Source organism: Schistocerca americana, chromosome 9 (assembly GCF_021461395.2).
Source record: "Schistocerca americana isolate TAMUIC-IGC-003095 chromosome 9, iqSchAmer2.1, whole genome shotgun sequence".
Lineage (NCBI taxonomy): Eukaryota > Metazoa > Arthropoda > Insecta > Orthoptera > Acrididae > Schistocerca > Schistocerca americana.
In genome coordinates, this window is record NC_060127.1 from 24,422,907 (window position 1) to 25,450,882 (window position 1,027,976).

General features: G+C 41.7%; 5 protein-coding genes, 4 non-coding genes and 2 pseudogenes across 9 annotated transcripts; 7 read left to right on the plus strand and 4 right to left on the minus strand.

The window, feature by feature from the left end:
• Positions 1–6,734: 6,734 nt before the first annotated feature.
• On the minus strand, positions 6,735–6,897 carry LOC124551476 (annotated as a pseudogene).
• A 38,230-nt stretch (positions 6,898–45,127) lies between these two features.
• Positions 45,128–81,321, plus strand: LOC124550981 (YY1-associated factor 2). Its single transcript, XM_047125801.1, has 2 exons — positions 45,128–45,919; positions 77,154–81,321. Exons 1-2 carry the CDS (start codon positions 45,391–45,393, stop codon positions 77,156–77,158), a joined length of 534 nt encoding a protein of 177 aa, XP_046981757.1. The 5' UTR covers positions 45,128–45,390; the 3' UTR covers positions 77,159–81,321.
• A 75,122-nt stretch (positions 81,322–156,443) lies between these two features.
• Positions 156,444–167,438, plus strand: LOC124551029 (40S ribosomal protein S19). The gene is made up of 4 exons (XM_047125881.1): positions 156,444–156,531; positions 156,819–156,889; positions 157,894–158,063; positions 167,191–167,438. The coding sequence occupies exons 2-4, from the start codon at positions 156,819–156,821 to the stop codon at positions 167,385–167,387; spliced, it is 438 nt and encodes a 145-aa protein (XP_046981837.1). The 5' UTR covers positions 156,444–156,531; the 3' UTR covers positions 167,388–167,438.
• A 20,995-nt stretch (positions 167,439–188,433) lies between these two features.
• On the minus strand, positions 188,434–824,165 carry LOC124550937 (centrosomal protein of 164 kDa). The gene is made up of 23 exons (XM_047125745.1): positions 823,950–824,165; positions 396,245–396,356; positions 388,346–388,476; positions 374,354–374,487; positions 374,113–374,252; positions 369,532–369,779; positions 353,559–353,816; positions 347,907–348,049; positions 342,332–342,440; positions 335,949–337,289; positions 327,331–327,455; positions 321,415–321,639; positions 314,485–314,618; positions 308,898–309,120; positions 291,282–291,410; positions 279,384–279,523; positions 272,279–272,491; positions 258,471–258,628; positions 220,804–221,193; positions 213,909–214,096; positions 211,500–211,746; positions 199,578–199,721; positions 188,434–191,513 (listed from the first exon to the last, which is right to left on the minus strand). The coding sequence occupies exons 1-23, from the start codon at positions 824,023–824,025 to the stop codon at positions 191,233–191,235; spliced, it is 5,289 nt and encodes a 1,762-aa protein (XP_046981701.1). The 5' UTR covers positions 824,026–824,165; the 3' UTR covers positions 188,434–191,232.
• LOC124550938 (cell cycle control protein 50A) lies at positions 510,955–514,306 on the plus strand. Its single transcript, XM_047125746.1, has one exon. The coding sequence runs from the start codon at positions 511,317–511,319 to the stop codon at positions 512,412–512,414; it is 1,098 nt and encodes a 365-aa protein (XP_046981702.1). The 5' UTR covers positions 510,955–511,316; the 3' UTR covers positions 512,415–514,306.
• Positions 583,955–584,072, plus strand: LOC124551626 (annotated as a pseudogene).
• Trnat-ugu lies at positions 587,486–587,559 on the minus strand. Its single transcript has one exon. It is a non-coding gene; the product is annotated as a tRNA-Thr (tRNA).
• On the plus strand, positions 587,586–587,659 carry Trnat-ugu. The gene has a single exon. It is a non-coding gene; the product is annotated as a tRNA-Thr (tRNA).
• A 362-nt stretch (positions 824,166–824,527) lies between the features above and the next one.
• LOC124551226 (sushi, von Willebrand factor type A, EGF and pentraxin domain-containing protein 1-like) lies at positions 824,528–926,605 on the plus strand. The gene is made up of 11 exons (XM_047126219.1): positions 824,528–824,825; positions 824,904–825,098; positions 854,538–854,726; positions 864,224–864,553; positions 880,183–880,404; positions 882,611–882,826; positions 892,728–892,937; positions 903,768–904,081; positions 915,802–915,998; positions 922,288–922,523; positions 925,224–926,605. Exons 1-11 carry the CDS (start codon positions 824,735–824,737, stop codon positions 925,319–925,321), a joined length of 2,298 nt encoding a protein of 765 aa, XP_046982175.1. The 5' UTR covers positions 824,528–824,734; the 3' UTR covers positions 925,322–926,605.
• Positions 926,606–975,137: 48,532 nt separating this feature from the next.
• Trnat-ugu lies at positions 975,138–975,211 on the minus strand. The gene has a single exon. It is a non-coding gene; the product is annotated as a tRNA-Thr (tRNA).
• Positions 975,212–975,418: 207 nt separating this feature from the next.
• On the plus strand, positions 975,419–975,493 carry Trnat-ugu. The gene has a single exon. It is a non-coding gene; the product is annotated as a tRNA-Thr (tRNA).
• The last annotated feature ends 52,483 nt before the right edge of the window (positions 975,494–1,027,976 follow it).

Consider the following 1,027,976-nt stretch of genomic DNA (forward strand, 5'->3'; position numbering starts at 1 on the left):
ATTAAGGGAGGTTTGAAACAAGAATCCGATTTTATTATTGTTTTCATTCACCACCACATACCACTGTTTACATGTCAAATGCATACTATGCAGATGAAGAGCTACCTGCACTTCCAATCTTCCTATGCAACTTTTTTGCCTCGCACATAAAATACGTTTGAAGGCATCGATATTTTTTGTATCGTGACTTTAAACTCATTGGTAACAGCTTGCCAAATGTTTATACAGATTGCAATATTTGTATACATCAATTTCGACTTCCGACAGCTCTGGTCATAGATGAATTGCATCTATATAGTTCTCTCATTTGTTCACTTCTCCATGGCTGTGCACAAGAAACAACTACAAAAGATGTGGCTTGGGTGTATATTGTTTTTGCCCAGTCAGGTAAAGCGCTGTCGGTGAGAGGAGGATGAAAGGAAGGTGAGAGCGAGAGAGAACCACTTAGACAAGGACAGATATACATATTGCCCTGCAACACGAAATATTGTCCATCTTTGGTGAACACCAGAAAGCCCTTAGCAATACGGCACCAAATACATACAACAGCCTGGAACATCGGCAATATGCAACAATGCCCAGCCACACCGCAAAATTGCCATTTACAGCAGCCACATTGGAGCTATTGTGGCGAAATATTGCCATAAAATTTGGCCCGTCTAAACGAAAGTACAGCTAAAATTTAAGCGAGCGGAACAAGCGACAATGACGTTTATGTTCCCTGCTTGTTACAAATACTTAAGTGTCTATTTCCGCATATGTCGCGATTTCAAAGGATGTAGTTAGGCAGTAACTTAAGAGAACAGCTTAAGCTGAATTTGCTGCGAGCTTCAAACAGGCAAACACAATGCGAGAATACAAAGCACATGTAACTCAGTTTACAAATTTAAACCTGCATGCAGGTGAAACAAAGCGCTAGTTTTTGGCCTTTCAGACCTGACTTTTCACTGATCGCCTGGTTAGAGCTCAGACAGCTTGGTGGGGATATTACTAGACCCTGTGTTATTTCAGTTCCTGCATATTCATATGACTGCACAGTCACGCTTTTGTATCGTTCAGTTAAAATATTGTTCACTCACAGCCATCTCATCTCACTTATTGGGAAAATCTTCCATACTCATGACAGCCTGTCAATCATATACCACAATGAGTGAAGTGTTCGTTTCGTTTTGGTTAATGCTGATCAAAATGCGGGGATTTTGTGTTGGACATCCTGCTTCACAGCCCCTCACGGTTCTGTCGCAAGAAGCGTTTCAACAGTGCAATCGGTGTGACAATCACTGACCAGTAGTAGAATATGAGTGGACAACAGTTCTGTGCTAGATCACATGCCCAGCCCAAACCCCTTCAACAGTGGCAACAGCCAGATAATCTTAGTAGTAGGTCAAAGCCAATACAGGCACATTTTCTTCCTCCTCCCCCACATCTATGGGAAATCTGCAATCCTCCCTCCATTATCCTGACTGGTAGAACTACATTTTTGATATCAAATTAATTGACTAGTTAATTAGATTGATAAATTAATCACCCCTCCTGGAAAACCTCCAGCACTCCCCTCCCCCACTTCCTCCCTCACCCACGAACAATTGTGGGAAAGTCACTCAGTCTGTGCAGAGCTGCTGGTGTGGAATGTGCAGTTATGATACTGTCCAGCAACTGTATGTCCTAATTATGTAATTACAGTGCTGCAGATTGGAGTTGTTGTCTTGCTGGAAAATTTTCACGTGTGTACTCACCCTGATATGCAGCGATTGACTGAGCTAGTGCACAATTCCACCACAAGAGGACATCCCACTCATCGCCCCCTCCCTGCCCACCCCTCCCAGAAAACATTGCTGGGAAAAATCGCCAAGCTGGTGGACTTGAAGGATCCCACAACAGAAAACAATGCAGAGGATATAATGATATATTGTTTAGTTATAAAATTCAATTTCCAGGTACAGGATCTATTTATTTCATGGGAAAAGCTCTCATTCTCTGCTGTTTTGAAAGATGCAGGTCTTGTAAAGTACATTTAAAAGACGTAATTAAATGCGTAAATAGATCATCCTTTTCTGATCATGTAAGGAATACCATCATGAAATCGACATCGACATAACTCATCACACACAATTACACTCTTCCGATTACGTGTTTGCACTTACTGCAGGGCAGATGTGCAGCACTACACTTACAAACAATTTTGTAATACAAAGCAAGAAGTGATATCACGATAAAATTAGCAGAAGGGACATAAAATCGGTAAAATTACGAAAATTGAACAGAAAATATGTATAAATGGAGTTAAAACGTGCGGAAATTGAGAGAGAGTGAGGTAGTACTTACATGTCTGCTTGGTGCAAGAAAATTCTTGTACATGGGAATGAGGATATAACAGCAAGTGGAATACAAGCAAAAGTTGGCAGGAAGCTCTGGGAATCAGGGTAACATTCATTTCTCATGGACAACAATGACACATCTTCTGTAGATTGTTTAACGAGGATGACCACCAAATGTAGAGTAATAAATTTATGTACGTCAGATCAAACGCCCAGATGGTACCCTAAAGTTTTCAGCAACCACCTTACATATGTTTATAAAGTGTCCTTAGCCTAAGAGCATACTATTTCCAGCTTTGGGGCTGCAATATACGACTACAGAGTGGATCACATGTTTGATTCTATACAAGTCTGTTTATGTGTTTTAAGCACTAACAAACACTATTTACAATGTGCTTCTCTGCACTCTCTACCATTCAATACCATGCAGTTTCAGTTAACAAATGCCTAACATAACAGTTGCTGCATGGTTTTAACAAAATTCTGCTGCATGTCTATTGAGGTAATAGGGATACATACAAGTTGACTGTTGTCTTTGATGCTTTCCTGGAAAAGAGAACCATCTGCCTCTAAACTGACATGGACCTGCGTTGAATAATGATAGAAAGTAGATGGAGTAATCGGTTGAGACGGGTTAAACAACATATGATTTAATGGTAGACTGATGATTCATTCTAGAGAGAGGGAGATTTTGCGGCAGGTCATTTACCACACATTTATTGATTTTTTCCATTGTTCTCTAAGGGCGTATCAGCTGCATGGTATAACCTGCATTCGACTAGTATCCAATTGCAAGTTCTGTGGGTGGCTTAGAGCACTCTCTGCTTGCAATCGTTAACAGCAAACCTCTTCATACTGTCGTCAGCAGAGGACTTCCAACTCATGTGTAATGAATCTTGTCCACGAAACCAATGGAAAACCTATTTCAGCATCCTTCTCTAGACGAATGAAGATGTATGCAAAGTAACCCATTCCCCTACCACATCTTAAACATAAATTAATTCTTGAGTTTGATAACTGCAGTGATTCTAAGTTAGTGACAGGTTTGTGAGATACTGCAAACCTTGTGTACACATTTGCTTGACAGATGTTGTGTGTGAAAGAGACTGTGTTCTGTTCATAGAGTTAGAGTAGCATAGTGTGTAATTTCACTTTTCAGACACAGATACTATGCATTTGTCTATTCCATAATAAGATGTCTTTGTTTCATACATTTTCCATTGCTGACAACCATTTTGTAGTACTGATATGAGCATAGCATAATTTACAAACCATAATCAGATGTGAACAGTGGGCACTATATACCTCCCAAAAGCTGTACAGTGGATGAATCACAAAGAATCTACGCTTTTTTTTCCTTTAATGTAGAAGGTAGCAGTAATTTTATCACTTTAAGTTTCTAACCATAGTGAGTTGGGTAAAACACGTGCAGGATGAATTTATGTGTTGAAAATATATTTCCTGCATTGGAGTATTAACAGCATTTACCTCCACATGACTAATATATGAGCAACCACACTGCTTTAGTATTATAGGATTCTTAAATGCAGAACTGTGTAGCCTTAGGAGTGTGTGTTTATGTTCTATGATCATTTCCCTCTTGCCATTATCTTCTTTGTGTGGAATCCAAATACTACAACAACTCAACTGAATTGATAGCATAAGTGATTTATGTAAAGCATTTCACACTCCTTCAGTCTGGAGCTCAATTGTGCATAAATCATATGTTTCTTCTTCTTGTTAATCATCTGTTACAACACCACAATACTCTCAAATGTATCAAGCCCATGTCTACCATACAGCAACAATATGGTGTGCTAAACTCCTCAGCATGCCAGCGTCTAAAGAGGTCGTGTGTAACTGGAGAGGTGAAATGAAGAAGATTCATACAGTACAGTCTTCACAGGGCGGAAGTTACAACACTGGAATGAGAATACTGGCCTATATCACTATTGTTGGTCAGTACAGGTTTGAAACATATGTTACACTCTTTGCAAAAGCAAAATATCAAAGTCTGTTGATTATGTGGAACTCAGCTCGTTCTGTTCCTTCATGAGATGTCGAATGCAGCGAGTGTTGCGCCCTCTTACTACTGGTCAGCTCAGAATTAAATCAGAGACAATGTTGCAGGGATGATTGGCGAAAGACAGAGGAAGAATTACGAGATTTGTGGAGGTACGGCATCTAGAGTTTTGCTCAGGTTACTTACGTTCTACAAAGGGGTAGCTCATTTCGAAATAGAGGACAGATTGCAAGATCTTTGAATCTCTTACTATCCTATGAATGTGAGAATATTTTGTGACTCCCATCGACATAGGGGGATGGCAAATCAAAATAGAATCTTACTGAATTTATGAAGTGTTTCAGCTAAGGAACATAGTTTTTGCATCTCCTCTCTGCTGGTGGCTATTTCCTACACTAAGAAACAGTATTCGTGTTATGTGATGTTACGAGTATAACAGGGCTTGCATCATGGCCACATGTATATGACCCTCACAAGGTAATGGAGGGAGTGGTTTAGCAGGGATACAGACATTGAGAACGGTGCTGCAATGTCACTGGCTGATAGCATTACGAGACCGACGAGATGAGACGTTTTGTTGACATGCTAGCTCGTCTAGGCTGTGGTTTGGACCTTAAGTCATTGAGTAACGTGCACTAAAATCACGGGAAACCTGATAAAATTGTGAAAAATAATGGAAAATACGTAAAATTGCTGAAAATATGACAAAAAATGTGGAGGGATGAGAGTATTTACATGTTCGCCTGGGTGTATGAAAATCAATCCAGTCCTCCACCAGTGGGATTGACAACTGATGGTGCATACTATGTGTGCTTTATGGGTTTAGGTCCTGCAGAAAACCTCTTTGTTCCACATGCATTTGTGCATTGTAAGTCTTAACAATGAAAGCCACTGTTTCCAAAGATTTGGGGGTCAGGATGGCTACCACCTAGAACACCAAAACAACGATCAGATACCTGGGTACAATATCCACCACAAATATGAGGAATCAGTGCTCTAGGTCTCTTCGAAAACAGAACACTGAGACATTTGCTATCTTGTCACTGCGAAGGATGAGATTAAATGTAGAGGTTAGCTGTTTGGAAACGTTCCACAATGCCGCAAACTCTTCCAGTTCCCATATATTGAGATGTCTTCCACACTTTTGTCAGTGACAAATGCCGCTCTGTCTTTTATTTCAGTCATACTCTGTTTTGTGGGAGTAGCTTAACTTACACCATGTCAGAACCTGTGGACTGAAATGTGTTAATGCTAGTTTACACTTCACACAGACCTCAGTCATAGTAGAAAAACAAACTGTATGGTGGTGTACAAAGCTGTCTTATGCACTGCTTGGATGTGTTACAGACACCCTCTCTTGTAATTATTAGTCTGTGGGATATGGTTCTCCTGCAGTATGGGCATCAAAACTTTACACAGGTCTGTGTAAGTGACTTTAATCACTGGCTACCTGCTCCAACAGAGCAATATATGTATGTTTAACGAGATCACCACATATGCTCAATGTCACCACACAGATGGTAATGGTTCTTTGTATGTCAAAAGACATCTTACCAAGTTCTCTGCCAGATGACATTAGTGAGGTTTTTATAGCTCATAGTTTTACTCTGTTGGATGTTATAAAAATAATGAGGAGAGGAGGAGAAGGGGAGAGAGAGAGAGGGAGCTGTCAGCGAAGTCTCTGACACCATTGCACTGTTGTATTTCTAACATGGAATTATAGGAATACGGTAAAGAAGATCAGGACACATAGAGGGCAATATTTATAGACCATCATTTGATGTCGAAGAATTCTAGGTGTTATGATACTGAATTTCAACGTGCAGTGACTGTGGTTGTGAATTAGGGCAAGGGAAAAAGACTTCCTATATGCCTCCTTATGAGCGTTAATTTCTTGTATCTTACCTTCGTGTTCCTATGCGAAATGTGCGTTGGCAGCAGCAGAATCCTTCTGTGATCAGCTTCGACTGTCGGTTCTCAATAGCATTTCTCGAAAAGAACATCGTCTTCCCTCCAGGGAAGCTATCTTGTGAGTGTAATCCGACTGTTGGAAAAAAATTACTTGCCACGCAAAGTGACTCTCATAATCAATTTAATTTATTAGCCTATCAATTTGATATAATGGCGTGCTGCTGGGTGTGTGCAAGTGAGAGCTAGAGTATCACAGATATGATTCAGCAGTTGGAGTGGTATTTTTTCGATCCAGTGAAATTTTTTAATGAAATTTCAATCTCCCATCTTCACAGGGAGAAATGACCATTGTAAAAAAATCAGATATATTACCCGATTTATAAAGTGATTCGTAGTATAAACCTGACATTTACAACTTCTCTGTGCTGTTACCTTAAGAGACTCTGTATGTAACAAGGTATTTGTCTACTTTAAGAGAGTTCAAAAGTGAGGAAGCATCCTGTGACAAAGATAGAGCATGTTATTAGCACTCTGTCGTGAGCCAAAAATGAGTGTAACATTTTAGCCCTGGTGATGCAGGACATAACAGATATTAAGCTAATTAGAACAGATTTTTTACCTCATGAGAGAATACTTAGAGGAAATATAGCCTACGCCGTACTGTTATATGATTTTCATAACAATTTATGATACTTTAGCGATGTGAAAACGCGTTTATGCCCCCAATTCTTCTGTCTTTGAAAGTAATCCTTAGAAAAAGGAAAAATTTACATTTCACGTGAGACATTTGAGGTGTATAGTCAACAATATCCCTGTATCGGGTTGGGTAAAATGGATTGTTTCAGCTGGGGAAAGTCTACATTTGGGTGGAATTGCATGTAGAACTATAGTCCGAGCTGTGCTTTCTTGTCTCAAGGACGCCACAGGAGATGGTACAAGGCTTCGGTTGATCGGAAGTCAGGGCTTAGTTACAAAGAATGTGCTGAGCTGTCAGCTCTTGCCTGCGACCACAGGGACAGCTCCCGTCGGCGGCGTTCTCTGGATGACTGACTAGCCAAGTAACCAGTGTGCTGGGTGAGTGGTGGTAGAAGCAGACATGTGTTTTGCGCGAGAAGATCCAGTATGATGGGAGTTAGTGCTGAACGATTATTCCTCCCAATGTAAATTGATCGGTGACAGTCTCTCCGACCTGTGGATGCTGAGGGATGGGCATGGAATAAAAAAAAAAGGTTAAAATGGCTCTAAGCACTATGGGACTTAACATCTGAGGTCATCAGTCCCCTAAACTTAGAACTACTTAAACCTAACTAACCTAAGGACAACACACACATCCATGCCCGAGGCAGGATTCCAACCTGCGGCCGTAGCAGCAGCGCGGTTCCAAACTGAAGCGCCTAGAACCGCTCGGCCACGGGCATGGAACAGCCAGCACAACTAATGCATCATGTACGGGTCTCTCCTGACTGGCGCCTGCGTGACGATGCAATGTCCCAGCCAGTGGCTCCTAGCAGTTGGCAGGCAGTGCACTCTTTGTAATTGTGTGTGTGTGTGTGTGTGTGTGTGTGTGTGTGTGTGTGCGCTCAGTAGAATTTTTTCACCAGATACGTTTAGTGGACACATTGTGGTGGAGGAGTGTGCTTGTGTTGTCAAACGTCAGTGCATACAAAACCTTCGATATATTTAGCACTACGAGCTATTTGTGGCTGAAATTTAATTACTTGAATTGCAAAATGTTTGTGTGTGATTCTCAAACGCTGAAAATATGTTTTATTACGAACAAGTATCACTGTAAGGTAATGAAGAGTGTTTTAAGCGATCTATTTCACTCCTGTAAATTGTAAAACAATGAAGTTGATATGGTAGTGCTATTTTTACAGCGAAATTGCAATCAATTTATTGTTTCTGGTAGTGGTATTGTGAACACATCCTCCAGTCAAACCCCTGCATCCCCACCTCCTGCAAATTGTTTAACAACATAGCATAATTAAGCTGAAATTTGAAACTTTCAGCTACCTCCAACGTAATAGATTTTGTGCCAAACGATCTACCTGTGCCAGTATACACCAACAGGATGCAAGGAAAAAATACGGAATGGGGAAGTGTAGGGTTTGGGAATGGGGCAGCTGTGGGATTTAGTCAAGGAATTTCCTGCCACATGTACCAGTGCTAATATCCACCATCAGGATGCAAGGAAAAACTGTCCCACATAGAGGGTATCGAGTTAAGTAATTAGTCAACCAGTTTGATAGAGTGGGGAACATATTTCTGAGACACCCACATTCCAGAGTTTTTGGAAGAACCGGGGGTTTCCCAGGATGTCTCCTTTGTTAAGACATGTCCCTCGAATCATCTTCACAAATGCCACCGAAGAGATCAGAAGGGAGACTTGCAGCATCTTGGAAAAAGCAAAAACGCTGAAAACCAACATTTCCATGGCAGAATGCAGGGTGATACAAGACCTACAAGAAGATGAAGATACAATCATCCTTGAGGTAGACGAACGCAGTGTGACGGTACTGCTAAAATCCGTTGACTACTGGCAGAGGATTGAGATCCTCTTACGAGATCCAGCTTACAAACAAGTGAACAAGGATCCTACATCGGCTGTGATGATGAAGACAATCTCACTGCTGAACAACTCAGGAATGGACAAGGACATGGTTAGAAGCTGTATCCCAGAGCACTGATACCACCACACCTGTGCGAACTTCTAAAGATACGCAAGAAGGGAGTTCCACTATGTCCAATAGTGGACATAATGTATTCACCAACTTATGAAATAGCCAAACACTTTGCACAGCTGTTCAAGCCTCTCATGGGTCATTGTCCTCAACCATGTCAAAAACTTGAAGTTTGTGAAGATACTTAGAGGGATACATGTGGACAAAGGAGACATCCTGGTCAGCTTTGATGTCATGTCCTTCACACGAGTACCTCCTGAGGACTTCTTGACATTACTAAGGAGCCGCTTCGACAAAGACACAGTGGAACTGTTCTGCCACACACTCACTACCACATACTTCTAATATGGTGATAAATTCTACCAACAATAGACGGGGTGGCCATGGGTTCCCTCTTGGCGCCATGTATCGCAAACCTATACAAGGAACACTTCAAACAAATGGCTCTTGACAGCATGATAAAGAAGAAGACTGATGGCTTGCTAGGTCATTCTGTTTACAGGAAGAAGACACCCACTGATTTGTACTTTAATGCCAGTAGCTGCAACCTACCGGCACAATGCAAATCTGCACTCACCACCTCGGTATGCAGCACACAAGAAATATGCGACAAGGAGAGTCTACCTGCCAAACTGCAGCACTTGAGAAAAACCTTTGCAAGGATGGCTCTTCTGAGACACAGATAAGACGCGCTTTCCAACCGAGCAAGAAGGAGAGAGAAGATGTATGCAAAGAAGACACTAAGCAGTTGGCGTTTCTTCTGTGTGCTGGGTTGCCCATGGCAAAGATTGCTGCGATATTAGAAAAGAGAAACATTAAAACCATCTTCCGTGCATCAGCCAAAATCAATAATACGCTAGGCTCAGTGAAGGATACGCTAGGAATACAGACACCTGGCGTTTACAGCATCAGCTGCGAGTGTGGCAAACAGTACATTGGCCAGATGCAGTGGTATATATATATCAACGCTGCTCACAACACGAAAGAAGTATTTGCCTAAGCCAAACTGAGAAATCTGCGGTGTCAGAACACTGTCTCAAGAAAAACCCCATGTTTGATTCTGAACAAACAAAGCTCCTGTGCAGGGCAAACGATTTCTGGGATTCGATCTTTAAAGAGGCTATGGAGGTACGAGTCTATAACAACCTTGTCAACCGAGACAGCGATTTCCAACTTAGCACAGCATGGGATGTAGTGACAACAAAAATACGACAAGAACGCTCCGATGTGAAACTGGCGCAGGCAGCAGACGGAAGGGACAGGTCTCAATAGGATGCCCGCACCTGCCACCATGCGGGGAGCCCCACCACCACCGGTCGGAGACTCTCCCCAACCATGCACTGCGGCACTCATCCTGGAGGCGCGTAATTGGCGCTGCCAATGCAGACGAGGCACAGGAGCTTACAGTCCAGTGACTATAAAGAACCAGACAGGACATGAACCCGACACTTCGTCTGAAGATAACAAGCAGGAATCTTGTTGAAATGTTGCCACAGAACAATGCCTTGCCTCAGCTGATAAAATGGTTCAAATGGCTCTGATCACTGTGGGACTTAACTTCTGAGGTCATCAGTCCCCTAGAACTTAGAACTATTTAAACCTAACTAACCTAAGGACATCACACACATCCATGCCCGAGGCAGGATTGTAGCGCCTAGAACCGCTCGGCCACCCCCGGCCAGCCACTCAGCTGATAACCTGAGAAGAGTCCATCATTACAGAGTCATTCACATGGTCAAACATAGAACGAGACTGCTTCAGCTGCAGCACAAGAATGCCAGTGTAGTGGAGTCAGCAGCCCCAAGTATTACAATAATTCGAGATACCACATGCACATTCCACCATGTACGCCTCTGCCTCCTCAACACCTCCAAGAATCAGGGGTATACAAAAACGTGTTGTCAGAAACTGACAGAGCGTCTTGATAGATTGAAGTAACACCGCTGAAGGATATTGCAGTAAAATCAATGGCTTGTCCATTCATGGACAGTTGGATAGCCCGATTCAGCCTATGACGATCTAAAAGGGTCGACAGTTTGAATCGGCGCTATTCAAACCTCCATGCAACTTTAAACCATTTCAGCCTGATTAGTTTTTCAGTTCTGAATCATACAAATACCTACTTATATGGTATTGTCATCAAAGACACACTTAAACAAACAAAATAACTAAGAGTCTAAACAAAAGAGGTTGTTACATATGCGTCATGCTAGACAGAACATACATTTTATGCAAAATAGCACAGTATACGTCATTTATATTATGTTTAGGTAACAACATTCATTTCCTGTGACATGGCACAAAATACCGTGCACAAACCAGTATCACATCTGCAGCTCATTGTCTTGGAATTCCTCTGCAGTTTTCTGCAGCACAGCGTCTATTTTCTTTGGTACCATAGTTACCAGATGATTTTTCTAAATATATCTGATATCATGCAGCACTCTACCTTGCTATGTATTATCTGAAGGGCGAACAACACCTCTAGGAATTGTTTCCCTGGAAGTCGGGTAACATTTCACATTGTAGCGTCGAAACTGTAGCTGATGTATTCACACCTGACTTCTGTAGAGGGGCCGCGCATTATGTACAAACACATCAAGTAGCCATGTAAAAATTGGTCATCACCATTTCTATGCTCTAATACTCACTCTATGTAACGTTATATTTTCCCCCATTCAGTCAGTTATCCCCCATTTTAGTTGTAGTCTCCAACAACGTATGGTACATGTGGTATACACCACTTCTAACAAACACCGAACAACGCGCTCCAGTACGCGGCCGCCAAATACATCGCTGGCCGCACTTCTCTGGGCGGCCCGCTGCTTCCATCGCTGGCCGTCTTCACACGCACGCTCCCTTACGTGGCCGAGAAATACACTCCTGGAAATGGAAAAAAGAACACATTGACACCGGTGTGTCAAACCCACCATACTTGCTCCGGACACTGTGAGAGGGCTGTACAAGCAATGATCACACGCACGGCACAGCGGACACACCAGGAACCACGGTGTTGGCCGTCGAATGGCACTAGCTGCGCAGCATTTGTGCACCGCCGCCGTCAGTGTCAGCCAGTTTGCCGTGGCATACGGAGCTCCATCGCAGTCTTTAACACTGGTAGCATGCCGCGACAGCGTGGACGTGAACCGTATGTGCAGTTGACGGACTTTGAGCGAGGGCGTATAGTGCGCATGCGGGAGGCCGGGTGGACGTACCGCCGAATTGCTCAACACGTGGGGCGTGAGGGCTCCACAGTACATCGATGTTGTCGCCAGTGGTCGGCGGAAGGTGCACGTGCCCGTCGACCTGGGACCGGACCGCAGCGACGCACGGATGCACGCCAAGACCGTAGGATCCTACGCAGTGCCGTAGGGGACCGCACCGCCACTTCCCAGCAAATTAGGGACACTGTTGCTCCTGGGGTATCGGCGAGGACCATTCGCAACCGTCTCCATGAAGCTGGGCTACGGTCCCGCACACCGTTAGGCCGTCTTCCGCTCACGCCCCAACATCGTGCAGCCCGCCTCCAGTGGTGTCGCGACAGGCGTGAATGGAGGGACGAATGGAGACGTGTCGTCTTCAGCGATGAGAGTCGCTTCTGCCTTGGTGCCAATGATGGTCGTATGCGTGTTTGGCGCCGTGCAGGTGAGCGCCACAATCAGGACTGCATACGACCGAGGCACACAGGGCCAACACCCGGCATCATGGTGTGTGGAGCGATCTCCTATACTGGCCGTACACCACTGGTGATCGTCGAGGGGACACTGAATAGTGCACGGTACATCCAAACCGTCATCGAACCCATCGTTCTACCATTCCTAGACCGGCAAGGGAACTTGCTGTTCCAACAGGACAATGCACGTCCGCATGTATCCCGTGCCACCCAACGTGCTCTAGAAGGTGTAAGTCAACTACCCTGGCCAGCAAGATCTCCGTATCTGTCCCCCATTGAGCATGTTTGGGACTGGATGAAGCGTCGTCTCACGCGGTCTGCACGTCCAGCACGAACGCTGGTCCAACTGAGGCGCCAGGTGGAAATGGCATGGCAAGCCGTTCCACAGGACTACATCCAGCATCTCTACGATCGTCTCCATGGGAGAATAGCAGCCTGCATTGCTGCGAAAGGTGGATATACACTGTACTAGTGCCGACATTGTGCATGCTCTGTTGCCTGTGTCTATGTGCCTGTGGTTCTGTCAGTGTGATCATGTGATGTATCTGACCCCAGGAATGTGTCAATAAAGTTTCCTCTTCCTGGGACAATGAATTCACGGTGTTCTTATTTCAATTTCCAGGAGTGTACATTGCTGGCCGCACTTCTCCGGGCGGCTCGCGGGTACCATCGCTGGCCGCCTTCGCGCGCGCGCGTTTGTCAGCACACAGCAATTGGCTACGCCTGGAAAACAGCGACCTCAGCCGACGGCTCCATTAACTAGCAAGCCTAATATAAACCCGGCCGCCGCCGCAAACGACAGAAAGAGCGACCTGAGCTAGCGAGGCGAGCGCATCGCTGCCGTTGCGCGCTACGCATAGTCGGCTCGTGAAGAGGTTTCTGTGTTGTGGGCGCCGCGGAGAGCAAATTGTCGTGCGTTATTTTTACAACGCGTGCAGATTGTCGTGTTCCGCGCCTCGCAGCATGGGAAAGAAGGGTGCGCGGAGGAAATCTGCCGCTACGAAGGGTCCTTCAGTTGTGCAACTCACTGAGTCTACAGACCATGCAAGGAACTCCCGAGAAGACGAGTCGCGGCCTGTCCCCCCTTTATACGTCAAGTGCAAAGGCGGGTGGACAGCGCTGTTCGACACCATGACGAATTGCGCTCGGAACGAGGTGGTCTACGAGTCTGTCGATACAGACTCGCTGATCTGCGTTCGTGCTGCAAACGTGGCCGACCACAGGGCGATCAAGGTCGCAGTGGCCGACCACATCGTCGACGCGCCGCCCGCGCGTGTGAAGGCACCTTCCGTAGGGAGGTTGAAGACGACCAAGGCACTCCTCAGGGGGCTACCTTGGTGCTGTGATGAGGCAGCGGTCCGGGAAGGGCTGCTGCGAGCCGGGTTTGGTAATGCAACCGCAAGGTTGCACAACCGGACCAACAGGAAGAGGGCGCCGCTCTATGCCGTGACCGTGGAGACGGTCGACGGCGGGAGCGACATCTTCGACTTGCGGAAGCTGCTGGGCTTCCCGGTGACGACAGAGGCTCTCCCGACCGCCATGGACCCTCAGCCCCAGTGCTTCAGGTGCCAGGGCGAGGGCCATGTTGCGAAGTATTGCCGCAACGCGGCGCGGTGCGTCAAGTGCTCAGGGGAGCGCGACAGCCGCGCCTGCGACCGCGGCAGCAACGTTCTGCCGACTTGTGTCCGGTGTGGCGGTCCGCACGTCGCCAATTGGCGCGGTTGTGCGGCTTTCTAAAGCCGCAACCGCGCCGAGGGCGGCGAGGCGGCCGCGGCCGCACCGGCGCAGCGGCAGAAGCGAAGACGACGTCGGAAACGGCGTAGGGCGCAGAACAGCCCGGCGCAGCAGAGGGACGGCGCAGCAGCAGCTCCACCGGCCAGGGGCAGGGACGACCGCTCGGAAACGGGAGGCCAGGACGCAGCCCGCGCTCCCGAGAAGATACGTGACCTCGAACTCGGCACCGCCGTGAAGGAGGCCACTGCAGCCCTCAAAGCCGTCATTGCGGCAGAGAGGGCTGCCTTCGCAGCCGCCGTGGCTGCAGAGAAGGAGGCGGCCTTGAGGCAACTGCGTGCAGTCTTTGCCCATGGTCCCAGCGCAGCAGTACCTGCGAACACTCCTGCGACCTCGCAGAAGGACGTTCGCGTGCCTGTCCCAGCGGCTGCCCCAGCAGCACCGCAGGTGAAAGGTGCAAAGAAGAAAACCGCCGCCCCAGCTGAACCGGTGGCAACACTGACTGCTGCGGGAGCGGGCCCCGCAAGGGATCGAGAAGCCAAAAGGGCAGCCTTCATCGCACAAGCACGAGCGAACGGTAATACTTCCTCCGACGCTGAACTGACGCAGCTCTCCGAACAAGCGGAGCTCATGGAAGCTACATTACGGAAGGGCTGCGGCGTGCAGTAGAGGAGGACACTGAACGGTAGCCGATCGCTGCTGTTCTGCACCAGCCTGATGAAGCTGCACCAAGTCACCGACGACAAGGCGCAGCAGAGGGCCTAACAGCAACGCATGAGTTGCCGCGCCGAACTCTTATGTTACAGGGAGGAAGCCACTGCGGCCGGCCCAGGAGACTACAAGCCAGCCCAGCCGCTGCACCCGGACTGACCCAGCTAACGAACACGCAGCACATAGGTAACGATGCACGATACCTCACGCTAACCTTACCTCACCTTGCATGCTCTGTCGCAGCTAGCAAGCCGCTACTGCCCTTACTACCCGTCCTACTGTCACAGAGGTTTTTTTTTTTCCCTTGGCGCTGGCCTTGGCACTTTTTTTTCCTCTGCTCTTACAACCGCTACCCTTCGATCGTTTTCGACCACTTCTATCTCCTGATGGACCATGTTAATGAGTAGTCTTACCCAGACACATGGATAACATCACAGCCTGCATCCTGTGACGCCTGATTCAAAAACTAACATGTTTACGGAGGTGACAGTAGAACTTTTGGTTTGGTCACCACGTTGGTGTGGGCGTGGAGGGGCCCCATCCCGCAAACGACAGTTCTCATCGGAAATGCAGTACGCTGTGTTCCAGCTGCTTGTGGATGACTCACCGCACCACTCGAGGTTACCTGGCTGCTCGGCGGAAATCTAGCGACTTCACTTGCAGAGACTGAACTTCACTGGACTTGGGAATAATTACGGGACGTGCACCCCACTATGCACATTTGGACATTGATATAACCAAACTTTAATTATGCATTACTTCTGAGTGTGAGCCTGGGTAGACGCTTGGCTAACATAATTGTTAAAAAGTGATTTGTGATTTAATAAACCAGACTGACGAGGTTATTGTGTTATTCCTGGTTATAACACTACACGATTCTTTTCTTCTCTTGTCTGGAATATTGGCCTACAGAACTAACAGAATTGATGCCATGGCTGGTTGAAGTAGTTGTTGCTCCAAAACTATCTAGCCATATGGTAATGATCAAACCGCTTTCCTTGCTGTCCTTGTAATCAAAATCTCATCTCTGATTCCTTTTGTGCATTGACTTACAGCGCATAAATTGACATTGATTAGGTAAACTGTTCTCGCAAATAGTCTCAGTTGCACCATAACCTCGTTCCTACAGCTGAACCAAACTTTTTGTGATGTAAACAGATTTTTAAAATAAAACCTGTAAGGCAGATAATTAGTAATTTTCAGGAAGTAAATCGATCATTTGAAGCAGAGGTGTAGCACGTTTTCCAAATGCTTTCTCATTCACTTTCTTCCTTTGTGGATATGAAAATCCGCTTGATAACAAATGTTTGTGTTTAGGTAGCATCTTTTGTACTTGAGTCTAATGGGCTTACCTTTCAGAAACGGTTTGTATCTGTGCCTGCCAAAGTATATTATCATGATCCAAATCTTGCTCAGGCTGAAAGTGTAGAGAAAACGGGTTTCTTATCATATCTATTAACGAAAGAAGCTTTCATATTTTAATCATTTGCATTGATTTTTGTGTTATCACATGACTGAATGAAGCTCACAGTCGTTTTAAAGCTGACTGTCCTCATCATGCTGTACATTTTTCATTTCTCATGCCCACCCTGAATCCCCTATAACATCTGCTATTAAATGAAGGATTATAGCCTGAGATAATTATAATTCCTAGAAAGCGTTTTATCTTTTCATACATTGTTTTTGGATGTAGCAATTCTTGAACAAAACATATGTTGTTGATTCAATGATGAGAACTTAAATTACTACATTATTCCAAAATAATTCGAAGCACTGAACTGGAGACAAACTTCTGTACTTACTATAATCGCTGCCAAGAAATGTGCCATTAAAATTTGGCAGATGCTCTTCTCCAGTCTCTGATTACAGCTTTCAAGATATGCAAGTTTTCTTTTTCATTTGAAATGACATTTTCTGGACTATCACCACAACAGCAATCATCCTAACGTTCACCACTAGCCGGTTTTTGTTGGCTAAAACCGATTCTCCACCAGCCTGAAGTTGCCCTGGTCCAAGATCATCTATCTTTCCATCCCCATCTCCTTCACTTAAATCTTCATCTGACTCCACATTAGCTTCAGGAGTCGCAATAAATACATCTGTTTCATAGGCTTCTACATCCTACAGAATAAGATTTCATGCCATCTGAAAAAGAAGGAATTATTGTATTGACTGTTCTGCCTAGCACAGAATTAAAACTGAATTACGAACCATAGCAATGAATTGCATTTTGTGGCTGAACCTATATCATAAATTGCAGAATCTATAACGTTATAACTAAAAACAGTCACAAAAATTTTATGATATATTGAGACAGAAAATAAAACTTATGTTTTAATCCAAGATATAATCGTATTCAGAATAAATCTTCAGCAACTGAAGTACCAGACACTGCTCTCTTCTCTTGCAACTGGAAGAAACTCATCTAGTAGCTAATAATTGACTGTTCTCATCTGTGAGACATGCAACAATAGGCATTGCAAACGCATGTATTGTTGCCAACAAGAAAAAACAATGTCAGACTCTTACATGACATATATGTTACACTATGCATAAATGGATTTAGCGCAACTGCAGGACAGTATACCGGCCTCAGAGCAATGGATTGGTCACAGTGACACAGAACACTTAAAGCGGCTCTCACGTGTGATAGGGGTTTATGGACAGATGCTCTACCATGGGTGCTGTTAGGAGAATGAAGAACATTCGAGGAGGACCTGCAAGGATCGCTAGCCAAAATTCTATACAGCAAGTCACTAATACTAACTGAAGATTTCGTCTTAGCGATGCTACCTCTTGAACAGACATGGGCTGTGGCGGACTGGCGCCAGCACCGGGTACGCTCGTTATATCGTTGCGATATGTGAGATCTTTGCATATCATGTGGCTTTGTTCCGGGTTGGTGGGCTTTAAGAGTCGGCTGTTAGCTTTCAAAATGAAAACATAGAGAGACGTGGGACGTCTCCGGAGAAAGGAGTGTCGATTGCGACCAGGTGTGCCCTATCAGCGTGATATACCATGCAATTGTATTGGTCGGCATGTCTTTGTTTTGGGGCAGCTCGCTGGCCTCGGTGACTGAGCGGTTCTAGGCGCTTCTGTCCGGAACCGCGTGACTGCTACGGTCGCAGGTTCGAATCCTGCCTTTGGCATGGATGTCAGTGATGTCCTTAGGTTAGTTAGGTTTAAGTAGTTCTGCGTTCTAGGGGACTGATGACCTCAGATGTTAAGTCCCATAGTGCTCAGAGCCATTTCAACCATTTGGGGCAGCTAGGAGATCCAAGTTTCGTGATTTCTATCAAGGGAAAAGACCCTGAAGGAATGTGGTTAAGCTGTTTGAGCTGCTGAGTTGTGCTGTGTGCAAACATCAAGTAAGTTGGCCATTAGTGTATGTGGCTGAGCGACGCATTGAGAGGCGTTTCACTCGCTAGATGATTGTGGAACTTACAAAGCCTTTAATCGAAAAGCATGTGGATGAGCTCCATGTGATCTGGTTAAATGTTGGCTTCGCAGTGAAGTCATAGTTATAACTCTATTAAAGGATTGAAAACTGCACTTAAGTGATATTATTATTATTGGTGAACCGTTCTTAAATGGTTTCAATTTAAAGTGCAGTGATTGCTGTGGATGGAACATTTTGTAGACTGATACATGCATGTCTGATGCAAGGATTCTGCCCTGTATTTTGTGTGTGTTTCAGAGAATTGCAATTGTCCTGTGTTTCTCAAAAGCTGCTGTAAGCGCCAACGCCTTGGTGGGGAGTGAGGTGTAACCCGCAGTCTAGGTCCTGCTGTATGTATGTAACCCTACTATGGCTGGATTGCTTTGAGCCAAGACCCCATACAAAAAGATTAGATATCGTTTCCTTCGACCAAGGTGGGTAAAACGCGTTTTGTAATTTGTGATTTTCTGCTGTTTAAACAAATGTTTTTTGGGTTACATAAAGATAGACCTGTAACTAAGTGTAATCTGGGTTTTCTTTAATGGCACTCTTTCTTGCTTCTGTTACATATCTATATTCTAGTGAATTGTGGTTAACGATGTGACTGGCTCACTCTGATACGAACTGTACTGTTAGTTGTAAGCTTTTGTTAAGTGTGGCAAAGCCACAGCAATACTGTATTTGCTAGTTGTTTCTGAACTGTTTTTACATGCATTTTATGGTTATACTTGTTTTGTTTTAATAAGAACTTACACTAAGTAACTGCTGCTTGTAGTGAAGATTCTGCGGAATGATCTGCAGGAACCTTACATTAATAAATTAAGCATGTGTAAATCAAAGTACAACTACCAACCATGATACGCCTTCCCATTTCTTGTCGTGATAATGGTTGTGGTACGGATTGAGCAAGGTCATGTTAAAGGGGCCACGTACCAAAACAGACCTTCCTGCTCTGATTCAAAGTGTGGAAGACCAAAACAGACACATGCGGGTGCCACTGGCTGCACTGCACTCAACCTCAGTTCTTCATTCCTGTATTATGCCATGCTGCGTGATAACATGGTTAGACCATCCCTACAACCACCCTACAGACGATCGTTCAAAGTCCTCAAAAGGGATACACGCAAATTCGGTATCCTACTCAACGGGAAAGCGACGATCGTCTCGGTCAGCCACTTAAAGTCCACATGGGTCCTACAGGACGACGATCCAGCGAATGCCATCAATACTGCAGCAAAGGACAACAACAATGATGACTGACTACATTCAGTTAGCAGTTGATCTCTTCAGACTTGGAATAGTGTATCATTATCAATATATAGACCTTAAAGACTTTGACCCAGAAAACATAACGGTCAAAATCGTCAATAATAGCTTGGTGGTGGACGCCAATAGGGACATCGCACTAACAACTTCCAACACAGCCCCCATGCATCAAGTTGAACATGCCTGTATGCTACCACATGTTTACTATTCTTGTATTTCATCTCATTTGTCAACAGATGGTGCCCTCAGAATCATCTTACTGAGAGTGCTGTTACAGCAGACGTCACTCAACAGTCCACAGGCCAATGCAGATGTGCCTGTTGATACGTCACCTCCCCTGCCAGAGCTTGTGGCCCTACCCAATCCATTCAAATCCAGGTACAGCCACATCAGACAGTTCCCACACCACCTCTTACCATACCATATACAGGGTGAGTCACAAACTATTGCACCTAGAATAACTCGGAAAGTATGATAGTGGCTGAAAAGTTTGTGGGACAAATGTTGCATGTGATAACAGGCACCATAATATGACGTTGGTTTCTTGTTGCTAGGAGGGGTCGCTTCACAGATATGAAGGTCAACTTTTTTTTTTAAAATGAGATGCTATAGTTGGGTACTTATTTTCTGATAGCGGTAATTGAGACAAATCCAAAGAGGTGTAACAGCAAGGTCTTTAAAGACCAATGAAGGACACAAAGGTGGCATGAACGTCTATTTACAGAAAATGTTCGAAGTGATGACCATTGGTATCATTGCAGTGCTGCAATCTGCTTATCATGGACTGAGTGGTATTCCATATCACTGCGGCACTTATCGAAGCACATGCTCTGACAATTCTCTCTCGTATATCGATAAAATAATAAATATTCGCCGAATATGGCGTATCCATCTAACGTGCCATTGGCATGTAAACACCATTCGATGGTTTCGCAATACTACACTAATAGCAACATTCATCATAAGAATAAACCTGATATAAACAAACCCAGATGCGATGATTGGTCAGAAGCCGTAGCACACGTACACTGCTGCTGTTACACTCTTGGAAGTAGGCCCTACTTATGTATTAGCTATCTTATTACTACGTTATGTTAAATGAAACTTTAAGATATTCAAATGAATTAACAGCCATCAACGTTTTTCTTAATCACGCTTTAGCTATGTAGTTTTTATTTCAAACATCGTGTACAGTCACATCCTCTGCAACGTTGTGCTCTGATTCTCGCGCTGTTAATGCACAGTATGAAAATGGCTGAGGTTGCTTTCTGTACCGTAGTAAAACACGCATGTGGAATACGGTTTAAAAGTGCCGAGAAACAGGTTGTTCTTAATGTTTTTTCAAAAATTTACGGAGACAATCGGCTTTGAAGTTTTCCTAGTGTTATATATACTGCAGATAAGACACAAACATTTATTGAGTATATAGCGCAGTTGGTAGCGTAATGGAATGTGAACCAAATGCGCTTCTTTGTGCGCTGGTTGAAATCTCCCCAACAATAGTTTTTCTCGTTCTATTTGAAGTACCTACATCTCGTAATTATAGAACTCATCATCATTTTTTATTAATAATGCACATCTTCTTGTTTCTAAGTACATAATGGACTCAAAATTCATGTTTCCATTTCAAATACAAATTCTTAATTATGGATGTTTTATGAAAGACTGTTCATAAAGATTGTTTAAATTAAGAAATAACAATTTAATTTTTAAGTCAAAAATGAAAAACCAAATCCTCTGTATTTGGACTATGTCCATCGTTTTATACCACAGAGGTAGATAAGTATCATAGAAACACATAAAACAATCGTTTTCACAGCATCGAGCACATCATCAAAATGCATTACAATATGAACCCAACAGGACTGATCTGGAGCCAAGCTGCGGGATTTGGCCTGAGAAGTAACAAGACTGTTAAGCTGCCAAACGTACTGGAACTAACGCACGCAGCTTTTTCACACGTCACTGCCGAACGCTGGCAGGATATAGAATGGCTCATCATAAAAGAAAAGAAAATGCTGCGTCTGGTTGGCGCGATTTTGTTGAGATTTTCGATGGCAACAACACACCAAAAATACTTCGCCACAGTGGAATAATAAAAATCAAAAACGGACGATAAGGTAAAGTGTATCTTGAAAATCATGTGAACAGCCGTCTGATGATGAACTTGCCAGTTCGAAACAGGTAACGGCACTATTTGCCTAAATAAATAGCAGTATTAATAGTGGCTGGTTGCTGTTTTTTTCTTTGTAAGAATTAACGTACATTAATTGTACACAGCCACGGTCTCACTACGTCAGTTTTAGACCAAATAGCAAACGTACCCTTATTATTGTACTTGAAAGTACTCGAGACAGCTTGGCTGCAGTACCACGTGAAACGGAAATCCAATAAGGTTCCAGCAAACGCGGAAGAATACATAGTGCAATGTTTACATCAGGTCTATTCTTATGATGAACCTATTACAATATCGTCGAATCAAGCGGATGTGAATGTTGTATTCCTTCGAAGAACAAGTCGATATGCTTCTCATTTACGGAGAATGCCAACGAAATTCAGTGACAGTTAGAGACTTATACGCTGAAAGATATCCTCAGTGTACTCACCCTACACGTCGTACATTTAAATATGTGTTAGATAAATTGAGAACAACTGTATCTTTAACGCTTCAGAAACATATCCAGCAAACGAAAGTTACTAACGAGGAAATGGAAATTGGTACTCTCGCCACTGTGGTTTGAGATCCTTGTGTTAGTACACGTCAAATCACAAGGGAATCTGGCATGGGGAGCCAGAGTAGTGTTGTTAATGTTCTGCATCGCCATAAATATAATCCTTACATATCAGTCTCCACCAAGAATTAACTGGTACAGATTGTATGCACCACATTGAATTCGGCTGATGGGCTGAATTTCAGATTCAGAGGGATGATGGATTTATTAATTTGATTTTATTTACTGACGAGGCTACATTCACGAACCACGGAAATGTTAATTTACATAACATGCATTATTGGGCAACTGAAAATCGGAGGAAATCTTAATGTTAGCAAGTACACCGCATTCCTGCAAGAAAAATTAGGTCTGTTATTAGAAGAAATACCTTTAGGACCAAGGTATCAACGCAATGGGTGTTCGGCACATTATTTGCTGATGGCTAGAAATGAGTTGCATAGGCAATTCTCAAAATGTTGGATTGGACGCGGAGGAGATGTGTAGTGGCCGGTTCGTTCGCCAGACTTGACGCCTCTGGACATTTTCTTGTGGGGATTAGTAAAAGACATTGTTTGTAAAGACCTTCCAACTACACCTGAAGATATGCGAGTGAGAATTATCAAAGCATGTGCTTTGATAAGTGCCAATGTGATAAAGAATACCTCTCAATCCATAAGAAGCAGATTTCAGCACTGTGTTGATAACAAGGGCTGTCACTTCCAACATCTTCTGTAAATGGATGTTCATACCACCTCTGTGACCTTCGTTGACCTTCAAAGACCTTACTGTTGGACATCATTGGATTTGTCTCGATAGCCACTATCAAAAAATAAGTACAGAACTATAGCACCCCATTAAAAAAAAAAGACAAAGTTGACCTTCATATCTGTGAAACAATCCCACCTAGCAACAAAAAACCAACATCGTATTATGGCCCCCGTTGTCCCGTGCAACTTTTGTCCCACAAACTTTTCAGCTGCTATCATACTTTTGGAGTTATTCTTGGTGGCAATAGTTAATGACTCGCCCTGGATATGGCACCAGCACTGCAGGTGACTCTTAGAAATGCTCCACTCGTATCTCGCATGTCTGCTTGTCACAGCATGAACAGTCAGAGCACCTATCCAACACTTATCTGAGGAACAGTCCAGTCATGTCTCTCACACACATCTGCCACAGCACGACTGGTCTGACGCATCTGCACAAGTATTCCATGAGAAACAGTTCAGCTGTGCCCTGTCCTCACCCTAGCCATGGCACAGCTGGTCAAACACATCTGTACATTCGTCTGTAGACGATGTAGATTCGACGGTAGACGGTCAACAACAGCTTTTGACAACTTCCCCCAGTGCTCTGCACTATGGGGGAGGGGGAGGTGTCTCTGCAGGAATACCGACGTCGACAATGCTGCTCACAGGCATAAGCATCACTGGGTAGAGAGTGTAGGGATGCCAACTAGGAATATCTGCGCAATAAACAAGGACTTCAGAGTGCAGTGAGGCAAGTGACTACGCAGTCACGCTTTTGTATCGTTCGATCACAACGAAGTATCGTTCAGGTAATTTTCAAAATCACTTGTCAGTCATAGGAATCAAACATGCGACTGTTGCAGCGTCAGATATCAACTAGCTATGGCTTTTGTTTACAGTAATAGTTAACCTTGTCAGTGGTGCTCTACAGATGAGTGAAACGAAGACAGTGCAGTGTCGGATTGCACTACTCTTACTTGATGGAAATTAATACCAAGAGTGTGTACTGTGGAAAGTGGTTTAGACTTCTGTTTGGAATATCATTTATTGCTGAATTGCGATTGTAGGAACAGCGTAGACTGTCATGGGGAGACGTGTGTGAAGCTTGGTACAAAAACCACCAACTTCAATTTCCCCTTTCAATTATATTGTATTAAATGCTGCAAAAGAACTATGATCAGTAAAAACACGTTGTTCAATAGATGTAAACTGATGATATAACAGAGTATTATTTAGTCTCTTACTTGGTTAAAAAAATATATGTTAGAAGCAATTGCTTCAGATACTGGCTTATCTACAAATACTGCTTGCAATTACTGTGCTCTTTGCCCTGAGGGGTGTCAGTTGCTTGTGACTAATTGTACATATTTCGGTATCTGTATTTTCATAATTTGCGGTAGGATGGAAAAAGCTTGCTTGCAAGACTCTCATAGTTTTCCTGAGAGATATGGTTACAATGTACCCCAATCATGGCCAAAAAGGACTACACCCAACTGCATATACAGGGTGGCCCAAAAAGGATGGTCACATTTTAAATAACTATAACTCCATCAGTTTTACAAATTAATTTTATTCAATTACGTAACTAAATGCTCCCAGGCACCCAATTACAAGAACTAACCACAAAAAATCATGTACGGAAAATGACTTCCGGAAGATGGTGTCCTTCCTCGGTGATGCATTCCACAAGTCTTTCCTCGAAATTTTCCATCACTTTCACTACTGTTTCTTCTTGAATTGCCATAATTTCCGCACTGATTGCCTCCTTCAGATCAATTAAGTTTCGGGGCTTCTTTACGTAGACTTTTGACTTTAGGTATCCCCAAAGAAAAAAATCACAGGCTGAGAGGTCAGGTGATCTCGCGGGCCAGTGGACATCTCCAAAACGCGAGATGATGTGGTGGGGGAACATCCGCCTTAAAACACACATGGAGTCATTGGCTGTGTGGGCCGTGCCCCCGTCCTGTTGAAACCAAATTCGATCTCGATTTACATGTAACTCTCGCAGTTTCGGCACCAAAAAGCTACGTAGCATGTTAACGTAACGTTTCGAGTTCACTGTGACTGTAGCGTTGTTCTCCTCAAAAAAATAAGGACCAACAATCCCCAATCTTGAAATTCCACACCAGACTGTTACCTTAGCACTATGAAGAGGCTTTTGGTGCAATTCTCTGGGATTATCTGCTGCCCAATACCTGCAGTTTTGTTTATTGACATAGCCGTCTAAATGGAAATGGGCTTCATCTGACATAAGAAGCACAACATCATTATTAGAGTACAAAATGTCAAGCATTGATTCACAAAATCGTCTTCGCTGCTCAAAATCACGATCATACAGCTTTTGCGTGATCATAATTTTGTATGGGTGAAACTGTAACTCATGGCTTAAAATACGCTGCAACGAACTACGGCTGAGGCCTAAAGTTTGAGCACGACGCCTAGTGGAACGACGCGGGCTTTGCAGCACTGACGCTCTAACATCATCAACGTTCTGTGGAGTAACTGCCGTACGTGTACGTCCTGTAGATTTACCACTTTCGACAGACCCTGTTGTCCGGAATGCAGTCACCCAACGTGATATGGATCTGCGATCTGGAATGAGTCCATCACGCGCTACACCAAAACGTTGTCGAAACAATCGTTGCACAGTAATAAACGATTCATCATTTCTGAAAAACTGTTCCACAGCAAAAACACGATGCTCGACCGTCCACTGCGCCATCTCGTGGCAAACTGGGTGTAATGGCCGACTTGCAGACGGCCGGCAGTGGTCCCCCCTCCTCACCTTTCAATGGTACTACGCAGTTCAAATCCGACCATCCTTTTTGGGCCACCCAGTACAACATGCAGAATCGTCGATGAAGATCTGGATGATGAATAAAGTAAGGTAAACTACTGTCATCGTTTGTCATTGTTATTGTCAATAATGTAAACAAAATTAGTATCTGCCACCATGACAGTTGTGGACTGGAAATATATCGCTTGCAAGTGATCTTGGAAATTACGATTGTTCGCTCACAACCATCTCGGTTCCCTTATTGTAACTTCCCTTACCCCCTGTGGGGAAATCTTCCAAATGTTCCTATTAATACATAGTGTAGGTGTCAGCACTGTTCTGTTACAATAACTTTTCTCTTGCAGATATCTGGCCTCGTTTATCGAGGAGCACTCAATGAAAAAAAGTCGCTGTGGAACGTTTGCTATTTGTCACGAAAACAGAGCAAAGTATTAAAAATAAGCAATAAGAAGACACAAACGTACAAACTCAACTACTATAAATGAGTGAGTTCGGCGAAAGTAGCTTAACTCCCAATGGTACCAGGTGACAACACAGTTCCCTCACCAACATCAACATCAAAACGTTCTTCCCAAATCTTGACGGTGACGCGACGTTCTGTATTATCGACAATGTGTCTGAACGTCGCCATTTGAAATGCATTGTGGGATGTTTTGAGCTTCCCTTAAGTGTGAATTGGCTCGTATCTGGAAACTTATTAGCAGACGTACAAGTAGGGTGGCCCCACAGTAGTTTAACTTACTTCAAGCTTGAACTCTTCTGGGGTGTCTGAATGTCTGTGGAGAAATGGTGGCCCATTCTTCCTCAAGAACGGAAACCAGAGAAGGTAGTGATGTGGACACTGCGCTCTTGAGTCATGCCAAATTTCTCACTCTTTCCAAAGGTGCTCCATTACTTTTAGGCTGGCACTCTGGGCAGGTTAGTCCATTTCATGAATGTTATGTCAACAAACCATTGCCTCATCGACAATGCTTTATGACAGCACAGCTATGTTGATACAATCAATCATTGTCTCTTAAAAAAAATGGTTCAAATGGCTCTGAGCACTATGGGACTCAACTGCTGAGGTCATTAGTCCCCTAGAACTTAGAACTAGTTAAACCTAACTAACCTAAGGACATCACAAACATCCATGCCCGAGGCAGGATTCGAACCTGCGACCGTAGCGGTCTTGCGGTTCCAGACTGCAGCGCCTTTAACCGCACGGCCACTTCGGCCGGCCATTGTCTCTTAACTGTTCGTCTACTATAAGCAGTACAAAAGTTGTAAAATGTGTGTATATCCTTCTATTTGTAGTGTTTTCTTAAATACAGTAAGAGAAAACACCCCCATGCTATAACAACACCCTCTTCTCCATAATTCAGTGCTGGCACTACACATGATGACAGGAAAAGTTTTTCAGGCATTTGCCAAACCAACATCCTTCTATCAGATTGCCGCAGGGAATAGCATGCTTCACCACTCGAAATTATTGGTTTCCAGTCATTCAGTGTCAATTCATAGCGATGTTTACACTACCTGAAGCATTACATAGCATTTACTACAGAAATGTGTAGCTTATGAAGAATTGCTCGGCCATTGTACTCCATTCCTTTTAACTCCCTACTCACTGCCATTGTGCTAATTCGACTGTTGCCACTGATGAAACTGCTGAGTGATTCTTTCCGCTGATTTTATACATTTTTTACGACCAATGTCCACAATTTTTGATGGTCCCTGTTCATCATTACATGAGGTCTGCTTGTTCTTTATTTGGTTGCAGTTGTTCCTTCATGTTTCTACTTAACAGTCGCATCACCAACAGGCTCCTTCAGCCGCTTTAGATGGGCTGAAGTATCCCTGATGGATCCTTTACTCAGGGGACATCCAATGACTAGTCGTCATCCAAAGTCACTGAGCTCTTCGGAATGACCCATTCTGCTGTTACTGCATCTGTACTGACGACACAGTGCTCTTCACTTCCTTTTCGTCTGGCAGATCTGCTTCTAATGAAATCTAGTGGTCAACTACACATTACATAGGAGTGTTCGGATACTTTTGATCAGAAAGTGGACATGTACCTGCCAAGAGTAATTCGAAATGGTTATCACAAGCCATTAACTATTTCTTGGAAAGAAAACAAATCGTGTATAACAAAAAAGCTTCTGCAGCCTTAGTGGGGACATTAGTCCACTGTGGCTAGAAAAAAAAGCAAATTTCGTAAGTGGGAGAGACATTGTGACACTTTTTGAGGTTCTTAGCTGAAGGGTACAAAATGCCTCTGCTGATATGTTGGCGCAGCTAGGTGTTAGCTATCCAGACAGCCATAACTGCATCTTCGAGAGACTCACCCAACTCTATGAAATATGAACTGTAGTGTACCAGCAAACAATGACGTCCATTAACTAATAAACACAGATAAGGTACCTACTTGAAGATATTTGAGAATAGTTAGGGCTAGAAGAGAGATTGACAAGAACTTTCAGTCATTGCCAAGAAATTATCGTCCTATGTAACACTCACAGAATGTCGCACTGCACACACGCAGAACAAATCAAAATCCAACGCCTCTGGTGGCTGGAGTGAGAATTCTTTGACAGCTCATGCAAACACAACAGCTGACGGTAACTCACACAAATATGCATTTTTTCGAATCAATAGCCAATAGAATCGTAAATCTACCCAAGGAACAAAACACACTACAAGATGAACTTACAACATTATAGTACATAGCACAAAAGAATAATTTCAACTCAAACCTAGTCCTCAAATTATGTGAATGATACATAAAACCTAAAACAGTAGTCATATATAAAGACATAACACTGAAACAAGAAGACAGAACCAAAACTAAACCAACATATGTACCAAAAACATACTCAGGCAACATATCGAACAAAATGAATGGACTGTTTAAAAAAATGAAATAAAACTCGCATTTCGCACAAACAATAATTTAGGAACAAAACTAAGGTCAGGAAAGACAAGAGTCCACATTCATTCCAACCCAGAAGTCAAAAAAATTTCACTAAGTTGTGTACTGGGCAAACTGGTAGAAACTTTGCAATTCAACTTTAAAGAATGTATGAGAAACTATGAAAGCAACCAGTCAAGCTTCTATTTACACCAAAAAGCAAAAACCACACTACAGAACACATCTAAAATGGTTTAAGAATTTTACATAGAATACCTGAAAGTCCTTCGATGAACATTTTTGGAAGAACTGGAAATTTACAACGTCCTCAAGGGACAAACCGATTTCTAATAAAATTATTTAGAAAACTTCATTGAAATTTTTGGAAAAGGAAATGAATAAAAATCACATGATATACAAAACCAACAGACAACTTTTAACTTCAGTTAACAACACAATTCTAATATCTGATCTTGACATATTTGATTTATACTGTAAACATGAAGCATCATAGATCGTAAAGTGAGAGTTGTCATTTTATCTGCCAAAATAGTACTCTGTACTGACGGAATTTTGTGGCTTGTTCTACTGGTCGCCAGACAAATATCTGCTCCAAAATGTAATAAGAATGCCAATCTATCTGCACATAAGTAAAACAGGGGAAAACAACTCTATGTGAAACATACATAGACATAAGTAATTACGAGGGCTATCCACAAAGTACGTTACGTTTTGGAATTAAAAATAAATAAAGTATTGGAAATTTTTTTTATTATATACAGATGAAAGCCACACTTCAATACTACTTTTCTACATAGTTGCCATTTAAATTAAGGCACTTATCGTAGCGATGGACAAGCTTGGAAATTCCTTCGTCGTAAAATCCGGCCGCCTGCGCCTTCAACCACGTGGTTACCTCTTCTTGAAGCTGTGCATCGTCATCAAAACGCTGCATAGCCAACCACTTCTTCATTGCTGGGAATAAGTGGAAGTCGCTCGGTGCCAGGTCGAGACTGTACGGCGGATGAGGAAACAACTCCCACTTAAAAGATTCGAGAACTTCACGAGTGGCATTTGCCGTGTGGGCCCGGGCGTTGTCGTGAATCAGCACGATCTTTGAGCCCAACTTTCCCCTGCACTTGTTTTGTATTGCTCTTCTGAGGTTGTGCAGAGTTTGGCAATACCTTTCAGAGTTTATTGTAGTGCCTCTTTTCAGGAAATCCACAAGAATTGTATTTCTACCGGGTTACTGATTAACCACGTGGTTGAAGGCGCAGGCGGCCAAATTTTACGACGAAGGAATTTCCAAGCTCGTCCATCGTTACGATAAGTGCCTTAATTTAAATAGCAACTATGTAGAAAAGTCGTATTTAAGTGTGGCTTTCATCTGTATATAATTAAAAAAATTTCCAATATATTATTTATTTTTAATTCCAAAACGTAATGTACTTTGTGGATAGCCCTCGTATATTAATTTTAACATGACAGGTACACTTGACAATGGCATACTAGCCGAAAAAGCTTGTAATGAAGAAACATGACCTGCACAAGCTAAATAAAATATTTTGCAGTTAACTGGGAATCAATTTATACAAAAATGGGAAAGGAGATGTGAATAAAATAAGCACATGCCACAGTTCTAGTCTATGTGCATTCGTGGAACACAGAATGTGACTGTGTACTGTGAAATACTGACACTGCAAAAGTAAGCAGCCAGTCCAAGGAGGGCATGAACATGTGCAGATGATGTGCGAGTACAACCGAAGAATTGGTGATGATTTGGTAAACATGTGAATAATCAAATTGGAACAAGGAATGCTGGGATGTCTGAATGCAATATCCCAAAACTTGTATGGAAAATACAACAGTGACAATCAATCTGTATTGAAATGTATAAATAATAATGCCCATACAGTGATGTTAGCCTAAGAGAAACAACATGAACTGATCACGTCTAATGGCTTAAATGAAGACTGCTAGATACTACATTATGACACGAGGAATAGGTCCAGTTCAAAGTAATATCAATATCTGCTAAATAAACTTTAGATATCTAAAATATAAATTATACAATGTTTTCAAGACCTATGCTTTTCCCAGTTCAGTAAGATCTAACAACCTTACAATATATATTTTTTGACAATTTTTAAAATGTACTTGAATGCATGGTATGTAAGAAGTTAGACATGTTCCTGGTAACTGCAGAGGACCGCATAAATTATTGAGAGATACAAGGGGGTCAGGGGGGAAACGGTTTATAAAGATGGAGCAGGGTGGGGAGGGGAATAAATGGAAAAGGCCAAGGGGAAAAAAGGGAAGAAAAAGAGGAAAAGAGAGGGGGGGCAGAAGAACAGGTCATTTTGCCAAGTAACTTTTGCTAAGGTGGTCAAAATTTGCCAAGATGTCATGGTGCCTTAATTCCATTTGCCTACTTGGGGTATGGAGTAGGTGCTTGATGGATCGCAAATTTCGACTTCTTCTAGGTTATTTAAAGTGTGGCCTTTTCTTTCCCAATAATAATTTCCAGGGGAAATCATGTCTTGGTCCCTAGCCCAACTCGATATGGTGAGTGCCATAAGTAGAGACAGAACAAAGTCGGTGGCTGGGCAATCGTACAGTAAGGTACATGGATAAATGCACTAGTCTGAGCCAGTGTCTACAAGAAATTTTTGTACTGTCTTCAAACAGCTGATAAAGAGATTCTGAGACTGGAATCAGCAGTCGGATGCACTTATGTTCGACTGCCAGTAACATTTGCGTAAGCAAAGATAATGAGCACTCGTTCGCCTGATCTCCAAACCAGCAAACAGAAAGTGACAGCTATGTGCCACTCAAGGCCAAGGAGCTCATACTGAAACAATTACGTGATGTCTTGCAATAGAGTTCCCTGTCGTTACTAGAGGCGTGACAAGACAACAACTCACTAATCTGTTAAGTAAGAACGTCGATCTTATCTGTGAAGCATTAGTGACCTGTTTGAGTCACTGTTGATGACAAAGCATCATTGCATGGTGCTTTCACTGCGTTATTGTATTTTGTGCCCTATCGGCCAGATCCGCGACGGTGCCTAATGGCATTTCCGTCTGAGGCGCCAATACAGCTTTCACCTAGGCTGGAAGACAGTTATTCCACAGTGTACATAGAAAGGTATCAGGTAGAGTGCCTATGCCGATTTTACTGTGTAAGTGCATGAGATATTGTGATGGTTTCCTACCACTCATATCTTCTTGTGTCAGGACTTGTCACATGCGCTCTTCTTGCGAAGTGGAAAAACTGTGAATTAATTCGCCCTTGAGTTTATTGTAGGAATCTCGTCGAGGAGATGCAGTTATTACATCTTCAACACCAGTTGCGTTATGATGATCGAGCTGGCTGACCACCAAGGTAAATTTAGTTGAATCCTTGGTTCTTTCTGTCTAATAGAAGCTAGCTTCTGCCTGTGTGAACCAAAATGCAGGATTATGAGTCAAAAAAGGAGGCATTCTCACAGTGAGTAGCGATACTGCAGGTATTTCAGCGGTCAGTTTATGTTGCAGTTTGCGAAAATTCTTTATTTATTCTTGAAAACTAGTCCTACTTCTTCCAGATATGTAGACTAAACGCATAGGCTGAGATCAGATCAGGGTCACTAATGTCTGCACAACTAAGTGTTATCCATCAAAACAACTTTAACTGTGTCTTCGAGGTAATCAATTATACGAAATATTAACTCCAGTGTACCATAAACGAATAACATTTATTAACTAATAACCACAGAAGAGATACTTCGGATTAGTTAGCGCTAGAATAGAGTTCGACAAAAACTTTCTATCACTGCCAAGATATTATTGTCCTATGTAACGTTGCACTGCACACAGAGAACAAACTAAAATTCAGCGCATCTTATGGCTGGGGTGCGAACACCCCAGTCGATGGTAACTGACGATCTTGGTCACTACAGATATATTAATGATATTCCTGGTAAACATACATGTTTATGCAAGAAAATCTTTCTGAAATTGTCTGAAAATCGCCTTGCAGTTTGTGGTGACTATGTAACAGTGCTTCTCTCCCACACTAAGTATGCAGGCGAATAAGGAACTTCAGATTTACCTCATAGCTCTTTTAGTTTATATAACATGGAATAGGAGAAATTCAGACTTTTACAAAAATGATAAATTGTGATTCACAAACATAGTCAATGCAAATTTCCAAGCTTTTCTCCAGTTCATTTCTGAAATGCTATTCCATTCACTTCAAACATGTCTCCCCTGCCTAACTTTTGTGGTAGCTTTTCTAGGAGAGTAATATCATCAGAAAGATGTTGAATTTCAGATAGCTTCTAGAGCAATTTCCAACGTTTCTTACTTTTCGCTATTACATAATTTTAGTTAGGATTTATTGTCTGAACTGTTGTCATCACTTCCAATAAAACTCATGCTCCGTGGTCAGTATTGTCATACAGACAGAATTCATGACCGCTTTCTTGTGTGGAATTTATACTCTAGTATCAATGTTCCTTTTTAGTTGCTTTTGCTGGCAGCTATCCATTTACTTGTGCTTGTAGCAAGTTCCAAAGTTACATCTGTTGCTCCAATACTTTGTCCCAGTGCTACATTTATTTTCTTGCATTTTGCAAAAGTTTTTCTTTGAATGCCAACTCATCATATTTCCTTAATCTTCTCCAAAAAAAAATGTCACCAATAATTAATTGATTCAGGCTTCTATAAGATTTTCCTCCTTGTTTTCTATGCCCTTATCAATATTTTAACTACTCTTGAGAACTCATCCTTTGGTACTGATGAACAGTGATTGATATTCGCAGTTTCTTTTCATTTTAGCTACAAATTCTAACATAGACATTTCATTGGTAGCTGTAATACACGTAATTTAAAACAAATTGCAGGTGGAATTTTAAAATAGTACCAGTACATATATCATATATCGCACATCACCCAGCAAAGTAGTATTTTTAAATACTTTGTAATATGTAGGAAAAACCAATAAATATGAATAAAACGTGATACACAATTTTTACAATGAATTAGAATCACTTAAAACTTACATTGTCGCTTCCAACAGGTCACGAAATGATCTGTGCAAATAACAGTTTCCATTGGGCAACAAAAATCTACGTAGTCGATTACGTGTGCACAAGTGTCTAGCAACAGTGTAACCTACATCAGCAGGTCTGAAATGAGTTCTTCTAGCGCTCTAATATCTCTGAAGCAGTGCTCTCCTACGTAATTCAAGCCACGAAACTTCTGCTAGGGGAAATGAAAATATAGGTTTGACAGTCACAGAATCATTCCTGTTCTGTGACAAATTGATTAAATACTAAGATTCTAGAGAAACAGAAGAGGCAGCATTTTGTTTCACACACAGATAATATAAAAACATTTATTTCTCTCGAAACCACCAAGAATATGACTGCAAATAACACTTCGAAATATGCACCAAGAATTGATGACACAGCAGTCATTACCATTGTGTCAGTTCAAAGCCAACAGCTACCATGAAAACTTCCTCTTGACTTGGAATATCTACTGGAATCACAGAAATTTTGAGCTGCTACCCAGCAGTGTTGACCAACATGTGAGAAGGATAACTTTTCTGGAAATTAGTGGCTGATGTGTTACATCCAATTGTTAGAGCAGATTCCTTTTTTCTTTTTTTACGATCCCCTCCAAGAACTTTGACAACTGCTTGGCTCTACAAAACAGATTTATAATCACAGACATAAACGTTTTGTCGATCTACCTAGTCATTCACCACATGAGCAACTGTTCCACCATTTTCATGAAGTCACTCATTTCTTGTCTGCTTCATTGTGGGTAATACACTCAATGGTGCACCACTGTCATAATACCAAAACCATCAGTCCACATGGCCTCAGTGGCTGTCTCCAAGCAAACTCAAGGTAGCAACAGTTCTCCTTCATGTTGGCGTATGTCGCCCTTTAAATATTAATGGGGTATTCCACTATATATTGTACTTAAGGAGAACAGTGAGTGACGTTCTTCTAGTGACTGCCATCAGCTTAGCGCCAGAACCATATCTGATTGCTACACTATACCACACTTCATGGACTTTGCTATGTACATCCATGGTAAGACAGTTTTCTGCATGCTCGACCTTTCCCTGATACAACAGGTACACCACAAAGTATACCCAAAACTGCTGCTTGCAATCCACTTGTTTGTGAGTTTCTTCAAATACCATTTGGAATGAGCAATGCCACCCCAAACTTCCCAACATTTTATTATTGACGTAAGTATACTGATGACCTGCTTATAATATCGCCTAGTGAGGCAGCACGTCTGGCTCATTTGGAGCAGCCATTCACTAGGCTATGAAAACGTAGCTTAGTAAGTAACCTGTCAAAGTGGGTCTTTATAGCGATGGAAGTAAAACTTCCTAGTCTACATTATTAATGCACAAGGACACCTGCTACCTCAAAACAGAACATAAATCATTTCTCTTTTCCACGAATTACAACGTTTCTTCAGTTGGAAGTATTATCATCGAAGATTTATGAGTAATTCTTCACCATTGGCGGAATCATGCAATGAATTTTTGAAAGATTGCCCACACTAGGAGATGGTGGACAGATGAAAAGAAAGCATTCGCCGCAGAGTAAAAGTTACTACTGAAAAGGCTGCATTATTAGCACATACAACTCTCGCATTTGCGGTGAATACATCATCAGCTGCAATTGGAGCTGTATAACAACAACATGCACAACATGAATGGCGAATGTCTGACTTACCTCAGAAAAAATTATCAAAATATCAAGAAAATTGGTCCACTTAAATGTATCATAACAAATGAATTAACATTTCAAGTATGTTAATGGCAAAAGCAAAATTCATAATGGATGCTCTTGACAAAGTTAATGTGACAAACTGCTGAAAAGTGAAACAATAGGAAAAGTATTGTTCAAACATTTGGAAGCATTGACAGTTAAACTCCAAATAAAATATATACCTACATCTACATAGCTACTCTGCAAGCCACCACACGTTGTGTGGCGGAGGGTGCCCTGTACCACTACACATACAGACACATCCCCATTGTGTATTTTTTCCCTTTCGAAGTACCAAATAATGTCAGAACCAATTTATCTTTCTCTTTCAATACAGCTGATGTTTTTACTATTAAAAATGCTAGTCAATGAAAACTATTTCATCAATTTATGTGCAGGCTTTTCCTTTGTCTAGCTATTGCAAAACCTAAATCATCTTTTGTTCTTAGATATCTGGCCTCATAGGTGGAACAACATATGTGGAAAAATATACAAATTGTCATTCAACATTTGCAATGTATTGCAAACACAAAATCAATGTTTTAATGTTGGTTAATAAAGATTAATATAGAAAAGAAGGTTGTATACCTGGAAGAATCCTGGAGATACTAAAAGGTATCAGATAGATTATATAACGGTAAGACAGAGATTTAGGAACCATATTTTAAATTGTAAGACATTTCCAGGGGCAGATGTGGATTCTGACCACAATCTATTGGTTATGAACTGCAGATTGAAACTGAAAAAACTGTAAAAAGGTGGGAATTTAAGGAGATGGGACCTGGATAAACTGAAAGAACCAGAGGTTGTAGAGAGTTTCAGGGAGAGCATAAGGGAACAATTAACAGGAATGGGGGAAAGAAATACAGTAGAAGAAGAATGGGTATCTCTGAGGGATGAAGTAGTGAAGGCAGCAGAGGATCAAGTAGGTAAAACGACTAGGGCTAATAGAAATCCTTGGGTAACAGAAGAAATATTGAATTTAATTGATGAAAGGAGAAAATATAAAAATGCAGTAAATGAAGCAGGCAAAAAGGAATACAAACGTCTCAAAAATGAGATTGACACGAAGTGCAAAATGGCTAAGCAGGGATGGCTAGAGGACAAATGTAAGGATGTAGAGGCTTGTCTCTCTAGGGGTAAGATAGATACTGCCTACAGGAAAATTAAAGAGACCTTTGGAGAGAAGAGAACCACTTGTATGAATATCAAGAGCTCAGATGGCAACCCAGTTCTAAGCAAAGAAGGGAAGGCAGAAAGGTGGAAGGAGTATATAGAGGGTTTATACCAGGGCGATGTACTTGAGGACAATATTATGGAAATGGAAGAGGATGTAGATGAAGCCGAAATGGGAGATATTATACTGCGTGAAGAGTTTGACAGAGCACTGAAAGACCTGAGTCGAAACAAGGCTCCAGGAGTAGACAACATTCCATTAGAACTACTGATGGCATTGGGAGGGCCAGTCACGACAAAACTCTACCATCTGGTGAGCAAGATGTATGAGACACGCGAAATACCCTCAGACTTCAAGAAGAATATAATAATTCCAATCCCAAAAAAAGCAGGTGTTGACAGATGTGAAAATTACCGAACTATCAGTTTAATAAGTCACAGCTGCAAAATACTAACGCGAATTCTTTACAGACGAATGGAAAAACTGGTAGACTTAGAGAAAGCTTTTGACAATGTTAACTGGAATACTCTCTTTCAAATTCTTTAGGTGGCAGGGGTAAAATACAGGGAGCGAAAGGCTATTTACAATTTGTACAGAAACCAGATGGCAGTTATAAGAGTCGAGGGGCATGAAAGGGAAGCAGTGATTGGGAAAGGAGTGAGACAGGGTTGTAGCCTCTCCCCGATGTTATTCAATCTGTATATTGAGCAAGCAGTGAAGGAAACAAAAGAAAAATTCGGAGTAGGTATTAAAATTCGTGGAGAAGAAGTAAAAACTTTGAGGTTCGCCGATGACATTGTAATTCTTGCAGAGGCAGCAAAGGACTTGGAAGAGCAGTTGAACGGAATGGATAGTGTCTTGAAAGGAGGATATAAGATGAACATCAACAAAAGCAAAACGAGGATAATGGAATGTAGTCAAATTAAGTCGGGTGATGCTGAGGGAATTAGATTAGGAAATGAGACACTTAAAGTAGTAAAGGAGTTTTGCTATTTAGGGAGTAAAATAACTGATGATGGTCGAAGTAGAGAGGATATAAAATGTAGACTGGCAATGGCAAGGAAAGCGTTTCTGAAGGAGAGAAATTTGTTAACATCGAGTATAGACTTAGGTGTCAGGAAGTCATTTCTGAAAGTATTTGCATGGAGTGTAGCCATGTATGGAAGTGAAACATGGACGATAACTAGTTTGGACAAGAAGAGAATAGAAGCTTTCGAAATGTGGTGCTACAGAAGAATGCTGAAGATAAGGTGGGTAGATCACGTAACTAATGAGGAGGTATTGAATAGGATTGGGGAGAAGAGAAGTTTGTGGTACAACTTGACTAGAAGAAGGGATCAGTTGGTAGGACATGTTTTGAGGCATCAAGGGATCACAAATTTAGCATTGGAGGGCACCGCGGAGGGTAAAAATCGTAGAGAGAGACCAAGAGATGAATACACTAAGCAGATTCAGAAGGATGTAGGTCGCAGTAGGTATTGGGAGATGAAGAAGCTTGCACAGGATAGAGTAGCATGGAGAGCTGCATCAAACCAGTCTCAGGACTGAAGACCACAACAACAACAAACATAGATACAAAAGCCCGAAATCCTCTATTATAGCTTGAGCGATTGTGGCAATAATAGGTTGATTTACAGTGTCACACAAGACAGTGCATCACCAAAGTCAAGGTCAAAATTATCTTGTGGAGAAACTTTGATGTATATGTCTCATTCTGTCCAGTCCCATTCCATTTCATTGACAACCTGTGTAAATGCCTTCATGTGAAATGAACTGTGGATTTTTTTGGCTTTCTGTTTCATACCCATTCCATTCCACCAAGTGTGATTCGACTTTTACTTTAAGCGAATTTACTTGTATCCCCTATACATCACCTACAGCATTTCAGCGCTTTGAGTATTTTGTTGTAGTTGGTATACATGGTACTATTTGATTTATCATCCACAAGAATGTAAGCTGGGGTTGCACACTCAAAGCAGGAGTGTCTCACATCAGAAAAATTCTTGGCTGCATTAACTTTCAAACCGGAAACCAGTATCATGTGACTAGCTGCTGTACACACCTGGCTGCAATGACGGATGAACAGCTGACATTGAACTCTGTGTTTGTATGGAATATGATTGTATATTCACAGCTATAAAATTCGTGCACTTTTCCTCATTTTGATCCCTCAGTTATTCATATGCATTAAACAAATTCGCGAGTATACTGAACCAGCTGACTGGGATTAAAGAGAGAGATATAGTGTTAATTACATTTCAGTTGTGCTTAAGAACTTTTACCTGACAGAAAGAAAAGTGTGATTGCTGTTATGTAACACAGTTGTGTGATCCCATTGTAGGAGTAGACTCAAGATCAAACAGCATCACTGCATTTATGGTAATGTATGTGGTCAAGTTGTGCATTACATACTGAGAAATATATTACGCTATTGTAGATTTCCTCTCATAATTAATACAGGCAGACCATACCATACACTACTGACACATTGTGGATTACTTTAAGTACACTTATACAGATGTTTTAAATTTAATATTGCACTATGCTCATAAATTACTTTAATGTTGTGTAATTGTTTGTCTAAACGAAATAAACAAATTTAAAAACATCAGTGTCTCTGATAAAAATAGGTCATCGACATCTTCAGGCCAGCAAAGCTAAAACCATTAAGATTTACTCAGTCTAAAGCGAAAAATAGAAAAGTACCACATGTAGGGTCATGTCTGTCTACATCACGTCTTTGTGATAATGACTTCCCAACTTTTGTCTGCTTTTGGAATAAGGCCTTTTTAGTATACTAAGGTAATACAACGAATGTGTTAAATCACTGAGAAGAGAGGCCTATATGATTCATTTGCGTATTTAACACTTCTATGTTAGATCTGCTTGTTTTCTTTTGCCACAGGAATACTGTTACTGTACAGTACATTTCCACAGACCCTAACATAAAAAGTAATTTTAACCAAGAAATGGTAACTAAGTTGTGAAGGACGAAACCACTTTTAATAGATTGCTATATACCTGCTGAGTGTGTACCTAACATGTCAATTTGGTAGCTAACTGTATAACTAGCTGTCTGAACGAACATATTTATTAACTGCATCACTGAGTTTGTGACGGAAAATGTACATAGCATCAGCTTCAATGTTATTTAAAATATAGGTGTCATGTGAAAAAACTGTTTCAAATCAAGTTCTCACTTTTACTTTTAAAACACTTTATTTAAAATATACACATGTTGACTTTATTAAAATAGGCGCACGAAGACTGACTAATGCGCCTCAACACACATACATATATACACAAACATCTGTCACCACTATCGATATTTCTCGAACATACTCGATATCCGATATAAATGTATTACAATTCCAACACGCCTCCTTACATTTATATCGCGATGTTTAACATATTCCTAATTTTAATGAATTTTTCTTTACATAACGACTTTGTGAATATATCTGCAACATTTTCATTCGAATCTACTTTAACAATATCAATGAGTCCCTGTAAATAATACTCATGCACAAAATGGTAATGTACTTCTATATATTTTGAATTCTTTGTGAAATTACCAAACTTCGCTATATTTAATGCTCCTGAATTATCTTCATATATGACAATAGGTTTTTCAAATTTAACATTAAAAATGTCTAAAATATCATGTACAAGTTTCACCTCGCTAACAGCTTCAGACAATGCTACATATTCTGCAAAAGTTGAAGCCTTTGTGACACTCGCTTGTTTTCTTGACTTCCAAAATACAACATTACTAAATAATCTAATTACATAACCAGAAGTTGACTTTCTATCCACACTATCACCTGCCCAATCTGAATCCACAAAACAATCTAATATCTCAGCACCTTCATTCCTACAATAGTTTAATTTCAAATCTTTAGTTAAATATAAATATTTCAAAATTCTCAAAGCATATTTAAAATGAGTACTACTGTAACAACTTTGGAATCTGCTCAAGTAATTCACACTATAGCTAATATCTGGTCTAGTACCCGAACTTATGTACAAGAGTGCACCTATCAAGTTTCTATATCTAACGTCATTACAATCTTCATACGCTGGTTCTAACTTTAAATTTACTTCCATTGGAGTTTTGTACAAGATCGAATCTTCAATTTTATATTTCGCAGCTAACGAATCAATGTATTTTTCTTGACTCAAACTCATAACTCTTGTTTCATAATCATAATTAATATCGATGCCAAGATATCTTTTTACCTCACCTAAATCTTTCATATTAAATCGCTTTGACAATAAGTTCTTAATCTTAACAATTTTTTCTTTTCTCACACAGCAAATGAGCAAATCGTCGACAAAAATAATCAAATAAATCAAGACATCTCCATCTCTCAATACATAAAGACAATAATCATATTTACTCCTTTTAAAACCTAAACTTCTTAAAAACTCGTCAAGACAATTGTACCAAGCTCGTGAGCTTTCTCGCAAACCATACAATGCTTTATACAATTTACAGACTCTACCCGTACCATCATCATATCCTCTTGGCTGCTTTACATAAACTTCAGATAAAACTTTACAATTTAGAAACGCAGTCTCTACGTCCATTTGTTCTATAACCAAACCTTCTTGACAACAGTATGACAACAAAATCTTTAATGTTTGCATATTGGTTACTGGAGAATAAATATCCTCAACGATTTCTTTTTGTTGAAACCCCCTGACAACTAATCTTGCTTTGTAAACACCCTCTGATTTCTTTGTGAAAACCCACTTTACATCAATGGCTTCTTTATCAACTGGTTTATCTACTAATTCCCATGTTTTGTTTTTGTTCAAACAATCAATTTCCTTATTCATCGCTTTTTCCCAATAATTTGATTCGGCACTGTTAATCGCCTCCTCAAAGCTTTCCGGACTATTTGCACTGCAAAAGTTTACATAAATAAAATTGCTGTAAACATAATCATTTAATATTTTTGGTTTTCTTTCTCTAGATGATCTCCTCAACTCAAGTACTTTCTCTGATTCATGATTATCAGAAAGCTTTTCATTTTTCTCAATTTCCTTCTGTTTTTCTATTAGTTCAGTTTCATTTTCTATACTTTCGTGTTCAGAATCACTAGAATATTCACTCACTGAATCATAATCTTTAAACCCAATACATTTAACACCACTTTCAACAATGTCCACATGTCTAGCAACAACTATCTTATTATTTATTAGCACTCTGTAGCCTACTTCACAATAACCCATTAAAACCCCCAAATCGGCTTTCCTATCCCATTTCGACTTTCTCAGTTGCTCAGGTACTCTTACAAAAACTCTACTCCCATACAACTTCAAATGATTAACATTAGGTTTTTTTCCCAGTAATATCTCATAAGGAGTTTTCTTTTCAATGGTGTTAGCTAAAGTTCTGTTTTTGAGGTATGCTGCTGCACAAACCACTTCAGGCCAAAATCTCTTGTCTACTCGCGCTTCGGCTAGCAGACACCGTGACATGTCCATGATGGATCTGTTATACCTTTCAGCAGTACCATTAAGCTCATGCACATAAGGTGGACAAGCATTCAATACAATTCCTTTTTGTCTCACAAATTCATAGACATTTTCATTTAAATATTCCTTCCCATTGTCACATCTTATCTTTTTAACAGTTTTCCCAGTGAGATTCTCAACTTCATTAATATACTCTACAAAACATTTGTATACTTGATCTTTAGATTTTATGGTGTAAACACGAGCTGCCTTACTGTAATCATCAATGAAAGAAAGAAAATATCTTTCCCCATGCATTCCAGTAGTTGAGTGAGGCCCATTTAGATCTGTGTGAACAATTTCTAAGATTTCTTTTGCTTTGGTTCTATTATTTTTAAAAGGAACATTATGCATTTTGTTTTCGATACAGATTTTACATTTCATAAATTCTGATTCTAGTTCTGAAGGAACCCCATCTAACAATTGATGTTTACATAAAGTATTTAGATAATTGAAATTAACATGTCCCAAAATGCGGTGCCATTTTTCCTTTGCTGTCATATTATTGTCTTTACTCATAACATTAACATTAACTTCTCCTTTATTAATAGTACTACTCATTTTATACAACCGACCCTCTTTCCATGCAATCGCAATCAATCCATTAGCTTTATCAAAAATTTTTGCATTATTCCCTACCGATACAATTTTGTGATTATCTGTAATTTTAGCATAACTGATCAAGTTTTTGTCTATGTCTTTTACAAAGAAAACATTTCGCATATTAATTGGAACCATTTGATCATAGACAGGAAAATTACTAATTACATTACCAACTTTAGTAGCTTGCAAAATTTTTCCATCAGCAATTTTTACATTTATAGGTTGTTTTAAAGTTATACTCTTAGAAAAATATTCCTCATTATTAATAACATGATCAGTACAGCCACTGTCTAATAACCAATTGATTTGAATTTGATTGTTATTACTTGACTCTACTGTTCTATTTTGACCTATCATAGAATTAACCTCTGTTATAAAACTACTCATACCATGATCACTCTGATGGTAACCTTGCTTGCTGTGATGCCGACCGCTGCTAAAACCATGCTGCTCTCCTCGACCACGTTGCCTGCTGCCATAACCTCCACGCTGCATGTTGCCGTAATATCCACGCTGTACATTGTTATAGCCTCCACGCTGCATATTTCCATTACCTCTGTCGCTGCTTTGAAAATGTACTCCACGATGCCATGTGCCTCTGTTACTTGTTCTTCCCTGGGTACAATCACGTTTGAAGTGACCTGCTTTGCTGCATCGATAACATACTTGCTCCTGATTTCTTGAATTCAATTTTCTTTCTGTGTGAAATGCATTTGATTTTACCTCTTCATTTCCAGTTTTTGCATTCAATAATTGAATCTTACTTTTAACGTATTCAACTGTCTGGTCCTCTTCCTTCAAGACGTCCACTAAGTCCCCAATATAGCTCATTGACTCTGGTAACGTTCGCAGCATATAATTTAACTTCTCCTTTTCCGTTACTTTGGCGCCTGCAGATTTCAGCTCATTTACAGTTTTTTCAAATGCACTGAAAAATGTCCCCGTATCACTGTAATCACTTAACCTCAATTTGTCCAACTTGTTTCTGCATAATATTTGAAGGGCTGTAGACTCTTTCGAATATAATTCATCAAATTTCTTCATGATCTCGAAAGCACTTTCTCTGTCACTCACGAATTCTAGTTGCTTATTTGTGATTGCACCATAAATATAGTTGATAGCCTTCAAGTCCTCTTCATCCCACGTTTCGTTGTCTGAACTCACTTTTGCCCTCGTAGTCACTGTATAGCATTTCTTCATTTTTAGGTACATGATTATCCGCTGCTTCCAGTTCCCATAGTCTTCGCCATCAAATACAGGAATAGTTATATCAGCCATGTCGAACTTTCTGAATAACACGCGACGGCCACAATATAATATTTAACTTCTACTTTTCTTTTCAAGAACCACGCTCTGCTACCATGTTTCAAATCAAGTTCTCACTTTTACTTTTAAAACACTTTATTTAAAATATACACATGTTGACTTTATTAAAATAGGCGCACGAAGACTGACTAATGCGCCTCAACACACATACATATATACACAAACATCTGTCACCACTATCGATATTTCTCGAACATACTCGATATCCGATATAAATGTATTACAATTCCAACAAAAACAAAAGTACTTATTATGACTACTTTCTTTCCCAGCTTAAACATTGGAAAATATTCTGTTCTATTTCGCAGCAACTAATCAAGTTTTCAGAATACAAAAATGTGCATTAAAATGATAATGGATGTAAATCTAGAAACTCCTGTAGGCACCCTTTTAAAAGTTTAGGTATTCTACCTTTACTGCGTATTTGCATCACGATGACTCTCGATTTTAAAAAAAAATTAAGGTGATGTGCGCGAATAGCACACTATTTACACAGACAGTCATCACCATGACAATGATGCACCAAGAAAATAGCAAAGAAAGGAAGTGAAATGAGAATGAGTAAATGATATGTGAGGAGGCAAGCATAGTACACGTCTTAACTGCTACTTACAGAGCAGTAGAGCACACGCAGCCTGGTGTTGTCGTATGACAGGAGAGTATGGTCAAGTTAGCTCAATTTCCAGTTCGAAACGCCAATGCAGCCAGAGTTTGCCTGGCGCGAGATACTCCCCCGGTGAAGGCTTCATTTGGAATCACATCTCTGGAACTGGCAAGTGTCAATGTTTATCCTTGCTCTTCTGCCAACTGTATTGTTACGTTTGGCAACGCTGTCGAGCGTCTCTTCACAGATTTGAGTAATTTCGTAAGCGGTGGGCTTTGTTGTTAAATGGTTGGTTAGCTGGACAACTTAGAGGACATACTGTGTACCTGTAAGATGGGCAGAAATATGCACTAGTAAAAAAGTGTAGCGGTGTTTCGGATACTTCCCTACAGTGTGAGCATCTATTCGCTCAAAAAATTAATTGAAAACGGATAGATCACTTCCTAAAACAGTTGGGTACTACTAACATGGAATTGAAGTCTTCGAGCCAAAAATCAGCTCAAAGAAACAAACGTCAAGCAAAAGTGTTGGAGGAGAACTTCTGGGATTGTTCCGTGTGCACTTACAGAAATACCGCGGAGGCATTTAAGTGTCTAATGTGCGACGTTCGTAAGGGCACCACTACCAGAAAACCGAGGATAAATCCGCAGCTTGTAGCCCAGCAAGTTGCACAACAATACACGTCGACGGCGCCAAAAGTCGCGAAAAAGGAGGGAGGGACAAAAGAAGGAGGCACGAAGGACCCACCTCCCAAAGAAAAAACGGAGAAGAAATCCGGGACCCCAGAGAAAGCCTCCAGGAAAAGCGTGCCACGGATCAAAAATATTGACAGGACTACTGGCGTGACAAGTGAGGTCACTGTGAACGATGTTACAGTATTTATAACAGAGTACAAAGCAAAAAAGCCCCCAGAACACTGTAGTCAGTCAAGTACCGCGTCCTCGGAACTGGGAAGCCACTCAGAATCCAGCAATGACGCTCGGAGTAGTGATGCAGGTACGTTCAGCACTGCCCTCATTCCCCTTTCACTAATCTCTTAACTGTGATCATTACACTGTAATAATACATTTGTTCCATTTCTGAGTTGTGCCCACAAGTATTGTAAAATAAATTTTACTTTATTAATTGTTCTTTTAATCCCTAAAAATTACTGCCCTCAAATAAGATGACACCACCAATGTTCAATGACAGTTTACATTTATTCTATTAATACTTTTAATTTTAAATTTTGCAAAAAGAAACTGCTTATAGCTACACTGAAACCATTGTTACTTTCCTCTATCAATGCAACACCCATCTAAATTGTGTGTGGGGGGTGGGAGGGTATTGTAGTAATGAAATACTGATGTATTCCAGGTAACAAGAAAGTTTTCTTTGCATTAATTCAGCCTGACAATTTGGTAACCCAGCTTTTAAGAGTCAAGAGGTTTTAATTATCGAAAGAAGCTAGTATACTGAAGGCTTAGCAACGTTTTTACTGAACTTTGATGTGTGAGGGACAATTGTACATACCTGGCTACATGATATTCACCCAAGAAAATATTCTAATGTACACTGAATTGCAGAACATGGCTTAAGGCTAGGTACACAGAGAAAACACCACATATTGTGTAGACAGTTAAGTGAAAGCCCTCCCCCCCATCCCCCCCCCCCTTTGCATTTTTCAGTATTGCACAGATTTGCTACCAGTCAAATGTTATCACAATCAGATTTTGTGCTTTCACATTCACCAAATTCGCTGACTCACAACTAGATTGTCCTCTTTCATCATAACCTAGGCCTCAGGCTGCACTACACATCAATCTGTCATCACAACCAAAATTTTCAGGGGTTTCGGTCCATATGTAACTTTAGCTGACAGTTCTGAAATAACAATATTTGCTCTCATGAAATACGTTTGAACCAAGGGACAGTTAAACTAGACATGAAAATAATTCCCATAAGCTATCATATATCTTTAAATAAAGTTCAGAGAATTGTGATGCAAAATTGGAGACAGTTAAGTGGACTCTTAATGCATTCGGAAAGATGGTTAACCTTTTGTAATGAGTCTCCAGTTGGTTTCTTTGTGCAGCCTTTAAAAGTGCCATAGGCCTACATATGTCACTGGAATTTGTTTACATACAGATGCTATGTATGTAGTGTTGCGGAGAAACAGTAGCGAAACACATCATGGGAAGTAGCAGACTGAGACGCTTATTTTTTGTCCTGCTTATTACAGACTAATAAATTCCCCTGATTGACACTGATAGTAGTCGTTTAACTTTTCCTACAGAGTTTATAAATTTTGTTGTCATAACTTCGTAAGTAGACAGTCATGAATAGACAGACTGGTAACATATATTTAAGACTGCAGCTGTAATGTAATGGTCAATGTAGATCCTTTAAAATAGTGTAATTATTAATTTCACTCTGTCTCACTGCAGATACTGGTAATACACTTTGCTTGGTAATTGCCTACATTTATCACTATTTTACTTTTTTAACATCTTCTTCCATAAACAACTACACTGAGAGCAATGAACAGTATTCGATGATATAGTGGCCTACATAATATGCTGTAGGGTACTATCAAGAAGATATCTAGCTTCTCAGTCATCTGGAACTTTGTGTACATGTCCTCTACCAAAATTGCACAATACAAAAGACAAAATACAGCATGAGGGTCCACAGTTGATCATCTACTGGCATGAAACCAGTGGTATTCAAAAGTGTGATACTACTAGCATGTATGTCTTTGTTAAATTCACATTTCTGGTTGACTGGTTCCACTCCAAAGTTTTAAAATTATGTACATTGTTGTAATGTTCATAGTTGCATCGTAGCTGGCTGTTAAATGAACATGCTGCTGTGTTGTGTTCTTCAGTTTCTATTGGACGTAGAGGACTTGTGAGACTTTCATAGAAGTTTATGAATAATATCCACACATGCCCCTCATCCTCAGACTATCCCCAGGAACCAGCTGCAAAGGAGCACCCTCCTAGTCACCTAATTGCATAGAAGAATTTCTCTTATTGGAATGTGTGAAAGGTGGTGGGTAGGAATTGCCCTCGTGTGTATATATTTTTTTAAAATGTCCAGCTGTGCTAACTGCACTAATATGACATGTACCACACCCATGCTGCCTGCAGTTGGACTGTCACACAGTAAATGACTTCAACTGCAGCACTCACTGCCAGTTCTTTATATCACTTAGCAGCCACTATTTAAAACACCTGGTAATGACCTGAGAGCTTTCTGCTATTGTTAATGGCCATATTATGGCTTTATTTCATTGGTAGTAATCAAAAGAGGTCAAGTATTTTGTAAAATAAATTTTGTTAGTATTTATTGTTGGGAAATACGGAAGCGTCCGATCCCACCCGTCTGCTTTGACCCATGACGTCACAAATATGGCGGAAACAAAAACAAACACACACACTTTCCACAAGAAGCCTAATGACACTACCGGGACAAGTGCGGGAAATGGGGTGTTTTGGGTGGGGGGCAAACTAAATATAAACAAATTTAGACGCCTTGCGTACCTACAACGTGTAAGTGAAGACAGCCATGCATGAATACCGACCCACCTCCCCAGGGGTCATAACCCCTGCAACCCATAGAAGATAAAGATGCTTCAGTAGCTGATTAGTGTTTTTTGTCTTAAAAAAAAAAAAAAAATCTCACGGGATAGAACGAACAGATCAAAGATAAATATAATAAACTAAAACAGAAACTCGAGGAAACAGATAATTAAAATAAGTAATAAGTGTTTTTAAATTTTAAAAAAATCTTACGAGATAGAACGAACAGATCAGAAAAGTAAATAAAATAAGATAAAACGGAACTGGAGACAGCCACACTCAAACCAAACTCCGCGCCATCATGACGTCACACACGACACCCTTACGTCACGGGTCAAAGCCGACGCGTTGGATCGGACGCTTCTGTAGACCCTATTGTTGTGCTCCAAAATACTTTTCTTAGTTGAAATAAATTTTTGTGACAGTGTAATTACACTGTTGTGGCTGGCACTCCCAGTCCCTCCCAGCCATCATCTGCCTACCTCCTACCCTCTTCCTCCCCTCCCCTCCCCCCTTTCTTCACCTACTCCACCCAGCACAGTTCCTCATCTCAGCTTGATTTAGTCAGCTGAGTCCATGTAGCTGTGCAGGAGTGTGCTCTCTCTCTCTCTCTCTCTCTCTCTCTCTCTGTCTCTGTGTGTGTGTGTGTGTGTGTGTGTGTGTGTTTCTGAAGAAGAATTTGCCCAAAGCTAGCAACGTCTTACTTGTGCCTTTCAGTGATTCAGCATATCAGCTACTCACTGAGTTTTTATGTGTACTCCTTAAATTATTTTTAGACACAAGTTTATAATGTATTCTTACAAAGTAAGTTTCCTGCAGATAGAAGTTTAATGCCCTTTTCACCACTCACAAGTGTATTGGTTTGTCAAAGATGCCAAGCTACCCGAAACCCAAGCTGGGAAGCACACTCCTGCTTTGAGAAGGAAGAAGTGGGAGTGTCTCCTCCTATAAGTTCTGATGGACTATCTGCCCACAAATTTAACTATATTCTCATCTATATTTGATTTAGTACTTTTGTTCACATTAAACTGGTCAGTTGCCTTACTAAACAAAAATCAGGTTTTTGTTTTGTCCTCCTGCTATGGAGGGCCAGATAGTGTTGTCTGCAAACTGTGATCATTTGTTAGAGCTCACATAATAAAAAAAAAAAAAAAAAAAAAAAAAAAAAAAAATAAATCACAAAAGGTCATAACACATGTTGCTCTGAAGCCTCTCTGTTTCAACTTCTCTTTGTGTGTGTCAGGCACCATTCCACAGAAAAAAATTGATGGCTTTCAAGGAAAAAACTCCTGTCACTACAGTAATTTAACAACATTGAGGCTGCAATAAAAACTTGTTACTAAGACAAAAAAAAATGGTAATTCATTGACACACTTTCTTTTATTGACATTGATACTCTAAGCTCTGCTGCTGTTTCTAGGAACAAGGTTATATTGTTCAGAGTAACTATCAAGAGTTCTAGAATGATCTTGCACTCTGTAGTCAAGCAGGAATTGACATGTGCCTGCTATTTTAAATCAGGTATCTAAAAACAATCCTGTTTCTAGCCACTGATTTTCATACACAATAGTCAATATCAATTCAGGCAGGCTAGGGTTATTTTTTAATTTGAAAGATAATTGCTTTATGATTACAAAGAAATACTCCATTTGGACTAATCTGTCAAGTTCCTTTACTATAGTGCTCAGAACTTTTTTGTTTATAATTTATGGAACATTTTTTATTTATTTTTTTATTTTTTTCAAAAGTGCCAATCCATAACATTTTGATTTTTTTGTGGTGATTAGTACCCTTAGTACTACATTTCCTGAAAAGGAGAGCTTCCACTTTTACGTTGAACTGGTTTTTATAAACTATCAAAATTTTTGCCATACATAAAAACTGGTTTATTACTACATTATCACATAAGAGGCTCATAAAACAAAACTTAGCCATATTTAACATAATTTTACTTTTGGAAGATGAGCAAGAGACTCATTTTTCAAGCATTTCAAATGGTTCCAAAATGTATGTGAAAGGTCCAAAGACTTAAAGGTTTCAATTTATACAACTTCAGTGCACTCTGTTATGTACTGAAATTAACCAGTCAATGAACTAAAATGTGTTCCACTGCTTCAGTATCTTCCTTTGATGTAGAGTGATGCCTTCCTGTTGAACCAATAGGAACTGTAGCACTTAAATCTTCAAAACATTGTGAACAGGAAGTGAGCACTGATGGCGTTGTTGCTGTCCTTCAGTTGGAAACCTATATTCAGCAGCTGGTCCGTGTGGTAGCATAAAGTTCACTACAATTTTGTTTAACTCGTAACTGGTGTCTATATCTCTGCAATCCACCAGTCACAGCCACACACACACACACACACACACACACACACACACACACACACCACAAACATCCACCTTCTCAAGTTGTGAATCTGAATATAATCCTGCTGTTTGTGAGGTGTTGGCTGAACGAATGAAATTTCTTCTTTCTTGCTCTTTAAAGTGCGTTTAATACGGTCACCCATCACTTTGAGTCCAAAAATGTGTCTTATGAATTCCTTTCACAGGAATAGTTTGTTTGGACCATTCTTCTTTTTTCTGCTCCCAGAGTTCTTCGTTTTCCTCTTTGTACAAAAGAATGAGGACTGTGGATGTGTAAGATTTCACAACTCTCATAAAATCCTCAGCATTCTGAATCGAAGCTGTATTTGGTCTGGAAAGATTGTTTTGTAGCATGGTGCTTCAGCAGGTCTCCTACACAATCACAAGGCCCCTTCCTGTGACCAGTAGCACTGTATACCCAGTCAGTTGGCACAAGCGACTTACTCATTTCAAACAGCTAGTAACGTTTTTTTAAAATGGCTAGGAGCAGCATTAGAAATAATGATGACCTTCTCTGCCTCTGTTTGCAGTTGAAGAAATTCACGCATTGCTAACGAAGCATGTGCTGAGTTGTGTCCTGTGTCATCACTTATAACTGCAACAGTTGTGCTCTTGTTTTGAAAATACATCACTCCTGTAAAAAAGCTGGTCATTACTCCAATGATACCCTTGTACTTCTTGTGGGAGAATTACAGACCAGTTCTCAGCAACATCACAGTAAAGCACTAAACATAGTTCTTCAGCCGGTACACTCCCTCTCACTTCTGCAGTGTGTTGCAGTTTTGTCAGATGCTGGTGTATTCCTGCTTTCACCGACTATTTACCCAGTTCATCAATGAAACTGTCAAAGGCAACAGTTTTCTTAATTAGTTTATTTTCCTCACATGTCGTGTATGTAATTTCTGCAGAGTTATCTCCTACATCTTCCAGGCCAAGTGCCTGTAAAGACAGTCCTCCCTTTCAAAGGCAGTCTCCACATTCTTCAAACAAACAAGTCTCTTGCTTTATGTCACAGACTACAAATGACTTCACACGCCCAACCAAGGTGTCATATATCATGAGCTCCAGTAAGTTCTTCAAAGTTACCATACAAAGTTCAAAATTCACACAGTACACACAAAACAGACATCTTTAGGTGGGTGTGGAACTACCCACTTAGGTCACAGTGCATAAAATATTGATCTTCCAATATGTGAAGTTGTATAGTTGCACTTATAAACTGCAAAAGTTTCTTTAACACTGCGAGTCATGTACCTCTTCACTTTCACAACTTTTTGGCCTTCAACTGTTAAAGCTATAGGCCTAATGCATTTTTTTGTTAGCGCTGTGGCGAGAACAGTCCCATTTATCTTCCAGATAAAATGACTGCACCATTTGAACTTGAACTGCTTCTATAGGACTTTCACTTTCACAACTTTTTGGCCTTCAACTGTTAAAGCTATAGGCCTAATGCATTTTTTTGTTAGCGCTCTGGCGAGAACAGTCCCATTTATCTTCCAGATAAAATGACTGCACCATTTGAACTTGAACTGCTTCTATAGGAAGACCTTGATAGGGATATGGTCTTCCAAAGTCTCCTTTTACAGGCCTCACATTTCTTGATTTTTCTACCATGTACTTTGATACTGATGGAAAGTGCTTCAAAATTGTTTTCTTTGAAAATGTCTCTGGAATAATAGTTAAACTTGTACCAGTTCACTGTAGGATGCATAGTATTCAACAGGTGGATTGATATTTGTGAAAAATTCCTGACACGAGGTGCAGGAGTGCTTTGGTTCATTTTCTTCTGAAGATGGAATTTCTGCTTTGAAGAGTGTGGTCAGTTTTGCTGTAGTGTGTTCATCCATAGCTTTAGTAATTTCTCGGCCCATTCGTGATGCATAAGAGCTTATGACAACTTCACTGACCTCGGTTTCTTAACAGGACTAACATCTACCTCTGTAGTTGACTGATTCAGGGTATTTAGTTCTTCCTCTATTGATGCAAAATCTGCATCATCTGCACCATGGGAGGCTTCACCTTGTTCAGGTACTATCATTGTTGTTGTTCTGTCAAAACATTTAGAACACAAAAAAGCTGTCACTGGAAACATCTTCGCTTTGGAAGAGAGTCTTCAAATGAGAACACTTATTTCCATCCTGATCAAAGTCTGTTCCTTCGTTTGTCTCATATATATCTCTCTTTTATGGCTATGCAAATAGTCGGCACACTTCACATTCCTGTGGCCGAAGTCAGAAGACATTTCAAACAGTTCTTTTCACAAAATACAATGCAACTGTGCCAACTGGCAACTTCCTCACGAAAACACAGAATTCACTGGTCTCAGATTTCTTGGAAGCCTCTGCAGTAAACGAATTAGCACTGAACAACTACAATACAGAAAGCTGCAATGAACAGCCACAACAAAGAAACTGACAAGAAACTACAACGAAGTGTAAGAAATATCTGCAACAATGAAAATGAAAAGAAATAACTGCTGCAAAAAAGAAAGTGATAAGAAATAACTGCAACAAAGACAATAGAAATAAACATTGTAACAAAGAATTTAGTAAGAAACAACTCCAGTGAAGACATACACCATGTGATCAAAAGTATCCGGACACCTGGCTGAAAATGACGTACAAGTTTGCGGTGCGATCCATCGGTAATGCTGGAATTCAATATGGTGTTGGCCCACCCTTAGCCTTGATGACAGCTTCCTCTCTCGCAGACATACGTTCAGTCAAGTGCTGGAAGGTTTCTTGGGGAATGGCAGATCATTCTACACGGAGTGCTGCACTGAGGAGAGGTATCGATGTCGGTCGGTGAGGCCTGGCACGATGTCGGCGTTCCAAAACATCCGAGAGGTGTTCTATAGGATTCAGGTCAGGACTCTGTGCAGGCCAATCCATTACAGGAATGTTATTGTCGTGTAACCACTCCGGCATAGGCCGTGCATTATGAACGGGTGCTCAACAGTGTTGAAAGATGCAATCGCCATCCCTGAATTACTCTTCAACAGTGGGAGGCAAGAAGGTGCTTAAACCATCAATGTAGACCTGTGCTGTGATAGTGCCACGCAAACCAACAAGAAGTGCAAGTGTACCCTTGATGAGAGCTTCCACTCTTGCAGGCATACGTTCAATCAGGTACTGGCAGGTTTCTTGGGGAATGACGGCCCATTCTTCATCAGAGACAGTGGACCTAGGGATGTTTAGGAGTGTGGAAATCTCAAGTACAGACGTATGACACAAGTGACACCCAATCACCTGACCTTGTTCAAAGTCCATGAGTTCCATGGAGCGCCCCATTCTGCTCTCTCATGACGTCTAATTACTACAGAGGTCGCTGATATGGAGCACCTGGCAGTAGGTGGCAGCACAATGCACCTAATATGGAAAACATATGTTTTTGGAGATGTCCAGATACTTTTGATCATGTAGTGTACATTACCCTTGAAAGTTAAAAAAATGATTTTTTTTTTTTTAAATGAAACCTGTTGAACTTAAAAGTGGAAGCTCTCCTTCACAGGGAATATACTACTGCATGGGTACTAATCAACAGAAAAAAATTAACTTTCCTGTATTGGCATTTCTGGAAAAAAACTGTAAATTACAAAAAAAATTCAAAAGGTGACAGTAAAAGAACGTTGAAAGATATGTCCAAACGGAGGATACCATTGTAATTATAAACCAATTATCTGTCAAATAAAAAAACCTCTAACAAAATCTCTAGAACTGTTCATGAGATACAGCATTTTAAAATTTTTACCAAATTTTGCATCTTCCAAATGGTATGTACAGTGTTATCTTTGGAGGACTGTATCTTGGGTCAGGAATTGTTGTGGAGAAAACAAAAAATACGCGTTCTTTACTTAGTCCTTCATTTTGACATCAATAACATCTGAGACTATGAATGTAAATCCCCCCCCTTGTCTGAAGTGACACGGATTATGCCTGCAGTAACAAGACAGTTCAAGGACACCTACCATACGGGATGGCCCATCAGTTTAAGACATTGAACTTGGGTTCAGGTGATAGGGGGTTCAGATCTCTGCTTGGTCTTCCACTTTCTGTGGTTTCCATAATTTGATGAAAGTAGGGAGAGAAGGGAAGGTGGGCATGTGAATCAACCCAGAAAAGACAGAAGTGATAGAACTAAGTAGGAGGATGAGCCACAGTGTGCTTGGGGATTTACAAGTTGGGGTGATGAAGCTGAAGGTAGTTTTGTGCCAGTGTTGCTTTACGGCATTGAAACATCGAGTAGTATCGAGAGCAGTAGCAGAAAACTGATGGTGTGTGAAAGAAAACTGATAGTGTGTGAAAGAAAGATTTAAGAAATATTTTTGGGCCAGTGTAGGAAGAAAAAGGGTGGAGGGAACAGATGAATCATCTCAGTATTGTACAAAAAGCAAAGGTTAAGTGACTGCAGTGGGCTGGACATGTTGCAGGGATTCCACAAGTAGGGGAGGTCAGGGAAAGCATTTACAGGGAAGACCGAGAAAAATGATGGGAGGATCAGCTGAAAAGATATGCAACAAGTAGAATCACAGGAAACAGGATGGAAGGTGCACAGAACAGCATTTGGTGGAAGCAGTATGTAAGTTCAGTGCAAAATTTGCAAGGTCTCCGATTGCCAGTTAAGTAAGTAAGAGAATGAAATGCAGGCAGCCTATTTCCTTCTCTTATTCTTTCCCTTTGTGAGTTTGTACTCCATCTGTAATGACCTCATTGTTCATGGGACCTTCAATCTTAATATTTGTTTCTCGTTTTGCCTGAGCTCACCCTTACTTCAATTCACAGCATCATTCTGCCAGTAGCGCCCTCCATGGAGGAGTGTGTGGCGGAGGGTGGCTTATTCATAGCCTAGAAACACAGTCTGAATCTCCTAGTTCTCTTTTTTTTCCGTACTCTCTCCCGCTATACTTTTGGCTACTCAGTAATGTTGACACTCTGGGTATGTCTGTAAGGTTATCACTCTTGTCACCCATTAGTGTCTCAAGGAACAATAGTGAAAGTAGAAAATTGTATAGTATGTTTATAGTACTTGAAATGAGAATCAGTTTGATAAAAAGTAGAAGTCTCTAACATAAAAATATTACTGTTATTCTATCCATGATGGATCTTGTAGAACACTGCAGTTGTCATTCAATTAAGGATTGTTGGTGGAGAATGCAGTTAGTCACAAATACTTTTAAGAAACTTAATTTCACTGTCCTCGCCAGTTTCGAGTCGTTGTGATCATCTTCATATGGCTACACTGTGTTGTAGCACAGTATCAGAATTGTGAGCAGAATGTCATCTGCTTATGTAATGAATGGTTAGAGATATCAGCCTATGAAAGAATAAAAAAATATCATGGAAAAACTAATATCTGAAAAACAATCAGGTTTCACAAAGAAATGATCAAGTATTGCCAATATTTTGCACTAAAGAATTTACAAAACAAAAAAAACAAAAGAAAAAAAAAGAAAAGAAAAGAAAGACGAGAAATCAATAGGGGAAGCCATCTTGCTTTTATAGATTATGAAAAGGCATTTGTTAATGTGAACAGGGAAATGCTATGGAACATAATGGCTGAACAAGATTATCCTTTTCAACTCATAAATATTATTATGGGTCTATACACAAACACATAAATTGTATACCATGGATATGGGTACTATAACCACAAACCAATGGATACAAAGAAAGGGGTAAAATAAGAATGTTGTATTTGCAATCCTGTACGCAGGTGACCTAACACTGATTACAGGGAATAAAGGTACGACCTTCAGATGGGATCTGTGAGTTATAGCAGATAGCCTCAGAATGCAAACAAAAGTTTTCTGTAGATAAAATGATGTATTTCAGAGCATACAACCTGTAAAATCGAAAGTAGTCTTGAATAATAAAATCTTGGAGTGGGTTAAACATTTTAAGTGTCTAGGATTGGACATCACATAAGAATACAACCATGACATGGAGCAAAAATTAAATAAATATACTTGTATATGTGGAACAATACTACTAAATTTGCAAAACAAAAGAACCCTGAGGTTTTACAAAACTGTAGCAGCTCCAACCCTTATTTGTAGAAGTGAAGCATGGGTGACGGACAAGACACCAAGAAAATAGACTAGAGGTTCAAAAAAAGAGATTTGTAAGAAGATTGGAAGGACTTACAAGAGAAGATAGTAAAATAAATTAGGATATAAGCGCACAGTTAGAGATGTGTAGCCTAAATGAAAAAAATAAAAGCAAAATGACAAAATGGAGGAAAGATGTAAATGGCGTAGGTGGAGAAAGGCTTCTAGCAAGAGCTCTGTTATAAAGGCACTGGAAGAAGAAATGTAGGAAAATTATAGAAGAGATCGGTACCATAACAGGCAATTTGCCTAATACATGAAGTGAAGGTGTTTTGCCTCATTTTAGTCCATTTACATTTCTGTGAGGACACACAAAAAAGTGTGTGTATGTAAACAGCATGCACATATTCCACAAATCCCTGTGACACAGGGACACTTCATACTATTTTTCATGATAATTTACAGTTTCAGTTTGTTTTTCATTTGTTTATTATTTATTTATTTATTTATTTGAGCAAGAGTATCATCTTGTTGATTGTGAAATATGTGGGCAGCTTGTACTTTTTAAATACTATCTGATTCCTCCTAGAAATATTTAAGGGAGCATAACAAGACAAAACACTATTCACTAGAACAAATTACTGTAGCAGACGACATTCTGCTGGTGATTTTGATACTGTACTAATACACGTGTAGCCATGTCAAGATGGGAATGACCTGGAACTTCTTAAAAGTATTCACAGCTGGTTGCGTTCTGCACCAAAAATTGTTAAAAAATTATGGTTTATTTTTCATTTTTATTCCATCATTAAATGACTGTTAGGCTGTGTAATCTGCTTAGAACGACTTTTTGAAGACGTCTGCTGGTCTCACAAATTCTGTGTAAATCTATGTTCTGCCCAACATATGGGGGTATAATCTTTTATTTAGAGATGATCATTAGGCCAGTTGCCAAAGTATTGCATAATAGAGAAAGACAAAGAGGGGAGAGGGGTGAACCTAGCTAAACACGTAAAGTGTGAAATGTGCAAATACACTTTACTGCTCAACCAGGAAAGTCTTAGTCTCATCACTTGTTCATAGAACTATTTGCTGCTGATAAGTGGAAAAGTCATCATTGACATTAAATATAGGGAGTGGTGTTCAATTTGATGCCGTTCACCATCCAAGCAATTATTTGAAACTTGCTTCCATATCAAAACTGTATGGTGGACTGGATCACAAACCAGGGACCTTTGCCTCTCTTGAACTGACTCGTCAAGGCACAACTCACAAGCCACCATCAAAGCTTTGTTTTTCCATGACATTTTTTCTATTTTCCAAATTTCAGGATTGAATAACAAACCACTCCTCTGTATTTTACGGAATGAAGGGAAGTTACTGTAGTGGTAGTGATCTCTCTGACAGATTGACACAATAAGCTCAGCATCGACTAGCGACAGGAGTGCACAACTGCTCACCAGTTATGTAGCACACTTTTGTAGTGCTCCTGAGCATCCGAATTACCATCTCCTTTTCCGCCCGTGGCAGTCCATCTCCCGCATCGGCGGCCCAGGTCGGGGCTAATGATTGTGGTTCACGTGTGGTCCCTTCTCTCCGAACTGGAGTCTTTCCCTTTACCATCTCTACGTGCGGTCCGTTCACGTATGCCTCCATGGTGTACGCCTCGGCCCCAGCTTTGTCTGAACCTTTCACATGGCCCTAAGGACTTTGTTAACCCTGCGGATCCTCGCCAACACTTCCTCTTGATTCTTGACGTATTCTGGGCCTCTGAAATGGTTTACACCGGCGGCTCGACAGCTGGTGGTCGCATTGGCTTTGCCTACGTTCACGGTGGCCATATTGAACAGCATTCCTTACCCGATGGCTGCAGTCTATTCACTGCAGAGCTGGTGGCCATTTCTCGTGCACTTCAGTATCTCCGTTCATGCCCTGGGAAGTCTTTTCTTTTATGTATTGACTCCTTGAGCACCCTGAAAACTATCGACCAGTGCTACCCTTGTCTTCCTTTGGTACTGTCCATCCAGGAGTCCATCCTTGCCCTGGAACAGTCCAGTCATTCATTGGTCATGTTGGAATCCCAGGAAACGAACTTGCTGGCCAAGCAGCCTACACAGAAACCAGTTCTGGAGATGGGCATCCCCACAACTGACCTGTGTTCGTTATTACGCTGCAACGTTGTTCAGCTTTGGGAGACAAAACGTCAAAATCTGAGTACGCACAACAAACTGTGAGCCATTAAGGGGACCACAAATGTATGGAAGTCCATGATGGGGGCCTCTCACAGGGCTCCGTGGTTCTCTGCCGGCTCTGTATTGACCGTGCCTGGGCGACCCATGGCTGCCTCTTGCGCCGTGAAGACCCACCTCAGTGTTGGTGTAGCACCCAGTTGACAGTGGCCCATATTCTTCTGCTCTGTCCTTCTTTGGCTGCCCTGCAACTTCATCTTCGGTTGCTGGACATGTTATTGATTTTAGCAGACAACGCCTCATCGATTGATTTGGTTTTGCCTTTCATCCATGAGGGTGGGTTTTATCATTCAATCTAGGATTTAATGCATTTCCTTTGTCCCTCTGTGTCCTCCACCATAGTGCTTTTAGGGTGGAGGGTTTAATGTGTTGCAGAGTGGCTGGCTTTTCCTTTTTATTTCCGTGGTCGGCCAGCCACTGTAATCTGCTTCCTCGTTTTACTCTCTTCTAACTGTTTCTTGCATCTCTCTGTTCTTTTCTTGTCCTCTTTTGTTCCATTTAGTGTCTGTTGCCTTTTATTTGTTCTTGTGGTCTTTCCTTTCTTTCTGTTTTGTGTTGTATGTCTTGTCTGCTTTATTCTCACACTTGTGGCATTGTGTTATTAGGAACAAGGGAGCAATGACCTCGTAGTTTGGTCCCTTTCCTCCTCGTTTAAACCAACCAACCAATAAGCTCAGCAACTTCTTTAATACTATACAAGATTAGTAAACCATCTTGTGGAATTGAGATCCCCTACCCTGTCTTCTCTCTCTCTCTCTCTCTCTCTCTCTCTCTCTCTCTCTCTCTCTCTCTCTCTCTTTCTTTCTCTTTCTCTTTTTCTCTTACCCCCTCCACTCCCTCTCGTCCCCCTCCCCCCACAATTTTAATGAATAACGCAAAATGCTGTTCACTATACACAACACTTCAATCTCATTTGTGAAACGTACAATATGTTTTACCTACTCAGCAAATGGCAGCAAGCAAAATACATACAAAAGATGTGTAAATGTGTGAACTTTTGGAGTCTGTTGTTTCTCCTCCTGGCAGAGGTTGGAGAGAAAGGAAGAGGGATGGAGGAAAAGGACTGACGGGATTTAAAACATGAGAAGACCTTATTATCCCATCCAGTAAATCTCCCTGACCTGGGGTTCTGAGTGACTTCTCGGCAACTCTTTCCATTTCCTGAACCTCACCAGTACTTTTCCTTCATCCCTCTTCCTTTCCATTCAAAACTTCTGTTAAAAGAAACAGCCACTGGCTCCAAAAGCTCACACGTTTCTATTAAATTATCATTTATTTCAGATGCACTTGAGTGCAGCATTTGCATACTGCATGAATGAGTTGGGACTGCCAGCAGCAAGATTGTAATCATATTGTCACAAAAATTTATTTTAATGGATAGAAGTATTTTGTGGCATGATTATAAATACTTAATAAATATCTGTTTCAAAATACTTGACCTGTTTCCATTTAACAAATGGAAGAAAACAGTAATTTGTCCATTACCAATAGCAAAAAGCTCTCAGGATTGTGTTTCCATAGATTTTCCTGGCGTCTTATATGTTTATGCTCTTCACGAGTATGCTGCCGGATATGATTGTCTTCACTACACAACGGAAGTGCTGCAGTTTAACTCATTTTCTGAACAACAGTTAGGCTGCTGGCAGAGTAGATGTAACGGATGGTGTGTATCTCATATTATGGCAACAACTGGAGCTGGAAGTTTGGCATTAGCGGCAGCAGTGCTCGAAAGCCAAGCCTCATCGATGTCGTCATCGATGTCTCTTCTGCGGTGATTCTAGATGAAGTCTCTATTATCAAATCTCATCAGGAAGTGTATAATCTGCTGTCTCAAAGTTAACTGTCCCACACTGAAAGGATCTGTTCCCCAGCATTCTACATTCCCTGGACATGACCGTGCACACATTTGGCCAGCTCATGTGCTTACTTAACTACTGTTGTGTACCACACAAAATTCTCACAGTTGAAAGACCCCCATACAACCAGCAACAAAGTCATTGCTAGAAGGTATTTTGTTGCTCGACAAGTTTTGTCTCATCCTTAGAGTGTTGACATCCTGTGTCCTGCAAATGTGTCTGTTTGTCACCTCTGCCATTAAAAAGCACATTTTGATCTGCAGATATCTGCATTCACTATGGCCTTACAGTATTACTGTCAGTCAACGTCAGGTCTGTTACCTGTTTGGACACACAATAGAGACTGTGGGAGTGCCCCATGGCTTTCCTTGACCCCAAACGGCACAGGTGTTTGTCGGATCCGTTGCCAGGCAGCTGTTGTGTGTGGGCAACAGTGTCGAGTGATTCATCTGGCTGATATACCATATGATGTATACATCTCTGAGAACTGTCTCTCTTATTTCTGTAATGTTTATCAACAGTGCTTTTGTGAAAGAACACGGGCAACACTGGACCATCTGGATCAAGAGAGATTGCGAAGTGGTAAGAAGGTGGATTTGTGTTTGGAAGTATGGCACTTCGAATCTTTCTCCTTGGCTGTCCAGATAAAGGTTTTCTGTAATATCTGTAAATCACTTGGAGCCAGGTTTGAGGATGGTTCTTTGAAAAGTGCACAGCACAGCTGATTTCCTTTCCCGTACACATTTATGGATTCTTCCATCACTTCTTAGGAGAACAATTTTATATTTAAAGTTGAAAAAAGCTGCATTTTTGTTGTATTAATTTGTTTATTATTAAACAATTTTCAGCTTTTTGGGGCATCATCAGGATATAACTGACTAGCATCCACAATAGATACTAATGTATAAGCAATGAAACATTAGAAACGCGGGTGCTGTAAAGACATGCGGAATATTTGATCGTAGCATTAGGTGAGAAATGTCAGTTTTGAGCATACATCACCCGTGTTATGCACGAAACATGTTAAATTTCAATTTTTGAGCTGAACAGTATCATACACAGTACATAAAATGAAAATGCACAATATTAAAATATACCAGGAGTCGACAGCAAGTACTTCTTAATGTGTGCAGCTGTGAAGAACAAAACTGTATTTCAAAATATAAGTTACCTAGAGCAAATTGTTGTGTAAATAAGAGAACATTGCACAGTACGGGCCAACTGAATGAGGCAGTACAGTTGTTAAGACACCTTATATTTGGGAGGATGGAGATTTCTCTCTCTCTCTCCATATTGATTTAGGTTTTCTGTTGTTTTTCTAAATCATTTCAGGCAAATCAGAGCCACTGCTGGTTACCTGTCATGTGGGCATAAAAGCATATTTCTGTATGCCGTATGAGTACATATTTTGAGCTATTTATTTTCATTGTTTTTTTTTCTTTAAATTGTTTATCTTTAAATGAAATCGGTTAAAAACAAATACTAAATGTGTGTACCACAAGTAAGTGCAGTAGAGCCATATTAAGGGATAAATTGTCTTCTGAGGGTGTGACAGGATGAAAGGGAGATATGATGTGTGTGGTAGAAGCATGAGGTAAGGTAGGTGACAGGATTGTGTTTATGCTTTCCTGTTTCACAGGTCTGCAAATTGAAGATTGAGCAGCTGATTCCTCACTCCACCTACCCCCTACTTCACAAAAAGCAAGTACAGTGTGTCTCACAAAGTTACACCAACTGTCCATAGCACACCTTAGGAATCTCTGGTGATGCAGTGTGCAGATATGCCCAGGGAATGTTTATTTTCCATACAATGCATTAATGATACATGGAATGCAGAAATGAGTTACTAATAACACTAATACAAGAAACACATTTGGACTGAATTTACACTGTCAGAGGGGAAATTGATTCTAGCAACCTGTATAGTAACTGAAGCATTCCGTGAAAGGCAAAGTCCCCCGTCACGTACGCAGCTTGCTTTTCGTTTTGCAGGCTGACTATACCTTCTCAGCATTTCCTATCTGGTTCTCTTATAAGAGTAGACAGAATAACTTCACTGAGCATATGTAGTGCCGGAGTTATTTTCAGTTTGAATGAGTACTTATTTGCAGTTGTTAAGTGAACTGTTATGTAAGAAAGCACAGCTACAGCTGTCAGCTGCCTACCGCACTGCAGAGCCTGCCCCAATTGTAACATGCTGCCAATATGTGTTCGACATGTTGATTTCATTGTCTCCATTGTCACTGTCTGGAGTACATTTCACAGCATGAGGCACATCAAATGCATAACCACAGCCTCTGCTCTCACATCTGAAGAGGCCCAGAGGCTTAAATTGTCCTCTTCTGCAACAGGAATTGGTCACCTAGATGTTACAGAACTTCAGATGTTTCAGTGCAAGTCAGAAAGTGTACTACAACAGATTACTGTTCTAGACTTGAAGGTAATCAGTCCCATTCCATCAGACAGATTCACGCCCATCTTGAAAGATATACTGTGGGTGTGTGTAAGTGGCTCCACCCAGTGCAGCACACTCTATGACTGCCAGCAACTCCTGAACAGAAGAAAATTATGTAACCTATTAGTAACACAATTAATGGCAAGAGAAGTGCACTAACTTTCTGGTCATTCATTAAATTCACCAACAAGTGACTACAGCATAATTACCTGGCTTTACAATACACAATCATCAATAGACAGCAGCAAGGTGTTGTATTTACCAATCCAGTCCCTCCAGAATTATGTGGCTTTACAATATGCTCTCATCGATTGACAGCAGCAATGTATCTTATTTACCAATTCAATCTCTTTCCCACCAGCGCTACGTAGGCCACTGACAGTATCACACTTAACAAATTAATGTATGTATGTATGTATTTTACATAATAGCCCACTTAACACGGGCAAAAAGGACTCATTTAATAAAACGAAAATAACTCCACTGCATAAATGCGAGCTCAGTGAAGTTATTTTGTCTATCCACATAGGAGAACTGGACAGATTGCTGGGGAGGTGTAGCCTGTCTGTAAACTGAAAACCAACCCGTACTCGCAGTGTAGGAAATTGCCTTTTCCGGAAGAACATCATAGCTGCCGTACAGGATGACAAAGTAACAGTTTCCTCTCTAGCAGTGCACAACAGTGTGCAGAAATTTACATAGATTCTGTCCATATGCATTACTTGTGGTAGCATTATTAGTACATATGTGCATTCCCTGTTGTGTTAATGTATTTTGTGGAATATAAATACCCCCAGGCACGTCTTTGCAATGCGTCCCCAGTGCTTCATAAGGTGCGCTGTGGAGTGTCAGTGTAACTTTGCGTGATATCCTGTAAATGCTTCTTATGACATATTTATGACATAGTGGGGTAGATAAGTGTGGGGAATCACTTAACCACCTGTTCAGTCTTCTGTTTACAGACCTTTGAAGGAGGGAAGTACATGAACACAATCGGGTTACCTACCTTCCCTCACGGTTCTACTCCTCAGATCCCTGCTTCACGCTGTTACACCCCCAGAACACAATTTATCCCTTATACATCTCTTCACCCACTTCATTTACAAATAAACAATAATTTTATTGTGTCGGAACAATATTTTTAATAATTCGCAATTTTTCCCATCCCCTGCAATGCAGAAATTATTAGTCTTGGAGGAGAAAGTGAATAGGACCTTTTTGTATGAAATTTAATGCACTGCAGTTTAATTTTGCAGTACTAATCATGTTTGCTAGGAGCTACTGTTTTCAAGAAATGTACATTTTTGAACATTTAAAACAAGTTGCCAATCTTTGTACCACTTTGTCCAAAAATTTCAAAAGTATTTAGAGATGTTCACATACTGCCGACACTCAGAAGCCATCATATGCCTCTAAGTAATAAGCAACTAAGAAAAGTATTGTTCAAGCCACTGTATCATTATAACCACAAAACTATATGTCTATATCATGTCACAGTTGAGGAAAGTGTGAAATATCGTATATATCTGTGTGTGGGGGGGGGGGGGGGGGGGTGTATAGGTGTGGGTCTGTGTACTGTGCATCATTTTAAAAAGATGTATTTTTTCCTGTATTTGTAGGAATGGCAAGTATTCCACAGACTCACAACTGCTTGTCTAGCAACTGCTGTGATAGTCATCTGGCAGCCACATGCGTAGTTGCTCTTTCTCATTCAAGATGACTTCAAGCCCTCCCAAACATGCATGTGAAGTCACAAGTGTCTGGAGTGAATGAAACTAGCCAGGTCAAAATCTCTCTTTATCATGTGTTGAGAATAAAAATCAAAGAAATGGTGGCTAGTTTTGTCAGTTGTGCATCTTGCTAGTGATTCGTGCAAGATTGGTGGTTAGTTTATTATTTTGAGGGATATGCTAGTCTCTGAGTGTCTGCTGTATATGAACCCCTGCAACAGAATATAAATATTTTTGAGATTGCCAAAACTTTTCAGACTACCATAAATTGAGGGGCAGTCTAACTGTAGCACGGGGGAATGGGGGAGGGGGAGGGGGAAGGCTACAAAAGTCATATTGCATTGTAGCCACACCAGAGAAACATCTGGGCAGCTTCACACCTGTTCTAGAGGTGAAAACCATGTTACTTATAATCTGAAGTCTAGTGAAGGGGTGAGTAATGTAATCTGTGAATTTGGCTCTTTTTCAAAATACTGTGTACAGCTCCAACTCAACATCACCCTCACTGTTGATGACATCAGACAATTAACTGACCAATGTTACTTTTCAGGTAGTTTCACAAGCTCTGTTTGAAGGATTCCGTTGAACAGTAAATGCAAAACTTGGGAAGTTCCTCAGGAAAATAGGGAAATCAAATATGGGTGAAAGGGACCGATGACCGTAGCAGTCTGGTCCCTTTAATCCCACAAACCAACCAAATATGGGTGAGATCACACCTCACTACATCATATCATACATGACAGTCTACTTCTGTTGGATTTGGCTTTAAGTTAGTTGCTTAGCTTAATGCTGGAACCACATTACTGCTAAACCAGTGGTCGATCCGAGCAAAACATTGTTTTCACTAGATCTTTGTTATCAAAGGACAGAGCTACAATAATACTAGTGCTCTCATTTGAAGGAATGTGTAGGAAAGCAAAACAACACAGCTTGGACAACAAATAGTGTTTGCTTCACTATATACTGCCGAAACATTAGGAGTCTCTTAAAATAAAAAGGTTTTGTATGGTTTCCCTAAACCAAGGATACATCTCTTCCTCATCTTGTCCAGTTCAAGTGTGTACCCCATCTTGTACATCATTGTCAACAGGATATTAAATACAAGGGATGAACCTACAAATTTCAGTGCTGAGAAGTGAATGGTTAAATGGTGTATTTGTAGACACGTTCCAGCATTATCGGAACATCATTTTGAACTATGGGAAATTGATTGGATGTGCCTTTGGAGTTAAAGGTTAATATCACACTATTATACAACAAAATTTTACGAAAGGTGGAGTTGCCTTGTACAGGAAAGTCAAATCGTGTCAAGTACCAGCCCCTGGAGCTTTGTAAGCATTGTGTTGAATATCTCAGTGACTTCTTTGCCACATTATTGGTGTTGAACCCTTTTCATTCGTAGTCATAACTGTTTTCAAGCCACTACTATTTTAAAGCTTAATCAGGTAGTCGAAGAGGGTGTTAATAAGGTGGTGTAAAAATAATGCAAGTGGCTTTCCGTGCCTGCCTGCCATGTCAAGTTGCGTACCGGGTTAAAGAGTCCATTGTAGGTTCCCCTATAACTGCAGTGTTTTGGGTGGCAGACAGATGTACGTTTTTAGGCCACCTATTGTGCGCACTTCCTACTGTGGAGACAAATGGAGAGTGATAATCAGCAGAACTCCAGGTCCGTATCTGAATGTTGTCATTTTTTCCCTGCAAGATTCTGACAGCTTCCCTACTAATCATACTTTAGTGTATCAATCGAAAATCTCAGTTGCTTGCTGTTTGGATCTCAATAAACTGCAAACTGCATAGGATGTAGTTTATACCAGTGTTTTGTAATGGAGACTATATTTTGGTGTTGTCAATGTCATAATAATTGATGTGCTCTCTTGGGGTGTTGTCCGTAGCTGATAGATGTGATTTTTGTAAGCAAATTTAGTGCCACCTCCCAAAATTTACTCAGATTAACACTCTGTTGCTGTTAGTTAAATTATTCAACACTCTAATCTCACTTGCCTCCTTTATTAAATTGTCTCAGATATAGGTACCTGCATAATAATACTGACCATTTTGTGCGCACAGGTGATACTTTACTTCACTACTGCTGCTATATTGGTGAGCAAGTAAGAAGGCAGGTGGTGGGGTAATACACAGTGGCAAGTAGCAGTGTGCCTTGTAACACTCGTCATTATACTAGGTCTTGAGTATAGTGCACACTTTGTGGTGCACATGAAGCGTTTAGAGTCAATTAATGTGTTAGTTTAGATATGGTGGAGATATTTAGCTACTGTAGTGTTCATTATGGGTGGGTTAAAGGAAGCACTAAGCCACCCCGAGGAAAATCAGTTTGGATTCTGGAGAAGTGTGGGAACATACAATGCAATATTGCCCCTATGATTTATCTTAGAAAAGACTGAAGAAAGGCAAACGGATGTTTAAAGCATTTGTAGATTTAAAGAAAGCTTTTGACAGTGTTTCCTGGAATACATTTTGAATTTATGAAGGAAGCAGAAATAAAATATGGGCACAGAAACCAGACCACAATTATAAATGGCAAAGGGTGTGGAAGGGAAGCAGTGATTGAGAAAGCAATGAGACAATGTTATAGCCTATCCCCTGTGTTAACCAGTCTGTACACTGAGCAAGCAGTAAAAAAATAAAAGTAAAAGAAAGGGAAAATTTGGAAAGAGAATTAAAGTTCAGCGAGAAGAGATAAAAACTTTGTGGTTTGCCGATGACGTTGTAATTCAGTCAGATACAGCAAAGGGCTTGGAACAGCTATTGAAGAGAATGGATGGTGTCCTGAAAGAAGATTATGAGATGAACATCAACAAAAGTAAAACAAGGGTGTTGGAATGTAGTTGAATTAAAATCACATGATGCTGACAGAGTTACCTTAGTAAAGTAGTAGACGAGTACTACTTTTTTCAGCAGCAGAAAAACTCATGATGGTCGAAGTAGGAAGGATATAAAATGCAGACTAGCAATAGTAATGGAAGCGATTTTGAAAAGAGGAATTTGTTAACATCTAATATAAATTTTTATGTTAGGAAATCTTTTCTGAAGGTATTACGAGAGTTGCCACATGTGGAAGGGAAATGTGGATGATAAGCAGTTCAGATAAGAAGAGAACAGAAGCTTTTGAAATGTGGCGCTAATTTAGAATGCTCAAGATTTAATGGTTAGACTGAGTAACTCATGAGGAGGTAATGAATCAAGTTGGAGAAGAAGGTATCAGTTGATGGACACATCCTAAGATGTGAAGATTCATCAATTTGGTAATGGAGTGAGGTGTGTGTGTGTGGAGGGAGGGGGGGGGGGGTAAATATTGTAGAGGGAGACCAAGGGATGAACACAGTAAGCAGGTTCAAATGGATGGAGGTTGTAGTAGTTATGCAGAGATTAAGAGGCTTGTACTGGATAGAATAGTGCAAAAAAATGCATCAAACCTGTTTTTGGATAGAAGATAACAATAACAACAACCACCACAATAATAATAATAAAGCAAACAAGACGAGTATTGCGTTAAAAAGTGATCGCAATCATTTTCTGAGAAAATCAATTTTTCCTGGTAGAGTCAAAAGCAGAAACAGTGGCCCCAATGTGACGTTATGCCTGGTTTGTCACTTAACGGAGAAGGTCATGGGTGGAGAGTGGGAGGTGGAACAGAGATGGAGACTACTTTGGCAACACACGGTATGCTCCATCACCCTCAGTGCTCTCACCTTTGTAGTCGCATGCCACTGTATAGAGATGGGGGTGACACTGATATTGCTTTTGCCTTGAGTCCAACTGTTCTGCCTATTGTCTGCTGTACACTTCTCGTTTTTGGAGGCCTGTGTCACCTGTAGCAGACCTGTGAGGTTTACACCCAACACACGTGAGGGAAAATGCAAGAAAAGCTGGCAAAATACTGTGGGCAAAGTGGTTGTATTCACTCAGCTGTAAACTTAGGAATCTGAAGATCATCTATTCTGCCAAAAAAGGGTTTGAAGATCAAGTCTGACTCGCAACTTATAGAGGCCCAGTGGAATCGGATTAGGGCTTAGTTGGCAGGAACAGTGTAGCTTCTGAACATGACAAATTATACATGTAACGTGAAATGTTAAAAATTTTCTGGCCTATTATACCACAGTCGACCACTGCAAAGTAACTTTGAATACAGTACTCTGTGATTACGTTTCCATTATGTCAGATCTCTTGCAGAAAGCGCAACAGATTTTTCTGCATATGCACCACACTTCAGTGTTTCCATTTAGTGTTAGCTTAAAAATGATAGTGCCACATATATTTTGTATATATGTACTACATTTTGCCATGTGCTGTAGGTAATGTTGCAATGCCCAAGCTGGTTGTAGGCACTACTACAGTGATGCTCTGTAAGGTTTTGGCACCCACATTTTGGATACCAGCATGTAGCAAGGCTGCAGACAAGTCATCTACATCTACTCTGTAAACCACTGTGAAGTGCACAACAGAGGGTACCTCCCATTTTACCACTTACTGGGGCTGCTTATTTTTCCACTCACATATGGAGTAAAGGAAGAATGACTGTTTAAATGCCTCTGTTCTTCTTCGTAAGTTGCTGTCCCTCTTCAAAGGTTGGTTGTCATTCTAGCTAATAATGTTCTTGAATATGTTTATCTAAACAATTGTTTGGCACACACCTGAATCACATCTAACATTCTGCAGTCACAGTGTTCATTGTCTTCCTATCGATCTTTTCTTTACGCCTTTTCCTTCCATTATGAGAGTATTGTACCTTTCTTCTCTCATGATATGGCCAAGTATGTTGTAGTTTTATGGTTTTGATTGTTTTCCTCAATTCCTTATTCTTATTAATTTGCAGTAAAACTGCTTCGTGTCCAGGATATTTTCACACTTGTTAACATAGTCACATTTTGAATGTCTCCACTTTCTTCATTGTTGCCATGCCTTCTTTCCGTAAAAAAGTACTGGGATTACAAAACATTTTATCATTTGGAGTCTCAGCTGCAAGATATATTATGGTTGGTAAAAAAAGAATCTCATCTTAAAAAATACAGCTCTAGCTTGTTCAGTTCAGCTATTGATTTTCTGGGTCTGATTGAACTTATCATCAATCCAAGCACCACATAACTTAAAAGAAATGCCCTCTTTAAGTAATTGTGCAAAATCTTTCCTACAGAATTAAGCGTAAATAAATCTTAAAAACCAGATTACTGTGCTTTTATGTTATGCAGCAAAATGTAGTAAGGAAAGAGGCTTTATGATAAATAGTAACTGCATTAGCACATTACATAGTATCATTATACAATGCACTCAATTGTTGAAACAAAAGCTGCAGTTAATGAAGTAGACCATAGAAACACCTTCCTCCAAGTGCACATATTGCGCTTGCACAATTCATCCATCAGATCTGGATTTCTTGGATTGGTGTCTGTGGCTGTGTTGTGTTTTTGGCCAGTACTAGCATGTCGACATAGTGTGTCTTAAACTTCCTGGCAAATTAAAACTGTGCGCCGGGCCAAGACTCGAACTCAGGACCCTTGCCTTTCGCAGACAAGTTCTCTGGCATCAGAGCTACCCAGTGCTAGTTCTGCAAAGTCTGCAGGAGAGCTTCTGTGAAGTTTTTAAAGGAGATGAGATACTGGCAGAATTAAAGCTGTGAGGATCAGTCATGAGTAATGCTTGGGTAGCTCAGATGGTAGAGCACTTGCCCGCAAAAGGCAAAGTTCCCGAGTTCAAGTCTCAGTCCGGCACACAGTTTTAATCTGACAGGAAGTTTCATATCAGCGCACATTCTGCTGCAGAGTGAAAATTTCATTCTGGATAGTGTATATTGTCAATGACATTCCCAATGATTTTTATACCTATTTCTGTGTTTGATGCCTCTATACGCACTGTAATTAATCTAATTGTGTTCTCACGAAACCTACGAGACAATATTTGAGAAGTTGTATTATATTTCAAGATAAGTCATTTAAAGCTTATTCTTGAAACTCTGTAAATAGGATTTATCAGGATAGTTCGTGTCTATCTTCGAGAATCCATGGCAATTCATGCTGCCCTTCTCTTTTTATGTTTAATATTCCCTTTAGTCCTTTTTGGTACAGGTCTCTCATACTTCAACAATATTCTAGGACAGGTTGCATGAGTGGTACATAAGCAATCTCTATATAGAATTATTAGAATATATAGAATTATTGAATATATAGAATTATTGTATTTTTCTAGAATTCTACAAATCAACTGATGTCTGCCACCTGATTTGCCTACACTTGAACATATATGATTGTTCCATTTCATCTCCGTATAAAGTGTTACACTCAGGTTTTTGTATGAATTGGCCAGTTGTAACATAGACACTGTAGTCATATGATACGACGTTTTTTCAGTTTATGAATTGCAGAGTTTTACATATTTGAACATTTACAGTAAGTTGGCAATCTCTGTACCACTCTGAAATCTTCTCAACACCTGACTGAACTTTTATGCAGCTTCTTTCAACAGTACTTCAATATAGATAATTGTGTCATCTGCAAAAAGTCTGAGGTTAATATTAATATTGTCTGCAAGGTCATTAATATACAACATAAACAGCAAGGGCCCCATTCACTTCCCTGGGGCACAGCCGAAGTTACTTGTAAATCTGTTAGTGACTCTCGCTCCATTTTTGGAAACTGAGAAATACTGCATCTACCTGACTGCCTTGATCCATTGCTTTCAGCATGTTATGTGAGGAAAGTGCTCGGTGGGTTTCACATGATTGATGTTTTCAGAACCCATGCCAACCAGCATCCTGCTCATGATACTTCATTATGTTAGAGCTCAAAATAGGTTCTAAGATTCTACAACAAATGGATGTCAAGGATTTAAAATGGTAGTTTTCTGGATCACTTCTGCTGCCCTTCTAGTAGATGGGTATGATCTGTGCTTTCTTCCAACTACTGGGCACAGTTTTTTCTTCAAGGAATCTATGATAGATTATAGTTAGAAGAGGGACTATGATAGATTATAGTTAGAAGAGGGACTAATTCAGCCAGAAATTCAGTATAGCTCTGTGATAGGGATTCCATCAGACTCTGCAGCTTTGTTTAACTGCAGTGTCTTCAGCTGTTTCTCAAAACCACTGACACTAATATCTACATCACTCATCTTTTCAGTGAGAATTAAACTGGGGCAATACTCTTGGGCTTTCCTTTGTAAGCAACATTTGAAAATAGGTTTAATCATTTCTGCTTTTTCTTTGCTATCTTCATTTTCAGTCCCTGTCTCGCCCTTGGCTGAATGGACATTAGCTGTGGTACTACTAACAGCCTGTAATATAACCAAAATAGCTCTGCTTTTAGAGAGACATCATTCAATAAAAATCTGCTACAGTAGTCACTGAAGGCTACCCACTGCTCTCTTGATAGCCAAATGTGTTTGATTCAACATCTCTGTAACTCTAACCATAGCTCTGCGCTTTGTTTTACACCTGTTATACAGTAATTTATATTTCTTAACAAGTTCCTTTAGAGTTACTGTGTACTGTGGAGGGCTCCTCTCTTATCAAGTGCATAGTCAACTGTCCTAAACCTGAGCCATAGTTCCTAAACCTTATGCTCCTCTCCAGGGCTAAATGATTTGAGTTACTTATTGAGATACAGCACTACTGCCATTTTATCTAATTTGCTAAAAATATAAATTATTCTTCTTGATTTGTTGCTCTTTGTACTTTGTTAGTAACTGTTGTTACAACTGCATCATGGTGACAGATAGCAGTGTCCATGTGGACATCCTCAAAGAGGATTACAGACAGTCTTATGTCTGTAATTGTTGTTGCTTGAAGCAGTATTTTTGTTCTTCTTTGTTTTCTTTTGTTTTTCAGTTGCGTTGCCTTTTTGACAGATACGTTAACTTGTTTGAGAGTCTTTTTTGTTATGCCTGTCTTTTTTGTTATCTCCACTATATAGTGAGTAGCAATCTGTTCTTTCCATAATATTGCCCTGTAATATTTTTTTTTATTTTTGTTTTATTTTATTTAATTTTTTTATTGGGGTAAAATCATGTAGTCGCAAATTTTTGCTCAGTGCTAGGAGGGAGTGTCCTGAACAATACACTAAAAATCACGAGCATTGGTGTGGGGATAGGGCTTTAAAAGTCACTTTTTTGTGTTTCTTTCGAATAATATAAAAAGCCACAGGTGGTTACAAAAAATTTCCCATACAACGTTAAATTTTCTACACAAAAGGTCTTATTCACTTTTTCTGTAGGGTCTGTAGTTTCCATGATCAGGGGAAAAAAAAATTACAAATAATTAAATATATTGTTCCAGCAAAGTGAAATTATTGTTCATTTTTAAACAAAAAGGATTAATTACAAATATTAAATGTGTGTACTACTTCTCAGTGGGGCAGAACCATGTTGAGAGATAAACTGCGTTATTGGGGTGTAACAGTGTGGGAGGAGATGTATGGGGTAGAAGCACATGGGAAGGTAGAATGTCGGGTTGCGTTCATGAACTTCCCTCCTTCACAGGTCTGCAAACTGAAGGTTGAGACGGCGATTCCCCACTATATCTACCCTGCTATGTCTAAGAAGAAACTACAGCGTATTTCACAAAGTTATACAGCCCCTCCGAGCATGCCTTTTAAATCATTGCTGACACAGTGTGCAGATATTGTTGTTGTTGTTGTTGTTGTTGTGGTTTCTTGCTTTCCCCCCCACCAAGTGCTTTAATGCTATATGGAAAACTAATAATAACTCGATTATATAAACACGTGCTCAGTGAAGTCATTTTGTCTATTCGCATAAGAGAACGGGACTGGAAATGCTGGGGAGGTATAGCCTACCCATAAACTGAAAAGCAAGTAGTGCTCGTACTGTAGAACATCATCTTTCTCAGAAGAATCCTCCAGCTACCATACAAGATGACTAAGAATCAATTTCCTCTCTAGAATTTTAGAAAAATGTACGGAGATTTACAGAGATTCTGTCCATGTGCATTACTTGCATTAGTGTTATTAGTAATTCATATATGCGTTCTATGCGGTATTAATGCATTTTGTGCAAAAGTCCTCCAGCATATCTGCGCACTTTGTCACCAGTGATTCATTAGGTGTGCTTTAGAGGGTCCATATAGCTTTGTGAAATACCTATAGTTGCCTCCTATGATTTAGTTTGGTGTACAAGAGTGAGAAATCCCCTGAACTTTTATTTGCAGTCCTATGGAGGAGGAAAGTGCATGAATACACTCTAGCAATCTGCCTTGCCTTTCATTTCTATCCCTCACATCTCCCCCTCTCCACACTCTGGAACACAATTCATCCATTAATACGGCTCTACTACACTTAGATATCGCACACAAGTTTAATATTTGCATTTAACCCATTTTAGTTAATGGTAATAATATGTGATCTTTTTCCATCGTCTGTGCAAAGAAACTATTAATTCTAGATAAAAAGATGAATAGGACATTTTTTGAAGGAAATTTAATGTAGTTTAATTTTGTACTGGGAAACACTTTTGCTAGGAGCTGCGGTTTTCGAGTTATACCAGAAAAACATAAAAAAGTGACCTTTCAATTTCCCACTCTCCCCTCCAACTATAACTCCCCTTGTTGACCCACTGCCCCAACCCAACACTCACAGCTAACTGGTCAGGATTTTTAGTACATTGTTCCTGACACTTCTACCTAGTTCTCTGTGAAAATTTGTGACTGCAAAATTTTGTCTCCTAATTTTCCATCACTGAGTGAACTAAAGACTGTTGTGGGTAAGTTGTCAATTTTAGAGGTTATCGGGGCAGGCTTTCATCCTCCTCCCATTTTTATTAACCTTAAAAAATTAAATTAAATTATTTTATATCTGAATATTGAAAATCGAGCTATAAATCAAATATATTGTAGATATATAACTTTTTAGTGGTTCTTGGACAAGTAAATTTATAAGCCCTGCATCCATGTTGTATAATAATTTCCCATTTACCCCACAATACATCCTCTCAGGTCTTCCTGTATAATTTGAGGATGCCTAGTGTAGGACGTCTCAAAACAGAGTTTATATTTGACGTGTCAGAATAAAATAGAGGTTGAAGTCATCAACAAAATCTTTTTTATTATTGAAATATACAGTTTAGTAATTTGCTTCTTAAAAATAATGTTATTTAAATGCAATCCAGCACGCCAATGGCACTCATTTAAACAACAAACAAAATTATGCATGATGACTCGGCATGTGGACATGGGGATGGCTGTCACTTCGCAACAGATATTGTCTTTCAATTGCTGCAGAGAAGTAGGATTATCGACATACACTTGAGATTTGATGGATCCCCATGAGAAAAAAGTCCATGGGCCTCAAATCTGGGCAGTGTAGGGGCCAATTTTTGTCACTCCTCCTAGAGATCAAGTTAGCAGGAAAAATTTCACGGTCTCTCATATAGACGCATTGGACGTGTGTGGAGTGGCTCCGTCATGCTGAAACCCATGTTCTTTGGTAACAATCAGGAAAGTTTTGCAGTTCAGGCACCAAAAAGTCATTTGACATCATCGCATAACATACCAAATGCACTGTAAATGCACGACTGCTCTTGTCCTCGAGAAAGTACAGGCCAATTATTCCTCACGCCAACATTGCAGTCCATACAGGAACATTTGGTGAATGAAGGAGTTTTGTATGCTTCTGTTTATGATTCATTGCACTCCAGTAGTGGCAATTTAGCTTACTGACATGCTCGTTCATGTGAAAATGAGCCTCATCAGAAAACAAGATGTTGTTAAATGAAAGGCACTCAGTCACATCATTAATGAACTGCAGCCTTTGTCTTGCATCCTGAGGCTTTAATTCTTGTACCAATTGGATTTTGTAAGGGTGCAGTAATGATCTACACACAATTAAAGAACTTGCACGCTTACGACTGGAGAGGTTAGGATCATCACAAACAGACTGAATTACGAACTTCGCAGATTCGCCCATTCTTGAAGACATTGATTGTGTGGATTTTGCTTTGGCTCGTGTTAAACAGGTCTCTTCAAACATTCATTTGCGGATTAGGGGAACACATTATGCAAATCCACAATCACTGCAAAATTTCCTCTGTGCTACAGTTGCCGAATCACCGTTTTTGTAAAATGCTTGCTCACAGAACGTGTGGTCCACCCCTGAGAAATGCTCAATATCAACTGAATTTGTGAAGACCAAGCAAGCGATGAACACACCCCCACTCTCCTCCAATTTGTTGCACATGTGCAGAGAGCTCTTCAAATATAAACTTTCTTTTAAGACACCCTGTATAATTAGTGCAGTGCAGTCTCTGCTTAGAGCAGCCTGCATCCTTGGAGAAGCCAAACTGCCTTTTCATGTTCATTCAACCAACATAATAGGAAATGCTTTCCTGCCCCCCACACTCCTCCCACCCCCACTCTGCCTGAATAGTTAGGAAAAAATGGAGAGCTCTTCGTGGCAAGTTGGACTTTGTGAGTCAGTTGGTGAAATGTGCACAAAATTGATAGATCATTGCACAGCTACAAATGGCTGGTGTCCAGGTCTGAGAGACAGTACTCGTTTTGGACGTGTCACAATGAAACATTTTGCAATATTTCTTTACCAAATTATCATATAAACAATTACTACATGGTTGTGAATGGTGCTTCTTAATGATGAAGATATTTTCAAAGCAATAAAGTGTGTTTGTATTGACAATTGAATTGTTTGGATTTTTTTACAATTTGTGTTACATTTCTTGTACTAGCCAGGAACAACTTGGCATACACAGATTAATAATCATTTGTAATTCTAAATAAGTTTTATTAACTAATCTGTAGTGAGGTGAAGAAAACAGTATCAGCCCTTTCTGAGATGTGGCCCTAATTTATGCTTTTTTTTTAGTTTGGAATGATCACTTTAGTTTTGAAATTTCTTTGCTTTTATTGTTTCTGCTTTTGCAGATAGTATGCAGTTGATCAATCTGAATTAGCCTCAACATGTACAGTTCTAATAAAAAAATATTTTTCAGCCTAATGGATTCTGAAGGTCGAGAGAGAATCTCTTCAAAGAAACTGCCAAATGGTGCTAAGGACAGCAGCATCTATTTAAAAATCCTGGCAGCTGCAGGACAGTAAACTCAAGATTTTAATATAAACTTGTAAAATACACATATGAAAAGTCATACTGTATTTAGAACAAAGGTAGCAGACATAATGATGTAGTAAAACATATTTAAACATATGAATGTCTATACAAAATAATATTTTTGTCATCTATTATTCTTGTTACACTAATGTGTCTAGTACAAGAATATAAAATTCTTTTGTAAATTAAGACACCTGTAAGGCGTTCATATTTGTTGATACATATGATGGTTTAAGATTATGTTTGGAAGAACATTGTTTTATAATTGGATATTGATTTATTTGAGCAAAATCAAGAAGGCTTACTGTCTGCTTGAACTATGTTTGTGATAAAATATCTTTTACATTTGAAAAGTATATTTATTTGAGTCAATTTGAACATTGTTTGCATTCAGTGGCGTATATTAATTATAAAAGGGCACATTACTTCGTGCATCATTGTTGTGACTTCATCTGCACCTATATTATGTAATACGTGTTAGGTACGTGGCAGGCAGCATATTGTAACAGCACTGTTGACTGTATTCATTCGTATTTTGAAGTATAGATTTTCTGAGCAACACCTGTGTGTTATGGATATAGCAGTAGTACTTTTCTTAATTTCACAGTGAAACTGTGTGGCATTGTATTTAACATTTCAACCACATATTGAGCATTGTTAAACAAACTAGTCATAGAAGCAAAGATCTTCATGGATACCATGTGCCATCACCTTTTTGGTTAACGACTAGCTATCTGTATCCAGTATTAGGACATTTTATATTAAATAAGGAGTTCCTGCTTCTGGTTCTTAGTAACAGCCGTATTCACATTGGCTTCATAGCATATAACAGTTGTTGGAACCTACACAGCTCTGCTCCTAGGGGTGCCGTACAGAAGAGACAATAAGTCATTGTCACAAATATAAATTACCGTATGCTGAAAACTCTCACAGGAACTATTTCTGGTTCATCTCACCATGTAAGATTTTTTGACTTAATTTGTGCACAGCAGTAAGTTTAACATACCTAGAGACCTAGTCCTTGAGACCCATATCATGTAATAAACTTATAAATGTGAAGAAATCTGGCTTGGAAGAAAAAAGATTCATGTTGTGCAGCTATAATTAGCAAAAATGGGTTTTTTCCCCACAGACTGTTATCTGTGACCCCTCCGTCTGCCTACCTTTGCATCTATCATCCAGCTGTTATTGGCCCATACAGCCTTCAGAAGCTGCCTCTGGCTCCTCCAATATAAACCTATCTTCTCCCAGGGTGTTGAAATGCTCACCTCAGTTAGGTCATTTTCCTTCCCCACCTAATATACCAGTGACACAAGTTTCCCATGATTTTTCTCCTCATCTCGGTGTGGGAATTACTCCTTGTCACATGACCTGCAACCAGATCTGCTTGCTTCCCATGATGTTTGCAATATGTTATCCCTCCCCCTTCACATGACATACGTCTTTGTTCACTGTGTTCTTTGTCCTCCGTCTTTGACAGGTTCAAAGATTTGCTGCACCACTATTCAGTCTTCTTAGCTACCCAGGTTTCAGAACAAATGAGCGAAGGATTGTATCATAGGTTGTACTCTGTGTGGCATACATTATCTCAGCCTATTTTGCAGCTTGATGAAACATATATCTCCACATTATACCTTAGGTCCAGTTCATTACATGTGGTTAGCCAACCTCCCAGGAACCTAAATTTCTGATTTGTAACTTAAATCTACTTGTGAAAACTCAGTATGGCCTTGATCCAGAAGACACTAAAATCTCAGTTTGTCTTTGTTTTGGCTCAGCAGCATAATGTCATTTGTTAAGGCTCCTCATTTGTTTTCATTTAGTTCACTTTTGCTTACTTGATGTTTAATATTTGCATTATAATACAACACTGGTAAAGGTGCTTCCACACATTTTACTTTGAACCTATAGGACACTTTTGCATGAAACACTGAACAAGCTGGTTGGGTGAAGGCAGTTGACTTGTGTTTGGGAGTAGTTAGTTTCAAACCCTGTTATGGCCATTCATATTTAGGTGTTCTGTTGTTTTCCTAAATTGCTTATGGCAAATGCTTGGATGGTACATTTGGAAAAGTTTTGGCCAATATCATTCCCCATATTTGCCCTGTCAAAGATCATGCTTTGCCTCTATTAATATCACTGATAGCTGGACATTAAGCCATGGTCATCCTTCCTTACACCACATGGCACTGTATTATTAGGTCCTTAAAGATACCGTCTTGTTGAGTTGATAATCTTGTTTGGATTTGGCTCTCTTGATAAGACTTTTCCATAAGAACTAATGTAACATGACTAAAATACTCTTCTCAGTTTCGAAAGTTTTATAGTGGCATTTAATCTTTTACTTACTTACATTTATTTTATGCAGTTACTGTTGAACTGGTATAATATCAACATATTCAAATTGTGCAAGTGTACTTTTATATTGTATCAATAATGTATATGTTATACATCATAAACTGTATGATTTTTGATATTTACTTTGTTTGTAAAACCTGGTTTTTGGGACTTTATTATTTTTATGACACGCAAAAAACGACTGTAGCCTAAGTGCTATGGAGTGCGTAAGATTTCTTAACTGCTCAGTTGCGAAATAAGTCCAGAACTCTGCAGCAGAATATATATCCAGTACGGAACTGTATAGTGACTTTGTGCTGGAGGGGATTTGAACCTGGAACCATTACATTCTCTATGCAGATTTACTGACTAGACTATGGAGGCATGACTCATTACCCATGTGGATTGCGTAGCCAGTAGAGCATTTGTCTTAGAAGACAATGGTTCTGGGTTTGAGTGCTGTCGTGGTACACAGTTTGAATGTGTTAGGAAGATTCAAAACAGCCCACATTCCGCTTCAGAATGAAAATACATTGTGGACACATCACAATATTTGTTTCTGATAGCTCTGTAAATTTACCTGAAAGCTTTGGAGGGATCACCAGGGACAAATTCCTTCCCTGCAGTAATAGACCAGTATTGGCTTGTGAGACAGAGATAGGTGTTAGAGTCGGACAGACTATAGAGGAACATCGAATGCAGTTTGTGATCACGATATGTTAAAGGCTGTAATCTCTGTTGGCTAGAATGATTAATAAGAGTACACATAAGTGGCAAATACTCTGCACTGATTATATCACTAAGGATTGCATATATACTGGGTGCATGATGAAGTATTTAGTTTGTTGGACTAAGGTGTAAAATATTAGGAAATCTTTATGCCGGCTGAATGCATCTATTCGAGCATATGTTTAAAGTAATGCTTTTTGCCTTTGTTTTATAATTTGTTAATTATGTGGGAGCGTGCTGTATCACGCATTGATGGTGTTCAAAACCATGTAGTTACAAACTTCCAGACTACTGGGTGTGCATTTATTGAAATTGTAGATACAATTGTGAAACTGATGTATCCACTGACCATCTTTTTTTCTTTTACCTTTTCTTAATTTCAGATGTGTATGTGTTTCTCTACATTGACTTTAACAAGTATAGTAGTGATGTATATATCTGCTTCATACAAGATATTGTACATTGTCTTGGTAATCTGCATATCTGTATTTCTCCCCAAGTCAGCATGAAACAATGTGCTGTGGAAGAATAGTCTACGATGAGTGTTTGAATTTATTCTTTATTAGTGCTCAAAGTGACTGTGTACCTTTGATTGCGAGTCAAAATTATCCCAGTTTATTTTGGCAGGAGTAAAATGACTAATTATTTGTAATTGCGTGTCACTCGACGCGTTTGTGTCCACTGCCATACCCCAGTTCCTTGTAGATAATTGTGGGAGCATCCAAATAATTGTAATTGTGAAAAGTATTTACAGTTCAAAAGATTTATTATGTGGGACGAACATGTCTACAGTGGAATTATATTGTGTGTGTGTGTGTGTGTGTGTGTGTGTGTGTGTGTGTGTGTGTGTGTGTGTGTGAGACAGAAAGAGAGATGTTTTAAATATATTTACTGACATACATTTGAATAAATGTAATGTTTAACTCTCTGCTATTTTATTATTGTTTAATGTAATTTTAAACTGAATAAAGTGAGTATTAAATGAAGCATTTTTTCCTGTACAAGGGAAATTAGTTTTTATATTTTTGTTAATTAGGCTGCTGAATAAAAGATACAACAAAAGCTTTAGTTAAAGTGTGTTCGATTATGATTAGCATCAAACATGTATGCAATGTGATTTCCAGAAAAAGTCTCACATGGCTTACACTGTAATTTATTTCGAGTTACTTGTTGCACAGCTTCACATTTATACAATTAAATCCTTTCATGTACTTCACAATGTTTTACAGATAGTGTATAATGGCAGTTGTTGACATTCTCTGTGCAGGTTGTCATGATGTGGTGCTATTGTAGGAGCTACTGAGATTTCCAACCGTATCCATTCTCAAGGTGTCTGTGACATTTTGATAGAATGATTTCTACATGCTAGAGAATAGGATGAGGCATTGTTTTTCTGGAAATGTCACAAGCACCACGTAAATTATCTGGTTAGAAACTGGAGAAGTATAGATATTTACTGTTCCTTTGAACTAACCTTTGTGACCTTCATGAATGCCATGCAGTATGTTGTTTACATGTAAAATGTACAGAATTTGTGAAGAGAATTTAGAAATGTTTGCAGTAACTCTGTACAGATTGACTGCCTCAAGTAGACAAAGGACACTACCTGAGTGCTTAAGTCATGGATTAACAACAGAGATAACTATCCAAAGTAGTATTTCAAATTATATGAAATGACTGTATGGCATTGTTGCCCGGGAGGCTCCATTTGGGGAAGTTCGGCCACCAAATGCAAGTCTTATTTCAACCGACACTGAGTAACTTGCGTGCTGATGAGGAGGACAAAACAACACCCAGTCCACGAGCAGAGAAAATCTCCAACTTAGCCAGGAATTGAACCTGTGCCCATTGCATGGGAGACAAACACATTACCACTCAGCTAAGCAATTACAAAAAGTCCAGGATAGAAGAAAAGCAATCTGAAAAGGATAGGTTCATACTCGCCATGTAGAGGATGTTATGAGTCGCAAACCAGCACAACGAAAAACACTGCAAAAATATTAAGTTTTCAGACAAGGTGTTTCATCAAAATAGAACACACACACGGAGCTACAGCCTCCAGCACCCAGAGCCTGAGTGTGCCTGTGCATTATGCACGTATGAATGTGTGTGTTTTCTATTTCAAAAGGACCAGCCACCTTGTCTGAAAGCTTAATATATTAGCAGTCTTTCTCGTTGTGCCAGTCTGCAACTCACCACTTCCTCTATGTCTCTGATCCCCTATTATGAAGGGCCCTTGTTAGTTTCCAACAGCCTCTAGCTTAACAATATACAAGTAATTACATCGTCTATATATGATATCTCCCCAATAGGAAAAATTTGTTGGCAGTCACTTGGCAACAGTTGTGTAATCTGGGTTCTGTTGTGGTAAAAGTATCATAGTTCTAAAAGTGACATAATATTCATTCTTGTTAAGTTTTCACTTCATTTTTGCACACTGGTAAACATTGATATAAAACATTGTTTCATTTTTAACTGTAGTTATATACACACAGATAGATATGCATAGAACCATCAATGTAATTCCTTGGTTCATTTTTCACTGTACTGTACAGATACATAGAAACATTGGTTTGTTTTTCACTTTACAGGTACATTTGTTTTTCACTTTACAGGTACATACAACAAAGATAAAATATTTTTGCCGCTCCTTTTTTCCATGTTACATAAACAAATCAGTATTTATTTTTCTTCACATTGCATGTACATAAACACGCCAATACAGAACATTACATATCATCATTACAATAATAAATCTGAAAATGAACACACAAGATCCTTGTTCACATTTTCCTTATGTGATTCACATGATTTCCAACATACTAAGGGACTTTTGCAGTTTCTTGTGTTATCATTGATCTATGTGCGGAGCTGGAATAGGTAACGAGGCTCGTTCTTCATTGTGTTCAAACATAATGGAGCTTTCATCTCACTCTTCACTATTTCCTCTCCTTGACCAAAGAGGCTGTGTACTACGAATGCGTGGCATCTCGGACCAATGGCAGGTCTAACCATAACTCAGAAATGTTTCTCTTTTCCTGCTTTATAATACGGCACTCAGTCTCCATGTTTAAAGCTGGCACTGTGCCCAGTGGTCACATTAATTCTTATTATTCATTAAGGCTATATGAACACCTTTGCTCCATACCCTATACATTTTCCATAAACTGTTAGTTTCCCTGTATCTTTGACCAGTATGTCTGTTGGCTTGTTGTCGTTACACAAAATTGTCAAGTCTTCCCTGTTTGGAGCAATGAATAACCATTGGTCCTGACTTAGTGGAGGCCAAACGTATCCTTTAGTTTCGCAAACTTCTTAATACTATGCTTGGGAATTACCATTACGGATTGCAACCTCCTAGCTTCTCAGGTTTCGTAATCATATGTGGACAGGAAAACAAACTTTTGCTTAGAAATTTTGAGAACAGAATTTATTTCTTTATACAACAGTTGTTCGTTACTCAATTTCCCATAGTACTGCTTGTATTCATCAATTAACAAATATTCTTTCTCTGGTTGTATGGACATAAATAAACTTTGATTTCCACCAACTTCAGAAGGTAAGGGTAATACTCTGTACAAATTAAACCGCTCATTTTCTAATAAATAGAGATTCAATACACAGCTTATATGGCCAGATGGAAATAGTTCAACATCAATGATTGATACCAACTGGTATCCGCTCTGTTCCATGAGAGCAATTGTAAACTTCTTGCCTTGAATATTGTCTCGAATTAAATGCAAGTATTGAAGTGTTTGCAGTGCATTAGTTATGTTAGGTTCACCCACAAAATTTAAACACCTAGTTTCTTACATGTGTCATGTCTTGTTAATTGTCCAATTAACTGGATCTCTACGACATGCCACTACAGCTGTACACTCTTGATCAGTTATTCCCAAGCATTGTTAACTTCTGTTTACAAGTCTTTGTGTTATCAGTTTTTCTGTGAAGTTCTCCCAGATATATATATAGCTAACAGTTTTCCACATCATACTGTAGATTTTTACCTTGCCAGTATTATCATCATATAAACCCAGTGCTGAAGGAAACTTCTCTGTGCTAAAATCTTGAAATTATCCAAGTTTGTACATTGTTGCAATACAGCATACCAGGTTCAACATTTCCGTCAGTTTCCTCATCTGAAATTCAAGAAAAAGTTCTGTGTCAGTAGAACTCTTTTAACCTCTTGGCATGCACTGTTAAAAATTTGTTTCTCTTTAAATGAATGACCACATTTGGGCCCTTTGTCCCACACCACTGCATTCCTACTTGAAAACTTCTGCCTCTTCTAATACTTTCCTTGTATAATAGAAATTGATACCTCTTTTAAAATCTTTCAGATTCTGGTCTCTATCACAGTATTCTTTGTTCTTGTCTTTACACTGTTTATTATAATCCTGTGGCACATCGGTGAATCTGCCTAATTTTCTCCTCTAATTTGTGTACATTATCATTGTAATTATAAGTAACCCCTGCAGGATTCTTTGCAATGTACCTTGTATATTACATGCAATACCAAAAAATAACTCGTGTGGTGTATGACTTGTGACACCCTGGGGTGTGGTATTGTGCACAAATACTGTGAATGGAAGTCAGCCGTCCCAGTTAGATCGAACACTATTTGATATATTATCACAGGAATTCTATTATGGTTTGGTGTGATCTTTCCAATCCTCCATTCGATTGGGGATGGTAACAGGCGGTCTGCACCCTGTCAGTTATTAACAATCTGCACCCACTCTTTAGTGTGTCACTCAAAAAAGTGCTACCATTGTCACTGAGGATTACTTGAGAGTATCCCAGATTTTAGAATTATTCTTTCCACCAGGACATGAGCCACTGTATCTTTGTCCTGCTTTTGTATCGGTTCTGCTACAATGAACTTCATTAAAGCATCCTGGAATGTTAGTATATATTTATCATTTCTGTTTGTTACTGTCACGGGACATGATGTTTCCACATCACACCTATCAAACACTGCACCTGGTGTCGATGTTACATCCAATTGTATTTTTGTCTTATTTTATATTTTCTTCTTTTTTTGACAGCTAATGCATTTTCTGATATAACACATTTTACGGGCTCTAAGACACCTTAATTTTTGAGCAGCTTTTTTTAAATAACATTTTTATTGTTAGAGTTTACGAAACTGAACTGACCTTTAAAATCCACGAAAATCATCATCTGAACTTGCTTCTTCTTCTTCCTCTTCATCATCATCATTGTCCTCTTCATATATAAGATGGTCTTCACTGCCATTGAGAGCATCACTTGTGCCACACTTCCTGAAAGATTTAACAATAATGTCTTCTCTCACTCTACAACAAGACTGTTTTATCCACTGAAACACTTGTTTGATTGTAGGTTGCTTTAAAGCTCCCTTCGATGTGAACTCTTGTTGGGTTTCATCTATTTATTCCATTCCTCTCTCATATACACTTTAAGTGGTTTATTTATCGACACATCAAGAGATTGCAATTGCAAAGTAAGTGCTCCTGAAATAATAGAAAGCTATGTATTTCCCTTTCTCGACTTCTCTTTCACAGAATTTTTCAAATGACTGCTAAACTGCTCTAACACAAGAAGAGAACTCTTCTTCAATAAAGCACCCTTCCATCTCTTTCACACTGTGATAATCAGCAATTTCATACCAGCCTCGTCCGTCCGAACCTTTCCATGTATGTGAACAACAATACCTGGCAGTATTTCAGAAGTTTTTAGCATTATTTTGCACTTGAAAGTGATCATTGGATTAAGTTTAGTACCGCCAGCACAACATGAAAGGACAACAGTGCAGTGCATTTTGTCATGTCCACTTGTTTTAATAGTTACAGTTTTAGCACCTTTCATAGTTGTGTTACTCGGCTTATCAACTGTCAGAAGAGTTTCATCCATATTCGCTATTTGGCTTAGTTCCACACTGGTTTTCTTTTGATGTTGAATAACAAAGCCAAGGAAAGAAAATATTTTCTCTTCACACTCTCATGGCATTTTTCTGGCATATTTTTGGTTTTGGTTTGCATGCTAAGTCCACTGTAGGACTAGCTTCCAAGCGTGTATTGAATCTTTTTTGTATTAATTCCAGTACCATTTCAATGGTGTCCTTAACTCCACTGCAATAATCCATCTTCCAGTTTTGCCCATTTTGCATTCAGTCCTCTTATCTGCACATTTAGTCTCCCCCCCCCCCCCCCCCCTCCCCTTTTTTTTTCCAGGCTGCCAATTGCAAATGGTTTTCTCCGTTGATGGAGAGCAAAATGCCACTCAGCTGCTCTGTTTCCATGTTGTTCTGCATATGCTATTACTTTCAATTTATAGCCCGCATCATATGAATACCATTTAATTTTTCCACTATGATACTAGCTACTAACAAAAATATTGTACTGTTACTGATAACATAAATCACTTTCAATATTAGTTCACTGGCTGTGTAGACTACAGTGATGTATCGAGTTCTGGGTTTGACTGATGGTGGAGCAGGAGGGAGATAGTTTTAGTAAGCTTAAGCCTTTGAATCCCCACAACTCATGTTCGTCACATTGGTACACTGCTGCTGTCAGTTGAATCCAGTGTTGCCAGGTAGAGATAGATTTCCTGCGGCATCAAATATTTCGCCATTTTTAAGACTGGTGGGAATTTTAAAGCAAACACTGGACATTTTTATATTAATTTCAAGTATAAGATGTATGTGAATTCTGTAGGCAATTTTTCGAAGAAAAAAAGTGCGTCTTATAGTCCGTAAAACATGGTATTCCTCAATATCCTCCTTCATACCTGACCATGTTTGGTATTTCCTGATTTGATCATAAGTTCTCACGATCTTTTGATGACCACGTATGGCTCTGTCATGGAATTCCCGTAAAATTTCCGCCTTTTGTTCAGCAGTTATCTCTTGCTGTTCATCTTTCTTGACTACCACCCCTTCCTTATTTCCATTTGCTCCAGTCTCAGTATAAGCTGACTGTACTTTCCTTATCCTCGATAATGCATCCGCTACACAGTTGTTCTTGCCCTTTACGTATACAGTTTCAATCTGAAAATCATTGAACATGAGGACAGATTGCTAATATTTCCGACCCACTGCACTGTTTTATGATCTGTACAAATGGTAAACTTATGATCAAACATATATGGTCTGAAAAGTTTGACCACCCAAACTACTGCCAATAACTGTCTCTCAATGGTGCTATCATTTTGCTGTGCCTGGAATCATATGAAACTGAAAATTATTTACCTACCTCCCCTCGCTAAGAACTGTGCCAATAGCATCCTGGCTCACATCAGTCACGATTAAAAACTTTTTTGAAAAATCTGGATGCTGCAATGCAGTGGGATTGAGTAGCTTCTATTTTAGCACTTGAAACACATCTTCTTGCTTGGTGCCCCATTCATACTCAAATCTTTCCTTCAGCAATGCATGTAGCGATTTTTTCACTTTACTGAAGTCACTTAGGAAGCACCTATAGCCCCCAACTAACCCGAGGACACTTTTTAATGATTTTATTGTATTGGGCTGGGGAAAAGAGAATCCATATGATGGTTTATATGGGGGGGGGGGGGGGGGGGGAGAGGCAAGACCTCGGAGTATGGAGTGTTTTTCATAATTCTGACGTTGAATGGCAACTTTGCAGACCCATAAAAAAGTTGCAGTAATGGCCCTCTTATAAAACTGCGTAATACCAACTTTTAAATCACTTGACTCCAATATATTTTTCCTTTCCCCGAGAGCTGTGGTGGGGGGGGGGGGGGGGGTGACATCTCCATCCTAGAACCCCCTCGCCTCCCCACCCCTCCCCCCACCCTTGCTTCCAGGTATGGCCGCCATTGCTTTTAACTTGTTTAGATCTGGCATTAACCCATCATCCTCAGTTAACACAAGTCCCAGATGTGAGATCTCTTTCCTTAAAAATTCATATTTATCCATGTGTAACTTAAAATAACTTAAAATTGTGTTGCCTCAAGTCTTTCAAAAACCTCGCCCAAGCAAGGATTGTGTTTTTCCAGAGAGGGACCAAAAATTACTACACTGTCTAAATAAATAAACAAACATTTTATCACCCTGTAAACCCATTAGATCCAAATTCATCAGTTTTTGGAATGTGGAGGGTGCAGAATGGAGTCCCATTTCATTCTTTCATACATATCATGAGCATACTGTGTACTAAAAGCTGTAAATGCTCAGTCTTTTTCATTTAATAATATCTAATAGTATCCCTTAACCAAACCAACTGCTGAAAAAATTTTTGCCTTGCTAAACTGTCCAAAATTTCATCAGTACATGGAAGTGGGAGGACTGTGTTGATGGCAGCAACATTTAGTTTTCTGTAATTAGCCAGCACTCTCCATTTATTTTTGCCAGAGGCATCTATCTTTGTGGGAAATGCAATTAACTGGAAATTCCCGGTGCTTGTTGAAGGTACTGATTTATCTCCTGTTGTAATGCTTCCTTAAGTGCGAGAGCAAATTACTCTTCCCTCTGCTTTGGGAATCCACTTTATTCCCTGGCAAATGAGAGGTATCGCTAAACCCAGAACACATCTCTATTACGGACAGTTTTTCTATGCCATTTTAAACGATCTGGCTCGATTTTTTATTCAATCGACACCTTGTCTATCTTCTGCTCAATCTGCTTTGGAATTGGATTAAATGGCGAAACTTCTTTGACCTTAACATGAGGCATCTCAATAGAAACCATTTCCTCATATGTATTTAACACACTAACGAAACGAGAGCTTTTTCGTACTCTCACCAGTTTATCTGCTAGGTACACGCCTTCCTGCAACTCCTGTTTTTCAACAGTGCCTTCTCTCAGGCTAGTATCTGCAATCTTTTATCCTCTCCTGACGAGAACCTAACTTTATTCTAACCCTGTGGCCTGCCTCAGCTTCCATAACATCCGTTTCCTGTCGGTGACACGTCCATTTACGGGTAATTTTTTTTTAACTTCACTATTTTTTTTGGGTGTAATTTGGTTAATTGGCTTCTCTGAATTACCCAAAACTGTGAACTCTACTGTATTCGCGTCTTGCAGTTTCAAAATCTGTTTGTGGTTTTCTAAGTCCTTGCCCCTGTGTACTTGCACCTTGTGCTTCTATCTCCCTCCGTACACAATTTAATGGGCCTACCCCTATCGACAGGGTAGAATTTTGCACAGAGCACAACATAATCATAACTAACACTTGGTTTAAGAATCATGAAAGAAGGTTATATACATGGAAGAACTCTGGAGATACTAAAAGGTATCAGATAGATTATATAATGGTAAGACAGAGATTTAGGAACCAGGTAATAAATTGTAAGACATTTCCAGGGGCAGATGTGGACTCTGACCACAATCTATTGGTTATGACCTGTAGATTAAAATTGAAGAAACTGCAAAAAGGTGGGAATTTAAGGAGATGGGACCTGGATAAACTAAAAGAACTAGAGGTTGTACAGAGATTCAGGGAGAGCATAAGGGAGCAATTGACAGGAATGGGGGAAATAAATACAGTAGAAGAAGAATGGGTAGCTTTGAGGGATGAAGTAGTGAAGGCAGCAGAGGAACAAGTAGGTAAAAAGACGAGGGCTAGTAGAAATCCTTGGGTAACAGAAGAAATATTGAATTTAATTGATGAAAGGAGAAAATATAAAAATGCAGTAAACGAAGCAGGCAAAAAGGAATACAAACGTCTCAAAAATGAGATCGACAGGAAGTGCAAAATGGCTAAGCAGGGATGGCTAGAGGACAAATGTAAGGATGTAGAGGCCTATCTCACTAGGGGTAAGATAGATACCGCCTACAGGAAAATTAAAGAGACCTTTGGAGATAAGAGAACCACTTGTATGAATATCAAGAGCTCAGATGGAAACCCAGTTCTAAGCAAAGAAGGGAAAGCAGAAAGGTGGAAGGAGTATATAGAGGGTCTATACAAGGGCGATGTACTTGAGGACAATATTATGGAAATGGAAGAGGATGTAGATGAAGATGAAATGGGAGATATGATACTGCATGAAGAGTTTGACAGAGCACTGAAAGACCTGAGTCGAAACAAGGCCCCCGGAGTAGACAATATTCCATTGGAACTACTGACGGCAGTGGGAGAGCCAGTCCTGACAAAACTCTACCATCTGGTGAGCAAGATGTATGAAACAGGCGAAATACCCTCAGACTTCAAGAAGAATATAATAATTCCAATCCCAAAGAAAGCAGGTGTTGACAGATGTGAAAATTACCGAACTATCAGCTTAATAAGTCACAGCTGCAAAATACTAACACGAATTCTTTACAGACGAATGGAAAAACTAGTAGAAGCCAACCTCGGGGAAGATCAGTTTGGATTCCGTAGAAACACTGGAACACGTGAGGCAATACTGACCTTACGACTTATCTTAGAAGAAAGATTAAGGAAAGGCAAACCTACGTTTCTAGCATTTGTAGACTTAGAGAAAGCTTTTGACAATGTTGACTGGAATACTCTCTTTCAAATTCTGAAGGTGGCAGGGGTAAAATACAGGGAGCGAAAGGCTATTTACAATTTGTACAGAAACCAGATGGCAGTTATAAGAGTCGAGGGACATGAAAGGGAAGCAGTGGTTGGGAAAGGAGTGAGACAGGGTTGTAGCCTCTCCCCGATGTTGTTCAATCTGTATATTGAGCAAGCAGTAAAGGAAACAAAAGAAAAATTCGGAGTAGGTATTAAAATTCATGGAGAAGAAATAAAAACTTTGAGGTTCGCCGATGACATTGTAATTCTGTCAGAGACAGCAAAGGACTTGGAGGAGCAGTTGAATGGAATGGACAGTGTCTTGAAAGGAGGATATAAGATGAACATCAACAAAAGCAAAACAAGGATAATGGAATGTAGTCTAATTAAGTCGGGTGATGCTGAGGGAATTAGATTGGGAAATGAGGCACTTAAAGTAGTAAAGGAGTTTTGCTATTTGGGGAGCAAAATAACTGATGATGGTCGAAGTAGAGAGGATATAAAATGTAGGCTGGCAATGGCAAGGAAAGCGTTTCTGAAGAAGAGGAATTTGTTAACATCCAGTATTGATTTAAGTGTCAGGAAGTCATTTCTGAAAGTATTCGTATGGAGTGTAGCCATGTATGGAAGTGAAACATGGACGATAAATAGTTTGGACAAGAAGAGAATAGAAGCTTTCGAAATGTGGTGCTACAGAAGAATGCTGAAGATTAGATGGGTAGATCACATAACTAATGAGGAAGTATTGAATAGGATTGGGGAGAAGAGAAGTTTGTGGCACAACTTGACCAGAAGAAGGGATCGGTTGGTAGGACATGTTCTGAGGCATCAAGGGATCACCAATTTAGTATTGGAGGGCAGCGTGGAGGGTAAAAATCGTAGAGGGAGACCAAGAGATGAATACACTAAGCAGATTCAGAAGGATGTAGGTTGCAGTAGGTACTGGGAGATGAAAAAGCTTGCACAGGATAGAGTAGCATGGAGAGCTGCATCAAACCAGTCTCAGGACTGAAGACCACAACAACAACAACCCCTATCGACAGGGTTCCCTTGGCATAATCAGTTTCTATCCCAAGTTCTGAAACCTGTCCCATACATATGCATGACAAAAGGGTGTAATACGTATTATTTGTGGAGTAAATTCACGGACGTCCTGTAGAAACCTCTTCAAAGAACTGGGTATACTAACTACTGCCTCTCAGTATATTTACTCCTTAATGAAATTTGTCCTAAATAATATATCTCTTTTTCCCAACAAACAGCTCGGTTCATACATACAATACCAGAAACAAAAATGATCTGCACAAGGACTTAAAAGCACTTACTTTAGTTCAAAAAGGGGTCCACTACACAGGAACACTCATCTTCAATAATTTGCCAGCAAACACAAAAAATTTAGTTACAAATAAAGGTCAGTTTAAAAGGAGCCTGAAAGACTTACTAGTGGCCAACTCCTTCTACTCCATTAACGAATCTTTTAATAGAGACAAATGATGTGCTGTATGTATTCATACTTTTAGTGTTGTTACTTTAACTTAAAAAAAAAAAAAAAAAAAAAAATTGACATGGTCCGCATCCACGAAGATCTCCTCAGCACGGATCTATGGGATGAAAAACTAATCTAATGACTGGGCTTGTAATACCTTTAATCTTTTTACTTCCTTAAGGTCTGTACTTGACCTGGCTTCACAGGTACATCATACTGAACAAGCTAAATCTGTGCTGCATTGTCAAGAAGCAATTTTAACGGGCTTTATGTACTCTGTAGGCAATTAAATTCAATTTTACAAACTCATTTTTACTTTCACTGTCGACTTTAGATATCTTTCCCAATTCAACATGAGGCGACTGTAATCATGCTTTTCTTTTTTGTTTCTCTGCTTATAATTTTCACAGAATATACTGCATTCTATAAGTATTATGCTTTTACATGTGAATATGAGAATACAGATCAGATAATTAACACCATTTCAAAGCATTAAGGCAAAAAAATATTTCCTCACATATTGTCTGGCATGTGAACAATGGCATTGGTGTCCGAGGTCGTGTGTTTGATAAGTATTTTTGCATTACCGTGTGCCTCGCAAGTTCCCAAAACAAAATATGGGACTTCTTGCAGTAAAATTGCCGTGAAGATTGACTTACAGTTCTTTTATTCTAGGACGTTATATAATTTTCCATCAGATTGCACACAAACCTCTGCCATGTCGCAGTTTGAGGCGACTTGAGTCAAGACAGCCCCACCACTGAAAGCTATACAATGCACTACATTAAGGTGTAGGCTGTGCCAGCCTATTACCCACTGCCAGCTGCTCGCTTCCCGCTGCTGCTGCTGCTGAAGCTTGCGAAGACTCTACACGCCCTCTAATGCTGGACTTCACTGCCACCGCTCAATTACGTTGTCGACCAATCATTCTCGTGACCCCTTCTCGTGAAATCGTGTAAACAGGACTGCCCTGGCCACATCTTTCCTCGTCTGGCATCAATCTATGGACCTCTGTTTCTTTGTTCTGTCCATTTGGTTGCACAACGGAAGTTGCTGTCTGAGCCTGTGGAGTGAACACTGATAGAAGCAGTGAACACTGGCAGCATTTTAAGTACAGACTTTGAGAGCAGTAATCCAAGTGAGAAAAACAGATTTTTTTAGAGCTTGCTGAGGCTGGCAATGAATGAGACAGTTGGCATCCCAATCATCTTACTGTGAACTCTGTGTGAAAACAAAAACATGGGTTTTTAAAGGATTGTGGTGGTGCGGCACTTGACATGGTTCAAATGGCTCTCAGCACTATGGGACTCAACATCTGAGGTCATAAGTCTCCTAGAACTTAGAACTACTTAAACCTAACTAACCTAAGGACATCACACACATCCATGCCCGAGGCAGGATTCGAACCTACGACCGTAGTGGTCGCGCGGTCCCAGACTGAAGCGCCTAGAACCGCTCGGCTACACCAGCCGGCGCACTTGGCATGCTTCAGACAATCTGACGAATGGCTCTGCACCTCCAGGGCACCTCTGACAACCACATTCTGATTTCTTCCCCTCTCCGACTTGGTAGGTAGGGATGTATCTGGACTTCACATTAACAAACTCCAATTTTGGTAGCAACAGCGTTCAGCTGAAAGGTAAACGTCACTGCCCTTCATCTTATGGTCAGTAACAACAATGCTTTCTGTCACTTGGCCCTGCCCAGAGGCTTTGCATAAGCGGGGACCACTGTTGTAGCATCTTAACCAGTGTAAACACACTCACATTGTGGTTCTTAGGGGCAAGTATCAAGCTTGCTATACCTGCTAAGATATGCCTTTTTGTGACTATCTTCTACTGTGACGTCTTACAAAAGTGCCTAGGTGGTGGACGGAGTTACCAGTTAATTCTTCGAAGTGAAACCTCTTCTGGGACAGCTATCCAAAGGATATGCAGTTCACAGGGTGCTTAGCATTACTGTTGACCTCCGGTAACCTAAATGCTTTACTGTGTTCACCATAAGAATAAACCTTTTGTAAACATGACACCATGTATTCTTCCGAATTTTCTGGAATATCGCTGAATTTCTTTCAGGGTTATGACCGTTTCCTAAAATTCCCGCAAACGTGACGTCATTTTGACGTCACATACAATATCGACGACTTGATGATCAACTTTCGGTAACATTCGATACGGGCCTATCAAAAGATTTCATGTGCGTATATGGGATATTAACAAAACACATCATTCTTGGAATAATTTATTATAATTATTGCTATAATAAAATGTCACGCCGGCCGGTGTGGCCGTGCGGTCTAGGCGCTTCAGTCTGGAACCGCGTGACCGCTCCGGTCGCAGGTTCGAATCCTGCCTCGGGCATGGATGTGTGTGATGTCCTTAGGTTAGTTAGGTTTACGTAGTTCTAAGTTCTAGGGGACTGATGACCACAGATGTTAAGTCCCATAGTGCTCAGAGCCATTTGAACCAAAATGTCACATAATGGTTTGTCGATGGTTAATGCCTTTGCATTAGAGTGCCCTCTTAGGAGTGAGTTGTTATCGTCAACAATTTAAAAATTAAGAATGAAACACACTTGTTTTATAATTTGCAGTATGTCGTTTCAGTGTAACGGAACATTGAAAATTCATCACACACACCATTATCACTAAATGTCGCTTTATAACGTGTCAATGATACAAGCTTTCAAGACAGAATATTATAACCAAGACCAGAGTTCAGCATCACAGACGTACATTACTACACTGGCTTAAATGCATCTGTTACTGAAGCCAGACGTTTGGTAAGATAAGATGGTGGCGGCAGCAAGTTTGCGCATTATACTACCAAGATTTCCCGATACCAAATGACGTTGTAGCCTTTACAAAGTGGTCTAATAAAGTTCTTTAGTTGACTAAATATTTGTGTACTAGTTGAATCATGCATTGCAGAATCGTGTTACGAGAAGGACATCAAGTTGCATATACATGCATTTGAAGCAGACGGTAGTTTTCATAAGAACACTTAAATGAATAAAGACACTTGTTCTCAAGAACAAATAGCACGTTCTACTTATAGGAGCACTTTCATAAGGGGCATACTATTCGAAGAAAAGCCAAAGTTGATCAAAACTCGTTAAAAGCATATCGTTAAGCAAGGTCTATTAATGCTAGATTGATGTAATCCCCTAAAATGTACATAAACTATTTAATCATTGTCAGTATTTCAGATAAGACAAACTGTAATGTAATTATTTAGGACTACATACCGCAAAAATGCCTAAGATGCACCTAATTATTGCCGGCCGCGGTGGTCTAGCGGTTCTGGCGCTGCAGTCCGGAACCGCGGGACTGCTACGTTTGCAGGTTCGAATCCTGCCTCGGGCATGGGTGTGTGTGATGTCCTTAGGTTAGCTAGGTTTAAGTAGTTCTGAGTTCTAGGGGACTTATGACCTAAGATGTTGAGTCCCATAGTGCTCAGAGCCATTTGAACCACTTGAACCACCTAATTATTCTTGCATTGCGATATGTTTCTTTCCTTGTATCTCCCATCTGCTGTACGCGAAATTAGAACCAAATACGACGCATATAATAACCATTGTGTCAAAACTCCAAAGGTAACGTAGTTATATCAGTTTATCCCCATTTATTGCGACTGATTTATCAGTATATAAACAGATTTTTACACGCCATATTGCTGTGCTAAAGTGCTGGCTAGCTTCAGTAACGCCGATGATACTGTACACGGTACTGCCAGTCTATTAATGTATGTCTGTGTGTTAGCATAATGAATAATGTCATGTTTCTGGAGTCAGAAGTCGTTGGTTCGCATCCACTTACATGCAACTTTTTTATGTTAGTGTTGTTAACACGTTCTGTTACTTCCTTATGAGTGTAACACAAGTATGTTCTGCAATACTGGATGTTACTTGCATTCAGTCTGATCTGAGAACGAAGAATGAAATAAATATTTAGCAATTTCCGAGTAAGTGGTCAGGAGGACAGCTTAAATTGCTGCGAGTGAATCGAGGAGCAATAATATTCATATTTTTCCGTGCCACAAAGTTGACAGCCGATCATATTGAGAAATAGAGGGGCAAATATTTATGTAAAGGCAAACTATGAATTTTATTGCAGCTCGATTTTGTCGCAGCATTTGAAACTGTACTCTCAGGTTCCTGCCTAACCACACATTCGGAAATCGCTACATACTCGTAAATAAACAGCGAGATATTTGTGACACGGAGGAATATGAATCTGCTCTTTCACTCACAGTAATTTAAGCTGTCCTCTTAGGATCCTGCCTAACCATACACTCGGAATCTCCAAACAATTATGTCAGCCTTCGTTCCCAAATCAGATGGAATATAAATAACATCGAATATTGCAGAACATACTTGTATTACATTCATAAGAAAATCCCAGAATGTGTTAACAACGTTAATACAAGAAAATAAAACATTTGCATGTGGTGGGATGCAAATCTACACTAGCACTTAATCATGTGGTGACTGTCTACTGTCTTGGTTATCATATTCTCTCTTGAAAGCTTATATAGTTGATGTGTTATTAAGTGATGTTTAGTGATAATGGTGACATGTTTGTGCTAAACTTTCAGTGCTCCATTACCATGAAACTACATGTTTGAAATTATAAGACAAGTGTGTTTCATGCTTAATTTGTAAATTATTGACGATAATAGTTCACACCTGAGAGAGTACTCTTATATGAAGGCATGAACCATTGTGTAACACATTGTTATAGCTTTGATTATGGTAAATCATTCCAAGAGTAATGTGTTTTTTGTAATATCTGGTACGTATGCACTGAAGAGGGATGTAATGGATTTTGGTCCAAAAAATCGATTTTTCAAAAACATTATTTTCTTGATCTACGTAGTTTAATCTATTTTGTGTGTGAATTTTATCGTGATAGCAGCTTTGAAAGTGCCTTTAAATTGTTAAACTGATTAACTCTGCACTGGTGGCCACTCCCACCTTTTCCAACATTTGGGAAACTGCTTGCTTCAGCGGAATTTTTGTGAGTGTGATCGCTATTTTCTTTCGATACCTTTGACTGACATCTATATCGATGGCTGACATCTATATCTTTGCCTGAAAACTTTCTTGCATGTCGATTGTTTACGTTTTGACAATACTAACACATATTACCAAGTGGAAGGTTGAATTAGCAAACCTTTACGCAGAAGTCAAGATTTATGCATAATGGGTGGTGGAAAAACTGTGTTTAGGAAATGAAGTTTTCATGGAAATCGATTTATCAACAAAAAAGAGGAAGCAGCTCGAAATGAAGAACATAAGCTCTCAGCTTCAGCATCAGAACTTGGGACAAGAGAACTGTACAGGTGCATGAATGATGTTGATATGGATTCCACTGGATTTTAGCTGTAACAATACAGAATGCACAATTGTTGAAGAAAGTAGAGTGGGAATAGCTTGTGATTTTAAATTAATTTGTAATTCTTGTGGCTATGAATTTTCATTTTCCAAAAAAACTGACACTGGTACCCATGAAAACAATTTTAAGTTAGCATATGCTCTGAGATGCCTTGGACAGGACAGGGAATGAAATAATTTATTGTGTGGTTATCTGAACATGCCTCCACCTTGTGCAAGGCTTGAAAAAATAAATAAAAAATGTCTGATGTTGATTGTGATACTGCCAAAGTTTCTATGAAGAAAGCAGTGGAGGAATTGGTGGCAATAAACCAAAAGGAAATAGATCCTGGGGTAGATATTCATGACAGTGAGCCTCCTGCAAATGTTACTGACCTGTGTGTGTCTGTAGATGGGACCTGGATGAAAAGGGGTCACACATCTCTGTACAGAGTTGCATCTGTTATTGGTACAGACTCAGGTAAAGTTTTAGATGTAGAAAATATGTCTAAATACAGCCACCGATGTACAGCAAGGAAAATGTCCATCAATTAATACAGTGAAAAACATGCAGAAGCATGCTCTAGAAATTTTAGTGGCTCAAGTGGGGGCATGGAGGCTGTTGCAATTGTGAGGATGTTCTTCAGATCTGAGGACCAGTATGGTGTTAGATATACTAAATACCTTGGTGATGTGGCCTCCTCTTCATTCAAAGCTGTAACTGATAAAAATCCGTAAAATACAAGGAAGCTTGATAGTAGGCTTCATTGCTTGCTGAAAGAGAAGAAAGGAGAAGTACTTGAGGATGGAAAACAACTAGGAAGAAATGGTAGGCTTACTCTGAAGGAAATTGATTCTCTTCAGTTATTTTATGTGAGAGCTGTCAGGAAAAGCACACATAATTCAGAGGCAATAAGGCCTGCTGTGTGAGTAGTTTTTTTCCACAAACTATCCACTGACCAAACACCAATGCACAATCTGTGTCTGAAAGATGATTGGTGTAAGTTCAACAACCGAAATGAAGTGTATTCACATAAACATTCATTATCAGAACCTGTTATGAATGCAGTTAAGCACACATTCAGGTTTCTTGCAAACCCTGATTTATTGAGGAAGTGTGTTCATGGAAAAATGCAAATGAAAGCCCCAATAATTTAATTTGGATTAGATGCTCAAAAAGGACATTCTGTGGACTCGAAGTGCTCAGAATAGGTGTCTATGATGCAGTTTTATGTTACAACAACGGAAATAATGGCAGGACTGAAGTGCTGAAGAGAGTTGGTATAGATCCTGGCATGTTTACAACAAAAGCATTTTACACCAACGACAAGAGCAGGACCAAGAAAGCTAACAGATCAGTGTCTTACCTGCAAATACAGGCTGGGCAGATTCGAAGGGGAGAGAAGAAAAACCTGAAGAATGAGGAGTAACAGTATGGAGGATTTTAAAATTGAGGTAAGCTTATTACATGTGGAAGTACCAGAAGGTAATCTTTGAACCTCATTTTCTCTGTTTTACATTTTTTTCGTGCTTAGAAGCCTTTTCTCAAAAAGTATATGTGCTAAGGCTATGAAATTTTCAGCAGCTGTTCGTAACATGTTGCTGTCTCCCTGGAACTAAAAAATACGAGATCCTACAATTGCATTCTGAGTTTTAGATGATTGTATGTAGAAAAAAAGTTAATTTTGGGTGTGCAAAATTAAAAACTCTGTTAATGATACAATTTGTGTCATAAATCAATAACCTTCTCAGGACACTACAATAAAATTTTCAGATTAATTGCATGATTAGAGTCTGAGTTATGGCACTTTATAAACAAGACAATTAAAAATTCATATTTCTGGCAAAATATTAATCCTGCATATTTTATTATATTTTTCCGTTAAATCACAGCTCATTTGCTTTACACATGCAAAATTTTAGATTTGTACATTAATAAATATGGCTGTAATGTTTTTTAAATAAATGTTTACATTTTCTGTTACATCTCCCTTTAAGCCTTGTGAGAGGCCCGTATTGAACGCTAAAAAAGCCAATCAGGTGATATTGAAGTGACGTGAAAATGATGTTGCTCATAGCTGCCACATTTGCGGGACCTGTTGCGTTGTGTTTCATGTGGAGTGGAAGCCAAGATGGCTTGAGTACAGTCAAGTACGATAATAAGGATACGTTTTATGCTTTGCTTTACGTGTACTGAATGATAATACGAGACAACAGCACATTGAACTGGGACAGCACTGGCTAGCCAACTGGCTAACCTGCCACGATGTGAGAAGTCCCAACTCTGACGTAAGAAGAGATGGGCAAAGAAACAATATAGCTTTGAACGTCATTCAGTTTTTAAAGGGAAAGAAATAATATTCACAAAACTTCGGCAACATCGCACTCTTCTTAGGGGACCATACGGAGATGGTGACATGCTCTTTTCGTAGCTAACATACACCCCGTTTACATGGCGCCCCCAAAAACCGGATTTCGTAAACCAGTTTCCCAATACCGCTTCTTGGTATTCAAAATCGATTTTGGAAATCTGCTTCTGGTTCCTGGTTTTCCAGTTCCGCAATTGATTTCCGCTCTCATGTAAGCACAGCCGATTTTGAAATGTGTTTCGGCTGTCAGCTTTCGTTTGTTTTGAAAAGTATTCAGCCAATGTGGACGAGGTTACTTTTTGTACAGTGAATGATAAGTTGAAATACTAGACTGAAGCTGTTTACACTCGTCTAACTGAAGAGAAATATCCATTATGCTGACTAAATCGTAAATTGTATCAGCTGTTTTCCAGGCGCAATAATTAATTGTGCTAACATATCCGCTTCTGACCTTAAAATGTGAACACAACAGTGAAAAACGGTTTCCAAACTTCGGCTTTCGTCTCTCGGAAGATGTGTTGCATGTAAACGTAGTGATAGCATAGCAGTAATGAAAATTTCTAACTTAAGCACGGGGTATTTGTTCTGCACGAGATATGTGTGATGCAAAAGCGTATTGCTTTGATTTCACCGTCTATACTGAGTTTAAAATTAGTTGCGACTTCTGACGTTTGGCTCAGCAGTGGGGACATGTCGCCATTGCTCAGGTAACGCCAATGGCGAGCCAGCTTTCCCTACCACGCCATTAGCAGTTTGCTTGGTACAGTGCCCCTGTTGCCACGCCATGGATAAACAGTACCACGTGCTGTCGCGCTTTAGAGGCACTTACGCCCAGTAGCTCTCATAGTAAAGTGATGTTTCCTGGCGTTGAAGTGTTCTACAATCGTCAGGTGTTGTGAACGAGTGTTTCGTGTTGGTGCTGCCTTAATAATAAAAGTACAGCACGTCAGAACACGAGATTCGCAATAAAAGTGGTTGTCCTAGAACCGGTTATCGACTATGAATATAATTCCTCCGAGTTCTACAAAGCAATGGTCAAGTGTAATACCACTCGGTTGTGCTGGATAAAGCTCCAACGCAGCAGAGGAAAGCGGCTATTTTCCTCTGGGTACAAAGTAATGTTCGACTGGATAAACTGAATCTCGTTTGTGTAAGGTGAAGTTCATGGAACTTGTAGTACTGTACAAGCCAAGAACTCCACGCTACCAGATAGACGAACAGGCTAACGCTAAAGGGCATAATTTAATCAGGATTCCTCTGAGTCATCCACATTTAAATCCGACAGAGAATATATGGGCCTAGGTGAAAAGTAATGTGACAAAAACAAGAAATTTACACTCAGTGAGGTTGAAATGCTGACATAAGAAGTCACTGCAAATGTTACATCGCAGGACTGGCCTCAAGTTGTGAGCCATACCAAGAATGTGTTTAAGGACAGTGTCGATTTTTGAGTAATACGTCACTTCTCCTGTTGCTGTGTTAGTAACTACTTCTTTTGCCCAAACACAGCAGACTTTACAGATATACATCTCACTAAGATTCTACTGCAGTTGAAATAGTGGTTTTGTTGCTGTGGTCTTCAGTCCAGAGACTGGTTTGATGCAGCTCTCCATGCTACTCTATCCTGTGCAAGCTTCTTCATCTCCCAGTACTTACAACCTACATCCTTCTGAATCTGCTTAGTGTATTCATCTCTTGGTCTCCCTCTATGATTTTTACCCTCCACGCTGCCCTCCAGTACTAAATTAGTGATCCCTTGATGCCTGAGAACATGTCCTACCAACCGGTCCTTCTTCTAGTCAAGTTGCACCACAAACTTCTCTTCTCCCCAATCCTATTCAATACCTCCTCATTAGTTACGTGATCTACCCACCTTATCTTCAGCAGTCTTCTGTAGCAGAACATTTCGAAAGCTTCTATTCTCTTCTTATCTAAACTATTTATCGTCCACGTTTCACTTCCATACATGGCTACACTCCATACAAATACTTTTAGAAAAGGCTTCCTGACACTTAAATCTATACTCGATGTTAACAAATTTCTCTTCTTCAGAAACGCTTTTCTTGCCATTGCTAGTCTACATTTTATATTCTCTCTACTTTGACAATCATCAGTAATTTTGCTCCCCAAATAGCAGAACTCATCTACTACTTTAAGTGTCTCATGTCTTAATCTAATTCCCTTAGCATCACCTGATTTAATTAGACTACATTCCATTATCCTCGTTTTGCTTTTTTGGATGTTCATCTTATATCTGCCCTTCAAGACACTGCCCTTTCCATTCAGCTGCTCTTCCAGGTTCTTTGCTGTCTCTGACAGAATTACAATGTCATCAGCAAACCTCAAAGTTTTTATTTCTTCTTTATAGATTTTAATTCCTACTCCAAATTTTTCTTTTGTTTCCTTTACTGCTTGCTCAGTATAAATAATGAATAACAGAATCATAAAAAAGTGTGTTATTAAATTAGCAACAGAGGGCGAGACAAATCATTAGTTATGAGAAAGCCCATTCTCAGTATAAAAAGAAATATTCAGCTTCATTTACGTTGTTGCAAAATGCACAGCAGTTTTTGTTTTCACCTGCTAGTGATAGTCCTTGAAAATTTCATTTAAAGTCTTCTGTAGCTGCTTGAATACCGCGGTAGATATGGAAGTTTCGCATATTAATCATATGGCAAAATGCTCTGCTCCTTGCGTGCTATCATTTGCCAAAATCTTGTTTGGATATCTCAGACCGTTAATGAGATACGAGGGCTTTATTTCATTCTGGCTTTTCCAGTGGCGTGTGCATTCGTGACGGAAACCTTTACACGCATTCCATTTTCGAGATATTGGAGATAAATAGCGATATCCTTCGAGGTTTAATAAATAATTCAACATGTTACCTAAATGTTATGTGCAGCGTCATATGACCTAACTCATCAAACAAAGATTTGTTGCGATCCCTATTTTTCCCTACAAACTTTAAGAATTTCTCCAATAGTTTAGCTAATACCGAAATATCGCAATAACTATGACCATTAACGAAATAATAGGTAATTGATCAGGAAGCTGACGTGTGAAGCTATAAGGTGTGCGAGACTCGCAGTTTATTATCTTATAGTTTCTCCAGTGCTGACACATTCAGCACACACTGGCAAGTATGCTTTCGGTGTACTGAACTGTCAAAAGTCGCAACTAATTTTAAACGCGCTCTAGTTAAATATTGAACCCACTGAAGGTATTGCTGTCAGTCGTCTGGTATTCTCTCAATCTCTTCCATATCCGAATCTGAGAAACACAGTTGAATATTGTTACTGTCATCTGCGACACTGATTACGATCAGAGCAAACAACGGAATCCACGAAGCCAACCGAGCGCCCCACTTTATCCTTTTATGATGTGACGTTTTGTATCCTGTGAACGTTGGGCAGTGACGTGCGACAAACTTTAGTGTGTTAGTGCCAGTACGTGTGGCTGCTGAAACGTCTTGTTATTTCTCTCGATAAATTAGCTCCAGATTAGATTTTTTGGCTTCATATTGCAGTGGTTCGGTGGTAACTATAAAAATCAGCGTTTTAAATGTGTGCTAAAATCTGTGAAAATTATTGTTGTCCCCGTTTTCACGGCGCTTATTACTCTGACTCGTGTGAGACCACATTTACAACATGCTGGACATTTGATTTTTCATTTTTGTCCTAAAAATTTATGTTTCCTAATTTAAACAACCTTTATTAACAATCTTCTATAAAATATCGATAATTAAAAACTTATATTTGCATTGAAAACTCAAATTTCCCGTGCAGTATGTAATTACAAACAAGAACACGTGTGTCTTTAATTGAATGATGATTAGGTAAGAGTGCATATATTTGATGCATTTTACATTTAATGGATGTAGGTATTCCAACGTGAAGGAAAAAAAAAAAACGATCACAGGGATGATTGTACCCGCGATCAATGATTTGTAAATACGGAAGCGTCCGATCCCACCTGTCTGCTTTGACCCATGACGTCACAATTATGGCGGAAGCAACAATAAACAACGATTCCAATATGGCACACATTATGAGGACGAAAAAACATCGAAAAACAAACACACACACGTTCCACAAAAAGCCTAATGACACTAACGGGACAAGTGCGGGAAATAAGAAGTTTTTGGGTGGGGACAAACTAAATATGAACAAATTCAGACACCCACCCCCATACAAAATCACACAAAACGACGAAAAAAACCGACAAAACTACGCAAAACGACGAAAAAAAACGACATCACAAATCTCCCCAAATACCACTAAACACAATCATCTGGAATCGGACACTTCCCTTGACCTTTATAACTCGCGATCCCAGAAATTGGGATCGAACACTTCCCTCGACCTATATAGATCAACAGCAGCTCCCGATCTCATAAATTAGTACCTAACACTTCCCTTGACCTATATAGCTCAAAAACATATCCCGATACCAACATTCACAGCCACGCATTGGGGTCGAACACTTCCCTTGACCTGTTATCCTTATGACATCTCCACATACAGCTGTCCATGGTCCGAGACGCCGGAACTTTAAGTAAGCCTCATTTCTTCACGACATACTGAACACTTCACGACTTCATCCAAAAATCCGAATAGTTGAAGAAATTTTATTAGAGACAACGCACTGTCCCCCATCATAGCCGACAACCGAAAATTGTTGACCCTGTCAGTCATATCCGTACCTAATAAAGACATAAAAAAAACAATTTACCAAAATTCACACATGACGCCACACCCGCAAACTAAACAAAAAACATCACCTAACACACCACCAAAGAGCACCACCGATCGCATCAAAACGACACCTACAAACACGCCACTCTTACAAACTAAATTCTGCGCAGTTGTGACGTCACACACGACAACAGCCTTACGTCACGGGTCAAAGCCGACGGGCGGGATCGGTCGACCTTAACATTACCATTCTACAACTCTAGTGATACAGCTGTACTTCCCATGCTTCAGAGGTCCTCGTCTTTCATAAATATGGTTTCACGGAGAAATTCAAAGCTGATTTTTTTTCTATAAACATATGAAAAACATTAAGACCAACTTGTTTTTCGCCACTTTCTAATACCGCGTACATACTGCTGCTCATAACGTGTTTCTGTCGGAAACATAGTTTTCTGCAATGTTTCCGACTTTGTTTCTTGTCTCTGTTTCCGTCCACACTGGCGGCAAACATTTCTCGTTGTGTGTCGACGCCGTCTGCAGTGCTGCTTGTCTTATTGAGTTGTATCGTCTGCTGCTGCGTTATGTCTGTTGCCGAGGAAAATACAGTGATATGTGATCCTGCATTATTAATACTAGAAGGTTTACACCAACAAACTGAAAGGCCTCCTCGTCGTTGGTGGAGAAAAACATTCTGTAGAAGAACTGGCGGGAATAACTTGCTGCGTGAGCTGAATATGGAAGACGGCTCTGGCTTTCGTAACTTCACTCGGATGTCATCTACTGATTTTGAGTAACTGGAAAATATGATAGCACCATTTGTTTCAAAAAACGACACGAATTTCAGGAAAGCGATTTCATTCAACCAGAGGCTTGCAGTTACTCTTCGTTTCTGGCAACCGGAAATTAATTTCAGAGCCTTGCGTATGTATTTCACAAGCAGTATCTCAAATAATGGCTGAAGTATGTGGAGCTCTGGTGGAAGTACTAAGGGATTATGTAAAGGTACGTAAATGAAAAACATTGTTAAATATCCATCTTAACTAAATATTATTATTTGTCAATTATATTATAGATGTCATCAAACGCAACTTCTTCAGTTGTGTTTTCACTGTCTACCTAACTCGTAAATGTGTCAAGGGTATTACTGCCACATTCATACCCACTGTCAAATGCTGACTTTCCCGATGTGGTACATGCTGTTTCTTTAACACTTCATTAAGCAAAGCCATTGTTTTTGTTCTTCGAAATTCTGGCAATTTCCATAACACTGATGCCACATGCTGTCATTATGTGCTACATTCATAGTTGTTGTTATCTTCTTGTTTTTGCAGTTCTTTAGTTAATAACTGATACGCAATCTTGTAGGGTTGCTGCGTAGTATCTTTTTTTCTCGCCCACTCCTCTGATTTTTCGTGGTGGAGCACTGAAAGGTCCAGCAACATCCTCTTCGTCTTCACTTATGCCTTGTGGCGAATGAACGAAAAATTTCTTTCTTTCAGATACCGGCGACTGAAAACGAATGGCGTGAAACAGCATGTTTGTTCTCACACAAATAACAAAACAAACAATAATTAATTATTTACAGTGCATACTATTTTCATACATTTGTTTTTCAGATATGACTTATCATTATCATTGACCACTATAGTAGAGGATAACAGAACAAACAATAATTAATTAATTATAGTGTGTACAGGCAGATTATTTTCATAAATTTGTTCAAATATCAATTATCATTGTCATTGACCACTATAAATAACAAATGGCTCTGAGCACCTTGGGCCTTAACATCTGAGGTCATCAGTCCCCTAGAACTTAGAACTAATTAAACCTAACTAACCTAAGGACATCACACACATCCATGCCCGAGGCAGGATTCGAACCTGCGACCGTAGCGGTCGCGCGGTTTCAGACTGTAGCGCCTAGAACCGCTCGGCCACTCCGGCCGGCCTATGAATAACAGAACAAACAATAATTAAATAATTATAGTGTGTACAGGCAGACTATTTCCATGCCAGTTACAACTTGTTGTACGCAGATATCGGCTGCCAAGGCAGAATGGTGGTGTGTCCAAAAACGCGAGCATAAGTGAGTTAATTAACAAAAAGAAACTGAACTTGCCCCAAGCTGAATGCTTACCAGATGGCACAAAGGCCCTACCATATGTTTTTGTAGCAGATGATGCTTTTCCTTTACAGGCAAATATTATGAAAACCCTACACAGGAAAACATGTTAAAGGTTCAAAAGAGAGAGCTTTTAATTACAGACCGTCTAGGGCCATAATGGTTGCTGAGAACACTTCCAGTATTATGGCTTCAGTTCTTCGTGTGTTTAGAAAACCTATGTTGCTTCAACTGGAGAAGGCAAAAACTGTCACATGTACAGCTGTAAGTCCCCACAATTTTTTAAGACGAAATTCTGAGGCAAAGAACCAGTACACCCCACATGGAACCTTCGATTTCTACGATTAACAAACAGATGAGATGGGGACGAGATGACACTGCATCAATTTTCATTGCAGCACGGAATATACCAGGGAAAGCTGCTTCCACGAATAAAAAAATTCGAGACGAGTTTGCTAATTATTTTTCAAGGCCACAAGGAAGTATACCGTGGAAAAATAAGTATGGGTGAGTGTGACTACGTGCTATAAAATACAAATAAAGACAACAAGCCTAATTTTCGTACTTCATTTTCCACAGTATCTGTTGCCTCCTTTGGCTCATGAACATCGTACAAGAACTAAAGCAGCCGACAGCCGAACCAGTTGGACTCATATGCAGTGTCTGCACCACCACCAGATGGTCTGCTGGAAATCATTTTTCTTTTCTCACGTCTGTAAGCAACCACGAGCGATAGTATTTTTTTTTCTCCACACTTTCCTTGTCCGTGCCAAAAGCTACTGCAGTTTTTGCAAGTGCATCAGGTTTTTTCACACTGTTTTTATATTCCTTGCTCGGGACGTTACATAATCAATCCTCCGCCTGGTACATGGCAATTAAATAAGCAATTTGCTGCCTTGACCACTCCACTGTTTTAGAAAAATAAAGCGAAAACGACTCGATAGTAAACACAACACCACTGAACAGTAGACGACACTGACACACGCGCGAGCGCTAGCGCCGTGCTGCGGTGACAAGTGGTAGCTGTCCTGAAACATTGTTTCCTTTTATCTCTACCGAAACTGCTACGGATAGACGTTTCTGCGCTTCGAAACATGTTTCCAAATGGTTTAACATTTTGAAAAAAACAGTTTCAGGCTCAGTGTGTACGCGGCTTAACGGTATTCTACAGGCGTGTTTCCCTAATATCGTTAACAAAACCGTTGATCGCTCTTACTATATTTGAATATCTTAAAGAGTCATTTATCGTAACATAGCAATAAAGTATGTATTACCTAAGTAGGACCTACTTCCAGCGTAACAACGCCAGTGTATGTGTGCTACGGCTGTTTACCAATCGTCGCATTTGATTTCATCATGCTTATTCCTATGACGAAGGAAGCATAGCACTTTCGCCAGCTACATTGTAAATATATGATAACTGGAAGACTGCTCACACACAGCTTGTGTCTGTTATTCTCCTCCTTTTACTGGGCAATGCTTCTGCTTGTTCTGTCTCCAGTGTTCACATCTCTTCTTCGTCTGGTTGGATAGCAGAGAGCTGCCTTTCTGGCTCTGGTATCCTCCATCCTGTCAAATGTGTTACCCACCTTAATCTTTATTCCAGCATTCTAGTGTTGACTGCATTTACTTTTTAATTCATGTTCATATTTTACAGGTTAAGACCTGTATTTCCTTATAGATACTAGCCGTATTCAAAAAGTATCGAGCTTTTGGTTACAGTTACTGATTTGGAGATTCAAAACTTTAATCTTCTTCAAATTAGTCTCCTTGGTAATTCTAACGTTTCTTCCAGCATTCCCACCATCGGTGGACGCACTTCAGAAATGTGTCTTTTGGTCTTTTTGACTGCTTATCAACTGGACAATTGTATTCCATATGATGTCTTCTCTTGACTCAAATTGTGCTTCTTTCAGGGGCATTTTCAGTTTAGGAAATAGGCAAAAGTCATATGGAACTATGTCAGGGGCATAGGGAGCCTGACCAACCACAGGAGTGTTGTGTTTGATTAGGGAAGTCTGAATCAGATGCACACAATGAGTGGATGCGTTACCATTATGGAGCTGTCAAGCTTTTGTTGCCCACAGATCTAGTCATATGCATACACAGCATCACAAAGACCAAAAATGACAAATATCAGTTTGGTTTTACATTGTTGTGGCCCTGCTATACTTGCTTGCTTTTTCTTCCTCAAGGATGTTTCCACCGTGGCAACTGTATCTCGCCGGCTGGAGTGGCCGAGCGGTTCTAGGCGCTACAGTCCGGAATCGCGGGACCGCTACGGTCGCAGGTTCGAATCCTGCCTCGGGCATGGATGTGTGTGATGTCCTTAGGTTAGTTAGGTTTAAGTAGTTCTAAGTTTTAGGGGACTGATGACCTCAGAAGTTAAGTCCCATAGTGCTCAGAGCCATTTGAACTAACTAACTGTATCTCTGTTTCTGGGTTGTACACAAAATCCACGCCTCATCACTTGTGATCACGGTGTACAGAATTCTAGGATTATTGTCTGCATTGTCCAGCATATCCTGCACCATATCCAGTTGGCATTGTTTCTGCTCCGTTGTTTGCAGTTTCAGTTGAATTTCACAGACACATCACTTGTGCCAAAATTGAATGTGCCAATCCAATGCTTGCCTCTGTCTCATTAGCAAGTTCTCATATTGTGAAACGATAGTCTTCCCTGATGAAAGTACACACTTGCTCAGTGACATTGTCATTTTGGCTTGTTAAGTTTCTGCCTGAATGCAGTTAGCTGTGATCTGACATTTGGCCATCTTTGAAGCAGTTCAGTTCCATGAGTTGCTCGTGGAATCATCACTGCAAGTCTGATGAATCTTGTCAATGGCTTCCACTCAGCTATCGCTGAGCTTTTGGCAAAATTTGATGCAATATTGTTGCTCAGTTTCTTCTGTCATTTCCCAGCTTACTGGAATCTGACAAACACTCACCACACATTGTCACTTGTAGGCCGACTGCCAGTGACTGGCACTTTCTACTGACAGGAAAAAGTTTACGAATGATAATGAATGTTACACGCCACATCTCAACCAAATAGTTTTGTCTGGACCCTGGGTCAGATTGGGATCCCGGGCTGGCTGGCCAAATTAGCTACCAGCAAGCTGCCTGTTCAGATTGGTATTCTGGAATCAGACCTTTGATCGGTATTACGCCATCAAATTCTAAGGATGAGGAATGCAGAATGGCATAGTCTGACTGCTGAACAAACTGTGGGCAATAAAGGAGACTGTAAAGCGGTGGAGGCCCTCCATGCAGGCCTCTCAGAAGGACTCCATTATCGTTTGCCACCTCCACCTAAGCTGTACTTCGCTACTCATGGTTATCTCCTGCATGATGAGGATCCATCCACTGTCATTGTGGTGCCTGTTTGACGGTGGTCCACATTTTGCTGGACTGTTCTAACATAGCCACCATGCAGGAGACACTTGGTCTTCCTGACTCACTACCCCTGGTGTTAGCGGAAGGTGCCTCAGCGGCTGACCTGATTTTATTGTTTATTTGTGAAGGGGATTTTTACCATTCTCTCTAAGGAATGGTACCTCAGCCTTGTCGACCCATTTATGGGTTGGCAGGACATCTTATTGCCTCCTCTGCCCCAAACAAGCAGCGGCACTGTGGTTTGCCCCAGCCCTTACTCTACCCGGTAGTTTGCTCTTCTGCCCCCTTTTCACAATGCACCAGGGACCTACAACTGCATTCTGGTAGCCCTTGGGGATTTCTTTCCTTGGTTTTCACCCAACAGGCCCTTCTTTGATGTGTAGTTTTGTTGACTCGCCTGTTTCAGGTAGGAGGGACTGGTGACCTCATAGTTTGGTCCCTTTATTCATTAAACTAACCAACCACATCTCCATCAAAGAAAGTCTCCCTCGCATTATTGGATTATGCAGAGGTTACATACTTTTTTTAACATACTTTGTATATCCTTTAGTTCTATCAAGGAATCTAATCTCAAAGCTCTGCACTGTCTAGTGTAATTACAATTACTTGCTAGTTGACATTTCACACTTCAGAATTCAGTTCCTCCACAGGACTTTCAACATGAAATTCCTTGATGAAAATCGTTTACTGACACATAGCAAGTTTAGGTTCAGAAAGTATCATTCTTCACTCGCATGAAGTAATGACAGTTGTTGACAGGGGACCTCAAGTTGATTCCGTATTTCCAGATTCTCGGAAAGCTTTTGACACTAATCCTTACAAGTAGCTTCTAATACAATTGCATGCCTGTGGAGAATAGTCTAAACTGTGTGGCTGGAGTCATGATATCCTCTTGGGAAGGTGACAGTTTGCAGCAGTTGCCAGGAAGTCATTTACTGACACTGAGCTTATATCCAGAGTGCCCCAAGAAACTGTTATACACCTCCTCCTGTTCTTAAACCATATAAAAAAATTAGGAGACATTCAGAGCACCCCTTGTAGACTCTCTGCAGATGGTTGAGTAAATCCATAATTACAAAATTGTTTGGACAATATATATGCATAGCGAAAAGTGGCAATTGACTGTGAACAATAAAATGTGTGAGGTCCTCCACATAAGTACTAAAAAAAAATCTGTTAAATTTTAGTTACATGGTCAGTTACGCAAATATAAAATCTGTCAGTTCAACTAAATTCCTAGGCACTCCAGTTACATATAAATTTGAAGCATCACATAGGAAATGTTGTGGCGATGACAAGCCAAACAGTTCATTTTACTGGCAGAACAGTTGGACAATGCATTACTAAAGATCATGTCTACACTAGGTTTGTCCATTCTCTTCTGGAGTAATGTTGCCTGGTTTGGGGTCCTTACTAGAAAGGACTGACAGAGGACACAAAAAGTCGAAGCATGAGGCATCATTTTGTATTATCAGGAAGTAGGGGAGAGTATATCACAGATATAAGCAAGTTGGTGTGGCAGTTATTACAATAAAAGCATTTTTCCCTAGTGGTGTGTTTTCATTAAATCTGAGACACCAACTTTCATCTCTAAATGACAAAATATTTTGTTGACTCCCACCTAAATAGGGAGAAATGACCATTGTAATAAAACAAATAAGAGCTCACATTTTATCCACATGCTGTTCCAGAATGGATCAGTACAGAAGTAGTCTGAAAGTGGTTCTGTGCACCCTCTGTCAAACACTTAAGTGTGAAGTGTGAATTGCAGTGTAATCACTTAGATGTAGATCACATGCACACTGCACCCCCCCCCCTTTCCAATACATCAGTTTACAGCTTTTGAGCTGTGTAATGTTCGCATGTAATCAGTTACCGTCACGGCTCGGTTACCCATTTAACCGTCACTGGGCAGTGGGCAAAAATACGTTTTGCAGATGTTGGTACCCAACATATGACGTCTGGACCTTAATGGAGCTAGTTGATAGCCAATGCAACAATACCACAGTGGGCTATGACCGACATCTCATAAGGAGTCGTATTTATCAGTACCCAACCACCACAGGTATGCAGTAGTGCAGGAAGTGTCATGGTACTGTGAAGTTTAGTTCTAGTTTCTGTTTGTTATATTCATGGAACTGTTATGAATGTTTCCACATATTGTATGGATTTTTCTAGATTTCTACTCAGTCTCACTCTTTGTAAATATAATTTCACACCCTAACAATTGAAGAGGAGGAGATTTGTCGAAGATTGTTCTTTCTCAAGAAATATTTTTTTTGTTACCAGTTGATATTTTTGCATCATATTTTTCTCAGACCTGATGGTGTATGGCTCTGCAGCTGAGTTCACATTAATGAGCAGGCTCGTGGATACTATTTAGCTATCGAACAAAGTCCTTCACCAAATGAAGAAACATACATGGCCTTGAGATGACAGTGGCTATGCGCGCATGTGCGTGTGTGTGTGTTTTTTCATTTGATGAAGGATCTCATCTGATAGCTGAATAATATCCAGAAGCATACTTTTAAATGCACATGTAAGCCATTCAACACCACCTCTATGGTGAGTAGCAGTCTATTTGAATTCATTGTGCTGCTGTTATCTCGTCCAGGATTTTACACACTGTGATTTTACTCTTCCTACAGTGTTGATGTAAATGCTTTCACTTTCTTCCTTCACTCTCTCATTCAATGCAGTTCACTGATTCACTTCTCTTTTTTTTTATTTATGCCTGGAATTAAAATTCTAAATGAAAAAAGGCCTACAACAAAAACTGAGGAACTGCGTAGACTAATGGCTAACAAAAGATTTATTTACTTAGATTTTTTTGCTTGGAGTCATCAGTATGATGGCTTTTGCAAACAACAAGTAGAGTTACAATCATAAAATACATTTATATCTTAGCCTTACAGGTGGAAATTAAACAGTAAATTGATGCTTGTCAAAATACATTACATTTTACACCTATTAATACAGCTAATTACATTTTTATACATTATTTTACAGCAGTTAAACTTAACCATTTAAAATTCATTAAGTGATTAGAGAAGTTATTCAATTAAGAATTCTTTTAGTTTTGATTTGAATTACTTTTTATTGATGTTTTTCATGGACTCTGGCAGTTTATTATACCGTATCAGTCCATTAGTATATGGGCTTTGGTCCATCATTTTTAATCTTATTCTTTGTTAGTTTTAATTCTCTTTGCACCTGGTGTTGTGGTCATGTATATCATTACATTTAGTTACTTCAGTTTTCTGTGAGACAAAAGATATAATTAATTTATAAAGATACAGAGAGTATATGGTGAAGTTGTCTGAAAACATCATGGCAACAGTCTTACAGCCTAGTCCATGTATGATTCTAAACCCTTTTTTTTATAGCAACAGTACTCTGTTAAGGTGAATGTCTATAGCATAACTCTATATTTCCATACAGTAGCTAAGATGGGGATAGACTGTTCCATAATACACAGTTTTAAGTATGTGTATGGGCGCCATTTTGAACAGTTGACTTAGAAGATACAGCCCATTTCTGACTTTTTTGCATACAGCATTAACGTGGCTATTCCACCAGAGGTTTGAATCCAGGTAGACCCCTAGAAATTTACACTCATTTGCTTCCTCTGCCACTATGCCGCATACCTCGTTTGTGCATGAGTGGTGTGAGCTGCCAGTTGTAAATATTAGCATCTGAGATTTATTTACATTGACCTTTAATCCTTGTCCATGAAAATATGAACTTAATTCCAGTATCCCATTACTTTCTGAAAATTTGAGTTCCTCGCAATCTTTACTGTGAAATAAAACTAAGGTGTCATCAGCATAATTTACAATGAGCAAGTTAATGGGGTGTACAACCTCATTAATATATGCTAAAAAGGGGAAAGGTTCAGGAATTGAGCCTTTGGGACTCCCTGTGTCACTGTTTCACTTCTGGATTTGAAAGTTAAGATCTTATTGTGAATTTGACCTATAAGTTTGGTACATAGTTTCCGATTTACCAGATAGTTGGATAGAAGTTTCATTGATGCATAGCTGAAATTGTATGCCCACAGCTACCTGTGAATGTTCGATACAGTAAACATGGTTTGGTACACGTTTTCGGAATGCACAGACATACTGCTTGTGCATGGCGAAGCTCGAGATAACGGAAGAGCAGTTGGTTGTATCACAAACATTTTTCACAATATAGTATGCCATCGCACAAGCATTTTGTCAGGTCATACAGTGGCTTCGAGAAACAGTTACCCTCACCATGAGGAAATAGGACTGTGGGGCTCCATGTCAACTCCATGCACTCAAATTTCAAGCAGATGTACTGCATCACACTGAAGAATACCTGCCGACGAGTACTCGAACAGCTGTGCATGCAATAGTATCATCTGAGACGTATCACCTAAGACAGTATCACTGCATGAGCAACAGCTATATCCATACCATTTACAAAGTGTACATGCTATGGGTCAAGCCAAATTTCCACAACGTGTTGCCTATTGCACATAGGCCTTGCACCATTGCATCAACACACCCCTGTTCCCACGTCGAGTTCTGTTCACAGATGAATGTATGTTCACTAGGGACTGTGTTCTGAATTCGCAAGACGGATATGTGTGGGCATACGAAAGCACTCGTGCCACGCATGTTCAGGTATTTCAGGACCAGTTTGGTATTGATGCGTGGGTAGATATTCTGGATGGTCATCTGACTGGGACCTACTTCCTTCCACTGAAGCTGATTGACCCTGGTTAATTGATCTTCCTATAAAACTTATTTGACCCATTCTTGCAAATTGTGCGAGTGAATGTCCGCTAGGAAATGCGGTTTCAGCATGATGGTGCACCAGCTCACTTATCATGTGCAGTTCGGAGACATCTCACCAGACGATGTGATGATAGATGGACAGGCTGAAGTGGTCCAAGTGCGTGGCCACCACTATCGCCAGATTTAACTCCTATGGACTACTTCTTATGTGATTGTGTGCAAAGTTTAATTTACGAGACTCCTGTAGAGACAGAGGAAGATCTGCTAGCACAAGAACATTCTTCATAGGTACTATGTTGTAACAACGTTAGTGGTCGCCACATCAAGCTGCTGTTGTAATGCATCAGCACTGTTCTGTACGCACAGTATGCTCAGTTCTTTTTTGTTTTGGAATAAAATTCAAACAAATTAGCTTAATTGATAAATGGATGTTTTGTTATGTGACTACCCTGCCGTTTTCAAGGGAAAATTGCAGCAAGTAAGAGCTGTGCAAAGGAATTCAAAACCTCAGTTTGCATATGAATGGCGGAAAGATAACACACACACACACACACACACACACACACACACACACACACACATGTTGTTAACACCAGTACCACATGACCAAAGATGGCTGACATCAGAAGTTATCGATAGTGCAAACTGCTAAACAGTGGGGGAGCTAGAGTTAACTTTGTCCCACTGTTTTTTGACAAGGGAGAGAGCAGAATTTCACACAGCAGTTAAGTAAAAAATACTATCTCAATTTGAAATGTTACATGCTAATGTAATTTCAACTGCTTTTAATAACACTGTCCCCAGAAGCTTGAAGTGCATGTCAGTATCTACATGTTGTTATATTCGATGGGATGAATGGTGCCAAGACAATATTCTGCAGTATCAAATTTGCTTGGCTGTTGTAAGCATGTGTGACACCGGTCCTCCACGGTCCTGATAGTCTGACCAATATACGACATGCACAGGGGCAAGGAATACGATAGACACCCACCTTATGCAAACCAAGATCATCCTTAACAGAAATTAAAAGGACCCTAATCTTAGGTGGAACTTGGAACACAAATTTTCCATCATATTTTCGCAAAATACGACTAATCTTATTAGAAATGCTCCCTGCACAAGGCAAAATTTCGTTGGCTTTGGTAACAACTCGGTATTATCTTCACTCACCCAAGGCACAGTTGGTCTATTGCGCGACCCATGTCTGATCTGTCTTTACCTATATACAAGTACATTCTGACGAAAAATGATCTGAAGATGAGCTAGCTTAGTTAAGGTTAGGAGGGAAGCAGGTTGTGTGTTGACTGTGGATGTCCACCCAAGAGCAATATAACAGCAGCAGAGAGGGCTGTTTTATCCACTTAGAGCTGATCAAGGTATTATTATTATCCAAGGACAAGAGCAATACGGTTGTTCTGGACAGGCAGGATTACATTCAAAAGATGCAGTGTTTACAATATGAATCAGTGCATCGCAGGATTGATGCTGACCCCCCCCCCCCCCCCCCAAAAAAAACTGTTGAGGGAAATACTAACAGCCTTCTGAAGAAAAGTTCTTTATCGCAGGAGATTATCACGAGCACTAACACTTAGTGTGCTCGTTCCTCTTCGTCCAATTGTAAAATTTGGCTCTGCAAAACAGCTTGCTACTCTGCTGAGCCCACTGGTTGGTCTGTGTGAGCATCACATTAAGAGCTTGGCGGGTTTCTCACGTCAGTGAGAGTTGATGTGGTTCAATGACTCCAATAATCTAATAAGTTTTGATGCGGTCTCCCTCTCTTCATTCTTGTTCCTCTGTCTGATTCGGTATGGTTGATTGAGGCTGGGTTTGGTGTTGAACTAACTTACCTATTTCGACATACGTTGACTTCCAGTTACTTTTCATTCAATGACCAGTACTATGAGCAGACAGATGAATTTGCGATGGGAGGCCCGTTGTCACCTATTATTGCTAAGTTGAAGAATGTGGCTTGGAGTTGGCCGCTTTGAATCCTGCTCGCTTTTCCAGATGTGTAGACGATACTTTGTTCTTTGACCTCATGACAGTGAGAATTTGAACGACTTTTTAAAACACCTGGATTCAATCCACGTGAATATTCATTTCACACTGGAGGTGGAAAGGGATGGCTGCCTCCCCTACATTGATCCTTTGGTCAAGAGGAAGGTTGATGGTACACTGAGACATGCTGATTATAGGAAGCCATCTCATACTGACATGTATCCACAGGTTGATAGCTGTTATCATCCGAATCAGCATCTAGAGGTGCTTTGTACCTTGATTCACAGGGTTCACGTCATTTCAGACACTTAGAGTTTGCTCAGGTGAGTCAGCCCATCTTAAGGTTACCTTCCATCAGAATTGATGTCCGCCCCTGGTAGTTGAATGGTCAGCGCGACAGAATGTTAATCCTAAGGGTCCAGGTTCGATTCCCGGCTGGTCAGAAATTTTCTCCACTCAGGGACTGAGTGTTCTGTTGTCCTAATCACCATCGTTTCATCCCCATCGACGCGCGAGTCGCCGAAGTGGCGTCAAATCGAAAGACTTGCACCCAGCGAACGGTCTACTCGATGGGAGCCCCTAGTCACACGACATTTACATTTATCAGAATTGATATAGTGAAAGGTTGATCAGGCGTGCATTGTGCTATCGACCAACCGTGCACTGGGCGAGAGAAGATAATACCAAGTTGTCACTAAGGTCAACGAAATTTTTGCCTTATTCAGAGAGCATTTCTAACAAGATTAGTTGTATTTTGCGAAAATAGGATGCGAAATGTTTTTTTCGATCTCAGTCTAAGATTAGAGTCCTTGTATATTCCGTTAAGAACGGTCTTGGTTTGCATAAGGTGGGTTCTATCGTATTCCTTGCAGCAGTAGATGTCATATATTGGTCAGATCATCAGGACCATGGAGAAATGGTGTACTGAGCATAAGCATAAGACATGCTTACAACAGCTGAGGAAATCTTATATGGAGAACATTGTCTTGGCACCGATCGTCCCATAGAATATAACAATAAATAATGACATGCATTTCCAGCTGTTGACAAAGTGTTATCAAGAAAGCAGTTGAAATTAAAGTAGCAAATACCCTGTACACTGAGATGGACGTTTTTGCTTAACTCCTTGTGGAATCCTGCTCTCTCCCTTGTCAAAAAACAATGGCACAAAGTTTATGCTTCATCACCGGTTGTTTAGTAATTCTGATTATCAATAACTTCTGACATCGGTATCTTTGGTTGTGTAGTGGCTCTATTTTTTGCAGTGTGTGTGTGTGTGTGTGTGTGTGTGTGTGTGTGTGTGTTATTTTTCTGGAATTTCTTTGCAATCAGAGGTTCTAAATTCCTTTGCACTGCTGTCATTTGCTGTACTATTGCCTTGAAAATGACAGGGTGGTGATCTCTAGAAATATCGACGGTTGTCAACGACGTCACCCCGCTGCTTTCCCATACGTTATTTGAACATTTCATATGCAGGGGAAACTCAGTCCTCAAACTGTCATGTGCCGATCCAACATTAATAGTTTCCTTTTTCAATGTGTGAGATTGTGAGTTAACTACACATCAAAGTGCTATACTATCTGTGTGTAAAGATTTAGCTGAAAAATCACAGCTTCCGACACTGGAGGAGAGAAATTGCGTACTGACTTTAGAAATTTCACATCAGCAGTGGGGGCAACTACATAAATACGCTTGGAGATCGTACTCGTAAATGGAGAGAAACAAGACCCTTTGTTTCAAAACCTTCACAATATAGCACACGTCATTGCTTTGAATATCTTTACAGTCGAAAAAGATAAACAGTTTTTGATCAGTCACCAGATCGAATCAGTTACCAGCTATTTGAGAAAGAGAACTTCTGAGCGACTGCAGGTAGCCATTAACAGATGAGAACGAAACAAACATGAAACTCAACAATTCATTAAATATGTATTAATGTACATAAATAAAAACTTTACTCATATGTGCATTTTAAAACAAATGAAAATTAAAATTCACTATTATATTCATACTTGTTGAATTAATTCCAAACTCTCTTCTCAAAAAACCATCTTATGGACTGTATTGCCACGTTGCAAGAGGGTCCATCACGCAAGGTGGATAGCAAAAGCCATATATGTGTAGAAGAAGTTTATGTTCCATTATGAAGTTGAATTACAACCACAAGAAGAGACTGCATTTTGTTCTGTTCATATTTTCCTTACAAGTATGTAAACCAAAGCATGATCTTGTTCTACTTCGGAAGCCAAACTACCATACTGGAATTTCAGAATTCTTTCAGACTTTTGTATATGTATAACAGATAGTTGATAGTGATACCCCATATGTGACTTTACAAAAACTGAAAAATGATTTAAGATACCTGTCTCCTATTATGTTGCCTTAATCTTCTGAACCAAAAGAGCAAACTATCACTACAATGACTTGTTAAGGAGAACCATCAGACGAAAATGTATAAGGATTCAAGGAGAAATCTATCAAATCCAAAAAATGTGACGTGCATAACTGAACAGTTCTATCTAATAAAGTAAGAGTGATTTTAAATAGATCTTATCTGAGTGTCAAGTTCCTTAAAACAGATTCTGTATAGTGGTATGAAAATAAAGATGTCATCAACACTCTACATCTAGTTACTAAACTGAATCTTGTAAATTATGCAACATAGAGAGGTGTCAAGCTCTTGCAACACTGTAATATACAGTGCTTGAATTGAGACAGTAGGCACTGGTACCCCACACTGGTACCTCTGAGGAAAAACATCAGAACCATAGATATTGAGATGTGGTATGATAGAAGTCTTGCTTTGGTTGGAGCAATGTAAAACACTAGCCACTTAGTGCGGTTTTAAACTGTTCTTTTCTGTATTTTTCCACCTTTTCAGTCCTTATAGCTCGAATTTATGTGTGCCCACCTTACCATAATCTCTTTTTTGTAACAAATCATAAACTCAGAAATAATATTTAGCTTAATTAATAAAATGTGTAACAAAAGATGATTGGTGTACATGGGACTTTTATATTTTGTCAGTAGAAATGTTGTATTCATATTTTTAAAATGCTTATCAAAGTGTTAAAATGCTCATAAAAGAAGACTAAATTTCAAAAGCACCCTCCTGAAGGTTATAGTACCAGAAACTGTTTTTCCACAAATCGAATACTTGTGATGTATAATTTATAAAATAATGAGGAACGTAAGCTGTGTATATTTCAGATTGTTTTGAGTATTCCCATAAAGTTCCAGGGCAAAAAAGAGACTTTAGTGAAGAATAAGTAGTCTTAAAATAAAAAGTGATTTTCTCATCATGTATGCTTGCCATAGTTAGTATGTGGTAGGTTTATAGGCTGTGTTATTAAAGTTTCTGCATCAATATTGTATTAATAACTAAGTGCAAAGTGAAAGAAATATTCCTTTGAAAAGCAGCTTCTGAACAATATTTTTTGAGATGAAAAGTAAATACGATTTTGTCATTCTACAATTTTTTAGGAGGAGAAGCATTACTTTTCATTTTCCACTGAACTGAAATCATGCATAACTCGTTTTCTTTGTGCAAAGAAACAAAACTAGGGGTCCCACAAAGATAAAAACTTGAAAAATAACAGCCTGCCTAAATGTCATTATTTATTTAGAAGAAATGTGAAATCACAAATTTTATGTAAACTTTCTTACACTAAAATTTTAGAAATTATTAATTATTATCTCAAAAACTTGTCATTAAATCAAGCAGATGAAAGTTAATAAACGAATGAAAAGAGCAATGGCTGCGTGTGTGACTGATCAAACAAAAAACCAACTTGCCTTGTGATAAATGTTTGTCCCATAGCTGATCAAGACAAAGTAGAGATAAGCTGATTTATCTTTTTGTTGCCTGAAAAATATGTATGTATTACATGTAAGTTAATTTTTATAAAAGCTACAGAATTATAAAAATATAAAGTGAGGCCAAGGCTGGAACAAGGAACAGAGGAACTAGACTGAGGCAGAAATGAAACTAGTCAAAGTGAACTGTGAGCAATCATTCCCAGGAATAAAACCAGTCATGACAAAGTAAACATTGAATGGCCATTCTTGGGAACGAGACTGATTGTGACTGATGTGACAGTGAGTCTTTTCATTCACTTTGGTGAATTGTTCCCTTGGATCCATTCATTCATGAATGACCCACCTTAAGTATATGTTAGCACTAGAAAATTGTTGTAGAAAGCAGTATACAATGCCTCCTGGTGGAAAAGACACGATCAGCTCTGAATGTTTCATAAAATAAGAGATGCATAAGGGTTATGACTGAGTATGTCATTCTACCATTACTAGTAGTATTCCCTACAAAACTCATCATCTTTATGATGAAGCTTGTAAGCTGTTCCATTCAAGTAGGAATTCAGTTCATGCTCCATCTCTTCCACAGGCGTCCAAAATTCCTCACGGACAAAGGGGTCTGGGGAACAAAGTTTTCTCCTTAGGCCTTCTGTTTTTCATTTGTGAGACATGCTTATTCCATTCGAACTTCTGTTCTTCTACCTTCTCGTTTAGATTACACCAGCAGACCACCAATTCTTAAACGAGTCAAACTGTCGTGTATAAAACAGCTTCAAACATCTGATTACTTTACAATTGACTTAAACATTTGATGTTAAGAGCCTAAGCAAGAAAAAGTTTAGAAAAGGTATGAAATTATGCCTAAAGTTTGATGAAACTCTTTAAATGCTGTCATTATGAAACACTGGGTAAATATAGTCTGGGCATTTTGCACTTCACTTTAAGCAAAAGCCTGTACTCTACACACCTCATTATTACACCATATACTCTGAACTTCATGTCCTACAATGCTATAATTTTACAAGTACATTCAGTGGAATATGTGGATACTCTCTGCAAACTGTGTTGCTAATAAAGTTGCTACTACAGAAGTTATAAATTAAAATTTCATGCCTAAATCTGAAGTTTTACTGTGTGCACAGGGGACATATAGTAAGCAATAAACATCTTTCCGTTCATCATTCCATGGTGGGTGTCAACGAGAAAAAGTTTCGTAAAGCTTTGAAATTAAATGTGTAAATTTTGTTGGAAATTGCTAAGTGCTCTCATTCTCAATTGCTGGATGAATGTAGTCCAGCTGTTTGTATGCCACCAGTTATGCTGTCTCAAGATGAACACACAGTTTCTAACTGTAATACTTGTCTTATTGTGTTAAACTCTTAATATAAATTATACCTCTTAATCAGTAGATTATAACACTTTAAACTTTTGACTTCAGCCAATAAATACGTGAAATATTGAAAATCAACTTTTATTCTCGTGGAAGTCGTTAGATAGGCTGTCGCCAATTGGTACTTGGTTCCGGTTTAACAGCTTAGTACAGTGTAACCTCGCTGAACGATCACCTGCCACAACGCGCAATTCGCATAACGAGTAAAACAAATCGTAAGAAAATGACTCACTTAATAAACGATGTTTCGCATAATGAGTGACGACGATTTAGTGTGAAGCCACCAACCGTTCGCGCACGGACGGTGATGCGTTTAACAATATGAACACCTCTCATTGTCGGCAGCGCCATTTGAACAATAACTTTAATACGTACTGCAGTGTGATTTTACTGCTCCGTCTTCTACTATCTTAGTGCAGCTTCAGATTACACATTTTTGTAAACTTGGTTTCAGAGATTGTTTTTTTTGTGCATGCAACTTTTGATAACATTCGTAGAAATGTCCCCAATGATAAAGCTGCAGAAAGATGACCAGAAGAGAAAGAAAATGACCTTAGAAATGAAACGTAAAATCACTAAAAAGCGCGAATGGGGTGTGAGCGTAGCTTGTTTAGGACACAACCTACATCAAGTATTTGCACTGTACTCAACAACAATGACAAGATTAAGGAGACAGATGTTTCAAAGTGAGTGACAAGAGTATCTACCCAAGGGTTTCGAATTCCGGACCATGTCGAAAGGTTGCTCCTTATAGGGATAAATAAAAACCAGTTTCAAGGCCACATTATTAACGAGAATATCATTCGTGAGAAGGCGAAAATGATTTTCACAGACCACGCTAAGAAGACGGCAGGATCATCAACGGCCAAAAAACTGTTTAAGGGAAGCTGTGGGTGGTTCGAGAAGTTTAAGGGGAGAACCAGCATCCACAGCGTTGTGAGGCACAGCGAAGTAGCCAGCTCAGACCCAAAGGCAGCAGAGAACTTCGACACCAACTTCAAGATGCTCGTAGATTCTGATGCTCAAGAGTGTGACAAGATGGGTCTACTCTGGGAAAAGATGCCGCAGCGTACCTTTATAATAACGGAAGATAATGCATTGCCTGATCAGAAGCCAATGAAAGACTGTCTCACACAGCTATTCTGTGCTAATTCAAGCTGCGATTTGAAAATTAAATCGCAGCTTGTTTACCGTTGAGAAACTCCACAAGCCTTCAAGAAGAACAAAATCCAGAAGAGCAGGTTAAATGTGATGTGGTGGTCCAACAACAGGGCCTGGGTGGCATGTGATCTTCCTTGTGATTGTGTCAATGAAGCGTTTGGTTCTTCAGAGAAAAAATATTGGCTTGATATGAATCTGCCATTCCTTGTCTTGCTTGTTATGGAGCCCATTCTCCAGGCCTACATGACCACTTCCCTGAAGAATTTCAGTTCATCAAGGTCCAATTTATGCCTCCCAACACCATTCCGTTACTCCAGCCTATGGACCAGAAGATTATTTCTAACTTTAAGAAGCTCTATTCTAAAGCACTCTTCAAGTATTGCTTTGAGTTGATTGAAGCTACCAATCTCACTCTCAGAGAATTTTGGAAATATCACTGCAACATCGTTGCCTGCATCAAGATAGTCGAAAAGGCGTGGGAAGCGGTTAGCAATAGAACTCTCACTTCTGCTTAAAAGAAGCTTTGGGTGGACTGTATTGTCGAATATGACTCTGAGCTTTTTGAGTCAGTATTTGTGGAGCTTGTAGTCAATAAAATTGTATCTTTGGCCAAGAGCATGGGACTGGAAATGGATAACACTGATATCGATGAGCTTGGGGAAGATCACAGCCAAGAAACGAGCATCAAAGAGCTTATGGAGTTGCAGTGTGTTTCACAGCGGGTTGCTGTGGAGAGGAGTTCTTCAGAGAAGGAGGAGGAGGACGCGGTAACAGCAATGCAGCAGTCTTCTGGCAAAATAAGAGCAATGCTGAAAGCATGAGAATCGGGTGCATCGAAACATTGAAAATCACCACCCCAATAAAGCAGTGGCTGTGCACGCTACAAATCTATGTGATAGTAATGTTGTGTCGCATGTTTGCTAAGTGCTAAAGCATAAGCAAAAAAGTACATAGTACTATAGGTATAACCTTTTTTGTATAAGTAGCAAGAATAAGATACATCTACATCTACATGGATACACCGCAAATCACATTTAAGTTCCTGGCAGAGGGTTCATCGAACCACCTTCACAATTCTCTATTACTACAATCTCGTATAGCGCGCAGAAAGAATGAACACCTGTATCTTTCCGTACGAGCTCTGATTTCCCTTATGAAAGTTGGTGATTGGAATTTCGTGAGAAGATTCTGGCACAACGAAAAACGCCTTTCTTTTAATGATGTCCAGGCCAAATCCTGTATTATTTCTGTGACACTCTCCCTTATTTCGCTATAATACTAAACGTGCTGCCTTTCTTTGAACTTTTTCGATGTACTCGGTCAGTCCTATATGGTAGGGATTCCACACCACATAGCAGTATTCTAAAAGAGGACGGACAAGTGTAGTGTAGGCAGTCTCCTTAGTAGGTCTGTTACATTTTCTAAGTGTCCTGCCAATAAAACGCAGTCTTTGGTTAGCCTTCCCCACAACATTTTCTGTGTGTTCCTTCCAATTTAAGTTGTTCGTTATTGTAATACCTAGGTATTTAGTTCAATTTACGGTTTTTAGATTCGACTGATTTATCGTGTAACCACAGTTCCTTTTAGCACTCATGTGGATGACCTCACACTTTTCGTTATTTAGGGTCAATTGCCACTCTTTGCACCATTCAGATATCTTTTCTAAATCGTTTTGCAGTTTGTTTTGGTCTTCTGATGACTTTATTAGTCGATAAACGACAGCATCATCTGTGAGCAACCGAAGATGGCTGTTCAGATTGTCTCCAAAATCGTTTATATAGATAAGGAACAGCAAAGGGCCTATAACACTACCTTGCGGAACGCCAAAAATCAGTCTGTTTTACTCGATGACTTTCCGTCAGTTACTACGAACTGTGACCTCTCTGACAGGAAATCACAAATCTAGTCACATAACTGAGACGATATTCCATAAGCACACAATTTCACTATGAGCTGCTTGTGTGGTACAGTGTAAAAAGCCTTCCGGAAATCCAGAAATACGGAATCGATCTGAAATCCCTTGTCAATAGCACTCAACACCTCATGTGAATAAAGATATAGTTGTGTTTCACAGAAACGATGTTTTCTAAACCCATCTTGACTGTGTGTCAATAGATCGTTTTCTTTGGGGTAATTCATAATGTTCGAACACAATATATATTCTAAAATCCTGCTGCATATCGACGATAACGATATTGGCCTGTAATTTAGTGAATGATTCCTACTACCTTTATTGAATATTGGTGTTACCTGTGCAGCTTTGCAGTCTTTGGGTACTGACCTTTCGTCGAGCGAACGGTTGTATATGATTGTTAAGTATGGAGCTAATGCATCAGCATACTCCGAAAGGAACCTAATTGGTATACAGTCTGGACAAGAAGACTTGCTTTTATTAAGTGATTTAAGTTGCTTCCCTACTCCCAGGATATTTACTTGAACGTTACTAACGTTGGCAGCTGTTCTCGATTCGAATTCTGGAATATTTACTTCGTCTTCTTCTGTGACGGCAATTCGGAAGGCTGTGTTTAGTAACTCTGCATTGGCAGCACTGTCTTCGGTAGTATCTCTATTTCTATCGCGCAGAGAAGGCATTGATTGTTTCTTGCCGCTAACATACTTCACATACGACCAAAATCTCTTTGGATTTTCTGCCAGGTTTCGAGACAAAGTTTCGTTGTGGGAACTGTTATAGGCATGTCGCATTGAAGTCCGCGCTAAATTTCGAGCTTCTGTAAAAGATCGCCAATCTTGGGGATTTTGCGCCTGTTTAAGTTTGACATGTTTGTTTCGTTGTTTCTGCAACAGTGTTCTAACCCGTTTTGTGTACCAAGGAGGATCAGCTCCGTCGTTTCTTAGTTTATTTGCTACAAACCTCTCAATTGCTGCCGATACTATTTCTTTGAATTTAAGCCACATCTGGTCTACACTTATATGATTAATTTGGAGTGAGTGGAGATTGTCTCTCAGGAAGGTGTCAATTGAATTTTTAGCTACTTTTTTTGAATAAGTATATTTTTCGCTTATTTTTCGAGGATTTGGGGATTACAGTATTCAATCTCGCTACGACAAACCTGTGTTCACCACTCCCTGAATCGGCTTTGATGCTCGTTATTAACTCAGGATTATTTGTTGCTAAGAGGTCAAGTGTGTTTCCATAACCATTTACTATTCGCATGGGCTCATGATCTAACTGCTCGAAATAATTTTCAGAGAATGCGTTTAACACAATTTAGGATGATATTTTATGCGTACCTCCGGAATTAAACATGTATTTTCGCCAACATATCGAGGGTAAATTAAAGTCACCACCAACTATTATCATATGAACCTTCCAGCAACTGTATCATCTGAATTGGGAGGTCGGTAAAAGGATCCAATTATTATTTTATTCCGGTTGTCAACCATGACCTCTGCCCATACTTACTCACAAGAAGTATCTACTTCAATCTCGCGACGAGTTAAACTACTTCTGACAGCAAAAAACACTCCACCGCCAACCGTGTTTAGCCTATCCTTTCGGAACACCGTTAGGTTCTTCGCAAAAAATTTCGGCTGAGCTTATATTTGGCTTTAGCCAGCTTTCAGTGTCTATAACGATTTGAGCATCAGTGCTTTCTATTAGCACTTGGAGCTCTGGTACTTTCCCAACGCAGCTACGACAATTTACAACTCTTATACCAATGGTTCCTGTATCTACGTTTTTCCTGTGTTCAGCCTGCACCCTTTGTGACTGAAGCCCTTCTTCTGTTTTCTCGAGACCCTCTAACCTAAAAAACCGCCCAGTCCACGCCACACAGCCCCTGCTATCCGTGTAGTTTACTTCTTTTAAATAAAATTGATTTTTAGAAAATTCCTTATTTACTACACATACGAAATAATTGTGCTTATATACACATAGAAAATATGATATAATATACTTTCACAAAATCATTTACAAAAATTTACTTAGCAATATTACATAAATTATTCAATAGTTACAAAATTATTGTTATTTTTTTCTGTATAAATTTTTCAGTCTTTACATGAAAAGAAACACACAATTTATTTTCACTATACAGTACTCACATTTTTCACCACAATCATAGGTACTAAGGTGGACATCCATACTTTTCACTAAATGATTATAAATTGTGAGGAGGATTTACTTTTTCATTTTATTTTATTCTAAAAGGAAAGGGTATGATTCACTGCAGATCGGGTCGTCCTTACACCCATTTTAACTACAGCACATAGTTAATCTTTCATGCCGCCTCCATGTCCCTGACAAACAAATAACATAGCCTAAGCTTCTGCTCTTAACTTACATCTATGGGAGGACAAAGCACAATTTATAATCTATATTCTGGCAGTAGTTATAATAACTGAGATGTTGTCAGAAAGGGAATTAGCAGCAAGTTTCATTTGAGAAAACAGGCCATTTTACTTGATAATTCAGCCTGAATCACAAACTTTGCATTCGTGCTTTTCTTTTTTCATAAATCATAGCTTCTGTGTATTCAAGTTGTTACCTTTATGTTCTTAAATAGTGACTTTGTGACTCATTTGCGATTTTTTTTACTATTTGAGATGTCACTGTAACTTAGAAGATTGAGTAACCTTTGCAGGTTTTACTTTCATTTTGCTCAATTATTGTATGGATTAGTATACTAAAGAAGTCATTTGCTTAACAGTATTTACTTTGCTTTGTTGTACACATTATGAAAAACTGTTTTTATTCTCAACACATCGATATTTTATGATCTGCATTTCCTACCATTAGTAGGATTCTGTTGTCTATTTTTACCAATGAAACTTACCATCTGCCTTAAGCAAGATTAAGCCTTTTCTACCATTGTATTAAGTCGTGAGGGAAATTATCAATCAATTCTCCATCATATATATATATATATATATATATATATATATATATATATATAAAATCTACTTTCCTAATTTATCTGTCATATTTATTAGTAAGTCATCATTTGGGTATAGTCCTGTCTGGGAATCAATTATTCACTATAAAAACCACTCATTAGGAAGACTACTTACTAGGAAAACTTTATAACCTAATATAATATATACAACATGAAGACATATGGTGATTCTTACTTACTACGACCGAACAGAAGAAGGGAATGAAACTTGGAATGGAGAAAAAGTTTCATTCGGGTGGGACGGCACAGTACGCCAAACTGTGTATCCACTATAGAGTGGCAGACTCCCTACAGTTACTAATTACTGTTAGTTTTAAATCTCTTCAGATCTACAGTATTTTGCAGACATAGTTCCTTTTTACTCTTTGGGTATTCCAAGCAATATGCATTTGCATGAGGTTTACTTATTACCCTGAATGGTCCATGGTAGATATGCTCAAACTTTTTAGTTACTGCTGAAATTTTCTTTGATCTTTCTTTAGTCTGGACCAATACCAGTTCACCAATTTGAAAACTAGTGGGAGAAGCTTTTGCATCATGCCTTTTTTTCTGTCCAAGGGTCTTTTACTTATATTTGCCCTGACCTTTGCTTTCTTTTCGTCGTAAGCCATGCTTGAAATAATTTTATGGGGTTCCTGACTAAACATTAGCTCACACAAAGCAAAACCTGTGGCACTGTGTTTAAGATAATTGATTTTTTTTCAAACTTTTTATCATGATCAGCCCAAGTCGAATGCTTCCTGGTACAGTAAGTTCTACACAGTCTGTTTAATTCCCACATAACTCTTTCGCTCATATTCCTCTGCGGAAAATACCCCGAGATCCTAATATGGTGAATTCTGTTCTTCTCAAAGACATGCCTTAAATTTTTCAGATACAAATTGAGGACCATTATCTGATAATAGACTCTTTGGCTTGCCAATTTTTACAAAATAGTAATCTTCTGGCTTGTCTACAAGCGTTTTGGCATTAGCCCTCTTTATTGGATACAGTTTGACATATTTGCTAAAACCATCAATTACTAAAAAACATGGGTACCTCCTCCTTTAGATGTTGGAACAGGTCCAAAAAGATCGACTGCACATAACTCCAGGGGTTCACTTGGTTCTACATGGTGTATATCTCCTTGCACTACTCTATTTACTGCATGTACCTTTTGACAAATAACACAGGATGCCAGTCGTTTTGCTACTCTACGCTGCATGTTATCTAAAATGACTTCCATACTTAATTTAGTAATGCATTCCTTAGTCCGACAATAGCTGTATCTTAAATGCACATAATCTATCAGCAGACCCACATGCTGTGAAGGAAAACACACTTTCCATCAAGCTGAATCTAACTTCCTCCTTTGGAATAAAGTTCCTTTGTGTAAGCAGTAATATTGTGCTACCTTTGGATAGTTAGGGACTCCTAAATGGCTTTTGAGTAACTTCAATTGATCGTCATCATTCTGCTCCTGCAATAAGTTCATAAATATTTTCTTCAAGGCACTCTCCTCCCTCAGCTCATGTATGGCCAACATGCATACTTCATTTCTATCTGCTAAGGGAGGATCTGATTCATTCCATAACTCAGCACTTCTTGATAGCCCATCTGCTGACAGATTTTTCTTTCCTCGTATATAATTAATTTCGAGGTCGAACGGCTGAAGATACATGGCCCACCCAGTTAGTCTTGGATGTCTCAGTTTGCATGTCTTTAAAAATGTAAGTGCTTTGTGATCACTATTAATCATCACCTTATTCCCTAACAAACAATGCTCAAACTTCTGCATATGACGGCTAGTGCCTCTAGTTCTGAGATTCCATAATTTTGCTCAGCAGGTTGCAGTGAGCGACTTTCAAAAGCGATGGTTTTATGAACCTCTTGATCACCTTCTGTTTCCATCTGAAACAACTCTACAGTAATCCCATAACCACTTGCATCAACTGTCATGCAAAAAGCATTTGTAAAATCTGGATGGTGCAAAAGTGGACTATTAATCAAACAGTTTTTTAGTTCTTCAAAAGCAGACTGGCACTCATGAGTCCAAACCCATGGGGTATTCTTCCTCAACAAGTTGAGTAAACAAGGAGCACTAAACAAGTGATCTTTAACAAAATGTCGGTAGAATCCGAATAAACCGAACATTGACCTAAGTTGGTTTTATATTTTGGGGCACTTCAAAATTTTCAATGGCTGATAATTTAGATGGATCTGGCAATATACCATCCCTGCTATTTTCTTGGCCCAGGAATTTTATTTTGCTCTCTACACATTTAGTCTTCTCTAACTTCAATTTCAAACCTCCATTTTCTATAGCTTCTAGCGCCTTGTTCAGTGAACTGATATGTTCTTCCCAGGTGGGAGCTGTGAAAAGTATATCATCTATGTAAATAGTTACCTGATCTAATAATTCCTACCCTAATACATGAGCCATTACTCTTATAAAGGCACACACAGAATATTTAATCTGAATGGAACTGTTTCGTACTGGTAGCACACTCCTTCATACAGAAAGGCTGTATAATTCCAGTACCCACAAGTTATGTCCATTGATGTGAGGTACCTAACACCTCAGAATTTTTGAATTAGATCATCTATGTTCTGGGGACGATCGCTTTCTCTGATTAAAATTTCATTTAACCAGTGTGCATCAATTGCTAATCTAGTACTCCCAACACACTTAGGCACAACAACAAGAGGATTATTATATTCACTAACTGCTTGCTCTTTTACAACCCATGCCAGTTCATTCCTAACTGCTTGTTTTCTTGAAACATGTATCTGATAAGGTTTCTTGAAAAATACCTGCCCAGGCTTTATACTCAAATGGCATTCATACCCTTTAACTTCAATAGCTGCATTAGAGAATACATTATGATGCTTAGTTAATATACTCTTTAATTCTGCTCTTTGTACATCAGAAATGTGCTTTGTGGATTGTACCTTTTCCTCTATTTCTTCTAGAATATCTCTCTTTTCAACATTAGCATCTTGCACATTATTAGTGAAGTCAGTATTTTCCTGTAAGTATCCTTTATCACTATAATGCGCAGTTCCAAGGTTTCATTATTACTGCCTATATAACTTCCTATAAAAGGAACTCTTATTACTTAAGAGTCAGGTATGGTTAAAACTAAGTTGTTCTGGTCAAAATCAATCGCTCCCTGATACTTTGACAGGTTACTGGTAGCTATCAGCATACCAACAATCAAACCTAGCACTATTAAACAGGGATGATCTATTATTACGTCACTTATACCAATGGGTACAAAGCTTCGCGCTGAACCGGTCTAGAAACCTATTATTTTTAATTAACTTACTTTTATGATAGTTAATTCACTCTTATTGGGAATAGACTCAAAAAATGCTTGGGACAAAGCACTTGTTTCACAGTCCCTGTCAAGAAGACAACGCACTGTTACTCCTGATTGTTAGATTTTATAACATAGTGTGTTGTTTTACACTGAACAGGTTTCTCATACACATCTTCTAATAAGTCCTTCTCAATTTGTTTCCAGCTAAAGTAGTTCTGATCAGTTGCAAGTACATTCACACTTAAATTTTGAGGCTCATAAATCTCTTCATGTTTAGCTGCCTTTTGCAACCTGTCCAATAATTTGAAATCAAAGCACTTGACTACTCCCTCTACCTGTTTGCTGCACGTCAGCCAAACCATCCTTCAACTCTGAGCAACTGCATCCCTGTGCAACATTGCTACTTATAATAGTGTCATCAGGTTTTACCATTTGTGACAAGTCAATACTGCTATTAGGTTCCTTGGGCTCATTAGTATTGCTACCCCCTTCATTCATCAATTCCTCCTCTTTAAAACTTTTGAAAATCGATTCTACTTCCAGTACTGCAACTTTAGCTTTTAGATTACCATCATTAAATCGATTCTACTTCAAGTACTGCAACTTTAGCTTTTAGATTACCATCATTGTCAAAGATGTAAGCTTTTACTTCATCTTCGTCCAAAACAGACTCAAACCTGTTAATTGCTTCTTCCCTAGCACCTATAGTGTATTGTTGTTCTTCTTGGCCCATTTCTCCAAAGTATACATATTACAGTCCACTATATTATGAGAGTGGTTTACCACATCACTAGTACTTTCTGCTCCTATTTTCGCATCCCTGTGTTCTGTGTGCGTGTGTTGGCTGACTGTGCTCTGTGTTTTTGTTACTGGCCGTTTTATTGTTACCGCCTTGTAAGTACCAGTTTCCTCATACATGTGATTTAGTTTCCCACACTCAGCCTGTTATGTTCATTTGCTACAGCATTAGATATGGTAGCATTTTGTCCTCCTTCTTGTCTCAGTGGCACTGTGTTTACATTTCTGCTTTCTTCATAATAACTGTTACGAACGCGTGGTGAGTGTCTATCCCCTCTTCGTCTACCACGGCCTTGATTTTGATAATTTGTCCTTGTATTCCTAACCTCCACACTTCTAACGTTGACGTTCCGATAGTCATTATTTCTGTTTTGTAGATTGTTAGATTGTGACAGTTGGAAGATCTATTATTACATGGCATCTTCTCCTCCGCAGCAGCTATTCTTTCTACTTGCTCTAGATATTAGATGAACTTATCGACAGTATCTCTAGGTGCGGAAATGATTCTTTTCTGCCAGTGTCATGGCAGCTTACCTTCTAAACCCATAATAATCATCTCTGGTTTCTTCTTTTCTGTCAGATGTGGCAGTCGTGAAACCCACTTCCTAGAGAACACTTTTACTGATTCACTCTGTTAAAACATCGTTTTGTTTGTTGTGTGACCAGTATTCGTTAAGAAATGCAGATTTAAATTCAGAAAGAGTTTTACATTTTATCAAAACGTCAGCTGACCGCCGCAAAGCATCTCCTGATAAATGACATCTTATGAAGGAAATTTTCTCCCTTTTTGACCATGCATTAGGCAAAAGATCTTCAAAATCATTCCAGAATTCTAATGGATGAATTTGTTTGTCTCGATCAAAATGTAAAGATTGTCGACAGCCGATAAAAGCGGCGTCAACTGGAGTCACATGCTGTACAGTAATATAGAATTCCCGGAGGTTAATTCTATTTTCTAAGTTAGCAATGTTAGTATTCAGTTCTTCTACTTGTAATTCTACTGCTTCCACCTTGTCAGTACATCTTTTGTCTACATCTTCACAAACTTTTTCACAAGTCTCTTTTACTTCCTTAATATTTTCTGACAGGTATCTACTTTAATCTGTTCTTCATCTATTTTGCTAGAGCAAAGTTTAGATTCCTTTCCTATTCTTTCTGACAACCCATGGACGAGTGGTTCTAAGTGCTTCAGTCTGGAACCACGCTGCTGCTATGGTCGCACATTCGAATCCTGCCCCAGATATGGATGTGTGTGATATCCTTAGATTAGATAGGTTTAAGTAGTTCTAAGTCTAGGGGAATGACGACCTCAGATGTTAAGTCCTATAGTGCTTAGAGCCATTTTTCTGACAACCTCCATTCCAAAAGTTCATCTGCATCTTGGAAATCTTTGCGAACATTGTCAATTTCGCATTTAAAAGTACTATGCATTTTACTTAACTTTCTGTTGCCCTACTATCACTTGTAGATCATGGTGGATAGCATCAATTTTATAATTTAAACTACTCAATTTGTAGGTAGTTTCCTCCTTTAACTCTTTATTACTATCCTTCACTTCCTTACTACTAGACTCAATCCTATTTTCTAGTTTTTTGTTACTGTCCCTCAATTCTTTTACTATCCTTGAACTCTTTACTACAAGATTCAATTTTATTATTCAACTCTTTATGACACGATTCGAGTTTGGCAAGCAGTAATTGCATCCAATTCGGAACCTCTACATTGCCACTTGGCATTTCCACTGATTTGAAAGGGTGTCCTGCATTATCTGACCTGCCTTAGTTTGAGACATATTAAGCTCTGTTTCATTATCTGATAAGGTTATTAATTCTATATTCTCCTTTTTGACCTCTATTCCAATGACTTTTTCATCAGAAACTTGTTCTAACGTGGCAGTATCATTGAAATTCAAGTCAGATTCTTTTGAGAAATGACACTCCAATTTTAAATTTATTGGATCGACAGAACATTCCTCATTAAATTCAGTTTCTGATTCTTAGGATTCATGGTCAGAAGCTGGTTCATTCTTAATGTTTACATAGGTATCCATTTTAATAAACTATTAGCAGCAACTAACAAATACTTTAAATATTCTTGACTTAACTTAATTTCTTGACCTTGATGAATGGTCCACTTCAAAGCCACTATCGTTAAAGAGTGTTTTAAGCGAAAGGTAAGCTCTAATGAAGGAGAAAAATACAACAGTTTATGACGTTATTGCCTACATAAGAAAGAATAATGGATAGCGTAAAAAGGCTCTTATCTCTTGCAAATACTTTTTGGTGTGTTTATATGCATATATTTTTGCTGACAAATAAATTTGGATATTTTGAAACGTTGTTTCACTTCTGTGTATGAGCAAGCATGATGTGATGTGTCGTGATGTAATGCAGGCAACAAGCAGCAGCTGTGGTGGTGAGGACGGCTGCAGGTATTGCCTACTGCAGCAGCTCCTGGGGGAGGGGGGGGCTAGGCACTGGTGAGCGCTCGCTGCAGCTTGCAGGTGTCTCACACACCCACACAGCTCCATGGTGATGCACCATCTTCTTTTGACCTCAGGGCCGGTGGCAGCTACTAGCAGTGAACTGGGGTAAGGCCTGGCACACTCACTCACCTCTGTATCTCACACACGATACAACGCTTGTTTCGTGTCAAAGCCACAGTCATTAAAGAATGTTTTAAGGAAAGGTAAGCTCTAATGAAGGAGAAAAATACAACAGTTTATGACATTATTGCCTACATAAGGAAAAAATATGATGGATAGGGTATAAAGGCTCTGTTCTCTTATAAATACTTTTTGGTATGTTTATATGAATATTTTTTAGCTGAAATATAAATTTCGAGATTTTGATATGTTGTTTCACTTCTCAACACTTAACCACACAAAACTGATCAAGAACATCTGTTAGGTCATCAGTTTCGATCCTATACTCAGTCATTTTGTATCACTAATAGTAAAATGTAAGTTCACTTTCACCTCTCAGTACTGTGTGTACGTACATGATGTGATGGATGAATGGTGTGATGGATGGTGTGAATCGGTGAACTGACTGATGTGGATACACCCTAACAGGACAATGCTGAGATGCGATGTGACATGATGGACAACGTGAATCTGGCATTACTCGTTGTCGTTTCCCCACCATCGCCTATGAGCTTCAGCAACTGCCATGAGGTAGATATGCTCTCCATGCTGCTCTCGTTTGTTGGACTTTATATGTCTTTAATCAGTTATTCATGTACGTGAATAGTCAGTGTCATGACAAAATAATGGACTTAAGTCTTCAATTGAATAAATAAAAGCTTCATAAAGTGTCATAATATTCTTATACCCTGTGAAAGGAATCTCATTCTGGCATTCAGCATCCATCAGTTCCTTATAATCACTTAAACTAAATAAATTAAAATAAAGGAACACAGCATCTTTTGAAGTGATGTACGGATTCGAAAAATACTGGAAGTGAGAATGTGGACTTGCTAAGGTTCATAGTACTGCAGAGCAGTCAATATTGTAAAGGTATTTTTTATTTCAGTATAATGATGATACTTTTTGCTTTAGTCATTGAGTGTAAATATTACGATGAAGAGGAAGTAGAATTTTTTTTGCCTTTAGAGATTTAAAGCTACTCTTGACTATAATTATAATATGCGCAAATGCAATAGCATTCGTAATGGAGCAGTCAATAAGTAATGACTGTTTTGTGGAGTACTATATAGTCTGATTGCAAAATGTTATGATTTGAGCTTTAAATGAAAACGTGGCTCTCGTTTGAAACCAAATAAGAAACATTTATTGGTTCACAAAACGAAAGTAACACAATTAGACTCAAAACGAAAAATAGTGCAAAAGAGCACACATATAAAAGCATCCATAGCAACGACAGCAAATATGAATGTTCTAGAAGAGGCATTGGATCCAAATCAAATTTCCAGCATCCCCACTAGAAGTGATGCCTCTCCGTACTTCAACTTCATAGTCCAAATCCATGGATTAGTTGATGATGTCTGGTTCTTGGCAGTAGCGTTGTCATCACATCTGGGAGCATTCCTCTCAATGAAATTTACTTCTTTGTGATTCCTCCTGAATCAGTTTTTTCTCTGATAAAATGATATCTGATTTCAATCTGTTTTGTGACCTTTGTATCCACTTTTCTTTGACAGATCAACTGCAACTTTGTTGTAACAAAGCAATTGGGTCTTCTTTTGTGAAAGCGGAATTTTCCCTTTGCAACCATTGCAGCCAAAGTGCTTTCTGACGTACAGAAGCCAATGCCATGTGCTCTGCTTCTGTTGTTGAGAGGGCTCCTGTTGGTTGTTATCTGCTGTTCCATGAAGTTGTTGCACGTTTGACATAAACAAGAAACTGTTGGTCGAATTTCTATTTGCAGTGTCCCCAGCCCAGTAAGCATCTGTGTCCTCCGATGTTATGGTCCTTATCTTTAAAAAATTGTGGCTTCAAATCTTTAGTTCCTTTTAGAAAATCGTAGGATTCTTCTTATGTCTTGGCAGCAGGGTACTCCTGGGTTATTATTAAACTGACTCACCACTCCTATTGCATACGCTAAATCTGATCTAGTACCTAACTGAGCATGCATTACGCTACCTATAGCTTCTCTGTATGGGACATTTTTCATGGCAGTTTTTTCTCTCTCTGTCTTTGGGATGATTTCATGAGTTAATACTTGAATATTATCCACTAATGTGGTTACTGGATTGCAATCTTCCATGTTATATTTTTGTGGAACCTGATTTATAAAGGATGAGTCAACAGGAAAGGTACATGCTTCGATGCGTGATACTACTGGTGATTCTGAACAAAAAACTTCTAACAAACATATGCCCTTTTTTCAACCATCTCTGGGTAAACCAATGAAAACAGCTTGGAGTGGGAAAGGTGCAGGTGACAGCAAATTAAGATACTGTTATGTTATGGTTTGTTTAATTATGTACGTTTCCTCACAGAAGATGTTCAAATAGTCCATCATCAAGTTCAATGCATATTGCTGCTCTTGTAGACAGGTTTTGGGGCGGCGATTGGGGCTCAGTTTTGCATTCCTTTACCTGGGCACAAGCATGTAAAATACGAGCGAGAAGTTCCTCTCTTGTGACCACTCTGTGCTTTTAGACAGTCGCTCTTCAGCCACCCCCACAAACAGTAATCCAATGGGATAAGATTGGGTGACATCGGTGGCCAAGCAATGACTCCACAGCGACCAATCCATCGACCACGATATGGTGTATTGAGATACTGTCACTGGCCGTACAGAATGTAAGTAGTAGAGCAACCTGTTAGCCAGCTCACTCTACATTGTTGCCAAATTTATTAAAGATGGTGGCGATGATGTCATCCAAGATGGGGGCATGTAGACTTGGCAACAGCGCATTATGTCATCCAAGATGGCGGCTTTTTTCGGGAAAATAGGCCAATTGTGCTATGTCCACTAACATAACCTCCAGAAAAAATGGCGGTAATTTTGAATTTTGGTGGGAAAATAGACCAATTGGGCTACTACCACTAACCTAAGCCTCCGCAAAAAATAGGCACGAAATTCAAATTCCAACAGGATAATGCACGCAAAACTGTACTTGTCTTTACTATTATTCATTATTATTGATTATCAGTTATTAACATTCATTATCATTTATTATCATTTATTATTATTATTATTTATTATAGGCCTACCTCCACTAGAAAAATTCGCTCCAAATTCAAATTCCAGCATGATAAGGGCTGCAAAACCGTACTTGTATTTATTATTATTGATTATTATTCATTATCATTCACCATTTATTATTATTATCCGCCTACCTCCACTAACATAGAATAAATATGTCCAATTTCCTATACACCCACAACAAAAATCTGTCCCAACTTCAAATTCCAACACCCTAATCTATCACACGTACCAAATAGCCCACATTCTTGCTCACTAATATTTTTAGTGTTATTTGATATCTGCCCCACCCCCATTACGTGATTAAAGATGACCAATTGAGCTATGACCACTAACCTAAGCCTCCAGAAAAATTGCGCCAAATTTGAATTCCAACAATATAATGTATGCAAAACGTTACTTTTCTTTATTATTATTCATTATCTTTTATTATTATTCATTATCATTCATTATCATTTATTGTTATTTATTATTATTATTTATTATTATTGACCTGCCTCCACTAGAAAAGCCCCCCAAATTCAAATTCCAGCACGATAATGGTTGCAAAACCGTACTTCTCTTTATTATTATTATTCATTATCATTCATCATTTCTTATTATTATTTATTGTTAATATTGGCCTACCTTCACTAGAAAATTGCGCCAAATTCAAATTCCAACACAATAATGTCTCCAAAACTGTACTTATATATTTTTACTATCATTTACTATTTATTCAAGATGTCCAATTTTCTTGGCAAGAAAGCCATTTGCGTTTTATCCATAGCAAAAAATCTATCACATGTTCAAATCCCAACACCATAATCTATCACACGTAGAACTTTCGTGAACACTTATCTTTTTTCACTTGTAACCTATCAGAATTGAATCAAATAATAAATTGCACTTATAGTAACCTAACTCACGTCCTTTGATTTTGTAGGGGATAGGGGTTGAAGTCTTTATTTCAAGCAGTGTGGTAATCACTTGTTCTCCAACACGATCAGTACACATCTTGGAGATCCCAGTGCAGTTGCCACGACGTCCACGCTACAACTGAATTAGTTGAAATCGTCGCCACACCTGCCCCTGTCTCCCAAGCGCCACGGTCGCTGAGGGCTCGGCCGCATAGCCCGGCGCGCCACGAGTAAAGCGGCTCTGGCTTGGCCACAGCGGCCAGCGCATGCTGCTGATGTCTACACGGTGTGCGGGGGGCGGCCCGGGTTAGCCACATGGACCAGCGATCGCTCCCATTTCGTAAGCACGTTTTTCGCTGGACACGCTGGAACTTGCCGAGTTTGACGTCACAGCAGTCCCTTGTCGGTTCACCATGTGTATTCTTCGCCTCCGAACGTTTCCAGCCAAAATTGTTTGCCTCAGAGCTGAATCACACAACGGTCGGCTGTTCCACAAAGATCGCCATGCTACACTTTCGGCGCCATAGTTTGCTCGACAGTGGAATCCGCCACGAGAACGCTTGCTAATTGACTCTATCGCGCGCGCGATCGTTATAACTAGACACTCGCCGCGCTGCCGCCCAGTTCACGTCACACACCCTCCATACATGCGACGGACATAGTCTTCTGTAAATATGCTAACCCCCACATCGCTCATCTAACCTATCAATTACCTAAGTACTTAATTCCATTTCAATTTTAATCATATTAAATAATTCTATTTACAATTTCATATACATATGCAAACGTGTTCAACTACCTAATTTCAACTACTTTTCGAGGACCAGACTGCCACCTCTTCCTAGGAACCAGGGCCGATTTTGAATTCTGGCAGTAAAGAAAGGTCCCTTCCGCTTTCTCTACCAACCTAAGAAAATTGTTGCAAGAAAGGGCACTTGTACTAACCTCAGCCACCCGACCACCACTTCCTCCTAGGAACCAGCGCCAAGTTTGAATTCTGCTATTCAACAAAGCTCACTTATGCTTCCACTACCAACGTCAGAAAATCCTTGCAAATGAAGCTCATCAGCAGTAAAGTAAGCCACCAGGACTCAACCTCTTCCTACTCTTTTCGAGTAAAAGGACGCACCCCCGTACTAGGCCCATATATGGAGGAACGAATTTACTTTATTTAGGGACGGAGTATATGTATCACACCGACATGTCCCACAACATACAGACTTACAAAACACTCCTACATAACTCATTTATAATGCTCTAGACACACGCTTGCTAATTGTAAACAGTAAAAAATACACATAGCACAGCCTACAGACATGCGAACTGCTCGTAAATAATGCAAAACATTTACGTCCAAATAGTCAAACAACTCGTAAGTTTGGTAAATAATTTCAGTGCATAGGCTGATGGAAGGAGGATGGAGTGTACTTTATTTATTTGGGACATATCTTTTTGAAACTTTTGCATCTCATAGGTTTCGATATGTAAGGCTGACGTAAGGCAGGTTCTGAACTCCAGTAGTGCACTACACTTGGCAACACAACCACACCCATCAAGATATTCATTCCAATCCAGACCTGTAACTCCTCTACAGATAAATTTATCCAGTTAATTGTTGACTCACTCACAGGCTGACCAGATTGCCGTTTTTGGGCAAAAACCGCTCAGACTGCGCTGTGCTGCTCGGCTAAGCGAGGAAGGACTGCGCTCTATTTATTTCGAGCCCTTTTATTTAGTCGTGGTGTATTTGTCACAAAACATCCGCACTGATCCGACTGTGGTCATCTGACACAGCCCACAAACACGTAAACAACTCCTAATTTCACCACACAATAGCAAACTGCTCTTAAATAATGCAGTACACAATATCCGCAGGCGAGCTCTGTACTCTTAAACTCTCCAAATAAAGCACAGCACAGTGCACAGACATGCTCGCAAAAAAATAGTCCAACAGACGCGCCCAAACACCCTCACCCAGTACCCTGCCCCCGGCTGCCAAACAGACCAAAAGTCTCTACTCGGCCTCTCCCAAACATGACCTCCTCACAGTCGCTCGGGGGTGCGACGGATCGCGGTCGTGCACGGATGTCTGTATGCTTTGACAGCTGAAGAGCGTGTCGACCGCGCCAACTCACGCTCGCAGAAGCCGAGCAGGGGCTGTGGGCGGTCTGTAATCAGACGGATGCGTGACTTCACGATCCTGTGGACAGGGTGTGGAGGGAGGTACCTGCGCATGTCTGCTGAGTTATTTTGCGAGCGGATCTGCAGGCTCTGCTATGCGTTATTTGGATAGTTTGCGAGTACTGAGCGTATCTACACTTCAGTGTGAAGAATTATTTAGTAGCAGTTTGCTATTGTGTGTACTGAAATTATGATTGAGTGCATGTACGTGTGCTGTGCGACATGGCCTAGGCCAAATCTGGGTGGGTGTTTTGTGACAGTGTGATAGATATACCGTATGGTTAAATAAGTTGTTTGAAAAAATAAATACAGTGTTGTCAATCATTACAAGCCCCTGCAGCACAGATCAGAATGATTGATTTTCCATCACCGGAGTAAGTGTTTTCGCGGCGTCGTTAACCGTGTGTGTCGACGAGCTATGGGCCATTCTGACAATAGATGTGAAGGCAGGTCCAGACCTGAGTCGCCGGCGGTAAACATGAGAAGAACAATACAGCTTTCATGTGTGTCAAAGGAGAGTGCCCTTTCTGGTCGGCTGACACGAGCGAGTGCGGAGCTGAACTTGGGTGGAGGCTCTGGAATACCTCCCCCCACCGACGGCGCGTGCGCGCGGCCTGGCTTGGAGCGTAATCTAAGGCGTATAGGTGATATGAATTTTCTCGGGTGTTAGGCGGGAATGCGACTGTGAGGAGGTCATGTTTGGGGGAGGCTGAGCAGAGACTTTTGGTCTGTTTGGCAGCCGGGGGCAGGGTATTGGGTGAGGGTGTTTGGGCGCGTCTGTTGGACTATTTTTTTGCGAGCATGTCTGTGCACTGTGCTGTGCTTTATTTGAGGAGTTTAAGAGTACAGAGCTCGTTTGCGGATATTGTGTACTGCATTATTTAAGAGCAGTTTGTTATTGTGTGGTGAAATTAGGAGTTGTTCACTTGTTTGTGGGCTGTGTCAGATGACCACAGTCGGATCAGTGCTGGTGTTTTGTGACAAATATGCTCCACAACTAAAGAAAAGGGCTCGAAATAAGTAGAGCGCAGTCCTTCCTTGCTTAGCCGAGCAGCACAGCGCAGTCTGAGCGGTTTTTGCCCAAAAACGGCAATCTGGTCAGCCTGTGAGTGAGTCAACAATTAACTGGATAAATTTATCTGTAGAGGAGTTACAGGTCTGGATTGGAATGAATATCTTGATGGGTGTGGTTGTGTTGCCAAGTGTAGTGCACTACTGGAGTTCAGAACCTGGCTTACGTCAGACTTACATATCGAAACCTATGAGATGCAAAAGTTTCAAAAAGATATGTCCCAAATAAATAAAGTACACTCCATCCTCCTTCCATCAGCCTATGCACTGAAATTATTTACCAAAATTACGAGTTGTTTGGCTATTTGGACGTAAATGTTTTGCATTATTTACGAGCAGTTCGCATGTCTGTAGGCTGTGCTATGTGTATTTTTTACTGTTTACAATTAGCAAGCGTGTGTCTAGAGCATTATAAATGAGTTATGTAGGTGTGTTTTGTAAGTCTGTATGGTGTGTGGGACATGTCGGTGTGATACATATATTCCATCCCTAAATAAAGTAAATTTGTTCCTCCATATATGGGCCTAGTGTGGGGGTGATCCCTTTTACCTGAAATGCGTAGGAAGAGGTTGAGGCCTGGTGGCTTAATTTAGTGGTGATGAGTTTCATTTGCAAGAATTTTCTTACGTTGGTAGCGGAAGCGCAAGTGGGCTTTGTTTACTGGCAGAATTCAAACTTGGCGCTGGTTCCTACGAGGAAGTGGTGGTCGGGTGGCTGAGGTTAGTACAAATGCCCTTTCTTTCCAACAATTTTCTTAGGTTGTTAGAGAAAGCAGATGTGACCTTTCTTTACTGCCAGAATTCAAACTCAGCGCTGGTTCCTAGGAAGAGGTGGCAGTCTGGTCCTCGAAAAGTAGTTGAAATTAGGTAGTTGAACACGTTAGGTTACTATAAGTGCAATTTATTATTTGATGCAATTCTGATAGGTTACCAGTGAATAAAGATAAGTGACCGTGAACGTTCTACGTGTGACAGATTATGATGTTGGGATTTGAACTTGTGGTAGATTTTTTATAATGGATGTAATGCAAGTGGCTTTCTCGCCAAGAAAATTGGACATATTGAATAAATAATAAATGACAATAAAAAAATAAACGTGCAGTTTTGGAGACATTATCATGTTGGAATTTGAATTTGGCGCAATTTTCTAGCGGAGGTAGGCCAATAATAATAATAAATAATAACAATAAATGATGAATGATGATGAATAATAATAATAAAGAGAAGTACGGTTTTGCAGCCATTAACGTGCTGGAATTTGAATTTGGGGGGATTTTCTTGTGGAGGCAGGTTATTAATAATAAATAATAAGGAAGAGGTGGCGGTCTGGTCCTCGAAAAGTAGCTGACAAATATAAAAAAATGCACCAAATTACATAGAAACACAAATAGGTACAATAGCGGGAGTAAATAAATTTAAATATCTTGGAGAAACTATACAACAGAATGGACTAGAAAAATCTGCAATAGATATAAGAATTAACAAAATGGAAAGAGCATATGGTTTGACCAAAAATATTTACAACAAGAAATGTATATCTAGAAAAACAAAACTAAAACACTACACCACAGTGGAACGACCAGAATGTTTATAAGGATCTCAATGCTTAACGGTGAACTATAAGATGGACAAACTAGAGGTACTGGAAAGAAAGATTATTAGGAAAATAATGGGTGCAATGAAAACCACAGATGGTTGGAAAATAAGAAGTAATGAGAAGATCTACAAAAATATAGAGAAAGTATCTGAAGTAATGGCCAATCGAAGATTAACCTTTTTTGGACATCTCTACCAAATGGATTGAAATAGACTAACAAAATAAATACTCCTATTTTTTTGGAAGAAGAAATCGGCAATAGCATAGATTACAGAAGTAAGAAAAGATCTTGGAAGAAACAACATCAAAGAATCAGAAATAGCAGAAAGAAACCGTTTTAAAAACAAAATATTAAATTTGGAAGGCTTTCAAAGCAGAAGAAATAAAAAAATCGGGAACATCATGAACAGAAAAAAGTAAGAGACTTCATGGGGAGAAAATAAGGGAATACTGGAAAAATAGGAAACAACAACAAAGGAAGAAGAGGAACTGAAGTTGCTAACGTGATCCTAGTTGGTCAATACGACTGTAAAAAAATGATAATAAATGATAATGGATGACAATGAATAATAATAAATGATAATGATTAATAATAAAGAAAAGTAATGTTTAGCATACATTATATTGTTGGAATTCAAATTTGGTGGCAATTTTTTCTGGAGGCTTAGGTTAGTGGTCGTAGCTCAATTGGCCATCTTTAATCATGTAATGGGGGTGGGGAATATATCAAATAACACAAAAAATATAAGTGAGTGCGAATGTGGGCTATTTGGTATGGTGTTGGAAGTTGAAGTTGGGACAAATTTTTTCTGTGGGTGTAAAGGAAATCGGACATCTTCATTCTATGTTAGTGGAGGTAGGCGAATAATAATAATAATACATAATAATAAATGATGATTGATAATGAATAATAATCAATAATAATAAAGTAAAGTACAGTTTTGCAGCCCTTATCGTGCTGGAATTTGAATTTGGAGCGAATTTTTCTAGTGGAGGTATGCCAATAATAATAAATAATAATAATATATAATAATAATAATAATAATAATAATAATAATAAATGATAATGAATGTTAGTAACTGATAATCAATAATAATGAATAATAATATAGACAAGTATGGTTTTGCATGCATTATCCTGTTGGAATTTGAATTTCACGCCCAATTGGTCTATTTTCCCGCCAAAATTCAAAATTACCGCCAATTTTTCTGGAGGTTATGTTAGTGGACATAGCACAATTGGCCTATTTTCACGAAAAAAGCCGCCATCTTAGATGACGTCATCGCCACCATCTTGAATAACTTTGGCAACAATGCAGAGTGAGCTGGCATATAGGTTGCTCTACTACTAATGTGTAGGAGCTCTATCATGCTGAAAGTACATATGAGCTCATGCTGCCATATGGATACCCTCCACATATTCTGGTAACACATTTTGAAGAAAGTCAAGATACTGTGTGCTGGTAAGACGGTTATCTAAAACAACTGGACCAACAAGTCATCAATAATATCGCACCACACGTTGACTGAGAAATGTTGTTAAAAATTCGTTTCCACAGTAGTGTGCACATTTTCATTTGCCTGTACATGAGAGTTGCACATGTTGTTGACTCCATTGTGGGTAAATGTTGACTCATCAATGGAGAGAATACGTGGCATTAATTGCTCATTGGCAATGATCCATTGACAGTATTCTTGCCAGGTGGCAGCATCTCCTTCATGGAGATCTTGCACACTCTGCCAATGAAAGGGATACAGACTGAGCTCGTGTACTGTACATTTCACGCGTGTTTGTTGGAATACCAAGTTGGGCAGCAATTCTTCTAGAGCTAGTAGTAGGATTGCGTTTCACTACTTGGTTCAAAATGGTTCTGAGCACTATGCGACTCAACATCCGAAATCATCAGTCCCCTAGAACTTAGAACTACTTAAACCTAACTAACCTAAGGACATCACACACATCCATGCCCAAGGCAGGATTCGAACCTGCGACCATAGCAGTTGCGTGGTTCCTGACCGAAGCGCCTAGAACCGCTCGGCTAGCGCGGCTGACTCCACTACTTGAAGAACGTTCTCAATTTCATTAAGAGTTTGTTGTACAGGACGTTCAGAGACAACATTCATGATGGGAAGTGTACCACGTTCATGCAATACATGAAACACCCTGCCATCTGGCGCTCTGCGATTCGGAAATCGTTGTTAGTATTCTCGCACAGCAGCTCTGGAATTCCCATTGGACAAACGACAGACAAACACCATGTCAGCGTACTCTGCATGTGTGAAGATCTGTGGCATTTTCACTACACAAAACTGTATTCATTGTTCACATAACAACACTGTAGTACTGTGTACTACGACAAGCACTGTCGGACATGAGGTAAACAGCTGCACCATGCACAAGTGAACTGCATACTGACAGTAATAATAATAATGTCGTGTGACGAGGGCCTCCCGTCGGGTAGACCGGTCGCCTGGTGCAAGTCTTTCGATTTGACGCCTCTTCGGCGACTTGCGCGTCGATGGGGATGAAATGATGATGATTAGGACAACACAACACCCAGTCCCTGAGCGGAGAAAATATCCGGCCCAGCTGGGAATCGAACCCGGGCCTATAGGATTGACATTCTGTCGCACTGACCACTCAGCTACTTTTTTTTCCTTTCTCTTTTTTGTTTTTTTCCCTTATGGTAAGTCTGTGCGATAAACTGTGTAAAAACCTTCCAAGCATGCTCTGTAGCAGTGCAGGAAAAATGCACATTTGGAGTTCCATGTATGGATTCATGAAGTATCTAACGTTGATCGGAAGTGATGGTTAAGGTCATCAGATTTAAACCAGAAAATGTTATCGTTTTTGAGGTTTCAGAGAACGGAAAGCAATTGCTAATGCTGGTGTCAGGAAAACTCTTCAGTTAAATGCTATTGCAAAAATTTGCAAGAGAGAAAGAATATTAATCAACATGTCCACTTCATAAACAACCTCCTGACATGTTAGACCTATATGACGAACGAAGCTAAAATCCGTATCGTTTCCGAAACTAGTTCACAGTAAAGCACCTTGGCATTTGCAAAGCAGACATCCATGATATTAACATAATTTACTAAGTCGAAATTGCATGAAGATTTGTCTGTAAAGGCATTCCTCAGATTTCTTATAACGAATTTTTACTAGCAGTTTGCAATTCCATTAATTAAAATGGAATATAAAAAGGTTAGGTTCAGCGGCTTCCTGCGAGATTCGAACTGCCATCTCAAATAGCACTATCATCGCAACACATAAGGGAACCACTTTTTTTGTTGTTGTTGTTTTTAATGGGTTATGAAACTGAATTGCATCTTGAAGACAATGTTAGAAAATTGTAAATTGTAATCCGAATTGATTACGGTGAAAATAACTCTCACTATAATACTAATGATTGCATTAACAGAACGCAAAATATTCTTCCATTAGAATTTAAACAAAAGTGAGAGAGTAGCAAAAGTAAAAAGTAAGATAGGAAATTAAACTTCTTCAGTGATGCACGTCTTTTGCATGAGAATAGTTTTTCCCTACTATTCTTGTGCTGTGACATGACTCCTGTTACTTCTTGGGAAAACATGCTTTTTTGGGGTTCTGTTGAGGCCTTCATGGCTACCGTATCGGTCCTGGGGCACACGAAATCACCACTCACCCTCAACAGCAATCCCCTACTTTGGCAGTCTATCTTGTTCGGTCGATTTCATATTATTTAGGTATTAACCGATGCCTTGTTTCTGAAACAAAATTTACATCATATTTTCGAACTTCTTTTTATGGTCTTTGTTCCGGTATATTTTGAAATATTCGTCTTTCATATATTCTCGAAATTCTTGTAGATTGTCATTGCCTTTGTTGTTAACAACATAATTGACAAAATTTCCGAATAGTCACAAGATGACATTGTTTTTTTGTGGTGGAAAGGAAATTTCTTCTGGGAAGAGTATATCGTTTAATGTGATTTCTCTTCCATCGGTCCGTTTGAGAAAAGTGACTTGCAATACAATGTCATTCCAAATATTCTTGTATCCATTACAGATGAAGCGATGCTTTAAGGAGTCCAAACTGTGACATTTTTGGCACACATTGGTTGCTTGTAGTCCTATTGAATACAGTTTTTCATTGGTACTAATAATGTTGTCGACAACTCTGTACCATGACGCTTGCACTTCCGTAGTCAGTGTTTTGTTATTTATATTAGTCCATATTTTTTCCCAGTTTTTGTTGGGATACTTCAGCTCCATTTTATTTTGGTTTTCGCGTGATTGTAACTTCTCTACTATATATTTACTTGTCCTCTTATTTTTGTCTGTTAAAATGCATGTCAAGTAGATTAATTCTACATAAAAATCCTTAATATGCTTTAGGTTGTAATTTATGTTGTGAACATCTACTGGCGGCTGCATGCTTCCGGGTTTGAGTAGGTCAAATAGAGCGGCAGTTATGCTGTTCAGCTGGGTCTCTATAAGTTTTAGCGTTCTTTTAATGAAGAGGGCAGTGTTTTTCCTCCGAAGGTCTGTCAGCCCTAGGCCTCCGTTTTCGGGTCTTGATGTAGTCGTTCCTACTGCTACTCTAAAAATATGGCCTTTCCATACGCATCGACAGATTGTGCTCATTATAGATTTCACTATGTCTGGAGGTGTTGGTAAAATCTTAGCGACATATGCAGCTTTCGAAAGAACTACACAGTTTATTAGTTTAATTCTTTGCTTGATATTTAAGTCTCTCGTTTCATGCAGTATTAAGCTGCCTCTGATATTTCCTAACACCTGTTTCCAATTAGCAGCCGTTGTTCTTAATGGGCAACTGTAAAAAGTTATGCCCAAAGCAGTGTGACGCTCCACCTTGTTTGCCCACGGTAGCTGCACATTGTCAAGACCCTGTAAATTTAAAAAGGAACTTTTCGTTTCATTTATCCTCGCACCAGTTGCCCTGCTATAAAACAATAACTTGTCTGTTAGCTGGGCACAGTCATAATCGCTCCTTACTAGAACTACCACATTGTCAGCGTATGCATTAGTAACCGTCTTCAGCCCAGCTATTTTTGTGCCTTCTAAGGTTGTGTTCAAAAGCCGTAAAAGGGGTTCCAGAGAAACCACATAAAACATCATGGACAGCGGACTTCCCTGAGGAACTCCACTAGATATCAATACTTCATTAGTATATTGTCCATTGATCGAGATTTTGGTTCGTATGCCTCTGATGATGTTCATTAAAATCGCTAAGTTGCCATGATTGAAACCTATGTGTTTCAAGGTTCTGAACAGATTTCCGGAGTTGACTCTGTCAAACGCTTTAACAAAATCAATGAAGGCAATTCCTCCATTCGCTGACGATGATGAAAAAATAGAAATAATGTCTCGATATTCACATACAGTCTTAAAAATGGTACGTCGAGGGAGACACGTCTGGTGGCATCCAATGACTTTTTCTAAAATCGGTACCATTCGTTTTTTAATTACACGTGCAACTACCTTGTAATCTGAGTTCATTACACTGATCGGCCTCATTTTAGTAATATCTTTCGTGTCCGTACTCCTTCCCATTGGAAGCAGTACAGTTACACTTTCCTTGAAAGCAGCAGGAATTTCCTCTCCCCTCAAGACGTCATTAACTACTTCCGTGAATTGGGAACCTATTAGGTGCCAAAATTTCCTATAAAACTCCACAGGCAGGCCGTCTGGGCCTGGAGACTTACGTGAAGTTGAAGATTTGAGTATATCAAAAACCTCGTCATTCGTAATTTCTAACGTTAAACCTCTGTTCTCCTCCTCTGTAACAACTGTCTCTATTCCGGAGTTCTGTAAAAACTCTTGTACGGAGTTGTCGTCAGTAGCATTTCCAGAGTATAATTGCTGAAAAAATGTATGTGCTTCAGTTAAGATATCCCTTTGTTCTGTCGGGACTCTTGTAATCTTCCGTTCTGAAGCTGGCAATAAAATTTCTTCTTCTGTTTTTTGTGTGTTGTATCAAGTGGTAGATGGAGGTGTTTTCTGCCTCCACCGTCGTTCTAGTGTGTGATTTGATTTGTAATCCCTCCAAATGTACCCTCTTGATACTTATCATTTTGGCTTTAACGTTTTTAATATTGATAAAGACGTCTTGAGACATTGGTTGGTCGTAAAGATCTCTTAAGCAAGAGTAGTAAAACTCAATTGTGTGTCTTGACCACATTGCCCTTTCTTTGGCGTAAGATATCAGCGCTGCTCTTATCTTTTTCTTAGTGGCCATAGTCCACCATTCAATAGTTGTTCTATATTTAGTACGCATCCTTAAAACAGACTGCCAAGTTTCTTGCATCTTTAAAGCTAGAGCGTTTTCAGAGAGAGTATTGATATTTAATTTCCATAGTGGGCGACCCCAATATGTCTTTTGCCTGGTTAATTTGATGCTGCACCTCACTCCGAGGTGGTCAGAGAAGGCAGCTGGTATCACCTCGATACTACTGACTTTAGTGTCTAAAGTGGGGGTGGCATATATTCTGTCGATTCTGCTCTGTGTAGCACCAGTGATATATGTGAAGCGAACCAGCGTCGGATATTTTATTTCCCACGCGTCAAACCACTTCATGTTGGTGACCAACGCCTGCAGTTCTTGCGAGAAGTAAAATTTGGTCGCTGATCCTTTTTATTTAAAACGCAATTAAAATCTCCACCAATGACAATTTCTGCAGGGTTTTCTTGGAGTAAAAATAAAATGTCACTTTTAAAAAAGGCTGCCCTCTCTCGTCTCGCATTGTTGCCTGAAGGTGCGTATGGGTTTATAAATGTGGTGTTAAAAATTTTGCAGCTAATTCTCCTCCCTGACTCTAAAAGGCACACGTTTGTCATCTCGATCCCTTCTTTAGCAAGGATGGCTGTTCCACACGCGTTTTCTGGAGCCACATTCAACACCTCTTTGTACCCTGAAACATACAATTCTTTGACATTAACTTCCTGCAGGAAGGCGATATCTGTATCTGACTGATACAGAAAGTCCTTCAGTGCAGCTACCTTTGCTTGACTCTGAATTTTGTTTATGTTTAAGGTGGTCACGTTATATGTATGTTCCACTGTGAGACGCTACAAGACAGTAAACAGAGGACACAGTATTGGAGCCATGTACAATAACTTCGGGTTGGATATATATAGTGTTATTTTATTTTACTTTTATTCATTCACGGTTGTTTTTTTTTTTGCTTATTAGAGTTCGGTGTGACAATTTTCAATAAAAAAATTCTTCCTCAAAAACCCCTTCCGCCCCCATTGCATCGGTCTGATCTTCCTTTTCGTTCGCCCAGTTAAATCGTGGCTCGGTGATGTCGTGTCCATGTCCTTGTCCAAGTCGGGTTTCATTGTCCATTTCTGATGTCATATTGTCATGCAAGGGTTCATATATTCTGTGTGGCGTGTCAGGCCGTTCTTGTCCCTTGTTCCGATCCGAAGACTCGCCGAGCGCTTCCTTTTGTGTATCTTCGTCCTTATTTTCGGTCTCCTGTGTCTTCCTCAGCCGCTGTCTTAAAGGAGGGGCGAAATTCTCTGCAGCTTGATGTGCTCTTCGTCTCTTTTTATTTCTTGATGATTTCGGTGAAATCATCGGTGAAACCTTTGGTGAACTTCCTGGCGACTCCATGGAAGGTCGAGGAGAAGTCACCTGTCCCGCCTTCGAGGCGGAAGATTTTTGAGCTCCGTTAATTTCGGAGTCTTCCGTTGCTGCTGTTTCTACGACACGTCAGATGGGTGGTGTCATTGGTTCGTCTTCTTGCGCCCCTCCTTTTCCTTTGACGTTTCCTAAACCTGTCTGTGGTGTCCTGTCATCTGTGTGGTTGTCAGTTTTCTGTTGTATCACTTCCTCTTTATGTCCATCCACTATAGTTCCCTCTGGGATGTTGGCCCTTTCGTGTGTAACTACCGCTTCGTACTCTGCCATGTCTACATCAGGTATTATCGATGAAGCTTGTCGCTCCCAACGAGTTGTCAGACTCAGAGGGCAAGCGCGGTGCGTCCTCAGTGACGTCATTACTGGCCAGATTCTGATTGTCATCGTTAGTCAACTCCGCGGTGCTTTCCGTTTCCGTGCGCGCGTCGGAAGGTCCCGTCTGCTCGGCCATATTCTGTTGATAGGGGGCCCGGCTAGCTGCCGCGGCAGCGTACGTCACTTGCATGCTAACAACTTGTCCTGAGACAGCCGCCTCGTTAGTCGGTAACTGAGGAACACGCCTTGTATTGCACTCACTTCTGACGTGCCCTGTGGCGTTACATAACGTACACGTCCGTGGCTGCCCATCATAAATTATGAGAGCGCGATGGCCACAGATATTCAAGTAAGATGGGATATGTCGTAAGAGCTCAATCTTAATCTGTCTAACTCCATTCAAAACCGGAAACATGTATTGCTCCGACCATTTTTCTGCAATATTAGATATAACCCTACCATAGGGCTGAAGAGCAGCATTGATTGCTCTGGCAGGGACCTCGAATGGCAGTTCGAAAACTCTCACTGTACGAATGCCTAGCCCAGCATGGGAAACAAGAACGTCACTAACGGTTCCATCTGCTTGATTAAATTTCATTTTGCCACCACACTTGTCAACTATTGAGGAGCACAAATCAGAGGAAATCAATTTCAAAAAGACAGAATTGGAAACAAAAGAAAGATGAACGCCAATAATTTCGTCTCCTGTGATCTTAACTGTTTCTGAAAGCCAAATTTTGATCTCAAAAGCCTTTGGTCTTTTACAGCTCCAATCAAAAGTGAATCTAACCGTACCTCTTCTTTCACAGTTAATTTCGTTCATTTTGTCATTTTAAATCACTGAAAGATGCAAAGTAAACAAAGCCCTGTACTGACCTTCGTAACAGCCACACAGCCGCTGTTTACGCCAGCTCTCCTAGCGCAGCCGCCACACGTCCGTCCGGCTCGGCGGCCGAGCAGCGAATAAACTACTGGGGGTGGACATACTGACATTTAGTAAGGACGACGCTACACGTTTGCTGTTACTAGTTGTTTTTATTGGTTTACCTGGAAATGGTTAAGAAAAGGGTATATGTTTATTAGGAGTTTTTTGTTCAGAAAAACCACTAGTATCATCCCTCAAAGCATGTACCTTTCCTCCTGTCTCACCCTGTATAATAAGCTTGATCCATCCATAAAAGTCCATGCTTGCGATCTCTTGTTACTCGGATTCCTAGACAATATGGTTCATCTCCAAGATTTTTTAGTTTAAAGTTTTCCTTTAGTTTCTCTTAAATGCATTTTTTGTTGCAGAGTGTTGCAAAAAATTAGTATGTCATTATAATCTTCCTTCATGTTTGCAGTGAACACAAGTGTCAGCTGTGGATTTCCTGAAAATCAGACTTACCAGAGCTTTATCCAGTTTAATGATCCAACAGCGACTTCCCTGTTTAAGTCTACAGACTGCTTTCTTAAGTCTTTCTTTCTTTGTTCTTTATTTGCTTGTAAAGTTCCTTAGGACCAAATTGAAGAGCAAATCTCCAAGGTCATGGAACATGTCAGTACATGAAATTACAACATAAGAGTAATAACAGATAAAAATAAAATGTTTCTGAACCCACAAAAAGGCAATCCATAAGTTTAAGTAAATGCAGTCAACAATACAACAACAATCAGCTTAATTTTTCAAGGAAATCCTCGACAGAATAGAAGGAGTGACCCATGAGGAAACTCTTCATTTTCGTTATGAAAGAGCATGGATTACTGCTAAGATCTTTGAATTCGAGTGACAGCTTATTATAAATGAATGCAGCAGTATACTGCACATCATTCTGCACAAGAGTTAAGGAAGTCCGATCCAAATGCAGGTTTGATTTCTACCGAGTATTAATTGGGTAAAAGCTACTTATTATTGGGATAAGCTAATATTGTTTACAAGAAAGGACAGTAAGGAATATATATATATATATATATATATATATATATTGAGAGGCCAATGCGAAAATACCCAAACTTGTGAACAGAGGTCGACAAGAGGTTCATGAACTTACTTCACATATTGCCCAAACCACCCATATCTGAGCCAAAAAAATTCTTTTAGAATGAAAAGAGTTACCCCAAAATAAAATATACGACATAAGCGAACGAAAATAAGCAAAATAGACTAATTTTTGTGTCGAACGAGCACTCACTTGAGATATCATTCGAATAGTAAAAATGGCAGCATTAAGTCTTTGGGCAAGATCCTGAATGTGGGTTTTCCATGGCAGTTTACTATCTACTTCAACACCTAGAAATTTGAACTGCTTGGTTTCACTAATCATATGCCCATTCTTTGAAATTAAAATGTCAGGTTTTATTGAATTCTGTATTAGAAACCTTAAAAACTGAGCCTTACTGTGATTTAGCATTAGTTTATTTTCTACAAGCCATGAACTTAGGTCATCAATTGCACTATTTGAAACAAAGCCAATGTTGCACACAACATTCTTTACTACCAAGCTAGTGTCATCAGCAAACAGGAATATTTTAGAGTTGCCCATAATAATAGAGGGCATATCATTTATATAAATAAGGAACAGGAGTGGCTCCAAAACTGATCCCTGGGGCAACCCCCCCCCCCCTTGACTTTACCACACTCAGAGCCAAAATCCCAGCCATTCTCAGCACTGTGAATAATTACCTTTTGCTGTCTGTTGCTAAAGTAAGAGGTGAACCAATTGTGAGCTACTCCCTGTATTCCGTAATGGTCCAACTTCTGGAGCAATATTTTGTGACCAATACAATCAAATGCCTCAGTTAAATCAAAAAAATATGCCTAGCGTTCGAAACCTGTTGTTTAACCCATCGAGTACCTCACAGAAAAAAGAGATTATATTATTTTCAGTTGTTAAACGACTTCTAAAGCCGATCTGTACATTTGATAGCAAGTCGTGTGATATAAAATGATCAATTATCCTTCCATACACAGAATAGGTCTAAAATTATCTGCATTATCCCTTTCTCCCTTTTCATAACGTGGCTTTACTGCTGAGGACTTTAATCGTTCACAAAACTGACAATTCCTGAACGAAAAATTACAAATATGCGTAAATACCAGGCTAACATGTGCAGCACAGTACTTTAATATTCTGCTAGGCACTCCATCACTTTTAATGCCTTTGACTTTAACTATCTTTGTCATGTAGTCTACTGTGCAAATTTTAACATAAATTTCTACTTTTAAGCCATATTGCAAAAACTCTTTCACTGTATCACAGTGAGCAACCTCCAAGTCATATTTGGCAGACAGATTAAACAAATATCTGAGTGAATTGTATCATATCACTGACACCTAAGTTTCTTCATAGCCCAAACTTCTGACTTGTGCACATCCCTTAACTAACAAATTAGCTTTATGACAGACTATTTGTCCTTATAACTCTCTCTTTATCTTAACGACCTACTTGACATCGATAGCTTTTTCGCCTGGAAGCAGGATTGCTGATTCAAAAGTTTGATTTTCAGTTTGTGACTTTAATTCTTCCTGAATTGCCTAGATTGCAACGCTCCTTCCAAAGTTGATGGGTCTGGTTCTTGTGAAATTTTAATATGATAGGACACGTATTTATCCATCTTCTTTGGTCTTGGTATTGGGGAAGATCTTCTAGGTACTTGTTGCAGTGGTTCAGAGTCTTCATTTATTTCAACTGAGTCTGGTTCTTCTAAAACACTATTATTTGGCATGGCATCCCTTGAATCGTCTTGCTCCTCAATGTTCTCCTCTTCATTTGGTTGGTTACAGCAAATGATCAGGGTCACATATTCCTGATTCGTCATTACTCTTTTAATCTGTTTCTTCTTAAAGAATTACATCTCTTACTTTTATAATTCTTTGATGAACAGATTGAACTACCGGTATGCCTTTCTGTCTTTACAGTGACCGACAAGCATGCACTGAACACATTTCTTGTCCCATTTGCGCTTATTGGCTTTTGGAACGTGAACATATGCCTTATTACCGTATTATCTCAGATGTCATAGGTTACCTTTCTTCCCTGAGAAAGCCTATTTTGGCGTTATATTGTTCAAAGCTTTTATTGGTGATCTGTTAATAAGATAAACTGCGGTGGAGACTGCTTCTCCCCAAAATTTCATAGGTAATTTTGTGTCAAGTAACATACATCGTCCATTCTCGACGATCGTTCTATTGTATCTTTCTGCTACACGATTTTGTTGTGCAGTGTGAGGAACTGTGGTTTGATGTTGTAGTCTCCCTCCTCCATCCATCTATTGTCCTCATTACACAATGCCCAGTCCAAATAATTAGTAAGCAAAGTCTTTTAAGAAGATTTGGGAGGCGCTAACATTACAATAAACTTTCAAGTTTACTTAGCTTGTCATGTTGAGATGGCTCCAGGTCTTCTTGTCTGGGGTCTGATTCTTGAAGCTAAAAATCTAACATCAGGTCCTCATGGTTGTTTTGAACTAAATAAAGTGGATGAGCGTTGTTGCAGAATTTTTAACATAAATATACTTTTCACCAATTTTCTCACATTTTAGTATATCATAGAAAGCCGAAATTACATTGCTCACACCTAGTATACAAAAATACTTCCAATCACATGTGTAAGTAATTCATGCCTATGGAATCCCGGGAGGCCGTCTTCGTTTACCCCACCTATTATCTTTGGTGGATGTAGGTGAACTGTGAAGTGTGAACTAATAAGATCTGTGGTCAGTTCCTTCTTCCGTTTGATTGCCCTGTTGTGAGTTGGTTGTAAAGTGAAATACGAAGGTAATGTTGTAATACCAAGAAAATTTATAAATAAACTTAATTATGTTATAGTTATGTCCACATTAGCGTTTATAATTTATGTGCTTGTAACGAATGCTGCCGTTCTTCGGTGTTATTTGTTGGTTAGCAGAACACGTGAGTCTCTACAAGGCTGATCGTATTGTTGAATGTTGACTTGTTTAATGTGAGAGAAAATTTTGTTGTGCTGCGTGGCCAGCGACTGGCGCGTTGTGCGCTGCTCATTTCATGCCCATTTAATTCCAGTTTTTAAATTGCTTCATTTGCAGATGCCATCCGTGACGCTCAAGGATGTCGACCAACAGAAGTTCGTCAAAGCGTTTTCGGCGTTCTTAAAAAAGTGAGTTTGCGTGTTATGGAAATCACTTGAATAGACATAGATTGGTGTAGATCTTCATTATAGGAGTAGTGCTTCAAATTTATCCAAATATGTCCCGAATCATCGCCAAAGGGTAGCCTGGGGTAATTAAGACAGCCACAACATATCCACAGAAATAACTTTTGTTTCGTACTAGAGCAACCAAAAATTTACAAAACGCCGTGATTGAAAGCACAGCCCTTAGAAAAAAATAGGTGAAATGTCTTATATAGTTAATTCGTAACTCACTGTTTTTACTGTTTGATGAAAGTGGGGGCAGCGGTTAGTCGGAAATGTGTTAACATCCTTGACGAGACCAGTTTCTGCTTTGATTCAGGAGATGCAACAGAAGAATTTGATGAAAATTCAAATAAGGCTTGGAAAGTGTTTATTCCTTGCCATTGAAAGACCAAGTGCGAGATGCTTCAAAATCCTTTATGACTTAGATTATTCCTTTTATGTTGTTAGTTGGTGATGCGAAACAGCTCTACTCTAATGTCAAAAGGTGTTGCACAAAGAGCTCTTTTAAACTTTAGTAACATTAAATTGTAGTTTAGAAATACTATTTCTGTTTAAAGGTTTGTCTTGAGTTCTTGATCATATAACACCCGATTATAGTGTTTTGGCAGTAGCTCATGCGTTGTTTTAGAATTACTCCAGTTGCTATTATTAAGTGTTCTAAACAACTCTAGAAGCAACTGTCTAAAAATTTCCCTGTAACTGGCTGAGATTTGTACTATTTTATGAGGTAATTTCCAGACAGTGTTACAGGAGATAATGTGACTTTTCTCAAAATAATAGCAAAAGTTAGTTTTGTGGTATGAAATTACTTCAAGCACTATCCTAATTATTTGTTGAATCATAGTCATATACTGTCAGGACCGTGTTTAACAGTAATTTTTGTTTACAATAGATATTGTAGGTCTGAATTTTGTTTGTCATACTATTTAGTTGTATATTTATTTTTGAAACTGTTTCGCTTTCAGGACTGGAAAGATGAAGGTTCCAGAATGGGTAGATTTGGTGAAAAGTGCAAGGTTTAAGGAACTTGCACCATATGACGATGATTGGTACTATACACGTTGTGCTGCTCTCGCTAGGCACATCTATTTCAGGTCGCCAGTTGGAGTTGGTGCAGTAACAAAAATATTTGGAGGTACTGGCACTTCTAGCAAAGTAGATTAAAATATTTTAGTATTCATGTTATTATTTGCACCTGTCGGTATTTTTACCATCAGTATGTGAACTTCTGGCGAGTTTTAACATCTCTAGTTATATTGGATTTTCGTTGGTTCTATATGGAAAATTTTCATCAAAAGTACTGTTGCCTAGTGCACATTTTTGGTGTCCTCCTTTGTTAAATACATGTTGGCAAACTTTCAGTAAATAAATATGGAAATACGGAAGTGTCCGATCCCACCCGTCTGCTTTGACCCATGACGTCACAAATATGGCGGAAACAAAAACAAACGCACACACTTTCCACAAGAAGCCTAATGACACTATCGGGACAAGTGCGGGAAATGGGGTGTTTTGGGTGGGGGGCAAACTAAATATAAACAAATTTAGACGCCTTGCGTAGCTACATCGTGTAAGTTAAGACAGCCATGCATGAATACCCACCCACCTCCCCAGGGGTCGTAACCCCTGCAACCCATGGAAGATAAAGATGCTTCAGTAGCTGATTAGTGGTTTTTGTCTTTTTTTAAAAAAAAATCTCATGAGATAGAACGAACAGATCAGAAAGATAAATATAATAAACTAAAACAGAAATTCGAGGAAACAGATAATTAAAATAAGTAATAAGTGTTTTTAAATTTAATAAAAAAATCTCACGAGATAGAACGAACAGATCAGAAAAGTAAATAAAATAAGATAAAACAGAACTGGAGACAGCTACACTCAAACCAAACTCCGCGCCGTCATGACGTCACGCACAACACCCTTACGTCACGGGTCAAAGCCAACGCGTGGGATCGGACGCTTCTGTCGACCCATAAATATATTATTGGCATATGTTGTTCCCCACTGCTAATTGAGCAGGCCTTAGTTAAGATTGCTGCTGCTATTGACTGTTGCCTCAAACTAATTCAGACTAAAGTACACATAAGGGCCAGGTTTTTGTGCAGATCTCTGCAATTTGGTGACATTGGTCATGGCCGGATGGGTGAGATTACATGGTAGCTGGGAAGAATCACCAAATATAATTATTTCTTTTCTTTAGAGACCAGGAAAAAACTAATACACTGATTTGACTGGAAGCTTTGGTTAGGTTGGAATCCAGCAAATCTCAACACTAGTATAAGATTGCTGTAATAGTTTGCTGTAATGGTTTGATGTGTTGTGCAGCTTGAAATATGTATTCATCATTACAATAACCTGCTTGTATGGCTATCATACAGGGGAAGCTCAAGGTAGTGTAGGGAAAGACAGATTGCTACTTACTGTAAAGAAGACACATCAAGTTGCAAATAGGCACAATAAGACTTATCACATATAGCTTGTGGCCACAGCTTTTATCAGTAAAACACACACACAACCACCAACTCCAGCATCTTGGGCCGGAATCACCTTGTATGTCGTATTTCCTATTCTGCCAAAAATTCTGGCAATGTGGTTACATTCTAATTGTATATATCAAAATAGTTAACTTGTTTTCATTGGTTAAGCTTGCATATGAATCATTGGCTGTGTGTGTCGCCCACAAATTGTCATGCAATCTGTTACCAACCGCTGCATGCAATGGAAAAGCTGCTGTCACTGTTAAGTGCACTTTTACCTTAATTGGAGAGTTTGCGAGTTTGGTCGGGAGTTAGTGAAGCCATTGAATGTGATAGCAAAAAGATATGGGAGATACGGAAGCGTCCGATCTCCCCCCCCCCCCCCCCCCCCCCCCCCTCTGCTTTGACCCATGACATCACAAATATGGCGGAAACGACCATAAATGACAATTCCAATATGGCGCATATAAAGTCGTTACATACATATTATAAAGACAAAAATACATCCAAAAACAAACACACACACATTTCACAAAAAGCCTAATGACTCTAACGGGACAAGCTCGGGAAATTGGGGGTTTTTGGGTGGAGACAAACTAAATATAAACAAATTTAGGCACCCACCCCCATACAAAACCACACAAAACGGCGAAAAAAAATTGACATCACAAAACTCACCAAATACCACAAAACACAGTATTATCTGGAATCGGATACTTCCCTTGACTTATATAGATCTACAGCAGCTCCCGATCCAATAAATTGGGATCGAACACTTCCCTTGACCTATATAGCTCAACAGCAGCTCTCGATCCCATCTCCCAATACAAATACCAACATACACCACCAAACATTACGAACGGACACTTCCCTCCAACTATATAGCTCAACAGCAGCTCCCAATCCCATAAGTTAGGATCGGCCACTTCCCTTAACTATGTAACTCAAAATAAAAATCTCCCAATACCAATATCAACCTTCACAGCTACAAATTTCAATGAAACACTTCCCTAGACCCCAACAAACACACACACACACACACACACACACACACACACACACACACACACACACACACACACCGAAAACAAAAAAAAATGAAAACTCACCACAAGAAAGTTCCAGCCCCACAAACTAGATTGGCCACCACAATCACACACACACTAACCAATGAAAAAATACTAAACCAAAAAAAAAAACCAACCCACCCACACCTCACTCCCCCCCCCCTCTCCCCCCCCCCGGTCAACCAACCCAACCTCACCCCTGATGACCCCAAAATAAAAAACCCACAAACTAAAACCAAATGCAACATAAAAAAATCTCAATCACACACTACAACTCAACAGAAACTTCAACAAAATAGATCCTCCACAACTAAAACAAAAACCAAACACACTCCCCCCCTCCCCACCTTAACAAATACTCTACAACAAAATAAACCACCCACCCCACCCTGAGCCGCAGCCACCCACCCACCTACCCAGACCACCCTAACTAACCACTTTCAGCCTATACATTTTACCCACAGCCCTTAAGAAAACCCGAACAACACAATAGCCCTCTGGGACACTCTTCCGCCAACAGTACTCATCTAAATGAGACTGAAGGTTAGAAGAGCGCCTCTTCCCCTTCCCAAGAGCTGACTTGACGGCCACCCACATCCCCTCTATTGTATTAGTACAAGACCCTGCCTCATAATTCTTAAACTCTAAACTGTGGTTCACTACTAAACGATTAAATCCCCTCTCACCCAACCCCCTATACGAAGAAAAAGCATCAGAAACTATTGTGGACCCCGGCTCTATATATTCCTCAATTAACCCCACTAATTCGGCCTTGGTCCTCCCTTCCACAAACCAAAAAACACATTCGGAACCCCCCTCCCCCGGAACAACAGCCCCCCACACTCAAAGCCCAGCCACAGACTTCCCTCTCCGATACTTCCTTTCCCAAACTGTGACCCGTCCACCTCCACAACCACTCCATGCCCCCCCCTCCCCCCCCCCCCCCCCCCACCCAACTTACTCAAGTACTTACTAAATTCTGAACACACTTCACGACAAAACAAATACCAATCCAGAACGCTCCTCTCACTCACCAGTCTCATGCGCACAAAAACTCTATGGGGATCTATAACAAAAATAATAAGTAACAAGTACAATCTCGCGCATGCCCAACCTAGACTTCTCGAACCAGGTACCGCGCCGTATGGAACGCCAAATAGCGCCACATGTAACCGCTTCTGGTCCTAGAGGCCGGAACTTAACCAACTTCATTGCTTCACGGCACACACCGCAGTTCACCACCTCGGCAAATAGGCCAAAAAGCTGAAGGACTTAATCAGCTCTAAAGCTGTGTCACCCATCATAGCCCTCAAACGAGAACTATTTATCTTTCATATCCATTCCTGAACAAAAAACCACAACCGATTAAAGTTAATAACAATACCACCCGACGTACAGCAATCATGACATTAACCTTCACACAAAACCGTTAACTCACTGAAATGAATTCCGCTTAAAAAATACGCAAACAGCACTCAACAGTGAGCAACAGCAAAGTGAGCCCAATACACCAAACAAATGAAAGCCTTGAACATACCACCAGAGGGCACAATAAACCACAACACGACGACACCTACAAACACGCCACACTCACAAACCAAACTCCGCACCGTCATGACGTCACACACACTACCACCCTTACGTCACGGGTCAAAGTTGACGCGTGAGATCGGACACTTCTGTCGACCCAAGATATGAATAGCACAAAAATTTCACTCGTACCACAGCCTTCATTGAAAGAGGTAGTATGAGTAGCATTTTCTTTGGTGATTTGTGTTTTTGCTGCTGTAGGTATTGATTCAGCGTATGTAGTTCATTTACAGTGTGACCGATATCTAGTTTCATACTTGTGTACCTGATTATTAGTGCAAAATTGCAATTGTGACTAGCAAAATTGACAATAATTGGCGGAAACGATAGTTGAAATGTAGACCTGTTCCTCATACTAAAATTTGCTTGTTTAGCATGATCTCCATTTCATTTTCACGTTTATTAATCTCTTATGCCAAATATGGTAACGGAGAATCCTGGCAGGAAGCAAATAATTAGGAATAAATGTAACAACTCACTCAATAATACAAGTGTTGATTTTTAGCTATGGAAAGTGCGTAAACAAAACAGAACTTCCAGATGAATCCTCTCTCTCTCTCTCTCACACACACACACACACACACACACACACACACAGAGAGCTACATTGTACTGACAATGTTGGAACTGGATGCCTCTACTATTTGATGAGTTTTTACCTGTTATTGCTAGATTATTTACATTACACCAGTGCTTTCCATTACTATATGTAAACTTACAAGAAAAATTAGTACAGTTGGAAAGACTGTAGAGTTTGATCCATTGACGGCAACTGGAGGATAGCAGATGTACTGATAATGGTTTCACCGTCGTCCATCAACAGATATTGTAGTGGCATAGCTATCAGTGCATCATCTGTGTCTGCCCTATAATAGGGAATGCTCACAGCCAGAAGGATCAGTGTGGCGCAATAGTATGGAGCAAGCAGGTAAACATGGCACTGAGAAAATTTGGAAGGAGTCAGATTGTGACCTTCCGAGTGACAGGATTTCGTCTAGGAGAGTTGGCACACAATTTGGACGTGCTGCATGAGTTGTGCAGTGATGCTGACATTAGTGGTCACATGAACATTCTCACACCTGTAGATGAGATCCTGGACATCCACGCAGCAGAGAAGGCTGCCAGGATTGTCATATTGTAAGGGCAGCAGTGGCAGATCATACAGCTACCACTGAACAGATAAGAGGGCTTGTGGGCCCAGAAGTGTCAAAACAAACTATTGTGAACTGGTTGTTAGCAGTGGGACTATGGGCATGCACACCTCTAGCCCATCTTCCTTTTATGCCACAGCATTGAACGTGCACGACTAGACTGGTGCCGTCAGAGGGGCACTTCAAAGGTGGAATGGCATGCCGTCTTCAGCGATGAATGCTTATTATGCCTGCTCGCAAGTTATTGTCATTTGTGCATAAGACGGAGACTTGGTGAGACTGCATTCGTCCAAGACATACTAGTCCAGCCCAGGCCCTATAGCTGGGGGTGCGATAAGCTACAATTCTCATTCAGCTTTGATGTTTCTGGAGGGACTGCTAACCAGCACTAGGTATGTGCAGAATGTTGTTAGACCTGTTCTGCCATTTTTGCAAAAGGAGGGTGCTATGTTGTTCCAACATGATAATGCTCAGCCACACACTGCTGGTGAATCTTAAAAAGTGATGTGCAAGACTTGCAGCAACTTCCCAGGCAACGTGATCCCCAGACTTGTTTCCAGTCGAGCGCATGTGGGTATATGATGGGACGAGAAGTGATTCGTATGAACCATCACCCGACAACACTTACAGAACTACGTGGACAGGTGTAACAGGTGTGCCATGATGTATCTCAGAGCAATAATCGCCATCTTTACGATCAATTAAATGCCATCAGCTCCTGCATTGCCGCCTATGTATGCTACGCCACATACCAATATGGTTATTTTAGGATGGGTCGGTGCCTGGTGGAATTGGAAACCCTTAAAAGGCTGTACTAATTTTATTATTTGTTTACTTATAATTGTTTTGCATTTTGATAGTGTAATATGGGCCTTAGTGAAAACATAAATAAATAATAAACATAAGCCATTTCCCATAATCAGTCTACCTTATGAGTAGAAACTGGTAACTGAAGTGCCTTGGTGACTGAAAAATTGGATTATTAGCATTTGAAGTGTTGCATTCCTATTATGCAGTCTAGCTGTGTTTTATGGTTTCATTGAATTTTGGAATGAATAACTGGGTTGTTTCCTTGTGTGTCACCCTATGCTCATCTCCACTAGCCTGACATCAGGGAGACATCAGAGTATTTTCCTCTGGAAACTTATGAACACACTAATTAGGCACCAAAATTTTAGTAGTGGTAAAAGTTTTGGCTGTAGTATAGAGACATTATAGTGGTGTTAGTGGTAGTAGTACGGGTTTCTCCTCTAGTGCAAATAATGTGTTGCAAGAACACAGTAGAGTGAGTTTGAAATGGGGCATGAAAATCAAAGCAACCTGCTGTCATAAAAAATGACAGAAGAATTTTGCAGTGTGTGTCAAATGGCTGCTTCAGTTGGTAGTGCTGATGATAAAATCAGGCTGGATAAATTACGAATGTTCTGAGATTTGAGAGAAATGTTACTCTTAAACTGCTTAACCAGATTGAGTTTGAAATGTAATTGTAGACAGCGTGCAACAATAATATTTTGTAAAGGCATCTTTATTTCAAATTGAATTATAAATTTTATCATTTCAATTAATTAATTATTTTTATCCAAATACAGTAAAATATAAACCTTCCTCTGTTGTGCAGAAAATATCAGATATTGTACTTTCCAATAATAAATATTTCGAAATTCATTAATGTGTATGGATTTTGTGATAAAATTGTAGTTGGACTTGCCCATAGACTCTTCAGGCTAACAGTGAGTAGTATTTAATTCCTAAGCAGAGGTTATGCTCATTTAGTTTCAGGGTGTGCATATCATAGCCCAAGTAGATCCCACTTTTATCAGAGTTTTTCTCGTACTCCTGTAATGTGAGATGATTGATCAGATTTGGAAGTAGTGAGGAAATGCCTTGTAAGCCTTACAATCCAGGAAATGATAGAAAGAGCTCGGTGGTAAACAGACTTGTATAGGACACTCATATTTTTGATTTGGCATGTGATGTGTTCTTGCTTGGGGTGGAAAAGGGACTGACTTATGCCGTGTTACAAAGAATAGAACTAGGTACTGCGGGTCAGGTCAGGCAGAGATGTTCACTGTGGATGTTCTTGGCAAAGATATAAGACAAAATGTTCCCTGTTCGTGCGTTGTTGGCCACATATTTGGTTCTTTGGAAGTTCAATATTTTACATTTCATTGTCACTTTATCCTTTCCTGCAATCCCGATCCCGTGCTTGGAGTTACACAACTTTCCTTTTGAAAACTAACTTGTTGAAGTTAATGACAATGATGAAGTCTTCTGCCCTCTACATTTGAGCAGCCTTCTTTCAATAAAGTATGAGACTCATTAGGAAAATGAAGAATGTTTTTGTTTTGGCACATGACCTCATCTACTCTCACTGTTGACGTCTTACGTACCTACCTTCCTACCTTTTTACACGTTTGCTTCAGTAGGGCAGCAGCTATGACCCGATGCGGCCGCTTATTGCTCAGCTGTGCTACTTCAAATGTGTGCAAAATTGACAATCCCACTGTGTGCTGAGGTGCGCAGTGTTACCTGCTTTTTAAATGCGCATAAAGTCTGGCTTGTTGAAATTTATAGACAGATAACTGAGATTGTAGTGGATAAGTGAAGCATCAGTTCGGAAGTGATGTATCGTCTTTAGTGGTGGACGGAAGAGTGTTCAGACAAACATCGCTCAGGCAGGGCTTCAGTGCTGCCCGGCAGACTCAAAGCAACGATTGAAACAAAAATCCAAGCAGATGAGCGCTTCAGTTAGCGGAGTGCAATAATTCTTTCCAGGCATTTAAAGAATTGCTTTGTGTGAGATTTAGAGCAAATCTGGGCTATAAAAAAGTGTGTGCCAGGTGGATTCCTCTAATTTTGTCTGGCAAATGCAAAACTAAGCTAATAGCAGCTGGTGGGACATTCCTCAGTCGCTATGAAAAGGATGGTGATGAATCACATTTTCAATGGTAAGGAGACTTGGATATCACATTTCACATCTGAAATAAATCCCGCACCTGGCCATCTTGATATAGGTTTTCTGCGATTTCTTTAAATCACTTCAGGAAAATTCCTGGTTCAGCCCCTTTCCTAAAACCAACCAGAAATAAAGCTCCAGTCAATGGAATGGCATTATTCACAATCCCTAACAAAACCATAAAAGCAAAACAAATTTTGAGCACCAGTAAGATTATGGTTACAGTGTTTTGATATTGTAAGGGAGTTCTGCTCATTGACAACATGCCTAGAAGTGAGAGTGTAAGTGCAATAGTCTGTCAGTTGCTTCAGCGACTTGATTTTGCGTCCCCACTTGCAGTGGGAGTTACGCAAGTTTTTCTTTGGTGGGAAATGTTTCATCAGCCACCATAAAGTCTGGACCTAGCCTCAAGTGAATCACTTATTCCCCAAATTGCAAGATTTTTGAGTGGACAATGCTGTGGAAGTTATGATAAACTTAAAGAAGCTGTTAATTTGTGGTTCAACGGCTTGGCAGCAACTGAGTATGCAGAAGGCATAGAAAAGCTGGTAAAATGGTATAAGTGCCCAAATTTGATCGGATGCCGGATAGTGTATTATAAAAGTGTATCCTGTTCATAGGTTCTAGAATACAACATGCAAATGACCATGTGATTTTATGATGAATAAGTTGCCGGTACATATTGCATACTGAAAAATTAACTTTAAGGTACTGATTTATATGATCTTGATTTCCATAGATTTGTTGCACTATGTATGCATTTTAGTGATGAAATTTTCTGTCATTTGCATAATTTAACACTTTATAATTGAACTGTTGTATGTCTTTAATGAACACACTGATAACAAAATAAAAATAATTCATTTTAAGTATTGTATGCTGTTTGTGATCCATAGCTTCCTAATTTTCTGAACTATAAGAAACAAGTTTGCTTTTTTGAGAGTTACTCTTAGTTAAGCTACTGCTGATCTAAGAGAAGGGGTCCAAGCATAGACTTTAACTAAGCATTTGCTCCTAGGTCGCCAGAGAAACGGAGTCTGCCCATCACATTTTTGCCGGGGGGCTGGTAGTGTTGCAAGAAAAGCATTGCAGTCCTTAGAGCAACTGAAGCTGATTGAGCGAACTGGTGATGGTGGACGCCGACTAACTGAGCAGGGCAGGCGGGATCTTGATCGCATTGCTGCTCAGGTTCGCCAGAAAAAAACACTGGAATAAACGATACTTTTGTATGTTGTATCTAAAAATAAAATCTATATTGTAAAGACATCCGACTGTTTTTTCTTTATTCGAGCTATGTTGTTACCTAGTTCTTGTACTTAGTTGTGATCTTACATGATTATTTTTAGTGTTTTAAAGTTAAGTGCATTCAGTAAAATGTTTTTTTTTTTAGTATGACGTGTTTTGGCAGCATGCTTCCATCATCAGATGGATTTGTAATTAAAATGAAATGAAGTGAAGTTAGTTTCCTTTTTTGTTTATGCCAGTGAGGTTTTGTTTTTAAGAAGATGCATTTTTGATGGTAAATTCGTTGTCTAGCACACAGAGCACAGTACAAAGTAAATCAGAACTTAACACTTACACTGTTTTTTGTGTGCCGTAATTCAAAGACTTGGATTGATGTAAACAAATTTTGGTGGTGGCCATGCTTACTGGTAGGCAGTTGGTTGGTTGTCGTGTTGACATGAAAACTGTGCAGTGATTGCAACACAGGTGGTATGTGACATTGCTGCTTTCATAAACAGCCCTGTCTCTGATGGGGTAGGATAAGCCTGTAACAGGTCTGGTTAGGAAGTGCTGGTTATATATATTGGGCAGGTCTTGCACCTGGGTCTTCCACAGGGATATGAGCCGTGTTGTAAGGGAGTGGGAGTGGCATATGGATGGACCAAGAGGTTCGGGGGGTGCTAAAGTTACCACTTTAGGATGGGTGGGAATGATCTTCAACGGGATGTCCCTCATTTCTGAACATGGTGATATATAATCAAAGATCTGGCCAAGCATATGGTTCATTTGTCCCACTCCAGTATGATATTGGATGACGAGGGTGATAGACCTGTCAAACTGCTTAACAACCTCTACTTTACATGTGCAAAATGTATTCAGACATTTACATATTTCAAATTTGGAGCTTGTTTAATAAGGGCATGTGCAACCAATTGTGAATACCATCGTATTTATTTTATGTGGGAAGTGCACCAAAATAATTATAAATGAAACATTGTGGTTCTATTTTAAGTATGGTGTGGTTTTATATTTTGTTTTTAATGGGTCATATGGTGTTTGGAACAGTGACACGGTATGTCAAACCTGACAGCCACAGACCTAGGGACCCAGCAGTAAATTGATCAGCATACATAGCCTACAGAGGGCAGTACTCTTAAGATGCTCAGATATTTGGCTTTTTTGTGATGACTGGGAATGTGGAAAATTAATATCTCTAGCTTAATATTCCCTTCGATATCGTCAGCTTCAGTTATTTACTTTTGTGTTTTGGTACTAACATTTCTAGTTGGACACTTCAGAGTGTGTGTGTGTGTGTGTGTGTGTGTGTGTGTGTGTGTGTGTGTGTGTGTAACATTTTATCATTCATATTGTTAATAATGAGGATGGCAGAGGGTGAAACTTGGTGCTAGCTGATAACGTACTCTTAATAGTGAGAAGTGATCCCCTGACATATCATGCCGTCCAATGTCTCATGCCCTGCTTGTCAAATGCTTCAGAGGTTTATAATTTAATCCAGGGCATAGAGCAGACTGGCTGTCTGGAATTTTAACTACCACAATGCCTCTCATTAGCTGTAGTTTGTTTTTATGCTTTCCTGTTACCTTTACTTTGAAATGTATATTGAACAAAGCACTGGTTTTTTTCTGCAATGGAAGTGAGGAAACATTGTGCATCATTTGTCACACGGCCAGAAGAGGAACACAAGGATTACTGCATGTATACTGAATTATTACTTCATGAAGCAGGAGTATTGTGTGCAGGAATTCTTCAAGACAAAAACTAACTCCCAACATGGATGCCATGCCGCTAGAGCTAATGGGCAATGAAATAAATGAAACCAGTCATGGACGCCGACTCCATTGGGCCTGAGGGGCCCAAGCTCCTTCAAAAATTCATTTGGGGAGGCCCCCCACCCCACCCTCGCTCAGCAATTTAAGAAAATTATTGGTTATATTATGCTTTGTAATATCACAAAATTTTGTTGGAATTTTTTATTTTCTTTGTTTGACGATAGTTACTTTTCAAAATACATTCAACAATGAGTTAAAACAAATAATTATCATGATAGTTTTACGGTGCTGCGGGCACACTTAGAATTTATCCCGGTGCACGAACCTTCGGGTAAAGTCTGGCGGCCACAGTGACTCCAAAAGGACTGGAGCAGAAGCGCCTGGAACCCTCCACCTTGTGTCGCCTTGACGCTTAGAGACATTATGACGCCTTGGCTATATAAAGCCCACCCTGCTGTTGCAATCGTTCAGTGTGGATAGTTTCATTCAGTGTTTAGTGTTCTGACTTGAGTGTTTAGTGGACTATTTTATATGACTGTGTTTTATTCGTTTACATTAGTCTCTTAGTGTATTCTTTAATCATCAACGAAGACTTTATTGGCTGAAATGAGACCCCCAGCACTGAATCACAAATTCTGTTTAGTATTTTAAAAGATGTTTTTGCTTGTCCTGATTTGTCAATGGATAACTTAAGAGGACAGTGCTATGATGGTGCTTCGAATGTGAGAGGTAAGTTCAAAGGACTAAAAAGGTTAAGTTTTGAATATACTACCAAAAGCATGTTATGTGCACTGCACTGCTCACAGTTTAAACTTGGTAGTTATATACAGTCTCTGCCATCTTGTCTCAATGAGTGATATTATAGCTTTAGCCAAGGACTTAATAAACACCGTAAGGGAATCTAACAAAAGGATGGGACTTTTCAGAAGCATACGCTGTGAGAGCGCCAACGACCAAGCTGGTCTATGACCCCTTTGCCTGACTTGATGGACTATGCGAGCTTCTAGTACCTTGAGCATATTGAAAAACTTTGAAGACCTTCTCGATGTTTTGAAACATTTTCTGCAGAGGACAAAACAAAGGCAGATTACAAATGTGCAGGCTACCTTGAGTCAATGTTACAATTCAAGACTCTTATCTTTTTACATCTTTATTGCCATGCAATGAACCCAGTAGATGTCAATGAAAAAATTCAATGCCCTCATCTAATTGTTGATGATCTAGAAAAAATACATGAGGGCTTGATATGTATATTGAATGGAAGGTGTGATAGTTTCCAACAATTTTGCGAATTGTGTTTAAAAGAAAAACCTTCGCAAGTCGATGATCTTTCACTTCCTCGGAATCAAAGTATACCAAAGAAGTATGAAAACAACGAAGCCAGCTCACCGCACACTTTCAATACCCCAAAGGAATACTACAAAACTATTTACTTTGAAGTTTGTGAAACGATACAATCTTGCATTACTGAGCGGTTTGCTTCAACTGGACTCGCAGGTCATTGCAGTTGAACAAAGAGTGCTTGCTTTTAGTAAACAGAGGTGAAACAAATTTGGAAAAATCAACTGAGTTTTTAAAAAAAGACTTTGACACTGAGAGACTGCACTTACACTTGAATATGTTTGCTGATATCGTTAATAAAAAAACAACTGGTCTTAAAAAACATGCGTGATGTAAGAAGTACATTACACAAGAGACTGCAGTTGGAGAAATGTTATGTGAAGTAGTGAAGTGTGTTAAGCTTCTTCAGGTAGTCCGATCACGACGGCAGCAGCAGAACGGTCATTTAGCGCCCTGAAATGTCTGAAGTCGTATCTCTGATCAACAATGGGAAAGAAGCGATTAAACAGCTTGGCTGTTCTTCATGTTTTGGATTAATTGGATATTCGACCAGTCATCAACTACTTCATATTCACGAATCCAGTTAGACGTTTGACATTAGCACATTTCTAGACACTCTAGCCCTAACAATGACATTTAGAGCAATATTAAAAATCTTTATAAAATAGAGAATTAAATACACACAGTGTTAAATTTTCAGTTTCGAAATGTTAATACTGATTTAGTACTTTATTACTGTTTTAATTATTTACAAAGACTTCAATATTTTTATGGTGTAATACCCAATTAAAACCGGCTATTTACATACTTTTTGTCTGAAAGTAGTTACTGTATTATAGCATTAACTTTGAGATATAGTTTTTATTTAATGGACCCTGAGCCTTAATAAGAAGTAAGTATAAATTAGCTATGTCACTTATTAATCAAAGTGCCATTACTGTGCAACAGCAGTATTTTATGTTTTATTCTTTTAATGATAGTTAAGGATTTATTTAAATATAATTTCAGTCTTTTCAGGGCTATATATTCACTGCTCTGCAATAGTCTATAAGCATGATTGTTACAGTAAATTAAATTAGCTTTTTATGAAAATAGGGTGTGTGTTTATTTTGTTTCTTTTTTCAAAGACAAAAAAGTCAGGTTTGTAGAGTTTCCCAGAGTGTGAAGTTATCAAGAGTCTGGTTTTGGGGTTCTAATGTTTATCAGTCCGCCCTAATAGCTGAGTGGTCAGCGTGGTGGTCTGTCATGCGAAGGAGCCCGGCTGATTCGGAGATTTTCTCCACTCGGGGACGGTATTGTGTTGTTCTCATTATCATTTAATCATCAGTGGAAGGCAACGGAAAACCACCACTGGAATCACTTCCCTAGACGCTCATGCGGTGGACCTTTCTGACAAGGCATCCCCCATGACAAGACCTGCTGTTAGGCAGAACACAAAGTTTAATGTTGATCATATGGCTCTAAAATGCTTAAAAAACTTTAAAACTCACTATTTTTCACCTAAAATTTAGAAAATTTCCTGGGGCATGATTCCCAGTATGGGACCCCCCAATATCATTTGTAAGTCAGTGCCCCTGGTACCAGATGTATTGGCTCACTGTATTTCATTCCATTTGAACACACCACCTTAATGTGATGTAACATTTCATCCAGTGCTTTGAAATAAGGTCCACTTAAGCGTGTTTCGCAACAACTGTAGACATATTCTTAAAGACAAATGAGGTTATTTGCAAATCAGTCCATTGAGTGATCTTAACATGTATGAGCATGTTGTCACTGTGGAACCTGAATTGTGTGATGAGCTGTTATAAATGCGATTGACTGAGAATTGCACAGGAAATAGAGGTTGCCTTTACATACTCATTGCAAGCTAAGATTAATCAGATACACAGTACAGGGTTAAAGTAAATGTGGATGGAGAAAGGATTAATGTGTGTAGATGATAAGAAGCTGATTATTTATCTGGAATGAGAAATCACACAATTCTCAGCTTTTTCAGCTATTCAGTGCAAAGAGATATATGGGAGCAAAATCATTCAGTATGTTAGCTGCTGTGTAACTCTAAATATTCCTGAAACATCCAAATGATATCACCTTTCTGTTAACACTTATTTCAAATTTGAAAAATCTCTTTCTATAACTGTAGTATGTGAAGAAGAGGTGAAGTATTCAAAATAGTAGTCACTTGGGCAGGTAGTTTGATTGTACCAAAGCCTCAGTGGACTGCTACATACACATGAAGAATCTGAATCACAAAAATTCTGGTAGTTGGACAGCCAAGGACTGCGTGAAACTAAATGTGGTAACAGTATGGTATGGTACATCTCTGACAGATGCACATCCACGAAGCTTTTGCTAAGTTAAGTGATTAATATTGAAGTAAGAGCTAATTTAGTTAATATTATTTTTTAGACTAGTGCATTTACTACTTCTCTAGGCTATCTATTAAAGGTTTCGCTTCTCTATATTAAGTGTGAAAAGAAAGTATTTCGCAAAGGCTGGTAGTCGTTTGTTTTGTTCACATTTTAGGCATAAATTTCGTGTGAATGTAGATCTTTATTTTTGACTAGACGAGCAGTTAAAAGTTAAATTAGTTTTTGTAGTTAGTTAAAGCTTTTGAAAGTAAAAGTCTGTTTGCATTAGCATTTAGTTACGTATTAGTACAGTTTGCGAAACTTCAGTGCTCTTGTGCCAAGCTATTTTCTGCTTTTGTGTAAATTTTTCTATCGAACCAGGTGTGACAAATGTGCCACAGAAATTTGAAGGTGTGGGCATTCTGTGAAGACTGTAGGTTACAGTCTCATTGGGGCAAATGTAGAGGTGAGGAAACTGAGGTAGACAATGAGGCTCTTCCGTGGCAATGTAGGTTATATAGAAAGGACAAAAATCAGTGAACTGGAGGCAAAAATTTGTGCTCTTAAGGCTGAATTAGAAAACGCGAATTTGGAATTACGTAGGCTAAGGGAGGAAAAAGAGACAGTGTGCTGGGAAAAGGTAGCAAGCAAAGGACGAAAAAGGGAAACTGTTGAAAAAAAACTTTCGAAATTCAGTTAATGAATCAATTGGCTTGCTACCTAAATAGTGGAGGAAGGACCCCATCCAGATGTAGGTTGAAGCAGAGTGTTGGCTTAAAGAAAAAAAAGACATGTTGGGATCAAATCAGAATAGGAAAAGAATTATTCTGCTTCCATGTAGCTTCATGGGAGGGGTGTAAGACGTAGCGTCAAGAGAAATTAGGTGCCAGGTCACAAGTTTTGTGAAACGAAAGTGATTGCTTTAGCCAGGTGACAGAAAACTTAGGTCAGCTATGCAGGGAAGGGAGATCCGGTAATTCTTGTTGGGTGGAGCAGAAACAGCCTGGCTATGAATCCAAGACAGAGTATTACGAGTGACCTGGACAAAATAGGAGCAGAAACTGGGCGCACAAATATGGGGTTTGTGGAGGTCTTTCAGCACCATGATCGGGCATGGATAAACACTGCTGTAAGGCATGTTAACACAGCTGAACAGGATGCTCCAGGCACCGACAAAATCTCACATAAGTTTTGTTCCAGTTGATGCTATTGGTGTGTGGGGATACACATACATGGCTTGTGACTAAATAGGAAGGGGAAAGATAAGTTACCTTCTCTATTAGCAGTTACTGTAAGGGGGGGGGGGGGGGGGGGGCACAGCCACACAAGGTATGATCTCTGTGGTTAATGGGACCAGGCACACAAGTTTTTTTTTTTTTTAGGTTAAATGCCAGACAGACAACAATAAAGACAACTGCTGTAGAATAAAAAAGCTTCATGTTCAGTAAATAGGGTTAAAGCTACAGGTAGTATCAACTTACTTCAACAAAATGTCAGGGAAATAAAAAATAAAGTAGATGAGCCTGAACACTGTAACTGTGGGGATGGGTAAGTGTCAGTATAAATGTGTATAATTTAGCAAGACACTTGCAGATATGGCATGGATAAAGGAGTTGTCATTTATGCAAAACTAGGCCATACATACAAAACTGTAGAAGCAAGCAAATTTTGTGTCGATCAGCACTTTGAAGTTTGTGCATATGAACTACAGCTATATAATGTAATGTTGATATTAGCGACAGTGTACAGGTCAACATTAGGAGATTGGGAGCTTCTCACAAAAAAAGCTTCACTCCCTATTATGCTGTCTGTCAGACAGCATAATACTCTGTTGTGATTTCAGTGTAAACTTTCTAGCCAATTCTGATAGGAAAAATGAACTAGAAGTGTTATTAATGACATATAATTTACATCTACAACTGCATATATACTCCACTAGCCACCAAGCGGTGTATGGCGGAGGGCACAATTGGCACCAAAAATCACCCCCCTCCCCCCTGTTCCACTTGCGGATCGCATGAGGGAAAAACAACTGTCTGAGTGCCTCAGTACGAGCTATAATTTCCCTTATCTTTGAACAGTGATCATTGCACGATTTGAAAGTTGGTGGTAATAATATATGCTTTACATCCTTGGCGAAGATCAGATTTCGGAATTTATTGAGCAGCCCCTTCAGTTTAGTGTGTTGTCTGTTTGCGAGTGTGTCCCACTTCAAACTTTCAATGAGATTTGTAACGCTCTCGCAATGGCTAAATGTACCAGTCACGAATCTTGCCGCTCTTCTTTGGACCTTCTCAATCTCTTGAATCAGACCCAACTGGTAAGGGTCCCATACAGACAAACATTACTCGAAGACTTAGAATCCGTTATCAATTTCCCTACACATATAGATCAAGACTGTAGCACTGTAATAGATAATGTATTTGTACAGCAAGAGGATGTAAAACTAACACTTGCTTTCCCTGTGATAAATGGGTTATCAGACCATGATGCACAATTGATTAACGTACAAAACTTGGCAGGGTGTAAAGTTCAGAATTCATTAAGTGAAAGTGTAAAGTTGCTGAACCCGGTATCTATAGAGCACATCAGAGAAAGTGTAAGAAACGGTAATGTAATGAGCCAAATGCTGATGAGAAATGCAACATATGTATTGAAAAATTTATCTCTCTTTCTTAACATTTGTGTCCAAAAAAAATTACCAAATGTGAGACTAAACAGTTTTCAAAGAAACCTTGGATTAGCACAAGTATTAAAGTGTCTTCAGAAAGAAAAAGAAAACTGTATGAGACAGCAAGAATTAGTAAAGACACAGAAGTAATTTTACACTATAAAAATTATTGTAATATACTGAGAAATGTCAGAAAATCAAGAAATATGTATGTTAGAGATGAAGTTAACAACTCGAGCAAGAAAATCAAGTCAATATGGGCTGTCATTAGAAGGGAGACAGCAAAAGTAACCACTGGTGTTGATAGTATTACTATTACAGAGAATGAGACGATCTGAACCAACAATACACAAGTAGCTAATGTATTTAGCAACCATTTCTTAGTGTAGGTGAAAAAGTTGGTGAGAATAGTTCAGAAGAAAAAGCCAAGCAGTACATGGAAGAGTCAGTTTTGAACAATCTTAGTCAGATTAATTTTCACGTAACAACCTTTTGCGAAATAAGGAAAATCATTAAATGTTCTGTTGGAGTAGATGACATCTCTAACAAGATATTAAAATAATGTGGAGCAGTTACAGCTGATGCTCTGAGTCACGTATGTAATGCATAATTAACTCGAGATATTTTACCAGACATGTTAAAATGTGCCATTGTCAAGCAAGGTCCAGTGAACCGGCCAGTCTGTGGATGGTTTTTAGTCAGTTTTCCAAATGCCTCAGCGAATGCGGGCTGGTTTCCCTTATTCCGCCTCAGCTATACTATGTCAGCGATTGCTGCGCAAACAAGTTCTCCACGTACGCGTACACCACCATTACTCTACCATGCAAACATAGCGGTTACACTCGTCTGGTGTGAGACGTTCCCTGGGGGGGTCCACCCTGGGTTCGGTGTGGTGCAGTGAAGGGGTGAAGTGGACCTTGGTAGTCGTCATGGGGTTTTGGACCACTACGCCTGCGGCGGGGACGGAGCCTCTCCGTCATTTCTAGGTCGCTGGTTAACATAAAATACAACACAAATTACAGTTTGGATTTCAAAAATGCTGTTCCACTAAGACAATAATATACCATTTCACTGCCCACGTACGAATGCCTTTAAATAGTAAAGTGTCACCAACCGGAATCTTCTGTGACTTATCCAAAGCATTTGATTGTATGAACCATGACATTATGTTACAGCAATTGTGGTATAAATGGAACATATAAGGTTCAAGTGATTTAATTAAGTTTGCCACTTCATCTAACTTGGGTGTTACACAGGGTTGGATCATGGGTCCCTTCTGTTCTTGATATATTTGAATGATCTCCCTTCTTATCTGAAACAAGAAGCTAAACTAACACTGTTTGCTGATTATACACGCATCATTATTAATGCTGTAAAAGAAACTCCAATAGAAAATGATGCAAATAATGTCTTTGGAAAAGTTATTTATTGGTTTTCTGTGAACTGGCTTGCTCTGAACTTTGAAAAAACACAGTACATGCAATATTCTGTTGCAAGTAGTACAGTTCCTTCAATAAATATAACACATCAACAGAAGTCAGTAGCCAGGGTACAGCATCATAAGTTTTTGGGAGTACATAGACAAGAACCTTAATTGGAAAATTCATATTTTGGATCTCCTAAAGTGACTAGGTTCAGCAACTTTTGCAATCAGAATAATTGCCCATTTTGAAAATGTAGAAATTAGTAAGCTAATGTACTTTGCATGCTTTCACTCTCTGATGTCACACGGAATAATATTTTGGGGTAACTCAACAATCAGGCAAGAAGTATTTACTGCTCAAAAGTGGTGAGAATAATGTGTGGGGCTCATAGTCTCACATCTTGTTGGCATCTGTTTAAAAGGTTTGGAATTCTTACAACAGTACATTTACTCAGTAATGGAATTTGTTCTCAACAACATGGATCAGTTTAAAAAACAATAGTGACATTCTTTATTATAATACTAGAAAGAATGTCTTACACTATTGTCTACTTAACATATCATTGGCACAGAAAGGGGTAAAACATGCTGCTTTAAAACTTTTCGATAAATTACGATATGAAATAAAATGTCTGATAGACAGCAGTAATAGTTTCAAAAATAAATTGAAATAATATCTCCTTGACAACTTATATACCATAGATGAATTCCTAAGTAGGAATAAACAAATCTATATGTAAAATATATGCATTTTGTGCCATTTGAGGGAATGGGGTAGGTAATAAAAAATTTTAAGCTTAAAAATAAAGAACGTTAATTCATGTATGCATTCTTATGCACTTGACACAGTCCACATCATAACGGTTACCATGAGATTGAGCAATGGAACATGTAACTAACTACTGTGAAGTAACTGTGGACCATGAGGGTTCCTCATGGAAACTGGTAAGTAGTAGCTTTCAAATGTGAAATCCTGTTCTGTTCTCAAACTCATGTTGTATAGGAGTGATAACACCTAATTAAATGAGTTGTTGTGATTGGTTTGAAAAAATTCTGTTCATCCGATGGTTAAATGTAGGTACGTTCACCTGAGAAGTTGAGTGATCAGTCCGATTGCCATGTAAAGAAACTGTGTGAGATTGAGGAGCAATTAGCATGAGAAGTAGTGACTCCAGAGGGCAGGAAGCTAACAACAGCTTAAAATGTGGTATGCTAATCACATGCCCACTCCATAGTGTATATGATCATGGAAGTGAGACTTTTAAGTTGTTCAAATTTTTGCAAACTATGGTTTTAGTACATGCTCTATTAACCCATTAAGTTGTGGGGTAAGATTGTAAAGTAAGTTCTCCTCTTCAGTGATTGATGGCATTTATAGTAGTTGGAATTTTTAAATTATGCCAAAATGCAGTGATTTATCAAATCATACTTGAAAAGAACCAGCTGTGCTGTAATAGTTTTCATGCAGAAATGTTTAATTCTAAAATGGGTAACAATAGGAAGCAAAATTTCATGACTATGGTAAGATAATTAGAAGTGTTACAATGGTAGGAATGAATATTCCCAAGTATTTTGTGTAATTTATTGGACATTTCAGTGATGCTAATAATTGGTGTATAGATTAACAAGGATTGCAGGAGCACTAGGACCAAGTAGAAAGGTTGTTCTCTCATACTGTAGCCCTGACTAAATGGGATACACTATTCTCTGCACAGAGCTAAACTACAGACATAATTTCATCAAGGAAAATGAAACAGAAGTTTTTGAAATAAGGAAAATGTGTAGACATAAATTAATATTGTACTGTAAATCAGAGAAGTTTTTTAGACAACTAGAGAGATGAATCTGCAACAAGACGAGCAATGGTGTGATATCCAGCAGCAAGCAGCAACGCATCACGTAATGCACCAGCCGAAAGCAATCGTCCAGCTGCATCTATGTGTACATTGTACATTTAGAGCTTATTTTTGTGTTAGTGCATGTATGCACTGCTCGAGCAGTTAGGGAGGTTAGAGAGCAGAGTGACAACACAGCTATACTCCAGTGATGCAACGAACTCACCAGTGTAGAGCATTGGTTGCAATGAGAGGATAACAAAAGATTAAAATGAACAAGCTATATTCCCATGCAGTATTATAAACATTGAGGTATGAAGTAAGAACTTTCAGAATATGAGGTGAACCAAACAAAATACTGAAATTTAAGTTGCACGACCAGATGAATTGACAATTTCTTCTGGGAGAAAGCACTCTTACTGGCATTCTTAAATCTGCTTTGGTTCCCATTATATCTACAAAACTAATGAGATAAGGTAGCAAATGTTTGCTGAATGGAATGTTCCCATGTTATGGAAGCACCAATGCTATACAAATGATAGATATCCATTGCAGTGAAAATTTGAGACCAAGGAGTTTAGTAGACACATTCAGTAAAATCAGATCTAACTGCTGAGTCATTGGGTTCAGTATGCTATGGATGGAAATTTTATTTCCTGTACATAGTTGAAGTATGGCATGATACGCATAGCAGGTGCTCATATCACACTATCAACATGTTTTTATATGGGAAGGGGAAGACATGTTTTTACAAACAAACACAAACTTTTGTAAAACCACAATGATGCCAGGAATAGTGAACTTTCAAAACATTTTTCATGCAGTTTTCAAGTGGATGTGATGTAAAATTGTTAGTGCACAGTTATCTAAAGCATTAAATGTGTTGGTTTTGTTCTGTTGAACAAAATTTTCCATTGAAGTGAGTGATATTTGTGAGGTCAAAATCGGATAAGATAAGTTCATGTGTACTAGGAATTATTTCTTGTGTCTGAGCTTAAACATACTGGCAGGAGATGATAAAATGAAGTGCAGGCAGCTGAAATCACCACACACAAGAAGCTATATCACATAAGAACCCAAAGTGAATAAACGTGTCATTGATCCTGCAGTAATATTAATGTGACATATTCAGTACATTCTTTAAAAAATGGTAGTGTGTGTGTAAGGTTATGTAGCTGTTGAATTTTGACTAAAGGTGTGCAGAATGTCATTTTAACTTAGTATAGGACATTGTTTGGGCAAAAACCTCAGGCCAAGAGAGTAAAATGGAATACAGTTTTCTCTCTATTGTAATTGTTTATGCACCAGTATCTGGCTAAGCCCACTATAATATAATGCTGTATAATATAATGCTGTAATATTTCACTCACTGTAAGTTGCTCTGCTTGGAAATGAGGTCCACTTAAACATGTTTTGCACTACTTGTGCACATGATCCTAAAATCAAAATACAATTTAGAAGATTTGTGAACCAATCCAGTGTTTGTGAGTTGTAACTGTGGATCTTGAATCATGGCCTGTTATAAATGTAAAATGTGATGGAACGTGGAACGTTAAACTTTAGTCTGCCTTCCTGTGGTACTACATTATCGGTGTGTTTGGAAAAGGAACTGACTAGAAAATGCCACTTTCACTATAAAATGCTCTTTTTTTTATAGGACAATGCCCCAGCTGACAGGGACAATTAACAAGGTCCAACATGGCCCACCATCCATTTTATTCTCTGGTTTAATTTCTAATAATTTGTTCTTGTTCATGACATTAAAAAATTTGGCTGCTTGGAAGACATTTTCATAAAACAAGGATATGATCAACCATATAACATATTTCATAGACTGTAACAAAATCTTCTTTTCTAATGGGGTGAGAAAAATTGGGATTTTGTTGCACCGAGTGTGATGTCGGCAAAGGATAATGAGTTGAAATGTAAATATATTTTTAAAACTTGCTCTTTTTTTTTTCTTTTTTTTTCAGACTTACCAACACACTAATTGGGTAATGACTGATGTAACTGCCGTCTACCACAATCCATAGTAGTCCTCTCATTTATACCCAAATAAATTTGTGCACTAGAATGCCTACTTGCTGTGTTAAATATGCAGGTGACTGTGCCACTTAAATCTTTTGCTACTATCCTGACCTGGGATGCAGCAATTTTCTTGTTGATAGTGCACCTTGTAAAGGTGATGCTTTTGCACTCCACATAGAATAGCCTTTTATCCCACTTAACATTTGTAAGCTACGGTTAGAGCCAGATGCTCTCCTTCAGCCATTTTCCACACCATTAAGTTTGTTAGTGAGTTTCTCAGCCACAAGACATTCAGTCCAGCTTTTTCACTGTTACCTAGCCAGAAGGTGTTAACCCTGAGAGTAGCAGTAACGCATTAGTCAGGAATGAACAACAAAGAATATCTGTCTTGATGACACACAGTGCAGTGATGTGAAATATGCTCCTGTATCTCAACATTTATAATGTAGGCATATGTTTCGTAATGCATGCAGCCTGCAGGATGTGGAATAAGTCAATATACACATTAACATATGAGGCAAACGTCACAGAAACTTTAATCTGTGTGTGATATTAACATAAACTGTTGCTACAGTGCTTAATACTGTTCACTCTTTCGCCATCAACATTTAATCAAGTATATTAGAAAGTGATTACTTTGGAAATAGCTGCTACCTCCTCAGTGTTACTACACAGGGTGAGTCACTAACTGCTGCCACCTACAATAACTCCGAAAGTATGATAGTAACAGAAAATTTTGTGGGACAAATGTTGCATGGGACAATGGAGGTCACAATATGGTGGTTTTTCGTTGCTAGGCAGGGTCACATAAGAGATATGGAGGTCAATTTTGTTTTTTTAAATGGGATGCTATAGTTTGCTATTTATTTTCTGATAGCGGCTATTGAGACGAAACCAATGATGTGTAACAGTAAGGTCTTTGAAAGTCAACGAAGGTAACAAAGATGGCATGAACATCCATTTACAGAAGGTGTTCGAAGCGGGACCATTGCTATCAATGCATTGCTGCAATCTTCTTATCATGGATTGAGTGGTATTCCTTATCACTTCGGCACTTATCAAAGCACATGATACAAAGATTTCAGCAGTGCATTGATACCAATAGTCATCACTTTGAACACCTTCTGTAAATGGACGTTCATGCCACCTTTGTGACCTTCAAAGTCCTTACTGTTGCACATCTTCCAATTCATCTCGATAGCCGCTATTAGAAAATAATTACCAAAGTATAGCATCCCATTTAAAAAAAAAAAATATCTTTGAAGCGACCCCACCTAGCAACAAAAAACCAATGTTATATTATAGGCCCCGTTTTCCCATGCAACTTTTGTCCCACAAACTTTTCTGCTGTTATCATACTTTCAGAGTTATTGTTGGTGGCAATAGTTAGTGACTCGCCCTGTATATCTCCTATCTGTAGCTTGATGCTTACTTTATTACAATGAAATTTTTAAAGAAAATATTTTTCATCATTATAAATTCTGAGATCTGTACAGTGCATTGTTATTTGTCAAGCAGCTTTATAACAAACACTGCTTTGGGAGATGGACAAAACCATGGAAACACCAAAAACACAACACATTACTATGTATAATACAGTGAAGAAAAACTGTCGGTATTCAAAACAGCTTCCAGTTGTCCCATAATGGTTAAATACAGGTCCTGTATGGTTTTTAAGGGAATCTTATATCAATGGTCCTGCAAAATAGTGGCAAGTTCAGGTAACGAGGCTCAGTATATTGAGATCTGGTGACGAGTAGTCAGAGGAAATGCAAAGATTCATCCTAGTAATCACAAAAGCAGTTGGATGATATGAAGTGTGTGCACAGGAATCTTGTCATCTTGGAACACAGTATCATCATTAGGAATACACATTGTACCATGGGATGGACCTGATCAGCCCAAATGTCATGTAACCATTAGTAGTAATAAGATCTTCCTGAGTATGGGGACCCATGGAATATCACAACATGGCTACCCAAAAAATCGATGAACCCCCGCCATATTTCACTCTTGGGATGCAAACTTCAGCAGAAATTGTAAACAGTGTGATATGAGACTCATCTGACTGACTTCCTTTCGTTGCTCCATAGTTGAGGTTTTGTGTCTTCAGCATTACGCTTTCCTGTTAGAGGCATTTGCATCACTGATGATTGGATTTGAAATAGCAGTTCACCTTGCTTTCCCTACTTGCAGTGTTCCCCTTCACATTGTTTTGGTGCTGACAGGGTTCCCCTTCACATTGTTTTGGTGCTGACAGGGTTCAGGAGTGCGACATTCATTTTTCGTCACAATCCTCTTTAATGGCTGCCCATCACAGTCACTTGAAACACAGTTTGATACGTGTTGTGACATAGCACTTCCTCTGTATGTGGTATAGATCTGTGATATAGTACCTCTTGAAACACTAAGTACTTCAGCCACCTTGGTTGTGGAAGCACTCACTGTATGAGCACCAACAATTTGCCCATGTTTGAATTCTCTTAGCTCCAACAAAACCCACTCTCAATTACACAGAACACTGTTCTTTCCATGACTGACACTTGCAACATACTGCAAAGATGGTGCTCATGATGCAACAGTGCCACTTGCTGGCTTCGATAGCATTTTCATTTATGTTCAAGTGTGCATTTTTCACAGTGTTTCCATGTTTTCATTCAACCCCTGTACTTGACAGGTAGTGAATAGAACATTGCAACCCCTGTCTAAATATTCTGATAATTTGTAGAAAGAGTGGGTGATGAAGTATACTTGTCTTTTGAATTGTTAGTTATTCCCAATTTCTTGTTGCAATGGTTGGCAGGAGCTAACTGAATAGCTTCCCACCAGAGTACATAACTCCATTCCGACCCCTGTGTGTTGTATTGTGACTGGGTATGCCGCGGTTCAATTGAAACTGATTTTTATCATCAGCAACAAAAACCATTAAGAAGTAAATGTATTCGGAAGTAAGTGTAGGAATTTCATGGTCCCTAAAATGACTTTTGCAAGGTACATGGTTATCTTAATTAGGCAATTCTCTTACTCTTTGTTTCTACTGAACGAACGCTTTATTACTTTAAGAACACTGCCCCAGAAGATAATTTCACAAGTCAATGGGGAGTGAAAATGTGCAAAATAAGCTAACATTTCTGATTTTAGGTCAGCACAATGAGGGGTGGTGATTGGAGTTAGATGTACAGGATATGTGTGGCTATCACTTCCTATTGGATTCTTTCAAATGTGCCCCCCCCCCCCCCCCACACACACACACACAGATAGAGAGAGAGAGAGAGAGAGAGAGAGAGAGAGGGGGGGGGGGGGGGAGATTTTCTTTAACCCTTTCACAAGCCGAGGGGTGGGGGATATACCCCATATACTCCCCCCTAAATGCATTTCTTTACAGTGTTTAAAGGAATATGTTTTACCATTTCTGTACATTCCTGGCATCTAGTGGCAGTCTGAAACACCAGCTGTAGTTTCTTTTTGCTATGAAATATAGCCTTCAGGACTGACAGAAGTATATCCAACCAAACAGTGGTGTTTTAATGGATCTTGGGAAGTTTGGTTACCACCAAAGTAGTTTCTGGAAGGGGCTTTGGAAGTATACTTACCACATAATTAATCTGTCATTCATGCTTTTTGAGAAGCATATCCCAAAGCTTTTGGGAATGTGTCTTACCATCTCTCTGTATGACTGACATGTTGTCGTAGTACATTGCACCAGGTGTATGAAAACTCCTACACCAATCAGTTTCTGTTTGTCATGGGATCACTACACTACAGTTGTTGGAACACATTACTTTGCTTCTGCAATAAACATTATTGTGACTCGCATCGGCTCATACCTTTATTGCATGATAAAGTTTCTAGGATTGTTTTCACAATGTGGTAAGAAATCTTTACCCATTTTTAAATAAAGTAAAAGAAAACATAAAAAAAGCAGAAATCCTGTTCAGTATCTTTTTTACATGTAATGGCAACACATAACAGCTCACAAAAGGGAAATCCGTTTACCACTGTAGTTTTAATACCTCACAAAGGTGCCATAGTGATATATGTACCACCATAGTTTTTGGTCCTAAATCACAAAAATAAAATTTTGCAAAAATAGTCAGTTGATCACAATTCTAATAGGATAGCAAAAAAATTGTCTTCACTTAGTTGCTACAAAAAATGTGGCCACAAAATGATTAAAAAAGGCAACTGAAGCATCTCTATACACTCCTGGAAATGGAAAAAAGAACACATTGACACCGGTGTGTCAGACCCACCATACTTGCTCCGGACACTGCGAGAGGGCTGTACAAGCAATGATCACACGCACGGCACAGCGGACACACCAAGAACCGCGGTGTTGGCCGTCGAATGGCGCTAGCTGCGCAGCATTTGTGCACCGCCGCCGTCAGTGTCAGCCAGTTTGCCGTGGCATACGGAGCTCCATCGCAGTCTTTAACACTGGTAGCATGCCACGACAGCGTGGACGTGAACCGTATGTGCAGTTGACGGACTTTGAGCGAGGGCGTATAGTGGGCATGCGGGAGGCTGGGTGGACGTACCGCCGAATTGCTCAACACGTGGGGCGTGAGGTCTCCACAGTACATCGATGTTGTCGCCAGTGGTCGGCGGAAGGTGCACGTGCCCGTCGACCTGGGACCGGACCGCAGCGACGCACGGATGCACGCCAAGACCGTAGGATCCTACGCAGTGCCGTAGGGGACCGCACCGCCACTTCCCAGCAAATTAGGGACACTGTTGCTCCTGGGGTATCGGCGAGGACCATTCGCAACCGTCTCCATGAAGCTGGGCTACGGTCCCGCACACCGTTAGGCCGTCTTCCGCTCACGCCCCAACATCGTGCAGCCCGCCTTCAGTGGTGTCGCGACAGGCGTGAATGGAGGGACGAATGGAGACGTGTCGTCTTCAGCGATGAGAGTCGCTTCTGCCTTGGTGCCAATGATGGTCGTATGTGTGTTTGGCGCCGTGCAGGTGAGCGCCACAATCAGGACTGCATACGACCGAGGCACACAGGGCCAACACCCGGCATCATGGTGTGGGGAGCGATCTCCTACACTGGCCGTACACCACTGGTGATCGTCGAGGGGACACTGAATAGTGCACGGTACATCCAAACCGTCATCGAACCCATCGTTCTACCATTCCTAGACCGGCAAGGGAACTTGCTGCTCCAACAGGACAATGCACGTCCGCATGTATCCCGTGCCACCCAACGTGCTCTAGAAGGTGTAAGTCAACTACCCTGGCCAGCAAGATCTCCGGATCTGTCCCCCATTGAGCATGTTTGGGACTGGATGAAGCGTCGTCTCACGCGGTCTGCACGTCCAGCACGAACGCTGGTCCAACTGAGGTGCCAGGTGGAAATGGCATGCCAAGCCGTTCCACAGGACTACATCCAGCATCTCTACGATCGTCTCCATGGGAGAATAGCAGCCTGCATTGCTGCGAAAGGTGGATATACACTGTACTAGTGCCGACATTGTGCATGCTCTGTTGCCTGTGTCTATGTACCTGTGGTTCTGTCAGTGTGATCATGTGATGTATCTGACCCCAGGAATGTGTCAATAAAGTTTCCCCTTCCTGGGACAATGAATTCACGGTGTTCTTATTTCAATTTCCAGGAGTGTAGTTCCATATCATATCCTGCTCTCCATGGCTGATAAAAGTTTTACTAAAATTCTATTTAATTGCCTTCACGACTGTACATCCTGATTCCCTATTACTAATGGGCTCCAACCAGGATGTGTCCTTGCACCAACTCGGTTCGCCTTACTTTGAGACATTGTCTGTAAAAAATGCAGGCGCAGGACTTAAATACAGATTTGACATAGGACTATTTAATAAATCCAGACTCTATTCTAAGAGGTTCACAAATCTGACCCTGGTAAGTGAATTGCAGATGGCAATGCTTCTCCAGCCCATAAACAAAAATCCACAGAGCTGCAACTGTTTGTAAATTGTTTCTGTAGTGCACATAAATGGTTTGGTCTGATTGTCAGTGTCCCAAAAACAATGGTAGTCACACAACTATCTCCTGGAAATGCATCTCTGCATTACTATCTCTATTTTCAGTACATGTTTGGAACAATTAGAGAACTTTCTCTATCTAGGCAGCTTATTGTCAATTACTTGCTCGTCGGAAAAAGGACATGGAGAACAGAATATGTGCTGCCCATGCTGAATTTGGACGTTTCGCGTATCAGGTGTTCCTGAATAAAGAAATGATGCTCTCAAGGGGTATTGAGCAGTTGTTTCCACTCTACTCTGTGGTTGTGAAACCGGAAAACTATATTGCTGTTATCTTAAGAAACTACTATGATTCAACTGACAGAAGCTTAGGCACATTATGGACATCAAATTGGATGACTTCATATCAAACAATACTGTTCCTGACAAGGCAAAGATGTAGAGTACTGAAGCCATGGTGATTGGTCACCAATTCAAATGGATTGTCCACCTCCAGCAGATGAGAAATGGCAGACTTAAACAAATTTTGTGTAGGGAAGTGAGCCCTGATAGAAGAACCTGTGGTGCTCCTCTGAAGCACTGTAAGGATCAATTTGAGAAGAACATAAAACCACATAAACATTGACCCTGTAATTGGTGTGTCACAGCAGATCATAATTGCTGTCATGCAACTACTTCAGCAGCTGTTTTACATTTTGAAGAGATATGTGAGAAACTGGAAAATGAAAAACATCAGAAATACAAACTTTGTCAGCTCCAGTTGCACCCTCTGCCATCTATTATGTGTAATCTATGTGGCTGCATGTTTCATACCCAGATTAGTCCACTAAGCTATCTAGGGCATCTTTGCACCTGAACTGTGACACGGTAAAGGAAATACAGGAGATAAATGAAAACTCAGATACAAGTATCAGTCAACAACAATGTTCTAATTATTTTTAAGCTCTCCTTTATGTCCAACAAAAATCTTTTCACAATTTGGCTTGTTGCATCTTGGTTAACTGTACCCATTCTGGATAAGTTTAAAGTCCAAGGCTGTTCTAAAGCGTGTATTTATATCTCTCAGCTTACACTAATACCTAATACAATCATTTTACTCAGAATTCGTGTGTGGGGTTTAAAGAAACTACAGTTCTTATTCTTGTTGCTTATTTTTTTATGTGGAGACAGCCTGTAATCAGTGGCAACAGAAAATGAATTAATGTCATGTTAGGCAAGTGTTGTGATGCTTATGTAAAAAAGATAATGGGGAATTATTTTCCTTGTCCTTGTCCAGCTTGAGCATGTAATACACCTGTTATGATGTCGGTGCAACGTTAAAATCTAACCATTCTTGTGTGTGGTTCTGAAAAGTAGTATTGTTTGTGAGTGTGAGAACCTGTCTCAGCTTCTGCTTGGAAAATAGAATTTCTTTTGGCTATATATAAAATATTATGATAAGAATATTCAAATTTGGAACTGAGGTTGTATTTGATTCTCTCTCGCATAAATAACAGTTGCAACATCACAAGTTTTATTCTTTATTTTTAATCATATAGCATTATAACTACACGAATTAAATGCAGAATAATTCAAAATCAACTGATAATTATATGTTAAGAACACATTCTTTGGCAATTAACAAAAACCAAACTCCCGTACAGTTAAACATTTCAACAATTGTATACACAGAGATAAACTGTTAGAATGAATGAATATATTAACATTGTTTAAAAAATTAATACACTTCATGATCATTCTGCTAGCTTTTGCAGATTGTGCAACTTAAATAGTAATTGTTTATGAATAATACAAAAGTCTGCAATTCATACTCTTAGGCTTGAGAAACTTAGGAAAAATAGGGAATCTGAATGGCAAACAATGCCAGCCATATTGCAAATGCAGAAATCACAGTTGCTTTGATTATTCAGCAATACATGCTGACTTTAGAGAATATATTTTTTTGTTTATTTAAATCATTTTATCCTTGAGATCATAAACTTTATATTTTATGGCACACCATTAGACCAGATTCTTTCACCAACTTGTACTTCTTGTCACAGCTCATATCCACTTACATAATCAGTCATCTGCATACACTGAAATGTGTATACATTTAATTTACTAAATCTATAGTAAAATATATACCGGACGACGAGCATATATTGACTTACCTTTCCTACTTTTTTAAAAAAGGAAGAATGCACAGTAATTCACTGAAGAGAGAGAAAAAATAGTTTTAAGTGGTTATTTTTTCCATCTGATTCTAAGCTGCAGCACTTTTGTTTGTCTTCTACAAAAGACAGCATTAGTTTTACATGCATTTCTCTAGCAAGTAGCTTTGTTCGATGTTAGTCTTTTGATGTGAGATTGTGATTTATAGAGATATAGGAAGCACTGGTGTACAGCAAGTTTTTATAGTCTTATTTGTAAGTAAACTGACATATTTCAATTAATATTGGAGAACTAAGGAAATTGCACATGCAGATGGGAACTTTTAAACATTACTATACCTGCAGCTTATTTTCTTTTTGCAGGGGTAAGGATTTGGGAATTTTATTTATTTTTTCACTCTATCAGTGCTTTACGCACACATTAAAATAACATTTTTTTCTTTGCATTTTTTGAGATATAAAAAGTTTGGACGGGAAATAACGCCAGACACTAGAATCAAGCAAAAATCTTTCTTGTTGCTTGAGGAAGATTACTTGAGGAACTATTTGATGATAAACATTAAGCTATAGTAACAATAGTTTTCCATGCAAGAATAGGTAAATTAATCTAATGCTTTGGGAAAACACACATGTAACTTTTAGTATTGCTGAAATAAAATTAGTGGTACCACGAGAGAACTGTAATGCTACATTATTAAATATTAAAACCACATTCAGTTCAAATATAAACATAAATGTAGTCATGTATGTCATGCAACGACATTTAAATGAGTAACATTTCATGTACATTCAACACTTACCCTGTAACATCACTGCAGACTGTATTAGAAAGCAAAGGTCAACATCATTACCAAAATTTTTCCTTCTTTATGACAAAGTTTTCTGTTTTATTACATGTAAGGAGACTAAAATGGTACAGGCAGTCTTTTCAGATGTTCTCAGTTCACAAAAAATGTGCTGTTTATATTTTTCAAAAACGCGATACACTTTCCAGGCTTGTTATGTTTTCTTTCCTTATAACTTCCTGCTATGATGCTCCTATTGAAAGCTAGCAAGTTGTAAAAAATAGCTTGTCATTCAGTAGAAACCGAAATTGAGCAGACCTTTGCACAGCAGTCCTGAAACCCCCGTTCCCCAAAGAGCTTTAGAAAAACAATTTCGGTTTAGCTGCTACAAAGCTGGTGCTTCAAACAGCTTATTACATTTAGGAACCATCAAAACATTTCATTTATGTTCAGAGAGAGAATATGTGAAGCTTAAGAATGAAGGATTTCTAGCACCATAGAATTTAAGAGATTATACACTGCTTAGCTGGGAAGAGCATAACTCAGGTCAAACTCCCTGAAATAGCAGATGTTAAGAGATTTTGTAATGGGAGCCATATTTCAAATAATTAAATCTCCATCCTGTAAGTTTACTAAATATTGCCTTTCTCATCTTGTTGTACTTTTTCAGTAACAGTTTGTGGACTGAATGACATTGATATTAACACCAAATATGTTCTGACACGAAAACTGAACAGAACCCTGTAAAATGTTTCATATGGAAACATGACCCATTGTTCTGGTATTTCCTGCATTAACAGAAACACCTTTCTGTGAAAGGTTTCACTTCATTTTGTTCACTTGTAGAAGTCCAGAACATCAGTGTTTTTTGATACTCTTGCATGTGCAAAGTTTGAATAAATGAGAATACTGTGTTTTCATGGGAATAGGGAATGTATCTCACAAGAAGCAGGTTACAAATGTTACATATCATTTGTTAACTTGATGATATTATAAAACTCTCTAACTTTTTGACACTGTTCAACAACTGATACACGTTTAATTTTGTGTGACACAAACATAATATTTGCTAATAATGTCTTGCATTCAATATTGTTTGTGCTACATTCAGAAAAAAACTCTCAATATACGACTGATAGTACATGAGTGTTTGTCTAGATGAGTAGGGTGAAAACAGTAGGCAGTAATACTATACTCCCAAGTGTGGCCATTTTTTGCAGAGAGAATATCATTTTTGTAAAAGTTACAACAAAACACGAGCTCTCGAGCAAATTGACAGGGAAGGGGTGGCGGGTGGAACAGTTGTCTACTGCTCGCAAGCATACAACTAAATTGGTTTGAATATGGCTGCAGTAAGAGTTACTTCCTATCTCTGAACATAAGATGATTTTAAATTGGAAATATTGCAGTATGTGGAGAGCAGCAAACTGTACAGTTGTGCTTAAGAATGTGTTGCCACTTGACAGGGAACGAGGTAGCTGAGCTGAGTAGCTCAGATAGCAGCGGTCGTGACACGGGTCTGGCCGGGCCCTGGAGGCACGCCCCGTGCCGCATTTCCGTCGAGTCGAGCCTGCCGCAACCAGTCCCTCAGGCTGCGCGTCCGCTCCACGAGCGAACGGTCGAGGCCCGACTGAGTGGGGGTGGTGTCGGGTACTCCTCCGTAGCGCCGAAGCTGAGCTGGTGGTGGTGGGTGGTGGTACGCGGGAACTGCCACCGGCACCGTAACGGGAGGCACCCACGTGTACGCCAAAGGTGGTGGAGGTGGCAGGCTGTCTGCACATACAAATTGACTTGGGTATAAAATCTGAGTGGACTGTGCTAGCAACTGTCAATAGCTTGAACATTAATGCTGTATACCTTAACTCAAATAGCGAGGGCCAATAAATGAGAGAACTGTTGCACAGTCATCTTGGCAGTCCGTGTATCCAATTTGCTGATTGAAATAGTATGTGGAGGAATGGGAAAGAAGACTGAGGAACTGTTAGATGGGAATCAGTTTGGCTTTAGAAAAGAAGAGTCAGTTTTGATATTACACTTGATAATGGAGGAGAGATTTAAGAAAAATGAAAACACTTTTTATAGGATTTGCCAGCCTAGAGAAAACATCAGATGAAATAAAGTGGTTGTGAGATGTTTAAAATCCTCATAACAATATGTATACACTATAGAGTGAGACAAATAGTATACAAAATGCAAAGAGCCAAGATGCATAAATTAAAATAGAAGACAGTGAGGAGTGCTCAGATTAAAAAGGATGTAAGACAAGGCTGTACTCTTTCTCCTCTACTGTTTATCAAAAAAGTGATTAAGGAAAGAAAAGGAAGGTTCAACAGTGGGATTAAAATTCAGGGTGAAAGGATATAATATTGAACTGGATTTGCAGATTGGACCTTAATACAGGCATCAGCAGGAGAAGACACTTATTTAACATTTACAGAAAAACCACAACTACAAATATGTTAATCACTGCAAGCTCCCAACATCCACACAGTCAAATTTGCAGCTTTCCATTTGATAATGCAGCACATTGTATCAGTTCCGTTATCTGTATCTACCTTTCAAACAGAACAACAGACTATCAAACTTTTTGCTTCCAGAAATGTCAATAGCTCTGCCCTGATTGATAATAAAACATATAAAAAAAGAAAATGCCTAAGTTACACCACTTCTGTACGCTATCCAACAGTAACCATTCCATAATAAAAATTGGTGTACCATTCCATATGTTGGCAACTCTGCTAAGAGTAGTCTCACAACCAGACCTGCATATAATGTTGTTGTTGTTGTGGTCTTAAGTCCAGAGACTGGTTTGATGCAGCTCTCCATGCTACTATATCCTGTGCAAGCTTCTTCATCTCCCAGTACCTACAGCAACCTACATCCTTCTGAATCCGCTTATTGTATTCATCTCTTGGTCTCCCTGCACGGTTTTTACCCTCCACGCTGCCCTCCAATACTAAATTGGTGATCCCTCGATGCCTCAGAACATGTCCTACCAACCGATCCCTTCTTCTAGTCAAGTTGTGCCACAAATTTCTCTTCTCCCCAATTCTATTCAATACCTCCTCATTAGTTGTGTGATCTACCTGTCTAATCTTTAGCATTCTTCTGTAGCACCACAGTTTGAAAGCTTCTATTCTCTTCATGCCTGAACTATTTATCATCCATGTTTCTCTTCCATACATGGCTACACTCCATACAAATATTTTCAGAAATGACATCCTGACACTTAAATCTATACTTGATGTTAACAAATTTCTCTTCTTCAGAAATGCTTTTCTTGCCATTGACAGTCTACATTTTATATCCTCTCTACTTCGACCATCATCAGTTATTTTGCTCCCCAAATAGCAAAACTCATATACTACTTTAAGTATCTCATTTCCTAATCTAATTCCCTCAGCATCACCTGACTTAATTCGACTACTTTCCATTATCCTCATTTTGCTTTTGTTGATGTTCATCTTATATCCTCCTTTCAAGACACTGTCCATTCTATTCAACTGCTCTTCCAGAACTTTTGCTCTCTCTAATAGAATTAAAATGTCATCGGTGAACCTCAGAGTTTTTATTTCTTCTCCATGGATTTTAATTCCTACTCCGAATTTTTCTTTTGTGTCCTTTACTGCCTGCTCAATATACAGATTGAATAACATCGGGGATAGGCTACAACCCTGTCTCACTCCCTCCCCCAACCACTGCTTCCCTTTCATGTCCCACAACTCTTATAACTGCCATCTGGTTTCCGTACAAATTGTGAATAGTCTCTCACTCCCTGTATTTTATCCCTGCCACCTTCAGAATTTGAAAGAGAGTATTCCACTCAACAATGTCAAAAGCTTACTCTAATTCTACAAATGCTAGAAACATAGGTTTGCCTTTCCTTCATCTATCTTCTAAGATAAGTTTTAGGGTCAGTATTGCTTCACGTGTTCCAACATTTCTACGGAATCCAAACTGATCTTCCCTGAGGTCGGCTTCTACCAGTTTTCCATTTGTCTGTAAAGAATTTGCGTTATTATTTTGCAGCCCTAACTTATTAAACTGATAGTTCGGTAATTTCCACATCTGTCAACACCTGCTTTCTTTGGGATTAGAATTATTATATTCTTCTTGAAGTCTGAGGGTATTTCACCTGTCTCATACACCTTACTCACCAGGTTTTGTCAGGGCTGGCTCTCACAAGGCTGCCAGTGGTTCTAATGGAATGTTATCTACTTCCAGGGGCCTTGTTTCAACTTAGGTCTTTCAGTGCTCTGTCAAACTCTTCACGCAGTACCATATCTCCCATTTCATCTTCATCTAAATGCTCTTCCATAATATTGTCCTCAAGTACATCACCCTTGTATAGACCCTCCATATACTCCTTCCACCTTTCTGCTTTCCCTTCTTCGCTTAGAACTGGGTTTCCATCTGAGCTCTTGATATTCATTCAAGTGGTTCTCTTTTCTCCAAAGGTCTCTTTAATTTTCCTGTAGGCAGTATCTATCTTGCCCCCTAGTGAGAAAAATTATATATAAAAACAAAGATGAGGTGACTTACCGAACAAAAGCGCTGGCAGGTCGATAGACACACAAACAAACACAAACATACACACAAAATTCAAGCTTTCGCAACAAACTGTTGCCTCATCAGGAAAGAGGGAAGGAGAGGGGAAGACGAAAGGAAGTGGGTTTTAAGGGAGAGGGTAAGGAGTCATTCCAATCCCGGGAGCGGAAAGACTTACCTAAGGGGGAAAAAAGGACAGGTATACACTCGCACACATTCCTGTCAATCATTCCCTAACGCTCTCCCTGAAACTCTCTACAACCTCTGGTTCTGTCAATTTATCCAGGTCTCAGCTCCTTAAATTCCCACCTTTTTGCCATTTCTTCAGTTTTAATCTACAGTTCATAACCAATAGAGTGTGGTGAGAGTCCACATTGGCCGCTGGAAATGTCTTACAATTTAAAACCTGGTTCCTAAATCTCTGTCTTACCATTATATAATCTATCTGAAACCTTCAAGTATCTCCAGGCCTCTTCCATGTATACAACCTTCTTTCATGATTCTTGAACCAAGTGTTAGCTATGATTAAGTTATTCTCTGTGCAAAATCCTACCAGGTGGCCTCCTCTTTCATTTCTTACCCCCATTATATATTCACCTACTACATTTTCTTTTCTTCCTTTTCCTACTATAGAATTCCAGTCACCCATGACTATTAAATTTTCGTCTCCCTTCACTATCTGAATAATTTCTTTTATCTCATCTTACATTTCATCAATCTCTTTGTCATCTGCGGAGCTACTTGGCATATAAACTTGTACTACTGTGGTAGGTGTGGGCTTCGTGTCTATCTTGGCCATAATAATGCGTTCACTGTTCTGTTTGTAGTAGCTTACCTGCACTCTTATTTTTTATTCATTATTAAACCTACTCCTGCATTACCCCTATTTGATTTTGTATTTATAGCCCTGTATTCACCTGACCAGATGTCTTGTTCCTCCTGCCACTGAACTTCACTAATTCCCACTATATCTAACTTTAGCCTACCCATTTCCCTTTTTAAATTTTCTAACCTACCTGCCCGATTAAGGGATTTGACATTCCATGCTCCGATACATAGAACATCAGTTTTCTTTTTCCTGATCACGACATCCTCCTAAGTAGTCCTCACCCGAAGATCCGAATGGGGGACTATTTTACCTTGGGAATATTTTACCCAAGAGGATCATTTAACCATTTAACCATACAGTAAAGGTTCATGCCCTTGGGAAAAATTACGGCTGCAGTTTCCCCTTGCTTTCAGCTGTTTGTAGTTCCAGCACAGTAAGCCTGTTTTGGTTAGTGTTACAAGGCCAGATCAGTCAATCGTACAGACTGTTGCCCCTGCAACTACTGAAAAGGCTGCTGCCCCTCTTCAGCAACAATATGTTTGTCTGGCCTCTCGGCAGATACCCCTCCATGGTGGTTGCACCTATGATATGGCTATCTGTATCACTGAGGCACGCAAGCCTCCCCACCAACGGCAAGGTCTATGGTTCATAGGGGAAGGCTGCATATAATACTGATCACATATCAAAATATGTATGCAATATTAAAGGCAAACTGCAAACTTTGGCACAGAGTGGTGTGTATAAAATAACATGCAAGCACTGTGGCAAAGTATATGTTGGTCAGTGAGGCAGAGCTGTGGCAATTAGAATATCTGAACATGCGAGAAGCTGGAGGTTAAGATTCATCTTTATTGAACATATGTTAACAGAAAACCACTTCACAATGTAGAGTGTGAGGTCTTACAACCTGCTAAGAAAAGCAGAAAGATGACCCTATTGGAAATACAGGAAATTAATAAACATGTGACACAGAATGGTAACATAGTACCAAATGGAAATCTCAATTTAATTTTTCCAATTTGTTGAATTAATTTTTAGTTACACAAACATTTGACTAAAATTGTAACTTCTGCTTCAGTTTTCATTTGTTGTTGGAACATAGCTCTGCATAAAAAACTTTATTTATTTATTGACGTTTTTGTTAAATGTAACTGTTTCTGTGTGACATTTAAACGTAATGCTTCCTTTGTAAATGATCTACTTGTCATCATTTATATGTCTTTCATATCTTCCATACAAATAATATGTGTGTAAATCGTATGTCATTTTATCTGTGTTTGTGGTAGTCATTTACCACCTAATGACGGCCTAAAAAGCTGAAAGCTGGTTCATGACCAAATATAATTTTGCAGAAAATCAGGAAAGTCTTTCCTATTTAATATTGTTTGATATCCTCAGAAAAAGTGAGGAAGAATTACAGGACTCTTCAAAATGAGACTAATAGTTTACCGGTCCCAGAATATAGATTGAGAATGTATCAAACAAAGACAAAAATTTTAAGGAGTAAAATAGGTTAGTGACATACTTAGCACAAAATCTGGGAAGGGTACCATGTACTGAACAACTAGTATCTTCCAGAATGAGATTTTCACTCTGCAGTGGAGTGTGCACTGATATGAAACTTCCTGGCAGATTAAAACTGTGTGCCGGACCAAGACTCGAACTTGGGACCTTTGCCTTTCGCGGGCGAAAGGCAAAGGTCCCGAGTTCGAGTCTCGATCCGACACACAGTTTTAATCTGCCAGGAAGTTTCAACTAGTATCTTGCCCCGGCTTTACTCTGGTAATAGTAAGTATCCACATTCAGACAAATCATCTGCCATGGCGCTAATAGATAATGTACACAAAGCTTCCATGTGAATCAGTCTGTTAATGAAAACCGTATCAAAATCCTTACAGCTGTTCCTGAGATTAACCTTCATGCACAAACAGTAAAATGTTGAAGTGACTTTAATTTATAATTCTTATAGAAGTGAAAAAATTCTGCTACTTTGATGCAAGAATATGAGAAACAGACTAGCACACACAAAGAGAGCATTCCTCACTAAAAGAAGTCTAGTAGTACCAAAACCAGGCATCAGTTCAATAAATAAATGTACAAGAATGTACATCTGCAGCATATCATCATCTTGAAGTGTATTGTAGACTGTGAGAAAACTGGAAAAGAAGAGAACTGAAGTGTTTGGAATGTGGTGTTACAACAAAAAGTTGAAAATTGACTGATCTGGTAAGATATTTAATTGGTTGGTTCTATGCACATCATATGGAAAGGTATATATGTAGAGCACTGAGTAGGAACAGGCATAAGATGACAGGACATGGGGTAAGACATCAGGAGCAGTAGACAGCAGAAACTGTAATGGAAGAAAGAGACTGGAATATAGAGCAAAAATATTAGAAGGGCTCAAGTGCTACTCAGAGATGAAGAGATTGGTACAAGACAGGAATTCATGTCGAGCTACACCAAACCAAACAGAAGTTTTTCTGAATTTCTAAATGTTTTCTTTCATTATAGAATCTACAGAATATTTCTTAGGGTCTGACTGTTGTTATTAATTTGAAGTGCACTACATGTAGATGACTCAGTGTTCTCACACCCTCTTTAAAACTCTGTCACACTATTCGGAACAAAAAGCATCCTGACTGTTTAATGCCATCCAATATAATTATATATAAAGCCAGATCCGGTTCGAGAACATTTTTCCACACAGTTGACTTGTCATTTGATGCATCCTGCCCTCCTCCACGTGCCTCTTTTCCTTTGTACACTTTCATCTTTATCAGATTTTACAACTAATTGTTACACACACTTCATATGAGTCTTGCACTTGTGTGCCCCTCTGAGCTTGGTACTCCAAGCAGCCACCACTAATTGTGGTATGTCCTGTAGAGAAATCATGCAGCTGTGACACTTCTGCCACCTCCCCGATCTAGTCACCACGAATGGTGGCTTGTGTGAGTTAGGCCTTAAATTGGCCCTGTATAGAGCTGTTACAGCTCCAATGTAAACAAAGCCTCCTGTATCTAGCCTTTGACTTTGCTCCCCAATCTGAAGATTGGAACAAGGCTTGTACATAGTTTGTCTGAGAAAATCTGCCTTCTACTCTTGTGTCTTCAGAAGTGACTGTCGCTTTAATAATCAGATCACATCACAATTGTTCATATATTATTAGAAAATATATGCTCCTAGTTAAGTGCTGCAATACTTAAGGAAACTGTATTAAATTAGGACAACATGCCTTGTCAGACTGATAATTTTCTCATTGTTTCCACAATTATATCATGTAATGTCCCTTGAACAAGATCATGGACAGCTTTTTTGATAATATCGCACAAGTAATTCCATGCCAACAACATGTTAACTCAGTACTGGAAATATGAATTATATCATGAAGTGGTTTAAGGCAGTTATGAACCAATTTAATTCTTTTGCAGTCTTGCCTAATAAAGTGAGAGCAGTTGGCATCACTTACGGCTGTGCATGTTAGTGTTTGCATTTAGATTTCTCAAAATGATATGTTTCTTACTATCTATTCCTCCTATTTTCTCCATACTCTCTCTCTGCCTCTCTCTGTACACTTACATACTTGCTCCATATGTCTCTCTCTTTTTATGATCAGGGTAGAATAATTTCCACTTTGTGACACATTTTAGCCCAGTTACTTACTGTAGTATTTATTATTATGATATTTGATGAACTAAAGTGTTCAAGTATCAATAAAAAGGCTACTTATTGCACATTTGTATATTCAAACCCATTTAACTAAAAATGCATCAGGAGCCACAGAGGAGAAATTTTTGGGAAGGTGAGAACATGAAGCTCACTTTCTGCAAGTGCATCCAAACTTAATTACCTCAATAATTTAAAATTGCAGCTCATGAACTTTTTGATGTACTTCATATTCCACACTAGCTTACCAGATAAATAGTGCATATATGTATGTTTATTACACACTTAGGAGTTGATGACAATAATAGTAATGATAATAACAAAGTCCTACTGATGGAAATATTGTACCAGAATCTGAAAGTCAATGGAACAACAGCAAATCATTGATACAGTAAGAATTTAGTCTCTGTTTTTCAATAGTATTACTATTTAATTTTTGGTTGACTGTATTCAGTGACTGACTTAATTTTGAAGTAAGAGAATTTAAGCATATCATCAAGCACTTTCAAAAAAGTCTGTTGCTACATTACAGTGGCTATTTTACTGACATCGATCACGAACTTTATTGTCAAACTATTAAATGTTAAACATTCTAATCAACATTTTCTTTCATTTATTTTCAATTAATTGTATTTTGTGGCAAGTATCTACTTACAGAACGCAAATGAGAGTCATGCCTGCTTAAGGTCATGCATTGTATTATCAATTTAGTTTCAAAGCTCCTTATTTTTAATATGCCGTACATAAAAGAAAGACCATTTTAAATGCTGCTGAAAATAGTATATACTGACTTGATGCAATATTTCCATCCTTTTGCTGCTTGTTGAGGACATCCCATATCTCTCTAATCTCAGTGTTAAGGTTCTCCAGGCTCTTAATGATCTCTGTCGACTCCTGATAGTGGGCGCCTCTGCGAGTCATGTCATTAACTTGACCTGCAGGAGTATTCAGACACACTGAAAGCATGTTTTACAGGGGAAATACTTTCACTCTGCCAATATGATAACAGAATATCATCAAAGAACAGTGCAGATTAAGTGTCAAAATAAACAAGAAACCGAGAAACCAAAATATCGGGTTACAGTAACACTTGAACAGGTTCTGTTACATAAAAGGTAAAATTGTTACAAGATTGGTAGGCACAGCAAACAATTATTGTCAACTGTCTCATGAGATTTAAAAATATAAAATTCTGTTTGGAAGGCAGAAGAGGTATAGGTTTCCAGAAAACTGAAATCAGTTTCATTGAACAGAAACATTTTTAGGGGAAGTAATCCACAGATAAAATAATAGAAAGGGGAAGTGTTGGAAAGGCTTTTAAAGGGTTGTGATTTCATAACTGTAGGATACCTGCTTCTGCTCTTATCTCCATTCATTTGCCTTTTAGCCTCTAAGGAAGTAGTATCTCAAAATAACATGAAGAACTGAGTAGCATGTCACTGAGTTTGCCTTTTTAACCTGTAGTAAGAAATGCTTGTTTGCTTTTGACTGATGCACTGATGCAATAATTCTCAACTTCTTGAAAGCCTTCAATACAGTTCCATGTCATCACCTAGCAAGCCAGGTTCCCGACCTTCCTTAGATCATTACCCCTAAGTGCAGTCAGACATTAGCTAGTACCCCCACTCTACCCCCTCCCTCCCCCTCGCCATCTGTACAATGAAAGACTTTTCTTAGAACACTTTTATTTTTTAAAATGGTGAAAGATGGATGATATTTAGTTAGTTTGTTTCTTTGTGTGTGTGTGTGTGTGTGTGTGTGTGTGTGTGTGTGTGTGTGTGTGTGTGTTTTACAATGAATGACAAAGGAATTTGTGGTGCGGTACACACTTGTTGCAAAACATGCTTCCCCTAGCACTCCTGAAAGAAAGGATATTGCGGAGACATGGCTTAGCCACAGCCTGGGGGATGTTTCCAGAATGAGATTTTCACTCTGCAGCGGAGTGTGCGCTGATATGAAACTTCCTGGCAGATTAAAACTGTGTGCCCGACCGAGACTCGAACTCGGGACCTTTGCCTTTCGCAAATCCTTTCTTTCAGGAGTGCTAGTTCTGCAAGGTTCGCAGGAGAGCTTCTGTAAAGTTTGGAAGGTAGGAGACGAGGTACTGGCAGAAGTAAAGCTCTGAGTACTGGGCGTGAGTCGTGCTTCGGTAGCTCAGTTGGTAGAGCACTTGCCCGCGAAAGGGAAAGGTCCCGAGTTCGAGTCTCGGTCGGGCACACAGTTTTAATCTGCCAGGAAGTTTCATATCAGCGCACACTCCGCTGCAGAGTGAAAATCTCATTCTGGAAACATCCCCCAGGCTGTGGCTAAGCCATGTCTCCGCAATATCCTTTCTTTCAGGAGTGCTAGTTCTGCAAGGTTCGCAGGAGAGCTTCTGTAAAGTTTGGAAGGTAGGAGACGAGGTACTGGCAGAAGTAAAGCTGTGAGTACCGGGCGTGAGTCGTGCTTCGGTAGCTCAGTTGGTAGAGCACTTGCCCGCGAAAGGCAAAGGTCCCGAGTTCGAGTCTCGGTCGGGCACACAGTTTTAATCTGCCAGGAAGTTTCATATCAGCGCACACTCCGCTGCAGAGTGAAAATCTCATTCTGGAAACATCCCCCAGGCTGTGGCTAAGCCATGTCTCCGCAATATCCTTTCTTTCAGGAGTGCTAGTTCTGCAAGGTTCGCAGGAGAGCTTCTGTAAAGTTTGGAAGGTAGGAGACGAGGTACTGGCAGAAGTAAAGCTGTGAGTACCGGGCGTGAGTCGTGCTTCGGTAGCTCAGTTGGTAGAGCACTTGCCCGCGAAAGGCAAAGGTCCCGAGTTCGAGTCTCGGTCGGGCACACAGTTTTAATCTGCCAGGAAGTTTCATATCAGCGCACACTCCGCTGCAGAGTGAAAATCTCATTCTGGAAACATCCCCCAGGCTGTGGCTAAGCCATGTCTCCGCAATATCCTTTCTTTCAGGAGTGCTAGTTCTGCAAGGTTCGCAGGAGAGCTTCTGTAAAGTTTGGAAGGTAGGAGACGAGGTACTGGCAGAAGTAAAGCTGTGAGTACCGGGCGTGAGTCGTGCTTCGGTAGCTCAGTTGGTAGAGCACTTGCCCGCGAAAGGCAAAGGTCCCGAGTTCGAGTCTCGGTCGGGCACACAGTTTTAATCTGCCAGGAAGTTTCATATCAGCGCACACTCCGCTGCAGAGTGAAAATCTCATTCTGGAAACATCCCCCAGGCTGTGGCTAAGCCATGTCTCCGCAATATCCTTTCTTTCAGGAGTGCTAGTTCTGCAAGGTTCGCAGGAGAGCTTCTGTAAAGTTTGGAAGGTAGGAGACGAGGTACTGGCAGAAGTAAAGCTGTGAGTACCGGGCGTGAGTCGTGCTTCGGTAGCTCAGTTGGTAGAGCACTTGCCCGCGAAAGGCAAAGGTCCCGAGTTCGAGTCTCGGTCGGGCACACAGTTTTAATCTGCCAGGAAGTTTCATATCAGCGCACACTCCGCTGCAGAGTGAAAATCTCATTCTGGAAACATCCCCCAGGCTGTGGCTAAGCCATGTCTCCGCAATATCCTTTCTTTCAGGAGTGCTAGTTCTGCAAGGTTCGCAGGAGAGCTTCTGTAAAGTTTGGAAGGTAGGAGACGAGGTACTGGCAGAAGTAAAGCTGTGAGTACCGGGCGTGAGTCGTGCTTCGGTAGCTCAGTTGGTAGAGCACTTGCCCGCGAAAGGCAAAGGTCCCGAGTTCGAGTCTCGGTCGGGCACACAGTTTTAATCTGCCAGGAAGTTTCAGCCCTTATGTAGTTACTGTTGTGACATGCTGTCACTTAATTCATTTATCTGTTTTGAAGGGAGTAATGAAGCACTTCCTGGACTACTACAGCTACAATCTACAACTCAGAGAAGACATTTTGTTGAGATATTTAGCATTTGTTACAAATATGTCTCATTTTTATGACCAGTGATGTATGGGACAAAGCACAAGAAATGTGTGTAGTGCATGGACTATGTGAGGAACTTGTGACCTCCACCATACTAATGCTACTAACTGAGAAAACTTATATAATCAGTATTACAGTCTCACAAAATTGTGATAATAGTAATGATCTTTTGAAAATCATTTATTTTTGTGACTAACACAGAATCAAATTGTTTAGTTTATACCCCTCAGAAAATTTCATTTCGTCCCTCGGGGTAATTGCCCCTAGGTTAGGAACCATTACAGTAGACAAAATACGTAATTGTGAATTATCAAAACAGTTATGTGTCTGGGTAGAAGACTTGCTATTTTCAACAGAGCACTGGTTCTTAATGAAAATCAGTACCTGCAGCAAAGTCATGCAACTGACCTTCAACCTAAGTAAATGCAACATAATGGTTCCAATAGATGAACAGACCCTGTACTGTTCGGCAACACAATTAATGATCAGTCCCTGTAACTATGCACAACTGTTAAATATCCAGGAGTATGTATCTGGAGTAACTTAAAATTGATCAACAACATGAGTCTGTTTGTGGAGCAAATGCCAGACGGATTTACTGCAAGAATCCCAGGGAAGTGAAATTCACACATGAAGGTCATTTACAAAACCATTGTCAAGTATCACACCCACACACGCACGCGCGCACACGCGCGCGCGCGCGCGCGCGTGCGCGCCCACACACACACACACACACACACACACACACACACACACACACACAGAGAGAGAGAGAGAGAGAGAGAGAGAGAGAGAGAGGAAATTAAAAGAATAGTTGTGCAATTTGCCACGGATTATTTGCAATGTAATCACCATAACTATTAATACATGTACCCCATTGTGAGACAAGATAGTCAGTGGCTTCACAGAAAAGTATTTGTGGTTGTATACAGAACCATGACTGTACCCACGTGTCCACCTCTTCAGGCAAAGCAAATCAATGGCCACAAATGTCTTTCTTTAAGGCTCCAAATATATGAAAATCACATGGGGAGAGACTGACACTTAATGGAGGAGATCTAAGGGTTTCTCAGTAAAACTTCAACGGTGAAGTTGAAACAACCTTGGCAGCATTGTCACCTGGATGGAATCGCGGTTCCATAGGCGACCGCAAATATTTTCCCATGATGGCCTTGACCATCTTGTCTCACAATGGGATAAATGTATTAACAGTTATGGCAATTACTTTTCAAATAATAAACATTTTGCTTACTTTTATCCCATCTGTTTTGTTTTTCAATACAAACAACTTTCTGTGGAGGGCAGCCACAGCTCAGAAACATTATTAGTAACAGTAACAACACTCAATAATGATTAAAATTATCATAAAAATTACAACAATTAAAATGTCTAGAATGATGAGGTGTTTCCAAAAGCCACATAGCTGTATGAAGGTGCTTTGTTCACAACTACCGGTTTCACCTCAGTATAGATGCATCTTCAGGGAATGGAATATCATGTGACTAGGGGCTCCCATTGGGTAAACCGTTTGCTGGGTGCAAGTCTTTTGATTTGATGCCACTTCGGCAACTTGCACGTTGATGGGGATGAAACAATGATGATTAGGACAACACAACACTCAGTCCCCGAGTGGAAAAAAATCTCCGACCCAGCTGGGAATCGAACCCAGGCCTTTGGGATTGACAGTCTGTCACGCTGACCACTCGGCTACCAGGAGCAGACACCTTCAGGTTTATAATGGATATATTTCCATAATGTAGATGGGCAATTATGGAGTGCCAGTTTTTGGGAAAGTTGAACCACATGGTAGCTTGTCATAATGAAATTGAGTACACCCAAAAGATGCCTGTAAAAATGTACAAAGCATGATCACTGAAGGAGCTAGGCTGGATAACACCACATGGGATACATTATAATACCCAGTAGACACCAACTGTATAAAACCAGTGAAGTAAAACTTAAAGTCCCCTGTAACGTGCTTGCTTCTGTTGTATTGATAGATGGCCAATGTGGCATAAGCAGCACGTGGAGGCTAGCAATACACTGGAAGACCTGCCCCTTGTATTTCAACAGCATGAGAGCATCCCAGAAATCCTTGAAAAAAACTCCAATGGTGCAAGATGTTGCTGTTCTGAGAGCTCACATTACAAGAGAAAATGAGATTAATATTACTTTTTCAAATTTTACCTCTTGTAATGAGCATGAGGATCAGATTAGAGAATGTTAGAGAGGTTGAGAATGGTAATGAATCCATATCTTCCCATACATCTTTTACAAATAGAATAAAGGAAAGGTAGATGTTTAGAAAAGGGAAGTTGCCACACACGCACAGACTGAGTGTGATGGTGGAATGACGGCTGTTTAGTGCTGGAAATGGAAACAGGGAAGGGGCTGAATGGGTGAGGACAATGACTAACAAAGGTTGAGGCCAGGAGGGTTACAAGAACATAGGATGTATTGCAAGGAAAGTTCCCACCTGTGCAATTCAGAATAACTGGTGTTGGTGGGAAGGATCCATATGGCACAGGCTGTGAAGCAGTCATTGAAATGAAGGATGTCATGTTTGGCTGCAGGCTCAGCAACAGGGTGGTCCACTTGCTTCTTGGCCACAGTTTGTCGATGGCCATTTAAGCAGACAGACAGCTTGTTGGTTGTCATGCCCACATAGAATGCAGCGCCGTGACTGCAGCTTAGCTTGTAGTTCACATGACTGGTTTCACAGGTAGCCCTGCCTTTGATAGGATAGGTGATGTTAGTGACCGGATTGGAGTAGGTGGTGGTGGGAGGATGTGTAGGACAGGTCTTGCATCTATGTCTATTACAGAGGTGTGAGCCGTGAGGTAAGGGGTTGGAAGCAGGGGTTGTGTAAAGATGGACGAATATATTTTGTAGCTTCAGTGGATGGTGGAGTATCACTGTGGGAGGAATGGGAAGGATAGTGGGCAGGACATTTCTCATTTCAGGGCACAACGAGGGGTAGTCAAAATGCTGACAGAGAATGTAATTCAGTTGCTCCAGTCCTGGGTGGTACTGAGTTACGAGGGGAATGCTCCTCTGTGGCCGGACAGTTGGACTTTAGGAGGTGGTGGGAGACTGGAAAGATAAGGCATGGGAGATCTGTTTTTGTACAAGGTTGGGAGAATAATTATGATCTGTGAAGGCTTCAGCAAAACTCTCAGTATTTCGAGAGGGACCACTGATCACCGCAATGGTGTCTAGGCTGTACGAAAGGGACTTCTTGGTATGGAACGGGTAGCAGCTGTCAAAGTGGAGATATTGATGATGGTTAGTAGCCATCTTTGAGATGGAGGTCAATATTTAGGAAGGTGGCTTGTTGGGTTGAGTAGGACCAGGTGAAGCAAATGGGGGAGAAGTTGTTGAGGATCTGGTGGAATGTGGATAGGGTCTCCTCACCCTCAATCCAGAACATGAAGATGTCATCAATGAATCTGAACCAGGTGAGGGGTTTAGGGTTCAGGGTTTTTAGGAAGGATTCCTCTTGATGGCCCATCAATAGGTTGGCATAGGTTGGTGCCATGTGGGTGCCCTTAGCCATACTCTGGATTTGTTTGTAGGTAATGCCTTCAAAGGAGAAGTAATTGTGGGTGAGGATGTTATGGCGACTAGGAAGGTTGGTTTGGAATCTGTTACGCATTGGGAAAGGTAGTGTTAAATAGTGGTAAGGCCATAGGAATTAGGAATGTTAGTGTAGAGGGAAGTGGCATCAATAGTGATGAGCAGGGCATCGTGTGGTAGATGGACAGGAACTGTGGAGAATCGGTGGAGTAAATCGTTGGTATCTTTTATATAGGAGGGTAGGTTCTGGGTAATAGGTTGAAGGTGTTAGTCTATGAGAGCAGAGATTCTCTCAGTGGGGGCACAGTAACAGGCCACAATGGGGCGTCCTGGGTGGTTAGGTTTATGGGCTTTAGGAAGCATGTAGAAGGTAGGAGTGTGGGGAGTGGTAGGGGTGAGCAGAGAGATGGACTCCGGGAAGAGTTTCTGGGATGGGCCTAAGGATTTGAGTAGTGACTAGAGAGCCTGATGGATTTCTGTAATGGAGTCACTGTGGCAAGGTTTGTAGGTGGCACCTGACAGCTGGTGGAGTCCTTCTGCCAGGTAATCCTTGTGGTTCAAAACAACAGTGGTGGAGCCTATGTCAACAGGTAGAATTATAAGGTCAGGATCAGTTTTAGATGGTGGACTGCAGTTCTTTCTGTGGATGTAAGGTTAGTTTGCATGTTGAGGGATTTAGTAATGATGGTGAGGCAAGGTTTGAGGTTAAGAAATTCTGGAAAGTTAATAGGGGGTGATTTGGGGACACTAGGGGTGGATCACGGTTGGATGGAGGAGTGAACTGAGTTAGGCAGGGTTCAACATTGCTCTTTGGTTGAGTCTGATTGGTAGGAGTGGCTAGTGAGGTACTTTTTTACTTTCTACCTGAAACCTGTAGAAAATTTTCATGGCAAAATATAAAAATATGTTCAGAACCACAGAGAGGTACACAGTCCATATGCAAATTATTTCTATTTCTAGTATTAAGGTTGTGACTTGCTGAGTTCATCCTAAGTACATTTGTATTATTAATCACAAATACTGTCATGGAGTTCTTACTCCCTCTAAGAACCCCATGCCCCTGAAGAGACTTCTGCAAGATGTTGGGTTATCAACTTTACACAATATTCTTATCACACATGTGTGCAGAATAAACACTTTTTCCATCTTGGCTGCAATGCCCCAGAAGATTATGCTGTAGCACAGAACTGAGAGGAAGTATGTAAAGTATGCTAACAATTTAGTCTGCAGTTCAATACAGAGAGTCATAGCTCTCAATGCAAACAGAACTGATCTTTATAACTAATTTACCACTATGCTTGTGCCACCTCACTTCATTATCCATCTGGAACCCAGGAACTTCACAAATGGAGTCTCATCCAGTGTATGCCCATTGATCTCTAATTCTGGTCAACTGCCAGTCTCCGTACTAAGAAATCTCCATAGATCTTCTTGCATTTCACTACACCTGTCCCTTGATATACACTCAAAGTTACGGTCACATATGAAGACTTCTCTCTGTTCAGAATGCTATGCTGCACTCTATTTGTCAGCAACTCTTCAGTCAAATCACAAAGTTTGTCTCATATGAGGTGGAATCCAAAATTTTTGGGACTGGTGCTGCCATCTGGAAAGTAGATCTTTGCACCACTAGGTGGAGAGAGCTGCATATCTGATGAGTCAGTGTGCGGAGTGGCATTCAGCTGGGAGGACATGTTGCATGTCCACAGTGATTTCCATAATACTTAGCTTGTAGTTCACATGACTGGTTTCACAGGTAGCCCTGCCTTTGATAGAATAGGTGATGTTAGTGACAGGATTGGAGTAGGTGGTGGTGGGAGGATGTGTGGGACAGGTCTTGCATCTATGTCTATTACAGAGGGAACTTTTTGGTGTGTGGTGATTTTAGGATGGATTCGCGAACAGAACAGCACGTGTGTATCAAATTCTGTGCAAATCTCGGGAAAGGTGCTACAGAGACCCATGCAATGATTCAACAAGTGTATGGGGGACAGAGCATAAGCCGTACGCGTGTGTTTGAGTGGCATGCTCAGTTCAGGGCCTGCCATACAGACATCGAAGATGATGCTCAAACTGGAAGGCCCATTAGCTGCACAACTCCAGACATTGTTGCCAAACTTCAACAATTGGTTCATGTGGATCGACGTCGGACCATTCGAGACCTTGCGGATGAAGTGGGTATTAGTTATGAGACATGTCAATGAATGTTGACTGATGAATTTGGCATGTGTTGCTGCAAAATTTGTGCCAAGGATCTTGACTGCCAATCAGAAGGCACAGCGTGTTGAAGTGTGCACGGACCTTCGTCAGACTGCATCTGATGATCCAACCTTCTTGTCATGGGTTATCACTGGCCATGAGAGCTGGATTTGTGGTTATGACCCAGAGACAAAGCATTAATCATCCCAGTGGAGGTGCCTGGGCTCTCCAAGACCCAAAAAAGCAAGACAGGTGAAGAGCATGACCATCGTTTCCTTTGATACCAAGGGAATTGTGCACAAAGAATTCGTCCGACCCAACCATACAGTGAATTCCGCGTACTACTGTGACGTTTTGCGACAGCTCCATTAAAATGTGCAGCGACGACTGCCTGAACTTTGGCGTCACAGGAAGTGGCTGCTGCATCCTTGCTCACCAGGACCTTTTTGGCAAAAAACTACTTGGCGGTTGTACCGCACCCACCGTACTCATCAGATTTGGCACCTTGCAACTTCGCACTATTCCCAAAACTGTAACTCAAGTTGAAAGGCCATTGGTTCAACACTCTAGAGAGGATTCAAATAGCATTGCTGGCAGTGACAAACAACCTCAAAGAAAAGGACTTCCAGAAAACGTTTGACCAGTGGCAGAAGTGCTGGGACTGGTGTGTATGTGCAGATGGGAACTACTTCGAGGGTGATGGTGACCATTAGTCCAAAGGTAAGGTTTTCAACAGATGGGAGCACCAGTCCCAAAAATTTTGGATAGCACCTCATATTCTGAATGCTCATATTTCATTCAATAAGTGACAGCATGGTACTGAATCAAATGCTCTCCAGTAGTCAAGAAATGTGGAATCGACCTGGTGACCAGTGTGTACTGCTTTCTGTGTCTTGTGGACAAACAGAGGAAGCTGTGTTTCATACAACTGTTGTTTTCAGAAATTTGTGTTGATTCATACAGAGAAGATTTTGGTCTCCAGAAAGATCATAATATGCAAGCATGTGTTACAAAATTCTACAACACACTAATATCAGTGAAATATTTCTACAGTTTCATGCATCTGTTTGACAACCATTCTTGAAAATGGAAATGATTTAAATGTTTTTCCAATGAGTAGGAATCTATGGTAGGCTGCTCTGCAGCTGAAACTGTGCTGTGCCAGCAATCCTGGTGGTCGTTTTGCTTAATAGATTGCTACACACCATATAGTGGAGATGTTCAGTCTCTAGTCACTCCCTCCCCCCTTCCCCACCACCACCACCACCTAACATTCTATCATCCAGCCACAGAGGAGCATTTTCCTCATGACCCAGTACTATTCAGGACTGGAGCAACCGAATTAGTTTCTGTGCCAGGGTTTTGATTACCTCTCAGTGTGCCCTGAAATGAGGAATGTCCTACCCACTGCCCTTCCCACCCGTCCCACAATGGTATTCTGCACCAACCATTGAATCTACACAATATCCTCACCCATCCCTACACAACCCCTGCTCTCAACCCCTTGTCTCATGGCTCATATCCCCATAATAGATCTAGATGCAAGGCCTGTCTCATACATCCTTCCCCTCCAGTCCAATCACAAGGCAGGGCTGCCTGTGAAACCAGTTATGCGATCTGCAAGCTAAGGTGCAACAACTATGTGGGCGTGACAACCAACAAGCTGTCTATCCACATGAATGGCCACTGACGAACTGTGGCCAAGAAACAGCTGGACCACCCAGTTGCTGGGCATGCTGTCCAACACGACATTCTTTATTTCAATGAGTGTTTTATAGCCTGTGCCATCTGGATCTTTCCTACCAACACCAGTTTTTCTGAATTGTGAAGGTGGGAGTGCTTCCCTGTTCCCATTCCAGCATTACACAAACTGCTATTCCAGCAACGTGCCCCCAATCTTTTTTTTTACTTCTCTCCTTTTCTGCTCCCCTCCCCCCTCTCCCCACCAATCCCCACTCCCACCCTCAGTCTAACACCCCAACTGAACTTAGCTGCCTAGCTCCACCCCATCCCACAAGCAGCCCTTTACTGTCCACCACCCCTATGCTGCTATCCCTCCCACACCCTGCCCCAGCCTCCTCCTTACCCCCACCACCCAGACTGCCTCTCCCATCATGTGCTGCTGCTCACAGTCTGGATTCAGCAGCTAGAGACAGTTGTCATGTGTGTGTGTTTTGTCTAATTCAGAAGAAGGCCTTTTGGCTGAAAGCTTACTTGCTTAGCAGTCTTTCTGTTGTGCCTGTTTGTACCACAGGAGCCCATGGCACAGGAAATGTTTCAAATGTTCGTCATTGGTTTCTCTTCTCTCTGACAAAGGACTTCCCTTTCAAAGTTGAGCATGCAGTGTGTCCATGGAGCATTGCAGACAATCGTCCTTGTTGCAAATGTACCAGTTTCTCACAGACATTGTTGTAGTCAGATGAAAATAGTATGTGAAGAACAACGACAATCCGATACTTGCATTGTGCATCCCTACTGTGATGTACCCTACTGTGAAGCCGAACCTTTGAAAGTGGTTTGATCTTCACACATATTTTATATCTAAATTGTACATTTATGGACATGGGTTCTTTATCAGAACTTTATCTACTATTTCTCTCTACAACCCCTAGAAGCCTGTAATTAAGAATTGTGAAAAGCATTGTGCAAGCATTCACTGAAAACATTGTTTTGCTAAATTCAATAGTGCTTGAAATACTCAAGGTTAACAGTCAAGGTATGCCCCTTGTGCTTTGTTGTAATGGTTAACCAGTAAAAGTTTTACACATTGGAATAAGTATTACATCATCATTGTTTATGTCCAGGGAGTGTTGCTGCAGTGTGTTATAAAAATGTGGAAAAAATGAAGGACAAGAGAGATTATCATTGGCATGAAGATCATTTAATCAGAGATATAAGAATTAATTGTGACAATGAGGATATGACAATTAGGGTGATAGAGAGAGAGAGAGAGAGAGAGAGAGAGAGAGAGAGAGAGAGAGAGAGAGAGAGACAGAGAGAGAGAGTGGGGGGGGGGGCTAAGCTACTTGTTCTATATTACCTTGTGTGTCTGTTGCAAGCTCTGTGCTACTGAACCCAGAGCTTCCACTGTGAGATGAGAGGTCACTGAGTGTCGTCCCTCCTGGCCCACCGGAGATAGGATGTGCGTTGTCCACCTGGCCGTCGGGTGCAATCTCACCGGCCCGCTGCAAGGACTGCTCGAGGTGGCGCAGCCGGATGATCTTCTCCCCCAGCAGGCTCTTGGTGCGGTGCAGGCTCACCTCCATGTCCGTCAGCTCCCGCTCCTCCTGCCGGTACAATTCCCTCTCATTACCTCAAGAGTAGTCGCACACTTAAGTGGAAACAATTTACTTAGCATATCACGGTTCGGATTCCGCAAAGGTTGCTCCGCTGAGAATGCTATTTATACATTCTCTCATCAAATTGTACAAGCCTTAAATAATAATATATCTCAAGTTGGTATTTTTTGTGATCTCTCCAAGGCTGTTGATTGTGTAGATCATGACACTCTCTTAGAAAAACTCAAATTTTATGGAACTCATGCATTTACATGACTGGTTTGAATCATACTTGACAAACAGAATGCGAATGAAAAAGGTTGCCCTGAATAATTAAGAAAGGTTTGGAAAGGTAATAAATTTTGGAGACTGGATGGGAGAAAAAAGAAAAGAAAAACCATGAAGGGGGTCCCACAGTGTTCAATTTTTGGACCAACCCTATTCCTTGTATATGTGAATGACCTTCCACTTAAAATTCAACAACCAAAATTGCTAGTTTTGATAGGCGACACTGGCGTTATAATAAATCCCATTAGAGAGAAAACAACAGGAGAGTTTTCAAAGAATTATTAAGTGGCCCTCTGAAAACTGACTCTCCCAAAATTTTGAAAAAATGCACTACATTCAGTTCTGTACAGCAAACAGAGTCATACTAACAATTGATGTAGCACATGAGCAGGAGTCAGTAAGTAGGATAGAATGCTCCAAATTTCTGGATGTATGTATTGATGTAAAATTGGAACTGGAAGAAGCTCATTACTGAGCTTCTCAAACAATTAAGTCAACTACTTTTCCTCTTTGCATAACTGCTAATCTCAGAAACAAATGTATCAACCTACTGACATATTTTGCAGTTTTCCACTCAATAATGTCATACAGAATAATTTTCTGGGGTAAGTCATCATTTAGAAAAGACGTACTGATTGCACAAAAGCAGGCAGCAAGAATAGTATGTGGTGTTCACCCACGGGCATCATGTAAGTATCTCTTTTAGGAGCTATGCATTTTAACTGCACCGTCACAATAAATATTTTTGTTAATGAAATTTCATCGTAATTTCGACCACAATTTGAAAAGATCAGTGATGTACATGCCTACAACTGTAGAGGAAAAAATGACCTTTATTAACTATTGTTAAAGCTGTCAGTGGCTCAGAGAGGAGATAACATGCAGCAATAAAATTTTTTGATCATTTGCCCAATAGCATAAAATGTATGACAAGTTGTGAACAAGTTTTAAATCTAATTTAAAGCCGCTGCTCCTGGACAACTCCTTCTATTCCACTGGCAAATTTCTATTTGAAAACTGGTAGCCAATTAAAAAAAGGGGGCTTGTCTTTAAGTGCCATTGCACAAGTAGGAATAAAATGATAATGTGTTCATTGATGTTGCTAATAATTTATACATATAAACTGACTCTCTTCATATCATTTCGATAAAAGAATTGTTCAAATGATCTATTGAACTTGTAACTAACTAACTAACTACAAACCCTATGACTTATCTAGGACAGTGTTTCTCTACCTTTCAGGATTTTTGTCCCAGTTTTCAATCATAATTTTCATTGGACCTCTCTCCTCCCACCTCCCCCCCCCCCTAACCCCCCACCTCCTTCCTCATATTTGTCTGGAGTGTAGACTGGTATGAAAGTGAAACATGTACAATAAATGGTTCAGCCAAAAAAGAATAGATGCTTTTGAATGTTGTGGTACTGATGAATGCTGAAGATTAGCTGGGTACATTGGATAACTAATGAAGAAGTGTGAAATTAAATCAGGAAGAAAATAAATTTGTCGCACAACTTGACTAAAAGATCAGTTTATATGACAGATCCTGATGCATCAAGGGATAGTTAATTTGGTAATGGAGGGAAGTTGGACGGGGGATTTGTTGTAGAAGGAAGCGGCGGTATGCAGGTTCAATTGGATGTAGGCTGCGGTACCTCCGAAAAGATGAAAAGACTTGCACAGGATAGACTAGCATGGAGAGCTGCATCACACCAGCCTTTGGACTGAAGACCACAAGAAAAATTTCAATAAATATCTTCTTTAATTTAAAAGCTAAAATTAATGGTATTGTTTAAATATGCATGTATATGTGCAATTGGATATGATAAATAATGCATGTTTGTAAAAGTTGGGTATTTTATATATATTGTAATATAAACAGTACCTTATATAACTGATCAAGCATAGACCTCGCAGATGGTCCTCTCCCTTCTTGCCTCTGCCTCAGCTCATTCTGTCGAGCCTGGAAACTATCTCGCTGCATCCGCAAAAAATCTTTAGCTCGACGAACCGAGTCCCGTTCTAGGTGAATGCGGTGTCGGAAGAACTCAAGCTCTGAGCTGCCAAACTTCCCTATAAATTTGCAAACAGGAGTAACATATTGGTAACCCTGAAATCAGGTTCTTTGAGAACACAAAGGTAAGTATCTGTTTCACTGAAAATAATAATATGTAAGTTTAGATTAGTAGAAATGCTATATTTCATTTCATTACAGGATTGCTGCAATAAATTACAGTAAAAATATAGAATTCTTACTCAACATATGTAATTTAAATATGTAAACTGAGGAGGAGTGAGACACAGCCGCCGACAGCACCGATGACTATAGGGCCCATGGACATACAAATTAGAAAAACAAATTGTTTTGGAAGGTAGGGACATAGAAGTAGTTGTTATTTTGTCTACTCATCTCCAACTTTTCTCTTTGTAAATTCAAACTGTGGAAAAGTCAGTACAGTAACTCTGCAGGACTTTAGTTGTTCCAAAAGCAATGCAGTAGTTCTTGGTTTGTGGTAGAATTGTGATTACATTAATAAAGAAAAGGGTATGATTCAGAATGGTTGCTACAGTGTGGGAAATGTTCTAGTGCCTAAAAATAGATATCTGAATTTATTTTGTGTCTTACCAAAATTAATTTTTCAAGACAAAACCTGGAAAACAGTCCCAATAATCACAAATGGTCAGATTTCTCTGATACCACAACACACTGAGGTAATTACTGTTCACAGGTAGTTCACCAGGACCACATGTGCTTGTGTCAGTGCAGTATGCACAGCTTCACAGATTTATACATCTGTTTTGTTTTATTTATTTATTATGAATACCACTGATCCCAACAGCATTAGAGATGCCAGGATATAGGGTAAGTCATTGTTTTTCAATGATATTCATGATAGTACTATATCAATTAATTTTACATTATAATAGAGGAAAACAAACAAGATACATAATACAACAATTTTTGAAATTAAACTTTACACATGCATTATGAGATGTTTGTAATAGTATGCAGGGACTTCAGAAAGTTAAGTTACCCTTGTTGTTCTTACTGAGACTATTGCACAACAAGAGCTGAAATATGTGGACCAATGTGACTTTTGCGGGTAAAACAGCTAAATTGTACAAAGATTAACCATGAAATTCTGATAATGTATGGACCAAATGCAATGCTGTGTCAACATTTTTTCGGAAAGCTGAAGGAACAATAGGGGGGGGGGGGGGGGGGGGGGGGAGACAGAGAGATTTTCCAATGATGAGGATGTTCAAAAAGCAGTTCTCAAATGACTTTAGGAGCAAGGAGTGGATTTCTGTAGTTGAGGAACTGAACAATTGGTAGAACAGTCTGACCATTGTTTGCCAAGAGTTGGTGACTATGTCAAAAAATAGTGTCATGTATCTGTGTGACTCTGAAGGTAGTGCAACATACAATAAAAGTTACTTGGCATGCCATAATGATGTGCAACTTCTTAAAGTCCCTCATAATATCTCAATACTTGGGAGTCAATATGATATGTTTTATGACAAAAAAATAATATGTATTTATAGTCGCACTAGTTGAAAATGTCAATTATACAATAAAAATACACACATACACACTCATTTATGCTAAAGTTACACTAACTGAGTTGAATTTATTTTGCAACAGGTATTCTTTCAATTTGCTCTCAAATTATGGCGTTCAAGAGCAAGACTTTTGGTGTCTGCTAGCAGAGCTTTGAAAACTTTAATTCCTGAGTAATTTACTCCTTTCTGTACAAGCACAAAGACAATCTGGTTACTATGTAATTCCTATTTTGACCCCATATTGTCATCATGGTATGTACTATCAGTTTTGAAAAGAGAGTGGTTTTTATTAATGAAACATACAAGGAAGAAGATATATTGAGATGTCGTTGTGAAAACCTGTAGTTTTCTGAACAGATGACCCACTAGAGTGCCTCTGATGAGTACCACCCACAATCTATATCATTCTCTTCTGAACAATGGAAACTTCTTTTCCTTGGGCTGATTATTCTAAAAGATGTTGGTGTAAGACAACAATGCATGGAAATATCAAAACTAAGTAGCTCTGGTGCCATCCTAAGGCGTCGATGATGCAATTATGCTTAGTTGCGAAATGAAGCCTTTTTGATAGACCTAGGCTATTGTAGGACCAATTTAATTTGCCATCAGTCTGTACACTCAAGAATTTATCAACAGTCCATTTTCTGTATTTGTTGTTCACTACATTTTGCCGTATCACATATCAGTAGAACCCCATGATGTAACAATGTTGGTAACAAAATGGCAAGTTACCATCCATTGCTGATAGCAGTTGTGCAGGGTCCGGCAGACCTAATAGAGCATTCCTGCTGAGCACACCTTCGGCAGCTGTGTACTTTGGAAGCCCTCTACCACTGCAATATAGGATCACCACAGACAGCTGCTCAGTCCACTGGCATTTGGAGCCATTTCATTTCAGAACATTATGCAGAAGCTGCCTACTTGCTGCTCCGACTCCATCGCTATTGCTGTTGTGATTGCTGGACTCCATTTCTTATTGCATCATTTGTAATCAGTCTTTATATGTTTGGAGAAATACAAATTAAGTAAATCTTCTGTTTCCTGTGTTAACCTATTCGCTAATTGTGATGACTGTGCCCCCTCTGGATGAAACTGGAATTCCATTACTGTTCGTAATTGGTATCAATTGCTTCCAATCTGTTAGATAGCATTTAATCCATACTCTCTCAATTCTACTTCAGCAAATGAATTTTGTTCTATTTAGCTGAATTTATTGGTTGACACAGTTGAAGGGCTTTGACACATCACACAGAACTCCGACTGGTGGCAGTTTCTTGTTAAGAGATTGCAGAATTTGATCAGTGAAGGAGAAAATAGCATTATTTATAAAATGATTGGGCTCTATGCACCACTGTGAGCTATGCCGAGCATATATTCTCGTAATCAGTAGCTTCTGGGCAGTAGCACATCCATGGAAGTTGATTCTTCTGTCACCAATTTCTGGTTATTATGTGATTCTCAAGATCTATATCAGTCAGTTTTCTGTGCGTACTTAGGCAGAAGTAAGGTTTAAGGATTCTGTAACATATCTGTTTCTCTATTTGAAAAAAAAAGAAACACGGAATTATCCAATTAGATCTTGACAAAACTTTAAAGTGATACTGTAAATATTCAGAAATGTAGAATTACATACTCCATAAAATGCAAAATATTCATTGATGGAAAAAAGTCACAACACCAAAAAATAATTAATGCAGGGTAATGAAATTTCCAGGATACATTTGTGTAGGTAACCTATTTAAGTGATTAACACTGCAAGATCACAGGTTAATGTAAGCGCAAGATAAGCAATTGAAAATGTGAAATGGTACTACATTAATAACTGGTGTAACAGCCAGAATGTTGAATATGAGCATTCAGACATGCATCCATTGTCGTTGTACAAGTGGTGGATGTCAGTTTGTGGGATGGAGTTCCATACCTGTTGCACGTGGTCGGTCAGTATAGGGGCAGTTAATGCTGTTAGTGGATGATGCTGGAGTTGTCGTCCAATGATGCCCCGTCTGTGCTCAATTGGAGACAGATCTGATGGTTAATCAGGCCTAGGCAGCATATCAACATTCTGTAGAGCATGTTGGGTTATATTAGCATTATGTGGGAAAACATTATCCAGTTGGAAAATGCCCCTTGTAATGTTGTTCATGAATGGCAGCACAACAGATTGAATCACCACCCTGACATAGAGTTTTGCAGTCTGGGTAGGTGGGATAGCAATGAGAGTGCTCCTGCTGTCATGTAAGATCATACCACAGATAATGACCCCCCAGTGTAGGTTCAGTGTGTCTAGCATGCAGACAATTTTGTTGCAGGTCCTCCACTGGCCTCCTTCTAACCAACTCTTGGTCTTCACTGGTTTCGAGGCAGAACCATCTTTCATCAGAAAACATAACAGACCTCCACCCTGCCCTCCAACGAGCTCTCACTTGACACCACTGAAGTTGCAAACTGTGGTGGTTTGGGGTCAGTGGAATGCACACTACGAGGCATCTGGCTCAGAGCTGCCCTTGGGGCTACCAATTTGCAACAGTTCATTGTGTCACTGTGGTGCCCTCTGCTGCTCAGACTGCTGCAGCAAATACAGTGCAATACACGAGAGCCATATATTGAGCACTATGGTTTGCCCTCTCGGCAGTGCCTCGTGGTCATCCAGAGTCCAATCTTTTTGTGATTGTAAATTCTCGTGTCCGTCACTGCCAGCTATCATGTACGGTGGCTACATTCCTGCCAAGTCTTTCTGCAATATTGCAGAAGGAACATCCAGCTTCTTGTGGTCCTATTACATGACCCCTTTCAAAATCAATGAGGTGTTGACACTGGTGTCTTTGCCACCTTAAAGACAGTCTTAACTAATATCAACTTGCCATGACAAATCTCACATGTTCACGACCATTACAGCGTGCATTTAAAGCAAACCTGATTTGCATCCTCATAGTGGTGCTCCTACCACCACTCTTATGCGACAATGCATAATTTGAATAAACATCATCTTTCGTATATAGGAACAAGCCTACCAACTTTTGTTTATGTTGCAGAATTCCTCCTTGGTGTTGTGATTTTTTTCTGTCATTGTGGCTCATCATAGCTGCAAAATGCTTGAAGACAGACACTGAGTATTGAGTGAAACCCTGCAAAGAAGTTCTGAGAATTGGAATTAAGTGGGGAATCTAGAGCCCTCTACATATCACTCTAGTAGGGACCGAGAAGATGAGATTAGACTAATTAGAGGCGCACACAGATATTCAAGCAGTCATTCTTCCTGCACCCCATATGTCAGTGGAACTGACAGAAACTCTAATACCATATATGCCCAACTATAAGATGAGGCGTCTTCCCAAATAGATCATTTGAAAAATACAAGGCCACCGAACCCACATCTTCTCCTTGTTTCCCGTGGTACAAGCCTACAGTGACAATGAGATGACACAAAAACTGGCAACGAGTATAATGCAGTGCAGATTTTTGCTTGCTTCTCTTGTGTTTTAGCTTGCAGGGGTAGACTTTAAGTCACAGACAGGCACAGCAAAAAGACTGCTATACCTTTTAACTTTCAGTCTAAAGGCCATACATTCTGCATTTGTGAGTTGTGCTTGTGTGAATGTGCGTGTGTTTTCTACTTCAGAAGAAGGTCTTTTGGCCAAAAGCTAAGCTGCATAGCAGTCTTTGTTGTGCCTGTCTGCGACTGAATGTCTCGTATATTTGGTAAGGTAATATTATTGTTATTACATGCTGAACTTTCCATTGTTTAAATGTTGCCTACTTTTAGCCCACTATACTGGACAGTAATTTGTGCTGTAATACAGTACGTTTTACTTAAGGAGAAGCCATTCCAGCATTGACAAGGTTCACTGCTGCAACATGATGGATGTCATACTTCTGAGTTCTTAAAAGGTTGTGTACTTACAAAGCTGATAAAACAATTGAAGTTTTGCATTGGGTTGGAGATGACTCATCACACATTCATGAAGCTGGTAAAACATCTGAAGTTTTGCATTGGGGCAGAGATGAAAAACACACCAGCAAAATAATAGTAACATATCAGTGGATGCACTTATTTTTTAAATATAAATTTAATTCATGTTCTGGCAACTCCAGACTTACCGCTCCATTCCTTAAACTGATGACAAACTACATCCTCACTCACAATTATCTCTCGACTGAGAGGAAGATACACAGAAAAAGATGTAATGGTCAGAGGTAATAGTGTGCCACACTCACAGGCCATCTTGTTTATGCCCCCCTCCCCATAGAAGAAGCCTTCTTAGTCATCAAAGATCCTAAAAACCCTCATCTGGTTCAGGCTGATCGTTGACACCAATACAATTTGGACCTCAAAGCCTGACAATGTTGTCGTTTCTTCACAGCCGGGACATCTTTTGTGCTACCTGTCTTATCTTATCATCTTTAGCTTAATATGCCATTTTCTCGGACATCTATCTTCACCTCTCAACAGATCCCGACAAAACTCCATCCACACCAAAACCACCAACTGCTGATGATGTATCTACTTTGATAGCTGCCATACCTCAAAAAGAGTCCCCTGTCCCATCCTGAATTATGCGTGTGAGATTTTGCAAGGTAAATAGATGAATTGCCCAGGCCATATCCTCATATATTGCCAACACTCCAACCACTCTTTCTAAGAAACCCTTAACCCCCTCCAATTATTTCCCAGTATCACCTCAGACCTCAGACTGCAAAAGCTGTACCATTTCTTCTACATCGGCATCAGTTACCTTCCATCATGTGCTGGAAAGGAGACTACCCCCTTGTAATCCTTCCTGCTTCTCCCAAAGAGATACTTGCAGCTCACCCAATATATAAAAAAAGCCTGATTTGTGTGCTGCTCCAGCTTCCACCTCCTTTACACTTTGGTGACATGAGAAATATCCAGGTGCATCAGCTTTGTTGTGCATCTGCCAAGAACATACTTTCCAGCCCTGTCTGTGGTATCAGAGGGGATGCAGTTGTGTCACATACCAACTCCATTGTAATGTCTGAGCAGATTTTATTTGGAAATGACCACCTATTTGTCATTCACCTGGACTAATGACTACCATTAAATGATGACCATTATTCAGTTGACCGCTCACTCGCAGGGTATTGTGTGTGTGTGTGTGTGTGTGTGTGTGTGTGTGTGTGTGTGTGTCAAGGAGGGGGGGGGGGGAAGGAGGGGGATACAGAGGGGGAAGTATGTAACATGGAATCAAATATCATACCTGTGTCAGAGAAAGGGTAACGCAGATATGTGTCTGTGTGGCTAGCAGCTGGGAACTGGTCTTCGAGGTCTTCAAGGGTCCGCAGCTGGCGGCGCAAGTTTTCAACAGGCGAACAGCTTCTGCCACCATCACCATTGATCTCACCATCAATGTCGACGTCAATAGAGTGTGCTATATTGTTGTTGTTGTTGGCAGCATTATTGTTAGTTGTTCGCGCTGTCGGGGTGCTGTGGTGTCGACTGAACAGCTGTCGCCGCCGCCGAGTGCTGTTATTGTTGGTGTTGGAGTTGGTGTTGTTGCCAGCTGTGTTGTTGATGTTGTTGTTGTTGCTGCTCCCATTGGTGCCTCCTTTATTGATGTCATTTATGTTGTGTGCATCTCTCGCCTCACCTGCAAACATAGAAGCAGTATGGAGAGATTAAACAATTTTATAATATATTTAAGCTCTATCAGTCACTCTGCAAAGTGAAACAAGTCATGCTATTTGTTTTTGTATCAGTATTATAAAATAGCCCTTACATTACACTGGGAAACAATGGTTTATAGAAGCTTGAAAGCATAAAGTATGACAAGGTAATGTAACAAAGCAAAGCAAGCATGTATCTCATCCACATATCATTTGTAATTTGCTTCAGCCTGTATAAAAAGGCATAAAACTGTAGTAATAATGTGACAAAACAGCCAAACTTTAACCAATATCTTAACAAAGCTCTTTTGTGTATAAGTATGTTTATTATCAACATAATAATGCCATTAATATGTAGCAATGTCACTGTTGTGAGCAGGAATTGGCAATGCAGGCTAACAAAGGTCTCCTTCATATACTTCAGTCACTCTACAACAAAATTCAGAGACTGTCCTTTGATGTATGTACTATCTGCTTAATATTAGTTGTACAAGAATATGTAGTTGTGACAAATGAAAATTTACTTTTGTGTAAATATGGTTATCATATGCAGCAAGCAAAATCGTAGATGTCTGAGCCTTTCAAATAAAACATTATTGTTTGGAGTAGTCATTTTCTGTTATTGTTATGACTGTGTAACTTTAAGAATTTCATCTCCATCTGAGGAGTGATTGCTACATTTATACTTGTGAAACTATATGGATACTGTTTTGCATCAAACTGTACAAACAGTATTCATAGCTTTCATATTCAACACTTATTCTCCAGAAACTGAGAATGACCGTATGAATATGCTACATATTATATTGGTAGCATATGAGCTCCAAAAGTTTCTAGAGTAGGGAAAGAAAGGTTTTTATTAAATGAAGGGCCAAGTGAAGTGAAGCAGGGATTGGCACACTGGACCAAAAAGGGATTGGCACGCTGGACCAAAATTTTGAGGAAGAGAGATTCAAATCAAACTACAGCTATCAGGTTTCATGTTTTTTTACCATTTCCCTAAAGTACTTCAAGTGAATGCTTCCTTCAGAAAGACCCACCAAGTTGATTGATTGATAGTGTATCAGCCTCAGATGACACTTTCTGTACACAACCATCCAGATTGCTGTCTCCCTTAGTGTGCACATTCTTGAGGTGTGAGTTTTTCAAGGGCAAAGGTTACAACTTCCAATTTCCACCAGTCTCATCAGAATTGGGGAACAGAATTCCACAGTCATCCAAAATACCTCACCAGACCTACCTACTGCAGTTGTCAGAGGAAGAATCTACTTTGTGGATATCCACCATATGACAGCAGAGAATGGCTTTGAGGATGGCGCGAAAACTTGAACTTCCCTCTTTGACGCAATGTATGTATGCTAAAGAAAATAACTCTTATTTAAATCATTCACTACTTTGCAATTACTTCCTGCTGCTGTAATTTCTTAACCGACTGACTTCACTACAAAAAGGTGTACATTATTATAGTATTAAAATCTTAAATTCATCGACAAATAACACCAAAGGTCTATGCAATAACAGTGCATTATTTAAAAATAAAATAAAAAAATGTATATACTTGATTTTTATGATTTTGTAACAGAGATGTGTAGACCCCCCCCCCCCTTTTTTTTTACCTACACCTACACACACACACACACACACACACACACACACACACACACACACACACATATATATATTTCTACAGCTAAATTGTGTCAGCTGATACACAATGCTCCATTGCTCTAGTTTGAAAAAGGATTTGTCCAAAAGCTAGCAAGCTTTCAGTTTTGTTTATGTGCCTGTTGACAACTCAATGCCTCCACAGGTCCATGAACTGTGTGTTTTTTAAAAATTGGCTGTACTTTCCCTGACAGCCCTTGTTACATTTCCTATATCATTTGTTTTTATATATTTCTTTTTGAGTCATAGATCTTAATGTCTAAAACAATATAAAAGGACTGATGGAATATGTGCATAAATAAAAAAAATAAAAACATAAAGAGAGAACTGTAATGATGTACTTAAAAAATTAATTTTATTCAAATGAAGGAAATAGTGGTTCATACAGTTGTGGAATTTGTTTAAGTGGAAATATTGTGCAGGGACTACTTTTGAACAAAACTGCAATTGGAAGCATGGGCATTCAAAGCACTGTTTAGCCATCCATAATTATGTTTTCCATGGTCTCCCTTATCTGCCTAAGGCAGACATCACAGTAATTTTCTTGAAAGAAACATAGCCAGTTTCCTTGTGCAATCTGATCTTGTGCTCAATCTCTAATGACTTTCTATCAGTGGGATGCTAAAACTCGATTTTCCGTCTTTCAATAATTATGTCATTATTTGTCATTCATATCACTACATGCTACACATTTCTGTATGCATTTCAGAATAATGATTTTTTTTTTTTTGCATTGCTTAAGGAAATTATTTTGTGGAAGTATCACACTCTCATGGATATTTCACATTACAATGGAGTAAAAGCTTCTTTTTGCTCATGTCTTTGAAACTGGTGGATCCTCAATGGCATAGAAAACCCCAGTCCAGAACTCATGATTGAAATTACATTCCTGAGTATGTGGTATGGCCCACTTTCTGAGAGCAAAGTGGTGAATGAACAGCATTCTTACCTTACAGCAGTCTACATCTACATGTACACCAATACTCTGCAAACCACCATGAAGTGTGTGACAGAGATACTTCCCATTTAACCAGTCATTAAGGTTTTATCTCGTTCCACTCAAATTTGGAGCACAGGAAAATTGACTGTTTAAATGGCTCTGTGGGTGTTGCAATTACTCTAATTTTGTCGTCATGGGAAATGTAGGGGGCTGTAGTACGAGGGCGGTTCAAAAAGTAACCTCCGATTGGTCACAGTGCGGGTTGTGGGGGGAGTAGCGACGCCATCTGTGCGTTCACGCACTCAACAGGTCAGTTGGCATCAAGCCGTGGTCGAGTGAACGTCGTACCTGCGCTAGTTTAGTTTTTGTGGCAGTTTGAAATGTGTGCTGCAATAGAAAACCCCGCCAAATGTGAAGTGCGTGCTGTCATAAGGTTTTTTACAGCCAAAGGATATTCTGCAGCAGCTACTCATCGTGAGCTTTGTGCCGTGTACGGACCAAGAGTTATGAGTGAAGGAGTTGTCCGTGAATGGGTATGTTTATTTAAAAGTGGACGAGAAAACGTTCATGACGAAGAGAGGAGTGGTAGACCATCATTGGTGACTGACGAACTCGTTCAGACAGTTGATGCAAAAGTTCGTGAAAATCGACGTTTCTCAATGTCGGAGTTGTCTACTGGTTTTCCACAGATTTCTAAGACTCTCTTGTACGAGATAGTGACAGCAAGATTGGGTTACCGTAAGTTCTGTGCACGATGGGTGCCCAAAATTCTTACCGACCACCACAAAACTCAAAGAATGGCCTCTGCATTAGACTTTCTGTCACGTTATGAGGACGAAGGAGAACCATTGTTAAACAGAATCGTGATCGGTGACAAAACCTGGATTAAGTACGTGAACCCTGAGACAAAAGAACAATCAAAGATGTGAGCACATTCAAATTCGCCTACCAAACCAAGAAAAGCCTCGCAAGATTTTTCTGCCAGAAAACTGATGGCAACGGTGTTTTGGGATGCCAAAGGGGTGTTGTTGGTTGAATTCATGGAACGTGGTACGACCATTAATCAAGACGTGTACTGTGAAACAATAAAAAAGTTACGACGGGCTATACAGAACAAACGCCGTGGTATGCTGACTTCCGGTATCGTTTTTTTGCACGATAACGCCCGTCCTCACTCTGCTCGCAGAACAACGGCCCTTCTTGAGTCCTTCAAGTGGGACGTTATCAACCATCCACCTTACAGCCCAGACCTGGCGCCAAGTGATTATCACCTCTTCATGCATTTGAAGAAATGGCTCGGGTCACAGCGGTTTGATGACGACGAAGAGCTCAAAGATGCGGTCACAGGCTGGCTCCAGGCACAAGCGGGTGATTTTTATGCAGAAGGAATTTCAAAGCTTGTGAAGAGATACGATAAGTGCCTCAATCGCTATGGAGACTATGTAGAAAAATAGTGCAAAGATGTAGTTGTAAGATGTATATATTAAAATATTTTTATTTAACTTGGTGTATTTTTTTAAATCAACCGGAGGTTACTTTCTGAATGGCCCTCGTACATTCCTAAATTCCTCACTTAAACCTCGTTTTTGAATTTTTGTATGTAAGTTTTGAGTATCTGCCAGTTCAGTTTCTTCATCATCTCAGAAACACACTCCTATGGATCAAACAAACCTGTGACCATTTATGCTGCCCTTTTCTGCATACACTGAATGTCTGATGTTTATACTATTTGGTACGGGTCTGACATAACTGAGAAATACTGTGGGATGGGTCACGCAAGTGTTTTGTAAGTAATGTCCTTTGTAGACAGACTGCATTTTTCTAGTTTCCCACCAGTGAACTGAAGTATGTTATCTACCTTATCTATGACTGAGCTTATGTGATCATTCCACTGCATATCCCTACAAATTGTTACACTCAGGTATTTGTATGAGTTGAGCATTTCCAACAGTTACTTGGTGATATTGTAACCATAAGACACAAAATTTTTCTTCATTTTGTGAAGAGCACAGTTTTCCAAACATTTCAAGGAAGTTGCCAATCTTTGCACTAATTTGAAATCATATAAAAATCTGACTGAATATCTGCACAGCATTTTTCAGATAGTACTTCATAGATAAATGCATTACATGTGGGAAGTCTGAGATTACCATTAATATTGTTTGCCAGGTCATCGATATGCCAATGACCTTGCCACATTGGTAAAATTGGTTCCCATCTGATCACTGAAGTTATGCACTGTTGAGCTTGGCTAACACTTGCCGTGCACTGTTGGCAGGGGGGGGGGGGGGGGGTGCATTCAGCCGTTATGAGGCTAGTTGAGAAGCTACTTGACTGAGAAGTAGTCACGAAGTAGTGGCTCTGGTCATGAAAACTGACAATGGCTGGGAGAGCAGTGTGCTGCCCACATCCCCCTCCATATCCGCATCCAGTGACACCTATTGGCTGAGGATGACACAGGAGTCAATCAATACTGGTGGACATTTGAGAACCATTTGGATAAAGTTCAGTTTTGGGTCATTAATGTACAACAAGAACAGAATGGGTCCCAACACAATTCGCTTGGGCACACGAAATATTCATTCTACATCGTCGATGAATTCCCATCTGAGATTACATGCCGCATGCTTTCTATCAAGAAATCCTCGGTCCACTCACAAATTTTATTAGGTAACCCATACAATTGTACTTTCAATAATAAGCATAGCTGTGGCACTGAGTCAATTTTTTTCCGAAAGTCAAGAAATATTGCATCTACCGACTACCTCAGTGCATGACTTTCAGGATGTCAAGTGAGAAAAGTGTAAGTCGGGTTTCACATGACTTATGTTTTTGGAATCCTTGCTCCTTGGCATAGGAGGAGGGCATTCTGTTTAAGATACCTCACTTCATTTGAGCTCATAATTTGTTCTAAATCCTACAACACTGGGTACTCTATTCACAAGAAATGAGACACTAAAAATAGTAGATGAGATTTGATCTTTGGGCAGCAAAATAATTTACAGTTGCTGAAGTAGAGGATATAAAATGCAGACTAGGTATAGCACCAAAAGCATTTCTGAAAAAGGAGGAATTTGTTAACATCTAATATAAATTTAAGTGTTGGGAAGTCTTTTCTGAATATATTTGTCTGGAGTGTAGTCTTGTATGGATATGAAATGTGGATGATAAGCAGTTCACAGAAGAAGAGAACAGAAGCTTTTGAAATATGATTCTAGAGAAGAATTCTGAAGATTAGAGCAAATGAGCAATGAAAAGGCACTGAGTCGAACTACGGAAAAAGAAATTTACGATGCAACTTGACAAAAGAAGGGATCAGTTGACAGGACACATCAAAACTCATTGAGTATCAACAGTTTGATATTGGAGGGAAGTGTAGGGGGCAAAAATCATAAAGGGAGACCAAGGCTTGAACTCAATAAGGACATGTGGGCCACAAGAGCTATGCAGAGGTGAAGAGGCTTGCACAGAATAGATTACCTTGGAGAGCTTGGAGAGCTGCATCAATCCAGACTTCACACTTAAGGCCATATCAAGAACAACAACAACAACAACGAAATGGAAAAGTATCAATAATGAGTTACATTTTAATTAATGTTTTCTTGGAGCATACATTTCATTACTACTAACCATCTTGCAAATGCAGGATTTGCATTTTTCTGACACTAGAATTGGTCCTCTTCCTGTGTTCTCATCATTGCACTCCTAGGCCCAGAACAGTATAGACTATCCCTTCCCTACCTCATCACTGATGACAGACAGGATTGTGTGTATAATAATCACCTGTGCAGAGAGCTCCAGGTCACTGCTGTCGGGCTGGCTGGTATCCCAGAATTTCACAATTTCCAATGGAAAGGATTTTGAACAGCAAAATATGGGGAACCACATTTCATTGAAAACACTGTTTCATTCATTGTCATCCTCAGAAACACAGTGTAAAGCTTGTCAAAATGGGAGGTACTTCACCCACTCTGTCATCATGTGTAACCACACTCCCCTCACTTCATCTTTCCTATCGCCATTTCTCCGTTGGTGACCTGCCTTTCATTCTGACAGGCAAGATACCGGAGATACAGGAAGACATACTGTGATTCCAGAATAAATGTTTCAAGCTGCAGCAGAGTGTGTGCTGGCAGATTAGAAGTGTGTATTGGTCTGGAATTTTAATCAGGAACCTTCTACTCATGGGCAAATGCTCTAACTGTCTCAGATATGCAGCCACAATTCACAGCTTTACTTCTGCCATTGCATCTGTCCTGCTTTCCAAACTTTGCATAATCTCTTCTGCTTATCATGTTGGACTAGCACTGATGAAATGATAGCTCAGTTGGTAACAGGATTCTCCGCAAAAAGCAAGATACCAGGTTTGAGTCCCAGTCTGGCACACAGTTTTAATCATTTATAAAGTTTTGAAACAGTGAACACTCTGCTGAAGAGTCAAAATTTCTTTTGCAAATAATCCCCCAGGCTGACTAAACCATGTCTCCACAATATCATTTCTTCCACAAGTGCTAGTGCTGCAAGATAGACAGTTTGTGCACCTTGCTAAGATTGGAAGGTGCAAGATGAGGTACTGGTATTAGGTGGTGAGTCACAGTTGGTAGCTCAGTGATAGAGCATTTGATCCAAAAGTCCAGGTTCTGGGTTCAAGCCACTGTCTGGCACACAGTTGATGATATCAGTATTTTTTCCTCCCCTTGTTTCCTTTAATATTCTGTAACTGTAGCTTATATCTATATCTATATCCATGGGGAAATTTGGGAAAACAAATTAAAGTTCAGGCAGCAGAAACAAAACCCGTAAGGTCTGCCAACAACATTGTATTTCGGTCATAAATGGAAAAGGACTTGTAAGATCAGTTACAGTGTTTATTATTTAAGTAACAAACAAGCCAAAAATATGCTTTAACATAGTTTATTTAATTCAAAGCATAATGGGGTTTGGATTTATTACAGATCCATCTTCTGATGGTTCTTAAATCTTTCCTTGCTATACTTCTGGGCCCATGTTTTGTACTCAGTACTGGATTTGTGCAGTGTTGTATACTTCTATGTGATGAACTTTTTCTATGTTTGTATTTTACATTTTAAAATTAAAATTAACTCATCATAATACAAATATAGGATGAATTCATCACACCGAAAATATACAGCACTGCACCAAATCAGTAATGAGTACAAAATGAACCCCCAGCAGGAAAGCAAGGAAAGATGCGAGAACCGTCTGAAGATGAGCTGAAATAAATGTGAAACTGGTAACGGTTTGAGTTTAATAATCTGGTTGCTGTTACATTATAGCCTTATAATTATATTACAGTCATGGTTCTCAACATGCCAACTTTTGATAAGACAGCTTGTAAGATCAGCTGAATGGAATGGACAGTATTTTGAAAAGAGGTTGTAAAATATTGTTAATGAAGTACAGTCAAGTTAAATCAGGTAATGCTGAGGGAACTAAACTCATATACGAGTTTTGCTATTTGGGAAAAAGCAACTTACAATGACTGAAGTAGAGAGGATATAAAATTCAGTCTGGCAATAGCAAGAAAAGATTTTCTGAACAAGAATTTGTTCACATCAAATACAAATATCAGTGTTTTCTGAATGTCTCTGTCCTTATAATGAAATGAATCATGGGTGATAAGCAGTACAAGCAAATAAGAGAGCAGAAACTTCCTAAATTAGGCTGCAGAAAGGTGAAGATTAGATGAGTAGGCCAGATAACCGATGAAGAGGTACTGTATCTTGTCAGGGTGGAAAGAGCTTTTGCACAGCTTGAATAAGAGGTAGGGCAGATTGGTAGGATACATCCTGAGGCAACAAGGAACAGTGAATTTATAAAGGATGAAAGTATGGGCAGTAAAAATTACAGAGGGAGAGCAAGGCCTGAATGGTGTAATCACATTATCACATTCAGATGGATGTTGGATGCAATGGTTGTGGAGAGATGAAGAGATTTGCACACAAGTGATAGTGTGGAGAGTTGCATTAAACTTGCCTTTGAAATGAAGACTACAAGAAGACAACAGATTCAGGTGAGATCTTGCACTCTTTTCCTTCTTATACATCTCTATACTTTTCCCATTATTATTGTTTTTGTAACTGTATTTTGTTCTCCTAAGCTCCAGATCACCTCAGGACTTGTTTTTGAATTTCTAGCTATCGGTTGGGTCACATCCGATTTGATTCTGAAGTCAGTGCCTCGAACGGAAAATCAATTGCCAGAATGGTGCTTTAAGTTTAAGGATTTACTTTGGCGATCAACACAAATAGGACTATGCCAGGCAACGCTGCAGTCTTGAACACAGACTATCACCACGAGGTGCAGATCTGAAGGAGAGGGGGAGGGGGGGGGGGGGGCGGACACTTCTCATGGGGGCTCACGGTTCAAGTCACCACTTCCCCCCAAAACACATTGCAGTAGAAGTATGTACACTTTTACACATGAGGTGTGTGAGAAAACTAATGGGACTCACAACACTGTGAGCAATCTGGGCATGCTGTGTTGCTCTATCTGTGTAGACCTGTGTGTTCATCCCTTCCAGTTGCTCAGTTCAAGTTTCAGTTCCCTACAGTCATGATGTGATTTTTGAGAGCATCATCAGTGAAGTTGTACTTTTGTTGTGGGTTACAAAAATGGAACAGCAGAATTTAGAGCAACTTTATGCAATCATTTTTGTGTTAAACTCATAGAATCCGTGAGTGTGACCTTTCAGTAGTTGAAATGGGCCTATGGGGACTTATCAAGACTGCAAGTTTCTCTCTGGCACAAATCATTTTTGAAAGGCTGAGAATACATTGAAGATGAACCTCATTCAGGTAAACCTTCAACCTCAAAGACTGACTAAAATGTAAAATTTGCACATGCTCTTATGAGGTCAGACTGATGTTTAACAATAAGATGATGAGTGATCTGTTAAACTTAAATACTTTCCTCATATATCAAATTTTGGCCGTATTCTTGCACCTGCAAAAGGTTTGTGCCAAAATGGTGCTGAAAAACCTCACAACAAGCAGAAAGACAATTGAAAGAATGTGTGCATTGATCTTCTTGAGAGGACTGACAATGACCACGAATGGTTCAGTCATGTGATTACAGGTGATGAATCGTGGATTTTTTACTACGATCCTGTGGCAAAGCTAGAAAGCATGGAGGCACACTGAGATATCTCCTCGAATGTAAAAAGCTTCAATGAGCAAATAAAAAATCAAAACAATTCTGATTTGCTTTTTCAACAGTAGCGGTATCGTGAGTAAAGAATTTGTTCCTCGGGGACAAACTGTCAACCAAATGTTTTACAAATATGTACTCAAAAGGCTCAGGAAAAGGGAGGATTGGGTGAGACTGGACATTGCAGAAGGGGATTCTGCAATAGGACAACACCCCATGTCACACAACCACTTCAATCACGGAATTTTTTACCTTAAAAAGCATTCCTGTTGTTCAACAGCCCCCCTGTTCACCTGCTCTGCATCCTTGTGACATTTTTCTTTTTCTGCGGTTGAAAATGTGTTAAAAAGGCATCAATTTGGGACTCTGGAGCACATTTAAAGAATGTGATCAGCATGTTGAAGACCCTACCAGTTGAAGACTTTCAGCACTGCTACCAAGACTGGAAACAACAACTCTGCTGGTGCATAGCTGCCAAAGGGAACTACTTTGAAGGGGACAATATTGTTGTTTGGGGGAAAAAAGATCAGTCTCATTACTTTTCTCACACACCTATTATATCAATTTCCAAATTTCATATCTAACATATGGAGAATAAATAACACAAACACGCACACTAATTTCAAGCTTTTGCAACCCAAGGTTGCTTCATCAGGAAAGAGGGAAGGAGACGGAAAGACAAAAGGATGTGGGTTTTAAGGGAGAGGGTAAGGAGTCATTCCAATCCTGGGAGTGGAAAGATTTCCCTTAAGGGGAAAAAAGGACAGGTATACACTTGCACACACACACACACACACACACACACACACACACACACATCCATCCACACATATACATACACAGGCAGACATATGTAAATGCATTTACATATGTCTGCCTGTGTCTGTATATGTGCGGATGGATATACACAGGCAGACATATGTAAATGCATTTACATATGTCTGCCTGTGTCTGTATATGTGCGGATGGATATGTGTGTGTGTGCAAATGTATACCTGTCCTTTTTTCCCCTTAAGGGAAGTCTTTCCACTCCCGGGATTGGAATGACTCCTTTCCCTCTACCTTAAAACCCACATCCTTTTGTCTCTCCCTCTCCTTCCCTCTTTCCTGATGAAGCAACCTCGGGTTGCGAAAGCTTGAAATTTGTGTGTGTGTTTGTGTTTTTTATTGTCTCCTATCAACATACCAATGCTTTCGTTTGGTAAGTTACAGCATCTTTGTTTTTAGATATATTTTTCCCACGTGGAATGTTTCCCTCTATTATATTCATATGGAGAATAAAGTAACACAAAACCTAAAAGTCTCAAAAATGGCAAGGAGTTCTATAAACAGTAAGATACACATAACACGGGATATTTTTCAGTTGGTTGTGTGGTGGCCTGCTTACGGCCTGACCAAAAACATACTAGCCAGGTAGAGGTATACATTCCCATGCCGACTCTTCTTGCATCAACAACAAATACACATTGTTTGTGAGTACACAGGTAGAACTGACAAACCACAGGAAATTGAGTAATGAAAAACGTAAGAGAAAGCAGTCCACTAAGAAACACTAACTTCCTGAAAGTAGGTAGAAACAACTAAAAGAAATAGTTATCTCTCTCTGGTACAGCCATAGTCTGCATGCTTGTGTTTACAGTTTGTAGGCCTAAGTAAAAATATTGGTAACAGTGAGTCCATGTTTTGATTTTATTTTGTGTAAATTATGGCACTGTTAAAGCTGTGAGAGTCTGTTATTATTATAGTTCTTAAATTAATTGTGTGACACTTGTCCTTCTTAAATTTTTGGTTTAGTGCTTTTCATGTGCTATATTACTCAAATTTCTAGAATGCTATGCTACAGCATTGTGCAAGGTACTGGTGTAAACAAACTGTTATTATTATTATTATTATTACATTAAAACATTTTCTATATTTTATTGTTTTTATAATTGTAGGCATCTGTGGCCTGTTAAAATTGTGGGTGATGGCAAGTATTTGCCAGTGGAGGCTGGAGGTGTGAGGAAAACAGTACAAGATGTACTCTCCCCCCTCCCCCCCCCCCCCTTTCCTAACAAGCAAATCCTTGCTCTACACCTGATCCATGTCAGCTGGTTGTCTGTTATATGAGTTCTCATGGATTCACTAAAGCACATACAGTAAATATCCTCATAACTCCTTCCATATTCTTGACCAGCTGAGCTAGTGCTCAGCCTCTAACAATCCATGAACAATGGAGTAACACAGTATTATGAAAAGGGTCATTGCTACTCACCACACAGAGGAAGTGTTGAGTTGCAGACAGCCACAATGAAAAGACTGCTTAACATTTAAGCTTTTGGACAAAAAAAGTATTTCTTTGGAAATAGAAAACACACACACACATACATATTCGCACCAGTGGCCAGAGACCATGGCCATGTGTGTGTGAGTTGTGCCTTTGTGAATGTATGCATGTTTCTATTTCCAAATGCTGAAAAGGTGAACAGTGTTTCCAGTGTGGCTTCTGCAACTCAACACTTCCTCTGTCTGGTGAGTGGCAATACATCCTTTTCCTAATATTTTTCTAATAATCTTCACTTTGATAAGATGTTATAATTGAACTTTCCTTCCTTTCGTATCAATTGTTTGTTGCTCAACTGAGTGCTGACATAAAAAAAAATACTTACAAAATCAAAATTATTTAGTGTTTCTAATTTTCATTTATTATGAAATAAACCTGATCAGTCAACTGAGTAATTAAATATCAATGTAAAAGTGATAATGTCATTTGCAGAATAGTAATGAAGTGTAACATACAGATGCAATCAATACACAGCAAACATAATTAATAATGTCACCTTGTGAACGTGTATTTAAAAAAAATAGATAAATAAATAAATAAAAAGGAGTGATTCCTGGAAATCTAGTTCAATTTTCGGAGATAATGTAGGATATTCATGTACTATACATCAATCATCCACTGATGAGTGGTTTCCTTTCCCTATTTTTGTTTTTTGCTTCCATCCTTGAATCTTCATTATAAGGAATAAACAAATAAATATGGAATAAGTGTGTTCATAACCCACATATCAGCACAAAAAACAGATGGGATGAGGGAGAAGCCATTTCATCCAGCTGGAATGGGCATGCTCTGCAACTCTGAATTGGATATACTTAGAGCACTTGCGAATTTACAGTTAAATCATATTGGTAGTAATGAGATGAACATTTTGGTGATATAGACAAATCAGTGTTCAGGATGACACCTTGAGTGTAAGACAGTTACAAACAGGGGCTATGCTTCCATGCAATGAATACAGAGTATTGTATCTGTGCCAGACATTATAACAAAGTGGCCCTGCCATCTCAGTGACATCTCTGAGTTTTTCATTTTATATGAAAGGTTTTCGTTTCATGGGAACATCTACTCTTTTCATTGTTTTGGCTCCACTAGATGTGCCCAAGTAACATGCAGATGAATGCTGGGTAAATTAGTAGCCATAACATTGCTTGTTTTATTTTATGTCATAATGAAGTTACATAATGAAAAAGAATTTAACTGAACTGCACTGCCAATGCAAATAATATTATCTTTTCACCATAAAGACGACTCGTTGAGTTACAGACTGGCACAAGATAAAAGTCTTTTACACATTATAGCTTTCATCCATGGCCTTCTTCAGAAAAGAAAACACACACACATATTCACACAAGCAGGTATACTTCATGCACACATTACTGCTACCTCCATCCAGAATGCAAGTGTCACACTGAATGAAAGCGGTAATCTGGAGTGGTCAGGGAAGGGGGAGGGATATCAGGATACAAGAGAGGGGGAGTGAGGGGTGGAAGATTGGTGTCTGACAGAATGTGCAGGGACTAGATGGCAACATGACAAGGCTGCTAGGTGCAGCATTGGGAGGTTGTGGGGGAGAAGGTGACTGGGAGCAGAAAAGGAGAGGAACAGAGAAAGGGAAAAGTCCAGTGTATGCACTGGCAGAGGGCGGTACACGATGAGGATGAGGGGACATGAATAGGAAGGAGGTGGTAGGACAGAGGGGCCAGAGTGTGGGGACAGTAGGTTACCATCGGTTGTGGCCAGGATAGTTTCGGGAACAGAGAATGTGTTGTAAGGATAACTTCCATCTGTGCAGTTCAGGAAAGATGGAAATGGAGGGGAGGATTCAGATAGCCCAGGTTGTGAAGCAGCCACTGAAATCAAGAATTTTATGTTCAGCTGGATGTTGTGCCACAGGGCGATACATTTTTCTCTTGTCCACAGTCTACTGGTGCCATTCATCCTGGTGGGCAGCTGGTTGGTAGTCATATTAATACAAAAATCTGTGCAATGACTGCAGCAGAGCTGGTATGTGACGTGGCTGCTTTAACAGGTAGCCTAGCCTATGATGGGGAATCATAAGTCTGGGGAAGGATAAGCCTGCGACAGGAGTGGAATAGAAAGTGCTGGTTGGTTGGATTGGGCAGGTCTTGCATCTGGGTCTTCCACAGGGATGGAGCAGGATATTGTGGAGATTGGGTGGATGATGGGACACCACTTTAGGAGGGGTGGCAAGGATCTTGGGTAGATGTCTTTAATTTCAGGGCATGATGATAGATAATCAAAGCCCTGATGAAGGGTGTGGTTCAGTTGTTGCACGTCAGGGTGGTATTGGGTGCTAAGGGATTGCTTATTTGTGGCTGATGCTTGGGTGGAGGAATGACTGGGGGTTTGCGGAGAAATCTGTTTGTGGTCAAGGTCTGGAGGCGTGCCTGTCTACAAAGGCCTTTGTGAGGCCTTCAGCATATTGTGCAAGAGAGTTCTCGCCACAGCAGATGCATAGTACATGGGTGGCTGTGGTGTATAGGAGGGATTTTATGGTGTGGAAGGGCTGGAAGTTGTTAAATGCAGTTATTGTTGGTGGTTGGTGGGCTTAACATGGACAGAGGTGCAGGTGGAGCCATAAGGGAGGAGGAGCTCAATGTCCAGGAAAGCGGCACGCTGGTTTGAGGAGGACCAGGTGAAGTGGTTGGGAGTGAAGATGTTGAGGTTGTGAAGGAATGGGGATAGGGTGTCTTCACCCTGAGTCCAGATAATGAAGATATCAATGAACTTGAATCAGACCAGGAGTTAAAGGTTTTGGGAAGCTAGGAAGATTTCCTCTAGGTGGCCCATAAACAGATTGGAATAGGAGGGTGGCATAGCTGTGCTGCAGATTTATTTGTATACCTTTCTTTCAAAGGAGAAATAGTTGTGCGTGTGAATAATGTTAGTATGGTGTATAAGAAATGAGATAGTGGGTTTGGAGTATGAAGGATGTTGGGAGAGGTAGCATTCAGTGGCAGCAAGACCATGGGTATGAGGGTAGCTGGTCTATAGGGAGGCGGGCATCAACAGTGATGGTTCAAATGGCTCTGTGTACTATGGGACTTAACAGCTGAGGTCATCAGTCCCCTAGAACTTAGAACTACTTAAACCTAGCTAACCTAAGGACATGACACACATCCATGCCCGAGGCAGGATTCGAACCTGCGACCGTAGCGGTCACGCGGTTCCAGACTGACGCGCCTAGAACCACACGGCCACACCGGCCGGCTCAACAGTGATGAATAGGGATCCAGAAGGTAGAGGGTTGGAGGTGGTGGAAAGTCACTGAAGAAAGTAGTTGGTATCTTTGACATTGGAGGCTAGATTTTGGGCAGTTGGTTGGAGGTGTTAAGTCAGCAAGGTCCAAATTTATTTCATATGATGGGTGTATTGGGTACCATATAGGTGATGAGGGAGATGGACTCAGGTGGGAGGTTCCGGGAAGGGCATACAGATTTCAATAGGGATAGGAGGCTATGTTGGACTTTTGGTATGGGATCATTCTGGCAGAGGAGGAGTCAGACAATTGGCAAAGGCCTTCCTTCAAGTAGTCACTGCACTGGTCATCCTTTCTTCTATTGAAAGGTTAGTGCTCTTGGGACAGGACCTGTGAGACCACATTGGATGTAAGGAATTCCTGGAATGTGACCTGGGAGAGGGAGAGGACCATGGTCAGAGAGGGATATGAACTGGGAGAGGTTGGGTTCAATGTTGGGGTTAGATTGACTTTGGTTGGAGGGGTTGGTGGCAAAGGAATGTTTCCATTGCAGGGATTGAGAGAAGTAGAGTAGGTCTTTGACAAGCCCAGCAATGTTAAACTTGGATTTAGGGCTTAAGGTGAGGCCTTTGATAGGACTGAAACTTCTGTAAGGTTGAGGATTTTGGAGGAAAGATGAACAACAGTGTTACTGAAGTGTTTTTGCTCTGGATTTAGTGGAGCATTGGTAGGGAGTTTCGGGGAATGTGGCAAGTTGGAAAGGTTGGCTAGGTACGATCTGAGGGATTGATGTGGAGGAATATTGTGGGTAGGATAGGGATTGGATAGTGGTGCCCCAAGGCAGCAACAGGATGTCAGCAGGATGGATAATTTATGGATGTGGTGTCTGGAATACTCTTCCAGGTGCTGGAGAACAAGGGATTCAATTTCAGAGGTGTGATGAATCTAGAAGGAATGGCACAGTAGCAGCATCTTGTGGAAGGAGAAGAGGTGGTTCTAGGATGCCTTTATCATGGAGATGTGTTTCTGCAGTACCAGGTTTGTGAGAGAAAGAGACTGGCAGAAACTGAAAAAGTGAAGGTCATTGTGAAAGGAGGGATGGGATCCAGAGAAAGGAATTTTTAAGGTTAGGCTGTTGGCTGGGGGTGGGGGCTTGTTCAACGGTTTAGGCAGTGTTTGAGGAACAGGATGTGTTATGGGGTTTTACCCAGGTAAAGGGATGCTATTCCAAAATGAATAAGGGAACATTGGTCCAAGATGGGAGGGATGACATTGGTGAATCAAGAAATGGTGTGTGAAATGGGCAAATGAAGGCATTAGGTGGTTGTGACGGGAAATAGATAACAGAAAAAGTTTTCTAAAAATATGCGCAGACATGTAAAAATACATGAAAAGATAAAAAAAATACCCTAAAATATGCACAGAATGGGTGAGGTATGGGAGTATGTGCTTGTTGAGATAAGGGAAGGAGGAGAAGGGGAGAGGGGATTGTTAGATCAAGGTTCACAAGTTCAGTTGACAAAGATAGATGTGGAAAATAACTTGCAAAAATGCTTGAGAATGTGGGACAAAATATGACAGGAATAATTATAATTATCAGCAGGAAGAATGTGGGGCACAAGATTCAGTCAGGTAGCCCCGTGTTGTGCGCAGATGAGATCATTGATACAGGGTGGTTTGGAGGTAGGATATGTGCAGTTTGTAAAGTGATACTGATATTCCAAGCTAGACTTTCCATTGTTTGATTTAGAATTATCTTTTGTTAAGTTCTGCACTCTCATGGTGAATTTTGGCTAGCCATAGTTGACTTGTCTCCAGTAGTGATTTATGACATTACTCCCTTGGTTTTGTACAATACTATCTCACAGATTTTTCTTTTGTTCAGAGCAGATCATGTGCACCTTTCAGTTGCTGAGGAGTTTGGTGAATAATCTTGCTTTACCTGACTTTCACTAGTTTTTGTTGAAACAGACATACTATTTGTCTACAGCTGAGTGGATTCCTTGGCCTCATTTGTTCTGTGTTGTTAGCATGCTGGAACCTAAGTTACTCTACTGTGTACAAATGTCTAGACAGCATTTTAGATGTGTATAACAGGACTGTGATCAAATAACAGCGTGATAATTATAAGAAAAGGATAGACAGCTACTCACCAGATAGAGGAGCTGTGAGTAACAGACAGGCGTAACCAAAATACTGCTATACTTTGGAGTTTTGGTCAACAGCTCTTCTTCTAATGTACAAAATACACACATACATTGACACAAGCACAACTCTCATAAGAAGTCTGTTCAAAAAATTTCAGGACTTGTAATTTCACACCAATGGTGTGTTGAAGCGAAATGCAGTAGGCATCCCTCCACATGCATGTGTTCAATGTGTAACTGTCATAAGTTTCATTGTTGTATGCCTGTTAGTTATTGTTCAGTGCTGTATTGAGTAGAATATTGTGTCAAACATTTTGCGAATTTTGAGATGGCAGAGTTAGAGGAACAACACTTCTGCATTAAATTTTGTGTGAAGAAAGCCTTTACAGAGACACAACGAATGATGCAGTAAGCCTACGGTGATGGGTGCTTAAGCTGTACTCGGAGTTATGCTTGGTTCACACAGTTTAAAAATGGCTGGACAGTAGTTAAAGATTACCCTTGCTCAGGACATCCTTCAATGTCTGCCAGCGATGCTCACGTCAGGAATGTCAATGAAATTCTTGGTGCCAATCAAAGACTGACTGTCCGGAAGATTGCAGAAGAATGTAACATTACAGCTGGATAGTTTCATGAAATCCTGACACAGCATCTTGGTTGTCCCACGGCTCATGAGCTGAGACCAGAAAGACCTCCATCTCACAATCTGCGAAGAGCTTTTGGATCACACAAATGAGAACGATATGTTCCTTAAGAGGATCATAACTGGTGATGAGATGTGGGTCTACGGTTATGATGTTGAGACCAGGACTCAATCTTTACAGTGGGTCAGGGAAGGTTCTCCAAGACGAAATAAAGGCTCTTCAGGTCAGGTCAAATGTCAAACTGATGCTGATAGGTTTCTTTGACTTTGAAGGATTAGTTCATCATGAATTCGTGCCACAGGGACAAACTGGGAATCGATAGCACTATTGGGACATGTTGTGATGCGTGCAACAAAACATGAGAGGGAAATGGCCTGAAATGCGGAGGCAATTCATGGCTCTTGCATCACGATAATGCACCAGCATTATCATCCCTGTTGGTGCGTGACTATTGCATGAAAAACGAAATCACTGTGCTGCCTCATCCTCCATATTATCCTGACCTGACCCCTGCAGACTTTTATTTATTCCCAAAGTTGGAAACCCCATTGAAAGGACAAAGGTTTGCAATGATAGATGACATAAAAGAAAATTCGCAGATGGTGCTCCGCATGGTTCAGCAAAAGGCATACCAAGACCGTTTCCAGAAGTGTAAATGACACTGTGAAATGGAAATGGTTTTGGGAGCAGTGTATCAGTAGTGGAAGACAGACCACACACAATAAATAAAAGGCAAGCACAGAAAAATTTTGAGGACAAAGTTCCAAAATTTTTTGAACAGACTTCATACACATGATCACCATTCTAGCCATGAGGCCCGCCTCAATGGTCATGTGTATGTGACTTGTGCTTGCGTGAATGTGCGTGTGCGTTTTCTGCTTTAGAAGAAGACCTTCGGCCAAAAACTCAAAGATATAACAGTCTTTTTGTTGTGCCTGTCTGTGACTCAACATCTCCTCTATATGGTGAGTAGCGATCTATCCTTTTCAAAATATTGTTGCCTTCCATCCTGGATTTTTCATTGTTCAAATGACATTACGGGCAGGCAAGTATCATTGTCTCAGCTGAAAGATCAACAAATTACTCTGATGTAATTCATGGAATGATGTTCTGTCCTACTGTGCAGTGGCATACAGCAGGCTAACAGATGAGTGCATATGACTTGCCATTATGCCTTGTAGTGTTCACTCAAGATGAACGAAGTCAGGCATAAGTAAACTGGACAAAAAAAGTAGTTATCCCCGGGAGACATCAAGACAACACAGTGTAAGGATGTACTGGTATCTGCACAACTTCCTATGTGCACTAGCGGCATACAGGCATCGCATGAAGAAGCGAGGGGGCACATGCACTGGTGTAAAGACACGTAAGCCTCTTATTTGTGGACACGAGCCACCGTGCGCAGGCATCGCCTTGTCCCAGATGGGGAGACACATGCACCAGTCAGGCACCTGTCTGCTTTTTGCTCCTTGTAGTGCTTTGTTTCACAATGTCCCACTGTTAAAAGATTCAGGGTTTCACAAGCATTCTAATGTCCATTTGCATTAGCACTTTGGCTGTATGGTCTAATGAGAAACATATGGAATTTGAGCAATATTATTGTGGATTTCCTCTTTTCTGACTGATGAATTCCATAAATTATAAAGACAGAGTGAAACTAAATAACTGTTTACATTTTCTCGCAAGAAAAGCCTGGAAACAACAAAGGCAAATTTAAACAAAATAAAAAGCTTTTGTTCCTACTTTCCATGTTGTAAAAGAGGAGTGGTTCTGTTGCCCTCAATGTACTGAAGCCATGTTGATTCCTTTACAAACTGCTTTGATGCACAAACAATTTTCTTCAAGCAAATGAAAGAACACAGAAATCTCTAGTAGAAATGCACATATGTAAAGTACAGAGTATTAATAACTAAAGTTCCAGTTTCAAAACACCGTAGGAAGAGAACCACAGCTCAGAATGACATCATATGTGAACTACATATTGTTGACACAGGGGTTAACATAATGGGAACTGACCAATAGATGGCGCTGTAAGTGTCAGAATATGCACACCAAGAGACATGCAGCACACATCTGTTCCTCAGTTTGCATCCCAGGTGGCCTACATGAGTGTCCGTCCTCACAAAGGACTGCATGCTGCTGGTAAGGCTCTTTTACAAGGATGGTGACTCTGCACCAGTAGCCCAGCAGAATTTCTGGACACTCAAGGGCATGAAAAAAGGCATTAGTCTGATAAGGGTATACAGAAAATTACTAGAAAATTCAAAAAGACGGGTTCTTTTGAAGTGCAGTGTGGCAGAGGGAGCAAAGCATAGTTGGTCCAACACCTGTTGAAGATGTGGCCACAGCATTGCAGAAGGAGTCAAGCAGTGCTGTGCAAACATACAGTGCACAGGGAATTGCCCAATGCTGGACATACCTGCGAGTGAGGAGCATAAAATTGTACAAAATATCTTGCATTCTACCCTTACAAAGTCACCCGTGTTCAGGAGTTACTTCCTGCTGACGTGTCAGCAAGACAAACGTTTGCTCAGGAATTTCTTACTTGCATGGAAGCAGATCACGAAAGGCCACAAAACATTCTGTGGACAAAGCCCATTTCCATCTCCAAGGACATATCAATAAGCAAAATTGCTGAATATGAGTAATGAAAATTTGCACACACATCAACCGGTTCCACTTCATACTGCAACAGTGACTCTGTGGTGTGGGTTGACATCATCATTTATCGTAGGGTCTTATTTCTTTGAGGAGATTAGTCCTGGGGGTCCTGTTACCTGTACCATCACTGGTAAATGCTATGAGAGTCTTTTGTGCACCATTGCCATTCCAACCCTTCAGCAGTGTGGACGTGTGGGTAGGACCACTTTTATGCAAGGTAGCACTCTTTGACACATTGTGCAGCCAGTGAAGTGGCTGCAGCAGATGTACTTTGGAAATACTAGAATTATTAGCCATCATTTCTGTAGAGTCTGGCCGCCAGATAGCTGATTTTAATCCATGTGATTTCTGGCTGTGAAGTTATTCATAAGATGTCGTATTTAGTGCTCCAAATACGAACATACGAGGGTGATTTGAAAAGTTCTCAGAATGGAATAGAAAAAAAGTACTTATGTCACTGAAACTTTTTTGTTTATTTTTCAATGTAGTCTCCTTGTAGATTAATGCACTTGGTCTGACGATGTTCCAGTGCCTTGATCCCATCGCAAAAATGAGTTTCCTCCAGGCCTGCAAAATAGTTGTGGACTCCGGCTATCAATTTTTCGTTTGAAATGAATTTTCATACACAAAGAAAAATTTTCAGTTTTGGGAAGAGATGGAAGTCTGACAGAGCCATATCATGTGAATAAGGTAGGTGTGGCAACAATTCATACCTTAGTTCATGTAATTTTGCCATGGCGATGGTGTGTATTTTGATCCAGCAACAAGAATCACGGCACCCAACTTCCAGATAATTTTTTCATTTCTAATTCTTCAGTTAAAATGTGAAACACCCTTTCAGATGACATCTGGCAAGTGTGAGCAATTTCACGCACTTTCAATCAGCGATCCTCTGTGACCATTTTGTGCACTTTTGCAATGATTTCAGGAGTAGTGGCACATCTTGACCAACCACTGCACGGATCGTCATCTAAGCTCTCCTGACCAAATTTAAATTGTTTTGTCCACTTGGCAATAGTTGAATATGAAGGAGTAGAATCCCTCAGAGTATGCCCATGAATGCCCTTTGCCTTCATACCTTTCTTTCCAAAGTACTTAATCACTGCTCGAATCTCGATTTTTTCCATCTTCACAAATCACTACACAAGACCAACAAGACAGCCACATCACCACCACAGCTCTCTTTCAAGAGCACTGACGTGGCACCTGTTTACAGGCAACAGTCAATGAATAACACATGAACAACTCGTTGCACTAGTGCTGATCTCTCGTTGCGATTTCGAGAACTTTTCTAGCAACCCTCATAGTTCAATTGAAGGCATGCATTGTACAACGCATTCTGAACATGATTCCTTAGATATCCAATCTGTTGTGAAATGGGGTGTTTCTCAACTTCAAATTGTGGTAGAAAACAGTGGACACCGTATTCAACGTCTTGCGCAAGTCTCATGACAATTGAAAACCAATTGCATTTTGCTTTTTATGTTGTTTTTGGCTCGAGGAGAATTTAAAACTGATGTAATTTTGCTTTTTATGCAGTTTTTCACCTCAGACCAATTAAAAATCAATTTTTCCCATGTGATGTGGTACAATCTCGCCAGGGTGGATGGGCTTACCTAAATAACAGTGTCACAACTGTTGACTGCTGAATTTATGCTGTCATGCACAGTGAAAAACACAGATCGTGTAATGTGCAACTCAAACCATCTGTCATTTGTAGCTGATCCTAATTTATATTAAGATCCCTCTAGTGATATCTATTGGAAAAATTATTGTTAAATTCATTTTTATATGAATGCACGGTGTCCGAAAGAACAGACACCTAGCAAAATCTGCAACACTGATACATATTACGTAAATTGAGAGTGGAGGGTGAAGGAGGAAAGGGAAATGAAGGAACTAATTATATCAGCTCCTTTGGGACTTAATGCGGAATCAGCAACAGTTGAAAATGTGTGCCAGACTGGGACTCGAACGCAAACTGAGCCATCTCAATGGCCATTGAATTTGCAACTATCAATGTGGGTGCACAAAACAACTTTCAACCTCTAGGGTGAATCTAGAATTAGTGAGCACAGCGACATGGACAGGGACTGTGGACAGAGAGCACATGGTGGGAATGTGGGTTGGCTGGGGAGCGTGCCGAGGTAGTCCATGCATTTGCAATAAATGCTGTGTTCAGATGTCGCAGTGGTTAATACGCTGTCTAATAAGAAGAGATCCCTGGTTCAAGTCCTGTTCCAGCACACATTTACAGTCATTGCCACTGATTCTGCATGAAGTCCCGACATAGCTGATATAATTAGTTCCTTCCTTTCTCCTCACCCCCCACCTTCAATCTACATAATATGTATCAGAGCTGTGGATTTTGTGCGGTGCCTGTTCTTTCGAACATGTCAACCATGCATTCATCTAAGTGATTCGCCCTGATGGACAATGAATCCCCAACCTCCAATGCAGTTGCACAAATAAGTTCAACCTTCAGGAGGAATCTAGAATTAGCGAGCATGACCGCAGATAGATGGCACAGGGTGGTAATGTGGGTCAACTGGGAAATGTGCCGAGACAGTCCACACATTTGCAATAAAAACTGTTTCCAGATGGCACAGTAATTAATGCAACTGCCTAATAAGCAGGAGATCCCAGGTTCGAGTCCCAATCTGGCACGTCTTTTTATTCATTGCCTGTGATTCTGCGTAAAGTCTCTATACAGTTCATATCATTAGTTCCTTCCCTTCCCTCCACTTTCAAAATACAAAAATATTTTTTTGTTCCTTGACATTTCCCCCTTCATCAATAAAATGCTGATCAAATTTGATGTCATTCTGGGCACTGGTTCTCTTTCTACAGCATTTTGAAATTGTAACTTTAATTATGGACACCCTTTACTTTTTGATTTGCGAATGGAGCTAGAAACCCAACATCTAATGTCTGGTATTTCTATATTAGCTGTCAGCCAGTTCTTGTATGTTGCAGATCCATATACAGCAAGCTCTCTGAGTAAAGCATAGGACTTTACAAGCACATTAATTTGATGATTGCTACTTTTTTCTCAATAAAAAGTTTTCTCATATTTAGAATTCATCATTATGATTGTTTGAGATAAATAGTATACAAGTACTTGCTTATTCTTGACCTGTTAATTGTAAGTGTTAATAATCCAGCATGTATTTTGTTCCTCAAAGAAAGCCATGTAAATAATGTTAGGCAGTCCTCAGTCTGCCTTTAGAGGGCACATTTATGCTGCAGGATCACTGGTTGCACACCAGGCTAGCTCTGTTACACAAACCTGTTGCCCACTGGCCAATCACACAAGTGCATTTAACCTGCAGTTGCTGTTCGATCTCTGGAGTAGCTCTAAGTGTGAATGAAACCACTCGTGTAGACACACTGAGCAAGAGGCATGCATCTACACTCATACCTCAACTTGCGGGTGGGGTGAGCACAGGTGTACAGGGATCAGGCATGAGATGCACAAGTGTAAATGCACACTAACACTGTCTGCAGCCATGGTAATAACCTCTTTTCAGCATGGAAGAAAGTCCACAAGTTTCATCAGGTACACCATATCCACCCAAAGCCACTCATTGATGAGCAGGTGCTGTAGAGCTATGAAATTACAGGGAAGTTCAATTCTTTGTTTTACCCACTGTTCAAAACAGTCCCAGATATTTTCTACAAAACTAAGAGCAAATGATTTAGTGGCCCAGTTGTCGTGTAACAAGGTGCTTTAATGTTCTTCAAACTAGGAAAATATGCTCTGTGGGCTGGGTCTTTTCATCTTGGAAGACAGGAGTTTCCGTAACATATTCGTCCTGAATATGTAGAAGAAAGAGCAACATTTGGTCATCAAATGTGTGTAAATAAACATCCTCATTCACGTTCATGGTAATCTGAATGAGTAGGTACAAGTCATGGTACAAAGAACACCCCCATAACATCACAGAACAACCTTTGGCCTAAAGTACACCATCCACTCCTGTAGGTTAAATGTATCAGACAATTGATGCACTCAACAACTCGCATAATTTGAAAAGGGGTAAAATAGTGACTTTTCGCACCACACTACAGGCTTCAAATTGGATACTCTAAATGTTGGAGTTTTTGTCCCATTGAAGACACACAGTTTTATGAGACACTGTGAGTACCGGCCTTTTGCAAGGTGCCCCACTCCTACAGGTTCCTTCACAAATGTTCACTCAGAAACAGCTCAAGATGATCCCGAATTCAGCGACAGCAGCAATTTCTGTTGGGTTTGAATCCAAATGTTATCGACAATATGTAACAGTTTTTCTGCCCCTGTCTGTAGGGGTCATTTTATGAACAACGTTATTAGACAGTGTTAAACGGCTGTGATTGGAACACCATTCTTTGTAGGTATGATGGACAGTCCGCATTGATACACCAACAAATTGGGCAGCTTCATTTACTGCACAGTCCCAGATATATCCAGACATGACAGCTCCTTTTTGCCATTGTGTCACAACTCCACACAACAGACTGATATACACATAACACTTCACTGTCATGTCCTATGTAAACAGTGGAGGGTCACATGTCCACCTGTTTTGTCCAGTGAGCTTATCAAAGGTGCATTTCATCACAACAAAATACACTGCTGGCCACCGTAAATGCAACACCCTGATGGAAGCATCCGAATCAAGTGAAATTTACACCATGGGTTTGCAGCGATGAGATATGCAACTGATTAGAATTTCAGCGCAGACGCACATCACGCGCGCCTGTGGCGCCACCTCATAGCGCCATTTAAGGCTTGGCGATTTTGACGAGTGTACGTTCGGCACGTGTGTTTACCTTGTGGTTGTTTCACAAGACGATCAGTTATGCCTCGTAGACAACAGCGAACATCGTTTGATCAAGTATCCGAGTTCGACAGAGGAAGGATAGTGGCTTACTGAGATTGTGGATTATCATACAGAGAAATCACTAGTCGTGTTGGACGAAACCAAACAACTGTAATGTGGATATGTGACCGCTGGATGCAGGAGGGTACGACGGACCAACTTGGTCGATCGCATTCACCTCGGTGCACCACTGCACGTGCTGACAGGCAAATTGTGCGCATGGCCGTGACGGATCGCTCAGTGACATCCCGAACCATAGCACAGCACATTGCGCCTGTAACGCATCATCCAGTGTCTGCGCGTACCATTCGACGCCATTTACAGCAGAGTGGTCTGTCCGGAAGACGTCCATTGCTTCGTCTACCATTGACGCAGAACCACAGACGTCTCCGTCGCCAATGGTGTGATGACAGACGGATGTGGACAGCAGAATGGAATGACGTTGTCTTTACTGACGAGGCACGCTTCTGTCTGCAGCACCACAATGGTCGGATTCAAGTGTGGAGACACCATGGAGAGAGGATGCTGGACAGCTGCATTATGCACCTCCACACTGGTCTTGCACCGGGTATTATGGTATGGGGCGGTATTGGATATTACTCTCGCACGCCTCTAGTACACATTGCTGGTACTTTAAATAGCCGGCGCTACATATCCGAGGTGCTGGAGCCAGTTGTCCTTCCTTACCTTCAGGGCTCGGCCACAGCCATATTTCAACAGGATAATGCGCGACCACACATGGCACGCATTGTCCAAAGGTTCTTCGTCAATAACCAGACTGAATCGCTTCCCTGGCCGGCTTGCTCTCCGGATCTTTCGCTGATAGAAAACATGTGGTCCACGGTTGCTCAACGAGTGACCCAGATTACATCCCCAGCTGCCACACCAGATGATCTTTGGCAACGTGTGGAAGCCGCTTGGGCTGCTGTACCCCAGGAACACATCCAACGTCTCTTTGACTCAATGCCGAGATGTGTGGCAGCGGTGATCTCCAACAATGGCGGCTACTCTGGCTACTGATTCTGGCAGGAACCACATGTCACAGACATCTGTAAATGTAATCATTTGATACTTGGTCAACATGTTATCTACAAAATAAATTTTGTTGTGCTACCTCTTATCTTTCTTGGTGTTGCATTTACGGTGGCCAGCAGTGTATTTCCTGTATGATACCCTCACTCACATGAACTATATCTCCTGTACAATGAGGTGACAAAATTCATGGGATATGCACATATACAGATGGCAGTAGTATCACATACTCAAAGTATAAGAGGGCATTTCATTGGCAGAGGTGTCATTTGTACTCAGGTGATTCATGTGAAAAGGTTTCCCAAGTATTATGGACACACAACAGGAATTAACAGACTTCGAACGGGAAATGGTAGTTGAAGCTAAAAACATGGAACATTCCATTTCGGAAACTGTTAGGAAATTCAGTATTCTGTGATCCACAGTGTCAAGAATGTGCTGACAATATCAAGTTTCAGGCATTACTTTCCACCCTGGACAACGCAGTGCGTGACAACCTCCACTTAACGACTGAGAAGAGTGGCATTTGCAGAGTTGTCAGTGCTAACAGACAAACAACACAGCATTAAATAATTGCAGAAATCAATGTGTGACATACAACGAATGTGTCTGTTAGGACAGTGTGGTGAAATTTGGAGTTAATGAGCTATGGCAGCAGCCAATGTGAGTGCCCTTGCTAACAGAATGACATCGCCTGCAGCATCTCTTCTCGACTCATGACCATATCAGTTGGACTCTAGTTGACTGGAAAACCATGGCCCGATCAGATGAGTCCTGATTTCAGCTGGTAGAGTTCCAGTGTGATGCAGACCAAGCCATGGACCCAAGTTGTCAACAAGGCACTGTGCAAGCTGATGGCAGCTCCATTACGGTGTGGGCTGTGTTTACATAGAATGGACTGAGTCCTCTGGTTCAACTACTGAACCTATCATTTACTGGAAATGGTTATTTTCAGTTACTTGGAGACCATTTGCAGCCATTCACAGACTTCATGTTCCCAAACAATGATGGAATTTTTATGGATGACAATGGGCCATGTCACCAGGCCACATTTGTTTGCAATTGGTTTGAAGAACATTCTGGACTATTTGAGCAAATGATTTGGCGACTCAGATTACTTGATATGAATCCTATCAAACATTTATGGGACATAATCGAGAGGTCAGTTCACGCACAAAATCCTGCACCAGCAACACTTTCGCAATTATGGACAGCTATAAAGGCAGCATGGTTGAATATTTCAATGACTTGTTGAGTCCGTGCCACATCGAGTTACTGCACTACACCGGGCAAAAGGATGTCCGACACAATATTAGGAGACTTCTGGACCTCAGTGTAAAGATAGTGCAGTTTCGGATACATATTGTGATTCATCTGTTCAGTGATCTTCTTAATGGTTTGAGCACCCATCACTAATGATCCAGTGCTATTCCAGTTACTTGTCGAGTGCATCAGCGACAGACTTGTGAAGCGGTAGCTTGCATATAGCACTGTGAGGAGATAAGTCTCAACAGTAAGACTACTCTCACAGTTTAATTGTACAGAATTAAGTTAGTCCATTGTGGGCCACTGCATTTTAGCATGGTGACAGTGGTTTAGACAAAACCGAGGTACATCTGTAAAACACTGGTGTGTGAAAAGGCCAGTGCTTCAGAGACGGAGTGCCCACTGTTTTGGTTGCAGTGAGAGCAGATGATGCAAGTTTTCATGTGAAAGGATAGTAGCATTTCAAGTTCAGAAAGAAAATTATTAATAGAACGGAGAGCATTATGCTTACAATATGTGAAACAACTGCTTAGGACAGAAGATGAAGCACATTTGGCCAATACTATATAATCCCATGATCTTGATTATGGTTTCTCATTTTTTTTAGACAAAATTGGTTAACTACATACTTGAACTTCGGTTGCTCAGCCCACACCCCTTGTATGTCCACATGAAGCCAGAAGAGAGAGAGAGAGAGAGAGAGAGAGAGAGAGAGAGAGAGAGAGAGAGAGAGTGATTAGAGTATTAAATATTTGCACAGAAGAAGGGGCAGGAATGTTGTACGAGTATAACACTTGTGAGAAGTATCTATTTTTCTTCTCTCCTTTTTTTTCTTCAATGTTAACCACAGGACACTGTTTCTAATAGTAGGTGATTGTTATATCTGACCTAGTGTGTGTTGCTCTTATTGGCGATTGTTATATCTGACCCAGTGCGTGTTGCTTTTATTTAAGCGATGCGATTTACTGTGGCAAACACACTAATTACCTGTAATAGATTTTTCTCTGCCACATATTTTGCATTTTTAACCTTTTTTACACTCACAGTCAGTGTACTTGAGTGTTCCCTAACAGCTGATTTACAAACAAAGTTCATTAATAAACCAACACAACTATCAAGTTTTCAAATTTTGCGCAATTCAAATGGCTGACAGTAGCTCTTCATAGTAATTACCATTCCCAATAAAGGCTGTAGTATAGAATACCACTGTTTCTCAGCTCCAGGAAAGTTTTATTTGTCTGGCTGTCTGACCAAAAATTCTGAAGCTTATGATACATACCATGTTATAACATGTGTAAACATTTGGCTCATGACTGCCATCTCTGTGTCAATTGGTCTAAATTTAAAATGATTTTTTATGTCTGCAATAAATAACAAATACTACAATGCATTACACAGATGGAAGAAATAAGGAAGGAAACGAAAACACATAACCATGTGCAGGGAAAAAAATGCAAAATCAAATAAAAACAAAACAGGAAGAGTTTTCATTTTTATTTCAGGCAGTTAACATACAGAAATAATGAAAGAAATCATTGTTGTAGTTTACAAAATGATGCAAAATTGCAATTGAAAAGAAGAGGTTGAAACATAGTGCAGATATCAACATATCTGAAACAATTACGATTTCTCCATGCTCAAGAATGTAAAAATAAATATTCAAGTACAAAACAGACATATATAGTGCTTAGTGAGCAGAAAAGAGTTGTACTAAAAGTTTGCAACCAAAGAGGTAACTTAAGCAGAAAGAGAAAGAGCTGTAAAAATTCAATGTGCATTCTTTTCTACAAGCACAGTATTTCTATGGAAATCTAAGCATGCACTATCACGGATATATGACCTGTGATCACAAGTGATATGAAAATCTAATTACAGTTTATAATTTTTTGAAACAGGAATCAATAAAAGACTTAATAAGTATGCAATTAAAACAACATCAGGAATACTTGATACTGGCTGTACAGGCAAATACAGAATCATTTACCAGAAAATAAGAAATCTGACAATAATAAGCAAAATAAGACAACATATTCGTGTACAATGCTCAGTTTAGGTCATTTGAAATTTTAAATCACAAATGATAATTAAATCTGCCTTGTTTAACCAACTGTAAAATTAGTGGCTGTTGTGGAATATATATACTTTCTTTTGAGAATCAGTTTATACATTTTAAGATAATAAATAAATACTTATGTTACAACAGAAAGACAGAAGTATATTAAATATTGATAGTAGTAGTTTTATCCATTATTTTAATAGAAAAAAGCTTGTGTTCTGTCAGTAACTGTGGGTTGAACAAAAGTAAGAGTAACTTGTATGCTTTTCTTACACTTGACAGACATGAATTTTTGGTATAATGGCTTCAATAACAGTTTTCAGGAGGGTGGCGATATTTGACGTGTTTGATTGTGTAAAATACAATAACGATATTTGCTTCCAATGTTAGAATCTGGGTAGTAGAACAGCTATTTCAAAATAGCATGGATAAGGATAAAATTGGTGTGCAGCATTTAAATTGTGGGCTTCTTCTAGTACCCAAATATGTTCCATTTTATTTTAATAGATGTCTTTATTAAGTCTAAATAGAAGATGTCCTTAGTTTAACAATTATTTTTCAGATTAATATGGATGTCTAAGAAACCTGTAATGATTACTCAGAATGAATGCTACACATAGTTACTTTATTATTATGAAATATTTTTAACCTTTGGTCAAATGGAGACTTTCACACTAACTCATCTATCTCCTTCATACTGATATGTTTCTTACATTGAGTAGGTCCTACTGGCAATGTGTCCTTGTAACACAAATGTACATCAGGCCATCCATCAATTGCCATTTCTTTTGCATTTGCTAATAGCTTTCCAGAAACACATCTCTCATCATATATATTTGCTGCACATGTTCCTTTGAGATCCTTGTGGATTGTACCAGTTTACATAACATCATTTCATTTTTCAGCCCATTTACATTTCTCTCATAGCTGTTCCACTTCTAAGGCACATTATGATCTTATAAATCAAGGTAGTAATCATCCTTTCCTTTTTTAAAACCTATTTTCATAGCTGGCAAATAGGAAGAACAAGAACAAGTTCTGGTGACACATCAGATTCCAGCCTTGTTTTATAATGACTTTGGCACTAAGACAATTTTATAATGATTTTATTTATTTAGTGCTTCGATCAAAGTCATAATACACCATTTCTATTGTAGACAGACACCACATGTATGCTGAAAGGCACGTATCTTCTGCTAACACAAAATGTGGTTTCATTGGCAATGTACATGAATAATGATGGTGCATCCTTCACTGAGATTGTGTATAGCTTGACTGTTATACATCCGTGAAGGGTTTCCTTCATGATGGGATGTACAGAACACAATGAATAATGAATCAGAGCTTAAACATGTTGCCAACATTTGCATGTTATTGATGGAATTTTCTTGCCCCGTCTAATAATAGTGCAAATACCTACATAAACCAAATTTATAATAAAAAAGCGATTGGCTTTACCTATGCTGGATTGCATTCCTCTCTTACAAGTTCTCCATTTCTAAACATTAATATAGTCTCGTCCTTCATTAATAAAGGTAATACATATCTCTCAGTCTACGATCCTATTAGATGTTCTTGTTCAATTTGTTAAAAAGTTGTTCCCCCTACACTCCTCTGTCTCCTACTCCAACAAACATACATACATCAAGAGTAATGGCTTCAGATTTTGTTCCCTTTCAGTGCGTTACTGTTGGTTTGGTGCCAGGTTTCAAAGTAACAATAACATGTTTGTTTATATAACTTTTCCTTCTACATTTTCTCTTTTCTTTATATGCTTGATTTATTTCCCAGTTATAACTGTTGTTTGCTTTAATATGTCGCATTACTTACTTTTCGTTCATTATGCATGTATTTCACTTTTTACTATTGGATCTGTCTCTACTTTTTTTAATTGTACTAAGATATAACTTATTCAGTGATTTATGGCACCTCATTCAAACATATTTTCTGACTGTTTGATTAGCAATGATATAGTCTGTATTATCTTCAGAAAACAAGATTTTTTTTTGTTCACTATTTTGAAGAGTGTGATAGGACAAGAAAAAGAACAGTGAAGAGAAGGGACAACAGATTTATTTAAGTTCTGTACAAATCACAAGTTGACAGCATTATGCAACAGCCAACGCCACATGCAAACACTGAGCATCTCAGACATTTTCCACATCACCACTGGCCAACAATGAAACTGTAGGTAATAGGTTATTCCACATCAAATATAAGTGTTCCAAAAGGTATGTCACTGTTTAAGACAGAAAGAAAAATCTACTAAAATGGCTATGTTGTAGTTCTTAGATCTTATCCAAGAGTATTTCAACTTTAGCATCCCATTTAGTCTATCAGGCAAACTGTAAAAATTAGGCTTTAATGACCTGGCAGCTCTATTGCTGAAGCTCTCAAGTGTCATGTCACAGAAACTTCACGATACTTCAATGGAGCACCTGATTATCAATCTCTAGTTATGCTGACAGTCACTCTTCCACATTCATGAACTATATAAAATGAAGTTTCTGTATTACTATCTGACACAACACTGAACAGTCTCGACAATATGTACTAGTGGGACAAGCATTAAAAAAGCACATCTCCACATTAGCAGAAAATTAAATTCTGGCTTTACTTCTACAATACTTGTGGCAGTTCCTCTTTGAATAGTTAGCGTGAGTACTTAACAGGATTTATCTCACTGTGGGCATGTATCAACCACAGCAAACATTTGATAGGGACGACAACAAATCTGGGTTACAGGATGTGCCCCCTCACTAATATCCAAGGTAATGAACTTATGTTTGAAAGAAGCTGTGTTCAAAACCCCATCCAAATGTCCAATTTAGTTTTTTGTGAATCCACTATATCACTTCAGCCAATTTCTTGAACAGTTCCTTCCACACAACTAAGGACAATTCACCTCCTAATCCTTGGCCAACTGAGCTGGTACTGTGTCTTTAACAACATCAGATCCCGATGGCTGTCAAGCTCTTACCTTGCTCTTACTTCCATCATCCGTGCAGTTTTTACACATTTGCTTCACTTCCATAAGAGTTTCGCATTACTCTCTCTCTGTCTGCCAGTACCTGTCTCCTAATTTTCAAACTTCTCAAAAGTTTGCCTGCGCATCTTGCTTGCTTGGACTAGCACTAGCATCCTGTGAGAAAATGGTACAGCAGAGACTGTTTTACGAGGGGGCCCTATGGACTGCTCTGAGTTTGTCCATACTTACAGGATCTTAAAACTGTGTATAAATTAAATTGCAAGAAGCCCCCTTCTCAGCCACAGCATAGGGGTTGTTTCCATCAGGAACCAGGAGTGCACCTGTTAACCTTGGAAAATAGAAAGGATATATTTATAGATGGAGCCTGAGAGGTCTGTTACAAAGTAGGCCCAGATCACTCAATCGATAAAAGCATTGACTATTCTCAATGGTGTTGTGGCTTGAGTGTTGCATGTTGTTTTTAAATTTAATAAATATTACAGCCCAAGAGAAAAAATGTTACCCTCATTCTACATATTTTTGGCTCTGATGCTTGCTTACTATTTTAATTACATTTTTTGACACAATAATGTTATGGACTGTTCTATCACCTATGGTGGAACAATCTCATATATAAGGTTGAACAGCTGACACATTCCCCTTTTGATCCACTAATATTTGTTAGTTAAAATTGGTTTTCAGCTTATTAGGCCATTGTCAGGTAGCAATTGACTAGTGTCCCCAAAAGATACCAGTGTGCAACAAACCAAACCTTGAAAATGAAAGTCATTACCATAACAAATATTTTTTGCGTCATGACATTAGGCAGGAAATGTCAAATAATGTGCTTACCACTCACGTTACGTATCAAATATGTTACAAAATTATTTGACACCTCAAAATACATCAACTGCAGATGGTGGTAATAAAAATTATTTGACATGCAGACTGTAAATACAATGAAGAATAGAATTCAAATAGATGAGTCTGAACAATTAAACAAATTACAAAGCAGTATTGAAATTTCAGTGAGTTTTAGTTTCTTAGAGTTGAAGAATATAACATAGAATTGAAGAAGCAGGCTCAATCAGCCAAGAGAGATTTAGCTTTTTAAAAGTATTGAATGTCATAGATTTTTAGAGTTGAAAAGGGGCTGAAATGGAATCTACATGATATGTTGAAAGTATGAAACACAGCAGTTCAGTCAATGCATTTTTCAAAAGTGCAGCTGCATTTGAGAAAGACAAAGCTGTATGACACATCACAGCCAGCTGTGCTGGTAAAAGCAATATGTAATAAAACTCGGCAGTGTGGAACTTTAGGTCACATTAACATCCTAAGTTAGATGACCCAAAAACCATCACAGACTTACTGAGTCCCAACACCATGCCGTTGTTTCTACCTGCGCACATTTTCTACATTTTTGCAAAATGTAACATGTGAAGCAGTGCAATGGTTGACATCAGATTAGTATTCATGAGCCAAGCAAGGTGGAACAATGAAGCATGGGAGGTGCCTCTCCCCATCTGGACACAGAGATTTATATTTTTCATGATTTATCTAAATTGCTTACTCGCTTACTGCCTTTGAAGAAGACATGAATGATTTTCTTACCCACTCTTGTCCAACCCCAGCTTGTCTCTGTTTGCAGTGATTTTGCCATTCATCAGGAGTCAAGCTCTAATCTGCAGTCTTTCCTTTAAAATTCAGTAGGACCATGGTTCCAATGCCTGTAAAACTAATTCCAGTTTGAGTTCCCTCGATCCACTTCAAATGAACTCAGGGATGATTTGTTCGGTAGGGACATGGACAGTTCTCTGTTATGTGTTTTACAGCTGACCTAGAGTCCACATCTAATAATTCCATCAATGACTAGAATTTTTCTTCCTTCTTTTTCCTCACAAATATCTTAGCTAAAGCTTAGATATACATTAGAACAGTACTGAAATATAATAGTTTGGGAATATATAACCATTCTTGTTAAAAACTACAGCTCAGTGTGAGATAATTTTTACATTTGTCATGTCACCCAAAGGGTCATTACATAATTGCACAGAACTGTTTAAAATGCTTTCTGGATAAAATATGAGCTATGCAGCTCATGACTCTAGCAAGTGTTTGAATTTTTTGTTTAAATTTTGCAGCTGTTACCTAGAAATCATTTTATCTCATAGATTAAGGATTTCTGAGTTGACATAATATTCACACACACTTTTTTCATCACCTTGTTGATCATAACAATTTCAAGAACAGTAAGCTATAAAATTTGTCTTTGTGCAATGCTGTTACAGCTGAGATCATTTGCTACTTCAACTAGTGCATCATTAGATCTAAATAATTCAGTATGCACCATGGATGCTGGCTGCAAGTCTTATTTGTCATGATCAATGTTTTCCACATCAATTTGAAGCCACCATCTGCACTAAACCAAGCAGTAGCAGTGAATCTGTGACTGCACTGCACAATTAATGGCAAGAATTAAATAGTGATAATGAGTATATTTTCCATTGTACTCAATTACCATCGTCCCACATAACATGACGCTACATGGCTTGTATTTTCAAAAAGGTTAATCCATTTTGGCCACAGCCAAACTTCCCAACTATAATTACACAACTAGCATGCAGACTGCCCATTTAATCAATGCTAGTCATCTTCGAATTACCCACCCTTGGAAACAAAGCAGAGGACAGAAATTTTGTTTCTCTTCATGTATATTTTGAATATCACCCTTATGTTTTCACTAAAGGTCAACATATACACATCTTTTTCCATCTGCAGATGTATTATCATTTCTATCAAGTAAATTAAAATCCTGTTGCACAGATTTCATAGACATCCTGCTGATCTATCACATTATTCCCCATCCTTCATTTCCCACAATAAATGTCATCAATACTTGCTGGCATCATCCATGATTTACTTCACATGGGCAGATTTCTGGGATAGCAACTATAAATGTACTTGCTGTTGCACATGCATATTACACTAACTTCCTCCATTTTAATACGTCGACTCTTTCTGAAAAATGTACACACAAATGATAAGATTTGTTTCCAGAAAATTTCAAGGGGCATTCTTCAATGATATAACTTATTCCTTCCAGTATTTCATACACCTGAGATTATACTTAGATACTGTGGCACTTGTAGGAAAGAACAAATTGGACCGTGCGGGATTAGTCGAGCGGTCTAAGGCGCTGAACTCATGGACTGTGCGGCTGGTCCCGGCGGAGGTTCGAGTCCTCCCTTGGGCATGGGTGTGTGTGTTTGTCCTTAGGATAATTTAGGTTAAGTAGTGTGTAAGCTTAGGGACTGATGACCTTAGCAGTTAAGTCCCATAAGATTTCACACACATTTGAACAAACTGGTTGGAATGGGTGCAACCTGCTGTCAACTGGGCACTATTCAATACTCATTTCTTCACTTAGTTGGCACATGTTCCCAGTTCAATCCCATGTCGATCTCAGGATTTTAATATGTTACTTTTGCACTTCTTTAACCTTTGGCAATATTGGTTAATGTGAAAAATGCCAAGTTGCAGTGTGGTTCTGAGACCATACTAACTGTAGGCCCCCATAACTGGCTAGGTCAAAGGAAGGCATACCACTTTGTTTCCCATCCTTTAATGTGGGCAGTGTTATACAATATATACCTCACACGTGATGTTTGATGTTTGCATTCTTCAATGGGCTGTATCATATAGTATATTCATCATATCCTCTAACTTTCAGTACATTAGGAGTGGTAAATCTCATCATCCCATCCAGCTCCTACAATTCTATTTAGAAGCTCTAAATTAATTCCATCACATTTCTACCTATGTGTGTTTGGAGCATGCAATCTTATATTCAGAGGCAGCCAGTAGCAGTTTCGTCTCCTCTAAATTCCTGACACAATTGCATAAAACCTTCATATCTCCACAGAGCATCCTGCATAGGACATGAAAGCTTACAAAACACCCTGCTTCACAGTCTCGAGACCAGCAGTAGAGACAACTCGGCAAGTACTGCGGTACGCAAATTTATGAAACAAAATAAAAGCGGAAAAGCAAATATGCGTGCAATCACGTGAGAACCCTAAGAATTGTGAAGCAGCTGTGTTTCATATTCTGCCGAGTTAGAATCCCGCACTCATCGAGCGGCGAGGCGAGACCCTTACGGGCATCGGGGACAGTTCGCCGGAGCGGATCGAGCCCGCTACCCTTCCCGAACTCGTCCCGCGGTCACTTGGAGTCGGCACAGAGGGCCCGCGTGCCAGGGGCCCGCGGGCGGGGGGAGGTCGGCGGGGCCTGGTGGCCGCTACCTGTCAGCAACTTGCCCGCCCCTGGCTGCGCCTGCGTCTGCTGCTGGGCCGGGCCGTTGCCACCGCGGTTCGCCATGACGGTGTCTTCCGCCGCCGTCGAGAGTTGGCGCTGGCGGTCTGCTGCTGACCGTGATTTCTCAGTGTTCAGAGACTTTGACCTGTTTGATAACACACATTATTAAGTTCAGCAACCACAACTGTGATAAATATGAGATCAAATTGCCATATGAAAAGCAACTGCTTCACTAGGGTTTAGTATAGTACCTGAGCCAAGAGTTTAGTGAGGTAGCTGACACTTGTTTTTTGAGAGTTTGCACACACACACACACACACACACACACACACACACACACACACACACACCTGTGTGTTTACACTGTCCCACTGACTGCTGTATGGCTGTTGATGACTCAGCATCTGCACTATCGACCATTCGGGGAGTTGTTAGCTGACCCATTGATAACATACACTGCTAAGTTAGACAGCCGAAGAGGTCCTACAGGATAGCTTTTGGATTGAGTGAATGAATTAGGCAAATAGTATTCAATTCCACAAAAGAAAGAAATTAGGGTTATATGGAGACTCCAGATATTTACACCTTGCTAAGTGTTTGTTTTAAACAATGGCAATACTGACCACAGACTTGTGGTGCATTTATTCACTCATGACATTCGTTTTCAACAGTTCATTGCAGTTTGAGAATAATGCAGGTATTCACAAATGAAATACTAGCAGGGAAAAGTTATCTGCCTTTCCTTTTAGTGAACTGTACTCTGGTGCAGAAAAGAGTGCAATACTCACTCAGCTATAAAACGTTTTGATAATCTACCCGTTAAAATAGAATGTTTGCATGACAGTAAAAGTGTTTCAAATGTAGATTAAAGTTTTTCCATGATAACAACCCCTTCTGTGTGTGTGTGCGTGCATGTGCAGGCGCGCACGTGCGTGTGCGTGCACATGTACACTCTTTTGACAACTGACTCATTCCACATCGTAATGTTGTCAAAAATATTATCTACAGAACATGAAATTAACTAACTAACCAACAACTGCCAGTTGAAATGTAACAATCTCAAGGAGAATTTGGTACAATATCTGAGCCAGAACTTTGGTAAAATACTTTATACATGCGTTTTTTGTAATCAATAACCTGTATTTCAGGATTTGGTGTGTTAATGTGCTGTTGTTAGTGGGACAACATTTTTGATGTAAATATGTGTTTTTTCACTTTATTTTGTAATTCTTTAATGTAAATGTGCAACATAATAATGTAGGGATAAAGAATGATAGTACTAGATACTTCGGGGACTGATGACCTCAGATGTTAAGTCCCATTGTGCTCAGAGCCATTTGAGCCACTACATACTTCACTGTATATACAATATGAATTTTCAGTTTCTGTATAAAATTCAGACAATTTCATGAAAAATACATTTTTCATAATTTTACTTCAATGATAAACCACTGAATGTGTCTGGGCATGAATGCGTCTGGGCAAGTGTTGAAACTAAATATTAATAGAATAAATCAATGTATTTAGAAAATTAAAGCCAATTTACCAAATACTGATTTTTAGCAATATATATACAGTTTTGTAGAAGTATTCTGGGATACAAAAATATAAAAGAAATAAACAAACTGTAAAATAAAAAGGTCAAATATAAAAATGATAGAATGATGTCCATCAGACTTCAAGGTCAGCCCCTCAACATCACAGTAATTCAAGTTTATGCACCAACAACCGATGCTGAAAAGGAAATTATTGACCAGTTCTATGGAGATTTACAAGAATTACTACTGTCAACACCAAAAAAGGATATCGTCTTCACAGTTGGAGATTGGAATGCAAAAGTGGGAAATGAAGCTGTAGAAGGCATAACAGGGAAATATGGTCTTGGTACAACAAATGAAGCTGGACAGAGACTCCTAGAATTCTGCCAAGAAAATTCATTGATAATTACTAATACACTGTTTCAACTACCAAAACGACGCCTATATACCTGGACTTCGCCAGATGGCCAACACCGGAACCAAATTGATTACATACTTTGTAATCAGAGGTGGAAGAGCGCGGTTCACTCAGCTACAACAAGACCTGGGGCTGACTGCGGATCAGATCATAAGCTCCTGATTGCAAAATTTCGGCTGAAACTTCAGAATGTACCAAAAAGTATCCCAACTTGCAGATACGACCTTAACTCTATACCCTCCGACTATGCTGCAGAGGTACAAAACAGATTTAATGTATTACAGCTGGAGGACAAAAGCTCGCAAGAGATGTGGACAGAAGTAGCTAATACTGTCAAGGAGGCAGCAGAGAAACACATTCCCAAGAAAAGGAACAGTAAGTAGGCTAGATGGCTATCAGTTGAGGCACTGCAAGTTGCAGAAGAACGAAGGAAAGCAAAAATCAAGGGAGATAGATCAGCTATGTTTGAATTAAATAAAGACTTTCAGAAATTAGCTAGAAGAGATAAAAATATATTCTTTAATGAACAATGCAAGGAAGTTGAAGATAGAACGTAATGGGGAAGACAAGAGATCTTTATAAGAAAATTAGAGAAATTAAAGGAAAATTCCAGGCAAAAATTGGAATGATAAAAGATAGAAACGGGAAAGATCTGAGTGAAGCGGAGGATGTTAAGGAAAGATGGGCAGAATATGTAGAAGACCTATACAAGAGAGAACTGCATCATGACAGGGCTCCTACTGCTGATGTTAATGTTAATTTAGAACTAGAGCCAGATATTTTGGAGAGCGAAATCCAGTGGGCCCTTGAAAATATGGCTGATAACAAAACTAGTGGATATGATGAAATACCAGCAGAATTGTTTAAAGTCACTGGAAAGGATGCAGTGAAAGTGCTGCACTCAATATGTCAAAAAATATGGATCATGCAGCAGTGGCCAGAAGACTGGAAAAGATCAGTATTCATCCCCATTCCAAAGAAGAAAAGTTCTAAAGAATGCTCAGATTACCGAACAATCGCACTTATTTCACATGCTAGCAAAGTTATGTTGAAAATCTTACAAAATAGACTTCGCCAATATCTAGATCGAGAGCTGCCAGAAGAACAAGCTGGATTTAGGAAAGGAAGAGGAACTAGAGATCAAATTGCTAACATTCGGTGGATTATGGAAAAAGCGAGAGAATTCCAGAAAGATGTGTACCTCTGCTTTATTGACTACGCCAAAGCCTTTGACTGCGTCGATCACAACAAATTATGGAACGTACTGAAAAACATGGGTGTACCAGATCACCTCATTCATCTGATACGGAGTTTATACCTTGACCAAGAAGCCACAGTGAGAACTATGTATGGAACAACGAAATGGATAAAGATTCAGAAAGGGGTCCGGCAAGGCTGCATACTGTCACCGTACTTATTCAATCTGTATGCAGAACATGTCATGAGGAATGCGAGGCTAGATGAAGGAGAAACAGGAATTAAAATAGCTGGAATAAATGTAAACAACCTCAGGTACGCGGATGATACGATCCTATTGGCAGAAAGTGAAAAAGATTTGAGAACACTCTTACTGAAGGTGAAAGACGAAAGTGAAAAGGCTGGTCTTATGCTGAATGTGAAGAAAACGAAAATTATGGCAACTACACCTACCAATTCGTGGGATATAGCAGGAGAAACAATGGAAGTAGTGACCACATTCAGTTATCTCGGTTCCCAGATCTCTGCTGACGGTGACTGCAGCCATGAAATCCGGAGACGCCTGTTGCTCGGTAGACAGGCGATGTCAAACCTTGACAAGGTTATAAGGTCCAGAGATATAACACTAGCAACAAAGATCCGTATTGTGAGGGCTATGGTCTTTCCAGTTGTGATGTATGGATGTGAGACCTGGACCATTAGAAAGACTGAACGGCGAAGAATTGACTCCTTCGAATTGTGGTGTTGGAGGAAACTTCTTAGAGTTCCATGGACTGCAAAGAGAACCAACAGATCAATTTTGGAGCAAATTAAACCAGATTTCTCCCTGGAAGGTCTAATCTTAAAACAAAAGCTGACCTACTTTGGACACACAATGCGAAGGCATGCCTCGCTGGAAAAAACATTAATGCTGGGGAAGATTGAAGGAACTAGAAGAAGAGGACGTCAGAGGATGAGATGGATTGATGGCATCACAGAAGCAATGTGTTCCAACCTGGAAGGTCTACGGGAGAAAGTGCAAGACAGGAAAAAGTGGCGTGATTTGGTTCATGGGGTCACGAAGAGTCGGAACCAACTAAACGAATAGAGAGAGAGAGAGAAAATAAAATATGCAACAGTAATATAACTGATCATTTAATGTGTAAAATATTGAATCAATTGTTTCAATTATATATACAGTTGGGCATCTGTGGCGACAGGAGAAGTGAATGTATGGGTTTGTCTCTGTGTTTGGCTCTTTGTTATAGTTGGCGTCATGAAGAACAAGAAACCAGATAACTGAGGAAAAAAGTGTCTGGTTTAATAGTTAGCAAAACCTACCCATTCTGTCAGCTCCATTACACAAGATTGTTGTTACCTAAATATGAAGCATGCATTAGCATATAACTATGAGATCTTTCTAGAGAGTATTCAGCTTTAAATTTTCACGCTCACAGTAATGGTGGCAGAGTGTCACACATGACATCTGTTAAATGTTTCAAAGTGACCTTCTTTGCACATACATTCTCCTATTGAGTAATGCAGAGAACAAATCCAATTTCTCTGGGTACTAGAAGTATTTTTTTATTTTAATTATTTAAATTTTTTGCTCAGTTGCATTATGAGTCCTGATGTAGTGTGTGCACAGAATAACATGGCTGGTAGATGTGCAATCGGCAGGGCACATGTGAGGCAGGCAGTAATGGTAAAGGTTGTGGGCAGGCACTTTAGGGGAAATACCGAGCGCTGGAGGGGAAGTGCCATTCTAAACTGAAGCCGAGGCTAACATTTTTGTAAATATGAAGCGGAAACCTTCCATACTCACACCTGCATGTTGACCGTTCACAAAGATCTACTGTCACCTCTGCTTTGGTTAGTATCTAGAAATAATTCTGCTGAAAATGTAATAAAAACAGCAACTTATTTTCACCTGGTTTATTAACCATTTTTAACTTTCAGAGAAGCGTTACGAGTGGTGAATTTTGGGTAAAACCTACATTTCTCTTGTTACTATGTTAAAATTAGCTTATTTTGCCAAAACATTGCTGAGTTCACACAATGTCTCCTCAGTAACATGTTGTGCAGATGCAACTATGAGAGAATTTTGAAACTGTGGTTTACTAAGTTTATTAACTGAGGAAAAGTATAAAAATAAACATATAACATCTTCACTTATGTTGTTCCAAAACCCACAACATTTCTCGTTTGATGAGCTATTGATGGGCCTTAAAAATTACATTCTTTGACTGACAAAATCTGTAGTTAGCCGAATAATTTGGTAGATAATGAAGTCTTGCACAATAAACACATACCAAAATACTCTCCTCTTTGCACACTATCATTTGTCAAAATCTCATTTCGATATCACAAGCTGCTTATGAAATATGAGGAATGTAGTGGTGGGTATTTCATTTTGACTTTATCGCTGGCGTGTGCGATAGCAAATGAGTGTGTTACATCAGATCAATTTTCTCGAGATTGATGACGGATAGAGATGTCCACCTAAATCTAAAGAAAAATTCAATATGTTAGCTACACTTCACAGACAGCAACATATCATGTAATATGCACCAAACGCAAAACCATAATGACTCCTATTTTTTGAATTTCAGGCCATCTCTTACTTAAATGCAAATATCACAGTAATAACCATTAAGAAAATCATGAGCATGTGTCATCATGAAACTGACATATAAAGAAGCTAAAAGTAACACAAAAATGAAATGTTTTCACAATTAGTTTCTGTAAAATTGTTTGATAAAGATTGTAGGATATATGGCTCAATTCTGTCATTACAGCACACAGCTGACCAGCCAAAAGTGGGCAATGTCAGCCTCCCCTATCAAACAAACAATTAAACTCACCCAGAGCTTCGGAGAAAACCTGGTCACTGCACATTGGCCACTGTATCCTGCGCAGACTATATTTACAACACGTCTAGCATTCAGCCTCTAGACACAGCATCTAATAAATTCCATGATAAACCTGTTTTATTTATAGTATCTTTACCACTACTAAGGATATTCTCCATTGTTACTAACATGTCCAGGAGTCCTTCTTGAAATCAACTTCACTATTTACGTGTCTGATAAATATGGCTGCCTGAACCATAACAAATTCTTTACAAAAATTCACAAGCTGACTGAGGATCACTTGCCTTATCACGATTGTCATTTTTGATAGTGTTGCATTCCAAAACTGAAGGTTCCTCCCATGCAGAAGACATAACCAGTATTACACACTGCCAAGTAGCCATTGCTGCTTTGATGTCTCTGTTGACTGACTCTCCCAACTCAGCTGGTGTTTCACCTGTGTTGTCTTGACCAGTGTGCACATGCATTTCTCCTCACTCACCACCACAGCACTACTGCTTTGCTCATGAGCAGGATCCTCAGCAAGTGCGAGTGCTCATGCTCAAAATAAATTAGTTGTTAAGACAGTAACTCTAGATATACTGCAGCTCTAGAGATCGTGAATAATTTGTAACTGATAACTTGTAACTGTTGTCACAAATGCACCAACTAAGAAGAAATTTGATGTCATCAAAAGTATGTAGGCCTGATATGGCAGAGGTCACCACAACAGCCATAATAGACACAAATGTAGTGGGAGTGCAAAATAGTTCCTGGTATGTAAAACAAACAAAAGGCAATGTCAGAATGTTGTGGTTAAGACAGAAAACAATCCCTTTTATACTGGGATGTTCATCTTATTTTGTTTAACCTATGTATTATACAAATGAAAGATTGTTTTATTCGGAATCTTATTCCATGCAGTACAAACATGGATTGGCAATCCCAGAATCCAGATTATTTACTACAAGTTTCTGGAAAGTACTCTCCCCTAGACTCTAAGCAAGATACATAAATCATTAAATCTGAACTGTGATTAATAATACAGCCAGTGTCCACTTAAGTTAGAACTCCTAGGTGACAGACTGTGAACAAAATTTCAGCCCCATATGCAGAAGACACATTTGGAGATTAATCAACAAAAGCTCAAAAGCGCTGAGGATGTATAGAGCTGTACCATGGGCACCACCATTTATCATGTGATGCTGATCTCTAACTAGTGACAATGCTCTCAATTAAGAGTAATTTATCATTACTCTGTTGGCACAGTCAGCATCCGTATTTGTTTTATTTAACTCCCTCCTCTTCTCTGTTAAAAATCAGTGTATACAGGGTGTTACAAAAAGGTACGGCCAAACTTTCAGGAAACATTCCTCCCACACAAATAAAGAAAAGATGTTATGTGGACATGTGTCTGGAAATGCTTAATTTCCATGTTAGAGCTCATTTTAGTTTCGTCAGTATGTACTGTACTTCCTTGATTCACCGCCAGTTGGCCCAATTGAAGGAAGGTAATGTTGACTTCGGTGCTTGTGTTGACATGCGACTCATTGCTCTACATCAAGCACATCAGTACGTAGCATCAACAGGTTAGTGTTCATCATGAACGTGGTTTTGCAGTCAGTGCAATGTTTACAAATGCGGAGTTGGCAGATGCCCATTTGATGTATGGATTAGCACGGGGCAATAGCCATGGCGCGGTACGTTCGTATCGAGAAAGATTTCCAGAACGAAGGTGTCCCAACAGGAAAACATTCAAATCAATTGATCGGTGTCTTAGGGAGCACGGAACATTCCAGTCTACGAGTCGTGACTGAGGAAGACCTAGAATGACGAGGACACCTACAATGGACGAGGCAATTCTTCGTGCAGTTGACGATAACCCTAATGTCAGCGTCAGAGAAGTTGCTGCTGTACAAGGTAACGTTGACCACGTCACTGTATGGAGAGTGCTACGGGAGAACCAGTTGTTTCCGTACCATGTACAGCGTGTGCAGGCACTATCAGCAGCGGGTACACTTCTGCGAATGGTTCATCCAACAATGTGTCAATCCTCATTTCAGTGCAAATGTTCTGTTTACGGATGAGGCTTCATTCCAACATGATCAAATTGTAAATTTTCACAATCAACATGTGTGGGCTGAAGAGAATCCGCACGCAATTGTGCAATCACGTCATCAACACAGATTTTCTGTGAATGTTTGGGCAGGCATTGTTGGTGATGTCTCGATTGGGCCCCATGTTCTTCCACCTACGCTCAATGGAGCACGTTATCATGATTGCATAAGGAATACTCTACCTGTGCTGCTAGAACATGTGCCTTTACAAGTACGACACAACATGTGGTTCATGCACGATGGAGCTCCTGCACATTTCAGTCGAAGTGCTCGTACGCTTCTCAACAACAGATTCGGCGACCGATGGATTGGTACAGGCGGACCAATTCCATGGCCTCCATGCTCTCCTGACCTCAACCCTCTTGACTTTCATTTATGGGGGCATTTGAAAGCTCTTGTCTACGCAACCCCGGTACCAAATGTAGAGACTCTTCGTGCTCGTATTGTGGACGGCTGTGATACAATACGCCATTCTCCAGGGCTGCATCAGCGCATCAGGGATTCCACACAACGGAGTGTGGATGCATGTATCCTCGCTAACGGAGGACATTTTGAACATTTCCTGTAACAAAGTGTTAGAAGTCACGCTGGTACGTTCTGTTGCTGTGTGTTTCCATTCCATGATTAATGTGATTTGAAGAGAAGTAATAAAATGAGCTCTAGCATGGAAAGTAAGTGTTTCCGGACACATGTCCACATAACATATTTTCTTTCTTTGTGTGTGAAGTATGTTTCCTGAAAGTTTGGCCGTACCTTTTTGTAACACCCTGTATAAATACATATTGTGTCTTTATACGAGTGGGCACAATAATGCACTGTCTTGGTTAAAATGCTAGTCTCACCCAATTTCATTTCATGGTGACCATTTCGAGGAGCATGCTCTGTTAAGACCAATTTATATTTGTTCAAAGTGATGGTTCCATTTATGTTCGGCTAAGTGAGTGTTAACACTTCTTTCCATGTTTCCAATGCATATTCAGCCACAACAACATGGAATTTTATAAACATCAGCTGTCACTGATGGATGATGTCTTTACTATCTCTATGGGAGTGATATTTAGGTGCCTGATGATTTTCATTTAATAATTATTTTTGAATTTTTGTTAGCAGTCATTTCTAGGATGACTGGCATCTATCTTCATGCATCTGCCCATTCAGGTTTTTCAAGGTTTTCACAATACCCTCCCATGAGTCATACAACTCAGGTTTTTCAAGATTTTCATAATACCCTCCCATGAGTCAAACAAATCTGTGGTCAAATGTGTTGCCCTTCTTTGTATATGATCAACTGTGTTGCCCTTCTTTGTAGGCATTCAATGTCCCCTGTTAGCCCTATTAGTACAGTTACCACACACTTGGGCAATATTCTAAGATGGAATGCACAAGCAATTTGCCAGCAGTCTCCTCTGTGTGCTGACTGTGCTTTGTCACTGTACTGCTGCTGAACCAAAGTCTGCCACCTGATTTTCCTACTGCATACACATTTCATATCCTTACAAAATGTTACACACAGCTATTAGTACCAGTCGGCCAATTCCAATTGTAACTCACAGATGTTCTTGTCACAAAATATTTCTTTTCTGTAATTTGCAAAGTGTACAATTTGACACTTCCAAAAATTTAAAAGAAGCTGCCAGTTTGAAATATTATACAAATCTGACTGATATTTATGGAGCTTTCTTCAGATGGTACTTAACTATACATAACTACGTCATCTGCAGAGAGCCTCAGGTTACTATTGTCTGCAATGTCATTAATATACAATAAGAACAACAAGCATTCCAACACATTTCCTTGGGCACAAATCCTCAACCTAACCACAAATTTAATGGTAATGAGTCAAATGATTTTCAGAATCTCGATGTTTTTACAATCCATGCTGGTTGGCATGGAGGGGGTCATTCTGTTTGGCACACCTCATTTAGGATTCTATAACAGATGGCTGTCAATTAGATCACTGTCAGAAATAATGTGTGCTATACATGTCTGTAAGTCCAGCCCCAATGAGCTTTGATGCAGTTGCTGATTAACGTCCAAAGATGTCTTCTGCAGATGGAGACAAAATTACCACGAATGGTATGATACACCAAACCACGGCCTCTCATCCCAGAAGTTTTAACTGAACTGAACAGTGATTACGAACAAAAGTAATACAATGATAATTTAACATTCTTTTAATAAACTGACTATAATTATTCCAGTAGCTTAACCTATTGTGTGAGAGCAGTCACTAATAAAGCACGCTTTTAATTTGTGTTTAAAAATATGGATGTGGATGCACTACAAGTGCAGTATGCAACAAACTGAGAAGATGGGATGGACCGAAAGTGTGTCCAGACAGCCAAAGCTGTTAAAGCAAGCACTCGCATAAAGCAGGAAACCCGGGTTCAAGTCCTGGTGTGGCACAAATGTTCATTTATTTCAATGCCCAATTGTGGCAGAGATCTGTATTTCTCTCTCTCTCTCTCTCTCTCTCTTAGAAAAGAAAAACAATTGTTCTAGTAGTGTCATTATCATACATCTGTTTACAAACATGCAATATGTAAGACATACACCATTATCCTAAGTCACTAAAGGTGACCAAACACCCACAAAAGATAATAATATTTACAGTTAAGTAAAATTTCAGCACATTTTAATTTGTCTGATCTTTGTTTCCTTTCTCCATGCCTCTGAGGCTTCCTCAGTATCAATGAATCTTTTTTCCTTTACTCCCCTATTCACTTTCAGCTCTTTGTTTCTGTCACTCATTTTTACATATGGGCTTTTCTCATAGCTGATGACAATGAGTTTTCCTATATTGACACTGGCATGGGCAGGCTTCTGCAGTTATCCCTTTTGTCTCATCTATGTTCTAAATTCACCCAAACTTCCTCAAACATTTATAACATTTCTGTTTCTTCATCGATCCATTAACTTCCTGTTCCATTTTATATCATGTGACTACCCTATTTTTGCTTTGTGTTATCCCCTCATTCCCTAGGTCCACTATCTTTGCAAACAGTTTTTGGTTCATTTCACTAGTTACTGGTGACACTCATTTACATTTATCACACAGTCTTTTTCTGTGCGTGCCTTTACACATCCCATTAATTTTTATCATCTACTTCTACACTTATATCTTCACTTTAATTTTCTCACATTTACATTACACCATTATAGCAGTTCAGTTGAACTTACTAGCAAGAAGTCAATATCATCCAACTGCAATCCCAAAAACTCATTTCTTTTTGCATGGTCATTCCTTCTTTTGCAACTGTTGCTTAGCCATTTCTGTTGTGTTTTATGCACATACTTTCACATTTTTCATACGATACCATAATTTTTATCATGTTGACCAGATATAATTTACTCACATCTTCAGTTTGTCCTTCAGCATGCACATAAACATTGTTTCACTCCAACTCACTTACGTTTAAATGGAGACCATTGACAATACACATCTTACACTTTCATGATATGGTATTTTTATGATCATGAGTTAACTGTACTCTTTAAGTTCATCCAACCCATTACATTTGTTTACACATTTTTTCCCATTTAATGACATTAATCATTTACTTATTTGCAATTATCTCTTTGTTCTCCCCACTATTGTACCATTAATGCTCTAACTTTATCATGTAACAACCTTACACCATATTTCATGCACAATAGTTTCATTTCATTATACAGGACTTCTTGAAAATGGGCAGGAGTCCATAACTAGTAGTGGCAGCATATAGAGAATGGAAAATAACAGCCAATCTAGGTTATTTATACTTATACTAATACTAATAAAAGTTATCAGAGGCTGAAAATTCCATGTTCTTACAGACAAACTCTAAAGTGTTCCATTTTCAACTTCAAAAGTTACAGTTTTTCATGAAAAATCAATAGACAAGAATAAATGAGACAGTGTTTTAGGGAGTACATAGCTGCCATAAGTATGAGGGCTGTGTTAGCAGAGACAACACAATGCTGATGAAAATGAAAGTCTACAAATAGCACACTAACTATGTAATTGTCTGGAAACATTTCATTACCATTCAATGCCTTCACTGTGTATTTCAAAGAGAATATACATGTTACAAAGTATTATTTTGTTGAAACTATCAGTCACTGAACCACAACTTGATTATTGAAGGAACAAATACATTATTCTGTTTGCTTGGTTACCATCACATGTTGAAAAATAGCTGCTCTGCAGCAGAAATCATTTTGTGCCTTAGAGTTTGCGAAGTGTGATTCCACAATTATAGGGCAAAGAAATTTCAGGTCGAGGTATCAAACTGATCCCCTGAATCAAACAATGGAAAATCCAGGATGGAATGTAATACTCACTATATAGCAGAGATGCTGAGTTGCAGATAGGCACAACAAAAAGATCTTTACATTTAAAGCAGTGTGGTTTCAGTTGCCTGAGACTGCAGTCGTGTGTGTGAGTTGCGTTTGCGTGCGTGTGTGTGTGTGTGTGTGTGTGTGTGTGTGTGTGTCTATTGTTGACAAAGGCCATTGGCCAAAAGCTTTAAGTGTGAAAATCTATTTGTTGTGCCTATATGTGACTCAGCATCTCTACTATATGGTGAGTAGCAACTTTCCTTCTCATAATATTGATCCCCTGAATGGATGGAATATTTGCAGTTGGTATTGACAGTGTGTATGTAAATGAAAAAGTCTTGGCCATCTTTGCATTTCTGAGAATTAATCATGCCAGTTGGGAGTTACAAAAGCCTACAGCAGCAATTTGGCATGTTTTCTGATGTTGGTAGGTTCTGAAGCCACAAAAGTTACAGCTGTAATAGGCTCTACATTATGATGAACCAAACAAACATATGGCATTTTCTGACAAGCTACAGAATGCTACTGGCAATGATAACACTTTTGCACAAAACATCATGTTCAACAAACACATTTTTTAAATCTGGAGCTTATAGAACCCACATGCACACACTGAACATGTACGAGTTTCACCCAAAGCCAACGTGTTTTACATGACATCCCACTCATCTCATTTTTCTTTGATGGAAACACAATTAACTGTCAGTAGTATATTGCTATGTTACAAAACTGGTTGTTTCTGAGGCTGAACAAGAACAACTTAAGTTTTCAATGAGACGGGGCACTTCCTCTTGGTGTTGCCAACTGTGTGAATACCTGGATGAAACTCTGCTGAGCCATTGGATTGTCATCAAACAGCTGATGACTTGGCACTTCTCAGCTGGCCTCCAAGGTCACCAGATTTGATGCCCTGTGACTTCTTCCCATGTGGTTTCATCAATGACAATGTTTATGAACTAACATTACACCTAGAAGAGTTGAAATACTGTCTAACGTCAATGACAATGGGCATATTTACCCGAGTATGGGAGGAATTTAAGTATAAATGCAATATTGTTTGTGCCACTGCTGGAGGAGACATACTGAACATCTGCAATCTAATTGTGAGAGATTGGAAATATGTGTCCCAAGTTTCATAGTTATTCTTTTTGAAACAACCTGTACACCACTTTTTTCTCTAACATCCCTCTCCCATGTTAAGCAGTTTATCTGACATTAGCTTGGAATTAAGCTGAGTGGAGCTACTATTTTTGAAAGTTCATACAGCTAGACTTCCTACAGATCACATGTAAGCTCCGCTGCATTTCAAACAAATGCTGAAAGTGCACGCATTTTTTGAAGCACACAAGGGTGCACTACTGGGAAAACACTCACCTTTCAAACACAGGGCCTGATGTGCCAGTAGCCCGCTGGGACACGATGCGCTCCGAATCTGACCCCGTTCCACCAGAATTCAAAGCAGCTTCCCGCCGTTTTCTCCTTTCCATTGAGATCTTCACGTCTGTTTTCAGTCGCAGGTACTTCTCTTTCAAGGTTCTGTACTTATCTTCCAACAATCGTTTCTCACAACGCAGTTTCTCAAAGACCCTGTAGTTCACAGAGAAAGCAATAAACAAAATATCAGGTGTATGTTTTTAGCTGAAAAGGTGACATTTCACTTGCTACAGTGTCAAAATTTGGATGATTCAAAATGTCAAATTCAGCCTTTCAAAAATAATCTAAAAAATATTTGGACTCTTGAGATACAGTTATTCCAACATCCACCAATAAAAATGGTAACAAATCAAGTATAATGTCAAATGTGTATCAGAAAGCTGACGCGATTTTTAAAACTACATTTGTCAAATGATAAATCAAAGTGGGACACCAATGAGGGTTCTTTTAACTCTCATTCACACATTAAAAAATTCTGCCCTTCTGAGGGAACAATCACATCCAGTTTACAATGACAGGAACTAAATATAGCTATGACGCAGCTTTTCTGTAAAAGCTGATTGCAAGTGCAAACCTACATTTTCTTAATAACAGACCTGCAAAAATTTTTCGGGTAGCATTATTTTTAATTAAATAATGATGCTCACAATATGCCATATTAATCAATAAATCAAAGATGTTGTTTGTGCCAAATTATTTATACAGAAATGAAAACTTTAAAGACAAATACATTTTTACTTATATCATTCTTCTAAACTGAAATTAATTAACAAGGCATCCATGTTATGAGCAAAAGAGTTTCTTATATTTTTAAAACTTAGTTCTTGAGAATGTGTGGTAAACAACTCTTCATTTGCTGAGGATACTTAGTATTCAAGAGAAAACATCTATCATTGCAGTTAATTAGATGTTAAATTATGGCAGTGGTGTGTGAACAATATGTAAGTGATCAGTAATGTATCTAAAACCTCATCATATTGAGATATGAGTTTTTCCACAGTGTCTCATACTGCAAACAAAGTTGAAGTTTTGCTTTTGTAATGCTTGTAAATTATTCAGAACAAATCAAGTCACGAGTAAACTTTATCTTCAGAACAGATTTGTTTATACACCTTTTTAAAGCAGTTGTGTTGTGAATCTTTTATTTAACTGGAAAAGTTGGAATACCATGTCACCATAAAACTTTTGTTTTTGGGAGTTTCTCATTAGTGTAAATTTATACATAATAGATGAAAGTTAATCAAGTAAGCATATAAGAAGTGGTGACTGAATTCAGACTTGCCCACATTACACTCTAAGATAATCCATGTTAAGGACATATGAAAAATGCAATCACATGGGAAAACATCGAAAGAGTGTACAACACTATATCAAACAGTCCAAAATTAAAAGTGCGTAGTGTAGCTGCCATCACAGGCATATCATAATAAAGAGTACAGTACACTTTACAAGCAGATAACAAAAATTAGTATCTCAGTAACATTACACCATTTAAAAAAGAATGTATTTGATTTCGTGTCCTTGTTTGTTGGTGGGGACAAGATGTGGATCCATCACTTCATGCCGGCAATCAAAACAATAGTTGTAAGATGATTTCAACAGCCATTGTTTATGGGGTGCAAAAAGGAAGCTTCTTATTGGCTATCTTTCATAAGCATTACCAATAATCATCAAATATAAAAACGTCTTCTGATGATGGAAGAAAGTTCAGAAGACTGCACCTGTCCACAAGGTTCTATATCTGCCTCTACATACATAATCTGCAAGCACCATTAGGTGCTTGGTGCAGGGTACCTTGTACCACTACTAGCCACTTCCTTTATTGGTCCACTCACAAATGGAGCAAGGGAAAAATGACTATCTATATGCTTCTGTACAAGTCCTAATTTCTCTTATCCTGTCTGTGTGGTCCTTACCTCAAATGTATGTTGGCGGGAATAGAATAGTTCTGCCTAATACCAAATCGTCTGCTGTTCATCTTCTAGAGTTACAGGCTTTTCAGGTCATTTCTGAAAGGATTTTTGCCACAACCGACCAACACCTAAACTTTATCACTTAAAATAACCGAGCTCATTTTTGAAATGCTAATCACTTACTCCAACTCATATATCACATTTGTCTCATCTTTCGCCACTTCTGCTGTCCCAATATCCCTTTAATCATTTCTCTCTGATTACTCAGTCAGTTGTTACAGCTTTTCATTAGCATACTGTGATACCATTTCATCTGTGTTTAACCAAATGTTACAATTTTAATCAATTCTTAACATGTTAAATTGCCTTGAGGTTGTGCAAAACATATCAAACAGTTCTAAATTCAACATAGTTCTTAATGCATTTTCATCTATTTTTGAAAATACTTTTCCTAAAAAGATAATTAAATATAATAGCGGCAAGTTACTAATGAAAATGTGGACTAATTCAGGTATTGATCTATGTTTAAAATGGAACAGGACTTATATAAAATAGCCAGAACAAGAAATAATCCACAAATACTTTTTTCATACTCTAAACAGTACTGCAACATATTAATAAAATTTGTAAAAATATCCAGCAGAATGCACATCTTCTCTGAAACTGACAGAACAGACAATAAAATAAGATAAATATTGAATATTTTTAATAGAATGAGAGAGAGAAAGAAGGCATAGATGATGGTATTATTTTTTATAAAGACAATGGGACCATTGTCAAAAAGCAGTTCGTATTTAGCAGATATATTTAATAGCTACTTAAAAAAAAAGTGAATAAACTGTTGCAAATAGTTCAGAACAGAAAGCAAAACAATACACCAAAGAAGCTATACAGATGACATTTAATGAAGTAAAAGTTAATCTCACATCTCTGTCTGAAATAAGAACAGACATCAAAGGCTCAAAAAATTGAAGGTTTATATAGGATGGATAATATCTCTGAAAGACACAAAAAAGCTTTGGTGCTGTAATACTGGTATGTAATGTTTTTAGTCACTTATATAATACATCATTAACTCAGGGTGTTTCCACAGGCATACTGAAATATATCAATCTTAGTTCTCTCTACAATAAAGGTGACTCCACAGATGTCCATAACTACTAATCAGTGTCACTCCTTACTGAATTTTCTAAGCCTTTTAAGAAAGTAATGTGTTCCAGGGCTGTCACCCATCTGTGTAGTAATGGAATACTTTACTAAGCAATAACAGTCTGTGTTTTAAAAGGACCGCTCCACTGAGACAGCTATTTATACATTTACTGAGCACATAACAAACTCTTTAAATGATCAAGATTACCAGTTGGGATCTTCTGTGAGTTATCAAAGACATTTGATTGTCAGTTATAGTACTCTACTAGAGAAGCTCAGATTTTATAGAATACATAGTTCAGTAAATGCCTGGCCTATTTAAGAAACGGAATGTAGGAAGTTACCCTAGGCTGTTCAAGTAGTATAACGAAGGACATCAGATCATCTAAAATGGGAGAAATTACAATGGGAGACGCACAGATTTTCATCATTGGCTCAATATTGTTCTTGCTTTATGTTAATGATGTGCCATTTTATTTGAACCAGGAAATAGAATTAGTTCTGTTTGCAGATGATACTAGCACTGTTGTGAAGCATAGCAGAGAAACATCAACAGGGAAAATAGTCAATGATGTTTTGTAGATGTTACTTACAGATAGAAATGGGCTACTTTTAAACTTCAAAAAACACAACTCACCCAGTTTTGCACTGTCAAAACGATTATACCTCCTACTAATGCAGTATAGCAACAACAAATAATAAACAGAGTAAAAGGTTCTGAGTTCTTAGGTATGAAAACTTAAAGTGGAAAAAAAGTATAGTAGACATGCTAAAACATTTAGGTTTGGCTACTTTTCCCATAAAAATAATTGCCAACTTTAGGGATATAAAATTCAGTAGTTAACATATTTTATGTATCAAACAATGGAAAATGCAGGATGGAAATGTAACAATATTGTGAAAAGGAAAGTTGCCACTCACCATATAGCGGAGATGCTGAGTTGCAGATCCAATGTTCAAAAATGTGCACTGAGCAGTACCCTCTGAAACACTTGTACCTGCACTGGTATTGTATTCTGTCATCAAATCTGCTACCGAGTGCTGCCTATCCTGCTTTAAGCAAGCCTCCGACACCCAACATTTTGTCACCTACTCTTGGTTTCATCATCCTACAACCACTTTCCATAGACGCTCACAACAGCACCTTGCAAACAGTTTCACCATTTCTGAAATGCTCATTTTCAGGTGCTTGGCTAACTATCTGCCCTTTGTCAAAGTCACTTATGTCAGTAGATTTTCCAAAATATAGGACAATGATTGATAACATTTTTATACACAGTGTTCAGGCTGAAACAATTAATGTGTACCGAGTTCTGATCATGAATCATGATTAATGGAAATAAACTGTATGGATGTTACTACACTGAGGCAGGCTCATACAAAGCAGTGAGGCTTATTAATGGAAACAGGATACACTGTTTTAATAGTAAGCTAAAAGAGGTGGTATGGGATGAGGTGTATGTAGAAAGAGATGCTAAGGTGAAATTCAATTTATTCCACAGTAAATTTGTGTCAGTATTTGAAAGTAACCATCCTAAAAAGTTAACCAGAAGAACCACTTATGAAAAGAGCTAAGAATAACAACGGGAATTAAAATCTCATGCAAGAAGAAGAGGAAAATAAGGAAAATATTCAATATACAAGATACTATAACAATTAAACTAAATGATAATGTGACTGATAGTTCATAAGTTGTGAATACTTTTAACAATCACTTTCTAAATGTAGCAGAAAAATAGGATGAAACAGTTCAATTCAAGAAGCCATAGAATATATTAAGGCATAGAAACAATTTATTTAACATACTACATTTTGGATTACAGAGGGGTTGCATAACAGAGAATGCTATTTATACGTTCACTCATCAAGCAGTACAAGCCTTAAATAATAAAATATTGGCAACTGATATCTTCTGTGATCTTTCCAAAGCATTCAATTGGACACATCATGTTACTATCTTTTTTTTAAAAAAACCTCAAGTTTTATGGACCTGATGGGTTTACACACAGCTGGTTTGAATTATACTTAACAAACAGGACACAAAAAGTTGTGCCAAAGAATTCAAAGTATGTTGGAAAGAAAGAAAATTTCAGTGACTTGGGACCAATATCAAAGGGAGTCACACTGGGTTCAATTTTGGGCCCACTGCTATATATGCGAATGACCTTCCATTTCCACATTCAACATGCAGAATTGGTGATGATACTAGTTATAATACACTTCACAATAAAACAAGCAACAGAAGAGATTGTAAATGATATTTCCCAAAGAATTATTAAGTAGTTCTCAAAAATGGAGTCTCCCTAAATTTTGAAAAAACACACTATATTCAGTTCTGGACAAAAAATAAAGTCATACCAACAACTGATGTAGTACATGAGCAGGAGTCAGGTAGAATACTCCCAATTTTTGGATTTACATATAAACGAAAACCTGAACTGGAAGAAGCATATTACTATGCTTCCCAAACAATTAAGTTCAGCTGTTTTCGCTCTTCATATAATTGCTAATCTTGGTAACAAACGAATTAGCCTCTTGACGTGTTCTGCATATTTCCACTAGATAGTGTCTTACGAAATAATTTTCTGGGATAACTCACCACTTAGCCAGAAAGTATTGATTGCACAAAAAGCAAGCAGTAAGAATTATATGTGGCATTCACCCACAGATGTCACATATACATTTTAACTGCACCATCACAGTACATATATTCACTAACAAAATTCACCATAAATAATCTATCAAATTTTGAGAAGAACAGTGATGTTACCTATTACTGAAGCTGTCAGTGGCTCAGAAGGGAGCTCTAAATGCACGTTAACAGTAAAAATGTATACATATTCTGTAAGCTGACTCATTCCGAATTGTTTCAATACAAGACTCATTCAAATGACCTTGGAACATGTAACTAACTAACTGACTGACTAAAAATGGAATCAATTGCTGGTCGGCTGACCTGCTTAATGTTAACAGAACTATGACAAATGTCTGTTGGACGATTAATCTTCACAAACAAACAGTCTGAATCGAAAGTGAGTGCCACCCTTTTCCTGAACATACTGTGAACTATAACAGCATTTACGCAGACACATGCTGCATTATACAGCAACTCATTTTTGAGATGGGACCTGCTTTTTTGGCCAATAGCAATTCTTCCGTAGGTTCACAACAGTTAACAGCCATCTCCCTTCTCTTTGCTCTCCTCAGCTAAGCTTCACCTCTAATTGAACTAATAAACACCTCCCACATACTGCATTCTCTCTTCCTTCAGGTTCGTCTTTTGTTGTGTAACAACATACCTGACAGTTTGTGTCAATCCCTGTCATATATTTTTATGTCTGTTTCACTGGTGTATGACCTTTAAATCTTCCCTTCCCTCTCAAATGGAATTACAGTTAATAAGTACACTGTATTTGCCAGATCTGTGTGCTGCAGTTTTTTTTCTGGTTGTTTCGAAAAGTTATGTTGGTGATGAAAGGAGACCACAATGACAAAATCCAGAACATCTAGATTTATGAGCATTACAATTTTAAATGTGACTTCACATATCAAATACAACTAATGATTTTTTTAAATCAATTACAGCAATATGTACTTGTTCAGAGGGAAACTATTCTGAATAAAAAAAATTGTAAGAGTGTGGATGTAATTCAAGCGCCACATTTTTAAGGGGTTATCCTAAAAGAAACTGAGGAAGTTTTGTAAGCATGAAGTGTCACAGAGGAAAACGTAAGCTTAGCACTGTTTTTAAAAAAAATTACCCTATTGTTTACTTTACAATCCAGTACAATGAAGCATAGTGTAAGAATAGCCACATGGCTTTTTGTAGTGAAACAAATCACTATAAACAGATATAAGTTGTGAATAGAAGTATGAATTTTCATAGGTTCTGCAAAGATTGTATGCTCCCAGAAGAATCCATAGTACTACACCTTGCATTTGTAAGCCACATTACTTATCTGAATTTTAAGAGTCTTCCTCACCTTGAGGTTTCAACTAGCTGTTGTCTTGCAGATTCATTGTCATCAACTAGACCTCGGTCCCACAGTCTCTGACGCTCAAGCTCCAAACGGACTTTGAGCTCTTCCAAACGTTCTGCGTGTTCTTGTCGCACAGCTTCCTCCTGTAGAACAGCATGAGTGTACACCAAATTCTTTTTATGAAGGTGCCAATAGTGATTCCCTCCTTAGAATGAGGTATCCATAATTTTCAGTCACTCACTAAAACAAAATATCTCCTAGTTTCAAAGATATCAACTCAGCAAGGCAGTTCCTTAACATTTCATATGTCAAATATTAAATGATATACATTTTGTTGAACTGCCAAATACACAACATATAGTTATGCTGATATCAAGATATCCTAAAGAATATTAAGCAGTAATTTTCAATATTTTATTATATAGTGTATAGTTTATGAGCTGCTGACAACAGAAGTGTAAATAGTGCATGCAAAAACATTTTATTTAAAGAAATATCAAAAATTTAGAGCCAATGTCATCATATTGTAGCTCTGATTTCTCTGTTTCCAAAAATTTATACTTTTAAAAGAATAGCTTGTTAATTAATAGAAATTTCATTTACAAAAAGTTTAGTTGCCAGAATCTGCTTTGTGGGCTTTGCTAAATCCTGGGGATAAACATCCACATGCACAATTCTGCTACATAAAACAAAACCTATTATTTATCCAATTTGAAGAATATCTATCTCATTGTGAAACAAAATAAGTTATTTTTCTGATTCATGTACATATTAACTGTCAATCCCTTCTTTTACATTTATATTGAAAGTGTAATAATTTTATACTTTAACATTTTGTGATAACTGTCCTATGTGGGTCTTTCAGTGGGTACTGTGTACAATGCCAAAGGCACCCCTTGTCTAGCCTTCATCATGTAAAGTTCCTTGATAGTCATCACTATGTAGTCAGTTGTTTATAGTTAGATCTTATTCAGCATTCAAAGAGTACATTTCTAATGTTAGTCTGCAATGAGTTACAGTGGATGTAGACAAATGTATGTAATCAAACATTAGCACTGCCAGTAATGAACAGTCATTTGTGTAGAGTTTTCGTTTGACATTTATTGAGTGTGGATGACATATTTCTGTAATTTAGACTACTGTAGTCTTGGCGAGTTTACTGATATGTATTATTAGAAGTATGATGTTAATGGTATAAAATCTAATTTTTTTTTGGCAGAACATCCACAACTGTTATACAGTTGATTATTGACTGAAGTCTTTACACTACCGTGTTTCTGGGAATCAGCCCCATCTTCAGGTATATCTGTCAGTTAAAACAAAAAAGCTATCTCTAAACAGCAAAAACCAAAAAACCTAACAGTAATAGAGAATATAGATCATTGGGCACCCATAAATCCCCTCCACTGAGCATACCTATAAGTAGTAGATCAAAGTGTCCACATCAAAGTTATCTTGCAAGGCAACACATTTGCTGTACGCGGCGTCCACATCAAAGCTATCTTGCAAGGCAACACATTTGCAGTACACGGCTCATCAGGCTGAATACCCAAATGTACCCGCACAACAAGCACCTTTCAACTGTAACTGACATCTGTCAACCTTATCCTCAAAGTGCCAGTGAGAGGGCAGGGAGTCTAAATAAACCAAATAAAGCTAGATTAGACACTATGTGGGAGGCAGAAATCTGAAAACATCACGCTAAAAACTATGTAACATACAGCTGCACTTATGAAAGGACTACTGATTAAATGTTTATGTAGCACTATCACTTGAAGGCAGCATTTGGATAACAAGTAACTGGAACAACAAAACCATGGGACAACAAAACTATTAACCAAATATGATTAACTGAGAAACTGAAACCTGAAACATGACACTACTACACTGCAGCTACAGGGTGTATAAGCAGACAAGGAAAAAAAATTTCCGGTTAAAAATAGTTTTTCCTGGGTGAAAATACACTTCTTCCATGTTAAGTGACAGTATTTGTTGTGACAGTGCCACGACATTTGACAGTGCCGCCACGACAGTACGCGCAAACGGTGATAGAGCCGCTCCGCAACTCGGCTGAGCGCGGGAGCGCCACCTAGCTACGAACGGCGCCGGCCGCATGTCACGGCACGGCAGTCGAATAAGAGATACTGAGTTGTTATCATGTAACCACCTATTGTTTCTACGTGAGTGTGTTTGAATATCCACGTAATTATTGGTGATTAAAGGTTATAACACTTTTTGGCGACGAGGTCCGAGATTTTCACTGCGTTGTGGATTTGTGTGTTCGTGACGGGGCAGACATGGAACAGCTTATGCAAGCGCTCATTGAACAACAAACACAGCTGACGGCTGCTATTCAGGCGTTGTCGACATCGCTTACTCATCGTCTGTCTTCCTCTTCTCCACCTCCATTCCCTCCTTACGATGAGGCCGCTGAAGACTGGGAGGATTATGAGAAACGTTTGCGGCAACACTTCTTGGCTTTCGGCGTTGTTGACGCTCCTATGTGTAAGTCGTTATTTCTATCTTGGATTTCCCCACGGATCTATCAGCTGCTATCTCAGTTAGCCCCTCTGTGGGAACCTGCCTCTCTGTCCTTCCAAGAAATGTGTGACTTATTGTCTAACTATTACCGGAAAAACACCCACGTCGTCGCCGCCCGCGTGGCGTTCTACCGGTGTCGTAAACAGCCCCATCAATCTTACCGGGCTTGGGCGGCGGAACTACACGGTCTGAGTAGGAAATGTCAGTTTGTCACGGACACTCATCATGAGTCTTATCCTGATTCAATGGTTAGGGATGCTATTCTACAGCTTGCTCCTGATAAAGAAGTTCGGCAACATGCCCTACAACTGCCAAACCCGTCGTTGTCGGAAGTTCTAAGCATCGCTCAATCCTTTCAAGTGTCTCACGCTGCTGGCGCACAAATAGACGCGTGGTGTGATGTAGGCGCTGTACAGTCAACTTTCGACACGGACAATTTGCCTGTTTCACAGGAGAACGAAGATGTGGCGGCAGTTCACTCGCGTAAACAACGTCGCGTTGGGCCACCACGCTCGCAGCGAAAACAGCAACCACAGAAGCAGGTTCGTTCTGAACTTCCTTCATGTCCACGTTGTTTCATACAGCATGACAGGGCCGCGTGTCCAAAACGTTGGGCCACGTGTAATTCACGTAGGAAAAAAGGCCACATTGCTTCTGTGTGTCAGTCCCCTAAAGTTCCTGTCAACGAGGACGAGGCATCGGACATGGATGTTAACTGTGTGCTTTCTCAACCAAATAAGTTGTTTGTTACTGTTCGTGTTCTGGATAAAGACATTCGCATGCAAGTGGACACTGGCTCTGCAGTAACTCTCATTAATTGTCGCACGTATTTGGAGTTGGGCTCCCCTCCCTTGTCTCCAGTTACGCGAAATCTGAGAACTTATAATAAACAGAAAATTCCTATCATTGGCCAGTTTGATGCTTCCACTGCCTACAAGTCTGTTGTTAGGCCCCTCACGTTTTATGTGGTGGATCATGCGGGCACTGAAAACCTGTTCGGTTATGATGCTTTCCAGTTGTTCGGGTTCTCCATTGATGATGATGTGCACCTCATATCTGAGGATATTCCTCATCAACAGCTGGATGGATTGTGTTCTGAATTTTTGTCCGTGTTCTATGCTGGTCTGGGTCGTGCCAAGGATTTTGAAGCCCACATTACTCATAAACCTACAGCTCGCCCTACGTTTTTCCGGGCACGCCCTATTCCGGTGGCATTGCATGCACCTGTCAAGGCTGAGATAGACAGGTTAACAGCTGCAGGGATTCTCCTTCCTGTTACCTCCAGCGAATGGGCATCGCCAATCGTGGTGGTTTCTAAACCAAACGGGAGTCTGCGATTGTGTGGTGATTTTAAAGCCACTGTCAACGCTCAGAGCCTCATTGACACTTACCCTCTTCCCCGTCCTGAGGAGTTATTTACCAAGCTCGCTGGGGGGCCAGTTCTTTTCCAAACTTGACTTATCAGAGGCGTACCATCAGTTGCCGTTGGATGCTTCTTCCAAGGAATTTCTCGCCATCAACACTCCTTGTGGGTTGTATCAGTACCAGTGGTTACCATTTGGCGTCGCTAGCGCGCCGGCCATTTTTCAGCGGTTTTTGGAACAGCTCACAGCTTCCGTTCCCGGCTGCATAAACTATCTGGATGACATTGTTGTCACGGGAGCCTCCACTGAGGAGCACCTTCGCAATTTGCGTTCACTGTTTCGGGTTTTGCATTCGGCTGGGTTGAGGTGCAATCTGCACAAGTCACAGTTCTTCCAACCCTCCATAGTGTATCTTGGTTTCCACTTGCCCCGTGAGGGTATACGTCCTCTACGTCAGCACATTGCGGCCATTAACGCTCTACCCCGGCCGTCTACGGTCAAAGAACTTCAGGCGTTTCTAGGCAAGATTGCTTATTATCACAAATTCATTCCATCCACGGCAGCGGTAGCTCACCCTCTGCATCAGCTGTTATGCAAAAACGTCCCTTTCTGTTGGTCCGACGAGTGTGAGCAGGCTTTTGTCCGCCTGAAGGCTCATTTGCAGTCGGCGCCTTGTCTTGCCACATTCCGTCCGGATCAGCACTTGGTTCTGGTGACTGACGCGTCACAGTATGGCTTAGGGGCTGTTCTCACCCATCGGTATGAGGATGGGTCGGAACGACCCATCGCCTATGCTTCCAAGACCCTCAACGATGCGCAATGGCGTTACTCTCAAATCGAAAAGGAGGCGCTCGCTATCATTTATGCTCTAAAAAAGTTCAGCGTTTTTTTGTATGATTCTAAGTTTCACCTCATCACCGACCACAAGCCACTGGTCTCTCTGTTCAGCCCATCGGCGTCGATTCCGGATAAGGCAGCTCACCGCCTGCAACGTTGGGCCTTATACTTGCCTTGTTTTGACTATGAGATTCACTATCGCGCCACGGCCCAGCACGCCAATGCTGACGCATTGTCGCGATTGCCGATGGGCCCCGACCCGGTTTTCGATCGTGATGAACTACTCTGTTTCCACATTGATGAGGAAGAACGTCGTGTGGTTGAGGGTTTTCCTCTTACAGTTTCGCAGGTCACGTCGGCTACTGTGCGGGATCCGGTCCTGCGTCAGGTGATCGGTTTTGTTCAACGGGGTTGGCCGGACAGGACGAAGGGCCTGGCATCGAATCCCCTTCGCAACTACCATGCCTTGTGACTTCGTCTGTCTGTTCGTGATGGTGTTGTTCTTCTGGCCACGGATGGCGCATCTCCACGGGTCATGGTGCCAGCCTCTCTTCGCAAAGATGTTCTCAAACTGTTACATGAAGGCCATTGGGGTATTTCTCGGACTAAGTCCCTGGCCCGCAGGCACGTTTATTGGCCCGGTATTGATTCGGACATCGCCCACATGGCTGCTGCGTGTGGTCAGTGTGCTCAACAACTGGCTGCACCTCGTGGCCTGATCCGGCGCAGCCATGGGAACGGGTGCTTGCTGACTTTGCTGGCCCCTTCCTCGGTACTTATTGGCTACTGTTGATTGACACCTTCTCGAAGTTTCCATTTGTTGTTCGATGTCTGTCGCCCACCACTGTGGCGACGACGCTGGCTTTGTTCAAAATCTTTGCGCTAGAAGGTCTTCCATCCACGAGCGTCACGGACAATGGCCCTCAGTTCTTTTCACAGGCCTTCCGTGATTTTTGTACTGGACAAGGGATTCATCATGTTACAGCACTGCCCTTCCATCCGCAATCGAATGGGGAGGTCGAGTGCCTTGTCTGCACTTTCAAAAGCCAGATGAAAAAATTCCTTGGTGATTTTTCCATAGATGACACTCTGCTGCAATTTCTGAGTTCTTATCGCTTCACGCCTCTGGGTGATCGCAGTCCTGCCGAACTCTTGCATGGCCGCCAACCGCTACTGCACCTGCTTCACTCTGTCAGGCCTTGTGCTGTGTCCCCTAGTGCGGGAAAATACTCGGTGGGTGCCGACGTGTGGGCACGAGGGTATGGATCTCGCCCTAAATGGATTCCAGGGGTGGTCAAGGCTCTTTGCGGCCGCCGGCTTTGTGAAATACGTACGGACGACGGCACGGTTGTTCGCCATTACGACCAGATGCGCCCACGAGTGGTGGCCACGCCGGTGCCACCGTCCCTTCCTTCGCCTCCACCAGCCCGAGAAGCCAGTCCTGTCGCTGCTGCCGATCTACCGTACGTGTTGATGCAGCCGACGTCGCTACCGCTTCCGAGTATGCCGGAACCGGCCACAGTCGTGACGCTGCCTTCTCCGGGACCCATCTCGCTGGAGCACACCCCCAGGTCCACGACACCTATGGATGCTGCCCTGGAGTTTTCACCCATCATCTCGTCCAGGAGGCACGTTCCACGCACGAGCTTCCGTCCTGGACATTTTCGACCATACTCTCATGTCTCTCCGTGGGATCTTCTCGGGGCCTCACAAGAGGCCATGGATGTCTCTGCACTGTCCATGTCTCCAAGGAAGTGAGTGTTTTTTTTTTCAAGGGGGGAAAAGTGTTGTGACAGTGCCACGACATTTAACAGTGCCGCCACGACAGTACGCGCAAACAGCGATAGAGGCGCTCCGCAACTCGGCTGAGCGCGGGAGCGCCACCTAGCTATGAACGGCGCCAGCTGCATGCCACGGCATGGGAGTCGAATAAGAGATACTGAGTTGTTATCATGTAGCCAGCTATTGTTTCTAAGTGAGTTTGTTTGAATATCCACGCAATTATTGGTGATTAAAGGTTATAACAGTATTCTTTCCCTCAGAACTGCAAAACTTATCAACCCTTTGAATGGTAAAAGTTTTATACACCAACATAGAACTTTCCGGCACTTTATAGAAAAACACATTTTTGAAAGATCTTTGATGTGCAACATGTACACTGAATATTTTCATATTACGAAAGTATAAATTCAAGTTCCACCAAAAGCAGCATGTTGATTTCTGAAGCACTGATATCGAGACTGCGATGCCCTCTTGTAAGCCAATCATAGCTCATGTCACATGATCTCACCAGCCGATGACAGCACATACTCAGGGCATAGCGCACGTGACAGCCAGCCAATAGCAGCATCACTGTTACGTAGTGTGAAGACACAAATAGGAAAAGTTAATGGTTTAAATTAATATACATGGTATAGCGACAAGAAAAGCTGGGCTTCTTCATATAATATTGGTCTTTAAGATTAATAAGAGAAGCTACAAGAAGAGCTAAGCCTTCACTTATAATATTGGTCTTTTTCTGTGTGTGTTATTCTCGCAGATATATCACACAAATCCCCGGTAAAACTTTAATAATGACATACATGTCTGGTTTTATGGGCTCGAAATTCTTCTAAGTGGCCGGTCCTCAAAATGTTAAGTTTTAAATGAGACTCAAACGCTCTGTAATTAAAGAAATTCATTGCACATTCTCACATGAAACAAAATCCATCTTGCATAAAAGGAAACTTATTTTGAAATTAACACTTTTCAAATTACCATTCACAATTTTTCCTGCTACTTGTTAGAAATAGGTTCATTCAGCAGTTGCCAGAGAGCGCCAGAAAACAGGCGTTACTGCGTATGTGCAGCTACGATGATGTAGGAAGCCCATATGTTTGTATGTATAAAGCATTAAGAGATCTTACATGATGTCATAAAAGAAACAGGACATCAGAGAATACTCCAAGAGCATTGGAATTTTGTAAACCATACTAAAGTGCATAATTCGGCTTAAAGTGCACATTTGTATGTCCATATTCCCGCTGAAGTAGGCTCCAATCTGATATTAAGCTTTTCATTGTGGTTTTTGGGATGCAAATTTTCTTGGAATACCCCTACTGTATTATCTCATGATAGTTTCTTTACTGTGGCTTGTATGTGCCAGGAAATGAACATGTAAACCTGAAATTCAGCAAGCAGTTGAAACCAGCCAATAGTGTGGAATGAAACACTTCATTTCAAATAAACTGAATGCCTCAGTGGAAAAGATAAATAAAAGCCAACATTCTTTATTAAACCGACAAAAATAACTTCATTGTTCTGCAAAGCGAGTAATACTTGACTGCCAAAAACGTGGAAATCGGAAAACTCTAACTAATAATGTATGAAGCTGGTCCTTTTGTAATCGCAGATACACAGTATATAGTTTTTAGCCAGCTGTTTTAACCTTTCTGCCTCCCACATAATGTTTAATCTAGCTTTATTTGGTTTATTTAGACTCTGTGCCCTCTTGCTGGCATTTTCATGGTAAGGATGACCGACATCAGTTAGAGCTGAAAAGTGCTTGCTGTACAGGCACATTCAGGTATTCAACCTGATTAGCCACATATGGCAGATATGTCACTTTGCAAGTTAGCTTCAACATGGACACTTCGACCTAATATTTGAGGTACGCTCAATGGATTTATGTGACCCTAATTATCTTCTTTTCTAATACTGTTAGTTTGTTTATGGCTTTGTAGTTTAGAGGTATTATTTTATTTTAAGTTACATGTACGACTGAAGATGTGGCTGAGTCCCTGACACCTGGTAGTGCAAGGACTTCAGTCAATACTTAACTGTACAACTCTGGAGGATTTTTAAACATGAACATTACATGAAAATTCTGATAATCAACAAGAGGCAGTGGTAATAAATATTCATAAACTTGAAAAATCTGCTTCCCTAATAACACTAAGCAGCCATTAACCAGATGTGGAGTCAAGATGATGAGGCAGGTCAGTAAACTTTCAACATTTCAGACTTTGCATTCTAAAAAGCACAGGAGTTTGAAAGCTTAGAAAACAGCCACTCCACATCTTATGGGCCTTTTTACTGCTCACCTGTGGTGATCTGTTCTATCACTCAGTCATTCTTTTTTTGTTTTTTTGTTTTTTAATTCGTAGCTTTACTTCATAGATATATTTTCCTCACATTTCTACATTATTTTAGACTCAGGAAAGCAATTCAAGCCTTTAAAATGAATTATTGTTAACAGTGCATCTTAATTCCGAATTCCAAACTTGGGCAGATGACAGCCAAGAAGACAAATGATGATGATTAATTTAGTAGCACCTTAATCAAATTTTTTAACTCAGTGTCTTTCACACTCTGAGTAAAGGCCAGCGAGGAAAACAGCAGGTGCACCTCGGCCACCTCCCTAGCAATCAGTCCCCGATGAAAGAGTGTCACCTTTGAGTGTTGTGCAGGGCCACAGTGACCCCAGAAGGCAGGCTTACCTAAGTGCTCGTGTACAATAGCCTACAGAACCCCAGACACAACAAAATATATAGCCATTTATGATAATATCTGCTGTGAGGCCAATGTGATATTTGGAGTAGGTATGGAATTGTAATGGCTCCAGGAACTCTGAGGCTTTTTGTAAACATCAGACAGGTTAGGGTTCCTACCGGCAAAGTGTTGTTTTTCTTTTGTAAGACAATATTTGTGGATGACAGCTATAACGAAATTCACATGGTAGGACCTAACGTGACAGTGTAGTAGATGTGAGGCCAATGTGATATTTGGAGTAGGTATGGAATTGTAATGGCTCCAGGAACTCTGAGGCTTTTTGTAAACATCAGACAGGTTAGGGTTCCTACCGGCAAAGTGTTGTTTTTCTTTTGTAAGATAATATTTGTGGATGACAGCTATAACGAAATTCACATGGTAGGACCTAACGTGACAGTGTAGTAGATGAGAGCTGAGTGATCTAGGGAACACAGTTTTAAGGATTTTGGTGAGACAACCAGGCAAAACAGTAAAAAGACAAAAAGTGATCAGGATATGGGAACAATGAAGAACTGCAGTCTGTCGGTGTAAATCTCGCATGGTTGGAAAACTGCACTGAGAGAATATGGAGAGTAAGTGGGTAATCAGCACACAGGAATAGGTTGGGAGTTCTGCCTGCAGTGGTGCAAAGCAGAGAAATGCAGTCCTGAAAGTGAAAGGTAAGGTATCAAAGGGAAATAACTTTCTTTTGCTGCAACTAGCTTCCAGGAGGGAAGTGTGATACTCATAAATTGTATTTTAAATGCAATGGATAACTGCTGAAACATTTCAGAGATTTTCCTAGATTTAACCAAATCCTTTGGTCTAACAGATCTTGCAATTCTTCTAAGGAAGTTAGAGTGCTACAGTATAAGACACTGCCAAGGGAGTGGCTGAAATCCTCCTTACAAAATCACTCTCAGATAACAGAGATTAAACATATGGGAAAAAAATGAACTCTATATTTATCACTCAAAATCTTCCACAGTAACCCATGGCATACCACAAGGCTCAATTTTAGTTCCCTTTCTCTTCTTAGTTTTCATAACTGACTTCCCTCTACACGTTTAACGCTCTGAACCTGTCCTACCTACAGAGAACACCAGTGTATTGATTGAAGGTGAAAATGAAAAGGCTCTTAGTCTGTATAAGCTACTGATAAACCCTCAAAAAACAGTTGTCATACACTTCCACACACAGCAACGTAAAAATCCATTAAAAGCAAAATGTCCATGGAAAACCAAAAAATGCACAGCTTGAATTCCAAACTACCCAAAATTACCTATCATATGAAACTAAACAAGTGCTGAAACAGTTAGAGTGGTGTATTATGCTCACATGCTTTCCCTTTTGAGATACAGCACAATATCCTGGGTAACTACCCTTTGCAGCATATCATTTTTTTGGAAATAAAAAAAGATTATGAGGATAATGAAAATGCAGACAGCCGAAAATCATGTAAACTATTCTTTGAGAGAACTTAGGATCCTACATCTACAAGGTACCTATACACTTGAGGCTGTCATGTATGTCAGAAGGAGCATGCTAAAAAGGAAAATGTATTTATTTAAAACAAAACTGTACATGAATGCCTTACAAAGTCAAATAGTGACATACACAGAAATCATTGTTATACCACCCTGTGCAAGAAAGGTGTATATCACTCAGGATCACAACTGTTTACTAGGTTGCCAAGTCAGTTAAGGCCATTAATAAAATCTCTAACTTTACATCTTCTGGAAAATAGTTTTTACCCAGTATCAAAGTATCTTGCTGAATTTGTAAATATAAGCACATCTGATCCCAAGAAGCTCTCTCCTGGAGAATATGTACATACAAGCATTGAAAAATGAGAGTGCAAAAGCGCCAAATTGCATTAAATGTATTGTATTGCACTGTGTTATATGTTAAACATAGCCCAAATAAAAACAGAAAATTGTGTAAAATGCCCATGTAAAGAATTTTCTCTGTTGTAAAACATGCTTATACAAACATCATAAAGATGCCTGTTGAATAATATTCAATGTAACAATGTTTAAATTAGTGAAATTTTGTCCATCGTCTAGAGTACAGTATACATGCCTCAAAGATTTCAAGACTGAAATAACATGAAATAAAATAAAATAGGCCAAGCTGTGCATTATGCATCAATGTGTGTGAAGGTATGGAGACAGGAATTATTTGAGATAAACAATGGAAATTCACTTTTAATTTATATTGGCATGGCATTCTTAATAGTTAGGCTTTTCTTCTTTAAATGTTTCACGTAAAAATCATAGTCACTGTATGTCAAATGTGTGCTGTAATCTTTGTTTATGGTAGATATAAGTGAACAGAAGAGGTGTTCATCAAATTTTATTTATTCCTGTTAGTCTTCTGGCACTGATATCCATGCAATTTGCCATTCATATGAACGAGTGCTGGATCTCTGAGACACTCAGAGGAGCACAATTATTTGTTTCAAAATTACCATTGTCTCACATGATGAACCTTTTACAGTAAGGCTGGTGACACTATTAGTTTCAATTAGAAGTATTAGTGTGTGCTATGTGAGGCAACTAAATGTAGATATCCTTATTTTTGAGGCTAAATAAAAGGACAGTATGTCACAAAATCTGGTGGGCACAGGATGCAATGACTGGCAGCTCACCTCGTGCTGGAACTGCGCCTTGATCCTCTCGAGGGCCGCCTCCTGCTCTGCACGCAGCTTCTCCAAGGCTTCCCTGTGCTCCTCCGACAACTGCTCTGGCCGCACTTCATTCTCCAGGTCAGCTAACTCCTGCGTGGTCACAATAACGAGTACGTTTTATGCGGATTACAAATTCCTTGACACTGGCAGTTGGCTTACCTTACAAAAAAGATAAAATAATATGCCTTCTTTCTCAAACAACAATGAATCACCTCTTACATCACACAAGTACTAGGGCTTACCGTGAGACAAGAAATAAAATAGCCATAAATACCACTGAGGCTAGGAAAACTGATTTCATCTAAATGGACTAAATTACACATGATAATGCAACACTTATAGTTCAACTCAAAAGTAAATGAATTTCACATCACCAAGTTGCAAGGTTTTTTTTTACTTTTATTTATTTATTTATTTATTTTTATGGATTCTTAGTTACACTTTCCGAAAACAACCTGTCATATTCTGTACATTTACATATATACTCCAGCAGCCATCTTACAGTGTGTAACAGAAGGCACCTCTGGTACCACTGATAATTCCTTCTTTCACTGTCCCATTTGCGAATGGTGCACGGTAGGAACAACTGTCTATAATCTACTGCATCAGCCTTAATTTTTCCGATTTCCTTGGCACAATCATTTTGCAAGATATTAACTAATACTGCAAAGCCTGAGGTGAGAACATTGCTCTTCTAAATTCTGATAATGTTTTTTAAGAAAGGCCTTATGAACCTACTGATGTATTTTAATCAAAAACTTTGTGTTCTGCCTTACGGCAGGTCACGTCATGGGGGAAGCCTCGTCAGAGAGGTCCACTGCACGAGCGTCTAGGGAAGTGATTCCAGTGGTGGTTTCCCGTTGCCTTCCACTGATGATGATGAAATGATAATGAGGACAGCACAACACTCAGTCCCAGAGCAGAGAAAATGTCCGACCTAGCCGGTAATTGAACCCAGGCCCCCTGGCGTGGTATTTTAATTGAAACAGGTCAAAATACCTCACTTCTGGCAATTAGTTTTACTTAAGACATTCTTCTTGTGTAATTCCTCTTCTATCAAAAGGCTAGGCCTTGTCTCTGCAGCCACAGCTTCCTCTCCCTAGCAGTTCTCTTCATCTCCGTGTATGAAGAATATCTGATCTCACTGATCATGTTTTTTAAATAGGATGGTCCTGCTCATCGCTTCAGTTGTTCCCTATGATCTTGCCTTCAAAAATGTGTTGTAGTAGAATATCATATATGGTTAAGTGTCCAACATGTTTTGCTTTGCACTGGCCTACAACTTTCAGCAGTTCTTTCTTCTTTCGTATTTTTTGTAGAACCATCTCATTCGTTTTTCTGTCGGTCCAGCTAGTTCTTGTAATTATCCTCTAGAACCACATTTCTGCTACTTTGCTAATGTCCAGGTTTCATATCCATATGTAAAGACACGTCACACAAAGGTCTTAACAAATCTTTTCTTAGTGTTGAAGCTAATGTGCTTGTTCAGTAGAAGGTTCTTGTTATTTTGGAGCGGGCTCTTGACCACTGTTATTCTTCTCTTGATTTCATTGAGGTATCTTGAATTGAATTGAATTGAATTGAATCTACTGTATTGTGCCACAATGGTACCAAGATAGTGAAATGTGGTTACATCCTTGAACTGCTCGCTACCTATTTATAGTTCCGTACCTCAATCAGTAAAAACAAAACCCATCTAGGATCACTTTGTTGTCCATCCATCTGTCTGTCTGTCTGTCTGTTCATTGAGAACCATTGGTCTCAAGAATAGGTACACAAATCAAATTGAAATTTATGTCAGTTATTGAGGTCTAGGGGCCCTTGTTAGTGAAAAAAATTTAAGCTTCCAAGTCAATGCAATCAAAAGATACAACTATTTATTTCACATATTTTGAAACTCACGAACTCAATCCTCAAAACCTATAGTGTAATTCTCATTGACTTAGAATCACTAAATTTGGTAGAAGCATAGTTTCACAGTACCAGTAAAGAAAAAAATCCAGAAATGGTTCATTTGTAATTATATCACACAAAAAACAGGTTTTGCCTTTTTTTCATCTGTCTGTCTGTCAAGACACCTTTTTCTTGGGAACAGCTAGTTGCATCAACTCCAAATCTCTGTCTCACACACTAAGATCTACTGTCCCTTGGGAGTGTAAAAGGTCCAAGGTCTTAAGGCAATGCAATCAAAAGATATGCTCATTTATTTCACAAACTTTGATACTCGTAAACTCAATCAGTAAAACCTGCAGAATCATGAAATTTGGCAAGACGCAAGGTTCCACAGAGCAAATAAAGGAAAAAATTCGAAAATTATTAATATGTTATTATATCACATGAAAAATTTTGTCAAGTACTATCCATCTGTCTGTCTGTCTGTTAAAACTCATTTTCCTCGTGAAAGGTTAGAGGTATCAAATTGAAATTTATGTGGCATACTAAAGTCAATGGTCTCTAGGTGGTTTAAAAAATTTAATATTCTATGTCAATATTTTGATACAAACTCACTTATGAAAAGCTACAGGATACTTCCCATTGACATTGTATTATCGAATTTAGCAAGAAGCAAGGTTTCACAGTAGAAGTAAAGGAAAAGAATCAAGAAACTGTTCAACTGTAATTGTTATTGTTTGGTCTTCAGTCCAAAGACTGGTTTCATACAGCCCTTCATGCTACTCTACACTGTTCAAGCTGCTTGATCTCCGTGTAACTACTGCAACCTACATCCTTCTGAATCTGCTTACTGCACTTACCTCTTGGCCTCCCTCTATGATTTTTATGACCCATACTTCCCTCCAATAAATTGGTGAGCCCTTAATGTCTCAGAGAATGTATCCTATCAACTGATCCCTTCTTCTTGTCAGGCTGTGCCATAAATTTTTTGTATCCCCAGTTCTATTTAGTACCTCCTCATTACTTGCATGATCTACCCGTCTAATCTTCAGCATTCTTCTGTAGCAGTACATTTCAAAAGCTTCAATTCTCTTTTTGTCTAAACTGTTTCTCATCCATGTTTCACTTCCGTACATGGTTATGCTCCAGATAAATATCTTCAGAAAGGACTTCCTAACACTAAAGTCTATATTTGATGCTAACAAATTTCTCTTCTTCAGAAATGCTTTTCTTTCCATTGCCAGTCTACATTTTATATCCTCTCTGCTTCGGCCATCATCAGTTATTTTGCTGCCCACACAGCAAAACTCATCTATTACTGTAAGTGTCTTGTTTCCTAATCTAATTTACTCACAATCATCTGATTTGATTCAGCTACACTCCATTATCCTTGTTTTGCTTTTGTTGATACTCATCTTATATCTGCCTTTAAAAACAATGCCCATTCCATCAACTGCTCTTCGAAGTCCTTTGCTGTCTCTGACACAATTGCAATACCATCATAAAACAACCTCAAAGTTTTTATTTCTTCATCTTGAACTTCAGTTCCTACTCCAAAGTTTTCTTTGGTTTCCTTTACTGCTTCCTCAAAGTTCAAACTGAATAACATCAGGAATAGGATCTAACCCTGCCTCACTCCCTTCTCAATCACTGTTTCCCTTTGGTGCCCCTCAACTCTTATGACTGCTGTCTGGTTCCTGAGCATGTTATAACCTTTATATAGCATGTTATAGCCTTTCGCTCCCTGTGTTTTACCCTTGCTACCTTCAGAATTTCAAAGAGAGTATGCCAGTCAACACTGTCAAATGCTTTCTCTAGCCTACAAATGCTGTAAATGTAGGTTTGCTTTTTTTAAATGTATCCCCTATGAAAAGTTGTAGGATCAGTACTGCCTCATGTGTTCCTACACTCCTCCAGAATTCAAACTGATCTTCCTCAGGTTGGCTTCTACCAATGTCTCCACTCTTCTGTAAATATTTCATTTTAGTATTTTTCAACCACAACTTATTAAACTAATATTTCGGTAATTTTCACATATCAGCAATAGCTTTCTTTGGAACTGGAATTATCAAATCCTTCTTAAAATCCAGGTATTTTGCCCATTTCATTCATGTTGCACACCAGATGGAAGAGTTTTGTTATGGTTGGCTCTTCAAGGGCTATCAGTAATTCTGACAGAATGTTGTCTACTGCCAGGGTCTTGTTTTGACTTAGGTTTTTCAGTGCTCTGTCAAATTCGTCTTGCAGTATCACATTTTGCTCTCATCTTCATGTCTTTATCTACATCCTCTTCCATTTCTATAATATTGCCTTCATGTTTATCTCCCTTGTATAGACCCTCTATAAACACCTTCTAGCTTTCATTTCCCTTCTTTGCTTAGGGCTTGTTTTCCATCTGAGTTCTTGATATTTATACAGCTACTTCTTTTTTTCTCCAAAGGCCTCTTTAACTTTCCTTTCGGTGGTATCTTCCACCTGTTCTTGTCGACTATTGCCTAACGCTCCTTCTAAAACACTCAACAATCTCTCATTCTTCCAACTTATCCAGGACCCATCTCCTTAATTTCCTATCTTTTTGCAATTTGTTTGGCTTTACTCTACAGTTCACAACCAATAAATAGTGATCAGAGTCCACATCTGCCACTGGAATCTTCTGTGGCTCCAGATTTCTTCCACGTATACAACTTTCTTTTATGAGTCTTAAACCAAGTGTTGGCAATAATTAAATTATTCTCCATGCAAAATTCTACCAGGTGGCTTTCTCTTTCATTCCTTTCCCCCAACCAATATTCACCTACTAATTTTCCTTCTCTTCCTTTTTCTACGATGGAATTCCAGTCCCCCATTGCAATTAAATTTGTCACCCTTAACCATCTCAATAATTTCTTTTATCTTATCATACATTTCTTCCATCTCTTCATCATCTGCAGAGCTAGATGGCATCTAAACTTGTATTAATATGGTAGGTGTTGGCTTTATTAAACCTACTCCTGCATTACCCCTACTTGATTTCATACATAGAACCCTATGTTCCGGAAGTAAAATACTCCTCCATTCAGATCTCCAGGCAGAGACTACTCAGGAGGATGTCATTATCAGGAGAAACAAAACTGGCATTCTGTGGATCAGAGCACGGAATGTGAGATCCCTTAATCGTTGCAGGTAGGCTAGAAAACTTAAAAGGGAAATTGGTAGGTTAAAGTTAGACATAGTGGAAATTAGTGAAGTTCGATGACAAGAGGAACAGGACGTTTGGTCTGGCTAATATACAGTTATAAATACAAAATCAAATAGGGGTAATGTAGGAGTATGTTTAATAATGAATAAAAAATAGGGACATGGATAAACTACTACGAACAGCATAGTGAATGCATAATTGCAGCCAAGATAGACACAAAGCCCACGCCTACCACAGTAGTAAAAAATTATTTAGATAGTTACGGGAGATGAAGATTTAATAGTAATGGGGGAGTGGAATTCGATAGTAGGAAAAGGAAGAGAAGAAAAAGTAGTATGTGAATGTGGACTTGGAATAAGGAATGAAAGAGGAAGCTGCCTGGTAGAATTTTGCACAGAGCATGACTTAGTCACAGCTAACACTTGGTTTAAGAATCATGAAAGGAGGTTGTACATGTGGAACAGGCCTGGAGACACTGGAAGATCTCAGATTGATTATTTAATGGTAAGACAGTGATTTGGGAACCAAGTTTTAAATTGTAAGACATTTCCAGGGGCAGATGTGGACTCTGACCACAATTTATTGGTTATGAACTGTAGATTAAAACTGAAGAAACTGCAAAAAGGTATGAATCTAGGAGATGGGACCTGGATAAGCTGAAAGAACCAAAGGTTGGAGGGACAAAATAATTTAACTGGATAGGTAAAAAATCTACTCACCAAGTGGCAGCAGAACATGCACATAAAAGACAGTTGTCATTGGTAAGCTTTCGGAACCAGTGGCTCCTTCTTCAGGCAGAAGTGTTGAGGAGAAGGAAGAGGGGTGAAGGAAAAGGACTGGAAAGATCCACGAAAAGGATGAGATTTCAGGAAAGTCACCTAGAATCGCGGGTCAGGTGAAACTTATTACACGGGATGAGAAGGAAAGGTAGTAGAGAGTTTCATAGGGAGTGTTAAGGAATGATTGATAAGAACAGGGAAAAGGAATACAGTAGAAGAAGAATGGGTAGCTCTGAGAAATGAAATAGTGAAGGCAGCAGAGGATAGAGTAGGTAAAAAGACAACGGCTAGCAGAAATTCTTGGGCAACACAAGAGATGTTGAAATTAATTGATGAAAGGAGAAAATGTATAAAAACATTAAATGAAGCACGTGAAAAGGAATACAAAAGTCTCAAAAATAAGATCAACAGGAAGCGCAAAATGGCAAAGCAGGAATGGCTAGAGGGCAAATGTAAGGATGTAGAAGCATATATCATTAGGGGTAAGATAGATGACACCTACTGGACAATTAGAGATACCTTTGGACAAAAGAGAACCACCAGTATGAATATCAAGAGCTCAGAGGGAAAACCAGTCCCAAGCAAAGAAGGGAAAGCAGAAAGGTGGAAGCAATATATAGAGGGTCTATATAATGGTAGTGTACTTGAGGGCAGTTCCAAAGAAAGCAAGTGCTGACAGGTGTGAGAATTACTGAAGGATCAGTTTAATAAGTCTCAGTTGCACAATGCTAACACAAATTCTACACAGATGAATGGAAAAACTGATACAAGGTGACCTTGGGGAAGATCAGTTTGGATTCCGCAGAAATGTAGGGACACGCGGGGCAACACTGACTCTATCACTTATCTTAGAAGAGAGGTTAAAGTAGGATAACCCTACATTTATAGCATTTGTAGACTTAGAGAATGCATTTGACAATGTTGACCAGAATGCTCTCTTTCGAATTCTGAAAGTGGCAGGGGAGAAATACTGGGAGCAAAAGGCTATTTATAATCTGTACAGAAACCAGAAGGCAGTTATAAGAGTCAAAGGGCACAAAAGGGAAGCAGCGGGAGTTTCCACCCCCTCTGTTCTATCATTTCCTCCTTATTCTTGTCATCTCACCCCGTTTGTGTGCTTCCCTCTGCCAATGCACCAGCCCATGTTTCGCCTTCATCATTCGTCTCCTTTTTCGTTCCCTGTTCCATCTCTCCCCCTCCCCACCTCCCTGCCAAACAGCATGCTGTTGCTGTGCCTTTTGGCAGTCTAGTCCCTGTACACTCCACTATATAGTGCTCTTCTCTTCCCTCACCCTTAGCTGCTATCCCTTAGGGCTTTGGCTGAAAGCTAATGTGTAAGTGTCTTCTCATTGCGCCTGTGTGCAACTCAACAGTTTATCTTTACAGTGAGGAGCACACTATCTTTTTCGATATATTGTTGATATTCCAACTTGGAGTTTCCACTTTTCTATTTAATGACATTAATTAATGAAGCATTCTCTTGTAAATCACTAAAAACTGTGAAGTGAGGCATTCTTGCTAATGTTTGAGATTATAAATACCCAACATGAGCTGGGAGGAGTTAGTTGTGACTCAGTTGCAGTTAGTGGTAGTTCATTGTGGTCAAAGTTATATTTAGAGTCAGTCAAGACCACAGACTATGTTGAAAACCTATGCAGAGTGTACCATGCAGGAATACTATCAGAATTTAATGAGAACTGTATAAAATGTAATGATAATGGCAGGTGAACAAAATTACGTACTGAACTTTCAACTGTGCACTTATATGTAAATGGGCTGTGAAATATTGTGTTATGATTAACATCTGGCATCATCAAAGAATTATATATTTTTTGGGATGAACTGCTCATAAATAGCAACACCTTATGTTTGTTTTATAATAACTATTCCTACAACTCCATATTTCTGTGCACTTCCACTATTGAGAATTATGCATTCACAGTTTACAGATACCAACAGAGAGAAGTTTGACATGGTAAGAAACACACTATACATAAATGAAAACATTCCAAATACTGCATAGTTTGGGATATTGAAACCATGCTCAAGTGCAGAGTAAACCCATTAAATGTACATATTTGGATTACAATCCAACCACCCACACTCTGCTTCTAAAATTGTGGACTTAGACAAGTAAGCTGAATGCAACCCAAGTATGTGCATTAACAAGTTATACTCTGCTTTAGGGAATGGCTTCAACAGCCAAAACTGGATAACAGTGAACAATATAACATAAAAGGATGGTTTTAATGTAACAATAATAGCCAGTGCAGCAAACTGATATTGTTCAATAGGCCTGGAACTTAGTCTCTGAGGAAATGCCGGTCTCTGTTAGGTAGCTCAGCAAAGCATCATTTTATTGACATTGTGTATGATGATCATTACTGTTTATGGTCTATGGAATTTTCCACCATATCAAGCTACATGGAGCGACTGTTCCCTGTTGCGAATAAAAATAAAGCATTGCAAACTTCCTAATCACGTAAGCAACAAAATACGATAAGTATTTCACTGTCACAAATGTTTACGGAAGATTGCTATGAATTTTCACTATGCCAAATCAAACCATTAAGTGTATTTTGCTACTTAAGTGGAGGGTTGACACATCCCTGAACATTATGTTTCCAACAACATACTTGTCTTCATCCACCTGACTTAACTGTTAAGCACAAAACTCTGTATGAGTCACTTTGTCTATATTTTAATTCTTGCATTGTTGTATATCAGTACGGTGGTGAAGTGTCAGAGTACATATCCAAAGGTTTGTGGTTCAGTTCTCAGCCAGTCCTGGAATATGTATCTGTAGCTTATCATCTCTTGCAATGAGTAGTTAATGTAAAAAATGCCAAGTTGCAGAGTCCAATTAAACTGTAGGCCCCACGGTAACTGGCTTGGTAAGACAGTTGAAAGGATACAGGAAGGCAAGAGTGCTTCAGGTTAAGGCAGCAACAAAATGCTGGCATGTGGTACCTCATACAGCCTTCATGAGTCAGTGTTCTAGATGCTTCTGCCTAGTTTCGTGTGTTACATGTTTTGTAAAACTGATGATGATGGGTGTCCAGGAGCAATATGTATGCATATACTTTTGTTTCAGACTCAGAAAAACCTCTGCAGAAACACATAACATGTTAAAATGAGCATTTGCAGCAACAGTTTTCTTCACAGTCAAACTTATGACAGTTTTGAACTTTTTCAAGGTGGCAGAATGCCATTCGATGATGATCCCCATTTAGGACTGCTGTTGACCAGCATTACTCCTGAAAAATGTTTTTGCTGTTCAGAATAAGGTGCGGGAAGATATGAGGCAGATACCCAAGACATAGGATATATCGTTGGGGTTGTGTTGTGGGACATGTCAGAGGATTTTGTCTGACAATCTGAGCACTTGATGAATTGCTGCAACATTTGTCCTGCGAATTCTCAGTGATTAGCAGTATCGCATGCAAGTCTCCAGAGAAATTCAGGAAACTCTTAAAAGTGAACCAGGCTTTCTTCTGAAGCAGTTATCACAATAAAAGAGTCCGTCATCACATTATGTCAAGAAAGCCTGGCAAGTGAAGAGTAATGTGAAATTGGTTCTCATCTGTTTCTTCGACATGAGAGTAACTGTCCAGAACGAGGTCATCCCTCCTCGTCACTGCATAAATGCATTATTCTATCGTGACGTGCTGAAGCAGTTGAGAGAGAACGTAAGAAGAAAACATCCAGAAAAGTGGTGCTCGGGTGACTGGTTCCTCCATTGTATCAATGCAAGGACATGCTTATTTCTTGTTCTCTTCTTTTCTTCCAGCACTCTTTCATGTGTTCACTTTATTTTTCTTCCTGTCTTCTGACCACTTCGTACCAGTTTTTTTTCACTCTCTCACCTTGGCATCTTTCCATATTCAATACTTTTCCCCTAAACGCTTATCTGTCAGTTGTTTCTTCAGCTTTTATACCATCCTTTTCTAAATCCTTTTTTATTTCTTGGACCCAACTTCTTGTTTACTTCACATCCCACAAATATTTGAACATCTTTTTGCTGAATCTACTGTCTTGCATTTGATGTAAATGTCCAAAAAATATTTCTTCTTCATCTCATTACTTCCGATACTTTTTATATGTTTCAATAAATTTCATCATTACTAGACTGCAGATTTTTTAGGTCATAAAAATGCATTGTAGGCACCTAAAATAGGCTCTTTCAGTACCTCTTGTAGGCTATATAAAATCTAAAATAGGCCCTAAAAAGTGTTATGCAGAAAAACTAAACATAATGTAAAACACACAGTGTCAACATATGAGCAGACTATTATTCATTAAAAACAATGGAAACGAGAAATACGCTCTGTAGTACAACACAGCAAACATTGTGTCTCTTTAATGTTCAAACTAATCCCAAACTTTTTTAGTTTTTCCAAGATAAAATGTGACATGAAAAGTGTACAGCCATATGTTGACATACGTGTAATACGTAATTCAATAAATACCAGATAAACCAGTTGTTTCAAAAATTTAGACCATAGCTGGCTTCACAGTAAATTTGTCAGTCAGTATTAATTTATATGCTAAGAAAGAACCTTCTACATGAACAGACGTGATGGGCATGCTTCCCTTTCGCTACATGTTGGACAGGAATGCTGCAATTAGGGGAGCTGGATTTTCCACTAAGTATGTGTGCTGCTGCACACAAGTCCTTTGGCCAGTGTTCTTCTGTAAAAACCTTTTGCATTTTTGCCCATACTTTTTCTCCCACTTAACCTGGCACTTTATTAATTTCTTTTTAACTTCCTCTAGTAAAGAGATGTTCTCATAGATAGGTCTCCCTGAGCCTTCTAATTTGAAAATGATTCTTGCCATAAATGTGTAGATGGCTCTAATATAAACCAAGTCCCATTGGAATGAGGGATCTTTAATTGTTTTGCTGAAGTTACATAGAGAACATGCTCAGACAGATTTTAAATTATCTCCTGGACTGCTGAGAGACATATGCTGTAGTATTCCGTTGCTGCTAACCAAGTGCTCCAGTGGGTAACAACAGGTTCACATGGCAAGGACACAACTAGAAGTTGTTCTTTGAATGCCTGTATCCTCGATGATGCCTGAACAAAGACTTACTTTGCTGTGAAGATCAGTTTATTTACTTTACGGAATTCTAACCTTACTTGTTCTGCTATACCATTGATACCTTGTGCTATACATGTTACATTCAGCACCAAAGAGTAGAATACTTTAAGCAATTTGAACACTCCATCTTACAAGCAGTGGCATCTGTGAAGGGCAGAAGCATCTTGTTTTCATCCATGATATTTGGATATAGCACCTTCAGCCCATTGTTGACAAAGTATGCAGTTGCTTGCTGGTTAGTCTCAGGGAACTGTTTTGAACAAATACAAAAAATCTAACTTCCCGTTCTCATATTTGCAAGGTACTTGCCAAGACTATCAGTAGTTTCATCAACAGAAATGCATATGCAAGAGTCCCCTATATCTTCTATGATTCTGTGCAGTTTATCAGTGTAAGATGAATCCACATAATTTTTTTACAGTATTGACTCTACAGGAACAGACTGGTGGCAGCACTTCTCAAGAAAACTTTCAAATTAGGATTTTCTAGTTTTTGAAAAGGGGCGTTTGTTGGCACAATAGCATGGCAAGTCACTACAGAATTGGTTCTTTTTGATGGATTCATCAGCTGTCTTGATTCAATTTTTATGTTCATTTAAAATTTGCCTTATGTAACACTCCACTTGCATGCTGGGTTAAGTGGGACTTTTTATCACTTGAAACCTAATAGAAGAAATACACAACAGGCTATATAGAAGTGAGTATGAAAAGTATTTGATACCGTTAAGAGATGCCGATACCTAATTTTAGCAAAAATAAATTTAAAAAAAACATACAATACAGTTTAGCAGTTTTAGTTTTCTAGCTATCCGCTCACTGAATAGAGTTTTGTTACAACACTGAACTTAAAATATCAAAACTCAGTGCATCATTTTCAAAGCATTTATGCTTTGTCCTGTAGGTATGACATTTTCACATGGCTTACTTTTCCTTCATATAAAAATTGAACTCAGCAGCTTAAAAATTATAATAAGAGTGAACAGTTGAGTCACAGTGTCTCTTTGTATATTTTTAAACAATATTTACAATATAATTTGCTTCACAAATCCTCTGGTGTCTAAAGATGTGAGAAGGAATTCACAAATCCTACATTGCAGGAAAAACTAAAAGAATAAAAACATAACTAACCTCATTGTGGCATCCTTGGTAGAATGTAATTTTCCCATCTGTCATATAATGTGGAAACTTTAGTAGCCACAGTCTTAGATGACTAGACTTTGAACTAGCTGTTTTCGGCATTTTCTTCCATTGAACTATTCACACCCTTAAACTAGAAATGATTTTGAACAATAAATATGTTACACTTATACGTCCATCACTAGCTTCGTTTGAGAGGTGGATAACAAAAATATGACAATGGCCTCGCTTTCCTGCAATGAGAGTCCATGTATAACTAAGGAGAGAGATGAAGTTGTTATTTTTGCTACAGTCTGTAGGCAGCTTTAACTCTCCCCATGTGTTTTTTTTTAAGCCAATTCAAGGCCATTGAATATCTTTATTTGTGGAAACAGGCGGTTGCTAAAGATTATATGAGCTACAGATTTTGACTTCAATATTCTTCAAATATCGAATTCTAAACTTTTGAAAATACATAAATTGTATGTTATTTTAAGGAAATAGGAACCTCTTAAGATTTTATAGCAAAAATAGACAGTAATGTCAATATAGGCTGATTTAGGTGCTATAAAATTAAAGGTTTTGAGTTTAATTGGCCATGAAAGGCATAAGTACAAGTTTATTTGCAATGAGGAACTCAGGAAAAAAATAGGTTTAATCATAAGGCCCATGGTCTAATCATTATCACCAAATTCTCCACCTTCCACCTTTTTCATGGATCTAATATTTTCCTAATGAGTTGCCCTTCTAGTATCTCTAATTTATCTAAATTATAATGTAATGCTACTGGTTCCCATCAGATCACTGAAGTTAAGTGCTGTCGGGCTGGGCTAGCACTTGGATGGGTGAGCATCTGGTCTGCCGAGCGCTGTTGGCAAGCAGGTTGCACTCAGCCCTTGTGAGGCAAACTGAGGAGCTACTTGATTAAGAAGTAGTGACTCCGGCCTCGTAAACTGAAATACAACCAGGAGAGTGGTGTGCTGATGACATGCCCCTTCGTATCTGCATCCAGTGATGCCTGTGGGCTGAGGGTGACACGGCGGCTGGTCGGTACTGTTGGGCCTTCCAAGGCCTGTTTGGATGGAGATAATGTACTGCTAGACATTCACTTCTGTATAGACATTCTCTTCACTACTGTACTGTAATGCCTGATTTTTGATAGACCTTTTTTGTCGTAAAAGGGGTAGGTTATACAATATGGCCTTCCCATTTTACATATCCTTTCCTATCTAGCAGCTTTTTCCAAACCATTTTCTTGGGTTATCTCCCCAATATATTTAAATTTTTAACCTTTTTGATTTAGACAATATCTGTTTTCAGAAATTTTGGTGCCTTTTTATTGTTTGAAAAATTATGGTTTTCTCCGCAGGAACTCTTAAGCCGGTCCTACTGGCAATTTCTTCTAAAACATTAATTTCTGTTACAGCAGATGTCTCATTTTCAGAGAGTATTGCTAAGTCATCTCCAAATGTGAGATAATTTATTACAGCATTTTTGCTTCTTCTTTCCAACCTTGTTGGTGAAATGATACATTCATTTGGTTTTTCATCCCAAATTTTCACTACTTTTTAAGAAAATAATTTTAAAAAATGATGATGGGGCATCACCTTGCCATATGCCTGTATTTATTTTGAAGAGTTGACATATTTCTCCCATAAATTTCACTTAAGGTACTGTGTCTGCTAAGTGTTTCACAAATTATATTTGCTGATTTATACTTTACCAAATTATCAGATTATTTTATCTGTATTTTATCTGTCAATAGAATTAACACCCATTTTGAAAACAACAAACATTACTAAAATATCTTTTGAATTCAGTAATCTGTATTGAATGATTGACTTTAGAATAAATATTTGTTCAGAACATGGTCTGCCCTTCCTAAAACCACCTTGATATTTACCTAAATGACTGTCCATAATGTTTCTGATAGCAACAAAATTCCACTGTAGTTGTTAACATCATGTTTATTGCCTCTCTTGTCTAGTGGATATATCAAGTCGTCACTCCCATCATGCACTGGCGCTGCTGCTCACAGTGTGGTTTCAGTTGTCTGAGACTGCAGACGTGTGTGCAAGTTGCGTTTGCATGAGTGTGTGTGCGCGCGTGCAGGTGTTTATGTGTGTCTATTGCTGACAAAGGCCTTACTGGCGGAAAGCTATAATTGTGTGAATCTTTTTGTTGTGCCTATTGCGACTCAGCATCTCCACTACATGGTGAGTGGCAACTTTCCTTCTCTAATATTGTCTCATTATCTTAAACAGACAACTCTGCTTATACTCTTTGGACTTGTGAGGCTTGCTCCCTTAAATTATCTCAGCTTTTCTTACAGTGGCCACATGGCAATAACCTGGCTGCACATATGTGAGCGAATCTGGGCTCATATTGTAAAATGACAGTTGCTCAGCTGTTTGGAATTATCAGTTCATTGATATTTGTTTCTGTGCCATACATGGGTAAACAATGGTGTAATAAATTTCCTTTTACAACAGATTTATTGGTTAATAATGGTTAAACCTGACATGCTGGAGGGCTTTGGGCAGAAACTGAATTCAGTTTTGGTAGTCGCAACAAATCTTTTAAAAAATATGAAATATTTGATACATTTTCTAAAAACTTTAAATAACAGCTGTGTGAATTATCACAATAAATATTCATTAAATTGTGAAGTAGTAGGAGTGTCTCTGAAGGACCCTGTATCAAAATTCTGCTTCATTAGTGGGAAAAATTTTCAGTGTGTGTACAGTTTCAAAATGAAAACCACTTCATGTTTCCCACGCAGAGATCAAAGCTCTACACCTATACTTCACAATATGTGGCCATGAATAACAATACAATACTAAAATGCCGTCCAAAGCAAAACCTACAACAGGATGGCAGTTTTGTTTCATCAAAAGTCATGAGATTTCCAGGTGAAAATTTTAAATTTTTCTCAACCATTTTTGACTGTGTGTGAGAACAAGTTTTACTTTAGTAGTTTTTAAGGCTGCAAATAAAATCTTTTGAGTTGCCATGTAGTATATTAGAATGTGGTCACTCAAATGTAATATAAGTAGAGTACAATATCAACATTTCAAACGGGACATTCTTCACAGTACAATGATCACTGACTTTAAGTACGCCACTGAGAGAAAGTTGACAAAATACTATATTCCCTATCAAAATTAGCATAAAAAGAATGAAAGCCTCAATATTCAATGCTGATATACAATGTTCATGTTCAAATACGGATCCATATACATAATTTTTTGTAAAATTTAAAAAAAAAAAAAAATAAAAATAAAAAGAACTGGCTTCTATGTGCAATGATGAGCTCACAGCTATATGAAAAATTTTCACAAAAATATTACTTTCTGGACACACACAGTTGTTAAGTGGGAGACAGACCTGGAGCTTGAGAAGCCATGAAAGGCAATAAAGATTGCCAACATCTGCAAGTATGCTGAAAGTGGCTGCAATCAACCAACAAACATTACAATCAAATGCACTTCTTAAACATTTTCTTACATGACTCCACACGCTATTGTTTTTGATACAGAACCTTACAGTGTTTGTGCCAAAATGAATCAGAACATTTATTTCCACCAATAAACTGTTCAGCTCCCCATTTTCAAGACAAGTTGCAAACATGTACACACCACTACCATCATTGTACAGAAGTACTCCTACTTGATAATAGTTAGTTATCTGCATTTTCCATGGTTTATAATTGTGACCTCTCACTATGGTATGGAACAAATTATTGTATTATAATACATACTCTCAGCAGAAAATATGGCAAAACACTGACCATTTACATGATTCATTAAGGGTTTCTCTTTCATTTTACACGCATATACAGTTTTAAGCTTAACTATTTCAATGACTCTCTCCTCCCTCTCCTAACCCCCCCCCCCCCCCCCCCCCACACACACACACACAAAATAATACTACTACACATAAGAGATGATAGCCCTATTCTGAAACACACAATTTGTGCTGGGCATTATAGGTTAAGAATTTTTAACATTATGTAAAGCATAGTTCAATTATTTGATCTCTTCTACCTCTACATTTATGTACATATTCCACAAACAGCTGTGAAGTGCATAGCAGAGGGTACTTAGTGTAGTAAACACATTAGAGTTTCTTTCCATATGGAGGACAGGGAGAATGACTGTTAAGTCCTTTGTGCATGCTGTAATTAGTCTAATCCTGTTTTCACAATTCCTATGGGAGAGATACATGTGAGATAAAGAATAGATCTAGACTCTCAACTTACTGCTGGCGCTCAAAACTTAATAAGTAGGATTTTGTGGGATTAATGGAATCTGCCAGTTTTGGCTTTTCAATATTTCTGTGTTGCTTTTCTGCTAGGCAAACAAACTTGTAGGATTTTGCCTTGTCCTTTTTTGTATACGTTCGGTATCCCCTGTTAATCCCATTTGGTAGGGGTCGCCCACACTTCAGAAGTATTCTACGATGTGTTACATGTAAGCAAAATAATAGTGTTTTCCCAGTTTTTTAAGGTATTCCACAAACAAACTGAAGTCTCACAACAGCTTTATCTATGACTGAGCATATGTGGTAATTCTTCTTCATATCTCTACAAACTGTTACACTCAGGTATTTATATGAGTTGACCAACAGCAGTTGTGACTTGTTGATGTTGTACTCATAGGATATTACATTTTTTGTTTTGTGAAGTGCAAAATTTTATATTTTTGAACATTCATTGTAAGTTGGCATTCTTTTCACGACTGTTAATCTTATCAAGATACGGATGGATATTTGTGCATCATTTTTCAGACAATGCTTCATTATACATAGCTACTTACAAAGAATCAGAGTTTACTATAACATTACCTATGAGTTTACTAATATACAACATGAACAGCAATGGTTCCAACACACTTTGCTGGGACATATCTCAATATATTTCTTTTCTGTCAAAGACTCCTTCTGAGATTATAGGTCCATCCTCTCTGTATCAAGAAATCCTCAATGCAGTCACAAATTTCCCTCAGTACCGCATAGAATCATACTTTTGATAACAAGTGTAGAGCAGTATCAAGTCAAATACTTTTCGGAAACTGAGGAATCCTGCATTCACCTGATTGCCTCAATCAGTGTCTTTCAGGATGTCATGTGAGAGACGTGCAAGTTGGGTTTCACACGATCGCTGTTTTCAGAATCTGGGTCGGTCGGCACGGAGGAGGTCATTCTGATCGAGATACCTCACAGTGTTTGAGCTCATAGTAAGTTCTAGGGTTCTGACAGCTGCAAATGAGATTGGATGATAGTTCTATGGATCACTTCTGTTACTCTTATTGCAGATGGATGTGCCTGTGCTTTCTTCCAATCATTGGGGACATTTTTTGTTCAAAGGATATATGGTATATTAAGAAGTACTGTAAAGTAACTTAGCAGGCAGTTTTTCTGTACATTCATAACAAGCCTCATGTTCTGTAAGTCAGTGACTTTGATCTGTACACAGTGAGGTGACAAAGTGGTGCCAGCCACCTACCTTCCTGTGCTTGGCCAGGAGGGCCTCCCTCTCGGCGATCGCAGCGTCCACCTGCCGCTGCAGCTCCGCCTGCTTGGCAGCCAGCCGTGCGCGCGCCTCCCGCAGCTGCGCCTCATCCTCCGCCTCTATCCTCGCCATCTCCTCGGCGCGCGCCCGCTGCGACGCCTCCAGCCGTGCCCTGCAGTCTGCTTCTAGCTGCTGCAGCCTCACTTCGCACTCTGCCCTAAAGTTCAGTAACAGTATTTATCTATTTATGAATTTATTTCTGTCTTAAAAATATAACCAGGCATCATCATTGAGTGAATATTATAACTTTTATAATATATGAGGAATATGTAATGATGATGATAATGAACAATAATAGCACGTGCACACACACACACACACACACACACACACACACACACACACACACACAAACGCACATGTGCATATGCAGGGTATACTAAAAAGTAATGCCACTTTTTATGTGAAAACTCATGAAGCTTTTTGAATAAAACCAATGTTATGAACATGCTATCTTTTCATTCTTAATGTCTACATATTTCTTCTCAACACAGTGAACATTTCTGTCTTTTTATTCTTAATGTCTACATATTTCTTCTCAACACAGTCACCCTAGTGATGATCACATTTCTCCCAATGAGAGGCCAGTTTGTTGATACCATCACTGTAGAATGTTTGACTTTGTTGACAGAGCCACCACCTCACCTCTGTTTGCACCGCTTCATCACTATCAAAATAAACTTCTCAAAGGTGTTCTTTAAGTTTTGGAAGCAGATGAAAATTGGGTGGGGCAAGTGTGAGTGTACGGAGGATGATTGACGACAGTGAACCTGAGACATCGGATTGCTGCAGATGTTGCAGTGCTCATGTCTGGCCTGCAACTGTCATGCTGGTGGAGAGAGTACTCCAGCTGTGGACAAACCCTTCGAATTTGTACTTTCAGTTTTCTGAGGGTCTTGCAAGTGTTTATGGTGGTGTCTTGGACATCCCAGAACACTACAACCATGACTTTGCCAGCTGATGGCAACATCTTGAATTTTTTTAGCATTGGTAATCCTTTGTAGCAGAATTCGATTGGCACTCTCTTGTTTTTGGGGTTGCAATCTTCTCTGTTTCATAGCAGGAGTAAGCATTTGAGGCAGCTACCATGCACACAGTTTTCTGCGATTAACCATCTGTACACACTCTTGTGACCTTCCATTCTTACCTGACAGGTGTGTTTGTTTTATCTGTTGATTTTCTCTTATAAGTAAATCACCCCAATTCCAATAAGTCTCGCCAGGTGCCGTACACTGTCACAAGAAGAGTGAGAACTAATAGAGGACAATTAGCAAATTAGATGGAAGGAAGTAAACAAAAACAGAAGGGGTGAGAAGAGCATGGACAGTTTACAATGTGACAGAGATACCGGTTCCCTGTTGGACTGAAAGAAAGCAGCTGATGTGTGTGGAGAGGGATACTATGCCAATGATAAAAGATAAAGGTTTATCTCCTCTCAAATGCAAAGTGGTTTTGAATAAGAGACAGGTTACAGCATAATTTGCGCCACAATCATTTGGTTAAAACAGAGAAGGATATGGAGAACGATTTAGCATTATGCAAAGGTACAGCCAAGATGCTGAATGTATCTAATCTGGTATAGCAGTTATGCAATGATCATAGGTATCTGATATGTGAGGAGAAGAGGTGTTGAGGACACCATTCACAATTAAGTAAACAGAGAATGTAAAAATCATGTCACTTTTCTGGTCACATCCACCCTAAAAAAGCATAGGTTGGACTCACACACTGAAAAAACCAAATGTGACAAATGTATCTTACAAAAGAAGCTCATAGCTAGCTCAATTTCATGGAATTTTCACTACCTGGGGTGTGATGAACTACATCACAGTAGTAAAGTTTTGACAGCAGAAAAAAAGTGGACTAATCTTTATCTAATTTGATCAAACAATGGGAACTGTACATAGGAATATCAACAATGTAGAAAAAGACACATTGCTACTTATCAAGATGCAGACATGAACAATTAAAAGGCACTTACATAAACCTTTCAGCTACAGCTGTCATCAGTAAATGAGAGACACACACATCATTCACACACAAACAAGCACACCTGACACACACAGAACCGCCAACTCCAGCATCTTAGGGCCAGAACGCATTTTACTTGTGTGTGTGAATGGTATGTCTCTCTCTTCTGCTGATGAAGGCTGTGGCTAAATGCTTTATGTAAGTGTCTTTTAATTCTGCCTGTCTGAAACTTAATGTGTCTTCTTTACAGTTTGTTTAATATGAGGTACCTATATTTGTCCACATTCCTGGACTGCATATAGGCATGCTGCAATGGTTTGCTCTTTCCAATTTAGATGCTTATCCAAGATTATGCCAAGACGTTTTACTGTTTTTATGATACATTAATTGGATACCATCAAGTAATGGAGAAACTATTTCACAAAAATGTCTACTTATCTACTTTCAGTGTTACATCACAATGACCTGTGACTTCTTAGGGTATAGTATAACAAGACAGAGCACTGCCATTGAAAAGCAGTACATTACACACACAGTCCACATATGAGGACATTGTGAAACAACATGGATACAATAAAGGGAAGTCCCTGATAGAATATAAATAATGGAAAGAGTAAAGGCAGAAACTCAACATATACCCCAGCAGCTGAGTCACTGATAGACACACAAGCAAGGCTGCAAACATTGATAGCTTTTGAATGAATCCTTCTTCACAGTTGTTGGGCACATATGCTCACATATATGTACATACATACATACATACAGACATACATACACACTGGCTCAGCTACCTTATCCAGGCCCAATCATCAGAAGTCCCTGCATTTTGATAGCTTCCACACTAAAACTCACTCCCATGTAGTCTGGCCACCCAAAGACAGAGCATCTGTCATGATGATAATTCCCTCACCCAGCATACCGACTGTCTGACACTATATAGCAGAGATGCTGAGTCGCAGATAGGCATAACAAAAAGATTTTCACACATAAAGATTAGTGTCCTGTTGACAATGAGGTCATTAGGGATGGAGCACAAGCTCAGATTAGGGTAGAAAGGGGAAGGAAATTGGCCGTGCCCTTTCAAAGGAATCATCCCAGAACTTGCCTGATGTGATTTAGGGAAATCACAGAAAACCTAAATCAGGGTGGCTGGATGCAGGTTTGAACCATCATCCTCCTGAATGCGAGTCCAGTGCGCTAACCATTGCACCAGAAGAAGACTTTGGAAGACAAAAGAAAATTGTGCTGTAATTAGTACTGAGAACTGTCAAGTTGACAGTAAAATTCACATTCTGAGTAAGAAAATCCTTGGGAATGTTCTTGCAGAATCATCTGTTGTCATGAGAAGACTATTGTATTATACTTAAAGGAAACACTGCATATGTCTTTATGAAGAGGGCCACGTTTATTTACAAAAATGATTACTGTGCTGAATTCTCATCTTCCGGCAGAATCTGCACAATTCATAGAAGAAGGCCATACACTGACACAATCACAGTTGACAAAGAGTGATTAGTATAATATTTAGCATTCACTGCTCGAGATAAAATCCGAACTTTGTGAATAACAGACACAAAAACATTACAACATATGAGACAACTGCTTTGAGAAGTTGTATAAACCAAACTATTTCACAAATTGAGTTAATATTTCAATTACATTATTGTACAAAATGAAAATGTTGTGTTGTTCCATGGGAGGTACAAGGATGTACCATATGTACAATGAATATGTAAGGCAACAACAGATGGGAGTGACAGCATTCACCATTAATTTAAGAGAAATAGCCTCATGTGGTACGGGCAAGCATCAGAAGTGACGACAAATCTGTGGCAAAACTACTCTATTAAGATCCAGATACCAAGTAGTCAGGGTTAGATACAGTTAAGAATGACACACAAATGACAGGCTTCAAACCTAAGGACGTGCTCGATAAGTAGTTATGGCAAAAAGCACCCAGGCAAACAGATGCTGCGTCAGTGCAAGACACACACAGACAAATGAAGAAACAGTGCAGCACTATGTTTTCACACTATGAAATAATGTCTTTGCAGTTTTCCTAAAGCAGTAAAATGCAATTCTCAAAAAAGCTTGAAAAAGTCACCTTCATAGATTTGAAGATATCTGAGAGCAATTATCTACAAAAGATTTTGAGTATTTTAACAAAGTCACCAGTAGCTGCATGCATATAGTGTGCAAGTTGTGTGATCACAAGATCCCTCATAGAAATTCTATATTTGTTTCCTGAGTGTAAAAAGTTGGTATAATATGAAGTTTATGAAAGGAGAAAATTCTTTCATTTAGTAGTGTGGACAGAAGTAGAATATTGGCGAATTTTCAGCACCCAGCAACACGCCAAAAAAGAGGAGAAGTCAATGATAAAAGGCGTACATGGTATAGCTCAATGTTGATTTGGAGAGAGAGAGAGAGAGAGAGAGAGAGAGAGAGAGAGATTTTCAAGTCAAGGCACGGGTAACAGAAAAAAGGCATTTTGATGTTAGAAGCCTAACCTCCATCTAACATTATTGCCATTACCCAGCAAATACATCACAGAGATACTCAGGAAACAATTTAATGTGGTGTAAAGATGGTGATAAAACAGCATGTCTCTGTAATGCCCGATATAACTAGAACACATATGGCCTGTTACCTAGAAAAATTAACTGGGATGGTAAGACACTCCTGGCACCTCTATGGCAGAGTGTTTTGGCTGAAAGACTGTAACATAAAAAGCATAGCTCAGGAATGAAAGAAGCAATTTCAACCAAGTCTGGTAAGTACATGACTCAGTATTTGCATAAAAAAGACTGAGATACCCCTACTACCGCTTGGGATGGGACTGAGGATCAGAATGGGCGACATGTAAAAATGTCCAAAAATTGCCTGTTGGTATTTATTTCCTACAATTAGTTGACATGCTACACTTTAAAACTATGAACCACAATCTCTCTCATTTGTGTTGTTCAAAACATCAACCACACTGTATTTTGAGGCCAAAGATCATGCCATACAATTCAGTACCACAGATACGTTTCGACAGTCAGTTACTGGCAGCGTTACAAGTTTCTTCAGAATTCAGATGAAACTGCAGGGCAAAATTCATTAGAGATACAGACGAAATATGTATACAAATACATGTGAAATACGTGAAAATTTTGTGAAATGTATGCGATGTATGTGTATGCAGGTGAAACAGCAGGCAAAACAATTTTACCATAACATATACAATATCCTTGTAAAAGTGATCCACAGATGAGTACTTCTACTACTACTACTACTGCTACTGCTGTTGTTGTTGAATAATAACAAACCAAAATAACAAAAACAAATTCCAATTAATATCGATGCCATTCATGTGCCATATGGCAAAATTTTCTCCCTTCTCTAATATCATAGTTTGAATTTCGATGACAGTGCACAGTCATTATATTGACCACACAGCACTCAATGGTTTTGTGCCGGCAATAGAGTTATCTGAGAGCTACTGAAAATCTTCTCAGCAGTTGTTGTAGTGAACCACAAGTAAAATAATTACTACACATCATTTTACCTGAGAATACGCTCCTGCTGCTCTGTGTTGACCCTGATAGCATCCAGTCGACACCGGGATTCACTGATAATCCTCTCTCGTTCCACTTCTTCCTTTAGTGCCAGTCGTTCAGCCAGCTCTGAAAGTCTTTGTTCCTAACAGAAACAAAACATTGAGTTTTAGTCCATGTAGCCTAATTCAATATAATAACATTCACAAATTGAACTACTGCATTATCAGTGTGCCAATCTTTCCTTCTCAGTGATCACCATTACTAAACGGCTAAGAAGGTGCATGGTGTATTAAACCAGTTGCAGGTTGCCTATCTAACACCTTCCAGGGTCAACAAAACTTTGATTTTCAATATTTCATATAATTATTGGCTGAATTCAAAAATTTTAAATGCTGTCATAATCTACTGATTAAGAGGTACAAACCTGTGTTAAAAGTGTAAAACAGTATTACATTTAGGAAAGGCAGTATAACACACAGCTCAAAAATACCCAGACTATTTATTAAGTATTTAAGAATGAGAGCACTTAACAATTTGCAGCAAATTTCACACACAATTTCAGACCTTTACAAAACTTTTCCTCAGAACGGCCCACATCCCCCCCCTCCTCCCTCACCACCACCATCATCAAAAGCGATGAAAGAAAAAAATTCTTCGCTTTCTACATTTTCGCTGTTCCTGCAATAGTACTTCTATATCAGGCACAACATTTTAATTATTATTTCTTTACTATTAACTGCTCACGCTACATTTGTCAGAGAGTATCCATTTATACCACTGAATGTACCTGCAAAATCATATCATTGCCAAACACATAGTTAATCATATCATAAACAATAAGATGAAAGAAAAAGTAGGTTTTTCTTAAAGTGGAATGCAAATTCCCCAGACTATACTCATCCAGTATTTCATGAGAGCACTTCAGGAGCTAATGAAAACATTTAAACGTAATTTCAGCCGGCCACTGCAGCCGAGTAGTTCTAGGCGCTTCAGTCCGGAACCACGCTGCAGCTACAGTTGCAGGTTCAAATCCTGCCTCGGGCATGGATGTGTGTGATGTCCTTAGGTTAGTTAGGTTTAAGTAGTTCTAGGTCTAGGGGACTGATGATCTCAGATGTTAAGTCCCATAGTGTTTAGAGCCATTTGAACCATTTGTAATTTCAGACCTTCTCTATCCTTTCTCTCACTTACATGTTCAATGTCAAATATTTAACACTTAACTTATTTGTTAGCTCCGCAGATGAAGAAGAGATTGATGAAATGTATGATGAGATAAAAGAAATTATTCAGATAGTGAAGGGAGATGAAAATTTAATAGTCATGGATGACTGGAATTTGATAGTAGGAAAAGGGAGAGAAGGAAACGTAGTAGGTGAATATGGATTGGGGGGGAAGAAATGAAAGAGGAAGCCGCCTGGTAGAATTTTGCACACAGCATAACTTAATCGTAGCTAACACTTGGTTCCAGAATCGTAACAGAAGGTTGTACACATGGAAGAAGCCCGGAGATACTGACAGGTTTCAGATAGATTATATAATGGTAAGACAGAGATTCAGGAATGAGGTTTTAAATTGTAAGACTTTTACAGGGGCAGATGTGGACTCTGACCACAATCTATTGGTTATGAACTGCAGATTAAAACTGAAGAAACTGCAAAAAGGTGGGAATTTGAGGAGATGGGACCTGGATAAACTGAAAGAACCAGAAGTTGTAGAGAACTTCAGGGAGAGCATTAGGGAATGTTTGACAAGAATGGGGGAAAGAAATACAGTAGAAGAAGAATGGGTAGCTTTGAGAGACGAAATAGTGAAGGTAGCAGAGGATCAAGCAGGTAAAAAGACGAGGGCTAATAGAAATCCTTGGGTCACAGAAGAGATATTGAATTTAATTAATGACAGGAGAAAATATAAAAATTCAGTAAATGAAGCAGGCAAAAAGGAATACAAACATCTCAAAAATGAGATCGACAGGAAGTGCAAAATGGCTAAGCAGGGATGGCTAGAGTACAAATGTAGAGGCTTATCTCACTAGGGGTAAGATAGATATTGCCTACAGGAAAATTAAAGAGACCTTTGGAGAAAAGAGAACCACTTGCATGAATATCAAGAGCTCAGATGGAAACCTAGTTCTAAGCAAAGAAGGGAAAGCAGAAAGGTGGAAGGAGTATATAGAGGGTCTATACAAGGGCGATGTTCTTAAGGACAATATTATAGAACTGGAAGAGAATGTAGATGAAGATGAAATGGGAGATATGATACTGCGTGAAGAGTTTGACAGAGCACTGAAAGACCAAAGCCGAAACAAGGCCCCGGGAGTAGACAACATTCCATTAGAACTACTGGGAGCCTTGGGAGAGCCAGTCCTGACAAAACTCTACCATCTGGTGAGCAAGATGTATGAGACAGGCGAAATACCCCCAGACTTCAAGAAGAATATAATAATTCCAATCCCAAAGAAAGCAGGTGTTGACAGATATGAAAATTACCAAAGTATCATATATAAAAACAAAGATGAGGTGACTTACCGAACAAAAGCGCTGGCAGGTCGATAGACACACAAACAAACACAAACATACACACAAAATTCAAGCTTTCGCAACAAACTGTTGCCTCATCAGGATATGTGCGTGTGTGCGAGTGTATACCTGTCCTTTTTTCCCCCTAAGGTAAGTCTTTCCGCTCCCGGGATTGGAATGACTCCTTACCCTCTCCTTTAAAACCCACTTCCTTTCGTCTTCCCCTCTCCTTCCCTCTTTCCTGATGAGGCAACAGTTTGTTGCGAAAGCTTGAATTTTGTGTGTATGTTTGTGTTTGTTTGTGTGTCTATCGACCTGCCAGCGCTTTTGTTCGGTAAGTCACCTCATCTTTGTTTTTATATATAATTTTTCCCACGTGGAATGTTTCCTTCCATTATATTGTTACCAAAGTATCAGTTTAATAAGCCACTGCTGCAAAATATTAACATGAATTCTTTACAGATGAATGGAAAAACTGGTAGAAGCCGACCTTGGGGAAGATCAGTTTGGATTCCGTAGAAATGTTGGAACACGTGAGGCAATACTGACCCTACGACTTATCTTAGAAAGTAGATTAAGGAAAGGCAAACCTACATTTCTAGCATTTGTAGACTTAGAGAAAGCTTTTGACAATGCTGACTGGAATACTCTCTTTCAAATTCAAGGGTAAAATACAGGGAACGAAAGGTTATTTACAATTTGTACAGAAACCAGATGGCAGTTATAAGAGTCGTGGGACATGAAAGGGAAGCAGTGGTTGGGAAGGGAGTGAGACAGGGTTGTAGCCTCTCCCCAATGTTATTCAATCTGTATATTGAGCAATAAGTGAAGGAAACAAAAGAAAAATTTGGAGTAAGTATTAAAATCCACGGGAAACAAATAAAAACTTTGAGGTTCGCTGATGACGACGTAATTCTGTCAGAGACAGCAAAGGACCTGGAAGAGCAGCTGAATGGAATGGACAGTGTCTTGAAAGGACAATATAAGATGAACATCAACAAAAGCAAAACGAGAATAATGGAATGTAGTCGAATTAAATCAGGTGATGCTGCAGGAATTAGATTAGGGAATGAGACGCTTAAAGTAGTAAATGAGTATTGCTATTTGGGGAGCAAAATAACTGATGATGGTCGAAGTAGAGAGGATATAAAATGTAGACTGGCAATGGCGAGGAAAGCATTTTTGAAGAAGAGAAATTTGTTAACATTGAGTATAGATTTGAGTGTCAGGAAGTTGTTTCTGAAAGTATTTGTATGGAGTGTAGCCATGTAAGGAAGTGATACCTGTACGATAAATAGTTTAGACAAGAAGAGAATAGAAGCTTTTGAAATGTGGTGCTACAGAAGAATGCTGAAGATTAGATGGGTAATATCACATAACTAATGAGGAGGTATTGAACAGAATTGGAGAGAAATTTGTGGCACAACTTGACTAGAAGAAGGGATTGGTTGGTACGGCATATTCTGAGGTATCAAGGATTACCAATTTAGTATTGTCTGTCTCAAACTTTCCCCACACATGTCCACTCAACGCATATAGCCCTTGCAAAACAGGTCTCTAAAGAAGGCCAATACTACTCCCACAACACACTTGTCATACTGGGCACCCTACACATTGGGGGCTCGAAAACGATTTTTTCCCTCTCTGACGTGTAAGCCGCCCTGCAAAGTAGATCGATAAGGTAAACACGTGCTACTCCGATACAACACTCCTGTCATGCAGGACAGCCTACATGTCAAAGGTTGTAAAACTGTTTCTTGCCCCTGATGTACAGACTGCACTGTAAAGCTGGCCAGTAAGACAGGCTAATACTATCCCCACACAAAATACCTGTCACGCAGGGCATCTATACACCAGGGGCCGGGAAAAACACGTTTTTGCCCATATCTCCGCTCCTATTGGAGCTAAGATTTTCACAGGGCAGCACAACATAGGCCAGGTTCACACAGGCAGCCAGCACAGCTACCGGTAACTGCCATACCACACTAACTCGAAGTTTGCAATTTACAAATAAGTTGTTGTTGTTGTAGTCTTCAGTCCAGAGACTAGTTTGATGCAGCTCTCCATGCTACTCTAACCTGTGCAAGCTTCTTCATCCAGTACCTACTGCAACCTACATCCTTCTGAATCTGTGTAGTGTATTCATTTCTTGGTCTCCCTCTGTGATTTTTAACAAAATGATGAAGTTCTTAGGTTGACAAACAGCAGAATTTACCTAGAAACTTGTAACTGTTCATCACAAATGTAATTAAACATTGCATTGTTTTTCATATCTCTGTGGCATGTAAATACTTTTGTAGGACTTACCAGACGTGAAATACCTGGAAGAAATTAAGCTGCTACACGTTAGCCAATCAAAGCTTCACAGATGAAACTGTGCAAATTTCACAGAAAGGCATTTAGAAGAAAAACCAATAAAAGTGGCTCTGATGATAGTATTTGTTTTCCGTTACAACTAAAGTAATTCTTAAGCTGAATGTCAGAAAAATCATGTCACTACAAACTGTCTGTGAGAGTTGCATTTTTTCAGGCATTTGCTTTGCCAAAAAGCTCTTCTTAGAACCTCAAAAATGGAAAATCCTGGATGGAATGTAACAGTTATGAAAAGGATAGTTGCTGCTCACGACATAGCAGAGATGCTGAGTCGCAGATAGTCCTATCTGTGACTCAGCATCTCTGCTATACGGTGAGTAGCAACTATTCTATTCTTACAACCTGAAAGATTCTACAACAGAAGCATACCTTCAATGTGAAAACCAGGTTCAGATTCCAAGCTGTAAGACATCTTACTGTAGTCAGAATGGTGCTTCTGAGAGTGAAAATCTGTGTCCCATCCTAACTGTCCTGAGGCCTATGGTGAAAGCCTGTAACTATTGGCTTTACTGCAGACACAATGCAGTCTTTCCACCAACTACCTGAGGAAGATCCTCAGTTTTCATTTGACAGCAGCATCAGTAGACTTGGGCCCATCACAGATGGTCTGGAACGAGGAAGAATTCCTGCCCTTATCCAGGGTCGAATGTGGGAGCTCTGGGGCTGGAGTCTATGGTCCACTTGCTAGGCCATGATGTTTAATTTAGCCTTCAGGAATTTTCATTGGAAATATTTCAGAGGGACACTAACAAGAGTAAAAGTAGTTTTATAAAGACAATGACAATTGTGAATGAGGACTGAAGTACTGTTAGACTAAAATCATTATCTAATAAACAGCGACTTTAATTATAAGTGGTTTGTATAATCAGTTATATACATAAAAGCAGAGTGTATGTGTGTTTTTTATGTCTTGCAGCTCTCCCAAACCCCTTGTTCAGTTTCAACCAAATTTGGCACAGAAACAGTAGGCCTCACAATTATCAAGCACTGCAGGGTTTCTAACATCTTAGCTCCAATAGGAGCGGAGATATGGGCAAAAACGTGTTTTTCCCGGCCCCTGGTGTATAGATGCCCTGCGTGACAGGTATTTTGTGTGGGGATAGTATTAGCCTGTCTTACTGGCCAGCTTTACAGTGCAGTCTGTACATCAGGGGCAAGAAACAGTTTTACAACCTTTGACATGTAGGCTGTCCTGCATGACAGGAGTGTTGTATCGGAGTAGCACGTGTTTACCTTATCGATCTACTTTGCAGGGCGGCTTACACGTCAGAGAGGGAAAAAATCGTTTTCGAGCCCCCAATGTGTAGGGTGCCCAGTATGACAAGTGTGTTGTGGGAGTAGTATTGGCCTTCTTTAGAGACCTGTTTTGCAAGGGCTATATGCGTTGAGTGGACATGTGTGGGGAAAGTTTGAGACAGACAAAGGAGGGGAGGGACTTGGATGGATGACAGGACAGGACAGATAGGGACAGAAGGTGATCAGGAAGGGATGGCCAAAGAGTGGGGCAGAAGAGGGTGGACAGAGAGAGGGGAGAAGGAAGGAGGACAGAGAAAAGGGCAAGATAGGGAACAGAGAAAGTAGAAAGAGGAGTAATGGATAGGGAGGGGAGGCAAGAGGAGATTGACATACAGAGGGGGGATGGAGGAAATGGATAGTGCGGGGGGCGGGGGATACAGAGAAACAGAGAGGGTATGGAGGAGGAGATGGACAGGGAGAGATGGGAGGATGAGCTGGACAGAGAGATGGGAAGAGGAAGAGGTGTGTGCAACATTTATGTCAAATATTTACACAAGTGAAGATGCAGGGAAAAGGCTTGTTACTAAATACAACCCAAAACACTACATTATATGTTAAATTTCAATAAAAACTGCGGCAAACTATTACAAAAGATCAAAGCAGTGACACAAGATTGGTAATACAGTCACAGTCTTTTAAGGTAAGTACTTTTAAGTTTCAATGAAATTTTCCCCATTTCCTCACATTACTCTGCCTCCCCACATTATTTTGCTCAGTGACAGTGTGTAAAGTGTGAGCAATTCTCAGCTGTACCTGCTCCGCCTCCAGCTCCTGTACAGCAGCATCCACCTGCGCCTGAAGCTTCTCCCGGTGCAGCCGGACAGTCTCGGCCGCCTGCCGCTCCATCTCCTGCAGCCTCTCCTTGAGCCGCAGGTTCGCCTCCTTCCTCACATCCACGTCGATGCTGGTCCCACTGCTGGTGGTCGTGGTCACGGTCGTGGTGCACGCTACCGTGTCTTCCGGCTTCCCCTGGCCCTCCTACGAGGTAAAACAAAGCAAAAGCTTTTACTCCACACTTATGTTGTCTTCACTTGTATGGTTATCATGGCCATAACTGCTGACTAATTATTTAATTAAAATATGTGTGTGCAACTATAAAGACAGGTGTATTTATTTTACCATACGTATTTCAGTTTATTTTTTAAAACACAGTCAGTGCTTGCAAATGTTTAGTCAGATGAACATAAATAAACATTAGTGGTGCAATAATTATGCAGTCACATTTTATGGCAAGAATATGTTGTACTGCAAGGCAAATGTAAGAATTCCAGGAAAATGTGAACACAGAGATGAACTCCATAACATTCAATATTATTACACTAAGAACAAAACTAAAGTTACACCTGACATAAATTCAGTAACCGAATAAAAACAATGTTGGAGCATTAAACTGGTAACATTCTTCCTGCACAAGTTATTATTTTTAGCTGAGCAACGTAATTTGTTGTAGAATATGCTGGCCATATGCCTCACATTTTCATGGTATTTACTCAGACCCTGGCTTAGCAGTAGAATGGGTGCAGCAGTCATGCACGTCATTATTTAAAATTTTTGGTTTCTGTGGAGATTCACTGCGTGTAAATAATTAATAAAAGAAAACATGGTTTGTAGCAGTCTGTAAAGTAGACAATCTTCATTTAAATTGTGCAATTAGTTAATTTTGATGACTTGTCATTTACAAGCGTCTGTAAAAACAACGTGGGAGAGTATCACATTGTCTGCATACCTTCCCATATATTGTCATATATAAGTAAATAATTAAACATCTCACATGACTGTGCAAAATTCCTACTTGCATGTGGAATATTGTGTATTACATGTCACGATTGTCAAATTATTTTTCACTACATGTAAAAAGTACACTTTATATTCCATCCTTACATTGTGAATGGATAGAAATTAATGTGACAACTTTAAAACATCATACTATGGACTTCGTTCTAAGTACTACAGCTTAACTAACAGCAGATGATATTTTGTTGTCAAAGATACACATGCATCTAAATTCTGTAAGACTATAAAAGTCAATAGGTTTGCTTCTGTGTTTCTATACATAGTCTTCAGACACTGATGACTTACAAAATAAGATGATTGTTAAGTCCAGCTTGCCAGTAATTAATGGATTGTTTGTCTTTCAATATTTTGTGAAATTAGTACTTATTTCATATATTACTGTACCATATAAAATATTTTATTATGTCTATCTGTATGCCCTTATGTAGTCTCTGGCTGCTGATTGCCTGACATACAATACATCAGCTAAGTCTGGCATTCCAGAAATAGATTTAATGTGCCTATGTCATATTTCATCAACAGCCCTACAGTGTTAGGATATATGTGTGCCTTTGATAACATAATATTAGCTGCTGTTAGTTGTCAAGATGTAGTACTTACAGTAGAGTTCCCAATATGATATTTCAAGTTGTCATGTTAATGTGGGTCCATTCACAATGTATGGATGAAAAAAAAGTCTACTTTTCATGTGTAGTGAAAAATAACTTGCTAATTACATGTAATACCCAATATTACACATGCAAGTAGGAATTATGCATGGTAAGGCGGTATATAATGTGAGATGTTAATGTGTTACTTATATAGGCCAACATATGGAGATGTGTGTAGACAATGTGATACTGTTCTACATTTAAAACAATCAATAATTGATCAAATTATTTAGTTGAATAGATAAAAAATCTACTCACCAAGCGGTGGCAGAACACACAAATGCATAACTGGCAAGCTTTTGGAGCCACTGGCTTCTTCATCAGACTGAAGGGTTGAAGGGGAAGGAAGAAGGGTGCAGGAGAAGCACTGGAGAGGTCTAGGAAAAGGGGTAGATTTCGAAAAGTCACCGAGAACTGCAGGTCACGGGAGACTTACTGTACGGGCTGAAAAGGAAGGACTGATTCTTGTCTTTGCTTCTCATCCCGTACGGTAAGTCTCCCCAGACCCGTGGCTCTGGGTGACTTTCCTAAAATCTACCCCTTTTCCTAGATCTCTGCAGTCCTTTTCCTTCACCACCTGCCTGAAGAAGGAGCCACTGCCTCCAAAAGCTTGCCAATTACAACCGTCTTATGCGTGTGTGTTCTGCCACCACTTGGTGAGTAGATATTTTATCCATCCAATTAAATACTCTTCTACACTGGTTTTACAGATGCTTGAAAATGACAAGCTGTCAGAGTTAGCTAATCGAACAATTTAAATAAAGATTGTCCACATTACATCCTACTATGGACCATGTTTTCTTTTATTAAACATCATTATTTGTTTTAAAGAGATGTAGATTCTTGTTTACAAATGAAACAGTCTCTTGAATGTTATGCACAGGGCATGTAATATTCCCAGTTCTTTGAAGATTGGCTTGGTTGGTTGCAATAACTTGACAACTTCTTTTCACATAAAAAATATATTCTTGTGTGTTGATCCCCAAACAGGAAGCCATATGAGACGACTGAGTTAGCCAGAACAAAGTACATAGTTTTAATGTTAGTCAAATCATATCTTTGACTGACAACTCTGAAGGCATAGCAAGGGCTACCCATTTTGCACGTATTCCATGGTAGTGTATTTTCTACTCATGGCCCAAGGAATTTAGTATCACAGGACTGCTCAATAGCTTTATTGTTCATAACTAATGGTTCTACAGACTCTGTCAGAAAAATGTACACACATTTTAAGGAATGAAAAGTATTACTTATGTGTTTATTTTACATTTAATAATTGATCACACATGTTGTACAACCTTCAGTTTAGCACATGGTTACTTTAAAAGTTCAAAATGTTCACAATAGGTAGCTATACATTTAACAGAACAACGAGCAGTCGCCGCAACTACGTCAGTCAGTGTTAAAGTGGAGATCGCTGCACATGTAGCTGTAATCTCCTGGCCAAGTTCCTACGGGGTGTGTGGCTTACGTTGAGAGACATTATCTTTAACAGTTCCCCACACATGAACCCCTGGTAAATTGGCCCCTTTATCCACATAAACGTGCAGATTTTCCAGTGCCAGTACACACTGTTATGCTGATTCACGGTTCCATTAAGTTTAAATTGTGCCTCGTGACTCCACACTACCTTCGTCACAAACTGTTTGTCATCAGTTACCATTTGATGACAGCATTTGCAAAATTGCATTCGGCGATCAGGATCGTCACCTTTAATCGCGTGCACTAATCGTGGAATCTAAACTTTGCACTTTGCAGCTTTCAGAATTCTTCGTACACTTGTATTGTTAACCCCCACTTCACATGCACATTGCATAGCAGATTTCTGTGGAGAATTAAGAAACGTTTCCAACACAAGAGCCGACAAAGTAGGACTTTTAGCTGTACACTGTCTTCCTGATCTTCCATTGTGAATATCACAAATTGTTCCATGCAATTCAAACTTGCCAATGATGCATTTAATTGTTAGGTGGGTTGGCAGTTCTGTTTCAAACTCTTATCATACCTGAAAAATCACTTTACAATACATTTTCAATGCTCAAATGTCAAGTGTGCTACAGCCACCTTGTTTTCTCAATACCGATATGAAAGTACTAACATCTGTTGAGCCAAAGGCTGTACTAACACATTCGTAACTCGAATCAAACAACAATATTGATATCTCAATAGAGCCTGACAAAGAGTGTATACATTGTTCTGGTGGACTCTGTATATGTGTTGTATGGTACTTTGATAGGAAGAAGCCAACATGAGCTGTTTTACCACATTGAGTAATCATAGAACCAATAGAGGAGCTTTTCACTGCTGTCAATCAAGTCAGCTCTCATTTACTGTGGGGAAATGTTAGAAGATGGGAGGTTTGTATCACCAGTGAATAACGCAGGTACTGGTGAGGCTAGGTTCTCTGGGAGGTCATTAACACACAGAAGGTAGAGAAGGGAGCCTAAGGTCGGACCCTGTGAGAGTCCTGAGGTGACTGATGCTATATCTAAATGGATTATTCTTCATTCATGTGTTGTTATTTCTACCAGCTGCCCTCTGTTTGATAGATGTGACTGAAGCCATTCATTGCACACTCCTCTTATACTGTAAGCATTCAGCTTATATAGGAGCAGTGTGTGACTGACCACAAGGGAGTGCTGAAAAGTAATAGCTCCAAAATTTTTATGTGAAAACTCTTAAAGTTTTTTAAATGAAACAAATTTCATTAACATTCTTCTGAAGTAGCACACACATTCACACAAGCACAAATCACACAGCTATGACCACTGGCTCCAGTCACAGTGACTTATTACATAATGCTGCACGATTTATACAGTACAATGTTCAATGTGTTTTCAATAATACGTGGTCAGTTTTGTTTCACTTGCTGAATATGGTGCCCTCCTTAACAAGTATTAGACTGCCACATGTTTTCATTTCTGAGCCAGTGTTCTGAGAAAGAAATAACACAAATTTGTGTTCTCTCTCTCTCTCGCTCTCTCTCTCTCTTATACACACACACACACACACACACACACACACACACACACACACACACACACACAGGCCCTCAACTCCATAGCTTTGGCAACACACCAAAAATGAGTAAGCTTTTTCTTATGATCAAAGTACATACCAAAATACCTTAAGATTGAAAAGAAGCATGAGAGATTGTTCATATTAAGACTGAGTTTGATGTAAGTTCCAGAATGCCAATTTAATAGTATAATGCATGTGCATCTACAAACAAATGGATAGATGCTATACATCTCCAAGTCCAAAGCAGTTTAGAATGACTCTATCTCTGATATTCTTTGCCTGGAATAAGATGGAAGAAATGTAGCTAGGTAGGTTTCGGTTTAATGTTGTCCCATTGGCACAGACATCAATAGAGATGGAGCACAAAAATTTGCGACTCCGTGAATTATTTCCCACATTCAATCTTTTTTTTATCTTCATTGACTGGCCTTATTATGTCACCAGCTTAGTTGATTCCTTAGAAATTGTAAAATAGACATTTAAATAAATTTTTCCTAACGTTTTTGTGAATTTAAACAATAGGAAATAAACAATTCCATCACTGTATTAGTCAAGCCTTCTGACTACGAAACCTCGTTGCTTGGAAGGGTTAAATTTGGACTGAACTGTCAACACAATATTAGTTCAATGTTCAGAAAAGTCATTTTTCTTTCATTACTGTCAAGGGAATGTCTAAATTAATAATGATAACAAAACAGCTGACTATGATGGTGGTTTAATAGTCCAATCAATAGAGACCTAAAAAGGTCGAATATTGGGAGTAGCTCATTTAGTCAGAAATTTTTGTACAATGGTAGGACGGAGTGCCATGAACAACATACCAGAAATCCTGACTGGTGGAGGTGCATTTGAAGGTCACTTTCGCATGACTTGAAAACTGTGGACTTCAGCACCTGTACAAAATTTAACTGCATTAAATTTCCTACATAAAGGAGCTGTTCATTTTTTTTCTAGAACTAATAGTCTGCACACTGTGAGTGAGAGAATATGAAAGTCTCACCAGCTATGACACTCCAGGTAGACATTGGCAGAGGCAGCTGAATCACCCACTGTGTGTGTGTGTGTGTGTGTGTGTGTGTGTGTGTGTGTGTGTGTGTGTGTGTGGCAAACCTTGGCTCACTTTGCAAATGGTAAATCAGACAAATAATCAATTAATTTTTTTTTTTAACTTGTGGAAGTGAATATGGCCGGAGTGCAAGCTTACCCGAACCAGTTTTGGGAGTGGACTGCTGTCAGATGTTGATGCAGTTCCATTGGCCATGTCCCTTTCCGGTGAAGTTTCTACAGTCTCACTTCTACTTAGGGCTAGTCCTGCAGCACTGTTGCCTCCTAAGCAAATGAAAGCCAGTTAACAGAGTCCAGTTTAAAAATTAGCTACATATATACAGTGTGATTCAAAAAACATCGATAAGATCGATAAAGATCAATAAGGTAATACAACACTCCTGTCATGCAGGGCAGCCTACACGTCAACGGTTGTAAAATGTAAAAACATCTACAAACTCACACAGCACATCGGGCACACAACAAGGATCAGAAAACGCATAGCAACCAGGGGTTGCACACACCATGTTGCTACAGCCCAGAGAGGGCATTGCTACACAAACGCGGATGGAGCGCATGGAGATCGTGACCTTTCAAGCTGTGGAAGCATTGGGAGTAAGACAGCTAGTTGCATGTACTGCAAAATGGCTGGCATGTATTTGATTTATGGCATGGCCAATTGCAATGAGCGAGAAGCCGTGCAATTATATTGTACAATACATCCAGATAAAAAGATGCTGTGCTACACATTATCTGCCAACCTCCATCATTAAAACAGACAGTTGCAGCAAAAGAAAGCATTCTCAAAAGGGTGCAGCATCAACAAGTAGACAAGGTGTATCCCGAGCCACTCATATCCGCCAACCCTCCGTCCGGTGGATTGTACAAGACAAAGGACTGCATCTGTTTATTTCCATCGCATCCAGGCACCGATAGACTACAACATGTGCGTGGGATCTGTGGGGTGGTTTCTGTAGGAGCTCACTGCACAATGCAGCTTCACAGTGAGTGTCCTCTCCAATGATGAAGCTGCACCCTCACTCGAGGGTGTGAGGAATGTTCACAACCTCCATACGTGGGTGGAAGTGGACCCACATGCTACATGTACATACGCCTCACAATGCAAATTTACTCTTAATATGTGGACTAGCATCGCTGGAGAGACTGCTGAATTGGACCATACATTGTTATGAATCAACTCGATGATAGCGCGTATCTCATATTTCTGCAAGAGGTTCTGCTGGACATGCTGAATGATGTTCCCATGCCTGTTTGATGCCACATTCAATTTCAGCACAACAGAGCCCCTGCACATATCAGCAGACAAGTCACGGCATATTGCAGGCATTGTTTCTTGGCCACTGGATTGGCCATGGTGGGTCATGGCCACCACAATCACACAATATGCCCCCAACTGATTTTTTCCTGTGGGGGTATTTGAAAGGCGCTGTGTATGAAACACCTGTTACATGCCAGAGGACCTAGCAGGTAGCATGGATGTGGCAGCAGGATGTCTCTGAGAGACACCAGGAATCTTTGAGAGACTGCAGAACCATTCAACGCAGCATCGATTTCAGGTGCATCTCGATGCATCTTGACAAAATTTTGAGCATCTCCTGTAGTGGGTATCCATTTGTAGCATGTGACTATATAGCTGCAATACCATTTAGTAGCCCTGGATAGCCTTTGCAACCCCTGGTTCCTATGTGGTTACTGATTCTTGCTGTATGCCTAATATGCTGTATCAGTTTGTAAGTATTTTTTTAATAATCTTGTATATTGTATTTGTAATGACAACAAAATAAAAAATAATATTCAAGACAGAAATGTACAAAACAAATCATTTATCCACTGTTAAGCAAAAAATCAGATGGTACTGCTGATAAGACTGAATATATAAGTAGGATCTATTTTAATGAGAAAAAATGAGGTTTAGAAAACAAATACACTGACAGGAAAAAAAACTGCAACACCAAGGAGTGTGCATCATAAACAAAAGTTCAGAATTTCAAAGAGTTTATTCAAGTTGACAGCGTCAAAAGCTTTCTCCAAATCTAAAAAAAGCTATAACTTTAGATTTGCCTTTCCTTACGCTATCTTCTTAGATAATTTGTATGGTCAGTACTGCAAGCATGTTCCTTTAGTTCTCCAAAATCCAAACTGATCTTCCCCAAAGTCAGTTTCTACCAATTTTTTCCATTATTCTGTAAATAATTCGTGTTATTACTTTGCAATGATGACTTACTAAACTGATAGGTCAGTAATTTTCATGCCTGGCAGCACCTGCTTTCTTTGGAAGTGGCGTTATTACATTCTACTTGAAGTCTGAGGGTATTTTGCATGTCTCCTATGTCTTGCATACCAAGTGGAACAGTTTTGTTAAGACTGACTGCCCCAAGGATATCAGAAGTCTTGAGGGAATGTCATCTACTCCAGGAGCCTTGTTTCATCCTAGGTCTCTCAGTACTCTGTCAAATTCTTCCCTCAGAATCATATGTCATACCTTTTATCCCATCTTCATCTACACCCTCTTCTCTCTCTATAATATCGCCTTCAAGTGCAATTTACCTTGCATAGCCCTTTCATATACCAGTTCCGCCTTTCAGCTTTCTCTGCTTTGCTTAGTATTAGTTTTCCATCTGAATTCTTGGTATTCATACAATTGCTTTCCTTTTCTCCAAACAGCTCTTTAATTTTACTATAGGTAGTAGCTATCTTTCCCCTAGTTACATATGCTTCTGTATCCTTACATTTGTTCTCTAGTCATTCCTATCAATCTCCTTTTTAGAAATTTTTATTTCCTTTTGCTTGCTTCATTTGTTTCATTTTTATTATCTACTATACTGTATAAATGTACTACTTTTACAAAGATGAGTGTAAAATTGCAGTTTTTCCTTTGCCATACAAATCTATATGGGAAAGCACATTATTTTTGTAATAGTAATCACTTTTGTTTGCTCAGATAACCCTAACTTAGCTACATATTATAAATGGTGTGTGAATTTCTTACACTCATAATAAATAATGTGAAGGACAAGCTCATCACACATAAGAATTCAATTAGTTAACAGAAGATGTGGTCACTGATGGGCACTCTCAGTTAATTACTGAATGATGATATGTTGTTTTGTTTTATATTTCTGATTGATTGTTGGAAACCTGGAAACATCACAGCTTCATTTTGCAGGTTTGTGAGTCAAATTTTTAGTGAAAAACATCATTGCCATTGTGTACTGATCTGGAATGACAAGATTAAAAATATATGCACTAATATTTCATTATAAGCGTACCAAATACTGTGGGAAGAAAACAGTTCAAGAGATATATTGCGCCATATTACTGATGTGGAATAAAAATCAACTATTACTCAATTTATGTAAATGCCAGTTTCTCATCTTTCAAAGTGCAAGGAAATATGGTTCTTATCCTTATTTAAATTATGCGGTGTGCACTATGTGATAGGAAGTATCTGGACACCCCTACATAATGCAGAATTGACCATCAGATGTCATGAGAGGCAGACTCAGCACTATGAAAGGAGGCGGGCAGTATTGTGTAGTCAGTAAGGACGCAGTGACAGCAGAATGGGTCAGTCAGGACAGCTCAGTGGCTTCGAATGTGGACTACTCATTGGCTGTCGCCTGAGTAATAAATGCATCATCGACATCTAAACCTTTCAATTGCCACCCATGTCAGCTATTGGTGATGTGATTGTGAGGTCAAAATGAGGAAGAACTACCACAGCTAAATTAAGACAGGCAGACCTAATGTAATGACGGACAGGGACCATCAAGCAATGCAGGGGGTGACTGTACAAATTTAGTTCACCACATAGAAGATATTTCAGAATCAAATTCAGTTATCAGCTGCACAATTATTTTTATTTCACTTTACCAGTTACAGCAGATTAATCTGTCATTTTACTTTAGCACATGTTAATATCTTCTTCCGAAGAAACATAATGCCATGAGATGTCCAAAAATGTACATATTCTACATGATAATTATAAACGTAGATTGACAGACTGATTATTTACAGTAAATGAATCATATTTACATAAATAGTCAAAGAAATTAATTGTGCAATTGATGACTAACTTTGGTTCTGAAATACACTCATGGAAAAAAATCGTAACACCACGAAGGAGTTGTACGAGATAAATGAAAGTTGGAAGACACGGTTCAATGTCTGAAAGATGATGTCTATTGGAATCTGGTGCCAGTCGGATAAGAGCGGCGTTAGTGGCGTGGCTGCCTTTAAATATACACTGTAGTGGTCACGGGCATTTGTTACCTTTAAGATTGGACACTGCGTGTCGATGTTAATGAAGAATGTCTTTAAGACAACGACGATGCCATTATCGACAGCTCACTGAGTTTCAGAGAGATTGTGTAATAGGGCTACGAGAAGCAGAATGTTTCTTCTGCGATATTTTCATACAGATTCAGCAGGAATGTAGCCACTGTACACGACTGCTGGCAGCAGCGGTCAAAGGTATGTACCGTCACAAGATGACCAAGCTCTGGATGACCACGTGGCACGACCGAGAGGGAAGACTGTCATGTTTGGCATAAGGCTGTGGCACGTCTGTCTCTGCAGCAGCAGTTGGCACCACAGTGACACAATGAACTGTTACAAATTTGTTACTTCAAGGACAGCTCTGAGCCAGAAACCCTGTAACGTGCATTCCACTGCCCCAAAACTACAACAGTTTGTGGATTCAGTGGTTAGGCGGGAGCTCATTGGAGGGCAGGAGGAGGTCTGTCCTGTTTCCTGATGAAAGCCAGTTCTGCCCCATTACCACTGATGGCAATCTGTTGGTTAGGAAGAGGATGGGTGACCACCTGCAACCAACCAGTCTGCATGATAGACAGATGGACTTACACCTGGAGTTACGGTCTGGGGTGTGATTTCGTACGACAGCAGGAGCACCGCCGTGGCTGTCCCACGCACCCTGACTGCAAATTTATACATCAGTCTGGTGATTCGACCTGTTTTGCTGCCATTCGTGAACAGCATTCCAGGGGGTGTTTTCCAACACGATAACACTCGCCCACATACTGCTGTCTGAACCCAGTATCCACTACACAGTGTCGACACGATGCCTTGGCCTGCTCGATCGCCACATCTGTCTCTGACAGAGCACATGTGGAACGCCGTCAGATGACAGCTCCAGTGTCATTCACAAACAGCATTAACTGTTTCTTTATTGGCCGAAGAAGTGCAACAGGCACGGATCTCCGTCCCACAAACTGACATGCTGCACCTGTAAGACACAATGCATGCTTATCTCGCCCTTACATTAACCTATGATCTTGCAATGCTAACCACTTAAAATGTTACATAGAGAGACGTTTTCCCAAAATTTTGTTGTTCTATATTATCTGTCTCTTGGTGTGTGATGTTTTTTTCCATCAGTGTATACACTAAAAAAACACTACAAAACTGTTGTTCGACCAATATTTGAATATTTGTTGTCAGTCTGGGACCTTGTAATGGTTCTTTATTTATGTGACCATTATGGCACTCCAACCCCAGTTCTCGATACCAGTAATATTGTACTACTTTCCTGCAAAGTAACAGACATATTTTTGTGACAATATTCGCATTTGGTTTTATTAATGTATAGGTACTCCGATGTATCGTTTTTTACAGAGATGTGGTTGTTGTGTGTATTCATTTCTGTGAGACTGTCATAATCTTTGACTTACTTGTAACTGTTTTGGCACGAATGCGCACAGAGCGGTCATTGTTTTCACTTTGTAGAAGTTAAGTTGTTATTTCGCTTTGTAAAAGAACAGTCAAGTCTTGTGTTTGGTTAAAGTGGAAATTAAATATATGAAGATTGATACAAAACTGTTTTCTTGATGATGTGACAATTAAGAAGAAGTATATGTGAATTTACAAGAAGTTTAATAAATATGTGGATCGTGAACACCAAGTCAAAAATCATTTCTACCATACCATTGTTCTCATCTGGGATTGTTTGATCATTAAGAGTTTTCCTGAAAAACACATTTGTTAGGTCTTCAAATATTGCTAAAATACAGAGATGGACCTTCTAGCAGTCAAAGTGGAATAACCCTAGAATCAAAAAGGTGAGCCATAACAACTTCGAAGAAATCTACATGGGAATCCATTCAAGATAAGTGTCAAAATTAATGACCTTTTTACAGTGACTTCATTATTTCCATTCTGACGATACCATCCACAGTCAATAACTTTGTTGTTGCCCGATAAAGCGAACATATGCTGCATGAGCAACATTATTAATCTGATTTCTAACCTACTTTGCAAGTGGTGGTATTGTTAGAACCTACATCAAACAGGACGGATACAGGAAATAGAGAAGATCCAAAGATGATCATCATGTTTTGTTACAGGTTCAGCTAGTAAGTGAAAGCATCACAAGAGATAGTTGGCCAACTCCAGTGGCAGAAGTTTCATGTGAGGAGTTCTGCATCAACATTCCTAGAAGAGTAAATCAATACACTGCTTCCTCCTACGCACATACTGTGAAAAGACCACATACGTAAAATTAGAAAGGTTCAAACTCACAGGGAGGCCTACCAGCTACTGTTCTTCCCAGGAACTATTTCCAACTAGAGCAGGTAAGGTGAGAAAGTACCCTCTGCGTGACACTGTAAGGTAGCTTGTGGAGTACAGATATAGATGCAGATGCAGATGTACAAATGGCTGTATCAGCAATACTGGCATTTTGCCCGGTGAGAAATTCTGCCTTGAAATTTTGTAATTTTCCCAAGATATTTTTCCTTTCGATACAATTAAGGACAAACTTTAGCATACAGCTAATATACATACTACACTTTTCTTTCACTAATCAATCTAGAGCTCTCTTTGTGGCTCTCACGTATTGTACGTAGCAGTATACAAACCACTGATGCAGCAGTGTACCAGAAGTCGTATCAACCTCTAAATCTGATGCATCATCTAGGCTGAAACATATCACAGTACGTTGTGCAGTCTACATGTAAATTGAACTAAAAGTGTTCAACGCAGCTGTGAACTCTAATTGGATTTTATACCTGCTCTTTTTTTCATTTTTTATTATTTTTAACTACAAGAGGTTGTCACAAATCTTTAATGATCACCTTGAAAAAATACCGTTATGTAATCAATTTTTATCTGCAAGTACATGTTTCCAGTCTTGACACACACTGAATTCACCATGTCATAGTACCACAGCCACAGCACACAAACAAAGTGGAGCGTTGACAGATTTTTTTTTAGAACTGGGACAGGGGACAATGCTGCAACAATCCACATTGACTTTATGGAAGTGTACAACAGTGTGACATTATATGACACAGAGGGTAAATTGCACAGATACTTCCACTGTGGTCAAGCAAATCTGAATGATAGAACAAAGAGCACCTCTCTGCGAAGCACCGGAAATAGTGACTGTCTGTATGTCTCTGTATAAGCCCTAATTTCTCGTCCTCTATCTCTGCGGTCCTTATGCAAAATATACAATAGCAGCAGTAGAAGCATTTGGCACTCAGTTCTAAATGCCAGTTCTCTAAATTTTATCAGTGGTGTTTCATAAAAAGACTGTCATCTTCCCTCCAATTGAGTCCATGAAGCATCTGCGTAATACTCACGCGTTGACTCAACTTACTAGTAACAAATCGGAATTTCTTCAGCGTCTTCCTTTAAGCTGACCTGGTGGGGACCCCAAACTCTTGAGCAGTACTCAAGGATGAGTGACACTAGCATTCTGTAAGCAGTTTTCTTCACAGATGTGCTACACTTTTTCTAAAAATGACCCAATAAACAAGCCTGCCATTCACTTTCCCTATTACCGACCATACCTACTTTGTAACATTATGCCTAGATATTTAATCAATGTCACAGTGTCCAGCAGAATACTACTAACACTGAATTCGAAACATTAGATGATTATTTTTCCTACTCATCTGCTGTAACTTATGTTTTTCTACATTCAGAGAAAGCTGCCATTCTTTACACCAAATAGAAATTCTATCCAAGTCATCCTGTATCCTCCTATAGTTACTGAGCAAACAGTTGCACATCACTGCTCACACTATCTGTCAGATCATTTATTTATACAGAGAACAAGAGCAGTCCTATCACACTACCTGATGATGCCTTCATCTCTGATGAACACTCACCATCGAGAACAAGATAATGGGTTCTATTACTTAACAAGTCTTTGGGCCACCCACATATCTGGGAAGCTATTCTGTAGTCCAAAATACTTTTTGTTGATTGTGTTCCACAGCTTTAATAAATCACAGAAATGACATATTGTAACACCTGATACTCTGTATAATTTATTTTTAATTGTATGATGTGTTTCAGCCACAGCCAATTTTCCACTAGAAATTCTTCTTAATAGCAGGTATTACATTTATATATTACAAAAGAAATGTCAAAATACCATATTCATAAATAATATTTTTTGTTATGCAGTGGGGCACTGTGTCAAACGCTTTCTGGAAATCAAAGAATATGGAATCCACCTGTTGATCTTCATCCATGATTTGCTGGATATCTTGCGAAAAGAATGCAGAAGAAAATTTATTATGTTGAAACTATAGCAAAAAAAAAAAAAAGAATGCAACTAGATAGAGACCCGAAGCTAGATGGCCAGTGTTATCCAGTGTTATTTTGCAGGTGCGACAGGTGTGAAATGTCACATAATTCAAACTTTTATGTCTACACAAATCAAATATAAATGAGAACAGGAATGCTGTGTATTGAAAACAAAGAAAGAATGAAGGTAATGAGCCTCACCTGCTTCTTCGCTGTGCACTGCCCTGACAGGACTGGCCGCAGCTTTTCCATCCACCGGCAGAGACCTGGCGCTCGGTACCGGCTCGTCCCTCTCCTCGCGGCTCGACTCGTCGCTCTGGGCCGTCACCTCGGAGGCTTCGCTCTGCGTAGTCCTCTCGCTCAGTGCTGCTGCCGGTTCTCCCTTCCCTGCTTCCTTCCCACCAGCGTCCTGTGCTGCGGCAGGTATTTCCGGAGCTGCCCCGTCTGCTTCTTCACTTCGTATAACTCGTTCACTTGCACTGACACCTTCACTACTTTTCGTAAGTGGGTCACTCTTCGAGAGACCTTCACTTTTGGTACCTATGTCACTCCGCGTGAGAGGGTCGCTCTTGGAGATGCCGTCGCTCCTGGAGACACCTTCACCCTTCGCCGCCGCCTCACCTTTCGAAGCGTCACACTTCTCTCCGACGGGTGTGTCCCGTTTCACGGCTTCGTCTTCCTGCGCCACCGTTTCCCTGGCACTCACCATGTCTTCACTTTCTGTCACAGTGTCGCTCTGCATGAGTATGCGGCGTAAAATAATTTTATGTTTCGGCACGGGTGGAGCTCTTTCACCTTCCGCACTAGACTCGCCGCCACCGTCGGACAGGTCGTTATCGCCTGCCCCATCATTGACGATGACGCGTGCTGCCTCGTCCTCTTCACTTTGGCCCATCTCATCTGTGTGCACTGCTCCTTTGGGTTCAGAAACATCTACCTCATCAGATGGCACCTTACTTTGTACTTTTTGTTCCTCTTTCAAAGCATTTTCCTTCCCTTTACTTCCTGTACTGTGCTCCTTTGAATCCGTTTCTCCACTTCGATTGGCTTCTTTTCCACTTACATATTCTGCCTGTTCTTCATCCTCAGCCTCATCTTCCTCTTCTTCTTCCACCTCCTCCTCTTCCTCCTCCTCTACTTCTTCCATTTCCTCCACCTGTTGTTCTTCCTTGACCACAGCTGCTCCATGACCCTCAGTGTCTTCATTAGCTACATTGTCCTTTATATTGTTTTCAGGTGCCTGGTCATATATCACAGTTGACTGTACAACACTCACTTCTGCCATCCACGTCACTGGACGTTCTCCGTCCCTTTCACTAACACTAGCGTCAGTTTCTCGAACGGGGACTTCGCGTCCATCACGAGTCTCTGAAACCATTACAGGTTCACCAGATATAGATTCCGATGCATGTTCCACTCGTTCAACCTGTGTTTCCAATTTACACTCGTTGTCTATGGGGCACAAATCCTCATTTATAGATATGTCTTCCTTCTCTTCATCCCTACAGTCTGCAGATGAATGTCGAACATCTGGAATAGAAACTGAAGGAGCAAATATTGCCAGTCAGTGTACATATTATGCAGGAATATCAAACAATGGAAAAATCTATGATGCAATGACAACAATATGGAAAGGACAGATTGCTACTCACCACATAGAGGATTTGTTGAATGGCAAGACATGCACATTTAATAAAGACTGCTATAAATTATTTAGCTGCCGGACTAAGTCCTTTGTCAGATGCAGACAAAATAAATGTGTGTTTCAACCACATCTGACAAAGGACTTAGTCCAACTGCTAAATAACTTCTAGAAGTCTTTATTCACTGTGTCTCTCTGCCACTCGGTGTAGTAATTAGCAATCTCTCCCTTTCATACAGTATCATAAATATTACATTTATTCAGAATACAAAAATTTAGCTGTTCTGAGAAACACAAATCAAGCAGCAATGTTCAGATGGATTCTGAAAGCCTCTGCGCAACTACTGTGAAGTATTTCTCTCAAGTAGTATGCCATGTTTGCAGTAACAACTATTTTCTTTACACATGTAGGTTTATATATTACATTCACTCATGCTAAGAGTTCATCCTTTCATGCTAAGACAACTGTTTCACACACATGCATTGGCTCTTGTTAATGCCAATAACAGGTGTTTATGGGCATAGACTTAACATTACAATTAATTGAGAATGTCCGAGTAGCTGCTCACAATGTTTTGAATGGCATAACATTCTAAATGGAAAGCACAGAACAATAAAAAAGTCACATCAAAACTTTTCAGTCTGATTAAATTTGAGAGGACATTGTCTCTATGAAGTTTTTACCAGAGTGTCAATACATGGCACTAAGTGTGAGACATAAAATAAAATACAATACGAGGACTACTTTCTTTTAATCCTTCAAAAATGCTACAAATTAAAAGGATCTGAATGTTAGAAAGGATTCTGTGATGGTGCTTTGTAGGTCTCTTGACTATTTCTCAACATAATCATCTTGTTTTTATTGTCTGCCTATGTGCAGTGCAGCATGCAGCACCTTACACTTTCATTTATTCTTAAAGTTTTTAGGGGTATTGCCACTACTGGTGTCTTATAGACACCGAGTCTCATTTTTATTAGTTATAGGTTGTAGTACTCCTGGTGATGGCTTGCATCACATACAGTGCAGTAGTCATGTAGTTTGCGTTATTTTTGTTGATGTTTCCTTGCAGTTTCTCAATTAGTCTCTGAGTACTTGGGTTAGTACTTTCTTTTGTGTTATTTTATATAGTTCAGTGTAGTGCAAAACTGACAGGAACTTTGCTTGCCACATGCAGACACTAGGAGAATTGACCGCTGTCCAGAAACAATGAGGAATTGAATTGGCCATGGCTGACAACCTTCACACTGCTGCCAAGGGCAGATATGAGGTACTGTCCATCATTCACAGCACATTTGAGCCGTCACGGGATGCATCAACTACCAGGTCTGTTACGAATTTTACTGCTAACTCTGGACTAACACAGAGGGTAAATATGCTGGTCATCACAAGCTCTAACTTAGGGGAAAAGGGTGCGGTGATTATAAAGGGGTTCTGTCTGGGGCTACTGAATTCATTGGGTACAACCAGATGCAAATTACAGCTCATGCCGGCATTAATGACACTTCCTGCCTGAGTCCTCAAGCCATTCTCAATTTCTTTAAACAGATGACAGAATTTCTGAAGACCACCACCCTCGCACACGGAATGGAAGCACAACTCACAATTTGAGCATCATTCCCAGAACCTGTTGCAGTCCAATGGTTTAGAAGTGTGCGGAGGGCTTAAACCAGAGGCTCAAACTACTCTGTGATGCTCTCAGACGAGGATTTATTGACCTCTTCTATCAGATGGAGAATCATAGCCCTCCCCCCCCCTCCCCTCCCCCCTCAGTTCAAAAGGTCTGTAGTGCACTACAGAAAGGAAGCAGCTATTTGGTAACAGAGTACATGTGGCATTCACAAGGTTGATTTTTAGATTAACTGAACTCCTCTATAAGATCAGTCTCGGAAGAGAACATTTATCCTTCCAGATGGAGCACAAAACAACAATGTGGCATTAGTTAACTGCAATAGCATCCTTGACAAGGTGCCAGAATAAGCCTTGCTTGTCAAGGGAAAGGAATACAAGGGTAAGGAACACAACAGAAGATGAATGGGTAGCTTTCAGAGATGAAATAATAAAAGATGCACATGATCAAATAGTAAAAAAAAAAACAAAGCCCAGTAGAAATTGGATAATGCATGAGATAATGAATGTAAAATATAAAAATGCAGCAAATGAAGATGAAAGACAGTACAGATATCTAAAAAAAAAAAAAAACGAGACTGAAAAAGTACACAATTGCTAAGCAGTAATGGCTAGAGCACAAATGCAAGGCTGTAGAAGCATGTGTAGCTAGGGGAAAGTAGAGGCTGCCTGTAAGAAAATTAAAGAGACCTTTGGAGAAGAGAGGAATCTGTATGAATACTAAGAATTCAGCAGCCAAGTCAGTATTAAGCAAAGGAGGAAAAGATGATGTATATTGGAAGCGCTGTATAAGGTAAATGAACTAGGTGGCAGTATTATACGAACAGAAGAGGAAGTTGATGAAGATAGTTGGAAAACATGATCTGCAAGAGGAATTCAATGGAATATTGAAAGACCTAACTGAAAACAAGGTCTCCGCAATATATGACATTTCCTAAAAATTATTGAGACCTTGTGGGAGCAAGCCATGACAAAACTTATCGACTGGGAATGGTGAATACACAAGACTGGAGAAATACCCTTAGAATTCAATAATTCCAATGCCAAAGACAGCACTTACTGACAGGTGTGAATATTACTGAACTATTATTTAATAAGTCATGGTTGCAAAATACTGCCATAAGTTATTTGCAGAAGAATGGAAGAGCTGATAGAAGATGAATTTATGGAAGATCAATTTGTGCTCTGGAGAAACGTATTTCAGAAGATAGGTCAAAGAAAGAAAAACCTTCTTCTATAGCATTTTTACACACAGAAAAATCCCTTGACAATGTTGACTGGAATACTCTCTTAGAAATTCTGAAGTTAGCAGGGGTAAAATACAGGGAGTGAAGACTATTTACGACTTGTACAGCAAGCAGAAGGGAATTCTAAGAGTCAAAGGGGGTGTGATAGGGAAGCAGTGGTTGAGAAGGGAATGAGATAGGGTTGTAGCCCAGTAAAGGAAGCCAAATAAAAATTTGGAGTAGGGATTAAATTTCACAGAGAAGAAATAAAAACTTTTGGATTTAGTAATAATATTGTAATTCAGTTAGAGATAGTAAAAGAGTAGGAAGAGCAGTTGAATGGAATGGATAATGTCTCAAAAAGATATTATAGGATGAACATCAACAAAAGTAAAACAGGGATAATGGCATGTAATTGAAGTAAATCACGGGATGCTGAAGGAATTAGATCAAGAAAATAGGCACTAAAAGCAGCAACTGAGTTCTGCTTTTTGGGCATCAAAATAACTGACGACGGTAAAAGTAGGTAAGGTATTAGATGTAGACTGGCAACAGCAAGAAAAGCATTTCTGAAAAAGATGAATCTGTTAACATCTAATATAAATTTAAGTGTAAGGAAGTCTTGTGAAAATATCTGTGTTGATTGTAGCCTTGTATGGAACTGAAATATGGACAACAAGCAGGTCAGACAAGAAGAGAATTGAAGCTTCATAAATGTGATGCTACAGAAGAATGCTGAATATTAGACAGCTATATTGTATAACTAATGAAGATATATTGGGTTAAATTGTGGAAAAAGGAATTTATACCAAAAGAAGGGATCAGTTGACAGAACATATCATGACACATCAAGGAACTGTCAGCTAAATAGTGGAAGGAAGTGTGTGTGTGTGTAGGGGGGGGAGAGGTGGGGGGGATGTAAAAATTGCACATCGAGGTCAAGGCTTTACTGCAGGGTCAAATGTATGTAGGCTCTATTTAGAGATGAAGGTGTCTTCACTGGAGAGACTAGCATGAAAAGCTGCATCAAACTGTTACTCAGGCTGAAGAAAAGAACAACAACATTATAGGGGAGGGAATAACACACATGTAGTATGAGGGAATGAAAGCTGACCTAAACCAGATGTGAGGGAATTATAGGGCACCATGAGGACAGGGCTCAACAGCAGCTTGCTGAGGAGACAAAACTTAATGATACACTGTCATGACAAATACCCCAATTGCCATGATAATTATGAAGAAAAACACTCAATACACATATTGAGTTCAGAAACAACATGTTCGCCCTAAACTGTTCTTTGAGTTACTTGTTTATTAACATCACAAACACAATTTGGGCACATGTGCCTTCCCTGTGTGATAATTCATCATAAACTGTGCTAACACATATCCCTACTGTTAAGAGAACATCAACATCATATCAGTTTGTATGCACAGATTTAATGTCATATTCATAGAATAAATTAAAGGTAAGCACTTACCTATAGCGGAATGATACGTGGCGGATAGACACGCATAGCCATACGACTTCTTATTCTTTTTTCGAGCAAAAGTAAAAAAAATTACGCGTGCAACCACACAGATATCTGAATACACACTTTTGTGGTGGCATCAAGACTGTTTATTGGTTATTGAGAGCAGTTGCTTGGACTAATGGAGGTGGGGAGGGGGTAAGGGAGGATGTACAAGATGAGTATGGGGTAGCAGGGTAATGTGAGGCAGGTCTTTCAACAGACAACTCTGTGGCTGCACAACAAAGTGAAAGGAGTTTTCTGGGTAGAGTACAAATAGATATAGAGAGGAGGAGAGTGGGAGAAGGGAGTGGAAAATGAGAGGAAGATGGAGATGAAGAGAGAGACAAGGACAGGAGAGGGAAAAAGTTGGAGAGGAAGGGAGAAAGGGGGAGAGAGGTGAGAGGGGGGAGAGGGGGGAAGAGAAAGATGGGAAGGGAGGGAGATAATTTCGTATAAATAAGAATAAACAGGTTTCTTCATCATTTGTATGAAAGCATTTCCTTCAAAATTTCTATAGAATTCAATGTAAACATTGCAGCCTCTTCATCAATGTGTGTACACCAAGTACAACACACCTGTAACTTTCTTCATGGGTGTAGGGCTCTTCTCTACTTTTCTCTCATCCTCCTCTTCTGAATCCCAAGTTTCTTCTTTATTGTTCTCTATTCTCTCTTCTTCATAGTCCTGAAATAGCAGCAGGCAGAAAAAAGTAAAGATAAAACAAACCAAATCACTGATCCAAAACAACATAAATGTATGGTATTTGCAACAATACAGGGTGTGTCACCAAAATCAAACAAATTTAACAGTGTCTTTACACAAATTTTCATTAGAGAGATATTAAATATCGCAAAAAATTATTTTACATGATACAAGGAGCACCTATATAGAGCTCTGTCATTCAGTTTACCCCCTTTAGCTTGAATAACTCTAACCTCTGTCTGAAGTGTGCTCTTGTTCAATGTAATGTATACTACATACCAGTGAACACTGTCCCAATGGTGGTCTTTAATGACATGACAATGGGAAGTCAAGATTTGTTGGTGATCTTTTCAACTGCACTCCATATGTAGTAATCCAGGGGTTAGATCAGGGCTGTTGGGATACCAAAATTCCTTAGACCAAAACGTACCTAAACTGGCTAATATCCAATTTTGTACCAAATAGCTGGACACAGTATGTAGAGCATGAACACCAATATGAAATTTGGTGTTGGTGGGAAGGATCCATATAGCACAGGCTGTGAAGTAGTCATTGAAATGAAGGATGTCATGTTGACTGGTTTCACAGGTAGCCCTGCCATTGATGAGATAGATGATGTTTGTGGCTGAACTGGAGTAGCTGGTAGTGGGAGAATATATAGGACAGGTATTGCATCTAGGTCTATTACAAGGGTATGAGCCATGAGGTAGGGGGTTTGGAGCAGAGGTTGTGTAGGGATGGACAAGTATATTGTGTATATTTGGTGGACGGTGGAATACCACTATGGAATCCTCTGTGGCCAGACAGTGGCACTTTGTGAGGTGGTGGGAGACTCGGAAGATAAGGCATGAGAGATTTGTTTTTGTACAAGGTTGGGAGGATAGTTAAGATTTGTGAAGACTTCAGTGAGACCCTCAGTATATTTCAAGAGGGACTACAGATGCGATGACCTTGGCTAGCCAGGACGTATGAAAGAGACTTCTTAGTACGGAACAGATGGCAGCTGTCAAAGTGGAGGTATTGGTGGTGGTTAGCAGGTTTGATATGGGCAGAGGTGCTGATGTAGCCATCTCTGAGGTGGAGGTCAACATCTAGAAAGGTGGCTTGTTGGGTTGAGTAGGACCAGGTGAAGCAAATCAGGAAGAAGTTGTTGAAGTGCTGGAGGAGTGTGGATAGTGTCCTCACTCTCAATCCAAATCGCAAAGACGTCATCAATGAATCTGAACTAGGTGAGGGGCTTAGGATTCTGGGTGTTTAGGAAGGGTTCCTCCAGATGGCCCATGAATAGGTTGGCATAGGATGGTTCCATGTGGGTGCCCATAGCTGTACCCTGTATATGTTTGTAGGTATGCCTTCAAAGGAGAAGTAATTGTGGGTGAGGATGTGGTTGACCATGGTGACTAGGAAGGAGGTTATTGGTTTGGAATCTATTTGGCATTGGGAAAGGTAGTGTTCAATAGGGGTAAGGCCATGGGCATTAGGCATGTTACCGTAAAGGGACACGAGCACGGCATCGTATAGTAAAGGGACAGGAACTGTGGAGAGTTGGTGGAGGAAATGGTTGGTATCTTTTGTATAGGAGAGTGGTTCCAGGTAATAGATTGAAGGTGTTGGTCTATGAGAGCAGAGATTATCTCAGTGGGGGCACAGTAGCTGGCCACAATGGGGGATCTGGGTGGTTGGGTTTATGGACTTTAGGAAGCATGTAGAAGGTAGGAGTTCGGTGAGTGGTAGGGGTGAGCAGAGAGATGACTCTGGAGATATGTTCTGGGATGGGCCTAAGGATTTGGGGAGTGACTGGAGATCCTACTGGGTTTCTGGGGTCACTGTGGCAAGGTTTGTAGGTGGATGTATCTGACAGCTGGCAGAGTCCTTCTGCCAGATAATCTTTGCAGTTCAAAAAAACAGTTGTGGGGTCTTCATCTGCAGGTAGGATTATAAGGTCGGGATCAGCTTTTAGATGGTGGACTGCGGTTCTTTCTACAGATGTAAGGTTAGTTTGCGTGTTGAGGGATTTGGGGAATGACAGTCAGACAAGGTTAAGAAATTCTGGAAAGTTAACATGGGGTGATTTGGGGCAGTGGGGGTGGATCACGGTTGAATGGAGGAGTGAACTGAGTTAGGCAGAGTTAAACATTGGTCTTTGGTTAAGTCAGATTGGTAGGGTTGTTGGCGAAAAAGTGATTTCACTGTAGGGACCAGGAGAAGGAGAGAAAGTCTTTAACAAGTCCCAGCATGATTGAATTTGGGAGTGGAGCAAAAGGTGCGGCCTTTGGAAAGGACTGATATATCAGTGGAGCTAAGGCTTCTGGAGGAAACGTTCATGACCGTGTTGTGGGTCCGTTTAGGTTCTGGATTCTGTGTGGTGGTAGGAGGGAATTTTGGAGGGTGGGGTAAATGTAGTTGATCTGCGAGACAGGGTCTGTCAGCTATGAGGGGACAGGGAGGAGGTTTGGAGGTTGTTGTAGATGTGGTGGACAGTGGTACTCCAAGACGGGAGTAGGAAGGGAGCAGGGTGGAGAGCTTTTTGAGGTGGCGTTGTGTGTGTTGCACTAGTTCCTGGAGGGCAAGAGTTTCAATGTGTGTTATGGGTTCCAGGAATTTGGGATTGCATAGCAGGAGAATTTTGCAGATGGAGAGAAGGTACTGCAAGGAGGTTTGTGCTAGACAGATATGGTTTTGCAGAAGTAAGGATTGGTGGAATCTGAACAGGTGGAGGTCATTATAGAAGGAAGGATGGCAGTTGGAGATGGACAATTTGATGGTAAGGCCTCTTGGGGGGGGGGGGGGGGGATTCCATAAGCCAAGCAACAACACAGGAACAGTATGTGGGACTGGGTTCTGGCTAGGAGTAAGGAAACTTTTCTGCATTGACACAGATGGATGGAGCAAGGATCCATGGTGGTGAAAAAAATGCAAAAAATTTTCTAAATAATGTAGAATTATGCCTGAAAAAATTCGGAAAAACACACAATATACTCTTCCATCCCTACACAACCCCTGTTCCCAACCCCTTACCTCATGGCTAATACCCCTGTAATAGACACAGATGCAAGACCTGCCCTATACATCCTCCCACCACCACCTATTCCGGTCTGGCCACAAATATCACCTATCCTGTCAAACGCAGTGCTACCTGTGAAACCAGGCATGTGATCGACAAGCTAAGCTTCAACAACTGTGCTGCATTCTGTGTGGGCATAACAACCAACAAGGTGTCTGTCCACATGAATGGCCACCGACACGTTCTGGCCAAGAAACAAGTGGACCACCCTGTTGCTGAGCATTCTGCCAAACATGACATCCTTCATTTCAATACCTGCTTCACAGTCTGTGCCATATGGATCCTTCTCACTAACACCTTTTCTGAATTGCAAAGGTGGAAACTTTCCCTGCAATATATCCTATGTTCTCATAACCTTCCTCTCCCATGCAGCCCCTCCTCTGTCCCCATTCCGGCACTACACAGCCCTCGTTCCTCCATCACAGCCAGTCTTTTTACTTCTCTCCTTTTCTGCTATCCCCCCTCCCCCCTCCCCACCTTTCCGATGCCCTCCATCTAACCTCCCGACTGCACATAGCTGCCCTACCCTCTTTCCACCTTGTCCCTGCCCACTCCCCAACAGTACGTCACTGTCCGCCACCCCTATCCAACTATCCCTCCCCCTCCTCACCCCAGCCTCCTCGTCACCCCCATCCAGTTGTCACTCCAATCATGCACTGGTGCTGCTGCTTGCAGTGTAGCCTCAGCTGCCTGAGACTGCAGTCATGTGTGTGAGTTGCATTTGCGTGAGTGTGTGTGTGTGTGTGTGCTTGTCATCTAATTCTGACGAAGGCCTTACTGGCTGAAAGCTATATTTGTGACAGTCTTTTTTTTTGTGCCTATCTGCAACTCAATCAGCATCTCCGCTATATGATGAGTAGCAACTTTGTTTTTCACAATACTGTTGTACAGTACACCACATTCATTCCAATAGCATTTAGAATCTTTTTTCACTCACATATAGTGCAGACTTACTAACTAATGTTAGCTTTGATATGTGGTTAGCAGTAAAAAGAAGAGGTAAGTAATGCAGTATTAAATAAATGAATACCACGTGGCTCTCTGTCTAGTGTAGACCTTCCAATCTGATGCAATTTTAGTGGCTCGCGGAGGAGTTCTGCAACTTATTTTATTGAGTAGCTTCTTGTCTGGTCTAAAGACGCTGCCTGAATTCCTTTCCAGACTTCAGCAACACAGAAAAAGAGGAAGGTGTCACCAGGAATCGAAACCAGGGCCTCCACATCAGTAGCTCACAATGCTATGCACTAGACTGTAATGGTGATCTAATAAAATGTTATATTCCCTGGAGAGTGCAAATCTACAGGATCCTTGCGTATTGTGTTTGATTGAAATTTTGGAAGTTATTATTTACTTGTTGTTTCAATTTTGGCTCTGGCTACCCCTTACCACCAATTTCTCAGCTGGCAATAGTCCATCAAATAACATACAGAAGTCAGAAGAATAAGCAAAACAAATCTTCGTCAGCTGATGATGAGTTGTGGGTTGGCAGTGTCCAGTCTTGCTGGACTGTTTTGTGTTTTATTAGGGAAGTTAAAAAAAAGTAATCAGAATAATGAACAAAATGAGCTCTAAGGAACACTGCCAGCCTTTCTTTATCAAGTTGAATATAGTGAAATACTGACTTTTGTAAACTAATAAATCTACACACTTTTAAGTCTAAAACAATTTGAGTAAGTTTGACACTAGAAAGGATATATATTCTCACAATACTAGAGGCTAATTGGACTTTGATACACTGTGTCGAAGACTAGAAATGTGCACAAAATAGCAATGTTTCAATAAACTTCTTAAATCTGTTCATTTCCTCATCAATGATATTTTTAAAGTTGAGGTTCATGATTGACTGTTGTACCACTCACTTTGCACAGTAAGAGAACTATTTTAAATAAAAATAGTTGATATCAGTTTTCAAGAACCATTACAGGAGTAGGAATTAAATTGCAAGAACTTTTCTGAAATCTTGTTATCAATTCTATACTCAATGACTAAACTTATTCCACTGTGAGTGGTCAATGGCTGATAAAGAACTGAACTGACAACTGACAGCCTAACAACTTTCAGTCTTTTCTACAAGCCTGTCCACTGAACAGTGTGTTCTCTATTAGGCAAGTATATCATATGCCAGACTGGAATACCCATCAATAAATTTCCTTCTCATCAATTTCCACTCCATTTAGGAAATTGGAGATGTGAGACATGTCCAAAGAATGAATACTAAAGACTTAAACAACATTCTTACAGATAAAAGAAAGCTCATACAGAATTAACAGGTATGAGAGCAAAAGATGTGTTGGCACAAAGAAGAAGGGACAAGACAAGACATATATGATGTCTCATGACTCCAAAAGACAGACTTAATGCACTAATTAGTAGCATTTATTGACCTCAGACCCATTTTCTTCATCATTTTCGTTGTCAGATGTCTGAAATCGGATGTCCAGATCGGCAGAGTCGAGGAGATTGAAGCGCACGCTCTTTCTCTGCTCGTCCTCCAGCTCTTGCCGCCTCCACTGCTGTTTCTGTTCACCTGCAAAAACCGAAGGCTCACATTAGTTTCATTAAATGATTTTTACTGAATTGTATCAATAACACTGAACTGTACTGCACTGAATTTTTACTATTGTAGAGACCTCAGTGATCATCTGAGGTATTACAAGCATCAATGAAGTCAATACATTTTCAGGAGGTGGTACCTCCAAGCCCTCATATATCTGAAACATGTCATATTACCACCTTGAGCTGCTGATGAAATACTTTATTTATACAACCAGTTTCAGTTGTCTGACCATTGTCAGGTTCATAAAAGTATTCACAGCATGATGTTAGGTGATTTTGCATGTTTTGCCGAGTACGATGCTGTGAATACTTTTATGAAATATTCATAGCATCATATTCAGCAACAACGTAAAATCACCTAACATTATGCTGTGAATACTTTTATGAACCTGACGATGGTCAGACGACTGAAACTGGTTGTATAGACAAAGTACTTCACCAGCAGCTCAAGGCAATAATCTGGCATTTTTCAAATCATTGAAGTCACAATACATACACATGCACAATATATACACATACAAAAAGTTATTTACCGTCATGGTTCTGCATATGGCAATATATTACTGATACAAATATTTACAACATTAAAAAATTCAGCATGCATTATGTTACTGTTCACTGATGGATCAAATTATAATTCTGCAAGCACAATAATAAATATGTTACAATCACACCATTTTTTTGTTTCAATTAAAAATCTATCAACTTCATATGAACTTAGTTGTAATAGCAATTCTTTGATCTTTATTTTGAATTGTTTATCTGGTAGCTCCCTGATGCACTGAGGTATGGCACAGAAGAGTTCAGCAGATTTGGTTACGAAGCACTTCTGTGCTTTTTGGTAGGTGCAGTGGAATGATACTATGCCATGTTTGTTGCTGGTATTGCAGTTACAGCCCATCTTATACTGCTGGTATTTACAATAAATAGTTCTCTTTGATGGTAATTACACACCACAAGGTATTAACGATCGCAGAGTTGTAATGTTTAGTTTCCTGAAGCCAGAGCCACATTTAGCTCTGCATTTTATCCTCACTGCCTTCTTTTGTAAATTAAATACATTGCTTGTATTCCTTCGGCAGCCTAATAGAATAGTACAATATGCTCCTTAACTGTTTATTAAATCATAATAGGCAACTTTCTGCAACGGAATACTAACACACACAGGTAGTTTCATCTGGGCAAATGTACCTTTACCAATTTTACATAACATAATTTTTATGTGGTTGCTCCAAGACAGTTTGAAAAATTTCACTAATTCCAATTTTGCAGTAGAACCATACAAAGGACACTACAGTGAATGAAATGATTGCCAAATGAAATACTTTAAAAGTGTAACTGATGGTAAAGACAGTGAGAAGGGGAAGCATGATCTGTACATGACGTATCCCACAGCAAAACAAAGTAAAAGCTTTATCACATGCGACAACAATAAAAGTCGGAATTTGAAGCAATGAAGTCAAACACAGTAAAAGACATATGCAAAATTTGGGTGGCATCAAGGGGTAATTAACCTGGGATTATTATGGGAGAAGGTGTAAGAGAAAGATTTAGACAGTGTAAATCTGCAAGAATGATAAGGTATAAATACAGTACAACCAAAGGGCAGTGGTATAGAACCATTACTCTATTACAAAATGTCGAATGCTCCATGAGGCAGTTTGCAGATGATGCTGTTTGGTACATGGAAATTGGAATGCTACAAAATTGTAGTGGAATGCAGGAAGACTTGCAGAGAATCAATGCTCGGAGCAGGGATCGACAGCTGCCTTTATCGTAAACAAATGTACCATACTTCAGACAAGATGTGGAAAGACACATTACTGTATAACTGCATGATTGCAGAAAGAGCATTGCAAGCAGTTCACATCCATTAAATCAGTAAATATCTGGGAATATGTGTATGGGGTGATTTAAAGTGTAATAAGTGCATAAAACTAATCACAGGAAAGGCAAATGCCGGACTTAAAGATTCATTGGGAGAATCCTCAGGAAGCATAGTCCACTGACGAAAAAGGCAGCTAACAAAACCATTGTTCAAGTGATCCTCTGCTATTGTTCATCAGCCTGGGAACTCTATCAGAAAGGATTGACAAAAGAAATAGTGAAGATTCAAAGAAAGAGCAAAATTGTCACAGACATGCTCTTCTAACTTTAGTGGCAGACACAATAAGAGATGTGTTGTGATCACAGTGAGGTTTGCTGTTAAAATTCTGAGAGCACAAATTCCTAGAAGAGTCAACCAATCCGTTGCTTCCTCCTATGTAAACCTCATGAGAAGACCACAAAAGTAGAATTAGAGAGAGTCAAGCTCACATTGGTGCGCAACGGTGCCATTCTATAGCTGTACTAAGTCCAGAAGGCGTGTTTCCTTCCAAATGATCTGTCACCCTGATGCTATCGGTGATACTTTTTACCTTAAATACAGTCTTCTATGACTGTCTGTCCAGATTTCTCTTGATGCAGTTGGACCTACTATGCAGTGCCACTTTGCCATAGGACTTCTCTGTCTGCAGAGGGTTGAGGGCTGGAAGAGCTTTGTAGTATTAGAACTACAGAATGATGTAATTCCTTTTTCAAGAATTCTTGTATATTTTTGTTGCTCTTACATAACAATTACAACATTGGGTGAAGAGATCTCTTGTTAATCATAGCATCATCTCCAGACGAAATCTCAGACAGAAAACAGACGAGAATCTCCAAACAAAATTAAATAGATTGACATTTGTAATGTTTTGGTGGGATTGTCATTGTCAGCATTGCCTCTTGTTCTCTGCCACCCAAAACACCACCAAACCACCACACCAAAGCATAAGAAACTCCTTCATAACAAGAGATGCTCAATCACTCCTCGGTGGTGTTCTGTCCTCGTGGTCTAACTACAACTCCGTACATCTGTCAAACCAGTGTGTGCACCGTGGAAAGTTCCTCACGTACTAACTACCTAAACAACATTTTTATACTAACATCTTTCATCTGATTATGAGGAAGAGGAACAACATGTTTTTCTGAATGAAGAACATGTCGCAACACAACTTGGGGGCTTACTGGCAAACATTACTTCCGTGCACCATCTGGGATTGGAACAGAAAAAGGGAGAAGTGACAGTAGTACACAAGATACCCTCCGTCACATACTGTATGGTAACTTGCACAGTACGGCTTTATATCTAGATGTAATTTTGTTGACAGTCTACTGTAAACATATCAAGAGATTTTGGTGGCACACTCCTGTAATGATTTGACCCTCACAAACATGACCTATTAGCACCACAAGAAACACGCAGCACGACCTCGCTTGACAATGGCTGGGTACTGCCTTTGTCATGAAGCTACATGTTTTCCTCTACTTGCTCTGCTCCTCTGCCTCAGAGTCACATTGGTATGTCTAGTTAACATATGCAGTGATTAAGCAGCCAAAAATGCATCTGGACTGGCCCAACAAAGCTGCTGCAACATTTCCTCTTTTTGAATGAGTGTGAGTAGTTGTGGAGCCCAGCGAGCAGTGACCTTTGTTGTGTTCAAAATCTTGTACACAATGTTGAAAACTGATCTGTAACTGATTTTCATTTTTTCTTCTATCACATCAATTGTGATACACTGGTCTTCAAGCACCAGGATCTCCTCTTCATCTACAGTTCACAGTCCTTCACAGAGAGATGGTGTGTAACTTTGCTCTTTATCATTCAGATTTGTTTTACTATACTGGAAAGATCCCTACCATCTAACTGTTGTGTATTATGATGGTGCACTGTTGCCACACAAAACGCAGCATTGTACCCTTTCAAATGCATAAAATCAATTACTGTACGATACTTCACTTTATCAATGAAGAATACTATTTTGTTTTGGCTCATCTAGCGTTTTGCTATGGTACATAGCCCAGGGATTTCAGTATGTACCATGACTGCACACACAGACCTGCAAACCCACACAAAATTTCTTATTGTGCAAGCTTTTGGAGGTAGTGGTTCCTTCTTATACAAAAAAGGCTGACTGGGAAGGAAGATGGATGAAGAAAAAGGACTGGTGTGGTTTAGGGCATGGACGGAATTACAGAAAAGCTGCACAGAACCCCAGATCAGGGAAGAATTACCAGATGGGTTGAGAAGGAAAGACTGACTATTGGAGGCTGCACTGGTGAGATTTGAAAACCTGAAAGCTTAAAAGGTTGGAAGATAGAGTAATAAGCAAGGCAGAGCTTATTGGCAAAACACTGTGCAAAAGATAATAAGAGTGGATAGCTCGGTGCATTATATTATATATGGCAGACAGGTGGGGTATGGGGTTGTGGAGGGAGGGGGGGGGGGGAGGGGGAAGGGGGGGTGGCAAGGAGACAGGCCAGAAAATAACGCATTATAAAACTACAAGCGAGTGAAGAAAAGTAATAGTCACTGAAAAGAAATGCTGAGACTGAAGAAATTAACATAAATTTAAGCCAGATGGGTGGTGAGAAGCAAGGGCATGTTGTAATGCCAGTTCCCAGCAGTGGAGCCCTGAGAAATTGGTGTCAGGTGGAAGAATCCAGATGGCAAGTATGGTAAAAAATGATGGTAGGAGGGTACAAAGGGTAAGTCTTACAGAGGTCACACAGGTACCATAGGGTAAGGAATTGGGCGCAGAAGGAGTGTACTTTCTGATCAGGATATTGTGGAGATTGAGGGGTGACGATAAGGTATTCTACATGTGGTTGGCAAAATGTCAAGACAGAATAGACGGGATTTCAGAGCACAGTTTTAGGTAGTCATAGTCTTGTCAGAGTAGCTGCTTGATACAATCAAGACCAGGATAGTACCGAATGACAAGTGGTGTACTTCTAAGATGATTTTTGGAGGGATCAGCAGTACCAGGATTGGAACTAGTTTGCTGGGATAATTGTGTCCAGTGCAGTCTGAGGTGAGAATGGTGGCATACTGCTGTAAAGAGTCCGTGTCTGAACAAATACATTTGCCTCAAATGCCAAGGCTGTATGGGAGGGAATATATGACGTAATCTCTGACTTGCTTATTACCAAATCTTCCACCTTTAAGTTCTCAGGTTTCCTAATCTTGTCCAATGCAGTCCCCAACAGTCTTTCCTTCTTATCTTGTCTGGTGAGTCTCCCCTGACCCAGGGTTCTGTGTGACTTTTCTATAACTCTCTCCATTTCCTAAGCCTCACCAGTCCTTTCTCTTCCTTCCCCTTCAACTTCAGCCAGAAGAAGGAGCTAATGGCTCTGAAACTTTGCACATTTTAATAACTTTTAAATGTGTTTTCTCCCACCACCACTTGGTGAGTAGATTTCTTTTTTTATCTATTCAATTATATTATGTTTTCAGAAATGGATTGTTTTCATCAAAAATTAATAAAGTAAACTTATTATTTGATGTGATAATTGTGCCTCAAATTTTTCCCAACCCTGCTAGTTATAAACAGAAGAAATTGTGAAGTGAGACCAAGCAAATATACACCACAACTGAGCTATCAGTACAACAGAGCCACCTGTCATGTGTGCCGGGTTCATCTCCCACAGTGGTGTGCTGGACCGTGCTGAGTCATCTCTGGTCTCAGTGGAGCCGGACCGCTGCTCTCGAAGAATGCCTCGTCGCACGGAAGACTCGTCTCCCGATCCACCCGCGCCACTTGCCGGAGCAGGAATGTCTTCTGATGTAGGTGTGGTTGCTGTTGCAGCTTGTTGCTGCTGGTGCTGCTGCTGCTGGTGTTGTTGTTGGCGAGATTTGAGGAAAACTGAGCCACCACCTGTGAATAAGACACCCTGCGCTGCAATAACAGTGTGACATTGCATTGATTGCACCTCACCAATTCCATCACAGTCAAAAAAAAAAAAAAAAAAAAAGGTAGTGGTGAGCTTTACAAGTTGTGAGGTTATTGCAGTCCTCAGGTCGAGGAACTAGTTTCATGTATCTCTCTACACTAGTCCATTCTGTGGAGGCCTCTTCAGCCCTGCATAAATACTGCAATCAACATCCATATCATTTCAAACAGTTTACTCTTAACACCCCTTTCCCTCTACTGCCAGACTGATGATTCCCTGATGCCTCAGGATGTGTACCATTCAACAATCTCTTCTTTTAGTCTGCTTTTACTATATATTTCTTTTTCTCCAACTTGTTTCAGTACCTCTTCAATACCGGTCTGTTGGCACCACAAGTAAATATTACTGGTCAAACACTAAATGAAGCAAACTGTGTGAAATTCTTTATGATCAAGCTTAATCAGAAGTTAAAATGGGGTCAACACACAAACTAATGAAGGAAGGAAGGAAGGAAGGTGCGATATTGGCTGCTATATGGTTGGCCACACTTTCAAATACGCACATCAAAAGAAGTTTTGCATCACCCCAGTTCCCAGAACACCTGAAGATAGACATTGACTGTGGATATTGTATCACAGACAGAGTCCCTTTGACTGTTCAGGGATGTCACTAAACCTGCCCAAAGATGTAAACAACCATGTATGAACAGTGCCTATTAGACGGAGGGGGTCCAACAGCTGATCAGTACCAGTTATTCCACCAGAAAGGAGGTACACAGTTTGTGTTGTCTGTAGTTCAACCATACATAGACGGTCAATACCAGAGTTCAATCATGTCCATGTTGTTACTTTGTGCCAGGAAGGTCTCTCAACAAGCGAAGTGTCCAGGCATCTCGGAGTGAACCAAAGCAATGTTGTTTGAACATGGAGAAGATACAGAGAGACAGGAGCTGTCAATAATATTCCTCACTCGGCCACCCAATGGCTACGGATGACTGCTACCAAAGGATTATGGCTCAGAGGAACCCTGATAGCAACACCACCATGTTGAGTAATACTTTTTGTGCACCCACAGGACGTCGTGTTATGACTCAAACTGTGCGCAATCGGCTGCATGATGCGCAACTTCACTCTTGACGTCCATGGGGAAGTTCATCTTTGCAACCATGACACCACGCAGCGTGTTACAGATGAGCCCAACAACATGCTGAACGGACTGCTCAGATTGGCATCACATTCTCTTCAACGATGAGTGTCACATATGCCTGCAACCAGACAATCGTCGGAGACGTATTTGGAGGCAACCTGGTCAGGTTGAATGCCTTACACACACTGTCCAGCAAGTGCAGCAAGGTGGAGATTCCCTGCTGTATTGGGGTGGCATTATGTATGGCCGACATACACCGCTGATGGTCATGGAAGGCACCGTAACGGCTGTACGATACGTGAATGCCATCCTCTGACCGACACTGCAACCATATTGACAGCATACTGGCGAGGCATTCGTCTTCATGAACGACAATTCGCGGCCCCATCATGCACATCTTGTGAATGACTTCCTTCAGGATAACGAAATTGCTCAACTAGAGTGGCCAGCATGTTCTCCAGACTCCAGACTTGAACCCTATCGACATGCCTGGGATAGATTGAAAAGGCTTGTTTATGGATGATGTGAGCCACCAACAACTCTGAGGGATCTACGCCGAGTAGCCATTGAGGAGTGGGACCAACAGTGCCTTGATGAACTTGTGGATAGTATGCCATGACAAATACAGGCATGCATCAATGCAAGAGGACGTGCTACTGGGTATTAGAGGTACCGGTGTGGACCACCACCTCCGACGGTCTCCCTGTATGGTGGTACAACATACAATGTGTGGTTTTCATGAGCAATAAAAAGGGCAGAAATGATGTTTATGTTGATCTCTATTCCAGTTTTCTGTACAGGTCCCGGAACTCTCGGAACTGAGGTGATACAAAATATTTTTTTTATGTGTGTACGTGCGACACCAGTTACACTGCTGCGTTTCCTACAGCCACCATGGCAGCACAAGGGCACTGCCACGAACGATTATGCTGCTGACAATGAGATGCAAAAATCCCCTCTCAGGACACCAAGCAGTGTGTGTACTTGAGTTCGAACATTTTTGCACTGATCCCATTTTGTGTGTTTGCCTTTTGAATAACATTTACAGACTTACATAGTGGCCAGGGCTTCTGATCTACTGAATAGGTATTGTGTTGATTACTGGCTGATTTGTAAATCTGCAGTATCTGTCTACGTTTCAACATTCAAAGCTAGTGTTAAGAATGATGTTCCAACTACAGCAACAAAGTTATGTATTACTTTTACTATTTGATATTAGATGTAAAATAAATTAATATCTGAATTCTCTGTTCATACATTGAACCTGTTTCTCACTTCTGTATCCACTAAGGAACTACACAGCATGCAAGGAAGTTATAACAGAAGGAAGATTTTAACATTCCATTAACAGCACAGTCATTAGAGACGGAGCACAAGCTCAGATACAAAAGGATAGGGAAGGAAAGTGGCCGTCCCCTCTACAACGGAACCCTCCAGGCATTTGCCTGAAGTCATTTAGGGAGATCACAGAAAACCTAAATCTGGATGGTAAGATGGGAATTTGAGCCATCTTTCTCCCAAATGTGAGTCCAGTGTGTTGATGGCTATGCCACCAGAGCACAGATGGCTATGCCACAGAGATAACCAGAGCACTGCAAATATTTATAGGCATTTGAAGACAACTGCCAGTGAATTAAAACGCAGTGAGTCATGGGGTGAAGTGTCTTGCCACCATTGCAACAAGGTCACACAAACCTATCCGATCTCCCACGTACCATCCTGCAGCACACTGCTGTGGCTCATCTGAAGAAACAGTTCAAAGCTGCACCCTTAGCCAGTAAAGTTATGGCACTAGTCTACTGGGATTCCCTTTGATGTCCTCCCTCATGATGCAACAATCAACCAGAAGTGTACAGCGCTACCTTCAGGAAATTGAAGAAACAACTTCAGTGTGTTCACCGCCACAAAAATGCAAAAGAACTTCTGCTTCTCCATGACAACGCACGTCGTTCACTGGACTATCCTTCCTCATCCACCCTACATTTTGGATCTCGCACCTTCCGATTTTCATCTGTTTGGCACAATGAAGGATGCACTCTGTGGGGAGCAGTACATGGCTGTTGGGGAGGCTACTGATGCAGCAAGATGTTGCCACCAACATTGACTAGCAGAGTTGAACTGTGTGTGCATACAGGCCCTTCCAGTAAGGTCACACTGAATGGTGATTATGTTGAAAAATAGTGCTTTGCACCCAAAAGGGAAGGGTATAATATGGTGCATTGGAATCCAAAATAAAACCAAACTGCTTTCAGAAAAAAATGTGTTGCACCACTTATTTTTAATATATAACGCACGTAACCATAAGTCTTGCACAAGACTTTTCAAGGATCTTGGAGTTCTTGGACTCTTTTTCCAATACATTTATCCCTAACACTTTTTGTAGCTGTTAATAAAAATAGGTAGCAGGCAAACTGTGTTTACAGAGTCACAATACAAGACACAAGATAATCTTAACAAACACTCTGATGGTAAAACAGTCAATGCACTTTCACCTAATGAAAAGCAAGAAATTGGGAATCCCTAACAGTTCAAAAGAAAATTAAAATCATACCTCACTAGCTACTCGGACCAAAAAATTTTGTTAGCTACTTGGTACACAGCAGTGTATTTTATAAAGCTGAATTAGTATTGTACTGTAAATAAGACAAACAGAAGAATGTTCAGGAAGGAATAACAAAAACAAGGAATATCCTTCCTATATTGTTGTAATAAGATCCAGTATTTATAGGTGTAAGAAAATATTTTCTTTGAAAAATACTCTTGTAATCAAATAAATATTACATTACTAATAGCAGATAAAAATCAGCTATTAACACAACAGAGGACGCAGTAGTTTCTTCAAATTAACAGCTTTCATACTGATTTACTTGTTTGAATTTGGGAGGTATGTGCACGACCAGCATTTAGCAGTATAAAAACTGTTAACGTTAATGCAGCAGTCAGATTAAGCTTCTCTGGTAGCTATCTCTTGAGTTACTGAACACCTTGATTTATTCCTCATTCTGCAGGTTCTCCTTGACAGGATTTGCGGATCACAATGAATGAATGAATTAGTTACTCAATCAACCCATACAATCTACAACATTCCTCTGTAGCACCATATTTTGAATGCTTCTACTACCTTCTTGTCTGCACTGTTTCACTTCCATATAATGCTACGCTCCGTACAATTACCTTCAGGAATAAACATCTTCTGGAAAGGCATCCTAACAGTTAAATTTATATGCTCTTAGAAAAAAGGATGCATGACAAAGGAATTATCTGAATGGGATGGAAATCGGCAGAAATGATGTATATGTACAGACAGACAAAGGATTACAAGTTCAGAAAAATTGGATGAATTATACAAAAGAAAGAGATTCACAACTTGAGCAAGTCAACAACATGTTGGTCCACCTCTGCCCCTTAAGCAAGCAGTTACTTGGTTTGACACTGATTGATAGAGTTATTGGATGCTCTCCTGAGGGATATCATGCCAAATTCTATCCAAGTGGTGCATTAGACTGACAAAACCCCAAGCTTGTTAGTGGGCCCTGCCTATAATGCTCCAAGCATTCTCAACTGGGGAGGGATCTGGAAACCTTGCTGGCCTTTCTCTGGCAAGTACCAAGACAAGCAGTAGAAACTCATGGTGTAAGGACGGATATATCTTCCCAAGTTGTAAGCCCAGCATAGCTTGTATTGAAGGGCAACAAAATGGGGTGTAGGGTATCGTTGATTTACCACTGTGGTGTAAGTGTGCTACAGATGACAAGCACAGGGGTTCTACTATGAAAAGAAATGGCTTGCACACCATACCACAACTCTCGGACATAGTGCTGAACGATGGGCAACAGTCAAGTCGGTATCCCATCACTATACGTTCCATCTTCAGACACATCTTCACTGGTCATTGGGGCTAAGCTTGAAGTGGGACTCATCACTGAAGAGAATTCTCCACTCCAATCAATGAGACTGTAGGCTGAAGATGTGCCTGGAAATGCCCCAGACAGTGGTGCAATATCAGCCTGATTGTTGGCTGCCATTTGGCCCAGCAACCAGGAGTGAGGGTCTGGGGCATTATTTCTTTCACAGCAAGACCCCTTTGGATGTCATCCACGGCACCCTTACAGCACAGTGGTACGTCGGCAATATTCTACACCCCATTTTGTTGCCCTTTATGGCAAGCCATCCTGGGCTTCCATTTCAGAAAGATAATGACTGCCTGCACACAGTGGACATTTCTACTGCTTGTCTTTGTGCTTGCCACTCTCTACCTTGGCCAGCAAGATCTCCACATCTCTCTCCAACTGCGAACATTTGAAGTATTATGAGCAGGACCCTCCAACCATCTTGGTATTTTGAAGATATAATGTACCAATTTGACAGAATTTGGCACGATATCACTCAGGAGGACCCCCAAAAACTCTATCAATCAATGGCAAGCCAAATAACTACTTGCAAAAATGCCATAGGTGGGTCAACGCATTATTGACTTGCTCAATTTATGAAGCCTTTTCCCTTGAATAAATTATCCAATTTTGCTGAAATTGTAATAATTTGTTTGAATAAATAAATTATTTTACATGTACATCACATATACTGATTTCTGTCCCATTTAGATAATGCTTCATGGCACATCAATGTATTTAAACATCTTGAAATGGCTATAAACTGATAAGGTGACAGTCTTGGAAAGGTTAAAAAAATCAGTCAACTAGTTGCGGAACTCAAGTTTATACGAATCCTTGGCCTAGGTTTTGATAATTATAAATTTATCTTTTTCAGAAGGAGGTTGTAAGGCCTAGAAATTACATATTGGTTACAAACAGTTCAAGAAAAATAAGAATAGCAACTGTGGATGAAATACTATAAACCAAGAGTTCACACTTACTTGTTACATATTATGCTGAAAATATGTGTTGTTGTTGTTGTTGTTGTTGTCTTCAGTCCGAAGACTGGTTTGACACGGTTCTCCATGCTGCTCTATCCTATGCAAGTCTCTTCTTCTCCAAATAATTACTGTACCTTACATCCTTCTGAATCTGCTTACTGCATTCATCTCTTGATCTCCGTTTATCATTTTCACTCCACCCACTTCCCTCCAATACAACATTTGTGATCCCTTAATGTTTCAGAATGTGTCCTATCAACTGATACCTTCTTTTAGTCAGGTTGTGCTACAAATTTCTTGACTTCCCAGTTCTATTCAGTACCTCCTCATTAGTTACATGATCACCCATCTAATCTTCAGCACTGGAAACTACAGGTAGGAATGTCAACGCCGTAGGAAAAGACATATTGCTACTTACCGTAAAGTTAGGTTGCTGACAGGCACAGTTAAAAGACACTTACATAAATCTTTCGGTCACAGCCTTTATCAGTAAAATAGAGGCACACATTATTCACACACACTAGTTAGTGCACCTCACACTCACATGACCGCCAACTCTAGAATCTTCGGCCAGAATGCAACATCACGTGGGATGCTAGCAGCAATCTGGAGGAAGTGGGGATGGGGACAGTGATAGTAGTATACAGATGGGGAGAGAGACGAATGCTGTCTGGTGGAGTGTGTAGGGGCTAGACTACCAACAGGTGCAGCATCAGGAGGTTGTGGAGCAGGGAGGAGGGGAAGAAAGGAGCAAAAAGGAGAGGAGTGGAGAAACATGGGGGGATGTATTGACACAGTGCTGCAAATAACCAGAAGAGAATGGGGAAGAGATGATAGGAGAGAGGGGGTGGAAAATGTAGGGTGGAGGGTGTGGGGACATTATGTTACCGTAGGTTGAAGACAGGATAATTATGAGAGCGGAAAATGTGTTGTATGGATAATTCGCATCAGTGCAGTTCAGAAAAGCTGGTGGTGGAAGAAAGGACCCAGACAGCTCTAGTAGTGAAGCAGCCATTGAAATCAAGTGTGTTATGTTCAGCCACATGTTGTGGCACAACAGACAGCTGAACATAACACATTTGTGGCACAGCATGTGGCTGAACATAACACACTTGATTTCAACGGCTGCTTCCCTACCCTAGCCGTCTGGAGCCTTCCCTCCACCACCAGCTTTTCTGAACAACACCAATTGGAGCTAACCTTACAACACATTCTCTGCTCCCATAATTATCCCAGCCTCAACCTAAGGTAACATACTGCCCCACACCCTCCACCCAACAGTTTCCATCACCGCTGTCCCATCATGTCCTCCCCATTCTCATCTCCCACCCTGCTTATTTGCAGCTCTTTGCCAATGCATCCGTCAGTGTTCCCTCCTCTTTTCACCATCTCCCTGCCCCTCAACCTCCTGACACTGCACTTGCTGGCAGTTTAGTCCCCGCACACCTTACCAGACAGCATTTGTCTCTCATATCTTCTTTTACTGATGAGGGCTGTGGCCTAAATCTTTAGCAAGTGTCTTTTAATTGTGCCTGTCTACAGTTTGACATGATTTCTTTATCGTGAATAGCAATCTGTCTTTTCGTACATTGTTGTTAATCTTCAGCACTCTTCTGTAGCACAATGTCTCAAAAGCCTCTATTCTCTTTTTGTCTCAACTGTTTGTTGTCCATGTTTCACTTCCATCCATTATTACACTTCAGACAAATCCCTTCAGAAAAGACTTTCTAACACTTAAATCTATATTCGATGTTAACAAACTTCTCTTTTCTTGTATTTGCCAGTCCACATTTTATATTCTCTAACTTCGGCCATCATCAGTTGTTTTGCTGCCCAAAAAGCAGAACTCATCTGCTACTTTATGTCTCTTGTTTCCTAATCTAATTCCCTCAGCATCACCTGAATTTAATTTAACTACTTCCATTATCCACATTTAGTTTTTCTTGATATTCCTCTCATAGCTTCCTTTCAAGACACTGTCCATTCTGTTTAATCGCTCTTCAGAGTACTTTGCTGCCTCTGACAGAATTACAATGTCATCAGCAAACCTCAAAGTTTTTATTTCTTCTACCTGAACTTTAATTTCTACTCCAAATTTTACTCTGGATTCCTTTACTGCTTGCTCAATGTATATATTCAATAAGATAGGGAATAGCCTACAACCATGTCTCACTTCCTTTTCAACCACAGTCTCCATTTCATGCCCCTCAACTCTTATAACTGCTGTTTGGTTTCAGCACAAATTGTAAATAGGCTTTCGCTCCCTGTATTTTACCCCTGCTATATTCAGAAATTCCAAGATTGTATATCAGTCAACCATGTCAACAGCTTTCTCTAATTCTACAATCATTATACAATCGATCTGAAACCCCTGTATTACCATTATACAATCAATCTGCAACCTTACTTCGATTCTAGCTCTCTTCCATGTATACAGCCTTCTATCTTCTTTCATAATTCTTAAACCAAGTGTTAGAGATGATTAAATTACGCCCCGTGCAAAATTCTTCCAGGTGACTGCCTCCTTCATTCCTTTCTCCCCACTCTATATTCAATTGAAAAGGTACATTAGAATAAAGTCATCTGGCCCATGTTAAGTAAAAGTCACCTCAGAAACAATAAAATAACACCTCATTATAATCAGATAACATCAGTGTGAACTTCACGGATAAAATTTGTGAACTGACTAACAAACTAGCTCTGAAGTTAATGTAATTTCTGCACAGACAGCACAATGTGTGCATTTCTTATGCTGAGTGGTTTAAATAAAATCAACGGACAAAAAAACTGTACGTGCTTAAGTGCAAATAGCTGAGGAGCTTACATCTGATAATTCACAAATAAAAATAATATGTGATCGTCATGCTGACATTTACCTTTACCATGATGCTAATAAAAGTTTTTAAAAAACCCTTGTCTTAAAACTAATTATACTAGAAAAATTCTACAAAAACATAGTGTCACTAAAACAACTTAACATATACAACGGAATGGATGAATCTTTCTTCTCTAGCAACATATATGTTGCTATTGAACTTGTTATTTTATTGTTCTTGAGGTGATTGTTACTTGACAAGAGCCAGATGGCTTTATTCTAATACACTGGTTCCCATCAGCTCACCACAGTTGAGTGCTGTAGGACATGGCTAGCAGCTGGATGGGCGAGCGTCCAGGTCTACCAGGTGCTGTTAGCAAGCAGGGTGCACTCAGCCCTTGTGAGGCCAGCTGAGGAGCTTATTGATGAGAACTAGCGGCTCCGGTCACAAAAACAAAAGCTAACAACAGCTGCCAGGAGAACGGTGTGCTGACCACATGCCGCTCCACATCTGCATCCAGTGACACCTAACAGCTGAGTATGACGCAGCGGTCGGTCAGCTCTGCTGGGTCTTCTAACGTCTGTTCTGATGGAGCTTTTTTTTTCTTTTTTTTCCCTACACAACGTGTAACAAGTAAGTTTGTACCCTTGGCTTATAGTATTTTATCCGCATTTGCTATTTCTGTTTTGCTTGAACCTTCTGTAACCAATGTGTAATTTCTAGGTATTACAAACTCCTTCCAAACATTTTATAATTATCGAAACATAGGTCAAGAGCTAACAAAGCTGTGTTATGCAACTGGTTGGCTGATTTTTCTTCCTTTTCAAGTGAAATCTGTATTTGATGCAAACAAAAAAATTTTTATTGCTACTGGCAGTATGCATTTTATATCTTCCCTACTTTGGAAGCCATTGACCCCCTTTTTTTGCAAAATAAAAAAAAACTCATTTACTACTTATAGTGTTCCATTTCCTAGTCTAATACCCTCAGCATCACATGATTTAATTTGAGTATATTCCATTATCCTTGTTATGATTTTGTTGATGTTCATCTAATATCCTCCTTTCACGACACTGTCCATTCCATTCCTCTTCCAAGTTCTTTACTCTTTCTGACAATTACAATGTCACTGGCAAAGCTCAAAATTTTTATTTCTCTCAATGTACAACTTGAATAACATCAGGGATAGCCTGCAACCCTGTGTGACTCTTTTCTCACACTTGCTTCCCTTCCATGTTCTTCAAATCTTAGAAATGTGCTATGGTTTCTGTACAAGTTATGAATAAACTTTCACCTCCAGTATTTTATTCCTGCTACCTTCATAATTTCAAAGAGTGTAGCCCAGTCAATACTGTCAAAAGCCGCATCTGAATCAGCAAATTCTACACATGTAGGTTTGCCTCTCTTTAAACTATCTTTAAAGATAGGCTCAGCAAGTTCCTACAGTCCTCCAGAACTCAAACTTCTCCAAGATTGGCTTCACCAGTTTTTCTCTTCTTCTGTAACTAATTTGCGCCAGAAATTTTTTTAAAAATTTGGAGTCATTATATTTTTCTTGAAGAGTATGAGAATATTTCGCCTATCTTGTAGAGTTTGCTCTACTTAGGAGCACAATAATTATGAAGGAATGTCACCTACTCCCCGAGCCTTTTTTCCATTTAGGTCTTTCAGTCCTCTGTCAAATTCTTCTAGCAGCATCACATCTCCCATCGTCATCTCCATTTGGAGACCATGGGCCCCTAATACCAAAACACTCAAAAAATATTCCTGAACAACCTCCGAAAGTTTGTTGGTGGAGTTCTAAATGACACTGTATTTACATGTATTTCCCTGGCACTAGTTCCAGTAGTGTCATACATGAGAGCATCCTCTGGGCCGGAACAGCAAGTCTGCAGTTATTTTTGTCTTTGTGCTTGCCACTATATACTTCACAGTCTGTGCGAATAACCCTTCACTCAACATCAGTATCCAAGTAGATAAACGGTTCATTACTTGCATTGCTCCTCTGGAGCGGCCTATCTCTTTTGCGACAAGTGGCCAGTAAGTTGTTGACTTTTCTTCTTCTTCCTCTTCTTCTTCTTCTTCTTCTTCTTCTTCTAGCACCTCATCTTTCAATAACATAGGTGATCAGTAGCATGATCTGTTTTTAGACCTCGGATTTTCTGAACAGTGAACAATCCAAAGCACTTGAATCAGTTCTTCAGCCAGAATAATCTCTATGTCCTGGACCACACCTGCCATTATTCTTTCCTTGAAGTATTACTTGCAACAGGTTGTACTGGTTGTGCACAATATATGACCAAAGATTTAGAGTTTTCTTCTCTTGACAGTACTGGTAATTTCTCATTCTTTGTTCTTATGCTACAGTGCTGCCACATTCACATCTTTTCATTGTACGTGGTATCCGTAATATCCTTCAGTAGCCAATGACTCAGTTCCACAGAGTAGAATAATGAACATGTAGCATCACATTAGCTGAGTGTGAAATGAAATATCTTTGTAATGGTTAGTCAGAACTTCCTTCATTTTCTGAAAAGAACTTCTGGCCTCCTCAATTCTGCAGTGAATTTCTTGAGACAAATTCCAGTTCTTGTCAGTTTGACATCTCACATACTTATATGATGAAACACTTTTGATCTCAACACTAACAAGTGAAAGAGTGCCCTGAATCTCATCCCAATTTCTTCTGACAACCATTCATTTTGTCTTCTTGACATTTAAACATGGACCCCCAGTATTATTCTCTTCCAGTCTGGTTGCAAATAAGACAGTGTCATCAGCATATCTGATATTACTTATGATAACTCCATTAAACATCACTTGTTGACACTTGTTGTTGATTGAGTAATTAATTCTGTGTCATTATTATCATTCACTGGATGCCCTTCAACTGTGAAAAGCCGTGGTATGGCAGACTGGGTACACTACATCTACGTATGTGACTGGTGTTTCTTTGCACAATTATCTGACTGTGTGCATCACCATTTGGTCAAGGTATGCCATGCCACATTTGCAAATAATGTGATAAATAACGAATTGGTACACCCTGGTGCTTGGATGTGTGTATTATTTGAATGCATGTACTCTGGAACGGATGCATGCAGCATACTCGCAAGCTGGGGCAATGACAGAAATGTTACTGCATTCGCAGTACCTGCTGGGTGGATGATTTATTTCTTGCACTCTGGTCCCACCTTGTAGGTATCATGTGAACCATGGAAGAACGGCCATGACAACGGCAATGACATCATAGGCACAAGAGAAAACTTGTTATATGTATATCTAACTGGAGTCTTTAATTAAGACAGACTGTTTTGGACATAATTTATATTAATGTATTTGTTATGTTCTGAATAATGAACCAACTGTTAGGCATATTCATTGTAAATGAGTAAACAATATACCAGTAGTTCTCAAATTGTGGGGTGCAAACCCCCAAGGGGTGCATGAATAGCCTGGAAAGGAGGCATGGTATGGCTAAAAAAAAATCTTATTAACAAACAGTTACATTTATCTTTTCCTTCGAACAAAGAAAATACCAATGATCTGGACTGAATTTCGCCCAATGTCAGTGTTGTACAGGTCTAGACAACAACAATGAAACTTCAGCCATGTTTTTAGCATTGTTTGAAATGACCCAGCGAGCTGTGTGATGTCAGCCATCGGTGGAATCACCTATTGTCAGCTGCACTGTGAACGTATCCTTAATTATTATGCACAGTGCAAGCTTTGTCGCATGTATTTCGATGTGGCCTTACAGTCTTTCAGACTTCACACAAATAAGTTGACTGCAGTATGAAGTGATTCCTGGATAGTGACAGACAGGAAGACAGCAGTGGTCCATTAACTGGCAGGAGAGAGGGTGCTGGTGGATGAGAGGATACGATGAGAACCATTTGTTGCCTGGATTCACAAAAACTACAATCAATGGTGAGGCGTCCACAGTGTGTGATCTGTTTAACCATTTTAGCTGCTCATAGCATGAAGCCTAACAAGTTAAAGACACATCTTGAAACCAAACATCCTGAATTAATTGGAAAACCAAAAGGATTGTCAGGAAACTAAATGTTTTCTTGTCTACCCAGAAGATTTTTGCTAAACAACGCACGTGATTTCTATGGCCCTTTTAGTCTCTTACCAGATTTTGCACAGGATTATTAAATGTGAGAAACCAAACACAATTGAAGAAACAAAAGAAATGTTAGCAAACAAAATGTTTTATTGTCCGCCTAGAGAAACTTTACTAAAATGAGAAATTTGAATTCTATGGCCCTTTTAGCCCCCTACAAGATTTTGCATAGGATTGTTAAATGCAAGAAATGAAACACAGTTTCAGAAACTCTGGTTTTACTGGCACGGTTTGATACAGTATTAACAATATTTGGTGATTCATTTGCTCAACAATTGAAAAGTATTTCCATCCGTAATAACACGGTGCATAGAAGACTTTTAGACATTTATGACTCTTTCCTTGAGCAGTTAATTGACAAACTGTATAATCAAGTGGATGAAGCAACTGATATTCATAAATATACTCATATGATTGCTTATGTTTGTTTCGTTGATGAGTTTAACATTCAAGAGCAATTGCTTTTCTGTGAGTTGATGCTGAAAACAGTTACCGCTTTAAGTCTTTTTGATATGATCAATACTCTTTTTTAATCAAAACAAGATATTATGTAATAGATGCACTGAAGCACGCATACACGGAACTCAACCACTGTCTGGAATTCTTAATGGACTGCAATCAAAAGTTAAAGCTGCAGCTCCTAATAGAGTACGCACTCACTGTATGATACACTGAGAGGCTCTGACTACTAAAGAACTTAGCTCATGCCTTAATGAAGTTCTGCAAACAGTTATAGAGACAGTTAATATTATTAAAGCAAAAAAAAAAAAAAAAAAAAAAAAAAAAAATCTATAAGCTCAACGCTTTTTAAAGTGCTTTGTGAGGAGATGGGTGCTGAACATATTCAATAGCTCTTTTTTTAGTAATGATTGATAGCTTTCAAGGGGTAAAGTACTACAAATAATGTCTGAACTGAAGAATGAGGTATTCTGTTTCTTGTTTGAGGACAGTTACTCTCTGGCAGACTGTTTCAGAAACAGACATTTTCTATTGAAAATGCTTACCTCACTGACATTTTTGAGAAACTAAATATTCATATCATTTCATTTCAAGGCAATCAGGCAACTGTACTATCTTGGAATGGAAAAGTGAAGACATTCATAAAGTAATTAGAGCTGTGGCAAAAGTTGCATTCTAGATGTGTTCCCTAATCTAGCGTCACTGCTACAAGACACAGAAAATCTGATACTTTCAATGGAGATAAAAAAAGCCTGTCTTCTTCATCATCTTTCAACACTAAAAGTTCACTCCAAAAAGTATTTCAGCAATGATTATTATAAATTTAATTCAAAAAATCAATTTAACAATGTTCCTGGACTATCATATTTAAATATGAAAGAGTGAGAACAACTTATTGATCTCACTTGTGGTACTTCACTGAAGAGTCAAAGTCTTTGTTGGAGTGTTGGCTACATATTAGCAATGAATTCTCAATGCTAAGCCAAAATGCAATGACAATCACAATTACTTTTGCAACAACATACTTGTGGGAGACTGGCTTTTCAGCTTTGGCAGCTATGAAGTCAAACTACTGTTCAAAGCTAAATTCAAGCAAACAACTTCAAATGTATATTTCTGCCATTACACCATGTCTTGAGAAACTTGCTTCTAATAAGCAAGCTCATCCATGATACTGGACTTCATAATTCAGATTTTCAATGCTCTTGTAATCTTCATTTGCTGAATTGCAAATATTGTGCACTTTGTAGTTTTTGAATAAAGTAAATTTGATAAAGACAAACAACTTGTTCTGTATTTGCATTACAATAATTTATGTAGTTTTGGTTTCTGTTGCATAAAATCCCTCTACACTGAATTTGGTAAAACCGAGATCAAGACAAAGAAAATATAAAAATGTTTTTATTAATGAATTATGCTTGGGGGAGGGGGCTGATAGTGTTTTTCCTAATGAAGGAGAGCCCAAGGGAAAAAATTTTAGAGCCTGCAATATAAGACATACCGTTTATGGGAGACCTCGCAGTTATTGCAAGATGCTGGATACTTGATTGTACTCTTAACTTCTAGCAATACCTCCAGCACTTTGAGAAACAAAGTGCAAATGGGAGATGTTGGCAAGTGTGAATACATAACAAGGTGAGCAAAATTGGATAAAAGGAAATCGTAGCTCCCGAGTAAACTCTATACTGCCAGACAATATCACAATAAAGATGCAACATGACGCAGCATGGCTAAAACCATCAATGATGAGGTCAGCATTGGCTTGAGTTACACTGCCGACATATATGTAATGCTTGCAATTTTATCTGGTTGGGCAGCTGTGAACCCTCAGTAAGGTAGGTGAGTTTGCAATTGGGGAGGGGGGCAGTCACTGTTGTTGTAGTGTTCAGCTGCACCTTGGTGAGTGTGGAGCTACTTTGTTGGAAGCCTGTCAGTATTCTGGCATTAGTCACTATGTTGCACACATTATTTAATATTCTCTCTGCATATCATTTCCAAGTTTCATTACTCCAAATAGAGGTCTACTTCATATTGCAGAACTGCATCACAACATTTTGAGCACTGGGCATTCTTCCTGCAGTGTTTTCTGGAATTCACTGCAGAACTCTGTTCAGTTTATTCATAAAAGTAATAGTACCAACAGATAGCCTCTATGGCCACAATCATATGAAATACGGTGGACAAACTCAATGCAGGCAACACATAAGTGAAATTATAGTGATGCGCTCCTTCCGACATTAGCTGGCTTGTGTTGATTAGGAGCAAATTTGCTTTACCTGAGAGCTTGAGCTCCCCACGGCCCTGCTGGACGAGACTGCGGGGATGCTTCTCCTGTGCAGACGGGGGCAGAGCCGACCTCCGGGATGCAGGCGTCACCGTCGCCGTGCCGTCCCCACTCTCTCCCAGTAAGGGTGCCACACTCATCTTGTCGATGTCAATGGGACCGGGCGACGGGCGACCGAGCAACGTCGCCGCTCCCATTTTGTCGATGTCGATTCGATTGCGGCTAAGTGGTAGAACCTCCCTGATAAATATAAATGTATGTTATATCACGTCACTGTGGCATCATCATCTACTGTAGGTCAAAATAAGCTGTTACAGCTAACATGACTTGCAGACAAGAATGCATGTAAACTCACCCCCACCCCCCTCTCTCTCTCCTTCTCTATCAAACACACACACACACACATACATACACACACACACACACACACACACACAATACACACACACACACGCACACACATACATAAAGAGTCACATTACAAATACGCCATTACGGGTCAGATATTATCGTATGATACATCTGCCCATATATGAAATTATTATTACTGAGCTATATAGGAAAGCATATATTAGTTTCCACAAATCAAGGACAAATAGTACAAAAATAATTTTGAAGCAAATGTTTTATATGAACAAGACTCTCAAATATTTATGAAGCAACAGCATTTCCTTCATCACTACCACTTAAACTGCTTGTTTACTCAATTCCATCTTCAGTAATATACCTCTAATATTCTTCATTAAGTCCAACACCATTATTTTCAAATAGGAGGCGTGGTACACAGTGACTACATAAGGAAGAAGCTTTTTGAGTTTTTTTTTTTAATCTTTGCAGCAGCTCTCTCATGCTACCACTGCTCTCCTCATATATTGGTCATGAGCATCAGTCAGTGGTTTCATTTGTTCTTCATTTGCAATCTACTTATACATTATAATTTATAATTTATTTGGAAAATATCATTTTTTGGAATATGGAAAAACAGATCAAAATTTTCATCAAAATATTGCCTGTAGGCTCATTCCTCAATGGACTACAACTCTCTTTTCCAATAAAATCCCTAAATATAGATCATTTCACATGAAGCAATATGCTGTATTTTACTTCTGTATTGCCCAGTCTACTTTGGCCAACATATGCCCATAGACATTAAAATTTTTCTGCCTGTCTGATAACTGCTCTGTCATTGATGGGAACTTCACATCTATTGTCACTATTCACCATCAGATATTCCATTTTGTTACACTTATTGTAGTCCCCATTTGTCATATTCCTGATATAAATGTACCACGAACTTAAGATTGTATTCATCTTATGCTAGAATGGCATGATCATCAGCAAAACTTCATGAAAATATCTGCACATCAGTAGCAATGATTCCCATTCCTCCACATTAGGAGAGCCACTTCTACATATATCTTGAACAAGGTGGATGACATACTGCAAATTCGTCTCAGTGCTTTTGTGACATTAATAGGTTCTGATCATTCTGAGCCAATTTTAATGTATACCTTATTATCTCTGTACATTTCAATAATAATCTGTAAAAGATGGTCTCCATATACATATTTTTCAAAGTTTTGTACAGTTTTGCTCTAGGAAACGTGGCATAAGCTTTTGCTAAATCTACAAATGTAATGCGTAACTCCATCCCTACTGCTATAAATTTTTCCATTAACTGTTGTAAAACACAGAAGTTTCAAGAATGAAATTTTCACTCTACAGTGGAGTGTGCGCTGATATGAAACTTCCTGGCAGATTAAAACTGTGTGCCGGACCGAGACTCGAACTTGGGACCTTTGCCTTTCGACGGCAAGCACTCTACCAACTGAGCTACCAAAGCACGACTCACGCCCCGTCCTCACAGCCCGCGAAAGGCAAAGGTCCCGAGTTCGAGTCTTGGTACGGCACACAGTTTTAATCTGCCAGGAAGTTTCATATCAGCGCACACTCCGCTGTAGAGTGGAAATTTCATTCTTGAAACATCCCCCAAGCTGTGGCTAAGCCATGTCTCCGCAATATCCTTTCTTTCAGGAGTGCTAGTTCTGCAAGGTTCGCAGGAGAGCTTCTGTAAAGTTTGGAAGGTAGGAGACGAGGTACTGGCAGAAGTAAAGCTGTGAGGACGGGGCGTGAGTCGTGCTTGGGTAGCTCAGTTGGTAAATCACTTGCCCGCGAAAGGCAAAGTTCCCAAGTTCGAGTTTCGGTCTGGCACACAGTTTTAATCTGCCAGGAAGTTTCAACACAGAAGTTGTCTACAGAGGATCTGTTCTGTCTTAAACAACTCTGGTCTTTCCTGATATGGTGGTGAATATTCTGCCTTACTTTCTCACACACAATTTTGCAAAATAAGTGGCTTATCCAGAGTTCACACTAATACCTCTGTAGCAGCTAGTGTCTCATCTATTCCTCTACTTGGAAATGGAAACCATATATTAGCTTTTCTACTCTGATTGAATTTCAGTATGTTGACAACAGTTGTTTATAAGATGCAATATACTTTTCTTCACATGGTGTCAGCCAGCTTTCAATAATTCCACAGAAATATTTGCAGGACCAAGTGATCAGCCATTCTTAACATTTTAGCTAAATGTGCCATTCTCTTCCTCTATTGTAATGCTCATATTACATTTTAGCTAATGTACTGTTCACTTCCCTACCGTAATGATCATATTTAGAACAATTTATTCAGTTTTACCTTCTTCCTCTTTTGCGTACTGGCTGTCTACAATTATAAGATCTGTATACTGCTTTTTCCTTTCACTTAGAGTAATTAAGTTGTCTACTGCAAAACTGACTATGTTCCATGTCACAGTGAGAAGCTGCAAGAGGTCACTTCCACCTGCAAGCCTCTCCCTATGTGATTATTTCTAATCTTGTCTCCCCTGGTCTTTTGTAGAGCAGATCTATGGAATTTAATTTTACAAGCCTGTGGTTGACTTACGTGCCTTTTGGTTATGGCAAAGCTCTCTAGACTACAGGACATGACAGGCAGATGGAAAGTTTTGAACATAGTCTGTGCAGCTCTTAGAGGAACATACTTTATTCCAGACAAGACTTTGTATTAGATTGAAGATTTTGGATCCTTTGGTTACTCTGTTCAGAAATTCAAGACTGACACTCTGAAGTGTAACATACCACTTCTGTGAAGTGATGTGTTGCACAATGTTTATAGTACTGATGAATGACAATCACCAAACATACAGTTAACAGCTATTAGTAGGTTTAGGAAGTTTGGATATGCATATTGTGTGGACAATTTGTATTGTTTGTGCATGTTGAAAATCGTGATGGATGTAGCTTTTGTGCAGGAAGGAGGTGGCACTGGCAGTTTCGTCACACTTTGCGCTGCTTACTAGTTTGGCACTCCATGCAATTGTGCCTCTGCCTTGGAGATTATCTGTGCTCCATGGAACAGCACATGCCTTGACAATGGACTACGTCATGAAAAGAAAGAGGAATTAGTCCAGCTGGAGTGTCTGCCCTGAAACCTGTTAGAGAGTGGATGCTCAACTGCCTATAAACTAGTAATAATGCAACTGTCAAAGCAAAATTGTACATCTTTAAACAGCGACTTCAGTTATTTGGTAGCTTGTTGGACATAGATAAGTATGATTTTTATCTCCAGCACAGGTCAGACTGCACAAGAGATGAAGTCCACAAAAAGAAGAAAGAAGATCCAGACAGAGCAAATGTACTCCAGATAAACAAGTCAGTAATTTCAGATCTGCACCCCACAGAATCAGAATTATTTCATGAAGGAACCCTCTGACATTTTTCAAATACAGCAGGGAATATCCCTTCTTCCATTGCCTGCCACTATCAAGATATGTGAAATTATTAATTCTCTTGATCTTCTTTCCCTCCACAAATAAGTTACATGAAGTGGCTGTTCTACTCAGTCACACTGCTGACATCTTGTTTCAGTTCCCAGATAACCCAAACTCTTTGAGCTTGGGGTTCCTCAGGCTCAATGTTGTCGGTACCTCCAACTTAGTATGGCCCCAAATGGCGACATCATCTGCTTGACAAAAGCCTTTAGCACTCCCTTTTCCAATATACTTCACTACAGTTTCTGTGGGTGTAATGAAGAGTTATGAGGAAAATGTACTGTCCTGTTGTATCCGCCCTTTGTTCTAAACCCGCGCGACCGCTACGGTCGCAGGTTCGAATCCTGCCTCGGGCATGGCTGTGTGTGATGTCCTTCGGTTAGTTAGGTTTAAGCAGTTCTAAGTTCTAGGGGACTGATGACCTCAGATGTTAAGTCCCATAGTGCTCAGAGCCATTTGAACCATTTTTTTTTGTTCTAAACCACATCTCCTATTTGTATACTGTTTACATGATTACCATACGCATTTGCATTTTCATAATTAGAGAGTTGAGTTCCATATTTTATACCTCAGTACATTGTCATATTCTTCCTCTAAATTAATCACCAAGTTCATTTAGTTTATGGATCAAATGGGGAAAAAACTTTACAATTTATTTTACTTACATGGGATCAGCAATTACCAAATGTCTTTGGTCCAGGTGGGAATTAATTTTGCCATTACAACCAACAATGCTATTGTTATACCTGTCAGAAGGTGAGCGGAGGTCTACTCTCAGTGGTTCGGCACGCCCGCCTGGCATTGCTGTTTGAACCCGTCCACCGGTAGCTACCATGGTACCAGGAAGTGCAACAACTGGAGACAGGGGTGATTTCTTCAGTGGTGCCTGAACATTAAAAAGAAACAGAAAACAATATTACATACTTATTCCATATCACACTGGCACAGCTAATAACAAAGAATGTCACATACGTTGGGGAAACCCACCAGTTGTATGGAGCTCTTCTTTAAGTAGGTGATGCCAGTTGGTTTTGCACCTGTACTGCCCAGTCCTTCAGAACCCAACCCTTCCTCGTAGCTCCTCAGTTCTTCTTTCAGTGACGTCTTCGAGTCTTCCTCTCCTGTCGACATATTACAAATTTCAATTAATAGGCTGCATTTATTCGTATGGTGCAAAAATATATATGTACAAAATGATCTGTGGAAAATGTAACTAACTAACTAACCCACTCTAACCAAACATACAAATTGAAGAGGTACCACATTTCTCTTGGTGCCAGGTCTCTTTTTGCCTTGTTCTTCTAAAAAGGACACAAGAAGCAGCAGATTGTCAACTATGAGAAAAACAGGCTGGCTTTCAAAGTGGGAGATCCTGCTCCAAGCAAATACTTGTTGTGTGAAACATAGGTGAACAATGCATAGAGTTCAACTGTCCACTGCACCTAAAGTTTATTGATCTAAAAAAGCATTTTACTTTACACGCCTAGAAATTTGTGGAATATTGATGGCTAATAAAGAATTCCTGACCATCTCATCAATGTTCTCAGAAACTTGTTATCTATATTCTAGTTGATGAATAAGAACCAGAAGATGGGGCATCCCTTTCTTTAGCTTTCTGACACGTGAGAGACAAGGATGCATTGTGTCACCATTCCTTTTCATATTAGTTGTATTTTTCATAATGAGAAAAAACTCTGGACGACTCCAACATTGACATATGTCTTAATGAACAATGTGGCCTTATGGATCTGTGTTTTGCTGATGACACTTTTCTGCTGACAGAATCACCACAAAGTTTACAACTAATGTCTACCATGTTGGACAGAATGGCCAGTTTTGTAGGGCTACAAATACACAGCGATAGAAACAATGTCCATAAAAAGTGGAAATGTACCTACTCAATTTACAGTGCAACAGACACTAAAAGATGTTAATAGATTTCTATATCTTGTCAGCCTTGTTGGTAACAGTGGGTATGTTGATCCAGACATCATCAGGAGACTTGGGAAGGCTTCTGCAGTCTTACAACGAATGTGATCCACATGGCAATTAGACTCTACGAGTGTGTCCAAAATGCTTTGGCTGTACTCCTCTATCATCCAATCGATGGCGTTCTGGCATGTGAGACCTGGAAAAGTCAACAAAATCAGCACACAATCTCAATGTTTCTCATCAGCAATGCTTGATGTGAATTCTGAAGACCATTTATCGAGATCACATTTCAGACGATGGAGTGCTGAAAAGAATTAGTCGATTCAGCCTGCATACAACTGTTGCTGAAAGAAGGGTTAAACTTGCAAGGCATGTTCTACAAATGAAAGATGGAAGAAGCCACAGATCAGCACTGTTGTGAGTACAGAAGTAGAGGAAGATCTTGTAACGCCTGGAAACAAACTTTTGGAAAGGCTCTTCAATGCATAGACTTGAACTGGGACAAAGCTGTAAATCTGGCAGTTAACCATGTTGTTGCAGGAAATTTACTGCCTGAAATGCTACCTACCACTGGAGGAACTAAGACAGATGACACTTGCTAAGGTCTGAGCTGATATTTGAAAAGAGATAAGGAAGATATACCCGTCCAGAGTTTAAATAATGGAAGAAAATAAAGATATAATCTCAGTGTACACCAATAGATGCATAAACAAGATTGGTAAAGTTGCTAAGCTTCAGAAGATGTTCTTCTTCAGAGGTGAATAGTGCAGAAAACGCATACACAGCACTTGCTTAACTTCTTAACTTTTTGTTAAGAATTTCTATATGGTTTTCCCAGCTTAAGTGTTCATCCATCCATAATCGTACAGTTCTTTTCCTGAATTGGGTGGTTCCCTAATGCAACCTTTACATGGGTACCACATTTATTTCAGTCATACACTTCTCCTATCATTAACAATTAGACAAGGATTTTTAAAAGCATTTTTCTGCTACTTCTACTGTTTTGAAAATTTTCTGCTGCAATTGATAATCATTCTTTATGATGGTATCAGCTGCAAATAAAATAGTAACTGCTGCGGAAAATCATTGTGGTACACCTTTATTGAAACCCAAGAGTAACAGTCAATCCAGTACTCAATCCTGGGATAATCCACGATTAATTTTTCTTATATTCAGAATTGTACACTTTACTTCCTGACAACTTTCTATTTTTTGTTTCCACCCAGATAAATATAACTCACAGGAAACACATGGACATCATAATTACAGTTTTAAAAGTAGTAGATCGTGATTTACATGGCTAAAAGCTTTGGAAAGTTAATTGTTCTCCACAGCTTTAGGAAATTGAAGAGAACTGTTTTTGTTGGTTTTCTTTTTCTTAAACCATCTGTGTCTTAACCAGAACTTGGTTTTTGTTTAGAAAGTCTAGTAATCTATCATACTTTATTCTTTCAATTGTTTATTGAATGTAGAGATAATAGTGATAGTGGTATGAAGTTTCTACTGTCAGACATGTCACCACTTTTATAAACTGGATCCACATGGAAAGAATTTTGTTGCAAATTAGTAACTGGTTTCGTCAACAAGTTGAGAGACAATATTATCAGAACTATATTTAATAATTTTGTCTAGGATACCATCAAATCCAATAGTCATTTACCGATAGCCCTTTGTACTTCTTTGGGTGTTACTGGATATACATACATTGTTATGTCAAGTATTGGCGTTTCTGCCTTTGTGTTTGGATTACATTTACTCATGGTCAGATTTTGAGCTATGTTAATACAATAATGATTAAATGCATTACCTGTTAGAAGTGGATTGTCAACACTATCATTTCTGTATTTTATTTTGATTTATTACTTGCTTTATTATGTGTGCCTGTATGATTATTTATAACTTTCCACGCGATTTAATGTTGTTGTTTCTCTTTCTGATGTATGAATTACTGTAAAACTTTTTGCTGCTACTGTAGTTTTCTTGCACTTTTTTCCCTATAGTACTTCACATATGGAGTATTCTGCTTTTGCTGTGTTGGTTGGTAACAACAATAAATTTAGCATGAACTCAGCAGTTCATAACCCCAATGCCAGTAGTAAAAATAATTTCCATATAGATCTTGCATTCCTCTCTAGGTTCAGAATGGAGTTTTATATTCTGGTGATAAAGTCTATAACAACTTGCCAGTGGTCATGAGGAGAAAATTGAGAATCCTGAAATATTTATACACAAAGTAAAAGAATACCTTGTTAGCCACTCCTACAATATATAAATTGGAGCTTGGAGTCAGGAATGTAAAATGTGCCTTACTCTAACATTTGTATCAGATCGATACTGAACTTGGCCAGTTCTTGATAGTCTATGTAAAGGTACATGTTACAACGATGCTTTGTCTTCTGATGTATTATGTATTATAACATCCACCTCACTGGCATGTATAAGATTTCTCAACACATAGTGGGTACACCTGCATTGTTAATTTGACATAATATTTCATTTGTCAGTTGAACTTGATATTGTGTAGACATCACTGTTACATTTCCACAACAGTATTGTTTCACTCATGCACACACATCAGTCGCATTGTCGCACATTTGGATATTACTATAAAGGTAAGATTTTTCCTCCATGAGATAGATGGAGATTACCTTAAAAAAGTATTTTTTGGTGTTACACTACTTACTTATTAAATATCTCATTATTCACAGATGGTTACTAACAGAGAGATATCACATATGTCACAAAGAAGTAAAAGAATGGTGATGCTGACTTTAGAGCAGTTTGATTAAGGCAGTGATGACTATCATTCAGACAATTCTAACACTCAGGAGAACTCGCATACCCAAGTCAGACAGTGGCAGTGATTCTGAAATGTATGTGAATAATATTCACAATGCGTCCAAGAATGAACAAGGTGCCGCTGACTTAGTTCCGAGCAGGGTACATAGTGACATGTTAATTGACGCAGCTTATCGTGGCAAGATGAACTGTGGAATGGCATCACAGAAACTCATCAAAGAAGAAGAAGTTCAAAATTGTGCAATTGGCAGTAAAAGTTATAGCTACAGTATTCTGGGATTCAGAGGGTGCGATTATGGTCGATATTTTGGAGCAGTGACACACAATAAATTCTGTTCAATACGACAGAAACCTCAGACAGCTTAAAGTACGTCTTCAGTGACTTTGTCCAACAAGGGCTATGGCGGATGTTCTCCTTTTGCATGACAATGCAAGGCTAAACATCAGTCATCAGGCCAAACATCAGTCATCACACCACTGAAGAGATTATGAAAAAGGAATGGGAAGTTCTGCCTCATCCCCCATACAGTCCTGACCTGGCATGATCAGACTTCTATATGTTTGGGATGCTAAAACAAGCAAGTCAGTGGATTCACTTTATTTTCAGAAGCAGGAGTGTGCATTTTACCACAATGGAATACACGTTCTCGTTAAAAGACCGGACAAAACTGTAGAAATAGACAGACATTATACTTAAAAATCGTAAATTAATCGTCAGAGGTGTGGTTTTCAACTTATGTAGTTGCATTTGAAATTCTTGACAAAAAAGAAAGTGGGAGAGGCATTAGTTTTTGAGTGATCTTTACAAATTACTAAGGATGTTCTGCCATGGAAGAAAGTTTTCTTTTGTTGGTGCCTGAGACCTTTCCACTGCCCACAACGCAAAGAACTCCTGAGAAATGTTTGCGTTAATAAAGAAAGCCCCACACAGTCATTATTTCCACACTCCCTGCTGAGCAGAGTGGCTTGATGGTATGGGAAGGCTGCTGTGCGTAGAGATGATGACATCTGCTAGGCCTCACTGCATATCATCACAAGTCAATGCATGACACAAAATCCAATAAATAACTGCTCTGAAACTGAGGTTAGTGTTCCTTCTAGACTATGATGGGAACTACTGACGTTTTGCACTATTTATGTGAGGAAAAAATTCCATAAATTAATAGGACTTCTGATTTCATTTCCAACACTTTTGTGATGCAGAAATTTCATTTTTATATGTACTTCCAGAGTACAAATTATGAAGGAATGTAGGCTAATCAAACACAGCTGCCCAGTAGTATCATTACAACATGAATATTACAAAGGTAGTAAATTATACTGAGAAAAGAAAAAAATTAGCTACCACTAATGAAAGAGCCATCTGTGTAGCAACATTGTCCAGTCACACGGACAACACCTCAGTATTAAGCCTGAAGAACATCCCAGGAAACAGGAGTATTCTTTGAAGGAGTCTCATAACTCAGAAGTTGGCAAATCACAAAGGAAATCTGTGTTTAATAATTGGATATTATTTATTTGGACACTTTGAAATGAACCTACATTTCATGTGCAGCTTATAATCTGAAGCACACCAACTGGAAAGTACCAGTGCTCATAAACATTGGTGACATTGTCGGCTTCTTAAAAACGGACATGGTAAGATCTTCCTCACACCTTAAAAACAGAGGATGGAACAGGATTCAGGAATTCCGTGAAAATGACTACAAAAGATTTTGAAAGACTTCTGCAGACAGCTGTGGGGCTTACTTTAACAATTTCAGGCTATCAATTTCTGCTTCCCTTAGTTTTCCAATCACAGCTCACATTCATAATTCACTGCATGTTCTTTGGACAATGGGCAGTGAGTTTTCTGGTACCGCGCACCGCGGAATTTGAATCCCTGCCAGACGTCATGGATGTCGAAGACCCATAGAGGTCTCTGTACCATCGCGCCGTAATCTGTGGCGGCGCGCGCCTCCTGGCCCGCATTTAGAGTGAAGGCGCCACAGTGGAACACGTGGTTGCAGCGGCCAATAGCAGCATCCCCAATCAAGTACTTAAGTGCCTGCCTGTCGCTCAGCCTGCCAGTCTAACCTCACATGTGTCCCTGAACATATCGCCTCGCATTAGACAGCGTATTGACTTTTGTGTTGCTTTACGAGTGGACGTGGTTGTCTTGTTTGGTTTGTGACTCTGTCCTTGTTTTGTGTTGTAAGGTCCTTCGTTGGTCGTGTCCATCTTCTCCCGTTGTGTTGTTGTTCATGGGCCGCTCCGCGGGTCCCGCCGCGTTTCTGTCACTACAACCCCGCGATTGTTCCGGTCGCCATTACAACAAGTTTCTTAACTTCAAAGTATTGTAAGCAACTGTTCGTGAACAACTGCACAGTGAATAAACATGTGAATCCAGAATCTCTGGCTTTTAAGTTTTTATGCAAAAAGTAAAAGGTTTCCTGATAAGATACTTCAGCATATGATGCAGTGCTGCTTGGTTTATATAAAGAAAGTTTTTTCAGCAGCACAGTAGTGACAACTTCAGCTTTCTACTTCCACTGAATCAAACACAGATGCAATTAAATCATGATACCCTCCCAACACTGACATGAGATGTCACTACAAACGCCAATTAAATGTGGAACAGATAACATTCAGATAACATACCTTATCTGAAAGCCCTCAATCTCTTCTTTCTTATCAACATCTTATCTTTTGTTACAATATATAAAAAAAGTTACCTTTATCCAAAATGGCCAGTGTCCAGAACGTTCAAATATTAGAATAAAATCCTTTCAAACATCCAGTGCTGCTGTCTAGTAGCTCTGATTGTTCTGCTTCCAAATAATATGTACTTATACTAGAATAACTTGTTAGTTAATGAAATACTTCAATTAGAAAAATTGAGTTCCCAGAAAATTGTTGATAGGCTTTCCTAAAAATTGAGGATAAAAGGACATACCTAAACTTCTGCTGCATAACACAGGACCCATCAGGATAGATTACTACACACCTTAAACATGCTGAGTTGCAGGCAGGCACAACAAAAAGCCTGTTACAGATTTTGAGCTTTTGGCTAAAGCCTTCATCAGAAAAGAAAAACACACACATATCACACACACACATACACGATCCCTATCTCTGGCTGCTCAGTCCAGAGTGCTAAATTGCTAAAATTCAACAAAACCCCAGAGCCCAACTGAATCCCACACAAATTACACACAGAATTTGCAACTGAGTTAGCCCCTCTTTTAAGTATAATATACCACACATTCATCAAACAAAGGCTGCCCCTTCACTGAGAGGTCAGCACATCTGACTGCCATGCAGTGGGCCCTAGTTTGATTCCCAGCCGGATTGGAGATTTTCTCCACTTGGTGACTGGGTGCTTTGTTGTCCTTGCCGTCTCTTCATTATCATCGATACCCAAGTTGCCCAATGTGGTGTCAGCTGAAAAAACTTGCAACTTGGGGGCCTAGCTTCCCCAGGTGGAGACTCGCGGCCATCAATGCGATACAACAATTTCATTTAATTGGGAAAAAAGAACTATGCCCAGTAGTTGAAAGAAAGCATGGGTCACACCCAATGACAAGAATGGCAGCAGAAGTGATTCACAAAACTACTGCCCAATATCCTCAACATCAATTTGTTGTACAATATTCAAACATATTACGAGCTCAAATATGATGAAGTGTCTCAAAGAGAATAACATCTTCCATTCCCCTCAGCATGGATTCCAAAATCATCAATCACATGAAAGAGATGTTGCACTTTTCCCACATGATATGTGGATGATGCCATCAGATGGATGCAGAACGAGGTATTTAGTGAAATCCATGATCACATTGTTGATCCCTACAGAGGAAATTTTCATCCTCCATGTACGTCATAACCTGCTAGTGTATTTCTTATTCCAAAATTGTTCAACTTATTGACATGAGAGAGACATGTCTATAGCTCTATGCATCTGTTGGACTGCCCTTCTAGAAAACAAGAGCGACTTGCACATTTTTCAAATCACTATGAACACGTCACCCCTTCAGCGACCTATGTTATTTGCTACTAGAAGAAGAGCATAATACTCTTCCGTATAAAGTGTAAAATTCCTTCTGCCATGCACTTCAGAGTGGTTTGCACAGTACAGATGTACATATAGATATGTGCAGAGCTGCGTCAAGAGTGGCTACCTGCATGTTGGCAAGTCCCCTGCCACTGAAATTTGCCAATCACAAAGTTACTTTATTTGAGATGCATCTGCCCCCAACCCCCTCCCCCCCTCCCCTCCCCTTTTCACTTCGCTTTCCTGTGCTCCGAATGATGGTGTTCAACCCTAATTGCTCAGGGAATATCATAGGTACTCTGTATGCCATCCCCTATCCCAAACAGCAACTGGTGTCTTGGTGGATGGCAAAACTGTTGTTCCCTAATATCATGTAAACCTGCTTTTGGCCTTTCTGCCTCTCGGCAGAGTCTCAAGTCTTACAAACACCTGTAAAGTTAACATCACTGTTAATTAAATGCAACTGGCATTTTGATTGCAGAAGGGGTATGATGACATCAACTCAGTATCTTGGTGAGTATGCTACGTATGAGGCAACAAACATATTACAAACTGTTCAGGTGCCAGTAGTGGTGAAGCATAATCAAAATTCATGTAACTAAAGTGCTATATCCATTGCAAAATTAGCAGGTGTAAAACAAAGATGTGAAAAACAATTGATTTTGTTTGATACAGTGATATGATGAGCAAGGCCAATCTGAGGGAAATCTATTTTTGTACACTTCTTTGCAAACCAATAATTCAAGTCAAAAATATTTTACAAAAGCAAAAGAGAAAACAGATGTATATCAGGAATCAGGCATATACCAACTAAAATGTAATATATATATATGATAAAAGAAATGTGGTTTAAACCATGAGAACATTTAAAACCAGAAGCCATGAGAACATTTAAAACCAGATATAAAGAACAGGTAAGAACATGGTAGCACAGGATAAATGACTCAATTGTACCAAACACTTACACCAACACCAACATAAAATTAGCACCATAGACACAGACATGGAAATAATAAGGATAAACAACAAGAAATACCTTCTTATTTTATATACAGAAACCATAACAGAAAAAAAAACAACTCATAAGTGATCTGGCCAACATGGCAAACCAAGCAATTTTTAAATTAATAGACCATTTCAATACAGACACATCATCCACTCACTAACCTCCCCCCTCCCTCTCTCACCCCATTAGTTCCTGTTCATGACTACTATCTCCTTCCAGTTGCTTTCCCCCATCCCCCCCCCCCCCCCTCACAAAACCTGAACCACTACCCCCCCCCCCCCCTGAACTAACATCTTTGATGAACATTTGAGACATCATCACTAATTTACACTTGCATCAATCCCCCCCCCCCCCCCCCCCCCACACACACACACAATAACAAATTTGTATTCTCATATTGCAACATGTAAAACCTACACAGAAAAGAAACAAACACAAACATTGTGCTGGGTGCAGAACGCATAAAACTACAATACTTTCCTCTCGTGAAGTTTTAAAAAAGCAAGGAGAAATGGAAATAACATATATGCAGCAGCAGAAAAAGTGGAATACAAAACAGCAAAAAATTTTGACCTCAATATCCATTAACAAAGAAGGAAAAAGCGGTGGTTTGCAGAACATATAAATAAGAGGCAAACATACAGTAAGAAAATTACAAGTCAATTTTATAAAGAAATACTGTTTTACGCAACAGATGCTTTATGTATCCACATTTCCAGAAGATGCTTTATAAATAAAAAGCAAAACACATTTGGCGAAAAGTACCTTTTATGTCCAGTAAACTTAATATGGAAAAACAAATAATAATTGATTATTTTTGCATGTCTGTCAGTATATAATGATGGAAAGCAAAACACAACACCAAAAAATGATTAATCTAGAGTAATGAAATTCTGGAAATCCATTTGTCTAGGTAACATATTTAAGATATGAATATAATAGAGGGAAACATTCCACGTGGGAAAAATATATCTAAAAACAAAGATGATGTGACTTACCAAATGAAAGCGTTGGCAGGTCGATAGTGTGTATGTTTGTGTTTGTTTGTGTGTCTATCGACCTGCCAACGCTTTCGTTTGGTAAGTCACATCATCTTTGTTTTTAGATATAACTTATTTAAGAGATTGCAGGATCACAGGTTAATATAAGCGCAAGATAAGCCATTGCAAATGTGAAATGCCGGTGCATTAATAACTGGTGTAACCATCAGAATTTTCAATGAAAGCATGCAAACATGTATGCACTGTGTTGTACAGGTGGTGTATGTCAGTTTGTGGGAGAGACTCCCATGCCTGTTATGATTGGTCAGTCAATACACGGAAGGTCAATGCTGGTTGTGGATGACACTGGGGTTGTCATACAATGGTATCCCATTCGTGCTCGATTGGAGACAGATCTGGTGATGGAGCATGGCAAGACAACTTGCCAACACTCTGTAGATCATGTTGGGTTACAACAGGGATATGTGAGTGAGTGTTATCCTGTTGGAAAACACCGCCAGGAATGGTGTTAATGAATGGCAAGCGCAACAGGTCGAATCAGCAAACTGATGCACAATTTTGCAGCCAGGGTGCTGTCGCATGAAATTTCGCCTCAGACTATGACAGCAGGTTTAGGTACAGTGTGTCCAGACACAAGACAGGTTGGGTCCAGGTACTCAACTAGCCTCCTCCTAACCAACACACAGCCATCACTGGTAACGATGCAGGATTAGCTTTCATCAAAAAACACAACAGACCCCATGTTGCCCTCCAATGACACAACTGAATTCACAAATGGCAGTGGTTTGGGGTCAGTGAAATGTGCGCTTCAGGTCATCTGGCTCAGAACTGTCCTAGAAGTAATTGATTTGTAACAGTTCGTTGTGTCACTGTGGTGCCGACTGCTGCTCAAATTGCTGTCGCAGATGTGGAACAATGGGACACAGCCATATGCTGAACACAATGGTCTTCCCTCTGAGTAATGTCAGATGGGTGTCCGGAGCCCGATCTTCTTGTGACCGTACGTTCTCATGACCACCACTACCAGCAGTCATATACAGTGGCTACACTCTTGCCAAGTCTTTCTCAGAAGGAACATCCAGCTTCCCGTAGCCCTATTACACAACCTCATTCAAACTCAGTGAGCTGCTAATGATGGCATCTATGTCGCCTTAAAGGCATTCTTGACTAAAATCAACTCACCGTGTCCAGTCTCAGAAGTAACTAACGCTCATGACCGTTACAGTGTGTATTTAAAGCAAACCTGATTTACTCCCTCATAATTCATAATGGCACTACTAATCCCACTCTTATGCGAGTGGTGTGAAATTTGAACAGACGTCATCCTTCAAATGGAGAAACAAACCTACCAACTTTTGTTTGTGTTCCACAACTCCTTCTCGGTGTAGCGATTTCTTTTGCCAGTGTATACAAAATTTTTGTTTCATATGCCGAGGTATCTCCCCAAGTAACTGTAAGTGCTCAGGTCAGCCACAGACATTGAACCCTGCCCCCATGAGCACTGTGTAAACTCCAAATCAGAATCAACTTTGATTTTGTTTATGGCAAAAATGTTTGTTAGTGTACATAAAAAGGCAGAGTTCTTTCTTCTTCTTTTGCAGAATAAGTAAAAGACAGTTCTAATGAGAATCTGAAATGAGAAACATATTACCTAGATGAGTCATCTGCATTTACTTCACTGACTTTTGTTATTCCTCCTCCCTCCACGCGTAATAAACAGCCTTGGATCTCTCAACTGGACATTAGCACTTTTTACAACTCTAATGATGAAATGGTGGAATAGCTGTGCAATAACATAGACAAGAACTTATAAAAAAAATATCAAATTACAACTTTACCATAGTTAATTATGTGGTCTAGTTCAAATTTAAAGCAGTCACTTACTCACTCATATTATGTGGCATTTGTCACTCTACAGAACACCTGACAGATACTAACAGCAATTGTGCCATGAAAATTACAATACGAGGAAGGACAGCAAATAGTGAAATTTTACTTATTGTGTGTATGTAGTATATTAGGAATGAGACATCATGAACTGTGTAGGTGATTTGAGAAGACACAGGGTGCAAAAACTAGTTTACAGAGAAACCACCTGTGACATCAACAGTGGTGCTAATCTCGACGGGCACGGAGTCGACGTGAGCTCAGATGACAGATACGGGTATGTCATTTCATGCTGCACTACTATGTGCCAGTGTTCGTCAAGCGTAACAGCTGCGAGTGGTGGTGTGCCAGTCACTAGGAAACCTGTGTCCTGATATTTTCAGTTGGTCAAAGAGACAGAGAACTGCTGGCCAGGGCAACAGCCAAAAACCCGCTGTATTGAGGTAGGTCGGGACAGCAAGGGCAACAGGCAGTCTTGTGTTATATTGCTAAAACACGAGATCACATACACCTTAAAGCTAGGGCATAGGTGCTGGTCTTAACACAACAGAAATGTAATGGCTACCATCCCGAATCAGGGGTGATTTAAGTTGTACGCCCTCCGCCACACACCTTTGGGTGGCTTGCGGAGTATAGATGTAGATGTAGATAGCAGTACATACCATTACCCCTCCGACAAAGGAAAGCCGTGGGTTTCTGTTTGTTCTCCTCAGAATTACCACATGTGGATGCATGGATCGTGAAGCTGTGTGCAAAACAACAACATGGTGCCACTGCCGTGTCCAGTATTGCCATCAATTGCACCAGTGGTGATGTGCTGATGGGATCTGCAGCAATGTTCGCTCTGCTGACAGTTTGCACTGCACCAGGTGTCGATACATCGTCCATGAGCATACTTGTCGTGCTGCATACAAGTCAGGTACAGGTCGTGGTTGTACAATCCTTCACAGCTGAACAACACGTCTCTCCTCTCGGGCACTACAGATGTGGGGCCACTCACTGCATGACTTTGAGTACAGCCCTCCTGAAGTCAAAGACTCCGCAGTTGCACGATAGCTGACGGATCCCTACTGACACGAGCATCTGTATTGAGAAACGATAAACTGCTCTCGATATGGCACAATGCTGCTGATGTCAAATTCGGACAAGTGTTAGTACAGTTTCTTCTTCATACACGAGGCATATCACAGTCTTGTGACAAACAACCAACATCCAAATGCAGTTTCTGAATGAGAAACCCACTGTTTGATCATCCTTTACATACAGCATGTAGAACTCTTTACTCCTACCTACTTCATGTGATTGGCCTGAAATATTAATCACTTTCAAATTAAAGAACATAGTACACTTTGAACATATTTGATGCTTGTTGGTACTGATACACAACTGTGCCCAGATATGATGGAACGTTTCCTTTCTCTTTATTTCCCTAATGGGAGTGTTGGCAATAAGCCATTGAAACAGTCAATCTGTAACTTCTGTACCTTGCCAGGTTTCCTGCTTCTCTTACTTTTTCTTGCGGTTATCATACACTACTGATGCTGCCAGGGTCCTCCTATTCAGTACCCTTGAACAATGACACTGCTTTTCCCTGTGGATTTTGATCCATTGCCTCCTAGATGCTAAAAGAGATTTTTCTTGTTCCAGTGGAACACTCTGAGAAGTTGAACTCAATGTATGTATAACTGTAACTTCTCATACCCCACGAAGCAAACGACTCCACCCAGCACGTAGAAGTGCCAGTCTGCAGCCCGCGTATCACCAACAGCACATCAGTATGATTCCAGTCTACACAAAGCATCAAAAAACCTCCCAAAAGTGAGGTACTTCCTACTTACCAACCACATTAACCAACCAATATATTTTGTTAGTCAATGGATATCAAGGACAGTGAACATCTCATTGTATGAATAATATGTTACACCTCAATGACTCATTATGTGTGTGTCAGCTGTGCAAGCATGAATGTGTGTGTGTGTTTTCTGTATTCGGTGGAGGACTGTGTCCAATAGCATGGTCTACTCTTAAATGTGCCTGTCTGCTGTTCAACACATCTTCTGCATGGTGAGTAGAAATCTATCCAAATTTGCACTGTTATTTTTACATCCAGGAGTTTCCACTGTTGGATGATAAAGCATGTCACTGAAATACTGCACATAATAGACAGAACTCTCCAGTGTACCCAAATAAACTCTGTGTGAGACCACTAGTGGTGAAACAAGGCAGCTTGCACAGAGGTGTTAGGTGGAGCAAAAGCCGTGGAGAGTGCTGCTACGTACCTGAGGCGGCTTCTACCGCAGCTGCAGGCCGGGCGCACTGACCTGCAGAGCTGATGCTCTCCGAGCGGCCCTTCACCACCAACCGACGATACACGTCGTCCAGCGGGTGCTCCCACCGAGACTCGCCGGTCTTGAAGTTGAAGTAGTACCACGACTGCAACTCCTCGTCGTAACTGAAACAGAGACAAAAAGGTAACCGGGTGTGTGAAACAGCACACATCTGAAGCAATCCAAAAAATACTCTCTTGTTCTACTTCATACATCAACTTTATTAGCACAAAATAGGGGGCAGAAAACTGGAAAAGAACTACCATCCCATCAAATTACTGCCAATATTTCCAAAATTTTTCAAGAACATAATGAACACTAGACTTCATACCTACTTAGTCCAGGAAAACAAACCGCCTCTGTAGCACAGTGGTAGCGTTACTGGCTACCACGCAAGGGGGTCCGGGTTCGATTCCCGGCAGGGGACTGGGCGTTGTGTGTCCTTCATCATCATTGACACGCAAGTCGCCGAAATGGCGTCAACTAAAAAGACTTGCAATACGGCGGCCGAACCCCGAAGGGGATATCCCAGACAATAAATGCCATACTATCATTTCATTTGACAGCAAAACACACTAAACACTCTAAGACAAAAACATTATGCAACAAAAAGGAATTATGTAAATGGGACCGAAATCTGTAGACCTTACGATGGACACCGTACCAAATTCTGTCGAATCAGTGTGTTACATCGACTAAATCTAGAGCTGGTTGGAGGGCCCTGCACATAATTCTCCAAATATTCTTGCTAGCCAATGTAGAGTTTGGCAAGCACAGAGACAAACAGTAGAAATTCCCATTGTGTGCATGTAGGCATTGTCTTGCTGAAGTGGAAGCTCAGGATGGCTTGTCACGATGCATAACAAAACGGGGCATAAAATATCGTCGTCATACTACTGTGTTGAAAGTGTGCTGTGGGTGACAACCAAAGTGGTGCTCCTATGAAAAGAAATGGCACACCGTATGGCACGTCACAGTCGGGTTGGTATACCACTGCTGTCTGGGGCATCTCTAGATATGTCTCTGGCCTGAAATCTCGTTAACGGGAGTATAACTATCTTCAGTAATGAGTCCCTGATGATCAGCAGACTTGTCTTGAGATGCCCTGGACAACAGTGGGATACCAACCCGACTGTCGCCTGCCATACCGCCCCACAACTGGGAGTGATGGTCTAGCGTGCCATTTCTTTTCACAGCAGGTCCTCTTTGGTTGTCACCTCTGGCACCTTTGCAGCACTCTATGCTCTGATTTGTTGCCCTTGATGGCAAGCAATCCTGTACTTACATGTCAGCACTGAGGTCGAACTCGGGACCTTTGCCTTTCACAGACAAGTGCTCTGATGAGTGGGCCACCAAAGCACGGATCATGACTTGTTCTCACAGTTGCAAGTTTTGCAGGAGAAATTTTGTAAAGTTTGGGAGATAGGAGACGCGGTACTGGCGGAAGTAAAGCTGTGAGGGCAAGTTGCAAGTTGCACTTGGATAGCTCAGTCAGCAGAAAACATGCCCACGTGAAGCAAAGGTCCCGAGTTCGAGTCTCGCTCCAGGAGACAGTTTAAGTTGACAGCAGGGGCGCCCACAGGTTTTTGTCTCTATATATATTCCCAGATTTTATGTTTCTGAACCGTATTCTGCCAATAAATTGTTTTCTTACCACTAATAATTGTTTAAGCGCTTAAAAACACTGCTCATGCAGTGAACGCAGTTGGATTTAAATTAACAGTCCGGAAAAAAACGGTTGACTACACTCAACTGTGTAAACGTGGTCAAATTCACTTACATTACTGTGAAAGCTTCTTTTATGCACTTAACAAGTGTTCTGCAGCTGCGTAGTGTACTAACTAAGAACGATTCTTTCACGTGATACAGCTCTATTTTGGAATAGGCCTACGCATTCTACTATGCTTACTGAATTACTATTGTTTTCTGAAGAACATTTGTCGTTTCATGGTAAGCCATATGTTTTCCCCTTATATGCAATTTAGAAATACTGATGCACTTTTAGTACCATGCCAGAGTTATGAACATAAAAAACAATGAATTTACACAACCCTTAACGCAATGTGATGCCGAACCGAGCTGAGCGATGACTATAGAACAGAAGCTGAAATCGTATCACAGTGGTGGGAGGGAGGGAAGGGTGTTGGTTCAACAATGAAACAGCGCGGTGTCGATTAGACCGCAAGCCAGTGACTTTGAGTTTCGCGCGATCGTTTTGAGCGGTTTCTTGCAATGGGTGTGGAAATATTTATGCGAGCAAGGCTCATCTAGAACGTTCCGGAAATGAAGGTAGCTCACGCCACACCCTGGTAGATCACGTTCGTTGACAGTAGTACCAATGACGAATATTGCCTATTTCTACAGGCAAGTACCCTCGAACACTTCTTCAGCAAACGAAAAGGAACATAATACAATACGCTAATTTAAATTAGCGTCTGACAATTGTTCACCATTATTTGAAATTTGAAAGAATAAAATTTTGCCGAGTGTGTTTTGTTGTGCAACTGTATTGTGTTGCCAGTTGAGGTTTATGATGAGGTTGGAACCTAGTGAGGTGGGAACAGAGAGGGTGACATTTTAGTAGCCTATAAGTCAATATTTTCGAGATGGAACTCTCACCATGGGTACCATTCTTAATGGGACCACGTATACATGTAGTAGTTTGTCGATCGGCAGATTCGCTTTACTTCTTTATAGTTTATTAGTAATGCCCAGAGTTTGTTAACATGTAAACGGTATTTCCTTATCAGATATGCATTGTTTACAGTTACTAAAATCTCGAATATACCGGCTATAGATATCTATCTTTAATTTTGTATTTTTCGTCATATAGATACTGTATCGTAGATTATTTTTCAAGGAAGATATCATTTCTTTACGTTTGTGTTTAACGTCCCTTTATGACTGATTCTTTTATTATGTAAAGAACGAACAATGGGCGTGCCTTCAGGAAAAACGGCTAAATGTTGCTCAAGAATGCATTTGTAAAAGTTAACAATAAACTGCTGGTTCATCTGATTATTCCCATTCTTGCCTCACTTGCTGTTGTTAATTTCTACGTGTGGGTGTAGAAATAAAAATAAAGATACTTCGTAGGCAATAGCTGTAAGAGGGATATACAACAATTTTGCACATCTTCAACGAACGAGATTTCTTAAAGAAAAACACAATTTTTAAATTTATCATCATTTTTTAATTTTAGTTCGATTCTCCTTTAAAGTTTTTCATTGGTCTAGTTCATCCTGCAATTCTGTTTACATATGTTTTATATCATTTTATCGATATTTTCCGGTTATTTTAGTGGTAATTTTACAGGTATTTTAAATCATACATAACTGAGCCCTAAAGTTACAGGTATTTTTTATATTCGTAAACTGAATGAATTCTCACTAGGGGCAACTGCCCCCACATCATCTGATATGCACCCTTAAGAACATCGGATGCCATGATAATATGGAGGCTGTCAAAACTCTTGGGCTTCATGATAGACAGGAAACTAACAATGAACGAACACACAGTGTACCTGTGCTACAAGCTCTCCCGTGTTAATATACCTTCTGAGGAGGTTAAAAGGTGTATTGAGTGACCAGTATCTCATAACAGTATATTATGCCCTATTCCATAGCCACATCAATTATGGCCTACTGTTATGGGGACATTCTGTAGGTTGTAAGGATGTGCTAATTCTACAGAAAAAAGCTCTCCGAATAATCACATCAAGCAAAAGACAGGAGCACTGCAGGCCTATATTCAAGCAGTTAGGAATTATGACAGTCTTCAGCCAGTATGTGTTTTTATGTCTCATGCGGGCGCCCCTGGTTGCCAGGAAGTGGCATATCACCACACACACTCTTGCTGCAAAGTGAAAATTTCATTCTGGAAACTTCCCCCAGGCTGTGGCTACGCCATATCTCTGCTATATCCTTTCTTCCAGAAGTACTATTCCTGCAGATTTCGCAGAACAACTTCTGCAAAGTTTGGAAGGTAGGAGATGACGTACTGGTGGAAGTAAAGATGTGTGGATGGGTCGTGAGTTGTGCTCGGGTAGCTCAGGCGATAGAGTCCTTCCCTGTGAAAGGCAGATCTCTCGAGTTCAAGTCTCAGTCCGGCACACAGTTCTAATCTGCCAGGAATTTTCAGGACTCCTGCTTGCTGAATTCATCCCTTTTGAAAACAAAGCTGCATCATCTGCGAACTGCAAGGTGAGCCCATTGGAGCGTATGTTAATAACGAAAATTTAGAACAACAGGGGAACTATTACAGATCCCTGTGGCACACTGTGATTTAACTTCATTTCACATGAGTCTGACTTCATTTCACATGAGTCTGCACCTTGCACTGATATAATGTGTCGTCAGTTATTTAGTTAGGATTTGAGCGTTTGTAGAATAGCTTTTCCCAGTACCACATGATTTTAGCTTGCTGAGCAGGGCCTTATGCAGGTGCGACCAAATGCCTTACGAAGGCCATCGAGTACCCGTGCTGTTGTCCTTATCTTTAAATCCCTGACTTACATTTGGAAATAAGTACTGCTGTCGTAGCTGACTTGCGCTTCCAAAAGCCGCGCAGTGTATGATAAAAGAGGTTATTTCCTTCAAATAACTTAATAGCTGATCTTTCATTATGGATTCCATCACTGGTATTATAGATACCCAAAGGGTAGCTTGATATTTACAGGAATGCATTGTTTTTTTTTTATATGAAATAGTGATTTATATCTGTAGCAACAGTGTTGTACACTACTACTTGTAATGATGCTGTCCTGTTATTTCTTTGTGGGCAATTTCTCAAGAAACCTTTTCAAAGTGCTTACATGGTAATTACGGTCAACTGTTTTGAAACACACATTACCATCGACGTCTAAAAAAAACTCAGCGCATCATTTTGATATTGGTTCAAGTATGGAAATTGTTTTTGGGTAGAGTTTCTTTGGCAACTGACTGCAATGATATGAGCTATGTCTCAATGTCGCAGCTGCAAGCCCAACATCTGTTTCCTGTGATTATCCTTTAAAAGCATGTTTCATAACTTTATTATTACTTTATTAGTAGAGCTGTGTCGTTTACCAGCCATGACTGGACAGACTGCGTCAAGATTAATTATATATATACATTTTTTTTAAATGTTCACAAAATTAAGACATTTATACTTAATAGAAACAATATTTGTTTGTCCATTCACTTTGGTCAATATTAAAGAATTCGCCAATGGAGTACAATGGGCGTTCTTTCAGGTCCTGTGCTACTCTCCTTCTGAATGTTCCTAACGGCAAGGATTGCACTTCTTGAGGCAGTGAGCTGAACATCTTTAGAGCAACAACTGGAAAGCTGTCTTGCGTTCCCGTCAGTCGACACCTGGGTATTTCGATGCTCCTCTTGTTACAGGTATTGTGATTGTGTATATCTTGCCTCATGCTGAAGACTCCTTGGTTTTCTTTCACGCTGATGAGACATAAAAACACATACTGGCTGAAGACTGTCATAATTCCTAACTGCTTGAATATAGGCCTGCAGTGCTCCTGTCTTTTGCTTGATGTGGTTATTCTGAGAGCTTTTTTCTGTAGAATTAACACATCCTTACAACCTGCAGAATGTCCCCATAACAGTAGGCCATAATTGATATGGTTGCCCGCATCTCGTGGTCGTGCGGTAGCGTTCTCGCTTCCCACGCCCGGGTTCCCGGGTTCGATTCCCGGCGGGGTCAGGGATTTTCTCTACCTCGTGATGGCTGGGTGTTGTGTGCTGTCCTTAGGTTAGTTAGGTTTAAGTAGTTCTAAGTTCTAGGGGACTTATGACCACAGCAGTTGAGTCCCATAGTGCTCAGAGCCATTTTTGATATGGCTATGGAATAGGGCATAATATACTGTTATGAGATATTGGTCACTCAATACACCATTTAACCTCCTCAGAAGGTATATTACACGGGAGAGCTTGGAGCACAGGTACACTGTGTGTTCGTTCATTGTTAGTTTCCTGTCTATCATGAAGCCCAACAGTTTGACAGCCTCCATACTATCATGGCATCCGATGTTGTTAAGGGTGCATATCAGATGATGTGTTTTTTCTTCATTCATTTTCATTTTATTTTTGCTGAACCATTCTTTAATGTTTTGGAAGAGTACATCTGCAGCAGTTCTTACATTGGCAAAAAGGGTGGTGTCATCAGCAAACTGTAACATATTGCTGTTATAACCCATATCATTGACATAAATAACGAACAGGAGAGGCCCTATGATGGCCCTTTGGGGTACTCCATGTTCCAGCTTTTGTTCTTGTGATGTTTCTCCATGAATTGATACCACTTGTCTCCAGTTTTCCAGACAAGACTGAAAAGTTGCCAGAACAACACCTGCGACACCGTAACACTTCAACTGATTGTGCAGTATCTTGTGGGAAACGCAGTCAAATGCCTTGCTAAGATCACAGAGTGTCAGTGCCACACTTTCTCTGTCTTCGAGAGTTTGTCTTATTTTTCTGGTTAAGTCCAGTGCTGCCGTAAATGTTGACTTTCCCTTGCGAAAACCATGCTGTGTGTCCTGGAAGAGCTTATTTACTTCAAAATAATTCTGTAACTGGAGTTTCATAACAGACTCCATAACTTTAGCTAGAATAGGAATGATAGAAATTGGTCTGTAGCTGGACACTTCACATGGGTCACCTTTTATGTAGATTGGTGCTGTCCGTGCTAGTTTAAGAAATTTTGAGAAGACACCAGAGGATAAGCATTTGTTAATTGCTATAGATAATGGTTGAGCAAGCGCTATAAAATAATTGTGCAAGACATACCATAGATATCTTCGTTCTCTGAGTTCTTGTATGACTTAACTATTTTAACGATATCCTTAGCGTGCACTTCCTTCAAGCTTTCAAAAGTGCTACTGGTTATGTTTCTCATGTGACTTGTGGGGACTAAGCCTGAGTTAGGTATTTCATTAATAGTATCTTTCATTATCCTAACAAAGTACTGATTGAAGGCGTCAGGACCACCGGAATTTAAAACTGAGGTGGGCTTTTTTCTGCACTCGTTTACCAGATTCCAAGCTGCTTTACATGGATTGTGAGCTTCTTTAATGATCCTGTCATTGTATCTCTTTTTTGCCTTCCTCCACTTGCTTTCTGTAAATTCGTTTGGCTCTTACGTAGTTACAATGAAGCAGCTTGTTCAATTAATTCTTTGCAGGAGGTACTTACTCCCATCATCAAAGCATTCAAGTTCCCTTCAATTCTATACATCCTCAGTTTTTCGATTATAATGTCCCAATCACGATTCCAATCTGTTCGGCACGTTAAGACAATAAAATGACGGCTAGCACGCACCAGGTTCTAACTTTCTGGACTGTGGCGCCATCGGCAGACATACATGGAAGGTTCTGTATTCATGGTCGTCGGTAACTTCGTTCTGTTGACTGAAAACCATTTTTTCAATAGGCGTAGCCACTGAAACTTCTTGACAGATCAAAATTGCGTCCTGGTGCGGCATGAAGGTCCAATACGTCAGGCAGTCACACCGCTGCAGTGTGAAATACTCAATATGGAGTTAACCATCAGTCCATTAGTAATATTGCGCTCGAACCTAGAGTTTCATCGGCGTAAGGTTGCTTCAAAACTTCAAACGTTTTCGTAAACGTTTTGCTCGCTTTTGCTGAAAATTTCGCATGGCATCGTTGCTCCTCATATCCGACACTGCAACGAACGCCACAAACACTCTATCCAAACAACTACGGCCCGGAAACCAATCGTGATATCAACAACGCGTAGCAATGAGTTACAGTATTTCGGGAGTCCGTAACTAATGCTGTGCCGCCAACGACATGCCGCAACTTTCTTCTAGGTACAAAAAAATAAAATAAAACCGATCTTCGAGTACTACGTCAGAAAGAAAGTGTGGACTCACCACGGCTTCCAACCCGGCGGTAGCGCTTGCATGAGACCATCCCGCGCCAGATGCAGCAGATGCGGCTCGCTATCCGGATCGATGCCGATCTTCACTGCGTAGTCGTGAACCTCTGCAACAATAAAGCACACACTGTGTAAACGTGGCGTAAATTTCAAACGCAGTGTTGGCACATTATCGATCCCGATTAGGATTTCGACATCGATATTACTTAATATCGAGATTAAATGATGAACTTATAAAATGGCTTAAAAGGAACATAACAAGTTCGGCATAATGTACAGAAATAACAATCTTTACGAAACGCACAATGTCTTGTCTGCTGGGTGTAATAAATTGAGAACAGTGTGGTATACAGCTGAAGTACAAAGGACATTTTTTGTAGCTTTGGATTGACAGTATACCTACTAACAATTCCATACTAACCTAAAATACGATACTCCAGATAATAACAAAAATTATGGTACTAGGTCTTTTTCTGTTGCAGTTTGCAAATTATTTTCTCTAATGCACGTTTGTAGACCTACAGTTCATTCCATAAATAAAAGATAACTTCACTGTTTTCCTATAATTAATTGTTTTTCTCAGTAGGAGACGAAATACAAAAAAAAAAAAAGAAAACCTGGAGGTTTTTCATTGCCTTCGAACATGCTACTGCATCTTCAACATCGGAACGTATTGTCGTTATGAATGAAGTTAAAAACGGTTAGTTTAAATAATAAAAAATGTCGGTAATTGTAAAAAGCAGTGTGATACATTTTAGCCGCGTTCTCACTCTCAGTTACAAAAAGTGAAGCGCCCAGAAAGAAAGGAGCTAACGAAATGAAACCTCACGGGCTGAAAGGATTCATGATGTCATTTCAGTGATTGCAAAACCGAGTCAAATTTACAAAGAGCTTGACGGTACGAGCCTACTCAACAGTATCATGTTGCCGCCCATCTGGCCTGGATGCATACACTAATTCGATTGGGAAGAGTGTCATAAAGCCGTTGTCTCTTGCCCTGAGGCAAAAATGTTCTAACTGGTGCTTGATATTCTGGGTGCTGGCACTGAAGCTGGTTCCACGAATACACTACTGGCCATTGAAATTGCTACACCAAGAAGAAATGCAGATGATAAACGGGCATTCATTGGACAAATATATTATACTAGAACTGACATGTGATCACATTGTCACGCAATTTGGGTCCATAGATCCCGAGAAATCAGTACCCACAACAACCACCTCTGACCGTAATAACGGCCTTGATACGCCTGGGCATTGAGCCAGAGCTTGGATGGCTTGTACAGGTTCAGCTGCCCATGCAGCTTCAACACGATACCACAGTTCATCAAGAGCAGTGACTGGCGTATTGTGACGAGCCAGTTGCTCGGCCACCATTGACCAGACTTTTTCAATTGGTGAGAGATCTGGCGAATGTGCTGGCCAGGGCAGCAGTCGAACATTTTCTGTATCCAGAAAAGCCCGTACAGGAACTGCAACATGCGGTCGTGCATTATCCTGCTGAAATGTAGGGTTTCGCAGGGATCGAATGAAGGGTAGAGCCACGGATCGTAACACATCTGAAATGTAACGTCCACTGTTGAAAGTGCCGTCAATGCGAACAAGAGGTGACCGCAACGGGCAACCAATGGCACCCCGTACCATCACGCCGGATGATACGCCAGTATGGCGATTACGAATACACGCTACCAATGTGCGTTCACCGCGATGTCGCCAAACACGGATGCGACCATCACGATACTGTAAACACAACCTGGATTCATCCGAAAAAATGACGTTTTGCCATTCGCGCACCCAGGTTCGTCGTTGAATACACCATCGCAGGCGCTCCTGTCTGTGATGCAGCGTCATAGGTAACCGCAGCCATGGTCTCCGAGCGTCTTGCAAACGTCCCCATCTGTTGATCCAGGGATCGAGACGTGGCTGCACGATCCGTTACAGCCATGCGGATAAAATGCCTGTCATCTCGACTGCTACTAGCCCGCATCTCGTGGTCGTGCGGTAGCGTTCTCGCTTCCCACGCCCGGGTTCCCGGGTTCGATTCCCGGCGGGGTCAGGGATTTTCTCTGCCTCGTGATGGCTGGGTGTTGTGTGCTGTCCTTAGGTTAGTTAGATTTAATTAGTTCTAAGTTCTAGGCGACTGATGACCTCAGCAGTTGAGTCGCATAGTGCTCAGAGCCATTTGAACCATTCGACTGCTACTGATACGAGGCCGTTGGGATCCAGCACGGCGTTCCGTATCACCCTTCTGAACCCACCGATTCCATATTCTGCTAACAGTCATTGAATCTCGACCAACGCGAGCAGTAATGTCGCGATACGATAAACCGCAATCGCGATAGGCTACAATATGACCTTTATCAAAGTGGGAAACGTGATGGTACGCATTTCTCCTCCTTACACGAGGCATCAGAACAACGTTTCACCAGGCAACGCCGGTCATCTGCTGTTTGTGTATGAGAAATCGGTTGGAAACTGTCCTCATGTCAGCATGTTGTAGGTGTCGCTACCGGCGCCAATCTTGTGTGAATGCTCTGAAAAGCTAATCATTTGCATATCACGGCATCATCTTCCTGTTGGTTAAATTTCGCGTCTGTAGCACGTCATCTTCGTGGTGCAGCAATTTTATAGGCCAGTAGTGTATGTTCAATTGGGGACCAATCTGGGGATCTTACTGGCTACAAGAGTACCTCACCAACATGTACACAGTTTATAGAGACCTACGTCCCGTGTGGGCGAGCACCTTTTTTTGTTGAAAAACGGCACCACGATACTGTCGCACGAGAGGCAACACGTGAAGACCGTTCTGCCGGCAGAATTCCCGCAGTCACTACCAGCCGTGACCTGAAGGTGTACCCAATGGTTCCCCACACTATGATGCTAGGAGTAAAGCCGTCGGCACACGGACCGTGCTGTCGAACTTTAACGTTGAGCGTGCCAAGTTCAACGTGCTGCTGAACGCTCAGGAACGATGCGATTTGGGCATACGGTACGTGGGCCCCAACGTGGTATACGCGATCGCAACGCACTCCAGCGGCAGTTCGTAAATCACACTGTTTACTCAATGGGCGCGCCTAAAATTCGCATGCTAGCTCTATTAAAACGCACATTTACTCCATCGTCCACGAAAAGGAAAGTACCATGTCTAGTCAATAAAGACACAGGCTTATAAAAGTTACATTACAAACAGTGCATTACAAATTTGGAATACTTCTCCGCATAAGATAAACATTATTTCATCATTCCCACATTTTAGTATAATCCCAAGGTCAATCTTACTTGATAACTGTTCCTACTCAGTAGCAGAATCTTTGCAACATGTGAATTACGAAGCGTAAAAGAAAAAGGAACAAAATATCTTTATACAAGTAGCGCAAGCTGTCCTGTAGATTAAGCCAATCAAACAAAGTCACCCGTCAAAAAAAAAAAAAAAAAAAAAAAAAAAAAAAAAAAAAAAAAAAAAAAGGTGAACTTGTATTTACAGAACATCAAATATTGTATGTATTTATATTGATCTAATAATAAACTATCAGAACCTAATAAAAACGCGAATTTTAGGGAAAAAATTTGATAGTGTCAAGTGGCGTACTACCGCACCACCCAACAACTCATTACAGGACACTGACGCTACTCACTACGCTAAACCAACACCACACCATGTGAACTTAATCTTCTTATCTTAACCCTTGCTGAAAACCTTAATCGTAGATATGTTACTAATTGAAATTTAATTATAACAAATTGTACCAAGAACAATACGTTTTGGGTGCATCTTCAGTGTGTCGCTGCCTTCAAATAGCCTACTCTCATAATACGCAAGTTACAATAATTCTTTTGCCACGAATATGATGTCACTCATTATTTTATTGGAACGAATCACACAGTTAACAACGGGTTTTCTCGTGATTCTCAATTTGTTGGTGCTCAGAAACGGCATATATACATATAGACTTGAAATGAATGCCAATATGGCACCTGACAACTCTGTACTGAAGGGAGACGGCGTGCTTGTGACGTAGGTGGCGTTGTGCCCTCTCATTGGTCAACGCTCAGACGCACGCTCAGAATATCTGACATGCCAGATATTGCTCTGCACGTTCGGAAAGACTCCCGAGCGTGCTATTCCACGCTACGACGTCAGAAACTCGGCACGCTCAACGTTCGGATGCACGGTCCGTGTGCCGACGGCTTAACGAGGGTATTCCTCTCAAAAACGTTGGAAAAATCAGAGCTCTCCCAAGTCGCCGCCACAACCGTCGACAATGGCCGTTTGGGACAGTGCAGAAAAGTGATTCATCGCTGGGCACAATGCGACACCATTCATCATCAGGCCATGCTTCCCACTCCAGACGCAGCCGTTTGTGTCGCGGTGTTAACAGCAGCCTAAGCATGGGACCGTAATTTCCTTGTCCGGCTGCTGCTAGTCTCCGACAATTGGTTTGGGATGACATGCAATGTCGTAGGGAGTCCATTTATTTGTTCTCGGATAGCAGGCACAGATGTGAATAGCGCACTACGTACTTGGTGAACAATACATCGATCCTCTCTTGCAGTGGGCAAACGTGGTCGTCCAGAACCTTGACGACAAGTGTACCTGCCCTCATGTTTCCACGCAGTCCAACATCAGGCTACTGTCACACCTGAATGCCCCACAAAAATGCGGATACTGCACACCATTCGACTCTCTGCCGAAATGCAAACCCATCGTGAGGCACCTTTGAAACTCTGTCACGTGCTGATAACGCTGTCTTACACACGTACACAACATCTCCGTGTCCTTCACAGTAATCACTCAACATCTCACGCTGTTCACGTCCTTTACATCTACATCATACTCCGCAAGCCACCGAATGGTGTGTGGCGGAGGGTACTTTTGGTACCACTATGTGATCTCTCCAATGCTATTCCACTTGCGAATAGTGCGTGGGAAGAATGATTGTCGGTAAGCCTCTGTATTGGCTGTAATTTTCTCTTCGTGATCAATAAGCGAGATGTATGTGGGGGGGATTAGCAGCGGCATATATAAGCCGGTTCCTGTCATATCACCGAAGTTAAGCACTGTCGGGCATGGCCGGCTCTTGGATGGATGACCATCCATGCCGCTATGTGCTGTTGCCATTTTTCGGGGTGCACTCAGCCTCGTGATGCCAGTTGAGGAGCTATTCGACCGAACAGTAGAGGCTCCGGTCAAAGAATACCATCATAACGATCGGGAGAGCGATGTGCTGACCACACGCCCCTCGTATCCGCATCCTCAGTGAGGATGACACGGCGGTCGGATGGTCCCGATGGGCCACTTGTGACCTGACGACGGAATGCTTTATGTGAGGGGGGGGATTAATATGTTGTCCGACTCCTCTTGAAAAGTACTGTCCCGAAATTTTAAAAGTAAATCTCTCCGTGATGTACAACGCCTCTCTTATGAAGTCTGCCAGTGGAGTTTGTTTAGCATCTCCGCAATGCTCCCTCGCAAGCTAAACGATCCCATGACGTAACGTCCCGCTCTTCGTTGGATCTTCTCTATCAGTGCTACCTGACAGGGATCCCAGATAGATGAACAACACGCAAAGAATCGGGCGAACAAGCGCCTTATAAGCCACTTCTTTCGCGGATGAGTTACATTTCCTTCAGATTTTTCCGATGAATCTGAATCTGGTGTCTGCTTCTACCACTTTCTGTTTTATGTGGTCATTCCACTTAAGGTCGCTCTGGATAGTTACGCCTAGATATATTACGGCAGACGCTGTCTCCAGCTGTTTTGTCATCTGTTGTAGTTGTACACTAGTAGATTTCTTTTCCTATGTATGCGCAGTATATTACATTTATTTCCGTCCAGGGTCAACTGTCAGAGCCTGCACCATTCATCAATTCTCTGCAGATCGTTCTGCAAATTTTTACTATCTTCTGGCGTTGCTGCTTTGGTGTAAAACAACTGCATCATCTGCGAATAGCCTTAAAAAGCATCCGACCTTTCCTACTAGATCATTTATATATATTGTAAACAGCAACTGTCCTATCACACTTCCCTGTAGTACTCCGGATATTACCTTTACATCTGCCAATTTAGTTCCGTTAAGAGCGACGTGTTGAGTTCTATCTGCAAGAAAGTCTTGAATCCAGTCGCAAGTCTGCTCCGATACTGTAAGCTCGTATTTTATTCCTTAAACCGCAATGCGGGACGGTGTCAAATGCCTTACTGAAATCAAGGAACACGGCATCGACCTCAGCGCCGTTGTCCACTGCGCTGTGAATCTTATTGAGGAACAGAGCGAGCTGAGTTTCGCAGGATATCTGTTTGCAAATCCATGCTGATTTTTATAGGGGAGATGTTCATTTTACAAAAAACTTCATAATTCTTGAGCATAAAACATGTTTCATAATTCTACAACGAATTGACGTCAACGATATACGTCTATATACACTCCTGGAAATGGAAAAAAGAACACATTGACGCCGGTGTGTCAGACCCACCATACTTGCTCCGGACACTGCGAGAGGGCTGTACAAGCAATGATCACACGCACGGCACAGCGGACACACCAGGAACCGCGGTGTTGGCCGTCGAATGGCGCTAGCTGCGCAGCATTTGTGCACCGCCGCCGTCAGTGTCAGCCAGTTTGCCGTGGCATACGGAGCTCCATCGCAGTCTTTAACACTGGTAGCATGCCGCGACAGCGTGGACGTGAACCGTATGTGCAGTTGACGGACTTTGAGCGAGGGCGTATAGTGGGCATGCGGGAGGCCGGGTGGACGTACCGCCGAATTGCTCAACACTTGGGGCGTGAGGTCTCCACAGTACATCGATGTTGTCGCCAGTGGTCGGCGGAAGGTGCACGTGCCCGTCGACCTGGGACCGGACCGCAGCGACGCACGGATGCACGCCAAGACCGTAGGATCCTACGCAGTGCCGTAGGGGACCGCACCGCCACTTCCCAGCAAATTAGGGACACTGTTGCTCCTGGGGTATCGGCGAGGACCATTCGCAACCGTCTCCATGAAGCTGGGCTACGGTCCCGCACACCGTTAGGCCGTCTTCCGCTCACGCCCCAACATCGTGCAGCCCGCCTCCAGTGGTGTCGCGACAGGCGTGAATGGAGGGACGAATGGAGACGTGTCTTCTTCAGCGATGAGAGTCGCTTCTGCCTTGGTGCCAATGATGGTCGTATGCGTGTTTGGCGCCGTGCAGGTGAGCGCCACAATCAGGACTGCATACGACCGAGGCACACAGGGCCAACACCCGGCATCATGGTGTGGGAAGCGATCTCCTACACTGGCCGTACACCACTGGTGATCGTCGAGGGGACACTGAATAGTGCACGGTACATCCAAACTGTCATCGAACCCATCGTTCTACCATTCCTAGACCGGCAAGGGAACTTGCTGTTCCAACAGGACAATGCACGTCCGCATGTATCCCGTGCCACCCAACGTGCTCTAGGTGTAAGTCAACTACCCTGGCCAGCAAGATCTCCGGATCTGTCCCCCATTGAGCATGTTTGGGACTGGATGAAGCGTCGTCTCACGCGGTCTGCACGTCCAGCACGAACGCTGGTCCAACTGAGGCGCCAGGTGGAAATGGCATGGCAAGCTGTTCCACAGGACTACATCCAGCATCTCTACGATCGTCTCCATGGGAGAATAGCAGCCTGCATTGCTGCGAAAGGTGGATATACACTGTGCTAGTGCCGACATTGTGCATGCTGTGTTGCCTGTGTCTATGTGCCTGTGGTTCTGTCAGTGTGATCATGTGATGTATCTGACCCCAGGAATGTGTCAATAAAGTTTCCCCTTCCTGGGACAATGAATTCACGGTGTTCTTATTTCAATTTCCAGGAGTGTAATTGTGTAGATCTGTCTTACGGCCTTTCTTAAAAACGAGAATGACTTGCGCTTTTTTTCCAGTCGTTAAGTACCTTTCGTTGCTCAAGCGATCTACGATAAATTACTACTAGAAGGGGAGTAAGTTCTTCCGCATAATCTTTATAGAATCTTAAAGGCATTTCATCTGGTCCTGACGGCCTTTCCACTACCAAGCGATTGCAGCTGCTTTTCAATTCCGCGATCGGTTATCTCAATAACTGCAATTTCGACGTTCGTACGACTGAAAGGAGGGGCAGTGTTACGATCTTGCGCGGTAAAACAACTTCGGAAGACCGAATTCAGTATCTCGGCATTCTCTCTGTTATCTTCCGTTTCGGTGCCGGTGTGGTCGCTGACAGAATGAATAGATGATTTTGACCCACTTACTGATTTTTCATACGACCAAAATCTGTTAGGGTTTTTACTCAGGTCGGTTGACAACGTCTTACTTTCAAAATCATTGAACGCTTCTCTCATTGCTCTCCTTACGTTCATTTTCGCTTCGTTCAGCTTTTGTTTGTCAGCTAGGATTTTAAATCTCTTGAATCTGAGATGAAGTGCTCTTTGTTTACGTAGCGCTTTTTTAACGCGGCTATCAAACCATGGTGGATCTTTCCCATTCTTTAAAACCTTACTCGGAATATATTGAACGATCAAAAAATTCCGGAACTTTGCCCACAGAGTACTTACCTTTTACTTATTGTGCATGGTCTCCTTCGAAATGCTCTCCTCCACAACTGACACACGACTTCTAACGCCGTTTCCAACTCCGGAAACAGTCTTGGTACGCCTCTTGCTGGATCGCATGAAGGGCCGACTGCGAATTTTCTTTTATCTCGTCTATCGCTGCAAAACTTCGTCCTTTCAACGGGGTTTTCAACTTTGGGAGTAAAAAAAAAAAGTTCGCAGGGCTCAGGTCTGGAGAGTACGAAGGATGAGGCAGTACAGTGACTTTGTTTTTAGTGCAACAGTCACGCACCAACAGGGATAAATGTGCGGGTGCGCTGTCATCATACAAGAGCCATGAATTGGGTCGCCACATTTCAGGCCGTTTCCTTCTCACATTTGCTGTTACATTCCTCTGCAATCTCTCGGACAGTCCGTCTTCGATTAGCACGCACAATTTCGTCGACGTTGCTGGCATAAGCATCGTCGGTAGACGTCGAAGGGCGTCCTGGATGACAGTCGTCTTTAACTTCCGTCCGACCATTTTTAAACCGCGTGAACCATTCGTAATACCGAGTACGGCTTAAGCACTCATCGTCGTAGGCTTCCCGCATCATTTGGTGTGTCTCTGTAAAAGTTTCCTTGAGTTTAACGCAAAATTTAATGAAAACGTGTTGCTTCTCTAACTGTGCCATCCCGAAATTCGCAAACTGTGCGACAGCGTTCTACTTAATATAGCACTGAACAACAACTAACAGACATACAACAGAGAAACTTGCTGCATTTACACGTTAAACACAGGCGTGTTCAGGGATGCCAACCGCATTTCTCCCCAATACACCTTTCTTTCTTTCTTTCGCTACCGCCTTTATCCCGTAGTGTACGCAGGGTCGGCAGGGTTAAGTACGGAACTGGCATGGTTAATTGGAAGGGGTGGCCGGATGCCCTTCCTGCCGCCACTCCATACCCCCTGGGACGGAATTTGTGTACCCCAGCTGTCTGCATCTAGTGTAAATCGTGGAATAGTGGGAAAGTGTTTCAGATGTCTGCGAGTCGTGTAACTGAAGCGGGACGTGGGGACCAGCCCAGTATTCACCTAGGAGGATGTGGAAAACCGCCTAAAAACCACATCCAGGCTAGCCGGCACACCGGCCGTCGTCGTTAATCAGCCGGGCGGATTTGATCCAGGGCCGGCGCGCCTACCCGAGTCCAGGAAGCAGCGCGTTAGCCCTCTCGGCTACCCTGGCGGGTATTTCTCCCCAATACACCATTGGCGCGAAATTACGATCGTTCCGGAATGTTTTGAACAGACCTCGTATACCCTGCTAGACCAGGTGACAACATTAAACATGAACAGCGATAATGCATTCTGATGACCGCTCTACGTGTGGCAGAAAATTGCAGCTCTAATCATTTACATACCCGTCCCGATGATGTGCATGTGCAGCAAGTTACGGAGACATCCGACCACGTTTTGTGAGCGCTTCACTTTTGTTTGTCAGGCAATTTAAACTGACGGCGATCCTCGTGAGCTACTGCAATGGCATCGTCGGCTGCCGTCCAAAGCCATAAATTCTGCGTGGTGGCACTGTTTTCAATATGGTGTTAGCTAAGATGACTCAGGCGGATATTACTGATATATCGCAGGTTATCGCATTATAGCTGAGGCAAGAGTGAAATTCAGGGAAAAGAAAACCCAAATGTTGGATCTGAAAATGGACTTCGTACAGGTACATATTGGGTGCAACAAATATGGGTAAATTAAACATGAAGGCGAAAACGCGGTCTTCCATTGCAAACTAACCAACAGTTGGACTATAAATATCATGTGCAAACACATTACTCTTTCGAGATCTTAGAATTTTACTTTATTGGTTAATGTAGACATTCCGAATAGGTACTTGTAAGTTTTACTCTTGCAACAGTTAAATCACACTCAGGAGCTATTTCTTGCATACACTCCACAATTTCTATAATGTTCTGTTTTCTCAAACCACTATCTTACGTGGCTCGCTTTTCTGATTCTATATTTATTTTCTACATCTGCTTACAAATTTCGCAGGCCAACATGCGCTGCATGGCGAAAGGTACCTTGAACCACCGCTAATCATTTCATTTCCTATTTCACTCGCAAATGGAGCGAAGGAAAGGTGACTGTCTCTAAGCATCCGTTCATGCCCCGATTTGACTTATCTTGGCTTCGCGGTCCTTAGGCGAGACGCACGTTGGTGACTGTATAATCGGTCTGCAGTCAGCCGCAAATGCCAGTTCCCTAATTTTCTCAGTCAACCGCAAATGACAGTTCCCTCGTTTTCTCACTTTGCGGAAAGAATGTCTTTTCTTCTCAGGGAATCCTAACCGAGTACACAGAGAATTTCCGTAATACTTGCGTGTTGATCGAAAGCACCGGTAATAAATCCAGCTGCACTCTATGAATTGCTTCGATGTCTTCCTTTAACCGAACCTGGTGGGAATCCCAAACACTCAAGCAGTACTCAAGAATGGTTCCCACTAGTGTTGTGTACGTGGTCACCTTTACAGATGAACCACACTTCCCAGGAACTCTCCCAATAAACCGAAGTCCTTACAACTGACATTACGCACTCGTTCCATCTCATATCTCTTTGCAACGTTGCGTCTTGGTACGTAACAGACGTGGCCGTGTCGAGCAGAACGCCACTCACACTGTATTAGAACATTATACAGTACAACTGTTTTTTCAACTCATCTTCATTAAATTATTCATTAACTTGCATTTTTCTACGTTCAGCGTAAGTTGCCATTCATCACACCATATACAGAATCCGCCAGAAAAATGTATGCACACTTTAAGAAAGGAAAAGTATTACTTATACAGGGTGTTACAAAAAGGTACGGCCAAACTTTCAGGAAACATTCCTCACACACAAAGAAAGAAAATATGTTATGTGGACATGTGTCCAGAAACGCTTACCTTCCATGTTAGAGCTCATTTTATTACTTCTCTTCAAATCACATTAATCATGGAATGGAAACACACAGCAACAGAACGTTCCAGCGTGACTTCAAACACTTTGTTACAGGAAATGTTCAAAATGTCCTCCGTTAGCGAGGATACATGCATCCACCCTGCGTCGCATGGAATCCCTGATGCGCTGATGCAGCCCTGGAGAATGGCATATTGTATCACAGCCGTCCACAATACAAGCACCGGGGTTGCGTAGACAAGAGCTTTCAAATGCCCCCATGAATGAAAGTCAAGAGGGTTGAGGTCACGAGAGCGTGGAGGCCATGGAATTGGTCCGCCTGTACCAATCCATCGGTCACCGAATCTGTTGTTAAGAAGCGTACGAACACTTCGACTGAAATGTGCAAGAGCTCCATCGTGCATGAACCACATGTTGTGTCGTACTTGTAAAGGCACATGTTCTAGCAGCACAGGTAGAGTGTCCTGTATGAAATCATTATAACGTGCTCCATTGAGCGTAGGTGGAAGAACATGGGGCCCAATCAAGACGTCACCAACAATGCCTGCCCAAACGTTCACAGAAAATCTGTGTTGATGACGTGATTGCACAATTGCGTGCGGATTCTCGTCAGCTCACACATGTTGATTGTGAAAATTTACAATTTGATCACGTTGGAATGAAGCCTCGTCCGTAAAGAGAACATTTGCACTGAAGTGAGGATTGACACATTGTTGGATGAACCATTCGCAGAAGTGTACCCGTGGAGGCCAATGAGCTGCTGATAGTGCCTGCACACGCTGTACATGGTACGGAAACAACTGGTTCTCCCGTAGCACTCTCCATACAGTGACGTGGTCAACGCTACCTTGTACAGCAGCAACGTCTCTGACGCTGACATTAGGGTTATCGTCAACTGCACTAAGAACTGCCTCGTCCATTGCAGGTGTCCTCGTCGTTCTGGGTCTTCCCCAGTCGCGAGTCATAGGCTGGAATGTTCCGTGCTCCCTAACACGCCGATCAATTGCTTCGAACGTCTTCCTGTCGGGACACCTTCGTTCTGGAAATCTGTCTCGATACAAACGTACCGCGCCACGGCTATTGCCCCGTACTAATCCATACATCAAATGGGCATCTGCCAACTCCGCATTTGAAAACATTGCACTGACTGCAAAACCACGTTCGTGATGAACACTAACCTGTTGATGCTACGTACTGATGTGCTTGATGCTAGTACTGTAGAGCAATGTGTCGCATGTCAACACAAGCACCGAAGTCAACATTACCTTCCTTCAATTGGGCCAACTGGCGGTGAATCGAGGAAGTACAGTACATACTGACGAAACCAAAACGAGCTCTAACATGGAAATTAAGCGTTTCCGGACACATGTCCACATAACATCTTTTCTTTATTTGTGTGTGAGGAATGTTTCCTGAAAGTTTGGCCGTACCTTTTTGTAACACCCTGTATATTTATTTCACATTTAATAACTGATCACACATGTTGTAAACCTTCAGTGTAGTACATGGTTACTTTAAATGTTCAACATGTTCGCCGTTGGCGGCTGTACACGTAATAGAACGACGAGCGCTCGCCGCAACTACGTCAGTGTGTAACCTCCCCCCTCACTTATCGACCTTAATGACAGTGAAAAATGAAACCGCGTGTACCTAATGGGAGTTTTGGAAAAGCAATCGTCACCGAAGTTAACCTGTCGGTAAAGAGGGAGGAAAGGGTTACATCTAAATGAAAGGAAATGTGCTAATGAAACTGGTGGAAATTAATTTTGAAAAAGGGTAAAGTTAATAAAGAAAGTAAATGTGCAGCCGTTACATTAACAATTAACTAGCGGTAATTAGGTATTTGAGATTTGGGGAAATCACGGTCGCCAGTCCTAAGGACAATTACTATAGTAACTGAAAAAGAAAGATTATTACACATATAATTAGCACTAGAAGCGTGGCAACTGAAGGTTGACACGTGTAGTGTGAAAACTGAAAGTTTGTCAGAAGTAATAAATTTCGCTACACCCTGACTTAATTTAGCAAAAGAATTAATAAAACCGGAAAATCGAAAGTTAATTTAGTGACTGAAGTTAATAGTGAGCTTTCTTTCTGAAGCACATTGGAATTCAGTAAAATACAGTTAGTCTTGGACTACCTCAACAATCGTTTCAAAAGCTACTTGAATCTACGCAATTTAGAAATAAGAGATTTAACTTTGATCTTGAATTAAATGATTCTGAACAATTAACAATAGTAAAATGTAGTACGTACCAAGCTGAGCTGCAGTCACAGGTAAGCTAAAATACGGTAACAAAACTCGCACTCTTAATTTGTGCTTGTGTAATCTAACTATTGTAGCCAGCTAATGCTTGAATTGAACTTTGAAATTAAAGCAGTGAAATGGAATTATGCTGGCGTTTGAATTTCAACGACACTCGGGTTCATTTCGGAAAAGGAAGGGACCCTGCTTGGCAATGCAATTGGGACAATGAGCAACAAAGGTTCATGCTAAGTTGCTGTAATTGTAATTTTGCGAGGCAAATGGAACAAGATTAAAAGCTGAGGTCTGCCATACAGTTCTGAAACTTTACGTGCTTTTAGTCTACCTTGTTGGTTGATTGAAGATTTGAAGCCGTCGATCGAGGAGGTGGCGACAGTCACTCATTGTCGGCCGTCGCTGTTGCAGAAGCTGGATGTTGGCGCGCCTTCTTCTCGACACGGTCACCAGGCGAAACGGGCTCTTGATGTGCGCCAGCTAATGCTTCCCGTCCGCGACACCATGTCAGAAACTATCATCGCGAGTCGAGCGCAATTACATGCTGCCAAACCCCGAAAGCGCGGCAACTCGCGGGAGCGTCACACAACACCTGCTCCACTCGCTACTCCCGCCAGACTCCGACTGTTCTGCCCGCGCTTCACGCGGCAGAGTTAACACTACCAAAGATCCTACACACTTTGATTCTTCACACGACCTATCGATGTAATCGTTCGATAGCAGTTTCCCCTAGGCAAGACCCAGCGTAAAAATACAAATAATATTTACGAAACAAACCAATTATACATCGACATGAGTGCATAAATATATATATACAAACAGTAAAACAACTACAATATATAAAGAGACAGAAATGTCATATCTTGAGGTAACAAAACAAGGAAAAAAAAATAATAGTACAATAGATGGAAATAGGAGGATATGCATTTCCGGCGTTTGATTTTCGCTTCCGATTCCGAAACATTTTCTAAAGTTTGGAATTCCATTTCTGCTCTTTGTTGCGTTTCGGCGGTCGCGTCTTTCATGCTAGCCGCCTGCCCCTGAACAATGGGAACCGCCGTGCGCGTTTCCCACTGTTCGACCGATTGTTCCGTATCCAAGTCTACAAAATTTTGGTAATTGTTGCCTTCACTCATTTTAATAATTTTATATATAAATGCTAAATCTCAAATCTAATTAGGATTCCTCACACTATTTATTCTCGCTGACGTAACGGCCTGTACGTAACCAGTACTTTGTTACGAGATTTGCACAATGCCAAATTCGTGTCCAGAACAACCTCAAAACCGAAGATTGTCCTGTCACGGTCGCAACGCCGGAAATGCATATCCTCCTATTTCCATCTATTGTACTATTATTTTTTTCCTTGTTTTGTTACCTCAAGATATGACATTTCTGTCTCTTTATATATTGTAATTGTTTTACTGTTTGTATATATATATTTATGCACTCATGTCGATGTATAATTGGTTTGTTTCGTAAATATTATTTGTATTTTCACGCTGGGTCTTGCCTAGGGAAAACTGCTATCGAACGATTACATCGATGGGTCGTGTGCAGAATCAAAGTGTGTAGGATCTTTGGGAGTGTTAACTCTGCCGCGTGGGGCGCAGGCAGTCGGAGTCTGGCTGGAGTAGCGAGTGGAGCAGGTGTGTTGTGTGACGCTCCCGCGAGTTGCCGCGCTTTCGGGGTTTGGCAGCATGTAATTGCGCTCGACTCGCGATGATAGTTTCTGACATGGTGTCGCGGACGGGAAGCATTAGCTGGCGCACATCAAGAGCCCGTTTCGCCTGGTGACCGTGTCGAGAAGAAGGCGCGCCAACATCCAGCTTCTGCAACAGCGACGGCCGACAATGAGTGACTGTCGCCACCTCCTCGATCGACGGCTTCAAACCTTCAATCAACCAACAAGGAAGACTAAAAGCACGTAAAGTTTCAGAACTGTATGGCAGACCTCAGCTTTTCAAATTGTTCCATTTGCCTCGCAAAATTACAGCAACTTAGCATGAACCTCTGTTGCTCATTGTCCCAGTTGCATTGCCAAGCAGGGTCCCTTCCTTTTCCGAAATGAACCCGAGTGTCGTTGAAATTCAAACGCCAGCATTAAAGTAATATAGCTAACTCGTTTTCACTGCTTTAATTTCAAAGTTCAATTATGGCATTAATAGCTGGCTACAATATTCAGATTACACAAGCACGAATTAAGAGTGCGAGCTTTGTTACCGTATTTTAGCTTACCTGTGACTGCAGCTCAGCTTGGTACGTACTAAATTTTACTATTGTTAATTGTTCAGAATCATTTAATACAAGTTCAAAGTTAAATCTCTTATTTCTAAATTGCGTAGATTCAAGTAGTTTTTGAAATGATTGTTGAGGTAGTCCAAGACTAACCGTATTTTACTGAATTTCGATGTGCTTCAGAAAGAAAGCTCACTATTAACTTCAGTCACTAAATTAACTTTCGATTTTCCGGTTATTAATTCTTTTGCTAAATTAAGTCAGGGTGTAGCGAAATTTATTACTTCTGACAAACTTTCAGTTTTCACACTACACGTGTCAACCTTCAGTTGCCACGCTTCTAGTGCTAATTATATGTGTAATAACCTTTCTTTTTCAGTTACTATAGTAATTGTCCTTAGCACTGGCGACCGTGATTTCCCCCAAATCTCAAATACCTAATTACCGCTACTTAATTGTTAACGTAACGGCTGTAACTTTACCCCTTTTCAAAATTAATTTCCACCAGTTTCATTAGCACATTTCCTTTCATTTAGATGTAACCCTTTCCTCCCTCTTTACCGACAGGTTAACTTCGGTGACGATTGCTTTTCCAAAACTCCCATTAGGTACACGCGGTTTCATTTTTCACTGTCATTAAGGTCGGTAAGTGAGGGGGAGGTTACACGTGGCGACCTGGTGACAGGACAATCTTCAGTTTTGAGGTTGTTCTGGACACGAATTTTGTATGGTGCAAATCTCGTAACAAAGTATTGGTTACGAACAGGTCGTTACGTCAGCGACATTAAGTAGTGGGAGTAAATCTAATTATATTTGAGATTTGGCATTTATATTGAAAATTATTAAAATGAGTGAAGGCAACAATTACCAAAATTTGGTAGACTTGGATACGGAACAATCGGTCGAACAGTGGGAAACGCGCACCGCGGTACCCATTGTTCAGGGGCAGGCGGCTAGCGTGAAAGACGCGACCGCCGAAACGCAACAAAGAGCAGAAATGGAATTCCAAACTTTAGAAAATGTTTCGGAATCGGAAGCGAAAATCAAATCTGTACCCCTTGATGATGAATACGGGGGAACATATATAGAGGAACCAGCTACGGAAGTAAAACCGGTAGTCTCCGGGAATTTAACTGATTTATTGAATGTTTTGATTAATGAAATCAAGAGTCAATCGGCAGAAATTATAGCTCTGTCTGCCAAGCAAGAAGCTCAGTCTGAAAAGATTGAACGAAAGCTAGACAATCAGAACAAAGCTATTAATGTTGTTAACAACAATGTTGGAGTTGTTAATACAAAAGTTGATAAAATCAAAGAAGATATTGTTGTAATTAATACCGAAATCGGTAATCTTAAACAGGAAATGATAGGCGTTCAGGCGGAAATTGCGAGCATAAATACTCGTTTTGATTCCGAAATTAGCAGAATCGAGAAAAGTGTAGGAGAAGCAGTTGCTCCGATCATCGAGAATAAGGTGACGGAACAAATTCAATTAGTGAAAAAAGAGGATCAACAGAAGGTGGAAACTTTAAAGGCTTTAGTGTCCGAAGTAGACACTAAAGTGAGGGAGCAGGCTAATACCTGCGAAGAGAAAAAGAGGGAAGTGGAAACGCTTGCGACAACCACTTGCCAAGTAATTATGAGAGTGTCGGAATTAGAAAAGAAACTTGACGAAAAACAGAGCTATGTGCCAATCTGTGCACATAGTTCGGAATTGTTGACGAAAGAGGAGCGGTTCGACCCCTTGAAAAAAGGCGGTATACACGCGACGGATTTCATTAAAAATTGTGAAAGAGTTTTACCCAGATCATGGACTAATGAGGGAAAAATTAATGCGGTTATTGATGTGCTGGCTGGTGATGCCAAGCGTTGGGGCTTAAACCTCAACATTACGAACCTGACTTTTGACGAGTTTAAAAATTTGTTTCTGGCTGAATACTGGTCAGAGCAAAAACAGCAAAGTGTCTGGCGCGAATTTGTCGTATCGAGGCCTTTCGATGCGAGTTCGCGCGGTTCGATGAGGGAGTTTTGTGAGGGCTGGATCCGCAAGTTGGAATATTTGCGTGACCGCCGCTCGGAATCCGAAATAGTCTGGGAACTATACAAGAAGCTTCCAGATGATACAAAACGATACGTAGGAAGCAGTTACAGGACAATCAATGATTTCCTGGAAAGAGTTGAGGACGAGGACTATTGGCGCAATAATCGCGACAGTGGTAGAGGCCGTGGTAACAACGACGGGTACCACAGCAACCACAACAACGATAACCATGGGAATAATGCATACCGCAACCATGGCAGCAATAACAATAATGGTTCGGACCGTAATAACAATCGGTACAATGCAAATAATAACAGGAATGACAGAAACCAGTATCATACTAACGTGATACGGGCTTCACAGAATAGTAATAACGCCAGAGGGTGTGATCAGCCGCCTCAGCAGCATCCGGGGAGCGTATCTGCTGGGACGAGACAGGGAAACCATTAGCCGCGCCGGTGAGGGGCCGAGCGGGCGTGGAGAAATTTTGGCGGCCCAATAACAAGAGAAAACCCAGGTGTCGTCGTTATGAAAATTCCGTATGGAATAATCAACGGCGGGAGAGTGTGCCAGTGTTAGGAGAAAGGAGTGCGCCCACAAGTAGTAGATCAGCTGTATACACGGCAGTAGAAAATACATTCGCTGTCAGTGAGAACAATTTAAGTAGTGTTCCGGAAATCGATCATAAAGTGGCAGCTGTAATACCCACAGCGGAACTGGAGATTGAGTTTAAGAATGATTCGCAATTGTTGAGAGAAGATCAGATGTCGGATAAAACGTCCGTCATTGAGCGAGGGGATGCAGAGAGGGATGAGGTCTGGTTAAGGCAGTTCGGTCGCTTATACGACGAACTAAGAGATTATAGGGGTCTGTATGGGAGAAGTGTTTATGGGGAGCGCGTGCAGTATTTGCCGCGTCTCGTCCCACAGGAAGATAGTATTTGTGAAGTGATGGAAAGTTCTGGCCCTAACCGGCAGACTTTACCAGAAATAGTTGATGTTAATGGGGAGCACGAGCAAGATTCGTCGTGTTTCGTCCTGCAGGAGTTAGATGTTGAAGTAGTAACGGAAAGTTCTGGCCCTAACCGGCAGACTTTACCGAAAGTTATAGTGGTAGAAGTAGCCGACCCATCCGACGCAAACCTCCAGTTTAAACATTGCGAGAGTATTAAGGAGAAAGATTACGAAAATTTTAGTGATAGCCGGACACGGTTGGTAGAAAAGCACATAGATTACAGCGTGTATGAGGTTAGAGCTGACATTATACAGTCAGACGATAGCAGTGTGGGTTGCGCAGATCCAGAGGAAGTAATTTCAGATGCTACTGGGCACATTCCTCCAGGTAGATTGGCAGATGAGATCAATCTGACCAAAGTGGAATCAACGAAGGTGACAATTAGTGAATTGATAGCAAAGCAACACTCACTAGTTGACGAGTTACAGGAAAAGGTTTCGGTATTGGAGGCGAAGCTAGAGACTAAGCCTCAGGACAAACGTGTTGAAATTAAAACTGTATGTGAACAGAGACTGAAAAAGCCGCCAGATAAACCGGATTTAGGATCAAAGCCGGATGGTTTTTTCTGGAATGACCTGGATATAGACGAGGATTTACTGTGGGAAAATAAAGAAACAGTCGAGGACAAGTGTAGACAGATAGTAGTGTCTGTTAATATGCACGACCTACAACTAAACGTGTTGATTGACACCGGTGCAGAATTGAGTGCTGTATCTGGGAAAATATTTGAGTTACTGAAAGACAGACCTGGCATCGTAGTTATGCCAGTAACAGGAGTGAAAATTATCGGTGCTACTGGGAAGGCCAGTAAACCGGTCACAAAACAGATTTTTGTCAACTTCGAGATATGTGGGGCACGATTTGAACAAGAGTTTGTCGTCGTGCCAGACTTAACTACGGAAGTAATTATCGGGTTAGATTGGCTATTAAAGTACCGTGCAGTGATTAACTGCGAAAGCAAAACGTTGACATGTACGTCCCAAGATAAAACAATAGTAGTTAGTTTTGACGAGGCAGGAGACGGTGTGCATAGGCAATACCAGCCTATACACATTGTTAACTGGCCGGATGGTATTGACGTAGGTATGAATCTGAACTACTGTAATGTGAAGAATCTCGGCATTGACAATAATGTAGAAAGTGAATTGGAAAGTATTGTGGAAGGTGTGTCAAACGTAACACACGAACAAAGACGAGGCCGACTTTCCCGTACCTACTGCCATCACAACCATAGGGCATGGGGCAAATATGAAGCAGAATTTAAGAGAATTATGAACACCTTGAGACATGAATCTACGGGATTTTCTCCAGAGGAAATCCTGTTGGATGACAGAAGTAAAAGTTTAGTGGAAGTGATAATCAAATTCCCTCCACGGATTGACATTAGTATTGGTGTGAAAAAAGATCGTTTGCGGGAAGTAACGAAGCTAAAAGCTGATGCTCGCATACGTCGTCATGACGCTAAAGCGCGTTTTGTTAAGTTTGCAATCGGAGACTTAGTACTTGTAAAAGCTCATGAGAAATCGAGCGAGATAGACCATGAAATCTCTAAATTTAAGTTTGTTTATAATGGACCATATAAAGTCATTGGTATGCCTCACACAAATGCTTACGGAATATTGTAGACTTGAAATTGTACCAACCTAGGATCGATTAATACCACACAATGGGTAATTTATACAGTATGTAAAATAGAGTGTAAGATTTAACGGTTTGCTAGATTGCCATGCTTTTGACTGACCAAGGTCATTAAAGAAGTTGTAATTAATAAGTAATTAATTTTGATTAATCAATTTAATTTTAATCAATTTAATCATGATCTAATCAACTGAAAAATCCAAGCTGCTAATTTAAGTTTTCAGCTGAGTCACAGTAGATTAAGCAATGTAAATATGATTTTGTAAATAGCTGTAAGATTTCATAAATATGTGATTTACTAGTCATTGCCGATGTACTTAGACGCTGTTTTAAGTTTCAGGCTAGTACATGCGTGTGATGATGGACAGTGTTGAGTTATCCACTGTGATAGTATTAAGGGACTCCTTGAGATTACTCGGGAGTGAGTTTTTCCTAAAGAATTCAGTGAAACGGACGTTCTGGAAACGCCGTCATAAGGGCGAGTGAGATCAAGCGTGCCGCACACGCGGGCGCAACAATACTGGCGAGGCGAGCCGCTGTCGGCTCTTGTGCCGCTGTCGGCATCCTTTGTACTCGCGAGTACGGAATGTGGAGTTGCTTTTCTTCCCGGACAGCTGATGTGAAAGGATTCTGCTGTCAATATTTATGTTTTATTTTATCTGCTGTATATTATTTTCTTGTTTAGCGTTAATTGGACATGACGAGAATATTAATTATGAAAAGGTTACATAAATATGTGTATTCTGTGTAATTAATTATTAGTTTGCGTATTTTGATATACCTGTTTTTTATGACCATGTACTCTGATCAATTTTGCAAATAGTATTCCATTTCTTATAGTGTTACGAATTTTAATGATTTTGGAATAGCTAAACCGTTTTCTATGTTTTCTATGAATTTTGATATGTTGTCAACCTGTTTTATTTTGTGCAAGATGACAGAGTGGAATAAGATTAGGAGTTTCTCCACTCAATTATTATTGTCTACAAATTGGTATATGGTTAATTAGACGAATGCTAAATTTTTTTGATGTTTTGAGCATATGCATTTCCGCTGTTTCTTTTTTGGGACATTTTCTGAGTCTGTTTACGTTACACGAACATCCTCAGACAATGTGGGGCACGTGTAACGCCGGAAATGCATATCCTCCTATTTCCATCTATTGTACTATTATTTTTTTCCTTGTTTTGTTACCTCAAGATATGACATTTCTGTCTCTTTATATATTGTAATTGTTTTACTGTTTGTATATATATATTTATGCACTCATGTCGATGTATAATTGGTTTGTTTCGTAAATATTATTTGTATTTTTACGCTGGGTCTTGCCTAGGGAAAACTGCTATCGAACGATTACATCGATGGGTCGTGTGCAGAATCAAAGTGTGTAGGATCTTTGGGAGTGTTAACTCTGCCGCGTGGGGCGCAGGCAGTCGGAGTCTGGCTGGAGTAGCGAGTGGAGCAGGTGTGTTGTCCTAAGGACAATTACTATAGTAACTGAAAAAGAAAGGTTATTACACATATAATTAGCACTAGAAGCGTGGCAACTGAAGGTTGACACGTGTAGTGTGAAAACTGAAAGTTTGTCAGAAGTAATAAATTTCGCTACACCCTGACTTAATTTAGCAAAAGAATTAATAACCGGAAAATCGAAAGTTAATTTAGTGACTGAAGTGAATAGTGAGCTTTCTTTCTGAAGCACATCGAAATTCAGTAAAATACGGTTAGTCTTGGACTACCTCAACAATCATTTCAAAAACTACTTGAATCTACTCAATTTAGAAATAAGAGATTTAACTTTGAACTTGAATTAAATGATCCTGAACAATTAACAATAGTAAAATTTAGTACGTACCAAGCAGAGCTGCAGTCACAGGTAAGCTAAAATACGATAACAAAACTCGCACTCTTAATTTGTGCTTGTGTAATCTGAATATTGAAGCCAACTATGAATACCTTTGAGATTAAAGCAGTGAAATGATGTTACTTTAATGCTGGCGTCTGAATTTCAACGACACTCGGGTTCATTTCGGAAAAGGAAGGGACTCTGCTTGGTGATGCAATTGGGACAATGAGCAACAAACGTTCATGCTAAGTTGCTGTAATTATAGTTACGAAAATGGAACAAGATTAAAAGCTGAGGTCTGCCATACAGCTCTAAAACTTTACGTGCGTCCAGTCTTCCTTGTCGGTTGATTGAAGGTTTGAAGCCGTCGATCGAGGAGGTGGCGACAGTCACTCATTGTCGGCCGTCGCTGTTGCAGAAGCTGGATGTTCGCGCGCCTTCTTCTCGACACGGTCACCAGGCGAAACGGGCTCTTGATGTGCGCCAGCTAATGCTTCCCGTCCGCGACACCATGTCAGAAACTATCATCGCGAGTCGAGCGCAATTACATGCTGCCAAACCCCGAAAGCGCGGCAACTCGCGGGAGCGTCACACAACACCTGCTCCACTCGCTACTCCCGCCAGACTCTCACTGCCCTGCCCGCGCCCCACGCGGCAGAGTTAACACTCCCAAAGATCCTACACACTTTGATTCTTCACACGACCTATCGATGTAATCGTTCGATAGCAGTTTTCCCCAGGCAAGACCCAGCGTAAAAATACAAATACTATTTACGAAACAAACCAATTATACATCGACATAAATGCATAAATATATATATATCCAAACAGTAAAGCAATTACAATATATAAAGAGACAGAAATGTCATACCTTGAGGTAACAAAACAAGGAAAAAAATAATAGTACAATAGATGGAAATAGGAGGATATGCATTTCCGGCGTTACACGTGCCCCACATTGTCTGAGGATGTTCGTGTAACGTAAACAGACTCAGAAAATGTCCCAAAAAAGAAACAGCGGAAATGCATATGCTTAAAACATCAAAAAAATTTAGCATTCGTCTAATTAACCATAAACCAATTTGTAGACAATAATAATTGAGTGGAGAAACTCCTAATCTTATTCCACTCTGTCATCTTGAACAAAATAAAACAGGTTGACAACATATTAAAATTCATAGAAAACGTAGAAAATGGTTTAGCTATTCTAAAATTGTCAAAATTCCCAACAGTATCAAGAAATGGAATACTATTTACAAAATTAATCAGAGTACATGGTCATAAAAACAGGTAGATCAAAATACGCAAATTAATAATTAATTACATAGAATACACATTTTTACATAACCCTTTCATAATTAATATTCTCGTCATGGGAGTCCATTAAACGCTAAACAAGAAAATAACACACATCAGATCGAAAAAAACATAAATATTGACAGTAGAATTCTTTCAGCTGTCCAGGAAGAAAAACAATTCCGCCTTCCGTACTCGCAAGTACAAAGAATGCCGACAGCGGCCCAAGAGCCAACAACGGCACAAGAGCCGACAGCGGCTCGCCTCGCCAGTATTGTTGCGCCCGCGTGTGCGGCACGCTTGATCTCACTCGCCCTTGTGACGGCGTTTCCAGAACGTCCGCTTCACTGAATTCTTTAGGAAAAACTCACTCCCGAGTAATCTCAAGGAGTCCCTTAATACTATCACAGTGGATAACTCAACACTGTCCATCATCACACGCATGTACTAGCCTGAAACTTAAAACAGCGTCTAAGTACATCGGCAATGACTAGTAAATCACATATTTATGAAATCTTACAGCTATTTACAAAATCATATTTACATTCCTTAATCTACTGTGACTCAGCTGAAAACTTAAACTAGCAGCTTGGATTTTTCAGTTGATTAGATCATGATTAAATTGATTAAAATTAAATTGATTAATCAAAATTAATTACTTATTAATTACAACTTCTTTAATAACCTTGGTCAGTCAAAAGCATGGCAATCTAGCAAATCGTTAAATCTTACACTCTATTTTACATACTGTATAAATTACCCATTGTGTGGTATTAATCGATCCTAGGTTGGTACAATTTCAAGTCAACAATATTCCGTAAGCATTTGTGTGAGGCATACCAATGACTTTATATGGTCCATTATAAACAAACTTAAATTTAGAGTTTTCATGGTCTATCTCGCTCGATTTCTCATGAGCTTTTACAAGTACTAAGTCTCCGATTGCAAACTTAGCAAAACGCGCTTTAGCGTCATGACGACGTATGCGAGCATCGGCTTTTAGCTTCATTACTTCTCGCTAACGATCTTTTTTCACACCAATACTAATGTTAATCCGTGGAGGGAATTTGATTATCTCTTCCAATTCACTTTCTACACTTTTGTCAATGCCGAAATTCCTCATGTTATGGCAGTTCAAACTCATTCCTACGTCAATGTCATCCGGCCAGTTAACAATGTGTATAGGCTGGTATTGCCTATGCACACCGTCTCCTGCCTCGTCAAAACCAACTACCATTGTTTTATCTAGTGACATACATGTCAAAGTTTTGCTTTCGCAGTTAATCACTGCACTGTACTTTAATAGCCAATCTAACCCGATAATTACTTCCGTAGTTAAGTCTGGCACGACGACAAACTCTTGTTCAAATCGTGCCCCACATATCTCGAAGTTGACAAAAATCTGTTTTGTGACCGGTTTACTGGCCTTCCCAGTAGCACCGATAATTTTCACTCCTGTTACTGGCATAACTACGATGCCAGGTCTGTCTTTCAGTAACTCAAATATTTTCCCAGATACAGCACTCAATTCTGCACCGGTGTCAATCAACACGTTTAGTTGTAGGTCGTGCATATTAACAGACACTACTATCTGTCTACACTTGTCCTCGACTGTTTCTTTATTTTCCCACAGTAAATCCTCGTCTATATCCAGGTCATTCCAGAAAAAACCATCCGGCTTTGATCCTAAATCCGATTTATCTGGCGGCTTTTTCAGCCTCTGTTTACATACAGTTTTAATTTCAACACGTTTGTCCTGAGGCTTAGTCTCTAGCTTCGCCTCCAATACCGAAACCTTTTCCTGTAACTCGTCAACTATTGAGTGTTGCTTTGCTATCAATTCACTAATTGTCACCTTCGTTGATTCCACTTTGGTCAGATTGATCTCATCTGCCAATCTACCTGGAGGAATGTGCCCAGTAGCATCTGAAATTACTTCCTCTGGATCTGCGCAACCCACACTGCTATCGTCTGACTGTATAATGTCAGCTCTAACCTCATACACGCTGTAATCTATGTGCTTTTCTACCAATCGTGTCCGGCTATCACTAAAATTTTCGTAATCTTTCTCCTTAATACTCTCGCAATGTTTAAACTGGAGGTTTGCGTCGGATGGGTCGGCTACTTCTACAACTATAACTTTCGGTAAAGTCTGCCGGTTAGGGCCAGAACTTTCCGTTACTACTTCAACATCTAACTCCTGCGGGACGAAACACGACGAATCTTGCTCGTGCTCCCCATTAACATCAACTATTTCTGGTAAAGTCTGCCGGTTAGGGCCAGAACTTTCCATCACTTCACAAATACTATCTTCCTGTGGGACGAGACGCGGCAAATCCTGCCCGCGCTCCCTATAAACACTCCTCCCGTACAGGCCCCTATAATCTCTTAGTTCGTCGTATAAGCGACCGAACTGCCTTAACCAGACCTCATCCCTTTCTGCATCCCCTCGCTCGATGACGGACGTTTTATCCGACATCTGATCTTCTCTCAACAATTGCGAATCATTCTTAAACTCAATCTCCAGTTCCGCTGTGGGTATTACAGCTGCCACTTTATAATCGATTTCCGGAACACTACTTAAATTGTTCTCACTGACAGTGAATGTATTTTCTGCTGCCATGTATACAGCTGATTTACTACTTGTGGGCGCACTCCTTTCTCCTAACACTGGCACACTCTCCCGCCGTTGATTATTCCATACGGAATTTTCATAATGACGATACCTGGGTTTTCTCTTGTTATTGGGCCGCCAAAATTTCTCCACGCCCGCTCGGCCCCTCACCGGCGCGGCTAATGGTTTCCCTGTATCGTCCCAGCAGATACGCTCCCCGGATGCTGCTGAGGCGGCTGATCACACCCTCTGGCGTTATTACTATTCTGTGAAGCCCGTATCACGTTAGTATGATACTGGTTTCTGTCATTCCTGTTATCATTTGCATTGTACCGATTGTTATTACGGCCCGAACCATTATTGTTATTGCTGCGGTATGCATTATTCCCATGGTTATCGTTGTTATGGTTGGGGTGGTACCCGTTGTTGTTACCACGGCCTCTACCACTGTCGCGATTATTGCGCCAATTGTCCTCGTCCTCCACTCTTTCCAGGAAATCATTTATTGTCCTGTAATTGCTTCCTACGTAGCGTTTTGTATCATCTGGAAGCTTTTTGTAGAGTTCCCAGACTATTTCGGATTCCGTGCGGCGATCACGCAAATATTCCAACTTGCGGATCCAGCCCTCACAAAACTCCCTCATCGAACCGCGCGAATTCGCATCGAAAGGCCTCGATACGACAAATTCGCGCCAGACACTTTGCTGTTTTTGCTCTGACCAGTATTCAGCTAGAAACAAATTTTTAAACTCGTCAAAAGTCAGGTTCGTAATGTCGAAGTTTAAGCCCCAACGCTTGGCATCACCAGCCAGCACATCAATAACCGCATTAATTTTTCTCTCATTAGTCCATGAGCTGGGTAAAACTCTTTCACAATTTTTAATGAAATCCGTCGCGTGTATACCGCCTTTTTTCAAGGGGTCGAACCGCTCCTCTTTCGTCAACCATTCCGAACTATGTGCACAGATTGGCACATAGCTCTGTTTTTCGTCAAGTTTCTTTTCTAATTCTGACACTCTCGTAATTACTTGGCAAGTGGTTGTCGCAAGCGTTTCCACTTCCCTCTTTTTCTCTTCGCAGGTATTAGCCTGCTCCCTCACTTTAGTGTCTACTTCGGACACTAAAGCCTTTAAAGTTTCCACCTTCTGTTGATCCTCTTTTTTCACTAATTGAATTTGTTCCGTCACCTTATTCTCGATGATCGGAGCAACTGCTTCTCCTACACTTTTCTCGATTCTGCTAATTTCGGAATCAAAACGAGTATTTATGCTCGCAATTTCCGCCTGAACGCCTATCATTTCCTGTTTAAGATTACCGATTTCGGTATTAATTACAACAATATCTTCTTTGATTTTATCAACTTTTGTATTAACAACTCCAACATTGTTGTTAACAACATTAATAGCTTTGTTCTGATTGTCTAGCATTCGTTCAATTTTTTCAGCCTGAGCTTCTTGCTTGGCAGCCTGATCTTTAATTTTTGCCGATTGACTCTTGATTTCGTTAATCAAAACATTCAATAAATCAGTTAAATTCCCGGAGACTACCGGTTTTACTTCCGTAGCTGGTTCCTCTATACATGTTCCCCCGTATTCATCATCAAGGGGTACAGATTTGATTTTCGCTTCCGATTCCGAAACATTTTCTAAAGTCTGGAATTCCATTTCTGCTCTTTGTTGCGTTTCGGCGGTCGCATCTTTCATGCTAGCCGCCTGCCCCGGAACAATGGGTACCGCTGTGCGCGTTTCCCACTGTTCGACCGATTGTTCCGTATCCAAGTCTACCAAATTTTGGTAATTGTTGCCTTCACTCATTTTAATAATTTTCAATATAAATGACAAATCTCAAATGTAATTAGGATTACTCACACTACTTATTCTCGCTGACGTAACGGCCTGTACGTAACCAGTACTTTGTTACGAGATTTGCACAATGCAAAATTCGTGTCCAGAACAACCTCAAATCCGAAGATTGTCCTGTCACCAGGTCGCCACGTGTGCAATCCGAAGATTGCAGGTTCGAGTCCTGTCACGGTCGCCACGTGTAACCTCCTCCCTCACTTATCGACCTTAATGACAGTGAAAAATGAAACCGCGTGTACCTAATGGGAGTTTTGGAAAAGCAATCGTCACCGAAGTTAACCTGTCGGTAAAGAGGGAGGAAAGGGTTACATCTAAATGAAAGGAAATGTGCTAATGAAACTGGTGGAAATTAATTTTGAAAAAGGGTAAAGTTAATAAAGAAAGTAAATGTGCAGCCGTTACATTAACAATTAACTAGCGGTAATTAGGTATTTGAGATTTGGGGAAATCACGGTCGCCAGTCCTAAGGACAATTACTATAGTAACTGAAAAAGAAAGATTATTACACATATAATTAGCACTAGAAGCGTGGCAACTGAAGGTTGACACGTGTAGTGTGAAAACTGAAAGTTTGTCAGAAGTAATAAATTTCGCTACACCCTGACTTAATTTAGCAAAAGAATTAATAAAACCGGAAAATCGAAAGTTAATTTAGTGACTGAAGTTAATAGTGAGCTTTCTTTCTGAAGCACATCGGAATTCAGTAAAATACAGTTAGTCTTGGACTACCTCAACAATCGTTTCAAAAGCTACTTGAATCTACGCAATTTAGAAATAAGAGATTTAACTTTGATCTTGAATTAAATGATTCTGAACAATTAACAATAGTAAAATGTAGTACGTACCAAGCTGAGCTGCAGTCACAGGTAAGCTAAAATACGGTAACAAAACTCGCACTCTTAATTTGTGCTTGTGTAATCTAACTATTGTAGCCAGCTAATGCTTGAATTGAACTTTGAAATTAAAGCAGTGAAATGGAATTATGCTGGCGTTTGAATTTCAACGACACTCGGGTTCATTTCGGAAAAGGAAGGGACCCTGCTTGGCAATGCAATTGGGACAATGAGCAACAAAGGTTCATGCTAAGTTGCTGTAATTGTAATTTTGCGAGGCAAATGGAACAAGATTAAAAGCTGAGGTCTGCCATACAGTTCTGAAACTTTACGTGCTTTTAGTCTTCCTTGTTGGTTGATTGAAGGTTTGAAGCCGTCGATCGAGGAGGTGGCGACAGTCACTCATTGTCGGCCGTCGCTGTTGCAGAAGCTGGATGTTGGCGCGCCTTCTTCTCGACACGGTCACCAGGCGAAACGGGCTCTTGATGTGCGCCAGCTAATGCTTCCCGTCCGCGACACCATGTCAGAAACTATCATCGCGAGTCGAGCGCAATTACATGCTGCCAAACCCCGAAAGCGCGGCAACTCGCGGGAGTGTCACACAACACCTGCTCCACTCGCTACTCCCGCCAGACTCCGACTGTTCTGCCCGCGCTTCACGCGGCAGAGTTAACACTACCAAAGATCCTACACACTTTGATTCTTCACACGATCTATCGATGTAATCGTTCGATAGCAGTTTCCCCTAGGCAAGACCCAGCGTAAAAATACAAATAATATTTACGAAACAAACCAATTATACATCGACATGAGTGCATAAATATATATATACAAACAGTAAAACAACTACAATATATAAAGAGACAGAAATGTCATATCTTGAGGTAACAAAACAAGGAAAAAAAAATAATAGTACAATAGATGGAAATAGGAGGATATGCATTTCCGGCGTTACAAGTGATTGTTACAGTGGAAATCGCTGCACATGACGCTGTAATCTCCTGGCGAACTTCCTCCAAAGTGCGTGGCTCATCTTTCACAGTTCCCTACAAGTAAAAGTCCGTAGGTGTTAGATCTGGTGACCGTGGGAGGGAGCTCACGGCCCCTCTTTGACCAATCCAATGTCCGGAAACTTGTCATCCAGGAAAGCTCGTATGGCTAGGTGGTAGTGTGGTGTCGCCCCATCTCGTTGTTAAAAGACCTCTTCATCAGCTCCATAAAGCAAAATTGATGTGCATAACATTTCCGGGTAAACTTCTCCAGTGACAGTAGCATCAAAGAAAAAGGGTCCCACTAAGCTCCTAGATGACAGTCCACACCACACATGAACCCTTGCTAAATTGACCGCTTTATCCACAGAAACATGAGGATTTTCCGGTGCTCAGTACACACTTATGCCGATTCACGGTTCCATTAAGTTTAAATTGTGCCTTGTCACTCCACACTACCTTCGTCACAACCTGTTCATCATTTAGCATTTGATGATATCATTCGCAAAATTGCATTCGGCAATCAGGATCGTCATCTTCAATCGCGTGCAGAAATCGTGGAATGTACACTTTCCGCCGGCCGGAGTGGCCGAGCGGTTAAAGGCGCTACAGTCTGGAACCGCACGACCGCTACGGTCGCAGGTTCGAATCCTGCCTCGGGCATGGATGTGTGTGATGTCCTTAGGTTAGTTAGGTTTAAGTAGTTCTAAGTTCTAGGGGACTTATGACCACAGCAGTTGAGTCCCATAGTGCTCAGAGCCATTTGAACCATTTGTACACTTTCCACTTCGCAGCATTCAGAATTCTTCGTACACTTGTGCTGTTAACCCCGACTTCACGTGCACATTGGATAGCAGACTTCTGTGGAGAATTAACAAACGTTTCCAACACGAGAGCCGGCGGAGCAGGACTTGTAGCTGTACGCTGTCTTCTTGATCTTCCCTTGTGAATATCACATCGTTCCATGCAATTCAAATTTGTCAATGATGCGTTAATTGTTAGACGGGTTGGCGCTTCTGTTTTAAACTACCGCCTCCACTGACGTTGTACTTCAACGGCATTATCAAACTTGAAAAACCACTTCAAAATACATTTTCGTTGCTCGAATATCAAGCGCGCTCCAGCAGTCTCGTTTTCTCAACACCGAGATGAAAGTACTGTACTAACATCTGTTGAGCCAAAGACTAGCTCAAATCGATCGACAATATTGACAGAACCTGACAAAGAATGTATACATTTTTTTGGCGGACTCTGTAGAAATTCTGTCCAAGTCATCCTGTATTCTGCTCAAATCAATCAACGACAATAGCTTCCCATACACTACAGCGTCATCAACAAACGGTCGCACATTGCTGCTCACCCTATTCGTCATGTCTTTTATGTATACAGAGAACAAAAGCGGACCTATTACACTTGTCTGGGGCAGTTCTTACGATGCACTGGTACCTGATGAACGTGCGTAGTCCAGCATAGCGCACTGGGTTCCGTTACTTAAAAAGTCTTCGAGTTACTCATACACCGAAGAAACTTTTCCGCACGATCAGACCTTCGTTAACAGTCTGCATGGGACACTGTCAAACTCTTTCCTGATAACTAGGAGTATAGAAATTGCCAGTTGCCCTACTTACGCGGTGCGCAGGACATCGCGCGAGAAAATGGGAAGCTGAATTTCTCACTGGTGATGCTTTCTAAATTGGTGCTGATCTGTCGTTAGACGAGTTTTTCTCTCTCAGGGAAATTTATTATATTCCAGCTCAGAAAATGCTCAAGAATTCTGCAGCTAATCGACGTTAAAGATATTAGTCTGGAATTTTGTTGGTGCGTTCTTTCACCGTTCTTGCGTAAAGGAGTCACCTGAACTTTCTTCGATCGCTTCGGAGTTTGAGCTGATAAATTAAAGCTAAGTATGAGGCCAGTGTCGAACAGTACTCCATGTACAACCGAACTGTGGATCGATTCGGACCTGGCGACTTACTTCTTTTCATCTCTTTCAACAGGTTTTCAACACCAGGAACAACCATTTACATGTTCTCCATTTGGGATTTTGTGCGCCAGTCAAACGGTGGTACATTTGCGCTATCCTCCTGCGTGAATGATTTTTTAAACCCGAAATTTAAAAACAGCTTTCCTTCGCTGTCTTCTGGTGTCACACCACTGTAGCCTACGAGTGATTGAACTGAATGAAGCCTTCACCCCGCTTAATGATTTTGCGTAGGATCAGAATTTTCTACGATTCTCGGCAAAATCTTTCGCTAACGTATGACGGCGGAAGTTGTATGCCTCGCGCATCGATCTTTTAAATGACGCCGGCCGATGGGGCCGAGCGGTTCTAGGCGCTACAGTCTGGAACCGCGCGACCGCTACGGTCGCAGGTTCGAATCCTGCCTCGGGCATGGATGTGTGTGATGTCCTTAGGTTAGTTAGGTTTAAGTAGTTCTAAGTTCTAGGGGGCTGATGACCTCAGAAGTTAAGGCCCATAGTGCTCAGAGCCATTTTAAATGACGCACGAATTCCTTCAAACATTTCGGCGCTCTTTTTTGAACCGAGACTGCAATATTGTTATTAAACTGCGGTGGGCCTTTTGCGTCCTTGATCCACTTACTCGGCACATGCTTCTCCAGAGCGAGATTTAAAAGGAGTTTAAACTTTATCGATAATTCCCCTACGTCCATCATATTAGTACTTCCAATTCCAGTATTTTGTAATTGGCGTTGACTGTAATAAGACGCACTTGGCGGCCGAAATTCCCCGTTGGCAGCCGAAATTTCTCGGATGGGGCCTCCCGGCCAGCAATGCCACACGCACATTTCCATTTTTTTTCCCAGCGCTTATTATTGCATACCCTACTGTCGATTACCTTCTCGACATGTTTCAGATTTTACATGGGGCGTCATGCTTTTTAAACTAATCACTGTATCGTCATCACGATTTCTGCTTTCAGGGTTATTAGTGTATTTCTCATGTAAAGCTAGTGTTGTTGTCTGATATTAGATAAGCATGCTGATCAGTGTGCATGTGTCGGAAACTGTCTTTGTTAGTATTTCTCTAAACAGCGAAGTGTATACAGACGGAGTTTCAAAACTACTATCTACACTGCTAGACAAAAAATTAAATAAAAAATAAAAAAAAGCGAAGCACCCACAGAACATGATGGATGTGCATGCAACTTCGCACAGGCACACACCATCGCCGGCTTTTGTGGCCGAGCGGTTCTAGGCGCTTCAGTCCGGAACCGCGCTGTTGCTACAGTCGCAGGTTCGAATACTGCCTCGGGCATGTGTGTGATGGCCTTAGGTTGGTTATGTTTAAATAGTTCTAAGTCTAGGGAACTGATGACCTCTGGTGTTAAGTCCCATAGTGCTCACAGCCATTTTTTGAACACACCGTCGCTCGAAATATAAACTATTGGAGTTTCATTTCTCTTGACAGTATAGCGTTTACTAGAGTGCATCAAGTCCGGTTGAGTTTCAAGGTCAACGGCAGGGACGTACTGAGAATATACTGTCCTACCGAGACGAACTTCTGTGATACATAATCCGCAAAAATGACATTATACGCCAATTTTTTAATTAAAAACTTATAATGCCGTATTTCAGGTTCGGCCGGCCGGAGTGGCCGTGGTTCTAGGCGCTTCAGCCTGGTACCGCGCAACCGCTATGGTCGCAGGTTCGAATCCTGCTTCGGGCATGGGTGTGTGTGATGTCCTTAGTTAGGTTTAAGTGGTTCTGAGATCTAGGAGACTGATGACTTCAGATGTTTAGTCCTATAGTGCTCAGAGTCATTTGAACCATTTATTTCAGGTTCATTATATAATTGTAAAAAAATCTGCTATACAAATGTGACGATTTAATAAACTAATGAGATTAAAAAATGAAATAATTCCGTCCACCTCCGCATTCAGTGGTCAGCGTGTATGGCTATTGTGTGGAGGACCCGGTTTCGATTCCCGGTACTGCCAGGGATCTTTTCGTGGTGGAGGGACTGGTCTCCTTACCACGTAGGATTGATGGTGGACATCGAAAAAGTGCAAAGAAGGGCAGCTCGTTTCGTGTTATCGCGCAATAGGGGTGAGAGTGTCACTGATATGATACGCGAGTTGGGGTGGCAGTCACTGAAACAAAGGCGGACTTCTTTGCAGCGAGATCTATTTACGAAATTTCAATCACCAACTTTCTCTTCCGAATGCGGAAATATTTTGTTGACACCCATCTACGTAGGGAGAAATGATCATCATAATAAAATAAGAGAAATCAGAGCTCTAACGGAAGGATTTAGGTGTTTCTTTTTCCCACGCACCATTCGAGAGTGGAATGGTAGAGAAGTAGTATGAAAATGGTTCGATGAACCCTCTGCCAGGCACTTAAGTGTGAATTGCAGAGTAACTATGTAGATGTTGATGTATGTGGTGCACTTAGCTACTTGACCGAGTAGAAGCGGCTCCAAGGTCAAGAAGGCCGGGGGAGACGTGTCCCGACTCCACGCCCTCCATATCGCATACAATGACGCCCCTGGCATAGGATGACACGGCGGTCGATCGGCCCCGATCGGCCTATCTGGACATAACGCAGACCTTTGTTTTGTTAGATGACCTACAGTGTAAACGCTGTTCTATGTTCAAAATGTTCAAATGTGTGCCAATTCCTAAGGGACCAAACTGCTGAGGTCATCGGTCCCCAAACTTACACACTACTTGAACTAACTTACGCTAAGGACAACACACACCCATGCCCGAGGGAGGACTCGAACCTCCGGCGGGAGGGGCCGCGCAATTCGTGACATGGCGCCTCTAACCGCGCGGCCACTCCGCGCGGTGCAAAAATTATGGGCTTATTGTTGTACCGTTTCAGCAGTTTTATGGGTCTGCTGACCTAGTTGTTGGTTTTTCTGACTGTTAATAATTCCCAATCTGCTTCTTTCCATTCCTCACAGTCAATCTTTTGCATTAAAAGTCCAAGAGTGACTGTAATTATGTCAAAACTCGGAATACAAGACGCACCGTAAAAATAATTTTGAAAACTATATAGTTTACCAGAAGCATGCCAGCCTATTTTAAATCTTCTGCTTATTTCTATTGCGACCGTCCGCTAGCCATAGGCTTCCCCAAACACAAAAATCATTAGATGCTTATAGGTCACCATTGTTAATTTTGTCAGTTTTCTTTAGTGCCCAGTGATATTACATTCTAATTCGCGTGCAATGTAAGTCTGATTTTGCACTTAGGTAAGATGCGAGCAAAATAAATAATAAATAAGTTCTGCGATAGCTCAAGATCAGACCTTATAACAGTTTATTAGCACTGCTCTGTCTATGCACAGTGACTAGTTACACTGTCCGGACAAAATGTTAGTTACCTCCGTTTAGAGGGCACACTGGTCGCTTTCCAGTGCCGTAGATGGTGTCGAAGTTGCACCAGAGGGTCACGTGGCGCTGCAGAGCTGACGTAAGTCACGACAGCGAAGTGGTGTGTGTGTGTGTGTGTGTGTGTGTGTGTGTGTGTGAGAGAGAGAGAGAGAGAGAGAGAGAGAGAGAGAGAGCGTGCATCCGATGAAAGCTACGCATACCGCGCATGAACTTTTTTTCTTATACTGTATGTCATTTGGAACACTTATCCGCTGGCGGGATAAGTATTGTTGTCCTGAGCACAGGGGGCTGGCAACCACAGGCGAGGCCTATTCTTGCTCAGCCTTGTGCCTGTTGCCAGCTTCTCCGACATATACATATGTTCCCGTGAAATTTAAAGCCGACCAACCCAGACCATGTTACTGGCGCTTTTAGAAACGGCGGAAATCTCTACGTTCCACAGCATAGCACACGCTTCAGGTGTTACGTCATACGAGCTACTTTTCTCTACTATACCATCGTCAGCAGCATGTCGGACAATGCATTAAGTATTTGCACAGTAAATACGTCAGGCGCTAGCGACGGACTGTCTTGAGCACCCGAGGAAAGTGACTGAAGGGCCGAGAAACCACGAACAGACGCCTCTTCACAACGATTGGTGGTCGAACCCTTGCCATCTCTGTAAAGCAGGGCAAACAGCGATTCGTGGTAGATGTGACGATGGGTTACAATTTCGGAACACACCGTTCAGCGCCCACTGTTGACAATGCCGGTCCGCAGAAGACGACCCCTATGTGTTCCAACGTTGATTTGCGTCTACGTCTATTCTCTGCAATCTACCGTAAGATGCATGGCCGAAAATGTGTCCCATTGTACCAGTTACCAGGGTTTCTTCCTGTACCATTCACGTGTGGAGCGCGGAAAGAATGATTATCTTAAAGTGTCCGTGCGTGCAGTTTTTATCATAATCGTATCTTCACGATCCCTATGCGAGCGGTGCGTATGGGATAGTAGTATAATGCTAGAGTAATCATTTAAAGCCGGTTCTTGAAACTTTGTTAATAGACTTCTCGGGATTGTCTTCCATAGTCCGCCATTTCAGTTCCTTCAGTATCTCTGTGACACTCTCCCACGGATTAAACAAACCTATGACCATTCGTGGTGCCCTTTCCTGTATACGTCCAGTACGCCCTGTTAGGACTATCTGGTACGGATCCCAAACACCTGAGCAATATTCTAGAACCGGTCGGACTAGTGATTTGTAAGCAATCTCTCCAACGACATCGTCAACTGCGATTGTAGCGGATTCCGGATAATTGAGATTGGAGCGTGGATCAATGGAAGCGTGTCGCCTGGTCAGATGGATCGCGTTCCTTGTTAAATAGGGTCGATGGATACGCCAGTATTCAGGCGAACCGCTGCTCGGAACATGCAACGCGCTTCGTTAACAAGCCACGTTTATAACCATAAATAATAAGATAAGATACTTTATTGTCACATAATATGTTTTTATACAATCATTCGATTGAGAATATTGGTGACTCGTCAGTCTTTAACCTAAGTTGTTACAGTATTTTATATACTACAGGAAATACGTAATACATACATTGCTTATTATAATAAAAATACAACATTATATTTTAAATCTTTTCGTAACTCATCGAATCATTACCATAGCCTTCACACACGTATATGAAGTATGGATGTACTGAACGGAATACAAACCGCCATTCAAACTATAATTCTACACATAAACATGAATATACAGTGAACGTCTATACTTTGTATCTATATGGTTTCGAAAGTATACCATTTCTACTTCTATCCTTACTCCCTATTCCTATTTATAAATTCTTCTAAACTATAACATTTGCTTTTTATTCATTTAGAAATTCTTCTAGACTATAATAACATTTGCTTTTTAGGTATGTGCCAATGGTCTCCAATGTGAATTCCCCAAATATTGACCTTATCTTATTTCTTATCTTCAGAGCCATGTAATATGGAGTATTTTCATATACTGTGAGTCGGTGACAAGGTAGCATGTATTTCAATTTATGTCTAGTTTCATAGGCATGTGTGAATGTATTTCCTTCAAACAGATGCGAGTTTTTCTGTTAAAAGAGAAGTATTTCATATATGAAGATGGAAGGGATTGTCATGAAGTCCAGGCTTTCGAATAGTGATTTGCATGAATGTCTACTATTGGTTCCTGTCATTGCATTGATTTTTTTTCTGTTCAAAGAGAAGTATTTCAGATATGAAGATGGAAGGGATTGTCACGAAGTCCAGGCTTTCGAATAATGGTTTGCATGAATGTCTATTATTGGTTCCTGCCATTGCTTTGATTTTTTTTTTTTTTTTTTTTTTTTTTTTAAGATTCGAAGGAGGTTTGTCTTTTCAGCACCCCAAAAAATTATTCCATATCTTATAAGTGTTATGAAATGCGCGTGGTATACAGTTTTCTTCACCGTTAAATCCGTTACTTTGTGTAGGACCCTCATTGCTTAAACTAAACTATCTAATCTCTTCAGTAAACTGACCACATGGTCGGTCCATTGCAAGTTTTTATTTAAAGTTATCCCAAGAAATTTTACAGAATCAACTGTGGTCAGTTCTTTACCTGAATATTCTATTTGTGATATACTTTCAGTAGTTTGTTTGGTCCTGAAGTGTATTATTTGGGTTTTTTCAAGATTTAATTTCATAGCTTTATCTTTTATCCATTGTTCAAGTTCTTGTAGAGTTTGTTTCGTGGTCCTTACTAATTCATCAGTGTTTTTGCAGCAGACTACAGCAGTTGAGTCATCTGCGTAAAGTATTGTATCTGTATTTACTTTGGTAGGTATGTCATTTATATAATATAAGATGTGGTCCTAATATAGAGCCCTGGGGCACGCCTGCTTGAATTTCTTTCCAGCTAGAGCAAGTTTTCTCTCCCTTTTGATGTAATATAAAACGACGTTAGCACAGATCCCTAAGACGTCATAATTTGGCTGAAGGAAACTGGTAAAGGTGGATCAAACATGGTAGTCCAAAGCTTTTATGGACCTCTACCAAAGAAGCAGAAGTGGTAGAACACTTCAGGGAAAATATGGAGAAGGTTGTGCGTAAATTTCCTAGTCTACAGTATTAGGGGGATATTTCAGCGCGTATAGATTGAGAGACTCAAGTGATAAATGGTGGTTGTGGAGAGGAGCAATCGTGTGAAATTACTCTAAATACCTTATCCGAAAATTATGCTGATTATTTGGTCATAGAATCAACTAGCCAGGATAACATGTTAGATATCCCGGTTACAAACAGATCCGAACTTTTCGACTCAATTATCCCAGAAAAGGAAGTCAGCGATTATTAGACCATTACAGCAGTTGCATATCAGTGCAGACGGGTCGTGACGCTAGGAAACAGGAAAACCTATAGATGATCCACGGTTATTACAGGGATTGCCAGTCAACACTCAAAATTTAAAAAGAGTAACGCACTGTGCATAAATAAACGAAATGTGATTGTGTGCCTAGACGATTGGTGAACATTTACTGGAAGCAGTTGCACCTATAAAACACCTAAGAGTATGCCAACGGAACGATATAACGTGGAATGACCACATAAAACTTATCGTAGATAAGAGATTCACTGGAATAACCCTCGGGAAGTGTAGTACAAAAACTATGGACGAAGCTTACAAAACACTCGTTCGACCATTACTTGAGTATTGCTCGTCGGTCTGACATCCGTACCAGATAGGTCTGATACAGTAAATAGAGAAGATCCAAAGGAGAGCAGAGTGTTTCCTCACACGTTCATTTAGTAAGCGTCAAGGCGTCAAAGAGATACTCGGCCAACTCTGCTGGTAAGTGCTACAAGAGAGATGTTCTGCATCGCAGCGTGGTTTACATTTCGAAATTCCGAGAGCGTACACAGGCAGAAAAGTCAGCCGCGTGATTCAAAGCGAAAGAACATATTCAATTGTTTATTACAGCCAAGCTATAAAACATAGAAACACATTGGCGCATGTCCCCGTATAGAGAAAGGTCCAAAATTTTGACACAGCCGCGATTTTGTTTGTTTCTAACAGCAAGGCGTCTGGTATTTCAGCTCTCCGGGATATGGCAGGGGACACTTTTTTCGAACGACTGATCTTTTCGAACGAATCGGCGTTTCACCTGTCGGGTGAAGTAAACCGTCACAGTGGACGAACTTGGGGGTCGCAAAATCCTGGTGTAATCACCGAACATGAGATAGACTCACTGGAACGGAATGTGTTTCGTGCCGTTTGTGTACACAACGTTTACGAAGCTTCCTTTTCTGCGGAGGGAACTGTAACAGGAATGTTACATCTGGACGTGCTGCAAAACTGGTTGTTTCCTCAACTTCACGAAGATTCCGACGATTTCATTTTCACCTTTGGGTGCGACGTTATCTTAACAACACCCTCCCACAAAGTTGGAGTGCAAGAGATGTACAACAAGATATTGTTCTTTGCTTTTGGCCTCCCAGGTCGCCAGATCTCACACCTTGCCAAATTTTTCTGTGCGTGTGCTTGGAGGGGAGGGGGGGGGGGGTTTACATAAAAGACACAGTCTTTTTCACAATTGTGGCAGCTGCTCTTCAAGAGCTGAGAAACCGGATTGTTGAAGTTCTCGATTCAATAAACAGGAACCTGTTGATTGGTGTGTGGAATGAACATGCCTACCGTTTCGACGCTCTTCGTGCAACGCATGGTGTTCATGTTAAGTGTATAGTATAGTGTCTGTGCGAACATAAAACTTTGAACCTTCCTTTATCCAGTAACATGCACAATGGATTTCTATCTTTCATAGTTTGTCTGCAATAAACAACTGAGGCCTGTTCTTTCAGACTGAGTCACTCTATATCAATTCCTCCTACATATACCTCTCGACAAGACCATGAAGTTGTTGTTGTTATTGTTGTTATGGTCTTCAGTCCGAAAACTGGTTTGATGCAGCTCTCCATGCTATTCTATTCTGTGCAAACCCCTTCATCTCCAAGTAACTACTGCAAACTACATCCTTCTGAATCTGCTTACTATATTCATTTCTTGGTCTCCCTCTACGATTTTTAACCCCCCACGCTTCCACCCAGTACTAAATTGGTGTTCCCTTGATGCCTCAGAACGTGTCCTGTCAACCGATCCCTTCTTCTAGTCAGGTTGTGCCAAAAATTTCTTTTCTTCCCAATTCTGTTCAGTGCTTCATTATTAGTTACGTGATCGATCCATCTAATCTTCAGAATCCTTCTGTAGCACGACATTTCAAAAACTCTTTTTATCTAAACTGTTTATCGTCCACGTTTCACTTCCGTACATGGCTATACTCCATAAAGATACTTTTAGAAAACACTTCTTCTACAGAAACGCTTTCCTTGCCATGGTCAGTCTAAATTTTATATCCTCCCTACCTCTACCATCATCAGTTATTTTCCTGCCCTAATAGCGAAACTCGTCTACTACTTTTAAGTGTCTCATTTCCTAATCCAATTCCCTCAGTATCACCTGATTTAATTCAACTGCATTACGTTATCCTTGTTTTGCTTTTGTTGATGTTCGTCTTATATCCTCCTTTAAATACACCGTCCATTCCATTCAACTGCTCTTTCGAGTCCTTTTTGTCTCTGACAGAATAACAATACCATCGGCTAACTTCAAAGTTTTTTTTTTCTTCTCCCTGCACTTTAATTCCGACTCTAAATTTTTCTTCAGTTTCCTTTACTGTTTGCTCAATGTGCAGATTGAATAACAAAGATAAAATTAGAGATATTCGAACTCGCAAGGAGGCTCACCAGCAAGCATTCTCTCCGCGCAGCATTCGAGACTGGAACACGAAAGTGGCGGAAGTCACGTTGGTACACACATGTAGGTGTAGAATACCTCAAGATGTGTGGGGGTGCGTACTTACTGTACCACTGTTTCTTCCTCCCACTCATGTTCCAGTCGTAAATGGAGCGAGTTCTAGACGTAAATGTGTGTGTAGAGCAAACGGGTGCCAAATATCATCTTGAGAGTCGCGCCGCACAAGGGAATTCATTGCTAGTTGCGACTGAGAAAGGTGCCAAGTGGAACAGCATCGGCTTGGAATCGTTCTGGCCATTCCCCACACCAGGCCTATCGATTCGTTCTGCCGGCCAAGAAAGCTGCAGAATATATACAAGTCCACATGAGTAGCCGGTGTATCAAAGTGATCGGACACTTTCGTGATATACGTAGTGGGTTGGTGGCTGTGAGAGTGTCAGACAATGGAGATAAAGTTTCTGGATTCCATCCCACATCTGTCCTGCCTTTTCTTTTTCTGGAACTTACTGTAACGTTGCCTTTGCCAGTACTTCGTTTTTGGGTAAAATGCCAAGTACAGTTAAGCTGTAAATAGTGCAGGCCATTTCTCATCCCAGTTTTGTACTTGCCAGCGCTAAAATTATTTTAAAACTGTGACTGGTTATGCACAATAAACTTCATAAGAAACTAAATGTAACGTGCAGATGTTATTAGTATGCCTACATTAAGTATGAGCAGCAGATAAGATCCTTACAGGATCTTTATGTGCATTGAACTCTTTATGTCTATGTACAGTACTGCCCCAGACCGCCAAATTAACCAATAACACGCACAGTAAGCGTCGTTAAACTCAAGTTCACCAGGAGATCTATCTTATATAATAGGTGATTTCCAATTATACCTCCACACATTCAAATTTAGATTTTTTCCCACTTTTCCACCGTTGCTGATGAAATACTGTATATCCTGCCTTGCGGACAGTTGAAATAACTGTGCTTTTTCTAAATTAAGTGAGAGACTGTTTACCGAGAACGAGGTAATAGTATTTATAAATATTTCACTTATTTTTCCATCTGTTATTGACTCTCTATTCGATTTGATTAAATCGCCTTCATCGCCAACAATGGCACTATTTAGGCTTTATCATTTACAAAGGATTAAGAAAATTGAAACAGCCAAACTTTCATCATACATTCAATATGGCTTTATTTCCATGTCTGAATTTATTCTCTGTAGCTCCTGGCACATTAAGGATGGGAAACAGAGGAAGAGAGTGTACCGGCATGTCACATGAAATTCTTTCAAGCAGAAAATGTTCAAAATGCTCTCCCTCAGTGTTTTATTCCCAAAAAACTTAGCAGATGCAGCAGGTCTACTAAAGACACCGCCTACATTACGCTTGTCCGCCCTCTTCTGGAGTAGTGCTGTGCAGCGTGGGATCCTTATCAGATAGGATTGACGGAGGACATCGACAAATTTCAAAGAAGGGCAGCTCTTTTCTGTTATCGCGAAATAGGGGAGAAAGCGAGTCACGGACATGATATGCGAGTTGGGAGTGACAACCACTAATACAAAGGCGTTTTACGTTGCGGCGAGATTTTTTCACGAAATTTGACTCAACAACTTTCTCCTCAGAGTCGGATGATCGTCAAAATAAAATAAGAGTCGAACTGAAGAGATATACTCTGAAGGTTGTTCGATGTTGCCTCTGCCACGCAATTAAATGTGAATTGTGGGGTAGTCATGTAGACATAGACACATAAGTAAACCCGCCATTGCATTGAATTTTTGAATCTCTGGCGCGTTGAGGTATACCTGGCGTATTGCTTTAGGGCTCAAAGCCCTCCAAGAAGCCTGTCTGTGTCTCATACCGGGGTTCGATGTACAGATACTTTCAAAGGGGTTCTAAACATAAAATTATTAATGATTTTAGGTCAGGAGAAAGTGAGGGCCAGGGAATTGGTCCGCCTGTTCCTGTTTATCTTCCACAGAAACTGTTTTAGAACTCATAGAACTGACTCGTAGTGGACGTAACCAAAAGGGCAATTTGAACACTTCATGTAGGAAAGAGTTTTATGCGGTACGCCGATAAAGTTCTGTTCCTGTATATTTCCCGTGACTAAAGTGGTATGAAGATTTGTAGAAAATGAACTTCAAAGGGAAACAAAGTATTTCCAGATATGCTATTTTGTCAAAAACTGGCATTTTGAGCCCGTGGCTGTGTACAAAATATAGGCTGACTCTTACATAGAAGATAACTGCTACCAGCCACTTTTTACAATGCTATTTCTTTATTTATACTGTGCCGCTACCGGTTTCGAACCGACAGGTTCATCTTCAGACTGCTAGTTCATGTTTTACATTGGCTTTCGTCTTTTGTTTCCCCGACTGACGAAATTTCTTCAGGGTGGTGATGTCCTAGCAGTTGGGGAAACAAAACGCGAAACCTAATGTAAAATGTGAACTAGCCGTCTGAAGATGAACCTGTCGGTTCGAAACTGGTAATGGCAGTGCTTAAATAATGAAATAGTATTTTAAAAAGTGGCTGGTAGCTGTTATCTTCTATGTAAGAGTCAACCTATGTTTCCAGATACAGGTCAATATAACCTTATTGTACATGCTGTAAGACGGGATACTTAACCTGGTGGAATACTGGTAGTAATTTGTCCCCATTCAGAAGAAGATTCCTCGTGAAACACGACTCTTTCAGCCCCACATCAGTTAAAGATGAAGCGAACCGCTTACTATGCTAATACATACATCAAAGAAAGTTTTTCATCACCTCGGTTCCGAAAGTTCCGGAACCTGCACAGAAAATTGGAATAGAGATCAACATAAACATCATTTCCGCCTTTTTTATTCCTCATGAAACTCACACATTGCATGTTGTACCACCATACAGCGAGACCTTCAGAGGTAGTGGTACAGATTGCTGTACACACCAGTACCTCTAATACCCAGTAGCAAGTCCTCTTGCATTGATGCATGCCTGTATTCGTCGTGGCATACTACCCACAAGTTCATCAAGGCGCTGTTGGTCTAGATTGTCCCACTCCTCAACGGCTATACGGCGTAGACTCCTCAGAATGGTTGGTGGGTCACGTCGTCCATACAACCCTTTTCAGGCTATCCCAGGCATGTTCGATAGGGTTCATGTCTGGAGAACATGCTGGCCACTCCAGTCGAACGATGTCGTTATCCTGAAGGGCGTCATTCACAAGATGTGCACGATGGCGGCGCGAGTTGTCGTCCATGAAGACGAATGCCTCGCCAATATGCTGCCGATATGGTTGCAGTATCAGTCGGAGGATGGCATTCACGTATCGTACAGCCGTTACGGCGCCTTCCATGACCACCAGCGGCGTACATCGACCCCACATAATGCCACCCCAAAACAGGAGGGAACCTCCACCTTGCTGCACTCGCTGGACGGTGTGTCTAAGGCGTTCAGCCTGACCGGGTTGCCTCCAAACACATCTCCGACGATTGTCTGGTTGAAAGCATAGGCGACACTTATCGGTGAAGAGAAAGTAAAGCCAATCCTGAGTGGTCCATTCGGCATTTGTTGGGCCCATCTGTACCGTGCTGCATGGTGTCGTGGTTGCAAGATGGACCTCGCCATGGACGTCGGGAGTGAAGTTGCGCATCATGCAGCCTATTGCGCACAGTTTGAGTCGTAACAACACGTCCTGTGCCTGCACGAAAAGCATTATCCTACATGGTGGCGTTGCTGTCAGGGTTCCTCCAAGCCATAATCCGCAGGTAGCGGTCATCCACAGCAGTAGTAGCCCTCGGGCGGCCTGAGCGAGGCATGAAATCGTCAGTTCCTGACTCTCTGTATCTCCTTCATGTCCGAACAACATCGCTTTGGTTCACTCCGAGACGCCTGGACACCTCCCTTGTTGGGAGCCCTACCTGGTACAAAATAACAATGCGGACGCGATCGAACCACGGTATTGACCGTCTAGGCATGGCTAAACCTCAGACAACACGAGCCGTGTACCTTCTTCCTGGTGGAGTGACTGGAACTGATTGGCTGTCGGACCCCCTCCGTCTAATAGCCGTTGCTCATGTATGATTGTTTACATCTTTGGGATGGTTTAGTGACATCTCCGAACAGTCAAAGGGACTGTGTCTGTGTTACAATATCCACAGTCAACGTCTATCTTCAGGAGTTCTGGGAACTGTGGTGATGCAAAACATTTTTTCATGTGTGTATTAAGTGAATGCTGGAACACATACGTGCGACTACTGCCCAACCGTCACCGTAGAAGGTCATGGCTGCATTATACTGCCATACATTACTTGCAGAAGAATAGAAAAAAGTGGTAAAAGCCGACATCGGGAAAGATCATTTTGGATTCCGAAGAAATATAGGAACAGGAGAGGTAACACCGACACTAAAACTTATCTATAAGATACAGTGAAGAAATGCAAACCTACGTTTACAGTATTACCTTTTGACAATGTTGATCTGAATACACTTTTTTAAATTCTGAACGTAACATGGATAAAATACAGAGTTTATAAGGTTATGTACAACTTGTACAGAAACCAGACCACACATTCGAAAGATATGAAAGGGAAGCAGTGATTGAGATGTTATTCAATCTGTTACACTGAACAAGCTGACAATCAAACAATGGAGAAGTTTAGAAAGATAATTGAAGTTTAAGGAGAAGAAATAAACACTTTACCAAAACCGAGCGAGGTGGCGCAGTGGTAACACACTGAACTCGCATTCGGGAGGAAGACGGTTAAATCCCGCGTCCGGCCATCCTGATTCAGGTTTTCCGTGATTTCCCTAAATCCCTCCAGGCAAATGCTGGGATGGTTCCTTTGATAGGGCACGGCCGACTTCCTTCCCCATTCTTTCCTAATCCGATCAGACCGATGACCTCGCTGTTTGGTCTCTTCCCCCAAAAGAACCAAACCCCCAACCCAAATAAACAATTTACCGTTTGCCAGTGATACTGTAATTCTGTCAGAGACGGCAATGGAGCTCGAAGAGCAGATGAACGAAATCGATAGTGTCTCGAAAATAGATTGCAGGACGAATATCAGCGAAACCAAAACAAATGTGCTTGAACGTGGACGAATTATGTCGGACGATGCTGAGGAAATTAGATTAGGAAGTGGGGCACTAAACGCTGCTACTGAGTTTAGCTCTTTCGGCAGTTAAATAGGTGATGGTGGCTGAAGCAGGAAAGATATGCACGCTGGCAACAGCTAGAAATGCATTTCTAAAAGTATCAATTTGTTAACAACTAGGACACTCTTAAATTTAGATGTTAATATACTTTCTAACGCTAAATTTATTTGTTAGGGGTGTAGACGCGTATGACACTGAAATGTGGATGATAAACAGTTCAGACAAGAAGAGAAAAGAAGCTTTTGAAATGTGGTGCTCCGGAAGAATGCTGAACATTATATGGCTAGGTCGTGTAAATAATGAGGAGGTACTGAATCGAACAGGGCAAAAAGGAAATTTATGGGACAACTTAATCAAAAGGAGGACTTGGTTGACAAGCCACATCATAAGAGATGGTGAAGTAATCAATTTGGTAGGGGAAAAAAGTGTGTTGGGGGGGGGGGGGGGGAGTAGAACTGCAGAGGGAGACCAAGAGATGAATGCAGTAAGCAGATTCAAATGGATGTTGGTTGCGACAGTTATGCAGAGATGAAGAGCCTTGGATAGGATAGAGTAACGTGATGAGCTGCATCAAACCAGTCCTCGGACTGAAGAAAACAACAACAATTATATGAAGTGAACCATAATAGTACCTCGACTACAGTAAACTTCACGCTTTCTTCAAGAACCATCGTGATTTGCCCAAATGCATTCCTTAGGCAGATTGTTAGGTATGCTCGTGCTTCATCCAGTCAGTGTAACGCAGTCTTCTACAAATAAATGAGGGCGCTGCATCACAAGCGATATCAAAACGCAATGCCGAGGCTCCATCGTGCGAGCAGGTGAGAGGAGTTCGCCGGGGATTGGATTCCTCGCACAGACTTTGTCTCCCGCGTCGTGCACGCAAATAACTGCACATCGGGAGGAAAGCTGGCTGTTTGTCTGCAGCCTAAGTATACCCCTAGACGAAAGGAACGCGAAAATAGCGGACGGCTGCCAAGAGCGCGGGGTTAAGGGCAGGGCAGCGGTGTCTGAGGTGTTCTGGCGGGCTTCCTTGGACCCTCGCACCGTCACGAATGCTCGGCGAGCCTTCGGCGACTATTCACTGACGGCAGAAGGCCACTCTTAACGTGCAGCACCGTGCCTCGTTCTCAACGGCTGTCCCAGTTGTCATTTTAGACTTGCCGGCGTGGCGGTACACTGAACATGCCCGCCAACAGGCGCGGTTCGGTCAAACGGAGGAGGGAAAAGCAATTTGTTACTGAATTTTGACTGGGACTAGGGACATGACCTCAACGCAGTTACTGAATGTACTTACTCCGCATATGGCGGAAAGTCGCTGAGCACTGAACTACGAATTACGATGTACACTCATGCTCATAAATTAAGGATAATTGCAGAATGTGGTGCCACACAACGTGGCACTACACAGAACTGGCGCTAATGGCATGGGCACATAGGGAACACACACGACGCAGATCTGTAAGTCCACGGTATTGGTGATAAGTTGAGAAAACTGTCCCGAAACACATGTGCTACAAAACGCCACGTTTTGTGAGCATGTACCCCGACATCAATATGGGATATGATCACCATGCACACGTGCACAGGCCGCACAACGGGTTGGTATACTCTGGATCAGGTAGATGAGCAGCTGCTGGGGTATAGCCTCCCATTCTTGCGCCAGTGCCTGTCGTAGCTCCTGAAGTGTCGTAGAAGAAGACGTGCAGCGATAGGTCGACCGAGAACATCCCAGACGTGCTTTAGCAGGCCACTCCATTCGCCTGATGTCTTCTGTTTCAAGATACTCCTCCACGATGGCAGCTCCGTGGATGCGTGCGTTATCGTCCATCAGGAGGAAGGTGGGACCCACTGCTCCCCTGAAAAGGCGGTGCAAAATGACGTCCCGATACACCTGACGTGTTACAGTTCCTCTGTAAAAGACATGCAGGGGTGTACGTGCACCAATCATAATCCCACCCCACACCATCAAACCACGACCTCCACACAGGTCCCTTTCAAGGACATTAAAGGGTTGGTATCTGGTTCCTGGTTCACACCAGATGAAAACCAGGCGAGAAGCAGACTATACCTGCACTCGTCCGTGAACATAACCTGGGACCACCGTTGCAATGACCATGAACTGTGCTCTTGACACCAGGCTTTACTAGCTCTCCTGTGACCAGGGGTCAGTGGAATGCACCTTGCAGGTCTTCGAGCGAATAAATCATGTCTGTTCAGTCGTCTGTAGACTGTGTGTCTGGAGACAACTGTTCCAGTGGCTGCGGTAAGGTCCCGAGCAAGGCTACCTGTAGTACTCCGTGGCCGTCTGCGGGCACTGGTGGTGAGATATCGTTCTTCTTGTGGTGTTGTACACTGTGGACGTCCAGCACTGTAGCGCCTGGACACGTTTCCTGTCTGCTGGAATCGTTGCCATAATCGTGAGATCACGACCTGCTGTGTTTGACCAGTCTCCAGTCGCCCTAGTATTCTACCCCTGATTGTGTCATCGATATGTGTTCTTTGAGCAATTTTCAACACAGTCACCATTAGCACGTCTGAAAACGTCTGCACACTTACTCGCTGCACCGTACTCTGACATGCACCAACACACCTCTGTGTACGTGGACTGCTGCCAGCGCCACCGTGCGACGACCGCAGATCATACGCCAAGGTGATTTAAACCCCAAACCGCCCACCAGAGCGTGGTTTCACCATGTATCAGCATTATCCTTAATTTATGAGCATGAGTGTAGGATGGAATTTTTGTGGATCACATGCACCATTTCAAGGGGCAACAGTTGTTCATGATTGGTTTGAAAAACGTTCTGGACAGTTCGAGCGAATGATTTGGCCACCCAGATTGCCGGACGTGAATCCCGCCCAATATTCATGGAAGATCGTCGAGAGGTCAAACGGTGCACAAAATCCTGCACCGGCAACAGTTTCGCAATTATGGACGGCTATAGGGGCAGCATGGCCCATATTTCTGCAAGGGAGCTCCATCAGCTTGTTGCGTCCATGCCACTTTGAGTTGCGTGCACTGAAGGAAGACCGACACGATATTAGGAAGTACACTTCAGTGTAAGTATAACGATTCTTCCACTCACAACTTGATAACGAGGCATGTGGTACGCAAACAATGATGAATTTGCATAAACATAAAAACTACATCCGCAGTATGCCCCAGAAGGACCCTTTGTGCAACCAACGTGGTGGTGCTATTAACGTTGTTCTAATCACTCGTTCTTCAGAATTTATATACAAAGGTTTGTGTTTCTCCCTAAAATCTTTTCCGTTGTCGCTGTTGCTTGAGTCTGGTTTAGCGACGTACAGTCGAGTTGTTCACTGACCGTGTGACGCCTGTTGCAGAGCGCGGTCCCGCACACGTCATCACTTTCGCTGTCAATTTGCAGCTACTGGCTAACGCGGCGCACTGCCTCGGTTGTGTTCCTTTCGCTCTGATTCGCTTCACGTCGCTACGACTCTTGGTAGAACACACTAGGATCAAACTATTCCGTCTACTATGCAAAATTTACATCACACTGGCGAAACAACTCAGACTTCAAGAAGGACGTAAATAAAAAATGGTTCAAATGGCTCTGAGCACTATGGGACTCAACTTCAGAGGTCATCAGTCCCGTAGAACTACTTAAACCTAACTAACCTAAGGACATCACACACATCCATGCCCGAGGCAGGATTCGAACCTGCGACCATAGCGGTCTCGTGGTTCCAGACTGCAGCGCCGAGTACCGCACGGCCACTTCGGCCGGCCGGATGTAAATCCCAGTATAGCCCTATGCTTACATATGTGAATATTATCATGGATGCAAAATACTACCACGAGTTATTTGCAATAAACTGGAAACTACACTGGTGTGCAACGTTGAGGACAAAAGTAAATTTCGTACACTGTGTCAGTGTCAAGTAACATAGCTCGACGAAACTTGGTCCATACATGGAACGAACTGCTACAGTATAACATAGAAGTTAACTGAAAGCTAAAAAACAAAAAAAAAAAAAAAGAAAACCTCATTCAAAGACAATAATTACATTGAAGACATCACGACGTATACACTGAACAGCCGAAGAAAATGGTTTCGGCATGTGTATTCAAATGCAGAGATATGAAAACAGGGAGAATAAGGTTCAAAAATGTGTGTGAAATCTTATGGGAGAACTGCTAAGGTCATCAGTCCCTAAGCTTACACACTACTTAACCTAAATTATCCTAAGGACAAACACACACACGCACACACACACACACACACACACACACACACACACACACCCATGCCCGAGGGAGGACTCGAACCTCCGCCGGCAGAATATGGGGCTGCGGTCGAACCGCCTATATAAGACAAGTCTGTGGCGCCGTTGTTACATCGGTTACTGCTACTGCAATGGCAGGTTATCACGATTTAAGAGAGTGCTACAGTCGGCACACGAGCGACTGGACACAGCACCTCCAAGGTAGCGATGAAATGGGGATATTCCCGTATGAACATCTGATGACCTCAGATGTTAAGTCCCATAGTGCTGAGAGCCGTTTGAACCATTTTTTTTATTTACAGTTATACTGCTCTGCTTTATCTCCATTTTATAGATGCTCTTTTATACATTGAGAAGGCAAAAAGTCATGGGATATCTCCTAATATCGTGTCGGGCCTCTTTTCGCCCAGCGAAGTGCAGCAGCGCGATGTCGCATGGAGTCAACAAGTCGTTCCAAGTCCCCTGCAGATACATTGAGCCACGTCGTCCATCATTGCGAAGGCGTTGCCGGTGCAGCATTTTGTGCTCGAACTAGTCTCCCGATTATGTCCCGTAAATGCTATGGGATTCATGTAGGGCGATTGGCTGGTCAAATCGTTCTTCAAACCAATTGCGAACAACTGTGGCCCGCTGACATGGCGCACCCTCACCCATAAAGATTCCGTCGTTGTGTGCGAAAAATGTGAAGTCCGTGAATGGCTGGAGATGGTCTCCAAGTAGCCGAACTTAACAGGAGCCAGTCCATTCCATATAAAAACAGTTCACAACTTTATTGAACCACTTTTTTTTTTTTTGTCATCAGTCTACTGACTGGTTTGATGCGGCCCGCCACGAATTCCTTTCCTGTGCTAACCTCTTCATCTCAGAGTAGCACTTGCAACCTACGTCCTCAATTATTTGCTTGACGTATTCCAATCTCTGTCTTCCTCTACAGTTTTTGCCCTCTACAGCTCCCTCTAGTACCATGGAAGTCATTCCCTCATGTCTTAGCAGATGTCCCATCATCCTGTCCCTTCTCCTTATCAGTGTTTTCCACATATTCCTTTCCTCTCCGATTCTGCGTATAACCTCCTCATTCCTTACCTTATCAGTCCACCTAATTTTCAACATTCGTCTATAGCACCACATCTCAAATGCTTCGATTCTCTTCTGTTCCGGTTTTCCCACAGTCCATGTTTCACTACCATGCAATGCTGTACTCCAGACGTACATCCTCAGAAATTTCTTCCTCAAATTAAGGCCGGTATTTGATATTAGTAGACTTCTCTTGGCCAGAAATGCCTTTTTTGCCATAGCGAGTCTGCTTTTGATGTCCTCCTTGCTCCGTCCGTCATTGGTTATTTTACTGCCTACGTATCAGAATTCCTTAACTTCATTGACTTCGTGACCATCAATCCTGATGTTAAGTTTCTCGCTGTTCTCATTTCTACTACTTCTCATTACCTTCGTCTTTCTCCGATTTACTCTCAAACCATACTGTGTACTCATTAGACTGTTCACTCCATTCAGCAGATCATTTAATTCTTCTTCACTTTCACTCAGGATAGCAATGTCATCAGCGAATCGTATCATTGATATCCTTTCACCTTGTATTTTAATTCCACTCCTGAACCTTTCTTTTATTTCCGTCATTGCTTCCTCGATGTACAGGTTGAACAGTAGGTGCGAAAGGCTACATTCTTGTCTTACACCCTTCTTAATACGAGCACTTCGTTCTTGATCGTCCACTCCAACCCTCTTGGTTGTTGTAGGTATTGTATATGACCCGTCTCTCCCTATAGCTTACCCCTACTTTTTTCAGAATCTCGAACAGCTTGCACCATTTTATATTGTCGAACGCTTTTTCCAGGTCGACAAATTCTATGAAAGTGTCTTGATTTTTATTTAGCCTTGCTTCCATTATTAGCCGTAACGTCAGAATTGCCTCTCTCGCCCCTTTACTTTTCCTAAAGCCAAACTGATCGTCACCTAGCGCATTCTCAATTTTCTTTTCCATTCTTCTGTATATTATTCTTGTAAGCAGCTTCGATGCATGAGCTGTTAAGCTGATTGTGCGATAATTCTCGCACTTGTCAGCTCTTGCCGTCTTCGGAATTGTGTGGATGACGCTTTTCCGAAAGTCAGATGGTATATCGCCAGACTCATATATTCTACACACCAACGTGAATCGTCGTTTTGTTGCCACTTCTCCCAATGATTTTAGAAATTCTGATGGAATGTTATCTATCCCTTCTGCCTTATTTGACCGTAAGTCCTCCAAAGCTCTTTTAAATTCCGATTCTAATGCTGGATCCCCTATCTCTTCTAAATCGACTCCTGTTTCTTCTTCTATCACATCAGACAAATCTTCACCCTCATAGAGGCTTTCAATGTATTCTTTCCACCTATCTGCTCTCTCCTCTGCATTTAACAGTGGAATTCCCGTTGCACTCTTAATGTTACCACCGTTGATTTTAGTGTCACCAAAGGTTGTTTTGACTTTCCTGTATGCTGAGTCTGTCATTCCGACAATCATATCTTTTTCGATGTCTTCACATTTTTCCTGCAGCCATTTCGTCTTAACTTCCCTGCACTTCCAATTTATTTCATTCCTCAGCGACTTGTATTTCTGTATTCCTGATTTTCCCGGAACATGTTTGCACTTCCTCCTTTCATCAATCAGCTGAAGTATTTCTTCTGTTACCCATGGTTTCTTCGCAGCTACCTTCATTGTACCTATGTTTTCCTTCCCAACTTCTGTGATGGCCCTTTTTAGAGATGTCCATTCCTCTTCAACTGTACTGCCTACTGCGCTATTCCTTATTGCTGTATCTATAGCGTTAGAGAACTTCAAACGTATCTCGTCATTCCTTAGTACTTCCGTATCCCACTTCTTTGCGTATTGATTCTTCCTGACTAATGTCTTGAACTTCAGCCTACTCTTCATCACTACTGTCACTACTATTAAACCACTGTCTTGTTGAAAGTGGGTATGCGCAACACTAGAACCGTACCATCAGCTCCTACCAATTGAAATCGAGACATATAACCAGGCCACGGTTTTCCAGTCGTCTAGGGTCCAGCCAATATGGTGACGAGCCCAGGTGACGTCGTGCTGTTGGCAAAGGCACTCACGTCTGTCCTCTGCTGCCACAGCCCATTAACGCCAAATTTCGCCGCACTGTCCTATCGGATACGATTGTCGTGAGTCCCACATTGACTTCTGCGGATATTTCACGCAGTGTTGCTCATCTGTTAGCACTGACAATACGCAAACGCCACTGTTCTCAGGCCGTCGGCCACTGTGGCGCCCCTGTGAGAGGTAACGCCTGAAATTCCGTAACAATTTCCGAAATGGAATGTTCCTCGCGCCTAGCTCCAACTACTATCGGCATTCAAAACCTGTTAATTCCCGTTGCGCGGCTATAATTGCGTCGGAAACATTTTCACATGAATCATCCGAGTACAAACGACAGCTCCGCCAATGCATTGCCCATTTATACCTTGTGTACGCGATACTACCTTCATCTGTATGTGTGTGTATGGCTAACTCAGACTATTGTCAGTTCAGTGTGTCCTCGTATGGCACTGAAAATGTCTGACAACAGTACAGCAGTTGTGTATGTTGTTTATAAATTATGTTGTACTCTTCACTCACGGTACTTGGTGTCGGCAACAGTAATGCTACTTTACTCTCCGTCATCAAAGCTTCTACTCACAAGCGAATCTCCCCATCGCACCCCCCTCAGATTTAGTTATAACTTGGCACAGTGGATAGGCCTTGACAAACTGAACACAGATCAATTGAGAAAACAGGAAGAAGTTGTGTGGAACTGTGAAAAAATAAGCAAAATATACAAACTGGTCATCAGTCTTGGCCACATAGGCAACGTAAAGGAGAACGTGAGCTCAGGAGCGCCGTGGTCCCGTGGTAGAGTGAGCAGCTGCAGAAAGGGAGGTCCTTGGTTCAAGTCTTCCCACGCGCGAAAATTTTACTTTCTTTATTTTTGCATAGTTATGATCTGTCCGTTCGTTCATTGATGTCTCTGTTCACTGTTATAAGTTTAGTGTCTGTGTTTTGCGGCCGCACCCCAAAACCGTGCGATTAGTAGACGAAAGGACGTGCCTCTCCAATGGGAACCGAAAACATTTGATCGCAAGGTCATAGGTTAACCGATTCCTCCACAGGAAAACACGTCTGATATATTCTATACGACACTGGTGACGGCGTGTGCGTCATATGACAGGAATATGTTGTCGACCCACCTAACTTGTACACTTGGCGAATGGGTAAAAAGATTCTTCTACCTTGCCCGATTTAGGTTTTCTTGTGGATGTGATAATCACTCCCAAAAGAGTGATGACAACATAAGAGTTTGTCACATAAACTCAAAAAAAAAAAAAAAAATTAAAGTTTTCACACAATGGAAGATTTGAACCAAGGACCTTTCGTTCCGCAGCTGCTCACGTTACCACGAGACCACGGCGCTGCTGCGGTCGAAGTGTCCTTAATGTTGTCTATCTTGCCATGAACTACTCAGTTTGTATAGTTTGCTTATTTTTTCACAGTTCCACACAACTTCTTCCTGTTTTCTCAATTGATCTGTGTTCAGTTTTTCAAGGCCTATCCACTGTGCCAACTTATAACTAAATCTGAGGAGGGTGCGATGGCGAGGTTCCCTTGTCAGTACTGCTCGCTCCTGCCTAGCGTTTGTTTTTCCGAAGGTGATAGTTGTGGGTCAACAGAGATACACAGCAGCGTAGATATGTTTAGTGATGAAGAATTTGACCGTATGGGTTCACTGAATACAATGGGAGATTGGCACAACGGCATTATGCTGAGCTGTTCCGGCGTCGACGGCAACCACAGCACAGGACTTTGCATCTGGTATGTTGGCAACTCTTTAAGAATTGCGTGTGTCTGACGTTACTCTCGAGGTGGAGATCGCAGTACAGCGTCACCAGATGACTGGAATGTGCAGCTTATTGCCGTCTTTCGAATTCTGAGAATGGTAATCATTGGCAAATGGGGAATGGACGCGTCGTACAGAGAGACCGCACAGAGCCGGCCGTTCTGACCGAGCGGTTTTAGGCGCTTCAGTCCGGAACCGCGCTGGCGCTAAGGTCGCAGGTTCAAATCCTGCTTCGGGCATGGATGTGTGTGATGTCCTTAGGTTAGTTGGGTTTAAGTAGTTCTAAGTCTAGGGGGCTGATGACAGATGTTAAGTCCCATAGTGCTTAGAGCCATCTGAACCATTTGAGACCGCACAGACAGTTGGCAGTGGTTTCAGAACGAGTGGTGGCCAAATGGACTCAGGACAACCGTGTGGAAAGAAGAGTAGGAACGGGTTCTTCCAGAAGGACTGTTCAAGAATAACATTATACAAACAATCTTGTTGGGGGAAAACCCTAACTGAGCTTTATACCATAATTGAAAATACCGCTACAGTCGTACGGTTCTTTTATCAAGGACAGGGCCGGTTTCGGGCTCTTATACGTTCATCTTCAGTTGTCGTAACTTGGTGCTGCGACTGTGATTCCCTATGAGAGGACCGCATGGAAGACTTCCACACATTCATAGTCTCCTTAATGACACGCAGTTTGCTGTGTGTACTAAGATTATGCCATTCCGTCTCACAAAGCCGAAAAACCCTGCGGCGTAAGGCAGAACGCAGGTCAGTTTCGGAGATGCCCATATCCAGAAGCGGTTTCCGCGTAGGCTGTTTGGCCAGCCTGTCGGCAAGTTCGTTGCCTGGGATTCCGACGTGTCCTGGGGTACACACAAACACAACTGAACGACGGGACCGTTCCATGGCATAGATGGACTCCTGAATGGACGCTACCAAAGGATGGCGAGGGTAGGACTGGTCGATAGCTTGTAGGCTACTCCAGGAGTCAGTACACATGAGAAATGACTCGCTAGGGCATGAGCGGACGTGCTCAAGAGGACGAGATAACGCCGCCAGCTCTGCAGTGAAAACACTGTAGCCATCTGGCAAGGTGTGCTGTTCAATATGTCCTCCATGAACACACGTAAAGCCTACGTGACCATCAGCCATTGAGCCGTCGGTGTGAACCATTTCAAACCCCCACTATGTGTCGAGAACCGAGAAGAAGTGATAGTGGAGAGCTGCAGGGTTAACGGAGTCCTTAGGGCCATACGAAAGGTCCAGAAGAATCTGCGGCCTAGGTGTATAGCATGGAGGTGTACGTGAATAGACCTCGAGGAGAGGTGGTAACGGGAAGGACTTTACTTCAGACAGAAGGGACCAGACACTATACTACCAATGAGTCACCGCTGGAATTGGCCAACTTGAACAAATACCTGGTTGTAACACTTCGTAAGATATGAAATGGAATGATGGCAAAGGCTCAGTTGCGGGCAAGCAGGTGGTAGATTTTGGTTTATTGGTAAAATACTGGGGAAGTGGAATCAGTCTACAAAGGATACTGCTTACAAATCACTCGTGCAACAGGCTCTAGAATATTGCTCACGTGTATGGGACCCATCCCAAATAGGACTAACAAAATATTTTGAACGCATAAAGAGAAAGACGGCAGGAATGATCACAAGTGCGTTTGATCCGTCGTAGAAAGTCACAGATATACTGAAGGAACTGGACTGGAAGACTCTTAAAGATAGACGAACACTATCCGGAGAAAGTCTGTTATCAAAGTTTCAAGCATCGGCTTTAAATGATTATTCTAGGAATACACTACAATCCCCTACATATCGCTCACATGGGGATTGTGAGGATGAGATCAGAATAATTACGGCATGCAAAGAATTACGAGGTGCGACAATAAAGTAATGAGACTGATGTGAAAAAAAAATGGTGCTTACCATTTTAGTCAAGTTTAGTGTTGTCTCCTTCAAAGTAGTTCCCTTCTGATTGCACACACTTTTTCCAGCGCTTCTGCCTTTGATGGTAACATTTCTGGAACTCATATTCTGTAATATCCTACAAGACCCTCGTCACAGCTTTTTGGACATCTTGTGTTGTTTGAAAATGGTGTCCCTTGACCGCCGTTTTGACTCTTGGAAATAGAAAAAATTCGCACGGAGCGATATCTGGCGAATAAGGTAGCTATGGTAGTACTGAAATTTGTTTTGAGGTTAAAAATTGCTGTACTGACAGAGCAGTATGGGATGGCGCATTATCGTGATGCAGAATCCAATTATCAGCAATGTTGGCACGGACACGAAGAACTCTTTTACGAAGTCTTTCTACAATTTCTTGTTAGTAACATTGGTTAACTGTTTGTCCAGGAGGCACCCGCCCTTTATGAACAATTCCCTTGGAATCAAAGAAGCACACAAGCATGCATTTCACTTTCGACTTTGACAAGCGAGCTTTTTTTCGTCTAGGTGATCCCTTTGAGCACCATTACGAACTCTGGCGTTCTGTCTCTGGATCGTGCTGAAAAAACCAACTTTCATCACCAGTGATAACACGGCTCAACAATTCTGGATTGATTTCCATTTGCTCTAGCAGATCGGCTGCCACACATTTTCCGTGTTTCTCGCTGTTGTGGTCTGATATTTTTGGGGACCATTTTTGCACAAATCTTTCTCATGCCAAGATCTTCAGTTATTATTAGACGAACCATTTCTCGATTGATGTTCAGTTCTTCTGCAATCATTTTCACGGATAATCTTCGAGCAGATCGTACGAGTTTACGCACCCTGGCCAAGTTGACATCCGCCCGTGAGGATGATGGTCGTCCACTGCGGTCTTCACCTTCAACATTCATTCTGCCGTCACTAAACATTTTAAGCCAACGAAAAACTTGAGCTCTTGACATAACTTCCTCTCCAAAAGCCTTCTGAAGCTTACCGTAAGTTGTCGTCGCGTTTTCACCTAATTTAACACAAAAAGAAATTGCATACCATTGCGCAATATTATGCGGTTCCAGTTCCGTGGCGAGAGACACAAACACTGTTGTGTTGACAGAAGAGCCAACACCGTGTTACTAGAGAAGGCCGAAATGCACTCGTTTTAGCTCACGCAGGCTGGTGTGAGGAGGGAAGGACTAGACTGACGTGAGGTCTGGAACATGACAAGGAATTAGAATTCAGAAAGCGGACGTAATTAGTTTGATACCTAACTTTAATCCATTAATGATGAACGTCGCTCTTGACGGTACATGATTCACAATATTATCTGTTCAGAACACATTCTTGTAACTGAATATGGCGCCTTGCTAGATCGTAGCAAATGACGTAGCTGAAGGCTACGCTAAACTGTCGTCTCTGCAAATGAGAGCGTATGTAGTCAGTGAACCATCGCTAGCAAAGTCGGCTGTACAACTGGGGCGAGTGCTAGGGAGTCTCTCTAGACCAGACCTGCCGTGTGGCGGCGCTCGGTCTGCAATCACTGATAGTGGCGACACGCGGGTCCGACGTATACTACCGGACCGCGGCCGATTTAAAGGCTACCACCTAGCAAGTGTGGTGTCTGGCGGTGACACCACAAACACGTGTTAACTTATTACAGCACAACTCCCGACTGAGCAGTTGCATCCATGTGCCGTTTGGACTAGAAGGAGCTTATAGACCAAGGTCAAAATTATTGTGCCTACGCAAGCCTGCAGGGTTGTCACCTTGCAAAGAAAATCAGTCTCATTATTTTATTGTCGCACCTCGTAATCAAATAATCATTGTTCCCGCGCTCCACACGCGAATGGAACGGGAAGAAATCCTAATAACTGGTACAGTGGGACGTACCCTCTGCCATGCACCTCACGATGGTTTGCAGAGTGTGGATGGAGATGTAGAGCAGTCGATTTTAAGCAGAAAGTCGCTCGTGTCAAATGGGCTTAAGACAAATGCCTAAATGGCTCCATTGGAAACAATAAGGGCTATTTCCTTCTTGGTCTTCCCCATTCAGTCCTTCGCTCCAGCCGGCCAGGGTGGCCGAGCGGTTCTAGGCGCTACAGTCTGGAACCGAGCGACCGCTACGGTCGCAGGTTCGAATCCTGCTTCGGACATGGATGTGTGTGATGTCCTTAGGTTAGTTAGGTTTAATTATTTCTAAGTTCTAGGGGACTGATGACCTGAGAAGTTAAGTCCCATAGTGCTCAGAGCCATTTGAACCATTTGAACCTTCGCTCCACCTCTAATGATACGGTTATCGACGGGATGCTAAACCCGAACTTTCCTTTTCTTTGGTCTCTTGTAACACATCCGACAATGGTTGCACTCATTGCTGGTAGAGGGGAAGCTTCCGTTATCGCAATACCGTGTCGCAACGGCAGGTGAGAATTATGAATGAACACGAGAGCATTTTAACCTCTGCTCTGTGACGCTGATGCTTCGTTTAGAGATAACGACGCTTTTCCACGAAGACAGGTACGGCGATAACGTGAGACCTCCGTTGTAAATGCTTGCTTCTTCGCCAGTAATTACCTGTTCCAGTACACAAACAAAGCATAAATCCAAGTTGGATAGGCATCACATATTTCATCAATTAGATACCGCATGGCACAAAAGCTAATACGCAAGAGAGAATTCTGCAAGTATTCGAAGATTACTTTAATGTCTGCAGGCTGCTTATTTTCATGAGTTCATGATAAAGTTGATAATGGTGGTGGTAGTGGTGATGAATTGTGGTCACTGGAGCAGAAGCCATCATTACCCAAGGAATATTAATTCCGTCTTTGTAACAACAAGGAAATGCTTGTTATTGTCACTAAATGCGTTTCGAGTAGTTGAAATAAAACATCATCGGTGGTCTGTAATGAGACATATTTACAGGTTGGCTTTCTTTCTATATGTGAAAAAAGTTCGTTGGAAAATATGTTGATTTTACTTACGATATTTCATGTCTGGGTTTCGCTCACATCTGGAAAGGTCGTCTTTTTGCACGTTTTGTAGTTATTCCTTCTTTTGGCACTGTTTTTCCATCCTAATCCAATATTGCTTTGCGGAACTTGTGAAACGCGGCCACAATATATCGCCACCACTCTCTGTTTGTATCTTTCTAGCTACATACTCCTTGTGTGTTTTGTGTAGTGTTAGCAACTTTATCTCTAATTTTTTTCTTTGATCCAGAAGCGTATTTCTCTGTTATTTGTCGTAAGAATGTTGTGCCATTTAATTATGTTAGTATGTATTTACTTAATGTGTAAGACAAATAAAGGTGTCCAGAATGAGACTTTCACTCTGCAGCGGAGTGTGCACTGATATGAAACTTCATGGCAGATTAAAACTGTGTGCGGACCGAGACTCGATCTCGGGACATTTGCCTTTCGCGGCAAGTGCTCTACCATCCGAGCTACCCAAGCACGACTCACGCCCCGTCCTCACAGCTTCACCTCTGCCAGTACCTCGTCTCCTACCTTCCAGACTTTACAGAAGCTCTCCTGCGAACCTTGCAGAACTAGCACCCTGAAAGAAAAGATATTGCGGAGACATGGCTGAGCCACAGCCTGGGGGATGTTTCCAGAATGAGATTTTCACTCTGCAGTGGAGTTTGCACTGATATGAAACTTCCTGGCAGATTAAAACTGTGTTTTAATCTGCCCAGGAAGTTTCAAATAAAGGTGTACTGATGGAAATGAAGGTTTGACTGGTGGGAAAGCGGCGGGGGATGAAATAGGGTGAGGGGGGAAGGGGAGGGAGGAACTATTGAGCACTGAATGCAAAGTAGTAGAATGGGGAGCGTGTTGGAGGAAAAGGAGTGAGGAGCAAGAGGTCAAATGTAAGGGGGAGAGGTAGAGTGAGAGAAAGTGAGGGATGGGAAAGGAAATGATTTTTTCATTACGTGGTTTTTACAATTATTTCATGTAGTGTCTGGCTCCCAATATTTATTTGGTCAATGAGTAACTTTTTATATTATGTTAATGCTTTGTGTATACGGAAGTTTCCCTGAAAAGCGAGCGGACGTCTGTCCTTGCTGATTTTTACGGCGTTTATATCGTTTTCTATTATGATTGGCCTATGGTACTCCTGTTAAAGGTGGTCCGCAGTATTGAGTGATCTAATGTATATTTCTATGCCTGACGAGTTCTTTGTATCTTGTACCAAATGTTCTGCCATACATCCCAATGCAGATTCTTTTTTATAGTCCCTGCAATTGAGCTGGTAGATGCCAGTTGGTATTTGTCTGATTTTGGTTTTAGGAATAAATTTCTGTATTGAGTTATCTGTTTTGTAGGCAAGTTTGATGCCTTGTTATTTGAATATACGGTATCCCAGAAAAATGTATACAAACTACACAGATCTTAACAACAATGCCTTTCTCCCTTTTTCAGGTGTGACAGCTTGAAAAATGGCTGAAGGCAGGCCGAACCTTGAGCAAACAAAGTTCTTGCTCAAGTGCTACTGGAAGACTGAGAACGCAAGTGAAGTGCAAAGACAGTTCAGAATGAAGTTCCAGCGAGATGCTCCTACACGAATCACAATTATTCATCTGCGAGATAAGTTTGAGGAAGAAGGAACTGCCCAGACTGCCCGCGAGAACCATTCCGAAAGGCCATGTGAGTTAACGAGCATTGCGCTCTCATTTAAATATATGGCCGGAACAGTTAGCCTACAGGAATTGTGAAACGAACCCTGTCGTCCAGAACCGTTTGCCAAAAAGGGCGCAGATTCACCACGAGATGGGGAAACTCACAGCCGTCTATTGTCTATTGTGGCCTAAGCGCTGTAGTGTGCGAGTGAGACAGACGAGAACCTACCCAGGGAAGCATAGTAGTGTTAAATATGGCGGACCTAAGATCGGCCATAAAGGGAAACATTTATGAAATCTATTTAATTCTGTAGTAATTCAGGGAATTAAGCCACAGTTATTTAGATCTACCTACCTTCATAAATTTTCATGGCGATCCCAATAAAACTTGAATACTGATCATATCTATAATAGTTTAGGATTTACTGTTAAAGTGAAATTAATGAGTTTTGTAACAAAGACCTGAATGCTAAAATCTGAACGCTTTGGTCGATCCTAATGATCGACATTTCACAGTAAAATGACAAACGCTGTAAATATCAACTCTGTAACTTTATTTGTTTAAAAGATATAATAAATTTAAATTACCATTATTTACTGTTAAGCATCAGATCATCATTTCCTCCACACAGAACACATTGAACGATGACAATATGACACCTTATTGAATCATTAGGTAATAGAACATTTGTTGTAAAGTTTAGTGCATAATAGTTACTTTTGTTATTTATTTATTTATCAGAAAGCACACTTTTTTAAAGTCAGTGCCGCCATTAGACTGTTGTTTATTTGCAGTGTTGCATTTACACTTACACCATCATGATTTCGGCTTCAAATTGCCATTATCAAGTGTTTTAAGCGTTATACAGTGCCTAAACACGAGAGTATGCCATCTTAAAACACGAGAGTATGCCATCTTACGCACTGTATAACACTTAAAACACTTGATAATGGCAATTTGAAGCCGAAATCATGATCGTGTAAGTGTAAATGTAACACAGCAAATAAACAACAGTCTAATGGCGGTACTGTCTTTAAAGAAATATATTATGACTGTGGCCCCGCATTCTGAAAAAATCATTAAAAGAAAGCCCACTGGTGCAAGGTTACTGGCCGTGACATTTAAAGTTAAGAAGGAAATTGTATTGGTTTTATGTAAAAGAATTTAACGTTTATTATGTAATGGATATTATTGTTACTTTATTTAGAATGTGAAAGTGGTCAAGCTTTGATTATTTAAATATGTTAAAATGTAAAGTAATTAGAATAAGCTGTAGCCAATTAGATGGACGGCCTCAGGAAAGGGAACTGCGCTAGTCAGTTGAGCGAAGATGTTCGGCGCGGGGGGAAACGTGGTCGGAGAAGGGCAGAGGACAGTTCTGGTCGAGACACCAAAGTGAACAGTTCGGATTGAGACGCGAAAGCGAACGGTCGGTCTTTAGGTAGCTAGGAAGTGACGCGTAGTTAACGAGGTGGAGTGTTGGACTTTTAACTCACGATGAGATTGTGAATGATCGAACTGCGGCAAATGGATATGCGCTCGAGTGTAATAGTAATTCTAAATACGACCAAATCAAATGGTCCAAAAATGGCTCTGAGCACTATGGGACTTAACATCTGAGGTCATCAGTCCCCTAGAACTTAGAACTACTTAAACCTAACTAACCGAAGGACATCACACACATCTATGCCCGAGGCAGGATTCGAACCTGCGACCGTAACGGTCGCGCGGTTCCGGACTGTAGCGCCTAGAACCGAAATACGACCACTTTCGCTGTTAATTTGCTTTCTGAATAAACATTATTCTAACCAAATCGCAACTGTGTGGCCTACATCATTAATTTAGTTCCCGATATTATTATTACTGTTATTATAGAGGGTGTTTCAAAAATGACCGGTATATTTCGGCAATAAAAACTAAACGAGCAGCGATAGAAATACACCGTTTGTTGCAATATGCTTGGGACAACAGTACATTTTCAGGCGGACAAACTTTCGAAATTACAGTAGTTACAATTTTCAACAACAGATGGCGCTGCAAGTGATGTGAAAGATATAGAAGACAACACAGTCTGTGGGTGCGCCATTCTGTACGTCGTCTTTCTGCTGTAAGCGTGTGCTGTTCACAACGTGCAAGTGTGCTGTGGACAACATGGTTTATTCCTTAGAACAGAGAATTTTTCTGGTGTTGGAATTCCACCGCCTAGAACACAGTGTTGTTGCAACAAGACGAAGTTTTCAACGGAGGTTTAATGTAACCAAAGGACCGAAAAGCGATACAATAAAGGACCTGTTTGATAAATTTCAACGGACTGGGAACGTGACGGATGAACGTGCTGGAAAGGTAGGGCGACCGCGTACGGCAACCACAGAGGGCAACGCGCAGCTAGTGCAGCAGGTGATCCAACAGCGGCCTCGGGTTTCCGTTCGCCGTGTTGCAGCTGCGGTCCAAATGACGCCAACGTCCACGTATCGTCTCATGCGCCAGAGTTTACACCTCTATCCATACAAAATTCAAACGCAGCAACCCCTCAGCGCCGCTACCATTGCTGCACGAGAGACATTCGCTAACGATATTGTGCACAGGATTGATGACGGCGATATGCATGTGGGCAGCATTTGGTTTACTGACGAAGCTTATTTTTACCTGGACGGCTTCGTCAATAAACAGAACTGGCGCATATGGGGAACCGAAAAGCCCCATGTTGCAGTCCCATCGTCCCTGCATCCTCAAAAAGTACTGGTCTGGGCCGCCATTTCTTCCAAAGGAATCATTGGCCCATTTTTCAGATCCGAAACGATTACTGCATCACGCTATCTGGGCATTCTTCGTGAATTTGTGGCGGTACAAACTGCCTTAGACGACACTGCGAACACCTCGTGGTTTATGCAAGATGGTGCCCGGCCACATCGCACGGCCGACGTCTTTAATTTCCTGAATGAATCTTTCGATGATCGTGTGATTGCTTTGGGCTATCCGAAACATACAGGAGGCGGCGTGGATTGGCCTCCCTATTCGCAAGACATGAACCCCTGTGACTTCTTTCTGTGGGGACACTTGAAAGACCAGGTGTACCGCCAGAATCCAGAAACAATTGAACAGCTGAAGCAGTACATCTCATCTGCATGTGAAGCCATTCCGCCAGACACGTTGTCAAAGGTTTCGGGTAATTTCATTCAGAGACTACGCCATATTATTGCTACGCATGGTGGATATGTGGAAAATATCGTACTATGGAGTTTCCCAGACCGCAGCGCCATCTGTTGCTGACAATTGTAACTACTGTAATTTCGAAAGTTTGTCTGCCTGAAAATGTACTGTTGTCCCAAGCATATTGCAACAAACGGTGTATTTCTATCGCTGCTCGTTTAGTTTTTATTGCCGTTTCAAATATACCGGTCATTTTTGAAACACCCTGTATGTTATGTTAACTCTGTATTTCGCAAACTTGCCATCAACCAGACAATTTAACCAAAAGGTCGCAAGTGTCTAATTTAGGGCGTGTAATGCGACACGCGCGGTTCAACCCCTAGACGAGTTTGAGCCAAGACATTTCGACGAAGAGGAGCCGTATGGGAGCCCGAACATCTATGGGACGTTAGCTCGAAACCCAAATCATCCACCGACCACACATAAGAAAGAGAGGTCATCGAATGGTTTCGGCGGTGTCCTAGAAAGACCGTGCGACAAGCGGCTGCCGAGATAGGAGCGTGCACCGCACTTTGAAGCGTGTACAATGGAGAAGTTTTACTCTTGGATTACTCCACGTTCCGAACGAGAACTGAATTATGTGAGGGGTCTCAAGTAAAACACATACAGGGCAAAAAATTGCCAAACAAGGTCTTTTGGAGTCATGAGGCCATTTAAAAAAAAAAATTAGCTCTGAGCACTTTGGGACTCAACTGCTGTGGTCATCAGTCCCCTAGAACTTAGTACTGCTTAAAGCTAACTAACCTAAGGACATCACATACACCCATGCCCGAGGCAGGATTCGAACCTGCGACCGTAGCAACAGCGCGGCTCCGGACTGGAGCGCCTAGAACCGCACGGCCACCGCGGCCGGCGCCATTTTTAAGTAAAAAAGACTCAATTAGTCGCCACAATTGTTCCTACTGGCCAGCTGAGAATCAGTCGAACACCATGTGAACCTAGTATAATCACAGTGTGGCTGACTGGACCTTTCATTTTTGAGCTTACACTTATTGGTAAAAATTACCTGCAATTTTAGAGGGATACGCCATGCCACACATAAAAGAGATGTTTCAGTACAGAAAATGGTGTTTCCAGCACGAATGGAGCACCTCCCCACTACTATCGCGACGTATGGGCCTACATTGACGAACACCTATTGGGCAGATGGATAGGACCAAGACGCAGTAGTGAGTATCCTACACGCTCAGCAAGCCGGCCGCTGCGGCCGAGCGGTGCTAGGCGCTCAGTCCGGAACCGCGCGACTGCTACGGTCGCAGGTTCGAATCCTGCCTCGGGCATGGATGTGTGTGATGTCCTCCGGTTTAAGTAGTTCTAAGTTCTAGGGGACTGATGACCACAGATGTTAAGTCCCATAGTGCTCAGAGCCACATGAACCACGCTCACCAGATTTGCCATCTATGGGTATTTTTCTATGGGGACACGTGAAACTCAATTTTTGTAGCACAACACCAGCTACAATCAATGAGCTGAAAGCAGCCAGCAAAAACGAATGTGCCAAAATTCGAACTGCAAAGCTTAGGAACGTGTTGGATTCCATCAGTCAGCGTTATCAGCCGTGTCTACAGGTTGGTCCATTGATAGTGGCCGGGCCAAATCTCTCACGAAATAAGCATCAAACGAAAAAACTACAAAGAGACGAAACTCGTCTACCTTGAAGGGCGAAACCAGATGGCGCTATGCTTGATCCGCTAGATGGCGCTGCCAACGGTCAAACGGATATCAACTGCGTTTTTTTAAGTAGGAACCCGCATTTTTTTATTACATATTCGTGTAGTACGTAAAATGTTTTAGTTGGACCACTTTTTTCGCTTTGCGATAGATGGCGCTGTAATAGTCACAAACGTATAAGTTGTCCGCCAGTGCGGACGATATTTGCTTCGTGATACATTACACGTGTTAAAACGGACCGTTTACCAATTGCGGAAAAGGTCGATATCGTGTTGATGTATGGCTATTGTGATCAAAATGCCCAACGGGTGTGTGCTATGTATGCTGCTCGGTGTCCTGGACGACATCATCCAAGAGTCCGGACCGTTCGCCGGATACTTACATTATTTAAGGAAACTGGAAGTGTTCAGCCACATGTGAAACGACGAATGGCGATGTACTTCCAACATGATGGATGTCCGGCACATAGCTCGCGTGCAGTTGAAGCGGTATTGAATAGCATATTTCATGACAAGTGGATTGGTCGTCGAAGCACCATACCATGGCCCGCACGTCCCCGGATTTCTTTCTGTGGGGAAAGTTGAAGGATATTTGCTATCGTGATCCACCGACAACGCCTGACCACATGCGTCAGCCCATTGTCAATGCATGTGCGAACACTACGGAAGGCGAACTACTCGCTATTGAAAGGAATGTCGTTACACGTATTGCCAAATGCATTGACGTTGACGGACATCATTTTGAGCATTTATTGCATTAATGTGGTATTTACAGGTAATCACGCTGTAACAGCATGCGTTCTCAGAAATGATAAGTTCACAAAGATACATGTATCGCATTGGAACAACCGAAATAAAATATTCAAACGTACCTACGTTCTGTATTTTAATTCAAAAAACCTACCTGTTACCAATGGTTCGTCTGAAATTGTGAGCCATATGTTTGTGACTATTACAGCGCCATCTATCACAAAGCGAAAAAAGTGGTCCAACTAAAACATTCATATTTATTTACGTACTACACAAATATGTAATAAAAATGGGGGTTCCTATTTATAAAAACGCAGTTGATATCAGTTTGACCGATGGCAGCGCCATCTAGCGGGCCAACCATAGCGCCATCTGGTTTCCCCTTTCAAGCTACACGTGTTTCGTTCTTTGTTGTTTTTTCGTTTGACGCTCATTTCCTGAGATATTTGGCCCAGTCACGATCAATGGGCCACCCTGTACATCACAATGGCTAACAAATTGAACAGTTTCGATAAATTGATGGTTCTTTCATTTGTTCACGTTATTTCGAATTTTGAAATGTTTTCCTATCTTAATAAATATTAGTGTCACAGTCATAAAAATAGTGTATGAATTTTTTGAGACACACTACATATTACTTGTTTTGTATGTGAATTTGTCGTGGTATATCATTATATGCAATTTTTGGGATTGTGGTGTTTGTAGTGGTATATCGTGTGTGATATTGTCTCTTTGTTTCGTCATTTGTCTTTATTTTTCTGTTACGTTACATAGTACTTGGAAACCAAGTGTCAGACACTACATTCATCAATGTTCATGTCCCAACTGAGGATAAAACAGATGAGGAAAAGGAAGAGTTCTATGACCAACTAGAACAAACAATTGAGAGCACACCAACTATAAATATAAGGATAGTACTGGGAGATTTTAATGGAAAAGCAGGAAAAGAAGAATTCTACATACCAACTATAGGAAGCCACAGTTTGCATGATGAGACCAAAGAGAATGGTCAGAGGATGATCAACTTAACTATCTCAAAGAACCTGAGAGTAAGTTCGATTTACTTTGAACACAAGAGAATACGTAAGGGAACATGGTACTCACCGGATGGAAGAACCACCAACCAGAGAGATCACATCTTGGTGGACCAGCGCTACAGCCTTAGAGTCATGGACGTCAGGTGGTATAGAGGAGCCGACTGTGCGTCAGACCACTTCCTCATTGTGTGCAGGCTTAAACTCATGTTCACCCATATGCATAAGAAGAAAGGGACACTAGAACCTGCATTGAATGTTGAGGAACTATGAGAAAGTGCCATTAAAAAACAATATGCCCAGCAGTAATGTACGGTTCAGAAACATGGAGCATGACTAAGCTAGAAAAGTAAAAACTATTAATATTTGAAAGAAGAGTAATGAGAAAGATATGCGGGACCAGTTTTAGATAACGGAAAATGGAGGAGGAGAGAAAACGAGGAAATCTACCTTCTGATGCGACAACCAACAATCCTACAGAAGATAAAGAGCAAATAATACAATGGGTGGGCCGTGTAGCCCGTATGCCGGATGGAAAACAGGCGAAGATGGCACTAGAGGGGAAACCAAACACCAAACGCCCCATTGGACCACTGGACGAATAAGGCAGCGCTGGATGGACGACCTGGAGAAGGACCTGGCAGCCCTGGAGGAACGGGGCACAAGGTGCAAGGAATGGAGGTAATTTATTGAAGCGGCGCGTGGTCTGCAAGGCCTGTTTTATTTATTTATTTATTTATTGTTCCGTGGGACCAAATTAAGGAGAAATCTCCATGGTCATGGAACGAGTCAATACATGAAATTATAACACGATAGTAGAAACAGATAAAATGAAATGTAAAAAACATATCCAGGCCATAAGTCGTGAGTTTAAATAAAGAAAATCGACGATGTAACACGAATTTGCTTAATTTTTTAGCTCTTCCAGGAGCTCCTCGACAGAATAGAAGGAGTGAGCCATGAGGAAACTCTTCAGTTAAGACTTAAAAGACTTTGGGCTACTGCTAAGATTTTTGAGTTCTTGTGGTAGCTTATTGAAAATGGATGCAGCAGAATACTGCACTCCTTTCAGAAAATATATACTGTGAGGGCAATGTCAGAATTCCCAGACTATTGAATAGGGGTCGACAAGAGGTTTTCGAACTTACACCACATATAGCTCGAACAGCCCGTTTTTGAGCCACAAATACCCTTTTTGAATCAGAAGAATTACCCCAAAAAATAATACCATATGACATAAGCGTATGAAAATATGCCAAGTAGACTACTTTTCGTGTTGAACTGTCACTTATTTCAGATACTGTTCTAATGGTAAATAAAGCAGCATTTAGTTTCTGAACAAGATCCTGGACAACGGCTGGATATCTATGTAGGTGGGAGGGGGGGCGGGGGAGGGGTGCGGGGTGGCGCAGGAAGGGCATCTGGCCAGTGGCCAGCCCTAAAACTAACCTTGCCGACCCTGCGAACACTGCAGGACTAAGGGGTAAACGAAAGAAAGAAGTTCAAGCTGCCATCGTGGTCACTGCGCTGGTGTCTCTTGCGCCCCGGGAATAAAATCAGTCTGGGAACTTTTCGGACGGACGACTTATACATTTAAGATAACACTTCTGTCTCTAGACAAACTAAATAAGACTCACATTACTAAGGAACTTTTTTACATGTCATATTAACAGTTGACCGTTTAGCGATCATACTGTATAAACAATATAGATCACAATCTTCCTTCGCGTGGCCATGGCGTCTGTACTTACTTCATAATTATTTACGATATTTTCAATCTGTCTACATAAAAGCTGAAGTGCGCATTTTTTTAATAAACCCGATTCGTTTCACTGTATAAATCATCGTCAGTGGTTGCATTTTCCTCTGTTTTCCGCTTACATCTGGAAGTCGTCTGCATGTGCATTTATCAGGCGCTGGAGTTTTTGGCTTATTTCCACTTTTACTTGCAGCACTAAACGACAAAACTGTGCACCACTCACGGTAATCAGCTACATTTGTGAGCTCTTTAGAAATCTTCAGTCAACATACACATCATTAAAGGCTTCAAATTGCTTTCTCTCACATATGTTCTAGAGGGGTTTTTCCTGTTCCCCAGTTCGAAAATTTGACTCTGTAGAAGGATATGAGTAATGTTATATTGATTTTCCCGCTGAATGAAAAAAATGGATACTCGCTAGACGAAATGTAGCGCAGTGTTTGTGACTATCTTGTGAAATAAGGTGTTTCTATTGTGCTAAAAAATTGTACCTGTTTTTTTACCAACGCCATGTATTTCACAATGGCCGATTAGTAGTGAAGCTTTGCGCGCGTAACAGAAAGCATTATAGATGAGATGCCTATATTTAATACTCTCAAACATACACTGCAATATCGGGTAAGCCATGACAGCTGCCGCGCGGGATTAGCCGAGCGGTCTAGGTGCTGCAGTGAAGGACTGTGCGGCTGGTCCCGGCGGAGGTTCGAGTCCTCCCTCGGGCATGGGTGTGTGTGTTTGTCTTTGGGATAATTTAGGTTAAGTAGTGTGTAAGCTTAGGGACTGATGATCTTAGCAGTCCCATAAGATTTCACACACATTTGAACATGACAGCTGACATGTGCACCCTGTAACTTTCGCCCATACAACCAAGTACAAAATGCAGGAACATGAGGTAAAATAAAACTGAAGATGCTTTATATGGAATATGGCGATTAAATACTGAAAATTTAAAAGTGAATATCAGTACATATTGGTGTAATAAACATAAGGATATTACACATTCAAAATTAATGTTTTACATAATCTAATGAAGGGACCAGGCAAATAAAAGGAAAAATTTTTCATACAAGCGAAATCCCTTTTGCAAGGTCTTTATAAATACTTTGAGAGATTAATACGTCAAATTAGTAAGAACTAATCAAAGTGGAAAATAATCCACAGTTTTGAGTTCGTGGGAAGACTGGCAGAAGATAAATTTGTTTCGCAAAAATTTGGGAAGACGAGGGGCAATACTGACCCTACGACCTATCTTAGAACAGTAGATAGACAGAAGGAAGGGAAATCAACGTTTATTGCATGTGTAGATTTAGATGAAGCTTTTGACAATGATGGCTGGAAAACACTCTTTCGAATTCTGAAGGAAGCTAGGGTAAAAAACAGGAAGCAGAGGCAATACACAACTTGTACAGAAACCAGACTGCGGTTATAAGAGTCGAACGACATGAAACGTAAGCTGTCGATTATAAGAGTCGAACGGCATGAAAGGGAAGCAATGACTGAGACGGGAATCAGACAGGGTTGTAGCCTATCTCCAATGTTATGCAATCTGTACATTGGTCAAGCACTGAAGGAAACCAGGGATAAATTTGGATAGGGGCTTACATTTAAGGAAAAACAAATAAAATCTTTGAGGTTTGTCACAGATATTGTAATTCAGTTAGAGACAGCAAAAGACTTGGAACAGCAGTTAAATGGAATGGTTGGTGTCTTGAAAAGGAGCTATAAGATGAACATCAACTAAAGTAAAGCAACGGTAACGGAATGCAGAAGAATTGAGTCACTTGATGCTGCGGGAGTTAGATCACGAAACAAGACGCTTCAAGTAGTAGATAAAATTTGCTTTTCGGGCAGCAAAATAACTGATGATGGCCGCAGCAGAAAGATTATGCAGACTACGAGCACTTCAGTACCGTCCTAGCAAGGAAGATGCTAGGAAGGTTATGTAGACTACGAGCACTTCAGTACCGTCCTAGCAAGGAAGATGCTAGGAAGGTTATGTAGACTACGAGCACTTCAGTACCGTCCTAGCAAGGAAGATGCTAGGAAGGTTATGTAGACTACGAGCACTTGAGTACCGTCCTAGCAAGGAAGATGCTAGGAAGGTTATGTAGACTACGAGCACTTGAGTACCGTCATAGCAAGGAAGATGCTAGGAAGGTTATGTAGACTACGAGCACTTGAGTACCGTCCTAGCAAGGAAGATGCTAGGAAGGTTATGTAGACTACGAGCACTTGAGTACCGTCCTAGCAAGGAAGATGCTAGGAAGGTTATGTAGACTACGAGCACTTGAGTACCGTCCTAGCAAGGAAGATGCTAGGAAGGTTATGTACACTACAAGCACTTGAGTACCGTCCTAGCAAGGAAGATGCTAGGAACGTTATGTAGACTACGAGCACTTGAGTACCGTCCTAGCAAGGAAGATGCTAGGAAGGTTATGTAGACTACGAGCACTTGAGTACCGTCCTAGCAAGGAAGATGCTAGGAAGGTTATGTAGACTGCGAGCACTTCAGTACCGTCCTAGCAATGAAGATGCTAGGAAGGTTACGTAGACTGCGAGGACTTGAGTACCGTCCTAGCAATGAAGATGCTAGGAAGGTTATGTAGACTACGAGGACTTGAGTACCGTCCTAGCAATGAAGATGCTAGGAAGGTTATGTAGACTGCGAGCACTTGAGTACCGTCCTAGCAATGAAGATGCTAGGAAGGTTATGTAGACTGCGAGCACTTGAGTACTGTCCTAGCAATGAAGATTCTAGGAAGGTTATGTAGACTGCGAGCACTTGAGTACCGTCCTAGCAATGAAGATGCTAGGAAGGTTATGTAGACAGCGAGCACTTGAGTACCGTCCTAGCAATGAAGATGCTAGGAAGGTTATGTAGACTGCGAGCACTTGAGTACCGTCCTAGCAAGGAAGATGCTAGGAAGGTTATGTAGACTGCGAGCACTTGAGTACCGTCCTAGCAAGGAAGATGCTAGGAAGGTTATGTAGACTGCGAGCACTTCAGTACCGTCCTAGCAAGGAAGATTATAGGAAGGTTATGTAGACTGCGAGCACTTGAGTACCGTCCTAGCAAGGAAGATGCTAGGAAGGTTATGTAGACTGCGAGCACTTGAGTACCGTCCTAGCAAGGAAGATGCTAGGAAGGTTATGTAGACTACGAGCACTTGAGTACCGTCCTAGCAAGGAAGATGCTAGGAAGGTTATGTAGACTACGAGCACTTCAGTACCGTCCTAGCAAGGAAGATGCTAGGAAGGTTATGTAGACTACGACCACTTGAGTACCGTCATAGCAAGGAAGATGCTAGGAAATTTATGTAGACTATGACCACTTGAGTACCGTCCTAGCAAGGAAGATGCTAGGAAGGTTATGTAGACTACGAGCACTTTTGAGTACCGTCCTAGCAAGGAAGATGCTAGGAAGGTTATGTAGACTACGAGCACTTGAGTACCGTCCTAGCAAGGAAGATGCTAGGAAGGTTATGTAGACTGCGAGCACTTGAGTACCGTCCTAGCAAGGAAGATGCTAGGAAGGTTATGTAGACTACGAGCACTTGAGTACCGGCCTAGCAAGGAAGATGCTAGGAAGGTTATGTAGACTACGAGCACGAGTACCGGCCTAGCAAGGCAGATGCTAGGAAGGTTATGTAGACTACGAACACTTGAGTACCGGCCTAGCAAGGAAGATGCTAGGAAGGTTATGTAGACTACGAGCACGAGTACCAGCCTAGCAAGGAAGATGCTAGGAAGGTTATGTAGACTACGAGCACTTGAGTACCGTCCTAGCAAGGAAGGTGCTAGGGAGGTTATGTAGACTACGAGCACTTCAGTACCGTCCTAGCAAGGAAGGTGCTAGGAAGGTTATGTAGACTACGAGCACTTCAGTACCGTCCTAGCAAGGAAGGTGCTAGGAAGGTTATGTAGACTACGAGCACTTGAGTACCGTCCTAGCAAGGAAGATGCTAGGAAGGTTATGTAGACTACGAGCACTTCAGTACCGTCCTAGCAAGGAAGATGCTAGGAAGGTTACGTAGACTACGAGCACTTCAGTACCGTCCTAGCAAGGAAGATGCTAGGAAGGTTATGTAGACTACGAGCACTTCAGTACCGTCATAGCAAGGAAGATGCTAGGAAATTTATGTAGACTACGACCACTTGAGTACCGTCCTAGCAAGGAAGATGCTAGGAAGGTTATGTAGACTACGAGCACTTCAGTACCGTCCTAGCAAGGAAGATGCTAGGAAGGTTATGTAGACTACGACCACTTGAGTACCGTCATAGCAAGGAAGATGCTAGGAAATTTATGTAGACTACGACCACTTGAGTACCGTCCTAGCAAGGAAGATGCTAGGAAGGTTATGTAGACTAAGAGCACTTTTGAGTACCGTCCTAGCAAGGAAGATGCTAGGAAGGTTATGTAGACTACGAGCACTTGAGTACCGTCCTAGCAAGGAAGATGCTAGGGAGGTTATGTAGACTGCGAGCACTTGAGTACCGTCCTAGCAAGGAAGATGCTAGGAAGGTTATGTAGACTACGAGCACTTGGGTACCGGCCTAGCAAGGAAGATGCTAGGAAGGTTATGTAGACTACGAGCACGAGTACCGGCCTAGCAAGGAAGATGCTAGGAAGGTTATGTAGACTACGAGCACTTGAGTACCGTCCTAGCAAGGAAGATGCTAGGAAGGTTATGTAGACTACGAGCACTTTTGAGTACCGTCCTAGCAAGGAAGATGCTAGGAAGGTTATGTAGACTACGACCACTTGAGTACCGTCATAGCAAGGAAGATGCTAGGAAATTTATGTAGACTACGACCACTTGAGTACCGTCCTAGCAAGGAAGATGCTAGGAAGGTTATGTAGACTACGAGCACTTGAGTACTGTCCTAGCAATGAAGATTCTAGGAAGGTTATGTAGACTGCGAGCACTTGAGTACCGTCCTAGCAATGAAGATGCTAGGAAGGTTATGTAGACAGCGAGCACTTGAGTACCGTCCTAGCAATGAAGATGCTAGGAAGGTTATGTAGACTGCGAGCACTTGAGTACCGTCCTAGCAAGGAAGATGCTAGGAAGGTTATGTAGACTGCGAGCACTTGAGTACCGTCCTAGCAAGGAAGATGCTAGGAAGGTTATGTAGACTGCGAGCACTTCAGTACCGTCCTAGCAAGGAAGATTATAGGAAGGTTATGTAGACTGCGAGCACTTGAGTACCGTCCTAGCAAGGAAGATGCTAGGAAGGTTATGTAGACTGCGAGCACTTGAGTACCGTCCTAGCAAGGAAGATGCTAGGAAGGTTATGTAGACTACGAGCACTTGAGTACCGTCCTAGCAAGGAAGATGCTAGGAAGGTTATGTAGACTACGAGCACTTCAGTACCGTCCTAGCAAGGAAGATGCTAGGAAGGTTATGTAGACTACGACCACTTGAGTACCGTCATAGCAAGGAAGATGCTAGGAAATTTATGTAGACTATGACCACTTGAGTACCGTCCTAGCAAGGAAGATGCTAGGAAGGTTATGTAGACTACGAGCACTTTTGAGTACCGTCCTAGCAAGGAAGATGCTAGGAAGGTTATGTAGACTACGAGCACTCGAGTACCGTCCTAGCAAGGAAGATGCTAGGAAGGTTATGTAGACTGCGAGCACTTGAGTACCGTCCTAGCAAGGAAGATGCTAGGAAGGTTATGTAGACTACGAGCACTTGAGTACCGGCCTAGCAAGGAAGATGCTAGGAAGGTTATGTAGACTACGAGCACGAGTACCGGCCTAGCAAGGCAGATGCTAGGAAGGTTATGTAGACTACGAACACTTGAGTACCGGCCTAGCAAGGAAGATGCTAGGAAGGTTATGTAGACTACGAGCACGAGTACCGGCCTAGCAAGGAAGATGCTAGGAAGGTTATGTAGACTACGAGCACTTGAGTACCGTCCTAGCAAGGAAGGTGCTAGGGAGGTTATGTAGACTACGAGCACTTCAGTACCGTCCTAGCAAGGAAGGTGCTAGGAAGGTTATGTAGACTACGAGCACTTCAGTACCGTCCTAGCAAGGAAGGTGCTAGGAAGGTTATGTAGACTACGAGCACTTGAGTACCGTCCTAGCAAGGAAGATGCTAGGAAGGTTATGTAGACTACGAGCACTTCAGTACCGTCCTAGCAAGGAAGATGCTAGGAAGGTTACGTAGACTACGAGCACTTCAGTACCGTCCTAGCAAGGAAGATGCTAGGAAGGTTATGTAGACTACGAGCACTTCAGTACCGTCATAGCAAGGAAGATGCTAGGAAATTTATGTAGACTACGACCACTTGAGTACCGTCCTAGCAAGGAAGATGCTAGGAAGGTTATGTAGACTACGAGCACTTCAGTACCGTCCTAGCAAGGAAGATGCTAGGAAGGTTATGTAGACTACGACCACTTGAGTACCGTCATAGCAAGGAAGATGCTAGGAAATTTATGTAGACTACGACCACTTGAGTACCGTCCTAGCAAGGAAGATGCTAGGAAGGTTATGTAGACTAAGAGCACTTTTGAGTACCGTCCTAGCAAGGAAGATGCTAGGAAGGTTATGTAGACTACGAGCACTTGAGTACCGTCCTAGCAAGGAAGATGCTAGGGAGGTTATGTAGACTGCGAGCACTTGAGTACCGTCCTAGCAAGGAAGATGCTAGGAAGGTTATGTAGACTACGAGCACTTGGGTACCGGCCTAGCAAGGAAGATGCTAGGAAGGTTATGTAGACTACGAGCACGAGTACCGGCCTAGCAAGGAAGATGCTAGGAAGGTTATGTAGACTACGAGCACTTGAGTACCGTCCTAGCAAGGAAGATGCTAGGAAGGTTATGTAGACTACGAGCACTTTTGAGTACCGTCCTAGCAAGGAAGATGCTAGGAAGGTTATGTAGACTACGACCACTTGAGTACCGTCATAGCAAGGAAGATGCTAGGAAATTTATGTAGACTACGACCACTTGAGTACCGTCCTAGCAAGGAAGATGCTAGGAAGGTTATGTAGACTACGAGCACTTTTGAGTACCGTCCTAGCAAGGAAGATGCTAGGAAGGTTATGTAGACTACGAGCACTTGAGTACCGTCCTAGCAAGGAAGATGCTAGGAAGGTTATGTAGACTGCGAGCACTTGAGTACCGTCCTAGCAAGGAAGATGCTAGGAAGGTTATGTAGACTACGAGCACTTGAGTACCGGCCTAGCAAGGAAGATGCTAGGAAGGTTATGTAGACTACGTGCCCTTGAGTACCGGCCTAGCAAGGAAGATGCTAGGAAGGTTATGTAGACTACGAGCACGAGTACCGGCCTAGCAAGGAAGATGCTAGGAAGGTTATGTAGACTACGAGCACTTCAGTACCGTCCTAGCAAGGAAGGTGCTAGGGAGGTTATGTAGACTACGAGCACTTCAGTACCGTCCTAGCAAGGAAGGTGGTAGGAAGGTTATGTAGACTACGAGCACTTCAGTACCGTCCTAGCAAGGAAGGTGCTAGGAAGGTTATGTAGACTACGAGCACTTCAGTACCGTCCTAGCAAGGAAGATGCTAGGAAGGTTATGTAGACTGCGAGGACTTGAGTACCGTCCTAGCAATGAAGATGCTAGGAAGGTTATGTAGACTGCGAGCACTTGAGTACCCTCCTAGCAATAAAGATGCTAGGAAGGTTATGTAGACTGCGAGCACTTGAGTACCGTCCTAGCAAGGAAGATGCTAGGAAGGTTATGTAGACTACGAGCACTTGAGTACCGGCCTAGCAAGGAAGATGCTAGGAAGGTTATGTAGACTACGAGCACGAGTACTGGCCTAGCAAGGAAGATGCTAGGAAGGTTATGTAGACTACGAGCACTTGAGTACCGGCCTAGCAAGGAAGATGCTAGGAAGGTTATGTAGACTACGAGCACGAGTACCGGCCTAGCAAGGAAGATGCTAGGAAGGTTATGTAGACTACGAGCACTTGAGTACCGGCCTAGCAAGGAAGATGCTAGGAAGGTTATGTAGACTACGAGCACGAGTACCGGCCTAGCAAGGAAGATGATAGGAAGGTTATGTACACTACGAGCACTTCAGTACCGTCCTAGCAAGGAAGGTGCTAGGGAGGTTATGTAGACTACGAGCACTTCAGTACCGTCCTAGCAAGGAAGGTGCTAGGAAGGTTATGTAGACTACGAGCACTTCAGTACCGTCCTAGCAAGGAAGGTGCTAGGAAGGTTATGTAGACTACGAGCACTTGAGTACCGTCCTAGCAAGGAAGATGCTAGGAAGGTTATGTAGACTACGAGCACTTCAGTACCGTCCTAGCAAGGAAGATGCTAGGAAGGTTACGTAGACTACGAGCACTTCAGTACCGTCCTAGCAAGGAAGATGCTAGGAAGGTTATGTAGACTGCGAGCACTTGAGTACCGTCTTAGCAAGGAAGATGCTAGGAAGGTTATGTAGACTACGAGCACTTGAGTACCGGCCTAGCAAGGAAGATGCTAGGAACGTTATGTAGACTACGAGCACTTGAGTACCGTCCTAGCAAGGAAGATGCTAGGAAGGTTATGTAGACTACGAGCACTTGAGTACCGTCCTAGCAAGGAAGATGCTAGGAAGGTTATGTAGACTGCGAGCACTTGAGTACCGTCCTAGCAAGAAAGATGCTAGGAAGGTTATGTAGACTACGAGCACTTGAGTACCGGCCTAGCAAGGAAGATGCTAGGAACGTTATGTAGACTACGAGCACTTGAGTACCGTCCTAGCAAGGAAGATGCTAGGAAGGTTATGTAGACTACGAGCACTTGAGTACCGTCCTAGCAAGGAAGATGCTAGGAAGGTTATGTAGACTGCGAGCACTTGAGTACCGTCCTAGCAAGGAAGATGCTAGGAAGGTTATGTAGACTACGAGCACTTGAGTACCGGCCTAGCAAGGAAGATGCTAGGAACGTTATGTAGACTACGAGCACTTGAGTACCGTCCTAGCAAGGAAGATGCTAGGAAGGTTATGTAGACTACGAGCACTTCAGTACCGTCCTAGCAAGGAAGATGCTAGGAAGGTTATGTAGACTACGAGCACGAGTACCGGCCTAGCAAGGAAGATGCTAGGAAGGTTATGTAGACTACGAGCACTTGAGTACCGGCCTAGCAAGGAAGATGCTAGGAAGGTTATGTAGACTACGAGCACGAGTACCGGCCTAGCAAGGAAGATGCTAGGAAGGTTATGTAGACTACGAGCACTTCAGTACCGTCCTAGCAAGGAAGGTGCTAGGGAGGTTATGTAGACTACGAGCACTTCAGTACCGTCCTAGCAAGGAAGGTGGTAGGAAGGTTATGTAGACTACGAGCACTTCAGTACCGTCCTAGCAAGGAAGGTGCTAGGAAGGTTATGTAGACTACGAGCACTTCAGTACCGTCCTAGCAAGGAAGATGCTAGGAAGGTTATGTAGACTGCGAGGACTTGAGTACCGTCCTAGCAATGAAGATGCTAGGAAGGTTATGTAGACTGCGAGCACTTGAGTACCCTCCTAGCAATGAAGATGCTAGGAAGGTTATGTAGACTGCGAGCACTTGAGTACCGTCCTAGCAAGGAAGATGCTAGGAAGGTTATGTAGACTGCGAGCACTTGAGTACCGTCCTAGCAAGGAAGATGCTAGGAAGGTTATGTAGACTACGAGCACTTGAGTACCGTCCTAGCAAGGAAGATGCTAGGAAGGTTATGTAGACTACGAGCACTTCAGTACCGTCCTAGCAAGGAAGATGCTAGGAAGGTTACGTAGACTACGAGCACTTCAGTACCGTCCTAGCAAGGAAGATGCTAGGAAGGTTACGTAGACTACGAGCACTTCAGTACCATCATAGCAAGGAAGATGCTAGGAAATTTATGTAGACTACGACCACTTGAGTACCGTCCTAGCAAGGAAGATGCTAGGAAGGTTATGTAGACTACTAGCACTTCAGTACCTTCCTAGCAAGGAAGATGCTAGGAAGGTTATGTAGACTACGACCACTTGAGTACCATCATAGCAAGGAAGATGCTAGGAAATTTATGTAGACTACGACCACTTGAGTACCGTCCTAGCAAGGAAGATGCTAGGAAGGTTATGTAGACTAAGAGCACTTTTTAGTACCGTCCTAGCAAGGAAGATGCTAGGAAGGTTATGTAGACTACGAGCACGAGTACCGGCCTAGCAAGGAAGATGCTAGGAAGGTTATGTAGACTACGAGCACTTGAGTACCGTCCTAGCAAGGAAGGTGCTAGGGAGGTTATGTAGACTACGAGCACTTCAGTACCGTCCTAGCAAGGAAGGTGCTAGGAAGGTTATGTAGACTACGAGCACTTCAGTACCGTCCTAGCAAGGAAGGTGCTAGGAAGGTTATGTAGACTACGAGCACTTCAGTACCGTCCTAGCAAGGAAGATGCTAGGAAGGTTATGTAGACTGCGAGGACTTGAGTACCGTCCTAGCAATGAAGATGCTAGGAAGGTTATGTAGACTGCGAGCACTTGAGTACCCTCCTAGCAATGAAGATGCTAGGAAGGTTATGTAGACTGCGAGCACTTGAGTACCGGCCTAGCAAGGAAGATGCTAGGAAGGTTATGTAGACTACGAGCACTTGAGTACCGGCCTAGCAAGGAAGATGCTAGGAAGGTTATGTAGACTACGAGCACGAGTACCGGCCTAGCAAGGAAGATGCTAGGAAGGTTATGTAGACTACGAGCACTTCAGTACCGTCCTAGCAAGGAAGGTGCTAGGGAGGTTATGTAGACTACGAGCACTTCAGTACCGTCCTAGCAAGGAAGGTGCTAGGAAGGTTATGTAGACTACGAGCACTTCAGTACCGTCCTAGCAAGGAAGGTGCTAGGAAGGTTATGTAGACTACGAGCACTTGAGTACCGTCCTAGCAAGGAAGATGCTAGGAAGGTTATGTGGACTACGAGCACTTCAGTACCGTCCTAGCAAGGAAGATGCTAGGAAGGTTACGTAGACTACGAGCACTTCAGTACCGTCCTAGCAAGGAAGATGCTAGGAAGGTTATGTAGACTACGAGCACTTCAGTACCGTCATAGCAAGGAAGATGCTAGGAAATTTATGTAGACTACGACCACTTGAGTACCGTCCTAGCAAGGAAGATGCTAGGAAGGTTATGTAGACTACGAGCACTTGAGTACCGGCCTAGCAAGGAAGATGCTAGGAAGGTTATGTAGACTACGAGCACGAGTACCGGCCTAGCAAGGAAGATGCTAGGAAGGTTATGTAGACTACGAGCACTTGAGTACCGGCCTAGCAAGGAAGATGCTAGGAAGGTTATGTAGACTACGAGCACGAGTACCGGCCTAGCAAGGAAGATGCTAGGAAGGTTATGTAGACTACGAGCACTTCAGTACCGTCCTAGCAAGGAAGGTGCTAGGGAGGTTATGTAGACTACGAGCACTTCAGTACCGTCCTAGCAAGGAAGGTGCTAGGAAGGTTATGTAGACTACGAGCCCTTCAGTACCGTCCTAGCAAGGAAGGTGCTAGGAAGGTTATGTAGACTACGAGCACTTGAGTACCGTCCTAGCAAGGAAGATGCTAGGAAGGTTATGTAGACTACGAGCACTTCAGTACCGTCCTAGCAAGGAAGATGCTAGGAAGGTTACGTAGACTACGAGCACTTCAGTACCGTCCTAGCAAGGAAGATGCTAGGAAGGTTATGTAGACTACGAGCACTTCAGTACCGTCATAGCAAGGAAGATGCTAGGAAATTTATGTAGACTACGACCACTTGAGTACCGTCCTAGCAAGGAAGATGCTAGGAAGGTTATGTAGACTACGAGCACTTCAGTACCGTCCTAGCAAGGAAGATGCTAGGAAGGTTATGTAGACTACGACCACTTGAGTACCGTCATAGCAAGGAAGATGCTACGAAATTTATGTAGACTACGACCACTTGAGTACCGTCCTAGCAAGGAAGATGCTAGGAAGGTTATGTAGACTACGAGCACTTTTGAGTACCGTCCTAGCAAGGAAGATGCTAGGAAGGTTATGTAGACTACGAGCACTTGAGTACCGTCCTAGCAAGGAAGATGCTAGGAAGGTTATGTAGACTGCGAGCACTTGAGTACCGTCCTAGCAAGGAAGATGCTAGGAAGGTTATGTAGACTACGAGCACTTGAGTACCGGCCTAGCATGGAAGATGCTAGGAAGGTTATGTAGACTACGAGCATGAGTACCGGCCTAGCAAGGAAGATGCTAGGAAGGTTATGTAGACTACGAGCACTTGAGTACCGGCCTAGCAAGGAAGATGCTAGGAAGGTTATGTAGACTACGAGCACGAGTACCGGCCTAGGAAGGAAGATGCTAGGAAGGTTATGTAGACTACGAGCACTTCAGTACCGTCCTAGCAAGGAAGGTGCTAGGAAGGTTATGTAGACTACGAGCACTTCAGTACCGTCCTAGCAAGGAAGATGCTAGGAAGGCTATGTAGACTACGAGCACGAGTACCGGCCTAGCAAGGAAGATGCTAGGAAGGTTATGTAGACTACGAGCACTTGAGTACCGGCCTAGCATGGAAGATGCTAGGAAGGTTATGTAGACTACGAGCATGAGTACCGGCCTAGCAAGGAAGATGCTAGGAAGGTTATGTAGACTACGAGCACTTGAGTACCGGCCTAGCAAGGAAGATGTTAGGAAGGTTATGTAGACTACGAGCACGAGTACCGGCCTAGGAAGGAAGATGCTAGGAAGGTTATGTAGACTACGAGCACTTCAGTACCGTCCTAGCAAGGAAGGTGCTAGGAAGGTTATGTAGACTACGAGCACTTCAGTACCGTCCTAGCAAGGAAGATGCTAGGAAGGTTATGTAGACTACGAGCATGAGTACCGGCCTAGCAAGGAAGATGCTAGGAAGGTTATGTAGACTACGAGCACTTGAGTACCGGCCTAGCAAGGAAGATGCTAGGAAGGTTATGTAGACTACGAGCACGAGTACCGGCCTAGGAAGGAAGATGCTAGGAAGGTTATGTAGACTACGAGCACTTCAGTACCGTCCTAGCAAGGAAGATGCTAGGAAGGTTATGTAGACTACGAGCACTTCAGTACCGTCCTAGCAAGGAAGATGCTAGGAAGGTTATGTAGACTACGAGCACTTGAGTACCGGCCTAGCAAGGAAGATGCTAGGAAGGTTATGTAGACTACGAGCACGAGTACCGGCCTAGGAAGGAAGATGCTAGGAAGGTTATGTAGACTACGAGCACTTCAGTACCGTCCTAGCAAGGAAGGTGCTAGGGAGGTTATGTAGACTACGAGCACTTCAGTACCGTCCTAGCAAGGAAGGTGCTAGGAAGGTTATGTAGACTACGAGCACTTCAGTACCGTCCTAGCAAGGAAGGTGCTAGGAAGGTTATGTAGACTACGAGCACTTGAGTACCGTCCTAGCAAGGAAGATGCTAGGAAGGTTATGTAGACTACGAGCACTTCAGTACCGTCCTAGCAAGGAAGATGCTAGGAAGGTTACGTAGACTACGAGCACTTCAGTACCGTCCTAGCAAGGAAGATGCTAGGACGGTAAGGAAGACGTGCCCTTAGCGCTAGGATTTCACCCGGAACAAGTCCCGCCCATTCATCCCCCCCCCTCCCAACGCCTGTCCGTAGTGTAACACTGTGATGAAATTCAGTAATGATAAGAAATTTAAGTTTTTCTGGAGAGTAATATAATATGAATCTGCATTATTAAAGAAATAAAAATATTTATAGAGAATTGAAAGCACTGCCAGCAACAGAAAACAAAAAATAACGTGATGTTATTTAAGGGGAATAAGGACAAATTTTCATTAACTAATTCACTTATTATAATACGTTTATTTGAGAGAAACAGCAGAGCAAACATGCAATGCGAAAACAATGGTGTTGCATCTGCCATGTCGGTAGTGAAGCCACGGATGCAGTTGTCTAAAATCAACGTTATATAGAAATAAGTCAAAGTCGTTTTGTTTATGTAGGCCCTCACAGTAGCTCCCGCAAATTAAAGAATATAAGAATGCCATAAAGTAGAAATGCCTACTGGAAGCAGTAAGATATTTGCTTATATGGCATATTTCGTTAGTATTTGCATGGGTAATGGGTGAATTTTCACTTGTAAATTCTTCCAATGCCATACCTGCGCGTTATAAACGAGGTTATAAAGCATTGTGGCTGTTTCTGTGTGATTTGTGTCCTATATGCTGTTGCAAACGTCTCAGGAAAATAATCTATCGTTATTCTTTATCCTGTCCGTTTTTAACCAAAAGATTATTAATTTCGTAAATGCCATTCAAATAAATGCTGTAGTGTTTCATGGCTGTAAAACGTCCTTCAAGCTGTGCTAGTTCTTCTTCCACCCCTAAAACTTTTCAGCAAAACTATTCAGTGAATAACACGCAAAAACAGCTTGGATCGATCTAGCAAGGACAAAGTAATTTTGATGCCCTCTGGAAGTATAGTGAATATTGGTGCTTGTTTCACATATACTGTCTGAGTTCGAAACTTGAGTGTCAAGCATACTGTGGTTCCTCTTTCTCCAAGCAAACTAATCTTTTAGGGTAGGCATTTCCTGTTTTAGCTTTGGGTGCTTTTTCTCACATAGAAGTATGTTTCATCATAGGCTATTCATCTGAATACCGAGTTCTCGCATTTAAAGAATTCAGTGCTAAATTGTTTTCTCTTATGTTTGCTGTGGAAGTGGCTGGCACAGCTGAGGCAATTTGTGTACGCTTTTTGTAACGTGTCTTTCAACTATCTGGCGAAATTTAAGACCTAGCTAGATATTAATTTAACATTCACTCTGAATGCAGCCGAACGCGGTAAACCACGTGGGTCAACCGAAACGATGCCCAGGCGCCGAACAAAGACCGGGAAAACCGGGGGTGCGTGGGTGGGACTTGTTCCGGAGGGGTGAGTGGGCAGGACCTGTTCCGGGCGAAATCCTAGCGCTAACAATTCCTAGGAAGTCTGGGCTGCACCAGGAATCGACGTCGAGGCAACCAAGCACGCTGTCGACTGAGCTGCTATGGCGAATCTTGTTGATGAAAGAATAAGTAATAATTAAGGAACCCACTTGACTGACCGCCGTATCTTCAAGGACTATCTAGTCGACGTAATCAGAAAATACGAAATACCGTCGCGGATTTCCGCGAAGAGTTTGTTGGTTGACGTAACAGAACCACATAGCAGGTGTTATCTGCCGTCGAACACTATCTCGACGTTTCACGATTAAGGAGAATCTGTGGAGTTCTCACCTGCAGTTTATTTTTAGACTAGAGTATGGCGTTGCGAAAGCACCGTATTGTTTCTACATATATATCTCTAATCCGCAGGCCAACTTACGGTGTGTGGCGAATGGTACTTCGTGTTCCACGGTCAGTTCGCCTCTTTCCTGTCCCAATGCGCGAATGGTTTGTGGGAAGGGCGCTTACGCTCTTCAGTTGCGGATCACATATTTTGTACGTATATGAGTCGTTCAATACACATACTCCTGGTCATTTTACGGGTGTGACTGCTTCAAATAACTGTCGTAATCATACAGTAAAGGGTCCCTCTGCTTATTTATGCGTAATATGTTACAATTTGTTTATGTTGAATGTCAATTGTCAGTCCTGCAGCACGCGTCAATTCCTTTCAGATGTTCCTTTTCTAGCGTTGCGACTTCTCTATATTCAACAGCGTTATATGCGAAAAGCCGCGAGACACTTCTGACGTTACCCACTTGGTCATTTACGAGAACTGCTTTCAGGGCAACACAATGTTCATAACGCCCCATACGCGGATAGTTTGGGAGATCTTGTAAATCTGCAATGGTGGGAATTTTGTCGAACGGTATTGTTAGTAAGCGCGATTTGTGTAGCGGTTATAAGCGAAGTTTGAACAGGCAAATCAGGCATTTGCCCTTCACCTGCAAAGATCATTTTACCGACTGCTGCGGAACGTGAAAAAAAAGAGAAAAAAAAACAAGTTTCGTGTTATTAAGCAATTTTTTCTAATGTGTTGTATTGCCCGATAAATCAAAAAAGGAAGGGAGGTTAGAGTTCAACGACCTGTCGACGACCAGGTCATTAGAGACGAAGCGCAGAGAGTGACTGGGGGAGGAAATCGGCCCTACCGTTTCAAAGTAATCGTAATGGTATTTGCCGCGAATGATACAGGAAATTCACATAAAAGCTAAATCTGGAGAAAAGAGACCCACTTGCAATGTCGGGAATATACCGTATACCACGCACATGCGGAAAACTTTATGTCGGAATGACTGGACGATCAATTAACACCAGGATCAAAGAGCATAAGCGACATTGCAGGTTGGGGCAGGTGGAGAAATCGGCCTTGGCAGAGCACGCACTGAATGAGACCGACCACGTAATAAAATTCGCCGACACGGAAGTTCTGGCTGTAGAGAAGCACTATCACACGCGCTTGTTCAGAGAAGCTGTAGAAATACGAAAACACGGGAACAGTTTCAACAAGAAAGAGGAAAGTCTTCAGCTAAACGGATCCTGGCTCCCCGTACTGCAGCGAACGACCGTTGCAGGTAACAAGAGGAGAACCGCACCGGAAATGACCGCAGAGAAGCCCTCGGACGTTGCCGCGCCAGGTACATATAAATCTGCGGCCGCGAGCTCGGCTCCAGTTCACCACCGGCAACGGAGGGTGAAGCTTTGACAATGCCAGCCACTCGTGCTGGCGAAACGTCAGAAAAATCATTAGATGAACGTCGGCCGAAGAATCCGAGACAGAAGCCAATAGGCAGCTTTTTACAAGTGACCACGAAAGCCTTAACAATCTTGATAGCTCTACAGTAGACTGCTCAAATTTGAGTTGTTTAAGGTCCATCATGAGGATTTTACGTCACTATATCCGTGTCAGAATCTTCAGCGGACAGCATTATTTTGCGCCAATGCCAAGTAATATCATGATTCATATTCCAGAGAAACGACACCTCAGAGTGGGATCCGTACCAGAGATGACTGGTGAAAGAAACAGAGAAGATCCAAGGAAGAGGTACAAGATGAGATTTGATCTTAAATTTCCGAATGCGTAGGTTTTTAGAAGAGTCAACCAAAACATGTTGGTTCCTGTTACGTATACGAGGTACGTGAGAAAAGCAATGAGACTGTATTTTTAACTACCAAAGATTTTATTTTTTCAAACAACAATATCGTTCTCTTCAAAATAGTTCCCTTCGACAGCTACACACCTGCAAATTCGTTGTTCCCAACGCTGGCTGAAGGGCTTCAACTGGTAGGGCCTTTAACATGTCAGTCACATTCATTTGAATGTTCCTCTTTGAAATTATTCAATTTCGGGAAAAGAAAAAATCACAAGGACTCAGATTAGGTGAGTAGCAGCACTGTGGAACAACAGGAATGCGATTTTAAGTCAAAAACTCCGTGATGCAAGTGGCCGTCTCACATGTGGCGTTGTACTGATGCAACGTCCACTAGTCTGCAATTTCCAGTCTCACTCGATTCCAGGACATCTTCGTAAATCCCATGGTTGGCAGTTAGTCCTGGAGGAACAATTACAGTGTGAATTCCTAAGGGACCAAGCTGCTTAGGTCATCGGTCCCTGCCGGCCGGAGTGGCCGAGCGGTTCTAAGCCTACAGTCTGGAACAGCGCGACCGCTATGACCGCACGTTCGAATCCTGCCTCGGACATGGGTGTGTGTGATGTCCTTAGGTTAGTTAGGTTTAAGTAGTTCTAAGTTCTAGGGGACTGATGACCTCAGAAGTTAAGTCCCATAGTGCTCAGAGCCATTTGAACCATCATCGGTCCCTAGACTAACACACTACTTAAACTAACTTATGCTAAGAGACACACCCATGCCCGAGGGAGGACTCGAACCTCCAGCGGGAGGGGCCGCGCAGTCCGTGACATGACGCCTCAAACCGCGCGGCCCCTGGAGGAACAAATTGTTTATGAACGACACCCTTATTGTCAAAAAAGCAAATCAGTATTGTTTTCAATTTTGATTTGCTCATTCGAGTTTTTTTTTCTTTTTTTCGGTCGAGTTGATGTCTCAGTGTGCCACTCCTCACTATGCCGCTTTGTCTGCGGATCGTACCCAAAACTCCAGGATTCATCACCTGTGATCACACGACTCAACCATTTGTGTTCATTGGCAGTCCTCTCAAGAAGATCAACGCACATCTTTCGTCGATTGTCCTTGAGCTCAGCTGTGAGATTTTTCGGCGCCATTTGGCACAAACCTTTCCCATGTGCAAAAATTCACTCAAAATTTGATGTGAGGTGAAAGTGTTTAACAGGTCACCCATCATCCTTATTGTTACACATGTGTTTGATCTCACAAGACCAGGCACACGTTCGGCGTTTTCGTTCGTTTTTGAAACTGAAGGTCTCCTTGAGTGAGGTTCATCTTCAACTCGTTCTTAAACTTCCAAAAATTATTTGTGACAGCGATAAACTTGCGCTCTTGATAAGGAAAGTTCCCCATTTGTCTGTTTCAACTTTTCAAAGGTCACACTCACGGATTCCCCAAGTTTAACACAAAATCGATGGCATAACGTTGCTCTAAATTCCGCTGTTCCATTTTCCTAACACTCAACCAAAACACAACTTGACTGATGGCGCTCTCAAAAAGCATGTGAAGGCTGCATGTAGCTGAAACTCGACCTGAGCATCTGGAAGGGATGAACACACCCGTCTACCCCAAGTAGAACAGCACAGCGTTGCCAGATGGTTCGCAGTGCTGTCAGTCTCACGACTATTTTCACACACATCGTATCTCGTGATAACGCCGTAAAGGTGCAATCGAACAGATTTGAGCTCACCCGGAGACTTATCAACCATAGCTCTTCCAGCGGACAATTCGCCACTGGAACAGAAAAAGAGGGATGTGACAGTGAAACCCTCTGCGATACACCACAAGATGTCTAGAGGACTATGAATGTAGATGAAGATGATTTGATTGTAGAGTGAAGATGAGCTTTAGAAGGTCTCAGTATTACGCAGCAGTGATTGTGATCTTGTACCGCACCTATAGGGCATCGTTTCACCTCAAAAGTGGACCAGCATAGACTTCCCTACTGACGACTGTGTTCAGAACTGTCTTCATTTCGGTGACGAGAAAAGGTAGCATTCTATACTCGTTCTCCTCGCTTCTAGTTGTCGGTAGCGGGCCCAGCTTTCATCCCAAGTGACTACTCTTGCAAGGAAACGTCTCCTGCTTGTTCCACACGCTCCCTAATTTTCTCACACACCAACACATCGCCGATTCGATTCAACAGTCAACTGCCGACATTCCAATCTTGCAAGAAGTATGTTAAACTACAGCACATGATTCATAGTGTGGTATGGTAAACCATGACTAATATTTGGGTAAATTTCACTGGCGGTACAGCAACGGCACATGAAGAGTAGTATCGACATATGCTACCACTGAAGATGCCTAGATAAACTGAAGCGAAACACGTCTGGCGAAACAAATGTTGCCTTTATTCATTTTCAGACATTAAAATGACATCTAATGCTTCTAATTCCTCATTTTCTAGTCAAACTCTCTCTCAGCTCTGCCTGTTGTATTTCGAGTGCTTTCCATTACCGTACCTTTACTTTACCTTTGTTGATGTTGATCTTAACAATCTGAAGTAGATGTTGTATCAATTCGTAAAGGGAATTACATAACCCGTGCCGGATTACAAATGGCGATTGCTATTTTGCAGAGCTTGTGACGCTACACATATCGATCGTGTGCTTCACAGATCTTTCTCTGCCCTTACCCATCCTTGCTCCGGTGGAATAGCATCGATGACGCAAAGATGCCCCATTCTACGAGCAGTGCGTGGTTTGGCGCCACGATGCACAACCGCAAACACATTCCTGTTACTTAACAACTGTACACCAAGGAGGATTCTAACCTCTACACAACAACATCCTTGCAGCAGATAGCAGATACATAAACATGAACTCGGCGCTATGCCGTCATGCCGATCGACAAGTCGATAGTCTCGTTTCTGGTCGACATCAAACTGCACTACGTCACATTTACGTCAGTTCCTGCAAAAAGTAGTGTGAAAAGTTGGCGATCCATGGCAGATACATAAACATCAACTCGGCGCTATGCCGTCATGCCGATCGACAAATCGATAGCCTCGTTTCTGGTCGACATAAAGCGGCACTACCTCACACTTACGTCAGTTCCTGCAAAAAGCAGTGTGAAAAGTAGGCAATCGTGAAAAGTAGGCAATCAGAGAGTCTGTCGCAACAAGAATCCCGAACAGGGTCGCGCGTACGAGCGATGTTCGCGATAGCATGTAAAATAGCGTGAAGTCGAGATCGTGTTTAATTGCGTAACTGATGAAAACGTAGATAATTAGCAGGCGACCGTAAAGTACCGAACGGCAATGACAAACTCAAAAGAACCGTGCTAAACGAGTGATGACGGCTCCACAGTGAGTGTGGTTAGGCCTCGCACGAGATATTACTTGTGCCTAAAGAATAATAAGATCAACTCTTTCTTTAAACGGCGTTTCTATTAAAGAAATTTTCACTTAAGGTGGAATTTAACCCATTATTTACTGGCGGGGCTTAGCAGTCCCTACAGATTCCTTGCGGAATTATGTTAATCAAGAGCCCGTTAGACATGTATGGACAGGAAGATCTCATTCCACGTAGTTAGTGCTTCCTACGAATCACGTCAACACACCCTGCACGCCATTCCGAATCCTATACATCAGCCTGGAATGTGAACAGCTGTACTGCAAATTGCTGCTTGGTGTCTCATACAACGCTGCAAGGTTAAGTAAATAAAAGCAAGATTTAAACGTGAGCTAAGGTGAGTGATAATTTTTATGTACACTGAAGAGACAAAGAAACTGGTACACCAGCATAATATCGTGTAGGGCCTCTGCGAGCACGCAGACGCGCCGCAACACGACGTGGAATGGACTTGACTAATGCCTGGAGTAGTCATGGACGGAACAGACACCATGAATCTCTCTTGTACGACGGGGAGGAGAACAGCACGTTGCAAGCCATCACAGATATGCTCAATTAGCTTCATGTCTGGGGATCTTGACGGCCAGCGAAAGTGTTTAAACTCAGAAAAATGTTCGTGGAGCCACTCTGTAGCAGTTCTGGACGTGTAGGGTGTCACATCGCCCAAGTTCGTCGAAGTGCACAATGGACGTGAATGGTTGCATGTGATCACACAGAATGCTTAAATGCGTGTCACCTGTCAGAGCCGTATCTAGACATATCAGGGGTCCCATATTACTCCAATTGCACACGTCCCACACCGTTACAGAGCCTCCACCAGCTTGAATAGTCCCCTGCTGACATGCAGTGTCCATGGATTCATGAGTTTGTCTGCATACCCGTACATGTCCATCCGCTACATACAATCTGAAACGAGACTCGTCCGACCAGGCAACATGTTTGCAGTCATCAACAGTCCAACGTCGGTGTTGACGGGACCAGGCGAGGCGTAAAGCGTCGTGTCGTGCAGTCATCGAAAGTACACGAATGGAGCTTCGGCTCCGAAAGCCCATATCGATGATGTTTCGTTGAATAGTTCGCACGCTGACACTTGTTGATGACCCAATATTGAAATCTGCAGCAATTTGCGGAAGGGTTGCACGACTGTCACGTTGAACGATTGTGCTGAGTGGTCGTTGGTCCCGTTCTTGCAGGATCTTTTCCCGCCCGCAGCGGTGTCGGAGATTTGATGTTTTGTCAGATTCCTGGCATTCACGCTATACTCGTGAAATGGTCATACGGGAAAACCCTCACTTCATCGCTACCTCGGAGATGCTGTGCCCCATCGCTCGTGAGACGACTATAACACCACGATCAAACTCACTTAAATCTTGATAACCTGCCATGGTAGCAGCAGTAACTGGTCTAAGAACTGCCCCAGACGCTTGTTGTCTCATATAGGCGTTGCGGACCGCAGCCCCGCATTCTGCTGTTTACATACCTCTGTATTTGCATACACATGCCCATACCAGATTCTTTGGCGCTTCAGTATAGTTACCCTTATACACACACTAAAAAAAGTTTTGCATCATCCTGGTTCGCAGAACTCCTGAAGATAGATGTTGACGGTGGACATTGTATACCAGACACAGTCCCATTGACTGTTCAGAGATGTCACTAAACCCGCCTAAAGATGTAAACAACCATGCATGAACAGCGCCCATTTGACGGAGGCGTCCGACAGCCGATCAGTTGCAGTCATTGAAACAGGAAGGAGGTACACGGCTCGTGTTTTCTGTAGTTCAACCATGCCTAGACAGTCAATACCGCGGTTCGATCGCGTCCGCATTGTGCCAGGAAGGGCTCTTAACAAAGGATGTGTCCAAGCGCCTCGGAGTGAACCAAAGCCATGTTGTTCGGACATGGAGGAGATACAGAGAGACAGGAACTGACGATGACTTGCTTCGCTCAGGCCGCCAAGGCCAACTACTACAATGGATGACCGCTACCTATAGATTATGGCTCGTAGGAACCCTGACAGCAGCACCAACATGTTGAATAACGCTTTTCGTGTAGCCACAGGACGTCGTGTTACGACTCACACTGTGCGCAATAGGCTGCATGATGCGCAACTTCACTCTCGACGTCCATGGCGAGGTCCACCTTTGCAATCACGATACCATGCAACGCGGTACAGATGGGCCCAACAACATTCCGAATGTAGCGCTCAGGATTGGCATCACGTTCTCTTCACCGATAAGTGTCGCATATGCCTTCAACCAGACAACCGTCGGAGACGTGTATGGAGGCAACCCGATCAGGGTGAACGTCTTAGACACACTGTCCACCGAGTGCAACAAGGTGGAGGTTCCCTCCTGTTTTGGGGTGGCATTATGTGGGGTCGACGTACGCCGCTGGTGGTCATGGAAGGCGCCGTAATGGCTGTACGATACGTGAATGTAATCCTCCGACCGATAGTGCAACCATATTGGCGAGGCATTCGTCTTCATGGAAGACAATTCGCGGCTCCATCGTGCACATCTTGTGAATGGCTTCCTTCAGGATAACGACATCGCTCGACTAGACTGGCCAGCATGTTCTCCAGACATGAACCCTATCGAACATGCTTGGGATAGACTGAAAAGGGCTGTTTGTGGACAACGTGACACACCAACCCCTCTGAGGGATCTATGCCGAATCGCCGTCAGGAGTGGGACAATCTAGACCCACAGTGCCTTGATGGATAGTATGCCACGACGAATATAGGCGTTCATCAATGCAAGAGGACGTGCTACTGGGTATTAGAAGTATCGATGTGTACAGCAATCTGGACCACCACCTCTGAAGGTCTCACTGTATGGTAATACAACATGCAATGTGTGGTTTTCATGAGCATTAAAAAGGGCGGAAATGATGTTTATGCTGATCTCTATTCCAATTTTCTGTACAGGTTATGGAACTCTCGGAACTGAGGTGGTGCAAACCGTTTTTTGATGTGTGTAGATACTGATGCTAATTTGGATAAAATATTAATACAGTACCATTGTAAAATTCAGCTATAACATAAAATATGAATGGGACTTCGCAGCCCCGTCAGATCCACGGCAGTAACTTCACTTGTTTTCAAATTATTGTGGAAATGAAACAGGCATTGTGTCCAGAATCCAGAAAGATGGAACGAAGATCAAAGTGGAGGCACCGACATTTTTACAAGATTATAATAAACAAATGGCCGGTGTAAGTAAAGCTGAGATGGTGAGGTCTCTTCATGAAACGTATTAGTACAGACTGCTTTCTGCAATGATGGAAATTATTCTTCTGAGTTAATGTATTTCGTTCTCTGACGTAAAAGAGACACTTCCACTGATACATTTTAAACGTACAACTACACTTGGCTCACTCACACTTGGAAAGCAAATGTTCTAAAAACGGGTCCAAACAGGATCACAATTCTTCTCTTACAACTCCAAAGAGAGGTAAGACGCATTTTCGTTACCAAACGATGTACGTTTTCAGAAAACAGGATGTCACTAGCCAACATTTGTCAGTTCAAGAGGCAGATGTGAACTCTGCTCATACAAAAAAGCTGAAATGTGGACTTCATTCAAAGCGTTCAGAGTGCAGTATTTTTTGTGTATTAATGAAAAAAGAACTGTTTTTATAGGTCTCACCAGAAGCGATAATCTGAGCTGTATGATTCTTTTGGGAGTTCTCAGTCCCTTAATGTACTTAAAAAAATGGCTCTGAGCACTATTGGACTTAACATCTGAGGTCATCATTCCCCTATAACTTAGAACTACTTAAACCTAACTAACCTAAGGACATCAAACACATCCATGTCCGAGGCAGGATTCGAACCTGCGACCGTAGCGGTCGCGCGGTTCCGAACTGAAGCGCCTAGAACTGCTCGACCACAGCGGCCGGCTTAATGCACTTCGCCTGTACAGTCTTGTTGGGACTTACAAGTCCTTGGAGCACTTCATGCTTTTACACTAAATAAAGGGTTAAAAATCCACATTTAAATCAGAAACATGGAAATAGGCCAACAGGCGCCTCCAACCCGAGCAAGATGTTCAAATCTATCTTCATTATTTTATTACTATTACTTTTTTTCAGACTAATAAATCAGACATTATTTAACCGAAACGGAAAGCGGCTTACGATCTCTTGAGGCGAATGCCGGGATAGTTCCTCCGACAATGCCGTGGCCAGTGTCCCTATTCTCTGTTCAATCGAACCCGTGCCCCGTTTCCAACGACCTCATGTCAGCGGGGCGTTAAACTTTAGCCTTCGAGTGACCTTCCTTCCAAGTGCCGACCTTTCTACCAGCCGCACATCACCATTACTCCACGACTGCTTTCGCGCTCAAGCGAGAAATGACTGATAAACAATGAGACAACTCGCGATTTGTAATTGTTTCTTCTAGTTGACAATTAGGTCGTTACTAGGGTGACCAGACGTCCGGATTAATCCGGACACGTCCTCCTTTTTAGCTCTTTGCCCAGGGTCCGTCGAATTTTTACAGTGTCCGGCTTTTTCGCAAAGTTGAGCGTAACACAGTTAAATTCACAATTCGTCCCGTTCTATTGCACTTTTCTTAAATACTTTAACTATTGGCACAGCCTTCGTGATGAACACGCACGAAGGCGGTGTTAGTAGGTGGCACCAGGATCGTCGATGTTATCGTTGATCTACCTATAAGCGAATGCAAATATCAGTTATTTAAAATTTTCGTTTCGTATCTTCGCTTTGTATTGGCTTGACTTCCTGTAGTGCACGTGTGATTTGTGAGTGCAATTTTTAACCGAGTGAGTTAACGTAAAATATTTGGCTATGCCTAAACGAAAGTGTACATTTTCTCATGTCCTTTCCTGCAAATATCCGGCTTTAAGAAAGGGAGAAATGAATTTGAAACGTAATGTAATGTGGAGCTGCAACGTACGTGTCAGTGGCCAATAAAGATAAGAAACAAACCGACAGATTAACTGTCATGGTTTTATTTCATTGTCATTCAATTTATTCGTATTCGGAAGGTTAAAGTGTAGTTTACATGTCGTCAGCTGCTGCTTGAATTGTAGATGTTGGTAGCGGTGCGTCGAATGAAGGGAGGTGAATGGTCTTACGTTATTCGCTTTGTAAACAATTCCGTGTTGTTGACATATCAAAACAATTGACGCCACACTGTCACCACAATCAATGTTTTTAATTTTTTTTTATATTGCTCAGTTAACCACCACCTGACCATCAGTAACAATTAACTACTAGTTTAACCGGTAATTCCCGGCAGTCACGTGACTTGTCCAAAGCTGACGGGTGGTATCCTCATCTGCAGCTGACCCGTATGATGTGTCCTCTCTTTTCTCCCTTTGTCCTCCTTTTTGGAGATCTTTGTCCTCCTTTTTAAACAATTGCATCTGGTCACCCTAGTCGTTAACTTCTCCGGCACGCGTTCACCAGCCCCTGCCCACTGTGCTGACTGCTGTTGTAAGATCCAGGCTTCATTCCCAGTCGCGAATCACCACGGCAAGTCCTGCGGTTTGTAGCTGAGTCTGTACAAATACTGCATTGACACAGGTTCGCTAAATGAAACGTGTTTCGTTGTCAGAACGGTAAGTCCTTTAAAGACTATCGTAGCAGAAATAAAAACGGTAGCGAAGCAATGCCAGAAATACTTAACTCGGTTTTCAAATGTTGATTTGCAAAGGACGATACAGTATCATTTTAATTCTCGCACGACAGCAAAGATGAAATATTAGTATTAGTGGCGTGGAGAAAGAGTTCAAAGTCCGTGTAATGATTTGTGAAATTATGTCTTTAAAAGTAAGAAATAAAACAAATTAATGAAGCCTTTGACGCGCCTCTGAATGATGCTCGAAATCATGTATTTCACGTATTAAAAAAAAAAAAAAAATGTAGCTCTCACCCAAATTAAAACATTTTTCAGATTGTGAAGACATTATAGACATCTACAATATACGTGCATTTCCGAATTTTCACGTGATTTTGGTAAGAGATACACACTGTAAACCTAATATTTGTTACAAGTCAAACATCGACAAAAAACACGCCGGTTTCCCGAAGGTTATACAGAGTAGACGAAATCTGATACAGAACTTTGGGAAGATGCGTATGCTGAGAGAGGTATTTTGGTAATGAACGGAAACAAACGTATTCAATAATTTCCATAGCTTGCGAGATATATGACGAGATAGGTTTTACGCTTTTGCCCAGGTGGCAAAATTTCATTCAGACTGGTTCTTGAAATAAAAAAAAATGTGTGATGGAATTTGAAAGATAACATGCGACATTCGCCCAGGGCCACTAACGGATAATTAACGAATGACGAAAAACCATATCGAAAAAAAGTTCCCGAAAACAGCCACAAATCGCACTTTCTAATTTTTATTTACCGGTTTCTCTCTTCAGACGAACAAGACCATCATCAGATTATACACTGTAAAAGATACAAGTTGAGATAATACGGGAAACTTACACTGACGTTACGCAAAGTACATACCGGGTGATCAAAAAGTCAGTATAAATTTGAAAACTTAATGAACCACGGAATAATGTAGATAGAGGCAAAAATTGACACACATGCTTGGAATGACATGTGGTTTCATCAGAACAAAAAAAAACAAAAACTAAGTATTGTTAGACGCGTGAAATATCTCTTGCGCGCGTCGTTTGGGGATGATCGTGTGCTCAGCCGCCACCTTCGTCATGCTTCGCCTCCCAGGTCCCCAGACCTCAGTCCGTGCAGCTATTGGCTTTGGGGTTACCTGAAGTCGCAAGTGTATCGTGATCGACCGACATCTCTAGGGATGCTGAAAGACAACATCCGACGCCAATGCCTCACCATAACCCCGGACATGCTTTACAGTGCTGTTCACAACATTATTCCTGGACAACAGCTACTGTTGAGGAATGATGGTGGACGTATTGAGCATTTACTGTAAAGAACATCATCTTTGCTTTGTCTTACTTTGTTATGCTAATTATTGCTATTCTGATCAGATGAAACGCCATATGTCGGACATTTTTTGAACTTTTGTATTTTTTTGATTCTAATAATACCCCATGTCATTCCAAGAATTTGTGTCAATGTGTACCTCTCTATCTACATTATTCCGTGATTTATTCAGTTTTCAAATTTATACTGACTTTTTGATCACCCGGTATAATATTTCCAGTACGGTAACTTCCGTTCAGCCTGCATCTCGTGGTCGTGCGGTAGCGTTCTCGCTTCCCACGCCCGGGTTCCTGGGTTCGATTCCCGGCGGGGTCAGGGATTTTTCTGCCTCGTGATGGCTGGGTGTTGTGTGCTTTCCTTAGGTTGGTTAGGTTTAAGTAGTTCTAAGTTCTAGGGGACTGATGTTAAGTCCCATAGTGCTCAGAGCCATTTGAACCATTTTTTTAACTTCCGTTCAAAGTTAGCTGATAGCATTAAAGATTGCGTTTTAAGTTAGCTGACACCTCTAAAGATTAAACTGGCTGTACTACAGTACTTACACTTACATTTTAAGTACAGTAGTAAATGATGACATTGACAGCGCAAAGGTGAAATTGACTGTATAACAGTACCTGTATCGTCCAAGGTATAGTGTATCCACAGATAATTTACATTTTAATCGCCTCTTTTATGGGTGTGTCTATAGGCATTTCACATCTGTACATGTCTGCTTATCTTTCAAAAAATACAAGTATATCTGTAAAAATTAAAATATCTTTCAAAATACATTAAAAAATACGTATTTGAAAATATCTTTACAGAAATGCGTTCAACACAACCGTTTTTAAAAATATTTCTGTTAGGAACACACGGCAGGAATTATATTTCCGTTGCTTATCTACTGTACTTTATCAAATAACTGGAAGAACCCATTCAAATTAAACTCCTTTTGTTCATTTAATAAATTTTTCGCGTTGCTCTTCTTTTCTACGAGAATTTCCAATTCTTCCAAAACATTTAAAAGAGGATCTTTGCGGCGAGGATAGTTTTCATACTATCTTGAATCTCAATGTATGTTTAGTTGTTTTCAAATATTCGCCGAATGCTTTGCGATTCGAAATTAGATTTCTGCGTTCCTTATAGCGTATTTTAAACACTCTTCCAGTTTGGCCAATGCACGTGCTCTGACAATTTTGGCGATTCATTTTATACAGTTCAGGATTTTTATATTTTTCCTTATATACACAGTCTTTGGGCATTAGTGCATGTCTATGGGAGTTGCTAGTTCGAAATGCTGGTTTAACTTTTTGTCTTGGGAAACATCTCGCTATATGATTACTATACCTTTGTATGTGAGTGTAATGTACCTTTTCTTTTCTACTGGCTTGCTTATACAATTGTTTTTCTTTCGTTTAATATTTCTCTGTATAGTGTGGTACAATTTCATTTTTCACGTCCTTGGTAATTCTTCCTTAATACTATCTTTTTGATTGTCTGTAATTCTGTAGCTCTGTCTTCATCTATAAGTGGTAAATGTAACATTCTGTGTAAAGCTGAATTGAAATATCCTATTTTTGTGTACTGGATGGGATGATTTGAATTATTCCTAGTAATTATACCTGAATATGTAGGCTTCCTGTAAGCTTTAAAACTATGTTTCCCATTCGATCTACTAATTGACACGATACTGGAAATACACTCCTGGAAATTGAAATAAGAACACCGTGAATTCATTGTCCCAGGAAGGGGAAACTTTATTGACACATTCCTGGGGTCAGATACATCACATGATCACACTGACAGAACCACAGGCACATAGACACAGGCAACAGAGCATGCACAATGTCGGCACTAGTACAGTGTATATCCACCTTTCGCAGCAATGCAGGCTGCTATTCTCCCATGGAGACGATCGTAGAGATGCTGGATGTAGTCCTGTGGAACGGCTTGCCATGCCATTTCCACCTGGCGCCTCAGTTGGACCAGCGTTCGTGCTGGACGTGCAGACAGCGTGAGACGACGCTTCATCCAGTCCCAAACATGCTCAATGGGGGACAGATCCGGAGATCTTGCTGGCCAGGGTAGTTGACTTACACCTTCTAGAGCACGCTGGGTGGCACGGGATACATGCGGATGTGCATTGTGCTGTTGGAACAGCAAGTTCCCTTGCCGGTCTAGGAATGGTAGAACGATGGGTTCGATGACGGTTTGGATGTACCGTGCACTATTCAGTGTCCCCTCGACGATCACCAGTGGTGTACGGCCAGTGTAGGAGATCGCTCCCCACACCATGATGCCGGGTGTTGGCCCTGTGTGCCTCGGTCGCATGCAGTCCTGATTGTGGCGCTCACCTGCACGGCGCCAAACACGCATACGACCATCATTGGCACCAAGGCAGAAGCGACTCTCATCGCTGAAGACGACACGTCTCCATTCGTCCCTCCATTCACGCCTGTCGCGACACCACTGGAGGCGGGCTGCACGATGTTGGGGCGTGAGCGGAAGACGGCCTAACGGTGTGCGGGACCGTAGCCCAGCTTCATGGAGACGGTTGCGAATGGTCCTCGCCGATACCCCAGGAGCAACAGTGTCCCTAATTTGCTGGGAAGTGGCGGTGCGGTCCCCTACGGCACTGCGTAGGATCCTACGGTCTTGGCGTGCATCCGTGCGTCGCTGCGGTCCGGTCCCAGGTCGACGGGCACGTGCACCTTCCGCCGACCACTGGCGACAACATCGATGTACTGTGGAGACCTCACGCCCCACGTGTTGAGCAATTCGGCGGTACGTCCACCCGGCCTCCCGCATGCCCACTATACGCCCTCGCTCAAAGTCCGTCAACTGCACATACGGTTCACGTCCACGCTGTCGCGGCATGCTATCAGTGTTAAAGACTGCGATGGAGCTCCGTATGCCACGGCAAACTGGCTGACACTGACGGCGGCGGTGCACAAATGCTGCGCAGCTAGCGCCATTCGACGGCCAACACCGCGGTTCCTGGTGTGTCCGCTGTGCCGTGCGTGTGATCATTGCTTGTACAGCCCTCTCGCAGTGTCCGGAGCAAGTATGGTGGGTCTGACACACCGGTGTCAATGTGTTCTTTTTTCCATTTCCAGGAGTGTAGAATATGTACTTTAGTTAATCTCAATGTAAGTGTTCCGCATTATCTCAATTTGTTTCTCTTCCAGTGTATATTTTGATGATGGTCTTGTTCATTTGAAGAGCGAAGCGCCAGCCACTGTAGCCGAGCAGTTCTAGACACTTCAGTCTGGAACCGCGCGACCGCTACGGTCGCAGTTTCGAATTCTGTCTCGGGCATGGGTGTGTGTGGTGTCCTTAGGTTAATTAGGTAAGTAGGTCTAAGTTCTAGGGGACTGATGACCTCAGATGTTAAGTCCTATAGTGCTCAGGGCCATCTGAACCATTTTTGAAGAGTGAAGCCAGTAAATAAAAAATACAAAGTGAGACTTGTGGCCGTTTTCAAGAACTTTGTCTTAACCCCTCCAAGCAATGGCTGTTCTCCCGAAGGAAAAAAAAAAAGTGGTTACAGTGTGTGTGTGTGTGTGTGTGTGTGTGACTGCGAGGAGGACGATCTACGTTTAATTCCCGGCACTGTCAGAGGAACGGCTACTTAAGTGAGGAGTAGCGGCTCCATGGTCGCGAAAGTCGACAAGGCCCGGGAGAGATGTATGAAGGAATCTATGAAAATCGCGCCCAGTGAGATTCGCGCCCAACAAGAAATGTGTGAGATTCGCGCCCAATACCTGCTCCCTTTGTGTCGGGCTTACTCGCGCCCGGGCCGTCCTAATCACCCTAAACTACCTGCTCCTCGGACACAGGGACCTGCCGCCCCCCCCCCCCCCCTCGTAATAGGCACAGCCGCCGACTGTCTGGTACACAAACACAGCCTTAGTGCCACTCCGGCTGTCGATAAGTTCACATCGCGCGATTCGTGTATTTTTGACACAGTAGTTCAGATATGGAATTTTCAACCATTAATCACGGTAAGCCATGTTGCCACTACGAAGGTTATTCTTACATAGTGAAGAGAACTGAAGAAGATGGAACAGTAACGTGGCGCTCTTCAAGACAGAGAGCAAACCACTGCCGAGGAATGCTGAAAACGAAGGATTCGACAGTGCTTTTTTCATTCGAGCATCAATGTGGACCTCCGGATGTCGCTCGGTTGGAAGTAAGGAAGACTTTGAATCACGCAAAGAAGAGGGCAAGAAACGAAGAGACGTCTGTTTCAAAAATATATTCAGAGGAGCTGGGTTGCCTGCATAATCGAGGCTATGATTTTGTCATTGAAATGCCAGAGCAGCAAGCAACGAAGAGAGCTTTGTACTACCAGCAGGCAAAATCACAGGGAAATGACAGAGATCCACCGACAAGAGAAGAAATTGACCTAAAGGCAGATTTACTAGCTATGAACGATGGCAGCAGTTTTCTGTTAAGCGACGACAAACTAGGAGAGAGGATATTAGTTTTTAGCGGAAGGGCAGGAAGAGAGGCTCTAAGGAGTAAACAAGACTTTTTTCAAAAATGGCTCTGAGCACTATGGGACTCATCATCTGTGGTCATAAGTCCCCTAGAACTTAGAACTACTTAAACCTAACTAACCTAAGGACATCACACACATCCATGCCCGAGGCAGGATTCGAACCGGCGACCATAAGGACTTTTTTATGGATGGTACGTTCAAGTGCTGCAGCAAACAGTTTTCGCAAATATACGCCATTCACGCCGACTTTGGGAGTACAAATAATGAGACAAACATCTATCCAGTTGCTTTTGCACTACGGCCAAACAAAAGAAAAGAGACGTACGTCCGTCTTTTCCGAAATCTGATAGAAAAAATTCCAGAATGGAAACCTGCAAACGTGACTGTAGACTTCGAATCAGCTGCGATTTCAGCAATTAAAGTTGTATTTCCGACAGCTGAAGTGCATGGATGTTATTTCCACATGAAAAAGTGTCTCTGGAGAAAAGTTCAAGAGCTAGGACTTACTCATGAATACAAAGAAAACGAAGAAGTGAGACAACGTGTTCGCATGTGTGCTGCGCTGGCGTTTCTACGGCCTGAAGATGTATATGATGGTTGGCTGAAGATACATTCACGAGCACCAGATATCCCCAAACTTTCTGAATTTTTTGACTACTTCGTAGACAGATGGTTGGAAAATGAAGAAACCCCTATCAACCTTTGGAGTTGCTACAAACGGCGCCACCGAACAACCAACGCTGTAGAAGGTTGGCACCACAAAATTAATAACGTGCTTGCTAAAGCAAATCCGAAAATTAATGATGTTATTAGATGTTTGAAAAGAGAAGCAGAAAATTCAGCGTGCGTCTTAATGAGGGCAGAACTGAGTATGGAAGGTAAACGGAAGAAAACAGTCTACATGAAACGTGATGAAAGGTTGGGAAAAATAGTAAAAAAAAAATACGGAGAGGATGGTGAGATCAAGGATTGCTTGAAAGCCATATCCTACCAACAGAAACTTGACTGAATTTATCAGAAGACGTATATAGATACAATAGTGTTCAAATGTAAATAGTAACTTATATAAAAATAATAAAAATTAAAAAAATATTGACGATGCTTATAAGCTGATTTTAAACACGCCTAAATCACTTTTACTCTTTAGACAGTCCAAAGCTTGGATAAAGTGTGATGGAAAGCAGATTATTTTTAAAATACAGTATATGTGTTTTACAATGCACCAAAACAAAAGCGAACCCTTTTCAGAGTCAACCCTTTACAATTATACTTCTCATTCAAGAGTCGCCACCCCAATTCCTCGCTAGTTTTTATAAATTAAGAGTTAAAATTAAGTGAAACTACTAATCGCCAAGTATAGAGTCACTTGATATTTCTAAGTATTCAAGAAGTGTAGTTGTTATAATGAAAATGATATTGATAATGACTGCTGAATGGTATTGCAAGTGAAGCAAAAGAATGTAATCTCTTGTATTTACTGCAGTTTGTAGTGGTGTGTGGTAGAAACATAATTCTCTCTCTCTCTCTCTGTCTGACGGCTGAAATATCCAGCTCGGAAACCAACAGGTAGCGCGCCTCAACTCTTTTGTCTGCCGGGCAAGGGGATTAGCGGACCCGTCCTCGACCCTTTCTGGGCGCGAATCTCACTGGGCGCGTTTTTCAGTACACCGTATGAATACCGCACGCCCCAGCGCACCGCATCCGGTGTAGTCAACAGCAGAGGGCTCCGGCGGCAGTGAATGCACCGTTATGGGCGGACAACGATGCTTATCTCATTCCACTTTCGACGGATTAGTGGAATGACCACCTCATTAGCTGCAGGCTCAACAATGACCACAAATAGCAAATACTCTTGGATGCAAAACGGTCCAGACCACCTAACCATGAATTATACGAGAGTAAGTCAATTATTATCCGCAAAGTAGTTATAAAATTTTATTGTTATCAAATAGGAAACTTACAAGAACATCATTTTTCGACATAGTCTCCTTGCGTTTCAACGCACTTGGTCCATCGTTGTACAAGCTTCCTGATGACTTCATAAAAGAGTGTTCTCGGTTGAGCTGCGAGGCAGGAATGCACCGCTTTTTTCACTGCTTCGTCCGAGGCAAATCGATGGCCCCTTAATGCCTGTTTGAGTGGACCAAACAAGTGATAGAAGGGGCAAGATCGGGACTATGTGGAGGACGATCCAGCACTTCAAATTTGAGTTTCTGGAGCGTTTCAGCAGTGTGGGCAGCAGTATGCGGACGGGCATTGTCGTGCAACAACACAACATCTTTTGACAGCAATCCTCGGCGTTTGCTTCGAAGTGCATGTTTTAGCCTGGCAGTAAGCATCTCACAGTAACATATACTGTTTATTGTTGTGCCCCTTTCCCCATGATGTTCCAGCACTGGACCTTGGCGTCCCAAAAAACCGTGAGGATGAGTTTTCCTGCGGATGGTTGGGTCTTGAACTTTTTCTTGCACGGCGAATTTGGATGCTTCCGTCGGCCGGAGCGGCCGAGCGGTTCTGGGCGCTACACTCTGGAACCGCGCGACCGCTACGGTCGCAGGTTCGAATCCTGCCTCGTGCTAGGTTTAACTAGTTCTAAGTTCTAGAGAACTGACGACCTCAGAAGTTAAGTCCCATAGTGCTCAGAGCCATTCGAACCATTTTTTGGATGTTTCCATTCCACACTGTGCCGTTTACTCTCCGCCTCGTGTCCGCAGCTCGTGGTCGTGCGGTAGCGTTCTCGCTTCCCACACCCGGTTCCCGGGTTCGATTCCCGGCGGGGTCAGGGATTTTCTCTGCCTCGTGATGACTGGGTGTTGTGTGATGTCCTTAGGTTAGTTAGGTTTAAGTAGTTCTAAGTTCTAGGGGACTGATGACCATAGATGATAAGTGCCATAGTGCTCAGAGCCTTTTGAACCATTTCCGCCTCGTAATGATGGATCCATGTTTCGTCACCAATAAAGATCCTGTCTAAATTGTTGTCCCTTCGTTACCATAGCGATCCAAACATTTTTTGCAGATGTCCAAGCGCTTTTGTTTATGCAGCTGTGTGAGTTGTTTTGAGACCCAACTTGCACTAACTTTATGAAACCCAAGTCTGTTGTGGATGATTTCCTAGGCAGAACCGTGACTAATCTGCAGACGATGTGCCACTTCGTCAATAGTTAATCGTCTGTCTAAGAGAATCATTTCAGGTGAACGCTCAATGGTTTCTTCATTTGTGGCGGTAAACGGTCGTCCGGCTCCACCATCGTGCGTAACACTTGTGCGACCATTTCGCAATTTTGCAGTCCACTCGTAGACACTTCTTTGTGGCAAAACACTGTTCCCGTACCGCACCGAAAGTCTTCGATGAATTTCAGCCCCTGATACGCCTTCCGATCACGCATTAAAAAAAATAAAAAAATAAAAAAAACCGGATCACTGAACGTTGCTCTTCTTTGGTGAAAATAGACAGCGGAGCAGCCATGACTAACAGCACGGCAGCGATAACAAAACTAACCTAGCAGCATGAAAATTGCAAAGGTATAACAACAAATATCTGCCATCTGGTTTCTGTACAAATTGTAGATAGCCTTTCGTTCCTTGAAGGCGGCAGGGGTAAAATACAGGGAGCGAAAGGCTATTTACAATTTGTACAGAAACCAGATGGTGTTTATAAGAGTCGAGGGACATGAAAGGGAAGCAGTGGTTGGGAAGGGAGTGAGATAGAGTTGTAGCCTTTCCGAATGTTATTCAATCTGTATATTGAGCAAGCATTAAAAGAAACAAAAGAAAAATCCGGAGTAGGTATTAAAATCCATGAAGAAGAAATAAAAACTCTGAGGTTCGCCGATGACATTGTAATTCTGTCAGAGACAGCAAAGGACTTGGAAAAGCAGTTGAACGGAATGGACAGTGTCTTGAGAGGAGGATATAAGATGAACATCAACAAAAGCAAAACGAGGATAATGGAATGTAGTCGAATTAAGTCAGGTGATGCTGAGGGAATTAGATTAGGAAATGAGACACTTAAAGTAGTAAAGGAGTTTTGATATTTGGGGAGCAAAATAACTGATGATGGTCGAAGTAGAGAGGATATAAAACGTAGACTGGCAATGGCAAGGAAAGCGTTTCTGAAGAAGAGAAATTTGTTAACATCGAGTATAGATTTAAATGTCAGGAAGTCGTTTCTGAAAGTATTTGTATGGAGTGTAGCCGTGTATGGAAGTGAAACATGGACGATAAATAGTTTGGACAATAAGAGAATAGAAGCTTTCGAAATGTGGTGCTACAGAAGGATGCTGAAGATTAGAAGGGTAGATCACATAACTAATGAGGAGGTATTGAATAGAATTGGGGAGAAGAGGAGTTTGTGGCACAACTTGACTAGAAGAAGGGATCGGTTGGTAGGACATGTTCTGAGGCATCAAGGGATCACCAATTTAGTATTGGAGGGCAGCGTGGAAGGTAAAAACTGTAGAGGGAGACCAAGAGATGAATACACTAAGCAGATTCAAAAGGATGTAGGTTGCAGTAGGTACTGGGAGATGAAGAAGCTTGCACAGGATAGAGTAGCATGGAGAGCTGCATCAAACTAGTCTCAGGACTGAAGACCACAACAACAACAAATAAACAGCATGCGTCATCAACGTAAAATGACAGTACTACCAAAATAAACAAAAATATAACTAAATTGCGGATAATAATTGGATTACCCTCGTACACAATGGCGGAAAAAATATTTCAGCACCGAGACGGGGTTGTGCGACATAAACGAAAGTTGGTAAGCGTGTTTCTACATCTTAAAGATGATTATTCAAATTTCGCGTCAGTCGCATAAGAGTGGCGCTAGTAGCGTCATTATTATGCAAATCAAGTTTGCTTTAAATACTCACTCGAAACGCCGTGAGCGTAACATACCTTTGAGATTCGACGTGGTGAGTTGATATTAATGAAGGATGCTTTTAAGGCGGTAATGACGCCATTACCAACATCTCACTGAGTTTGAACGAAGTCCTGTAATATGGCTACGAGAAGCTTGATATTTCTTCTGTGATATTGTAGAAAGAGTTGGCAGGAATATAGCCACGGTACATGATTGTAATATGGCTACGAGAAGCTCGATATTTCTTCTGCGATATTGTAGAAAGAGTTGGCAGGAATATAGCCACGGTACATGATTGCTGGGAGCGGTAGTCGCGAGAATATACGGTCGCAAGAAGACCGGGCTCCGGATGGCCACGTCGCACTATATAAAGGGACGACCACCGTGTTCGGTGTGGGGCTCTGCAGCAGGTGGCACCACAGCGACACAACGAACTGTTACAAATCGATGACTTCAAGGACAGCTCCGACACAGACGACCTGCACCGTGCATTCCACTGACCTCAAACCATCGCCATCTGCGACTTCAGTGGTGCCAAGCGAGAACTCATTGGAGGGAAGAAGAAATCTGGTTCTGCCTCGATGCCACCAGTGATGGCCGTGTATTACACTACTGGCCATTAAAATTGCTACAGACGCGAAATTTAACCGACAGGAAGATGATGCTGTGATACGCAAATGATTAGCTTTTCAGAGCATTCACACCAGGTTGGCGCCGGTGGCGACACCTGCAACGTGCTGACATGAGGGAAGTTTCCAACCGATTTCTCATACACAAACAGCAGTTGACCGGCGTTGCCTGGTGAAACGTTGTTGTGATGCCTCGTATAAGGAGGAGAAATGCGTACCATCACGTTTCCGACTTTGATAAAGGTCGGATTGTAGCCTATCGCGATTGCGGTTTATCGTATCGCGACATTGCTGCTCGCGTTGGTCGAGATCCAATGATTGTTAGCAGTATATGGAATCGGTGGGTTCAGGAGGGTAATACGGAACGCCGTGCTGGATCCCAACGGCCTCGTATCACTAGCAGTCGAGATGAAAGGTAACTTATCCCAATGGCTGTAACGGATCGTGCAGCCACGTCTCTATCCCTGAGTCAACAGATGGGGACGTTTGCAAGACAGCAACCATCTGCACGAACAGTTCGGCAACGTTTGCAGCAGCACGGACTATCAGCTCGGTGACCATGGCTGCAGTAACCCTTGACGCTGCATCACACACAGGAGCGCCTGCGATGGTGTTCTCAACGACGAACCTGGTTGCACGAATAACAAAACGTTATTTTTTTCGGATGAATCCAGGTTCTGTTTACACCATCATGATGGTCACATCCGTGTTTGGCGATATCGCGAAGAATGCACATTGGAAGCGCGTATTCGTCATCGCCATACTGGAGTATCACCCGGCGTGATGGTATGGGATGCCATTGGTTACACGTATCGGTCACCTCTTGTTCGCATTGATGGCACTTTGAACAATGGACGTTACATTTCAGATGTGTTACTACACGTAGCTCTACCCTTGATTCGATCCCTGCGAAACCCTACATTTCAGCAGGATAATGCACGACCGCATGTTGCAGGTCCTGTACGGGCCTTTCTGGACACAGAAAATGTTCGACTGCTGCCCTGGCTAGCACATTCTCCAGATCTCTCACCTACTGAAAACGTCTGGTCAATGGTGGACGAGCAACTGGCTCGTCACAATACGCCAGTCACTACTCTTGATGAACTGTGGTATCATGTTGAAGCTGGATGGGCAACTGTACCTGTACACGCCATCCGAGCTCTGTTTGACTCAATGCCCAGGCATATCAAGGCCGTTATTACGCCCAGAGGTGGTTGTTCTGGGTACTGATTTCTCAGGATCTATGCACCCAAATTGCGTGAAAATGTAATCACACGTCAGTTCTAGTATAATATATTTGCCCAACGAATACCATTTATCATCTGCATTTCTTCTTGGTGTAGCAATTTTAATGGCCAGTAGTGTAGATGCAACCAACCTGTCTGCGTGGTACACACACTGGACCTATACCTTGAGGATCAGGGTTGCGAGTTCGTATGACAGCAGGATCACACTCGTGGTTATCTCAGGCACCTGATTGCATATTTGAACGTCAGTCTGGTGATTCGACCACAGGAAAACTGATACTTACGGTTTCTTGGGACGCTCAAGGTCCAGTGCTGGAACATTATGGGGAAAGGAGCACAAAAATAAACAGTATATGTTACAGTGAGATGCTTACTGCCAGGCTAACGCATGCAATTCGAAGCAAACGCCGGGGATTGCTGTCAAAAGGTGTTGTGTTGTGTTGTTGCACAATGCCCGTCCGCATACTGCTGCCCACACTGCTGAAACGCTCCAGAAACTCAAATTTGAAGTACTGGATCATCCTCCATATAGTCCTGATCTTGCCCCTTCTATCACTTGTTTGGTCCACTCAAACAGGCATTAAGGGGCTGTCGATTTGCCTCGGACGGAGCAGTGAAAGAAGCGGTGCATTATTGCCTCTCAGCTCAACCGAGAACACTCTTTTATGGGGGCATCAGGAAGCTTGTACAACGATGGACCAAGTGCGTTGAAACGCAAGGAGACTATGTCGAAAAATGATGTTCTTGTAAGTTTCCTATTTGATAACAATAAAATTTTATAACTACTTTGCGGATAATAATTGACTTAGTCTCGTATAATTCATGGTTAGGTGGTCTGGACGAAAGGGCTTATCTAGCGCTTACGTTAACCTGTGAACTTGCAATGTTAAATACGTATACAGGATGGTCCATTGATTGTGACCGGACCAAATATCTCACGAAATAAGCGTCAAGCGAAAGAACTACAAAGAACGAAACTTGTCTAGCTTGAAGGGGGAAACCAGATGGCGCTATGGTTGGCCCGCTACATGGCGCTCCCATAGGTCAAACGAATATCAACTGCGTTTTTTTTTTTTAAATAGGAACCCCCATTTTTATTGCATATTGGTGTAGTACATAAAGAAATATGAATGTTTTAGTTGGACCACTTTTTGCTTTGTGATAGATGGCGCTCTAATAGTCACAAACATATGGCTCAGAATTTTAGACGAACAATTGGTAACAGGTAGGTTTTTGAAATTAAAATACAGAACGTAGGTACGTTTGAACATTTTATTTCGGTTTTTCCAGTGTGATACATGTACCTTTGTGAACTTATCATTTCTGAGAACGCATGCTGTTACAGCGTGATTACCTGTAAATTCCACATTAATGCAATAAATGCTCAAAATGGTGTACGTCAACCTCAATGCATTTGGCAATACGTGTAACGACATTCCTTTCAACAGCGAGTATTTCGCCTTCCGTAATGTTCGCACATGCATTGACAATGCGCTGACGCATGTTGTCAGGCGTTATCGGTGGATCACGATAGCAAATATCCTTCAACTTTCCCCACAGAAAGAAATCCGGGGACGTCAGATTCCGGTGAACGTGCGGGCCACGGTATGGTGCTTCGACGACCAATCCACCTGTCATGAAATATGCTATTCAATACCGCTTCAACCGCACGCGAGCTATGTGCCGGACATCCATCATGTTGGAAATACATCGCCATTCTGTCATGCAGTGAAACATCTTGTAGTAACATCGGTCCAACTAAAACATTCATATTTTTTTAGGTATTACACGAATATGTAATAAAAAATGGGGGTTCCTATTTTTAAAAAAAACGCAGTTGATATCCGTTCGACCTATGGCAGCGCCATCTAGCGGGCCAACCATTGCGCCATCTGGTTTCCCCCTTCAAGCTAGACAAGTTCCGTTCTTTGTAGTTTTTTCGTTTGATGCCTATTTCGTGAGATATTTGGCCCGGTCACTATCAATGGACTACCCTGTAGACAAATGTATTCCGGAAATTTCAGTACCCTACATTATTGCTTTTTGGTGTTGCGACTTTTTCCGATAGTATATTTCACATAAAAGTGCAATAAATCTAATTAATATAAATTTATTTTTCAGAATTAATAATGCAACTGTGAAACTTCCTTGCGTGAAAAGTAACAGTGGTTTGTATAAAATGGAGGTCTACCTCTCCGCACAGGCCACAAGCCACTTTACAGTGCATGGCAGAGGAAACGTGGCAGCAGTATTATCGATTTTCTGTCCTGTTCCATTCGTGTGTTATTTGTGTGTCTCCGTACGCGCTCCAATCGTTCCTGTCTTCCTTATGATCCGTACGGGAGGTACGCGACGGTGTGAACGTGATGGTCACACAGTCTTCTTCGACCACAGGTTCCCAAAACTTACCCAGCGTTAACTACGTCATCTCTCTTCCGAGGCTTCCCATTGCAATTCCACGAGCACTTGTGTTACACTTTCTTACAGGCTTTACCGACGTGTTACACGCTAGCAGCGCGTCTCTGAATTCGTCCTGTGCCTGCTTCCTAGCATATCTGATAATGGGGCGTCCATTAATTATGTGAGCTCTTAATAGGGCGTGGAGTAAGGGTCCCGCAGAATCTCACCAAATCTCATTAAAGGAAGGGCGGGGGTCAATTGAAATTTCACATCAACTTTTTAATTCCGAGAATATACATTATTGTAACCCACCAGACTTTATGGCCTCTCTGAACTGAACGCTTTACACGTTTGGATCTCCGGGGTTATGCCCCTCTTGAAATAGTGCCGTACAAGTGTCAGATTTCATTCGGGGTTTTCTCTGGATAATGTGACGGGCGTCAGCACATACAGCAGCAACAAGAAGGAAGCAAGGGGTCGCAGGAAATGGAATAACAAATGAACTGCACAAAAATACTGTCTGAAAGAAGCTGCATAAATATTCAGATGTCAAAGTGTTGCAAAGATTGGCAATTTGCTTTAAAATGTTCAGAAATGTAACATTGTGCACATCACATAACGAAAAAACTTTGTATCCTACGACTATAATGTAAATGAGTCGCCACTGGAATCAGTCAGTTCATACAAAGACCTGGTGTAACACTTACTAGAAATATGACAAAGGCTCAGTCTATGTAAAGTAGGTGGCACATTTCTTTTCATTGATAGGATACTGCGAAATAGGCAATCAATCTACAAGGGAGGCTGGCTACAAATCACTGCTGCAACCCACCCTAAAAAATGGTTCAAGTGTTTGGATCCCGTGTCAAATAGGTCTAACAGGAGATACTGAACGTATCCAGAGAAGGGCAGCACGAATGGTCGCAGGTTAGTTTGAACAGTGGGAAAGTGTCACAGAGATACTGAATTGGCAGGTATTTCAAGATAGTTTCTGTCTATCCCGAGAAAGTCTTTTAACAAAGTTTCAAGAACCGATACTAAAAAGATAACTCTAGGAATATATTACAATACCCTACTTATCGCACCCATAGATATCGTGAGGATAAGATTATACTATTTACGGCACCGAGACATTTAAGCAATCATTTTTCCCGTGCTTCATCCGAGAATGGAACGGGAAAAAGCTCTTACAACTAATACAGTGGGACGTATCCTCCGCTATACAAGTTACGGTGGGTGCCTCCTATCCTTTTCAATGTAAAATTAGAAAATATGGCTGACCCCTACCCCCTAGATGACAATGGGGCAATAACTGGAAGAAGAAGAAGAATATGGAGTTTGCAAACGACATAGTCCTTCTAGCAACAGATGAGAAAAAAATACAGGTTATAGTGGATGCCACTGAAGCTAAACGAACTAGTTACGAAATAAAAAATGAATACAAAGACAATAAAAGTTATGGCACTAGAAGGAAATAAAGGGGCAAAGATAAATCTGAATGGAGAAATGCGTAAAGTTTTAAATACCTAGAGAGCAGTTTAGCAACCGACTGGCAAGCGGTACTGAAATTAAAAGCACGATAGCAATGGCGAAAGAGGCTTTTTATAAGAAAAGGAGAGTTTTCTGCAACAATATGGACAAAGCTTCGCCGGTCGTCGTGGCCGTGCGGTTCTAGGCGCTTCAGTCCGGAACCGCGCTATTGCTACGGTCGCAGGTTCGAATCCTGCCTCGGGCATGGAGGTGTGTGATGTCCTTAGGTTTAAGTAGTTCTAAGTCTAGGGCACTGGTGACCTCAGACGTTAAGTCCCATAGCGCTCAGAGCCATTTGAACCTTTTTTTTTCTACAAAGCTTCGAGGAAAAGACTAATTAAGACCTCTGTTACCATAGCAGATGTCCAGGAGACAGACCCACCAACAACGCAAACGGGCAGTAAACCCGATTTATTGAATTTTATTTTGGATTTCCAACAAAAATTCGTGGCCATCAAGCTGACCGTTTTCGCTGCATGGCAGAGGAGTTCGCATTTCGCAGTATTAACAGCTGTTGTAGCACCAGTAGCACAAAATAATGTAGACACTGGGACAAGAGACACCCAATATGCATAATAACACGTAAATAGTATACGTCTCGCGAGGGTGCTGTAGTAACAGGAGCAAAATCGTATCCAGAATCTAGAGTTAGTGGACGGGAGTGTCGAGGGAAACTCGTTTTAGTTTCGCCGTGGACGAAATTGTTTTGAAATTCGACGTACAATGGCTCTGGATATAACGGTCAGTTTCCATTATCCATTACCTGTTTCGGCTTTCTACAAACTGACGCTGAATTAATACGGCTGGTATGCGTCTTGCGGGTCAGGAAGTGAGGTCGATTTCTGAATTTTTTTTCCTAGCAGGACTGCAGCTTTCTAACCCTGCCCCTACGACATTAATGACGAAATCGTTCGTGGAGGTTTTACAGGACCAAAAATTTGCAGTTAAATAGAACTGACTATTTCAAAAAACTGTTGCCTGTAGTTGGAAGCTAAAATTCTTAGAAGTAATACAATGGCACAACAAAGTGCGCCACATCAAGTGTTCCAGCCTTGCGGGGTCTTTTCAGCAGAAGAGCAAGAAACGATGCAAACTGACCGAATACTTCATATTCGATGTATAAAATTATAGGTGCTTGATCTACACGATTACGTTTCTTTTAGGTTCTAGTAACTATCATACCAGCACTACTATTGCATTGTTTCCTTTTCAACAGTGACATAAAAAGCAAATTGAGGTCAGACCCACGTACACCGACTACACTTTCATATTTTTCTTATTTGTAAATCGACGTCAGTGAGAGTCATCCATCGATGTTCAAATCGGCAATTAACATGTCAGCAAAAGACGTGAATAAAGGCAAAAGCTAGCATTTAGCACTAGCTAATAACGCACTACTGGCTTTTCGGTTAGAAATGTCGTATGCTGGAATAAATTACGCGCGATAGCTATCACTCCGTAATCAAGAACGGAGTTACATTCCTGCACAATATCCTCTGATAATTGCCGATCGTTAGTTATTAACCGGCAGCTGTAGAACACAGTTCGCAAACCAGCGCTGGCGCTTACGATGTAGGGACAGCTGTATGCTGCCCCCCCACCCTATCGGCGATATCGACGTCAGAACCGCGGCAGCCATTGCGCATGCGCAGAAGAGTGAGGTCGCGTCAGTCGAAGGGAGGCGTCGCAAGGTAACGTGAATGCCGTGCTGCCGAATGCATGCCAGTATCGTGTTTACCTCTTGTGCTAGATTCGAACTGAACGAAGTGACAGACGTCGTTCTTAGTGCTTGATTTAGTACGGTCGCGTGTGATTGTGTTCGCGACGAGAGCAGAAAGTGAAGCAGTAGTTTGCCAAATCTGGCCTGGGGCCAAGGTGAAAGCACTTGCGTGCAGTGACAAACAATTGCTGCGTTATTCCCACTGTTTTGGCTACAACGTCGCCTGTGTCACAGACAGTGAAGGTAACGCGGATTTTACCTCTCTGGCTTAAAGTACGCAGCACAGCACGGACCCACCCATGATGACTAATATCGACGAGGCGGTTGTAAAGTCTAAGCGACCTGCAGACAGCGCCTTCAAACAGCAACGGTTGGCAGCATGGCAGCCGATATTGACAGCCGGCACAGTGCTACCAACGTTCTTTGTCATCGGCATCGCCTTCATCCCTGTCGGTATAGGTCTGCTGCACTTTTCGTACGAAGTAAAGGAATTCACACTCGATTACACCGAGTGTAAGGAGTACCTGCCGGATAAGCGAGTTCACGGCTCAGAAAGATGCTCCGACGTCATCGACAAGAACCGGACGTGCATCTGTCAAGAGGACTTCACACTTACCGAAGAATTCGCCGGCAAGGTGTACATGTACTATGGGCTGTCCAATTTCTACCAGAACCACCGGCGGTACGTAAAGTCGCGTGACGACAACCAGCTGTTGGGCCAACTCGATCAGCCTCCCTCGAAGGATTGCAGCCCGTACGACTACACGAACGACACTACCAACAAAATGCCTATAGCCCCCTGCGGTGCTATCGCCAACTCACTCTTCAGTGACAAACTGACGATTCTTTCACACCGGATGGACAATCAGGAAGTCCCAATGCTGCGCAAGGGAATCGCCTGGCCGTCTGACAAGCAAATCAAATTTCGCAACCCACCTGCACCCAACGGCAACTTGTCTGCAGCCTTCCAGGGTTACGCCAAACCCCTCCGCTGGGCTAAACCTGTCTACGAGCTCGATCCAGACGACCCGGAGAACAACGGTTTCCAGAATGAGGACCTCATTGTGTGGATGAGAACTGCAGCCTTGCCCGAGTTCAGGAAGCTCTACCGCCTCGTCAACCATAATGCTACCGGCTACGTCGATGGACTACCTCGTGGTAACTACACTCTAAGAATTCAATACAACTACCAAGTAAACGCCTTTAATGGCACGAAATACATGATATTATCAACTACGTCGCTACTAGGTGGGAAAAATCCGTTTCTTGGCATTGCCTACATAGTCGTAGGATCCGTCTGTCTTTTCCTGGGCATAGTGTTCCTGTTCATCCATGTAAAATGTGGGAAGAGCACCTCGGAGATGATAAACGTAAATCCCAGGACTCCGTATCAGTAGATGTAATACGGAGAGCAACATAATTTTCTGTAAAACAGAAGATCTCATTGATGTTTCTGTGTGTGCGAGTTTTTTTCCTACGCGGTGGTGCTAGCAAAGCTTTAGCAGTTGCAGGAGGCCTTTCAGTTTTTAGTAACTCGCTTACAGTGCTCTGTTTGTGTACAAAAGCAGCAGCCTCTGAACGAAATTTGATTTCATGTAATTAGGTGCAAAGTCCATTTATTTGCTAGAGTGTTTAAATAATGTTGAATTTTAATAATTCATCGCTACCTCGCCCGCATCTAATATATGTTGTTCGTGTTATGCACAGCATTCTGTGATAGACATATGCAAGATTGAGAGCTTTTATTTCTCAACCAAAGTATTTAATTTTACTACAGAAGTATTACGTATTATATGGTTTGTATATATGAGAGACTGCTCTGTGCAGCAATGTTGCATTTTGTAAGTGAAATTTAATGTTTCTAAATTCTGATAGTGTATTTTTGTTTTATATATTTGTGAATATACTTGTTGAAAAGATAAAACAATGCCACAAGCCATGTGTTATATCTCTTGGTTCTTTTACATTTTTCCTTTATGGGAAAAACTTTATTACTTCTACAGGTCAGTGAGACTACTGTGCTAAAATTGCAAAATAATTATGATATTTGCAATAAGTTACAAAAACTGAGTCATACTCACTAAGCCTACATAAGATATTCCCACTACATAGGATTTACATCAACTGACTGAATGAACTCAAGATACCAATAATTGAATACTATCTGTCAATTGTTGCAATTAAACTTAAATTTTTTACATCCATCTTATGATCTTATTTGTAAGAGCAAGGCAATGTATGACTACCTTAATATTTTCCCCATAATTTACACAATTCTTTATATGGTGGACCACATGCATCAGATCTGAACTAGTTCTGGTTTACTGGTATTTTACAGTAAAACCTGAATTGTGTATGTTTCATATATGCATATTCTTGTTGTGACAGATGTTTTAATTATTGTTTATTTGCTGAATACCAAGGCAGAGTGTGTGTGCGAAGATTGTAATGGCAAATGTGTTAGGAACTATTGAATTAGAGACTTATATTTCTGTGCTGTCTGTCCACACCTACATCCATACTCTGCAAACCACTGTGAATTGTATGGCAGTGTGCTCTCTTGTCATCAGTTTTAGAAGAAAATACAGTACCTTCTGTTTATTGCATGTTATCTGCAATGTTATGAATTAATGAATACAGAATAATGCAGATGAAGTCAAATATTAAAACAAGGGTTTCCAATTACTAACATTCAGGGAACACACTTTGTTTCTTACAGTAGTGTCCACACTCATTGTACCCACTGGATAGTTTACCAGTAACTGTTTTCTAAAGTGACTTGTTTCATACTTAAGATTTCAAAATTTTAATTGTAGAGGTGGAAAGCTGTTCTGTTGAAAAGGTGTTGTTTTCTTTTAAGTGAGCCTTATTGTACTGGTAAATAACAAAGCAAAGTAAAAAACACACACACACACACACACACACACACACAGGTATTCAGATGACAGAAATATGAATGTTAAGATGGCATGGAATTTCACTGCATTAATGAATCACATGAGTCCCTTTCTAACTATTATAAACTCAGTGCTAATACTGTCTTTACAAATATGTGTATTATTTTGGTATCCAGCGATGTGTGCAGTACATCAGTACACTTTTGGTAATAGTAACACGCCTTTATTAGGCCTAATGAATTTTGCTTCCATTTTTACTGTAGTTAAACTTGAAATAAGTAACCATTGTACACATGTGATATAATTCAGATATTATCATTTAAATTACTAAAAGAGCTGTTCATCACAGAGTCAAGAACCTCTGAGGTAGGTGACACAGCTGTTTTCCGTGAGGAATCTGTTTATACAAAGTTGGCATGGAATTTCCCAACATACCTAAACTAACTTTTCCAGTATGTAAACCACTTCCAGTGTTCTCTCAAATCAGGTATGTAGCATAAATATTTAGTATGGAGTAATGGATAAAAACAGAAGCTGAATTGTGTAAGAGAGAGTGATTTTTTTTAGATGCTTTTTGCTAATATAATATAATTAGTAATAAATTAAGAAACAATGAGAATACCTTACCACTTATAATTGGTTGCTAGTGTACTTTGCAAAATTGGCCTTCATTAGGTGCTTCTGTCTGTTAATGCATAACCTTATACATTCTCCTTCATAATGTGAGTTACATTACACAGTGCAGTGTGTGAATGGGTATAAATGCTGACAGAAGGAAACTGAATATTTGGAATCTAAATTAGCCCATGAAAAGTTTGTTAAACATTCAGAAAAAAATAAACAATTCAATTAAATGTCTTTTGTGCAAAATGAGATGTTTTTCGTGAAAATATTCTCCGTATTGAGAGTCGGTATTTTCTGCATTTTAGTACAGTCATCACCCTTGTCCTCATGACTTTGTGATTAATTTTATGCACAGATACACATTTCCTACAAATCTTCTGCCACCAAAGAATGCAGGTGTATGTCCCACAACACCTGAGAATGGTGATAAATTCTTGAAAGGTGTCATGCTATTACAGCATGCGATATCTGTCTCTTTGAAGTATAACAGCATGCTTGTAGATTTGGAATAATATAACTTATGATTTGAGTGCATTTCTGAAAAATGTGGAGTATACACATCAAGTTTCTCAACAATAATAACCTAGTAGAGAATGCCTGGTACCTGCATTATTTACCCTGTTGCTCATTTTCAATTCAAAGCATGCTATGTTGGAAATGCCTGCACACAATTCTGTATGAGTCCCAATATCTGTGATATCTATACAACTGAAAGAAATATATTCTTGGGGTTCTCTATGAACACACAACTCTTAGGATTTCAAAGTAGACTTGGGTGCAACAGATGATTCCTCTTGTAAAATCACCCACTGAAGTTTCTAATGTTAGAATCTGAGTATTTCTTCAACGTAGCTAGTCACATTGCTCTGACAAGAACTGTAGTAGTTGTGGTTGTCAGTCCGAAAATTGGTTTGATACAGCTCTCCATGCTACTCTATCCTGTGCAACCTTCTTAACTTCAAACAACTACTGCCACTTACGTTCCTCTGAATCTGCTTACAGTATTCATCTCTTGGTCTCACTGTACAATTTTACTCCCTATACTTTTCTCTGATACTACATTGGTAATCCCTCGATGTCTTGGAATGTGTCCTGTCAACCAATCCCAATCTCTTCTTCTAGTCAGGTTGTGCCACAAATTTCTTTTCTCCCTGCTAGCCATCGAATCTTCAGCATTCTCCTGTTGCACCCCTTTTCAAAAGCTTGTATTCTCGTGTAAGCTGTTTATCATCCATGTTTCACTTCTATCCATGGCTACACTCCAGACAGGTACCTTCAGAAAAGGCTTCTTAACACAAATCTAAATTTGATATTATCAAATTAGTCTTCCTCAAACACTTTGCATGGCTAGTCTCATTTCATATCTTCTCTAGTTTGGCCATCATCAATTATTTTGCTGCCGAAATAGCAGAACTCATCTGCTGCTTTAAGTGTCCCATTTCCCAACCTAGTTCCCTTAGCATTACCTGATTTAATTTGACTACATTCCATTATCCCTGTTTTTCTTTTGTATTTGTTCATTTTATATCCTCCTCTGAAGATGCTGTTCATTCTGTTCAACTACTCTTCCAAGTCTTTGCTGTCTGTGACAGAATTACAACGTCATTGGCAAATCTCAAAACTTTTATTTCTTCTCCCTGAACCTTCTTCACATTTTTCTTTGGTTTCCTTTACTGCTTGTTCAGTGTACAGATTGGATAATATCGGCGATGGATTACAACCATGTTTCACTCCCATCTCAGCCACTGCTTCCCTTTCATGCTCCTCGACTTTTGTAACTGCCATCTGGTTTCTGTACAATTGGTAAATAGCCTTTTGCTTAGTGTATTTTACCCCTGCTCCCTTCCAGGAGTATTCCAGTCGACACTGTTAAAAGCTTTCTCTAAGTCTACAAATGCTATAAGTGTAGGGATTGCTTTTCCTTAACCTGTCTTCTAAGGTAAGTTTTAGGATCGGTACTGCCTCACGTACTCTACATTCCTCCGGAATCCAAACTGATTTTTCCTGAGGTCGTTTTCTATTAGTTTTTCCATTCTTCTGTAAAGAATTTGTGTTAATCTTTTGCAAATGTGACTTATTAAACGGATAGTTTGGTAATATTCACACCTGTCAGCACCAGCTTTCTTTGGAATTACAATTATTACATTCTTCTTGAAGTCTGAGGATATTTCACCTGTCTCATACATCTTGCACACCAGAATGAAGAGTTTTGTTGTGGTGGCTCTCCCAAGGCTATAAGTAGTTCAGACACATCATCTGTTCCTGGGGCCTTGTTTCGACTTCGGTCTTTCAGTGCTCTGTCAAATTCTTATCTCCGTATCGTATCTCCCATCTCATCTTCTTCTCCGTCCTCTTCCATTTCTACAATACCGCCTTCAAGTTCATCTCACCTATATATGGACACTCTGTATACTCCTTTCAGCTTTCCCTTCTGTGCTTAGAACTGGTTTTCCATCTGTACTCTTGACATCCGTACACTTGTTTCTCTTTTGTCCAAAGGCCTCTTTAATTTTCTTGTAGGCAGGATCTATCTTTTCCCCAGTGAAATAATACACATCTAAATCCTTACATTTGTCATCTAGCCATTCCTGCTTAGCCATTTTGCACTTTCTGTCAGTCTCATTTTTTAGACGCATGTATTCCCTTTCGTTTGCTTCATTTTTATGTTTTCTCCATTCATCAATATATTCAATACCTCCTGGTTTACCTAAGGATTTCTACTAGGCCTTGTCTTTTTACCTATCTGACCCTCTGCTGCCTTCACTATTTCACCTCTCAAAGCTACCTATCCATCTTCTGCTGTATTCCTGTTCCCTGTTCTAGTCAATCATTGCCTAACACTCCCTCTCAAACTCTGAACAACCCCTGGCTCTTTCAGTTTATCCATGTCCCATCTCCTTAAAATGCCACCTTTTGGAATTTCTTTAGTTTTAATCTACAGTTTGTAACTCCTCAAAACTGAGGCATACAAATCATTCTCCAGTGTAAATCGGATGGTGATTTTAAAAGTGACCACTTTTTTAAACCATCTACATTTCACTCCCAATCAACACGTCTGCCATTTCCTTCCTCCTTATGAAATTTATGCTAAAATATTAGACCAATTATCCTTGTTTGCCAGTAATTCCTAATGCCATACTCCAACACAGTGGCTTTTGACATTCTCATATACTTTAGAGTCTCTCCTATGGTAATGGTAACTGTGCCAGGCAAGCAAAATTGAAATACTAAGAAAGCTGCTTTGCTATAGCTACTCTAGTTTCCAGAAGTTACTGACAGCTGTACGTAAGTGCATTAGCCAAAGGTTGGTTTAAACACCACCATGCTTTCTTGGTAATTACAGAATGATCTAAAATTTAATGCAAAATGAAAACAATTGTGCATCTTAATTTTTTTCTGATAATAAAGCATTTCCAGTGCTTATCATCACATTAAATTTTACCAGTCTAGGACTGAGCCAGGCAGCCCTGTGAGTATTAGTCTTGACTATTCTACACTGAACAAGTGAGCCTCAAATCTAAATAAGGAACCAGTATTTTACATAATGTTACAGATTATTACTATTTACAGAGGAACAAAGTTATTTGCTGGAAGGCACTAGTGTACAGCAGATTAGTGTTCAACAAGCTGTGGTAGTGAAAAGCCAAAAAAATTAAGTGTTATAATGGTATACGAGAAGACAAAATTTTTAAATGAGTGTCCTTCAGCTCACACCAGTAAGTAATTGACTCTGCCAGTCGGCACACATTCCATCTGTTCTTTCCTTATGTGCATGAATTTCGAGAAAAGTGAACGTATTCAATGTATACACACCTCACCAAATGTACTAGCAAGCTTTTGGTTTATTAAGCTGTGGTAGCTGACTAGTGTTGACAAACATCTTTAGTATGCAAGAAGTCACACCCTGAAAACTACAAATATTACAAATCACAACATTAAGCAGAATGCTGTCAAATTGAGTTCTCAGCACTTGTGTTGTGTATCAAATATCTTAAGATGCTTAATGCAGAAACAAGAAAAACAATTTTATGTGAATGTGTGTTGTGTTAGCAATTACAGATCATGTGATGTCTGCATAGAAATATCTCTCTCATACATAGGGCACTATTTACATTTTAATGTATCTGCTCACAACGTATGTCCTTGTAAAGTTGTGCCACACTGTACTAAGTACAAACCACTCGCTATTGCAACATATTCAATATGTAACATGAATGATATGCTTAGATTTTACTTTTTTCTGCCTAATCTCATGACCAATGAATGAATGTTAGTAGTATCTTCAGTTTTCTAGGTTTGAGATTTCTGGACACTAGTGTTTTTTTATTTCCAGATGACTGCCCAATAAGCTAAAAGCAAGTTTGTGATAAACAAATATTTGTTGGGAAAAATGCAATTTGTTTGCTTTTCACCTTTAAAGAAATATAAATTATTGTTTAATCTGCTACTGAACCAGATCTCAATAATATGCTTGATCATACTTTCTTAACCATAAGCATGGAGCATTAGCTGAAGCACTGTTCATCCACAAAAAATTGGTGAGGGCATTTCAAGAGTAGTTTCCTTGAGCTTTCCTTTTCATCTTACTTATATACTTCTTTTCAATACAAGGAGTACTGCTACATTTTGGTGAATGGTTCTGCTGGGTGTATGTGACCCAAACACATTGTGGTGCAGAGAAGTGGATTTACAAAAGCAACCCTGTAGAGCAACAGTATAGCCAGCTACCACTTACTGCCAACTTCAGGATCCTACCTGCACCTGTTAGCGGGGCATGTGTAGAAACATTGAGGTGTGTATGAAGACAGACAGTGGTGGTGGTGGTGGTGGTGGTGGTGGTGGTGGTGGAGGAGGAGGATGATGAGGATTTGTGGCCCTCAACAGCATAATCATCAGCACCCTTACTGGTTGTCAGCATGCAAATCTTGTTGGGGGGAGGGCAGAGGGTGGCGATTACATTATTGATGGGCTTGCTGCTGTATTATACCCCCAATTAAGATGTTTAACAAGAAGTGATCACAAGTGCATAATTCCTTTGGATGCTCGCAAATTTTAACAGTATGTATAAAGTGCTGGAAGTTTAAGAGTGTCAGTAGAAAATGACACTTTCAGGCCCATAATGGAGCTGCAGGAGTTAACTTCAGCATGAACTTCGCCACTTTGTGATTCTGAGGAGATCACTGGTAAATGAAAATGTAGAAGTAAACATGAAATCGTGCAGCTCTGAGGAGAGCTCTTTACAATGATTTCCTGTAAAAACACATGAACAACACAGTTCCTTAAACCATTTGCAGCTTATATCTCTCACAGACCCTTTTAAATATAAATTGTACAGAGCCAACTTTTCTTTCCCTACCTTTGCAAATCGTTCCATTGATTTTTTCCAATCAAAAGAATGGATTTGCTGTGCTTCATTCATTCAAAGATTCAATGAAAAACTACCCCATCAACAAATGTGTTAATCAAAAGGGAAAATTTAAATACCACTTGAGCTAAATTTTAAAGGCTGGCACTGCTAATTTTAGCTGTCCCATGGGCATAATTACTAGTGCCAAAAATCTGTGCATGTAGGTCAGTTTTCAAGGCATATTCAAATTCAGTGACAACTCTAGCTTGCCATTTCTGTCCATGGGAAATGTACCACCCAACTAAATAATACGATACTCTATGAAGAGGCAGTTCAACTGAACAAGTATGATAAATAGGTTTTACTGATAAACTGCCATGATAAAATGGAAGCACAGTGTGAAATTTTAGAATACGAAACAGTAAGATTTGGTTAAGTTTTTATTTAGTACAATGAATTTTCACCTGCGTTAACTGCAGTTTACATGAGAACTTCATCTCGAATATTTTTTTGTTAACGGCAACACTGATAGCATACCTCATATTGGACTGTTACAACGCAATGCACATCTCTTACCCATGGGAACAACACTTTTGTAAATATACTTTATGCAATCTGACAATGCAACATGTTTCAGCCCCATCACTGGGGGGGAGGGGGGGGGGGAGTGTGTTGTAAGGGTATGGAAAGACAATCGTTAGAGATTATACATGATTGTCTGTTCATTTACCTTTTACTCTGACATGACTACTCTTGATCTGTCACTTTGTCTGTAGCCTTTTAGTGCACCTCCACCATAACATACTATATCTTGTTTCTTAGAGAACTAAGAAATTGACAAAACAAATACCCAGGTCCCTGCTGTTAAACATGTTATTTCAATTCATCTCCCAGCAGTATAGTGTCTAACCTTCAGGGATGGAAACTTTTCAATTAATACTTGGATTGCGTGATCCGTTAAACCATAATAAATACCATTATTTTGAAGGAGAAGAAAAGGTAATTTATGATTATTATACTAGTATTTGTGTATTATAAAATTGTTATTCTGCTTATTATACAACTGCCAGATAACAACTGAGTACTGTGCACAACTATGCTACTGGGCAAGAAACAAACTTTTAAAACATTTTTTGCTAGCAACAGCAGGTAGGAACTAAAGAAAGCATTTTATGCATGGCGCAAGCACCATATCTGGCACTGCAGAGTAACTGATAACACTGTAGGCGGGTTGAGAGATCTACTCAATGCTTCGACCCTTCATTTACGCAATGAGGCAGAAGGCATACTACTTTTAACCGGTCTTGTAAAGAAGTCTGAGGAAATCATTCGCGCTACTTAGCATTCAGATTGGTGTGTCAGCAACAAGTGTTCACTGTGCAGACTTCTAACTTGTACTGTTCATTTTCATTCCTTCATATTCTGTGAAGCCCATCAAAAAGAGAACCTTTAGATATATGAGACAAGTAATGACACACGATTAAAATCAAACATATCTAATCTGTACACTGTATTTGCTTAAAGCTATTGTATTTACAACAATTAAGGTCAGCTGATTAACTTACAAAGAAAATCACTGCCTTTCCAGTTATGCCAAATAGCTGTGGTGTAGCTTCTACTGGTAGCTTAATATTTATTTGCCTGCACTGATACTTCTCAAACAGAATAATTACTTGTACTTTAAATAATGAGGAATGTGCAGCATGTTACTACATATCATGCAACTTTACAGCAATCACTACAGCTTGCCATATAGTTCACAGAACTTTTGATGAGTTTAGTTGTGAGTTATGTTCTCAATTTTCTACTGAATAGGTTGAAACTCCCAACTTCTTCCTTTACATTAAATGATAGTTTCTTGATTACCAGTGTAGATGATGCACTACACACACCACGGACATAAAAGAGAATCAGTGCATCCGTTATAACAAACTTAGCATCACAAGAAGTTTATCTCCCTGTGTTAGGCAAAGATACTTCTGGGTCCTGAGGCACATTCAGAAAAGACCGTCTTGTGAGGCAAAATCGAAGACAGTAGGCCACAAGGAATAGCAGCAAGTAAATGATTGGATGAAGCAATGAAGATTATTGGCCCACCTCTTCACTTTATAGGAAGAAGAACTGAAGATCACAATGTCTGGAGACATCTAGTCAAAGATTCAGTTACTTAAGAAATGAGATCATAACACTCAGCTATGAATAATTCAAATTATGATGAGCATACGTAACTCCACTCTAAACCCTAGACAAGAAGTCAAAGTCTACATGAAAACTGCTTTTGTGTCTTACTGTATTTTGTGAATGTTTATATCACAGTTCAGTTGAAATTGATTTTTACTATCGGCAACAAAAACCATAAAGGAGTAAATGTATTGGGGAGTCAGTGTAAGAACTCCCAAGATCAAATCTTATTTATTTTAAGTGCACTGTCCCAGAAGATAATTCCATAAGGCACCAGGAAATGAAGTTACGCAAAATAAGCTAAGACTCTTGTATTTGGGTCAACAGAATGAGAAATGCTTATAATAAGTTGGACTGAAACAATATTATGAAAAAGATAGTTGCTAATCACAATGTAACAGAGATGCTGACTCACAGATAGGCACAACAAAAAGACCGTCACAAAATGAGCTTTTGAGCAACAAGGCCTTTATGAAAAATAGACAAAACACACACACACACACACACACACACACACACACACACACAGAGAGAGAGAGAGAGAGAGAGAGAGAGAGAGAGAGAGAGAGATGCAACTCTCACACAAACCACAGTCTGTGGCAGTTGTAGCCAGACTGCGAGCAGCAGCGCATGATGTAATGAGGAGGCTGGGGTGGGGAGGACAGGGATAGCAACTCAGCACCTCCGCTATATGGTGAGTAGTAATTATCTTACTCATAATACTGTTACATTCCATCCTGGATTTTCCATTGTTTGACAAGTTGAATTGAGCTTTCTCATTACTTTGTTGTTGACTTGGTTTTAACTTGTCATCCAGTTGCACCCCCAAGGAGGTTTATACAGGGCGTTTCATTCAATGTACAACAATTAATGTCCACTTCTGGTGATAGGAGGTCTAATGTCTACTTCTGGTGGTAGGAAGTAATTTTTGCTCATTCGAAATTGCATAATATGAGTTATTTCAAAGTAAAAAATAGTGCATCAACTGACCAATTCAGATAATGTTGCTCGATACCAGTACTGCACTGTATATTGCAATCTGTGCGTGATGGGGAAGGTTGATACTGAAATGCTTCTATTTCCTGATGAAAGATGGAAGCATTTATGAGTGCATGTAAACTTGCCGAACAATTGACTTTGGAGTGCTCAAGTAGTTATCAATTACATCAACAGCGTCTGCGTTATGTCAGAACTGCAGAGAGAGAGAGAGTGTGTGTGTGTGTGTGTGTGTGTGTGTGTGTGTGTGTGTGTGTGTGTGTGTGTGTGCACAGTTAGTTCAATATGAATTAGTGGATAGTATCTATTATAAGAAAGACTTCTTAATACTGTCATAGATACATTGGTGATGTGTGTTCTTGCAGTATTCTGGATGAAATAACTGTAGGTCTTTTTGCTAGTTGTTAGTTCTCTGAAAAGATGATTGCAGTATATTGTCTTCATATGTTTGTAGCATTTGTAGAATTGGAGAAAGCTTTTGACAACATGGACTGGAATTTGGAGAGTAGGAAAGATAAGTACAGTTAGCACAAGGGTATTTACTACTCGTACAGAAATGAGACTGCAGCTACAAGAATAGCACAAAATGTGAAAGGAAGCTGTAGTTGCCAAGAGAGTGAGACGGGTTGTAACAATCACCCATGTTATTCAATCTGCACACTGAGCACACTGTGAAGGAAACCAATGAGAAATTTGGTTCAGAAATTACAGTTAAGCAGAAAGAAATAAATCGCCGGGTTTGCTGATGAAATTGTAATTATGTCAGAGATTGCAAATGATTTTGTAGAGCAGTTAAATGGAATGTTCAGTGCTGTGAAAGAGATTAAAAGATGAACATCAACAAAATTAAAACAAGGATAATGGATGCAGTTGAATTAAATCAGGTAAATCTGAGAGAAATAGATTAGGGAATGAGACACTGACATTATTTGACGAGTTTTGCTACTTGAGAAACATACTAACTGATCATGGCTGACGTAGGGATAATAGAAGATGAAGACTAGCTATTGAAAACCAGCATTTCAAAAAAATAAGGGATCATTTAACATAAGTTTAAGTACAATATTAGAAATTATTTTCTCTATGGAAGTGAAATATGGACAAAAGACAAGAGGAGAATAGAAGTTTTTGAAGTGTGCAGATACAGAAGAATGCTGAAGATTAACTGGGTAGATCGTATAAGAAATGAGGAGGTACTGAATTGAATTGAGGAAAAAAGAAACTTACAGTACACATTCTGAAGCATCAATGAATTGGCAATTTTATGGAGAATAAGTAAGTATGAAATTATGATTTATTCTTTTGTTAAGATGTGTTTCGAATAAATTGCAACCTATACTGCTGCATAATTATTAAAACAAGATTGAATTTGTTGGAGTAATATATTCACTGATTTCTGAAGTCATTTTATCCAGTGTAATATGATATTCCAAGGGAGGGGGGGGGGGGCTATAACCCCCCCCCCCCTGCCACTGCCCCTGGATGTGGGTAGTGAAAAGAAGAGAGAGACAAGCAAAATAAAAGCTAGTGAGAAGTGGTATTGGAGTGACAAAGACGGACAAGAAGGGAAAAAGACCAAGAGGATGAGCAAAAGACATGTGGCTGGAAGGAGTGAATGCAAAAGAGAGAAGAAGAGTGATTAAAGTTGGAGACCAAAGATGGTGGGAAGAGGGAAGACAATGGAGAAGCTTGTTTCCCAGACAGGTGTCGCCAGCAGCTGGAAAGTGTATGAGATGATGAAGGACGGAGAATTATTGCCACAAGAAGGACCAAGGGAGTGTGATGGATGGTAAAAATAGATGAGTAGATAGCTTAGATCTCAATGCAACAGTCAAGGGAAAATTATTGAGGCAACCAGACATTATATCATTTCCGTTGGTAGGTAAGCAGATACAAAAAAATTATTGTAATACAGGAAGATGCATTTAAACTGTGTATTATGGAAATGTGAAATATTCTGCATTTTAGACATTGAGTAGTATCATATGTTAAATATACTAGACATGATTTTGATGTACTCTGAAGTGGTACAAATATTGAGTAAATAAAGTAGCTGCAAGTGACTTCCAAATCACAGCTAAATAATAGCTGCTGTACAAGACAGGTATATACAAAAATGGTACGTTATAAATAAGGACACTCATAGGATAGTTTTTGGAGGGGTAACGGGAGGGGGGGGGGAGGGGGGACGGCCTATACCTGAGGGTATGGTGTATTTTTAATATGTGGGAAGACAAATGACTACTTGTAAGTAGCCTTAACAATTTTCAGTCCCTACCATGTTAAAAATCTGTGTAATATTGATTTTTAAACCGTTTTCTTGAAAGAAAAACACCTGAATACATTATATTTTTTCCTTTCTCACCCCCCCCCCCCCTCCCCCCACCTTTCCCACAGGTGTGGGTGTCCTTGATTATGTAGTTCACATGGACACCAATTTTCAGTCCCTCGGATAAACAGACAGATAATATATATATGGACAGAATGACAAGAAACAAGCAGAAGCTAGTCATTGTGTCCTCTTGTCACCCTTTAATATGAAATTGTTTTACCAGGAAAGTATGAAAGAATGTATTAACATGAATGGTGTTGGGTTGATTTGGTGTAAGAGACCAAACAGCGAGGTCATCAGTCTCATTGGATTAGGGAAGGATGAGGAAGGAAGTCGGCCGTGCCCTTTCAAAGGAACCATCCCAGGCTTTGCCTGAAGCGATTTAGGGAAATCACGGACAACCTAAATCATGATAGCTGGACGCGGGATATTAACACAAATGTTACAGAGCTGTGCACAAATGAGTGGGTTTTGGGGAGATGGGTAGTAACAACAGACAGTTTACCGTACCGCATGACGAACTGACCACTGGTGTTATTCTGTCTATTGTGCCCATTGCTGGGTTGTTGTCCTTTGTATTTGATGCTGCCAAACATGCTCTACCTTATCATGTCAGTGTTTATTAAACACGCCAGAAAGGAAATATAGAGAAGAATTAGATGAAAAATAGTTTTTTAGATACCATATATTAATTTTCCAAAAAAGAGGGATGTGGAAAAAAGTGAGTCTCTATGTGGGGCATTTCTCAGTGTTTCCAATTGCTAGAGAAGACACAGAGGTAACTGAGTTGAAGTACCAGATCCTTGATCTGGTAAATTGGTCAGTCTAAGTAAGGCTTTAGGCAGTTTTTCAGCCTCAGCAAGAAAATAGTGGGCTGCTTGCCTATCTCCATTTCAGAAACACTAACCACAGACACTTACAGATCATACATAACATAATTTACATTATTCACAGATTCTCCCAACTCTGCAACGGAACCTACTATAAGTAAATAAGAAATAGACTGGTGCCATTTTGTCTCCTTGTAATTTTTTATTTAGTGTAAAGTTCACATTGATAAAGGGAATGTTTCCAGACTATTTACAAAGAACACATTAGATCAAGCTGTTAATAGATGCAACAATGAAAAGGCAGTGCATTCATCACTCTTTCTGTAAATTATATGAAAATTTAGATTCAATGATTGAAAAGTTGAGTTAGCTATGTGGCAAGTAGCACTATTTGCTGTAAAGCTGTAAGACAAATACTAATGTACTGTAAACAGGGCTCACATCAGTATTTACAGCCGTACATATTTTCTTTGAAAAGTACAATTGTAACAGAGTAAATATTAGGCTACTAACAGCAGTAACAATATTGTGTAACTCATGAGGCAGCAATCTTTTTCAATTTAGTAGCTTTCTTTCTAGTTTACTCTATTAAATTTAAGCATAATAGCATTAAGTAGTATAGTGAAAGTTTGCATTTAATGCAGTATACAGATCAAGTTTCTAAGATTTCATTGTCTTTTGTTAAATTATACCTTAGCTCATCCCCATCCCTGAGGTTATCATTGGCGATGGGCTCTACAGACCACGATGAATACAAGAATATACACATAATGGCCATAAAACCCTGCCCCTGCCCCCTTCCCCATGCTGTTTGGTTATACGAAAATATAGAAAAGATAGTGGATTGACGAATGCTGATCATTGGTGGACACTGTGACAGGTAAGGCAAATGCTGAAGAAAAGCATTATCATTGTTTCTGTCCCTCTTTTTGATATTTCGTTTTTTAAGTATCTATTTTCTTTTTAATTTTTCTTCCTCCTAAAATTTTCCCATAATTTTTTCTGCCTCTATTTATCTATTGGCAATGGCCTTGCTGCAATGATAACATCCGTTCCTGTCAGATCACCGAAATTAAATGTTGTTCGTCTTTGCTAGCACTTGAATGGGTCCACTCAGCCCTTGTGAAGTCAATTGAGGAGCCACTTGACTGAGAAGTAGCAGCTCTGAACACGACAACTGACAATGGCGGGAGATCGGTGCGCTGACCACATGACCCTCCATATCCGCATCCAGTGACACCTATTGACAGAGGTGACATGGCAGTTGGTTGGTACTGCAGGGCCTTAAGGGGCCTCTTCGGATGGAGTCATTTAGCTTTCACTCTTATTTACACCCCATCACTGTTCTTTTCTTAGCTCCCTATTCCTGTCCATTTGTGACCAACAGTTGGTTATTGTATTTCTGGAATTTAAACTTTAGCTCATAGTATATTTTTACTCCAGAATCGTTTCTTTGATCTTCTGTCTTAACAGATGCACTGCCTGTGGTAACTTTCACCTTCCTTTTGATGCCTGTTTCATGTTCATCTTTTTGATCTGTTTAATTTTTTTAAAAATCATACGATCTAATTGTTATTAATCTGTCTGTCTCTCAGTCCTACTTCATCAGGACATGAAAATTCAGTGGCTGGGGTATAAATGCTCCATTTCTGCTTTTTAGAATGTTTAGAAAAAACTCAAATTTTATAGTTGTCTCTGTTTTTACCATAATTAAATAGATTTGGAAAATTCTAGAGTTTTGCATTAAGGAGTTTGTGTTTAAAGAGCATACCAAGTTCGAAAGTGTCAGGATATTTATTTTGGATGTTACATGTACTTAAGTACAGAAATTTGTGTTTTGTGGAAAATGGCTGTTAAAGTTTCTGCTTGTGTTTGGCATTTTTTTTAGAACTGTCCTGCATCATACGCAGGTTCTTTTTCATATTTTAAATCAGTTTTCTTCCTTTTCACATTTCTATGGTGCACTCTTCTTGATTTTATCACCTCCAAAAAGGATTCATCTGCTTTCACTACACACTCTCTGTCTACAATTCGCTCCTGGCGTAATTCCCATTTTCTCTAAAACATATTTCCTGCTTTGCACACCATAATTAAAACATGCAACTCCCTCATAAACACGAATAGCAAGTGCATTTCTTCCCACAAAAATTGTTTTTGGCAATCTTTCCCATACACATTGGTCAAAACTTTCATTTGGGTTTTGGATATCGCCATGAAGACATTTCTTCAATAAGTTTTCATTTGCAAGGTCCCTGAATATAGGTTTGATGGCTTCCATTACAGTAGTTGGTAGAGAATCTCTGTGATTATACTCTTCACCACTGGCTCTGAGAGGTTGCAGACCTGAGCCAGTGACGTAACATTATTTTGTTGTTGCGCCCTTTACTGTGTATCCGTTACCTAGTTGTCGTTTACGGTTGAAGCAACGAATCCTAGGCATCTTGTGCGACAATATGCCACAAACGAAGACAAAACAACGCAGCCAACGAAAATCGTTTTGAAATTCACACCACCACACTGGAAGCCTTTCAAAACAGAGAACAAGCAAAATCAGCGACAAAAACAATGCACATCAATAGCAACAGGACAGTATCGATATCAATAGTCCTTTGTTTCACGTATGACAGTCTGTGGCGCAAATATAAACATTCGAATTCTACAGAGCGAAATACAAACGTATGACACAAGAATGCTGTGCAAAGGGGTGTGGCGCTGCATAGGCATATTTTTGGAAAATCGATTTTTTAAATTCCTACCCCCCCCCCTTAAGACCAAAGTGACGTATGGGGCACCAGTAAGTGAAACAGAAGTGAAACGTTTACGGAGTAACACATTTTGAGTTATAATTCCAAAATTAAGATATGACATTTTTTCGTTCCCTTCAGCAAAGGGGAGCGTGCGATGCGGAGGGATGAGCAACATGACCGCCGCATGGAGCAGAGTTGAGTAAGACTCCAGCAGTACCCCTAAAGACTCATTTACGCTGGGGCAACATCTTGCAACTTTGCGGCATGCTACGGAAATGTGGCTTGTGTTGTCTCGTAGTATTCTACAGATGGCAACATCTTGCAGCCTATGTTGCAAGCGACTGCAGTTGACTACACTGATTCTAAAGAAATACCAATGCGAAGGCAGTATTTCACCAAGAATTCGACTGGCCATCGCATTATGATTTTTAGCCACTGGGAATTCGTACAAGTTATTAATTTACATGTTCAAAGTATCGTACTCTGCTATTTTCCGACGGGAAGAAGATGCTGTGATATGCAAATGATTAGCTTTTCAGAGCATTCACACAAGGTTGGCGCCGGTGGCGACACCTACAACGTGCTGACATGAGGAAAGTTTCAAAACGATTTCTCATACACAAACAGTAGTTGACCGGCGTTGCCTTGTGAAACGTTGTTGTGATGCCTCGTGTAAGGAGGAGAAATGCGTACCATCACGTTTCCGACTTTGATAAAGGTCGGATTGTAGCCTATCACGATTGCGGTTTATCGTATCGCGACATTGCTGCTCGCGTTGGTCGAGATCCAGTGACTGGTAGCAGAATATGGAATCGGTGGGTTCATGAGGGTGCTGGATACCAACGGCCCTAGAAGTCGAGATGACAGGCATCTTATCCGCATGGCAGCCACTGAATCAACGGATGGGGACGTTTGTAAGACAACAACCATCTGCACGAACAGTTCGACGACGTTTGCAGCAGCATGGACTATCAGCTCGGAGACTGTGGCTGCGGTTACCCTTGACGCTGCATCACAGACAGGAGCGCCTGCGATGGTGTACTCAACGACGAACCTGGGTGCACGAATGGCAAAATGTCATTTTTTCGGATGAATCCAGGTTCTGTTTACAGCATCATGATGGTCGCATCAGTGTTTGGCGACATCGCGGTGAACGCACATTGGAAGCGTGTATTCGTCATCGCCATACTGGCGTATCACCCGGCGTGATGGTATGGGGTGCCATTGGTTACACATATCGGTCACCTCTTGTTCGTATTGACGGCACTTTGAACAGTGGACGTTACATTTCAGATGTGTTACTACACGTGGCTCTACTCTTCATTAGATTCCTGCAAAACCCTACATTGCAGCAGGATAATGCACGACCGCATGTTGCAGGACCTGTACGGGCCTTTCTGCATACAGAAAATGTTCGACTGCTGCCCTGGCCAGCACATTCTGCAGATCTGTCACCTAGTGAAAACGTCTGGTCAATGGTGGCCGAGCAACCGCCTCGTCACAATACGCCAGTCACTACTCTTGATGAACTGTGGTAGCGTGTTGAAGCTGCATGGGCAGATGTACATGTACACGCCATCCAATCTCTGTTTGACTCAATGCCCAGGCGTATCATGGTCGTTATTACGGCCAGATGTGGTTGTTCTGGGTACTGATTTCTCAGGATCTATGCACCCAAATTGCCTGAAAATGTAATCACATGTCAGTTCTGGTATAATGTATTTGTACAATGAATGCCCGTTTATCATCTGCATTTCTTCTTGGTGTAGCAATTTTAATGGCCAGTAATGTAATTACTCTTGGAGAGTGGAGAGAAGCTACTCGCAAATATAAAGTTTTAACGAATTTATCAAAGTTATGTCGAAGACCTTCCTGTGATATACAGGCAGTGAGAGAGGAATTCAAAGGATATTTTATGGCATCACACGGAGAGGTTGAGTGGCAAGAGAGATACCAATAGTATCATCCTGCATCAGTATATATTAATTATGTTCGAACTACAATGTATATTCGTTTACGTAAATAAATAGACTTATGTAGATGAACTCAAGCTTTTTAGTTACTTTCTTCCTACAAACTTGTTTTTGTAGTCTACTGTAGTAAAATGTATTTCAAACTACTGATTACTTATTTATTCGAAAACATTTGGTAGAAGGTACTATTTCTAACCCATTCATTACAACAATTAAAAAAAATGGTTTTTCTATGAACAGAATAAAATCCCCTATTTTACAAATATACTCATTGATAATTTTGTTCAAATGGCTCTGAGCTCTATGGGACTTAACTGCTGAGGATATCAGTTCCCTAGAACTTAGAACTACTTAAACCTAACTAACCTAAGGACATCACACACATCCATGCCCGAGGCAGGATTCAAACCTGCGACCGGAGCGTTCGCTCGGCTCCAGGCTGGAGCGCCTAGAACCGCTCGGCCACAGAGGTGAAAAGTAACAGTGGTTTGTATAAAACGGAGGTCTACCTCTACGCACAGGCCACATGCCACTTTACAGTGCATCGCAGAGGATACATGGCAGCAGTATTATCGATTTTCTGTCCTGTTTTGTTATCTGATGATGGCAGAAATAAAGAGCATATCAACTGCAGCCTGGAAATAGTAAGTAAAGAATTTCTGACAAAGAGAAATATTTTAACGTAAATTTGTATTCTAAGTATTTGCCTTGGGTGAAGCCTTGGACAGAAACAAAACGAATAAAGTAAATAGTGCAAATAGAAGCAAATCAAAATTTTGGAATCTGTTACCACAGAAGAATGCTGGGAATTTGATGGGTAAAAAATGGTTCAAATGGCTCTAAGCACAATGGGACTTAACATCTGAGGTCATCAGTCCGCTAGACTTAGAACTACGTAAACCCAACTAACCTAAGGACATCACATACATCCATGCCCGAGGCAGGATTCTAACCTGTGACCGTAGCAGCCGCATGGTTCTGGACTGAAGCGCCTATAACCGCTCAGCCACAGCGGCCGGCTTTGATGGGTAGATTGAATACTTAATGAAGAGTACTGTGTCATATTGGGGAAAAACGAAATCTGTAGCACAACTTCATGAAAAGAAGGGTTAGGCAGAAAGGAAAAAAAGAATCCTGTGGCATCACAACATATTTAAATGGTGATGGAGGGACGTGTACGGGGTAAAAATTATAGAAGGAGACCAAGAGTGGTGACCTACAGCCAGCCTGCCTTTGGTAACATCATTTCATAACAGGGCGATTATTTATAAAACCATTACGTAATTTTTTAAGAATGTTTCCTAAGCAGAGGTGCCGTATTTACATTCAGTCAAGTACAAAGGAGATAAAAAGTGAAAAAAACCGCATTGAGTTATAATTAAATCAACAAAAATTTATGAGAGGTCTGTAAAAGTGGAAAGGTTTTATTGTCAATAGTCAGGTATGCTAACCACTTAACAATACAAAGAGGGCTTATTTTACTGTCGTCAGTCTTGAAACTGGTTTGATGTAGCTCACCACACTAGTCAATTTTTTGCAAGACTCTTCATCTCTGTATAGCTCCTGAAACCAACATCCATTTGAACCTGCTAACTGTATTCATTCCTTGCTTCTCCTCTACAATTTTTAGCTCCAAAACAACCCTCCATTATCAAACCACTAATTCCTTGATGTCTCAGAATGTGTCCTGTAAATTCATCCCTTCTTTTAGTCAGGTTGTGCCATACATTTCTTATTTCGCCAGTTCGATTCAGTAAGTCGACTGTAGTTACTCAATCTACCCATCTAATTTTCAGCATTCCCCTACAACATCATATTTCGAGAACTTCTGTTCCCTTTTTGTCTGACCTGTTTATTGCCCATGTGCCACTTCCGTACATGGCGACACTACTGACAGATATCGTCAGGAAAACTTCCCAACACTTACGTTTACATTAACTGAAAAAAAATCCTCTTTTTGAAAAATGCTTCACTTTTTATGGCCAGTTTGGCTTTTATTTCCTCTCTACTTTTGCCATCATCAGTTATTTTGCTGCAAATATCAAAACAAAGCTTTTGACAATGTTGACTGGGATACTCTCTTTGAAATACTGAAGATAGCAGGGGTAAAGTACAGCGAACGGCTATTTACAAGTTGGATAGAAACCAGATGGTAATTATAAGAGTTGAGGGGGCATGAAAGGAAAGCTGTGGTTGAGAACGGAGTAAGACAGGGTTGTAGCCTAACCCCGATGTTATTCAATCTGTATATTGAGCAAGCACTAAACGAAAGGAAGGAGAAGTTAGGGAAGGTAATTGTACACTGTAGCCCAAAAGAAACTGGTATAGGCATGCGTATTTAAATAGAAAATTATGTAAACAGAGAGAATATGGCGCTGCGGTCGGCAAAGCCTGTATAAGACAGCAAACGTTGATGCAGTTCTTAGATCGGTTGCTGATGTTACAATGGCAGGTTATCAAGATCTCAGTGAGTTTGAACATGGTGTTTAGTTGGCGCACGAGCAATGGGACACAGCATCTCCGAGGTGGCCATGAAGTGGGGATTTTCCCGTACGACCATTTCACGAGCATACCATGAATATCAGGAATACGGTAAAACATCAAATCTCTGACATCGCTGCAGCCCGAAAACGATCCTGCAAGAACACGACCAACGACGACTGAAGAGAATCGTTCAACGTGACAGAAGTGCAACCCTTCCGCAAATTGCTGCAGATTTCAATGCTGGGCCACCAACAAGTGTGCCAACCATTCAACGAAACATCATCGATATGGGCTTTCAGAGCCAAAGGTCCACTCGTGTACCCTCGATTACTGCACAACGCAAAGCTTTAGGCCTCGTCTGGGCTCGTCAACACCGACATTGGACTGTTGATGACTAGAGTCATGTTGCCTGGTCGGATGAGTCTCGTTTCAAATTGTATTGAGCGGATGGACGTGTACTGATATGGAGACAACCTCACGAATCCATGAGGGTTTGTCAGCAAGAGACTGTTCAAACTGGTGGAGACTCTGTAATAGTTGGGGGCGTGTGCAGTTGGAACAATCTGAGACCCCTGAAACGACTAGATACGATTTTGACAGGTGATGTGTACGTAACATTATGTCTGGTCACCTGCACCCATTCGTGTCCATTCTGCATTCCGACAGACTTTGACAATTCCAGCAGGACAATGCGACGCTCCACACGTCCAGAATTGCTACAGATTGGCTCCAGGAACACTCTTCTGAGTTTAAACACTTCCGCTGGCTAACAGATTCCCCAGTCATGAACTTTATGGAGCATATCTGTGATGCCTTGCAACGTGCTGTTCAGAAGAGATCTCCACCCCCTGGTACTCTTACGGATTTATGGACAGCACTGGAGGATTCATGGTGTTAGTTCCCTCCCAGCATTACTTCAGACATTAGTCGAGTCCATGCCACGTCGTGTTGCGGCACTTACGCGTGCTCGTGGGGGACCTACACGATATTAGGCAGGTCTACCAGTTTCTGTGGCTGTTCAGGAAGAAGAAATGAAAACTTTGAGATTTGGTGATGAGACTGTAGTTCTGCCAGAGACAGCAAAGGACTTCGTAGAGCAGTTGGACGGAATGGAGAGTGCCTTGAGAGGAGGAATACGATCAACATCAACAAAAGTAAAACGAAGATAAAGGAATATAGTCTAATTAAATCAGGTGACGCTATGGCAATCAGATTAGGAAGCGTAACAGTTCAAGTAGGAGACGAGTTTTGCTATTTGGGCAGCAAAATAAATGATGATGGGCGAAGTAGAGAGGATATAAAATGTAGGCGGGCAATGGCAAGAAAAGAGTTTCTGAAGAAGAGGAATTTTTTAACGTCAAATATAAGTGAGAGGAAGTCTTTTCTGAAAGTATTTGTATGGAGTGTAGCCTTGTACGGAAGTGAAACGTGGACAATAAACAGTTAAAACATGAAGAGAATAGAGGTCTTTTAAATGTGGGGCTAGAGAAGAATGCTGAAGATTTCGTGGGTGTATCATTTAATTACTGCAGAGGTAATGAACAGAATTGGGAAGAAAAGAAATTTATGGCACAACCTCACTAGTCCCCGCAGTGGCTCTAACATGTGCGTCCTCAGTGGTTCAGTCAGGTAGAGCGTCTGCCATGTAAACAGGAGGTCCTGGGTTCGACTCCCGGTCGGGGCACACATTTTTCAACTGTCCCCATTGATATTTATCAACGTTTGTAAGCAGCTAAAGGTCTAGATTTCATTATAATTTCATTCACTAGAAGAAAGGACAAGTTGGTAGCACACATTCTGAGACACCAAGGGATCACCAGATTAGTACTGGAGGGAAGTGTGGGCGGTAAAAATCGCAGCGGGAGACTAAGAGATGAACAAAATAAACAGGTTGAGAAAGACGTAGGTTACAGTAGTCATTCAGAGATGAATAGCCTCGCACAGGATAGAGTAGCATGGAAAGCTACATCCAGCCATTCTTTGGACAGAAGACCACAACAACAGCAAAACCCTATCTGCTAATTTTAGGGTCAAGCTTCCTGATCTAATTGCCTCAGCATCGCCTAAGTTTAATACAACGACATTCCAGTATTGTTATTTTTGTTTTGTTTCTTATATGGTTAGGGCTTACAAGAACAGAATTTCCCTAAGAAAACTGGAGTCAACTATTCTAGGCCGAATGGCATCTTTCAACAAACCCAATGTTGAAATTTTTTAAAGAATCTCCAAAAAGTTTATTGCAGGTATGGTCTACAACTTCAAAAAGTGTGAAACCTTGATGAAACAGGGTATTCTACAGTACACAAACAATTGCGTGTAGTTGGAGAAATAAAAGCCAAACAGACTGGAGGAGCTACTTCACGGGAACGACGATGTAACGTTACAATGACAGCTAGTGCGAGTGCTGCAGGAACATTTATTCCATCGTATTTCCCAGGGTTCGTTACAAGGATCACATGTTCAACAATGCACCGCCAGGACTCTTGGTATGGCTGCTTCTAGTGGTTGATTCAATGCTGAACTTTTTTGTGAAATTTCTGAAACATTTCATTTCAATAGTGAAACCCTGACAAATGTAAGGATGTAGAGGCGCATATCTCTAGGAGTAAGATAGATACTGCCTACAGGAAAATTAAAGAGACCTCTGGCGAAAAGAGAACCACTTGCATGAATATCAAGAGCTCAGATGGAACAGTTCTAAGCAAAGAAGGGAAAGCAGACAGGCGGAAGGAGTATACAGAGGGTCTATACAAGGGCGATGTTCTTGAGGACAATATTATGGAAATGAAAGAGGAGGTAGATGAAGATGAAATGGCAGATATGATACTGCGTGAAGAGTTTGACAGAGCACTGAAAGACCTGAGTCGAAACAAGGCTCCAGGAGTAGACGACATTCCATTAGAACTACTGACAGCCTTGGGAGAGCCAGTCCTGACAAAACTCTATCATTTGGTGAGCAAAATGTATGAGACAGGCGAAATACCCTCAGACTTCAAGAAGAATATAATAATACCAATCCCAAAGAAAGCAGCTGTTGACAGATGTGAAAATTACCGAACTATCAGTTTAATAAGTCACAGCTGCAAAATACTAACGCGAATTCTTTACAGACGAATGGAAAAACTGGTAGAAGCCGACCTCGGGGAAGATCAGTTTGGATTCCGTAGAAATGTTGGAACACGTGAGGCAATACTGACCCTACGACTTATCTTAGAAGCTAGATTAAGGAAAGGCAAACCTACGTTTCTAGCATCTGTAGGCTTAGAGAAAGCTTCTGACAACGTTGGCTGGAATACTCTCTTTCAAATTCTGAAGGTGGAAGGGGTAAAATACAGGGAGCGAAAGGCTATTTACAATTTGTACAGAAACCAAATGGCAGTTATAAGAGTCGAGGGGCATTAAAGGGAAGCAGTGGTTGGGAAGGGAGTAAGACAGGGTTGTAGCCTATCCCTGATGTTATTCAATCTGAATGTTGAGTAAGCAGTAAAGGAAACAAAAGAAAAATTCGGAGTAGGAATTAAAATCCATGGAGACGAAATTAAAACTTTTGAGGTTTGCCGATGAGATTGTAATACTATCTGAGACAGCAAAGGACCTGGAAGAGCGCTGAACGGAATGGACAGTGTCTTGAAAGGAGGATATAAGATGAACATCAACAAAAGCAAAACAAGGATAATGGAATGTAGTTGAATTAAAAACAAGGATAATGGAATGTAGTTGAATTAAATCGGATGATGCTGCGGGTATCAGATTAGGAAATGAGACGCTTACAGTAGTAAATGAGTTTCGCTATTTGGGGAGCAAAATAACTGAGTATGGCCGGAGTAGAGAGGATATAAAATGTAGACTGGCAATGGCAAGGAAATCGTTTCTGAAGAATAGAAATTTGTTAACATCGAGTATAGATTTAAGTGTCAGGAAGTCGTTTCTGAAAGTATTTGTATGGAGTGTAGCCATGTATGGAAGTGAAACATGGACGATAACTAGTTTGGACAAAAACAGAATAGAAGCTTTAGAAATGTGGTGCTACAGAAGGATGCTGAAGATTAGATGGGTAGATCACATAACCAATGAGGAGGTATTGAATAGAATTGGGGAGAAGAGAAATTTGTGGCACAACTTGACTAGAAGAAGGGATCGGTTTGTAGGACATTTTCTGAGGCATCAAGGGATCACCAATTTAGTATTGGAGGGCAGCTTAGGGGGTAAAAATCGTAGAGGGTGACCAAGAGATGAATACATTAAACAGATTCAGAAGGATGTAGGTAGTAGGTACTGAGAGATGATGAAGCTTGCACAGGATAGAGTAGCATGGAGAGCTGCATCAAACCAGTATCTGGACCGAAGACCATAAGAACAACAGTGAAACCGTCTGCTGACGGTGAAGTATTGCTAAATGTGGACAACCATGAACGTCATCTATCACGTGAAGCAATAAATCTGGCAAAGAGAAAGCCTCATCTTTTTGACTTTCCCTCCCCATACTAGCCACAAATTACAGCCGTTGGACAGGACTGTCTTTGGCTCCACGAAGATACATTATAATAATGCATGCAAGGACTGGATGCCCAGCAACTTTGGAAAGACCATTTCTATTTATGATATTTCTGCACTACTGGGCAGGGCATTCCCTTTGGCTTTCATTCCAAACAATGTAACGGTTGGTTTCTGGGTTACTGGCATCTGGTCACTCAATGAAGAAGTGCTTGGAGATGATGAATTCTTACCCGCACAAATGACAGACAGGACATATCCTGGAGGAGCTGGTGAAACCCATTCACCATATACTCCACCAAACACTATGAAAATAACAGAGAAGAAATCAGAAAAGAAATGCCTTTTGCAAGCTCTCCTTCTTTGTACCCATCTGCCTCTTTTATTCCAGAACATATCCGTCCATTCCCAAGAACACCACCCACGAATACTTCTGTTGAAGGAAGAAAACATGGAATATGTGTGCTTCTCACTGTTACACCAAAAAAAAACACGGAATTGAAATGGAGAAAAAGAAGTTTTGTCCGAAGTAAGAAGCCACTAAAGGGGCAAAGTAGTTTTAATCTTTGTCTTCTGCTTGTTCTGATGATGATGATGAAAAAGAAGAAGAAGTTCCTGAGTTTGGCCGTATCTCTGGAGGTAGTATATTTGATTCTTCTTCTGAAGAAGATCATTTCTCATCCTTCTTTCCATCTGAAAAAGGAACACTTTCTTGTTCTCAAGGAGTTCGGTCTTTGTCAAATTTGACGTCAGTGACAGATATCACGTTTACTATGCTGGAATAGTTTTAGAAAATACAGAAGAAGATGTAGCTGTGAAGTTCTTAAGGAAGCAAAGGACGCATTTTGTATTCCTAATGTTGAGAACATCAGCACTATTAATCACAGAAATATAGTGAAGGAACTACCAAGTGCAGTGGTGCGTCGTAGCCTTATTCATTCAATATTTTATTCCCACCATCTCTTGTTTTAAGATAAAATAACTTTTGTATTTGGACCTAATAAAAAAGCGTGTACTACCTAATTTCAATCTAATTTTTTCATTCATAAAACTAAGAAACTGAAAAATATTATCGTGTCTCAACGTAGAAACACTACTGTCCAAACGTGAAACTTAGGTTGTACCTTGTGACAAGTATTATAGAAGTCTTCATTGGTGAATAATGATGTGATTATTGGAACTAGCCTAAACAGCTGTTCGTTCAACATTACCTACAATTGTTGCCTGCGATGGGTTTAATTTTCAAATTTCTTATAAATTATATAGTATAAAAAGTAAAAAGATGAAAAAAAGATGTTCTAAGGTACAACCCTTTCCCTTACCGTGATACTTCTGTTTGTATAGGTCCCATACACCGGAGCAGTATTCTAGGATGGTTTACACGAGTGTGTTGTGAGCACTCTCCTTGGTACACCTATTAAACTTCGCCGGTATCCTACCAATCAGAAGTATGCCACAGTTTTACATGCGACTGAGCGTATGTCAACATTTCATTTCAAATCAACACAAATTGTTATACCCAGGTATTTGTAAGAATTAACTGATTTCAATTGTAACTCACTTATGTTATCTTCATAGGATATTATCTTTTTTGTGTTATGTGAAGTCAACGATTTTTACATTTACGTACATGTGATCAAAAGTATCCGGACAAGGTCTTGGTTGAGGATATTCTCTGCTCCTGCAAAATTAGTGCGTTCAACAGTGAGGTTGCTATCATCCGCATATATGATTTTGCGGGAAAGTGTGTTAGGCAGATCACGAGTGTATAAATTGAAAAGATGTGGTGTGCGAAGCTGTGCTTCGATTCTTCATAAATGGGGTTGGGTGGACACCCCATACTGTGGCTGTGCTGACGTTCTACAAACAATGAAGCATATAGCAGTGGACTGCCCCCTCCGTGCCTTTCCTGGAAATCAAGTGGATTCGAACCTGGTTACTTCCGAAGTGGTGGATTGGATCAATGGCTTAGATATAAAGATCTACACAGTATTTTAATGTGTCTTTGGTACTGTATTTTATGTGTTATTGTGATTGTTATGTATCATACGCTAAATAAATAAGTAAGTATCCGGACACCCCCAAAAACATACTTTTTCATATTAGGTGCATTGTGCTGCCACCTGCTGCCAGGTACTCCATATCAGCGACCTCAGTAGTAATTAGAGATGGTGAGAGAGCAGAATGGGGCGTTCCGCGGAACTCACGGTCAAGTGATTGGGTGTCACTTGTGCCATACGTCTGTACGCCAGACTTCCACACTCCCAAACATCCCTAGGTCCACTGTTTCCGATGTGATAGTGAAATGGAAACGTGAAGGGACACGTACAGCACAAAAGCCTACAGGCCGACCTCGTCTGTTGACTGACAAAGGCCGCCGACAGTTGAAGAGGGTCGTAATGTGTAATAGGCAGACATCTATCAAGACCATCACACAGGAATTCCAAACTGCACCAGGATCCACTGCAAGTACTATGACAGTTAGGCGGGAGGTGAGAAAATTTGGATTTCATGGTCGGCGAGCGGCTGCTCATAAGCCACATATCACGCCGGTATATGCCATACGACGCCTTGCTCGGTGTAAGGAGCGTAATGTTCAAATGTGTGTGAATTCCTAAGGGACCAAACTGCTTAGGTCATCGGTCCCCAGACTTACACACTACTTAAACTAACTTATGCTAAGAACAACACAAATACCCATGCCCGAGGGAGGACTCAAACCTCCGGCGGGAGGGGCCGCGCAGTCTGTGATATGACGCCTCAAACCGCATGGTTACTCCGCGCGGCTAAGGAGCGCAAACATTGGAAGATTCAACAGTGGAAAAACGTTCTGTGGAGTGACGAATCACGGTACACAATGTGGCGATCCGATGGCAGGGTGGGCATGGGAATGCCGGTGAACGTCATCTGCCAGTGTGTGTAGTGCCAACAGTAAAATTCGAAGGCCATGGTGTTGTGGTGTGGTCTTGTTTTTCATGGAGGGGGCTTGCACCCCTTGTTGTTTTACGTGGCACTATCACAGCACAGGCCTACATTGACGTTTTAAGGGACTTATTGCTTCCCACAATTGAAGAGCAATTCGGGGATGGCGATTGCATCTTTCAACACGATCGAGCACCTGTTCATAATGCACGGCCTGTGGCGGAGTGGTTACACGACAATAACACCCCTGTAATGGACTGGCCTGCACAGAGTCCTGACCTGAATCCTATAGAACACCTTTGGGATGTTTTGGAACGCCGACTTCGTGCCCGACCGATATCGGTCAGTGCAACACTCCGTGAAGAATCGACTGCCGTTCCCCCAGAAACCTTCCAGCACCTGATTGAACGTATGCTTGCGAGAGTCGAAGCTGTCATCAAGGCTAAGGATGGGCCAACACCTTGTTGAATTCCAGCATTACCGATGGAGGGCGCCACGAACTTGTAAGCCATTTTCTGCCAGGTGTCCGGATACTTTTGATCACATAGTGTATATTACTCGTACTAAACGGCTAACCTGGTTCATAACACTCGATTTCAGTTCCGCATTGCCTATCCAGCTGCTTTCAGGGCAACGAAGATTTGAGATTCAGTATAAGTATATATAATTAATGGCTTTCCGAGCGGGAAGGAGCGCCTGGCCCCTGGCACGAATCCGCCTGGAGGATTTGTGTCGAGGTCCGGTGAACCGGCCAGTCTGTGGATGCTTTTTAGGCGGTTTTCCATCTGCCTCGGCGAATGCGGGCTCGTTCCCCTTATTCCGCCTCAGTTACACTATGTCGGCGATTGCTGCGCAAACAAGTTCTCCACGTACGCATACACCACCGTTACTCTACCACGCAAACATTGGGGTTACATTCGTCTGGCGTGAGACGTTACCTGGGGGATCCAACGGGGGCCGCACCGCACAATAACCCTGGATTCAGTGTGTGGCGGCGGAGGGGTGAAGTGGACTGCGGTAGTCGTCGTGGGATAGCGGACTACTGCGGCTGCGGCGGGGACGGAGCCTCTCCGTCGTTTCTAGGTCTTCGGTTACCATACAATACAATACATAATTAATGGATTTAAAAACAGACAATCCTGTCATAATCCACTCGCTACGAGGCATAACCCTGCGCTACATGTTTAACACAACTGCTAACACAACTGGCACTGCTAAGAGTATCCTACGACTTCCACATCGCTGGCAACAGGCTATACGCAATACTGGTGAATACTTTGAAGGATAGTAAAACTTTGAAACACATATCTACACTACTGGCCATTAAAAATGCTACACCAAGAAGAAATGCAGACGATAAACGGGTATTCATTGGACAAATATATTATACTAGAACTGACATGTTATTACATTTTCACACAATTTGAATGCACAGATCCTGAGAAATCAGTACCCAGAACAACCTCCTCAGGCCGTAATAACGACCTTGATACGCCTGGACATTGAGTCAAACAGAGCTTGGATGGCGTGCACAGGTACAGCTGTCCATGCAGCTTCAACACGATACCACAGTTCACCAAGAGTAGTGACTGGCGTATTGAGACGAGCCAGTTGCTCGGCCACCATTGACCAGCCGTTTTCAATTGGTGAGAGATCTGGAGAATGTGCTGGAGAGGGCAGCAGTCGAACACTTTCTGCATCCAGAAAGACCCGTACAGGACCTGCAACATGCGGTCGTGCATTATCCTGCTGAAATGTAGGTTTTCGCAGGGATCGAATGAAGGGTAGAGCCACGTGTAGTAACACATCTGAAATGTAACGTCCACTGTTCAAAGTGCCGTCAATGCGAACAAGAGGTGACTGAGACATGTAACCAATGGCACCCCATACCATCAAGCCGGGTGATACGCCAGTATGGCGATGACGAATGCACGCTTCCACTGTGGGTTCACCGCGATGTCGCCAAACACGGATGCGACCATCATGATGCTGTAAACAGAACCTGGATTCATCCGAAAAAATGACGTTTTGCCATTCGTGCACCCAGGTTCGTCGTTGAGTACACCATCGCAGGCGCTCCTGTGTGTTGCAAAGGTAACCGCAGCCACGGTCTCTGAGCTGATAGTCCATGCTGCTGCAAACGTCGTCGAACTGTTCGTGCAGATGGTTGTTGTCTTGCAAAAGTCCCCATCTGTTGACTCAGGAATCGCGACGTGGCTGCACGATCTGTTACAGCCATGTGGATAAGATGCCTGTCATCTCGACTGCTAGTGATTCAAGGCTGTTTGGCTCTAGCACGGCGTATTACCCTCCTGAACCCACCGATTCCATATTCTGCTAACAGTCACTGGATCTCGACCAACGCGAGCAGCAATGTCGCGATACGATAAACCGCAATCGTGATAGGCTACAATCCGACCTTTATCAAAGTTGGAAACGTGATGGTACGCATTTCTTCTCCTTACATGAGTCATCACAACAACGTTTCACCAGGCAACGCCGGTCAACTGCTGTTTGTGTATGAGAAATCGGTTGGACACCTTCCACATGTCAGCACGTTGTAAGTGTCTCCACCAGCGCCAACCTTGTGTGAATGCTCTGAAAAGCTAATAATTTACATATCACAGCATCTTCTTCCTGTCGGTTAAATTTCGCATCTTTAGCACGTCATCTTCGTGGTGTAGCAATTTTAATGGCCAGTAGTGTATTTTGTACGAGCTGTAAATAAATAGCTGCCACTATTATAGTTCCAACTCTCGTATATAAAACGTGTCGGAGGATGCGGAAAACAATGCAGTCGATGAAGAAACGGCACGATAATTGGCCTCCGAACTTTGGGTGGAAGCAAAACGACTAAGTTTGTAAACTCTTCGCGTGCCGCCGTGTGTAAAGTATACTCGCATGACAAAATGGTGATACCAAAACTGGCGCTGAGACTGATGGTGCTGAGACAACTCTGGTGAACCATGGGCCGTAGATGACAGGGGTAAACAACGGCTGCAGAGATTTTTGCGGACGAATAGACGCGCAACTCTTGAGCAACTGATTGCCCAGGTGAACCAAGATTAAACAACGGCTGTGGAGATTTTTGCGGACAAATAGATGCGCAACTGTTGAGCAACTGATCGCCCAGGTGAACCAAGGGTAAACAACAGCTGCAGAGATTTTTGCGGACGAATAGACGCGTAACTGTTGAGCAACAGATCGCCCAGGTGAACCAAGGGTAAGCAACGGCAGCGGAGATTTTTGCGGGCGAATAGACGCGCAACTGTTGAGCAACTGATCGCCCAGGTGAACCAAGGGTAAACAATGGCTGCGGAGATTTTTGCGGACGAACAGACGCGCAACTGTTGAGCAACTGATCGCCCAGGTGAACCAAGGGTAAACAACAGCTGCGGAGATTTTTGCGGACGAATAGACGCGCAACTGTTGAGCAACTGATCACCCAGGTGAACCAAGGGACTACCAGTAGTGTCTACTCAAGAGCATTCGGCGACAGTTGCTGCGTGTAGTCCTCCGCATCAAGTGCCTGGTTCACGCAACCACGCTGACTGCTGATCATCAGCGACAGAGGCTGGAATTTCCCAGCCATTACCGCAACTGGACGTCCACTGAGTGACGACAGATGGCCTTTTCAGGTGAATCACGTTTTATGGTCCATTACACGGAGAGCAAACATCCTGCAACAATCGTCTGAAGAGTTCAGGCTGGAGGACGGAGTGTTACGGTATTGGTAATGTTTTCTCATGGCATTCTACATGTTCATCTACATGGATGCTCTGCAAATCACATTTAAGTGCCTGGCAGAGGGTTCATCGAACCACCTTCACATTTCTCTATTATTCCAATCTCATATGCGCGTGGAGAGAACGAACACCTGTATCTTTCCGTACAAGCTCTGGTTTCCCTTATTTTATCATGGTGGTCGTTCCTCCCTATGTAGGTCGATGTCAACAAAATATTATCGCATTCGGAGGAGAAAGTTGGTGATTGAAATTTCGTGAGACGATTCCGTCGCAACGAGAAACACCTTTCATTTAATGATGCCCAGCCCAAATCCTGCGGGCATGGATGTGTGTCATGTCCTTAGGTTAGTTAGGTTTAAGTAGTTCTAAGTTCTAGGGCGCTGATGACCTCAGATGTTAAGTCCCATAGTGCTCAGGGCCATTTGAACCATTTGAACCCAAATCCTGTATCATTTCTGTGACACTCTCTCCCATATTTCGCGATAATACAAAACGTGCTGCCCTTCTTTGAACTTTTTCGATGTACTCTGTCAATGCTATCTGGTAAAGATCCCACACCGCGCAGCAGTATTCTAAAAGAGGACGGACAAGCGTAGTGTAGGCAGGCCCTTTAGTAGATGTGTTACACTTCCTAAGTGTCCTGCCAATGGAACGCAGTCTTTAGTTGGCCTCCCTTACAACATTTTTTATGTGTGCCTTCCAATTTAAGTTGTTCATAATCGTAATACCTATGTATTTAGTTGAGTTTACAGCTTTTAGATTAGACTGATTTATCGTGTAACCGAAGTTTAACGAGTTCCTTTTAGCACTCATGTGGACGACCTCACACTTTTCGTTATTTAGGGTCAATTGCCACTTTTCGCACCATTCCGATATTTCTTCTAAATCGTTTTGCAGTTTGTTTTGATCTTCTGATGACTTTATTAGTCGATAAACGACAGCGTCATCTGCACGGCTGCTCAGATTGTCCCCCAAATCGTTTATATACATAAGGAACAGCAAAGGGACTATAACACTACATTGAGGAACGCCAGAAATCACTTCTGATTTACTCGATGACTTTCCTTCTATTACTACGAACTGTGACCTCTCTGACAGGAAATCACAAATCCAGCCACATAACTGAGACGATATTCCATAAGCACGCAATTTCACTGCAAGCCGCTTGTATGGTACAGTGCCAAAAGCCTTCCGGAAATCCATAAATACGGAATCGATCTGAAATCCCTTGTCAATAGCACTCAACACTTCATGTGAATAAAGAGCTAGTTGTGTTTCACAGAAACGATGTTTTCTAAACCCACGTTGACCGTGTGCCAATAGACCGTTTTCTTAAGTAATTCATAATGTTCGAACACAACGTATGTTCGAAAATCCTGCTGCATATCGATGTTAACGATATGGGCCTGTAATGTAGTGGATTACTCCCACTACCTTTCTTGAATATTGGCGTGACCCGTGCAACTTTGCAGTCTTTGGGTACGGATCTTTCGTCGAGCGAATTGTTCTATATGATTGTTAAGTATGGAGATAATGCATCAGCATACTCCGAAAGGAACCTAACTGGTATACAGTCTGGACCAGAAGACTTGTTTTTATTAAATTTTTGAGTTGCTCCACTACTCCGACGATTTCGAATTCTGGAATATTTACTTCGTCTTTGTGAAGGCATTTCGGAAGACTGTGTTTAGTAACTCTGCTTTGGCAGCACTGTCTTCGATAGTATCTCCAATGCTGTGGCGCAGAGAAGGCATTGATTGTTTCTTGCCACTAACATACTTCACATACGACCAGAATCTCTTTGGATTTTCTGCCAGGTTTCGAGGCAAAGTTTCATTGTGGAAGCTGTTATAAGCATCTCGCATTGAAGTCCTCACTAAATTTCGAGCTTCTGTAAAAGATAGCCAATCTTTGGGATTTTGCGTCTGTTTAACATAGGTATGCATCTATCCTTGAGGACGATGTCCACCCCTATTTGTTTTTCCTTGGCACAAAGACATTTACCAGCAGGACAATGCAACATGTCACACAGCTTGCAGTGTACGTGCGAGGTTCGAAGAGCACTGGGATGAGTTTACTACGCTCACTTGCACACCAAACTCCACAGATTTAAACGCAATCGAGAATCTGTGGAACACCTCGATCGGGCTATTTGCACCTTGGGTCCTGAACCGAGAAACCCATCACAGCGGGCCACAGCACTGGAGTCGGCATGCCTTCACATCTCTGTCATTATCTTCCAGAATCTCAGTGACTCCATTCTTGCACGTGTTGCAGTGGCCCACTGTGCAAAAGATGGTTGTTCAGTCTTTTGGCTGGTGGTCACATTAATGTGACTGAACAGTGTCTAATGCATATGTTAAGGTAATTTGTGTGGTGATGGAATGAGATATTTTTTCCATGCTATACACTCTGACAAAGCATCTAATCACTACCAGCTTAGTGGAATGTACATGGCGCCTATGGTGTGCTATTCCCATACCACAAATCACTTGTTACTGAATCATACGGAACAATGTAGGCTAGTACATGCCTAAGCAATAGTACTCTGCAGGGAATAAAATGGTGTTTTTAATCCTATGGAAGACTACCTACATATGGAAATATTGGTATTGTCTCTCAATTCTACGTTTTCACACTAAAATCACGATTCTTTAATGCTGGTCAGCGTTTTCGAATTAAGTGTTAAGATCATGGTGTAAGCATACCTCAGTATTATCTGTCTTGATATAGAATGTTGATGTGTAGTATATCACATCAACTAAAAACAGCTATATCCTTTGGGCACATATAATTATACAGCATTTTTTGCTAAGTCTACCACAGGGCATATGACTTTATATCTCTAATGCACTTTAAACTATGCAGAAAATCCAAAAAAAGTCTATTTGTCTTCGATGGAATAACAGTATTTGTGGGAATAGGGGAAATTTATGGTGCTTTTTTTTTCTTAAAACCCATAGAATAACAAGATAGCATCGTCCTGTACACCACATGCTAATACAGTATAACCATCCAATTCAAGCAGATCCAAATGGGAACGGAAGCTTATAAACAGATCTTCTGTATATCTCCTGGTGTAATAGTAAATGCTATTCAATCCATTTTTCTGCATGTACATCAACAAATGATCACTCTCAGTTAGTATTTATGGTGCATGCATGTATATTATGTCCCCCAATACTGTGTTTGAATTAATTTGTAGGCCCTGCTTGCTCATTGGTAATAACTTGCTCTCTTTTAAGTAACAGTCCATATTCTTCCTTCATGACAACTCCTTTAGCAAAACATAGCAATTTTTTTCGTTTTCTGACCCCATTCGATTCCCTTTCCATTTTTTCCAACATTAACTGCACTTAAACAATAGTGATCAGCCTTAGTCTATTGAATACACTGCTTCTTTTTCTTAAGATCTATGGAGTAATAGTAGTTGTTGAAACAGTAACAGTTAACGGTACTTTTTTCTTAAAACCTGTGCAGTAGAAGTTTATAAAAAGATTTTTCGTATATTCCCTAATGCAGTAAACATCCTCGAATCCATCGTTTTTAGACAAGTACACCGACATGTGACCACCTTCCATAGTTATATACAGTAAATGCAGATATCCCATATTTCACATATATACCTCTATTTTTTCCATATTCTGCGTGTAAATTTATATGCAATGATTGATAAAGATTTTGTTCATGAATGTATATACATTCTTATTCGCCACTTGACCAGATGTGGGTTAGGTTCTTTAGCATCAAACAGTGATTCCGATTCCCTCAGCCAGTTAGACTGTCTAGAATGTGCTTGCAGGAGCATTTATTCTCCTTCCTCCAAACATCTACTCAGAAAAACTTCCGTAAACACACCGAGTTTTGTCGAATACATTCACTAAAACATAAAGACTGTGGAGGTGGTAGAGTGCATTACAATGTTACTTAGCTATCTTAAATATAGCTTGATATTACTGACTCTCTCTATGACCAGCTAAAAAAGGCGACACGCATTCTCACTTCCTCCTTGTTAGTAACAGGGAATACCAATCAACTGCACCTATCACAGCCTCGTACATGTTCTAAAGATCCAAGATGTATGCAACAGATGGAAATGATGTTCATGGAACTGATTTCATCCAATTGTAAATACCTAAGCCAATTGCACTATTTTGTGTACCTATTGGTTCGTAGGGGAGGGACACCTCGCCCTACTTCAAAGCTAATGCTGGTGTTTTCACTGCCAGCATCATTTGTTTTACAGCTTGACTGAACAAGGGACTAAATGTGATATGTATGTGACGTGTGAATCTTTGGAAGTTTAAATGGCGAACTATAAGTAAGCATCGGAACCTGGGTAAGTGTCGTTCGTCTAAGGAATCTGGTTACGTGTTGACTGTGGAGCCAGTTTACGGCACTTTTGTACCTTAAAATGTGGTCAAATAGTTCAGACACTTACGTCCCCCCCAACTCCTAATTTCTAACTTACGATCTATGAACGATGTTTTCCCTGAAGATAGCGATCCCAGTGTGGCTATGGAAGACTGGAAGCGTGCCAAAGACAACATACATATAACCCAGTGGAGGGAGGCAGAGAGATATAATCAAGGTAGGCAGTTAACATCACTTCATCCTGCTAACTCATACAGTGTATTCCACTTACCAGGTGCCTACTCGCGAGATCTATACGCCACTGCATAGACGGGTCATTGTGAGTCAGTAGGGTTACTGCTCAGACATGGCTTACCTGGAACAGAAGAAAAGAGAGATTTGAGAAGCGACTCCACTTGGTTTGCAAATAATGGACAGCACACCATACAACATTCTGGAAGCCAAATACTTTTAAATTTTTAGAAATCCTGAAACTAGATTTTAGAAATCCTGAAACAATTGCTAGAAAGTTGCATTTGGAATAAATCAAGACAAAAACTAAGTATATGTCTGTAACTAACGAACATCAACATAACATGAAGCCCACGCATAGAAATTGGTTCACGTAAGTTTGATGCCTTGTATAGTATCGATTTATTACTTATCTTGGATCAGAAGCAAACTGTAAGAATGTCAGCAAAACTGCTATCTAGGAAAGCTAAAGTTGTGGTATATAAAGTTTTAGTGAGGCCGGTGCTAACATATGACGCTGAAAAAAAAAAAAGTTCAAATGTGTGTGAAATCTTACGGGACAACTGCTAAGGTCATCAGTCCCTAAGCTTACACACCACTTAACCTAAATTATCCTAAGGACAAACACACACACACACACACCCATGCCCGAGGGAGGACTCGAATCTCCGCCGGGACCAGCCGCACAGTCCAAGACTGCAACGCCCCAGACCGCTCGGCTATGACGCTGAAACCCGAACACCAACGAAGTACGATGGAGAGAAACTTCGGCATATTTAAGAGAAAAGTTTTGAGACAAATGACTGGGTAAGTAGAAAAGACTGGTGTTTACAGTACGAGAGTCAACTACAAATTATATAAAAGTATGTAACGAACCGGATATTGTCAACTGCATTAAGAATGAAAGGCTGGAATTTGCAGGACGTATACTGACACCTAATGACAGAATAATTGAGAAGATATTCATTGCGATGCGTGAAGGAACAAGGAGGGTTGGAAGACGAAAGATGAGGTGAGAAGAACGTTTCAGAGAGAGAACATGAGGAAAACGGCAAATCAGCACTAACCAGTAAAGAACTGAATAATCTTCTATATAATGGCAAGGATCACACAGGGAAGGTAGGAAAGGAGATTAGAGTAAAACATCCCGTCGACATGGAGCTCATTACAGACGGAGAACAAGCACGGAATGTTCCACGGGTGGGGGAGGAAATCGGCAGCGCCCTTTGAAAGGAACCAACCCAGCAATTGTCTGAAGCGATTTAGGGAGACTATGGAAAACCTAAATGTGGATGGCCGGACGGTAATCTGAATGTTCGTTCTCCCGAATACGAGTAGAAAGTGCTAACCATTCCGCCACCACTGGCAATAATAAAAAGTAAAAATGTTGTCGTTGGGATAAAATGTTTTCGGTTTAGCCCGGAACAGCGGCCATTTCTATAGTCATCCGAACATCTGTCTTACTGTAGCTACGTTACAGCATATTAAGCAAGATTTGAACGACGAACGGGATATGGCACGCAGATAAACTGTGCGAATCGATTAATCCCATTTGCAAAAGGTTTTGACTGCGTTGAAGCCGGTCGTTGTGGCCGAGCGGTTCTAGGCGCTTCAGTCTGGAACCGCGCTGCTGCTACGGTCTCAGGTTCGAATCCTGCCTCGGGCATCGATGTGTGTGATGTCCTTAGTTAGGTTTATGTAGTTCTAAGTCTAGGGGCCTGATGACCTCAGGTGTTTAGTCCCATAATGCTTCGAACCATTTGAACTGCGCTGAAATGAATGCTTAGCTAATGGCAGCGTTTTTAAGTGAACCGTTCGAATTTTACGTCCCAAAACAGTCACACTCGTTCGGATTTTACGTGCAAAAACGATCATCCTTCAGCAACTCCAGAATGGAGCGAGATTGATGGTTCAAATTTGGTCCACCAGTGTATCGGACCTTAATTTGACACAAGTTTCAACCGTTTTAAAAAATCTTGCTTCGTTTGGATTCTACGTGCAAAAAACAGGTTTTTCTGGGGGGTTTCTGAAGTGCGCCAGTTCTATACTTTAAACTTGTACGAATCGGTTCAAACGTTGCACGAAGGAAGATACATGGATAAAGTCGAAACTAAAATTTTTTGTCCATTAACTTTCATCTGTTGTCAAGATACGATGGTTTATAGTCGAGCTAGATACGGCACGTAAGATTCGCTCTCACATGAATTGATTGCGCGGAAACCGTTTGAAATTAACGAAATACACAAAAAATGCATTCCTCCGATAAAATTTAAAATTCACTTTCAAAAATATAGGTTCAATCGGATTTTATGTGCAAAAACACGTTCTCGTGAGGGTTTATATATAAGTGACGCGCGTATATATATATATATATATATATATATATATATATATATATATATATACGCGCGTCACTTCTATGTTTCAAACTTGTGCGAGTCGGTTCAAATCTAGTGCGAAGGTAGACAAATACATATAACTGATGATCGATGTGTTGTTTTGTGAAAGCTTTATCTGTTGCCACGGTATAAACAACATGGTTCGAAAGACAATAAATCTTATACCGGATCAGTCGTCGTCTGAGCTAATAAAAATCTACAGCGGTTGCCAAGCAACGGTCATACAGTGTCAAAATTATGGCAAAGTAACAGTTGGGAACCAAAACTAAGAAAGCTCCTATCATAGCAGGAAAAAGAGGCGAATATGTTTCGGGCAGTGTTAGCACATGTAAAAGAAGGGAACTAGCTTTACGATTTGTGTGGCACCTTCAGAGACATTTCAGTCAAAGCTTCTCGATATATTTGCACCTTTTTACGAGTTAACCATGATAAATGACATGTTGGATGACTTGTGTATCACATGGCATCATGTACCACGTTGTTTCACTTGCCACGATGCATTGTATTACATGACACGGATGCTAATACTAACAAGTAAAAAAGTGTCAATATGTCAAGACGTTTTGATTTCAGTGTCTCTGAAGCTGCCAGATAAGTCGAAAAGCTAGTCTCCTCCTGTTACATCCCAAACTCTGCCCAGGACACACTCGACTTTTTGTGCTATGATTGGAGGATTCCTCACTCCGGCAATACTGTTTCCCACTGTGCCCTAGGTACCTCATTATGAGGAAAATCACAATTCATCCCAAAACTGCCTCGATACGAGGTGAGTGATATAAAACGGTAGCAAATCAGTTCAGTAGCCTTTTTTTGCGGATGGGTGTGGCCTGTGCTCTTTTCCGATCACTTAGTCTCTATAATCCTTATCGAATCGTCAATTTAATTTCGACTACTCTCCATCACGTCGGTGTTTCCTTTTATCCTTGACCGGAATGCTTTGCTATGTAGACAAGCCACGCCACTCGGCAGTCTTCGTACGGCTTCCCGACTTTCGGCCAGGAAAGCTGCTTCAATTGGGAACTTTCGCACTGGTATCTGTTTCATTTCTTTTTAATTTCTGTTTTCCTATCGCTACTTTTTAGTTTATTGTTATTATTAAAATTATTACTGCGGATGTTCAGTGTGCATTCAATGCAGCCACAACCTTGTTGCACAGGACGAATGGTGGCACTCTTTTAAGCGTGAATTAATGTAAAATAGTGCCTATAACAAAGAGAAGGAACCCGGTAGAATCCAGTAAACAATTTAGTCTTGAACACGTCACATACATGAGTAGTTAGGGGTAATGTTAAAGGAGTGATTTGAAATGATATGATAACGTAACATCAGTGTTAGTCGCTTCAAGGTCCTGGAAAATTGTGGTTCATGTGTAAAGTAAATCGCATACAAGAGCCTTACGCGACCAATTCTGGAGCAGTGTTCCGGTGTTTGGAGTCTTTATCATGTAGGCGGGACGATGGACATGGAAACGATTCAGAGACGTACTGCTGCGGTAGTAAGACGCCAGTACAGCCGACACCCAAGTGTAGCAGATATGTTCAGGGCGAGGGGGAGGGGGAGGGGACGGCGGCTTAAATCAGAGTCCTTGCAAGAAAGACTACGCAGTTCTCACGAGCCCCGTTGGGTAGTCATCTTAGGTATTAAGAAGCCGCTTCAGCTGCATTTAATCTTTTTACGAGGGCTGGAACTTAAATAGTGGCAACTAATTATTCACAACCGATACAAAACAGTTACATGTTTGCACCTGTTACTGTCCTTCAAAGTAGTCACCAGCGTTGTGTAGAACCCGTTGTCAGCCATGTGGAAGCCGTAGAATACCGTTAGCAGGGCCTGTTCTGTTGACAGTGTGAATGGAGCCTGTCGAATCTCTGGGACAGTTCTGAAGCGGATGCCACGAAGTGGTTCCTTCATCTTCGGAACCAAATCAAAATCACAAGAAGTCCGGGGAGTATGGTGGATGGTACAGTACTTCCCAGTCCCACCGACCGAACAGAGCAGCCACAACTTGCGCTGTATGCGCCCGCGACTTGTCGTGCAAAATGATGGGTGGGTTGCGCAGAAACTGTCGCCGCTTCTTTCGCAAAGCTGGTCACAGGTGATGCTCCAAAAACGAACACTAATAGTGTGTATTGATGATCTGTCGTGGAGGAACGTAATGCGTTAGGATAACACCATCACAGTCGCACACGAGAATCACCATAACTTTAGACCGCCCCATTCGCACCATCAACAAAAAAATGGTTCAAATTGGTCTGAGCACTATGGGACTCAACTGCTGAGGTCATTAGTCCCCTAGAACTTAGAACTAGTTAAACCTAACTAACCTAAGGACATCGCAAACATCCATGCCCGAGGCAGGATTCGAACCTGCGACCGTAGCGGTCTCGCGGTTCCAGACTGCAGCGCCTTTAACCGCACGGCCACTTCGGCCGGCGCACCATCAACAGAACAGGCTCTGCTAAAGATATACTACACCTTCCACTTCGCTGGCAACGGGTTCTTCACAACGCTGGTGACTACTTTGAAGAACAGTAACAGGTGCAAACACTTTTTCAGTGGTTGTGAATAAATAGTTGCCATTATTTAAGTTCCAACCCTAGTATTAGCAGATGACAACCGGTTTCCCGGCACTAAAAACCACATCATCGAGAGATATGTGCCTAAAACCCAAGATCCGTTGTCAGACCAAACTAATAAACCACTAAATGGCGAAACGTCGTCAGCCGGGCGTAAGTGCAAAATGGTCAGTAGAGGCAGAACTCCAGTCTATGCGCATTCCCGGAACATGGAACGCGGCTGCGAGCTGTGAAATACTTTTGGGTGAATTTAGAGAAGCTGCCTTCGAAGAAGACGTTTAGATTATGACGCTGCCACCATCATACGCCTTGCTTAGGAATCACAGCGAGAAAGTGAGAGTTATTGGAGCACGGGCAGAGGCATCTAGACAGTCGCTTTCTCCTCGCTCAGTGTGTGAATGCAGTAGGACAAAAAAATGGTTCAAATGGCTCTGAGCACTATGGGACTTAACAGCTGAGGTCATCAGTCCCCTAGAACTTAGAACGACTTAATCCTAATTAACCTAAGAACATCACAGACATCCATGCCCGACGCAGGATCCGAACCTGTGAACGTAGCGGTCGCGCGGTTCCAGACTGAAGCGCCTAGAACCGCACGGCCACAAAGGCCGGCGCAGTAGGATAGAAAATCGATAATAACGGTACGTAGAAACCTCCGCATTGCACTGTTCAATAGCCGGCAGAGCTTACATGCAGCTTAGATTTAAAAATAAGTGTATACGTACACATAGATTACATATTAACTGATGATAAATAACAGGTACACATCATGGCAACACACAATAAATACACTACTGGCCATTAAAATTGCTAAACCAAGAAGAAATGCAGATGATAAACGGGTATTCATTGGCCTAATATATTATATTAGAACTGACTTGTGATTACCTTTTCACGCAATTTGGGTGCATAGATCCTGAGAAATCAGTACCCAGATCAACCACCTCAGGCCGTAATAACGACCTTGATACGACTGGGCATTGAATCAAACAGAGCTTGGAGGCGTGTACAGGTACAGCTGCCCATGTAGCTTCAACACGATACCACAGTTCATCAAGAGTAGTGACTGGCGTATTGTGACGTGCCAGTTGCTCGGCCACCACTGACCAGACGTTTTCAATTTGTGAGAGATCTGGAGAATGTGCTGGCCGGGGCAGCAGTCGAACATTTTCTGTATCCAGGAAGGCCCGTACAGGACCTGCAACATGCGGTCGCGCATTATACTGCTGAAATGTAGGGTTTCGAAGGGATCGAATGAAGGGCAGAGCCACGGGTCGTAACACATCTGAAATGTAACGTCCACTGTTCAAAGTGCCGACAGTGAGAACAAGAGGTGACCGAGACGTGTAACCAATGGCACCCCATACCATCACGTCGGGTGATACGCCAGTATGGCGATGACGAATACACGCTTCCAATGTGCGTTCAGCTCGATGTCGCCAAACACGGATGCGACCATCATGATGCTGTAAACAGAACGTGCATTCATCCGAAAAATGACGTTTTGCCATTCGTGCATGCAGGTTTTCGTTGAGTACACCATCACAGGCGCTTTTGTCTGTGATGCAGTGTCATCGGTAACCGCAGCCATGGTCTCCGAGCTGATAGTCCAGCTACTTTAAACGTCGTAGAAAAGTTCGTGCAGATGGTTGTTGTTTTGCAAACGCCCCCATCTGTTGACTCAGGGATCGAGACGTGGCTGCACGACCCGTTACAGCCATGCAGATAAGATGACTGCCATCTCGACTGCTAGTGATACGAGGCCGTTGGGATCCAGCACGGCGTTCCGTATTACCCTCCTGAACCCACCGATTCCATATTCTGCTAACAGTCATTGGATCTCGACCAACGCGAGCAGCAATGTCGCGATATGATAAACCGCAATCGCGATAGGATACAATCCGACGTTTATCAAAGTCGGAAACGTGATGGTACGCATTACTCCTCCTTACACGAGGCATCACAACAACGTTTCACCAGGCAACGCCGGTCAACTGCTGTTTGTGTATGAGAAATCGGTTGGAAACTTTCCTGATCTCAGCACGTTGTAGGTGTCGCCACCGGCGTCAACCTTGTGTGAATGCTCTGAAAAGCTAATAATTTACGTATCACAGCATCTTCTTCCTGTCGGTTAAATTTCGCGTATGTAGCACGTCATCTGCGTGGTGTAGCAATTTTAACGGCCAGTAGTGTACAATTCGTTTAGATTTTTGGGGGGAATAAAGTTCACAAATGGAAGAAAAAAATTATTTGTTCTTATGTATAGTTGCTACATAATCTTGGAGTGCGTTTCCATCACGGAATTTTCTCCAGTCAACTTCACAAGACATAAACTCTCAAGAAAGTTCTCTACCGTCCTCGTGACTTATTTGCGAAGGCAACCTCCTTTTCAACGTTGCTTTGATGACAGGAAATAGCTACTTATCGCCAACCATATAAGACCCTTTTTGTCTATTTCCACGTAATACATTACATTGTCCACAGCTCGTGGTCTTGCGGTAGCGCTCTCGCTTCCTGCGCACGGGCTCCTGGGTTCGATTCCCGGCGGTGTCAGGGATTTTTCCTGCCTCGAGATGACTGGGTGTTGTTGCGTCGTCATCATCATCATCATCATCATCATGATCATCATCATCATCATCATTCATCCCCATTACGACCGGAGCATGGTAATGGCAAACGACCTCCGCTAGGACCTTGCCTAATCGGCGGTGCGGGTCTCCCGCATCGTTGCCTACGCTCCTCAGAGTATGGGACCTCATCGTCAGCATCACATTACATTTACTTAGTCCTACGTTGACGGTTCTACTGTTTGTAAAAATTAATACTGACGGTTACACTGGCATCTTTTCCACCTGATCGATGTCAGGTGGACGCTCATAAACTTTTGTTCCAATTTTTTTACATTAACTTTACCTCATTATATTCATACAATCTTTTAGTCTTCTGTTTCATGTAAAATTTACGAGACCGCGACAACGCTGCATCCACCGTACTTGTCTCTCGGCGCGACGCGTGCTGCTTGAAGGCAAGTTTCAGCCGACGACCAGTAACCGCTACTGTCACCAGCTTATATATTTATAAAAAGCGTTGTGAGAAGATACATAGGTTCCACGTCTCCAAAACCAATGGCTAGATTTCAACCGCAATGGGCACACATATCACTTACCATCCATAAGGAAACACTGTGGGGGTAAGGCCCACCTACGTACCACAGGACTGGCAGTGGAAGTGGGGCTGAAAAGGTGAAGACGCAGAACAACAACTCAATAAAATCGCTAACAATTCGAACCAAATTTTATTTTTACATGACTCATTATTTCTATTACTTAACCGTCCGGATATATGGCACGTTAGCACACTGCTTCCGGAATTCGCGGAGGCGTGCCGACCTCTGAACCAATCCGCCCGACGGATTAACGAACAGCGGCGGTGAGCCGGCTAGCCTCGATGTCGTTTTGAGGTGGTTCTCCACATCCGACTAGGTGAATACCGAGCTGGTACCCCTGTCTTGACTTAGTTACACAATTCGCATGCATTTAGAAAACGTCCGCACACTTTCACATGGGATAACGCTAGACACAGGCAGATCAGTTACACAGTTACACACAGAATGACGGGGGTGGGGGAGAGCTGGTGCTACGACAGAAAGGGCATCCGGCCACGCTCTATCGCTAACATTGCCAAGACCGAAAATTAACATGTCGATACCGTGAAGATACGGGAAAAATACCAGGAAAAAGAAGAAAGAAGACAATTTCTATTATTTGAATGAAAAATACTTTGGGGTAATATACGCCTGCCACCCCTATGGGACAGGGAGCAGGGCGATGAGTCGTGACATGTAGAAACATTCGATAACAAAAGATATTAGTAGCGAATCCATATTCCCGCGGTCACTAGACTTATTGGTGACAGTCGCAATTACATTTCGCTTCTACGTGAGGGAGATGTTCAAATCTCTGTAACGCAATAAAGAATTTGTCCCGTACTTGTCACACGTATCACTTCCCACCTGCAACTGGGTATGTGTGAAAATGGGGTGACATAAAAGTGTAACTGCAGTTCTATCATCGCCTGCTCTCTCCCCAGTTAAGGACGTCTGGACTCTTATCGGGAGGCACGATGTCCCTCACGAGTACATCCAACAACACCATTTATCGTTGCCAAGCCGAATAAATACTTGCATAAGGACTAGAGGTGGACCAACCCGTTACTGACTTGCTCAATTTGCGAAGCTCTTTCCCTTGAATAAATCATTCAATCTTTTCTGAAATTGTAATCATTATTTTGTGTATGTACGTCACAGCTACCGATTTCCGCCCCATTCGGATAATTCGTTATTGGTGCGTCGTTCTTTTTTCCTTATAGTGTGTTTTCGCATTCGGGGGGAAATAGTTGGCGATCTAAACTGCGTGAATAGACCTCGCCGCAACGAAAAATGTCGTTATTTTAATTATTGCCACCACAGCTCGCACATCATATCTATGACACCCTCTCCTCTATTTCGCGATAATATATAACGATCTGCCCTGCTCTGAACTTTTTCGATGTCCTCCGTCAATCCTAAAAGGTAAGGATCAACACTGCGCAACGATACCGCAGATGGTGCCGGACAATCCTCTTTAGTAGATTTATACCATCTCCTTACTGTTGTGCCAATAAATCGGTCTTTGGTTCGCGTTCGCACAACATTTTATATGTCATGTTTTCAATTGAAGTTGTTCCTAGTTGTAATTCCTAGGCATTAGATTGAGAGAACAACCTTTAAATTTGTGTGATTTATCTTGTAACGAAAAATCAACGGATTTTTATGCACATGTGGAAGACCTTACTTTTTGTTACTTTGGGTCAAATTGCCGCTTTTTACACCCGATATCTTGTCTACATCATTTTGCAATTCGCTTTGCTCTTCTAATGACTTGAATAGACGTTGAACGACAGCATCACCCGCAAACATTCTAACAGGACTGGTCAGATTACATAGATATGAACAGCAGAAGGCTTATAACACTTCCTTGAGGAATCTCAGATGTCACTTCGTTCACAAACTTTCCGTCAATTATTAAGAACTGTGAACTTTCTGACGGGAAGTCGTGAATCTAGTCGCACGATTGTGGTTATAGTCCATAGGCACGCAGTCTGATTAGAAGTCGCTTGTGAGGAATGGTGCATCACCTGCTAGTATATGGCCATGAACAGTGTCAAAAGCCTTCTGGGAATTTTGAAATAGAGATCCCCAGTTGACAGAACTAATTACTTCATGTGAAAAGAGAGACAGTTGCGCTTCACAGAAATAATATTTTCTGATCCGCGCGGGTTGTGGGTCAAAAGATCGTTGTATCCGCGGTAATTTAAAATGTTCGAGTACAGTATGTATTGCAGAATCCTACTGAAACTGGATGTCAATGAAGGTCTATAATTCAGAAGATGATTAGAGCTACTAATTCTTTAATCACGATAGTAGCTGACTAACCTTTTAAGTAGCATAATTTTTGAAGTCTTTAAATGATGAATTCTATGCGTCTATTCTTCCTGGCAAATTGGTTAATTACATCGTCAATAGGACAATCAATGTCAGGGTGAGTGTTCAACAGAGCTAAGCTTTCATTGTCGATTCCGTTCCTTTCTAGTGCATTCGATAGAGGGCCTAATGAATAACAATGAGTTTTTAGGAATCTTCTCGAAAGTCACTGTTACTGGAGAGATAGGCATCAATAGTTTCCCATACCTAACTCGCATTACCCCCCCATGAACCATGGACCTTGCCGTTGGTGGGGAGGCTTGCGTGCCTCAGCGATACAGATAGCCGTACCGTAGGTGCAACCACAACGGAGGGGTATCTGTTGAGAGGCCAGACAAACGTGTGGTTTCTGAAGAGGGGCAGCAGCCTTTTCAGTAGTTGCAAGGGCAACAGTCTGGATGATTGACTGATCTGGCCTTGTAACAATAACCAAAACGGCCTTGCTGTGCTGGTACTGCGAACGGCTGAAAGCAAGGGGAAACTACAGCCGTAATTTTTCCCGAGGGCATGCAGCTTTACTGTATGATTACATGATGATGGCGTCCTCTTGGGTAAAATATTCCGGAGGTAAAATAGTCCCCCATTCGGATCTCCGGGCGGGGACTACTCAAGAGGATGTCGTTATCAGGAGAAAGAAAACTGGCGTTCTACGGATCGGAGCGTGGAATGTCAGATCCCTTAATCGGGCAGGTAGGTTAGAAAATTTAAAAAGGGAAATGGATAGGTTGAAGTTAGATATAGTGGGAATTAGTGAAGTTCGGTGGCAGGAGGAACAAGACTTCTGGTCAGGTGACTACAGGGTTATAAACACAAAATCAAATAGGGGTAATGCAGGAGTAGGTTTAATAATGAATAGGAAAATAGGAATGCGGGTAAGCTACTACAAACAGCATAGTGAACGCATTATTGTGGCCAAGATAGATACGAAGCCCACGCCTACTACAGTAGTACAAGTTTATATGCCAACTAGCTCTGCAGATGACGAAGAAATTGAAGAAATGTATGATGAAATAAAAGAAATTATTCAGATTGTGAAGGGAAACGAAAATTTAATAGTCATGGGTGACTGGAATTCGAGTGTAGGAAAAGGGAGAGAAGGAAACATAGTAGGTGAATATGGATTGGGGGACAGAAATGAAAGAGGAAGCCGCCTGGTCGAATTTTGCACAGAGCACAACATAATCATAACAAACACTTGGTTTAAGAATCATGAAAGAAGGTTGTATACATGGAAGAACCCTGGAGATACTAAAAGGTATCAGATAGATTATATAATGGTAAGACAGAGATTTAGGAACCAGGTTTTAAATTGTAAGACATTTCCAGGGGCAGATGTGGACTCTGACCACAATCTATTGGTTATGACCTGTAGATTAAAACTGAAGAAACTGCAAAAAGGTGGGAATTTAAGGAGATGGGACCTGGGTAAACTAAAAGAACCAGAGGTTGTACAGAGATTCAGGGAGAGCATAAGGGAGCAATTGACAGGAATGGGGGAAATAAATACAGTAGAAGAAGAATGGGTAGCTTTGAGGGATGAAGTAGTGAAGGCAGCAGAGGATCAAGTAGGTAAAAAGACGAGGGCTAGTAGAAATCCTTGGGTAACAGAAGAAATATTGAATTTAATTGATGAAAGGAGAAAATATAAAAATGCAGTAAGTGAAACAGGCAAAAAGGAATACAAACGTCTCAAAAATGAGATCGACAGGAAGTGCAAAATGGCTAAGCAGGGATGGCTAGAGGACAAATGTAAGGATGTAGAGGCCTATCTCACTAGGGGTAAGATAGATACCGCCTACAGGAAAATTAAAGAGACCTTTGGAGATAAGAGAACGACTTGTATGAATATCAAGAGCTCAGATGGAAACCCAATTCTAAGCAAAGAAGGGAAAGCAGAAAGGTGGAAGGAGTATATAGAGGGTCTATACATGGGCGATGTACTTGAGGACAATATTATGGAAATGGAAGAGGATGTAGATGAAGATGAAATGGGAGATATGATATTGCGTGAAGAGTTTGACAGAGCACTGAAAGACCTGAGTCGAAACAAGGCCCCCGGAGTAGACAATATTCCATTGGAACTACTGACGGCCGTGGGAGAGCCAGTCCTGACAAAACTCTACCATCTGGTGAGCAAGATGTATGAAACAGGCAAAATACCCTCAGACTTCAAGAAGAATATAATAATTCCAATCCCAAAGAAAGCAGGTGTTGACAGATGTGAAAATTACCGAACTATCAGCTTAATAAGTCACAGCTGCAAAATACTAACACGAATTCTTTACAGACGAATGGAAAAACTAGTAGAAGCCAACCTCGGGGAAGATGAGTTTGGATTCCGTAGAAACACTGGAACACGTGAGGCAATACTGACCTTACGACTTATCTTAGAAGAAAGATTAAGGAAAGGCAAACCTACGTTTCTAGCATTTGTAGACTTAGAGAAAGCTTTTGACAATGTTGACTGGAATACTCTCTTTCAAATTCTAAAGGTGGCAGGGGTAAAATACAGGGAGCGAAAGGCTATTTACAATTTGTACAGAAACCAGATGGCAGTTATAAGAGTCGAGGGACATGAAAGGGAAGCAGTGGTTGGGAAGGGAGTAAGACAGGGTTGTAGCCTCTCCCCGATGTTGTTCAATCTGTATATTGAGCAAGCAGTAAAGGAAACAAAAGAAAAATTCGGAGTAGGTATTAAAATTCATGGAGAAGAAATAAAAACTTTGAGGTTCGCCGATGACATTGTAATTCTGTCAGAGACAGCAAAGGACTTGGAAGAGCAGTTGAATGGAATGGACAGTGTCTTGAAAGGAGGATATAAGATGAACATCAACAAAAGCAAAACAAGGATAATGGAATGTACTCTAATTAAGTCGGGTGATGCTGAGGGAATTAGATTAGGAAACGAGGCACTTAAAGTAGTAAAGGAGTTTTGCTATTTGGGGAGCAAAATAACTGATGATGGTCGAAGTAGAGAGGATATAAAATGTTGGCTGGCAATGGCAAGGAAAGCGTTTCTGAAGAAGAGAAATTTGTTAACATCCAGTATTGATTTAAGTGTCAGGAAGTCATTTCTGAAAGTATTCGTATGGAGTGTAGCCATGTATGGAAGTGAAACATGGACGATAAATAGTTTGGACAAGAAGAGAATAGAAGCTTTCGAAATGTGGTGCTACAGAAGAATGCTGAAGATTAGATGGGTAGATCACATAACTAATGAGGAAGTATTGAATAGGATTGGGGAGAAGAGAAGTTTGTGGCACAACTTGACCAGAAGAAGGGATCGGTTGGTAGGACATGTTCTGAGGCATCAAGGGATCACCAATTTAGTATTGGAGGGCAGCGTGGAGGGTAAAAATCGTAGAGGGAGACCAAGAGATGAATACACTAAGCAGATTCAGAAGGATGTAGGTTGCAGTAGGTACTGGGAGATGAAAAAGCTTGCACAGGATAGAGTAGCATGGAGAGCTGCATCAAACCAGTCTCAGGACTGAAGACAACAACAACAACAACAACTCGCATTACGAGTTAGGTATGGGAAACTATTGTTACTTTATTAGTAAAAATATCGTTACGACTCTCGTAACAATATTTTTACTGAGAAATTACTATGAATTTCTATTATTAATACTTCACAATCAATTGGGTACTCTCACTCTTGACTAATCTCACACTTGCACTTGCTACAGCTAGGACTTTTTATTTATTCATTCTTCAGTCTTAATATTTCTGCTTCCTATTCGGCGAATAGTCCGTATTTATAACGCTACGTATCGAAGGTTCTTTGTGCAAGAAAACAGTAGAATATTTGCGACTTTTCGCGAACAAATGCCAGACAGAATAACGTATCGAGATCTCTAGGACGGCCGCGACTTTTCTCGTAGGTATGTGTTAGCTGTCTATGTGCCAGACAGAAACGTATAAAATACGATGATGCGGACGCGCGTGCTACTTAGGAAAGTACAACTACTCGATAACTCGATTCAGTCGAGTCGACTGACGAAAGAAACGAACGAATAGCGTGCGGGCTGACTGGCGGGGGCGAGAGCATTTTCAATAGGCATTCCGCTTTCCTCATGTGTCTTAATCGTTCACTTAAATGCTTTAGATCCTTACAGGCAAATGTTTTCCACAATCCTTGGCCACCAAAAGAACTTCTGTTTCGCTTCACTCACGTTAACCGCTAAATGTATTACAGAAAGTTGTGTTCTTCCTCCCGTAGGGTAGAGACATTAAGAAACCTTTTGGTTGATGTGCACATGATAGCTTGTTTTCTAGCTTCTCTAATAAATTAAAGGTTTTCTTAGCAAACAATCTGCTTAGCTAATTTTAAAATCACTGTAAGATTACTTGAGTTTCAGCCATAAAACTCCAGGAAAGCTCCTGAGAGACGGCTACTTTTGCTGTTTGCGACATTTCCCGTTGATCGTCTCAGTTATGTGACTGGATTTCTGATTTCCTGTCAGAGAGGTCACAGTTCGTAGTCATTGACGGAAAGTCATCGAGTAAAACAGAACTGATTTCTGGCGTTCCCCAAGGTAGTGTTATAGGCCTTTTGCAGTTCCTTATCTATATAAACGAGTTTGGAGACAATCTGAACAGCCGTCTTCGGTTGTTTGCAGATGACGCTGTAGTTTATCTACTAACAAAGCCATCAGAAGATCAAAACAAACTGCAAAACGATTTAGAAAAGATATCTGAATGGTGCGAAAAGTGGCAGTTGACCGTAAATAACGAAAAGTGTGAGGTCATCCCTGTCTCGTGGGCCCCTACCACCACGGCACAGCGCGTCCCCAGGTTGCGGATAGGGGATACGGCCTTCAGATATGAAGGGTAGCTGCGAGTACAAAAAAAATAAGCAGTCGCGGACAGCCGATGGGGAGCAGGCGATGGCGTGATGAACCATCCCTGTTTCTTCTTCTCTTACTATCAAATCTATTCATCAAGAATCAGCAACATTAATGGGCATGGGTCCCTTTGAAGTAACATATTCCGGAGGTAAGCTAGATTCCCATTCGGATCTCCGGGCGGAACCTACTTCGAAGAGATTCAGGCCGAAAGGAACTTTCAGGTTGGGAACATGGAACGTTAAAAGTTTGAACAGGACAGGAACGTTCCAGACATTATTAGACGAATTAGATAGATACGATGTAGACATTACAGCTATTCAAGAAACTCGGTGGCAGGGCAAGGGTAGCATAAAAAGGGGTAACTATACATTTTTCTATGGAGGTGCGGAAGCTCACAGTTTCGGAACAGGTTTCGCAGTACAGAGAAAAGTGCTTCACGCATTCAGAGATGTAAGGTTCATTAGTGAGCGACTATCAGTTATAGTGTTGTCTGGCAGGTGGAATAGACTAGTAGTAATTGATGTACACGCACCAACTGAGGACACTGAAGAGGTTGTTAAAGACGGCTTTTATGAAGAACTAGATCAACTGTGGGATGAGTTCTCCTCGTATGATACAAAATTAATCATAGGTGATTTTAATGCGAAGATAGGGAAGGAGGAAGTATTCCGGCCTACAATTGGGAAAGAAAGTTTGCATAACATTTCGAATGATAATGGCACAAGGGTGGTTAATTTTGCTGTTTCAAAAGACATGATTGTTGAGAGCACATACTTCAAAAGGAAGGACATTCATAAAGCAACTTGGGTCTCTCCGGATGGACACACCCCAAACCAAATTGATCATGTTCTTATAGATCGGAGATGGCACACTAGTATAGAAAATGTTAGGACTTTCAGGGGAGCAGACTGCGATTCTGATCATTTTCTTGTAGTTGCCAAAGTTCACCAACGGCTATCTACAGCAACATCAAGATGTCACAATGCAGAATTTGTTAGGTTCGACACTGACAAGCTAAATGATGAAAACTTTAGAAGAAGGTTCATGATAGAAATTTCAAATAGGTTTGATGCTCTCAGGACACACGAAGATCAAGACGAGGATGTAAATAAACAGTGGATCACTGTGAGGAATAATATCAAAGAGGCAGCGAAGGTCACAATAGGTACAATTAAGAAGAACAGAAGGAAACCGTGGTTTGATGAGGAATGCAAGAAATTGGTAGAAGAAAGGAGAAAAGCGCGATTAGATTGGGATAGAATGGGAGACAGAAAACGAGAGGAGTTCTTGCACTTGAGAAGGGAAGTTGGTCGTAGGCTACGGGCAAAGAAGAGGGATTATTTGAACAATCAAATTATAAAAATGGAAATAAACAGTAAAACAAAAAACATTAGGCAACTTTACCTAGACATAAATGGGTATAGGAAGGGCTTCAAGGCTAGGACAAATGCACTTCGAGGGGATGCTGGGGGAATACTGACAGACCCCAGTGCTATATTAAGTAAATGGAGGGCGTATTTTGAGCATCTATTGAATGTACACCAGGAAGCAGGAAATGAGCAGGCGTATGAAATACATACAGCAGAACCCCAAATACCTGAGCCAACGTTAAAGGAAGTAAGAGATGCAATCAACAAATTGAAAAACCATAAAGCACCAGGATCAGATTGCATAACTGCAGAATCAGTTAAAAATTGGGGACAGAAATTGGTGGAAGTAGTTCACAAAGTGACAACTAAAGTATGGAACTCAGAGATGATACCTGAAGAGTGGCAGGAGTCGATTCGGATCCCAATTTTTAACAAAGGTGACAAAATGGATTGTAGTAATGATAGAGGGATATCGCTATTACCAGTATGTTCCAAAATTTTCTCGAATATTCTGCTAAGCAGGCTTACACCATATGCAGATGAAATAGTGGGGGATTACCAAGCCGGCTTTCGGAGGAACAGATCAACTACAGACCAAATATCCACCATGCGTCAAATTTTGGAAAAGAAATGGGAATACAATAAACCAGTTCATAATCTTTTCATAGATTTTACAAAAGCACATGATTCAGTACTGCAATCAAAATTGTACAGAATTCTTTTGGAACTTGGAATACCAAAGAAGTATGTTTGACTTATAGAAGCGAGTTTGAAAAACACAAAAGGTAGAGTACGCGTGGGGAAATTGGAGTCAGAAGAATTTGTAATAAAGAACGGACTTAAGCAGGGAGATGCCCTGTCTCCGCTACTTTTTAATTTAGTCCTAGAATATATTGTACGAATGGCAGCAGATAATTCAGAGGGTGTGGAGTTAAATGGAAATATTAAGATATTAGGGTATGCAGATGATCTAAACGTCATTAGCGATAGGAAAGAATCTGTAAGAGCAAATGCGAATGCGTTAATCAAGGCTAGTAAAGATGTAGGTCTGTGCATAAGTGAAGACCAAACTAAATACCTGGTTACTACTAGAATGCCAACAGCAGTAGATCAGGAAATGTTAAGAGTTGGAGACATAGAGTTTGAACAAGTGAACACATTTAAGTATCTAGGCGTGGACATCACTTCGAGAAATGAGATTGAATCCGAACTGAAGAAGACATTACGGGCGGGAAATGCGTGCTACCTCTCACTGAATAGATTACTTTCATCACGGATATTGTCTAGGAATTAAAGATTAGAATATACAAAACTATTATTCTACCGGTTATGCTGTATGGGTGTCAGACTTGGTCTCTCACTGTGCAAAATGAAAAGCCGTTTCCAGTTTTTGAAAATAAAATTTTGAGGAAAATTTTCGGAGCGAAAAGGGATGACATTAGCGGAGAGTGGCGAAAACTGCGTAACGAAGAGGTTCCCGAGTTCTATTCAAGCCCTGACATAATCAGTATTATTAAATCACGTAGGCTGCGATGGGCGGGTCATGGAGCTCGAATGGATGAGGGCAGGGCAGCGCGCAGAGTACTGGTAGGGCACCTAGAGGGAAAACGTCCTGTGGGGAGACCGAGGCGTAGATGGGAGGACAATGTGAAGGCTGGTTTGAGGAGCCTAGGTATTGAAGGTGAATGGAAGGAAATAGCCCAAGACAGGGACGGATGGCGAATATATGTTGCTGCGGTAATGGACTCTCGAGTCCGGTATGACCAATGAGTAAGTAAGTAAGTAAGTAAGTAAGTAAGTGAGGTCATCCACATGAGTGTTAAAAGGAATCTGTTAAACTTCACCTACACAATAACTCAGTCAAATCTAAAAGCCCTAAATTCAACTAAATACCTAGGAAGGCTAACCAAAGACTGCGTTTTATTGGCAGGACACTTAGAAAATGTAACAGACCTACTAAGGAGACTGCCTACACAACGCTTGTCCGTCCTCTTTTAGAATACTGTTGCGCGGTGTGGGATCCTTACTCGATAGGACTGACGGAGTACATCGAAAAAGTTCAAAGAAAGGCAGCACGTTTTGTATTATCGCGAAATATCCGAGAAAGTGTCACAGAAATGATACAGGATTTGGGCTGGAAATGATTAAAAGAAAGGCGTTTTTCGTTGCGACGGAATCTTCTCACGAAATTCCAATCACCAACTTTCTTCTCCGAATGCGAAAATATTTTGTTGGCACCGACCTACATAGGGAGGAACGATCACCACGATAAAATAAGGGAAATTAGAGCTCGTACGGAAAGATATAGGTGTTCATTCTTTCTGCTCGCTATACGAGATAGGAATAATAGAGAAATGTGAAGGTGGTTCGATGAACCCTCTGCCAGGCACCTGCATGTGATTTGCAGAGTATCCGTGTAGATGTAGATCTAGAGGAAGGTGCGTAAAGTGATAATAGGTGAAAATTCGGATTACGGGCCCGCGCAAGTGGGTCCCAGACACCGTGTACAGGTGCGAGAGTAGTAACGTGACAGAGACAGCAGCGTTCACGGTGGTACAGCATAAGAGGGGTAGGTGTGAGCCGCTCTATCCGCTGGGCCCCTCCCTTTCACTGCTGGGGACGTGTTAATTCGCCATGTCTCGCCGTTCCCCTGGCGCGCCCGACGTGTTTAAACGCTTCCCTTGGGTTTTCCCTACAGCGCTAAGGACGTGTTGATGCGTACCGCGCCATCGGCCTTTTAACCGCCAGGGGCGAGTTAAGGCGCGCTGAGCCGCTTGAGAGCGACAGACGTGCAACCACGCAGAGCTTCCAGTAGCTGTTCAGTCTGACTCTATGGTTCGAGTTGTTTGTGTTCCCTCTTTGCAGAATTCCCATGTTTTCATCAGTTTTATTGTTTTCTACGGGAGAAATGTCGCGTCGCCGTGGTTGCACAGATAAAGAGATCCTGGATATGCTCACTAGGAGCGACAGCGAGGGTGAATTATCTGATGTTGTTAGCAGTTATGAGTCTTCAACAGAATCTCGAAGCTGTAGTCCTCAGCCCTTTACGTCAGAGGGTAGAGCAAGAATTACAGTCAGCAGTTCCTCTGAATCCGAGGAATCAGAAAGTGACAGTGAAACGATTCGGAAGAGACCGCGCTTAAGTGACACGTTTGACTGGAAAGAAAGCGATTTCCAGCCGTGAAACCATTACTTTGATGACACGAGTTCAGCACACAAATGCCAGCTAAATACTAACCCCAGCTTTTTTTGTCATATTTATGTCTGAAGAAGAGTTGCCAGTGCCGGTCCAAGGCCTAGATCGAAACGAAGGATGGGGAATAGATTCAACAGCTGTAAAATTATTCAGACAGTGCCTGACTTCTTCATATGTAGCAGTTTGCTGGCAAATCAACGGACTTGGTGATCGAGATAGCGCAATATCTGTATGGTGGCAAATGTAATTACGCCGGGTGCATTGCACCAATATAACAAAACCCATATATTTATCTACGTACGATACTTTTAAATTATTGACACGTAACATAAACAGTTACATCCTCCTATCCTTAGTAGTACAGATACATATCACATTTGGTCTACTTGTACAAAACCTGTTTTCCACAACTGATTTCAAACGCCCTTGATCAACGAGAAATAACATGCCAAAGTTAAAACTCTGTTCACAGTGCGATTTTTCTTACTATTTTGCCTCTGTAGTTAGTCAGGTTTGAAAATTAAACACATTGTTCTGGGGAGAGTGGGGGCCTAAAATTGGTTGTTCGAATGAGACTGGCTTTGAAGCATTAACAGAAAACAGTATTTATAAAAGAAGTATTGAATAAACCCTGCTTTTATCTTCTCATAAAAATCAACATCTTTTCGACTAATCTGTAGATTATTGGAAAATAGTGGTGTATCTTTGTGCTACCAATCTATTGCACTCAAAATTTCATTTTCATCATGTGTTCACTCTCCTAGATATGCGAATCCGAATTTTACATTTTTTTCGGGCCTGATTTTCGCGCCCATCTTTCAATTCAGTTATACAGATTGGACTGTTTTATAGAACAGTTTTTTTTTACCAAAACCAGAACGAAAATACCGCATTTTGACGTTTTTACAAAATCTTCAGTTTTGCGCTTAATTCATTCGGTGCTGTGAACTGCTATGCAAATGAAACTTTATATTTGAGAACCTTGTGTTGTTAGGTTACTACATGCCAAGTCTCACGTCCGTCATAGCATTAATCTACATCTACATTTATACTCCGCAAGCCACCCAACGGTGTGTGGCGGAGGGCACTTTACGTGCCACTGTCATTACCTCCCTTTCCTGTTCCAGTCGCGTATGGTTCGCGGAAAGAACGACTGTCTGAAAGCCTCCGTGCGCGCTCGAATCTCTCTAATTTTACATTCGTGATCTCCTCGGGAGGTATAAGTAGGGGGAAGCAATATATTCGATACCTCATCCAGAAACGCACCCTCTCGAAACCTGGACAGCAAGCTACACCGCGATGCAGTGCGCCTCTCTTGCAGAGTCTGCCACTCGAGTTTGCTAAACATCTCCGTAACGCTATCACGCTTACCAAATAACCCTGTGACGAAACGCGCCGCTCTTCTTTGGATCTTCTCCATCTCCTCCGTCAACCCGATCTGGTACGGATCCCACACTGATGAGCAATACTCAAGTATAGGTCGAATGAGTGTTTTGTAAGCCAACTCCTTTGTTGGTGGACTACATTTTCTAAGGATTCTCGCAATGAATCTCAACCTGGTACCCGCCTTACCAACAATTAATTTTATATGATCATTCCACTTCAAATCGTTCCGCACGCATACTCCCAGATATTTTACAGAAGTAACTGCTACCAGTGTTTGTTCCGCTATCATATAATCATACAATAAAGGATCCTTCCTTCTATGTATTCGCAATACATTACATTTTTCTATGTTAAGGGTCAGTTGCCTCTCCCTGCACCAAGTGCCCATCCGCTGCAGATCTTCCTGCATTTCGCTGCAATTTTCTAATGCTGGAACTTCTCTGTATACTACAGCATCATCCGCGAAAAGCCGCATGGAACTTCGGACACTATCTACTAGGTCATTTATATATATTGTGAAAAGCAATGGTCCCACAGCACGCCCCTGTGGCACGCCAGAGGTTACTTTAGCGTCTGTAGACGTCTCTCCATTGAGAACAACATGCTGTGTTCTGTTTGCTAAAAACTCTTCAATCCAGCCACACAGCTGGTCTGATATTCCGTAGGCTCTTACTTTGTATATCAGGCGACAGTGCGGATTTGTATCGAACGCCTTCCGGAAGTCAAGGAAAATGGCATCCACCTGGGAGCCTGTATCTAATATTTTCTGGGTCTCATGAACAAATAAAGCAAGAAGCCAAACATCGAAATTTTTTTCGGGCGCCAATTTTTTTGGCCGATTTTACTTACAATTTTCTGGCTCAACATGGCTCGTACAATTCTTATCATTATTGTTGTTAAGAGAACGCATAAAGTTGTGCAAGATGTCCAAATTTTATTTCTTTACAAAAACTATTGACCGGGATATTACAGCTAAAAGTCGCCAAAAATTCAGCTGGCTCCGCACGAGTCGCAATCAGTCCAGAAGTATTCAGCACAGGGCGGGTCGGGCAGCGCGTGCCGCTCCAGAGGGGAAGGCACTTATAGCGCAGGTAGCTGGATTACGCCGCAGGCCGCCGCCCCTCAGCGCGCCAAGCAGATGGTGGCGCCTCTAGCGGTCAAAGGGGTAAGGGGCGTGGCGGAGGGAGGGAAACTGCTTGGTCACGTCAGCAGCGTGAAGATAGCCGAGCCAGGGGTGCGGAGCGAGTAGAGGCCATGAGGTAGTGACTTGGCCCAGCTGCTGGCAACTCAGAGTAACACCGTGTGTTTCTGCAACGGAGCAGTGAAAAGTGCCACACATTTCCTCTGGTCTCTGTCACCCGTACTACACCAAAATCATGCCACACTTAAACTGTTTGGTATAATATCGAAAAAAAATAAATGCAGAATCAAACTACATCACAAAAATCGGTTGGGGTCGGGCCCTCTGGCCCTTACGAAAGAGCTGCCCCGGGTTGAATGTGACCTATATACAGGGTGTTACAAAAAGGTACGGCCAAACTTTCAGGAAACATTCCTCACACACAAAGAAAGAAAATATTTTATGTGGACATGTGTCCGGAAACGCTTAATTTCCATGTTAGAGCTCATTTTATTACTTCTCTTCAAATCACATTAATCATGGAATGGAAATACACAGCAACAGAACGTACCAGCGTGACTTCAAACACTTTGTTACAGGAAATGTTCAAAATGTCCTCCGTTAGCGAGGATACATGCATCCACCCTCCGTCACATGGAATCCTTGATGCGCTGATGCAGCCCTGGAGAATGGCGTATTGTATCACAGCCGTCCACAATACGAGCACGAAGAGTCTCTACATTTGGTACCGGGGTTGCGTAGACAAGAGCTTTCAAATGCCCCCATAAATGAAAGTCAAGAGCGTTGAGGTCAGGAGAGCGTGGAGGCCATGGAATTGGTCCGCCTCTACCAATCCATCGGTCACCGAATCTGTTGTTGAGAAGCGTACGAACACTTCGACTGAAATGTGCAGGAGCTCCATCGTACATGAACCACACGTTGTGTCGTACTTGTAAAGGCACATGTTCTAGAAGCACAGGTGTGTATCTCGTATGAAATCATAACAACGTGCTCCATTGAGCGTAGGTGGAAGAACATGGGGCCCAATCAAGACATCACCAACAATGCCTGCCCAAACGTTCACAGAAAATCTGTGTTGATGACGTGGTTGCACAATTGCGTGTGGATTCTCGTCAGCCCACACATGTTGATTGTGAAAATTTACAATTTGATCACGTTGGAATGAAGCCTCATCCGTAGAGAGAAGATTTGCACTGAAATGAGGATTGACACATTGTTGGATGAACCATTCGCAGAAGTGTACCCGTGGAGGCCAATCAGCTGCTGATAGTGCCTGCACACGCTGTACATGGTACGGAAACAACTGGTTCTCCCGTAGCACTCTCCATACAGTGACGTGGTCAACGTTACCTTGTACAGCAGCAACTTCTCTGACGCTGACATTAGGGTTATCGTCAACTGCACGAAGAATTTCCTCGTCCATTGCAGGTGTCCTCGTCGTTCTAGGTCTTCCCCAGTCGCGCGCGAGTCAAAGGCTGGAATGTTCCGTACTCCCTAAGACGCCGATCAATTGCTTCGAACATCTTCCTGTCGGGACACCTTCGTTCTGGAAATCTGTCTCGATATAAACGTACCTCGTCACGGCTATTGCCCCGTGCTAATCCATACATCAAATGGGCATCTGCCAACTCCGCATTTGTAAACATTGCACTGACTGCAAAACCACGTTCGTGATGAACACTAACCTGTTGATGCTACGTACTGAAGTGCATGATTCTAGTACTGTAGAGCAATGAGTCGCATGTCAACACAAGCACCAAAGTCAACATTACCTTCCTTCAATTGGGCCAACTGGCGGTGAATCGAGGAAGTACAGTACATACTGACGAAACTAAAATGAGCTCTAACATGAAAATTAAGCGTTTCCGCACACATGTCCACATAACATCTTTTCTTTATTTGTGTGTGAGGAATGTTTTCTGAAAGTTTGGCCGTACCTTTTTGTAACACCTTGTATATAAAAAAAAAAAAGTTCAAATGGCTCTGAGCACTACGGGTTTTAACTCCTGTCATCAGTCCCCTAGAACTTAGAACTACTTAAACCTAACTAACCTAGGGACATGACACACATCTATGCCCGAGGCAGGATTCGAACCTGCGACCGTAGCGGCCGCGCGATTCTCCAGACTGTAGCGTCTCGAACCGCCCGGCCACCCCGTCCGGCTCCCCTATACCAGACGCACGCTAACGACAGTCAAACTCGTTTATACTTTCATGATCGTGCCCGGAGTTTTTGTAGCTTCACAGCTCACGTAAAGTCGTTGACAGGTGAGCGACACAGCTGGGACAGTTCACAAACACCCACAAAATGTATCGTATCTTGAAATGAGGCGACCTTGAAGGTTCAAATGGTTCTAAACACTATGGGACTTAGCAACCGTAGCAGCAGCGCAGTTCCGGACTGAAGCGCCTAGAACCGCTCGGCCACAGCAGTAGGCTTATTGGTAATTCCTTGGGTTCCAGTTGGGTATCCTGTTCACGTGGAAGAGTGTTACGTCATATAAATTATGGGTCCCTTTGGAAGTCAGATATGGAAGCTAGAGATATGGAGAGATTGAATAGGAATGACCTTTCCACCAAGCTGTCGCCTTCTAAAGTTGTGTCCGCAGCGCAAAAGGCAAATCGCCGGTCGTGGGGTCTCCTTTGGCGGAGGCTGCTACGCTGTCAATTCGAACCTGTGATTGTGCTTTCTGCGGGGTGCCACTTTTCCAGGTTAGTCTCTGTACCTACAGAAGGCAAGATCTGTAGTACTGACAATGATGGTAGGCGACACTTCTCATTAATGTATCTTGTTTGGTTATTATTCAAATATTCACACATTTACATTGCCTTTTACGATAATCGACACAGCTTTCTTAATTGTATGGTACCTTTTGCATCCAACGTCCGAAATATGATACACATGTCCGGCTCTCCAGTACGCACAATTAAGTTACGCCCGGTGTAGAGTACAACATGTCCGGCCCTGAAGAACTCACGAAACAGAGTGGCTATTACATGTTCACATCTAAGTAATGCACGATACTGAGATACGTGTCTGGCCCTCCAGAACGCCCGAAACAGAGTAACTAGCGCAGCCAAAGTACTCCGTCTCCCAGGTGCGCCAAAGCGACCCGAAGGTGTCCGAAGCACTTCGGTTGCAATATCGTTGCTCTTATGTTTCTCAAAACTAGTGAAATTTAATAAACAAACACGGTAGATTCGTAAGGTAACCATGAGAGATTCTCATACTAAAAACCGGCTTAAATACAATGAACAGTATATAAATAATTAATAAGAGAAGTTAGGCGTTTTGGCGCCTAGCACCCGAACGTAGAGGCCGGCGCGACCTTGGAGGGGGGTGGGTGGGGGGGGGGGTGCTGTGAGAGATCCGTCCGTCTCTTGCGAGTGCAAAAGCTGAAGCACCGCCCACTCGGCGAAAATATCGCCGCACAATTTTAAACTGAACTGCGACTCTCGCTGTTGTGTCGTCGCAGTCTCGACTCGGCGCAAGTTGTTGGTTAATGAACGAGTGAGCGAGCTAGCCGCACCGTGGAGCGACACCTACAGGCAACAACATGAACTGACAACTTAGGACTGCCTCCAAAGTAGTCATCCTTAAGTTTCGATGCGTAAGATGAAATCCGTCCAAAATTTTTTTCTGTCTTCATTCATGTAGAAGATACAGTGCTGAGAAATCGGATTCGTCGACCTGATGGTGATCTGAGATCGAAATTTGTCGGAAATTATACAAATTACTCATATGCTACATGTCTTTTCGAAATGCTTGTGGTTCGCCCATGCAGCCTCCCCTGGTATTGCAATATACTTATTAAGCGTAGTTCACACACAGCGGGCAGCTTGATGAGCGGGTGCATGCCGGTGCAACGCGAGACTTCCTGTTTACCAGCGGAACTCAGCTGGGCTCTGGCACGGTGAGTCACGCCTCAAAGTGGGTGCGTCACAAGCGGCCGCGTTACACAACGAGTTAATCAGCAGTTGGGCTCCACGGTTGCGTCTCCCTGCAGGCGTCCTCTACCTCGCGGTCAACTTTTGCAGGAAACAGAACTAGAACTGGCGCCGGAACAACAAATGAACAAACAACCAGTTTTCTTGAAACTTGCTCGCAGGTTAAAATTGCATGCCGGACTAGGATTAGAGCCCGGAACATTTGCCGTTCATGGGAAATACTCTTGCAAAACATGGACATACTTGTCAGTAAAAATTGATCCGTGATCCTTATTTCTAGAAAATGCACTTACTTTGTCGATAGCTATTTGTGACCTCAAGATGACCTGAATGAGATTTTCACTCTGCAGCGGAGTGTGCGCTGATATGAAACTTCCTGGCAGATTGAAACTGTGTGTCGGACCGAGACTCGAACTCGGGACCTTTGCCTTTCGCGGGCAAGTGCTCTACCATCTGAACTCCCCAAGCACCGACTCACGCCCCGTCCTCACAGCTTTAATTCCGCCAGTACCTCGTCTCCTACCTTCCACAGGTCCCGAGTTCGAGTCTCGGTCCGGCACACAGTTTCAATCTGCCAGGAAGTTTCATATCAAGATGACCTGTTTCAGACACCTCTGCCCATTTTCTGATCCATTAAAATATTAAAATAAATGACAATTTAGTTCTAATGCTGAGTTTTCATATTACAAAAATAGTGAATGTTCCATCATCATCAGTTATCTGCTGTATTAGCAGGTCCTTTGCCTCTCCATTTTCTGCGATCCATTGCTACCTTCTTAAGGCTGCTGTATGTTGTACCGTCCATCATGTCATCCAGTATCTGGAATCTCTTTCTTCGTCGCTTCCTTTTCCCTTCTACATAACCTTCTAAAACTGTTTTCATCAGTCCGTCATTCTTTCTTAATATATGCCCAATCCAATTTCTTTTTCTTCTCTTTGTTACATCTAGTAACTGTCTTTTCTCTCCCACTCTTCTCAGTACCTCTTCATTTTTTACTCTGTCCATCCAACTTATTCTTTCCATCCTCCGCCATGTCCAGATCTCAAAAGCCTCCAGCCTTTCTCTGTCTTTTTTCCTCATAGTCCATGTTTCAGCGCCATATAGAAGAACACTCCATACAAGACATTTTATGAGTCTCTTTCTGAGTTCTCTGTCCAGACCGCTGCAGAAAATTCTCCTTTTCTTACAAAACGCCTCTTTTGCCATTGCTATCCTTGTTTTAATTTCTGTGGTGCACTTCAAGTCGGTGTCTATCCTGCTTCCAAGATACTTAAAATTTTGCACCTGTTCTAGTATTTTTTTTCAATTCAGCACAATTTTTATTTCCTTATTTCCTCCTAGTGCCAATACTTTTGTTTTATTTGTGTTAATTTTCATTCCATATTTTTTTCCGTTAGTTGCAATGGTGTCCAACAAATCCTGTAATTCTTTTTCCCCTGTGGCTAGAAGGACCATGTCATCAGCAAACCTCGAGCACCCTACTCTTCTTCCTCCAATTTCTACTCCTTTGTCATCTAATGAGCATTGGTCAATCATATTTTCCAAGTAGAGGTTGAAAACAGTAGGTGATAGACAGCATCCTTGTCTTACTCCTTTTCCTAGTCTTATCCAGTTTGTACTTTCTCATCTCACTTTAAATGAAACTTTTTGATTAAGATATAATGATTAAGACTCCCTGAGGTAAGCGAATGTTCCATTTGTTTATAAAAGTTTATGACATGCCATACTCGTAGACGGTAGCCCGTCTCACGAATGTCAAATATATTTATATTTTCTGGGTTGTTGCAACGGTCTGAAGTCGAGAGAGTGTCCTTATCTCGGACTGTAACAGATGAAGAAACCTGGAGTTCACCATTTTGGGTCCGAAACAAAAAGACAATCGATGGAATAGCGTCATCCTCACTCTCCACAGGAGAAAAACTTCAAAGCAACTGCTCCCGCTTCTAAGATTATGGTGACTGTGTTTTGGGACTGCTTTGATTGTCGTCGACGTGATGCTAAGAGGAAGTACCCTTAATTCGGAGCAAATTAAGAAAGAAGCGTTTCCAGCGACTCCGGCGCTGACATTCCGTCTGCCGACGGTAGCACAATGACTGAATAAGTAAAGTTCTATGTACTGGCTTGGCAGAAAATCCTAAGAAATTTTGGTCTTATGTCAAAGCGGTAGGGGGATCAAAACAAAATGTCCAGACACTCTGTGACGAAAATGGTACTGAAATAGAGCAAGACAGACTAAAGGCCGAAATACTAAATGTCTTTTTCCAAAGCTGTTTCACAGAGGAAGACTGCACTATAGTTCCTTCTCTAGATTGACGCACAGATAACAAAATGGTAGATATCGAAATAGACGACAGAGGGATAGAGAAACAATTAAAATCGCTCAAAAGAGGAAAGGCCGCTGGACCTGATGGGATACCAGTTCGATTTTACACAGAGTACGCGAAGGAACTTGTCCCCCTTCTTGCAGCTCTGTACTGTAGGTCTCTAGAAGAGCGTAGCGTTCCAAAGGAATGGAAAAGGGCACAGGTCATCCCCGTTTTCAAGAAGGGACGTCGAACAGATGTGCAGAACTATAGACCTATATCTCTAACGGCTATCAGTTGTAGAATTTTGGAACACGTATTATGTTCGAGTATAATGACTTTTCTGGAGACTAGAAATCTACTCTGTAGGAATCAGCATGGGTTTCGAAAAAGACGGTAGTGTGAAACCCAGCTCGCGCTATTCGTCCACGAGACTCAGAGGGCCGTAGACACGGGTCCCCAGGTAGATGCCGTGTTTCTTGACTTCCGCAAGGCGTTCGATACGGTTCCCCACAGTCGTTTAATGAACAAAGTAAGAGCATATGGACTATGAAACCAATTGTGTGATTGGATTGAAGAGTTCTAGATAACAGAACGCAGCATGTCATTCTCAATGGAGAGAAGTCTCCCGAAGTAAGAGTGATTTGACCTTGTGGCTAACATCGGAAGTTCACTGAGGCTTTTTGCGGATGATGCTGTGGTGTATCGAGAGATTGCAACAATGGAAAATTGTACTGAAATGCAGGAGGAACTGCAGCGAATTGACGCATGGTGCAGGGAATGGCAATTGAATCTCAATGTAGACAAGTGTAATGTGCTGCGAATACATAGAAAGAAAGATCCCTTATCGTTTAGCTACAATATAGCAGGTGAGCAACTGGAAGCAGTTTAATTCCATGGAATGACCATATAAAGTTGATCGTCGGTACAGCAGATGCCAGACTGAGATTCATTGGAAGAATCCTAAGGAAATGCAATCCGAAAACAAAGGAAGTAGGCTACAGTACGTTTGTTCGCCGACTGTTTGAATACTGCTCAGCAGTGTGGGATCCGTACCAGATAGGGTTGATAGAAGAGATAGAGAAGATCCAACGGAGAGCAGCGCGCTTTGCTACAGATCATTTAGTAATCGCGAAAGAGTTACGGAGATGATAGATAGACTCCAGTGGAAGACTCTGCAGGAGAGACGCTCAGTAGCTCGGTATGGGCTTTTATTGAAGTTTCGAGAACATACCTTCACCGAGGAGTCAAGCAGTATATTGCTCCCTCCTACGTATATCTCACGAAGAGACCATGAGAATAAAATCAGAGAGATTAGAGCCCACACAGAGGCATACCGACAATCCTTCTTTCCACGAACAATACGAGACTGGAATAGAAGGGAGAAACGATAGAGGTACTCAAGGTACCCTCCGCCACACACCGTCAGGTGCCTTGCGGAGTATGAGTGTAGACGTAGATGTAGATCAAACATTAATAGCACGTCTACTCCGACGTGGATTGAAACAAAACATAAAATAAGTCAGTTCCGGAAATATAACAATACTTCTGGCGGTAAGACTGGCACTGAGTTTAAGTTCATTAAAGATACACTTTCACTTTATCAAAGTTAAAGTTCCACAGATCGCTTAGTGTTTTTTCCTTAATTTGATTCAGAACCTCCTCATCTGTTATTCGATCTGCCCATCAAATCTTCAGCAGTCTTCTGTAGCAGCACATTCAAGAGCTTTTATTCTCTTCCTGTTTGATCTATTTACCGTCTACGCTTCACTGACGCAGAAGACTTCAATCCAGACAAATACATTCAGAACACACTGCTACTTTTTAAAATTAAATTCTGTATTATAAAATTTCTGTTTTCAGAAACGGTGTCCTTGCTGTTGCTAGGCTACATTTCATATCCTCTCTACCTCAGCTATTATCAATTGCACCGTCGGGAAAAACTGCAACGTCCTTTAGGACAAGATCATTATACCGCCACGTGATGTGATTGGTAGTTCATCACTGCAGGAGTGTAGACTACCAAATTCAGACGAAATGAAACACACAAGTCACAGTAGAGAGTGTGCAAACAGTCGCATCGACACACAGTGTGTCCCCCACTGGCAGCAACACAGGCGTGTATAGTCACATGCAGATGGTCATAAAGGTACCGAATGGCTTCCTGCGATAGACTGTCCAAAGCATCTTGTCCCTGTTGTTCAATTCGGCAATGGTTGTGGCTGGCTCCGGAGAACGAGTAAGTTCCCGCTTCATCGTGTACCGTAAATGTGCAACTGGCGACAGATCTGCCCATCTTGCTGGCCAGGGCAGTTGCTGTACACCACAAAGAGTAAGCCGTGTCGCAGCGGCAGTATGAGGAAGTGAAGTGTTCTGCTGAAAAAGCCCATCACTTTCCTGTCGAAGAAACGGCAACAGCACGGGATAACAGCCCGTGCAATGTGGCTGGCACTGGCTACTTTACCTTACAAAAACACCAGATGTGACCGTCAGTTGTAACTGATTGCCACCGGTATCATGAAGCCAGAGATGGTACTTGTGTGTCGTGAGCCAATGTGTTCTGAAATAGGCGTCTCACCAGGTCCACGCAACACTTGTACGTGCATCAGTCGCATGCAGAGAGAACCTACCGTAATCACTGACAATAACAGACTGCCGATCCACTCTACAGTTAACTTTTTCACGACACCAGAATAGCCATGACTGGCGGTGTCGTTGTGTCGGCGGTAGCCTAACCGGAGCCATACCTGTCCTGAGTCCTGCTCCAGGCAGACGGTTCCCAATGGTGCCTGGCGACATAGAAGATGCATCACGTGCTCGCATTTCATCTCTGGATGATATGTGGCTCACCACCACTGCCTGCATAATGCGTCCATCCTGGCATCCGTCTGTATCATGCAGACCAGAACTGGCCTATGGGTATGGGAAAGGATAATGAACCGTGTGCGGCTCGCGTTCATGCTGTTTTTTCTTTGGCATTTTGTCACATCGAGTGGCGTCTTGTTTCTTCCTTACTTACTGGCGTAACGAAGTTGCTGGCTTGCCTCCTTGAGTGGCAGCAGCAGCGCTTATCGACACTAGAACTATCGTACTATCTTTGGTGTGACCGCTAGTGTTTCTGGGTGGTGGTGGTGGTGGTGGTGGTGGTGGTGGTGTGTGTGGTGGTCAGTCGGTTGGGACGGAGCAGCGAGCAAGTCTCCACGGCATGGGGTCAGGCCAGGACTGCTGGCGGAGTGCACGCATTGTCGGATCGTGAGGCGCTAGCTGCGAGAGCGACAAATTTCGTTGCCCACCGAACCTGGACGCTGAAGTTGAGTGATCAGGTAACCTGTTATGAAACCTCGACTATTGTGACATCTCTTCGTTCATTTGCAGGTTGTTGCTCCCTGGACCGTTCGGGCTAGCAGCAACGTATGCTGTGTTGGAGTCGGCGAAATCTTTCAGCCATCTTCCTATATTGTGATTAATTATTAAATTGAGTGTTACTTACTAGTGAAGTGCACCAGCGGTATTTTCTGCCCTGTGGCTGTTAACGCCCCAGTTACCTGCCCTGGTCGTTAGCGTACTTTTCTGGCAGTGTGCCTTTCCTGGTCGTGTTGATGCTGTCTGGCACAGTGTGTAGTTCGACAGCCTTTTAAGTTGTTTAGTTCATATTTTGCTTAGAGTGGTTATTGTTCCCTTGGTTGTTTTAGACGCCAATGTCTGAAGATGTAGTGCTGCTCGTATCCTCGTCCTCGGCCGATATTTTCCATCGTTGTGCCGTTGGTCGGACGGAAGGTGCCTGTCTCACCTCACCTTACGTTTGAGCTACCTTCTCGGGCCGACCCTTGGAACACTTCCGAGCACCACTTGTTCTGTTTGTTTTTTTATTTTGATTTTCATTTTAGTTTGAAGTGTTGTGCGACGCCTTCGGCCGTGTATTAATTCAGTTCCGTTTAAATTTTACATAAAGGCCTTCAGCCGTGTTAAATTAAAATTTTGAAGACTGATTTTCTTAAATTTTTTTTTTTGCTTAAAATTTGTTCTATCTGAAATTGTTTGTAATCCAAGCCCTAAGCCGTTAGTTGTTTGATCTGTTATGTGTGGCGTTCAGGCGAGGATTTACGTGAACCACTTTTAATAAGGCCTTCAGCCCTGTGTATTCTTTAAAGGAGAATCTTTTTTATAAGGAGGGAGGGGTTTATTTTAAATTGTTTGTCTGACTTGTTGTTCAGGCCTTCAGCCGTTGTTTCAAATTTGTTTGTGGTCTTCAGCCATGCAATAAGCTAATATTTCTTTAATTAGGCTTTCGGCCTTTCTGTTGTAAGTTTAACAGGAAATTTCTTGGTTAGAAAAAAATTGTTTATTAATGTGTTTTAATTATAGTTATCCTTCGGACGAGTAGTGTAGGCCTTCAGCCGCTAATTGTTCTCAAATGCATGTCTTTTATTTTTAATTTACCTTCTATTTTTAACTGCTTTTGATTTCTAAGCCAGTCCTTCAGCTGTTCTTGTTTTTGGTGTGGTTTTGGACCTTCAGCCCAGAAAGCATCTCAAGTTCTTTAACTAGGTCTTCAGCCGTATTGTCTAACTGTAATCTTTTAAAGCAATGTGTAAATAAGTGATTCTTGGAAAAATAAAGTTGTGTGTTTGATTGTGCAACTCACAGTAACTGTTTACGGCCCCATCCACAATCATAACCTTATCCTGTGCGCTCTCTGAGTACCTACCAACCAGGCTTCAGATAAATACAGGTCCTCTATGGTTCTGAAGGGAATCTTGTAAGATTCTTCCCGATAAAGAGTGGCACGTTGGGATAAGGATGATGGACGTGGATAGTTATCACGCGTCATTGTCTCGAAAACGGACAACAAGACTCAATAACACTGAGATCTGGCCACTGTGGTAGCCAGGGAAGATGCGGCCGTTCATCCTCGTGCCCGTAAAACCAGGCCTGGAGGACGCGAGCTGTTCCAACAGCAGCAATGCCACTTTGCAGATTCACCATGACCCCCCAATGGAATAGCACGATATGGTTGCCCAAACCATCACCGAACCCCCACCTTGTCTCACTTTTGGGACGTAACATTGGCCAGATGATGAAAAAGTGTGAAACAAAACTCAGCCGCCCAAATGACATTCCTCCATTACTCCAAAGTCCATGTTTTATGGTTTCGGCAGCACGTTCTCCTGATACAGACACTTGCATCACTGATGAGTGCTTTTGGATTTCCAGCTCGCCCTGCAATTCGCAGCTTATGGAGCTCTCTTCTTGTTGTTTTGGTGCTGGTAGGGTTCAGGAGAGTTACATTCCATTCTGCAGTGAGTTCCTCTTATTTTTCGTCACAATCCAGTTCAATGGCCGTCTGTCACCATCACTCACCACAAACTTAACTGATGATGTTTTTCTGCTTTCCCTCTTGGCGGTATGGTACAATTCTCTGATATGATGCCCCTTGAAACATCGAACAGTTCAGCGTCAAAAATAAGAGCATCAACAATTAGCCCACCTTCGACAGGAGGCTCTCACAGCTACGTAGAGCACTGTTCTCAACAAAATTGCAGGGAGTGGACGGTTACAGCCATGAAGTGGCCCACTCTCCTAGTAGTGTTTCGATGTGATGAGAAGAAGATGAGTGAAACACGAAGCGAATGTCATCCCCAAGCGGTGGCCGGACGTACTCGTGCCTCCCGGCGCTGCCAGATGCGCTACTCGAAGGCTAGCAGAATGTGACCCATCAAAGAACCAAAAATTAGGCGTGTTCTAAGAATATGCAAAGCCAACATTGAAGCCTATATCAGAGCCTCAAGGCTATAGCAGAGCCAAAGGTGATATCCTCTCCAAAATTATGAAACAAAATGAGGTAGACGTACTGGCACTTCAAGAAACACACTGACAGTTGCAAGATATTGAGCGCTTTGTACCGATGCTGTTCGTGGTCAAATACAACAGTGCCAGCTGCAGGCTTGGCTAGCATGTGCATTTATGTTCAAGCACACATTTCTCAAGGTTTTCCCTAATTTTTGTCTAACCCCTGTATATTTGTTACTTGCCATTATGTGTTATTATGAACCGTGTGTCATTACACAGGCGACGGTCTTGCCGCAGTGGATACACCGGTTCCCGTGAGATCGCCGAAGTTAAGCGTTGTCGGGCGTGGTCGGCACTTGGATGGGAGACCATCCAGGCCGCCATGCGCTGTTGCCATTTTTCGGGGTGCACTCAGTCTCGTGATGCCAACTGAGGAGCTACTCGACCGAATAGTAGCGGCTTCGGCCAAGAATACCAGCATAACGACCGGGAGAGCGGTGTGCTGACCCCACGCCCCTCCTATTCGCATCCTCCACTGAGGATGACACGGCGGTCGGATGGTCCCGGTAGGCCACTCGTGGCCTGAAGACGGAGTGTCATTACACAATCTGTTTAATGACTCCGCGCCCGTGTTACGAAATAGGTGACGCCTTCACTTTTTCTCATGGTATGTACACCAAATGGCACTGAACAGTCTGACGTTTTTAAAGACACCGGGTACTTCAGTAGTCGGGCTTTCCACGACACAGACTGTGAAGAGACTAGTGTTACTCCGCTAAGAATACTTAAGCTTTCACAAATCACTTTGCGGTGACCCAAATTAAATGTGGCTGTAACGGCTAAGCGATTTAAAAGCGCTCTCTCCAGTTCTGTTTGTAACTCCGTGTCACAACATTTGACAAATGGCTACCTTTTCGGTGGATTTTGATATAGATAGGAGCACTAAAACGGGTACAAAAGTGGAGTAATTTTGATAGATACCTCCTTTTTATTAAATCGGACACAACGTGAAAGATAATAACTTACTGCTATGTAGTTGACACCATTGCGGCAGCATGTGTGTTAAGTGACTCATTTTGATGACTGTAATGAGTGTATATATATTGTGGCCTCATACAGGGTGAAATAAAATCGTCACTGCTTCTAAATGGTTTGCGTTGGGACGTTCAAACTGCACGGTTGGCGGCGGAGCATGATGGGAATCAGGATGCGCATGCATGGTTTGGTTTAGCGACGAAGCCCACTTTCATTTGAGGGATTATTCAATAAGCAAAATTAGCGCATTTCGGGGACTGGGAACCTGCACTTCCCGATCGAGAAGTCTCTTCACCCTCAACAGGTGACTATGTGATGTGCTACGTCCAATTCACGGGATATCCCTCGATGGCACGGTGACTACCAAACGGTACGTGCAGGTTTTGGAAGATGATTTCATCCCCATTATCCAAAGTGACACTGATTTCGACAAGATGTGGTTCATGCGAGTCGGAGCTCGGCCCCATCGAAGCAGGAGAGTGTTTGATGTCCTGCAGGGACACTTTGGGCACCGCAATCTGGCTCTGGGGTACCCACGGGCCACTGGTGTAGGCCTCGAATGGCTGCCATATTCTACGGATGCGCCGTTTGCGAATTAACGGGTCCAAAGGAACGGTTCACCAAGATGAAGAGAACGAGCGAGGAACGAATTCTAAAGGACGGCCCTTCATAGTTAATTTTGGTCGCGGCTTTCTACTTGTAGTTCCCGGGAACGGAAACGGTCGGTCTCGTTCCCGAACGGCACGTCGGCCGGTCTCGTTCCAGCCTCGGTCCCGTTCCCGTCTGTCTCGGTCTCGGTCGGCCGGCGTCGTCCTTCTTCGAGTGGCCACTCGTCGCAGTTCTACTGCCGACTGCTCATAGTTCAGTATCGAGTTGTTGTTCGTTTCGTTCGCTTCGCACGTCCATTCTAGATCTGTTACAAACCCTTTTTGAACTCTGAATTTCTGGTTCTTTTCGTATTCTATTCAGCGTCCACAACCGGTAATTAAAATGTACTTTATAATTACTTAAGTTACATAAAAATTACGTGGGATGTAATACATACATCTTTTCAGGTAACGGCGTATCAGCTTACTTCACTATTTCGATAAACAGCAGAAAAAATACTTGTAAAAAGGTAAGATTTTTTGTTATTACACATGCAAAGGAGGTCGGCACGGCACACACGAGTGGCCATTTTTCGTCTTTTTTTTATCCAAGGTTAAACAGCATGTCCATTGTTATGGAAGGCAGACCGACATACAACCAAATGAAGCCCCCGCTTCGTAATCGAGTGTATGGTGTCTTATTTTGTAAAGAGAATATGATAACACCTACAATATTATTTCAGTGGTACAGGGTGGCGCACGAAAAATCGTCCCCGAGTACTAGACTGCTCATTGTCACCCACCAATCGCCATCTATTGTTTCGAAGTTGTTGTCTGCATTAGCTTATTTGTTATTTCTTCACTGCCTAATTATTACATGTTTACCTATTCTGCTCGTAGCGGTCAACAAATCGTGCGTAATTGGCGAGCAGTCTGTACTCGGGCCCGGTTTTTCGTGCGCCACCTTAAATTATGTTACTGCGATCAGCCACATAACACTGCAGTTGGCTAAATGAGATGTTTTGCAGCATCGCGAAAATTGCAAGTGTGTAAGAGTTCTGTTATGAATAAAAACTCTGTACTCCAGGGGGGAGGCAAGTGCCCTCACTTGGCGCCTGCCATCTTCAGTCACCTATGCTACTAATTTTCAATTTTTCATAAGAACCATATACCAAGCACAATGAACGGTGAATGAGTAAAAATGAGCGGTTCCCAAAAAAGAGCGATCGCCAGTGAACTAGTTCCCAAGGATGAACGACTCTGCTCGTCTCTAATCTGAACACATTCGACTCCTTTTTTGTCGGGGTATATTAAAGACAAGGTGTACAGCAATAACCACAAAACCGTTCTTTAGATTAAAACACCCATTCAGGAGGTCATTGACGGCATCGATGTTCCGACACTTCAGCGGTGCATGCAGAATTTCGCTATTCGTCTGCGCCACATCATCGCCAATGATGGCAGGCATATCGAACATGTCATAACCTAAATCCGAATATCTGTAGTGACGTTTAGATGTTGAATAAAGTGTGTGCACGCCGTAGTTTGTAACTAGTTTACGTTCTTTTATATAGTTCAATTATTGTCACCCTGCATCTGTGTCGTACGATGATGAGGGAAGGGAGAGGGTGAAACCCAATACCAGCACACAGGCTACACCTCTTTCGGAGCACCAAGGGAGCCGCCAAAGCTTCACGTCTCCCTCCGACAGACGGATCATCACCAAACAGTGTCACATGTCCTCACTGCATGAGACACAGCAGAGAGAGTTGGAAGTTAATCGTGGACATAAACACTAAGACTGGTCACGACCTTTCCCCTCTTTGCTGACCAAATACTGGCACCGCAATTTTCCACCACCAGTATTCTAACCGGCGCTATCACACTGATGTCCGGTTGTGACTTCGTCTACGGAGACTGTTATACTATGAATTATAGAATAAATGATAATTAATTGAGGGTAAAAATCGTAGAGGGAGACCAAGAGATGAATACACTAAGCAGATTCAGAAGGATGTAGGCTGCAGTAGGTACTGGGAGATGAAGAAGCTTGCACAGGATAGAGTAGCATGGAGAGCTGCACCAAACCAGTCTCAGGACTGAAGACCACAACAACAACAACAATCGAAACCCTCAGCTGCTGACAGGTTTTGTTGACATACCTTGACGGGGACAGCTGAAAATGTGTGCCCCGGCCGTGACTCGAACCCGGGACCTCCTGCTTACATGGCAGACGCTCTATCCATCTGAGCCACCGAGGACACTGCAGTCGCGCTATTCATCTGTGTCCTCGGTGGCTCAGATGGTTAGAGCGTCTGCCATGTAAGCAGGAGATCCCGGGTTCGAGTCCCGGTCGGGGCACACATTTTCAGCTGTTCCCATCAAGGTATGTCAACAACACCTGTCAGCAGCTGAGGGTTTCAATTAATTATCATTTATTCTAGAGAAGCTGCACGGTCATCAATGGTATCTGTTCTTTCGAGAACAGTTACTATCTTCATATATGAATTATAGGAAGTATGTCTAAAAGAACATACCTATTCAATAACCAGCACATGTGTAATTACGGAAATCGTTCTCAGATCATCTCTGCGGAACACATCTCTCGATATGTGTGGATGCTGGACATACCATGTGTATGTCGGAAACCACCTGAATAATCTGTCTGGAAAGAAAAGCAAATACAGCAATATTTAGGAGGAGAAGTGAAGCAGCACGAAAGCCTAACAAACATGAGAAAGGGAAAGAAGGAGTATTTAAAGTCAGTTACTTTTGTCCAGAAACATGTCCATTATTCTAAAACACACTGAAAATTCAATAACTCCATACAAGCTGCGCTACTAATAAAATAAATTTTAGATAATTCTAATCGATTTATTGGTGGCTGACTGCTTCTGCACCACTGACGAAGCTTTTTGCAGAACCGATTGAGTTAAGCAGGGAAATGAAGGAATACAGGGCTAACAGAAAAGCACAAGTACTAACAAGAAAACAGCTCGTAAGTTCAACGAGAATACCAGAAGAGGCAGTCGACAACAGCACAGCAAAAATACAAGCAACCTGGTGCACAGAGCGGACGGAAACGAATGAAAAAGGTGAGTGTTACGTAAAATCTGACTTCTGCGCATCTCTAGCGCAGTAATGCGATGAATGAAAATAAGTACTGTAAATTGATTTCCTCTTTGCCGACATATGCCTACAAGACGCTAGCAGTTTGCCATATGCCTCTCAATCTACACTGAAGTGGCAAAGAAACTGGTATAGGCATGCGTATTCAAATACAGAGATATATAAGTAGGCAAAATCCGGCGCTGCGGTCGGCAACGCCTACGTAAGAAAACCAGCGTCTGGCGCAGTTGTTTGATAGGTTATTGCTGCTACAACGCTAGGTTATCAAGATTAAAGTGAGTTTGAACGTGGTGTTATAGTCGGCGTACGAGCGATGGGACAAACCATCTCCGATGTACACTCCTGGAAATTGAAATAAGAACACCGTGAATTCATTGTCCCAGGAAGGGGAAACTTTATTGACACATTCCTGGGGTCAGATACATCACATGATCACACTGACAGAACCACAGGCACATAGACACAGGCAACAGAGCATGCACAATGTCGGCACTAGTACAGTGTATATCCACCTTTCGCAGCAATGCAGGATGCTATTCTCCCATGGAGACGATCGTAGAGATGCTGGATGTAGTCCTGTGGAATGGCTTGCCATGCCATTTCCACCTGGCGCCTCAGTTGGACCAGCGTTCGTGCTGGACGTGCAGACCGCGTGAGACGACGCTTCATCCAGTCCCAAACATGCTCAATGGGGGACAGATCCGGAGATCTTGCTGGCCAGGGTAGTTGACTTACACCTTCTAGAGCACGTTGGGTGGCACGGGATACATGCGGACGTGCATTGTCCTGTTGGAACAGCAAATTCCCTTGCAGGTCTAGGAATGGTAGAACGATGGGTTCGATGACGGTTTGGATGTACCGTGCACTATTCAGTGTCCCCTCGACGATCACCAGTGGTGTACGGCCAGTGTAGGAGATCGCTCCCCTCACCATGACGCCGGGTGTTGGCCCCGTGTGCCTCGGTCGTATGCAGTCCTGATTGTGGCGTTCACCTGCACGGCGCCAAACACGCATACGACCATCATTGGCACTAAGGCAGAAGCGACTCTCATCGCTGAAGACGACACGTCTCCATTCGTCCCTCCATTCACGCCTGTCGCGACACCACTGGAGGCGGGCTGCACGATGTTGGGGCGTGAGCGGAAGACGGCCTAACGGTGTGCGGGACCGTAGCCCAGCTTCATGGAGACGGTTGCGAATGGTCCTCGCCGATACCCCAGGAGCAACAGTGCCCCTAATTTGCTGGGAAGTGGCGGTGCGGTCCCCTACGGCACTGCGTAGGATCCTACGGTCTTGGCGTGCATCCGTGCGTCGCTGCGGTCCGGTCCCAGGTCGACGGGCACGTGCACCTTCCGCCGACCACTGGCGACAACATCGATGTACTGTGGAGACCTCACGCCCCACGTGTTGAGCAATTCGGCGGTACGTCCACCCGGCCTCCCGCATGCCCACTATACGCCCTCGCTCAAAGTCCGTCAACTGCACATACGGTTCACGTCCACGCTGTCGCGGCATGCTACCAGTGTTAAAGACTGCGATGGAGCTCCGTATGCCACGGCAAACTGGCTGACACTGACGGCGGCGGTGCACAAATGCTGCGCAGCTAGCGCCATTCGACGGCCAACACCGCGGTTCCTGGTGTGTCCGCTGTGCCGTGCGTGTGATCATTGCTTGTACAGCCCTCTCGCAGTGTCCGGAGTAAGTATGGTGGGTCTGACACACCGGTGTCAATGTGTTCTTTTTTCCATTTCCAGGAGTGTAGTATCCTGCCCACTCGTCTGATATAGGGTACCTACGAAGCTGTTTCTTGGATCGCTAGACAACAATTGAAGCAAATCATATTAACGCAGTTTATTACTGTTAAACTGACAATACTTAACTTTGCGTATTCACACAGGTGTGTCGCAAGCAACTGGCGACATTCAAATAATCAATGTCCTCGGTATGAAGTTCAATGCAAGCAAAAGAATATAGTTCGCAAGTCACTGCTGTAGCGTCAGTATGACGGCTAGTCTTTCAATCCGGTCGCGGCAAGGCGGCGCGGCGCTTCATATTCCCTTCGTGTAGAGGCCGCTCATGTCTTGGTGTCGTGCTGGAGAGGTGTTCGCCAGCGTACTAAGGGGTGACGCCGTCTGAAAGCCCTCTCTGCACATGCGTCCTTGATCTTCATGCCGGCGCTTGTCGTTTCATCGGAACATCCGAGGTAACGACGAAGTGGTTATTTTCCCATCCGACCATTTCACGATTGTACCGTGAATATCGGGAATCCGGCACAACATCAGATCTCCGACAACGCTACAACCGGAAAGAAACCTGCAAGAACCTGACTTACGACGACTGGAGAGAATCGTTCAACGTAACAGAAGTGCAACCCTTACGCAGATCGCTGCAGATTTCAATGCCGGGCCATCAACAAGTGTCAGCGTGTGAATCACTCAACGAAACACCATCGATATGGGCTTTCGGAGCCGAAGGCCCACTCGTGTACCCTTGATGACTGCACGACACAAAGCTTTACACCTCACCTCGGCCCGTCAACATCGCCACTGGAATGTTGGTGACTGGAAACATTTTGCCTGATCGGACGAGTCTCGTTTCAAATTGTATCGAGCGGACGGACGTTTACGAGTAAGGAGACAACCTCATGAATCAATGTACCCCGCATGTCAGCAGGGGACTCTTCAAGCTGGTGGAGGCTGTCTAATGGTGTGGGGCATGTTCAGTTGGAGTGATATGGGAACCCGATACGTGAAAATACGATTCTGGCAGGTGACTCGCACCTAAGCATTCTGTCTGATCACCTGCATTCATTCGTGTCCATTTTACATTCCGACGGACTTGGGCAATTCCAGCAGGACAATGCGACACCCCACACATCCAGAATTGCTACACAGTGGCTCCAGGAACACTCTTCTGATTTTAAACTCTTCCGCTGGCCACCAAACTCCCCTGCTATCAACATTATTGAACATATTTGGGATGCCTTGCAACGCACTGTTCAGAAGACATCTCCACCCCCTCATATTCCTACGGATTTATGGACAGCCCTGCAGGATTCATGGTGTGAGTTCCCTCAAGCATTACTTCAGACATTAGTCGAGTCCACGCCACGTCGTGCTGTGGCACTTCTGCGTCCTGACGGTGGTCCTACACTATATAAGGCAGTTGTACCTGTTTCTTTTGCTCTATAGTGTATCATACAGTTACACGTTTTGCTACAAGTTTGCCGTTACCTCTTAATGAAGAGATTTGTAAGATTTGTTACGTCTCGTTCCAGATCTGACGAGCTGTGTGTGTAGCTTTGTGCCGTAACCGCTGCAGCCGTGTCGCAGACCTCGCTAATAGCCGGCACCAGCATGACGGACATAGCAAAAAGTACTGATCGTTTAATGTTTATTTGTGCGATTTTAAAATACGCGGCAAAATTAACGATTGCACCAAATGTGAGGTTCGTAGCATAATACCGTTTCTGAATACAAACGACGGTTTATCGATTCTGACGAATGAAGCTCCAATTTTAAAGTGGTGAGTCATTTTTAATGGACGTTAGACGAATATTCAAGATGAAGATCGATCAGGCTGACATTCAGTTGTGATTGACGAACTCAGTTCAAGGGCTGAGGATGAAATTCGACGGGACAAACGTTTCACAACTGGTGGACTGAGCTTATGTTTTCCTTAAATTTCATTAACAGTCATTTACAGAATTTATAGTGCAGATTTGGACTATAGAAAAGTGTGTGCCACGGTGGTTCCTCGACATCTGGAAGTTGAACACAAAAAAACAACGAATGGGCGCTGTATTTACTTTTTCTTAGACGGTAGGACAAGGATGACGAGGAGCCTTACCAGTAACAATGAGTTCAAAGGCTCCACACCAGCGACGAGACGTAGGTTGCTCGAAAAAGTCTAGAAACAAAGCATCAGCCAATGGGATGGCATCGTTCACGATCTCCAACGAAACCAAAAAAGGCCTAAGAAATTCTGAGCAGCAAAAAAAGGTCATGGCCGCAGTGTTTTGGGATCCAAAGGGCGTCTTAACCATCACCTTTCTGCCTAGAGGAGAGACAATAAATGTAGCGTCCCAGTGTGAGGCGCTTCGCCGACTGAGCTGCGGCGCGCCGCTCAACACATACTGCCGTGGACTGTATCCAGCAGCACTGCGCTGCTTCACGATAGCGCTCGCTCCCATTATGCTGCGTCTGACGAAGGTCTCGCTTCGGCAGTTTAAACGGCAAGTTTTTGAACATCCGCCTTATAGCCCGGATATGGTCCTGAGTGCCGTTTTCTCAAATTGGAAGAAGTTTAATCTTACCCATTACGGATATTTCACGCTTGACTGTTAAATGGCTGTAAATACATAAAACTGCAACCAGACACTTTTTTGAACAGTCATTTATTATTCTATGAACCGGCTTGCGAGCCTTTTCAGTTTCATCTTCAGATGGTTTTCTGAAAGTTACATCACTGTTTCTAGCATAACAGTTGGTGCTAGCTTGCGACAGTAGGGGCGGCTTTTTTCTGTTAGTGCCCATCTGTCTGCTTCCATTTTGATGGCCAGTTGGTACATCGCTTCACACACTCAAGTGAAGCGATTAACCAACCTCCCACGAAAATGGAGGCAGACAGATGGACAGTAACAGAAAAGCCGCCCATACTGTCGCAAACCAGCACCTAGCGTTATGCTAGAAATAATGATATAACTTCCAGAAAACCATCTGAAGATGAACCTGAAACGGCTCGCAAGCCGGTTCATAGAATAATAAATGACTGTTCAAAAAATCGTCTGGTTGCAGTTTTATGTATACACATCAAAAAAAACTTTGCATCACCTCGGTTACGAGAGTTCCGGAACCTGTACAGAAAATTGGAAGAGAGATAAACATAAACATAATTTCCGCCCTTTTTATTGCTCATGAAAACCACACATTGCACCACCATACAGTGAGACCTTCAGAGGTGCTGGTCCAGACTGCTGTACACACTGGTACCTCTAATACCCAGTACCACGACCTCTTGCATTGATGCATGCCTGTATTCGTCGTGGCATACTATCCGCAAGTTCATCAAGGCGCTGTTGATCCAGATTGTCGCGCTCCTCAACGGCGATTCGGCGTAGATCGCTCAGAGTGGTTGGTGGGTCATGTAGTCCATAAATAGCCCATTTCAATCTATCCCGGGCATGTTCGATAGGGTTCATGTCTGGAGAACATGCTGGCCACTCTAGTCAAACGATGTCGTTATCCTGAAGGAAGTCATTCACAAGATGTGCACGATGGGACCGCGCATTGTCGTCCATGAAGACGAATGCCTCGCCAATGTGTTCCCGATATGGTTGCACTATCGGTCGGAGGATGGCATTCACGTATCGTACAGCCGTCACGGCGCCTTCCATGACCACCAGCGGCGTACGTCGGGCCCACATAATGCCACCCCAAAACAGCAGGGAACCAGACCCTCCAGCTTGCTGCACTCGCTGGACAGTGTGTCTAAGGCGTCCAGTCTGACTGGGTTGCCTCCAAACACGTCTCAAATGATTGTCTGGTTGAAGGCACATGCTACACTCATCGGTGAACAGAACGTGATGCCAATCCTGAGCGGTCCATTCGGATTGTTCTTGGGCCCATCTGTATCGCGCTGCATGATGTCGTGGTTGCAAAGATCAGCCTCGCCATGGACGTCGGGAATGAAGTCGCGCATCATGCAGCCTACTGCGCACAGTTTGAGACGTAACACGACGTCCTGTGGCTGCACGAAAAGCATTATTCAACATGGTGGCGTTGCTGTCAGGGTTTCTCCGAGGCATAATCCGTAGGTAGCGGTCATCCACTGCAGTAGTAGCCCTTGGGCGGCCTGAGCGAGGCATGTCATCGACGGTTCCTGTCTCTGTGTCTCCTCCATGTCCGAACAACATGACTTTGTTCACTCCGAGGCGCCTGGACACTTCCCTTGTTGAGAACCCTTCCTGGCACAAAGTAACAATGCGGACGCGATCGAACCGCGGTACTGACCGTCGAGGCATGGTTGAACTGCAGGCAACACGAGCCGTGTACCGCCTTCCTGGTGGAATGACTGGAACTGGTCGGCTGTCGGACCCCCTCCGTCTAACAGGCGCTGCTCGTGCATGGTTGTTTACATCTTTGGGCGGGTTTAATGACATCTCTAAACAGTCAAAGGGACTGTGTCTGTGTTACAATATCCACAGTCGACGTCTATCTTCAGGAGTTCTCGGAACACGGGTGATGCAAAACTTTTTTTTGATGTGTGTATTTACATGAAACACGTTTTGAGCGAAAAGCACTACAGAAATGTTAAGAAACGGAAAGAGGGCGTCAGTGATTGGTTCAGCAACTTGGCGACAACTGAGTATCCAGAAGCCATAAGAAAGCTTGTGGAGTGGGACGACAAATTTTTAAATTTGAACGGAGAAAACGTAAAAAAAATACACTCTTTGGATCAGGCACTGAGCCTCTTCCGTGTTGACGAATTGTTCATCCATATCTTCTTAGGTCTTTGAACATCTCTTCTTCCTGCGAGTTCATAAGGTAAAGCTTGTTTTCGAAGTCGTTTACTGCTCATTCTTTGTACGTGTTCGTACCAGTTGTTGCGGTATTCCTTTATTCCGCTTTTAATTGGCTCTACTTTCAGTTCTTGTCACACTGTCTCGATTTTTATGTGATCTAATCTCGAGTAGCCTTTGTTCTTCTTGGAAATTTCATTTCTGCACTTAGCATTTGTACTAGTTCCTCTTGTAACCATCCAGCATTCATTCCAATGACAAAATGTTGAGAGAGTCATAGCTTTATAAAATTTTGCTCTTGCTTCTTGTCTGTTCTTATTTTTAAATGCATTATGAATGGTGCCATATAATTCCCCAACATAGCCAAATCTACTTCTCAAACTGTATTACCATCGAGGCCATTTGGCATTCCAAATAAGTGAAGCACGACTTGTCCTAAAATGACATTATCCACAAAGATTTTTGAGAGCCCTAGTCGTAGTCCTTCACTTATTAAAATTTCTTCTGTCCTTGTTTCACCTCTATTTATTACAATTTATGATCTTTTTGTTTACGCTTATTATGGCCTTCATTCATTTGATGGGATGCCCAATGCTTTCGAGTACAATCCAAATTTTATTTCTGCTCGCACTGTCAAATGGTTTAACCAAATTCTATAAATGCCATGTGCGTTTAGAAGTTATGTGGTAAGAAATTTTCTTTCATTATCTTGGATGGAAATATCTGTAGGAACAAATGCTCTTTACAGCTGGGGTGACCCCAGCACATCCTAGAGTATCTTCTCGCTATAGACCTATTGAGTCATCAGTCTTCTAGCTGGTTTGATGCGAACCGCCACGAATTTCTCTCGTATGCCAACCTATTCATCTCACAGCACCACTTGCCGCAACTATTTGCCCTCTACAGCTCCCTCTAGTACCACCGAAGTCATTCCCCGATGTCTTAACAGAAGTCCTATCATCCTGTCCCTTCTCCTTGTTAGTGCTTTCCCTGTATTCCTTTTCTCTCTGATTCAGCGCAGAGCCTTCTCATTCCTTACCTTATCAGTCCACCTAATTTTCAACATTCGTCTGTAGCACCACATCTCAAATGCTTCAGTTCTCTTCTGCTCCAGTTTTTCCCACAGTCCATGTTTCACTGCCATACAATGCTCTGTTCTAAACGTACATTCTCAGAAATTTCTTCCTAAAATTAAGGCCGATGTTTGATACTAGTAGCTTGTCTTGGTCATTTCTGCCAGTGATAGTCTGCGTTTTACGTCCTCCTTCGTCCCGCTTCATGGGTTATTTTGCTCCCTAGGTAGCAGAATTCCTTAATTTTATCTACTTCGTGATCAGCAATCCCTATGTTAAGTTTCTCGTTGGTCTCATTTCTGCTACTTCTCATTACTTTCGTATTTTCTCAATTTATTCTCAATCCATTTTTTGTACTCATTAGACTGTTCATTCCATTCATCATATCCTTAATGCTTCTTTACTTTCACTGGGCATAGCAATTCCATCAGCTAATCTTGACACTGATATGCCTTCAGCTTGAATTTTAATCCCACTCTAGGGATCTGTGAAAGAAAAACTACAGGGTATCTCAAAAAGAATGAGCCGATTTTAAATAGAATTATTTATTTGGAAGAAGGGCTTAACACCAACAAATTGCATACTAAATTATTCACAAAAGACACAAGTTTATAAAAATCCATCATAAATGTTCAGTATGTCCTCCACTGGCTGTTCAGTATGTCCTCCATTGGCTGCACGGACGGCATCTTGCTGATAGCCGAATTCACCCCAAACTGAGCGTAAGGTGTTTTCTGTCTCTGACGCTACAGCAGCTGATCTTCTGGTTTTTAGTTCATCAGTGTCACGAGGTAAGGGAGGAACGTAAACATATTGCTTAACATAGCCCACAGGAAGAAATCATACGGCAAAGTCAGGGGACCTAGGAGGGCAAGAGTGTGAAGCCTGGTCTCGCGGTCCTGTACGCCCTATCCAACGTTGAGGCCCGTTGGCATTGAGGGAACTGCGCACGTTGTTGTGCCAGTGCGGTGATGCTCCACCTTGCTGATACATGAAATTGTCAGATTCAAGTTGTGGGAATAGCCAGTTCCGTAGCACTGCAAGTAGTGATTGTCCTGTTACGGTTTCTTCCTCAAAAAAGTAGGGTCCATAAACTATGCCTTGCGAAACAATCACTTTTGCTGAATCACGTTCGTGTTCAATTGTTTCATGAGGATTTTCGAGCCCCCATATACGCACCTTATGACGCTGAACCTTACCGCTAATTTGGAAAGTTGCCTCATCGCTGAATATCAACCGTGACGTAAAAGTGTCATCTTCCATGTCCACGCTCCAGGTCAGCGCTCGAAGCGACATCTACCGGATTTTTTTCTGAAACTCTAGACCATGTCGATTACATCTAGCGCTGTTTCAGTTACCTTGTGACATTTGTCTCAATATTACACTACTGGCCTTTAAAATTGCTACACTAAGAAGAAATGCAGATGATAAACGGGTATTCATTGTATAAATATATTATACTAGAACTGACATGCGATTACATTTTCATGCAATTAGGGTGCACAGATCCTGAGAAATCAGTACCGAGAACAACCACCTCTGACCGTAATAACAGCCTCGATACACCTGGGTATTGAGTCAAACAGAGCTTGTATGGCGTGTACAGGTGCAGCTGCCCGTGCAGCTTCAACACGATACCACAGTTCATCAAGAGTAGTGACTGGCGTATTGTGACGAGCCAGTTGCTCGGCCACCACTGACCAGACGTTTTCAATTGGTGAGAGATCTGGACAATGTGCTGGCCAGGGCAGCAGTCGAACATTTTCTGTATCCAGAAAGGCCCGTACAGGACCTGCAACATGCGGTCGTGCATTATCCTGCTGAAATGCACGGTTTCTCAGGGATCGAATGAAGAGTAGAGCCACGGGTCGTAACACATCTGAAATGTAACGTCCACTGTTCAAAGTGACATCAATGCGAACAAGAGGTGACCGAGACGTGTAACCAATGGCACCCCATACCATCACGCCGGGTGATACGCCAGTATGGCGATGACGAATACACGCTTCCAATGTGCGTTCACCGCGATGTCGCCAAACACGGATGCGACCATCATGATGCTGTAAACAGAACCTGGATTCATCCGAAAAAATGACGTTTTGCCATTCGTGCACCCAGGTTCGTCGTTGAGTACATCATCGCAGGCGCTCCTGTGCGTGATGCAGCGTCAAGGGTAACCGCAGCCACGGTCTCCGACCTGATAGTCCATGCTGCTGCAAACGTCGTCGAACTGTTCGTGCAGATGGTTGTTGTGCTGTAAACGTCCCCATCTGTTGACTCAGGGGTGGAGACGTGGCTGCGTGATCCGTTACAGCCATGCGGATAAGATGGCTGTCATCTCGACTGCTAGTGATACGAGGCCGTTGGGATCCAGCACGGCATTCCTTATTACCCTTCCGAACCCACCGATTCCATATTCTGCTAACAGTCATTGGATCTGGACCAACGGAAGCAGCAATGTCGCGACACGATAAACCGCAATCTCGATAGGCTACAATCCGACCTTTATCAGAGTCGGAAACATGATGGTACGCATTTCTCCTCCTTACAAGAGGCATCACAACAACATTTCACCAGGCAACGTCGGTCGACTACTGTTTGTGTATGAGAAATCGGTTGGAAACTTTCCTCGTGTCAGGACGTTGTAGGTGTCAGAACCTTGTGTTCAAATGGTTCAAATGGCTCTGAGCACTATGGGACTCAACTGCTGAGGTCATTAGTCCCCTAGAACTTAGAACTAGTTAAACCTAACTAACCTAAGGACATCACACACATCCATGCCCGAGGCAGGATTCGAACCTGCGACCGTAGCGGTCTCGCGGTTCCAGACTGCAGCGCCAGAACCGCGCGGCCACTTCGGCCGGCAGAACCTTGTGTGAATGCTCTGAAAAGCTAATCATTTGCATACCACAGCGTCTTCTTCCTGTCGGTTAAATTTCGCGTCTGTAGCACGTCATGTTCGTGGTGTAGCAATTTCAATGGCCAGTAGTGCATTACAAGTTAAAATAGGGTCATTCTTTTTGGGACACCCTGCATATTTAATGAAATCAAATCAGTATGGTTGACCTGGGAACAAAGGAGAGACAATGGTGGCACCGCCCATTTACAGGTCAGTTCCAAGAGAGGACCAAGGACCGAGCCAGTGACCTATGTAATGGAATGCTGTAGGAACCGTCCCGTCCCCACGCCGCAGTGTGAGGGGCGCGCCCGCTTCTGTATACGATGTGGGTCGCGTTGCTTTTTTAGCCTGTCGCCGCGGTAAAGCCAGCCGCGCCGCCACGTGCGTCACGCATCACGCTCCGCTAGCGGTCACGGCTACGCACCGCTGCTGCCTCGCGACACCAACGGCGCGCGCCCGCGCCCTCAACCCCAGCCCCTAGCCCGTGGCCAGTCGCACAAATATACCCACATTTCTCACTCAGGTATAACACACTGCCTCACAAAAAACGTTAAGCACCCAGAAGACATTATCGGATATCAATGTAACGTCATACAACCACACACCGTCGGTGGGTCATACAACTACACACCATCGGTGCGTGCGTAAATTGGTAGAGCCGCAATTCTCTGTGATAGGTACAACGCGCACCAGAATGCATTAGTGTTGTTCGTATTTAGTGTCGTTGCTTGGTAAGCCATACAGGGTGAATCACCTAAAACTTGCACCGAAAATATTGCGGAAATGGAAAGTGCTACTGATGAGCAATTTCCACAGAATGGATTGGTAGTTAGGGGCTCCTATTGTCAGCCAATACACAAATTGTATTAATACTTAGATTGAACAGTTCTCGGGTATCCGACCGGGTAGTGTTATAATTTTTCCAAAATACTTCGGCAGACGTACACGATGCCATCTTCAGGTGGTTCCTGACGAATGCTGTGCTGTTCCTCTCGGCGCCATATATATACTAGCCGTTATCCCCTCCACCGATCCTCTCCTAGTGTCTTCGGTGCGGCCGGCGCGGTGGCTACTGGAGGTAGTGGGGGAAGCGGCGCCTGGGTTTGAACTGGGGTCTGCAGTCTCCCTGCTGCCGCCGTCGGGGGCGGTCCTCGATCTCTGGGGCCGCATCTTCCTCTCCAGGCTGAGTGCAGGGTTCCAAGCCTAACTAAGTTGAAGGCCGCTGTCTTTATTAATTAGATCGCCCTGTAGTCGGGTTTCGATGGCCTCTTTAGTAACGCAGTCCCAGAAGTAGGAGTATTGACAGAGTATTTTTGTTTTTTCACAGTCCATAGTATGGCCAGTCTTTATACAATGGTCAACCACGGCTGATTTACAGATTTAGTGGCCTGGTGTAATTCGGTATAGCGCTTGTGTTCGCGGCACCTCTCTTCTACAGTGCGGACTGTCTCCCCAATGTATGATTTTCCGCACTGACAGGGAATTTGATAAACGCCTGGTTTTCGAAGGCCTAGGTCATCGTTCACTGAACCCAGCAGAGTCAAGATTTTTGCAGGGGGTCGGAAAACACATTTCACATTGTGCTTCCCCAGGATTCTACCGATTTTTCTTGAGGTGTTTTCGACAAACGGAATGCACGCCAATGACTTGTGTTCTTCTGGTTCAAATGGTTCAAATGGCTCTGAGCACTATGGGGCTAAACATCGATGGTCATCAGTCCCCTAGAACTTAGAACTACTTAAACCTAACTAACCTAAGGACAGCACACAACACCCAGCCATCACGAGGCAGAGAAAATCCCTGACCCCGCCGGGAATCGAACCCGGGAACCCGGGCGTGGGAAGCAAGAACGCTACCGCACGACCACGACATGCGGGCGTGTTCTTCTGTTTCTTCTTGTTGTTCTCTTGGCGCAGTCTGTCTGAGTGCGTGTCTTATTTGCTTCTGGTTGTACCCATTTTTCCGAAATGTTGTCTCGAGGTGCTGCAGTTCTGCTGGAAGGCTCTCCTGATCGCAGATCGATCGTGCCCTGTGAACAAGTGTGCGCAAAACACCTTCCCGCTGGGAGTTGTGGTGGCAACTGTAGGCATATAGGTACAAATCGGTGTGCGTAGGTTTTCTGTATGCACTGTGTCCCAGCTTGCCGTCAGGTTTCCGTTTCACCAGGACGTCAAGAAACGGTACGGCACCATCCTGCTCCACCTCCATCGTGAGCTGTATGTTGGAGTGCAGCGAGTTGAGGTGTTCGAGAAATTCATTTATGCTGTCCCGTCCATGTGGCCAAACAACGAATGTGTCATCCACGTAGCGGAAGATGGCAGCGTGTACGTCTTCCGAAATATTGTGGAGAAAATTACGACGCTACCCGGTCGGATACCCGAGAACCGAGAACTATTCAAATTGGAAATACGCCGGGAAAACTTCAGATCGAATACTTAGATTATTTATCAACCTCATCAGCCAGTTACGCGAAAGCGGTAGTGTAACAGAAGGAAACAAGTGATGACGTAAGAGGAGGAAATTAATGTTTTTGCTGTTGCTGCAGTTGATCCGCACATTAGCTCGCGCGCAATAGCATGAGGAGGTGGCACGAGTGAGCCATTCTCCATCGACATACGTTTCATCCCTGTCACATCTCTCTCCATTAAGAGTTGCACGGAAACGTTATGAGACTCGCATTAACTTCTGTACATGAGCATTACGACATGCAACGCCCCAAGGACAGAAAACCCCAATTAACAAACTTTGTGAAAACTTAAAGTAGTGAAGTGAGTCATCTTGACAGTGACAACAACCATTGGCGATTAAAAAAATTAATTACGCTGGTAATGTTTTGATTAACAACTATAACACTTAAGTACTGAGAATAACATACAAAAGAGGAGATAAAAGGAAAGGGTTGTCATGCATTATGTTTTAAACATCTATAGAATAAATCTCAATTCATGTGAACGAAGGTTAAATCCAAGGAGGTAATTCGGTCAAAGATAACATTTACCATGGAAGAGAGTTGTAGTCGCATCGAAAAGGAAATTCAGTGCGCCTACAATGCAACTCGGATATGCAAATGTTTAGTTAGTTGCTCTTCAGTCGCTTTAGAGTACTACTGCGATAGTCTTCTGGAAGCAAACGCTATTAGATTGTTTCAGTTATGAAAATTAGATAGTTCGGGAGAGAGACACTAAAGCCATAATCAAATGGTTCAACGTCGGTGTTGAGAATGCTACATCAACATCAAATGCACCCGTACCATGTTTCTATGCACCAGGAATTGCATGGCGACGACTTTGAACGTCGTGTACAAAAATGGCTCTTAGCACTATGGGACTTAACATCTTAGGTCTAAAGTCCCCTAGAACTTAGAACTACTTAAACCTAACTAACCTAAGGACATCACACACACCCATGCCCGAGGCAGGATTCGAACCTGCGACCGTAGCAGTCCCGCGGTTCCGGACTGCAGCGCCAGAACCGCTAGACCACCGCGGCCGGCCAAGCCATAATCAGTCATTCGACTGAATAAAGTAATCTTTAGCTTTATCAACGCGACGGTGATTTTAATTGAGTGATATTGATTTACTGGACTTAACCTTCGGATTGAAGAACAGTTGCGAACTTGATAGTAATGGATCAGTGACAAGAAAACTATTCGTAGTCTGGAGTAGGACACAATAATACAAAGTCATGAAGAAAAACGAATACGCCGTTCAACGAAAAGTTGTTGTCAACGTCACGATTACTGGACTGATGGGAAGTTAATCTTGAATGACATATCGGTGTGTGTGTGCGTGATAGGGATAAAAAATTAATTACAAAAAGATTAATAAACTATTAGTCAAGAGATAAATCAGATGTGTCGGCTACGTGATTCAAGGAATAATATTACGTATGTTCATGCTAGTGATTGAGTCTTTTAAACATTTTAAGTAACTGTATGAAGACAGGAATAACAGACAGTGAAAGGTGAATAATATAAAAATCAGCATTACGGCGTGTTACAAGGACGTTACTTCAACATAAGTGACCTCTGGAGTTACGTTGGATCGTTGTTAATAATTTGTCGTAGCAACGGCATAGCAACGGAATTATTAATCCTCGCTAAGGATGATGTGAAAAACGACAGTAATGATAGGATTAAGAACCAAGATTTCACTGCTCAACGAAACTAACCGGGCATAAGATAAAAGATAAACAATTGATCAGTTAACACAAACTGATGAGACTGTTACGGACGAACAATAGAATATTTCTTAACTACGCGAGAAGCTGTATTTTACGAGAGTCACAGGTGCTGTTCCACGTCATACTGACGGGGACGAACATCATTACGAGTCCCGTCTCCTCCCGACAAGTGCAAAAGGAGGGAAGGGACGTCACAGACAGGAGACTCCAGATGTATCCTGTTTAGTGACGAGACCACATGTACTAATCACGGCAAGGTAAACCGGCGATACATGCACTATTGGTCTCGTGGCAATCCCCGTTGGCTTCCTCAGGTGGAACGTCAGCATCCGTGGGGTGTAAATGTATGGTGTGGTATAGTCAACCATCAACCCATGCGCCCATTTTCGTTGATGGAAAACTGAACGCACACAAGTATCGCAGCCTCCTAAGAGATCATGTATGCTACAGATGATGTTCCTCTGCAGCCCAGAAAGAACCTGTGGTACTAATATGATTGTCGTCCAGCCCAAAGCGCACGAAGTGCTACAGTTTGTCTTCACGCATTATTTGCAATTCTTTAGGTTGGACGTTGAGGACCGGGTTAGAAAACTGCTGCGGAAGCAAAGGGAACTTCACAGCAAACATAGACATAGCCAAAGCCTTGCAGACAAACAAAAATTACGCGAAGCGAAATGTAGTGTGAGGAGGGCTATGCGAGAGGCGTTCAATGAATTCGAAAGTAAAGTTCTACGTACTGACTTGGCAGAAAATCCTAAGAAATTTTGGTCTTATGTCAAAGCGGTAAGTGGATCAAAACAAAATGTCCAGTCACTCTGTGACCAAAATGGTACTGAAACAGAGGATGACAGACTAAAAGACGAAATACTAAATGTATTTTTCCAAAGCTGTTTCACAGAGGAAGACTGCACTGTAGTTCCTTCTCTACATTGTCGCACAGATCACAAAATGGTTGTTGTTGTTGTGGTCTTCAGTCCCGAGACTGGTTTGATGCAGCTCTCCATGCTACTCTATCCTGTGCAAGCTTCTTCATCTCCCAGTACCTACTGCAACCTACATCCTTGTGAATCTGCTTGGTGTATTCATCTCTTGGTCTCCCTCTACGATTTTTACCCTCCACGCTGCCCTCCAATACTAAATTGGTGATCCCTCGATGTCTCATAACATGTCCTACCAACCGATCCCTTCTTCTAGTCAAGTTGTGTCATAAACTTCTCTTCTCCCCAATCCTATGGTAGATATAGAAATAGACGGTAATTATAGAAATATAGATGGTAGATATAGAAATATAGATGGTAGATATAGAAATAGACGACAGAGGGATAGAGAAACAATTAAAATCGCTCAAAAGAAGAAAGGCCGCTGGACCTGATGGAATACCAGTTCGATTTTACACAGAGTACGCGAAGGAACTTGCCCCCTTCTTGCAGCGGTGTACCGTAGGTCTCTAGAAGAGCGTAGCGTTCCAAAGGAATGGAAAAGGGCACAGGTCATCCCCGTTTTCAAGCAGAGACGTGAACATATGTGCAGAACTATAGACCTATATCTCTAACGTCGATCAGTTGTAGAATTTTGGAACACGTATTATGTTCGAGTATAATGACTTTTCTGGAGACTAGAAATCTACTCTGTAGGAATCAGCATGGGTTTCGAAAAAGACGGTAGTGTGAAACCCAGCTCGCGTTATTCGTCCACGAGACTCAGAGGGCCATAGAAACGGGTTCACAGGTAGATGCCGTGTTTCTTGACTTCCGCAAGGCGTTCGAGACGGTTCCCCACAGTCGTTTAATGAACAAAGTAAGAGCATATGGGCTATCAGACCAATTGTGTGATTGGATTGAAGAGTTCCTAGACAACAGAACGCAGCATGTCATTCTCAATGGAGAGAAGTCTTCCGAAGTAAGAGTGATTTCAGATGTGCCGCAGGGGAGTGTCGTAGGACAGTTGCTATTCACAATATACATGAATGACCTTGTGGATAACATCGGAAGTTCACTGAGGCTTTTTGCGGATGATGTGGTATATCGAGAGGTTGTAACAATGGAAAATTGTACTTATAAGCAGGAGGATCTGCAACGAATTGACGCATGGTGCAGGGAATGGCAATTGAATCTCAATGTAGACAAGTGTAATGTGCTGCGAATACATACAAAGAAAGATCCTTTATCATTTAGCTACAATATAGCAGGTCAGCAACTGGAAGCAGTTAATTCCATAAATTACCTGGAAGTAGGCATTAGGAGTGATTTAAAATGGAATGATCATATAAAGTTGATCGTCGGTACAGCAGATGCCAGACTGAGATTCATTGGAAGAATCCTAAGGAAATGCAATCCGAAAACAAAGGAAGTAGATTACAGTACACTTGTTCGCCCACTGCTTGAATATTGCTCACCAGTGTGGGATCCGTACCAGATAGGGTTGATAGAAGAGATAGAGAAGATCCAACGGAGAGCAGCGCGCTTCGTTACAGGATCATTTAGTAATCGCGAAAGAGTTACGGAGACGATAGATAAACTCCAGTACAAGACTCTGCAGGAGAGACGCTCAGTAGCTCGGAACGGGCTTTTGTTGAAGTTTCGAGAACATACCTTCACCGAGGAGTCAAGCAGTATATTGCTCCCTCCTACGTATATCTTGCGAAGATACCATGAGGATAAAACCAGAGAGATTAGAGCCCACACAGAGGCATACCGACAATCTTTCTTTCCACGAACAATACGAGAGGGGAATAGAAGGGAGAACCGATAGAGGTACTCGAAGTACCCTCCGCCACACACCGTCAGGTGGCTTGCATAGTATGGATATAGATGTAGATGTAGATGTAGACCTGTACCTTGGATGGCTGGTTCCCCGCATTTGTGGCCTGTATACTTTTTCTGCGGGGGAAAGCTGAAAGACGGTATCTATAAGGACATACCAACTATAACCGATAATGTAAATGACGTATTACTGCAGCCTGCTCGAACATCTCTGCTGAAATGCTAGCATGTATGCAGCAGTCCTTCCAGACCACGGTGGAAGCGTTTATTGCCGCTACCGCCGTTATTTTGAACGCAACCTGCGATGGTGTGTTGTCTCGTTACTAGTCAGAATCCACATAAGTAGTGTAAGCACTTGTGTTGTTACGAGGGTTGTCCAGAAAGTAAGTTCCGATCGGTCGCGAAATGGAAACCACAGTGAAAACCAGAAACGTTTTATTTGCAACAGTTAGGTCACAGAACAAGTGATGCACTCCCTGCAATATTGTGTGTCATCCCACACCACTGATCGAAGAACAGCAGCATAGCTGGCCTGGGGAATTATCGTCCCATGTGTCAGCTGCCTTCGACACCACAACACAAACACAAGTGGTGCCGGGACTGGGAATCATGAATTGGTGATGAACTGCGTCCGATTGTGTTCAGCGATGAAGCGCTGATCTGCACTACCCCAGATGTCCACGGTCAGCGAGTATGGCAGTGGCATGGGGAGAGGTCCCATCCTTCCACGTTCTGGAGAGGAACAGCGGCGTTACTTCTGTCATGGTGTGGGCAGCCATGGGGTAAGAGTTCAGGTCACAGCTGGTAGAGAATGAGGGAATTCTGTCATAGAAGTGCTGCGTCCACATGTCTTACCTCTCATATGACAGTACTTCTACGTGACAAAATTAGCGCGGTATTATCATCATCATCATCATCATCATCATCATCTTGGATAGTTTCCAGCCTCTGGCCGTGTCTGTTTGGGACAAAGCCTCTCCGTCGTCTTCTGTCTTGCCACCATCTCTCCGTCTTCATCTTGGTCCAGTCTTCTCCTTTCTTCCAGACGAATTCTTCCACTCCTCTCAGCCATCTGTCTCTCGGACTTCCTCTCAGTCTCTTTCCTTCCAGTTTCACCTCGTGTATTCTCCTGGGTATTCTCTTCTCCTCCATTCGCTTAACATGCCCATACAATCTCAGCCTTGATTTCTCTATCTCCTCCTGTAATGGTTCCAACTTCATTAACTCTCTGATCCTCTCATTTCTTAACCTGTCAGTCCAATACTGTTCCTCAAGAATTTCATTTCACTAGCTTGTACTTTGCTTTTCCCTCTTTCTTTCATAAGCCAGGTTTAGGATGCGTATGTCAGGATCGGAACATAGTATGACCGGTATGTAACCTTTTTCCTGATTTGGGGTACATCCTTGCTCCATATCAGGCTTCTGACACTCTTCGGAAATGCTTCTGCTTTTCTCCCCCGCTCTTTTATTTTTCGACCTACTTCTCTACATAGTCCCCACTCCAACTTCGAGTTTTGTCGTAGTGTTGTATCAACTTTCCAATATCCTCGTCATAGAAAGCAGCCGCCTGTGCTTTCGGCCAGTTGTCTGCACTGGTCTGCAGCTCGTTGTCTGTGGAAAAATTTTATTTTCATAGGCAGCGGTTCTTGTGAGCAGAGATGACACTCAGGGGGAGCCAATTATGGACTGCATTGCGGGTGATCAAACACTTCACATCGGATATGCTACAGGAGCACTGACATTCTAATTTATCCCATTTTCAGTTTGTTACTGACAATAGACATTGCTCCATTTGAAAAGGGTATGTAAAAAAATACACTTTTTAAGTAGTATTACAATCTGTTGATTAGCTAACAATACGAGCCCCTGACTAGCAATCCATTATGTGAAAACCGCACATCAATAGCACCTTCCATTTCGGCAATATTTGTGATGGAAGTTTTACAGAATTCACACAGCATAATGACATGGTTAAACACTGGACTCGCATTCGGGAGGACGACGGTTGAATCCCGCGTCCGGCCATCCTGATTTAGGTTTTCCGTGATTTCCGTAAATCGCTCCATGCAAATGCCGGAATGGTTCCTTTCAAAGGGCACGGCCGACTTCCTTCCTTGTCGTTCCCTAATCCGATGAGACCGATGACCGCGCTGTCTGGTCTCCTTCCCCAAAACAACCCAACCCATAATGACATGATGATGATGAAGATGATGATGTTTGGTTGGTGGGGCGCTCAACTGCACGGTTATCAGCGCCCGTACAAATTCCCAACCTTCGCTCAGTCCAATCTCGCCACTTTCATGAATGATGATGAAATGATGAGGACAACACAAACACCCAGTCATCTGAAGACAGGTGAAAATACCGAAGGCCGCCGAGTATAATGACACGTGTGTGTCAGATGATGAGTGATCATTGTGAAGGAGATGCCACGTACTCGTGGCAGACAGTGTTATGAGCACCTGACAGGTTATGGAAAGGGCTGCTTTCGGACCTCCATTTCGCCAGCTGATCTAACTGTGCACTACCCAGATTTGTGGGGACGTGAAAGTAGCTCGATATTGGACTGTGTGGGAACGTGAGGGCAGGCATACTTGTGAAGGTAACGCCCGACCGCGTCTGACCACCACAATGCAGTATCGCCGTATTGTGCACCAATTGCATTGCAAACCTTCCACATCAGCACCTACCATCCGAGGACAAGTGATGGACTCCCTGCAATATTGTGTGTCATCCCACACCACTGATCGAAGAACAGCAGCATAGCTGGCCTGGGGAATTACCGTCCCATGTGTCAGCTGCCTTCGACACCACAACACAAACACAAGTGGTGCCGGGACTGGGAATCATGAATTGGTGATGAACTGCGTCCGATTGTGTTCAGCGATGAAGCACTGATCTGCACTACCCCAGATGTCCACGGTCAGCGAGTATGGCAGTGGCATGGGGAGAGGTCCCATCCTTCCACATTCTGGAGAGGAACAGCGGCGTTACTTCTGTCATGGTGTGGGCAGCCATGGGGTAAGAGTTCAGGTCACAGCTGGTAGAGAATGAGGGAATTCTGTCATAGAAGTGCTGCGTCCACATGTCTTACCTCTCATATGACAGTACTTCTACGTGACAAAATTAGCGCGGTATTATCATCATCATCATCATCATCATCATCATCTTGGATAGTTTCCAGCATCTGGCCGTGTTTGTTTGGAACAAAGGCTCTCCGTCGTCTTCTGTCTTGCCACCATCTCTTCGTCTTCATCTTGGTCCAGTCTTCTCCTTTCTTCCGGACGCATTCTTCCACTCCTTTCAGCCATCTGTCTCTCGGACTTCCTCTTAGTCTCTTTCCTTCCAGTTTCACCTCGTATATCCTCCTGGGTATTCTCTTCTCCTCCATTCGCTTAACATGCCCATACAATCTCAGCCTTGATATCTCTATCTCCTCCTGTAACGGTTCCAACTTCATTAACTCTCTGATCCTCTCATTTCTTAACCTGTCAGTCCAATACTGTTCCTCAAGAATTTCACTTCACTAGCTTGTACTTTGCTTTTCCCTCTTTCTTTCATAGCCCAGGTTTAGGATGCGTATGTCAGGATCGGAACATAGTATGACCGGTATGTAACCTTTTTCCTGATTTGGGGTACATCCTTGCTCCATATCAGGCTTCTGACACTCTTCGGAAATGCTTCTGCTTTTCTCCCCCGCTCTTTTATTTTTCTGTCGTTTTTTACATCTTCCTGTATCAGGCTTCCTAGGTACTTGAAACTCTCCACTCTCCTCAATCGTTCCCCACCAATTGTTATTTCAGTTGTTCCTCTCTCCTTCGTTCTTGTTGTCATAATCATCTCACTCTTACTTATAGTAAATTTCACCCCCTACTCTTGTACTGTTCGTTCCCATACATCCAACTGCTCTTGTACTTCCTCCTCCTTATTTCCCCAAATCATCAGATCATCTGCAAACACCATAGCTTTCATCTTTCCTTCACCAATTACTAGCGCTACTGTACTCATTATATCATCCATCACTACAATGAAGAGTAATGGTGAAAGTGCACTTCCCTGCCTCAAGCCATTCTTCTGTTCAATCAAAGCTGATCTCTCTCCTCCCACATTCACACAGCTCACGCTTCCATGGGACAATTCCCTTATCCTCCAAATAATCTGTCTTGCTACTCCTCTGTTACCCAGGGCTTTCCACACATTGCTTCTACGTACACTATTATAAACTTTTTCAATGTCCAGGAAGGTCATTAGTGATAGTAAATTTTTTTTAAGTTCGAGTAGCAGGCGATGCTCAGTCACAAGAAAGTGTCACCAGCCGCCAGCCGGGAAGGGTAAATATTTCAACGCCGTTACTGGGTCAGGAAAACAGTCAACTCGACACTCTTAAGGATTTCGTGCAAACTCAGCAGAAAATGGTTAGAACAGCGCAGACCAAACCACCTTCATTACTCCCATAACACTACGTACAATTCAACGCCTAGCACGAATCTGACTAAGAAGTAAAGACCCTGAACAAATTCGTGAGAAAAATGTAGCGGTCTTTACAAATGTCGTGGAGCAGATCCTCCCCTTGGTGACATCTGTACTCCACCCCAAATAGCTCTTGTGACTCAATCAGTAGGATCGATGGCGTTCACGTTTTCGCACTCGATTCTCTTGTTATCATATGGTAACATCTTGTGGGTGAGGTTGTTCTAGCGTTGGGCTTCCACTTGCTGCCGTCCGAGACAATCAGCTATCCGAGGCCACGGCTGATGGAGTCCAGCATCCAGTGCTGACGTCAGCACAGCAGGCAGCACTAATGAATAGTCCGAGAGTCTACCAATATGACTTCCATCCAGGGCAGAAACAGCCCTAAACTCCAATGTCGCACGTGTCTGTAGGACTACCGTACCAGCGCGCCAGTTTCAGCATTCTGCTCGACTACAAGGCGTCCGACATCACAGTCCATCTGAGTGGACAACGTGGAGGGACTGAGCACGCCCTGGAACAACGTGTGAACCAAAACACACTCGTCACGCTCGCCGTCTCACGAAGCAGACCTACCGAGGGGGCGTGCCTACCTCACCATCGAGCGGCAACACCACGTGTCAGGGTGTCATCGATTCCTCTTCAAGCTGATGCAGCGTCCTCAGCAGCCGTGAGTTCGCCATTGGATTCATCGGATCCTTCTCCAGACTACGTAGCCAGCAACAAAGATTTGCATTTTCACTAATAAATTGAATCACTTTGAATATTGCTTTATTGTGCCTAAAGACGCTGCACAGGTCCACGGTCTGCATCCTGACGAATTAGTCGGGCTTTTCAGCTTAGCAGAGGGCTGCCCCTACTTCAGTAACATGGGGCCATTTTTCAATAGGAAAATCCTCGTCCACACACGACGTGTCTCTATGAACTGTATACGTGATGTTGAGTTACTGCTCCAGATTTGTCCCAAACAGAGCATGAGTGGGATGAGCTTGGACATCAACTCTGTGCCTGTGCCATTGTCCTGGATATCAAAGACCGCTCACAACAGGTGCATGCCACCTTGCCTCGGGACCGTATACAACAGCTTTGTGACACCCTTCCTAACCCAATGAATGCATGCATCCAGGCCAGAGGGGGATCAACCTCATACTGACAAGTGGGCTTATACTGAAAAGTTCTTTGTTCATCTGACATGATATTTTAATTGCTGAAATGATATCACATACCCTCTCAACTCGTGGAGATTCATTTCGTTTCCTACTCCCCTTGTGGACGCAGGACTTTTTCTGTCAGGCATTCTACGTTAACAAGCTGTATACAGGGTGTTCAAAGAAAGTGTCGAATACTTTGAGAGGTGGTAGTGCTCATCGAAACAAGAAAACCAAGTCCTATAAACATGGATTTGGAAATTTTCCGAGATAAATACATGTTTATACACTACTGGCCGTTAAAATTGCTACACCGCGAAGATGACGTTCTACAGACGCGAAATTCAACCTACAGGAAGAAGATGATGTTATATGCAAATGATTAGCTTTTCAGAGCATTCACACAAGGTTGGCGCCGGTGGAGACACCTACAATGTGCTGACATGAGGAAAGGTTCCAACCGATTTCTCATACACAAACAGCAGTTGACCGGCGTTGCCTGGTGAAACGTTGTTGTGATGCCTCGTGTAAGGAGGAGAAATACGTACCATCACGTTTCCGACTTTGATAAAGGTCGGATTGTAGCCTATCGCGATGGCGGTTTATCGTATCGCGACATTGCTGCTCGTGTTGGTCGAGATCCAATGACTGTAGGCAGAATATGGAATCGGTGGCTTCAGGAGGGTAATACGGAACGCCGTGCTGGATCCCAACGGCCTCGTATCTCTAGCAGTGGAGATGACAGGCATCTTACCCGCATGGCTGGAACGGATCGTGCAGCCCTGTCTCGTTCCCTGAGTCAACAGATGGAGACGTTTGCAAGACAACAACCATCTGCACGCACAGTTCGACGACTTTTGCAGCAGCATGGACTATCAGCACAGAGACCATGGCTGCGGTTACCCTAGACGCTGCATCACAGACAGGAGCGCCTGCGGTGGTATACTCAACGACGAACCTGGGTGCACGAATGGCAAAAAGTCATTTTTTCGGATGAATCCAGGTTCTGTTTACAGCATCATGATGGTCGCATCCGCGTTTGGCGACATCGCGGTGAACGCACATTGGAAGCGTGTATTCGTTATCGACATATTGGCGTATTACCCGGCGTGATGGTATGGGGTGTGCCATTGGTTACACGTCTCGGTCACCTCTTGTTCGCATTGATGGCACTTTGAACAGTGGACGTTACATTTCAGATGTGTTACGACCCGTGGCTCTACCCTTCATTCGATCCCTGCGAAACCCTACATTTCAGCAGGATAATGCACGACCGCACGTTGCAGGTCCTGTACGGGCCTTTCTGGATACAGAAAATGTTCGACTGCTGCCCTGACCAGCACATTCTCCAAGTCTCTCACCAACTGAAAACGTCTGGTCAATGGTGGCCGAGCAACTGGCTTCTCACAATACGCCAGTCACTACTCTTGATGAACTGTGGTATCGTGTTGAAGCCGCATGGACAGCTGTACCTGTACACGCCATCCAAGCTCTGTTTGACTCAGTGCCCAGGCGTATCAAGGCCATTATTACGGCCAGAGGTGATTGTTCTGGGTACTTATTTCTCAGGATCTTTTTTTTTGTCATCAGTCTACTGACTGGTTTGATGCGGCCCGCCACGAATTCCTTTCCTGTGCTAACCTCTTCATCTCAGAGTAGCACTTGCAACCTACGTCCTCAATTATTTGCTTGACGTGTTCTAATCTCTATCTTCCTCTATAGTTTTTGCCCTCTACAGCTCCCTCTAGTACCATGGAAGTCATTCCCTCATGTCTTAGCAGATGTCCTATCATCCTGTCCCTTCTCCTTATCAGTGTTTTTCACATATTCCTTTCCTCTCCGATTCTGCGTAGAACCTCCTCATTCCTTACCTTATCAGTCCTCCTAATTTTCAACATTCGTCTATAGCACCACATCTCAAATGCTTCGATTCTCTTCTGTTCCGGTTTTCCCACAGCCCATGTTTCACTACCATACAATGCTGTACTCCAGACGTACATCCTCAGAAATTTCTTCCTCAAATTAAGGCCGGTATTTGATGTTAGTAGACTTCTCTTGGCCAGAAATGCCTTTTTTGCCATAGCGAGTCTGCTTTTGATGTCCTCTTTGCTCCGTCCGTCATTGGTTATTTTGCTGCCTAGGTAGCAGAATTCCTTAACTTCATTGACTTCGTGACCATCAATCCTGATGTTAAGTTTCTCGCTGTTCTCATTTCTACTACTTCTTATTACCTTCGTCTTTCTCCGATTTACTCTCTAACCATACTGTGTACTCATTAGACTGTTCATTCCGTTCAGCAGATCATTTAATTCTTCTTCACTTTCACTCAGGATAGCAATGTCATCAGCAAATCGTATCATTGATATCCTTTCACCTTGTATTATAATTCCACTCCTGAACCTTTCTTTTATTTCCATCATTGCTTCCTCGATGTACAGATTGAAGAGTAGGAGCGAAAGGCTACAGCCTTGTCTTACACCCTTCTTAATACGAGCACTTCGTACTTGATCGTCCACTCTTATTATTCCCTCTTGGTTGTTGTACATATTGTATATGATCCGTCTCTCCCTATAGCTTACCCCTACTTTTTTCAGAATCTCGAACAGCTTGAACCATTTTATACTGTCGAACGCTTTTTCCAGGTCGACAAATCCTATGAAAGTGTCTTGATTTTTCTTTAGCCTTGCTTCCATTATTAGCCGTAACGTCAGAATTGCCTCTCTCGTCCCTTTACTTTTCCTAAAGCCAAACTGATCGTCACCTAGCGCATTCTCAATTTTCTTTTCCATTCTTCTGTATATTATTCTTGTAAGCAGCTTCGATGCATGAGCTGTTAAGCTGATTGTGCGATAATTCTCACACTTGTCAGCTCTTGACGTCTTCGGAATTGTGCGGATGATGCTTTTCCGAAAGTCAGATGGTATGTCGTCAGACTCATATATTCTACACACCGACGTGAATAGTCGTTTTGTTGCCACTTCCCCCAATGATTTTAGAAATTCTGATGGAATGTTATCTATCCCTTCTGCCTTATTTGACCGTAAGTCCTCCAAAGCTCTTTTAAATTCCGATTCTAATACTGGATCCCCTATCTCTTCTAAATCGACTCCTGTTTCTTCTTCTATCACATCAGACAAATCTTCACCCTCATAGAGGCTTTCAATGTATTCTTTCCACCTATCTGCTCTCTCCTCTGCATTTAACAGTGGAATTCCCGTTGCACTCTTAATGTTACCACCGTTGCTTTTAATGTCACCAAAGGTTGTTTTGACTTTCCTGTATGCTGAGTCTGTCCTTCCGACAATCATATCTTTTTCAATGTCTTCACATTTTTCCTGCAGCCATTTCGTCTTAGCTTCCCTGCACTTCCTATTTATTTCATTCCTCAGCGACTTGTACTTCTGTATTCCTGATTTTCTCGGAATATGTTTGTACTTCCTCCTTTCATCAATCAACTGAAGTATTTCTTCTGTTACCCATGGTTTCTTCGCAGCTACCTTCTTTGTACCTATGTTTTCCTTCCCAACTTCTGTGATGGCCCTTTTTAGAGATGTCCATTATTCTTCAACTGTACTGCCTACTGCGCTATTCCTTATTGCTGTATCTATAGCGTTAGAGAACTTCAAACGTATCTCGTCATTCCTTAGTACTTCCGTATCCCACTTCTTTGCGTATTGATTCTTCCTGACTAATGTCTTGAACTTCAGCCTACTCTTCATCACTACTATATTGTGATATGAGTCTATATCTGCTCCTGGGTACGCCTTACAATCCAGTATCTGATTTCGGAATCTCTGTCTGACCATGATGTAATCTAATTGAAATCTTCCCGTATCTCCCGGCCTTTTCCAAGTATACCTCCTCCGCTTGTGATTCTTGAACATGGTATTCGCTATTACTAGCTGAAACTTGTTACAGAACTCAATTAGTCTTTCTCCTCTTTCATTCCTTGTCCCAAGCCCATATTCTCCTATAACCTTTTCTTCTACTCCTTCCCCTACAACTGCATTCCAGTCGCCCATGACTATTAGATTTTCGTCCCCCTTTACATACTGCATTACCCTTTCAATATCCTCATACACTTTCTCTATCTGTTCATCTTCAGCTTGCGACGTCGGTATGTATACCTGAACTATCGTTGTCGGTGTTGGTCTGCTGTAAATTCTGATTAGAACAACCCGGTCACTGAACTGTTCACAGTAACACACCCTCTGCCCTACCTTCCTATTCATAACTAATCCTACACCTGTTATACCATTTTCTGCTGCTGTTGATATTACCCGATACTCATCTGACCAGAAATCCTTGTCTTCCTTCCACTTCACTTCACTGACCCCTACTATATCTAGATTGAGCCTTTGCATTTCCCTTTTCAGATTTTCTAGTTTCCCCACCACGTTCAAGCTTCTGACATTCCACGCCCCGACTCGTAGAACGTTATCCTTTCGTTGATTATTCAATCTTTTTCTCATGGTAACCTCCCCCTTGGCAGTCCCCTCCCGGAGATCCGAATGGGGGACTATTCCGGAATCTTTTGCCAATGGAGAGATCATTATGACACTTCTTCAATTACAGGCCACTTGTCCTGTGGATACACGTTACGTGTCTTTAATGCAGTGGTTTCCATTGCCTTCTGCATTCTCATGTCGTTGATCATTGCTGATTCTTCCGCCTTTAGGGGCAATTTCCCCACCCCTAGGACAAGAGAGTGCCCTGAACCTCTATCCGCTCCTCCGCCCTCTTTGACAAGGCCGTTGGCAGAATGAGGCTGACTTCTATGCCGGAAGTCTTCGACCGCCAATGCTGATTATTTATCAAAATTTAGGCAGTGGCGGGGATCGAACCCGGCACCGAAGACGTTTTGATTATGAATCAAAGACGCTACCCCTAGACCACGGGTACAGGACCTATGCACCCATATTGCGTGAAAATGTAATCACATGTCACTTGTAGTATAATATATTTGTCCAATGAATACCCGTTTATCATCTGTATTTCTTCTTGGTGTAGCAAGGGCTGCGCGACGATTGGTTGCGGGTGTTAAAACAGTCGTTGCACTAGCGCCCCGTCAAATGTGTCAGCAGGGTATTGTGATGTCTTACAGTCCTCTGCCTACCATGAGACGGTCTGCAGTGAGCTGTGTAGTTCGAGTCGTGTTGTAGGCTACGTTAGTTTCCGTCGTGTTTGTGTGCGTTACTATACTGTACTGTCAACCCACGGTTAGATATCATGGTGTTTTATCTTCTTCCAAACGCGGATTCACTTATGTGTTTACTGTTACTGCGCTGTTTGTACGTACAAATGGTGTAGAACATTTACATTTTCTCTCTTCCAACACTTGTTAGCAATGTACGCCTACTACTCGACAAGTGAAATGGCGTATATGATATTCTGCTATCCTGTGGCAAATGGACGTAGCCTGCGAGCCCGTGGCCTCCATACTGAACAATATCCACAGTGGAGAGTGCCCTCTGATAATGTGTTTGGCAGACTTTTTCAGCATCTGAAGGACACAGGTACCCTTGCACCTCGGAAGACTGACAGTGGAAGGACCTGCACAGTTTGCACCTCTGACATGGAGGACCCTGTGCTACTTTAGGTGGAAGAACTCCCTGGGACCAGTGTGCGACGATTAGCAACAGCAGGAGGAGTGTCTCACTCTCTTATCTGGGGGGGGGGGCAGGGGGGTACTTCATAAACAAATGCAGTGCCCATATCATCTACAGAGCGTTCAGCCCCTAAGGCCACAGGATCATCATGGCAGACAAGCGTTCCGTCATCAGGTGTTGCAAAAGTGTGCCGCAGAGCCACTGTTCACGTCCAAGATTTTATTTACCGATAAGGCAGGGTTTACAAGAAATGGTGTTGTGAATTTTCATAACCAGCATGCATGGGCTGACGTAAATCCCCAAGCAATTCAGGAAAGAAGGCATCAACACCGATTCTCAATCAACGTATGGGCAGGCGTACTTTGCGACAGCTTAATAGGGCCATACGTGCTACCACAAAGGTTAACTGGGGCGTGTTATCTGGACTTTCTCATTAATGTATTGCTTTCGTTGCTGGGTGTTGTGCCATTGCAGCAACGAATACAAATGTGGTTCATATATGAAGACACACCAGCACACTTTCGTCGCAATGTGCGCGAACATCTAACGCAGACATTTCAGGATCGCTGGTTGGTCGAAAAGGGGGGGGGGGGAAGGGGGAGGGGTCGGGGGGAGGGCACACTTAGCCTGCTCGTTCCACAGACTTCAATCCCTTAGACTTTTGTTTATGGGGACACTTGAAGGAATTGATCTACGCCACGCCAATCAACGATATGTGGACACTACAGGGTAGCACCTTCAATGTGTGCCAGTAGGTACAACAACATGGTGCGTCATTCCTTACGCCAGAGGGCAGAGTAGTGCATTGACATGAATGGACGCCACATTGAACATCTTCTGTTAACACGTGTTTATCGCGGAAAGTATGCATTTCCGCACCCTTGTTTACTGGGTTTATTTTTCTTGTTTCGATGAGTACTACTATCTCTCAGAGTATTCAACACTTCTTTGTAATACCCTGTAGATTTTAATCTTCAAAGGCAAATTTTCCAATTCTTTGAGGATGTCCGGGCACTGACCTCCAAATCGTGTAATCACGAGGAAAACGCCTACCTTCTCACCTGCGTCTACGGTTTGCACCGAATCGTTTGTGAATAAAGCAGGCCGTGCTTGACGCGAGTATTTCTTTTCCTCAATCCGCGCTGATTCTTTGAGTAAAGCTTGTTTGCCTCCACGAACGTCGTACTGTTTTACCTCAAAATATGCTCAAGCAGCCTGCAACGGAAGGACGCTAACAATACTACTCTGCAATTCTGTGTGTGCTATCTTTCACCGTTTTTGTTCCACTCCGGAGAGAGTGAATCCTATCCTCCCACTGGCCCCCAATGCTGTCCGTACCGCTGGCAGTACGGCAGGTACAAGAAAATCTGCGAAGGGTACCGAGATGACAACACAAAACGAGAAGACATCAACAAAGTCAAAAACCATGGATGAGGGGCCAATCCTGAAGGAGACCCACAGAAGCAACACAAACCCTTTGTGTAATCAACAGTAGGCTACGTCCAAGTCCAGTCACGCGGGCCTGTTGAACGGACACGAGATGATCCGTTATGCCGCCATCTCACGAGATGAGTTTCTCATTGTGCTGCACGCTAGATGTACTATCCATCATGATTGCTGCACGCTCGGAAACGACCTTGCATATCTGATGGCACGTACTCCTGATTGTGGTTTGCGAGTACAGTGTTGTCGGTTGCATCTGGCGCGCTAATCACACAGAGTTCGTTTACGAAAATGGACGAGCGTAAAATAGCTGGGTTAACTCTGATAGACATCATCGATGAAGAGCGAAGAAGTCTGCAGGCTTTCGTGGCCGTTGTCACTGAAGCTAAAATCTTCTGTTCTAGCAATAGTGTACACCAAAAGATCCTGAGGAAGATCCCAGCAGAGGGATCGGAACGTCGAACATTTTAGAAGAAACATGACGCGGCCTAATAACCCAGAAGATTTTAACTTCAAGAGCGAAGAAAATCGCAGAAAAGATTTGGACTCTGTAGTCTCCACCCTCCTTCCTACTTCCATCTATTGCCCACATTAAACAATGTCCAGTCCAAGTAATTAATAACCAAAGTCTGTTACGAAGATTTGAGAGGAGCGATTACAATAAACTTTCTAGCTTACTTAGCTTGTCATGTTGAGTTGGGTCGTTCTTCTTGCCTAGGGGTCTGATTCTTTAAGACTGTAAATGTCATATCAGGTCCTCACGGTTGGTTTGAACTAAATAAATCTGAAGATTGTTGTTGTAGCATTTTTTACGTAAATATATTTCCTCACTGTGGTGTCACCGCCAGACACCACACTTGCTAGGTGGTAGTCTTTAAATCGGCCGCGGTCCGTTGGTATACGTCGGACCGGCGTGTCGCCACTGTCAGTGATAGCAGACCGAGCGCCACCACACGGCAGGTCTAGAGAGACGTACTGGCACTTGCCCCAGTTGTACAGCCGACGTTCATGGCAATGGTTCACTGACAAATACGCTCTCAATTGCCGAGACGATAGTTAGCGTAGCCTTCAGCTAAGTCATTGGCTACGACCTAGCAAGGCGCCATAGCTTTGATAATTAATATAGTGAAGCATGTATCATCAAGAGCGATGTTCTACAAACGTGGATTAAAGTTAAGTATTACAGCAACTGCGTCCATTTTCTAAGTTCTCATTTCCTTTTAACTGTTCCAGACCTCACGCCAATCTGCGTGAGCTTAACGCGTGCCTTTCGGCTTCCTCTCGTTGTGACTTGGCTGTCGTGCCAAGTCACAACACTCACATTTTAGTATATCGTACAGTATTTTGATTTTTCACATTGACAAAGCCGAAATCACATTGCTCGCACAAAAATACGTCCGATCACATCACAGGCATGCTTACGACTACCACACACTGCTGAAATAACAATATTTCAAAGGTTTTACAATTTTTCTTAAGAAATGCATTTCTACTAGTTTCCGGTACACTATTAATTTCGATTATTATTTCATAAATGAATCTAGAATAAATATAGTAAACAGTACAGGATTGGATAACTGATAATAGAAATTTTAAGTGTGCCAATAATTCATAATTTCAATTGTAATTTTAACTGTACATTCAGAATTAGTACCTAACGATTATAATATCGAAATTAAAATATTTTATAAAGTAATTCCTTTTCACCAATTTTAGCTTGAATTATAACATACTGCGTATAAAATTACATGATAGTTTTCAGAAAAGCAACTGAGATAATACTGGCCTGTCCAAAATTCGAAAAATAATACTGGTATCGACAACCACTGTTGAGGAAAAGTACTGCTAGTGGAGTATGTCCCGTTAAAACTCGTCGATGGCTCGAACAACGAATTGCTGGTGAGGAACACTACATATTTATGCTGCAAAAGGACCTTAGATACATAATAGTGGAAGTTATTCGTTAACATACTTTAATTTCCTTCACTTTCTCGGTTTTAAACTGAGAATAGTTCAATTATTGTGTCTAATATCCGTACCTGTATACATACAGGAAGCGTTGAAAAAGAATGAAGCAGGAGGCATAATTACAGAAACCAGTACCTGTATGTTAGAAACATTGACCCTTACTGTTGAGGCACTTGTCCCACGGTGACACAAAGCTATGAATGGCTATCTCATAAAATTCCCGGGGCTGCAATGTTAACCAGTTCCGCATGTACAGCTGGACGTCGTCGTCCGAGGTGAATCGTTTGCCCCTCAGAGCTTTTTAAGGGGACGTCGAGTTTCTGGACTATGCTGCGACCAAGGATGGTCTGACAAGATATCAGAAGGTATCCGATGACTTTTGCGACCTTATGATATGTGCGCATCCGTCATATGGACTCAGAGCAGTGAGACGGGTTGACGTAGAGACGTCACAGAATGGAGGGAGGTATTGTTTTCGGAAGTGCCCGTCACCACACCGCTCAAACTGTTGCTGTTCAGTGCGTACTGTCCAATGTCTTTACACGGGATGGCGTGAGAACAGTGGTCCTAAAGAGATCCTAATGTCACGGATCCGGGGACGACGTATACATATTACTTTGTTAATGGCAACCATTTTCAAACGCCACAGGCAGGGCTGCTGTCAGTAAACTCACGTCCATCTCAACCAGTTTCCGTGCGAATATTGCTAATGGAAATGCATGCAACGGACGTTTGGACTCTGGTACCTCGTAAAGGCCCATTGCTCACAGCGGCTCATAAACCTACAGGTCTTCAGTGGGCCTATCAAAGAGAAACTCGACTGTAGCTGATTGGGGGTATGCAGTGTAGCCTGATGAGCCTCAGTTTTGGTTCTTTTTATGGTCTGAGGCGCCGAGTGTTCAAACAGTCCAATGACGCGTTTATCCTTCATTTACATCTACATCAACATCTACATCTATACTCTACAAACCTACCATGAGGTGCATGGCAGACGGTACGTCCCACTGTACCAGTTCTGAAGGTTTCTTCTTGTTCCATTCACGAATGGAGCGTGGGAAGAATGATTGGTTGAAAGCCTCTGTGTGTGCACTAATTATTCTAATATTATCCTCATGATGCCTATTAAATGATATGTAGGGGTTCAAATGGTTCAAATGGCTCTGAGCACTGTGGGACATAACTGCTGTGGTCATCAGTCCCCTAGAACTTAGAACTACTTAAACCTAACTAACCTAAGGACAACACACACACAACCATGCCCGAGGCAGGATTCGAACCTGCGACCGGAGCAGCAGCGTGGCTCCAGACTGGAGCGCCTAGAACCGCACAGCCACCGCGGCCGGCGATATGTAGGGGGTTGTAGTATATTACTAGAGCGAACATTTAAAGCCAGTTCTTGAACCTTTGTCAATGGACTTTCTCAGAATAGTTTACATCTACCTTCAAGAATCTTCCAGTTCAGTTCCTTCAGAATCTCTGTGACACTCTCCCACGGATTAAATAAAATTGTGGCCATTCATGCTGCCCTTCTCTGGACATGTTCAATATTCCCTGTTAGGGGTTGTGTGGTACAGTCCCACACACTTGAGCAGAATTCTAGAACTGATCGCACCAGTGATTTGTAAGCAAAGTCTACCACTTGTTTCATCCACAACTGAGCCTATGTGATCATTCTATTTCATATCCCTACAAAGTGTTTCTGCCAGGTATTTGAATGAGCTGGCCGATCACAACAGTGATTCACTGATAATACAGTCATTGGATACTACGCTTTTTTGTATTGTTAACTGCAAAATTTTACATTTCTGAACATTTAAAGCAAGTTACCAATCCCTGCACCCCTTTTAAATCTGATCAAGATTTGACTGAATATTTATGCAGCTTCCTTCAGATAGTACTTCATTATAGATACCTGTAGCTTCTGCAAAAAACTGATTTTACTATTAATATTGTCTGCAAGGTCATTAATATGCAATATGAACAGCATGGGTCTCAACACACTTCCCGAAGTTACTTCTACATCTGACGATCCCTCTCCATTCAACATAACATGTTGCGTCCTCAGTTCAGTCACAATTTTCACTTAATACCCATATGATGGTATTTTTGGCAATAAGTGTAGATGCGGTATTAAGTCACATGCTTTATTGAAATCAAGAAACACTGCATCTACCTGGTTCCCTTGATCCAAAGCTTTCAGTATGTCATGTGAGACACCCTGCACACATATAGAGTGTGTTCAGCAAGTTTTCTTACTATGATTTCTTCCACTCACTCATGTTACTATCAATTTGAAGTATGATTCCCAGTGACCAAGTGTTGCTCTTTCTTCTACATCTTCATGATGAGTGTGCTGTGGACATTCTCGTCTTCCGACATGACTATAGCCGTGTTAACAGGGTTGTATGCACAAATTCCTGGTTTGATGAACACGTAACCAACCTACAGCACATTGAATGGTCCGCTGATTCACCAATCTCAATACCACAGTCCCAGTGCGGGACACAGTTTCAATTTGCCAGGCAGTGTTATCCCTGGAACTATTTGGAACACTGGGTTGTACATAACAGTTAACACCTCTGCAATTTGGTTGGTCTGTGGGATCTGATCATAAGCGACTCACTTCAGCTAGATACGGCGTACCTGAAGAAACTTATGGACTCCATTTCTACCCTAACTTATGGTGCTACCAAGGTTAGAAGCGATAATTCATGTTCTTTTTATGAATTGTGCATGTATATCACAATCGTTTATGATTTTATTATTGTAACAGTGATTATTCGTTATTAATGGAATTTACGCTCATTCACAGTATCTAGACAAAGGACTATTAAGTCCTCACAACAAATAACTAAAATAACATACGGTTGTTCTAAGTGATGGACCCATTTTCAAAACTTTGTATTTATTCAAGTACAAATCAAAAATGAACAAGCTTTATACCAATGAAGAGAGGAAGTTTCAAAGTTTTTTTTCGTAATTTGTAATTAACTACTTATTAATAATTATAAATGTGGTAAATGTTATAAATGTTCAATGTGACCAGCGTTGGCTAAAGGGAAAACATCGACACGGTACCCAAACTCGTCCCACATACGCGAAAGCATATCTGCTGTTACTGAGTGCATGGCAGCAGTGATCCGGTTCCGCATATCGTTCAGAGTGGTTGGTAGAGGCGGGACGGAAACAGCTTCCTTCACATAACCCCATAAGAAACAGCTGCAGGGTGTGAGATCAGGAGATCTTGGTGGCTAGAAGTGCAGAGCCAGGTCCTCAAGTCCCCTGTGACCGATCCAGTGCTGAGGAAGGGAGTCATTCAAAAAGCTTCATACATCACAGTGCTAATGGGGCAGAGCTCCATTGTGTTGGAAAATGATGTTCTGGAAATCTTCCACAGCTTGAGAGAACAGCCATTGTTCCAACATGTCCAAGTACATGGTTCCCATTGCAGTTCCTTATGCAAAGAAAAACGGTCCATAAACCTTTGCACGGGATACAGCACAGAACACGTTGATCTCCGGTGAGTCTCTTTCGTGTTGTAATGGTGAATCTGGAGTTTCCAAACCGCATATACGAACACTGTGTCTGTCGACTTTTCCACTAAATCGCTTCATTGCTAAAAATTACACGCTGTAGAAATGCGTCATCCTCTATCTTTGTAAGCACATAACCACAAAATGCGAGACGCTTCTCTTTGTCATTGGGGCTGAGAGCCTGCGCAATTTGTAATCGGTAGGGCTTGTACAGCAAATGCTGTCTCAGAAATTTCCATACAGTTCGTTGTGATGTTCCAAGTTCTTGATTGGCTCTGTTGGTAGACTTACTGGGACTGCCCACAAAACTTTTTCGAATCCGTCGGTCATCATCCTCTGACACACGCGGTCGGCTTGTGCTTTTTCCTTTGCACACACTCCCAGTCTGTGTAGGTTGCTTAAACCAACGGCTAATGCTTTTGCGAGTTGGTGATTGAATACCGAATTTGGTACGAAACGGCCGCTGCAGTGCAATTTGCAACTCACTTTTCGAACTCAAGAACGCAGAAAAGCTTGTACTCCCCAGTCGCCATCTCACTCACAACTGAGAACTGACAGTGAAAGGGAACGACGGCCCTAGAGAGCCTATATAAGCTCTCTAGACGGCCCTATTGCCGCGCGAACTCTACCGGCTGCTTCTGAAACCATCACTGCCCGCCCGCCACGACCTCCCAAAATCTTTTGGAACTTCCTATTTTTGTTGGTATAAGGCTTGTTCATTTTGGATTTGTACTTGAATACATACGAATTTCTGAAAATGATTTACAATAATCCTCTATTTTGATCTCACTGTAAATAATTTTCACGCCTACTCATATATTATCTCTGTTCAGTTTCTGCATCCTTTAATTAAGAGTAACAGAGGGTGATTATTAAACTGATGTTTCTAACTGCCATCAGATTGAGACACATCGGTCGTAGCGTCAGTCACAGATAGCCCAAACGCGACAGCACGGAAATACCTCGAGTACGCGGTAGCTGTAGCGAGCCCCACGACAAAGGCAGGCCACGGCGCGTACATCACATCACGTAACACTGCAGGTCTTACGAGTGCCAGCAGCGGTCTCTGGCGCGGAGCGATTAAACTATTTCAGACGACTTTAACACACTGCTGGCCATTAAAACTGCTACACCAAGAAGAAATGCAGATGATAAACGGGTATTCATTGGACAAATATATTATACTACAACTGATATGTGATTACATTTTCAAGCAATTTGGGTGGGTAGATCCTGAGAAATCAGTACCCAGAAGAACCACCTCTGGCCGTAATAATGGCCTTGATACGCCTGGGCATTGAGTCAAACAGAGCTTGGATGGTGTGTACAGGTACAGCTGCCCATGCAGCTTCAACACGATACCACAGTTCATCAAGAGTAGTGACTGGTGTATTATGACGAGCCAGTTGCTCGATCCGGCCGCGGTGGTCTCACGGTTCTAGGCGCGCAGTCCGGAACCGTGCGGCTGCTACGGTCGCTGGTTCGAATCCTGCCTCGGGCATGGATGTGTGTGATGTCCTTAGGTTAGTTAGGTTTAAGTAGTTCTAAGTTCTAGGGGACTAATGACCACAGCAGTTGAGTCCCATAGTGCTCAGAGACATGTGAACCAGTTGCTCGGCCACCATTGACCACACGTTTTCAGGTTGGTGAGAGATCTGGAGAATGTGCTGGATAGGGCAGCAGTCGAACATTTTCTGTATGCAGAAAGGCCCGTACAGGTCCTGCAACATGCGGTCGTGCATTATCCTGCTGAAATGTAGGGTTTCGCAGGGATCGAATGAAGGGTAGAGCCACGGGTCGTAACATATCTGAAATGTAACGTCCACTGTTCAAAGTGCCGTCAATGCGAACAAGAGGTGACCGAGACGTGTAACCAATGGCATCCCAGACCATCACGCCGAGTGACGCGCCAGTATGGCGATGACAAATACACGCTTCCAATGTGCGTTCAGCGCGATGTCGCCAAACACGAATGCGACCATCATGATGCTGTAAACAGAACCTGGATTCATCCGAAAAAATGACGTTTTGCCATTCGTGCACCCAGGTTCGTCGTCGAGTATACCATCGCAGGCGCTCCTGTCTGTGATGCAGCGTCAAGGGTAACCACAGCCATGGTCTCCGAGCTGATAGTCCATGCTGCTGCAAACGTCGTCGAACTGTTCGTGCAGATGGTTGTTGTCTTGCAAAGTTCCCATCTGTTGACTCAGGGGTCGAGACGTGGCTGCACGATCCGTTACAGCCATGCGGATAAGATGCATGTCATCTCGACTGCTAGTGATGCGAGGCCTTTGGGATCCAGCACGGCGTTCCGTATTACCCTCCTGAACCCACCGATTCCATATTCTGCTAACGGTTATTGGATCTCGACCAACGCGAGCAGCAATGTCGCGATACGATAAACCGCAATCGCGATAGGCTACAATCCGACCTGTATCAAAATCGGAAACGTGATGGTACGCATTTCTCCTCCTTACACCAGGCATCACAACAACGTTTCACCAGGCAACGCCGGTCAACTGCTGTTTGTGAATGAGAAATCGGTTGGTAATTTTCCTCATGTCAGCACGATGTATGTGTCGCCACCGGCGCCAACCTTGCGTGAATGCTCTGAATAGGTAATCATTTGTGTATCACAGCATCTTCTTCCTGACGAATAAATTTCGCGTCTGTATCACGTCATCTTCGTGGTGTAGCAATTTTAATGGCCAGTAGTGTAATTCTTGACTGTACGTTTAAACGCGTGCACACTTTCGACAGCACACGACAAAATTAAGACCTTTGGTAGTTACCTTTCAAATACGTAGTGACTCCCCGTGTGCCCTGCACGGAACTGAGGGTTCGCGAAGTATCCCAGACAGCGCAAAATTCGTTAAAAAAAGACAGCTACTAGTTTCATCAGTGTCTATTGTCGCAATAAAAATTTAATTAAACGTTTCTAAATCGTATTTAACTAACACATTTCGTACTGTTTACTAGTTAGCTAGACGCGATCTAGGCCTAAATTTTCAGTGTTATAAACGTTTAAAAACCTGACCAAACACGCTTCATAACGTAAATTCTCTAAAAGCAAAATAATGACTAATTCATTCTTCTGTCATTGTACCTCTAAATCAGCACCCTTGAGTCGTTTTTTGTTTACATATAGCCAATCTCGCGTCATTGACAAATTTAAAACACTCTTTAAACTTAATTATTCTTTACAAACTGACCATGAGTGAGAAAATTTGGGAGCTGTTATGGGGTAGTGAGTGGAGGGATTTGTTGCCAATCTTGTAGGAAATATTTTCACTGGGGGGGCGGGGGTGGGGGATGCAGCAAGGAGAATGTTGGAGGAAAATCTGTGCCATTCAGGCACAGTTGGAGGAAACAAGGAAGTAGCTGATAAGGATCAAGGGAGATGGGGGGAGGATGGTGGTTGGGATCTGGCAGCTGGTAGGAGGGTAGGAAGAAAGAGAACGCGATCTGACAGTTTTATCATCAACACCAAAAACAGATATCTACCACTGCCAAAGTTAAGGAGAACAGCCTCAGGTAGAACTAAGAGCAGGAAATGTGCAGCACACTTCAACCAGGGCCCAGAAGCCTAGGAGTGTGCAAAGTGTTAGGAAGAAGAAAGTGCTGCTGCTAGGTAGTAGCCATGGGCGAGGTGTAGGCCCTCAGTTACAGGAAAGCTTAGGGGCAGCGGACTAGGCCACCAGTATCTTCAAGCCAAATGCAAGACTAAGTCATGTGATAGAGGACTTAGGGTCTTTATGTAAGGACTTTACAAAAGAGGACCATGTAGTGATAGTTGGTGGGGCGGGAAACAGTCTGGACAGGGATGGGGCATATGACATAGGTGGTGACAAGATAGCTTCCCTGACTGATGGCACCAACATACACTTTGTTGAGCTGTTCCAGCGTCATGGTCGACCACACCTTGATGGAGCTGTGAGGCGAATCAATGTGGGGTTAGGGAAGGCTCTTAGGGCAACCAACTTTGCTCGTGTTTCTCTGGTGCCAGTCGGGACTGTCAACAGATGGGATTTCACTAGGCATGGCCTACGCCTAAATAGGACTGGGAAGGTAAGATTGGTACAGCTGATTCATGAAAGTATAGGGGGTGGGTCTCGGGCCACACATGGTCAAATACCTGTTGTCATTGGTAGCAAAAGTAAGTCTTTTTTAGGATAAATCCAGACAACATGTTCCCCTGCCTAAAGAGTATCTCCAGCAGTTTAAAAAATACTAAAACAATCACTCACAAGAAGGATTTTAACACTCCAAATATCACACATACCAGATGTCACAAAGAAAAACAAACAATTGGAAAGAGTAACATGGGGCATTTCACAGACTTTATAATCCTCCATCAAAACATGCAATCAATAAAAAGTAAAATGCAACTATTGGAAGCTGCACTCCAATCTTTGAACTGCACAGCAGTTTGTGTTACTGAGCACTGGTGTAGAGACACAGAAATTCAACATGTAATATTACCATTGTATGAAAGGGCAAGCACTTACTGCAGAACTGCTTCAAGGGGTGGAGGATCATGCTTTTATATCAGAAAAGGAACACAGTTCAAATCAAGACATGACCTCAGTACAGTAAGTGAAGACAAACACTTTGAAATATCAACTATTTAATTAACAGGGCTTGATATCACCAAGAAATTAATCATTTTGTGTGTGTATAGATCTCCCAGTGGAAGTGTAGACACTTTTTCAATAAATTAACAGAAGTTCTAGATAAAGACTCAAGTACAAAGTTCAACATAATTCTGTGTGGGGGACATTAACAACACTAATATCATAATAGAATCCAGCAGCACCCTCATAAATACCCTTCAAAGTTTTGGACTGTGTCTATTGATCAATAGTGCAACAAGGATTACTACTATGACAGCACCAGTGATTGACCACGTCGCCACAAATATGGACAGGGAAAAATGTGATGTAGCTGTAAAAGATCTCAAACTATCAGACCATCTCTATCAAACAACAACAGTAAAATCAGGCATCGACTCATTCCCTAAACTAAAAGCCTACAATCTACATCTATCAGAAATCAAAATAAAAGATTTTTCAAAAGAGCTAGAAAAACAAAGCTGGGATGAAGTGTATAAGAAACCAAAGTGAATATGAAAGTCTCTAAATTCTCTACATTATTTAAATTGAACTTTGAAAAGTATTCATGTCTGTATCAAAATCGCACAAAAACAGATAGATAACAGCAGGTATTAAGAAGTCCTCCCAAGCACTTAAATACCTCAGTTCCATGAAAAAGAGTCGCAATGATCCAGAATTCTTAAATTTCTATCACAGATACAAAAAGATCTATAGGAAGGTGCTGACTGCTGAAAAATGTCATATAATGAGAAAATAATATACAATGCAGAGAATAAAAGCAAAGCAGTCTAGGATGTTATAAAAAAGGAAACTGGGAGAGGTAAACAAACACGGAATAATATACTGCTAAGGGAGGGGGATAAAGTAGTAAATGATCCATAACAATTAGCAAACTACGTAAACGAGCGTTTTGCAAGTATTGCAGAGAAATTACAGCAAAAATTCCCCTAAACAAATGTAACACCTGCAAACAATGTTGCACTAAATACAATGATGTTACTTCCAACCACAGTGAATGAAGTCAATAAAACTGTACAAAAACTATAAAATAAAAAGTCAGTAGGCTTAGATGAAGTACCAATGTGTGTACTGAAACAATGCATAGGGCTTATACAAGGCCCCTTAACAAACATAATAAATGATTCCTTCACATCAGGAACATTCCCAAAGCAGTTAAAACAGGCACGAGTTGTACCTTTGCTTAAGAAAGGTAATGCAGAAGAAATAGTAAGTTACCGGCCGATTTCCCTGCTGTCGCCATTCTCAAAAATAATAGAAGCAATTACGAAAGACAGATTAATGAATTACCTGAATAAATACAATCATTTAAGGGAATCACAATTTGGTTTCCGAAGTGGCAAAAATACGGAATCAGTGATAGTAGAATTTACAAAAGTTGTACTTGATGCTCTTGAGAAAAATGAGTGTGTCACAGGCATATTTTTTGGATCTTTCTGAGGCATTTGATACAGTCGACCACAAGATTCTGCTAAATAAATTAGAAGTATTAGGAATAAGAGGGGTAGCTAATGACTGGTTTCGATCATACCTAACAGATAGGGTACAAAGAGCAGAGATAACACATACTTCAAATAGATCTAAACATTTAGTAAAACATTTGTCAGAACCAAAATACACTATTATAGGGGTTCCACAAGGTAGCATATTAGGACCAATACTATTCCTGATATACATCAACGACTTTCCCATAGTGTTACTAATGGCGAAAAAATTCTCTACACTGATGACAGCAATATTACAGTCACTGACAAAACAAGAGAACTCTTTGCAGAGAAAGCAAATTAAACTCTAAAGGAAGTTTACGATTGGTCAATAAGCAATAAAGTGACATTGAACACAAAGAAAACTAATGCCATGAGTTTCATTTTGAAGAGGGAAAATGACAATGTTAAATTAAAAACAGATAGTACCTCTATAGACTGTGTGACAAATGCAAAATTTCTAGGTATGAATATTGATTCTCAGTTGAAGTGGTGTGGACACACAAACGTACTTGCAAACAGAATGTCATCAGCATGTTATGCCCTTAGAGTGCTATCATCAGTGTGTAGCATGCAGTGCCTTTTAGTTACATACAATTCATATATACACTCAATTCTTAGCTATGGCATTCTTTTTTGAGGAACAAATGCACAAAACAAGAACACAATTTTCAAACTCCATAAAACAGCCATAAGAATAATAACCAAAAATAGTAGTTGAGCTCATTGTAATAATCTGTTCAAAACACTGGGGATTTTAACTTATCTGTGTCAATACATTTACCAGTCATTTGTACACATAAAAAATAACATTGGCAATTACTGCACAATCAGCTCTGTCCTTGGCCTTGGAACAAGTGCTAGACTCAAATCACCGTTACCACGAAAAGATAAACATGAAACTCAAAACAACGTTTTCTACCAAGGAATAAAACTGAACAATAAATTACCAAAAGAGATTAAAGCAATTCCTAAAACACACTTATTTATAAATGCAGCTAAAAAGTACATGTTATGCAATACATTTTACACATTGAAGGACTACTTAGACAAAACAGAGTATGGGTTTGGTTAAAAAAAAGTTATACAAATAAATAATAATAATGATGATTATAAAACATCCAACATTCCACATAACACCCTCACTTTATGTTTTTTCCTTCCTTTTTCCTTTCTAGAAATACTTAACACCAAGCTATGCATAGCACAATACTAACACCTTTCCCTCTTTCTGACCTCAATATCTCACTCATTATGGAGGGATGCTGACTCAGTTTTTCAGGATAGCAAATGGGAAGTTGCGGTACAGAAAATGGCCCAGAGATCACCAGTGTGTGTGCGTATGTGTGTGTGTGTGTGTGTGTGTGTGTGTGTGTGTGTGTGTGTGTAGTGCGTGAAGTGTTATGAAACAATGTGTGTATAGTGTGTGCAGTGACTGATAGTGAGATACGAGTGAACAATGTGGCATTACATTATTTAGTAAGTTATTTGTAAAAAAAGGTATTGTGTACCAGGGGTAAATCCAATGATTTTCTCTAACTAGAAATCTGTAAGTGTATGTGTATACAAGTTAGTTTATTTTCAACTGGTCTAAACATGTAAATACTTTGACATGTCCTATATCCTTGGAGAAAGAGCTCTACATATGAATAAAGCTACTACTACTACTACTACTACTACTACTACTACAAACCGACTAGCTTACCGTCACAAGTTCGTAGCCTGACCCATTCCCAGAGTAGCAGATGGTGACGTCAACTGCCGATTATCGACTGCGGGAACTATGCATGCATTATCGACGGTGATGGCACTCTTGCAAAGTAATGCTGAATTCACCGTCCGACAATCGCCTCGAACAGCTATTCCGACAACCCACACCGGGAAGAAGTTATTTAGGTATGCTACATGCATACAGAGCTGACATTTACGAGTGTGTCACCAGTGAAAAAGTGGTTCAAATGACTCTGAGCGCTATGGGACTTAACATCTGTGGTCATCAGTCCCCTAGAACTTAGAGCTACTTAAACCTAACTAACCTAAGGACATCACACACATCCATGCCCGAGGCAGGATTCGAACCTGCGACCGTTGCAGTCGCGCGGTTCCGGACTGAGCGCCTAGAACCGCGAGACCACCGCGGCCGGCTGTCACCAGTGACAGAGGGGTTTGTGACTGTGATGCTATTACAGGAACGATGATCACCAAACACGAAAAGAACATCAACAAACCTAGGAGAGTATTTGTGTTTGGTCTAACTAATAGTCACTCGTTACAAAACGAAAGAAAGTAGGTGCTGAGGTGTCAATATCACCGAACTAACAGTTTAATAAATCTTGGTTGTAATATAATGGCGCAGAAGAATAGAAAAACTGTCAGAGGCTCACCTAGGGATATTTCAGCTTGGGTTCAAGACAAATGTAGGGAGACATGAGGTAATACTGGCTCTATGATTTGCTTACAAGCAAATGGTACACTCTCACTTACAACAACGAAACTCATAGAATAGGAAACGTATTCAAAAAACAAGGGCTAAAAATAGCCTGCACGACAAATACCTAAATATAGAGAAAACTAAGGGTAACCAACACAAGCACAGGCAAACACAACACATCTGGTATTTACCAGCTGACAAGCAAGAACTGGAGACCAATTCATACAGGACAGACAAGCAGAAACATTAATATCAAAGACACAGAACACGAAAGGGCATTGAAAAATAACAGCTGTCATTCCACATTTGATGAATACCTTATGGACATGAAACACAGCCCAACAAACATCAACAGTAACTAGAAAATTCTCAAATGCGGCAATAGCCCCCACAAAAATTAACAATTGAAGAAATAAATACAAAAAGCCTTAACTGAAGGAAAAAAAGTAGTAGATGAATACACAGCTCCCTGCAATGGAACTCTGTTCTCTGACATCAGAGAACTATCAGACAACAACCACCTATAAACACCTCAAATTCTCCCTTTCCACACACACACACACACACACACACACACACACACACACACACACACACACACAATGACGGATACACCTCACATAGATTCTGCCTACAAAACATTCAACTGTTCAGCTGTCTGTCATCTTGTTTCTGTGGTTTGTAAACAGTGACAGTGAAAGTCACTTAGTGCAGGCCTTCAGAGTGAGGATATAATGGGGAAAATGACACGTTCAGTCGAAAATTTAGAAGTTTGTTCTACATTAAGTTCTATATGGTTGCAGATCACAAACTGTGAAACATAACAAATGAATTAAATAACCTAAAAATCCAGGAAATCCACAGCATGTGATAACAAAGTAAATAAACAAAAATTTGTTTCTCAAATGTGTAAATACTGTCTTAAAAACTCAAATTTATATGTGCACAAGTAGTAAAGAGAGTCTTTCCTGTTTTATAGAAAGATAATAACAACCCCACTGACGATGCTGAAACTTGAGCGAAACATGTCTGAGAAATAAAATTAAAAAAAAAAAAAAAAAATGTGTTTTGCTCAAGGCGGACCCTCTCCAAAAACAAATCTATTTATCTTACAAGATAGGCTGAAGAAGCAGAAACCCACATTCATAGCATTTGTAGACTCAGACAAACCTTTTGACAAAGATGACTGTAACAGACTCTTTGAAATTCCCAAGGGAATAGGGGTAGAATACGGGGAGCGAAAGGTTGTATGTAGCTTGCACAGAAACCAGGCAACAGTTCTAAAAGTCGACGAACATCAAAGGGAAGCAGTGGTTGAGAATGAAGTGAGACAGGGTTGTAACTAGTCGCCAATGTAACTGAATGCACTGAGCAAGCTATGAATGATCAAAGGAGAAATCTGGAAAGAGAATTAAACTTTTGGAAGAAAAAATGAAATTTTAAGGTTTCTCTGTAACAATGTAATTTTGTCAGCCCAGCCAGGAAAGGCGTTAGGAGAACAGTGGAACACATGCACAGTGCCAGTGAGGTTATATGGCGAGCATCAACAGAAATAAAATAAGGTCAGAGGAGTGTAGTAGAATTATACCAGGTGATGCTCAGGATATTGGATAACACAATGCACACTAAAAGCAGAAGATGACTTATGCTATTTGGACGGCAAAATAACTGGTGATGGCCGAAAGAGAGAGTGTAGAAAATACAGAAAGGCTAGAGCAGAGAAAACTTTTGTGCAAAAGAGAACTTTGTTAAAACCGAATATAAATTTAAGTGCAAGAAGTCTTGTCTGTTGGTATTTATACGGAGTGTAGCCTTGCACTGAAGTGAAACGCTGAAGATAAGCAGTTCACACAAGACGGGAAAGGAATAGTCTTAAGTGTGAAGATTAGAAGGCAAAACCAATAACTAACGAAGTTCTAAATCGAAGCGGGGAGAAAAGAAATTTATGGCGCAATTTGACTAAAAGAAGGAATCGCATTCTGAGGTAGAAGGAATTGTCAATTTGATAATGGTGTGTGTGTGGCGGGGGGGGGGGGGGGGGGGTATGGAGGGGGGGATTATGGAGCGATACCGTGTCTTCCAGAAGTAATAGTGTCGTAAGGCGTGAAGTTTAGAAGTTATGACATAAGGTGCTGGCGGAAGTGAAGCTGAGAGGACAGGTTAACAGTTCGAGTCCTGGTCTGGTATAGCTTGAATCTACAAGGACGTTGCAATAAATTTTGTTTTTCGAAACTAGAGATCAAAATGTTCAAATGTGTGTGAATTCGAGGGACCAAACTGCTGATGTCATCGGTCCCTAGACTTACGCACTACTTAAAGTAACTTAAGGACAACACTCACACCCATGCCCGAGGGAGGACTCGAACTACCGGTGGGAGGGGCCGTACGACTCTAGAGATTACCTTGGTCAATTTGACACCCCATTTGTCCATTTCACACTCTTCGTTTGGCTACGAGAGTATGGACAACAATCCATAGTGCAATTTTCCCTCAAATCACTAATTAAATTTTCCTTAACTTATTACATAATTAGACCACTAATTAAGTTTGCCTTAAACATCCTAATTTAGTTTGAAGCTATTAATTTTCGCTCCAAAATTGGATCTCTAGCTCCTCTATTTAATGCTCCGGTGCCCATTTCCGTTCTTCGTTTGGCTATGAAAACACAGATGTTTAAAGGCAAAATACAGCTTTAAAAGTAGAGTGATGAAAACGGCTTTACTATAGTTTCTTTGCTAGTATTGCAGGTGCTTCTCACAAGTCCTGCTGCAATTGCTGTATAACGATTAAGAATCCAGAAAACATATTGTGGTGTCACCGCCAGACACCACACTTGCTAGGTGGTAGCTTTAAATCGGCCGCGGTCCATTAGTACATGTCGGACCCGCGTGTTGCCACTGTGTGATCGCAGACCGAGCGCCACCACAAGGCAGGTCTCGAGATACGGACTAGCACTCGCCCCAGTTGTACGGACGACGTAGCTAGCGACTATACTGACGAAGCCTCGCTCCTTTGCCGAGCCAATAGTTAGAAAAGCCTTCAGCTAAGTCAATGGCTACGACCTAGCAAGGCGCCATTAGTAACATTGCATGTATCTAAAGAGTCTCACTTGTACCGCCACAATCTCCAGATGTACCAAAAGGATGGATTAAAGTTAAGTATTCCAGAAGCTACGTACTTTTCTTTATAGCATTCATTACGTATCCTGTTTCAGACCTCACGCCCATCTGCGTGAGCGTAGCGCGTGCCTTTCGGCCTCCTCTCATTGTGTCTAGGCTGTCTTGTCTAGACACAACACATATCACATAGTCTTAAGTTAGAAAATTAAAGAAAAATAATTCCACCAAGACCTGGACTCGAACTCTCGAACACTGTCATTCTATTGCAAAAGTCCATTTTTTTTTTTTTTTTTTTGGGAATGTTCGTGTTTGTGCCATTCAGACATCTGTTCAAAGACCCTGTCTGGTCTAATGGAATATTGGTACGATGTACCATCCGCCACGCACAGGGCTGATGGTTTGTGCAGCATATATGTTAAGTTCTTACATGAAACGAATAAATGCACTGCAATGATATGAGTGGATCGATGTGGACCAAACCAATGAAGATGTAGCGGATATCATTTAATGTTACTACATCTTTACCGATGTATTCATTTCATTCCAGTGCTTATAATTCAGTCCCATATTCAATATGGAGGCCGACTGTCAGCGTGTTTAGGTAGCAACATTCACATAGGCCGTCACAGAGCGGACCATCAACATGAAGAACACTCGGGAAGATAGTTTTGATATTTACGCTGTTGGTGCGGCATCGGGGAATTTCAGACCGCGGCTTTCCGACCGTACTATGGGGCTATAGATACCGTGGCACTTTGGACCAACCAGTTTTGCGGAGTGTTATTTCCGATCAGGGTCTCCCGCACTGTTGATTTACGCCAGCCGCTCACCAGAAGCAGATGTGTCGTCACCGGCGGTCAGGACGTGTAGTTTCGCATGCTACTTGAGTTCTGTACACTGTAAGTAATGGAAATAATTACGACGACGAAAGGGAAGCCGTCTCCTCTCGAGGATGACCGTCGCTTTCAGGTGGACAAAAAAAGTGACGTGTATAGGAACTGGCTGTCCACGAACTAGCCGGCCGTGGTGGCCCTGCGGTTCTAGGCGCTGCAGTCCGGAAGCGCGTGACCGCTGCGGCCGCAGGTTCGAATCCTGCCTCGGGCATGGATGTGTGTGATGTCCTTAGGTTAGTTAGGTTTAAGTAGTTCTAAGTTCTAGGGGACTAATGACCTCAGATGTCAAGTCCCATAGTGCTCAGAGCCATTTGAACCATTTGAATCCACGAACTACGAACGGAGTAAGTGCCGAGGCCCTTTTAAAAATTACAAATGGCAGAATGATGGCTGAACATCAGCATTCTTGCATAGCTGACAAAGCAGATGTGCAGATTAAAAAAGAATGCATAAATGCAGGAAAACAGTCTGATGAAAAGACAGAGCCTGTTCTCCGAATTTTTAAAAATGGTTCATATGGTTCTAAGCACTACGGGACTTACCATCTGAGGTCATCAGTGCCCTAGACTTAGATACTACTTAAACCTAACCAACCTAAGGACATCACACACATCCATGCCCGAGACAAGATTCGAACCTGCGAGCGTAGCAGGCGCGCGGTTCCGGACTGAAGCGTCTAGAATCGCTCGGCCACCACAGCCGGCCCGAATTTTTAAAGGCGAATTTAAGGATCTGAAAGATAAAGGTTTAGTAAATTGAAGGTGGAGAGGGGAAGAAAGGGAACGAAAAGGGAGCAGCTGTCAGTTGGGACAATACGCGGAATCGGCAGCGACGAGCAAACATGTGTACCGAACCGGGATCTCCTGCTTATTTTTTCTCCTCCTCGCGCGTCAACGTACGAGGGATGGTGAGGGGAAATCAATAGTGGGATTTTTTATTTATTTTTATTTTATTATTTTATTTTTAGTTTTTAATATATTTGTTATTTTGTGTTTCGTTTATACCAAACCGAAAATAAATGTACCTAGCAGCGCATCGTGCACTAAGTAAACAAAACAAAAATCTCGGTACTTTCCTACACCGAGGTAATATACATTGGAAACGAGAAATGAGCGTCGTATACGATGCGGAAGGGTGTGTCGCTACTCTCCTTATGCTTCATAATCCAGGTATGTCTTCACGCATGTGGTATGTTATTCTACCGATAATCGGACGTGTTCTTGTCATCTCAGTCAATGGTTAACCTCTCCTGTCTGTTGATGATCCAGCTGTTTGGAGGGTCACGTAGGGCACTCCCTAAGTAATTAGAAAAATACTGATCATATGTTGGGTTCCGTACAATCTTGCAATAACGTTCTTGTAAATAATTCCAAAAGTCCAGTACATCTTTAGGTCCATCGTGAAATAAATACTGTTCCGCATGCCAACGGATCCACGTGACTGCGTTGGTTTTGGTGCGTGGGAAATACTGTTCATCCGGAAATAGTAGAAGCCGAGTTGTGATATGTTCCAGAGTCAGTCGTAGAAAATACGACAAAATTTGTCACACCAAGCGCCATACGTCTTCTACCGCGCCACATGTGAGACGGTGCTCGTCCGTACCCGTCTTGTGGAGGCTTTATCGGGTGCTCTGTTTACCGTTGACTGTGATGTAACATGTGGATCAGACGTCTGTATTTGGCGTAGCCACGTGTATCGTCCGCTACACCACCTTCCAACTAACACGAGGGTTTTTGGATTCCACGATGTTTGGTGGGCACCTCTGTTGCACGACGCGATATTTAACCCGTGCCGTCGCCCGTTTCGTCGGTGGTACTGCGATACGCATATAACAGTGTTCAATGTAAAAGTGCTCGAAGTAGTAGAAGGGTGGAGGTATGTCTTGTGTCGTCAGTGGGGAGAACGAAGCTAAGGACTTCAGCAGCAAACCTGTCAAACTTACCGAGTGGTGGTGCCACAGCTTGATGTGCGAGCTGACAAACGGGGTCACCGCTCTGTCGTGAACATGGACTAGGCCAAGAACTGCTCTTTCTGGGGGATTGGTCAGTGACGCATAACTGACTTTGAAGAGCATGTCTGTACTGACGTAGGCTCCGAATGCCGCTAATAAACGTCGAGCCATCAGTAACGGTACTGGAAGGACACGCGCTACGTGTGGAAGGCGCAATGCGAGGTAAAGATTGGCGAAGTATGAAGAATGTCGAGGGTCCGCAAACTAAGGTTGGAGATCTGGATCCGAATTTGTTGCAATAAGCGGCGGTGATTAAGGGCCGCAGTGCGGCGTTTGTCGTCGTGAAACTCTACCCACATTTGATAGGAGATCGACACACGCTGGGGTCAACCCGTTTCCTGTGGCCATGACGACTGACTTGGTGACATTGAGACAGCTGCCTGAAGTCACACCGTATGTGGCAATCCAGTCCAGTGCGCTGGTTACATACTAGCGATTGCGCAGCAAGAGGTCGTGTCTGCATATGCTGTACAGCGAAATGTGACGTCACGTAAGGAGAGCCCGGTGAGGCGTTGACGGAGGCCACAGAGGAGCGGTTCCAGTGCCAGAGCGTAGATTAAGGTCGACAGGGGGCAGCCTTGACGCACCGATCTGAAAATCGGGAGGGACTGCTTGAGACGCTCGTTAACGAGCACCTTGGAAGTCGCCCCTCGGAGGAGGCGCATCACGACGTCTGTGAATTGGTGTGGGTACTGCACGTGGTGGAGAAGGGACGTTAGATGAGCTTGATCCACTCGATCGAAAGCTTGGCTAAAATCTAGTGGTGCGACCGCTCCCGGGATGCGGCGTGCCTTTATGCCACGGTATCGACACAGTGCTGTGTGGACGCTTACTAGGCAGCTGCGGTAATCACTGCGCCATCCAGGACACGGTGTTATCGCAACTGCACGGACTGTCTCGCCTCGCCTCACGACCTATCCACATAAGCATCGAGCGCCACCTACCCGCAGCCCCTGTCCATTTCCGCCACATTCGCTCTGCGGAGATCCCCATAGGATGTCGGAGGTATTTGCGCACCTGCACTGAAGAAGGTGGGTTCATTGCCCAGCTAGGCCTATCACATTATATGAATGTCATTTCATTCAATGTGTGGTGTCTGTTCTTCGGGACATGTCCGAAAGAACAGACACCACACATTAATATAAAGGTTTAGATTTCGCCGCAAATAGGGACTATGCCAAACTATGGGAACCCCATGACTGGATTGTGCAGATCACGAAGAGGAGCTAGTGGGCCAGTCGAAAATCCAAGTTCTAGTTTCGAAATTCAGTTGAAAACATTTCGAAATTAACAAAATAAAAAAATTAAACATGCCTATGTACTATGTAAGAAAGCACTCGCAAGCCTGGATAAAATCTGGAGGGATGTTCTTGTCTCTAAAATGGTATCACGTTGACGTCACAGGGCGCGGAGTCCACGGCCGGAAAGTCCACGACACCGGTGGAACAGACGGTGGTGTTGCCTGCGAACACCAGAAGTTAACCCACTCTCGCAGCGCTATTCATGCTACAGAAGAGGATGTCGTGCCTTCTTTTCTTCTTAAACACATCATAACGGTACAGCCTCCGCTAGGACTCACATGAAATGTCCGATACCACCTTTTTTTTATAAGCATACGAATAGTTATCGGACAATTCACTGCTTCCTAAGGCCTATATATATATCATTCTGCCCTATTTGATAAAAAAACTTCATATTTATTGCGAAGGCGTGTGGAATGTTCCGAAAGGACGTGCGTTGTCATAATTATCGGTGGATTGTTGTCATTGATAAAATATTGTAAAATTATGTACATATATTAAATTAAGTAACTAATCAAGAAAATGAGGTAATAAGTCCTTAGCAATAAATAACTAGAGACTACAGAGATGTTAGCATGAAAAATCAACGCTTCTAATTAACAAAATGGTAATCTAAAAATGCAGTAACAGAAGACCACACTATCTTGAGAAACAGCTTAAAAGTTATTACCAAGCGATGTATTTCCATTTGTTATTTATTTTTATGTCTTCCTTTGTAATTAATATCCTTTGTAATTACATTTCTAATTAACTCTCCAATTGTTTACATATCACAGTTTTCCAATTTCCAGAATTTGAGGCCTTATTTGTGCATTTTATGTATATAATCGCATAAAGCACGAGCTCTGTACTACCATTGTATGATGGTAACCAAATCCAAACTGTAATTAATTACGTAACTAAAATAATACAAGAGACATTATTCTAATTAAAGTTCAGAATGATTTTCTTCCGGAAAACTAAAGATACTACAATAAAAGATTGTCATTCAATATTTCATTTTATACCTTATTTGGCTGTAACATCAGTTTCTTTACGTTTTGTAAATTTTAATTGTAACATCAAAATTGTACAAAATTAATAATGCTTTATTTTGGAAGCTATTGTTAAAATTCTATATAAAGCGATGCAGCGATGGTGCGACAAGTCAGTTTTGAAGTTCCTCTTGGAAGTCAAAGAGATCAGTGAAGTCTGTCCGTGTTCTGTTTACATGACGAGTGTGCAGTTCGGATGTCAATTAATGTGAATAAATTTTGTGAAGCATGAAGATTTCGCATTCCCTCATCAATGTACCAGACAGAAGAAACTTAAGTAACATTCAACATGAATCGTTACAACATTAGGAGACATCAATATAGGGTGTGTGTGTGTGTCCCCTCTCCGCCCTTCGCCACCGTGACTTTTTGAACTTGCCGGGGACACTTTCGATGAGGTGTCTGAATATCTATGGAGCAATGGCTGGCCTTTCTTTCTCAAGAGCCGGAAACAGAGGAAGCTGGAGTCTGCAGCCAAGTCGATGCTCCAACTCATTCCAAAGATGACTCTGAGCAGGGCAGTCCATTTGAACAGTGTTGTTGTTCATAAGCCATCGCCTCACATAGGCTGCTTTTTCAACGGGTGCATTGCCGTACTTGTACAACCAATCATCGTCTCCTAACTGTTCTTCTACTGTACGAACTACACGATGCTGTAAAATGTATCCATATCCTTGCTCATTTAGCGTTTTATAACGGGACCACAGCCTAACGACGAAAAACACCTCCATACCGTAACATCACTACCTCTGTACTTGACTGCTGTCACTACAGGATGGCAGATAACAGCCTCCAGACAATCGCCAAACCTAAACTATTCCGTAGTAATGAATGCTGTCAACAAGGGATCTCAGATCGATTCCATATTTCTAGATTTCCAGAGGGCTTTTGATACCGATCCTTACAAGCGAGTACTAATCAAATTGCGTACATATGGAGCATCGTCTCAGTTGTGTGACTGGATCCGTGATCTCCTCTCAGAGAGATGACAGTTCGTAGTGATAGATGGTAAATCATCGAGTAGAACAGAAGTCATATCTGGCGTTCCGCAAGGTAGTGGCATAGGCCCTCTGCTGTTCCTGATTTACATAAATGATCTAGGTGATAATCTGAGCAGTGGCTGTTGATGTACTTTCCGGGATGTGAGGTCGTGGTCCAAGAACTTTTCTGCTCCTTACGTTTCGTCCAGGACTGCGCTGGACTTCCTCAGAGGCGCTGCTCCGCTGAGTCTTGCCGACCCAGCGGAGCAGCGCCTCTGAGGAAGTCCAGCGCAGTCCTGGACGAAACGTAAGGAACAGAAAAGTTCTTGGACCACGACCTCACATCCCGGAAAGTATATCAACAGCCATGTCACCCGGTCGTGAAAGCCTTCATTCTACAATCTGAGCAGTCCCCTGAGACTGTTTGCAAATGACGCTGTAATTTACTGCCTAGTAAAATCTTCATCAAGTTACCCTCCATTCAGAGGCTGTTTCACGCAGCGACTGTTATTGACCTGTACATAATAGATTTCAGATATCAATCGTCCTTTTGATCTTTCTTATTGGCAGATCTAGATTTCAGCTAGAAACTAGACATTCTCAATGCACTATCATTTTTGATCAATGCATGTGATGCCTGTTGGTCGGGCTTCATCCACAGTTCGTTGAATACTAATGTTATTATTAGTACATTAGTATTCAACGAACTGTGGATGAAGCCCGACCAACAGGCATTACATGCATTGATCAAAATGATAGTGCATTGAGAATGTCTAGTTTCTAGCTGAAATCTAGATCTGCCATTAAAAAAGATCAAAAGAATGACTGATAGCTGAAATCTATTATTTACAAGTCCAGCAAAATCATCAGACGATCATTTCCAATTACAAAATGATCTAGAGAGAATTTCTTTACGGTGCGAAAAGTGGCAATTGGCACTAAACAAAGAAAAGTGCGAGGTCATCCACATGGGTACTAAAAGAAATCCGATAAATTTTGGGTATACGATAAATCGCACAAATCTAAGGGCTGTCAATTCGACTAAATGCCTAGGAATTACAATTAAGAGTTACTTAAACTGAAGAGACCACATAGATAATATTGTGGGGAAGGCGAAAGAAAGACTGCGCTTTGTTAGCAGAACACTTAGAAGATGCGACAAACCCACTAAAGAGACAGCCTCTGCTGGAATATTGCTGCGCGGCGTGGGATTCTTACCGGGTAGGATTGACGGAGGACATCGAAAAAGTGCAAAGAAGGGCAGCTCGTTGCGTGGTATTGCGCAATAGGGGTGAGATACGGTACGCGAGTTGGGGTGGCAGTCACTGAAACAAAGGCGGTTTTCTTTATGGCGAGATCTACACTCCTGGAAATTGAAATAAGAACACTGTGAATTCATTGTCCCAGGAAGGGGAAACTTTATTGACACATTCCTGGGGTCAGATACATCACATGATCACACTGACAGAACCACAGGGACATAGACACAGGCAACAGAGCATGCACAATGTCGGCACTAGTACAGTGTATATCCACCTTTCGCAGCAATGCAGGCTGCTATTCTCCCATGGAGACGATCGTAGAGATGCTGGATGTAGTCCTGTGGAACGGGTTGCCATGCCATTTCCACCTGGCGCCTCAACTGGACCAGTGTTCGTGCTGGACGTGCAGACCGCGTGAGACGACGCTTCATCCAGTCCCAAACATGCTCAATGGGGGACAGATCCGGAGATCTTGCTGGCCAGGGTAGTTGACTTACACCTTCTAGAGCACGTTGGGTGGCACGGGATATAAGCGGACGTGCATTGTCCTGTTGGAACAGCAAGTTCCCTTGCCGGTCTAGGAATGGTAGAACGATGGGTTCGATGACGGTTTGGATGTACCGTGCACTATTCAGTGTCCCCTCGACGATCACCAGTGGTGTACGGCCAGTGTAGGAGATCGCTCCCCACACCATGATGCCGGGTGTTGGCCCTGTGTGCCTCGGCCGTATGCAGTCCTGATTGTGGCGCTCACCTGCACGGCGCCAAACACGCATACGACCATCATTGGCACCAAGGCAGAAGCGACTCTCATCGCTGAAGACGACACGTCTCCATTCGTCCCTCCATTCACGCCTGTCGCGACACCACTGGAGGCGGGCTGCACGATGTTGGGGCGTGAGCGGAAGACGGCCTAACGGTGTGCGGGACCGTAGCCCAGCTTCATGGAGACGGTTGCGAATGGTCCTCGCCGATACCCCAGGAGCAACAGTGTCCCTAATTTGCTGCGAAGTGGCGGTGCGGTCCCCTACGGCACTGCGTAGGATCCTACGGTCTTGGCGTGCATCCGTGCGTCGCTGCGGTCCGGTCCCAGGTCGACGGGCACGTGCACCTTCCGCCGACCACTGGCGACAACATCGATGTACTGTGGAGACCTCACGCCCCACGTGTTGAGCAATTCGGCGGTACGTCCACCCGGCCTCCCGCATGTCCACTATACGCCCTCGCTCAAAGTCCGTCAACTGCACATACGGTTCACGTCCACGCTGTCGCGGCATGCTACCAGTGTTAAAGACTGCGATGGAGCTCCGTATGCCACGGCAAACTGGCTGACACTGACGGCGGCGGTGCACAAATGCTGCGCAGCTAGCGCCATTCGACGGCCAACACCGCGGTTCCTGGTGTGTCCGCTGTGCCGTGCGTGTGATCATTGCTTGTACAGCCCTCTCGCAGTGTCCGAAGCAAGTATGGTGGGTCTGACACACCGGTGTCAATGTGTTCTTTTTTCCATTTCCAGGGGTGTATTTACGAAATTTCAATCATCGACTTTCTCTTCTGAATGCGAAAATATTTTGTTGGCACCAACCTACGTACGGAGAAATGATCATCAAAATAAAATAAGAGAAATCACAGCTCGAACGTAAAGATTTAGGTGTTCCTTTTTCCCACGCCCCATTCGAGAGTGGAATAGTACAGAAGTAGTATGATAATGGTCCGATGAACCCTCTGCCAGGCACTTAAGTGTGAATAGCTGAGTAACCATGCAGGTGTAGAAGAAAGGTATTCATCACACCAGACCGCTTGTCTCCAATCACCCACTGGCGTCGCTTTTCAGACCACCTCAAGCGTCGCTTACCATTGACTACAGATATATGTGGCTTATGAGGAACTGCTCGGCCATTGTAGCGCCATTGCCTTTAACTCTCTATGTACAGTCACTGTGTTAGCTGGACTCACGGAGTCGCTCTGGAAACCACGAGTGATTCCTTCCGCTGGTTTAATGTGATTTCTTACAACTATACGATGGTCCCCGTTTGTCAGTATATGAGGTCCGCATGATCTCGGTTCAGCTGTGGTTATCCTTTGACGTTTCCACTTTGCAGCTGCATCACCAGCAGTCCGACTTGGGAAGCTTGTGAAGGGTTGAAATACACTACTGGCCATTAAAATTGCTACAGCAAGGAGAAATGCAGATAATAAACGGGTATTCATTGGACAAATATATTGTACTAGAACTGACATGTGATTACATTTTCACGCAATTTGGGTTGGGCAGAATAACTACCTCTGGTCGTAATGACGGCCTTGATACGCCTGAGCATTGAGTCAAACAGAGCTTGGATGGCGTATACAGCTACAGCTGCCCATGCAGCTTCAAGACGATACCGCAGTTCGTCAAGAGTAGTGACTGGCGTATTGTGACGAGTCAGTTGCTCGGCCACCTTTGACCAGACGTTTTCAGTTGGTGAGAGATCTGGAGAATGTGCTGGCCAGTGCAGCAGTCGAACATTTTTATCCAGAAAGGCCCGTACAGGTCCTGCAACATGCGGTCGAGCATTATCCTGCTGAAATGTAGGGATTCGCAGGGATCGAATGAAGGGTAGAGCCACGGGTCGTAACACATCTGAAATGTAACGTCCACTGTTCAAAGTGCCGTCAGTGCGTGTAACCAATGGCACCCCCATACCATCACGTCGGGTATGGCGATGACGAAACACTTCCGGGTTGCGTTCACCGCGATGTCGCCAAACACGGATGCGACCATCATAATGCTGTAAACACAACCAGGATTCATCCCAAAAAATGACGTTTTGCCATTCGTGCACCCAGGTTCGTCTTGAGAACACCATCGCAGGCGCTCCTGTCTGTGATGCAGCGTCAAGGGTAACCACAGCCATGGTCTCTGAGCTGATAGTCCATGCTGCTGCAAACGTCGTCGAACTGCTCGTGCAGATCGTTGTTGTCTTGCAAACGTCCCCATCTGTTGACTCAGGGGTCGAGACGTGGCTGCACGATCCGTTACAGCCATGCGGATAAGATGCATGTCATCTCGACTGCTAGTGATAGGAGGCCGTTGGCATCCAGCACGGCGTTCCGTATTACCCTCCTGAACCCACGGATTCCATATTCTGCTAACGGTTATTGGATCTCGACCAACGCGAGCAGCAATGTCGCGATACGATAAACCGCAATCGCGATAGGCTACAATCCGACCTGTATCAAAGTCCGAAACGTGATGGTACGCATTTCTCCTCCTTACACGAGGCATCACAACAACGTTTCACCAGGCAACACCGGTCACCTGCTGTTTGTGTATGAGAAATCGGTTGGAAACTTTCCTCATGTCAGCACGTTGTAGGTGTCGCCACCGGCGCCAACCTTGTGTGAATGCTCTGAAAAGCTAATCATTTGCATATCACAGCATCTTCTCACTGTCGGTCAAATTTCACGTCTGTAGCACGTCATCTTCGTGGAGTAGCCATTTTAATGGCCAGTAGTGTATCTACGGTAGATCTGTCACGCAGGTGACATCCGGTGACATGTCTATGTTCGAAGTCACAGAGCTCTCGTAACCCACCTGTCCTGCTGTTATAGCTTCACTACTGAGAACAAAATGCTGCCTGGCTACATCTATACTGGTGTGACCGCCTATAGTGGCATCTAGTGGTCAATACTACAGTACATGGGAGTGTGTGACCAGGAGCGGTAACGAGGGCTGTGAGCCGGCCGTGTTGAAGGACACGTCGTCCTCAGCGCGCAGGGCTGGGAGAGGGGGAGAGTGTTTGGCAGCTGGGTTGGTAGCCCTGGCACAGGGGCGTGGCCCCAGCTCCGGCCCGGCAGCCCAGCTGTGCGTGGGAGGCCAGTGGCGCAGTCGGCCACGGCACAGCCGGAGCGCCGTGATCAATAGGGAGGCAGCCGGGCACCGGGCGAGCTCTGCCCTGCCCTGCCCTGCCCTGCCCTGGCCTAGCTGGACGCGCCCGGCCCGCGCCGGGGTCACGCTATCACACCCACACACACCTGCAGCCACGCCCGGGTCGATAGCAGACACGCCGCCGTCCCGTGGCCACCGCACCACCACAACTCGTCAGCTCACCGTACAAACATTTGCCCACATTCCTCTACTACTATCTTCGTTAACCATCATTAGGGGCAAATATTTCTGGGGGTAGAAAAAATATTGATATGGATATAAGTTCCTATCGACATCTTTCATAAACGCTGGTATCGGCTATTACAGTAAAATCAGGGCTTGTACGAAGACGTACAGGCACTCGTTTTTTCCCTTGCTCCATTTGCGACTGCAGTAGCAGAGTATGTGAGTAGTAGTGGTAGATGGCACCTTCCGCCATACACCGTACAGTACCTTGCCTAGCGCGAGGGGCGTTCACTAAGTAATACGTCCGCAGCTCGTGGTCTCGCGGCCGCGTTCTCGCTTCCCGAACACGGGGTCCCGGGTTCGATTTGCGGCGGGGTCAGGGATTTACACCTGCCTCGAGATGACTGGGTGTTTGTGTTGTCCTCTTCATTCCATCATCATTCATGAAAGTGGCGAGACTGGGCTGAGCAGAGATTGGGAATTTGTTCGGGCGCTGATAACCGCGCAGTTGAGCGCCCCATCAACCAAACATCATCAACACTAACTAATACAACACATTTATTTATGAAAGCAGATTAGTTTCATTGAGGATTCCAGTACACCGTTTTATTCCCCATTCTTTCGTTACAACACCCTACTTTTCAATATAATCTCCGTTCAATGCGACGGTCTTACGCCACCTTACTCACCTGTATGGTCTGATGATACCATTCTTCTGGTCGACGTCAGATCTGCCGTCGTAGAAGCACTAATTTTAGTTTAATAGCCATTGCCAACGTTTATGAGCGTTTGGCGTCATTGGCCGGGAGGCCCCTTGCGGGGCAGGTCCGGCCACCTAGGTGCGGGTCTTATTACATTCGACGCCACACTGGCCGACCTGCGCGCCGGATGATAATGAAACGATGATGAAGACAGAACAACACCGAGTCCCTGACCGGAAAAAATCCCCGATCCAGCCGGGAATCGAACCCAGGCCCGTAGGACGGCAATCCGTCACGCTGACCACTCAGGTATCGGGGCGGACACCAAAGTTTATGAAAGATACTAACTTAGATTACTGGCTACTAAAATTGCTACGCCACGAAGACGACGCGCTAAAGACGCGAAATTTAACCGACAGGAAGAAGATGCTGTGATATGCAAATGATTAGCTTTTTTGAGCATTCACACAAGGTTGGCGCCGGTGGCGAGACCTACAACGTGCTGACATGAGGAAAGTTTCCAACCGATTTCTCATACACAAACAGCAGGTGACCGGCGTTGCCTGGTGAAACGTCGTTGTGATGCCTCCTGTAAGGAGGAGAAATGCGTAACATGACGTTTCCGACTTTGATAAAGATCGGATTGTAGCCTATCACATTTGCGGTCTATCGTATCGCGACATTGCTGCTCGCATTGGTCGAGATCCAATGACTGTTAGCAGAATATGGAATCCGTGGGTTCAGGAGGGTAATACGGAACGCCGTGCTGGATCCCAACGGCCTCCTATCACTAGCAGTCGAGATGACAGGCATCTTATCCGCATGGCTGTAACGGATCGTGCAGCCACGTCTCGAGCCCTGAGTCAACAGATGGGGACGTTTGCAAGACAACAACCATCTGCACGAACAGTTCGACGACGATTGCAGCAGCACAGACTATCAGCTCGGAGACAATGGCTGCGGTTACCCTTGATGTTGCAGCACAGACAGGATCGCCTGCGATGGTGTACTCAACGACGAACCTGGGTGCACGAATAGCAAAACGTCATGTTTTCGGATGAATCCAGGTTCTGTTTACAGCATCATGATGGTCGCGTCCGTGTTTGGCGACATCGCGGTGAACCCACATTGGAAACGTGTAGCGTCATCGCCATACTGGCGTATCACCCGGCGTGATTGTATGGGGTGCCATTGGTTACACGTCTCGGTCACCTCTTGTTCGCATTGACGGCACTTTGAACAGTGGACGTTACATTTCAGATGTGTTACGACCCGTGGCTCTACCCTTCATTCGATCCCTGCGAAACCCTACATTTCAGCAGGATAATGCACGACCCCATGTTGCAGGTCCTGAACGGGTGTTTCTGAATACAGAAAATGTTCGACTGCTGCCCTGGCCAGCACATTCTCCAGAACTCTCACCAATTGAAAACGTCTGGTCAATGGTGGCCGAGCAACTGGCTCGTCACAATACGCGAGTCACTACTCTTGATGTACTGTGGTATCGTGTTGAAGCTGCATGGGCAGCTGTACCTGTACACGCCATCCAAGCTCTGTTTGTCTCAATGCCCAGGCGCATCAAGGCCGTTATTACGGCCAGAGGTGGTTGTTCTGGGTACTGATTTCTCAGGATCTATGCACCCAAATTGCGTGAAAATGTAATCACATGTCATTTCTCGTATAATATATGTGTCCAATGAATAACCGTTTATCATCCGCATTTCTTCTTGGTGTAGCAATTTTAATGGTCAGTAGTGTATATCCATCCCTGGCAGGTAGCGGCGCTAAACACTAACAAAAGCCATGGGACAGCGGTATGCTCATACACATGTAGTTAGTATGTGGTACACAAGGTATGAAAGGTAAGTGCATTGGCGGAGCTGTCATTTGTACTCAGCTGATTAATGTGAAAACGTTTCCGACCTTATTGAAGGAATGAAATAATGAATGAATGAATGAATGTCTCGTGACTAGGGCCTCTCGTCGGGTAGACAGTTCGCCGGGTGCAAGTCTTTCGATTGGACGCCACTTCGGCGACTTGCGCGTCGATGGAGATCAAATGATGATGATTAGGACAACACAACATCCAAGCCCTGAGTGGAGAAAATCTCCGGCCCAGCTGGGAATCGAACGAGGGCCCATAGCATTGAGATTCTGTCGCGCTGACCACTCAGCTACCAGGGGCGGACTCCGACCTTACTATGGTTGCACGATGGGAAGTAATACACTTTGAACGAGGAGTGGTAGTTGGACCCACACAAATGGGACACGCGAATCGGAAATCATTATGGAAGTCGATATTTCGAGATCTACAGTGTCAAGAGAGTGCAGAGAATACCAAATTTCAGGCATTACCTCTACCCACGGACAACGCAGTCCTCGACGGCCTTCACTTAACGACCGAGAGCAGCGTGGAGTTGTCGGTGTTAATAGACAAGCAACACTGCATGAAATAACAGCATAAATCAATGCAGGACGTAAGACGAATGTATCCATTAGAACATTGCGGTGAAATTTGGCGTTAAGAGGCTGTAGCAGCACGGCATCGATAAAAGTAGCTTTGCTAACAGTTCGACATCATCTGCAGGGCCTCTCTCGGGCTCGTGAACGCAGGGGTTCTACGCTAGACGACCGGAAGACGGAGGCCTGGTCAGATGAGTGCCGATTCGAGTTGGTAAGAGCTCATGGTAAGGTTCGAGTGTGGCACAAAGCCATGGAACCAGGTTGTCAATAAGGCACTGTCCAAGCTGGTGTGAGCTGTGTTTACCTGGAATGGATTGGGACCTCTCGTCCTGTTCAACCGACCATTGACTGGAAATGCTTATGTTCGGCTACTCGGAGGCCATTTCCAGCCATCGTGGACTTCTTAAACAACGTTGGAATGATTATGGATGGCAGTGTGCCATCTCCCGGGCCACAATTCTTCGCGATTGGTTTCAAGAACATTCCGGAAAATTCACCCGGCATGAATCCCATCGAACGTTTATTGGAAATAATGAAGAGTTCCGTTTGTGAACAACATCCTGCACGTTCGCAGTTATGGATGGTTATAGAGACAGCATGCCTCAATATTTCTGCAGTGAACTTGCAACGAATTGTTGACTACGTACCACGTCGAGTTGCTACACTATGCTGGGCAAAAGGAGGTCCGAAAGGAAATCAGGAGATATCCCATGACTTTTGTCACCTCGCTGTAAACCTCAGGATGACAATTATTGAAATATATGGAAAAAATTTAAATTAGTTACAAACTACGGAGTGCACACACTTTATTCAACAGCCGTCATTGGCGATGATGTGGCGCAGACGAATAGCGAAATTCTGCATGACCCGCTGAAGTGTGGGAACATCGATAGTATCGATGACCTCCTGAATGGCTGTCTTCAGCTCGGCAGTGGTGTTGAGGTTACTGGGGTTATCTCTGTACACCTTGTCTGTAATATAGCCCCACAAAAAGGAGTCCCATCCGTTCAAATCCGGAGGATATGGCGGCCAATCGAGGCCCATAGCAGTGCCCTCTGGGTACCCTAGAGCCAGAATGCGATCCCCAAAGTGCTCCTCCGGGACATCAAACACTCTCCTGCTTCGATAGGGTAGAGCTCCGTCTTGCATGAACCACATCTTGTTGAAATCAGGATCACTTTGGATAATGGGGATGTAGTCATCTTCCAAAACCTTCACACGCCGTTTGGTAGTCTTGTGGCATCGAGGAACATCGCACCAATTATTCCGTGACTGGACACTGCATACCACACAACCACCTGTTGAGGGTGAAAAGACTTCTCGCGCCGGCCGCTGTGGCCGAGCGGTTCTAGGCGCTTCATCCCAGAACCGCACTGCTTCTACGGTCGCAGGTTCGAATCCTGCCTCGGGCATGGATGTGTGTGATGTCCTTAGGTTAGTTAGGTTTAAGTAGTTCTAAGTTCTAGGGGACTGATTACCTCAGAAGTTGTCCCATAGTGCTTAGAGCCATTTGAGCCATACTTGAGACTTCTTGATCGTGAAATGCGGATTCTCAGTCCTCCAAATGCGCCAATTTTGCTTACTGACGAACCCATCCAAGTGGAAATGGCTGACTACAACAAGACACGTGTGCATGCGCATACTAATTCCTGTCATGTCTCGCGACCAACTGTGCAGTTTGAATGTGTTAATGCAAACGATTTTATTTCATATAGTTCAGTAATTGTCACCCTGGACATCTACATATACGAGGGGGCCTTCAACATGTAAAGCAACAATTCTTTTTTTCTCTGTCAATGTCGTTTGAAAAAATCCGGAATTTGTTATGGGACACCGCGGAATATTCCTGCTTCAGCCACTATAGTTTCATCAAATTCCGATAAGTGGCGGTGTTATGCGTACCATTCAAAATGGCGTCTGTAACGGAGGTGCGTTCCAAGTAGAAAGCTGTCATTGAATTTCTATAGGCGGAAAACCAAAGCATCGTAGATATTCGTAGGCGGTTGCAGAATATCTACAGAAACCTGGCAGTGAACAAAACCAGGGTGAATCGCTTGGCCGGGCCGTCTGTCATCACCGCAACCAGGTTGCGCAAACCAGTCCGATCTTCTGCGTGCCGTACGCAGCTGTAACGTGTACAATGTTGGAACGTGCGGACACTCTCATTCGATGTGACCGACGGATCGCAATCGTATACCTCACTGTACAGCTGTACGTCTCTGTTGGTAGCCTAATGCTCACACACTCGTCCACCAATCGTGTGCCCTCTGGGTTCCTCGCCAACTAACAGAAGACCATAAAAAGCAACGAAATGAGGCTGATCATGACAATTTTTTGTCGAACATCGGCATAGTCGATGAAATATTGGTTCATCACTTCGAACCGGAAACAAAACGGAAAACCATGGAGTGGCGGTACTCCACCTCCCCTTTGACGAAAAAGTTCAAAGCCGCACCCTCAGCTGGTAGTCTTCTGGGACTACAAAGGGGTTATTCTGTTTCATGTCCTCCCCCATGGTGCAACGATCAGCTCCAAAGTGTATAGCACTGCACTCACAAAACTGAAGAAACGATTTCAGTGAGTTCGTCGTCACAAAAATGCAAACGAACGTCTCCTCCTCCGTGACAACGCAAGGCCTCACACACGTCTGTGCCCCCCAAGAAGAGCTCGCAAAGGCTCATTGGGCTGTTCCTCCTCACACAGCTTACAGCCTGGATCTCGCACATTCAAACTTCCATTTGTTTGGGCCAATGAAGGATGCACTCCGCGGGAAGCAGTACGAGGATGATAGGGAGGTTACTGACGCAGCAAGACGTTGGCTCCAGCTTGGACCAGTAGGGTGGTACCATCAGATCATACAGGCAGAGCAGACAGGCCCTCTGAGTAAGGTGACGCAAGGCGGTCGCTTTCAACGAAGATTATGTTGAAAAGTAGGGTGTTTTAGTCAAAAGATTGGGGAATAATTGGTGTACTTGAATCCTGAATAAAACAAATGTGGGCCGGCCTCTGTGGCCGAGCGGTTCTAGGCGCTTCAGTTCGGAACCTCGCGGCTGCTACGGTCGCAGGTTCGAATCCTGCCTCGGGCCTGGATGTGTGTGTTGTCCTTAGGTTGGTTAGGTTTAAGTAGTTCTAAGTCTAGGGGACTGATGACATCAGATGTTAAGTCCCATAGTGTTTAGAGTCATTTGAACCATTTTTGAAAACAAACGTGCTTTCAGGAAAAAGTGTGTTGCATCAGATACTGAACGCCCCTCGTAAATCCACAAAGGTACTACTCAAGCCATTGTACAGCGTATGGCGGAAGGTACCGTCTACCACTACCAGTGCTATCATCTCCTATTGCATTCACAAATGGAGCGAGGGAAAAAACAACTCCCTGTACGCCTTCGTACAAGACCTAATTTCTGTTGTCTTCGCGGTTCTTACAGGAAATGTACACTCCTGAGTCAAAACATTACGAGCACTGCCCACCACGACGTTGTGTGCTGCCTGGTAGTGCTGAGGGCACGTAACGGGGCAAGAGAAGCATATGCGTGGATCAGAGACGAATGGGAAGTCACTGTATGGACGATAAGTGGCGCAAATGCGGAAATCCGTCGACTTAAATGACTTCGACAAAAGCCAGATTGTTGTGGCCCAGTGCCTGGGAGCGAGCGTCTCGGCAACGGCGAAGCTTGTCGGCTGTTGGTGTGCTACTGTCACGAGCATCTGTGGGAAGTGGTTGAAGAACGCTGACACCAAGTGCAGGGGATAGGTAGTTGGACGTCCATACCTCATCACAGAATACAGCGGTTGGAGGCTAAGGAGGGTAGGCAGCGATCTGTGGCAGATCTGACGATAGACTACAGCGCTGGCGGAGGCACAGGTGTTTGGGAGAGCACTGTTCAGTGCGAAGTGTTCAACATTGTGTTCTCCAGCAGAGGGCTCCTACGTATTCCCACGTAGACCCAAAAACATCGTCAGTTATGACTATAGTGACATGGGATCATCGAGATTGGGCTGTAGAATAATGGAATCGTATCGCCTGGTCAGATGAAACCCATTCATTGTGAACCCAGGTCGATGGTCGTGCCCAGACACGCTGTGATACAGGCGAACGGCTGTTCGAAACATGCAGCACTTCACGGACACAGGTCGGTGAGAGAAGTATTATGCTATGGGGGACATTCTCCTGGGGCCCTATGCTGTATCATCCCTCCATTTAGCCGGTCGGTTCGGTATGCGAGCGCACCTAACGGTCTTGTTTTCGAAACAGAGCCCCAACATTATTCAGCAAGCATTTCGAAAGCGATCCCGAACGGTCCTAGTGAACCGAAACGCTGTTGTCAGTTCTCGCACCAACCAATGAGAAGCAATCTGCCTCAGATCCGCGCATGCGCACTGCAGCGCCACAGTGGCACGAACTCGAAGCAGCTAGCAGCCGACAGAGGCATGCTATTCTTCTCAATACCGAAAAGTGTGGTTAGAGTACGTAATACTGTCAAAATTTCGCTGCCCATGGGCTTCCATGAATGCACGATAACGATAGAATATTAACTGTGTTCAGGACACTGTCGTAAACGTCATATGATGTCATTTTATTATCATTCACATTGACGTCTTGTTTTGGATTTTAGGTTTCGGAATATGAGTTGGGAATGGAGTTTAGGACCATACTATACAAATACATCGATAGGAACACCCGAAAAATTCGTCATTTTTTTCTGTTTTCCGTCGTTCCCTAGTTGCTTCAACATTCATGGAGGTACATTCCGTCCATGCAACTAATTGAAGGCAGTTTCTTTATTGCCATTAGCGTTTCGCTTCCTTTATTCGTGATGATGCTTCACACATAAAAGAAGCGAAATGCGTATGGGAACAAACTGCCTTCAATTAGTTGCATAGACGGAACACATCTCCAACAGCCCGAAAAATTGTTTAAGAGAGTGTCAAAGAATAAGAAGATGCGCAGAATGTGGTTTTAGCTCGCTGCTAGAGATCAAAATGATGAAGTAACCTACTTCCCTATATGATACATCAACGATTGGATCATAAAAACAAAATTTAAAAAATCGCCTTTTCGAAAGCGTGTGGCGAGTGCAGCTATAGTTTATAACATGCATCTGATGAATCAAAATGTTTCATATATGGTGGTATAGTCTGAAAATATTGTGGCGGGAACCTTTCATCTCTGTCTACTGTTGTTAAAGATTCGATCGAAGATAAATACTTGTGACAAGCTAAACTATAAAGACGATTGCTGTTAGTCTCATTCGCAGTAATTTACGTTGTGCTCTTCCTATCCGATCACACTCTCGGAAATCGCTACGTATTCTGAAAGAAATTGTCAATTGTTTGTGACAAGAAGAAGTATGTCACTATCCGTTGTTTCACGCTCAGTAATTTTATATTTCATTTCTTGAACATTTCGAAGTCACGAAATCGGAGATACTCGTTACTGAGAATGTGTGCTCTCGCGTGTAAACTACAACGAATATTTCAGAAAAATGCTTAACTTTGACGAACAACGAAGTCTCACAATACGTTGCAAACACAAAGAGGAAAAAAATATATATTTTCGCATCAAGCAGTATACGAACCTACATCCTTTACTACGGCAGTCCGTCGCCTTACCAACTCCGCTACTATAGCTTGTATGCTACTATAGTTCAATTCTTTTATCTTGGCGGCTCGCGCATGCCCGCCCAGACGCGGGAGATTGCTGCGTTGCCAGTTGCACACGACGCACGCGCCAAGAGAAGCAGCACCATAGTATAGCATAGTTCGCAAGCTTACGTTTAGGGGGGAGCGCGCAGTTCATGAAGTAATGCCACCACGGCCGCATTAAGCCTTTCGCTGCTACAGAGACGTGCTCCCCACATTCTGCGTTGTGCGCGATTTTGTCACTGCACTGCTCGCCTGTGCAGACACACTTTCGTTGCAGTCGCGAAAGATGGAATATTTCTCAATATTACATACGACACCTATGCGGTACTTAAATTAAATGAGATATTGTTACACAGTAAATTTTATATGAAATTTAGGTATCTTGTCCACATTTCATTCTCAACATTGTGGCAACTAAAATCGACCATACGGAAAGTATACTCTATGGACATTTACCTCTGCAAACTCTTCAAAATTTCGTGCAATGGTTTACTATATTTAATGCTGCACAATAACTGGGTTGAACATCGAAACAAAATTAAGTCATTTATGGGGGGAAGGTATCAGTCAAGAAGATTTGTAAAAATCTAATTTTTGGGCCAAATAGTTTATGTGAAATCGAATGATAAGTGTGTCAAAGCAGTGAGAACACCATCTGTCTGCACAGGCGAGCAGTGCAGTGATGACAAAATCGCGCACAGGGCGGAATGCGGGGAGCACATGTCTGCAGCAGCGAAAGGGTTAATGAAGAAGCAAAGCACTAGAAATTTCAAAAAATTCCATTCAAACGAATAAAATTCGTGAAGTAAGACACTTCGATATTGTTTTTAAATTAAGAAAATAATAAGCACTGCACAAGGTTTGAACTCTACACCTTTTGCTTACTAACCCAACGCCTTAACCGTTACGCTACCGCAACTCATCCCACATTATGACACCAGGAGATATCTAACAGTTAAATACTGACAAACACTGTTGGTATGATTATGAATTACTCACACTTCGTCGAAGTACAATAGGAAATAAACAATTACCGCTGTTCTTTATTGCGAAAAAGCGGTTCGTGAGATTGATACAAACACCATTCCTTGCTATCGCCTGAATTAGAAGACTTATTGCATGTTTGGTTTAATTAGTTAATAGAATATGAAGCAGTTGGTATAAAGAATGCTTTTTCCAAACTTTCTATAAAAGAAAGTCTGCCATCAAGACATTGCTTTCATTCAGTTACTTTATTTATGACTGAAGGTTTCTAAAACTGAAGACACTCGTCCGTGCTCTGCTCTGCAGTCGAGATCTGGCAACGTCGTTCTCTGTTCATTGACTGACTGTGTTTTGTGACGTCAGATGCGCAGAACGAACCTAAACTCGGCCGCCAAGATATATGACGCGCACTTTAGTGCTTACTTTATGTAATTTCAATGGAGAGAGATGCAGGCTGACTTCGTTGTCAAATGATGCGGACATAAGCCATAAATGCATCAGGTCTGGAAGGTTTCGCATATCAGGTTTCACAAAATTCCTTTGCATTGTTACTTATAAGTTTTAAATGCGTTTGGATAATTAATAAGTAAACGTTATGCGGAAAAGAGTACGTGAAGACGCTAGTAATTTCAGCTAATGTTCATGTAATATACCTAAGCAGAGCTGATATCTTGACATTTAATGATCTTTAAACTCTTAATTGTATAAAATAACAGGTATTTTGAGAGAATATTGACCGAAAACTTTTTTTATGTTGTAATCATTCACAGTAACAACCTAACCTAACCACACTTCTAACAAAGGAAAATAGCCTAGATGAACTCACTTTCCAACCGGACGCATCCTGTGGTGATTCTTTAGCAACACAATCACTAAATACAAAGCTATAACCGCTCAATATGTTTAAAATAACAAATTATAGGTGTAAATAAACCACTGCTAACCGAACGACAGGGCTATACCGAAATCCAAAACTTTCGGTACGGTTGTCGAAAAATCGGCGGGAGCACCGTTCGGTAACAGGTCTCAGAAGCTTACTGAGTAGGAAATTCGGATAAAGAAGCGAAAATGACGTCACTACCGAGACTAAATTACTGCACCGATCGGTATGAACGATATAGAATACGACCCCTGGGCTTCCATGGGACCTGAGGTAGTAATCAAAGGCGCTGTGACAGCTGTGGACTACATGAACATTACTATGGAGCAGATGTAACCCATTATGCTTGATGCCTTCCCCAACAGCGATGGAATCTTACAGCACAATAACTGTTCGTGTCACATGGAATGGTGCTGCAACTGTTTGTGGCGCATGATGGTGAACTCACGTTGATGTCTTGGTCATCAAATTCGGCTCATCTGAATCCGATGAAACCCAACCAGGCTACTGTCAGGTGACAACTCTGCGCCTACAAACCAACTGCCTGTAAATTAGAGGAAGTGTGTGACCTGTGTGTAGGCGTCTGTTACCACAAACCTCTGGAAACCTATCAAGTACTTGTCGAATCCATGGCACGAAAAATCACTGAGTTCCAGAGGTGGACCAACACCCTTTTAAGTAGGTGGTCATACTGTTTTGGCTCGTCAGTGTATGTCAGTGGCTGGGGAATCCTTCTACAGCCACCTGCAAATGCCTGTTCTCTGTTATATCCGAATTATACGATATGTGACCACGTATAAGGTGAGTGCGTGATGATGTTAAAAAGCTTAAAGGATGGTGGAGAAGAGTTAATGTATCAATTTGAGGTCATGGGCACTGGTGTAGAAACGACTGAATCGAAAATTGTAGGCAGGAATCGTTCTGATACCTCTGACAGTGGAATGTTGTTAGCCGGCCGCTGTGACCGAGCGGTTCTAGGCACTTCAGTCCGGAACCGCGCTGCTGCTACGGTCGCAGGTTCGAATCCTGCCTCGGGTATGGATGTACGTGATATCCTTAGGTTGGTTAGGTTTAAGTAGTTCTACGTCTAGGGGACTGATGACCTCAGGTGTTAAGTCCCATAGTGCTCAGAGCCATTTCAACCGTTTTTTGTTGTTAAGACTGTGGGGTAGGTAAATTTCATAGGTGACAGTATGGACCAAAAGAAGGAAAAATTATCTGGTAAACATGGGTTGTAAAGTGCATATCTTAAGAATTATGAGCACGTGATAATCATTGCTAGCGTGAAACATCTCTTCTACTGAAGAAGTGCCCATAGCTCTTGAGGCAAGGTAAGGCTTTAGAGCCCAGATTTAATGGGCACTTTTTACTTGTTTTGGTACCGAGCGAGGTGGCGCAGTGGTTAGCACACTGGACTCGCATTCCGGAGGATGACGGTTCAAATCCGCGTCCGGTCACCCTGATTTATTTTTCCCGAGATTTCCCTAAAGAGTTTTAGGCAAATGTCGCGATGGTTTCTCTGAAAAGGCACGGTCGACTTCCGTTTCTAATCCGATGGGACAGATGACGTCGTAGTTTGGTCCTCTACCGCAAATCAACCAACCAAGTTGTTTTGGTCCATCTACTTTCTTCAAAAATACGGAAAGCAAAGAGTTTGCAGTAGAAGACATCCATTGTCAGACATATTTGTTTATAACTTTCGCCCGGGCATTTCCGGACCAGGGTCGCTTACGTCAAATTGACACATTTACCCTTCTCCGTATAATTAATTGTTCCATTCAACACTTTTATTTATTCTCGAATCAGAAACATACAAATTTACAGTAACCATACACATCAATAAATATGTACATATATATACACAAATTGTATTTATATTACATGTGCTCAGTACTTCGCAACCTCCAAGGCGCTTGGAGTGGCTTGCAGGAGATCAATCTTCGTGCAGGATGTAGGGCACAAAAGGCACTGGAGCATGTGGCTTGTGGTTTGTTCTTGTGCACAATCACAGGACGTATCTTCTGTTACGAAACCTCGTCTCTTCAGGTTGTCTCTGGATCGTCCAACTCCTGATCGTAATCGGTTTAAAGATTTCCACACCAGCCAGCTCTCGTTGTGTCCAGGTGGTAGTTCGTCAGCTTCTGTCGTCTGCAGGTGAGGCGTCGACTTCTTCCATAACTCCAGCCTTGCCTTCTCTGGTGAAATGGTGAGCTTCTCGGATGTTCTCAGGAAGCTCTTTCGCGATCTCAGCCGTTGCTGTGGTGGATTATCTCCGTGCAGTGGATGGGCACTGTCCTGTTCCACTTTCAGTCTCTCCTTGTTCGCAGCCACTGTTAAAAAAAATGGTTCAAATGGCTCTGAGGACTATGTGACTTAACATCCGTGGTCATCAGTCCCATAGAACTTAGAACTACTTAAACCTAAATTGAGAATGCGCTAGGTGACGATCAGTTTGGCTTTAGGAAAAGTAAAGGGACGAGAGAGGCAATTCTGACGTTATGGCTAATTATGGAAGCAAGGCTAAAGAAAAATCAAGACACTTTCATAGGATTTGTCGACCTGGAAAAAGCGTTCGACAATATAAAATGGTGCAAGCTGTTCGAGATTCTGAAAAAAGTAGGGGAAAGCTATAGGGAGAGACGGGTCATATACAATATGTACAACAACCAAGAGGGAATAATAAGAGTGGACGATCAAGAACGAAGTGCTCGTATTAAGAAGGGTGTAAGACAAGGCTGTAGCCTTTCGCCCCTACTCTTCAATCTGTACATTGAGGAAGCAATGATGGAAATAAAAGAAAGGTTCAGGAGTGGAATTAAAATACAAGGTGAAAGGATATCAATGATACGATTCGCTGATGACATTGCTATCCTGAGTGAAAGTGAAGAAGAATTAAATGATCTGCTGAACGGAATGAACAGTCTAATGAGTACACAGTATGGTTTGAGAGTAAATCGGAGAAAGACGAAGGTAATGAGAAGTAGTAGAAATGAGAACAGCGAGAAACTTAACATCAGGATTGATGGTCACGAAGTCAGTGAAGTTAAGGAATTCTGCTACCTAGGCAGTAAAATAACAAATGACGGACGGAGCGAAGAGGACATCAAAAGCAGACTCGCTATGGCAAAAAAGGCATTTCTGGCCAAGAGAAGTCTACTAATATCAAATACCGGCCTTAATTTGGGGAAGAAATTTCTGAAGATGTACGTCTGGAGTACAGCATTGTATGGTAGTGAAACATGGACTGTGGGAAAACCGGAACAGAAGAGAATCGAAGCATTTGAGATGTGGTGCTATAGACGAATGTTGAAAATTAGGTGGACTGATAAGGTAAGGAATGAGGAGGTTCTACGCAGAATCGGAGAGGAAAGGAATATGTGGAAAACACTGATAAGGAGAAGGGACAGGATGATAGGACATCTGCTAAGACATGAGGGAATGACTTCCATGGTACTAGAGGGAGCTGTAGAGGGCAAAAACTGTAGAGGAAGACAGAGATTGGAATATGTCAAACTCATAATTGAGGACGTAGGTTGCAAGTGCTACTCTGAAATGAAGAGGTTAGCACAGGAAAGGAATTCGTGGCGGGCCGCATCAAACCAGTCAGTAGACCGATGACAAAAAAAAAAAACTAACTAACTTAAGGACATCACACACGTCCATGCCCGAGGCAGGATTCGAACCTGCGACCGTAGCGGTCACGCGGTTACAGACTGCAGCGCCTAGAACCGCACGGCCACACCGGCCGGCGGCAGCCACTGTTCTGCGTATCCATTGTGGCGCTATTCCAGCCAGGCAGTAGAGCTTATCAGTTGGGGTAGGTCTTAAGCAACCTGTGATCAACCTGCAGGTTTCGTTGAGAGCAATGTCTACTTGACTAGCATGAGATGACCTGCACCAGACTGGAGAAGCATATTCAGCAGTAGAAAAGCACAGTGCCATTGCATTCAGCACTGTTCTTTATCGGTAGGAAGGCTATTTTCCTGTGATGAAAAACTGAAAACAAGCTCGCAGAAGGTTAAAATTATAAAATTAAAGAGTCCACTGGTACGCGAATACTGGAATATCACACTCGGTATGGCTCGGTCGGGATGTACACGGCGTAAAATGTTCCACTTGGGCCAGTGTGTTCGTGACGCCCGGCCTGACCGCTGCCAGATGTGGCAAGACGCGGCCAATCGATGCAGCCGGAGCCCGGCGACCCGGCCAGTCCCAGCCGCTCCGCTCCCACTGAATGGACCCGCCGCACGTGAATGGAGCCAAAACATCGCGTCGCATCTCCACTGATTGCCACTGCCCCCGCTAGCCACGTCGGCCGTTTTAAGACTCACCTAACCTCGCTGCGGTCTCCGCGTCAATATTAACCGCAATCGAGTTTGTTCGTCCTCAACTCTTTTTAAATGAAAAAAACAAGTACGAGGGCCATTCAATAATTAAAAGGACAAATTGGTATGGAGAAAAAAGCTTTTTTTTTACAAAACAATACTTTTTCTTCTAAAAAATTTTTCTTTTTAAAATTCAGTCTTGATGGCACCACGTATGCTACAAGAACGTAGGTGACCGGTTTCGGTCATATCACATGACCATCATCAGACCTGTAATTTAATTTAGAAAGTAATAGAAACCTCACTAGATTGACAATAAAATATGACAAAATGCTTGTAAGGATAAAATACAATAAGACTTGTTAGACCTATGGCATCCTTCGAAGATGGTAGGTGGAGCACTCTTCTCAGCTGCCAGCAACTGACGGGCATGCGCTTAAATACGAAGATGCTCCGCCTACCTCTTCTCCCTCTACCTCACGTCAACCAATCAGTGTAAATCAGGTTCACATAATCGTCAAAACGTAATAAAAAACAAAGTACAATAATAACATAAAAATAGCGATGTATAAAATATCTCTTTACAACCATGGAACTAGGCCTACTTAAATATTGTTGTTGTTGTGGTCTTCATTCCTGAGACTGGTTTGATGCAGCTCTCCATGCTACTCTATCCTTCTTCATCTCCCAGTACCTACTACAGCCTAAATCCTTCTGAATCTGCTTAGTGTATTCATCTCTTGGTCTCCCTCTACGATTTTTACCCTCCTCGCTGCCCTCCAGTACTAAGTTGGTGATCCCTTGACGCCTCAGCATATCTCCTACCAACCGATCCCTTCTTCTAGTCAAGTTGTGCCACAAACTGCTCTTCTCCCCAATTCTATTCAATACCTTCTCATTAGTTATGTCATCTACCCACCTTATCTTCAGCATTCTTCTGTAACACCACATTTCGAAAGCTTATATTCTCCTATTGTCTAAACTATTTATCGTCTATGTTTCACTTCAATACATGGATACACTCCATACAAATACGACTTCCTGACAAATCTATACTCGATGTTAACAAATTTCTCTTCTTCAGGAACGCTTTCCTTGCTATTGCCAGTCTGCATTTTATATCCTCTCTACTTCGGCCATCATCAGTTATTTTGCTCCCCAAACAGGAAAACTCCTTTACTACTTTAAGTGTCTCATTTCCTAATCTAATTCCCTCAGCATCACCCGACTTAATTCGACTGCATTCCATTATCCTCGTTTTGCTTTTGTTGATGTTCATCTTATATCCACCTTTCAAGACAGTGTCCATTCCGTTCAACTGTTCTTCCAAGTCCTTTGCTGTCTCTGACAGAATTACAATGTCATCGGCGAACCTCAAAGTTTTTATTTCTTCTCCATGGATTTTAATACCCACTCCGAACATTTCTTTTGTTTCCTTTACTGCTTGCTCAATATACAGATTGAATAGCATCGGGGAGAGGCTACAAACCTGTCTCACTCCCTTCCCAACCACTGCTTCCCTTTCATGCCCCAAGACTCTTATAACTGCCATTTGCTTTCTGTACAAATTGTAAATAGCCTTTCGCTCCCTGTATTTTACCACTGCCACCTGCAGAATTTGAAAGAGTGTATTCCAGTCAACATTGTCAAAAGCTTTCTCTAAGTCTACAAATGCTAGAAACGTAGGTTTGCTTTTCCTTAATCTTTCTTCTAAGTCGTAAGGTCAGTATTGCCTCACGTGTTCCAACATTTCTACGGAATCCAAACTGATCTTCCCCGAGGTCGGCTTCTACCAGTTTTTCCATTCGTCTGTAAAGAATTCGCGTTAGTTTTTTGCAGCTGTGACTTATTAAACTGATAGTTCGGTAATTTTCACATCTGACAACACCTGCTATCTTTGGGATTGGAATTATTATATACTTCTTGAAATCTGAGGGAATTTCGCCTGTCTCATACATCTTGCTCACCAGATAGTAGAGTTTTGTCAGGACTGGCTCTCCCAAGGCCATAAGTAGTTCTAATGGAATGTTGTCTACTCCGGGGGCCTTGTTTCGACTTAGGTCTTTCAGTGCTCTGTCAAACTGTTCACGCAGTATCATATCTCCCATTTTATCTTCATCTACATATTGTATAAAATATCAATTACAAGCTTTAAAATAACTGTACAGATGATGTATACTCAGTGTGCCCTCTATGGGCTAAGGTGGTATTACCACAATGGTTTCAAAGTCAACGATGTTGTGAAGATGTTTGGCATTGCGGCATCCTATCGATATGTGAGTTGTGACTCGACTGCAAGTATACACCTATGCTAGATTCAGTCTGTCTGTCTTACATTAACTTTATTTGCCACTGGTGATATATGTAGTAATGGAATGATCAACTGCAGAGTGCTATGATATTACATACACTTTTTAAAATGTCATAAAACTGATTTATTAAAAATGGAGTCATATTTCGTAATATTTCTAGTTGGAAGTTTAAGATTGTGATATAAATATTTACGTACTGTTCTAAGGTACATTTCTGCCATGGATACAACTGGGTCCTATGATTTGCTGAACAAATGACTAAGTACGTGTTAGAATTTCGTCAAAGAGACCACAAAAATGTTTTTCACGAAAATCCAACTGTTCATTGAGAAACACTGACGGTTCATCTCGATAATGGACATATATCTCGATCTCCTCGATATTAGCGTAATGAAGGACTTGCAAATTCTGTTGTACCATCCCTTCTGCATGCTTATTAAAAGTTATGTGACGGCCGAAGACTGATTTTGCTCGTGTGGTACCTGAACTATGTTCTCTTCTATTCAAAATAATCTCCTTGAACATTTATGCACTTGTTCCAAAGGGGTACAAGCTTTTTTTATTCCGGATGGAAAGCACTATCTTGAGGTTTGAACCAATTTCCCCCCAAACTTTTTCACGTCTTCGTTGTCCTGGAAGCTCTTCCCACGTAATGACTCCTTCAGAGCACCAAACAAATACACTCCTGGAAATGGAAAAAAGAACACATTGACACCGGTGTGTCAGACCCACCATACTTGCTCCGGACACTGCGAGAGGGCTGTACAAGCAATGGTCACACGCACGGCACAGCGGACACACCAGGAACCGCGGTGTTGGTCGTCGAATGGCGCTAGCTGCGCAGCATTTGTGCACCGCCGCCGTCAGTGTCAGCCAGTTTGCCGTGCCATACGGAGCTCCATCGCAGTCTTTAACACTGGTAGCATGCCGCGACAGCGTGGACGTGAACCGTATGTGCAGTTGACGGACTTTGAGCGAGGGCGTATAGTGGGCATGCGGGAGGCCGGGTGGACGTACCGCCGAATTGCTCAACACGTGGGGCGTGAGGTCTCCACAGTACATCGATGTTGTCGCCAGTGGTCGGCGGAAGGTGCACGTGCCCGTCGACCTGGGACCGGACCGCAGCGACGCACGGATGCACGCCAAGACCGTAGGATCCTACGCAGTGCCGTAGGGGACCGCACCGCCACTTCCCAGCAAATTAGGGACACTGTTGCTCCTGGGGTATCGGCGAGGACCATTCGCAACCGTCTCCATGAAGCTGGGCTACGGTCCCGCACACCGTTAGGCCGTCTTCCGCTCACGCCCCAACATCGTGCAGCCCGCCTCCAGTGGTGTCGCGACAGGCGTGAATGGAGGGACGAATGGAGACGTGTCGTCTTCAGCGATGAGAGTCGCTTCTGCCTTGGTGCCAATGATGGTCGTATGCGTGTTTGGCGCCGTGCAGGTGAGCGCCACAATCAGGACTGCATACGACCGAGGCACATAGGGCCAACACCCGGCATCATGGTGTGGGGAGCGATCTCCTACACTGGCCGTACACCACTGGTGATCGTCGAGGGGACACTGAATAGTGCACGGTACATCCAAACCGTCATCGAACCCATCGTTCTACCATTCCTAGACCGGCAAGGGAACTTGCTGTTCCAACAGGACAATGCACGTCCGCATGTATCCCGTGCCACCCAACGTGCTCTAGAAGGTGTAAGTCAACTACCCTGGCCAGCAAGATCTCCGGATCTGTCACCCATTGAGCATGTTTGGGACTGGATGAAGCGTCGTCTCACGCGGTCTGCACGTCCAGCACGAACGCTGGTCCAACTGAGGCGCCAGGTGGAAATGGCATGGCAAGCCGTTCCACAGGACTACATCCAGCATCTCTACGATCGTCTCCATGGGAGAATAGCAGCCTGCATTGCTGCGAAAGGTGGATATACACTGTACTAGTGCCGACATTGTGCATGCTCTGTTGCCTGTGTCTATGTGCCTGTGGTTCTGTCAGTGTGATCATGTGATGTATCTGACCCCAGGAATGTGTCAATAAAGTTTCCCCTTCCTGGGACAATGAATTCACGGTGTTCTTATTTCAATTTCCAGGAGTGTATAAAGCGCCCATGCTTAATCATTTTTATCGCTTAAGTTTCCGTAATGTTAAGCGGAAGTTGGTTCTTGTTAGTGAGCTTGCCTTAGCTTATATTTGCTCTTCTTTCCTCATGCATCTCTAACGGTGATCTTTTGTAAACAGAACTCTACCCTCTGCACTTTCAATTTATGTACAATGCTACTTGCCAGTATACGTAAAGTACGTCTGTAAATGTATTATACTTTTAACAGCCTCGTAGAGGAAATTTCATACTTACTTTTTTATAAAATGCTGTTTTTCAACACAATCAAGACGCAGTTGTTACGCCCATGTATTTAGCGCCCTCTGCAGCCCAATTTTTCCTGGTCGCTTGAGCCTGGACATTTGTAGCAGTTGGCCTTAGTCTCTGGCGTAAAGTACATGTAACTTATGCAAACGTTTTCTCCTATGACGCCCATTACGATTTTGTGTTGACAGGAGCATTTAACAAATGAGTATTCTTTCTGAAGTACGATATACGTAATCTGGCGCTATCTAAATCCGCGGCTTGCAATAATTATTCTTTGATCAATTTTGTGTATCAAAAGAGCCGCTCGGCTTCATTTAATCTATTGTGTCATCAGATGATGTAATAAGTGAGTACGTTTACCTCGCAAATATTTTTCTATTAATATTTTATTATGCTCGCAAAAATAATTTTTAATTAATGGCGTGTGACGAGGGCCTCCCGTCGGGTAGACCGATCGCCTGGTGCAAGTCTTTCGATTTGACACCACTTCGGCGACTTGCGCGTCGATGGGGATGAAATGATGATGATCAGGACAGGACCACACAACACCCAGTCCCTGAGCGGAGAAAATCTCCGACCCACCCGGGAATCGACCCGGGCCCTTAGGATTGACGGTCTGTCGCGCTGACCCCCTTTTTTTTAATTTCATTTTGTTCGCGTCTGTGCGTTGCATCTGCTCGGGGCGGACGTCGAAGACATCCATTTAAGTTCGTTGTTGATCGATCAACTCTCTCTCTCTTTTTTTTTTTTTTTTTTTTTTTTTTTTTTTTTTTTTTTTTTTTTTTTTTTTTTACAGAGGGTAGCTAACCCTCTGACGGGACACGCTGAGCTACCGTGCAGGCACCACGAAGCTACCGGGGGCGGACAAAATAATTTTGTAACTGGTGTACACATTTTTAGGAAATTGGAAATTTGTGGTACGTTCCCATGAGACCAATCTGCTGAGGTCACCGGTCCCTAGGCTACACACTACTTAATGTAACGTAATCTAACTTAACGCTAAGGACAACACACACACACCCATGCCCGAGGACAGACCTGAACCTCCGACGGGGGGAGCCGCGCGAACTGTGGCAAGGCCCGCGGCTACCCCGCGCAGCACGCATTTTTAGGGCCACTACCTCTGAAGAAGATATTTTTACAAATACCAAAACCATGGTCAAGGGCTAATAAACCTTCATTTGCAACTGGTTGGCTGATTTTGCAACCTCTTGTAGTAAAAGTCTCATTTGTTATTTAGGGTATACACGTTTAGCTTTATTTCAAACCATCTTGTTGGCCACTGTACCAAAGTAATTTTCCTTACAAATATCTACATCTACATACATACTCCGCAATCCACCATACAGTGCGTGGCGGAGGGTAGCTCGTACCACAACTAGCATCTTCTCTCCCTGTTCCACTCCCAAACAGAACGAGAGAAAAATGACTGCCTATATGCCTCTGTACGAGCCCTAATCTCTCTCATCTTATCTTTGCGGTCTCTCCGCGAAATGTAAGTTGGCGGCAGTAAAATTGTACTGCAGTCAGTTACAGATGAACCACATCTTCACAAAATTCTACCAATGAACCGAAGACGACTATCCGCCTTCCCCACAACTGCCATTACATGCTTGTCCCATTTCATATCGCTATGCAATGTTACGCCCAAATATTTAGTCGACGTGACTGTGTCAAGCGCTACATTACTAATGCAGTATTCAAACATTACAGGACTCTTTTTGCTATTCATCTGCATTAATTTACATTTATCTATATTTAGAGTTAGCTGCCATTCTTTACACCAATCACAAATCCTATCCAAATCATCTTGTATCCTCCTAAAGTCACTCAACGACGACACCTTCCCGTACACCACAGCATCATCAGCAAACAGCCGCACATCGCTATCCACCCTATCCAAAAGATCATTTATGCAGATAGAAAACAACAGCGGACCTACCACACTTCCCTGGGGCGCTCCAGATGCTACCCTCACCTCCGATGAACACTCACCATCGAGGACAACGTACTGGGTTCTATTACTTAAGAAGTCTTCGAGCCACTCACATACTTGGGAACCAATCCCATATGTTCGTAACTTAGTTAGCAGTCTGCAGTGGGGCACCGAGTCAAACGGTTTCCGGAAGTCAAGGAATATGGCATCCGTCTGATATCCTTCATCCATGGTTCGCAAGATACCATGTGAGAAAAGGGCGAGTTGCGTTTCGCAGGAGCGATGCTTTCTAAAGCCGTGCTGATGCATGGACAGCAACTTCTCTGTCTCAAGGAAATTCATTACATTCGAACTGAGAATATGTTCGAGAATCGTGCAATGTTTTCGAAGATCGTAAATAGTTCCCACGTTTTACATTACTACCATTAAACAGTATTAAATTACAATTAATATGCACAAATATTTGTTTCCTATTTCGTTTCCAATCTTCGACACACAGATAGTCTATTTCAGTACACTGAACTTTCACTGACACTCAGTATATTTTCCTTTTCATATCATATACATCCTCTTACTAGTCGAACACAATTTTATTTCAGCTAGGAGTGAGGACACTGCAGTCGGCTTATCTGGAGTCTTGATCAGGATACTTCACGAGTACACGCTAAACCACTTGATTGTGTATGTGTGGAAACGGAAGTTTACGGAAAGTATACCATCGCTGGTGATAGTGCACCTTCACTGCTCCATTTAGTGAAACTGGATTACTGATTCCAGTTCCGTCAAACTATACACATTCTACATCTACATCTAACATATATACTCCGCAAGTCACCCAACGTTGTGTGGCGGAGGGCACTTTACGTGCCACTGTCATTACCTCCCTTTCCTGTTCCAGTCGCGTATGGTTCGCGGGAAGAACGACTGCCGGAGAGCCTCCGTGCGCGCTCGAATCTCTCTAATTTTACATTCGTGATCTCCTCGGGAGCTATAAGTAGGGGGAAGCAATATATTCGATACCTCATCCAGAAACGTACCCTCTCGAAACCCGGCGAGCAATCTACACCGCGATGCAGAGCGCCTCTCTTGCAGAGTCTGCCACTTGAGTTTATTAAACATCTCCGTAACGCTATCACGGTTACCAAATAACCCTGTGACGAAACGCGCCGCTCTTCTTTGGATCTTCTGTATCTCCTCCGTCAAACCGATCTGGTACGGATCCCACACTGATGAGCAATACTCAAGTATAGGTCGAACGAGTGTTTTGTAAGCCACCTCCTTTGTTGGTGGACTACATTTTCTAAGGATTCTCGCAATGAATCTCAACCTGGTACCCGCCTTACCAACAATTAATTTTATATGATCATTCCACTTCAAATCGTTCCGCACGCATACTCCCAGATATTTTACAGAAGTAACTGCTACCAGTGTTTGTTCCTCTATCATATAATCATACAATAAAGGATCCTTCTTCCTATGCATTCGCAATACATTACATTTGTTTATGTTAAGGGTCAGTTGCCACTCCCTGAACCAAGTGCCTATCCGCTGCACATCTTCCTGCATTTCGCTGCAATTTTCTAATGCTGCAACTTCTCTGTATACTAAGCATCATCCGCGAAAAGCCGCATGGAACTTCCGACACTATCTATGAGGTGCATTCAAGTTCTAAGGCCTCCGATTTTTTTTCTCCAGACTGGAAAGAGATTGAAATATGCACATTGTTTTAAAATGAGGCCGCGTTCATTGTCAATACGTCCCAGAGATGACAGCACCGTACGGCAGATGGAATTTTACCGCCAGCAGCGAGAATGAGAACTGTTTTAAATACTTAAAATGGCGACGTTTTCCTTACTTGAACAGCGTGCAATCATTCGATTTCTGAATTTGCGTGTTGTGAAACCAATTGAAATTCATCGACAGTTGAAGGAGACATGTGGTGATGGAGTTATGGATGTGTCGAAAGTGCGTTCGTGGGTGCGACAGTTTAATGAAGGCAGAACATCGTGTGACAACAAACCGAAACAACCTCGGGCTCGCACAAGCCGGTCTGACGACATGATCGAGAAAGTGGAGAGAATTGTTTTGGGGGATCGCCGAATGACTGTTGAACAGATTGCCTCCAGAGTTGGCATTTCTGTGGGTTCTGTGCACACAATCCTGCACGATGACCTGAAAATGCGAAAAGTGTCATCCAGGTGGGTGCCACGAATGCTGACGGACGACCACAGGGCTGCTCGTGTGGCATGTTGCCAAGTAATGTTGACGCACAACGACAGCATGAATGGGACTTTCTTTTCGACGGTTGTGACAATGGATGAGACGTGGATGCCATTTTTCAATCCAGAAACAAAGCGCCAGTCAGCTCAATGGAAGCACACAGATTAACCGCCACCAAAAAAATTTCGGGTAACCGCCAGTGCTGAAAAAATGATGGTGTCCATGTTCTGGGACAGCGAGGGTGTAATACTTACCCATTGCGTTCCAAAGGGCACTACGGCAACAGGTGCATCCTACGAAAATGTTTTGAAGAACAAATTCCTTCCTGCACTGCAACAAAAACGTCCGGGAAGGGCTGCGCGTGTGCTGTTTCACCAAGACAACGCACCCGCATATCGAGCTAACGTTACGCAACAGTTTCTTCGTGATAACAACTTTGAAGTGATTCCTCATGCTCCCTACTCACCTGACCTGGCTCCTAGTGACTTTTGGCTTTTTCCAACAATGAAAGACACTCTCCGCGGCCGCATATTCACCAGCCGTGCTGCTATTGCCTCAGCGATTTTCCAGTGGTCAAAACAGACTCCTAAAGAAGCCATCGCCGCTGCCATGGAATCATGGCGTCAGCGTTGTGAAAAATGTGTACGTCTGCAGGGCGATTACATCGAGAAGTAACGCCAGTTTCATCGATTTCGGGTGAGTAGTTAATTAGGAAAAAAAATCGGAGGCCTTAGAACTTGAATGCACCTCGTACTAGGTCATTTATATATATTGTGAAAAGCAATGGTCCCATAACATTCCCTGTGGCACGTTACATTGACTAGGTATAGTGACGTATCACCAGTGAACGTATACTTTCACTGCCAAGAGATAAGGGATGTGGACAATGGTTGTAGTAACAAAATGTTGGAAAGCAGCGATCTGAACGCTGCCGCATTCTTTGCGCTTGTTCTTCTAAGCACTTGTACGCTTCAGTTCCGTGTTTTTTAATAGCACGAGTTGACTCGTCTAAATCAGACAGGCAGTAGTCATTATTGTCAGGAATACGTTCTTTCTCGCTGTTCTCAACCACTAAAAAAATGGCTCTGAGCACTATGGGACTTAACATCTATGGTCATCAGTCCCCTAGAACTTAGAAATACTTAAACCTAACTAACCTAAGGACAGCACACAACACCCAGTCATCACGAGGCAGAGAAAATCCCTGACCCTGCCGGGAATCGAACCCGGGATCTCAACCTCTGTTCCTGTTGGTATGTTATCCTCATGCAATGCAGATTTACTGTGATCATTATCCCGCAACGTTCCACCCCCTGTCTCACAGCTAACACTCACTTGATTAATTACATTTTCGGGGCCATCAATGCCTCAGGAGGTAAACTTGTTAAAGACAACCATGTTTAGGAGGGCAGCCAACAACGCTTCGTACGGAGATCTTTTAATTCTAAAATGTGCAGCGCTATTCTTCATTAACTGCACAAATCTTAATGCACGGCTCCACTCCGCTCCTGCATCCATGTACTTAGCATATTTTCTATGTCTTGATTTGTTCGCTCTACGCTGCCTTGGCTCTAACTGTGTCTATGTTTACCGTGGACAATTTTAAAACTGGGCCATAGTTCAGTTAAGCTGCTCATTATTTTGCTAACGAACTCTCTACCATTGTCAGACTGCAATACTGAGGGAGGGCCTAAGAACATAAAAATGTCAATAATGTTCGGCTATTTTGAACTTCAGTGGCCTGAGAACAACGAATTTAGTGAGGTGGTTCTAATAAACGATTACGAATTTGTAATCTCCATCTGGCTGCGATTGGCAGTCGATGAAATCAACTTGGCATCTGGAATGTAGCTCCTTGAAACTGCTATTCCTTTTTTCTGAGCTTTTTGCTTTTGTAAACAAGGCTTACACAAACTAAGATAAATCTGGACACCGCTGTATGTTATATTACTGAACTTTGACAAGCATTTCATCATTCAGTCGCGTCCATCGTGGCCAGCCATTACACGAGCATCGTGCAGAATATCATACAGTTCTTAGCTTCTTCAGTTATAGGTTGTATTAATTTGGTTACTCCATTCACTTCCAGCACTTTATATCTCTTCAAAAACTTGTAGTCATTGCCGTCCCTCTTTCGTTCACATTTTAGTGATTTAGCCTTGCTGATAAGTGACTCGTACCTTTCGCTATCCATGAAGACAGACATATAAGTGAGATTTCCCCGTTCCACTCTAACACGTTCGTAGAACTTCAGTGATTCAACTATAGCTGCACTGATGTGAGCCGTAATTGCACTACTGTCAACCACAGCTGCACTACTGTAAACCGTAACTTCATTTCATTCAACCATAACTGCACTGCTGTATAACATAACAATAACGGCCTGACGACAACTATATTCAATCTGATGCGTGGTAGCATTATTGGACTCACCGTTAATAACGCGAGAGCAGCGATGGTACAGTTTCACTAGAGGATAATATGCTACTGAACACATTCCCTAGCCTAGTACACTGATGGTTCATCTTCAATAGTGGATGTGTTTTTTTTTCAGTTTATGGTAAGCTCTCACTGACCATTTTAGTGATGGTGTACATCGACTAGGGAAGGTTTACCTATATGCACAACTGTCCTGGAAGCATTCGTAATGCTATGCGTTCTCCATAGCTAGGGGGCACACTGAATTTGGATTCTGCAGGACGACGGTTCAAATACGGGCCCGACCATCCAGATTTAGGCTTTCCATGATTTCCCTATATCGCTTATGGCAAATGCTGGGGTAGTTTCTCTGAAAGGGCACGGCCGTTTTCCTTCTCTATTCTTTCTCAATCCCAGCTTGTGCTCCGCCTCTAATGACTTCGTTGTCGACGGGACGTCGAACACTAATCTCCCCCCCCCCCCCCTCCTCCTCCTCCGCGTTTTCCTTAATCACCGCCGCGCGTTCTAGGGCGCCTTGCCACGGTTTGCGCGGGTCCCCCTGTCGGAGGTTCGAGTCCTGCTTTGTGCAATGGTGTGTGTGTTGTCCTTAGCGTAAGTTAGTTTAAGTTAGATTAAGTAGTGTGTAGGGGACCGATGACCTCAGCAGTTTGATCCCATAGAACTTACCACAAATTTCTAAAAAATTTCTTTAATCACCACTCTACTTGTGTACGGTAACATCACCGCATGTTTCCCACAAGGGCTACGGAAGGGCAATAACAGCGTTGTCGGGTAATACGCCTCGCCCACTTTATTCTGATACTGCGCGATGCCTTTTTTTTTTTGGATGGGAAGCGTATGCGTGCTGTAACTGTGTGTTTATATTTTCGATTTGTGTGTGTGTGTGTGTGTGTGTGTGTGTGTGTGTGTGTGTGTATAAGGGCAGATGATGTATCCCAACTTCTGTGTACACAAATTATTACTTCGTTAAACCTACTTTCAAATGGCTCTGAGCACTACGGGACTTAACAGCTATGGTCATCAGTCCCCTAGAACTTAGAACTACTTAAACCTAACTAACCTAAGGACATCACACAACACCCATCCATCACGAGGCAGAGAAAATCCCTGACCCCGCCGGGAATCGAACCCGGGAACCCGGGCGTGGGAAGCGAGAACGCTACCGCACGACCACGAGCTGCGGACAAACCTACTTTATTGTGGTATTGTGGAGGGTGATCATTTAACGTTTGTCGGTTTCCTGTGATAGCATTTTCAATTCGGAAGTTTTCTTATAGCGTTCCGACGCTTTCGGTACTGAATCTGATTATGTTCATGTCTGTTTCTATTGTGGTAAGGTGGTGGTTTTCTTGTCGAAGATGTTCTACAAATATTTAATGGCTGGTACCGTACTTCCATGCTCTTTTATGCTCTTCACATCTTATTTCAAATGTTCTACTGGTCTGTCCTAAGTATAGAGCATCGCAGCTCTTACACTGAAGTTGGTAAATGCCGGATTATTGATACACTTAAATGCTGTTTTTCTCGAAACGTAATGACTTTGTTTTTCTCTACGTTGTACATAGCTTGAGGCTCAAATAAAAAATAAATTTCTTTTCTCTTCCTTTCAATAGCTTTAATTTTCCTTGTTCCCCTCTGGTCTATACGACCCCGGTGTTTCAATATTCACAACTGTACAAATATCAGTAGTGAAATTTTGTTTCTACTTGTCTGACAGACAAGCATAATGTTTTTTTTTTCTTCAATTGCAGTGCAGGTCTTTGCTTGCTTGGTGTTGAAATGTGTGAAGTTGCACGACAGTGCAGGTAGTTTATTACGTTCAAGTCATCAAAGTATTGTAACTACAACTACATTCCATTACTCTATTTTACTGTCGTTAATGTTTATCATCTGACGTCTTTTCCAAAAACTAGCCGTTCCGCTCAACTATTCTTCCAAGTCCTTTGCTGTCTGTGGCAGAATTAGAATGTCATCGGCAAAACTTTAAGTCATTATTCTTCTCCCTGACTTTTCGTTCCTTGCTCAGTATGCAGAATGAACACTACGGGGACAGGCATTCCATTCGATTCTCTTTTGCTGCTCCCCTTCCATGTCCTTCGATTATTTACAACTTCAGTCTGGTTTCTAAATAAATTGCACGTGATCTTTCGCTCCCTTTGTTTTATCGGTGACAAATTCAATATTTCAAATAATTGCATAGAAGAGTGCCATTGCGACGATTTACAGTCGTAATGCATAGTTAGGTTATGCCGTGACGCGGACATTGGCTGTAGTATTTCCTACGCAGATAAAATGCCGCGGCGCTGCAGTTATCAGAAGACGTAATGATTACTTTGTGATTACAAGTTGGTGGAAAGTGCCAATATTACGATTTTCGTATAAGTTCTTAGGCTTGCACGGATAGTATCAATTTGAATAAAATGCTTTAAGGTTGTAGCCCGCATCATTATGGAACACTGAACTACAGTATCGACGGTTTCGACCATCTTTGCAGCTTTCCTCTTTATGGCGACTAACTTCTCAACTCTGGTGATTGTCTTCTCCTACATAGTATCTTATTTCGGTTGTTACGTTGTTACCGAAGTCACATTCTGGGATGCCACTGGACGATTCGCAGTAAAGATTGCTATGGGGAAGTGGCTGGACGGTAGGCTACTGCCTGTGTTACTGTGGCAGGTGACAGGTACGCTATTGCGAATCGGCAGCATGTGCCAGGGACGGTGTTTTCCTGCAGAGAGACATTTGCTGCCGGAACCAATATTTCAGAGCGGCCGCAAAATCCTACACCTCTACAAGCCCACGGTTCTAAGAGATGCCCTGTGCAGCAGGAAGCGCATACGATCTACGCTGTGATGCAGCGAAGTCTACGTTGTTAGGGGCAAGCAACGACTTCATGTGAAGCCGGCTGGTGAAAATTGTGCAGCACCTATTCCCCACCGACATACCCCTACCACACAGTGATTTTCGTACATATTGACTCAAATATGTGGCGTCTAGGAAGCCTGCCTTCTGAGATCGCTAGACACCATTCATACAAATCGTATTAATGAGTTTTATTACGAAGGGAACAATGACAATACTTAACTTTGAGAATAACACAGAAGTGTTGCAAGCAAAGGACGACATGCAAATAAGAAATCTCTTCAATATATACAGTTCCTAAGTCGCCGGTCTTGAAACTGCCTAATTTTGCCGCTGCTGCGTTAAGTTGGCCGCGACCAGTCGGTGCGGCGCTGATGTCTTCTTCGTATAGAGGTCGGTGCTGTCGCGTTGTCGTCCTGGAGAGGGGTCGGTCAGCGTGCGAGTGGCTGACGTCATCTTCACAGCCCTCTCTTCTCTCTCGTTTCCGACTGGTGTGAAGCCGCTTCACTTTACGCCGTAACAGTATAGACTCGCCGACCAAGCAAAAACGGAATGGAGAAAGTTAGTGGACATGGACCACTATATCAAAGTCACATGGTATTGGGCGATTCAGGAACAGGTACAATGCCAGACCAGGATTCTCAGCTTGGCGCCAAGAGAAGAGAAATTTCTACTCTCAACAGGCTAAGAGCAGGTCACACGAATACCAATAAAACGAGACACTTTTTAAAATTAATTCCTTGTCCAAGCTTTGCATCTTCCCTCATTGACGAGGACATTCCTCTGTCAAAGACATGCAGGGGCGTACGTGCACCAATCATAATCCCATCGTACACCATCAAACCACGACTTCCATACAGGTCCCTTTCAAGGACATTAAGGGGTTCGTATCTGGTTCCTGCTTGACGGCAGATGCAAACCTTGCTAAAATTACTGTTCAGACTACACCTGGACTCGTCCGTGAACATAATCTGGGACCACTGTTCCAATGACCATGTTCTGTGTTCTTGACACCACACTTTATGGGCTCTCCTGTGACCAGGGGTCAGTGGAATGCACCTTGCATGTCTCTGGGTGAATAAAGCATTTCTGGTCAGTCGTCTGTAGACTATGTGTCAGAAGACAACTGTTCCAGTGGCGGCGGTAAGGTCCCGAGCAAGGCTACCTGCAATATTCCGTGGCCGTCTGCGGGCACTGATGGTGAGAAATCGGTCTTCTTGTGGTGTTACACACTGTGGACGTCCCGTACTGTAGCGCCTGGACACGTTTCCTGTCTACTGGAATCGTTACCATAATCTTGAGATCACACTTTGTGGCACACGGAGGGCCCGTGCTACGACCTGCTGTGTTTGACCAGCCTCCAGTCGCCCTTGTATTCTACCCCTCATAACGTCATCAATGTGTGTTCTTTGAGCCATTTTCAACACACAGTCACCATTAGCACGTCTGAAAACGTCTGCACACTTACTCGCTGCACCGTACTCTGACATGCACCAACACACCTCTGCGTATGTGGTCTGCTGCCAGCGCCACCGTGCGACGACCGCAGGTCAAATGCACCGCATGCTCATACCCCGAGGTGATTTAAAAACCGCAAATCGCCTACCAGAGCGTTGTTTCACCATGTATCAGCATTATCCTTAATTTATGAGCATGAGTGTATTTGCTATTTCGTTCGTCTTTGTAAAAGGGAACTTTAAACTCTTAGGATATCTCTAATGATTTATAATGTATGTATAAGGAAGGGGTAGTCAATTGAAAACGAGATATACGGAAAAATGTAAATAAACTGTTTATCATTTCAAAAGCAACTACCATAGCTGTTAATGCGGTTATCCCACTGTGTGAGAGGGAGACGGTCAATGCCTTCATGGAAAAATGGTTGCGCTGCCACCCAGGCGCGCATCTCTTCGTCCGAAGCAAATCGACGGCCACGAATATCTTTGTTCAGGCCTTAAAAAATACGGAAGTCACACAGGGAGAGATAAGGACTGTATGGAGGATGTGTAAGGTCCTCCCAGCCAAACTTCTACAGCGTACTCGAAACATCATCAGTCTTACGCTGCAGGAGTTTGGCTGGGAAGGCCTTACACATCCTCCATACAGTCTCTATCTCTCCCTATGTGACTTCCATATTTTTTAAGGCCTGAACAAAGATATTCGAGGCCGTCGATTTGCTTCGGACGAAGAGGCGCACGCAACAATTTTCCCATGAAGTCACTGACCGTGTTGTCACACAATGGGACAAATGTATTAACAGGTTATGGCGATCAGTTTTGAAATAATAAACGGTTGGTTAGGTGGATTACCCAGAAAGTAATGCACCGCATTTCTTTTGTTCAACAATTCTTTGTTGAACATAATGAGAATTACACACACGAAAGAATGGTATTTTATCTAAACACCCTATTTTTCCACGCAATCTCCATCCCATTCCATGGCCTTCCTCCAGCGCGAAACAAGGGCGTGTCTGCCCTGTCGGTACCAACCCTTGTCCTGGTGGAGGAGCCAGGGCTTCATTGTGTCAATCACCTCGTCATCCTTCTCAAAATATCTTCCACAAATGGCATCCTTTAATGGCCCAAATGAGTGTAAGTCCGATGGGGGCTAGGTCAGGGCTGTACGGTGGACGGGGTAACACAGTCTAAACCTGTTTTGCGACGTGTTCATTAGTCCTCAGACTTGTGTGGGGCTGAGCGTTATCGTGTTGCAGCAAAACATCTCGTGTGTTGCTGTGGCGACGAAGTCGCCGGAAGCGCGTCTTGAGTTTTGTAATGTGTTGACATACGCTTCTGAATTAATGGTACCGCCTCTTGGCATCACATCGATCAGAATCACACCTTCACAGTCCCAGAACACGGTGATCATGATCTTACTGGTGGAAGGTGTTACTTAGAATTTTTTCTTCTGTGGGGAGTGGGAATGGCGCCAGTCCATCAACTGCCGTCTTGTTTCGGGCTCAAAATGGCGAACCCAGGTTTCATCACCTATCACAATACGGGACAAGAAGACCTCCCCCTGAGCTTCAAAACACTTTTGAACTACCAAGAGTGTGGATAATTGCATCCCCACTTCCTTTGCTGATTGACAGATGCAGCGCCAACTGCCGAGTCGTAATGCGTCAGTCCTCACGAATGACATCAGCTCGCTGCAACATGTCAGGTGTGACACCACAGATGATCTCACCAACCGTTGCAAATCGTGGAGCTCCGCCGAACCGCCCTCTGATGACCTCACCCTCCGTGCCCAGTGATTAACCTTGTGTTGACAGCAGATGTTCCCTAGACTTTGCACAGGTGTTTGTGAATATTCCTCGTAGTTTCTTTCTCTGCAGTGAGAAATTCAATGACGGCACTTTGCTTGTAACGTACATCACATACAGACGCCATTTTGAACAGTGCAGCAGCTACGCTATCTGTCGGAAGTGACAGAAACTTGGCGCGTTCACTCACGAGACTAAGCGATACGAGGGCTATTCGGTAAGTAATGAACGAAAGGACGTGAAATGTAAACGACAATGAAAATCAAAACTGTTTCATTTGCAACGGTTAGCTACACCTTCCAGATACTTCTCTACACAGTCGCCACTGAGACTTAGACTTCTGTCTAGCGTTGTACCAACTTTTCAATTCCCTCATTGTAGAAGACAGCCGCCAGTGCTTTTCGACAATTTTCTACTCTGGACTGCAGCTCGTTGTCTGTGTCAAAATAATGTCTTCACAGCCAGCGGTTCATTTGAGCAGAGGTGAACCTCAGGGGTAGCCAATTACGGGCTGTATTGTGGATGATCAAACACTTCCCATCGAAAACGCTGCAGGAGCATTTTCATTACCCCTGCAGAGAGCGCCCGAGAATTGTCGTGTAGAACGAACTGCATTACAGTTATGTTATGTGGATTGCATAGCTTCAGGCGAAATCTTTCGCCAGGCCCTGGCGGGTGACGCTAATTTCCGGCCATCTTTACGTTCTCACTGTGAGCTCAGAACTGAAAAGAGCGACACGATGCGATCGACGGGCGTACTAGGCACAGTGCTCAACGCATCTGTGCAAAGGTTCATCAGATTTTCACTGCATTTGCCATTTCGCGACCGATCGTTCCTTACTTTCTGAATAACCGTCGTACACATACGTAACGCTTCACATTTGTAGCATTGTTTTCAGCTGAGAGAAAAAAAACACGGCGCATTACTTTCTGGGCAACCCTCGTACTTTTTTCGATCTGTCTTGTTTTCAATTGATTAATCCGTATGTATAATTGGATTTCATTTTAACGTTTCGTAGGTATTATAGTAATGATGTCCTCTTTGTATCAATATGGACAACAATTGTATTTGGTGAAATGAGTTCCGCGTGAAACCAATTAAAGAAAATATTGAAAAAAGTCTATGTTGGCGAAGCCGGAAGACCGATTAGCACTCGCGAGTACGAACGCTACGGGCGACAAGTGAGGACAACAAATCGGCTCTAGCTGAACAGTACCATGACTGCGTCCGACCTATTAATCTTCAGGAATATCGTGTAATCGCTCTGGCAGCCGTTGATGCAGCAGCGAAAAATAAGAGAGGCTGGCGAAATAAGTAAACTTGCCTCCGGCCAGAGAGCCGCTGCGGGGAAAGTTGTGTGCAGCTGCGTGGGGCAGCGAGCAAGCTAGACCGACAGTGCGCGGCCAGCCGTCGCTGCTGTGCGGATCTTTGTCTGTTGCTGAATTTCTGCAAAAGAATCTTCCACTCTTACGGAGAAGTTTACTGTAAAAATCAGGGAGAGACCTTCTCTGTGCGTCTCGTTATCCGAAGACTATACCGATTAAAATCTCAAAAAGAGAACGTGGGAGAAACTGACTATGACACTTGGAGGCACCGAATGTGCAACACAACGCAAACTAAACACGCTGTCTTATGTGTTTTACCTTTATCTATATTTAATTAACACAAGGCGCACATATAAATCAGTGAATGTAATCCAACTGCCATCACAGAGCGCCTTCATTTAACGAAGTAATCAGCAAAAACTTTTCTGTAGTATGAATAGGATTTATCCCTGCGTATTCGCCGGCCGAAGTGGCCGTGCGGTTAAAGGCGCTGCAGTCTGGAACCGCAAGACCGCTACGGTCGCAGGTTCGAATCCTACCTCGGGCATGGATGTTTGTGATGTCCTTAGGTTAGTTAGGTTTAACTAGTTCTAAGTTCTAGGGGACTAATGACCTCAGCAGTTGAGTCCCATAGTGCTCAGAGCCATCTGAGCCTGCGTATTCGTTGTGGAATATCCTCATGAATTTGAGGATATCCGCATAATGTACCTAAAAATTGGACTCCGTCTCTGTTACGTGCCTAATAGTGTAGAATACATGCTTTAACTACGTCTGTAGCTAAATGAACGTCTACGTAGAGGTGCTCATCAAAGATCCACCACTTATATGCCTTTCTCCTGAACGTGTACTCTACGAAAAGTCTTACTCGAGAATGGCGATAGTTGAAAATCGTTCCTCTTATCAAGTCATAGACCATAGTATGGACATAAAATTCTGTGCGACTGCTGAAATGCATCAGCAGCAACAAATAGATGAGCCACTGGCGTTCTGTTTATGCCTGATATTTGTGTTCCGGAATGTCCAAGTTATTAGATAGTATTCGCTTATAAAACACTGACCGAATAAGTATCGTTGATTCAGCACATTTACCATATGATTCCACATTACAGCGACAAATGTATAGTTTTCGTCACCAATAGTCATAGAAGAGTACTTCATACACTTAAACAAAATTCCTGCACTGCTTGCTGGTTTCACCAATCGCACATGCTTTCCATAAACATAGCCGAGAAAGTTTCGGAAACTGGCTTTCGTTTCAAAACCTTTCGCTATTAGCAGCCAGTCGGTTTTGGTAGGTTTCGACAAAGATTCCTCTTTCAAGGTAATCCAGACTGACGAACAAATCCTCCTCACAATTTCTCTGATTGCAGTTACTCCAAGTGGAAAACCATGACGCAATTCAACGAACGAATTTGCAGTTGCTAGATATCTGAAAGGGTAAAATTACTAAATTAGTTGACAGATCTCGGAAGTAGGTTACATTTAAGCAACATTTTTCTCAATAAAATTTCTCGAATCTTTTGTTAAGATAATCTAACAAGCAGAATTATTCGATTTTTTTAAAATTAGCGTAAGTCCCGCCAATTTATGCCACACATGGTATGTGGAAACTCGTCCAGCATACCACAACCTTTAGTTTCAATTTACAAAGAGTAGACTTTACTGCTAGTTCAAATAATATTTCATTATTACAAGTCTGCTGTCACACAAGATATGTCGTAAAATTAATGATTCCTATAGCCGATAAAAATGAAGTTTAACCGGTATATGTGATTTTCCAGTGTAATATTTCTGGCTCTACAGACATCATATTCAACTACAATAAACTCTCCCTAGATCAGTTGAGAAGGCAGGTTGGCTGCTGCGTTAGGGAGTTGCGCGCCAAAATGATAATCTTCAGTTATTAATATTAAACAACTAAAGCGTGTTTTTACTTGCATTTCATATTGAAGCATCTCTCAATAGCGTGCTATCACTCCATTATTTCACAAGTATTAATAACCGGAAGAATAATAAAAAACTGCTAAACAAAAAGGCAGACGAAGCATTTCGGAGATCTTCGGATCGCGCTTAACTTGGATGGCGAGCGAAGTGTTCCGGCTGTAACATCAGAGCTGGTTCGGCAGTCTCGGACGACAGACATGTTGTCTGGCGCGGTCGACGTCAGTTAAGACTTAATGAGCAATGTATGCTTATGTGGACATGTAACTGAGAACAGTTTCATGGTAACTAAGTAAATAGGCAGTTCACTGTTACGTTTATTTCTTATGAACGTGTCACGAATGGAGATTACTTGTGATTCATAAAATGGAATATAATTATGCAGTTTCTCGTATTCTGCTAATAAAAAGCATGTGGCATCTCGTATAAACAAACTAACTGAAACTTTTATTATTCATACAATATCAGTTTCTCGCTAAGAGTTTATTAGAGCCTCAAGAATACGGATTCAGGACCTAGGCCCTGTTCTCTGCGCACGGGACAACACCATAGAAGACTGCAGGTTGATGAACATTAACTAGCACTTACGCATTCCATTCAGGGCGATGGAAGCAAATAGGCACCTCGCGCGTACTGCAATCTTAGTACAAATGAGATCAGTGACACGTCATCTGTGATAACACAGAGGAGGTATGAAGGAGAGAAATTCTCGAGAGAAGGGGTTTATCACACGCACGTGTATGTTTCAACCCCTCTCTCCCAGTTTCTTTTCAATTTAACGTAGCAACTACGAAAAAGACGCCATGTCTGTATTTTAATTTACTATCACTTCTATTACCATCGATTTCTCACGTACACATAGCGGTGTATCATCTGAAAACGCTAAGACTCCTGCCTTACCAGAAAGCGAAGTGCCAAGCGCACCGCCCAAGGCTAGGGTGCTGGCCAACAAAAGGAAAGCACAAGACGAAACTAGTGGACAACTAATCGATGTGCTGCGAAAGTCTGCAGAAGCCACGCAGCAACTGAGCACGAAAATGATGGCAGACGAGGACGTGCTCCTTTTCTTATATTTGGCCTGTGACTTCAAGAAAATAGCTCAGCATCTGAAGCTGTCTGCAACACGACGGAACTTAATTATTTTTGAGGAAGCTCAACTGCATCCTAGTTGTCCAAACACATCTTCCCAGGACACACTACCTACAGTACATTTATCAACGTGCACAATCATCATGCAGATATTCCTCACAAGCCGTCCGCTGTGGACGAGCGGTTCCACGCGCTTAAGTCTGGAACCGCGCTGCTGCTACGGTCGCACGTTCGAATCCTGCCTCGGGCATGGATGAGTGTGATGTCCTTAGTTTAGTTAGGCTTAAGTAGTTCTAAGTCTAGGGGACTGATGACCTCAGATGGTAACACCTATAGTGCGTAGAACCATTTGAACCATTCGTCACAACACTAGCCTCTAACTACATCGTTATCTTGTGATGCAACAGGATAATATCGGCAAAGCTCCTCCACTCAACCTTGTTCTTCTTCATCAGCATTATCTTCACCTTCACAAAACTGTGCTAAGCGCAGTCTGTATCAGACCCCACCGATGATGGCAATATTGACAATAGTGTTACGTGACGACTATTCAGATGTTGTGATAATCATACCGAGCGAGGTGGCGCATTGGTTACACACTGGATTCACATTCGGGAGGACGTTGGTTCAGATCCATGTCCGGCCATCCCGATTTAAGTTTTCCGTGATTCCCTAAACCGCTCCAGTCAAATGACGAGACGGTTTCTTTGAAAGGGAACGGCCGATTTTCCTATCCATCTTTCTAATATTCTGAACTTGTGTTCCGTCTCTAATGATCTCGGTCTCGACGGGATGTTAAGGCCTAGGCTCCCTTCCTTTCTTCGATGAATCAACAAGTAAATATTACTATGTAATGTGACATTTACAATTTTACTACTGTTAAAATTTTATTCCAATGAAACTTATTAACGTGACTAACAGTTTCTCTTCAGAATGAGATTTTCACTCTGCAGCGGAGTGTGCGCTGATATGAAACTTCCTGGCAGATTAAAACTCTGTGCCGGACCGAGACTTGAACTCAGGAAGGTAGGAGACGAGGTATTGGCGGAATTAAAGCTGTGAGGACGGGGCGTGAGTCGTGCTTGGGTACCTCAGATGGTAGAGCACTTGCTCGCGAAAGGCAAAGATCCCGAGTTCGAGTCTCGGTCCGGCACACAGTTTTAATCTGGCAGGAAGTTTCAGTTTCTCTTTAATTCCCGCGTAGGCGCATTACTGTATCTGTACCATTTATGCTGTCTCAAATTTTCTCTAACATTTCATCAGCACCAGTGCCAAGGAAGTCTACACAAGCAAAAACTCTCTCCCGACATCGTAAAGATGTCGATTCCAAACTGCCAACTACGGGTCCCAAAGACTCTCAGATACCCCCACTTTCAGTACCCTCTACCAGCATACACCACTGCAAAACATGCCCCTACATGCCCCCTACAAACAGATACCATAAAAATAAAGCAATGAGGAACATTGAAATACAATAGAAAGCACAAGAACAACCAATATAAGAACAACATCAAAGTGAGAGATAAGAGAATCAGCAATTATAAATATAAGCTACAAGAAAATAATCTATCCATCCTAGATGAGGTTTTGGTGGTTTTCCGCCAGCTCTAAGGCAAATGCCAGGGCGTGTATTACCACCAAAAAGAAAAGAAAGAAAATCAAAGATTGAGAGCCATATATTTCACTAGACACAGAATGAACACCAAAAATAAGAACCTAATTGAACATATAAAATGTGCCAGAACAGAATAAGATTCCTCATCCATGGCCGAAAAGCGGATTGAATCGCGCAATAACAGCCACACGTTCTCCATTCCAGAGACGCGGGGAAAAAAAAATCGAACCTGCTTACAGACAGTCTAGTGAAATTGAAGAATTTATCTTAGTGTTCGGCAAATTTCGCAAAAAAAAAGTAACAAACACTTCGCTTGTAGAGCGGACAAGCGGCCGCAAGAGAAGTGCCGTGCGCCGTGAACGTCCCGCTGCGGGCAAACACCACCGCTGGCCACAAGCCGCCGGATCTCCATTGCCCGCCTACAACCTGTCAGAGTGTCACAGGCAATAGCCCTTCCGCACCAGTCTTTACTTTGGATTGTCCAGTGGCACCACAGAACGTGACGTCAGTACCCACCTGACAATCAAAATAAGGCAGTACAGGGTTATTACAAATGATTGAAGCGATTTCACAGCTCTGCAATAACTTTATTATTTGAGATATTTTCACAATGCTTTGCACACACATACAAAAACTCAAAAAGTTTTTGTAGGCATTCACAAATGTTCGATATGTGCCCCTTTAGTGATTCGGCAGACATCAAGCCGATAATCAAGTTCCTCCCACACTCGGCGCAGCATGTCCCCATCAATGAGTTCAAACGGTAAGGCTTCTGCTTTAGCCTTTTCCGTAACATTTTCCAAACCGTCGGCTGTGGTACGTTTAGCTCCCTGCTTGCTTTATTCGTCGACTTCCGCGGGCTACGCGTGAAACTTGCCCACACGCGTTCAACCGTTTCTTCGCTCACTGCAGGCCGACCCGTTGATTTACCCTTAGAGAGGCATCCAGAAGCTTTAAACTGCGCATACCATCGCCGAATGGAGTTAGCAGTTGGTGGATCTTTGTTGAACTTCGTCCTGAAGTGTCGTTGCACTGTTATGACTGACTGATGTGAGTGCATTTCAAGCACGACATACGCTTTCTCGGCTCCTGTCGCCATTTTGTCTCACTGCGCTCTCGAGCGCTCTGGCGGCAGAAACCTGAAGTGCGGCTTCAGCCGAACAAAACTTTATGAGTTTTTCTACGTATCTGTAGTGTGTCGTGACCATCGTCAATGAATGGAGCTACAGTGAATTTATGAAATCGCTTCAATCATTTGTAATAGCCCTGTATTTAGGGGAAGGCCATCACCTGAATCCAGTTGTCAGTTGAAGCTCATATTTGGTGTGTTACAACACACATTCTTGAATACATGTCCGAAAGAATAAACACCAAATACGAGGACTGTTCAAAAAATTCCGGAACGTTCGTAATTTCGCGCCAATTGTCTGTTGGAGTGAAATGCAGTTGGCATCCCTGCACACGCCTGTGTTTGATGTGCAACTGCCAGAAGTTACATTGTTGTATGTCTTGGAGTTGGGGTCTTTGGGGGAAGAGACCAAACAGCGAGGTCACCGGTCTCATGTGATTAGGGAAGGACGGGGAAGGAAGTCGGCCGTGCCCTTTCAAAGGAACTGTTGTGACAGCACGACAGCCAAGTCACAACGAGAGGAAGCCGAAAGGCACGCGTTAAGCTCACGCAGATTGGCGTGAGGTCTGGAACAGTTAAAAGGAAATGAGAACTTAGAAAATGGACGCAGTTGCTATAATACTTAACTTTAATCCACATTTGTAGAACATCGCTCTTGATGATACATGCTTCACTATATTAATTATCAAAGCTATGGCGCCTTGCTAGGTCGTAGCCAATGACTTAGCTGAAGGCTATGCTAACTATCGTCTCGGCAAATGAGAGCGTAATTTGTCAGTGAACCATTGCTATGAACGTCGGCTGTACAACTGGGGCGAATGCTAGTAAGTCTCTGTCGACCTGCCGTGTGGTGGCGCTCGGTCTGCTATCACTGACAGTGGCGACACGCGGGTCCGACGTATACTAACGGACCGCGGCCCATTTAAAGGCTACCACCTAGCAAGTGTGGTGTCTGGCGGTGACACCACAGGAACCATCCTGGCATTTGCCTGGAGCGATTTAGGGAAATCACGAAAAACCTAAATCAGGATGGCCGAGCGCAGGATTGAACCGTTGTCCTCTCGAATGCGAGGCCAGTGTGCTAACCACTGCGCCACCTCGCTCAGTGTTGTATGTCTGTTAGTTACTGTTCAATGCTTTATTGAGTAGAACGTTGTGTCGCACAGGTTGCGCATTTCGAGGTGGCAGAATCACAGGAGCAACACGTCTGCATTAAATTTTAGGTGAAACTCAGGAAAAGCTTTGCAGAGAGACACCAAATGATACAAGACGACTATGGTGATGAGTGCTTAAGCCGTACTCGGTGTTACGAATCGTTCATACAGTTTAAAAATGGGCGCACGAAAATTAAAGATGACCCTCGTTCAGGACACCCTATGACGTGTACCGACGACGCTCATGTCAGGAACGTCAACGAAACTGTACGTGACAATCGAAGACTAACCGCCCGAGAGATGGCAGAAGAGTATAGCATTTCAGCTGGATCGTGTCACGCAATTGTGACGCAGCATCTTGGAATGCATCGTGTTGCCGCCAAGTTCGTCCCACGGATCATGAGTCAAGACAAGAAAGACCTTGGCCTGAATCTGTGAAGAGCTTTTGGATCGCGCAAATGAGAACGGGATGTTCCTCAAAAGTATCATAACTGGTGACGAGGTGTCGGTCTATAATTATGATGTTGAGACCGAGGTTCAGTCTTCACAATGGGTCGGGAAAGGTTCTCCAAAGTCTAAAAACGCTCGTCAGGTCAGGTGAAATGTCGAAGCCATACTGATAGTTTCCTTTAACTTTGAAGGATTAGTTCAGCATGAAATCGAGCTGCAGGGACAAGCTGTTAATAAATGGTATTATCGGAACGTGTTGCGACGCCTGCGAGAAGGAAATGGCCTCAAATGTGTCGAGACAACACGATAACGCACCCGGAAATTCATCCCTGTTGGTGCGTGACTGTTGCACAAAAAGCGAAGTCATTGCATTCCCTGATCCTCCGTACTCTCCAGACCTGCCCGCTTCGAAAGCTTTTTTTACTTCCAAAGCTGAAAACACCGTTGAAAGGACGAATATTTGCAGCGATAGTCGATATAAAAGAAAATTTGCAGACGGGTCTTCGCGCCATCCAGCAAGAGGCTTACGAAGACTGCTTCCGGAAGTGGAAACGGAGTTGGGAGCGGTATATGAGTTGTGAAGGAGAGTATTTAGAAGGAGACCATCCACAATATGTACGAGGTAAGGGTAGAAAATTTTTGTGGACAAAGTTCCGGAATTTTTTGAACCGACCTCGTACACTATACATCAACTACATTCAATCTAAAACTGAAATGAGATAGAGATGCAAAGAATAACTAATAACTTCTAATGGTGTGCATCTCTGATCACTGGACAGCTTTGTACAGTGTTCCTGTACCAGCAATTCGCTGATAAAGCCGGCGACAAATCTAGAATCTTCTTCACGACTTTCTCCTCTCTTCTTCGACAATCGCCAACACAGTTAACGTCACGATGAGAAGCACGTTCTGTGTGATGCACCAGCTCCTTTTTGAACCTGTGCCAGCCACGATGGAAACTACATCTGACGTGCTCAACCGTGAGAAACACGTCCTGTGACGACGGAATAAGTGTGTGGTACAAATGGCTCTGAGCACTATGGGACTTAAAAGTCATCAGTCCCCTAGAACTTAGAACTACTTAAACTTAACTAACCTAAGGACATCACCCATATACATACCCGAGGCAGGATTCGAACCTGCGACCGTCGCGCGGTTCCAGACTGTAGCGCCTAGAACCGCTCGGCCACTCCGGCCGGCGCATAAGTGTGTGGCAGCAGGGCTAAATCCAACATGCAGGAATGCTCATCGTGTAAGATCCCTGAGAACAGGGCTGGCGCCAGCATGGGGTGCCGGCGCTGGCAGAGGGTACTTCTGGCACGGCGCCCTCATAGCAGGCTACGGCAGCCGTGACTAACTGGCGACCTTGGCTGCCTCCACCGCCGCCTGCGTCCGACCTAGACGCCAATAAACTGGAGGACAGCCACGCGGGCCAGGCCCAAAGCGCTCGCCTACCTCCCCTCCCATCTCCGCCAAAAAGCACTAAACTTAACACCTCCACAAGACATAATACAAACACCACCAACTTCATGCTGACTAGGGCTGCGTTCGCAATGACACCGACAACAGTCCTCAGACGCCGTCGTCAAAGGTTGCCGATAACATCGGCTGGCGGCTTGAGTACTGTGCGTCCGATCTCATTCGTCACTTGTTGACGGGATCGAGGAGATTAGGTTAGCTTAGAATCTGTCTTACAAGCGTTGGAACTTTAATAGTGGCAACTATTTATGTACAAAAATGGTTCAAATGGCTCTGAGCACTATGGGACTTAACATTTAAGGTCATCAGTCCCCTAAAACTTAGAACTACTTAAACCTAACTAACCTCAGGATATCACACACATCCATGCCCGAGGCGGGATTCGAACCTGCGACCCTAGCGGTCGCGCGGTTCCAAACTGAACCGCCTAGAACCGCTCGGCCACACCGGCCGGCATTTATTTACAGCTCGCGCAAAATACATACGTGTTTCAATGTTACCAGCATTGTGTATAACCCGTTGCCAGCGATGTGGAAGTCGTAGGATACTCTTAGCAGTGCCAGTTGTGTTGACAGTTCGAGTGACGCGGTCTATTGCCCGACGAATCTGTAGCAGTTCTGAAGCGAATGCCGTGAAGTGTTTCCTTCAGTTTAGAAATCGAGTTGAATTCACGAGGGCTTAAGTCAGGGGAGTGCAGTAGGTGGTATAGCAATTAGCAGCCCTGTCAGTCAGACAAATCAGTAAGAGCTTGCACTGTATGTGCTTGAGCATTGTCCTGCAAAATGATGGTCAGGTCCTGCAGAAAGTGTCATCACTTCTGTCTCTATGCCGTTCATTTTTGGAATACAACCTACAACCGCTCACACATCCAACCAAAGTACGGCCCACACCACCAAAGTATTCCTTGAAGACAGACTTGTCAGTGGAGGCCTCTGGCCCCCAAGGTCCCCACACTGAACGTCGTGTGATTTTTATTTATAGGGCCCACTAAAAAGCAAAATCTATGCTGACAGTCCTCGCACAACAGATGATCTTAAACGTAACATTACTATGGAAATTAAAAACATCACGCCTGGAGAATTACAGCATGGTGCTGGTAGCGTCATCATACGATGTCAGCGATGCCTGGAAGCTCATTGCCACCATTTCCAGCATCTCTTATAAAGAGGTACAAATGGCAGACTGGAGAGTGCTATGGAAAGTTTCCCTTGTTAGCATACAAAAAAATAGAAAGGAGCTGATTTGTTGCCCTTGTCTACACAACAAGTCTTTAACTTCTTTTAACCACTGAAGACGGACAAATTAACTCGAAAAATAGATTTTTCAAATGTAGTTTTCACCCTTTAGCACTGAGTATAATGCTCAAATAGAGGTGTGATATGATGTCCAATTACACCTTGATATTTCAGCAGAATCAGCAAAATCTGTAGGAGAACCCTGGAGATCTTTTGCAGTAGTCAACCACTTACCACGCTTCGACGAAATTAGCGAATGGTGGACGACTGCTTTCTTTTATTTACCTATATAATTTAATATTTTGATTGTATTTATCTTGAAACTGAGGGAGTCAGAATTCCTCCATCTCAGTTAGATTTCTATGTTCAACACAGGAAATGATAGGAATAAAAAACTTAAAGTGGGTTTTTTCAAAAACGGTTATTTTGAGCGCTTTCGACAGTCCAGTTAAACTAGCGTTAAAAAAAAAACAACATATAAGCGAAAACTTGTTGTTACACCGATAACTTCCATCCCTAATTCACACAACACCGGAAAAAACGCAATGGAGGACTGTAATTCATCACAATTCAGCCACTTTGCTTTAAATTTTTGTAAAAAAAAAAAAAAAAAAATACACACGAAGCTAGTAGGGGACTGATGACCTCAGAAGTCAAGTCCCATAGTGCTCAGATCCATTTGACCATTACAGTGCCTGTGTTATTCTGGGCGTGAGTCGTGCACGGATGGCCAAATGGAAAGGCGACCGCTCGCAATAAGCGGGAAATCCGGGTTCGAGTCCCGGTCCAGCACAATTTTTTACTGTCGTCATTCCATTCTACAGCTGATGGTACCCATTATACGCAATTGCGAATTCATCTGAAATGTCTCACGTAGCGCTGGAGGGAATTGACAGCACGAATCCTGTAGGGCTGTCCATTAATCCGTAAGAGTATGATAAGATGCAGATCTCTTCTGAACAACATGTTGCAAGGCATCCCAGAAACGCTCAATAATGTTCATGTTTGGGGAGTTTGGTGGCCAGCGGAAGCGTTTAAACTCAGACGACTGTTCGTGGAGGCACTCTGTAGCAATTCTGGACTTGTGGGGTGTCGCATCGTCCTGCTGGAATTGCCCAAGTCAGTCGGAATGCGCAATGGACGTGAATAGATGCAGGTGACCAGACAGGACGCTTACGCACGTGTCAACTGTCAATGAGGTATCTAGATGTATCAAGGATTACATATTAGTCTAACTGCACACTCCCCACGCCATTATAGAGCCTCCGCCAGCTTGAACAGTCCCCTGATGACACGCAGGGTCTATGGACTGATAAGGTTGTCTTCATACCCGTACACGTCCATATGCTCGATACAATTTGAAACGAGACTCGTCCGACCAGGCAACATGTTTCCAGTCATCAACAGTCCAATGTCGGTGTTGACGGGCTCAGGCGGGGCGTAAAGCTTTCCGTCGTGTACTCATCAAGGGTACACGAGTGGTCCTTCGGCTCCGAAAGCCCATGTCGCTGGTGTTTCATTGAATGGCTCGCAGCTGACACTCGTGATGACCCAACATTGAAATCTGCAGCAATTTGCGGAAGGGTTGTACTTCTGTCACGTTGAACGATTCTCTTCAGTCGTTGTTGGTCCCGTTCTTGCAGGATCTTTTTCCGACCGCAGCGATATAAGAGTTTTGACGTTTTACCGGATTTCTGATATTCGTGAAATGGTCTTACGGGAAAGTCCCCGCTTCATCGCTACGTCGGAGATGCTGTGTCCCATTGCTCGTGCACCAGCTATAACACCACGTTCAAACTCACTTAAATCTTGATAACCTGGCATTGTAGCAGCAGTAACCGATCTAACAACTGCGCGAGACATTTGTTGTCTTAAGTAAGCGTTGTCAACCGCAGCGCCCTATTCTGCCTGTTTATATATCTCTGTAGTTGAATACATATGCCTATACAAGTTTCTTTGGCGCTTCAGTGTATAAAAACACCTGTTATAACCGACACCAAATAAACACCCAAAAATACCGGTTATGCCAAACTGAAATACCGGTATCAGTTATAACTGGTCTGCTTATCCCGTCCCTAACGTGAATGTTAGCCTCAGGAACTACTGTTAACAATCTCGATACGCGCGGCCGGCTGACGAGATCTCCCAGCCGACCAATCAGCGTCCGTGGAGGCGCGCCGCATCGCATTGTTAGCGGGTTTGCGGTCGGGCAGTCCACTCGAATGCGTTTAGGTGTAGCACTACGCTGGCAAGTGGCGTGTGCTGCTTAAATAGTTTAACGTATACTAGTATCGCCTGTAGTCGAAAATAGACCAGTTGTGTTTATAAAGTAGCGAAACTCAGTTTTCTAATGTAAGTAATTGAAATTCATTCGTATGCAGATTCTTAGTTCCTACCTAAACACTAGGCAGCTTTTTAGGTATTACCTGAACGCTATGAGAAAAACTTACCAAGAAAGGGCGAGAGAACGAATGACACAAATGAGGGAAATTGTTGCTTTATTCTACAATTCAACGATACAAAACCTAAGTATAAACAATAATTTTAGTAGATATTCTTTCACAATTCGCTAAAAGTCCTTGCTCGCTATGTTCACAAATATAAAATTTCAAACCGTCAAAAGATCGAGCTCTATTTCCTGCATCCTATGACTGAACATGAGTAAAACCGGTTTCTTTCAAAATCCTCGTTTTTTCGAATGTTTGTCCTTTTGATTTATTAACGCAAATAGCAAATGCAGTGCTAATTGAGAATTGTGTTCTTTGAAACGGAAAACGTAAAACAGTGCCCGAATAAATCGTATGCACATGCATAATAAAAATTCGCTGATTTTTTTATGATTGCAGTTGAAACTTGGCAGTCAACAGCATCATTACATAAACATTTGATGCATATTCTGGTTATATTGCCCACTCTTTTTGGTATTTATATTGCTAATAAGAAGAATAATGCAATTAATTTTTAATTGTAATTTATGTGGTGATAAACCACTTACAGACAGAGAATTCAGAAACTCTACTGGACAGTAATGATCAGTTTCGTATTCATTATCACAAATTATTTTATTTTTCATGTTCACGTGTTGGAGATTTTAATGCGTGATAGAGATGGTATCATTAGAGTTGTGAATATGAAGGCATCTACTTCCTTTTACCAGCCTTAAGATCTACATACACACATGGTTTTTTCTTTGTGGACATTCTGGCAAAGTACCTTTCGAATTTTATAAGTTTCATTGGCCTTCTTGTATAACTGATATTAAAAATCTGTACTTCAATTTTCGTGTTAACATATTAATATTACGATCAAGATGATGTTCAGTTACATAACGCTGTTCTCTGATTTTTTTATCAAAACTCTATACAGTGGCCCCGAGGTGCTGATAAGAATTCAAAGTGGTGCAAAGACTGGGAGCTTGATTGAAATGTGCATACATGAAAAACTGTGCACTCCAAAAAACGAAAAAAAATGTAGTATCTTATGACTAAAATGTCAATGAGTGACAAGTGACATCTGGTATCGGTTACCTCCCACAAATACCTGGTTGTAACAGTTTGTAGGGACATGAAATTGAACCATCAGATTGGCTCAGCAATAGGGAAAGCACGTGGCAGACTTCGGTTCACAGGTAGAATACTACGGAACTGCAATCACTCTACAAAGGAGATTGCTTACAAATCACTCGTGTGACCCATCCTAAAATACCACTCAACAGTAAGGGACACACACCAAATAGGACTAACAGGGAATATTGACGGATACAGCCAAGGACAGCACAAATGGTCACAAGCGTTTTCATCCGTGGGAGAGTCTCGCAGAGATGCTGAAGAAATAACTGTCAGACGGTTAAATATAGACGTAAACTATGCCGTCAAAGCCCGCTTAGGAACTTTCGAGAGCCAGTATACTGTACACAGTAAGACAAATCTACATGTATTATTGTGTACATATTCCGCACAATTTCGAAATTTACTATTTAGATTGCATTGTACTTACTACAGACTGGCGTTTCTAGACTGCTGACTTTGCAGCGAACGTTCTTACATCACAGAGGAGGTCCTCAAGATGAAGCTGTCATTTCGAAATGTACACTGGTATAGTAAAAATGATATTTAAAAAGACAGTAGACTGATTTTTATTATCAAGTCTTCCATTCATTTCCCTGTCTCTCTTTTGTCAAGAATAGTACTTACGTCTACCATTAAGTCTGTGATATAAATTAGCTGAAATTAAATAGATGAGAAATGTGTAGTCCAATCTCTCAGCTCATTGTTTTCCACCGAGCCACCGACCCTCTGTGGAAGGGAAAACATTCCTCAACCCGGTCCTCCGCACTCATTAAGGCAAATTACGAAGTTTTAATGGGCGATATGGAAGAGGGGCGTCTTGCCACCTGCTTCATTTTGCCAAGTCCGCCATTGCCCACGTCGGCACCAGCCTCCCATTCTCGACGGAGTGTGCGCTTTGTGCCCACGCTAATGACGTCCGCTCCCTCGCTCAATGGCTTGGCCACAGCCACACTGGTAACCCTGGAACCCGCAGGCTACTGGCTAAAAGGTGGCTGCAACGCATCGTCGCCGAGATGTTCAGTCAGATCGATAGCGCCACCTAGACGCTCACCCAACTCCAGTGGGAGATGCTGCACGATAGGCGCTGCGTGCAACGGTGACGCCGACTACCAAAACCCTTAGTGACCGCGTTCCAGAACAAGTACCTGCAACATACACTATCTGATAAAAAGTATCCGGACACCTATTAGCGGACATAAACAGTGGTCTGTCCAGCCTTCGCCTTTACGACAGATTGAACTTTCCAGAATGAGATTTTCACTCTGCAGCGGAGTGTGTGCTGATATGAAACTTCCTGGCAGATTAAAACTGTGTGCCCGACCGAGACTCGAACTCGGGACCCTTGCCTTTCGCGGGCAAGTGCTCTACCAACTGAGCTACCGAAGCACGACTCACGCCCGGTACTCACAGCTTTACTTCTGCCAGTACCTCGTCTCCTACCTTCCAAACTTTACAGAAGCTCTCCTGCTAACCTTGCAGAACTAGCACTCCTGAAAGAAAGGATATAGCGGAGACATGGCTTAGCCACAGCCTGGAGGATGTTTCCAGAATGAGCTCAGTTGGTAGAGCACTTGCCCGCGAAAGGCAAAGGTCCCGAGTTCGAGTCTCCGTCGGGCACACAGTTTTAATCTGCCAGGAAGTTTCAGATTGAACTTTGCTGGAGACACCTTCAATGAGATGTCTCAATGTCTGTGGAGGAATACCAGCCAGCTCATTATTCCTCAAGGTCTAACTCAAGAGCCAACTCGTCAATGAACAATCTGGTGCAGTTGATCCTCTCTGGTTAACAATGAAGACATAACGCTTCCATGGAGCGCTCTATATCACTTTTATTCCGCCAGTACTGGGTTTCCTTACTAAAGGCAACTTTGAGCCATTCCTATGTCTGGGAAGACGCTACGCTTAGTCTTCATTAATTATTGGTCGGCAATGCAGTACGAGGAGCGTCTGAAAAGTCCGTACAAAAATAAAAACTAGTAATGTGTTTGGGGTAAACCTTTTTTATTTTTCGACATAGTCTCCTTTTAGACTTATACACTTCGTCCAACGCTGTTATAATCTGTTGATCCCTTCCGAATAATAGGAATTGTCCAAGTCTGCAAAATAGCTATTAGTTGCTGCTATCACATCCTCGTTTGAATTAAATCTTTGTCCCGCCAGCCATTTCTTCAAATTGAGAAACAAATAGTAGTCCGAGGGAGCCGAGTCGGGAGAATAGGGGGTGTGTGAAACGAGTTGGAAACCTATTTCCATTAATTTTGCTACCACATCCTGCATCGTGCGACACACGAGCGCTAGTCTCCGTCCAAACTATGAAGTGCCCTCTCATTATCAAGTATCGTGCATTCTACCAATTTGAGTTAGGAAATATCGAACTTCTCCATACCATCCGCCTCACAGGATCATCAAAATGGTGTACATAAACACTCACTGAAATTCAATAAGCGCAAAATACGAGCCGTAATAAGAATTAGAGTTCATCATTCGCTTTTTGTTGCTCTTCCATTAGCGGTGTTTGCTGTTAAATTTACTGGATTTAAGGTCCGCCTATTACGCAGTTGGTGGTGTTTGTTACAAACAAAATTGTAGACAATATGTCTAGCGTTTGTGTGCTGTTCTCAGTAGCTCCGGAAAACGTAAAATAAAGAGGATCTGCCAAAGAAAAACGTAAATACTAGCAAATACATGGACGAAATGTCTTGCCACAACAAAAACGTAAAGTAATGTGATAACTCGCCAACCAAATTCACATTAATATTGTTGTGACTTGGCAAGACAGCCAAGCCACTATGAGAGGAAGCCGAAAGGCACGCGTTTAAGGTCACGCAGGCAGGCGTGAGGTCTGGAACTGGACAAGGTAATTCATATAGCCAATAACGTACGTAGCTGCTGGAATACTTAACTTTAATCCACAATTGGTGAACATCGGTCTGACGGTACATGCATCACAAGATAAATAGCAAATGATAACGGCGCCTTGCTAGGTCGTAGCAAATGACGTAGCTTAAGGCTATGCTAACTATCGTCTCGGCAAATGAGAGCGTAATTTGTCAGTCAACCATCGCTAGCAAAGTCGGCTGTACAACTGGGGCGAGTGCTAGGAAGTCTCTCTCGACCTGCCGTGTGGTGGCGCTCGGTCTGCTATCACTGACAGTGGCGACACGCGGGTCCGACGTATACTAACGGACCGCGGCCCATTTAAAGGCTACCACCTAGCAAGTGTGGTGTCTGGCGGTGACACCACAAATATCATTTGCTTGCAGATGACAAAGTACCAGTACAGAGATCACTTTAAATATTCTGAAACATGTTCGCGTCACTCGAAAAAACGGTGTTTTCTCATCTACATCTACACCATACTTAGTAAACCACCTAATGGTGTGTGGCGGAGGGTACTTTCGGTACCACTGTCTGATCCCTCCAACCCTGTTCCACTCGCGAATATTGCGTGGGAAGAACGATTGTCGGTAAGGCTCTGTATTGGCTCTAATTTCTCGAATTTTCTTCTCGTGGTCAATAAGCGAGATGAATGTGGGGGGAAGTAATATGTTGTCCGACTCCTCCTGAAAAGTGCTGTCCCAAAATTTCAGTAGTAAATCTCTCCGTGATGCACAACGTCTCTTGTAACGTCTGCCAGTGGAGTTTGTTTTTAGCATCTCCGTTACGCTCTCTCGCCAGCTAAACGATCCCGTGACGAAACGCGCCGCTCTTCGTTGGATCTTCTCTATCTCCTCTATCAGTCCCACCTGATAGGGATCCTAGATAGATGAACAATACTCAAGAATCGTGCGAGCAAGCGCCTCATAAGCCACTTCTTTCTTGGATGAGTTACATTTCCTTAAGATTCTTCCGATGAACCTGAGTCTGGTGTCTGCTTTTCCCACTATCTGTTTTATATTGTCTTTCCAATTAAGGTCGCTCTGGATAGTTACGCCTAGATATTTTACGGCAGACGCTGTTTCCAGCTGTTTGTCATAAATAGTGGATTTCTTTTCGTATGTATGCGCAATATGTTGCATTTATTTACGTTCAGGGTCAACTGCCAGAGCCTGCACCATTCCTACTTTACTACAGACAACTGCGTCATCTTCGAATAGACTTAAAGAGCATCGGACGCTTTCTACTAGATCATTTATATATATTGTAAACAGTAATGGGCCTATCACACTTCCCTGTGGTACTCCGGATATTACCTTTACATCTGTCGATTTAGTTCTGTTGAGAGCGACGTGTTAAGTTTTATCTGCAAGAAAGTCTTGAATCCAATCGCAGGTCTGCTCCGATACTCCGTAAGCTCGTGTTTCTTTCATTAAACGGCAATGCGGGACGGTGTCAAATGCCTGACTGAAATCAAGGGACACGGCATCAGCCTGAGCGACATTGTCCAGTGCGCTGTGGATCTCATGGAGGTACTGTACAGAACGAGCTGAGTTTCGCAGGCTCTCTGTTTGCGAAATCCATGTTGATTTTTATAGAGATGTTCATTTTCCAAAAACTTCATAATTCTTGAATATAACATATGTTCCATAATTCTACAACAGATTGACGTCAACGATATAGGTCTATAATTGTGTGGATCTGTGTTACGGCCTTTCTTAAAAACGGGAATGACCTGCGCTTTTTTCCAGTCGTTAGGTACCTTTCGTTGCTCAAGCGATCTACGATAAATTACTCCTAGAAGGGGAGCAAGTTCTTCCGCATCATCTTTATAGATACGTATCTCATTTGGTCCTGAAGCCTTTTCGCTACTAAGCGATTGCAGCTGCTTTTCAATTCCCCATTCGGTTATCTCAGTATCTGCCATTTCGACTTTCGCACGACGACTGAAAGGAGGGACAGTGTTATGATCTTCCGCGGTGAAACAACTTCGGAAGACAGAATTCAGTATTTCGGCCTTCTCTCTGTTATACTCCGTTTATGTGCTGGTGTAGTCGCTGAGAGAATCAATAGATGTTTTTGAACCACTTACTGATTTTACATACGACCAAAATCTCTTAGGGTTTTTACTCAGGTCGGTTGACAATATCTTACTTTCTAAATCATTGAAAGCTTCTCTCATTGCACTCCTTACGCTCATTTTCGCTTCGTTCAGCTATTGTTTGTCAGCTAGGTTTCTAGTTCTCTTGAATCTGAGGTATTTACGTAGCGCTTTTCTAACAGGGCCATGATGGATCTTTCCCATGCCTTAAAACCTTACTCGGAACATACTTGTCTAGGGCACATCGAAAGATGCGTTTGAAGTTTTTCCATTTGTTCTCCACATCTTCGTCCTCATCATCGAATATTTGATGTTGGCTGCTGAGATATTCTGAAATTTGTATCCTGACACCCTTGCTGAGCAAATATATCTTCCTACCTTTCTTAACATTCCTTGTAGGACCCGTCGTCATAGATTTGCACAGCCTTATGATTACTGATACTTTCCTCTACGTTAACTGATTCGATAAGTTCAGATCTGTTTGTTGCCTGGAGGTCTAACACGTTACCCTCACGAGTTGGTTCTCTAACTATCTGCTCAAGGTAATTTTCGGACAGGACATCCAGAACAATGCAACACGATTCCCTGTCTCTGGCACCAGTTTTGATGGCATAACACACACCCCCTATTACAACGGCATGACCAGGGAAATTACTATTAATACTGATATTCTGAAGCGCTCTACAACCACAGATCCTATCCAGGTGGTCTATAGAAGCATCTGATCACCATTTTTAACCGTTCTTTGATATTCAGTTTTACCCAAATTAATTCACATTCGGTATCCGTGATAACCTCGCTAGATTTTATCGATTTTTTTACTGCAATAAAGACGCCGTCACCACTGGCGACTAACGTATCCTTACTATAAACATTCCGGCCTCAACCTAGCATTTCGATGTCATTGACTTTTGGTTTCAATCAGTTTCTGTTCCCAATACTATCCGTGCATTATAACCCTCAGTAAGCGACACTAATTCTGGGACCTTTCCTTGGATGCTCCTGCAGTTCATAAAATCATATTAATCTTTTCCATCTCTGATCTGCGAGGACCAAGATTCTCTGAGGTTTCTGTGGCTGACTTAACAGGCAAATCGTCTTTGATCCCAAGGCGGGCATTATAGAATTGTAGATATTCTCATGAAACCACATTCTCTGGCATCGTTAACTCACAATCCAGAGCTTGAGCTCATTGCAGATCAAGAGAATGGGATTTCCACTTCATATTTCACGCACTCCTCATCACATAAACAACGTATGACCTTTCACGCTAACCTAGACCTTAGGCTACGCTACATCACACTGCTAGAACAAACTACGCTCCGAAAAATAATACATAGGGCGAAACCGAACTGCAGTGACAAAATTTTTGAACATTTTAGTTCAAGGAATCAGTGGTCCTTTGTTGCATATTAAAGAAGAACAATATAATAATAATTTATTCGGTTTGTTACCTCAGTTACCTATGTTTCTGTGAAACTGCCTTCACAAACTGAAAAAACCTGTAATATGCAGTCACTAAAACATACTTACTTACTTCGTTGGCCACACAAACCGCAGTCGGTCTTTGGCCTCATCAATCAGCCTCCTCCAGCGTCCTCAGTCCATTCACTCTTTTTCAGACAGCCTCAGCGTGCTCATATTCTCTCTGATTTGATCAGTCCATCGGAGTCGTGGTCTTTTGCCTGTAATACCTTCCTCCACTACCTGCCTGATTATGTGGTCTTCTCGACACATTACGTGCCCATCCCACTTCAGTCTTCCTTCTTTGATCACTGCCTCGATGTCCGTCGACTTGTATAGCTCCTGCAATTCACATCCTTCACTGACCCAAAAATCTGTCTGAGGGTGGCATTCTCAAATGTCAGGAGTTTTCTTTCCACCTTCTGCGTGATGGTCCAGGTCTCTGCTCCATATAACACTACAGGTTGTATTATTGTCGTGTAGATCCTGGTCTTTGAGGATCTCGATAGAAGCTGGGACTTTAACAGCTTTCACAGAGCAAACCTTGACCTGTTTCCTGCTTGTAGTCTCGCTTCCCACGCCCGGGTTCCCGGGTTCGATTCCCGGCGGGTTCAGGGATTTTCTCTGCCTCGTGATGACTGGGTGTTGTGTGCTGTCCTTAGGTTGGTTAGGTTTAAGCAGTTCTAAGTTCTAGGGGACTGATGACCATAGGTGTTAAGTCCCATAGTGCTCAGAGCCATTTGAACCTGCTTGTATTTGTGCGGTAATTTCCAGGTCCATCTCGTTTCTTTCACTGAGTATAGCCCCAAGATATTTAAAGTATTTTACCCTTTCAAAGATTTTGTCCTCCACTTTCAGGGGGTCTATCGTCATTTTCTCTGCTAACTACGAGGTATTTTGTCTTATCCATATTCAGGTCTGCTCTCATTGCCGTTTCCATTAATGTTCTTGTCATCTGAACCAGGTCTTGCTCTTTCTCTGCTATTAAAACTACATCATCTGCATAGGCTAGGGTGTTGATCCTTCTTCCCAGTTCTATTCGTGTCCTAGGCTTGTTACCTCTCTCAGGGCTCTCTCCAGTACCAGGTTAAACAGAAGAGGGGAGAGGCAGTCTCCAGTCTCCTTGCCACACTCCAGTACTCACCAAAACATACAAGACAAAAATGGCACAGTATAACAAACCTCAGATGCAAAAGTTTTGTTCAAATGGTTCAAATGGCTCTGAGCACTATGCGACTTAACTACTGAGGTCATCAGTCCCCTAGAAACTTAGAACTACTTAAACCTAACTAACCTAAGGACATCACACACATCCATGCCCGAGGTAGGATTCGAACCTGCGACCGTAGCGGTTGCTCGGTTCCAGACTGTAGCGCCTAGAACCGCACGGCCACTCCGGCCGGCAAAAGTTTTGTGACGTAGTTGCTGTCTCTTTGGAAACAGCTCCGCATAGCGTCCTTGTGCTGCTCGCCCATTGCATCCTGTGAAGCGGTACAAGAAGTGGATGTTAGCGAACTTTCTATCAGCAAACCTATCCATACTGCTGTCTACCATTGCTGACGGAAGCTAACATTTCTGGAGAAACAAACCCGAGATACAGCCGAGCACTGAAAGCAGGGTAGAGAACGAAGAGTAAAGTAAGCCTTATTGTTGTCGACAGTAAGTACCGAAAGTGAGTGGAACAAGTTCGTTTCCAAACAAAACAGACACCACAAGGTTGTGCAGATATTTTCAGATGCGCAGATACGAGGGTGAATCAAATGAAAACCTTAAATTAAAAAAAAAAAATATTATTTCTTGTTCAGAAGTGGTACAAAGCTGTATCACTTTTCAACATAATCTCCCCCACACTCCAGCGCTAACAAAGTGCATAAATTCCTTTAGAAAAAAATTCTTTTGGTAGTCCGCGCAACCACTCATGCAGCGCGTGGCGTACCTCTTCATCAGAACGGAACTTCTTTCCTCCCATTGCATCTTTGATTGGTCCAAACATACGGAAAACATTTGGGGCAAGGTCTGGTGAGTATGATGGATGAGGAAGACACTCAAAATGCAGGTCTGTGATTTTTGCAACTGTTGAACGGGCAGTGTGGGGCCTTGCATTGTCATGTTGCAAAATGACACCTGCTGACAGCAATCCAATTTGATTGCAGGCCGCAGATGATTTTTTAGGAGATCTGTGTATGATACACTGGTGACAGTGGTCCCTCTAGGCATGCAATGCTCCAAAGTGACGCCTTTTTGACGCAAAAGTGAATCAACATAACCTTCCCTGCTGATGGTTCTGTTCGAAACTTCTTTTGTTTTGGTGATGAGGAATGGCGCCATTCCTTGCTCGCTCTCTTCGTTTCCGGTTGGTGGAAGTGAACCCAGATTTCGTCCCCAGTAACGATTCTTGCAAGGAAGCCATCACGTTCTCGTTCAAAGCGCCGAAGAAGTTCTTCACAAGCATCAACACGTCGTTCTCTCATTTCAGGAGTCAGATCATGCACAATGTGCTGTGTGACTAATCTGTAAACGTGCTGCAATGTCATTCAATGTCACTCGGCGGATTTCCTTCACTATGGCTTCAACTGCTGCAATGTTCTGTGGAGTCACAACTCGTTGTGCCTGACCTGGACGAGGAGCATCTTCCACTGAAGTCACACCATTTGCAAACTTCCTACTCCATTCGTAGACATGCTGCTGTGACAAACATGCAACACCGTACTGAACCTTCATTCGTCGATGAGTTTCAATAGGTTTCACACCTTCTCTACGCAAAAACCGAATAACAGAACGCTGTTCTTCCCCGGTGCAAGTCGCAAGTGGGGCGGCCATCTTTATACTGATACTGCGACAGTATGCGTGCATTTGCACTATGCTGTCACCTACAGGCCATTTTGCACGCTGTTTGTAGCACGCTTACCAACTTACAGGATAACAGCGCGAAATTTCGATTTGTTATTACAAATTTAATGTTTTCATTTGACTCACTTTCGTAGTAATCCATGCGTGCACATTGCCCAATCCAGAGACACTTCAACAGCACTTCCTCTCGACCCAGTGGCTCGTGGGAAGTGTGCCACGGCTGGGTAGTTGCCTTCACAGACCGCCTCTCCTTGCTAAGACATATGAAGCAGCGCCTCAATGGGAAGGATATTGTATACACTAGTGTGGCATAGTGTGCTGCTACAGACTGGCTTCCTTCAGCATTGCCACCTCAAGCCTGTTGTACTAAGCAGCTCTTGCTGATAACCGTCGCAACCTTCTCTCGCAGCCTCTGTAGACGGCGAAGGAAGCCTGGATAGTTCGGACTTATTTATCTGACGGATGGCTATACGAGCTTGGTGGCTCTTAATGGATTCGAAAAGTCGAAGCAGATGTGAGAATTTGTTTGCCTAAGGCGTTTAATCTCCAGTGCCCTAAAGATCGTATACGTATATACTTCTACATCATAGTAGGTAAACTCGTTTATTATCTCAATCCTGAGGATACGGTCAAGGGATTTCCCCACATTCCACATAGGAATACAAGTGCGGAAACCTTTCTCGGACGAAAGATCGGATTCAGTGTGAAATCTCCACAACAGCTGAGCAACATGTTCAGTGCGACAAAAACACAGTTGAGGCACGACTATATTCCTCCTAATTACACATACCAGCCTAGGCAACAATTAGTCCGTCATGAAAGCCTTAAGCAACACAATAACATATTACATGTGTTCATTTAAGATGCTGAGCAGCCAACACAGCCTGACTCCTTAAAACAAGTCTACACCTAGGACGTTCGTTTCAGACTTGATCATCGCAATCTGAGGTGCAATTACGAGTCCATTAGAATTTTGACAACATTAGAATGTTATTTTGAAGTTTACTCACCAGACAGCAGCACATGCTCTTTCGCCACTCACCTGCAACACAAAATAAGTCCATCGTCAGCCTAAATTTGGCTAGTCTGTAGGAGAGATCTCGCATGCAAATAAGTAGACTAACTTGACTGTGCTTTAGTTAACAGCCAAATATCAATCTGCGACAAGATTGGTTTTACAAAGCTTAGTTTTATATAAAAAAAAAAAAAAAAAAAAAAACCTCACCTTCTTGGTTTCTTCTGTCTGTTCGAACATACAAGGAGCATCAAAAATACTTTTATAAAATTTATAAATTCACAGAAGAAACATAGCCCTATGTCCCTATGTCCGAAAGCTCCCGAATTTGACTTTTTAATAATACAATAGTTTAGTAAGTCATGCATTCAGAAAAAAAAGTCTCACCCCTTTCAGACATCCCCAAAAGTTGTCGAGTGGTTTTGCTGGCTTTCGCACCACGCTGACGAAGCGCCTTTGTATTCCAAGTCGCTTGAGCGTACACAAAATGTTTTACGTGACTGCACAAATAGTATCCCCAAGGTCTGAGAAAGTGGGAAGAGACAGAGCCCGGAAGTGGTCCTCCTCTAACTATCCTCCTTCAATGGCAGATACTTTATCTGATCAAAAGTATCGGGACAGTCATGAAAAACCATCTGCAGAGGTCTCGGTGGACCCAACGGTGCTGACCGATCGCTGTGTCATCCTCATCCTATAGACTGGAGCCGCTACTTCTCAATCAAGTAGCTCCTCAATTTGTCTCACAAGGGTTGAGTGCACCCTGCTTGCCAACAGCGCTCGGCAGACCGGACGGTCACCCACCCAAGTGCAACACGGCCATTGGCGATGGTGTAGCCATTAGTGGACATTAATATGGGATATGTCCGTCTTTTTCCCTTATGAAGGCTTGAACTTCGATGGAGACACTTTCAATGAGATGTCTGAATGTCTGTGGAGGAATGCCAACCCATTCTTCCTCAAGAGCCGAAATCGTAGAAGGTACTAATGTTGGACGCTGGGTCTGGAACAAAGTTAACGTTTCAACTAATCTCAAAACTGTTCCATTATGTTTAGGTCAGGAGTCTGGGCCAGTCCATTCCAGGAATGTTGCATCCACACACCATTGCATCACAGATGCTGCTTTACGACTGGCTGCGTCATCATGCTGATGCTAACAACCCTTGTTTCTGAAATGTTCCTCCACTGCACACAGTACACGACGCCGTAAAATGTGTTCATATCCTTTTGCATTTAGCATTTTGTTAAGCGGAATAAGGGCTCAGCGATCACAGGCACAGTAGACCAGCCCGGCATCAACGATATGCTTCCACCGCCTTCTACCTCTCGCAGTCTCTCTCCACCCTGCGGAAATTCCTAATGCTGCGATGTCCTCCTCTATGTCATCTGTCCACCTTGTACGAGGTCGGCCCAATGGTATTGTTGCCTGGAGAGTTCCTTCAAATGCTTTTTTGGTGATTCTGTTGTTTTCCATTTGAGCCACATGTCCAGCCCATTGCAGACTATTACTTTTTAATTTCTGGATGAAAGTGGGTTGCTCCATTTGCTGATATATAAGTAATTTGGTAGAAGGCGTCGGATGCTCTTTAAGGCTATTTGCAGATGATGCAGTTGTTTTAGCAAGGTAGCAACGCCAGAAGATAGTAAGAATTTGCAGAACAACCTGCAGAGAGTTGATGAATTGTACAGGCTGTGGCAGTTGACCCTGAACGTAAATAAATGTAACATATTGAGCATACATAGGAAAAGAAATCCACTAGTGTAAAGCTACACTACTGATGACAAACAGCTGGAGATAGCGTCTGCCGTAAAATATCTAGGCGTAACTATCCAGAGTGGCCTTAAGTGGAATGACCATATAAAACAGATAGTGGGAGAAGCATCGGAAGAATCTTAAGGAAATGTAACTCATCCACGAAGGGAGTGGCTTATAAGGCGCTTGTTCGGCCGATTCTTGAGTACTGTTTATCTATCTGGGATCCCTTTCAGGTGGGACTGTTAGAGGAGGTAGAGAAGATCCAACGAAGAGCGGCGCGTTTCGTCACGGGATCGTTTAGTTGGCGAGAGGGCGTTACGGAGATGCTAAAAACAAACTCCACTGGCAGACGTTACAAGAGAGACGTTGTGCATCACGGAGAGATTTACTACTGAAATTTCGGGACAGCACTTTTCCGGAGGAGTCAGACAACATATTACTTCACCCCACATACATCTCGCGTATTGACCACAAGGAGAAAATTCGAGAAATTAGAACCAATACAGAGGCTTACCGACAATCATTCTTCCCACGCAATATTCGCGAGTGGAACAGGGTTGGAGGGATCAGACAGTGGTACCGAAAGTACCCTCCGTCACACAGCATTAGGTGGATTGCAGAGTATGTTGTAGATGTAGACGTGGCATGGACTCAAGAAATCGTTGTAGAAATACTGATCCATGTTGCCTCTACAACCATCCATAATTGCAAAAGTGTTGCCGGTGCATGATTCTGTGCACGAATCTACCACTCGATTATGTCTGATAAAGGTTCGACGGAAATCATGTCGGGCAATGTGAGTGGCCAAATCATTCGCTCGAACTGTTCGGAATGTTCTTCAAACCAATTGTGAGCAATTGTGGCCTGGTGACATGGCGCATTGTCATCTATATAAGTTAATCCATGAATGGCTGCAAATTTTCTCCAAGTAGCCGAACACAACAATCGCCACTCAACGATCAGTTCGGTTGGACCAGAGGATCCAGTCTATTCCATGTGATCTCAGTCCACAACATTATGGAGAAACCACAAGCTTGCACAGTGCCTTGTTGACAACTAGGGTCCATGGATTCGTGGGGTATGCGCCACACTCGAACCCTACCATCACCTCTTACCAACTGAGATCGAGACTCATCTGACGAGACCACGATTTTGCAGTCGCCTAGGGTCCAACCGATATGGTCACGGAGCCAGGAGAGGCGCTGCAGGCGATGTTGTGCTGTTAGCAAAGGTACTCGCGTCGGTCGTTTGCTACATGGCCCATTAACGCCCAGTTTCCCGCACAGTTGTAACGGATATCTTTGTCGTATGTTCCACACTTATTTCTGCCGGCCGGAGTGGCCGAGCGGTTAAAGGCGCTACAGTCTGGAACTGCACGACCGCTACGGTAGCAGGTTCGAATCCTGCCTCGGGCATGGATGTGTGTGATGTCCTTAGGTTAGTTAGGTTTAAGTAGTTCTAAGTTCTAGGGGGCTGATGACCACAGCAGTTGAGTCCCATAGTGCTCAGAGCCATTTGAACCATTTTTGAACACTTATTTCTGAGGTTATTCATCTCTCACGCCGGCCACTGCATTGACCGTGATGAGAGATAATGTGTGAAATTTGATATTCTCGGCACAATCTTGACACTGTGCATATCAGAATACTGAATTCCCTAACGATTTCCGAAATGGAATGTCCCATGCGTCTAGCTCCAGCTACCATTCCGTGTTCAAAGTCTGCCAGTCTCCGTTGTGCGACCATAACCACGTCGGAAACCTTTTCCCACGAATCACCTCAGTACACATGACAGCTCCGCCAATTTACTGCCCTTTCATACAATACTGGCCAATTGCTACACCAAGAAGAAATGCAAATGGTTCAAATGGTTCTGAGCACTATGGGACTTAACTGCTGTGGTCATCAGTCACCTACAACTTAGAACTAATTAAACCTAACTAAACTAAGGACATCACACACATCCATGCCCGAGGTTGCATTCGAACCTACGACAGTAGCGGTCGCGCGGTTCCAGAACCGCACGGCCACTACGGCCGGCAAAAATTCAGATGATAAACGAGTATTCATTGGACAAATATATTATACTAGAACTGACATGCGATTACATTTTCACGCAATTTGGATGCATAGATTCTGGGAAATCAGTACCCAGAACAACCACCTCTGGCCGTAATAACAGCCTTGATACGCCTGGGCATTGAGTCAAACAGAGCATGGATGGCGTGTACAGGCACAGCTGCCCATGCAGCATTAACACGATATCACAGTTCATCAAGAGTAGTGATTGGCGTATTGTGACGAGCCAGTTGCTCGGCCACCATTAACCAGACGTTTTCAATTGGCTCAAATGGCTCTGAGCACTATGGGACTTAACTTCTGAGGTCATCAGTCCCCTAGAGCTTAGAACTACATAAACGTAACTAACCTAAGGAAATCACACACATCCATGCCCGAGGCAGAAATCGAACCTGCGACCGTAGCGGCCGCGCGATTCCAGCCTGTAGCGCCTAGAACCGCTCGGCCACAGTACATCATCGCAGGCGCTCCTGTCTATGATGCAGCGTCAACGGTAACCGCAGCCACGGTCTCCGAGCTGATAGTCCATGCTGCTGCAAACGTCGTCGAACTGTTCGTGCACATGGTTGTTGTCTTGCAAACGTCCGCATCTGTTGACTCAGGGATCGAGACGTGGCTGCACGATCCGTTACAGCCATGCGGATAAGATGCCTGTCATCTCGACTGCTAGTGATACGAGGCCGTGGGGATCCAGCACGGCGTTCCGTATTACCCTCCTGAGCGTGGTGTCACCGCCAGACACCACACTTGCTAGGTGGTAGCCTTTAAATCGGCCGCGGTCCGTTAGTATACGTCGGACCCGCGTGTCGCCACTGTCAGTGATTGCAGACCGAGCGCCACCACACGGCAGGTCTAGAGAGACTTCCTAGCACTCGCCCCAGTTGTACAGCCGACTTTGCTAGCGATGGTTCACTGACAAATTACGCTCTCATTTGCCGAGACGATAGTTAGCATAGCCTTCAGCTACGTCATTTGCTACGACCTAGCAAGGCGCCATTAGCAGTTACTATTGATGCTGTAAAACATGTACCGTCAAGAGCGATGTTCACCAATTGTGGATTAAAGTTAAGTATTCCAGCAGCTACGTACGTTCTTTGCTACTATAAAGTCCTTGTCCTGTTCCAGACCTCACGCCAGCCTGCGTGAGCTTAAACGCGTGCCTTTCGGCTTCACCTCATAGTGACTTGGCTGTCTTGCCAAGTCACAACACACCGATTCCATATTCTGCTAACAGTCACTGGATCTCGACCAACGCGAGCAGCAATGTCGCGATACGATAAACCGCAATCGTGATAGGCTACAATCCGACCTTTATCAAAGTCGGAAACGTGATGGTACGCATTTCTCCTCTTTACAGGAGGCATCACAACAACGTTTCACCAGCAATCCGGTCAACTGCTGTTTGTGTATGAGAAATCGTCATATAAGCACGAAGTAGGTGTCGCCACCGGCGCCAACCTTGTGTGAATGCTCTGAAAAGCTAATCATTTGCATATCACAGCGTCTTCTTCCTGTCGGTTAAATTTTGCGTCTGTAGCACGTCATCTTCGTGGTGTAGCAATTTTAATGGCCAGTAGTGTGTATTGAGTACGCGATAGTACCGCCACCTGTATATATGTATATCATGACTTCTGTCGCCTCAGTCCAATACATACTATGCACAGGGTGTTTCAAAAATGACCGGTATATTTGAAACGGCAATAAAAACTAAACGAGCAGCGATAGAAATACACCGTTTGTTGCAATATGCTTGGGACAACAGTACATTTTCAGGCAGACAAACTTTCGAAATTACAGTAGTTACAATTTTCAACAACAGATGGCGCTGCGGTCTGGGAAACTCTAATAGTACGATATTTTCCACATATCCACCATGCGTAGCAATAATATGGCGTAGTCTCTGAATGAAATTACCCGAAACCTTTGACAACGTGTCTGGCGGAATGGCTTCACATGCAGATGCGATGTACTGCTTCAGCTGTTCAATTGTTTCTGGATTCTGGCGGTACACCTGGTCTTTCAAGTGTCCCCACAGAAAGAAGTCACAGGGGTTCATGTCTGGCGAATAGGGAGGCCAATCCACGCCGCCTCCTGTATGTTTCGGATAGCCCAAAGCAATCACACGATCATCGAATTATTCATTCAGGAAATTAAAGACGTCGGCCGTGCGATGTGGCCGGGCACCATCTTGCATAAACCACGAGGTGTTCGCAGTGTCGCCTAAGGCAGTTTGTACCGCCACAAATTCACGAAGAATGTCCAGATAGCGTGATGCAGTAATCGTTTCGGATCTGAAAAATGGGCCAATGATTCCTTTGGAAGAAATGGCGGCCCAGACCAGTACTTTTTGAGGATGCAGGGACGATGGGACTGCAACATGGGGCTTTTCGGTTCCCCATATGCGCCAGTTCTGTTTATTGACGAAGCCGTCCAGGTAAAAATAAGCTTCGTCAGTAAACCAAATGCTGCCCAAATGCATATCGCCGTCATCAATCCTGTGCACTATATCGTTAGCAAATGTCTCTCGTGCAGCAATGGTAGCGGCGCTGAGGGGTTGCCGCGTTTGAATTTTGTATGGATAGAGGTGTAAACTCTGGCGCATGAGACGATATGTGGACGTTGGCGTCATTTGGACCGCAGCTGCAACACGGCGAACGGAAACCCGAGGCCGCTGTTGGATCACCTGCTGCACTAGCTGCGCGTTGCCCTCTGTGGTTGCCGTACGCAGTCGCCCTACCTTTCCAGCACGTTCATCCGTCACGTTCCCAGTCCGTTGAAATTTTTCAAACAGATCCTTTATTGTATCGCTTTTCGGTCCTTTGGTTACATTAAACCTCCGTTGAAAACTTCGTCTTGTTGCAACAACACTGTGTTCTAGGCGGTGGAATTCCAACAGCAGAAAAATCCTCTGTTCTAAGGAATAAACCATGTTGTCTACAGCACACTTGCACGTTGTGAACAGCACACGCTTACAGCAGAAAGACGACGTACAGAATGGCGCACCCACAGACTGCGTTGTTTTCTATATCTTTCACATCACTTGCAGCGCCATCTGTTGTTGAAAATTGTAACTACTGTAATTTCGAAAGTTTGTCCGCCTGAAAATGTACTGTTGTCCCAAGCATATTGCAACAAACGGTGTATTTCTATCGCTGCTCGTTTAGTTTTTATTGCCGTTTCAAATATACCGGTCATTTTTGAAACACCCTGTAGGTGCACATACACGCCATGGAAGTGCAATTGGTCCTTGCACGGCGATGAGCAAATTCACAATAAAAGAAAGCAATAAGAAGTTTGGACAGTGCAGTCAGTTTCTACTCCTTTCACCTTGTCTGATATCAGAAAACAAGATTCATCATCCAAAAGTTTCACGGAAATAAAGCAGTTGAACAAGATACGCGTTAGGAAACTGTCGTCTGGCTGAAGGGAGGCGCTTAGTCGTTTACGCTAGCGAACAGCTGCTTACATCATATTATAAATGGCTTTCTTGGTTTCAGTGAGTTTCTAGATACAGCGCCCTAATATAAAAGGTTTAAGTGGGTGAAGTTCGTTATTTCACTGGCCAGTGTAATCAGCAAGCCACCGGTGGTTGGAAAGACCGCGTGGTGCTTATCTCTGAGAGGGTGGGCTTGCATGATGCAACGCGGGCAGTTGCTGGGTCGATAAACAGCCCTGCAGTGCGGTTGCACTGCAATGGCAGCCTGAAGGACGCCCAGGATGTCGGAGAAAATCTCGTGCGGCGAGTTAAGCCTCCTCCACACCGGAGCGAATGGAAGCGAACACAAAGCAGACGAGCATTCGCAGACAATCCGCCAGTGTCCACTACCATTCGCAGATACTTGTGAACAAGCGTTTACACTTTATTTACTCATGTCGGTAGCCTACCTTTCCAGTATATACAGTTATACAAAGTATATAAATACTGACAATAAAATCAGAAATATCGTCGACCAGATCTGCAAATCAGTTGACATTTGCCTAAAACTGAGCCACACCTAGCGCAAAGACTGCGCTGACACAGGTGTTCCACGGTTTTTTCTTCTCCACACCCACACCTCCGATGCGAAACCCCACAGATTAAGAAGGGCGACTTCACCCTGCCGACAACACTTCTTAAACGGTTAAGGGGCCTGCGAATACTTCACTCCTCGTTGTGGCCGGCCGGAAGATGTTCTTGGCTTCCGTACAATCTCGTTTTGCGGATTTATATGGCAAAAGTCTTCTACATCCACATACATACTCCGCAAGCCATCGTATGGTGCATGGCAATGCTCATTTCCTTCTCTGTTGCACTCGAAATCAGAGCGAGGGAAAAACTATTGTCTACATGTCTCCGTAAGAGCCCTAATTTCTATTACGTTATCCCCGTGGTTCTTACGTGAAATCTACGTTGGCGGTAGTAGAATCATTCTGCAGTCAGATTCAAGCACCGGTTATTTAAATTTTTCTATAATGTTCCTCTAAAAGAAAGTGTCCTGCCCTCCACGGATTCCCATTTGAGTTCCATTAGCACCTCCGTAACACTTTCGTGATGTGCTAATTTATCGGTACCAAATCTAGCAGCCCACCTCTGAATTTCTTCGGTGGTCTCCTTGATCCAACTGGTGAGGTTCAAATGGTTCAAATGGCTCTGAGCACTATGGGACTTAACATCTATGGTCATCAGTCCCCTAGAACTTAGAACTACTTAAACCTAACTAACCTAAGGACATCACACAACACCCAGCCATCACGAGGCAGAGAAAATCCCTGACCCCGCCGGGAATCGAACCCAGGAACCTGGGCGTGGGAAGCGAGAACGCTACCGCACGACCACATTTATGTTCTATACGTGGTCTCCGTTATGGGTGAACCACACTTTTCTAGAACTGTCTCAACCAATCGAAGTCGATCAGCCGGCCGTTGTGGCCGAGCGGTTCTAGGGGCTTCAGTCTGGAACTGCACTGCTACTACGGTCGCAGGTTCGAATCCTGCCTCGGGCATGGATGTGTGTGATGTCCTTAGGTTAGTTGGGTTTAAGTAGTTCTATAGAGGACTGACGACCTCAGATGTTAAGTCCAATAGTGCTCAGAGCCATTTGGACCTTTTTTTTTTTTAAGTCGATCATTCGCCTTCCCTACTACACTCCTCACATGCTCGGTCCATTTCATATCGCTCTGTAACGTTACGCCAAGATGTTTAATCGATGTGACTCTGTCAAGCACCATACTACTGATGCTATATTCAAACATTTCAGGATTGTTTTTCGCCCTCATCTCTGTTAACTTATATTTTTCTTCATTTAGAGGAGCTTCCATTCATCAAAGTGACTATAAATTCTGTCTGAAACATCTTGGATTCTCGTACAGTCACTCAACGGCGACACATCCGCATACATCATAGCGTCATCAGCAAACAGCCGTAGATTGCTGCCTACCCTGTGCGTTAGGCAATTAATTATATGCCTTGTATGGAAGCAGTTTCAAAGTTTCTGCAGTTCGAAGGAAAGATTTTCTTGATTTTGGGCTAGGCCAAGGTCGTTCATGGCCAAACAGTGGGTGAGCTTCAACATTCTGAGCGTTCAGTTGTTCGTGATCGGCGACAGCTACAAGACGAATATTTGCAGGTGCGATACCAGCAAGACAGCAAATCTTCTCAAGAGGGAAAGGTTTTCAGCACCTTCCAATGAGCCTGCAAGCTTCGTCCACAGCAGTGTCCATCGTTTTGGCATGAGAAGATTTGTACCGAATAGGGGAGGCGTATACTCTGCTGCAGTGTAGCACAAGGCTTTTACAGACTTGCGGCGTAGCTCCCCAGTTTGTACCTTTTAGAGTTCTCGACGTGTAATTCGATCTATATCTGTACTAAGCAAGCCGCCTCACGGTGTATGGCGGCGGGTAGTTTGTCTATCGCTGTCACTTCCAACGTCTCCTGTTCCAGTCGCGAATGGTTCGCGGGAAGATCGATTGCCGGTAAGGCTCCATACGGGCTCCTCACGCTAGACATACGTAGGTGAAAGCAATATACCTGTTGACTCTTCTAGGAACGTACGTTGTAGAACTTCAACAGTTAACCACATAGAGGTGCATAACGCCTCTCTTCCCGTGTCCCCCACTGGAGTCGGTTGATCGTCTCCGCAACGCTTTCTTGCTTACTTAGCGAATCTGAAACGAAACGAAACGCACAGCTCTTCTTTGGATTTTCTCTGTCAGTCCTATCTGGTACGGATCCTAGATGGTTCAAATGGCTCTGAGCACTATGGGACTTAACATCTGATGTCATCAGTCCCCTAGACTTAGAACTACTTAAACCTAACGAACCTAAGGACATCACACACATCCATGCCCGAGGCAGGATTCGAAGCTGCGACCGTAGCAGCAGCGCGGTTCCGGACTGAAGCGCCTAGAACCGCTCGATCACAGCGGCCGGCACGGATCACAGACTGATAAGCAATATCCAAGTATTGGTTCAACGAGGGTTTTATAAGCTGCCTTGCCCGCATCTCGTGGTCGTGCGGTAGCGTTCTCGCTTCCCACGCCCGGGTTCCCGGGTTCGATTCCCGGCGGGGTCAGGGATTTTCTCTGCCTCGTGATGGCTGGGTGTTGTGTGATGTCCTTAGGTTAGTTAGGTTTAAGTAGTTCTAAGTTCTAGGGGACTGATGACCATAGATGTTAAGTCCCATAGTGCTCAGAGCCATTTGAACCATAAGCTGCCTCATTTGTTGACGGTCTACATTTCCTGAGAATCCTTTACTGAATCTCAGTCTGGCAACTACCTTTCCTGAGAGCAGTTTTGTGTGCTCGTTCCGCTTTAAATCTATCCGCACGCATAGTTCGCAACTGACAAGTGCCCTCTGTTTATGGCGGCTCATAATTTCTAGAATTTCTTCCCATTTTTCGAGGTTCTTAATTTTCACGCTACCACATTCCCATACATTAACTGTGAAATTTACAAATCGATATATGTAGAAATATAAATTCCTTTACTAAAATTCCTTTTTTTTTGGCGGGGGCGGGTGTCATTACCCTGTGGCGACCGCGACCTCACCCCTTTGAATCCTCTCCTGCGTTGCCCTAACACGACGGACTACTATAGGTTGTAGGCATGGGACTACAAACATCAGTAATTTCAGTGATACTACTATTAGGTAAGAGTGATTTTAAGTTTTGATTTGGCACAGCTTAATTTTACTAATTCAGAAGTCGTATCCCTTCCCACTCAACCAACGTTTAAACGCGATTTCTTCAATTTACAAATGCAGATGCTACACTGTGACTAGCGACAATTAACGACTAACAGGCATTGGCAAGTATATCTGCTTGCTAATCGACGTATCTGACCAAGTGAGCTGATTCAATGCAATATAAGCGATATGTTCTGGCATAAAAAGAGTCCAAACTGACTCCTTCAACAGTGTGCCTTTGAAGCCATTAAGGGACTTGAAAGAGACGGCAATTAAATATGAAGTATATTGTGAGTGAATAAAGAAAATTTCATTCTTCCCTTGCTAAACTGGACTCTTCCTGTAAAATTTTTTGCCGTGTAGTTATTGATAAAGACTTGGTTATGTGTTGTGATGCTGACAATATGCAAGTGAACAGAGTAGCAAGTATGGATCTTTCAATTAAGAACTGACATCGGCCGGCCGTTGTGGCCGAGCGGTTCTAGGCGCTTCAGTCTGGAACCCCGAGACCACTACGGTCGCAGGTTCGAATTCTGCCCCGGGCATGGATGTGTGTGATGTCCTCAGGTTAGTTAGGTTTAAGTAGTTCTAAGTTCTAGGGGACTGATGACCTCAGATGTTAAGTCTCATAGTGCTCAGAGCCATTTGAACTGACATCGGGAATGTTGAAATGCAATACTTGAAGATACACATGAACGTTTATTGTATATTGCAAAGTTGGAAAAGTTATAGAGCGGACACCCCCGCCCTCCTCCTCCCCCATTTGCATTTTTCACAGGTTACTTTCTACATATGTGTATAACACGCATCAAAATACTGATCAGAGCCTTGTCCAATATCTACCACATGTTTTCTGAATTTGCCATGCATTTTTAGTTCAGTCAAATCAAATATGATGAAAGAAGCATGCAGGTTTAAAGACGGCGCGAACGTAGACACTAGACTATGCTATAGATCAATCTGATGCTAAAACCTTTACTTGGCATTCACATTCATAGATCTCCAACTCTGGACCGAACTCTGACCTTTCAGCTTAATCTAAACTTCGCGCTGCGCTGCATGGCAATATTTTAGGGGCCAGGGGGGAAGGGATGGTTCAAATGGCTCTGAGCAATATGGGACTTAACATCTGTGGTCATCAGTCCCCTAGAATTTAGAACTACTTAAACCTAACTAACCTAAGGACATCACACAACACCCAGCCATCACGAGGCAGAGAAAATCCCTGAGTCCGCCGGGAATCGAACCCTGGAACCCGGGCGTGGGAAGCGAGAACGCTACCGCACGACCACGAGATGCGGGCGATGCGGCTACATAAGCACTGATATGTAGAGGAGGTATTAGGGTGGCATTCGTGTCTTTCCGACGTGCATGCGGTAATTGCGGAAGTGTGAATTTGGCCACATTGTTACCAAATGCGTCCAAACATGATCAACACGTCGTTACTGTTTTCTTGGCTGCCGAAGGACAGTCACCGGCAGATATAGACAAGAGAATGAAGATGGTGCACAGCTCGCATGTCTGCCGAAAACCACAACTGTGGAATGGTGCGCCAAATTCCTTGCTGGTCGCCATTCGACAAAACACCCTGGCAGATCTGCTAGGCCAGCTTCATCCAAGTCGGAGGCACTCGAGCACCCGCTCTACAGTCCTGATATCTCCCCAGGAGATTATCACATTTTAGATCCCTTAAAAAAGGCCTCGAAGGGTCGAATATTCCTATTGGACGAGGATGTGTAGCTGTTAGTTATGGATTTCTTCATGCAGCAGGACACGGTCTTTTACCAAACGGTTATCTTCAACCTCGTGCGTCGATAGGATGATTGTCTCAACGATCACGGCGATTTTGCCTGATTGGCATACAGATTCTGGACAGTATGGCCTTCGAACGGAAACTTTTTGACCGCTCGTTATACACCCATGGCGTGAGAATGAGATTCTTACACTTAGCACGAACTTCGGCACAGAAAGTTAAATGCTACTTATGACTTCTAGTTATCACTGAAATAGCGGACAGACTGACAACTTCAGGGGGTACAGACTGACTGCAGCTACGTCACCACCATGAACTAGTGACGGATACCAGTGAACTCCGAAACCTCAAATGACTGACGCAGTGTTTTCTCTTGTACCAGGGAATTTCGAGGTTTAGCATGGTGTCACAGTCTCAGGGCAATGGACTCGCTTTCTGGAGGAGATAAGTTCAAACCCCTAACTGGTCGGATTAACGGAAGAAATCGAACCAATTCAGTAGCGGGCTGCTACATTTCTTGCCAGCATGATCCATCAACACGCGAGTATTATGGAGATGATTCGTGCACTCAAATGGCAATATCTGAAGAGGAAATAACGTTCTTTTGCCGAAATAGTATTGAGAAAATTTAGAGGACTGTGATTGCAGCTGACTGTAGAACATTCCTCTCACCACTAACACACACCTCACGTAGGGACCGTGAAGAAATCAGGGGTCGTACGGAGACATACCGTCAGTGGTTTTCCATTCACCCCGTTTGTGAGTGGAACAGGAAAGAAATTGACAAGGTACCCTCTTCCATACTCGATACGGTAGCTTGAGAGTATACAGGGTGTTACAAAAAGTAAGTGTTTCCGGACACATGTCCACATAACATATTTTCTTTCTTTGTGTGTGAGGAATGTTTCCTGAAAGTTTGGCCGTACCTTTTTGTAACACCCTGTATATTTAGACGTAGCTGCTGCTGCCATTGCTGATGAGTAAGTGTGTAGGTAGAAAAGCAGCTAAGGTCATCAATCTATCAGTCTCCTATCCCCCCCCCCGTCGCCCCCCCCCCTTCCCCACCATATCCCTCAAGGACAGAAACAGTGCACCCAATCTGTCTGCGTGTTGTTTAAATTCTCTGTGTGAAAGTGAGTGAAAGTTTTCTAAATGCTTGCGTAGTGTTTATCTGAGGGGGAGCGGTATTCACTTATTGGAATGTGGGAAACAGCCTAAAAACAATATCCAGGCTAATCTGTACACCGACCCTTCCTTGTTAACCCGCCAGGCGGATTCGATCGGAGCCAGTGTACTTTCCCGTCCGTGAAGAGATCGTGTTAACACTTGCGGCTACCACAGCGGGTACATGTAGCTGTAGATCCTGGTTCAGGTAGTATTTGACACGGTGAAACACAGCAGCACCAAGTGATCACAATATGGTACGCAGTATATAGTCTCAGCTACAAATTAAACTTTATTAACGACTGGTACTGGGTGGCAAGCATCTATGATGAAGTTTCAAATAGTGAAGAAATTACTACTTCGTCACTTAGTGACAGTATCACAACTATCTGAAACATTGAAACTTGGTGAGATCATGCGACGAAGTGGATACGGCTAGAGTACATTTCACACGGTGCTATGAACACTCTTGGCACCATCTACGTTCTCACCTGAGATTGGGAAGAATTTATGATCAGACTATTACTCTACTGCCCGCTTCCGCTTGGCTCGTCGCTTAAAAGTTACATCTGGAGTACTTTGCTAAAATAGTTGTATACGTCTTCTCCATGACTACATTCACTAACCTGATGAAGGCGCTCGTCTTGTCCGTCAGAACTGCTCCGCAGTTTTTCAGGGAAGAATACGAGACGGACATGAAGGAAGTGTACTCAGAAAGACATGTTAAGACCAAGATTTTCAGAACATTACAATAATTCAGTCGTAACTTCATAATTCTGTGCTCTCTTATTTCATACGAAATTGAAACAAACTTTTTTAAAACATTCCCTAGCAGCCTTCTCATTGCCAGGTAACATTTCATCAGACTTCTTGTCTTTGAAAAGCTGTCGAATCTGTGAGCCAACGAAGAATGCTTCTTTCCCTTTTGATTCACTCACTTGTGGGGACTTCTTTTTTTTATGTGACGTAGCATGTGAAAGTTGCTGGATTTGGACGTGTTACTCCTGTAACTGAAATATCAGATCTGAAGATGGTTCTGAATAAACCCACGAGGAACATTTCAACCCTTCTGAAGCTGTGCAACTGGACTGTTGCTGATGTGATTGTGAAGTGGAAACGCGGCATTTTGAGCATTTATTGCATTAATGTGGTATTTACAGGTGATCACGCTGTAACAGCATGCGTTCTCAGAAATGATAAGTTCACAAATGTACATGTATCACATTGGAACAACCGAAATAAAATGTTCAAACGTATCTACATTATGCATTTTAATTTAAAAAACCTACTTGTTACCAACTGTTCTTCTAAAATTGTGAGCCATATGATAGTGACTATTACAGTGTCATCTATCACTAAGCAAAAAAAGTGGTCCAACGAAAACATTCATATTTCTTTACGTACTACACGAATATGTAATAAAAATGGGGGTTCCTATTTTTTTTTAAAACTCAGTTGATATCCGTTTGACCTATGGCTGCGTCATCTAGCGGGCCAACCATAGCGCCATCTGGTTTCCCCCTTCAAGCTAGACAAGTTCTTTGCAGTTTTTTTCGTTTGACGCTTATTTCGTGAGATATTTGGCCCGGTCACGATCAATGGACCACCCTGTGTATTTCCTTAATTTGCAGTGTAGATACAGAGACTAACCTGGACAAGTGGCATCCCGCAAAAAGCACAATCACAGGTTCAAGTTGACAGCGTAGCAGCCTCCGCCAAAGAAGATCCCACGACCGACGAGCTGTCTTCTGCGCTGGGGACACAACTTTAGAAGACGACAGATTGGTGGAAAGGTCACTCTTATTCTATCTCTCCATATCTGACTTTCAAAGAGACCCATAATTTATATGACGTAACACTCTCCCACGTGAACAGGATACGCAACTGGAACCCAAGAAATTACCAATATGGAGAAGTATATACGCTGGCAAGAAATTTGGTATGTCATCATTTGTGGATGAAAAGCTCTGTAAAACAAAAACTAGAGCTAAGGTTCGATTTTCTTTGTGATATTCTCTATCGGCACGATGAAACTGATACTTAGCTAATTTCATATATTTCGAATTTTTTACTGTACCATGGTGTAACGAATGAAATTTCCTGGCAGATTAAAACTGTGTGCTGTGTGTGGACTAAAACTAAAACTCGGAACCTTTGCCGCTACCCGAGGACGACTCACGACCCGCCCTCACAGTTTTACTTCCGTCGGTACCTCACCTTCTAACTTCGAGACTTTACAAAGTTATGTTGTATACCTTGGCGACAAACGCTCCTGCAAGGAAGGAACGATCGTGAATGCCTGCCATTCGAAACCAGTCGTTAATAAACTGCAACGTGGAAGTGGATCGTACACTGTACACTACATTCTGATTTAGGTTGCCACGGAGTCCATAAATCGATTAGGGTGAATGCTAGATAGGTTCCCTTGAAAACTTCCTTCCCCATCCTTGTCCCAGACGACTTTTTGCTCTGTCCCTAGTGACCTAACGTCGACAAAATGTTAGATTCTTAATTTTCATCCTTTACTACCAGTTTAACGACCCGATACGACGAACAGATCTCATTTTGGGGATCAAGATTTGTATGTCCGCAGACCTCTCCCGTCATCTGCCAAACAGTGCCGAAAAAAAATTTATTGTACTACTGGGATTCTAACAGGCTACAAGCAGATCGATGACACAGCATGTAAGGATACTGTAATCCCCAGTTCACCTAAAATACTACAGTGGTTGTTTTAAATTAAACATGAAATGGTTGAATCTAAAAGGTCAACGTCAGTAGTGCACGAATAGTATTTGTGGTGAGATTAAATATCTAGGAATGACGGTGCAAAGCGATATGAAATGGAAGGAGCACGTAAGATCTGTTGTAGAGAGGTGACCAGTCGACTTCGGTTTATTGGGAGTGTTTTACGAACGTGTAGCTCATCTACAAAGAAGGCCGCGTATAAAACACTTGTGCGACCCATGTTTGAGTACTGCTCGAGTATTTGGGATCCCCACTAGGTTAGATTAAAAGATGACATAGAAGCAGTTCAGAGGCCGACTACTAGATTTGTTACCAGTAGGTTCGATCAACAACGTGAGTATTACGGAGATGTTTCGTGATCTCAAATGAGAATCCTTCGAGGGACGAAGACTTTATTTGGACGACATACTACTGAGAAAATTTACATAACCGAAATTTACGACTGACTGCAGAACAATTCTACTGCCGGCAACATACATACCGCGTACGGACCGCGAAAACAAGACAAGAGAAATTAGTTCTCGTATGGAAGCATACAGAAAGTCCTTTTTCCGTCGCTCCATTTGCGAGTTGAACACGAACAAATGGCTCTGAGCACTATGGGACTTAACATCGATGGTCATCAGTCCCCTAGAACTTAGAACTACTTAAACCTAACTAACCCAAGGACAGCACACAACACCCAGCCATCACGAGGCAGAGAAAATTCCTGACCCCGCCGGGAATCGAACCCGGGAACCCGGGCGTGGGAAGCGAGAACGCTACTGCACGACCACGAGATGCGGGGAACACGAACAGAAATGATTTGTAGTTCTATAAGGTACCATCCGCCATTCACCGTATTCTAGCTCCCAGAGCATGTATGTAGATGTAACACGCCTTAGCTGTACTAAAAACTGTAAACAGCGAACCGCTGAGTACTGTTACGGTGTGTATCGAGCACTTTGCTATCAGTCGGAACAGGATACACGACTATCACCCGCGCGGCGTATTTTGTTGATAGATAATGTTAATTTTTTCTCGCATAGTTTCTACCAGTTTAGTAATAGTTCCGTGGTAGATGTGACACATGATTCCAGCGATGTCACCATTTTTTATAATGTGAAAGAACAACAAACACGAAACAATAATTACGACTACGCGAGGTTGACCTTACATACTAAGAAAAACTAACATTTCCCTCCTCTGCGTGAATTTCGCCACTGTCGAGACGGAGGGAAGATCACAAAGGGTAGCGAGCGTTGGTGACACTGCCTACGTACGTGAATGCTCTGCTATATATGGTTTAGTAAATAAAGCTGCCTTTTATAAGTGACCGCTTTTTAAAAATAAGGCATCGATGTGCTTGACGTAGAGTAAAAATCTTGTCGGTGTCAGCGTGGCTCACCAACAACGTATGTGGGTGGGGAGATGTGTAGCAGAGTGTGAGAGAGGGGCGTGGGCAGTATGTATACAGCGTGACCAGAGTTTCACCGACGAACAATCAGAGGTGGTAGGCATGGATAGGTTAACCATACCTAGCTGGGACCTCGTCGGGGACACTCTGAGATGGAGAGTAGAAATGAAGTAAAAAATTTATTTAGTATAATTACTTTCTATTTAGAGCACAATTACATGGGACTTGCTGCCGCAGAAGTAGTTGGTACGCCATATTTATCGGAAGATTTCACCTTGTTCAGCAAGTCTTTATTTCCTCTTCTTATTTACACTATGTGATCAAAAGTATCCGGACACCTGGCTGAAAATGACTTACAAGTTCGTGGCGCCCTCCATCGGTAATGCTGGAATTCAACAAGGTGTTGGCCCATCCTTAGCCTTGATGAAAGCTTCGACTCTCGCAAGCATACGTTCAATCACGTGCTGGAGGGTTTCTTGGGGAAGGGCAGGCCATTCTTCACGGACTGCTGCACTGAGGAGAGGTATCGATGTCGGTCCGTGAAGCCTGGCACGAAGTCGGCCTTCCAAAACGTCCCAAAGGTGTTCTATAGGATTCATGTCAGGACTCTGTGCAGGCAAGTCCATTATAGGGATGTTATTGTCGTGTAACCACAGTCTGGATGATTGACTGATCTGGCTTGTAACACTAACCAAAACGTCCTTCCTGTGCTGGTACTGCGAACGGCTGAAAGCAAGGGAAAACTACAGCCGTAATTTTTTCCGAGCGCATGCAGCTTTACTGTATGGTTAGATGATGATGGCGTCCCCTTAGGTAAAATATTCCGGAAGTAAAATAGCCCCCCATTCGGATCTCCGGGCGGGGTCTACTCAGGAGGACGCTGTCATCAGGAGAAAGAAAACTGGCGTTCTACGGATCGGAGCATGGAATGTCATATCCCTTAGTCGGGCAGGTAGGTTAGAAAATTTAAAAAGGGAAATGAATAGGTTAAAGTTAGACGTAGTGGGAATTAGTGAAGTTAGGTGGCAGGAGGAACAAGACTTCTGGTCAGGTGAATACAGGGTTATAAATACAAAATCAAATAGAGGATAATGCAGGAGTAGGCTTAATAATGAATAGAAAAATAGGAATGCGGGTAAGCTACTACAGACAGTATAGCCAACGCATTATTGTGGCCAATATACATACGAAGCCCACGCCTACCAAAGTAGTACACGTTTATATGCCAACTAGCTCCGCAGATGAAGAAGAGATTGATGAAATGTATGATGAGATAAAAGAAATTATTCAGATAGTGAAGGGAGTCGAAAATTTAATTTGTCATGGGTCACTGGAACTCGGTAGTAGGAAAAGGAAGAGAAGGAAACGTAGTAGGTGAATATGGAATGGGAGTAAGGAATGAAAGAGAAAGCAGCCTGGTAGAATTTAGCACAGAGCATAACTTAATCATAGCTAACACTTGGTACACGAATCATAAAAGAAGGTTGTATACATGGAAGAAGCCTGGAGATACTGGAAGGTCTCAGATAGATTATATAATGGTAAGACAGAGATTGAGGAACCAGGTTTTAAATTGTAAGACATTTCCAGGGGCAGATGTGAACTCTGACCACAATCTACTGGTTATGAACTGTAGATTAAAACTGAAGAAACTGCAAAAAGGTGAGAATTTTAGGAGATGGCACCTGGATAAATTGAAAGAACCAGAGGTTGTAGAGAGTTTCAGGAAGAGTGTTAGGGAACGATTGACAAGAATGGGGGAAAGAAATACAGTAGAAGAATGGGTAGCTCTGAGAGATGAAATAGTGAAAGCAGCAGAGAATCAAGTAGGTAAAAAGACGAGGGCTAATAGAAATCCGTGGGTAACAGAAGATATATTGAATTTAATTGATGAAAGGAGAAAATATAAAAATGCAGTAAATGAAGCAGGCAAAAAGGAATACAAACGTCTCAAAAATGAGATCGACAGGAAGTGCAAAATGGCTAAGCAGGCATGGCTAGAGGACAAATGTAAGGATGTAGGGGCTTATCTCACTAGGGGTAAGATAGATACTGCCTACAGGATAATTAAAGAGACCTTTGGAGAAAGGAGAACCACTTGCACGAATGTAAAGAGCTTTGATGGAAACAGAGTTCTAGGCAAAGAAGGGAAAGCAGAAAGGAGAATGGAGCATATAGAGGGTCTATAGAACGAGCGATGTACTTGAGGACAATATTATGGAAATGGAAGAGGATGTAGATGAAGATGAAATGGGAGATATGATACTGCGTGAAGAGTTTGACAGAGCACTGAAAGACCTGAGTCGAAACAAGGCACCCGGAGTATACAACATTCCATTAGAACTAGTGAAAGGCTTGAGAGAGCCAGGCCTATCGAAACTCTACCATCTAGTGAGCAAGATGTTTGAGACAGGCGAAATGCCCTCAGACTTCAAAAAGAATGTAATAACAAAGAAATCAGGTGTTGACAGATGTGAAAATTACCGAACTATCAGTTTAATACTAAGACGAATTCTTTACAGACGCATTGAAAAACTGGTAGAAGCCGACCTCGGGGAAGATCAGTTTGGATTCCGTAGAAATGTTGGAACACGTCAGGCAATACTGACCCTAAGACTTATCTTAGAAAATAGATTAAGGAAAGGCAAACCTACGTTTCTAGCATTTGTAGACTTAGAGAAAGCTTTTGACAATGTTGACTGGAATACTCTCTTTCAAATTTTGAAGGTGGCAGGGGTAAAATACAGGGAGCGAAAGGCTGTAATTTGTACAGGAACCAGATGGCAGTCATAAGAGTCGAGGGGCAAGAAAGGAAAGCAGTGGTTGGGAAGGGAGTGAGACAGGGTTGTAGCCTATCCCCGATGTTATTCAATCTGTATATTCAGCAAGCAGTAAAGGAAACAAGAGAAAAATTCGGAGTAGGAATTAAAATCCATGGAGAAGAAATAAAAACTTTGAGGTTAGCCGATGACATCGTAATTCTGTCAGAGACAGCAAAGGACTTGGAAGAGCAGCTGAATGGAATGGACAGTGTCTTGAAAGGAGGATATAAGATGAAAATAAACAAAAGCAAAACGAGGATAACGGAACGTAGTCGAATTAAATCGGGTGTTGCTGTGGGAATTAGATTAGGAAATGAGACGCTTAAAGTAGTAAATGAGTTTTGCTATTTGGGGAGCAAAATAACTGATGATGGTAGTGATTGTCGAAGTAGAGAGGATATAAAATATAGACTGGCAATGGCAAGGAAAGCGTTTCTGAAGAAGAGAAATTTGTTAACATTGTGTATAGATTTGAGTGTCAGGGAGTCGTTTCTGGAAGCGTTTCTATGGAGTGTAGCGTGGAAGTGTAACGTGGACGATAAACAGTTTAGACAAAAAAAGAGTAGAAGCTTTCGAAATGTGGTGCTACAGAAGAATGCGGCGTCTGTTGCCATCAGGAAATCACTGAACTTGCCACTATATGCTCTTCTGCTGCAGTCTTGGACGATGTGGCGGATGGTCTGTCTGCCTGTTGCCTCCGCAGTCACATCTGGAAGTTGGCGTTTTTCCCCATTTGCAAAGAGTATCTGCACATCTTCTGTGATTTGTGCGTATTCTGTTAAGGGATGACCATATTTTACGCGGTAGCTGATATCCGCGCAGTCTCTCAGTGATGCAGGGGAGGGCTTGACAATGCTCGCCATTGTTCTCTCCAGGTCTTTATTGCATTAAAGTTTATACTCTGCAATTTCTTGGCTGTTATCATTGTTGGATGTCTAGACCTGTTTCTTTCCAGGTCAGGTATGTCGCAGTGTATAGGGAACTGGACGTTGTCGATTATTTTCCTATATTCCCAGAGAAGAGCATTCTTTCGACGTAGGTCCGCAGGTTATATGTGGCTCAGAACTGGCAGCCAATATGTTGGGATAGATCTCATGGTTCCGCTAACAATTCGCATCGTGGTATTCAGCTGCACGTCGATTTTTTTCTGTGTGTGTGTGTGTGTGTGTGTGTGTGTGTGTGAACACTATTCATCCAGAGCGGAGTGCAGTACTCCGCGACCGAGTAGATCGGTCCGAATGCCGATGTGTGTAGCGTGTCAACCGAGGGGCCCCAAGTACGGCCGCACAGCTTCTGGAGAATATTATTCCTCGTCTTTAGTTTGGCTGCAATATTTTCCACATGTCGTTTATAAGGGAGCGCTCTGTCCAAAGTGACTCCAAGGATACTTCTGATGCTCATTAGATCGGAGCCGATTTCCCTCGAGACGAACATCAGGTTCTTTGCTTGCTAATTTATTACTGAGATGGTATCAAGTAGTTTCGGTTTTTGTAGGATTTGGCTGTGATCTCGATTTACGAAAGTATGTACTTAATGTCTCCAAGTCAGACTTCAAAGTTCTTGTGTTGTGTTGCCAAAACACAATCGTCTGCCTACCCAAACCTCCTGGAAGATGTGGATGGCACACCGGCAATATACAAGCTGAACAGTAGTGGAGCCAACATGGAGCCCTGTGGTAGGCCGTTGTTCAGGGTTCTTTGGACGCTTATCTGTTCTCCTGTTACTACTTGGAATGTTCTGGTAGCAAGCATGGCATCTATAAGTCTGGTAGTTCTCAGGCAAGGGATTCAACTTATCTAGTTTTACGGATATATAAGATGAAGGGAGAAATGTCCTGTTAAACACTCGAGATCATTAGTGATGAAATTGAAAAGCAAGATTAAAAATACTCTGTGATGCTGCATGTATTTGAAATTGTGCTGCCATACGTCAACAGTGACTGTCATTCAGCATACGTGTGGAATATTAATCAGCAGTCCAATTTCGGTGTTGACGGACCCAGGCGAGGCGTAAAGTCTTGTGTCGTGCAGTCATCAAGGGTACACGATCGATGATGTTTCGTTGAATGGTTCGCACGCTGACACTTGTTGATGGCCCAGCACTGAAATCTGCAGCAATTTGCGGAAGGGTTGCACTTCTGTCACGTTGAACGATTCTCCTGTCTTGTTGGCCCCGTTCCTGCAGGATCTTTTTCCTCCCGCAGCGATGTCGGAGATTTGATGTTTTATCAGATTCGCGATATTCGCGGTACACTCGTGAAATAGTCGTACGGCAAAATCCCCACTTCATCGCTAACTCGGAGATGCTGTGTCCTGTCGCTCGTGCGCCGACTGTAACACCACGGCCAGACTCTCTTAAATCTTGATAGCCTGCCATTGTAGCAGCAGTAACCGATGTAACAATTGCGCCAGACGCTTGTCGTCTTATATAGGAGTTGCCGACGGCAGCGCCGTATTCTGCCTGTTTACATGTCTCTGTATTTGAATATGTATGCCTATACCAGTTTCTTTGGTGCTTCTGTGAACATCTCGATAATAATATTTTCATCTACATGATGGCATAAACTGACTCTTTCTTGGACTAAACTTACCAGTTTTTCACATTCCATATGTCGTGTGTGAGAACGTCGGTCGATTTAACTGAAGAAAACAAACTGATTTGAATTTCATCGATTGTCGTCGTAAGTCTGTACATTCAGCCGATGACATCTGTTGCACTGTGACCGTGTACGTAATGGCGTACTGATTTGAAACGATCGGCCGTCTTCGGCCGATGTCGGCCGTCGGCGGAGTCCACCGATATCGGTGCCGCCGTGACCGCAGCCTTAATCTTAGCGGTTGGGAGGACGGCTGCGCTTTGTGCAGCTGCTGGATGAATGCGTCAGCTGCGCCGCAGACACGGATCGCAGCGATCCGGCGCCTCGCCCACGTCGAGTAGAAACTTCACCTTAGTATTTATAGCTTCTTCGGGTAGCAAGAACCACTCTGAGAAATGATGTTGAGGCTGGAGTTGCCTTTTATGTTAAAAAGGAATACAAATATAAAGAAGAGGCCGGATTTCGGAAAGAAATGTCAACGACGGACCAAATATTCATTCTGACAAACAATTGAAAAGATGTGGCAATTTGATAAGAAGGTATACTGCCTATTTATAGATTTCAAAAAAGGCTAAGATGGTGTCCACAAAGGAAAGCTTATGGGGGATACCGGAAGAATCAGGCGTGTCTTCGAAACTGATCAGGCTAACCAGAATGTGCACTGAGAAAATTACATATAAAGTGAGTGTTGAAGGAAGGATGACTGAATGTCAACTCAAACACCTTTTAGCCGTCAATTTTCAGCCTTATTTTATTAGGCAACCAGCTTCAGCGTTTTACTACGCCATCTTCAGACCCGTGTAGGAATAATATACCTCGCTTGTGATCGAAACAGGGGCCAGCAATACTGGTATTAGTAGATATTTGCTACAGTGATAACTTCAAACATCACCCGACTGAACAGTCGGCAGATGATGTTTGAAATGCTCACTGTAGAAAATATCTTCTCATATCAGTATTGCTGGCCCCTGTTTCGATCACAAGCGAGGTCGAATAGACTGTCAGAGACAGAGCACCTCGTGTTCCTGCTGCTAATAAGGCGAGTACATCGTTCGTTTATTATATATTTTTACGAGTTTCAACAGGAGCGATTTATTTACCGATACCTGTGTAGTTACTAGATTATTTTTGTAATTTCTTGCGTGTTCGAGTGCTTACTAGGCACTAGCTTTTATTTTAATAACAGCGTAGCATACGGTACCGCCGTTTTTATCGACCCTCATATTGTATACGCTTTTGTTTGTTTTGGTTACTGTAGTTCAGAGTCTTTTAGACCGCTAGTGATAGAGCACTTCGAATTCCTGCTGCTAATAAGCCATGTACACTGTTCATTTCTTAAATATTTTCACAAGCTTCAAACAGGAGCGACTGCAGTAATGGACAGGAACTGTTATTGCTGTGTTTCAGATGCGGGCTGAGTTGGCGACCCGTCGCTCACAGCTCCAGGCTGCGTTGGCTTCCATCACACAGCTTGCGGCTGCTGCCAAAGGCAGTCACTGTGGGGGTTGGACACAGGGATGCGAGGGATGTCGAGTACGACCCAAGTGTCCCCTGATCGGTCCACTGCTGTAACCACCCCGGGTACTGCCTGCACTGAGGTTGACCCCTCACCTGTGGTCGAGCGGGAAATCATTTTTAAATCTGGCAGGCAGGGAAATACTTTCCGAGGGGCCGATCATAGGGCCTCCCCAGCTCGTTGGAAGAACTTCCAGAGGAAGCTTCTCAGCCCACAAGGTCTGGGCATTCACAGAGGGCGGGTTTGCTGGTAGTTGGGAGCTCCAACGTTAGATGCGAAATGGTGCCCCTTAGGAACATGGCTGCCAAGGAGGGGAAGGAAGCCAGTGTGCACTCCGTGTGCATTCCGGGGGGAGTCATTTCGATTGTAGAAAGGGTGCAGCCAACTGCACGTGGTGTCTCATGTCGGTACCAATGACGTGTGCCGCTTTGGATAGGAGGAGATTCTCTCTGGTTTCGGGTGGCTACCGGAAATGGTAAAGACTGCCAGTCTTGCTTCCGAGATTAAGGCGGAGCTCACCATCTGTAGCATCGTCGACAGAACCGACTGTCGTCCTTTGGTGCAGAGCCGATTGGAGGGTCTGAATCAGAGGCTGAGGCGGTTCTGTGACCGTGTAGGCTGCAGATTCCTTTACTTGCAGCATCGGGTGCTGGGTTTCCGGTTCCGCTTAATAGGCCAGGAGTCCACTACACACAGGAAGCGACTACACGGGTAGTGGGGGCTGTGCAGAAGGGACTGGGTGGTTTTTCTGTTAGAGGGTCTCAGCGAACCACAGAAAGGGCGTCCGTCTAAAAGGGGACAGGTAAAGCACAGTAAGTTAGTTGTAGAAACGATCGGTATTGTAGGTGTAAATTATCGTAGCTGTGTTGGGAAAGAACCAGAGCTCCAAGCCCTAACAGAAAGCACTGATGCTCAAATAATTATAGGTACAGAAAGCTGGCTAAAGCCGGAAATAAGTTTACCCGATTTTTTTTTAAAACGATCTAACAGTGTTCAGAAAGGATAGATTAAATGCAGTTGGTGGTGGAGTATCTATTGCATTCAGAAGTAGTTTGCCTTGTAGTGAAATTGAAGTAGATAGTTCCTACGAAATAGTAAGGGTAGAGGTTATACTTGGCTATCGGACTAAACTACTAATTGGATCATTTTACCGACCTACCGACTCAGAGGATATAGTTGCTGAACAGTTCAAAGAAAACTTGAGTCTCATTTCAAATATTTCATACAGTTATAGTCGGTGGTGACTTCAATCTACCCTCGATATGCTTGAAAAATTATTTTTAAAGCCGGCGGCAGGCATAAAATTTCATCCGAAATTTGTACTGAATTCTTTCTCAGAAAATTACTTTGGACAATTAGTTCATGAGCCCACTCGAAGGGTAAATCGTTGCGAAAGCATACTTGACCTCTTAACAACAAATAGTCCTGGACAAATAGTGAGTATCGTGACGAGTACAGGGATCAGCGACCACAAGGCAGTTGCTGCTAGGCTGAATGGCGCAACACCTACAACCATCAAAAAGAAACGCAGAGTATATCTATTTAAAAAAGCTGATAAAAATGCTCTTAACGCCATTTTAAGAGACAGTCCACTCCTTCCGATCTGATCATGTAAGCATAGAAAAGTTATCGACAGCAACTGAGAGATACATACCACATAAATTAATAAGTGATGGTACTGATGACCCCAATGGTACACAAAACGGGTGAGATCGCTGTTGCAGAAGCAGCGTAAAAAGCATGCCAAATTGAAAAGAACGCAAAATCCCCAAGACTAACAAAGTTTTACAGAAGTTCGAAATATATCGCGTACTTCAATGTGAGATGCTTTTAACAACTTCCATAACGAAACTGTCTCGAAATCTGGCAGAAACCCCAAAGAGATTCTGGTCATACATAAAGCACACCAGTGGCAAGACGCGATCAGTACCTTCACTGCACAACGGTGAAGTCACTGATGACAGTGCCACTAGAGGAGAGTTATTAAACACGGTTTTCCGAAATTCCTTCACCAAAGACGACGAAGAAAATGTTCCTGAATTCCAATGAAGATCAACTGCCAAGATAAGAAACATAGAAGTAGATATCCTCGGTGTAACAGAGCAGCTTGAATCACTTAATAAAGGCAAGGCCTCTGGTCCAGACTGTATACCAGTCACGTTCCTCTCAGAGTATGCTGATAAAATAGCTCCATATTTAGCACTAATATAGAACCGCTCGCTCATAGAAAGATCCATACCTAAAGACTGAAATATTGCTGAAGTCACACCAATACCCTAAAAGGTAAGTAGGAGTAATCCGCTGAATTACAGCCCCATATCATTAACGTCGATTTGCAGTAGGGTTTTGGAACGTATACCGTGTTTGAACATTATGAAGTACCTCGAAGGAAACAATTTATTGACACATAGTCAGCACGGATTCAGAAAATATCGTTGTTGCGAAACACAACTAGCTCTTTATACTCATGAAGAAATGAGTGCTATCGGCAGGGAATGTCAAACTGACTCCGTATTTTTAGATTTCCAGAAGGCCTTAGACACCGTTCCTCAAAAGCGTCTTCTAACCAACCTGCGTGCCTATGGAATATCGCCTCAGTTGTGCAACAGGGATTCGTGATTTCCTGTCAGAAAGGTCACAGTTCGTAGTAATAGACGGAAAGTCATCGAGTAAAACAGAAGTAATATCCAGCGTTCCCAAAGGAAATGTTATAGGCCCTCTATTGTTCCTGATCTATATTAAAGATATAGGAGACAATCTTAGTAGCCGTCTTAAATTGTTTGCAGATGATGCTGTGTTTTACCGTCAGCAGATGACTGAAACGAATTGCAAAATGATTTAGATAAGATATATGTGTGGTGCGAAAAGTGGCAATTGACCCTGAACAGATAAAAGTGTGAAGTTATTCACAAGAGTATTAAAAGAAATCCACTAAATTTCGATTACGCGATAAGTCACACAAATATGAAGTCTAAATTCAACTACTTAGGGTTTACAATTACAAATAGCCCAAATTGAAACGATCACATAGATAATGTTGTAGGTAGAGCAAACCAAAGACTGTGATTCATTGCCAAAGACTGAGATTCATTGGCAGAACACTTAGAAGGTGCAACAGGTCTACTAAAGAGACTGCTTACACCACGCTTGTCCTCCTTATCCTGGAGTATTGTTGTGCGGTGTGGGATCCGCATCAGGTGGGTCTGACGGATGACATCGAAAAAGTACAAAGAAGGGCAGCTCGTTTTGTATTATCGCGAAATAGGGGATATAGTGCCACAGACATGGTACGGGAATTTGAGTGGAAATAATTAAAACAAAGGCGTTTTTCGGTGCGACGGAATCGTCTCGTGAAATTTCAATCACCAGTTTTCTCCTCCGATTGCGAAAAATTTCTGTTGGCACCCACCTACATAGGGAGAAATGATCATCACGATAAAATAAGAGAAATCAGGGCTCGCACAGAAAAATTTAAGTGCTCGTTTTTCCCGCGTGCCATTCGAGAGTGGAACGGTAGAGAGAGACAGCTTGAAGGTAGTTCATTGAACCCTCTGCCAGGCACTTTATTGTGAATAACAGAGTAATCACGTAGATGTAGATATAGACGTAGATTATTCCTACACGTCGGCTACAGGCCTGAAGATGGCGTGGTAAAACGCTGAAACTGGTTGCCTAATAAAATAAGGTTGAAAGTTGATGGCTGAAAGGTGTTTAATTTGACATCCTCTATCGAACAGCTGGGTCCCGCGACCATCGTTAAAAAGATGGTCATACACAGGAAGTTTGTATGTTCTGCAGTGGAGAACATCCGTTTAACCTGATATTGAATAAGGCCCCAAAACGAACTTAATCAATTGCAAGAGGTGTAATTGCCCAAGTGAAACTGTTTGCGTTTGCCGATGATATTGTCGTTACAGCGGATGAGGAAGATGAACCAAGAACAACAACTAAGGTGTTAATAGAGGAGGCACAAAAAATGGGTCTGAGGATCATTCAAGATAAAACAGAGTAAATGTTCATAATAAGGAATAATGAAGAAGAAATGGAGGGATCACTGGCTGTAGAAGATATGGAATTAAAGAGGACTATGTCCTTTAAATATCTAGGACGTATTGTCAGTGCGAACAGTAACATAGAGGGGGAGATAATGAACAGAGAGGTGTTTGTTGTCAATGGGAAAACTATTCAGCAAAAAATGGAAATGAGCGTTTGGCGTCATTGGCCGGGAGGCCCCTTGCGGGGCAGGTCTGGCCGCCTTGGTGCAGGTCTTATTACATTCGACGCCACATTGGGCGACCTGCGCGCCGGATAGGGATGAAATGATGAGTAAGACAGCACACCACCCAGTCCCAGAGCGGACAAAATCCCCGACCAAGCCGGAAATCGAACCCGGGCCCGTAGGACGGCAATCCGTCCCGCTGACCACTCAGCTATCGGGGCGGACACTATTCAGCTGGAAACTGCTAACAAGAACAGCGCACAAGACAACTGTGCGACTATTATTAATGTATGGGGCCGAAAAATGGGGAATGAGCAACAAGATCGAGGAAAAAAAAGCCTATAACAAGGTGTTGAGAAAGCTCTTTGGACCTGCATCAGAAGTGTTGTGACCAGGCAAAACTACTTTTGTCTGGCCATAGTGTGGATTTTTTTATTGCCCTGGTTCAAATACTTCAAACGGTTCAAAGGGATCTAAGCACTATGGGACAAAATCTGAGGTCATGAGAATCCTAGACTTAGAACTACTTAAACCTAACTAACCTAAGGACATTACACACATCCATGCCCAAGGCAGGATTCGAACCTGCGACTGTAGCAGCAGCATGGACCGAACTGAAGCGCCTAGAACCGCTGGGCCACAGCGGCCAGCTATTGCCCTGGGAGAAGGTTCATCAAATTAGAACACATGAAATACTGATTTACTTGACACATTTCTTTGCCATAGGATTATTGCATAATTTATAATTGTCATTGACTATGAAAGCATAACTTTATGCACTAATTAACAAACTGTTCTGTTGAAGTACAATGTTCAATCTTTACTAAAGCATAAATTCTTCAGAAACTTTAACTATTGCCATTGTCCTAAAAGATGCTGACTGCAGCAGCTGAGGTCTCGAACTGGGGCTGATCCCTTCCATGCCCAACACTATATTGACCTCAGTGTGAGGGCGCCGCCTTGCTGAGATGCTGAGAGGGAAGCGTGGTCTTCTGGAGCGCCTGCCATACGTTGTAGCGGATTGCAGCGAGCTCTCGCTAATGTTTGCAGTATCGATTCGCTTCATCGACTCTGGTGTGGTTTCCCACCGTTGGACGATACCACAACAACTGAATTTTCAGAAGAAGGAAAAATGCACAAATCCACACGTTGTTTAACAAATCAGATGTGAAAGCCATAACAAAGAGCAGAAGAACTGACTGTTTGGGACATGTGCCGAGAAGAGAAGAAAGGATAGCAGAGGCAGTGCTATAAGGGAAGCCGCAAGGGACGAGAAACATTGGCAGACCAAAACTGAGGTGGACGAATGCAGCGAAGAAAGGCCTGTTGACCCAGGGGACCCAACGAGTGCATGGGCAGCGTCAGAGACGAATGGAAGAGGCTAAAGAGCCAGGCAGTGAACTGACTCCAGTATGTGTGGCCAACTCAGTAGTAGTAGAGGCAGTAGTAATAAATGACACTCTCAGACTTTGCACAAAACAGCATTTTGAAACTCACGCAGTAGAACTCATGGAAAGTTCATAGTAATAGACATGATGTACTGGGCTCTGTCGGATGATTTAGAATTGTTTGTGAGACAACTACGCACATTATCAAACTTTTTAACTTCTAAAAAGTACGACACACCGTAATATTAAGTGCACATTTTAATATGGGGTGGTCAAAAAGTCTCTCCGCAGTACCGTTTGATTGTTAGCCGCGCGTGCCGTATGATTGTTCGCCTGCCTGGGTTACTTCCCTTCAAGTGGACTCTCCCAACATTCCACTGTTTCGTTTATCTCAGCCAGCGGCAGTAGTATCGTTGGTCTGTGTCGTTACGTGTTGACGTGAACGTTTAAGTTTAGCTCCTTTGTTCGTTTGTTTCGTTTCTGTCACTGTTAAAATGCTAACCATTGAAGAACGTGTGTTTTTAGTCGAACATGTGTTCAAAGCTGGCGGTAAATACACACTTTCAGTTCGTCATTTTAATTGAGTTTTCGGGGAGGCAATACCCCCACATCACGATACTGTGCGAGATTTGATTAACAAATTTCGAAGTACGGGTTCAGTGACAGATGCACCGAGAAGTGCTCATCCTAGCATTTTGTCTGAGGACATACTACTCGATATTTCCGATTAAATGTCCGTGAGTCCGAACAAGTCACTAAGAAAACTCGCCCAGGAAATCGATGTTAGTGTCGGAACGGCCCATAGAGCTTAAGGAAAAAATTAGAACTTTTCCCATACAAAGTGACAGTCGTGCAAGAACTGAAAAATACTGATCATGGCAACAGACTACATTATTGTCAATGGTTCAAAAATTTCGGTCAAAAAAAGGGAAGGGATATTCTTAATGAAACATTTTTCACTAATGAGGCGTGGTTTCATTTATCCGGGTACATGAACTCGCAAAATTCTCGTATGTGGAGCACTGCAAATCCATTGTGTATTCATGAGGAACCACTTCATTCTGTGCAAATAGGAGTTTGGATCGCAATTTCTAGACGTAGGATTGTGCGTCCCATATTTTTCAACGAAACAATAAACGCACAACGATACTGCAGTGATATTCTGTACCCATTCATAGGAGAACTTGTGTTAAGTGAAATACTGAACGGTTATTTTCAACAAGATGGTGCAACCGAGCATACAGCTCGCGTTTCAATGTCACTACTTGCTGATGTTTTTGGTGATCGCATAATTTCACGGGAACTTTGGCCTCCACGATCGCCTGACCTAACAACACCTGAATTTTTCTTCTGCGGTGCAGCGAAAGCAACTGTATATAAAAACCGTCCAAAATCCATCGATGAATTGTAAACTGCAATATCCACTTTCACTGCTTCTGTTACAGAAGAAATGTTACAGCTTTTGTTTGGAAACATGATTAGACGAATTGAATTGTGTATTCAACAATAGGGGGGACACTTTCAACATTTCATGTGGAAATTTGTACGTAAAATGAGTTTTCAATAAATTAATAACTTGTATTTCACTGAGTTTCATTTCGGTATATTCACTGCACCATACGGCACCATACGGCACGCACGGCTAACAACCATACGGCACTGTGGAGAGACTTTTTGAACACCCCGTATAAATGTTACAGGCAAATCTATTAGACACCTATACTTACGGCAATTTCCATCAGTTCTTGATTTTCATACAGCTGCTTCTCTTTTATCCAAACACCTCATTAATTTTCCTCTAGTGAAACACGTCTCTAAATCCTTGCATTTGTCCTTTAGCCACCCTCAGCTATTTTGCACTTCCTGCAAATGTATTTTTTTAGACATTTGTATTATTTTTAGCGTGATTCATTTACTGAATTTCATCAATTACATTCAGTATCTCCTGTGATATCCAAAGATTTCTACTAGACCTTTTTAGCCTGCTGCTTTCAATATTTCATCTTTCGCAGCTATCGATTCGTCCTCTACTGTGTTTCTTTCCCCTGTTCTAATCAATCATTGACAAATGCCTCCTCTGAAACCGTTAACAACCTCTGGTCCTTTCAACTTATTCAGGTCCCATCTCCATTATTTCCTAACTTTTTTGCAATTTCTTCAGTTTTAATCTACTGTTCTCTACCAATAAATTGTGTTTCATGATCCTTTAACCAACTGCTAGCAAAGATTAAACTATGGTCTTTGCAAAACTGTACCAGACGGCTTCCTCTTTAATTCCTTTCACCTTGTCCATTTTCATCTACTATTTTTCCTAATATCATCGAATTCCAGTCCCCCGTTATAATTAAACTTTCGTCTCCCTTAACTATGAATAATTTCTTTCCATCTCTTCATACATTTCTTCAATCCTTTCATCACCTGCGGAACTAGTTGCATATAAATTTGTATTACTATGATCTGGGCTTAGGATCTATTTGACTACGACAATGCGTCCACTATGCTGTTCATAGTAGCTTATCTGCACTCCTGTTTTCTTATTCATCATTAAACCTACTCCTGCATTACCCCTCTTTCATTTTATAATTAGAATCCTGTATTTACCTGACCATAAGTCCTGTTTCTTCTGGCACCGAACTTCACTAATTCCAACTACATCTAACTACAACCTATCCACTTCCCTTTTTAAATTTTCTAATCTACTTGCCGATTAAGGGTACTAAAAATCCTTTCTCCGAGCCGTAGGACATTAGGCTTTTTTCTCCTGATGACGGTATCCTCATGAGTAGTCTCCTCTCATAGATCCAAATTGGGAACTATTTTATCTCCGGAATATTTTACCCAAGAGGACAGCATCATCTTCCAACCATACAATAGAGCTGCAAGCTCTGGGGAAAAATTATGGCTGTAATTTCCCTTTGTTTTCAGCCGTTCGCAGAACCAGCACAGCAGGGCTGTTTTTGTTAATGTTACACGATCATAGTAGTCAATCATCCAGAACTAATATTCAGTTCGAAAGAAAATCGTTTGGAAACAAGATTGACACATTTAAAATCCAATGTTTTCTCCCTCCCAGTGTTAGTCGGCGTACGGAGATCAACTGCCACTGTTGCTAAACATACACTGAAGCGCCAAGGATACTGGTATATGAACGCCTATTCAAATACAGAGCTATGTAAACAGGCAGAACACGGCGCTGAGGTCGGCAACGCCTATATAAGAGAACAAGTGTGTGGTGCAGTTATTAGGTCGGTTACTGCTGCTACAATCGCAGGCTATCAAAATTTAAGTGAGTTTGACCGTGGTGTTATAGTCGGCGCACGAGCGATGGGACACAGCATCTCCAAGGTAGCGATGAAGTGGGGATTTTACCGTACGACTATTTCACGAGTGTACCGCGAATATCACGAATCTGGTAAAACATCAAATCTCTAACATCGCTGCGGCCGCAAATAGACCCTGCAAGAACGGGACCAACGACGACTGAAGAGAATCGTCCAACGTGACACAACTGCAACCCTTCCGCAAATTGCTGCAGATTTCAATGCTGGGCCAGCAACAAGTGTCAGCGTGCGAACCATTCAAAGAAATATCGCTATGGGTTTACGGAGTCGAAAGCCCACTCGTGTACCCTAGATGCATGCAGAACGCAAAGCTTTACGCCTCGCCTGGGCCCATCACCACCGACATTGGACTGCTGATGACTGGAAACATGTTGCCTGGTCGGACGAGTCTCGTCTCAAATTGTATCGAGCGGATGGACGTGTACGAGTATGGAGACAATCTCATGAAACCGTGGACTGTTCAAGCTGGTGGAGGCTCTGTAATGGTGTGGGGCGTGTGCAGTTGGAGTGATATGGAACCCCTGATACGTCTGGGTACGACTCCGACAGGCGACACGTACGTAAGCATCCTGTCTAATCACCTGCATCCATTTATGTCCATTGTGCATTCTGACGGACTTGGGACAATTCCAGCAGGACAATGCGACGCCCCACACGTCCAGAATTGCTACATAGTGGCTCCAGGAACACTCTTCTGAGTTTAAACTCTTCCGCTTACCACCAAACTCCCCAGACTTGATATTTTTATGCGTATCTGGGACGCCATGCAACGTGGTGTTCAGAAGAGATCTCCACACCCTCGTACTATTACAGGCATGCAGGATTCATGGTGTCAGTTCCCTCCAGCACTATCTCAGACATTTGTCGAGTCCATGCCACGTCGTGTTGCGGCAGTACTGCGCGCTCGCGCGGGCTCTACACGCTATTAGTCAGGTGTACCAGATGGTGAATGCGACAGGAGCTGCAGGAGACCGTGGCATTCAAGATGCAGGCTGAAATACACTCCTGGAAATTGAAATAAGAACACCGTGAATTCATTGTCCCAGGAAGGGGAAACTTTATTGACACATTCCTGGGGTCAGATACATCACATGATCACACTGACAGAACCACACGCACATAGACACAGGCAACAGAGCATGCACAATGTCGGCACTAGTACAGTGTATATCCACCTTTCGCAGCAATGCAGGCTGCTATTCTCCCATGGAGACGATCGTAGAGATGCTGGATGTAGTCCTGTGGAACGGCTTGCCATGCCATTTCCACCTGGCGCCTCAGTTGGACCAGCGTTCGTGCTGGACGTGCAGACCGCGTGAGACGACGCTTCATCCAGTCCCAAACATGCTCAATGGGGGACAGATCCGGAGATCTTGCTGGCCAGGGTAGTTGACTTACACCTTCTAGAGCACGTTGGGTGGCACGGGATACATGCGGACGTGCATTGTCCTGTTGGAACAGCAAGTTCCCTTGCCGGTCTAGGAATGGTAGAACGATGGGTTCGATGACGGTTTGGATGTACCGTGCACTATTCAGTGTCCCCTCGACGATCACCAGTGGTGTACGGCCAGTGTAGGAGATCGCTCCCCACACCGTGATGCCGGGTGTTGGCCCTGTGTGCCTCGGTCGTATGCAGTCCTGATTGTGGCGCTCACCTGCACGGCGCCAAACACGCATACGACCATCATTGGCACCAAGGCAGAAGCGACTCTCATCGCTGAAGACGACACGTCTCCATTCGTCCCTCCATTCACGCCTGTCGCGACACCACTGGAGGCGGGCTGCACGATGTTGGGGCGTGAGCGGAAGACGGCCTAACGGTGTGCGGGACCGTAGCCCAGCTTCATGGAGACGGTTGCGATTGGTCCTCGCCGACACCCCAGGAGCAACAGTGTCCCTAATTTGCTGGGAAGTGGCGGTGCGGTCCCCTACGGCACTGCGTAGGATCCTACGGTCTTGGCGTGCATCCGTGCGTCGCTGCGGTCCGGTCCCAGGTCGACGGGCACGTGCACCTTCCGCCGACCACTGGCGACAACATCGATGTACTGTGGAGACCTCACGCCCCACGTGTTGAGCAATTCGGCGGTACGTCCACCCGGCCTCCCGCATGCCCACTATACGCCCTCGCTCAAAGTCCGTCAACTGCACATACGGTTCACGTCCACGCTGTCGCGGCATGCTACCAGTGTTAAAGACTGCGATGGAGCTCCGTATGCCACGGCAAACTGGCTGACACTGACGGCGGCGGTGCACAAATGCTGCGCAGCTAGCGCCATTCGACGCCCAACACCGCGGTTCCTGGTGTGTCCGCTGTGCCGTGCGTGTGATCATTGCTTGTACAGCCCTCTCGCAGTGTCCGGAGCAAGTATGGTGGGTCTGACACACCGGTGTCAATGTGTTCTTTTTTCTATTTCCAGGAGTGTAGCTTGGCAAATTGCCCGTGTGTATCGGGTTCGTACCAAGCGACCGACTGCAGTCGATATCGGCAGCAGTCCGCCGCTTGTGAGGAGATCCTTTACGCAGGGCTGGCAATTTCAGCGAGCGTTTCTCCCTCCAACTCGACTCGTGCGGTGGCGTCGCTGCTCTGCCACTGCCACATCGGCCAATTGCAGGGACGACTGTCACACGGTGTCGGTCGTGGGACCTACCTAGCTCCCATTCGTAAACGTCAAAAGACACAGACTACTAAAACTCTGATTCTTACTTATTTGTCTCGCATTCTTTTCGTACGTTAATAAGATCTATGAATATTTAGGATAGATTTATTTGACTCTTGTTCAAATGGCTCTGACCACTATGGGACTTAACTTCTGAGGTCATAAGTCCCCTAGAACTTAGAACTACTTAAACCTAACTAACCTAAGGACGTCACACACATCCATGCCCGAGGCAGGATTCGAACCTGCGACCGTAGCGGTCGCGCGGTTCCAGACTGTAGCGCCTAGAACCGCTCGGCCGCTCCGGCCGACTATTTGACTCTATCTTTATCAGTTCTGCAATACTGTCTTCAGTTTCCTTTGCAGCAAAACGGAGGTGGTGTTCCAATGATTCACTGGTCACTGCATTACGCTGTGCAGATTTAATGTATTTAATTCAAGAAAATGCACTTTCACAAACCTACTTTTTTTTTTAAGCGCGAAGTCTGCGAGTTTTGGGTACCGATCTTGTGGTATGACTTCAAGATTTGTTGCATTTCTTTCTGTTCTGGATAGCATGCATGGATCATTTTGTAAACTGCAGACTTCTTCTTGAAGATCACTTCTGACGCACAGAGCTTCCGGATTCACAATGCAATGAAAAGTGAAACAATTTATTCTGTTCTTCTTAACTGACCAACGAAGCGATTTTTGCTTCCGATCACAGCTGATGCACTATTGGTGCAAATCGTAGAGCAGTTTTTTAAACGAGCAATTCTGTCAACATAATTTTTAACTACGTTAAAATATCCAAACCTGTTACTCTGAGTAACGCGACTAAAGCGAGTATCTCTTCATTTTCAGAAAAGTCGACCATTAATAGATTAGTAGTTGGCTAAGATCTGTTCTATCAGCACACTCGTCCAGACACACAGAATAATACCGACAGTTTGCAACTAAATTGTTTAGTTTCCTTTTCACGCTGTGCCCCATATCAAAAACTCCACGTTTTTATGTGTCACGTGAAAAGGCATCTGTTTTAAAAAGCTCAGCAGCATCGTCATAGCGAAATGCATCTGCCATTTTTGTTCCACATATTTTCACGAGTACGACATCGCTGAAGCATTTTTGAGAGTTTGCTAAATTTAAACGTACCGCATGCGATGCAGTTAAACTCTTTTCTTTAAAACTTAATCGTTGCGGCAACTCGTATCTTTAACTTATTTCCGCGCACGGGGTCCCGGGTTCGATTCCCGGCGGGGTCAGGGATTTTCTCTGCCTCGAGATAACTGGGTGTTGTGTGCCCATCATCATTTCATCATCATTGACTCGCAAGTCGCCGAAGTGGCGTCAACTAAAATGGACTTGCAATACGGCGGCCGAACTCCCCCGCATGTGGCCTCCCGGCCAACAATGCCATTGATTTCACCAAAGAGTCATGAAATTTTAAATTTAGCACCTGAGAAATCTTTCACGCAGGAGGATCGTACAAACATACCGCCGTTTGAGTCTCGTACAGATTCCCGTATGGAGGACATAGTGATAGACTACTAATATCAAATACCGGCCTTAATTTGAGGTAGAAATTTCTGAGGATGTACGTCTGGTATGGTAGTGAAACATGGACTGTGGGAAAACCGGAACAGAAGAGAATCGAAGCATTTGAGATGTGGTGCTATAGACGAATGTTGAAAATTAGGTGGACTGATAAGGTAAGGAATGAGGAGGTTCTACGTAGAATCGGAGAGGAAAGGAATATGTGGAAAACACTGATAACGAGAAGGGACAGGATGATAGGACATCTGCTAAGACATGAGGGAATGACTTCCATGGTACTAGAGGGAGCTGTAGAGGGCAAAAACTGTAGAGGAAGGCAGAGATTGGAATACGTCAAGCAAATAATTGAGGGCGTAGGTTGCAAGTGCTACTGTGAGATGAAGAGGTTAGCACAGGAAAGGAATTCGTGGCGGGCCGCATCAAACCAGTCAGTAGACTGATGACAAAAAAAAAAAAAAAAAAGTGATAGACATCCCTGGGGTTGTGAAGCAGCTGAATGGGTAGGAAATAAATAAATCGCCAGGTCCTGATGGGATTCCAATTCGGTTTTACAGAGAGTACTCTACTGCATTGCCTCCTTACTTAGCTTGCATTTATCGCGAATCTCTTGCCCAACGTAAAGTCCCGAGCGACTGGAAAAATGCGCAGGACGCCTGTATATAAGTAGGGTAGAAGGACGGATCCTCAAAATTACAGACCAATATCCTTAACATCAGTGTGTTGCAGGATTCTCGAACATATTCTCAGTTCGAATGTAATGAATTTCCTTAGACAGAGAAGTTGCTGTCCATGCATCAGCACGGCTTTAGAAAGCATCGCTCCTGCGAAACGCAACTCGCCCTTTTTTCACATGATATCTTGAGAACCATGGATGAAGGGTATCAGGCGGATGCCATACTCCTTGACTTCCGGAAAGCGTTGGACTCGGTGCCCCACTGCAGAGTCCTAACAAAGGTACGAGCATATGGGATTGGTTCCCAAATATGTGAGTGGCTCGAAGACTTCTTAAGTAATAGAACCCAGTACGTTGTCCTCGATGGTGAGTGTTCATCGGAGGTGAGGGTAGCATCTGCAGTGCCCCAGGAAAGTGTGGTAGGTCCGCTGTTATTTTCTATCTACATAAATGATCTTTTGGATAGGATGGGTAGCAATGTGCGGCTATTTGCTGATGATGCTGTGGTGTACGGTAAGGTGTCGTCGTTGAGTGACTGTAGGAGGATGCAAGATGACTTGGACAGGATTTGTGTTTGCTGTAAAGAATGGCAGCTAACTCTAAATATAGATATATGTAAATTAATGCAGATGAATAGGAAAAAGAATCCCGTAATGTTTGAATACTCCATTAGTAGTGTAACGCTTGACACAGTCACGTCGATTAAATATTTGGGCGTAACATTGCAGAGCGATATGAAGTGGGACAAGCATGTAATGGCAGTTGTGGGGAAGGCGATAGTCGTCTTCGGTTCATTGGTAGAATTTTGGAAAGATGTGGTTCGTCTGTAAAGGAGACCGCTTATAAAATACTAATACGACCTATTCTTGAGTACTGCTCGAGCGTTTGGGATCCCTGTCAGGTCGGACTGTGGGAGGACATAGAAGCAATTCAGAGGTGGGCTGCTAGATTTGTTACTGGTAGGTTTGCTCATCACGCGAGTGTTACTGTTAGTGTTTTAGTTTATCAGTATCCTGTTAAGGGGTAATTTAAATGAGCTCCCCAGTTTCAGTGAGCAAGTGTTAACCTACTAGTGTAGCTTTAATTTCTAAGCTGACTTGGTACTATGCTATTCGCCCTCGTCCTTTAAGGTTACGTCAAGGGCAATAGTTATTGGTTCACCTTGACTATTTTATTTCAATGTTCGTGAAATAGGCTATCATTTTACATCGTAGTTATTTTAGGTTTGAGGAATTAATGTTTGCTGTTTTTTCTCCCCCCCCCCTCCGCCTCCCCTTTTCTCTGAAATTGTATAGTAGCACGGGCTCTAAGACCTTTTTTTCCAGTGTGTTACAGTGTAGTGAGTGCGGCACCCTGTCCAGCTCGCCCACTTGCTGTGGACTCTGGATCCAGCCGCCTCTGGTCTGGCTCCAGTGGGCCCCCCTTCTGCTACTTGAATTAGCCCGTGCCTATGTGACGCCACCTGTTTTGAAAATGAGTCACGAAGGGGCGTATCTGTTTGTATTTTACTTTGTTAAACAAAATATTTGTGATATCCATTATTGGTTAAAGTTTATCTCATTATTGTAGTCTCCTTTTGGGAGCTTTACTGTGTACAGAATTTAATTAACTTACGAGTCACTTAATGCTTGTTTAAAGATTGATGTTATTGTTTGAATAGGGCTGTTGCCCGTGCTTGTAAGGATTTTTTGCTAACTTACCTTATCACAGAAATTTTAAAGATAAAATTTTTTTGCCAAAGAAAAGTTTAATAAAAGTGTTGTTGTTATAAACTGTGAATGTTGTTTATGTGGCCCGGCCCTCCCGCTCAACAGCAATTGGCTGATTGGGGTGGATTGACCACCACAGCCGTTAACATTACATTTTTGTTTTTCTGTTATATGAAAACGGAATCCTAAATATCTCTACAACATTAATTACTTTTGGTTCGCTTCATAAATACAATATCAAATATTTTATAAGAGATACTGTAAAAGGTTGCGTGGACAGGTAAACCACCTACAAGGTAACGACTGCTGAATCCTCAAAGGTGAGCAGAACATGGAGGACGATTCAGCCTGTCATACAGGGTGTTACAAAAAGGTACGGCCAAACTTTCAGGAAACATTCCTCACACACAAATAAAGAAAAGATGTTACGTGGACATGTGTCCGGAAACGCTTAATTTCCATGTTAGAGCTCATTTTAGTTTCGTCAGTATGTACTGTACTTCCTCGATTCACCGCCAGTTGGCCCAATTGAAGGAAGGTAATGTTCACTTCGGCGCTTGTCTTGACATGCCACTCATTGCTCTACAGTACTAGCATCAAGCACATCAGTACGTAGCATCAACAGGTTAGTGTTCATCACGAACGTGGTTTTGCAGTCAGTGCAATGTTTACAAATGCGAAGTTGGCAGATGCCCATTTGATGTAAGGATTAGCACGGGGCAACAGCCGTGGCGCGTTACGTTTGTATCGAGACAGATTTCCAGAACAAAGGTGTCCCGACAGGAAGACGTTCGAAGCAATTGATCGGCGTCTTAGGGAGCACGGAACATTCCAGCCATGACTCGCGACTGGGGAAGACCTAGAACGACGAGGACACCTGCAATGGACGAGGCAATTCTTCGTCCAGTTGACGATAACCCTAATGTCAGCGTCAGAGAAGTTGCTGCTGTACAAGGTAACGTTGGCCACGTCACTGTATGGAGAGTGCTACGGGAAAACCAGTTGTTTCCGTACCATGTAAAGCGTGTGCAGGCACTATCAGCAGCTGATTGGCCTCCACGGGTACACTTCTGCGAATGGTTCATCCAACAATGTGTCAATCCTCATTTCAGTGCAAATGTTCTCTTTACGGATGAAGCTCCATTCCAACGTGATCAAATTGTAAATTTTCACGATCAGCTGTATGGGCTGACGAGAATCCGCACGCAATTGTGCAATCACGTCATCAACACAGATTTTCTGTGAACGTTTGAGCAGGCATTGTCGGTGATGTCTTGATTGGGCCCCATGTTCTTCCACATACGCTCAATGGAGCACGTTATCATGATTTCATACGGGATACTCTACTTGTGCTGCTAGAACATGTGCCTTTACAAGTACGACACAACATGTGGTTCATGCACGATGGAGCTCCTGCACATTTCAGTCGAAGTGTTCGTACGCTTCTCAACAACAGATTCGGTGACCGATGGATTGGTAGAGGCGGACCAATTCCATGGCCTCCACGCTCTCCTGGCCTCAACCCTCTTGACTTTCATATATGAGGGCATTTGAAAGCTCTTGTCTACGCAACCCCGGTACCAAATGTAGAGACTCTTCGTGCTCGTATTGTGGACGGCTGTGATACAATATGCCATTCTCCAGGGCTCCAACACCGCATCACGGATTCCATGCGACGGAGGGTGGATGCTTGTATCCTCGCTAACGGAGAACATTTTGAACATTTCCTGTAACAAAGTGTTTGAAGTCACGCTGGTAGGTTCTGTTGCTGTGTGTTTCCATTCCATGATTAATGTGATTTGAAGAGAAGTAATAAAATGAGCTCTAACATGGAAAGTAAGCGTTTCCGGACACATGTCCACATAACATATTTTCTTTCTTTGTGTGTGAGGAATGTTTCCTGAAAGTTTGGCCGTACCTTTTTGTAATACCCTGTATAAGAGCTCTAGGCGAGGCCGTGATGTGACTGCGCGTGCGGAGTTTGGAAGGGGAAGTGATCACTTTAGGGGAGTGGCTCGTGAACCTCGCTTTGCTAGGCCTACTTTAAGGTACGGTGAGGCTGTGTGGTGTGATGTGCGTGCTGCGAGGCTGCAACGCAGACTAAACTAGATGTATTGCAGTAAGCGTACACACGCGGCTGTGCTCGACGTTGCGTGACCCACGTACGTTCAACGGGGAAGGGACACCAATGGGGCGACAAGAAACGCGCAACACATATGCACTGCAACGTTTACTTCGGTGTTCAACTCAGCGATGAAGTGGGTGTAGTCGCAGTTGTGTGGGCCACGCTGAGGCACGTGGCCGCTACGGTCGCAGCTGTAGAAATAGCTGAGCTGGAGCCGGCAGCGGTGCGATCAATAGGCGACCTCGCAGTCTGCCACGCGACCCCACCCACCGCCCACGCCCCTCCAGTTGCTTCTCCAGCTGTCAGGTGGCCGGGAGCAAGCAGCCGAGGAGAGCTCTCCTGCGACGCTTCTTCGAGAACGCTCCGGGCGTCCTCTCCACACCACGAGAGGCGGCTACGGGGAGGGGCTGGAAGACGCAACTCTGGAGCCAGCTCTGTGGCACAACACGTAAACAGACGCAGGGCCTCACTTTGTCCACTGAACAGAGATCAGTGGATCGACTGCGGGGGATGAAGTCATTGCAGACCATCAGGGGAACATGTCACAAATGCCCATACAGGTGTACGAGATGCGACAATAAAGTAATGAGACTGATTTTCTTTGCAAGATGTGGCAAACCTGTAGGTTTGGGTAGGCACAATATCTTTGACCTTGGTCTATAAGCTGCTTCTAGTCCAAGCGGCACATCAATGCAACAGCTCAGTCGTCAGTTGTGCTGTAATAAGTTAACACGCGTCTGTGTGTCTCGTCACGGCAATGGAACCGCATAATATTGCGCAACCATATGCCATTTCTTTTAGCGATAAATTGGGTAAAAACGCGACGACAACCTACAGTAAGCTTCAGAAGGCTTTTGGAGAGGAGGTTATGTCAAGAGCTCAAGTTTTTCGTTGGCATAAAATGTTTAGTGAAAGCAGAACGAATGTTGAAGACTGCAGTGGATGACCATCAACCTCACGGACGGATGTCAACTTGGCCAGGGGGTGTGAACTCGTCCGAGACGATCGAAGATTATCTGTGAAAACGATTGCAGAAGAACTGAACAACAATCGAGAAACGGTTCGTCTCATATTAACTGAAGATCTTGGTATGAGAAAGATTTGTGCAAAAATGGTCCCCAAAAATCTCACACCACAAGAGTGAGAAACACGGAAAAATGTGGCAGCCGATCTGTTAGAGCAAACGGAAATCAGTCCAGAATTGTTGATCCGTCTTATCACTGGTGATGAATGTTGGTTTTTTCAGTATGATGCAGAGACAAAACGCCGAAATTCTCAGTGGTGCTCAAACGGATAACCCAGGCCAAAAAAAGCTCGCATGTCAAAGTCAAAAGTGAAATGCATGCTTGTGTGCTTGTGGTTCAAATGGCTCTGAGCACTATGGGACTTAACATCTGTGGTCATCAGTCCCCTAGAACATAGAACTACTTAAACCTAACTAACCTAAGGACATCACACACATCCATGCCCAAGGCAAGATTCGAACCTGCGACCGTAGCAGTAGCGTGGTTCCGGACTGAGCGCCTAGAACCGCTAGACCACCGCGACCGGCGCTTGTGTGCTTCTTTGATTCCAAGGGAATTGTTCATGAAGAGTGGGTGCCTCCTGGACAAACAGTTAACCAATATTACTACAAAGAAATTTTAGAAAGACTTCGTAAAGGAGTTCTTCGTGTCCGTGCCAACATTGCTGATAATTGTATTCTGCATCACGATAATGTGCCATGCCATACTGCTCTGTCAGTACAGCAATTTTTAACCTCAAAACAAATTTCATTACTATCACAGCCACCTTATTCACCAGATATCGCTCCGTGCGACTTATCTCCAAGAGTCAAAACGGCGGTCGAGGGACACCGTTTTGAAACAACACAAAATGTCCAAAAAGTTGTGACGAGGGCCTTGGAGGATATTAAAGAAAATGAGTTCCAGAAATGTTACCATCAATGGCAGAAGCGTTGGAAAAAGTGTGTGCAATCAAAAGGTAACTACTTTGAAGGAGACAACACTAACCTTGACTAAAACAGGTAAGCAGCATTTTTTTTTCACATCAGCCTCATTACTCTATTGTCGCACCTCGTAGACCCTGCCATATTCAAGGCACTAACGCAGCAAGGAATCGCTGTGGAAGGTAATTTGTAAATCTCGGTTTGTTGAGCGTATCACGGCGGAAACAATACGACACGGCGTGCTATTTTGACGGGCGCTAATTGTTTGGGAACTGATTAACCTCGCAACCGGATGGAAACAAGACTCAGTCTTCGTGTAATCAGCGCCCTGAAATATTTTATCCACTGTATTATTACTGATCACACGTGTCTTTCACATTTTTACTGCGAATGCAGATGGTGTGAGGGACAATAGCTGTGCTTTGACGCTTCACAACAGAACACAAAAGTTGTCATTTACCAGGAACCTGGTATCTTCTACCAATGTCAATGAGCAGGAGCAGACGCCATGGTTTCCGGCTCTCTTGATGTGAGGCTGTAATGAAAGTTACTGGTGAGTAGGCTAAGGCACTGACCGCTAATAACTGAGAGGTGCAATTTAATGCTCAAGAACGCCAGTGACTTTTAATATGGGAAACTACCTAGCAGAAAAGTCACGAACTGCTAACAAAGGAAACAACAAAAGTTCGACTACACACAGCCTTCCGAAATGCCTTCACAAAAGACGACGAAGCAAATACTCCAGAATTCGAATACAGAACAGCTGCCACAATGAGTAACGTAGAAGTAAATATCCTTGGAGCAGTGAAGCAACTTAAATCACGTAATAAAAGCAAGTCTTCTGGTCCACACTGTATACCAATTAGGTTCCTTTCGGAGTATGCTGATGCATTAGCTCCATGCTTAACAATCATATACAACCGTTCGCTCGACGAAAGATCCGTACCCAAAGACTGGAAAGTTGCACAGGTCACACCAATATTCAAGAAAAGTAGTAGGAGTAATCCACTAAATTACGGGCCCATATCGTTAACGTCGATACGTAGCAGGATTTTAGAACATGTATTGTGTTCGAACATTATGAATTACCTCGAAGATAACTGTCTATTGACACACAGTCAACGTGGATTTACAGTTCCTGTGAAACACAACTAGCTCTTTATTCACATCAATTTTTGAGTGCTATTGACAAGGGATTTCAGATCGATTCCGTATTTCCGAATTTCCGGAAGACTTTTGACATTGTACCACACAAGCGGCTCGAAGTGAAATTGTGTGCTTACGGAATATCGTCTCAGTTATGTGACTGGATTTGTGATTTCCTGTCACAGAGGTCACAGTTCGTAGTAATTGACGAGAAGTCATGTAGTAAAACAGAAGTGATTTCTGGCGTTCCCCAAGGCAGTAAGGCCCGTTACTGTTCTTCATCTATATAAACGATTTGGGGGACAATTTGAGCAGCCATCTTAAGCTGTTTGCAGATGACGCTGTCGTTTACGGCTAATAAAGTCAACAGAAGATCAAAAGAAACTGCAAAACGATCTAGAAAAGATATCAGAATGATGCGAAAAGTGGCAGTTGACCCTGAGTAACGAAAAGTGTGAGGTCATCCACATGAGTGCTAAAAGGAACCCGTTAAACTCCGGTTACACGATAAATCAGTCTAATCTAAAAGCCGTAAATTCAACTAAATACCTAGGTTTTACTATTGCGAACAACTTAAATTGGAAGGAACACACAGAAAATGTTGTGGGGAAGGCTAACCAAAGACTGCGTTTTACTGGCAAGACAGTTAGAAAATGTAACAGACCTACTAAGGAGACTGCCTACACTACGCTTGTCCGTCCTCTTTTAGAATGCTGCTGCGTGGTGTGGGATCCTTACCAGATAGGATTGACGGAGTACATTGAAAAAGTTCAAAGAAAGGCAGCAGGTTTTGTATTATCGCGAAATATGGGAGAGAGTGTCACAGAAATGATACACGATTTGGGCTGGACATCATTAAAAGAAAGGCGTTTTTCGTTGCGACGCAATCTTCTCACGGAATTCTAATCACCAACTTTCTCCTCCGGATGCGAAAATATTTAGTTGAGGCCGACCTACATAGGAAGGAACGATCACCACGATAAAATAAGGGAAATCACAGCTCGTACGGGAAGATATAGCTGTTCATTCTTTCCGCGCTCTATACGAGATTGGAACAATAGAGAATTGTGAAGGTGGTTCGATGAACCCTCTGCCAGGCACTTAAATGTGATTTGCTGAGGATCCATGTAGATGTAGATGTAGAATGTCACATGTTACACAGTTCAACACATTTAACAATGTTAACGTTTGTTCACTGAAAGTTTACATAACATACTTGAGAAAAATTGCTTCCTGTTTGCACATACTCCTCTGCATTGCTCGAATTGTCGCAGTACATTAACACGGAGTGTCTCAAAACTTTTGGGTCAAACAACGTAGCTCAGAGTAATTGTTGAAATTGACAACCGCCAGTCTCAGTTCATGCACGGCAACGACGCATCAAGTTCTGCTGCACTCTGTCTCTCAAACACCCCCAGTGTCTGTTGTACGCTCGGACCCTAGCAAACAGTTCCTGCGGGACTCTTCTGTATCACGACTGACACCAGGCATAGTGGTGTACGTACGGCACAGGTTAATTACCCGGCGTGCAGTCCCCACCTGACCACGCGCGTTGAGATAAATTGTGTATAGTACACTACTGACCGTTAAAATTGCTACACCTCGAAGATGACGTGCTACAGACGCGAAATTTAACCGAGAGGAGTAACATGCTGGGATATGCAAATGATTAGCTTTTCAGAGCATTCACACAAGGCTGGCGCCAGTGGCGACGCCTACAACGTGCTGACATGAGGAAAGTTTCCAACCGATTTCTCATGCACAAACAGCAGGTGACCGGCGTTGCCTGGTGAAAAGTTGTTGTGATGCCTCGTGTAAGGAGGGGAAATGCGTACCATCACGTTTCCGACTTTGATAAAGGTCGGTTTGTAGCCTATCGCGATTGCGGTTTATCGACATTGCTGCTCGCGTTGGTCGAGATCCAATGGCTGTTAGCAGAATATGGAATCGGTGGGTTGAGGAGGGTAATACGGAATGCCGTGCTGGATCCCAACGACTTCGTATCACTAGCAGTCGAGATGAAAGGCATCTTATCCGCATGGCTGTAACGGATCGTGCAGCCATGTCTCGATCCCAAACAGATGGGGACGTTTGCAAGACAACAACCATCTGTACGAACAGTTCGACGACGTTTGCAGCAGCAGGGACTATCAGCTCGGAGACCATGGCTGTGGTTACCCTTGACGCTGCATCACAGACAGGAGGGCCTGCGATGGTGTACTCAACGACGAATCTGGGTGCACGTATGGCAAAACGTCATTTTCTCGGGTGAATCCAGGTTCTGTTTACAGCATCATGATGGTCGCATCCGTGTTTGGCGACATCGCGGTGAACGCACATTGGAAGCGTGTGTTCGTCATCGCCATAGCGGCGTATCACCCGGCCTGATGGTATGAGGTGCCATTGGTTACACGTCTCGGTCACCTCTTGTTCGCATTGACGGCACTTTGAACAGTGGGCGTTACATTTCAGATGTGTTACAACCCGTGGCTCTACCCTTCATTGGTTCCCTGCGAATCCCTACATTTCAGCAGGATAATGCACGTCCGCATGTTGCAGGTCCTATACGGGCCTTTCTGGATACAGAAAATGTTCAACTGCTGCCCTGGCCAGCATATTCTCCAGATCTCTGACGAATTAAAAACGTCTGGTCAATGGTGGCCGAGCAACTGGCTCGTCACAATACGGCAGTCACTACTCTTGACGAACTGTGGTATCGTGTTGAAGCTGCATGGGCAGCTGCACCTGTAGACGCCATCCAAGCTCTGTTTGTCTCAATGGCCAGGCGTAACAAGGCCGTTATTACGGCCAGAGGTGGTTGTTCTGGGTACTGATTTCTCAGGATCTACGCACCCAAATTGCGTGAAATTGTAATCACATGTCAGTTCTAGTATAATATATATGTCCAATGAATGCCCGTTTATCATCTGCATTTCTTCTTGGTGTAGCAATTTTAATGGCCAGTAGGGTATGTCTGTCTGGTGGCCAGGGTGTTCGCTGTTTATCACTCCCTGCTTTTTCCAATGTACAATAGACACCAGGGATTTTCGTGAGACAGCGACAGAGACAGCTGCATGTGCCATTGTAATACATGCGCTGAGGCTCGTTGTCGTCGCTTTGAACAACTGCAGTGTACGCTGTGTGTTGTGGCGTAGCAAGACAGCCACGCCACGGAAGTAGCCGAAAGGCACGCGTTTAGTTCACGCAGGCAAGAGATAGATCTGCAACAGGATACGTAATGAATGCTATAAAGAAAAGTACGTAGCTTCTGGAATACTTAACTTTAATCCATCCTTGGTACATCGCTATTGACGATATAAGTGAGACTCCATAGATACATGCAATGTTACTAATGGCGCCTTGCCAGGTCGTAGCCATTGACTTAGCTGAAGGCTATTCTAATTATCTGCTCTGCAAATGAGCGAGGCTTCGACAGTGTGCATCGCTAGCTACGTCGTCCGTACAACTGGGGCGAGTGCTAGTACGTCCCTCGAGACCTGCCGTGTGGTGGCGCTCGGTCTGCGATCACTAACAGTGGCGACACGCGGGTCCGACATGTACTAATGGACCGCGGCCGATTTAAAGCTACCACCTAGCAAGTGTGGTGTCTGGCGGTGACACCACACTGTGTATGTCCATAAGACAATAAATATGAATTTTTGACCATTGCTTCCCTATCTCAATAGAATCATCTGTTTCAGTTTGACCCAAAAGGTTTCAGACACCCTGTATTTATGAGGGTTATTCGGAAAGTAAGGAACGATCGGTAGCGAAATGGAAACCACAGTGAAAATCCGATGAAGTTTTGGACAGGTGTGTTGGGCAGAGTCTCTAGTATGCCCGTCGATCGCGTTACGTTGTTCTTTTTAGTTCAGAGCACACAGGGAGCACATAAATACACCTTGAACAATAGTGGCTCCCGCCAAGTGCAAGGGCCTGGTGAGAAATTTCGCCTGAAGCTATGCAACCAAAAATACGTAACTGTCGTGCGTTTTCTTCTTCAGACAATTCTCAGCCACATTCTGCAGGGGCAATGAAGATGCTTCTGCATCGTTTTCAATTGGAAATGTTTGATTACCCACATACAACCCGCAAATTGTCTCCAACTGAGTTTCACCTCTTCTCACATGAAACGCTGGCTATGAAGACAACATTTTGGCACAGACAACGAGCTGTAGGCCAGCATAGAGAATTGGCGGAAAGCACTGGCTCTGAGCACTATGGGACTCAACTGCTGAGGTCATTAGTCCCCTAGAACTTAGAACTAGTTAAACCTAACTAACCTAAGGACATCACACACATCCATGCCCGAGGCAGGATTCGAACCTGCGACCGTAGCGGTCTCGCGGTTCCAGACTGCAGCGCCAGAACCGCGCGGCCACTTCGGCCGGCTAAAGCACTGGCGGCTGCCTTCTATAACGAGAGTATTGGAAAGTTGGTACAACGCTACAACAAAGGTCTAAGTCGGATCGGCGACTATGGAGATAAGTAGCTGGAAGTTGTAGCTAACTGTTGCAAATATAACAGTTTTGATTTTCAATATGGTTTCCATTTCGCGAGCTATCGTTCTTTACTTTCCGAATAGCCCTCGTACATCTTCGATGAGCAAATAGGGTATCTTACTTGCGGCACTGCCTAACCCTATCATGCTCGACTCTTAACTATGGTCAGCCAACAAGCACTTTGCTTGGGTCGCATTGCTAGCGTTACGAAGGTACACGAAGTCTCCTCACTGCATCATAATGCCAGAAACTGATAATGAAACGAATCAGAATTAACTGTATGATGTCTGTACCTCACTTCACCTCTTACATCACGACACTAACATTGTCGTTCTTCATTACTGTGAATGCTATGGCTCCCAGAAGCAGAAATGCTACAGTATGTGGAAGGATATCACTCACTCACTCACTCACTCACACAGGCGGCTTTTGTGTAAGAGCACGTAAACAACCTAACTTCTGACACCTTGCGGATTTATTGGTTATTTTTCTTACAATGCTGTCAAACGTAATATAGATGGCGTAATTTGAAATACCCGGCACTAAATCTATCGCACTGTCCTATATTGCTTCTCTAGACTCGGTAAAACTTGGCATCGGAGTCAAGAGCACATCTTCATTTGTGCTCGTGTTAAGGAGCTTCAGCACATGCGCAGCTTGCGTGACGAAATTGCCTTATGGGCCAAATAGATACGAATTTGGTAAACAACGTGCACTGTTCAGGGTGGGCACTGCTAGCCCTTACTATTGAACTACAAGTTTACGTCAAAGCCACCAGGTGGTAACACACTGCAGGGAACTTTTATCCATATTAGCTCGGCAAAGATCCCACTAGGCGGTAGCTACTCAACTTATATGCCAATTCATTCACTATAAAGCAAAATTAAGTCGGTCATCAGTATATGTTACAGGTATATTGGTAGTAAAACCTATTTTGTGGGATTCTGAATGAGATCCAGTACGTTAAGTTTTGGATTTTATCATACAGTAATCCATTTGAGGCGCTGAGAACCATAAAGCCCATCATCGTCGATTGTGAGACTGTAGCATTTATTCATGCAACTGATATCTGTTGATCTTATGGTGGGTCAGGTTTATCTATACTGTAGCCCTATATTGTACGTATATCTGAACACTCACGAAAAGCTGTCTCACTGGTATGTCTCATATTCACTTAAACATGGGGGATCGACGACATTGTGCTATTGGCCCTTATGGCTCTCAGCGAACTACTTGAATTTAATAATTTCCGCAAACGGCAACTTGCGTTTGGAGTTGTTTGTTTACTGTACAGGAATCGGCTTTCCTGTGTAGTATCAACATGAACTCTGTTTAACCTGTATTAAGCGCTAACATAAAAGAAAATTACCAGGAAAATTCAGCTGCAAAGGAGGTAGGGCCTCCCAGACCCGATCCATTGTCTGAGAAAGTGACGAAATCAAATAACCATGACTACAAGCGTACATTAACAAAGAAATGTATAATAAGCGTAAGTTGTTGCGTGTGTGCAACGTAAGAACGCCTGACTTTCAGCCCAGAAGTTAATTCGTTAACTAATACGTGAATCAGGATCTTGTACATTTGTCCGAAAAACTAAAAAGGCGTGAAAACTCCCTCTTACACAAAAATACGAAATGGGGAGTAGCGAAACATTATTTCGTTCTTGTCATAAGCTGCACTTAATTATGTACAAAACAAAAAAGCAATTTTTCCTTTTTTCAGACAAGTTATGCATATTATTATTATTATTATTATTACTGTTAACGACAATTTGGAAACTTGCGGTAAGGTCTTATGGGATCAAACTGCTGAGGTCATCGGTCTCTAAGCTTACACACTTCTTAATCTAACTTAAGCTAACTTATGCTAGGGACAACACACACACCCATGCCCGAGGGAGGACTGGAACCTCCGCCGGAGGAAGCCGCGCGGACCGTGACAAGACGCCTGAGACCGCGCGGCTACCCCGCGCAGCTGTTAACGACAGTGGCTGAAGTTGTATAAATATGTTAATAAGCATAACTCTTATACAGCAGATGCTATTAATTTTGCACAATGATATTAAGCTGAATTTAAAAATTTGTGAACACCCAGAACGTGTCCCTACGAGCCGCCACTGCGCGCTCGCGCCCAACATGTCCCTCTATAGTCTACTGAAACTTCCTAGACCGAGACTCGAACTCGTGACCTTTGCCTTTCGCGGGCAAGTGCTCTACCATCTGAGCTACCCAAGCACGACTCACGCCCCGTCCTCACAGCTTTACTTCTGCCAGTACCTCGTCTCCTACCTTCCAAACTTTACAGAAGAACTTAGAGCACTTGCCCGCAAAAGGCAAACGTCCCGAGTTCGAGTCTCGGTCCGACACACATTTTCAATCTGCCACGAAGTTTCATATCAGCGCACACTCCGCTGCAGAGTGAAAATGTCATTCAGGTCCCTCTATTGTTTGACCAGGAAGATAGCAGAAAAAACAGACAGATAAAGAGTTAACTCTCGCCAGCTGGTTATTAATATCCACTATCCATAAGTTCCAATTCCAAAGAAAGTAGGTGTTCACAGGTGTGAATATTACCAAATTATCAGTTTAATCAGTCATGGGTGCAAAATACTAACACGAAAAACTGGTAGGAGCTGACCTCGGGAAAGATCAGTTTCGATTCTCCAGAAGTGCAGCAACATGCGAAGCAGTACTGACCTATGGCTTCTCTTAGAAGATAAGTTAAGGAAAGGCGCACACCAACGTTTGGTTAGATGGTTTGTAGTAAAAGGGGCTAAACTGCAAGGTCACCAGTCCCTTTATCCTCTAAGTGGCAAACCAGGAGTGGTCGTTAAAGGAAGGAGGCGAAAGGCAAATCCTGGGAAGCCTAAGCCAAACTAACACAATAATAATTAAAAAAAAACAGAGATAAAATCCCAGAAAAAAAGACAGCACAGATAAGTCGTTAAAAGATCATCCAAGACAAGGCATTAAAACCAAGAAATGTAACCCGTGGTCTAAGGCCGGCACGGTAGCTCAGCGTGTTCGGTCAGAGAGCCGGTTGGCCTCTGTAATAAAAAAAACTGAGTGGAACATTCACCCACCGAACTTGTACAGGATGTCTTGCGACGTCCGCAACGACCAAACACAACGATCAATAACGAACAAAATGAAAAAAAAAAGGGGGTAGCGTCTTTGATTCATAATCAAAACGTCTTCAGTCCCGGGTTCGATCCCCGCCACTGCCTAAATTTTGATAAAAAATCGGCATTGGCGGCCGAAGACTTCCGGCATAAGAAGTCAGCCTCATTCTGCCAACGGCCTTGTCAAAGAGGGCGGAGGAACGGATAGAGGTTCAGGGCACTCTCTTGTCCTAGGGGTGGGAAATTGCCCCTAAAGGCGGAAGAATCAGCAATGATCAACGACATGAGGATGCAGAAGGCAATGGAAACCACTGCATTAAAGACACGTAACGTGTATCCACAGGACATGTGGCCTGTAGTTGAAGAAGTGTCATGATGATCTCTCCATTGGCAAAAGATTCCGGAATAGTCCCCCATTCGGATCTCCGGGAGGGGACTGCCAAGGGGGAGGTTACCATGAGAAAAAGATTGAATAATCAACGAAAGGATAACGTTCTACGAGTCGGGGAGTGGAATGTCAGAAGCTTGAACGTGGTAGGGAAACTAGAAAATCTGAAAAGGGAAATGCAATGGCTTAATCTAGATATAGTAGGGGTCAGTGAAGTGAAGTGGAAGGAAGACAAGGATTTCTGGTCAGATGAGTATCGGGTAATATCAACAGCAGCAGAAAAAGATATAACAAGTGTAGGATTCGCTATGAATAGGAAGGTAGGGCAGAGGGTGTGTTACTGTGAACAGTTCAGTGACCGGGTTGTTCTAATCAGGGTCGACAGCAGACCAACATCGACAACGATAGTTCAGGTATACATGCCGACGTCGCAAGCTGAAGATGAACAGATAGAGAAAGGGTATGAGGATATCGAAAGGATAATGCAGTATGTAAAGGGGGACGAAAATCTAATAGTCATGGGCGACTGGAATGCAGCTGTAGGGGAAGGAGTAGAAGAAAAGGTTACAGGAGAATATGGGCTTGGGACAAGGAATGAAAGAGGAGAAAAACTAATTGAGTTCTGTAACAAGTTTCAGCTAGTAATAGCGAATACCCTGTTCCAGAATTACAAGAGGAGGAGGTATACTTGGAAAAGGCCATCACAGAAGTTGGGAAGGAAAACATAGGTACAAAGAAGGTAGCTGCGAAGAAACCATGGGTAACAGAAGAAATACTTCAGTTGATTGATGAAAGGAGGAAGTACAAACATGTTCCGGGAAAATCAGGAATACAGAAATACAAGTCGCTGAGGAATGAAATAAACAGGAAGTGCAGGGAAGCTAAGACGAAATGGCTGCAGGAAAAATGTGAAGACATCGAAAAAGATATGATTGTCGGAAGGACAGACTCAGCATACAGGAAAGTCAAAACAACCTTTGCTGATATTAAAAGCAATGGTGGTAACATTAAGAGTGCAACGGGAATTCCACTGTTAACTGCAGAGGAGAGAGCAGATAGGTGGAAAGAATACATTGAAAGCCTCTATGAGGGTGAAGATTTGTCTGATGTGATAGAAGTCTATTTAGAAGAGATAGGGGATCCAGTATTAGAATCGGAATTTAAAAGAGCTTTGGAGGACTTACGGTCAAATAAGGCACAAGGGATATATAACATTCCATCAGAATTTCTAAAATCATTGGGGGAAGTGGCAACAAAACGACTATTCACGTTGGTGTGTAGAATATATGAGTCGGGCGATATACCATCTGACTTTCGGAAAAGCATCATCCACACAATTCCGAAGACGGCAAGAGCTGATAAGTGCGAGAATTATCGCACAATCAGCTTAACAGCTCATGCATCGAAGCTGCTTACAAGAATAATATACAGAAGAATGGAAAAGAAAATTGAGAATGCGCTAGGTGACGATCAGTTTGGCTTTAGGAAAAGTAAAGGGACGAGAGAGGCAATTCTGAGGTTACGGCTAATAATGGAAGCAAGGCTAAAGAAAAATCAAGACACTTTCATAGGATTTGTCGACCTGGAAAAAGCGTTCGACAATATAAAATGGTGCGAGCTGTTCGAGATTCTGAAAAAAGTAGGGGTAAGCTATAGGGAGAGACGGGTCATATACAATGTGTACAACAACCAAGAGGGAATAATAAGAGTGGACGATCAAGAACGAAGTGCTCGTATTAAGAAGGGTGTAAGACAAGGCTGTAGCCTTTCGCCCCTACTCTTCAATCTGTACATCGAGGAAGCAATGATGGAAATAAAAGAAAGGTTCAGGAGTGGAATTAAAATACAAGGTGAAAGGATATCAATGATACGATTCGCTGATGACATTGCTATCCTGAGTGAAAGTGAAGAGGAATTAAATGATCTGCTGAACGGAATGAACAGTCTAATGAGTACACAGTATGGGTTGAGAGTAAATTGGAGAAAGACGAAGGTAATGAGAAGTAGTAGAAATGAGAACAGCGAGAAACTTAGCATCAGGATTGATGGCCACGAAGTCAATGAAGTTAAGGAATTCTGCTACTTTAGGCAGTAAAATAACCAATGACGGACAGAGCAAGGAGTACATAAAAAGCACACTTGCTATGGCAAAAAAGGCATTTCTGGCCAAGAGAAGTCTACTAATATCAAACACCGGCCTTAATTTGAGGAAGAAATTTCTGAGGATGTATGTCTGGAGTACAGCATTGTATGGCAGTGAAACATGGACTGTGGGAAAACCGGAACAGAAGAGAATCGAAGCATTTGAGATGTGGTGCTATAGACGAATGTTGAAAATTAGGTGGACTGATAAGGTAAGGAATGAGGAGGTTCTACGCAGAATCGGAGAGGAAAGGAATATGTGGAAAACACTGATAAGGAGAAGGGACAGGATGATAAGACATCTGCTAAGACATGAGGGAATTACTTCCATGGTACTAGAGGGAGCTGTAGAGGGCAAAAACTGTAGAGGAAGACAGAGGTTGGAATACGTCAAGCAAATAATTGAGGACGTAGGTTGCAAGTGCTACTCTGAGATGAAGAGGTTAGCACAGGAAAGGAATTCGTGGCGGGCCGCATCAAACCAGTCAGTAGACTGATGACCAAAAAAAAAAAAAAAGAGAATAAAAAGGTGGAAAGGGTAGAGGCCTGGCTGGGACACCGAGAAAGGCCCTGTGGTTGGGAGGGAGGGGGTGGGGCGAGGGCATGAGAGGAGCGCCCCACCATCCTCTCAGGCAGTCAACGAGGCCAAAAAGCTCTACCTTAAAGGGATGAATAGAAACCACCTTCGCAGCCAAAACGTAACACCAGGTCAGCCACTTTGGCATCATCTGCTAGCACCAGAAGTAGCGTATCTGGAAGATTAAGACGCCACCACAAAGCAGCCATATTAGGGCAGTCCTATATGTAACTGATCCACCATCAGGCAGTCTCTGCATCGGCAGTGAGTGGTATCCTCACGTCGGAGAAGGTGCCCGTGGGTCAGCCAAGTGTGGCCAATGTGGAGTCGACAGAGGATGGTGGAATTCCTGTGAGAAGCTTGCAGGGAAGACTGCCATGTGGTCATGGTCTCCTTAATTGTTCTCACTTTGTTTGGAGAGATCAGGGCAGACCATTCTGGGTTCCAGACTTAGAGCAAACGATGGCGTATAAAGAGCCGAAGGTCCGGTCCTGGAATCGGCATCCTGGTGGCCAGTTTAGGCAACTCGTCAGATTGTTTATTTCTTAAAATCCCAACACGACTGGGGGTCCTAACGGAAACGACTGGCCGTCCAGCTTGATAGAGGTCAGAGACAAGATCCTGGATAGCCATAACCAGTGGGTGAGGAGAGTAGCACTGGTCTAGAGCCTGAAGGTCGCTAAGGGTGTCACTATTGATAAGGATACTCTTGTCAGTGCAAGAACAAACATGGCTAAGGGCTAGTTTAATAGCCATCGATTCAGCTGTGAACACACTGCAGATATTTTGAGTGCATGTTCATCTGTCGACTGTTGAGTCATCAGGGAATGGGGGCAGATGCAATGTCTCCCTGACCAGAAATGACAGTCAAGGACGTTTCAGTTTCTAACAGAGATACTGGAGGCATGCAGCAATTGTAAACCCAGTTCTGAGTCACTGTTGTGGGAGGTGGAGCTCTCTTCCTGGAAAAAGGACACGGTAGTTGGGATGTTCAGGGAAGCTACAGATACGTCGAGCGTAATTCAGCAGCTGTTGTTGGCGTCTGATAGGTAATGGAGGGACTGCAGTCTCGACCAGTAGGTTGTTCACAGGGCTTGTTCAGATGGCTCCTCTCGCAAGTCGGATCCCACAATGATGAATAGGGCCCAGTATCTGCAATGCTGAGGGTGATGTTGAACCATATGCAAGACTCCTATAGTGAAGATGGGATCAAATCATGGCTTTATAGAGCTACAAAAGTGTATAGTGATCACCCCGGGTAGTGTTACCACGGCAGCAAAGTGTGCTGAGGTGTCGTCAGCACCTTCATTTAAGTTGGCAAAGGTGGGGAAGCCACGTCAACTGGGAATAGAAGACCAATCCGAAATAGTGGTATGTCTCAACTACAAGAAGTAATTGATCGTCTAAGCTCTGGGTGTGGGTGGGCAGTACGACGGCGACATAAGTGGATGACACAAGTCTTTGCACCTGAACACGGAAAGCCGTTGGTGAGAGCCCATGACTGCGCCTTTCGTACGGCTCCCTTTACGTGACTCTCTGAAACATTCATATTACAGGACCAATATTAAAAGCAAAAGTAGTCAGTATATGAGAAGGGTGATACCAAAGACCTCACAGCTGCCGATAGACCACTGGTGGCCACCAGAAAGAGGAGCACATTCAGTACAGAGCCCTGCAGAACCCCGTTCTATTGGGGGTTCTAAGTGTAGCACTCATTTGTACCTGGAACGTACAGTGTGACCAGAAGTTATTGACAAAATCAGGAGTGGATCCTGGAGACCCCACTCATGTAACATAGTAAGGATGTGATGGCGTCATGTAGTGTCATTAGCTTCCTGTAGCAAAAGAAGAGAGGAAGACAGCGACGAGGTGTTGACGACGTGCAAAGGTCATCTGGATGGTGAACTCCAGGTGAACTAAATTATCAGCAGTGGAGTGGCCTTTGCGAAAACTGCCCTGAGATGCAGCCAAAAGGCCCCGAGACTCAAGGAGCCAATACAGATGCTTGCTCACCATGCGTTCAGCAAGTTACAGATAACTTCAGTAAGACTAACTGGGCCGTAACTGTTCATCTCTAGGCGATTCTTACCTGGTTTCAGTATCAGATCTATCGCACTTTCTCGCCACTAAGATTGGAACTCACTCTAGTTCCAGATCCGACAAATGAGGGCGAGGATGTGACGCTGACAATCCACTGAGAGACGTCTCAGCATTTGGTTGTGGATGCAGTCTGGGCCTGGGGCCGTATCAGGGCAGTGGGCTAGGGCACTGGAGAGTTCACATTTACTGAATGGAGCCTTATACGGCTCCAGGTGGCAAGTAAAAAAATATAAGCGTATTCACTCCACCCGTTGTTTAATGAGCCGAAAGGCGGGGTGGTAATTCTCAGACGCAGATGGAAGGGCATGTTCAACGACAGCGTCTGGATCAGTATCAACGGCACCAGGGAAATACTTAGTAGACCTGCAGGGAACTGTAAGCTGTAGAGGCGTCTGATCTGTGCCCATACCTGTGATGGAGAGGTGGAAACGTACTGTTCCCAGGATGCTTTCATCGTTTTATGAGGAAGCAGACATGGACCTGGAGCTGTTTCAAGGCAATGAGCTGCTCCAATGGAAGGTACCGCTTACGGCGTCGCAGAGCGATCTCTAATGACTGCCGCGATCTCTGGGGTCCACCAGGGCACAGTGTTCCGAAGGGGGGTTCTCCAGGAAGAGGGGATGGTTTGGTTGACTGCCAAAAGAATAGCTGGCGTTGTATGCTGAACAGCCGCTTTGATACTACCTTACGACGGGTAGATAAGGACACAGCAAAGGCGAACCCAACCGTGTCAGCAGTACGGGGAAACAAATAAAACCTGTTCTTTATTATATATCACACAAAACCATTGTACCGTAACTACCATAAACAATAAGGTATAGATTGTATCTTATTTTCAGTATTTTAAGACGTTCATACGATTTGTAATTTTCACAGCAATGTTACATTTAATTTGTTGTGCGCAAAATTTGGCATCATGGCGTTTCATTTTAGTAATTTTTTGCACTTGTCAACGCCCACGCGACTAGACGGCATGTCAGAGACTTACCTGTCCTTAACCTACGCTAGCTATCCTATCGGGGAAATGGAGACATACAGTTTAATGTGGAATTGGAACCACGCGTCGTTCCTGGCGAATCTTCACCTCATTGAGAAGTGAAGGCTAGGGTAAAGGCAGACTGCAAAAAATTCCGTGGTTCGACAGCAATTAAATCTAGCAACCTATCAGTTTCCAGGCACGCGTTTTTTCACTAGACCAACAGGACCGACATATTTTTCAATAACGCTTCACTTTTGTTAACCTTCCTTACAAAATTTGCTAAATCTGCATATAAATATTGCAGAAATGTAGCTGTATAAGGAGTGCGGGGGGGGGGGGGGGGGGCGGATGGGGCGAAGTACAGTTTTGGCAGTTCTGCCAAGTAGGCAGGCTGCTGCTTCCGATCGCTAATATTTAGTGCTTTTTCATCTATTTCAGTGCCTTTGTATGAAGGATGGTCTGATGGACATTTCTTCCAAGCCTATCGGGGTTATTAGATTCAAGTTCCTAGTTTTTTGGCTTAACCTAGCAGTTTTGTGTTGTTTCAGCATACATTTGCGGACAAAAGTGCCAGTTTCTTGTTGCTATTATTATTATTATTGGTCCGGCCCCGGTAGCTGTGTGATGCCGGCACGGTAGCTCAGCGTGTTCGGTCGGAGGGTTAGCAGCCCTCTGTAATAAAAAAAACTGAGTGAATGGATTAACGACGAGCTCCAATGGGTGTCATGGGACGTCCGCCCCGAACAAACGCAACGAACATTAACGAACAAAATGAGATAAAAAAAAAGCCGGCACGGTAGCTCAGCGTGTTCGGTCAGAGGGCTACGTGCCTTCTGTAATAAAAAAACTGAGTTAATCGATCATCAACGAACTTAAAACGGATGTCTTACGACGTCCGCCCCGAGCAGATGCAACGAACAAAATGAGATTTTTCAGCGTGTTCGGTCAGAGAGCTGGTTGGCCTGTGTAATAAAAAAAACTGAGTGAAAAGATCAACAAAACGAACTTGACCGGATGTCATGTGACGTCCGCAACGACCAAACACAACGATCAACAACGAACAAAATGAAAAAAAAAGTGGTCAACACGACAGAATGTCAATCCTAAGGGCCCGGGTTCGATTCCCGGCTGGGTCGTAGATTTTTCTCCGCTCAGGGACTGGGTGTTGGTTGTTCTAATCATCATCATTTCATCCCCATCGACGCGCAAGTCGCCGAAGTGGCGTCAAATCGAAAGACTTTCACCCGGCGAACGGTCTACCCAACGGGAGGCCCTGGCTACACGACATTTACATTTTATTATTATTATTATTATTAGGTCTACAACTTTGTTTCCGCCGTTTTGCAATAGATGACAGTAGCTGCAAGTAATGGTGCAAGCGGTAGGTCGTTACTGCCATGCAATAACCTTAGGCATTTGTAGACATAACGTCATCAAAATATCTGTTGATTTCTGATTTCATCATTAATTTAATCTCGATTGAATATGTCAACTTAGGAGCGTTGTTCTCGTAATTTGCGGGATGTTTTGATTTTCTGCTTTAACATCAAGAAATCAGCGACTGAGGCTCATGAAATACTGGGTAAGAGCTATGTTGAGCCACGTATTAGTGGAAGAACGCACAGAGAATGGTTTCAGAGCTTCAAGAATGGTCGCTTTGACGCCGAAACCGGTGTGGCGGTGGAAGAGAGAAGGTTTTAGAAGCTATTGAAACTGACAGACGCAATAACAGGACATCGTTATCGAAAGCAATTGACACGTTACAGCCGAGCACTGAAAGAGAAACACCCACAATACAGCGACAGACATAAAAATATAATTTTGCAGCTTGACAATGCTCACCACCATTGCGCGAAACGTTGAAATAAAGTTGTACACCTAATATTATTTTGTCTTTATTTTATTTACTTTTCGTTTTTATTTGAATTTTTTATTTATTGTCATACACTGAAGAGTCAAAGAAAGTGGTACACCTGCCTAATATCGCATAAGGCCCCTGCGAGCACGCAGAAGTGCCGCAACACGACGTGGCATGGGCTCGACTAATGTCTGAAGTTGTGCTGGAAGGAACTGACACCATGAATCCTGCAGGACTATCCATAAATCCGTAAGAGTACGAGGTGGTGGAAATCACTTCCGAACAGCACGTTGCAAGGCATCCCAGATATGCTCTATAATGATCATGTCTGGGGAGTTTGGAGGCTAGCGGAAGTGTTTAACTACAGAAGAGTGTTCCTGGAGCCACTCTATAGAACTGCACTTGTGGAGTGTCGCATTCTCCTGCTGGAATTGACCAAGTCCGTCGGAATGCACAATGGGCATGAATGGATGCAGGTGATCAGACAGGATGCTTACGTACATGTCACCTGTCAAAGTTGTATCTAGACGTATCAGGGGTCCCATATCACTCCAACTGCACACACCTCACACCATTTCAGAGCCTGCACCAGCTTGAACAGATCCTTGCTGACATGCAGGGTCCATGAATTCATAAGTTTGTCCCCATTTGAAACGAGACTCGTCCGAAAAGGCAACATGTTTCCAGTCGTCAATAGTTCAATGTCGGTGTTGAGGGGCACAGGTGAGTCGTAAAGCTTTGTGTTGTGCAGTCATCAAGGGTACACGAGTGGGCCTTCGTCTCCGAAAGCCCATATCGATGTGTTTCGTTGAATGTTTCGCACGATGACACTTCTTGATGGCCCAGCATTGCAATCTGCGGCAATTGGCATAAGGGTTGTACTTCTGTCACAATGAGCGATTCTCTTCAGTCGTTGTTGGTCCCGTTCATGCAGGATCTTTTTCCGGCCGCAGTGATGTCGGAGATTTGATGTTTTACTGGATTCCTGATATTCACGGTACACTCGTGAAATTGCCGTACGGAAGAATCCCCACTTCATCGCTACCTCGGAGATGCAGTGTTCCATCGCTCGTGCGCCGACTATAATACCACGTTCAAACTCACTTAAATCTTTATAACCTGGCATTGTAGCAACAATAACTGATCTAACAACTGCGTCAGACACCTGCCTTATACAGTAGTTGCCGACCGCAGCGCCGTATTCTGCCTGTTTACATATCCCTGTATTTGAATACACATGCCTATACCAGTTTCTTTGCCGCTTCAGTGTATTTTGTATGGGGGTAGAGTGTACTTAATCTTGCGCTGCCTCTCTTGCCCAGATTTTCTGTGTGTGTTTGCGATATAAGATTTTTATCCGACGTAACCCCTAGGTAACTGACTGTTGGTCTGCATTGCAGGTTTCTTCTTTGGAACGTGGGTACTACCGGCGGGCAGGGGTGAGCGTTTTCCCAACTTTTTTGTCAGCGTTTAGCGTGATTTGCCATTTCTTTGCAAAGGAGACAGGATCGCCGCCTCAGTGCGATTCTGGTTGCCGCGTAGCGCAGGCGTCCCCAGCCCTGGAACGTCGCCGTGGTCTGTTCTGCTATAGAGCGAGCACGCTTCACTGCTCACGCGCTTCCCCCCCCGCCACACCGGCTCACCAGCTGACTCAGCCCGGGCCCCAGGGAATTGCCGGAGCGACCACGACCTACCGCAAGCTCCCATGCGGTTGTCGATTAGCTCAGCCGGCCGCTGGTCTAACTTGGATTTTAAACAGCACTGTAACTCACGCTTGCACTCTATGATGACGTTTCTTGCGGGGAAGTAGATACCGATCTAAAAATGCGACAAACATTTACAAGAGCTTGAAACTTCCTGGCAGATTAAAACTGTGTGCCCGACCGGGACTCGAACTCGGAACCTTTGCCTTTCGCGGGCAAGTGCTCTACCAACTGAGCTACCGAAGCACGACTCACGCCCGGTACTCACAGCTTTACTTCTGCCAGTTCCTCGTCTCCTACCTTCCAAACTTTACAGAAGCTCTCCTGCGAACCTTGCAGGACTAGCACTCCTGAAAGAAAGGATATTGCGGAGACATGGCTTAGCCACAGCCTGGGGGATGTTTCCAGAATGAGATTTTCACTCTGCAGCGGAGTGTGCGCTGATATGAAACTTCCTGGCAGATTAAAACTGTGTGCCCGACCGAGACTCGAAGTCGGGACCTTTGCCTTTCGCGGGCAAGTGCTCTACCAACTGAGCTACCGAAGCACGACTCACGCCCGGTACTCACAGCTTTACTTCTGCCAGTTCCTCGTCTCCTACCTTCCAAACTTTACAGAAGCTCTCCTGCGAACCTTGCAGAACTAGCACTCCTGAAAGAAAGGATATTGCGGAGACATGGCTTAGCCACAGCCTGGGGGATGTTTCATATCAGCGCACACTCCGCTGCAGAGTGAAAATCTCATTCTACACTCCTGGAAATTGAAATAAGAACACCGTGAATTCATTGTCCCAGGAAGGGGAAACTTTATTGACACATTCCTGGGGTCAGATACATCACATGATCACACTGACAGAACCACAGGCACATAGACACAGGAAACAGAGCATGCACAATGTCGGCACTAGTACAGTGTATATCCACCTTTCGCAGCAATGCAGGCTGCTATTCTCCCATGGAGACGATCGTAGAGATGCTGGATGTAGTCCTGTAGAACGGCTTGCCATGCCATTTCCACCTGGCGCCTCAGTTGGACCAGCGTTCGTGCTGGACGTGCAGACCGCGTGAGACGACGCTTCATCCAGTCCCAAACATGCTCAATGGGGGACAGATCCGGAGATCTTGCTGGCCAGGGTAGTTGACTTACACCTTCTAGAGCACGTTGGGTGGCACGGGATACATGCGGACTTGCATTGTCCTGTTGGAACAGCAAGTTCCCTTGCCGGTCTAGGAATGGTAGAACGATGGGTTCGATGACGGTTTGGATGTACCGTGCACTATTCAGTGTCCCCTCGACGATCACCAGTGGTGTACGGCCAGTGTAGGAGATCGCTCCCCACACCATGATGCCGGGTGTTGGCCCTGTGTGCCTCGGTCGTATGCAGTCCTGATTGTGGCGCTCACCTGCACGGCGCCAAACACGCATACGACTCGGCAAGACTCACCGGAGGAGAAACACCCCTCTGAAGATGTCCAGCGCAGCTCTGGACGAAACGTTAGGAGCTGAAGAGTTTCATGGACCACGACCTTACATCCCGGAAGGTTTACCAGAAGAAAATGAATTATGTTTAGCGGCAGTAGCAATTGATTTCCCTATCCCCACAAATACTGAGAAGATAAATTTGAAATAAACGGGACTTATAGATTATCAAACTTGTTCTGAAACGCTTTCCTGGGGAACTGTAGGTTGTTTCACAGAATACATTACATTTTTCACTGACGCCAAATGGGTTGAGTATATCTTTCCAGTGCGGCAAAACAATTCGTATTACGTTTGTTGGTCTGCAGTTCCTCTTTTATTACTTAGTCTTATAGTTTAACTGCAAGTATTCACACAGTTTAATCGATGTGTCTGTAGAGATGATGTTAATATCAGCACTACTGATTGTCGGAACTCTTGCTATACTTTCTATGAAGGAGAGTTAAATTATTTTGCAATGACAAGAGACTTGAATATCACAGTATAATACAAGGTGTACAACTTTGCTTCCGGCGGTTTTTCCCTAGCATTTGAGACTTTAATGAAACAAATTGGTTACACATGTATCATTCAAAGTATTTTCCGTCGCTGGCCACTACTTTCTCCCATCTTTCGGGCAGTGTACGAATCCCGCGTCGAAAAAATTGTTCATTTTTTGAAGTGATGCACAAATCGATCCAATTTGTGACTTCTTCATGAGATCGGAAGTGTTGGTCAGCCAGGCCATGCACCATTGATCTAAACCGGTGATAGTAAGAGGGAGCAATGTCTGGAGAATACGGCGGGTGGGGTAGGACATCCCATTTTAATGTTTCCAAGTACGTCTTGACCTCTTTTGCAACGTGGGGTCAAGCGTTGTCGTGCTGCAAAATCACTTCATCGTGCCTCTCGCTATATTGTTGCCGTTTGTCTTTTAATGCTCTGCTCAGACGCATTAATTGCGTTCGATAACGAGCACCTGTGATTGTTTCACTCATAGTACACAACGATGAGCTGGTCCCACCAAATGCAGAGAATGATCTTGCAGCCGTGAATATTCGGTTTGGCCGTCGACGTGAAAGCATGGTTGGGATATCCCCATGATTTTTTGCGTTTGGGGTTATCGTAATGAACCCATTTTTCGTCCCCGGTCACAATGCGATGCAGAAATCTATTCTGTTTTGGCCTGTGAAGCAACTGTTCATAAACACACAAACGCCGTACAACGCCTCTTGGTTTCAGCTCACACGGGACCCAAGTTCCTTCTTTCTGAATCATGCCCATAGCCTTGAGACGTTTTGAAATGGCTTACTGTGTCACTCCCACTAATCGTGCCAATTCTTCTTGAGTTTGACGCGAGTCTTCACTCAGCAGTGTTTCCAATTTTGCATCTTCCAAAAGATTCTCTCTTCCACCACTATGCAGGTCTACGACGTTAAAATCGCCGTTCTTGCAGCGTTGAAACCATCACTACGCGTTCTTTCACTAATAGCGTCCTTACCATAAGTACTTGAGAGCATTCGATGACACTCGGCCGCTTTTTCTTCATACTGACCGAGCGAGGTGGCGCAGTGGTTAGCACACTGGACTCGCATTCGGGAGGACGACGGTTCAATCCCGCGTCCGGCCATCCTGATTTAGGTTTTCCGTGATTTCCCTAGATCACTTCAGGCAAATGCCGGGATGGTTCCTTCGAAAGGGCACGGCCGATTTCCTTCCCCATCCTTCCCTAATCCGAGCTTGTGCTCCGTCTCTAATGACCTCGTTGTCGACGGGACGTTAAACACTAATCTCCTCCTCCTCCTCTTCATACTGAAGCAAAACAGTAACACCTCCCGCAAATGACGAGAATCAGGCCCGTAAACTGACATTTTCAACCAAGAACAACTTTATGATGCAGACACAAATCGACTAATGTTTGAATAAGGTTACGGCCGGCCGCGGTGGCCGTGCGGTTCTGGCGTTGCAGTCTGGAACCGCGGGTCTGCTACGGTCGCAGGTTCGAATCCTGCCTCGGGCATGGGTGTGTGTGATGTCCTTAGGTTAGTTAGGTTTAAGTAGTTCTAAGTTCTAGGGGACTTATGACCTAAGATGTTGAGTCCCATAATGCTCAGAGCCATTTTTGAATAAGGTTACGTTGACCGAAGTCCAAGCTAACTGCCCGACGTCTGCGATCTGTTTCTTTCGAGAGCTACTTACAGTTGTCGCCACCTATCGGCAAACGGCGGACGCAAAGTTGTACACCTTTTAGATTTACCCAGAACAATAAAATTACAGTTGCCCTCTTAACATTACAGTAGGTACGTATATCATTTTCTTTAGAAGTTAAAAACCTTTAATACTGTATACAATTATTCCATAAATAACTCAGACCCGTAAGATTGTGTCCTAGAGCATCGACTGCACGCCGATCAGCGCAGCGCCGCGATAAGGCATCAAGAAGGCGCTGCACCACGCGCCAATCGAAAGCGTGGGCAGCGCCACAGTCCCAAGAAGACAGAGTTCAGTGCCGCCTGTCAACGCTGTCTTAACCAGCCGCCCACGGCTGGTCGGGGCTCAGTTCGGCCGCAGACTTCGAGAGCGTGAATACTGAGTAAAGGAAGACGTTACTTAACCTGCGTTCTGCGTGTAGTAGTAGTAGTAGTAGTTCAAATCGTTCAAATGGCTCTGAGCACTATGGGATTTAACACCTGAGGTCATCAGTCCCGTATAACCTAGAACTACTTAAACGTAACTAACCTAAGGACATCACACACATCTATGCCCGAGGCAGAATTCTAACCTACGACCGTAGCAGCAGCGCGGTTCCAGACTAACGCGCCTAGAACCGCTCGGCCACAGCGGCCGGCTAATGTTTGTTCCCCCATCGTGATACTGTGTCACAAGATGACAGGGCTCCTGTCCACACAGCCCGCATTATCCAGGATTGGTTTTGTGAACAGGAGGATTACTCAATTTCCAAAAAACATTTGACTCAGTACCGCACCTACGCTTACTGTCAAAAGTTCGATCATTTGGGGTTGTTGTTGTTGTGGTCTTCAGTCCTGAGACTGGTCTGATGCAGCTCTCCATGCTAATCTATCCTGTGCAAGCTTCTTCATCTCCCAGTACCTACTGCAGCCTTCATCCTTCTGAATCTGCTTAGTGTATTCATCTCTTGGTCTCCCTCTACGATTTTTACCCTCCACGCTGCCCTCCAGTACTAAATTGGTGATCCCTTCTTCTGGTCAAGTTGTGCCACGAACTCCTCTTCTCCCCAATTCTATTCAATACCTGCTCATTAGTTATGTGATCTACCCATCTAATCATCAGCATTCTTCTGTAGCACCACATTTAGAAAGCTTCTATTCTCTTCTTGTCCAAACTATTTATCGTCCACGTTTCACTTCCATACTTCCATATCTTGGTTAGTAATGACGATATGGCACAGTATCGAACGCATTTCGGAAATGTAGCAAGATGCAATGTATCACTTCACCTGCACCCACTATTTGCAAGATGTCGTATATGAACACAGCGAAGCGTGTTTCGCATAAGTTTTTTTTTCAGAATTACTGATAATTCATCCGAGAGAAGCTTGTCTTCCTCCAGGACCGTCATGTCGTAATCTCCGAGCTCTTGTGTCTACGGTGTGTAAACTGCCTCTCCTGCACCATCTTCGTGAGTCGTCCTAACAGTACTTGCGCTTGTTCCATGTGAAAACTTCTTCAGAGCTCTCATTTGTCTTAGGGTCATCTCACGTTGTTACCACTGAAACATTCAAGACAGACTGCGGCCACGCGGTTCTAGGCGCTGCAGTCCGGAACCGCGCGACTGCTACGGTCGCAGGTTCGAATCCTGCCTCGGGCATCGATGTGTGTGATGTCCTTAGGTTAGTCAGGTTTAAGTAGTTCTAAGTTCTAGGGGACTGATGACCTCAGATGTTAAGTCCCATAGTGCTCAGAGCCACTTGACAGACTGAGGACTACATATTACGCCTCCATCCACTTTTCGTATACCTCATTCCCTAAATGATTTAACGTGCGAAATGTACTCTATCTTGTGCAAGCTTCTCCATCTCTGAGTAAATACTGCAACGCACATCGTTCTGAATCTGCTTAGTGTATTCATCCCTACGTCTCCGTCTACGATTTTATCCTCCACGCTTCCCTCCAGTACTAAACTGGTGATCCATGGATGTCTCAGAACGTGTTCTACCAACCGATCCCTTCTTCTAGTCAAGCTGTGTCACAAATTCTTGTTCTACCCAATTCTATTCAGTACCTCCTCATTAATTACGCGATCTACCCATCTAAACTTCAGCATTCTTTTGTAGCACCACATTTCGAATGCTTCTATTCTCTTCTTATCTAAACTATTTATCGTCCATGGTTAATTTCCATACATAACTACACTCCATACAAATACTTCCAGAAAAGACTTCCTGACACTTAAATCTACACCCGATGTTCACAAATTTCTCTTCTTCAGAAACGCTTTCCTTGCCATTGTCAATCTACATTTTATATCCTCTCTACTTCGACGATCAGTTATTTTGCTGCCTAAATATCAAAATCCATCTACCGCGTTAAGCGTCTCATTTCCTAATTTAATTCTCTCAGCATCATCTGATTTAATTCGACTACATTCCATTATCCTCGTTTTGCTTTTGTTGGTGTTCATCTTATATCCTCCTTCCGAAAGAATGTACATTCCGTTCAACTGCTCTTCCGCGTCCTTTGCCATCTCTGACTGAATTACAATGTCATTCCATACATTTTAATTCCTACTCCAAATTTTTCTTTTGTTTCTTTTACTGCTTTCTCAACATTTTTGTCATCAGTCTACTGACTGGTTTGATGCGGCCCTCCACGAATTCCTTTCCTGTGCTAACCTCTTCATCTTAGAGTAGCACTTGCAACCTACGTCCTCAATTATTTGCTTGACCCATTCCAATCTCTGTCTGCCTCTACAGTTTTTGCCCTCTACAGCTCCCTCTAGTACCATGGAAGTCATTCCCTCATGTTTTAGCAGATGTCCTATCATCCTGTCCCTTCTCCTTATCAGTGTTTTCCACATATTCCTCTCCTCTCCGATTCTGCGTAGAACCTCCTCATTCCTTACCTTTTCAGTCCACCTAATGTTCAACATTCGTCTATAGCACCACATCTCAAATGCTTCGATTCTCTTCTGTTCCGGTTTTCCCACAGTCCATGTTTCACTACCATACAATGCTGTACTCCAGACGTACATCCTCAGAAATTTCTTCCTCAAATTAAGGCCGGTATTTGATATTAGTAGACTTCTCTTGGCCAGAAATACCTTTTTTGCCTCCTTGCCTCCTTGCTCCGTCCGTCACTGGTTATTTTACAGCCTAGGTAGCAGAATTCCTTAACTTCATTGACTTCGTGACCATCAATCCTGATGTTAAGTTTCTCGCTGTTCTCATTCCTACTACTTCTCATTACCTTCGTCTTTCTCCGATTTACTCTCAAACCATACTGTGTACTCATTGATTGAAGAGTAGGGGCGAAAGGCTACAGCCTTGTCTTACACCCTTCTTAAGACGAGCACTTCGTTCTTGATCGTCCACTCTTATTATTCCCTCTTGGTTGTTGTACATATTGTATATGACCCGTCTCTCCCTATAGCTTACCCCTACTTTTTTCAGAATCTCGAACAGCTTGCACCATTTTATATTGTCGAACGCTTTTTCCAGGTCGACAAATCCTATGAAAGTGTCTTGATTTTTCTTTAGCCTTGCTTCCATTATTAGCCGTAACGTCAGAATTGCCTCTCTCGTCCCTTTACTTTTCCTAAAGCCAAACTGATCGTCACCTAGCGCATTCTCAATTTTCTTTTCCATTCTTCTGTATATCATTCTTGTAAGCAGCTTCGATGCATGAGCTGTTAAGCTGATTGTGCGATAATTCTCGCACTTGTCAGCTCTTGCCGTCTTGGGAATTGTGTGGATGATGCTTTTCCGAAAGTCAGATGGTATATCGCCCGACTCATATATTCTACACACCAACGTGAATAGTCGTTTTGTTGCCACTTCCCCCAATGATTTTAGAAATTCTGATGGAATGTTATCTGTCCCTTCTGCCTTATTTGACCGTAAGTCCTCCAAAGCTCTTTTAAATTCCGATTCTAATACTGGATCCCCTATCCCTTCTAAATCGACTCCTGTTTCTTCTTCTATCACATCAGACAAATCTTCACCCTCATAGAGGCTTTCAATGTATTCTTTCCACCTATCTGCTCTCTCCTCTGCAGTTAACAGTGGAATTCCCGTTGCACTCTTAATGTTACCACCATTGCTTTTAATATCAGCAAAGGTTGTTTTGACTTTCCTGTATGCTGAGTCTGTCCTTCCGACAATCATATCTTTTTCGATGTCTTCACATTTTTCCTGCAGCCATTTCGTCTTAGCTTCCCTGCACTTCCTGTTTATTTCATTCCTCAGCGACTTGTATTTCTGTATTCCTGATTTTCCCGGAACATGTTTGTACTTCCTCCTTTCATCAATCAACTGAAGTATTTCTTCTGTTACCCATGGTTTCTTCGCAGCTACCTTCTTTGTACCTATGTTTTCCTTCCCAACTTCTGTGATGGCCCTTTTTAGAGTGTCCATTCCTCTTCAACTGTACTGCCTACTGCGCTATTCCTTATTGCTGTAGCTATAGCGTTAGAGAACTTCAAACGTATCTCGTCATTCCTTAGTACTTCCGTATCCCACTTCTTTGCGTATTGATTCTTCCTGACTAATGTCTTGAACTTCAGCCTACTCTTCATCACTACTATATTGTGATCTGAGTCTATATCTGCTCCTGGGTACGCCTTACAAGCCAGTATCTGATTTCGGAATCTCTGACCATGATGTAATGTAATTGAAATCTTCCCGTATCTCCCGGCCTTTTCCAAGTATACCTCCTCCTCTTGTGATTCTTGAACAGGGTATTCGCTATTACTAGCTGAAACTTGTTACAGAACTCAATTAGTTTTTCTCCTCTTTCATTCCTTGTCCCAAGCCCATATTCTCCTGTAACCTTTTCTTCTACTCCTTCCCCAACAACTGCATTCCAGTCGCCCATGACTATTAGATTTTCGTCCCCCTTTACATACTGCATTACCCTTTCAATATCCTCATACCCTTTCTCCATCTGTACATCTTCAGCTTGCGACGTCGGCATGTATACCTGAACTATCGTTGTCGGTGTTGGTCTGCTGTCGATTCTGATTAGAACAACCCGGTCACTGAACTGTTCACAGTAACACACCCTCTGCCCTACCTTCCTATTCATAGCGAATCCTACACCTGTTATACCATTTTCTGCTGCTGTTGATATTACCCGATACTCATCTGATCAGAAAACCTTGTCTTCCTTCCACTTCACTTCACTGACCCCTACTATATCTAGATTGAGCCTTTGCATTTCCCTTTTCAGATTTTCTAGTTTCCCTACCACGTTCAAGCTTCTGACATTCCACGCCCCGACTCGTAGAACGTTATCCTTTCGTTGATTATTCAATCTTTTTCTCATGGTAACCTCCCCCTTGGCAGTCCCCTCCCGGAGATCCGAATGGGGGACTATTCCGGAATCTTTTGCCAATGGAGAGATCATCATGACACTTCTTCAAATACAGGCCTCATGTCCTGTGGATACACGTTACGTGTCTTTAATGCAGTGGCTTCCATTGCCTTCTGCATTCTCATTTCGTTGATCATTGCTGATTATTCCGCCTTTAGGGGCAATTTCCCACCCCTAGGACAAGAGAGTGCCCTGAACCTCTATCCGCTCCTCCGCCCTCTTTGACAAGGCCGTTGGCAGAATGAGGCTGACTTCTTATGCCGGAAGTCTTCGGCCGCCAATGCTGATTATTTATCAAAATTTAGGCAGTGGCGGGGATCGAACCCGGGACCTAAGACGTTTTTGATTATGAATCAAAGACGCTACCCCTAGACCACGGGTACAATGTATCATAACATACAGATTGAATAACATCGGGTATAGGCTACAACCGTGTCTGACTCCCTTCCCAACCACTGCTTCACTTTCATGCCTCTCGACTCTTATAACTGCCATCTGGTTTCTGTACAAATTGGAAATAGCCTTTCGCCCCCTGTGTTTTACCCCTGCCACCTTCAGAATTTGAAAGAGAGCATTCCAGTCAACATTGTCAAAAGCTTTCTTTAAGTCTACAAATGATATAAACGTAGGTTTGCCTTTGCTCAACCTATTTTCTGAGATAAGTCGTGGAGTCAGTATTGCCTCGCGTGTTCCAACATTTCTACAGAATCCAAACTTACATTCCCCGAGATCGGCTTCTACCAGTTTCTCTACTCGTCTGTAACGAATTCGTGTTAGTATTTTGCAGCCTTGACTAATTAAACAGATAGTTCGGTAATTTTCACACCTGTCAACACTTGCTTTCTTTGGGACTGGAATTATTATATTCTTCTTAGAGTCTGACGGTATTTCGCCTGTCTCATGCATCTTGCTCGCCAGATGGTAGAGTTTTGGCTGGGCTTGGTGGCTTTACCAAGACTATCGGTAGTTGCCGGCCGAAGTGGCCGTGCGGTTAAGGGCGCTGCAGTCTGGAACCGCGAGACCGCTATGGTCGCAGGTTCGAATCCTGCCTCGGGCATGGATGTTTGTGATGTCCTTAGGTTAGTTAGCTTTAACTAGTTCTAAGTTCTAGGGGACTAATGACCTCAGCAGTTGAGTCCCATAGTGCTCAGAGCCATTTTTTATCGGTAGTTCTAATGGAATGTTGTCTACTCCCGGGGCTTTGTGTCGACTTAGGTCTTTCAGTGCTCTGTCAAATTCTTCACGCTGTATCATATCTCCCATTTCATCCTCATCTACATCCTCTTCCATTTCCATAATATTGCGTCAAGTACATCGCCCTTGTATAGTCATTCTACATACTCCTCCCACGTTTCTGCTTTCCCTTCCTTGCTTAAAACTGGTTTTCCATCGGAGCTCTTGATATTCATACAAGTGGTTCTCTTCTCTCCAAAGGTCTCTTTAATTTTCCTGCAGGTAGTATCTATCTTACCCCTAGTGAGATACGCCTCTAGGTCCTTACATTTGTCCAGTACCCATTCCTGCTTAGCCAATTCGCACTTCAATCTCATTTTTCAGACGTTTGTATTCTTTTTCGCTTGCTTCATTTACAACGTATTTATATTTTCTGCTTTCAGCAATTAAATTCAACAGCTCTTCCTTTACGCAAGGATTTCTACTAGTCCTCGCCTTTTTACCTACTTGATCCTCCGCTGTCTTCACTATTTCATCTCATAAAGTGACCCACCTCTTTTTCTACTGTATTTCTTTCGCCTGTATTTATCAATCACTCCCTAATGCTCTCTATCAAACTCTCTACAACCTCTGGTTCTTTCAGTTTATCCAGGTCCCATCTTCTTAAATTCCCACCTTTTTGCAGTTTCTTCAGTTTTAATCTACAGTTCATAACCAATAAATTGTGGTCAAAGTCCACATCTGCCACTGGAAATATCTTACAATTTAAAACTTGGTTTCTAAATCTCTGTGTTACCATTATATAATCTATCTGAAACCTTCCAGTATCTCCAGGCCTCTTCCACGTATACAACCTTCTTTCATGGTTCTTGAACCAAGTGTTAGCTATGATTAAGTTATGCTCTGTGCAAAATTATATCAGGCGGCTTCGTCTTTCATTCCTTACCCCCAGTCCATATTCACCTACTAATTTTCCTTCTCTTCCTTTTCCTTCTATGGAACTCCAGTTCCCCATGACTATTAAATTTTCGTCTCCCATAAGTATCTGAACAGTTTCTTTTATCGCATTATACATTTCTTCAATTTCTTCATCATATGCGGAGCTATTTGGCATATAAACTTGTACTACTGTGGCAGGGGTGGGCTCCGTGTCAATCTTGGCTACAGTAGTGCGTTCACTATGTTGTTCGCAGTAGCTTACCCAAACTCCTATTTTTTTATTCATTATTAAAGCTACTCTTGCGTTACCCCTATTTGGTTTTGTGTTTATAACCCTGTATTCATCTAACAAGAAGTCTTGTTCCTCCTGCCACCGAAGTTCCTTAATTCCCACTATATCTTAACTTTAACCTATCCATTACCATTTCTGAATTTTCTAACCTACCTGCCCGATTAAGGGATCTGACATTCCATGCTCCGATCTACATACCGCCAGTTTTCTTTCTCCTGATAACGACGTCCTCCTGAGTAGTGCCGCCCGGAGATCCGAATGGGGGACTATTTTACCTCCGGAATATTTTTCGCAAGAGGACGCCATCATCATTTAACCATACAGTAAAGCTGCATGCCCTCGGAAAAAATTACGGCTGTAGTTTCCCCTTGCTTTCAGCCGTTCGCAGTACCAGCACGGCAAGGCCGTTTTGGTTCATGTTAAAACGCCAGGTCAGTCAGTCATCCAGACTGTTGCCCCGGTATGTACTGAAAAGGCTGCTGCCTCTCTTCAGGAACCACACGTTTGTGTGGCCTCTCAACAGATACCCCTCCGTTGTGGTTGCACCTACGGTACGGCTATCTGTATCGCTGAGACACGCAAGCCTCCCCACCAACGGCAAGGCCCATGGTTCATGAGGGGAAGGGGGGTTGTCATATTATACATTGGTTATAGAATATGAGTCATGTGGTAAGAATATATTACCGTGACAGGTAATTGTGATTGTGAGAGCAGTAGAGATGCCACACAGACCTCTCACAGAAATGAAAACAACAAATAAGCGGGTCTAAACTCTGTTGTAACAAAAGAATTCAGAAGTCAAAAGTTCCACAACGGTACACAAGAGTCATACATGTGGTAGTTGCATCGAACAAATAGGACGTACGTACATCTGGAGGTCCCTTCGTTACACCTCGCTCTTGCAAATGGACGTGATACCACGACGTAGACACAAATTTGAATAGTAGACCTTCCTGTTTTCATGCTTGGTCTGTGATCAGTTTTTGACAGGCTACCCACTGGGCCAACACATCACTACTTCTTGAAGGGGGGGGGGGAGTACGGTGGGGAGTTTCCCTCATGTCATCTGCTCAGAGACGGACGCTGGCGGTGCCGCAGGCCTGTGTACGTGAGGTCTGACTCTCTTCGGACTGGCTAGGCTGCAGATATTCCGAGCGCCAACCGGTAAAAATATTGCTTAGGAACTTTTATCCAGGCGGTAAACCAGTAACGCATGTCCTATCATTCAGTGTTGAAAACAGGCATCTCTGACTCTTTCCATTTATCTCTGTGGCCAATGAAGTGTGTCCTTGACAGTACAGTCGAGTTTCTCTCTCTGACTTCCAGCTTCTTTACTTTAGCCAATCCTGGAAATTCTTATGTTGCCTAAATATTAAGTTTTGCGAAGTCGACGTTCGGCGGCGTGTCACGCTTTCAGAGGCATCCCAAACTGTGGGTTGCCACTCCATTTTAAAGATGTTACGTATAGCGTCTGGTGCGTTCCAGAGAAACGCAGCTTTCTATGTTTTGCACACAACAGCGTCTTCATGGACCTTGCTGAAAACAGTATTTGCTTCTCTTTCCAGTTCTGAGTCGTAAAACGGTCGCTGCTGGAGGCCTTATACCACAGGAGATCGTATTTGTGCTGCCTGCGGTGCGTCCGCTGAGCAGTCACGGCACTACAAAAGTACAGTACAGTGGACTACATGGCACTGGTCTGCACCCCTCAAAGCGCGTCACTCTGGGACCTTCGAGGGGGTGTTTTATTTATTTATTTATTATTCCGTGGGACCACATTTAGGAGAAGTCTCCATGGTCATGGAACGAGTCAATACATGAAATTATAACACGATTGTAGAAACCGAAAAAATGAAATATAAGAAACATATTCAGGCGACAAGTCGTTAGTTTAAATAAAGAAAATCAAGAATGTAACACTGGAATTTGCTTAATTTTTCAGCTCTTCCAGGAGCTCCTCGACAGAATAGAAGGAGTGAGCCATGAGGAAACTCTTCAGTTTAGACTTAAAAGTGTTTGGGCTACTGCTAAGACTTTTGAGTTCTTGTTGTAGCTTATTGAAAATGGATGTAGCAGAATACTGCACTCGCTTCTGCACAAGAGTCAAGGAAGTGCATTCCACATGCAGATTTGATTTCTGCCTAGTATTAACTGAGTGAAAGCTGCTAACTCTTGGCAATAAGCTAATATTGCTAACAACAAACGACATTAAAGAAAATACATACTGTGAGGGCAATGTCAGAATTCCCAGACTATTCAGTATGGGTCGACAAGAGGTCTTCGAACTTACACCATACATAGCTCGAACAGCCCGTTTTTGAGCCAAAAATACCCTTTTTGAATCAGAAGAATTACCCCAAAAAATAATACCATATGACATAAGCGTATGAAAATATGCGTAGTATACTACTTTTCGTGTTGAAATGTCACTTATTTCAGATACTGTTCTAATGGTAAATAAAGCGGCATTTAGTTTCTGAACAAGATCCTGAACATGGGCTTTCCACAACAGCTTACTATCTATCCGTACGCCTAGGAACTTGAACTGTTCCGTCTCGCTTATAACATGCCCATTCTGTCTGATTAAAATGTCAGTTCTTGTTGAATTGTGGGTTAGAAACTGTAAAAACTGAGTCTTACTGTGATTTAGCATCAAATTATTTTCCACAAGCCACGAACTTATATCATGAACTACATTATTTGATAATGTTTCAATATTACACACAAGATCCTTCACTACCAAGGTGATGTCATCAGCAAACAGAAATATTTTTGAATCACCTGTAATACTAGAAGGCATATCATTTACATAAATAAGAAACAGCAGTGGCCCCAGCACCGACCCTTGGGGAACGCCCCATTTAACAGTGCCCCATTGGGACTGAACATCATTACCACTCTCAATATTGCGGATGATTACCTTCTGTTTTCTGTTCTTAAAGTAGGAGGCGAACCAATTGTAAGCTACTCCCCTTACTCCATAATGTTCCAACTTCTGCAGTAATATTTTGTGGTCAACACAGTCAAAAGCCTTCGTTAAATCAAAGAAAACACCTAACGTTCGCAACCTTTTATTTAATCCGTCCAAAACCTCACAGAGAAAAGAGACTATAGCATTTTCAGTTGTTAAGCCATTTCTAAAACCAAACTGTACATTTGACAGCAAATTATGTGAATTTAAATGCTGCAGTAACCTTGTATATACAACCCTCTCGATAACTTTAGCAAACACCGATGGCATAGAAATAGATCTATAATTGTCAACATTATCCCTGTCTCCCTTTTTATAAAGTGGATTCACTACCGAGTACTTTAATCGGTCAGGAAACCGACCACTCCTAAAGGAAAAGTTACAGATATGGCTAAGTACTGAGCTAACATACGTGGAACAATACTTCAGTATTCTGCTAGATACCCCGTCATATCCATGAGAGTTCTTGGTCATTAGTGATTTAATTATTAACTCAATCTCCCTCTTGTCAGTATCATGGAGAAGCATTTCAGGTAACAGTCTCGGAACACTTTTTTCTAAGAGCGCTATATGATTCCCTGTTCTGTCCGCCTATGTTACTGCGCTCTTGGACTCAACACTTTCACCTCATTCCAATGTGCTCCCGCGGTCGTCCTACTTAAATACAGCACCCAGTTTCGTATAAAATGTAAATTACGTTAATCAACTACTGACAATCAACGGTACTAATATGCATTACACTTGTCGGTGTTTATTTATTAGGGTGTTTCCTTAATACCGCACAAAAATGAAACAGGACATTAAAGAGTGCTCCAGTGAACGAGTTGAGATAGGCAGCCTGGGGTCGGAGAAGCCATCTTAACCCGTTAATGCATAGTGTAGCTGGTCAGCTACAGGCTTCTTTTCTTCGATGTTTCTTATACTGAGCAACATTTTGTAACAAATTAGATATGTAGTTAAGTGTATACACTCTACTGCAGCTGCTACGCTGCTAGAATTTCTTCACAGCGATCGTAAACGGCAGTGTAAACTGAACCAGTTCGACAGTCAGCTGTGTGGATGTACTGCCGCGCGTGTGTTTTGGCGGTGCACTGACTTGTGAGTTTGAAAATTACTTTTTTATTTTGAAAACGTAGGTAGATACGGTGTAGACAGTTAATTCGACTGTCTTTACGATAGATTTGAAATTAGGTCTCTTTTTGTGTTTGTAGCGACTGTCAACACTAATGCTTTGTTAATTTCATCAAAAAAAAATTTTCAATATTTTTTCGTAATGTAGGCACTATAAACTAAACGTGTTAATTTTTACAGCTTGAAATAAAAAAATCATGCATTTAAGGGTGGACATATGGAAGTAAACTTGTCTACCGCTTTGTCAAGCATTACTGTTTTCAAGCTTATTTGCAATTTAACATGCGTACAAGTTTACACGTACTGTGCTGTTTATTTACGTGAAAATTCTTTATCTTTAGCAAGGAAAGAAAGAGGACGAGCCCATTTACTAGGAACTCTTGATACAGGCTTTGTTTACTATGCTTGCCCATAAGGTGGCTCTGTTGTATCGGATTTACATTGTCTCATGACAACGTGCTATGAATGAACTACAGACCCATTCATTGCTCAGTACTATTCAGAGACGTTCAATATAATACGATGCAGCAGTACCGGTACAGTATTTCCTGGTCGCTGGATTGGATGGGGAGGTCCTATTCCATAGCCTGCGAGGTCAGCTGACCTGAGTCCCATTGATTATTTCCTACGGGGTATCTAAAGTCACTTGTGTATGAGACCCATGTGGATACGGAGATGGAATAGATGCCAGAATTGTAGCTACCTGTGATGTGATTCGAACCACACCACGGATATTTGTCAGGGTGCGGCAGAATCTTGATCGCCGATGTCATGCTTGCATTGAGGTTGATGGCCGTCAGTTTCAGCACATTTTGTAAGATACAGCACAAATGGCCCGTTCACTGTGTCAGTGACGGTATTTGCAGTTAGCTAATGTCAATGAAACAGTACACAGTAATGTGATTTTATTCCTACACTACTATCCATTAAAATTGCTACACCAAGAAGAAATGCAGATGATAAACGGGCATTCATTGGACAAATATGTTATACTAGAACTGACATGTGGTAACATTTTCACGCAACTTAGGTGCATAGATCCTGAGAAATCAGTACCCAGCACAACCACCTCTGGCCGTAATAACGGCCTTCATACCCCTGGGCATTGAGTCAAACAAAGCTTGGATGGCGTGTACAGGTACAGCTGCCCATGCAGCTTCAACACGATACCACAGTTCATCAAGAGTTGTGACTGGCGTATCGTGACGAGCCAGTTGTTCGGCCACCATTGACCAGACGTTTTCACTAGGTGACAGATCTGGAGAATGTGCTGGCCAAGGCAGCAGTCGAACATTTTCTGTATCCAGAAAGGCCCGTACAGGACCTGCAACATGTGGTCGTGCATTATCCTGCTGAAATGTAGGGTTTCGCAGGGATCGAATGAAGGGTAGAGCCACGGGTCGTAACACATCTGAAATGTAACGTCCACTGTTCAAAGTGCCGTCAGTGCGAACAAGAGGTGACCGAGACGTGTAACCAATGGCACCCCATACCATCACGCCGGGTGATACGCCAGTATGGCGAAGACGAATACACGCTTCCAATGTGCGTTCACCGCGATGTCGCCAAACACGAATGCGACCATCATGATGCTGTTAACAGAACCTGGATTCATCCGAAAAAATGACGTTCTGCCATTCGTGCACCCAGGTTCGTCGTTGAGTACACCATCGCAGGCGCTCCTGTCTGTGATGCAGCGTCAAGGGTAACCGCAACCATCGTCTCCGAACTGATAGTCCATGCTGCTGCAAACGTCGTCGAACTGTTCGTGCAGATGGTTGTTGTCTTGCAAACGTCCCCATCTGTTGACTCACGGATCGAGACGTGGCTGCACGATCCGTTACAGCCATGCGGATAAGATGCCTGACATCTCGACTGCTAGATACACGAGGCCGTTGAGATCCAGCACGGCGTTCCGTATTACCCTCCTGAAACCACCGATTCCATATTCTGTTAACAGTCATTGGATATCGACCAACGCGAGCAGCAGTGTCGTGATACGATAAACCGCAATGGTGATAGGCTACGTTCCGACCTTTATCAAAGTCGGAAACGTGATGGTACGCATTTCTCCTCCTTACACGAGGCATCACAACAACGTTTCACCACGAAACGCCCGTCAACTGCTGTTTGTGTATGAGAAATCGGTTGGAAACTTTCCTCATGTCAGCACGTTGTAGATGTCGCCACCGGCGCCTGCCTTGTGTGAATGCTCTTAAAAGCTAATCATTTGTATATCACAGCATCTTCTTCCTGTCGGTTAAATTTCGCGTCTATAGCACGTCATCTTCGTGGTGTAGTAATTGTAATGGCCAGTAGTGCATTATCTCCTTAAGCTGGCTTCTCCGACTCCAGGTTCCCTACCTCAAACTGTTCAGTGGAGCATCCTCTATGACCTGTCAAATTTTTGCACGCTCTTACGGTAACACCCTGATTATTCCGGTTTAATGGGTTTTTATATTCTGATTGTATATTCATTGTGGGACAGTTTTTTTAAAAAAAAAAATGGTCACGTTAACAGGTGCCGCAAAAGACCGAAGTCCGATATTTCCTGCTAATGTGTGTATCCGATATTTTCTCCTTTTTGTAAAGAAGAATTACTTGTGGTTTTATTCCAGTCGTACGGGACTATTCGCTGCACAAGAGATTTTTGATGAATAGGGGTTAGGAAACGGGCTGGTTACGTGACACATAAAATGTACAATCTTTTGTGACGGCTTCCAAACCCAACGTCCTCGGCGGTACTTTTGGGGCAGCCACCACAAATTGTATAAAGCGTGGGTAGTGACCAGGATGTGGCTATGTCTAAATAATTAATGACAAGAATTGCGGCAGCTAGAATGAAGAGATAACTTATCTTTATTTCTGACGAAACGTGCACCAGCAATACAAGTCCAAGTAATATCCGAGAGTAATCCGTGTACTGAGCCTAGTCGAATACAGTAGCAAACATCACACTGCAATGGCTCCGCTATAAACTCCACGAAAGGCTAGCAATAGACAATCGACAACAGACTGTCCGCCTCGGGGCCAGCGCTCCTCCTTATATGCAGAAGGCAGAGGGCGCTGCGGACCCGAGCTCAGCCATGGCGCGACCTCTTCCGTCGGCACCGAGCGAGGTGGCGCAGTGGTTAGCACACTGGACTCGCATTCGGGAGGACGACGGTTCAATCCCGTCTCCGGCCATCCTGATTTAGGTTTTCCGTGATTTCCCTAAAAATCGCTTCCCGAAAATGCCGGGATGGTTCCTTTGAAAGGGCACGGCCGATTTCCTTCCCCATCCTTCCCTCACCCGAGCTTTCGCTCCGTCTCTAATGACCTCGTTGTCGACGGGACGTTAAACACTAATCTCCTCCTCCTCTTCCGTCGGCGGTAACGCCCTGAGACGCCGACGGCCGCGACAGGAACTGTGGCCAGCCATGTCACGGTCAGGGCGCGCGTGCGCGAGTTGGTTGGTTGCTTGCTTGGATCCGTGGATACAACAGAATCCATTTAGAATTCCGTCGACGCTTGGTACATTGGTTACTTTAAGTAGCTTTAATTGTGTATGAGCCGGCCGCGGTGGCCATGCGGTTCTGGCGCTGCAGTCCGGAACCGCAGGACTGCTACAGTCGCCGGTTCGAATCCTGCCTCGGGCATGGGTGTGTGTGATGTCCTTAGGTTAGTTAGGTTTAAGTAGTTCTAAGTTCTAGGGGACTTATGACCTAAGATGTTGAGTCCCATAGTGCTCAGAGCCATTTGAACCATTTTTGAATTGTGTATGAGCACCCGGAGTACTAATACAGATATCGCTCATTTGTGAGTCTACGTGACGGTCAAGCACTGGTACTGTAGTACCCTCTTTTGTGAGTACACTATCCCACCGAAAGTACCCAGACACCCTTATTTAATGTGGAACTGACCGCTAGATGTAAGGAGAGGCCGACCAGCCAGTATAAAAAGAGGCGGGTAATACTGTGTTGTCATGAGAGAAGCTGTAACAGCAGAATATGGATTGCATCAATGACTTCGAACGTGGATTGGGCTTCGGATGTCACCTGAGCAACAAATCCATCAGGGACAATCCAACCCCTCTACAACTGTCGAAGTCGAACATTGACGAATATCCACAGCTAAAGCAGAACGCGACACACCTCATGTACTGACGGGCAAGGGACCGTCGAACACGGCTTGGGGTGATTGTAAGAAAAATCACATGAACACAGCGGAAAGGGATTACTCCGGACTTCCAAACTGCTACTAGCGCTCCAGTTAGCGCAATGACTGTGCGTAGGGAGTTCACGCATTTCTGTAGTGAAGGAAGGAACCTCAGGGTTTAACGTCCCGTTGACAATGAGGTCATTAGAAACGGGGCACAAGTTCAGATTAGGTAAGGACGAGGTACGAAATGGGCCGTGCCCTTCCAAAGGAAGTATCCCAGCGTTTGCCTAAAGTGATTTAAAGAAATGATAGAAATCCTAAATCTGGATGGCTGGACAGGGATCTGAACCGTCCCCTCTCCGGTTTGAGCCCAGTGTCGGTAAACGATGACTGAGGTGGAGCAGAGAGCGACGACAGTGGACAGTCTAAGAAAAATGGTTCAAATGGCTCTGAGCACTATGGGACTTAACTTCTGAGGTCATTAGTCCCCTAGAACTTAGAACTACTTAAACCGAACTAACCTAAGGACATCACACACATCCATGCCCGAGGCAGGATTCGAACTTGCGACCGTAGCGGTCGCTCGGCTCCAGACTGTAGCGCCTAGAATCGCACGGCCACTCCGGCCGGCGACAGTCTGACGGGTAACGAGTTGTTTGGGATGATGGATAACGCGGCCTACCTGCAATCTAATGGAAGCATTTGGGTTTGGCGAATACGTAGAAAACATTGCCACCACTGACGTATGGAGGAGGTGGTGTTACGGTACGGGGATGAGTTTCATGGTTATTGTGTGGTCACCTTACTGCACTAAATGTGTAAGGATATGAACACATTTAACTGGATTGTGTCCTGTGTAGTTCAGTGCAGGAACATTTCGCAGACGGTGGCTTTTTGTATCAGCACGACAATCCACCCTGTCATAAAACGGCATCTGTAAGACAACAGTTTGTGAACAACATACTTGAAATGAACTGGTATATCCAGAATTCCGACTTGAACCCTATGGAACACCTTTGGGGCAAGTCATAACGTCGACTTCACTCCCGATCCCAGTGTCCAAGATCCGCGCTTTCTCCGGTTGTAGCTCTTGAGGACATATAAGCTGCCATTCCCCACAGAAATTCAGAAACCTCAGTCAAAGTGTCTCCCGCGGAGTTCAAGTCATCATGAAGGCGAAAGGAGGACACACCCCATATAAATGTCCACTACTGTGCTTTCTGTCCGTCTTCGCATACCAGACGGATCTCCGAGAGATTGAACGGGAGGTTTGGATCCGTCCATCGACATTACGTATGAACGAAATTTTCTGTGATTGGACCTGATTGTGAAAATTATAAGCTTCACCCATGTTCCTTCATTTCTTTTGTGGCTACAGCGTAGCAGTCTCTGATTTCGCAACGTTCTTCAAATGCTAACACTAAGGAAACTTGTATCTTTGCAGTCTGTTATCACTTTACTCGGTATATATACTATGTATTCAAAGTATCTGGACACCTCCAAAAACAAACGTTTCTCACATTAGGTGCATTGTGGCGCCACCTGCTGCCAGGTAATCCATAACAGCGACCTCAGTAGTCATTAGACATCGTGTGAGAGCAGAATGGGGCGCTCCGCGGAACTCAGACTTCGAACGTGTCAGGTGACTGGGTGTCACTTGTGTCACACGTCTATACGCAAGATTTCCACACTCCTAAACATCCCTAGGTCCACTGTTTCCTATGTGACAGTGAAGTGGAAACGTGTAGGGACACTTACAGCACAAAAGCCTACAAACCGACCTCGCCTGTTGACTGACAGAGACCGCCGACAGTTGAAGAGCGTCGTAACGAAAACATGGTTCAAATGGCTCTGAGCACTATGGGACTTAACTTTTGAGGTCATCAGTCCCCTAGAACTTACAACTTCTTAAACCTAACTAACCGGCCGGCCGGAGTGGCCGTGCGGTTCTAGGCGCTACAGTCTGGAGCCGAGCGACCGCTATGGCCGCAGGTTCGAATCCTGCCTCGGGCACGGATGTGTGTGATGTCCTTAGGTTAGTTAGGTTTAATTAGTTCTAAGTTCTAGGCGACTGATGACCTCAGAAGTTAAGTCGCATAGTGCTCAGAGCCATTTGAACCATTTGAACCTAACTAACCTAAGGACATCACACACATCCATGCCCGAGGCAGGATTCGAACCTGCGCCCGCAGCGGTCGCACGGTTCCAGACTGTAGCGCCTAGAACCGCACGGGCACCCCGGCCGGCTAGGCGTCGTAACGTGTAATAGGCAGACATCTATCCAGACCATCACACAGGAATTCCAAACTGCATGAGGATCCACTGCAAGTACTAAGACAGTTAGCCGGGAGGTGAGACAACTTGGATTTCATGGTCGAGCGGCTGCTCATAAGTCACACATCACGCCGGTAAATGCCAAACGACGCCTCCCTTGGTGTAAGGAGTATGAACATTGAACGATTCAACTGTGGAAAAACATTGTGTCGAGTGGCGAATCGCGGTACACAATGTGGCAATCCGATGGCAGGGTGTGGGTATGGCGAATGTCTGGTGAACGTCATCTGCCAGCGTGTGTAGTGCCAACAGTAAAATTCGGAGGCACTGGTGTTGTGTGGTCGTGCTTTCCATGGAGGGGACTTGCACCCCTTGCTGTTTTGCGTGGCACTATCACAGTACAGGCCCACATTGCATTTTTCAACACGATCGAGCACCTTTTCATAATGCACGGCCTGTGACGGAGTGGTTACACGACAATAACATCCCTGTAGTGGTCTGCCCTCACAGAGTCCTGACCTGAATCCTATAGAACACCTTTGGGATTTTTGGAACGCCAACTTCGTGCCACGCCTCACCGACTGACATCGATACCTCTCCTCAGTGCAGCACTCCGTGAAGAATGGGCTGCCATGCCCCAGGAAACCTTCCAGAAGCTGATTTAACGTCTGCCTGCGAGAGTGGAAGCTGTCATCAAGGCTAAGGTTGGGCCAACACCATACTGAATTCTAGCATTACCGATGGAGGGCGCCACGACTTTTAAGTCATTTTCTGCCAGGTGTCCGGATACTTTTGATTACATAGTGTATTTATGTAGATCTCGATTTATATCGCCATTCAGCTTGAACCACAATTGTTCTGGGTCTGCCGGACTGAACTAAACATTCACAGTTCGTTGGTTGAAAACGATTTTCAATTTCTTCTGGTAAACCTTCCGGGATGTAATGTCGTGGTCCATGAAACTCTTCAGCTCCTAACGTTTCGTCCAGAGCTGCGCTGGACATCTTCAGAGGGGTGTTTCTCCTCCGGTGAGTCTTGCCGACTGACGGGTCGGACGTCTGAGAGCGACTTATATATCGTAGAAAGTGGGCGTGACCAGAGTTACACGTGATATGCAGAGATAATCTTTGTCAGAGATAAAACTTACCTATCGATCGTAATCTCGTCACGGATAAAAACTGTTTAGCAATTCTGTAGTGCTACTGTCCAAATATCACTAAGTTTCAGATTTTTAGAAAAATTACGCACACAGGCAGATACTTACACAAAAACTCTAACCACCATCCAAAACAAAAGAGAGGTGTGATTACAAGTCTCGTTGACAGAGCCAGACGGATTTGCACGCCGGAGTATCTAGACGACGAATTAAAACATCTGAAGCACGCTTTTGAGAAAAATGGCTACTCAAAGAAAGAAGTAAGCAGAATTCTGCACCCAAGCAACAAAAAGCTTAAGGACAAGTCTGAAAAACGATGGAAGAATACAGTCTCTCTCCCTTTTATTAAGAAAGTAACGGATCAGATTGGAAAGATTTTAAGTAAACATGATATTAGATCTGTTTTTAGACCAACGAAGAAAATTTGTCATGTTCTTCGGTCTGTAAAAGATAAACGCGCTCCTCTATCAGCCAGTGGCGTATATAAAATTCCGTGGACATGTGGTAAAGTTTATGTTGGAACAACAAAAAGAAGCGTAAATACACGGTTAAAAGAACACGGAAGTCTTTGCCGATTAGGAAAAACAGATAAATCGGCTGTAGCAGAACACGCTTTTCAGCCAGGAAATCGTCAAGTGAAGTTTTCCGAAACAAAAATTTTATCTACGTCGACGAACTATTACCCACGGCTTTGTAGAGAAGCAATTGAAATATATTAACATAGGGATAATTTTAATCGGAAAGAAGAGACCATGAAACTTAGTGATATTTGGACAGTAGCACTACAGAATTGCTAGACAGTTTTTATCCGTGACGAGATTACGATCGATAGTTAAGTTTATCTCTGACGAAGATTATCTCTGCATATCACGTGTAACTCTGGTCACGCCCACTTTCTACGATATATAAGTCGCTCTCAGACATCCGACCCGTCAGTCGGCAAGACTCACCGGAGGAGAAACACCCCTCTGAAGATGTCCAGCGCAGCTCTGGACGAAACGTTAGGAGCTGAAGAGTTTCATGGACCACGACCTTACAACCCGGAAGGTTTACCAGAAGATATGTCATCCGGTCGTGAAAGCTTTCACACTATGATTTTCAATTTCTCCTTTATCGCTATTTTGTATGGAGAATCCAATTAAGATCGTAAGCATCACAATTCCACTGGTATGCTAAACGTCCCGTGCCACGCCGGTTTCATGTAATACTACTTTTAACGTCGCATTTCCAAACCTAACGCCTTCAGCATCGCCTTACTTTTGTTGACGTTTATCTTCTAAAACCTCTTCAGGGCACTAACCCTCCAGTTAAACTGGTCTTCCAAGCGTTTTTCCATCTCTGACAGAACGGCAATGCCATTGGCAAACCGCAAAGCTTTTATTTCTTCTTCCTCGGCTTTAACTTCCTTATCCAAATATCTCCTTGGTTTCCTTTATTGCTTGCTCAGTGTTCAGATTGTATAACGCGTGAATTAGGATACAGGTCTGTCTCATTCCCTTCTCAACTACTGGTTCCTTTTCATATCTCTCAACTTTTGTAATTCCAGTCTGGTTTGTATACTAGATGTACATAACTTCTCACTGCCTGTATTTCGTTCTTGATAACTTTAGAATTTCAAGGGTGTATCCAGTCAACTTTTCTAAACTTACAAATGTTATAAAAGTAAGTATGCCACTATTCTTTAAAGAATAAATTGCCTTTTGGTTGTACAAGAATAACTCGATAAGTAATTGCTACCAACTGCTCTTTCTGATAAACAAGCACAGAAATGCCGCCAGCACTGAAACAGATGAGCGAATCCCGATGGGTCTGCTGTTGCTGTAACGACTGTGCCCGAGACAGAGACAGACAGACACAGAGAGAGAGAGAGAGAGAGAGAGAGAGAGAGAACACAGGGATTGGCCTGGTAACGAAAGTCGCCGGTTTCTTAAGCAGAATGACGCACTACAGTTTTCAAACGCATGCTGCTCCGTAGGCGGAAATCCATTTTACGTCGGCCGCTGTTGCTGCGGAGTCTAATTTTGACACGGTTTCGGTTTCGCAAAGGCCAGTGTGCTTCGTTGTTTAGGGCAGCGGTGCCTCGGCAAGCAGCTGCCTGAAGAATGCAGGTACTGGTGTTGTGTGGGAACAGAATTTCTCCACGTGTGATACGTTGGTCTGGTCATGCACTAGTATTCTACAGAGAGTTTCGGCGCAATAGAGAGAAACAGGAAAATGCAAAAAGGAGATATGAACAAGCGCTGAAATAACTGACAAGAATTTCTCACAAAGCGGAATTGTGCTGTCGGAATAAGAAGGGAGTACATATTGCTTCGAATAGACAGATTCAAAGATAATGAAAAACAGCGAATTGGCCCGTACTATGACAGTGATGTTTGGACTTTTGATGTCATTATAACGTAAAGCGTGGTCAAAATTTACAGCATAATACGAGGATTGGAACTTTAATAGTGGCAACTATCTATTTACAAGTTATATTAAATAGGAAGGGCGCAAGGTGACCATCAGAAGTACAAATAACGGATTTTGATGGGTCTCTGATATGTTGTTGAGGGACATTCCATAAGTATGAGGCTATCCGCTTTTTAGCGACGGGCCTTGGCTTTCGAGAAAATTGATTTTGAAGTTCACTGTGCGCTTTAATACGCGTAACGTTAGCCCTGTTCGAACCAAGTGAACGTGGCGCAGCCGTTAAGGTCTGCAGCTACCACACAGGTTTCGTGTTTGGGTCCTTCCCGTGTTTTTTCTTCTTTTTTTTTTAAATCAGAATTGTCCGACATTTTCCATTTTATTTCACAGAATATCAACGAACAGTGTAAATTGTGTGAAATTATTAAGAAGTTTAAACTGTGAAACTACCTGGCAGATTAAAACTGTCTGCCACACCGAGACTCGAACTCGGGACCTTTGCCTTTCGCGGGCAAGTGCTCTACCAACTGAGCTACCGAAGCACGACTCACGCCCCGTCCTCACAGCTTTACTTCTGCCAGTACCTCGTCTCCTACCTTCCAAACTTTACAGAAGCTCTCCTGCGAACCTACCAGAACTAGCACTGGCAGAAGTAAAGCTGTGAGAACGGGGCGTGAGTCGTGCTTGGGTAGCTCAGATGGTTGCCGACAAGGTAGCTCAGCGTGTTCGGCCAGAGGGCTAGCTGCCCTCTGTAATAAAAAAAAAAAACTGAGTGAATGGATCAATAATGAATTTAAACGGGTGTCTTACGGCGTCCGCCCTGGGCTGATGCAACGAACGAAAGCGAACAAAATGAGATTATATTTTAAAAAAAAGATGGTAGAGCACTTGCCCGCGAAAGGCAAAGGTCCCGAGTTCGAGTCTCGGTCTGGCACACAGTTTTAATATGCCAGGAAGTTTCGTATCAGTGCACACTCCGCTGCAGAGTAGAAATCTCATTTTGGAGTTTAAATTGTGTAGGCTCGGTCAAACAGAAAGCGAACTGTCCGCGCAGACATCCTGTGCGAACTCTGTGTATTGTGACAGTTTATCGCCCTGGTCACCACCTTTTATTGGGCTATGGCGAAATAATTTCATAATACACACAGTGCGCACGGGATGTTCGCTTTCTGTTTGACCGAGCCTACACAATTTAAACTTCTTAATAATTTCACACAATTTACACTGTTTGTTGATATTCTGTAAAATAAAATGGAAAATATCTGACTACTCTGATTTTTGAAAAAAGCAAAAACACGGAAAGGACACGAACACGATACCTCCAGCGTGGTAACTGTAGACCTTAACTGCTGCGTCACACTCACTTGGTTCGAACAGGGCTAACGTTACGCATATTAAACCAAGGCCCGTCGCTAAAAAAATGCGGATAGCCTCTTACTCATGGCATGTCCCTCTACAACATATGCGAGGCCCATCGAAATCCGTTATCTACGCTTCTGATGGTCCCCTTGTCAGTAAGTAACGCAAAACATTTTTTTGCGATAGCAGATTGGTTTTATTCAGTATTCCAAAACACCTTATTACTCTCCACCCTTGGCTACAAAAGCCTGTTTCTCAATACAACCTCCGTCCAATGCGACGACCTTATACAACCTTACTGGCAGGGCTAGTATGTCCGTATGGCACCACTCTACTAGTCGATGTCGGAGCCAACTTCTCGCTGCATCAATACCCTTCCCACATCATCCACTGTACAGCTTTCTGCGGAGTGCATGCTTCATTGGGCCAAACAGATGGAAGTCTTCTATTAGGCGCCCAGGAATGCAGTGGGCAAACACCGTTCGTTGAGTACCCCAACTGATGGACAAGTGTTTCAGCACTACCAACGGAGACAACCAGATGAGCAGCTAGGTGTATGCTTGTGGTCCGCCGAGCGCCTCGAATCAAGGGATCCACACTTTTCAACAATGCAGGAGTCGCAGCTGTGTGCGACCGGATGGCACACGGGAGATTTAAAAGGTTTGCGCGAACTTGTTGCTATGACAGACGCCTCGCCCAACGTATCACCGTGCTTTTGTTCCAGACATATAGCAAGCGCCTGTGAATATATGCGATGCTCTGGTTTTCCTCCAAAAGAAGCTCAATGACAGCTCTCTGCTTGGAATGCACCTCTGTTACATACCCCTTTTTGAAGGCTACATAAAGCGCCGCCACCTATAGGAACTTTATCAAACTATAGGGGCTGAAGCGAGAATATTCCACGGTCCCATAAATATTCCGCGTTTTTGCCACCGGAACTGGCCGACAAAAAAGAAATAGTTGCATTAATTACTGATGCCACTCGTACATACGTGTTTCAAAGTTTTACTGTCCTTTAAAGTAATCACTAGTATTGTGGGAAACTTGTTGCCAGGGATGTGGAAACGATAGGATAACTTTTAACAGCCCCAGTTGTATTGACGGTTCTTGTGCAGCGGTCTATTGCCCGAGGGATCTTTGTAACACTTCTGAAGTGAATGCAATGAAGTGGTTCTTCCATCTTAAGAATCAAGCTGAAGCCCTAAGGACTTAACTCCGGGGAGTTTGGTGGGTGGTACAGCACTTCCCAGACTCCATCGGTGGAACATATCAGTCGCTACTTGTGCCATTTTCCCCAGAGCACTGTCCTGAAAAATGGTGGTCGGATCCTACAAAGTGCCGCAGCTTCTTTCTCTAAGCTGATCGCAGGCTGTGTTCCAAAAATGAACAGCTTACACAAAGAAGCGGCGACGCTTTCTGCAGGACCCACCCATCATTTTGCAGGACAGTGCTTGGGCGCATATGGCGATTTGTTCCACTGCGAAGTACTGCATCATCCGCCAAACTCCCCGGACTTAAGTCCTTGTGACTTCAGCTTGATTCTTAAGACGGAAGAACCACTTCATTGCATTCACTTCAGAAGCGTTACAGAGACTCCTCGGGCAATAGGCCGCTCCTCTTGAGACGTCAATACAACGGGGGCTGTTAAGGTTATCCTGCGATTTCCACATCGCTGGCAACGGGTTGTACACAAAGCTGGTGACTACTCTGGAGGACAGCAAAACTTTGAAACAGGTATCTGTTTTGTATGAGTTGTAAATAAATAGTTACCACTCCTTAAGTTACAAGGCATTTCCTGTCAGAGAGGTCACAGTTCGTAGTAATTGACGGACCGTCATCGAGTAAAACAGCAGTGATTTCTGGCGTTCCCCAAGGTAGTGTTATAGGCCCTTTGCTGTTCCTTATTTATATAAACGATTTGGGAGACAATCTGAGCAGCCGTCTTAGGTCGTTTGCAGATGACGATGTCGTTTAGCGGCTAGTAAAGTCATCAGAGAATGAAAACAAACTGCAAAACGGTTTAGAAAAGATATCTCTATGGTGCGAAAATTGGAAATAGACCCTAAATAACTAAATTTGTGACATCATCCACGTGAGTGCTAAAAGGAATCCGTTAAACTTCGGTTACACGATAAATCAGTCAAATCTAAAAGCCGTAAATTCAACTAAATACCTAGGAATACAGTCACGAACAACTTAAATTGGAAGGAACACATGGAAAATGTTGTGGAGAAGGCTAACCAAAGACTAGGTTTTATTGTCACGACTCTTAGAAAATGTAACAGACCTACTAAGGAGACTGCCTACACTACGCTTGTCCGTCCTCTTTTAGAATACTGCTGCACGGTGTGGGATCCTTACCAGATAGTATTGACGGAGTACATCGAAGAAGTTCAAAGAAGGGAAGCATGTTTCGTATTATCACGAAACAGAGGAGAGGGTGTCACTAAAATGATACAGGATTTGGGATGGACATCATTAAAACAAAGGCGTTTTTCGTTGCAGAGGAATCTTCTAACGAAATTCCAATCACCATCTTTCTCCTCCGAATGCGAAAATATTTTGTTGACGCCGACCTACATCGAGAGAAACGATCACCATGAAAAAATAAGGGAAATCAGAGCTCGGATGGAAAGATGTAGGTGTTCGTTCTTTCCGCGCGCGGTACCTGATTGGAATAATAGAGAATTGTGAAGATGGTTCGATGAAACCTCTGCCAGGCACTTAAATGTGATTTGCAGAGTATCCATGTAGATGTCGATAATTCGCTCGATTTGTACGCAATTGCTGTGGAACGAGCCAGTCTACAGAATATGAATAATTTATTTCTTTGGGTGTATTGCTGACAGATCACTTCGTAGAACAGTGGCTTAAAATCAATAAAAATGGATACATTAGTCTTCTTTATTAGTCATGTTACAAGAGAAACACAAATTTAACATGAATGTCAATATCCCTGTATATTACAGTACACCTGCTGTTGTTGTCTTCAATCCGTTGGGTAGATTTTCCGTCATTTCCCTAAATCGCTTGTGGCAAATGTTGGGACGGTTCCTGCGAAAGAGCACGGTCGCTTTCTTTCTGCATCCTTTCCTAATCCGAGTTAGTGTTCCGTCTCTAATGACCTCGTTGTCGGCCGGACGTTAAAATCTGTCCTCCTCCTCTTCAGTTAGAAGGCTGGTTTGATGCAGCTCTCCACGCTCCTCTGTCCTGCGCAGACCTATTCATCTCTGCATAACTACCGTGGCCTGTATCCATTTGAACCTGCTTGCTGCGAGCATTACCCACCACACTCCTCTGCATTACCAAACTGACGACTCCTTGATGTCTCCAAGCATTTCTTACAACCAGTTCCTTATTTTACTTGTGCCATGAACTTCTTTTCTCCCCAATACGATCGAGTATTCCATCGTTACTTATTCAGCGTTCTCCAGAAGCACCACATTTCAAAAGCTTCTATTCCCTTCTTGTCTCCGTTAGGGAAAGCTTTTGACAATGCTCATTAGAACAAACTCTTTCAAATTCTGTACGAAGCAGTAGTGAAATACAGGAAGCGAACGGTTATTTACAAGTTGTACAGAAATCAGTCTACAGTCATAGAAGTCGCAGGACAGAAGGGGGAAGTAGTATTTGAGAAGTAAGGAAGACAGTGTTGTAGTGTGTCCTCAGTGTTTATTCAATCTGCACATTGACCAAACTGTGATACAAATCAATGAGAATTCTGAAAATGGAGTAAAAATATAGGGAGTAAGAAAAGGGTCCCCGATGACACTGTGATTTTGGCAGAGACGTCAAAAGACTTCGAAGATCTCTTGAAAGGAATGGATACCGTCACTGCGCGATAGCGATTGAAATGTTACCGATGATGGTGCCACTAAAGCGGAGTTTCTAAATACAGTTTTCCGTAATTCCTTCACGAAAGAAGACGAAGTAAATATTTCAGAATTCGAAACCAGAACAGCTGTTAGCATGAGTGACATGAAAGAAGATATATTAGGTGTTGTGAAGCAACTCAAATCACTTAAGAAAGACAAGTCTTCCGGTCCAGATGGTATACCAATCAGGTTCCTCTCAGAGTATGCAGACACAATAGCGCCTTTCTTAGCAATCATATACAACCGCTCACTTCACGAAAGGTCTGTTCCTAAAGACTGGAAAGTAGCACAGGTTACACCAATATTGAAGAAAGGAAATAGGAGTAACCCATTGAATTGCAGACCCATATCACTGACCTCAATTTGCAGTAGGATTTTGGAGCATATACCGTACGCGAACATTATGAATCGCCTTGAAGAAAGTGACTTAGTGATACTCGTACATTATGAATCACCTAGAAGAAAATGACTTATTGATACATAACCAACACGGATTCAGAAAATCTCGTTCTTGTGCAACATATGAAGTAATGAGTGCTGTCGTCAATGGATTTCAGATCGATTCCATATTCCTAGATTTCCAGGCGGCTTTTGATACCGTTCCCCACAAGCGACAATTAATCGAACTACGTGCATATGGAGTATAGTCTCAGTTGTGTGACTGGATTCGTGATTTCCTCTCAGAGAGAGTAGTTCAAAATGGTTCAAATGGCTCTGAGCACTATGGGACTTAACTTCTGAGGTCATCAGTCCCCTAGAACTTAGAACTATTCAAACCGAACTAACCTAAGGACAACACACACATCCATGCCCGAGGCAGGATTCGAACCTGCGACCGTAGCGGTCGCGCGGTTCCACACTCTAGCGCCTAGAACCGCTCGGCCCCTCCGGCCGGCACAGTTCATAGTGATGGACGGTAAATCATCGAGTAGAACAGAAGTGATATCTGGCGTTACGCAAGGTAGTGTCATAGGCCCTCTGCTGTTCCTTATCTATACAAACGATTTGGGAGACAATCTGAGCAGCCCACGTAGAATGTTTGCAGATGACGCTGTAATTTACCGTCTAGTAAAATCATCAGACGATCAATTCCAATTACAAAGTGATCTAGAGAGAATTTCTGTATGGTGCGAAAAGTGGCAATTGGCACTAAACAAAGAAAAGTGCGAGGTCAACCACATGGGTAATAAAAGAAATTTTGGTTATACAATAAATAGCACAAATCTAAGGGCCGTCAATTCGACTAAATACCTAGCAATTACAATTACGAGCAACTTAATTTGGAAAGGCCACATAGATAATATTGTGGGGAAGGCGAAACAAAGACTGCACTTTGTTGGCAGAACACTTAGAAGATGCGACAAACCCACTAAAGAGATAGCCTACATTACACTTGTCCGTCCTCTGCTGGAATGTTGCTGCGCGGTATTGGATCCTTACCAGGTAGGATTGACGGAGGATACCGAAAAAGTGCAAAGAAGGGTAGCTCGTTTCGTGTTATCGTGCAATAGAGGTGAGAGTGTCACTGATATGATACGCTAGCTGGGATGGCAGTCACCGAAACAAAGGCGGTTTTCTTTTCGGCGACATCTATTTACGAAATTCCAATCACCAACTTTCTCTTCTGAATGCGTAAATATTTTGCTGACAACCACCTACGGAGGGAGAAATGATCATCATCATAAAATAAGAGAAACCAGAGCTCGAATGGAAAGATTTAGGTGTTCCTTTTTCCCATGCGCCTTCCGAGAGTGGAATGGTAGAGAAGTAGTATGAAAATGGTTCGATGAACCGTCTGCCAGGCACTTAAGTGTGAATTGCATGTAGATGTAGGCACTGTCTTTAAACAAAGTTGTAAGGCGAATACCAACAAAAGAAAAGCAAGGGTAATGAAATGTAGTCGAATTAAATAAGGTGATGCTGACAATTAGATCAGGGTCTGAGGCACTGAAAGTAGTAGATGAGTTTTGCTAACTGCACAGTAAAATGAGTGACGATGACAGAAGCACAGAGGATAAAAAATGCAGACTAGTGGACTCAAGAAAAGCATCCAGGAAAAGAGGATTTTGTTAACGTGCAACAGTTAGGAAGTATTTTCTGGACAATAAACAGTTTAGACATGAAGAAAATAGAAGCTTTTGTCATGTGGTTAATTTTGTAAATTTGTGGTAAGTTCTATGGCACCAGACTGCTGAGGTCATCGGTCCCTAAACTTACACTCTGCTTAATCTAACTTCAAACTAACTTACGCTAACGACAACAGACACACACACCCACGCACGAGGAAGGACTCGAACCTCCGACGGAGGGTGCCGCGTGATGTCATGTGGTGGAATAGCACAATGCCGAAGATTAGATGGGTACATAGGATAACCAATGAAGAGAAAATGATGGAAGTGAGGAAAAAAGAAATTAATGGCGCAACCTATGTAAAAAAGGGATACGTTGCCAGGACACATCGTGATCCATGAAGGAATAGTCATTTTGGTAATGAAGGAAAATGGGGTACAAACTTTTGAAAAAGACAATTTCGGATAAAGTAAGCCGCTTCAAATTGTTATAGATTTTGACAATCTTGCAAAGGTAAAGAGGCGTGCACAGGACACACTGCATGAAACTAATGTACGTTTCTAATGATGTAGACGGGCCGTTCAAACCAATCTTCCTTCCTTCCTGAAACTAGTCTTCGAACTGAACAGAACAATAATAACTTAACTGACTCAGTTTCCAATATACAAACGCTTTTGTATTGTGCTTCAGAGCTGCTGTGTGGCTAGCGCACCGTAACTGGTGACTGTAAAGAGAACAAAAAATGTGGGAACAGATGGAGCGGCGACTTTATTTTCTGCACCTCCCGTTACCTGCAAGACCGGTCCCAGCGTTGCTAAAAGCGGGAGCAGCGATAACTCGTCTGGCGCTGCGCCAGCTCATCTGCCGCGGCGACCCGTGTGGTTGAGATGTCTGTTTATTTTAGAAATCGCTCCACGGGCGCCTTCGTTGCGCAATCCGACAAGGACCGGCCGCATGGCCTTTTCGTTAGTGGGGTACCGGAGCAGCTGACTAGCACGATGGTGGCACCCGCATGTCCGGGGAACTGTCCGCATCTACGCGCCCATCTTTAAAATTTCAGCACCAGGAATGACAGCGAATGACCAAATTTTAAGTACTGCGTGTATACGTCATAGTAGGAAGAATACATGATTTCGTTTGTAGGCAGGGGCCTACTCAAACTTGAAAAAATAATTAATTCAATAAATAAAATAAATTCATTGAGAATGTTATGAGCAGAAAGTTGGTGTCATAAGAAGCTCCTGATAAATTAATGGAGAGCGGGGGTGAGATATAGTAACAGCAACTTTCCTTTCCTCTCGGCACAGATATACACTACTGGCCATTAAAATTGCTACACCAAGAAGAAATACAGATGATAAACGGGTATTCACTGGACAAATATATTATACTAGGTCTGACATGTTCACGCAATTTGGGTGGATAGATCCTGAGAAATCAGCACGCAGAACAACCACCTCTGGCCGTAATAACGGCCTTCATACGCCTGGGCATTGAGTCAAACAGAGCTTGGATGGCGTGTACAGGTACAGCTGCCCATGCAGCTTCAACACGATACCACAGTTCATCAAGAGTAGTGACTGGCGTATTGTGACGAGACAGTTGCTCGGCCACCACACGTTTTCAATTGGTGAGAGATCTGGAGAATGTGCTGGCCAGGGCAGCAGTCGAACATTTTCTGTATCCAGAAAGGCCCGTACAGGACCTGCAACATGTGGCCGTGCATTATCCTGCTGAAATGTAGGGCATCGCAGAGATCGAATGAGGGGTAGAGCCACGGGTCGTAACACATCTGAAATGTAACGTCCACTGATCAAAGTGCGTCTTTGCGAACAAGAGGTGACCGAGACGTGTAACCAATGGCACCCCATACCATCACGCCAGTATGGTGATGACGAATACACGTTTCCAATGTGCGTTCACCGCGATGTCGCCAAACACGGATGCGACCATCGTGATGGTGTAAACAGAACCTGGATTCATCCGAAAAAATGACGTTTTGCCATTCGTGCACCCAGGTTCATCGTTGAGTACACCATCGTAGGCGCTCCTGTCTGTGACGCAGCATCAAGGGTAACCGCAGCCATTGTCTCCGAGCTGATAGTCCATGGTGCTGCAAACGTCGTCGAACTGTTCGTGCAGATCGTTGTCTTGCAAACGTCCCCATCTGTTGACTCAGGGATCGAGACGTGGCTGTAGGATCCGTCACAGCCATGCGGATAAGATGCCTGTCATCTCGACTCCTAGTGATACGAGGCCGTTCGGATCTAGCACGGCGTTCCGCATACCCTCCTAAAGCCACCGTTCCATATTCTGCTAACAGTCATTGGATCTCGATCAACGCGAGCAGCAATGTCGCGATACGATAAACCGCAATCGCGATAGGCTACAATCCGACATTTATCAGAGTCGGAAACGTGGTGGTACGCATTTCTCCTCCTTACACGGGGCATCACAACAACGTTTCACGAGGCAACGCCGGTCAACTGCTGTTTGTGTATGAGAAATCGGTTGGAAACTGTCCTCGTGTCAGCGCGTTGTAGGTGTCGCCACCGGGGTCAACCTTGTGTGAATGCTCTGAAAAGCTAATAATTTGCATATCACATCATCTTCTTCCTGTCGGTTAAATTTCGCGTCTGTAGCATGTCATCTTCGTGGTGTAGCTATTTTAATTGTCAGTAGTGTAGAATTCACACGCCAAACTTGCGTTTCATCTTTTATACGCATACTCTTACATATTGATAAGTATCCTGAAGTTTGTATACTTCAACAAGAAACACACCAGCATGAAGTTGATCCTCTACATTTAACAGCACAATCCATTCAACACAAATGATCTTCGTTGACCGTCAAAATAAACAAGTAACCAACTTTGTAACTCTTTCTTAACAGGGAAATAAGTTCACAACTAAACGCAAGTACTTGGAACAATAAAGGGAAGGCTCTCACAGTCAGAGTTCGTTCACTACTAGTTGACTGTCAAATGTTTATATGAAACTAGCATCTGTACAGATATCATTGGTGATCTTGCACATATTCTCAACTGTCCCCGTTGATATTTATCAACGCCTGTAAGCAGCTAAAGGTCTGGATTTCATTAAAATTTCATTCTTCGAGAGCTGCAAGATCACCAATGGCATCTGTACAGATACCAGTTTCATATAGATGAAGCTTACCGGCCAATGATCGTCTCAGTGCGGATGCACTCACATTGCCCGAAATCTTACGGGAATCGGTTGATTGACTGCCGCGAGTAATGAGTATGGTGGGCAGGGGCACTACGAATGTAGTGTGTGGACAGAAAGTTGGAAAGTGTGGGTCTCACGGAGGGCGTGCCAGAGATAAGTCCATGCAGTCGCACTATCCTCTGTGTCCTTGGTGGCTCAGTCGGATAGAGCGTCTGCCATTTAAGCAAGAGGTCCCGTGTTCGAGTCCCGGTCGGGTCACAAATTTTCAACTGTCCCCGTTGATATTTATCAACGCCTGTAAGCAGCTAAAGGTCTGGATTTCATTATAATTTCAGTTAAATGTTTAAGTCCTCGCTCTTTACTAGAGCACAGTGGAAAAGATTAACACTTAAGTTACAGTCAGTCTGAGTTCACAGTTTCTTCAGTCTTGCCATGCGAGTCTGATAGGATACCAACATGCCCGCGAGCCGTTTCCGAGGTCCCTTTGCGGCGTGCGGTCTGCGGTGCTGGATTCGGAGCACACTTCCTCTCTTGGCAGGCTGCGTCGTAATTGCCGTGATCGTCGCCGACGCGGACCTATAGACCCGCACGGCAGAGATACACGTCTTCCTGATTGGCTGGTGGCCGAGGCACACGATGATGCAGCAAAAGGTTCGTGGTAAGAGCGACCTCTCTTGCTGATTTACACGCCCTCTATACTGTAGTCCTCTGTACGCGATATGCAGGTCGCACTGCCAAGTGACGGAGTCAGAACGTCGTGCAGTCGCAGGGGCTGAGCTGGCAACCAGCACGACGGCGATGTGTTGGCGTGTGGCGTCGGCGCTTCACGACTTTCCCGACGCGCCTCGTATGCCACTCCTGAACGCTGACTTGCAAGCACGAGGGTTATCCCTGAGCGTCTCTCCATGCACAGGAACGCCATTGTTCTACTCGCACTCAGATCCGGCCCAGTATCGCGATTAAAACCCCGTGTGCGACGGAGCCCTAATGAATCCGTTTAGGGATCAGTTTGGCAAGCCCCTCCCTCCCCTTTCTCCTACCGTAAACCAGCCATCCCCGATTGGTAGGAACGTGCTTTTGTTTCAGGCAGTGTCAGAAACAGGCACCGAGTGGACGTAAGAGCATGGGAGAGGAAGTTGTGTGCTGTCGTTCAATAGACTGGGTAGTCTCCAAAGAAATCCTTCTAAAATGAATGGATTCAAGTCGATATTTGCGTACGAATTATCAGACAATCGCATGGGGGAGTTAGCAAATAAGTTTCCCTGTCGACTGTGGTCAGTGTTGTGTGTGAAAGGAAAAAAAAAGAGAATGAGACATTAAAGATAAGACATACCTTTATTTTTATGCATAATTTTCAAGTACATTGACACATTTGTCATACCGCTTTATAAGCTTCAAAAAGCCTTCCAGGGAAAAATCGGGGCGTTGCATACGGAAGAAGCGTTGAACGGCTTGTTTGACGTCAGCATTGCTGCCAAAGCGCCATCCGCCGAGAGTCTTCTTCAAAGCAGGAAACAGATGGAAGTAACTTGGTGCGAGATCGTGACTCGCGGATGGTGTAGGCGCTCCCAAACAAGAGTTGCGATATGGTTTTGCGTTGCCGTCGCCGTGTTTGGTCTCGCATTGTCATCCAACAGCAGGACGCCAGATCTGCCAAGGCAAGGCCGCTTTTTCCGAATCACCTCTTTCAATTTCGACAGAGTGGCACAGTACCGCGCAGCATTTCTTTCGGACAGGTCATGATGGATGTTTCCACTCCATGGATGCGGCCTTCGATTCGGGCGTGCAATGGTGGAGCCACGTTTCATCCTCCGCCACAATCCGCCAGATTCATGGTAACGCACGAGCTGTTCCAAGCTGAACGCCATGCGTTGTTCCACGTGTGTCGAGATCAGTTGGCGGGGCACCCATCGTGCTGACACCTTCCTGTATCGAAGAATGTCGTGGATGACCTTGTGAACTCGCTCATGTCCGATTCCAAGTTCTGCCGTTACTCCATCGATGGTGATACACCGGTTCGCTTTATTCATGTCATCCACCTAACTGACATTTGCGTCTGTGTGACAGTGCGCGTCCGTCCAGGTCTCGGTATGTCCTGCACTTGCTGACGTACATCACTGAATTGCTGGCACCATCTCCGCACCATTTGCCTCGACATCACACCTGACCCACACACCTCAACAAGGCGGTTATGAATTTCTGTGCCTGATACTCCACGTGCCCATTCATAGCGGATAACAGCTCTCACTTCCGCCTTTGACTACGACTCCAAAACGCACCTTCTCTCCATAGCTCCAGGAAAAGATTGAGCGGCTGGCCTCCGCTTTGCGTAGGCACTGCGACAGCGCCATCTTCTTGATCGCGGTCGACCTCTACCCAGTGGTGTATCGGTGTCTTGCATGTGCGCGTTCACCTGCCGTGTCATCTTTCGCCCATATCACACAAGTCTGCCCACTGTCGACAAGAGAAAATTATTTTCTAGCTCCCCCTCAGGGTGAGTCCGGAGGAAAGGTACACGCTTTGAGGGGTGATACTGAACAAAGAAACTCCTAATAAATATATGCCCTTTCTTAACTGTTTCCGAGTAAACCAATGAAAACAACTAGGAACGGGAAACGTGTAGCGTCGTCCTTACTAACCGTGTCTTTAAACATATCACTTGCGCCTGGTGCACTTGTTTACCTCAAGTCTCAGTCCGACAGTGCTTGTCGCACTGCACGGTACTACAGTGTTGTTACGTGAACAACGAATACAGTTTTGTGTAGTGAAAATGCCACGGATCTTTACACATGCAGAGTATGGTGACATGGTGTTTGTCTATGGTTTGTCCAATGGAAATTACAGAGCGGCTGTGCGAGAATACCAACAACGATTTCCGAATCGCAGAGTGCCATATAGGAGGGTGCTTAGTAGGGTGTTTCACGGACTACGTGATCGTGGTACGCTTCCCAGCGTACACGTTGTTTCTGAAAGTCGCTTACAACAAACTCTTAATGAAGTTGTGAACATTCTTCAAGTTATGGAACATAACCCTACTACTAGCTCTAGAAGAATTGCTGCCCAACATGGTATTCCACAAACACGCGTGATACACAAAGTACACGAGCACAGTCTGTATCCCTTCATCGGCAGAGTGAACATCTGCATGAAAGAGATGGTGCCGCCAGGCAAGAATTCTGTCAATGGATCATTGCCAATGAACGATTAATTCCGCCTATTCTGTTCACTGATGAGTCAATGGAATCAACAACAACCGCAACTCTCATGTATGGGCAAATGTACGCTACTGTGGAAACGAATTTTCAACGACATTTCTCAGTAAATTAGTGGTGCGGTATTACTGATGACCAACTCATCGGTCCAGCTGTTTCAGATAACCGTATTACTGGGACACGGTATCTTGAGTTTCTTCAAAATGTATTACCAGAATACGTGGAGGATAACCCTTTGGCAACACGAGCTCGTATGTACTTTCAGCATGACAGAGCTCCTACACATTTCGCACGGCCAGTAACAGTATCTCAACACAACGTATCCTGGTCGTTGGATCGGTCGCCGTGGAGTCATTGCTTGGTCACCGAGGTCACCCGATCTTACCCCGTTGGATTAATGTTTGAGGTGGTGGCGGAAGAGCGACGTCTACAAGCGCAGAGTGGACACAAGAGAGGAACTTCTGGCTCGTATTTTACACGCTCGTGCCCAGGTACAGGAATGCAAAACTGAGCTTCGATCGGCGCCACAACACCTGTCTACAAGAGCAGCGACACGCATTGAAGTTGACGGTGGACTGTTTGAACATCTTCTGTGAGGAAACATACATTTAAACAAACCATAGCATAATAGTATCTCAATTTACCGTCACCTTCACCTTTCCCACTCCTAGTTGTTTTCATTGGTTTACCAGGAGACGGTTAAGAAAAGGGAATATATTTATTAGAAGTTTTTTGTTCTTTTCGCTTTGTGATAGATGGCGCTGTAATAGTCACAAATATATAGCTCACAATTTTAGACGAACAGTTGGTAACCGGTAGGTTTTTTTAAATTAAAATACAGAACGTAGGTACATTTGAACATTTTATTTCGGTTGTTCCAATGTGATACATGTACCTTTGTGAACTTATCATTTCTGAGAAAGCATGCTGTTACGGCGTGATTACCTGTAAATACATTAATGCAATAAATGCTCAAAATGATGTCCGTCAACCTCAATGCATTTGACAATACGTGTAGCGACATTCCTCTCAACAGCGAGCAGTTCGCCTTCCGTAATGTTCGCACATCTGTTGACAATGCACTGACGTATGTTGTCAGGCGTTGTCGGTGGATCACGATGGCAAATATCCTTCAACTATCCCCAGAAAAAGAAATCCGGGGACGTCAGATCCGGTGAACGTGCGGGCCACGGTATGGCGCTTCGACGACCAATCCACCTGTCATGAAACATGCTATTCAATACCGCTTCAACCGCACGCGAGCTATTTGCCGAACATCCATCATGTTGGAAGTACATCACCTTTCTGTCATGCAGTGAAACATCTTTTAGTAACATTGGTAGAACATTACGTAGGAAATCAGCATACATTGCACCATTTAGATTGCCATCGATAAAATGGGGGCCAATTATCCTTCCTCCCATAATCCCGCACCATACATTAACCCGCCAGGGTCGCTGATGTTCTACTTATCGCAGCCATCGTGGATTTTCCGTTGCCCAATAGTGCATATTATGCAGGTTTACGTTACCGTTGTTGGTGAACGACGCTTCATCGCTAAATACGAGGTGCATTCAAGTTCTAAGGCCTCCGATTTTTTTTCTAATTAACTACTCACCCGAAATCGATGAAACTGGCATTACTTCTCGAAGTAATCGCCCTGCAGACGTACACATTTTTCACAACGCTGACGCCATGATTCCATGGCAGCAGCGAAGGCTTCTTCAGGAGTCTGTTTTGACCACTGGAAAATCGCTGAGGCAATAGCAGCACGGCTGGTGAATGTGCGGCCACGGAGAGTGTCTTTCATTGTTGGAAAAAGCCAAAAGTCACTAGGAGCCAAGTCAGGTGAGTAGGGAGCATGAGGAATCACTTCAAAGTTGTTATCAGGAGGAAACTGTTGCGTAACGTTAGCTCGATGTGCGGGTGCGTTGTCTTGGTGAAACAGCACACGCGCAGCCCTTCCCGGACGTTTTTGTTGCAGTGCAGGAAGGAATTTGTTCTTCAAAACATTTTCGTAGGACGCACCTGTTACCGTAGTGCCCTTTGGAACGCAATGGGTAAGGATTACGCCCTCGCTGTCCCAGAACATGGACACCATCATTTTTTCAGCACTGGCGGTTACCCGAAATTTTTTTGGTGGCGGTGAATCTGTGTGCTTCCATTGAGCTGACTGGCGCTTTGTTTCTGGATTGAAAAATGGCATCCACGTCTCATCCATTGTCACAACCGATGAAAAGAAAGTCCCATTCATGCTGTCGTTGCGCGTCAACATTGCTTGGCAACATGCCACACGGGCAGCCGTGTGGTCGTCCGTCAGCATTCGTGGCACCCACCTGGATGACACTTTTCGCATTTTCAGGTCGTCATGCAGGATTGTGTGCACAGAACCCACAGAAATGCCAACTCTGGAGGCGATCTGTTCAACAGTCATTCGGCGATCTCCCAAAACAATTCTCTCCACTTTCTCAATCACGTCGTCAGACCGGCTTGTGCGAGCCCGAGGTTGTTTCGGTTTGTTGTCACATGATGTTCTGCCTTCATTAAACTGTCGCACCCACGAACGCACTTTCGACACATGCATAACTCCATCACCACATGTCTCCTTCAACTGTCGATGAATTTCAATTGGTTTCACACCACGCAAATTCAGAAATCGAATGATTGCACGCTGTTCAAGTAAGGAAAACGTCGCCATTTTAAGTATTTAAAACAGTTCTCATTCTCGCTGCTGGCGGTAAAATTCCATCTGCCATGCGGTGCTGCTATCTCTGGGACGTATTGACAATGAACGCGGCCTCATTTTAAAACAATACGCATGTTTCTATCTCTTTCCAGTCCGGAGAAAAAAAATCGGAGGGCTTAGAACTTGAATGCACCTCGTAGAACGCGAGCAAAAAATCTGTCATCGTCCCGTAATTTCTCTTGTGCCCAGTGGCTGAACTGTACACGACGTTCAAAGTCGTCGCCATGCAATTCCTGGTGCATAGAAATATGGTACGGGTGCAATCGATGTTGATGTAGCATTCTCAACACCGACGTTTTTGAGATTCCCGATTCTCGCGCAATTTGTCTGCTACTGATGTGCGGATTAGCCGCGACGCAGCTAAAACAGCTACTTGGGCATCATCATTTGTTGCAGGTCGTGGTTGACGTTTCACATGTGGCTGAACACTTCCTGTTTCTTTAAATAACGTAACTATCCGGCGAACGGTCCGGACACTTGGATTATGTCCAGGATAGCGAGCAGCATACACAGCACAAGCCTGCTGGGCATTTGATCACAATAGCCATACATCAACACGCTATCGAACTTTTCCGCAATTGGTAAACGGCCCATTTTAACACCGGTAATGTATCACGAAGCAAATACCGTCCGCACTGGCGGAATGTTACGTGATACCACGTACTTATACGTTTGTGACTATTACAGCGCCATCTATCACAAAGCGATAAAAGTGGTCCAACTAAAACATTTATATTTCTTTACGTACTACACAAATATGTAATAAAAAATGGGGGTTCCTATTTTAAAAAACGCTGTTGATATCCGTTTGACCTATGGCAGCGCCATCTAGCGGGCCAACCATAGCGCCATCTGGTTTCCCCTTCAAGCTAGACGAGTTTCGTTCTTTGTAGTTATTTTCGTTTGACGCTTATTTCGTGAGATATTTGGCCCGGTCACCATCAATGGACCACCTAACCTAAGGACATCACACACATCCATGGCCGGGGCAGGATTCGAACCTGCGACCGTAGCAGCAGCGCGCTTCCGGAATGAAGCGCCTAGAACCGCTCGGCCACAGCGGCCGGCCTTCACAAGGCAGAAATGTGGTTTTTCTGGTCTAATGGTAATCCACATCACGTTCATGAGTTGAAAATAAAAACACCTCTTGTTATCATATAAGCAGGTATGACATCATAACACGTGTTCGAATCATATTTCGTGGCGATACGTCAACGAAAATTAATATCTGGACGTTTAGCAAAGGCGGTTAATACTTCAGCTGGAAGACCGGCTAATAGGTGACCACGTGTGGGTACAGTAGGACGGGGCTGCAACACACTTCGCTATTCAGAAGAGGGAGTTTCTTGATGAACTATTTTGAAGCCGCTAAGTATTTTGCAGCTATCACAACATTATCCAAAGTGAAACCAGTGAACTAATGGAACAGTCATTACATCGCTAAAGTCTGCATCTACAGCTATACTCTGAAAACCACCGTCAGGTACTTGGCAGGGAGTACGTCTCGTAGTACCAGCTATTAGGGTTTCTCTCCGTTCCATTCACGTATGGAGCGCGGAAAGATTGATTGTTTGAATGCCTCTGTGCCTACAGTAATTATTCTAATCTTATTCTCACAATCCCCATGTGAGCGGTACGTGGGGAATTAGAGCATGTTCCTAGAATCATCATTTAAACCCGATTCTTGAAACATTGTTAAGAGACTTTCTCATGATAGTTTACATCTATCTTCAACAGTCTGCCAGTGCAGTTCCTGCAGTATCTCTGTGACACTCTCCCACGGATTAAATAAACCCATGACCGTCCGTGCTGCACTTCTGTGCATAAGTTCAGCATCCCCTGTTTGTTCTATTTGCTACTTGAGCAATATTCTAGAAGCAGTAGCACAAGCGATTTGTAAGCAATCTCCTTTGTAGAGTGATTGCACTTCCCAGTATTTTACCAATAAACGTGCTTTACCCGCGACTGAACCTATGTGATCATTCCATTTCATATCCCTACAAAGTGCTACACCCAAGTATTTGTGTAAGTTGGCCGATTCCAGTAGTGACTCATTGATATTATAGTCATAGGATACTAAGTCTTTTCGTTTTGTGAGTGCACAATTTTACATTTTTGAACATTTTGGGCAAGTTTCCAATATCTGCACCACGTTGAAGTCTCATCGAGATCTGATTGAATATTTATGCAGCTTCTCTCAGATAGTACTTCATTATAGATAACTGCATATCTGAAAAAAGCCTGATTTTACTATTAATACTGTCTGTAAGATCATTAATATACAACATGAACAGTAAAGGTCCCAGCACACTTACCCGGGGCGCACCAGAAGTGACTGTCCATCCAAGAGAACATGCTCTGTTCTCCGTACCTAAAAGTCCTCAACCCAGTTACAAATTTCACTCGATACCCCAAATGATCGAACTTTTGACAATAAGCGTAGGTGCGGTACAGAGTCAAATGCTTTTTAGAAATTAAGAAATACGGCATCTACCTGCCATGTGAGAAAAGTGCTAGTTGGGTTTCACATGATCGACGTTTTCGGAATCCATGCTGGTTGGCATTGAGTAGCTCATTCTGTTCAAGATACGTCATTAAGTTTGAGCTCAGAATATAAGATTCTACAACAAACTGACGTCCAGGACAGTGGACGGTAGTTTTGTGGATCACCTCTACTACCCTTCTTGTAGACGAGTGTGATACGTTTCTTTTTCCCAAGAACTGGGCATGGTTTTTTGTTCAAGGGATCTATGACAGATTATAGCTAGAAAAGGGACTAACTAAGCCGCAAATTCATTACAAAATCTGACAGGGATTCCACCGGACCCTGGAGTTTTGTTCAGTTTTAATGATTTCAGCTGTTTCTCAACACCACTGACACTAATACTTATTTCATGCATCTTTCCAGTGGTACGAGGATTAAATTGGATCAGTTCTCCTGGGTTTTCCTTTGTAAGGGGACATTTGAAAACGGAGTTAAGCATTTCAGCCTTGCTATCCTCAATTTCTGTTCCAGTCTTTGGTGCCACTAACAGCCTTTACATGCGACCAGAATTTATGTAGGTTCTGTGAAAGATCATTTGACAATATTCTCCTAAGGCAGTCATTGAAGGCATCACGCATTTCTCTGTTGACAGCCAAACGCGTTTCATTCAGCATCTATCTATTGCCCTACGGTTTGTTTTATACCTATTACGCAAACAGTACAATATACTAGAACGAGATTTTCACTCTGCAGCGGAGTGTGCGCTGATATGAAACTTCCTGGCAGATTAAAACTGTGTGCCCGACCGAGACTCGAACTCGGGACCTTTGCCTTTCGCGGGCAAGTGCTCTACCAACTGAGCTACCGAAGCACGACTCACGCCCGGTACTCACAGCTTTACTTCTGCCAGTACCTCGTCTCCTACCTTCCAAACTTTACAGAAGCTCTCCTGCGAACCTTGCAGAACTAGCACTCCTGAAAGAAAGGATATTGCGGAGACATGGCTTAGCCACAGCCTGGGGGATGTTTCCAGAATGAGATTTTCACTCTGCAGCGGAGTGTGCGCTGATATGAAACTTCCTGGCAGATTAAAACAGCTTTAATCTGCCAGGAAGTTTCAGTACAATATACTGTTACAACCTTGTGACACAAGACTTCTGGGACACATAGTCGGGAAAGTCCCAAACAGTACAATATCCTATTTTGACCTAGTGGCACAGACACTTCTGGGACGCACAGTAGGAGACGATGATAAAAGTCTAAGTTACTCACATCGGTTCATCAGTAATTTTCACCCATCAGTGGGAAATTCCTTCGCATGTCAAATGTTCAAATGTGTGTGAATTCCTAAGGGACCAAACTGCTGACGTCATCGGTCCCTAGACTTACACATTACTTAAATTATCTTAAACTAAGTTATGCTAAGAACAAAACACACACACGCCCGAGGGAGGACTCGAACCTCCGGCGGGAGGCGCCGCGCAGTTCGTGATATGGTCATCGCTTGTCGCCACGGCGTTTGCACTGCTGTTGTAAACGCGCCACGATTTGGACTCTCCAGCAGAGCGAGCAGATGCATGTTGCGCGATGTGTGTCGCTGACAAAAAGGAATTTCTAAGTGCTGATTCGTCCGGCGAACTCGGTAGTACGGAAGCGTTCCTGTTTAACCACAGCTGTATCGAGGTGATCTTGCACCACTGGCAGATCTGCCAAAGTAGCCCTCCCACCGCCCCCTCCCCCTCCCACCCAACTATCATTCTCCATTTTCTTCCTACGCAGTTTTAGCAAATTCTATAAATATGTAAGTTGTTGTTGTTGTGGTCTTCAGTCCTGAGACTGGTTTGATGCAGCTCTCCATGCTACTCTATCCTGTGCAAGCTTCTTCATCTCCCAGTACCTACTGCAACCTACATCCTTCTGAATCTGCTTAGTGTATTCATCTCTTGGTCTCCCTCTACGATTTTTACCGTCCATGCTGCCCTCCAATGCTAAATTTGTGACCCCTTTATGCCTCAGAACATGTCCTACCAACCGGTCCCTTCTTCTCGTCAAGTTGTGCCACAAACTCCTCTTCTCCCCAATTCTGTTCAATACCTCCTCATTAGTTATGTGATCTACCCATCTAATCTTCAGCATTCTTCTGTAGCACCACATTTCGAAAGCTTCTATTCTCCTCCTGTCCGAACTATTTATCGTCCATGTTTCACTTCCATACATGGCTACACTCCATACAAATACTTTCAGAAACGACTTCCTCACACTTAAATTTATACTCGATGTTAACAAATTTCTCATCTTCAGAAACGTTTTCCTTGCCATTGCCAGTCTACATTTTATATCTTCTCCTCTTCGACCATCATCAGTTGTCTTGCTCCCCAAATAGCAAAACTCCTTTACTACTTTAAGTGTCTCATTTCCTAATCTAATTCCCTCAGCATCACCCGACTTATAGTTCGATGTAAGTAGGTGTATTGAAAAGAAACATTACCGGAAAATGTTATTCAATAAACAACACTGCCTGACAAAAAGAAAAAAATGAAGCACCAGAAGACATGGTCACATGTCAATGTAACTTCATACACGAACACACCATCAGTATGGAAATAATGAGAGTTGCAATAACTCTCTGAGACATATAGAGCGGCCACCAAAGCACATTAGTGTCACTCGTGTTTAGTGTTGTTACCAGGTCTGATGTGTTGCACACTGAGGTGACAAGAGCCGTGAAATACCCATATGCACCTACACAGGTGGCGGTAGCGTCGCGCACAAAAGGTATAAAATGGAAGTGCAATGGCGGAGCTGTTATTCGTACTCAAGTGAAAGGCTTCCCGATGTGATTATGCCCACACGACGGGAATTAACAGACACTGAATCTTTCTTTCTTTCTCGGCTCTGTTATGACGGATTTGGCAGTGTTAATTGCAGAGGGTGGCCGGATGCCTTTCCTGCCGCTACCCGGAAACCCCTGGGATGGAAGTAGTGTACCCCAGCTGTCTGCGTCTAGTGTAAGTCATGAATTAATGCGAACGTTTTTCAAATGTCTGTGAGTCGTGTAACTGAGGCGGAACTTGGGGACCAGCCCGGTATTCACCTAGCGGGATGTGGAAAACCCCTTAAAAATCACATCCAGGCTGGCCGGCATACCGGCCCTCGTCGTTAATCCGCCGGGCGGATTCGATCTGGGGCCGGCGCGCCTACCCGAGTCCAGGAAGCAGCGCATTAGCGCTCTCGGCTGCCTTGGCGGATCAATTAACAGACACTGAATGCAGAATGGTAATTTGAGCTAGATACATGGAATATCCTACTTTAGAAATCGTTAGGGAATTCAATATTCCGAGATCCACAGTACCAATAGTGCGCAGAGAATACCCAAATTTCAGACGTTATCTCTCACTGCGGACATCCCAGAGGCGGTCGGTCTTCGCTTAGTGACAGGGCAGCGGCCTTTACATGGCCTTGTCACTGACAACAGGCAGGCAACAATGCGTGAAATAACCGCAGAAATCAGTGTGGGATATAAGGGGCTATAGCAGTAGACGACCGATGCGAGTACCTTTGCCAACAGCACGACATCGCTTGCAGCACCTCTCCTGGGCTCGTGACCATACCGATTGGACACTAGACGACTGGAAAACCGTGGCCTGGTCAGATGCGTTCCGGTTCGGTTCGAGTGTGGTGTAGACCCCACAAAAGCATTAGCCCAAGCTGTCAACAAAGTTGGTGGTGGCTCACAATGGTGTGGGCTGTGTTTACATGGAATGGAATAGGTCCTCTGGTCCAACTGAACCAATCATTGACTGGAAATGGCTATGTTCAGCTACTTGGAGACCATTTGCAGCCATTCATGAACTTCATGTTCCCCAAACAACGAGGTCATGTCGCTGGGGCACAATTGTTCGCAACGAACATTCTGGACATTTCGAGCGAATGATTTAGCCACCCTTACCACCCGACACAAATCCCATCGAACGTTATGGGACATAACTGGGAGGTCAGTTTGTGCGCAGAATCGTGCACCGACAACACTTTGACAATTATGGATGGCTACAGAGGCAGCATGGTTCAGTGTTTCTAATGACTTGTTGAGTCGGTGCCACATCGAATCTCTGTACAATGCTGCGTAAAAGGAGGTAGACACAATTTTAAGAGATATCTCATGGCTTATCACCTCAGTGTGTAAGGAGTACGTACAGCAACACATGTTGGGAGATCAGTGATCACTGTGAAGGACACGGGAATGCTGTGTACTCGTACGAGACAACGTTATCAGCAACTGATAGAGTTTTAAAGGAACCTCACTGTGTGTCTCCATTTAAACCGCTGGGCAAATCGTGCAATATCCAGGTTTGTGGGGAAGTCGGATGTGAGAGCTGCCCGATGCAGGACTGTATAGAAACTTGAGGGCAGTCTGCTCGTCATCGAGGTTCCGGTTGACCACGTCTGACCACCATAAGGGAAGATCTTCGTACTGTGCACAGAGCACATCTTACCCCCTTCACATCTGTACTAGCCATCCTAGAGCAAGTAACGGACGCCCTGAAACATTCTGTGTCATTCCACACCATTGGTCAGAGACTTGCAGCAGCCATACTCGAGAATTGCCATCCCCTGCGTATGCTGCCGTAAACAGAAATGACTGTTTTTGGAGTGTTGCTGTAACTGCAGCAGATGAACGGTGTTGCACTGTATTATGGGACAGATTGCGGTTCTGCACCAACCTCGATGACCACCACTGGTGAGTCTCAGCTGGAGAGACGTCTCAATCTTCTAATATTTTTGAGAGGCACAGCGGCGTTACTTCTGGAGTCGTGATATGGGGAGCCATCAGATATCAATTCAGGTCACGGCTGGTGGTGATAGAGAATACTCTGGCAGCACCATGGTACACAATGACCGTGCGTTCTCTTGTATTACCTCTTGGAAGACAGTACTGCAGTGCCATTTTTCTACAGGACAATGCTCGTCCAAATGTGGTATATGTCTCTGTGAACTGTCTGAGTTATACTATGTGATCAAAGTATCCGGACACCCCCAAAAATATGTCTTTCATATTAAGTGCATTATGCTGCCACCTACTGCCAGGTACTCCATATCAGGGACTTCAGTAGTCATTAGACTTCGTGAGAGATGAAATATGGCTTCCCGGCTATTACACAAGTTGAAAATATGGTCACTATTTTTTTTATAAACTTAAATTTGCCATATTTCGTGACAGTACCTTTTCCATTAGACGTTTGCAAGCAAATATAAGTCTTGGCTTCAGTTGTCTAAGTAAGATTGCAAAATGCATCGTTGTCGGCTGCAGAAAATGACGTGGTTCAGCGTGTTTCTCTCATTTTGATGTTTCAAATACAGTTTCTTCCAATGTAGTTTCTTCTTTTCAGATAATACAAAAATAATAGTTAACATAATTCAAAATTATTTATGACTGCGACCTTCACATTGTTCTTCCGTCAACACACACCAATAGTTAGCTTCCGACTCGGACTGACTATAGTCAAAGACTACTCCAACGTCAAAGATATTTTACACAATCAGTTTCTTTGCTATTCTTCGATACATTTTCTAATAGTAATCAATATGCTTTTACTCTCAAAAACAGAAGTAAATTAACATATAATAAGACAGATTATAATAAATTCTGACAAAAAAATAAGAAAACATTTTCAATTCAGTATCGACAAATACGGTAAAAAAACATCTCCCAGATCCATTACAGAGAGTAGAACTGGACGCTCTGTGGAACTCACGGACTTCGAACGTGGTCAAGTGATTGGGTGTCACTTGCGTCAAATGTCTGTACGTGAGTACAGACTGTGGTGTCACCGCCAGACACCACACTTGCTAGGTGGTAGCCTTTAAATCGGCCGCGGTCCGGTAGTATACGTCGGACCTGCATGTCGCCACTATCAGTGATTGCAGACCGAGCGCCGCCACACGGCAGGTCTAGAGAGACTTCCTAGCACTCGCCCAGTTGTACAGCCGACTTTGCTAGCGATGGTTCACTGACAAAATACGCTCTCATTTGCCGAGACGATAGTTAGCATAGCCTTCAGCTACGTCATTTGCTACGACCTAGCAAGGCGCCATTACCAGTTACTATTGATGCTGTAAAACATGTACCGTCAAGAGCGGTGTTCACCAATTATGGATTAAAGTTAAGTATTCCAGCAGCTACGTACGTTTTTTGTTAGTCTCATTTCCTTGACCTGTTCCAGACCTCACGCCAGCTTGCGTGAGCTAAAACGCGTGCCTTTCGGCTTCCTCTCATAGTGGGTTGGCTGTCTTGCCAATCCACAACACAGACATTTGGTCCATCGTTTCCGATGTGATAGTGTAGTGGAAACGTGAAGGGACACGTGCAGCACAAAAGCACACAGGTCGACCTCGTCTTTTCACTGCCAGAGACCGCCGACAATGGAAGGGGGTCGTAATGTGTACTAGGCAGACATCTATCCAGACCATCACACGGGAATCCAAACTGCATCAGGATCCACTGCAAGTACTTTGACAGAAGAAAACTTGGGTTTCATGCTCAATTGGCTGCTCGTAAGCCACGCATCACGCCGGTAAATGCCAAACGACGTCTCGCTTGGTATAAGGAGCGTAAACATTGGACGATTGAACAGTGGAGAAACGTTGTGTGGAGTGACGAATCACGCTACACAATGTGGCGATCCGATGGCAGGGTGTGGGTATGGCGAATGCCCGGTGAAGGTCATCGGCTAGCATGTGTAGCACCAACAGTAAAATTTGGAAGCAGAGGTGTTATGGTGTGGTCATTTATTCATGGAGGGGCTTGGAACCCCTGTTGTTTTGCGTGGCACTATCACAACACAGGCCTACATTGATGTTTTAAGCAACTACTTCCTTCCCACTGTTGGAGAGCAATTCGGGGATGCTGATTGCATCTTTCAACACGATCGACCACCTGTTCATTATGCACGGCCTGTGGCGGAGTGGTTACAGGACAATAACATCCTGTAATGGACTTGCCTGCACAGAGTCCTGACGTGAATCCTATAGAACACCTTTGGGATGTTCTGGAAAGCCGACTTCGTGCCAGGCCTCACCGACCGACATCGATACCTCTCCTCAGCGCAGCACTCCATGAGAATTGGCTGCCATTCCCCAAGAAACCTTCCAGCATCTGATTGAACGTATGCCTGTGAGAGTGGAAGCTGTCATCAAGGCTAATGGTGGGCCAACACCATATTGAATTCCAGCATTACCGATGGAGGGCGCCACGAACTTGTAAGTCATTTTCAGCCGGATACTTCTGATCACATAGTGTATGGGCAGGTACTCCGTGGCCAGCATGATCCCTAGATTTGTCCGCAATAGAGCTTGTGTGGGACCAGCTCAGATATCAACTTCGTCGTAGTGCCAGTGTCCGGCATATCACAGACCAGTTACAACGGTTGGGGGCCAGTTGGTTTCAGGAGAGCATACAATGGTCTTATGACATCCTTCCGAATCAATGCATGCATACATGCCAGAGGGGGGTGCAATGTCATTCTGACTGGGGGACCATGTTGCCAAGTTCTTTGTAAATTGGACAAGATTTTGGACTCACTGCAATGGCATCTCGTATCCTCTCAGCCTGCGAAGTTTCATTTCGTTTCCTACTCCCCTTCTGCGTGCATATCTTTTTTGACTGGCAGTGTCTACTGATGAAAAATGTTGGACACAACAAACTAAATGTATCATTCTAGTAAACAAATTACGAATTGTATAAACTTTCTAAAAAAATAATTTAAAGAAAAATAGAGACTACATATTTTTGTTTATGGCAGCTACGATGGATCACTTTCCATATGATAAATAATAAAGAACAGATGTTATTTTGTCCTCGTAAATTACTGATTACACGGCAAGATTAGTTAAATCTGAAAGCTTTGTTTCACCCATTAAAATATCCTCTCAATTATTTCGATGTTTGGATAGGCATCCTTTAACCCATAGTTAGCAAAACCTTTAAAAATGCAAAATGGAAACTGTTTCAATGTTCAGTTCTTGTATCTGGAACTTTAAAGCAGTTATTTCGTGAACTAGCTCTGCTATGTTTGGCACGAAAATCAGTGGCACATCTTTCAGGTGCTATACAGAACTTCATTTAAGGAAATCCCTGACGGGCAATAGGCAGATGAAATATTCGTCATACACACTACTGGCCATTAAAATTGCTACACCACGTAGATGACGTGCTACAGACGCGAAATTTAACCGACAGGAAGAAGATGCTGTGATATGCAAATGATTAGCTTTTCAGAGCATTCACACAACGTTGGCTTCGCTGGCGACACCTACGTCGTGCTTATATGACGATTTCTCATACACAAACAGCAGTTGACCGGCGTTGCCTGGTGAAACGTTGTGATGCCTCGTGTACGGAGGAGAAATGCGTACCATCACGTTTCCGACTTTGATAAAGGTCGGATTGCAGCCTATCGCGATTGCGGTTTATCGTATCACGACATTGCTGCTCACGTTGGTCGAGATCCAATGACTGTTAGCAGAATATGGAATCGGTGGGTTCAGGAGGGTAATACGGAACGCCGTGCTGGATCCCAACGGCCTCGTATCACTAGCAGTCGAGATGACAGGCATCTTATCCGCATGGCTGTAACGGATCGTGCAGCCACTCGATCCCTGAGTCAACAGATGGGGACGTTTGCAAGACAACAACCATCTACACGAACAGTTCGACGACGCTTACAGCAGCATGGACTATCAGCTCGGAGACCATGGCTGCGGTTACCCTTGACGCTGCATCACAGACAGGAGCGCCTGTGATGGTGTACTCAACGACGAACCTGGGTGCACAAATGGCAAAATGTCATTTTTTCGGATGAATCCAGGTTCTGTTTACAGCATCATGATGGTCGCATCCGTGTTTGGCGACATCGCGGTGAACGCACATTGGAAGCGTGTATTCGTCATCGCCATACTGGCGTATCACCCGGCGTAATGGTACGGGGTTCCATTGGTAACACGTCTCGGTCACCTCTTGTTCGCACTGACGGCACTTTGAATAGTGGAAGTTACATTTCAGATGTGTTACGACCCATGGCTCTACCCTTCATTCGATCCCTGCGAAAACCTACATTTCAGCAGGATAATGCACGACCGCATGTTGCAGGTCCTGTACGGGCCTTTCTGGATACAGAAAATGTTCGACTGCTGCCCTGGCCAGCACATTCTCCAGATCTCTCGCCAATTGAAAACGTCTGGCACGTCACAATACGCCAGTCACTACTCTTGATGAACAGTGGTATCGTGTTGAAGCTGCATGGGCAGCTGTACCTGTACACGCCATCCAAGCTCTGTTTGACTCAATGTAATCACATGTCAATTCTAGTATAATATATTTGTCCAATGAATACCCGGTTATCATCTGCATTTCTTCTTTATGTAGCAATTTTAATGGCCAGTAGTGTATGTGAGATCTGTTTTCTGTTTAAACTATTATCCTGAGAGATGCTTTGAAGTGTTCCCGCTTAAATATTCTCGCTTCTGTCCTGGAATGGCAGAAATCTGAAGCCTTCGGTAAAATAACATATTGGCTTCTGCATCCACTCGCCGATTTTTGTGATCTTCCAGTACCGTAGCGTAGTAGCGCCAAGATCTCAGTTGTTGACCACTGGCGACTTGTGTGCGAACGAAGCCCACTGTTGCCACGTAACTAACTCATATTAACGACAGACGTATGTTCGGTAGTATTTCTTTCTTTCTGGTGCTACGTGGACGAAATGGTACTGTGGCAACAATGCGTGTTTACAGTCGCGGGCGGGGGAAGCACTATTTCTCGTTGGCAGAAGATGGGATCACGAGGGCATGAGAACTCACGTACTCTCCTTCCGATTAATTGTTAAATTGTATTTTTCGCTTCTAGTTTGTTTCTGCGACCATCCTGTGCCTACGATCTTGGCGGGACAGTATCTCGCCACCTTCTCGGTACGGTCTTGCTATTAACTATATTGCCTTTCACCAGCGCGCTTTTTGATCGGGGAGAACCTTGGAAGAAGCTGCTGTAGCGCAAATAACTATCGAGCATTAGGGGACTGCAGAGCTTTAGTTTCTTTCTTCTTGATGCAACGTAACATGAAAATGAATACATTCTTGATTTGTTGCATAAGCTAAATAATTCCACACGTTACAACAGCATCTGAATAGCATCTTTGCGCCTCAGGTACGTCCACCGCTCTCGATAGCTGCTGCGGCATTGAAAACGGAGGTAAGTGGCGTGACGCCAAGGAGCGACACACTCTATTTGGGAAGACCGGCTTCAGGTTACAGCAGAGCCAGCCAGGATGAAGTTTTCGGTGTCTTCTTTTCAAAAATTAATTTTACCTTTAGAAAATTATGTCACACAACACAACTCTGTTCAGTGGAAAAGGGTATGCAATGGAAACACTACACCAGTGACCTTGTTGCTGCTGTAACATCAGCGGACGTTGGAACACACATCATCTCGGTGGTGATGATCTTGCCATGAGGATTCTGTATTTCAACAGCATATCGAGAAACAAATCATCGACAAAAGATTGCTTGTAATAACATATAATGCACAATCTGAGGCACTCGTATTTTTAAGCCTTCGAACATAATTCAGACATGTCCGTCGTTTTTGGTACTTGATTAAATTAAGCAAACTCAGTAGTGCAGCGTATGACACGAGTGCGTACCGTTTAGTTCCGTTCGCAGTTTTAAGACTATGAAAAAAAAATTCAAGTACATACAATTAACCCAGCTTGCGCACCGGAAACACTGTCACTGTAAGTTCAAAACAATTTTTAGCTGAGTCCGTCTGCAACGCCTTGACTCACTGATAACACCCGAAAGCGCTATTTAAACACATCGCACATTTCCTCTGAAGTAAAATATCAACCGTCTACAGTTGTATGTACATTCTGGTGCGATAAGTTAATCAATGTTTCTCTTGCAGATACGCTAGGATCACAGATTTTGTCGCGCTTCGCTAATGACTCGATTTGCATGAATGACATTGCACACATGTTCCACTTTACACTGCAATTTCAGTAACTTGCCGTAGATGCAGAAGCAGATGCAGCCTTAGAAAAATAATTTTAATCTTGTCAAAAATAAAATGGGTAATTCAACAAAGATCGAATTTTTATTCTGTCACAACGAGCCTTCATCCGCAAATCTGTTTTTCTGTATAAGCAGAGTTTGTTCAAAATAAAATCATATCATCAAATATATTTCATGGTGTAAGGACGCTTAAATTTAATGACAACCTGTTTAAGAAAGAATTAGTGTAATGATATTTGTGTCGCGCTTCCTTGATCTGAGGGAACTGAGCGCCAAGCACATTTATCTTACGTCGTTGACAACGTAACTATGAGAAAAACGCTCACAAAACAAAGAAAATTAAAATCTGAAAAACAGGAACTTTTTAACTTACCTTCTTCAGATGGAAGACTGTTTTCATCGAATATTTCATTGCAGATTATAGTGCGGGCGGACGGTGAACAACTCATCTTCACACCTCATTTCCCAGGCTCAGTCCGAAATTCGTTCGTGTTGCAGAGTCATTAGGTGAACAGTTTTTTGACATACCATCCTCTCCATTCCAACACACAATTTTTCACACTGTTGAAAGAAACCCGGCACACGACTCTCAAACTGTCATACCCATAACACAAATAGACGAAACTAAACAACGCGACAAAGATATGGTGCAGAGATGATCATGAATGCTGTACAACATTCGAGAAAGCTCTTGAATAGTGTGCCCATCGAAGTCCAGACTTATTAGTAATATCTAATACAGTTGGATATTAAATCCAAACAACAATTACCCTACTACAATGTTTCTGGTGCCCACAATTGAATTATTAGCATTCTGATAGCGATCTGTTTCTGGAAATTCCTCTCTGTATGTTGGCGACACTGTCTTTCCCAGCTGATCGATGAAAACATTTGCGAACAGTTGACTGCTGCTACCCGGGCGAAGTACTTTTGTTAGTGGAAGTTGTCAAACACTCTTATAGATTTAGGTCTGATAATGGGTTTACTTTGCTTTATTTCACATCCTTCAATTTTCGTTATGTTCAGTTCTAAAAGACGTATACTTGATGGGAGATTAATGTAATATGTCCATTGTTATGCGGACGTAAGAATAAAGAAAGCTTATCGGAAAAAGCCATTGACGTAATAGCTGGGAACCGAAGCCATAACAACAATAACATGATGAACACAGTCGCATGCTTATTTTTTTTCACAGTAGTGTCGAATGGTGTATGCGGTTTGGATTTGAGTCGGAGAAATAAAACAGAACGTAAGTATGACAAAATCAGAGCGTTTTGGAGGGATATTGAATGTACCTTTTTTGTGAAATGATTTTTCGTCTTTTCAGTTTTTCGTCGCATTATAAGCGCCGAATGTGCAGAGTTTGGAGAAGTGGTACATGGAACAGTTTCCAAAATCAATGCAACTAGTGTCCAAGGCGTACATATAGAATGTGACGAAGGATATGATCTCACTGGTGGGCCGAAAGTATTGTGTAATGATGGTCGGTGGGATGCAGCCCCTCGCCCTATGTGTGCTAAACGTGAGTAGGATTTACTACGTGATAAATACATGTCCTGTAAGGTATCCAAATTTAAGTGGTGGTTTAATGATTTTTTTTACTGTATTCAGCACTTTCCCTTACATATCGTACATAACAACACTTTAACGCAATAATGCTTGTTTGATTATGCCGTTGTGGTTTTGCTGATCTCTGCGTATAAAGGAACTTTCTTGCGGGAAAACCTGGGGATCCGGTTCCTCTTCAAATTCTTATGCTGACCAATGTGTTTATATCCTATTTTGAATTTATCAAATACGTAAGTGAACTGTATTATTTTACATGATCAAATGTGTATGTACATGTAATTAGATGTGAACTTAAAAGGTAACCATGTGAACGTTTTTATTTGGAGAAAACGGATGGACTGTGAGTCACGCCAAACTATTCCAGAATGAGGTGTTACAGAATTTCTGTAATTTCAATAATTCTTGTAGTTGTGAAATATGTATTATTGCAGAGTCCAGTGGCAGGTATTGCAAGAAAGACAATTTTTAAAAATTATGATAGTATACATTACTAGATAACTTTTTGGCTGGACAGCGTCTTAACAGGAGGATATAAGATGAACATCAACAAAAGCAAAACGAGTATAATGGAATGTAGTCGAATTAAATCAGGTGATGCTGAGGAAATTAGGTAAGGAAATGAAGACACTTAAAGTAGTATATATGAGTTTTGCTATTTGGGGTGCAAAATAACTGATGGTGGTCAAAGTAGAGAGGATATAAAATGTAGTTTGGCAATGGCAAGGAAAGTGTTACTGAAGAAGTGAAATTTGTTAACATCAAGTATAGATTCAAGTGTTTGGGAGTCGTTTCTGAAAGTATTTGTGTGGAGTGTTGCCACGTATGGAAGTGAAATGTGGATGATAAATAGTTCAGACAAGAAGAGAATAGAAGCTTTCGAAATGTGGTGCTGCAGAAGAATGCTGAAGATTAGATGGGTAGATTATGTAAGCAATGAGGAGCTACTGAATAGATTTGGGGAGAAGAGGAATTTGAGGCACAACTTTACTAGTAGAAGGGATTGGTTGGTAGGACATGTTCTGAGGTATCAAGGGATCACCAGTTTAGTATTGGAGGGTAAAAATCGTAGAGGAAGACCAAGAGATGAATACACTAAGCAGATTCAGAAGGATGTAGGTTACAGTAGTTACTTGGAGTTGAAGAAACTTGCACAGGATAGAGTAGCATGGAGAGCTGCATCAAAGCAGTCTCTGGACTGAAGAAGATGAAGACTAGTGATCATGCCAAGAAAGTCAGGGAACTTCTAGTTTACTTAGAGTTTATTTGTGTAGCATTTCATGCCCATATACAGTAATAAATATGCAGACGGTTAGCGACAATTTTGCTTCATGCTCATGGGGATAAAGGAAGGGGGATATAAAAACTGAAATACTCTCTCGTACACACTATAATGTGGTTTGTGGAGTAGGCCCATAGATGAAATACTAGTACTTACATTTTACTGACTGGAATTGGGGAGAAAAACAATTTGTGGCACAACCTGACTAGAAGAAGGGATCGGTTCATATGACACAATCTGAGACATCAAGGGATCTCCAAGTTAGTATTGGCTGGGGTGGGGGGGGGAGGGGGGGGATTTGTAGAGGGGGACAAATATATGAATACAATAAGCCTATTGAGGATATAGGTTGCAGTAGTTCTTCACAGTTGAAGAGGCATGTACAGGATAGAGCATCATGGAAAGTTGCATCAAACTAATCTGTGGACTGATGATCACAACAGCTTTTGATTATGCATATTACTATAGTTAGTTTTTATTGCCACATAAACATTTTTGTGCAATACATTGGTCCACTTCCCTCATCAATATGTACATTGTTGTACTGTAATAGTGATGCCTCTCTTCTATATGCATTATTATATGTGGGACATGAACATAATAAATCATCATCATCATTAGTCTGTTTAGTCATTGCTGAGTGTTATGACCTTATTAATTCATTCACTTCTTGAGTAACTGAATAAAAGGCCCCAAATTGAGAAACAGAGTAACATTTTTAAACACAAAGCTGGGGCTAGCACTAACACAGGCAAATTTGAACAATTGAGAGCTGCATTTTGCAGAAGTAATGTTAAGAACAGAATAGCTGAACTGAAGACCACAACAACAGCTGAACTGCAGTCAAAATGCCAAATCAAACAAGAGGTTCAAGAGAATCTGCTGGCTGTGGTCTAGATGTCTCCAACAGCTCCATGCTCTGGAAGCTGGATAAAAATGTGCAGACAAGCAACAAGTTCAGGAACGCTCTGACAACTCTGGAGAAAAAGTGGTAGTTAAGGCTAGTGGCAGTCTGGGGGTTAAAAGGATGAAGTAAGTTCTCACAAGACAGTAGTTATGGAGAGAAATGACTGAGTTTTGCAGAAGTAGGTACAGAATACCAGGTCATTGGTGTTTTTAAACCAGGTCGAGGGCTTGGAGATGTTACCTGTGATTCAAGCTCTGTGTGGAAATATCTTAGTTGGGAACATCTTATAGTGATTATTGAAGTGCTTCAAACAGTTTGGGCCATAACTTCAACTGCACTATTAAGTAAGAAATCAGGTACATTGCTGGGAATGCTCTTAACATCAATGCGAAGATTGTGTCACTTTTTTATGATAGATGAGCTGTGGATGGGGTTCTCTCACAATGTGTTTATATACAGGGCTGCAGTGGATTGATCACGTATGGGTGTGATTGATGTGTCATTCTTCACACAGTCACACCTCAAGAGGCTTTTAGGCTGGAGGTTTTAGGTTATTGCAGAGTGGCTGACTCCTCCCCTTTTTTCCTTGCGGTCAGCCAGCCACTTCCATCTGCTACATTGTTTTAGCTCCCTCTATCATTTTCTTCCTGTGTTGTCCATGTTTTACTGCTGACACCCTGCTTCATCCCACACTTCGGTGTGGGTGAGCACATATTTTTCAACGATTGTTACCCGTGTTTTATGTTCCGTTTCATATTCCTGTTCTGGATTTTTCTTGACACCCGTCTCACTATGTTACTGAACGGGCACTGAAGACCTTGCTGTTGTACGCCCAAAAAACCCCTCTATTACTACTACTACTACTCCTACCTCAAGAGACATTATCAAAATCTGAATGTTTCTGCTAAAAGGTTTCTCTCACAAGTAATTTACAGAAGCATTCAGTGCAGCCAGAGTACTGAGTGTCAAGTACCATTTATTTCCTAAATTTTCACTGGACTGAATGTTTCCAAAATATAGAGCTACCGAATAATTACAGACACGGTTGCAACAAACAGTGGTCAGACAAATTGGTATTTCAGAAATCGCAATGGGTAACACACTTACGCTGGCAGCCTTTCCATTGTGTGCTACTCCTATTAACGGTTTGCCCAATGTGTCGTCAATGTATCAATGTACAATGAACCACGATTGAGATGTAAATAGCCAATGACATTCTGATTTGTAATTTTGTATGGTTCTTAAATATATTTTGTTATATGTAGTTAGAACAAGAACAAGGACAAAGAACAGGATGATGAACTATACCAAAGGAGAAAATTGCATTGGAGGAGATAAAAGAGGCATTAAAGCAGATGAAGAATAGAAAAGCAGCAGGACCTGATAATATTAATGCAGAACTTATCAAATGTGGAAGTTTGTTAGGACTGAGGCTATTGCATTTATATTTTAAATGAATATTGGAAACAGAAGATAGTACCTGATTTGTGGAGAGTGGTCGATGTAATATCAATCTATAAAAAAGTGAATTAGGAATGCTTGCGAAAATTACAGAGGAGTAAATCGTTGAACACTGTTTATAAAATATATGCATGAATAATTAATAACTGACTGAAAAGAATAGCTGATGCCATATTATTGGAGGCACAATGGTTTTAGAAAAGGACGCTCATACAGTGGTAACATTACAGTTGTGCGGCAGATAATTCAAAAGGGACAAGAACATAATCTGGAAACTGCTACTGAATTTGTAGGTTATGAAAAAGCCTTCAACGGAGCCAAAAGGTCTATGCTGTCGAATATAATGGAAAGATGAGGTTAACCAAAACATTTAGTACAAGTGATAAAAAGTCTGTATTTAAATAAAAGAATTTAAATGAACACAGCAAAGAGAGGACAGGACTAACAGCAAATAACAGAAGAGTACGACCAGGGTGCAGGATCTCACCCACTTGATTTAGTATGTATATTGACGACATTGTTAGACAATGGAAACAAGAAGTTAAGTCAGCAATTCAATTAATTCCTGGAAACCTTTAAATATTCTACTCTTAACTAATGATCAAATATTTTTACAAAGGCAGAGGATAATTTAAAATTTGCTCTATATCATTTGGAATGAATGTGTAAATTCCATAACTTGAAAATAATAGAAAATAAAACAAGATTTATGGCTTTTAAAGAAAAATATCCAGTATGTTCTAAAATAATGCCTAATGGAAAATCAGGTGAACATGTATCTCACTTTCAATTATTGGGATGTGATGTAAGTTATGAATATGATAATGACATCTCCTGTAAGTTAAATAAGTTTCAAATGATATGTGGCACTATACATAGAACATTAGCCAATAAAACCAAGAAAGATACGAAGACAAAACTCCACAAAGTAATGGCAACACCCAGTCTCACATTCGGAAGTGAGAAGCGGACAATAACTAAGGAAGGCCAAAGAAGGACACAGTCCACTGAAATGAAAGTTTTAAGGAAAGTAAAAGAGTTTACTTTGAGAGAGCAGATAAGGAGTTCTGAAATAAGAAAAGAATTGAATATATTCTATATGAATCAAAGATAAGAAAACAAGATAACAAAATGGAAGGAGCATATTGAAATAATTGGACAGGAAGAATAATCATACATGAGATAGACTGTAGACCCGTAGGAAAGAGAGTTATAGGAAAACCAAGGAAAAGGTGACTTTTGTGAAGACAGAACTGGCTGTAAGCCTACTGCTTGAGAAGGTGAAGGAGATGATGTAAGTGGTGATTGTTAGAATTTAACCAAATTGGTAGAATTATTGGCGACATTGGAAAATAAGACATGTAAGCCAGATATTGCAATGATGAATGTAGCTCTTGGGCTATGCTACACATAATTCTGCTCTGGCAATGTTCTTTTGGTGTTGAGATTCATTGGCTTTGCCGACTCACAAGCAGAGTGTCACATTCCAACGTAACATTGTTCTTGAGCCAAGCTATAGGTTAGCTTGTCATCACAACCAGCTGTTTTTCTTTCCCATTCTTTGGCTATGCCAAGTCACAACCCAATTGTCACATTCCAGCATAATGTAGACCTCAGGCTTCCCTATAACCCATTGAGTCAGAACATCATGGTTCTCTCTCTCTCTCTCTCTCTCTCTCTCTCTCCCTCCCTCTCCCTCTCCCTCTCTCTCCCTCTCCCTCCTCCCCCTCTCTCTCCCTCTCTCCCTCCAATAACCAGAGAAATACAAAATTCAGACATCAAGTTTAAAATTTGTAATAATAATATGAGTAAAGTTGTTCTGGTGCACTCGATATTGAAAACAAACGTAACCTGTTAAACTCTTCTGCTGAAGGAAACCATTAGATTCAAAAACTCTCATTGGCTACTGTATACTTTCACCCAGTTGATTATAAACAATGTTGACGAATTGCTAACATTCACATGCAATGCAAGAACTGTCAACACTGTTAGTGCAGTTTAGCCAATACACTGGGACTTTCCCATCAACACATAACAAGCTTGTTAAATAAGAAACATCTTTTTCTTGCATCACTGCATGAAGCTGAAGAATCTAAAGGCTCTTCTGCAGATGCGTTATAAATATCTGAACATCACTTGGAAGTTACAGAAAATGAGCAGGTGCACCTAAATGGGTACAAGTTAGTATCACAGTGCTGTAGGCATAATATAAGGAAAAGGATAATGAATATCTATATAGTACTTAAAATAGAATGAAGTGTCAGTCTGTAGACCTCAGTGAATACTGTACATTGAACAGCTTTCTGAGTTCTGTGCATGCTTATCCATACTCTGCAAAATGCAGGCATCATTGCACTTCAGTAATAACCTTCGAAACTAACAAGTTAGCAATCCTGACAGTTTGCAAGCCCCTATCCTTTAAACTCCATTGAGCAACTACAGGGGGTACTAATGAGACTTAGAAATAAGTAGGAAGTAATTGTATGTGAGTATTACATCTGCAATAATTTTGACTGATGACACCTAGAGGTACTGATGTTCAGCTTTGGGTTGTTCTCTATAGCAATATTCTCAACGAGAACAGAGAGTCATAATAAAACTTTTATCTGACCACATTGGGCAAATAGCAATAACACATTGCCATCAGTCAGGGTTAGCTAAGAAGGGACAAGCACAATTTCACAGAATTATAGCTGTTCAGGGATAATTAACAGGATGGACAAAAGGGAAAAAAAGTTTACCAAGGCCACAGTAGACTGGAACTTTGTTTCCAAAAGTATTCTTACAGCAGCATGAGTAAATTCTTCCAGTACAACAGCTCAGAAAGAATTACAGTGGAAGTCAAAAGAAAGGGTGGCTAACATCTAGGATCACAATATTATATGTAAGGAAGAGAGAACTGAATTTAATGTGTAGGGCTAACTCTAATCAAGAACTGAAGAGACTTTACAGGGAATATGGCAAAATTCTTTATCATGTCATGAAAAGGCAGAAACCCTGTACTTTACACTAAAAATTCAAAATTCCAAGAATAAATCAAAGCCAATTTGGAGCATTATTAGAAGTGAATAAATTCATAAGGTAAATGATTTCCAACTCTTTGATGATAGTAGCTGGGAGACCATTTACATTTAATTCAAAGAATTGGCTACTAAATTTGATGACTTTCTCTTAACAGTAGCTGAAAGCACACAAAAATGGACTACTAAAAGCTGATCAACTGATGGTCTTGGACAGGCTTTGTATACTCCACTGACCTTAGTTTGAAATCTGTTAGCGAAATCACAGTTCGGACAAGAAGAGAATAGAAGCATTTTAAATGTTTTGTTACAAGAGAATGCTGAAGATCATATGGGTAGATTGGATAACTAGTGAGGAGGTATAGAAACTAATTTATGGTACAAATTCTCAAAAAAGAAGGGATCAGTTTATAGGACACATCCAGAGGCATTGAGGAACCATCAGTTTGGTAGGGGGGATGGTTAAAAATTGTGAGACTAAGCCTTGACTACACTAAGCAGGTTCAACTAGATGTAAGCGATAGTGACATAGAAATGAAGACGCTTCCATGGCGCAATATAGTATTTTTCACATCAACAAATCATAAGGGACATATAAAAATGTTTGGATTGCCTGAGGAATGAACTCTGAAGAATTTTTGGACTGTCTGAGGATTGAACTCTGAACTGCTGAATGTTTAGTCTGATACTTACTGACTTGGTCAGTTAATGCTAAAACTGCAGCATTTTGCATACCGGTGAAGTTGGATTCATTTTGCAGAAAGTATCAGCTGTTCAGTAGTTTTCTCTGTAGCAGTTTTGAATTGATGGGGAAAGTGTCCATTTCACTTTCATTGCCTGAACTGTAGAGCAATGACTTGAGGATGAAGGACATTGTGAATTGCGATGTCTTGGTCTCATAATATACATAATCTAGATCATTTGAGTTAGGTACAGGAGCCACATCAAAAATTGTGGTAAAACTTCAGCATAGATGTAGAACAGTTTATGTTAATAACAGCATCCAAATAATAATAATAATATACATCTGTTATATATAATCACACATACAATAAAATATAATACTAAGTTTCTTCTTGTTCAAATTATCAGTTCATCCTTCACAAACTTTTCTACTCAGTAACATTTCTCCCACAGGAACTGCTGGAGCCTTATTTTCAGAATCAAGGTTGTTATATTACATGTGTTTTTGCCCATAAATGTATTATAAATTGTTTGCTCGTTTCATGTTCCATGGGTCATTTGTGTGATAAATTAATTTGTAAGTATGGCTACATGGTGAACATTAATATAAGTTTTTTTTGTTTTATTATTATTATCATTAAATATACAGATCTGAGTAAGTAATTCCTACCTAGCATCTTCTACACATTACAATAATTCTTCTATGGAATAGAAGGAGCTATCAGGGAGAAAGTTTTTCAGTTTGGTTTCTAATTTTACTTTGCTGTTTGTCAGACATTTTATATCACTGAGTAATTGATCAGAAATATTAGATGCAGCACTGTGCATCTTTTTTCATGCTACAGACAACCTTAATGTGGAGTAATGAATGTCGTTTTCTTCTTCTGGTATTGTAATTGTATACACCATTATTCCTGTCCAACTGCAATGGATTATTTAAAAAAAGGGGAGGAGGTACTTCATGAAGGAATAAATATACTGTGAAGCAGTAGCCAGAATGCCCAACTCTGTAAACAGGTGTCTACAAGATGATTGTGAGTCAGCACCACATATTAGTGTTACAGCACATTTTTGAGCATGAAGACTTTCTTTCTTAAAGATAAGTCACCTCAGAACATTTTTCCGTATGACATCATTGAATGAAAATATGCAAAAGGTCAATTTACTGATTTTTCTCTCCTCAAGATTTATGGTGATTCGAGTTGCAAATGGCTGAACTAAATTGTGTTAGGAGTACCAGAATGTGCTTTTTTCCAGGTTAAATTAATGTTAATATATACATCTAAGAATTTTGAAGTTTCCATCCTATTTATTATTTTCTCACCATGTGTTACACTTATCATTAATGTAGTACCCTTAAACATACATATATGAATACATTGCATCTTTTTGAAATTGAGAGTGAGACCACTTGCAGCAAACCGGTCAATGATACAACTTTTAAGAATGTTGTTTACCATTTCTTCTGTTGCTGTAAGTGTGCTTGGATGGATTATTACTATATACTACGGAGGCTATATGTACAATTTCAACTGGTGGTGCGGGTAGCATAAACTCTTTTTGTGTGTTGTATTGCTTGTGCATTTGAACTGGTTCCCCTCAAATAATTTTTGTCTGTGTAGGAAGGTTATAATTCCATAAATGTTTATGGAGGGAACAGTTAGGATTTGTAGCCAAAATAATGGCCGACAAGATTCTTTTTGCTGTAAGTACACATGTATCTGCCAATTTTCTTGTGCAGATATGTTACTTGAATTTCCTCAGAACATTAAACCATACATAATGAGAGATTCAAAATGGTTTCTTTAACCCTTGGCTGTAAAACGGGGACCTTTTGGACACCACAACATTTCATTTTATCAGTCAAGTCTCTTAAACTTGCTTATTTTAATTTATGTTCTGTGTAATTCTTGAAAATGCACTTGACTTTCATTAGGAAGAACATTATTTGGTGCAAGTCAAATTAATTATTTTTCTTTATTAAATTTGTAATTCTACATGTTTAATGCGTGGCAAGGGTCTTGCGAACAAGCCGTATTTTGAGTAGTTTATTTATCTTTGGACTGACTGGCACATTACTGACAACAATAAACAGTTCAGCACACCAAGACTCATTTTTGAAAAATCAAAAATACTGAATATTCTTTTGGGAGATGAGTGTATTTCTATAGGCCTATGTCAAAATTGTTTCAAGTGAGAATAAATTTAGTTTCATGAACAGAATAACTATGCAAGATAAATTCAGCCTTTAATTACATTGTGGATTCTGTATTATCTGTTAGAATCAAAAGAAAGCTGATGTGAGCACAAGAGATCAAAATTTTGACTCAACAAACCCTGAATGGGTTGAGGATTGTGCTCAAGAAAATGACAGTGATTCTGGCAATAATGGTCCTCTGCATAATGAATCCATGTCTTCTGATATTCCAAGTGATGATAGACTGTAGAAATGCTGATTTATTTATTGATCTCAATGGAGTAAAACACTGTCCCAATGCAACAGAGTTACCCTACACCCTGTAATGAAAATTGCACCTGGTCCAGTATAAGAGCACATGGAACTCTTTTTTTTTTTTTTTTTCTTTTTTTTTTTTTTTCAAAGAATGTTGGAGGGGATTGTGTACTACACTAACTTAGAAGGTAAGCACATTGTTTGTATCAAGAAACACACACACACACACACACACACACACACACACACACACACACACACACACACACAGACAGACAGACAGACAGACAGACAGACAGAGAGAGAGAGAGAGAGAGAGAGAGAGAGAGAGAGAGAGAGAGTTGCTTCTACTGCGGTAAAGGCGAGTTGCTTCTACTGCGGTAAAGGCATTGATGACGAAATTGTGAGCAACCACAACAAATATTACAATAGATAATTTTTTCACAGTTGTTTCATTATTCGAGTAACTATTGTGGCAAAAATTACAGTAATGGAAACTTTGAGACAAAATGTTGGAAAATTCCACCAGAATTGGATGCTTCCAAGTTCAGATATACTTTATCCTCGTCATCTGACTTGAAGACAGTTTGAAAACTGTAGGTAATGTGCCCCCCAAAAAGCGAAAATGTCATGCTGTTCAATTCTCTTCACCATAGTGCCACAGTAGATGAAGGGTGTATGAAGAAGCATGATATAGTTTTATTCTATAATAAAACTAAATCAGGAGTTGAGTTTCTTAATCTGAAGGCGTGCACATATAAAGGCAAGAGACAGTCAAGATGATAGCCTTTTGACTTAGACAAGTGTAACAGGTGTAGCACCCATGAATACTCTGTGTCAATTTTCACAGCAACATTCCAACTTCCAGAAAGGCATATCTGATAAAAGAAAAATTTTCCTGAAGGAGTTGAGGGAAGAAATGATATGCTCTCATACGGAGAAAAGAGTCAACAACCCACACCTCCAAAAAATGTTCTGCAAGCCGTGGTATGTTATTTAGTTACTTTCCAACAGCTGAAGGTTGCATGAACTGGGATATCACTGAAAAGATGATGATCCGTCTGCACAGAAAAAGTGATAAAAATTCAGCAAAAACACAACCATATGTGCAAAAACATAATGGTGATGTAATTAACAATACTGTATTCCATGAACTAAAAGTCAAAATATCACAATAAACACTTACTTATTCATTTTGTGTCACCAAACACATCATGATATGATAACATTGTTCTAATAAATAAGTTTACGTATTTGTTCTGAGGTAGGGTTCTTATAGCCTCCTCTCATGCATTTTTGAGAGTCCAGCCCCTCATACGATGTGTTAATGAAAGGGAGCCAGCAATTTCATTCCTCAGCCAAAACCAGTATTCCATCTCCAATGATCTTAAAGCAGAATGTTAAACACAAATCTTCCTTTTTGGGTTTCCCTGGAATGCCCTCATATTTTCCTCTGTAAAGGAGGCAGGCATTATATCTACCATCCTCTTCATTCAAAGGTGTAGGCCTTATTGCTTGCTCCAAGTGACTGGCTGCAATTGAAAATGGCGTCTAAAATGTCTTCTGGCTTTCAGTTTCCATTTCTAAACTTCGACTCATTTTCTGTAGCATCTTTTCCTATATTACTGAAGTAAATGCAGACCTGGTTCTTCAATGTGGTCATAGCTGATTTCCTGCCACATTCTTGTTAGAGAAAGTTAGTGGTTCAGTTCCAGTGATGACACTGATGCCAAGATGTTAAGTACTGCAAGTAATAACTTTTATTTTCACTATTGCACTACAATATGTCTTTGGCTTTGGCCAAGGGGTGCTAATAGCACATAAAAATGTTGTATCCAACATATTGTGGTAAAATTAATCTTGAAATATATATCTCTTACACACATCTTGCCAAAGCAGCATCCTATTCTCCCAAAATATAAAAATGTCACATTGACAGGACTCAGTGTCACATTGGTTGAAACCTTAACCCACTGAATAAGACAAAGTAATATGATTTGTTAGTTAGTTACTTTCACATTCCATGGATCATTTTGCATGATAAATCATTATGATGTGGAATGAGTCATTTTACATTCATATTGCACATTAATTTGTTCATCTATTTGTACTCTGTTATCACCATACAATTTTTCCTCCCAAAAAAGAAGAAAACATATACACATTGAGTTAGCAATTTCCACCCACCACCTTTTACACATTAGAAACATAGTAATTCTTCTATGGCATAGAAGGAGTTGTCAAGGAGAAATTTTTTCAATTTATTTTCAAATTTTACCTTGCTGTTTGTTAGACATTTTATATCACTGAGTAAGTGGCCAAAAATTTTTGTTATAGTGTTGTGCACCCCTTTCTGTGCGAAAGACAACCTTAATGTTGAGTAATGAATGTCATTTTTTCTTCTACTATTGGGTCATTCCATGCCAAGTGGTCTAGAGGCTCCCACATGACCCTCATGGATTTTGATGAAATTTTGTATGAACATTCACACATGTTCTCAACGAACACTGGTAAAGTTTCAGTTTCAGAAATTCAACACTTTTGGAGATACAGTCACTTGTTTAAGACCATAGCACAGCTTTCTATAGTGCGTCCATGAATTTTCAGCAAATTTGAGATGAGATATCTCTGTAAGTATTTACATGAAAGAAACAAAACTTGGCCATCTTGTACAACTTTTAGAGCTCTTTAAAGTAAAATATTAAGAAAAGGATTTCTGAGCAATTTTCATATAGATAATTTGAAGCAAAGTTGGGCAAAAAAACAGCTGTTTAAAAAAAATGGGAACTTTAGTTTTTTATATCTCCAAAAGTAATTGTGGGATGTACATGAAACTTTACACACCATAACTCACCAACACAAGGTCTTAGAATATAAAATTTCATTCTCCTATTTCTTTCCATTATTTCCCAAATCTAGGGTGAAGTTGACAATTTTTTCAAAAAGTACTAAAAATGGATACTTTTAGTCAAATTTTTCAAAAAAGTGTTTTCTCCAAACTCTTCTAAACTATGGTCATTAGAAAGAGCATATTCTAAACTATCTAGAAAAGTGGATTTGGTTTTGCAATGCAAGCATATAAGGCCCTGAAAAGTAGCATCATCAAAGAGGCGCACTGGAAGTTTGAACACATTTTTGTGGCTCTCAAATTATACCTGAAATCTTTTATTTTGCCTTATACATGTTTATTAATGTCTGGGATAAGTGAAATAAGAAGTCCTGATGAATAGGACCTAGCTTAAGTCCGAATAGCAAAAGAATAAAAATAGAAACAATGTTATTTCTTAATTGTCACCCCCCCCCCCCCTCTCTCTCTCTCTCTCTCTCTCTCTCTCTCTCTCTCTCTCTCTCTCTCTCTCTCTGCTATGGTCCATGGTGGCTTAACCACTGCTTGTTTCATTTCACCTGAGAAAACCAGCATTCCCATTGCCATAGGGGCCATGCCCGATAGCTTAGCAACAACAGCCACGGGTGGGTTTCTTCACCACAGGATCCCAAGCCTGATAAGGGTTTTTTTTACACTGGTTCCCAAGCCTGATAGTAAAATTATTTAAGTACCTTGTTTAAAATTAGAAGGCACTCTTGGGTTCCTTAGATTGTTTCCTCTAACCTATTTCAATGTTTTATATGCTACATTAATTTTCTGATGAATATCAAGAGGAATGGTGTATTGCTGGCCAGACGAATTTACTGATGGAGCTGGAATAAATGCAATAATGCGGTGTTCCGGAACCCAGCACTTGTCACTTCTTGGTGGCCAATAAAATGAATTAGCTGGACCATGTGGGTGCATAAAGTTTATTAATGCATCCCTTTGCTCTGTGGAGGTCTCTCAGATATTCCCAATCCACCACACGTTTTCATAGATGCATACGACATATTGTCGTGGTTGGAGAGCAGACATTAATATGCCTCCTTCGTTACTGTGACCCATTTTAGCTAGAAAAGATGAACAATCATTTGAAACTCTGCTGACCTGAATTGTTGTTTCATCAATAGGTGAAAAGTGATGATTTTCTCTAGTGCCTGCTACAGTTTGTCCAAGTTTAAACCTTTCTTCTTGTGACACAATATTTTTTTCAATTTCATCTTTACAGACAAAAACAAATTTAATTCCGTTAATGTTTTCAGAGCAGAAGTGAAACAGATCTAGGGGAGTAAGAATTTGTCCATTGAATTAAGTGGCCATTGCAAGCTTGCTCTTGCTGCTAACTGCTTTGTTGTACCTCCAATCCCATCACAGGGTGATTTCCCGTGACCAGTAGCACAAAAATTCCATTCAGCTGTCATTCCAAAATCACTCTTATGATAGCACAAATTTAGGAAATTCTTGAAATTTTTATATTGAGCACTGGAGCCATCACTGAAATAATGAATGTGGGATATCTGTGCAAACCGTGCTTTTATACAGGGTGTTACAAAAAGGTATGGCCAAACTTTCAGGAAACATTCCTCACACACAAAGAAAGAAAATATGTTATGTGGACATGTGTCCGGAAACGCTTACTTTCTATGCTAGAGCTCATTTTATTACTTCTCTTCAAATCACATTAATCATGGAATGGAAACATACAGCAACAGAATGTACCAGCGTGACTTCAAACACTTTATTACAGGAAATGTTCAAAATTACCTCCGTTAGCGAGGATACACGCATCCATCCTCTGTCGCGTGGAATCCCTGATGCGCTGATGCAGCCCTGGAGAATGACGTATTGTATCACAGCCGTCCACAATACGAGCACGAAGAGTCTCTACATTTGGTACCGGGGTTACGTAGACAAGAGCTTTCAAATGCCCCCATAAATGAAAGTCAAGAGGGTTGAGGTCAGGAGAGTGTGGAGGCCATGGAATTGGTCCGCCTCTACCAATCCATTGGTCACCTAATCTGTTGTTGAGAAGCATACGAACGCATCGTGTGAAATGTGCAGGAGCTCCATTGTGCATGAACCACGTGTTGTGTCGTACTTGTAAAGGCGCATGCTCTGGCAGCACAGGTAGAGTATCCCGTATGAAATCATGGCGGTGAATCGAGGAAGTACAGTACATACTGACGAAACTAAAATGAGCTCTAACATGGAAATTAAGCGTTTGCAGACACATGTCCACATAACATCTTTTCTTTATTTGTGTGTGAGGAATGTTTCCTGAAAGTTTGGCCGTACCTTTTTGTAACACCCTGTATACAGAATCTTTCTTTTCCTCGTCAGTCATGCTTTGCAGTTTTCCACTTTCTGTCAGTCTCATTTTTTAGGTGTCTGTATTCCCTTTTGTCCATTAGTGTGCTATGTTTTTTATATTTCCTCTTTTTGTCAGTTAAATTCAGTAAATCACATTTTAGCCAAGGATTTCTGCTTGCTGGAGCTTGTCTTTTTGTGTTGTAGTTCCTCTGCTACCTTCAGTGTTCAGTTTCTCAAAGCTGTCCGTTTGCACTCTGTGTTGTGTCTTTCCCATTTCAGTCAATAGTTGCTTAAGATTCCCTCTCAAATTCTTAACATATTTCTTACCTTTTTGCAATTTCTTCAGTTTTGGTTTCCATTTCACAACCAATAAAATATGGCCATTGTTCACTCCTGCTCCTTGATATGATAGACAGATTAATATCAGATTTTGAAATCTCTTACCACTGTATAAACTTCTAGTGTCGCTGGGTCTGTTTTCTGTATCTCTGTAAACAACCTCAAGTCTTGAAGCAATATTAATAATGATTAAATTGTACTGTATGCAGAATGTTCATGTAATGTTCTCTGACCTTGCTTTTACTCCAACTGAATTCTAGTCCTCCCTCAAAAATGCATTTTTATTCTCCTTTAACTATCAAAACAATTTCTTTTATCTCATCATACATTCTATCAGCATCTTCATCATCTGCAGAGCTAATAGCTCGAGTCTTGTATTCGTACCTATCTTGGCTATAATAATTGTAGTATTCTTTTGCGGGTCATGCATGCACAAGAAGAGAGAGGTGCCTGCATAGTCTAAAACAATAGAACTTCATTACAACACACAAAACTCTTTTGTACCATTGTATAATCTATCTGAAACCTTCTGGTGTCTTTGTGTCTTTTCCCTGTATACAACCTCAATTCTTGAACCAGTTGTAGTTCACCTGTTATGGAGACTACATATAGGACACTATTGCAGCCGATTGTTGAGTACTGTTCAAATTTTTGGGATCCACACCTGGTCTGATTAAAGGAAGTCATTAAAGCAATTCTGAGGCTGTTAGATCTCTTACCGGTAGGTTCGAACAAGCCACAAGTATCACGGAGATGCTTGAGGAACTCGAATGGGAATCACATTCATTTTGATGAGCACTATTGATAAAATTTAAAGAACTGGCAGTTGAGGCTGACTGCAGAATGATTCTACTGCCACCAACACACATTTTGCTTAGGGATCATGAAGATAAGATGAGAGGCATTAGGGCGAGGCATATAAACAGTCCATTTTCTCTCGCTTTATTTGCACGTGGAACAGGAAAGGAAGTGACTAGTAGTATACCATATGGTGGCTTGCAGAGTATGCATGTAGATGTAAAAAGTACATGATAGTGTTGAGCAACAGGAATAGCTTCTGAGTGGAGGCAGTGTAAGGATTGTCCTGATCTGATGAAAGATTGTGACTAATATGATAACAGTTCTTGAAGGCACAAGTTGAACACTCAGCCTGTCACGGTCAGGAAACATTGCCTCTGTCTGTCACGATTGAGAAACATTGATGTGGACACGGTCAATATAGCACGCACTGGCTGTGTTCTAGGCTCCGATGGCGAGTGCTGCACTCTGAGGAATATACTCGCAGTACTTCTGAAGTAGAACATTGATGTCGAGTCTGGAATTCACAGTGACAGGCAAGCTGCTTGACAGCGGCCATTAAAGGCCATCCGATGAAGGAATAGTAATAGTTAGTGTCACGTGGCTCGTGGTGACAGCACAGCAGTGCTCTCTCTGGCATGCAGGGAGGCAAGCCCCAGCCTCTGCCGTGTGGCTTGATTGCAACCACCAACAGTACGCCACAACAGTGTATTCAAAGTAGCTCATCCAAATTCTTATTTTCTTATTCATTGTTAGACCTAATACTGTATTACCATTCCATTTCATACTCCCACAGAATGTTACTTCCAGGTATTTGTATGAGTTGACTGATTTAAATTGTTACTCACTAATGAAACTGCATCAAATGACGACTGTGCAGCTACTTCAAGAACAATCAAATAATCTCTCTTTAGGCCCAGTTTATCCACTTTCTTAAGTTGTGAAAGCTCTGGTTACATGCATTCGTAAATGCTTTTAAACCATTCTTTCGCCTGTACTCTGCTTCTTGATCTAAGCAAAGCATTTGTCACTGTACCACATGATATCCTGATACCTAAATCTGAGCAATATTGTGTCATGGGCAGTGAATTGTCATTAGTCACATATGTTAGACAGGAAACAGGTTGTCACTGTAAATAGTTGTAGATCATGTGATGGGGCGATAGTGAATCTCATAGTGAAAACGAGACAAGTATAAGGCCCAACGTTGCAGGCGGTGAGCTGCCTTATCCGGAAGCGACGCCGATGGGCTGAACAGAGAGACCAGTGGCTTGTGGTCGGTGATGAGGTGAAACTTAGAATCATACAAAAAGACGCTGAACTTTTTTAGAGCATAAATGATAGCGAGCACCTCCTTTTCGATTTGAGAGTAACGCCGTTGCACATCGTTGAGGGTCTTGGAAGCATAGGCGATGGGTCGTTCCGACCCATCCTCATACCGATGGGTGAGAACAGCCCCTAAGCCATACTGTGACGCGTCAGTAACTAGAACCAAGTGCTGACCCGGACGGAATGTGGCAAGACAAGGCACCGACTGCAAATGAGCCTTCAGGTGGACAAAAGCCTGCTCACATTTGTCGGACCAACAGAAAGGGATGTTTTTGCAACAGCTGATGCAGAGGATGAGCTACCGCTGCTGCGGATGGAATGAATTTGTGATAATAAGCAATCTTGCCTAGAAACGCCTGAAGTTCTTTGACCGTAGACGGCTGGGGTAGAGCGTTAATGGCCGCAACGTGCTGACGTAGAGGACGTATACCCTCACGGGACAAGTGGAAACCAAGATACACAATGGAGGGTTCGAAGAACTGTGACTTGTCCAGATTGCACCTCAACCCAGTCAAATGCAAAACCCGAAACAGTGAACGCAAATTGCGAAGGTGCTCCTCAGTGGAGGCCCCTGTGACAACAATGTCATCCAGATACTTTATGCAGCCGGGAACTGAAGCCGTGAGCTGTTCCAAAAACCCCTGAAAAATGGCCGGCACGCTAGTGACGCCAAATGGTAACTGCTGGTACTGATACAACGCACAAGGAGTGTTGATGACAAGAAATTCCTTGGAACAAGCATCCGACGGCAACTGATGGTACGCCTCCGATAAGTCAAGTTTGGAAATGAACTGGCCCCCAGCGAGCTTGGTAAATATCTCCTCAGGACAGGGAAGAGGATAAGTGTCAATGAGGCTCTGAGCGTTGACAGTGGCTTTAAAATCACCACACAATCGCAGACTCCCGTTTGGTTTAGAAACCACCACGATTGGCGATGCCCATTCATTGGAGGTAACAGGAAGGAGAATCCCTGAAGCTGTTAACCTGTCTATCTCAGTCTTGACAAGTGCACGCAACGCCACCGGAATAGGGCGCGCACGGAAAAACTTAGGGCGAGCTGTAGGTTTAAGAGTAATGTGGGCTTCAAAATCCTTGGCACTACCCAGACCAGCAGAGAACACGGACGAAAATTCAGAACACAATCCATCCAGCTGTTGATGTGGAATATCCTCAGATATGAGGTGCACATCATCATCAATGGAGAACCCGAACAACTGGAAAGCATCATAACCGAACAGGTTTTCAGTGCCCGCATGATCCACCACATAAAACGTGAGGGGCCTAACAACAGACTTGTAGGCAATGGAAGCATCAAACTGGCCAATGATAGGGATTTTCTGTTTGTTATAAGTTCTCAGATTCTGCATAACTGGAGACAAGGGAGGGGAGCCCAAGTCCAAATACGTGCGAGAATTAATGAGAGTTACTGCAGAGCCAGTGTCCACTTGCATGCGAATGTCTTTATCCAGAACACAAACAGTAACAAACAACTTATTTGTTTGAGAAAGCACACAGTTAACATCCATGTCCGATGCCTCGTCCTCGTCGACAGGAACTTTAGGGGACTGACACACAGAAGCAATGTGGCCTTTTTTCCTACTTGAATTACACGTGGCCCAACGTTTTGGACACGCGGCCCTGTCATGCTGTACGAAACAATGTGGACAAGAAGGAAGTGCGGAACGAACCTGCTTCTGTGGTTGCTGTTTTTGCTGCGAGCGTTGCGGCCCAACGCGATGTTGTTTATGCGAGTGAACCGCTGCCACATCTTCGTTCTCCTGTGAAACAGGCAAATTGTCCGTGTCAAAAGTTGACTGTACAGCGCCTACATCACACCACGCATCTATTTGCGCGCCAGCAGCATGAGACACTTCAAAGGATTGAGCGATGCTTAGAACTTCCAACGACGACAGGTTTGGCAGTTGTAGGGCACGTTGCCGAACTTCTTTATCAGGAGCAAGCCGTGGAATAGCATCCCTAACCATTGAATCAGCATAAGACTCATGATGAGTGTCCGTGACAAACTGACATTTCCTACTCAGACCGTGTAGTTCCGCCGCCCAAGCCCGGTAAGATTGATGGGGCTGTTTACGACACCGGTAGAACGCCCCGCGGGCGGCAACGACGTGGGTGTTTTTTCGGTAATAGTTAGACAATAAGTCACACATTTCTTGGAAGGACAGAGAGGCAGGTTCCCGCAGAGGGGCTAACTGAGATAGCAGCTGATACATCCGTGGGGAAATCCAAGATAGAAATAACGGCTTACACATAGGAGCGTTGACAACGCCGAAAGCCAAGAAGTGTTGCCGCAAACGCTTCTCATAATCCTCCCAGTCTTCAGCGGCCTCGTCGTAAGGAGGGAATGGAGGCGGAGAAGAGGAAGACAGACGATGAGTAAGCGACGTCGACAATGCCTGAATAGCAGCCGTCAGCTGTGTTTGTTGTTCAATGAGCGCTTGCATAAGCTGTTCCACGTCTGCCCGGTCACGAACACACAAATCCACAATGCAGTGAAAATATCCGACCTCGTCGCCAAAAAGTGTTATAATCTTTAATCACCAATAATTGCGTGGATATTCAAACACACTCACTTAGAAACAATAGCTGGTTACATGATAACAACTCAGTATCTCTTATTCGACTGCCGTGCCGTGACATGCAGCCGGCGCCGTTCGTAGATAGGTGGCGCTCCCGCGCTCAGCCGAGTTGCGGAGCGCCTCTATCGTCGTTTGCGCGTACTGTCATGGCAGCACTGCTAAATGTCGTGGCACTGTCACAACAATTTTTAATATTTTAATGACAGGTATATGTGGATTTGTGTGTGCAATATGTACACAAGTTAGAATGAAAACTTGTGGTTGTTGGTCTGGTCTTTAGTTGAAAACCGGTTTGATGTCTGCCAATGTTCCCTGTGCTAGCCTCTTCACCTCCAAATAACTACCACAATCGACCTGTACTCCATTTGAACTCGCGTACTGTAAGAGATGGGACCTGGATAAGTTGAAAGAACCAGACATTGTTGAGAGTTTTAGAGGGAGCATTAGGCAATGGTTGACAAGAACAGGGGAAAGGAATGCAGTAGAAGACAAATGAGTAGCTTTAAGAGATGGAATAGTGAAGGCAGCAGGAGATCAAATAGGGAAAAAAAGGCTTAATAGAAATCCTTGGATAAGACTAGAGATATTGAATTTAATTGATGTAAGGAGAAAATTAAAAAATTCAGCAAATGAAGCAGACGAAAAGGGAATGCAAACATTTAAAAAATGAGAGTGACAGAAAGTGCAAAATGGCTTAGCAGTAACAGCTAGGGGACAAATGTAAGTGTTTAGAAGCATATTTCACTAGGAGAAGGATGGATACCATCCACAGGAAAATTACAGAGGCCTTTGGGGAAAAGAGAAGCAGCAGTACAAATAGTAAGAGCTCAGATGGTAAACCAATCCTAAGCAAAGAAGAGAAATGTGAAAGGAGTTTATAGTGTGTCTGTACAAGGTAGATGAACCTGAAAGCAGTATCACAGAAAGGGAAGTGGGCATAGGTGAAGATGAGATTGGAGATATGACACAGAGAGAAGAGTGTGACAAAGCTCTGAAAGAGCTAAGTTGAAACAAGGCCACAGCGGTAGATGATATTCCATCACAATTACTAGTAGCCTTGGGAGAGCCATCGGTGACAGCTCTCTTCTATCTGGTGTGCAGGACGTATGAAACGGGGGAAATACCCACAGACCTCAAGAAGAATATAATAATTCCAATTCCAAAGAAAGCAGTTGCTAACAGATATGGAAATTACTGAACTATCAGTTTAATAAGTTATGGTTCCAGAATACTAACACGATTTCTTGATAGAAGAATGGAAAATCTGGTAGAAGCTGACCTCGGGGAAGATTAGTTTGGATTCTGCAGAAATGTAGGAAGACATGAGGTAATACTGGCCCTAGAACTTCTGATAGAAGATAGGTTAAATGAAAGCAAACCTAGATTTAAAGCATTTGTAGACTTAGAGAAAGCTTTTGGCTATGTTGTCTGGAAACTCTCATTGAAAATCTGAAGGTATCAGGGATAAAATACAGAGAGCATAAGGCTATTTACAACTTGTACAGAAACCAGATGGCAGTAATAAGAGTTGAGGGGCTTGAAAGGGAAGCATAAGTGATGTTATTCAGTCTGTAAATTGATTAAGTTGTGAACAAAAGCAACGAAAAATTTGGAGTAGGAATTAAAGTTCAGACAGAAGAAATAAAAACTTTGAGGTTTGCTGATACATTGTAATTCTATCAGGGACAGAAGAGGATTTGGAAGAGCAGTTAAATGGAATGAACAGTGTCGTGAAAGGTGAGCATAAGATGAACATCAACAAAAGCAAAACAAAAATAATGAAATGAAATGTAGTCAAATTAAATCAGGTGATGCTAAGGGAATCAGATTAGGAAACAAGATATTTAAAGTAGTAGATGAATTGTGCTATTTGGACAGCAAAATAACTGATGAAGGCAAAAATAGAGAGGGTATAAAACGTAGACTGGTCATGGGAAGAAAAGCATTTCTGAGAAAGAGAAATTTGTTAACATCGAATATAGATTTAAGTGTTAGAAAGTCTTTTCATGGAGGCATTTGTTTGGAGTGTAGCCATATATGGAAGGGAAACATGTATGATAAACAGTTTAGATGAAAAGAGAATAGAAGCTTTTGAATTGTGGTGCTACAGAAGAATGTTGAAAGTGAGATGGGTAGATCATGTATATAATGAGGAGGTACTGAATAGAACTGGCGAAACAAGAAATTGTGGCACAACTTGACCAAAAGAATAAATTGATTGATAGGACACATTCTTAGACATCAAGGGATCACCAATTTAGTATCGTAAGTAAGTGTGGGGGGAAAATCATTGAGGGAGACCAAGAGATGAATACAGTAAGCAAATTCAGAAGGATGTAGGCTGCAGTAGTTATTTGGAGATGAGGAGGCTTGCACAGGACAGAGTAGCAATTGAGAGCTGCATCAAACCAACCTTTGGACTGAAGATAACAACAACAACAACAACAACAACACTATATTTCAGCCTTGGTCTCTCTCCACAACAATTTTAACCCCTTACCTCCACATACTTCCCGCTATTACCAAATTTGCTATTCTGTGATGCTTTGGGACACATCTTATCGACTCATCCCTTCTTTAGTCAAGTTGTTGATAAATTTCTTTTTTTTCCCAATTTGATTCAGTACCTACACATTTGTTGTTTGATCTGCCCATGCATTCTTCTGTAGCATTACATTTCAAAAGCTTCTAATTCTCTTCTTGTCTGAACTGCTAATCGTCCACACTTCTCTTCTGTACAAGGCTACACTACAGGCAAATATATTTAGAGAAGATATTAGATGTTAACAAATTTCTCTTTTTCAGAAATGCTTTTCTTGCTGTTTTATCTAAATGATAGGTGTTTTAGTTACATTCATTCCATTTTATGTGAATCATTGGTAGATAATGATCTCACTGTTCAGCTTCATAATCTACGATTGTTTCCTGTCATGGGATATGCTAAGCTTAGGAAAGTGTGATCTGATTGACACGCTGTGTAAATTTGCAGACATTCTGAAACTTGGAATAGCATTCCAATATTATTGTCACATTTGAAAGGATGACATTTCAATCATACTGGAGCATGCCAGTGAGTGCTTGTTTTGAAAAAACTTTATTTCCCAACACAAGTGCATCAGTTTCAATACAAATTACGTTTTTCCGCTTTCACCGTCCATCCTTATATAAGACGGATGCTGTAGTTCACTCAAACCATTGAGCAAACTGCATTTTCGATTTTCAATCTTTGAGCCAAGAAATAAATTATTTTCATAACTGTGGAAAATATAAGATTTTCAAAACAAATTTGAAGGCTGTCTTGTGGCAACTCTTTGTATTCAGTACAGAGATCTCTGCCCAAACTCTTTGCCTTTACAAATGTCTGCTTGTGTCTGTGTATGTGCGGATGGATATGTGTGTGTGTGTGAGTGTATACCCGTCCTTTTTTCCCTCTAAGGTAAGTCTTTCCGCTCCCGGGATTGGAATGACTCCTTACCCTCTCCTTTAAAACCCACTTCCTTTCGTCTTTCCCTCTCCTTCCCTCTTTCCTGATGAGGCAACAGTTTGTTGCGAAAGCTTGAATTTCATGTGTTTCGTTTGGTAAGTCACATCATCTTTTATATATATATATGGTTATAATAGAGGGAAACATTCCACGTAGGAAATATATATCTAAAAACAAAGATGATGTGACTTACCAAATGAAAGTGCTGGCAGGTCGACAGACGCACAAACAAACACAAACATACACACAAAATTCAAGCTTTCGCAACAAACTGTTGCCTCATCAGGAAAGAGGGAAGGAGAGGGAAAGACGAAAGGATGTGGGTTTTAAGGGAGAGGGTAAGGAGTCATTCCAATCCCGGGAGCGGAAAGACTTACCTTAGGCGAAAAAAAGGACGGGTATACACTCGCGCGCACACACACACATATCCATCCACACATATACAGACACAAGCAGACATATTTGTCTTTAAATATGTCTGCTTGTGTCTGTATATGTGTGGATGGATATGTGTGTGTGTGCGAGTGTATACCGAGTGTATACCCGTCCTTTTTTCCGCCTAAGGTAAGTCTTTCCGCTCCCGGGATTGGAATGACTCCTTACCCTCTCCCTTAAAACCCACATCCTTTTGTCTTTCCCTCTCCTTCCCTCTTTCCTGATGAGGCAACAGTTTGTTGCGTAAGCTTGAATTTTGTGTGTATGTTTGTGTTTGTTTGTGTGTCTGTCGACCTGCCAGCACTTTCATTTGGTAAGTCACATCTTTGTTTTTTATATATATATATATATATATATATATATAGAGAGAGAGAGAGAGAGAGAGAGAGAGAGAGAGATATTATGCAAGCTTGAAAACTTTTCTTATTAAGGAAGGAATATTTAAGTTTAGCATCCCATTGACAGAGGGGTGATTAGAGACAGAGCACAAGTTTCCACTGAACAAAGTTGAGGAAGGAACTTGGATGTGTTATTTTTTAAGGAACAGCTGTGGCATTTGTTTTAAAGATTATAGAAGGCCATGGAAAAACTCAAATCTGAATGACAGGATGAGATTTGATTTCTATTCCTTTTGAAAGCAGATTGTCATAACCACTGCACCACTTTACTTGTTTCCTAATTGTCTTAGTTCATTAATCAGTTTTGAACTGTAGCATCATCCTTTTTTTTATATTAAAAACTACATGTTAATAGTATGCCGGGGTACAGAAACTTAGAACTATCATACTGGTCCAAAATAAGTGAAGACCTGAAGGATCTGATGTGATTAGAAACTTCCTGGCAGATTAAAATCATGTGCTGAATCAGGAAAAGCACCTAGAACCTCTCTGAGCTATTCAGGCACGACTCAAGACTCACCTTCACATCTTTACTTCCATTAGTAGCTCATCTACTGCCTTCCATACTTTACAGAAGTTCTCCTCGGTACATTGCGGCATTAGCACCCGTGAAAGAAGGTATGCTGTGGAGAAATGACTTGGCCGCAGAGTTGGGGATTATTTCCAGAATGAATTTTCACCCTGCAGTGCACACTTTGCTGCATTCTCGTAAAATGATTCAGCTTAAGTAAATGGAAATGGAGAATGATCATATGTTATTGTTGGACAGGAGGCCTCACTCAGGGCAGTTCAGCCACTGGATTGCAAGTCCTTATTTGTTGATGCCACTTTGGCGACTTGCGAGTGAATGGTAATGAAAATGATGATGAGCATAAGTAACTAAATGGATATGTTGATGCTTTGAGGCACTTAAAAGCAAAACAATCTCACCTTTGCAATTCTTACTTGGCCAGATGGTGTAATGAAATTGGACTGTTAATTGTTTTATGTTTCGTAACTTTGAAAATGCATGGTCTTTCTTTTTTTTTTCATTACAGAGCTTTATGTAAAATCTGTTTATAAAATTTAAAATATTAAAGCCAGAGGTGAAATTTCTCACAATGTTCGTTATAGTTGCTTCCAAATTATTACACAGAGGCCATAATTCAAAGCTACATGAGGAAATAAATAGCGGCTACCAGTTGGAGATGGGGTTGGTGGGGTGGTAGGAATAGGAACTTGGGAATTTTTTTTTTTTTTTTTTTTTTTTTTTTTTTTTTTTTTTTTTTTTTTTTTTTTTTTTTTTTTTTTTCCCAGCTGTTGTTGGTTATATACGGAGTACACTGCTGGTGAAACTGCAGTGAAATTTATTCAGGTTATAGTAGCTGTCTATGATTGTGATGAAAATAATGGAGTTGTCTGAGAATATTAACCCATTATATCCCAGAATTTTTTTAGATTTTGATGAAATTTCATATCCACTACCCATATAGGTTAACAATCACATTATGAATGTTAATTTACAAGGGCAGCCTTAAATTTATAATTTTTTTTTTTTTTTTTTTTTTTACGTGTGATGTATCACACGATGGGCAGTAATGGCTAAAATTATTGAGATATGATCCATCATACGATGGGCAGTAAGGGTCAGAATTCCTTACACAATTTTATCACAAGCAATATGTTGAATTTTTAGTGATTATCATTCGTTACACAAATAAGTGAAGGAAAAGTACAATAATATTGTAATGTTCATTTTATTTATATTTTAAGGTTACATTATTTATTTATACATTAAGCATGCATGGCAAATTCATATAGTGCAACCAACAAAATAACTATACTGCATTACATGAATAAAGTAAGATATTGTGATAATAACGGACAAATGACAAAAATAATAGTTTATTTGACAACTTAGTCTTCTTAGTGCCGGTGATACAAAATGAAACATCGCTTTGGATGGAGTCCCACATTGCATTTACACAGTGAAATTTTGTACATTTACCACACTGTCCATATCTTCTTTGCATACTCCGCTCATCAATCACATATCAAATCTTATGTCTTCTGGCACTTGTCACAGAAATCTTGGCCTCACACCTCTTGGCTTTTCAGTGTTAGGTGAAGCCAGAATTGAAAGTACAATATGTCTGGTAAATTCCAGTAAGCTTACATTATTATTTAGCTGCCAGTATAGGATCCACATGTTCCCAACAGCACCATTTAGGCAGAACCTGATCATTGGCCAGTATTATTTCTTTGATCTTATTCGAACCGCAGTGTAGACTTCGTATATTGTCAGAAAGATCTACATCTCTCATGTAGCGATTATATTCCTGTACAAGGAAAAGCTGAGGTATGGAAACCTTCTTTCTTGATTCTCTTTTCCACCTCTAGCATACACCTTCATCCAGTACATTTGTCCCCGAGTCACTTGATTATTGTTGTTCCATCTTACAAGTGTGATAGAATTCTCTGTATCATGTAACACATGAGTAGCACCTCTTGGTGCCTTCTTTACAACTGGCATCCATGCCTTATCCAAGCAGTCATTTCTCATGGTTCCTATGCATTTGATTCCATTTGAAGTATGAGATCAAGTAGGGACAAAGAGTTTAAGTAATTATCAATGTACACTCTGCTATTCTGAGTGATGTAGCCCACACAGAACTTTTCAACTATAGAATGTCACAGTGTCTTATGGGGATCTCTTTGACTTGCTCCAACATATGGCTCAAATTTGATGAGATATCCATTAGGTGTAGCTAAACACCACCATTTGAAACCATAGTGATTTGGCTTGCCTCGTATAAACTGTTTCATAAAGTGGTGGCCATAATAAGGCTCCATGGCCTCATCCAAGGAGAAATTTGACCCTAGAGTCTCTATGATGTCTTGAAATTTCTTATTTAGATGTGAAATTAATACCGTACCTTACAAGTTTTCTTTTTCAATGCTGCCATTGACATGGAAGAATCTATGAATTTTGTCAAAAGTATTTCTGGAGGTAGAATTCGAAACAAGGGCGTTGTTTGTGTCAGGTCTGGTTTCCCAGTACATAGTCTATGCGTGACCATACAATATCCAGATAACAGCAAAATATTGGTGTATTTGTAAATGCCATCATGACTTTTTGGGCAGCATATTTTACTGTCTCTCTCATCAGAATCTCAACCAAATCAGCATCAAAAACTTTACAAAAAAGATCCATTGGAGTCAAGTTTGATGTGCGGAGATGTCCTATTATATCAGATGTAAGATAACGAGATACCTCAAATTTTTGTGGAGAGTCTAGTCTTTCTCCTATCCAGTGTCTTGTTTTTTTAACTCAGGATAGCAATTGTGATTTGGAACAGCAGGGTGGGTAAAGATGTAACATTTTCAACAAGGCCGTCAGTATTTACTGATCTTATATCTGCATTCTGTCCCAGAACCTTCTTCCCTAAACCAGCAACAGTGGCAGGATGTCCTCCTGCATCACTACCTGCATCATCTTTATTAGTGTCCTCACCTTTTTTTGACAGAACAATTGCAAATTCAAGCTCCTGATGTGTATCAAATATGTCAGACCAAGTTTCATCATCTTCTTCTGTGAAGAACAGGATACCTAACACTTCTTCTAAGTCCCTCTCCTTTTCCAAATTGTATGTGAAATAAATTGGACCATCTGCAAGAAAATGACCCCTTACTGCCCACAGTATGATATTTCATACGTAAAGATATAAGCCAGTACCATAATAAAGCAAATAAAGTACTCTTTTCCAATTTGTGCTTATATATTGCACAGCTTTGTATATGTGCTCATCATTTGTTGTTATATAAATTATTAAAATCTCGGTTCTCTGTGATGGGGATGGAATGGCCACCAGAAATCATTAGTGTTCTTTGTGTTTAGTGTTGTTACCAGACCTGGTATGGCATACAAGGGGCATGAATGAAGTCAGATGTTAAGTCATCGGTGGATCATGTCTGACTGCAATAAGGGAGGATTTTCGTGTCGTCCAGCAAGGTTTTCCTAACTCCTTCACATGTGTGCCTGCCATCCGAGAAAAAGTATCGAACTCCTTGCAAATTCTGTGTCGTCCCATACCATTGCTTGGAGACTGCTGTTAACAAAACAATTCAAATGGCTGCGTTTGAATTTGTGTTGTGACCAGGAAATGTGGACTGCTGACGAATGGCATTGCATTGTCTTTGGTGATGAATTGGGGTTCTAAACTACCCCAGATGACCACGATTGTCGTGCGTGGTGGTGACCTGAGGTGAGGTCCGATACACCCAATCCTTTGGAGAGCTGTAACAGTGGTGCTCACGGTGTCACGGCATGGGGAATGTCAGGTATGACTTCAGATAACAGGTGACACTGACTGATGACACTCTGATGGAATAATTTTATGTCACAAACATTTTGCGTCGTCATGCGTTACCTCTCGTGCGGCAATATTGTTGTGCCATTCTTCAACAGAACAGTGAACTGCCAGCACAACGTCGAGGTGCTCTTGCAGCCAGCAAGGTCCCCAGGTCTGTCCTGGATAGACTACGTGTTATGCAGGCTCAGGTGCCTTCTCCATCCCTTTGCCAGTATCCAGGGTGTCGAGGACCTTTTACAATACCTGTGAGCCGCTCATCTCACGAGAGGATGCAACCGTTTTATGCCACTCTTTCCAACCAAATCGGTGCACATGTGCAGGCCAGAGGAGTTATAATGTCCTACTCATATGTGGGGTTTTACTGCCAAGTTCTTTATAAATTTGATTCTATTTTGTAGTCACTGAAGTAGGGTCACATAGCATCTTAACCTGTGAAGTTTCATTTTGTTTCCTCCTCCCCTTCAGGAAGCATCACTTTTTTGTCAGGCAGTGTAGTATTCCGCAACTCTGTCATTTTGATTTATTCGACCTGAATAGAATATCTGTAACCCTTAAGCAGAAATCTCAGTGGGTCTCCAGAACGTTATTCACCTACTATAAGAAAGTAACACACTTACAGTTTGTAGGTGAACAGAAAGTATCTCAGCTACATAAAATGTCACTTCCCTGTTGTCACAGGGTGCAAACCACCACCGCTGCTGCGCGATGGAGGAGTCAGTGTCGAAGCTCGCCAAGATGGCCCTAACAGCTACCGACACGGGACAAAGGCTATCTACAGCTGTGGGGTGGGGTTTCAGCTGTCACCACCTGGCAGTCACATTCGCTCTTGTCACGACGGTGTGTGGACGGGACTGGCTGCCACGTGTGGTGAGTGGCTTAACCATATTTATGCTAGTGTGCCTCCACTTTTTTACAGGTTATTGCAGTTTCACCTTCATTGTTGGAACCTGGGTTCCAGTGTTTCTCGGTGTTCCTTGTCAACTCGGTTAGTGGAATGAAGTGCTTCTTACATTGGGAAGGTGCATCTAACATATTAATGTTTCCTATCCTAACAAGGAAAACTTCCTAAAAACTCTTTGGATAACAGAAAATTTTCTCTAGCTCATTGTGAAGTGTTTGTTTCGTCTTTGTGTTTCTTAATTTTTCTGCGTCTGACTTTGTTATGGTTTCATGATACACGACAAATCTGATTTTATGTTTTTTATAGTAATCTTTCTTGTAGCTTTAAAGTATTTTTGTAATAAATCCACAGGTTCAGCTCACATTTTTGAGTAGAGAACAGTATACTGTTTCAAGCTTAATTACTTAGTGTCATGTTTTTTGAGCCATTTTGCACGATAGATCTCAATGATGTAGAATGAGTCATTTTACATTCACACCACAAATTAATTTGTACATATGCTTACATTCGGAATGTTTGTAAGGTTGTGGTTTTTTTTTTCTTTTTTTTTTTTTTTTTTAAGAAAAAAAGAAAGAAAGATACAGACATGTGAGTAGTTTCTACCCACCACCTTTTACACATCACAGCAATAAAAATTATTCCACATAATAAAAGAAGGTATCAAGGGGAAACTTTCTCAGGCTAAGTGGTCAACAATTTTTGTTGCAGCATTGTCCATTCCTTTTTATGCTAAGGACAACCTTAATGTGGCGTAATCAATGCTATTTTTCTTTCTGTTATTGTAATTGTGTACACCATTGTTCCTTTCGAACTTTAGTGGATTATTTACAACAAACTTCCTGAGGAAATTAATGTACTGTGAAGCAGCAGTCAGAATGCCCAACTCCTTAAACAGATGTCTACAAGATTATCCTGTTTGAGTACCACACATTGTTCTCACAGCGCCGTTTTCTCAACAATGAAGACTTTCTTTCTTAAAGATGAGTTACCCCAGAACTTTTTTCATTATGACTTTATTGAATGAAAATATGCAAAATATGTCAACTTACTGATTTGTCTCTCACTAAGAATTGTAATGACTCTTAGTGCAAATGTGGCTGAACTAAGTTGTTTTGGGAGTACCAAAATGTGCTTTTTCCAATTTAAATTCTCATCAAATTCGACACCTAAGATTTTTGAAGTTTCCACTGTATTTATTATTTCCTTGCCATGTGTTACACTTATCAGTGGTTTTGCAGTGCCAGTTGCTGACAACCAGTGACTGTGAGAAGATGTGATCTCTACTGTCAAGATCTATATTGTGCTGATAGTAATAATTACAAATAACTCAAATCAAAAGCTTTATAACTGAGCCTACAATTAACACATTTAAAATGTTTAGTTATTTGTAAGTGTTGGTTGACAGTGATGTCATCTGCTCACTCCGGGGAGAAAGGAGAAATTTGGAAAAGCCACTGAAGTTCATGGAGAAGAAATGCTGATGACAATGTAATTCTTTCAAGGATGGCAAAGGACTTTGAAGAGCAGCTGAGCTTAATGGTTTGCATCTCAAAAACAGTTTGCAAGATTAATATCAACAAAAGTAAAACGTGGTTAATGGAATGTAGTTTAACTAAATCAAGTGATGCTAAATAAATTAGATTAGGAAATGAGACACTAAAAGTAGTAGATGAGTTTTGCCTTTTCGGCAACAAAATAACCACTTATGGCCGACGTAGAGAGGATATAATGACCAGAAAAAAGTTTACAGAAAAGAAATTTGTTAACATCCAATATAAATTTAACTGTTACAATGTCTTTTCTGAAGTTATTGTCACACAGTTCATACAAAAAGAAGCTAGAACATTTAGAAATATGGTGCTACAGAAGAGTGTTGAAGATTATATGGAGATAGAATAACTAATGGGAGAAGTTTTGAACCAAGGACTGAAAAAAGAAATTTATGTCACAACTTTTCTAAAAGAAGTGATCAGTTGATAGAGCACATCCTGAGGCATCAAGGGAACCTCAGTTTTATAATGGGTAGAAGTGTGAGGTAAAAATTGTGGGAAACCAAGACTTTGATACAGTAAGCAGGTCCAAACAGTTGTAGGTTGTGGTTGTTATGCTGAGATGAAGAGGCTTGTATGGTGCAGATAAGTATGGAGAGTTGCATCAAAGCATTCTTCATGCTGAAGAGCACAACAACCAGTTGGAGAGCAATTCAGTAAACTATTAAGTCAGAAGAACTATGAAAAACAAATACAGAGGGATCCATTGTTTTTATTTCAAGAGTGTTCAGAAGTAATTTACATCCCAGAGCCAAAAACTATATCTACATTGTAGCAATGAAAATATCAAATATACTGAATGCAAATACTATTGACAGATACTGCTTAACTTTACGCACATTACAACTGAATGACTGTCATCTCCAATTTAATAATTAAGAAAATTTGTTCTACAAGTGAAACAAGAAGGGTTATTCTACTGTGAATACCATTTACATGTTCACTCACCAGATTTTATAACATTAAATAATAAAACAGCTGGTTATTTTTTGTGACCTATCTAAGGCATTTGACTGTGTGAAACACAGTATTCTCCTAGATAAATAAAAGTTTTATGGGATTGATCGTATAGAAAACCAATGGATAATGTCATATCTAACAAAAAAAAAAATGCAGAAAGTAGCACTTAGAAATCCAATCAATATAGTCCCGTAAGATAATTCTGATTGGTGAGAAATCACATATGGGGGTTCCCCACAGTTCAGTGTTAGGTCCAATATTGTTCCTCATATATGCAAATGATCTGTCTAATACATAACAAGCAGAAGTAGTTCTTTTTGCAGATGACAGATAAACAGAGAAAATGGAAAACAAAGTTCTTGAAAGTATCATTGACTGGTTTTCTGTGAATGGTCCTACCCTCAATTTTAAAAAGACACAACATATTCAGTTCTGTGGCATGGTGAGTGTCAGCTTTCCTTCTCTGGTATTGTTACATTTATACAGAGGTTTATACAGCCTGTTGTTATTCAATAATACAATTGAGTTCAATAGTAAGTCAATAAGAAATTTAGTAGTGCAGTAGCTGTAGAGGAATTGTTATAATGTATTATTATATGAAGAGTGTTTTGCTCTTCTGTCTGCCAAATACTTCTTCATTCTTTCAGATATTTTCTTTCTTTCTTCAACTGAGATCACTCTTCCTGTAGCCCTTTTATTGATCTTCATTTGTAGCCTTGTTTGTGTGTCTTCCAGTATCTAGTTTTTTCGGTTTTCTAAGTCTAGTGTAATTCGTGTAACTGTTTTATAATGTGTTAATTTTGCATGTATGGATAGGCTATTTTTTGTATCTTGCAAAATATTGTGAATCACACACTCAAATGCATCGGATAGGTCACAGAAAATACCAACTGGTGTTATTTTGTTCTGTAATACTTTTATAATTAGGCGAGTGAAAATGTACATCTACATCTACATCTACATCTACATTTCTACTCCGCAAGCCACCCAGCGGTGTGTGGCGGAGGGCACTTTACGTGCCACTGTCATTACCTCCCTTTTCTGTTCCAGTCGAGTATGGTTCGCGGGAAGAACGACTGTCTGAAAGCCTCCGTGCGCGCTCGAATCTCTCTAATTTTACATTCGTGATCTCCTCGGGAGGTATAAGTAGGGGGAAGCAATATATTCGATACCTCATCCAGAAAGGCACCCTCTCGAAACCTGGCGAGCAAGCTACACCGCGATGCAGAGCGCCTCTCTTGCAAAGTCTGCCACTTGAGTTTGCTAAACATCTCCGTAACGCTATCACGGTTACCAAATAACCCTGTGACGAAACGCGCCACTCTTCTTTGGATCTTCTCTATCTCTTCCGTCAACCCGATCTGGTACGGATCCCACACTGATGAGCAATACTCAAGTATAGGTCGAACGAGTGTTTTGTAAGCCACCTCCTTTGTTGATGGACTACATTTTCTAAGGACTCTCTCAATGAATCTCAACCTGGTACCCGCCTTACCAACAATTAATTTTATATGATCATTCCACTTCAAATCGTTCTGCACACATACTCCCAGATATTTTACAGAAGCAACTGCTACCAGTGTTTGTTCCGCTATCATGTAATCATACAATAAAGGATCCTTCTTTCTATGTATTCGCAATACATTACATTTGTCTATGTTAAGGGTCAGTTGCCACTCCCTGCACCAAGTGCCTATCCGCTGCAGATCTTCCTGCATTTCGCTGAAATTTTCTAATGCTGCAACTTCTCTGTATACTACAGCATCATCCGCGAAAAGCCACATGGAACTTCCGACACTATCTACTAGGTCATTTATATATATTGTGAAAAGTAATGGTCCCATAACACTCCCCTGTGGCACACCTGAGGTTACTTTAACGTCTGTAGACGTCTCTCCATTGATAACAACATGCTGTGTTCTGTTTGCTAAATTCTTCAATCCAGCCACACAGCTGGTCTGATATTCTGTAGGCTCTTACTTTGTTTATCAGGCGACAGTGCGGAACTGTATCGAACGCCTTCCGGAAGTCAAGGAAAATAGCATCTACCTGGGAGCCTGTATCTAATATTTTCTGGGTCTCATGAAGAAATAAAGCGAGTTGGGTCTCACACGATCGCTGTTTCCGGAATCCATGTTGATTCCTACAGAGTAGATTCTGGGTTTCCAAGAACGACATGATACTCGAGCAAAAAAACATGTTCTAAAATTCTACAACAGATCGATGTCAGAGATATAGGTCTATAGTTTTGCGCATCTGCTTGACGACCCTACTTGAAGACTGGGACTATCTGTGCTCTTTTCCAATCATTTGGAACCTTCCGCTCCTCTAGAGACTTGCGGTACACGGCTGTTAGAAGGGGGGCAAGTTCTTTTGCGTACTCTGTGTAGAATCGAATTGGTATCCCGTCAGGTCCAGTGGACTTTCCTCTGTTGAGTGATTCCAGTTGCTTTTCTATTCCTTGGACACTTATTTCGATGTCAGCCATTTTTTCATTTGTGCGAGGATTTAGAGAAGGAACTGCAGTGCGGTCTTCCTCTGTGAAACAGCTTTGGAAAAAGGTGTTTAGTGTTTCAGCTTTACGCGTGTCATCCTCTGTTTCAATGCCATCATGATCCCGGAGTGTCTGGATATGCTGTTTCGAGCCACTTACTGATTTAACGTAAGACCAGAACTTCCTAGGATTTTCTGTCAAGTCGGTACATAGAATTTTACTTTCGAATTCACTGAACGCTTCACGCATAGCCCTCCTTACGCTAACTTTGACATCGTTTAGCTTCTGTTTGTCTGAGAGGTTTTGGCTGCGTTTAAACTTGCAGTGAAGCTCTCTTTGCTTTCGCAGTAGTTTCCTAACTTTGTTGTTGAACCACGGTGGGTTTTTCCCGTCCCTCACAGTTTTACTCGGCACGTACCTGTCTAAAACGCATTTTATGATTGCCTTGAACTTTTTCCATAAACACTCAACATTGTCAGTGCCAGAACAGAGATTTTCGTTTTGATCTGTTAGGTAGTCTGAAATCTGCCTTCTATTATTCTTGCTAAACAGATAAACCTTCCTCCCTTTTTTATATTCCTATTAACTTCCATATTCCATGTAAATGGGATTGTCAGGAGAGCAATTATCGTGGAATTCAAACTGTGATGTACTGAGAATATTATTGTCGCTCAGATGGGATACTATTCTAGAACACATCATCTTCTCAAAATTTTTGGAAAATGTCGGTAGAAATAAAGATAGCAAATAAATTGAAATAAAGATAACAGATTGGAATAAAAAATTATAAATGTTAATCTGATTTCACGTAAGTGGGAAAGACATCGGTGTTATTGTTGATATTTGTCAGATAGTAATGAAGTTCACCTGGCTTATCTACTTAATGCCTGACTGATTGTGAAGAAGACATTTGCCAAGTTTGACTCTCGGTGAAAGAAATAGTCAGTAAATTAATTTCCAGAGCGAATGTAAAAGGACTCATTCCACGAGTAGTTTCAAGACTTTATTTACAGTACTGATTATTGTGGCCATGACCAACTGATCACAAAGTATCTGAGCTTTCGTCACAAGAAACAGTCATTCTCACTGTCTGTCACCTTTCAGTGTCATTTCATCACTCATACGGCCTATATTGATTTGCACACTTTGCGTTGTTGTTCCCAGTGCTTTACAAAGGCAGCCATCTTACTGAACGAAGGGATTGAAATCAAAGGAAAGAGACTAGCATACTTAGCCTATGCAGACAACATCTGTTTACTCTCTAGGTCGGAAGAGGAGTTGGAGCAAATGACCGAAGCACTAAAGGAGGCTCCCAGCAAATTTGGGCTAAACATAAACGAAGCCAAGACAGAGTACCTCGTTATGATGCGTGGTCATTGTCAGACTGCTGATCATCTACAATCACTGCAGGTTGGGGACAATTCCTACAAGAGAGTGCAAGAATTCAAATACCTAGGGGCACTTTTCACTGAGAACTCATCATGTGAAGCAGAGATCAATGCCAGAATACAAGCAGTAAACCGATCTTACCACAGCCTAGCACAACTGCTTCGGTCCAAATATCTCTCCAGACAGTTCAAGATTAGACTGTACAAAACCCTGATCCAGCCTGTTGTATATGGCTGTGAGACATGGAGTATCCGGAAACAGGACTTCCATAAGCTTCTTGTTTTTTGAGAGAAAAGTGCTTCGGAAGATCTTCGGTCCGGTTCTGGATGCAGATACTGGGGAATGGAGGATCAGATACAACCAAGAGCTTGAGGAACTATACCAGCAGCACAACATAGCTGGAACTGTCAAAGCCAAACAAATGCAGTGGACCGGCCATGTGGCCCGGGTGGAGGATCACAGATGGCCTCGGAAGCTCCTGGATTTCACACCTACAGGAAAGAGACCGCCAGGGAGATCCAAGAAGCGTTGGAGGGATGGACTCCATGAATATTTGAATCAAGTGTCAATAGATGTGGACGAATGGCGGATAGCAGCAAAGGACAGAATACAGTGGAGGAGGAAACTTGTAGATGCGTGCGGTCCACTGGGCCTGATCACGTATTAGTAGTAGTAGTAGTAGTAGTAGTAGTACATGCTGCATACCACTCTATTCTGTGTCCAAATGGTGCCTTTCATTCGTTTCAGATACTTTCTATATAGTATTGTGGTGTTATGTTCCATGTGCAGAAAAACGTTTTACTTCCCAGTATAAGTTTTATTTATTTATTTATTGTGAAATTTTTCAATTTTGGTCATAGATTTTAATTCTCATTCTCCTTTTTATTTTTCTGTATTCATCTTGTGCTTGTTGTCCTTTCTTCCATGTCTTGTACTCCATGACCGAGCAAGATGGTGCTCTGGGTAGCCCACTGGACTCTGGTTTAGGAGGACTGTGGATCAAGTCCGCATGCGGCCATCCAGATTTAGGTTTTGTGTGATGTTCCTAAATTGTTACAGCCAAATGCGAGAACATGGCCAGTTTCCTCCTTCATCTTTGAAACATTCCAGGCGTGTGCTCTGTCTCTAATGGCGTCAATGTTGATGGGATGTTAGACCCTAATCTTAGTTTGCTCTTGTACCTAGTGTGATGGTTTGTTCCTGACCAGTGATACCAGATTCTTCATAGATATTTGTCTTTTCCACTTTCACCCAGATTTCTCCCCAACTTTTCCATATGCCGAGTTCATGATCTGTCTCCATCGAACTTGTCATCAACAGGACATCTGACCCTGATCTTCCTTCATTCTGATTTCTAATACAGAGGTTTTGTGACAAACTGATGACCCTCCTCTTGCACTAAAATACCATCAAGGTCCTGAAATGAAGTTTTACAGGTGCTACATAATGAATACTTCCCACTGTCTTGAACTGTTGGAAATGTTGCACTCTAAATCACCTTGTAGATCCACTTGTGCTTGACAGCATTGAGATCCATTTACATTATCCCCTAATGCCATGTCTTTCTTGTAACAGGTCCATAACCACATCTTGTGACTAATCGTGGCTGTAAATAAAACAGGTTACTGCATCAGTCTCTTGTCCATTTCAATGTTTCATAGGTTCACACCAAAGCCATCAAGTGGAGAATTTGCAGTTAAACGGTAATGTGTTCTTACAGTTAAAGCAGAACCAGCTGCTTTTAAGTACACATTGCTGTTGCATAACATGTGTTTTAATTATAAAAAAAAGAAAAGGCACACTTATGACCAGCAAAAGGTGAAAAATAACCTGAGTATGCTGAAGAAACACAATGCTTTGCACTGGTAACGAGAATGTAAATACTATAGTCTCCACCAAAACAGGTTGAAAAGTGTGGTGGCACAATAAATGATTCATTAATGCAAAAACTATTTTATTTATATGTATTTGTATTTAACCAGCCTTCAGTAAAGTTAGGCGTTACAGCACAGTAATCAAACTGAAGGCCTTTTGGAGCAGAAACTTTAATTTGAAACAGAAATGGGTATTGAAGAAATTTGAAAGAAAGGAAGATTATAAGGAAAATATTAGGCCCCAAAATTACTGATGGAGAAACTTTCATCCCCTCTCCTTGGCCATTCGTTGCCTACCTCTCCCTGTACATCTTTCCTTCACTTCTCTGTATATCCTTCCTAAACCATCTGTCTGCACATCTCCTTTGCTCCTTTCCATGGTGTCAACCTTTTCTTCCTCCTCCACGCACTCGGCCTCTTTCCTCCTCTCTCACTCTGCCCTTCCTCTCCCTCATCTATCCCTACTCTCCTTTCCCCTTCTCTCCATTCTTCCCCTCCTGGCTCCCTCATTACCTACCCATTCCTACATCCAGGTTGATACTACTCGTAACACAGCATGCCTCCATGCTGGGCAGTGTACACATTGGGGTCTGGGATACCATTTCTTGCCCTGGAGCATCAGCTACCATATAAAGCAAGTTGATAAGCATGCCTATCATGAAAGGGGCTGAGAATAATGTATAATGTGTGGGCTGCTGTGCTCAGCGGGTTGATTAAGCAGCCTTTACCCTCCGTACACAATATGGCTTTCATGCAGGGCAGCCTTTATGATAAGGGATGGAAAAAGATATCTTTGCCCGTATCTCCACTACTGTCGAAGCTAGGATTATATAATCGTGTCCTGTCGTGCAGTGTGCTTTTATTGCTCCCCACCATTGATTCATCCCTTTAGTGTAGTTTCTCAAACATCTCGGACAGTATTTTTCAAAATTTGCACATGGACCCGCCTGGTTCAACTGCCACCTTTGCATCTTTGGTAACTACTTTTGGTGCTAGGGGTTCTCTTCCTGCTATATTTATGTTGGACGGCAAGCGCATGTGGTAAATACAGCAAAAATAAATTGTAAAATACATATTCTTGCACATTCATTCATTTCACAAGTCTAATTTCCTACTTCCAATACTTTTTGGTGCTTTACATTTGTCACACGACACGTCAGCTTCGACTGCAAGTGCCCTCTTCCTACACTGTGCAGTTTCGAACGGGTGCCCGCCACCACCGTCGGTGGCCGACGGCTACCACGTGCTCGAACCCCTGAGCCCTGCTGCGGTGCCGGTGGTGCCGCACACCGACCACGAGGGGCGGATCGTGGTGAGCGTGGAGCAGCGAGTCCACTACAGCTGCAACGTGGGCTACACTCTGCAGGGGCCGGCGAGCCTCCAGTGCCTCGCATCGGGCCAGTGGAATCCTCGCCAGCCTCCCAAGTGTGTGCGCCAGTACGGACCGCCCACAGAGCCTCCGCCACCACCACCTCCGCCTCTGCCTGGTATGGATATGGATGCCGACAAAGAAAGAATTTCAGCACGTAAGTTTTTTTACATAGTCTTCAGCTCTTTTGTGCACTTAAGCTTCTTCTTTGTTTCTGTGATCATGGTGCTATTTATTTTATAGTCTTTGAGAATTAGTTTGGTTTCATTTGACCCTAGTTCCGGTATATTCTATGTGACCACATCTAGTGAATCCATTAATCCTACATTGATGTCATTATTCGTTTTTTTACGTTGTGGAGTAGCATTTTTAATAGACAGAAAATGGAGAGATAAAATAAGTTATTGTGTAATAAATGGAAAATGCTTAGCAATAAGATTAAAATTTGACACCGTAAGATTAAAATTCAACAGGGTGCATCTAACAGTAATGGGAACTAATGACCAGAGGAAGAGAAGAAGAAAGAAACAGACCTTTACTGTGAAGAACTTAAGAAATGTCTAAATATGAACCAGGTAATTTTAACAGGAGATTTAAATGCTAGACTTGAAAAAGGGCCAATTGGTATCTACTAATAGGAAAGTTACTACAAATCAGAATGGATCAAAACTAAGGGAAATTGTAACATTTAATGAATCAAAAGTAAAAGACACCTGCTTTAACAAGAAAAACATTCACAAACTTGCATGATATGCTCGAGTTTACTGTTCGTTAATACATTCTGTAATAATTAATCAAAAGTTATATCCAAGCATAATAGACACTTGGGTATATAGATATATATACAGACCACTACCTTGTAAAATCAAAATGCTGGCTATGGTCAAGGTGAAAAAAGCAGTTGATAAAAAAACAAAACTAATGATCAAAACTCTTGTGTCATCTCGTTCCCACTGTAGAGTCTTGTACCTTGGGAAGCAAGGAGAGAATGTTGTTTGGTGGCTGGTATCCTCTTTCTACAACACAGCTGCACTGTATTGACAGGGTTCTTTATTTATCAGAATAGGAAGCTACATATCTTTATGCTACTCCATGTGTTGTGATACAAGCCCAATCTGTAAATGTCCACTTTAGCCTGACTGTAGATGAAGTACAAGTCCCACTATACGCACAACTCTGGTCGCTAGGTACTGTCTGACTGCAACTGCAACTGGACTGTGTGTCTGTGACTGACCGGGCCCTCCGGTTCATGGCGCAAATCTAAATACTGGCAGTCGAGAGGGCGTTGGCAGTGGGCAGTGCGTGGCATGCGAGTCTGTCTTTGGCCTCTCTCCTGATACGTGTGCTCGATTTGGTGACTACAATTGAACTTCTTGCAACCTCTGCGCTGACCAGTGTGCTGGCGACAGGTTACGCCAGTACACTCCTCCCCCCTGAAATGCCATGTTGTTGTCGTGTAGTGAGGCTGTGAACAACAGTGTGGAGGAATGTAGGACCACGGACGTAGAGATGAGCTGGGAGCCGTAGATGTGGAGGACGGTGTACTCCCGACCGTACCTCGCCATTTGGTTTGCGATGCAACGCGAACGTCCTCCAGAAAACTGATGCTTGGGCACACGTCCAGGCCTGAGCGCGCATCCTGGGCTGTCGACTGTGATGGAGGGTCCAGGTCCGTTGAGTCGGCGAATGGAGACAGTGGCGATGAGGGGACACTGTCCACCTGCTCCTCCTGGGGTGCCTTGGTGGCTGAGTGGGCAGCTGCAAAGGCCGCACAGTCCCAGAAGGCCTGAATCTGGAGAAGGAAAACAGCAGAATCAGAGGCAAATGACACACACGAATTTGGTTCTGGTGGCGGCGCTGCAAACTATCGAGACTGGCAATCGAGTACATAAAAAAGCCAATGCATTCCTGGATTACGCCTCTTTCCCAGTGCCCACAGTTGCCAAAAACCCTGGAAAGAACAAGATCGCACAGTGCAAAGCGATACTTGTGGACCATTGGCGGTGCCAGATGCCGCGGTGGGTGTGGCTGCGTCTGATGGCGGCGGCCGTGTAGAAGTTCTGCCAGTGACGCGTTGTCTGATGCAAGTACTTCTGGCAAACATTCTATACACAATATGAAGAACAATGCTTGAACGGTGCTACGTGATGTGGTACAAGCCGTAGGCACTGCAAATGGAAACTTGATAAGAGTCTACCACTATGAGCCAACGATTGTTTCAAAATGGCCCTGCAAAGTCTATGTGCACTCGTTGCCATGGTGATTGAGTCTTAAGCCAAACTAAGAATGTTTGTGACAGAGCAGATTGGTTCTCCGTGCACATGCGTCCCTGTGCCGTCACTCTGTAGGAATCAGCATGCATTTCGAAAAAGACGGTCGTGTGAAACCCAGCTCGCACTATTCGTCCACGAGACTCAGAGGGCCATAGACACGGGTTCACAGGTAGATGCCATGTTTCTTGACTTTCGCAAGGCGTTCGATACAGTTCCCCACAGTCGTTTAATGAACAAAGTAAGAGCATATGGATTATCAGATCAATTGTGTGATTGGATTGAAGAGTTCCTAGATAACAGAACGCAGAATGTCATTATCAATGGAGAGAAGTCTTCCGAAGTAATAGTGATTTCAGGTGTGCCGCAGGGGAGTGTCGTGGGACCGTTGCTGTTCACAATATACATAAATGACCTTGTGGATAACATCGGAACTTCTCCGAGGCTTTTTGTGGATGATGCTGTGGTATATCGAGAGGTTGTAACAATGGAAATTGTACTGAAATGCAGGAGGATCTGCAGCGAATTGACGCATGGTGCAGGGAATGCAATTGAATCTCAAAGTAGACAAGTGTAATGTGCTGCGAATACATAGAAAGATAGATCCCTTATCATTTAGCTACAAAATAGCAGGTCAGCAACTGGAAGCAGTTAATTCCATAAATTATCTGGGAGTACACATTAGGAGTGATTTAAAATGGAATGATCATATAAAGTTGATCGTCGGTAAAGCAGATGCCAGACTGAGATTCATTGGAAGAATTCTATGGAAATGCAATCCGAAAACAAAGGAAGTAGGTTACAGTACGCTTGTTCGCCCACTGCTTGAATACTGCTCGGCAGTGTGGGATCCTTACCAGATAGGGCTGATAGAAGAGATAGAGAAGATCCAACGCAGAGCAGCGCGCTTCGTTACAGGATCATTTAGTAATTGCGAAAGCGTCATGGAGATGATAGATAAACTCCAGTGGAAGACTGCAGGAGAGACGCTCAGTAGCTCGGAACGGGCTTTTGTTAAAGTTTCGAGAACATACCTTCACCGAAGAGTCAAGCAGTATATTGCTCCCTCCTACGTATATCTCGAAAAGAGACCATGAGGATAAAATCAGAGAGATTAGAGCCCACACAGAAGCATACCGAGAATCCTTCTTTCCATGAACAATACGAGACTGGAATAGAAGGGAGAACCGATAGAGGTACTCAAGGTACCCTCCGCCACACACCGTCAGGTGGCTTGCGGAGTATGGGTGTTGATGTAGAGTAGATGTAGATCCGTTCAGTGTGGGGGTCCATTCCCTGCCAAGTACAGTGCCAGCGTGCTAACTGTTTAGTGTGAACAATTCCCCAATGTCCTTGGTGGAACAATAGCAACATATCCTTTTGCAACACTTTGGGAACAAGCACACCCGATTGTCTACTGTCCATTTGAACTAGTCACACCCCATTCAACTGAAAGGTTATGCCGACGTGCAAAATATCGGCACACGACTGAGTTCTGGACACTGTTCAATCAATAAGGCCAAGGTGTGCGAATGTAATGCAACAAAATCTTGAGATCTGGGTCTGCTTCCTTGGCCTGTGCTATTTTTCTGTAGTGCAAGGGAAAAGATTCCAGAAATACAGAGTCCTGCGCATAGATTTGGCAACAAGATGCGGCTGATGCATCAAAATCAGAGTCTGGGCCAATTGGAACTGAGATAGGGTGTCTGCATTGCCATGCTTTGCCGTAGGTCTGTACACAATTTTATACTGATAGTGCGAAAGCAACAAAGCTGAGCATTGCAATTTTTGAGCATTGCATGTAGGAACCAGTTTTGATAGATGAAATAAGGACTGCAAAGGCTTATGATCTGTCACTAAATAGAACTTGTGACCATACAAATATTGATGGAATTTTGTCACACCATACACAGTAGCGAGAGCTTCTTTCTCAGTTTGAGAATAACTGCTCTGAGTTTGAGTCAACAACTTTGAGCAAAAGCAACAGGTCTGTCTTGTGCACCAATTCTGTGCGAAAGCACAGCGCCGATTCCTGAGGAAGAAGCATCTATTTCCAAAACTACTGGCTTGGCAGGATCAAAATGCACTAAACATCTGTCACTAAGAAAAGCATTTTTGAGTTTCTGAAACGCATCTTAACAATCTACAGACCACACAAAAGGTACGTTTTTGTGACGCAAACGATGCAATGTAGACACGATCTGAGCAGCATTCGGTGTGAACCGAATGTAGTATGGCATCTTGCCTAGTACTGACTGCAGTTCAAACACATTGCGAAGAACAGGCAGGTCACAGATGGCAAGCAAATAGGATTGGAGGGGGTGCACACACTGATTATCACATGACCTAAGCACTGTAGTTCAGTTTGAAAAAAGTCACACTTTTCGAGATGACATGTGAGTCCTGCTTCTAACAACACTTGTAAAAGAGTACACAAATTGGTAAGGTGTTCCTCTGGTGTACAAACTGAGATGACAATATTGTCAAGATAGTTTGAACAAAATGGCACTTCAGCAGTCAACTGTTCCAAATAATGTTGAAAAATGGTGGGTGGGGTAGCAATGCCGAAGGTCAGTACTTGAACAGTCCTAAGTGTGTATTTACAACAAACGCTTTCTGTGGTTCTTCATCCAATGGAATCTGCAAGTAAGCATCACACAAATCTATCTTTGACAAGTAATGTCCTGCACAAAGCTTGTCCATGAGTTTCTCAGGGCAAGGTAACAGATAAGTGTCAACTACTGTCTGTGGGTTGTCTGTAGACTTGAAATCAACACAAATGCGAATGCGACCAGAAGGCTTAGGCAACAAAACGAGAGGACTTGCCCATTGACTAGCTTGAATGGGAGCAATTACACCATTATCTAGCAATTCTTTCAATTCATTGGCTACTTTGTCTCGTAAAGCAATTGGAATGGGACAAGCCCAGGAAAACTTAGGCTGTGCATTGTCTTTCAGTGTAACATGTGCTAAAAAGTTATTAGCTTTTCCCATTCCTTCTGAAAATAGTTCAGGAAGTTCCTTAAGCAAGCACTGTCTTTTGGTGCAAAAGCAGTCGTGGAAAGTCCAATCTCGTGGATGCTAAGTCCAAACAAATCAAAGGCATCTAAATCGAATGTGTTCTCACTGTCTCTTGATTTCAACAAAGTAAAATACACTGTCCTTGTGAGAGATTTGTAAGTGGCAGGCAAACTACACTGTCTAAGCACTGGAATTTCCTGGCTATTGTAAGCAGTGATGTGCTTGCTAGATTTAGAAAGGCGTGGTGAGCCTGACTGTTCATTCGTGGCTTGATTAAGTAAAGTTACTGAGGCACCTGTGTCTAAACGTTCACACAACAGCCAGCAGTTCGTAATGAGACAAATAGTTTGTTGGAACATCATTGCACAGCACCAGGACGAGGAGGAGGCACAACCTTAATCTTACTTGTGTCAGCGCCTGTTGTAGGTTTGGAAAACACAACGTTCACTGCATGTGCATGAGCCTGTTTTTTCTGGGAGCGGGGCAAAATTGGCGTTTTTGTGACGTTGCAAACAAACTGCTTGGACGTGGCCATTTTTTTCCAGACGCATAACACTTTGCATTACGTGATGGACAATGCTGTCTTTTATGACAAGCGAAACATCCAGGGCAAGTCTTCACTAAATTAACTGGTCTATTTGCATGTCTACGTGGCCATCTGCACAGCTGTGTACACACTCGTTGTTGTGGCTGCTGGGGCGGTCACGAGCGAGGGGGCAACTCAACCCGACAAATCTGGGCCTGGTCAAACTTATTGGCCACTATAGCACCCAAATCATGTTGCTCTAATACTTGCAATGCTTGAGCAAGTGATGGATCAGAGTACTTCAGGATCTACTATCTGGGACATTGAATGTAATTACATCACATATCATTAAATCATTGTAAAAATTCCACAACTACGCTTAAATTTATACTTTCTAGTCATGCTTGTTAGTTCTGTATACCGCTGACTGTACAGCTGTTCTGCCTTTTTCTGCAAGCAAAAAAACTGATATCTGGCTCCAGTTACTTGGACTTGTTGGTCATAATACTGAGTTGATGCAGCGATTACTTCGTCAAAGCTGAGTTCATTGGGAGACAGTTGGGAACAGTCTTTGTATTAACATGAACACTGGACCTGCAATCGAAAGGAAGTATTGTAGCTTTACAGTACCTTGAACTCGATGGACTTCACAATGTGCTTGGAACTGTGTCAGGTATTCAAGCCATTCCTCTTTGGAGTCGTTAAATTTCCGGAACGGCGTTATGCTGCTCGGTGGCACTTGTTGGGCTGATTTGTTTTTCTGTTGTGCGGTTGATGCAGCTTGTGCAACCAGAAGTTGTTGTACCATCATCAGTAAGGCAGCAATTAGTTGGTTCTGAAACTGAAAAGCTTGTGTTAGATCCATCACATTGGCCATCTGTGACTGAGGCGCTGGGGTAGGGGGTGGAGGAGGCAGGGCAGCCATGGTTTACACAAATATGTTATAGCAAAAAGCAAGCAAAGCTCTGAAAAGAGAAATTTGATTAGTTCTGCAGCTCCCCTCCTGGAATACATGCAAGAACACAACAAAAAATTAGCAAATTGGTCACTGCTGCAAGCTAAAACACAAGAGAAGAAAGCAAAATCTGCTTCTGCACCGAGTTATCCTCGTTGCCACTTTTGTATCGTCTCGTTACCACTGTAGAGTCTTGTACCTTGAGAAGCAAGGAGAGGATGATGTTTGGTGGCTGGTATCCTCTTTCTACAACACACCTGCACTGTATTAACATGGTTCTTTATTTATCAGAACAGAAATCTACTTATCTTTACACTAGTCCATGTGTTCTGGTACAAGCCCGTTCTGTAATAGTCCACACCACTACAGGTGAAGTAAAAGTCCCACCATACACACAACTCTGGTTGCTAGGTACTGACTGACTGCAACTGAGCTGACTGTCTGCGACTGACTGGTCTCTCCATTTCATGGCGGCGATCTAAATATTGGTGGTCGAGAGGACGTTGGCAGAGCATGGCTTGAGAGTGTGTCTTTGGCCTCTCTCCTGATAGGCACGCTTGATTCAGAGCCTATTATCAAACTTCTTGCAGTGTCTTTGCTGACTGGTGTGCTGGCGACAGCTTACACCAGTGCAGAAACAATTTAAATAAAAGATTTAAGGTATATCAGTTGCAAGACGAGAGCTTGAGAATTCTTTAACGCGAGAGACTCAGACAGTTGCTCAGTGAAATAGAGAAGACATAAATGAAGAATGGTCTAGTATTAAAAACACAATAAAACAGATAGCAAATGAAATGCTGGGTGTAAAACATAGGCCCAGTCAGAAAAGAGATTTAAAAATATGAACTGAAGCGACACATGAATACATAAAAGATAAACAAAAAGCATACAATGAGTACTTACAGAAGAAATGATTAGAAGCAAAAGAGCAGTACCATCGGAAAAGAAATGAAGGAAAAGCAGCACTAAGATCAGTACACAGTACATCGTAGAACACTTTTATTAACAGAGTCGAACAGGATATGCATGGGAGACAAGAAGTAGCATACAAATTAATGAAATGCCTAAACAAAGAAGAAGGAGATACTGTAAATCTAAATTTAATACAAGCACCTGACAGGATGACACATTATAAAGAACAGACACAATGCAGAAATCAGAGAAGCAGATAAAAAAGAACAACTGCAAGGAATAGACTACATCAAACTGACGGAATTGAAGATGGTTAATTAAAAAAAAAAAGGGGGGGGGGGGGTGGCAATGAGGAAACCGAAAATCACCAGGACTAGATGGAATAAATACGAAACTGATTAAACATGGAAGAATAAACTTCAAGTTAAAAATGCTACATCCCTTTAACATGTGCTGGGTAAAATATGAGATACAAGTAGAACAATAGATAAGAAATGCAAAAGAAGTAATACATTTAACTATAGGGGTAAAGTATTCTGAATATTATTTACAAACTCTGCAGCAAAATAATAAATGAAAGACTACATAATACCTTGGATGTAATGTTAATGGAGAAACAAGCTGGTTTCCAAAGAGGAAGATCGTGTACAGATGATGTTTCTGCACTGGAGTAGATAATTCAAAGTAGACAAGACATTTGTGGGTATGAAAAAGCACTTGACAGAATTCTTAGAGACAAGCTATCGGCAATAAATGTAAAAAGAATTAGAATTCATGCAGGTACAGAGATAACATCTGAGATCGAAGGTGTAAAACAAGGATGTAGCTTGTCATTATTCAGTATCTGTACAAGTGACATGATCAGCTCATGAAGAAGACACGGAACATCATCAGGCTTAGATATTGGGAGTAATAAAAATATTAACAAGATGTTAATCAAACAGTGGAAACTTTAGGCAGCAATATCAACAATGTAGGAAAAGACAGATTACTACTTACCATAATGAAGACACGTCAAGCTGCAGACAGCCACAATTAACAGAAAACTAATGTAAATCTCTCGGCCAGTCTTCATCAGTAGAGGAGAGACACACACAGAAGCAAGCACACACGCGCGCGCGCGCGCGCGCGCACACACACACACACACACACACACACACACACACACACACACACACAGTGATTGCCAGCTCCAGCACCTCTGGCCCGAGATGCTGGTGTTGGCAACCATGTCTGTGTGTGATGTGTGCTTGGTGGTTTGTCTGTGTGTGTGTGTGTGTGCTTGGCCATTTGTGTGAAAGGTCTGTGTCTCTCTTTTACTGATGAAGGCTGTGACCAAAAGCTTTACGTAAGTGTCCTTTGTTTTTGCCTGCCTGCACCTTAACATGTCTTCTTTACAGTAAATAGCAATCTGTCTTTCTGCATTGTTAGCAAGATGTTATTTGCTGATTATAAAGTCGTCATACAAGACAGAGAAGATGAATTACAAAGGGCATTGCGTAAACTAAATTAGATAAGTGCAATCTACAATCTTACTGTATCTATAAATAAAACTAAAACCATGGCCTCGTTAGTCTTTATCCAATATGAACAAAACTTGTCCTCAATAATAAACCAATAGAACAGGTATCCCATTTCAAGTATTTAGCATAACATATATAATCATGATATGGATGTACAAAAAATAAACTAATACTTATCAGTGTGTATGTAAACAATAGGAACATTTAAAAGGAAAACAGGAAAAGAGAGAGACAATTGAAATTTTGTATTCACAGTAATTTGTACTTTATTATATGGGGCAGAAAGTTGGATGCTGAGAAGAAAGGTCTGTGGCAGTTAGAAGTATCAGAACTGAAATTTCGAAGATCTGTGAAAGGCTCCGCAAGGGAAGACAAAACTGGAAATGAACTAATAAGGGAAGAATTAGGAATGCAACCGATAACACAAAAGGGAATCCACTACAAAGAAAAATGGAAAGAACATGTACTTTGTCTGTCACCACATAGGAAATAACAGGGCAAGAGTAGTGGGAGAAGACGAAGGATGAGATTTTGAGACCAGAATGGGCCCTGGGCCTAACGCTGGAGGGGCGGCAGAAGGAGAAGAAAAATATATAGCAGGTTTACTGGCTGATTGTACATCATTAGACACCGTTCACTTGTTACTGAGGTATGCATACAAGAAGGCAGATTGTGGCGCGACGTAGTGTGAAGAGGGTCTGTGTAGGACGTGACGATTCCCTGGCGCCTTACCACAAGTCCTATCATCCTGTCCCTTTTTTTGTCAATATTTTCTACATATTGCGTTCTTCATCAGTTTGGTGGAGAACTACCTCATTCTTTATCTTACCAGTCCACATCTTCAAAGCATCAGTTCACAGACATCGATTCACTTCCATATGATGCTGTGCCTGTGTTTGATACTTCATTTGGCCAGGAATAATCTCATTGCTTGTGCAAATCTATTTCTTTTATCCTCATCACTTTGTCCATTATGTAGTATTTTTGTTTCTGTGATAGCAGAATTCCTTCACTTCATCTAGTATGTGTTAACTAATTTCAGTGTGCATATCTTATTTCTGCTACCCCTTATTACTTTAGTCCTTGTTTGGATTGCTCTCTGTCTGTATCCTGTGCTCCGTATACTGTTCATTCTATTCAACAAGTTTCACAGTTCTTCCTCACTTTCACTGAGCACAGCAAGATCATTGGAAAATCTCACCATTGATACCTTTTCACTCTGAAATGTAATTCCATTCTTGAAACTCTACAAACATTAATTCAAGGTAGCAGGAAGTTCAGGAATTTTTTATTGCTTGTAGCTATTGGCTAAGTATGTACTGGCGAACATTCTCCACAGCAATACACAAAGGATAACTTTTGACAACCTAAAGCACTCATCACGTGGGACATATTTCTGATTGCAAAGTGTGCTAGATGTGGTATCTTTTGTGGTGGCTACACAATCCGAAGTGACGTGCCTACATCTCACAGTACATGCTTCTTGTTGTAATTTTTGAGTGCAGTGCTGTCCAGCGCCAGTTGTCAGCTGCATCAGGTGTGCAAATCACACTATGAAAACTGGTATTTGACGTCTCAGTTGGTAATCGGGAAGTGTTCCAGTGTTTTTGTAAATTCGTCTGCCCAAGGGAGTGAAATAGGGAATGAAAGATTTATGGAATTATTTTGTTTTGAAAGCATTTTCAAAGCTAAATCTATGAAAATTTGTGTTGTTAGGAAGTTTTTAGAAACATTTGTTTTATGGTTTTTGGAAATTCAATCCCTAAGCAGATGAAATAGGAGATACAAATTTTAAATTAAATATTTCCTTACATTAAAGAAACTTTAAAGCTGTTGTTGTTGTTGTTGTTGTTGTTGTGGTGGTGGTGGTCTTCAGCCCAGAGACTGGTTTGGTGCAGCTCTCCATGCTTCTCTAACCTGTGCAAGCTTCATCATCACCAAGTAGCTACTGCAACCTACATCCTTCTCAATCTACTTAGTGTATTCATCCCTTGGTCTCCCTCAACAATTTTTACCCTCCACACTCCCTCCAGTACTAAATTGGTGATCCCTTGATGCCTCAGAACATGTCCTACCAACCTATCCCTTCCTCTGTCAAGTTGTGGCACAAATTCCTCTTCTCCCCAGTTCTGTTCAGTACCTCCTCATTAGTTACGTGATGAACCATATAATCTTCAGCATTCTTCTGTAGCACCACATTTCGAAAGCTTCTATTCTCTTCTTGTCTGAACTATTTATCATCCATGTTTCACTTCCATACATGGCTACACTCCATGCAAATACTTTCAGAAAATACTTCCTGACACTTAAGTCAATACTCGATGTTAACAGATTTTTCTTCTTCAGAAAAGCTTTCCTTGCCATTGCCTGTCTGCATTTTATATCCTCTCTACTTCGACCATCATCAGTTATTTTGCTCCCCAAATAGCAAAACTCATTTACTACTTTAAGCGTATCATTTCCTAATCTAATTCCCTCAACATCACCCGATTTAATTTGACAACATTCCATTATCCTTGTTTTGCTCTTGTTGATGTTCATCTTATATCCTCCTTTCAACACACTGTCCATTCCGTTCAGCTGCTCTTCCAGGTCCTTTGCTGTCTCTGACAGAATTGCAATGTCATCAGCGAACCTCAGTTTTTATTTCTTCTCCATGGATTTTAATTCCTACTCCAAATTTTTCTTTTGTTTCTTTTACTGCTTGCTCAATATACAGATTGAATAACATGGGTAATACGCTACTACCCTGTCTCACTCCCTTCACAACCACTGCTTCCCTTTCATGCCCATTGACTCTTATAACTGCCATCTGGTTTTGGTACAAATTGTGACTAGCCTTTCGCTCCCTGTATTTGACCCCTGCCCCTTCAGAATTTGATAGAGAATATTCCAGTCAACATGGTCAAAAGCTTTCTCTAAGTTTTCAAATGCTAGAAACTTATGTTTGCCTTTCCTTAATCTATCTTCTAAGATAAGTTCTTTGGTCAGAATTGCCTCACGAGTTCCAACATTTCTACGAAATCCAAACTGATCTTCCCCTAGTCGGCTTCTACCAGTTTTTCCATTCGTCTGTAAAGAATTCATGTTAATTTTTTGCAGCCATGACATATTAAACTGATAGTTTGGTAATTTTTACATCTGTCAACACCTGCTTTCTTTGGTATTGGAATTATTATATTCTTCTTGATGTCTGAGGGTATTTAACCTGTCTCATGCTTCTTGCTCACCAGATGATAGAGTTGTCAGGTTGGCTTTCCGAAGGCTATCGGTAGTTCTAATGGAATGTTGTCTACTCCCGGGGCCTTGTATCAACTTAGGTCTCTGTCAAATTTTTCGTACAGTAGCATAACTCCCATCTCATCTTCATCTACGTCCTCTTCCATTTCCATAATATTGCCCTCGAGTACATCACCCTTGTATAGACCCTCTATATACTCCTTCCACTTTTCTGCTTTCCTTTCCTTGCTTAGAACTGGTTTTCCATATGAGCTCTATATTTCCATACAGGTGGTTCTCTTTTCTCTGAAGGTCTCTTTAATTTTCCTGTAAGCAGTATCTTACCCCTATAGATATATGTTTCTACATCCTTACATTTGCCCTTTATCCATCCCTGCTTAGCCGTTTTGCACTTCCTGTCAGTCTCATTTTTGAGACATTTATATTTCTTTTCGCCTGCTTCATTTACTGCATTTTTATATTTTCTCCTTTCATCAATTAAATTCAATATCTCTTCTGTTACCCAAGGATTTCTACTAGCCCTCATCTTTTTACCTATTTGATCCTCCGCTGCCTTCACTATTTCATCTCTGAAAGTTGCCCATTCCTCTTCTACTGTATTTCTTTCCCCCGTTATTGTCAGTCGTACCGTAATACTCTCTCTGAAACTGTCTTCAACATCTGGTTCTTTCAGTGTATCCAGGTTCCATCTCCTTAAATTCCCACCTTTTTGTAGTTTCTTCAGTTTTAATCTGTAGTTCACAACCATTAAATTGTGGTCAGAGTCCACATCTGCCCCTGGAAATGTCTTACAATTTAAAACCTGGTTTCTAAATCTCTTGTCATACCATTATATTTAAACTATCTGAAACCTTCCAGTGTCTCCAGGCCTCTTCCACGTATACGACCTTCTGTCGTGATTCTTAAAACAAGTGTTAGCTATGATTAAGTTATGCTCTGTGCAAAATTCTACCAGGTGGCTTCCTCTTTCATTCCTTACCCCCCTCCCCAGTCATATTCTATTACTACTTCTCCTTCTCTTCCTTTTCCTACTGTTGAACTCCAGTCCCCCATGACTACCAAATTTTTGTTTCCCTTCACTATGTGAGTAATTTCTTCGATCGCATCATACATTTCTTCAGTTTCATCATCATCTGTGGAGCTATTTGGCATATAAACTTGTACTACTGTGGAAGGTGTGGGTTTTGTGTCTATCTTGGATACAATAATGCATTCACTATGCTTTTCATACTAGCTTACTCGCACACCTTTTTTTTATTCATTATTAAACCTACTCCTGCATTACCCCTATTTGATTTTGTGTTTACAATCCTGTATTCACCTGACCAGAAATCTTGTTCCTCCTGCCTCTGAACTTCACTAATTCCCGCTATATCTAACTTTAACTTATCCATTTCCCTTATTAAATTTTCCACCCTACCTACGTGATTAACGGATCTGACATTCCACACTCTGATCTGTAGAATGCCAGTATTCTTTCTGCTGATAACGACATCTTCCTGGGTAGTTCCTGCTCGAAGATCTGAATGGGGGACTATTTTACCCAAGAGGACGCCGTCATCATTTAACCATACAGTAAAGCTGCATGCCCTCAGGAAAAATTATAGTTGTTGTTTCCCCTTGCTTTCAGCCATTCACAGTACCAGCACAGCAAGGCTGTTTTGGTTAATTTTACAAAGGCCAGATCAGTCAATCGTTCAGACTGTGGCTCCTGCAACTACTGAAAAGGCTGCTGCCTCTCTCCAGGAACCACATGTTTGTCTGGCCTCTCAATAGATACCCCTCCATTGTGGTTGCACCTACGCTGTGGCTATCTGTATCGCTGAAGCACGCAAGCCTCTCCACCAGTGGCAAGGTCCATGGTTCATGGGAGGGGGGGAATTTAAAGCTAAATCTATGAAAATCTGTGTTTCAGTTCTGGGTTACATGTAAAGAATTATGTATTAGGAGATAAAAGTTTCTACAGAAATATCACCACAAGAATGCAAAAGACATTGGACTACAGGTACCAAAGTCAGTTTTTGGTCAGAAGTACTTTTGGAAAAGACCATGCTTGTATGGCCTTAATTATCATGAAAGTCTTAGAAGGTGTTGCAGTTTGTGAACAACAAACAAATTTAATGAATGAAAAACCAAAAAACCTGAGCAGAACCATACAGTCTTATGTGAGTGAAACAGCAGGCACTAACCTAATAGAATATATTCAAACTGTTGTGTTTAAAGTCAGGTTGCTCATGCAGAATATTCATATTCTAGATGTTGTATTGACTGCTGTCTTTCGGAAGTTATGTACTTCATCACATAGACTTGAAGATTTTGATTTGTTTCCTAGTTTTGTTCAAATGGAAGAGGAGATGTTTTTGAAGGTTCTTACTGTGATTGAAAAAGATATTTATCGGCAAGATATTAACATGGGGCAGTCTGTAAAACCTGCAGGGAATACATTAATTAAATAAATACATTGACTGTGGAAGATAATACTTCCATTAAGGTCAAAAGGTCAAAAAACAGATTGGAAGTAGCTACAAGCAAACCTGTTACATTTCTCTTTATACTTTGATGCTGTCAAGTGGGCTAAATCTTTGGTATGTAAGTAGTGCCTAAGTTATATGTTATAGAATGGGTGTAACTACAAATGTAGTAATTTGGTATTTAACTATTCAAATTGTACCAAAAGCAATGCGATTTTGACAAGTCGTAGTTTCCTTTATTACAACAAATCAAACATAAAACAAAGCACTTTTGAGAGGTGCTTTGAAACAGCATCTATTTATGCCACATATGCTGTAAGTCTTCAAATACGGAATTCGAGATGACTTACTGCAGTATAGTGACTCCTAAGTTCTTTTTGTAACATAAAACTGAGGCTACATCTCATTCGCCACATTCCTCTCCACTAGGCAAAAATCTGACATGGCAGATTCTTCCTTTCACACTTCGCAAGGTAGTGACACGTGGAATTCCACACTGTGATGTCACCAGCTCCTTGTCCATGAATGTTTTCACATCTCGTGAAAACATACCTTAATGAATGGCTGTAAGTAAATTGGTCGTGGTTGGAAAATGTGGACAAAAGCAGACTTTCACTAAACCTGCTCATCGTAAGCAATCCAAGAATATGTGCAGACTTTAGGGATTTAGCTATATTAAAACTGCTATTTTGTGCCGCTATTTGCAATTGCAAATATATAGCACATGTATAATGTAAGAAAGAAAAGGATTTTTCACAGATACATTAGTGGAGGTCCGTGTCAATGTGGCAGTACCTTTTACTGTGTAGTTTCTACCGACATCTGTGTCTGTGCAGACCTCCGCTTATTGTGCCCATTGCTTTTGCAGATGTTGCACCCGAGCTGCCACTGCCGGTCTGCCCGCCGGCCCCAACTCTGCACCACACACAGGTGTCCGTCCTAGACGGGCCACAGACGGCCAACAATGCAGGTTCGGGTGCTCGGCTGGAGGTGAGGTGCCGCGAAGGCTACCGGGATCCCGCCGCACCCTGCGTGCCAGCCGTGCTGTACTGTGAGCAGGGTTCCTGGGTGGGCTCACTGCCGATCTGCGGTGAGTGTCGAGGTGTTGAGCAGGAGCAGTCTGGTGCTATTGTGTGGAAATCTTGTAACTCTGTGCATCTCATAACTTCTGGTGCTCATAACCTTTCTATTAACCCTTGAGCGTGTTCTCCTGTATCACAAATAACAAGCTAGGTGAGAAAAAAGTTTATGATCTGAGCAAGAAGATAACCCAGATTCTGAGCTGGCTGCACAATCTCACAACGGGACAGTTATGCATGAGATAATTAGTAACCAAATAAGTGGTGGTGGGGATCTGTTGCAACTGCTCTGTTTAATGCTTGTGGTGTGAGGTAACTCTTGTGTGTGGCAACCAGGTGATACAGTAAAAATTTATTTTATTATTGTTTAATTAAACAGTTATTTATGTTATCTGTTGTTAGTTTTGTTTATTGTTGTTTAATTAACTAAGGTTAAACTGTAATTTTGTTCATACATGTTTACCTAGGTAACATACACACCTATTCTTTAGATGTGTACACAGTGCCCAGTCGTGTTATGAAAAATGGTGCGCCCACTCGCGAGCTAAGAAAGAGGCATTTAATTACACAGGGCTGTAGGTCACATTGAATATTTGTTGGGAACTGTGCCTTCAAGCCAATGGGTATTTTGTCAAGGACTTGATATTCACAGACATTGTACAGCTGGACTTATATTTACTAACAGATGGGCTCATTTTGGGACAAACCAATTATCAACTGTCACACATGAAAATGTGTAGAATTAACAGTGCTTACATAAGAACCTCGAGTGTAACTTTACACAGAAGCAGAATGTGGCTTTTAAACTAATGAGATGATACTGAATCAGACTGATGCAAAAAGAAATTTATGACACAACCTGACTAAAAGAAAAGACAGGTTGTTAGGACCCATCTTGAGGCACCAAGAAATCATTGGTGTAGTAATGGAGGAGCGAACGATGTGGCAAAAATTGCATAGGGAAACCAAGGCTCTACTATTGTAAACAGGTTGAAGCGAATGTAGGTTCCAGTAGCTACACAGATGTGACGAAGATTACACACAATAGAATAGCATTGAGAGTGTTCTATGCTTGTAGGCTACCTTTCATACTGTCTTAAAGCGTGTTATGTATGCTGTAGATTATTTGGCCCACTGATAGGCATTGTATTGTCTTACAAATCCTAGATCATTGTGAGATGTCACTTGAATGAATAATAAATAAATAAATAGACCAGTCATTCTTCAGACTGAAGATCACAACAACAACACACATCAGGGTACAAACATTTCTTGAATATCATACACCAAAAACCAGAAAAATTGCCATATAATTAACAGCACGTGCATGTTCATTAAGTCATGCTTTACACAAGCTAAAGAAATTCAGCTGACATTAAATATGTGGCAGATTGTCTGATTTTTCTGTGTATGAGAGTTGATTAACACTTGGTGTCATGATGTCTGTATGTGTTGTTGTTGTTGTTGTTGTGGTGGTGGTGGTGGTTCCATTTCAGTCCAAAAATTAGTTTGGTGCAGCCCTCCACACTGCTTTATCCGGTGCAAGCTTTCTCATTTCTGCACAACTACCACATGCTTGTGTGTCCCCTATAACCAAATGGCAACCGGCAGTCAATTTGACAACACTGTAACGAGACGTATCAGGCGCCAGCTAACAAGTAATTTTAATCAGACTGTATTTGCAAATGTACAAATTTCTCTCAGCTGTGGTGCTCAAACAAAATTGGTATGTGATTTCATAATTACAACAGGAACTGACAAAGGTGCCATCTTGCTTACAGTGAAGTGAGAGATTTCAAAGTGATCCGATCTTCAAACTTATTTTGTATCCAAATGGTACATTCCAAGACATGGGTTCTTTACCAAACCATCAACTATTAAATTCCCTCAGACACCTCTAGAAGCCTGAATATCAGTTGTGGAGCACCCCATGTACGAATGTGTCGGGTTGCCAAATTTCTTCAACCACAGATCACACAGATAAATTAATGTATGTTATTAAGCAATAGATTAACTTAGAATTAAAAACTATTTTAAAATGCTATTGTGTTCAGTTTTGGAAAAATTTCTAACTTTATAACATGCAAGTTCATGTACTTTTAGTTGTTGGTGGTCTATAAGTAGTGTGATTATTCTTACTGGAGGATGTTTTCTGTCTAAAGCATTCATTCATCAAGCTGAAAGAGACAGACATTCAAGTTTGCTTCTCTTTTACAGAACCAGTTTCAGACTGTCCACCACCACCGTATGTGCAACATGGCACTCTGACACCACTGCCACCGAGAGAATCGTCATATCCTGTGGGATCGTCTGTTAGCTACAGCTGTGCCACCGGTTATTTTCTTGAAGGCGAAAGAACTTTGACCTGTGCTGCTACTGGCTGTTGGGAACCAGCCACACTGCCTTCCTGCAAACTTGAGGAGCAGCTTTACGGTACGTAGCAAAGGGGGGGAAGAGAGAGAGAGAGAGAGATTGAGAGAGAGAGAGAATATCAATAAAATGTATTACATATGCAGCATAGGATAATGATAATGGTAATAATAATAATAATAATAATAATAATAATAATAATAATAATAAACCCCGTGGAGGCCCGGGAAAAGAATAGGCCGCTGGTATGTTCTGCCAATCGTAAAAGGCGACGAAAAGAACAAACCACTAATAGGGCTAACCCCCCTTTTAGTGTGATTACTTGGTTCAGGACAGAACTAAAGAAGCCTCGGACAAGCGCCGTCACGGTCGGGGACGACGCTTGAACCCTATGCCCGCCCACAATGGTAATGACACTGCTAGCCAACTGGAAAATGATTTAAATCCAAATAGAGGTGTTTTGCAGGATATGCTTCCTGCAACCACCCTAGAAGGAAAACAAAGACAGAGAATGAGATGGTCAGATGAAGTTAATCGACACCTCATGTTCTGTTATTACCAAGCAACAAACCTAGGAACCAACACAACTGGATACAGATCACAAGTATACACAACATTTATTACCAGATACCCGGAATTAAAATTTTTAACAGAACAGCGACTAGCTGATCAGATCCGTGTAATAATAAAAAATAACAGGATACCCCAGTCAGAATTAGAAAACATCAAACAACAAGTACAACAAATACTGAAACAAAATAATGTGCAATTAGAAGAAGAAGAAAATACAGTAATGGACTCAAACATCCCAGAGCAACCAAACGAAGAACAACACGCATCAATTAAACAATCAGAGGAAAACAAAATCTTAAGACAGCCACCAGAACAAGCACAAATAGAACATGAAGTGACACACATGTTAGATATAGAAGAAAAATTTCAGTTGACATATATAGAATACAAAGACACAAATACAGACATTAGACCATTCTTGCATAGACCACCAAATAGCCCACAAGTCGAAACAACAATAAAAACTATCAACACAATCATACACAACAAAATAAATGAAAACACAACTATGGAAGAGTTACAACTACTGGTTTATATAGGAGCACTCACTACACTAAATATACACACTAGGCAGAGATCAGAACCAACCAACACACAGAAGAAACCCACAAAACCAGCATGGCAACACAGGCTACAGATCAGAATAGAAAGACTGAGAAAAGACATCGGACAGCTAACACAATTTATAAGAAATGAAATCTCGGAAAAAAAACGAAAAAGGTTAGGTAAAATCTCACAACAAGAAGCGACAGAGCAATTAGACGAAAAGAAGCAGAAATTACAAGCATTAGCCAAACGACTCAGAAGATACAAAAAAAGTGAAAATAGAAGGAAACAAAACCAAACATTCAACACAAACCAAAAGAAATTTTACCAGACGATAGATAACACACACATTAAAATAAACAATCCACCAAACATAACAGACATGGAACACTTCTGGAGCAACATACGGTCAAACCCGGTACAACATAACAGGCATGCACGGTGGATACAAGCAGAAACACACTCATACAAGATGATACCACAAATGCCTGAAGTGATAATTTTGCAACATGAAGTCACCCGAGCAATTAATTCTACGCACAATTGGAAAGCCCCTGGAAATGATAAAATAGCAAATTTCTGGCTAAAGAAGTTCACCTCAACACACTCACATCTAACTTAATTATTTAACAAAAATAATTAAGATAAAAACAAATAAAATTTATTCAGTTAACTGTTTTCATTCACACAAGAATTATTGTTAAGTTTTAGCCCTTTAGCTGCAGAAGAATAAGTAAAATAGTGTGTTGTTTTGCTGCACTTCTTACCTTAACCTCTGAGCTAACATACAATAAGAGGGATACATCATACAATCACGTGCACAACCAACAAGAAGGAAGCAGTAAGTGAATAACCAAGCATGCCGCGTATACTGCATGTCATCTTACAGCACAAGAAAGTAGACTTACTGACTGGCTGCCAGCGATTCAATTATTTAAGAATAATTGCCTGCTGTTTCAAAATGTTTAAAACAAATTTATCGCTTTACCCACCACAGACTGCACTGGTGTCATTCGTATTCAATCACCAATGCAAAACAAAATTAAATAATATTTAAGTTCATGAAATAAATCTGACAAACTTAAGTTCTAAAACACCAAATAAAAAAAGTTACTTTGCAGACATAAAAGTTTAGTGGTATGAGGCCCCAGCATTCCCTCCAAATAAGAGCACTGGGTATGTCTAAAATGCATTTGAAATTACAAAAAGAAATCAAAATAACAATCCATGGTTTTCAAGAAAAACAGCAGGTGCTTTAAACCTGGAAAATTCAGTGTAACTAGTGGGTGCTGACATGTAATATGTTCAAAATGTTTTAAAAACCAGTGTGCTTTCCAGCTGCTGCTACCCGTTGTCTGCTTGTGTCTTTATATGTGTGGATGGATATGTGTGCGTGTGCGAGTGTATACCCGTCCTTTTTTCCCCCTAAGGTAAGTCTTTCTGCTCCCGGGATTGGAATGACTCCTTACCCTCTGCCTTAAAACCCACATCCTTTCGTCTTTCCCTCTCCTTCCCTCTTTCCTGATGAGGCAACAGTTTGTTGCGAAAGCTTGAATTTTGTGTGTATGTTTGTGTTTGTTTGTGTGTCTGTCGACCTGCCAGCACTTTCATTTGTTAAGTCACATCATCTTTGCTTTTAGATATATAAATTATTTAACAGTTACATTGCAGACCCATACACATTCCCTGATACAATTACACATGTAATAACTTATCTGAAACCTAAAGATCAGACAGACACTGCAAACCCAGCTAAATATCGCCCCATAACATGCCTACCAACAATATACAAAATATTAACCTCAGTCATTACACAGAAATTAATGACACATACAACACAGAACAAAATTATAAATGAAGAACAAAAAGGCTGTTGCAAAGGAGCATGAGGATGTAAAGAGCAACTGATAATAGATGCAGAGGTGACATATCAAGCTAAAACTAAACAAAGGTCGCTACACTACGCATACATTGATTACCAAAAAGCTTTTGATAGTGTACCCCACTCATGGTTACTACAAATATTGGAAATATACAAAGTAGATCCTAAATTGATACAGTTCCTAAACATAGTAATGAAAAATTGGAAAACCACACTTAATATCCAGACAAATTCAAATAATATCACATCACAGCCAATACAGATTAAGCATGGAATATACCAAGGAGACTCATTAAGTCCTTTCTGGTTCTGCCTTGCTCTGAACCCACTATCCAATATGCTAAATAATACAAATTATGGATACAATATTACTGGAACATACCCACACAAAATCACACATTTGCTATACATGGATGACCTAAAACTACTGGCAGCAACAAATCAACAACTCAACCAATTACTAAAGATAACAGAAGGATTCAGCAATGATATAAATATGGCTTTTGGAACAGACAAATGTAAGAAAAATAGCATAGTCAAGGGAAAACACACTAAACAAGAAGATTACATATTGGATAACCACAGCGACTGCATAGAAGCGATGGAAAAAACAGATACCTATAAATATCTAAGATACAGACAAAAAATAGGAATAGAAAATAGAAACATTAAAGAAGAACTAAAAGAAAAATATACACAAATACTAACAAAAATACTGAAAACAGAATTGACAGCAAGAAACAAGACAAAAGCTATAAATACTTATGTTATACCAATATTGACCTACTCATTTGGAGTAGTGAAATGGAGTGACACTGACCTAGAAGCACTCAATACACTTACACGATCACAATGCCACAAATATAGAATACATCACATACATTCAGCAACAGAAAGATTCACATTAAGCAGAAAGGAAGGAGGAAGGGGATTTATCGACATAAAAGACCTACATTATGGACAGGTAGACAATTTAAGAAAATCCTTTCTAGAACGAGCAGAAACTAGCAAAATACACAAAGCAATCACGCATATAAATGCATCGGCTACACCACTGCAATTTCATAACCACTTCTACAACCCTCTAGATCACGTAACATCAACAGATACAAAGAAAGTAAATTGGAAAAAGAAAACACTACATGGCAAGCACCCGTATCATCTAACACAGCCACACATCGATCAAGACGCATCCAACACATGGCTAAGAAAAGGCAATATATACAGTGAGACGGAAGGATTCATGATTGCAATACAGGATCAAACAATAAACACCAGATATTACAGCAAGCATATTATTAAAGATCCCAATACCAGAACAGATAAATGCAGACTTTGCAAACAACAAACAGAAACAGTAGATCACATCACAAGCGGATGTACAATACTAGCAAATACAGAATACCCCAGAAGACATGACAATGTAGCAAAAATAATACACCAACAGCTTGCCTTACAACATAAACGTATAAAACAACACGTTCCCACATACAAGTATGCACCACAAAATGTACTGGAGAATGATGAATACAAATTATACTGGAACAGAACCATTATAACAGATAAAACAACATCACATAACAAACCTGACATCATACTCGCCAATAAAAAGAAGAAATTAACACAACTAATCGAAATATCCATACCCAATACAGCAAATATACAGAAGAAAACAGGAGAAAAAATTGAAAAATACATCCAACTGGCTGAGGAAGTCAAGGACATGTGGCATCAGGATAAAGTTGACATTATACCAATTATACTATCAACAATAGGAGTCATACCACACAATATCCACCAGTACATCAATGCAATACAGCTACATCCAAACTTGTATATACAACTACAGAAATCCGTAATTATTGATACATGTTCAATCACCCGAAAGTTCCTAAATGCAATATAACATATACCATACAGTTAAAAGAAAGTCACGCTTGATCAAGGTCCGCGTCACTTTCCATTTTTTACCAGACCTAAGGTCTGAGAAAAGAAAGAAGATAATAATAATAATAATAATAATAACAATAAGAATAATAATAATAATCTCCATCTTCTCTAGTCTCTCCACCATATCTGTCACTATTCTGACCCAGCCTTGTCTTTTGTGGATGCTGTCTTCCACTCCTTTTACCCCCTTGTCATTCGGTCTTGTGCCCTCCATCTTCATCTAGTGCCTCTTCCTAGGCATACTTGTCTCATCCATTCTCTTCACTTTTTATCTTTCTTACTCAATCTTTCCTTGTAAGGGTTCCTCAAATTTTACTTCCCCAGCACTTTTAATTTCTCATTTTTCCATTTTTGTTAGTCCTTTGTGACTTCTCAAAATCTTCATTTCACTTGCCCACACACCTTAGTTCTTTCTGTTTTCTTCATGATCCAGGTTTCTGCAGCATGCAACGCGACTGTTATGTAACACATTTGTTATATCACCTTCTAATTCTTATTGGGAGAATTCTTTCTCCCATATCATTCCTCTCGCACATCTCATACAGCTGTCAGTTTGCCTTGCACATTCCCTTTTCTCTTTGTCATGTCTCTCATTTTCCTGCATTACACTCCCCACATACTTGAAGCTTTGCCCACCCAGTGTCACATTTTATGACAGGATCCATCCTTTTATCTTATTGTGACCACCGTTTCACTTTCCTGTGCATTAAATCGAGCAAAATTTGTGATTAGATTCAGGGCTAAAGATTTCAAAGTGGTGCAGAGATTGACGACTTGCTTTAAATGTTCCAAAATGAAAAATTGTACACTTCACAAAATGGCAAAACATGGTGTTGTATGACTTACATCAGTGAATCACAGTTGGAATAGGTTGACTCGTACCTGGGTGTAGCACTTTGTAGGGGTAGGAAAGGGAACGATTGCATTGGCTCAGTTGTAGGTAGAGCAGGTTCCAGTCTTCAGTTTATTGGGGGAATACTTGGGAAATGCAATCAGTCTGCAAAGGAGATTGCTTACGAATCACTTGTGCAACCCATCCTAGAATATTGCTCAAGTGTGTGAAACCTATACCAAGTAGGAATAATAGGAGATAATGAATTTATACAGAGAAGGACAGCACGAATTGTGACAGGTTTGTCTTACCTGTTGGAGAGTGGCATGAAGATACTAAAGAAACTGAATGGGCAGACACTTTAAGATACACACAACCTATCCCAGGAAAGCCCATTTCAAAGTTTCATGGGAATATACTACTAGCCTCCAGTAGAGTTTTCATGGGGATGGTAAGGACAAGATTAGATTGTTTACAGCACGTACAGAGACATTTAAACTGTAAATCTTCCCACACTCTGTACAGAATGGGACACAGCCCTTATACCTGGTACAGGGGGATGTACCCTCTGCCATGTGCTTCAATAGTCTACAGAGTGTGGATGTAGCTATAGAAATTGTAGGCCATATTCCTCAGTGGCTCACAAGGAGAGGCACCCAGTGGTGGGATTGACTTTTTGAAATTTGCTGTATAGTGATGTAGGTTAAGGACTCATATATCACACCATGCAGCCATTCACCTTGGTGGACCCCTTTTTGTGAGTAATTGACAAAAAAAATTTGGAATTTCACATGATGTTCTACAGCTGTGAAAAAGTAATATTCAGTAGATCAGTTGCACAGCATAATGGCTAAGCTTCTATGCAAAAGGTTAACGGTTCAAATCTCATTAGATGGTATCTCAGTTCATATTTTTAAATCATTTTCAAAATGACTAGTCATTATTTTCTTTCAATTAACTGAATTAAACATAACTTTATTATTTCAATTCCTTTTTAGGTACATTGTTTTAATCACCATTTAACTTTTTCAATTGCTCTAATTTTTTTTTTCTTCTTGTTCAGGAATACAGATATACAGGTCGCCGAGGAATGAAATAAATAGGAAATACAAGAAAGCTAAGACAAAATGGCTGCATGAAAAATGTCAAGAAATCAAGAAAGAAATGATTGTTGAAAGGACTGATTCAGCATAAAGGACAGCCAAAACAACCTTCGGTGAAGTTAAAAGCAAGGGTGGCAGCATTAAGAATGCAACAGGAATTCCACTGTTAAAAACAGATGAGAGAGGGGATAGGTGGGAAGAGTATATTGAAGACCTCTATGAGGTGGAAGATTTGTCTGATGTGATAGAAGAAGAAAGTGGAGTCGATTTAGAAGATATAGGAGATCCAGTATTAGAATCAGAATTTAAAAGAGCTTTGGAGGCCTTACGATCAAATAAGGCAGAAGGGATAGACAACATTCCATCAGAATTTCTAAAATCATTGGGGGAAGTGGCAACAGAACAACTATTCACATTGACATGTGGAATAATCGGGTCTACTGCCAGATGTTTGTGTCGCTCTGGCACAATATTTCAGCCACGTAACTCGTTGCCTTCTTTAGGTGCGACCTGAGACGGTCTCAGGTCACACCTGAAGAAGGCAACGAGTTAGGTGGCCGAAATATTGTGCCAGAGCGACACAAACATCCGGCAGTAACCCGATTATTCCACATGTCAAGATCTCGCCGGGAAAGCCTGAAGAATTAAAACTATTAGCATTGTTGTGTAGAACATAAAAGTCTGGTGACATACCATCTGACTTTTGGGAAAATATCATCCACACAATGCCGAAGACTGCAAGAGCCGACAAGACTCGTTCACGGGATTTGTTGATCTGAAAAAGTGTTTAGCAATGTAAAATTGTGCAGAATGTTTGAAATTGTGAGAATAATAGGGATAAGCTACAGGGAGAGACGGGTAATATACAATATGTACTAAGCCAAGAGGGAATAATAATAGTGGACGACCAGGAACGAAGTGCTCAGATTAAAAAGGGTATAAGACAGGGATGTAGTCTTTTGCCCGTACTATGCAATCTGTACACCGAAGAAGCAACGATGGAAATAAAGGAAAGGTTCAGGAGTGGAATTAAAATTCAAGGTGAAAGGATATCAGTTGTAACATTAGTTGATGACATTGCTATCCTGAGTGAATGTGAAGAAGAATCATTACAAGATCTGCTGAACGTAATTGACAGTTTAATCAGTGCAGAATATGGATTGAGAGTAAATAAAATAAAGACAAAAGTAATGAGAAGCGGCAGAAGCAAGAAACTTAGCATCAGGATTGACAGTCATGAAGCAGATGAAGTAAAGGAATTCTACAACCTAAGCAGCAAAATAAGCAGTTGTGGAACATGGAGGACATCAAAAGCAGTTTAGCACTGGCAAAAAGGACATTCCTGGCAAGAGAAGTCTTCTAGTATCAAACATAGACCTTAATTTGAGGAAAAAATTTCTCTGAGTTTGTGCGTTTGTAACACAGAATGGCGGTGAAACATGGACTGTGGGAAAACCGGAAGAGAAGAGAATCATGGCATTTGAGATGTACTACAGACGAATGTTGAAAATTAGCTTTGAGGAGAGGAGGTTCTGCGCAGAATCGGAGGAGAAAGGAGTATGTGGAAACCACTGACAAGGAGAAGGGACGGGATGATAGGACATCTGTTAAGACATCAGGGAATGAGTTCCATGGTACTAGAGGGAGCTGTAGAGGGTAAAACGGCAAAAACTGTAGAGGAAGACAGAGACTGCAATAAATCCAGCAAATAATTAAGGGCGTAGGTTGCAAGTGCTACTCTAATATGAAGAGATTGGCACACAAGAGAAATTTGGGGTGAGCCGCATCAAACTAGCCAGAAGATTGATGACTCAAAAAGGATGCTAAATCCACTCATCATGCTTTCTTTCTTCTAAGATCAATTATCTGCAGTTAAAAAATAATCCTTTTATTCTCCTCTGTCAAAGGGTTCCATGCCACATAAACATTGCAATGAAGGTTCTCACTGTAGCCAAAAGGATCTGTCTGTGTAGTGAAATGGGTTGTTGTTGTTGTTGTTACTGTTACTGTAGTAAGTTGCTCCATGCAAACAATAATATTGCAGTTTTACTTCTGTTTTTCAGTCAAAAGCTCTTATTTCCTGAAATTTCATAACTTTATTTTTCAACTGTCACTGGCGTTGAGTATGAATACTGTGCTGCAACTCAGTGTTCAGTTTGGCACCAGCTGTATGTTTCATCTTTGTGTACGACAGGTAATGGTTGTGAACCATTTGAGAACCGACTTGCTTCAGTTTACAGTTTGGTGGTACTGCATTTGTGTACACTTGACATAGCTATGTAACTGAACTTTATTCTGTCACATTTGCTCAGCGTCATTGATTAATGGTGTATTTCTGGGTGTGTAGCCAAGTTGTTTCCATTATATGCAAAATATTTTGACAGTGATCCAGTTGTCTTCTTGAGTTGTCATCAGCCGTGTTAAGAGTCCTTTTGCCTGGACTCCAGACTGAAGCGTTGCCAGTTTCGTACCACTCTTACTGCCTGCTAAATGCTTTAATGCTCCTTTTTCAGAGCCTGCTCTGTTACCCCTTGAAACATGTATTCTCTTTGCATTTTCCAGCTCTCGTGGATGAGATGGCTACTGAGACCTTAACATACTGCGTGTCGGACCTCATGTCTAGTTTAAATTGAGATCTCAGTTACGGTTGAACAAGTCTTCCCACTTGGGTAGACTACCTTATTACGCTCTCCCTGAAAATCGGCACTTGCACTGCAGTACTGCTCTTGTCGTTTTTCGTTTCACGAATACACTCGAGGTAGTGTGCTCGGCAATAGCTGAAATGCTGGGTTACATTAATCAGTGTGTCGCTGATGTTCGTCACAGCTCTCCTCCATCTCACATTCTGTTGGAATGTCAGAAAACCTAATAAACGGGGGCTGAGGTTTTAATTTGGGCAGCGAGTGTAAATAATGGTACAGGTCACAGCAACTGATAAAGATGCTCCATTCAGTCATGAAAATATTGTGCGTAAAAATGGAATCCACAAGTAAGCCACACACCCGAAAGTACGGCATCGAGTCGTAATGGATAATGTTCCACGGTGCCGGTGTACGAGCAGTTCCCTTCTCATTGCAGCACTTGCCGGCTGCCCGCCTCCACCGCTCGTGGAGCACAGCACGATGTCCTCGCCGACGTCGGAGACTTCGTACCCCGTGGGGTCGTCGGTGAGCTACAGCTGCTTCCAGGGCTACGTGCTGGAGGGGGAGCACATCATCACCTGCAATCCCTCCGGCCTCTGGGAGCCTTCCCCGTTGCCGACGTGCAGAGCTGATCCACAACCTTACGGTATGTAACCGTAAATACATGCTCTGCCCCTTCTGTCATCCTGTTTCTCTTTGATGGACCCATTTGCATATCAGAAATGAGCATGTCAAGTCTGATCACCCTAGTCCTTCTCTTTCTACGTGTTGTATACTGACTCTCCTTATACATTCATTCATTCATTCATTCATTCACACATCATGTTTCATCAATCCCATCATGGCTGCAGAACTTAAAGAGTGTAGAACAAGTCGAGTTGTACATTAACATGCAGGAGCCACCACTGCTGGATACTTCTGTAAAGTACTCTAACAACAAAATTGTGACTAGTACTAACCTACTCACACTGATAATGATGGTAATTACTTCTGTATTACTTTATAAGTGCATGTTAGCAAATATCGGCAACTTTGACAGAAACTATTGTTCCTCCTCCTGTATTACACAGCTGCTATTATTATCTGATACTTCAAACAAAGCATTTTAACTTTGCATACTACTATTAGATGTTTGTATACTGTCAAAACTAGGAATTGTCTGAGAGAAATATTAGAGTTTGGCAGAGTTTACGTTGCTGAGTCCAAAGTATACATTCCAGTAGTGAAACATGGCAGCAGTTCAGTGGTGATTTGGGCAGATGTATCAGGGCATTCTGTGGGCCTCATAGTTACTGTGCAAGGTCGCATTACTGTCAAGAATTATGTGACCAATTTGTCTGATCAGATATGTGTCACGGTACAAAGTTTGTTCATGAATGGTGATGCTGTGCTCAGAGACAACAGGCCCGCTGTTCACACTGTTCGCACCATCCAGGACTTGTTTTGTGAGTAAAAGGATAAATTGGTGCATTTCTCCCAGTCACCACATTCGCCAGATCTCAGTATTATAGAGCCTCTGTGATCTACTTTGGAGAGAACTGTGCATGACCCACCTTTATCATTGTTACCTGAACTTACCACTATTTTCCAAGAAGAAGATTCCTTTGGAAACCATACAAGACCAGTATTTATCCATGTCTTGTGTTTCTGCTGTATCCATATTTTTGTCCACCTACTGTATCTTGTTGAAGGGTTGCCGAATGAGATATTCTTTTACTTTTTTTAAAAAATATTTTGATGTTCAATATCCTGTCTTATATCTACCTATGACCTCTTAGACTTTTGGAGCAGAATATAAAACTTCATTCTGAACCCTAAAGAGGGAGAGGTAGTGTGTATGGACTTTATTTCTACTCCCAGTATAATTATTGTGAATTGCTGAATTCATCCTAAAATCATTCTTGTTATTAACTATAAATATAATTATGGAGTAAATGTATTGGATGTAAGTGTAAAATTAACAAAATCCTCGAAAATATAGTGCATCTGCAAAGTCTCTCCACGGGGGCGAGCTCTGCACATCTCGCCTTGCAAGGCACATAAGGTTGCAGCACATTTGTGTTGCTGTATAAGCTAGGGGCTAGAATTCAATGCTGGTGGTTGCAGTAATGTTGGACAATGGAATTCGATATCATTATAATTAAAAGAATGAAATTAATTATGTATGATTAAATACACTGTACTCACGAATATCACAGTAGGTGCTGGAAATGTTTTCCTCTTTCTTGAATGCATTGCTCAATATGTTTACATTTATTTGTGAACTTTTTTACCAGTGTTTCAAATGTAATAGAATGCAGATAATCAGTTATCGGCGTCTCCGGTTCATCTGTTGTGTTTGGTTTTGATACAAAAATGTAATAACCGCATGCCAAAGAAAATAGTTTGATGGAGACAGAGCTGGTGAGTGCAGGGACCGGGGACATTTTGTAATTACTCTATCTCCAAATATTTCATCTATAAGTTGTAGGGACTGGGCACTAGTGTTGCCTTGTTGGGAAAATGGAATGATTAATCTCATTTTCATTCAGCAGGGCAGTAAATGGATAAATTATCTGGGAACAGTAGACATCAGAAATGACAGTAATATCATAAAAGATCAGCCCTATGGTTCACATTCACATTTCACCAATCCAAACACTGGTTTTCTCTGCATGCAATGTATTTCTCTTAAGGAATGTGGACTTTCTGATGACCAAATTCGTGAATTTTTTTGAATTAATGCAGCCTGATAGATGAAACCAAGTCTCATCACTGAAAAAGGTTAAATCTAAAACAAGAACTCCACATTGATTAACAAATCACTGAAACCATTCATAATAAGCAATTTGTTTGGCATGGTACGTACAGTGTATTTATTGCACTGCAGTAATTTCATATGGACACATCGCCTATTCTTTGGTTATGACCTTAAGTGCTGTTGTACGTGAGACTTTAGCCTCCTGTAATAATCTCCTCACTGATTTTTTTGGACTCTGTTGTCACGATGTCCAAAATGTCATCAAGCTTCTGTCCTATAAAACTGTGAGCCACCCAGCTCATGGTGCATCATGAACTGAACTTTTTGCTGTCCGAAATTTGCAAATTAAATCGCATACAGTGTCAGAATGTGGACACCTTGAAGCAGGAAAATGTAATGTAAATTACCACCTCAGATGCTTCGTGAAGTTTCTTCCTGTATGGAAAACCTCTTCCACTAAACACATGCTCTATGTAGTTGTAAGCATTTTAACTACACTCAGGTTACACGAGAACTAGACGATAACACAACTAACAGCTGCAGTGCACATGTAACTCTACTACCCCCACCCTACCACAGCATGTCCATGGAATACGTGCAGATGAGACTCGAAAGTACTGCCAACATTACGCACCCCACAAGACAAGACATGCAAGGCTCGCCACTGCGGTATATTCGGTTACCAACTTTATACAATAATATTCTTATTGCATAATTGTGTAGATTAAGTCTTTTCTTCACCATAGCTGCAGTGATCCCAAAGATTATTCCACAGGATAGAATTGAGAGACAGTATGGTACCAATTCTGTCTATAGATCAACATAATGAGATTTCCAAGTGCAAAACAGGCAGAACTGAGCTTTTAGGTTAACATATATACATGCTGGCACCACCTCAGTTTACATTTGGATGCCCAAGGACTTCACACATCATGTCTAATCTAGTCTGTTCCCATTGATCTCCACATCTCGTCTTGCTGTGCTGTTAGGATTCTATCAACATGCCATCCCTCCCCTTTCCAAGTGAACTGATGAGGCTCTTGAAGTATTCCAGGCAAAATGAACATTTTGTTAGAGTTCAGCTAGATTATCATGCCATTCAACTTGATTATCACGCCATTTAAAGGCGTATAAAATAAGAGTTTGATTTTGTAGCACAAGGGCTAGTTTCATACTAATTTTCCAGTCGGCAACATTTGTTGTTTAATTTATTTAGAATTGATTTGGAAGTTTTTTATGGCTTCAGTTTGAGGCACTTGGGCACAATTATCTAAATGAAATTCATCTGCAAATGTATCCTGCAGCTGTATTGTAACATCCACTAATGTGCTAAATAAGTGTGATCTGGCACTGTACATGTACTTTATTACATTGTTTAGAACACATTTTGTTTCCCCCGCTATTCAATAATTTACTTCTTTGGTATATCCACATCATCATGTGCCTATGAACCTCTCCCTCTTTGAAACTTCCTAACTGATTGAAACTGTGTGCCGGACTGTGACTCGGACTTGGGACCTTTGCCTTTTACGGGCAAGTGCTCTACCATCCGAGCTACCCAAGCACGATTCGCACCCCGTCTTCACAGATTTACTTCCCCAAGGCTGTGGCTAAGCCATGTCTCCGCAATATCCTTTCTTCCAGGAGTGCTAGTCCTGCAGGTTCACAGAAGAGCTTCTGTGAAGTTTGGAAGGTAGGAGACACAGTACTGGCAGAATTGAAGCTGTGAAGGCAGGTCGTGAGTCGTGCTTGGGTAACTCAGATGGTAGAGCACTTGCCCGCGAAAGGCAAAGGTCCCGAGTTCGAGTCTCGGTCCGGCACACAGTTTTACCGTATTTACTCGAATCTAAGCTGCACTCGAATCTAAGCTGCACTCGAATCTAAGCCGCACCTGAAAAATGATACTCGAAATGAAGGAAAAAAAATTTTCCCGAATCTAAGCCGCACCTGAAATTTGAGACTCGAAATTCAAGGGGAGACAAAAGTTTTAGGCCGCATCTCCCAATCGAAACAAAGTTGATCCATTGTAATATGAGACACAATTTAGATCGAATGAATGACGATACAGCTACAGTAGTTTGGTTCGAATCGTAAGCTTAGCAGTTACGCTTTGCCAGGTAGCCATTGCTATGCGTCACGCGCTCCATCCTTATTTATACGGGTACGCTTCCTTTTTCACGTGCTTCGTCTGGTTTGAATTGATGTCACTCTAAGCTGAAAATGCGTTACTGTACTGTGTCATGCATTGTTTGTTGCATTCTGATAGTGCGTGTTTACGGCCTGTCGCCGCTCGCGGCATGGCTTCCTTTTGTGTGCGCTACTGTCGCTTATAATTTAAAAAAAAAAAAAAAAAAAGAGAGAGGAATCGTCTCATTAGCGAAACAATGGCAAGAGACTGCTATTTGTTGTTACTCACACTGCTGCTTTCTTTGTTAATGATTAACAAGAACCAAATAATAGACTGCGTATGATAGATGTTCTGAACGAGAGCTTAGCGAAAATTTTTCTCCGTTTGAAAATCTTTGCAGGCGCCTCTTTAGTACGTTACATTCTGCCCAGAAATTAGAGTCATCTTAGATTTAAAAATCTAGTCAATTGCCGTGCTTCATTTCTGACTGTATCACTATTAGGCATAAGAATAATACGAATATAAAGATGGCATGATATGTATATTCTTCCGTGTTTGCTGTTGTCTCACTCTAGTTTCGTAGTTTATTAGGCAGACAGGATTTAAATGAGATAGCAGCAAACACGAAACAATACATGGTAAAATGTTTATATTCGTATTATTCTTATGGTGAAGAGAATACTGCATGTGATTCACAATTCATAAAAGTTCCTATTAGCAACCATCTCTTCTCACAGGTAGGAAAAAATCCAGAATGTAGAGTTGGCCATATTGACAAACATCCCAAACAGTCTTGCCAGTCGGATTTTCGTAGTACATTGAAATACTGCTGCTACATTCGAAGATGAACAATACGGAATTTGTATTTACTTCGTTGGATAATGTATGAAAATGCAGTGGTCGAAACTCGGGGCGGAGAAAAAAGCTCGTCTTCCACCTTTTTTTTTAATTTGTTTAATGACGCAGCGGTTTTGGTGCCAGTATTTATCTTTGTGCCTACAAAGCATGCCTATGTAGCGCTACATATATTCGACGGCAGAAGTTAGTTGTGGCGGCACCCACCAACATTTTTCAGAACTTCCGCTTGCTTTGCACTCGATTCTAAGCCGCAGGCTGTTTTTTGGATTACAAAAACCGGAAAAAAGTGCGGCTTGGATTTGAGTAAATACGGTAATCTTTCAGGAAGCTTCATATCAGCGCACACTCCACTGCAGAGTGAAAATCTCATTCACTCCCTCTTTACTGACATTATAATTTAAAATTGTTATAAACTGTTAAAATAAAAAGGACAACCACTGGTCAGTTGAAACTGATGCTTCCATTCTGACCAATTGTTGTTACAAGAAAATAAAATGAACAGTATTTTTCTTTTTCAATTGAAATCTTGTGGGAAAACTTGCAGCATTTTGTTCAGTATGGATTTTGTGTTGCTTTCTTCAGGGTGGCTACTTGTCTGGAAAACCTGGGAAATTGGTGATTCTCAGGGATTTAGAATTTACCAGAAAATTAGGGACATGTCAGTGATTTCTGAAAGACTAAGGGAATTCTAGGACATTTGGTGAGTAGGGGAGTTGAACTGTTCATTGACAGACATAAAGAAATGTACTTACTTATTTTGTTAAATAAACCTCTCAAGATTTTTCACCAGAAACAGTCAGTTGTTGGGTTGCGTAAGAAGAGGTGAAGTAGTCCATTAAATTATTGTAATATTTGTCACTCAATGACATTTGCTTATGATGCACTGATCCATGTCGAGAATCTTCGTTATTGACAGTGGGTTTTAGAGATTCAAGTCTGCTTCCCATTGCACAGTTGATTCTGAGTACAACTGACTTCAATTTACACATCAAAATTTGTCACTTGGTTGTAAGTTTGTTAATCACACAAAAGCAAGGGTTATAATTTTTCATCTATGCAGAGTGGTTTTGGTAAGTGGGAGCACTACAGGAAACAAGCAAAAAATGTTCCAGAAATATGGCCAGAAATTCACAGTGTCCGTGCTACAGGATGTTCATCAGATCTGTACAGTACAACATAGATGAAATGTTTGAACTGGCCCCAGAGAGCCTCTAAGTGTACCGGAACACGACGCAGCAGCGACTGACGTGTAAGTTCAGATGTGCTGTTCTGCAACCGAGTGGTATCACACTCATCGAGACTGTGTTGTTTCAGTGTCTGCACTTATAGGATGAGACACAACTTCTTTCAGGTGCACCCACAGACAGAAAACTGAAGGGTCAAGGTCTAGTGACCAGGCGAGCTGTGTGACTGGACGGTTGATCAAGGTAGATGTTGTCGAGATGCCTTTTCATGGAGATATAGATGTGAGCTGGAGTACCATTGTGTAGTAGTGTCATAACCCTTCATATCACCATCTTCCATCAGGGAGGCAGGGTCGCCCACAGAGACAGTGAGTACACCTCTCCTTGGAGGTGTGGTGAAAAGATGACTGGTCCCAATAATCCCTGCTCACTCATTAAGACTGAACTGGTTCTGATATTCACTAGTACACACAGAAAATACTGAGTTGCCTGGCATGTTTTCATGTGCTTTATTCATTGAAAACTACACTATTTAAGTTCTTTTACCCCACCTTCAATCTCTGGCCACTTGTCCTATGACCTTTTTTGCTACTTATCTTCTTGGGGATTGTTCCCTACGTTTGCTCTCGTTTAGCAAAATCACTTTGTAAAGAAAATACAAATGTGGACCCAGATTTGTGAACACACCATTTGTACATTAGCAACGAGTATTCAGGCTTTGGTTCTCTTTCAGTAATTTCAGTGCAAAGTAGTACTTTGCTAACTTTCTTGAACTTGCGTGCTGCACTACAGTGTGGAAAGCTTCAGGTTTCAAATAGGATGCATTGTTTCCATCAGAGGCTATTGTTGTTATGTTCTGTGGACAACAGTTGGAAGCAGCAGTTCCTGTCAGGATTTTTTGTATACTTGTGTTTATTGCACAGTTCCACCCTTGTCACGGAATAGTGATGGACGGCACTAACAAGAGAATTGCCATTTAAAATTTAACCAGAATGTTACAAATGTTATATCTTGTTTTCAGTCCTAGTTGAACTTGGGATAATAACTGGCAACAGGGCAGCTTGAAAAATATTTAGCCGTGAAAACTAGTAAAATAAAAAAATAAAAAAGTAAAATAAAACTTATTCTCACATATAACGAAAATTGATTCAATAAAATTAGGACTTTATTGTTGGAAAAACTTGGAAGATATCTGCATGGTGCAAATAGTGGCATTAGACCCTGAACAATAAAAACTATGAGATCCTTCACATGACGACTGAAAAAGCTTCCTTTAATCACTCAAATTTAAAGCTTTTCAAATCAATTAAATACCTAGGGATTAAAGTTCAGACCAACTTCAATTGGATGCATCACATAGAAAATGTTATGGGGAAGATTAATTATAGATTGCATTTTCCTGGCATGACAGAAGGCGCACCAAATGTACTAAAGAGACTGCCTTGCCTTCAATACACTAGCTTATCCTCTTGTACTGTATTGCTGTGGGGTATGAGATCCTTACCAAATACACTCCTGGAAATGGAAAAAAGAACACATTGACACCGGTGTGTCAGACCCACCATACTTGCTCCGGACACTGCGAGAGGGCTGTACAAGCAATGATCACACGCACAGCACAGCGGACACACCAGGAACCGCGGTGTTGGCCGTCGAATGGCGCTCGCTGCGCAGCATTTGTGCACCGCCGCCGTCAGTGTCAGCCAGTTTGCCGTGGCATACGGAGCTCCATCGCAGTCTTTAACACTGGTAGCATGCCGCGACAGCGTGGACGTGAACCTTATGTGCAGTTGACGGACTTTGAGCGAGGGCGTATAGTGGGCATGCGGGAGGCCAGGTGGACGTACCGCCGAATTGCTCAACACGTGGGGCGTGAGGTCTCCACAGTACATCGATGTTGTCGCCAGTGGTCGGCGGAAGGTGCACGTGCCCGTCGACCTGGGACCGGACCGCAGCGACGCACGGATGCACGCCAAGACCGTAGGATCCTACGCAGTGCCGTAGGGGACCGCACCGCCACTTTCCAGCAAATTAGGGACACTGTTGCTCCTGGGGTATCGGCGAGGACCATTCGCAACCGTCTCCATGAAGCTGGGCTACGGTCCCGCACACCGTTAGGCCGTCTTCCGCTCACGCCCCAACATCGTACAGCCCGCCTCCAGTGGTGTCGCGACAGGCGTGAATGGAGGGACGAATGGAGACGTGTCGTCTTCAGCGATGAGATTCGCTTCTGCCTTGGTGCCAATGATGGTCGTATGCGTGTTTGGCGCCGTGCAGGTGGCGCCACAATCAGGACTGCATACGACCGAGGAACACAGGGCCAACACCCGGCATCATGGTGTGGGAAGCGATCTCCTACACTGGCCGTACACCACTGGTGATCTTCGAGGGGACACTGAATAGTGCACGGTACATCCAACCGTCAAAGAACCCATTGTTCTACCATTCCTAGACCGGCAAGGGAACTTGCTGTTCCAACAGGACAGTGCACGTCCGCATGTATCCCGTGCCACCCAACGTGCTCTAGAAGGTGTAAGTCAACTACCCTGGCCAGCAAGATCTCCGGATCTGTCCCCCATTGAGCATGTTTGGGACTGGATGAAGCGTCGTCTCACGCGGTCTGCACGTCCAGCACGAACGCTGGTCCAACTGAGGCGCCAGGTGGAAATGGCATGGCAAGCCGTTCCACAGGACTACATCCAGCATCTCTACGATCGTCTCCATGGGAGAATAGCAGCCTGCATTGCTGCGAAAGGTGGATATACACTGTACTAGCGCCGATTTTGTGCATGCTCTGTTGCCTGTGTCTATGTGCCTGTGGTTCTGTCAGTGTGATCATGTGATGTATCTGACCCCAGGAATGTGTCAATAAAGTTTCCCCTTCCTGGGACAATGAATTCACGGTGTTCTTATTTCAATTTCCAGGAGTGTAGTATTGATGCAAAACATTGCAAAAGTTCAGAGAAGTCAGGTCATTTAGCATTACCCATTATTAAAGCTGCCAGGGACTCAGGAAGGAGGTCAGTATGCAGCAATGAAAAATTTTTGATCTCCTGCCCTATACCATAAAATGTCTGACAGGTAGCAAAGCAAGTTTTAAACCTAACCTAAAATCATTTTTTGTGGACACCTCCTACTATTTCATGGACAGATTTCTATTTAAAACTGGTAGTTTTTAAGGTAACTAAATATCTCGAAAACAACGCATCGTATGGAGAAAAAAAAAATGTTCTGGGTGAAAAGTTAATATTAGAAAGGGACAATAGGGGACAACCGCGTGTCCTACAACTGACCACCTCTTAACCACTCCTCTTGTGTGGTTGGGTCACCCTTGTACTTTCAAATGGGGATTCCCCCCCCCCCCCCTTTTTTTCTCCAGATTCTACATAAGAAAAATATGTACAGTTTACTCAAACCATTGTTTTCCATTTGTGGTATATGGCACTGTAATCGACACAAATATCAAGTGTGCCTGTTTATGCAATTAACAACTGACATATTTGATTCTACCTTTCATTTACACTGTAAATGTAAACTTTTATGTCCTATGATATTTGTCTTCAAAATTTACTTTAAGGTTGTAAATTAGACCGTACAGAACAGTGTGGTTACCCATTTCAGTCTCTGGTTAGAAACTATTTGTAGCCTGATCGAGGAACAATTACATGGATGTAACAGTTGTCTGTTCCCATTGGGATGCTTGATATCGGTGAGTCCCGCTGCCTGTCACCATTGGGGTGCTTGATTCCAGTGAATACCCATGGGTCTGTCGCTATCACTTCATGGACATTTTACCTTACTACAGTGTTTGGAACTTGCATTCTGCCGGTAGCCTGCACAAGAATTAAGGCAGTTGGATGGAAGCACACAGTGAAATCAGTCACCCTGATGGTGGGGTTCAAGGCCAACCACTGAAATCAAGCATTCCGATGGTTTGGGGACTCGCCACAATCCATCCCACAAGGAACAAAAAACTACATTACTATACAAGTAACTTATTTGTCAGAAACATCATGTCTACTATTTGTACTGTACAACCACATTTGCTACACTCAATTCAGATGTTCCATAGAACATGTAACTAACTAACTAATTAACTGACTAATTATCAAGAAACAGAGGAGAGATGAATATGATACATGAGTTGGGGTAGCAATCATTGAGACAAAGAATTGTTTCATTGTTGTGAGAGAATTTTTTTTTTTATTTTTTGTTTTTGTAACCACAAAATTTGTCACCAACTTTCTCCTCTGTGTGTTAAAATAATCTTTTGACTTCACCTAGATAGAGAGAAATGACCAGCATGATAAAATAAGAGAAATAACTGCTCACAAAAAAGATTTAGGCTTTAATTTTTCCCACGGGCTATTCCAGAATGGAACAGTAGAGAAAAATTCTGAAAGTGATTCTATGAATCGCCTGTCAAACACTTAAGTAATGGAGTAATCACATAGGTGTAAATGTTTGGGAAATCTTTTGACGAAATAGTCGCCACCCTGTTCTTTTGATAAACTTTGTGCCAGTTTCTCCAATCTCTACTGACAGTGATTTAACTTCCTCCAACAGCCTACCTGAGTACGTCGAGTGTGCTGCTCGTGTCCCTCGCAGTGGCCCTCGGTGTCTCACTCATCCTGCTCGTGGTCTGTGTGGTGGTGGTGTGTCGCCACCAGGGGCCCAAGACACGCCCCGGAGTTCCGTCGCCCTCGTCGTCAACTGGAGGAGGCGGAGGCCACCGCGGTGGCTGTGGCGGACCACCTGGTTCTCTTGGCGGACCACGCCACTCTTCTCCGACAGGATGCGTTGCCACATCTGGAGGTGTATTGCATGACCCAGACAGGGTCGCCCTTATCGCATTTGCTGATGGAGTTCAGTTGGGAGAGGTTGGTAAATTGTATCATTAACTGAGGAGAACTACAAAATTATGAGACATAGTTGCTGACCAACACTTACCTTCTGTCCTGCTGTGGGTTTTGCTGCATTCCGTTCAGTAGTTACAGCAGCAACAGTCAGGATGATAGACTAATCTGGCCTTGTAACATCAGCCAACATAGTCTTGCTGTGCTGGTACAGCAAAGGACGAAAGGCAAGGGGGAACAACAGCCATTATAGTTCCCGAGGACATGCAGCTCTACTGTAAGGTTTAATGATTGTGGTAGCTTCTTATGTAAAATATTGTGGAATCTGTGGATGAGGGCTACTCAGGAGGATGTCGTCATAAGAAAAACAAAATTACCATTCTACAAGTCAGTGTGTGGAATGGTAGGTCCCTTAATCAGGTAGGCAGATTAGAGAATTTAAAAAGAGAGATGGATGGGTTGAAGCTGAATGTAGTGGAAGTAGTGAAGTACTGTGGCAGGAAGAGCCGGACCTCTGGTCAGGCCACTACAAGGTGTCAACATAAAAGCAAATATAGGATTTCGGAAATAAGGCTGAGAATGAATAAGAAAATAGGGATGCAGCTAAGCTACTATGAACAGCATAGTGAATGTAGTATAGTAGCCTAAGTAGACCCAAAGCCAGCACCCACCACAGTAGTACAAGTTTATATGCCAACTAGTGCCACAGAGATGAAGAGTCTAAATGAATGTGTAACAAAATAAAATAAGATATTCAGATAGTTAAGGGAGACGAAAATTTAATTGTGTCAAGGGACTGGAATTCAGTAGTAGGAAAAGGGCAAGAAGGAAAAATGGTAGGAGAACATGGAGCAGGGGAGAGTACTGAAAGGCGAAATGCCTCGGTAGATTTTTGGACTCAGCAAAATTTTATCATTGGTTTAAAAATAATGAAACAATCTTGTTTGTGTGGAAGATTCATGAAGACATTGGAAGGCTTCAGGTATATTACATAATGGTAAGACAAAGGTATACAAACCAAATTTTAAACTGCAAAAATCAAACAATGGAAAATCCAGGACGGAATGTAACAATATTATGAAAAGGAAAGTTGCTACTCATCATATAGAGAACATCACACACACACACACACACACACACACACACACACACACACGACCCGTACACACGACTGCAGCCTCTGGCACTTGAAGCCAGTGAAGAAGTGTGTGTGTCAGTCGCGTTTGTGTGTATGTGTTTGTGTTTGTGTATTATGTCATCTATTTTCGACAAAGGCTTTGTTGGCCGAAAGCTTATATTGTGACAGTCTTTTTGTTGTGCCTGTCTGTGACTCAGCATCTCTGCCATATGGTGATTAGCAACTTTCCTATTCATAATATTGTTAAATTTTAAATTCTAAAGATTTCCAGGGGCTGATGTTGATTGTGACCATAATTTATTTCTTATGAACTGCAGATGAAAACTGGGAAAAAAAGAATTAGGAAGATGGGAAATTAAGGAGGCACACCATGCATAGATTGAAAGAACTGGGAGTTGTTGAGTTTTGAAAAGGGACCGTTAGGCAACGATTAAATGAAATGCCAAAGGAATACAATAGAAGGAGAATGAGTAGCTTTGAGAGATGAAGTAGTGAAGACAGTAGAGGGTCAAACAGGCAAAAAGACAAAGTTGAGTAGAAACCCCTGAATAACTTTGGAGGCTTTAATTTAATTGTTGAAAGGAGAAAATATAACAATGCAACTAATGGAGTGACCAAAAAGGAATACAAACATTTAAAAAATCAGACCAACAGAATATTCAAAATGGCTAGACAGGAATGGTTAAAGGACAAATGGAAAGCTTTAGATATATGCACAATAGTAGAAAGTGCTACTCATCATATAGAGGACGTGTTGTGCCTGTCTGTGGCTCAATGTCTTCTCTGTATGGTGAGTAGCAGTCTATCCTTTTCATAATATTTTTGTTATTCTGTCCTGGATTTTCTGTTGCATGATAGGAGAAAGATAGATATGTCCTATAAAAATTAGAGACCTTTGGAGAAAACAGAAGCACGGATATGAATATCAAGAGTTCATATGGCAAGCCAGAATTAAACAAAGAGTGGAAAGGTGAAAGTTGGAAGGATTATATAGAAGGGCTAAACAAGGAAACTGAATGTGAAGGCAGTGTTATAGGTAGGGAAGAGAAGATAGATAAAGATGAATTGGGAGATATGACACTGTGAAAAGAATTTAAGGAACACTGAATGGCCTACGTAGAAACAAAGCCCCTGAGTAAAGTAGATGACATTCCCTCAGAATTATAGAGGTACTTGGGCTGCCAGCCATAACAGAACTATTTCAACTTGTATGCAAGATATATGAGACAGTTGAAATACCCTCAGATGTCAAGAAGGATAAAATAATAATCCAGGTTCAAAGTAGGGACCTGGAGACAGGTGTGAATATTATTGAACTGGTAGTAACTGACTTTGTAGAAGGTCACTTGCATTCCAGAGTAATGTAGGAACTCTTGAGGTAGTACTGATACAGTGAGTTAGCTTAGAAGATAGGTTAAAGAAAGTCGCCTGCATTTACACATTTGTAGATATAGAGAAAGTTTGACTGGATTACATTCTATGAAATTGTGGAGTTTGTAATGTCCCCCTCCCACAATTTGTTGATACCACTCCTATTGTCCCTGGTAAAGTCTCTTTTTTGGAAAATACGAGAATAGTAAGAATTACAATAAACTTTTTATTTATCTTCTTCTCTCATAGTTGGCTCCAGTTCTTCACGTCTAACTGCTGATCGTTGAAGCTGAAATTTTTGACATTTTAGATTCTCATGGTTCCAATTGATGTAATTAATTTTGAAGAATGTTTTCATGATAATTTATTATCTCACATTTTACAATATAACGCTGTCTTTTGAATTTACACATTAACAAAGCCAAAACTACATTGTTCTGCCCAAAATACAAAAACACATCCGATCACGTCAGAGGCATGCCCACTACTACTACTTCACTTTGCGTTAATAACAATATTCCAAAGGTCTTACACATTTTCTTGACAAAAGAATTTCTATTATTATTTTATAAATGACTATAGAAATAAATCTAATAAATAGCCCCAAATTGTGTCATTAATAATAGAAATTTTAAGTGTGCCAAATATTTCGTAATTTCAAATGTTTCTTATATACAGGGTGTAACAAAAAGGTACGGCCAAACTTTCCATGTTAGAGCTCATTTTAGTTTCGTCAGTATGTACTCCACTTCCTCGATTCACCGTCAGTTGGCCCAACTGAAGGAAGGTAATGTTGACTTCGGTCTCTGCCCAAACTCTTTGCCTTTACAAATGTCTGCTTGTGTCTGTGTATGTACGGATGGATATGTGTGTGTGCGCGAGTGTATACCTGTCCTTTTTTCCCCCTAAGGTAAGTCTTTCCACTTCCGTGATTGGAATAACTCCTTACCCTCTCCCTTAAAACCCACATCCTTTCGTCTTTCCCTCTCCTTCCCTCTTTCCTGATGAAGCAACCGTTTGTTGCGAAAGCTTGAATTTTGTGTGTATGTTTGTGTTTGTGTGTCTATCGACCTGCCAGCGCTTTTGTTTGGTAAGTCACATCATCTTTGTGTGTGTCATATAATATAGGGAAACATTCCACGTGGGAAAAATATATCTAAAACCACAGATGATGTGACTTACCGAACGAAAGTGCTGTGTTTCTTCGTTTGTTTCGAAATGCGGTGCTACAGAAGAATGCTGAATATTAGATGGGTAGATCACATAACTAATGAGGAAGTATTGAATAGGATTGGGGAGAAGAGAAGTTTGTGGCACAACTTGACCAGAAGAAGGGATCAGTTGGTAGGACATGTTCTGAGGCATCAAGGGATCACCAATTTAGTATTGGAGGGCAGCGTGTTTGTGTGACTATTGACCTGCCAGCACTTACGGATATATATATCAGAACTAGTCCGATAGATTGTAACAATGAAAATAAAGTAATTTCGTTTTATAGATAATCATAGGAACTTTTTTAGAAAAACAGCTGAGATAATATTAACCTGTTTCAAATTTGTAAATATTTGTGGTGTCTACAACTTCTGTTGGGGAAAAGTAATGCTAGAGGAGGATGTCCCTTTACAAGGTTGTTGTTGTTGTGGTCTTCAGTCCTGAGACTTGTTTGATGCAGCTCTCCATGCTACTCTATCCTGTGCAAGCTTCTTCATCTCCCAGTACCTACTGCAACCTACCTCCTTCTTAATCTGCTTAGTGTATTCATCTCTTGGTCTCCCTCTACGATTTTTACCCACCACGCTGCCCTCCAATACTAAATTGGTGATCCCTTGATGCCTCAGAACATGTCCTACCAACCTATCCCTTCTTCTGGTCAAGTTGTGCCACAAACTTCTCTTCTCCCCAATCCTATTCAATACTTCCTCATTAGTTATGTGATCTACCCATCTAATCTTCAGCATTCTTCTGTAGCACCGCATTTCGAAAGCTTCTATTCTCTTCTTGTCCAAACTATTTATTGTCCATGTTTCACTTCCATACATGGCTACACTCCATACAAATACTTTCAGAAATGACTTCCTGACACTTAAATCTATACTCGATGTTAACAAATTTCTCTTCTTCAGAAACGCTTTCCTTGCCATTGCCAGTCTACATTTTATATCCTCTCTACTTCGACCATCATCAGTTATTTTGCTCCCCAAATAGCAAAACTCCTTTACTACTCATTTCCTAATCTAATTTCCTCAGCATCACCCGACTTCATTCGAGTACATTCCATTATCCTTGTTTTGCTTTTGTTGATGTTCATCTTATACCCTCCTTTCAAGATGCTATCCATTCCAAGTCCTCTGCTGTCTCTGACAGAATTACAATGTCATCAGCGAACCACAAAGTTTTTATTTCTTCTCCATGGATTTTAATACCTACTCCGAATTTTTCTTTTGTTTCCTTTACTGCTTGCTCAATATACAGATTGAATAACATCGGGTAGAGGCTACAACCCTGTCTCACTCCCTTCCCAACCACTGCTTCCCTTTCATGCCTCTCGGCACTTATAACTGCCATCTGATATCTGTACAAATTGTAAATAGCCTTTTGCTCCCTGTATTTTACCCCTGCCACATTCAGAATTCGAAAGAGAGTATTCCAGTCAACAATGTCAAAATCTTTCTCTCCGCCTACAAATGCTAGAAACGTAGGTTTGCCTTTCCTTAATCTATTTTCTAAGATAAGTCGTAAGGTCAGTATTGCCTCACGTGTTCCAGTATTTGTACGGAATCCAAACTGATCTTCCCCGAGGTCGGCTTCTACTAGTTTTTCCATTCGTCTGTAAAGAATTCGTGTTAGTATTTTGCAGCTGTGGCTTATTAAACTGATTGTTCGGTAATTTTCACATCTGTCAACACCTGCTTTCTTAGGGATTGGAATTATTATATTCTTCTTGAAGTCTGAGGGAATTTCGCCTGTCTCATACATCTTGCTCACCAGATGGTAGAGTTTTGTCAGGACTGGCTCTCCCAAGGCTGTCAGTAGTTATAATGGAATGTGGTCTACTCCGGGGGCCTTGTTTCGACTCAGGTCTTTCAGTGCTCTATCAAATTCTTGCTCTTTCATTCCTTACTCCCATTCCATATTCACCTACTACGTTTCCTTCTCTCCCTTTTCCTACTACCAAATTCCAGGCACCCATGACTATTAAATTTTCGTCATCCTTCACTATCTGAATAATTTCTTTTATTTCATCATACATTTCTTCAATTTCTTCGTCATCTGCAGAGCTAGTTGGCATATAAACTTTTACTACTGTAGTAGGTGTGGGCTTCGTATCTATCTTGGCCACAAAAATGCGTTCACTATGCTGTTTGTAGTAGCTTACCCACATTCCTATTTTCCTATTCATTATTAAACCTACTCCTGCATTAACTCTATTTTATTTTTTGTTTATAACCCTGCAGGCACCTGACCAGAAGTCTTTTTCCTCCTGCCACCAACTTCACTAATTCCCACTATATCTAACTTTAACCTATCCATTTCCCTTTTTAAATTTTCTAACCTACCTGCCCGATTAAGTGATCTGACATTCCACGCTCCGATCCATAGAACGCCAGTTTTCTTTCTCCTGATAACGACATCCTCTTGAGTAGTCCCCACCCGGAGATCCGAATGGGGGACTATTTTACCTCCGGAATATTTTACCCAAGAGGACACCATCATCATTTAATCATACAGTAAAGCTGCATGCCCTCGGGAAAAATTATGCCGTAGTTTCCCCTTGCTTTCAGCCGTTCGCAGTACCAGCACAGTAAGGCCGTTTTGGTTATTGTTACAAAGCCAAATCAGTCAATCATCCAGACTGTTGCCCTTGTAACTACTGAAAAGGCTGCTGCACCTCTTCAGGAACCACACATTTGTCTGGCCTCTCAACAGATACCCCTCCGTTGTGGTTGCACCTACGGTACAGCTATCTGTATCGCTGAGGCACACAAGCCTCCCCACCAACGGCAAGGTCCATGGTTCATGGGGGGAGGCTTTACAAGGTACTGGGCATAAAGTACAGAAAGTGCAAAGTAACCTGCAAATTGTACAGAAACCAATAAAAGTTTGTGAGATCCTCCTCTGTTTATCCTCATCCTGAATAAAATTCTGATGTTCCTCCGAACATGCCGGCACACAAGCTTTATTGGTAGTTTCCTTTCCTCCCAGGTTTACAGAAGGTTTGTGATTGTCACAGACCACACAGAAGTTGTCAGATATGGAACAAATGCTATGTATTTTGTCAGTTCTGCAAAACATCCATCGTGACAGTTACCAATTTCTTTAATTACCATGTGCCTTCAACGTGCATGCAGCCCTACACGTGATACAAATCGCACTACTCAATAAAAGCATCAAACTGATGCAGCCTGCTGGATATGCATCAATGCAATGATGCATTCTCAGACGTACTACTCCACAGGACTCATTGCATGCATGTGCACACCAAACTGGGCCCATTGTTGAGACCAGAAACAAAGGGTAATGAACTTTAACATTGTCACAACTGGATAAAGGGTGATTTCTTGATGATTTTACATACTTTTGGGGGTGATGGAGAAAGGTGAATTTACCAGTCTGAGGTAATTGACACTGGTCCAGAAACAAATGAACTGAAAGTAATGTATTTACTTAAATTTATTAAAATAAATTTTATTTATTGTGTATTTTGCACCGAGGTTTGTCAAAATTTTAGTATTTGTGTACTTATCTCATTTTAGGTTGATTTGTAATTGAGTGAAACACGTTCCGATGCCTTCGACAGTGGAATACGTGTGTTGATACTGTTGTTAAGATAGTAGAGGTGGCAACTTTCAAAAAGAAAAAAATGCCAAGTAAACATGGGCTTTAAAATATGTCCCTTAGGAGCTAATGAGTGGTTCCTAATCTTTGCTATTGTGAAACACATCTCTCCTACTTTAAGTGCTTTGGTTTCCGTACTTTTGAAGAGGCAGTATGGACCAAAACAAGAGAAAAGTGAATGAAACATGGGCTCTAAAAGACACACCTTACGGGCTTTGAACACTTGGTCATCTTCTCTACTGTGAAACCCATCTCTTCTACTGAACAAGTGCTCATCGCTCTTATGGTATGCATTTTAGTGTCCATGTTCTTGTTTTGATCCATTCTACCACCTCTGAAAGTTGCCACATCTGCTATGGAACATCAAAACAGATTGTGGAGCATATCACCCAGCAATACTGTGAGAGAAGATACTCTCGGAATTAGAATGATGTCCCCCAAGCTACAGCTGAAGCTGTTAATTAGCTATCAGGTATATAGCTCTGAGAATTTTGACTGCTGAGTAAAAACCTATTTTTTATGTAGTATTTGTGATTTATAATTTATCTTGCTAAAATTTTGTTATGTGTAATTTGATCATACAATGCTGGCTTTCGAGGCTAGTATTTGCATCCTTGGTGATATTGGTTGTATGTGCATTATAGTGCAGTTTTTCTCTGCCTAACATCTTGTCTTCAAATGTCAGAGACATCATCAGAGTCTATAAAGACTCAGATAGTAGTTTCTAACTAGTTATAAGAAAACTATTCAGAGAAAAAAAATTATTGTTGCACATCATAAAGTCTGATGTTTTCATTTGGTACAGGGCTAAATATCTTTTTGAGTTCAACAAGTCGAGCTGTATATACACATCCATACAACAGTTGAGTCATGACTTTATCACTCTGCTTGCTAAGATCACAGAGTTGTGCTTACGTGTGCTCTGAAGCATTTAGTGGGCAAAAGTTGACACTTTGTTTTATCAATCACTGAGACACACAATTTGTCTGATTTCAATCCTTTTGTTTTTGTTCTTTTGAATTTCTATGGCATCTCTGTACATCGTAGAAAAGTAATAACTGCACCTTAATAAAACCCGTACTATTGGGAAAATGAATTTGTTGGCCCGCTGTCTCGGTGCACTATCTGCTACTGCCAATTTATTCATGTTTCCAAGATGACCAGATGATTGCGGCTACTGTATTCTTTAAGCTGGGTGTTGATGCTTCTTTTAGTAGCTACGTAATCTTTATAGCCTCTAATTATGCCTCTAGCTATGTGGATGAACTGTTAGCAGAGAAACATGCCTTAGATGCTGGCCTACTGCCCACGTAACTAAATCAGCAAGGATCTGTAATTCGTTTTTTCTTGTAGACGTTGGTTTCCCACACAACAGATACATAAATAAGTCTATGTTCCAAAGAGCAAGCAACAGAATGTGTGCTCAACATCTGATTAACCCTTTGACTGCTGCAGATGTGCTTCTACAGATGAGCTTTATACATTCCTTGCTGAGAGTGATTTTGTTGTTGCTGTAATGGTCACCTAATGCCAGTACTTGTGCTGAGAGATAGCATTCTGGTCACTATGAAGCACCTATCGTCAAGTTTTAAAAAAACTGTTTGTAGAAAAAAAAATTATTGTTGCACATCTTAAAGTCTGGTGTTTTCATTTGGTACAGGGCTAAATATCTTTTTTGTTACTCATCATGGTCATTGTGCTACTCCAAATTAATTAAAGCAGTGCATGTAATTTTAAATAGTTTACAGAGGTAAAAACACATTGTGTAACCTTTGCATATGATTGGTTTTAGCCCATAAATTGCTGTGTACGAAGTGTGTATATGATATCAAAATTTTATTTAAAATGGAGAGGAGAATGATATCTATGTAGTTCTTAAGTTATCGGTTTTTATACCCGGCAGACGGTCACGTGCAACCTGCTGGTTTCTGTTGCTGTGCATTGTAAATAATGTGGTCATAACAATTGCCGTATTTCGTAAATGGTTCAACATATGAAAACGAGTTTTTTTTGCAAATGATACCATGCAAAGAGGCACATTTATTGTATGATAAATATTTGAAACTTTTTTATTCACTGACATATGGAAGTAACTTGTCAGCAGCAGTGAAAAGGTCGATAGTATGGGATGTATAAACACATCAGTAGCACAGAAGGGAAACCCAGGCGGCATGTTTAAACATGTTCTCAGCACCTGAGGGGGCAGCAGCAGTGTGTGACGAGATAACCCAACCAAAGCAGCTGTAGGACTAAGACAGCAAGGGAAGCTATCAAAATATTATGGAAATCCCAATATTAACTTGGTTATGAACACAGGAATTGGGAGATAAATTTTGTTTTTTATATCTCTAATTCTTTGACATGTGGTGGGACTATGCTTGATATGCCTCATGTTATGTGACCATGTGCTGAACATCATATTTCTTGCAGATACATGTAGTTATTTAGCTGTTTGTTGACCTTGAACCTTTGTGCATATGGGTGAATTTTTTCCTGTGTGTCAAGAGCGTCAGCTGCTGGCAAGCAGTAGTTGAGTGAGGTAGTATTTAGTGCTTGCACCAGTTTTTCGTTGCAAGCGAAATGATGGAATGACTGGAGCTTTGCTACTACATCAAATTTGCTAGGAACTGAGTGACAGCCATGTGGAAACCATTCAGAAGGCTTTCAGTGTTGATGCTATGGACATCATACATATTAAGGAGTTGTACAACTAGTTTAAAGCTGGCTGCACATTGGTGGAGAGCGAGTCAGGTCATTGCCAGTGTGAGCATCGGAGTGATGCAGGAATGTCACATGACTATCAGAGAAATTGTGGAAGAGGTCAGCATCAGCACTTTTTCAGCACATAACATTGTGACTGAAGATTTGGCCGTGAACACAGTGTCGTTGAAATTCGTGCCAAAGCTGCTAACGGCAGAGCAGAAACAGCTTCAAGTTCAAGCCTCGCAGCACATGCTGGACTCCAGCAAACAGTGACCCCTGCTTCGTGGACACCATTATCACTGGTGATGAGTCCTGCGTGTACGGGTATGATCCAGAAACCAAATCCCAGTCATCACAGTGGAAGCATTCCTCATCACCGAGACCAAAGAAGGCTTGCCAAGTGTGCAGCAATGTCAAAGTGACAGTGACTGCTTTCTTTGACTCCCATGGTGTGGTACACCACGAGTACATACCTCAGGGCCAATCAGTCACAGAAGAGTACTCCATGGATGTTCTCTGTTGCCTACATGTTGCTGTGTGGCGCAAGAGACCAGACTGATTTGCAGTCAACAGGAAATTGCCATCTCCGGCACAACGGTGCTCTAGTATTTTTCTCACACTTGATTCAGGCTTTTTTGATGAAAAACCAGATTCCTATGCTTCAACGAGCTCCTTATTCTCCTGATATAGCCCTCTGCGACTTCTGCCTGTTCCTCAAACTCAAGAGGCTATTGAAAGGAATGTGACTTCAGATGAGATGACATTATGGCAGCAGCAACAGAGACCTAAACTCCGTTTGAAGGAGGCTTTTTCGGCATGCCCCCAACAGTGGCGGCACCAGTGGGAGAGGTGTGTGTGGTCCCAAGGGAACTACTTTGAGGGTGATTAGGTGTCCGACACTCCAGGTAAACCAGCTTTTTCCTGGCCAAAGATCTCATACTTTTCTAACAGATGTCTTATTATTGGGATCCACACACTGTGGCAATTTGTTTGACTCTGTAGGATATCAGTATCAGAATAGTTGTTCCTTTTTTGTTGTTACAGCATCAACAAAAGAGGCTTGTTTCACTAGATGCTATTGAGGATTGTGAGATTCAGTAATCCATATATTAAATTAGATTTTGATGTATTTATGATTATACATCCTACTTAGGTATTTTAATTTCTTTCTTCCTGGTGCATAACCTCTGTTTCCGAGTGGTTATTATTTTTGTCGACAGATGTTTCGTATTAATTAGCCAACTAGTTCCTCAATATAGTCTTTGACCTTGCAGCATTTTGTATTTAAAAAAAGTACTGGAACATTACTTATGATGATAAAAAAACTTCAACATGTAAAGATAATTTAGCACACTAATCTGATCCAAACAACAAAATTATTGTTATTTTATTTATGCTGACTTGCATCAGTTCGATCATATGTCAGAGAATCTCTCCAGTGGTGCCCTTTCGTGGTTGCCGGCTGTCAGCTAAATGTGTCCCTCTGACAGGCTGGTGACAGTCTGCTCTCGACGAAGTGTTGCTGCGGTCCCTGCTGGTTCGACTGAAACACACAAAAGTAAACATTTTGTAACTATTTCACAAAATCAGAATAGATAAAAATCCGTAATTATGTTTCAAAAACAAAAGTTTAACTTACACCAAAAATTCTGTTACCTTACAGCTATTAACGATAATTTACCGGCTGTTTCCACAGTCGACAGCTCTTCCAACCTACGAAGAGGCGGTGCGTGGGTGCGATCGCAGCATGGCTGGCGTCGGTGGCACGGTGGGGGGCGGAGGCACCTCCCTGAGTGCGGGTGGCGGCCAGGGCCACCGCGGCCACGGGCGCGGCCACTGGGCGGGCCTGGGGTCGGGCCGCCGGCCGGTGCACGTGACACGCCAGTCCTCCAGGTGAACGGCCGACAGTCGGCTCTGCTCCGCTCTGTACTGCCAGCCCCACTCTAGCTGGCAGGCTTATCACTGATTTATGTGGCCTCGAGCTCTCAGAAACAGTGTTAACTGATTCTACCGTCACTACTGCTTCTTATTTGTGCTTATTTGTGTTTTATTGGCATGTTGACTGATCCGTTAGATTTCAGGTGCATAGCTCCAGAAACTCTATTTCTTCAACTGATGTTTAGGCCACACACCTTTCAGGTGAAGAAATGGGAGTTGTTATGGAAGATGTAGGGGATTCAGTGTCAGAATCAGAATTTAACGTCATTCAGGCCACTGACACCCAAATGCCTATTCAGTCTGGTGTTGTAACAATATAACAAAATGACTAAATACAATAACAATTTGGAACATTTTGATATACAAGGAAAATTGGTGCGATAGAGTAGATCACGCAGTGTGATGAGTTGGAGAAATGCGTGGGTTAAGTGAAGTATAGCTGAGAGGAAGTGTTCAGCTGAGTTTAATCATTTAATAGGACTGTGTGCCAGGTGTTTATTGATCTCCATAGCTCTTTTTGATAAGCGGGAAACATGGGACTGCATCTGGTGGCAGTGACCTCCACTCGGTACACGCTCAGTAAATGTGGACTTGGAATTCTGCAACCTCCTGCACAATTACAAAAATTATATCTCCCCCCCCAATCTGTAACATAGTGTTATGAGACCCATAATCCTTATAACAGCTTTTTGTCTGCTTAGATCGCAGAGGTTCTCTTTATTTTATATGACCGGCTTCTGTTCTCTTTTAAAATCATCAGTTCTGCAGTAAAAAAGATCGAATGAACAGTCAGAGAATTTATATAACTCGGGTGTGTCAAAAATCACATATATACATTAAAATATGCCTGTTGCAATACTAATTGAGCAAGTATACCTTGTAGCCCGTACTGCTAAACTAAAGCTCTTTTGTTTGTGATAGCGAAAAGAGGGTGATAAATTTACTTGATTGTCTATGAGCTTCACAGCATAATCAAATCCACTCATGCTCATTGCAGGAAACAGAACTGTAAAATTAGTATGCAGACTTTGCATGCTGCAGTTGTTAGTCATTTCCAACTTAAGGATGTATTTGAAGAATTAGAAATGTAGTCTGCAAAAAGGAAAGAGCCAGACAAGATAATTTGGCAATCAAAATGAGTTAGATTACAACATTTACAGTTATATTTAAAAGTAAATACCTGGTGTTTTTGTAAAGATTCTACGCACACACACACACACACACACACACACACACACACACACACACACACAGAATTCAACCTGGTAGAATTTTGCGCAGAGCATAACTTAATCATAGCTAACACTTGGATTAAGAATCATGAGAGAAGGTTGTATACATTGAAGAGGCCTGGAGACACTGGAAGGTTTCACATAGATTGTATAATGATAAGACAGAGATTTTGGAACCAGGTTTTAAATTGTAAGACATTTCCAGGGGCAGATGTGGACTCTGACTATAATTTATTGGTTATGAACGGTAGATTAAAACTGAAGAAACTGCAAAAAGATGGGAATTTAAGGAGGTGGGACCTGGATAAACTGAAAGAACCAGAGGTTGTGGAGTGTTTCAGAGACAGCGTTAGGGAACAACTGACAAATACAGGGGAAAGAAATTGAGTAGAAAAAGAATGAGTAGCTTTGAGAGATGGAATAGTGAAGGCAGCAGAGGCTCAAGTAGGTATAAAGACGAGGGCTAGTAGAAATCCTTGGGTAACAGAAGAGATATTGAACTCAATTGATAAAAGGAGAAAATATAAAAATACAGTAAATGAAGCAGGCAAAAAGGAGAATACAAATGTCTCAAAAATGAGATCGACAGGAAGTGCAAGATGGCTAAGCAAGGATGGCTAGAGGATAAATGTAAGGATGTAGAGGCATATATCACTAGGGATAAGATAGCTACTGCTTACAGGAAAATTAAAGAGACCTTTGGAGAAAAGAGAACCACATGTAGGAATATTAGGAGCTCAGATGGAAAACCAGCCCTAAGCGAAGAAGGGAAAGCAGAAAAGTGGAAGGAGTACGTACAGCGTCTATACAAGGGCAATGTTATGGAACTGGAAAAGGACGTAGATGAAGATGAGATGGGAGGTATTATACTGCGTGAAGAATTTGACAAAGCACTGAAAGACCTAAGTCGATACAAGGTCCCAGGAGTAGACATCATTCCATTAGAACTACTGATAGCCTTGGGAGAGCCAGTCCTGACAAAACTCTTCCATCTGGTGAGCAAGATGTATGAGACAGGTGAAATACCCTCAGACTTCAAGAAGAATATAATAATTCCAATCCCAAAGAAAGCAGGTGTTGACAGGTGTGAAAATTACTGAACTATCAGTTTAATAAGTCACGGTTGCAAAATACTAACACGAATTCTTTACTGGCGAATGGAAAAACTGGTAGAAGTCGACCTTAATTAAGATCAGTTTGGATTCTGTAGAAATGTTGGAACACGCGAGACAATAATGACCCCAAGAGTTTTCTTAGAAGATAGATTAAGGAAGGGAAAACCTACTTTTCTAGCATTTGTAGACTTAGATAAAGCTTTTGACAATGTTAACTGGAATACTCTGTTTAAAATTCTGAGTGTGGCAGGGGTAAAATACAGGGAGCGAAAGGCTATTTACAGTTTGTGCAAAAACCAGATGGCAGTTACAAAGTGTGTCGGGGGGGCACGAATAGCAAGCTGTAGTTGAGAAGGGAGAAGACAGGGTTGTGGCCTATCCCCAATGCTGTTCATCTTTATATTGAGCAAGCAGTAAAGGGAACAATAGAAAAATTAGGAGTAGGAATTAAAATCCATGGAGAAGAAATAAAAACCTTGAGATTTGCCGATGACATTGTAATTCTGTCAGAGACAGCAAGGACCTGGAAAAGCAGTTGAACGGAATGAACAGTGTCTTGAAAGGAGGATATAAGATGAACATCAATAAAATAAAAACGATGATAATGGAATGTAGTCAAATTAAATCAGATGATGCTGAGGGATTTAGACTAGGAAATGAGACACTTAAAATAGTAGATGAATTTTGATGTTTGGGGAGCAAAATAAGTGATAATGTTTGAAGTAGAGAAGATATAAAATGTAGACTGGGCTATGGCAAGGAAAGCATTTCCGAAGAAGAGAAATTTGTTAACATTTTGTATAGATTTAGGTGTCAGGAAGTCTTCTTCTGAAAGTATTTGCATGCAGTGTAGCCAGGTATGGAAGTGAAACATGGACGATAAATAGTTTGGACAAGAAGAAAATAGAAGCTTTCGAAACGTGGTGTTACAGAAGTATGCTGAAGATTAGCTGGTAGATTATGTAACTAATGAGGAGTCACTGAGTAGAATTGGGGAGAAGAGGAATTTGTGGCGCAACTTGACAAGAAGAAGGGATCAGTTGGTGCAGCATATTCTGAAGCCTAGAGGGTAAAAATTGTAGAGGGAGACCAAGGGATGAATACACTAAGTAGATTCAGAAGGATGTAGGCTGCAGTAGGTGCTTGGAGATGAAGCTTGCACAGGATAGAGTAGCATGGAGAGCTGCATCAAACCAGTCTCTGGACTGAAGACCACAACAACAGAAGTAATAGTCAGTTTGAGTGTATTAGTACTAATTATAATTTTCTGTTGATTTACTGTAGCAGTCTGCAGCAGATGAGTCTGTGTCTTAATGTGTAACTTAACTCATTCCTAACCCATGAAGGTTCTCCTTCATGATGGGATTTGTGTAACACAAAATGTGAAAGAATGAAAAGGAAGCGCAGGGAAGCCGTAAAAAGGAAATGGTCATGACACTTGTTTAGTGAGTTATATTGTGAAAAATAAAATTGTTTGAGTTATAAAACAACAACAACAACAACAACACAACGACGACACACACAGACAGAGGGAGGGGGGGGGGGGGGGGAGAGAGAGAGAGAGAGAGAGAGAGAGAGAGAGAGAGAGTGTGTGTGTGTGTGTGTGTGTGTGTGTGTGTGTGTGTACTGGACACTACCAGGAATTGCAGACAGATGGTGCTACTCCTGGAGTTGTACTGATTTCTATGTCAGTTGAACAGCTTTCAAAATGTCTTTGTGTTCACTGATTTTGTACTGTGGAAAATATTCTGGATAATCCATGAACTTGATTCTGTATACAGGTTTAGCCTAAATGATTCATTGGGGTTTGAAGCACTGTTTATTTACAAGTATTCAACGTATAAAGAAGAGTGATACATGAAAAGATACACACTCATCAAGTTTCTGGTACAGTCCACAAATGTCCAGTGTGTGCACGGTATACATCCAAACGGTAATCAAGTTCCATTACACATCCAGTTGCGCATTTCCATCGGTATCTGTCACAGCAGCAGTGATGTTTTCCTGCAGTTCTTTCAATGTTGTTGGCATTAGGGGTACGTAAACCCCACAGGAAGGAACTCGGCACAGAGGAGCATCACCCAGACCACCGCACTCTGTCCACATATGTGGCAGTTCTCTGCTGAGAAAGGCCAGGCAGTTGTGCTCTAGTGATGTGAAGCCCTGTCCTATTGAAAGCTGAGGACTCAGCTGTCACTTTGAAAGTTGAGAGCTCAGCTATCAGTTGTGGCAACGACAGCAACTGCAGCATATCCAGGTACACGGAACCTGCCAGTCTCTTCTCGATGAAGAAAAAGGGACTGTATGCCTTTGTCTTGGATATGGCATAGAGGATATATACTCAGGTAAATCCCCTTCCAACTCCGCACAGACATGCGGCAATTCAGTTTCCCACGCTCTCACACTGTGTCGATTCACATTTCTCGACAGACAGAAAATTGCCTCATCACTGAATATCTACGTCTCCGCGAAGTTGCTGTTGTCATCATCATCTTGAACTTTGATTGCTTTCTGTGTTCTCACCTGATGGTCATTGACTCCAACTGGTGGGCATAATCATCTGGATTCAGGTGTTATAACATTTGCAAATGGTAGATTTGAAATGCAGACACCGCAGTACAACACTTCACACTGCATGTGTAGTTCATGGCTTACACCAACGGGATGGTTTATGGGGGGATCCGCACAAAGCTGTGGTTTACACACCCCACAATTTCCTCTGAGACATGCAGTAGCCCTGTGCTTTTCCCTTTACACAGACAGACAACCAGTATCACAAAACAGATGAAACCAACACAAATGTTCCGTTTCTGTATTTGCATTTGCATATTATAATTATTAGATTACAGATGTTATATCTGCTATGTTAGTATTTTATAGCAATATTTAGAGGATGCAATCATTCATTGCTTACCATCTGTGCTAGAGAGAGATGGCAATTTTCCTACAGTATGCTCTCTGTAGTAAGAGCCAGTACCTGTATTACTAATTTTCAGTGAACTACAGTTCCACTTGGCTTTCGGATATTGTTTATGGGTTCAGTTGATGATGTTCATTCCCCGTGTTCGATTCCCGGCGGGGTCAGGGATTTTCTCTGCCTCGTGATGGCTGGGTGTTGTGTGATGTCCTTAGGTTAGTTAGGTTTAAGTAGTTCTAAGTTCTAGGGGACTGATGACCTTAGATGGTAAGTCCCATAGTGCTCAGAGCCATTTTTTGATGATGTTCATTATCTCTGATATAATTAGTGAATACCACTAACTAGAAGAAAACATTTTTAAGAATAAAGATTTGAACAGTGTGCAGACAGACATTTTGCAAGTAATTTTTACATTTATGTTTTTAATAGTTACACCAGCTATTAAATAAGAACTGAGGAGAAAGAAACACTAGTCACAAACTGATATTCAGATTGCAATAGTGTCTTGGGTTTTGTGTTATGAAGGATAGCAACAGGAAATAAATCACCTCCCTAGCATATTCAAAATTGTCAACATTTATCAAACAGTGGAAAATCATGTGAAATGGTTATATTCCTACACACCACATAGACAAGGTGTTGAATGGAAGGCAGGCACATTGAAAGTAGACTGCTATCTCTCTCTCTCTCTCTCTCTCTCTCTCTCTCTGTCTCTGTCTTGCTCTCACGCACGCACACACACACACACACACACACACACACACACACACACGACCACAGTCATATTCAGGTGCAGCACATTACCCTCCTAACCTCCTCCCCCTCCCTCCACATCCCTCTTCTGTACTGCACTACCCACTTCTTTCAATGTGACTGTCTGCCACCGCCTCTTCTGTTTGATGGGTAGCAATCTATTTCATAATGTCAATATTTAGCAATCTTCACATCATGACGAATGCTCCTTTTTGACCTTTCTGCAGCACGTCCCACACAGCCTCCCTGAGGAGCGGTTCTGCAGCCGGCGACTCTATGGGGTCTACAGACACCATGACACCGAGCGAAGTTTCGACAACTGTGACACTAGACACAGTGTCATCACACACGTGCAGTAGCGGCGTCAGTGGCAGCGGCAGCGGTAGTGGCGGAGCAGCGAGCTGCCGTGCTATCTGTGGCAGCCTCGCCTCGTTTGACACCAGCTCCGCGCTCAATACTGAAGGTCAGTGATAGCAGGAGAGCGAAGTGTACAGCAGTATGTAAATGTAAGATTATAAAAATAAGAACATCAAAAGTAAGAAAAAATTGGTCTACCAGATGAGGCATGACACTGAATCTGTGTAACATCGCTTCTCGACAGTGGCCTCTGTTCGATGAGAAAGAAAACCCAAAAGTACGAGGGCTATCCACAAAGTACATTACGTTTTCGTTTGTGTCCGTTAGGGGCGGGGCTAGTGCAGCCATCTTGGTGTCATGGCATTCCGCCGCTCAGTCGGCATCCTGCCGTGCTAGTGAGAGGTTCGTGCTGTACTCCGTTGAGTTACTGTGACAGTTTGAAATGTCAGCGTTAATTGAAAATGCCGCGAAGTGTGAAGTGCGTGCTGTAATAAGGTTTCTGACTGCAAAAAACTGTACACCGATAGAAATCTATCGGCAGCTTTGTGAAGTGTATGAGGACAACATAATCACTGAAGGTGGAGTGCGTCAATGGGTCATAAAATTTAAAAATGGCCAAACTAACATTCGCGATGAAGAGCGAAGTGGAAGACCCAGCATAGTGACTGCCGAACTTGTCAAAAAAGTCGATGCCGCGGTCCATGAAAACCGTAATTTCACAATAACTCTCTATGAGCTTTACACAAATGTCACGAAGTGTGTTGCACAAAATCATTACCGAAAATTTTGGTTACCACAAGTTTTGTGCAAGATGGATACCAAAAATCTTGACAGAGATTCACAAAAATCAGCGAATGGCTGCAGCGTTAACGTTTTTGGACGCTTACGAGAAAGATGGCGACTTATTACTCGATCGCATCGTTACTGGTGACGAAACATGGGTTAAGCATGTGAACTGCGAGACAAAATTGCAGTCAATGCAGTGGGGGCACACAAATTCCCCCCAAAAACCCAAGAAATGCATACAGACAATGTTGGCAAGGAAGGTGATGGCGACTGTCTTTTGGGACAGAAAAGGTGTGATTTTTGTGGATTTCTTGGAAAGAGGCACTACAATAAACTGTCAAAGGTATTGGCAAACTCTGCACAACCTCAGAAGAGCAATACAAAACAAGCGCAGGGGAAAGTTGGGCTCAAAGATCTTGCTGATTGACGACAACGCCCGGGCCCACACGGCAAATGCCACTCGTGAAGTTCTCGAATCTTTTAAGTGGGAGTTGTTTCCTCATCTGCCGAACAGTCCCGACCTGGCACCGAGCGACTTCCACTTATTCCCAGCAATGAAGAAGTGGTTGGCTATGCAGCGTTTTGATGACGACACACAGCTTCAAGAAGAGGTAACCACGGGGTTGAAGGTGCAGGTGGCCGAATTTTACGACGAAGTAATTTCCAAGCTCGTCCATCGCTATGATAAGTGCCTTAATTTAAATGGCAACTATGTAGAAAAGTAGTATTTAAGTGTGTCTTTCATCTGTATATAATAAAAAAAAATTTCCAATACTTTATTTATTTTTAATTCCAAAACGTAATGTACTTTGTGGATAGCCCTCGTATCTTTAGGTATGCTGTATCCAGCTGATGGGGAGGATGTTGACCACTTCCAAGTAGTCCTAGACATTTTTCAGAGAATTTGGAAGAAGATAGAAGAGATACAGAAAAGCCAGCAACCAAGTGCAGGAATAGTATTTATCAGTGACATGTTTACTCACTCCACCACGTTAAGTTTGAGTAAAATCTGGTTCCTTGGCAGGGACTCTTTCATAAAATATTCTGACAGTAATGGCCCAGGAGCTGTTTGTGGGAATGTTGTCGCCAGTGAAAGGCCAAGTCAGTGCCACAGTGGCCGGTGGCACCGAGTCCTTGCTGACTGCATACCACATCAGCTCTTGTGCCGTGATGAGGCTAGGCAACTGACAGAAACCGTGCGGGCTGCGGCTCGAACCCGGGACCCTCGAGGTCCGGCGAGAGTGTTGGGCGACGGCACACGTGGGGCGGCCTCGCCTCATAGAGTCTGATCTATAGCCAGGAATTGTCAGGGCTAGCTGACGGCTCCCGTATCCGGTGATGCCGATTGGCAAGGATGGTACAGTTTGGCCACACTTTCGACCGACAACTTTAGAGACTGCCAATCAAATGTGTGGTGCCGAAGGAACGCTGCTAGCGACAGAGTTGTCTCCGACCGAGTGTGTCGGGCTCCTATCGTGGAGCGACCCAGACACCCACTGATAGCAGAACATTGCACTGCAGGGTGTGGCACTTGCACTGTTGCAGCACATAGGTGCAGGATTACATCGGTGGCTGGCCTACGTAGCCTCTGACTGGTTGTGACCAGTAATCTCTTCAGTGCGGATGTGCAGCAGGCTAAGACTCTTATGGGAATGAGTGTAATGCCATGAGTAATGAGGATAATGGATAAGGCGCATTGCATTGACAGTGTGTGGATAAGTTGAGAGTTAGGGTCTGACAGGAGCCGTGCAAGTGTAGCCCACGGTGTTGCGATGACCACTGTGTGTGGATGGAATAGTGACAAGAGCATCTGCATAGTAAGCGGGAGACCCGGGTTCGAATCCTGGTCTGGCACAAATATTCTACTTTCTCCAATGATGCAGTCGAAGTCTGTAATTTATTTGTGTGTTCCTGTTGTGACCTTCACCTGACAAGTATTGTGTTATACTTCTACAGAACGTTGGTCCTCGATTATGAAATAAACAGAGCATATGTGACCTGTCGTGCTAATCTCTTACAGGTGTTCCACTTCTCGAGGAAAGTGAACTGGAGGAGGCCGACCTCTCTGGCCCGTGCAAGCGCCGACGCCCGTCACCGGACCCGCCGGGGGTCGCCTGATGCAGGGTTCACGGGGGGCGGTACTCGCCCCCCTTGCCGCCCCTGTGCCCACTCCCCGTTCCGCCGCCACCGCCTCCGCGCAGGCTGCGCAAGTTGTAAGTCTGGCTCCTGGGCACACGGGATAGGCTAGAGTTCCCTGTCCTTCGGGGACGGGCTCAGCAGTAGGAAGTGTAATGGCTGCTTATTGTCACCCAACTTATCTGTCTCCACGGCATTCCAAAGCTACAAGACTCCCGAGTTTCGTAATCTAATGCAGTACACAGAAGTGTGTAATATGAAAACCAAATTCTTGTTTATTCGCTTAAAAGCAAAAAACGGGATGGCTCTTGGGAACTGATAGTAAATTATTGCTTTTCTGTCATCCTTTGTTAGCTCTAATCAAATTCTTGTTTGTTCCTGTTACTATAATTTTTTGTTTACATGTGGTGTGTATTATTCTTTCTCCATGACTTTGAGTTGTTAACTGTCAGAAAGATCCTCTTTCAGACTGCGGATCATTTATGTTGATCGGTTATCAGAAATTGATTGTTAAGAATATTTTCTTTTTAATGTACACTACCTCATTTTGGATCTGGAACAACATACAGTGTTTGAATGAACATTTACAATCTAATAATAGTTGCTACTGTATATAAATATATCTTATGCAGTTTCAGGTCTGTGCATAAAAAAGAAAAACAAATTGAGGATTGATCCTAGTTATTAAAGATCTGAGGAGAAAAAGGAAATAATCAGGAAAGGCATATTTCTATAGTATATAGCAAAATGGACATATAATATGCACTAATCAGAACTGAAAGATCAAAATACTTGAAGCACACTTTTAATGATGTTTCCTGCATTGAGAATCTGTCGTCCAGTTTCCTCTGTTACCACCCTTCGACTGTTCCAGCTATAGCACTGAAGTCTCCAGTGAACCTTGCATAGAGGAAGAAAAGTCTTAGAAAAACAATATATTATTTATATCATCAGGTGTATAATTGTAGGTATATTTTGCCTTGTTTTCTGTCCCTGCATCAGTTACCATATCACACATCTTTTAAAAGCTCATGAGACTGCATCACATCCTATAATGGTGTGACTAACTCCTATTATACTGTCAGAAAACGTTTACAGTGTAATGTAAATCCCTCCCTGCCCTATTAGAAGAATTTATAACTTTCAATTAAAGTTTAAATCTTGATATAGTCTCTGCAACAAAAACTGTTAGCATTTATATTAGTAACTTTGTCGTAGTTAAGTGTTGTGAAAGTATAAAATTATAAAACCTATGGTAATGTATTAACCAACATTTAAGTCAATTAAGTGAATTTTTGACATTACCCTCATGAGAGCAGGCTTTTTCTTTTAAAAAACAGAAAAGGCATAAAATTGTTGGTTTATCGCGTTGTTGGATAATAGGACATATAGTGGTTTCAATCACAGTGAGAAATAATGAAGGAAGGATAAACTAACTCTTCTTTAGCTGCTGAGGCATTAATAATTGTGCAAAGTCATGTGTGTCATATTATATGGTAAAATGCAGGATAATGTAAACAAATGTTATGACTTTGTATGCAGTATTCAAAATGCTGATATGTCATTTATCAGATCTGTAGATATTTAGAAGGCTTCTTTATTATGTGGGAGTTATCTTAAATGTTCTGTGCAACATTGTTGGTCAGAAATTACTACATAGTACAATCTCGTAGTGTAAATTTAGTTAGTTACTCAATATGGATGTTGTAGGTCAGTATATGAGCACTTAGGTGACTTGTTATATTTATTGCTGTTAAATCACTCTGTCCATAATGTGCAAAGCGGTCGCACCAGTTTTATATGTGTTTTGCTTAATATAGACATGTATTAGCTCTCAAACTACATGGTGTGTAGACATATCGGCAGAAGCCCTCTTAACTAAGAAACAAATATGAGCTCATTTAGAAGCAAGGGCTTTACTGAAATACTCGTAAGATAGTGAGTGTCAGAAAGCTTAGTTGCATTACAGTCAGCACTTATGTTTTTATTTGTATATTATATTTGTTCCATTTGTATTTCTTGCAAAGAGCCAAGCAAAATTAAGTTTCACCAGTGTAATCTAGTCGTAGATTAGTTATACTTCAGCTTCAGAATGTAACAGGTCAAACATTACAAATGTTACATCATCATCTGTCTTGTCTATCTGTTCACAGCAGAATATAAAGGTTCAAACATCATCCATTGAGATTATTATATTGGTGTATTAGAAATGCTGGGTATGTTGTGTGTGTGTGGGTGTTTGTGCATGTGTGTGTGTGTGTGTGTAAATATATATAAATTTGTAGCTAGTCCTCTTTTTGAGGTTTCTTATTTTAATATAATTATACTGACAAACTCTTGATGTAAATGTACACATAAGCAATGCATTCTGGAGATTTTTTAATTTATTTTGTTTAAATTGACAGATGTTTCAGCAGGAAAGAGAAAATATTTTAGTGTGTCTGCCTGAATGTATAACCTGATGTTGCCCTTCACTGGCTGCCCATGAGGCCTACTTGATATAGCTGTTGCTCAGAAATTTGCAAACTGTCATTTTGGAAAGGGAAAAAAGAGTTGCAACCTGTAAATATATTTGAAAATTTGAAGGGTGTAGTAGATTTGTAGGTCAGGTCATTGCACATGATAAAACTGCAACAGGAAAGGTGTCTTCACAAGCTGATCTGCATTTTTATAAAACAATATGAACGAAATAGTAGCATTAAGTTTTTTAGTTTATTTTCCCCCCCTTCATACTCTGTACTACTGAAAATATTCCCTCATATGTCCCCATTAATGTTTATAAAATGTGTGCCAATAATAATCATTATATTGTTAAGGATAATTAGTAACATTCTTGCTTCCATTTTGTGATGATAAAATAATATATGAATGAGTACAAGGATTGGTGTTCAGATAAAAAAAATTATCTAGATAATGTTATTTCTTGCCCATTTGCGATAGAATATGTTCTGTTTATCGTACAGGTGATTTCTGTCAGTAATGGAACATATAAATCTATTTTACATTTTTGAAATGTATTTAATGTTCCTAAGAGATACATTTGTACAGCCATATTAACAGAGATCCATAGTTTTGATAAATGAACTATTGAATATGCATTATTTACACACATTAGCAGATCAGTGGCTTTTATTGCTATAATTTGCTATAAAAATTATATTTGTTAATGCAAGATTTATAAAATAACTGAATGAAACCTGTTTTTGCAACTACATATGTATTTTTTCTTTCTTTTTTTTTACTGTTTGCCAGTAATTAAATTTCTCGGTAATTGGTAAGTGTGGAAACAGATGGTGTTAAGACAAATAAGTTTTTTCAAATACGCCAAGTCTTCAAGCCATGCAAACTGACTGATTCTTGAATATTTTTAAGTCCTCTTTGTAAAAAGCAAGTAAAGCAAGTATCTTAGGACTAACCGCTGTCTTTATTAACCATTAATAACTGTAATACGGAACTAAATTAATGTTTTTTGGTACACTATATGTTCCTGTTTATCTCTTACTAAAAATGGATACAGTAGTATTTTCATTGCCAATTGTTGATACGATTGCGTTGCTTTAATGTATTAGAAAAGTCAGTTACACAGGGCTTCAGATACTGAGTGGTAATGCTCTAAGTCCTGCCACAAATTCATGTTACGTTAGTTAAGTAAAGTGTTTCATTGTTCTAAGGTGTGATCTCATTGTGCTACAGTTTTTTCCTTCACAGAAAAATCAAAGAAACTTGACACAAATAAAAATAATATGCTAATGTTACGAAAGTAGTCATCTATATTACCTGAGGTGTAACTGATGATAAAATGAGAGAACTTTTCACAGATTACGCCATCCTTAGAGATTACTTTCTAATATTTATGCTAGTATTTATTTATGTTAGCCTCCACCTGAAAAGTTTTACTTATTTATCACATTTGCTGTTACTAATCAGGTGCAGTAATAAGTACATAAGATTGTAAATTGACATTTAATTTTTATTGTGGTTTTCAAACAAGCGGGACTGCCCTTCCTGCCTTTGTTCAGAATTTATCGTTTGATACGATGTAAGTAAGTAAGTATTGTATGATGCTACCGTTACAGGATACATTCCACATCTCCCTCCTGTGTCGACACACGACACACTGTCGGACCAACTTTATTTGAACATGTGACAATGTTTCTCCTTTTATTTGTTGACATGGTAATGTGATTCTTCTTTTAAGATAGTATACATTGCATATTTTCAGCTTGCAAACAAGCAATTTCAACTGAGCGAGATTGTGCAGCAGTTAGCACACTGGACTCGCATTCAGGACGACGATGGTTCGAACCTGCGTTTGGCCTTCCTGATTTAGGTTTTCCACAATTTCCCTAAATCGCTTAAAGCAAAAGCTGGGATGGTTCGTTTGAAAGGGCATGGCCGACTTCCTTGCCTAATCCCATGAGGCCGATGTCCTAGCTGTTTGGTCTCCTCCCCCAGATTGACCAACTGACCAAACAATCAGTTGTAAGTGATCCTATAGAAAAAAAGTCCATTGGTGTGAGGGTTGGTGACCTCCATTTTACTGCATTTTTTGATCTAATGTCCAGGAAATTGGTGGTCCAAACAGGGCCAGTTAGAGGACATTTTTCTGCACAAACAAGTTGTTATCTTGTGCACCCCTCCCTCCTCACCCTCATAAACTTTCACCTGTGTCAGTTTTCACTACCAATTTTGCAACACATTGTATGCAAGTCTTGCACATGGGCACCTATCTCAGCTTGGCATGCCAAGCAGCCATTACTAATTGTGGAACATCCAGTATTGAAATCCTACAGTTGTGGTGCCTCTGGCCCCCCCTCAACTTGGCACTTCAAGTGTTGGTTCGTTTCGCGTGGACCATTCTGTAATTTGGTAGTGCTCCATCTTGCAAGAAGACCCCACTTTCATCTGGGACTGACACAAAGATGTCAATTTTCAGCATGATGAGATAGACCATCAGACTATGTTTGCTTCAATGAAGAAAACACACAGATCTTGTAGCCTCAAATCCAGTAGCACACTGTGAGTTCCTCCTCACCTTGGCTTTTACAGTTAGACATCGAATGTGTGTTGCTATCCATCTGCTACCTTCCAATTTGTGTGTTCACGTAATCACTAACATAAAAAATTGTCTCATCTGAAAAAAGAATGCAACTGTCAGATTTATTCATTTTCCATTTTGCAATTTCTCTTGGCTGAAGCTTCCTTTGTTTTTTCTCCATTGCTGTATGTTTTGCTCTCCCTGATACTTCTATATGTAATCTATATTAAATTAAAACTTGTCAACTTTCCTCTTTGCTATTAATATTTCATCACCTTTTAAAATCTCTTCTGTTGCTTCACTTTTTACCCTACTCTACTTTCTCCCTGAAAACAAGGTTTCCCCATTCCTCTACAAACTGTTGTGGATCTAAAATCTGGAGATTTTGTGATTAACTCCGTGTGTGTGTCTGGTGCTACTGTACTTGTTGGCAAAAGTATTTATCTATATTAAACTATAGTTTAAATTAATGGACACTGTCTTTTTTCTTTGTGGCATTTATTGTCTCGAATTTGTACACCCTGTGCTAGTTAATGAAATGCCAGAGCCATCAACTTAATTTGAATATTGCCCAAATAGATTTTAATTAACATTAGGTTATTTTTATATAATTTTTGCTTGTACATCTTTGTCTTTATTGTTTCAAAAGACTGATGTGGCAGCAGTATGTGTGTTACAACTTGCTGCTTCTCACTTTGGTGAGGAAGGGTACTCATGTTTTCTTGTCTAGCAGACAACAGCTCACTTTCTTTATCTGCACTTGATCAAAATATGCACACACAAAATAATTATTATAGATATAGGAGTTATTTTTAGTTTGTAAGATTGGTTTATAAATCTTTTCTTGGAGTGACACACTTACAAAATCATCTCGTACATGAGATACAGGATTTGAGTCTTGCATTTACTTGAAAGTTAAATGAGTCTGCATACTCGATATGAAATCTGAAAGATTCATTGTAGAATATAATTGTTGTGAAATCATTACATGATAAGGGCTGAGTCATCACTGTTAAGAAGATACTTACGTTCAAGAGCCCACACAGCATGTTTGCTAAATAATAAAGCTTTTGAAGCAAAAACAGCATTTTGTTTGTGGAAGAGTCTAAAATAGGGTTTCAATGTTAATAACATAATTTATGTCATGGCTTGCATGCTTTATCTATGGTAAAGTGTATTTTTAGTGGCATTATATTAATTACAAATGTAAACACTGTTATATAGCACAAATGGACACTATTATTGTAAGAAGTAAGTAAGTGTTGTTTAGTCTATGTTCTCTTAACTCTGAACTGAGCTGTGTTAAGAGATTTGTCTAATACAGATACTGTTTGCTCTGTGTTCTCTTCACCTGTTAAATATGAACCATATTTATAAATCTCTTTGAGAGGTGTATGTTTTAAAAGTCTGTGGAATTATCTGAATGTTGGTATATGTTAAAAGTTAGTGTTGAATTTTTCTATTGACCTAATAATCTATCATAGTTGAAATGTTAAAAAAAATTGTAAACATAAATGTGACTCGTGTTGATATTGGATATCAGAAACAATAATGCAATGCCATTTTCAATATTTTTGCTTTGATAATTTAAGGCTTGTCTGTAATCAATGAGCTAATTTTTCATGTTGGAATTAATTGATGTTTGCTACTGCACAGATGTGTCAGTGCAGCAAACATTATTTCTAGTAAAAGTATTTTTCCCTTTTACGAAACAATGTTCAAAGCCTGTTGTCTTACTCAAATACAATTTTTATGTGTCTACATACAGGAAGATGTGTATATATGATTGCAAAAATGGGATGTTAATGTAACAAAATTTTTAATCAGGTTCCTGTGGTTACCCAGAAATGTGAAGTACAAGGTTGTGATGGGAATATGATGTTTAGTACTCCTTGTGTGTTTAAACATATAGGATGGCTAAACATTACTTTGGATATTTTCTATATATTTCATGTGCTAGTCTGACATGACAATGGCAATGGAAAAGATCTGTATTGTGTATGTCAGGTTCAAATTCAAACTTGCCACCTGGTGTGGTGGAATGAAGGGAACCACCTACAAAATTTTGCAGTTTGACTGTTTTTATCTGATATACTTTTAACAGGAAAATGTATTGTTGTTGGTGTGCTTACGTGATAAAGCACTTCATGTTAGCAAAAATAATTTCCCTTAATAGAATCTCTTGGTATATGTAGTATCTGGTTGGTTTTCTTTTGTAGTTACACATCATTTGTAGACCACTATTTTATGCTCACTGACACAGCCATGTCTTATTTGTTAGCGGTGTACTTGTCTACATTTTTGTGTTACAAACTAAAAGTAAATAAATGTCTTGCTTTTATTTCTGTGAAGTTGTTGGATTTATTGAAACCAAGCTGAGAGGGAGTGATTTATCCCTCAATGAAGAAATACTGCATAAGTGGAAGAATGTCTCCAACAACTATTTTAATCCCCTCTTGTCACATCTCAATACCTTTCCAACCATATGCAAGTGGAAGAACAGTGTGACACAATCATAAATGTGTGTATGTAATAATGTGTCAATGTAGGAAAAGGACAAAGAGTCAGAACGAGCAACAATCCAGTGACCGGCAAACGAATAGTGTGTCAGAGATTTCACAGGACTCACATGCTTCCAGCTTGACTGTTAGTAATGCTGTTGTGAAATCAAAACTTCAGAGAAACTCTAAAACCAACCATTGGGCTGTGACCAACATACTCCGAAGTGTACTTTGTAAAAAAGTTGTCAGTCATCCTCGTCAAGTACTGGAATTGACAGAACAGGGAGGATCAATATTACCACTGTGGGTTGCCTGTGGTAGGTGATGTTAAAAAAGACACCAGTTCATTCAAAGGTCATGAGATCAAAGTTTCTCACAATGACATCTATACAGCATAAATTGAGGTCCTCTGCCATGGTTTCTGTCCATATGTTTGGCCTAATCTCAGGAACTACTGTCGGGATTTTGATATGGCTTTCACTACTGTGTAGAATGATTCACAAAGAAGGTTTATCTGTACAATTTGTAAATGCTTTGTCCAAATTGTGTGAAATACACTGCATTGAAAATGATGCCATTGCCATCAAGCAGTAAAGGTCAGAACTCCTTGGAATCGTCTCCTTGAATCCCGTCTCCTTTGCAGGAATTACGGGATCTGTCACTACTCGTCCACGTGATGGTGAGTGGTGTGTCAGTGGCCGGCGTAGGCATACAGTATAAGAGTAGACAGAGGTCAGGGAGGACTCTGGGTGTCCCTAAAACCAACAGGTTCAAGGGGCCGTCTTCCACTGAAACTGAGCCACTGGGACTCATTTCACCTGTTGGAAAAGCTACTTTGTCCTGTGTCAAGATGAGGCAAACACAAATTGGTAGGGGTCTATTAGTCAGCAGCTCAAATGTATGATGCATATTGATTATTACCTTTAGGAAAATGGCTGCAACAGAGGTCACACTTAGATCATTCCATAGAGTGGCAGAGAAGAGCAGTCTTATGCAGTGTTTCAACAAAGCTCACAATTTGCAGCATTGGCCCCGAACAGACTATGGCACCTAGTTTTGAGTTGAGTGGTAGGACTGAATCGGAGACTTAGAAAGTTCTGTGACAGGCTAGGCTGCAACTTGCTGGAATTGTGCCACAGGGTTGAGAACTGTGGGGCCCACTAAATGGGTCAGGTGCACACTACACATCGGAGGCTGCTGCTGTGTGTGGGGTTAACACAAAAGGTTTTTAGATTAGGTGGTCCAGATAATGACAACTGGAGGAGAGCAGAAAGTATTAGTGTAAGATCCAAAGGAATGTCCCCCCCCCCCCCTCCCCTCCCCTCCCCTCCCATCCCCAAACCACAGGTGAGATATTAAAACCGTGGTAGTTAACTGTTGACGCAGTTGCAACAAAGTGCCAGAGTTTGAAACACACCTGGAAAGCACTGTACCTCACGTAATAAGAGATAGAGGAAGCTGATTAATACTTGGAGTTCATAGCAGTGATATTTTTGGGGAAAATTTAAGTGTATATTGAAAGGACAGGCTAGTGGGAAATGAAAGTGGTGTATTTGTCGCGAAGCTGCGTTCAAGATTGCTTGGGCAAGACTCGGTATTAGCGATGGACATCAACCTCCTGAAGTAACTTTAGGCTAGGACTCAGTTTGCTTTACATAGGTTCTCCGATCATACTGTGATCACTGGTGGAGACTTTTACCATCCAGTGATCAAGGGGAAAATTAGTGGTGGGCATGACAAGATGTCTTGTTAAACCTTACTAAATGCCTTTTCTGAAAACTACCTAGAACAGATAATGTGGAAGCATACTCATGATGGAAATATATTGGATCTGATGCTGCCAAACAGATTTGATTTCTTTGAGCATGTGCACTGTGAAACTAGTCTCAGTGATCATGAAGCAGCTGTGACAACAATGGTTACCAAATTATGAAGGACAATTAAAACAAGCAGAAAGATTTATATACAATCAACAAACTAGATAAGAGAGCAGTTGACAACAGCATAATAGGAGATTAAAAAAGCATAGATCTATAGATTAGAGATGTGTGAAGCTTTCAGTGTCTACTATAGCAGAATACTGTCAAATTATCTTTCACAGAACCCAAAGAAATTCTGGTCGTATGTGAAGGCTATTTAGTGGCACCAAAGTTGGCATCCAGTCACTTGTAAATGAGGCTAGAACTGAAATGGAGAGTGGGAAAGTAGAAGGAGAAATACCTAAATTGACTTTAAAATATTTCTTTACAAAGGAAAATGCAGGAACTGCCCCAATTTAATCTTTGTACATTGAAAAGATGAGTGAAATAACTGTTACTGTCAGTGGCATTGAGAAACAGTTGAAATCATTAAAACTGAACACAGCTCTAGAGTCCGATGGAATCCGTATGAGATTCTGTTCTAAATTTGCAGCCAAGGTACCTGTCTGTTAACTACAATATATCATAGATCCCTTGGAAGGAAAAAGAAAAAAAAACCATGCGCAGTAGCTGGCGGAAAGCATTGGTCACATCCATTTACAAGAAGGTTGGTAGTAGTGATCCACAAAATTACTGTTAAATATCCTTGACACTGATCTGTTTTAGAATTTTAGAACATATTCCAAGTTCATAAATAAAGAGGTATCTCAAAGAGAACAATCTCCTCCATGCCAACCAACCAACCAACAAGGATTCTGAAAACGACGATCACATGAAACACAGCTCGCACTTTTGTCACTAAAAGCTTTATATCAAGGCAGTTGGGCAGATGGAGTATTTCTTGATTTCCAAAAAGTATTTGACTTAGTGCCACTTCTATGCATAGTATCAAAAATGCAGTCACATGGGGTATTGACCAAAATTTGTGATTGGACTGAAGATATTTAGTTAGGGATGGAAAGTCAACAACAACTTTGGGTGTGCCACAGGGAAGTGTTTTGGGACCTTGTTGTTCACCTTGTATATTAATGACTTTGCAGACAATTTAATAGTAACTCAGACTTTTTGCAAATGATACAGTTACCTATAATGAAGTAGTGTCTGACAGAAGCGGCATAAATATTCAGTCAAATGCTGGTAAGATTTCAATGTTGTGCCAATATTTGCTTGCTTCAAAACTTCAGAAAATGGAAAAAATAGTATCCTATTACTATTGTATCAATGAATCACAGTTGGAATTGGTTAACTCATACAAACTCCTGGGTGTAACATTTGTAGGGATATAAAATGGAATGCCATATAAGTGTAGTCATGGCTAAAGCAAGCAGTAGGTTTTGGTTTATTGGTAGAATACTGAAGAAATACAATCAATCTACAAGGGTTATTTCTGACAAATCACTAGTCTGGGCCATCCTAGAACGTTGCTTAAGTGTGTGGAACATGTAACAGAGAAGGGCAGCACGAATGGTCACATGGTTGTTTGAGCTGTGGCAATGTGTTTACAGAGGTGCTGAAGAGATTGAACTGGCACAGTCTTGAAGATAAATATAAGCTATCCTGAGAAAGCCTAGTTGCAAAGTGTCAAGAACTGACTTCAGGTGATGACTACAGGAATACTGTACAACCCCCAATGTGTTGTTCACATAGGGATTGTGGGGATGAGATTAATTACAGCATGCACGAAGGCATTTGAACAATCATTCTTCCCGCACTCCATACCTGAATGGAATGGAAAAATCATTAATAACTGGTACATTGTGATGTACCCTCTGCCATGTACTTCACAGTGGTTCGCAGAGTATAGCTATAGACATAGATTATTCAAACACGTTACAGGCATAACGCCTCGCAGTACCAGTGCGAGCTACTACTACCAGGAAATTGGTGTGAGCTACTGTTGACTTCCCAAATGACCTGTGATACAGTATGTATCAGATGAACACATTTTTTTGCTTTACAGTTAATGTTTAAGGGGTCTGAAGGGACAGTCAGAAAATGGTGAGAGGACATGTAGCCTGTACCATTACGGTCAAGCAGACTGTGCCACATCGGTGTTGGCATCGGCCGGCCAGCAAGTGGTGGTAGCTTGCGCCAAGAGGGCACTGCAGTCGGGTGGACTGAGTGGTGCACTAGTTCGCAGCTCCCATCGCTACTGTGAAATGTCACTCCAAACACCAATTAAATAGGGAACAGATGACATTCACGCCTTCTGAGAACTTTCGTGGTGTGCACTCCTTAAATTGTGTAAGTTACATCAAAGTGGTGATATTCAGTTACCTAATGTTGTTCTCTGAAGTTTAATCATAACTCTAAGCAGTTTCCTGGAAACATTGTTACTTGAGACAAAGCATCTGGCCGTAGATATTTAGTGCTACCCGTGTGAAGCTGGGACGGTTTGCTCTTCTCCCACGAAACATTCTCAGTTTACTTGTCACTTCAAATCTAGGTAAAATTTCTTTTGGTGAAATACTCAGTTGTCTTTGCATGGAACAACTGACTGTCATGGCTGGTGCTGTAACCATTTATAGTTCACAGGCATCGTGCCTGTAACACATTTGAATAATCTAAGTCTATATCTATACTCTGTGAACCACTGTGAAGTGACTGGTCGCTAACAAATGAAAACGAAATAATCTTGAAGAATTGTGTGACATTGAACCTACTGTTTCTTCATTTCAGTGTTACTACATCTAGCAAAATAGGTAGGGTCCTCGAATGAAGAGCGATAAGACCTACTTTCCAATCACCCGAGAATATAAAGAAGATGCAGCAGCATCCTGTTAAGCGCTGTCTCAGTCTGAAGGAGCCTGGAATTTATAAGAAGCCATACAAGTGGAGAAGCAACTACCTCAGGCAGTCTATCCATATTATTAGTGACTGTTGCACAGAGCACCAAAGGCAGATTAAAAATTGAGATCTTCTGAGACCGGTAGCTCCTGAACACAGTTTCACAAATCAACGTAGAATAAAGTTTGATGAAATTAAAATTTTGTCCTATGCTTCTACAAACTTAGACTCTGTTATTGTAGTAACAGTAGAAATTGGAATGTGCAAGAGAAACTTCAATTGAGACAGTGGCTATGAAGTTAACAATGCACAGAAGTGAGTCTCGATGCTAAGAAAATGCAAAGAATTGCACTGTATTGTTTACATTCCTACAAGTTCAGACAGGGATGCAGAATCTGACAGTATGATGTAAGCCCATCGATCGCAAGCTGTCTGTTGGCATAAATGATTACCACAGCAACCATGACACTCAGTTCTTCCTGACAAATACGGTGGAGGATTCCGATGAAAGCGCGAGATTTTATGCGACAAGTAAGCTAAGAATATTTTCTATGATTCGTAGATTAAATTTAATTTCACAACCATTTCAAAGAAGTGTGCAATGTGGTTTCTGCCAAGCTGAAAAAAGTACAGTATCAGTTCCTTGATTTGCTTTTGGGTCGGAAAATGTCACGAAATAAAAAAGTGAAATTGCTTGCTTTCCAAAGAAAATATTCACACAGTCAGTGCCATGACTATTGACAAGCAGGTGTAGCTTTCAACTTCAGATTTTCATTTGCAGCAATTCAACCGAGATCTGACAAACTTGATGCATCATTGTCATTGTTGACAAGATCTAGAGTTGTCGTACCCGTGAACCTGAGCCAGTGAGAATAGTGATTTGCTTTGTATAAACCTGCTCAAAAGCATCCCCATCGGCCAGAAATGGTACGGCTACAATATCTTGGATGCAAAGGGTGTCTTACTGAAGAATCTTATTTTCTTCAATTTTCTTTACTGCCTGCTCAATGTACAGATTGAATAACATCAGGAATATGTTACAAGCTTGTCTCACTCCCTTCTCAACCACTGCTTTCCTTACATGCCTTTCGACTCTCATAACTGCTGTCTGGTTTCTGTGAGTTATAAATAGCCTTTCACTTCCTCTATTTTATCCCTGCTACTTTCAGAATTTGAATCCAGTAAACATAGTCAAAAACAACGAAGTAAATCTCAGATGAACAGCCTGGTATGAATGTGCATAGGACATAATATTTCGGCAATCGACCACGTTGCCATCATCAGGTGTGCTGATGTACTGACCAGCGGTGGGCCAGCACCATGTATATATAGGACAATCCCCCTCCCGCTCCTCCCTCAGGCACTTCCTACGAGTCGGTGCAGCCCGTGTCCCGCACGCGGTCCAGGTATAGAGTCCGTTCTCCTGCCGCCTGGGCGTTGTGTCCATGGTCTTCTCATTCAGGAGGGTCTGCCGGCACCACTCTCATTCTTCCCTCCTCCCCCGAAGTCAGTACACTCTGGGAAATATAATTTTTCTTCTTAATCTGGGTGATCGCGGGTTCCCACACCTTGCTAAGGATGTAATCGCTGTCACGATTTAGTTGTGGCTCCCTTACTCTGATCTCTATGGCTTCTTTCATGACACAGTCTCAGTATTTGGAAGTCTGTGTCAGGACTTTGGTTTGGTCATAATCCATGCATTGATGTTCTCGGCATCGGTCCTCAATGATACGAATGGTCTACCCTCTGTATACACTACCGCATTGGCAAGGTATCTGATAAACCCCTGATTTACGTAGACCAAGGTTGCCCTCGACACTACCAAGAAGGCTCTTGGTTTTGGTTGGAGGACGGAAGATGGTTTTCACTCGGTGTTTACGTAAAATGCGTCCAATTTTTCTGGATAAGGCCCCACAAAACGGAATAATAGCCAAGGCCGCCTCCACCTGAGGTTCATCCTCAGTTTCTGCCAGTGCTGCAGGTGTGGGATGTAGAGCCTTCTGAATCTGCCCTTCCTTGTAACCATTCCTCTGAAACACAGTATTCAGATGGTCCAATTCTTGTCGGAGACTGTCCCTGTCAGAGATGGTGTGAGCTCTGTATACAAGAGTTTTGAGCATGCCATTCTTTTGTGCTGGCTGGTGGCAGCTATCTGCATGTAGGTACAAATCGGTGTGCGTCTTCTTTCTATACACGCTGTGTCCCAAAGTGCCATCAGCTCGTCTTCTAATCAAAACATCTAGGAAAGAGAGCATCCCATCCATTTCGATCTCCATGGTGAACTTAATATTCTCATGTCTGGAGTTGAGATGTGTGCGGAAGTCTGCCAGTTTATCTCTTCCATGTGGCCAGATAACGAAGGAATCATTCACATATCTAAAGAAACAAGTGGGTTTTAGATGTGCTGATTCAAGAGCTTCCTCCTTGAAATGTTCCATGTACATATTTGCAACAACGGGTGAGAGTGGACTCCACATGGCTACTCCATCTGTCTGCTCGTAGTATTCACCGTCAAATAAGAAGTAAGTTGATGTCAGAATATGTCTGAAAAGGTTGGTGGTCTCTTCGTCAAATTTCTGGCTGATGAGTTCCAAGGATTCTTGTAACGGAACTTTAGTGAATAGAGATACCACATCGAAGCTCACCAGTATGTCAGATTCCTTAAGCTCAAGGTTGTTGATGCCTCCCAGGAAATCCACGGAGTTACGGATATGGTGTGTACATCTCCCAATGTAAGGGCTAAGCCGTTGTTTGAGTTGCTTGGCAAGAAGGTACACTGGGCACCAATATTGCTGACAATGGGACATAATGGAATCGACTCCTTATGCACGTCTTCAGTCCATAAAGTCTAGGAGGAACAGCAGCCCTCAGGCGTAGCTTCTTGGTAATCTCGTCAGGGAAGCTGGAATCACTGAGAAGCGCCAGAGTCTTCCTCTCGACCCTCTTGGTAGGATTGGTGTCAATCTTGCAGTATGCGCTGTCACCAAGTAGGCCCCGCATCTTCTCAGCATAATCCTGTCAGTATAGGATCACTGTTGCATTGCCCTTGTCTGCAGGTAATATTACTATGATTTGATCCTGTAGGAGATGTTCGGTTTCATCAGCTTTTTTTTTGTTAAAGCTGTGCAGGTTTCGTGATGAACTCCTTCAGCAGCTGCAGGTGGAAGTCGAGCAGCTGTTTGTTCCGTGTGCTAATGATGTCAGCAATGGGTACATCTTTAGGAGTCAGAGCGAAATTCAATCCTCTCTTAAAAGCCGAAATAGCATAGTCAGCAATTGCTGAGCATTGCCTGTCAGAACTCCACAGCATGGATTATGACCAAACCAAAGTCCCGACTCTGACTTCCAAATACTGGGACTGTTCATCAAAGAAGCCATAGAGATCAGAGTAAGGGAGCCACAACTAAATCGTGACAGTGGTTACATCCTTAGCAAGGCGTGGAAATCCGTGATCCCCCAGATGAAGAAGAAAAAGGATATTTCCCAGAGTGGTTTTCCATCTGCGTAGTTTTCATATGTCAGCAGAAGTTTTTAGATATGGTATTGCATTAATGCTGAACCGGTTTTCACTGGATGAATTGGTTCCAATATTGGCCATCAGGTGTAAAACTGGTGCTGTGCATGTAAGAAAGATGTATAGAAATGTTTCAATATGGTTTAGGAATGGGATGTGGGCAGAAAAGGTCAAATAAGTGAGATAGGTGTAATGTTGATTTTATTATCAACCGCCACTTACACAGTGTGTTCAGTATGAGCACCGGATATGTAAAACAACATGATCAACAGTTGCTCACAGCAGTTCCGGTGGAATCTGAGCAATGTGTTTCTGTATACTGACATCCAGATCAGATTGAGGTCAAACATGTCCCTGGTAAACAAATTCTTTTAAATATCCCCAGAGCCAAAAGTCAAATGGGTTGAAATCAGGTGATCTTGAGATAACATGTTCATGGAATGTTGCATTAAGGAGATCATTGACTGGGGAAACAACTTGAGGTATTGCCACATCTTGTATGAAAATGGTATTTTCCACACAGCTATGGTCTTTAAAGCAGAAATCAAATGCTGTACAATGATGTCTTGATAACATGCAGACATCATGGCACACCCGACATTCTCTTTGGGTGTATTCTCTTCGAAGGACAGTGGATGGAGAATAAAGGTGCTTATGAACACACAGCACAAATCCACATACAGCAAATGCCATGGCTTTTGGTGCACAACATGCAACTTAACAGTATCCCAAATTTGGCAGTTCTGGCGATTTCCCTAAATCACTTCAGGCAAAAGCTGGGATGGTTCCTACAAAAAGTCATAGCCGACTTCCTCTGCCATCTTTTCCTAATACAATGGGACTGATGGCCTCGCTGTTTGCCACCGCTCCCCAAATCAATCAACCGACCAGTCGGCAGTTCTGTCTATTCACTGTACCCTGTAGTGTAAAATATGCCTTGTCACTCCACAAAATTTTATTGGCCACTTATCATCAACTTTGATCCTTGCCAGAAAATGAAGAGCATATTCAGAAATTTGTTAAGGATCATGCAGTTTCAGTTACTGCACTATCAGAGTCTTGTATGGGTACCAGTGTAAAATAGAATGCAAAGCTTTCCATACTGTTGGCCATAGCATACACAATTCTCATGACACAGCATGAATATGTGCACTACTTGGGGCACGTGCTGCATGGTCAGTTACAGGAACAGGAACCTCATTAATAACTTCCACCGGGATAGGACGCCTTATTCTTCCAGATGCCACTCCTAGGTCATTCATGTTTTTGAATTTCATTATCATCTTTTTTAAACCATTTAGTGACATCGGACCTCTCCTCACACTTCTCAGTCAGCAATACTCTCTCAGTGCAGTTCTGTAATTGTTGCTGTTCACATAAAACAGTTTCACTAGCAGCATGCGGTCTCTCTTCCCGATAGCCACACTATTCAGTCACATTATGGCTTGTCAGATAACAGCTTAGCTGTCACAAAATGGCATACAGTGGCAGATTTTGCACCTGGTGGCCAAAATCTGAACCAATTTTTTCCAGCCTAAATCAGTTCCATCTTAATGCATTAGCATATCTATCAAGTTTCGGTGCCATACGATAATTACAGCCCACATTTGACCTCTGTGAGTAGCTGCACTTTATGCTAACCACCCAGTACAACAATTGTCACCCATAAAATCGAGCTCGAGAGTAAGAGAATTTGGGGAGAGTCTGTGGTGTGGATTAGTAAGCGTGTAGAAGCAACATTAGTTTATGATGTAAGTTGCTGTCTCTCTCTAATACACGTACACTGCCTACTGCCTGACAAAAAGTGAAGCACACAGAAGGAGAAGAAGAAATGGGCGCACCCCATCCTCTGTGGGTACGTGCACTCATTCAGCTTGGAAGGGTATCGTAAAGAAGTATCCTCTCCTGTGGCAAGCTGGCACACACCTGTTGTTACTGGCCCTGGGATGGTGTTGATGTCTGACCTGATCATGTGTTCTACTGGGGACAGGTCTAGTGATCTAGGTGGCCATGGGAGTACCTCAACATCACACAGACAGCCACATCTGGACAAGATGAGCCCTGTTGAAAAATGGCATTATTATACTTTTGCACAAGAGGTAACACGCGAGAATGCAGGATGTCCTCAATGTACTGTTGTGCTGTCAGATTTCCCTCAGTCACTACAAGCTGTGTTCTGGAGTCATACCTGATGGCTCCCCACATCATCATGTCAGGAGTAACACTGCTGTGCCTCTCCAGAACACTGGAAGAACAGACGACAGTCATGTGGAATAGCGCAAAACTGCATTTCTTCAGTGAACACAATGCAATGCCATTCATCAGTTGTCCACGCTTTCAAACCAAGGCACGACTCCAAATGCAGCCATGGTATTGTGGCATTAACAACAGCTTATGCGTGGGGCGATAACTCTCTAGTTTGGCTGCTGCTAGTCTCCAACCGATGGTGGAAGATGACACACAACAATCACCTCGTTTATGTGGGGCCCCCACAATCGGATTACGTAAACCAGTTTCCCAATATCACTTCCGGGAAGTCATGAAAACACTTCAAAATATATTCTGCAAATCGGATTCTAGCTGCCAGTTTACCAATTCCGCAATCAATTATCGCTCCCATGTAAATGCAACCAGTTTTGAAACGTGCTTGGTTTATCAAGTTATGCGTTGTTTTCAGAATATTTGGTTAATATGGATTTTCTTGTCGAGACTAAGTTGAGTCGGCTCTATTACATAATGTGAAACCAAAAATCGTATCAAAAGTTTTTGGTGCATTACAAACTCTTGCAGCCAGGAAGACAGGCAGCTGTTCTTCGACAGGACAGTCTTCATCCACCATGCCGGTCACGGGTGTAATATTTGCTACAAAGGCACCAGCAGGTACGCTTGCCTTAGCATCTGGCTTGCAGGTGAAGTCCTGGGCATGCAGCAGGATGCGCTGTTGGCGCCACAGGAGGTCATTGATGTCTCTCCCAGTACTACCAACATCAAGATTTAGTGTGTTCACTAGGCTGCCCCATTCACAGTTCCTGTCCTCCTCGACAGCCATCTTGGTCTCCCTGCTCATGTGGTTGAGCTGGCATTTTGTGTCTCGGTTGCAGGTGATCTGCCATTCACGGGACAGCTGATTCTAAACAGTGATTGCCTCGAGGACGTGTGGCAGTAGTTGACACGGTCGTTGCAGCCAGCTTGGTGTTGCTGCGTCTGCTGCCCGAAGTATTTTCTGGATGAGGAAGGCCAGGGCTGCATCGGTACCCACTTTGTTCATGTCAGGGATGTCTTCGAATGGGTCAAGCACATCCTCTTTATATAGTGCTCACTGTTCATGTTACGATAATCTGGACGATTGAATGGCAGTCTTGCGCCAGTTACGTCCATCTTGAAGATCACAGGTACATGAGCTGAAGACAGGATGTTCCAAAGTACATGAGCTGAAGACAGGATGTTCCAAATTGTGGCAGATGTGTGTTGACCAACTCCTTTCAGTAGGGCTGTGTCAGTCACGTCTGGCTGGCACAACCCATCAGGTGGGCAGTGTGTGGGGTTAAAAGCCCCCAGAGAGATTACACCGTTTCTCTGAACAATGTGAGAGAAGTAATGCCCACTGGTGTTGGAGGGGCGAGAATTCCACTCCGTGTATTTAGTTCCTGACAATGAAAATTCGCCCCTTCGTGGAGAGCAGTTGTCGAAATCTGCTTCCAGGAGCAATTCTCTGGGTGGTCGATAGACAGACAAAGGTGATCTTCCGAGCAGAGGTGTTTACAGCCACCCCCATGGCTCCTAGTGTGTTTAGCTCTGAAAGGATGAGTTGGTGGTGCTGCAGTGAAATCTTGACATAGACGATTGTTCTGCCGCCAGCTGCCGGCCTGTCGATGCGGTAGCAGCAGCAATTGGCTCCCGTACTTTCACCCCATGTTCGAGCCAAGTCTCAGAAGCAGATGTCTATTACTTCGTCCTGGAGGAACTGGCGAAATTCGCCGTGTTGAGACCATTGACTCCTTGCATTTAAGGTGTAGATGGTTAGTCTGCGTATGTGGCCCAACACGAATATGATCCACTAGTGGCTGTAATCAGTGAAAGACACCTCCATATGTGGCTGAATAAGATTCCATATCGCAGACAACATTTCTACCAGAAAGCATAACACTATACACCTGAAAAGCCAATGTATTGGTCATGGGAATTTGTACATTTCTTACGACCTCAATCTAGCGTTGCATTTTTTAGGTGATTCGCCACATTTCATACCATCGTTTTCAATCAACCATCATCCTCCCTCTCTTATAACCCAGTGGATATATCATAGACTCTCTGGCATGGAATCGAGGTAGAATGCGTTACAAATACTGTTTGTTAGTGCGAGAAATATCTAGCGGCGGCATCAGGGAGTTGCAAATATCAACTTAATACCACGTTCACTTTCTAAATTAGGTGGTTTTATTACGAGCTTACACGCTAGCGACGTGCGCCTGTGCTATCGGTCTGTTAATACACAGCGTTGCGGTATTCGTGTGCAAGACCATTACATTCGGAAGCAATACTATACCTTGATTTATAAAGCTTTTAGAGTTTTTAAGATGGATATCGTTAGCGATACTTGTGTCCACCTGTAGAAATACACTCCTGGAAATTGAAATAGGAACACCGTGAATTCATTGTCCCAGGAAGGGGAAACTTTGTTGACACATCACATGATCACACTGACAGAACCACAGGCACATAGACACAGGCAACAGAGCATGCACAATGTCGGCACTAGTACAGTGTATATCCACCTTTCGCAGCAATGCAGGCTGCTATTCTCCCATGGAGACGATCGTAGAGATGCTGGATGTAGTCCTGTGGAACGGCTTGCCATGCCATTTCCACCTGGCGCCTCAGTTGGACCAGCGTTCGTGCTGGACGTGCAGACCGCGTGAGACGACGCTTCATCCAGTCCCAAACATGCTCAATGGGGGACAGATCCGGAGATCTTGCTGGCCAGGGTAGTTGACTTACACCTTCTAGAGCACGTTGGGTGGCACGGGATACATGCGGACGTCCACTGTCCTGTTGGAACAGCAAGTTCCCTTGCCGGTCTAGGAATGGTAGAACGATGGGTTCGATGACGGTTTGGATGTACCGTGCACTATTCAGTGTCCCCTCGACGATCACCAGTGGTTTCCGGCCAGTGTAGGAGATCGCTCCCCACACCATGATGCCGGGTGTTGGCCCTGTGTGCCTATGTCGTATGCAGTCCTGATTTTGGCGCTCACCTGCACGGCGCCAAACACGCATACGACCATCATTGGCACCAAGGCAGAAGCGACTCTCATCGCTGAAGACGACACGTCTCCATTCATCCCTCCATTCACGCCTGTCGCGACACCACTGGAGGCGGGCTGCACGATGTTGGGGCGTGAGCGGAAGACGGCCTAACGGTGTGCGGGACCGTAGCCCAGCTTCATGGAGACGGTTGCGAATGGTCCTCGCCGATACCCCAGGAGCAACAGTGTCCCTAATTTGCTGGGAAGTGGCGGTGCGGTCCCCTACGGCACTGCGTAGGATCCTACGGTCTTGGCGTGCATCCGTGCGTCGTTGCGGTCCGGTCCCAGGTCGACGGGCACGTGCACCTTCCGCCGACCACTGGCGACAACATCGATGTACTGTGGAGATCTCACGCCCCACGTGTTGAGCAATTCGGCGGTACGTCCACCCGGCCTCCCGCATGCCCACTATACGCCCTCGCTCAAAGTCCGTCAACTGCACATACGGTTCACGTCCACACTGTCGCGGCATGCTACCAGTGTTAAAGACTGCGATGGAGCTCCGTATGCCACGGCAAACTGGCTGACACTGACGGCGGCGGTGCACAAATGCTGCGCAGCTAGCGCCATTCGACGGCCAACACCGCGGTTCCTGGTGTGTCCGCTGTGCCGTGCGTGTGATCATTGCTTGTACAGCCCTCTCGCAGTGTCCGGAGCAAGTATGGTGGGTCTGACACACCGGTGTCAATGTGTTCTTTTTCCCATTTCCAGGAGTGTAGGACTCTTTTTATGCAAGGTGACAGTAACAAAGTTATTGCGACTGTGTTTTTTATTTATTTATTTATGAAAAGATAGCTGGTCATTTATAAGATGATTACGTCTCTCTTCCTATGACATTCTGATACCACCCGAAAAAAAAAAAATGAGATGTGTCCATCTATCGCAGATTTTCGCTCAGTATTGTTTGGTGTCACCAGCATTTATTTATTGGCGAAGTATTATACTTAGTAGGGGCATGTGTGATAGATATGTTATGATCAGCAGGCTTGTAGAGTATGTGTTGAGGTGTAAAGTTACTGTGGTCAGTGTTCCGACATGTACAAAGAAAATGACTATGTCTTGCATAAGAAAGGTTCGGATTTGACGTGGAAAACTGCGATTTCAACGCTTCAATAGCCGTAAGGTGAATGAAAGATTTCTTACGTGAAAAATTATTCCAGTCCTAAGAATGGTACAGATTTTGATACTTCCAGCCGTCAGGAGAGGGGATTTCCGATACTTCGATCGTTGTCGAATGTCATCAGATTGAAGCTGTAATCGTAATATTTAATTGTAAGTACAGTGGTAAATATGTGGCTGATTTCCTAGGACGATTCTCCCTAGCGTACGGGGCCTGGGGCGGAGGTAACCTGTGGTCGGAACGATAGACATTTCCGGCTTAACAGCGGGAGCTGTCGTATTGAGCCGACAGACTGGGGTACAACGTCCAGCTGATCTAACCGTGTCGGCCTCTAGACGGCTAAATAGCGAAGATCTAACCGTGTCGGCCTCGAGACGGCTAAATAGCGAACTAGTAATCAGTATGTGTTGGGCAGCCTTCGTGATCGCGTGTGTTGGGAGGATTCTCCGTGGAAATTTGAGAAGATTCAATGTGGGCGCGTGTTCATGCTGGACAATTATTCCCTCCCATGTAAATTGACCAGTTGACAGCTTGTACTGACATTCTACGCATTTCCTGTCTTTATTTGGTTGAGAGCACATCGATTGTGATGTGTGTTTTGTGTGCATTTAGATGGTGAAAAACAGGTATGACTGGGTGTTGTGTGATGTCCTTAGGTTAGTTAGGTTTACGTAGTTCTAAGTTCTAGGGGACTGATGACCATAGATGTTAAGTCCCATAGTGCTCAGAGCCATTTGAACCATTTTTTTGAAAAACAGGTGGAAGACACATTTGCTGATTCTCTAAACATGAGAAACGCTTAGTTGACTTTGTAAAGTAGAAGGATGATTTGGAATTTGTTATAGCCTATCAGTGACATCGGTAATCGTTAAAAAAAAACGAGCAGAACTACCAGTTTCCTCTATTTTCGAATTATCACGTAGAGATCTTCGCAGATGGAATGAGTTTCTAGTTACTCATTGATTCGCAGCACGTCCCACATAATGACCTCGCTACAGGTTTGCGTTTCTAGAGATATAATTTCTTCGTAATTATACTGTGAAAGCGATCGGTAGCATACTGCTATAATCGCGAAACGGTATGATACTCTGGCAAACAACGTGAAAATAAATAGTTCTTGTAATCCAAGAGTCTGGAGATGGCTGTAGAAAGCATGGCAGCTAGCAAGCAGTTCAGGGCTGAAAACAGTAACGCCTTTTTGCCATGGGAACCAACCCTGTCTTTGTACACCAATTCAGAGAGTGACCGCTGTCTGCGAGGGTGCTCTGCTCGCGCATCAGATCAGGCCAGTGTGTGCGGGGGCAGTTGCCTCGTGACAACTGCCCGTGGCGGATGACCGACAGATCTTGTCGGGAATGTCCAGTACTGCGACTGTGTATGTTTCATGTGCTTATCTTTTTTGGGATCTGTCTGTCTCCGCGGTATATGTGTGAGTGGCTGGTGATCAACAGCTATATTCCAGATAAGTTTTTATGGTGCAGGATACGAATTGTGTTTACTAATCGATATTTTGTGATGGTACTGTCGTTTGTGGTGATATAGCCTGGATAGAGATCGGTTTCACACCGAAATCTTCAAGCTTCTCTCGATAGTAGCAGAGCAGTGTAATTGAGGAAGAGTCTTCGGCGATAGCTTCTGTATTTCATGATCTGGAGACCACTTTTGCAGAATTTAACTGTCAGTGCAATATGACTGCTGTATGTTTTTCTTCAAATCTGAACAAAATAGTCTTGCTGCTGAAATTCTAGTACTCTCCAGTTCCTCTGGTTCAGACAGGCGAGATGCTGTCCCCCAACCGCCATTGTGGCTTTAGAGCCTCCAGACCAGCAGCTGTAGGACATCAAAAATTCATCGAAATTTTTATTTTCACGATCTGTTATGGGATACAAAATATGTCAAGAAGTTTTAGATATGTAATCGTTGCGATTTTTCCCGTCTGTGCTAAGACACCAGTGCACTTCAAGAAGTGAGGAAAATAAAAAAATAGAGCCTTAACGTCCCTGACTCCAGTAACACATATAAAATAAGCCCACTCAGCGTTTCAGAAAAGCCATTTTTTCTCTCTCTGGCTGTGGCTTGAAAGAAGCAGCTAAAGATCAAAAAGTGGTTAGCTTTCTGTTTACCAGTTTAAAGCTACAGATATATTTATTTCTTCTTGCAAATATCGTCGTTTGGGCGTGTAACATCGGATATTGCAGCTGATGTCTGTTTTGGGATCTGTTTCCCACAAAGCGTGTGAACTACCTCATGGAGAAAGACTGGGAGGTTTCACAAGTGTGCCATGATCTTTTTAGAGTCAGTGTTCGAGTGTAGCGGTATACATCACAAAACTGAAGCAAACTACTGTGCAGCGATCTTTTTGAACCTGTATTTACAGACATATTCAATTGGATTTAGCAACTCCTGAAGCAGCTCGTGCTCAAAGACAGGGAGGGATATATTGTTACCCACGAAATTGTACGAAGTGTCTTAGGGATAATTTCACAAGTGTGCTGCGATCTTGTTTTAGAATCAGTGTTCAAGTGTGGTGGTGATATTCCTCAGACTAAAACGTGTAGCTGCATCGCAAATTGTTTAAACATTCTTGCATCATCTGCAAAACTCTCTGTCTTTCTCTCGCTCTCTCTCTGCAGTGGTACATATTGTTCCTATGACATCTTCAAGATACGTATCTGACAATATTCTGCACATTGCTTAGACACCAAATTTAATAACTCCTGAAGCAGTTTATTTTCAATGACAAGGGGTATCTGTGTGCCACAGAGAAGGTTGAGGTATTTACAGAGCAACAGGAAGTGCTTAGCACACGGCCATCTTGCTGTTGTTGGTGGCTGGTGCTGCAAGCCCAGTGCATGGCTTCTTCCAGAGGGCACGGAGACTCTGGGGCAGAAAACATGACTGCTGGAGTGGATGAAAGTCTTACCTCTTGCACTTCGGGAGACTGAATGGAGTTTTATCGAACGATCTACAGCTACAGCACACATATTTATCAACCTGAGTTGCGAAGTGTAACTTATTCCATCCTGTTCCATCTTCATTATTTGCTGAAGTGTATTTGTCTTCTTCATACATTCATCAAGTATCATTTCTTTCCAAGCATCGTGCAGGTGGTTATGGACACAGCCCTTAGCTGCATCATTACAGTTAATATCCCTGTTAAACTCCTCCTTCTCAACCACAGACATCTCATCCCCTGAATACATAGCACACAATAAACAATTATATCCGTCCTCTTGGGAAGCTCAGCACAGACTGAACGAATTTCCCGCTATTTTCTCACTGGATCGCCATCTCAATTCAGGTAAAATAAAGACTTATGTCCATCCTATCCAGCAGCCAAGCGCAGACTGAGTCCTTTTCCCACCAATTTCCAGATGGGGGAGGGGAGGGGAGTCGGATGGGGTTAGTTTAGTAGGGTAGCCAAAATTACACATTTTCTCGCCAAAATTTGAGCTTCCTGCCATGACGTCAGTGCGACATTTCCATATCTATGGCCGCCATGTTGGATCCACCATCTTGAATAAATTTGGCAACAATGCGGAGTGGGGCCATGCCCACTTTGCCTTACTACCAACATAGCAAATACTTTTGGAAAGATGCCAACGAGATGTTACATGTTCCACCGTAGGTAAAGATGTTATCAATTCCACTTGCAAGAAGGACACAAGCTAGTGAGCATGGAAACGATGTCTAATCGATATATACTGTCATCTGCGAACAGATGTATGTAATGACTTGCAGTTAGTGCAATACACTTGCGTATCGCGTATTTTACGTAAATTTGCTGATTGTTATCTCATTATGTTTGCCCAGATATAATTGTTTCTTGTTCAAATACAGAAAAATTCAGACCAGAAGCATGGATTACCATCCAGTTCCAACTGCGGCCCACCAGGTGATCAGTCATTGTGATTCATAGTCTCACACACCTGAGCAGTCGCAGTGCACTTGGACCAAAGAAGCAGTGCATTACTGGTGAAGCTCGATTATCAAAACAGCAATAATGCTGCACCTGCAGTTTGAGAATATCGCCGGCTGAAAGGATTATGGAAGGGTCTTCTTTCTTCACCTGCTGCACAGAGCATTATTAAAATGTTCGATACAACTGGAGAACTGGGAGTTGCTCCAGTAAGAGGCTGATGACCGTTTACACCACAGGTGGTTGATGAAATCGCTGTTGCTGTGGTTCAAATGGGTCAAATGGCTCTGAGCACTATGCAACTTAACTTCTGAGGTCATCAGTCGCCTAGAACTTAGAACCAATTAAACCTAACTAACCTAAGGACATCACACACATCCATGCCCGAGGCAGGATTCGAACCTGCGACCATAGCAGTCGCTCGGCCTCAGACTGTAGCGCCTAGAACCGCACGGCCACTCCGGCTGGCCTGTTGCTTTGACAGACAATGCTGTGCGGCTGTTCCTGATCGTCAGGCAGTGTGTATGCTGTTTCCCAACAGTTGAACATCCTGTGATCCACTGCACGGAAGGTGCTTCAAACGATTCTCACATGGTATCCATACAAGACCCATACCATACAGCAGCTTGCACCACAGGACACACAAAGACATGTTGACTTTGCTCTCCACTTTCTCGCAAGGATTAAAGTTTATAAGAGCTGGCTCTGAACCATCCTATGAACGGACAAAGCTCATTTTTCTCTGACAGGTGAGGTGAACACACAGAATTGACAAGTGTGGGGTTCTTCACCTCCAGTCACTGTGCACGAAATTCCTCTGTACAGTGAATGTGTCACCTTACGGTGTGGCTTCACGGTTAAGTTAATCATTGGCCTATTCTTTTTTGAATAGGTTGGTGATCGAGGACCAAAGACATTCAGTGTGACTGGCCAGAATTATTGCGATATGCTTCGCCAGAATGTGATACTGACCTTACAGGAGAGAGACGCATTGAACTCAGCAGTTTTCATGCAAGATGGGCCCCCACTGCACATCGCTCATTAAGTTCACCTGCTTCTCCGAAACACTTTTGGAAACGATTGAATTATCAGCTAATCATTTCCAAATGCTTGGCCAGCACGATTACCTGACCTCACTCCCTGTGATTTCTGGTTCTGAGGCTACCTGAAGGACAGGGTTCACCAGGGAAACATTCATACGCACTGATCTGAAGCACAGCATATCAAGCCAGTGTTCCTACAGACATGCTGTGCAGAATGCAATCCTGTACTTTCAGATTATTCTGGACACTGATGGGCGTCATATTGAGCCCCTTTGTACCAGTAATGGTACCAGTATGTACTAGTATGATGTACTGTAGCAGCACATTAAAAATGTTTCAATTGAATTTATTCTGCATTATTCCTCTTCCCCACATACTTGGCATTAATGCCACCAAGTTTGGTTCTCGTACGGTAATTAGTTTCTGTGATATAATATGTCAAATACAGGAAAGTTTGATTATAACCTCCTGGTATATAGTAAGAATGCCTTTAATTCTGGATCGCATGCAAACTTTGACTACTGTTATTTAAGAGACAATGATTCTCAATGCACAGACACTACAGCCCCACAGCCATCTTCCAGCTTCCAGTACTTGAACAACACACCAGGAGCAGAATTATAGACCCCAATCACAGCACAGGACATAATACAAGTACTTCACACAAAACGCAACACAGCTCCCTGTCATGGCCATATTACCTATCGATATCTCAAAGAATTGCCTATCTCCTTTTTCATCCCCCTTGCAACTCTGTACGTGCTATCCTCTCCACAGCCACTATCCTGACCTGTGGAAAATCTCCAAAATCCTACTTTTCCTCAGACTGAGCGTACTCCCAGCTGGCAACTGTGTCTAGCAAGGTCTTTGAATGCATCCTCTTGCGAAGCATCCACCACCATCTTCATCAACACCAGATGCTTCATATTATCCAGTGTGTCTTCCATCCCTCCTTCTCTGCTGATGATCAACTCCTGAACATCACCTATCTACTATCCTAACAGCTCAACAACCATAAATCTGTCACCTTTGTCTCCCTTGACCTGGAGAAATGAGTGCATATGGCGTTCTGGTCTCCTTTTCAAACTCCAGACTTGTGCACTTTCAATCAACTATGTCTGCCTTATTGCATCCTTCCTCTCAAATCGCCTATCCTATGTCATTGTTAACAGCACCAATTCCCATACTTTCCGCCCCACTCCAGGAGTGCCCTAATGTCCTGTTCCCTCCCCTCTCCTTACCACCTATATAATGCCAGTATGCCAAAACTACCTCCTCCAATCCACCTCCTTCAGTGTAATGATGACATTGCTTTCCTTGCTCCCTATCCTGTGCTTCAGAAATCCCGACATTTCCTCGAAATCCACCGGTCATTTTACCCCTAGTGTAACCAATGTCTCCTTAAGATTAACCCCTCCAAAACCCAGGCAATAATTATAGGATGCACCACCCACATCTTCCATCTCCATGACTTCTGCCTCACCATTTATGACAATCCTATCCAGCTAACACACTAAAATACCTTGGACTAGCCTCCAATCAGCAACTAAATTATAAACTTCTGCTCTAACCATCCAACAGAAAGCCTACAATAGACTAAAACGTCTAACAGGGTGAGCCTAGGGTGTACCCCCTCCACTGTCCTTCACTAATACAAATCCCTGGTCCATCCCATTCTTTGCCATGCAAATGGTACCAGGACATACCACCCCCCCCCCCCCCCCCCCAAGTTCTGTTCTGTAAGTCCCTCCAGACCCTCGAGCGCCATGCTTTATGCCTCGCTTTCTGCATCTGCTTACCTTCACTCACAAGGATCCTTTACCAACTCAACAAATTCTCTCCTCACTCACACTGAACACCTCCGAGTAACTTTCTCCATCTACAGACTCAACTCTAACAATCCTTTTAAGCCCCTCTCCTTACCAATCCTAGTGTGCTGCTGCACTTTTACCTACACATTCCACCAAACCTTCACCTGCACACCTGTATGTCTTCTCCCAAAGAAATTTCAATCGTCTCACTCTCCCGGATCACAAACTCTGCCCTGACATTTACCGCTCCTACTTACTCTGAATCCATCCCACCCTATCTACCAGTCTCCCCACCCCCAACAGCTCCTTCCTCATCCTCTCCCTATTCCATACCTCCTCTTTTTCCCCTTCCTCAAGAAGTTCTAGGCGCTTCAGTCTGGAACCGTGCGACTGCTACGGCCGCAGGTTCGAATCCTGCCTTGGGCATGGATGTGCGTGATGTCCTTAGGTTAGTTAGGTTTAAGTAGCTCTAAGTTCTAGGGGACTGATAACCTCAGATGTTAAGTCCCATAGTGCTCAGAGCCATTTCCCCTTCCTTGTCACCCAGGCCCCCTTTCCTTTCAAATTCATAGATCCCAATACCCACTACCTCTCTCCTTTTCCCCCACAGCCACCCCTGTCTGATCACCATGTCTCACCAGCCCTCAGTTCTTATCACCACCATTCTCCTATCTTTATCGATACCTCCTTTCTTTTCAATAATCTATCATCATAGGGCAGGTCCTTTTCCTGCCTTGGTCAAAGTGTACAGTACTCTGTTTTTAATGGTGAGTGTCACTTATGTCATGTTCAGTGTTTTTCAAAAGTTTTCAAGTGCCTTTTGTTTCAAGTGTTTTTAAATTGTTTTTAACTGTGCTGTCTGTCCACATTATCATTACTGTTTTTCAACTATTGACGAAAACAACATTATTTCTTATATTCTACCTATAACATCACATAGTAAGATAATCAGTAACATAGTAGTGGAACTGGCCCTTACGTAGACTGAATTTTGAAAATACATGTATGGGTGGCGACTAGTTATCTTACTGTTTTAAATATTTTACTGTCATGTCAACATGTATGTTACATACGTCGAATATTTAGCAAATATTACAGGTTTTTACAATTCTCTCATTACAGCATTTAGCCTCTAATAATTGACATACAATTTATGTGACATAAATATAGTACTTTATTATAACATTCTATCTTCGCTATTACAAATAGTAACCTAAATATACGAGGTGCATTCAAGTTCTAAGGCCTCCGATTTATTTTCTAATTAACTACTCACCCGAAATCGATGAAACTGGCGTTACTTCTCGACGTAATCGCCCTGCAGACGTACACATTTTTCACAATGCTGACGCCATGATTCCATGGCAGCGGCGAAGGATTCTTTAGGAGTCTGTTTTGACCACTGGAAAATCGCTGAGGCAATAGCAGCACGGCTGGTGAATGTGCGGCCACGGTGAGTGTCTTTCATTGTTGGAAAAAGCCAAAAGTCACTAGGAGCCAGGTCAGGTGAGTAGGGAGCATGAGGAATTACTTCAAAGTTGTTATCACGAAGAATCTGTTGCGTAACTTTAGCTCGATGTGCGGGTGCGTTGTCTTGGTGAAACAGCACATGCGCAGCCCTTCCTGGACGTTTTTGTTGCAGTGCAGGAAGGAATTTGTTCTTCAAAACATATTCGTATTATGCACCTGTTACCGTAGTGCCCTTTGGAACGCAATGGGTAAGGATTACGCCCTCGCTGTCCCAGAACATGGACACCATCATTTTTTTAGCACTGGCGGTTACCCGAAATTTTTTTGGTGGCGGTGAATCTGTGTGCTTCCATTGAGCTGACTGGCGCTTTGTTTCTCGATTGAAAAATGGCATCCATGTCTCATCCATTGTCACAACTGACGAAAAGAAAGTCCCATTCACGCTGTCGTTGCGCGTGAACATTGCTTGGCAACATGCCACACGGGCAGCCGTGTGGTCGTCCGTCAGCATTCGTGGCACCCACCTGGATGACACTTCTCGCATTTTCGGGTCGTCATGCAGGATTGTGTGCACAGAACCCACAGAAATGCCAACTCTGGAGGCGATCTGTTCAACAGTCATTCGGCGATCCCCCAAAACAATTCTCTCCACTTTCTCGATCATGTCGTCAGACCGGCTTGTGCGAGCCTGAGGTTGTTTCGGTTTGTTGTCACATGATGTTCTGCCTTCATTAAACTGTCGCACCCACGAACGCACTTTCGACACATCCATAACTCCATCACCACATGTCTCCTTCAACTGTCAATGAATTTCAGTTGGTTTCACACCACGCAAATTCAGAAAACGAATGGCTGCACGCTGTCCAAGTAAGGAAAACGTCGCCATTTTAAGTATTTAAAACAGTTCTCATTCTCGCTGCTGGCTGTAAAATTCCATCTGCCGTACGGTGCTGCCATCTCTGGGACGTATTGACAATGAACGCGTCCTCATTTTAAAACAATGCGCATGTTTCTATCTCTTTCCAGTCCGGAGAAAAAAAATCGGAGGCCTTAGAACTTGAATGCACCTCGTATACCTAACAGTTATGCAGAACTGCTTTCAATACAACTCTCCATCACTGTTATTAAATTTATCTTTCTCTGCAGCTAAGCCTTATCTACAATCTATAGTCATTCGAATTCTTGATGTACTCATGTATTTTTCAGGAACTGTGTTACATGATAACCCATCCCACTACTCCAGGTGGGACATGATGTGGTCTCAAAGCTGGACACAAAAGCCAGCGTGTTAGCCAAGAGAGCACAGAAGTCAGTAGAGGGGCCTTTCCCGTGGCAAAGGACTGAACGGCCCCCTGGGTACGTAAGGCGCCTAGCACAGCACCAGTCCCACTACTGTTTTCTCTGTTTACTCACTGCCTCATCTCGCTGCTATATCGAATTTTTTCAGATTTGTTGATTTTGAAGTTATTTATAACCTGTTCATTTTAGAATTGCCGACAGCAGAACGCGGAATTAAACGTTGAGAACGAACAGGCAGGATTGAAGACATCTCATAATACTCGCTAGTACACAATTGATGCATGTGGCTCGTATTGTACAGTTGATGCATGTGGCTCACATTGTACAGTCACATTACGGTCATAACGTGTTACTATTTATGCGTATTGTTAGTTTCTGCTGAAATGGATAGTCATTGCACAAATATATATAACCGAAGAGTATGCTCATATGGAAAATGGTTGATAAATAATGTAGTTCAGATCTGTCAAGAAGGAAAACAGAAAGGTTTACTTCCTTTTAAAAAAATGTAAAAATAGAACATTTCTGGTTGAAAGGAGGATGTTGTAGCAAGGCTTGCACACTTCCTTAGGACAATGAGAGAAAACGAGAAAGTGAGAAAAATCTACAACTTTGTCTTTCTTTTGAAAAGAATTATCAATAGCAAATATATTATGCATTCGCTTCAGTTATTAGACAGTAGCACGACTGTTCCTTTTTTTTTATTTCCTACCCTTTTCCGTAGAAGAATATATTAAAAACAAAAGTACTGTTGTCTCCTACACATGCAGCTGCATTATTCGACCGTAAAACAAGATTTATTTTCCTGCTGTTTATTTTGATGATTTTCCTGTAGTAGATTGTGTTAACAGAATGTATGTTTGTTTTACTTGCTGCACATATACCAAAAACAGTTCAGGAACTGTGTTGCATTTTGATTGAGCACTGTTATATCGCTCAAGTGTCATTCGAAACAACCAAGACCAGAACACACCAACAGTCCACAGTGCACTCATCTAAAATGGCAGTTATAAAATGAACAGTTTCTTCATAAATTAGCGAATAAATTTAATAATATAGGTGACATTGGGAACAAAATAATACAGGTAACATTGTTTCCTGAAACTATGCACCAGAGACTGAGGAAACATAGTCAGTGTCATGAGCTGAGGACACCCAGTGTCTTTTCATTTCATTAAGCTTTTCTTTGATTTTCAAGTTCAGTTTGCATCGGCAGTATAAGATGAAGAGAAATGTGAGGCAACCCGCACTCTACATAGGAGGCCATATCAGTTGGTACATAGGTGCCAACCTCATCGCAGACAATCTCAAATATTTCTAACGTATTGTCTCGAGAGTGGAAAGAAGTATTACTCTCCTTCCTCCATTAAAAACTATTTCGATATATTATCTATATTTAGTATGCAGTAATGTATGGAATAAAATGCACCATTCATAAACTGGCCAGTGACTACATTTTTTACTGCAAACTTTTCAAAATATGTGTAGTGTTATACTTTACTTTGAAGTATCATAGTAACTATAGGCCATAACAAAAAAAAAACAAGTTCATTATGAAGCTGTGGCATGTGGCTACCAGATGCAGAAAAATATTTTTCCTCAAAATTGAATGATGGAACTGCATAGTGGAAAACACGTGCAAATCCCAGAAATGCGGTTTTAATTATTTTAAGTTTAATTTAAAAGTTTTACTGAGAAACTAACTACACAGACGAATGTAGCTTTGCTTCATCCACATAAAACAATTTTTTAGGCTAATTGGATGACTTGAAGTTTCATTTCCCTAGTATCATGTGATATGAATTGCGTGGAGCAACCAGTCCTCTGTGATAGTGGGTACCCAAATGGACAGTTAAGCTGGACACACCTTGCACAGCCTGAAGGCCACTATTTACTTCTAGGCTCTGTAGGGTTAGCCGACACCTTCATGGCTAACTTCGCGCCATAGAAGACGTCTTCGATGATGAGCGTTTCTGCCTGGTGGCAGAGCTGTTACTGTTGTTCCTGAGCAACTGTACTGAAGATGACGCTATCGACACCATCACAGAAGATGAGGTCCACCAAAAACTCGCACAACTGCACCTCAGGAAAGCAGGGGGTGTGACGAAGTCAAGAACGCACTCCTGAAGCGATTACTATCAGACCATTAGGTTAGCCAAGCACAATTCACAGCCCCACTCAAACTTCAGGATTTGGGTCCCGGTTCACAACAAATCGTCACTGTCGTCATTCCATTAAAAAGCTGACTGTTGACCATATTCACATGTGTGAATACATTTCATGCATTTCATAATGGCTGTAGTCACTGCAGTGCATGTTCCTTCAAATGTGCATGTGCATGCATGCATGCACATCTAAATTGGAACATGTAAAAAATGTTTGATTATAGACAAGGGAATTGAAGAAGAAAATTCGGTACCTAAAGCATGTGTATCATAGATATCGCAGGAAGCCAAACCCCCTCTCCTAATCATTTGGAAATATTCCGAGATCCATGGTATAAAAGCAATACTGAAGTGAACACCCCTCATAACCAGAATTATTTGCTGTTATGTTTGATGACAAATTTTGGGAAATACTTTTTCTAGAGACACATCTACATGCACATCAGACATTAGACAATGAATGGAAAAAAGTGGAGGTGGACTTCACTTGGTCTCCTGTTAGTTTTGATTAAATGAAGGCCTTCTGTGGATTGTGTATTTTGACAACTCAAGTCAGAAAAGCAAATACTCAAACATAATGGTTTAAAAGAGTATTCGTGGAAATTCCAGTATTTAAAAACAGAATTCCTTTTAACAAATTTAGCAAATTTCAAAGATAACATAAATTTTAAAAATTCAAAACCTTGTTTTATTTGTGAAAAAGAATTTGCTATAGGAAAAATTTAGGAGATCATTGTCATTTAACATGAAAATATCGAGAAGCTGCACATGTAGACTGTAATCTCAGGTATCAAAATCTTTAGTTTATTCTAATTTATATTCATAATTTCGCAAATTATGATGTTCATTTGCTTATTAAAGAATTGGCAATAGATAATCGAGATGTTAACACTATTCCAAAAAGTGAACAATTATATATTTCTTTTAGTAAAAAGGTTGATGATGGATTAACATTAAGATTTTTACATATGAGTAACCTTATGGCATTAGGGATTGATAAATCAACATCTAATCTTACAAAAAAATTAGAGAAAGAGCAAAATATTTTAAACATGAGCAATTACATTTAATGATTAAAAGGGGAGTTTATGCTTATGAATACATGCATTGTGGAGAAAAGGAAAAAAACAAATATACCTAATACAGGATATTTTTATTCTCAACTTAATAAATCAAATATTTCTAATGAAAATTATAATCATGCAAAACAAGTCTGGAAAAAATCAATATTAAAAATTTAGATGAACATATCAAATAATATAACGAATCTGACATTGACATACTGGCAGATATTTTTGAAGATTGTAGAGATACTTGCATTAAATCTTGGTATTTTACAGCACCTGGCTTACCTGAGGATTCTGTGTTAAAAATGACAAAAGTTGAATTAGATTTATTAAACACTTATGATATGTCTTTATTTATTGAAAAAGAAATTAGAGGTGGTGTTTCTTAAAGTATTAAAAGATGTGCTAAATCAAATAATAAATATATGAAAAATTTTGAGCCAAATTATATTGTATGTTTAAGTGCAAATAATTTATATGGCTGTGCAATCTCTCAGTTTTTACCAATTTGAGATTTCCGTTGGTTAGACTCAACATGTTTTAATTCTGATAAGATACTTAAAATACCAGATGATATTGAAAATGAATATGATTATATTCCAGAAGTCGATCCAGAATATCATAAATAATTACATGATTTATAGAAAGATTTACCATTAGTACCAGGAAGAAGAAATAAATTATTAACATTAAATAACAAAGAAAAATATGATTTACATTATTGAAATCTTAAACAATATTTAAATCTTGGTTAAAAATTAACGAAAAGTCATAGAACCTTAGCATTTGAACAATCAGATTGGTTGAAAAAATATATTGCTTTTAATGCAGAATCGAGAAATAAAGCTTAAAATGATTTTGAAAAGGAAACCTTTAAATTAAATGACTAATTCTGTACTTGGTAATACAAAGGAAAATTTTACAAATACACAAACCATTAAAATAATAACAAATTTAAAAATATGTATGTGCAATATATTTCAAAACCAAAGTATTAACCTACTGCTGTATCTTCAGAACATTTAGTTGCAGTGTGTATGAAAAAAATAAGAAATTGAATAAACCAATCTATATTGGAATGAGTACTTTAAATTTTTAAAAATAAAAACAAAAATAGAGAGACTATTGATTTATGGTACATGGACACAAATTCTTTTATTTGTGATATAAAAACTGAAGGTTTTTAAAGAGCTAGGAAATCGTTGATAAGCGAATTTGAACCCTAGTCGTTACTTAGAAAATACTATTTTGAAATTCCACAAGTAAACAAGAAAGAAAAATGAAACATGAAAACTGCAAAAATTATGTTGGTGCATGTTATTTTAAGATCGAAAATGTTGCTTATAAAGTAGTAAGAGGAGTTAAAGAATGTTGTAAAAACGAGATTATTAAATCATTTGTACATTAAATGTACACAGTTGAATATAACATTTTTTAAAAAAATTCTGATGATATTGCGAGATGAAATTAATACTTATTGTCATTACATAACAATTATGATTAATTAATAAAATGAATGAGATTAACCAAAATGAAATATTAAATAACAAAATGAATTCGATATCATTAATATTATTCATAATATGGTAATTTTTAATGTGTTTTTAAATATCTTTCACAAACAAATTTCCTATAAAACATTCACCATTCCGATAATACTTTTCTTCAAAAGCCGTTTCCTCTTTTTTTGATTGATTAATGTTACTCCTCTGAATATATTTGGCAGAATTTATAATTTCTTTATTACAATTTTCACAAGTACATGTTTCCTATTTCAGTTATTAATTAGTTGTTTTATATGTTCATTTTTCTTTTCCTTATATTTCTTGTTTCCTTTTTATACAGTCAATACAGCCTATTTTTGAAGGATATTCTTATTTGCAATTTTTCTTTATAAGTATCCTTTTCTTGTTTCCACAATGGTAAAATCATTATATTTTCATTTTCCATTTATAACGAAAAAATTTATTAGAATTTAAGAAAATAAGAATCTAATAAACTTTATTATATATAAACAGCGCTGTTTCTAGATCTAAAAAAACAACAAACTTATATATAACGATAAACAGTTTTAAACATTATTGAGGAAAATAATAATACACGGTTTAAAGTAAAAAACCTTCATGATATTTTAGAATGTGTTAAGTCAAGAGAGGTTCTGAAATATAATGTTAAAGATAACCATAGAAAAATTGTAAAGAAATCAAGTACAGCTTGCAGATACCCTTACATTCAAATACAAATTATATATAGGAATCTGTATTACATTCTTTAACTATGAAATAAAAAAAGGAAACAAGCCTAAATTTTTTAGATTGGAATTATGAACAAGTTTTACCATCAATTCGAAAACATAGAGAATATAAAATAAATATTAATGTAAAACACGTCATTGAGATCAATTTAATCCTTTAAAAGATCTAAGTAAAAGTAAGGTTGATTATATTGCTAAATGAGATGAAATCTGTTACAGAACTATAGCAATTTTATGTGAAAACAATGAATAAATTTATTGTTTATTACCACACGTTCTTCGAACAACTGATGAAAATCTAAAAAGTACTTTAGTTATTTGAAGATTGTATGTTTATAATTATGAGTACTACATTATTGGAACATAATTTAAAAATGTTCAAAAACATTAAATATTATTAGAAGTATTTGTACAAATCATGAAGAATTTCTTAAGACTTAATGTGTACCAAATTCAGTAAATTAAATGTAATGAATGAAAGAAAGTTTAAGAAATTAACTTTAAGAATTATTTGTTGTTGAAATTATTTCAACACAATGAATAATTATTCATGGAAAACAATATAATGATGACAAAACTAATGCAGCAAGTGTTTCTTAAAATGTAAAACTAAATTACAAAGTACTCTCTTCACAATTACATTTTAAATAATATTCATATGGATTTTATGTCTTCATTAAAACTAGTTAATTCCATTAATTCAAATTTAAAATTTTCAAATAATCTTTGTTAACCATTAATTGAATATGAAAATATTCTATCGTTCTTAATAAAGCAATAAGAATACTGAATATTATATTCAATACCAAACACATTCAAGGTTTCAATAACTAACTCCATTTATATGAAAAGTTTTTATTAACATTTAAAAAAATTATATTACTTTTATTCATTCAACTATTTTACGAATTACCAAAACCTAACCATTTAACATATACTTCATTTGTTATTTACAACTTTTTCACCGAGATAAACATCTGGAAAAATCGTTGTTATTTGTTCTTTTTCACAAAAATTTTCCTTATTTCTTCAGCATTTGAGTCTTTCAATTTGTATGTGATTCGATTATAATGAGTAACATCTTAAATTTAAACATTTCTATTGATCTATTTGCTGTTTATCCTGTTTCGTAAATTCCTTTTAATTTACTTATTCTTGCTTAACACCAATGTTATATTTACAATTGATATCTAACAAATTTGATACAAAATTTTGAAAAATCAACTGTAACAGTTAATAAATATTTATATTCTTTGTTTATTTTTTAGGTTCGTTTAATCTCCCAGAATCCATTTCGAGGAAATCAGCTTGTGATACATCATCTATTTAAAAAAAAATGACATTCTTTTAAAAAAAATTTCGGATTAGTCCATTACCTACAAATTTTTTAACAAATTTGTGGGACAAATGTTGCATGGCGCAATGGGGTGCCATAATATGACATTAGTTTTTGTAGCTAGCTGGGGTCCCATCAGATATGAAGGTCAACTTTGTTTTTTAATTGGGATGCTATAGTTTGGTACTTATTTTGTGATAATGGCTATCAAATCTAGAGATGGGTAGCAGTAAGGTCTTTGAAGGTCAATGAAGGTCACAAAGGTGTCATGAACGTCCATTTAGAGAAGCTGTTTGACGTGATGACCTTTGGTATCAATGCAGTGCTGCAATCTTCTTGTCATGGATTGAGTGGTATTTCTCATCACATCGGCACTTATCGAAGCATATGCTCTAACAGTTCTCTCTCACATATCTTCAGATGTAGTTGGAATGTCTTTATGAACACCATAAGAAAAAATCCAGAGATGTGAAGTCTGGCGAACAAACTACCCACGACTGCAATAATTTTGACAAGCAAAGAGAAATAGTTTTAAATTAGAGGATTACTGGTGTTTCAACCATGACTAACTTGCAATATTAGTTCAGTAATGGTACTTTTATTTTCGATAGCAGAAAGCAAACATCAACAAGCATAGAAAAGAGATGAATAGAGTTCATAATTCTAATACTTCTGGAAAGAGTTTTTAGATTAGGGGATAGTGTTCAGCGAAATATTTAAACTTGCTTTCAAAGTCGCGCAGGGCAGCAAGATGTCGGCGGGTTACGAAGTTGTGAGCAGGACACAGGCTGTTCCGCTTAATAATCACCTCCAGCGAAATGTGAACACAGATTCTGCACAGCTGTATCAGTAACCCAGTGGCGATGAGCAAACCACAAGACGCTGATATGCAACCATTGTTGACATGTCCCCTGTTGCAAAGCACATTCATTCATTTATACAATTTGTGCACTGAACATGACACTTACATCCATAACTACACAGTTCATCACATTCATATAGCCGTAGCCACAAATACACAGTTCATAGAATTGTTCTTTTACGTCACGCACGCCGTAAACAATGTCCACTCTGTTCTTGCAGTTCAAACTTCTGTAACGTCATTGAAAGTCAGATATACTGCACAGTCAATTAAAATCTCCACTTTCACGGCTTGATAGAACAGGAAAGACAACGGTTCCACTACCCGAATATCAATGCCACCGTAGTTCATTCGCATCAAGGCACTATTTGTGTCTGCCACAACTAAGCATTGTTAGTGGCACTTTCACAGTCCAGTTTATTTGCTCCTAAAGTTCATTGGCGATGGCATTACGTACCGTAGTGGTAAAGCGAATAGACGTTCTCACAGTTCAGTATCACTGCTCATACAATTCTGGGTACTTTTCATAAAAACTTTTCGCGCACACGCTTCACAGATGCATCATGCACCGTACCTTCTACTACATACCCTCTGTTAGATTGTCGATATCGCTATTGCTGTCCCCTGTCTACGGGTGTTATATCATTATCATAAATTGCATAAGTCCTTATAAAAGTTCTTGACTGCATTTTTCACAGTTAATAATATACCAAAAAAGAACTCCTCTGGCAACAGAGGAGCACTCCCCTCGTAACTAGGTACTACCCAGGACTGCCAGGAGAGGATCAACTGAACTACATTCTCCGCCAGGGTTTTGAATGCCTCTCGTCATGCCCTGAAATTTGAAACATTTTGCCCACTATCCTTCCCACCCCTCCCACCGTTGTATTCCACTGTTTGCCAATCCTACATAATATACTCGTCCATCCTTACACATCCCCTGGTCCCAATCCCTTACCTCATGGCTTATATCCCTGTAAGAGACCTTTCTGCAAGACCTGTCCCATACATCCTCCCACCAACACCTACTCCAGTTCGGTCACAAACATCACCTATCCCACCAAAGGCAGGGCTGTCTGTAAAACCAGTCATGTGATCTCCAAGCTAAGCTGCAACCACTGTGCTGCATTCTTATGTGGGCATGACAACTAACAAGCTGTCTGCCTGCATGAATGGCCACTGACAAACTGTGATCAAGAAACAAGTGGACCACCCTGTAGCTGAGCACGCTGCCCAACACAACATCCTTCATTTCAATGATTGCTTCACAGCCCGTGCCATATGGATCCTTCCCATCAACACCAGCTTTCCTGAAACGTGCATAAGTCTCCCTGCAATATATTCTACATTCCCATAATCCTTCTGGCCTCAACCTTCATTAGTCATTGTCCTACTCATCCAGCCCCTTCCCTGTTCCCATTCCAGCACTACACATCCCTAATTCCTCCAATGCACCCAGTCTCTTTACTTCTCTCCTTTTCCACTAACCGCCCCCCCCCCTCTCTCTCTCCAGCCCTCTGTCTAGCCTTGTGACTGGATGTAACTGACCTACCCTCTCTCCACCTCATCCCTTCACGCTCTCCAGCAGCACTTCACTATCCTTCACCCCTCCCTGCCACAGCCTCCTCCTTACCCCCAACAAATTGGCACTCTCACCATACACTGCTGCTGCTGCAGCATGAATTTAGCTGCCAGAGACTGCAGTCATGTGTGTGTGTGTGGTGTGTGTGTGTGTGTGTGTGTGTGTGTGTGTGTGTGTGTGTGTGTGTGTGTGTGTGTGTGTGTGTCTGTCATCTATTTTTGACAAAGGCCTCATTGGCAGAAAGCTTATTCTGTAACAGTCTATTTATTGCACCTGTCTGCGATCCACCATCTACACTATATGGTGAGAAGCAACTTTGTTTTTCATAATTTTGTTACACTATTTCTGGATTTTCCATTGTTTGATGAGAGTCTTATTTCTTAATTTCTTCCCAAGTATCTAAATCTGTTTTCTCATAATCGTAAAATGTCCATATATAACATTCTTCAGAATAAAGTGCTCTTTAACAATCAATAGCTTCATTATGTTCTTCATTTCTCAAATGTTCTACAGTTAATGGTGGTTTAAAATTTTATTTTTTGCATACTTTACATTTGACTTTTTCCTCTCTTGGTTTATTACAAATATTTTCTTCATATTTAAATTAATCCCGGAAATTAATCATTGTTTTTGTTTTAATTTATAAAGAAAAAATTAGTATATTTTTATATTTTTAAAATAAAAAATTCGTTTATTGGAATAGATATATTTTTGATTGTGGATATAGCAAAATTAAAGTCTTATTTTTAAATTGATCTGATGTCAACAAGGACATGCAAAGTTTGCATAAAACACAAAGCTTGAAGTAAAACTACATGGGAATTCACAGCATGTAAAGTGTCTTTACAGCCATCCCAATGTTTTTGAAACTACCGTACAAGACATGGCTACTACTTTTTAGAGTCATAGGTATTATCGTATTACAAATTTGTTCAGGGAGAACATGTCTTTTTGTAGTTATCTTTTTGTTGACACTATCTGCTTTTTGGGGTCTTGTTATTGCATTCCATAAGAGCAGTATCGCATGGAACAAATAACATTGTTGCTACATCACAGATGTTCACATGGCGGTTAATACTGCCATTGTCCCACTCATCACGCTGGTCCATTTAGCACACTTTGGCTCCCACCACTTGGGCTCCGCCTTCATCGAACTAAATCAGTGGTTCCCGAAGTTTACGAGAGTGGTACCCCCGAGAATGTAGGTAGTACCCTAACTCCCTTCCACAACTGCCAACATTAGCACTTAACTAAATTTTAGAAAAAAATTACTTTTCTTTGAACGATTTCATTTTTAAAAGACATACAACACATGGTATTTACTTTTCCTGGGTGCCTTATTAAACAAAGAGCTGCTGAGTCACTAAGCCAATTGGTTACTGTTTATTTCTAGCCATCTTCTTTATATTTGGTTTTCTTGGTCAATGAACATCATAAGACATGTCAAGTCTGTTCAGTTATTTTTCTTTTGGTTTCACATCTATAAATCTAAAATACCGTGTTTCTTTTCAGTATGCAGTGTTTGATTAGTGATGACGAGATTTCCGGTACACTGTGAATGCTATCTACAACTACTAGGAAAAGAAAGCTACCTATTCACAGAAAGTGTTGAAACTTATTATACAACTTACCTCTTCTGCACCACTCATGTCCAGAGAGACATTTGTTTCACCCACACCTTGCACCTTTACTTAAAATCTACCAAGTTGATATGGGTTCACTATACTTACTGATTGCAGTCACTTGCTTGGTGGAAACCTTACTTCATAACTGGCATGAACTGAAAGATTGTAGCCTGATAATACTTTGTGTCTGACCACCTCCACTAATTACGAGGGCCGTTCAGAAAGTAACCTCCGGTTGATTTAAAAAAATACACCAAGTTAAATAAAAATATTTTAATATATACATCTTACAACTACATCTTTGCACAATTTTTCTACATAGTCTCCATAGCGATTGAGGCACTTATCGTATCCCTTCACAAGCTTTGAAATTCCTTCTGCATAAAAATCACCCGCTTGTGGCTGGAGCCAGCCTGTGACCGCATCTTTGAGCTCTTCGTCGTCATCAAACCGCTGTGACCTGAGCCATTTCTTCAAATGCATGAAGAGGTGATAATCACTTGGCGCCAGGTCTGGGCTGTAAGGTGGATGGTTGATAACGTCCCACTTGAAGGACTCAAGAAGGGCCGTTGTTCTGCGAGCAGAGTGAGGACGGGCGTTATCGTGCAAAAAAACGATACCGGAAGTCAGCATACCTCGGCGTTTGTTCTGTATAGCCCGTCGTAACTTTTTTTTTGTTTCACAGTACACGTCTTGATTAATGGTCGTACCACGTTCCATGAATTCAACCAACAACACCCCTTTGGCATCCCAAAACACCGCTGCCATCAGTTTTCTGGCAGAAAAATCTTGCGAGGCTTTTCTTGGTTTGGTAGACGAATTTGAATGTGCCCACATCTTTGATTGTTCTTTTGTCTCAGGGTTCACGTACTTAATCCAGGTTTCGTCACTGGTCACGATTCTGTTTAACAATGGTTCTCCTTCGTCCTCATAACGTGACAGAAAGTCTAATGCAGAGGCCATTCTTTGAGTTTTGTGGTGGTCGGTAAGAATTTTGGGCACCCATCGTGCACAGAACTTACGGTAACCCAATCTTGCTGTCACTATCTCGTACAAGAGAGTCTTAGAAATATGTGGAAAACCAGTAGACAACTCCGACATTGAGAAACGTCGATTTTCACGAACTTTTGCATCAACTGTCTGAACGAGTTCGTCAGTCACCAATGATGGTCTACCACTGCTCTCTTCATCATGAACGTTTTCTCGTCCACTTTTAAATAAACGTACCCATTCACGGACAACTCCTTCACTCATAACTCTTGGTCCGTACACGGCACAAAGCTCACGATGAATAGCTGCTGCAGAATATCCTTTGGCTGTAAAAAACCTTATGACAGCACGCACTTCACATTTGGCGGGGTTTTCTATTGCAGCACACATTTCAAACTGCCACAAAAACTAAACTAGCGCAGGTACGACGTTCACTCGACCACGGCTTGATGCCGACTGACCTGTTGAGTGCGTGAACGCACAGATGGCGTCGCTACTCCCCCCACAACCCGCACTGTGACCAATCGGAGGTTACTTTCTGAACCGCCCTCGTATAACAATTGCAATAATAATACTCTGTATGCCAGCATGGTAGGTGTAATGACGTTACTACTGTCTTGCACTGTCAGTTAGTTTGTTTACCTGTTTGAAAGTGAGTAATGAAGCAATTTCTGGTCTGTTACAGGAACTACCTACAACTTGGAGAATAAATTTTGATGAGATGTCTCACTGTTATTGTCATAGCTGCATTTCCTGAAATAAAGACAGAAATCGAACAAAGATTGTAAAATTTTGGCACCCTCACTTTCAAGATACACAGAAGAAAACTACTAAATTACATAGGCTAACAAAGAAGAGTTAACCTGTCCAATGTTTGCTGTTTTTCTCTAACCGTAGTAAGTGGCTGAAAACTATAATACAATCACGAGCATCCCACTACTGATACTAATTTTTTGAGATTCTGCTTAAAAATCATGGTGTAATCGTTGATTATATCACTATTTTGTCATTATGAATAGTCAGTGCTAAAGGGTGAGAACTGAGGCTGAAGAACGACATTCATCTTAATTAGCTTGTTTTCAACAGCTGTATGTGGATAATGGCATATTATGAAGACACAGAAAACAGAACCGTTACTTTCTACTGTTATTGTAAACTATGAATGAATTGTTAAGCTTTTACCCTTACATGATATCGCAAGTTTGTTGTGGGTCACTGCATTGTTAATCTTTTAAAGGAACTGGGGCATTGAACTTTATTGGTACCACACTCTGTAAAACACTTCCAAACTAGGGACGGTGCTGTATTGTAATACAACTAATGTCCAATGACAAAAGCGAGAAACTACGATACAGACAAGATGGGGCAAGTCTCGCATACTGTGTGTACGAGACGTGTACCATCTAATAGTCCACGCTACATGTTAACAATGACAGTATTGTCTCAGCAACACGGCACTAAATCTTGTGCTACGTGTTTGTTGGTCGTTTCTGTCGACATTATTATTGAAATAGCACTGATGGATGATCACATTTTCTATTATAAATCAATATTTTAAAGCAATGGAAATTTTATAAATAAGAATAGCTCACTTTTTAAGGTTTATTTAAAATCCAAAATGTTGGCACTGCTGCTATGGCTAAACTGTGCATGGGACCCATCTTCAAACATGATGAGAAGTTTCTCTTTGGATCTGCAATATACTACTCATTAAGCGCACCATCATGCAACACTTCACCATTGCACACGTACGTATTTATAACTGCCATAACGTAATATTTGCGGCAGTTCTCAAAAGATGTTGCTTGACGATATTTAGTCTAATTTTAAATCACCAAGAACACACGCCACTTTGCCTGCTTAAGACTTCTTTATTGACTTCTTACTTAGCAGCCATCTCAGAATCATCACATCTTTGCTATCAAAGAATAAACAAAAAATAAATAAAATTTTAAAGATATTACATCATGTTATCAGTAAGGAACTATAACTATTAACAGTCTTGGCAACTTCATAAAATATAAAAATTCCAGTTAGATTCATCACTGTTGCCTTTACACTACTCCGCCACCAGTAACATGGTTAAACTTTCTTACAGAAAGGTAAATTCCCAATAATTCTCAGTCATAGGTACTATAACCCTTCTGTGATTTACTCAGTTTCTGTGAAAAGAATGCAACAGGTCTCCAATTTACATTTTCCATTTTCTGGAGCACAGAACCAACAGCAGTATGTGATGCGTCTGTACATAATCGTAGGGGTAATTCTGAGTTAGGAAAAACCAATAATGCAGCATTTGCTATATCTTGTTTAGATTTCTCAAACATTTTCTTTGCTTCTTCAGTCCACTGAATTTGTCTATTATCCTTCTTTCTTGCTCCCTTAATATAGTCATGCAAAACAGCTTGAGCCTGTGCCGCATCTTTAAGGTAGCGACGTGATAATAAGAAGATATGACGACAAACGGGAGCGTTTCCGAAGATCGCCTGGAAGCAAACAAGGTTAGCACCAATGGAGTGAAAAACCCGAAATTTGGTTCTGTCGAGTAGACGCACAGTTCAGCATTTGCAAAATTGTCACAGAAGGTTGTGTGTTCAAATCACGTCGGGGTCACCCAATTTTAACAGCCGTAACGTAATATTTGCGGCAGTTCCCAAAAGATGTTGCTTGACGATATTTAGTCTAATTTTAAATCACCAAGAACACACGCCACTTTGCCTGCTTATGGCTTCTTTATTGACTTCTTACTTAGCAGCCATCTCAGAATCATCACATCTTTGCCACCAAAGAATAAACAAAAAATAAAGCGAGCTAACAAGACACTGCTGTTGTACTGTGTGTAGCCGTCCTCAAAGTGGTAGGTGCACCATCTGGGGGTCAAGGGGGGGGGGGGGAATGATGCAGAGAGTAATGGCACATCAGGCATACAATAAGGATCAGTAATGACATATGAAGTGGGGATCGCAAATGCAACGAGAGGGTGCTACAGTCATGAGAGGGCATTGCTTACAAATACTTCAGAGTGCATGGACCCCGTCACCATGCTCACTGTGGAAGGGTTGGGAGTAACGTGGCTAGCTACTCGTACGGCAGAAGGCTAAGATGCATTTAATTTACGAGGTGGCCAAATGCAAGGGGCGAGAAGTCTTGCGATTGTATCTTGCGAAATACTCTGCAAAAAAGGTGCTGCGCCACACATTATTCGCCACCCTGCATTGTCAATTGTGCAAAACTACCTCACTCCATGTGCAAAAGCCGGATGCTGGCACCAACAAACAACACGATCAGCTGCTGCAGAAGAAAGCATTCTTGAAAGGATGCAGTGTATGCCATCAACCAAGTACATGCCGTTTATCTTGCGCCACTGATATCTCCCAACTCTCCGTCTGGTGCATGTGGTTGAGAGAACAATGTTACATGTATAGACTATACATCAATCAGTTTGGTATTGCAATATACAGATTAAGAAATTTACAGTTTGTGTCACAGTCTTCAGATCAGAGATTCATATATTTACAGTTTGTGATGCAGGCTAAGATTTGAGGTTCATATACTTTTCGAAAAGAGGTCTTTCGTCACACTACTGTACTAAATCTAGAAACTCATCTATTGATGAATACACAGGACTGTTTAGCAGCAATAATTTTAATTTCTTTTTTAGTTCTGTAATGAGCAATTTGGAGATATTATGTTGGAAGAAATTCAGTAGTTTTATGCCTATATAGTGAAGGCTTTTCTCATTAAGTGTGGTTTTATGAGAGATACTGTGGGGTCTCTCTCTACCTTTAGTGTTGTGACATGTATGTCGTTATTAAATGTTTTGTTACTGTTTACTGCCATAATACAGGTTATTATTTGCAGCCTTGTCATCATATATGGGATGTCTAGGAATCCTTCGTACTCGGTTCGCTAGAAAATCAAATCAAACAAGTCATATTAAGGAATTTTATTACAAAAAGATAATATACAGTACTTAACTTTGACATTACACAGATGTGTTGCAAGAAAAGGGCGGCATATGAAATAATTAATCTTCAGTATATACAACTCCAAGTCTATGTTGCATAGACAGTACAAGCGAGTAACGAGCTTTGATGCTTCCATCAAAATTGCTAGTCTTCTGTTCAACTGGGGCGTCACCAGTTAGTCTCGGCGCTTATGTCTTCTCCACATAGGGGCCGCTGCTGTCGTGATGTCGTCCTGGAGAGAGGTCCAGTCAGTGTGCGATGGCTGACTTCTTTTCACAGCCATCTCTTCTCTATCGTTCCCGACTGATGAGCCAGCACTTGACTACGCCGTAACACAGGTTATGAACAGTCAGTATTTTAAATTCTTGAAACAAAATTCTGCAAGATTCCCTGGCACATTTCTTTCTCATAATTCTAAGTGCCTTCTTCTGTAGGATAAGTACACTTTTCATATTACCTTTACAGCTGGATCCCCGTATCTCTATCCCATGGCTTGGATGGTATTCGAATATGCAAAATTTATTTGCCTCAGAGTGGTAATGTCACAAAAAGCTATCATTCTTAGGGCATATATGGCAATAGACAGCTTTTTGCAAATTGAAATTTGCTGTTCACAGAGGATGGAATTTATAGTGTGTTACCAATGAAATGAATCCTTGTGAAATCATTCTGCCAAAGAATACTTGGATATAAATTTAAAAAATGCCACCATCAAAGAACTACTGCAAATATATTAAACCTGTTTTGCTAATGCAAAACTAGACGATCTGAAAAGAAAAATCCTTAGAACAAACTTCAGAAAAGAATTTAAAAAGATGCAAGACAGTAAGTGCTGTGGATCTGGAGCGTCAGATGTCTACATACCAAAGTGCTGGACGTTCAAGGAGCTTCATTTTCTACAGTTGCAAAAGATCTCTGTTCACTCGATCAGTATCTCTTGTGCTACTGTCAGTTGTATAGTCTTCAGCGTCAACAAGTTCTTGCATAGACCTTGCTGGAGTTTCCTCGATAATGTAAATGTGCAGAAGACTACATGCCATTGTAATGATATTCACTTTTCAGACTACAAGTTAACATGTTTTGGGAATATCAAACTGTTGGATACTAACATTTGGTATAGCAACATTTTATTATTGAAATTCATTATTTCTTTCTACAGGCCTTTGAATTGTGAAGACAGAAGTGTTACAGAAATTTTGTCATCTGCCTCATCACCAGTCTCCTCATCAAGAGCTGCAGCCAGACCACAACTTGGTAAATCAACAAAGAGATAAAGAAGTGATGAGGATGCTCTTGGCATGGCGTATGAATTCCTAACCAGCAGGAAACACAGGAAAAGGCAACTGCAAAAGTTTGGAGTATGACACTCAAATCAGTGACTCCAGAACAGTCAATAGTTGCTCAGAAGCATATTTCTGACATATTATTAGCAGGACAACTCGGAACTCTGGGGATAACATATGCATCTCCAGGACTGATCCAGACCAGAGCAACACAACCAGAAGAGAAAGTACCAGGTCAGATTGGGGCAATAAAAAAGATTTGTGAATCCTCAAACAGCCAGACAAGGACACAAGTTTTGTATGCAAAAGAGTCTTAGTGACATATTTGAATAAATGTAATTTTGATACAGTTTGCATTATTTGTGCTTGTTTCCTGTATATTAATATATTCGCAGAAGTGACCTTTCCTTTTTTACCAAATCACTGATTAACCCTTTCGCTTGATGTGGTGGATATACTTCCCACTAAATGTATTTCTTTACAGTGTTTCTGGAATATGTGTTACTACTTCTGTATGCTCCTGGCATCTAGTGGCAGTCTGCTGCACCAGCTGTACTTTCCGTTTTTTGAGAAATATAGCCTTCAGGACTGTGGGAGGTATATATCGCAACAAACAATGGTGTTTTAATGGTTCTTGGGAAGTATGGTTACCACCTAAGTAGTTTCTAGAAGGGGTTTGGGAAGTGTACATACCACAAAATTAATCTGTCATTTGTGGTCGTTGGGAAGCATACTTGCCACCAACTTAGGGGTATCCCAAAGCTTGTAGGAATATGTCTTACCACCTTTTTTCTGTACCTGACATTTTGTGATAGTACTGTACATTGCACCAGATGTGCCAAAAATGCTACATTGTTCAGTTTAAATGATGACTAACTGACAACCTCAGCTGCCAACAGGTGTTGTTGATATACCTCGATGTGGACAGCTGAAAATGTGTGCCCCGACCGGGACTCGAACCCAGGATCTCCTGCTTACATGGCAGATGCTCTATCCATCTGAGCCACCGAGGACACAGATGAATAGCGCGACTGCAGGGACTTATCCCTTGCACGCTTCCCGTGAGACTCACATTCCCAACTGTCCACAATTCTACATGTGTATTGTACCTTATAGACATTTGCCCACCCACTCATTACTCGCGCATGCTTTGGCGATTCCCGTAAGAATCACTGGAAGCGTGCAAGGGATAAGTCCCTGCAATCGCGCTATTCATTTGTGTCCTCGGTGGCTCAGATGGATAGAGCGTCTGCCATGTAAGCAGGAGATCCCGGGTTCGAGTCCCGGTCAGGGCACACATTTTCAGCTGTCCACATCGAGGTATATCAACAACATCTGTCGGCAGCTGAGGTTGTCAGTTAATCATCATTTATTCCAGGGAAAAGCTGCACGGTCATCAACAGTAGCTGTTATTTCGAGAACAAGTTACTGTCTTCATATATATAGTTAAAGGCTAGCCAGCCATTGGCCTTCGTCTGTGCGAATGTACACAGGTTGCCCAAAATCTTACGGGAATCACCAAAGCGTGCGCGAGTAATGAGTGGGTGGGCAAATGTCTATAAGGTACAATACATATGTAGAATTGTGGACAGTTGGGAATGTGAGTCTCACAGGAAGCGTACAATGGATAAGTCCCTGCAGTCGCGCTACTCATCTGTGTCCTCAGTGGCTCAGATGGATAGAGCGTCTGCCATGTAAGCAGGAGATCCCGGGTTCGAGTCCCAGTCGGGGCACACATTTTCAGCTGCCCACATCGAGGTATATCAACAACACCTGTCTGCAGCTGAGGTTGTCAGTTAGTCATCATTTATTCCAGGGAAAAGCTGATCGGTCATCAACAGCAACTGTTCTTTCGAGAACATGTTACTGTCTTCATATACATTGTTCAGTTTGTTATGAGATCACAATTGTTGTCAGAACACATTGCTTTGCTTCTGCAATACACATAATTGTGACCTGTATTAGCAAACACACGTATTGTATGATAAAGTTTCTAGGATTCTTTTAAAATTGTGTAAACTTTAATATCATTAACAAATATTTTTTTTAAATGAAGTAAAATAAAACATAAAATAAAAAGCAGAAAATACTGTTTATAATTTTTTACGTGTAATGGCAATACACAGCAGTTCACAAACAGGAAGTGAGAAATCCATTTACTACCACACTTTTAATACTTCACAAAAGTGCCATGGTGATATATGCACTACACAGTTTTTGGTCCTAATCACAAATAAAATTATCAAAAAATACGTATAGTTGCTTGATCACAATCCTAATAGGGTAGCAAAAAAATTTTCTGCACTGATTTGCTACATTAAATGCGCCTGTAAAAGGGTTAAAATCTCTTATGTCCGATAATTTCCCAGTCCTGTGCGGTTAGTTGAATTTTTTAATAATGTGATATTGTTGCTGCTCATGAGAAGTTTTCTAAAATTTCACTACTTTAGTCGCATTAATTAAGTGGACAGAATCATTATTACTACCACTGAATACCTCCAGAAAATTACATTCTTGTTTCGTATATATATATATATATATATATATATATATATATATATATATATATATATATAAACAAAGATGATGTGACTTACCAAACGAAAACACTGGCACGTCGATAGACACACAAACAAACACAAACATACACACAAGATTCTAGCTTTCGCAACCAACGGTTGCTTCGTAGGAAAGAGGGAAGGAGAGGGAAAGACGAAAGGATTTGCGTTTTAAGGGACAGGGAGCGGAAAGACTTACCTTAGGGGGAGAGAAGGACGCATATACACTCGCACACACACACATATCCATCCACACATATACAGACACAAGCAGACATATACAGAGGCATATATATATATATATATATATATATATATATATATATATATATAATTTCCTCAAACAGTATTTCATCTTTTATAGTTCATAACCATGCTGAATATGTTCAGTATCATAATATATGCCTCCTATTGCTGTGTACGCATCCTCTCATATACCTTATTTGAATGCCAAGCTTTGGAATACTAATTACAGATAGCAGCTAAGGACCAATAAAATGTTTTGTATAAAATGAACTCAGTTTACTGACACCCAAGTTGTGTCAGTCAGAATATGTTATTTCTTGAACTGTACAACATCTCACAGCTTAGTATATTTTCACTGAAAAAGAACTGATGAAAATATACTGAATGTTGTTGTTGTTGTTGTTGTCTTCAGTTCTGAGACTGGTTTGATGCAACTCTCCATGCTACTCTCTCCTGTGCAAGTTTCTTCATCTCCCAGTATCTACTGCAACCTAAATCCTTCTAAATCTGCTTAGTGTATTCATCTCTTGCTTTCCCTCTATGATTTTTATCCTCCACACTGCCCTCCAGTACTAAATTGGTGATCCCTTGATGCATTGGAACATGTCCTACCAACCGATCCCTTCTTCTAGTCAAGTTGTGCCACAAACTTCTCTTCTCCCCAATCCTATTCAATACACCCTCATTAGTTATGTGATCTACCCATCTAATCTTCAGCATTCTTCTGTAGCGCCCCATTTCGAAAGCTTCTATTCTCTTCTTGTCCAAACTATTTATCTTCCATGTTTCACTTCCATACATGGCTACACTCCATACAAATACTTTCAGAAACGACTTCCTGACACTTAAATCTATACTCGATGTTAACAAATTTCTCTTCTTCAGAAATGCTTTCCTTGCCATTGCCGGTCTACATTTTATATCCTCTCTACTTCGACCATCATCAGTTATTTTGCTCCCCAAATAGCAAAACTCCTTTACTACTCATTTCCTAATCTAATTCCCTCAGCATCACCTAACTTAATTCGACTACATTCCATTATACTCGTTTTGCTTTTGTTGATGTTCATCTTATATCCTCCTTTCAAGACACTATCCATTCCGTTCAACTGCTCTTCCAAGTCCTTTGCTGTCCCTGACAGAATTACAATGTCATAGGCAAACCTCAAAGATTTTATTTCTTCTCCATGGATTTTAATACCTACTCCGAATTTTTCTTTTGTTTCCTTCACTGCTTCCTCAATATACAGATTGAATAACATTGAGGAGAGGCTACAACCCTGTCTCACTTCCTTCCCAACCACTGCTTCCCTTTCATGTCACTCGACTCTTGTAACTGCCATCTGGTTTCTGTACAAATTGTAAATAGCTTTTCCCTCCATGTATTTTACCCCTGCCACCTTCACAATTTGAAAGAGAGTATTCCAGTCAACATTGTCAAAAGCTTTCTCCAAGTCTGCAAATTCTAGAAACTTAGGTTTGCCTTTCCTTAATCTATTTTCTAAGATAAGTCGTAGGGTCAGTATTACCTCATGTGTTCCAATATTTCTACGGAATCCAAACTGATCTTCCCCAAGGTCGCCTTCTACTAGTTTTTCCATTCGTCTGTAAAGAATTCGCGTTAGTATTTTGCAGCTGTGACTTATTAAACTGATAGTTCGGTAATTTTCACATCTGTCAACACCTGCTTTCTTTGGGATTGGAATTATTATATTCTTCTTGAAGTCTGAGGGTATTTCGCTTGTCTCATACATCTTGCTCACCAGATGGTAGAGTTTTGTCAGGACTGGCTCTCCCAAGGCTGTCAGTAGTTCTAATGGAATGTTGTCTACTCCCAGGGCCTTGTTTCGACTTAGGTCTTTCAGTGCTCTGTCAAACTCTTCACTCAGTATCATATCTCCCATTTCATCTTCATCTACATCCTCTTCCATTTCCATAATATTGTCCTCAAGTACATCACCCTTGTATAGACCCTCTATATACTCCTTCCACCTTTCTGCTTTCCTCTACATCCTTACATTTGTCCTCTAGCCGCCTCTTCTTAGCCATTTTGCACATCCTGTCGATCTCATTTTTGAGACTTTTGTATTCCTTTTTGCCTTCTTCATTTACTGCATTTTTATATTTTCTCCTTTCATCAATTAAATTCAATATTTCTTCTGTTACTCAAGGGTTTTTACTAGCCCTTGTCTTTTTACCTACCTGATCCTCTGCTGCCTTCACTACTTCATCCCTCAAAGCTACCCATTCATTTTCTACTATATTTCTTTCACCCATTCTTGTCAATTGTTCCCTTATGCTCTCTCTGAAACTCTGTACAACCTCTTGTTTAAGCAGTTTATCCAGGTCTCATCTTATTAAATTACCACCTTCTTATAGTTTCTTCAGTTTTAATCTACAGTTCATAACCAATAGATTGTGGTCCCCTGGAAATGTCTGATAATTTAAAACCTTGTTCCTAAATCTCTGTCTTACCCTTATATAATCTATCTGAAACCTGTCAGTATCTCCAGGCTTCTTCCATGTATACAACCTTCTTTTATGATTCTTGAATCAAGTGTTAGCTATGATTAAGTTGTGCTCTGTGCAAAATTCTTCCAGGCGGCTTCCTCTTTCATTTCTTACCCCCAATCCATATTCACCTACTACGTTTCCTTCTCTCCCTTTTCCTGCTGACGAATTCCAGTCACCCATCACTCAATATACTCAATATGTAGGGAAAAATACATGACTTTTGGTACATTACATTTTGATACAGAATACATCTCTTTGTTTTCAATATATTATTTAGACATAACCAAACAATTTAAAACAGTAGTTGGAAATACTTTTTAATTTTTCAGAAATAAAAGAATTAAAATAGTTTATGGAACTCATTTACTGATAGGTCCATAACCAATTAAACTAAAGTATTTGTACCAAACCTATAATTTTACATTTGAGAGAAAAAAATTGCTTGTTCTTTTTTATTTGACTATGACATACCAATTCCAGTAAAAATTTACAAAATATTGTAACTTCCAGAAATGCTGTTATAGATGTAACAATTGATTTTTGTCTACTGAAAAAAAGAGTTTCAAACAAGTGGTTAAAGAATTTCTCAGCATATTGCTCAAATGAACTCATCAACTGACTACAATAGAATAGTGATGAGACAAGAATAGTAGCTGAAGTGGTGCAGAAAAGTTATATATATATATATATATATATATATATATATATATATATATATATATATATATATATAAAATAAATGTTGGATGTCAAGTTTCTTGTCCATTGTTTTATCAAAAGTAAGGTGCCTCCTTTGAAATGACAAAAACTGAAAATGTTTCAGATAGCATTTGTGTACTCCAGATTGATTTCAGTGAGAAGTTCACTATAGCTCGCCAGGATGAGCTGCAGCATGCACACTGGAGTAAGGAACGAATCACTCTTTACATAGCAGTGACTTATGCAGTTTCTGGTCCAGTTTCATATGATATTGCATCTGAGTACTTGCAACTTGATAAGCTAGCTGTTCATGCTTTTAATCAGAACATATTTCTGAAACTAAAAAATGAAATTCCCTAATCTTAAGGTAGTAGAAATATTCCCCGTTGGTGCTAACCAATATTTCAAACAGTTACGCATTAGCCAATGTAACTTTCAGCAAAGGCAATCATGGTCCTGTGATAAAGTTAATGGGATAGTAGTTCCAGCAGGGGGGGTAAAACAAATGCTGATAATTTACGGCAGCATTGGAGTGATATCAGAACTCTTCCAAGCACTCATCAAGACGAGTCACAACACCTTTGAGAAATACAGAGTGGGTTGTTGGTCTAGAATCTGAACAATGATATTTGCACAAATTTGTTGGACTAGATTTCACTGATGAATGTGTAAAAAACATTTTAGTTAAGTTCCCTAAGAGTAGAGAAAACATTTTGCCTGAAAAGGACAATACTAGTGGAGCTGATACTACCCCATTGGTGTGTTATTTCAAGAACCTATCACAGATTCTCAGGAAATTAAATTAAAGCTTTCGAAATACATTTGGGTCTGTTATCTGAATGCTGTTCGTTTATTCATAAATTTGTCATCACATAATGATTTCAGCATTGTGGGGTATATAATTTCAGTTCTTCACTACAACCTCCTCAGTCCGTGGGTCCACATGCGTGGACTTCGCGTTTTTATTTCGTAAAGCTTATGAACAGTTTCTATCGACTAAATACCTCTAGTACACATTTGTGGAAGCTTCGTAGTTTCAGTCCATGCCACCAGATTGCACCACAATCTGCTTGCAGTGCCCTCTGTGATGTTGGCGAAATGGCTACACATGGCACACGCTCTGAATGTAATTCAAAATAATACCTTATTCTATACGCTAACTTTACTTTATTTTTTGCTTTACATATGTAAAAATAGTCACAAATGTGATTGATATATATATTTTTTTCCAAATTATCTCGTATTGTGAATACAGAGGACATCGAAAGTCGAATTACACGTATGTGTACTTCAGATCTCAACTTCAAAGTTTTCCTGCTTACCTTATTTATTGTGAAGTTTTAGTTGTTATGGTATTGCGTGAAGAAATCCTCATAATTATCCAATTGTTGTGGCAAAAAGTTATATAATGTTTACGATCTCGATTATTTAAACGTCAAAAATTATTTTATGGCATTATTTTCAGTAATAGACGATGAAGACGTACATCGGATGCTGGAGGAGAGTGACCTCAGTTCACTTTCAGACGATGAGAGTCAAAAATTGTTGGATGAGAAGGCTGTCCCTGAATCTACAGTCACTACTGAACAAGCAGATATCGAAATAGAAGACCCTACGCCTGGTTCGTCGCAGGACAGTGGACATAAACGTAAGTTAAAATGGAAGTGCTCAAAATTGCAAAACAAGGAACCAGGTGAAGATAATTTCGAAGATATGATGGATGGGGTTTTAAGGGATCCTGTTGAATACTGTTTAGAATATCATGTGCAAAGTAATAGTAGGAATTTGAACACAAATATGAACGAAAATCTTTCCTTTGTTGGGACTGAAATTCTAATGCGTACGCTCAAGCTACCACAAGCCAAGATGTTCTGCAGAAATTTTTACGAAGTCTCAGACGGTGTTCAGGAAAGATAGATTAGGCAGAATTGGTGGTGGAGTGTTTGTGTCTGTCAGTAGTGGTTTATCTTGTAGTGAAGTCGAAGTAGATACTCTGTGCGAATTGGTATGGGTGGAGGTTATACTTAACAGCCGAACTAAGTTAATAATTGGCTCCTTCTACCGACCCCCAGACTCTGATGATATAGTTGCTGAACAGTTCAGAGAAAATTTGAGTCTCGTAACAAATAAACACGCCACTCATACGGTTATAGTTGGTGGGGACTTCAACCTTCCCTCGATATGTTGGCAAAAATATTTGTTAAAAACCGGTGGTAGGCAGAAAACATCTTCCGAGATTGTCCTAAATGCTTTCTCCGAAAATTATTTCGAGCAATTAGTCCACGAGCCCACGCGAATTGTAAATGGTTGCGAAAACACACTTGACCTCTTAGCCACAAACAATCCAGAGCTAATAGAGAGCATCATGATTGATACAGGGATTAGTGATCACAAGGTCGTTGTAGCTAGGCTCAATACCGTTCTTCCAAATCCACCAGAAACAAACGCAAAATAATTTTATTTAAAAAAGCGGATAAAGTGTCACTAGAAGCCTTCCTAAGAGACAATCTCTATTGCTTCCGAACTGACTATGCAAATGTAGACGAGATGTGGCTCAAATTCAAAGATATAGTAGCAACAGCAATTGAGAGATTCATACCTCATAAATTGGTAAGAGATGGAACTGATCCCCCATGGTACACAAAACAGGTCCGAACGCTGTTGCAGAGGCAACGGGAAAAGCATGCGAAGTTCAGAAGAACGCGAAATCCCGAAGATTGGCTAAAATTTACAGACGCGCGAAATTTGGCACGGACTTCAATGCGAGATGCCTTTAATAGGTTCCACAACGAAACATTGTCTCGAAATTTGGTAGAAAATCCGAAGAAATTCTGGTCGCATGTAAAGTACACAAGCGGCAAGACGCCGTCAATACCTTCACTGCGCAGTGCCAATGGTACTGTTACCGACGACAGTGTCGCTAAAGCGGAGTTATTGAACGCAGTTTTCCGAAATTCTTTCACCAGAGAAGACGAATGGAATATTCCAGATTTGAAACACGAACAGCTGCTAGCCTGAGTTTCTTAGAAGTAGATACCTTAGGGGTTGCGAAGCAACTCAAATCGCTTGATACGGGCTAGTCTTCAGGTCCAGATTGTACACTGATTAGGTTCCTTTCAGATTACGCTGATACAATAGCTCCCTACTTAGCAATAATATACAACCGCTCGCTCACCGATAGATCTGTACCTACAGATTGGAAAATTGCGCAGGTCGCACCAGTGTTTAAGAAGGGTAGAAGGAGTAATCCATCGAACTGCAGACCTATATCATTGACGTCGGTTTGCAGTAGGGTTTTCGAGCATATACTGTATTTAAACATTATGAATCACCTCGGAGGGAACGATCTATTGATACGTAATCAGCATGGTTTCAGAAAACATCGTTCTTGTGCAACGCAGCTAGCTCTTTATTCGCATGAAGTAATGGCCGCTATCGACAGGGGATCTCAAGTTGATTCCGTATTTCTAGATTTCCGGAAAGCTTTTGACACCGTTCCTCACAAGTGGCTTCTAATCAAGCTGTGGGCCTATGGGGTATCGTCTCAGTTGTGCGACTGGATTCGTGATTTCCTGTCAGGAAGGCCGCAGTTCGTAGTAATAGACGGCAAGTCATCGAGTAAAACTGAAGTGATATCAGGTGTTCACCAGGGAAGCGTCCTGGGGCCTCTGCTGTTCCTGATCTATATAAATGACCTGGGTGACAATCTGAGCAGTTCTCTTAGGTTGTTCGCAGATGATGCTGTAATTTACCGTCTAGTAAGGTCATCCGAAGACCAGTATCAGTTGCAAAGCGATTTAGAAGAGATTGGTATATGGTGTGGCAGGTGGCAGTTGACGCTAAATAACGAAAAGTGTGAGGTGATCCACATGAGTTCCAAAAGAAATCCGTTGGAATTCGATTACTCGATAAATAGTACAGTTCTCAAGGCTGTCAATTCAACTAAGTACCTGGGTGTAAAAATTACGAACAACTTCAGTTGGAAAGACCACATAGATAATATTGTGGGGAAGGCGAGCCAAAGGTTGCGTTTCATTGGCAGGACACTTAGAAGATGCAACAAGTCCACTAAAGAGACAGCTTACACTACACTCGTTCGTCTTCTGTTAGAATATTGCTGCGCGTTGTGGGATCCTTACCAGGTGGGATTGATGGAGGACATCGAAAGGGTGCAAAAAAGGGCAGCTCGTTTTGTATTATCACGTAATAGGGGAGAGAGTGTAGCAAATATGATACGTGAGTTGGGATGGAAGTGATTAAAGCAAAGACGTTTTTCGTCGCGGCGAGATCTATTTACGAAATTTCAGTCACCAACTTTCTCTTCCGAATGCGAAAATATTTTGTTGAGCCCAACCTACATAGGTAGGAATGATCATCAAAATAAAATAAGAGAAATCAAAGCTGGAACAGAAAGGTTTAGGTGTTCGTTTTTCCCGCGCGCTGTTCGGGAGTGGAATGGTAGGGAGATAGTATTATTGTGGTTCGATGAACCCTCTGCCAAGCACTTAAATGTGAATTGCAGAGTAAACATGTAGATGTAGATGTAGACCTGCCTCTCATCAGTGATACTCTGACTCAGGACAAATACTTCAAGTTCCGCAGTCATTTACATTTTATAAATAATTTACATGACCAAGATAGGAGTGACAAACTTTGGAAAGTGAGGCCTGTGATTAATTTTTTCAGGAATAAATGTCTCGCTTTGCCACAATCTAAGCACCTATCAATTGATGAGCACATGATTCCATTCTCTGGCATATGTGCAATGAGAACATATGTGCCATCGAAACCCTATCCTCTTGGGTTGAAAAACTTTATTTTGGCATCTTCAGATGGTTTAGTTCTTGACTTCATTATATATACTGGCAAAGGAACAGTGCCTGACACTGAATTAAAAGAAATAGGTTTAGGTGCAAGTGTAATTAAGCTGTTGACTATGACAGTTCCAAACAATGGGCAGCATGTGATATATAGTGACAGATTTTTTACAAGCATTAAGTCAGTTGAGCTTCTCTTAAGCAACAACATATATCAAACAGATACTGTAATGAAAAACAGAATTTATGATGTGGCTGATTGTGATCTAAACAGAGGTGAATGGGATGAATATGTGAGGGACGACAAAAAGGTGTGTGCACTTAAATGGAAAGATAACTACTTGTAAGCGATGGTCAAAGGCGCAGAACAGAAGTACTGATGTACCACAACCAGTTATTGTGAAGTGTTACAATTGTAACACGGGTGGTACTGACCTATGTGACAGATTCATGGCCTACTACAGGTCAGATACCAGAACAAGAAAATAGACAATCAGACTATTTAACCATTTTATTGATTTAGCTATTATTAATTGCTGGATTACGTACCAAAGAGCCTGTGCAAAAGAAGAAGTACCAAAGTGTAACAGACTGCCCCTAATAAACTTCAGACTGAATGTGGCTAATGTACTGATATAGGGTTCTCATGTCAGAGAGTCCTCACAACTCTCCAAAGAAATAACCTTCGATGAACAGGAGATCACTGACAGCTCAGGAGAAGATGAAGACAATAAACCCAAAAAAAGAAAAGTTGTTTCCACGCCAAGGAAGTCAAGTCGATATGACTGGATTGATCATCTCCCCAAATACGTAGAGGCAAAGAATGCTTCTAAATGTCGTTTTGAAGACTGCAAATCCCGCACAAGAACCTTGTGCAAGAAGTGCAATGTTTATTTATGTGTGACTAAAAACAATTGTTTTGTAAAATTCCATCAACAAAAACTTTAATCTGTTTTTCAATTTATTATTTATTTACCAGTTAAGACCAGAGTCCACATATGTGTACCTAAAATACTTTGGTCTGTACAAAAAATAAAAACACAAATAATGTAATCCTGAATGTAATTATTTGTAAGACTAATAAAAATAACACTGAAAACAATTTTCCTCACTTATTTTATCTTCTGGATGCAAGAGGATAAGTTTAATGGATGAGTCATATATGTAGCACTAAAATGTTACACCTGTGATTCTTTTAATTTGCATTAGTGTGGGAAAATTTGTTTGAAGTCTGATATATGCTGGTCTTCATACTTGATGTAAATACTGCAAGTTTCTGTTTGTGCTGAAGAATCTAACAGATATTAAAAGACATTCAAATACATGTCCATTATCTTCAAAGTTCTCAGTTATTTCTGTAACACTTCTGTCGTATCTTTTTAGTCACAAATGGAGACAAGTTGCTTCATCAAATCTTAGCTGTATGTTGTTTGTATTCAATTCTGTCAGCATAATAAAAAATGTAACTTAAGTGCTTTATTTTCTTATTTATAGTCCATTTCCAATTACAATAATGTTACATCTGCAACCATGAGATGACCCAATAGTGAACTGCTGTCTTCACTATTGAAGGAAGTAAGGCAATTTTCTAACAATAAATTTTCCTTTGTATTATGCTTCTGTTTCTGCATGGACTTTCATACCAGAACAAAATTCTGCATAGCATTTGTTTATGTGAACACATTTCATAGTCTAGAATACAATTTCATTTCTTTGAATATATTATTAGCTTTATTAATTTGCAAATAAATGTTAAATAGATGTTACATACATTTATGTAGTATTTTAAGAAACAGCTTCAAACAACAAATCATATTTTCCACTATACCATATTACAATAAGTAATTAAATACTATGGCAGAGAGAGCAGGTGAGAGCAATGATAAATGATTTGTTGAACTACTTAAAGCGTAAACAGGGTAAGTTACTTTACAGGAATTCAGAGTCAGATTCAAATTCCTTGTTTTTAGGTAACCTTCGAATTTGTTTAGCAAAGTTGTGTTTACTAAGTATGACACTAAATCACAAATTTTCAGTGTGGAATGGATGCTGGCAACATTAAAACAAAGTTGTGACTTCCAAATATATATTGTAAGTAAATACATTGCAATATTTTGAGTAAAGTTTAGGTTAGTTGATTATTACAAAATAATATTATCTGAGATCTGTTGTGAGTATCCATAATGGCCACCAACACCACACTAAAATACCTGTTGTAATTCTGGTAAACAGAAACTGAGGTCATGGGTTTTTTAAGTCTTATGTGTTTACCATCTATGGCAACCAGACAATTGTGAAAATTCCACTTGCTTCCAAAATCATGAGCGCAACATTCTTCCATTGATATGCTGTTTTTGCCACCTGAAATAGAACTATTACTTGGTATAACACATGTTAGTGAAATTCATTTATTGTTTATTTCTACAGGTATCTGAAATAGATGAAAATGACAGATTTGTGGAATTTATATCATTGATTTCATCACCATCATCATCATCAATGTTACTACATCATAAATCAATGAATAGGCTGAGAGGCTGTAAAGCTGATCATGATACATTCACCGAGGCCCATAACTTCCTCACAAAATAGAACACATATGAGGTGACAATAGGCAAAGTGTGGAACTTAAAACATTTTTTAAATTTAATAGAAAATTAAAACAGCTGAGCTTAGGAATATTGTTTTCAGACAACAGCATAAGCTAAGGACTGATAAAGTGTTTTACTTTTCAGACAACAGCATAAGCTATGGACCAATAAAGTGTTTTACAAAGTATTAATAAAGTACACAAAAGTGTTCTGAAATCCCAGATCCATATATTTAATTGTAGTCTCTACTGTTAATGGAACACTAGAATTACACAACTGTCACATACATTTATATAATATTTAAATACAGTCTCAAACAATAGAACATATTGCCAATAGGAGAAATTACATAAGTACTGTAGTTTCCTAGGTACTGTAGCTATAGGGCAATGGGAAACTATTTGTTGAACTACTTAAAGTGAAAACAGAATAAAGTATTTTACAGTAATTCAGGGTACGATTAGAATTCCTTGTTTTTAGACTACCTTCAAATATGTTCAGCAGCCAGGTATGCACTGTGACACTTAATCAGAAATTTTAGTGTGCAGAAGATACAGTTACCCAGTTACAAATCAATAGGGAGAAACCTTTCTACTTTAAAAATATGCTCAGTAGATGTAATGAGCTAGTTTGCTATTGGACCCCCCCATCAACTCTTGTTTGGGCAGACGAGCATTTCTAGTGTAGCCCAAGATTTAGGTTAAGTTCAAAGTGTCAGTTGGATTAACAGTTGCTGAAGCCTATTAATGTTATTTCATGTTTAGCATGTAGGTGTGTGGAAAATGTAAGCCTATAGCTTTCATCCAGTATACTATGAAATGACATGTAAGATGCATGACACTCACACCAAATTATCACAGAACGTAAACAGAGAATAGTATTTATTACCTGAATATATTCTTGTAGGGCAGATATAATTGCTTCACAGGTTTCCATAAAAAATTTTCTGGTTGTGATTGCTGACATTACAGCACTAAACTTCAAGCACTCAAATGACCTCCCTGCCACCAGAAATCTCAGTCACTCCTTATTTCTCTTTGACTAAAATTCCCTCCTTCATTAACATTTTTCGCTTCTCTATTTTATCACCCGAAAATAGTTCATGAAATTATCTGGGTCTGTGGTTCTGGTTTCAGTTAGTAAATTCATATGTGACCAGTCGCACCTTTTATTCAACCTTCTCTGATCCATTTTCTCTTTTTCAATTTTTTCTGTTGCTTGCAAGCTATACGTAATATAATTGCAGCACACACTTTCTTCTGGGCATCCAACATCTTACCTTCGTGAAATCTTATTGATAACTGACAGCTTTTCTCAGTATTACTGATGGTGTGAGGTCGGTTCTATATATTGGCGGTTTGACCAACAAGTATTGTCAATACATGTTGAACTTGTGCACGTCCCTTAATATCAGTTCCTACGTCTTGTGGTGGGTGCAATATGTGCCTTGAAGGGTCGTGAGAGCTCAGAGGCACTGCTTCTCGATGTCTCCAAGGCCTCTGACTGTGTGTGGCATGAGGGCCTCATCTACAAATTATTTGTATTGGGGGTTCCGACGCAGCATGTCAGGCTCATCACGTCATACCTCAGGGGTTAGGACATTCCATGTCCACACTGGCGACAACACATTAACAGGCGTCCATCCTTGGCACACTGCTGTACTCCCTCTACACTTCCGACAAGCCAAAAATGGATAGGGTCGCATTAGCACTTTATGCAGGTGACCCGGCTTTGTACACAAGGTATCTCAATGCCAATGTCATGCGCCGACGTCTACAGCTATCATGTGATGCGCTGCGAGCTTGGGTCACCAAATGGAGACTGAAATACAACCCCACCAGAGGCCAAGCCCTAATCAAAACGAGGAAAAGAGCCCCTGCCAACCTCCAGACAGTGCTGATCATTGGTGCCCCATCCCATGGTCGAGCACGAAAAATACCTGGGTGTCACCTTAGGTAAGAACCTTACCTAGGGATCACACACAAAGGAAGCCTGGAGAAAAGAGCAAGGCAGACTGAAGACCCTGTACCCGGTATTAAACCCAGATACTACTCTACCCCCACATTGTGGCACCACGCTGTATCTGGCACAGATATGCTCCATGATGGAGTACGTGGAGAAAGGCAAATGGCTGCCTCTTGATGCCTGCAGGGCCTCCAAGGCAGAGCGCTTGGAATGGCAATGCATCTCCCACGTGAGTTCCCAGTGCAAGAGCTGCATAAGCTCAAGGGCGTCCCTAAAATAAAAGACAGAATACGACAGACTGCTCGAACTTTCTATGAAAAGACGCAGCAGTCTGAAAATAGGCTAGTAGCAAACTTAGGAATCCAGCCACACATGAGAGTTACCACCATGTGACTCGATCTGTTTCATTTATAAAACTGGCATAGCAAGATATGATCAAATTCTGCAATAGCAAAACTGTACGCCAATTGCACAGGGCCGGCCAGTGTGGCCGAGCAGTTCTAGGCGCTTCAGTCTGGAACCGCGCGACTGCTACGGTTTCAGGTTCGAATCCTGCCTCGGGCATGGATTTTTGTGATGTCCTTAGGTTAGTTAGGGGACTGATGACCTCAGCTGTTAAGTCCTGTAGTGCTCAGAGCCAAGCCAAATGCACAGGACGCTCCAAACATTAAGCATAACCACACACACACAAGCAGGAAATGCAGCAATAACGCAAAAAGTTATTGCACAACCTAGAGGTAGGAAGGTACTACCCAATAAGGTCAGCTGGAATCGGAGGAGAAAATAGAAATAATTCTGGAGTGAGCATTCAGATGCGCAAAACAGATTTTTGTGCTGTAAACATACATTGCAAGGCTAGTCATGTGATCTCGGAATGCAGCTGGTTTGTCCGTAAAGTGCCCCGTACGTTTTGAATGTCATTACATCATTAATACAGACCGACTCTCTTTGTAGGTGCCGTGGATTTGGCTTAGACCTTTTGCAAACATCATAATAATCTTTATTTGATGCCTGGAATAAATCAGTTTGAAGAGAAGTTAAGGAAACCAGGTTGCTAAAAGTTTAAAGAGCTTCTTTGCGACACGTGTCACAGCTCAGATGCAACCATTTTTTGGTATCGGGGTCAGCCACCGAAATTTTTCGATGTTATGTGGCATTTAATCGTATCGCCAAATCTGAAGTTGTAAAATTTTGCTGTTATAGCATTGCAAAACAACTTGATCGCAAGCCAGTGCCTTTGAAAGTGTCTGAGAACCATTGAATTTGCCGCATATTGGCAATTATACCACTTGCTTCATAGATATTTTCCTTTTTGTGGCTTTGTTTTCCTGTTTCATGTTGGCTAGTGCATAGTTTTGCTTACTGGTAAGACTTTGACATGTATATTTAACGCCTTTGTTCCCACTTCATTACGGACTAAGTAATGATGTAATAAAAAAATTCTGATTGCTGGTTAAATGCACTACAAAACCAAATGAACCCCACATATTAAAAATGTATAACACACGTTGTGCTCTCCTCTCGCCGCATCCACCCCCCCCCCCCCCCCCTCCCTGCCCTTAAGACACAGTATATTACATGAACTTATCATACTCTTGCTCCTGTAACATTTACTTTAGCTCTTCAATGTTGGTCCATTCAACAGCATCAGCAAAAGTGTGTGAAACACGCAGATGGCTTCTTATGTAATGCTTGCTAATCAGATAGTAAGGTCAATAAACAGAAATTCAACATAGCATCTGGTTTTATACTTTGCTTGTACTGTGTGTGTGTGTTTTTTTTCTTATTTTTGTTCGTCAGTATTATGATTCACATTCAGTCGGTTGATTTCTTATTGACTTGCTTCCAAAGCAGAACATACAACCCAGGTGTGAGGATTCCAATGTTGTGATAAAAATAAAGAAAGCAGTTTTTCTATATCAGACCTGTGCAGAAAATGTATTTAAGATAAATGCTGAAATTTCACTCAATGCAATATGTTATATTTTGCAGCTTTCATGTACTTCACATATCTTCATTTCGCATTCCTATTAGCATATATTTAACTTCATGTTTACTTTAATTTTCTATACTCTAAAAAGGTGGTTCTCTCTCTCTATCTCTCTCTTTCTATTTCACACATACACACACAAAAATCAGTTTTTCTTCTCTATTATGCAAAACTTCCTAGCTGGCCAAGAGTGGAACATTTCTTGAACATTTTGATTTAGAATAAAACACGAAACTGTTTCTTCTTGTTGTATAGTTCCACATGGTAAGTATATTTCAGTTTCAAACAAACTAAATGGTCACAACTTACGCAGCTGTGATCTGTCAGAAACGTATGGAGAGGGGAAAAGGTTGACTTCTTTGTAGATTGACCACTTTAAAAAGAAATGCCCATTTTTCGAGCTGCAGACTTAAATAGCCTTGTTGGCCGGAGTGGCCAAGCGGTTCTAGGCGCTACAGTCTGGAACCGCGCGACCGCTACGGTCGCAGGTTCGAATCCTGCCTCGGGCATGGATGTGTGTGATGTCCTTAGGTTACTTAGGTTTAAGTAGTTCTAAGTTCTAGGGGACTGATGACCTCAGAAGTTAAGTCCCATAGTGCTCAGAGCCATTTTTAAATAGCCTTTTATGTGTATCACCAACACGAAATGACACTCATTTAGCACAGACAATAACAGATTTAGAAGATTTATTCAAAATGCAACCAGAACAGCAACTGACAGAGTGTGCATCATTCATCAGTCCTTTGTATGTCATTCTGCAAATCGATACTGTCTTCCAACATTGCTTTATTGTTGTGTGAACTTTCTTAAAGAGCGCCTGACGCTGTCTGTTGGATCATTTATATACATTGTAAACAGAAACGGTCCTATCGCACTTCCTTGAGGTACTTCGAAAATTGCCTTTGCATCTGTCGATTTTTTTCCATTAAGAGAGATATGTTGAGTTCTATGTATCAGGCAGTCTTGAATCCAGTCACAGACTGCTGCAGATACTCGGTAAGCCCCTAATTGTTTCATTAAACGACAGTGCAATACGGTGTCAAATACCTTCCTGAAGTCAAGGAACCTAGCATCAACCTGAGCGCCATTGTCTACTGCATTATAGATCTCATGGAGGATCACAACAAGCGGAGTTTCGCCAAGAACCCTGTTCGCAGGATCCATGATGAAACTTGGTTTCAGATAAAGTGCAGTTTAAACAGAGTTCGAAAGTATTTTTGATAGGCAAGTCCTTCTACTCTATAGCCTAATATCTTAACAGGGCTGTTATGCCTGCTTAAGTGAAAATTTCCATTAGATTTAAGTTTTAACAGAACTTGGTCCCAACAGTCAAGAGTAGATAGTTTTGCATGATAAATTTATTAAAAGTGCATAACTGTGTTTCATTCTGACAGTGTATTAATTCTATAAATATTAGCAGTTCCAGTTTACAGTAATGTATTCACATATTTTTACAATCACTTGACAAATGATCTGGGAAGCACGTATTATATTCAAATGTTTTATGTTTTTTATGTTATATTTGCGGAATAGTTCCACACCTATGAGAACTATCTCATTTTTTGGTCTATGGAACGAAATCTGAACCTAAATTAATCTTTTAGAGAGGAGATTTTCGTTCTTCAAAAAGTCATAATTCTTGAACATAAAACATGTTCCATAATTCTACAACAGATTGCCATCAGCGATACAGGTCTACAATTGTGTGCATCTGCCCTAGGGCTCATCTTGAAAACGAGAATGACCTACGCTTTTCTCCAGTCTCTAGGGGCCCTTCAGCGATCTACGATAAACTGTTGCTAGAAGAGGAGTAAGTTCTTTTGCGTAATCCTTGTAGAATCTTATAGGTATCTCACCTATTCCTCATGGCTTTCCAACATTAAGTGGTTCTGGTTGCTCTTCTATTCCATAATCGGTTATCTCAATATCTGCCACTTCACCATTCCTGCAGTGATTGAGAGGAGAGACTGTGCTACAATCTTCTGCAGCAAAACAATTTCGGAAGGCTGAATTCCGTATTTCGACCTTCTTTCTATTATCGTGAAAGCATGATCTCTGAGTCAATGAATAGATGATTCAGAACCACTTACTGATTTTACATAAGACTAACATCTTATAGGGTTTTCACTCAGACCATATAACAAATTTTTCTTTAAAAGTCATTGAATGCTTCTCTCAGTCATTATGACCATTTTCGCTTCGTTCAGCTTTTGTTCGTCAGCTAGCTTTTGACTTCTATTGAATCTGAGATGAAGCTCTCTACGTTTAGAGAGCAGTTTTCTAACATAGCTATGTTTACGATGATTTACGGTGGGTCTTCCTCATCCCTTAAGACCTTGCTCAGAAATTACTTGTCTAAGGCATAATTTTTCCATTTGTGCTCTACATTTTTGTCCCCATCACTGATTATCTGATACTTTGAATTCTGTATCCTGTCTTTTTTCTGTTATCGTCCATTTCAGTGCCAGTATGGTCTCTGGGTGAAAGACTAGATGATTCTGAACCACTTGCTCATTTTATGTAAGATTAACATCTGTTAGCGCTTTTACTCAGATCGTATAACAAAATTTTACTTTCAAATCCATTGAACGTTTCTCTCAGTCATTATGACGATTTTCGCTTCATTCAGATTTTGTTCGTCAGCTAGCTTTTGGCTTCTCTTGAATCTGAGCTGAAGCTCTCTATGTTTACAGAGCAGTTTTCTATCATCGCTATTAAACCACTGTGGGTCTTCCACATCAATTAAGACCTGGCTCAGATATTACTTGTCTAAGGCACACTAAACGATGATTCTTAATTTTTTCCATTTGTGTTCCACATTATCACTGATTATTCGATGGTGATACTCAGGTACTCTGTTTCTACCACAGCATTATGGTCACTAATGCCTTCCTCTACGTTTACTGATTCGATAAGCTCAAGTTTGTTTCTTGCTAGGAGGTCTAAGACATTACCTTCACGAGTTAGTTCTTTAGCTAATTGCCAAAATAATTTTCGGTCAAGACATTCAGAATAATGACACATGAATACCTGTCTCTGACGTTAGTTTTGGAAGCATTACTTTCCCAGTCTACTGGGTGTCTCTTTTAAGAGTCGTCAGACGCATTTAGTCTGGTCTTTCGGCAGGTGTCTGCATTGTGTAGCTGGAGTGGGCCAAAACAATTACTGCCCTCGCGTCTTCCATGCGATACCCAGTGTCAACAGAAAGCGTCGGTTTGTTTTTCATTACAAACAAAATTATTTTTAACTCGAAATTTTACGTGCCCATTCAATAGAGCGCACCCAGATTAGTCTAGACTAGACTTGGCCACTGTTTCTATGTTTCGATACAGTGTATCGATATGTGGAACTGTTTCACTGTTTCGGAATGGCTGTGGTTCACTGTCTCGAAACAGTGGTGTTTCATTCCGCCCCTATCTCGGATAACCAGACCAGATTCGATCTCGAGCCAGACACAAAAACTGTATCGCTTCAAAATAAGGCTGTTTCAGTCCACCTGTGCTTGGAACGGACGAATTGTATCGACACAGTGATGTTTCATTCCGCTCTGTCTCGGGTGAGATTCGGGCAGGTACTGAAACACAACATACCATTTCGTGAAACACTTTCAAGAGTGTCGAAATCTTTTTGACAAGCAATAGCATGAAGCTTAAGATATCCGAAAATAAAGCTTCGTTTCTAGCTTACTGTCCTATAACGAAATGGCGTGACATCTGCTTTATAAACACTAACCAAACAATAAAACAACGCATACTGTTCACATTCAAAATAATAAATATGTGAAAATCATTCAGTTAAATTACACTTTTTTATAACATACGCTTCTCTGTTCATGTACAGTAATCATATTAAGAAACGCAAGTAAGCCTACAACATTTTGAATAAAAAAAGGCGTAGAGTGACACTTATTAGACAGATACATAAATCTGATGTAGGTATAATTGCAAGCAATCTGTTTGACATATCACTGATAGTGTAATGGTGAACGGGAAGGGCTGGGAAGCATGGTGAATTTATAGTAACGGTTCGAAACACCTTGCAAGACAAAATTTTTTTCTCTTATATTTTGTTATTTATTCGAATTATTTGGCGTTATTTGTGAGTCTATAGTCACTGTGTCTATTATCCACAATGATTCCCTTTGTGTGCATGGAAATTAGCAGGATGGGTATATTACCCATACTAACGGAATGTGGGAATCCCAGTAGCATTTCCGTTGTTTCTGCAGTTTGCTCCCATCTCCAGTTCTGTTCGTGGTGGTTCTTCTGTCTTCAGCTATGGCTGTCCTCAGCCAATTGAAACGTATGAAAGTAACACGACACGAAAGCAGCGCATTTGCTGCAGGAAATACGAAACTGCCAAGACGTATAAGTGATAGTTCCATACTTTCTGCGATATGATTAGCGCTCTCGCACCTCATTGTGCTTATATGGACATACTTATACAGTAGACTTTCAAGATGATAAAATGTGTGGGTTTATTAGATTACAAAACACAAAATGTTTCACTGTTTCGAAACAGCGTATCGAAACATTACATTGTACTGTTTCATTTGTTTCGAAACAGTTACGTGCAGGGTCATGCAGCCAGGCATGACAAAACTCTACCATCTGGTGAGCAAGATGTATGAGACAGGCAAAATACCCACAGACTTCAAGAAGAATATAATAATTCCAATCCCAAAGAAAGCAGGTGTTGACAGATGTGAAAATTACAGAACTATCAGTTTAATAAGTCACAGCTGCAAAATACTAACGCGAATTCTTTACAGACGAATGGAAAAACTGGTAGAAGCGGACCTCGGGGAAGATCAGTTTGGATTCCGTAGAAATGTTGTAACACGTGAGGCAATACTAACCTTACGACTTATCTTAGAAGAAAGATTAAGAAAAGGCAAACCTACGTTTCTAGCATTTGTAGACTTAGAGAAAGCTTTTGACAACGTTAACTGGAATACTCTCTTTCAAATTCTGAAGGTGGCAGGGGTAAAATACAGGGAGCGAAAGGCTATTTACAATTTGTACAGAAACCAGATGGCAGTTATAAGAGTCGAGGGGCATGAAAGGGAAACAGTGGTTGGGAAAGGAGCGAGACAGGGTTGTAGCCTCTCCCCGATGTTATTCAATCTGTATATTGAGCAAGCAGTAAAGGAAACAAAAGAAAAATTCGTAGTAGGTATTAAAATTCATGGAGAAGAAGTAAAAACTTGGAGGTTCGCCGATGACATTGTAATTCTGTCAGAGACAGCAAAGGACTTGGAAGAGCAGTTGAACGGAATGGACAGTGTCTTGAAAGGAGGATATAAGATGAACATCAACAAAAGCAAAACGAGGATAATGGAATGTAGTCAAATTAAATCGGGTGATGCTGAGGGGATTAGATTAGAAAATGAGACACTTAAAGTAGTAAAGGAGTTTTGCTATTTAGGGAGTAAAATAACTGATGATGGTCGAAGTAGAGAGGATATAAAATGTAGACTGGCAATGGCAAGGAAATCGTTTCTGAAGAAGAGAAATTTGTTAACATCGAGTATAGATTTAAGTGTCAGGAAGTCGTTTCTGAAAGTATTTGTATGGAGTGTAGCCATGTATGGAAGTGAAACATGGACGATAACCAGTTTGGACAAGAAGAGAATAGAAGCTTTCGAAATGTGGTGCTACAGAAGAATGCTGAAGATAAGGTGGGTAGATCACGTAACTAATGAGGAGGTATTGAATAGCATTGGGGAGAAGAGAAGTTTGTGGCACAACTTGACCAGAAGAAGGGATCGGTTGGTAGGACATGTTTTGAGGCATCAAGGGATCACAAATTTAGCATTGGAGGGCAGCGTGGAGGGTAAAAATCGTAGAGGGAGACCATGAGATCAATACACTAAGCAGATTCAGAAGGATTTAGGTTGCAGTAGGTACTGGGAGCTGAAGAAGCTTGCACAGGATTGAGTAGCATGGAGAGCTGCATCAAACCAGTCTCAGGACTGAAGACCACAACAACAACAACGTGCAGGGGGGCGCAGAAAGCTATGCGCAGAAAGCAACGTGTTTTCTCAGTTGTGCGCATGACGTCACGGTGGAAGCAGCTGTGCCAAACAGTACACAGTTCGAATTGTGTGTGATTGTTTTTCTTGTGTTGTTTTGTGTTTGAAGGAGTATTTTGATTGAGTTCTTTCTTCTGAGGTACTCAGTCAACAGCGGAAACATTCGGAATTCGGGAGTGTTAACGGTTTTTGCTGTAATTGATATTTGATCGGAACTGAAATAGTTAGCGATAGTGGACAGCGGAATCAACATTGTGTTCGCCAGCTCTATAGTTTATGGTTCGTCCTGTGAAATTCTTATTAGAGAATCTACAAGTGAGTGAGAAAATTAATTTTTACAATGCCAGGCTGTGCTGTAACAGGCTGTTTTTCCTACAACTGGAGCACAAAGGGAACTGACGTAATGTATCACAGTTTCCCGCGTAATGAAACATTACAAAAACTATGGTTGTCGAAATGTTGTAGGAAAGACAGTGTAAATGTTGCGCATGCAAGAATATGTTCTCGCCATTTCGCAGAAACAGATTACTTAAGGGATTTACAGTCTGAATTACTTAATTTGTCCCGAAAAAGAATGCTCAAGCCAGATGCAGTTCCTTCGCGCAATTTGCCGTGCAGTAGTGCGACTGTCAATGTGTCACCCACAACAGAAGACAGGACCAAACGGTATAAGAAACGAGAACTACATAAGAAATCTCTGGAAACTCTGGAAAAGCTGTCACCAAATAAGAAACATCATAATAAGAGCACATGTACAGATGACAGTTTTTTTTCAGACACAGATAAAGTTACTTTGATGAATACTATAGCGGCTTTAGAAAGAAGGAATGCTGTTCTTACAAACAAGTGTGTGCAACTTCGAGCTCTTAAGTAAATTCATTTCAATGCGATCAAATGAATAGTTTCTGATTTATTTGAGCCGAGGTTTCGAATTTCAAGTGTGTGTCAGTGTGGTTGTGATCTGACATTTTACCGATGTGTGAGGCATAAGCTGCGAAAGAATATAACTCATCAGTTTTAACTGTAATATTCTAGCAGCAGAAAAGCAGTTTAGACATCTCATTTCTGGTATAAACAAAATCTTCCGCCAAAAACTTGACGTAAACGCGCATGCCGTGTCGTCTGCTTGTGAGCGCTTGCTTCCACGCTGACGTCACTAGGCCAGCCAATGGCAGAGCAGAGCGCTTACTGCCCAACCTTATTATTTAGTAACCCTGGTTACGTGTTTCAGTTTGCCCATCTCTAGTCTAGACCAATATTCGTTTTATCGATATGTATTAACAGGGACAGTAAAATACGCAGAATAAGCAGCAAACTACCAGTGACTAATATAATCACTCTTATCGTTATTAAAACATGTTGTTTGTGTGGGATAAGATGAGCAAAGAGAGAAAGAGTGATTTTAATGATGAGAAGATAAACTAAAATCAACCCATCTTTAAGACGATATTGCATGACCATAGAAAGATAATCAAAACTTATGCGGCGGACTGCACCTTGTAATAAAATGGTACTCAAAAACTGGCACTGCCTTAGTAATCTGGCTACTGAATGAAGATAGGTCCGTTTTTGAAACTGTAATAAGCACGTAAGGCTACTACAATGGCAGCTGATCCATTCCGTCATGGCATTAAGACGACTGACAATGACTATTTGCTGAAAGATATTTAAAAAATCAGATTACTACAAGAAATAAATTAAATAATAAGAGGTGAATAAAGTAAATTTTCGTGACATTATAACTAAACTTAACCGTGTATCAGTAAAGACACCACCTTTTTGTCCATCCATACAGGTATGAGGCTGACGGAAAAGGCAGTGTAAAACGGTGCTGGGACACCAGCATTTGTGCTTCTAGAAGACAAAATCAGAACGAAATAAGTCAGAGGATGAACTCCTATGCAGTTTATTATATCTGTAGAGCGAGATGCTGTGTGGATCACGTTAAATGTTGTGCTATACAGCACCCTGGAACGGTGTTCACATAATTTTTCACCATTTTGACCGCTCTCTCTGTTTCCTGCGTTTTGTCTCAATGTTTTTTGCAACACAAGTTGCGAACACAGACCACAACAGAATTTCTTCAATTCCTAAATTTCAAAATAAATTAATTAAACTTCTGACGTTTTCGACGAGCATAGTCGCTTGCCACTGATATTTCTTTTCTAGACCGACAGATGGCAGGCGAGTAGTAGATTGGGAGTTTTTGTCGTGTGAACACAACACATTTACAACGATATTTTGCATGTACAGACATCTGCGCAGACAGATCGTTGCGTGTGGACCGGCCTTCACATGTACAGAAAACTGTTTTACTTCTTTCTCTTGAATAAACTGTCATTTTTCTATTTTTTAGCGTTCCAGTATTCCAATACATTAAAACAATTGATGCCGTCTGTCTTATCACCTTATGACTGATTTGTGAAAAGTAAATCATGCGTCCAAGGAAATTAGTTGACAGGAGACAATAGAGATTGATGGACACTTCCACTTAGAAGGATGGGCTCCAGGAGATGAGTTTCTTGTTCGTGCAGTTTCCAGGACACCATTCATGTAGTCATAAAATCTTTTGCAAAGGCAGGAATCATGAAAGAAATTTACGATAGAATCGGTGACGCATTTGCATACCTTGTGACAACTGCGCTGAAATAAAAGTTTTGGAACACAGAGGGTACCAGATATCCATTTTTTAAAACAACCTGATAATAGATCACATCTACACGACTGGTGGAAAGTGGATAGCTTGTTCGCATGATTGCGCTCTTATGGAATGCCTTGCAGGATCTTTCAAGGATATCCCTCTCCCCCACATTAAACCACATCCAGCCAGATGCTCACAGTGTCAAGTCAAGATAGGCAAAGTGTTCATTTCCTTTTTGTGCATCCGTGCCAGCGCAATGTTCTGGTCACACATAGTAACACTTGCCAAACACAGGATTTCATTCACACCCTATGTCTCTCGTAGGTTTCTCTTCTCAGGCACATACACGTAATGGCCCTTTAAACAAGAAAATCATTGAGGATTTCGTTATTAGTTAAGAAATCAAACATTTTTTACCGTATTTACATAAAGGAATCGGTATTTCATATTCATTTTTATACTATTTTCTTGTCCTATACGTGAGTATGTATTGGACTTTCAAATTAACGAGTAAATATATAGGTCAGGTTAAGCCGACTTTGCTTCAAAACTTCTCGACTACATGGGCCCAAAACTATATAAATTTAGGCCAACAGGTATTACCTAATCCATGAAGAAGAAGCATCTGAACACAGCATAGCATAGACGTGTGTATGTGTGAAAATATACGTAAAGTAAACCAAATATAACTCAATCTAAGGAGCATTGTACCTTAGCATTAGCAAAATTTCTCATTGAAATATGCATCCATCACTCACTATTCACAAGTAATTATTTACTTAAATCTAAAGAATCACCGCCTCATTTAGGCTTTAGAATTTCATCTTATAAACAAAAACTAGTAAAAAATAGCACAACTAAACCTTAAGATACTGATTCTGTCATAAATACATTTTACTATTAGTACTCTGCCTGAGCTCATACTGACTTCAATCAGTTCAGGGTCATGGTTAAGTGACACAATTCTTTGCACAATATAACTTAAAAACTAATATATACACATACACATAATAACTGTCCACTAATAAATAGGTAGTAATTAGCTGAGTGCATAATTATGATATTCCAAACTCTTTTCACTCACATTTAAAAGTTGTGTTTCTGCAGATGACAGTGAAATCAACTACATATCGTCACTTTCGCTCAAAAACATCCAGTGATAGCGATTTGTATTACAATCCTCTAATTGAATGATTAACACTGTTCAGCTTTTAAGATCAATGACATCCTCTGAGTATGACTGATTTCAATAGATCTGAAGGGTAGAAGAGGTGTGATGAAGAAGTAATTAAGATGAACTAAGTATATAAAAAGTGCAGTGGCCACCTACATGGATATGCAGTTCCCTTATGACAGTGGGGACAATGTAGAATACTGTAGTAATAAAAGGCCTAAGAGTAGGTAGAGTTGCAGTGAGTCAGCAAATTTGGAGCTCTCCTGAGGCACCTAGTAACAGCTGTGGAAATATAAACTGAAAGTTGTTACTTGGGATTCTAAAAGTCACGGCCAAATTTTCAGGAAACATTCCTCACATACAAATAAAGAGAAGATGTTATGTGGACATGTGTCCGGAAACGCTTAATTTCCATGTTAGAGCTCATTTTAGTTTCATCAGTATGTACTGTACTTCCTCGATTCACCGTCAGTTGGCCCAATTGAAGGAAGGTAATGTTGACTTCGGTGCTTGTGTTGACATGCGGCTCATTGCTCTACAGTACTAGCATCAAGCACATCAGTACGTAGCATCAATAGGTTAGTGTTCATCACGAACGTGGTTTTGTAGTCAGTGCAATGTTTACAAATGCGGAGTTGGCAGATGCCCATTTGATGTATGGATTAGCACGGGGCAACAGCCGTGGCGCGGTGCGTTTGTATCGAGACAGATTTCCAGAACGACGGTGTCCCGACAGGAAGACGTTCGAAGCAATTGATCGGCGTCTTAGGGAGCACGGAACATTCCAGCCTATGAATCGCGACTGGGGAAGACCTAGAACGACGAGGACACCTGCAATGGACTAGGCAATTCTTCGTGCAGTTGACGATAATCCTAATATCAGCGTCAGGGAAGCTGCTGCTGTACAAGGTAACGTTGACCACGTCACTGTATGGAGAGTGCTACGGGAGAACCAGTTGTTTCCGTACCATGCACAGCGTGTGCAGGCACTATCAGCAGCTGATTAGCCTCCACGGGTACACTTCTGCGAATGGTTCATCCAACAATGTGTCAATCCTCATTTCAGTGCAAATGTTCTCTTTACGGATGAGGCTTCATTCCAATGTGATCAAATTGTAAATTTTCACAATCAACATGTGTGGGCTGACGAGAATCCGCACGCAATTGTGCAATCACGTCATCAACGCAGATTTTCTGTGAACGTTTGGGCAGGCATTGTTGGTGATGTCTTGACTGGGCCCCATGTTTTTCCACCTACGCTCAATGGAGCACGTTATCATGATTTCATACGGGATACTCTTCCTGTGCTGCTAGAACATGTGCCTTTACAAGTACGACACAACACGTGGTTCATGCACGATGGAGCTCCTGCACATTTCAGTTGAAGTGTTCGTATGCTTCTCAACAACAGATTCGGTGACCGATGGATTGGTAGAGGCGGACCAATTCCATGGCCTCCACGCTCTCCTGACCTCAACCCTCTTGATTTTCATTTATGGGAGAATTTGAAAGCTCTTGTCTACACAACCCCGGTACCAAATGTAGAGACTCTTCGAGCTCGTATTGTGGACGGCTGTGATACAATACGTCATTCTCCAGGGCTGCATCAGCGCTTCAGGGATTCCATGCGATGGAGGGTGGATGCATGTATCCTCGCTAATGGAGGACAGTTTGAACATTTCCTGTAACAAAGTGTTTGAAGTCACACTGGTACGTTCTGTTGCTGTGTGTTTCCATTCCATGATTAATGTGATTTGAAGAGAATTTATTTATTTTATTTATTTATTTATTCATCTGTGGAACAGTAAATATTGTATGGATGTCGTCAGTTTACAACACATGAGCACACATTTACATTTAGAATGAAAAAGGTTTCTCATATTTTGCGTAGTTTTTAACTAGTCATACACACATTTATAATTACATAATATTTTGGTGATAATGTCATATGTTGCTAATAACCTACATCTATGTTAAATATTCTTTTACAGTATAACAACTTTTACTCACTAAGTAGGGTTTAAGCTTTTGTCTGAAAGTGAGGGGCTCATTTATTTCTTTAATTTCCTGTGGTAATTTGTTATACAGTTTTATCCCATTATAAAATATACTTTTTTGCGTCTTTGCTTTGTTCTTTCTATCTAGATGGAGGTGGTGACAAGATCTTGTTAGGCTGTTTATGTTGTACATGTTGAGATTTCTCTTAATGAACATTATGTTCTGAAAGATATACTCACAAGAAACAGTTAGAATGCCTAGCTTTCTAAATAATTCTAGACAGTGGGCCCTGATGTTGCTGTTTGTTATTATCCTTATGGCTCTTTTTTGTACGTTGAACACAGTTTGTATGTTACTGGCACTTGTTCCCCAAAACATGATCCCATAGCTGAGGACTGAGTGTAGATATCCGTAATATGTTATTTTAAGACAGGTATTACTGCATACCGGTGCAAGGATTCTAAGAGCATAGCATGCTGTGGATAATTTCTTTGCCATAATGTTGACATGGTTTGCCCATTTCAATGGGCTGTCTACATTCATCCCTAAGAATTTGGTACTTGTTACATATTCTAATTCATTATTATTAACTTTTATTCTAGTGGCATTGTGTTTTTTGTTCAATTGGAAGTTAATATAGTTAGTTTTCTTTACATTTAGGGTTACTTTATTTTTTAATGACCAGTTGTGGACATCATTGAGAGCCTTTTTAATGACCAGTTGTGGACATCATTGAGAGCCTCGTTTGCTCTTTCTGACAGTTGTGTTGGATTTTCACCTGTTATTACTATGTTGCTGTCATCAGCAAAAAGTATTTTTCTCCATGTCTGATACTTTGTGGGAAGTCGTTAATGTATATAAGAAACAATGTTGGGCCTAATACACTTACCTGAGGGACGCCTATATTCACTTTTTCTGGGTCAGACAGGTGTTTTACAAGGGAATTGTTTGAAACTTGTGATATCTCAACTCGTTGAACTCTGTTTTCCAAGTATGATTTGAACCACTTCTATGTCACACCTCTTATTTTGTGGTCAACTGTATCAAAGGCCTTGGACAAGTCTAAAACGATACCACTTACATTTTCACCTTTGTCCAGTGCATCTAAAATTACTTTAGTGAACTGTGCTATAGCAGATTGTGTGCCTATTCCGGGCCTAAAACCAAATTGGTCATTGGAAAGAAGGTTATATTTATTCAGGTAATTTAGCAGTCTCTTTTTGACTAGTGTTTCTATTATTTTAGAAATGATAGACAGTATAGAAATCGGCCTGTAGTTCTCTACATTTTCCACATCTCCGTTTTTAAGGATAGGCATAACTTTTGTTTGTTTTAGGTACTCCAGAAAGTATCCAGATTCGAAAATCTCATTTATTATGTCTGTTAATGTGCCCTTTATGGAGTCTATACACGCTTTAATTACGCAGACTGGGATTTCATCAAGTCCTACTGAAGTTCTATTTTTTAGTTGGTGTACTACTAGTGCCACTTCCCTGTCTGTAGTTGGCAAGAGCACCATTCAGTTTGTTGGCTGGTTCTGAGTAGATAAATCATACGTATCTGGAAATTTCTGCTGTAATTTTTTTGCAATACTACTGAAATATGAGTTTACAAAATCAGCCAATTTTTTAGGGTTACCTACTGGTACATCTTTGTTTTTAATGTGAATTGAGGTCCTTTTTAGCAGAGTTAGATGTTTCCTGTTTGACGATGATCCAGGATGCTTTGCTCTTGTTTTCAGCTTCAAGTAATATTTTGTTGTTTGAAAGTTTTTTTGCGGCTAGCAACACCTTTCTGTATATTTTCCTGTACTTTTTGTAGAATTGCAGAACTTCTGGGTTAGACTCATTATTTTTTATGGAATTGAGATATCTAAGAGTTTCTGAGGATTTTTTGATACCTGTAGTCACCCATTAATTTCTCTTTGTAGTTTTAATTTGATAAAGAGTTTTGGGAAACATCTCTTCAAATCTGAGTTTAAAAATTGACATGAACTTGTTAAATTTCTGATTTGCATTGGTTTCTGCATAGACTTCCCTCCAATGTACACAGGTTAGGAGGAGTTTCTACATGAATGTTAGTTTTTAAGATCTGGCAGAGGTGGTCTGATAGGCTCAGGTTTTGGACAACAATATGACATTTTTTACTATCAATATATGTAGCTACATGATCTATAGATGAGGAAGATTCTTTCGTTATTCTAGTTGGACAATTAACAAGGAAGGATATTCCATAACAGCTTAGAATATTCACATATATGTTGCTAGCCTTATCAGGCTTCATCATATTAATGTTTAAATCACCACAGATAATTTCATTTGCTTTTGGTCCAGAAACCTAGTCTAAGCTTTGATTCAGTTTTGAGAAGAATATATCAATGTCTCCACTGGGAGAGCGGTACACACAAAATATGACTAATTTTTTTGCTATGCCAGGTCCTATTATTTCAACAGCGGAAAGTTCAAAATGTCTGTCCTCACCTAGATCTAAAAGATCATATCTAACTTCAAATGACATACATTTTTTTTACATAGATACATGAACCTCCACCATTCATTGAGATTCTGCTATAGTAACATGCAAGGTCATATGAGGCTAATGCAATGTGTTCAATTTCCTTCCCTTTGCTCCAGTGTTCAGTGATACACAAAATTTGGCTATCAAAATTTTCCAATTCTACTTCTAGCTGTTGTGCTTTGTTCTTTACGGCTTGAATGTTTTGGTGAAACACTGTTAGGCATTTGTTTTCACTTATCTTGGTGGCGCCCTTCCCTTTAGACCTAATGCTAAAAAATCCTTTAGATGAGCTGGTGGCATGGTTATTCTTCTGTTGATGACAGTGGAGGTGAGTCTGTTGCCAGTTAGACTTGGAAGTTGGTGTATCTGAAGGTATCTGCCTTATGTTAGTCTTGTAACTGAGGCCGGGTACCAAAAATCCTGCAGAGTTGTAAGTTTCCTGGTTCTTGTGCTTCTTCTGTTTGCTTCTTTTACTGCTGATGACGGTGAAGCTGGTAAAAAGTCTTTCACTGTTGAAGACTGAGGAGGGGCCAATACTGATGAAAGGTCGTTGGCTGCTGGCACATCAGGCTGGACCTGTTGTCAGTGATTCAGTTTCATTTTCTTGTTGGAAATTTTCAGTTGCTGTGTTTGGTGGTGGAAGTGGTGTGGTCATGCTATTCTTGTCCTTAACTGCCGTCACTGCATTAAGGATTTCTCAACTAATGAATGATTTTCCGAGTTTATTTCTGTGAAGCCCATGCCTGGTGAAATGACTTCTCTCTGTAGATGGTACGTCCACATATGTGGCATTTGGGAGGCTTTGGCAGATTTTCTCGAATTTCCTATTAGTAACTGTGATTTCTTTGTTGACACATGATTGTTCTATAAGATCATGTCTTTGTGGGATACTGGCAATGCAGAAGTTAACATCTGTAATTTTCTGTAATGTACTTCTTAGAGCTCTTGTGGCGAGTTTGCCCTCGTTCCTATAAACATCATTAGCACCTCCTATTATTAAACAGTTGCTTCCCGGCTTCAAAGAATGTTCACAGTTTTTAAAACTTCGCGCAAAGGGGCACCCGGTTTCGTTATTCCACTAACCTTGAATATAGTTTGCATGTTACACAAAATGTCGGCTAAGCCCTTTCCATGACTGTCTCAAAGTATGAAAATGTCTTCTTCGTTCTTCTTACCTGCATCGGTATTTATCTTGTTTGCGCGATAAGTATGTTCCATGTATTTTCTGGTATTTCGTTTCTTGTTATTACAGGACTTCGTAGGCCTACTGAAATGATTTGTGGTCGCTGCATTTGATGAAAGTACTTCCTTTCTTTGGCTCTTTTTACATATTTCATATTCATCACACGTTAAAAATTCAAACTTATTCGCTTCTGGGCGACGAAAGTTGTTTTCATTGCGATTAACACGACAAAACTTTTTAGGCCTAATAAAGTTACCATTTTGTTCGTTTACAACCGTTTCACTACACTTTGAATGGTCTGTCGCTTCTTTGTGTGTGTGGAGTGTTTACTGAAAGTTTGGCCGTACCTTTTTGCAACACCCTGTATATATATATATATATATATATATATATATATATATATATATATATATATATATATATATATATATATACAGGGTGGTCCCTTGATAGTGACCGGGCCAAATGTCTCACGAAATAAGCATCAAATGGAAAAACTACAAAGAACGAAACTTGTCTGGCTTGAAGGGAGAAACCAGGTGGCGCTATGGTTGGCCTGCTAGATGGCACTGCCATAGGTCAAACGGATATCAACTGCGTTTTTTAAATAGGAACACCCATTTGTTATTACATATTCGTGTAGTACATAAAGAAATAAGAATGTTTTAGTTGGACCACTTTTTTCGCTTTGTGATAGGTGGACCTGTAATAGTCACAAACATATGGCTCACAATTTTAGACGAACAGTTGGTAACAGGTAGGTTTTTTAAATTAAAATACAGAACATAGGTACGTTGGAACATTTTATTTCGGTTCTTCCAATGTGATACATGTAACTTTGTGAACTTATCATACCTGAGAATGCATGCTGTTACAGCGTGATTACCTGTAAATACCACATTAATGCAATAAATGCTCAAATTGATGTCGGTCAACCTCAATGCATTTGGCAATACGTGTAACGACATTCCTCTGAACAGTGAGTGGTTCGACTTCCTTAATATTCACACATGCATAGACAATCCACTGACGCATGTTGTCAGGCGTTGTTGGTGGATCACGATAGCAAATATCCTTTAACTTTCCCCACAGAAAGAAATCCGGGGACGTCAGATCCGGTATGGTGCTTCGCGACCAATCCACCTGTCATGAAATATGTTATTCAATACTGCTTCAACCGCACACAAGCTATGTGCCAGACATCCATCGTTGGAAGTATATCGCCACTCTGTCATGCAGTGAAACATCTTGTACTAACATCGGTAGAACATTATGTAGGAAATCAGCATACATTACACCATTTAGATTGTCATCCATAAAATGGGGACCAATTATCCTTCCTCCCATAATGCTGCACCATACATTAACCCGCCAAGGTCGCTGATGCTCCACTTGTCGCAGCCATCGTGGATTTTCCGTTGCCCAACAGTGCATATTATGCCGGTTTACGTTACCGCTGTTGGTGAATGCCGCTTCGTTGCTAAACAGAATGCGTGCAAAAATCTGTCATCGTCCCATAACTTCTCTAGTGCCCAGTGGCAGAATTGTATATGACGTTCAAAGTCGTCGCCATGCAATTCCTGGTGCATAGAAATATGGTACGGGTACAATCGATGTTGATGTAGCATTCTCAACACCGACGTTTTTGAGATTCCAGAATCTCGCGCAGTTTGTCTGCTACTGATGCGCGGATTAGCTGTGACAACAGCTAAAACACCTACTTGGGCATTATCATATGTTGCAGGTCGTGTTTGACATTTCACATGTGGCTGCACACTTCCTGTTTCCTTAAATAACGTAACTATCCAGCTAACGGTCCGGACACTTGGATGTTGTCATCCAGGATACCGAGCAGCATATATACCACACGCCCATTGGGCATTTTGATTACAACAGCCATACTTCAACACGATATCGACCTTTCCCGCAATTGATAAATGGTCCATTTTAACACGGGTAATGTATCACGAAGCAAATACCGTCCGCACTGGCGGAATGTTATGTGATACCACATACTTATACGTTTGCGACTATTACAGCGCCATCTATCACAAAGCGAAAAAAGTGGTTGAACTAAAACATTCCTATTTCTTCACGTATTACATGAATATGTAATAAAAATGGGGGTTCCTATTTTAAAAAACGCAATTGATACCCGTTTGGCCTATAGCAGCCCCATCTAGCCCCAACCATAGCGCCATGTGGTTTCTCCCTTCAAGCAAGACAAGTTTTGTTCTGTGTAGTTTTCACATTTGATGTTTACTTCGTGAGATATTTGGCCCGGTCACTATCAAGTATATATATATATATAAAAACAAAGATGATGAGACTTACCAAACAAAAGCGCTGGCAGGTCGATAGCCACACAAACAAACACACAAAATTCAAGCTTTCGCAACAAACTGTTGCTTCGTCAGGAAAGAGGGAAGGAGAGGGAAAGACGAAAGGATATGGGTTTTAAGGGAGAGGGTAAGGAGTCATTCCAATCCCGGGAGCGGAAAGACTACCTTAGGGAGAAAAAAGGACAGGTATTCACTCGCACACACACACACACACACACATATCCATCCGCACATACACAGACACAAGCAGACATTTGTAAAGGCAAGGAGTTTGGGAAGAGATGTCAGTCGAGGCGGAAGTACAGAGGCAAAGATGTTGTTGAAAGACAGGTGAGGTATGAGCCCCGGCAAATTGAAATTAGAAATTAGAGGAGATTGAGGCCTGGCGGATAGCGAGAAGAGAGGATATGCTGAAGGGCAAGTTCCCATCTCCGGAGTTCTGACAGGTTGGTGTTAGTGGGAAGTATCCAGATAACCCGGACGGTATAACACTGTGCCAAGTTGTGCTGGCCGTGCACCAAGGCATGTTTAGCCACAGGGTGATCCTCATTACCAACAAACACTGTCTGCCTGTGTCCATTCATGCGAATGGACAGTTTGTTACTGGTCATTCCCACATAGAAGGCTTCACAGTGTAAGCAGGTCAGTTGGTAAATCACGTGGGTGCTTTCACACGTGGCTCTGCCTTTGATCGTGTATGCCTTCCGTGTTACGGGACTGGAGTAGGTGGTGGTGGGAGGGTGCATGGGACAGGTTTTACACCGGGGGCGATTACAAGGGTAGGAGCCAGAGGGTAGGGAAGGTGGTTTGGGGATTGCATAGGGATGAACTAAGAGGTTACGAAGGTTAGGTGGACTGCGGAAAGACACTCTTGGTGGAGTGGGGAGGATTTCATGACGGATGGATCTCATTTCAGGGCAGTATTTAAGGAAGTCGTATCCCTGCTGGAGAGCCACATTCAGAGTCTGATCCAGTCCCGGAAAGTATCCTGTCACAAGTGGGGCACTTTTGAGATCCTTCTGTGGGAGGTTCTGGGTTTGAGGAGATGAGGAAGTGGCTCTGGTTATTTGCTTCTGACCAGGTCGAGAGGGTAGTTGCGGGATGCGAAAGCTGTTTTCAGGTTGTTGGTGTAATGGTTCAAGGATTCCGGACTGGAGCAGATTCGTTTGCCACGAAGACCTAGGCTGTAGGGAAGGGACCGTTTGATGTGGAATGGGTGGCAGCTGTCATAATGGAGGTACTGTTTCTTGTTGGTGGGTTTGATGTGGACGGATGTGTGAAGCTGGCCATTGGACAGGTGGAGGTCAACATGAAGGAAAGTGGCATGGGATTTAGAGTAGGACCAGGTGAATCTGATGGAACCAAAGGCGTTGAGGTTGGAGAGGAAATTCTGGAGTTCTTCTTCACTGTGAGTCCAGATCATGAAGATGTCATCAATAAATCTGTACCAAACTTTGGTTTGGCAGGCCTGGGTAACCAAGAAGGCTTCCTCTAAGCGACCCATGAATGGGTTGGCGTATGAGGGGGCCATCCTGGTGCCCATGGCTGTTCCCTTTAATTGTAGGTATGTCTGGCGTTTGAAGGTGAAGAAGTTGTGGGTCAGGATGAAGCTGGCTAAGGTAATGAGGAAAGAGGTTTTAGGTAGGGCGGCAGGTGATCGGCGTGAAAGAAAGTGCTCCATCGCAGCGAGTCCCTGGACATGCGGAATATTTGCGTATAAGGAAGTGGCATCAATGGTTACAAGGATGGTTTCCGGGGGTAACAGACTGGGTAGGGATTCCAGGCGTTCGAGAAAGTGGTTGGTGAATTTGTTGAAGGATGGGAGACTGTATGTAATGGGTTGAAGGTGTTGATCTACGTAGGCAGAGATGCATTCTGTGGGGGCTTGGTAACCAGCTGCAATGGGACGGCCGGGATGATTGGGTTTGTGAATTTTAGGAAGAAGGTAGAATGTAGGGGTGCAGGGTGTTGGTGGGGTCAGGAGGTTGATGGAGTCAGGTGAAAGGTTTTGTAGGGGGCCTAAGGTTCTGAGGATTCCTTGAAGCTCCGCCTGGACATCAGGAATGGGATTACCTTGGCAACCTTTGTAAGTAGTGTTGTCTGAAAGCTGACGCAGCCCCTCAGCCACATACTCCCGACGATCAAGTACCACGGTCGTGGAGCCCTTGTCCACCGGAAGAATGACGATGGATCGGTCAGCCTTCAGATCACGGATAGCCTGGGCTTCAGCAGTCGTGATGTTGGGGGTAGGATTAAGGTTTTTTAAGAAGGATTGAGAGGCAAGTCTGGAAGTCAGAAATTCTTGGAAGGTTTGGAGAGGGTGATTTTGAGGAAGAGGAGGTGGGTCCCACTGTGACGGAGGACGGAACTGTTCCAGGCAGGGTTCAATTTGGATAGTGTCTTGGGGAGTTGGATCATTAGGAGTAGGATTAGGATCATTTTTCTTCGTGGCAAAGTGATATTTCCAGCAGAGAGTACGGGTGTAGGACAGTAAATCTTTGATGAGGGCTGTTTGGTTGAATCTGGGAGTGGGGCTGAAGGTGAGGCCTTTGGATAGGACAGAGGTTTCGCATTGGGAGAGAGCTTTGGAGGAAAGGTTAACTACTGAATTAGGGTGTTGTGGATCCAGATTGTGTTGATTGGAATTTTGAGGTTTTGGAGGGAGTGGAGCTGGAAGTGGGAGATTGAGTAGATGGGAGAGACTGGGTTTGTGTGCAATGAGAGGAGGTTGAGGTTTGCTGGAATGGTTGTGAAGGGTGAGTGAGTTGCCTTTCCGGAGGTGGGAAACCAGGAGATTGGATAGTTTTTTAAGGTGCAGTCTCCCATCCTTCATCAAAGACACCAACCACTTTCTCGAACGCCTGGAATCCCTACCTAGTCTGTTACCCCCGGAAACCATCCTTGTAACCATTGATGCCACTTCCTTATACACAAATATTCCGCATGTCCAGGGCCTCGCTGCGATGGAGCACTTTCTTTCACGCCGATCACCTGCCGCCCTACCTAAAACCTCTTTCCTCATTACCTTAGCCAGCTTCATCCTGACCCACAACTTCTTCACCTTCAAACGCCAGACATACCTACAATTAAAGGGAACAGCCATGGGTACCAGGATGGCCCCCTCGTACGCAAACCTATTCATGGGTCGCTTAGAGGAAGCCTTCTTGGTTACCCAGGCATGCCAACCCAAAGTTTGGTACAGATTTATTGATGACATCTTCATGATCTGGACTCACAGTGAAGAAGAACTCCAGAATTTCCTCTCCAACCTCAACGCCTTTGGTTCCATCAGATTCACCTGGTCCTGCTCTAAATCCCATGCCACTTTCCTTGACGTTGAGCTCCACCTGTCCAATGGCCAGCTTCACACGTCTGTCCACACCAAGCCCACCAACAAGTAACAGTACCTCCATTATGACAGCTGCCACCCATTCCACATCAAACGGTCCCTTCCCTACAGCCTAGGTCTTCGTGGCAAACGAACCTGCTCCAGTCCAGAATCCTTGAACCATTACACCAACAACCTGAAAACAGCTTTCGCATCCCGCAACTACTCTCCTGACCTGGTACAGAAGCAAATAACCAGAGCCACTTCCTCATCTCCTCAAACCCAGAACCTCCCACAGAAGAATCTCAAAAGTGCCCCACTTGTGACAGGATACTTTCCGGGACTGGATCAGACTCTGAATGTGGCTCTCCAGCAGGGATACGACTTCCTCAAATCCTGCCCTGAAATGAGATCCATCCTTCATGAAATCCTCCCCACTCCACCAAGAGTGTCTTTCCGCCATTCACCTAACATTCGTAACCTCTTAGTTCATCCCTACGAAATCCCCAAACCACCTACCTTACCCTCTGGCTCCTACCCTTGTAGCCGCCCTCGGTGTAAAACCTGTCCCATGCACCCTCCCACCACCACCTACTCCAGTCCTGTAAACCGGAAGGCATACACGATCAAAGGCAGAGCCACATGTGAAAGCACCCACGTGATTTACCAACTGACCTGCCTACACTGTGAAGCCTTCTATGTGGGAATGACCAGCAACAAACTGTCCATTCGCATGAATGGACACAGGCAGACAGTGTTTGTTGGTAATGAGGATCACCCTGTGGCTAAACATGCCTTGGTGCACGGCCAGCACATCATGGCACAGTGTTACGCCATCTGGGTTATCTGAATACTTCCCACTAACACCAACCTGTCAGAACTCCGGAGATGGGAACTTCTCGCTATCCGCCAGGCCTCAATCTCCGCTAATTTCTAATTTCAATTTGCCGCCGCTCATACCTCACCTGTCTTTCAACAACATCTTTGCCTCTGTACTTCCGCCTCTACTGACATCTCTTCCCAAACTCCTTGCCTTTACAAATGTCTGCTTGTGTCTGTGTATGTGCGGATGGATATGTGTGTGTGTGTGTGTGCGAGTGAATACCTGTCCTTTTTTCTCCCTAAGGTAGTCTTTCCGCTCCCGGGATTGTAATGATTCCTTACCCTCTCCCTTAAAACCCACATCCTTTCGTCTTTCCCTCTCCTTCCCTCTTTCCTGACGAAGCAACCGTTTGTTGTGAAAGCTTGAATTTTGTGTGTATGTTTGTGTTTGTTTGTGTGTCTATCGACCTGCCAGCACTTTTGTTTGGTATGTCTCATCATCTTTGTTTTTAGATATACTTTTCCCACGTGGAATGTTTCCCTCTATTATATTCACACACATACATATATATATATATATATATATATATATATATATATATATATATATACGTATATATACGTATATATATATATATATATATATATATATGTGTGTGTGTGTGTGTGTGTGTGTGTGTTTTATGATGGTTGTTTAACATGTGTGACACAGAGTTTCCAGATGAAAAGTCAAAAATTTATAGCAAAAATCTGAAGTCAGTATTACAAGTACAAAACCATATTCCCACAGCCAAAGAAAACTTGTTCGTATGTGACAGCCAGCATAGTTAAAAGGAGTTAAAAGCTATTTAAATCATTTGCTCATGCACCTTCACTCACCAAGAGCTTTAGCATCTGCTACTTGGTTGATCTCCTCTCATTCTGATTTCATTCATTCGCCACCACAGATCCTGAACTGTTTGTTTATATACGTACATAAATATTTAACATTCTGTTGAGACGTAGGACTCAGGTTCGAGAGGATGAAGGCTCATCCTGGTCACTCTGGTTTAGTTTTTTCATGGTTTTCCTAAATCACTTTAGCCAGATGCATGGATGGTTCTTTCAGCTAGGACACTGCTGAACACTTGTCCCGTCCTCTCCTCATTAAACACATTTCTACCTTCATATCTGTTTTTTCCATTTCTTTTGTCATTTGGCCATCGCCAAGTAATCGTCCTTAAATATTTAATTATACGAGGGTCAGTCAAAAAGTAATGCCTCCTATTTTTTTTCTACGTTTAATTGTCAGGAAATTTAAATGCAATTACATAGGTTGTAAACCACAACATTGAGGATCATTTTGTCATTTTTCAATGTAATCTCCGCCCATCTCTACAGTTTTGGTCCATCTTTGAACAAGGGCATGTATCCCAGCACGGTAAAAATCACAGCTCTGCTTCCTAAGCCATTGACGCACGGATGTTTTGACGGCCTCCTCATCTTCAAAATGAATCCCACGATGAGCTTCTTTTAGTGGCCCGAACAGATGGAAGTCTGATGGTGCCAGGTCAGGGCTGTATGGGGGATGAGGCAAAACTTCCCATCCAATTTTGACAATCTCGTCAGAGGTGGTGTGTGGTCTTGCATTGTCATGCAAAAGAAGAACATCTGCCATTGATTTTGTTGGGCGAACTCGCTGAAGACGTGCTTTAAGTTTGTTGAGGGTTGTGACGTATTGAACAGAATTTATTGTGCATCCCTGCTCCAAAAAATCAACCAGAATCACACCCTCTGTATCCCAGAAAACTGTTGCCATAACTTTCCCTGCCGATCGCACAGTTTTGAATTTTTTCTTCCTTGGCGAGCTTGTGTGACGCCACTCCATTGACTGCCTCTTTGATTCGGGTTCAAAAAAATGCACCCATGTTTCGTCCCCGGTCACAATTTTTTTCAGAAACTCATCTCCCTCCAAACGGAAGCGCTGCAAGTGTTGGGAGGCTATTGTTTTCCTTGCCTCTTTATTCTGATCGGTTAACATTCTTGGAACCCACCGTGCACAAACTTTTGAGTACCCCAACTGTTTAATAATCGTGATCACACTGCCTTTACTAAGAGAAATAATGCGACACACTTCATCTGCAGTCACCCGACGGTCACCACGAATGATGTCATCAACTTGCTGAATGTTGTGTGGAGTCACTGCACTCACCGGCCTGCCGCTCCGCTTTTCGTCAGTCAACGGTGTTTGCCCTTCAGCTTCCTTACAACGACGAACCCATCGTCTAACAGTGCTGACATCCACTGTCACAACACCATACACCTTCTTCAGTCTTTCATGAATGCGTATGGGCGTTTCACCTTCTGCATTCAAGAATTCAATCACACAACGCTGTCTCAAACGAACATCGATGTCGGCCATCTTACAAACTTCTGCTGTGCTGCCACCTGTTGACACAGAAAGTTACTACTGCAGTGGATTGCAGAAGAAGGTTTGAGGAATGGCGCCAAATTCAAATTTTTCACTTAACTTAATTTCTTTAAGTAGAAAAAAAATGGGAGGCATTACTTTTTGACCGACCCTCGTATATTGATCCTCTGAATTAGTATACATGTAAGTGTGCAAGTCGTATGCGAAAAATGGTTCAGTGAACCAATTAATAAATAAATATGAGGATGCAGGGATGGACAAAAACGTGGAAACACCAAAAACACAACATGTTACCACGCCTAATATGGTGTAGGAAGAGTTTTGGCATTCAATTCAACTACCAGTCTATTCAGAATGGATAAATGCAGGCTCTGTTGAGTTCTCATGGGAATCTTATACCATTCTTCCTAAAAATAGTGTCAAGTTCAGATAACAATGATGGAGGTGCATAGTGATCACATACCATTTTCTCCATAGTAGATTATGAAATGTCAATAACAGTGAGATCTGTTGACTCTGGTGCCCAGAGGAGAAGCGACGATTCAAATTGATGTGGGCAGTCGGAAATAAGGTCCTGTCATCTTAGAACACAGCATTACGATTAGGGGAACAAACATTGTACCATGGGAAGGATCTGATCAATGAAAATGGTTACTTAACGCTTGGCAGTAACGCAACTTCATGGAGAAACAGTTGGGTCCACGGAACACCATGATGTGGCTTTCCAAATCGTCGCCAAACCCTCACCATGTTTTACTCTTGGGACATAATCTCAGCCACAAGTTGGAAACGGTATGAAAAATGTCTCATTTAACCAAATGTCGTTCTTCCATTGTTCCATAGTCCATAGTGCATCGCTTATGAGGGGTTTTAGAATTTTACCTTGTACCGGAATTCCCTGTTTATGGAACTCCCTTCATGTTGCTTTGGTGATGATTGGGCTCATGAGTGTGACATTCAGTTCTCTAGGACTTTTGTAGCAGTTGTTCTCTTATTTTGCCCTCGAAGCCTTGACCACCATATTTATTAATTTTATTCTGCCTACACGTTTTGACCTTGCACTGGTCTCAGTGGTTCTTTGATAGAAAAACATGAAAAAGGATCAGTGACAAAAATATTGGTACAGTTGCTTAAAATATACATCATTCTAAGAAGAGAAGAAGCAAACAAATATTGATAAAATTACATAAAATGCTCATTGTAAAAAACAAAGGAAGCTAGAACCCACCAAAACATATGTAATACATTTATATGTAAAACCTAAAGTTGATTTATGAAACATGGATACGAAGTATCTTGTCTACGTTTCAGGTAAAAAAGATCACAAGATGGCAGTACTACATGGCGATTATAAAAGTCATATGTATTGAAATATGGAAGTACTGATGCAGTTCATTAACAGAAAACAATATTAAATGACAAATAATTTTCTTTTATACCTATTATGTCAAACAGTTTATTATTTAACATATGTGCAACTGACGTAAGTAGTTCAGCGAAAATTATCAGTGCAAGACATTAATGTATAATGATCATTTAACTGTTCAATAAAACGAATTACAAAAGATGTGCAGTTTCGTATCCAGAGATGCATATATAAAATGTTACAATCAGTGTATTGGAAATCTAGAGCATAACATAAAACAAAATTATAAAATTACATGTAAAATTCCAGGCCGCATGTTTAGTTATGTAACGATCTTGCAGGGACAAGTATCAGTGTATTTTATATATATGGATGGAATACAACAGATGAATGTGTACTTAATATACAGCTCATGATAAACAGTGAAACATTTGCATATGCACCAACTCTTGGAATCATGCAAAAATTGCAATGCAATTGTACCAATGTATTTTCACTGTTACCTTTTCATGTATTTCCCTTGTAGAGCCTTTGAGAATGGCGTAAGGTCAAAACACATGATGCAGAAGAAAATTAATAAATATGGTGGCCAGATGGAACTGCTCTTTTAATAAAGAACAATATTATCAGGCTCATTTTCATAAATGATCGATAGTATCAGTAATAATTAACAGCATTAAAAACTTTTAATTAAAATTATCATTGTATAATCTCTCATCAGAATAACGGAATAACGCCTGCAGCAAAGTAGCGATTCAGGGAAATCGAAGAGGGTTTAACACAGCTGTTTTTGTTTCTAAATTCTACTCTATAAACCATGTGCAAGTATTGTTAGTTCTCTTGTCTTGTTTTCTGCACTCTGAATAAGTCTACATAGCTGTGGTGTGCGACATAGTGGGCATTTCCGTGTGATATGCTATGGAAGAAGCAAGAAAATTCACTATAGTTAATTTATACAAGACAGATTTTTGCCGTAACGTCACAGACTAAGAATATCTGAGGAATTGTGTGCATGAGAAATAGTAGTACTCTGTGTTAAATTCTATTACATGCCGAATAACTGATAATGGGATCTGTGGACTATACAAAAAGATGTTGAATTGAATATACGAATTGAAATGGACCCTTAGCTATGTGAAAGCAAAGACTTCCGGAGTTTGAACGACTGTATCGAAGAATAGTAGTGGACCATAGCCCTTACTGTAATATCTCTGACTGACGAACTATAAAAATCATGGCCATTATAGTGCCCTAACTGCTGAGAGTAATTGTAGGATCAACCCTCCTTTTCCCTCTGTACAAAATGGAATCATTCATGATCATTTAAGTATTATTGAATGCTGGTAATAAAAAATAAAGTGATTTCCACAATTACGTGTTATTAGTAATTAATAAGTAACATCTAAAGACTTTATTAACTATCATGTCTTCGATAATGCAGCAACAAATGAAAGGTGATAAACTGAGCAAAAAATTAACATTAATTATCATAGAACCCGAAATTTAGTCTCCGTTACAGTGAAGATATTTGTTGCTGCTCCATCTGAGGTATGGATATAACGAACAGTGAGGCATATACAATAAATAACAACATAAATAGTGTACGTCAGAGAAGTCGATGACGGCAGATCGACGGAGGGCGGCTACATAGGTCTAATTTCAGTTTTCGAATGCTTGAAAATGGCTGCTACATCACATACAGCATTTATGCATTTTGCTGCTGTTACTTTTCGTCACAGTTCTCGTCAATGATGGTCCGTCATGATCAAGCACAGTCTCGTCTTAGTTGTGACTTTCCCTGTATGCAATATGAATCAAAGATAAGATGCCTCTTGAAACGCCCAACACTTTGGCTACCTTGGTTACAGAAGCGCCCACTGTGCAAACGCCAACAAATTACCCATTTGTAATTCATTTAGCTCCAACATAATGTGGACACATCTACAAAGAACACTGTTCTGACGATGACTGGCATTTGCAACATGTTGAGGAGATTGCGCAGGTGCCGTTCATGGTCAAATACAACAGCACAACCAGCAGGTTTAACTACCATCAGCATTTCTTGCAGTATTTCCATATTTTTATTCAACCCTTGCACATTCATGTTTAATGGGTAGAGGGAGCAACGAACAAGTGGTTGCCTGTGGCCTTGTTGTAGGAACCACCCTGGCTTTTGGCTGAAGTGATTTAGAGAAGCCATGGAAAATCTAAACCAGAATGGCCTGACAAAGCATAAGCCTCCATCCACTGGAAACTAAAACAAATGCACCACCTCAGGTGCTTGGACATTCCATGCTGTTCACTCATTTTAGTATGAACTTGAAACAAACATAAAAAATAATTATTCGCTGTTCATTTATTGAACACAAAGTTCTGCGTAGTGAAATTTTTAAAAAAGCTACGAAAATGTTCTAACTGAAAATACGTAGCAAAACCTTTGGATGTGACTGTTGGCTTTTATAGCTACATGATGACATAATTGATATTTAAATACAACTGCGATTTTCTTTTTGGCACAGCCCAGAACTCAGTTTCTTCACTTATGATTTTCTGTAGATCTCATCAAGAAGTAGAATCCTCAGGAAAAGCTAAGGACCGATTAACACTAGAAGTCAAGAGAATAGAACGGATCATCATTTTATGTCACAGTCAAATGATGGACAGTTTGCTCGAGGTGGAATATTAACGCAACGTCAGTTCGTTTCTATAGTACTGAACAGTGAAAGCGTAGTCATGAGGTAAAATCCATGGTGCAAAAACTCGTAGTACAGCACTGTAATTGAGGAACTAACAATGCAATGGTTTGGTAATGGCTGAGGCAAATTTTGCAACATATATTCTTGATCAACTTTGTGTGGTAAATTGCTTAAAAATGAAACATTACTAAACTTCAACATATATATTTGAAAACGAAAATATATAAATCAAACAATAGAGTCAATTTACTTACCCATTACATTTTTTCCCTAAGTAGCAAATAACATCGTTAACAACTGTATTTTCTCCTTCAATAGAGCTGACTTTTTTACTTAATAAAAGATTATTTAAAGAAAACTGCTTCATCAATCTATGTTCATATTTCTACACAATGTAGACATCAGCTCTCTTCTGTTACCCAAATCATTCTTCGCTTGCAGATATGTGGCTTTTGTTGCAAACAAACACTCAATGTAAAAATATCCAGGCCACTACAGATCGTTCGCAATTTATCACGAAAACATAGCAAAATAATGAAATAAAGAGTACAAAGAACCAACAGCAACGTACACTACTTTAATAAGAGTGAGCGTAGCGAAAATAGCTTAAATGACAATCCAACCTGACTGTCACAGCACTGTCACGTCAAAGTGAATTCACACTGCCCGTCATGTCAAGCCAATTCAAGTCACGTGATCTCAACTCCGATGACTGCTCTCAACTGTTCTTTCGCGGGACCTGCGATCTTTCCGAGATGATTTTCAACTGCTTTTATGTACGAGGTGCACGCATACTATGCAGTATCTTACATACATATTTACTAGATCCACATGTCTACAGAACTGACATTTATTGGACTCGTTTGCATCTTGCAGGGATAAATTGTATATTAGAAAAGGAAGACAGAAGTGCAAAATAACAAGGAAAAAAGTGTTTGGGTCAAAAATGTTATTACACGATACCGAAAGGGAATTTTACACACTGTGAAAGGAGGAAAAGGAATCTGTATTTAATAAATATTGTAAAAAGTCTAACTACCAGTTTTTCATTTGTTATGTCAAATTACTGCCACAATTTATTAAAAGGAACAATATGTTATGAACTGCAATCACATCCCCTGAAAAACTAGTTTGTTTAAGGTTCAATTTAGTTACCAGTCCAAAGCAAGTTTTTGTGCAATAGTTATATCTCCCTGAATGCCTTTCCTTTCAAGATTTGTAAGTTTTCTTTACATTTTGTATTTAACTTTTAATAGTTCAAGTAGCTTATTTGTGCTGAGTTTAGCTAATGAAGCCATATGAATATCGAGCATTCATGCTTGCAAAACTGTTTTACACACAATCCAGAGAGCAACTTAACAATAAATAAACCTGCCACATATACACAGTTAAACAAAGAACTCTAATATACTACTTGGTGTATACGGAAGAAAGGAAAGTATTTTACCACTATCTAAAGGTTTCAGTGCATATATTTATGAAACCTTAGAAATGCCTGACAAGATACAAATAAATTCCACTAAATAATCGATCCTATTCTACCCACAATACCTTTCTCATTGGAAAATATTGAATACAGTGCTAGTATGTGTAAAAATCCGTTTCATAACTGCACTAGGGAGCATGTAATTTAGTACACTCATATTGTACAATGTAGACTGCTGTTTCACTGCTCCAATTAATCTTTTATCACTTATTGTAAAATTATAAATGTTAACAAAAGGAATAACGAAACAAAACAATTTATCACAAATAATAAAAGTGATGAACAGCAACAATTCATATCAATCAAAAAAACCATGACCAAACAATAAATGGAGATCTGCATGTGTATTGGGAGGAAATGAGATTCTGGTGCACTTGATCAACAATGGATAGATCTACATCTACATTTATATCTACATCCACAAATCACCATGAATTGCGTGGCAGACGGTTGGTCGCATTGTATCAGTTATTAGAGATTCTTTCCATTCCACTCACATATGGAACAGGGGAAGAATGATTGCTTGAATGCCTTTGTAAGTGCAGTAGTTACTCTAATGTTATCCTCACCATCTCTATGTGGGCAATATGGAGGGGATATAGTATAATCATAGAGTCATCATTTAAAGATGATTCCTGAAACTTCGTTAATAGACTTTCTCAGGAAAGTTTACATCTATCTTCAAGTGCCTGCTGGTTGAGTTTCTTCAGCATCTCTGTAACACTTTCCCAAGGGTCAAACAAACCTATGACCATTCATGCTACCTTACTCTGTTCACATGCAGTATCCCGTATTAGACATATTTGATGTGGATCCCAAACACTTGAGCAGTATTCTAGAATAGTGCACACAAGTTATTCTTATGCAATCTTATTTGTAGACTTATTGCAGTTCCCCAATAGTCTACCAATGAACCTGCTTTATCCACAACTAAGTCTATGTGCCCATTCCATTTCATATTCTTCAAAGTTTTACACCCAGGTATGACATCAGCTGTCAAACACACCTTGAGTGTGCCATGACATGACGTGACAGGACAGCCAGTGTGACTCACACCATTTGAAACGCACTGCAGAATGTTTTGACGGGATGTGACGTGATGGTTAGTGTGAAGTGGCATTAACTTGCGATGATCGCTGATGATGACACAGTTATCCCCACCAACGGCAATGTAATTACTTGCTTCCGAGAAACCATGATGCTGAGGTGATGTGATATTCCGTGCTGTTACCAGCCTAATGTGAATGCTGCCATATGAACTGTATTGTGGGATGTTTTGACGTTATGTGACACAACATTCCGTTCCGTTCCGTTCCATCAGGTGTGAAGTGTCCCTAGCGTCTATCACTAGCTCGCTCTCTAAGAGTCTTTTCATTCTGACATACATTGTAACTCTCTTATTTCACATAGCTACAAGCTATTCTTTAATTGTACTCTTTGTTAAATATACAATATTTAGTTAGTTAGTTGGTTGCGTGTTCCATTGATCAGTCCCATGGTACAGTATGATGTGGAACATGTCAAGTGCACAAGAAATGCACATACGAAACAAGATTTTTTAATATATTTATACTACAATACAGAGTTAAAGGTTACTATTTCTATTACTTACCCCATTCCCTTAAATGACACAAAATGCATATACTATATTTATAGACTTATTTATTCCTATTCAAGAATTCATCTATGGCATAGAAGGAGTTGTCAAGGAGATATGATTTCAATTTATTTTTGAAGATAATACTGCTGTCTGTCAGACATTTTATTTCATCTGGTAATTTGTCGAAAATTTTTATAGCAGCATATTTTACCCCTTTCTGTGCCATACATAGCTTGAGTAAAGGATAGTGTAAGTCGTTCTTTTTTCTGGTATTATAATCATGAATGTCACTACACGCAGCAAGCGGCTACAAGGGTAGCAGGGGTTGTGTGGCGTGGAGTGGGCGGTTTTTTAGGTTAGATGGCCTCAGGCAAGTACAGAAAGGGCAACAGCCTCAAAGGGTGTGGGGCAAAGTCAGGACATGCGGGGACCAAGTAGCAATCGGTATTGTAATTGTAAACTGTCGAAGCTGCATTGGTAAAGTACCGGAACTTCAAGCGCTGATAGAAAGCACCGAAGCTGAAATCGTTATAGGTACAGAAAGCTGGTTGAAGCCAGAGATAAATTCTGCCGAAACTTTTACAAAGTCACAGACGGTGTTTAGAAAGGATAGATTGCATGCAACCGGTGGTGGCGTGTTTGTCGCTGTTAGTAGTAGTTTATCCTGTAGTGAGGTAGAAGTGGATAGTTCCTGTGAATTATTATGGGTGGAGGTTACACCCAACAACAGAGCTAGGTTAATAGTTGGCTCCTTTTACCGACCTCCCGACTCAGCAGCATTAGTGGCAGAACAACTAAGAGAAAATTAGGAATACATTTCACATAAATTTTCTCAGCATGTTATAGTCTTAGGTGGAGATTTCAATTTACCAGATATTGACTGGGACACTCAGATGTTTAGGACGGGTGGTAGGGACAGAGCATTGAGTGACATTATACTGAGTACACTATCCGAAAATTACCTCGAGCAATTAAACAGAGAACCGACTCGTGGAGATAACATCTTGGACCTACTGATAACAAACAGACCCGAACTTTTCGACTCTGTAAGTGTAGAACAGGGAATCAGGCCGTTGCAGCATCCCTGAATATGGAAGTTAATAGGAATATAAATAAAAAGGGAGGAAGGTTTATCTGTTTAGCAAGTGTAATAGAAGGCAGATTTCAGACTACCTAACAGATCAAAACGAAAATTTCTGTTCCGACACTGACAATGTTGAGTGTTTATGGAAAAAGTTCAAGGCAATAGTAAAATGCGTTTTAGACAGGTACGTGCCGAGTAGAACTGTGAGGGACGGCAAAAACCCACCGTGGTTCAACAACAAACTTAGGAAACTACTGCGAAAGCAAAGAGAGCTTCACTCCGAGTTTAAATGCAGCCAAAACCTCTCAGACAAACAGAAGCTAAACGATGTCAAAGTTAGCGTAAGGAGGGCTATGCGTGAAGCGTTCAGTGAATTCGAAAGTAAAATTCTATGTACCGACTTGACAGAAAATCCTAGGAAATTCTGGTCTTATGTTAAATCAGTAAGTGGCTCGAAACAGCATATCCAGACACTCCGGGATGATGATGGCATTGAAACAGAGGAAGACACACGTAAAGCTGAAATACTAAACAGCTTTTTCCAAAGCTGTTTCACAGAGGAAGACCGCACTGCAGTTCCTTCTCTAAATCCTCGCACAAACGAAAAAATGGCTGACATCGAAATAAATGTCCAAGGAATAGAAAAGCAACTGGAATTACTCAACAGAGGAAAGTCCACTGGACTTGACGGAATACCAATTCGATTCTACACAGAGTACGCAAAAGAACTTGCCCCCCTTCTAACAGCCGTGTACCGCAAGTCTCTAGAGGAACGGAAGGTTTCAAATGATTGGAAAAGAGCACAGGTAGTCTCAGTCTTCAAGAAGGGTCGTCGAGCAGATGCGCAAAACTATAGACCTATATCTCTGACGTCGATCTGTTGTAGAATCTTAGAACATGTTTTTTGCTCGAGTATCATGTCGTTTTTGGAAACCCAGAATCTACTCTGTAGGAATCAACATGGATTCCGGAAACAGCGATAATGTGAGACCCAACTCGGTTTATTTGTTCATGAGACCCAGAAAATATTAGATACAGGCTCCCAGGTAGATGCTATTTTCCTTGACTTCCGGAAGGCATTCGATACAGTTCCACACTGTCGCCTGATAAACAAAGTGAGAGCCTACGGAATATCAGACGAGCTGTGTGGCTGGATTGAAGAGTTTTTAGCAAACAGAACACAGCATGTTGTTCTCAATGGAGAGACGTCTACAGACGTTAAGGTAACCTCTGGCGTGCCACAGGGGAGTGTTATGGGACCATTGCTTTTCACAATATATATAAATGACCTAGTAGATAGTCTCAGAAGTTCCATGCGGCTTTTCGCGGATGATGCTGTAGTATACAGAGAAGTTGCAGCATTAGAAAATTGTAGCGAAATGCAGGAAGATCTGCAGCGGATAGGCACTTGCTTCAGGGAGTGGCAACTGACCCTTAACATAGATAAATATAATGTATTGCGAATACATAGAAAGAAGGATCCTTTATTGTATGATTATATGATTGTGGATAAACACTGGTAGCAGTTACTTCTGTAAAATATCTGGGAGTATGTGTGCAAAACGATTTGAAGTGGAATGATCATATAAAATTAATTGTTGGTAAGGCGGGTACCAGGTTGAGATTCATTGGGAGAGTCCTTAGAAAATGTAGTCCATCAACAAAGGAGGTGGCTTACAAAACCCTTGTTCGACCTATACCTGAGTATTGCTCATCAGTGTGGGATCCGTACCAGATCGGGTTGACGGAGGAGGTAGAGAAGATCCAAAGAAGAGCGGCGCGTTTCGTCACAGGGTTATTTGATAACCGTGATAGCGTTACGGAGATGTTTAGCAAACTCAAGTGGCAGACTCTGCAAGAGAGGCGCTCTGCATCGCGGTGTAGCTTGCTCGCCAGGTTTCGAGAGGGTGCGTTTCTGGATGAGGTATCGAATATATTGCTTCCCCCTACTTATACCTCCCGAGGAGATCACGAATGTAAAATTAGAGAAATTCGAGCGCGCACGGAGGCTTTCAGACAGTCGTTCTTCCCGTGAACCATACACGACTGGAACAGAAATGGGAGGTAATGACAGTGGCACGTAAAGTGCACTCCGCCACACACCGTTGGGTGGGTTGCAGAGTATAAATGTAGGTGTAGATGTTTTTAAACTGGTCCATGTTGTTGAGAACAAATTTCACTACTGAGTAAATGTACTTTGAGGCTGTTGTAAGAACTCCCAATCTTTTAAAAAGATGTCTACAAGATATGAGACTATGAACCCGACACATTATTCTAACCACTTTCCTTTTGAGCGGTGAATACTTTTTGTCTAGATGTTGAGTTACCCCAAAATATTATTCTGTATGACATCAGAGAGCGAAAGTATGTAAAGTATGTTAGCTTACTAATTTCTATATCCTCAAAATTGGCAATTATTCTGATTGCAAAAGTTGCTGAACCTAGTCTCTTTAGAAGATCCAAAATATGAATATTCCAATTAAGATTCTCATCTAAGTGTACACCCAAAAACTTAGTATGCTCTACTCTGTCTACTGATTACTATTGATGTGTTATTTTATAGAAGGAACTGTTCTTTTGCAGTAGAAAATTGGATGTACTGTGTTTTTTCAAAGTTTAGAGCAAGCCCATTTGCAGAAAACCAATTAATGACTTTTTCAAAGACCTTATTTGTATCATTTTCAATTGGAGTTACTTTTACTGGATTAATAATGATGCTTGTATCATCAGCAAACAGTTCAGCTGCCTGTTTTAAATAGGAATGGAGGTCATTCACATATATCAAGAACAGAAGGGGAGCCATGATTGAACCCTGTGGCGCACCTAATGTAATTTCACCCCAATTAGGTGAAGTGACAAACTTACTTAAAGCACTTGACCCACATAAGGAAACTTTTTGCATCCTGTTCTGTAGGTACGACTTAAACCACTCATATGCTATTCCATTTATACCATAGAATTGTAATTTCTGTTACATAATGTCATGGTTCTCACAATCAAATGCTTTTGACAAGTCACAGAAAATTCCTGTTGGTGACATTTTATTATTTAAAGACTCTAGTATGTGATAAGTGAAATTGTATAATGCTGTCTCAGTGGAACAGCAGTTTTGAAATCCGAACGGTGATTTATTAAGTATCCCATTACTGTTGAAATGACTAACCACTCTTGAGTATATTACTTCCTCGAAGATTTTTGAAAATGCTGTAAGTAAGGATACTGGCCAATAATTATTGACATCTGTGGTGTCTACCTTTTTGGAGATGCCTGTCAATGGCATATTTTAACATGTTTGGGAAAATACCTTGAGTTACTGATGCATTACATATGTGACTCAGAACATCAGCTGTAATTGCTCCACATTGTTTTAATATCTTATTAGAGATGTCATCCACTCCAAGAGAACATTTATTTTTCAAAAATTTAATAATTTTACTTATTTCTCACGAGGTTGTTAGGTGAAACTTAATCTGACTAATTTTTTTCCAAATAATACTCTTCCATGTACTGCCTGGCTTTTTCTTTTGAACTGTTCTCACCAATTTTTATCCTACACTTAAGAAATGGTTGTTAAATACATAAGGTACTTGTGTACTGTTGGTTAGGATGGTCTCGTTCTCTTTAATTCTAATACTACCTACGCCAGTGTTTATTTTTCCTGTCTCCCTTGTAATAACATTCCATATTGATTTTACTTTATTGCCGGAGTTGTTAATT

Coding starts and splice junctions, on each gene's coding strand:
- LOC124550981 (XM_047125801.1), top strand. CDS start 45,391: ATGGAATTGAAGTCTTCGAGCCAAAAATCAGCTCAAAGAAACAAACGT.
- LOC124551029 (XM_047125881.1), top strand. CDS start 156,819: ATGCCATCCGTGACGCTCAAGGATGTCGACCAACAGAAGTTCGTCAAA. Junction 156,890..157,893: donor TTTTCGGCGTTCTTAAAAAA/GTGAGTTTGCGT, acceptor TTTCGCTTTCAG/GACTGGAAAGATGAAGGTTC. Junction 158,064..167,190: donor AGTAACAAAAATATTTGGAG/GTACTGGCACTT, acceptor ATTTGCTCCTAG/GTCGCCAGAGAAACGGAGTC.
- LOC124550938 (XM_047125746.1), top strand. CDS start 511,317: ATGATGACTAATATCGACGAGGCGGTTGTAAAGTCTAAGCGACCTGCA.
- LOC124550937 (XM_047125745.1), bottom strand. CDS start 824,025: ATGAGTTGTTCACCGTCCGCCCGCACTATAATCTGCAATGAAATATTC. Junction 396,357..823,949: donor CAGTCTTCCATCTGAAGAAG/GTAAGTTAAAAA, acceptor TTATTGTTGCAG/AGGTTCACGACTACGCAGTG. Junction 221,194..258,470: donor GGCGGGCAAGTTGCTGACAG/GTAGCGGCCACC, acceptor CTATGTTTGCAG/GTGAGGCGAGAGATGCACAC.
- LOC124551226 (XM_047126219.1), top strand. CDS start 824,735: ATGATGAACACAGTCGCATGCTTATTTTTTTTCACAGTAGTGTCGAAT. Junction 824,826..824,903: donor TCGGAGAAATAAAACAGAAC/GTAAGTATGACA, acceptor TCGTCTTTTCAG/TTTTTCGTCGCATTATAAGC. Junction 825,099..854,537: donor TCGCCCTATGTGTGCTAAAC/GTGAGTAGGATT, acceptor CTGTTGTCACAG/GGTGCAAACCACCACCGCTG.